Source organism: Scyliorhinus canicula, chromosome 7 (assembly GCF_902713615.1).
Source record: "Scyliorhinus canicula chromosome 7, sScyCan1.1, whole genome shotgun sequence".
Lineage (NCBI taxonomy): Eukaryota > Metazoa > Chordata > Chondrichthyes > Carcharhiniformes > Scyliorhinidae > Scyliorhinus > Scyliorhinus canicula.
In genome coordinates, this window is record NC_052152.1 from 119645050 (window position 1) to 120620965 (window position 975916).

The following is a 975916-nucleotide window of genomic DNA, read 5'->3' on the forward strand; positions in this document are numbered from 1 at the left end:
ATCATGACTGATCTGATATAATCCTCAACTCCACTTCCCCGCATTATCCTCATGACCCTGGATTCCCTTACTGATTAAAAATCTATCTCCACCTTGGACATACTTAATGACCCAGCATGTGCAGCCCTCTGTGGTAAAGAATTTCACAGATTCACTACCCTATGAGAGAAGAAATTCCTCCTCATCTCTGTCTAAAACAGTTTCAAACCGCACATACCCGCATACATACACACACATTCACAAACACACACAAGCCCGCACACACTTACCTGCACATGCACACCTACACACACCTGCACTCATACTTACATATGTACACACACACACACACACACATGTATACACACACAAACATCCGCACACATATTCGCATACACACACCCACACACACACACGCCCACACACACACCTGCATATGCACAAACACCAGCACACACACACACACATCCGCTTGCACTCACACATCATAGAACATAGAACATAAAACATAGAACGATACAGCGCAGTACAGGCCCTTCGGCCCACGATGTTGCACCGACATGGGAAGTCAAAAACTAAAGGCCATCTAACCTACATTATGTCATTATCATCCATATGCTTATCCAATAAACTTTTAAATGCCCTCAATGTTGGCGAGTTCACTACTGTTGCAAGTAGGGCATTCCACGGCCTCACCACTCTTTGCGTAAAAAACCCACCTCTGACCTCTGTTCTATATCTATTACCCCTCAATTTAAGGCTATGTCCCCTTGTGCTAGCCACCTCCATCCGCGGGAGAAGGCTCTCACTGTCCACCCTATCTAACCCTCTGATCATTTTGTATGCCTCTATTAAGTCACCTCTTAACCTTCTTCTCTCTAACAAAAACAACCTCAAGTCCATCAGCCTTTCCTCATAAGATTTTCCCTCCATACCAGGCATCATCCTGGTAAATCTCCTCTGCACCCGTTCCAAAGCTTCCACGTCCTTCCTATAATGAAGCGACCAGAACTGTACGCAATACTCCAAATGCGGCCATACCAGAGTTTTGTACAGCTGCAACATGACCTCATGACTCCGGAACTCAATCCCTCTACCAATAAAGGCCAACACACCATAGGCCTTCTTCACAACCCTATCAACCTGGATGGCAACTTTCAGGGATCTATGTACATGGACACCGAGATCTCTCTGCTCATCCACACTACCAAGAATTTTATCATTAGCCAAATATTCCGCATTCCTGTTATTCTTTCCAAAGTGAATCACCTCACACTTCTCTACATTAAACTCCATTTGCCACCTCTCAGCCCAGCTCTGCAGCTTATCTATGTCCCTCTGTAACCTGCAACATCCTTCCACACTGTCTACAACTCCACCGACTTTAGTGTCATCTGCAAATTTACTCACCCAACCTTCTGAGCCCTCCTCTAGGTCATTTATAAAAATGACAAACAGCAACGGCCCCAGAACAGATCCTTGTGGTACGCCACTCATAACTGAACTCCATTTTGAACATTTCCCATCAACCACCACTCTCTGTCTTCTTTCAACTAGCCAATTTCTGATCCACATCTCTAAATCACCCTCAATCCCCAGCCTCCATATTTTCTGCAATAGCCGACCGTGGGGAACCTTATCAAACGCTTTACTGAAATCCATATACACCACATCAACTGCTCTACCCTCGTCTACCTGTTCAGTCACCTTCTCAAAGAACTCGATAAGGTTTGTGAGGCATGACCTACCCTTCACAAAACCATGCTGACTATCCCTAATCATATTATTCCTATCTAGATGATTATAAATCGTATCTTTTATAATCCTCTCCAAGGCTTTACCCACAACAGACGTGAGGCTCACCGGCCTATAGTTACCGGGGTTATCTCTACTCCCCTTCTTGAACAAAGGGACCACATTTGCTATCCTCCAGTCCTCTGGCACTATTCCTGTAGCCAATGATGACATAAAAATCAAAGCCAAAGGCTCAGCAATCTCTTTCCTGGCTTCCCAGAGAATCCTAGGATAAATCCCATCAGGCCCCGGGGACTTATCTATTTTCACCTTGTCCAGAATTGCCAACACTTCTTCCCTACGCACCTCAATGCCATCTATTCTAATAGCCTGGGTCTCAGCATTCTCCTCCACAATATTATCTTTTTCCTGAGTGAATACTGACGAAAAGTATTCATTTAGTATCTCGCTTATCTCCTCAGCCTCCATACACAACTTCCCACCACTGTCCTTGACTGGCACTACTCTTACCCTAGTCATTCTTTTATTCCTGACATACCTATAGAAAGCTTTTGGGTTTTCCTTGGTCCTACCTGCCAAAGACTTCTCATGTCCCCTCCTTGCTCGTCTTAGCTCTCTCTTTAGATCCTTCCTCGCTTCCTTGTAACTATCAAGCGCCCCAACTGAAACTTCACGTCTCATCTTCATATAGGCCTCCTTTTTCCTCTAAACAAGAGATTCCACTTCTTTGGTAAACCACGGTTCCCTCGCTCTACCCCTTCCTCCCTGCCTGACTGGTACGTACTTATCAAGAACACGCAATAGCTGTTCCTTGAACAAGCTCCACATATCCAGTGTGCCCAACCCTTGCAGCCTACTTCTCCAACCTACACATCCTAAGTCATGTCTAATGGCATCATAATTGCCCTTCCCCCAGCTATAACTCTTGCCCTGCGGGGTATACTTATCCCTTTCCATCACTAACGTAAAGATCACCGAATTGTGGTCACTGTCTCCAAAGTGCTCACCTACCTCCAGATCTAACACCTGGCCTGGTTCATTACCCAAAACCAAATCCAATGTGGCCTCGCCTCTTGTTGGCCTGTCAACATATTGTGTCAGGAAACCCTCCTGCACACATTGTACACACATCAGTACACACACACACTCGCATACAGACACACACCCGCCCATGCACACACCTGCATACACACACACAACCACACACACACCTACATGCAAACACACACCTACACACACCCTTACACATATATCTGCATACACACCCGCATATACACACACCGTGCACACTTACACACCCGCACACACACACACCCTCATACATGCACCCACACAGACAGCTGCATATTTACACACACATTCATAAACACACGCAGTCGCACACACAAACTCGCACACACTCATCTGCACACACACACCTACACACACCTATACATATACACATTCACATGTATACACACACACATCCGCACAAATATTCGCATACACACACACCCGCACACCCACCCACCCACACACACACCTGCATATACACAAACACCGGCAGACACACACACATCGCTTACACTCACACATCAGTACAGGCACACACTCGCACGCTCACACACAAACCCGCCACACTCACACCTGTCATACACACACACCCACACACACACACCCTCGCATACTCACTCACATCCACCTGCACAGACACCCACTTGCACACACACGTCCCATCCGCACACACCTGCACACACATACACGCACACACAACCGCAAATAAACACACCTGGTACACACATACCCCAACACACACAAACACCTGCACACAGACACCTGCACACAGACACCCACACAAGCACACACGTCCGCGCATACACACAGGCACAGACACATCCGCACACGCACCGACAAACACACTTACACTTGCAAAGACATACTCAACTGCACACACACACACACACATCCTTGTACACACACCTGCACACACTCGCATACACACACAATAATTTATAATCTGTTTCTCCTCCCTATGGTATTCATACTTGATTATTATCTAATATGCCGTTCTAAACTCGTTACTGGGAGAGATACAAACCAATTGAGGCCCTTTGATACTGTCTGCTGCTGTCTCCAGGGAGCATCATGACACCAACCAATCAGCACGCATACCGTATAAATTGTTGTTTTCCTCTTGTATCGCTATTCTCATGACGTGTCCTGATGAGTACAAGACAAAAACTTCTACATGTCTCTTTTTGCAGCAATAAGAACACTAGTTTAAACATTATATTAAATATCTGTATCCTCCCCTGACAACCTTCAGGAGACATACAAATTGTTTTATACTTGGCACCATAGTCCATATATATATACACACATATATATGTTACATATCTATTGCTAATTAATGTTTGCCTAATTGCTTAAACAGTGTAATTGATTGCTGACATTTGTACTCGTGATGTTTATGTTGGTCAGTGCACACCATGAGAGAAGACATGGCGGTGGGCGCAGGAATTATTCTCAATGCTGATATAATGCTTGGCTTATTTCAATAACATTTGTATCAACAATGACAATGACTTCTTGTTTTTTTGTACCATTTGTTCTGATTTTTGTTCATGTGGTTTGGAATTCTTTGTAACTATCCTTTTCAGGCGCCACCCACTTTTTGATTCAAAGTCAGAGAAGCGAACGATGCCGGTAATTTTTTGCAGATTCCAACATCTTAGTTTAATTGCCTGAGCAAATTCAAAAGAATGATTCAGTGGCTCAGTATTAAACAATGTCCCAGTCGTCTGAATAATAATTAACTACAGGGGATTGCTCAGCTGTGGTAAGCTGTAGCTGAAGGTAGCGCGCAGGTACAGCAGGTGGCAAAGAAGGCAAATGGTATGTTGGCCCTCATTGCGAGAGGATTTGAATACAGGGGCAAGGATGTCCTGCTGCAATTAAACAGGGCCTTCATGAGGCCACACCTGGAATATTGTGGCAGTTTTGGTGTACTTATCCAAGGATGTTCTTGCTATACAGGGAGTGCAGCAAAGACTTACCAGACTGATTCCCAGGATGGCAAGACTGATGTATGAGGAGAGATTGAGTCCAGTAGGATCATATTCACTGGAGTCCAGAAGAATGAGGTGGAGGATCACGGAAACGTATAAATTTTGAACAGGACTAGACAGGGTAGATGCAGGAAGGATGGCCGGGGTTTCCCCTACCCGCCGGGGCGGCGGGGTCCCGGCATACCGGAGTGGCGAGAACCACTCCGGCATCGGGCCTCCCCAAAGGTGCAGAATTCTCCGCACCTTTAGGGACTAGGCCCGCGCCGGAGTGGTTGGCGCCCCGCCGAGCGAATGGAACGGCCTATGGCGCCCCGCCAGCTGGCGCGAACGGCTGGCCGAAAGGCGGCTGGCGTGAGTCCGCGCATGCGCCGGAGCATCAGCGGCCGCATGGTGGAGGCCGTGGCGGCGGCGGAAGAAAAAGAGTGCCCCAAAGCACAGGCCCACCCGCCGATCGGTGGGCCCCGATCGCAGGCCAGGCCACCGTGGGGGCACCCCCCAGGGTCAGATCGGCCCGCGCCCCCCCCCCCCCCCCCCAAGACCCTGGAGCCGTTCGCGCCGCCTTCTCCTGCCGGCACCAGAGGTGCTCTGATTCCCGCCGGCGGGATTGGCCTGTCAACGGCGGGACTTCAGCCCACCGCGGGCCGGAGAATCGCCGCGGGTGACCTGCCGACCGGCGTGGCGCGATTCCCGCTTCCGCCGATTCCCGGGTGGCAGAGAATTCCGGCCACTGCGGGGGCGGGATTTACGCCCGATGTCCCTGATGGTGGGTATCAAGAACCTTGGCCGGGATTCTCCGCTATCCGGCGATGATTTACCATCAATTACCACGAGACGAGAATGGTGGAACAATCGAGGCTTTATTGAACAAGATGGTGTGCCTCCTGTAGCTGGAACCAGAATGGCTGCAATGCAGGAGAGCACACACTTTTATACGCCGCCTGCTGGGCGGAGCCAGCAGGCAGGGATTTACCCTTGTACCTCTAATATACGGGCAGTGCCGTAATACATATAATATACCACGAGTGGTGTTCACCACATTCACCCCCTGTTAAAAAAAAAAGAGTCCAGCGGGGGTAGTGGAAACATTACAAATTAAGTCTGTCGGGAGCCTTGACCCACCTCCGCGATCGCCTCAGTCCTGGTGGTGATGTGGGCGCCGACTTGGTCATCTGCGACTCCGGGAGCGTGTTGTCCTCGTCTTCGTCACCACTGAGTTGATCCAGTGGGAGGACAGATCCTGCTGGGGTGGGGGCTGCGGTGAGGTTCGCTGGAGGGAGGGTGAGTGGCGCAGGGGTGAATGAGGCAACCGGGGGAGGGGGCACGGCGTCAGGTCGGAGGTTGTGGGTGGGGACCCAGCGGGTGCCAGGTCCCAGAGGGAGACTGTGTCTTGATGCCCGTCGGGCTGTGCCACATAGATGTCCTGCGGATTTTTAGGTAGGAGGTGGACTTCCTCGACCAAGGGGTCTGATTTATGGCTCCGCACATGCTTCGGGAGGAAGACGGGTCCAGGAACTGTCAGCCATGTTGGGAGCGAGACCCCGGAGGTGGACTTCCTGGGGAAGGCAAACACATGTTCGTGAAGGGTATTTTAGTGCAGAGGAGCTATCAGATGGAATGGAGCGTGTCGGGGAGGACCTCCTGCCAGTGGGAGACTGGGAGATTTTTAGACCGTAGGGCCAGCAGGACGGCCACCTGCCCTGCCCACTTCCCCGGGGGTTGTAGCTGGTCATCCTGCTCGAGGCGATGCCCTTGCTGAGCAGGAACTGTTGAAGCTCATCGCTTATGAAAGAGGCTCCCCAATCGCTGTGGATGTAGGTGGGGAAACCGAACAGAGTGAAGATGCTGTGCAGGGCTTTGATTACCATAGCAACAGTCATATCGGGGCATGGGATGGTGAAAGGGAACCGCGAGTACTGGCCAATCACGTTCAGGAAGTACGCGTTGCGGTCGGTGGAGGGGAGGGGCCCTTTGAAGTCCACGCTGAGGTGCTCAAAGGGGCGGGACGCTTTCACCAGGTGCGCTCTATCTGGCCGGTAGTAGTGCGGTTTGCACTCTGCGCAGACTTGGCAGTCTCTGGTGACGGTCCTGACCTCCTCAATGGAGTAGGGCAGGTTGCGGGCCTTGACAAAATGGAAGAGCCGGGTGACCCCCAGGTGGCAGAGGTCATAGTGGAGAGCCCAGAGTCGGTCCACTTGTGCGCTGGCACATGTATCATGGGATAGGGCATCAGAGGGCTCGTTGAGCTTCCCCGGGCGATACAAGATCTCATAATTATCGGTGGAGAGCTCAATCCTCCACCTCGAGATCATATCATTTCTGATCTTGCCCCGCTGTGTATTATTAAACATGAAGGCAACCGACCATCGGTCAATGAAGAGAATTAATCTCCTGCCGGCCAGGTAATGCCTCCAATGTCGCACAGCTTCCACAATGACTTGGGACTCCTTTACGACAGAGGAGTGCCGAAGTTCGGAGGCATGGATGGTGCGGGAAAAGAATGCCACGGGCCTGCCTGCCTGATTGAGGGTGTGGCCAGAGGTACGTCCGATGCATTGCTCTCCAACTGAAAGGGGGGGGACTCGTTGACCGCCTGCATCGTGGCCTTGGCGATATCCGCCTTGATGCAGTTGAAGGCCTGGAGGGCCTCAGCCATCAGAGGAAAAACTGTGGACTGAATGAGTGGGCGGGCCTTGTCCGCATAATTAGGGACCCACTGGGCGTAATAGGATAAAAACCCCAGGCATCGTTTCAGGGCCTTGGGCCAGTGGGGGAGAGGGAGTTCCAGGAGGGGGTGCATGCGATCGCGGTCGGGCCCTCGGACTCCATTTTCCACTACGTAGCCAAGGATGGCTAAGCGTTTGGTGCAGAACACGCATTTCTCCTTATTGTATGTGAGGTTAAGGAGTTTGGCGGTATGGAGGAATTTTTGGAGATTTGCATCGTGGTCCTGCTGATCATGGTCACAGATGGTGACGTTATCTAGGTACGGGAAAGTGGCCCGCAGTCCATACTGGTCAACCATTTGGTCCATCTCTTGCTGGAAGACCGAGTCCCCATTAGTGACACTGAAGGGAACCTTAAGGAAGTGATAGAGGCAGCCATCTGCTTTGAACTCAGTGTATTGGCGGTCCTCCGGGTGGATGGGGAGCTGGTGGTAGGCAGACTTCAAGTGTATTTTGGAAAAGACTCGATACTGCGCAATCTGATTGACCATGTCAGATATGTGTGGGAGGGGGTACGTGTCGAGATGCGTGTACCAATTGATGGTCTGACTGTAGTCAATGACCATCCTGTGCTTCTCCCCAGTCTTCACTACCACTACTTGAGCTCCCCAGGGGCTGCTGCTGGCCTCAATGAGCCCCCTCCCGCAGAAGCCGTTGGACCTCCGACCTAATGAAGGTCCTGTCCTGGGCACTGTATCATCTGCTCCTAGTGGCGACGGGTTTGCAAATAGGGAAGGTGGATTGACCTTAAAGGTGAGGGGGGGCAGGGGTCCGCTGAATTTTGAAGTCAGGCTTTGCAGATGGCACTGAAAGTCCAGGCCGTGTAAGAGGGCAGCGCAGAGGTGGGGGAGCATGTAGAGCCGGAAGTTGCTGAACTCTGTGCCCTGGACGGTGAGGGTCACGATACAGCACCCCCGGATTTCAACGGAATGGGATCTGGAGGCCAGTGAGATTTTCTCGGTGACAGGGTGTACCGGGAGGGAGCAGCGCCTTACCGTAGTGGGGTGGATGAAGCTCTCTCTGCTCCCGGAGTCAAAGAGGCAGGTTGTCTCGTGCCCATTGATCTTCACCGTCGTCGTAGCGGTCGCGAGGTTGCGGGGCCGAGACAGATCCAGGGTGATAGAGGCGAGCTGCGGAAGATGCTGGGAGGTCCCGGGCTGGTCAGCGGTAGCGGAGGTAGCGGTAGGAGACGAACGGTCAGACAAGCAGAGGTCCTGAGATGCGGTCCAAAATGGTGCCAAAGGTGGCGGTGCCCACGGGCCGCACGTGGCTTGTGGTGGGGAAGATGGCGGCGCCCATGGGCCACACGTGGTTTGCGGAGAGGAAGATAGCGGCGCCCCTGGGTTGCACGTGGGGGGTGCATAAATGCCGGGCCTGGAAACTGCGGCGACTGACCAGGCCTGGCAAACAGAAACTAAGGGCGTGATTCTCTGCTCCCACGCAGCATCGTGGAGGCCGCTCCTCGCACACTATTCACCCCCCCCCCCCCAGGGGGCTAGGAGCGGCGTGCCGTAAATCTTGGCCACCGGGGCTGGCGTCAAGGCCCGGCGCGCCGAGAATGACGCGGCCGGCGCGCCTAATGACGTCAGCCGCGCATGCGCAGGTTGGCCGGTGCCAACCCACACATGCGCGGTTGCCGTCTTCCCCTCCGCTGCCCCGCAAGACGTGGCGGCTTGATCTTGCGGGGCGGCGGAGGGGAAAGAGTGTGTCCCTTGGAGACGCCGGCCCGCCGATCGGTGGGCACCGATCATGGGCTAGTCCCCTCCCGAGCACGGCTGTGGTGCTCACTTCCCTCTCCGCCCCCCACAAGCTACAAACGAGCCTTTGGCGCCATGTTCACGATTGCAGCGGCCAGGTGTGGTTGCCGCCGGCGTGAACAGGTCGGGGACGTCATGCCGCTCGGTCCATCCGGGCTGGAGAATCGCCGGTCGGCGTAAAAAACGGCGAGCGCCGATTCTCCGAGCGGGGGGGTGGGAGAATCGCAGGGGTTGCCAGGGCGACGTGTCGTGATTCGCCCGGTCACAGTTCTCCATTTTGAGAAACTCCCTTCCACTACTACTCTCTGTCTCCTGTTGCCCAGCCAGTTCTTTATCCATCTAGCTAGTACACCCTGGACCCCATGAGTCTTAACTTTCTCCATCGGCCTACCTTATCAAATGGGGAACCTTATCAAATGCGTTACTGAAATCCATGTATATGACATCTACAGCCCTTCCCACATCAATCAACTTTGTCACTTCCTTAAAGAAGTCTATTAAGTTGGTAAGGCATGACCTTCCCTGCACAAAAACATGTTGCCTATCACTGATAAGCCCATTTTCTTCCAAATGGGAATAGATCCTACCCCTCAGTATCTTCTCCAGCAGCTTCCCTACCACTGACGTCAGGCTCACCGGTCTATCATTACCTGGATTATCCCTGCTATCCTTCTTAAACAAGGGGACAACATTAGCAATTCTCCAGTCCTCCGGGACTGTGTTCAAGGATGCTGCATAGATATCTGTTAAGGCCCCAGCTATTTCCTCTCTCACTTTCCTCAGTAACCTGGGGTAGATCCCATCCGGACCTGGGGACTTGTCCACCTTAATGCCTTTTAGAATACCCAACACATCCTCCCTCCTTATGCCGACTTGACCTAGAGTAATCAAACATCTATCCCTAACCTCAACATCCGTCATGTCCCTCTCCTCGGTGAATACCGATGCAAAGTACTCGTTAAGAATCTCACCCATTTTCTCTGACTCCATGCATAACTTTCCTCCTGCGTCCTTGAGTGGGCCAACCCTTTCTCTGGTTACCCTCTTGCTCCTTATAAATGAATAAAAGGCTTTGGGATTTTCCTTAACCCTGTTTTCTAAAGATATTTTATGACCCCTTTTAGCCCTCTTGATTCCGCGTTTCAGATTGGTCCTACATTCCTGATATTCTTCCAAAACTTTGTCTGTCTTCTGTCGCCTAGACCTTATGTATGCTTCCTTTTTCCTCTAATTTAGTCTCACAATTTCACCTTGTGGTGAATGTAACGTAGTAATTCACACTGTATTTACCAATACTATTGTAAGCGCAGTAGTGTTATCCGACCACTTGGGGGAGTAGCTCTGGGAATGCTCAGGAGTTTGTACAGGGCTCCACCCTTGGCTCCGCCCACGACTCCTCCCCCTTGACTGCTGTATAAATAACTGTGTCCAGGGCCAACCTGCAGTTCATCGAGAGTTCAACGGGTAACAGGCTGGCTCTGTAGCAAGTAGATTAAAACCATTGTTCATATCTTAAAACACGTGTCTCGTGAATTGATGGTTCCATCAATTTAATCTACTTAAGAACAGTCAGGATCGATCATGGAATCAGCCTTCAAGCCTGCACGCCTGGAACTCGACCCACAGGATGCAGAGGCAAAAAAAATCTTCTCCCACTGGCTACGGCGCTTTAAGGCCTACCTGGCAGAAGTGAGCACAGCCGAAACAACAGAGGAACAGAAGTTAAGTCTACTGCATGCGAGGGTGAGCCACAGAATCTCTACGCAACTAAACTCGGCCGGTTCATATACTGCAGCACTAGCGATACTCGATAAGATGTATGTAAGGCCCATTAACGAAGTTTACGCATGCCATGTGTTCACGACTCGCCGCCAGCGGCGTACAGAATCACTCGCCGAATTTTTAAGAGAACTCAATAATCTATCTAATGACTGTAACTATCAAGCGGTTACCGCGGCTGAACATAGAGAACTTGCTGTACGCGATGTTTTTGTAGCGGGCTTCAGGTCTAATTATGTGCACCAACGACTGCTGGAAAAGGGGGCCCAAGACTTGGAAACAACTGCGGAAATTGCTACCACGATGGAGGTCTCCTTCCGCAGCCTCACCTCGTTCCCCGCGGACCCCGCGACCCAATCATGGGCCCCCGACCAGCGACTCCCCCAGGCATGTGCCACGCGGCCGCCCAGCCACCAGGCTGCTCCAGCCTGCCATTTCTGCGGCCAGAATCAGCACCCGCGGCAGCACTGCCCGGCCCGCAACGCGACCTGCGGAAAGGCCACTACGCGAGAGTGTGCCTCGCAAAAAGGGCCCCAGCTTCCAACTCCCCATCGGCACGACGTAATCGGTCCCCACACCCGCAGGTCCGCGGGGCCCAAAACGCTGCGGCCTATGCCCCGACCCACCCCCTCCCACCATGTGCGATCCATGGGGGCCGCCATCTTGGCAAACCTCCACCACGCAGCCGGCCACGTGCGACTCATGGGGGCCGCCATCTTCCTCGCCGCCCGCACTTAATCCACGGGCCCGACCTGCATCTCCACGCTCGGACAACTCATCGGAAGAGTACGACCTGCCCGGGCACTCATCACGCAGCCCGCAACTCGGCGCAGTCACCCTGGATCAATCATGCCCGAAGCATCTGCAGATCTCGATGGCAGAGGTCCAAATCAACGGGTACAACACACCATGCCTTTTCGACTCCGGGAGCACGGAGAGCTTCATACACCCAGGCCTGGTAAGACGCTGTTCGCTCCCCGTTTTCCCCGTGCGGCAAACTATCTCGCTCGCTTCAGCCTCCCATTCTGTACAGATCCAGGGGCGCACCGCCGCGACACCCACAATCCGAGGCGCTAGCTACTCAAAATTGCAGCTCTACGTTTTGCCCGAACTCTGCGCGCCACTCTTATTCGGGCTAGATTTTCAATGTAACCTTAAGAGCCTCACCCTCAGCTTCGGCGGGCCCCTGCCCCCACTCACTATCTGCAGCCTCGCTACGCTGCGAATCTCCCCCCCTCCTCTCTTCGCCAATCTCACAAAGGACTGTAAACCCCTAGCCACTCGTAGCAGGCAAAACAGCCTGCAGGATAGGGTATTTATCAGATCAGGGGTCCGAAGGCTTCTCAGTGAGGGGATTATAGAGGCCAGCAACAGCCCCTGGAGAGCTCAGGTGGTGGTCGTTAAGACCGGTGAAAAATTCCGCATGGTTGTCGACTATAGTCAGACCATAAATAGATTTTCGCTCCTCGACGCGTATCCCATCCCCAGGATTGCAGACATGGTAAATCAGATCGCCCAGTATCAGCTCTTTTCCACGGTGGATCTGAAGTCTGCATACCACCAGCTCCCAATCTGCCCGGAGGACCGCTACTACACGGCATTCGAGGCCGATGGCCGCCTCTTCCATTTCTTCCGTGTCCCCTTCGGCGTCACTAATGGGGTCTCGGTGTTCCAACGAGCAATGGATCGAATGGTGGACCAGGATGGGCTGCGGGCCACGTTTCCGTACTTGGACAATGTCATCATCTGCGGCTATGACCAGCAGGACCACGATGCAAACCTCCACCGTTTGTTCCAGACGGCACAGAAATTAGACATCACCTACAACAAAGAGAAATGCGTTTTCCGCACAAACAGACTGGCCATCCTCAGCTACGTCGTGGAAAATGGAGTCCTGGGCCCAGACCCGGACCAGACCCGGACTCTTAGAACTCCCCCTCCCCCATTGCCCCAAGGCCCTCAAACGGTGCTTGGGCTTCTTCTCCTACTACGCCCAGTGGGTCCCTCAATATGCAGACAAAGCCGGCCCACTCTTTAAGGCCACACGATTTCCCCTGTCAGCTGAGGCACGCCAGGCCTTCAACTGCATCAAGGAGGACATCGCCAAAGCGGTCATGCGGGCGGTGGATGAATCCACTCCATTTCAGGTAGAGAACGACGCCTCAGAGGTAGCTCTAGCAACCACACTAAATCAGGCAGGGAGACCAGTCGCATTTTTCTCCCGTACCCTCTCCGCTTCAGAACTCCGACACTCCTCAGTCGAGAAGGAAGCACAAGCCATTGTGGAGGCTATTCGTTACTGGAGGCACTACCTCGCAGGTAGGAGGTTCACCCTCATCACCGACCAAAGATAGGTCGCCTTCATGTTTGATAACTCGCAAAGGGGCAAAATAAAAAATTATAAAATTCTTTGGTGGAAGATCGAACTCTCCACCTACAGCTATGATATTAAGTATCGACCGGGAAGCTCAACGAGCCTCCGGAAGCCCTATCCCGCGGGACATGCGCCAGCGCGCAGATTGACAGACTGAAAGTCATCCACAACGACCTTTGCCACCCGGGGGTCACCCGGCTCGCCCACTACATCAGAGCCCAAAACCTGCCTTTCTCCAACGAGGAGGTAAAAGCGGTCACCAGGGACTGCCCGATCTGTGCGGAGTGCAAACCGCACTTCTATAGACCAGACAAGGCCCACCTGGTCAAGGCTTCTAGGCCCTTTGAACACCTCGCGATTGATTTCAAAGGGCCACTCCCCTCAACTAACAAGAACGTTTACTTTCTAAACGTCGTAGATTTCCCATTTGCTATCCCGTGCCCCGACATGACCTCCCACACAGTCATTAGGGCCCTGCATAGCATCTTCACCCTGTTCGGTTTCCCCAGCTACGTGCACAGCGACCGGGGTTCGTCCTTCATGAGTGACGAGCTGCGTCAGTACCTGTTCGACAAGGGCATTGCCTCGAGCAGGACTACCAGCTACAACCCCAGGGGGAACGGGCAGGTGGAAAGGGAGAACGCGACGGTCTGGAAGACCGTCCTACTGACCCTCCGGTCTAGAAAGCTCCAAGTCTCCCAGTGGCAGGAAGTCCTCCCAGACGCGCTCCACGCTATTAGGTCCCTCTTATGTACAGCGACCAATCAGACCCCTCCCGAGAGGCTCTTCATTTTTTCCAGGGGCACTACCACGGGGGTCTCACTTCCGGCATGGCTGAGGACACCAGGCCCGGTACTCCTGAGGAAACACGTCAGGCCGCACAAAATCGACCCCCTTGTTGAGGTGCGCCTGCTCCACTCCAACCCCCAGTACGCCTTCGTCGAGTTCCCTGACGGCCGCCAGGACACAGTATCCCTCCGGGATCTGGCACCCGCCGGATCCAGAGCCCCCTCTACCCCCACAGAAGGACCCCTCACCCTACACCCCATGCTGCCACCCCCTCACGCTCCCGAGCCCACGAGCTCGCTCCCCCATTCCGTGCACCCGTGCCGGCCAGTCTCCAGCGCCCCCAGTCCCCGGTCAAACCAGAAGAGTATGAAGCTCGGACACAACCCTCCTTGGAGTCCGCCATTGTACCCCAGCACACAACGCCCATCCAACCACCGCAAGAAGCTGCAACCCCGGTGCTCCGCAGATCACAGCGGACAGTTCGACCACCGGACAGACTTACTTTGTAGACCACCACCCCCGGCGGACTTGATTTTTTTGCAGGGGATGAATGTGGTGAATGTAACGTAGTAATTCACACTGTATTTATCAATACTATTGTAAGCGCAGTAGTGTTATCCGACCACTAGGGGGAGTAGCTCTGGGAATGCTCAGGAGTTTGTACAGGGCTCCACCCTTGGCTCCGCCCACGACTCCTCCCCCTTGACTGCTGTATAAATAACCGTGTCCAGGGCCAGCCTGCAGTTCATCGAGAGTTCAACGGGTAACAGGCTGGCTCTGTAGTAAGTAGATTAAAACCACTGTTCATATCTTAAAACACGTGTCTCGTGAATTGATGGTTCCATCACACCTGTCATCCATGGTTCCCTAATCTTGCCATTTCTATCCCTCATTTTCACAGGGACATGTCTGTCCTGCAATCTAATCACCCTCTCTTTAAAAGCCTCCCACATATCAAATGTGGATTTCCCTTCAAACAGCTGCTCCCAATCGACATTCCCCAGCTCCTACCAAATTTTGGTATAGTTGACCTTCCCCCAATTTAGCACTCTTCCTTTAGGACCACTCTCGTCTTTGTCCATGAGTATTCTAAAACTTACGGAATTGTGATCACTATTCCCAAAGTACTCCCTGACTGAAACTTCAACCACCTGGCCGGGATCATTCCCCAATACCAGGTCCAGTATGGCGCCTTCCCGAGTTGGACTATTTACACACTGCTCTAGAAAACCCTCCTGGATGCTCCTTATAAATTCTGCTCCATCTAGACCTCTGACACTAAGTGTATCCCAGTCAATGTAGGGAAAATTTAAATCTCCTATCACCACCAACCTGCTGCTCCATATCTTTCCATAATCTGTTTACATATTTGTACCTCTATCTCACGCTCACTGTTGGGAGGCCTGCAGTACAGCCCCAACATTGTTACTGCACCGTTCTTATTTCTGAGCTCTGCCCATATCGCCTCACTGCTCGAGTCCTCCATAGTCCCCTCCTTCAGCACAGCTGTGATATCCTCTCTGACCAGTAATGCAACTCTTCCACCCCTTTTACCTCCCTCTTATCCCACCTGAAGCATCGATATCCTGGGATATTTAGTTGCCAATCATGCCTTTCCCTCAACCAAGTCTCAGTAATAGCAATAACATAATACTCCCAGGTACTAATCCAAGCCCTAAGTTCATCTGCCTTACGTACTACACTTCTTGCATTAAAACAAATGCACCTCAGACCACCAGTCCTTTTGCGTTCATTATCTGCTCCCTGCCTACTCTTCCCCTTAGTCACACTGACTTCATGATCTAGTTCCTTACAGGATTTAGTTACTACCTCCTTACTGTCCACAAACCTCCACATTCGGCTCCCATCCCCCTGCCACATTAGTTTAAACCCTCCCCAACAGCGTTAGCAAAAGCACCCCCAAGGACATTGGTTCCAGTCCGGCCCAGGTGTAGACCATCCAATTTGTAGTAGTCCCACCTGTGTTGTTCCTCGTGTCTTAATAAAGCTCGTAGTCTCAATGGTGGAGAAGATGCTTTATTGTGAATTCGTTCTCTCTTCAGAGCTTAACTTACAGCTACCTCAAATGCTGCCTGCTTGTCGCTGTGTCCTGCTACGAGTTCTGCCTTTCGTGAAGTGTGTCATCACTTCCTGTCCCTGTGTATATATAGCTTTCCCGTGCTCCCTCTAGTGCTTGCTCAGTTGTATTGCATCTACTCAGATCTACAATCACCACACCACCTCCCCCAGAACTGGTCCCAATGTCCCAAAATTCTGAACCCCTCCCTCCTGCACCATCTCTCAAGCCACGCATTCATCCTGCCTATTCTTTAATTTCTACTCTGACTACCACGTGGCGCTGGTAGCAATCCTGAGATTACTACCTCTGAGGTCCGACTTTTTAATTTGGCTCCTAACTCCCTAAATTCTGCTTGTAGGACCTCATCCCGTTTGTTACCTATATCATTGGTGCCTATATGCACCACGACAACTGGCTGTTCACTCTCCCCTTTCAGAATGTTCTGCAGCCGATCTGAGACATCCCTGACCCGAGCACCCGGGAGGCAACATACCATTCGGGAGTCTCGTTTTCAACCACAGAACCGCCTATCTACAATTGAATCCCTGATGACGATAGCCCTGCCAGTCTTTTTCCACCCTTCTGTGCAGCAGAGCCAGCCACGGTGCCATGAACCTGGCTACTGCTGCCTTCCCTGGTGAGCCATCTCCACCAACAGTATCCAAAATTGTATACTTGTTTTGGAGGTAGATGATCGCAGGGGGCACCTCCACTGCCTTCCTGCTCTTTCTCTGCCTTTTGGTCACCCATTCCCTTTCTCCCTCAGCAGTCATAATCTGTGGTTTGACCAATTCGCTAAACGTGCTATCCACGACCTCCTCAGCATCGTGGATGCTCCACAGTGAGTCCATCCGCAGCTCCAGAGCCGTCGCTTGACAACAGCTCCTCCACAGACCACATTCTGGATACAGTCACCGCAATACACTGATGCTAATTTTTCCCGCAACAGCCAATCAGGGCTCCGCTCTGCTGCCCTCTGCTGGATGAATCTTTGAATATTTTTAAGGCAGAGGTAAATAGATTCTTGATAAGGAAGGGGGTGAAAGCTTATCGGGGTTTGTCAGGATGTAGATTTGAGGTCATCATGGTGGAGCAGGCCTTAGGGACTGAATGGCCCATTCCCACTCCTTGTTCATAGATTTTGTATGTTTTGTATTATTTGGTTCATTGTAAAGTTGACATTTATGGAACCAAAAAATGATTTCTACTTCCCCTCTGCCCCCAAACCCTCCAACCTCCTCCCCACCCCCTGAACCACCCACACCCACTCCACAACCCTCCTCCTGTCCCAGCCACCCCGGCAGCAGCGCAGCGATGAGTGAAATCGACCTGACAGACCTGCTTCATATTTTCAGAACTTCTGATTTTTTTTAAGCTCGACCGTCAGGTCCGAAACTCCGGCTGCTCTTTATGGAGGATAAGAACTCTGTTTCAAACACCAGGTCCGTGCTCCACCTCACCCTGCCCATGAATCATATCTTACAAACAATATCCCAGAGCTACCATTACCATCCCTGGGTATGACGGGTCCCACCGTCAGGACAGATCCACCAGAGCTGGCAGCTCAGTGGTGTATAATAAAGAGGGAGTTGTAAAAGTCCATTGCTCAATAGCTCCCACCCCATCCACATTTCCCCCTCCACAATTCTGGCAGCTCCTCCTCCCTGCTCTCTGATGGCTCCCCCTCCCACAATATCGCTCTGCCAGCTCCATCTACCCCTGACAGCTCCCCTCGCTTCCACTCTGACAGCTACCTCGCCCTGACAGCTCCCCGCACTATGAGAGCTCTCCGTCCCCCACTATCACCCTGACAACCGCCCCACCCCCACCCACATACTCCACTGTCAGCCTGGATCTGGGGGGTCACAGCAATTAATTTTCAAGAGTAAAAATAGGGTCAGAGTGGTAAATAGGTTGGAAGCTCTGATCTAAACATAATTCAGACCCTTTGTAATCTCACAAACAATCAAATCATCCCTGAGCCTACATTTCCCTACAACACAAGGGGCCAGCCTGTCGAGACTATTTAGGTAAATGATACTCTCTTAAACAAGCAAGGAATCTTGCTGATCTAAGTACACTTTTAAAGTCTCATTATTTCCCACCATGTGGGACCAGGGTCTTGAGGCGTAACCAGGGTCTCAAGGCAGAGCTGCTAGCTGGGAAAAGCAGCAGCTCGAAGGAAAAAACAGTTTAAAATTTTCAAATCCCAGTGAGAATCAATAATACATGCACCAGTAACAACTGGAGTCCCATTTTACGGTATACATGACCATTTGGATAACTGTTACTGATACTTGTAGTTATATGTATATATAGAGACATGTAAAGGGTTAATGATTACATCTTAGTGTAACACAACCACCAGAGGGCAACACGAGATTCCACTATAAACATGAGAACTCAAAGGATCTTGGGTCCCTTCCAACCAGGAGTGACTAGACAGCAAAGCATTAGAGAGATAGATCACAGCATGGTTAGCACGTGTAGTTTAAATTAGTTAATACTTCAATATAGACTACTTGATTACTAGTTATAGTTCTGTAGACTGTGCAAAATCAATATTAATCAATTCTTTATTCATTAAATCTGATTTGCTTTAAGTTTCTTCAGAATCACACCATCAGACCATTCTGGATTAAGAAGCAAAGAGTAACAAGATATATTACCAAAGAGTAATATAACAATACTCTTCATTTCCAAGATTTACTGTTTTTTTTGTGTTAGAGCTCAGTGTTGTCTGGAATATGTTGGCAGGTTATGGATTTTGCCTCTACAAGCAGAGATTTTGATTCTTCCCGTTGGAGAGAGTATGGGGGAGTTGGATGCTGAGCGGCTGCACGATCCCCTCCCACAATCTCAGGGTACCTTGTCCAAGGTGTCTGTTATCATGAGGCAGACAGTACGTGTACGGTGCCTCGAGTAACGGCTTATTAGAACCAAAAAGAACCAGATACGCAATGAAATAATGGAGGGAAAAAAACACCAAAGCGTCTCTCAAGCCACGACAGATTTATAGAGCAGAAGCCACATTTCAAGTTTATCAATGTTATGATGTACTTTACAGAGCATTATTACAAGACAACAGCACTTCTTTCTTTTTTTAACTTTTTTTCCAATTAAGGGGAAATTTAGCATGGCCAATCCACCTACCCAGCACATCTTTGGGTTGTGGGGGCGAAACCCACGCAGACACGGGGAGAATGTGCAAACTCCACACAGTCAGTGACCCAGGGCTGGGTTTGAACCTGGGTCCTCTGCGCTGTGAGACAGCAGTGCTAACCACTGCACCACTGTCCCAGCTCCTCCCTTGTTCTTTCCTTATTAATTATGGCTGAGCTGGTTGATCTTCTGTAGACCCTCCCTATTATTGATGGTTTTGTATATGGTGATGAGGAATGGGAAGGCTGAAGGTAGCTCCACTCGGTGACTGAGTTTCTGATGCCCCCAGTGCAGACACTGAAGTTTATCTGCCAGGTCCTTCCGCCCAGCTCTCTCCAGAGCATCCTGCAGTATCTTTGTTTTGTTCAATTTGTTCCAGGATTTTTCATACCTAAACACGAAGAAAGGTTTTCAATCAGAGAAGAGCTCTTTTTTTAAAAATCGGTTATTTTTCATTGTTTTATAATTATATCAACCACTAAATTGTTGGTTGGTAATGCTGAACTTGAGTATTGCAGAGAAAACACATTTTGTTGAAGTTTTTCAACTTGCATTCATCAGGACAATTTAAGAACACCAATATCAGGAGAAACAACAATTTATACTGTATGAGAAGAGAATGCTGATTGATTGGCATGTGGACTCTGATTGGTAGAGCTGTTGCCATGGCGAATGCACCAGTTCAACTAATTAGAACGGTTGTGAATATTCTGTCATTGTTTTAAGTTTTCAAATGTGGGGCTGGATTCTCCCAGCCCTGGGCCGGGCCGTAGAATCCCCGCGACCGGGCCACGCCACCCCGCCGCCGGCACGCGATTCTCCACAGAGCAGAGAATCGGCGCCGACATGGTTGGCGCTGCACCGGTCGCGGGCTGCTCTACGCGGTCCCCCCCGCGATTCTCCAGCCTGGATGGGCCGAGCGGCTGTGAAAAAGAAAACGAGTCCTGCCGGCGCCGTTCTAACCTGCTCTGTGCCGGCGGGACCTCGGCGTTGATGTGTCGGGTGGCGGCCTGTGGGGGAGGGGGGTCTGACCCCGTGGGGGGGCCTCCGATGTGGCTTGGCCCGCAATCGGGGCTCACCGATCGGCGGACTGGCCTCTCTAGCTGGGGGCTTCCTTTCCTACGCGCCGGCCCCTGTAGCCCTGCGCCATGTTGCATCGGGACCGGCGTGTTGAAAGAGGCCACTGCACATGCGCGCGTTGGCGCCGGCGCCACTCCGCATCCGCGGCTTCCACGGCGCACAGTTCACTACGGGATCGGCAGCAGGAGCGGTGCAAACTGCTCCAGCACCGTGCTGGCCCCCTGTAGGGGCCAGAATTAGTCCTGGCAGTGGCCCGTTCACGCTGTCGTAAAACGCGACAGTGTTTACGACGGCGTGGACACTCTGCCGCAGGATTAGAGAATCCCACCCGTGGTATCTGCACCAACCCTCTGCCATCTCATTTTGCCAATATTTCGGTGACTGGACTTTTATTATTAGTGAGGCTGCAGCTGTGAGGGATCCCGTCACTAAGTCAGTCAGCAGTCTGTGATTTCCAGTTAATAAAATTGAGAACAGAAGCTGGGAGGGGTTAACATTTCTGTGTTTTTAGTGACTTTTGGATGAAAGACAAAACCAATATCCAGTCTGCCATCGTGGCTGAGAAAGTTCTCCCAGTGTGCCAGTCAACATTGATTACTCACTCAGATTAGTCAATCATTTATCTCAGTGATGTTTGTTGACGATCCTCCAAAGTATTTTCTCTGAAACACATTTGAGGTCAGGGAGGATTCTGTGCAACTACAAGCTCTTTCTTTTTTTGAGACACTGCATAGTCTGCACCTCAAAGTATGTTTTTGGGACATCCCGAGGTTGTAAAAGGTGCCATGCAAATGCAAGTCTTTCCTTGCTCTTGACGCCTATCTTTAACACGAAAATCAGGAAATGTTATACTGCTCCTCCACGTCTAGGAGCAGTACAACAGCAGATCCATACCTTCAGCCCCCACCAAGATCAACCCAACGATACAGTGTACACAGGATGGCCAAGTCAACCCTCAAGCTGATTAAGGTGAGTGTGGTGATAGGGGACGGGGAGGCTGAGTGTCACTCCACATGCCTACTCAGTTTCTGATTCCCAAGGGCAGGGACTGCAGTTTATCTGCCAGGTCTTTCTGTCCAGCCCTCTCCAGAGCCTCATTTTCACCGACTTTAGTGTTTGGAACAACAGACGTATACAGGTTGCCCAATTTGAATTATCTTGAATATGAAAGATTAAGTGGTGATTGAACGGAGGTGCTGAAGAATAGTTGGAAGAATGATACAGGAGAGAAAGAGAAATTCTGACCTCCAGAATGAGAGTCGTAGACAACGCAGAAACTGGCCTATCAAGCCTATACAGTCTCTCGAGTTAGTCCCAATCCCTCTTTGTCTTTCCATAGCCTTGCAAGTTTCCTTCAAGTATGCATCAATCCCATTTTGAAATCAGTGCACCACCCTCGTAGACAGTAGATTCCAAACAAGAACAAAGAAAAGTACAGCACAGGAACAGGCCCTTCAGCCCTCCAAGCCTGTGCCGACCATGCTGCCCGTCTAAACTAAAATCCTCTAGACTTCCTGGGTCCGTATCCCTCTATTCCCATTCGATTCATGTATTTGTCAAGATGCCCCTTAAATGTCACTATCGTCCCTGCTTCCAACACCTCCTCCGGCAGCGAGTTCCAGGTACCCATGACCCTCTGTGTAAAAAAACTTGTCTCGTACATCTCCTCTAAACCTTGCCCCTCGCACCTTAAACCTATGTCCCCAAGTAATTGACCCCTCTACCCTGGGAAAAAGCCTCTGACTATCCACTCTGTCTATGCCCCTCATAATTTTGTAGACCTCTATCAGGCCGCCCCTCGACCTCCGTCGTTCCAGTGAGGACAAACCGAGTTTATTCAACCGCTCCTCATAGCTAATCCTGGTAAATCTCTTCTGCACCCTCTCTAAAGCCTCCACATCCTTCTGGTAGTGTGGCGACCAGAATTGAACACTATACTCCAAGTGTGGCCGAACAAAGGTTCTGTACAGCTACAACATGACTTGCCAATTCTTATACTCAATGCCCCGGCCAATGAAGGCATGCATGCTGTATACCTTCTTGACTACCTTCGCCACCTGTGTTGCCCCTTTCAGTGACCTGTGGACTTCTACACCTAGATCTCTCTGACTTTCAATACTCGTGAGGGTTCTACCATTCACTTATATTCTCTACCTGCATGAGACCTTCCAAAATGCATTATGTCACATTTGTCCGGATTAAACTCCATCTGCCATCTCTCTGCCCAAGTCTCCAAACGATCTAAATCCTGCTGCATCCTCTGACAGTCCTCGCCGTTATACACAATTCCACCAACCTTTGTGTCATCTGCAAACTTACTAATTAGACCAGTTACATTTTCCTCCAAATCATTTATATATACTACGAAAAGCATTGATCTCTGCGGAAAACCACTAGTCACAACCCTCCAATTAAAAAAGCACCTTTCCATTGCTACTCTCTGCCTTCCATGACCTAGCCAGTTCTGTATCCATCTTGCCAGCTCACCTCTGATCCCGTGTGACTTCACCTTTTGTACCAGTCTATCATGAGGGACCTTGTCAAAGGCCTTACTGAAGTCCATATAGACAACATCCACTGCCCTACCTGCATCAATCATCTTTATGACCTCTTCGAAAAACTCTATCAAGTTAGTGAGACCCGACCTCCCCTCCACAAAACCATGCTACCTCTCACTAATAGGTCCATTTGCTTCCAAATGGGAGTAGATCCTGTCTCGAAGAAGTCTCTCCAGTAATTTCCCTACCACTGACGTAAGGCTCACCGGTCTGTAGTTCCCTGGATGATCCTCGATACCCTTATTAAACAAAAGAACAACATTGGCTGTTCTCCAGTCGTCCGGGACATCGCCTGAAGACAGTGAGGATCCAAAGATTTCCGTCAAGGCCTCAGCAATTTCCTCTCTTGCCTCCTTCAGTATTCTTGGATAGATCCCATCAGGCCCTGGGGACTTATCTACCTTAACATTTTTCAAGACGCCCAACACCTCGTCTTTTTGGATCGCAATGTGACCCAGGCTATCTACACACCCTTCTCCAGACTCAACATCCAACAATTCCTTCTCTTTGGTGAATACTGATGCAAAGTATTCATTTAGTACCTCGCCCATTTCCTCTGGCTCCACACATAGATTCCATTGCCTATCCTTCAGTGGGCTAACCCTTTCCCTGGCTACCCTCTTGCTTTTTATGTACGTGTAGAAAACCTTGTGATTTTCCTTAACCCTATTTGCCAATTACTTTTCGTGACCCCTTCTAGCCCTCCTGACCCCTTGCTTAAGTTCCTTCCTACGTTCCTTATATTCCACACAGGCTTCATCTGTTCCCAGCCTTCTAGCCCTGACAAATGCCTACTTTTTCTTTTTGACGAGGCCAACAATATCTCTCATTATCCAAGGTTCCCGAAATTTGCCGTATTTATCCTTCTTCCGCACAGGAACATGCCTGTCCTGAATTCCTTTCAACTGACATTTGAAAGCCTCCCACATGCCAGATGTTGATTTATCCTCAAATATCCGCCCCCAATCTAGGTTCTTCAGTTCCCGCCTAATATTGTTATAATTAGCCTTCCCCCAATTTAGCACATTCGCCCTAGGACCACTCTTATCTTTGTCCACAAGCACTTTAAAACTTACTGAATTGTGGTCACTGTTCTCAAAATGCTCCCCTACTGAAACTTCTACCACCTGGCCGGGCTCATTCCCAACACAAGGTCCAGTTGGACTATCTACATATTGTTTGAAGAAGCCCTCCTGGATGCTCCTTACAAACACTGCCCCATCTAAACCCTACTAAGTACTAAGTGAGTCCCAGTCAATATTGGGGAAGTTGAAGTCTCCCATCACATCAACCCTGTTGTTTTTACTCGTTTCCAAAATCTGTCTACCTATCTGCTCCTCTATCTCCCGTTGGCTGTTGGGAGGCCTGTAGTAAACCCCCAATTAGTACTTGGAACTATGATGTTGTTGCCATTACAGAGACCTGGTTGAGGGAAGGACAGGATTGGCAGATAAACGTTCCAGGATTTAGATGTTTCAGGCGGGATAGAGGGGGATGTAAAAGGTGTGGTGGAGTTGCGCTACTGGTTAGGGAGAATATCACAGTTGTACTACGGGAGGACACCTCAGAGAGCACCCTTCTTATTCCTGATCTCTACCCATATAGCCTCGCTGCCCTCTGAGGAGTCCTCCCGTAGTACAGCTGTGATATTCTCCCTAACCAGTAGCGCAACTCCTCCACCCCTTTTACATCCCCTTCAATCCCGCCTGAAACATCTAAATCCTGGAATGTTTAGCTTCCAATCCTGTCCTTCCCTCAACCAGGTCTCTGTAATGGCAACAACATCATAGTTCCAAGTACTAATCCAAGCTCTAAATTCATCTGCCTTACCCGTTATACTTCTTGGATTAAAACATATGCACTTCAGGCCACCGGACCCGCTGTTTTCAGCAACATCTCCCTGTCTGCTCTTCCTCAGAGCCATACTGGCCATATTCCCTAGTTCTCCCTCAATGCTTTCACCTTCTGACCTATTGTTCCGGTAGCCACCCCCTGGCATACTAGTTTAAACCCTCCCGTGTGACACTAGCAAACCTCGCGGCCAGGATATTTATGCCTCTCCAGTTTAGATGCAACCCGTCCTTCTTATACAGGTCACACCTGCCCCGGAAGAGCTCCAGTGGTCCAGATAACGGAAACCCTCCCTCCTACACCAGCTATTTAGCCACGTTTTTAGCTGCTCTATCTTCCTATTTCTAGCCTCACTGGCACGCGGCACAGGGAGTAATCCCGAGATTACAACCCTAGAGGTCCTGTCTTTTAACTTTCTGCCTAGCTCCCTGAACTCCTGCTGCAGGACCTCATGCCCCTTCCTGCCTATGTCGTTAGTACCAATAAGTACAATGACCTCTGCCTGTTTGCCCTCCCCCTTCAGGATGCCCACTACCCGTTCGGAGACATGCTGGACACTGGCACCAGGGAGGCATCATACCATCCTGGAGTCTCTTTCGTGTCCACAGAAGTGCCTATCTGTGCCCCTGACTATAGAGTCCCCTATGACTATTGCTCTTCTGAGCTTTGACCCTCCCCGCTAAACATCAGAGGCAGCCGTGGTGCCACTGCTCTGGCTGTTGCTGTTTTTCCCTGATAGGCTATTCCCCCTGACAGTATCCAAAGGGGCATACCTGTTTGAGAGGGGGACAACCACAGGGGATTCCTGCACTGACTGCCTGCCCCTTCTGGTGGTCACCCATTTCTCTGCCTGCACCTCGGGTGTGACCACATTTATATAACTGCTATCTGTGATGCTTTCTGCCACCTGCATGCTCCTAAGTGCATCCAAATGCTGCTCCAACCGAACCATGCGGTCTGTGAGGAGCTCCAGTTGGGTGCACTTTCTGCAGATGAAGCCATCCGGGATGCTGGAAGCCTCCCGGGCCTGCCACATCTCACAGTCAGAGCACTGCACCCCTCTAATTGACATTGTGTTAATTAACTAGTAAATTAAACTTAATTTTTTTTAAAGTTACTGTTAACTATATGTTTCCTGGCACTAGATTTCTACAAAAATGCGAAAGCTAAATACAGTACTCTCCGATCTCTGGCTTAGATACCCCTCTAAATTTTAATTAAGTAATTGATGCACGATCAATTGCACAAAGACGAGAGTTGAATACAACTGAGGCTTCATTACACTAAGATGTGTGGCCTCCTACAGCAGCTGGCGAAATGGTTGCAGTACGGGGAGCACACATATTTATACTCCACCTACTGGGCAGAGCCAGCAGGCAGGGACCACCCCCGTACCTGTAGTACAGGGCCTTACCATACATACCCTAATATATACAGCAGTGGTTACTGCCACAGTAATTACGTAATTATGTTTAATTAGTTTAACAATGCTTAATTTTTAAATTTAGTGTAGATTCCCAACCAGCCAATCAGGTCACAGCTTTACTGTGATAAATTCCAGGTCATTACCACTCATTGTGTAACCAAGTTCCCCATCACATTTCCCCTGCCACCCTTGCCCAAAACTGTAAATTTGTGTCCCCCTGCCCCCCATTTTCTTTGTCTACCTCACCTAGTCCTGTCATAATCTTGTCCACCTTTGTTAAATCTCCCCTCAATCTCCTCTGCTCCAAGGAAAACAACCCCAGCTTCTCCAACTGAACCTTGTAGATAAAATCCCCTCAAACCCAGAAATCTCCCTTTGCCCCCTCTCAAGGATCCTAACATGCTTCCTAATGTGTGGTGATCAGAACTGGACATTAAACTCTAGTTGTGACCTAACCAGAGTTTTATAAAGGTTCAGCAGAACTTCCCTGCTTTTGGATTGAATTACATCTGTCACTTATCTGCCCATTTGACCATCCCGTCTATATCTTCTTGTAACCCAAGACACTCAAACTCATTGTTAACCACGCAGCCAATCTTTGTGTTATCCACAAACTTACTGATCCTACCCACCACATAGTCATCTATGTCTTTTATATAAATTACGAATAATAGAAGGCCCAGCACAGACCCCTGTGGTACTCTACTGGACACTGGCTTCCAGTCACTAAAGCAGCCGTCTGTCATCACCCCCTGTCTCCTATAACTAAGCCAATTTTGAATCCACCTTATCAAATTACCCTGTATCTCGTGTGCATTTTCCCTCTTTAGAAGTATCTCATGTGGGACCTTGTCAAAGGCTTTGCTGAAATCCACATAAACTACATCAACTGCACTACCCTCATCTACGCACCTGGTCACATCCTCAAAAAATTCAATCAAATCTTTTAGGCATGACCTCCCTCTGACAAAGCCTCTCTCTATTCCTTCTGCCATCATGCATAACCTCACACTTCTGCAAAGGGGCTGTAACCTTAAAATTAGAGATAAGCTGTTCTGTGGTGAAGGACTTCGTCACACAAACAGTCGTGGAAATCTGGTACCTCCTAAAAGCTGTTGAGGGTAGGGTTCAGTGAAAATGTTAAAATTTAGTTTGATAAAATTTTGTTTGGCAAGGGTATTGAGGGATACAGAACCAAGGAAGGTTGATATGGTTAAGATGAGCCATGATCCATTGAGCAACAGAATAGTCTGAAAAGGTCTATTCATGCTCCTTGGTAACCTACACAATGGGCATTCCAAAGCACTTCAGGACCAACATAATTGCAATCCATAATGAAGCATATTGAGTAAAATCCATTGATAGGGATCCGACACCTCATGGACTATCAATCAATTTGAAATTGGGAGAGAGGTTGTATAATTGTGCATGTTTATGTATGTGTGGGCGTGTGTGTCTATATATGTGTATCTGTGCATATATGCACGCATGTGTCTGTATATGTGTGTGTCTGTCTATATGTGCACACATGTGTCCACATATGTGTATCTGTATGTGCAAATCATAGAATCCCTACATTGGCGAAGGAGGCCATTCGGCCCATCGAGTCTGCACTGACCCTCTGAAAGAGCACCTCACCCAAGCCCGCTCCCCCGCCCTATCCCAAGAACCCCTTAACCTAACCTACATATCTTTGAACACTAAGCGGCAATTAGCATGACCAATCCACCTAACCTGCACATCTTTGAACACTAAGCGGCAATTAGCATGACCAATCCAGCTAACCTGCACATCTTTGAACACTAAGCGGCAATTAGCATGACTAATCCACCTAACCTGCACATCTTTGGACACTAATGGGAAAATTACCATGACCAAGCCACTTAACCTGCACATCTTTGGACACTAAGGGGCAATTTAGCATGGTCAATCCACCTAACCTGCACATCTTTTGACACTAAGAGGAAATTTAGCATGGCCAGTCCACCTAACCTGCACATCTTTTGACACTGTGGGGCAATTTATCTTGGCTAATCCACCTAACCTGCACACCTTTGGAGGAAACCGGAGCACTCGGAGGAAACCCCACAGACATGGGGAGAAAGTGCAAACTCCAAGCTGACAGTAACCCAAGGCCAGATTTGAACCTGGGTCCCAGGCACTGTGAGGCAACATTGCTAACCACTCTGCAACCCCTATGTGGGCCCCATGTATCTGTATATATGTGCCTGTGTATATATGTATGTGCGTGCACATGTGTCTGTATATGTGTCTGTGTATGTGTGTGTTTACGTACATATTTGTGCGTATGAGTGTGCATGTATTTGAGTCTGTGCAAACACACGGGTCGGTTAGCTCAGTTGGCTGGATGGCAGATTCAACTCCTGCATCGGCTTCTCAACCTTCCCATCGCCTGAGCTGTGGTAACCCTCAGGTGAAATCACCACCAGTCAGCTTTCAAAGGGGAGAGCAGCCTATGGGCCATGAGACTGTGGCGACATTTACATTTTTACATTTACATTTGTTTGATCTGTGCATATGTGTGTTCGTCCATGTACATGTGTATGTATGTGTGCATGTGCGTATGCATGTATGTGTGCACAGCTGTGTGTGCATGTGTGTTTGTGTATGCCTGTTTGTCTGCAATTGTGTATGTGCATGTGCATATGCATGTAAATCTGAATTTGTCTATGTGTGCATGTGTATGTATGTGTATGTGTATAAGCATCCATAAAGCAAGCTCTGTATTCAGAGGCAAAACTGAGGTTCACAGAGTTGGTAACCCTTGAATATCACTAGTTTTTCAAATTATGATTCCCAGTCATCGTAATAGGGGTGAATTCAATTGAAAGGTTTGGGGTCAGGATGAAAGATAATGGTGTTGATCTTCCCAATATTAGTTCTTGAAATTGTATCTTTCTTTCATTTCTCTCCTATCTCCCCTCATGCTGTCTAATCAAATCTTGTTCATGAGACTGACCATCTCCTGTACTCTCCACCCTATTCCCACTGAACTGCTGTCTACCCACCTTTTCCTCCTGGTCCCATGTTAGTCGATATTGTTAATGGTTCAATATTCCCAGGTACTGTCTCTCTCTCTCCATCAAATCTGGCATCATCATTCCTGTCCTCAGAATATCAACACTTAATCACTCCATCTTTGCTAGCTACCGTCTCATTTCCAACTTCCCTAACAGCTCTCCCCTCACCTTTCTTCCCTCCTTTAAGATAAGCCTTAAAATCTAACACTTTTACCAAGCTTTCTGGCCATCCGTCCATAGAATCCCTACAGGGCAGAAGGAGGCCATTCAGCTGATCGAGTCTGCACTGACTTTCTGAAAGAGCACCCTATCCTACCCTGTAACTCCACCTAACCTACATAGCTTTGGACATTAAAGAGGCAATTTAGCACGGTCAATCCACCTAACCTGCATGTCTTTGGACTGCGGGAGGAACTGGAGCATCCGGAGGAAACTCATGCAGACACGGGGAGAGCGTTCAAACTCCACACAGATAGTGACCCAAGGTTAGTATTGAACCCAGGTCCCTGGCACTGTGAGACAGCAGTGTCTTTATATGGTGCATGTCATATTTGTCTCATAATGCCTTGGACATTTTATTAGCTTAAAGGTGCTATATAAATAGAAGTTGTCATTGAAGTTTCTGGTCATCCCATATTAAATGTTGGACAAGCTATCTGGTAACAGTTCCAGTATTTGTGAGAGGCGGCTGTGAGGTAAAGCTGGGTGTTATCAGGGTCCACATGGAACCTGATGATATGTTTTTGGATGATGTTATGAGGGGTAGCACATGGATGAGATATAGATCCTTTGGGGAATCTGGATAATGGTGCGAGAGCAGGAAGCAAAGCCATTGCTAGCATTTCTCTGGCTATGATTAGTTTGGATTAGATTGATAATAATGCAAGCAGATGAGAACAGTCCTAGCCATCGCGGTAACAGTGGAGAGGTTTTGGAGGAGGTGGTGTGGTGAAACCATGTCAAAGGGTAAAGACAGGTCGAGAAGGACGAGGAGAAATGTTCATCTTTGTCAGTCACACAGGATGTCTCTTGTGACTTGGATAAGAGTTGTTTGGTATCGGGGAGCGACCAAAACAATGCTGGAGAGACTCGAACACCTGGGTCGCGATTCTCCGGAAAGATTTCAAAGTGTTGTTGCAAACGAGAAGTGCCGTGAGCTTCCCGATGCTTGGCCCAGCGAGGCTGGCAATGCCAGTCAATGTTTATTGGTCCACTTAACGAGGCCTCACGGGCTTCTCGCCGCAAATGAAGTCGCGCCAGCTGATTCGCCGGGACCGCGCTCGCCAGTCCCCCGCTAACAATGTCAAGCAGCCTTAAGCTGCAGTATCTCAGCCAGCCCCAGCCATCCCGCAACAATGGCACTGAGGAGACCGCCCCCATGATTTGGGGATACAGACATGAGGATGCTGCTAGACGCTGTAGAGGCCAGAAGGGATGCCCTGTCCCATCAGGGGTCCAGGAGGCTCAGCCATAGGGCAGCGAGTGCTGCCTGTGATGAGGTGAGGTGACGGCGCTGTGAACACTGGGAGTGTGACCAGAAGGGCTGGCCTCCAGTGCAGGAAGAAGGTCAACTGAGTGGTCAGCAATCGACTGCAATCCAAGTTGAAAGAGAACAATTACTTCATTGCAGTGGTGAGATCTGGATGTACAGGTCCACAGATCACTGAAAGTGGCAATGCAGGTGGATAAGGTGGTTAAGAAGGCATATGGCATGCTTTACTTCATCGGTCAGGGCATTGAGTATAAAACTTGGCAAGTCATGCTGCAGCCAAACAGAACCTTAGTTTGGCCACACTTGGAATATTGTGTACAATTCTGCTTGCCTTACTACCTGAAGGATGTGGAAAGGGTACAGAAGAGGTTTACCAGGATGTTGCCTGGTCTGGAGGGTATTAGCTATGGGAGAGGTTGGATAAACTTGAATTGTTTTCAGTGGAGCGTCGGAAGTTGAAGGGTGACCTGATAGAGGTTTACAAAATTATGAGGGCATAGACAGAGTGGATAGTCGGAAGGCTTTTTCCAGTGTTGAAAAGTTAATTACTAGGGGACGTAGGTTTAAGATGTGAGGGGTAAAGTTTAGAGGAGGTACAATAGTGACGTTCAACGGGCATCTTGAAAAGGACATGAATAGAATGGAAATAGAGGGATTCGGACCCTGGAGGAGATGCAGGAGATTTTAGTTTAGACAGGCATCATGGTTGGCGCAGGGTTGTAGGGCCGTATTGTTCCTGTGTTGTTCTTTTCTTTGATCTTCTTTGTTCTTTGGTGGTCTTTGAGAGGAGCAATAGACCATCAACCAATTACCATGCACCCTTGGAGACTGGGTCAATTGTCCACAGTTTTGAACAATTGTGTATGAAAGCAGAAAAGCAAGAATTGAAAAACCTTAGGATATAACAAGAGAGATACAACACCTTGAGATGACTTGATCTATTGATGTAAAATTAGACATACCAGCTCTCTAACATTTTCTTTGCTTGCACCTTTTTCTGCACAGAGGTTGTATGAAAACGGCTGATCTCTGCCCTGGTGAAGCCCAGCTCGCAGGCCACGATCGTCCATTGAAAGCCCAGGTCTTTGGCAAGTTCCTGGACAGACTTCAGGTTGATCACTGCATCCTGATCCAGGAATAGAACTTTTAAAACAACATACGAAAAATGCCAGAAATACATTCAAAGCAGAAACTTCAGTGAATAAAACTTTAGAGGAAGTCAATAGAATTGTGATTTGAGGCAAATGGGGATGATGACTCTAGATCCAAGATGAAATGCAACTGATGGATGATAGACACCAGTAGAAAGTTTTACATGATGGGGCTGTTGATTCTGGTGGAGTCACTGTCAGAGTGAGTGACTGAACAAAGACCAATTCAACAGTTAAGAACATATTAGATCGGAAACAAATGAAGGACAGGCCTCCTAGTGATCTCTTCCCTTATTCTCTCCCAATCTTAGTTGCTCCCCTCATCATGCCCTATTCCTGGAAACTTTCCCCCACCCCCCTCCGATTACTGCATCCCCCCCCCCCCCCCCCCCAATTACTTCCCCTCCAGATCCCTCCCACTCCAGATCCCTCCCCCTCCGGATCAGTGCCCCACTCCCTCCTGATCACTGCCCCCCCCCTCCAGATCTTTGCCCGTCTGCCTCTGATCACCGCCACCTCCCTCCTGATCACTGCTCCTCCCTAGTTTTATAAATAGAGGCTTATTGTATAAAACAAAGAAGTTATACACTGCGAGCTGGCGAGTGAGGGGAATTAAGGGTTAAATACTTTATAAAGTCTAGTTTCTTCTTTAATTTAGCAATTAACACAAATTGACTCCATAAGTTAAGAGAAAAGGGTATATTAGCTCTCCGGAGCAGTTGCTGCTAGTTAAGTAGAAATTGTTTTTCAGAAGCTTGAATCAGTTATTTTTCAGAAAGTATTAAAACAGACCTGCCCCTGTGCTGCATTGTCTGCCCTAATTACACAGAGTGTAAATTGGGGGTTTGGTAAGTGAGGGAGGTGCTTCCTCCTTCTCCTACCTGTCTTCAGCCTCCACTAGCTGGCTCTTATTTCAGTACAGAGGAAGAAGCTGATTGGTGAGTGACTGGTAAGTTTGCTAATTGTAGTAAATATTTTGAAAATTATGGTATGGCAGGGCAGCTCAGCCGAGTGTAATGCGTATCCTGCGGTATGTGGGAAGCTATGGATTCCTCATGTTTCTGAGATGAAAACATCTGCATGAAATGCCATTGGCTGCAGAAGCTGAGGTCTGCATTCTGGAACATGAATGGTGGCTGGAGTCACTATGGTGCATCCATGAGTCTGAGAACTATGGGGATAGCATGTTGTGCTCACACTGTAGGATAAGAGTGTGCAGGCAGAGCGGCAATGGATGACCGCCAGGCAGTCTAAGAGAACCAGGTAGGTAGTTTGGGATCCCCCTTTCTTGCTGATCGGTTTTTCCATTTTGGATAATAGTGAAGGTGATAGTTCCCCAGGGGCGGGTACCGTAGCACCATGGGTGGATCAGCTGCACAGGGTGGGAGAATGAAGAGTGGAGCAGCAATAACTGTGGCAGTAAATGCGACTCCAAGATGGTGTGTTGTGCCCCTGGTGTCAGGGTGAAGGACGTCATTGAATGGCTGCAGAACATCATTTTGGGAGCGGGAGAACAACCAGAGGTCTACATTGATACTAACGACAAGATTGGAAGAGGGAAGCAGTATCTCAGGATTACTCCCGGTGCTATATGCGAGTGGGCATGGGAATAGGAGGATTGATGAACAAAGAACAACACAGCACAGGAACAGGCCCTTCAGCCCTCCAAGCCTGTACTAGTCATGATACCACCCTTGGCCAAACCCCTCAGCACTTCCTAGTGCCGTATCCCTCTATACCCATCCTATCCATGTATTTGTCGAGATGCCTTTTGAATACTGTTAATGTATCTGCTTCCACAATCTCCCATGGCAGCCCATTCCCGGCACTCACCACCCACTGTGTAAAAACCCTGCTTTGCACATCTCCTCTAAACTTTGCTGCACAGACCTTAATCTATGCCCCCTCATGACTGATTCCTCCACCCTGGGAAAGTGACTGCCCATCCACTCTATCCATGCCCCTCATAATCTTGTGAAATGAAATGGAATGAAAACCACTTATTGTCACGAGTAGGCTTCAATGAAGTTACTGTGAAAAGCCCCTAGTTGCCACATTCCGGCGCCTGTTCGGGGAGGCTGGTATGGGAATTGAACCATGCTGCTGGCCTGCTTGGTCTGCTTTAAAAGCCAGCGATTTAGCCCAGTGTGCTAAACCAGCCCCTTGTAGACCTCTATCAGGTCATCCCTCAACCTCCATCTTTCTAATGAAAACAGTCCGAGTCTATTTAGCCTCTCCACATAGCTAACACCCTCTGGACCAGGCAACATCCTGGTAAACCTCCTCTGCATGTGGATGGAAAATTGAGGTAGGAGGAAAGGCATCAGATTTCTAAGGAATTGATCCCGTTCAGGGACATGTGGGACCTGTACAAGGTGGAGGGTTACATCTTAACAGGATTGGGACTGATATCCTCACAGGGACATTTGTTACTGCTGTTGGGGAAGGTTTAAACTAGCTTGACAGGGGGATGAGAACCTGAGGGGTAGCTCAAATTGGAAGGAAGTGAAGCTAATAACAGGAAGTAGAAAACTAGCAAGTGAAATTAGAAGGCATAAAAAAAGCAAACACCAAATAGGCTTAGAATATGGAATCATGTCAAAAAGGCAAAGTTAAGGACATTCTACCTGAATGCATGATGCATTTGCAACAGGTTAGATGATCTAAATAGAGGTAAATGGGTACGATCGTAAATAGAGGTAAATGGCACCCAAGACTGGGTACTGAATATTCAAGGATATTCAACATTTAGGATGGGCAGGCAAAAAGGAAAAGGAGGTGGTGTTGCACTGATAATATGGGCTGGACCCAGTACATTAATGAGGAAGGATCTCAGATCGGAAGAACAAAACGTGGAATCTACTTGGGTGGGGCTAAAAAATAGCAAGAGGTAGCAAACAGTGGTAAGAGTTACCTTTCGGCCCCCTAACAGTAATGATACTGTGGGGCATACTAATCAGATTATAGAAACATGTAACGCAGGTAATACAGTAATCATGGGTGACTTCAATCTGCTGGGTAAACCTAATGAGAACTGATGTTGTGGAGGACGAATTTCTAGGGTGGTTGATATGATTATCTAGAATAGTATGTTGAGGAAATGACTAGAGAACGGCCTGTCTTAGACCGAGTATTATGCAATGGGGAAGGTCTAATTAATAATTTTGCTGTAAAAGGACTTTTAGGTATGAGTGACCATAATATGATTTTTACATTAAGTTTGAAAGTGAGGTAATTGAATCTGAAACAAGGGTGCTAAATTTGAACAAAGGAAATTATGAAGGTATGAGGGGAAAATTGGCTGAGGTGGATTGGGAAAATACATTAAATGGTATGACAGTATATAGGCAATCATAGGATAATCTTCAAATAATGATTACATAATTTATAGAATTTATATTCTTTCAAGGAAAAAAAACGAAAAGAAAAGTCAGTCAACTGTGGCTAACAAAGGAAGTTAAGGGTTGTCTAAGATTGACAAAAAAGGTTTATAAAATTCCAGAAACAGCAGCAAATCCGAAGATTAGGAGCATTTTAGAATAAAGTAAGTAAAGTCGCCATAATCTCAGATGACCATCGGTTACTTACAACTTTGAGAGGGAGAACTGACTGGTGGTGAGGTGGGCAGGCAAGGTGCAAGTTTGAGAAGGCCCGGCTTTTATGTATAACCTCAACCAGTACAGGAATTGAGCCCACGCTGTTGGCCTTGCTCTGCATCACAAACCAGCTGTTTAGCCAACTGAGCTAAACCAAGCTCCACCATCGGGAACATTCTTTCTGAATCTACCCTATCTAGTCCTGTTAGAATTTTATAAGTTTCTATGAGATCTCCTCTCACTCTTCAAACCTCCAATGAATATAATCTTAACCGATTTAGTCTCTCCTGATATGAGTCCCACCATCCCAGGAATCGCCCTGGTAAACCTTTGCTGCATTCCCTCCACAGCAAGAACATCCTCGCTTAGATAAGGACACCAAAACTGGACACAATACTCCAGGTGTGGCCTTACCAATGCCCTATATAATAGCAGTAAAACATCTCTATACTCAAACCCCCTAGCTATGAAGGCCAACATACCATTTGCCTTCTTTATTGCCTGCTATGCCTTCATGCTTACTTTCACTGACGGATGCACACAGATACCAAGGTCTCGCTGAGTGTCCACCTCTCTCAATTTACACCCATTCAAATAATAATCTGCCTTCCTACTTTTGCTACCGAAATGGATAACCCCACATTTATCCACATTATAATGCATCTGCCATGCATATGCCCACTCACTCAGCCTGTCCAAATCCCACTGAAGCATCTCTTCATCCTCCTCACAGCTCACAATGCGACCCAACTTTGCATCATTTGCAAATTTGGAGATAATAAATTTAATTCCCTCGTCCAAATCATTAATATATAACTTGAACAGTTGTGGTCCTAGCACAGATCCCTGTGGTGCCCCACTAGTCACTGCCTGCCAATCAGAAAGAGACCCATTTATTACATTTTGCTTCCATTCTGCTAACCAGCTTTCTCTCCAGCTCACGACACTCCCATAATCCCATGCGTTTTAACTTTACATATTAATCTGCTGTGTGACACTTTGTAGAAAGCCTTTTAAAAGTCTAAATAAACCACATCCCCTAGTTCTTCCTGGTCATCTCTACTTGTTACATCTTCAAAGAATTCTAACAGATTTATCAAACATGATTTTCCTTCTATGATGACTTTGTTGATTACACCACTGCTTTCAAAATGCTGTGCTATGAAATCCTTGATAATGGACTCCAGTAACTTCCCTATTACTGACGTTAGGCTCACTGGTCCATAGTTCCCTGTTTTTTGGATTGGATTGGATTTGTTTATTGTCACGTGTACCGAGGTACAGTGAAAAGTATTTTTCTGCAAGCAGCTCAACAGATCATTCAGTACATGGGAAGAAAAGGGAATTAAACAGAATTCAAGAAAATACATGAGAATACATAATAGGGCAACACAATATATACAATGTACTACATAAGCATTGGCATCGGATGAAGCATACAGGGTGTAGTGTTAATGAGGTCAGTCAATAAGAGGGTCATTTAGGAGTCTGGTGACAGTGGGGAAGATGCTGTTTTTGAGTCTGTTCGTGCGTGTTCTCAGACTTCTGTATCTTCTGCCCGATGGAAGAAGTTGGAAAAGTGAGTAAGCCGGGTGGGAAGGATCCTTGATTATGCTGCCTGCTTTCCCCAGGCAGCGGGAGGTGTAGATGGAATCAATGGATGGGAGGCAGGTTCGTGTGATGGACTGGGCGGTATTCACGACTCTCTGAAGTTCCTTGCGGTCCTGGGCCGAGCAGTTGCCATACCAGGCTGTGATGCAGCCCGATAGGATGCTTTCTATAGTGCATCTGTAAAAGTTGGTAAGGGTTAATGTGGACATGCCGAATTTCCTTAGTTTCCTGAGGAAGTATAGGCGCTGTTGTGCTTTCTTGGTGATAGCGTCGACGTGAGTGGACCAGGATAGATTTTTGGTGATGTGCACCCCTAGGAATTTGAAACTGCTAACCATCTCCACCTCGGCCCCGTTGATGCTGACAGAGGTGTGTACAGTACTTTGCTTCCTGAAGTCGATGACCAGCTCTTTAGTTTTGCTGGCATTGAGGGAGAGATTGTTGTCGCTGCACCGCTCCACTAGGTTCTCTCTAACCTCACTTTTTGAATAGCAGGGTTATATTAGCTACCCTCCAATATGTAGGAACTAATCCAGAGTCCAAAAACCTTTGGAAAATGACCACCAATGGATCTACTTACATCCCATTTATTTTCCCCACAACCATTTCTTTGAACATAGGACATACAATGCAGAAGGAGGACATACAGTGCAGAAGGAGGCCATTCAGCCCATCGAGTCTGCACCGATCCACTTAAGCCCTCACCCGATCCCTGTAAGCCAATAACCCTTCCCAACCTTTTTGGCCACTAAGGGCAATTTATCATGGCCAATCCATCTAAACTGCACGTCTTTGGACTGTGGGAGGAAACCGGAGCACCTGGAGGAAACCCACGCAGACACGGGGAGAATGTGCAGACTCCGCACAGAGAATGACCCAGCAGGGAATCAAAACTGGGACCCTGGCGCTATGAAGCCGCAGTGCTTTCTACTTGTGCTACTGTACTGCCCAATACTTTACTAATACTAATTTCCTTCAGCTCCTTGCTAAAAAGTGTGCTCTCAGAACTTCTGGTACATAATTCATGTCTTCCTTAGTGAAGACAGAAGCAGAATAAAAATTTAGTTACTCAGCCATTTCTTTGTTTCCTGTTATGAATTCCTTCAGCTCCTTGCTAAAAAGTGTGCTCTCAGAACTTCTGGTACATAATTCATGTCTTCCTTAGTGAAGACAGAAGCAGAATAAAAATTTAGTTCCTCAGCCATTTCTTTGTTTCCTGTTATGAATTCCCCCATTTCTGACTGTAAGGGGCCTGCATTAGTTTTTATAAATCTTTTTCTCTTTACACATCAAATAAATTTTTACAAACTGTTTTTATGTTACCTGCTAGTTTACTTTCAAATTGTATTTCCCCCTCTTAATCAATCCCTTGGTCTGCCTTTGCTGAATTTTAAGCTGTGCCCAATCCTCAGGTCCATTGCTTTTTCTAGCTAATTTGTATGCCTCTTATTTGAATCTAATACTATCACTAATTTCCCTTGCAAGCCATGGTTTGGCCACAGTTCCCTTTCTACTGTTGCACCAAATAGGAGTAAACAACATTTGGAGTTCATAGAATCATCATCGAATTTACAGTGCAGAAGGAGGAGGCCGTTCAGCCCATTCTGCACTGGTCCTTGGAAAGAGCATCCCACTTAAGCCCATGGCTCCACCCTATCCCTGTAACCCCGTAACCCGGTAACTCTACCCAACCTTTTTGGACACTAAGGGCAATTTATCATGGCCAATCCACCTAACCTAGGTGGATCTTTGGACTGTGAGAGGAAACCAGAGCACCCAGAGGAAACTGAGACATGGGGAGAACGTGCAGACTCTGCACAGATATTGACCAAGCTGGGAATCGAACCTGGGACCCTGGAGCTGTGAAGCAACAGTGATACCCACTGTGCTACTGTGCTTCACCTATTCATTCATTGAATGCCTGCCATTGCCTGTTCACTGTCCATCCTTTCAGTAATGTTTCCCAAGTCTATCATAGCCAGCTCATGCCTCATAACATCATAGTTACCTTTATTGAGATTCAGGACCCTGGTCTCAGAATCAATTACCTCACTATTCGTCCTGATAAAGAATTCTACCATATTATGGTCACTCATCCCCAATCTCACAACTAGATTGCCAACTAATCCTTTCTCATTGCACAACACCCAGTCCAAAATGGCCTGTTCCCTTGTTGGTTCCTCAACATACTGGTCCAGAGAACCATTACATATGCACTACAAAAATTCCTCCTCTACTATACTGTGACTAATTTGAGTCACTCAATCTATATGCAGATTAAAGTCACCCAAAATCACAGATGTTCCTTTATCACATGCATCTCTGATTTCCTGTCTAATGCTATTCTCAATATTACGACTGCAATTTGGTGGTCTGTATACCACTCCTACGAATGCTTTTTGCCCCTTGATGTTTCTTAACTCCACCCAGCCAGATTCCACATCATCGGTACTAATATCTTTCCTCAAGATTGTATCACTATTGTATCAACATGAAAAGAAAACGTTTGGCTAAGACAAGTGTGGGTGAATTACAGACAGGGTTAGGAGAATTCATAATGGGAAATAGAAAAATTGCAGAGAAGCTAAATGATTACTTTGCGTATGTCTTCACTGAGGAAGATATAAGAAATCTCCCAGAGTTATAGATCCAAGGGACGAGGGAGAAGGAAGAATTGAAGGAAATTGGTAAAATGGTTGTATTGGAGAAATGAATAGGACTGAAAGTTGACAAGTCCCTGGGAGCTGTTATGCATCCCAGAGTGTTGAATAATAATAATAATAATAATAATCACTTATTGTCACAAGTAGGCTTCAATGAAGTTACTGTGAAAAGCCCCTGGTCGCCACATTCCAGCGCCTGTTTGGGGAGGCCGGTGCGGGAATTGAACCCGCGCTGCTGGCATTGTTCTGCATTGCAAGCCAGCTATTTAGCCCACTATGCTAAACCAGCCCCTGTAAAGAAGTTACTTTAGAGATAGTGAATGCATTGGTGCTCATCTTCCAAAGTTCTACAGATTCTGGAATGGTTCCTGAAGTTTGGAAGGTAGCAAATATCACCCAATTATTTAAGAAGGAAGGGGTGGAAAAAAACATGAATTATAGACCTGTTAGCCTTAATCAGTGGTAGGGAAAATGCTCAAATTTATTATCAAGGATGTGATAAATGAACACTTGGACAATCATAATCTGATCGGCATAGTCAACATGGATTTATGAATGGGAAATCATGTCTGACAAACCTGTTGGAGTTTTTTGAGGATATTGCTAACAGCATTGATAAAGGGCAGTTGGAGAACATAGTATATGTGGATTTTCAGCTCCCCACAGGAGCTTAATTAGCACAATTAAAGCACATGGGATATGAGGCATGGATTCAGGATTGACTAACAGGCTGAAAACAGAGAGCAGGAATAAACAGGTCATCCTGACGTTGGCAGGATGTGGCTAGTGGGATATCGCAAGGATCAGTACTTGGACCCCAGCTGTTCACAATATATATCAATGATTTGGATGTGGGGACCAAATGTAATATTTCCAAGTTCGCGGATGGTACAAAGCTAGGTGGGATTGTATGTTGTGAGGAATATGTAAAGTGGCTACAGAAGGATTTGGACAGACAGTGGGAAAAACAGTCAGTGGCAAATGGAATAGAATGTGGAAATATGTGAGGTATTCCACTTTTGTAGAAGGAACAGATGTGCAGAGTATTTCCTAAATGATAAGGGATTAGAAAGTGTAGATGTACAAAGGGTCCTTGGTGAACTTGTTCATAAATCACTGAAGGGCAGCAAGCTATTAGGAAGGCTGATGGAATGTTAGGCTTTATCACAAGAGGATTTGAGTACAGGAGTAGTGAGGTCTTGTTTCAACTGTATAAAAGTCTGGTTAGACCCCACCTGGAGTACTGTGTGCAGTTTTTGTCCCCTAACCTCAGAAAGGATATGATTGCCCGAGAATGAGTGCAACAAAGGTTCACCAGACTTGTCCCGAAATGGTGGGACTGTTTTATAAAGAGAGATTGGGGAAACTGAAAATGTATTTTCTATAGTTTCGAACAATGAGAGGTGAGCTCATTGAAACATACATAATGCTTAAAGGAATAGACAGGGTAGATGCAGGTAAGATGTTTCCCTTGGTTGGGGAGTCTAGAACGGGGGGCATGATTTCAAAATAAGGCAGAAGCCACTTAGGACTGAGATGAGGAAAAATTTATTTTCACAGACGGTTGTGAATCTTTGGAATTTCTACCCCAGAAGGCTGTGGAACATACTCAGTCACTGAGTATGTTTATAGGAGAGATTAATAGATTTATAAATACCAGTGGAATAAAGGGTGATGGGGATAATGTAGGGAAAAAGACATTGAAGTGGATGATCAGACATAATCAAATTAAATGATGGAACAGGCGCAATAGACCGAATTGCCTACTCCTGTCCTATATTTCTAAACTTTATGAAACATTGACTAAACCTCATTTGCAATATTGTATCTCAATTTCGGCACCACACTTCAGCAAGGATGTTAGGGTCTTGTACTGGCTGTGGAACCAATTTACTTGTATGTTAGGAAGGATGCAAGACCTGGGGATCCAAATAGCCCATGACTGGAAAGGGATCCACAAATGGAACCTCACCAGCCTGACGGAGGAAGTTAAAAAGGACCTGCAAAGATGGAACACACTCCCGCTCTCCCTCGCGGGGAGAGTCCAGACGATCAAAATGAACGTACTGCCCAGGTTCCTTTTCCTGTTTAGATCCATTCCGATCTACATCCCCAAGGCCTTTTTCAAAGCGCTGGACAAACATATCATGGCGTTCGTATGGGGGGGTAAAAATGCTAGGATCCCAAAGAAGGTCATACAAAAAACAAAATCCAGGGGGGGGCTAGCCCTCCCGAATCTACAATTCTACCACTCGCAACAGCCGAGCGAGTAAGGGGATGGATCCAGGAGCCAGAAGCCGAGTGGGTGCGTGCGGAGGAGGCCTCCTGCATGGGAACCTCCCTCCGGGCCCTCGCCACGGCAGCACTCCCATCCCCACCCAAAAAACACTCCACCAGCCCAGTGGTGACAGCCACCCTCCAATCCTGGAACCAACTGCGGCAGCAATTTGGCCTGTACAAAATGTCGGACAAGGCTCCCATCTGCAACAACCATAGGTTCAAACCAGCACTGACCGACGCCACCTTCAAAAGGTGGAGGCAGGACAGGGGGACACTGACAGTCAGGACCTATACACGGACGACAGGATCGCAACACTGGACGAACTGACAGAGAAGTTTCGGCTAGCTGGGGGGAACGAGCTACGGTACCTGCAGCTCAAAAACTTCCTACGAAAGGAGACAAGGACGTACCCACAACCGCCACGACAGACACTATTGGAAGACCTACTGGACGCAAGTATCCTAGAGAAAGGGAACTGTAGTGACATGTATGACCGACTGGTAGACAGGGACGACACCGTACTGGACGCAACAAGAAGGAAATGGGAGGACGACCTGGGGATGGAGATAGGGTGGGGACTCTGGAGCGAAGCACTGCATAGGGTCAACTCCACCTCCACGTGCGCAAGGCTCAGCCTGACGCAACTAAAAGTGGTACATAGAGCCCACTTAACGAGAAACCGTATGAGTAGGTTCTTCCCGGAGGTGGAGGACAAATGTGAGCGGTGCCAGAGAGGCCCGGCCAACCACGCCCACATGTTCTGGTCTTGCCCCAGACTTGTGGAGTACTGGACAGCCTTCTTCGAGGCTATGTCCAAAGTGGTGGGGGTGAGGGTGGAGCCATGCCCGATAGTGGCGGTCTTCGGGGTTTCAGACCAGCCAGATCTATTCCTGGGGAGGAGGGCGGACGCCCTTGCCTTTGCCTCCCTGATTGCCCGCCGTAGAATCCTGTTTGGCTGGCGGTCAGCAGCACCACCCAGAGCTGCAGACTGGCTGTCCGACCTCTCGGAATCTCTCCAAATGGAGAAAATCAAATTCGCCATCCGAGGGTCGGACGACGGCTTCCACAGAACGTGGGAGCCATTCATGCAACTGTTCCGGGACCTGTTTGTGGCCAACGTACATGAGGAAGAATAGTCGGGTGGCCAAGAACCAGGGGAAAATGGGCGGGAATCGGGGGAAGGTAGCCGGGGGGAGGGGGGGGGGGGGGGGGGGGGGGGGGGCTACGGGCTCGGTATGGGGTTTGATGGCAAGCCAAGGCCCAAAACCAAACTATAAATAAATGCCTATGAACATGTGCCTCGGCCATATTGGGGAATGTAAAATATGTATGCTGGCTAAAGGGGGCGGCCACAATTATTGTTATGAAGATGCTTACCTGTAAATATTCATGTAAAACTTTTGTGTTTTCCTTTTTTTTTTCTCTCTCTCTAATAACTTGTAATTTGTCATATATAAAATATGAAAACTCAATAAAAAAACATTTATAAAAAAAAGGAAGGATGCAAGACCTTCAGCTATGTCGAGAGTTATTTATCTTCGGGCAGAGAAGGTTATTTTATAACATCACATATTAAGAAGGATTTTGATTGAGTAAATAAGCAGAAAAGGTTTAAACTTGCAGAACGGTCAGTCACAAGTGGCCATGGATTTAAGGAGGGGGGAGAATTTTTTTAATGCAATGAGTTCTGGAAAGCACTGCCTGAAAACAAATTCAGGAATAACTTTCAAAAGGGCAATTTTGCAGGGTGTGGGGAAGGAGCAGGCTCCATTCGTTTGGAGCGAATGGCTCTCACAAAGATCCAGCACAGGCACGATGGGCTGAATGGCCTTCCCTTGTGAGTAGGGATCAAAGAACTGTAGAGATTGGTGTATAATAATAATCTTTATTGTCACAAGTAGGCTTACATTAACACTGCAATGAAGTTACTGTGAAAAGCCTCTATTAGCCACATTCCGGCGCCTGTTCGGGTACATTGAGGGAGAATTCAGAATGTCCAAATTACCTAACAACACGTCTTTCGGGACTTGTGGAAGAAAACCGGAGCACCCAGAGGAAACCCACGGGGAGAACGTGCAGACTCCACACAGAACAGTAACTCAAGCCGGGAATCGAATCTGGGACCTTGCCGCTGTAAAGCCATAGTGCTAACCACTATGCTCCCATGCTGCCCGCCAATCAGTGATATAAGGTGACCTTTGAGGCCTCAAAATCCATCCAAGAACAGGGGTTAACTTAGACACCAAGGATAAAAGTGAACCACTGGCTATAGTTGAATGGCAGCCATTTTGAAATATCATCGGCACCTGAGGCAAAGAGTGAGTGTGTCTTAAAGTCCCACACAACACAGCCCATACCACCTGCTTGATCCTTTGTGTCCAGTTATAAGGTATCAGGACGTAAAACATCCGTTTGTGGGGTGACAAATTGAAGCTGACCACTAATGCGAGTACAACATGACTGAAAAGGTGATTGAATTATTCTGAATTAGCACAAAATCATGATTTCTCGGGCCGGAAAAAAGGGGTCTTAAACACTGACAGCCCAATTTATGGTATACTATGTGTTTCAGTTCCTGGTATTACTGAGATTAAATATGGTGGAGATGGTTCACATGGAGCATAAATACAACATAGACCAATTGGGCCGAATGGCCTATTTGTGTGTAAAATTCAATTTAACTTCACTGTGTTTTCAACCACTGCAATCGTGTATACTTGCCTCCTGGGTTCTACAAGGCATGGTTATTGTAACTGGATGTTGTGGATTTCCGGGATCCTCCTTATGCTTGAACCTGTTGAGAGCTGAATGTTGAGATGAGAGTAGGATTAATCTTCTATTCAGCCACAAATTTTAACATTAAATTGGCACAAGATAAAACGTTAAGATCAACCAACCTACCCTGCTTTGTTTGAACTGTTTTCTTGCAGGCAAATCGAGAGACATTGAAGAGAAATCAAGGAGAGAGTTCAGTCACACAACAGAAATTAAATGTTGCTATGCCGTAACTAAAACATAACAGGTCTGACCATGTTGTTAAAAATTAAATAAGTAGTGTCATGCTCCACAAAGCAGTAATCCTTGATAGGGTAGGAAGACTGGGTGTTAAATCAATGTGTAGCTCAGAAGACCACACCAGACCAAGTGTTAAATCAGTGTGCAGCTCAGAGACTCGGGGCGGGATTCTCCGACCCTCGGCACCGAAATCGCGCTCGGCGTGGGGGCGGAGAATTACCCAAAATAGGCTCCCACGCCGGCACGCGATTCTCCGGCGACTGGAGAATCTCCAGCAGTTGCGCGCGCACAATCGACGCGGCGCCGGTTGGGGGCCGTTGAAAGCGGCCCCCGCAGCGATACTCCGCACTCGACGAGTCAAGTGCCCACTGAGTCCCGCCGGCGTGGTTCACATGTGGTCCCACCTGGTGGGACCTCGGCGTTCTGGCTGCGGGGGCCGTCCTGGTGGGGGGCAGTAGATCCTACTCTGGGGGATCCGGCGCACCTTCAGGGGCGAGGCTGGCGCTGGAGTGGTTTGCGCCCCACCAGCCGGTGTGGAAGGCCTTTGGCGCCGCACCAACCGGGGCCGAAGGGACTCCGCTAGCTGGCGCGGGTCTGCACATGCGCAGGAGTGTCAGCGGCTGCTGACGTCATCCCCACGCATGCGCAGTGGGTGGTTCACCTTCGCGCCGGCCATCACGGAGGCTTAAACAGCTGGCGCGGACTATGCCCGCTCACGGATCGGTGGGCCCCAATCATGGGCCAGGCCACCGTGGGGGCACCCCCGGGGCCAGATCGCCCCTCGCTCCCCCCCCAGACCCTGGAGCCCGCCCGCGCCACCAGGTCACGCCGGTGAGGGATCTACTCCAATCTACGCCAGTATAGAAAGGGCGGGACTTCGGTCCATCGCGGACCGGAGAATCGCTGGGGGGGGGGGGGGGGGGGGGCGCTGCGCTGCGAGAGGCCGCCGACCGACGTGGCGCGATTCCCGCCCCTGCCAAATCTCTGCCGCCGGAGAATTCGGCAGCCAGCGGAGTCGGGATTCACGCCGCCCCCCCCCGCCGATTCTCTGACCCGGCGGGGGGGGGTCAGATAATCCCATCTCAGACCAGGTGTTAAATCAGTGTGTAGCTCAGGAAATTAGAGCAGGTGTTAAATAATAACAATAATAATCTTTAATGGTGTCACAAATAGGCTTACATTAACACTGCAATGAAGTTACTGTGAAAATCCAGTGTGTAGTGGACTTCCATGAGCTGATTCGTCGCATGTAAGGTGGCTCCTGCTTAAGGCTTTGGTTTTGGCTCTTTCTGCCCGGTTAAACGGCGCTTTTGTTGAGATTGTGCAAAATAAGTGATAGGAGTTGAATTCTCCTCCGAGATGGAATGTTGGCGGTTATCACAGCCGGCAGAAGTTGAGTAACGCGGCAGCTCCAGAGGTGGGGGATTTGTATGCCGCAGTAACAGAAAGCATCGCAGCATCGGGATTGTCATTGTCATCCCACGTAAGGTTGGGGGGGGGGGGGGGGGGGGGGGGGGGTTGGGTTACGGGTATAGGGTGGATACGTGAGTTTGAGTAGGGTGATCACTGCTCGGCACAACATCGAGAGCCGAAGGGCCTGTTCTGTGCTGTACTGTTCTATGTTCTATCCACCCCATTGCCTGCGGAGTAATTGGATGGCGCTGATTAGGGGGAAGCACAGACAGCATCGGCTAGATGTGCAGGAGGATAGGTCCAGGGTGATTGAGGGAGCAGTAGCCCCTTTTTGTGGGACATTGCAGCGGGTGGTGAAGTGCCTAGAACCACAAGGTGCGATGATTCGCGAGGTGGAAAGGGTGGTGATGGAGTACAGTGATCGGATTGTGGATTTGGAGGCAGAGGTGGCGATGTTGGGAGCAGTCTTTAAGGAGTTGAAGGTAAAGGTAGACAATCAGGAGAATTGGTCCAGGTGGCAGAATTTACGAATCATGGGCCTAAGGAACGAGTGCTATGGCTTACATTTTGAAGATGTTTGTGAAGTTGGTGGATGAGGGGGTCTGCAAAAAGTCCCTGGAGATGGACCGGGCACACCGATCGCTAAGGCTGAAGCCACCCAATCCAACTCCACCACCACTACCGCCGAGGTATCCCCCACGCTACACCCCACCCAACCCTCCGCGCCCTGCGCCCCCGCACCTATAGGTTCACCGCCCATGCTCCACGCCCCTACGCCTATAGGCTTCCTGCGCTCCCCGTCGCCCGTCACACCGGTCGGGCATGAAGCTCGGACCGAATCACCCCCGGAGTCCACCATCGTACCCTCACCGACCGCCACCACCCACCTACCTGAAGAGGCTGCAACCCCGGTGCTCCGCCGATCCCAAAGGACGAGTCGGCCACCGGACCGGCTCAATTTGTAGACCCGTCACCCCCGCTGGACTTGATTTTTTTACAGGGGGTGAATGTGGTGAATTATATGCTGTCTTAATTCACACTGTATGTATGTGTCCTTGTGGGCTCTGTATGTGAGCCGTTGCATGGCTCTGCCCATAGGGGGAGATGAGGAGTTTGTACTGGGCTCCACCCTTGGCTCCGCCCATGGCTCCTCCCACTAACCGGAAGTATAAAGCACTGCAGCCATAAGCCTGCTCTCAGTTCCTCTGGTCACAGGCTGGCTTAGTTGTTAGACTATTAAAACCACAGTTTACTTCCAATCACGTGTCTAGTGAATTGATGGTGACATCAGGTGTTAACACCGACATCCCTTCTATCCTAAAGTGTCTCCTCAGCTGGTTCCAGATTTTCACTGTGGACTGCACTACAGGGTTCTTCGAATGTTTCCTTGGCGCCACTGGATGATGAACTTTTAACAAAAGAATAAAACATTTATTAAACACGTAAATATCAACTATAATACTCCTTCACCCCAACTATACCTTTATATAAAGATTTATAAGGATAACACAAGTTGCAAAACATATCGTATGCTCTAATGTTCATATAGTACACATCCCACATAAACCGATAGGTAAACCATGGTCTGACACACCACACTCTGAAACCAAGTGACAGATGCGCATGGGATTAATACAATTTCTGAGGATTTCTCATCAATTGGCTTGTCACCCTTTGAGCCAACTGGTCTCATTGGAACTCTGTCATGCATAAAAGAATTTCCAAACTCTGCTCTGGAAGACAATGCCTTGAAATCATCTCCCAAACAATGCTTTTTTTTCAGATGTATTCACCAAGGATCCACCTCTAGGATTTTAACCCCTCCTTTCGGTATTCCTCTTCCCTGGATTGTCATGTGCATTCAAACTTTCCCTTTCAGAGACTCTCAGGTACTCGGCAATGCTTCATTGTTTCACTGGCGTGTAATAAGGAGTCACCAACCTTCTGATTACCTCAGATGTTGTCTTCTTGTGAGCTGACTTTAAATTTGGTTCTTGCAGCTGCCTCTACTTTAGAGCCCTTACTCTGCTCCTTGCTTTATCTTTAATGAACAGGACCTCCCTGTTTTCTGTTCCTTTGACTTCACAATCTTTCTGGGACTTTCCTGTCCCACTTCCTGGTATCTGGGAAAACCATTGGGAAATCTGCTTGCTGCAGTTTCCTGTCCTCCCCCTGGCACTAACTTACAACTAATCCAAATTCTCTTGCTGTCTCAGTGTGGCCCCATGATTGCTAGGCAACAGCCTCATTTTTAAAAATTACTGCCTTTGTTTTAATGTCATAAAAATGTTATTACAATACAGGCACCTGAACCAAACTGAAGTCATTAACCCTTTCTTAACACACAAATACAGAAACCACCAATCAAGCTAACTTAAAATCATACCTTATTTCTAATATCCACAAAAGTAAATGTAAACTACCTCAATTTCCTGACAATGTCTACATCACATGAAATAATATATATTTTTTAAAAGCAACACCAAATCCAGAGTAAAATTCTCCAATTGCAGGGTTAAACATCTCGAGTCCTTGGCTTAACACAGAAAATAGGAGCACGAGGAGGCCATTCAGCCCTTCAAACCTGCTCCACCACTCATTATAATCATGGCTGATCATCCAACTGAATAGTCTGATCCTGCCTTCCCCCAATATCCTTTGATTCCCTTCGCCCTAAGTGCTATACCTAACTGTTTCTTGAAAACATACAATGTTTTAGCCTCAATTACTTTCTTTGGTAGAGAATTCCACAGGCGTCGGCCTGAAGAAATTTCTCCTCATCTCTGTCCTAAATAGTCTACCCCGTATCCTCAGACTGTGACGCTTGATTCTGGATACCCCCACCATCAGGAACATCCTTCCTGCATCTACCCTGCCTAGTCCTGTTAAAGTTTTTATAGATTTCTATGAGATACCCCCTCATTCTTCTGAGCTCCAGCATATACAATCCTAACCGATTCAATCTCTCCTTTTATGTCAGTCCAGCATTCCCAGGAATCAGTCTGGTAAACCTTTGCTGCATTCCCTCTAGAGCAGGAACATCCTCCCTCAGATAGGGAGACTAAAGCTGCACACACTATTCCATGATGTGGAGATGCCGGCGTTGGACTGGGGTGAGCACAGTAAGAAGTCTTACAACACCAGGTTAAAGTCCAACAGGTTTGTTTCAAACATGAGCTTTCGGAGCGCAGCTCCTTTCTCAGGCAGGGATGTTCCCTTCCAGTTGGGGAACACTTCAGCAGTCAAAGGCATTCAGCCTCTGATCTCTGGGTAAGTGTTCTCCAAGGCGGTCTTCAGAACACGCGACAACGCAGAATTGCCGAGCAAAAACTTATAGCTAAGTGCGGCCTCAACAGGGATCTTGGATTCATGTCGCATTACATCCACCCCCCACCATCTGGCCTGGACTTGCAAAATCCTATCAACTGTTCTGGCTTGAGACATAGATACATAGAATTTACAATGCAGAAGGAGGCCATTCAGCCCATCGAGTCTGCGCCAGCTCTTGGAAAGAGCACCCTACCCAAGGTCAACACCTCCACCCTATCCCCATAACCCAGTAACCCCACCCAACCCTAAGGGCAATTTTGGACACTAAGGGCAATTTATCATGGCCAATCCACCTAACCTGCACATCTTTGGACTGTGGGAGGAAACCGGAGCACCCGGAGGAAACCCACGCACACACAGGGAGGATGTGCAGACTGCACACAGACAGTGACCCAAGCCGGAATCGAACCAGGGACCCTGGAGCTGTGAAGCGATTGTGCTATCCACAATGCTACTGTGCTGCCCATTTGTCCGTGCAGACAATTCACACCTCTTTAACCTGTGATTACCCCTCTCCCTGAATCTGTAATGATTTGATTACCTGCAAATGCTCGCATTCCAAGCATTGTCCAGCATCTCTGACTTTGTCTATATAAATGTTTCTGGAACATACCTCTCCATTCACCTGAGGAAGGAGCTGTGCTCCGAAAGCTCGTGTTTGAAACAAACCTGTTGGACTTTAACCTGGTGTTGTAAGACTTCTTACTGCACAATATTCCAGGTGTGGCTTCTTTAGTGCCTGCTGCATCTGCAGCGATTGGTGTACGGGAACACCCTGTCTTGTTGCACATTCCCCTCTCTTAATTTATGGCAATTCAGATAATAATCTGCCATCCTGGGTTCTGCTACCAAAGTCGATAACCTTGCATTTCTCCAAATTATACTGGACCTGCCACTAATTTGCCCACTCATTCAACTTGTCCAAATCACAATGAAGGATCCCTTCATCCTCATCACAGCTCACCCTCCCACCCAGTTTTGGATCACCTGCAAATTTGGAGATATTGCATTTAACACCCTCATCTAAATATTAAATACAGCAAAAGTTGGGTTCCTGCACCGATCCCTGCGGTACACCACTAGTCACTGCCTGCCATTTAGAAAAAGACACGTTAATGCCAACCAGTTTTCTATCCATCTCACGTTAATTTTACACGCTAATCTCTTTTTTGGGACTTTGTCGAAAGATTGCTTAAAGTCCAAATACATAACATCCACTGGCCTCCCCCTTGTCAACTCGACCAGTTACATCTTCAAAGAATTCCAGTAGATTTCTTTGAGAAGGTGACCAAACAGGTGGACGAGGGTAAAGCAGTTGATGTGGTGTATATGGATTTCAGTAAAGCGTTTGATCAGGTTCCCCATGTTAGGCTATTGCAGAAAATACAGAGGCATGGGATTGAGGGTGATTTAGCGGTTTGGATCAGAAAGTGGCTCGCTGTAAGAAGACAGAGGGTTGTGGTTGATGGGAAATGTTCAGCCTGGAGTTCAGTTACTAGTGGTGTACCACAAGGATCTGTTTTGGGGCCACTGCTGTTTGTTATTGTTATAATTGACCTGGAGGAGGGCGTAGAATAATGGGTGAGTAAATTTGCGGATGACACTAAAGTCGGTGGAGTTGTGGATAGTGTGGAAGGATGTTGCAGGTTACAGAGGGACATAGATAAGCTGCAGAGCTGGGCTAAGAAGTGGCAAATGGAGTTTAATGCAGAAAAGTGTGAGGTGATTCATTTTGGAAGGAGTAACAGGAATACAGAGTACTGGGCTAACGGTAAGATTCTCGGTAGTGTAGATGAGTAGAGAGATCTCGGTGTCCATGTACATAGATCCCTGAAAGTTGCTACCCAGGTTGATAGGGTTGTTAAGAAGGCGTACGGTGTGTTAGCTTTTATTGGTAGAGGGATTGAGTTTCGGAGCCATGCGGTCATGTTGCAGCTGTACAAAACTCTGATGTGGCCTGAGTATTGCGTGCAGTTCTGGTCGCCTCATTATCGGAAGGATGTGGAAGCATTGGAAAGGGTGCAGAGGGGATTTACCAGGATGTTGCCTGGTATGGAGGGAAGATCTTATGAGGAAAGGCTGAGGGACTTGAGGCTGTTTTCATTTAGAGAGAAGAAGGTTAAGAGGTGACTTAATAGAGGCATACAAAATGATCAGAGGATTAGATAGGGTGGACAGCGAGAGCCTTTTTCCTCGGATGGTGATGGCTGGCACGAGGGGGACATAGCTTTAAATTGAGGGGAGATAGATATCGGACAGATGTCAGAAGTAGGTTCTTTACTCAGAGAGTAGTAGGGGTGTGGAATACCCTGCCTGCAACAGTGGTGGACTCGTCAACATGAAGGGCATTTAAATAGTCATTGGATAAACATATGGATGATAATGGAATAGTGTAGATGGGCTTTAGATTGGTTTCACAGGTCGGGGCGACATTGAGGGCCGAAGGGCCTGTACTGCGCTGTAATGTTCTAATTTGTCAAGCAGATTTCCCTTTCATGGGTCCATGCTGACTCTGTCCGATCCTGCCACTGTTTTCCAGGGGCTCTGCTATAGAATCTTTGATAATGGATTCTAGAATTTTTCCCACTACCCCAGAGTTACTGGTCTATAATTTCCTGTTTTCTCTCTATCTCCCTTTTTAAATAGTGGGCTTACATTAGCTATCCTCCAATCTGTAGGAACTGTTCCAGAGTCTATAGAATCTTGGAAGATGACCACCAATGCATCCACTATTTCTCGGGCCACTTCCTTAATTACTCTGGGATGTAGATTATCAAGCCCTGAGGATTTATCAGCCTTCAATCCCACCAACACCATTTCTCTACTAATAGTGATCTCATTCAATTTCTTCCTCTCATTAAACCCTTTGTTCCCCAACATTTCTGGTATGTTATTTGTGTCCTCCTTTATAAAGATGGAACCAAAGTATGTATTTAGTTGGTCAGTCATTTCTTTATTCCCCATTATAAATTCCCGATTCTGACTGTCTTCATCAATCTTTTTCTCTTCACATACCTATAGAAAAGTTTAGTCAATTTTTATGTTCCCTGCAAGCTGATTCTCTTACTCTATTTTCCTTTCCTAATCAACCCTTGGTCTTCCTTTGCAAAATTCTAAATTCAGTAATCTTCAGGTCTATTGTTTTCCTTGGCTGATTTGTATGCTCTTTCTTTGGATCTAATACTATCTCTAATTTCCCTTGTATGCCATACTTTGGTCAATGTGCAAATATTTAAATCTTCATTCTGACTATAAAAGGTAGTTTTTCATCCATTATATTCAGTGCATGTTGCAGAGATCTATAAGGTTATTATCAAAGAAATAACAGGAGAGGAAACTTTAATGTTTTATTAATTCTTTCGAAGGAAGCATTTGTTTCCCATCCCTAATTGCCCACATAGGCCACCCTATTTAGCCGCTGAGGCCCATGTGTTGTAGATACATCCCCAACATTGTTGGGGAAGGAGTTCTAAGATTTTCACCCAGCAACAACGATATATTTCCAAGTCAGGATGGTGAGTAGCTTGGAGGGGAACCTCTAGGTGGCGGTGTTCCCAGGTATCTGCTGCCCTTGTCCTTCTAGAATCTAGATCAGGGGTGGGCAAACTTTTCCGTGCAAGGGCCACATTCAGAAATTCACAATTCACAAAGGGCCACATAGTATATTGAGTAAAATAATTACTTCACCCGGTTATGATTCTGGGCGCCTCATATAGAACATAGAACAGTACAGCACAGAACAGGCCCTTCGGCCCTCGATGTTGTGCCGAGCAATTATCACCCTACTCAAGTCAACGTATCCACCCTATACCAGTAAGTAACCCAACAGCCCCCCCCATTAACCTTAAAAAAATTTTAAAAAAAAAAAAAGTTTTTTTAAAAAAAGATTTTTTTTTTTTAAATGACTTGGTGGGCCGCAGAAATACCTTTGGCGGGCCGTAGTTTGCCCACCCCTGATCTAGATGGTAGTGGTTGTGGCTTTCGAAGGTGCTGCCTGAGGAAACTTAGTGAGATCCTGAAGTGCATCTTGTAGATAATACACAACTGTTACTGTTCATCGGTGATGTAGAGAGTGAATGTTTGTGGAAAGGGTAGCAATCAAAAGGGTTGCTTTGTCCTGGATGTTATCGAGTTTCTTGGAGCTGCACTCATCCAGGCAGGTGGAGACTATTCCATTACACTCCTGACTTGTAGATGGTGGATAGGCTTTCGGGAGTCCGGAAGTGAGCTATTAGCTGTGGGATTTGTCCTGCTCTGATAGCCACAGTATTAATATGGATAGTCCAGTTTAGTTTCTGATCAATAGTAACCCCCCAGGATGTTGACAGTGGGGGACAGACGGTAATGACATTGAATGTCAAGGGATGTTTAAATTCTCTCTTTTTTGGAGATGATCCTAGCCTCTAACCTGTGCGGTGTCAACAATGTTTAAATTCTCTTTTCTTGGAGATGGCCATTGCCTGGTATTGTGTGATGTCAACGATGTTTTAATTCTCTTTTTTTGGAGATAGTCATTACCTGTCACTTGTGTGGTGTCAATGTTCCTTGTCTTTTGTCAGCTTAAATTTGGTTATCGCCTTGATCTTGCTGCATTCCGACATGGACTACTTGTTATTCGATGAGTTGAGAATTTCAAGGGTAAATATGGAAATGAAAGGATGCCCAAGGTGAGTGGCTTTTACAGCACTTCATGTGGGCCAGCAGCAGGATTTGAACCACCCCCTCATCCCCCGCAGAAACCGTGCTTTTTCCTTCCTAATCACAGCCTTTCACCCAAGCAGAGTATTACCGCTCCCTCACGTGGCTGCGGTTGCGAGCCGGCCACCGGCCGATAGGCCCCGCCTCTTGGTGACTCGGTCCGGAAGTCTGACATCACGCGCCTTGGCACTCCGGCAGCTGACGTGAGAAGGATGTGCGTTGCGTCATCGCGTCAGCCCGGGGGTCGCGTGATGCCATCCGGGTGGTGACGTAGACCGAGGTGCGGAGAGGAGGGAAGATGGCGCAACTTGAGGGTGAGGGAGGTGAGCCTTAATACCACAGGGAGTGGTTGGGGGCTAATTGTTCAGGTGGATTTAAGGGGAAGTTGGATACGTACTGTAAATGTTGACAGGGTGGGATGAAGCTTGGTGCAGGGGCTCCGTGGGGTATTAACATATACACTAAACAGTCAGGATGAATGGAGTTGGTTTCTCTGCTGTTTAATGTCATTTTAATGCTGTGTTTACTGTATTGGTTCACTCTTTGACTCTGCACTGATCCTGTCATTCTGTGGAATCATTTTTCAATTACAACTTACATTTACAGCACAACTTTTAATCTGAGGAATGTCCACAGCTTGGTTGAGTTTTGAGAATCTTTTTGAAGAGGGGGTTTAATGACGACAGAATCATTTTGTACTCCATTCACCACGAAACTGCAACCACTGATCTGCTTGAACCACTCCTTCACTTCCACCTTCCATGACTGTTTGTTTTTATTATTAATCACCGATGGGACTGATTGCTGCCTATCTGCCGATTGTCCACAAGGCGGTGAGCCTTCTCAACACTCTGAAATCCTTGTGCCGAAGGACTCCCAGGTTTTTGACCCAGTGACAGTTGCATATCCTTGTTGGGCTGGATGGAGCTTTGAGCGCTGCTATAGAGCTGCACCCATCCAGGTAAATGGACAATATTCCATTGCATTGTAACTCAGAAAATCCTTAACAGCTGGATTGGCTTTTTTATTGTGCCTACCCCATAAACAGCAGAACTACATTGTGAGTGAGGTTCAATTATAGATAACAGCCCACATGGAACTGGTGGCTCTGTATTTGGGCTTGTTCACACTGGATTTATGTTGCAATCTGAGAAGTTGAACTGTTCCATTGGCATTGATTTTGGCATAATTTCTGCATGACTATTTCCTCGGGTGGATGTAGCTGTTACAAGGGGGCACAACTATAAGATTCAGGGTGGGAGATATAGGAGGGATATCCGAGGTAGGTTCTTTACTCAGAGAGTGGTTAGGGTGTGGAATGGACTGCCTGCTGTGATAGTGGAGTGGGACACTTTAGGAACTTTCAAGCGGTTATTGGATAGGCACATGGAGCACACCAGAATGACAGGGAGTGGGATGGCTTGATCTTGGCTTCGGACAATGCTCGGCACAACATCGAGGGCCGAAGGGCCTGTTCTGTGCTGTACTGTTCTATGTTCTATAAGAGAAATTCTGGCTCAAATGCAAGTTTGTTTATCTACCTGAATATGCAGAGAGTAATACTGCAATAAAGCACATCCTAACATTGACTATCATACATATTTAAAGTTTAATTGTGGAAAATTCAATTTTATAATTGTTGGAGGAAAAAAACATTCTGTGGTAAGTACGGGTAGAAGGATGGCTAATTTGAGAGTCAAATTTGACAAAACCTGTACTGTTTAAAGAAAGAAATCTCTGCTTTGTGATGTCTTTTGGTGGCTGAACTTTTAATCGATGAGGAATTAAATTGTGTTTTTGTAAAGTAATGCATGGCATTACACACGCTTCATATTGCCCAGTTTTGGTGTAGTTAAAATTGCTGTCATTCTAATTATTTATTCTGTTTCAGGATTGGAATGATACAAATTGGAGATTTTTCAGACTGTCTTTCTGTAGCTGTGAATTATGTGTCGACAAATGAAGCGGGCTAAATCTGAAATCCTGTGGATTGTTTTTATCCTGGCTTCCTGCTGCTCGGTGCATGCAGCAGAGTACGTTGATGTGGCCAAACATGCAATCAAACTGCACCGAGGGAGAGGAGCAGCAATCACAAAGGGGACACTGTGGATCATGGAGAATTGCAAGAAGTTGTCAGGCATGCTTCGTCAGAAGAATGTGGTGCTCAACAAACTGAAGAAAGCAATTAAAGCTGTCGGAATAGACTCAGGACTATCAGTGGAAGAAAAGATCTTCCAGGTACATACCTTTGAGATCTTCCAGAAGGAGTTGAACGAAAGTGAGAAATCAGTCTTCCAGGCAGTCCATGGACTTGAAAGAGTGCTTCAGGGGGATTACAAAGATATTGTGAACATGAGAGAAAGCAGCAAACAACGTCTGGAAGCCTTAAGAGAAGCTGCGATAAAGGTCAGCATTTTTTCTGTACTTTTCTTTGTTATACATCATAACTTCCGTAAAAATTGGCTTTACTGTTCTCCATGCTCCCAACCTGATTCTCATTATACAGCCAGCCACCAATACACATTGCAAAAGTTTGAAAAAAAACTTGCAAGAGGTAGTGACTGAAAAATGAATACATTTCTCCTCCTGAAAGATATTGCTTTTCCAACATCTGATGAAGTAATACTAATGTGTGCTCAATGGTCCCAGGTTTAGGCTGTAGGTTTAAGCCTCCCCATTCCTTCAAAGCTCCTTCTCCAGCTAGTGTAAGTCTGTGTGAGGTTTCCCCGGGTGCTCCGGTTTCCTCCCACAAGTCCAGAAAGAGGTGCTGTTAGGTAATTTCGACATTCTGAATTCTCCCTCACTGTACCCGAACAGGCGCCGAAGTGTGGCGACTAGGTGATTTTCACAATAACTTCATTGCAGTGTTAATGTAAGCCTTATGATAATAAAAAAAAATTATTAATATCCAGGAGATGGTACACTCAGTCCTTGTCTTTGTTCTCTCTTATCTGAGGCCCCCATCCAGTCTTATTTGCTGACATTTTAGGTAATGAAAGTTGCAATGATATCCTATGTGGCTGGCAGTTGGCACTATCTCTCCTTGACCTTTCAGCCACTTTTAGCATGCACAAGGCACCTCACACCATTGTATCACGTGTCTTTTTCAGTTTAGCAGGGCTTCTATGGGAAGCAAGAGATGAAATTGCAGAGCCATTGGCAATGAGCTTTTCGTCCTCACTGTCAACAGGGGTGGTACCAGGGGATTAGAGAGTGGCGAATGTCGTGCCCCTGTTCAAAAAAGGGAATAGGGATAACCCTGGGAATTACAGGCCAGTTAGTCTTACTTCGGTGGTAGGCAAAGTAATGGAAAGTGTACTGAGGGATAGGATTTCTGAGCATCTGGAAAGACACTGCTTGATTAGGGATAGTCAGCACAGATTTGTGAGGGGTAGGTCTTGCCTCACAAGTCTTATTGAATTCTTTGAGGAGGTGACCAAGCAAGTGGATGAAGTTAAAGCAGTGGATGTGGTGTACATGGATTTTAGTAAGGAATTTGATAAGGTTCCCCATGGTAGGCTTATGCAGAAAGTAAGGAGGCATGGGATAGTGGGAAATGTAGCCAGTTGGATAACGAACTGGCTAACCGATAGAAGTCAGAGAGTGGTGGTGGATGGCAAATATTCAGCCTGGAGCCCAGTTACCAGTGGCGTACCGCAGGGATCAGTTCTGGGTCCTCGGCTGTTTGTGATTTTCATTAATGACTTGGATGAGGGAGTTGCAGGGTGGGTCAGTAAATTTGCAGACGATACGAAGATTGGTGGAGTTGTGGATAGTGAGGAGGGCTGTTGTCAGCTGCAAAGAGACATAGATAGGACACAGAGCTGGGCTGAGAAGTGGCAGATGGAGTTTAACCCTGAAAAGTGTGAGGTGGTCCATTTTGGAAGGACAAATATGAATGTGGAACACAGGGCTAACGGTAGGGTTTGTGGCAATGTGGAGCAATGATCACCCTACTTAAACCCACGTAACCCGTATACCCGGTAACCCAACAATCCCCCCATTAACCTTACACTACGGGCAATTTAGCATGGCCAATCCACCTACCCCGCACATCTTTGGACTGTGGGAGGAAACCGGAGCACCCGGAGGAAACCCACGCACAAACGGGGAGGACGTGCAGACTCCACACAGACAGTGACCCAGCCGGGAATCGAACCTGAGCAGAACCTCAGAAATCAGGAGCCAGTGGATATCTGACACTGTTTCCTCCCTTTGGGATAATTTATTGTTTTATGATCCTTTTTGGGTTGTGATGTTTCTGGCAGCCACTGGGGAGGATGCACTGAAATGTATCCTTTTTAAATTATAAATAAACAATCTCCTCTCCCTACCCCTCTCTCTTCTCCCAGTTACAACAGCCTATCTGTTGACAGATGGAGCTGGAAATACTCAGCAGACCAGTCAACGATTAATCTATTGCTACTTTTGCTGTCCTCTTTAATGTACAGGAAGAAAAAGAATATGTAGAGTTATTGGCTGCAGAGAAACACCAAGCTGAGGCACTGAAAAATATGCAGCATGCAAACAGAAGCTTATCAATCCTTGATGAAATCCTTGAAGATGTGCGGAAGGCTGCTGACCGATTGGAGGAGGATATTGACGACCATATGTTTGACAACAACCAGCTGGTGAGTGTTGATTAAAGACTTAGTTAAGACCTAGGAGCTGGAGTAGGCCATTTAGCTTGTAAAATAATGACTGATCTTCTACCTCACCTACAGCTTCCTGCACTATCTGTTATTGGCTGCCCATCAATTTAAAGATGGCATCTACTCGGGGTCATGGGTTTGTGACTGAATCAGCCACTGACCCACAGATCTTTGGATACCAAGGGTAGTGGGATCCAGGATTTGCTTCCTTTTCTTTTCGGCCTCATCATTAGTATGTTAGGACACAAAGTGTGATGAAGCTTGATGGGCAAATTGTTGCCATTTTGAACAATTGGTAGCAAACTCCTCCCAGATATTAATGTCAATGCTGCTGTGCTTCACAGAGAGCTTCAGAATGTCTTTGAAGATTATTCTTTGCCCTCCCCTGGAACTTTTGATAGTTGAGAAAATAGGACCGGAGGAAGAGATTTTCAGTCATGCAGACACTGTAGCCATTCCATTGAAGTCAATTTTACAGGTCTTTGATGTCAAACACTTGCTGCCCTAGTTTGTAGAAGGCCCAGCTGACGCAGTTGATCCGGTGTTGGATCCCCTCGTGGATGGAGGCCATTTGAGAGAGGTGGCTGCCAATCTGTTTGAAGTGCTCAACTTTTTCTAAAGCTTCTAATTCAACATATATGGGAGGTGGAATATTTGGCTGACTAGGTGTAAGTTGCTATATGAGTTTTGATTTAGCAACATTCAAGAACAGACCAAGTTTATTGTATACAGAATTGAACAGACTGAGAGTGGTTGCAGATCTGATGCAAAGTGTGCACTCTCCCCATATCCCGTGATTCCTTTAGTATCCAAAAGTTTATTAAACTCTGTCTTGAAGATATGAAATGAAAATGAAATGAAATGAAAATCGCATATTGTCACAAGTAGGCTTCAAATGAAGTTACTGTGATATTAAATGAGCATCTACAGTTCCATGGTGTAGAGAATTTCAAAAGTTCACACACTATTTTGAGTGAAGACATTTCTCCATGCCTTAGTGCCAAAAGGCTGCCCCCTCAGATTGATACTGTAATTCCTCATTCCTGGGGCTCTTGGACACTCCTGTTATCCCTGGCTCTAACAGCAGTTAGAATTTGGGTTGATTACATTCCTATTTTTCTCTTCTGAAATAAATGATTGTGGTTCCAAAGGGGATAGACACTGGGCTGAATACACTTTCTGATTCGGGTGTATCAATGGAGAATTCAATATACTGTACTGCCCAGAGAGAACAATTGATTTTCCACTTTTCACACTGCCGGGGACACACATCAACTCCACGATGAGGCATCTGAGACAGGTGAAGGCCTTTGATTAAAAATTTCAATGAAGATATTAAAAAGCACCAGGATCAATAATGAATTTAAATTTTAGTGTGAAATACATTCCATTCTTTGTTTGTACATTTATTGAGAAGTAAAGCAGATGAGGGAAATATTATCTGAACCAATCTGTGAGAACTGAGGAGTTTATTGTACAGTTAGGGAGAACGAGGATTGGGCAGAATCTGTAATAAACAGGGAGAATGGAGTTTAGAATAGAGGTAAGTTGATCACAGGAAATGCACACAAATGGGGAAGGTGGGACCTGTACAAACAGGACGGTTTGCACCTGAACCAGAGGGGCACCAATATCCTGGGAGGAAAATTTGCTACGGCTCTTCGGGGGGGGGGGGGGGGGGGGGGGGTTTAAACTAATTTGTCAGGGCGATGGGAAAATGAGCTGTAGTCCAGAAGCCAGTGTTGAGAGTAGTGAGGTACTGAGGAGGGTATCAAGTTCGCAGGAAAGTGCTGGCAGGCAGGAAGGTGGGTTAAGTGTGTCTACTTTAATGCAAGGAGCATCCGGAATAAGGTAGGTGAACTTGGAACGTGGATTGGTACTTGGGACTACGATGTTGTGGCCATTACGGAGACATGGTTAGAACAGGGACAGGAATGGTTGTTGGAAGGTCCTGTCAGGCAGGGAGAAAATGGCTGTGTGATGGAACCATGGTTCACAAAAGAGGTTGAATGTCTTGTCAAGAGGAAAAAGGAAGCATATGTAAGGATGAGAAAACAAGGTTCAGTTGAGTCGCTTGAGGGTTACAAGGTAGCAAGGAATGAGCTTTTAAAAGAAAGGGGCTCAGGAGAGCTCGGCAGAAGCATGAGAAGTCCTTGGCGGGTCGGATCAAGGAAAACTCCAAGGTTTTTTACTCTTATGTGAGAAGTAAAATAATGACCAGGGTGAGGTTAGGGCCAGTCAAGGACAGTAGTGGGAACTTGTGCATGGAGTCAGAAGAGATAGGAGAGGCGTTGAATGAATACTTTGCTTCAGTGTTCACCAAGGAGAGGGGCTATGATTTTGAGGATGAGTGTGATACAGGCGAGTAGGCTGGAGGAGGTAGATGTTCTGAAGGCAGATGTGTTAGCAATTTTGAAAAACCTGAGGGTTGACAAGTCCCCTGAGCCAGATGGGATAGATCCTAGGATTCTTTGGGAGGCAAGGGATGAGATTGTAGAGCCTTTGGCTTTGACCTTTGGGTCCTCACTGTCCACGCCACGGGGATAGTGCCAGAGGACTGGAGAGTGGCGAAAGTTGTTCCTCTGTTCAAGAAAGGGAATAGGAATGACCCTGGTAATTATAGGCCGGTTCGTCTTACTTTGGTGGTTGGTAAGTTAATGGAACGGGTCCTGAGGGATAGGATTAATGACCATTTGGAAAGATGCAGCTTAATCTGGAATAGTCAACACGGATTCGTGAAGGGTAAGTCTTGCCTCACATTTGATTGAATTCTTTGAGGAGGTATACAAGTGTGTAGATGAAGGTAGAGCAGTTGATGTTGTATACGTTGATTTCAGTAAGGCATTGATAGGGTTCCTCATGGTCGGCTCATGAAGAAAGTAAGGAGGTGTGGGATAGAGGGAAATTTGGCCAATTGGATAAGTAAATTTTCAGACTGGAGACCAGTTACCAGCGGTGTACCACAGGGATCAGTACTGGGTCATCTGCTATTTGTGATTTTTATCAATGACTTGGAGGAGGGGGCTGAAGGGTGGGTTAGTAAATTTGCTGATGACACCAAGATTGGTGGAGTAGTGGATGAGGTGGAGGGCTGTTGTAGGCTGCAAAGAGACATTGATAGGATGCAGAGCTGGGCCAAAAAATGGCAGATGGAGTTTAACCCTGATAAGTGTGAGGTGATTCATTTTGGTAGAAAAAATTTGAATGCGGATTACAGGGTCAACGGCAGGGTTCTGAGGAATGTGGAGGAACAGAGAGATCTTGGGGTTCATGTCCACAGATCTCTGAAGGTTGCCACTCAAGTGGATAGAGTCGTGAAGAAGGCCTATAGTGTGTTCGCGTTTATTAACAGGGGGCTTGAGTTTAAGAGCTGTGGGGTTATGCTGCAACTGTACAGGACCATGGTGAGACGACATTTGAAAATCGCTTATTGTCGCAAGTAGGCTTCAAATGAAGTTACTGTGAAAAGCCCCTAGTTGCCAAATTCCGGCCCCTGTTCGGGGAGGCTGATATGGGAATCGAACCGTGCTGCTGGCCTGCCTTGGTCTGCTTTCAAAGCCAGTGATTTAGCCCTGTGCTAAACAGCCCCTGGAGTATTGTGTGCAGTTCTGGTCACCTCATTATAGGAAGGATATGGAAGCATTGGAAAGGGTGCAAAGGAGATTTACCAGGATGCTGCCTGGATTGAAGAGTAGGTCTTATGAGGAAAGGTTGAGGGAGCTAGGGCTTTTCTCATTGGAACGAAGGAGAATGAGAGGCGACTTAATAGAGGTTTATAAGATGATGAGGGGGATAGATAGAGTGGATGTTCAGAGACTATTTCCTTGGGTGGATGTAGCTGTTACAAGGGGGGAAACTATAAGATTCAGGGTGGGAGATGTAGGAGGGATATCGGAGGTAGGTTCTTTACTCAGAGACTGGTTCGGGTGTGGAATGGACTGCCTGCTGTGATAGTGGAGTCGGACACTTTAGGAACTTTCAAGAGGTTATTGGAGAGGCACATGGAGCACACCAGAACGACGGAGTGGGATAGTTTGATCTTGGTTTCGGACAAAGCTCGGCACAACATCGACGGGCCTGTTCTGTGATGTACTGTTCTATCTTCTATGTAGCATGTGCGCTACACGCTATTCTATCTCAGAGAGAGCCATCTGCTGAGTGCTGGTATTCCTGCTTCTGATTCTGAAAGTGCTGACAAGTTATGGTGTTAAAATACCAGCAGCTCTAGATAAGAGTCACCACTGGTATCCTGTCAGTATTCTTATCTTGGTCAGATGGGTTGGGTTCAAACCCCAACCCCAATAGCCTCGGGAAGGAACATGGAGTGTCAGCTCTGAATATCGGATAAACGTCCAGTGGGATGCTCTGATATGAAGGTTGTAGGTGGTTCTGCCATTGCGAGGTTAGATGGGGTTCTTTAAACTTTGGTCGCATCTTAACTATGAGAAGGTACTCTGCAGAGAGTTGTACATTATCTCAGCTAATTGAGTCTAGTAAGTGACTCAAATCTTAAGTACATCTTGAATTGCGACTATGTCCTAGGACAGACACTCAATGCCCAGAATATCCCAGTGTTGATGTGTTTCTAACGCTGTAGGTGGAAACTCTCTGAATTGATGCTGCCCCTTTCTTCAGACTATATTGGACAGTGAAATTAAGTTCATGTTCACTGTCACTCTTATGGTGCTTGTAAAGTTATATCCTAATTTTCGACTTGGCAAGAAGTTTTTGTTCCAGCCACAACTTTCCAGATTAAAAAATACATAGAGGAAAAACAAATGGTTAAACAACAACCATCATATTTCACTACACATCCAATATTTGGCGGCACGGTAGCATTGTGGATAGCACAATCGCTTCACAGCTCCAGGGTTCCAGGTTCGATTCCGGCTTGGGTCACTGACTGTGCGGAGTCTGCACATCCTCCCCGTGTGTGCGTGAGTTTCCTCCGGGTGCTCCGGTTTCCTCCCACAGTCCAAAGATGTGCAGGTTAGGTGGATTGGCCATGATAAATTGGCCTTCGTGTCCAAAATTGCCCTTAGTGTTGGGTGGGGTTACTGGGTTATGGGGATAGGGTGGAGGTGTTGTCCTTGGGTAGGGTGCTCATTCCAGAGCCGGTGCAGACTCGATGGGCTGAATGGCCTCCTTCTGCACTGTAAATTCTATGTAATCGATGTAATGCCAGAGTGTGGCGACTAGGGGCTTTTCACAGTAACTTCATTGTAGTGTTAATGTAAGCCTACTTGTGATAATAAAGATTATTATTATTATAATATTGTTGAACTGGTTATCAGAACAAGTTGAAAATTGTGATTAATTCAGTGTATGATCTCTCTCCAGACCGCCCTCCTGATGGGCGGCACGGTAGCACAGTGGTTAGCACAGTTGCTTCAGAGCTCCAGGGTCCCAGGTTCGATTCCCGGCTTGGGTCACTGTCTGCGCGGAGTCTGCACGTTCTCCCCGTGTCTGCGTGGGTTTCCTCCGGGTGCTCTGATTTCCTCCCGCAGTCCAAAGACGTGCAGGTTAAGTGGATTGGCCATGATAAATTGCCCTAGTGTCCAAAAGGGCAGGGTGGGGTTGCAGGATTGGGTGAAGGCGTGGGGCTGGGTGGTGCTCTTTCCGCGGGCTGGAGCAGACTTGGTGGGCCTGGTGGCCTCCTTCTGCACTGTGGATTCTATCCCAAAGCTCAATTCCCAACTCCTCCTGCCACCTCTTCCTTATTTCTTCAATTGGCACCATATCAGTTCCCAGTTGCCACCCATAAATGTTTCCAATATTCCTCTTCCCCCAGCTTGTCCTGAGTTAGCAACTTCTCCAGTAGTGTCTGTGCTGGCAGATGAGGAAAGAAGGGTAGTTCTTTGCATGCAAAGTTCCGGACTGAATGTATGTAAATTTGCTGCCCCTAGGCAACTCAAATTTCCCATGTAATTCTTCCACTTTCCCAAACCTTCCTTAAATAAATAGGCCTCTCAACCATTCTACTCCTTCCTTGAATCACCTAACGTACATTGCATCCATCTTTCCTGGCAAAAAAACGATGATGCCTACATAATGGGACCAGTGTCGACATGCCTCTTCGCCCAAAGTGCCGCTTCAGTTGGTTCCATATTCTGAGCAAAGGTGTAACCATGGGATTCCTAGTATATCTGTCACGTGAGAACGGGCTTTGGGCCACCGCCAAGGCCCTCAAACCCGATCTCACACAGGAGACCTCCTTCACCCAAACCCACTCTGATGATCTCTTTCTTCCCCCCCACTCCCCCACCCTCTGCTGCCCCACCAATGCCTCATCTCTATGCTTGCTGTCCAGTAGTACTATTGGATTGGATTTGTTTATTGTCACGTGTACCGAGGTACAGTGAAAAGTATTTTTCTGCGAGCAGTTCAACAGATCATCATAGTACATGGGAAGAAAAGGGAAAAAAAGAAAATATATAATAGGGCAACACAAGATATACAATGTAACTACATAAGCTCTGGCATCGGATGAAGCATACAGGATGTAGTGTTAATGATGTCAGTCCATAAGAGGGTCATTTAGGAGTCTGGTGACAGTGGGGAGGAAGCTGTTTTTGAGTCTGTTCGTGCGTGTTCTCAGACTTCTGTATCTTCTGCCCGATGGAAGAAGTTGGAAGAGTGAGTAAGCCGGGTGGTAGGGATCTTTGATTATGCTGCCTGCTTTCCCCAGGCAGCGGGAGGTGTAGATGGAGTCAATGGATGGGAGGTAGGTTTGTGTGATGGACTGGGCGATGTTCACGACTCTCTGTAGTTTCTTGCGGTCCTGGGCCGAGCAGTTGCCATACCAGGCTGTGATGCAGCCAGATAGGATGCTTTCTATGGTTCATCTGTAAAAGTTGTAACGGGTTAATGTGGACATGCCGAATTTTCTTAGTTTCCTGAGGAAGTATAGGCGCTGTTGTGCTTTCTTGGTGGTAGCATTGACGTGGGTGGCCCAGGACAGATTTTTGGAGATGTGCACCCCTTGGAATTTGAAACTGCTCACCATCTCCACCTCGGCCCCGTTGATGCTGACAGGGGTGTGCACAGTACTTTGCTTCCTGAAGTCAATGACCAGCTCTTTAGCTTTTCTGGCATTGAGGGAGATTGTTGTCGCTACACCACTCCACTAGGTTCTCTATCTCCCTCCTGTATTCGGACTCGTCATTATTCGAGATCCGATCCACTATGGTCGTATCGTCAGCAAACTTGTAGATGGAATTGGAGCTTTGATATGAGCTTGGCTGGGATTATGGTGTTGAAGGCGGAGCTGTAGTCAATAAATAGGAGTCTGATGTAGGAGTCCTTGTTTTTGAGACGCTCTAGGGATGAGTGTAGGGCCAGGGAAATGGCTGATGTGGACCGGTTGCAACGGTATGCGAATTGCAGTGGATTAAGGCGTTCTGGGAGTATGGAGGTGATGTGCATTGTGGATAGTACAATCGCTTCACAGCTCCAGGGTCCCAGGTTCGATTCCGGCTTGGGTCACTGTCTGTGCGGAGTCTACACATCCTCCCCGTGTGTGCGTGGGTTTCGTCTGGGTGCTCCGGTTTCCTCCCACAGTCCAAAGATGTGCAGGTTAGGTGGAATGGCCATGCTCAATTGCCCTTAGTGTCCAAAATTGCCCTTAGTGTTGGGTGGGGTTACTGGGTTATGGGGATAGGGTGGAGGTGTTGACCTTGGGTCGGATGCTCTTTCCAAGAGCCAGTGCAGACTCGATGGGCCGAATGGCCTCCTTCGGCACTGTAAATTCTATGTTCTATTACGACTGAAGTCAGGGCCACCGGACGGTTGTCATTGAGGCATGTTGCCTGATTCTTCTTTGGTACCGGTATGATGTTGGTCTTCTTGAAGCAGGTGGTGACCTCGGAGTGGAGTAGGAACAGGTTAAAGATGTCTGCGAATACCTCTGCCAGCTGGTCTGCTAAGGCTCTGAGTGCACGACCAGGGATGCCGTCCGGGCCCATCGCCTTCCGAGGGTTCACTTTCAGGAAGGCCGATCTGACTTCGGAAGCTGTGATGGTGGATATGGGTGAATTATGGGCTGCTGGGGCACTCGACAGCAGATTGTTGGTTACCTGCTCAAACCGAGCATAGAATGCATTGAGTTCATCGGGGAGGGGTGCGCTGCTGCCAGAGATACTGCTCGGCTTCGCTTTGTAGTCCGTTATGTTGTTTAGTCCTTGCCACAACCACCGGGAGTCTGTCTGTGATTCTAGCTTGGTTTGATATTCTCTCTTGGCATCTCGGATGGCTTTGCGGAGGTCGTACCTGGATTTCTTGTATAGGTCAGGGTCGTCTGCCTTGAACGCCTCAGATCTGTCCTTCAGTAGGGAGTCAATCTCGTGATTGAGCCATGGTTTCCGGTTGGGGAACATACGTACTGCTTTCTTTGGCACGCAGTCGTCCACACAATTGCTGATGAAGTCTGTGACGGTGGTGGCATACTCATTTAAGTTGGTCGCTGAGTTCTTAAATATGGACCAGTCCACTGTCTCTAAGCAGTCACGTAAGAGCTTTTCTGTCTCCTCGGACCAGCACTGCACAACCTTCTTAGCTGGATCTTAGCTGCTGGCCTGCCTTGGTCTGCTTTAAAAGCCAGCGATTTAGCTGAAACTTACTATAATAGGTTTCATAGAATCATAGAATTTACAGTGCAGAAAGAGGCCATTCGGCCTATTGAGTCTGCCCTGGCCCTTAGAAAGAGCACCCTCCTTAAGCCCATGCCTCCACCCTACGCCTGTAACCCAACCTACCCTTTTGGACACTAAGGGGCAATTTGGCATGGCCAATCCACCTAACCTGCACATCTTTGGACTGTGGGAGGAAACCGGAGCACCCAGAGGAAAAACACACAGACACAGAGAAAGTGCAAACTTCACACAGTTACCCGAGGCCGGAATTGAACCTGGGACCCTGGAGCTGTGAGGCAGCAGTGCTAGCCACTGTACCGCCCTAAATTTTAGGTTTGGGAGTGCTAACCCGCACCTTGTGCCTCTTTGCAAAACGATTCTCCGAGTTGTACCTGCTCTCACAAAGTCCCAAATTCATCTGTCCAGCCTACGAAAGAACGCTTTCAGGAGGAACATTGGAGACATTTATGGGGGGCTGACGTGGTGGCCTTCGCCACGCTGATTGCAAGGCGACACGTCTTATTGAGTTGGGCATCGGCGGTGCCACCAGAGTTCAGCATGGCTGGGAGATCTGGTCGAATTCTTGCAGTTAGAGAAAATGAAATACGCACTCTGGGGCAGAAGAACTGTTCTTTGTAAGGTGGCAGCACTTTCTATCACTGGTTAAATAAACTTTCGTCGCCAAAGGGTAGGGGAAGGGGATGCTTAGTGGTAGATGGGAGGAATAGGGGCTTAATTTGGGGAGGCGGGAAACAGGGGATTTTCTTTTTCAAACTATTTGTAACCTGTTGCAAATTGATTAAGGTTTGTTAATGTAACTGTTTGAAACAAAATATATTGAAAATTGTGATTGGTGGAAACTGGAATCTGCTTTGTTTACAAACGTCTCAGCAATGAGTGTTGCAGCATCTTCTACTGGAATCTCTCTGGGCACTTGCATTGATTCTGGCAATCAATTGTGACAATGAATAGCTATTGAATTGGGACTGAGCTGAATGTATCTGGCCCAAATGTGATAATTAGCATCAATTGGTCTACCACAGTGTGGAATGACAGTAATTTTATTTTTCAGGTCCGTGGTGGAAATGTTGAAGCAGTTATCAGAGTTGAAGAGGATGAGGAAGACTATAAGCACAACCTTTCCGTGCATAACGTAGAGGGTGGTTTGGGGCTGAGCATGCTCATTGACTCTCAGAACAACCAGTATATATTGACCAAACCTCGGGACTCGACCATCCCTCGAGCTGATATTCATTTTATAAAGGTAATTGGGGCCAATGTTTTTATCATTGCAACTAGGGCTCTTTTTTTGTTCTGATTTGCTGAATGCCTTTCTTGATTGTGAGGTGGATTGGAGAGAACCAAGTCCTGATGGAAGAATAAACCTACCTGTTATAGCATTTGGATAGAACTGTATTGAGGCCCAGGACAAATGCTTTATTGAAATAATTTGGAGCTCTATTGCTATTAACCAGCAGTGCTTCAGATGATAAGTCGACTTTGGCATTCACTAATCAGATAACCAATGACTGCTGGAGGGGCAGACTTTTATCCATTTCTTGTGAAACTGAGACATCAACTTCCTGAACCAGACGAATTCTAAAACTATTTCCATCAATTCTATCTATTTCATTATTTTTCAGGTGTTAGCTTGAATACTTGTTGGTTTGAGGTCATCATTGAGGTTGCGACACAAAACCACCCACATTTCTTTAATAAACATTATTTAGATTGTCCTCTGATAGTTTGCCAGTGGGATCATCCAAGGTTCTGTATTGGCCTTCTTTGTTTATGTTTCTAATATAGAGGAGGAAATTAAAAGCAAAATATTAATTTGTGGATCCTACATAAATTGGAAGAGATGGCATGACGGCACAGGAGTTAGCACTGCTGCCTCACAGCATCCGGGACCTGGAGTCGATTCCCACTTTGGGTGACTGTGTTGAGTTTTCACATTCTCCCCATGGGCTTCCTCAGGGTGCTCCTGTTTCCTCCCACAGTCTAAAGATGTGCAGGTTAGGTGGATTGGTCATGCTAAATTGCCCTTGGTGTCCAAAACGTTAGGTGGGATTACGGGGATAGGGTGGGGCGCTGGCCTGGGTAGGATATTCTTTCGGAGGGTCATTGCAGACTTGATGTGTCGAATGGCTTCCGCTGTAGGGATTCTATGAATATGAAGAATCAATGCAATTCTAATTCAGAAGGATGTTTTTATTTGTTAGCTTAGCGTCTGACTGCAGTGTAATCCGTCACTATGTTTAACAGTCTTCAAGTCAGATTGGCAGAATTTCTGTACCCCTTTTTTGCTCAGTTTTACCCCATTATCCTCTTCCCCCGTTGGCTCCGACTAGTACAGTTTCCCGTAAAAGTCCTTGAAGACCTCATTCACCTCTACCCCCTTCCGCACCACATTCCCACTCTTGTCTCTCACTCCAGCAATTTCCTTAGCCGCATCCCGCTTGCGGAGCTGATGAGCCAGCATCCTACTCGCCTTTTCACCATGTTCATGCACTGCCCCTTGTGCCTTCCTCCACTGTGCCTCCGCCTTTCTAGTGGTCAGCAAATCAAATTTAGCCTGCAGGCAGCGCCTCTCCCCCAACAGTCCCTTCTCTGGTGCCTCTGCGTACCTCCTGTCTACCTCCAGCATCCTTCCCACCAGTCTATCCCTTTCACTCCTCTCGCTCCTCTCCCTGTGTGCCCGGATGAATATCAGCTCCCCACGAATCACTGCTTTCAGGGCTTCCCAGACCACCCCCACCTGAATCTCCCCTGTATCATTCACCTCGAGGTACCCCTCAATACTTGCCCGGACCCTCCTACACACCTGCTCCTCCGCCAACAACCCCACATCCAACCGCCACAACGGGCGCTGGTCCCGCACCTCCCCCATCTCCAACTCCATCCAATGCGGAGCATGGTCGGAGATTGCAATGGCCGAATACTCGGCCTCCTCCACTCTCGGAATCAGTCCCCTACTCACCACGAAGAAGTCTATCCGAGAGTAGACCCTATGTACGTGGGAGAAGAAAGAGTGCTCCCGTGCCCTCGGCCTCACAAATCTCCATGGATCCACCCCACCCATCTGGTCCATAAACCCTCTCAGTACCTTGGCCGCCGCCGGCCTCCTACCCGTCCTAGAGCTGGACCGATCCAGTGAAGGATCCAACACCGTATTGAAGTCCCCGGTTCTTCACATCCAACCCAGAGTGGAAAACCTGCCCCACCCATCCCTTCCTCAGACGGACCTGGTCCGCCACCTTCAGGTGGGTCTCCTGAAGCATTGCCACATCTGCCTTTAGCCCCCTCAGATGAGCAAGTACACTCGACCGCTTCACCGGCCCATTCAATCCTCTCGCATTCCAGGTGACCAACCGGACCAGAGGGTGTCCCGCCCCCCCCTCCCCCGTCGACTAGCCATAGCCCGTCGACTGCCCGCCCCAGGCCAGCACCCCCTGCCCGACCCAGTCCCCACAGCGACAACACCTCACCTCTGTTCCCCCGGCCCCCACCAGCTCCTTCCTGACCCTGCCAGCAGCAACCCGGTATTCCCCCCCCCCCCCCCCCCCCCCCCTCCAGGCTAGGAACCCTCATAGCCGCGGACCGTCCTCCATTGTACTTCCGTGGGTCAGCTAACTTCTGCTGACCCCGGAAACTCCCGCCAATAACCCGACCCCTCCCAAAGTGGGATCATCCCCCAACCTATCCCTCCTCCAGGCACCGCTCCAGCGTGGGGAAGAACCAGTTAAGGCCCCGCCTCCCCCCGTCATCGTCTCCACCGCCCAGCCCCGCAGCGCGGGAAACCAGAGGAAAGCCCGAGCTTTCGCACTGCCCCACCACACCCTTCTGACGCAGCTCCCAAATACCAGCCCCACTCCATCCCCCCAACCCGACATAGAATACAACAAACCCCCCCAACCCTCCCCGCAAGATACAAAACTCAAACAATGCCCCACAGCAAAAAACATAACAGAACAACACCCCCATAAATAACTATCAAAATTGTAAATGTACAGAAAAAGAGAACACAGCAACAGCAGAATCCAGCAATAAAGTATTACAACCGACCCCGCAACCCCCAACCCCTAGTTCAAGTCCAGTTTCTCCGTCCGCACGAAGGCCCACGCCTCCTCCGGGGAATCAAAATAAGTTACCCACAGGCGCGCAGGCTGCAACATTCCGAACTTAATCTTCTTCTTGTAGAGCACCTCTTTTGTCCGATTAAACCCAGACCGCCGCTTAGCCACCTCCGCACTCCAATCCGGGTAGATCCGTACTACCCCATTCTCCCAGTTGCTGCTCTTCACCCTCTTGGCCCAGCGCAGCACACACTCCCGATCACTGAACCGGTGGAACCTCACCAGCACCGCACGCGGGGGTTCATTCTCCTTAAGGCTCCTGGCCAGTACTCTGTGTGCTCCCTCCAGCTCCAAGGGCAGATGGAAAGACCCGGCCCCCACTAGCGAGTTCAGCATCGCAGCCACGTAGGTTGTCAGGTCCGACCCCTCCAGCCCCTTCGCAAGGCCCAAGATCTGCAGATTTTTCCGCCTCATGCGGTGATCAAGCTCCTCGAAGCGGACCTGCCACTTCTTGTGGAGCGCCTCGTGTCCCTCCACCTTACTCACGAGGATCCCGGCCTCCTCCTCTCGTTCAGCGGCCTGCGTCTGCAACTCCTTGATGGCAGCACCCTGGGTCGTCTGAATCTCCGAGAGCCTTTTGTTCGTTTCCTGCAGAGAGCTCAGTACCTCAGCCTTGAAGTCTACAAAACAGCGCAGGAGAGCAGCTTGTTGCTCCAGGGCCCACTGCTTCCACTCCTCTGGAGCTCCGCCGGCCGCCATCTTGGATTCCTTCCCCCGTTTTTTTCTGGGGAGCTGCTGCCGTTTTTTCCCCCTTTCCACTCCTGAGTTCGAGTCATGAACTGCGGGAAAAGTCGATCAGGACACCTTCTCCCACCGGGTGACGTCTAAAAATTTCCATTTTGGGTTCTAAAAAGAGCCGAAAAGTCTGTTTGAAACAGGAGCTCCCAAATGTGCGGCTTTCTACATCATCGTCGCCACAAAGATTTATTTAAAATCATTTCCCCGTGGATGCCTTTTCCCTATCCAAATATGTCTACGTTTTATAAGAAGCCAATTTAACCAGTCTTTCTTGATTCAAAGAAAGAGTAAGTTCCGAAAATCCAAGCTAAAAGAATAAAGGCGTAGCACTTGTACAAAGAGTCAGAATGGAAATGTTAAGAATCCAAATAAGAGCTTAAAAAATATATACAAATCGGTCCTTGACATTGGGTGATTTGGGTAGGCCTGTACTTTGCAGTCTGTTTGAGGCACTGGTTGATTTGTCCCCAGAGGGAGTGATAACTGCTCCTTTCTGTGGAGATAACCAAAGAGGTTGACCTGTTTCTTTCTGCTTGTGCCTGCTGGACAACCTGTCTCCAGCAAAGGAGATAGAGTGAGGTGGCTTGTTGTTCTTCTTCTGCTTCTCCCATTCACTGGTCATGGGACAGTTTTTAACCCATTTTCCCTCTGTATTCCCGTGAAGGGAAATAGTCATGTCTTGCATTCATCCTAGAATGTTTTACACAATGAGAAATAAATCAGGAGATGGGTATTTGTGCATGTCTGATGAGATGAAGTAAACAATCTCCATTGTCCTTGCAAATCCAGAATAAGACCAGCCTTCTGTATTTTCCATACCTTTTCATTCAGGATTGAAGTCGACCTTGACACCTCTTCAGGTGTGAAATCCCATGTCCTCCCAGGATGTCTGCTCATACAATCCGCATAGGAATTTTCCAGAAGGGATTCCTTGACAGTATGCGCCATCTTTTGATCAGTGTCTTCTCTTGTATTTCTTTAAAAAAAGCACAGGTCTTGCTTAAAATGTTCAACATAAATCACGTCCACGTGTTCTGGGCGTGTCCAAGATTGACGGAGTTTTGGCAGGGGCTATCGGGCGTGATGTCCGAGCTGTTGCGTAAGGGGGTGGTTCCGAGTCGAGAGGTGGCGATATTTGGGGCGTCGGAAGACCTGGGAGTCCAGGGGGTGAGAGAGGCCGATGTTTGGACTGTTGCCTCCCTGATAGCCCGGAGACAGAATTTTGCTAGGGTGACGGGACTCTGAGCCGCCGAAAGCGGGAGTGGGTCAGCGACTTGGCAGAATTCCTGAGGCTGGAGAAGGACAAGTTCGCTTTGAGAGGGTCAGCAGAGGGGTTCACCTTGAGGTGGAAGCAATTTATTGTTTTCTTTAAGGAGGTTTGAGGGGTCAGCGAGTTTGGGAGAGCGGAAGGTTGGGGGGTAGGTGGTTTAAAATGGGGAAGGCAGGATGCGAGGTGTGGTTGTTTCTTGTTTATTGAATTAATTTGTTCTTTTTGTATATGTGAAAATGCCTGAATAAAATATTTTCAAAAGAAAATGTTCAACGTGCCCATTGGTAATTTGGGAAACTGTAGTCTGTTTTTCATGACATTATACGAGTTTTCAAATTAGCCTGATAGGGCATGTAGACCATTTTGGCAGCCCATCTCAGTTAAAAGTGAACTATTTTTGTGAAATTCATGAAATTGTGTAATTTATTTTCAGGATATAATTTCTATCGTGGTGATATCTCTGCCTTGTGGCTGGATTTGTACTGTAATGGGGCTTCCGACAATGTTTGGTTATATCGTTTGTGGAGTCCTCTTAGGTCCTTCAGGACTTAACCGCATCAAGGTATGAATTCTACTTGGATCATACAGTAGGGCACCGTTCCCAGCTGAAGTTGTCTTTGAACAAGCTGGAGAGTGGTATAACATATCCATCAAGATTACAGCTGTCAATATTATAATGTGAAGAATGTGCAGATCTCATAAAAGAAACGGCAGAGCATTTGGTGAGCTATTGTGCCAGCTCAAGTTGAATAATATAGTTTTTTACGGTGCTGCTATACAGTTCTGGTGGTGAGATTTGTAACCATGCCAACTGCATCTCCCATTATATGACACAGTGCATTTTTAGTCGTGGATACCTAGCAGTCCCTACCTTGGTATTATACCTTGACCCCGAAGTGAGTTTCCAATTACATATCCAGTCTGTTACTAGGACTGCCTAGTTTAATCCTGGTTTTTAAATGTCTGATGGTCTTGCCCATTTCTATGTCTGTAATGTCCTACGACCCTCGGAGCTATCTGTACTCCTCTAATTATGGCCATGATTTTTTTTCATTCCCGCATTGTTGGCTATGCCTTCAGATGCCCAAGTGCTAAGCTCTGGAATTCCCTCCCTAAATCAATGTCTCTTTCCTCTTTAAGATGTTTCTTCACACTTGCCCCTTTTTACAAAGCTTTTTGCCAACTGCCCTAGTATCTCCTTATCTGGTGTGAATTTTGTTTGACAATGCTCCTGTGAGGGCTCGCATATTTTGCTAAATTAAGTGTTATATAATTACAAGTTATTGTTTGCCTGTCCCTTGTTCTTTTGCACCATGGTCTAACTGGTTGAAGTTGAGATATTCTTGTTGCTTTTGTCCCTTCCCTGGCTGAAACTGAGTGGCCAAATGCTTCACTACTCACTGACCATGAATAGCATTGTAATGCTGTACCTTGCTTTGCAAGCAGTCCAATACGATACAGCTGGTTAACATGCAATTTACACCAATGGATTTGCTAATGAATTGATCTATATATGACTTGATGTTATAATCTCTGGCACATCAAGACATGCTAACTTGGCGACCTGAGTTGGGTCCGGTCAAGGCTAACCGAGATTATATCACCAATTAAACTGATAAGTATTAGAAAAGGAAGGATAGGGAGGAAGAGCAGAAGAATGGGGTGAGAGTGAAGATCTCCAGTCAGAGAACCAGTGCTAGCACAGGAATGATGTTCCAAAAGCCCCCTCACTATACTTAGAACATAGAACATAGAACAGTACAGCACAGAACAGGCCCTTCGGCCCTCAATGTTGTGCCGAGCCATGATCACCCTACACAAACCCACGTATCCACCCTATACCCGTAACCCAATAACCCCCCCTTAACCTTACTTTCATTAGGACACTACGGGCAATTTAGCATGGCCAATCCACCTAACCCGCACATCTTTGGACTGTGGGAGGAAACCGGAGCACCCGGAGGAAACCCACGCACACAGGGGGAGGACGTGCAGACTCCACACAGACAGTGACCCAGCCGGGAATCGAACCTGGGACCCTGGAGCTGTGAAGCATTTATGCTAACCACCATGCTACCCTGCTGCCCCAGTTGCCCCATCCCATGTCTTGTATGGTGTAATTCCAAATAGGCTGGTTTACACTCAGATTATTGCCAGGGAAAAGGGTGAGGTCGAAGTAGGGAGTGAAAATTGGAATGGATATGAGAAACAATGGTATTAGTCTTCCCAATATTGAACTGGAGGAAAAGTCTACTCAGTACTAGATGCCGAATAAACAATCTAAGCATTTACAGCAGTGGAGAAGTCGAGAGAGGTGGTGGGTGTCATCATCGCGCATGTGAAAACTTTTGCTTGTGCTTTCGGATAACGTCCCGAGGCGCCACACATGCATGCGAAATAGAAGGAGGCTCGAGCCTTGAAGGACACTAATGGTGCGGGAGCAGGAAGTGGAGCCATTGCCAGTGATTCTCTGGCTATGATTAAAAAATAAAAATGGAATTGGTTGAGAGCAGTCCCACCCAGCTGGATGATGGTGGAGAGATGTTGGAGGAGGATGGATGTGGCCGCAGTGCAAACAGGTCAAGAAGGGCTTGGAGGAAAGTTCAACTTTGTCATGTTCATTTGAGTTTTGTGACTTTGGTTAAAAAAGGAGAAGGCTGAGCGTTGACCTGATAGAGATTTTAAGGAGTAAACATTCAGAAGACCACTTGTGAATAAGTCCAGAATTCAAGACCATAAATAGAAGGTAGTTACTCATACATTCATTTTGTAGTTTAGGAGGAACTTCTTTACCCAGAGTCGTTAGAATGTGGAACTTGTACCATATGACATGGCTGAGTTGGAGAGCATGACTGCATTGAAGGGGAAGCCAGATAAATATTTGAGGGAGAAAAGAATAGAAGGATATGTTAATATGGTTAAATGAAAGCTGGGAGGAGGCTCAGGATAAATAAGGATCTGATGGACTGAGTGAACTTTACAGTGCTGTAAATGCTTTGTAATATTTCTTGCTCTGATTGTAGAGGATGTTCATGTTATACCACATTTTTCCACAGTCTATCGTGCAAGTGGAGACACTTGGTGAGTTCGGTGTGTTCTTCACTCTGTTTGTTGTTGGACTGGAGTTTTCTCCCGATAGACTCAGAAAGGTATTAACTCTTCATTTGCTGTTCAAAGATTCTTGATTTGATTGAAAAAGTCTGAAAATTAATTTAAGCGATTTTTCACCCCATCCCAAACAATGCTAAAACCTGGATTCAATTGTCTCTAGAATTCATAACCTTTGATGTTCATCTAACTCCACTTCCTGACTTGCGACTAGCTGCAGAGTGACTCCTTTTTTGTGAAACCTCTCAGTGAGGTTGACTATTATTTTGTACCTGAGTTTTTACTGTTGTTTCGTGTCACTCTCTATTGCATCTTTGCCATTGGTACTCTTTCTAGCTCTGCTTGCTAGAACTTTACTGCTTGCACATTATGGCTCATTCCACAGCCCAATTATTTTGCTTCTATTCACTCCCTCCTTATTTCACCTTGCCATTCTCTGTTTCTTTATATCCTATTTCCTTAAATCTGCTTCTTCTTCTTGGGCAGTCCCTCAGAGTCGAGGATGACTTGCTTCTACTCCGGGGAGGTGTGTTCTGCGGTGGTTGAATACTCCAATCCTGGATCTGCAGACACTGCCGCAGGTTTGGCAGGTGGTGTTTGATGAGGTGGGCGGATGGGACACTCTGGATTCTGCGCTGTCTTTCTGCAGTTTACGCTTGACCTCCACATGCTCCACCCTACGATGCTTGAGGTGATTGGCGCCTCCGTCGATGCTTTTTCTCCGGTTTGTGAATTCTAAGTCAACCGATTCCCATGTGTCGATGGGGATGTTGCATTTTTTTAGGGAGGCTTTCAGAGTATCCTTGTAGCATTGCCTCTGCCCTCCTAGTGATTACTATTAATTATTATTATTTGCTTAATAACTGCTCCATGAATCGACCATTGTGCTATTCTCCTCCAAAGCACCCATTACTTTACTGCCTCAGGCATTACAACTCTAACTCAAATTTGACATCCTACTTTGCATCACCCATGGCACAAGTTGTCAACTCTATTCCAGTAGTTACTGTAAATGCCCCAGTCCCATGTACATCTTTCTTCACCCCATCCCCCTGGCCTGTCACTTGAAGTGTAACAGTCACCTCTGTAGTGCCAAATCCTCAACTCTCAGCTCAAATGCACTTGCCATTTGATCAGCATAACTCAACCACCCTCTTAATTACCAGAGTTGTTACTAATTGTAAAGATTCAAAGCAACCCTGAATTCTTCCTCTCTCATATACTACCTAAGTTACTGATTGAAGCAGAGACTATATTAACAATTAAGAATCGGGTTCGATTGATGGTTGAAGGAAAAGGATAACGGGTTCTAGGACGAGAGTGGGCATGTGGGAACAGGACTATCATTAGATAAATGCCAACTGAGACTGGCTTGGCTGCATGTCATACAATCTGTTCTAATTTCCATGCAAATCCACAGACTCTCATTCAGCCCTTTCACACTGTGGCACAGTTCCAGGGTGCCAGGTTAGATTCCCTGCTTGGGTCACTGCCTGTGCGGAGTCTGCACGTTCTCCCAGTGTCTGTGTGGGTTTGCTCCGGGTGCTCCGGTTTCCTTCCACAAGTCCGCAAAATGTGCTTGTTAGGTGAATTGGACATTCTGAATTCTCCCTCAGTGTACCCGAACAGACGCTGGAATGTGGTGACTAGGGGCTTTTCCCAGTAACTTAATTGCAGTGTTAATGTAAGCGTACTTGTGACACTATCAAGATGATGATGATTTCACCCAGTGTATGATGCACAGTTCTCATCTCATTCCTTTTGCTGTTCTTCCAGCCTTCATCATCAAACTTTGACCTGTCCAAAATTCTACTGCATGTATCCCTGTCCCAGACAGAGTCTTGCTTTCAAAGCTTTTCTTACAAACCTACATTGGCTAATAATCTCAGCAGCAACAACTAATGTCTGTTTGGCTCTATCTCTCCAGAAGAGGCAGTAGCATGAATACAGTGCCTTAAACCATTCAGCCAGTTGGATATTGCAAAGCCTCTCAAAAAATTTAAGTTCACTATCTTCCGCATTTAACCTCTTCTTACTCCACACAGCCTATCTCTAAAATGCTCAGTAGCCACTGCAGTCTGTTTGGTGAAGGTACACTTGAATTGATGTTAATGTTCCAGAATTTTAATATAGTGATAATGCAGCGACAGCAATATATATGATGGCACATGACTTTAGTGAAGAACATAGAAGAGATGTTCCCGTCCACGTGCTATTCTTTTCCTTCTTGGTGATTAATATCATGAGTTTGGGAGGGTGTTGTTGAAGAAGCATTGGCTTTCTATCCTGTGGGTGGTTGACATTGTAGCCGCAGCACACTGGGAGGAGGAGTGAGTGAATATTTAGGGTGATGAATATCCACCTGATCGAATAGGTTGCTTTCTCTTGAATGGCGTCAAGCTTCTTGAGTCTTGTTTTCAACTATCTAGGCTAGTGAAGAGAACTCCTAACTTGTACCTTGCAAGTGGCGAAAACCTTAGGATATAAAGTCGTTATCTATTTGCCCCAGTCTTAGTCATACAGCACAGAAACGGACCTTCGGCCCATCACGTCTGTGTGACCACCATGGGTCTAATCCCATTTCCAAGCACTTGGCCCATAGTCTGAGAAGCATAGAAAATAGGAGCAGGAGTAGGCTATTCGGTCCTTCGAGCCTGCACCCATAAAATCATGGCTGATTATGCAAATTGAATATCCCACTTCCGCTTTCTCTACAAACTCCTTGATCCTTTTAGCCGCAGGGCCACATCCAGCTCCTTCTTGAATATATCCAATGAACTGGCCCCACCAGCTTTCTGTGGTAGAGAATTCCGCCAGTTCACAATTCCCTAAGAGATTAAGTTCTTCCTCATCTCAGCCCTGAATGGCTTACCCCTTATTCTTAGGCTGTGACCCCTAGCTCTGGACGTGCCAACATCGGGAACATTCTTCCTGCATCGAGCCTGTCCAGTCCCATCAGGATTTTATATGTTTCTATGAGACCCCTCTCATTCTTCTAAACTCCAGTGAGTACAAGTCTAGTTGATCCAGTCTTTCTTTATATGTCAGTCCTGTCATCCTGGGAATTAGTCTGGTGAACCTTCGCTGGGCACCCTCAATAGCAAGAATGACCTTCCTCAAACTAGGAGACCAAAACTGCAAATCGCATGCCTTAGGATCGCAAGTTCACATCTAAATACTTCTTAAACGATATGAGGATCTCTGCCTCCACCTCCCTTTTAGGCAGAGAGTTCCACAATCCCACCACCCTCTGGGTAAAAACCTTTTTTCCTCGCATCCCTTCAAAACCTCCTGCCCTTACCTTAAATCCCTCCACCAAGGAGAAAAGTTTCTTCCTGTCTACTCTACCTAGGCCCCTCATAATTTTATACATCTGAATTATATTCTCCCTCAGTCTCCTCTGCTCCAATCCAAGTCTATCCAATCTCTCTTCATAACTAAATTTCTACAGCCCAGGCAACATCCTGGTAAATCGCCTCTGGACCCTTCAAGTGCTATCACATCCCTCATATAATGTGTATTCCAAAACTGCACACAATACTCTAGTTGTGGCTTAACCAACATTTTATACAGTTCCAGCAATACCTCCCTACTCTTAAACTCTATGCCTCGGCTAATAAAGGCAAGTATACCATTTGCCTTCTTAACCACTGTATCCTCCTACTCTGCTACCTTAAGGGACAGATGTACATGCACACCAAGTTCCCTGTGATCCTCAGTGCTTCCCAGGGACCTGCCATTTATCATGTTGTTCCTTTGCCTTGTTAGTCCTGCTCAAGTGCATCACCTAACACTTATTTGGACTTAATGCCATTTGCACTGATCAGCCCATCTATATCCTGTAATCGAAGGCTATCCTCCTCATTATTTACCACTCCGCCAATTTTCATATCATCCGCAAACTTACAGATCAACCCTCCTACATTCATATCTAAATCATTTGTATAAACCACAAACAGCAAGATGGGCAGGGTGGTGAAGAAGGCATTCAGCATGCTTCGTTTCGTTGCTCAGGGCGTTGAATACAGGATGTGGGATGTCTTGTTGAAGTTGTACAAGACATTAGTACGGCCATACTTGGAATACTGTAAACAATTCTGGTCACCCTATTATAGAAAGGATATTATTAACCTATGAGAGAGTGCAGAAAAGATTTACTAGGATGCTACCGGGACTTGATGGTTTGAGTTATAAGGAGAGACTGGATAGACTGGGACGTTTTTCCCTGGAGCGTAAGAGGCGGGGTGATCTTATAGAAGTCTATCAAATAATGAGGGGCATAGTTAAAGCAGATAGTCAACATATTTTCCCAAAGGTAGGGGAGTCTAAAACTAGAGGGCATAAGTTTGAGGGGAGAGATGCACAATGGTCCAGAGGGGCAATCTTTTCACACACAGGGTGGTGAGTGTCTGGAACAAGTTGCCAGAGGCAGTAGCCGAGGCGGGTACAATTTTTTGACTTTTAAAAAGCATTTAGATAGTTATATGGGTAAGATGGGTATAGAGGGATATGGGCCAAATGTGGGCAATTGGAACTTGCTTAGTGGTAAAAACTGTGTGGCATGGACAAGTTGGGCCGAAGGGCCCATTTCCGTGCTGTAAAGCTCCATGGCCTCTGTGACTCCACTGACATAGGCTTCCAGCCAGAAAAACACCCCTTGACAATCACCCTCTGCTTTCTGCCAATCAGCCAATTGTGAGCCGAATTTGCAAATTTCTTTGGATCCCATGGGCTTTTACCTTCGCTATCAGTCTCCCATGTGGGACCTTATCAAAAGCCTTGCTGAAATCCAAGTAGACTATGCCAAATGCATTTCCCTCATCTTAGATGAGTCACACTCCTCTCCGACCCACCTGGTTGCCTGTTCACCATCTGCATGATTTGCCTTGACGGTATGGTCAGCTTTCATACGTATGCTGATGATATCTGGCTCTGCTGATTCAAAGGCTGAAGGGATCAAAGCATCAGTTTCTTTAAAAAACATACCAGCAAACTGTGTTAATGGACCACAGAATGCGTGTCACCTGGATGGTTTTCAAACTCTCCTGGCATTCTGACTCCCAGCCCCCAGTTTGTTGTTAACTACCAGTGTATACTGAGCTCTGGAAGAATGCAAGTAATAGCTTCAGTTAAAACCATGTGTTTTCTGGCCATCCATTAGTTAATAAATTGTCATTCAGCCACAGATCATTGGCATGGTCATTTTTATTTTAAAAAAATGCTATCCTTGCTAAAATCATTAACATTTTCATTTTGTTCAGAGTTTTCTTTCAAACTCACCTTAAATCTGTACCTGCTCTCAAATAATCCATCTGATGTACTGAGGTAATTCACTGTTGGCCCATTAACTCCTTCCACACATATAAAAAACTCTCTAAATCCCCTCCTCTGCCTTCATTATTTGCATTATGTCCCTCCTCTAAGAGAATGTGCACAGCTACTATCTTAATCCGATAGATAGTCAAATGGCAAGAAAAAATGCTGAGACATCTGTGCAATTTTTTAGCAAATGTTGGAAGACTGTACTCGCATTAGAAGATTGTAGTGAATGGGAAAAGTACCCAAAATCCAATTATCTGCCAGGTAGACTATTTCCTGATGCATAGAAATAGCTTCAAAGGGTTAGGTTATTAAATTAAATTTTTTCTCAACATATTTGAACTCTATAAGCTGATATGTGGCCAAGATGATAATATTGCTCCTGCCTAGGAGGCTCTTCCAACTCTTTTTATTTGCAAACTTGACTGGATTCAAGAAAAATCTCTTGTAGGATAGATGAACATTCTGGCATCTAGCATAGTTTCTCCTCTTCCCAATTTCTGTTTGCTGCTACTGTAGTTAGTGGTTCTCTGAACCTTCCTCTTTTTGTTTAACCTAGACAGCCGGAACATCGCTTTGCTTATCATTTTTACATTTCGCTTGAGTCTTCAATTCATTTGGCACGTCATCACATTCGAGGCTATGGGTCAAGGGCTGGCAAATGGGATTAGGATTGGCAGATCAGGTGCCTTTCATATGGCAGTGCAGACTCAATAGGCCGAAGGGCCTTTTCTGCACTGTATTTTTCTGTGAATTTGTGATTCCATAGCAAGCATACAGAGGAGGAGCACCAAATTTGTGGAACTCTTCATGTATTTCAGTGATTCCTTCCTTCTGCAAGCTTCAGCCTCTTGAAATCAAAGCTGGATATAGCTCACTCGGCGAAATCGCTGGCTTTTAAAGCAGGCCAGCAGCACGGTTCGATTCCCGTACCAGCCTCCCTGGACAGGCGCCGGAATGTGGCGACTAGGGGCTTTTCACAGTAACTTCATTGAAGCCTACTCGTGATAATATGCGATTTTCATTTCATCTTAGCACTTGTCTCAATTTACTGAACCTTTACCTCACTCGTGTTGTGCCTGTGCTGTCATCAATGCAAAACAGGTCATCTTCTGATTAGGAAAGATCTATGTCTTGTACAGTTTGAATTTGGAATTACATTCTTTAATGCATTTTGGTCTTTAATTATACTAAGAGTAAAAAGAATATTATAACATTAATGCTTAATATTTTTGAATATTAATTCAAAGTACACTGTTTTACATTTCACTGCCCTTAGGTCTGGAAGATTTCCTTGCAAGGAACCAGTTATATGACATTCCTGATGGTTGTATTTGGATTATTCTGGGGACAACTGTTGAATATCAGGCCAACACAAATTATCTTTATTTCTACATGTTTGTCTCTATCAAGTACTCCTTTAGTATCCAGATTCCTGGCACTTGGTGCCAGAGGAGAAAAAGAAGGTAAATGTTAAAGGAAGCAGTGGGCCATATAAATGTAGGATGGCTGTGTATTTGTCAATTGAATCACCCTTCAAGTTGAGGAGTGAGAGATGCTGGGTGGGAGCTGGAAGAGGAGCAGAGAGACACTCTGACAAGATGGGTCGGTTATGCCCAATATAGTTGCCACATGTGATGTTGGGAGGAAATGGAGCCCAGTATGCCACCTATCCATTGTCACACTTCCTCTGGTGCTGGACAGGCTGGGTTTGTGGCAGTAATAGCCCTGATTTCCCCAAATGGAAGGACAGGATCCAGTGGGCCATTTCTCACTCCATTCTGGCCCAACAGGCTTACTAACTGTGGGCTTTTGTTTCTGGGGACTCTTCCACCTGTTTAAGGACCCTTGGCACCTCTTTGGATACAGCAGCAGTGCCTGACGTTTCTCTGTACCATTGGCATACTCTTTGTTTGTGGCAGGAACCTACCTGGGTTCTGCTGTGTCTGGATAAAGCCCCTGAACCTCCGATAGATAGTGAATGAGGATATCTGCAATGCCAGACAGGCAGATGTAACTGCCATTGTTAGGAAGATACAAATCTACTTGCAACTAATTAGCATCTTTGACATGTGGAGATTTGACCCTGCCTACATGATTGGAACCAACGAGGCAATGAAATCATTCTGAAGACTTGCCTACCAATGATCTCCTTTTCCAGTCTTCAGTTTTAATCTCTTTCGAGTGGGAGTTGAGAACTACCTGCTGGACCTCAGAGAGACCCTTATCGGAATACAGCGATTGAGCTCTGACAATGTAATTGGGCCAAGCTGTTGTTTGAACCAGTGACTTGATGATGCTTTCAGAAAAAACTCAAAGAGGCAAGACTTTGTTGCGGTTGAAGCCAGGAACACACAAATGCTAATGTCATCAAGTTTGACTGATCTCTGGCAACCAATATGTTCCAACATATTTCTATGTCCTATTTTGCTTTTGGCATTTTACTCTTGTGCCTGCAGATGTGACTCTGCGTGCGAGGCTGAGTTTAGCTGCAGACTATAATTCTGCATTCAACACGTTAAAAATTGAATTTCAGGAAAAAACCAGTCCAAATTCAAAATCCAATTTTAGTTAAAAATGCTACACAGTAGTGACTGGAGTCACCCTCTGACATTAGCAAACGAGATATGACGTTATGAATTTACTAATACTGCTTGTCTGAAACCACACTCTCTGCTCGCATTGGTTTCTGCATAACTGGTATTTCAAGTGCTATATTAAAAATATTTACAATCCCGGTAATGAGTGGGAGGATTTTCTTGGCTTGTCCGTTGTTGTATGACTTGCTATTTTCTGAACATTAGATGAGAATTTTGGAGTTTGATTTGAAAATAAGAGTCCAGGGTCCGCTGATATTTTTGAAAGAAAGTGAGAGTTGGATAATAACCAGTTCCGCCAACTTTACCTCTCAACAATTAGGGTGCGAGAACAATTTAGGAACCTATGCGAATCATTGAAAGAAAATATACTGCCATTGAAAATCAAGGGAATGTCCTTATTTTTGTTGCCTTAATATTCTTTTCTTTCCCAATTTTCACATTGTGCTTTACACTGGATTGGATGTTTTGCTAGCTGAGCTAAGATTTACAACAAATGTACATTGCCTTGTAACATGATTCCAGTGATCGCTCCACGACCCTTTGATCAAGCTACAGATTAAGCCCAAGATGAGCTGCAATGCCTTTTCTTGTCAGCTTGGATCTTGTATGTCTCTCTTGTGTAGACCTGAATTGGCTTCAAATTGGCTTTGAATTGGTTTTTGGAGCAAGCTATGAGATAGGTTAAGGGTTTGCCCTGGCCACTCTGTGCATTGGCTTTGTAACTTTAAAGGATTGGATGAAAAAATGTTTAAAAACATGTTTGAAGTGGACCCATTCATTTATCTAACTATTGGCCATAGATTATGCACGGCTTTCATTTGCCTTTCCTGTTGCTGATTAGGGGATGTGGAATACAGCAGCGTGCTGCTTGGAATGCTGGTGATGCAGGATGTTCAGCTGAGCTTATTCATTGCTGTGATGCCCACTTTAACTCAGGCAGGCAGTAGTGCTTCTAACAGGTAAGTCCTTGGCAGGTACCTGTACAATTGAATGTTGCCTGTCATGATTTTTAACTGTTTTCTCCTCCAATGGTGTAACCACCTTATGACTATCAACATTGTCCTTCCAGTCAGACTCTGAATGTGATGGTGCAAAGTAAGAGGTTGTTTAGAAATAAGAATCTCCTTCAAGGGTGAAGTCAGTGGTCAGACAGTATCTACCAGCATTCTGATTGAGTTAAACATAGAGACATAGAAAATAGCAGCAAGAGGAGGCCATTCAGCCCTGCTGAGCCTGCTCCGCCATTCATTATTATCATGGCTGATCATCCAACTCAATAGCCTAATCCTGCTTTCCCCCCACGTCCGTTGATTCCCATCGCCCAAAGTGCTATATCTAACTACTTCTTGAAAACATGTAATGTTTTAGCCTCTACTACTTCCTGTGGTAATGAATTCCAGACACTGATCACTCTCTGGGTGAAGAAATTGCTCCTCATCTCTGTCCTAAATAGCCTACCCCGTATCTTCAGACTGTGACCCCTGGTTGTGGACACACCCACCGTCGGGAACATTCTTCCTGCATCTACCCTCGGGAGTAAGAACCTGTTTTTAAACCACTACCTGCTTTAGGGAGTGTGCGGGGGATTGCCATGACTGGCACTAGGAGATTTTAGGTGTAAGCGTGAAGAAACCCTTTTGATTGGGTGATGGATTTAGTCCACTGGTAAAGATCATTTCAGCCATTCGCCCCACAAGTCAGTTTAAATTCACCTTCTATTCATCTGGGCTCTGGGTGTAAATGTGACTTTTGAGAGATGCTGATCATATCGACATCCAAGGGTCAAGTTCAACATGTTACGACACTCTGGGCTAGTGTGCGGTCCATTCCAACCCCACAGATCCTGAGTCCCAACACAAGTGAATTAGCCAATAATTCATAAGAGAATTTGCAGAATCTATGGCCCCATGACTGCTCAATAAGTTTAGTCACCAGCTTTCTAAGTTAAACACAACTGTTAATGTATAATAGGAACAAAGTTAAGATATGCAATAATTATAACATAATAATGGTCAGCTTGTCTGCTACTCCCTTTTTTTTACTGTCCTACCCTCTACCCATCACACACAAGACAGACACACAGGAAGGAGAAGGGGGAAAATAATAGAAATTAAAATGAAATTCCAGAGAAAACCTCGACCAATTGGCAAGGGCCATTGATGAGGCTTGGCAATTCTAAACAGTCCATTTGCTGATAGCCAAGTCCATCATGATGCGTCAGTACTGATCTTCCTTGAATCTGCTGATCCAAAATATAAACAGCTCTCTGCAATCAGCCTTGCCTGAGGTTATAAGTCAATCCTCAGTTTACCAGCCACTCGGATTAATGGTGAAGCCCATCTTAAACGCATAGGCATATTAATTGTCCAGCTACAAAAATTGAAAAAGTAGAATAACAGAAATTAAAAGAAAGAAACAAGGGACAGAAAGGGATTAACAGGAGGATCCTTGCAAAGATTAAAGGAAAGTCAGGGAGAGACAGTGAAGAACAGTAATGTTGCCAACTGTGATTAAGTGTATTTCTGGATGTTTCCTCACATGATTTTCTGCCATGTTCTAGCCATTAGTCAGCCAACAGACCCATGCTTGTGACATGCTGCCTCCCTGTACCAACTGGAAATCAAAATGACTCATTACCCAATTGGATGCTTGACTGTCGGAGAAGGCCTCTTTCTCCCCATTTTCAATATTTTTACATCTGTTAATGAGAAATCGGCAAAGAAAATGACAAAATTAATTATTTTTAATGGCCCGATGATTTATATCCAGGGCCGCACACAGCAGTTGTCCTGAAGATCCATCTCCAATTCCTGGAGACTCCAGGCTAAACCTGAAGGGTTGGCAACCCGAAAGGTCACAGAACTGGATACAAAAAAAGGAAAGTGCATTTAGTGGTACTTCAGGTCAGTCATTCAAAGAATGGCAGAATTATGTACCAATAACCAACAAGGTTAGGTTAGAGGTGAAAGAAATATATAACAAATGGAGGGAGAGCAAATCTTAAAAGGATCCAACAAAAAATAATGTGCCAAGAAATCAATACAGAAATTATCTTTATATGTCCGATGGTGCGTGCCACTGTTATAAAACATTCTCTAATGGCCTGGTTGGATGTAGAACATAGAACTGTACAGCACAGAACAGGCCCTTCGGCCCTCGATGTTGTGCCGAGCAATGATCACCCTACTCAAACCCACGTATCCACCCTATGCCCGTAACCCAACAACCCCCCCCTTAACCTTACTTTTTAGGACACTACGGGCAATTTAGCATGGCCAATCCACCTAACCCGCACATCTTTGGACTGTGGGAGGAAACCGGAGCACCCGGAGGAAACCCACGCACACACGGGGAGGACGTGCAGACTCCACACAGACAGTGACCTAGCCGGGAATCGAACCTGGGACGCTGGAGCTGTGAAGCATTTATGCTAACCACCATGCTACCATGCTGCCTCATTGTGATCACATGGGATCATATGCATTGTGATCACAGAGGCTAAATGTGACTTGTATTTTGTCTGAACTTACCAATTGATATCTTTGGACATCCTGTATAAATGAGGCAAATACATTTAACAAAAATTCCCTTCCATGTAACCAAGCTGCCCATTGCTTGACATTGTTTACATAACCAGATGTATATAACAGCCTTGGAGATACCCGTGTATGAATGCTTAGTGTAGTTTAGTAAAGTCCCACTGCTGTTAATGGTAACCCACTGTCCTGGAGGTGAATTTTGGAAGACTGCTTCGAGGGTTTAAATGCTCGAATCTCATAACTGCAATTGAAGGCTCTAAAACCTTCTTGATCTGCAATTTCATATTCTGCAAAATTCATCTGGAAACGTTTTGATTACTTATTGTAGTACTTACCTTCGAGCAGAGAATGCTGAGGGTGGGGGGGGGGGGGGGGGGGGAAGAACCTGATTGAGGTGTACAAAGTTGACAGAAGTAGCTCGGAAGAAACGTTTCCCTGAGTAAAGGGGGTCAATAACCAGTGGGCATAGATTTAAGGTAAGATGTTACAACACCCTGGGCGAGTGCGTGGTCAATTCCAGCCCCACAAACCCGGAGTCCCAACATAAGTGAATTAACCAATAACTTGTGTTTTCCAAAGATTTTAAACTCTTGCTACTCCAATGAGTTACAGACACCAGATTTATAAGTCAAACATTAATAAGCTATTTATTAATAAAAAGGAGAAAAGATGAACATATAAGGAAATAACAGGATAATCGTCTGCCAGACTACCTAATCCCCAAATCCCTCCCCACCCTCTACCCAGACAGACACCAGGTAAGGGTTGGTGAGGAATAAAGTAAAATAGGGATCAAAGGGGTAGGTCTGCGATGAGTCTTCACTACTGCGGTTGTAGCCTCTGGGAAATAGGTTTACTCGAGAGGTTCAGGTTGTCGCACTCCGTCCTTCGACCACAAGATGGTGTTTCCCCTAAGAATTCCAGGTTGGTGTGATTCCACCCTTTGGCCACCAGATGGAGTTGGGTCCGGTGTGTTCAGTCAGTGCAGTTCTTGTCGCCGGCTATCAGATGGTGCTGTACACAGGAGGCTCAGATCAGTGCACTTCTGCCTTTCTACCACCGGATGGAGCTGGCGCCACCCCATGAGAACGGTACAGCCCTGGCCCTGGGATTTAGCAGTTTACTCACCTGTACAAGACTCTGGCAGTTTTTATCTCACATGTTTCCACTTCAAGCTTCACTTCTTCAGCTCTTCCCAGCCCCTGATACACAGTTCCAAGGTTACTGGCTTTTGGGAAAACTTGTACTTTCACACTTAAGATCTCTTTCCCAGTCCTGTTGGCTGTCTGTGCTCCTTTAAACGGGAAAGTCTTCACAGATTTGGCTACAATGCCTTTTACCATCATCTAGCAGAGAGAGAGAGAGAAACTTCAGGATGCTTGCTCGCTGGCTTTTCACATAGAAGTGAACAAAAGTTGACACTCTCCAGAAGACCCGACTTCTTCCCTGAAAGTTACTGACTGGCTTCACCAACCACAGGCCCCGACCGGAAACATTGAAAATTCCGCCTGCACCGATTGGGCTGTTTGCCAAGGCTATCAAACAACATCACAGATTCTGCCACAGAACCTAAAGGCGATGTTTTTGGACCAGCCCATCTGAAAAGGGAGGTTTTTCCAATGTCCAGAGACTACAATTTAAACAGAAATCCCAAAGAGTGCAGTAACTTCGTAGCAGCTAACCCGAAGGACAAGCATACAATATCCTAACAAAGGGGCAGAATGTTTTACCCAGAGGGTGATGAGAGTCTGGAATTCACTGCCTGAAAGGGTGGCAGAGGTGGGTACCCTCACAACATTTAACAAGCGTTTAGATGAGCACTTGAAATGCACTAGCATACATGGCTATAGACCAAGGCTGAAAAATGGGATTAGAGTAAATAGGTGCTTGATGGCCAGCGCAGACACGTGGGCTGAATAGTCTCCTGCTGTGCTGTAAAACTGACTCTATGCCACACTACATCGATTGAGGTATTTGAATTGGAATTGGATTGCTATCTGAAAAGAAAAAGAATGTGGAAGTAAGGCAGGAAGTGGGATTAGGTAGAATGTTCTTTCAGAGAACCAGTGCAGACTCAATGGACGGCCTTCTGCACTGTAAGAATTCAGGGATTCTGATTCTGTAATTGTGTTTCCACAGTCTTCAGGACTATCAGGTCCCCTCGCTCACCAGGCATCGTCCTTGTATTTATCAGCTAAGAGGCTGTTTTTATCATTATCTTTGCTACATCAGACATATGTCACCTTCTGCAGATACAAAATATGGTACTTGCCAAACCTGAACCTTGCAATTTCACTGTCTCTGTCCTGACATTATCTCAAACCTGCCAGTTTTTGTCTTTTCACTGTCAATTATGATTTCTCTCTCTCTCCCTTTCTCTTTGTTTTCTTGCCTCTGATGTTTGTATCTGCCTTTTCATTTCTCTCTGCTTCAGTCTTTCTGTCTTCCCTCTCCCCCTCCTGGTTGTTTTTCCTCCTCCCTCTGTTGCCCAATGTCTATATTCACTAGCACAGAGCTCAACTGTTATCAATTGTCTAAAATGATCGATGCACCATTCTGTGAAATTGCCACCCGTGCCATATTCCACGGTGATAAGCCAAATAAATCGTAATGGCTCAGACACCAGCACACTCTTTAGATTTTTCTTTGAGTGGGAAGGAAACCTTTCTCTACTGTCAGGATTTCATGGGCTTTTACTCCTCTTACTAGTTAGAGTTAAGAATTACTCTACTTAGGATTCACACAACTTACTTGTGATAGAGAATGTAATTCTTCCATCAGCCAGAGTGCCTCCAATCTACTCCTCTTGGGAGAAAGTGTTGTGCCTCATCCATTCAAGAATATATTCCATGATTTGCTTCAATTTGCAGCAAGGCCCATTGCACAGCATAGCACAAAGATTAGGGAATTGTTTTAATGTGCTCCAGTGGATAGTGGTTTTTTTTTTTGGGTTTGTACATTTGCCCACACAGAGAGCTTCCTGCTGGAAACATTGGCACTTGTCAATCTCGAGGATAGTTTTCACACAGGTTACAATTATTCATTTAGACGTATTTGATGTTCATGTGCAGAGAATGAACTACGTGGTCAACTGATGACAACTCGAGGTATTTCTCAGTCTGGGTATATTTCTTGGAGGCTCTTGGTTAAATGATGATTGCACCTTAGTTCATTGACAGAAATCAGACAACGATAACATTTTGGCAGGCAATGAATAAAATACTGGTCAGAACTTTTGTGGAATTTGGATATCCCGAAGTTGGATATTTCTCTACTTTTCTTTCTTGGCTGCCATGCATGCTTTCAGCTCAAATATTCCACTCTCACAGTAGATCAAAGTTTCAGCAACATCATAGTCCATATGCGCCCCTGCAAGTGGACTATAGATATATACGTATGCGGAATTAATATCCTGTGACACGAAGAAGAATTCCAGGACATATATGGCTCTAGATTGTAAAGCTCTTTTGATGGTTTGGCTCATTGAGGTGGATTTGGCTTGGACTGATTGATGGCTAGGAATGATTGATTTGGTCTGAAGTTGGAAATTTGGTAGCCAATAAACTACATGGACTGTGAACCAAAATGGATGAAAGCATAAACAGCAAATTAAGCATTTTCTACAATGAGAAGCAACAGAAACTTAGCCGTCAATAATAACAGCAAGGAATTTGGGGCAAGGCTCGGGAGGAGATTTTACAATAGTCTGGATGGCTATGTGACCACACTTGCTGTAAATTTGTAGCCGTTGCAAGTGAATTTATCCCATGTAATATCCAATGTATCATTAAGAAGCTGAACAAATGACAAAAGATTTAAATATTTTAAGCTGCGAAAGATCATTGTCTGAAAAGTAAGACCCCAGCTTAAAAATAATATATCAGTATCATGTTTCAAATTATTTTGGGATATGTTTTCACAATTTTGCCTTTCTTCTTTTTCCACAGTATAATTTTAGAAATACTGCGGACTTTCGCTCTTATTGGTCAAATTCTGTTTTCGTTGGCTGCAATTCTTCTGATGTCTCTTGTGGTAAAGACTTATCTCATTGGACCATTTTACAGAAAACTGCACACAGAGAGTAAAGGAAATAGAGAGAAACTTGTCCTAGGAATTTCAGCATTTATCTTTCTTATGTTAATGGTAATAATATATTTATTTTGAATCATGTTATGGTATTGTAGCACTCTCATTGGAAAAGATAGAAATCAGTGTAAAACTTTGATCTAGAGTCATGCAATGTAAATATTTCATCCAGAGCCATATGTCTGGAACAGTTACCTAGAGCAGTATATCATATTCCCATCTGGAGCTGTGTATATGGGTGAGAAATCCCACCTCTTCCAGCACAAACTGGCTCCACTATCTCCAAAGAAAATAGTTCTTCCACAACATGGCTATGCTTCTAACAATGCTTTGTGCTAACTGTTCCCCGTTGATATTGTACCTGTGCTGCCCAGAGATCGCTCAACACATATTTGCCTCTGCTTCTCTATCTCTCTCTCTCTCTCTCTCTCTCCTCCCCCCCCCCCTCTCTCTCTCTTTCACTTTCTCTCTCTTTGTCTCCGTGTCTCTCTCACAATCTCCCCTTGTTGCTGTGTCTATCTTTCTGTCTGTCTGACTTTATATCAACGTTTTTCCCTCTGTTTTACGCTGTTGAACTTCATTGCCTCAGCTAATGTGAGAAGCACACTTCTGTTAGTGGCTTTGTCTGGACACAGCTACTGGACAGAACCTGAGTTTCAAATGGATATGTTACACAGGTAGGCAGGTGTGATCATAGGTGACCTCGGTATGTGGGCCCCATGAAGCCTTTCAATTGACAGATCAGCTACACCACATTAAATGCCATGGAAGCAGTAAGAGAATCAAGGGCACAAAATATACTCTGGGTGGGGAATATTTAATGTCCACTGTACATGTGTTAGTATTACTAATGGTATGAGTCCTGAAGAATACGGTTACAGGATATCCTTCATCAGATTGTGAGGAGACCAATATGCAGCAGCCTGTTTGATGTCATTGCCAGTTTCGGTTTTGTAGATTATCTGTTCATGACAGTATTGGTCGGAATGACCCCTGTAAAATCTTTGTGAAGACAAAGTTGCATTTTCACAATGAGGACACATGCTAATGCATACCGTGACACTGCTGTTGTGTGATCTGAAGTAGCATGAGGACAGATCTAGCTGCTCAAAACTGGCATTCATGAGGCTCTGTGGACCATCAGCAGCACCAAAATCTGTACTGTCATAGCCCGACACATCTCTTATTCCTCGATGATCATCCAGCTGGAAGACAAACCTTGGTTAATTTGGGAATATGCAAGTGTATGTCAGGAGATGGTGTTTTTGTTTTGTTATTAGAATGTGGGTGTGTCTGACCTTTATATACTCAACTCTAGTTCCTCTGATAAAGTAGCAGATATGAATCCAGCACTGTGCGTTGCCTCCCTGGTGTCAAGGTCAAGGATGTCACTGAGCAGCTGCAGAGCACCCAGAAGTAACAGCCAGCAGTCACTTTGGATCAAGGAGTACATTTAGCGGGACAGTGTTCATTGTATCCTAAGGTGTAGGGTGACTATGGACAAGACAATGAACACTTGACAGTAAGAATATTCAACTGGGGGGAGCCAATTTCAGTGGGCTAATAACGGATCTGGGCTGAATAAATTGGGATCAAAGATTGGTAGGAAATTTCAAAGAACAGAGAGTTCAGGCACAGTCAAAGTCTATCCTTGAAAAGGAAAGGTAGGGCAAACAAATTCTGGGTTCCCTGGGTGACAAAAGAAGTTGAAATTAAGATAAAGAGGAAAAAGTTGAACCAGACTGAATCTAGAAGGATCAGAGGGGAGGAGAGAAAGTAAATAAGAGAAGCAAAGAGTGTGAACAAAGACTAGCGCTCAATGGGACCAAACTACACATGGAGACGGGGCGCATGGCTGAGATAGTAAATGAATACTTTGCATCTGTCTTTACCAAAGAAAACAATGCTGCCAAGGCCATGGTACGAGAGGAGGTAATTCAGACACTGGAAGGATTTAAAATTGATAAGGAGGAGATGTTTTATATGTTGTCCGTGCTTAAAAGTAAATAAGGTACGAAGACTGTTGAGAGAGGGAAGTGAGAGTTGAACTTGCAAAGGCACAGACTCTAGGTGGTGTGAAAGAACTGCCGAATTGAAAATGTTCCACCCCTTGTTCAAAAAATGGTGAAAAGATGTGCAAGGGTTCTGAGAAAAGGCAGGGGAATGGCACAAAGTCACAATGCTCATTTGGAGAGTTGGTGCAGACCACGATGGGCCAAATGGCCTCTGTCTGCACTGTAATGATTCTGGGATAAGCCTATCACCTACAGGCCAGTTATTTAAATTTATAGGGGGAACTTTCTGGAAAAAATATGTCGGGACAAAATTAATAGTCACATGGACAAATGCAGGTTAATTAAGAAAAGCCAGCCTGGATTTCTTGAGGGAAAATTGTATTCAACTAACTTGCTGGAGTTTTATGAAGCAGTAAAAATGAGGGGTGATGAGGGCAATGCTGTTGATATAGCGTATATGGCGTTTCAAAGGATATTTGATGTAATGTTGCACTACGAACTTGTGAGCAAAGTTACAGCTCATGGAACAAAAGGCACAATAGTGTCATGTGAGAGTACCTTTAAGAAATGCGTGTTTATAAATGGGTGTGTATATAAGTATCTGTAGTGAGAGTAAATTTAAGAAATGGGTGTTTAATACTACAGTGATGTCAGAGAGTGGGTGGAGCTGGGCTGTCTGTCAGCTTTTTACTTTTGTTTTAGGCTGTTTGCTGCAGGATGTGTTTTAGTTTTGTTTTCAGGGCTGGATAGCTGAAGTCATAGCCAGAAGGTATATTAGAGTCTCTCTCTGTAATCTGCAGACTGTAAATCGATCGTGGTGATTTAAAACTAATAACAGTAGTGACTTTAACCTGATGTGCTTCCCGTGTGGTCCCCGTACCACAATCTATTAAAAGTTGTGGGTCAGGGACTTCCGGTGTGCATCATGGAGTGAGTGATCACACAGAGGCAGCTCCTGCCTAAGGTTGCAGAAAAGAGCTCTTTTTTGGGCAGCACGGGTTGGAAGTTCGATGAAAAGGCGTGGGTGAATGTTCAAGGAGTATTTTCCCCCAGGAATAGGATGTTTCTTGGTTATCAGACCCTCAGAAACAGTGCAAGATTTGTCTGAAGCAGCAGCAAACAAAAGCCTCTGCAAGCATGCTAGCGGGGGAAGGACCAGCTTATAGGTCTCAAGCTGACCTGAGGCCTTTATGAAAGCTGAATTCTAGCCGCAGAGGGAAGAACGGTGAAAAGATCTCACCAAGGCCATTGAAGAAGCAGAGACGGACTTCCGGTAGCGGTGATGCGGAGCTAAGCCGCACGTTCAGTGGCTCCCACTATTTTCGGACTTTGGGGCTCATTTAAGGGCTTGTAGTGGTGCTGTTGGACTTTTCCCCGTGTGGGAACACTCCTTCTCAGATTCTCCACCGGTGGATGGCCTGGACTAGGAGTGCAGCGGTCAGAAAATCGGCTTTGCAGGTGCGGCTAAGCCGCACCGCAGCTCCCGCTACTTAAGGACTTTTGGGCCGATTTGAGGGCCCCAAATGGAGCTGTCTCGACGAATCCCGGTGGGGGAAGGTGTCTAGAGGAGCATTCCCCATAATTTATGGTGCTCACCCGGAGTGGGGCAAGGGAAAAAGCTGCAGCAGCTCCCCAAGAAAAGCGGGGGAAGAAGGACAAAATGGCGACCGGTGGAACACCCGAGGACTGGTGGAAGTGGGAGCAGGAGCAGCAGGCCTCTCTTCTGCGCTGTTTTGCGGAGCTGAAGGCTGAGTTGCTGGACTCCCTGAATGCGACTACCAACAAGCTGCTTGGAGCTCAGGCGGCCCAGGAGGTGTCTATCCGGGAGTTGCAGCAGCAGGCCGCTGAGCGGGAGGAGGAGGCCGTGGTCCTCGTGGGGAAAGTGGAGTTGCACGAGGCACTTCACAAAAAGTGGCAAGACCGCTTGGAGGAGCTGGACGTTCGCACGAGGCGAAAGAATTTGAGGATCCTGGGCCTGGCGGAGGGGCTGGAGGGGTTGGATCTCCCGTCGTACGTGACCACGATGTTGAGCTCGTTGATGGGAGCGGGGTCCTTCCATTTGCCCCTGGAGCTTGAGGGAGCTCAGAGTGCTGGCCAGGAGGCCTAAGGCAAATGAACCCCCGCGGGCGGTGCTGGTGCGGTTCCATCGATTTAGTGACCGGGAGTGTGTGCTGCGCTGGGCCAAGAAAGAGAGGAGCAGCAAGTGGGACAATTCGGTAGCGCGAATCTACCAGGACTGGAGTGAGGAGGTGGCAAAGCGGCAGGCCGGGTTCAACCGGACGAAGGCGGTGCTGCATGCCAAGCAGGTCAGATTTGGAATGCTGCAGCCTGCGCGTCTGTGGGTGACATATAAGGACCGGCACCACTACTTCGAGTCCCCGGAGGAGGCGTGGGCCTTTGTACAGGCGGAGAAGCTGGACTCGAACTAGGGTCTGGGGACACACTATGGCCGTTGCTGTTTTCGCTGTTGATGTTCTTCAATTTTGACACGTGTTTTTTTTATGCTGGTTTTCTTTTTGCTCTGTTCCCGGGTGGGTCTGTCTGTTGGGCATGGGTGTGGGGTATGTGGGGAACGTTGGGGGTATGTGCTTTATATGTTCTCTTCTGTACGGGGCTGGGGGTTGGGGTGAAACTGGATTTTGAGGAGCTGCGTCAGAAGGGTGGGGTGTGGCAGTGTGAAAGCGCGGGCTTTCCTCTGGTTGTCCGTGCTGCGGGGCAGATGGGGGGAGCGGAGCTGGAGTTGGGGGCGTGGCCTCTACTGGTTTTCTTTCCCGCGCTGAAGCGGTGCCAAGGAGGTGTGGCAAGAGGGGGATGACCCAATGCCGGGAGGAGATGAGTTTTGGCAGGAGCTGCCAGGTCAGCAGAAGTCAGCTGACTCACGGAAGTACCATGGCGGGTGCTTCGCGGCTAGGAGGGGTCCTAGCCTGGGGGGGTGGGGGGGGGGATACCGGGTTGCTGCTGGAATGGCCAGGAAGGAGCTGGCGTGGGCCGGGGGGGTAGAGGAGAGGCATTATCGCCATGGGGAACGGGTCAGGCGGGGCGAGCTGGCCTGGGGCGAGCAGTTGATAAGCTATGGCTAGCCGGCGGGGGAGAGGGGCAGGTTGCCCTCTGATCCGGCTGATTACCTGGAACGTGAGGGGGCTGAATGGACCGGTTAAGAGAACTAGGATATTTTCTCATCTGAAGGGGCTGAAGGCGGACGTGGCTATGCTCCAGGAGACCCACTTGAAGGTGGCGGACCAGGTTCGTCTGAGGAAGGGGTGGGTGGGGCAGATTTGTCACTCAGGATTGGACGCGAAGAACCGGGGGGGTGGCGATTCTGGTGGGGAAGAGGGTGGCGTTCGAGGCGGCTGAGGTGGTGTCGGACAAGGAGGGCAGATATATTATGGTGAAGGGTAGGCTGCAGGGAGAGAAGGTGGTGCTGGTTAATGTATATGCCCCGAATTGGGATGAATAGGGTTAAAAGTTCGAAAGAGGGCACCGGCAAGCAAGACGCTGGTTTGAAGTGTGTCTACTTCAACGCCAGGAGCATCCGGGATAAGGTGGGTGAGCTTGCAGCATGGGTTGGTACCTGGGATCTCGATGTTGTGGCGATTTCGGAGACATGGGTAGAGCAGGGACAGGAGTGATTGTTGCAGGTTCCAGGATTTAGATGTTTCTGTAAGAACAGAGAAGATGGTAAAAGAGGGGGGGGGGGGGGTGTTGCATTGTTAATCAAGGAAAGTATTACGGCGGTAGAAAGGACGTTTGAGGACTCGTCTACTGAGGCAGTATGGGCCGAGGTTAGGAACAGGAGACGCGAGGTCACCCTGTTGGGAGTTGTCTATAGACCTCCGAATAGTTCCAGAGATGTAGAGGAAAGGATTGCAAAGATGATTCTCGACAGGAGCGAGAGTAACAGGGTAGTTGTTATGGGGGACTTTAACTTTCCAAATATTGACTGGAAATACTACAGTTCGAGTACTATAGATGGGTCAGTTTTTGTACAGTGTGTGCAGGAGGGTTTTCTGACACAGTATGTAGACAGGCCAACAAGGGGCGAGGCCACATTGGATTTGGTACTGGGTAATGAACCCGGCCAGGTGTTAGATTTAGATGTAGGTGAGCACTTTGGTGATAGTGATCACAACTCGGTTATGTTTACTTTAGCAATGGGCAGGGATACGTATATACCGCAAGGCAAGAATTATAGCTGGGGGAAAGGCAATTATGATGCTATTCGGCAAGATTTAGGATGTATAGGATGGGGAAGGAAACTGCAGGGGATGGGTACAATCGAAATGTGGAGCTTTTTCAAGGAACAGCTACTGCGTGTCCTTGATAAGTATGTACCTGTCGGGCAGGGAGGAAGTTGTCGAGCAAGGGAACCGTGGTTTACTAAGGAAGTTGAAGCACTTGTCAAGAGGAAGAAGAATGCTTATGTTAGGATGAGACATGAAGGCTCAGTTAGGGCACTTGAGAGTTACAGGTAAGCCAGGAAGGACCTAAAGGGAGAGTTAAGAAGAGCGAGTAGAGGACACGAAAAGTGGTTGGCGGATAGGATCAAGGAAAACCCTAAGGCTTTCTATAGGTATATCAGGAACAAAAGAATGACTAGAGTAAGATTAGGGCCAATCAAGGATAGTAGTGGAAAGTTGTGTGTGGAATCAGAGGAGATAGGGGAAGCTTTAAATGGATATTTTTCGTCAGTGTTTACACTGGAGAAAGACAATGTTGTCGAGGAGAACACTCAGGTTCAGTCGACCAGGCTAGATGGAATTGAGGTTCAAAAGGAGGAGGTGTTAGCAATTTTGGTAAATGTCAAAATAGATAAGTCCCCTGGGCCAGATGGGATTTATCCTAGGATTCTCTGGGAAGCCAGGGAGGAGATTGCAGAGCCTTTGTCCTTGATCTTTATGTCGTCTTTGTCGACAGGAATAGTGCTGGAAGACTGGAGGATAGCAAATGTTGTCCCCTTGTTCAAGAAGGGGAGTAGAGACAACCCTGGTAATTATAGACCTGTGAGCCTTACTTCGGTTGTGGTTAAAATGTTGGAAAAGTTTATAAGAGATAGGGTTTATAATCATCTTGAAAAGAACAAGTTGATTAGCGATAGTCAATAATGTTTTGTGAAGGGTAGGTCATGCCTCACAAACCTTATTGAGTTTTTTGAGAAGGTGACCAAACAGGTGGATGAGGGTAAAGCGGTTGATGTGGTGTATATGGATTTCAGTAAGGCGTTTGATAAGGTTCCCCACGGTAGGCTATTGCAGAAAATAAGGAAGTATGGGATTGAAGGTGATTTAGCGGTTTGGATCAGTAATTGGCTAGCTGAAAGAAGACAGAGGGTGGTGGTTGATGGCAAATGTTCATCCTGGAGTTCAGTTACTAGTGGTGTACCACAAGGATCTGTTTTGGGGCCACTGCTGTTTGTCATTTTTATAAATGACCTGGAAGACGGTGTAGAAGGATGGGTTAGTAAATTTGCAGATGACACGAAGGTCGGTGGAACTGTGGATAGTGCTGAAGGATGTTATAGGATACAGAGGGACATAGATACGCTGCAGAGCTGGGCTGAGAGGTGGCAGATGGAGTTTATTGCGGAAAAGTGTGAGGTGGTTCACTTTGGAAGGAGTAACAGGAATGCAGAGTACTGGGCTAATGGCAAGATTCTTGGTAGTGTAGATGAACAGAGAGATCTCGGCATCCAGGTACATAAATCCCTGAAAGTTGCCACCCAGGTTAATAGGGCTGTTAAGAAGGCATATGGTGTGCTATCTTTTATCAGCAGGGGGATTGAGTTTCGGAGCCACAAGGTCATGCTGCAGCTGTACATAACTCTGGTGCGGCCGCACCTGGAGTACTGCGTGCAGTTCTGGTCACCACATTATAGGAAGGATGTGGAAGCTTTGGAAAGGGTTCAGAGGAGATTTACTAGGATGTTGCCTGGTATGGAGGGAAGGTCTTACGAGGAAAGGCTCAGGGACTTGAGGTTGTTTTCGTTAGAGAGGAGAAGGCTGAGAGGTGACTTAATAGAGACATATAAGATAGTCAGAGGGTTAGATAGGGTGGACAGTGAGAGTCTTTTTCTTCGGATGGTGATGACCAACACGAGGGGACATAGCTTTAAATTGAGGGGTGATAGATATAGGACAGATGTCAGAGGCTGTTTCTTTACTCAGAGAGTAGTAGGGGTGTGAAACGCCCTGCCTGCAACAGTAGTAGACTCGCCAACTTTAAGGGCATTTAAGTGGTCACTGGATAGACATATGGATGATAAAGGAAAAGTGTAGGTCAGATAGGCTTCAGATGGTTTCACAGGTCGGTGCAACATTGAGGGCCGAAGGGCCCGTGCTGCGCTGTAGTGTTCTATGTTCTATGATGCCGGCTTCATGAGGCGCTTGTTGGGCCGCATTCCGGACCTGGAGGCGGGGGCCTGATCATGGGGGGAGACTTTAACACTGTGCTGGATCCCCCACTGGACCGGTCCAGTTCAAGGATGGGTAGGAGACCGGCGGCGGCCAAAGTGCTGAGGGGGTTTATGGACCAGATGGGAGGGGTGGATCCTTGGAGGTTTGGGAGGCCGAGAGCGCGGGAGTATTCCTTTTTCTCCCATGTCCATAGGGTCTATTCCCGAATAGATTTTTTCATCCTGAGCAGGGGATTGATCCCGTAGGTGCAGGATGCAGAGTATTCGGCCATAGCGATTTCAGACCATGCTCCGCACTGGGTTGATCTGGAGGTGGGGGAGGCGCGGGATAAGCGCCCGCTCTGGCGCCTGGATGTGGGGCTGCTGGCTGATGAGGAGGTGTGTAGGAGGGTCCGGGGAAGTATTGAGGGGTATCTTGATACCAACGACACGGGGGAGGTCCGGGTGGGGATGGTCTGGGAGGCTCTGAAAGCAGTGATCCGGGGGGAGCTGATCTTCATCCGGGCCCATAGGGAAAGGAGGGGGAGGGAGAGACTGGTGGGGGAGCTCCTGGATGTGGACAGGAGATACGCGGAGGCACCGGAGGAGGGGTTGCTGGGGGAACGGCGTAGTTTGCAGGCCAAATTTGACTTGTTGACCACCAGAAAGGCGGAGACACAGTGGAGGAGGTCGCAGGGCATGGTATATGAGTATGGGGAGAAGGCGAGCAGGATGTTGGCGCATCAGCTCCGCAGGCGAGATGCGGCTAGGGAAATTGGTGGAGTGACGGATAGGGGTGGGAATGTAGTGCAGAAGGGGACAGAAGTAAATGGGGTCTTTAGGGACTTCTACGAGGAACTGTACCGGTCAGAACCTCCGATGGGGAGAGGGGGGATGGAGAGCTTCATGAACAGGCTACGGTTCCCAAGGGTTCAAGAGGAGCTGGTAGAGGGGCTGGGGGCGCCGATAGAGTTGGAGGAGCTAGTCAGGGGGATTGGACAAATGCAGTCACGTATGGCGCCGGGGCCGGACGGGTTCCCGGTGGAATTTTATAAAAAGTATGCGGATCTGGTGAGCCCCCTGTTGGTGCGAGCCTTCAATGAGGCATGGGAGGGGGGGGGGGGGGGGGGGGCTTTGCCCCCGACAATGTCGCGGGCACTGATCTCTCTGATCCTGAAGCGGGATAAGGACCCCTTGCAGTGTGGATCATACAGGCCTATCTCGCTCCTCAATGTCGACGCTAAGTTGCTGGCGAAGATCCTGGCCACCAGGATAGAGGACTGTGTGCCAGGGGTGATACACGAGGATCAGACAGGATTTGTCAAGGGACGGCAGCTCAACACGAATGTGCGGAGACTGCTAAATGTTATTATGATGCCGGCAGTGGAGGGGGAGGCGGAGATAGTGGTGGCGCTGGATGCGGAGAAAGCGTTTGATAGAGTTGAGTGGGGGTACCTGTGGGAGGTGCTGGAGCGGTTCGGATTCGGGGAGGGATTCATCAAATGGGTGAGGCTGCTCTACGCGGCTCCGATGGCAAGTGTAGTCACCAATGGAAGGAGATCGGAGTACTTTAGGCTCTACCGTGGGACCAGGCAGGGGTGGCCCCTGTCCCCCTTGCTCTTTGCACTGGCGATTGATCCTTTGGCTATGGTGTTGAGGGAGTCGGGGAGATGGAGGGGTCTGGTGCGGGGTGGGGAGGAACATCGTGTATCGCTGTATGCGGACGACCTGCTGTTGTATGTGGCGGATCCAGAAGGGGGAATGCCGGGGGTGATGGAGCTGTTAGTGGAATTTGGGGGCTTCTCGGGCTATAAGTTAAATTTAGGCAAGAGTGAGGTATTTGTAGTACACCCGGGTGATCAGGAGGAGGGAATTGGGAGACTCCCATTTAAGAGGGCAGTGAAGAGTTTCAGATACCTGGGGGTGCAGGTGGCCAGGAGTTGGGGGACTCTCCATAAGCTTAATTTTACCAGGCTGGTGGAACAGATGGAGGAGGAATTTAAAAGGTGGGACATGGTGCCGCTATCGTTGGACGAGTTGACGAGTGCAGTCCGTCAAAATGACTGTTCTCCCGAGGTTCTTGTTCCTTTTTCAGTGTTTGCCCATCTTTATCCCTAGGGCCTTTTTTAGAAGGGTGACTAGCAGCATCATGAGCTTTGTTTGGGCACATGGGACCCCGAGGGTGAAGAGGGTCTTCTTGGAGCGGGGTAGAGATGGGGGGGGGGGGCTGGCGTTACCCAATCTCTCGGGGTATTATTGGGCGGCCAATGTGTCGATGGTGCGCAAGTGGGTAATGGAGGGGGAGGGGGCAGCATGGAAACGGATGGAGAGGGCGCCCTGTGGAGATACAAGCCTGGGGGCCCTGGTAACGGCGCCGTGGCCGCTCCCTCCTACGAGGTATACCACGAGTCCGGTGGTGGCGGCTACCCTCAAGATTTGGGGGCAGTGGAGGCGACATAGGGGAGAAGTGGGGGGCTCAATGGAGGCTCCGTTAAGGTGGAACCATAGGTTCGTCCCGGGGAACATTGATGGGGGATTTCAGGGTTGGCACAGAGCGGGCATCAGACAGCTGAGGGACCTGTTTATTGATGGGAGGTTTGCGAGCCTGGGGGAGTTGGAGGAGAAATTCGGGCTCCCCCGGGGGAACATGTTCAGGTATCTGCAGGTAAAGGCATTTGCTAGGCGGCAGGTGCAGGGATTCCCTTCGCTTCCCACGAGGGGGGTGAGTGACAGGGTGCTTTCGGGGGTCTGGGTCGGAGAGGGGAAGATATCTGATATCTACAAGGTTATGCAAGAGGCGGAGGAGGCGTCAGTAGAGGAGCTGAAAGCTAAGTGGGAGGGGGAACTGAGGGAACAGATCGAAGACGGAACATGGGCTGATGCCCTGGAGAGAGTTAATTCTTCCTCCTCATGTGCGCGGCTTAGCCTCATCCAATTCAAGGTGCTGCACCGGGCCCACATGACTGGGACGAGGATGAGTAGGTTCTTTGGGGGCGAAGACAGGTGCGTCAGGTGTTCGGGGAGTCCAGTGAACCATGCCCATATGTTCTGAGCATGCCCGGCACTGGAGGAGTTCTGGAAGGGGGTGGCGAGGACGGTGTCGAGGGTGGTGGGATCCAGGGTCAAGCCAGGATGGGGACTCGCGATTTTTGGGGTTGGGGTGGAGCCGGGAGTGCAGGAGGCGAAAGAGGCCGGTGTTTTGGCCTTTGCGTCCCTAGTCGCCCGGCGAAGGATCTTGCTACAATGGAAGGATGCGAGGCCCCCAAGCGTGGAGACCTGGATCAATGATATGGCGGGTTTTATTAAGCTAGAGAAGGTCAAATTCGCCCTGAGAGGGTTGGTACAAGGGTTCTTTAGGCGGTGGCAACCTTTTCTCGACTTTCTGGCTCAACGATAGGGTACGGGGACAGTAGCAGCAGCAACCCGGGGGGAAGGGAGAGGGAAAAGGTATGGGGGGGGGCGGACGATGACTATGTTTGTTTATTTAATTTAAATTTATTTTTAAATTCTTTTGTTGTTCATTGGGGTTGGGGGGGTGGGGGATGGGATACATGCGTCGATACGGTCTGGGGGTGTTACAGTTATTATGGGTTATTTTGTTGCATTTCATTGTTTGTCGTTATGTTTTATATTTTCTGTAAAAAATTCCAATAAAAATTATATTTAAAAAAAGTTGTGGGTCAGGTGAACTCCATGAAACACTTTGGGGTTCTCTAAACCCTGGCCCATAACAATAGCAACATGGATACAGAATTGACTGGGTGACAGGAAACAGTAGTGGTTAATGGATATTTTTCAGGCAGAGGAAGTTTGTAGTGGAGTCAGTGTTGTGAGCCTGGCTTTTCCTGATGTACATCAGTGACTCAGATCTTGGTGTACAAGGCACAATTTCAAAATTTGTGGATAATATGAAACTTGGTAGCATTGTGAACTATGAGGGGATAGTGTAGCACTTCAAACAGCCATATTTAAGTTTGTGGAATGTGTGGACAGGGTCCAGATGAAGTTTAGTGTGTGGAAATGTGATTCATTTTGGTAGGAAGAGCATGGAGAGACAATAGAAAATAAAACGGTACAACTGTCAAAATGATGCAGGAATGGGCGGCAGGTCCTGGGTCGACATCTGCACAAGTCATTGAAGGTGGCTGGACAGTTTAAGAGTGCGGTTAATAAAGCACACAGGACCCAGGGTCATGCTCTGGGGACCCGGGTTCAAATTCCACTATGGTAAATGGTGAAATTGACTTTGATAAAAAGTTCGGAATTAAAATCTAATGATGATGAATCATCGTGCAGCACAGTGGTTAGCACAGTTGCTTCACAGCGCCAGAGACCCAGGTTTGATTCCCAGCTTGGGTCACTGTCTGTGCGGAGTCTATATGTTCTCCCCGTGTCTGCGTGGGTTTCCTCTGGGTTCCCCGCTTTTCCTCCCACAAGTCCCGAAAGACGTACTGTTAGGTAATTTGGACATTTTGAATTCTCCCTCTGTGTACCCGATCAGGCGCCGGAATGTGGCGACTAGGAGCTTTTTACAGTAACTTCATTGCAGTGTTGATGTAAGCCTACTTGTGATAACAATAAAGATTATTATTACATTGGAGAATCTGTCGAAAAGATTCACGAGAATGGTTCCACGAATAAGGAACTTTAGAGAATTTTTGAGAAATTAGCACTTTTCATCGGAGAAAGGAAGAGAGGAGATCTGATTGAGTTATTCATGAGGGGTCTGGACAGAGTAGATAGGGAGAAATTGTTCCCCATTCATGAAGGGATCGAGAACAAGGACACATAAAGAAGCAAAAGCGATGGGGGGAAAACGTATGCACTGTACGTGTGCGCATTTACGTGCGGTGGTGAATGGCCTCCTGGACTGTAAGTGCAGGACACAAAAGAAAATGGGCCTCACTTATCCTGGCTTTATTGTTAAAGGCATGCCCACCACAGTTACATGGGTTTCCTATTTCAGTGTAGCCTTGACACCCAGCAATGAGGAAAAGCTCTGACTGTACCCTAGCGAGAAAAAGCAGCAAAAACCTAGCCCAGAAAATTGCCAGCCGCTCAGTAAAGCGCTAGGAGTCTTCAGTATTGCAATCATGTGACACTACTGTTTGGTGTGTTAACATCCACTCTGTTCCTGTCCTCAGCTGAATGCTAGAGAAGATGTGAAAGTAGCTGTGCTTGATGTCAAGGCTGTATTCAACTGTGCATTGGGCCGAACAAAGATGATTTGGGAGGGGATGGGGGTGGATTAAGGCGATACAACCCCAGTGGCTGGAAGGCGTATGATAAACCATAAAACATGTTGTCAGTGGATAATCCCCATGATATTCCTGGCATGTAACATCCTCAAACCAACCATCTTTACTTGCTTTACCCTCCCAGGGAGGTGCTGAAGTAATGGTATTTTCACTGGACTAGTAAACCAGAGACCGAGAGTAATGCTGGCTCCAGGTTCAAAACCCGCCACTGCAGATGGTGAAATTTGAATTAAATAAAAATCTGGAATTAAAAGTCTAATGATGACCATGAAACCATTGTCGATTGTTATAAAAACCCACCTGGTTCACTGATGTCCTTTCGGGAAGGAAATCTGCCATCCTTACCTGGTGTGGCCTACATGTGACTTCAGATCCACAGCAATGTGGTTCACTCTTAATTAGGGATGGGAAATAAATGTTGGTACAGCCTGCGATGCCCACGTCCTATGAACAAATTTTTAAAAAAGTAATTCATTCATGGGATGTGGCATCGCTGGCTGGGCCAGCATTTATTGTTATCCATAATTGCCCTGAGTGGCTTGCTAGGCCGTATCTGGGCGTAATGTAGAGTCAACTGCCTTACCAGACCAGATTTTCCTTCCTAAAGAGCATCAGTGATTTTTTTTTTTAATGACTGTCAACAATGGTTTTATGGTCATCATTAGACTTTTAATTCCAGACTTTTCATTGAATTCAAATTTCACTATTTACCTTGGTGGGATTTGAATGCGGGTCCCTAAGCATTACCCCAGAGTCTCTGGATTACTGTGTCCAGTGACAATACCAATATGCCATCACCTCTTCTTATTACCCTCCCTCCTTCATTGATTGATTGACCTTTTAGAGATGATTTTAAGAGTGTAAGTTCCAACCATCACTTCTCCAATGTTAAGAAAGCCCATGACGTTTCAGGCTTATCTAGATAGACACATGAATAGACGGGGTATAGAAGGATACAGGCGGTTGATCTAGATAGGACACGTGATCGGTGCAGGCTTGGAGGGCTGAAGGGCCTGTCCCTCTGCTGTACTGTTCTTTGTTCTTTGACATCCTACAGTGTGCCTATATAACATCCAGTTTGGACTGATGAGCGGTAGGCAACATTTTACACCACAAATGGCAGATAGCATAATGAGAAAAAGAAATGTCCTAGTACTTCCTTCTGATCTTCAGTAGGAACACCATTGCCAAGTTTCTTATCAACATTTCAAATGATAACAATGGTCAGATGTTTTAGTGTTGCCTTATCATCGCTATAGCTGCAAGAAAAGGACAGAGGCAGCGTACCACAATGCGTTACTCATTTTCTGACCCTCGAGTCTCACCAACATTGGCAAGGCCCAAGTTAGGAATGTGAGGGGATTCTCACCATCTAGGACAAAGCAGTTCACTTGATCAGTGCTCCCATCATTGGACTTGATAACCACTGCTGCCGCAATGTGGCTGCCTCTGCTTCATGGCCTCTATCACCAGATGTCACCATCAATTCAGAGTTCCCATCGTGGCACGCAGTCCTGACATACATATCTATTGCTGTTCCATTATTATTGGATCGAATCCTGCAAATCCTTAACTGACACCTTTGCCTGAGCATCATCGCTGCAGCGATTTAAGGACAGGCGTCCGCCACCGCTAGATCAAGACATATTAGGGTGGAGAATATAATATAGTCTTGCCAGCATCACCAATATTCCAGAAAAAATGAAATCTCTCCTGGATCAAATGTGCAAAATGCCTAACATATGACAGTCATTCAGGAAAATAACAGAGTATTTTCTGTAATCTTGTAGCCGGTGGTGCACCTCTTATGACCTCTAATATATTTCACTCTGGCAATCTTGGGAAAAACATTTGGGCTTTAAAAAATGAACCATCAGCTGTGCTTCAGTTGAACTGAGAAAATAGTGAATTAGCCTTTTCCAGAAAGCAAGTTTTACTATGGAGGTGGATGTTAAGGGTATGTGGGAGCATTGACAGGATGATGCATAGCAATCTGGACTTGTGGGAAAACACAAGTGGGATGACACAGACTGGATGTGCAGCATAGATGAGGTCTGTGTGGAATGTTGAATAACACACTACAAAAAGGTTCTAATTAAGAATGGAGACCTTTAACTCCTGCTTGTTCCCCTTACCCAGGTTGAATGTAGAATATGCTAAACAATATGCTTGGTGAAATTTGTTGATTTGCATGGTAGAAATTTTTGCTGTGTGTATGATTGAGGAAAAAAAAGTCTCCTGTTTTTTCTGCAATTGAAATAAGATTGTCTGCAGCTTTGTGGCAGCACTAAAACTTGCTGATGTGAATAAGATGGTATTGGGACATTAGATAGTGACGACCTGAGTTCAGGAAACCAGGATAGAAGCAGTTTGGATTGTGATGAGCAATGATAAAGGCAAGAAGTAATTTGTGGGAGTTGTGCCCAGGTCCATGAGAGGTTGGTTAGCTCAGTTGGCTGGATGATTGGTAATGCGGAGCGACACCAACAGCGCAGGTTCAACTCTCATAGTGGCTGAAATTATCCATGAAGTCCCTGACTTCTCAACCTTGCCTCTTGTCTGAGGTGCAGTGACGCTCAGGTTAAATCACCAACAGACAGCTCTCAATGGGGAGAGCAGCCTATGATCCCTTGGGACTGTGGCAACATTTACATTTTACAGGCCCACATGGTAGGTCAGAGCAGGCCAAGAGCACCAGCATCGAGGCCATGATATGGGCAGCACGGCAGCATAGTGGTTAGCACTGTTGCTTCACAGCTCCAGGGTCCCAGGTTCGATATCCGATTTGGGTCACTGTCTATGCGGAGTCTGCACATTCTCCCTGTGTCTGCGTGGGTTTCTTCTGGGTATTCCGGTTTCCTCCCACAAGTCCTGAAAGACGCGCTTGTTAGGTAATTTGGACATTCGGACATTCTGAATTCTCCCTCCGTGTACCCAAACAGGTGCCGGAATGTGGTGACTAGGGGCTTTTCACAGTAACTTCATTGCAGTGTTAATGTAAGCCTACTTGTGACAATAAAAAGATTATTATTATGATCATCCGAAACCAATTCTGCTGGGCCAGCCATGTGCTTAGGATGTTGGAGTACCGACTGCCGAAGCAAATCTTTGTCCAGTTTAAGGAAGGATCCCGTACTAGAGAAGGTCAAAGGAAGTGCTTCAAAGACACCTCAAATGAAATGCAACATAGACATCAACGCCTAGGTGACCCGTGTTCAGAAGAGACCTACTTGGAGGAACCACCTGATTGAAGGGACACAATTCTTCGTGGCCACCCAACGGCAAAAGGAGGACCGGAAAAGGAGCCTGTGAAAGGAATACCAGTGGTCTAGAGTCCAAGGATCGATCCCACCTCGCAGAAACACCTTCCAAGTCTGCAATCGGAGATGCATCTCGAGGATTAGATCCATCAACCATGTAAGAACTCACCGAACCCATGACCAGTAACCCGGAGTTTCTGAGGTGAATAGCAGAAATCAGTTATGACTGAGATGCTGCACCTCTTTCATTGAACTCAGCTAAAGTCTAGAATTCTTGAATCTAATGACAGTTTTCTAATTGTGACTATCCCAGTTAGATCTCCACAATTAATAACTTTCCCAAGTGGACCATGAAAATAAAAAGAATTAACAGACGCTGCATGGAAAGTTTAATCTTGCTTTCCTGGTGGAATCTGGTAAAGGATAAGCAGATAAATGCCCTTTAGTTGCTTACAGTTGGAACCTAACTGTAGCGCAGGAAAACAGTCACAGTTGAACTGTTGGCCGCAGTGCTGCGAGTGGAAACTTTGAGAGTTGTGGACCCTGCTGAAAATTTTCTGAACAACTGGTGTTTCCTGATTTTGGAGCTCTGGATAGGAAAGGTTGGAGCATATGTCATTCTCTAAAGTAGGAGACCAAAACTTTACACCGTACTCTGTGCCCTTACCAATGCCCTGTACAGTTGGAACAAGACTTTCCTTTTTTAATACTTTATCCCCCTTGCAGTAAAGCTAACATTCCATTTGCCTTCCTCAGTACTTACCACACCTACGTGCTAACCTTTTGTGATATGTGTACAAGGACACTCAGCAGAACATGATTTCTCCTGTTTGGAGGTTTGTAATAAACCCTAAGTTTCATTCCATCCTGACTTGGAAATATATCACTGTTCATTGTTGCTAATTCAAAATCTTGTAACATTGATGTAGCTTGACACCATCCAGGACAAAGCAGCACACTTGATTGATACCCCTTTCATCAACAGTCACTTCCTCCATCACCAATGAACAGAGACAGCAGTGTGTGCTATCTACAAGATACACTGGGAACTCACCAAGGCTCCTTTGGCATCACCTTCCAAACCACTACCTCTACCTTCTAGAAGGACAAGGGCAGCAGACACATGGAAAAACCACCACCTGGAAGTTCCCCTCCAAGTCACTCACCATCCTGACTTGGAACTATATCACCATTCCTTCAGTGTCACTGGGTCAAAAATCCTGGAACTCCCTCCCTAACAGCTCTGTGGGTGTACCTACACTAAGTGAATTGCAGCGGTTTACGAATGTGGTTCACTGCCACCACCTGAAATGGAATTAAAGATAGACAATAAATACTGGACGAGATGGCGACGCCCACATCCCATGAACGAAAATTACAGTGTGGATTTAATGATTTTTGTTTGGGGAAGGATGATTAGAGTCAGATTGAATAATTTACATTGTTGTATTTTAGTTGTATGTTGTCTGGAGATATCAGTACACGGGGTGGAAGTACATTTATTAAAACTAGATATTACTGGTATACTTATTAAACTATTTGTAGTGTTCTGATTTTTTTTCTATAAATCTAGAGTACCCAATTATTTTTCCAATTAAGGGGACGATTTAGCGTTGCCGATCCACCTACCCTGCACAGCTTTTTGGGTTGTGGGGTGAGACCCACGCAGACATGGAGAATGTGCAAACTCCTAAGTGTGGTGTGAGGCAGCAGTGCCAACCATTGTGCCAACGTGCTGCCCCGATTGATATATTTGATCAACTTAAAGTTATTTCATAATCATTAAGATACACCAAAAAACTAATTCTCACGAATGAGAGGAAGATGTTCTCCGTATGTCAAGATTTGAGCCATAAGCTACATATTGATGGTCATGTGTAACTGCATTGAGTTATATGTTTGACCGATAATGGGGGAAAAATAGTATTAACTTTAATAGCAATGATGAGGAAGAATTAATTTAACATCAACACAAATGTTGGGGAATAAATACAATGAGTGAGGGTTGCTTGTTCTTGCTGCTTTGTATGTGACAATACTGGTGATGTTTTTTGAGGAATGTTCAGCGATCGTGATTACTGCTTTACTTCAATGCAGCAATACCGGTGCAGTTCTTTAGGTTCATCATTAGTGATTGTAGCATTGGTCTTCACTGTACATGTAGCAGATCTGATCAGAGTTCACAGTTTTTAATTTTAGTTTTGATTTTTTTTTTCCCTAGGCCACTGAGATGCTGGATGTCTCCATGGAGCTGGGTTGTTTCTTGGCTGGGGCATTAATTTCATCACAAGGTCACTCTGCTACAGAAGAAATCATGTTGTGCATGGAACCTATTCGAGATTTTCTGGCTATCATTTTCTTCACTTCTATTGGTAATTAAGGTGTGAGGGAATGGATGTTTTCACTAATGGGTTTAGAAGTTATCCCTGAAGGTATTAAGGTATGGGTAATAACCATTTACTGACAATTATAGAAATTTAAATATATATACATTAACAATAAATCCAGTTTGAACTCCAGGTTAAGTTAACCAAATCTTAACAAATTCTGAGATCCCTCTCCCATCATTCTTTTCAATCTTTATTCCACTCTGGCTAATATGTAGACTTCTTCATAGAATCATAGACTCTGTGGTACGCAGACAGGCCCTTTGGCCTAAATTGGTCCATGCCAACCAAAAAGCCCATCAAAGCGAACCCCATTTACCTGCATTTGGTCCATATCCCTCTAAACCTTTCCTATCGATGTATCTGTTCAAATGCCTTTCAAATTTTGTCAATGTCCCTGCCTCAACCACTCCGTCCAGCAGCTCATTCCACATATGCACCACCCTCTGTGTAAAAAAAAAAAGTCGCTCTTCAGGTTCCCATTGATTCTTTCTCCTCTTAACTTAAACCTATGCCTTAAACCTAAAATTTCTGTGCTTTAATATTACAAACTCCACATTCATCATTCAATATATCGTTTGGCTTGATTGTCTAGCACACACCATGGGCACAATTCACCCAAAAAAAAGACCAAGTGTCATTTTGGGCGAGTTTGTGGGGTGTTTCCTGCCGGTGTTTTGGGTAAGATCCAGACCTGGACTCATTTATTTGGGTCTTGGGGAGTTTCTCTCTGGTCTACCTCACACTTAGAAATTTTCTCTGCAGTGGAGAGCTGAACTTGCCAGTGAGACCGGCTCCTCAAAGATTGGGGCACCACCTGGCCCCCTCAGGACTTGACCCTTGGCAGTGCCAACCTGGTACCTGGGCACCCTGATAGTGCATTGGACACCCTGACAACCAGTTTGACACTGTCCAATGCCTGGTGGAGTGCCAGGGTACTGCCCTCCCCCGTACCCTACCAGCTCTCGTGGCCTCTGAGACCCCCAGAGTGGCCATCATGCCTGGTCTCAGCTTGTGGAGACCAGTTCTAATCGGCGTCTGGGTGAGCCCTTGCTGGTAACTCCCGGACCCTGGGAGAATGAGGACTGCACATATATTTAAATGAACTTAATGGCTCATTTAAATATGATTATATGGATCACGGCCAGTAAGGTTGACTCGTGCATGGTTTTGCGCCTAGTGCAAAGCCCGATTTAGGTTTCTCCAGCGATGCACCCGTTGTGCCTAGATCGGTTCTGGGTGCATCGAGGTGGAAAAATCAGGTCCCATATTTCCCTGCTGAGTTACCCTCCTCATTTTCCTGTTCATAAACAACTGAATCTAATAAAAGCACTCTAGTAATTTCTTATTGGCTACAGAGTGACTTTAACTGATTCAACTTTTAATTCCCACTCAGTAAGTTGAATATTGAAACTCACTTGATAGGCAACATCAAAAACTTAATCTGACTGCAACAGAACGTTCTTTTGCTCTTTCTTTACAAATATTTCACGAACATTTTCTTCATTGGCCACTATTGTGCAATCTCGATCACAGAATCAAAGCCTAACTCCAAAGCAAATTTTTGTTTTTGAAATGTCGGCACTTCAATCTACCCCTTGTTGTGCTGAGACGTTGGCTGCAGACCTGCTCCAGTGCACCCCTCATGCCAGGGGTGTATCCTTCAACCCCTGCTCCTTTGATAGCACCTTCCAAATCCGTGACTTTTGCCACCCAGAAGGACAAGAACCCCACCACCTGCAAATTCCCTCAAAGTCACTCACATCCTGACTTGGAAATATATCAGCTTTCCTTCACTGTCAATGGGTCAAAATTGTGGAATTCCCCCCCCCCCCCCCCCCCCCCCCCCCCCAAACAGCACTGTGGGTGTACCTACCCCACATGGACTTTCGTGGTTCAAGAAGGCAGCTCACCACCACTTCAAGGCCAATTGGGGATTATAATTCTGGCCCAGCCAGTGACACCCGCATCCCATGAACAAATAAAAGAAAATGTTAAGGAATTGTAAGATACTGAAAATAAAAGAATTGTGATATACTTTTGAGTCAAAATAGTGAATCCAGGGGCACTCATTTTTTTTTGGCCTTGACTGATGTTGAATGTTTTGAGTCCTATTGTGGCTGTATCCATTCAGACAAGTGTTGGACATTGCATCACACTCCTTTTCTGAACCTTGCAGATGTTGAGAGCATTTGCAGTGTACATCTTACTCTCCTAACCATGGTGTTGATAGGGCTGGCCACTGATCCTCAGTGTTTCTGGTGCTGACTTATGCCACTGAAGATTAATGGAAAATGACGAGACTGTCTCTTGCTGGAGATTAATGCAAATATCAGCTTAACCTGGATGTTGTTCTGTCATAGACTGCATCGGTTCCTCATTATTAGAAATGTGCATCAATCAACATCCCGACTCATGACAAAGGGAAGGTTAGTGAAGAAACAGCTGAAAATGTTCGGGTTGAGGACACGTCCCTGAGAAATCCCTGCACCCAAGGCTGGCCTGGGGCTGTGAAGATTGGTCTCTGATGACCATCCTCCTGCTTGTCTGTTTTGACCAACTTAAAAGCTTTTTTCCCCGACCCCAACTGACCTTCGATTTTTAGATGCTTGTTTGTGGAGGTTACCTTTTATGTTGAGGGCAGATACATCCACGTCTGCTGTATCATTCTACTCTGCGACCATGTCTGAATCAAGCCTCTGGCGAGGTCAGAATCTACGTGGATCTAGTGGGACATTAATTGAGCATTGGTGAACCAATATTGATGCAGTTCTATCTTAGAATTGTTGATAATTCTGTCCATCATTTCATAGCTGTTGTGACAAGTCAGTAATTGACCAGGTTGGAGAGATTGTTTTTTTTTTGATCACTCCATTCCTTAACCATTTACAGGAACATAAGAACAGGAGTAAGCCATTCAGCCCCTCGAACCTGTCCCGCCACTTAATAAGATCATGGCTGATCTGTGACCCAATGCCATCTCCCTCAATATCTTTGCTTAACGATAATTTATCTCGGATTTTAATTAACAACTAATCTAGCTTCAACTGCTTTTGTGGGAGAGCGTTCCAGGCCTCTCCCACCCTTTGAGTGAAGAATTGCTTCCTAACATCTCTCCTGAACGGCCTGGCCCTAATAATGCCCCTTAGTTTTAGAATCTCCAACCAGGAGAAATAACTTATCTTTATCTACCCTGGTCTTTCCCAATCAATATCTTGAATACTTTGATCAAATATCCCCTTAATCTCCTAAATTCGAACGAAAACAGGCTTAAATTGAGTAATCTCTCCTTGTAACTTAACCCCTGTAGTCCTGGAGACATTCCTGTAAATTTACGTTGCACTCCCTCCCAGAGCCAAAATATCCTTCCAAACTTGTGTGGGGTCTAACCAGGGTTTTGTATGGTTGCAGGATAACCCCTGTGTCTTTATATTCCAATTGTCTAGATATAAAAGCTAGCATTCCATTAGCCTTTTCGATTATTTTCTGCACTTGTTCCTGCCGTTTTAAGGATCTCGGCACCTGACCCCCCAAGTCTCTTTGGACATCCACTGTACCTAACTTCTTTCCATTTAGAGATCATTCTGTTCTATACTTTTGTTGGCCCAAAATGGATACCTCATGCTCCCTACAATTTTGCCTATTCACCTTGTCTGTCAATATCTCCTTGCAATTTTATGCTATCATCTAGACTGTCTACAATGCCATCTAACTTTGTATCATCAACCAATTTGGATATATGACTTTCTATGCTATTATCCAAGTCATTCATAAATAATTTGAATAATTGATGCCCCAACACAGATCCCTGTGGTACACCACTAGTCACCTCCGGCCAATCATTGTAATTATCCATTATCCCCACTTTCTGTCACCTGCCACTCAACCAGTTTCTGAACCATGTCAATAATTTGCCCTGAACTCCCATCCCAGCAATATCCCCACCACAAATGTTAGGCTGTAATTCCCTGGTTTCCCCCTTTCACCCTTCTTTAAAAAGTAGAGTGACATGTGCAATTTTTTAATCCAGAGGGACTACCCCTGAATCTAGAGAACTCTGAAAGATTACAATTACGGCATCTACAATGTGCTCCCCTACTTCCTTTAACGCCCTTGGTTGGAAACCATCAGGTCCTGGGGATTTGTCACCCTTGTCACACATGGATAGGATGGGTATAGAGAGATACGGCACAAGGAAGTGCTGAGGGTTTTGGCAAAGGTTGGTATCACGACTGGTACAGACACGGAGAGCCGAAGGGCCTGTTCCTGTGCTGTATTCTTCGTTCTTCGTTTAATTATATTAATTTCCTAATTACTGTTGCTGTACTTTCGTTAATTGTATTAAGTCCCTGTTCTCTATCTACTGTGAATTTTTTCGGGACTTCCAGCAAGTCATCCTCCTTTTCTACTGTAAATACGGAGGCAAAGTAATTGTTCAACATGTCTGCCATTTCCCCATTATCACTGATGTGGAGATGCCGGCGTTGGACTGCGGTGAGCACAGTAAGAAGTCTTATAACACCAGGTTAAAATCCAACAGGTTTGTTTCAAACACTAGCTTTTGGAGCACTGCTCCTTCTTCCTCAGGTGAATGAAGAGGTATTTTCCAGAAACACATATATAGACAAATTCAAAGATGTCAGACAATGGTTAGAATGCGAGCATTTGCAGGTAATTAAGTCTTTACAGATCCAGAGAGAGGGGTAACCCCAGGTTAAAGAGGTGTGAATTGTCTCAAGCCAGGGCAGTTGGTAGGATTTTGCAAGCCCAGGCCAGATGGTGGTGGATGAATGTAATGCGACATGAATCCCAGGACCCGGTTGAGGCCGCACTCGTGTGCGGAACTTGGCTATAAGTTTCTGCTCGACAATTCTGCGTTGTCGTGCGTCCTGAAGGCCGCCTTGGAGAACACTTACCCGGAGATCAGAGGCTGAATGCCCTTGACTACTGAAGTGTTCCCCGACTGGAAGGGAACATTCCTGCCTGGTCATTGTTGCGCGATGTCCATTCATTTGCTGTTGCAGCATCTGAATGGTCTCACCAATGTACCACGCTTTGGGACATCCTTTCCTGCAGCATATGAGGTAGACAACATTGGCCGAGTCGCACGAGCATGTACCGCGTACCTGGTGGGTGGTGTTCTCGTGTAATAGTGGTATCCATGTCGATGATCCAGCACATCTTGCAGAGCGGTACGGCAACTGAAGAGGAAAGAGTCGAATTGGACCCCTCCAGAAGGCCGCTGCCATAGACTAGACATGTATGCTCAAGCCGTTAGGAGTGGCGTCAATGCCAGATTCATCAGTCGCATTCACAAGACAGCCCTGAACGTCACCCAAGCACAACACAACGCCATCCGCGCTCTCAAGACCAACCGCAACATCGGCATCAAACCAGCAGACAAAGGAGGGGCCACCGTCATACTGAACAGAACGGACTACTGCAAAGAAGTATACTGATAACTAAACAAACAGGAACACTACAGACAGTTACCCGCAGATCCGACCAAGGAACACATCCGCCAACTCAGCAGACTGATCAAGACCTTGGATCCAGACCTTCAGAGCACCCTACGTGCTCTCATCACACGTGCTCCCTGCATTGGAGATCTCTACTGCCTCCCGAAAATACACAAGGCCAACACACCAGGCCGTCCTAGCGTTTCAGGCAATGGGACCCTATGTGAGAACCTCTCTGGCTACATCAAGGGCATCTTGAAACCCATCATACAAGGTACACCCAGCTTCTGTCGCGACATGACGGAGTTCCTACAGAAACTCAGCACCCATGGACCAGTTGAACCAGGAACATTCCTCGTCACAATGGATGTCTCGGCACTCTACACCAGCTTCCCCCATGACGACGGCATTGCTGCAACAGCCTCAGTACTCAACACTGACAACTGCCAATCTCCAGACGCAATTCTGCAACTCATCCGCTTCATTCTGGATCACAACGTCTTCACCTTCGACAACAAGTCGAAGACGCACGGAACAGCCATGGGGACCGAATTCGCACTTCAATATGCCAACATCTTCATGCACAAGTTTGAACAAGACCCCCTCACCACACAGGACCTTCAACCGACGTTATACACCAGATACATTGATGACATTTTTTTCCTTTGGACACACGGTGAAGAATCACTGAAACACGTTAAAGAAGCCATCCCTTATGGACAAGCCCTCCGTATACACAGGATCTGCTCAGACGAGGAGGAGCGTAACAGACATCTACAGATGCTGAAAGATGCCCTCCTACAAACGGGATATGGCACTCGACTCATCGATCGACAGTTCCAACGCGCCACAGCAAAAAACCGCACCGACCTCCTCAGAAGACAAACACGGGACACAACTGACAGAGTACCCTTCGTCGTCCAGTACTTTCCCGGAGTGGAGAAACTACAACATCATCTTCGCAGCCTTGAACACGTCATCGATGAAGATAAACATCTTGCCAGGGTCATCCCCATACCCCCACTACTTGCCTTCAAACAACCGTGCAACCTCAAAAAAACCATTGTTTGCAGCAAACTACCCAGCCTTCAGAACAGCGACCACGACACCACACAACCCCGCCATGGCAATCTCTGCAAGACGTGCCAGATCATCGACATGGATACCACCATTACACGTGAGAACACCACCCACCAGGTACGTGGTACGTACTCGTGCGACAACGCAGAATCGCTGAGCAGAAACTTATAGCCAAGTTCCGCACACATGAGTGCGGCCTCAACCGGAACCTGGGATTCATGTCACATTACATTCATCCCCCACCATGTGGCCTGGGCTTGCGAAATCCTACCAACTGTCCTGGCTTGAGACAATTCACACCTCGTTAACCTGGGGTACCCCATCTCTGGATCTGTAAAGACTTAATTACCTGCAAATGCTTGCATTCTAAGCATTGTCTGGCACCTTTGAATTTGTCTATATATATGTTTCTGGAACATACCTCTTCATTCATCTGAGGAAGGAGTAGTGTTCCGAAAGCTAGTGTTTGAAACAATCCTGTTGGATTTTAACCTGGTGTTGTAAGACTTCTTATGTGCTCATTATCTCTGACAATATCTCCATTTTCAGCTTTTATTGGGCCTACATTGCTCTTCACCACCCGCTTTCCCTTAAAAAACTATAACATTTCTTCTCATTTAAAATTCTTTTTTTTCTAACTAAGGGGCAATTTAGCACGACCAATCCACCTCCACATCTTTGGGCTGTGGTGGGGAGAATGTGCAAACTCTACATGGACAGTGACCCGGGGCCGGGATCAAACCCGGGTCCTCAGTGCCGTGAGGCACCAGCGCCACCCACTGTACCACCATGCAGCCTTAACATTTCTTCTTATTGACTTTGATGTCCTTTGCAAGTTTCCTTTCATAATCCCTTTTAGCAGCTCTTAAAAGCTGCTTTGTGACCCTTGTATCAATCCCATTCATCCGGATCTGTGTAATGTTTTGCATTTTTGTAAGCCCTTTTAGTTTTATGCTGTCGCTAATCTCTTTAGTTGTCTTTGGCTGTTTTCTTTTTGTGAAGTGGAGCCTTTTTCTCTCGGGAGTACATACTCACTTTTTATTTCATTAAATAGTTCTTTAAATACTCTCCACTGATCTTCAGTCGTTTGACCCATTAATAGATCTTCCCTGTTCACTGTGGACAGTCTCTCTCTCATCACGTTAAAGTCAGCCTTACCCAAATCTTAAAATTCTAGTATCTGAATCATGCTTTTCACTTTTAAACACTGCACTGAATTCAAACATAGTGATCACTATTTGATAAGTGTTCGCGCACAGTTAGACTATTAATTAAATTTGGCTCATTACTCGTAACTAAATCAAATATTGCCTGTCCCTTTGTTGCATCTCGAACCTATTGCTGTAGGAAACTATCACGGGCACATACCAGAAATTCACTACCTTTCTGACAGATGCTTGTCTACCTCTCCCAATCTACATGCAAGTTAAAATTTGCATGAATATACTCTGCCTTTGCTACATATTTGCCTCATTTCTGCATTTATACAATCTGGCACCACAGAATTGCTGTCAGGGGGTCGATGCACACATCCATTACAGTTTTAGATCCTTTATTTCTCAGTTCCACCCATATGGTCTACTCTGGATGCTTTCCCCTCATTATATATCCTCCAACACCGTTGAGTGATAGTATTTCTAATCAGTCAGACTACTCCACCCCCTCTGCCATCTTCCCTGTCCTTCCTGTAAACTTTATAACCTAGTCCCGGCCATCCTGCCGCCATTTCTCTGTAAAAGCTACTACATCAGAATCTTCAATTTGCATCTGTGGCTCATCTAGTTCACTCCTTACACTGAGTGCATTAGTATATAATGCTTACTTGGGCTATACCCCAAACCTGTCTTTCAACACTGATACTTTATTTGCTTGTTTATTATTATTTTTCTCTTGGTTTAACCCCTCCCCCCCCCCCACTGAGATCAGTTAAGATAGAGACTGTCCCAACGGTACAGATCTTTCCGTTCCAATACTGATGCCAATGGCCCATGAAGTGGAGCACCTCTCTCCTGCACCATTCTTTTAGCCACGTGCTTACTTCCGGTTAAACTCAAATTCACATTTACATAGATATAGAATTTACAGTGCAGAAGGAGGCCATTCGGCCCATCGAGTCTGCACCAGCTCTTGGAAAGAACACCCTACCCAAGGTCAACACCTCCACCCTATCCCCATAACCCAGTAACCCCACCCAATACTAAGGGCAATTTTGGACACTAAGGGCAATTTATCATGGCCAATCCACCTAACCTGCACATCTTTGGACTGTGGGAGGAAACTGGAGTACCCGGAGGAAACCCACGCACACACGGGGAGGACGTGCAGACTCCACACAGACAGTGACCCAGCCGGGAATCGAACCTGGGACCCTGGAGCTGTGAAGCGATTGTGCTATCCACAATGCTACCGTGCTGCCCTCATGATCTGTTCCCATAATTTTACCTTGAGCCCGACTACTGTTGTGAAAAAATGCACATTTCCCTATCCAGAGGCTCTGAACACCAATGCTCCAAAAGGGCTCTTCCCAAGGATTGACAGAGTTTTAAACTCCTGGGACGGGATTCTCCAAAACGGCAGATGCCGGCGTAAACACCGGAGCGTTTCATGCTGGTGTCAACGGGCCCCTTGGCCCAGCGATTCACTTACCTGAAGGGGTCAGCAGGGCGCCAGAGTGCTCCGCGCAGCTCCGGCTGCCGATACAGGGTCTTGTACTTCCGCTGTAGGTCTTCGCATGGCGACCCAACGTGGCAGACCCACACAGCGTGCCGGTCCCGAGAATATAGGCCCCCCCCCCGATTGCGCGTGCCTGCCGATCGGTGATCCCCGATTGGAACCCTGGCCGTTCTGGTGGACCTCCCCAGTGACGGATCCCCCCCCCCCCCCCCCCCCAACCAGGGCGGCTACGGCAGCCGCTACGCCGTGTGCCCGCCCGGTGGAACCATGTTAGAACCACGCCAGTGGGAACTCGGCCAGCTGCCGGCCGAGAATCGCCACGGGTGCCTCTTTCAGTGGCCTCCGACCAGCGCCGCGTCGCCTGCGCTCGTGCGACTGGCCGATTGTCTGGGCAGCAAGGAATCGCGGGAAGGCATTGGACCTGATTGCGGGTCTGACGCCCCTGCACGAGCACGATTTCGGCACGGAGGCTTGGAGAATCCCGGCCCTGCTTCCTTGAGGTGAACATGGGGATAAAGATTTATAATGTGAATTATAATATTCAGTCATGGTCTTGAGAAAAGATATTTGGTGGGGCGGGCCGCTGGGCCTGGGTGGCAGGGCGGGCCGCTGGGCCTGGGTGGCAGGGCGGGCCGCTCGGCCTGGGGGGGTAGTGTTGTCTCGTAGCTTTAAGCTTCAAGGCAAGTGAGCCTTACTCAGAACTGGACTGTAATATGTGAACTATTTTTAGAAAAAATATCTGCAAAGCATCTGCTGTGCTTTAAGGAATAGCTATTATAATTTATTGTTCCTTTGCCCATCACAGGTCTACATGTCTTCCCAACATTTGTGCTTTATGAACTGACTGTCCTACTGTGCCTTACACTGGCAGTGGTGGTGTCCAAGGTAATATGCTTAATGCAAATCTCGAGGAATAGTCTTAAGTTCTGAAATCTTGACTTCTGTTTCCTCGCAGTCTGAATGCCTTGTTGTTCCATCCTGTGTTTGAGTGGAGATTTCCAGCACCTGCATTTTTTCTTTCTTCAAATTAGATTTGATGCCGGTCCATAGCTCTGGATCTTGCAGCACTAAAGATGCAAAACCAATTTAGGGTCCAATTCTAAACTAATCCAAATTAGTTTAGGGTCTCTGCCTCCACAACTTGGGCAGTGAATTCCAGACTCCCACTCCCGTCTGTGTAAAAACACATTCTGCCACTTATCTTGAATCTATGTCCCCTGGGTCTAAAATTCCCCACCAAGGGAAACAATTTTATCCTGTCCATTCTATCACTTCCCCTCATAATTTTGTACATCTCAATTAAGTCACCCCTCAGCCTTCTTTGTTCCAAGTAAAATAAGCCCAACCTATCCAATCTCTCCTCATAACTACACTTTTCTAGCCCTCCCGTGACACGCTGGGCCACTCCTCATCATCCCCAACCTCTAACTTCTTTCCTTTCCCAGGGTACCTTTCCTTGCAATCGCAGAAGGTGTAACACTTGTCCGTTTGGCTCCTCCCTGTCCAAGGCCCCAAACACACCTTTCAGGTGAACCAACTTTTCACTTGCACCACCATAAATTGGTCTATTGTAATCCTTGCTCCCAAAGCAGGGGAGACTAAATGCAAACTGGATGACTGCGTTGTGGAACACCATTACTCAGTCTGCAAGCCTGACCCTCATCTTCCTGTTGCCTGCCATTTCAACTCAGCATTTTGCTCTCGTCTCCACATGTCTGTCCTTAGCTTGCTGTAATGTTCAATAGAAGCCCAATGCAAACTGGAGGAACAGCACCTCATCTTCCGATGAGGCACGTTACAGCATTCTGGACACAATATTAAGTTCAACAATATTAGACTGTGGCCTTCTCCTCCATCTTGATCCCTTTTTTTATTTAATCCAAAATGTTTTGGTCCAATGCATGCTCCTCACTGGGCCATCTATCACTTATTCTTAAATTTCTCTTTCACTCAGCATTGACTTTTGTTCTCCCAGTAACACATTCTGCAGTTTTACCTTTATGCCAGTATCAGCACCTATTATTATCAGCACCTATTATTATCAGCACCTATTATAGTCTGTCACTGCCATTAACACATCCTTTGTCATATGTCCTACAGCTCTTTGTGCAATCTCTCCTGGCTCCCACCTATCACAGACCTTCTACTTTGCTCCACCAACTCCAACCCCTCTTGAACTGTATAAAATATCAGATTTCTCCCTCTTTAGATTTGAAGGAGAGTCAAACGGACTCGAAACGTTAACTCTGTTTCTGATGCTGTCAAATCTGCTGAATTTGTTCCAGCATTTTTCTGTTTTAATTTCTGATTGCCAGCATCTGTGGTATTTTCCTTTTATTTACCTTGCACCCTGCCTACCTATCAAGTCATACAGCACAAAACCCATCAGGTCTGTGCTCTTTTGAAGAACAATCCAGTTAGTCCCACTCCCCAGCTGACTGCCCATATCCCTGCAATTGTCCCTCATCACTGGAAACAGTTTCTCTTTATTTACTCGGCTATCTTGAACCCTTCATGATTTTGAACACCTCTAACAAATCTCCTCATAGCCCCCTTTGCTCCTAAGGAGAGTAATCCCAGTTTCTCCACATAACTGAATTTCCACATCTTAAATAAATTCTAATAAATCTCCTCTGCACTTTTTCCAAGGATTTGACATCCTTAAGTGGCACAGTACTTCAGCTGGGGTTGAACCTGCCTTTTGTACTTTATGTTTCTATTTTTAAAGCCCAGGATCCTATATGTTTTTAAATTGTTTATAACATATTCTATCATCTTCAAAGATTTGCGCATATGTACCTGTGTTGTGAAATGGTCTGATTTATTTTAGATTGTCAATTCCTCTTCCTTTCCGTCAAACAAATTGTCATTGTTAACAAGTGCAATGAATCCTCTCAATCATCAAGAAAAGCAGGAACAATGCTCAATACACATTTGTATAATAACCAGTGTGGAATTTTGAGTCAAAGGCTTCCAGTTATAATGTAGTTTGTGCCATAGCTTCTGCAAAAAGGTTTTCTGCTGTTGTTCAGTTCTCCTGATGCTGCTGTCCTCCTTTTTAAGCTAATGCTGAAGGACCTTCCCATTTGACTGGCTCTCCAGGGCAGTGAGTTGTCCTGCCGGGGAGTGTGTTTCACATTATAATCGGGACATGACCAAAACATGACATGACATAATCGGGACATGACCTGGGGCAGCAGGGTAGCATGGGGGGCAGCAGGGTAGCATGGTGGTTAGCATAAATGCTTCACAGCTCCAGGGTCCCAGGTTCGATTCCCGGCTGGGTCACTGTCTGTGTGGAGTCTGCACGTCCTCCCCCTGTGTGCGTGGGTTTCCTCCGGGTGCTCCGGTTTCCTCCAATAAGTAGTAAAGTTAACACTTGTTTTTCTCTCCTAGTTTATCTTAGCGGTACTTGTCCTCTCACTGATCCTACCAAGAAACAGCAAATGCATCAGGTGGATAGTTTCTGCTGGTTTAGCGCAAGTCAGTGAGTTTTCCTTTGTTCTGAGTAGTCGGGCCCGTAAGTCGGGAATCGTCTCTCGAGAGGTAACGTACTTTAATTGCTCAGCCTCAGTTTACGTAACAACTTACTCTGCTCTACTGAGTATTTCTACTGCTCTCTGCTGCAAAATCTGAAATAATGTTACTTCCTTTTCTGTCCCGGCAGGTGTACCTCCTCATCCTCAGTGTAACTACTTTGAGCCTTTTACTTGCCCCAGCGTTGTGGAAGGCAGCAATTCTGAAGTGTATGCCTAAACCAGACAAGCGATTAAGCACATGACAGGATGGACAAGGGGGTTTCCAGTCATTTTGTTAAATCTTGGAGGCCGATGTGGATTGAAATCCTGACGTCTGCCTTTACTCCGTTTTCCTTTAAGGATCACATTTTCAATAAGCCATACCAACAGATGTGCACAATTAATTTTTCTTTCTTCCTAAAAGTCTGGCTTCATTTTAATTTTATTTCCCTCCCTGACCCCCATGCCTTTAACTGACAGCTGGATTTGGAAGAGGATTGGCCTCTTCTGTTTGAATCCATTACTGAAACACTTTAACTATATTGTTTTGTATATACATTTTCTTTGTTCTTTCATGGGATTTGTGCGTTGCTGGCATTGCCAGCGTTGCTTGGCACTGCCAAATTAAGAAATGCTCTTGGAGTAAAACGAGCGTCAGATGCTTGGATTTCTTCAAGTTGACCGTTCTCTCGATTAGCAATGAAGGGATGAAGTAAGATTTAGTTTTGCTAAGATTGTGATGATTTTTGGGTATTGGTGATGTTTCCATTGGGAAGTGGCAATGCTCTGTGTCTCACATCAGCCAATCAGATTGGCTTTTACACTGAGCCGTGCAGAGATTTTTGAACAATGGAATGGTTCCGCACTTTTTCAGGAAGATCTATTTTGAATGCCACGATGTTTTCGGTAATTTTCTGGCATAAAGAAATGGCTCCCTGTCAACCAAATTCTTGATTTTTATAATTACCATCCTTGTTTTCCAATCCCTTCATGGCCTCACCCTTTCTCTGTAATCTCCTCCTGCCCCACAACTCTTGGGAACCTACACTCATCTAATTCTGGTCTCTTGAGCAATGCCAGTTTCAATCGCACCACCATTGCTGGCTGTCGTCTGCCTGGGCCCCAAGCTCTGGAATTCTCTCCCTAATCTACCTCACTTTTTCGTTTAAGATGCTCCTTAAAACCTGCCCCTTTGAGCTTCTGGTCTCCTGGCCTGATAACTGCTTCCATTGTTTTATAATGCTTCTGTGCAGCTCCTATTATGTTAAGAGGTGCTTGTCAAAGGACACTGTTGCTGGTGTAAATCATTTGCCAGTTTTAACCTGTCAGATGTTCTAATAGCATGGTAGCACAGTGGTTAGCACTATTGCTTCACAGCTCCAGGGCCCCAGGTTCGATTCCCGGCTGGGGTCACTGTCTGTGTGGAGTCTGCATGTTCTCCCCATGTCTGCATGGGTTTCCTCCGGGTGCTCTGGTTTCCTCCCACAGTCCAAAGATGTGCAGGTTAGGTCGATTGACCATGATCAATTGCCATTAGGTTAGGTGGGGTTACTGGTTTACGGGGATAGGGTGAAGGCGTGGGCTAAAGTGGGGTGCTCTTTAGAAGACTGGTGCAGACTTGATGGGCAGAATGGCCTCCTTCTGCGCAGTAAGTTCTATGAATCTACTTCCTCCAGTTGCTAAATCCATAGAATCACTACAGTGCAGACGGAGGCCATTCAGCCCATTGAGTCTGCACCAACTCTCTGAAAGAGCACCCTACCTAGGCCCCCTCCCCCACCCTATTCGGGTAACCCCACCTAACCTGCACATCTTTGGACACTAAGAGGCAATTTAGCATGACCAATCCACATAACCTGCACATCTTTGGACTGAGGGAGGAAACCCACGCAGACACGAGGAGAACATGCAAACTCCACACAGACAGCCACCCAAGGCCGGAATTGAACCCGGGTCCCTGGCACTGTGCAGCAGCAGTGCTAACCACTGTGCCGTGAAAGGAGAGATACTTAAGAGAGGTGATAATGACATGGTGACAGCATCTATTCTACATTTCCCTTGGAACTTCCTTGGTGCTGGATGGTAATCAGCATCCATATAGTAAAAGTTACCAGGACAGCCATTGTAAAATCCCTAGTCCTGATCTTATAACAGCATCACTGTCTGCTTTGTGACTTCTGCTGTAGGGCTCTCATTGTTGGCCCTAAACAATTCCGATGTATCTGTGTATCAGAAGATGATGAAGAGAATTGGAAAAATATCACTGAGCATCATCACTCCCATCACCAGCTGCTGAATTCTAGAATAAACAGACGAAGTTACCCCAGGAGCACTGCAGCATTCAAGGGGAACCATTAATGAGTTACACCCATGCTGCCACTGAACGTGCTGATTGTCACTGCGAAGATCATTATTATTGTACTTGTTGCAGAATGGTGACATTCCAGTCTTCCATGAGGGACGTTACTAGTCCCGAGTCAGCTGTTATGCAGGGACATCAAGCAAATAAAAGATGCCCTTGTGTGATTAAATCAATTCAACACCTTTCTGATGTACGACTGGTAGCACCGCAGAGCACATACAATTTCCTTTACTTGCCAGTTTCGTCCGAGTACCAGGGCTCTGAGCTTTCACCTGTTTGGGCACATGCCCTCTTATCTCAACAGTAAAGAATTCCAGTTTTAGGCTTTTTGTGACCACACCATGCATTCAAAAACTCTCATTCCTTACAGCTGTTGGGGATGTATCCATTTTAAGGCAGTCTCTTGTGTTGGCAGTCTTTAACCCAGAAAGGCATCTCTCTGAAACATTTCTGCAGGAAGCCTCGCATTGGCAGTCAAGTCCCAGTATGGGCCTGCTTCAGACTGAATGTGTTCTCTGCCTAGAAATCAGAATAAGATGGAGGCATTAAATGAGCACCTACAGATAAATGAACACGAGTAGGTCCTCAAATACCTCAAAGCCTGTACCGCTTTCCCTGTTCTTGCTCACAAATACTGGCTGCCAGTCCAGCAACATCTCTGTTTTAAAAGCCCTTGTGTTCAAATCCCTCAGTGGCTTTACCTCGCACTATCTCCACAACCTAAAGCCCTACAATCCTCCAAAACATTTGCACTTCCTCCATTTGTAGTCTCTCGAACATTTCCATTTATCTTTGCCACTCTCTGGCAACTGCATCTTCAGCTGCCTCAGCCCGGATCTCTGAAATTCCCCCATAATCTGTTTTCTACTCCTCTTGCCTCTGCCAATCCTTAAAATTAAGCCCTTTGACCAAGCTTTTGATCACTTGTCCTGTGCTCCTCTTTAAGTGGTCTGGCATCTAACCTTGTCCACTAAAACTCCTCTGAAACCAATTGAGATGTTTTATGTTGTGCTATGTAAGTTCATGGTGTTAATTGAATCATGGCTGATCATTGCCTTAACTCTACTGATATGTAATGGCTGCAGGAAAATTGACACGTTTAATGTCCCTTTACAACATTCTAGCCCAGCCGCACTATTTACTATCTGTACATTACTTAGTGTCTATGGAAAATTTGGATGTACAACTTTCTATTCCATCATCAGCTGAGGTATGAGGACAGTTGCTGAGATTCGGCACATTTTGCCTGCTTCCTGTCTCTTTTTTTGAATAAACAATTTTATTGAGGCATTTTGGCATAATAAACAGCAACAGTACAAAATAGTGTGCAAAGAACAATCAACATAGTGCAAAAAACAGCTCCCCTCCCACAAGGACCCGCCTAACTAACCCTCTAATCTACGTTGCCCTAACCCCCCCCCTCCCACTTTCTTCCTCCTCCCCCCCCCCCCCCCCCCCCCCCCTGCTGACGATGAATTTGCCTCAAAGAAGTCGATAAATGGTTGCCACCTCCGGGCGAACCCTGACAATGATCCTCTCAGGGTGAACTTAATTTTCTCCAGACCGAGGAAGCTCGCCATGTCCGATAGCCAGGCCTCCGATGCTTCCTGTCTCTTAAGCTATTCCTAACCCAGGCAATTGGAGACTTTTTTGTGGGGCCCATGTATGAAAGGCTGTGCATGAAGGAGTCCATCTTGTAAAGTGTAATTGGTTTTAACTTCTTGTGATCCAATTGCCTGTGGGGTCAGGGCTTGTGGTTGACTGTTGAGGAGGTGCCACTTCCTAACTGGTCATCCATATTCAGTATAACTGGGCATTCACTTGTCTCTTCTAAACTTGCTCCTTATTGGGCCCAGTGCAACATCTGATCATAATGAATGGCAGAGCAGTCTCGAAGAACCAAATGGCCTGCTCCTATTTTTTATGTTTCTATTGATTTATTGAGAAATGTACAGGCACAATGCCCTGCTAGAAATCATTTTGGCCCTAATGATTCTTAATCTTGAACCTTGTATTTGTTGTTCCAGTGGTTTCATCGTGTGTTTGAGAGAGTGCGTCAGGTTTGTCCCTTAGGCCCTTTTGTGTACAAGATCGAGAGTATTCTTGTATTCAGTGGGCCAACATAGAGTGCTCAATCACTATTTGTATGTACCAAAAGACAGTGTTGCTGTGACATTGCTAACAGCATTCTCAGAGGGTCACACTTCTGACCATTGAAATGCAGCCACTACAAAACATTGAAAGAATACTTACTTGATTTTTGTATCTGCCTCAGCCACTCTGTCCAGACTAAAGATTCCATTGCTGCCAACTGTTGTTGTCAGGACCTTGAGTGCTTGTGTACCATGTGGTTAAAAACCACAGTTTGCTTTGTTCTTTCTTATTATGGTCATGGAAATGTCTCTCCACCTCCTTCAGGACCATATGGCAGCAGTGTCCTAAGCTTATTTGTGGACATGAGAGAGAGAGGTGGGAGCCAAATATTGCTGCCCCACTTTTCAGTCAGTACCTTTGGCATCTTGGAATAAACTTCGTCCTGGTTTGAACCATTCAGTTGAGCCTTTGGGTTGAGATTGGTGATCAATTTATTTCCTATTGTGTCAAAGTTTAAGCTTCATCCTTTAGTTTATAAAACCCACAGGAGCAGCATCCCAGCAAATTTCAACATTCCCATCACACTTCCATTTTCAATCACAAATTCATATTCTTTAAATGGAATATACTGCCTGAGATTGTGGTGGAGGTAGATTTAATCATGACTTTCAAAAGAGAATTGGATCATAATCTGAAGAGGAAACATTTGCAGGATTACAGAGAAAAGGTACTAGGTCAATTACTCTTGGAGAGAGCTGGCACAGACTCAATGGGCCAAATGGCCACCATCTCTCCTGTAACTATTCCATGATTCTTTAATTTAAAAAAAGGTTTGGCCAAAAAGTTTGGCACAGAATCATCAAGGTCTGAGCTATGCCATTTCCCAATTATCTCCACCAGTTCTTAACAGTGCACTGGAATTCAAGTTGTTTACCAGGAATTTCCTGAGTTCTCTGGATTGTTTGCCGAAACTTTGGCAGAACACTGTAAATGGGGTGTCTGTTGAAGCTGCGGCGGCCAATTGGCAGAACCCTGATGAAGTTCTAAGTTGTGATGGTTTACATTTTCTTTGTGAAGGTACATGAAGTTATATAATCTGCTCTATCAGTTTAGAGCATTGTGGAACCTGTGTGAATATGGAAATATGATGAAGCTCCCAACTTCAGTTTCATGCTCCACTTCAGTCATTTTCTTCCTGATGTTGGTTGTCATTGCGATTTGTACTTAAGTTCATGAATAAACTGAATGTATCCCCCATTTAAAAAAAAACACTTTGGTTGACATAAAGCAATCAAAATTGCAATTGATGTATTTATTCATGATGTAGCTATGTATTTAAACAGAATAGAACCATCCTTGCACACTCCCCTGCTCGAGCTGGGATCCTTCCCAGATTGCTGATGTCCTTTATTGCTGAAATGCTTGTTCCTCAAGATTATGCATAATCCTACCAATTGTTCCTGCGACCCATAGCTTGGTTAAGTTGGATCCTTGTCCTTTTCATCCACAATAGGGCCCGCCAGTGGTGGTGTCGCTGTTCACCTCCGGTAAGCCCTGTCAGCACCATAAATGTGATGTGGAGATGCCGGCGTTGGACGGGGTGAGCACAGTAAGAAGTCTTACAACACCAGGTTAAAGTCCAATAGGTTTGTTTCAAACACGAGCTTTCGGATTCACCTGAGGAAGGAGCTGCGCTCCGAAAGCTCGTGTTTGAAACAAACCTGTTGGACTTTAACCTGGTGTTGTAAGACTTCTTACAGCACCATAAATGGAATGGCACCGAGATATGTAATATTCCCTGGGGGTGGTTCAGGGTTGTGGTTTGGCTCAGCTGGCTGGATAGCTGGTTCGTGACGTAGAGCGTCACCAACAGTGGGTTCAATTCCCGTACCGGCTGAGATTATTCATGAAGGCCTCGCCTTCTGAACCTTGCCCCTCACCTGAGGTGTGGTGATCCTCTGGTTAAACACCACCAGTCAGCTCACCCCCTCAGGGGAAAGCAGCCTATGGTCATCTGGGACAATGGTGACGTTTTTACTGAGAAGTCAGCACATTTTACTTGGAATACAACTCTTCATTGATGTTCTCTATCCATTAAGACCAGTTTCCACAAAGCTGACTACTTAAGATATTTTGCTGAGGAGTCAGTACTTTATTTGGAGAAGATTGCATTTTATTTGAGTAATTACCGTATTCTGACAGCAGATTGATTATTTTTTTGCTGAGAGTCGATCACGGGATGGAGGCATTGCTGTGAATTGAACTATACGCTATACGCTTCTGGACGTGTTCGAACGCAGGTAGCCATGCACTATAGAACACCAAAACCGTGTCCTGATACACATAATAAGCTTTTATTTCCAAAGCCACAAACAGCATGTTGTCCACCTCCAACCAACAACCACACTTAAGGCCTGAACCTATGGATACGAACCCAGGTGAGTCCCCAATTAATGTCCATCACCTAATTGAAAATGAAAATCGCTTATTGTCACGAGTAGGCTTCAATGAAGTTACTGTGAAAAGCCCCTAGTCGCCACATTCCGGTGTCTGTCCGGGGAGGCTGGTACGGGAATCGAACCGTGCTGCTACCCTGCTTGGTCTGCCTTAAAAGCCAGTGATTTAGCCCAGTGAGCTAAACCAGCTCCTTATTTACATATAATTAACAAATTCTTCTGTAAAGGAAAATTAAATGAGAATTATTTTTATACAGCCGACATACAGAATTAAATACTCTGTCCAAAGCATTACATTATGAGATGATCTACCTACACGACCCCGAACAATTTCTTCATATGCTGACTTAGTAAAGCAGTTGATGACTATCCTTTCATTTCATTTTTAAATTTCCCGCATTTCTTTTAAGCTGGCAAGGCCAATCCATAACTTCTCATCTCACTTTTTTTCTAATGTGTGCATTATCCCCGCAGTGACCGATTATAGTTACCTATCTTCGAAATTCGGTCTTCAATATCCCTGTTCGTGGAAACTGAACCTGTGAACTTCAGAACTCCATGCCTTATCCATTGTGAAGAGTTTTACTTTATTAGATATTTTCAAAATTGAAAAATTTACAATATTGTGATCATCCCATTTTACCTGACCATTACCCTTAGCCAGTTTCCTGCAGTAGAGTCATGACTAAAACATGAACACCCTCACCACCGTCCTGCCACTATGGCCAGTCATTCCCCCATCACTTGTTCTCAAAAGCTGAAGCTTAATTTGTCTGCGATGGTATGTATTAATCTATTTTATTTTAAATACTCCTTAAATACATTTGAAAGTAAAAGATTTTAGGGTTATTCTTCCCCATATAAAAGCAGGCATTCCTTCACGGAATCACAAATATAGCAAAACTGAACACTAAATTCTGTGGGGCTTTGTTAGAATATTCTGTAATTCCCACAAAATTGAGTCCCATTCTCTCTGTCCCCCCCACCTAGCAACGAAGCCATACACTGTCAAACGGATTCCTTAAAACCATTTAACTGTAGATGTAAATGTGTCAGAATCTTGCCACATTTCTCTCTCTGGGCAAGTTGCTTCCTCTACTTGTCCAATCTTGCATATGACCGTCATAGTAAATATCCAGTTGTGGGCTACTTTAAAATCCATTTGAGTTCAATCTGGATACACAATTTGCCTACAATGTTTTCCATATCCTGTTGGCATCTAGCTATCCAACATGTTAACTGCCAAAACTCCTGACCAGCATGTGTCTTGAATCTCAGTTCTCAATACATTCCATGAGTATCTATGTTGCAATTATCAAATTGGGCCAATCCATCCCTTTTCTCCCGCTGTGTTTACTGTAGAGTTTTGTGCACTTGGTATCCAATCGTGTGGCACCATCTCAAAATCTAGTACAAAATACTTGTTGCTTTTCCCTCTACCTCCTGATTCTTGTCTCAGAACACTTTCCTCAAGATCATCACTGGCAACAAATCTCCTGCAATATATAATACCAGCTTCTATAAAAGCTTGATTAAGTAATGGCCAGCATTTATGGCGACACCATAGCACTGTTAGCACTGTTGCCACACGAGACCGATGACCCAGGTTCGATTCCCGCCAGTGTCACTCTACATGTCTCTACATGTGGAGTTTGCACATTCTCCTCGTGTCTGCGTGGGTCTCACCCCCACAACCCAAAAGATGTGTAGAGTAGGTGATTGGCTATGCTAAATTGCTCCTTAATTGGAAAAAAATAATTGTGTACTCAAGTTTTTTTAAAAGTAATGCCATCCTTTGATATTTCAAAATTCCTCGGACATAACTGTACACTTCTTTACATTTGGACCCAAGACTCCATTACAGAAACTGGGATATGTTTAATCAATGTCAAAAATGTATAATTATATTCCACATAAATACCCCATTTTCCCATCTCACTTAGTTTTAAAACACACAACTCCTCAGATGGACTTTTCACTCACAAATGTCCTCCAGTGTCAGTATATGCCATAGTTTCGATAGCATGACAGCTGACACCACTCCCACTCTTTTTGCACTTTCCAACACCCTTTTCTCTAAAATATCATAATTCTTCATATCTTTGATACCCAATTTAATCCACTTCTCCGTGACCTCCTTGCCCCACCCCCAAATATGAACATCGAGAACTTTCCAAACCCCTAACTCCTCTTTACCCCTTTCCACCACCACGTTATTTACTCTTTCACTGCCCTCCAAAGACCACAGCATTCCTCTACTATATGGCTCTCCTTGTCGCCTCCCTATTCTCTATTAAAGTTGGATTATCTGCATATCGCTGACATGAGCCTGGAGTGCAACCTCAGGTATGCCTTGTTCGTTCTGCATCATGTAACCTAATGGTTCTGCAACCAATGTCTACAATAGAACATAGAACAGTACAGCACAGAACAGGCCCTTCGGCCCTCAATGTTGTGCCGAGCCATGATCACCCTACTCAAACCTACGTATCCACCCTATACCCGTAACCCAACAACCCCCCCCCCCCCCTTAACCTTACTTTTATTAGGACACTACGGGCAATTTAGCATAGCCAATCCACCTAACCCGCACATCTTTGGACTGTGGGAGGAAACCGGAGCAAACCCACGCACACAGGGGGAGGACGTGCAGACTCCACACAGACAGTGACCCAGCCGGGAATCGAACCTGGGACCCTGGAGCTGTGAAGCATTTATGCTAACCACCATGCTACCCTGCTGCCCTAATGGAGACAGGCGACAGACCTGTCTCAATGATCTGTGTATTGGAAAAAAACTTGCTAAAAAACCCATTCAAGACAATCAAATCAGTTTGAATTTTAAAAAAAGCCTTATCCACCAATAATGTTTTTCCAAAATGATCGATCGAAAACTCATGAAACTGTATTTTTGTTAAGCACAAAATTCTCTCTCCAATTCTCTTCCATGCGCTTTAACACATTTTGGATTGTGGCCACTGCGTCCGCGATGATGTTGTCTCCAACGCCACAGCACTCGGGTGAAACTATCCACACCGTTGCTTCCTTCGTAAGATTTGTCATAGCCCACGCCAAGATATTATCCACATTTAATGTGATGGGACTCCTTTAAATGCCCTTTTCTAAGCAAAATTTAGAATATGTTTCTTCCTAGATGGGGCTAGGTTTCCTCCTTAAAAGACTTCAAAGTGAAATGGGCAAAATTTGGAAAAAACAAATCTAAAATTCTGTAATATTGTCACCCTGAGCTTTGCCCCAACTTCATTTTTATTTCGGCTCACCATACTTTATTACACATACTTCTCTAATCCAGAGAGTTGGTTAGAGTAAGGGTAGGGACAAAAGAGGGAAACATCATGGGGGGCAGTTTAGCTCAGTTGGCTGGGCAGCTGGTTTGTGATGCAGAGTGAGGCTAGCAGCTTGGGTTTAATCCCCGTACTGGCTGAGGTTATTCATGAAGGCCCCGTCCTCACAACCTTGCCCCTTGCCTCAAGTTAAATCACCACCAGTCAGCTCCCCTAGCAGCCTATGGTCATATTTGTCTATGTTGACATTACTTCACAGCTTTTCCTAGTTCTTGAGGGCAAAAATTGCCATTGGTCTCAATGGGTTGAAGGGGAATCATTTGGAGTCTGCTTCTTTGGGTGGTATGGTGGCACAATGGTTAGCACTGCTACCTCAGCGCCAGGGACCCGGGTTCAATTCCAGCCTCGGGTGACTGTGGAGTTTGAACATCCCCCCCCCTCATGTCTGCATGGGTTTTCTCCGGATGATCCAGTTTCCTCCCACATTCCAATGGGATTGGCCATGCTAAATTGCTTCTTAGTGTCCAAAAGGTTAGGTGGGGCTACTGGGATGGGGTGGAGGCGTGGACCTAGGGAGGTTCTTTCCCAGGGTCGGTGCAGACTTGATGGGCTGAAAGGACTCCTTCAGCACCGCAGGGATTCTGTGATGTATCTATGATTGATATGGCAATAGTGGTCATATAACATGGTTTAAGATAATCTTTGCGAAGGATCTGACTATGACAAACATCAGGGCAATAGAGTTGATTATTCGGGGCTGAGAATAGAACTTTGGAAAATAAAATAAACAACAATATTGATAAACAATTATATTTGGAGCTACAGATTTTCTCAAATGCAACATCACCCCCACCTTTTTTCTGGTTCTCTTTAAACCATTAATCTCTGTCACCATACCTCCTGGTACAGCCATCTTCTCTGCTCCCTTGAGATTAAGCAATACAACCTTGAAAAGATATAGCCGGCAATTTGTTTAGCTGTCCCATTGTCTGATCTGGCTGGACCATGTAAAGCTATTTTGTTCACAATCCTGGTTTTGAAACTCATTAGTCTAGTACCATCTGGGAATGCAAAGCTATCATCCCTGCAAGCACATTTTTTACTATTGCAAACTGACTTTTAAAACCCCCCTCCTCTATTGTCTGCATCCTAACCTTATCTATCGCTAAGATCAAGTCTACCCAATCAGTTGCCTCTGTCCCTTCCACTAACCAACTTAGTCAGACTTTCCTGACATTCCCCCTCGCTGAACCTTTCTCCAGTTTCTTTCCTATCTCCTGTCCTGACCTCTCTGAACTCATTTTATCCATGAAACCTTTGTCCTAACCCCTCAATCCTATTCCCACTAAACTACTGATCACCTAACATCCCATCTGGATCCCACATTAGCCCATATTGTGAACAGTTCTTTCACTCCGGATGTGGTCCCTCACTCCTTTCAATCTTAGTCAGCACTCCTCTCCTCGAATACCGCCTTGACCCCACTGTCCTTGCACACAATCGTCCCATCTCAAACCTTCCTTTACAAAAGAAAATACTGTGGGTGCAGATTACCTGAAATAGAAACAAAACTCTGCAGGATCTATAGTGGGAAGGAGGTGGTATAATGGAATTTTCACAGGACTAGTAAACCAGAGATCCAGAGAAATGCTTTGGGGACCCAGGTTCAAATCCTGCCACTGCAGATGGTGAAAATTGAATTCAATAAAAATCTTGAATTAAAAGTCTATGTCCTAGAGGAAAGGAAATCTGCTGTCCTTACCTGGTCTGGCCTGCACGCGACTCCAGATCCACAGCAATGTGGTTGACTCTTAATTGGGCAATTAGGGATGGGCAATAAACACTGGCTGCGATGTCCAAGTCCCATGAACAAATATAAAATACCTTTCATGTATTCAAAACAATTAGGAAGGCAAAGAGGATCCATAAAATGTAATGATTGAAAAACATAATATGGGTATTTTTTTTTTTAAACTGTGAAGATGAACCAAAAGGGATAGAACATAGAACATTACAGCGTAGTACGGGCCATTCGGCCCTCGATGTTGCGCCGACCCGTGAAACCATCTGAAGCCTATCTGACCTACACTATTCCAATTTCATCCATATGTCTATCCAGTGACCACTTAAATGCCCTTAAAGTTGGCGAGTCTACTACTGTTGCAGGCAGGGCGTTCCACACCCCTACTACTCTCTGAGTAAAGAAACTGCCTCTGACATCTGTCCTATATCTACTACCCCTCAATTTAAAACTATGTCCCCTCATGTTGGTCCTCACCATCTGAGGAAAGAGACTCTCACTGTCCACCCTATCTAACCCTCTGACTATCTTATATGTCTCTATTCAGTCACCTCTCAGCCTTCTCTCTAACGAAAACAACCTCAAGTCCCTGAGCCTTTCCTCGTAAGACCTTCCCTCCATACCAGGCAACATCCTAGTAAATCTCCTCTGAACCCTTTCCAAAGCTTCCACATCCTTCCTATAATGTGGTGACCAGAACTGCACGCAGTACTCCAGGAGTGGCCGCACCAGAGTTATGTACAATTGCAGCATGACCTTGTGGCTCCGAAACTCAATCCCCCTACTGATAAGGCTAGCACACCATATGCCTTCTTAACAGCCCTATTAACCTGGGTGGCAACTTTCAGGGATTTATGTACCTGGATGCCGAGATCTCTCTGTTCATCTACACTACCAAGAATCTTGCCATTAGCCTAGTACTCTGCATTCCTGTTACTCCTTCCAAAGTGAACCACCTCACACTTTTCCACATTAAACTCCATCTGCCACCTCTCAGCCCAGCTCTGCAGCTTATCTATGTCCTTCTGTATCCTATAACATCCTTCAGCACTATCCACAACTCCACCGACCTTCGTGTCATCTGCAAATTTACTAACCCATCCTTCTACACCCTCGTCCAGGTCATTTATAAAAATGACAAACAGCAGTGGCCCCCAAAACAGATCCCTTGCAGTACACCACTAGTAACTGAACTCCAGGATGAACATTTGTCATCAACCACCACCCTCTGTCTTCTTTCAGCTAGCCAATTACTGATCCAAACCGCTAAATCACCTTCAATCCCATACTTCCTTATTTTCTGCAATAGCCTACCATGTGGAACCTTATCAAACGCCTTACTGTAATCCATATACACCACATCAACCGCTTTACCCTCATCCACCTGTTTGGTCACCTTCTCAAAAAACTCAATAAGGTTTGTGAGGCATGACCTACCCTTCACAAAACCATGTTGACTATCGCTAATCAACTTGTTCTTTTCAAGATGATTATAAACCTTATCTCTTATAACCTTTTCCAACATTTTACCCACAACCGAAGTAAGGCTCACAGGTCTATAATTACCAGGGTTGTCTCTACTCCCCTTCTTGAACAAGGGGACAACATTTGCTATCCTCCAGTCTTCCGGCACTATTCCTGTCGACAAAGATGACATAAAGATCAAGGACAAAGGCTCTGCAATCCCCTCCCTGGCTTCCCAGAAAATCCTAGAATAAATCCCATCTGGCCCAGGGGACTTATCTATTTTTACACTTTCCAAAATTGCTAACACCTCCTCCTTGTGAACCTCAATTCCATCTAGCCTGGTCGACTGAACCTGAGTATTCTCCTCGACAACATTGTCTTTCTCCAGTGTAAACACTGACGAAAAATATCCATTTAACGCTTCCCCTATCTCCTCTGATTCCACACACAACTTTCCACTGCTATCCTTGATTGGCCCTAATCTTACTCTAGTCATTCTTTTGTTCCTGATATACCTATAGAAAGCCTTAGGGTTATCCTTGATCCTATTCACCAACGACTTTTCGTGTCCTCCCTTCGCTCTTCTTAACTCTCCCTTTAGGTCCTTCCTGGCTAACTTGTACCTCTCAAGTGCCCTAACTGAGCCTTCATGTCTCATCCTAACATAAGCCTTCTTCTTCCTCTTGACAAGTGCTTCAACTTCCTTAGTAAACCACGGTTCCCTTGCTCGACAACTTCCTCCCTGCCTGACAGGTACATACTTATCAAGGACACGCAGTAGCTGTTCCTTGAAAAAGCTCCATATTTCTATTGTACCCATCCCCTGCAGTTTCCTTCCCCATCCTATACATCCTAAATCTTGCTGAATAGCATCATAATTGCCTTTCCCCCAGCTCTAATTCTTGGCTTGCGGTATATACCTATCCCTGCCCATTGCTAAAGTAAACATAACCGAATTGTGATCACTATCACCAAAGTGCTCACCTACATCTAAATCTAACACCTGGCCGGGTTCATTACCCAGTACCAAATCCAATGTTGCCTCGCCCCTTGTTGGCCTGTCTACATACTGTGTCAGAAAACCCTCCTGCACACACTGCACAAAAACTGACCCATCTATAGTACTCGAATTATAATATTTCCAGTCAATATTTGGAAAGTTAAAGTCCCCCATAACAACTACCCTGTTACTCTCGCTCCTGTCGAGAATCATCTTTGCAATCCTTTCCTCTACATCTCTGGAACTATTTAGAGGTCTATAGAAAACTCCCAACAGGGTGACCTCTCCTTTCCTGTTTCTAACCTCAGCCCATATTACCTCGGAAGAAGAGTCCCCATCTAGCATCCTTTCAGCCACTGTAATACTGTCCTTGACAAGCAGCGCCACACCTCCCCCTCTTTTGCCCCCTTCTCTGACCTTACTAAAACACCTAAACCCCGGAACCTGCAACAACCATTCCTGTCCCTGCTCTATCCATGTCTCTGAAATGGCCACAACATCGAAGTCCCAGGTACCAACCCATGCTGCCAGTTCGCCTACCTTACTTCGTGTACTCCTGGCATTGAAGTAGACACACTTCAAACCACCTACCTGAACACTGGCACCCTCCTGCGAAGTCAAATCTGTGCTCCTGACCTCTATACTCTCAATCTCCTGTACCCCAAAACTACAATCCAGGTTCCCATGCCCCTGCTGAATTAGTTTAAACCCCCCCAAAGAGCACTAACAAATCTCCCCCCAGGATATTGGTGCCCCTCAGGTTCAGATGTAGACCATCCTGTCTATAGAGGTCCCACCTTCCCCAGAAAGAGCCCCAGTTATCCAGAAATCTGAATCCCTCCCGCCTGCACCATCCCTGTAGCCACGTGTTTAATTGCTCTCTCTCCCTATTCCTCATCTCACTATCACGTGGCACGGACAACAACCCAGAGATAACAACTCTGTTTGTTCTCGCTCTGAGCTTCCATCCTAGCTCCCTAAAGGCCTGCCTGACATCCTTGTCCCCTTTCCTACCTATGTCGTTAGTGCCAATGTGGACTACGACTTGGGGCTGCTCCCCCTCCCCCTTAAGGACCCGGAAAACACGATCCGAGACATCACGTACCCTTGCACCTGGGAGGCAACATACCAAACGTGAGTCTCTCTCGCTCCCACAAAATCTCCTATCTGTGCCCCTGACTATTGAGTCCCCAATTACTAATGTTCTACTCCTTTCCCCCCTTCCCTTCTGAGCAACAGGGACAGACTCCGTGCCAGAGGCCCGTACCCCATGGCTTACCCCTGGTAAGTCGTCCCCCCCACAAGTATCCAGAACGGTATACTTGTTACTCAGGGGAACGACCGCAGGGGGTCCCTGCACTGACTGCTTCTTCCCAGTCCCTCTTACAGTTACCCATCTATCTCCAGTCTTTGGTGTAACTACTTCCCTGAAGCTCCTATCTATGACCCCCTCTGCCTCCCGAATGATCCGAAGTTCATCCAGCTCAAGCTCCAGGTCCCTAACACGGTTTTTTGAGGAGCTGGAGTTGGGTGCACTTCCCACAGATGAAATCAGCAGGGACACTGACGGCGTCCCTCACCTCAAACATTCTGCAGGAGGAGCATTGTACTGCCTTCCCTGACATCACCTCTAGATTTAAAAAAAAACAAGAAGAAGAAAAAGAAACGAAGAGCTTACCTGATATTCCCTCAAACCCTGATCCCGGTGAAAGGTAAGCAAATTTAAAGGCACTCACTCACCTTCACGACAGGCCCCAAGCTGCCTCTAGGTCATCTCTGAGGTATAGGACGGCTGCCTGAGGTTAAATTGCGCTGTAAGAGTTAGTCAATTTCCCCTTAGCGCTGGGATTCTAGGGATATTGTTCTCTTCTTCAGTCATTTTGCTTTGCAGCAATGGGTGAGATGTTATGTTTCGAAAGTTGTGCCTCCCTCCTCTGCAACCCCCATGGAGAAGGATAAGAGCAGCAACGTCATGGAAATACTGTTATGACCCTTGTGGAAACAAACTACAAACAACCCAACTAAGACCAATATACAAGACTTCACTTTTATATTAGCAATCACACCAAAATCAACGTAAATTAAACATGAATTAACAGGAAAATTGCAATAATATGACCGATAAATTACACATAGCAGATACAAAGACATATCTCACACATTTCTCAGTCAGCCCATTCAGCACGTATCACATTCATTTCAGCCACAATATCCTTCAAAACGTTGAACTTCTTCAAATCAAATTCCATCTTCATTTCTCTAAAGCTTTAGCACCAAGTCTCATCAAACACCGGCATTACTTCACCCAATTTTCACAAATATAATTTTCACAGTCGACACATTTCCAGATCCCCTCTTCTTCACAAAACCCTGGTCATGTGGGGCCTGTTTGTGCACTATGCCAGTGCATCAAGGGTCCCCAAATCCAGATATAAAGCTCTGTTCAAGATCCGAGCTCCAGCAGCTTGCAGTCAAGTAGAACATAGAACATAGACCAGTACAGCACAGAACAGGCCCTTCAGCCCTCGATGTTGTGCCGAGCAATGATCACCCTACTCAAACCCACGTATCCACCCTATACCCGTAACCCAACAACCCCCCCCCCCCCTTACTTTTTAGGACACTACGGGCAATTTAGTATGGCCAATCCACCTAACCCGCACATCTTTGGACTGTGGGAGGAAACTGGAGCACCCGGAGGAAACCCATGCACACACGGGGAGGACGTGCCAACTCCGCACAGACAGTGACCCAGCCGGGAATCGAACCTGGGACCCTGGAGCTGTGAAGCATTTATGCTAACCACCATGCTACCGTGCTGCCCCTGTCTCTGAGAATCTCCCATTTATAGGACCCTGGGCTTTAAGTATAAAGGGTAACAGGGCAAAAGTTAAGAGGCCATGATGAATCTTCATAAAATACTGGTTCTGTCCCAAATGGGTGCCCCTGGCCCAAATGTCAAATTCTGGGCACGACAGTTTAATAAGTTGACAACTATAGAGAGGGTGCAGAGAAGAGTTTAAAAATGGATCAAAAGATAAAGATAAAGAATAAATAAAACTCACCCATGGTGGCATTGATTTGCCGTCGATTCGGGAGAATTCGCGCCCTTTTTGTTCACGCTCCAGCCGCCGAGTGCAAAGCCGCCTCTTCACCAGCGGCGACCGCGGTGCGCAGGCGCGCTCCGGCCGACCGCGGTGCGCAGGCGCGCTCCAGCCGACCGCGGTGCGCAGGCGCGCTCCGGCCGCCCGCGGTGCGCGCTCCGTGCTCTTCACGCTGCTGCCCCCATCCAATCGATGCCCGGGGCCAGAGCACCGTCGTCCCCCCCCCCTCTGCACGCCACTGCCCATTGCTTACCCCTGGTAAGTCGTCCCCCGTAACAGTATCCAAAACGGTATACTTGTTATAGAGGGGAACGCCCACAGGAGATCCCTGCACTGCCTGCCGGTTCCCTCTCCCTCCCCTGACGGTAACCCATCTACCTTCTTCTTTTACCTGAGGTGTGACTACCTCCCTAACTCCTCTCAATAACCCCCTCCGCCTCCCGAATGATCCGAAGTTCATCCAGCTCCAGCTCCAGGTCCCTAACGCGGTTCTCGAGGAGCTGGAGTTGGGTGCACTTCCCGCAGATGTAGTCAGCAGGGACACTCGAGGTGACCCTTTCCTCCCACATTCTGCAGGAGGAACATTCAACTGCCCTAGCCTCCATTCCCACTGAACTAACTTCCCAACTACTGAAAACTTAAAAAAAACTTGTTAGTTTAGCAATCCAACGGACAGAACTTTTTTTTTGTTAGAGGAGGAGGATGGGTGGGAGACACTACATAAATAGCGTTTCGGGTAAAGCCGTCACTCGAGAACAGCCCTGTCACAAACCACCTTCAACTTACGCTGACCGCACTGCACGTATGCAAATCTCCCCGGAACAGCCAATCAGAAGCTCTGCTCTGCTGCCCTCTGCTGGATGCTTGCCTTCCCTCGAACTCCTCGGGTCACTTGTGTCTCGGGTCAACTTACCAGTCCAAAGATGTGCGGGTTAGGTGGATTGACCATGCTAAATTGCCCGTAGTGTCCTAAAAAGTAAGGTTAAGGGGGGGTTTGTTGGGTTACGGCAGGGGTGGGCAAACTTTTCCGTGCAAGGGCCGCATTCAGAAATTCACAATTCACAAAGGGCCGCATAGTATATTAAGTAAAATAATTACTTCACCCGGTTATGATTGTGGGCGCCTCATATAGAACATAGAACAGTACAGCACAGAACAGGCCCTTCGGCCCTCGACGTTGTGCCAAGCAATGATCACCCTACTCAAGTCAACGTATCCACCCTATACCAGTAAGTAACCCAACAGCCCCCCCACCCATTAACCGCTAAAAAAAATTTAAAAAAAAAAAAAAAAAAATATTTTTAATTTTTTTTTTTTTAATGACTTGGTGGGCCGCAGAAATACCTTTGGCGGGCCGCATGCAGCCCGCGGGCCGTAGTTTGCCCACCCCTGGGTTACGGGTATAGGGTGGATACGTGGGTTTGATAGGGTGATCATTGCTCGGCACAACATCGAGGGCCGAAGGGCCTGTTCTGTGCTGTATTGTTCTATGTTCTATGTTACGCTGATCGTACTGCACGTATGCAAATCTCACCAGAACAGCCAATCAGAAGCTCTGCTCTGCTGCCCTCTGCTGGATGCTTGCCTTCCCTCGAACTCCTCGGGTCACTTGTGCAGGTACACCTTCAACTTACGCTGACCATACTGCACGTATGCAAATCTCACCAGAACAGCCAATCAGAAGCTCTGCTCTGCTGCCTTCTGCTGGATGCTTGCCTTCCCTCAAACTCCTCGGGTCACTTGTGCAGGTACACCTTCAACTTACGCTGACCGTACTGCACGTATGCAGATCTCACCAGAACAGCCAATCAGAAGCTCTGCTCTGCTGTCCTCTGCTGGATGCTTGCCTTCCCTCGAACTCCTCGGGTCACTTGTGCAGGTACACCTTCAACTTATGCTGACCGTACTGCACGTATGCAAATCTCCCTGGAACAGCCAATCAGAAGCTCTGCTCTGCTGCCCTCTGCTGGATGCTTGCTTTCCCTCGAACTCCTCGGGTCACTTGTGCAGGTACACCTTCAACTTACGCTAACCGTACTGCACGTATGCAAATCTCCCTGGAACAGCCAATCAGAAGCTCTGCTCTGCTGCCCTCTGCTGGATGGATATGATAAAATCACAATGATGGTGAAATAGCAGAAACATTAAAATTTTTTTTTCCCAGTATTTACCGGAGAGATAGATCAGATCGACATGATATGAATAGGTGAGATTAAAATGATATACCTAGAAATATTAAATAAATAAATTAAAGAATATTAAATTCCTCATCTGAATAGATTGTATTTACATGTTCTAACGGATCCAGGGATTGTATCATAGAAGCACTGTCACATATATTTAATAATATGTTCGGAAAAGGCATGGTGCCAGAGGAGTGGCAGATAACTAAGATTCTGAAGGGAAATGAAAGTTCAAGAAGCTATTATGTATTTGAGTAATACATTCCTGCTGGTGGAATGTCACATAATCTGTAGTGATGTCAGCAGAGTGCTTGCACAGGCTGTTAGTTCTCCATCTTGGAGCAATGAATATGAGCAACATCTGAATAAACTTTGCATCGTGTTTCCAAGAAATCCTAGTGTGTGGCATCTCCGTACCTTTTCACTTTGCGGAAATAAAATAATATGATGTGAGAAAACTGGCCACGAGGGTTGAGTCAAGAAATTTTTTTGAGGCATGAGATTGTTGACGATGCAAGTGCGAACAGCTGATGAGGGTGCAGAGAAGAAATTCTCGGGACTGGACTTGAATGTCAATTGGGTGAAAAGCCACTGATGCAGGAGGGTTTGAAAAAACAAACTAAGTGCAACTGTGAGTAAGCCAGAACAAAGGTTTAAAAAGCTTACTTACCATTGGAAATGGCTAGACTCTAAGCTGCAGTGTCTGTGAAGTGCTGCAGGAATGGGGAGTCAAACGTTTGTCTGATTCTGTGCAAGCTACTACTCGAAGAAGAAAATTAAACGATAGTGAAGGAGGAGATCTTTTGCTCCATGCATTAAGAAAACGGAAGAGAGGCAGTACAGACACTGGGAGCCGGTATCCGAAATGGTGGGCAACGTTGGTGCCATGGATGCAGAGGATGAAGACTGTGAGACTTGGAACTCGTATGAAGACAAATTTCAACTTTATCGCATAGCTAATCAAACACTGGAAGACCTAAAGGTCGCAACATTTCTCAGTTTGGCCGGGCGCAAAACTTTTATGCTGCTGCAAAACCTAGCCCGTTAAGCAAAGCTGGGAGACAACACCTACAATCAATTAAGATTCTGGAGGGCTTTTCTCAGCAAGACCACCCCTAATTGCAGAAAAGTTTAGATTCCACCATTGTTGTCAGGAAGAAGGTGAAAGCATTTTACAATTCATGGCAACTTTTAGAAGGTTAGCAAAATACAGTGAATTTGGTGGGGCAGTAGACAACACTCCTCATGATAGGTTGATATGTGGAATTGGCAACGATGCTATTAAGAGGAAGTTATTTACTGAAAGCGCCTTAACTCTTAAATCTTCAATGGAGTTAGCAGCCACCTTGTAGACTCGACTAGTAGGCTTGGATGTTTTCTTTTTGTATACATCTTGGGTGCGGATAAAGTTTGCCATGATCCAAGCCAGGAATTGAACCCGGGTCCCTGGTGCTTTGAAGCAAACAGTACTAACCACTGTGCTACCGTGCTGACCAACTGCATGAGGGATATCTTGGTGTGGTGAGGATGAAGGAAATGGCACACAATTATTTTTGGTGGCCGGAATTAGAGCTCGAATTGAAGAGAGAATGGGGCAATGTCAGTCCTGTGCAAAACTAAAAAACACTCCACCGCTGCAACCCATATATCCGTGGGAATGGCCAACACAGCTGTGGCAGTTAACACACAGACTACGCTGGTCCATTGAGGAACACATGATCCTAGTGATTGTAGATGTGCATTCTAAATGGCCGGAAGTAGTGATTATGAAATCCACAACAACGTAACATATTATTGAAGAGTTGGATGAAATATTTGCAAGATTTGGGGCCTCACGGTAGCATGGTGGTTAGCATCAATGCTTCACAGCTCCAGGGTCCCAGGTTCAATTCCCGGCTGGGTCACTGTCTGTGTGGAGTCTGCACGTCCTCCCCGTGTGTGCGTGGGTTTCCTCCGGGTGCTCCGGTTTCCTCCCACAGTCCAAAGATGTGCGGGTTAGGTGGATTGGCCATGCTAAATTGCCCGTAGTGTAAGGTTAACGGGGGGACTGTTGGGTTATGGGTATACGGGTTACGTGGGTTTAAGTAGGGTGATCATTGCTCGGCACAACATTGAGGGCTGAAGGGCCTGTTCTGTGCTGTACTGTTCTATGTTCTATGTTCTATTTGGTAAACCAGAGCAGGTCGTAAGTGACAATGGAAATCAGTCCACTTTTAAGGAGTTCAAAGTCTATTTAAAAGGGAATGGCATGCAGCATATAAAGTCAGCACTGTACCATCTTGTAACAAATGAATTGACAAAGCAATTTGTAGTCACTTAAACACTCAATCAGGGCATCAAAGGACCAAGATACATTGTCAAGGCAAATGCATAACTTCTTGATATCATACCGAAACACCACACACAAAACAAACAGCGTTCTCTAGCAATACTGCTCTTCAAAAGAAAACTAAGGACAAAGTTTGACCTTTTCATACCATCTGATATTTCAGAGATTATCAAGTGACAACAACAAGCACAGATTTCTAGGAGGGAGCAAAACTCTAAAAAGAGAGCATTTACCCAGAGAGAGCAAGAAACTATTTTACCAATGAGAAATTGATACCTGCTGTTGTCTGAGCAAAGACAGGCCCAATATCATACACTGTACAGATGGATAATGAGAGAGTTTGGCGATGTCACCCTGACCAACGATGAAATTGCTGAAACTTCTCGAAGTGTTTTCATCGGACAATCTAAGCAGTGATACTTCTGACAGACCAACCACAGAGACAAATTCTGTTTCTACAGAATCTTCAACACCAATGGAGATGGACACTGCAATAACTTCATAGGAAGTACTACCAACAGAAGAAAAAGAAAATATTTCAAAGGTCTCGAGTAGCCAGATTCCACAACGTTGAGTCCAATCCAAAAGAAATAGACATCCACCTGAGAGACTGCCTTATTAAATTGTAAATATGTAAAAAAAAAAATAATGATGCAAAGTAATCTATCTAATGTATAATTGAGTCTGTTATTTAAAGGGACAGCACGGTAGCACAGTGGTTAGCTCAGTTGCTTCACAGCTCCAGGGTGCCAGGTTCGATTCCCAGCTTGGGTCACTGCCTCTGTGGAGTCAAGTATGTTCTCCCTGTGTCTGCGTGGGTTTCCTCCGGGCACTCCGGTTTCCTCCCACAGTCCAAATATGTACAGGTTACGTGGATTGGCCATGCAACATTGCCATTAGTGTCCAAAAAGGTTAGGTGGGGTTACTGGGGTATGGAAATAGGGTGGCGGTGTGGGCTTAGATTGGGTGATCATTCCATGGGCCTGTGCAGATTCGATGGGCCGAATGGCTTCCTTCTGCACTGTAAATTCTATGATCTAAACGTTAAGAAAATTGTTGTTTGTAGTAAAGAAGTAATGGGAGAGGGGTGTTATGTATTAAAGTGATACGTCCCTGCTGGTGGAATGTCACGTGATCTGTAGTGAGCAGGGTCCAGTTCTCCATCATAGCTCTATATGAGCAACATCTCCTGAATAAACCTTGCATCATGTTTTGAAGAAATTCAAGTGCGTAGCACCTCCATACCTTTTCTCTTTGCGGAAATAAAAGAATATAACAGTTACAGACCAGTCAGCTTCACATTGGTGATTGGAAAATAATTTAATAAGGAAGAGTCAGCATGGATTTCACATCAGAAAATCTTGCTTGACCTCACTGAGTTATTTATTTTGAAAGTGTAGACATGGATAATGCAAGAAGTTTCAAAAGGCCTTTGTTTTTATTCTTTCATAATATGTGGGTATCACTGGCTTGGCCAGTATAACAGGCTAATAAGGTCAGACTGTGGGACAAGTGATGGAATGGATATATAGCTGGGGTGTGATAGGTCCCGGTGGTCAGTGGAAGGGCGGGTGTAGTTGGGGGTGAGGAGATAGTGAAAAAAATGAAAATCGCTTATTGTCACGAGTAGGCTTCAATGAAGTTACTGTGAAAAGCCCCTAGTCGCCACATTCCGGCGCCTGTCCGGGGAGGCTGGTACGGGAATCGAACCGTGCTGCTGGCCTGCTTGGTCTGCTTTAAAAGCCAGCGATTTAGCTGAGTGAGCTAAACCAGCCCCCTGGTGGGGCTGGTTGGCAGGGGACAGGAAGGTGGTCAACGGAATGTGGGTATTCAGGGAGTTGGGGGGTGTAGTCAGGGGTTGGGAGAGTTGTCAGGCATTAGGGGGTTAGTTGGGAGGGCAGGCAGTTGGGAGAAAAACCAAAGAACAACATTATTTACATAGAGAGTGATGTGAATCTGGAAATCACTGCCACAAAAATAAAAAAGCTGAAAATGTGGAAATTATTACAGTTTGAATTTTAAGTTTCAAAATTGATTGATAGGATTTTCAACATTTATACATTGGACTCTGAAGCAGAGCCACAATCAATTCTCTTTTAGATAGGGTTCATGTCATAATATACACCAGTCTATCATGGTGCAGACACACACTGATGGATATACACAGGGATCAATCAACATGTACAAACACCGCAGCCAATCACCAGTTAGAATACACACACTGTAACGGCAGAGGGCAGCACGGTTCCCACTCATTCTGGGTGCTGCCTCTCAGTGTAACAGGAACTCATCCAGCCCAGCACAGACTCACACCACGTGCTGAGAGAATCAACTGGTTCAGACAAGGCTTAGGTCTCTAGTTTAAATTAGCATCATTTAGACCCACAGTCATCGTGTGTTAGTTAGTTAGAAGTAGTTAATAAAATTGAGTTGAACCTTCATCAGTGTTGGAAGTGTCTGTTCATCTCTCAAGTCTAAACTAGCCAACACTTCATGGTACCAGAAGTTGAGGGATGCTCGCACTTCTGAGACCTAGCTTTCAGTGATCTGCCTTCCACCAGTCTCATGCCATCCTACAGAATGGACTCCATTCGCCCGCCGCCGCCTCTCCACATTGCCGGGAATCTGGGCTCAAAGTGGAAACTTTTCAAACAGCGCTTCCAGCTGTACCTCGAGGCCAGGGACCTGGAAGCTACCTCGGACGCACGGACGATTGCTCTCTTCCTCTTCACAGTCGGGGACCACGCTCTGCACATTTTCAACTCGCTCACCTTCGATGAGGGGAGGACAAATCGAAGTTCAAGACCGCAATTCTAAAGTTCGACAGCCACTGCGCGGTCGAGGTCAACGAGAGCTTCGAGAGATACATGTTTCAGCAGCGAATTCAGGATAAGGACGAGCCTTTCCAGTCCTTTATTACCCACCTCCACGTCCTTACACAGTCCTGCAACTACGGGTCCACCTCTGACTCCATGCTCCATGACCAGATTGTTTTTGGTGTTCAATCTGAGCCCTTGCGCCAGCAGCTACAAAAAGTAAAGCAGCTCACTCTCTTAACGGCCATTGAGACCTGTGTACTTCATGAACATATCTCCATGCGCTACTCCTGCATCCAGGCTGCTGAAACGGCGCGGCAAGCCCCTTACGAGGCAGATGATTAAATCTTTTCAGGCTCTGGATCTGAACGATGGCGGCCTTTTCGCGGAGTCCCGCGCTTACACACTGCGAGCGTGCTGATGTCATGGACTGCTTCACGCAGGTGCGCGCCACGCTGGATCACCCCGCGCATGCGCGGTGGCGCGATGAACGTCCCGATGCCCCGGCGTGCGGCAACTGCGGCTCCGCCCATTTAAAGCAGCAATGTCCCGCGAAGTCCCGACGCTGCCTACAGTGTGGCAAACGAGGCCACTACGCTGCAATGTGCAGATCTTCACTGCCTGCTGTTGTTAGGAGGTCCACCCAGCCCCACAGAGACATCAGGGCTATCCAGCCTGCCATCAATGCACCTACTCTAGACCTTGCTTCCGACTGTGCCTGCGATGACCCACAGGTCCTGTTCCAAATCGGAGTCGTTACCACGAACAGGATGTCTCCCAAGCGTGGCACTGAACCAGTCTACGTCCACAGCATCGGCCAGGATGATGAGTGGTGTGCCACCCTTATGGTCAACCGGTCCCCTGTCAGGTTCCGCCTGGACACTGGCGCTTCTGCCAATCTCATCGCGTCATCTGATTTCCGCAAGCTCTGCGTACAGCCTGCTGTCCTGCCATCTGCGTGTAAATTGCTGGACTACAATGGCAATGCCATCGCCGCCAGCGGCTCCTGCCGCCTTGAGGTGACACATCGTGCTCACACAGTCATTCTCCCGTTCGAGATTGTTGCTGCCTCAAAAACCTCCTTGCTTGGTGCGCAGGCATGCAAGCTACTCCACTTAGTGTAGAGAGTACACTCTCTCTCCTCAAGCAATGTGTCGGCATCGTCTGACACAGACTTCAGGCGCAACTCGACTCCATCATCCAGCAATACCACGATGTCTTCGAAGGCATGGGGATGCTCCCGTACACGTACAAAGTCTTACTCAAGCCTGTCATTCACGCACCTCGCAGAGTCCCAGCGCCCCTCAAGGACCGCCTCAAGCAACAGCTCCAGGACCTCCAGGACCAAGGAGTCATCTCTAGGGTCACGGAACCCACAGACTGGGTAAGATCCATGGTCTGCGTCAAGAAACCGTCCGGCGAGCTGCGGATCTGTATTGATCCTAAAGATCTGAATCAGAATATCATGTGGGAGCACTATCTGATTCCGAAAAGTGAGGAGCTCACGTCCGAGATGGCCCACGCCAAACTATTCTCAAAACTGGATGCCTCAAAGGGTTTCTGGCAGATCCAACTAGATGAGTCAAGCAGGAAGCTGTGTACGTTCAACACACCCTTTGGCAGGTTCTGCTACAACCGGATGCCATTCAGCATCATTTCTGCCTCCGACGTTTTCCATCGAATCATGGAGCAGATGATGGAGGGGTCGATGGCGTCCGGGTATATGTCGACGACATTATTGTCTCATCAACCACCCCGCAGGAACACATTAAGCCCGCCTTAAGCGCGTTTTCAGGCGCATCCACGAACACGGCCTCCGCCTCAATAGGGCCAAATGCTCCTTCGGCCAGTCGAGTATTAAGTTTCTGGGGGATCACATCTCCCACCAGGGGGTGCGTCCGGACGAGGACAAGATTGCAGCAATCACGTCCATGAAGGCGCCCGAGGACAAGAAAGTGGTCCTCCGGTTCCTGGGTATGGTGAATTTCCTCGGGAAGTTCATCTCAAATCTTGCTTCACGCACCACGGCCCTCAGAGTCCTGATTAGCAAAACCACAGATTTCCGATGGCTTCCTGCTCACGAGCGTGAATGGCAGGAGCTGAAGGCCAAGCTTTCCACGGCCCCAGTGTTGGCCTTTTTTGACCCGACCAAAGAGACCAAAATCTCTACTGATGCCAGTCAGTTGGGGATTGGTGCCGTGCTCCTGCAACGAGACGAGGCCTCGTCATGGGCCCCCGTTGTGTATGCATCGCGGGTGATGACCCCCACGGAGCAGCGCTATGCGCAAATTGAGAAAGAGTGTCTCGGCCTTCTCACTGGAGTCGTGAAGTTCCACGACTACGTCTATGGACTTCCACAGTTCACGGTTGAAACCGACCACCGCCCGCTTGTAAATATTATCAAAAAGGAATTGAATGACATGACGCCTCGCCTCCAGCGTATCCTACTCAAGCTGCGCAGGTATGACTTTCAACTGATCTATACCCCTGGCAAGGACCTCGCCGTTGCCAATGCCCTCTCAAGGTCGATCACAACTCCATGTGATCATGACGGCTTCATTTGCCAAATAGACGCTCACGTCCAGTTTGCAGCCTCCCATTTGCCAGCTACGGATGCACAACTGATGCAAATTCACCACGAGACAACGGCTGATCCACTTCTGCAGCGAGTGATGCACCTAATGTCAGACGGGTGGCTCAAGGGCCAATGCCCGCAATTTTACAACATCCACGATGACCTGGCGGTTGTCGACGGGGTGCTCCTGAAATTGGATCGCATCGTCGTCCCACAAAGCATGCACCAGCTACTATTGAAGCAACTCCATGAAGGCCATTTAGGAATCAAGAAATGCCGCCGCAGGGCCAGAGAAGCCGTCTACTGGCCGGGCATCAATGATGACATCGCCAATGTGGTGCTCAACTGCTCTACCTGCCAGCGTTTTCAGCCCACCCAACCACGGGAGACCCTGATGCCCCATGACTCGTCACATCGCCTTGGACCAAAGTGGGCATCGACTTGTTCCATGCATTGGGCAGGGACTACGTCATCATCATTGACTACTTCTCCAGTTATCCGGAGGTCATCAGGCTGCACGATCTCACATCCTCGGCTGTGATCAGGGCTTGTAAGGAGACATTTGCCCGACATGGCATTCCGCTGACAGTCATGTCAGACAATGGCCCCTGTTTCGCGAGCCAGGAATGGGCCGGCTTCGCCCGACACTACAACTTCGAGCACATTATGTCCAATCCCCTATACCCCCAATCCAATGGGAAAGCGGAAAAGAGGGTCCACATCGTTAAGCGGCTCCTCAGCAAGGCCGCTGATGCCGGCTCAGATTTCCATCTTGCTCTGTTAGCATATCGCTCCGCCCCGCTCTCACCGGCCTGTTGCCTGCTCAGCTGCTAATGAACCGCACCCTCAGGATGACGGTGCCATCGATTCTCACTCCCAACCTCGATTATGTGCCAGTGCTCCACCGCATGCACATGTCTCAACTGCAGCAGAAAACTTCCTACGACTCACAGGCTGCTGACCTTCTCGACACCCATCCACGCGACAAGGTTCGCATCCACCTCCCGGATGGTGTCTGGTCTGCGCCTGCTGTCTTTCTAAGGCTGGTGGCCCCCCGCTCCTTCCTGGTCCGCTTATCAGATAGATCCATTCGGCGCCGCAACAGGTGTGCTCTTCGCCTGGTTCCAGGGTTGTCACAGGATCCTCCAACCAGCTCTTCTACTGATCCCGCCGTGGACTGTGTGGCACTTCCGGTCACTCTGACTGCCCCTGACGGAGCTGCAGCCCTCCCGGCTCCTGATGTGCCAGCCATTGCCCCGCCCTTGAGGCGGTCAACAACACTTCAGTTCACATGAACACTGCAGCAAGAGGTCAAGCAGCAAGGGGTAAGATCTTCACTGAAGACATCCAATGTTACAGCACAGTGATGATGACAATTCGAACTGAAGAGTTTTCTATTCAAAGACTTGGCCTTAACCTAATAGGGTGATTCATTATCTTTGGGGATAATGGTAAGTAATAGGCTGTGTAAGATTGAATGAGAGGAAGTGACCGAGGATTATAGATAGAGACGTAAAAATCATCACCAAATAGAAAGTGAACAAATCACCTGGGTGCAATACTACAAAAAGTTTCCCAGTAAGTCACAGAAGACATTTTATTTAATTATTCAATTATGGTGTCGCTAGTGTTATGGGCCAGGATTTAGAGAACCCTAAAGTATATCATGGAGTTCACCTGACCCACAACTTTTAATAGATTGTGGTATGGGGAGTGCACGACCCACTCTACAGGTGTGGTACGGCATAAATGGAAAAGTTTTATAAAGCAAAACAATGTTTATTCTATGAACTCAAGTTAACCTTTTTAAAACAAACAGTGAACATCTTAGCAACCATTAATTCAAATACAACCCCCAAAGAATACAACACTAAGTAATCCTTTAATCTTTCTTTTTAACATCCATAAGAATTAAAACACCTTTTACCAGAAGCACCTCAGGTTAAAGTGACCACTGTTATTAGTTTTAAATCACCAGGACCGATTTACATTCTTTAGATTACAGAGAGAGACTCTAATACACCTTCTAGCTGTGACTGCAGCTACCCAGCTCTGAAAACGAAACTAAAACACACCCTGCAGCAAACGGCCTAAAACGAAAGTAAAAAGCTGACACAGCCCAGCTCCACCCACTCTCTGACATCACTGCAGTAATAAACACCCATTTCTTAAAGGTACTCTCACTACAGATACTTATATACACACCTATTTATAAACACCCATTTCTTAAAGGTACTCTCACATGACACCTCCCCCAAGAAAAAATAAATAAACCATCAACTTCAAGATGGTTACATTTTTCACATTTTCACTATCCTTTAACAACTGCACACAGTAAACATACTTTTTCGTTTCAAAAAACAACACACGCAAACAGGTATAATAATATAGTCCATTTTTTTTCGTTCTTCCTCCAACTGAAACGGCTTCCGTTCATCACATTCGTGACAAAGCATCGGCTATCATGTTTTTTTCGCCCTGCCACATGTACTATTTTGAAATGAAATGGCTGTACCAATAAACTCCAGCAAAACAGCCTTGCATTGTTATTCTGGAATCGCTCCGAAAACGTCATTGGATTATGTTCAGTATATATAACGGTGTCAGACGGATTGCTGGTCACATAAATGTGAAAATGTTGCAAAGCCAGCCCCAAACTCAAAGTCTTCTTCTCAATCGTGGAATACTTTTTCTGGTGAGAATTCAATTTCTTTGAAAAATAACCAAGAGGCTGCACTAGCCCTTCGTCGTCGTCTTGTAGAAGCACCGCACCTACACCCACATCACTCGCATCAAGAGCCACTTTGAATGGTTTTGTATAATTTGGGATGGCTAACACAGGAGCAGTGGTTCACACAGCCTTCAGGCCGCCAAATACCTGTTGACACTCCGCTGTCACTGGAATTTGTTATGCTTCTTGAGCAAGTCCGTCAGTGGAGCGACCACACTGCTAAAATTTGGAACAAATTTCCGGTAAAATCCACTCATACCAAGAAATCGCATTATTTCCCGTCGTGTCGCGAGTATCAGACCATTCAACCCTGTCCGATTGTATGCCGAGGAAAGTGACTTGGGCCTTTCCAAATTCACTTTTGGCGAGGTTTATCACCAAACCCACCTCCTGAAGTCGATCGAGTAACTCCATCAGATGTTTCAAATGTTCTGTCCATGTCTGGCTGAAAATTACCAGATCGTCGATGTATACCGCACAGTTGGGTAATCCTGAAGCGACTTTGTTAGTTAACCGTTGAAATGTGGCTGGTGCATTTTTCATGCCAAAAGGCATAACTTTGAATTTGTATATACCATCTGGAGTCACAAAAGCTGAAATCTCCTTTGCCCTTTCGGATAAAGGTACCTGTCAGTAACCTTTAAGTAAATCCAGTTTGGAAATTAAGGCTGATTGTCCCACTTTCTCAATGCAATCCTCCAAACGTGGGATAGGATAAGAGTCCGTTCTTGTAACTGTATTAACTTTTCTATAGTCCACACACAACCATTGGGTACTGTTTGGTTTTGGTGCCATCACTATGGGTGAGCTCTATTGGCTGCAACCCACTTCAATTATGCCATTTTTAAGCGTACTCTCAATCTCTTTATTAACCTGTTCCAATTTTAAAGGGTTAAGTCACACGGATATTGTTTGATTGGAATAGGATTTCCCACATCTACATCATGTATAGCCATTTTAGTACTTCCCAATTTATCATTACAAACTTGTCCATGTGATATCAATAACTCTTTCAGATCAGTCCGTTTTTCCTCTGGAAGGCAACTCAACAATTTATCCCAATTTTTAAGAGCATCCTCATTTTCCAATTTAATTTGAGGTATGTCAACTTCACAGTCATCTGGATTTGGTTCGTCACTTTGAGTTAGAATCATTAAGACCTCCTTTTTCTCTCCTTCCCTCTCAAAGTACCTTTTAAGCATATTCACATGAGACACTCGGTGAGTTTTCCTCCTATCTGGTGTTTTTGCCACATAATTCACCTCACTTAATTTCCTGTCAATTTGATCAGGTCCAGAAAACCTTACTTTTAAAGGTTCACCGACCACTAGTAACAATACTAAAACTTTATCTCCACTGGCAAAACTGTGAACTTTGGATTTCTTGTCCATTTCATCACATTTTGTAAAACTTTTAAATGTTATCAAGCCAACTCACCTCTATTCAATCGCTCCCTGAAATTTGTCACGCAATCCAACAATGTAACCTCCGATTTCTCACTCACCAATTTTTCCTTCATCAATTTACGTGGTCCTCTTACCACATGAACAAAAATTAGTTCAAAAGGACTAAATTTGGTTGACTTGTTAGGTGCATCCCGAATTGCAAACAGGGCAAATGGAATTCCTTTATCCCAATCCTCTAGATAATCTTGACAATACGCCCTCAACATTCTCTTTAATGTCTGATGCCACCTTTTTAACGCTCCCTGCGATTCTAGTTGGTATGCAGTTGGTTTAAATTATTTTATTCCTAAACTATCCATAACTTCTTTGAATAACCTTGAGGTAAAATTCGATCCTTGATCTGATTGTATTTCTGTGGGTAGTCTATGTTGAGTAAAGAATTTAAGTAACTCCTCCACAATCTTTTTAGCTGTAATATTATGTACTTGAATGGCCTCTGGAAACCTAGGAGACACATCCATTACAGTCAAAAGATATTGATTCCCACTTTTTGTTTTAGGAAGTGGTCCTACGCAATCAATTAGGACCCTTGTAAAAGGTTCCTCAAATGCTGGAATGGGTATTAAGGGCACTGGTTTTATCACTGCTTGAGGTTTCCCTATCACTTGACATGTGTGACATGATTGACAAAATTTAACTACATCTTTATGTAGTCCAGGCCAATAAAAATGTTTTGGATTTTAGCTTGAGTTTTCCTTATTCCCAAATGACCACTCACTGGTACCTCGTGCAACTCGCAACACCTCCTTTCTATACCCTACCGGCAATACTACTTGATGAACTTCTGCCCAATTTTCATCCACCTGCATATGTAAAGGTCTCCATTTTCTCATCAAGACATCACTTTTACGGTAATAACACTCTGGTATACACTCAGATTCCTCTTCCGTGTATGCTTTCTGATACATCTGTTTCATTGCTATATCTTTTTGTTGTAACTCTGCCAATTTTCCTGAACTAAAAATATCCACCTCATCCTCCACCTATTCTTGTTCTTTTTCAACCATCTGATTAAAAATCATCTCTGATAATTGCACTTCAACATCATCTTCACTCTTTGATTTCTCCTCTTGTTTTAACCTGTGACTTTGCGACCTTGTCACTACACAATCTGAAAAAATCCCAGGATATTCGTCCTTCAACACTTCAGTTGTCTGATTTTCCACTGGCTTATCAACCACGGTAGGCATCACTCCCACCTGCGATCCAGCTATATCATTACCCAAGATAAACTGTATTCCTGGACAAGATAGTTTCTCTATTACTCCTACTACCACTTCACAACTCTTCACTGGACCTTCCAACCGTACCTTATATAATGGAACACTACTCCTCTCACCCTGAATTCCACATATTACCACCTTTTACATAGAACATAGAACAGTACAGCACAGAACAGGCCCTTCGGCCCTCAATGTTGTGCCGAGCCATGATCACCCTACTCAAACCCACGTATCCACCCTATACCCGTAACCCAACAACCCCCCCTTAACCTTACTTTTTTTATTAGGACACTACGGGCAATTTAGCGTGGCCAATCCACCTAACCCTGGAAACATTCTTCCCAGACTACCACTCCTCATCTCTTACCATTAAAGATTGATTAGCTCCCATATCTTTTACAATTGTGACTTCTTTAGCTGCTCCTCGTGATACACATGAGTAAACTTTACCCACACAAGTAAATTCTTTAAAGAGATCTGGCACCTTCTTATCAATCGCCTCTTGATCATGTTGTGCAAGCTTTTGCATCTCCTTTGCTTCACTTGGGCTTTCCTTTACCACTTTAACAAACCCCACTGTCTTATCCTGTTTTACCATATCAGCCTTCCCAGTGCTTTTCTTCAACCATCAACACTGTGACTTTACATGGCACATGTAAAGTGCCATTCCAGTGAAAACATTTGAAACTTTTCATTTATTTTCCACCCTCCTGGATTTCCTTTTTAATCTGAGATGCACTCTCCTTATTATCTCCCATCAGATCACCTTTACTTTTACCATTTGAGTATTTCTCATGTCCCCAGTTTCTATCCCTCACAGGCTCAAACCAAGCTTTGATTTATGAACTAATTCATAATCATCTGCCATTTCTGCTGCTAATCTCGCAGTTTTAATCCTCCTCTTCCACATGAGTTCTCACTACATCAGGAATTCAATGTTTAAACTCCTCCAAAAGTATAATTTCTCGGAGAGCTTCATACAAAATTACTCTGTTTGATTCTTTCAAACTCCATGTTTGCTTGACCAAATTCTTTCCTTAAATTTCTAAACCTTTGTCTGTAGGCTTCAGGCACAAGTTCATATGCACCGAAGATGGATTTTTTTCACCACCTCATACGTCCCAGATACCTCCTCCGGTCGTGATGCAAACACTTCACTCGCCCTACCTACCAGCTTTGTTTCAATCAGAAATACCCACATGTCCTGTGGCCATTTCATTTGTTTAGCCACCTTCTCAAATGAAATCAAAAAGGCTTCTCCCTCCTACTCTTCAAACCTTGGCAATGCTTGGACATATTTAAATAGATTACCACCAAGCCTTCGACTATGACGCTCTTTCTCACTATCCTCATCACTATCCACCAACTGTACGTTTCCCTTTACGTCGGCCAATTTTAACTGACTGTCATGTTTCATGGCCATTTTCTGAAGTTCAAATTCTCTCTCTTTATCTTTTTCCCTGATCTGTATCTCCCGTTCTCTTTTTGTTCTGCTCTGGGTATTCTTGGATAGGGTGTTCTTTCCAAGAGCCGGTGCAGACTCGATGGGCCAAATGGCGGCCCCCTGCACTGTAAATTCTATGATAATCCTTTCTTCCAAAGATGTGCGGGTTAGGTGGATTGGCCATGCTAAATTGCCCGTAGTATCCTAATAAAAAAGTAAGGTTAAGGGGGGGGGGGGGGGTTGTTGGGTTGCGGGTATAGGGTGGATATGTGGGTTTGAGTAGGGTGATCATGGCTCGGCGCAACATTGAGGGCCGGAGGGCCTGTTCTGTGCTGCACTGTTCAATGTTCTATGTTCTCTCTCTTTTTCCTCTCTCTCTTTTTCTCTTTCGTTTTCTTCTCTCTCTCTTTCATATTCAAGCTGCTTTAATTCTTTCTCATGTTCCATTTGTTTAATTTGTAACTGAATTTTTGCCATTTCCAATGCTTCAAACTGTATCTCAGGCAACTTTAAATGCTTAGCCAGCGCCATAATGAGCTCAGCCTTTTGCATTTTGTCAGGTAATGTTAACTGCAATGTTTTCACCAAATCGAACAGTCTGCTTTTAGTCTCTGTCCATAAGGTACTGCGTGTGACTGTCTCCACCCCCAAAAACTTCAGAGCCTCTGAAAGAGCCATTGTCCACAAACGCTCCCCACTTAAACTGGAATACCACACTTGAAAAGCACCCACAATATCCTCACCCCTCACTGTCTTTAAGTTCACTAAGCCAGTCCAATAGATAGACTTTTATCCCTCTCGAGCGCCCAATTTTTTATGGGCCAGCGTTTAGAGAACCCCAAAGTCTATCATGGAGTTCACCTGACCCACAACTTTTAATAGATTGTGGTATGGGGAGCACACGACCCACTACAGGTGTGGTACAGCAGAAATGGAAAAGTATCTTTTAAAGCAAAACAATGTTTATTCTATGAACTCAAGTTAACCTTTTTAAAACAAACCGTGACCATCTTAGCAACCATTAATTCAAATACATCAGGTTAAAGTCACTACTGTTATTAGTTTAAAATCACCAGGATAGATTTACAGTGTTTAGATTACAGAGAGAGACTCTAATAGACCTTCTGGCTGTGGCTGCAGCTAACCAGCTCTGAAACTGAAACTAAAACACACCATGCAGCAAACAACCTAAAATGAAAGTAAAAAGCTGACAGACAGCCCAGCTCCACCCACTCTCTGTCATTACTGCAGTAATAAACACCCATTTCTTAAAGGTACTCTCACTACAGGTATTTATATACACACTCATTTCTTAAAGGTACTCTCACATGACACTGGCTAGGCCAGCATCTATTGCCCATCCCTAGTTGCGAGGATGGAGGACGAACCTCCATGTTGTGGTTCTCTCATGTAACTGCTGCTCTTGCCCTCAGTTGGCTGGACAGCTGGTTTGTCATGCAGAGCAAGGTCAACAGTGAGGGTTCAATTCTTGTACTGGCTGAGGTTATTCATCAAGGTCCCGCTTTCTTAATCTTGCCCCTTGCCTACCTTCTAGATGGTAGAGGCCATGGATTTGGAAGCTGCTGTACAAGGAGCCTTGGTGAGTTGCTGCAGTGCATCTTGTAGATGGTATACACGACTGGCACTATGCATTGTTGGTGGAGGGAGTGAATGTCTTTGGATGGGGTGCCAATCAAGCAGGGCTGCCTTATGGTGTCAAACCTCTTCATACGATGGTATGAAACTATGAGGTTGGGTGTCTTTGAACTACTGGACATTGGGCAGTACAGCATATTAGATAAGGCCAGCCTATGATGTATGTACAGTAAGAAGTCTTACAACACCAGGTTAAAGTCCAACAGGTTTGTTTCAAACACGAGCTTTCGGAGCGCAGCTCCTTCCTCAGGTGAATGGCGAGGTATGTTCCAGAAACATTTATATAGACAAAGTCAGAGATGCTGGACAATGCTTGGAATGCGAGCATTTGCAGGTAATTAAATCATTACAGATCCAGGAAGAGGGATAATCACAGATTAAAGAGGTGTGAATTGTCTCAAGCCAGAACAATCGGTAGGATTTTGCAAGTCCAGGCCAGACGGTGGGGGGTGGATGTAATGCGACATGAATCCAAGATCCAAGGAACACATCCGGCAACTCAACAGACTGATCAAGACCTTGGATCCAGACCTTCAGAGCACCCTACGTGCTCTCATCCCACGTGCACCCTGCATTGGAGATCTCTACTGCCTCCCGAAAATACACAAGGCCAACACACCAGGCCGTCCTATCGTTTCAGGCAATGGGACCCTGTGTGAGAACCTCTCTGGCCACATCGAGGGCATCTTGAAACCCATCATACAAAGTACGCCCAGCTTCTGTCGCGACACGACGGACTTCCTACAGAAACTCAGCACCCATGGACCAGTTGAACCAGGAACATTCCTCGTCACAATGGATGTCTCGGCACTCTACACCAGCATCCCCCATGACGACGGCATTGCTGCAACAGCCTCAGTACTCAACACCGACAACTGCCAATCTCCAGACGCAATTCTGCAACTCATCCGCTTCATTCTAGATCACAACTTCTTCACCTTCGACAACAAATTCTTCATCCAGATGCATGGAACAGCCATGGGGACCAAATTCGCACCTCAATATGCCAACATCTTCATGCACAAGTTTGAACAAGACTTCTTCACCACACAGGATCTACAACCGATGTTATACACCAGATACATCGATGACATTTTTTTCCTTTGGACCCACAGCGAAGAATCACTGAAACGACTACACGATGAGATCAATAAATTCCATCCCACCATCAGACTCACCATGGACTATTCTCCAAATTCTGTTGCATTCTTGGACACACTCATCTCCATCAAGGACGGTCACCTTAGCACTTTGCTTTACCACAAGCCCACAGACAACCTCACGATGCTCCACTTCTCCAGCTTCCACCCTAAACACATTAAAGAAGCCATCCCCTATGGACAAGCCCTCCGTATACACAGGATCTGCTCAGACGAGAAGGAGCGTAACAGACACCTACAGATGCCGAAAGATGCTCTCGTACGAACGGGATATGGCGCTCGACTCATCGATCAACAGTTCCAACGCGCCACAACAAAAAACCGCACCGACCTCCTCAGAAGACAAACACGGGACACCACTGACAGAGTACCCTTCGTCGTCCAGTACTTTCCTGGGGCGGAGAAACTACGACATCTTCTTCGCAGCCTTCAACACATCATCAATGAAGATGAACATCTTGCCAAGGTCATCCCCACACCCCCACTACTGGCCTTCAAACAACCGCGCAACCTCAAACAAACCATTGTTTGCAGCAAATTACCCAGCCTTCAGAACAGCGACCACGACACCACACAACCCTGCCAGGGCAATCTCTGCAAGACATGCCAGATCATCGACTTGGATACCACCATTACACGTGGTAACACCACCCACCAGGTACGTGGCACATATTCGTGCGACTCGACCAATGTAGTCTACCTCATACGCTGCAGGAAAGGATGTCCTGAAGCGTGGTACATTGGCGAGACCATGCAAATACTGCGACAACGAATGAACGGGCATCGTGCGACAATCACCAGGCAGGAATGTTCCCTTCCAGTCGGGGAACACTTCAGCAGTCAAGGGCATTCAGCCTCTGATCTCCGGGTAAGCGTTCTCCAAGGCGGTCTTCAGGACATGCGACAACGCAGAATTGCCGAGCAAAAACTTATAGCTAAGTTCCGCACGCATGAGTGCGGCCTCAACAGGGATCTTGGATTCATGTCGCATTACACCCCCCCCCCCCCCCCCCCCCCCACCATCTGGCCTGTACTTACAAAATCCTACCGACTGTTCTGGCCTGAGACAATTCACACCTCTTTAACCTGTGATTATCCCTCTCCCTGGATCTGTAATGATTTAATTACCTGCAAATGCTCGCATTCCAAGCATTGTCCAGCATCTCTGACTTTGTCTATATAAATGTTTCTGGAACATACCTCGCCATTCACCTGAGGAAGGAGCTGCGCTCCTAAAGCTCGTGTTTGAAACAAACCTGTTGGACTTTAACCTGGTGTTGTTAGACTTCTTGCTGTGCTCACCCCAGTCCAACGCCGGCATCTCCACATTATGATGTATGTGTCAGCAAAAAAATTTAAAGGAGTTATGGTTAGTTTTGACTCGGATGATATTGCAACATGTACACAGCTACAGGCCTCCTATAATATGAAACCAACCAAAGTGGGATTGTCAAACAGGGATAAGCCAACAACAGTAGTTATATGAGAATGTTATGCACAAGATAAGAAAGGAATTTTGGGAACAAGTCAGCATAACATTACTTATGGAAGGTTTCTCTAATGCTTGTTTGTATTGTTGCCCATTAACTTCTTAAGGAATCAATATTTGCTAATCTGACAGTTGCCCGAGGCATCATGAGATTACAGGAGGATGTAAGCAATGATCTTGAGACAGACACTCCTCAAGTCCTTTGGTAAGATCATTTGACATTTCAAGAGTTTGTATCAGATGCTCCATGTGGCTTGCTATTGGGATATTGGTGTGGTTGTGTCAGTGATTTTCCACATAGAGAAACTGACATGCAGAAATTAATGGTGAATTTCCATGTAGGAACCGGTCTATGATATGCTCGAGAAACAGCACAGCATTAAATAATTAACGTGGTCAGTAAACATAGATCAGTACAGCCCCTTCGGCCCTCAATGTTGTGCCGAGCCATGATCACCATACTCAAACCCACGTATCCACCCTATACCCGTAACCCACCCCTTAACCTTACTTTTATTAGGACACTACGGGCAATTTAGCATGGCCAATCCACCTAACCTGCACATCTTTGGACTGTGGGAGGAAACCGGAGCACCCGGAGGAAACCCACACACACAGGGGGAGGACGTGCAGACTCCACACAGACAGTGACCCAGCCGGGAATCGAACCTGGGACCCTGGAGCTGTGAAGCATTTATGCTAACCACCATGCTACCCTGCTGCCCTCAGTAAAGTGAGATGACATTTTAAACCATCAAGACACTAAAACATATTCCATGGAGAAACCATCTTTGAAGCAATGGACATGAAACTAAAGGTTTGGAAGAAATTATCTTCAGTATGAATTGTCCACTAGAGAAGGATGAGGGGTGACTTGATAGAGGTTTATAAGATGATCAGGGGAATAGATAGAGTAGACAATCAGAGACTTTTTCTCCAGGTGGAACAAACCATTACAAGGGTTTTTAACTGTGACCTCTTCAAATTTAGGGTGGATGGTAGAAGATATGGGGAGGATGTCAGAGGTAGGTTCTTTACCCAGAGAGTAGTGGGGGCATGGAATGCACTGCCTGGGGAATTAGTTGAGTCAGAAACATTAGGGACCTTCAAGCGGCTATTGGATAGGTACATGGATTACGGTAGAATGATAGGGTGTAGATTAATTTGTTTGTAATCTAGGACAAAAAGTCGGCACAACATCGTGGGCCGAAGGGCCTGTTCTGTGCTATATTTTTCTATGTCCTATGTTCTAGATGGATATGGAATCATAAGAGTCACCAGGCAGAATTTTCAGGGCAACCTGCTACATGTTTCGCAGTGGAGGAGGAGGCCTGCCTTTGGCTGCCAGCAGAATCCCATGGTGCCACCGTTATCAATGGGGTTTCCCGTTGAATGCACCCCTAACCGCCGGGAACCCTGTGACAGAGGTGTGCCATCAGTAGGACCAGGAGATCCCACCAGCCTAAAGCCAGAAAATCCTGGAGTTATTGCGGTGGAGAAGATGCCCATTTGACCCACTGAGCCATGCTGGCTCTTTATTGAATAACCCAGTCAGTCCCATTTCTCCACTCTATCCTCATTGCCCTGTAGGTTTATTCATCTCAAGTGCCCATTACATTTCCTTTGGGGGTAGCACGGTAGCATGGTGGTTAGCATCAATGCTTCACAGCTCCAGGGTCCCAGGTTCGATTCCCAGCTGGATCACTGTCTGTGTGGAGTCTGCACGTCCTCCCCGTGTGTGCGTGGGTTTCCTCCGGGTGCTCCGGTTTCCTCCCACAGTCCAAAGATGTGCAGGTTAGGTGGATTGGCCAGGCTAAATTGCCCATAGTGTCCTAAAAAATAAGGTTAATGGGGGTTGTTGGGTTACTGGTATAGGGTGGATACGTGGGCTTGAGTAGGGTGATCATTGCTCGGCACATCATCGAGGGCCAAAGGGCCTGTTCTGTGCTGTACTGTTCTAATTCTAAATCATTCATTGTCTTGGCTTCCACCACCCTCATGTGCAGTGCACTCCAGGTCAATACCACTCACTGTGTAAAACTTGTCCACACTGCTACCCTGCAATCTACACCTCACTCTGTGACCGCCCCTTGTACTATCAACTAATGGGAGTTTTTCTTTACCTACCTAATTGAAACCTGTCATAATCTTGTCTACCTCAATCACCTTTGCTCCAAACTAATCTTGGAGTTAAATTTTTGAAATGTTTCTTTGCAATACAGTATCCAAGTCATATATATATATGTATAAACAACAATAGTCCTCGCACTGACCCTTGGGGAACATCACTGTACACCATCCTCCAGTCTGAAAAACAACCATTTGCCAAGATTCGCTATTTTACATAGAAGCATCGAAAAAAGTAGGTTATTCGGCCTTCCGAGTCTGCTCTGCAATTCAGTAGGATCATGGCTGATTCTCTGTCTCAATGCCATGTTCCTGCTTTATCCCCATACCCCTCGATGCCTTTAGAGTCTAGACATCTATTTCCTTCTTCAATATATTCAGTGACTTGGCCTTCACAGCTTTCTGTAGTAGAGAATTCCACAGATTCACCATCCTCTGAATGAAGAGGTTTCTCCTCAGATCAGTCCTAAATGGCCTACCCTGTCATTCTAGACCCTCCCCTCCACTACCCCCAGCCACAGGAAACAGCAACCCTCCATCCAGTCTGTCCAGCCCTGCCAGAATGTTAAACATTTCAATGAGATCCTCCCTCATTCTTCTAAACTCCAGTGAATACAGGCCCAGGTGACTCAATCTCCCCTCATTTAACAATCCTGCCATCCCAGGAATTAGTCTGGTGAACCTTCACAGCACTCTGTCTATGATGAGTATATCCTTTCTGAAGTAAGGAGACCAAAGCTGCACACATTACTCCAGGTGTGGTCTCACCAATGCCCTGTACAGCTCAGTAAGATATCCTTGCTCCTGTACTGAAGTCCTCTTGCAATGAAGGCCGACATACCATTTGCCATCTTAACTGCTTGTTGCATCTGCATGCTTGCTTTCAGTGACTGGTCTACAAGGATACTCAATACTGCCTTTGTATTTCAACATTTCCCAGTGCTTCACTATTTAAATAATACTCTGCCATTCGGGCTGGTTTAGCTCACTGGGTTAAATCGCTGGCTTTTAAAGCAGACCAAGCAGGCCAGCAGCCCGGTTCGATTCCCGTACCAGCCTCCCCGGACAGGTGCCGGAATGTGGCGACTAGGGGCTTTTCGCAGTAACTTCATTGAAGCCTACTCGTGACAATAAGCGATTTTCATTTCATTTCATTCTGTATCTGCAAATGGATAACTTCACACTCATCCACATTGTCCTGCATCTGCCATGTGTTTGCCCACTCACTGATGGTATGACACTTATGGCGAGTGTGCGGTCAATTCCAGCCCCACAGGCCCCGGAGTGCCAACACTAGTGAATTGACCAATAATTTGTGTAAATTTCTGAGACCTTTGGCCCTGGACTGCTTCAATGATATACAGGCACCAGATGTGTAAGTTAAACACAACAACTGTTTATCTAAAACAGAAATAGAGTTGAAACATGCAATAATTATGACAGAATAATAGCCAGCAGCTATCTACTACTCCCCACTTTTACCATTCCACCCTCTGCCCAAACACACACAAGGCAGACAACACGGGGGGGGGGGGGGGGTTGTAAAATAATAGGAATTAAGATGAAATGAAAGATGAGTGTCCTTGCTTCTGCTGTCGAGGTCGTTGCAGCAGGCTTTCCTCCCAGGATGCCATTTGAAACAGTCCATTGGCCGACTGCCAGGTCCATCACAATGTGTCAGCACTGATCTCCTTTGAATCTGCTGATCCAAAATATAAACAGTTCTTTATAACTTGCCTTGCCTGAGGTCATTAGTCAATCCCCCGTTTACCGGCCATTCGAATTAAAGGTGCAGTCCAATCTGTGCAGAGTCTGCATGTTCTATACGTGTCTGCATGGGTTTACTCCGGGTTCCTCCCACAAGTCCCGAAAGATGTGCTTGTTAGGTGAATTGGACATTCTGAATTCTTCATCAGTGTAACCGAACAGGCGCCAGAGTGTGATGCCTAGGGGATTTTAACAGTAACTTAATTGCCGTGTTAATGTAAGCCTACTTGTGACACTAATATAGATTATTATTTTTTAGACAGCGGGGTTACATTTACTACTCTCCAGTCTGCTCGAATCTTCAGAATTTTGGAAGATGACAACCAACACATCCACAACACAACACAACACAACCAACACATGAATGAAAATGAAATGAAATGAAAATCGCTTATTGTCACGAGTAGGCTTCAATGAAATTACTGTGAAAAGCCCCTAGTCGCCACATTCCGGCGCCTGTCCGGGGAGGCTGGTACGGGAATTGAACCGTGCTGCTGGCCTGCTTGGTCTGCTTTAAAAGCCAGTGATTTAGCCCAGTGAGCTAAACCAGTCCCTACATGGCCACCTCCTTTAGTACCCTGGGATGTAGATTATCAGGCCGTGGGAATGTATTGGTTTTAGTCCCATTAATTTCTACAGCACTATTGTTTTAGTAATATTAATTACCTTCACTTCCTCCTTCTCACTGGACCCTTGGTTCCCCTAAATTTCTGGCAAGTTATTTGTGTCTTCCTCCATGAAGACAGAACTAAAGTAATTTTTTAGTTGCTCTTGTTGGCCCTGAGACTTTGGTCAACTGACGTTATGGACAAAGACACTCAGATTCCCAATTTATCATACAATAATTTCCTTTATTGTACCCTACCAAACTACCACAAAAGCATCAAAATTTCAATACAAAAGGTATCAAACCCTGGTATCAAAAGTATCAAAAGTTGATTACACAACTGGGTGATCGAAGCCACCAGTGTACAGTTCTGCCACCAGTGACAGAACATTCATTCAGCACCCAGAGGCAGTAGGATTTCCTCTGGAGAGACACTTTAATCTTTATTAAACTGGGCCTTCAACTCAAAGGTCCACCTTTGAAACAACTTCTTTCATAAGACTCTTGGTCTCGCATCAAACCCAGCTTCCAGCCCGAATTTTTAATCTCAATCCTTTGAGTCTCCCTAAAACGTTCTCAAGCCTTCTGGGGGAAGTAAAGAGTTCTTACACTGGATTTTGCTGAGAGATTTTATATCAGAGAGAGAAAATCAGTGAAGCTTCTTCCAGTTTCTGAACTGAAGGCAAAACTACAACCCGGCTTTACTTGGGAATGAAACATTCCAGAGAACTCAGAACCAATCACCACGGGCTATCGGCAAAGCACAGAATTACGAGTCAGTTCATTGGCCACCAACCAAATCAGTCAAATTATTCTGGAATCTGCTTATTTGAATGAAAGGCTGCTTCATGCCGACAGCTTTCTTAAAATCCCAGGTCACTGCTTCTGCTTGAGTTTAAGATACAGGTTTCCTTCAAAACACATGTCCATAAACCATCCACAAGTCAAGCAATGTAATAGCAAAAAGTAAAAAGGAGAAAACAGGAAACAAATAGGGTTTAAACATGAGGATCCTTACAACATGTGTACACATGTATATACATTCCTAAAAACGGCTCTACGTGTGTAGACAGGTATGTATATTCTTAACATACCTCTTCATATGTACACAGGTATGTACATTCCTAAACACACCTCTACATGTGTACACAGGTATGCACATTCCGAACATACCTCTACATGTATACATATTCCTAAACACATCTTTACATAGTATACATAGGTATGTACATTCCTAAACATACCTTTACATGTGTACACATGTATGTACATTCCTAAACACACCTCTACTTGTGTACACAGGTCATTACAAGGGGACATAAATTTAAGGTGAATGGTGGAAGATATAGGGGGGATGTCAGAGGTAGGTTCTTTACCCAGAGAGTAGTGGGGGCATGGAATTTCACTGCCTGTGGAAGTAGTTGAGTCGGAAACATTAGGGACCTTCATGCGGCTATTGGATAGGTACATGGATTACGGTAGAGTGATGGGGTGTAGATTAATTTGTTCTTAATCTAGGACAAACGTTCGTCACAACATCATGGGCCGAAGGGCCTGTTGTGCTGTATTTTGCTATGTTCAATGTACATTCCTAAAGAGAAGAGATTTACCAGGATGTTGCCTGGTATGGAGGGCATTACCTATGAGGAGAGGTTGAATAAACTCAGTTTGTTCTCACTGGAACGACCGAGGTTGAGGGGCGACCTGATAGGTCTACAAAATTATGAGGGGCATAGACAGAGTGGATGGTCAGAGACTTTTTCCTAGTGTAGAGGGGTCAATTACTAGGGGGCATAGGTTTAAGGTGCGAGGGGCAAGATTTAGAGGAGATGTACGAGGCAAGTTTTTTTTACACAGAGGGTGCCCGGAACTTGCTGCCAGAGGAGGTGGTGGAAGCAGGGACGATAGTGACATTTAAGGGATGTCTTGACAAATACATGAATAGGTTGGGAATAGAGGGATATGGACCCCGGAAGTGTAGAAAATTTTAGTTGAGACGGGCAGCATGGTCGGTGCAGACTTGAAGGGCCGAAGGGCCTGTTCCTGTGCTGTACTTTTCTTTGTTCTTTGTTTTTGTTAAACACACCTCTACATGTGTACGCAGGCATGTGAATTCCTAAACAGCACCTCTACATGTGTATACAGGTATGTACATTCCTAAACATAATTCTGCATGTACACACAGGTATGTATATTCCTAAACACATCTCTAAGGCGGCACGGTAGCACAGCGGTTAGCAGAGTTGCTTCACAGCGCCAGGGTTCCAGGTTTGATTCCTGGCTTGGATCACTGTGTAGAGTCTGCACGTTCTCCCCGTGTCTGCAGGTGCTCTAGTTTCCTCACACAAGTCCCGAAAGACGTGCTGTTAAGTAATTTGGACATTCTGAATTCTCCGTGTACCCGAACAGGCACCGGAATGTGGCGACTAGGGGCTTTTCACAGTAACTTCATTGCAGTGTTAATGTAAGCCTACTTGTGACAATAAAGATTATTATTATACATTATTACACGTATACACAGGTATGTACATTCCTAAACAGACCTCTACATGTGTACACCCCAAAACATACTTCCAAATTTATACATGGACATGTACAGGGGCTGGTTTAGCTCACCAGGCTAAATTGCTGGCTTTTAAAGCAGACCAAGCAGGCCAGCAGCACGGTTCGATTCCCGTACCAGCCTCCCCGGACAGGCGCCGGAATGTGGCGACTAGGGGCTTTTCACAGTAACTTCATTGAAGCCTACTCGTGACAATAAGTGATTTTCATTTTCGTATAGTCCTTAACATATGCCTCCGTGCAACACACTATTTACATTCCTCAACATACATTAACATGTGACACAGGTATGTAGTTGCCTGGACAGCACTCTTTACATTTACACACAGTGGGGGAGGCATAGTACATTGTTAAATACTCGACATACTGAAGAGTATCTCAGTGCTGCAGTCCGGAGGTGTACACAATGGGAGAAAGGAGAGAAGAGACGGGCTGCGCAGGTAGCTGACCCGGCTCTGAGTCAGTCTGCTGGGCTGTGTCTGTGTCCCGGGCTCTGTCTGTCTGTGTGTCCCGGGCTCTGTCTGTCTGTGTGTCCCGGGCTCTGTCTCGGTTTCCCCCGGGGCTGGGGGCTGCCGCACTGCGCTTTCTGCCCGGAGACCAGTGGCCAAGAAGGGAGAAGATGGCGGAGCTGCTCGCAGCTTCCCCCCGGCGAACAGGTAGGGAGAGCGGCCAGCAAAGTGCGCTAGCAGCCGGCAATGCAGCCGTGCTTCCCCCGGGGAGCTGCAGCATCAGACCCACCCCGCCCGGAGACAGAGACACCAGATCAGGGAGCAGCACTGGAATAATGATAGGGACTGATTGTAGAGAGGACAATACATTGAAGAGCAGGAGAATTGGCATTAATTTTGTGGCAGTGATTTAAGGTCAATGATACAATTGTTAATGGGACTGGATTAAATCATTTAGATTTAGCAGAAAGGGTAATTAAATCCAGAGTACATTTCTCTGCAACATTAGACAGGAATAAGTTTGTGTATTTTAACTGTGACCTCTCTTCAAATAGAGCAGGTGGTCATTTTTGGCTCTTCCTTCCTTCCCCTCATTGTATTTTTTTTTTGCATTTTGATGCATGTGGTTGTTTAAAATGGGGACAATCTCTGAAGGGATTTACTTGTTATTGTAGCCCCAAGGGTAACCTGCCCTTGACCTGTGGCAGCTGCAGGCTTGCTGATACAAAGATGCTTTGTCAGAAATACTGTGGGACTGGTGTAGCGCCCCCCCGCCCCCTCCCCAAGTGAGGTGGGAGGAGGTGCCTCCTCAGTTCTTGTTTGAAATAACAGTTTAACTCTCCAGTCTGTTTGGAATTCATATTTTGCACGATGCATTGGTCACAAAAAGTGTTGCTTCACAACTTGGGATCCTCCAAGCCTCCGAGGGCCTTCTGTAGTTAAATGGGCACACATCCAGATACAGAAGGTCATTGCTAGGGTTGTTGGCATGTTTACCTATCGGAGTTGAAAGCAAATTACCACGGATGCTGGAATGTGACCCCCCCCCCCCCCCAAAGAAAATACTGGACAATCTCAGCAGGTCTGACAGCAACTGTGGGGAGAAAATGGATCTAACGTTTCGAGTCTGGATGACTCTTTGTCAAATCAGGTAATACTGATTTTGTACATGTTAAATAAACAGGGCTTTTACCACCGAGTAGTACAGGAGCCATTTGTTTGAAGTTCCATCAAGTCTTTAGGTTAGCCCTAGCTCAGGGGTAGCCCTGCTGTCTCCGGAGTCTCAAGCTCATGAATTCATGTCCCCTTCCAGAGATGTTAGACGTAGCCTGTGTTGACTCTCCAGCGTACTACTGAGGGAGTACTGCACAGTTGGATGAGCCATATCTTGGACAAGTGGTTAAACCTTCTTCAATGGACCTAAAAGATCAGGGGACACTTTTCAGGAAAGAGCTGTGACATTGAGAAGTTTGTCCTCTCAACTAGTGCCACCAAAGCAATCAATCAATGACAGTCTGATAATCATCGTTACTGAGATTAACTTGCTCCAGATTTATCAATTGAATTTAAATTCAATAGTTGTGGGATTTGAACCCATGACTCCCTGGGCCGCTGAATTACTAATCCAGTGACACACCATTACATCGCCGTTTATACAAACTTACTGAGCACAGATTGGTTGGTGTATTTCTTACATTACTCTGTTGATATACTTCAAAAGTACTTCATTGACTGTAAACCAATTTGGGACACACTAAGGCCGTAATAGGTGCTACGTAAATGCACACTATGGATGAGATCTTCCAGCTGTTCATGCCGTCGGGATCTTCCTGTCCCACTGACAGTGCATCTCCCCCCCCCCCCCCACCCCCATGGTTTCCCAGTAGCGTGGGGTGAATTCAATAGGAAATCCCATTTACCATGGCAAGACCAGGAGTTCTCGCTGTCGGCCCACGGCGTGCTGCCACCTATTCCCGAGAAACATGCCGCATTGAGGCCAGAGAATCCCACCCGATTTTTCTTCCTCCCTCTATTCCTTCTGTCTTCCTAGTGCTTAGCTTGCATACATTTCACTCACATAGCCATATGATATATCAGAGTTGTTATAAATACCCAAGTACTTGTTATGAAGACCAAAATGTAAAACTATTCATCGAAGTGATTACAAAAGTGTTGAAGTTCTACCTTGTTGTTGGAGCAGCTTAAATTTAGTGTAATGGATCTGTTGACTTCGAAATCGTTCGTAAAACCATAAATAGTCTGCCGAAAATTTTAATCAGTTTCAGAAATCTAAGATTGACGAGATGTGCATTTATTTTCATCATATTCTTGAACAAATGTGTCATTGTTCTTGTTTTGAAAAAGATGCGTTTCTCTGATGGTTCATGTGTGATAGAATCATAGAATCCCTATAGTGCAGAATGAGGCCATTCGGCCCCTTAAATTGGCCGACCGAGTCTGCACTGATAGAATCATAGGCAATCACATTTTATATTAACTCAATCGTGGGATAGCTGGCTCGGTTATTTATTTATTGGCCATCTCTAGCTGCCCTTGAGAAGGTAGTGGCAAGCTGCCGCCTTGTTCTGCTACATGGACCATGACAGTCTCAGGTTTGGCACAATGGTTGGATTTGTAATAAACAATGAGGAGGATAGTTACAGAGTTAAGAATGAAATAGGCCAGTGAAATTTGAAGTGATTTCTTTGGGAGGTAAGAAAAATTAAGAAAGGTGCCAGTGTAATTTTAAAACATGTATCGGCAACAGAGAGACTTGGTGGATTTTGTCCACAGGAATCACTGAAGAATTGTTGAAGGCATCAGGACTGGGTGAGAAATCTGTTCACAAGAAAACAATAAAACATTTGGCTTTATTCATAGAGGCGTAGATTGCAAAAGCAAGGTGGTTTTGCTGAACCTTTAGAAATCAGTGATTAGGCGTCCTCTAGATCAAGTATTGTCAAACTCGGCGGCACGACCTGCGGGTGGGTCGCGGGCGTGTGTCAGGAGGATCGCAGAGGCGTCCATCGCGGCGCTCCCGATCGCGCAAATCTGCGCCCAACAGCCACAGCAGCCGGCTGTTAATAACGCCGGCTGCAAGTGGCCTTCAAAATGGTTGCGAACGTGTAAAAAATGCAGCCGTACTGTGCATGCTGCCAGATAACTGCGCATGTGTGCCGATGATCGGGCACGCATGCGCAGTGCGGCCGCTTTTTAAAAAAAACGCGGCAGCTTTTTGTTTTACAAGTTCGGGGCGGTTATATTCATTTTATTCATTTATTTTATTCATTTTATTTTTTTTTACAAGTTCCGGGGGGGTTTTATTTGATAAAATTTTATAGGACAAAAATGCAGAACTTTGGACAGATGGAGACTCCATACTTTCCGACACCGGAAGGCTTCACCTTCATCCAACAGATTCCATTGGAGGAGCGTGTACGAGGGTCAAAGGGACCCAAAACCATTCCCTCCATTTTTGTCAGAAAACAAGGTAAGAGAAAATGGTGGGTCGCACAGGTCAGCCACCGTGGGTCGTGAAGGTCGGTCGGGTTGGGTCCCGAAGATTGGCCGGTTGGTAAAAATGGGTCCCCGGAAAAAAGGTTTGAAGAACACTGCTCTAGATGGAGTATTGTGTTCAAGTCTGGGCATCATACTGTAGGAAAGAGGTCAAGGCCTTGGAGAGGTTGCAGAGGAGATTTTAACAAAATGAGCATTGAAAGGCAGAGCAGACTCAATGTGCCGAATGGCCTTATTCTGCTCCGATATCTTATGATCTATGAGAGACATGGGTTAATATTGAGAGATTAGAGGATAAAGGTAAGTAAAGAGGGTTGGTGGCCTGGGGGACATAGGTTTAAAGTGACTGGCTGAACATTCAAAGGGGAAAGGAGGAGAATATATATATTTTTGACACAGTAAGTTGTGAACTGGAATATGCCACTTGCACAGCTGGCAGAAGCAAACTCGCAAGGGAATTGACTAAATACTTGAAAAGCAATTGGATCGCCGTTTTGGTGATCTCCTGTATTGTATGGTGTTAATGGTTTGTTGATTACATTGTTAAAGATACACAAATGATGGACATTGTTTGATTAAGGACTGGGATCATAAAGAGAGCCAGATGGCACATGGGGGGTAGTAGGTAAGAGCCAGACATCTGTGAGGGTTCATCCTGTGAATAAACCTACTCGGCAGTAATAATAGGTGATTTTAACTACCCAAATATTAACTGGAATACTTTTAGTGTGCAAGGTAGGGAGTGACCAAAATCCTTAAATTGCATCCAGGAGAACCTTTTTATCCAATACGTAGAAAACCCAACAAGGAGGGAAAAATTCTGTATCTAATATTTGGAGATGAACCCAGGCAAGTGGAAGGCCAATCAGTTGGCACACGTTTTGGAGATAGTGACCATAATTCAGTTAGATTTAGGATAGTAATGGAAAAGGATAAGGGCGAGCCGCGAATAAAAGTTCGTAACTGGGAAAAGACTAATTTTACTGAGACAAGTTAGGCATTCAAATGGTCATTGGATAGACATATGGATGATAAGAGAATAGTGTAGATGGGCTTTAGAGTGGTTTCACAGGTCGGCGCAACATGTCGCGGCAGGTGGAGGGATTCCCTTCGCTTCCCGCGAGGGGAGTGAGCGACAGGGTGCTTTCGGGGGTCTGGGTCGGAGAGGGGAAGATATCTGATATCTACAAGGTAATGCAGGAGGTGGAGGAGGCGTCAGTAGAGGAGCTGAAAGCTGAGGGGGAACTGGGGGAACAGATCGAAGACGGGACATGGGCTGATGCCCTGGAGAGGGTTAACTCTTCCTCCTCATGTGCGCGGCTTAGCCTCATCCAATTCAAGGTGCTGCACCGGGCCCACATGTCCGGGTCTAGGATGAGTAAGTTCTTTTGGGGGCGAAGACAGGTGTGTCAGGTGTTCGGGGAGTCCAGCGAACCATGCCCATATGTTCTGGGCATGCCCGGCACTGGAGGAGTTCTGGAAGGGGGTGGCGAGGACGGTATCAAGGGTGGTAGGATCCAGGGTCAAGCCAGGCTGGGGACTCACGATTTTTGGGGTTGGGGTGGAGCCGGGAGTGCAAGAGGCCGGTGTGCTGGCCTTTGCGTCCCTAGTAGCCTGGCGGAGGATCTTTCTACAATGGAAGGATACGAGGCCCCCAAGCGTGGAGACCTGGATCAATGACATGGCGGGATTTATTAAGCTGGAGAAGGTTAAATTCGCCCTGAGAGGATCGGTACAAGGGTTCTTTAGGCGGTGGCAACCTTTCCTCGACTTTCTGGCTCAACGATAGGGTACTGGGACAGCAGCAGCAGCAACCTGGGGGGGATGGTGGGGGGGGAACGATGACTATGTTTGTTTATTTAATTTAAATTTATTTTTAAGTTCTCTTGTTGTTCACTGGGTTTGGGGGGGTGGGGGGGGGTGGGGGGGGGGGGGGATGTGATACATGCGTTGATACGGTCTTGGGGGTGTTACAGTTATTATGGGGTTATTTTGTTGCATTTCATTGTTTGTTGTTATATTTTCTGTAAAAAATTCCAATAAAAATTATTTAAAAAAAAAAGAGTTACATCAAGGAGACCTAGCTAAACTGGAGTCAATGGGAATCGGGGAAAATTCTCTGCTGGTTGGAGTCACACCCAACACAAAGGAAGATGGTTGGAAGCAATCATCTTAGCTCCAGGACATCACTGCAGGAGTTCCTCAGGGTAGTGTCATAGGCCCAACCATCTTCAGCTGCTTCACCAATGACCTGCCTTTCATCATAAGGTCAGAAGTTGGGATGTTTGCGGATGACTGCACAATGTTCAGCACCATTCATGACTCTTCAGATAATGAAGCATGTTCCGAATGCAGCAAGACCTGGACAATATCCAGGCTTGGGCTGACAAATGGCTAGTTACATTTGCGACACACAAATGCCAGGCAATGTCCATCTCCTACAAGAGAGGATCTAACCATCGCCCATTGACATTCAATGGCATTACCATTGCTAAATGCCCAACAGTCAAAACCCTGGAGCTTACCATTGATCAGAAACTGAACTGGATTAGCCACATTAATACTGTGGCTAACCAGAGCAGGTTAAATGCTAGGAATCCTACGACGAGTAGCTCACTAACTCACCTCCTGACCTCCCAAAGCCAGTCCACCATCTACAAGTCAGGAGTGTGATGGAATACTCGCCACTTGCTTGGATGAATGCAGCTCCAACAACACTCGAGAAGCTCAACACCATCCAGGACAAAACAATCCGCTTGATTGCTGCCTCTTCCACAAACATTCAAACCCGCCACCACCGACGAACAGTGACAGCCATGTGTACCATCTACAAGATTCACTGCAGTCACTTATCGAAGTTCCTAAGACAGCACGTTCCAAACCCACAACCACTACCACCGAGAAGGATGAGCAGCAGAGACCTGCGAACCCCATCACCTGGAGGTTCCCCTCTAAGTCACTCACCGTCTTGACTTGGAAATATATCGCTGCTCCTTCTCTGTCACTGGGACAAAATCCTGGAACTTCCTCTGGTCATGTGAGAGTGCTTTTAAGAAATGGGTGTTTATAAATGGGTGTGTACATAAATATCTGTAGTGAGATTACATTTAATAAATAGGTGTTTATTACTGCAGTGATGTCAGAGTGGTTGGAGCTGGGCTAACTGTCAGCTTTTTACTTTCGCTTTAGGCTTTTTGCTGCAGAGTGGGTTTGGTTTCATTTTTAGTTTTTGAGAAGCTGCAATCACAGCAAGATGTGTGTGAATCTCTGCAAGCTTATGAGTGTCAATTTGCTGATTTCAACGTGGTAACTGTTCTCAGTAGTGAAGTTAAACCTGAGGTGCTTCTGTTAAAGGTTTTGTTTTAAGTTTTATGGTGGCTAAGATGTTCAGTGAATGTTTTAAGAAAAGGTTAACTTGAGTTCATAGAATAAACATTGTTTTGCTTTAAAAAAATACTTCTCCATTTCTGCTGTACCACATCTGTAGAGTGGGCCGTGTGCTCCCCATACCACAATCTATTAAAGTTGTGGGTCAGGTGAACTCCATTATACACTTTGGGGTTCTCTAAACCCTGGCCCATAACAAATTGGGGGCTCGAGGGGGATAAAAGTCTATCTATTGGATTGGCTTAGTGAACTTAAAGACAGTGAGGGGTGAGCATATTGTGGTCGCTTTTCAGGTGTGGTATTCCAGTTTAAGTAGGGAGTGTGTTGTGGACAATGGCTCTTTCAGAGGCGCTGAAGTTTTTGGAGGTGGAGACGGTCACACGCAGTACCTTACGGACAGAGACTAAAAGCAGACTGGTAGATTTGGCAAAAACCTTGCAGTTAAATTATCTGACTAAATGCAAAAAGATGAGGTAATTATGGCGGTGGCTAAGCATTTAAAGTTGCCTGAGATACAGTCTGACTCATTAGAAATGGCAAAGATCCAGTTGCAGATTAAGCAACTTGAACATGAAAAAGAATTAAAGCAGCTTAAATATGCAATGTGAGAAAAAGAAAAGGAGAGAGAAGGAAGAAACAAAGAAAGTGATAGAGAGGAAAAGGAAAGAGATAGAGAGGAAAGAGAAAAAGAGAGAGAGTTTGAACTTCATAAAATGGCTATGAAACATAACAATCAGTTAAAATTGGCAGACATAAAGGGAAACGTACAGTTGGAGGTTAGTGATGAGGACAGTGAGAAAGAGCGTCATAGTCGAAGGCTTGGTGGGGATCTATTTAAATATGTCCAAGCATTGCCAAGGTTTGACGAGATGTGGTGAAAGCCTTTTTCATTTCATTTGAGAAGGTAGCTAAACAAATGAAATGGCCACAGGACATGTGGGTGTTACTGATTCAAACAAAGCTGGTAGGTAGGGCAAGTGAAGTGTTTGCATCACGACCGGAGGAGGTATCTGGGACGTGTGAGGAGGCGAAAAAATCCATCTTCGGTGCATATGAACGAGTGCCTGAAGCTTACAGGCAAAGGTTTAGAAATTTAAGGAAAGAATTTGGGCAAACATACATGGAGTTTGAAAGGCTCAAACAGAGTAACTTTGATAGGTGGATAAGGGCTTTGAAAATAGACCAAACGTATGAAGCTCTCAAGAGAAATTATACTTTTGGAGGAGTTTAAAACTTCAATTCCTGATGTAGTGAGAACTCATGTGGAAGAGCAGAGGGTTAAAACTGTGAGATTAGCAGCAGAAATGGCAGATGATTATGAATTAGTTCATAAATCAAAGCTTGGTTACCAACATCAGTTTCAGCCTGCGAGGGATAGAAACTAGGGACATGAGAAATACTTGAGTGGTAAAAGTAAAGGTGGTCTGGTGGGAGATAATAAGGAGAGTGTACCTCAGATTAAAAAAGGAATCCAGGAGGGTGGAAGAGAAATTAAAAGTTTCAAATGTTTTCACTGTAATAAACTAGGCCATGTAAAGTCACAGTGTTGGTGTTTGAAGAAAAGCACTGGGAAAGCCGATGTGGTAAAACAGGATAAGACAGTGGGGTTTGTTAAAGTTGTAAAAGAAAGCCCAAGTGAAGTGAAGGAGGCCCAAAATATTGTACAGCCTGATCAAGAGGTGATTGATAAGAAGGTGCCAGATCTCTTTGAAGAATTTACTTGTGTGGGTAAAGTTTACTCGTGTATCAGGAGGAGCAGGGAAAAAAAGTCACAATTTTAAGAGATACGGGAGCTAGTCAATCATTAATGGTAAGAGATGAGGAGTTATGTAGTTTGGGAGGAATGTTGCCAGAAAAGGCGGTAATATGTGGAATTCAGGGTGAGAGGAGTAGTGTTCAATTATATAAGGCAAGGTTGGAAAGAGTGGTGAAGTGGTGGTGGGAGTAAAAGAGAAACTATCTTGCCAAGGAATACAGTTTATCTTTGGTAATGATAAAGCTGGATCGCAGATGGGAGTGATGCCTACTGTGGTGGATAAGCCAATGGAAAATCAGACAACTGATGTGTCAAAGGATGAATATCCTGGGATTTTTCCGGATTGTGTAGTAACAAGGTTGCAAAGTCACAGGTTAAGACAAGAGGAGAAATAAAAGAGTGAAGATGAAGTGGAAGTTCAATTATCAGAAACGATTTTTGACCGGGTGGTTGAAAAAGAACATGAACAGGAAGGTGAGGCAGATATTTTTAGTTCAGGAAAATTGGCGGAGTTACAACAAAAATACATGTGTTATTACCGTAAAAGTGATGTCTTGATGAGAAAATGGAGAACTTTACATATGCAGGCGGATGAAAGGTGGGCAGAAGTTCATCAAGTAGTATTGCCGGTAGGGTATAGAAAGGAGGTGTTGCGAGTTGCATATGAGGCACCAATGGGAGGTCATTTGGGAATAAGGAAAACTCAAGCTCAAATACAAAAACATTTTTATTGGCCTGGACTACATAAAGATGTAGTTAAATTTTGTCAATCATGTCACACATGTCAAGTGATAGGGAAACCTCAAGCAGTGATAAAACCAGTGCTCTTATTACCATTCCAGCATTTGAGGAACCTTTTACAAGGGTCCTAATTGATTGCGTAGGACCGCTTCCTAAAATGAAAAGTGGGAATCAATATCTTTTGATGATAATGGATGCGTCTACTAGGTTTCCAGAGGCTATTCCAGTATGTAGTATTACAGCTAAAAAGATTGTGGAGGAGTTACTTAAATTCTTTACTAGATAGGGACTACCCACAGAAATACAATCGGATCAAGGATCGAAGTTTACCTCGACGTTATCCAAAGAAGTTATGGATAGCTTCAGAATAAAACAATTTAAATCAACTGCATACCATCCAGAATCGCAGGGAGCGTTAAAAAGGTGGCATCAGACATTAAAGACAATGGTGAGGGCTTATTGTCACGATTATCCAGAGGATTGGGATAAAGGAATTCCATTCGTACTGTTTGCAATTAGGGATGCACCTAATGAGTCAACCACATTCTGTCCTTTTGAACTAATTTTTGGTCATGAGATAAGAGGACCACTTAAATTGATTTAGGAGAAATTGGTGAGTGAGAAATCGGAAATTACATTATTGGATTACGTGACAAATTTTAGGGAACGATTAAATAGAGCATGTAAATTGGCTAGACAGCATTTAAAAGTTTTACAAAATGTGATGAAACAGGTAGCGGACAAGAAATCCAAAGTTCGTAGTTTTGCCAGTGGAGATAAAGTTTTAGTATTGTTACCAGTGGCAGGTGAGCCTTTAAAAGCAAGGTTTTGTGGACCGTATCAAATTGAAAGGAAATTAAGTGAGATGAATTATGTGGTAAAAACACCAGACAGAAGGAAAACTCACCGAGTGTGTCATGTGAATATGCTTAAAAGGTACTTTGAAAGGGAAGGAGAGAAAAAGGAGGTTTTAATGATTCCAACTCAAAGTGACGAACCAAATCCAGATGACTTGTGAATTTGCATACCTCAAATTAAATTGGAAAATGAGGATGTTCTAGAAATTGGGATAAATTGTTGAGTTACCTTCCAGAGGAAAAATGAACTGAACTGAAAGAATTCAGCAGCACGGTAGCATGGTGGTTAGCATAAATGCTTCACAGCTCCAGGGTCCCAGGTTCGATTCCCGGCTGGGTCACTGTCTGTGCGGAGTCTGCACGTCCTCCCTGTGTGTGCGTGGGTTTCCTCCGGGTGCTCCGGTTTCCTCCCACAGTCCAAAGATGTGCGGGTTAGGTGGATTGGCCATGCTAAATTGCCCGTAGTGTCCTAAAAAGTAAGGTTAAGGGGGGTGGGTTGTTGGGTTACGGGTATAGGGTGGATACGTGGGTTTGAGTAGAGTGATCATGGCAAGGCACAACATTGAGGGCTGAAGGGCCTGTTCTGTGCTGTACTGTTCTATGTTCTAATTATTGATATCACATGGGCAAGTTTGTAGGGATAAATTGAGAAGTACTACACATGATGTAGATGTGGGAAATGCTGTTCCTATCAAACAATATCCATATAGACCTTCAAAATTGGCACAGGTTAACAAAGAGATTGAGAGTATGCTTAGAAATGACATAATTGAAGTGGGTTGCAGCCAATGGAGCTCACCCACAGTGATGGTACCAAAACCAGATGGTACCCAATGGTTGTGTGTGGACTATAGAAAGGTTAATGCAGTTACACAAGTGGACTCTTATCCTATCTCACGTTTGGAGGATTGCATTGAGAAAATGGACAATCCACTTTTACTTCTAAATTGAATTTACTTAAAGGTTACTGGCAGGTAACTTTGTCCAAAATGGCGAAGGAGATTTTGGCTTTTGTGACTCCAGATGGTATATACCAATTCAAAGTTAAGCCATTTGGCATTAAAAACGACCCAGCAACATTTCAACGGTTAACTAACAAAGTCGTTTCAGGATTATCCAATTGTGTGGTGCTTCTACAAGATGATGACAAGGGCTAAAGCAGCTTATTGGTTATTTTTCAAAGAAATTGAATTCTCACCAGAAAAAGTATTCCACAATTGAGAAGGAGACTTTGAGTTTGGTGCTGGCCTTGCAACATTTTCACATTTATGCGACCAGCAATCCGTCTGACACCATTATATATACTGATCATAATCCGTTGACGTTTTTGGAGCGATTCCGGAATAACAATGCAAGTCTATTTCGCTGGAGTTTATTGTTACAGCCATTTCATTTAAAGATAGTACATGTGGCAGGGCAGGAAAATTTGATAGCCGATGCTTTGTCACGAATGTGATGAACAGAAGCAGGTCCTGTTGGAGGAAGAAGAAGAAAAAAAATGGACTATATTATTATTCCTGTGTGCGTGCGTTGGTTTTTTAAAACAAGAATGTATATTTACTGAGTGCATTTCTTAACGGATTGTGAATAGGTGAAAAATGAAACTATCTTGAAGTTGATGGTTTATTTTTTTTCTTGGGGGGAGAGGTTTCATGTGAGAGTACCTTTAAGAAATGGGTGTTTATTAATGGGTGTGTATATAAATATCTGTAGTGAGAGTACCTTTGAGAAATAGGTGTTTATTACTGCAGTGATGTCAGAGTGGGTGGAGCTGGACTGACTGTCAGCTTTTTACTTTTGCTTTAGGCTTTTTGCTGCAGGGTGGGTTTGGTTTCATTTTAGTTTTGGAGAAGCTGCAATCACAGCAAGATGTGTGTGAATCTCTGCAAGCTTATGAGTGTCCATTTGCTGATTTGAACATGGTAACTGTTCTCAGTCGTGAAGTTAAACCTGAGGTGCTTCTGTTAAATGTTTTGTTTTATGTCCTATGGATGTTAAAAGGAACGCTCAAGAATTATTTTGTATTGTATTCTTTGGGGATTGTATTTGAATTGATGGTTGCTAAAATGTTCACTATGTTTTTAAAAAGGATGACTTGAGTTCATAGAATAAACATTGTTTTGCTTTAAAAAATACTTTTCCATTTCTGCTGCACAACACCTGTAGAGTGGGCCGTGTGCTCCCCATACCACAATCTATTAAAAGTTGTGGGTCAGGTGAACTCCATGATACACTTTGGGTTTCTCTAAACCCTGGCCATAACACCTCCCTAACAGCACAGTGGGTGTACCTATAGCTGAAGGACTGCAGCGGTTCAAGAAGGCAGCTCACCACCACCTTCGGAAGGTAAACTCGGGATGGGCATTAAATGCTGGCCGAACCAGCGATGCCCACATCCCGTAAATGAATTGAATAAAGGAATTCTGAGACAGAGTATATCTGCACTTGGATAGATATGGATTAATCAGTGATGATCAGGATGGAATGGTTAAGGGAGGGTCGTGTTTCACGGATTTAATCAAATTTTTTGAGGAGGTAACCAGGATAACTTGGTGGCACAGTGGTTAGCACTGCTGCCTCACAGCGCCGGGGACCCGGGTTCAATTCCAGCAATGGGCGACTGTGTGGAGTTTGCACTTTCTTCCCGTGTCTGCGTGGGTTTCCTCCGGGTGCTCTGGTTTCCTCCCACAGCCCAAAGATGTGCAGGTTAGGTGAATTGGACGTTCTGAATTCTCCCTCGGTGTACCCAAACAGGCGCCAGAGTGTGGTGACTACGGCCTTTTCACAGTAACTTAATTGCAGTAATAATGTAAGTCTACTTGTGACAATGATAAAGATTATTATTATTAATTTCTCTTTAGCTTCCTCAATGCCAAGAAAAAGTTGACTGTTTGTTTACTGTCTCTCAGTAGATATTATTTGAGAGTGGTACAGTTTACATACCATGTATAAAAGAGTGCTCTGATTTCCTCCCACAGTCCAAAGATATACAGGTTATGTGGATTAGCCATGTTAAGTTGCCCCTTAGTGTCTAAAGACATGCAGGTTAGATGGATTGACCATGATAAAATTGCCCCTTAGGTTCTGTGGGGTTAAGGGAATGGGGGGGGGGGGTGGGTGGGGGGAGGTGGTCTGGGTTGGGTGCTCTTTCAGAGGGTCAGTGCAGACGCGATGGCTGAATGGCCTCCTTCTACACTGTAGGGATTGTATTCTAATGTTGATGAGAGCAATGCATTTGATGTGGTCTATGTAGACTTTACAATGCTTTTGATAGGGTCTCTCATGGCAGACTGGTCAAGAAAGTAAGGGCCTACGGGATCCAAGATAATGTGGCACATTGAGAGTGGCAAGCTGAGAGGCAGAAAGCAGAGGGCGATTGAGAGGAATATTTCTGTGACTGGAATTCTGCTTCCAGTGGAGCTCCGCAGGGCTCAGTTCTGGGGCCCTTGTTATTTGTGGTTTACATCAATGATTTAGACTTAAATGTAGAGGGTATGATCAGGAAGTTTATGGATGACACAATTTTTTTGTAATCTTTATTGTCACAAGTAGGCTTACATTAACACTGCAATGAAGTTACTGTGAAAAGCTCCTAGTCGCCACACTCCGGCGCCTGTTCGGGTACACTGAGGGAGAATTCAGAATGTCCAATTCACCGAGCACGTCTTTCAGGACTTGTGAGAGGAAACCGGAGCACCCAGAGGAAACCCATGTAGACACAGGGAGAACGTGCAGACTCCGCACAGACAGTGACCCAAACCGGGAATCGAACCTGGGACCCCTGGCGCTGTGACGCAACAGTGCTACCCACTGTGCTACCATGCTGCCTTGACATGAAAATTGGTGGGTGGTAAATAGTGAGGATGATAGCCATAGTCTGCAGGAGGATATCAATGGACTGGCCAAGGGGGCAGAGCAGTGGCAAATGGAATTCAACCTGTAAAATCGTGAGGTAATGTCCTGCAGAGATCTAACAAGTCAAAGGTTTATGCTATGAATGGTAGGAGCATGGAAAGTACTGAAGATCAGAGGGACCTTGGAGTTCATATCCACAGATTCCTGAAGGTGGCTGGGTAGGTGGTTAAGAAAGCATATGGGATACTTGCCTCTTATTAGCCAAGGCATAGAATACAAGAACAGGTCGGTCAGGCAAAAACTGTATAAAACGCTGGTTGGGCCACAACTGTGTATAGTTCTGGTCACCACATTATAGAAAGGATGTGATTGCATTGGAGAGGTTGCAGAGGAGATTTACCAGCATACTGCCTGGGCTGGAGAGTCTGAGCGTTGAGAGATTGGACAGGCTAGGGCTGTTTTCCTTGGAGTTGCAAAAGTTGAGAGGGGACCTGATAGAGATGTATATCGGGGGCAGCACGGTAGCATTGTGGATAGCACAATCGCTTCACAGCTCCAGGGTCCCAGGTTCGATTCCAGCTTGGGTCACTGTCTGTGCGGAGTCTGCACATCATCCCCGTGTGTGCGTGGTTTTCCTCCGGGTGCTCCGGTTTCCTCCCACAGTCCAAAGATGTGCAGGTTAGGTGGATTGGCCATGATAAATTGCCCTTAGTGTTGGGTGGGGTTACTGGGTTATGGGGATAGGGTGGAGGTGTTAACCTTGGGTAGGGTGCTCTTTCCAGGAGCCGGTGCAGACTCGATGGGCCGAATGGCCTCCTTGTGCACTGTAAATTCTATGTATATACAATTACAAGGGGCATAGACAGGATAGATAGGAAGATGTTTTTACATGAATTATGGGGTCAATAATCAGTGGGCATAGATTTATTTAAGGTAGTAGGTAGAAGGTCAAGAGGGAGTTGAGGAGAAGCTTTTTCACCCAGAAGGTGGTGGGAGTCAGGAACTCAGTGCCTGAAATGATGGTTGAGTCACAAACTCTCATAACATTTAAGAAGTATTTAGATATTCACTTGCACTGCCATAACCTTCAGGGCTATGGGCCAAGTGCTGGATTATGGAATTAGTGTAGTCAGATCTTTGTTGACTGGCTTGTACACGATGGGCTAAATGGCCTCCTTATGTGCTGTAAACATCTATGAATCAAGGAAAAGGATTGTTGGTTGGGTGTAGAGAACTCGAGTATTGCTGAAGAAAGAGACATGTTGTCAAAGCTTTTCATCTTGCACTCATCAGGACAATTCGCTAGAATACTAAATTGTGAAGGGAGCATCAATTTATACTGCAGCCAGCAAGGTGACCAACCCTGCATGGGAGGCAGTGGCTGCGATCACAAGTGTTAGCTTGCTAAGAGATCCAGTGCAGGAAGAAGATGAATGACCTTCATGTAGCCAGGGTAAGTTACTCTTCGCATGTGTCCACCTGCATCCCTTAACACATTCATCAAACATCCATGGTGGTCTCACTCTCAGCCACCTCCCGGGGCCTCACCACTTGCCATGTTGTCTCCCCCTCCCTCTCCTATCCCCCACTGGCTCCGCTCCTCATCCCATCTCCGCTCCCAGTCATGCAGGAATCTTTACTATCTGACACGGTATATGCCCTGCCTACATTCTCCCCATTTGTCTCATTGCAGGGCAAACGTGAGCACAATCGATGTGAGTGGGCACAGCTGGCCTGAGTGATGCCGCCGCTGAAGACCCTCACCCTATTTGAAGAAAGAACCCTTGAGCTGGCTGGGGTGGAGCAGGATCGCTGAGGGAAAATGGAGGCAAGAGGCAAAAGTGAGAACACTCAACACATCCAGCCATGGTGCCATCCTCATGTGAGTTCAGTTGCTGCTATCCTTTTGCCCATGTCACTCACTAATGCAATCTTGCTTCCCTTTCAGGTCAATCAGTTGACCAACCTGGACCAATCTCTCACCCACTTGAAACCACAGATCCAAGCAGCTCCAAGGGGAAATAATCAGAGACCGGCATTGAAGAGGCATCACATCTGTCACCCACACCCTCCCCCAGCGCAGATACACGCATCTTGATGGGAATATTTAATAGGCAGACATCTGGGTCAGTCACTGGTGAGCACCTCACAGCTGATGGTCCACAGCTGCTGGAGGTAGTGCAATTAATGTAAGAATTTGATATAATTATATTTTGTTGTAGTAATGTCATTAAAAACCCTGGTTTCAAATACAAACATGTACTATGTCTGCTAAACCTGTAATTAAGGTGCTGTAAAACGTGAAGCAATCATTCATTCCAACCGCTTACTTAGTTACAGATAAAGGGCAAATTTTGAATGGTTTCCTGGAGTGTGGGTAATTTATGAGGGAGTAGTATTTAGTCCTAGCTAAGGAGGTCATGGAACTTAGTGGGATACAGACTCTATAATTAATGCGAGGAGCCAGGTCTGTCTAGTTTTGCAGTTTGTTATAACATTTTAAGTTAGACAGCAGCTTGCCATAGGATTTAAGTCTGACAAGACAGAAGTGTTGATCTGCTCTTGAAAGAGTCTCTCTCTAAAAAGTATCTACACAGCTAACCAAGTAACCTGATGTGTCAACTTTATTTTTAGGTGGCATTTTAATTGTATTGGGTTGCTTAACTGAAATTAATTAATAACAAGTATAGAAAGTAAATTCATGCTTTTCCTTTTATGTAAGAACTGTTTAACTGATAATTCTAAGGCTATTTCTTTGATGTTAATGTTGTTAATTCTGTGTTTAAATTAAATTTGGTTTTAACATGAAAGATGCCCATTGGTCAGAGTAATCACCCCTGGGGTGAAGTATCCTTTCCTCACAGTTTTACAATAGAAAATCTGTTTGGGATTGTCATCTGGTATCCTAACACAATTTGGGGTCTGGTCCGGTATCTAACAGTAGGGATGTCTCAGGGAACCATAACTCGGAGGGATGCAGGAGCCCAGGATTTTGCTGAGCCCCAGACAGATGACATGCCCCTGGACTCTGTTGTCCCATAGTTGCAGAAGTTACAAAGGCAGAGTTGGAAATATCAGGAAGGGATGTCCGCATCCCTCCTCAGACTACAAGGGCAACTGGAGGTGGCCCATTGCCTTCTGTCTGAGGAGATGGTGCCATCACTCAAGGCACAAGGACAAAACTACGAGGGTCACATCCGCGGTTGAGACCTTGGTGCAGGACATGCACTCCATGATGAGGGATGTCTGCTCCATGGTGCAGGACATGCACTCCATGATGAGGGATGTCTGCTCCATGGATGAAGGGGTGAGCTGCATGGTGCAGAATATTGTGGGAACCTGCAAATTTCAGCACCAGAGGACGGCGGGGCTTCTGGATCTCACTCCAGGTGCCCCTCCATTCCATGGAGGAGCTCAGGGACCCCTCTGAGCACCCACAGGGAAGAGGATCTTTTGATGCGCAGCCTGGGGCCTTCCAACCCACCTGAATCCCTCCCTCCCTGTGAGCAACACATCTCTGCCGTGCTACCCGAAATTAGGCCCAGATCCTCAAGGACTCGGCCCTCCAGGGGACACCCGCCAAGGCCATCTGAGGCAGCAGGGTATGGCAGTCAGCAGGCCACCTCGTCCTCAGCTGTGGATCCTAGGGAGACACCGAGACGTACGGTCAGGAAGGCTGAGAAATTATAGTAACAGCTTGGGCACGGGTGAGTTTAGGTATGAGTAGATATGAACCACCTAAGTTAGCACCATTTAACTTTTCAAAAGTCACATGATGTATTCTTAAAGTGCCGCCCCACCCCCATTTCATTTCAGCATGCACAGCCAACCCCATATATAGGCTGGAAGCAGGATGTCCTCAACCTGCCCTCTGCGAGTATAGCAGCTCAATAGTTGTCCCTTCCTACTTCTGTAACCAGGCAGTCATGCTGATGTAATCTTGGTGACTGGCACTGCTCCACCCCCACCCCCACCCCCCATCTCACCGATCCTTCACCAAGTGCCAGATCCAGTGGAGATCAACAGCATGATAATAATGGAGGCCCCGCAAAGGCTTGCAAGCAGCAACCCCTTGCCCCCCCCCCCAAAACTTCCAGGACTCAGCCCTCCTGTTCTGAGAATGACTAAGCTGATTCCCCTCCATCCTCTCTGGTGCCTCTCCATTGGATACCTGGTGGGTTGGGGACCTACATGTTCACCTCAATATCCCCTTCGGAGGTTAGGTTGCCAGGTTCATGTTTTTATACAGATGTTAGGGGGCATGGGATACAGGGAAATTTGGCTGTCTGGACACAGAATTGGCTGACTGAAAGAAGATGCGAGTGGGAGTGGATGGAAAGTATTCCGCCTGGAGGTCGGTGACCAGTGGTGTCCCACAGGGATCTGTTCTGGGACCTGTGCTCTGTGGTTTTTATAAATGACTTGGATGAGGAAGTGGAAGGGCGGGTTAGTAAGTTTGCCGAATGCATGAAGGTTGGTGGAGTTGTAGATAGTGTTGAGGGTTGTTGCAGGTTACAGCAGGAAATTGACAGGATGCAGAGCTGGGCTGAAAAGTGGAGATGGAGTTCAACGTTCATAAATGTGAAGTGATTCATTTTGGAAGGTCTGAATACAGGATTACAGACAGGATTCTTGGAAGTGTGGAGGAACAGAGGGATCTTGGGGTCCATGTACGCAGATCCCTCAAAGTTGCCACCCAGGTCGATAGGGTTGTTAAGAAGGCGTATGGTGTGTTAGCTTTCATTAACAGGGGGATTGAGATTGAGTTTAAGTGGCGCAAGGTTTTGCTGCAGCTTTACAAAACCACCAGTTAGACCACACTTGGAATATTGTTTCCAGTTCTGGTCACCTCATTATAGGAGTGATGTGCATGCTTTGGAGAGGGTGCAGAGGAAATTTACCTGGATGCTGCCTGGACTGGAGAGCATGTCTTATGACGAAAGGTTGAGGGAGCGTAGAAGGAAGGGAGGTGACTTGATAGAGGTGTACAAGGTGATGAGAGGCATGGATAGAGTGGATAGCCAGAGACTTTTCCCCAGGGCGGAAATGGCTGTCACGAGGAGACATAATTTTAAGGTGATTGGAGGAAGGTATAGGGGAGATGTCAGAGGTAGGTTCTTACACAGAGAGTGGTGGGTTTGTGGAATGCACTGCCAGTGGAGGCGGTGGAGTCAGTTTCATTAGGGACATTTAAGCGACTCTTAGACGGGCACATGGACAGCCGTAAATTGAAGGGGTATAGGTTAGGTTGATCTTAGATTAGGATAAATGGACGGCACAACATTGTGGGCCAAAGGGCCTGTACCGTGCTGTACTGTTCTATGTTATAAAATTCACCAGCATGATGTCACACCGTCGGGGTTTGAATATTCACTGATGGGGAAGTGCCATCGGGACAGCTCACCAATATTAAAATTTATTCATGAGAAGAATGTGCAAATTTCACACAGTCACCCATGGCCGAAATTGAACCCGGGCACTGTGAGGCAATAGTGCTAACCATTGTGTAACCCTGCCACCCAAGTTATTAATTTCCCTAGGCATGAATCTCATTATGTCAGGGGTGAGGGGCGTGGGAAGTCGAGAAGCAAGATCGTTTCCCAACTCTTGTGAGATTATAGGCCCGCGTTGCCATTTACGCTCAAAATTCTCCCTGTGTCCGTGTGGGTTTCCTCCGGGTGTTCCAGAGTCCTCCCACATGAAAAGGACACGGACGTACTCGGTGACACCGCAATCACCACCCTGGATTCCATGGCATTTTCTGTGCCGTCTTTAGTGCTGACTTGGCCAGAATGTCTATCAGTTGAAAACAAAGTAGAAGAAAATATGTATTTCTTGCAATTCTTTCATGCTCTTAGTATATCCCAAACCACTTTTACGGTCAGTTAAATGTTTTTGAACTTTGGCTTCCAATGACCAGTTCAACTGTTATTTTGTGATGTTGACTGAGTGGTAAATATTGGTTAGGACGCCAGGTTTGACCCAAGCCACTCTTTTCAGAAATAACACCCTGGAATATGTTTTCTATCCAGCGGAAAGATACAGATAGACCCTCTGTTTAATGTCCCGTCTGAAAGATACAGATAGCCCCTCTGTTTAATATCCCGTCTGAAAGATACAGATAGATCCTCTGTTTAATATCCCGTCTGAAAGATACAGATAGGCCCTCTGTTCAATGTCCCGTCTGAAAGATACAGATAGGCCCTTTGTTTAATGTCCCGTCTGAAAGATACAGATAGGCCCTCTGTTTAATGTCCCGTCTGAAAGATGGCACCTTCGAGAGTGTAGTATGTCAGACTGTAAGCCATTTGGTGAAGGATATAGCTGGACCCATCCTTTACACACAATTACAAGCCTTTATTTTCAGAGTTGCACATTGCAAGCATGCGCACCCCAACTCAACACTCCGCATATTAACCTGTGTCTGTTTATACCTCTTAAACCAGACGTTTGCCAATAATTAGGGGCTCTGTGCCTATTTAGAATGAGGCACCACTGATATACAGTTTAAAAAAAAAACCTAGACAATCAGATTGAAGTGTAATTTCCAGGGATGATGATACATCAGGACAAGTGAAATCCTCAGTTAGTTCCCACTGTTGCTCTGTTTACTTGCTATAAATATGGCGGTCAATATGGTCGCCTTCCTTAATCCTAATTATGTTTGCTTTAGAGTCGCCAGGTATCTCTCGATACTGCCACAAGGTTCAAACCCGAATACTGATCAAAGAGCCAATACCCAGTTAGTTAGTTCAAAGTCAATACTATTTATTTACACACACAGTAATATCTACTCATGCACAAAATACTACAAACTAAACTATCTCTAACGCTAATGCCGATACTTAGCTTCGGGTGCCCACTCAGTCAGAGGAACAATGGCCGTTGTTCGGATCTGAGATTGTTGGTTTGAAGAGGTACAGGAGAAGAGCTAAGGCCGTCCGTCTGGTAGCGAGCGTTGACCTTGGACTTACTGCTTCTGGTGATGTTGGTGGACGGGTCTCTCCGCTTCGAGAGCCGAGTCCAAGAGAGTGATTCTCTCTCGGGGCTTCTTCTTATACCTGGAGGGGCTTTGCGTGCTTTTAGGCGGGCCTTAAACTTGGCCCCAATTAATTGGGCCGCTTCTCGATCATTGCTATCGATCTTGTTCAATAAAGGGGTGGATGCCCTGATGGCTGGGCGTGTCTTTGGTGGCCGTTGGCCTTGCTTTGTTTGTGTCTTTCTGGTGCCGGGATGTCTGCAATCGTATCGGTTGTTTGAGTGTCATTCCTTTGTCCCCGGAGATGGGCCATCAATATGCTAATCGACCTATAGTTTCAATTCCATCTGGGAGCTGTTTCCCAAATATACATTCAGGATTCTGTGCCTGCTTGTTTCCTAGCATTGTCTACAGTTCCCTATATGCTTTGCGAGCGTCCATTTTGTGTTCTGGAAGTGGCCATCCCAGATGACTACACTCCCTCCTTCTGATCCTCAACGTGAAGCGTGAAGGATCATATTACTGAGTCTTCTTCGTTCTCCTCCTAAGTCGGGCACCCGTAAGCAGGGACAGGCTCTACTCTACTCTGTCCTATGGATGGGAATTTTTACCTAAATTGTTTTATGTACACACATTATTATAAAATTCTATGGGGCGCTATGACATTCAGCATGCATTACAAAATAAAAACACGGGAACCTCTAACTATTCTTATCTAGACTATCCTTAATCAATGAAAAGCATATACAACATTTTAAACTATGCAGTAGCAGCAACACAGGGCTATGTGGCATGGCAGTCAAACACAGAGTTTTACATTTTTATTAGAACAAGCAACAAACAAAAAAAACTGATGCACTTTAATTCATTTAAAGAGAGTGGGGGGTTTGCTGAAGTCTGAAAATAGGGGATCTGAAGGTACATACCGGAGTGCGGGAGGCTTTCCTTCGCCATTTCCTAAGTCTCAGTGTCTGGATGACGCTGCAGAGTATTGCAATGACTAACAGTGCTTCTACAATGTAGGACAGGGAATACCAGGTGGTGAACTTGTCATACCAGGTTGGTGTATCAGTTGCTGTCTCTGGGTGTGGTGTGTGGCAGGGATGGGAAACATTTACGGCCTGTGGGGTAGGGGTCAGGGAGGTCGCCTCCACGCGCAACTGTAGGGATCCCGCGAAGATCCAAATGTAGACCATGATGTCTGTCTTCATGTTCTCTTCTTTCTTCCGTGGTCTTCCTGTGGCTTCTGTGGTTCTGGATTTCTGTGGGCACAAGCATAATATCTGTTATTATCTTGCTTAAGATCTCATATGTGTGTCTGTCTGTCCTTTTATTACCAATTACCCATTATAATTGGTCACCATCTATGACTCCCTCTTTTTTTTCACCAAATATTTTTGGACAAGACATCTGAGAAGAAAATGCTGTCACAGTGCGAGCAGTCTCACAGCCTGTGCGATTGATGCGGTGAGTGTGGTGAGTGTACCATCCCAGTGTTTGAGGATGTAGATAGCATATGGAGAGCAACCTAAGGGAGAGCAACCTAAAACAAACAAAAGAGTTTTGAACCAAAAGTTCTGAATGGAGTGCGTATGGGCCGTGGCGGGTCAGAATCCCCCGGTAGTACGGTGACCAGTGCCGTATGTGCTCTACCCGAGCGTAGCTAACCAGATGGGGGTCCTCTGGCAGGGCGGGGACCAGTGCCGTTACTCCACTGCCTGAGTGACTGGGCAAGAACGGTAAGAATTTGTGATCTTCGTGGGTGTTATTTTTTGTGGCTACCTTCAAATCAGGAGAGTAGCTATGATCGGTTGTCTGCGGACAAACTAGTTCCATTAATTGCCAATGAGCGTCAAAAGAATGGTGGCGTGGGGCCGTGAAAAAAACTTTAATTGCACAAACAACATTTAACATTCACAATAACAAACATTTAACGTAACACACAAACATAACAGAAATCGTGCAGGTTCCGAAATTACACTGTAAAGCTCAATCGGTTCCTTTTCACCATCATCTGGACACCTCATTGCTCTATAGCGAACAGAGTCGCAAAGGGGCCCGTCTGGTAGGAGTCAGACTCTAAGTTATCATCTTCTCCCGGTTGCCATACTCGTGACTGGAGTAGTCGTGCCAAAGCTGCGTGGGGAGAATTGGGGTCCATCTCATCATTCCGTATGAGTCTGAACGAATTGTCTCGGTGCCAGTTTTTCGTGTCGAAGTTGGAGGTGGTGGGGGGCAATCCATAATCGTCGGGTGGTGGGTCTGAATCAGGGGCTTTAATGTACGTGGTCTCAAAGTGGTCGCTGGAATCTTGCTCGGAGTCGCTGGGAGTGGGGGCTGGTGCAGGGGTGTAATCGTGGCGTGGTGTGCTGGGGATGTCACTATCGCTGTTGCTGTCACTGCTGGTTGGAGGAAGGGAGAGGCGGAGTCATGCCTCCGAGGGTGGAGTCGAAGTCATGTCTGAGAATGGGCTGGACTGGTTTGGGGAAGGTAGGAATAGGTCGTTTGTGGGCGGAGTGTGTTCATCTGCTGTTGCAAGTGAGATGTGGTGTGAATGGTTCTGCATGCCATAAGCCTTAAACTGGTTTATGTGGAACCGCGCAGACTTACCATTGAGATAGGTGATTTTGTATACAGAGGGGCTGACTTTATCAGAGATGGAGTACGGTCCTGCAAATTTGGGGGAAAGGAATGAGCCGGGGTTGTGTAGAGATAGCATGACTTGCTGCCCTGCTACAAATTCTGTGGCGTGTACTGTCTTATCAAAGCAAACTTTGCTTTGCTTCTTGTGGGTCCCAAGTCTAACAGCTGCTGCAAGCTGGGCAGCCTTTACATTTTCTATAATCTGCTAAACTGCTTTCTCATGTGCGAGGGCGGTGACTGCGGGGCTGGCCAAATCGAGACCTAACAAATATTCTGTTGCATTCATGGGTTGTCCGGTCATGAGGCTGTGGGGGGTGTATCCTGTCGACGTGGAGACTGTGTTTCTTATGAACATTAGTGCAAATGGGAGAACTGTGTCCCAGGTGTAATTGTGCTGTTGCACTATTTTTCTGAGGGTCACTTTTCAAGTTCTGTTCATTCTCTCTACAATGTTGCTGGATTGGGGGTGGTATGCAATGTGGAATTTTTGTTTGATTCCGAAAATTGTAAGGATGTTTTTCATCACTCGTCCTGTAAAATGGGAGCCTTGATCGGACTCTATGCTGCGTGGGAGTCCCCATCTTGTAAAGATGCGCTGAGTGAGGATTTTGGCTGTCGTTTGTGTTTGTTCTGGATGAAAAGGCTTCCACCCTTTTTGTGAAGGTGTCGATGACCACCAACACATACTTAAAACCATTCCTGCAGGGGGGTAGGGGTAATCAAACTGCAAATTCGTCAGGGGCCATTAACGGGGTGGGTGTGACTAAGCTGACCTTTTCTTGCGTATCTGTCCGGATTGTTCTGGGCACAGATTAAACAGTTTTCAATGTCGTGCGTTACATTGGCTTTTAAATCGGGTCACCAGCAGAGAGGTCGGAGGTGGGCGAGGGTTGCTTCTATGCTCTGATGTCCATGTTTGTCATGGAATTGACAAATAATCTGATTCCTGTCCTGGCTGGGGACGACATAAATTCCTTCTTTTAAAATCACACCGTCATGTGTTGTCATTGCGTTCCTGTATTTATCGTAGGGGGCTGGGAAGTTGCCTTTTAAAACTTCCCTGAGCTTCCCATCTTTTTGGGCCTGCGCTAAATCCTGAATGTTGGTCTGTGAGACCTGAACCGCGTGTACTGGGGCACTCTCGGGAGGAATCCAAAAGTGACCGTGTCTGGAACCTGCCTTTGCTAGGGCGTCTGCCTTAAGGTTACCAGGGTGGGAGGAACGATGGTGGCTACGAACTTTAATAATCCCATATCTCCGGTCTTTTGCTGTCTTTAGGATACGCTGGAGTAATGGGGCTGAGGGTGGGGGTTTTCCATCTGCGGAAACAAATCCTCTAGATTCCCACAGGGGTAGGAATTCTGTTAAACTATTGCAGACATATAAACTGTCGGAATATATGTTGGCTGGGGTCGGGAACGAGTCGGGGTGGTCTACAATATATGCTACAGCTGCCAGTTCTGCTGCCTGTGAGCCTAAATGTCCTGGCAATTTCAAGGATATAGAACATAGAACGATACAGCGCAGTACAGGCCCTTAAGCCCTCGATGTTGCACCGACCTGGAAAAAAACTAAAGACCATCTAACCTACACTATGCCCTTATCATCCATATGCTTATCCAATAAACTTTTAAATGCCCTCAATGTTGGCGAGTTCACTACTGTTGCAGGTAGGGCATTCCACGGCCTCACCACTCTTTGCGTAAAACACCCACCTCTGACCTCTGTCCTATATCTATTACCCCTCAATTTAAGGCTGTCCCCTCGTGCTAGCCACCTCCATCCGCGGGAGAAGGCTCTCGCTGTCCACCCTATCTAACCCTCTGATCATTTTGTATGCTTCTATTAAGTCACCTCTTAACCTTCTTCTCTCTAACGAAAACAACCTCAAGTCCATCAGCCTTTCCTCATAAGATTTTCCCTCCATACCAGGCAACATCCTGGTAAATCTCCTCTGCACCCGTTCCAAAGCTTCCACGTCCTTCCTATAATGAGGCGACCAGAACTGTAAGCAATATTCCAAATGCGGCCGTACTAGAGTTTTGTACAACTGCAACATGACCTCATGGCTCCAGAACTCAATCCCTCTACCAATAAAGGCCAACACACCATAGGCCTTCTTCACAACCCTATCAACCTGGGTGGCAACTTTCAGGGATCTATGTACATGGACACCGCGATCCCTCTGCTCATCCACACTACCAAGATCTCCTCTAACGCGCCACCCCTGCATGTCCTCTACATAAATACTACAACCGGTAATCCTTTTTCCATTTAAAACTGTGGAGGAGCCATCCACATAAATCCTAAGGGGTGCACCTGTGTCTGTGGGCTGGGGTCTCTGGGGTGTAATACCTGGTTTCGGGGGAGCTGGCTTTGGTACAAAGGGTCCTGTATTGTGCCCAGTGGTTATTATTTCACACTCATGTGGGGTGCCTGCATAGTGCATATTGTCTGTGAGGAAAGTGTGGGTTTTGGTCCTCTTGACTGTTACGTCGCGTCTCTGTAAGAGAAGGGTCCATCGTGCTGCGCTTTTGTTTACGTGGTCGAATGATAGATTGTGGGAGCTCATAAAATCAATACCTAAAATGTGTTCGGCTGTCTGGGGTAGGTCGACCAGAACTACGGGATGTTTAGTTTTAATGTTCCCTATCGGAATGGCTACAGGGGCTGTGATGTGTCCCTGCTGTAAGTGCCCTGTAAAACCGCTGAGACTAATGGTGTCCGTGGTGGGCCATGTGTCTCGCTGAAACATTGTGGAGGAATTGAGCGTGGTGCGGGACCCTCCTGTGTCCCAAAGAAATTCTACGGGGTGTCCCCGGTCTGTGCCTGCCATTACCGGTCTACCGGACTTGTCCCAAAGGGTGTCGCAGACCCACGTTGGGGAGTCTGAACACCGTCAGTCGGTGCCGTTCATATCTGCGTTATCTAACACTGTGAATTGACTTTGCCCTATTCTTTTTCTGGGTGTTTGTCTGTTGGTTTTGCTGCTGTTTCTGGGGCGCATTGCACTCGTGCGTAGTGTCCTAATTGTCCTCAATTGTAACATTCTTGGGATTTAGGCTGCTGTGGGCCATTTCATCCCTCATTTACCCATGCGGGGTTCTGGTGCATCCTAACTGGATGCATGTTAGCATCTGCCTGCTCTTCCTCTGCTCTACCATAAGCTGATTTTCCCTGCATGGACTGTTCCCAAGCGCGGGATAATATTTTTAGTACCCTTTTGTCATTGTGGGCCTCATCTGAGGGGTTGTAATTTGCACAATCTCGCTGTCCTGCTTCTGTCGCATGAGAGATTAGGATTCGAGTCCATTTGGCCGTATTGTCTGGGCTCAAATGAACGTGGGCTATCTCTCTAAATACCACTGTGAAATGAATCCACAAGCATCCAGCAAACGCTGTGGGGTGCTCTGTCTTTTTCTGCCTACATTTATTTAGGCCTTCTATGGGGTCTCCTTTGTTGTAGCCGATCGCATCTAAGATCGCTGCATGCATTTCTTGGAGCGTGCCTCCTCCTACATTCTGTGGGTCGGGAAGGGCTGCCACGACTGAAGGGTCGAGGCTCAAAACTGTGAGATTCACGTGCTCTCTTTCACCCAGGACATACATGATCGCCGGTTGCTTGACTCTTGCGAAATAATGGTGTGGGTCCGCTGTGGGTTGGAACGGTGTTATCTTATCACACGTGTCCCTTAATTGAGTGACAGTCAATTGGGTGGTGTACAGAAAGTCTGAGTCTCCATCTGTTGTGGCCCTGCGCTGTGTGGTTGCAGGGTTCATAGAGTTGTGCTCTACCTGTGCAGCCGGGGGTTGGGGTGCTCTTCGTTTCTGTGGTTTGTCCTGAGTACATGTGCCATGTACATATCTATGGGCAGTCTCATTTAACTCCTGCCATTTTCTAACTGGGGTCCAAACGTGCCCTGGAATCCATTTTGTACAGAAAGCAGAGATTGCAGGTCTACAATTTGCTTCCGGCATTTTGCATGGTCTACCGAGCTCTGCCTTTGTTCCGTCTTGGAACTGTGGAGTGCTCGTAGGGCTGCTTTTAAATCGTTACATTGTTTCTTTAATTGCTCGACTTGGTGTTCTGTCTCTTGTCTTGTCTTGGTAGGCCTTATCGTATTGTGACTGAAAGCTGCTTAAATGAGCGAGACAAGATTGGTGTGCCCATTTGACATCCTCTATCTCCTTGTCCTTTGCTGCTTACTGCTCTCTCAGTTCCCTGTTTTCTTTCTCATCCTCACTCACGTCTCCCTCACTATTCTTATCTCTCTCTTTAATCTCTCTGCGGAGCGTCCTCACGACCTCCTCTGTGCCTCGCAATTGTGCCAAGCAGGACACGATTGCCATCGGCTTGCGAGCTTTCCGTAAGCTGCTCTTATGAATCTCTGTCAGGTTCTCCCACCAAGTATGCCCTATACTTCCGGGACCTGTTTCGTCGTTCGCACAAAATACACGCCAAAGGGGCCACCCTTTCCCTTTGAGATATTTTCTGATTTCCTCTTCCCATACGGGACACTGTCCTACTCTACTGGCCGCTGCAACCTCGAATTCTTGGAAGTTCATAAGGCGTTCCATTGTCTTCATTGCCATTTTTCTCGCTATCTCTGAGTTTCTACGGAATTTAGAACAGGGGGGAATAAAGTGGTGATGTAAACACGGGTACGGCTTACGCTATTTTCCGGCCTACAAAACTCCCAACAGTTTTACGCAACAAAATCTCTCCGGTTAACCGTATATCCCTGTTAGTACATAACATTCAAATAACACACTTCCAAATTTTGGTGGTTTGCTCAGTATTGGTCTTACTCTTGTGGTTTTCCTTTTTCCAATTGGATTCTAATTCAAATTTGGGTTCTTTTGGAGTGACAAAGCCACTTCTAGGTCGAGTCCCACCAGAGTCGCCAGTAATGTTGCTCTGTTTACTTGCTATAAATATAGCAGTCAATATGGTCACCTTCCTTAATCCTAATTATGTTTACACTTGGAGTCGCCAGGTATCTTTCGATACCGCCACAAGGTTCAAACCCGAATACCGATCAAAGAGCCAATACACCAGTTAGTTCAAAGTCAAGACTATTTATTTACACACACATGCACAAAGTACTACAAACTAAACTATCTCTAACGCTAACGCCTATACTTAGCTTCGGGTGCACACTCAGTCAGAGGAACAATGGCCGTTGTTCGGATCTGAGGCTGTTGGGTGCGAAGGTAGACAGGAGAACAGCTAAGGTCATCGTCTGGTAGCGAGCATTGACCTTGAACTTACTTGCTTCTGGTGATGCTGGTGGACGGGTCTCTCCGCTTTGAGAGCCAAGTCCAAGAGAGTGATTCTCTCATGGAGGTTCCTTCTTATACCCGGAGTGGCTTCGCGCGCTTTTAGGCGGGCCTTAAACTTGGCCCCAATTAATTGGGCCGCTTCTCGATCATTACTTTCAATCTTGTCCAGTAAAGGGATGGATGCCCTGATGGCTGAGCGTGTCTTAGGTGGCCATTGGCCTTGCTTTGTTTGTGTCTTTCTGGCACCGGGATGTCTACAATCGTATCGGTTACTTGAGTATCATTCCTTTGTCCCCGGAGATGGGCCATCAATATGCTAATCGACCTATAGTTTCAATTCCAAATATACATTCAGGCTTCTGTGCCTGCTTGTTTCCTAGCATTGTCCACAGTTCCCTATATGCTTTGCGAGTGTCCATTTTGTTTTCTGGAAGTGGCCATCCCAGATGGCTACACCACCACCTGCCGAAAAATGAATGTACAAATAACTGTTTCCCAACAATTGTTCTCCGGGAAATGCACAACGGTAATGTGGAGGTTGTTTAAGGAGCACTTGCTGCAAGGGCTGGATAGTTTTGTCCCACTGAGACGAAGAACGAATGGTAAGGTGAAGGAGCCATGGATGACGTAAGGTTGAGGAAGCAAGGATCTGACTCGGCACTAGAGGGTTACAAGGTAGCCAGGAAGGAACTCAAAAATGGACTGACGAAAGCTAGAAGGGGGCATGGAAAAGCCCTGGTGGGAAGGATTAGGGAAAACCCCAAGGCGTTCTACACTTATGTGAGAAATAAAAGGATGATCAGAGTGAGAGTATGGCCGATCAGGGATAGTGGAGGGACCTTGTGCCTGAGGAGATGGGGGAGGCCCTAAATGAATATTTAGATTCAGTATTCACCATGTTTCTCATGAGAACAGTGTGAACCAAGTTAATAGACTCAAACAGGTTGATATTAAGAAAGAGGATTTGCTGGAAATTTTGAAAAGCATCAGGATAGATAAGTCCCCTGGGCCTGACAGGATATACCCAAGGTTACTATGGGAAGCGAGGGAGGAGATTGCTGCGCCATTGGCAATGGTTCTTTGAGTCCTCACTTTCCACTGGAGTAGTACCGGATGATTGGAGAGAGGTGAATGTTGTTCCCCTGTTCAAGAAAGGGATTAGGGAAATCCCGGGAAATTACAGACCCATCAGTCTTGCGTCTGTGGTGAGCAAAATATTGGAAAGGATTCCGAGAGATCGAATTTATGATTATTTAGAAAAACATAGTTTTATTAAAGATAGTCAGCATGGCTTTGTGAGGGGCAGGTCATGCCTCACAAGCCTCATCGAATTCTTTGAGGATGTGACGAGACACATTGATGAAGGTCGGGCAGTGGATATGGTATATATGGATTTCAGTAAGGCATTTGATAAGTTTCCCATGGTAGGCTCATTCAGAAAGTTAGGGGGCATGGGATGCAGGGAGATTTGGCTGTCTGGATACAGAATTGGCCGGCCGAAAGAAGACAGTGGATGGAAAGTATTCCGCCTGGAGGTCGGTGGCCAGTGGTGTCCCACAGGGATCTGTTCTGGGACCTCTGCTGTTTGTGGTTTTTATAAATGACTTGGATGAGTAAGTGGAAGGGTGGGTTAGTAAGTTTGCCGATGACAAACTTAGGAGTTGTAGATAGTGTTGAGGGTTGTTGCAGGTTACAACAGGACATTGACAGGATGCAGAGCTGGGCTGAGAAGTGGCAGATGGAGTTCAACCCAGATAAATGTGAAGTGATTCATTTTGGAAGGTCTAATTTGAATGCTGAATACAGGGTTAAGGGCAGGATTCTTGGAAGTGTGGAGGAACAGAGGGATCTTGGGGTCCACATGCATAGATCCCTCAAAGTTGCCTCCCAGGGTTGTTAAGAAGGCGTATGGTGTGTCGGCTTTCATTAACAGAGGGATTGAGTTTAAGAGCCGCGGGGTTTTGCTGCAGCTTTATAAAACCCTAGTTAGACCACACTTGGAATATTGTGTCCAGTTCTGGTCGCCTCATTATAGGAAGGATGTGGATGCTTAGGAGAGGGTACAGAGGAGATTTACCAGGGTGCTGCCTGGAATGGAGGGCATGTCTTATGAAGAAAGATTGAGTGAGCTAGGGCTTTTCACACTGCAGCGAAGAAGGCAGAGAGGTGACTTGATACAAGGTGATGAGAGGCATGGATAGAGTGGATACCCAGAGACATTTCCCCAGGGAGGAAATGGCTGTCATGAGGGGGACATAATTTTAAGGTGATTGGAGGAAGGTATAGGGGAGATGTCAGGGGTCGGTTCTTTACAGAGAGTGGTGGGTGTTTGGAATGCACTGCCAGCAGAGGTGGTGGAGTCAGAGTCATTCGGGACATTTAAGTGACTCTTCGGCAGGCACATGGACAGCAATAAGTTGAAGGGGTGTAGGTTAGGTTGATCTTAGATTAGAATAAATGGTCGGCACAACATCGTGGGCTGAAGGGCTTGTACTTTGCTGTACATGTTCTATGTTCTCTATTGAAGTAAAAACTAAAAATTGATGAGTATAACCAAAATTTCAAAACAAGTGAAAATAAAGATCTTCTATGTTGTGTATGAAGCTTTTCCATTGCGAGACACCTCTAGGAATACTTAACAATTACTCCATGCATCCATGGTCAGAAGGGTGGCACGGTAGCACAGTGATTAGCACTGTTTCTTCACAGCGGCAGGGTCCCAGGTTCGATTCCGGCTTGGGTCACTGTCTGCACGTTCTCCAGGTGTCTGCTTGGATTTCCTCCGGGTGATCTGGTTTCCTCCCACAAGTCTGAATTAGCTGAATTGGACATTCTGAATTCTCCTGTGTACCTGAACAGGCGCCGGAATGTGGCGACCTTCACAGTAACTTCATTGCAATGTTTGTTTTGCAAAATATTTTTTTTAGGCATTTATAATTTTAACAATTTTAACCATCAGATATCAACAAGAACAAAACAATATAACCAACACATCACCGCAGTAACAAACCCCCACCAAGAAGACTTACATAAACAGGACCTCCTTCCCCAACACCTCTATCCACTTGTTTTACTAACCTTTTGCGACCCCATAAACCCAACTTCAGGGGCTCTGAGTCCCTCCATTCTAGTAGGATCCATCTCCGGGCCACTAAGGAGGCAAAGGCCAGGACATCGGTCTCTCTTCCCCCGCTGGTCTCCCGGGTCTTCCAACACATCAAAGTTCGCCACCTCTGGACTTGGAGCCGCCCTCACTTTTAATACTTCTGACATGATGTCAGTAAACCTCTGCCAGAAACTGCTCAGCCTCAGTCATGCCCAAACCATATGGACATGGGTCGCAGGACTCCCCCGCACAGCGCTCACACATATCCTCCACCCCCTTAAAAAACCTGCTCATATTGGCCACTGTCATGTGTGCCCTGTGGACCACCTTGAATTGTATCAGGCTGAGCCTGGCACATGGCGAGGATGCATTGACACGCCGCAGGGGCTCTTCCGATAATCCGGCCTCCAACTTCCTACCCAGCTCTTCCTCCCACTTTCTCTTCACCGCCCCTATTGAGGCTCCCTCCCATTCCATCAATTCCTTGTAGGTCTCTGAAACCGTCTCCTCCCCCATTCCCATTGCAGTGTTAATGTAAGCCTACTTGTGACAATAAAGATTATTTTTTTAAAAATGTGATGTTGTTGAAGGGCATGAGAAAGTAATGGAGATGGAGGATGAGAAGGTAAAATCAAACACTAGTGTTTTGTGCTTAAACAAAGGAGATTGCAATGGGATGAGAGAAGAGCTGGCGAAGGTAGACTGGGAGCAAAGACTTAATGGTGAAACAGTTGAGGAACAGTGGAGAACCTTCCAAGTGATTTTTCACAGTGCTCAGCAAAGGTTTATACCAACAAAAAAGAAGAGCGGTAGAAAGAGGGAAATTTTACTGTGGATATCTAAGGAAATAAGGGAGACTATCAAGTTGAAGGAAAAAGCATACAAAGTGGCAAAGATTCGTGGGAGACTAGAGGACTGGGAAATCTTTAGGGGGCAACCGAAAGCTACGAAAAAATCTAGAAAGAAGAGTAAGATAGATTATGAGAGTAAACTTGCTCAGAATATAAAAACATATAGTAAAAGTTTCTACAAATATATAAAACAAAAAAGAGTGGTTAAAGTAAATACTGGTCCTTTAGAGGATGAGAAGGGAGATTTAATAATGGGAGATGAGGAAATGGCTGAGGAACTGAACAGGTTTTTTGGGTCGGTCTTCACAGTGGAAGACACAAATAACATGCCAGTGACTGATAGAAATGAGGCTATGACAGGTGAGGACCTTGAGATGATTGTTATCACTGAGGAGGTAGTGATGGGCAAGCTCATGGGGCTAAAGGTAGACAAGTCTCCTGGCCCTGATGGAATGCATCCCAGAGAGCTAAAAGAGATGGCTAGGGAAATTGCAAATGCACTCATGATAATTTCCCAAAATTCACTCAACTCTGGGGTTGTCCGACGGATTGGAAATTTGCAAACGTGACTCCACTGTTTAAAAAAGGAGGTAGGCAGAAAACAAGTAATTATAGGCCAGTGAGCTTAACTTTGGTAGTAGGGAAGATGCTGGAATCTGTCATCAAGGGAGAAATTGCGAGGCATCTGGATAGAAATTGTCCCATTGGGCAGACGCAGCATGGGTTCATAAAGGGCAGGTCATGCCTAACTAATTTACAGGAATATTTTGAGGACATTACCAGTGCGGTAGACAACGGGGAGCCAATGGATGTGGTATATCTGATTTCCAGAAAGTGTTTGACAAGGTGCTACACAAAAGGTTGCTGCATAAGATAATGGTGCATGGTGTTAGGGGTAAAGTTGTAGTATGGATAGAGGATTGGTTAATTAATAGAAAGCAGAGGATACTGGAAGTCTGCAAGGGATTTGGATAGTTTAAGTAAATGGGCTAGGATCTCGCAGATGGAATACAATGTTGACAAATGTGAGATTATCCATTTTGGTAGGAATAACAGCAAAAGGGATTATTATTTAAATGATAAGATGTTAAAACATGCTGCTGTGCAGAGAGACCTGGGTGTCGTAGTGGCATGAGTTGCAAAAAGTTGGTTTACAGGTGCAACAGGTGATTAAGAAGGCGAATGGAATTTTGTCCTTCATTGCTAGAGGGATGGAGTTTAAGACTAGGGAGGTTATGCTGCAACTGTATAAGATGTTAGTGCGGCCACACCTGGAGTATTGTGTTCAGTTTTGGTCTCCTTACCTGAGAAAGGACGTACTGGCACTGGAGGGTGTGCAGAGGAGATTCACTAGGTTAATCCCAGAGCTGAAAGGGTTGGATTACGAGGAGAGGTTGAGTAGACTGGGACTGTACTCATTGGAATTTAGAAGGATGCAGGGGGGGGGGATCTTATAGAAACATCTAAAATTATGACGGGAATAGATAGGATAGATGCGGGAAGGTTGTTTCCACTGGCGGGTGAAAGCAGAAGTAGGGGGCATAGCCTCAAAATAAGGGAAAGTAGATTTAGGACTGAGCTTAGGAGGAACGTCTTCACCCAAAGGGTTGTGAATCTATGGAATTCCTTGCCCAGTGAAGCAGTTGAGGCTCCTTCATTAAATGTTTTTAAGATAAAGATAGATAGTTTTTTGAAGAATAAAGAGATTGAGGGTTGTGGTGTTCGGGCTGGAAAGTGGAGCTGAGTCCACAAAAGATCAGCCATGATCTCATTGAATGATGAAGGGCCAGATGGTCTACTCCTGCTCCTAGTTCTTATGTTCTTGTGTTCCAGAGTGCTGGATTTTGTGGAGAGAAATCCCAGCTGTGCAGCCTGCTGCTGGATGCCAGTTTTCCCACCTTATGCAGCAGTCTGTGCAGAGAATGGAAACTTCTGCCCCTTATTGATTAAGGAGTGTACTACAGTGCTGGAGAGAGTTGCCATAGAGGGTCATGGGCAGAACCTGTTTGGTTAGACGGAAGAAAGAATTGGGATCCCAACAGACTGCTTTGTGTATTCTACAGGGCGAACTGGGCGAAAAGTTGCAGAAGAGCAAATTTTCAAAGAAATGAGAGAGAGGGAAAAGCTCTAGGCAGGATGTAACGGATTTTTTTTTTAAGTGTTATTTTGGGCACAATCAGTGGGGTTTTTCTCGACGGCTGTGTTGGCGAGACCATGACCAGTTTTCAGTGGCACAGTGCCGATAATGAGTCCCTGCGAGTGTCTCTCAGACTGGGCCTCAGAATCTTGCCGCTGACAAGGGGAGCTGCTTTTAAATGCTCCCTCGCCACTCATCCCCAGTCCACACAAAAGGATGGCAGCGTGCGGACCTGCTCCTTACTTTGGGGATACCGACCTGGATAGGCTTCTCGCAGCTGTGAATGAGAGACAGGGCATTCTGTTCCCTCGAGAGGGTCGCAGGACCAGCAGCAGGGCCACATATACCATCTGGAGGCAGTGGCAGCGACTGTCAAAGCGAGCAGCATGATCAGGAGGACCAACGTTCATTGTTGGAAGAAGATCAACGACCTCCACTAAGCTGCAAGAGTAAGATACCACCTCTCTACTGGCACCAGTTTCACCTGCCTCCCCTCTAATTCCACCCCCCGCAACAAATCATTAGTTGACACCTCGCACCTACAACAGCAAAACTGGTGTTGCACCTGAACCGATTCAACAGCCGGCGCGACATGGAACACAATCGATTCCAATGAGAAACGTTGCGGGATTTGCGGGGTCTGGGATTGGCACTCAGGAGGCTGACGAGCTGCAGCCGTATATACACACTTCACTCCCCACACACACCATTCCAGCCAACAAGATGGCTGCAAGACGCGCGACCCTGAGATTCACTGTGGAACTGGAGACCCTACAGGACACCATGGAGAAGAGACGGGCGAAGCTGTACCCTGTGGTGGGAAGGAGGCTGCCAGCTGCTGCCGTTCGTCGGGCCTGGATGCAGGTGGCAGAGGTGATCAGCACCATCCGGATCGGCCAGCAGTGCCGGGAAACAATTGAACAACCTCAGCACTGTGCCACTGGCACCAACCCCCGTCCCACACACTCGTTTTCTTACACGCTTACCCCACTCAGAGGGTGGTAGAATCCCCATCCTGCACCACAAGCTGCAGCTGGCATCCATACCGGCTGCTACGGCAGGATGCCCTGGCTAATGAAGCCACCAGATACCCACCCTCTGGGTTGCATGTGTCGCATTCTCTAAAACTGTGCATTTTCTGTCGTCCCCCCCCCCCCCCCCCCAAACCCAGGAGAGGACGCTCATAACTGCCAGGAGCGGGGGAAGACTATAGGGGGACCGCAAGGTCTGCGGCCCCTCACCACAGCGGGGCAGAGGACCCTCGATGTGGTTGGTAGGCCCAAAGAATGGGCAGTCGGCAGGGCGAAGGTTGGCATCGGGCCAGTAAGTGAGACATAGAACATACAGTGCAGAAAGAGGCCATTCGGACCATCAAGCCTGCACCGACCCAATTAAGCCCTCACTTCCACCCTATCCCGTAACCCAGTAACCCCACCTAACCTTTTTGGACACTTTAAGGGGCAATTTAGCGTGGCCAATCCACCTAACCTGCACGTCTTTGGACTGTGCGAGAAAACCGGAGGACCCGGAGGAAACCCACGCAGACACGGTGAGAACGTGCAGACTCTTCACAGACAGTGACCCAGCGGGGAATCGAACCTAGGACCCTGGCGCTGTGAAGCCACAGTGCTGTCCACCCGCTGAGTTGTGGTTCCCCATGGCACCTGTGTCACACCCCGATACCCTCATCACCCCCACACATGCGCTCCATCATCGCCACTCCCCCACCGGCCTTCGATGCAGTCAAGCATCTTGTCTTGTGTCTTGCAGGAGCTGCTGATAATGAGACGGGCCCTTCTGGTATCCCCTGCCACCGACCCCAGCCACAGCCGAGGCCCAGGCATCGACCAGTGATGAGGACGTCACCGACACGGACGGGAGCCATCGACCCACGTCCCAGGGCATCCCGGAGCCTGAGTCCGGGGGTGATACAGATTTCTCGTCACAGCTGTCTCCAACAAAGAACAAGAACAAAGAAAATTACAGCACAGGAACAGGCCCTTCGGCCCTCCCAGCCTGCGCCGATCCAGATCCTTTATCTAAAACCTGTCTCCTATTTTCCAAGGTCTACTTCCCTCTGTTCCCACCCGTTCATATACCTGTCTTGATGCCTCTTAAATGATGCTATCGTGCCCGCCTCTACCACCTCCGCTGGTAAAGGGTTCCAGGCACCCACCACCCTCTGCGTAAAAAACTTTCCACGCACATCTCCCTTAAACTTTCCCCCTCTCACCTTGAAATCGTGACCCCTTGTAACTGACACCCCCACTCTTGGGAAAAGCTTGTTGCTATCCACCCTGTCCATACCTCTCATAATTTTGTAGACCCCAATCAAGTCCCCCCTCAACCTCCGTCTTTCCAACGAAAACAATCCTAATCTACTCAACCTTTCTTCATAGCTAGCACCCTCCATACCAGGCAACATCCTGGTGAACCTCCTCTGCACCCTCTCCAAAGCATCCACATCCTTCTGGTAATGTGGCGACCAGAACTGCACGCAGTATTCCAAATGTGGCCGAACCAAAGTCCTATACAACTGTAACATGACCTGCCTACTCTTGTACTCAATACCCCGTCCGATGAAGGCAAGCATGCTGTATGCCTTCTTGACCACTCTATCGACCTGCATTGCCACCTTCAGGGTACAATGGACCTGAACTCCCAGATCTCTCTGTACATCAATTTTCCCCAGGACTCTTCCATTGACCATATAGTCCGCTCTTGATCTTCCAAAATGCATCACCTCGCATTTGCCTGGATTGAACTCCATCTGCCATTTCTCTGCCCAACTCTGCAATCTACCTATATTTTGTTGTATTCTCTGACAGTCCTCCTCGCTATCTGCAACTCCACCAATCTTAGTATCATCTGCAAACTTGCTAATCAAACCACCTGTACCTTCCTCCAGGTCATTTATGTAGATCACAAACAACAGTGGTCCGAGCACGGATCCCTGTGGAACACCACTAGTCACCCTTCTCCATTTTGAGACACTCCCTTCCACCACTACTCTCTGTCTCCTGTTACCCAGCCAGTTCTTTATCCATCTAGCTAGTACACACTGAACCCCATACGACTTCACTTTTTCCATCAACCTGCCATGGGAAACCTTATCAAACGCCTTACTAAAGTCCATGTATATGACATCTAAAGCCCTTCCCTCATCAATTAACTTTGTCACTTCCTCAAAGAATTCTATTAGGTTTGTAAGGCATGACCTTCCCTGCACAAAACCATGCTGCCTATCACTGATAAGTCTATTTTCTTCAGATGTGAATAGATCCTATCCCTCAGTATCTTCTCCAACAGTTTGCCTACCACTGACGTCAAGCTCACAGGTCTATAATTCCCTGGATTTTCTCTGCCACCCTTCTTAAACAAAGGGACAACATTAGCAATTCTCCAGTCCTCCGGGACCTCACCCGTGCTCAAGGATGCTGCAAAGATATCTGTTAAGGCCCCAGCTATTTCGACCCTCGCTTCCCTCAGTAACCTGGGATAGATCCCATCTGGACCTGGGGACTTGTCCACCTTTATGTCTTTTAGAGTACCCAAAATTTCCCCCTTCCTTATGACAACTTGACCTAGAGTATTTAAACATCCATCCCTAGCCTCAACATCCGTCTTGTCCCTCTCCTTTGTGAATACCGATGCAAAGTACACATTAAGAATCTCACCCATTTCCTTTGAGTCCACGCATAAATTCCCTCTTTTGTCTTTGAGTGGGCCAATCCTTTCTCTAGTTACCCTCTTGCTCCTTACATACAAATAAAAGGCTTTGGGATTTTCCTTAACCCTGTTAGCCAAAGATATTTCATGACCCCTTTTAGCCCTCTTTATTGCGCGTTTGAGATTCGTCCTACTTTCCCGATATTCCTCCAAAGCTTCATCAGTTTTGAGTTGCCGCAATCTTAAGAATGCTTCCTTTTTCATTTTAGCTAGTCTCACAATTTCACCCGTCATCCATGGTTCCCTAATCTTGCCATTTCTATCTCTCATTTTCACAGGGACATGTCTGTCCTGCACTCTAATAAACCTTTCCCTAAAAGACTCCCACATTTCAAATGTGGATTTACCCTTAAACAGCTGCTCCAAATCCACATTCCCTAGCTCCTGCCGAATTTTGTTATACTCTGCCTTTCCCCAATTTAGCACTCTTCCTTTCGTACCACTCTTGTCCTTGTCCATGAGTATTCTAAAACTTACGGAATATTGATTTCTATTCCCAAAGTAATCACCGACTGAAACATCAACCACCTGGCCGGGATCATTCCCCAATACCAGGTCCAGTATGGCCCCTTCCCGAGTTGGACTATTTACATACTGCTCTAAAAAACTCTCCTGGATGCTCCTTACAAACTCTGCTCCATCTACGCCTCCAACACCACATGAGTCCCATTCAATGTTGGAGAAGTTAAAATCTCCCATCACAACCACCCTATTGCTCCTACATTTTTCTATAATCTGTCTGCATATTTGTACCTCTACTCATGCTCACTTTTGGGAGGCATGTAGTAAAGTCCCAACAATGTTAGTGCACCCTTCCTATTTATCAGCTCAACCCATATGGCCTCAGTGCTCGAATCCTCCATCGTGTCCTCCTTAATCACAGCTGTGATATCATCTCTGATGAGTAATGCAACCCCTCCCCCCCTTCTACCTCCCTCTCTATCCCTCCTGAAGCATCTATATCCTGGGATATTCAGTTGCCAGTCCTGCCCTTCCCTCAACCAAGTCTCAGTAATACCAATAACATCATATTCCCAGGTACTGATCCAAGCCCTAAGTTCATCTGCCTTACCTGCTACACTTCTCGCATTTAAACAAATGCACGACAGACCACCTGTCCCTTTGCGTTCATCATCTCTTCCCTGTCGACTCTTCCCCTTAGTCACATGGAGTTTATTATCTCGTACCTTACCGGCTTTAGTTGCTGCTTCTTTACTGACCTCTAACTTCCTAATCCGGTTCCCATCCCCCGCCACATTAGTTTAAAACCTCCCCAACAGTGTTAGCAAAAGCACCCCCAAGGACATTGGTTCCAGTCCTGCCCAGGTGTAGACCATCCGGTTTGTAATGGTCCCACCGCCCCCAGAACCGGTTCCAATGTCCCAAAAATCTGAACCCCTCCCTCCTGCACCATCTCTCAAGCCACGTATTCATACTGACTATTCTTGAATTTCTACTCTGACTGTCCCGTGGCACTGGTAGCAATCCTGAGATTACTACCTTTGAGGTCCTACTTTTTAAACTTGTCTCCTAACTCCCTAAATTCTGATTGTAGGACCTCATCTATTTTTAACCTATATCGTTGGTGCCTATATGCACTACGACAACTGGCTGTTCACCCTCCCCCTTTAGTATGTCCTGCAGCCAATCGGAGACATCCCTGACCCGAGCACCCGGGAGGCAACATACCATTCGGGAGTCTCGTTTTCGACCACAGAAACGCCTGTCTACTCCCCTTATGATTGAATCCCCTATGACTATAGCCCTGCCAGTCTTTTTTCCTGCCCTTCTGTGCAGCAGAGCAAGCCACGGTGCCATGAGCCTGGCTACTACTGCCTTCCCCGGTGAGTCATCTCCCCCAACAGTATCCAAAACGGTATACCTGTTTTGGAGGGAGATGACCGCAGGGGACACCTGCACTGCCTTCCTGCTCTTTCTCTGCCTTTTGGTCACCCATTCCCTGTCTCCCTCACCAATCCTAATCTGCGGTGTGACCAACTCACTGAACGTGCTATCCACGACCTCCTCAGCATCGCGGATGCTCCAAAGTGAGTCCACCCGCAGCTCCAGAGCTGTCATGCGGTCTAACAGGAGCTGCAGCTGGACACACTTCCCGCACATGAAGAAGTCAGGGGCATCGGCCGTGTCCCTGAACTCCCACATTGAGCACGATGAGCATAACACAGGTCTGGGATCTCCTGCCATTTTTACTCTTTACCTTAACTGACTGCAAACTATACTTTCAAATAATTAATAAGTGAAAGGAACAAAGATTTTACTTACCAATCACAATACTTACCAACACACGAAGAGTAAAATTTCTCCCAGCTGCTGCTAATTGGAGCACTTTCCTTACCAGCCAATCAGATATCTGCTTTGCTGTGATGTCGCTCTTCCAGATAAGTTTTTTAAGTTTTAAAGAGGTAAACTTTACAAAAACTTCACCTGAAGAAGGAGCCGTGCTCCGAAAGCTCGTGTTTGAAACAAACCTGTTGGACTTTAACCTGGTGTTGTAAGACTTCTTACTGTGCTCACCCCAGTCCAACGCCGGCATCTCCACATCATAGAAAATAGAAGCATAGGGTGCCACAGTGTGCAGTAGTTAGCACTGCTGCCTGAATTTAAATCACCACTTTTATTAGAAATCTCCCCTAAACCAAAAAGGGTCAAATAGACTTTCTAAATGGTGTACAAGGATTTTCACTCCCTTGACTCCTTAATGCAGACTTAAGTAGGTTAAGCAGACTATTCAGGTCAAACTAATATTTCAAATTATTCCCGGTATAACCTATATCTTCAAAGAAGATTTTAACTACTTACCACTCAGTAGCTTCGATCCTGAATCCAGCATTTCTGAGGTAATAATACTGTAGACTTTTCAATATTTTGTAATGACCACTATTTCAGGTTAAAGTGAGTTTTTAACTTACTTTATTTTACTTCAGAAAATAACATCAGTGTTATTACACTAGGTAAAAAAAAATAAAATCTTGCTTCTGGAATTTCCTTGCCGGTTCTTCACAATATACTTTCCTACCTATCTTTGCATCATCTAAGTTACTGATCTGAATTATAAAAAGTTCAGGCCCCTGAAAAACGTCACTCGTCACATCCTGTACTGTACTGGGTCTGTAATCTGAGTTTAGAAAGATTTTTTAAAATAAATTTGTGGCCCCCTTGACAATCTCTCTTCTTACCTGTGGGTGTTCTCAGTAACATCGATACCCTGTTCGGCTTCTGCATTCAGTCCTTCCCATCTACCGAAGCAGCTCTGAGAGCTGAAAAGTGTTTGGCTGCTAGCGATTCAGGATATTTATTACCCTTCTAACAGCCGTGCTGGTTACATCATATTATCTTCAAGTAATATCTTCTGCTCATTTATGTAATTTTGTTTGTCCATTGTATTCATCCAATTTCCATCATGTCTAACAAGAGGATGTTTCAATGGTAAGCATTGGTAAAAAATGCTTTGATGCTTGTCAAATCTTAGCGGAGTGATACATCCAGTTCTCGTCATGTTTAAACTGATTCCTGCTTGGTGTTAGTTTATGCTTAGTAGACTCAACCGTTATCTCCAGACTTCCACTTTTAACTGATAACATGAACATATTATTCACAAATGCACAGTATTTCATGTAATTCACTTACATAATCAATTCTAATTCTAACTCTAATCAAATGTTTGCTAAACTAATTAACTTCTATAAAAGGGTGGAATACTGTTCCTTTTATGTAACTAAAAACTTAATTTGCTAGAATTTCTCTAACTTGAAAGACAGCATAAACTGTTTTAGAACTGTTCTCTTAACACCTGACTGATAAAGGCCGTCTCCATTTCAAACCCTCTTTTCTGAATGCTGTTAACCCTTTGTGGGATTTCTGCTTGCTTTTTCTCATATTCCTTTGGGTTTTATCAGACCTTCATGTTTCATGCATCACGCTGCTGAGGACCCAGGTTTGATTCCAACCCCGGGACTTTACATGCCTCACGTCGCTGAGGACCCAGGTTTGATCCCAGCCCTGGGTCACTGTCCGTATGGAGTTTGCACATTCTCCCCATGTCTGTGTGGGTTTCACCCCCATAACCTGAAGATGTGCAGGGTAGGTGGATTGGCCACACTAAATTGCCCCATAATTGGGATAGAAAGAATTGGGTACTTTAAATTTAAAAAAATAGAAGCAGAAGGAGGCCATTTGGCCCTTCAAGCGTGCTCTGCCATTCATTATGATCATGGCTGATCATGTGATATGAAGATGTTTAGAATGTAACACTGTAACAGCGAGCTGGAAGCTGAATTTACTTGACCGATATCAGTCAGGGATTGGTTTAAAATGCAACTTACCAAAATACATTGGTGCAAACTTCTTGAAACTTGATTTTGGCTATGCACTGATAATATAGTCAATGGCACAAACCGTGTGCAGTGAAAGCTAATAGTTAAAGGTTTATTGTGTTTTGCCCACTTTGTCCTTTCTCAGTGTTGCAAAGTTTGGTGAATTATTACTTAATCAGACCTGAATGACTGCAAGTAGAGAAACTCTGAATTATTGAAATGGATTAATAGCCTTGTGCTTTATGGTGTGTGTTGTATGATAGGATCCCTTATACCTACAGAGAAATCTGCTTTTAGCTACAACCTCTGAAAAATACTTATAATCACTCAACAAATACACTTTATTTCTGATTATTTATTTAGAAATGCAAGTCCCTCAGCCAAGCAGTTTCCTCCAGTGATGGTGTGTTGAGTGTGGATAGGCTTTCGCAGAGTCTGCTGATGGGCATTCTGCTATGATGTGAAGCAGTTTTCTCTCTCCCAGAGGGCACATAGGAGGTTGGCAAAGCAGTGGCCGGTCCTGAGTGGGCCACTCTTTCCTTGGAAGGTTGAATACCAGGCAGTTGTTGGGTTGGGTTTGAGAGCAGGAACTTGTTTGTCGTGTCCAATGCTTCCCATTTATTTGTCCAGGTGGAATTTGTGTCAAATCCTTTGTGGGAGGGTCTTTCCAGATCAGCTTTCTTGAAGGGAGTCGTACCTTGGGTGGGTTTAATAGATCACCATGAAGTGACGGGGGTGGCATTGCAAACTTTTCCTATCATTTTGTGGGTTGTTGCAAGTCAGTGGAGAGTGATTTTTACCAAGACAGGGAATCAATGGAGAGGTGCTGAGCATCGTGTTCCAGTAATGATGGGCGTGGTGACATTCAAATGGATGTAAACTGTGTATGTGTGTGTGTATGTGTATGTGTGTGTGTATGTGTGTGTGGTGTGTGTGTTCATGTGTGTAACGACCTTGACTAAACAGCGGTGCAGTGTTCTGTTACAGAGAATGAGAGCGCGAGTGCTGAGGTTCAGAGGGCGATTGCAGCCATACCCCAAATTGAGCCGGCTAGTTTGGCTATCAAGTTGTCTCTGCACTTGACCTTGGCTGCAGTTTTGGCTGATGTTCCTGGAAGGTCAGTGTCAGATCTAAGGTCACTCCAAGGTATGTTGGAGTTGGGTACTGTAGCCATTCAGTTCTTTATTGGCATTTACATTATAAAAATAGAATTAGCTGTATCCTGTTTTTACAAGGCGTGGCTTGAGTCAACATGTGTTGCAGTATTGTTCAATTTTGACAGTTCCTCATGGTGCCGAGGACCCGAGTTCAATCTCGGCCCCAGGTCACGTGTCTGTGTGGAGTTTGGGCTCAAGGTGCCCAAGTCGGGGATTTGCAATTTGTGTTGTTGGGATATATGAATTTTCGGGAAGTAGTTTTTGGAAGATCATTTGTGTAGGAGTTGAACAGGGTTCATAGAGTCATAGAATTTACAGTGCAGAAGGTGGCCATTCGGCCCATTGAGTCTGCACCAGCTCTTGGAAAGAGCACTCCACGTAGGCCCGCGCCTTCACCCTATCCCCGTAACCCAGTAACCCTACCTAAGCTTTTTGGACGCTTAAGGGCAATTTGGCATGGCCAATCCACATCTTTGGACTGTGGGAGGAAACAAGAGCACCCGATGGGAGCCCACACGAACACACGGGGAGAACGTGCAGACTCCGCACAGACAGTGACCCAAGCCGGGAATCGAACCTGGGACCCTGGCGCTGTGAAGCAACTGTGAAGCTAACCACAGTGCTACCCTGCTGCCCCTGTTGTATTGGAACCAATATTGAGTCTTGGGGGAATTCATTGGTTTGTCTTTTCTATGTACTTTTTGCCTGTCCAAGATGAACTTGTTCAACAATGTTCCGATGCTTTTAGTCACCCAGGGAGTGGGGGGTGGGCCCATTGACAGCTTCAGCCCGAGGCCAGTGTGCCAAACTGAGTCTTGGGCAGCTGTGAGGTCAAGGAGCACAGCTCCTGTCTTTAAGTTTTTTTGAAAGCTGTTTTCAGTGTAGGTGGTAAAGGCCAGCACCTGTTCCCCTGTGCTGCTGTCCTTGTGGAAATTAGCTTGGTCAACGCCAATGTCTTGAACCATTGGGGATATGAGCTGAAGATGAGGCGTTCAAGGATTTTATTTGGGACCTACAGAGAGAGATTGGACGGTTTCTAGCTGCAATTATGGGGTCTTTTCCGGTTTTGGCATGGTGATGACTTTTGCAGTCCACCATTTCTTTGCAATGGTTTTGGAATTTTTTTTAAACTCTCCAATTAAGGGGCAATCTTTGGGTTGTGGGGGTGAGACCCACGCAGGCACGGGGAGAATATGCAAACTCCACACTGACACGTGACCGGGGGCCGAGATTGAACTCGGGTCCTCGGCACCATGAGACAGCAGTGCTAACCACCTCCCCCCACGGTGGCACTATCACCCTGAACCCCTACAAAAGCACCCAGTCTTCACAGGAAAATCCTTTCTTTGTTATAGGTAGGGCCTGACTTGCTCTGACTTATCAAAATACCAGCCAGTTGAAACCAACCTTTCGACATTCAGTAAAGCCGAATCCCTGTCAGTCCACGTCTTGATAAAGGCTGACAACATGGTCAGTGTCCAGAAAATTCAGAGCCAGGATGATCTCCTGCAGAATGGGAGGCACAGATAACATCTGTGGGAGTGGTGTCAGTTTAAAGCATCAGCATTTGAAATCTGCTTGGTCTGTGCTAAGAAGTGTAACAAAACCAACCAACAGTAATGTGCACCGTTGTACTCTGGCCGATGTGATCAGTGGAACCGATTTATCCTTGTGAAAGAGCCCAAGTAACGGCTTATGGTTGAGACGATGGTGAAGTGTCAGCTATAAACATATTGGTGGAGTTTCTTGACAGCATATGATGGCCAAACTCTTTGCCTATCTGCGAGTATTTCCTTTGGCATCCAACTGGAAGCAAAGGTAACAGGCCACTCCACACCATCTTTCATCTTATGAGAAAGTACCACCCCGATGTCGTAAGGCGATACATCACACTTCATTATTATGGGTTTGTCTGGGTCAAAGTGGACAAATAAGGCTAACGATTGTAGGGCCTGTTTCACTTGGTCTAAAGATTGTCTTTGGGAATCATCCCAGGTCCATTGTTGGTGTTTCTTCTTCAACAACTGCTGCAGGGGTGCCAAAATCGTAGATATGTTGGGTAAAACAACGGCTACAATAGTTGACCATCCCTAAACTGTACTTCAACTCAGTCACGTTCCTTATTGCTGGCAACCCTTTTATCATTTTGACCTTGTCCTCGAGTGGATGTGAGCCTTTGGCATTGACTTGACCCCTAAATATGTGATCTCATCCGCTTGAAATGTCCACTTTTTGCGTTTCAGGAGTTTACCAGCTTCTTTGAACCTTGATTTCAAAAGGAAGTTGGATGAGCTCCTGAAGAAAATAAACTTGCAGCGCCACGGGATGGAGTGGGGGAATGAAACTGACGGACTGATCCATGGAGAGCTGGCATGGACTTGAAGGGCCGAATGTACTGTAAATGACTCTCTATGGCCCTCGTGCTTGAGGGGCTAGTGCAGTGAAGGAAAGAAAATTTAGGCACATTTTCTGGAAATGGAAAAATACATTTAATGAAATATAAGTGAGTAATTTAGCATTTTCATAGAGAAAGATAAATCAATGTTGATTATAAAAGAGGATCCCAATAAAAGGATGAATAGGAACATAGCATCAGGAGGAGGACATTCACCCCTCAAACCTCATCTATAGCTCAACTCCATTTACTTATCTCTGCTTCATATTCCTTCATGACCCAACATAACTGTCAACAATAGTGTTGAAAGCTCCAATTGTTTGTATCTAAATCGGGGGAGAAATGCTTGTTTTAGGTGCTGTGATGCAGTGTCTTTTAGTCAACCACAATTGATGGGCGTTGGACTGTGGTTAATTATGACTATACTTCCTGCCCACTATTTTGGAAACATGGATGGCTGTTCAGTGCCTGGAAAACAGATGCTGTGCAGTTTAATTTCTTAAACTATCAGTTGACGTTGACCCGTGTGGTGTGGAATTCGAATTGCCTTTTGAATACCAGCTTCTCGGAATTTCTTTTTGAAAATAGTTTTATTGACGTGTTAACAATTTTTATACGAAGTTTACATAAAACCAAACAATAACACAAAAACAATATTACCCCCCACCCCCTCCCATAACAAGATAAACTAACACCCCTATCCCACCTCCCCCAACAGCTAACAGTGACCAACTCTTTAAAGTACATTATAAACGGCCGGCACCTACGATAGAACCCTTCCACCGACCCTCTCATGATTAACATGACCTTCTCTAGGTGCAAAAACGGCATCAGATCACCCAGCAATGCCGAGACGCTTGGTGGTGAAGTCAACCTCCAGCCCAAGAGAATCTACATCCTGGCCACACGTGAGGCAAAGACCAGAGTGTCTGCCCTTGCCCCCGAACAGAGCCCCCTTACATCCGAGACCCCAAAAATCACTACAAGTGGGCACGGCTCCAGCCCCATGTTCATGATTGTGACATGGTATCTACAATGGACATCTTGAAAGCCCACCAGCTTTGAGCACGACCAGAACATGTGCACATGTGTGCCAACCCCCTCGAACACTGACTGCATCCATCCGTCACTCCATCGAAAAAAACGACTCATTCTAGCCTTCGTGAGGTGTGTTCGAAACTCTACTTTTAGCTGAATGAGACTCCGCCTTGCACAGGATGAGGTCATTTTTACCCTCCTCAGTGCCTGTCTCCAAACCTCCACCTCCACAATTGGTCCAAGCTTTTACCCACTTTGGCATCACCAGGAGCAGAACCGTCACCAACTCCCTCAGACTTGCCCCCCTTACCGATTCTGCTTCCACCCGGGCCCACAGCTCCTCCGAATCCCTGAACCTTTTCAGCATTAGCCGCCCAATAGTAATATTGAAAGTTTGGCCTCCTGCTTGCCTCTCCCTCTGCCGCACCATAGTGTTTCCCCTAATCCCTTGCTATCTGGACCCTGCCTCCAATACCGAAAACTACTTCCTGCTAACCGGAACGGCAACTCCCTAAGCCCCCCTCTCCGCCCTGGTGCCCCAACGACAAAATACTCGCTCTTTCCTTTGCTTAGCTTATAGCCAGAAATGGCCCCAAAGTGCTGCAAAATCCCCATAATGTTTCCCACCGACTCCTCCGGATCCCTAACATATAACAGCTAATTGTCAGCGTATAGTGAGACCCCAGCTCCACCCCTCCTCTAACAATTCCTTCCCATGATTTTGAAGTCCTCAGCCCCGTGGTGAGTGGTTCTATTGCTAACACAAACAACAATGGAGACATCGGACATCCTTGCATGTTGCCCCTGTGTAACCGAAAGGGCTCAGACATCACTTTGTTAGTGCAAACACTGGCAAATGGGGCTGCATACAACAGCTACACCCACACTATGAAGCCCGGTCCTGTAGCCACGGAAATTGGCCACTTCCCGACCCAAAATGGCGATTTACAACGGTTGCAGGGAAAACTGGACAATTATAAAGAGACATGCAGTTTGCAGAAGTTCATGTGTATTCTGGCTGCAAAGAAAGCAGACAGCACCGAAACCTCAGTTTGCATATTAATGATGCGATCCCCGTGAACAATGGATACAATGATTAGCTACAATTGGGACATTCTATAGCAGGTCAGACTTCCCGGCGCCAACAGGGTCTGAAACAAAAGGAAACAAACCAGTTAGGAAGAACCGCCCCGTGATCGAGGGACAGCCTCAGTATTGGGGGATTCGTACCAATCGATTGGGATGAGACCCAATCGATTGACAGTAGGATCGGGGTCCGCCCAAAAGGGCACAAAGCCCCTGGGACCTATAAAAGTCAGGTCCCAAGTTTAGTTCGCTCTCTTAGCCGGCCCTCCCAGTAGAACACCTTTGCAGCAGCTCTCTAAGAACTTGACCATGAGAAGGAGAGGCCTGTCCAGCAGCTACACCGACAAGTAAGTGTCCAACCAATGCTCGCTACGAGAATAGACACTCCTGACCCCTTAGCCCTTACCAACTGGGAAGCGTGCAGTCTCAGGACAGAACAAGAGGCCATTGTTCCCTGATCCAGTGGATTCCCTTATCGAAGATAAGTATTGGCTTATAGTGGTAGGACTAGTTTAGTCTGTTAGTATTAGTTGCATGCGTATCGGTTTACTGTGTAAATAATAAACGTGTTTGATTGAACCTTACTAACTGGTGTATTGAGTCATTGATTTGAACTTGAACCTCGTGGCGGTATCATAAAGATACCTGGCGACTCTAGAGCTAAGGAATAAAACAGAGCCAATTGAGTGTTAAGCACACTCACCAAAACGAGCAACAGTCCAAACCCAAATTTCTCCAGTATCACGGAAAGCCGGTCCCACTCTACCTGGTTGAACGCCTTCTCCGCATCAAGTGAAATTATGATCTCCGGACCCAAACACTCCCCAGGGGTAAGAACCATGTTCAGCAACCATCTCAAGTTTGCAGTCAACCTCCGCCTCTTTACAAACCCCGTTCGGTCTTTCCCCACCACCTCCGGGGGCCACGGTTCCAGTATCACCGCAAAATATCTCAGCTCGAAGCTTTGCATCCACATTTAACAGGGAGATCGGATGAAATGACCCACAGTCTGTGGGGTTTTGTCCTCCTTCAGGAGCAGGGAAATCGACCCCTGCCCCAGCGCTTGTGGCACAGCACCCCTCTCCTGAACATCTCCAACAACAGAGGGCTCAGCTGATCTACAAATTTTTAATAAAATTCCACCAGGAACCCATCGGCCCCGATGTCTTCTCTGACTCCATCAACTTCAGCGCCTCCGTGATCTCCTCCAATTCCAACGGGGCATCTAGCTCCTCCCGTACCTCCTCCCCTACCTTGGGAAACTCTAACTCCCCCAGAAATACCACCATACTGCTCCCAGCCCAAGGCTGTTCGGACCCTTTATAACTCCTCAATAAAGGCTCTAAATACTTCATTCACGTTCTCCTGAGCTGAGACCAGCCCCCCCCCCCCCCATCCCCCCATCCCGCAACCTGATCTGGACAATCTCCGTCTCAGCCTCCCGTTTCCTCAGTTGATATGACAGGAGCCGACCTGCCTTCTCCCCATACTCATAAATTGCCCCTTTAGCTCACCTCAACTCATCGCCCCATCCGTGGAGATAAAATTGAAATGCGTTTGCAGTTTTTTCTTATCCGTTAGTAATTCTGGGGATGGACGACTTGCATATCCGAGATCAACCTCTATGATAACATCCACTAGTTCTTCCACTCCCTCCTCGCTTCTGCATCTACATGTGCCTTAAAAGATATAATTTCTCCCCTGATTACTACCTTCAGCGCCTTCCATAGTATCGAAGGTAAGAGCTCTCCATTATCATTGTTCAAGATATAATCCTGAATAGTCCTTAAGATCCTTACACAGAATCCCAGGTCCGCCAACACCTACATCTAACCGCCATCATTTGCGATGCCCCCAGCCTACCTCCAACTCCAGGTCCACCTATTGTGGGCATGATCAGAAATGACCACCACGTGGTGCATGGTGGCACAGTGGTTAGCACTGCTGCCTCACGGCACCGAGGACCCGGGTTCAATCCCGGTCCCGGGTCACTGTCCGTGTGGAGTTTGCACATTCTCTCCATCTGAGTGGGTCTCACCTCCCCAATCCAAATATGTGCAGGGTAGATGAGTTGGCCAGGCTAAATTGCCCCTTCGTTGGAAATTTAATAATCTTTATTAGTGTTAGACGTAGGCTTGAAGTTACACTGCAATGAATTTACACTCATAAATTGCCCCTTTAGCTCACCTCAACTCTCTCATCGCCCCGTCGAGATAAAATTGAAATGCGTTTGCAGTTTTTTCATATCTGTTAATAATTCTGGGGATGGACGACGCGCATATCCGAGATCAACCTCTATGATGACATCCACTAGTTCTTCCACTCCCTCCTCGCCTCCGCATCTACATGTGCCTTAAAAATCCTCTTGTTTTGGTTCACTGAGGGAGAATTCAGAATGTCCAATTCGCCTAACAAAGACGTCTTTCGGGACTTGTGGGAGGAAACTCACGCAGACATGGGGAGAACGTGCAGACTCCGTACAGATAATGACATAAACTGGGAATCGAACCTCAGACCCTGGTGCTGTGAAGCAACAGTGCTAATCACTGTGCTACTGTGCCACCCATATGACCACCGAGTACTCAGATTGCTTCATCTCTGCCAACAGCGCTCGATTCATGATAAAGTAGTCAATCCTGTGAAACAATGAAAACTCTCTCTCCGCCGGATTCCCGAACCGCTAAGGGTCTTCCTGTCCCATTTCCTCCATAAATGCAAGTAAAGCCTTCTCCATTCCCCCGGGACCAACGGCCTTGGCCTAGAGCAATCCACCCTCAGGTCTACCACACAGGTCATATCCACACCCATAATGAGTTGATGGGTATTTTGATCTGGCATTGCTGCTCGCAATTGTTTCATGAACATTGTATAGTTCCAATTCGGGGCGTACACATTCACCAACACCACCTGTTTCCCCTGTGACTATAACATACCGCCTGCCTGCGTCCGCTATTATCTTTTCTGAACAAAACCGGACCCTTTTATTAACGAGAATTGTCACCCCTTGGGCCTGGCTGTCGAATCCTGAATGGAAAACTTGGCTCACCCAACCTTCCGAAGATGCAACTGGTCCCGCTCGTGCATGTGGGTCTCCTGGAGAAACATCACATTGACCCCCAGACTCTTTAAATGAACAAAATCCTGTGCTCTTTTAACTGGGCCTCCCAGGCCTTGCACAATCCATTGACCACCCTTGTTGGGGGCCTCTCACTCTTTCCCCCTCAACCTCAAGTCGGCTATTCCCACTGTGATAGGCCATAGCTTCACCGATAATTCCTAGGCCTCAGGCCCAACTAAGATGCTGACCAGCCCCACACAACTGTGGAAGAAAGGAAAAGTCCCGGTCACTCTTAATTCTCCCCATCCTCCCACCACCTTCTAGACCCATCAAGCCTAACCTAACTGGCCCAACAAGTAGCTTGTTGGAATTTTGCTTACCACTTCAGTGCAACTCAATGAAGCAGCTTTACGTCAATCCAAATGTTCAACTTGCCAATGCTGTTTGATACAAGTAAGCAGCAAAAATGGTCATAATGAGATCAGAGCATGCTTTATAAATGAATTGAAGAAATTGGGTGATCCCGCATGATTTGTATTCGCTCCCACAGAAAGCAGTTGAGGCCAAAATACTGTATTTTCAAGAAAGAGTTACATACAGCTCTTGAGGCATGTAATTACTTAGGCGAGGCCTTTGAGATTGGCCAATTGGAACCTCTTTGTATATAACAAGCAGTGTCAGATCCTCTACATTCCCGGTGTAGACAGCAAGCTGAATGCATATGGTCGTACTGCTGTTGGCTTTGTAAATAAAAGGGATTCTGATAAAGGGACGTCTGCCTCTGTGGATTATTACAGGGCAGGATCAGGCTATTGAGTTGGATGAGCAGCCATGATCAAAATGAATGGCGGAGCAGGCTCGAAGGGCCGAATGGCCTCCTCCTGCTTCTATTTTCTATGTTTCTAAGTATAATTCTAAACACGTATACATTCTCAGGATGGGGATATCACTGGAAAGGCCAGCATATGCTGCCCATGAGAAGGTGTTTAGGGTGACCATTTGTCTGTTTTTCAACTGCTCTGACCCCTGTCCAGTGCCTGAGGTTTGTATGGATGGTATTTTTATTTTGGGATCACTAACAATGTCGAGATGCACAGAGACCCTTGGAATGTGCTGCTGTCCCACAAATGTTGGTAATTCCCTCTCAGCGGCTGTCATCCTGGTCCTAGCCCCGAGCTTCCGAGCGCAGACAGTGTCTATGGTAACGAGCCATGTGCTTCCTCAACACGGAAAATCAGGCCAGTCAGCAGGCTGTGAAACCCAAGACAAGTAGGCCTGGGCTGAAGAAGCCTTAGCGGCCTTTCACCCAAAGAGAATTTAACCTGGATGGTTCCAATCCATGATCTCCATGGATAGGCTGGTCTGGGATAAAGAGAACTGTGTAATGGAATAATGTCTCCACTGGGACATCCAGTCTCATCGAGCCGAACACCCCCCCCACCCCCCAAACAAACCCAAAAATAAAACCAAAAACTCACTATGCCGATCCTTACACTGCAATCTTCCTAAACGTTATTTATGATTAGTTAGTGACTGGATCATATATATTTTTTCAATATTTAAATTACATAGGCCTGTATCAGTCATGCAACAGTAGTGGACTCACCAACACTAAACTCATTCAAATGGTCATTGGATAGGCATATAGACGATAAGGGAATAGTGTAGAGGGACTTTAGAAGGGTTTCACAGGACGGTGCAACATCGTGGGCCGAAGGGCCTGTACTGCGCTGTAATGTTCTATGTTCTCTATGACTGGCCAGCTTCCAGCGGGGGAGAGTGGTGAGCAGGCCATGGCCCAGGATTCTGGAGCTCTGTCAGTGACCACCCAAAGTGGTATTCAGCTGCCTTTCTGAAGCTGGTGCTGTTGGGAGGGAGCTCCAGGATTTCATCACCATGACAGTGATTGATTGAGATGGTGCCTCTTAAAAACAAAACTGGAATTATATCATTCCCTTGTAATTGTTGTTGATCGGGCGAAGTAGCTATGAATTATAGGGTTACCGTAATTACAGTTTCATTAACTCTGGCCCTCGGTTACAAAGCTGATGCACTTTGTGAACACTGTCTAACTATACTGCGAAGCGAGCAGGAATGCAGGGCCCTGTCAGTGAGAGGCGCAGGATTGGGAGAGGGGGATAGGTACAGGGGTTTGGGCGAAGGGGGTAGGGGCGAGTGTTTAGGGGTGGGAAGTGGGGGCAGGTGTTAGGAAGAGGGTGTTGGGGCAGGAGTTTGAGGGAGAGGGTATTGGCTGCGTGTTTGGGAGAGGGGGGATAGGGGCAGGTTTGGGAGTGGGGTTGGCCCATGAGTTTCGGAGAGTGGGGTAAGAAGAGGTCTTTGGTGAGGGGGTATAGGTACAGGAGTCTGGGAGAGTGAGGGTAGACGTAGGGGTGGGTTTGGGAGAGGTGGGGAGGATCAGGTGTTTGGGAGAGGGGGATAGGAGCAGGTGTTTGGGAGGGGGTATGGGGCAGATGTTTGGGACAGGGGGATAGGGACAGGTGTTTGGGACAGGGGGATAGGGACAGGTGTTTGGATCAGGGGGGTAGGGGCAGGTGTTTGGGACAGGGAGATAGGGACAGGTGTTGGGGACAGGGGGATAGGGGCAGGTGTTTGGGACAGGGGGATAGGGACAGGTGTTTGGATCAGGGGGTAGGGGCAGGTGTTTGGGAGGAGGGATAGGGACAGGTGTTTGGGACAGGGGGATAGGGACAGGTGTTTGGGACAGGGGGGTAGGGACAGGTGTTTGGGAGGGGGGGGATAGGGGCAGGTGTTTGGGAGGGGGGATAGGGACAGGTGTTTGGGACTAGGGATAGGGACAGGTGTTGGGGACAGGGGCATAGGGGCAGGTATTTGGATCAGGGAGATAGGGACAGGTGTTTGGGACAGGGGGATAGGGCAGGTGTTTGGGACACGGGGGATAGGGGCAGGTGTTTGGGAGAGGGGGATAGGGCCAGGTGTTTGGGACAGGGGGATAGGAGCAGGTGTTTGGGATAGGAGGATAGGGGCAGGTGTTTGGGACAGGGGGGTAGGGGCAGGTGTTTGGGACAAGGGGATAGAGCCAGGTGTTTGGGAGGGGGGATAGGGGCAGGTGTTTGGGATAGGGGGATAGGCCAGGTGTTTGGGAGGGGGGGATGGGGCAGGTGTTTGGATCAGGGGGATAGGGGCAGGTGTTTGGATCAGGGGGATAGGGGCAGGTGTTTGGGACAGGGGGATAGGGACAGGTGTTTGGGACAGGGGGTAGGGGCAGGGGGATAGGGGCAGGTGTTTGGGAGAGGGGGTAGGGGCAGGTGTTTGGGACAGGGGGATGGGGCAGGTGTTTGGGAGGGGGGTAGGGGCAGGTGTTTGGGACAAGGGGATAGAGCCAGGTGTTGGGGATAGAGCCAGGTGTTTGGGACAGGGGGGTAGGGGCAGGTGTTTGGGACAGGGGGATAGGGGCAGGTGTTTGGGACAGGGGGGTAGGGGCAGGTGTTTGGGACAGAGGGGTAGGGGCAGATGTTAGGATCAGGGGGGTAGGGGCAGGTGTTTGGAACAGAGGGTAGGGGCAGGTGTTTGGGAGGGGGATCAGGGCAGGTGTTTGGGGCAAGGGGATAGGGGCAGGTGTTTGGGACAGGGGGGTAGGGGCAGGTGTTTGGGAGGGGGGTAGGGGCAGGTGTTTGGGACGGGGATAGGGACAGGTGTTTGAGACGGGGATAGGGGCAGGTGTTTGGGAGGGGGGTAGGGGCAGGTGTTTGGGACGGGGATAGGGACAGGTGTTTGGGACAGGGGGGTAGGGGCAGGTGTTTGGGACGGGGATAGGGACAGGTGTTTGGGACAGGGGGATAGGGGCAGGTGTTTGGGACAGGGGGATAGGGCTAGGTGTTTGGGACAGGGTGATAGGGGCAGGTGTTTGGGACAGGGGGATAGGGGCAGGTGTTTGGGACGGGGGTAGGGCCAGGTTTTTGGGAGAGGGGGATAGGGACAGATGTTTGGGAGAGGGGGATAGGGGCAGGTGTTGGGGGGAGGGGGGGGTAGGGCCAGATGTTTGGGACAGGGTGATAGGGACAGGTGTTTGGGACACGGGGATAGGGGCAGGTGTTTGGATCAGGGGGATAGGGGCAGGTGTTTGGGACACGGGGATAGGGGCAGGTGTTTGGGACGGGGTAGGGGCAGGTGTTTGGCAGAGGGGGATAGGGGCAGGTGTTTGGGACACGGGGATAGGGGCAGGTGTTTGGGACGGGGTAGGGGCAGGTGTTTGGGACAGGGAGATAGGGGCAGGTGTTTGGGACAGGGGGATAGGGGCAGGTGTTTGGATCAGGGGGATAGGCCAGGTGTTTGGGAGGGGGGATAGGGACAGGTGTTTGGGACAGGGGGATAGGGGCAGGTGTTTGGATCAGGGGGATAGGCCAGGTGTTTGGGAGGGGGGATAGGGACAGGTGTTTGGGACAGGGGGATAGGGACAGGTGTTTGGATCAGGGGGGTAGGGGCAGGTGTTTGGGACAGGGAGATAGGGACAGGTGTTGGGGACAGGGGGATAGGGGCAGGTGTTTGGGACAGGGGGATAGGAGCAGGTGTTTGGGACAGGGGGATAGGGACAGGTGTTTGGGGCAGGGGGATAGGCCAGGTGTTTGGGAGGGGGGACAGGGACAGGTGTTTGGGATAGGGGGATAGGGACAGGTGTTTGGATCAGGGGGTAGGGGCAGGTGTTTGGGAGGAGGGATAGGGACAGGTGTTTGGGACAGGGGGGTAGGGACAGGTGTTTGGGAGGGGGGGAATAGGGGCAGGTGTTTGGGAGGGGGGGATAGGGACAGGTGTTTGGGACTAGGGATAGGGACAGGTGTTGGGGACAGGGGTATAGGGGCAGGTATTTGGATCAGGGAGATAGGGACAGGTGTTTGGGACAGGGGGATAGGGCAGGTGTTTGGGACACGGGGGATAGGGGCAGGTGTTTGGGAGAGGGGGATAGGGGCAGGTGTTTGGGACAGGGGGATAGGGGCAGGTGTTTGGGATAGGAGGATAGGGGCAGGTGTTTGGGACAGGGGGGTAGGGGCAGGTGTTTGGGACAAGGGGATAGAGCCAGGTGTTTGGGAGGGGGGATAGGGGCAGGTGTTTGGGATAGGGGGATAGGCCAGGTGTTTGGGAGGGGGGGATGGGGCAGGTGTTTGGATCAGGGGGATAGGGGCAGGTGTTTGGATCAGGGGGATAGGGGCAGGTGTTTGGGACAGGGGGATAGGGACAGGTGTTTGGGACAGGGGGTAGGGGCAGGGGGATAGGGGCAGGTGTTTGGGAGAGGGGGTAGGGGCAGGTGTTTGGGACAGGGGGATGGGGCAGGTGTTTGGGAGGGGGGTAGGGGCAGGTGTTTGGGACAAGGGGATAGAGCCAGGTGTTGGGGATAGAGCCAGGTGTTTGGGACAGGGGGGTAGGGGCAGGTGTTTGGGACAGGGGGATAGGGGCAGGCGTTTGGGACAGGGGGGTAGGGGCAGGTGTTTGGGACAGGGGGGTAGGGGCAGGTGTTTGGGACAGAGGGGTAGGGGCAGATGTTTGGATCAGGGGGGTAGGGGCAGGTGTTTGGAACAGGGGGTAGGGGCAGGTGTTTGGGAGGGGGATCAGGGCAGGTGATTGGGGCAAGGGGATAGGGGCAGGTGTTTGGGACAGGGGGATAGGGGCAGGTGTTTGGGAGGGGGGGATTGGGGCAGGTGTTTGGGACAGGGGGATAGGGACAGGTGTTTGGGGCAGGGGGATAGGCCAGGTGTTTGGGAGGGGGGACAGGGACAGGTGTTTGGGATAGGGGGATAGGGACAGGTGTTTGGATCAGGGGGTAGGGGCAGGTGTTTGGGAGGAGGGATAGGGACAGGTGTTTGGGACAGGGGGGTAGGGACAGGTGTTTGGGAGGGGGGGGATAGGGGCAGGTGTTTGGGAGGGGGGATAGGGACAGGTGTTTGGGACTAGGGATAGGGACAGGTGTTGGGGACAGGGGTATAGGGGCAGGTATTTGGATCAGGGAGATAGGGACAGGTGTTTGGGACAGGGGGATAGGGCAGGTGTTTGGGACACGGGGGATAGGGGCAGGTGTTTGGGAGAGGGGGATAGGGGCAGGTGTTTGGGACAGGGGGATAGGAGCAGGTGTTTGGGATAGGAGGATAGGGGCAGGTGTTTGGGACAGGGGGGTAGGGGCAGGTGTTTGGGACAAGGGGATAGAGCCAGGTGTTTGGGAGGGGGGATAGGGGCAGGTGTTTGGGATAGGGGGATAGGCCAGGTGTTTGGGAGGGGGGGATGGGGCAGGTGTTTGGATCAGGGGGATAGGGGCAGGTGTTTGGATCAGGGGGATAGGGGCAGGTGTTTGGGACAGGGGGATAGGGACAGGTGTTTGGGACAGGGGGTAGGGGCAGGGGGATAGGGGCAGGTGTTTGGGAGAGGGGGTAGGGGCAGGTGTTTGGGACAGGGGGATGGGGCAGGTGTTTGGGAGGGGGGTAGGGGCAGGTGTTTGGGACAAGGGGATAGAGCCAGGTGTTGGGGATAGAGCCAGGTGTTTGGGACAGGGGGGTAGGGGCAGGTGTTTGGGACAGGGGGATAGGGGCAGGTGTTTGGGACAGGGGCGTAGGGGCAGGTGTTTGGGACAGGGGGGTAGGGGCAGGTGTTTGGGACAGAGGGGTAGGGGCAGATGTTTGGATCAGGGGGGTAGGGGCAGGTGTTTGGAACAGGGGGTAGGGGCAGGTGTTTGGGAGGGGGATCAGGGCAGGTGTTTGGGCAAGGGGATAGGGGCAGGTGTTTGGGACAGGGGGATAGGGGCAGGTGTTTGGGAGGGGGGGATTGGGGCAGGTGTTTGGGACAGGGGGGTAGGGGCAGGTGTTTGGGATGGGGATAGGGACAGGTGTTTGGGACGGGGATAGGGACAGGTGTTTGGGAGGGGGGGATTGGGGCAGGTGTTTGGGAGGGGGGTAGGGACAGGTGTTTGGGACAGGGAGGTAGGGGCAGGTGTTTGGGACAGGGGGGTAGGGGCAGGTGTTTGGGACAGGGGGATAGGGGCAGGTGTTTGGGACAGGGGGATAGGGGCAGGTGTTTGGATCAGGGAGATAGGGGCAGGTGTTTGGGACAGGGGGATAGGGACAGGTGTTGGGGACAGGGGGATAAGGGCAGGTGTTTGGGACAAGGGGATAGGGGCAGGTGTTTGGGACAGGGGGATAGGGGCAGGTGTTTGGGACGGGGATAGGGGCAGGTGTTTGGGACGGGGGATAGGGGCAGGTGTTTGGGACACGGGGATAGGGGCAGGTGTTTGGGAGAGGGGGATAGGGCCAGGTGTTTGGGAGAGGGGGATAGGGCCAGGTGTTTGGGACAGGGGGATAGGGGCAGGTGTTTGGGACACGGGGATAGGGGCAGGTGTTTGGGACAGGGGATAGGGGCAGGTGTTTGGGACAAGGGTATAGGGCAGGTGTTTGGGAGAGGGGGGTAGGGCCAGGTGTTTGGGACAGGGGGATAGGGCCAGGTGTTTGGGAGAGGGGAATACGGCCAGGTGTTTGGGACACGGGGATAGGGGCAGGTGTTTGGGGCAGGGGGATAGGGGCAGGTGTTTGGGACGGGGGTTAGGGGCAGGTATTGTGGACAGGGGGATAGGGACAGGGGAATAGGGGCAAGCGTTTGGGACAGGGGGATAGGGGCAGGTGTTTGGGACAAGGGGATAGGGCCAGGTGTTTGGGACAGGGGGATAGGGACAGGGGAATAGGGGCAGGTGTTTGGGACAGGGGGATAGGGCCAGGTGTTTGGGACAGGGGGATAGGGACAGGGGGATAGGGGCAGGTGTTTGGGACAGGGGGATAGGGCCAGGTGTTTGGGACAGGGGGATAGGGATAGGGGGATAGGGGCAGGTGTTTGGGACGGGGGATCGGGGCAGGTGTTTGGGACACGGGGATAGGCAAGGTGTTTGGCAGAGGGGGATAGGGGCAGTTTAACAACTGCCTCCAGCTGTTGTTGGATTGCCGATTCATTTGAGAATGGAACATTAGAAAATGGTAGAATAGTGCTTCCTCATCTCCAGGTAGAATTAGGAAAAGGAATAGGCCATTAACACCTCAAACCTGTTCATCAATTCATTTAGATGGTGTTGGGTGAGCACAGTAAAGTCTTACAACACCAGCTTAAAGTCCAACATGTTTGTTTCAAACACTAGCTTTCGGAGCACTGCTCCTTCCTCAGGTGAATGAAGAGGTCATTTCGATGATGACTGCTCTGACTCACATCTTAGTTTACCTTTATTATTTCTGCCACCTTTGAAATTCAAACATCTCAGACTCCTGACTCCTGTTAAATTCTTGAACCATCTTAATCATCTCAATTAAATCACCCCTAAATTTTCAGTGATAGAAATACGAGCCCAATCTCTACTACCATGTCTCAGAATTTCACCTTTTTTAGGCCAGTATCATTCTGGTGAATCTGTATTACATCTCCTTCAAAACCACTTTACTCTTTTTATATGAACTGTTGTAGAAATCAGGAGTTTGTGACAAGACTGAGGTAAATTATTTTTGATTGGTTTGAGGAAGCGAGGCATCTGGATCAAAGCAGGACATAGACTTGAGATGCACCTCGCCATCACCTTTTGAAGGGCAATTCGAGAGGGGCAATAAATGCTGGCTCAGCCAGCGATGCCCAATCACGGGAACAAATAAATAATATCCAGATTTCCAATAGACTTTCAAGGGTTATCACACAATAGACTAATGAATAATATCAGAGTGTGCAGAGCCAAGAAAAAATTGAAGAATAGATTGCTAGCTGGCTGTGAGATTTAGAATGAATGGAATTCCTTCACCCCTGGATGGTGGGTAGTGGTGTCACTGCTGGGACCATTATTGCTGATAGTTGATGTTAATGATTTAGTGCAACTAAGCCTTGCCCTCAGAGTGCCATGCTGCTCCTGATGTGCTGTTCACCACTCTGCCAGGGCAGACTGGCTCCTGCCCTCCATCTCCATATTGAGCTGACCTTCATGGAACGCACCATGCTGCTGCACCCATGGACCCTACTCTGTCACCAAGTCGATTCCGTATGGTGCCTGGGGTTGGAGGGGTCTCCTTCTCCCAATGTCACACATTGGACAGCACTGTGCTGTGGGACACATGAAACCGCCATAAAAAAGGTCTGAAGGTAGACCGGGGGGGATGGAGTAGGAGGTGAGGAGTGGAGGTTGTAGGGGGGAATGGCCTGATAAAGGCATGGGGGTGGTGCAAATGTGGAAGAAGGGCTGTTCAATGATGGTGGAGGGAAAGGCGAGGGCCTACGATGCAGGAAGAGAGGCAAGTAGGTGGATGAAGAAGATGATCAGCATGGTAGCATTGTGGAGAGCACAATTGCTTCACAGCCCCAGGGTCCCAGGTTCGATTCCCGGCTTGGGCCACTGTCTGTGCGGAGTCTGCACATCCTCCCCGTGTGTGCGTGGGTTTCCTCCGGGTGCTCCGGTTTCCTCCCACAGTCCAAAGATGTGCAGGTTAGGTGGATTGGCCAAGATAAATTGCCCTTAGTGTCCAAAATTGCCCTTAGTGTTGGGTGGGGTTACTGGGTTATGGGGATAGGGTGGAGGTGTTGACCTCGGGTAGGGTGCTCTTTCCAAGAGCCGGTGCAGACTCGATGGGCCGAGTGGCCTCCTTCTGCACTGTAAATTCTATGATGAACAACAGAAGGCAGAGGGGAAGGAAGCCGGACCCCGAGAAGGCTGCATGAAAAGCTCTCAAGCAAGGGGGTCAAAGGAATACCATATCGTTTAGTGGAAGGGGATGCACGAAGACTCCAGATGTGGCGGATAGAGGTCAACTTGGGCATGGGCACCTCACAGTGATCGACAATCAGACTTACTCATGAGGCTGCTGGGTTTTGCTGACGTCTTGCACAGTTTGGTGAAGACAGCTGGAGCTGGAGAGAATGATATAAGCTTGCTGGACTGGTGTTTAGATTTGACGCAGGACCTTTGAACCCATCAGCTGATAGCGGGCGGACGCGTCAGCTGCTGATCTTGCCAGGATAGTCAGAGGGGAACTTGCCTGTGCATAGTTAATGAGGTTTCAAACACAGAAACAGGTGCAGGATCCTGCCATGCAAGTCGGCAGGACGGGTACCACCAGAGCTGCCCACCACTACACTTAGTCTCAAAATGGAAGTATGCCACCCAATGTGTGGTGCAAATGTCGAATTCACGACCACAGGGAGTGGTTGGGGCAATTTAACTGTATTTACTTAGAACATAGAACAGTACAGCACAGAACAGGCCCTTCGGCCCTCGATGTTGTGCCGAACAATGATCACCCTACTCAAACCCACGTATCCACCCTATACCCGTAACCCAACAACCCCCCCCCCTCCCCCCCCTTAACCTTACTTTTTAGGACACTACGGGCAATTTAGCATGGCCAATCCACCTAACCCGCACATCTTTGGACTGTGGGAGGAAACCGGAGCACCCGGAGGAAACCCACGCACACACGGGGAGGACGTGCAGACTCCGCACAGACAGTGACCCAGCCGGGAACCGAACCTTGGACCCTGGAGCTGTGAAGCATTTATGCTAACCACCATGCTACCGTGCTGCCCGTGACTTTTTTTTAAAAATCCAATTAAGGGGCAATTTAGCGTCACCAATCTGCCTACCCTGCACATCTTTGGGTTGTGGGGTGAGACCCACACAGTCATGAGAATGTGCAGAGTCCACATGGACAGTGACCTGGTGCCGAGATCGAACCCGGGCCCTCGGCGCCATGAAGCAGCAGTGCTAACCACTGTGCCACCATGCTGCCTTTAACTGTATTTATGAGTAGGATTAAATAGACATGCTGCACTGAGTGAGTGCTGCACAGTCAGAGGTGCTGTCTTTCAGATGAATCATTAAACCAATACTCTTCCCACAATTGTTTGAAAAAGAGTAGCGCGGTTCTTCATGGAGTCGAAGAACAAAGAAAATTACGGCACAGGAACAGACCCTTCAGCCCTCCAAGCCTGCACCGGCAATGCTGCCCACCTGAACTAAAACCCCCTACCCTTCTGCGGACCATATTCCTCTATTCCCATCCTATTCATGAATTTGTAAAGGCGCCCCTTCAAAGTCACTATCGTATCTGCTTCCACTATCTCCCCATTCAGGATTTGAAATTATTATGAGGCATACTCTACTCTCTCAATGCTGGAAAGAGCTGTAAAACCGTGAGTATGTGTTCACTTGAGTATGACAGGATGTTAGGATCACCTCCTCTTTAGTGTAACTGTTGTAGCTGCCTCTTTTTTTTTAATGACGTCTTGCTGATTTCGTTTATTTCCAGATCCTCAATCTTCCAAAACGGATGACAGACAAAGACTGGCCAAGGAAAGAAGAGAGGAGAGAGAGAGATCTCTGGGTGAGTTTCTTCTGGCCTTCTCAGTATATAAAGGTTCACTTTCCTGATTTTTTTTTTTAGAAAACATTTTATTGATGTATTTATAATTTTAACAATTTTCAACATCAAATTTCAAGATAAACAAAAACACAACTAATAACCAACAAACCCCCGGAGCACAGACCCAGCCAACATGGCGGACACAAATAGAACACCTTTCCCAGCCACCCCTCTGTTGGTTCTCCTGTCCTTACTCGTCTCCCCCGTGCTTCACCCCCCCCCCCCCCCCCCCCCCCCACTGACACTGACAGCTTAATTTTTCTCAAAGAAGTCAATTAACGGCTGCTACCTCCGAGCAAACCGCTGCAACAAACCCCTGAAGGTGAATTAAATTTTTTTGAGTCTGAGAAACCCGCCATATCGTTAACCCACAGCCCCAACTTCGGGTGTTCCGAGTTCCTCCATCCTTGTAAGATCCGTCTCCGGACCACCAGGGAGTCAAAGGCCAGGGCGTCGGCCTCTCTCAGCCCCTGGGCTCCCGGATCATTCGACACACCGAAGATCGCCACCTCTGGACTCAGCACCAACCTCACTTCGAAGACCTCTGACATGACATAAGCAAAATCACTGCCAGAAACCCCTCGGCCTCGGACATGCCCAAAACATATGGATATGGTTCGCAGGACCCCCCCACGCAGCACCAGCGCCTATCCTCCACCCCCTCAAAGAACCTGCTCATCCGGGCCACAATCATATGTGCCTTGTGGACAACCTTAAACTGTGTCAGGCTGAGCCTGGCACATGACAAGGATGCATTAACTCTCAGGGCCTCCTCCCATAACCTGTCCTCCAACTCCCCACCCAGCTCTTCCACTTTCTCTTCACTTCAACGATCGGAGCTCCCTCCCACTCCATCAGCTGTTAAGGGATCTCTGAGACCTTCCCCTCTCCTACTCCTGTTCTCGACACCACCTAATCCTGTATCCTCTGGGGCGGACAAGTCCGGGAAGGTCAAAACCTACCTCCGCACAAAATCCCTCACCTGCAGATATCGGAACCCATTCCCCCTGGCAACTCAAACTCCTCCTCCAGGCTTGGGAAACCCTCATCAATAAAGAGATCCCCAAATCTCTCGATCCTAACCCGCTGGCACCTCCAAAACCTCCCGTCCAGCCTCCCTGGGAGCAAAACGGTGGTTATCACATATCGGTGTCCACACCGATGCCCACTTCAACCCCATGTGCTGCCTCCACTATCCCCACACCCTCAGGGTTACACTACTACTGGGCTTGTGGAGTACCGAGCCAGCGAGAACGGCAGAGGTGCGGTTAACAATGCCCCCAAACTCGTGTCCTTACGTGATTCCGCCTCTACTCCCTCCCATGCCGACCCCTCCCCCACTACCCACTCCCTGACCATCGCAATATTTGCCGCCCAGTAGTAAATAATGAAATCCGGAAGAACAGCCCCCCCCCCCCCCCCCCCCCCCCCCCCGGACTATCCCCTGCCAGAACCTCGATGCTCTTAATGCCAATGGCTCTATAGCCAAGGCAAAGAACAGTGGGGAAAGTGGACATCCCTGCCTCGTACCCCGGTGTAACCTGAAGTAATCTGATCTCACCCAATTTGTCCGCACACTCGCCACCGGTGCCTGGTATAGCAACTGGACCCAGTCTACAAATCCCTGCCCAAACCCAAACCATCCCAGGACCTCCGATAAGTATTCCCACTCCACCCGATCAAAGGCCTTCTCTGCGTCGATGGCCACCACCACCTCAACCTCGCTCCCCTCTGAAGGCATCATAATTACATTAAGCAACCTCCTAATGTTGGTCACCAAATGTTGGCCCTTAACGAACCCCGTCTGCTCTTCTCCTATTAACCCTGGGATGCAGTCTTCGATCCTTGTGGCCAGGATATTCACCAATAGTTTGGCATCCACATTTAACAGGGAGATCGGCCTGTATGACCCACAGTTTTCCAGGCCCTTATCCCACTTTAAAATGAGGGAGATTGACGCCTGTGACAACTTTGGGGGGGAGCACTCCCAACTCCTTTGCTTCATTGAAGGCCCTTACCAACAGCGGTCCCAACACCCCCGAGAACTTATAAAATTCCACCGGGTACCCGTCTGGTCCCGAGGCCTTACCCGATTGCATCGTCTCCAACCCCTCTACCACGTCTACAAGCCCAATTGGGGCCCCAGGCCCTTCACCAGCTCCTCATCAACTTTCGGGAACTCCAAGCCTTCCAGAAACTGCCTCATCCCCTCTTCCCCGGTTGGGGTTCCGACTCGTACAATTTGCTATAAAACACCCTAAACACCCCATTCACCCCCGCTGGGTCCAAGACCGTATTCCCAGCTGTGTCCTTCACTTTCCCAATCTCTCTCGCCGCCTCCTGCTTCCTCAATTGGTGCACTAACGTCCTGCTCGCCTTCTCCCCATATTCATACACCGCCCCTCTCACCCTTCTCAACTGCCCTACCGCTTTACCCGTGGATAACAGCCCAAATTTCATTTGCAACCTCTGGCATTCCTTTAACAGCCCTTCTTTCACTAGCCTTTCTATCTCCCTCCGCTCCGCCTTCTCCCTGTGTGCCAGAATCGAAATAAACACCCCCTTGACCATTGCCTTCAGTTCCTCCCAAACCGTATCTGCCATCACCTCCCCATATAATTAATATCTACATATCCCGCCTTAATCAGTCGATGAGAGTCCAGTTTCTTCCCCAGCACCTGCCTCATGAATTCCCCAAGGTCCCAGTTCAGGGCATAAATGTTTACTAACACCACCGGCATCCCTTGAGGGAATTGAAGAAAGGGATTAGGAGAGCTAAGAGAGGGCATGAAAAATCTTTGGCGGGTAGGATCAAGGAAAACCCCAAGCCCTTTTACACATATGTGAGAAATATGAGAATGACTAGAGCGAGGGTGGGTCCGATCAAGGACAGTAGCGGGAGATTGTGTGTGAGTCAGAAGAGATAGGAGAGGTCTTGAATGAGTACTTTTCTTCAGTATTTACAAATGAGAGGGGCCATATTGTTGGAGAGGACAGTGTGAAACAGAGTGGTAAGCTCGAGGAGATACTTGTTAGGAAGGAAGATGTGTTAGGCATTTTGAAAAACTTGAGGATAGACAAGTCTCCCGGGCCTGACGGGCTATATCCAAGGATTCTATGGGAAGCAAGAGATGAAATTGCAGAGCCGTTGGCAATGATCTTTTCGTCCTCACTGTCAACAGGGGTGGTACCAGGGGATTGGAGAGTGGCAAATGCCGTGCCCCTGTTCAAAAAAGGGAATAGTAATAACCCTGGGAATTACAGGGCAGTTAGTCTTACTTCGGTGGTAGGCAAAGTAATGGAAAGGGTACTGAGGGATAGGATTTTTGAGCATCTGGAAAGATACTGCTTGATTAGGGATAGTCAGCATGGATTTGTGAGGGGTAGGCCTTGCCTTACAAGTCTTATTGAATTCTTTGAGGAGGTCTTACGCGGAAAGGTTGAGGGTGCTAGGCCTTTTCTCATTCGAACGGAGAAGGATGAGGGGCGACTAGATAGAGGTTTAGAAGATGATCAGGGGAATAGATAGAGTAGACAGTCAGAGACTTTTTCCCCGGGTGGAACAAACCATTACCAGGGGACATAAATTTAAGGTGAATGGTGTAAGATGCAGGGGGGATGTCAGAGGTAGGTTCTTTACCCAGAGAGTAGTGGGGGCATGGAATGCACTGCCTATGGAAGTAGTCGAGTCGGAAACATGAGGGACCTTCAAGCGGCTATTGGATAGGTACATGGATTACGGTAGAATAATGGATTGTAGAATAACTTGTTCTTAAGGGCAGCACGGTAGCATTGTGGATAGCACAATTGCTTCACAGCTCCAGGGTCCCAGGTTCGATTCCGGCTTGGGTCACTGTCTGTGCGGAGTCTGCACATCCTCCCCGTGTGTGCGTTGGTTTCCTCCGGGTGCTCCAGTTTCCTCTCACAGTCCAAAGATGTGCCGGTTTGGTGGATTGGCCATGATAAATTGCCCATAGTGTCCAAAATTGCCCTTAGTGTTGGGTGGGGTGACTGGGTTATGGGGATAGGGTGGAGGTGTTGACTTTGGGTAGGGTGCTCTTTCCAAGAGCCGGTGCAGATTCGATGGGCCGAATGGCCTCCTTCTGCATTGTAAATTCTATGATAATCTATGATTAATCTAGGACAAAGGTCCCCCCCCCCCCCCCAATTGATCCTCTTCCCCTTGAACTAGCCCGCCCAGCTAGCCTGACAGCTCCCGCCCATGGTGCCTAGCATCCTACCCACCACTGATTCCCCCCCCCCCCCCCCCCCCCCGCTCAAACATTAGTGTAAACAAGCAAAACAACCCCTTCCCAAACAAAGAAACCAGCCCCCCATCCCTTAACAAAGAACAAAGGGCAAACCTGAAGGCAAAAAAAAAGAAATGGCCCCAAACACAAGTTAACATCAGCATCACAGCATCTCCACCAAAGTTCAAAGTTCACCTTCTCCTGCCAATCCATTGTCCATTGTCTTTGACAAATTCTACCGCCTCCTCCGCCGATCCAAAGTACAATTCCCGGCCTTCGTAGGTCACCCACAGACGTGCCAGGTACAGTAGCCCAAACTTTACCCCTTCTTGTAGAGGGCTGCCTTGACCTTGTTAAAGCTCGCTCACCTCATGGCCAGCTCTCCAGGTCCTGGTACACTCGGATTTTACTGCCCTCCCAGGTGCGGTGCCTCATTTGCCTGGCCCACCTCATAATTTGCTCCTTGTCCAGGAACCGGTACAACCGCACCACCATCGCGTTCGGTGGCTCGCTCCTCTGGGGCTTCCTCATTAGCGCCCTGTGTACCCGATCCACCTCCAAAGGCCGTGCAAACTATCCTAGTAGTTTCACCAGCATCATCCCCACATACGTGCCAGCGTCGGCTCCTTCACTCCCCTCCGGCAGGCCCACGATCCTTATGTTCTGTCTGCGTGACCGGTTCTCCAGGATTTCTACCTTCTGGTGCCGTCTCTGCTGATTGCTCCATCTCCGCTGCCGTCGAGGCAAACTGCTCCTCGTGTTCCCCCACCACCGTCTCTATCTTCTGGATCGCAAAACCCTGGGCCGCCAGCTTCGTTTCAATGCGGTTGGCCACCGCCTTGATCAAATTCACCGTCCGGGCCAGGTTCTCCAGACTCTCTTTCCGTTGCTGGGTGAACTTCTAATTTAAGCTCACCAGCTGGCCTGTCAACCACTGAGCTGGCAGGGCCGCTCCCTGCCCCTCTGCCATCTCCACGTGCATCAGCATCAGATAATGAAGCAGTCCATGCCCAAATACAGCAATATCCAGGCTTGGGCTGACAAGTGACAAGTTCCATTCACGCCACACAAGTGCCAAGCAATGACCATCTCCTATCAGAGAGGATCTAACCATTGCCCCATGACATTCAATGGCATTCGCATTGCTGAATTCCCCCACATTCAACATCCTGGGGGTTACCATTGATCAGAAACTGAACTGGACTAGCCATATTGATACTGTGCCTGCCAGAGCAGGTCAAAGGCAGGTCAAATCCTACGGCGGTTAACTCGCCTCCTGATCCCCCAAAGTCTGTCCACCAAGGCACAAATGAGGAGTGAAATGGAATACACTCCATTGCCTGGATGAGTACAGCTCCAACAACACTCCAGAAGCTCAACACCATTCAGGACAAAGCAACCTGCTCAATTGCTTCCCCTTCCACAAGGGCAGCACGGTAGCATAGTGGTTAGCACAATTGCTTCACAGCTCCAGGGTCCTAGGTTCGATTCCCGGCTGGGTCACTGTCTGTGCGGAGTCTGCACGTTCTCTCCGTGTGTGCGTGGGTTTCCTCCAGATGCTCTGATTTCCTCCCACAGTCCAAAGATGTGCAGGTTAGGTGGGATTGGTCATGCTAAATTGTCCTTAGTGTCCAAAATTGCCCTTAGTATTGGTTGAGTGGAGTTACTGGGTTATGGAGATAGGGTGGTGTGGGCTTGGGTAGGGTGCTCTTTCCAAGAGCCAGTGCAGACTCGATGGGCCGAATGGCCACCTTCTGCACTGTAAATTCTATGAAAATTCTATGAAACATTCAAACCCTCCACCACCGACGACTAGTGGCATGTGTACCATTTACAAGATGCACTGCAGTAACTCACCAAGGTTCCTTAGATAACATCTTCCAACCCCATGGCCACTAGCATCTAGAAGGACGAGAACAGCAGTTACCTGAGAACATCCTACCAAGTCACTCATCACCCTGTATTGGAAATATATCGCCGTTCCTTCACTGTCGCTGGTTCAAAATCCTGGAACTCCCTCCCTAACAGCAGAGTGGGTGTACTTAACACCTCAATGACAGCAGCGGTTCAAGAAGGCAGCTCACCACCTTCTGAAGGGCAACTAAGGATGGGCAATAAATGGTGGCCTAGCCAGCGACACCCACATCCTGTAAACATTGTAATGTATTCTAATGTTCCCCTCACTGGGTTTTTCCAGGGGAAACAATTGCAAACAAGCAAAGAACAAAGAAAAGTACAGCACTGGAACAGGCCCTTCGGCCCTCCAAGCTCGTGCCGACCATGCTGCCTGTCTAAACTAATATCTTCCTGGGTCCGTATCCCTCTTATCCCATCCTATTCATGTATTTGTCAAGATGCCCCTTAAATGTCACTGTGGTCCCTGCTTCCACCACCTCCTCCAGCAGAGAGTTCCAGGCACTCACTACCCTCTGTGTAAATAAACTTGCCTCCTACATCTCCTCTAAACCTTGCCCCTCGCACCTTAAACCTATGCCCCCTAGTAATTGACCCCTCTACCCTGGGGAAAAGCCCCTGACTATCCACTCTGTCTATGCCCCTCATAATTTTGCAGACCTCTATCAGGCCGCCCCTCGACCTCCGCCGTTCCAGTGAGAGCAAACCGAGTTTATTCAACCGCTCCTCATAGCTAAAACCATTTGCCATTTTCCAATTGTTTGCAAGAGCAGGATTATTTTTACTCCATTGTTTGGCGGCTGTGAGATGAATCGGTTGGCAAATCATGAGGTTGCATTTGTGAAAGCCTGAAATGAACTGTGTTAGAGAAAGGGGCAACATCACTGAAGCCTCCAATAGCGCGGAGGGGGGGGGGGGGGGGGGCAGCATTACACACACCTCAATAAACAGTGCCGGTGAACTCAAAAATCTTCTACTGGTATGTAGATGTTCGGTAGGTAGCAAGAAGCAAGGAACAAAGAGAATGATATATGCTCAGAGGTGTAGGTCAGAGCCAGAATATTTAATCAACATTTTGTATCAGTGTTGACTTAAGAAAGAGAATTATGACAAAATGTAGGTAGAGATGTAATGGAAAGGGTGAAATTTGAGAGGCAGGAAGTCGTGGAAAGGTTGGATATGCTTCGAGTGGATAAGGCACCTGGTCTGGATGGCCTGTATCCCAGGTTGTTAATGGAGGTGAAGGATGGCGATAGTGGAATCAGCTTGTCATAATCTTCCCCAGATTCAGGGGAGGTGCCGGAGGATTGGAGACTGGCAACTGTGACACCCTTATTCAAGAAAAGGTGTCAGAACAACCCTAGTAACAACAGGTCAGTCAGTTTAACAGCAGCGGTGGGTAAGGATTTTAGTAATAATAATCAGCCAAAAAGATCAACTGGAACTTGGGAAGGTTTGTGTTAATTAAGATAGACAACACCGATTTATAAAAGGGAGATTGTCCTTGACTAATTTGAATATTTTAATGCAGGGAATGTGTGGATGTTGCCTGTATGGATTTTAAAGAAAGTGTCTGACAAGATACCACATAATAAAAGTCTGGTTACCAAAATTGAAGCTCATGGAATAGGAGGATTAGAGTCATAGAATTAGAATTTACAGTGCAGAAGGAGGCCATTTGGCCCATCGAGTCTGTACTGGCCCTTGGAAAGAGCACCCCACATAAACCCATGCCTCCACCCTATTCCGGTAACCCAGTAACCCCACCGTACCTTGTTGGACACCATGGGTCGACCCACCCTGAATGGGCCAACCGAATCGTAGACAAAATTCCTGATGATGCAAAGCAAAGTAGGAAAACAAGTTGTGTGAAGATGACAGAGAGTCTGCAAAGGGATAAGGGCAGGTTAAATGAGAGGGAAAAAATTTGGAAGATGTGAGAAAATGTGAAGTTGTCCCCCACTTTGACAGGAAGGATCGAAAAGCAGAATATAATTTAAATGGAGCGGGACCACTGAATTCTGCCAGACGGAGGGATCTTGTACATAAATCACAACAAGTTAGCATGCAGCTACACCAAATAAGTAGGAAAGCAGATGGAACCCTGTATTGCAAGAGGGAAGGGAGTATGATAGTAGAGAAGTCTTGCTACAACTGATTTGATTTATTGATTTATTTACAACTTGACCAGGCATTGGTCTTCCGAATTGCTTGTTGCCCCTACATGTTAGCCTTCAATGACTTATGGACAAGGACACCCAGATCCCCTATTGTACATCTACACTTTCTAATCTCTCTAAATGTACCATTTGGCCCTTCTGATTATTTTTTGTATCTGTTCTGGACATTTTAATGATCCTATAGCATAATTCCCAAGACTCTTTGCCAATGTTAGCTTTTAAACATTTAGGAAGTATCCTGTTCAATCCTTTTCAAGTCCAAAGTGGATAACCTCACATTTGCCCACATTAAAATCCATTTTAATGGATCCTACTTTCATTTTAATCCCGCCTGCACCATACAGGGATGGTGCAGGCGGGAGGGATTCAGATTTCTGGATAACTGGGGCTCTTTCTGGGGAAGGTGGGACCTCTATAGACAGGATGGTCTACATCTGAACCTGAGGGGCACCAATATCCTGGGGGGAGATTTGTTAGTGCTCTTTGGGGGGGTTTAAACTAATTCAGCAGGGGCATGGGAACCTGGATTGTAGTTTTGGGGTACGGGAGATTGAGAGTATAGAGGTCAGGAGCACAGATTTGACTTCGCAGGAGGGTGCCAGTGTTCAGGTAGGTGATAGATAGATAGAGAAATACAGCACAGAACAGGCCCTTCGGCCCACGATGTTGCGCCGAACTTTTGTCCTAGGTTAATCATAGAATTTTGGACAATTTGTCATGGCCAATCCACCCAACCTGCACATCTTTGGACTGTGGGAGGAAACCGGAGTACCCGGAGGAAACCCACGCAGTCACGGGGAGGATGTGCAGACTCCACACAGACAGTGACCCAAGTCGAAATCGAACTTGGGACCCTGGAGCTGTGAAGCAATTGTGCTATCCACAATGCTACCGTGCTGCCCTTAAGAAGTTAACCTACACTCCCTTATTCTACCCTAATCCAAGTACCTATCCAATAGCCGTTTGAAGGTCCATAAATTTTCCGACTCAACTACTACCACAGGCAGTGCATTCCATGCCCCCACTACTCTCTGGGTAAAGAACCTACCTCTGACATCCCCTCTATATCTTCCACCATTTATCTTAAATTTATGTCCCCTTGTAATGGTGTGTTCCACCCGGGGAAAAAGTCTCTGACTATCTACTCTATCTATTCCCCTGATCATCTTATAAACCTCTATCAAGTCGCCCCTCATCCTTCTCCGTTCTAATGAGAAAAGGCCTAGCACCCTCAACCTTTCCTCATAAGACCTACTCTCCATTCCAGGCAACATCCTGGTAAATCTCCTTTGCACCTTTTCCAAAGCTTCCACATCCTTCCTAAAATGAGGTGACCAGAACTGCACACAGTACTCCAAATGTGGCCTGACCAAGGTTTTGTACAGCTGCATCATCACCTCACGGCTCTTAAATTCAATCCCTCTGCTAATGAACGCTAGCACACCATAGGCCTTCTTCACAGCTCTATCCACTTGAGTGGAAACTTTCAAAGAACAATGAACATAGACCCCAAGATCTCTCTGCTCCTCCACATTGCCAAGAACCCTACCATTAACCCTGTATTCCGCATTCAGATTTGTCCTTCCAAAATGGACAACCTCACACTTGTCAGGGTTAAACTCCATCTGCCACTTCTCAGCCCAGCTCTGCATTCTATCTATGTCTCTTTGAAGCCGACAACAGCCCTCCTCACTATCCACAACTCCACCAATCTTCGTATCATCTGCAAATTTACTGACCCACCCTTCAACTCCCTCATCCAAGTCGTTAATGAAAATCACAAACAGCAGAGGACCCAGAACTGATCCCTGCGGTACGCCACTGATAACTGGGCTCCAGGCTGAATATTTGCCATCCACCACAACTCTCTGTCTTCTATCGGTTAGCCAGTTGTTATCCAACTGGCCAAATTTCCCACTATCCCATGCCTCCTTACTTTCTGCATAAGCCTACCATGGGGAACCTTATCAAATGCCTTACTAAAATCCATGTACACTACATCCACTGCTTTACCTTCATCCACATGCTTGGTCACCTCCTCAAAGAATTCAATAAGACTTGTAAGGCAAGACCTACCCCTCACAAATCCGTGCTGACTATCCCTAATCAAGCAATGCCTTTCCAGATGCTCAGAAATCCTATCCCTCAGTACCCTTTCCATTACTTTGCCTACCACCGAAGTAAGACTAACTGGCCTGTAATTCCCAGGGTTATCCCTATTCCCTTTCTTGAACAGGGGCACGACATTCGCCACTCTCCAATCCTCTGGTACCACCCCTGTTGACAGCGAGGATGAAAAGATCATTGCCAACGGCTCTGCAATTTCATTTCTTGCTTCCCATAGAATCCTTGGATATATCCCGTCAGGCCCGGGGGACTTGTCTATCCTCAAGTTTTTCAAAACGCGCAACACATCTTCCTTCCTGACAAGTATCTCCTCAAGCTTATCAGTCTGCTTCACGCTGTCCTCTCCAACAATATGGCCCCTCTCATTTGTAAATACTGAAGAAAAATACTTGTTCAAGACCTCTCCTATCTCTTCAGACTCAATACACAATCTCCCGCTACTGTCCTTAATCGGACCTACTCTCACTCTAGTCATTCTCATATTTCTCACGTATGTGTAAAAGGCCTTGGGGTTTTCCTTGATCCTACCCGCCAAGGATTTTTCATGCCCTCTCTTAGCTCTCCTAATCCCTTTCTTCAGTTCCCTCCTGGCTATCTTGTATCCCTCCAGCGCCCTGTCTGAACCTTGTTTCTTCAGCCTTACATAAGTCTCCTTCTTCCTCTTAACAAGACATTCAACCTCTCTTGTCAACCATGGTTCCCTCACTCGACCATCTCTTCCCTGCCTGACAGGGACATACATATCAAAGACACGCAGTACCTGATCCTTGAACAAGTTCCACATTTCACTTGTGTCCTTCCCTGACAGCCTATGTTCCCAACTTCTGCACTTCAATTCTTGTCTGACAGCATTGTATTTACCCTTCCCCCAATTATAAACCTTGCCCTGTTGCTCGCACCTATCCCTCTCCATTACTAAAGTGAAAGTCACAGAATTGTGGTCACTACCTCCAAAATGCTCCCCCACTAACAAATCTATCACCTGCCCTGGTTCATTACCAAGTACTAAATCCAATATGGCCTCCCCTCTGGTCGGACAATCTACATACTGTGTTAGAAAAGCTTCCTGGACACACTGCACAAACACTACCCCATCCAAACTATTTGATCTAAAGAGTTTCCACTCAATGTTTGGGAAGTTGAAGTCGCCCATGACTACTACCCTGTGACTTCTGCACCTTTCCAGAATCTGTTTCCCAATCTGTTCCTCCACATCTCTGCTGCTATTGGGGGGCCTATAGAACACACCCAACAAGGTGACTGCTCCTTTCCTATTTCTAACTTCAACCCATATTACCTCAGTAGGCAGATCCCCCTCGAACTGCCTTTCTGCAGCTGTTATACTATCTCTAATTAACAATGCCACCCCCCCACCTCTTTTACCATCCTCCCTAATCTTGTTGAAACATCTATAACCAGGGACCTCCAACAACCATTTCTGCCCCTCTTCTATCCAAGTTTCCGTGATGGCCACCACATCGTAGTCCCAAGTACCGATCCATGCATTAAGTTCACCCACCTTATTCCTGATGCTTCTTGCATTAAAGTATACACACTTCAACCCATCTCCTTGCCTGCAAGTACTCTCCTTTGTCATTGTTACCTTCCTCACTGCATCACTACGTGCTTTGGCGTCCTGACTATCGTCTACCTTAGTTGCTGGACTACAGATCCGGTTCCCATTCCCCTGCCAAATTAGTTTAAACCCTCCCGAAGAGTACTAGAAAACCTCCCCCCCAGGATATTGGTGCCCCTCTGGTTCAGATGCAACCCGTCCTGCTTGTACAGGTCCCACCTTCCCCAGAATGCGCTCCAATTATCCAAATACCTGAAGCCCTCCCTCCTACACCATTCCTGCAGCCACGTGTTCAACTGCACTCTCTCCCTATTCCTAGCCTCGCTATCACGTGGCACCGGCAACAAACCAGAGATGACAACTCTGTCTGTCCTGGCCCTTAACTTCCAGCCTAACTCCCTAAACTTGTTTATTACCTCCACACCCTTTTTCCTACCTACATCGTTGGTACCAATGTGCACCACGACTTCTGGCTGCTCACCCTCCCCCTTCAGGATCCTGAAGACACGATCAGAGACATCCCTGGCCCTGGCACCCGGGAGGCAACATACCTTTCGGGAGTCTCGCTCGCGACCACAGAATCTCCTATCTATTCCCCTAACCATTGAATCTCCTATTACTATTGCTTTTCTATGCTCCCCCCTTCCCTTCTGAGCCCCAGAGCCAGACTCAGTGCCAGAGACCTGGCCGCTGGGGCCTTCCCCCGGTAGGTCATCCCCCCCAACAGCATCCAAAACGGTATACTTGTTTTGAAGGGGAATGGCCACGAGGGATCCCTGCACTGTCTGCCTGTTAATTTACTTTCCCCTGACTGTAACTTTTCTTTCCCCTGACTGTAACTGGTTTGAAGGTGGTTTGAAGTGTGTCTACTTCAATGCCAGGAGTATACGAAATAAGGTAGGGGAACTGGCAGCATGGGTTGGTACCTGGGACTTCGATGTTGTGGCCATTTCAGAGACATGGATAGAGCAGGGACAGGAATGGTTGTTGCAGGTTCCGGGGTTTAGGTGTTTTAGTAAGCTCAGAGAAGGGGGCAAAAGAGGGGGAGGTGTGGCGCAGCTAGTCAAGGACAGTATTACGGTGGCGGAAAGGATGCTAGATGGGGACTCTTCTTCTGAGGTAGTATGGGCTGAGGTTAGAAACAGGAAAGGAGAGGTCACCCTGTTGGGAGTTTTCTATAGGCCACCTAATAGTTCTAGGGATGTAGAGGAAAGGATGGCGAAGATGATTCTGGAAAAGAGCGAAAGTAACAGGGTAGTTGTTATGGGAGACTTTAACTTTCCAAATATTGACTGGAAAAGATATAGTTCGAGTACATTAGATGGGTCATTCTTTGTACAATGTGTGCAGGAGGGTTTCCTGACACAATATGTTGACAGGCCAACAAGAGGCGAGGCCACATTGGATTTGGTTTTGGGTAATGAACCAGGCCAGGTGTTAGATCTGGAGGTAGGTGAGCACTTTGGAAACAGTGACCACAATTCGGTGACCTTTACGTTAGTGATGGAAAGGGATAAGTATACCCCGCAGGGCAAGAGTTATAGCTGGGGGAGGGCAATTATGATGCCATTAGACATGACTTAGGATGTGTTGGTTGGAGAAGTAGGCTGCAAGGGTTGGGCACACTGGATATGTGGAGTTTGTTCAAGGGACAGCTATTGCATGTTCTTGATAAGTACGTACCAGTCAGGCAGGGAGGAAGGGGTCGAGCGAGGGAACCGTGGTTTACCAAAGAAGTGGAATCTCTTGTTAAGAGGAAGAAGGAGGCCTATGTGAAGATGAGGCGTGAAGTTTCAGTTGGGGCGCTTGATAGTTACAAGGAAGCGAGGAAGGATCTAAAGAGAGAGCTGAGACGAGCAAGGAGGGGACATGAGAAGTCTTTGGCAGGTAGGATCAAGGAAAACCCAAAAGCTTTCTATAGGTATGTCAGGAATAAAAGAATGACTAGGGTAAGAGTAGGGCCAGTCAAGGACAGTGGTGGGAAGTTGTGTGTGGAGGCTGAGGAGATAAGCGAGATACTAAATGAATACTTATCGTCAGTATTCACTCAAGAAAAAGATAATATTGTGGAGGAGAATGCTGAGACCCAGTCTATTAGAATAGATGGCATTGAGGTGCGTAGGGAAGAAGTGTTGGCAATTCTGGACAAGGTGAAAATAGATAAGTCCCCGGGGCCTGATGGGATTTATCCTAGGATTCTCTGGGAAGCCAGCGAAGAGATTGCTGAGCCTTTGGCTTTGATTTTTAGGTCATCATTGGCTACAGGAATAGTGCCAGAGGACTGGAGGATAGCAAATGTGGTCCCTTTGTTCAAGAAGGGGAGTAGAGATCACCCCGGTAACTATAGGCCGGTGAGCCTAACGTCTGTGGTGGGTAAAGTCTTGGAGAGGATTATAAAAGATACGATTTATAATCATCTAGATAGGAATAATATGATTAGGGACAGTCAGCATGGTTTTGTGAAGGGTAGGTCATGCCTCACAAACCTTATCGAGTTCTTTGAGAAGGTGACTGAACAGGTAGACGAGGGTAGAGCAGTTGATGTGGTGTATATGGATTTCAGTAAAGCGTTTGATAAGGTTCCCCACGGTCGGCTATTGCAGAAAATACGAAGGCTGGGGATTGAGGGTGATTTAGAGATGTGGATCAGAAATTGGCTAGTTGAAAGAAGACAGAGAGTGGTAGTTGATGGGAAATGTTCAGAATGGAGTTCAGTTACGAGTGGCGTACCACAAGGATCTGTTCTGGGGCCGTTGCTGTTTGTCATTTTTATAAATGACCTAGAGGAGGGCGCAGAAGGATGGGTGAGTAAATTTGCAGACGACACTAAAGTCGGTGGAGTTGTAGACAGTGCGGAAGGATGTTGTAGGTTACAGAGGGACATAGATAAGCTGCAGAGCTGGGCTGAGAGGTGGCAAATGGAGTTTAATGTGGAGAAGTGTGAGGTGATTCACTTTGGAAAGAATAACAGAAATGCGGAATATTTGGCTAATGGTAAAATTCTTGGTAGTGTGGATGAGCAGAAGGACCTCGGTGTCCATATACATAGATCCCTGAAAGTTTCCACCCAGGTTGATAGGGTTGTGAAGAAGGCCTATGGTGTGTTGGCCTTTATTGGTAGAGGGATTGAGTTCCGGAGCCATGAGGTCATGCTGCAGTTATACAAAACTCTAGTACGGCCGCATTTGGAGTATTGCGTACAGTTCTGGTCGCCTCATTTTTCGGAAGGACGTGGAAGCTTTGGAACGGGTGCAGAGGAGATTTACCAGGATGTTGCCTGGTATGGAGGGAAAATCTTATGAGGAAAGGCTGATGGACTTGAGGTTGTTTTCGTTAGAGAGAAGAAGATTAAGAGGTGACTTAATAGAGGCATACAAAATGATCAGAGGGTTAGATAGGGTGGACAGCGAGAGCCTTCTCCCGCGGATGGAGGTGGCTAGCACGAGGGGACATAGCCTTAAATTGAGGGGTAATAGATATAGGACAGAGGTCAGAGGTGGGTTTTTTACGCAAAGAGTGGTGAGGCCGTGGAATGCCCTACCTGCAACAGTAGTGAACACGCCAACATTGAGGGCATTAAAAAATTTATTGGATAAGCATATGGATGATAAGGGCATAGTGTAGGTTAGATGGCCTTTAGATTTTTTCCATGTCGGTGCAACATCGAGGGCCGAAGGGCCTGTACTGCGCTGTATCGTTCTATGTTCTATGTTCTATTTGCCAAAGTTTAAGATCATAATATCAAATGAAATAGGAGCAGAAATAGGCCATTCAGCTCATCGAGTCTGCTCCACCATTCATTACGATTATGGCTGGCCTGACTGTGGCTTGTACTCCCATATCCCTTGTCGATCAAAAATCCATCCATCTCAGTCATAAGATATTCCATGATCCAGCCTCCACTGCTCTCTGAGGAAGAGAATTCCAAAGAGAAGGAATTCCTCCTGATCTCTGTCTTAATAGGGGACCCCCTGGACTTCCGGTTGCGGCTATGACCAGCTAAGTCGCACATTTGGCAGCTCCTGCGACAAAGGTGTTTAAGGGCCGATTGGAGGGCCCCGACGGTACTGTAAAGACAAATCCCGGTGGGGGAAGGCTCCCTGAGGAGAGTGAGACCAACTTTATGGTCGGTACTCGGAGTGGGGCGACAAAAAAAGCGGCAGCAGCTCCCCGAAAAAAGCGGGGGAAGAGGACCAAAATGGCGGCCGGTGGCGCACTAGAAGATTGGAGAAAATGGGCGGAGGAGCAGCAGGCCGCTCTCCTCCGGTGTTTTACGGAGCTGAAAGTGGAACTCTTAGAGTCTATGAACGCGACGACCACAAGGCTGATGGGGGCCCAGGCGACCCAAGAGGCGTCGATAAGAGAGCTGCAGCAGGAGATGACTGCAAGGGAGGAGGAGGCCACGGTCCTCGTGGGAAAGGTGGAGGTGCACGAGGCACTCCACCTGAAATGGCAGAGCCGCTTTGAGGAGCTGGACACTCGAATGAGGCGGAAGAACTTGAGGATCCTGGGCCTAGCAGAAGGCCTGGAGGGGCCTGATCTCCCGAAATATGTAGCGGAGATGCTGAGCTCCCTGATGGGAGAGGGGGCCGGTCCATCGCCCCTGGAGCTGGAAGAAGCATATCGGGTCATGGCTAGGCGGCCTAGGGCGAACGAGCCCCCGAGGGCGGTGCTGGTGCGATTCCAGCGTTTCTGTGATCGGGAGAAAGTGCTGAGGTGGGCCAAGAGGGAGAAAAGCAGCAAATGGGAGAATTCGACGGTGCGGATATATCAGGACTGGAGTGCGGAGGTGGCAAAGCGGCGGGCCCGGTTTAACCGGACGAAGGCGGTGCTGCACGCAAAGAGGATCAAGTTCGGAATGCTGCAGCCAGCGCGTTTGTGGGTCACCTACAAGGACCAGCACCATTACTTTGAGACCCCAGAGGAGGCATGGACTTTTGTTCGGGAGGAAAAGCTGGACCTGAACTAGAACTTGGGAACGCCGGCGGTCGAGGCCGCCCGAGTACCCTTGACTGATCAAGTGGCCCATGTCTTTCTTAGGCCAGGTCGGAACTTGGTTAAAGTTGATGGATCGTTTGGTTCCTTTGAAACTTGTGTTATGGGGGGTTTCTTTGTTCCTTTTTGTGTGTCTCTTCCCGTTGCCAACTTCCCTTAATTATTGTTGTTGTAGGGGGGGCTTTTTTACTGTTTTTTGATCTGTTCTTTAAGGGTTATGGTTACTGTTCTGTTCGATGGAGGGTGATGGTTAAATACGTTATTATTGGGTAGTTATTTAGTTATGCAGGCATAGTTATGTATTTATGTATTTATTTGAGATTTGTTATTTATATTGTTATATTGTTAAGTTGGGGAGGCGGGACGGGGGGGGGTGCAAGTTGGTTATGCGTGTTTTCTTTTCTCTTTTTCTTCCTCTCGTTTTAAGGGGGCTTCTTTATGGGCTTGGATGGGGACGGGGGTGGAATTGAAGATGGCGGGGTAGGGTGTGGCCGGGCGAAAGCGCGGGCTTTCCCCTGTTTCCCGCGCGCGGGACGGAGGAAGGGGGAGGAGAGAAGAGTGGGGTGTGGCCAGCAATGGCGGCTTTTCCCGCGCTGAAGCGGGGTCAGAGAGGGATGGCAAGGGGGGGGGGAGGCCCCTCCCCCCCCACATCGGGAGGAGTCGGAGTGTGGCAGGGGCAGCCGGGTCAGCGAAAACCAGCTGACTCTCGGGAGTACGATGGTGGATACACCGCGGCTAGGAGGGGTCCTAGCCAGGGGGGGGGGGGGGGGGGGGGGGGGGAAGGGGGGTTACGGGGGGATACCGGGTTGCTGCTGGAAAGGCCGAGGACGGGAAGGGAAGAACGGGAGGAGAGAGGGGGAGGGGCCATCGCCATGGGGAACGGGTCAGAAGGGGAGGGTCGACCCGGGGCGAACAGGGGACAGGACATGGCTAATAGACAGGGGAAAGGGACGGGTCGCTCCGCGACCCGGTTGATTACTTGGAACGTGAGGGGGCTGAATGGGCCGGTCAAGAGATCAAGGGTTTTTTCACACCTAAAGGGACTGCAGGCGGATGTGGCAATGTTGCAGGAGACTCACTTGAGAGTAGTAGACCAGGTACGCCTGAGAAGGGGGTGGGTGGGACAGGTGTTCCACTCAGGCTTGGACGCAAAGAACCGGGGGGTGGCGATTTTGGTGGGAAAGAGGGTGTCGTTCGTGGCGGCGCAGGTGGTAGCAGATAAGGAGGGTAGGTACGTGATGGTGAAGGGTAGGCTGCAGGGAGAGAATGTGGTGCTGGTGAATGTGTATGCCCCGAATTGGGATGACGCGGGTTTTATGAGGCGCCTGTTGGGCCTCATTCCGGGTCTGGAGGCAGGGGGCCTGATCATGGGGGGGGACTTCAATACAGTGCTCGACCCTGGGCTGGACAGATCGAGTTCCAGGACGAATAGGAGGCCGGCAGCGGCAGAGGTGCTAAGGGGGTTCATGGAGCAGATGGGGGGGGGTAGACCCTTGGAGATTTGGCAGGCCAAGGGCGAGGGAGTATTCTTTTTTCTCCCACGTCCACAGGGTGTACTCCAGAATAGACTTTTTTGTACTGAGCAGGGGGCTGATTTCGAGAGTGCAGGACACGGAGTACTCGGCCATTGCGATTTCGGACCATGCACCACACTGGGTAGAGGTAGAACTGGGGGAAGCACGGGACCAGCGCCCGTTGTGGCGCCTGGATGTGGGGCTGCTGGCGGACGATGAGGTGTGCGGAAGGGTCCGGAAGGGCATTGAGAGATATCTGGGCACGAACGACACGGGCGAGGTGAAGGTGGGGATAGTCTGGGAGGCCCTGAAAGCAGTGATCAGAGGAGAGCTGATCTCCATAAGGGCACACAGAGAAAGGAAGGAGAGGCAGGAGAGGGAGAGACTGGTGGGGGAACTTATAGAAGTGGACAGGAGATATGCGGAGACACCAGAGGAGGGGCTGTTGAGGGAGCGGCGCAGTTTACAGGCCCAGTTTGACCTACTGACCACTAGGAAGGCGGAGACGCAATGGAGAAGGGCACAGGGCGCGGTCTATGAGTACGGGGAAAAGGCGAGCAGGATGCTGGCACACCAGCTGCGCAAGCGAGATGCAGCCAGAGAGATTGGGGGAGTGAGAGAGAAGGGAGGGAACGTAGTGCAGAAGGGGCAAGAGGTGAACGGGGTCTTCAGGGATTTCTACAGGGAACTGTACCGGTCTGAGCCGCCCAGGAGGAGGGGGGGAATGGAGAACTTCCTCGATAGATTGAGGTTCCCAAAGGTCCAGGAGGAACGGGTGGAGGGGCTGGGGGCGCCGATAGAGCTGCAGGAGCTAGTTAAAGGGATAGGCCAGATGCAGGCGGGGAAGGCGCCGGGGCCGGATGGGTTCCCGGTGGAATTTTATAAGAAGTATGTGGACTTGGTGGGTCCAGTGCTGGTGCGAGCCTTCAATGAGGCGCGAGAGGGGGGGGTTCTGCCCCCGACAATGTCACAGGCCCTGATCTCCTTGATCCTGAAGCGGGACAAAGACCCTGTACAGTGCGGGTCCTACAGGCCTATCTCCCTCTTGAATGTAGATGCCAAACTGTTGGCAAAGGTCCTGGCAACCAGAATAGAGGATTGTGTGCCAGGGGTAATCCATGAGGACCAGACGGGGTTCGTAAAGGGACGACAACTTAACACAAATGTCCGGAGACTGTTGAATGTGATTATGATGCCAGCAGTGGAGGGGGAGGCTGAGATAGTGGTAGCACTGGATGCAGAGAAGGCATTCGATAGGGTGGAGTGGGAATATCTGTGGGAGACGCTGGAACGGTTTGGGTTTGGGGAGGGATTTATCAAGTGGGTGAAGCTGCTGTATTCGGCCCCGATGGCGAGTGTGGTTACAAACGGGAGGAGGTCAGAGTATTTTGGGCTCCATCGAGGTACCAGGCAGGGATGCCCCCTATCCCCCTTACTATTTGCATTAGCGATCGAACCGTTGGCGATGGCACTGAGGGGTTCAGGGGGGTGGAGAGGACTGACAAGGGGAGGGGAGGAACATCGGGTATCACTCTATGCGGATGATTTGTTGTTGTATGTGGCAGACCCGGAAGGGGGAATGCCGGAGGTAATGGAAATACTAGCGGAGTTTGGGGACTTTTCGGGATATAAATTAAATGTGGGTAAAAGTGAGGTCTTTGTGATACACCCGGGAGATCAGGGGGAGGGAATTGGGCGGCTCCCCTTTAAGAGAGCAGTAAAGAGCTTCAGGTACTTAGGGGTGCAGGTGGCAAGGAACTGGGGGACCCTCCACAAGCTGAACTTTTCAAGGCTGGTGGAGCAGATGGAGGAGGAGTTCAAGAGGTGGGACATGGTACCGCTGTCGCTAGCAGGGAGGGTGCAGTCAGTCAAAATGACGGTCCTCCCGAGGTTCTTGTTTCTGTTCCAGTGCTTGCCCATCTTTCTCCCCAGGGCCTTCTTCAAGAAGGTAACTAGCAGCATTATGGGCTATGTGTGGGCACATGGCACCCCTAGAGTGAGAAGGATTTTCTTGGAACGGAGTAGGGACAGTGGAGGATTAGCGCTACCCAATCTTTCTGGATACTACTGGGCGGCGAACGCATCGATGGTGCGCAAGTGGGTGATGGAGGGGGAGGGGGCAGCTTGGAAACGTATGGAGAGGGCGTCCTGCGGCAATACAAGCCTGGGGGCGCTAGTAACGGCACCATGGCCGCTCCCCCCCACAAGGTATACCACGAGTCCGGTAGTGGCGGCCACCCTTAAAATCTGGGGGCAGTGGAGGCGACACAGGGGGGAAGTGGGGGGTCTGATGGCGGCGCCACTGAGAGGGAACCACAGATTTGTCCCGGGGAACACTGGCGGGGGATTCCAGAGCTGGCACAGGGCGGGCATCAGGCAACTGAGGGACATGTTCATAGAGGGGAGGTTTGCGAGCCTGGGAGAGCTGGAGGAGAAATTTGAGCTCCCCCCGGGGAACACGTTTAGATACCTGCAGGTGAAGGCATTTGCCAGACGACAGGTGGAAGGATTTCCCTTGCTACCCGATAGAGGGGTGAGTGATAGGGTGCTGTCAGGGGTCTGGGTCGGAGAAGGGAAGGTCTCGGACATCTACAAAATAATGCAGGAGGTGGAGGAGGTATCGATAGAGGAGCTGAAAGACAAGTGGGAAGCGGAGCTGGGAGAGCAGATAGAAGATGGGACATGGGCGGATGCCTTAGAGAGGGTCAATTCGTCGTCGTCGTGCGCAAGGTTGGGCCTCATCCAATTTAAGGTGCTGCATAGAGCCCATATGACGGGGACTAGGATGAGTCGGTTCTTCGGGGGTGAGGACAGGTGTGTTAGGTGTTCGGGAAGCCCTGCGAACCATGTACATATGTTCTGGATGTGCCCGGCACTGGAAGAGTTCTGGGAGGGGGTGGCGGGGACGGTATCGAGAGTGGTGGGAACCAGGGTCAAACCAGGGTGGGGGCTAGCGATTTTTGGGGTTGGGGTGGAGCCAGGAGTACAAGAGGCAGGGGAGGCCGGAATATTGGCCTTTGCGTCCTTGGTAGCTCGGAGAAGGATCTTGATTCAGTGGAGGGACACAAGGCCACCAAGTGTTAACACCTGGTTAAACGACATGGCAAGCTTCATCCAATTGGAAAGAATCAAATTCGCCCTGAGAGGGTCGGTACGGGGGTTCTTCCGGCGGTGGCAGCCCTTCCTTGACTTTCTGGATCAGAGATAGGAACTGGAGGCCGAAACAGCAGCAACCCGGGGAGAAAGGGGGGGGGGGGAAGGGAGGGGGGGGGGGGATAGCAACGAAGGGAGCACGTCAGCGGGGGGTCGCGGGCAATGACTGCCCGAGGCCATCGGCAGAAAGGGAAAAACGGTTTGGTTGCTAGACTGGTAGCGCGGGGGTGGGGGGGGGGGGGGGGGGGGGAGGGGTGGGGGGGGTGCGCGCGGGGGGGGAGGGCGTGGGGAGGATATTCCAGGGGGGATTTGTTGTGTTATAATTTAAAATGTAGTAGGGGTAAATGTTTGTATCGAAAAATTTCAATAAAAATTATTTAAAAAAAAAATAGGGGACCCCCTTGTTTTTAAATTGTGTCCCTTAGTTCTAGGTTCCCCCATGATTCTCTCAGTATGCCCCCACCCCGTCATGTCTCCTGTATGTTTCAATAAAATCACCTCACAATCTACTAAACTCCAATGAGTTCAGACCCAACCTGTCTAACCCGTCCTCATAAGAGAACCATTTAACCATTTACTTTATCTATTAATGACACTTTGTAATTTCTGTTTTATTCTACACTACTTACAACATCATCTCTTCATGTGCCACATGTAAATTTGGAAAAGTAAGGGAGGAGTGGGAGTTTTGGGGGGGGGGGGGGGTGTATGGGGAATGAGGTGGGGCTATATTGCATCATTTAGAGTGTTAATAATCACAATTTATTGTTAAAGTCTCAACACAGATCTTTGTGGGGCATTACTAGCCACATCCTGTCAATTACAGTACCAGCCCATTATCCCTACCCTCTGTCTCTTGGCATTCAGCCAATGTCATACCATGGTCAATAATTTACCTTCAATTCCATGAGCTTCAATTGCAGTTCTACAAAGGGGTGGCAATGGCACAGCAATATTGTCACTGGGCTAGTAATGCAGAGACCTAGGGTAATGCTCTGGGAACACAGGTTCGAATCCCACCACAGCAGATGGTGAAATTTGAATTCAATAAATAATTAAAAGTCTAATGACCGTTAAATGATGTGGAGATGCCGTCGTTGGACTGGGGTGGGCACAGTAAGAAGTCTCATCTGATGAAGGAGCTGTGCTCTGAAAGCTAGTGATTCGAAACATACCTGTTGGACTTTAACCTGGTGTTGAAAGACTTCTTACTGTGACCATTAAATGACAATTAAAAGTCTGATAACCTTTGCTGATTGTCATAAAAATCCACCTGTCGTGTAGAGGAGGAAATTTTCCAGCCTTACCTGGTCTGGTCTACATGTGACTCCAGACCCACAGCTTTGTGGTTGACTCTGAACTTCCCTCTGAAATGGCCGAACAAACCACTCGGTTCAAGGACAATTGGGGATGGGCAACACCCACATCCCATGGATGAAAGGGAGGGACTTCATTAAATTTCCTCTGGAAGTCCATAAGTATTTCACTCACTTCTTCAACAAAAATGGGCTGGGAGCCTATCGCATCACCTACCCACTCACCTATGGATAGGTGCTGAAGTTGGCAGCTTGCCTGCCATATGTGAATGAACAATCAAGGGTTACTGAGGCTTATTATCAATTGACCCTGATATTACACTACCCATGGCATAACACCTTTGGTGTGGACAGTCAGGTGGGAGCGGGCAGCCTGGGAAGTGGGTGGAGGGGGCGGTGTTGCTGTTCAGGAGCTGATCTTTGCTGATTGTGGGGCAGCCCCTGAAGGTTGAACCCTTCCTTACTACGTGCTCCCTCCCTTAAACCCAGCCCTTCCCCCCCCCCCCCCCCCCCCCCCCCACCACAGTCTCTTTCCCTAATCTCCCCAAATTATCCCATCACAAGGCTTTGCTTATTTGACTGATGGAGCAGCCAGCCAGAGAATGGGGCTTTCACCTCAATGAGGTGCAGAGATCCCACTCAACCCTCATTAATGATCGCGCAGCGCAATACATTGCTGCAGGGCCAGTGGGGGACTGAGTGTGTTGGTAAGTATTATACAGCATGGCATGACACGTCCTACATCTTTCCGTAAGGTAAACTCCTGTGAGATTGGGGGTGACTAACTGTGTGGAGTTTGCACGTTCTCCCTGTGTCTGCGTGGATATCCTCTGGGTGCTCTGATTTCCTCCCACAGTCCAAAGATGTGCAGGTTAGGTGGAATAGCCATGCTGAATTGTTTTTAGTGTCCAAAGATGTGCAGGTTGAATGGGGTTATGGGGATAGGATGGGGGAGTGGGCCTAGGTAGGGTGCTCTTTCAGAGAGTTGGTGCAGACTCGATGGGCCGAATGGCCTCCTGCACTGTCGGAATTCTAATATCTAAAAAAGACCAAAGACAATAAGGGAAACAAACACTCTATAACATTGCTTTCTGACCCCTTCAGCTGATCCAAACAAGTCCAGGGGTTCACTCCAATCAAGAGTTATCGAGGAAAGACACTTATCTCCCACCAGATTACATTTCTGACCCAGTCAAGAACATGCCAGATCCACCTTGAAAGCGAGGGTTAATTAAGAGGAGGGTTACTCTGCATCCACTCCATGCTCTTCATATGTGCTGAACTTCATCTAAAAACAGAATGTGACCACCAAGGATTTAATTATACGGCAAGATATAACTCATACTCAAGTGTTTATGGACTTGTTCTCAAAATACTTCCTAATCTGCCGGTGGGGGTTACAATTGGAAAATCCCGTCTTTGTGATGACAAGTCTAGTCCTCTCGCTGATGCTCGCCATCTCTTCCTTGTGTATTGGAGTTTTTTAATGGCAGTTTAAGCGGTTTATTTGCCTGTACGGCTGTAAGTTCTGTTGCTGTTGGTTCTGCCGATTGGAGCGAGGTCCGAGCTCCTGGTTCACTGATGTTCTGCTCTCCCGGCAGCTGTGAGAGAACAACAGATCCTCCAGAAGGAGAAGCGCGCTCGACTTCTCTATGAGAAACAGATGGAAGAACGGTGGAGAAAGCTGGAAGAGCAGCGCCAGAGGGAGGAGCAGAGAAGAGCGGCTGTTGAGGAAAAAAGAAGGCAGAAGCTTGAAGAAGAGAAGGTGAGTTGCTTTGTGTTGTTTATTTTTCAGCTTTTCTTCAAAGCTTATTGTCCCAATTTCTTGAAATATCCTGGATTTTGCTTTTTGCTTTGGTCACGGGGCTTGGTTGTTTTATCAAACTCGAGGGAAATATACAGCATTGCTCTGAACTTAGATTTACAGCCATCAGTCGAGATTTGCAGACCTTACATAGTTTGTAAATCGAACCAAGGTTAAATTAGCGAGCTTCAGAATGTGGCAGACAGACTGGTGAAATGAGCAAACAGATGAAATGTAATGCTGACAAGTGTGAAATGATGCACTTGGGAAGAAAAGACAAGGAGGGCCAATCATACAGTGTTAAAAGGGTTTTCGGAACAGAGAGACCGGGTGGGGTATATGAGCAGAATCTGTTAATGTGGTAGGTAGCTGATACTTTCACAAAAGGTTTATAGGATGTTTGGCTTTATTACTCGGAAGCATAGGAGGAATTAAGACTCAGAGAAACATACATAGAAAATAGAAGCAGGAGGACGCCATTTGGCCCTTCACACCTGCTGCGCCATTCATTATGGCAACACAGTGGCACAGGTGTTAGCATTGCTGCTTCACAGCACCAGGGACCCAGATTCAATTCCGGCCTTGGGTGACTTTCTGTGCGGAGTCGTTCTCCCCGTGTCTGCGTGGGTTTCCTCCGGCTGCTCCAGTTTCCTCCCACACTCCAAAGGTGTGCGGGTTAGGTGGATTGGTCATGATAAATTGTCCCTTCGTGTTCAAAGATGTGTAAGGGTAGGTTAAGGGGTTATCAGGATAGGGCGGGAGGGTGGGCTTGGGTGGAATGCCCTTTGAAGGTCAGTCCAGACTCGATGCGCTGCTTGGCCTCCTTCTGCACTGTAGGGATTCTATGATTATGATCATGGCTGATCAAGTTCAATACCCTGATCCTGCCTTCCCCCCCATATCCTTTGATTCCTTTACCCTCAAGAGCTAAATCTAATTCCTTCTTGAAATGTTTTTGCCTCAACTACTTTCTGCAGTAGTGAATTCCACAGATTCACCACTCTTCTGGGTAAAATTTCTCCTCACCTCAGTCCCAAAAAGGTTTACCCCTTATACTATGGCCCCTAGTTCTGGACTTTCACCATAGAGAGCATTCTCTCTGAATCTACCCTGTCTAGTGCTGTTAGAATTTTCTAAGTTTCTATGAGGTCCTTTCTCACTCTTCTAAACTCCAATGAATATAATCCTAAACAACTTAATCTCTTCCCATATGACAGTCAGCCAACACAGGAATCAGCCTGGTAAACCTTTGCTGCACTCCCTCCATAGCAAAAATATCCTTCCTCAGATAAGGACATCGAAACTGCACAGGTAGACACCAATGCCCTATACAATTGCAGTAAAGCATCCCTATTCCAATACTGAAATTCTCTCACTGAGAAGACCAACTTATAATTTGCCTTCTTCTCTGCCTGCTGTACCCGCATGACTACTTTCAGCGACTGATCCACGAGGACACCAAGGTCTCGCTGAATATCCACCTTTCTCAATTTATCTCAGTCAAATAATAATCCACAAAAACAGGTGGGTTTGGGTCAAATGGGATATTGCAGTGTTAAAAATCTCAAACGAGAAACCAACCTTTTCACTTCTGGTTGTAACAAGGGCAGAACAAAGGACAGGTCACCAGGTAACCAGGGCTTGGGCTGGTAAGTGGCAAGTAACACTTGTGTCATCCAAGTGCCAGGCAATGACCTTCCCCAACAAAAGACATTCTAACTCCTAACTCCTTGACATTCAATGGCATTGCTGAATCCTCCACCCATCAACATCCTGGGTGGGGGGGGGGGGGGGGTGTACTATTGACCAGAAACTGAACTGGACTAGCCACATTAATACTGTGACTACCAGAGCAAGTCAAAGAGTAGGAATTCTGCATCGAGTACCTCCTGACTCTCCAAAGCCTGTCCACCATCTACAAGGTACAAGTCAGGAGTGTGTTGGAATACTTTCCACTTGCTTGGATATGTGCAGCTGATGAAGGTCATCACCTTCCAAGACAAAACAGCCTGGTTAACTGGCACCCCATCCTCAACATTAAATATTCACTCCCTCCACCACCAACATACAGTGACAGCTGTGTGTACCATCTGCAAGATGGACTTCAGCAACTCACCAAAACTCAAAACTACACGTTCCACACCACGAGTTGCTGAGCTGGAGCCTAAGTTTCAGAAATTACAGGGCATCACGGATGGGAAGAGATACCTCACACACAAGAGCGAGGAGACTATGTTGGAGTTGTACAGAACATTGGTTAGGCCACAGCTGGAGTACTGTGTGCGGTTAGGTCTCCTCACTATGGAAGGAGGGGTACAGAGGAGATTCACCAGGATGTTGCCTGGGAGGAGTATCTGGCCTTGTATTACTTTCCTTAGAGTAGGGAAGGCTGGGGGGGGGGGGGGGGGGGGGGGGGGGGGGGATGATTGAGGTGTATAAGATTACGAGGGGTTTGGACAGGGTTATTAGGAAGCAGATGTTCCCTTTGGTTGAGGGGTCAATCACAAGGTGGCATAGTTTTAGGGTGAGGGGCAAAGATTCAGAGGGCACTTGAGAAAAATATTTTCGCTCAAGGGTGGTGAGGATCTGGAATGCACTGGCTGGGAAGGTAGTGGAGGCTGGAAACCTCACAAAGCACTTGAGCGCTTGAAACACATCACATTCAGATATGGGACAAGTGCTGGTAAATGGGATTAGCACGAGATTAGGGGTAGTTATTGTCGGTGCAGATTTGATGGGCCGAAGGTCCTTTTCTGTGCTGTACGACTCAATGACATTTTGCTCCAGGAGGCAGTCACATCAGGAAAAATTTAAAAGTTGGTCAATGGTCAGGGACAGGAGGGTATAAACTGTGAGTCAGGAAGGTAAGGTGATGGAGGAGTATTGCCTTGTGACTTTGGCCAACAGGAAGAGGTAATTGCTCCCTGTGTTAATGAGAGTAAGGGGTGGATAAACAAATGAGCCATAGTTCCTTGGCACAGGATGCCATTCAAGTAGGCAGGTGGTTGGGGGGAGAAGGCTTGAGTGTGACAAGCACTGTAGTAATGATAGGGGACAGAATGATCAGTTGGATAGAGACTGTTCTCTTCAGCTGTGATGGAGCGCTCTGAAAGTTGTGTTGCCTTCCCAGTGCCAGGACATCTCCACCTAGCTGGAGGTTAACTTTGGCATGGGAGGGGGAGGATTGAGTTGTCCCAGTCCATGTAAGAACCAACGACATAGATGGAACTGGGAATTAGGTTCTTCTGAGAGAGTTTGAGGACTTGGGGTTCAAATGAAAATGCAAAACCTCAAAGGTAATAATTTTTGGATTGTCGATTGAAGCCCATGCCAATCAGCGGAGCGAAAGGCAGAGGGAAGAATTGACCGTGTGGCTCCGAGAGTGATGGGGGAAGAAGTTTTGATTCATTGGGCACTGCCATTGGTGCTGGGGAAAGGGGGATTATGGCCTGTGCAAGGTCTGGCACGGTGGCACAGCGGTTAGAACTGCTGCTTCACAGCGCCAGGGATCCAGGTTTAATTCCGGCCTTGGATGACTATCTATGTGGCGTTTGTACATTCTCCGCGTGTCTGCGTGGGTTTCCTCCAGGAGCGCCGGTTTCTTCCCACAGCCCAAAGATGTGCAGATTAGGTGGACTGGCCATGATAAATTGATCCTTGAATGGTTAGGTGGGGTTACTGAGTTATGCAGATGGGGTGGGGGCGTGGGCCCAGGTAGAGTGCTCCTTCAGAGGGTCGGTGCAAACGTGATGGGCCGAATGGGCTCCTGCTGCACTGTAGGGATTCTATGATTTTAAATAGTAGTAAAATAAAGTAAAGGCCAGTTACCTGAATGTGTGAAGCACTTGTATTAAAGCAAATGAAAGAACAGTACAAGGAGACGTACATACGGCACCACCACCTGCCCCCACCCCCTGTGTTTTAAGGGTCACTCTTTGGGGGCTGTCCTTTGCCCCCCCCCCACCTTTGCATGTAAGCCCCTCTTCCTTTCTATCCGCATCCTCCCTTAAACCCACTCCCTCTCCCACCATTACCCCTCTCCCTAACCTACCCAGGCCCTCCCAAAACAAGAGTTACCTGCTCTGGGGATCCAAAACCTTGGGGTCCTTTCTTCTCCAGCAGTCCTGGCAGTAGGCCACTGATGTGCTACCAGAACTGATGGAGCTACCGGCCAAACGAATTTACCGGCAGCTCCCGTGAGCGGGATTTCTGCCCTGATGAGGACTGTTATTAGTTATTAGGGGATCATTACGCTTTATGACTGCAGGCTGGGAACATGTCAGCTCAACGTCGACATTGGGTTTCTGGGGTCGTGCCACCTGTTTCCACCCCTTATCCACCCCCCTCCCACCACCTCAAGTATTTCAGCCATGGTTACAAGGTGGCCAAGGTTGGGAAATAAATATTCCACGTTCAAAAGACAACAGACTGAAAAAGGAGAAGGGGCAGTCCTGATAATAATGGATGAGATGAAGACATTAGTGAGAAAGGCTCAGAGTTATATCATTGGGCAGAGCACGAGGTCAATGATAATTGGAGCTTGTAGCAAAGTCAATGTAATAATCATGGGATCTGTACTCTTCATATAGACTGGACCAATCAAATTGGCACAGGTTGTGTGGGAGAGGAGTTTGTACAATACTTTTGCATCAGTATCCTGGAACAATATATGTTGGAATCGGCTGGGTGAAACTGTTTTAGGTATAGTATTGTGCTGTGAGGAAGGTTTAATTAGTAATCTCATAGGAGATAATCCTCTGTAAAAAGTGGCCGTAGTAAAATTGAATTTTATATTAAATTTGGAAGCAACATACTCCAGTCCCAAGCAAGAAAATTAAACTGAAACAAAACTAATTTTATAGGTACAAGAGGAGACCTGACAAAGGCTGATTGGGTAAATACATTAAAAGGGATTGCCGTAAGTAAGTTGTGGAAGCATTTAAAGAAACTACTGAAAATATTCAACAGAAATATATTCAATTAAAAACATCAACATCAAAAGCTCAGCAGGAAGAATCCATTTGTTGATAATTGGGAAGTTAAGGATAGTGTTGGATTAAAAGAAGAGGCTTATACATGAAATGAAATGAAAATAGCTTATTGTCACAAGTAGGCTTCAATGAAGTTACTGTGAAAAGCCCCTAGTCGCCACATTGCGGCGCCTGTTCGGGGAGGCTGGGACAGGAATTGAACCGTGCTGCTGGCCTGCCTTGGTCTGCTTTCAAAGCCAGCGATTTAGCCCAGTGTGCTAAACCAGCCCCTGTACATAGCAACCTGTCTGTGTGGAGTTTACACGTACTTCCCGTGTCTGCGTGGATTTCCTCCGGGTGCCCTAGTATCCTCCCACAGTTCAAAGATGAGCAGGTGAGGTGGATTGGCCATACCGAATTTCCCTTCAGTTTCCAAAGATGTACAAGTTAGGTGGGGTGACGGGGATAGGGTAGGGGTGTAGGCCCAAATAGGCTGCTCTGCCATGGGGGGTCCACGATAGCACAGTGGTTGGCACTGTTGCTTCACAGCACCAGGGTCCCAGGTTCGATTCCCGGTTTGGGTCACTGTCTGTGCGGAGTCTGCACGTTCTCCCCGTATCTGCGTGGGTTTCTTCCGGGTGCTCTGGTTTTCTCCCACAAGTCCCGAAAGACATGCTGTTAGGTGAATTGGACATTCTGAATTCTCCCTCTTTGTACCCGAACAGGTGCCAGAGTTTGGCAACTAGGGGATTTTCACAGTAACTTCATTGCAGTGTTAATGTAAGCTTACTTGTGACAATAATAAAGATTATTATTATTATTAATTCCATCTATAGAATTGTTGACACGGTGCTGAAGAAGGAAACTCAAAACAAGATTCACACTTACCTTCCACCCCCTCAAACAACTGACTCATTCTAGTCCTAGTTAAGTGCCATGCCCACAACCCCGACCCCCACATGAACCTGATTCCATCCTCACCCAAATTGCCTTCTGATCCCCACACCAACCCAACACCTTCTCTGCATTTGCTGCCCAATAATAAAAGACCATGCTCGGCAATGCCAAGATCCCAGATTGCCAGTCCCTCTGCCGAATCCTAGCAACCTGATCTGCCCAAATAAAGGACAAAATCAGTCTGTACCCCTGCAAAAAATACTTTTGGCAAAAAAACCCAGCTAGCATTGGAATAGGAACAGAAACCGTGACTGAATGTTTATCTTCACTGATTACACTCGGCCTGCCAAGGACAGAGGGAAGCTATCCCACCTCCAGATTAACCTTAACCCCAGCCACCAGAATCATAAAGTTTAATTTCTGAAGCCGAGCCCAGTTATCTGCTATCTGTACTGCTAAGTATTTAAATGAATACCTGTCAAATGAAATGGCAACCACCCCCCACCTACAGCGTCAAACAGCTTCAGCAGCTCCATTATGCACCCATTGTGGGCACCAGATCCGAAACATACAGTAACAAGTCATACAGGGGCACCCTATGCTCAATCCCACCCCTCACTATCCCCTGTACTCTCTAGAATTCCTCAATGCGATGGCCAAAGATTCAATTGCCAATGCCAGTAAAAGAGGGGACATAGGGCACCCTGCCTCGTTCCTGTGGTGATATGATTTGCATACCTGTCTGCCATTGGGGCAGAACACCGGCTTACCATTGGCCCTTGTCGGTCAGGTGCCTCTCGACCGATTGGTCGAGAGGCTGAGTTAACCGCACCTCCTTGCCGAGGTATAAATAGTCAAACGTCCGGCGGTCGTCCATTTTATTGTTGACGACCGCAGGGCTAAGTTCTAGTTTATTAAAGCCTAACTTTTGTAAAGCAACTCGTCTCTCGTACAATTGATGGCACATCAGTTCCCCTGTGCAACTGGTAACTCACACTATTCTTGTAAACGCAAGCCTTAGTTTCCCTTGTATAACAGTTTCACGCACGTTACAAACCTGGTTCCAACCCCAAACCGCTCCAACATAGCAAACAAATAGTTCTTCTCCGCCCTGTTGAAGGCCTCTTCTGTGTCCAGCGCTACAATAACCTTCTGCTCACCGCCCCCTCCTCCTCTAGAGGGGACAGAATCACATTAAACTGCGCCGTGCATTGGAGGAGAACCGCCGACCCCTCACAAACGCTATTTGATCCTCCCCGTCAATGCTCGGGAGACACTCCTCCAACCTGACCGCCAGCACCTTCGCCAGGATTGTCTACATTCAATAAAGAGATTGGCTGCGCTCCACCGGGCCCTTATCCTTCTTCAGATGGAGCAGGTTGGATGCCTGCATCGTTGTATCCAGGAGTAAACTCTGAGTCATTGAGTCTTCAAATGCCTCCAGTATCAACCCGTCGGTTTGTGTTCCAAACTTTCTCCACCCCCAGTGACTCTTCTAACTCTTCCCAATCGCCCTCATCCAATGGAGGACACTCCAACCACTCCAAAAACTCTCCCATGTCCGACTTGTTCGCTGCCAGTTCTGATCTGTACACCGAGGTCCCAGGTTCGATCCCCGGGTCACTGTCCGTGTGGAGTTTGCACATTCTCCCGTGTGTTCACGTTGGTTTCCCCCCCCCCCCCCCCCCCCCCCCCCCCAACCCAAAGAATTTATAAAACAAAATGTGCAATTACTCACGCCCATTTTGCCAGGCTCCCCAGCCCCACACATTCCACATCACCAACCAAATCGGGGGTTTCTCAGCCCCTCTGCTTGGATCAACCATCACCCCTATGGGAGGTGCTCCCATCTCCCCACCATGCACCGACGAGCAGCACCCACCAAAGATGACACCTGGTGCCACCTATCAGGTGGGATAAAGAACACACCTCAGTCACCGTCAGCAACCTACCCCTTCCCCCATCCCCAATCCCCCAAAAAACCCACTTCCTCTTGAAACTGCTGCTATCTCCACCATAGGAAAATCATGTATGACAAGTTTTTTGAGGGTGTTATTCATCAGATAGATTAAGGGAATCTTTACAGGCAGTATACTTGAATTTCCAAAAGGCATTTGATAAAGTGCCATAAAAAAATAAACAAGATAAGAGCTCATGGTGGTTATATATCAGTAAGGACAGCGGACTGGTTAATGGCCAGGAAACAAAGAATTGGGAAAAACCAGGCATTTTCAGGTTGTCAGGTTGTAACTAGTGGGGGAGGAGGGGGTGAACATTCTGAGGCATCCGCTATTTACAAACTATATTAATGATTTAGAAAGGAGACCGAGAGTAATGTTTAGTGATGTTACAAAGCCAGGTGGGAATGTAAGCTGTTGGGAGGACACAGAGAGGCTGCAAAGAGCAATGACAGGTTCAGTGAGGGGGCAATCAGATAGAGTTTAGTGTGGGAAAGTGTGAGGTTATTCAATTTGGTCGTTAGAATGGAAAAGCAGATTTTTAAAAAAGGGTGAAACTCGAAAATTATGATGTTCAGAGGGATTTGAATGTGCTCACGACATGGGTCACAGAAAGTTAGCATGGGGGTACAGCAAGGAATTAGGAAAGCAAATAACATGTTGGCCTTTATTGAAGAGGACTGGAATACAAGAATAAAGAAGCCTTGCTACAATTGTTGAAGGCTTTGGTGAGGCCACCAATACGACCTATTGGCCTTGTCGTGACCGACTCAGGACGTGACGAGGCCGGTAAATCTCGCGAGAGGCCTCTTGCGGTATTTACCGGCCTCGTCACTCCTCATGAAACCTAATGAGATCCCGCGAGGCGTCGCAATCTGGATCCTGCCCATTGAGGTCGCCGTCCAGATTTGCATATTTAAATGTGCAGCCAGGCTCACTTGAATGTGTTTGTGGTGGAGGTACCCAAGGCACGGGATCAGAGACCCTGAGCGACTACTGTTTAACATTGGTTTCCACAAATGGGGGGTGGGTGGGGAGTCTCCCAGGCGATCGGGGGCCACAGGGTGGTCGGACTGTGGGGAGGGCGGTACCCTGCCACCCCCGATGCCACCTTGGCAGTGCCACCTGGTTCCCACCCCGCTGGTCAGACATGACCTCCTCTTAACAAAACCATGCTGACTGTTCTTGGTTAATCCCTGCCTCTCCAAATGCAGATTAATTCTGACTCTCAGAATTGCTTCCAACAGTTTCCTCACCATTGAAGTTAGATTGACTGGCCTATAGTTTCCTGGTTTATCCCTTTGTCCCTTCTTGAATATTGGTACCACATTGGCTATTTTCCAGTCTTCCAGCACCTCTCCTGCGGCCAGAGAGGAACCCCGAGAATTTTCCCACTATAAACAAGTCCCTGAAGCCCACCTGCTGTAATACTTGAAATACTCCCACCTGTTGCCACCCCTGAAACCTTGCGTCCAGCTCCACCGGCACAAACCTATAATTGTTGCAGATAGGGACGCACAATGACATATCCTCCAGCCCAAAATACTGCCTATACTGCCCCCGCACCTTTAAAGCTGATACCACCACTGGGCTTACAGAGTACCTGGCCGGTGAGAACAGCAAAGACGATAACAAAAAAGTCCTCAAACGTTTTTTAGATTAAAATTTTTTAAAATTTAGAGTACCCAATTATATATTTTTTCAATTAAGGGACAATTTAGTGTAGCCAATCCGCCGACGCTGCACATCTTTGGGTTGTGGGGGGTGAGATCCACTCATACACGGGGAGAATGTGCAATCTCCACACGGAGAGTGACCCGGGGCTTAGATCGAAGCCGGGTCCTCATTGCCCTGAGGCAGCAGTGCTAACCACTGTGCCACCCTGCCGTGCCCTCAAACTCATTCCCCAGCCCACTTCCTCACCATCGCAATATTCGCCGCCTGATAATTTACCAAATTCGGCAACGCCAGCTCCCGTCACCCTCGTTCGAAAAACGTCCGCTGCACCCACAGGGCCCTCCCCGCCCACACAAACCCCGAGATCAGCCCATTGACTTTCCTGAAAAAAAGACTTTGGGGTAAAGATAGGGAGGTCCTGAAACATTACATTAAGTTGCCACCCCACATTCGCCTTCCCTTCACAAACCCCGGCTGGTCCACCCCTATCCCCCCCGGCACACAGTCCTCAATCCGTGATGCAAGCACCTTCGGCAACAGCTTGGCATCAACATTCAATAGCGATATTGGGCGGTGCGACCCACACTGTTCCGGGTCCTTATCCTTCTTTAAAATCAGCTCTGAGCATCTCCTTCACCATGTCTTCCAAAGCTTCTTTCCTCCACTGCTCGAATTTGACGTTCAAAAATTCCACTAGCTGCTCCAGTGACCCTGCCTCTGCCATCTTCACCTGTGGCGCACCACAGACATTTTTCCTGATCCAGTTGCTCTCTCTTTGCCGTGGGACTTCCCATCCTCTGATTCATACACCAGACACACCAGAGGAGTATTATCTTCCCTGGGCACTCGCACACCTTTTCCCCCTCATAAAACCCACCCATACGGGTGGGGAAGGACCACCAAAAAAGGACACCTTGAGCAGGAGCCACCAATTGTTCGACATCTCACTCCACGGTATCACCTTAAATCCACCATACTTACACTTGATCATATCAAACAAGGGATCTGAAATCTCGAGCATGAATCCCTCGACATTGAAGAGGTTATTGGACAGAACTGAGGGATTCAGCAGCAGAAGTAAACTAGACAGCAAGGAAAGATTTGCATTTAGATGGCACCTTTTATGACCTGTGGACATGTCAAACTTCTTTTGGGGAAACTATTGAAGTATAGTCACTGCTGTAAGCTGAGAAATATAGCAACAATTGTGCACAGCAATCTCCCACAAATAGCAAAGTGATCATTACCAGATTGTCTGTTCCGGTGATTTGAGTGAGGGAAAAAAATTGGGCAGGGTTCCAAGGAGAGCTCCATTATTCACTGACATAGTGCCATGCAGATGCACCCTTGATTTAACAACTCAAGACAGTGCAGCACTCCATCAGGACTGCACTGAAGTGGTGGCCTGGATTTTGTACTCGAGTTCCTTCAGTGGGATTTGAACTCACAACTTGCAGATTCTGAGGTGAGAGTGTTACCGACACAGCTTACACTGGAGTGCTATTTGTTATATTACACTTTGTGGTAATATGTAATTACTCTTTGCCTCGTGATCCAGAATGGTCTGATGGTGTGATGATCAAGAAACCATCAATCTTTAACTTGAAGTAAAACTGATTTATTGAATAACGATTAAAGTAAATTAAGGATGCACACTCTACAGAGCTGTAACTATTAATAAAGTAAGACTGAGTCTGTTAAACTATAATCTATGATTAAGTATTAACTAATGAATGTCATGTGCTAATTCTCTCTAACCTAAAGTAGTCCTTGAGTTGTGATCTCTCTCCTCTGCTAACACTACCCAACATGCAGCAGGGTAGCATGGTGGTTAGCATAAATGCTTCACAGCTCCAGGGTCCCAGGTTCGATTCCCGGCTGGGTCACTGTCTGTGTGGAGTCTGCACGTCCTCCCCGTGTGTGCGTGGGTTTCCTCCGGGTGCTCCGGTTTCCTCCCACAGTCCAAAGATGTGCGGGTTAGGTGGATTGGCCATGCTAAATTGCCCGTAGTGTCCTAATAAAAGTAAGGTTAAGGGGGGGGGGTTGTTGGGTTACGGGTATAGGGTGGATACGTGGGTTTGAGTAGGGTGATCATGGCTCGGCACAACATTGAGGGCCGAAGGGCCTGTTCTGTGCTGTACTGTTCTATGTTCTATCTTCTATTCCCTGAGCTTTGATATGTATACTGGGAACTGGTGGTGTCCTCTCGTGTTTGAATTACACTGAGATGTAATAATTAACCCTTTAGTGTTATGCCTAAGTACATATCATTACATCCCCTTTTTTGTGAACATTTCTTTTCTGTGTACAACAAAGGAAAAAATGTATGACTATTATATCTTTGCAACGTTGTAACAAATGAATAATAATCACAAAGTTCACTGTAAATAATTTACAAATTCAGTCTGTTTGGTCTTCTTCTCCTGGTAGATTTTAATACATGAGGAGATGATGTAGAAGTTTTAACAGTTCTCTGTGAGTCATCAAGAACTTGAGTATTGGTTAAAGTACCATGGAAAATACTTTCATGAAATTGTAAATCTGGAAATATTTTATGGAGTTGCTTGAGTTTTAGTAGTGCTCGGCGATTTCATCGAACTACTGTTTCATCAGCAGTCTGAACTATTAAGAACGTGGTGCTACTTGTCTGATGACTTTTGCAGGAGCAGACCAACCTCCATCAGGTACCTTGATCCTGACGGTATATCTGGAAGCAGTGAATCCAGAGCAGTTGTATGCTGATCATAATACATTCTCTGTTGTTCACGCTGATGTTTCATCTTCTGTATCACAGGTAGATGACCTGGATTTGGTAGAGATATAGATGGTAGAGTTGTTCTCAAATCTCTGTTCATTAACATCTGTGCAGGTGATAGTCCAGTCGAAAGAGGAGTTGCTCTATACGATAGTAACGCTAGATTGATATCTGACAAGGAATCTAACGCTTTGTTAAGAAGTTGTTTGATGATTTGAACTCCTTTCTCCACTTTACCATTCGGCTGTGGGTAATGCGGACTTGACGTGATGTGAGCAAAGTTGTACTTTCAAAAAAATACTGCCCATTAATTACTTCGAAGCATGGCCCATTGTCAGACATGACAGTGGTTGGAATACCATGTCTGGCAAAAATTTCCTTACTTGCTTTGATGACAGATCTGGATGTGAGATCTGATAACTTCGTGACATCCAGATAATTCGAATAATAGTCGATTATAAGGACATAATCACGATCATTGCTGTGAAACAAATCTATGCCAACTTTAACCCATAGAGATGTTTCCAAAGCATGTTGTTGTCGCTTCTCCTTGCATTGCGCAGGTTGAAACTTCTGTCACGTTTCACATCCAAGTACCATATCAGTGATGTCCTGATTGATACCCGGCCAGTAAACAGATTGTCTTGCCCTTCTGTTGCATTTTCCAACGCCAAGGTGACCTTCATGAATTTGGTTGAGAATCATGGGTCGGGCAGACACTGGTATAACGATCAAGCCGAAGTAACAGTCCATCCACGACTGTCAAATCTTCTTGAATATTTCTGAACTTATAACAATGGCCTTTCGGCCACCCATTGTTGAAATGGAGTATGACATGTTGAAGCATTGCACCCTTCTTTGTTTCTCTACGGATGAGGTTGATTTTCACATCCGAGGCAGCAAGATTTTCAGCACATAGCTGTACTTGAGATTCTACATGCTGAATGAATTCAAAAGATTCACTTTTTGAAGTGATCAAGCATGATAAAGCATCTGCAATTATCAAGTCTTTTCCGGGAATATAGATGAGGTTGAAGTCATATCTTCTGAGCTTCATCAAAATTTTCTGGAGTCGTAGAGTCATATCATTGAGATCCTTTTCTATGATATGTACAAGTGGTCTGTGGTATGTTTCCACAGTGAAGGTAGGAAGTCCATAGACATAGTCATGGAACTTTAATACGCCTGTACGTAAATCAAGACACTCTTTTTCAATCTGTGCATATCGTTGTTCTGTTGATGTCATCGCTCTGGATGCGTATGCAACAGGTAACCAAGACGAGTTGTTGTCCTTTTGCAACAGAGCTGCTCCTATTCCGTCCTGACTAGAAATTTTCATCTCTCTATTCGGATCGAAGAACGAAAGAAGGGGTGCAGTTGTTAATTGAGATTTCAAGTTGAGCCATTCCTTTTGATGATCGGTTGTCCAGTCAAATGTAGTAGACTTTATTAGATTTCGAAGAGCAGTAGTTCTGGAAAATAGGTTTGGAATAAATTTGCCTAGGAACTTCATGCTGCCTAAGAAACGTAGAACTGCCTTCTTGTCCTCTAGAACTTTGATTCGTTGAATGGCAGCAATCTTGTCATTGTCAGGTCGCACGCCATGTTCAGAAATCTGGTCTCCAAGGAATTTCAGAGTCGATATGCCAACACTTGGTTCTATTCAGCTTCAGACCGTATTTGTGCACACGTTGAGATGTGTTCTTCTCATGTAGATGACCAAATGATTGTGTCGTTTACATAGACACAAACACCTTTGATTCACTCAGTCATCTGTTCCATAACATGATGGAAGATCTCGGATGCTGAGATGATCCCAAATGGCATCCTGTTATAACAGATCCTGCCAAATGGCGTGTTGAAAGTGCATAACTTTCTCCTAGATTCATCAAGTTGTATTTGCCAGAATCCTCTAGATCTAATTTGGAAAAAATTCATGCGTTGGCCATTTCACTCGTGATTTCCTCTCTTTTAGGAATGGGATAGTGTTCCCTCATGATATTCTTGTTGAGATCATTGGGGTCTATGTATATCCTCAGATCACCAGAAGGTTTCTTCACACAAACCACTGGGCTCACTGGGCTAAATCGCTGGCTTTTAAAGCAGACCAAGCAGGCCAGCAGCACGGTTCGATTCCCGTACCAGCCTCCTTGGACAAGCGCCGGAATGTGGCGACTAGGGGCTTTTAACAGTAACTTCATTGAAGCGTACTCGTGACAATAAGCAATTTTCATTTCATTTTTATTTGAGCTGACCGAGTCAGTCGGTTCAGTGATTCTTGAAAGATGTCTTGATGTTGCAATCTTGTGAGTTCAAGTTTTAATCTTTCTCCGAGTGAAGCAGGAACTCTCCGCGGAGGATGTACCTCGGGTTTGGCATCCGTCCATAACAGGATTTTGTACTTGAATGGAAGAGTACCCATGCCTTCGAAGACGTCGGGAAATTGATTCAGAATCCCTTGAATGTCATCTTGAAGCATTGAATGAGAGTTTGTTGTACAATAAATCCTCTCCTTGCAGGCTTGCATACCTAAAAGCGATGATTTATCTGAGTCAACAATCTCAAATCTTAGTGTAATCACTATATCATTATTGGAAACTAGCAAATAGCATGATCCAATTGATGTGATTGAATTGCCATTGTAGTCGCCCAGTTGACAAGCTGATTGATTTATTTTTGGGGTTTGCTTTAACTTTGTGAAGTCAAGCTTGGTAAGCAAATTGGCAGAAGCGCCTGTATCGAGCTTAAAGTTGATTGGATAATCATTGACTTGCAATACAGTGTTCCATTCTGTGTCAGAATTGATGGAGTGGACTGTCTTGAGAGGGGATGATACTTCAGTGGTTTGATCATACTTTTCTATGATTCCAACAAAGAAAGTGTCTTCCTAAGAGTAAACATCTGTATCCTTTGAAAAATTTTGTTCAAAACCTTCTTCTTTAGATCCACACATCTCGCATTAATCTGTCTTGAATTTGACTTTGCAGATTTAAATATGTGTGTGGATCTGTACTGAGCAGCAAAGTGGTTTTGCTTGCCACATTGTGAGTCTTGTTTCCCTCTGGCAGGGTATTTTTTTTTGAAAGTGGGAGGTTCCACCCTTTCCACACGTCATGATGTAAACGTCATCACACACGACATTTCTTCGTGCATGCGCAGATCGTTTTTCGTCCATCTCGCATCTTTTGACAAAGTGCGCATGTGTAGGATTAGAATGCACATGCGCAAGATGGCTGTTGTTCAAAACGCGCATTTTGTTCATCTGCGACACTGCCTTAACACATTCTACCTCGAGGTTCATTTTTGTGCCCTTTTCACAGAGAAGAAATTCTTGGTATTGATTTTTCAATAACTGATGTAAACGGCACATTTTAATCACATTTTCTAGTGTGAGATCCTTTTGCCTCAGCAATCCTTCTCGAGCTTTTCATCAATTATACCGAAGACTATTTTTTCTCGATTGAGCCAGCAGTCTTAAAATCAGTAGCAAAACAATCAATTGATTCACTCTTGTTTTGCATTCTCTTTTTGAAAATTAAACACTCTGATTGAGTGGCTGAAGCTGCCCCCACCCTAATTGCTGAGTGGCAGTTATATGTCACACCTGAAGCCTGATTAGAGCTAAAGGTGTGAATTGCATTCTTTTGTTTGAAGCTTAACTAGTGTGAGTCATCTCAGTTTAGCTGGGTTCTATATAAGAGACAGACATAAAGCACACACTCAGTAAGCTTTGCACAAAGTGAAGTTGAGGCATCCTGAGTGAATGAGACAGCTAGAGTGAGTTGAAACATGGTAATTTGGTGCAGAGTGGAAGGAGGTGCTTTGTCCCTATTGTTTTGTTTTCTTTCTTCTGGCTTGTAACTGTTAATCTGCAGGGAGAGTTCCAGAGAGCATCCTAGGTAGGTAAGTGATTTTAATACCTTTTCAAATTGTGGGGTGAGGGCGGGGGACTGAAGTGGCATCACAGTAAAGCTGTGCCCTACTTGGCTGGTAGGGAATCTGTTAAATTTGAAAAAATATAACCATTGAACAACTAATTAAATCTAATTGATTAACTAGATAGAGGAGGAACTAAACCGGAGGGCAGAGATTAGTATTTAGCATTTAATTTTACAGTAAAATTCTAGTACCAGGGCCATATAGTTAATTGTAACTGAATCTAATAACAATTTAAGTGTTTATTTTTAACTAATTAACTAGTGCATAAATGTCACTCAGTGGGGTGCAGTGCTCTAACTGAGATGTGGGAGATTTGTGAAGCTTCCAGCGTTCCGGTAGACTATGTCAGCAGGAAGTGTAACCAATGGCAGCTCCTCACAGACCGATTGCTTCGGTTGGAACAGCAATTGGATGCACTTCAGAGCAGGCAGGTGACGGAAAGCGTCATAGATGGGAGTTATAGAGATGTGGCCACACCTAAGTTGTAGGGAGACAGATGGGTGACCGCTAGAAAGAGAAGGCAATCAGTGCTGACCCCCTCTCTAACAGGTATACCATTTTGGATACTGTTGAGGGGGATAGCCTATGAGAGGAAAACAACAGCAGCCAAACCAGTGGCACCACAACTGGCTCTGTTGCTCAGCAGGGGAGGGCAAAGTGCAGGAAAGGATAGTTATAGGGGACTCTATAGTAAGGGGCACAGAAAGGTGCTTCTGTGGAAGTGAAAGAGACTCCAGGATGGTGTCTTGCCTCCCTGGTGCCAGGGTCAAGGATGTCTCTGAACGAACACAGGACATCCTAAAGGTGAACAACCAGTAGTCCATATAGGTGATGAGGTCCTGCAGAAGGGGTTCAGGGAGTTAGGCAGTAAGATAAGAAGCAGGACCTCTAGGGTTGTCAAGCGTTTGATAAGGTTCTCCACGGTAGGCTATTGCAGAAAATAAGGAAGTATGGGATTGAAGGTGATTTAGCGGTTTGGATCAGTAATTGGCTAGCTGAAAGAAGACAGAGGGCAGCAGAGCAGAGCTACTGATCAGCTGTTCTGGGGAAATTTGCATACGTGCAGTGCGGTCAGCCTAAGTCGAAGGTGAACCTGCGAAGAAGACCCAAGGAGTTTGAGTAAAGGCAAGCAACCAGCAGAGGGCAGCAGAGCAGAGCTACTGATCAGCTGTTCTGGGGAAATTTGCATACGTGCAGTGCGGTCAGCCTAAGTCGAAGGTGAACCTTCGAAGAAGACTCAAGGAGTTTGAGTAAAGGCAAGCAACCAGCAGAGGGCAGCAGAGCAGAGCTACTGATCAGCTGTTCTGGGGAAATTTGCATACGTGCAGTGCGGTCAGCCTAAGTCGAAGGTGAACCTGCGAAGAAGACCCAAGGAGTTTGAGTAAAGGCAAGCAACCAGCAGAGGGCAGCAGAGCAGAGCTACTGATCAGCTGTTCTGGGGAAATTTGCATACGTGCAGTGCGGTCAGCCTAAGTTGAAGGTGGTTTGTGGAGGGGCTGTTGGCAACTGACAGTTAAACCCGAAACACTTTGTGAGTGTTTCCCACCCTACCTCCTCCTCTAACCAACCCCCCCACCCCACGGTGGTTGGGAAGCGGGAGCAGGGGCCTGTCGTGAAGGTGAGTGAGTGCCTTTAAATTTGCTTACCTTTCAGCGGGATCAGGGTTTGAGGTAATATCAGGTAAGCTCTTCCTTTCTTTTTCTTTTTCTTGTTTTTTTTTTAATCTAGAGGGGATGTCAGGGAAGGCAGTACAATGCTCCTCCTGCAGAATGTTTGAGGTGAGGGACGCCGTCAGTGTCCCTGCTGATTTCATCTGTGGGAAGTGCACCCAACTCCAGCTCCTCAAAAACCGTGTTAGGGACCTGGAGCTTGAGCTGGATGAACTTCGGATCATTCGGGAGGCAGAGGGGGTCATAGATAGGAGCTTCAGGGAAGTAGTTACACCAAAGACTGGAGATAGATGGGTAACTGTAAGAGGGACTGGGAAGAAGCAGTCAGTGCAGGGACCCCCTGCGGTCGTTCCCCTGAGTAACAAGTATACCGTTTGGATACTTGTGGGGGGGACGACTTACCAGGGGTAAGCCATGGGGTACGGGCCTCTGGCACGGAGTCTGTCCCTGTTGCTCAGAAGGGAAGGGGGGGAAGGAGTAGAACATTAGTAATTGGGGACTCAATAGTCAGGGGCACAGATAGGAGATTTTGTGGGAGCGAGAGAGACTCACGTTTGGTATGTTGCCTCCCAGGTGCAAGGGTACGTGATGTCTCGGATCGTGTTTTCCGGGTCCTTAAGGGGGAGGGGGAGCAGCCCCAAGTCGTAGTCCACATTGGCACTAACGACATAGGTAGGAAAGGGGACAAGGATGTCAGGCAGGCCTTTAGGGAGCTAGGATGGAAGCTCAGAGCGAGAACAAACAGAGTTGTTATCTCTGGGTTGTTGCCCGTGCCACGTGATAGTGAGATGAGGAATAGGGAGAGAGAGCAATTAAACACGTGGCTACAGGGATGGTGCAGGCGGGAGGGATTCAGATTTCTGGATAACTGGGGCTCTTTCTGGGGAAGGTGGGACCTCTATAGACAGGATGGTCTACATCTGAACCTGAGGGGCACCAATATCCTGGGGGGAGATTTGTTAGTACTCTTTGGGGGGGTTTAAACTAATTCAGCAGGGGCATGGGAACCTGGATTGTAGTTTTGGGGTGCGAGAGATTGAGAGTAGAGAGGTCAGGAGCACAGTTTTGACTTCGCAGGAGGGCGGCAGTGTTCAGGTCTGTGGTTTGAAGTGTGTCTATTTCAATGCCAGGAGTATACGAAATAAGGTAGGGGAACTGGCAGCATGGGTTGGTACCTGGGACTTCGATGTTGTGGCCATTTCAGAGACATGGATAGAGCAGGGACAGGAATGGTTGTTGCAGGTTCCGGGGTTTAGGTGCTTTAGTAAGGTCAGAGAAGGGGGCAAAAGAGGGGGAGGTGTGGCGCTGCTAGTCAAGGACAGTATTACGGTGGTAGAAAGGATGCAAGATGGGGACTCTTCTTCCGAGGTAGTATGGGCTGAGGTTAGAAACAGGAAAGGAGAGGTCACCCTGTTGGGAGTTTTCTATAGGCCACCTAATAGTTCTAGAGATGTAGAGGAAAGGATGGCGAAGATGATTCTGGAAAAGAGCGAAAGTAACAGGGTAGTTGTTATGGGAGACTTTAACTTTCCTAATATTGACTGGAAAAGATATAGTTCGAGTACATTGGATGGGTCGTTCTTTGTACAATGTGTGCAGGAGGGTTTTCTGACACAATATGTTGACAGGCCAACAAGAGGTGAGGCCACTTTGGATTTGGTTTTGGGTAATGAACCAGGCCAGGTGTTAGATCTGGAGGTAGGTGAACACTTTGGAGACAGTGACCACAATTCGGTGACCTTTACGTTAGTGATGGAAAGGGATAAGTATACCCCGCAGAGCAAGAGTTATAGCTGGGGGAAGGGCAATTATGATGCCATTAGACATGACTTAGGATGTGTTGGTTGGAGAAGTAGGCTGCAAGGGTTGGGCACACTGGATATGTGGAGCTTGTTCAAGGAACAGCTATTGCATGTTCTTGATAAGTACGTACCAGTCAGGCTGGGAGGAAGGGGTCGAGCGAGGGAACCGTGGTTTACCAAAGAAGTGGAATCTCTTGTTAAGAGGAAGAAGGAGGCCTATGTGAAGATGAGGCGTGAAGTTTCAGTTGGGGCGCTTGATAGTTACAAGGAAGCGAGGAAGGATCTAAAGAGAGAGCTGAGACGAGCAAGGAGGGGACATGAGAAGTCTTTGGCAGGTAGGATCAAGGAAAACCCAAAAGCTTTCTATAGGTATGTCAGGAATAAAAGAATGACTAGGGTAAGAGTAGGGCCAGTCAAGGACAGTGGTGGGAAGTTGTGTGTGGAGGCTGAGGAGATAAGCGAGATACTAAATGAATACTTTTCGTCAGTATTCACTCAAGAAAAAGATAATATTGTGGAGGAGAATGCTGAGACCCAGGCTATTAGAATAGATGGCATTGAGGTGCGTAGGGAAGAAGTGTTGGCAATTCTGGACAAGGTGAAAATAGATAAGTCCCCGGGGCCAGATGGGATTTATCCTAGGATTCTCTGGGAAGCCAGGGAAGAGATTGCTGAGCCTTTGGCTTTGATTTTTAGGTCATCATTGGCTACAGGAATAGTGCCAGAGGACTGGAGGATAGCAAATGTGGTCCCTTTGTTCAAGAAGGGGAGTAGAGATAACCCAGGTAACTATAGGCCGGTGAGCCTAACGTCTGTGGTGGGTAAAGTCTTGGAGAGGATTATAAAAGATACGATTTATAATCATCTAGATAGGAATAATATGATTAGGGATAGTCAGCATGGTTTTGTGAAGGGTAGGTCATGCCTCACAAACCTTATCGAGTTCTTTGAGAAGGTGACTGAACAGGTAGACGAGGGTAGAGCAGTTGATGTGGTGTATATGGATTTCAGTAAAGCGTTTGATAAGGTTCCCCACGGTCGGCTATTGCAGAAAATACGGAGGCTGGGGATTGAGGGTGATTTAGAGATATGGATCAGAAATTGGCTAGTTGAAAGAAGACAGAGAGTGGTAGTTGATGGGAAATGTTCAGAATGGAGTTCAGTTACGAGTGGCGTACCACAAGGATCTGTTCTGGGGCCGTTGCTGTTTGTCATTTTTATAAATGACCTAGAGGAGGGCGCAGAAGGATGGGTGAGTAAATTTGCAGACGACACTAAAGTCGGTGGAGTTGTAGACAGTGCGGAAGGATGTTGCAGGTTACAGAGGGACATAGATAAGCTGCAGAGCTGGGCTGAGAGGTGGCAAATGGAGTTTAATGTGGAGAAGTGTGAGGTGATTCACTTTGGAAAGAATAACAGGAATGCGGAATATTTGGCTAATGGTAAAATTCTTGGTAGTGTGGATGAGCAGAGGGATCTCGGTGTCCATGTACATAGAGCCCTGAAAGTTGCCACCCAGGTTGATAGGGTTGTGAAGAAGGCCTATGGTGTGTTGGCCTTTATTGGTAGAGGGATTGAGTTCCGGAGCCATGAGGTCATGATGCAGCTGTACCAAACTCTGGTACGGCCGCATTTGGAGTATTGCGTACAGTTCTGGTCGCCTCATTATAGGAAGGACGTGGAAGCTTTGGAACGGGTGCAGAGGAGATTTACCAGGATGTTGCCTGGTATGGAGGGAAAATCTTATGAGGAAAGGCTGATGGACTTGAGGTTGTTTTCGTTAGAGAGAAGAAGGTTAAGAGGTGACTTAATAGAGGCATACAAAATGATCAGAGGGTTAGATAGGGTGGACAGCGAGAGCCTTCTCCCGCGGATGGAGGTGGCTAGCACGAGGGGACATAGCCTTAAATTGAGGGGTAATAGATATAGGACAGAGGTCAGAGGTGGGTTTTTTACGCAAAGAGTGGTGAGGCCGTGGAATGCCCTACCTGCAACAGTAGTGAACTCGCCAACATTGAGGGCATTTAAAAATTTATTGGATAAGCATATGGATGATAAGGGCATAGTGTAGGTTAGATGGCCTTTAGTTTTTTTTTTCCATGTCGGTGCAACATCGAGGGCCGAAGGGCCTGTACTGCGCTGTATCGTTCTATGTTCTATGTTCTAGAGGGTGGTGGTTGATGGCAAATGTTCATCCTGGAGTTCAGTTACTAGTGGTGTACCGCAAGGATCTGTTTTGGGGCCACTGCTGTTTGTCATTTTTATAAATGACCTGGAAGAGGGTGTAGAAGGATGGGTTGGTAAATTTGTAGATGACACACAGGTCGGTGGAGTTGTGGATAGTGCTGAAGGATGTTATAGGATACAGAGGGACATAGATAAGCTGCAGAGCTGGGCTGAGAGGTGGCAGATGGAGTTTAATGCGGAAAAGTGTGAGGTGGTTCACTTTGGAAGGAGTAACAGGAATGCAGAGTACTGGGCTAATGGCAAGATTCTTGGTAGTGTAGATGAACAGAGAGATCTCGGCATCCAGGTACATAAATCCCTGAAAGTTGCCACCCAGGTTAATAGGGCTGTTAAGAAGGCATATGGTGTGCTAGCCTTTATCAGTAGGGGGATTGAGTTTCGGAGCCACAAGGTCATGCTGCAGCTGTATATAACTCTGGTGCGGCCGCACCTGGAGTACTGCGTGCAGTTCTGGTCACCACATTATAGGAAGGATGTGGAAGCTTTGGAAAGGGTTCAGAGGAGATTTACTAGGATGTTGCCTGGTATGGAGGGAAGGTCTTACGAGGAAAGGCTCAGGGACTTGAAGTTGTTTTCGTTAGAGAGGAGAAGGCTGAGAGGTGACTTAATAGAGACATATAAGATAGTCAGAGGGTTAGATAGGGTGGACAGTGAGAGTCTTTTTCCTCGGATGGTGATGACCAACACGAGGGGACATAGCTTTAAATTGAGGGGTGATAGATATAGGACAGATGTCAGAGGAAGTTTCTTTACTCTGAGAGTAGTAGGGGTGTGGAACGCCCTGCCTGCAACAGTAGTAGACTCGCCAACTTTAAGGGCATTTAAGTGGTCACTGGATAGACATATGGATGAAAATGGAATAGTGTAGGTCAGATAGGCTTCAGATGGTTTCACAGGTCGGCACAACATCGAGGGCCGAAGGGCCCGTACTGCGCTGTTATGTTCTATGTTCTATGTTTATCTCAGGATTACTCCTTGTGCTATGTGCCAGTGAGGCTAGAAATAGGAAGACAGTACAGCTAAACACGTGGCTAAAGCAGTGGTGTAGGAGGGAGGGTTTCAAATTTCTGGACCATTAGGATCTCTTCCGGGGCAGGTGTGACCTGTACAAGAGGGACAGGTTGAATCTAAACCCGTGCACCAATATCCTGGCTGGGAGGTTTGCGAGTGTCACTTGGGAGGATTTAAACTAATATGGCAGGGGGGTGGGAACCAGAGCGTGAGATTAGAAGGTGCAATAACTGAAGGGGAAATAGAGAACAAACATAATAGAATGCCACCCTCAGGCAGAGCAAAAAAGGTGACAAGTCTGAGAAGGGGGGTGGTCAATGCAGGACTGTGGGTATTGTACCTTAATGAGTGCAGTATACAGGACAAGGTAAAGGAGCGTGTTGTGCACATTGAAATTGGCCGGTACGATGTTGTGGGCATCACAAAGACGTGGGTGCAAGGGGATCAGGGCTGGGATTTAAATATCCAAGGATATGTGTCCTATCGAAAGGACAGGCAGATGGGGAAAGGGGGAAGGGTTACAGTGTTAGTAAGGAATGAAGTTAAATCGTTAGCAAGGAGCGATATAGAAATAGAAGGCATAGAATCTCTGTGGGTAGAGTTGAGGAATCGAAAAGGTAAAAAGACCCTGATGGGAGTTATGTACAGGCCCCCTAGCAATAATCAGGATGTGAGGCAGAAAATAAATCAGGAGATAGAGAAAGCATGTAAAAAAAGCAATATCACAATAATCATGGGGGACTTCAATATGCAGGCGGACTGGGAAAATCAGGTTGGTAGTGGAACCCAAGAAAAGGAATTTGTGGAATGTTTAAGAGATGTTTTTTTTGGAGAAGCTTGTGGTAGAGGCCACGAGGAAACAGGTAATTCTGGATTTGGTGATGTGTGATGAGGCAGACTTGATTAGGGAACTTAAGATGAAGGAACCCTTAGGGAGCAGTGACCACAATATGTAGAACTTACCCTGCAGTTTGAGAGGGAGAAGCTGGAGTCAGATGTAACGGTATTACAATTAAATAAGGGTAACTACAAAGACATGAGGGAGGAGCTGGCCAGAGTTGACTGGAAAAGGAGCCTAGCAGGGAAGACAGTGGAACGGCAATGGCAGGAGTTTTTGGGGGTAATTTGGGAGGCACAGCAGAAATTCATCCCAAGGAGGAGGAAACATGCTAAGGGGAGGACAAGGCATCCATGTTTGATGAGGGAAGTCAAGCACAGCATTAAATCAAAAGAAAAATCATAAGTGGCGAGGATTAGTGGGAAGCCAGAGGATTGGGAATCCTATAAAAGTGAGCAGAGGACAACTAAAAAAGCATTAAGGGGGAGAAGGTGAAATATAAGGGCAAGTTAGCTGGTAATATAAAAACAGATAGGAAGAGTTTCTTTCAATATATAAAAGGTAAGAGAGAGGCAAAAATAGACATTGGATCACTGGAAAATGTGGCTGGAGAAGTAATAATAGGAAACAAAGAAACAGCAGAGTAATTGAATAGTTACTTTGCATCAGTCTTCATGGTGGAAGACCCCAGTTGGATTCCAGAGCTCCAGGAGTATCAGGGGGCAGAGGCCATCCCTAAGGAGAAGGTTCTGGGAAAACTGAAAGGTCTGAAGGTGGATAAGTCACCTGGACCGGATGGACTACATCTCAGGGTCCTAAAAGAGATAGCTGAGGAGATTGTGGAGGCATTGGTGGTGATATTTCAGGAATCACTGGAAGCAGGAAGGGTCCCAGAGGACTGGAAAGTGGCTAATGTAACACCCCTGTTTAAGAAGGGAGGGAGGCAGAAGACGGGAAATTTCAGGCCGGTTAGCCCGACTTCGGTCATTGGTAAGATTTTAGAGTCCGTTATTAAAGGTGAGATCACGGAATACTTGGAAGTGCATGGTCAAATAGGACCGAGTCAGCACAGCTTTGTGAAAGGGAGGTCATGTCTGACAAATCTGTTAGAGTTCTTTGAGGAGGTAACAAGGAAGTTAGACATTGGAGAACCAGTGGACATGATTTATTTAGATTTCCAGAAGGCCTTTGACAAGGTGCCTCATAGGAGATTGTTAAATAAGTTAAGAGCCCATGGTATTAAGGGTAAGATCCTGCCATGGATAGAGGATTGGCTGACTGGCAGAAGGCAGAGGGTGGGGTTTAACGGGGTCTTTTTCAGGATGGCAGCCGGTGACTAGTGGTGTGCCTCAGGGGTCTGTGCTGGGACCATAACTTTTCACAATATACATTAATGATCTGGAAGAAGGAACCAAAGGCACTGTTGCTAAGTTTGCAGATGATACAAAGATCTGTAGAGGGACAGATAGTATTAGGAAGCAAGGGAGCTGAAAAAGGATTTCGACAAGCTAGGAGAGTGGGCAATGAAGTGGCAAATGAAATACAATGTGTAAAATTGTGAGGTTATGCACTTTGGAAGGAGGAATTTAGGTATCGACTATTTTCTAAATGGGGAAATGCTTAGGAAATCAGAAGCTCAAAAGGACTTGGGAGTCCTTGTTCACGATTCTCTTAAAGTTAATGTGCAGGTTCAGGCGGCAGTTAAGAAGGCAAATGCTACTTCGTTTGGGCGGGCAAGACCCCATGAGTAAGGAAGGTAATGCTTGAGCGGAGTCGTGGAGAAGACGGCTGGTGCTGCCAAATGTTAGTAACTATTACTGGGCGGCGAATATAGCCATGATCAGGAAGTGGGTGGTGGGGGAGGGGTCGGCATGGGAGCGTATGGAGGCGGCTTCATGCAAGGGCACCAGTCTGGGGGCATTGTAACTGCGCCTCTGCCGTTCCCGCCGGCACGGTACTCCACCAGCCCCATGGTGGTGGCGGCCCTGAGAGTCTGGGGGCAATGAGGAGACATGTGGGAGCAGCGGGAGCATCGGTCTAGTCCTCAATTTGTAATAATCACCGGTTTGCCCGGGAAGTATGGATCGGTGGTTCCGGATATGGCGGAGAGCAGGGATTGAGAGGATGGGGGATATGTTCATAAAGGGGAGCTTTCCGAGTATGAGGGCACTGGAGGAGAAGTTTGGGTTGGCGAGGGGAAACAAATTCGGGTATCTGCAGGTGCGGGACTTACGACGTAAACAGGTGTCAACCTTCCCGCTCCTACCGCTAAGGGGGATTCAGGACAGGGTAGTTTCCAGAGGGTGGGTCGGAGAAGGGAGTGTCTCTGACATTTACAAAGAAACTTATGGGGTCAGAGGAGACGCAGACCGAGGAGCTGAAGCGCAAGTGGGAGGAGGATCTGGGAGGTGAGATAGAGGATGGTCTATGGGAGGGCGCGTTGAGTAGCGTCAACCCGTCCGCAACATGTGCCAGGCTCAGCCTGATACAATTTAAGGTCGTTCACTGGGCTCACATGACAGTGGCCGGATGAGCAGATTCTTTGGGGTGGAAGACAGGTGTGCAAAATGTGTGAGAGGATCAGCGAACCATGCCCACATGTTCTGGACATGTCCGAAGCTTAGGGGATTTTGGCAGGGGTTTGCAGATGTCATGTCCACGGTGTTAAAAACAAGGGTGGCACCGAATCCAGAGGTGGCGATTTTCGGGGTGTCGGAAGACCCGAAAGAGGCAGACGTTCTGGCCTTTGCTTCCCTGGTAGCCTGGAGACGGATATTATTAGCTTGGAGGGACTCAAAGCCCCCAAAGTCAGAGACCTGGCTATCGGACATGGCTAGCTTTCTCTGTTTGGAGAAAATCAAGTTCGCCTTGAGAGGGTCTCTGTTAGGGTTCGCCTGGAGGTGGCAACCGTTCATCAACTTCTTCATGGAAAATTAATTCTCAGCAGAAGGGGGTGGGGGTCAGTTTGGCTTTGAGTAGGGGATAATAAAGGTGGGACCTGTAAGGAAGGGAGACTGCTTTTGCACTATGTTTATAGTTTCATGTACATTGTTTATTTTGTTGTTGTTACAATACCAAAAAACCTCAATAAAAAAAAAGGCAAATGCAACGTTAGCATTCTTGTCAAGAGGGCTACAATACAAGACCAGGGATGTGCTTCTGAGGCTGTATAAGGCTCTGGTCAGACCCCATTTATAATAATAAGAATAATCGCTTATTGTCACAAGTAGGCGTCAATGAAGTTACTGTGAAAAGCCCCTAGTTGCCACATTCCGGCGCCTGTTTGGGGAAGCCGGTACGGGAATTGAACCTGCGTTGCTGGCCTTGTTCAGCATTACAAGCCAGCTGTTAACCCACTGTGCTAAATCATTTGGAGCATTGTGTGCAGTTTTGGGCCCCTATCTTAAGGAAGGATGTGCTGGCCTTGGAAAGTGTCCAGAGGAGGTTCACAAGAATGATCCCTGGAATGAACAGCTTGTCGTATGAGAAACGGTTGAGGACTCTGGGTCTGTACTCGTTAGAGTTTACAGGATACTGCGAGGCCTGGATAGAGTGGATGTGGAGAGGATAATTCCACTTGTAGGAAAAACTAGAAGCAGAGGACACCACCTCAGACTGAAGGGATGATCCTTTAAAACAGAGATGAGGAGGAATTTCTTCAGCCAGAGAGTGGTGAATCTGTGGAACTCTGCCACAGAAGGATGTGAACTCCAAATCACTGAGTATCTTTATGACAGAGGTAGATAGAGTCTTGATCAATAAGGGGGTCAGGGATTATGGGGAGAAGGCAGGAGAATAGGGATGAGAAAAATATCAGCCATGATTGAATGGTGGAGCAGACATGATGGGCCGAGTGGCCTAACTCTGCTCCTATGTCTTATGGTCTTATTTGTTTGAATTTTGCAATGATGATGAAACTTTGCAATTATTACTTCAAACTTATTTTTATCTTGATCTGCCGTATATTGAAAGAATTGTAGATTTCAATATCATGTTGACCAGTGAGTAGAAGAGCTATTTTATGTGCATTGATAGCATTATTCAAATTGGAAACCTCTGAATAAATTTGGAGGGCAGCACGGTGGCGCAGTGGGTTAGCCCTGCAGTCTCACGGCGCCGAGGTCCCAGGTTCGATCCCGGCTCTGGGTCACTGCCTTGTGGAGTTTGCACATTCTCCCCGTGTTTGCATGGGTTTTGCCCCCATAACCCAAAGATGTGCAGGCTAGGTGGATTGGCCACGCTAAATTCCCCCTTAATTGGAAAAAATTAATTGGGTACTCTAAATTTATTTAAAAAAAATAAAATTTGGGACTGCTGCTTGAACATCCGCCAGTTCCATCAAGTTGATCTTGAGTTGTCGTGGAGCTTGAGCGTTATCCATTGATCCTGGATTTGTCAAAGTTCTGCAGTCTCCGGTTAGTGCTTCGCAAGTCGAATAGCTTCTTGGTTTACTTTTACTCTAATCTTTCTAAACTATACTAGTTATCTTCAGTAGCCAATTCCTGGTATCATGTTATATTACACTTTGTGGTAATATGTCATTACTCTTTGCCTCGTGATCCAGAATGGTCTGATGGTGTGATGATCAAGAATCCACCAATCTTTAACTTGAAGTAAAACTGATTTATTGAATAACGATTAAATTAAATTAAGTATGCACACTCGACAGAGCTGTAACTATTAATAAAGTAAGACTGAGTCTGTTAAACTATAATCTGTGCTAAAGTATTAACTAATGAAGTCCACACGCTAATTCTCTCTAACCTAAACTAGTCCTTGAGTTGTGATCCATCTCTCTCCTCTGCTAACACGACCCAAGATTCCTTGAGCATTGATATCGAATATTTGTGCTGGGAACTGGTGGTGCCCTCTAGTGTTTGAATTACACTGAGATGTAATTGAGCCGATATATTGTGTTATGCCTATTTACATAACATTAGACCATCTTCAGGCCTTATCAAGGATACTCTTTAAACAGTTGCCGAAAGGGCTGAGTCAACCAATGGTAATCCACCCTGGGGATTCACTTTGCCCCCCTCAACTGATATGGAACTCTTGTTGGAATAGCACACTGCTTTAGTGCTTCACTTTTAAAAAACATATCTATTATTCCTTCATGTGGGCATCGCTGGCTAGGCCAGCATTTATTGCCCATCCCTACTTGCCCTTCAGAAGATGTCGGTGAGTCCCACTTTCTTGACGTTCTCCAGTCAAGTAAGTGAAGTAGAACATAGAACAGTACAGCACAGAACAGGCCCTTCGGCCCTCAATGTTGTGCCGAGCCATGATCACCCTACTCAAACCCACGTATCCACCCTAAACCTGTAACCCAACAACACCCCCCTTAACCTTACCTTTTAGGACACTACGGGCAATTTAGCATGACCAATCCACCTAACCCGCACATCTTTGGACTGTGGGAGGAAACCGGAGCACCCGGAGGAAACCCACGCACACAGGGGGAGGACGTGCAGACTCCACACAGACAGTGACCCAGCCGGGAATCGAACCTGGGGCCCTGAAGCTGTGAAGCATTTATGCTAACCACCATGCTACCCTGCTGCCCTAAAGTAAAGTTGCCATAGTCTGAGATGACCATCTCCTTTGAGGCAAGAGCTGACTGGTGGTGATTTAAACTGAGGGTCACCACACCTCAGGTGAGGGGCAAGGTTGAGAAGGCGGGGCCTTCATGAATAACCTCGGGCGGCACGGGAATTGAACCCGTGTTGGCCTTGCTCTGCATCACAAACCAGCTGTCCAACCAGCTGAGCTAAACCGGCCCCCCTGCTCCTCAGTATTGTGGAATAATACTGAGAACCCTCTCTTCCGCATTACTGCTCCTGACTCACTGCGCTAAATCTGGGGGCAATGAATCAGACTGGCAGGGGAAATGCATCCGTTTGAAGGAGTGCCTGAATCAACCTGTGGCCTTTGGAAGGGATGCGCTGTATGTTTCAACGTTTACCAGTTGTCCTGAATGTCTAAATCAGAGCCAGTCACTTACTGCAACAATCCTGATGCCAATCAACAACAATGAGCAGGAGTCAATAGATTCCCCATTGTCTGGAAGCCTTGCTCATAGGATTACAAGCATATTATACACAGCAATTTGAGTTTGGCATAAATCAATATGAGGCAATAATACTGCACTGGAAACCAGCATACTGACACCATAGATAGAGAGCCAATGACTCATGAAAATGCAAAAGACCCACGGGGAAAGTCTATTGATTTGAGTTGTTCACAGCCAATAGGACCTTATTTCATACTGGGAAACGTACCAACTCTTGCCTTGCAGAACTCTCCAGCATCGCAGTATGACTGAGGCAGCTTTGCTGCAACCGCAGTCCCTTTTCTGTTATGTGAATACTTGTGCATTTCCTTCTACACTATTTGATATATTGTAAAATTGCTCTTTTATTGCCGGGGGTGAGTTTTAGGTAGCGCGAGATTCAACTGGTTGACCCTCACCAACCCTGAGATCCGAGGTCGTGGGCCCTTCCAGACATTACAGCACATAATCCAGGCTGACAATGCCGTGCAGTACAGAGGGAATGCTGCACTGTCAGAAATGCCCATTTTAGGAAGAGATGTTAAACTGAAATGCATGTCCTCAGGTAGATGTTTTAAAAAAACTATAACCCCATTTGATAAAGAAGATCCTGAAATGGTGTAAGTCACCATATAAATACAAATCCTTATAATCTCCCTTTAGCTTTGTATTTGCATGCAAATATTCAAGTTATATGATAGGGTCATCATGTGTTTTTGCAGTGGAGGGTTTGAGAATGTACCTTGGGTGAGATTTTGAGGTGCCTCAGGGTTCAGAAATTCTACCCTTTTTGTTGGGCTGGAATTCAGTAAAAATTTTGCCTTCTTTTGGAAAAGCGTCACTTCAGCTGATTGAGCCGACATGTCCATCATTGGGTCATTTACCATCACATCAATTCTGGGTCAGTTTTGAAATCTTCAGTGTGAGGTCATTAGCAGAGTGTAACTTGTCAGAAATTAGAGACCAACCATCTCAATCTTACATAGAACATACAGTCCAGAAGGAGGCCATTTGGCCTATCGAGTCTGCACCGACCCACTTAAGCCCTCACTGCCATCCTATCCCCGTAACCCAATAACCCCTCCTAAACTTTCTGGTCACTAAGGATAATTTATCATGGCCAATCCACCTAACCTGCACATCTTGGGACTGTGGAAGGAAACCGGAGCACCCGGAAGGAAACCCATGCAGACATGGGGAGAACGTGCAGACTCCGTACAGGCAGTGACTCAACGGGGAATCGAACCTGGGACCCTGGCGCTGTGAAGCCACAGTGCTATCCACTTGTGCTACCGTGCTGCCCATCAGGGGGGTTAAGCATTAGAGCTGCGAGCTACAAAGCAGTAAGAGTGACTGTAGCACCCAAACCCTCACAATGCATCCCTCTCACCCTCACAACTCTCCACTCCCCACCCTCATAGCGCTCCCCCCCCCCCCCCACAACACTCGGCACCCTCACAACACTTCCCTGCTGACCCTCACAATACTCCCCTCACAACTCCCTCCCCAACTTCACAACGCGCCCCTCACCACTCTGTCCCTCACCACTCTGTCCCTCACCACTCTGTCCCTCACCACTCTGTCCCTCACCACTCTGTCCCTCACCACTCTGTCCCTCACCACTCTGTCCCTCACCACTCTGTCCCCTCACCACTCTGACCCTCACCACTCTGTCCCCTCACCACTCTGTCCCCTCACCACTCTGTCCCTCACCACTCTGTCCCTCACCACTCTGTCCCCTCACCACTCTGTCCCCTCACCACTCTGTCCCTCACCACTCTGTCCCTCACCACTCTGACCCTCACCACTCTGACCCTCACCACTCTGTCCCCTCACCACTCTGTCCCCTCACCACTCTGTCCCCTCACCACTCTGTCCCCTCACCACTCTGTCCCCTCACCACTCTGTCCCTCACCACTCTGTCCCCTCACCACTCTGCCCCTCACACTCTGTCCCCCTCACCACTCTGTCCCCTCACCACTCTGTCCCCTCACCACTCTGTCCCCTCACCACTCTGTCCCCTCTCACCACTCTGTCCCCTCACCACTCTGCCCCCTCACCACTCTGCCCCCTCACCACTCTGTCCCCTCACCACTCTGTTCCCTCACCACTCTGTCCCCTCACCACTCTCTCCCCCCACCACTCTTCCTCCCCCACCACTCTTCCTCCCCCCCCACTCTTCCTCCCCCACCACTCTTCCTCCCCCCACCACTCTTCCTCCCCCACCACTCTTCCTCCCCCCACCTCTTCCTCCCCCACCACTCTTCCTCCCCCCACCACTCTCCTCCCCCCACCACTCTGCCTCCCCCCACCACTCTTCCTTCCCCCACCACTCTCCCCCCACCACTCTTCCTCCCCCCCACTCTTTCCTCCCCCACCACTCTTCCCCCCCCACCACTCTTCCTCCCCCCACCACTCTTCCTCCCCCCACCACTCTCCTCCCCCACCACTCTTCCTCCCCCCACCACTCTTCCTCCCCCCCACCACTCTTCCTCCCCCACCACTCTTCCTCCCCCACCACTCTTCCTCCCCCCACCACTCTTCCTCCCCCACCACTCTTCCTCCCCCACCACTCTTCCTCCCCCCACCACTCTTCCTCCCCCCACCACTCTCCTCCCCACCACTCTTCCTCCCCCACCACTCTTCCTCCCCCCACCACTCTTCCTCCCCCCACCACTCTTCCTCCCCCGACCACTCTTTCCCTCCTCACCATACTCCCCACCCCCCCACTCTCCCCTCCCAATCACCAGTATCTTCCCCCCTCACAACCCCCCATCTCCCACAACCCCTTGCCCCCACCAACACTCCACCACCCCTAATCCCGCCCCGCCACACGACTCCCCTCCTTACTAACCCCCTCCCCAACTCGCAGTTGCCACAGCTCCTCAACCCTATCTGGGTCATTAATGTCCTTTAGGGAGGGTGATCTGCTGTTGTTACCTGGTCTGTTTCCTCCGGGTGCTCCGGTTTCCTCCCACAAGTCCCGAGGGACGTGCTGTTAGGTAAATTGGACATTCTGAATTCTGCATCAGTGTACCTGAACAGGTGCCGGAGTGTGGCGACTAGGGGCTTTTCACAGTAACTTCATTGCAGCGTTAATATAAACCTACTGGTGACACTAATGCAGACTATTACATGTGACTCCAGATCAGCAGTAACGTGGGTTGACTCTTAAATGCCTCTGAAATGGCCGAGCAAGGGCAATTAGGAATGGGCAATAATTGCTGGACGAACCAGCGATGCCCTCCTCCTGCAAATGAAGAAATAAAAATTCTTTGAGAGTCTGGGAGGAAGTGGGAGAGCAGGCGGGATTTGCTGATCCTGCCGATGGTAACCCTGGGTTCTCAGGTGGCAGGATGGGCGATCCATGCTAAACACTCTAGACTTTGACAGGACCAGAAGATCCTGACAACGGCCAGTGATGAGCTCCCTCTGCTGTGGGCAGGACGGAATATCCCGCCCTGTGACTTTATTTGCTGTCTTGGAAATGAGTCAGTTTTAAGGGACAGGCTCATTCTCCCTCAACAGACAATTATTGGAATTAACATGGGCTCACAGTGGGAAAATGCTTTACGGGCTATTAATCAAACCTTTGGAGCTTAACAGCTGTAACCCTGAACTAGCCCAAACAGTATCCTGAGCTGAACATTACTGATTGTATTCAATTTAAGGAATGTATTAGAGAAGCTCACAATCGAATGCTGTGATCATGAATTCCTTTAATCATAAATCCCTCAAGTAGATCCATCTTCTAGACGCGTGTGAGTACAAACCTCGTTTTTATAATGAGTTCCCATAATTTAACACTTATAATCCAGCATCATTCCGGAGAATCTGTGCTGCATTCCGCTCCAAGGTCAACTTATCCATTCCGAGGTTGGTGCCCTGAATTGAGTGCAGGACTCCAAATCGCAACTGAAACGCAACTTCCACCTTTTTGAATTCCAAATCCCTTTGAGATAAAGGCCAACATTCCTTTTGACTTGTAAATTATATTTTTGTAGCAGTCTGTGAGCTCTTAATGGAATAATAGAGAGACAGGACGGAGTGCTGTAGCTAGTCTAGATTTCACAATAAGTGACCGTAGATGCATCATGAAGAGAATGGCTAAGCGAGTGGTGTATAGTGTTACAATCCCTTTGGGGGCCAAAGACTGTGCTCTATGTGATTCTACCCTATACACAGCTGAGTGTGAACTTCCCCGGTAATTGGGGGCAGGTCAGGGAGGATGGCCCTTTGGGAGAGGAGTGTACCTTTGTTATTTGTGTATACCGTAATAAACCTGTAGTTCATTGTGTCCCATTGTTTCTCGTGTCGAATTCTATACTGGCGACGAGGGTGAAGTGGAGCTGCCTCAGTCGACATGCGCTATACCGCTGAACCACTTCAGCCAGGCCCACAAAAGCCTCCATTCTGAATGGTGAGATGCCACACATCAGGAAACTTGAACTGGTACTCGATGTTGGTACCAATAGGGCAGCACGGTGGCGCAGTGGGTTAGTCCTGCTGCCTCACGGCGCTGAGGTCCCAGGTTCGATCCTGGCTCTGGGTCACTGTCCGTGTGGAGTTTGCACATTCTCCCTGTGTTTGCATGGGTTTCGCCCCACAACCCAAAATGTGCAGGGTAGGTGGATTGGCCATGCTAAATTACCCCTTAATTGGAAAAAATGAATTGGGTACTCTAAATTTAAAAAAAAAAAAGTGCTGGTACCGATGACTGGACCCAGTATGTAGAGCAGGTGCAGTGTTTTTTTCGGTCTAACCCAATCATTGGGGATGAACGACAGTCCATTATCCTGCTGACTACAGTCGGGGTACCCACCTATTTGCTTCATCAAGAGCCTCACACACCCGGACAGGCCAGTCTCGAAGTCTTTCATCGTATTTGGTGGCCCTAGTTGAGGCATATCTTAACCTGCAACCCCTGGTAATCGTCTGTCGGTTCTGTTTTCACATGGCCTTGCAGATCCAAGGAGAATCAAATGGCCAATTTTTGACATGGTTAAAAATGCTCGCCACCTCATGTGAGTTCAGACACACGTTGCCCGAATCCTTACGGGAAACCTTGGTCCTGCGTCCACATGGACTTCCCCGGCACGTTTCAGGGAGCAACATTCCTCGTTATGGTAGATGCCCACTCGAAGTGGCTCAAGGTCCACAAGGTGCAAACTGTGACCACAAAAACAACCATGGGTAGGTTTCAGTACACATTCAGCACCCATGGAATAGCCAATGTGAGTGTCAGATAACGGCTCCACGTTCACCAGCAAAGTGTTGGAAGAGTTCGTGGCCTCGAACAGAATTTGGCATGTGCGGACCACCCTGTGTCACCCAGCCTCAAACGGTTGTCACAGCGAGTAGTCCAAACCTTCAAAAATACAACAAAGAAACTGGCCACGGGGTCTTGGGAAACGCAACTGGATCATTTTCTTTTCAGTTACCGGACAACCCTTCAAGCTACCATGGGTGTGGCACCTACAGAATTGCTGATGGAACATTGGCTCAGGACCCCAATTTATGTTAGGATACCGGACCAGATCCCAATTTATGTTACGATACCAGACAGGCCCCCAATTTATGTTAGGATACCAGACCAATCCCCAATTTATGTTAGGATATCGGACCAGTCCCCAATTTATGTTAGGATACCGGACCAATCCCCAATTTATGTTAGGATACTGGACCAGACCTCAATTTATGTTAGGATACCGGCCCCCAATTTATGTTGGGATACCGGACAGGAATCTTCAAAAATGTTTCTATTTGTATAACTGTGGGGAAAGGGCACGTCACCCCAGGAGTGATGACTCTGCCTATCGATATCTTTTATGTTAAAACAAACTTTAATTTAAACACAGATTTAACCAGATTATCAAACAAATAGCTTTACAATTGTCAGTTAAATCGTTTTTAAATGAAACTTCAACTTACTATCCAGATATGCCCCTAATTCCAAGTAACAAACCAATATAGTTTAAATACCACTTATAAATAAAGTTCACAAAAGAGGTTACTTGCTTATCTGTGCAGACAGAGACTCTTTCAGGAACAACCTGAAAATCCTTCTGTCTTGTCAGACTCTTCTGCTCAACCGAACAGCATTTGCTAAAGGTGCAAACTACAGGCAGACCTGGCTCCTCCCATTAATTCACCAAATGTATCCCTCTAAGATTTCCCATCACCTGCTTAACTAGGACAAAACACACTCCCTCATAAATTATCTACTCTCCAGGGAATCTCTACTAATCGAAACAATATCTCATTAGCCGTCTCTGTAAACAAGTAAATGGTTAAAAATCAATCATTTTATCACTTTTTTCGGCTTCTTTAATTACAACTTTAGTAGACCTGGTGCCTGTATGCATTTTAAAATGTTTTTTATAACATTACTGCTAAAATATGAATTATATTGTATAATAATTTCTCCATTCATCTCTAATCTTAATTCAGTTTTTCACACTCTGAAAATAAGAAGCTGGTGTCAGGAAAATGGCCATCAGGCTGTTGGATTGTCCCAAAAATCCAACTGATTCACTAAAGTCCTTTAGAGAATGAAATCTGCAGTGTGCTCTCTAGACCATGTGACTCTGGTCCTATTCTCATCTGGTTGACTCCTTAGAGCCCTTGGAATTGACCTGAGCCTGTTACAAAAGGTAAATCACTGCCTCCTCAGAGCTGCAAGATTTGGACAATAAGTGTTAGTCTAAATACATATGAACTTATCAGTTAGGAGTAGGAATAGGCCACTTGGCCCTTCAATCCTGCCCCACCATTAAATGAGGTCATGGGGGCTGATCTGATTGTAACCTCAACCCCACATTCCTGCCTACCCCCGATAACCTTTCACCTCCTTGTTAATCAAGAATCTATCTAGCTCTGCCTTAAAAGTATTCAGATTCTGCTCTCTTCACCTTTTGAGGAAGAGAGTACCAAAGACTCACGACCCTCTGAGAAAAAAGGTTTTGCCTCATCTCCATTTTAAATGGATGGACCCTTATTTCTAAACAATGACCACTGGTTCTTGATTTTCCCAAAAGAGCACACATCCTCTCTACTTCCATCCTGTCAATACCCCTCAGGATTATAAATGTTTAAATCAAGCCATCTCTTGCTCTTCTGAACTCATTGTCCAACCTTTCCTCCGAAGACAACCCACCCATTAATCTGATAAACCTTCTCGGAACTTAAATAAGGTGGCCAGTATTGTACACAATATTCCAGATGTGATCTCACCAATGCCTTGTACAGCTGAAGCATAACCTCCCTACTTTTGTATTCAATTCCCCTCACAACAAATGATGACATTGTATTAACTTTCCTAATTACTTGCTGTAACTGTAAACCAGCCTTTTGTGATCCATGCACTAGGACACCTCTGCATCTCAGAGCTCTGCAATCTCACCATTTAGACTATAAGCTTCTTTTTATCATTATTGCCAAAATTAACAATTTCACATTTTCCCACATTATACTCCATTTGCCAGATCTTTGCTCATTCACTTAACCAATCTATACCTTTTTGTAGTCTCCGTATGCACTCTCCACAATTTACTTTCCTACCTGTCTTTGTGTCATCTGCAAATTTGGCAACCATCCCATCATCCCTTCATCCCTGGAATGAAGAGCTTGTCATATGAGGAGCGATTGAGGACTCTGGATAAAAGCAAATTACTGTGGATGCTGGAATCTGAAACTAAAGGGAAAATGCGGGAAAATCTCAACAAGTCTGGCAGCATCTGTAGGGAGAGAAAGAGCTAACGTTTCGAGTCCGATGACTCTTTGTCAAAGCTCTGACAGAGTCATCGGACTCGATCAATCATGCAGAGCAGACTCGATGGGCCGAATGGCCGAAGTCTTATGGTCATTTATATAGATTGTAAACAGCTGAGGTCCCAGCACTGATCCTTGTGACACACCATTCTTTACATCTTGCCAACCTGAAAAATATTAATGGCAACTCTGCCTCCTGTTAGATAGCCAATCTTCAATGCCTGGCAAAGTGCATAAGGGCATACATCTTTCTTAATTTGTAAACTCTGTCCGTCTGGAGTTGGTGAAATGGAAACTCAGTTGCACTGCTTTGTCATGTGACATGTGTCATATGCATGCTTTTTCTACTTCATCTTACTCTCTAACTCTTTCTTCATCTACAGAACTCAGGATTTGTTTCCCTGAACTTTCCCCCTTGTAGGAATATACCTTAGCTGTGCCGGAACCATCCCCTCTTTAAGGTTTATTTTTCAGTTACAGTTTTGCTTGCCAATCTTTGATTCCAATGTATCTGGACCAGAACCATTAATGTTTGCCCTCTCGTGATTATTATTATTAGTTTTACTTTGGATTGCTCTTTGTCCTTTTCCATAGCCAACCTAAACCTTAAGGAAGACTTGCATTGGAGGTGGGGAGGTGAAGGTTCACTAGATTGGTCCCTGGGATGAGAGGGTTGTCCTATGCTTAATTGGGCTTGTGCTGTCTGGCGTTTAGACTGAGAGGTGATCACATTGAAGCAAAGAGATTCAGAAGGGGTTTGATAGGGTAGACGCTGAGAAAATGTTCCCCATTGGGTGGGGAATCTAAAACACGGGTGGTCACATTCTCTGGATTAGGGGAAGGACTGGGATGAGGTGAAATTACGTCTCTGAGTTTTTGGAATTCTCTGCCCCAGAGGGTTATGAATGCTGCATCAATGAATATATTTAGGGCTGATACAGAAAAAGGGTCTCACAAGGAATCACAAAATAGGGGAATGGTCAGGAACATGGAGTTGAAGATCAGCCATGATGCTTTTGGATGCAGGTGTGAAAGGCTTCATGGCCTACCCTGGTCCTATTTAATAGTTTCCTCTGTTTGTGTCATCGCTCCTCCAGGTCAGAAGGATGTAGGTTCACACCACAATATTGTGAACATAATCGATCAGGCCATTACTGAACATAATCAATCAGGCCAATATGCAGCATAATCGATCAGGCCATTACTGAACATAATCAATCAGGCCAATACGGACCATAATCGATCAGGCCAATACTGAACATAATCAATCAGGCCAATACGGAAAATAATCAATCAGGCCAATACGGACCATAATCGATCAGGTCACTACGGAACATAATCGATCAGGCCAATATGGAACATAATCAATCAGGCCACTATGGAACATAATCAATCAGGCCACTATGGAACATAATTGATCAGGCCACTATGGAACATAATTGATCAGGCCAACGCGGAACATTATCGATCAGGCCGTATGGAACATTCGATCAGGCCAACATGGAACATTCGATCAGGCCACTATGAAACACAATCGATCAGGCAATACGGAACATTTGAGCAGGCCAATATGGAACATAAACGATCAGGCCCCTATGGAACATTATCAATCAGACCAATAATGAATATAATCGATCAGGCCATGATGGAACATAATCGATCAGGCCAATATGGAACATTCCATCAGGCCACTATGGAACATAATCAATGAGGTCACTATGGAACATAATCGATCAGGCCAATACGAAACATTATCGATCAGGCCAATAATGAAAAGATTAGATTGGGCCACTATGGAACATAATCGATCAGGCCACTATGGAACATAATCGATCAGGCCACTATGGAACATAATCGATCAGGCCACGATGGAACATTATCGATCAGGCCACTATGGAACATAATTGATCAGGCCACTATAGAACATAATCGATCAGGCCACTATGGAACATAATCGATCAGGCCAATAAAGAACATAATTGATCAGGCCACTATGGAACATAATTGAACAGGCCGCTATGGACCATAATCGATTAGGCCAATGCTGAGGAATTTCTGCAGTCACAGAGGTATTGGCCAGAATCTTCTCTTGCTGGTGGGCAGGCTTGAAGGTGGGAAGGAAATGAAAATAGCTGGTTTGTTGATGTCATGGGAATGTCACTTTAAGAAATGTTTGTCTGCTCAACAAGTGGCTGCAGTGATGTCAGAGCGTGGATGGAGCTGAGCTCTGGATCTGCTTTTTAGTTTTGCTTTGAGGAAAAGTTTGAGTGTGTCTCTTTTTTAGTTTTTGTTTTAGTGTTTAGGCTGCAGCCAGCCAAAGAAGGTGCAATTTTGATCTCTCTGCCATCTAAAGACTATCTCTAGATCAATTGATGAATTCAGAGTGATAACTGCTCTCAGTAGTGAATTTAAACCTGATGTCTTTCTGTAAAGAGGGTTCTTTTTGTGTTATGGATGTTGCAAGGAAAGATTTTTTTTTTTTAATAAACAATTTTATTGAGGTAGTTTTTGGCTTTGTAAACAGTTACAGACATCAACAGAAAGAAAGCAAAAAAGGCAAAAATGTGCAAACATCCACGTACATTCAATACTTCAATCGTAACATACCGCACAAGCCTGCTACTCTCCCACCGGTACTACCCACCATTTTATCCCTCCTACTCTACTCTACTCTACTTCGCCCCCCCCCCCCCACCCCCTGTTGACGCTCACTCTCCCGCAAAGAAGTCAATAAATGGTTGCCACCTCCGGGCGAACCCCTGTCCAGATCCCCTCAAGGCGAACTTAATTTTTTCCATACCCAGGAAACTCAACATGTCCGCAAGCTACAACTCAGTCTTCGGGGGCTTTGAGTCCCTCCACGCCAATACTATTCATCGCCGGGCTATCAGGGAAGCAAAGGCCAAAACATCGGCCTCTCTCTCCCCCTGGACTCCCGGGTCTTCCGAAACCCCAAAAATTGCCACCCCTGGACCCATCGCCACCCTTGTTTTTAGCACCCAGGACATGACGCCCACAAATCCCTCCCAGTACCCCCTAAGCTTCGGGCATGCCCAAAACATGTGAACGTGGTTCGCTGGTCCTCCCGCGCACCTAGCGCATTTGTCCTCTATCCCAAAGAATTTGCTCATCCGAGCCACCGTCATGTGGGCCTGGTGAACGACCTTAAATTGAATCAGGTTGCAAGGAAAGATTAAGAGTTACTTAGAGAGTACTGTATTCTTTGGGGGATTTATTGGTGTTGATAGTTGTTAGGATGTTTACTGTGCGTTCATAAAGTGTTAACTGGTTTCATAAATAAACATTGTTTTAATTTAAAAGTACTGTAGATTTCTGGTGCATCGCACCCGTAGAGTGGGCCGTGTGTTTCCCATAACCACAATCTATTCAAAGTTGTGGGTCAGGTGAACTCCATGATACACTTTGGGGCTCTCTAAACCCTGGCCCATAACAGTTGGCGACATGGAACCCTGCTAACGTCCTGCTCATACCAGAATTTAGTTCTGGGTAGGAACATCCACAAACCTTCCTGTGCCACTGCCAATTGAGGCCCTTAAGATGCCAATTAATGATCATTTGAGGACCTCATTCTGCCACCACCAGGATTAACAATTGTATATTAATATATAAGCCTGTAGCTATGTGGTCTGCAGAACAGGTAAACTGTGCAGCCAGCCTGTTACCTCCAGGATTAGGAAGGGGTCTTTGATCAAAGTCTTTCACTTCCTGATCAAAGGACTCGGCATCAGGAAGAGGGTGTTTGCTGAGAACACCCCTGACTCATGCTGCTAACCATTCTACACCACTCTCCTCATGATCCCTTCCCACAAACTCCATCCCTCACATTACTTGGCAGCATAGTGGTTAGCACTATAGCTTCACAGCGCCAGGATCGCAGGTTCAATTCCCGGCTTGCGTCACTGTCTGTGTGGAGTCTGCTCATTCTCCCTGTGTCTGTGTGTGTTTCCTCCGGGTTCCTCTGGTGCGGCCGCATTTGGAGTATTGCGTGCAGTTCTGGTCGCCGCATTATGGGAAGGATGTGGAAGCATTTGAAAGGGTGCAGAGGAGATTTACCAGGATGTTGCCTGGTATGGAGGGAAGATCTTATGAGGTAAGGCTGAGGGACTTGAGGCTGTTTTCGTCAGAGAGAAGAAGGTTAAGAGGGGACTTAATTGAGGCATACAAGATGATCAGAGGATTAGATAGGGTGGACAGTGAGAGCCCTTTTCCTCGGGTGGTGATGTCTAGGATGAGGGGACATAGCTTTAAATTGAGGACATAGGACAGATGTCAGAGATAAGTTCTTTACTCAGAGTAGTAAGGGCATGGAATGCCTTGCCTGCAACAGTAGTGGACTCGCCAACACTAAGGGCATTCAAATGGTCATTGGATAGGCATATGGACGATAAGGGAATAGTGTAGATGGGCTTTAGAGTGGTTTCACAGGTCGGCGCAACATCGAGGGCCGAAAGGCCTGTACTGTGCTGTGGTGTTCTCTGTTCTATCGGTGCTCCGGTTTCCTCCCACAAGTCCCGAAAGATGTGCTGTTAGGTGAATTGGACATTCTGAATGTTCCCACAGTGTACCCGAGCAGGCACCAGAATATGGCGACTTGAGGCTTTTCACAGTAACTTCATTGCAGTGTTAACGTAAGCCTGCTTGTGGCAATAAAGATTATTATTACTTACGTGTGACCTGGATCACTCCCTGGTCCTGGGATTCTGGTGCCTGTCATTCGAGCTGCAGCCACTGACTCATCAGTGGCGCTGCTGAGCACAAGAACTACTCGTCTCTGATTGGCCAACAACTCCTGGTAGGTGAGACTTCCACCCCTGTGGTCTTGATTCCGGGGGAAGGCCTCACTACCTGAGGGGCTTGTGGTTTGAAGGACCTTTCTGAAGAGAGGCAGTGCCGGTCTCTCATGGCTCTCCAGTCAGCAGGCATGACCTCAATGCCACAACAAGATTCCACCCTGTTGTTAGAATATTTAGAACAGTACAGAACAGGCCCTTCGGCCGTCGATGTTGTGCCGAGCAATGATCACCCCACTTAAACCCACGTAACCCGTATACCCATAACCCAACAATCCCCCCATTAACCTTACACTACGGGCAATTTAGCATGGCCAATCCACCTAACCCGCACATCTTTGGACTGTGGGAGGAAACCCACGCACACACGGGGAGGGCGTGCAGACTCCACACAGACAGTGACCCAGCCGGGAATTGAACCTGGGACCCTGGAGCTGTGAAGCATTGATGCTAACCACCATGCTACCGTTGTCTTTCAGATGGGATGTAACATCAAAGCCTGGTCTGTGCAGTCAAGTGCCGTTGAGTCCCTGTAATACAGAAGGAGGACATTTGATCCATCAAGGCCATCTTGGCTCTCCACAGAAAATCCAATCAGTCCCATTCTTTTTGTTTTTTTCATTTATGGGATGTGGGCATCACTGGTTACGCCAGGAGATATACACCAGGCTCAGACACACCATCCAGGAGTTATACACCAGACTCACACACACCATCCAGGAGTTATACACCAGACTCACACACACCATCCAGGAGTTATACACCAGACTCACACACACCATCCAGGAGTTATACACCAGACTCACACACACCATCCAGGAGTTATACACCAGACTCGCACACACCATCCAGGAGTTATACACCAGACTCACACACACCATCCAGGAGTTATACACCAGGCTCACACACACCATCCAGGAGTTATACACCAGACTCACACACACCCATCCAGGAGTTATACACCAGACTCAGACACACACACCATCCAGGAGTTATACACCAGGCTCAGACACACCATCCAGGAGTTATACACCAGACTCACACACACCATCCAGGAGTTATACACCAGACTCAGACAGACACACCATCCAGGAGTTATACACCAGGCTCACACACACCATCCAGGAGTTATACACCAGGCTCACACACACACCATCCAGGAGTTATACACCAGGCTCACACACACCATCCAGGAGATATACACCAGACTCAGACAGACACACCATCCAGGAGTTATACACCAGGCTCACACACACCATCCAGGAGTTATACACCAGACTCGCACACACCATCCAGGAGTTATACACCAGACTCACACACACCATCCAGGAGTTATACACCAGGCTCACACACACCATCCAGGAGTTATACACCAGGCTCACACACACCATCCAGGAGTTATACACCAGACTCACACACACCATCCAGGAGTTATACACCAGGCTCACACACACCATCCAGGAGTTATACACCAGACTCACACACACAATCCAGGAGTTATACACCAGACTCAGACAGACACACCATCCAGGAGTTATACACCAGGCTCACACACACCATCCAGGAGATATACACCAGGCTCACACACACCATCCAGGAGTTATACACCAGACTCGCACACACCATCCAGGAGTTATACACCAGACTCACACACACCATCCAGGAGTTATACACCAGGCTCACACACACCATCCAGGAGTTATACACCAGGCTCACACACACCATCCAGGAGTTATACACCAGACTCACACACACCATCCAGGAGTTATACACCAGGCTCACACACACCATCCAGGAGTTATACACCAGACTCACACACACAATCCAGGAGTTATACACCAGACTCAGACAGACACACCATCCATGAGTTATACACCAGACTCAGACACACACACCATCCAGGAGTTATACACCAGGCTCAGACACTCCATCCAGGAGTTATACACCAGACTCACTAACACCATCCAGGAGTTATACACCAGACTCAGACACACACACCATCCAGGAGTTATACACCAGGCTCACACACACCATCCAGGAGTTATACACCAGACTCACTAACACCATCCAGGAGTTATACACCAGACTCAGACACACACACCATCCATGAGTTATACACCAGACTCAGACACACACGCCATCCAGGAGTTATACACCAGACTCAGACACACGCACCATCCAGGAGATATACACCAGGCTCACACACACCATCCAGGAGTTATACACCGGACTCAGACACACACACCATCCAGGAGTTATACACCAGGCTCACACACACCATCCAGGAGTTATACACCATCCAGGAGTTATACACCAGGCTCACACACACACCATCCAGGAGTTATACACCAGGTTGACACACACCATCCAGGAGTTATACACCAGGCTCACATACACCATCCAGGAGTTATACACCAGACTGAGACACACCATCCAGGAGATATACACCAGACTCACACACAACATCCAGGAGTTATACACCAGACTCAGGAGTTATACACCATCCAGGAGTTATACACCAGACAGACACACACACCATCCCGGAGTTATACACCAGGCTCACACACACCGTTCAGGAGTTATACACCAGATTCACACACACCATCCAGGAGTTATACACCAGACTCAGACACACACACCATCCAGGAGATATACACCAGGCTCACACACACCATCCAGGAGTTATACACCAGGCTTACACACATCATCCAAGAGTTATACACCAGACTCACACACACCATCCAGGAGTTATACACCAGACTCGCACACACACCATCCAGGAGTAATACACCAGGCTCACAAATACCATCCAGGAGTTATACACCAGACTCACTCACACTATTCAGGAGTTATACACCAGACAGACACACACACCATCTCGGAGTTATACACCAGGCTCTCACACACCGTTCAGGAGTTATACACCAGACTCACACACACACACCATCCAGGAGTTATACACCAGATTCACACACACCATCCAGGAGTTATTCACCAGACTCACACACACACACCATCCAGGAGTTATACACCAGACTCACACACACCATCCAGGAGTTATACACCAGACTCACACACACCATCCAGCAGTTATACACCAGGCTCACACACACCATCCAGGAGTTATACACCAGACTCAGACACACACACCATCCAGGAGTTATACACCAGGCTCAGACACTCCATCCAGGAGTTATACACCAGGCTCACACACACCATCCAGGAGTTATACACCAGACTCAGACACACACACCATCCAGGAGTTATACACCAGGCTCACACACACCATCCAGGAGTTATACACCAGACTCAGACACACCATCCAGGAGATATACACCAGGCTTACACACACCATCCAGGATTTATACACCATCCAGGAGTTATACACCAGGCTGACACACACCATCCAGGAGTTATACACCAGACTCAGACACACACACCATCCAGGATTTATACACCAGACTCACACACACCATCCAGGATTTATACACCAGACTCAGACACACCATCCAGGAGTTATACACCAGACTCACACACACCATCCAAGAGTTATACACCAGACTCAGACACACACACCATCCAGGCGTTATACACCAGACTCACACACACCATCCAGGAGTTATACACCAGACTCAGACACACACACCATCCAGGAGTTATACACCAGACTCAGACACACACACCATCCAGGAGTTATACACCAGACTCAGACACACACACCATCCAGGAGTTATACACCAGACTCAGACACACACACCATCCAGGAGTTATACACCAGACTCAGACACACACACCATCCAGGAGTTATACACCAGACTCAGACACACACACCATCCAGGAGTTATACACCAGACTCAGACACACACACCATCCAGGAGTTATACACCAGGCTCACACACACCATCTAGGAGTTATACACCAGGCTCACACACACCATCCAGGAGTTATACACCAGACTCACACCCGCCATCCAGGAGTTATACACCAGACTCACACACACACCATCCAGGAGTTATACACCAGGCTCACACACACCATCCAAGAGTTATACACCAGGCTCAGACACACACACCATCCAGGAGTTATACACCAGACTCAAACACGCCATCCAGGAGTTATACACCAGACTCACACACACACACACCATCCAGGAGTTATACACCATCCAGTAGTTATACACCAGGCTCACACACACCATCCAGGAGTTATACACCATCCACGAGTTATACACCAGGCTCACATCCACCATTCAGGAGTTATCCATCAGACTCAGACACACACACCATCCAGGAGTTACACACCAGACTCACACACGCGCCATCTAGGAGTTATACACCAGACTCACACACACACCATCCAGGAGTTATACACCAGGCTCACACACACCATCCAGGAGTTATACACCAGACTCAGACACACCATCCAGGAGTTATACACCAGACTCACACACACACCATCCAGGAGTTATACACCAGGCTCACACACACCATCCAGGAGTTATACACCAGGCTCACACACACCATCCAGGAGTTATACACCAGACTCACACACACCATCCAGGAGTTATACACCAGACTCAGACACACCATCCAGGAGTTATACACCAGACTCAGACACACACACCATCCAGGAGTTATACACCAGACTCACACACACCATCCAGGAGTTATACACCAGACTCAGACACACACACCATCCAGGAGTTATACACCAGACTCAGACACACACACCATCCCGGAGTTATACACCAGGCTCAGACACGCCATCCAGGAGTTATACACCAGACTCACACCCGCCATCCAGGAGTTATACACCAGACTCACACACACCATCCAGGAGTTATACACCATACTCACACACACACACACCATCCAGGAGTTATACACCAGACTCACACACACACACACCATCCAGGAGTTATACACCATCCAGTAGTTATACACCAGGCTCACACACACCATCCAGGAGTTATACACCAGACTCAGACACACCATCCAGGAGTTATACACCAGGCACAGAGACTCCATCCAGGAGTTATACACCAGACTCAGACACACACACCATCCAGGAGTTATACACCAGACTCAGACACACACACCATCCCGGAGTTATACACCAGGCTCAGACACGCCATCCAGGAGTTATACACCAGACTCACACACACCATCCAGGAGTTATACACCAGACTCATACACACACACCATCCAGGAGTTATACACCAGACTCAGACACACACACCATCCAGGAGTTATACACCAGACTCAGACACACACACCATCCAGGAGTTATACACCAGGCTCACACACACCATCCAGGAGTTATACACCAGACTCACACCCGCCATCCAGGAGTTATACACCAGACTCACACACACCATCCAGGAGTTATACACCATACTCACACACACACACACCATCCAGGAGTTATACACCAGACTCACACACACACACACCATCCAGGAGTTATACACCATCCAGTAGTTATACACCAGGCTCACACACACCATCCAGGAGTTATACACCATCCAGTAGTTATACACCAGGCTCACTCCACCATCAGGAGTTATCCACAGACTCAACACACACACCATCCAGGAGTTAACACCAGACTCACACACAGCGCATCCAGGAGTTATACATCAGGCTCACACCACACCCATCCAGGAGTTATACACCAGGACTCACACACACCATCCAGGAGTATACACCAGACTCAGACACACCATCCAGGAGTTATACACCAGGCTCACACACACCATCCAGGAGTTATACACCAGAGTCAGACACACCAATCCAGGAGTTATACACCAGACTCACACACACACATCCAGGAGTTATACACCAGGCTCACCACACCATCCAGGAGTTATACACCAGGCACAAGACACTCCATCCAGGAGTTATCACCAGACTCAAGACAACACACCATCCAGGAGTTATACACCAGACTCAACACACACCATCCAGGAGTTATACACCAGACTCAGACACACCACCATCCATGGAGTTTATCACCAGACTCAGACACACACACCATCCAGGAGATATACACCAGGCTCACACACACCATCCAGGAGTTATACACCAGGCTTACACACATCATCCAAGAGTTATACACCAGACTCAGACACACACACCATCCAGGAGTTATACACCAGACTCGCACACACACCATCCAGGAGTTATACACCAGGCTCACACACACCATCCAGGAGTTATACACCATCCAGGAGTTATACACCAGGCTGACACACACCATCCAGGAGTTATACACCATCCACGAGTTATACACCAGGCTCACATCCACCATTCAGGAGTTATCCATCAGACTCAGACACACACACCATCCAGGAGTTACACACCAGACTCACACACGCGCCATCCAGGAGTTATACACCAGGCTCACACACACCATCCAGGAGTTATACACCAGGCTCACACACACCATCCAGGAGTTATACACCAGACTCAGACACACCATCCAGGAGTTATACACCAGGCTCACACACACCATCCAGGAGTTATACACCAGGCTCACACACACCATCCAGGAGTTATACACCAGACTCAGACACACCATCCAGGAGTTATACACCAGGCTCACACACACCATCCAGGAGTTATACACCAGGCTCACACACACCATCCAGGAGTTATACACCAGGCTCACACACACCATCCAGGAGTTATACACCAGGCTCAGACACACCATCCAGGAGTTATACACCAGGCTCAGACACACCATCCAGGAGTTATACACCAGGCTCACACACACCATCCAGGAGTTATACACCAGGCTCACACACACCATCCAGGAGTTATACACCATCCAGGAGTTATACACCAGACTCACACACACACCATCCAGGAGTTATACACCAGGCTCAGACACACACACCATCCAGGAGTTATACACCAGGCTCACACACACCATCCAGGAGTTATACACCGGACTCACACACACCATCCAGGAGTTATACACCGGACTCACACACACCATCCAGGAGTTATACACCTGCTCAGAATATAAAAACAGATAGTAAAAGTTTCTATAAATATATAAAATAAAAGAGTGGCTAAGGTAAGTATTGGTCCTTTAGAGGATGAGATGGAAGAATTAATAATGGGAGATGAGGAAATGGCTGAGGAACTGATCAGGTTTTTTGGTCGGTCTTCACAGTTGAAGACACAAATAACATGCCAGTGACTGATCGAAATGAGGCTATGACAGGAGAGGACCTTGAGATGATTGTTATCACTGAGGAGGTAGTGATGGGTAAGCTAATGGGGCTAAAGGTAGACAAGTCTCCTGGCCCTGATGGAATGCATCCCAGAGTGCTAAAAGAGATGGCTAGGGAAATTGCAAATGCACTCGTGATAATTTACCAAAATGCACTAGACTCTGGGGTGGTCCCGGTGGATTGGAAATTAGCAAACGTGACACCACTGTTTAAAAAAGGAGGTAGGCAGAGAGCGGGTAATTATAGGCCAGTGAGCTTAACTTCAGTAGTAGGGAAGATGCTGGAATCTATCATCAAGGAAGAAATAGCGAGGCACCTGGAGGAAATTGTCCCATTGGGCAGACGCAGCATGGGTTCATAAAGGGCAGGTCGTGCCTAACTAATTTAGTGGAATTTTTTGAGGACATTATCAGTGTGGTAGGTAACAGAGAGCCAATGGATATGGTATATCTGGATTTCCAGAATGCCTTTGACAAGGTACCACACAAAAGGTTGCTGCATGGCATTAGGAGTAAAGTGGTAGGATGGATAGAAAGCAAAGAGTGGGGATTAATGTGTGTTTCTCTGGTTGGCAATCAGTAGCTAGTGGTGTACCTCAGGGATCAGTGTTGGGCCCACAATTGTTCACAATTTACATAGATGATTTGGAGTTGGGGACCAAGTGCAATGTGTCCAAGTTTGCAAATGACACTAAGATGAGTGGTAAAGCAAAAAGTGCAGAGGATACTGGAAGTCTTCAGAGGGATTTGGATTGGTTAAGTGAATGGGCTCGGGTCTGGCAGACAGAATACAATGTTGACAAATGTGAGGTTATATATTTTAGTAGGAATAACAGCAAAAGGGATTATTATTTAAATGATAAAATATGAAAACATGCTGCTGTGTAGAGAGACCTGGGTGTGCTAGTGCATGAGTCGCAGAAAGTTGGTTTACAGGTGCAACATGTGATTAAGAAGGCAAATGGAGTTTTGTCCTTCATTGCTAGAGGGATGGAGTTTACGACTAGGGAGGTTATGCTGTAATTGTATAAGGTGTTAGTGAGGCCACACCTGGAGTATTGTGTTCAGTTTTGGTCTCCTTACCCGAGAAAGGACGTACTGGCACTGGAGGGTGTGCAGAGGAGATTCACTAGGTTAATCCCAGAGCTGAAGAGGTTGGATTTTGAGGAGAGGTTGAGTAGATTGGGACTGGACTCGTTGGAATTTAGAAGGATGAGGGGGGATCTTATAGAAATATATAAAATTATGAAGGGAATAGATAGGATAGATGCGGGCAGGTTGTTTCCACTGGCAGGTGAAAGCAGAACTAGGTGGCATAGCCTCAAAATAAGGGGAAGTAGATTTAGGACTGAGTTTAGGAGGAACTTCTTCACCCAAAGGGTTGTGAATCTATGGTATTCCTTGCCCAGTGAAGCAGTTGAGGCTCCTACATTCAATGTTTTTAAGATAAAGATAGATAGTTTTTTGAAGAATAAAGGGATTAAGGGTTATGGTGTTCAGGTCGGAAAGTGGAGCTGAGTCCACAAAAGATCAGACATGATCTCATTTATTGGCGGAACCGGCTCGAGGGGCCAGATGGCCTACTCCTGCTCCTCGTTCTTATTATGTTCTTATATACACCAGGCTCACACACACCATTCAGGAGTTATACACCAGGCTTACACACACCATCCAGGAGTTATACACCAGACCCACACACACCATTCAGGAGTTATACACCAGACTCAGACACAACATCCAGGTGTTATACACCAGACTCACACACACCATTCAGGAGTTATACACCAGACTCAGACACAACATCCAGGTGTTATACACCAGACTCACACACACCATCCAGGAGTTATACACCAGACTCACACACACCATCCAGGAGTTATACACCAGACTCAGACACACACACCTTCCAGGAGTTATACACCAGACTCAGATACATCATCCAGGAGTTATACACCAGTCTTAAACACACCATCCTGGAGTTATACACCAGGCTCACACACACCATCCAGGAGTTATACACCAGACTCACACACACCATCCAGGAGTTATACACCAGACTCACACACACCATCCAGGAGTTATACACCAGGCTCACACACACCATCCAGGAGTTATACACCAGGCTCACACACACCATCCAGGAGTTATACACCAGACTCAGACACACCATCCTGGAGTTATACACCAGGCTCACACACACCATCCAGGAGTTATACACCAGGCTCACACACAACATCCAGGAGTTATACACCAGACTCACACACACCATCCAGGAGTTATACACCAGGCTCACACACACCATCCAGGAGTTATACAGCAGACTCACACACACCATCCAGGGGTTATACACCAGGCTCACACACACACCATCCAGGAGTTATACACCAGACTCGGACACACAAACCATCCAGGAGTTATACACCAGACTCACACACACCATCCAGGAGTTATACACCAGGCTCAGACACACCATTCAGGAGTTATACACCAGGCTCACACACACCATCCTGGAGTTATACACCAGACTCACACACACCATCCAGGAGTTATACACCAGGCTCAGACACACCATCCAGGAGTTATACACCAGACTCAGACACACCATCCAGGAGTTATACACCAGACTCACACACACCATCCAGGAGTTATACACCAGACTCACACACACCATCCAGGAGTTATACACCAGGTTCACACACACCATCCAGGAGTTATACACCAGGCTCAGACACACCATCCAGGAGTTATACACCAGGCTCACACACACCATCCAGGAGTTATACACCAGACTCAGACACACACACCATCCAGGAGTTATACACCAGTCGTACACACACCATCCAGGAGTTATACACCAGACTCAGACACACCATCCAGGAGTTATACACCAGACTCAGACACACCATCCAGGAGTTATACACCAGACTCAGACACACACACCATCCAGGAGTTATACACCAGACTCAGACACACACACCATCCAGGAGTTATACACCAGGCTCACACACACCATCCAGGAGTTATACACCATCCAGGAGTTATACACTAGGCTCAGACACACACCCCATCCAGGAGTTATACACCAAGCTCAGACAGACCAATTATTGATGTGATCACCATTAGTTGGACTTGTCTTTCATTTCTATTTTTTTTACCACACTAAAATCCTTAAACTGCCCTGGCTGTTGTGAACTCATGTTTTCTTAATATTAGCGCAGTTCCGTCTAAAAACACAATGAACGAATTGATGCAGGGGCAACACAGAATCTTCTGCAGTATACGTTTTCCACAGATTCCTGCAGCCTGCCTGACATGCTGCAGTGGATGGTTTGGGAAGAGGCAGTTCTATATCTGAAAGGCCATCTCATCATTGATCGCAACACTCATTTCATAAGCTCCATCAGATTTGGTTGCGGAAGAGATTGCATTGAATGTGTGGATTGGTGTCTTTGTAAACATTCTGTGTTCATGTCAGGGCATGGCCACATTACTTGGGGCATATGCTGAGCACTGTGGGTACATTTAAGAAATTCATACCTCAAGGTGTTGACTGCTGAAAGAAAGCCTCTTCAAAGGTTCAAGTTCAACCGTGTATAACACATATCTGGTAAAATTATGTATACATTTCAACATCTATAAAAAATTGATTGATGAACATCCAAATATTTCATGTTATCACCTGAATTTATTTTTGATAGAAAACGCTGTGTTTTTTTAAAGTGCAGCAAGATTGCGTAACAGTGTGGTGCTACAATCTCTAATAGATGCCCACTCTTTGCTCAAATTGGCGAGCAGTTTACACTCAGGACCTGTCACAGTAATGCAGCTATTGATCCTCTGCAATAAGTTCTCTCACTGTGGCTCTGCAGTTACTGCTGGTTGAGCATTATTCATGGGCATGAAGTCAGAATCCCCAATGCTCTTCAGACCTATCAGAGCAGGTGCTGATGGTGATGCAGAGAACTATTTTGCATAGTATTCCAGTATCCTGTAAACTGCTTGCCTCCCTCTCGGCATGGTGCTGAGCCGAGTGATTTCTGATGGTATGTCTTTACTGTTGTGTGAAAATCTGTGTTAAGATGGCTGATTTCTTTTAACTGATTGAATGCAAATGACCTTTTAGCAATCATTTCCTAAGAGCAGGGTTTTTATTAAAACATGGTCTCGCAATGTGCACATCCGGCAAAAGTAGCTGGTGAACCCTCTGACTTTGGATTGTCTCTGTCTGTCTGTTCCCTGAAATGCTAGGAGCGTCACGAAGCTATGATGCGTCGCACTTTAGAGCGTAGCCAGCAGCTGGAGCAAAGGCAGAAGCGATGGTCATGGGGAGGAGTAGGATCTCCAGGAGCTGGATCCAGAGATGGTGAGTGAGAGGATACTGGCTGCACTGCACCTTATACACAACATGATGAGTGTGTGTGAGAGAGAGAAAGCCTCTGAGCTTTTATCCCACTTAGAGGTCCTCCTGTGTAGCTGTTTTCAAACAGCAGGTCAGGTCTCTGGGTTTTTATAAAGTAGAAATATTTCAATGTGTGTCATTCCTTTCTGTTCATCTTTGATCTGGAACTCTTCCGTTTGCTCAGCACGCAGACTGTGGCTAATATTGCTTTTATTTAAATAAGTGCAATGAAAGAGAAAACATTAAATGCACAAAATGCCTAGTTCGTAGATAACTACAGTTTTTGATGAGTCATGTATTAAGATGGGTGGTGCAAACCTGAGTAAATTATTGAAGATGCCTGTCCCTCAGCAATCTGTTTTTATCAGGATGGTTTTTAAAAACCTGATTCTATGACCCCTCCTTAATAAATCCTGCATTTCTGAAGCAATTAATTATTTGGGTTAAAAGGCACCCGTGTAACAAGGAAGGAATGATCAGGGTCTACACAGCTTGTGGTCAGAATGAGACCCAGTTTGAACTGCTAATCAGGAGCCATTGCAGCTTAAGTGAATGCTGGCGCAGTACAGCAGGCAGTATTTCTGTTACAAAAATAGATCGATTTCCCAATCCCTTAATCATGTTCCTGAAACTGCGCCTGAAAGCACAATTGCTGATGAGCGGAAGGTGTGGCTTTCAGACATTTTAGGTGAATTAGCTACAAGATTCTGGACCTGCTGTGAGATCACAATATGTTGAACCCCACCCTGGTGTGTGAGAGCACAGGGTCTCCACTCCCTACTCTGCACTGCCTATTGAAATGTTTTCTTGTTTTGAATTATTTGCTCTCGAGTAATAAAACTGTTCCGCAGCTGACTATACTTCATTCTAATTCTGTGTCTCATAGGTGAATCAGAAAATACCCCGTCCATTCCTGTAAGTTTATCAGTCAGCATCAATCCTCCTACACAGCCCGTGGCCTTTGATGCTGTAGACTGCATTTCTGGTATTTAGGATTATTACTACCTAGGTGTTGTCTTTTAACATTCCCAGTGTCTTACCCACTTGTCTAAACAACCTGTTTAACTCACCCAGTGTCCTAATGGTTTTTCACTGTTTATATTATTACTGCTTGACATACTTTGGATAATGTGTCCAAGTGGCTGTGTGCATCTGTGTGTGTGCATGTGTCTGTGTGTCCATGTATGTGTGTCTGTGTATCTTTGTGTATGTATGTGTGTCTCTGTGTCTATGTAGCTGTGTCTGTGTATATCTGGGTGTGTCCATGTATATGTGGCTGTATTTCGTGTGTGTCTCTGTGATTGTGTGTGTGTGTGCATGTATGTATGTGTATATGTATGTGTGGAAGTATATGTATGTGTGTCTATGTATGTGTGGAAGTATATGTGTGTGTGTCTATGTATGTTTGTGTTTGTGTATCTGTGGATATATATGTGTCTCTGCATGTATGTGTGTGTATATGTCTCTATGTATGTGTGTGTGCCTGTGCATGTGTGTGCGTGTGTGTGTGAATATATGTATGTGTCTCTGTGTATGTATATGTGCATGTATGTGTATGTATCCATGTATGTATATGTGTGTATATGTATGAGTGTGTGTATGTATGTGTGTGTATCTGTATGTCTATGTATGCATGTGTATGTTCATGTATCCGTGTGTGTATATGTATCTGTTCTGATTGATTTTTTTGTAATTGGGAAGCATGATTATTGTATTATTTTTGACAACACTGAATTATTTCCTTTCCCAGCACTTGCTGAGACTGTGTATGCGCCAAGGCTGTTTTGCATGCTTGTTTCACTGTCCAGTGTGTTTTTGTTTTCAATCTCCGTTTTCCTCTTGTGTCACAAGGAGGATTTATGAACTGCCAGTCTCAATGTAAGTGTCCTTGCTTCACTCTCTCCTTGCCGCAGCAGCTGACAGATTCTCACTCCTGCTGCCAGTCTGCCCAGGCAAATGGAGTCACCTATCAGCAAGGCTGTGGTATCCTCTACACCTACAAACCCACATCCCCCTGAAAGAGGCAAGTGATTATCCTGCTGGGCGGTATGTGTGCTCACCGGAGGACGTGCTTCTGAGGCCAAATCTCTGTCTCCTGTATTTACTATAGTGTTGTCTGCTTGTATCGCCTTGCCAATAACCTAGTCAAACACCAGCATCAAAAAAGAATAGATTCCAAATTGATTATGTTGTGAGTTACTGGGTAAGTGAATATCTGTCCAAAGGATGTAGTAAGGCTAGTTTTAACGTTGGGATGAAAGGTTACTGTGATATGTTACGTTTCAATGTGTGCATTGTGTGGAGGTGAAAACAGTATCTTCCCTTTCAGGGGATCACAGCAAGTGCTTATCCAGTGATATTTAGCTGAGACTGGGAGCACGTAATGGTCATTGTGCAAAGCCAGACTGTAGCAATGCAGCCCAGAGTAATGATACTGTGGGTATACGTCTCCCCACACAAGAAGCTGACAGTCACGGGCAGACATAGGGAGGTGCGGTAGCACAGTGTTAGCACGCTGCCTCACAGTGCTAGGGAGCCGGGTTCAATTCCAGCCTTGGGTGACTGTGTGGAGATGGCATGTTCTCCCCGTGTCTGCGTGGGTTTCCTCCTGGTGCTCCGTTTCCTCCCACAGTACAAAGATGTTCATGTTGGTGGACTGTCCATGCTAAAATTACCCCTTCGTGTCCAAAGATGTGTACAGTAAGAAGTCTAACGACACCAGGTTAAAGTCCAACAGGTTTGTTTCAAACACTAGCTTTCGGAGCACTGCTCCTACTTCTTCATTCACCTGAGGAAGGAGCAATGCTCCGAAAGCTAGTGTTTGAAACAAACCTGTTGGACTTTAACCTGGTGTTGTAAGACTTCTTACTGTGCTCACCTCAGTCCAACCCCGGCATCTCCACATCAAAGATGTGTAGGTTTGGTGGGTTTATCGGGTTACGGGGATAGGGCAAGGGAGTGGGCCTGGGTAGGGTGCTGTTTCAGAGGATTGGTAAAAACGCAATGGGCTGAATGGCCTCCTTCTGCATTGTAGGAACTCTATGGCCACCTACACAGAGGAGAGCCACAGACACCAATGTGCCATCTGATCTGATTAGGCGGTGGAATAGGCCAGAGAGGCTGAATGGCCTCCTCCTGTTCCTTTGTTCAGGGTGCCATTATTGAAGGCCTACCAGCAGAATTACTGCTGAGTTCATGCACAATGTGCATTCAATCCACAGTCAAAAGACTGGAAGCAGTCAGTGGCTTTCAGTTAACATTGCCCTGCAAATGGTTAATCCGAGCTGTTTTATAGAAACTCATCCAATCACTGCCTTTACTTCTTTGGTTGGATGAACCAATCTGTCGTCCTGTTAATGTGATGGATTCAAGGCAGCACATTCATTTCTTGTCACTATGGGTTTGCTCTATTTTGAAATGGAACTACAGAATATTGTTTCCTTCTCTTCAGGATTGCAATGTTCTTGTCAGATGGCCTGATTTATATTACAAGAAAACTTGTAGCTATAGCTATAAATGATTTATTAACATTAACTGTGGGTCAACGATATACAAAACAACAGATGAATAACAGTATGATCATGCACAAGCAACCTCTCTCTTCCAGCCCTCCAGTCAGTGTGAGGTCACCTGACTCTAACATTCACTTATATACTAATGAGACTCCTAGTGGTTAGTAGGTTAATTACAACAAAACCATGATACAATATTACTACATCCCCTTTCCTTTGAAGGAATACATTAATAAATTATCAGTATATCTACATTTGATATCATTAGCCTGTGAGTCCAACAGCATTATTTTTTTCTTTAAAATTGTTAAAACTGGTTTACACATCCATACACACACAAGAACAGCAAACATAGTATGTACAAATAGTCCAAATTTACAAATTGAGTCGATCAGGTTCTCCTCTGACTCAGTTTGTTGTTGTGCGAGGAGCTGCAGGAACTTTCCTGCCTATTTTGGAAGTTTCCCCCCTTTTTGGAAAAAGGGCGGTAACCAAAGTGTTTTCCAACAAGAAGACGCCGTCAATACTGAGAAACATTTTGGATCGTGAGCTTGACAAACCTTAACTGTTTGTTCCAAAGACACCAACGATTCCCTCAGCAACCATTCCCTCAGCTTTTTTTCATTCACACCAAACACAATCTGGCCCTGAATCATGGAAGATTCCACTGCAGAAAAATACAGGTTTTCGCTTTTAACTTTAAATCAGTGATGAAATGATCGAAGGACTCTGCTGACTTCTGTAAACGTGATCTAAACACATAACACTCATCAATGTCATTCTTTCCCGGGTTGCAATCTGCATCAAATCTTCAAATTACTGCATTAAAATTTTTACTATCGTCATCATTTGCAAATTTAAACATATTAAACAGAGCAATTGCTTAGGACCCTGCCGCTGTTAGGAGCATCGCCACCTTACGTGAATCTGATCAATCTCCAAAATTTGCTGCATTAAGAAACAGATTAACTTGCTGTTTAAACACACATCAGTTGTTGAACCCATTACCATGAAATCTGAGACTCATTGGTGGCTTCAACGATTCCATGTTGTTCATTCTGGCAGCCTGAAAAATCTTCAAATCTCTGTGGACCTTGTGACAGGTTGATAGATTTTTATTTAGTGTTTAATACCATCCAGCCCTGGTACAATGTAATGTTCATGTCAGATGGCCTGATTTATATTACAAGAACACTTGTAGCTAAAACTATAAACGATTTATTAACATTAACTGTGGGTTGACTATATACAAAACAACAGATGAATAACGGTATGATCATGCACAAGCAACCTCTCTCTTCCAACTCTCCAGTTAGTCTGAGGTCTAACATTCACTTATATACTAATGAGACTCCTAGTGGTCAGTCGGTGAATTACAACATAACCATGATATCGCTGCAAGGATGAAATACATTTTTGTAAGAGTAGAAAGTTACAAGCAGCTTACAAAATGGTGACTATTTTTCTTTGATCCTTTCTGCACTGGTCACAGGATTCCATTTGGTGATTAATTGGGAAGCGATGGCAGTTGTAGTAAATGCAATAATTGGCGACCACCAGTTAGCTAACTAACAACGACAGGTTTATTATAAATACAAACTATATACAGAGCAATATATCATATCTTCATTCTCAGGGGCAGCACGGTGGCACAGTGGTTAGCACTGCTGACTCACGGTGCTGAGGTCCCAGGTTCGATACCCTGTTCTGGGCCACTGGATGTGAGGAGTGTGCACATTCTCCTCGTGTTTGCCTGGGTTTCACCCCCACAACCCAAAGATGTGCAGGCTAGGTGGATTGGCCATGCTAAAATTGCCCCTTAATTAGAAAAAATGAATTGGGTACTCTAAATTTTTTTTAAAAATCTTCATTCTCAGCACCAGGATCATAACAGGTTGCAAAAGACTGTGTTCTACACCGAGATCCCGCTCTCGTTCCTCATTGTGTGATTGGGTCACATGATCCTTCCGATGCACACCCCCTTAAAGGATGTAGGAGCTGATCCCTTTAAGTCCCTTCTTGCATAGCACATTGATAACTTAGAATCACAGAATCCCTACAGTGCAGGAAGAGGCCATTCAGCTGATCAAGTCAGCACCGGCCATCAAAAAGGGCACCCTAAATTAGGCACACGCCCCTACCCTATCCCCATAACGGTAGCACAATGGTTAGCACTGTTGCTTAACCGTGCCAGGGTCCAAGTTCGATTCCCGCTTGTGTCACTGTCTGTGCAGAGTCTGCACGTTCTCCCCGTGTCTGCGTGGGTTTCCTCCGGGTGCTCCGGTTTCCTCCCACAAGTTCCGAAAGACGTGCTGTTAGGTGAATTGGATATTCTGAATTCTCCCTCAGTGTACCCAAACAGGTGCTGGAGTGTAGCAACGAGGAGTTTTTCACAGTAACTTCACTGCAATGTTAATGTAAGCCTATTTGTGACACTAATAAAGATTATAATTATTAACCCCACCTAACCTTTGAACACTATGGGGCAATTTAGCGTGGCCTATCCACCTAACCTGCACATCTTTGGATTTGAGAGGAAACCGGAGCACTCGGGAGGAAACCCATGCAGACACGGGGAGAAAGTGCAAACTCCACACAGCCAGTCACCCGAGGCCGGAATTGAACCCGGGTTCCTGGAGCTGTGAGACAGTAGTAATAACCACGGCGCCACCCCAATTTATCCAACTTTCAAAACATTAGCAATGATAAACAATTTTTAACACAGTTTATCAGAAACTCAGACTGTCAGGGACTTTCTCTTTCTCTGGGATCGACATAGCTCAATTGATCAAGGTTCCACTGTAGAGATAACTTTGATCGGGCCTGATTCAGTGGGACTCTCTCCTGGTACCAGCACATCACTTTCCATTGTTTTCTCTGTCTCATTGGGAGCAGCACTTTGGCCTGCCATTGGCTAACTAGCCGCTTCACTCCATGGACAAACAACACTACTCACTGATACAATTGGATCAGGTAATAAACATTGGCTCTTGGGATAGCTCTCGTCTCCGCAAATTATCTCTGTGATTCTTCAACAACTTGTCCAGCACTTTCACTTCATTGGACAGTGGTCTGGTCTTAGCCACCACAACTCCCCGGGACACAACTAGGTCCACTTCCAAAATACGTCACAAAAACTGGGTCATCTGTCTCAAACACTCTTTCCACATTTGCTGGATCATGGCTCCTTTTCTGACAACTCTGCCTTGTCTCCACCCTTCTCACTAAATTTGAAATGACCAGGTTCAACCTAGTTCTCGAGCACCGACCCATCAGTAGCTCAGCTGGAGCAATGCCAGTGGTGGTATGGGTAGGTGGTTCTGTTGGCTAACAGGAACCCCGCGATCTTGGTTCCTGGTGGCGCAGGTTCTTTCAGACCAACCATGAATGTCGGAACTGCACGCTCAGCCAACCCATTAGCTGAGGGTTGATGTGGGCAGTCTGAATATCCTTTATTCTATTAAATGTCATGAACTTCTGGAATTCTACACTTGTGAATCCCGTTTCGTTGTCTTGAGACAAGTACTTTTGGTACACTGGGTGGCAAAACATTAATGCAGTTTCTCAACTGTAGCGTATGAAGTTGTGGACTTCATTTCAAATACCTCCATCCATTTTGAATGGGCAACCACTAGCCAAAGGACCATCACACCCATGAATGCGACAAGATAATCTATGTCAACTCTCACCCATGGTCAGCCCCGAGGGGTTCCCATGCTGCCCGAGTTGATGGTGGAGCCAGAGATCCTAAACTCTTTTAAAAAGTACCTTAATCTGCATCGTAAGTGTTGTAAGGTGCAGGGCTATTGACCGGGTGCAGGAAGGTGGGATTAGCAATGGCAATGGGTGTCCTCGGGCTGACATAGAGAAGATGGGCCAAATGGCCTCCTTCTGTGCTGTAACTTTACTATGATTCTATGGTCAACCCAGCCAATCCCTGGGGCACATGGGAGCTTCAGTTGGCAACTTCTGATAACTGGCATTGGTCACAGTGCTTTACAACCCTTTCTATATCGGGATCAATGTCAGGCTGCTAAATCTAGCTTCTCGCTAGCATTCTCATCTTTGACACACCCGAATGGGAGCTATGCAGTTTTTCAAGCAGTAATTCTCTTCCTGGCGTCGGGACAACCACTCTCGTTTCCCAAAGGATGACACCATCCTCACAACTGAACTCATCTTTCCTGAGCTGATAAGGCATCATTTCCTCTGAAGCTTTCCCATTCTGCCATCCAGTGTAAGCTTCAATAACAATGGGTCTTTATTAGTCCAGTGTTTAATTAGCTGAGCTGTCACAGGTAAGGAGTCCAGAAGGTTTAAGGCCATTGCAATCTCTTGTGGTACTAGAGGGGGTGGTGTGTTTTCTAGTAACAAAAGGCGACATAAGAAGTCTGCATTGGTTAAGTGAGCCCCTGATTAATGTTCAAAGGTATATTTGTGCCGATAAGAACAGCGCTCAACCTTTACCCTAACAGAAGCAAATGGTGGACTCGCTTTGTCTTCCCTGAAAAGCCTTGCTGAAGTCCCGGATGGAGGCATTCAAGGCTGATGGTCCTGACCTATATAGGAAATCCAGGTACGACGTACATAAAGCCATCAGAAACACCAAAAGACAATACCGGATCAAACTACAGTCTCAGGCCAAAGACACAAACCCACAACGATTTATACGGGATTATGGGCTACACAGCTAGGCCACGTGGAATCTCTGGGGCTGGAACATCCCTACCCGGGGCTGGATGATCCCGACCCGATTAGCTGAACAAGTTCTATACCCGCCTTGAACAGACAGTTGATACATCAGTGCCACCCGTCCCATACCCACTATTATAGCCTCAGAGGTAAGAGCTGCCTTCTTGAAAGTGAACACGCGGAAAGCGACGGGCCCCGACGGAATCCCTGGGCGAGCACTCAGAACCTGCGCTGACCAGCTGGCGAGTGTATTCACAGATACCTTCAACACTTCATTTCTCCGCTCTGGGTTCCCACCTCCTTCCAGAAGGCCACCATAATACCAGTACCAACGAAGAACAAGGTAGCGTGTCTCAACAACTACCGACCGGTGGCCCTGATGTCTGTTATCATGAAATGCTTCGAGCGGCTAGTTATGAGACGGATCAACTCCAGCCTCCCAGACGGTCTCGATCCACTGCAGTTCACCTAGCTCCGCAATCGGTCCACAGCAGATGCCATCTCCCTGGCCCTACAATCAACACTCGAATACCTCAACAACAAGGACACCTACGTCAGACTGCTGTTCATAGACTAAAGCTCCACCCTCAACACCATTATCCTAACAAGACTAATAACCAAACTCTGCAATCTTGGACTTGACCCCTCCCTGTGCAGCTGGAACTTTACTTCCTCACCAACAGACTGCAATCTGTCAGGATAGGTAACCGCACCTCCTCCACAATAGTCCTCAATACCGGGGCCCCGCAAGGATGTGTGCTGAGTCCTCTACTGTACTCTCTGTACACACACGACTGTGAGGCAAGATTTAACTCTAATTCGATCTATAAATTTGCGTATGATATGACTGCGGTGGGCCATATCTCAATCATCAATGAATCAGACTACAGATGGGAGATAGATCCCTTGGTTGCATGGTGTACCGAAAACAACCTCTCTCTAAACGTCAGCAAAACCAAAGAACTTATCATTGACTTCGGGAAGCATAGTACAAACCCCCCCCCCCCCCCCCCCCCCCCCTCCCCCCATTCCCCCACATGCGTCCACATCAATAGCTACGAACTGGAGATAGTCGACAGCTTTGTGTTCCTGGGTGTCGCCATCAACAACAGTCTGTCCTGATCCACTCACATTGATGCAACAGTCAAGAAAGCCCAATAATATCTCTACTTCCTATGGAAGCTAAAGAAATTCGACATGCCTGCATCAACTCTCGCAAACTTCTACAGATGTGCGATAGAGAGCATCCTATCCGGCTGTATCACAGCCTGGTATGGCAACTGCTCGGCCCAAGATCGCAAAAAACTGCAGAATGTGGTGAACTCAGCCCATCGCATCACACAAGCTTGCCACCCGCACATTGATTCTGTCTTCACCTCTCGCTGCCTCAGGAAAGCACATAGCATTGTCAGAGACCCCTCAGACCCAGGCTTTGCCCTCTCCCAGACCCTTCCATCAGGCAGAAGATACAGAAGTCTGAAGACCCACACATCCAGACATAAGAACAGCGTCTTCTCCACAGCTACAAGACTCCTCAATGACTTCCCCTCAGCCTGATCTGTTCCCTATTCACAAAGCCTTATGCTGCTCTTGCTCATATATTTGCTTTGTTTGACTCCTTGTTCCGCACTGTAACCAATCTCTATTTTTAGATGTACTTTGTTGATTATTCTTTTTGTCTATTGTGTGCGTTCCCTCGGCTGTAGAAAAATACTTTTCTCTGTACTTCGGTGCACGTGATAATAAATCAATCAATCAATCAATTAAAGTGGCTTCTGGACTGTGAGGATGGTAAAATGCCTCCCGTATATTTACTGATGAAACTTCTTGATGCACCAGGTAATAGTCGGACGTTCTTTTGGGATTTGGGAATATCCCATTTCCCCATCATTTAGGGTGCTTGATACAAACGCAATGGGTCTCTCATACCCGTCCTCCATTGTATGAGATAACACAGCCGCTACCCCATATGGTGATGCATCACATGTAGGTGCAAGGGGCAGCATTGTAGCATCGTGGCTAACACTGTTGCTTCACAGTGTCATTGACCTGGGTTCATTGACCCGGCTTGGGTCTCCATTGTGCAGAATCTGCACATTCTCCCCGTGTCTGTGTGGGTTTCCTCCGGGCTCTCTGGTTTACTCCCACAAGTACCAAAAAGACGTGCTGTTAGGTAAAATTGGTCATTCTGAATTCTCCCTCAGTGTACCCAAACAGGAGCCGGAATGTGGCGACTTGGGGATTTTCACAGTAACCTCAGTGCAGTGTTAATGTCAGCCTACTTGTGACACTAATAATGATTATTATTATCTTCGTAGAGGGGTGTAATGTACCAATAAGCATGAAGAGTTAAGTGCCTACTTTACTTGCGTTCGAACTCCATCTCTGGCACTTCTTTAAAAGCACTTGCAACAGTGCTTGCAATGTTGATAGATTTTGGAAGAATCACACACAATAGTTGACCACCCCCAGGAAAGATCTGAGTTCTGAGGTGTTCCAAGGGCCGGTGCTTTCTTAATTGTTCTCACTTTGTTATCCATGGTTGTAACCACTGAGCATCCACCCGATAACCAAAATGAAACTCCTTTTTTGCATGGAAGGTGCATTTTTCTCTTTTTTAATCGCACCCCTGCCTCCTGAAATCTCTTCAAAACTTCGTCCAAATTGGCCAGATGTTCGCCTTCAATAGATCCCATAATTAAATTAAAACGTCGTCCAAATAAATTACAGCCCTGAGCAAACTCCGCAGCAAACTCTCAATAGTTTGCTGAAAGATGGTCGACATGTATATGAGTAAAACCCTTCTGAGTATTTGTGGTGACATATTCTCTTAATGTGTCGTCCAGTTCTAACTGTTGCTAAGCATGGCTCATATCCAACTTGGTGTATGTCAAACCCCCAGCCAACTTGGTATATAGATACTCTATTTTGTGAATGGGGAAAGCTAACCAGTTTCATGGCCTGATTTACCGTCAGCTTGTAATCTCGGCAGATAAGGTTTGACTACTGGCACAATGGACGTTGCCCTCTCGGCGAATTGTATGGGCCTGATGATGCCCAAGTCTTCCATTCATTTTAGTTCTGTCTCTACTTTCTCAATTTATGCATCAGGCACAGATCTTGCTCTAAAAGATTTTGAGGTGGTCTCCAGGTCCACATGGATTTTTGCTTTCAATCCTTTGATCTTTCCCAATTCCTCCCTGTATAATTATAACAAGGCACCCTTGCTCCTGAACATGGCTGTTTGAGGGATCCTGCTATCCACAAGTTACCTGCTGTCTTTCCTTTACGACAGTGAGTACAATTCAAACCAGCATTCCATTGGCTAGAAAACACTTTGAGACATCCTGACGTCATGAATGCTAAAATCGGCCTTTGTGCTGCAGCCAACACGAGTCCTCTTTTAACCCCACCTCCACATCCCCGTGGTTCACATTGATGACAGGAATGAACGGTTAGCTAAAAAAGCATACTCTTGCATCAATACGTCACCTCTGCTCATTGAAAAGTATCAAACTCACGGACTTCATTTCAAAGACGGGCAGCACCGTAGCACAGAGGTTAGCACAGTTGCTTCACAGCTTCAGGGTCCCAGATTCAATTCCCGGCTTGGGTCACTGTCTGTGCGGAGTCTGCACTTTCTCCCCGTGTCAACGTGGGTTTCCTCCGGGTGCTCCAGTTTCCTCCCACAGTCCAAAGATGTGCAGATTAGGTGGATTGGCGATGATAAATTGCCCTGAGTGTCCAGAAAGGTCAGGTGGGGTTACAGGGATAGGGTGGAGGCATGGGCTTCAGTAGGGTGCTCTTTCCAAGGGTCAGTGCAGACTCGATGGGCCGAATGGCCTCCTGCACTGTAAATTCTAAGATGCACCACGGAATGATTGATTCAGCACAGAAATCTATTCAGCCCATTATATGCCCGACTGACTCTTTCAAAAGGCTGTCTAATCACTCAAATACCTTTGCTCATTCCCTATAGCCCTGCAGAATTGATCCAATTCCTTTTTGAAAGTTATTGTTGCACCTGCGCACCGCCCCCCACCCATCCAGACTGTGCTCTCTAAATCACTACTTGCTGTTTTGAAATACAAATTCTCCCCTTCTCACCGTTTGTTTATTGTGGCCAATTCTGTACCCTCTGGTTCTGCTCCCCACCCCCACCCCCGCCAGTAGAAACTTCTTCATTGATTGGGAACCATGAGTAACTCTCCTTCTAACCTCCAAGGAGAACATTTCCAGCTTCTCCAGTCTCCCCACATTAATTAAACTCTCTCATCCCTGGGAACATTCTGCAACATCTCCTCAGCATCCTCTGGTACCTGTTGCCAGCTTTTGTAAAGTTGCAAATTTACTTCTATGTTCGATCAAAATATTATTTTTTTTGTTGGAAACTCTCTTGTTTGATTTTTTAAAAAACTCTCGTCTCAACTGTTTGAACATTTATTCCCCTCCCCAGATAGGAAGGCTGATAATACAGCAGATAAAGCAGAGGGAGGGCTTCTGAGATACGATCCTGCCAATTGTACCAAGATCATAGCTGACAGCCCCCTCTCGTGCTCACCCTCATGTCAGCTTTGCACAGAACATTCCCGTGTTGATGTTCCTGCTGCCCCAGCTCCGGTGGGAGGGGGAGCGGGGTTTGGGGGAAGGGAGCCTGACCAAGCTCTGGGTTTGGGGAGAGGGGGCCTGCTCCAGCTCCAGGGTTTGGGGAGAGGGGGCCTGCTCCAGCTCCAGGGTTTGGGGAGTGGGGGCCTGCTCCAGCTCCAGGGTTTGGGGCGAGGGGGCCTGCTCCAGCTCCAGCTCCAGGGTTTGGGGAGAGGGGGCCTGCTCCAGCTCCAGCTCCAGGTCCAGGGTTTGGGGAGAGGGGGCCAGCTCCAGCTCCAGGTCTAGGGTTTGGGGAGGGGGGGCCAGCTCTAGCTCCAGGGTTTGAGGAGAGTGGGCCTGCTCCAGCTCCAGCTCCAGCTCCAGGATTTGGGGAGAGGAGGCCTGCTCCAGCTCCAGGGTTGGGGGAGAGGGGGCCTGCTCTAGCTCTAGGGTTTGGGGAGATGGGACTTGCTCCAGCTCCAGGGTTTGGGGAGATGGGGCCTGCTCCAGCTCCAGCTCCAGGGTTTGGGGAGGGGGGGCCAGCTCCAGCTCCAGGGTTTGGGGAGATGGGGCCTGCTCCAGCTCCAGCTCCAGGGTTTGGGGAGAGGGGGGCCTGCTCCAGCTTGAGGGTTTGTGGAGTGGGGCCTGCTCCAGCTCCAGGGTTTGGGGAGATGGGGCCTGCTCCATCTCGAGCTCCAGGGTTTGGGGAGGGGGGGCCTGCTCCAGCTCCAGCTCCAGGGTTGATTAGGGAGAAGGGGCCTGCTCCAGCTCCAGGGTTTGGGGAGAGTGGGGCCTGCTCCAGCTCCAGGGTTTGGGGAGATGGGGCCTGCTCCAGCTCCAGGGTTTGGGGAGAGGGGGCCTGCTCCAGCTCCAGGGTTTGGGGAGAGGGGGCCTGCTCCAGCTCCAGGGTTTGGAGAGAGGGGGCCATCTTCAGCTCCAGGGTTTGGGGAGAGTGGGGCCTGCTCCAGCTCGAGCTCCAGGGTTTGGGGAGGGGGGCCTGCTCCAGCTCCAGCGTTGGTTAGGGAAAAGGGGCCTGCTCCAGCTCCAGCTCCAGGGTTGGTTAGGGAGAAGGGGCCTGCTCCATCTCCACGGTTTGGGGAGAGGGGACTGCTCCAGCTCCAGGGTTTGGGGAGAGGGGGCCTGCTCCAGCTCCAGGTCTAGGGTTTGGGGAGAGGGGGCCAGCTCCAGCTCCAGGTCTAGGGTTTGGGAAGAGTGGGTCTGCTCCAGCTCCAGGGTTTGGGGAGAGGGGGCCAGCTCCAGCTCCAGCTCCAGGGTTTGGGGAGATGGGGCCTGCTCCAGCTCCAGGGTTTGGGGAGAGGGGGCCTGCTCCAGCTCCAGCTCCAGGGTTTGGGGAGAGTGGGCCTGCTCCAGCTCCAGGGTTTGGGGAGAGTGGGCCTGTTCCAGCTCCAGGGTTTGGGGAGGGGGGGCCTGCTCCAGGTCCAGGGTTTGGGGAGGGGGGGCCTGCTCGAGCTCCAGGGTTTGGGGAGGGGGGGGCCTGCTCCAGCTCCAGGGTTTGGGGAGAGTGGGCCTGCTCCATCTCCAGCTCCAGGGTTTGGGGAGAGGGTCCTGCTTCAGCTCAAGGATTTGGGGAGAGGGGGCCTGCTCCATTTCCAGCTCCAGGGTTTGGGGATAGGGGGCCTGCTCCAGCTCCAGGGTTTGGGGAGAGGGGCCTGCTCCAGCTCCAGCTCCAGGGTTTGGGGAGAGGGGGCCTGCTCCAGCTCCAGGGTTTGAGGAGAGTGGGCCTGCTCCAGCTCCACCTCCAGGGTTTGGGGAGAGGGGGCCTGCTCCAGCTCCAGGGTTTGGGGAGAGGGGGCCTGCTCCAGCTCCAGGTCTAGGGTTTGGGGAGAGTGGGCCTGCTCCAGCTCCAGGTCTAGGGTTTGGGGAGAGGGGGCCAGCTCCAGCTCCAGGGTTTGGGGAGAGTGGGCCTGCTCCAGCTCCAGGTCTACGGTTTGGGGAGAGGGGGCCAGCTCCAGCTCCAGGGTTTGGGGAGAGTGGGGCCTGCTCCAGCTCCAGGGTTTGGGGAGATGGGGCCTGCTCCAGCTCCAGGGTTTGGGGAGAGGGGGCCTGCTCCAGCTCCAGGGTTTGGGGAGAGGGGGCCTGCTCCAGCTCCAGGGTTTGGAGAGAGGGGGCCATCTTCAGCTCCAGGGTTTGGGGAGAGTGGGGCCTGCTCCAGCTCGAGCTCCAGGGTTTGGGGAGGGGGGCCTGCTCCAGCGTTGGTTAGGGAAAAGGGGCCTGCTCCAGCTCCAGCTCCAGGGTTGGTTAGGGAGAAGGGGCCTGCTCCATCTCCACGGTTTGGGGAGAGGGGACTGCTCCAGCTCCAGGGTTTGGGGAGAGGGGGCCTGCTCCAGCTCCAGGTCTAGGGTTTGGGGAGAGGGGGCCAGCTCCAGCTCCAGGTCTAGGGTTTGGGGAGAGTGGGTCTGCTCCAGCTCCAGGGTTTGGGGAGAGGGGGCCAGCTCCAGCTCCAGCTCCAGGGTTTGGGGAGATGGGGCCTGCTCCAGCTCCAGGGTTTGGGGAGAGGGGGCCTGCTCCAGCTCCAGCTCCAGGGTTTGGGGAGAGTGGGCCTGCTCCAGCTCCAGGGTTGGGGAGAGTGGGCCTGTTCCAGCTCCAGGGTTTGGGGAGGGGGGGCCTGCTCCAGGTCCAGGGTTTGGGGAGGGGGGGCCTGCTCCAGCTCCAGGGTTTGGGGAGGGGGGGGGCCTGCTCCAGCTCCAGGGTTTGGGGAGAGTGGGCCTGCTCCATCTCCAGCTCCAGGGTTTGGGGAGAGGGTCCTGCTTCAGCTCAAGGATTTGGGGAGAGGGGGCCTGCTCCATTTCCAGCTCCAGGGTTTGGGGATAGGGGGCCTGCTCCAGCTCCAGGGTTTGGGGAGAGGGGCCTGCTCCAGCTCCAGCTCCAGGGTTTGGGGAGAGGGGGCCTGCTCCAGCTCCAGGGTTTGAGGAGAGTGGGCCTGCTCCAGCTCCACCTCCAGGGTTTGGGGAGAGGGGGCCTGCTCCAGCTCCAGGGTTTGGGGAGAGGGGGCCTGCTCCAGCTCCAGGTCTAGGGTTTGGGGAGAGTGGGCCTGCTCCAGCTCCAGGTCTAGGGTTTGGGGAGAGGGGGCCAGCTCCAGCTCCAGGGTTTGGGGAGAGTGGGCCTGCTCCAGCTCCAGGTCTAGGGTTTGGGGAGAGGGGGCCAGCTCCAGCTCCAGGGTTTGGGGAGAGTGGGGCCTGCTCCAGCTCCAGGGTTTGGGGAGATGGGGCCTGCTCCAGCTCCAGCGTTTGGGGAGAGGGGGCCTGCTCCAGCTCCAGGGTTTGGGGAGAGGGGGCCTGCTCCAGCTCCAGGGTTTGGAGAGAGGGGGCCATCTTCAGCTCCAGGGTTTGGGGAGAGTGGGGCCTGCTCCAGCTCGAGCTCCAGGGTTTGGGGAGGGGGGCCTGCTCCAGCGTTGGTTAGGGAAAAGGGGCCTGCTCCAGCTCCAGCTCCAGGGTTGGTTAGGGAGAAGGGCCTGCTCCATCTCCACGGTTTGGGGAGAGGGGACTGCTCCAGCTCCAGGGTTTGGGGAGAGGGGGCCTGCTCCAGCTCCAGGTCTAGGGTTTGGGGAGAGGGGGCCAGCTCCAGCTCCAGGTCTAGGGTTTGGGGAGAGTGGGCCTGCTCCAGCTCCAGGTTTGGGGAGAGGGGGCCAGCTCCAGCTCCAGCTCCAGGGTTTGGGGAGATGGGGCCTGCTCCAGCTCCAGGGTTTGGGGAGAGGGGGGCCTGCTCCAGCTCCAGCTCCAGGGTTTGGGGAGAGTGGGCCTGCTCCAGCTCCAGGGTTTGGGGAGAGTGGGCCTGTTCCAGCTCCAGGGTTTGGGGAGGGGGGGCCTGCTCCAGGTCCAGGGTTTGGGGAGGGGGGGCCTGCTCGAGCTCCAGGGTTTGGGGAGGGGGGGGGCCTGCTCCAGCTCCAGGGTTTGGGGAGAGTGGGCCTGCTCCATCTCCAGCTCCAGGGTTTGGGGAGAGGGTCCTGCTTCAGCTCAAGGATTTGGGGAGAGGGGGCCTGCTCCATTTCCAGCTCCAGGGTTTGGGGATAGGGGGCCTGCTCCAGCTCCAGGGTTTGGGGAGAGGGGGCCTGCTCCAGCTCCAGGTCTAGGGTTTGGGGAGAGTGGGCCTGCTCCAGCTCCAGGTCTAGGGTTTGGGGAGAGGGGGCCAGCTCCAGCTCCAGGGTTTGGGGAGAGTGGGCCTGCTCCAGCTCCAGGGTTTGGGGAGAGGGGGCCAGCTCCAGCTCCAGGGTTTGGGGAGAGTGGGCCTGCTCCAGATTCAGGTCTAGGGTTTGGGGAGAGGGGGCCAGCTCCAGCTCCAGGGTTTTGGGGAGAGTGGGCCTGCTCCAGCTCCAGCTCCAGGGTTTGGGGAGAGGGGGCCTGCTCCACCTCCAGGGTTTGGGGAGAGGGTCCTGCTCCAGCTCCAGGGTTTGGGGAGAGGGGGCCTGCCCCAGCTCCAGCTCCAGGGTTTTGGGAGTGGGGCCTGCTCCAGCTCCAGCTCCAGGGTTTGGGGAGAGGGGGCCTGCCCCAGCTCCAGCTCAAGGGTTTGGGGAGAGGGGGGCCTACTCCAGCTCCAGGGTTTGGGGAGAGGGGACTGCTCCAGCTCCAGGGTTTGGGGAGAGGGGGCCTGCTCCAGCTCCAGCTCCAGGGTTTGGGGAGAGGGGCCTGCTCCAGCTCCAGGGTTTGGGGAGATGGGGCCTGCTCCAGCTCCAGGGTTTGTGGAGTGGGGCCTGCTCCAGCTCCACGGTTTGGGGAGATGGGGCCTGCTCCAGCTCCAGGTTTGGGGAGATGGGGCCTGCTCTAGGTCCAGGGTTTGGGGAGATGGGGCCTGTTCCAGCTCCAGCTCCAGCTCCAGGGTTTGTGGAGTGGGGCCTGCTCCAGCTCCAGGGTTTGGGGAGAGGGGCCTGCTCTAGCTGGGTTTGGGGAGAGGGGGCCTGCTCCAGCTCCAGCTCCAGGTTTTGGGGAGTGGGGCCTGCTCCAGCTCCAGCTCCAGGGTTTGGGGAGAGGGGCCTGCTCTCACTGGGTTTGGGGAGAGGGGCCTGCTCTAACTGGGTTTGGGGAGATGGGGCCTGCTGCAGCTCCAGGGTTTGGGGAGATGGGGACTGCTCCAGCTCCAGGGTTTGGGGAGATGGGGCCTGCTCCAGCTCCAGGGTTTGGGGAGATGGGGCCGGCTCCAGCTCCAGGGTTTGGGGAGATGGGGCCTGCTCCAGCTCCAGGGTTTGGGGAGAGGGGGCCTGCTCCAGCTCCACGGTTTTAGGAGAAGGAACCTGCTCCAGCTCCAGCTCCAGGGTTTGGGGAGATGGGGCCTGCTCCAGCTCGAGCTCCAGTGTTTGGGGAGATGGGGCCGGCTCCAGCTCCAGGGTTTGGGGAGATGGGGCCTGCTCCAGCTCCAGGGTTTGGGGAGAGGGGGCCTGCTCCAGCTCCACGGTTTTAGGAGAAGGAACCTGTTCCAGCTCCAGGGTTTGGGGAAAGGGGGCCTGCTCCAGCTCCAGGGTTTGGGGAGAGGGGGCCTGCTCCAGCTCTAGGGTTTGGGGAGAGTGTGCCTGCCCCAGCTCCAGGGTTTGGGGAGAGTGGGCCTGCTCCAGCTTCAGGGTTTGAGGAGAGTGGACCTGCTCCAGCTCCAGGGTTTGAGGAGAGTGGGCCTGCTCCAGCTCCAGCTCCAGGGTTTGGGGAGATGGGGCCTGCTCCAGCTCGAGCTCCAGTGTTTGGGGAGATGGGGCCTGCTCCAGCTCCAGGGTTTGGGGAGAGGGGGCCTGCTCCAGCTCCAGCTCCAGGGTTTGGGGAATGGGGGCCTGCTCCAGCTCCAGGGTTTGGGGAGAGTGGGCTTGCCCCAGCTCCAGGGTTTGGGGAGAGTGGGCCTGCTCCAGCTCCAGGGTTTGAGGAGAGTGGGCCTGCTCCAGCTCCAGGGTTTGGGGAGAGTGGGCCTGCTCCAGCTCCAGGGTTTGGGGAGAGGGGGGCCTGCTCTAGTTCCAGGGTTTGAGGAGAGTGGGCCTGCTCCAGCTCCAGCACCAGTTCTAGGGTTTGGGGTGAGTGGGCCTGCTCCAGCTCCAGCTCCAGGGTTTGGGGAGAGTGGGCCTGCTCCAGCTCCAGCTCCAGGGTTTGGGGAGATGGGGCCTGCTCCAGCTCGAGCTCCAGTGTTTGGGGAGATGGGGCCTGCTCCAGCTCCAGGGTTTGGGGAGAGGGGGCCTGCTCCAGCTCCAGCTCCAGGGTTTGGGGAATGGGGGCCTGCTCCAGCTCCAGGGTTTGGGGAGAGTGGGCTTGCCCCAGCTCCAGGGTTTGGGGAGAGTGGGCCTGCTCCAGCTCCAGGGTTTGAGGAGAGTGGGCCTGCTCCAGCTCCAGGGTTTGGGGAGAGTGGGCCTGCTCCAGCTCCAGGGTTTGGGGAGAGGGGGGCCTGCTCTAGTTCCAGGGTTTGAGGAGAGTGGGCCTGCTCCAGCTCCAGCACCAGTTCTAGGGTTTGGGGTGAGTGGGCCTGCTCCAGCTCCAGCTCCAGCTCCAGGTCTAGGGTTTGGGGAGTGGGGCCAGCTCCAGCTCCAGGTCAAGGTTTGGGGAGAGGGGGCCTGCTTCAGCTCCAGGGTTTAGGGAGAGGGGGGCCAGCTCCAGCTCCAGGGTTTGGGGAGAGGGGGCCTGCTCCAGCTCCAGGGTTTGAGGAGAGTGGGCCTGCTCCAGCTCCAGCTGCAGGGTTTGGGGAGAGGGGACCTGCTCCAGCTCCAGCTCCAAGGTTTGGGGAGAGGGGGCCAGCTCCAGCTCCAGGTTTTGGGGAGATGTGGCCTGCTCCAGCTCCAGGTCTAGTGTTTGGGGAGTGGGGCCTGCTCCAGCTCCAGGGTTTGAGGAGAGTGGGCCTGCTCCAGCTCCAGCACCAGTTCTAGGGTTTGGGGTGAGTGGGCCTGCTCCAGCTCCAGCTCCAGCTCCAGGCTTTGAGGAGAAGGAGCCTGCTCCAGGTCTAGGGTTTGGGGAGTGGGGCCAGCTCCAGCTCCAGGTCAAGGTTTGGGGAGAGGGGGCCTGCTTCAGCTCCAGGGTTTAGGGAGAGGGGGGCCAGCTCCAGCTCCAGGGTTTGGGGAGAGGGGGCCTGCTCCAGCTCCAGGGTTTGGGGAGATGGGGCCTTCTCCAGCTCCAGCTGCAGGGTTTGGGGAGAGGGGGCCAGCTCCAGCTCCAGGGTTTGGGGAGATGGGGCCTGCTCCAACTCCAGGTCTAGGGTTTGGGGAGAGGGGGCCTGCTCCAGCTCCAGGGTTTGGGGAGATGGGGCCTGGTCCAGCTCCAGGTCTAGTGTTTGGGGAGTGGGGCCTGCTCCAGCTCCAGGGTTTGGGGAGAGGGGGCCTGCTCCAGCTCCAGATCTAGGGTTTGGGGAGAGGTGGCCTGCTCCAGCTCCAGCTCCAAGGTTTGGGGAGAGGGGGCCAGCTCCAGCTCCAGGTTTTGGGGAGATGTGGCCTGCTCCAGCTCCAGGTCTAGTGTTTGGGGAGTGGGGCCTGCTCCAGCTCCAGGGTTTGAGGAGAGTGGGCCTGCTCCAGCTCCAGCACCAGTTCTAGGGTTTGGGGTGAGTGGGCCTGCTCCAGCTCCAGCTCCAGCTCCAGGGTTTGAGGAGAAGGAGCCTGCTCCAGGTCTAGGGTTTGGGGAGTGGGCCAGCTCCAGCTCCAGGTCAAGGTTTGGGGAGAGGGGGCCTGCTTCAGCTCCAGGGTTTAGGGAGAGGGGGGCCAGCTCCAGCTCCAGGGTTTGGGGAGAGGGGGCCTGCTCCAGCTCCAGGGTTTGGGGAGATGGGGCCTTCTCCAGCTCCAGCTGCAGGGTTTGGGGAGAGGGGGCCAGCTCCAGCTCCAGGGTTTGGGGAGATGGGGCCTGCTCCAGCTCCAGGTCTAGGGTTTGGGGAGAGGGGGCTTGCTCCAGCTCCAGGGTTTGGGGAGATGGGGCCTGCTCCAGCTCCAGGTCTAGTGTTTGGGGAGTGGGGCCTGCTCCAGCTCCAGGGTTTGGGGAGAGGGGGCCTGCTCCAGCTCCAGATCTAGGGTTTGGGGAGAGGTGGCCTGCTCCAGCTCCAGCTCCAGGGTTTGGGGAAAGGGGGCCTGCTCCAGCTCCAGCTCCAGGGTTTGGGGAAAGGGGGCCTGCTCCAGCTCCAGGTCTAGGGTTTGGGGAGAGGGGGCCTGCTCCAGCTCCAGGGTTTGGGGAGAGGGGGCCTGCTCCAGCTCCAGGGTTTGGGGAGTAGGGCCTGCTCCAGCTCCAGGTCTAGGGTTTGGGGAAAGGGGGCCTGCTCCAGCTCCAGCTCCATGGTTTGGGGAAAGGGGGCCTGCTCCAGCTCCAGCTCCAGGGTTTGGGTTAAGGGGTGCTGGGAGAAAATCTGCCCCAGTATTGCATGCCGATTGTCCCATGCAGTCCAAAGATGTGTAGGTTACGTGGGATAGACGCTCTTTCAGAGCAGCAGTGCACTGATGGGCTGAATGACCTCCTGCACTTTAAGGATTCTGTGGAATCCAGCGACTGGCACCTGCTGATGGGCAGCTTAATACCGCTCTCTCCCCATGGGCATAACACCAGCCAATTCCTCCTCAGGGGAACCAAACGTTTAATTTGTTTTTAAATCCTGCTTTTGCCAGAGATCCAAGCCGGAGTGTGGTTTAGCCCCTTCTTATCTCGCTGTTCATGAGTTGTCTTTGTTCATTTGGGAGTCACAATGAACAATAATGGAGTTGTTGACTCATCATGGCAATCAGTTTCTCTGAATTTGTCTACAACAGACTGGGATATGAAGTGTGGAAAGTGGTCGAGAACTTCAGGATTCGGAGATCCAGCGACACCTCTTCCTGCCCACGTTGCTGCTAATCGGGTAGTTGGAGGGAATCTGTTTTCTCTGCTACACTGATACCAGCACAAAGAGAGTGGAAATCCGGAATTCTGTCTCCTGAAAAGCTATTGCTGGACACCAACAGAAAATTACAAAATTGGGATTGGTGGAGTTTGTAAATCAAAAGCACTGAGGGTTCCAGGACCAAGATAGAGTTCAAGTATACTCCAGCCATTATCCAATTGAATGGAAGAGAAGCTTGATGGGTTGAATGGCCTCTTCCTGTTCCTATACCCACCATGTGTACCAAATAATTACAGTGTGGTACATGGAGTCGTTGAGGTGAATTCCAGGGAGGCATTCAAGGGAATCTAGATATATTCACAGGGGAGAAAGGAGTAGAAGATGTATATGTAGGCTGAAATGAAGGGAGTTAGAAGGAGGTTCTTGCGGAGCATGGAGACCAGCATGGAGCTGTTGGGCTGAATGGTCTGATTCTGTCCTGTCATTTTGATGGAATTCTACATGAAGTCAACCTAGAAATTGGCCCTTGCAGCACTTGTTTTTCAGGCACTACTCAGGGTGGTGAGGCTCCAATAAAGCGGACAGGAGGTCGGCTCTATGAGTAAGGACAAATGAGGTGCCCTTACCCTTTCCCTCGTGTTTACAAATAATGAGGCCCTCGCTGCAAAATAGAGTTGCCTCGAAGCAGTTAGAATCTAGGCTGACTGAACTTGGGGAAACTAGCGCTTAGAATGGTCTGCAAAAAAAATTGAGCTGAATGCAAGCACTTCTGCACCATGTTTAACCTCCTCCCATGGCCTTCTCTCTCCACGCCCCACTGACTGCCTCTTGGGCAATTTTGCAGTTAGCTTGTAGGCCCTCACCCCCAGGCATTGGGGACAGGCCCAGCTCCCTGGGAGCATCCTGTTGACAGACAAAGGCAATAACAATCAAAGCTGGCTTTGATCCACACCACCCTCCCCGGTACACCTCTTACCTGGCTACAGCTACAACAGAAGTTGTCCTGGAGGGAGTTTCACCTTCCACGATGGTCAGCTATAGTCTTTTTTTTTTACTGTTAAAGCTTAAATTGAAAGTTGCTGAGTAGAGACAGTCTCTCACTCTCCCTTACCTGCAACAGTATGCTTCAGTAGGCCCTGTTTAGGTCCTGCAGCTTTGAGAGTTCGCCCTAAAGGCAGCGGCCGTCACCTCCGGCCACTGTAATGTTCTTTGATTGGGCTGATGTGGAATCTCGATATTGACGTGTGAACAAGGGACATTAGTTTTATACACAAAGTTATTTATTACGAACACTACACTAATGAATAACTAAAATGTCTACGATGAATACAGTTGGAAATAAATGTCTAACACTAACTTACACATAGGACAGAGCTATTCTTTTTTTTTTTTTTTTTTTTTTTGAAGTTTTTTATTTAACACAAATTTGTAACAGTTACAAAGCGAAAAATGGCCCTGTGCAAAGAGCCTTAACATAGTGAAAACGAACAGTGGGAAAGAATAAACATGTTAATAAATGTTGAAACCAAAAATCCTTCCATACGGCACTTCCCTGCCAGCTCTGTTTACCCATGCCACACGTGTTCCACTACACTAAGCTAACGTGGCCCTAACCCTCTTCTCCCCCCCCCCCCCCCCCCCCCCCCGGCCTGGTCTCCCCTACTCCCCCAGGCCTGACCTGCCAGGTCAGCCCTGCGCTTGGCCCTAGCTCGCCCCGCCCCCCCTCCGATCTCCCTGGTGCCCCCTGACCTACGCTAGTCACACTGACCCCTGCCCTTGGCGCCTACCTGTCTCCCGTCCCAGCGCTCAGGCCCTCCCCCCACCCACCAGGGACCCATTAACCTAATTGTATCCCACCGAGCCCTTTCAAGTCCCGTGACTAGCCCCTAGCCCATCCCCCCATCAGAGGCCCCGATCTCGCACCAGAAGGTACCAAGCACAGGCCCCCCCCCCCCCCCATTGCGATCCCCCCAAAGGACCCTAAACAGTGCGCCCTCCAACCCCCACTCTCTGTCCAGGCTGAAAACAATCTTAGATAAAACATTACAGTACAGGATAATTTAACAAACCGCCGCCACACAAAATGTCTGAAAGCCCCGAGTCCTTTAGTTCCAGTCCAGCTTCTTTTTCTTAGTAAAAGTCCTAGTCAGAGCAACTTTAAGTTAACAGGCCGCCGCCACTGTACAGCACTGAAAGAACTCAGTGCCCATTAGTTCAAGTCCAGCTTCTTGTCTTTAATAAAGGTCCAAACCTGTTCTGGTGTCTCAAAGTAGTAGTGGAGTTCCTCAAACGTAACCCAAAGCTTTGCAGGATATAGCATTCCAAACCTCACCTCCTTTTTGTAGAGGGCTGCCTTTACCTTGATGAATCCTGCACGCCTCTTGGCCAGCTCCGGTCCCAAGTCCTGGTAAATGCGCACCTCGCAGTTCTCCCATCTGCTGCTCCCCTCCGCCTTGGCCCATCGCAGCACACGTTCCCTGTCAGCAAGCCGGTGAAAGCGGACCACCAAGGCCCTCGGTCGGTCGCCCATCCTGGGCTTCCTTGCGGGGGCTCTATGTGCCCCATCCAACTCCAGGGGTCGAGGGAAGGCCTCCGGTCCCATCAGCGCCTCAAGCATACCCGTCACGTATGCGCCCACATCCGACCCCTCGCAGCCCTCGGGGAGGCCAACGATTCTTAAATTCTGCCTCCTGGCTCTGTTCCCCAGCTCTTCAAGCTGCTCCTGCATCCTTCTCTGACGGGCGTTCAGCTCCTCCACCTCGTGCTCCAGCTCCGTTACCGTGCCCTCCTGACTGGAGAGCTTCGCCTCGACCTCCCTGAGCGCCTTCCCTTGGGCCGCCTGTGTCTCGACCATTCGGTCCATCACCGCTCTCATCGGGTCCAGCGTGTCCCTCCTCAGCTCGGCGAAGCAGTTCTTGAAAAACTCCATCTGCTCCTCCCTTGGCCAGTGAGCCTCCGCTCCTCGGTCCCCGCCGTCCGCCATGCTTGGCCGCCCGGCCCGGGTTCCCCGCTGCTCCCGCTTCGATCCTTGCCGCTCCACTCGACCGCTTCTGGTCCAGCCGCCCATACCCCGGGAAGAAAGCCTCTTCCCTGTCGTCTCCTCCACCGATTCAGGCTGCCAGGTACCTAAAAAGTCCGTAAACAAAGGTCCGTTTGCCCATCTCGGGCGGGAGCGATCCGACCTGCGACCTGCCTCCTCGAGGGCGCCACCGGACTCCCAGGACAGAGCTATTCTAACATGCGACTGCAAACACCTCCTGATGGAACGTATGGTGCATCCAGGTCCCGGGACTGCATACTCGCCCCACCTGCTGGTCGGATGCTAGAACTAGAACAGTAAAACATGCAACTTATAATACACATACAGATGATGGTGAACTACTCATATTATATACAGATGATAGTCTACCTGTTCAGGCAAAATTTGGCGCCTGCCCCTGACAGTGTAGGATTGAGATCCCGAGCTGTCCCTTCAGGGAAAATCCTGCTACTGGTATTGCAAGTATAAAGATAAATATATTTTGAGGCAGCACGGTGGCGCAGTGGTTAGCTCTGCTGCCTCACAGCGCCAAGGTCCCAGGTTCGATCCCGGCTCTGGGTCACTGTCCGTGGGGATTTTTTTCTCATTCTCCCCGTGTTTGCATGGGTTTCGCCCCCACATCCCAAAGATGTGCAGGTTAGGTGGATTGGCCATGCTAAATTGGCCCTTAATTGGAAAAAATTTATTGGTCAATCTAAATTTATTTTTTAAAATATTTGAAGTCGAAGAGCTTATTTATCCAACGGGAGAATCGGACTCTGTTCCAAGGCAGACCTTTTTTAACAAGAAGTACCACATCAGAACTAGGAAACGGAAACTATGACAAAATGGGATACTAAATTGATGGGCCCTGTAACATCGGAACAGGCCACCGACCAATGGTAGTCATTAAGTCTGATGGAAGTGAATCACCAGTTCACTGATGGGCTATTCTGCAGTCTTTGCAGCACAAACTGCTACCGAGACTTGGCCGAATGAATAGTCACTTGGTCAAAAAACATCAAATCCACCATTAATAAATGCAGCAAGACCTGCTACTAGGCAAAATTCAATGGCAGAGGGCAGCCTACACAAGAAGGAAGATTTCCATGTGGTAATTGTGAACAGAAATTCACAATACCGGTGGGTCTTAGTCAGCACAAGAGGCGTAAACACGCCTCTAAAAGAAACCAGGACCGGGATTCTCCCCTACCCGGCGGGATGGGGGGTCCCGGCGTAGCGGAGTGGCGCCAACCACTCCGGCGTCGGGCCTCCCCAAAGGTGCAGAATTCTCCGCACCTTTAGGGGCTAGGCCCGCGCCGGAGTGGTTGGCGCCACACCGACTGGCGCCAACAGCCTTTGACGACCTCTGCCCGGCGTCGGGGTTGGCCAAAAAGCCCTTCGCCGGTTCGCGCATGCGCCGGTGCGTCAGCGCCCGCTGACGTCACCACCGCCGCATGCGCGGTAGGGGGGTTCTCTTCCGTCTCCGCCATGGTGGAGGCCGTGGCAGCGGCGGAAGAAAAAGAGTGCCCCCACGGCACTGGCCTGCCCACCGATCGGTGGGCCCCGATCGCGGGCTAGGCCACCATGGGGGCACCCCCCGGGGTCCGATCGCCCCGCGCCCTCCCCCCCCCCCCCACCCCCCCACCCCCCACAGGACCCCGGGGGCCCGCTCGCGCTGCCAATCCCGCCGCCACCAGAGGTGGTTGAAACCACGTCGGCGGGAGAGGCCTCTCAGCGGCGGGACTTCGGCCCATTGCTGGCCGGAGAATCGCCGCAGGGGGAACGCCGATCGGCGCGGGGGGCCCACCGCGTGGCGCGATTCCCGCCCCCACCAATTCCGGGTGGCGGAGAATTCCGGCCATGGCGAGAGCTGGATTTACGCTGGCCCCGGGCGATTCTCCGACCCTGCGGGGGGTCAGAGATTTTCGTCCCAGGTAGGAATGGTTGCAAACGGACCAAAGAAGAATCAAGCCTTCTTCGGGAGCTCGGAACAGAGGTTTCAGTAAGGCCAATGGGACACTAACTAAAGAGAATGTCTTTCAGTCAAAATTCAGCAAACAGATTTCCGACACATGCCAATTACTGCTGAGGACCACAGTGGACATTCTTATGGTTCCTGATGCTAGAGTCACTGAGTGAGAGGGGTAAGAGTGATGACTAATAATGTAAACCCTTGTCCAAAAAGAGTAACCCAACTGCTGGCAATGTCATGAAGCACAGGGGGCTGGCCAACCACCTTGCACCAGTGGACATTAAAGGAGACTCTAAGTATCGGGCGATGGGAAAATATCACCAAGGTTTTGCCTGGGCTTAAAAAGTGTAGCTACGAGGAGAGATTGGATAGGTTGGAGTTATTTTCCTTGGAACAAAGAAGGCTGAGGGGTGACTTAATGGAGTGTACAAAATTATGAGGGAAAGAGATAGAGCGGACAGAATAAAATTGTTTCTCTTGGTGGAGAATTCTAGGACCGGGGACATAGATTCACGATAAGAGGCAGAAGGTGTAGCGGGGACATGAGGAAGAAGTTGTTTACGCAGAGTGTAGTGGAAGTCTGGAATTCGCTGCCCGGGTTGGTGGTGGAGGCAGAGACCTTAAACTCTTTTAAAAGGTACCTGGATCTGCACCTTAACTGCTGTAAGATACAGGGCCGGGTGCAGGAAGGTGGTATTGGAAAAGGGCACCTGGGTGTCCAAGGGCTGGCATGGACAAGATGGGCCAAATGACCTCCTTCTGTGCTGTAACATTTCTACGGTTGTATGTTAATGGACCAAGGATAACCTCGGAAAACAGCAGAGAGATCTGGGAGAAAGAAAGAAGAGCACCATGGGGTTAACAACAATGGTGCCGCAAGGAGACAGGTAGCTGAAAAGGTGGTGTGAAAAATATTGTACAGAACTGATAGGTGAAAACCTACAAGATGAGTAAGGGTGTGTGACCCACTATGGCACAGTCTCTTAGCAAAGAGCAAATGGAACAATATTTCAAACCTAAATTAACCATAATGAACAATCTTCCAAATATCAGCAAATTGACCAAGCACAGAGGGATATAACTCCAGTGAAACCAGTTGAGATCAGTGATGCAGTGAATGGTATTGATAGAAGAAGTGCCTGAGGGTATGAACATGGGCATGGAAACTATCCAGGACACAGATGAGGAAGATGATCCCTGACTTCCTGGACTGTTCTCCTTCTGGCTAAAATCCAGCAGCTTACTGCAAACCCTGAAGCAAAGTCATACCATGCTCATGCCCAAACCAGAAAATGCTGACCACCTGAAAAGCATTGGCAACCCTGGTGACCCATCACCATCGCTCCAATGCTGCTGCAGCTCTGAGATCATGGTGAAAGCGGTAAAGAGGTTCTCAAGTTCAATCCTCGCCAGAAGGGAATTTTAGCAGCAACCCCTGGAACGTTGCCATCCTGCAGAACATCAAAGGGCGTTAAGAATAACAGAAAGGACAAAGCAGTTCACTTCATGGACCAGACCAAAACGTTTGATTGCTTACCAAAGATCTGAACAGAACGGGGTAACCCAAGAACTTCATTAACTTGGTTGAAGCTCTGTTATACCAGCAACACTACAGTGATTGAAGGCAACGAGATCCAAACTGCACTGATCAATTCAAGAAGGCATTAAATAAGGTGACCCATTTTCTCCAATTCTATTCAATATTGCACTGGACCCATTGATGTAGTCACTGAAAAAAGGCCAATATGGGAGTGTCAAGGCCACTACGGGAGAAGCGAGTCAACTATTTGTCATTGAGGCTGGTTTAGCACAGTGGGCTAAACAGCTGGCTTGTAATGCAGAACAAGGCCAGCAGCGCGAGTTCAATTCCCGTGCCAGCCTCCCCGGAATGTGGCAACAAGAGGCTTTTCACAGTAACTTCATTGAAGCCTCCTTGTGGCAATAAGCGATTATTATTATGGTGTAGCCTCCTCAATAACTCTTGCCCACGGAAGCGAAACACATTCTGTGACAACACGGGTAATGCCTTGAAAACTAAAGGATTCCACTTCACTTGTAAAGGAATGGCATTTTTACACAATAAGATGGAACTCTGGCATTTGAAAGGTGGACCCATTTGTTACATTGCACCAGAGACACAGTGAAGAGTCTGTGAGTTCTGTAGACCCATGGGCAGGTGTTGCAGAGGACTAACAGGAGCCAAAACCCAAATCAAGGATCACAAGGCTCAGAACGATTTCACTATGACCAGGAGCTGCACAGTGGCACAATGGTTGGCATAGTGACACAGTGCCAGGGAGCCGGGTTCGATTCCGACCATGGGTGACTTTGTATGGAGTTTGCACGTTCTCCCCATGTCTGCGTAGGTTTCCTCCGGTTTCCTCCCACAGTCCAAAGATGTGCAGGTTTGGTGGATTGGCCATGATAAATTGCCCTTTAGTGTCTTAAAATGTGCAGGTTAGCATGCCCGAAGCTCAGAGGGTTTTGGCAGGATTTTGCTAAGGCAATGTCCATGGTACTAAAAACACGGGTGATGCCAAGTCTGGAGGTAGCGATCTTTGAAGTGTCAGAAGATCCGGGAGTTCAGGGGGCGAAAAAGGCCCAGGTGCAAGGGTAGGTGATGTCTCGGATCGTGTTTTTCGGGTCCTTAAGGGGGAGGGGGAGCAGCCCCAAGTCGTAGTCCACATTGGTACTAACGACATAGGTAGGAAAGGGGACAAGGATGTCAGGCAGGCCTTTAGGGAGCTAGGATGGAAGCTCAGAGTGAGAACAAACAGAGTTGTTATCTCTGGGTTGTTGCCCGTGCCACGTGATAGTGAGACGAGGAATAGGGAGAGAGAGCAATTAAACACGTGGCTACAGGGATGGTGCAGGCGGGAGGGATTCAGATTTCTGGATAACTGGGGCTCTTTCTGGGGAAGGTGGGACCTCTATAGACAGGATGGTCTACATCTGAACCTAAGGGGCACCAATATCCTGGGGGGGAGATTTGTTAGTACTCTTTGGGGGGGTTTAAACTAATTCAGCAGGGGCATGGGAACCTGGATAGTAGTTTTGGGGTGCGAGAGATTGAGAGTAGAGAGGTCAGGAGCACAGATTTGACTTCGCAGGAGGGCGGCAGTGTTCAGGTCGGTGGTTTGAAGTGTGTCTATTTCAATGCCAGGAGTATACGAAATAAGGTAGGGGAACTGGCAGCATGGGTTGGTACCTGGGACTTCGATGTTGTGGCCATTTCAGAGACATGGATAGAGCAGGGACAGGAATGGTTGTTGCAGGTTCCGGGGTTTAGGTGCTTTAGTAAAGTCAGAGAAGGGGGCAAAAGAGGGGGAGGTGTGGCGCTGCTAGTCAAGGACAGTATTACGGTGGCAGAAAGGATGCAAGATGGGGACTCTTCTTCCGAGGTAGTATGGGCTGAAGTTAGAAACAGGAAAGGAGAGGTCACCCTGTTAGGAGTTTTTTATAGGCCACCTAATAGTTCTAGAGATGTCGAGGAAAGGATGGCGAAGATGATTCTGGAAAAGAGCGAAAGTAACAGGGTAATTGTTATGGGAGACTTTAACTTTCCTAATATTGACTGGAAAAGATATAGTTCGAGTACATTGGATGGGTCGTTCTTTGTACAATGTGTGCAGGAGGGTTTTCTGACACAATATGTTGACAGGCCAACAAGAGGTGAGGCCACTTTGGATTTGGTTTTGGGTAATGAACCAGGCCAGGTGTTAGATCTGGAGGTAGGTGAACACTTTGGAGACAGTGACCACAATTCGGTGACCTTTACATTAGTGATGGAAAGGGATAAGTATACCCCGCAGGGCAAGAGTTATAGCTGGGGGAAGGGCAATTATGATGCCATTAGACATGACTTAGGATGTATAAGTTGGAGAAGTAGGCTGCAAGGGTTGGGCACACTGGATATGTGGAGCTTGTTCAAGGAAAAGCTATTGCGTGTTCTTGATCAGTACGTGCCAGTCAGACAGGGAGGAAAGGGTAGAGCGAGGGAACCATGGTTTACCAAAGAAGTGGAATCTCTTGTTAAGAGGAAAAAGGAGGCCTATGTGAAGATGAGGCGTGAAGTTTCAGTTGGGGCGCTTGATAGTTACAGGGAAGCGAGGAAGGATCTAAAGAGAGAGCTAAGACGAGCAAGGAGGGGACATGAGAAGTCTTTGGCAGGTAGGATCAAGGAAAACCCAAAAGCTTTCTATAGGTATGTCAGGAATAAAAGAATGACTAGGGTAAGAGTAGGGCCAGTCAAGGACAGTGGTGGGAAGTTGTGTGTGGAGGCTGAGGAGATAAGCGAGATACTAAATGAATACTTTTTGTCAGTATTCACTCAGGAAAAAGATAATATTGTGGAGGAGAATGCTGAGACCCAGGCTATTAGAATAGATGGCATTGAGGTGCGTAGGGAAGAAGTATTGGCAATTCTGGACAAGGTGAAAATAGATAAGTCCCCGGGGCCTGATGGGATTTATCCTAGGATTCTCTGGGAAGCCAGGGAAGAGATTGCTGAGCCTTTGGCTTTGATTTTTAGGTCATCATTGGCTACAGGAATAGTGCCAGAGGACTGGAGGATAGCAAATGTGGTCCCTTTGTTCAAGAAGGGGAGTAGAGATAACCCCGGTAACTATAGGCCAGTGAGCCTCACGTCTGTGGTGGGTAAAGTCTTGGAGAGGATTATAAAAGATACGATTTATAATCATCTAGATAGGAATAATATGATTAGGGATAGTCAGCATGGTTTTGTGAAGGGTAGGTCATGCCTCACAAATCTTATCGAGTTCTTTGAGACGGTGACGGAACAGGTGGACGAGGGTAGAGCAGTTGATGTGGTGTATATGGATTTCAGTAAAGCGTTTGATAAGGTTCCCCACGGTCGGCTATTGCAGAAAATACAGAGGCTGGGGATTGAGGGTGATTTAGAGATGTGGATCAGAAATTGGCTAGTTGAAAGAAGACAGAGAGTGGTGGTTGATGGGAAATGTTCAGAATGGAGTTCAGTTACGTGTGGCGTACCACAAGGATCTGTTCTGGGGCCGTTGCTGTTTGTCATTTTTATAAATGACCTAGAGGAGGGAGCAGAAGGATGGGTAAGTAAATTTGCAGACGACACTAAAGTCGGTGGAGTTGTAGACAGTGCGGAAGGATGTTGCAGGTTACAGAGGGACATAGATAAGCTGCAGAGCTGGGCTGAGAGGTGGCAAATGGAGTTTAACGTGGAGAAGTGTGAGGTGATTCACTTTGGAAAGAATAACAGGAATGCGGAATATTTGGCTAATGGTAAAATTCTTGGTAGTGTGGATGAGCAGAGGGATCTCAGTGTCCAGGTACATAGATCCCTGAAAGTTGCCTCCCAGGTTGATAGGGTTGTGAAGAAGGCCTATGGTGTGCTGGCCTTTATTGGTAGAGGGATTGAGTTCCGGAGCCATAAGGTCATGTTGCAGTTGTACAAAACTCTAGTACGGCCACATTTGGAGTATTGTGTACAGTTCTGGTCGCCTCATTATAGGAAGGACGTGGAAGCTTTGGAACGGGTGCAGAGGAGATTTACCAGGATGTTGCCTGGTATGGAGGGAAAATCGTATGAGGAAAGGCTGATGGACTTGAGGTTGTTTTCGTTAGAGAGAAGAAGGTTAAGAGGTGACCTAATAGAGACATACAAAATGATCAGAGGGTTAGATAGGGTGGACAGCGAGAGCCTTCTCCCGCGGATGGAGGTGGCTATCACGAGGGGACATAGCCTTAAATTGAGGGGCAATAGATATAGGACAGAGGTCAGAGGTGGGTTTTTTACGCAAAGAGTGGTGAGGCCGTGGAATGCCCTACCTGCAACAGTAGTGAACTCGCCAACATTGAGGGCATTTAAAAGCTTATTGGATAAGCATATGCATGATAAGGGCATAGTGTAGGTTAGATGGCCTTTAGTTTTTTTTTTCCATGTCGGTGCAACATTGAGGGCCGAAGGGCCTGTACTGCGCTGTATCGTTCTATGTTCTATGTTCTATGTCTTGGCCTTTGCTTCCCTGGTAGCCTGGAGACGGATCTTGTTAATGTGGAGGGACTCGAAGCCCCCGAGTGTAGAGATCTGGGTTAGTGACATGGCTGGGTTTCTCAGCCTCGAGAAAATAAAGTTTGCCTTAAGAGGGTCAATGATTGGGCTCTCCCGGAGGTGGCAGCCGTTCGTCGACTTACTTGGGAAAATTAAAATGTCAGCAGATGCAGTATTCCAAAGCAGGGGGAGGGTGGGCGGATTGTTGTTGTATGGTTGAGGTGTGTGAAGATTGGGCTGGGGGGGGGGGGGGGGGGGGAATGTTTATTTTACCATGTTGATGTCATTGTTTATGTTACTGTTTACATTATAAAAATGTTCAAACACCTGAATAAAACATTTTTTTTTAAATGTGCAGGTTAGGTGGGATTATGGGGATAGGGCAAGGGAGTGTGTCTAGGTAGGGTGATTTTTCAGAGAGTCAATGGTGCAGACTCAATGGGACGAATGGATTATTTTGTGAGGGCCACGAAGAATCCAGCACGAGTTTGTAGAATCAAAAGAAATAACTTTATTTACAATTACATATATACAACAGCATCAGTACTCCACCACTCCTCTCTCCTCTCTAGATGGTTCCACACTGGCCAGCTCTATTTATACAGGTGACTGCTAATGATTTCTCCGCCCCCCCTTATTGGGGAAGCTCATACTCACTAAGGATTGTGGGATTGCCATTAGTCCTCAGGCAGGTTAGAACAGACTCCTGCACTGTAGCAATTCATGGGAACAAAGTCCCAGTTCATGAGTAATTATAAGGATCTTTCAAATTGGTAACAATACAACAACTGGTGTGGAGGCTGGTGTGTTGTGTTACATTCACCAGAACTTTAACTGTTAATTTAGGTGTGTTAGTTTAGATTCATTATTGTAGTTGCATGTTTACCATTTTAATATTCACTGTTTTCATGATTTTGATCATAAATATTTTGCAACAATCCAATGATGTGTTCAAGGGCAAGTCTCCAGCCCACTGAACCTAGTCCTATCTTTCTGTTGGCGCTGTGTTCCACACTGGGTCGATAATTCAGAACTCTGGATCTGCTGTGCCTCCCTCCTACACAGAGTGTAACTCCCCTAGGTTATGATCGCTCCTGGAAGTATTTGTTCATGGACAAACCACGCAAAAATTCGGATTGGGCACTCTAAATCTATTCATTTATTTGGCAGAGTGGAAAAATAGTCAAATATCTCGTCGCCGAATTAGAGACATGCATGAATGGATGTGAAAACGTGCTCACCTTGGCTGGAAGAACAGAAAAGCAAAATATTATTTAAATGGAGAGAGATTGTAGAACTCTGAGGTACAGGCGGATCTGAGTATCCGGGTACATAAATTATAAAATATTAGTACAGGTACAGCAAGCGATGAGGAAAGCAATTTGAATTAGAATTCCTGCCGTGCAGAAGGAGGCCATTCGGCCCATCGAGTCAATAGACAATAGAACATTACAGTATAGTACAGGCTCTTCGGCCCTCGATGGTGCGTTGACCTGTGAAACCAATCTGTGAAAGCCCATATACAGTATTCCGTTATCATCCACATGTTTATCCAAAGATCATTTAAATGCCCTTAATGTTGGCGAGTCCACTACTGCTGCAGGCAGGGCATTCCACGCTCTTCCTACTCTCTGAGTAAAGAACCTACCTCTGACATCTATCCTATATCTATCTCCCCTCAATTTAAAGCTATGTCCCCTCGTGCTGGACATCACCATCTGAGGAAAAAGGCTCTCACTGTCCACACTATCTAATCCTCTGATCATCTTGTATGCCTCTATTAAGTCACCTGTTAACCTTCTTCTTGCTAATGAAAACAGCCTCAAGTCCCTCAGCCTTTCCTCATAAGATCTTCCCTCCATCCCAGGCAACATCCTGGTAAATCTCCTCTGCACCCTTTCCAATGCTTCCACATCCTTCCTATAATGCGGCGACCAGAACTGCACGCAATGCTCCAAATGCAGCCGCACCAGAGTTTTGTACAGCTGCAACATGACCTCATGACTCCGAAACTCAATCCCTCTACCAATAAAAGCTAACACACCGTACGCCTTCTTAACAACCCTCTCAACCTGGGTGGCAACTTTCAGGGATCTATGTACATGGACACCAAGATCTCTCTGCCAATCCACACTACCAAGAATCTTACCATTCGCCCAGTACTCTGTATTCTTGTTACTCCTTCCAAAATGAATCACCTCACACTTTTCTGCATTAAACTCCATTTGCCACTTCTCAGCCCAGCTCTGCAGCTTATCTATGTCCCTCTGTAACCTGCAACATCCTTCCGCACTGTCCACAACTCCACCGACTTTAGTGTCATCTAAAAATTTAATCACCCATCCTTCTATTCCATCCTCCAGGTCATTTATAAAAATAACAAACAGCAGTGGCCCCAAAACAGATCCTTGTGGTACACCACTAGTAACTGAACTCCAGGCTGAACATTTCCCATCAACCACCACCCTCTATCTTCTTACAGCTAGCCAATTTCTGATCCAAACCGCGAAATCACTCTCAATCCCATGCCTCTGTATTTTCTGCAATAGCCTACCGTGGGGAACCTTATCAAATGCTTCACTGAAATCCATATACACCACATCAACTGCTTTACCCTCGTCCACCTGTTTGGTCACCTTCTCAAAGAACTCAATAAGGTTTGTGAGGTACAACCTACCCTTCACAAAACCGTGTTGACTATCCCTAATCAAATTATTCCTTTCTAGATGATTATAAGTCTGATCTCTTATAATCCGTTCCAAGACTTTGCCCACAACAGAAGTAGGGCCCACTTATCTATAGTTACCGGGGTTGTCTCTACTCCCCTTCTTGAACAATTCTCCTCGACAACATTGTCTTTTTCCTGTGTGAATACTGCTGAAAAATATTCATTTAGCGCCTCTCCTATCTCCTCGGACTCTACGCACAACTTCCCACTACTGTCCTTGACTGTCCCGTCTCTTACCCTAATCATTCTTTTGTTCCTGACATACCTATAGAAAGCTTTAGGGTTTTCCTTGATCCTACCTTCCAAGACTTCTCATGTACCATCCTGGCTCTTCTTAGCTCTCTCTTTAGGTCCTTCCTGGCTAACTCTCAAGCACCCTAACTGAACCTTCACGTCTCATCTTTACATAAGCCTCCTTCTTCTTCTTGACAAGTGATTCAACTACTTTAGTAAACCACGGTTCTCTCGCTCGACCACATCCTCCCTGCCTGACAGGTACAAACTTATCAAGGACACGCAGTAGCTGTTCCTTGAACAAGCTCCACATTTCAATTGTGCCCATCCCCTGCAGTTTCCTTCCCCATCCTATGCATCCTAAGTCTTGCCTAATCGCATCATAATTGCCTTTCCCCAGCTATAACTCTTGCCTTGCGGTATATACCTAGCCCTTTCCATCGCTTAAGTAAACGTAACCGAATTGTAGTCACTATCACCAAAGTGCTCACCTACCTCCAAATCTAACACCTGGCCTGGTTCATTACGCAGTACCAAATTCAATGTGGCCTCGCATCTTGTTTGCCTATCTACATTCTGTGTCAGGAAACCCTCCTGCACACATTGGAGAAAAACTGATCCATCTAAAGTGCTCGAACTATAGCATTTCTAGTCAATATTTGGAAAGTTAAAGTCCCCCATAACAACTACCCTGTTACTTTTGCTCCTATCCAGAATCATCTTTGCAATCCTTTCCTCTACATCTCTGGAACTTTTTGGAGGCCTATAGAAAACTCCCAACAGGGTGACCTCTCCTTTCCTGTTTCTAACCTCAGCTCATACTACCTCAGTAGACGAGTCCTCATCAAGTGTCCTTTCTGCCACCGTAATACTGTCCTTGACTAACAATGCCACCCCTCCCCCTCTCTTACCACCTTCCCTGAACTTACTGAAATATCTAAATCCCGGAACCTGCAACAACTATTCCTGTCTCTGCTCTATCCATGTCTCCGAAATGACCACAATCAAAGTCCCAGGTACCAACCCATGCCGCAAGCTCACCCATCTCATTCTGGATGCTCCTGGCATTGAAGTAGACCCACTTCAAACCACCTTCCTGCCTGCCGGGACACACCTGCGACCTTGAAACCTTACTCATGACCTCACTACTGTCAACCTCCTGTATACTGGAGCTACAATTCAGGTTCCCAACCTCCTGCTGAATTAGTTTAAACCTCCCGAAGAGCATAAGCAAATTTCCACCCCAGAATATTGGTACCCCCCTGGTTCAGGTGTAGACCATCCCGTTTGTAGAGGTCCCACCTACCCCAGAATGAGCCCCAATTATCCAGGAATCTGAAACCCTCCCTCCTGCACCATCCCTGTAGCCATGTGTTCAACTGCTCTCTCTCCCTATTCCTCGTCTCGCTAGCACGTGGCACGGGTAACAACCCAGAAATAATAACTCTGTTTGTTCCAGCTCTAGGATTCCACCCTAGCTCCCTGAATACCTGCCTTACATCCCTATCCCTTTTCCAACCTATGTCATTGGTGCCTATGTTGGCCACGACTGCTTCCTCCCAGCCCCTCTCACCGTCACCCATCTATCTCCATTCTTCGGAGTAACTACAACCCTGAAGCTTCTATCTATGACCACCTCTGCCTCCCGAATGATCCGAAGTTCATCCAGCTCCAGCTCCAGTTCCCTAATGCGGTTTTTGAGGAGCTGGAGACGGGTGCACTACCTGCAGTTAAAATCAGCAAGGACACTAACGGCATCCCTCACCTCAAACATTCTGCAGGAGGAACATTGCACTGCCTTCCCTGCCATCCCCCATAGATAACTTGCGGTAAAAACAAGAAAAAGAAAGAAAGAGCTTACCTGATATTCACTCAACCCCTTAGGTTAGAGGAGGTGGCTCCTCTTCCACGTTTTTAAATCTCCGGCTCCTCTCCTGCTTTTAAATCTCCGGCTCCTCTCCCACTTTTAAATCTCCGGCTCCTCTCCCACTTTTAAATCTCCGGCTCCTCTCCCGCGCTTTTAAATCTCCGGCTCCTCTCCCGCTTTTAAATCTCCGGCTCCTCTCCCTCTGCATTGACCCTCTGAAAAAGCACCCTACCTAGGCCCATTCCCCACTCTATCCCTGTAAGCCCACCTAACCTGCACATATGTGGGAGGAAACCGGAACCCAGAGGAAACCCACGCAGATATTGTTGTTTATTGCGATGGGAATGGAATATAAAAACAGGAACGTTTTGCTGCAGTTTGGACAGGGTCTTGGTGAGACCACATTTCAAGTACTATGTGCAGTTTTGGTCTCCTTATTTAAGAAAGGATATAATTGCATTCGAAGCAGTTTCGCCAAAGTTCGCTCAACTGATTCCTGGAATGAGGGGGTTATCTTTGGAAGGGTTGACCTGTGTGCATCGAAGTTTAGAAGAATGAAAGGTGATTTTATTGAAACAGATAAGATCCTTGACAGCGTGGATACTGAAGGGATGTTTCCCCTTGTACACTACAACCCGGGATGGTTAAAAATAAGGGGTCTCTAATTTAAGATGAAGATGAGGAGAAATACTTTCAGCGAGATCATTAATCTTTGGACTTATTCCCCCCAGAGCAGTGGGGGCTGTGCCATTGAACATTTTTCAGGCTGAGTTAGATTGTTGATTGACGAGGAAGTCAAAGGATATTGGGGGGTCGACAGGAAAGTGGAGTCAAGACCACAATCAGATCAGCCATCATCTTATCAAATGGTGGAGCAGATTCGAGGCACTAAATGGCCTACTCCTGCTCCTAATTCATGTGCATATGCAGATGGATTCAAGTACTCAAAGTCAAGCCATAGTCTCAATATTTTCTGAATTGAAGGTGATTAATCGGCTGGATGCGGCAAGCCATCCAAAAGTCCACTGACTCTCGGCGTGACTGGAAGAGCCGTCGTCTGTAGAAGGGTCACTCCTCGATAACGTGCAGTGGTGTCTTGTATCTCTTCACAAGTGCAGAAGGGGGTTTGTACTGAGACCCTCGCGATTCTGCACAGTGATCTTGGCCTGTCTGAACCTGTTTAGCAAGGATCTCCCACCGGGGTAGTTCAAAGCCATGATGGGGTTTGTCACAAGGAACATGTTAGTGAGTTTCCATGTTTCCCACCATTCCCGAGGGTCTCTGTTGGTAGATTTTTCTCAGGAAGGGTTCTCCATATGGGCGTTGAGATAGAAGACGGACAGTAGGTGAGTTGGGCAAGGAGCGGTAAATGAGGTGCAGCACAGATGGTTTCAACCAGCTTGTGTATTTTTGTGAGTGGGGGAGTGACGAGGACAGGAAACCAGATAAATAAATAATCAATATTGTATAATTGGAAAGAGTTAGGGTAGTTCAGTGCAATACTTAAAAAGCCCTGCAGCAGTCATCGCTGGCACATATACTCACGTAAAACCATTGTTCCCTGTAAATTAGTGACTGCAGAGTTGAGCAATGAATCATTGAAAAAGAATTCTAATTACTTCAATTATTTAATTTAAATCATTGATTGTTATTTGCCTGATGTCACAGTGGAAGTTCAACAGGGTTTTCCTAATCTTTAGGACTAAATGTCTCAGAATTAGCTTGTCCCTTAATAAAGTGTCGATAGTCTAATCAGGGAGCTGCTGTAACAGAAACAGTCTCAGTGTAGCCTTGAGCTAGCTGCCTTCCAAGCAGTTGGCCCGGGTTTGATTCCTGGCCATTGCAGTAACAACTTAATCGGAAATGTAGCCTTGAGTTTCTCAATGTTGGCCAGGCCAGTGGTCCTTCTGAAACACCCCAACCAGTTTTTGTTTAAATAGTTGCTTACTTATAAATTTGGAATATGGGCCAGTCAGGCCACAGCTGATGTGACTAAAGTCCTGTCTGTCACAGTGGGAAACTCACCAGCGCATCTTGATGCTCTGTCTTGGATTGGAGATGGGGGATGGTTAAAACCTCGATTGTTGACACTGCTAATGTGTCGCCGAGGCAGTTGTGGATTAATATAGTGTTGCCCAATTCATTAGCCACCATCACGACTGGCCAGTTGGAAACCCAGATGTGGCTAATAGCATTTCTGATTAGTAAACATTGAGTGATCGCAGCACTCATTCCCACGGATGAATTTTAACCTTTGGTGCGTGTGTTGGTAAGAGGGTGAGGGGAAAGGCAAAATGTTATTGGATCATTGTGGCTGTTTCATTCCCTTGGTCACTGAATGGTGATAAATGTTTGTTTAGCAAATGTGCATCTGTAAAATATATTTACCTGAGTGAGGTGATTTCTGCTAAATTGAGTGCATGTGGCTAAAACAGTATCACTATGGCTTCACCTGAGGCAAATCTGTGATTTTGGTTGGACAAGAATGGACTGGTTCATGTGCCATCTGTTCATTCCATACCTGAAGAATTCTGTATGTCAATGACTTACCTTTTTTGGAGATAGAGGTGAGAAAATTATTGTTTCATAATTTTCTCATTGTTTTTACACACTAAAAGAATGAATGCTGCTTTGCTGTCATGTTACTTTAATTTTGAGTTTTGTTCTTTAATATTTCACGATTTTGGTTCATCTTAACGTCGTTACTTCATTTGTTTCAATCTATTGGCTCACCACAGCTTTTACCTTCGGAGAATGTTATCTGCTGCTTGCTGACCACAACATGTTCTTCTTTAACTTCGGTTCTGTCAGGTTTTTCAATCAGGTAAATGACAAAAGGTTAAAAAGTCAAAGCATCAAGCATTAATCCAGCTTTGCTCCCCCCAAAAAATGTCTCTCTCAAACTTGAGCATTTCAAATGTTGCCTTTTGACCTTTGCTAACTGAGTGTGTTACATAAAGTCTTCATAGTTCCAGATGGCCATAGGTTGCTTTTCCCTTTGAGGGGGAGAGCTGACTGGTTGTGATTTAACCTGAGGATCACCACACCTCAGGTGAGGGGCAAGGCTGAGAAGGCAGGACCTTTATGAATAACCTGAGCCGGCATGGGAATTGAACCCACACTGCTGGCCTTGCTCTGCATCACGAAGCAGCTGTCCAGCCACCTGAACTAAACTGACCCCAATTTGCGATGCAGAGCAAGAGACAAATGAGTCAGTTGGGACAGTAACCCTAAACGTTCAGAGCATCACATGCAGGAAAAGTCAGTTGATTCCAATAGTCAATGATGTGAGCGATTCAGAAGGTACTAAGTTCCAAGACTTAGCTGTTTTTTATTTTGTTCAGGAGATGTTGGCGTTGCGGGCTAGGTCAGCATTTAGTGCCCATCCTGTGTTGCCCTTGAGGAAGAGGTAATGAGCCACCTTCTTAAACCGCTGCAGTCCCTGTAATGTAGGTGCACCCATAGCGCTATTAGAGAGTGAGTGCCAGAATTTTGACCCAGCGACAGTGAAGGAACGGCGACACATTTCCAAGTCAGGATGTTGAGTGACTTGGAGGGGAACCTCCAGGTGCTGGTGTTCCCCTGTAGATTTCTTATATTGATGACCTCTGGGTGTCTTCTACAAGTGGAAACATCTCTATATCCACCCTTCTCTATTGTAATTCTAAAGACCTCTATCATGTCACCCCTCAGTCTATATTCATTTTGAAATAACATGGAGAACGGAATTATTCATCGTGCCCCAAGGGTAGTCCAACCAAAATTAATTGACTACATTGGAACATTGTGAAAGAAGTATGTTACATTTTGTGATGGCTGACACACATTGTTGTGGAGGGCAGCTCAATTTCAGACTGTTCTATCCAGTCAACATATTCTAATGTGTATCTGTATTTCTTTCCTCCTTGTTCGATATTCTGTTTTGCTCCACAACTTTAACTCTTTAGTGTCCCATCTCTGCCCTCGTCTAGTCTCGAATAGCCCCCACAAGACCAACTCCAAGTCCACTATCAGCCCAAGTGGAGACAGACTGAATGTAGCAGACATAAGCAGCTCACCAGGAGAGACGACAGGAAACCTGGCCTCAGACCTTCAACAGGTAGTGAAAATAAAATGTTGAAAGTATTGATGAAGCTGAAGAATAAGTAACATTAGTTACTTTTGCATTTATGGGTGGTTTTAGTAATTCAGTGTGGTCAAATGAAGTTGTTGCTATCAATCACACTTTGGATCAGTAAAGACATCACATGTTGCTATTCACAAAGAAAGATTTATTCTTCAATTGATCTTAATTGCAATATTCCCAGGAGGATAGAATTGAGTCAAAGATATTTTGAATTAAAATTATTAACAACTAACCTTACCAATATTTTTATCCTCTAACTCTTTAAAACTCCAAAGATCGTTATGTGATATCATAGGTTGTTTGACATGTGTGTACAAAGTCCTGGCCCGCTTCCACATTTATGCAAATTAAACCCAGAATTAATCAGGGACCTTTTATACATTGCCTGTAATCCAGCTGTTTTTGGCATTGTTCAGTGTGAAGGAGGTTTCTGTATGTCCCTCCCCCCCCTCCCCACAGCACCCATTATCTGCCTCCCTCCCACCTGCGCAACCCCTCAATTGGGAATGTTGCTCTAGTGGGTAACAAAGCACAAGAACTGTGGACGTCCAGAGTTCTGTCAAGCGATTATGGTTTATTTCCTGGTGCCTGGGGTTCAATGATGCATACGGGTCAAAGTGTCAAAAGTCGAGGTGCCAATGGACAAAGTTCATTTAGCAACATTTGACATTCTGGTGCTTATTTTCAAAGAATTAAGATGCACAATCTTACCACATATAGAATGGCAATGTGCTGTTTTGAGCCTCTGTCGGCTCTCCACACACTCCAGTGGCACTGGTCAGCAACAGAGCAGGGGCGGCGTTCTGACCGATATTGATCCCTCGGCCAACTCACATTCAGAAACAGATTATCAGATTGTTGAGGGATCTTGCTGTTGTCATCTGAGAGTACCTTTTAAGAAATGGGTGTTTATAAATGGGTATGTATATAAATATCTGTAGTGAGAGTACCTTTAAGAAATAGTGATGTCAGAGAGTGGGTGGAGCTGGGCGTCTGTCAGCTTTTTACTTTTGTTTTAGGCTGTTTGCTGCAGCATGTGTATTAGTTTCGTTTTCAGTGTTGGAGCTGAAGCCAGACGAAGCAGATGAACTGCTGTTCTCTCTGCCATCATAAGACTATCTCTTGATCATTTGGTGAATTCAGAATTATAAATGTTTTCAGTTGTGACTTTAACCTGATGTGCTTCTGATAAAGGTTTTGTTTTTAAGTCGTATGGATGTTAAAAGGGAAAGCTTAAAGGATTACTTAGTGTTGTATTCTTTGGGGTTGTATTTGAATTGCTGGTTGCTAAGATGTTCATTGTATGTTTTAAAAAGTTTATCTTGAGTTCATAGAATAAACATTGTTTTGCTTTCAAAAAATACTTTTCCATTTCTGCTGTGCCACACCTATAGAGTGGGCTGTGTGCTCCCCATATCACAATCTAGTAAAAGTTGTGGGTCAGGTAAACTCCATGATACACTTTGGGGTTGTCTAAACCTTGGCCCAGAATAAATTGGGGGCTCAAGGGGGATAAAAGTCTATCTTTTGGATTGGCTTAGTGAGCTAAAAGACAGTGAGGGGTGAGCATATTGTGGTTGCTTTTCAGGTGTGGTATTTTAGTGTAAGTAGGGAGTGTGTTGTGAACAATGGCTCTTTCAGAGGCTCTGAAGTTTTTGGGGGTGGAGACGGTCACACGCAGTACCTTACAGACAGAGACTAAAAGCAGACTGTTAGATTTGGCAAAACATTGCCTGACAAAATGTGAAAAGGTGAGGTAATTATGGCGGTGGCTAAGCATTTAAAGTTGCCTGAGATACAGTTTGACTCATTGGAAATGGCAAAAATTCAGTTACAAATTAAACAAATGGAACATGAGAAAGAATTAAAGCAGCTTGAATGCGAAAGAGAGAGAGAGGGAGATAGAAAGGAAAATAGAAAGAATAGCCCTAGCAGAACAAAAACAAAGAAAGGGAGACACAGATCAGGGAAAAATTAAAGAGAGACGTTTGAACTTCAGAAAATGGCCATGAATCATGACAGTCAGTTAAAATTGGCAGACGTAAAGGGAAACGTACAGTTGGAGGATAGTGATGAGGATAGTGAGAAAGAGCGTCAAAATCGAAGGCTTGGTTGGGATCTATTTAAATATGTCCAAGCATTGCCAAGGTTTCACGAGAAGGAGGTAGAAGCCTTTTTCATTTCATTTGAGAAGGTAGCTAAACAAATGTGGTTATTACTGATTCAAACAAAGCTGGTAGTTAGGGTTAGTGAAGTGTTTGCATCACTACTGGAGGAGGTATCTTGGACGTATGAGGATGTGACAAAATCCATTTTAGGAGCATATGAACTAGTGCCTGAAGCCTACAGACAAAGGTTTAGAAATTTCAGGAAATAATTTGGTCAAACATACATGGAGTTTGAAAGGATCAAACAGAGTAATTTTGATAAGTGGATAAGGGCTTTGAAAATAGGCCAAACGTATGAAGCTCTCAGAGAAATTATACTTTTGGAGGAGTTTAAAAATTCAATTCCTGATGTAGTGAGAACTCATGTGGAAGAGCAGATGGTTAAAACTGCAAGATGAGCAGCAGAAATGGCAGATGATTATGAATTAGTTCATAAATGAAAGCTTGGTTTCCGAAATCAGTTTCAGCCTGTGAGGGATAGAAACTGGGGACATGAGAAATACTCAAGTTGTAAAAGGAAAGGTGATCTGATGGGAGATAACGAGATTGTAACTCAGATTAAAAAAGAAATCCAGGAGGGTGAAATGGACATGAAAAGTTTCAAATGTTTTTACTGTAATAAACTAGGCCAGTGTTGGTGGTTGAAGAAAATCACTGGAAAGGCTGATATGGTAAAATAGGATAAGACAGTGGGGTTTGTTAAAGTGGCAAAGGAAAGCCCAAGTGAAGCAAAGGAAGTGAAAACGATTGTACAGCCTGATCAAGAGGTGATTGATAAGAAGGTCTTCAAAGAATTTACTTGTGTGGGTAAAATTTACTTGTGTAACAGAAGGAGGAGCAGGTAAAGAAGTCACAATTTTAAGAGATACGGGAGCTAGTCAATCTTTAATGGTAAGAGATGGGGAGTTATGTAGTTTGAAGTGTTGAAGGACGAATATCCTGGGATTTTTACGGATTGTGTAGTAACAAGGTCGCAAAGTCACAGGTTACGACAAGAGAAGAAATCAAAGAGTGAAGATAAAGTTGAAGTTCAATTATCAGAAACGTTTTTTGATCAGATGGTTGAAAATGAACAAGAAGAGGTGGAGGATGAGATGGATATTTTTAGTTCAGGAAAATTGTCGGAGTTACAACAGAAAGATATAGAAATAAAACAGATGTATCAGAACGCATATACAGAAGAGGAACCTGAGTGTATATCGGAGTGTTATTACCGTAAAATGATGTCTTGATGAGAAAATGGAGACATTTACATATGGAGGCAGATGAAAAGTGGTCAAAAGTTCATCAAGTACGGGCAGCACGGTAGCATAGTGGTTAGCATCAATGCTTCACAGCTCCAGGGTCCCAGGTTCGGTTCCCGGCTGGGTCACTGTCTGTGCGGAGTCTGCACGTCCTCCCCGTGTGTGCGTGGGTTTCCTCCGGGTGCTCCGGTTTCCTCCCACAGTCCAAAGATGTGCGGGTTAGGTAGATTGGCCATGCTAAATTGCCCTTAGTGTCCTAAAAAGTAAGGTTAAGGGGGAGTTGTTGGGTTACGGGTATAGGGTGGATACGTGAGTTTGAGTAGGGTGATCATTGCTCGGCATAACATCGAGGGCTGAAGGGCCTGTTCTGTGCTGTACTGTTCTAAATCTTCTAAAGTAGTATTGCCGGTAGGGTATAGAAAGGAGGTGTTGCGAGTTGCACATGAGGTACCAGTGGGAGGTCATTTGGGAGTAAAGAAAACTCAAGCTAAAATACAGAAACATTTTTATTGGCCTGGACTACATAAAGATGTAGTTAGATTTTGTCGATCATGTGACACATGTTAAGTGATAGGGAAACCTCAAGCAGTGATAAAACCAGTGCCCTTAATACCCATTCCACCATCTGAGGAACCTTTTACAAGGGTCCTGATTGATTGCGTAGGACTGCTTCCTATAATAAAAAGTGTGAATCAATATCTTTTCACTATAATGGATGTGTCTACTAGGTTTCCAGAGGCCATTCCAGAACGCAGTATTACAGCTAAAAAGATTGTGGAAGAGTTACTTAAATTCTTTACTAGACATGGATTACCCACAGAAATACAATCGGATCAAGGATCAAATTTTACCTCAAGGTTATTCAAAGAAGTTATGGATAGCTTAGGAATAAAACACTTTATCTCAACTGCGCACCATCCAGAATCGCAGGGAGCGTTAGAAAGGTGGCATCAGATATTAAAGACAACGTTGAGGGCTTATTGTCAAGATTATACAGAGATTTGGGATAAAGGAATTCCATTTGTGCTGTTTGCAATTTGGGATGCACCGTTTGAACTAATTTTTGGTCATAAGGTAAGAGGACCACTGAAATTGATTAAGGAAAAATTGGTGAGTGAGAAATCGGAACTTATATTGTTGGATTAGGTGACAAATTTTAGGGAACGATTAAATAGAGCAGGTGAATTGGCTTGAGAGAATTTAAAAGGTGCACAGCATGTGATGAAATGGGTACCAGACAAGAAATCTAAAGTTCGTAGTTTTGCCCGTGGAGATAAAGTTTTAGTATTGTTACCAGTGGTAGGGGCAGCACGGTAGCATTGTGGATAGCACAATCGCTTCACAGCGCCAGGGTCCCAGGTTCGATTCCGGCTTGGGTCACTGTCTGTGTGGAGTCTGCACATCCTCCCTGTGTGTGCGTGTGTTTCCTCCGGGTGCTCCGGTTTCCTTCCACAGTCCAAAGATGTGCAGGTTAGGTGGATTGGCCATGATAAATTGCCCTTCGTGTCCAAAATTTCCCTTAGTGTTGGGTGGGGTTACTGGGTTATGGGGATAGGGTGGAGGTGTTAACCTTGGGTAGGGTGCTCTTTCCAGGAGCCGGTGCAGACTCGATGGGCTGAATGGCCTCCTTCTGCACTGTAAATTTTATCTATGAATTATGTATTACGAACGGATAGAAGGAAAACTCTCCTCATGTGTCATGTGAATATGCTTAAAAGGAACTTTGAAAGGGAAGGAGAGAAAAGGGAGGAGGTTTTAATGATTCTAACTCAAAGTGACGAACCAAATCCAGATGACTGTGAATTTGACATACCTCAAATTAAATTGGAAAACCGGGATGTTCTTAAAAATTGAGATACATTGTTGAGTTACCTTCTAGAGGAAAAACAAACTGACCTGAAAGAGTTATTGATATCACATGGGCAAGCTTGTGGAGATAAATTGGGAAGTACTAAAATGGCTATACATGATGTAGATGTGGGAAATGCTGTTCCAATTAAACAACATCCATATAGACTTAACCCTTTCAAATTGGCGCAGGTTAACAAAGAGATTGAAAGTATGCTTAAAAATTGCATAATTGCAGCCAATGGAGCACACCCAAAGTGATGGTACCTAAACCCAGACGGTACCCAACGGTTGTGTGTGGACTATAGAAAGGTTAATGCAGTTACAAGAATGGACTCTTATCCTATCCCACGTTTGGAAGATTGCGTTGAGAAAGTGGGACAATCAGCTTTTATTTTGGAGAGATTCCGGAATAACAATGCAAGACTGTTTCGATGGAGTTTATTGTTACAACCATTTCATTTAAAAATAAAGCATGTGGTAGAACGAGAAAATGTGATAGCCGATGCTTTGTCACAAATGTGATGACGAGTAACAGGAAGAAGAACTAAAATGGACTATGTTACTATAAATGTTTCCGTGTTTGTTCTGTTAAACACAAACTCTCTTTATTGTCAATATTTCTTTATGGAAAGTGAGAAGGTGAAAAATGAAACCATCTTGAAGTTGATGGTTTATTTTTTTTCTTGGGGGGGGGGGGGGTGTCATGTAAGAGTCCCTTCAAGAAATGTGTGTTTCTCAAATGGCAGTAGTCATGTCAGAGTGTGGGTGGAGCTGGGCTGTCTTTCACTTTAATTTTGAGCTGAAAAGCTGCTTTATGACTCTGTTTAGTTTTGCTTTAGATTTGGAGAAGCTGCAGTCACAGCAAGATATTTCTGAATGTTCATTTGGTGATTTCAAAGTGATAACTGCTCTCAATAGAGAATTTAAACCTGCTGTAAAAATGTTTATTGTCTTCTGGATGTCTTATAGAGTACTGTATTCTTTGGGCGTGGGGGGGGGGGGTGTTTGAATTGATGGTTGCTAAGATGTTCACTATGTTTATAAAATGTTAACTGGGTTCATAGAATAAACATTGTTTTGTTTAAAAATACTCTTTGCTGTTGCATCACACCTGTAAAGTGGGCCCTTGTGTTCCCCATAACCAAAATCTATTTAAAGTTGTAGGTCCAGTGAACTCCATAATACACTTTGGGGTTCTCCAAACCCTGTGCTGGTTAATCGGTAAATACTTTTAGGTATATAATTTGTTTTATTAGGAGCAGCTTAGGTCTCCCCAGAGTAAAAATAAATGGAAAAATTAATTTCACATTTAAAAAAATGAATGGAAGCAGCAGTATTAAGGCAGTTTGCTCTAGTTTCTGGCGTGTTTGTTGAGAAAGAGAGACTAAACCCAAGTGTGAGAGAACAGACAGAGTTAGAGAGTTAGAAGCGTTGCAAATAAAGCCCTGTTAAGATGTAGAAAGCTGGTGTGTCATCTCTGCATATCTCCGAGGCATGAAAAACAACCCACTGGTCATTGATTACATTTTCAGTCTGCCACATGTCTCTTTTGAGTTTAAATCTTCCAAACTGAAAACATTTCCAAAGTCATGGCGAGAATTAGAAAACTGGGCTGAAGGAAATTCAGGATTCCCGGCAGATTATCAATCCCTGGTCCAAATCGAAAACCACTTTTGAATTTTGGACAGAGGTTTCAGTAAAATAACTGCAATGTGCACATGTTCACCTCTTTTTCAGTTTTATTCACTTTTCGCATTTCCAGATTCTATACACAAACAAAAATCTTTTCTTTTAGACAGAGAAAGAGAAAAAAGAAAAGAGGCAGCTGTCTCCTGGGCCCGTGTCAAGTCTGACGTCCACACTCCGAAGATCTCAATCTCCAGCAAACATGTCCAAGAGGAGTTCCTCACCTGCAATGAAGTGAGTTGCAACGTTTATCGGCCAGTGACCAAAATGTGATTTGACCCACAGTAGCATTCCTACCTCTTGAGTCAGAGGTTTATGGATTTAAATATAAGAGAGGGGAGCAGGAGTTGACCATCCACCCCATTGAGCTTGCTCCACCATTCAGAGTAGTGGTGACTGATTTTGGGCTCCATTTTCCCACCCACTCTCCAGACCCTTCGCTCCCTTCAGAGACCAAAAATCTGTCTTACCCAGCCTTAAGTATATTCATCGATGGAGCATCCAAAACCCTCTGGGTAGTTCCCTCAGCCAAGGGGAAACAATCTTCCTGTGTCCACTCCATCAAGCCCCCTTCAGAGATGTGTGTTTCAATGAGGTCATCTCTCATTTCTTAAACTCCAGAGAATCTAAGCCCAATCTACTCAGTCTCTTATCATAGGACAGCTTCCACACCCCAGGGACCAATCTAGTGAACCTTTGCTGTATTTCCCCCAGTGCAAGTATATCCTTTAAATATGGAGGTCAAAACTTCACACACATACTGCCTCACCAAACCGCTGTACAATTGTAGCAAGACCTCTTTGTTCCTGCATTCAAAACCCCTTGCAATAAAGGCCAACATAGGCAGCACGGTGGCGCAGTGGTAGCACTGCAGTCTCACGGCGCCGAGGTCCTAGGTTCGATCCCGGCTCTGGGTCACTGTCCGTGCAGAGTTTGCACATTCTCCACGTGTTTGCGTGGGTTTCGCCCCCACAAACCAAAGATGTGCAGTGTAGGTGGAATGGCTATGCTAAATTGCCCCTTAATTGGAAAAATGAATTGGGTACTCTAAATTTATTTAAAATAAATAAAGGCCAACATGCTGATTGTTTGCTGTATCCGCAAGCTTACTCTGTGAGTTCTTGGAGGCACACCCAGGTCTCTCTAAACATCACCATTTATAAGTAAATGCCCAATAAAAAAAATTCTGCTTTCTATTCTTGGGACCAAAGTGAATAACCTCACGCACCATGCATATTTTACCCCACATTAACCTCCATCTGCCATCTTGTTGCCCACTCACGTACCTTGTGTCTATCACCATGCAACCTCTCTTGTCCTCCTCACAGCTCACCTTCCCACCTAGCTTTGTATTATCAGCAAATTTAGATACATTTATCTCTGTCTCTTTATCTAAACCATTATGTGGGTTGTTATGGATGAAGGCCTAATACTAACCCCTTTGCTACACCACTACTCACTGTCTGCCAATTTAAAATGCCTAATTTACGTCTATCCACATCGTCTCTCCTTGTAAGTATATCACCCCGAACTCTATGAGCCCTAATCTTGCCGATTAATCTTTTGTGTAGCACTTTATCGAATGCTTTTTAGAAATCTGGACTACCAGATCTACAGATCTCCCATTTATGTACACTGCAAGTTATAATCCCCAAAACGTCTAATAAATGGACTTATTAGTAATGAGTAGCATGGTTTTGTGAAGGGGAGGTCGTGCCTCATTAATTTGATTGAGTTTTTCAAGGAAGTGACAAAGATGGGAGTTGAGGGAAGGCAGTTGATGTTGTGTACACAGACTTCAGTAAAGCCTTTGACAAGGTACCTCATGGTAGACTGGTACAAAAGGTGAAGTCACATGGGATCAGAGGAGAGCTGGCAAGATGGATACAGAACTGGCTTGGGCACAGAACACAGAGGGTAGCAGTAGAAGGGTGCTTTTCTGAATGGAAGGCTATGACTAGTGGCGTTCCACAGGGATCAGTTCTGGGGCCTTTGTTGTTCGTGGGTATAAAAATGATTTGGAAGAAAATGTAGCTGGTCTGATTAGTAAGTTTGTAGATGACACAAAAATTGGTAGAGTTGCGGATTGTGAGGAGGATTGTCAAAGGATACAGCAAGATATAAACTGGTTGGAGTCTTGGGCGGAGAAATGGCAGATGGAGTTTAATCCGGACAAGTGTGAGGGAATGCACCTTGGAAGGTCCAATGCATGTAGGAATTGCAAAATAAATGGTAGAACTCTTGCGAGTACTGACAGGCAGAGAGATCTGGGCATGCATGCCCACCAATCACTGAAAGTGGCAACGTATGTGGGTAAGGTGGTCAAGAAGGCATACGGCATGCTGGCCTTCATCAGTCGGGGCATTGAATATAAAAATTGGCAAGTCATGTTGCAGCTGTACAGGACCTTAGTTAGGCCTCATTTGGAATATTGTGTACAAATCTGGTCACCACACTACCAGAAGGATGTGGATGCTTTGGAGAGGGTACAGAAGTGGTTTACTAGGATGTTGCCTGGTATGGAGGGCATTAGCTATGAGGAGAGGTTAGATAAACTTGGTCTGTTCTCGCTGGAACAACAGAGATTGAGAGGCGACCTGATAGACGTCTACAAGATTGAGTGGCATGGGCAGAGTGGATAGTCAGATGCTCTTTCCTAGGGTAGGAGAGTCACGTACTAGGGACATAGGTTTAAAGTGAGTGGGGAAAAATTTCGAACAGATGTGCGAGGCAAGTTTTCTACACGGGGTGATAAATGTATGGAATGCGCTGCCTGGGGAGGTGGTGTGAGCAGGTACGATAGGGGCATTTAAGGGGCATCTAGACAAATATATGAATATATGTGGGAACGGAAGGATACGGACTCCGTAAGTACATACGGTTTTAATTTAGGCAGGTACCATGGTCGGCGCAGGCTTGGAGGGCCGAAAGGCCTGTTCCTGTGCTGTATTGTTCTTTGTTCTTAAATTAGATTTCCCTTTCGTAAAACCACGCTAACTTTGTCTGATCGTGCTATTATTTTCTACGTGCATTGTTAAGACTTAAAAATGCATGTAGGAAATTATAACATGATCAGTAAGAATCTTAATATAGATTCCAGCACTTGCAATGACTGGTGTCAGGCTAACTGGCCTGTAATTCCCTGTTTTCTCTCTCCATCATTTGTAGCAGTATTACATTTGCCTAATTTACTGGTAATGTTCTAGAATCTAGCAAATTTTGCAAACTATTGGCCAGGACATCCATTACCTCTGTAGATGCCTCTTTTAGAACCCAAGGATGTAGGCCATCAGATCGTGGGGATTTGTCGGATTTTAGTCCCTTATGTTTCTCTAATACATTTTCTCCACCTAATTACCCTAAATTCCTCACACTCATTAGCCCCTTAGGTTACCCTCTATTTCTGGTATGTAACTTGTGCTTCTAAAGGACTAATTTTTACTTTAGCTACTCTCTTCCTTTTTATATATTTGCAAAATCTCTTTAAATCTATTTTTATATTCCCGGCTGGTTTGCTCTCATTCTGTTATCAACTTTTTTTTCATGGTTTATTGCAGTTTTATTCACAATTCTCTCACTCAACAAAGTATGACTCATACTCGCAGCTGAGCTCATGGTATTACCCGCACTTAGTGAAGGAGGCTGGCCAGGCTACGATCACTCAATGTGGATATTTTCTCTGGGGTTCGAACTCCAGGGTTCCGTATTCTTGAGATGGTTTTGTCTGCAGGATTCCCAGGTTATCGCTCAAGATTTGTTTTGATGTTCCTTTATATTGGTCAACTAGTATTGAGCCATAAATAGACACGCACAATGGATGGAATACCATTGTCCCATCAGACCCCAACTCGTTAATGGGAAAAACAGGATGCTCCTTTTTACCCAGGGTGGTTCAATCATGATCCAAGCACCCTCGTCTGACCAGCCATCAGCCCATTATGGAGTCTGATGGCTTCTTTTGTCTGTCCTTCGTCCTGCTGCAAAGATTTTTTTTTTTTTTTAAATTTAGATTACCCAATTATTTTTTCCAATTAAGGGGCAATTTAGTGTGGCCAATCCACCTACTCTGCACATTTTTGGGTTGTGGGGGCGAAACCCACGCAGACATGGGGAGAATGTGCAAACTCCACACGGACAGTGACCCAGAGCCGGGATCGAACCTGGGACCTCAGCGCCGTGAGACGGTTGTGCTAACCACTAGGCCACCGTGTTGCCCGTCCTGCTGCAAAGATGATCATGTGTGTCGGAAATTTGTTACATATTCATTGGGTAATCACAAAGTCCATATAACATTAAGGCCTCACGGTAGCATGGTGGTTAGCATCAATGCTTCACAGCTCCAGGGTCCCAGGTTCGATTCCCGGCTGGGTCACTGTCTGTGTGGAGTCTGCACGTCCTCCCCGTGTGTGCGTGGGTTTCCTCCGGGTGCTCCGGTTTCCTCCCACAGTCCAAAGATGTGCGGGTTAGGTGGATTGGCCATGCTAAATTGCCCGTAGTGTAAGGTTAATGGGGGGATTATTGGGTTACGGGTATACGGGTTACGTGGGTTGAGTGGGGTGGTCGTTGCTCGGCACAACGTCGAGGGCCGAAGGGCCTGTTCTGTGCTGTACTGTTCTATGTTCTATTAATGAGTTTATGTGTTCAGTTGAGTGCTTTTGCACATGTCCAGTATCAATTCAGCCGGGGCCTCATGTCGAAGACTCCGTTCCTGGCCTACGTATCTTGTCAGCCTGTTTCCAGTACCACATTCCCTTCTTTGACCTATAAGTGGAAACATATGGAATCACTAGTTTGCGCAACCTTATTTCTCACAGTGAGTCCGAAATACATACTTCCCTTACAATATTCAAAGCTTATTCAATTACATATTTAAAAAAACAATTCTTATGTCTCATTACCTATTCCACATTTAATCAAATTTCCATCTTTTAACATAATCATTGTAAAAGCTTAGTATTTGGTAAAAAGAACAGCAATAATAACAAAACACAACATAACCTGTATCCAAGGTTGTATTTCCACTTATGGCCCCAATCCCAAATATTGTCTCACCAAGTTATTTCCTTTAAGGTTTTGACTCCCATTCCCTAACTCCAGATAATTAAGTGATGGAAGAATTCCACCATCTGTTGCAGCTTCATTGACACTCCCCAAATTTAACATTATCACCCTACCTATAGATCACCTGGTTCATGAAGACATAACAGCCCTTATCCTTTTACAGAAAGTCATTAATTTATGAACTATTTGTAGTTAAATACCCAGAATTAAAACAACGGATTTTACATGTTCGCGTACTCATCTGAGTCAGCATTTACTCAGTGTTGGTAGCACACACACAAAAAAACAAATCTTACTTTTATAAAATATTCCATATTCAAATGGTGACATTGTAAGCTGAAAATATTTAATTTATCTCCTTTCAAACAACAAAAGGGTTTTGGAACTCAAAAACCCATACAGACTGACCCCTATTGTCCATTATTTGTGAAAAATTAAGATTTATTTATTATCCCCTTTTATATAAGTTACTATTTTCACTTAATTGCTATTTAATCAATTTGATCAAGGCAATTATGTCCCAGAATGGTAATTTTGAGAAGTCTAATCATCTGACCTGCAATTGGTGTGGACGTTGAGTGTAACTAATCATGAACACTTTAATTCAAAGGGCAACAGTGACGTCTGAATGAGTTAACCATTTCCACAAAAGGAAATGGTTTTAAGTCTCCATGGTCACTATGATGTGACAGCAATCTTGGAATTCTTAAAGCAATTAGACATGTTGGCTGTGACGCATGATTCACCTGTATTTAAAACAAAAGCACAAAAATACACTCGGCCTGGAGCCAAATGATTTAATTTGGTTTAGATGAATCTGTCAATTTAAAAGAAAATGAAAATCTTTAATCTTCATTGTATGAAAATTCCTGATCAACAAGTTTGACATGTCATGAACGGACAGAGAAAATAGTGAAATCTCTAATAGTTGGGGAAAAAAAACAGAACAAAAGTTTTCAAATGTCGTTACATCAGAGCACATGGGCTCATTAAACAAACACTAGTCTTCAAATTCCAATTCAGGTTTCTTTGTTTTTTTTCACCTCGTATGAGAGTACCCAGGATGATGCCAAGTTCAAACGAATCGTTTAAAAATCCCAATGTATATACTTTGTTTCTTTTTAGACATAGACATAGAACAGTACAACACAGAACAGGCCCTTTGGCCCTCGATGTTGTGCCGAGCATTGTCCGAAACCAAGATCAAGCTATCTCACTCCCTAAACTTACTTTCTGAGAATTGTGTTCCAAGTAACTTCCACGGTGTTGGTCATTATTACTTTATATTTTTTTAATTTAAGGAATTTCAAATACTTATCCCATTTTAAATTATTCTTTTAATCCAGTTTATAACTCCCATTTGATGAAATGCTTTGCAAAATCAGCATTTAGGGAAAACACCATGGAAATCCACACAAATTATTTATCTAACACGCACACACTCATTCATCCACAGAGGCCTCCACTCAATCAAAGGGAATTCAAAGCATGCTACTTTCATGCAATCTCAACAAACTGAAAAAAATTTCGAATTTTTAAAGAAAACAAAGGAAGCAGATGAAGACAGTAGTCTTCATTCTTCTTTCTTCAAAACCTGTAATTAAAACTTAAAGAAAAGGTAAGTTCTCCAGCAAATATATATATATACAGTATAGTAAGTTTAACACTCTTCTGCAGCTTTTCCATTGCCTCAGAATCACCACTCTCCCGCTCAAACAACTGCTTTACATCTTATCCTGCTCTTCACTCAATCGAATTCAAATTACAACTACATGCATACATTAAGCAAGTGACTTTGAAATGACTAACAAAACTAGACCACAGAGGCACTAGACAATCTCAGTTTCTCTGCTAATTCTACTACTGTACTTATCAGTACAGATACAGAAAGCACGCTGGGTTTACATCACTACTAACGAACGTGCCGACTATAAGACAGTTGACGCTATCAAACAGTACAGGAGGGGGTGGATAAACCAGCCACCACCCACTGAGAGGAGCGCTGATGCAACTGTGCTGCGCTTATTAACCTCAAGGGTCCATACCCTACTTATTCACCTTTGGATCTCAGACCCTTGCTAATTTTCTGTAGTACGTGACCCACTTGGGTCACTTCTCACTCTGGGAACTCTGGCATTTTTCTACTCTTTACTTATTCTCTCTCTCTCCCTGGGTTCATCGCAGGTGTGTGGGAATTGACAGGGGTGCGGATCTGACTTTCCTTCCCACAGATTTTACCCAGCTCCCTTGATGATCCCCTATCTAAATACGTAGTTCACCTTGTGTTTGCCTGTACTGTCCTTCACTCAAAACTGGCCGTCACATGGGGCATTTTCCCTCTGAATTCCGGCTCAGCCGGAGTGTTGGAGAATACACGATTGATAAGCTCGACTTGAAAGCAACTAGGTTACTTCTTATCGAATCCCACCCAGGAGACACCAATGTTGTATCTGTAAAATCTCAGATTCTTCGACCAGTCTATTAATCAAAGGTTTTATCCAGGTTGATTCATTGATATTTATTGTCACATGTACCAAAGTACAGTGAAAAGTATTTTTCTGTGGCCAAAAGAATAATCGACAGAATACATTGACAATGGTACATCAACAAATAGTGATTGGTTACAATGCAGAACAAGGCCAAACAAGAGTAGCATAGGGCGTCGTGAATAGTGTTCTTACAGGGAACGGATCAGTCCGAGGGGGAGTCATTGAGGGGGAGTCATGGAGAAGAAGCTGCTCCTACGTCTGGTTGTGCGGATCTTCAGACCTCTGTACCTTCTGCCTGATGGAAGGGTCTGGAAGAAGGCAAAGCCTGGGTGTGAGGGTCTCTGATAATGCTGTCTGCCTTCCTGAGGCAGCAGGCGGTGTAGACAGAATCAGTGTGCGGGTGGCAAGCTTGAGTGACGCATTGGGCTGGGTTCCCCACACACTGTAGTTTCTTGCGATCTTGTGCCGAGCAGTTGCCATACCAAACTGTGATGCAGCCGGGTAGGATGCTCTCTATGGCACATCTGTAGAAGTTTGTGAGAGTCGATGCAGACATGTCGAATTTCTTTAGCCTCCATAGGAAGTAGAGATGTTGTTGGACTTTCTTGACTGTTGCATCAACGTGAGTGGATCAGGACAGACTGTTGGTTTTGGTGACTCCCAAGAACTTAGAGCTATCGACCATCTCTGGTCTTCAAAACCCAGGGTCCCATATTCTTGCGATGGTTGGGACTCCCAGATTATCACTGCTGTTATCAGCTTTGATCAACCTTTTGGTGACCCTTTGGTTTCTAAAACACTCCCAATCCTCAGGCTTGCCACAATTCCTTGCAACATTACAAGCCTCTTCTTTTAATAGAATACTATCCTTAACTTCCTGAGGGATACAGGGATGGATCTTTCTTGCTGAGCTTTTGTTCTTCAGTGGGGTGTATTTTTGTTGAGCATCTTGAATTATTTCTTTAAATGTCTCCCATTGTTTATTTACAGCCATATCATTAGTCTATTTGTCCAATCAACTTTAGCTAGTTCTCCACTCACACCTACGTCGTTGACTTTGTTTAAGTTTAGGTTTGTCTGTGATTGGAATATGATGCTTTCAGACTTAAAATAGAATTATATTGTATGCTGATGCACCGGGCGAAGAGCTCAAGAGCCAAATGGAGGTGAAAATAAAATCGAACAATCTAACACAGCTCTCATTCAAACAAATAAGATCTCTGCAGAGGTTGACATGAGGCAACACTACAAAAAGGATAAAGTTCAAAAAGGTCTTGACACTTCCATAAGAAGATTCTATGGAAGATCTGTCACGATATGCAAAAATGCAGCTAATGAACACATAGAATAGGACACGACCAATGAGCAGTCAGGACACTCAGGGGTGGTATCTCACTATAAAAGGGATGAGGCACTCACACCCCACCTCTTTCTACAGACCAACATCTGCAGAGTGAGACAGGGTGTACCCTCAGCATCACACCCCAGCACGTGGCTCAGAGCCAGGCTGGTTCAGTTAGACTGAGTTACTACATTTAGATTAGCAGAGAGTCGAACTCATTGAGAACTGTCCTAATAGTTCAATATAACACATTGAACTCACCTCAAAGTCAGGAGCATCTTTTACTCAAAACTGCATCAAGTGGCAGCTTGTGTTATTCCAAATTACATAACACAACAAGATCAACAGTGTAAAGAAAAGGTTTTGGCACTCTTAATCTTTCAGAGTGCTGGAATAGCAGTTATCTGGAAGTCCTTTCAGATAGATCTTTGGTGTCTTTGTTAACTCTCACTTGTTGCACCTTCGACGGCTGTCAATGCAGACAACATATGCTGAGAATATTCTGGCTGAAGGTGAATGCTCCATTCTGGCTTGCAGGCAATATGGTTTTGGGAAGGGGGAGGGGGAGAGGGGAGAGAGAGAGAGATTCTTTCAGTTTGCTCCCAAGGCACATATTGAGGTCAAAATTAAATGTTCAGAGAGAACTTCTCCTAGGTTAGATGTGTTCAGCCAATCAGCAAGGGCTTCAGGCCTGGCAACAGCAGTTTTTTGTTATGTTAACTCAAGTAAATAAAATGACTCTTGTCTCACTAAATGTCTTGTTGGTCATATATGTTGCGTATAAATTATCAGACACTTCAACCAGTTTATTAGTAAAACCTTTTACCCAGTGTCCTTATTTGCAAGATGAACAAAGGACAAACACAGGCTCATGATTCAACCCAAATTTATTCACAAACACAATAAATGTTTACAAACAGTAACTATCCCAAATTATCTCCATATTATTTGCCCAAGATTCTAATACTACCCATGCCGATGAACTCGATCGACTCACGGGCCCAATTCTCCTTTTTAAAATTTTTTTCCAATTAAGGGGCAATTTTATGTGGCCAATCCCCCTACCCTGCACATTTTTAGGTTGTGGGGGTGAGACCCACACAGACACGGGGAGAATGTGCAAACTTCACACGGACAATGAATGGGATCGAATCTGGGTCCTCAGCACTGTGAGGAAGCAGTGCTAACCGCTGCGCCGTTCCTGGGTCCAATTCTCTGAGTCTCAAAGTCCTCGCCTGCAAAGGCGGTTCATGCGCTTCCTCTTCCATCTGTCACTGGTTCACCACCGAGTCTTATCCTTAGTCTACGTATTGAGTTTTCGCTAGAGATGGTCCCTAGTTGTCCCTTTTTATCCCCTCTTCATGCCTTTTGGGAAGATTCTCTGACCTTCAGCCAATGAGGTCACTGGGTAGGGGTCACAACACCCAATAGAGTTGCCAATTCAAAATCTGCAGGAGACCAAGAATTTCCCCCAGTGGTCCATCTTCATCTGCATTGTCTGCGGACAACCTTATTCCATATAAGGTAACGGCGGGAATCTGAGGTGCCGGAAAGCCTGGTTGAATCTGGGGAATACCCAACAATTGTCCTTATCTGAATAGGGCGATCATCTCCAATCCCTGTTTGCAGGACAAGTCCAAACTTGCCTGAATCTGACCAGTGTATTCGAACTTGGCCTGTTTAAATTCCCTTCAGGCCTGGCTGCAGGCCCTGGTTTAATTAAAAGTGTCCAATTTTGTGTCGGTTCTACGATTCAGGCTGTTGGCCATCTGGCCACATATAAATGAAGTTATGTGATTACTTGAGAAAAACAGCTTGGCCACAGATCAAAGTAAATTTTCAACCTTTAAAAGACAACTCAGGAAAGGGGAACATTCAAATAATTCAATGTTCTTCCAATTTTTGGAGACATGGAATACAGAACTGAAAATTATGTGCTAAATTTTACAAATTGTAAAATAGTAACGCCAAAACAGTTGGTCAAAAATATATTTGGTATGTCTAAAGATTTAATAGCTCCGTGGACTTTCTGTTCATCATTCTGCAGGGCCAGTTCAAAGATTCGAACCCGTTCTCCCAGCTCTGGCAAAGAGTTCCCCACATCTCCCACTGCCAGCGGCAAGCCCTCCCCAATGAGAAGACGGCCATCTTCTAATAACATCGCAGGAAGCACAGGAAGTAAAAAAAAGAGCAAAGAAAAGGGGGATCTGGCACGACAGAAATCGGAGGAAGCTGCAGGAGGTGACATTAAATCACCAGAGGTGGCTGAAAGAGACACTCCAGCGACAACTCCCGTGAAAGAACATGAAAGGAAGAAAGCGGTGCTGGGTGAAGGTGATTAAAACAACCACTTGCATTTATATAGTACCTTCAATGTAGTAAAACATCCCTGGCCCTTTTCAGGAACATTGTCAAACTCAAAGTTGACACATGTCACATACAGAGATAATAACATAATTGGCAAACAGCTTGATCAACAGGGTTGGTTTTAAGGAGCAAGGTATGTGAAGTAGGAATGCCGAGAGATTTAGGAAGAAAATTCCAGAGCTTGGGGCCCAGGCAGCTGAAATAACGGCTGCCAATGAAGGCACGATGGGAATCAGAGAAGGGCAAGAGTCTGGCATCGAAGGAGCGCAGATGGTAGGGCTGGAACAGGCAGAGTTGTTCATAGAATTTACAGTGCAGAAGGAGGCCATTCAGCCCATCAAGTCCGCACCGGCTCCTGGAAAGAGCACCCCACCCAAGCCCACACCTCCACCCTATCCCCATAACCCAGCAACCCCTCCCAACACTAAGGGGAATTTTTGTACACTAAGGGCAATTTAGTATGGCCAATCCACTTAACCTGCACATCTTTGGACTGTGGGAAGAAACCGGAGCCCCCGGAGGAAACCCACGCATACACAGGGAGAATGTGCAGACTCCGCACAGACAGTGACCCAAGCCAGGAATCTAACCTGAGACCCTGGAGCTGTGAAGCAATTGTGCTAACCACAATGCTGCCGTGCTGCCCAATGCTGTTCAATGCTACATTTCAAAAGTGAAACGTTTTCAGACAGTATAGAGCTACTGGATGGACCTGTTTAATTTAGCTGTGCCACCTCATAATATTGACACTATAAGAATGGCCTGACAGTGCACAGGATTATTTCTGCTCGATTGAAACAGTATTTAACCTTGGCAGTAAGTTATGACCTCCCATACTTCTCTGTGAAACCCACTGAAGGGCCAGCATCGTTGTCATTGCTCGCTGAATTGAATGGAGCTTATAAGAATGAAATGAGGTCTCACTGAAACATTTCTGAGAGGTTGGGGAATTTAGAGCTGTGCACCAGTGCCTCGGAATGAAGGGCCAGCCATTTATGACCAAGATGAGGAGACATTTCTTCATTTCGAGGGTTGTGAATCTTTGTAATTCTCCAGCCCAGGTGGGTGTGGATATTTCAGCAGTGAGCATATTCAGGACTGAGATTGACAGGCATTTGGCCTCGGGGAATCCAGCGACACGGGGAGGAAGAGTGAAAGAGGAGTTGAGGCAGAAGCTGAGCCAAGATTGCATTGAACGACGGAGCAGGCTCGATGGGCCGAATGGTCTACACCTGCTCCTACACCTGCAGCAATTTACAAAAATTTACAAGTGGTAGGATGCCAGTCTGCATCAGGTGTGAGTGTCAATTCCGCCAGAGTGGTCTGTGAATGTAAATGTGGTTAAACTCTGTAAATAAAAGGTTCCTATCAGTAAAAATGCACATAAGGCCATTGGATTGTTGTAGAAACCCATTTGGTTCACTGGGAAAGGAAATCTGCCGTCCTTACTGGGTCTGGCCTACATGTAATTCAGGACCCACAGCAATGTGGTTGACTCTTAACTATCCTCTGAAATGTCCGAACAAGCCACTCAGTGGTAATAAACTCAGGACAACTAGAGCTGAGCACTGGTGCGAGAAGGCAGAGGAAGACGAAAAATGGTGAGGATAGTGACATTTTATCTGTTTTTCCCATTTCTTATTCGATATTTTTTCCCTTGCTTTGTTTCCGATCAGCAGGATAGAGGCCCTGAAGCTGACGCATTAATCCTATCCTCCTCTCTCTGCTCATACTGCCTGTTCCAATGGGTGTCTCCGGTGTTTCCTGTTTAAATCTCAGGTTGCCAACATCTACAGAATTTCTGACTTTTTGCATCTTTGTGATATACGAGGCAATGAGTCCACTTGGAGCCAATCCATTGTGACATTTCCAGTGTTGTGTTGAAGTACAGATAGGAAATACGGGGCTGTTTTTCAGGAGGTGGCAACCATTGCTAGATTTCCTGGCAGAGCGGTAGAAAAAGGCCAACAGCAGCAGCAACCCGGGGGGTGGGGGGGTTCGTCTCTGAAGGGGTGTGTATATTTGTTCAGTGTTGATGACGGGTGTTAATTTATTTCTTTTGTTTTGTATATATGGTGGGGGGGGGGTTTGTTTCCTCTTTTCTTTTTGTATTTTGTTTTTGAAAATTTGAATAAAAATTATTTTTAAAAAAGGAAATACGGGGCTGGATTCTCTCCCCGACGCCAAAATCGCGTTCGGCTGTGGGGCGGAAGGGTAGTGGGTGCCTGGAACTCGCTGCCTGAGGAGGTGGTGGAAGCAGGGACGATAGTCACGTTTAAGGGGCATCTTGACAAATACATGAATAGGATGGGAATAGAGGGATACGGACCCTGGAAGTGTAGAAGATTTTACTTTAGACGGGCAGCATGGTCGGTGCAGGATTGGAGGGCTGAAGGGCCTGTTCCTGTGCTGTACTTTTCTTTGTTGACCCAGTCTGGCATCGCCACGGTCGGGTAGGGCCGATCTGCGGGCACGGGGACTTCATTCGGGGTTCAGGGCACTGTGGGCGGGCAGTCTGGGGCGCGTGAGCGGCCGAAGGGGTGTACTATTTTTGCGGTCCGGGTCCGCGAGCTGAGTTCACCATGAAGCACGGTGCAGCTGCTGAAGGCGGCCACCATACGCATGCACAGTCATGGACCCGGAAATTCTCTGGGCTGTATTGGCAGTTAGAGCTGGGAGCTCCACGCTGCCTCTCGGCTGGCCCCCAGCAAAACGGCCAGTCGGCGGCCATTTTGCGCTTATTTCCCTGGCATAAAACACCACCGTTTTCATGCCGGCGTGGGGACTTAGTCTCCCAAATGGAGAATCCAGCCCATGATCTTTTTTTTGTGTTTCAACCCAGTTCAGATGTTAAAGTTTTGGCCTTTTTTCATCTGTGTGTTTATGTGTGTATGTGTGTTTCTCTGTGTCTTTGTGTGTGTGTGTCTCTGTCTGTGTGTGTCTGTGTTTCTGTGTTTCAATGTGTGTGTGTCTTTGTATGTCTGAGTCTGTGTGTGTTTGCGCATTTGTGTGTGTCTGTGTGTGTATCTATGTGAATGTTTGTGTATCTGTGCATCTGTCTGTCTATGTGTGTGACTATGTGTGTGCATGTCTGTGTGTGTACTCATGTGAATAATGGCACTCCTGTGACTGACACATTTGACACTGACACATCCACATTTCTCTATCAGACACATCCACCACTAAAACCATGGCAGGGACAACTAACCCAGAGGAAGCAGCTAAACTTCTAGCAGAAAGACGAAGACATGCACGGCTGCAGAAGGAGATTGAGGAGAAGGAGAGGCTGGAGCAGGAGGAAGCTGAAAGGTAATGTGCTACATTTAGAAACTCAGATTTTAAAGCTCTCGTCCTTGTTTCCATATCACTCCATGGCTTTGCTCCTACCTACCTCTGTAATCCTCAGACTCCAGCCAATGAAAGTTGTGTATAATCCGCTGTAACCTGTTTCTTTGCTGTCTATTTTAAACAGCATTTATATTTTGGAGGGTAACTTAGTAAAATAGCTCATGATGCTTCACAGCAACAGCACGAAAGGAAGCTCGATACCGCGTCACATCGGGAGATATCAAGGTTGATATCCTAAAGTTTGTTCAAAGTGGTAGTGTTTAAGGAGTATCTTAAAGGAAGGAAGTGACAATAGGAATTCAGAGAGGGTTAGAGAAGGGATTAAGATCTTAGGACCAAGGCAGCTGAAGGTACCAGTAATGAAGCAATTCAAATTGTAAGCCTACTTATGACAATAATAAAGAATAAAGATTAATAATCTTTTATTAGTGTCACAAGGAGGCTTAGATTAACACTGCAAATAAATTACTGTGAAAAGTCCCTGGTCGCCACACTCTGGCGCCTGTTCAGGTACACGGAGGGAGAATTCAGGATGTGCAATTCTTCTAACAAGCACCTGTTTCGGGACTTGTGGGAGCGAACCCAGAGGAAACTCACGCAGACACGGGGAGAATGTGCAGACTCCGCACAGTGACCCAGAGCCGAGAAAGAAACCCAGGACCCTGGCGCTGTGAAGCACCAGTGCTAACCACTGTGCTGCCTAGTCTCTAGCCCTGCAAGAATTCAGAAAGAATCCAGGACATGTTCCTAATTAGCTCATTAAGTGCCGTTAATTAATCTGATCATTGTCCGGGCGGATTTGCGAGCCAACACACTCCCCACCATCACCAAAATCAGGGAGGCAGCGGACCGCCATTTATTCTGGCCACTGGCTTCTAATCTGATCCGATTGAAAATTCCACCCCTTGAATTGCAGAGGATTCAATGAGGGATGAGGGAGGACAGCTACAGAGTTGCTCTGCTTCCCTGAGGTGACATGCTGAGATTAGAAATGGAAGAAACAGAAGAACTATGAATCTCTACACAACCTGCTAAAGGTAGCAAAATGAGGCCCTTAAGGAATACGAAATTCTGTTTGGTATTGATAGCTTTTTAAAAAATATATTTTCATTCAAACGTTTTCCGTTTTATGCACAACACCAAAACAACACAACACCCCCAATCATACCCCCAATCATACCCCCCCCCCCCCACCTCATAGGGAAAAAGACCCAAAAGATCCAACCCCACTACCTCCCCTCTACCCCCAGCAACTAACGGTTACCGGCTCTCTGACGTATAAGATAAACAGCTGCTATCTTCGGTGGAACCCCCCAATTGCTCCCCTCAGGGTGAACTTGACTCTTTCGAGGTATAGAAACTCCATCAGATTCCTCCAGCCAACTGAGGCACTGGGAGGAGAAGCTGACCTTCATTCCATCAACACTTGCCTCCGAGAAATCAGCGAGGCAAAGATCAAGACATCGGCCCCCGCCCCATCTGTAGCTCCGGCAAGTTCGATACCCCAAATATGGGCCCTAAGGCAGTCATTTTCAAAATCGAGGTCGCTACCCGGGGGTAGGTTGCGGGCATGTATCGGGAAGGTCGGGGAGGTATCCATCATGGCGTTCTTGATCGTGGGAATTAATGCCCAGCAGCCGCAGCTGGGGTTGTTAAAAATGCCGTCTGTGACTGGCTTTAAAAATGACAGCCATTAGCAGGCCGTGCTGCGCGCATGTGTACTCATTCTCCAGTGCGCAGGCCCAGAGCCCAGCGAGAATGACCGCCTCCTCCTGACATCAGCGTGCTGATCCAGGAGAAGATTTTTAAAAATTGGATGCAGTCTTCCTGCGTGAAGCAACGGCAGCGAGCAGGTCACGCGCCCCGAACACCGACGTCACATGCTCTGGACACGATTGTGATTCCCCCATTTTGTTAACAGCAAACAAGCAAAAGGACTGAAAAATTTAAAATGGATCCTTTTTTAATAAGGGAGAGAGGGCCAGAGACACAAACAGATCAGGATCTCACAACTAAACCTGATGGAGAGAGTGGCTCAGGAGAATCCACTTCAGGACAAAGCAGTGCTGGTGTGAGCTGTTCAGGCAAGTCCACAACAGGACAAAGCAGTGCTGGTATGAGCCCATTAAGAACAAGTTGAAACCAGGCACAAAGCAGAATAAGGATAATTTTTTTAAGGTATGGCTTTATTAATTGTGCCAATTCAAATCATGATGCAAAGCCCATGTGTGTTATATGCAGGGAAGTACTGGCAAATGAACGTTTAAATCCACAAAACTTCAAAGACATTTGAAGACTAAGCATGACAGGTTCGAGGGCAGACCTCTTCATTTTTTTCAAAGGGTGCAATGAGAACTTATTTAAAAATTCCTTTGAATTTGAAACCACAGAATCAGTTATTAACTTGCAGATGACTCCAAGTGAAGAAACTGAACTTCTGCGCCTCAGCTATGACAGCACATTAAGAACACGGCACAAGACCATGAGGCTGTCAGCATTCTGGAGTAGCGTCTACAAGGAGTATCCAGAGCTGAGTAAAATAAGGTTTTGTTGCTTTTGCTCTTCACAACGCCCTACGCAGGTGAGGTTGGATTTTCCATCCTCACAAAGATGAAGACAGCACAAAGGAACTGGCTGAATCCTGCACCCGATATGCACATAGCTCTCTCCTCCTATGAAGCTGATTGGAGTGAGATTGTGAGGACCAAGCAGGCTCACCTCTCGCATTGAAGAGAAAATGGTGGGTCGTGAAGGTTGGCCGGCATGGGTCACAAAGGCCGGCTTGTGTTGTGAAGGTCGGCCGGCGTGGGTCGCAACAGTCGGCTGTCATGGGTCCCGAAGGATGGCTGGTTGGTAAAAATGGGTCCAGGGCAAAAAGTTTGAAAAACACTGTCCTAAGGGACAGGGCTCCAGTTCAATTTCCAGAGTCGCCAACATGGTGTGAAAGAAGGAGACCCAGAACCCATCAGCTTTGGACACAACAGACATTGTGCACATTAGCCAGACCTGTTCCACAATGCTCGCACTTGTTCTCCACTCCCGCCAAAAACCTACTCATCCTAGACCTAGTCAAATGAGCCCTACATATTACCTTAAGCTGTATTCCGCTAAGCCTTGCATACAAAGACATTGCGTTAACCCGCCGCAGGGCCTCAGTCCACACCCTATCCTCCAAAACCAGCCCCAACTCCTCCTCCCACATGGCCTAACCCCCTCCACCTATACTGCGTCTTGGGCAATAATCCTGCCATAGATATCCGAGGTACTGCCCTCCTCTGACCCTCTCCATCAAGGAGATTGGTGGCACCACAGGGAATATCGAAGGGATCCATTTACCAAAATTGCAAACTTGTAAGTATCTGAACAAGTCAGACCGCGAGAGCTCAAATTTCTCGACAACTCCTCCAGACTCGCAAACCGTCCCTCTAAAAACAGATCCTCCATTCCTTCCAACCCCAACTCTTCCCACTCCCAGAACTTGGCATCAAGTTCGCAGGTTCCAAAGTATGGGGTGCGATTCTCCGTCCAGCAACGGCGGAATTGCAAAACGCGTTTGGGCGGAGAAGTAGTTGATGCTAAAACATTGAATATATTCAAGAGGACTATAATATTGAATATATTCAAGAGGGGGCTAGATATAGCACTTGGGACGAATGGGATCAAAGGTTATACGGAGAAAGCAGGACTAGGCTATTGAGTTGGATGATCAGCTATGATAGTGATGAATGGTGGAGCAGGTTTGAAGGGCCAAAAGGCCTCCTCCTGCTCCTATCTTCGATATATCTATGTATCATCAGAAGCTGACTGGGATTTCCCATCAACCTACTGGCATTGGGAACAGGGCAGCTGCCTACAGGTAGCTTCCCAGTGCCAGACCCAGTTGTGAGAGATCTCTGTGCTTCTGACAGGGTTTGATGCCCTTCCCATCTGCCAGTTCCACTTGTACCCTCCTGCAGCAGCCCTGTGAAGTAGAATCACTTACTCAATGAAAACCTGCAAACTCTGGCCATTTATTAATTCAATAAGTTTTGCTGAGATGGTACCTTTGTTCTGTGGAACTCTCTCTCTGTCTCTCTCTCTCTCTGTCTGTCTCTCTCTCTCTCTCTCTCTCTCCCTCTCTGTCTTTCTCTCTCTGTCTTTCTCTCTCTGTCTTTCTCTCTCTGTCTCTCTCTCTCTCTGTCTCTCTCTCTCTCTCTGTCTGTCCTCTGTCTTTCTATCTCGCTGTCTCTCCTTCGCTGTCTCGCCTTCTCTCTCTCTCTCTCTCTCTCTCCCTCTCCCCATCGCTCTCTCTCTTCTCCATCTTTGTCTCTTTCTCTTTCACCTGTAATGGCAGGATGCAGGTCCTTCTGCTAAAACAGTTCAGATCACTATTCGTATGTGCCTGTTTTACTGGTGTCCTATTTTAAGGTAAAAAGACAAGTATTCTTATTTCCCCATTCTACTATTTTGTTCCTTATGGAGAGCTGGAAGGCCTCGTAATGACCCTCCAGTCAAGAGCCTGCCCGTCTCCCTTGAATGGACAGTGAACAGTGGCTATGAATTGACCAATCCAGGCTCCTGACTGTGTGGGGTCAGGATTCCCATGCGAATCCTAATCTGGGACTTTGGCCCAGAATCCTGTCCTCGGTCTCTGTCCATCAACACGGGATCAATACAAAAGAAAGCATCACCACTTGAAATTTCTCAATGCTGTTAACTGGTTAATATTTTACAACATGCATTATTTTCCTCAAACCATATTTTAAACAATGAATGATAGAAGCCTACCCTTCATCATTGGAGTACCTATCACCGTAACATCACACCTAAGGCAATTATTTGAACCTTGGGACTGTTCGCGCTCATTCTATCTCCAGCTTGGGCAGATTGCGGATACCATTGGCTAGCTCAAGGGGTACTGCGTTTGCCTTTTCTCCAATGAAGATCCCACCAACACTCCACGTCCTCCGTCCGATGAATAAGTATCTTTTATGTTAAAACAAGCTTTAACTTAAACACAGGATTAACCACATTAACATCAAATAAATAGCTTTACAAATATCAGTTAAACAGTTCTTAAACAGAAGGAAAAACTTCAACTTACTATCTATACCTGCTACTAACTCCAATTAAACAACCCAGATGCCACTAATGAGTTAACAAAACAGGTTTACTTGATTTGCTGTGCAGATCTTTGGAGAGAGTTCATTTCAAGAGCAGAACCAGTGCGTTTCTTCTCAACCTAACAGCATTTGGCAAAACTGCTGTTCAATTTAAAATCCCTCTCTCTGGTCAGACTCCAATTCTATGGCAAACTGCAAAACTACAGACATACATAGAACATACAGTGCAGAAGGAGGCCATTCAGCTCATCGAGTCTGCACCGACCCACTTAAGCCCTCACTTCCACCCTATCTCCGTAACTCAATAACCCATCCTAACCTTTTTGGTCACTAAGGGCAATTTATAATAGCCAATCCATCTAACCTGCATGTCTTTTGACTGTGGGAGGAAACGAGAGCACCTGGAGGAAACCCACACAGACACGGGAGACGTGCAAACTCCGCACAGACAGTGACTCAGCAGGGAATCGAACCTGGGACCCTGGCACTGTGAAGCCACAGTGCTAAACATTTGTGCTACCGTGCTGCCCTGGCTCCTCCCAATAATTACATCATCTGAGTAAGATGTCGCATGACCTACTTAGCTAGGAGTAAAGGGCATTCCCTCATAAATTATCTAGTCTTCAGGGAATCTCCAGCAATCATAACAATATCCCATTAGACCTTTATCTGTAATCAAGTAAGTAGTTGGAATTAATTATTACCTCACCTTTTCCGACTCCTTAATTATATCTTTTGCTGACATACTGTCTGTATGTATTTTAAACTAGGATTTTCAATCCGATTACTGCCACAAATCTAAAAAATAATATATAATAATTTCTACAGTCATCACAGAGGCTTTGTAACGACACCCGGTGCTGAACCATTTCTGGTCGCATCATCTGCCATCATTCTGCTCTCACGTTTATCACCTGACCTGACTGACAAGTTTGTCCATGACAGGAGATGTTTTATGCACCTTGATCTCAGGTAGAGGCTAATTATGACTCTGAGTACATCTGGTTGGCTTGTTGCAGAAAACTAAAGGAGGAGTTGCAAAGAAGAGAAGAGGAAGAGAAAGCGCGTCGTGAAGAAGAGGCTCGCAGGCTTGAAGAAGAGCAAAGACAGCAGGAGCTGGAGCGCCAGCGGAAGGCAGAAGAGGAAAGAATCTTCAAAGAGCAGCAGGAGAAAGAGGTCCTGGCCAGACTGGAACAGCAGGTTTGTGATGCTTCATGATATCTCCTGGACATGTATGTGTGTAATCCTATCTCTGTTCTGTTAAACTTGCTTCTCGGCCTGAGGGACAAGTGGTATTAATCCTGGTAAAGGTTAGGTGAGCAAATTTACCTTGGAGTACACAGTGGCACGGTGGTTAGTACTGCTGCCTCACAGACCCTGGGACTCGGGTTTGATTCCATCCTTGGCTGACAGTCTTTGTGGAGTTTGCATGCACTCCCTGTATCTGAGTGGGTTTCCTCTGGCCCTCCAGTTTCCTCCCAATCCAGGGATGTGCAGGTTCAGTGGATTGGCCATGCTAAATTACCCCTTAGTATCCAAAGATGTGCAGATTAGGTGGGGCTACAGGGATAGTTCGGGGGAGTGAATCTTATTTAAAATTCATTCATGGGACGTGGGCGCCGCAGGCTGTGCCAACATTTATTGCCCATCCCCAATTGCTCTTGACGGGGCAGTTAACATTTAACCACATTGCCGTGGGTCTGTAATTTCCTTGCAAATTTCTTCCCCTACATCTTTACCATGAGTTGGTGGCCTATAGAACTACACTGAGCAATGGAATGGTTTTGCTGTTGTTTATTAGCTCTAGCTGAATAGATTCTGCCCTTGGGCGCTGTGGGATATTCTCTCTCTCTCTCTCTCTCACTCACTATAATATTCTACTTCATGAATACTCCAATACCTCACCCTTTCTTGCCTTCCCTATATTTCCTGGACACCTTTGATATCCAGGAATGTTTAATACCCAGTCATGCCTTTTTTGAACCAGGTCTCTATTATCACCACAACGTCATGGACTGGATTGTCAATGTGATCATAGAATCTTTGAATCCCTACAGTGCAAAAGGAGGCCATTCGGATCATCGAGATCGCACCAACCCTTGGAAAGAGCACCCTACTTAAGGCCACACATCCACCCTATCCCCGTAACCCAGTAACCCCATTAACCTCTTTTGGCCACTAAGGGGCAATTTAGCATGGCCAATACATTGAAGCCACCCAAAGCCACTGGGAAACCAGTGAACGGGGTGCGTTGCCAGCGGGAACAGGGAATCCCAATGGCTGGAGAATTCTGGCCCATACTTTCATGTGGCTTTCTGCGTCTGCAGCTCATCAGCCTTATTGGCCACACCTCCACATTCACGTACAGGACAGCACGGTAGCACAGTGGGTAGCACTGTTGCTTCACAACTCCAGGGTCCCAGGTTTGATTTCCGGCTTGGGTTACTGTCCGTGTGGAGTCTACACTTTCTTCCCGTGTCTGCGTGGGTTTCCTCCGGTTTCCTCCCACAAGTCCTGGAAATGTGCTTGTTAGGTAATTTGCACATTCTGAATTCTCCCTCTGTGTACCCAAACAGGCGCCGGAATGTGGCGACTAGGGGCTTTTCACAGTAACTTTATTGCAGTGTTGATGTAAGTCTACTTGTGACGAAAAGATTATTTTTACAAACCATGCACAGTAATCTTAATTTAGAGTTTATTAGATTCCATTTTATTAGTAAATGTTTTTCCTGATTTCACTCCTTAATGGCCTGACTGTAATTTTAAAATGATGCCATCTTGTTCTGGATTCCCCTTCCCTGCTTATCTCTACCTGATCAAACCCCTAATAGAATTTTTAAATACCTCAGTTAAATCACTTCTTAATTTTCTAAACTCAATGGAATAGAAGCCAAGTTCAGAAAATCTGCCCGCATTAATAAATCTGTTAAAACCACACAAAATGTTAACTCATTGCTTCAGCCAGTATCCTTTCTGTAAAAATATTTATTTAAAAGAAAATAAGAATCAGAAGCAGAAGTAGGCCACTCGGCCCTTCGAGCCTGTTCCAACATTCAATACGACCATTGCTCTTCTCCACCTTCCCACACTATCCACATACCCCTTAATCTGTACTCAGAGATCCTTTTTGGTTTGAAAAATATTTTAATTCAAATGTTAACATTTTAATAATTAAACATATGAAATACATAACATTTACAAATAAAACCAACCTAATATAATAATAATAAAATATTTTGTTAGTGTCACAAGTAGGCATCCATTGACACTGCAATGAAGCTACTGTGAAAATCCCCTAGTCGCTACATTCCGGTACCTGTTCAGGTACACTGAGGGAGAATTCAGAATGTCCAATTCCCCCAACAGCATGTCTTTCAGGACCTGAGGGAGGAAACCGGAGCACCCGGAGGAAACCCATGCAGACACGGGGAGAACATGCAGACTCCGCACAGACAGTGACCCAATCTAGGAATTGGAGCTGTGAAGCACCCTCATAAAAATGTTTTCAGAAAAAAGACCGGCAGGCACTGAAACAAGAATAAAAACCGCAGTAGACTGTTCATCTTAACCGACTGCACCCAGCCTGCCAGCGATAGGGGAATGCTATCCCATTTCAGCAAATCTGCCTTAACCCTGCCTACCAATTCCGAAGTTCAACTTGAGGAACCGGGCCCAGACCCGAGCCAGCTGCAGATACCTAAAATGGGTTGTCACCCAAAATGGCAAAAGCCCACCCCAACTGGAGAAGATCCACAAAACACTTTTTTCCAAATTTCATTTGTAGCCTGAAAAAGCCCCAAATCTCCTAAGCAATCCCATTATGTCCCCCACTGATGACCCAGATTGAAGATATACAACAGCAGGTAATCAGCGTACAGGGCCACCCTATGCTCCACCCACCCCCTCTCCCTATCCACCTCCATTTATCTGAGCACCTCAGCGCAATGGCCAAGCGCACTATTGCCAGCGTGATCGGAAGGGGGGCATCGGGCACACTTGCCTAGCTCCCTCTGCAACGGAAAGTACCCTGAACACATCTTGTTTAGGCACACACTCTCCATTACGCGGTCCTTATACAACAGTTTCACCCAAGCCACAAACTTAGGCCCAATCCCAAACCTCTCCAACACAACAAACAAATAACCCCACCCCACACATGATCAAACACCTTCTCTGCATCCAGCACCACCACCACCTCCAGCCCCTTCCCTTCTTACCGAGAAAGCATCACATTCAACAGACGCCGCACATTAGATCACAGCTGTCTGCCTTTCACAAACCCATCTGCTCTTCACCGATCACCTTCGGGAGGCATTCTCCAGCAGTATTCCCTTCGCAACCGCATCCTCGAACATCTCCACCAGCAGCGGCTCCAACTTATCCAGAAATCTCTTATAAAACGCCACGGGTAGCCATCCAGTCCCAGTGCCTTAGCCATCTGCATCTTCCATATTGCCACCAGTTCTTTCCCCACCCCCACAATCTCCAACCCTGCCCTCGCCCCCTCTCCCACCTCAGGTCACTCCAACCAGAAATTTCCTCACATCTGACTATCCTCCGGAGGCTCCGAACTATACAGATTCTTATAGAACTCTTCAAACACCTTATAGGCCTGCTCCGGTGCCACCACCAACTCCCCTGCCCTGTCCCAGGCTCGAACAATCTCTCTCACTGCCACCCGCCAACAAGTGGCTGGCTTTCTCCCCATACTCATATACAACTGCTTTCGCCCGCCTTAATTGCCAAATCGCCTTTATCTTGGACAGTGTTCTGGATGCGAAGGCGACAGACCATTCTGCACTAGTGGGCATCTCGTAGCACAGTGGGTAGCACTACTGCCTCACAACACCAGGGACCCGGGTTCAATTCCTGGGGTGACTGTGGAGTTTGCAGGTTCTATCCGTGTCTGCGTGGGTTTCCTCTGGGTGCTCCGGTTACATCCCATTGTCTAAAGGTGTACAGGTTAGGTGGATTGGCCATGCTAAATTGACCCTTAGTATCCAGAAAGATTAGGTGGGGTTACTGGGTTATGGGATAGGGATATGGTTGTGGTGTGGGCCTAGGTAGGGTACTCTTTCCAATGGTTGGTGCAGACATGATGGGCCGAATGGCCTCCTTCTGCACTGTAGGGATTCTATGATTCTATGAAAGGAATCATATTCATTATTTTCGCCTGCAGCTCCTTCCTCCTCACCCGAAGATCCTGAGTCAGATCCTCCGCACACCTTCCATCAGCCTGAAAAATGTCCTCTACCAACCGTGGCCGCTCCTCTCTTGCCTCCCTGTCCACCTGAAGCTTGCTCAAGGTAACCTCGCCCCCTCACTACTGCTTACAAAGTTTCCCACACCACTGATGGCGACACCTCTACATTCCTATTAAATCCTACCTAGTCCTCAATCACACTTCCCAATTTTGGGCAAAAAAATTGGATTTGCCAACAACCTGCAGGTCCAGCCTACAGGTAGGCATCTGTGCCAGTCCCTTTTCCAGGACCACATCCACCCAATGTGAAGCATTGTCCAAGATGACAATCACAGAATATTCGACCTTCCACCTCTACCAACAGCTCCTTTCCCATAACAAAAACGTTATTGTGTACTGACGAAAATAATGAATACTCCCTCTCCCGCGGGTGTAGAAACCTCCATGGGTCCACCCCCACACCTCCCTCATTAATGTAGCCAACAGCTTCGCCTGCCCTGCGGGGGTCAGCAAACGCGGCTTGGACCTCTCTACCTTTGGATTCAGTGCTGTATTCCAAACCCCCCCCCCCAGTATTAACTGGTGCGTATCCAAATTTGGAATGGCAGCCAACATCTTCACAAATCCTCAACCATCCCAAGTCGGGGTGTATGCACTAACCAACGCTACCAACCTCCCCCCCAAAGCACCCATTACTATTACGTACCTACCCACCCTGATCTGCCACCACATTCTCCATCTGGAACCTCACTCGCACCCTTATCACTACCGCCTGAGTCCTGCTTTCCCTGCCCAAGTGGAATACCTGACATACCCAACCCTTCTGCAATCTCACCTGTTCCTTCACCCTCAGATGGGTCTCTTGCAACAGCACCACGTTGGCTTTCAAACTCTTCAAATGCGAGAAAACTATCGCTCGCTTCACCGGTCTCCCCAACCCTCGCACGCTCCATGTTGCCCCCCCCCCCCCCACCTTGCTTCCGTTTGCTCCCCAACTTGTGTCTGCTAGTGCGGTGGCCCCATGCTAGACCACTCTCCCTCACATAGTAAAAACAAACCAACACCCTAGCCCTCCGCACCTAAACCTTCCAAACTCCCAACACAATAATCCCTTGAACCCAAAAGCAACAAATCCCAACTGATAAACCCCAACCCATCCCATCCCAAATACCACTTAACCAAAAAAAAGAGAGAAATAAACAACAATGCAAAAAACAAAAAGTAAAAGAAAAAAGTGTAACACGATCAAGGTCCAAACTCATTTCAGTCCCAGTCCTTCAGCTGTCACGAATGCCTCCACCTCTTCCACCGTCTCAAAATAGTAGTTATCTGGAGTTATGTGTGACCCTCGGCTTCACCTGTTAGACCACCCCAAACCTCACGCTGCTTTTATACAATGACACCTTCGCTCGATCAAAGGCCACCCGCTTTCACGCCACTCCACCATGGTATATACGTTTACCACCCCTTCTCCAATCACCTCTCGATTCAACTTTGAACATCTCAGCACCTTCTCCTTCACCTGATAACTGTGGAAGCAGACTATCACAGCCCATGGGCAGACTGTGAAAGCAGACTATCACAGCCCACGGGCAGACTGTGAAAGCAGACTATCACAGCCCATGGGCAGCACGGTAGCATAGTGGTTTGCACAGTTGCTTCACAGCTCCAGGGTCCCAGGTTCGATTCCCGGCTTGGGTCACTGTCTGTGCGGAGTCTGCAGGTTCTTTCTGTGTGTGCGTGGGTTTCCTCCGGGTGCTCCGGTTTCCTGCCACAGTCCAAAGATATGCAGGTTAGGTGGATTGGTCATTCTAAATTGCCCTTGATGTCCAAAATGGTTAGGTGGGTTACGGGGATAAAAGGTGGAGGCATGGGACTTAAGTAGGGTGCTCTTTCCAAGGCCCGGTGCAGACTCGATGGGCCGAATGGCCTCCTTCTGCACTGTAAAATCTACGATTGGCTCATTCATCTTTGGCTTCAGCCGAAGTGACCGGTGCACCCTGTCCAACTCATAGAGGGAGGGGCCCTCCTCCTCCCCCATCAACGTAGAGAACATCTATGCAAAGTACTCCGTCGCCCTCCAGCTCCTCAGGCAGTCCCCCAATCCGCAGATTATGCCGCCGTGGCCTGATCTCCATGTCCTCCACTTTGGCTCTCAGCCCTTTATTACTTTCCTTACCTTCCACCGCTCTTCTGCCATCGAGGTGAACTGACCACCGCGCTGCGACAATGCCTCCTCCATCCCCGTCAACACCTCTCCTTGCTCCCACACCACTGTCGGCATCTTTGCCAAAGCCTCTTTCATCAGGGCAAGGGTCTCATCCACCCACTCCTTGAGCGAGGTCATCATCTCCATTCGATGCTCATCAAAGTGTTTTGAAATCAGCCGATTAAACGCCCCCGCCATCACTTCGGCCAGCTTATCCACCGGAACGGGTTTGGCTCCACTCGGTGAGCTTGCTCCTGCCATCTTTCCTCCTGCTAAACTCCCCACCAAACTCACTGGCGGGCTTTCATTCACCCCCTATTTTCCTGTATGCTTTTTTCTGGGATTTCAACATCCTTTATTTACCTTAAGCTTTCCCACGAATGATCATATGAAATTCTCCCCAAAAACTGGGTTCAAAGGGCCAAAAAAAAAGTTCTAGCAGGAGTTACCAAACGTGACCTTCATCTACATGGCGCCACTGTAAGTCTCTACCCAGAGATCTGTCGAATATACTCTGATGGAGCATCCACAGGCCTCTGGGGTAGAAAGTGCCGTAGATTCATAATCCTTTCAGTGAATAAATTCCTCCTCATTTCAGTGCTAAATGATGGTCCCCTTAGCCAGATATTGTGACCCCATGTTCTAGATTCCACAGCTCGGGGCAGATTTTACTCAGCATCTACCCAGTCAACATAATTACACATTTGAGATCTGGTGAACCTTGTTTTTCAACTATAGTCAAATTTGCAGCATCATTTCCAGAGAATGAGATGCTAACCTGAGTCCGCACCAGGTAAACCTCATTGACTGCAGCATCATATTTTCATAGTTACTAAAGGTAGACTGCACTCTGAGAGTTGAATAGCAGCATTCTGTACATTGAAGGTGATTTCTCATAAAATTTACAGTGCAGAAGGAGGCCATTCGGCCCATCGAGTCTGCACCGGTCCCTACAAAGAGCACCCTACTCAAGCCTATGTATCTACCCTATCCCTGTAACCCAGTAACCCCACCTGACCTTTTTAGACACTAAGGGGCAATTTAGCAGGGCCAATCCACCTAAACTGCACGGGCGCGATTCTCCGCCCCCACGACGGGTCGGAGAATAGCGGGAGGGCCTTCCCGACATTTTTCCCGACCTCTCGCTATTCTCCCCCCCCCCCCCCCCCCCCCCCCGCACGGCCGCCCCACGACACGAATCGCTGCTCGTCATTTTTTACGGCGAGCAGAGATTCTCCCCTAGCCGATGGGCCGATTTCCCAGGCCTTTACGGCCGTTTGCACGAACTCCAACACACCTGCTCTCACAGTTCTTGAAAACGGCCGCAAAGTGCCGTTCTGGAGAACCATGGCACCGATTGGCATGGCCGCACCACGGCCGTGCCAAGGGTGGCATGGGCCCGCGATCGGTGGGCACCGATCGCGGGCAGCGGGTCCGAACCCTTATGCTGAGGGGCATAACGGCCCGCGCATGCGCGGGTTTCACGCATATGCGTGATGACGTCATGCGCGGATTGGAACCGTCCAATCCGCGCATGCGTGGCTGACGTCATCGTTTGCGTCAGCCGCCGTTAACCTTGGCGCGCGGGCTTAGCGAAGTTCACTAAGCCTGCGATGCCGAGGTTCACAGGGCCCCGCTGCTAGCCCCCACCGGGGAGCAGAATCGGGTCCCGGGAGGGGTCGCGGAGGCTGCCGTGAAACACGGCCAGTTTCACGGCAGCCTTCACGACTCTCCACATTTGCGGAGAATCGCGCACATCTTTGGACTATGGGAGGAAACCGGAGCACCCGGAGGAAACCCACGCAGACACGGGGAGAACGTGCAGACTCCACACAGACAGTGACCCAAGCCGGGAATCGAACCTCGGACCCTGGAGCTGTGAAGCAATTGTGCTAACCACTATACTACCGGGCAGCCCTAATTAGAGATGGACTCTCTCGTTTCCGGTGTATTACGATCCCAGACCAGGGGCGGGATTCTCCCCTACCCGGCGGGGCGGGAGGTCCCGGTGTAGCGGAGTGGCACCAACCACTCTGGCGTCGGGCCTCCCCAAAGGTGCGGAATTCTCTGCACCTTTAGGGGCTAAGCCCTCACATTGAGGGGCTAGGCCCGTGCCGGAGCGGTTGGCACCACACCAACTGGTGCCCAAACTGGCTCCAGCGGCCTTTGACGCCTGCTGCCCGGCACCGGGGCTGGCCGAAAGGCCTTCGCCGGTTCGCGCATGCGCCGGTGCGTCAGCTGCCGCTGACGTCACCACCGCCGCATGCGCACTGGGGGATTCTCTTCCACCTCCGCTATGGTAGAGGCCGTGGCGGCAGCGGAAGAAAAAGAGTGCCCTCACAGCACTGGCCCGCCCGCCGATCGGTGGGCCCCGATCGTGGGCCTGGCCACCGTGGGGGAACCCCCCGGGGTCCGATCGCCCCGCGCCCCCCCAGGACCCCCGGGGCCCGCTCCAGCCGCCGATCCCGCCGCCACCAGAGGTGGTTCAAACCACGGCAGCGGGAGAGGCCTCCCAGCGGCGGGACTTCGGCCCATCGCGGGCCGGAGAATCGCCGCAGGGGGCTCGCCGGTGGTGTTTCCCGCCCCCGCCAATTCCCGGGTGACGGAGAATTTCTGCCACGGCGGGATTTTCGGCGGCCCCTGTGGGGGTCAGAGAATTTCGCCCCAGATCCCAACAGTGGCTCGGATACTTGACAGAAACCCCAATATTTAATTAGAATTTTGTAAGACTGAGAAAAGCATACCTCGCTCCAGGAGTGATTCATGTAAAATAGGCATATGGTATATTAAAGCAAACGTTATTACTAATACAATATAAAAATATCTTTAAAATCACACAAGAAAATACCCCTTTAACCAAACTATTCAATACAGTGAATACTGCTATCTTAAATTCCACTCAAACAATAAACCATATCAGGTCACAATCACTTTTAAATACAATTAGCAGACTCTGGAATATTTGCTGTAAAGATTTGTCTTGGGATACTCCACTTTGAGAAAGAAAGATCTTCTGAGACTATGTGAATGAAAGAGACCTGCCACCCTGTCAGAATAAAGCAGAATCTCTGGCTGTATTTCTTCAGAAACCTTCTCAGCTCCCCTTCTAGTTAAAACTACACTGAAAACCTGCACAGCTGACTGCTTCAGCCCCTATCTCCTCCCATTAACTACATCACCTTACTAAGCTGAATACTGTACAATGGGCTGGATTCTCTGCAGCCCCACGCCGGAATCATGGTCGGCATGGGGGCGGAGAATCCACTTTCGTGCCAAAATCGGGCCCAGTGCCGGTCCGGCGATTCTCCGGGACCTGAGAATCGGCTGACTGCGGAGTACGCCTTGCGGCTGAGGCCAGCCCAGCAATCATCTGCTCACGACCAGCCGAGTTCCCGACGGCGTGGAACTAACCACCTGTTGCCGGTCAGGATGCCGGCGTGGCGGCTGCGGACTCAGTCTGCGGTCGCCCTGGTGGGGAGCGGAGTGGATCAGACACCGGGGAGGGCCTTTTCTGCGGCTGGGGGTTAGATCCCCGCGTTTGGCTGCTCGGGCGCGTGGCCGATTGGGGGTGTCTAATTTCTGTGAGTGGCTCCGCTGTCCAAGTCCAGCATGGAGCTCGGCGCGACCCCTGGCGACCGCCGCCGTGTGCATGCGCGGACTCCAAAACGGAAGTATAGGGTCCCGTATCCGCAGCTAAAACTGCATGAATTACTCGGGTCCCTGCTAGCCCCCTGCAGGGCATTGAATTAGCTGATATTTTTTACAGGAATCTCTGGAGTAAAACTCCAGCGTTTTTACGTCAGCGTGGGGACATAGTCGAGCCCAATGTCTCTAATTATCTACTCCCCAGGGAACCGTCTTAATATAAATAAAAGTCCATTAGCCCACATGTTTACGATGCTTTAATTGCACCTCTGGCTCCAAAATGTCTGGCTGTCTTTCAAACCAGGATTTTTAAAGACATGACTGCAACAGTCATGCACACACTAACCCAGGCTTTTAACCCATACTGCACCAAAAACATATAATGCAATATTTCCGAAATTCCTACATTCATCACACATGCCCTGAAATGGCGTTGGTGACCATGGATTTCCATTGGATTGGTCCACGAATATGTTTGACAAAGTGCTGCAGTGGCTTGCCGTTGCCGTTGCTGTTGCATGGCTGACCCAGAAACTTTCCCACTTTCCTGCATATAGGCTGATAATCAAAATGTTTGACCACGCTATGAATATTCCTGGATCATCAATCCTGGGTAGGACTTGAACCCAGACCTTCTTGCTCAGTGATAAGGACACCACTGCTGTGCCACAAGATCTTCCAGCGTTGGACTCGGCCACTTTAAAAATATATTTTCTTTCTGAAATTTGTGTGATTAGGGGCTGGATTTTCTACGCCCCCCAGCCGCGTGTTTCTCAGCGACACACAGTTCACTGGCGGTGGGATTCTATATTCCTGCCGCTTGTCAATAGGATTTCTCATTGAGGGCATCCCATGCCGCTGGGAAACCCGTGTGTGGGGGTGCCCAGCCGACAGGAACAGAGAATCCCAACAGTTGGAGAATTCCGGCCTACATCTTTATTTAGGTGACAGTAAAACTGACTGTCCTTTAGGTTTGTCTTTTCACATCTGTATCCTGTATTTCTTTCTGTTCAGCGTGAAGAAGCTGAAACCAAAGCCCGTGAGGCAGCTGAACGCCAGAGACTGGAACGGGAACAGGTCATCCAGCAGATCGAACAGGAACGGCAAGAGAGAAAGAAGGTTAGAGTGGATGGGCAGGTGGACAAACATGAGGGAGGCACGGTCTCGGTCAAAGAAAAATATGAAAATCTCTTTTTATTGCTGATTTACTAAGGACGTTGAAGCTCTTGTCAAGAGGAAGAAGAAGGCTTATGTTAGGATGAGACATGAAGGCTCAGTTAGGGCACTTGAGAGTTACAAGTTAGCCAGGAAGGACCTAAAGGGAGAGTTAAGAAGAGCGAGGAGAGGACACGAAAAGTCGTTGGCGGATAGGATCAAGGAAAACCCTAAGGCTTTCTATAGGTATATTAGGAACAAAAGAATGACTAGAGTAAGATTAGGGCCAATCAAGGATAGTAGTGGAAAGTTGTGTGTGGAATCAGAGGAGATAGGGGAAGCATTAAATGGATATTTTTCGTCAGTGTTTACGCTGGAGAAAGACAATGTTGTCGAGGAGAATACTCAGGTTCAGTCGACCAGGCTAGATGGAATTAAGGTTCACAAGGAGAGATGTTAGCAATTTTGGAAAGTGTAAAAATAGATAAGTCCCCTGGGCCAGATGGGATTTATCCTAGGATTCTCTGGGAAGCCAGGGAGGAGATTGCAGATCCTCTGTCCTTGATCTTTATGTCGTCCTTGTCGACAGGAATACTGCCGGAAGACTGGAGGATAGCAAATGTTGTCCCCTTGTTCAAGAAGGGGAGTAGAGAAACCCTGGTAATTATAGACCTGTGAGCCTTACTTCGGTTGTGGGTAAAATGTTGCAAAAGGTTATAAGAGATAGGGTTTATAATCATCTTGAAAAGAACAAGTTGATTAGCGATACTCAACACGGTTTTGTGAAGGGTAGGGCATGCCTCACAAACCTTATTGAATTTTTTGAGAAGGTGACCAAACAGGTGGATCAGGGTAAAGCGGTTGATGTGGTGTATATGGATTTCAGTAAGGCGTTTGATAACATTCCCCACGGTAGGCTATTGCAGAAAATACGGAAGTATGGGATTGAAGGTGATTTAGCGGTTTGGATCAGTAATTGGCTAGCTGAAAGAAGACAGAGGGTGGTGGTTGATGGAAAATGTTCATCCTGGAGTTCAGTTACTAGTGGTGTACCGCAAGGATCTGTTTTGGGGCCACTGCTGTTTGTCATTTTTATAAATGACTTGGAAGAGGGTGTAGAAGGATGGGTTAGTAAATTTGCAGATGACACGGAGGTCGGTGGAGTTGTGGATAGTGCTGAAGGATGTTATAGGTTACAGAGGGACATAGATAAGCTGCAGAGCTGGGCTGAGGTGGCAGATGGAGTTTAATGCGGAAAAGTGTGAGGTGGTTCACTTTGGAAGGAGTAACAGGAATGCAGAGTACTGGGCTAATGGCAAGATTCTTGGTAGTGTAGATGAACAGAGAGATCTCGGCATCCAGGTACATAAATTCCTGAAAGTTGCCACCCAGGTTAATAGGGCTCTTAAGAAGGCATATGGTGCGCTAGCCTTTATCAGTAGGGGGATTGAGTTTTGGAGCCACGAGGTCATGCTGCAGTTGTACAAAACTCTGGTGCGGCCGCACCTGGAGTACTGCGTGCAGTTCTGGTCACTACATTATAGGAAGGATGTGGAAGCTTTGGAAAGGGTTCAGAGGAGATTTACTAGGATGTTGCCTGGTACGGAGGGAAGGTCTTACGAGGAAAGGCTCAGGGACATGAGGTTGTTTTCTTTAGAGAGGAGAAGGTTGAGAGGTGACTTAATAGAGACATATAAGATAGTCAGAGGGTTAGATAGGGTGGACAGTGAGAGTCTTTTTCCTCGGATGGTGATGACCAACACGAGGGCACATAGCTTTAAATTGAGGGGTGGTAGATATAGGACAGATGTCAGAGGCAGTTTCTTTACTCTGAGAGTAGTAGGGGTGTGGAACGCCCTGCCTGCAATAGTAGTAGACTCGCCAAATTTAAGGGCATTTAAGTGGTCACTGGATAGACATATGGATGAAAATGGAATAGTGTACGTCAGATAGGCTTCAGATGGTTTCACGGGTCGGCGCAACATCGAGGGCCGAAGGGCCCGTACTGCGCTGTAATGTTCTATGTTCTATTTTTTTGTTGCAGAGAATAGAAGAGATCATGAAAAGAACCAGACGAAGTGATGCTGGAGAAATCAAGGTAACCACAGCAATCTAATACTCACCCTTAAGTCACTCTTAAAGCTCATTTTTAAGTCACTCTTAAGGCTCTCTACTTCTCCATAAACATAAAGGTGTTTTAGTATTCTGATTTCCACCTTTATAAATGGTTGGATATTTTCCCAACTCTTAAATTTGGAAATGTTCCAATCTTCTATGAATAACTTGCACAGCAAACTGGAAGTCTAAAGGAGTTGGTTTATTTTTACGTAAGAGTACACAGGATGGGGGTCTCGCAACGTCCACCTCTTTTTACACTAACATAATAAATGGGGGGAAAGAAAAAAGGAAGCAGGTTCAGGACACCACCACAATAAAAATACCAATTAGGATGTTATATGTGTCCAGAGTCCAGAATCATGAGTTAACTGGAATGTTCCTTCTGTGAGGAGGTTGGCTGTTTGGAGAATGTCCCCACCTTTCCACAGTGAGGCTTGTTCAACAGAACAGTGGCAGGTGCCTGGGTTCCATTCCAGCCTTGGTTGACTGTGTGGAGTTTGTACGTTCTCCACATGTCTGGTGGGTTTCCTCCGGGTGCTCCAGTTTCCTCCCACAGTCCAAAGGTGTGCAGATTAGGTGGATTGGCCATGCTAAATTGCCCTTAGTGTTCAAGGATCTACAAGTTCGGTAGGGTTATGGGGATAGGGCAGTGAATTGGGGACTGGATAGGGTGCTCTTTCAGAGGGTCAATGCAGACTCAGTGGACTCCTTCTGCAATGTAGGGTGTCATAATATGCAGACATGCAGATAATGATATACAGACGGGCACAGACAGGCAGCTAATGAACACAGAGAACAGGACATGACCAATGAGCAGGCAGGATACTCAGGGGTGGTATCTTACTATAAAAGGCACGAGGCACTCACACTCCGCCTCTTTCCACTGATGAACATCTACAGAGTAAGTCAGGGTGTATGTACAGTAACACACCTCCAGCACACGGATAAGAACTAGTCTGGTTCAGTCAGACAGAGTAACCACACTTAGGTTAGCAGAGAGTCGAACTCATAGAGAACTGTGATAACTGTGCTACTGGTTCAGTAAATCAGATTGAACTAACTTCAAGGTCTGCAGCATCTTTTGGTTAAAGCTGCATCCAGTTGCAGCCTGTGTTATCCCAGAGTACATAACACGACAGAGCGGTTCGATGTACCATGCCGCGGGGGAGCTGGAAAATCCCGGCCAGTGTTTCTGCTCATTATGTTATTGCTATTTTTTTCATAGAATTAACAGTGCAGAAGGAGGCCATTCGGCCCATCGAGTCTGCACCAGCTCTTGGAAAGAGCACCCTACCCAAGGTCAACACCTCCACACTATCCCCATAACCCAATAACCCCACCCAACACTAAGGGCAATTTTGGACACTAAGGGCAATTTATTATGGCCAATCCACCTAACCTGCACATCTTTGGACTGTGGGAGGAAACCGGAGCTCCCAGAGGAAACCCACGCACACAAGGGGAGGATGTGCAGACTCCGCACAGACAAGCTGGAATCTAACCTGGGACCCTGGAGCTGTGAAGCAATTGTGCTATCCACAATGCTGCCATGCTGCCCATTGTGGGATCCTGCTGTGCATAAATTGCAATAGTGACCAGTCTTCAAAGGTACATCCTTGGCTGCGACGCACTTTGGGAAATCCTGAGGTTGTGAAAGGTGCTATAGGAATGCAGGTTTATTGGGGGGGGTGGGGGGTTTGCTCCTTTAAAAGTTCTGATTGTCCCATTTTCTGTTTGTTTTCCAGAAAGAAGAAATTAAAGCAGAAATTGAGCCCACCACGAATGGGGAAAAGGAGCTTCAAACCACAGCCTCTGTGAAACAAGGTCTGTTTCCCTGCATATTTGCCTATCCCACCATTGTGATCCTTCGAATTGAAAGCATGGCAGAGAATAACATGTTCATATGACCTAACCATTGGAGTCGAGCTTGAAACATCCAAATACATCATCAGCTGCAATCGCACGTGAAATGTTCCAAAATGGCTGGCAAACAGTTTGCTTTGCAGAAACCACTACAGTCTGACTATTGTTGGTTTTAAAGTGTGATTATTTGGGTAATCAGTAATGTAAGGAAGAGCTGGCTCCAAATGCAACAAATCATCGTATTCACGAGTAAAATACTGTGGATTCAGAAATCTGAAATAAAAACAGGAAATAAGTAAATACTCAGCAAGTCTCTGTGGAGAGAGAAATCGAGTTCAGGTTTTGGGCAGGTAACATTACTTCAGAGCTTCTGATGATAGATCATTGACCTGAAACGCTGATCTGAAGAAATTTCGGAGCTCCCTGACCCGTTTCCGTGGGAGTCCCCGATTGTGCCAGCGGGATTTCCCATTCCGAATTGTCTCCTTGAGATTTACAAGGATGCTGCCTGGTATGGAGGGCATTAGCTATGAGGAGAGGTTGGATAAACTCGGGTTGTTCTCACTGGAATGACGGAGTTTGAGGGGCGACCTGATAGAAGTCTACAAAATTATGAGGGGCATAGACAGGATAGTCAGAAACCTTTTCCCAGGGTGGAAGAGTCAATTAATAGGGAACATAGGTTTAAGGTGCAAGGGGCAAAGTTTAGAAGAGATATGCGACGGAAGTTTTTTTACACAGAGGGTAGTGGGTGCCTGGGACCCACTGCTGGAGGTGGTGGAAACAGGTGCGGTAGTGAAGTTTAAGGGGCGTCTTGATAAATACATGAATAGGATGGGAATAGAGGAATATGGACCCCGGAAGTGTAGAAGCGTTTAGGTTAGACAGGCAGCATGATGGGCACAGGCTTGGATGGCCGATGGCCTGTTCTTGTGCTGTACTTTTCTTTGTCTTTGTCTTTGTCTTTGATATGCAGCAGGCGAGGCGAGGCGGTGAGTACATCCTTCGGGGGAAGAGGGTTATACCCTGGAATTGCAATTCCATTGTCCCTTGGCACAGTTTCCCTGGCATTTGCCTCTGGTACGTGTCCATGGCACTGCCCCCCAGCACTGTCCCCCTGTCACTCTTCCCCGGGAAGACCTCCCGGAATTTCCCATGGCACTGCCTGGGCACTACCCTCTGGCACTAGCCCCCCAGAAAGAGGCATTGCACTGTTCCCTGTCACTGCCCCCTGGCACTGCCTGCTGGGGAAAGTGCCAGGGGAGGATTGCCAGCAGGGGATGTTCCATGCGGGGGAGTGGAAGGTGGTGGATGTTCAGTGGGGGACCAGGGATTGTATTTTTAATTTTCGCATGCCCTGGTCTTTTAAAAGCTAAGTTGCTGGCTGGGCGACGAGGGACCCGCCCATTCATTTTTTTCAGCGATGTGCTGCAATATTGGGCAGGGCAAACCGCCTTTGGGGCTGGCGGCGTCCTCACTGTTTTCCAGCCTACTGCGCCACTCTGCCTATTTGTGTGAAAATTCCAGCCACAGTGTCAGACTTGCTGAGTATTTGCAATGTTTTTGTGTCTGATTGTTGTGTGGAGGCAAATTGCGGGAATGAGCCTGTCAAGCACCTGGCTTAAGATATGCTGTCTGATTATCTTCCCTTCACAAGATCAGAGAACAAGTAATCAATGTCTTAGAGTTGTGGTGACTATTTCAGCAGCTTTTTTCCAGGTCTGTTTCTGCTGACAATCACAAAGCTGACAGTACACAAAGTGAACGGAGGGGCATTTCCGTCTCAAACCCCTGCAGTGACAGGGTGAGGATTTATTCCAGTACTCCACACCCGCACTCTGATCCTGATTCTGCAGCCAATTTACAGCTTTAGTCAGGTTGCTAAGTTAGTCCCATTGGCACAATGCTTGACCATGTCAGCCCAGAGAATGTGCTACCCGACCATGTAAAACAGTTTAAGCCAATTTAAAGGTGAATCTTTATGGGAACACCTTTTTCCAAATCATTTGTGTTTTTACGGTAGTATTGGACCATTTGTTCAAGATACCAAACTGAGAAAGTGTTGAATTGTCTTGGACAGAATGGCTGGAATTTCAGAAAACAAATCTCAGATACCCCAAACGTATACAAATTATTGGATTTCTTAACATCCCAACTGATTCATTAATGTGCTAGAAACGTGCCAAGTTTGCCCAGTTTGACGTAGACGTGACTCCATTCACACATCAACGCAGTTTATGCTCAACTCTGAACCTGCTCAGTCAGACAATCAGTTGTGTCAAACCCTCACTGTGATTCATGAAGGTGACCCACTACCACCGTCACCACCACTAAATATCTGCCTTGCCAACAATGGCCACATCCATTCGCTGATAATAGCCATCTTACCTCTAGGCAGCAAGATTCAGCATCTAGTGACTATCTGTATTGCCAAGTGGACATAGAACAAATCTGTGATTCAGAGGGTCGGTGCAGGCTCGATGGGCCAAATGGCCTCTTTCTGCACTGTAGGGATTCTATGGAAGATCCTTTACTTTGTCCTAAAAGGTTCTTGCCTTTACTTAGTATCAAGAAACATATCAACTTGGATACTGATCCACTAAATGTGGTACACTTTTATCAATACCACTATTAGTAACCCTGTGAGGTGGAGTATGCCTCAGTGGTCAATCCATCAGTGAGCTCTCCCTGCGTGACTTTGGAGTGACTGACCAAATTGCTGTAACTCACAGCAGCAGTGAGGTCCCTGCGCACTTGCCCTTTATACTGATTTTTAGCTCAGGCCTTGTGCCATATAAGGTAATACCTGTTTTCAATCCATTTAATTGGTTTTCAAGTGCAGCAGTGTCTTTTCTCTTGCCATTATGTCCTGAACCTCTCGTAAGGCCATTCTTGAAGGAATAGAGGCAACCTGACTCTGTTTTGTTATCTCTTACACTGTTATCAGTCCCAGGCTGGCACAGACAGACATCTTTATTAACCCCAACGAGTGCACAAAGGGGTTCTGTCTTCCTCAAAGTTTGAGGCCAGCTCTCCTGCACAATTTCATTCCTTTGCTGATTCAGGGCTGTGTCTTGATGAAATTACCCATCCTGTCTTATGCCCACAATGCAGTTCTCCACGAGTCTTCAGTCAGGCTTCTGCTTCTCCTCGATGTTCCATCTTACCACCAAAGGGCAAACACCGCACTCACAGAGCCACCAAGAAGTCCAGTCTATGTTCATTAATATAAAATAAATAAACAGTTTCATGGTTAAAAAGTGACTAATACATTAACAGAAAGTAAATAACACATAAGCTTACAGTGGGCACAGATGATGACATTTGTCCAGGGAACTAGCTGTCCTAGTGGCGTGCGAGTCCAAGTCCTCGGGACTGAGGGTTCACACACATTGGTTGGAAATCAAAGGCTTCCCCACCATTCTTTGTTGGAGGAGACAAGGTCCGTGTTCCAGAGCTTCGTGCAACCCCGAGTCTGAGGTGTGGTTCTAACCTGTTAAATCAGATCGATAAGAGAGAGACTGATCAACATGCCCACTTCCTGATGCGTGCTCCCCTCTGCATTTCTCTCTATACTCCAGGAGAGGGGAATTTAATTCTGCTCCCGTGAATGGTTGCATCATTATTTGGCTGGGAGTTTCATGGTTTGCAGGTGATCTGTACAGTTAATGCGTAGCCAGCAGTTATAAAATGGGAACACTTGCATCTTTCTTTGCTTAGTTTAATGTGCTGGAAACCTGCCAAGTTTGCCCAGTTTGACCTAGATGTAACTCCATTAATAGGTACCTTTTTAGGTAGGGACACGAGGATAGGACAGGAAAATGGTGTTGAATGATGGAGTAGGTTTGAAGGGCTGAATGGCCTCCTCCTCCGATTTCTTCTGTTCTTACGTGGAGCAGCTGTATCATTAAATAACCCTGCCGTGCCCAGAGGAATGAGAAAACTAGCTGAGACTGGTGTATAAATTCAGATCTGTTACATTCCAGTGGAGGTCGACAAAGGATCGGTCAGCCTGGAGGGCAAGCAGCCAGAGGAGGCTCAGTGTCCAGTGGCCCTGGCTGACACTGTGCCGGAGCTGGACGCAGTGACCGGAACTGAACAAGTGGATAATGTGGATGACCAGCCCAATAGTGCGGATGAGTCGACAGATGATCTGCAGTCTATGGATGTGAGGTAAGCTGGATTGTCGACGTGTGTCCTTTTCATCCAGAAAGGAACTGTTATTGAGACTGTGACCAAATCAACAGGATTTGACTTTTGTTCTGAGTAATCCTGGAGATTTGCCACCAATATTCTGCTGATGTATAAGAGTGATTTTCACCAGATTGCTCTGAAAAATCGACATTGCCCATTGCAAATTCCTTCTTACATCCTAAAATGATGCGCAGCGGTCGCGATTCTCTGGCCGCGTTGCGCTCAAGCAAGAGAACAACGTGGCCGGAGAATCCCAGGAGAGCCTTCCAGGAGGCACCTCAGCACCTCGCAGGATGTACCCAAATCCCGTGAGACATCGGAGTCGGAACTCCATCCAAAATGTGAGGGACCAAATGACGCTTGCGAAAGCCGGTCTACTCACAAAAGACCTACCTGCCCAATATTCACCAGCCTCCCTCGATTCTCTGGCCTCTCCAGGGAGGCTGCAAACGTGGCCCCTGGGTGACCAGGGTAAGTGCAGGGTGGCCCCACGGCCCTCCCCCTGGAAAGGGGACACCTTGGCACTGCTCAGCTGGCATCTTGGCACTGCAACCCTGGACCTTCCAAGGTGCCAGTATGGCACTGGGTGCTGGGTAGCAGTGTAGCAGTGCATGGATGGCTGAGTGCCAGGGTGGCACTGCCAAGGCTCAGGGGCTGAGGGGAGCCATGTCCATGAAATGAGGGTAAGGGGGGAGGGGTTGAGGAGTGGGGGTATGCAGGGCAGGTAAGTAGGAGCCTCCAGGAGATTGGCGGGGTGATGGGTGGGGTTCCTGGAAGGGGGGTGCTGTAAGGGGGTTTGGGGGGGCATGAAGAGTTGGGGCACCCAGGGACCCCATAATGGGGTATCCTCACTAGGGGAGTGTGGGGTAGTGCCCATGTGTGTTGGGGAGTGACATTGCTCATGGGTGGGGGGGGGGGGGGGGGGGGGGGGGAACCCACAAGCTCACTTAAAGATCGGGGCACCCTTTCAAAATGGCAGCCTGAGTTCAACTCCCCAGTGCTAAAAGAAATTCTAAGTGTGGGCTAAACCGGTGAGAAACTCCCGGGGCCTAAAGAAATGACTAAGGGCGCGATTCTCCCGAGTTATGAAAAATCGGGAAGCTGGCATCAAAAACGGGCGCGTTTGACGCCAGCCTCCCCCCCACCCCGACCGGGAACCGATTCATCTCCCCGGTCGGGGCTAGCATCGCGCGGCCGTGAACTCCGGCATCGTGGGCTTAACGAATTTCGTTAAGCCCGCTAGCCAAAGTTAGCGACGGCTGACGCGTCAGATGACGTCAGCCGCGCATGCGCGGATTGGACGACTCCAACCCGCGTATGCGCGGATGCGTGAAACCCACGCATGCGCGGGCCGGTATGCCCCTCAGCCGCCCCGCGAATGGATCCAGCGGGGCAGCGGAGGGAGAAAGAGTGCGTGGGGTAAGTACCCGCTGCCCGCGATCGGTGGGCACCGATCGCGGGCCCATGGCATCCTTGGCATGGCCGTGGTACGGCCGTGCCAATCGGTGCCATGGTTCCCGAGAATGGGACTTTACGGCCATTTTTACAAACGGTCAGACCAGGTGTGTTTTACGCTTGTAAAAACGGCCGTAAAGGCCTTGGAAATCGGCTCATCGGCCAGGAGAGAATCGCTGCTCGCCGTAAAAAAACGGCGGGCAGCGATTCGTGTCGGGAGGCGGGCGTGGGGGGGGGGGAGAATAGCGGGAGGGCGTCGGACCAGCGTGTCCGTAAAAATTTACGCCGCCCGCTATTCTCCGATTTTTTCGTAAGTCGGGAGAATCATGCCCTAAGTGTCACTGAATAGTGGTGGGGAACTTGGAAACTCCCTGAAAAACACGGCACATATGAACTTCGAATTTTTTCTGGAAAATTGTGCCCAGTGTAAAAGAATAGGTTATTTAAAAAAAAGCCCAGTGTTGCCCCAAGTGTCCAACACAGCACGAAATGTCCCAATCCACAGGATTTGTGGATTGGGAACTCCAGCTAAAACAGATGGTTCAATGCTTTTAAGTAAAGCCTAACCAACTACAAGTGAATTTATTCAATGTTTGGATATCCAAAATGATTTGGGGTTAGAGTAAAAATAATTTTATTCCATGCGAATCGTTAAACAAAGCGACGAGGATTGGGTTCGAACCCGGCCCCGGGTCACTGCCCGTGTGGAATTTTCTCATTCTCCCCGTGTCTGCGTGGGTCTCACCCCCACAATCCAAAGATGTGCAGCGTAGGTGGTTGGCCACGCAAAATAGCCCCTAAATTGGAAAAGAAATGAATTGGGTACTTTAAATTTTAAAAAAGGAATTGATAAACAATCACTTTAAATGTTGATATTCTTTGCCATGAATTTGTAGTATAAGGGTCTTATCCCTAAAGGGGTACTGTGGAGCTACATACAGTACTGCTCATCACCCACACGGTGATGTAAGAGAGCATATACCCTGCACTAGGATCAGTGTAGTGTTGGACAGAGACGTGTGTAGGAGCAAGCATGGGGATAGCTCCTGGCTTGAAGTTTCTAGCAGTTAGTAAACACTTTGCTATTGAACTATCTTAGAAAGACCCACTGAGCTACGCCCAACACCTTACAACAGAACTCAGAGCAATAAAGCAGCTTAACCTGGGGCAGTAGAACATGCAACAACTTTTAATTAGTATTACTATCCCAGACCAGACCCCAACACTTGTTAGGATATCAACAGAACTCTAATCACTTTTTTAAAAATTTGTAGAACTGTGAGGAAAGTATACTTTTCTCCAAGAGTGATTCCACGCGCAAATAGGGATACGGTATATTAAAAACAAAATTCATTACTAACACAGTATTAAACTACTTAACATCACAGAATTAAAGCTTAAAATTACCAATTAAATAATGCTTAACAATAAAAGGAAACACTTTAACTTCTAACTGACACCTCTATCTCCAACCAAGCAAAACCCATCACAGGTCAAAACACTGGTCATAAATAAAGTTAGCAAACACAGGATTACTTGCTGTTATGGGTAGAAAGTTCTTTGAAAGACTGCTTGGAGAGAGAGAGATCTTTTCAGTAAACTGCCTGCAGATTCCTGTCTTTCTGATTAATGCTGAATCTGACAGCCTTCTGAAAAAGCTGTTGTTTAACTCACAGCTTCCAGAAAACGAGCTAAAACAGACTGTTACAGACTTGGCTCCTCTCTTTACTGACATCATCCCCATTCCATTCAAATCCCATGACCTACTTACTTAAATTTAAACACAATGTCTTCAATTATCTACTCTTCAGAAATCATAAAAATATCCCATTCGGCCTCTCCTTGTAAACATAAGCATGACTTGAAAGAAAGATGTTCTCACTTTTATGACACCTTAATTTCACCTTTGGCAGCCACAAAGTCTGTCTGTCTTTTAAACCAGAATTTAAAAAAAAGTTTGATGATCTAGCCATTGCCACACTGCTGTCTGTCAGATCATTTTTTTAAAAACATTTTATTGAAGGCATTTTCAATATATACATAACCAAGAAGTCCGAAAGCCAACAGCTGCAACAGGAAACAAACTCATCCCCTCCATGCACGCCCCCAACAAACATTCCCCACTCACCCCACTGCCAACACAGCACCCGTCCCCCCTTTACCAGTTGAAAATCCCGCACCCCCTTCCAAACAGAAAATAAAAATAAATCGCAACCCCTCCCCTCCCCACTAACAACTCAATACTCCTTAAAGAAGATGATGAACAGCTTCCACCTTGAGGTAAACACTTCCTCCGCACTTCAAATGGCAAACTCGATCTCTTCCAAATTCAGGAACTCTACCAGATCGCTCAACCATACCCCTGCCTTAGGCGGCTTCGGGTCCTGCCAGCACCACAAAACCCCTCTCCGGGCAACAGGGAAGCAAAGGCCAACACTTTGGCCTCTTTCTCCACCTGCACTCCAGATACATAGATACATAGAAGAAAGGAGCAGAGAAGGCCTTTTGGCCCTTCGAGTATGCTCCGCCATTCATCACGATCATGGCTGATCATCCAACTCAATAGCCTAATCCTGCTTTCTACCCATAGCCTTTGATCCCATTCTCCCCAAGTGCTGTATCTAGCCGCCTCTTGAATATATTCAAAGTTTGAGCATCAACTACTTCCTGTGGTAATGAATTCCACAGGCTCACCACTCTGTATGAAGGAATGTCTCCTTATATCTTACTCTGAATCCTCAGACAGATCCTCCGGACTCAGGGCTACCTCCAAAATCTTTGACGTTACGTCCGAAAACCCTTCCAAAACCCCCTCAACCACAGACATGCCCAAAACACACGCCGGCACCCCTGCAAACCGCCCACAACTATCCTCCAGCCCCGGAAAGAACCAACTCATCCTGGACACTGTCACGTGGGACCCCTGTGCAGCATCTTAAATTGGGTGAGACTTAACCTAGCACACAACGAGGATGCACTCACCCTCCACAGAGCTTCCCGCCACCCAACGGCCCATCCAACCCTTCCTCCCACTTACACCTGACCTCCTCCACGGCAGCACTCCTTCTTCATCAGCTCTCCATATATATCCGCAACCCTGCCCACCCCTATTTCATCCTCGGACAGAAGCTTATCCTGCAGCTGTGGGGGCAGCAGAATACAAAAGTCTCTAACCTGCGGATACCTGAACCCATTTCCCTTCGGTAGCTGTTATGACCCCTCCAACTCCTCCAAGTCTGCAAACCTCCCTCCAACAAACAAATCCCTAAAATATTCTCACCCCACCTGTCACCACCCCTGGAACCTCACTGGAACCCTGCCGGGAAAAACTTATGATTATCACAAATCAGTGCCCACAGTGACATTGCTCCAATCCGAAGTGCTGCCAACACTGGTTCCAAACCTTCAGTGCTGACACCACCACCTGGCTCGTGGAGCTCCTGACCGCGAGAATGGAAGGGGAACCAATAACAGTGCCCTCAAACTGGTCCCCATACACGAGGCCTCGTCCATCTGTCCCCAAACCAACCTCCTCCACCGCCCATTTCTGAACCATTGCAATATTCGCTGCCCAATGGTAATTCAACAAGTTCGGCAACGCTAACCTCCCAGCCCGTCGATCCCTCTCCAAAAACATCCTCCTTACCCGCGGAGCCTTCCCCGCCCACACAAACCCCACAAACTTCAAAATCTTCCCATTAACCTTGGGAACAAAAATCAGGAGGTTTTGAAACACAAACTCCGTCATCTTTACAGTCTGGACCCAACCCGCTAATGCCAATGGCAGCACATCCCACCTCATAAATCTGCCTTCATTCCCTCCACCAGCCACACAACTAGACCCAACTCCGCGCCACCTGTATCCCAAGATAGCGAAAGTTCGCCCTCACCAACCAAAGCTGCAATTTCCCCAACCACCTCTCCTGCCCCACGCGTTAATTGGGAACACCTCGATTTTCCCCATATTAAGGTCATACCTGTAAAGCGGCCAAACTTCCCCAAAATCCCCATGATCTTATCAAAGCTCCCAACCGGACCCAAAATATACAACAAGTGATCATCCGTGTACAAAGAAACTCGGTACTCCACCCTCCCCCCTCCTCTCCCTCGGACTTCTAAGCGCCATTGCCAGTCGCTCAATCGCCAGGGCGACGTGCAGGGGAGAGAGCGGACACTCCTGCTTAGATTCCCAATGCAACCCAATATAACCCAAACTTACCTTGTTCATCTGAATACAGCAACATGAATCCAATCCACCAGGGAGGATCTTAAGAGGTGGGATAGACTGCACCTAACGCTGGCATGGAGGGTCCAAGTGGTGAAAATCAATATTCTGCCGAGGTTCTTGTTTATCTTTCCAGCTCTCCCGATCTTTATACCAAAGGCCTTTGTTCGGAATGTGGACACAATCATCTCTGACTTTATATGGGCGGGGAAGGTGCCAAGGGTGGGGAGTACAGAGGCAGCAGACAGAGGGGGGTTGGCGTTGCCAAATTTGCTTCATTATTATTGGGTGGCGAATAGAACAGTACAGCACAGAACAGGCCCTTCGGCCCTCGATGTTGTGCCGAGCAATGATCACCCTACTTAAACCCACGTAACCCGTATACCCGTAACCCAACAATCCCCCCATTAACCTTACACTACGGGCAATTTAGCATGGCCAATCCACCTAACCCGCACATCTTTGGACTGTGGGAGGAAACCGGAGCACCCGGAGGAAACCCACGCACACACGGGGAGGACGTGCAGACTCCACACAGACAGTGACCCAGCCGGGAATCGAACCTGGGACCCTGGAGCTGTGAAGCATTGATGCTAACCACCATGCTACCGTGAGGCCGTAAATGTGGACAAGGTGCAGAGGTGGTGGGAAGGAGAAGGGGTAGAGTGGGTTCGGATGGAGGAGGAATCTTGTGAGGGGTCTAGTTTAAGGGCTATGGTGACGGCAGCGTTGCCAATGGCTCCGAGTAGGTATTCAGGGAGCCCAGTGGTGCAGTCCACGGTGAAGATATGGAATCAGCTGAGGAGGCATTTTAGGGTGGAAGGGATGTCGGTGCTGATGCCGCTGTGCGAGAATCATGGGTTTGAGCTGGGGGGGGGGGGGGGTGGATAGTGTATACAGGAGGTGGAGGGAAGTGGGGCTGGTCAAGGTGAGGGATTTCTAATTGGAAGAAGGGTTGGCCAGTCTGGAGGAGCTAAGGGGGAGGGTAGACCTTCCAATGGGTAGTGAGTTCAGGTATCTGCAGGTTAGGGACTTTACACGAAAGGTCTGGAAGGGGTTCCCTAGGTTGCCGGGATACACCTGCTGGAGCGACTGCTGCTTCCGGATGTGGAAGGGGAGGGAAGAATTGGGGATATATATAATTGGCTGGGGGAGCAGGGAGGCGAGCGGGTGGTGAAGATCAAGGAGAAATGGGAAGAGGAGTTGGGAATGGAGATCAATTGGGGAGTATGGAGTGAGGCACTGCAAATGGTAAACGGGACCTCCTCTTGTGAAAGGATGAGTCTGCTACAGTTTAAGGTGGTGGACGAGGTGCATATGACTCAGGTGAGAATGAGTTTGTTCTTTCAGGGGGTAGCAGATGAGTGTGAGAGGTGTGGACGGGGGCCAGCGAATCATGCGCACATGTTTTGGGGTTGTGAAAAATTGGGAAGATTCTGGGCAGGAGTGTTCGCGGTCTTAGCCAGGATAGTGGAGGAGGGCGTGGACCCGGACCCTTTGGTGGTGATATTTGGGGTTTCAGAGAAGCCGGAGCTCATGGAGAGGAGGAAGGCCGATGTCTTGGCCTTTGCCTCTCTGATTGCACGGCGACGGATTTTACTGGAGTGGTGGTCGGCATCGCCAGCGGGGGTAGCAGCCTGGTTGGGTGACCTATATGACTTCCTGCCGTTAGAGAAGATAAAGTATGAGTTAAGGGGCTCAGCAGGGGAGTTTGAGAAAAGGTGGGGGATGTTTGTGATCGTGTTTGAGGAGTTGTTCGTCGCGCGGGGTGGGGGGGGGGGGGGTGAAAAAGGAGGAGGAAAATCTGTACAGATTGTATAGTTGATTGTTGGGAAGAATGGTTCTCGGGGTGTTTATTTGCTGCAACCTACTTTGATACAAGTTTGAATAAGATGCGTTTAAAAAAAAACATGAATTCAATCCACAAATCCCCGCCCAGCCAGCGATCCCAGCTGTCCACTGCGTACAACAAGGCATGCAGGATTCTGATCCCGGCGGCCCAACGGACCCCGATGCTGACTGCCTCGAGTCTCCATATTGGGTGGGCATCATCACCACACTCAAGTTGGTCTCCACCACGCCTGCAAACCGCCTTTCAATCCTGAGTGTGGATCCTGATGACGAGTGATGTGCTGTCATCACGGTCAACCAGTCTCGCATCCGATTTAAATTGGACACAGGCGCGTTTGCAAACCTCATATCACAGTCAGATCTCGACAGCATCCGTGACCAAACCTAGCATTCTTCCACCAGCCTACCAGCTCCTTGACTGCAATGGCAATGCCATAGCTGCCAGTGGATCGTGTCAGCTAGGTGTATCTCACAAGGCAATCAAGGCGACGTTAAGATTCGAGATCGTCCGGCCTGACAAGTCATCCCTGCTCGGTGCTCGCGCATACAAACTCCTAAAGCTGGTCCAGCGCGTCCATGCCATGTCCTCGACACCGGCGGCTGCCTCGCCCAATGCGAATCTCCAGGCTGAGATAGACGACATTCTCACGCAATACCACAACGTGTTTGATGGGATGGACACGCTCCCACATCGCTACAAGATATTGCTCAAGCCGAATGCCACCCCAGTCATCCATGCATCACGCCGGGTGCCGGCTGCTCTCAAGGATCGTCTGAAAATGCAGTTACGAGAGCTCCAAGACCAGGGCATCATCACAAAGGTCACGGAACCAACAGACTGGGTCAGCTCCATGGTCTGCATCAAGAAACCCTCTGGTGAACTCCACATTTGCATTGATCCCAAAGACCTGAATTACAACATAATGCGAGAGCACCACCCAATCCCGAAGCGTGAAGAGTTAATCTGTGAGATGGCTCATGCCAAATTCTTTACCAAGCTGGACACCTCCTATGGGTTCTGGCAGATACAGCTGGACGAGTCCAGTCAGAAGCTGTGCACGTTTAACATTCCGTTCGGCAGGTATTGCTACAACCGCATGCCTTTTGGTATCATCTCAGCTTCCAAAGTATTTCATCACATAATGGAGCAAATGATGGAGGGCATCGAGGGGGTGCGAGTCTATGTGGACGACGTGATCATCTGGTCAACGACGCCTGAGGGTCACATCGCTCACCTCAAACGGGTTTTCCAGAGGATTCATGAAAATGGCCTCCAGCTCAACAGGGCCAAATGCTCATTTGATCGATCCACTATCAAGTTTCTGGGTGACCACATTTCACAGCAGGGTGTGCAACCTGACACTGACAAGGTGCTGGCAATCAATGCCATGAAGACCCCAGAGGTCAAAAAGGCGGCCCTCCGTTTCCTCAGGATGGTAAATTTTCTCGGAAAATTCATTCCCAATATGGCATCCCACACCACGGCCCTCCGGCACCTCGTTAAAAAGTCAACAGTGTTCCAGTGGCTTCCCGCACATCAAGCGGAGTGGCTTGAGCTGAAGGCGCACCTCACCACAGCTCCAGTACTGGCGTTCTTTGACCCAACCAAGGATACCAAGATATCCACAGACGCAAGCCAGGAAGGCATTAGGGCGGTGCTCCTCCAGCGAGACGACGACTCCTCCTGGGCTCCAGTGGCATACGGCCATGACTGCAACCGAACAACGGTATGCCCAGATCGAGAAGGAGGTCTTGGGTCTCCTGACAGGAATAGTCAAGTTTCATGACTACGTATATGGTCTGCCAAAGTTCATGGTGGAAACAGACCACAGGCCTTTATTCCACATAATCCAGAAGGATTTAAATGACATGACACCTCGGCTGCAGCGAATTCTTCTTCGTCTCCGCCGATATGACTTTGAACTCGTCTACACACCGGGTAAGGAGCTGATCATCGCGGATGCCCTATCCCGATCTGTCACCACGCCGTGTGAACAGGGCGACTTCATTCGCCACATTGAGGCACAGGTGCAATTGTGTTCCAGCAACCTCCCAGCCACTGATGAACGAGTTGTCCAAATAAGCGAAGAAACTGCCAAAGATCCTCGACTGCAGCGCGTGATGCAACACCTCGCCCATGGCTGGCAAAAGGGGCAGTGCCCTCAGTTCTTCAACGTTAAGGACGACCTAATGGTTGTTGAGGGGATCCTTCTCAAACTAGATAGAATCATCATTCCCCAAAGCATGCAAAGCCTGGTGCTCAGACAGATCCATGAGGGTCACCTTGCGGTCGAGAAATGTTGACGCAAAGCTCGGCAGGCAGTTTACTGGCCTGGCATCAGCCAGGACATTGATCCTCAACTTCACAACATGCCAGAAGTTTCAACCAGCTCAGCCCAAGGAAACACTGCAAGAGCACGAGATCGTGAAGTCTCCATGGTCCAAGGTGGGGATAGACCTCTTTCACGCAAATGGGCTTGATTACGTGCTCTTGGTCGACTACTTCTCCAGCTACCCGGAAGTGGTGAAACTGTCGGACCTCACGTCCAAGTCCGTCATCAAAGTCTGCAAAGAGACGTTTGCCAGACACGGGATACCACTCACAGTAATGAGTGACAACGGTCCATGTTTCTACAGCCAAGAGTGGTCCGACTTTGCACGATCCTACCACTTCAGTCATATCACATCTAGTCCCCATTACCCGCAATCAAATGGGAAGGCCGAGAAAGGTATCCATATTGTCAAGCGGTTGCTGTGCAAGGCTGCAGATTCAGCCTTGGATTTCAACCTGGCGCTGTAGGCATACATGGCAACCCCTCTGTCGACTGGTTTGTCTCCGGCGCAGCTGCGCATGAACTGCAACCTGCAGACGACTGTTCCAGCCATCCATATTCCAGACCTTGACCACCTCACGGTGCTGCAGAAGGTGCAGCGATCCAGGGACCAGCAGAAGATCACGTATGATGCTCATGCCATGGATATGCCTGCGCTGGCTCCAGACGATGTTGTTCGCGTTCAGCTGCCTGAGGGAGGTTGGTCAGCCCCAGCTGTTGTCGTCTGACAGGCTGCCCCCAGGTCTTTCATTGTTCAAATGGCTGATGGCTCCATTCTACAGCACAACAGGAGGGCGCTGCGTAAAGTTCCCTGCCCACCATCTGACCGCACTTCTCTGCATGTTATCATGCCGCCTCTGGACATCTTGCACCACGAGGCCACCGATCTGGCAGTGATCCCACCTGTCCACAAGGCCACCGAGATGGCAGCCATCCCGCCTGTCCAGATGCCGGCGTCCCCCCCTCCACCTCTGAGGCGATCGGCAAGAATTTGTCGCCCGCCACAAAGCCTGAATCTATAGACTTAAATCTTGTAAATTTTGTTCAGTTTGCTCTGTATCTGCCCGATAGACACCTTCCCATGTACATATGTTCATTCATTCATTCATCACTTGTACATAGTTATGCATGTTTATGCAGCCACATTCCAAAAAATTTTTTTAAAGGGGAGATGTCATAATATCCACTCATGTATATCATGAGATGCAGACAGGCAGTGATTGACACATAGGATAACGAATGAACACACACGACACAGAACAACCAATCACCAGACAGGACACCACCACTATAAAGCCCACAGGGCATTAAGACTCTCCCTCTCTCACAGGACATGGCTACTGAGATAGTTAGAGTGCACAAGCCAGTGAGCATCATCTCCACGTGGTAGAGAGCTAGTCTGGTCAAGCCAGTAGGAGGTTATCAGTTAGATTAATAGAGTGTCAACCCACAGCAGATTATGTACAGCAATCAGCAAGTTCAATAAAACACTGTTGGACCATCTCCTGTGTCAGAAGCCTGTTTCTAGTTTCACTGCATCCAGTTGCAGTCAACGTTGAACTAACTCACTTAACATATAAATGTGCAGGTTAGGTGGGATAGGATGAGGATGTGGGCCTAGATGGGGTGCTCTTTCAGAGCCTCTGGGCAAACTCAATGGGCCAAATAGCCTGCTTCTGTATTGTAGGGATTCTATGGTAGTGAGGAGCTTTGATGAGAATATTTGAAGTGAAGGGTTTTCATGGAGTCTGTTTTCTCTGGCTGTTGCCATCTCAGATGACATGGGGTTATCATTTAAACTGTCACCGAGAGAACAAGGGCAAGAGGTTAGGAGACAGATATTAGAATATGGAGCAGGGAGAGCTTCATAACAGGGAGAGGTTGAAGCAGAAAATATGTGAGGGAAGCGTAGACAAACATCAGTTGGTTTAGTATTTTATTCACCCATCAAACAGGCTCTGAATTTTAACTCTCCTTGCCTGACAAAAAAAGGGGGGATGGGCATTAAAATGGAGGCTGCAAATTACCCCACCATGTCTTCCCACCATGTTCCCATGACCTTCCACCCCTTCAAATTTGGGGAGATTGGTTTAAATGGTTCAAAAGAAACCGCTTGTTAATATTTCACAGTGAGTTACTGATTAGTGCACCAGAACACTGGAGAAACGAGCCCCCAACCCCCTTGTTCCTGCTGGTTGATTTGAACGACAGTGGATAACATTGTAAATGTTTGCTTTTATCAGCAGAGTTGTGACATTAGAGGCCTGAGTGATCCAAAATCTATAATTTCCCAAAGAATTGCTGAGACGGCTGTACATAGTTTGAGGAGTGAGCTGCAGTATATATTGACAGTGCAATCACATACTTACTTTGGGCACGATTCTCTCCTGTGGCCCAGCAAACACAGATTAGTCTGGTCATGCTAGCTGTTAGTGGGAGTTTTCTTTGTGTCAATGAGCGGCTGTATCTTCCCACACTGCAACACCAATCACTGTCCAGAAGGATACCTCTCAAAGTGTTTCAGGACTTTTTTTATTTAAAGTGCCCAATTTTGTTTTTCGATTAAGGGGCAGTTATTTTTTTGAAGTGTTTTTATTGGTATTTTCCAGTTTTTACAGAGTAACGGCTCAAGTGTGTCTGATATTTACAAATAAAATTGTTTTTTATTTACACAGGTTTTTACATATGGTTTCCCCCATCTCCCTGCCCCCCCCCCCCCCCCCCCCTTTGTTGGTGGCTTAGTATCTCTCTTAGTGATGCCTTCTGACTTTGGCGCCACACACAGCATTCCATTTCTTTCTGTTGTGGTCTTTAGTTTTTTGTCATTGGTGGGTGGAGGGGGCTGCGTGGCCCCTCCCTTCCTCTCCTTTTACCCCCTGAGGTTCCCTTCTCCCCTTCCCCTTCTCCGCCTCTTTCCGTTGTTTGTGACCTCCCTTGTCTTCTGCCCACCTCCGACCCCCTCATTCCCTAGTCGCTGTTGGCCTCGAGCAGGTCTTGGAACAGGCTGATATATGGCCCCCATGCTTTGTGGAAGTCCTCATCCGACCCTCGGATGGTGTACTTGATCTTCTCCAGGTGGAGGAATTCTGAGAGGTCTGCCAGCCAGTCTACAGCTGTGGGTGGCGCTGCTGATCGCCAGCCCAGCAGAATTCATTAGCTTGCGATTAGGGAAGCAAAAGCTAGGGCGTCCGCCCTCCTCCCCATATGTAGTTCTGGCTGGTGCAACACCCCGAAGAGTGCCACTCACGGGCACAGCTCCACCCTCACCCCCACAACCTTGGACATCGCCTCAAAGAGGGCTGTTCAAAACCCAACAAGTCTGGAGCAAGAACAGAACATGTGGCCGTGGTTGGCCGGGCCTCCCTGGCACCGTTCACATTTGTCCTCCACCTCTGGGCAGAACCTGCTCATTCGGGTTCTGGTTAGGTGTGGTCTGTGCACCACTTTAACCTGCTTGAGGTTTAGGCTGACGCAGGAACCCCTTCGCTCCAGTGTCTCCAGCCCACTTCCGTACCCAATTCGTCCTCCCATTTTCATCTGGCTTTGTCCAGTGTTAGTCCTGCCCTATCCAGTAACCGTCCATATATGTTCCTGCAGTTTTCCCCCTCCTTGCTATCCATGTTTATTAGTTCCTCCAGTAGTGTGTCTCTCGGTGCCCTGGGGTACTTTGCTGTCTCCTTGCGGAGAAAGTGTTTAATTTGGAGATGTCTGAGCTCCTGTCTTGTCGGCAGGTCCAGGTCCTCCGTCAGTTCGTCCAAGGTCGCGAGTCTGTCCCCCTATGTAAAAGTCCCTGACCGCTAGGTCCCCCCATCCTGTCTCTATTTTTTAAATATGGCTTCAAGCTTGGCTGGTGGTAATCTATGGTTGCCGCAGATGGGGGCCATGGGGTACATCCCAGTTAATCCAAAATTCTGCCTCGTGCTGCCTCGTTTGATTCAATGTGTTCAGAGTGGCCACCACCACTGGGCTGGATGTAATAATAATAATCTTTATTATTGTCACAAGTAGGCTTTCATTAACACTGCAATGAAGTTACTGTGAAAAGCCCCTAGTCACCACATCCCCGGCGCCTGTTCGGGTACACGGAGGGAGAATTTAGAATGTCCAATTTACCTAAAAAGCACGTCTTTCAGGATGTGTACTTTGACGGGGGGATGGGAACGTTGCCGTGGCGGGGGCTCGGAGGGTCGTTCCCTTTCAGGAGGACTCCTCCAGCCTCACCCATTCTGTGTTTGGCTCTCGTATCCATCCCCTCACCCTCTCGGCTGTGGCTGCCCAGTGGTAATACTGTACATTCGGCAGGGCGAGACCCCCATGTTTTTCCTCCTTTGCAGTGTTGCCTTGGGGATTCTTAGGTTCCTGCCCCCCCCCCCCCCCCCCAACACACAAATGCCATGATCATTTTGTCCACTTTGTGGAAAAAGGCCTTGGGGGATGAAGATTAGTATGGATCTGAACAGAGCGATGAACCGTGGTAGTACGTTCATTTTGTTAGTCTGCACCCCCCACCACCAGGAAAAGCGGGAGTGCATCCCATCTCTGTAGGTCCTCTATAAGCTTTGCGCAAGTCGAGACGACACAGCCGGAGTGAGGCACATCCAGAGTGGGAAGTTGGAACTTGGTAATTTGGTGCAGTGAGGTAATCAGGAAAGGGAGAGAACCAGGGAGCATCTGAGACCCTGGGTGAGTTCTCCCAGTGAGCCAGAGAAAACACAGCCAGAGTGAGGCACAACCAAGAGTGAGTGTGGGAATTTGAACCGAGGTGGGAATTCAAAGCTGGGTGGGGAGGAGGTGCTTTTTAACCTGGTAAGCAGTTTTTCTTTTCATTGTCTAATTTATTTAATTTTCTTTCGTTTTTTGAAATTGTAGTTGTATAAGTTTATCTACGGTTTAAGACATGGCAGGAGATCCCAGACCTGTGTCATGCTCCTCGTGTGCGATGTGGGAGCTTAGGGACACGTCCACTGTCCCTGGCTCCTTCACGTGCAAGAAGTGTGTTCAGTTGCAGCTCCTGTTAGACCGCTTGACGGCTCTGGAGTTGCGGATGGACTCACTTTGGAGCATCCGCGATGCTGAGGAGATCGTGGACAGCACGTTTAGCGAGTTGGTCACACCGCAGGTGAAAATTACTGAGGGAGATAGAAAATAGGTGACCAAAAGACAGAGCAAGAGTAGGAAGGCAGTGCAGGTGTCCCCTGCGGTCATCTCCCTGCAAAACAGATATACCGCTTTAGATATTGTTGAGGGAGATGGCTCACCAGGGGAAGGCAGCAGCAAGTTCATGGCACCGTGGCTGGTTCTGCTGCACAGCAGGGCAGGAAGAAAAATGGCAGGGCTATATTGATAGGGGACTCAATCGTAAGGGGAATAGACGGGAGGTTCTGCGGATGCAATCGAGACTCCAGGATGGTATGTTGCCTCCCTGGTCCATGGGTCAAGGATGTCTCGGAGCGGCTGCAGGACATTCTGGGGGGGGGGGGGGGGGGGGGGGGGGGGGGGTGAACAGCCAGCTGTCGTGGTGCACATAGGCACCAACGATATAGGTAAAAAACGGGATGAGGTCCTACAAGCTGAATTCAGGGAGTTAGGTGTTAAACTAAAAAGTAGGACCTCAAAGGTAGTATTCTCAGGATTGCTACCAGTGCCACGAGCTAGTCAGAGTAGGAATGTCAGGATAGATAGGATGAATGCGTGGCTCGAGAGATGGTGCAAGAAGGAGGGATTCAAATTCCTGGGGCACTGGAACTGGTTCTGGGGAGGTGGGACCAGTACAAACCGGACGGTCTGCACCTGGGCAGGACTGGAACCGCTGTCCATGGGGGGGTGTTTGATAGAGCTGTTGGGGAGGGTTTAAACTAATGTGGCAGGGGGATGGGAACAGATGCAGGAAGTTGGAAGGTAGTAAAACAGGGACAGAAGCAAAAGGAAGTAAGGGGGAAAGTGTAAGGCAGAGAAGCCATAGTCAAAAATTAAAAAGGGCGACAGCACAAGGTACAGTGACTGAGGAGAGCTCAGTGAATAGGCCCAATAATACTAAAAGGAATAAAACTGGGGATGTTAAGATTCAAAACAGAGGTATAAAAACCAACATAAGTGTACTTTACCTGAATGCTCGTAGTATTCGGAATAAAGTAAATGAGTTGATGGCACAAATCATCGTGAATTACTATGATTTAGTGGCCATTACTGAAACATGGTTAAAGGATGGTCACAACTGGGAGTTAAATATCGGAGGGTATCAAACTATTCGGAAGGACAGAGTGGATGGTAAGGGAGGTGGTGTAGCTCTGTTATTTAAGAATGACATCCGGGCAATAGTAAGGGATGACATCGGTGCTATGGAGGATAAGGTTGAATCCATTTGGGTGGAAATCAGGAATAGTAAGGCGCAAAAGTCACTGATAGGCCACCAAATAGTAACGTTGTGGTGGGGCAGGCAATAAGCAAAGAAATAACTGATGCATGTAGAAATGGTAAAGCAGTTATCATGGGGGATTTTAATCTACGTGTCGATTGGTTTAACCAGGTCGGTCAAGGCAGCCTTGAGGAGGTGTTTATAGAATGTATCCGCGATAATTTCCTAGAACAGTATGTAATGGAACCTACGAGGGAACAAGTGGTCCTCGATCTTGTCCTGTGTAATGAGACAGGATTGATTCATGATCTCATAGTTAGGGATCCTCTCGGAAGGAGCAATCACAATATGGTGAAATTTAAAATACAGATGGAGGGTGTGAAGGTAAAATCAAATACTAGTGTTTTGTGCTTAAACAAAGGAGATTACAATGGGATGAGAGAAGAACTAGCTAAGGTAGACTGGGAGCAAAGACTTTATGGTGGAACAGTTGAGGAACAGTGGAGAACCTTCCAAGCGATTTTTCACAGTGCTCAGCAAAGGTTTATACCAACAAAAAGGAAGGATGGTAGAAAGAGGGGAAATCGACCGTGGATATCTCAGGAAATAAGGGAGAGTATCAAATTGAAGGAAAAAGCATACGAAGTGGCAAAAATTGATGGGAGACTAGAGGACTGGGAAATCTTTAGGGGGCAACAGAAAGCTACTAAAAAAGCTATAAAGAAGAGTAAGATAGATTATGAGAGTAAACTTGTTCAGAATATAAAAACAGACAGTAAAAGTTTCCACAAATATATAAAACAAAAAAGAGTGGCTAAGGTAAATATTGGTCCTTAAGTTTAGAGGATGAGAAGGGAGTTTTAATAATGGGAGATGAGGAAATGGCTGAGGAACTGAACAGGTTTTTTGGGTCGGTCTTCACAGTGGAAGACACAAATAACATGCCAGTGACTGATAGAAATGAGGCTATGACAGGTGAGGACCTTGAGAGGATTGCTGTCACTAAGGAGGTAGTGATGGGCAAGCTAATGGGGCTAAAGGTAGACAAGTCTCCTGGCCCTGATGGAATGCATCCCAGAGTGCTAAAAGAGATGGCTAGGGAAATTGCAAATGCACTCGTGATAATTTACCAAAATTCACTAGACTCTGGGGTGGTCCCGGTGGATTGGAAATTAGCAAACGTGACACCACTGTTTAAAAAAGGAGGTAGGCAGAGAGTGGGTAATTATAGGCCAGTGAGCTTAACTTCAGTAGTAGGGAAGATGCTGGAATCTATCATCAAGGAAGAAATAGTGAGGCATCTGGATAGAAATTGTCCCATTGGGCAGACGCAGCATGGGTTCATAAAGGGCAGGTCGTGCCTAACTAATTTAGTGGAATTTTTTGAGGACATTACCAGTGCAGTAGATAACGGGGAGCCAATGGATGTGGTATATCTGGATTTCCAGAAAGCCTTTGACAAGGTGCCACACAAAAGGTTGCTGCATAAGATAAAGATGCATGGCATTAAGGGTAAAGTAGTAGCATGGATAGAGGATTGGTTAATTAATAGAAAGCAAAGAGTGGGGATTAATGGGTGTTTCTCTGGTTGGCAATCAGTAGCTAGTGGTGTCCCTCAGGGATCAGTGTTGGGCCCACAATTGTTCACAATTTGCATAGATGATTTGGAGGTGGGCACCAAGTGCAATGTGTCCAAGTTTGCAGACGACACTAAGATGAGTGGTAAAGCGAAAAGTGCAGAGGATACTGGAAGTCTGCAAGGGATTTGGATAGTTTAAGTAAATGGGCTAGGATCTGGCAGATGGAATACAATGTTAACAAATGTGAGATTATCCATTTTGGTAGGAATAACAGCAAAAGGGATTATTATTTAAATGATAAGATGTTAAAACATGCTGCTGTGCCAAGGGACCTGGGTGTCGTAGTGGCATGAGTCGCAAAATGTTGGTTTACAGGTGCAACAGATGATTAAGAAGGCGAATGGAATTTTGTCCTTCATTGCTAGAGGGATGGAGTTTAAGACTAGGGAGGTTATGCTGCAATGGTATAAGGTGTTAGTGAGGCCACACCTGGAGTATTGTGTTCAGTTTTGGTCTCCTTACTTGAGAAAGGACGTACTGGCGCTGGAGGGTGTGCAGAGGAGATTCACTAGGTTAATCCCAGAGCTGAGGGTGTTGGATTACGAGGAGAGGTTGAGTAGATTGGGACCGTACTCGTTGGAATTTAGAAGGATGCGGGGGCGGTGGTGGGGGGGGGGGGGGGGGGGTATCTTATAGAAACATCTAAAATTATGAAGGGAATAGATAGGATAGATGCGGGAAGGTTGTTTCCACTGGCGGGTGAAAGCAGAGGTAGGGGGCATAGCCTCAAATAAGGGAAAGTAGATTTAGGACTGAGTTTAGGAGGAACTTCTTCACCCAAAGGGTTGTGAATCTATGAAATTCCTTGCCCAGTGAAGCAGTTGAGGCTCCTTCATTAAATGTTTTTAAGGTAAAGATAGATAGTTTTTTGAAGAATAAAGTGATTAAGGGTTATGGTGTTCGGGCCGGAAAGTGGAGCTGAGTCCTCAAAAGATCAGCTATGATCTAATTGAATGGTCGAGCAGGCTCGAGGGGCCAGATGGCCTACTCCTGCTCCTAGTTCTTATGTTCTTATAACTTCCTCCGCCAGGCTGGCCAGATTCCACTTGTGAATCCGTGTCCAGTCCCGGGCTATCTGGATCCCCAGGTAGCGGAATTTGTTTTGGACTAGTTTGAATGATAGTCCCTCCAGCTCTGTCCCTCCCCCATTCGGATTCATCGGGAATAACTTGCTCTTGCCCAGGTTGAGTTGTGGCCCGAAAAGGCTCCGAAATGTTCGAGCAGTTGCATGATTGCTTTCAGGCCGTTCTGTGTGTCTGAGATGTAGAGGAGCATGTCATCCGCACAGAGCGATACTCTATGCTCTCTGCCCCCTTTTTGATGCCCTTCCACCTTTTTGCATCTCGCAGGGTTGGGTTAGCACAGTGGGCTAAACAGCTGGCTTGTAATGCAGAACAACGCCAGCAACGCGGGTTCAATTCCCGTACCGGCCTCCCTGAACAGGCGCTGGAATATGGCGACTAGAGGCTTTTCACAGTAACGTCATTGAAGCCTACTTGTGACAATAAGCGATTATTATTATTATTATTATTAATTGCCAGGGGTTCAATTGCCAGGGCCAAGCGGGGATAGTCGGCATCCCTGCCTTGTGCCCCTGTGTAGCTGGAAATATTCAGAGCTGGCGATGGTCCGAACGCTCGCCTTGGGGGTGTTATACAGGGGTTTCACGTCCCCAACCTGAACCGCCCCAGTACCTCTATGAGGTACTTCCATTCGACTCTGTCGAAGGCCTTTTCTGCTTCTGGGGAGACGATCACCTCTGGTGTTCTCTCCCCGGATGGGGTCATTATTACATTCAGCAGCCGCCTGATATCCGCAGTTAGCTGCCTGCCTGCCTGTCTGGTCCTCTGCGACCACCTCTGGTCTGCAGTTCTCCAATCTCTTGGCCAGGACTTTCGCGAGTCTACATTTAGCAGCAAAACGGGTCTGTATGATCCACATTCCGTCAGGTCCTTGTCTTTTTTGGTTATCAGCGATATCATGGCCTGTGTTAGTGTAGGAGGCAGGGTGCCCGTCGTTAGCAAGTCTGCGAACATGTTCCGTAGGTGTTGGGCCAGGGCTGGTGCGAATTTCTTAGAGGTCTGCTAGGAACCCATCGGGTCCCTGTGCCATCCCCATCTGCATGGAGCTGATATTCTCCACGATCTCTCCCAGTCCTATCAGTGCCTCCAGCTCTCCCTGTCTATCGTCCCCCAGTCCATTGAGGAACCATTTCATCCCTGAGTCCCCATCGGGAGCTTTGGAGGTGTACAGTCAGTAAATGGTCTTGAACACTCAGATGATCTCTTTTTGCTCAGTTACCAGTCTGCCTCTGCTGTTCCTCACCTGGGCTATCTCTCTCTTGTAGCTGCCTGCTTTCTCAGCTGGTGAGCCAGCAGGCGACTAGCCTTCTCTCCGTTTTCGCAGAAGGTCCCCGTTTCTGGCGGAGTTGGTGCACTGCCTTCCTGGTGGATAGCAGGTTAAAGTCCATCTGCAGCTTTTTCCTCTCCCAGAAGTTCTGTAGTCAGGGCCTCGACCTCCAGAATGGAGTCGATCAGTTGCTGCTTGGCCACCTTCTCTTCCCTGTCTCTACATGCCTTGTAGGCTATCTCCCCCCTAATCACCACCTTCATTGCCTCCCAGCGGATGGACGATGAGACCTCCTCGTTGCTGAAAAACCTGCAGCAAAAACAGAAAATGTTGGACAATGTCAGCACATCTGGCAGCATCTGCGGAGAAGGGAGCTAACATTTCGAGTCTGGGTGACTCTTTGTCAACCTGTAACACTTGTTTGGCAGACACAATCGACTTGACATTAGGTTGTAGGTTGTGTACAGACTCACTCAGAATGAATGTATCTGTACACATTGGGGCAGCACGGTGGCACAGTGGTTAGCACTGCTGCCTCACAGCTCCTAAGACCCGGGTTCAATTCCTCGGGTGTGGAGTTTGCACTTTCTCTCCGTGTCTGCGTGGGTTTCCTCCGGGTGCTCTAGTTTACTCCCACAGTCCAAAGGTGTGCAGGTTAGGTGGATTGGCCATGCTAAATTGTCCCTTAGTGTCCAAAGGTTAGGTGGGGTTACGGCCTTAGGGTGGGAGAATAGGCCTACGTAGTGTGCTCTTTCAGAGGGCCGGTGCAAACTTGATAGGCCGAATGGCCTCCCTCTGAACTGCAGGGGTTCTATGACAAATTATCAATGTTGCGGTGATGATGACTTGTAAAATGTATGGCTGTCAATTAATTGTGCACTATTTTGCTTTGTTTCTAGTCCCCATGTCAAAGGACGATGGTATTTCTATCCCTGAGTTCTCTCCACTCAATGAGGTGAGCCATGTGGTTGACCTGGAGAAGGAGCAAAATGGGTTGGGTGACGCCCAGGCTGTTGAAGATCTCATTGACTTGACAGTTCATTCTACCTACACCAAGTTATCCAAGGACAAGATGAGCTTGGGCGACTGTAACAAGAACTTGATTGAAGGGCGATGCATTTCGATGGAGAATCCTCTCATCACATCGCTGACTAAATCTGTTGAGGAAACTCATATACAAACATCAGCAGGTAAATCAGCCCGCTATTGATAAAATGAGTGAATCTAAAAAGCAAATTACTGCGGATGCTGGAATCTGAAACTAAAAAGAAAATGCTGGAAAATCTCAGCAGGTCTGGCAGCATCTGTAGGGAGAGGAAAGAGCTAATGTTTTGAGTCCAGGTGACCCTTTGTCAAAAGCTTTGACAAAAGCTCATCTATTTTAATCTATTTTGTTTAGTTAGTTCATTCCGCAACCCACGGAGGAGGATTATCTTGTGTTTATACAAAGTTTTGTCACGTAACCCCGCATAAAGTCAATAGGAATATTAGAGGATATTGTCAAATACTCACACACGCAGGCTGGGTATCGTCCCAGGTTCGATTCCCGGCTGGGTCACTGTCTGTACGGAGTCTGCACATTCTCCCCGTGTGTGCGTGGGTTTCCTCCGGGTGCTCCGGTTTCCTCCCACAGTCCAAACATGTGCAGGTTAGGTGGATTGGCCATGTTAAATTACCCTTAGTGTCCAAAATTGCCCTTACTGTTGGGTGGGGTTACTGGGTTATGGGGATAGGGTGGTGTGAGCTTGGGTAGGGTGCTCTTTCCAAGAGTCGGTGCAGACTTGATGGGCCGAATGGCCTCCTTCTGCACTGTAAATTCTATGTAAATATTGTGCGACCACCAACTTGGGCTGCCAATTCCAGACTCCCCCTACCCTCTGTGTAAAAAGTTCTTCCTCATGGCCCCTCTATAACTTAGAATCATCATAGAATTTACAGTGCAGAAGGAGGCCATTCGGCCCATCGAGTCTGCACCGGCTCTTGGGAAGAGCACCCTACCCAAGCCCACACCTCCACCCTAACCCCATAACCCAGTAACCCCACCCAACACTAAGGGCAATTTTGGACACTAAGGGCAATTTAAGGGGCTGGTTTAGCTCACTGGGCTACATTGCCGGCTTTTAAAACAGACCAAGGCAGGCCAGCAGCACGGTTCGATTCCCATAACAGTCTCCCCGAAGAGGCACCGGAATGTGGCGACTAGGGGCTTTTCACAGTAACTTCATTGAAGCCTACTCGTGACAATAAGCGATTTTCATTTCATTTCATTTATCATGGCCAATCCACTTAACCTGCACATCTTTGGACTGTGGGAGGAAACCGGAGCACCCGGAGGAAACCCACACACACACGGGGAGAACGTGCAGACTCCGCACAGACAGTGACCCAAGCCGGGAATCAAACTTGGGACCCTGGAGCTGTGAAGCAATTGTGCTAACCACAATGCTACCGTGCTGCCCCCACTTCTGCCACTTATCTTGAATCGATGCCCCCTGGTTCTAGAATTCTCCACCAAGAGAAACAATTTTATCCTGTCCACTCTATCTCTTCCCCTCATAAATTTGTACACCTCAATTAAGTCACCCCTCAGCCTTCTTTGTTCCAGGAAAATAACCCCAACTTATCAAATCTCTCCTCATAGCTACACTTTTCTAGCCTTGGCAACATTCCTGTAAACCTCCTTCGCACTCTCTCCAGAGCAGTTATATCCTTCCTGTAACATGGCGACCAGAACTGCACACCAGTGGCCTCACCAGTGTTTTGTACAATTCCAATATTATATCCTTACTTTTATATTCTATACCTCTGAAATGAAATGAAAATCGCTTATTGTCACAAGTAGGCTTCAAATGAAGTTACTGTGCAAAGCCCCTAGTCGCCACATTCCGGCGCCTGTTCAGGGAGGCTGGTCTGGGAATTGAACCAGCGCTGCTGGCTGTCTTGGTCTGCTTTAAAAGCCAGCTATTTAGCCCTGTGCTAAACCAGCCAGTGAAGGAGAGCATTCCATATGCTTTCTTTACAACCTTGTCTACTTGAACTGCTGTCTTTAGGGACCTGTGCACCTGTACGCCAAGATATCTCACTTCATCTACCCCTCTTAGTACATTCCATTTATTATTTACTCCCTATAATTGTTCGCCTTCCCTAAATGCATGACCTCACACTTCTCTGGATTAAATTCCATCTGCCACTTTATCACCCACTCCACCAATTCACCTATATCATTTTGGAGAATATAGCTATCCTCTATACTGTCCATCACTCGGCCAATCGTTGTGTCATTTGCAAATTTCCCAATTGTACTCCCCACGTTCAAGTCCAAATCGTTAATATAGAACACAAAGAGTAATGGTCCCAACACCGAGCCAATGGAACACCACTTGAAACAACTTTCTAATTGCAGAGGCAGCCATCAATCCTTTGTTTCCTGTCACTAAGGCAACTTTTTATTCAGTTTGCCACATTGCCCTGTATCTCATGTGCTTTTATTTTCTTGACCAATCTAAATGCCTTGCTAAAATTCTTTTTTTTTAAATATTTTAATTAAAACTCCTTGAAAACCCCATTCACCCCCACCAGGTTCAGTACCACTCTTCCCCTCCCGTCCTTCACCCTTCTGATCTCCCTCATTGCCACCTGCTTCCTAAGTTGGTGGGCTAGCATCCTACTCGCCTCTCCCCGTACTCGTACACTGCCCCTCTGGCCCTCCGCAACTGCCCTAATGCCTTCCCCATGGACACCAACCCAAATTATATCTGGAGCTTCTGCCTCTCCTTCGCCACCCTGCCTCCGGGGCCTCCGATTACCTCCTAGCCACCCGCAGGATCTTGTCCACCAGCCTTGCTATCTCTGCCCGATTCACCTTTTCCCTATGCGCCCGGATCGATATGAACTGACCACTGCCTTGAGGGCCTCCCATAGCCTTATGGCCGAAACCTTACCCTTGTCATTCAGTTCCACGTACCCCAGAATGACAGCTCTCACCCACTCACATACCTCCTCATCCACTCACAGCCCCACGTACAGTCTCCACTGCGGGCACTACCCCCCCAACCCCGTCCACTTGCAAATCCACCCAGTGCAGTGCATGGTCTGAAACCACGATTGCCGAGTACCTTGAGTTGACAACCCTTGCCAGCAGCGCCTTGTCCACCATAAAATAATGAATCTAGTACACCCTGTGCACATGGGAGAAGTACGAGAACTCCTTCACCCTGGGCTTCCCAAGCCTCCACGGATCCCCGGGAGTGCAGTGGGGCATGACCAGGGGCCGGTCAAAGGCCCCCTCCCCCATCAACGTCTCCAACATTTTGGCTACACATGAGCCAGCGTCCGCTCCCTCGATGCCCTTGGGCATCTCCACGATTCTTAAGTTTTGTCTCAGGGAGAAGTTCTCCAGATCCTCCACCTTCTCCTTTAACAGCTTCTGGGTCTCCCTCATCATACCGATCTTGGCTCCCAACGACGTAAGCTGCCCCTCATGCTCCCCCACCGCTTCCTCCACCTTCCGAATAGCCTGGCCCTGGGTCTCCAGCCTCTGTTCTACCCGATCAATTCCCACTTTAGTGGTTCCACTGCCTTGGCTAGGTTTTCCTGGGCTTCCCTCTGCTGACTGAACTTCTCATTTAAGAAGTCCACCTGCTGCTCCGTTGACCATTGAGTAGGGAGGACTGACCCTACACCCTCCGCCATCTTCACCTGTGGTGCACAAAAAATTCTTGTTCCAATCCCTTCTTCTTGACCCACTTTTGGTCTGCGGATCCATCCACCAGCACCATCAGTGGAGTTTAACTTTCCTCAGTCACCTCTACACCTTCTTCCACCAAAACATCTGCCTACCAAACGGGGAAAAGGACCAAACAAGCCGCTTCGAGCGGGAGCTGTCAAATGTGCGACCACTCACACCATGGCCGCCACCGGAAGTCTGCCTTGCTAAAATACGCCACCACATCCACTGCACTACCTTCATCGAACCTTCTTGTCACTTCCTCAAAGAATTCAATCAAATTTGTGAGGCAAGACCTTCCTTTAACAAATCGTTGCTGACTATCCCTAAATAGTCCATGCCTTTCTATGCGACAGTTAATCGTATCTCTCAGGATGGATTCTACTAATTTGCCCACCACTGAAGTAAGACTAACTGGCCTATAATTGTTTGGCATTTCCTTCAATCCCTTTTTAAATAATTTGCATTTCTCCAGTCCTCTGGTACCTCCCCTGTGTCTAGTGAGGAAAATCATCCTCAGAGCATCTGTTATCTCCACCCTGACCTCCTTCAGTAGCCTGGGAAACAATCCATCTGGCCCTGGCGATTTATCAACTTTCACGAATTTCAATCCTTCGTGTACTTCCTCTCTCTTTATGAATCTCCTCTCTCTTTATGAATATCCTGTCCAATATCTCACATTGTTCCTCCTGGACTACTATATCTGCATCATCCATTTCCTTTGTAAACATGGAGATGAAATATTTATTTAAAACCCTTCCCATAGCCTCTACATCGATACACAAGTTCCCTTCTTCGCCTCTGATAGGTCCCAATTTTTCCTCAACTAACCTTTTACCATTAACATGTTGGTAAAACATTATGGGTTTTCTTCAACTTCATTTGCTAATCTTTTTTCATGCAATCTGGTTGATTTCCTTTTTTCTTTTTTGACTTCGTCCCCGCGCTTTCTAAACTCGCCTAGGCTATCTGCAGTGCTTAGTTCTTTGTGCCTATTGTATGTTTTTTTTTCTGTTTGCTCTTACCCTGCATTCCTCGAGACAACCAAGGGGATTTGGCAGTACCATTCTTATTTTTGGAGAGAACATGGCTACTTTGCACCTTTAGGATCTCTCCTTCCGTGCTTCCTACTGGTTTTCCACAGATTTATCCTCTAGCAGTGCTGACCAGCCCCTTCAGCCAAATCCCTTCTCATTTCTGTAAAATTTGCTTTCCCCAGTTCAAAATTTTATTCCTGCTTTATCTCTGTCCTTTTCCATGGTAATACTGAAACCTAACTGAATTGTGATCACGATCCCCAATATGATCGGTAACTGTCACTTCACCCACTTGTCCTTCTTCGTTCCCCAGGACTAGGTCTAGAATTCCATCTCCTCCCATTGGGTTTTTCACTAATTGGTTGAAAAACTTTTCTTCAACACATTGCATGAACTTTTCTCCCTCAGCTCCCGTTATATTGGTTGAATCCCAGTTTATATTGGGTTAGTTAAAGTCTGCTCTTTTTTCCCTCTTGCCCTTGCAGGCAGAAATTTCTATCTCCCTTTCATTATTTGGGGGTCTGTAGTATACCCCAGCAGTGTCACGGCCCTTTTTATTTCTAAGCTCAACCCATAAAGCCTCGTTTGTTGACCCGTTTAGTATATCATCCCTTCTCACAACTGGAATTCATTCTTTAACCCTCCTTTTTTTATCTCCCACTCTGTCCTACTGAAAACTCTGTATCCAATTATGCCCCTCGTTCAGCCAGGTTTCTGTTATAGCAATGACATCCTGCTGCCGTGTGTCGGCCTGGGCTCTAAACTCATCTACCTTATTTGTAATACTTCTTGCATTGCAATATAAACAGTTCAACCCCGCCATTTTCCCTTGCTGGAGACTTTTTAACCCTTGCTTCTCCTGTAATTCCAAGGTTATCACAACAGCTACATCACTAGCTATTGCTCTACCTCCATTTTCCTGATCCTACTCCTGGATCCCTGCCACACTAGCTTAAATCCCCGCAAGGACATTTGTCCCAGCTCTGCCGGGTGCAAGTCTGTACAGGTCCCACCTTCCACAGAATCTGAATCCTTCGCGGCTACGCATTCATCTGATCTATCCTCTGACCCCTACTCTCTCTAGTGCGTGGCACTAGGAGTAACCCTGAGATTACTACATTTGAGATCCTGCATTTTAGTTCACCTCCTAACTTCTTGTACTCAGTTTACAGGTCCTCATCCTTTAGTTTACCAATGTCATTGGTACTAATATGTACCATGATCACTGGCTGTTCACCTTCCCTCCCCAGAATGCCCTGCAGCCGCTCCATGACATCCCGGACCGTGGCTGCAGGGAGGCAACATACTATTCTTGATTCACGTTTGCGGCCACAGAAGCGGTCTGTCTGTGCCCCTAACTATTGAATCCCTATCACTGTAGCCCTGACGCTCGTTTTTCTCCCACCCATCTGAGCAGCAGAGCCACCCACGGTGCCGTAGATTTGACAGCTGCTGCTTTCCCCTGAGAGGCCACCCCCAACAGTATCCAAAGCTGTTTGAGAAGGGGATGACCACAGGGGACTCCTGCACTACCTTCCTGAGTCTTTTACTTTTCCTGATTCACCCATTCCCTTTCTGCCTGTGTAATCCTCACCTGTTGTGTGACCACCTCACTAAATGCACTATCCATGGCTTCCTCTGCATCACGGAGTTGTAGATGGGGCAGGGAGGGGGTTTGGGGGGGAGGGGGGTTGGCAGTGGAGGAGGCAGTTGTACATTTCAAGGCTAGGAGGAATCAGATTTTCATCGTGAGGGCCATGGGACAAAGATGGGTGCACAGGGTTGAGAAACAGATCAGCCCAGACTGACTGAATGGTGGAACCAACTTGAGGAGCTGAATGGATTATTCCTGTTCCTGTTGGCAGGGTCTTCCGGCCCTGCCCACTGCAAGAATTGTCGTGGGTGGGACGGATAATTTGACAAACCAGTGAAAGGTCCATTGACTTTGGGCGGGAATTTCACTGCGGGCCGGGAATCCTGTGTTTCGTTTGGAATTTTAATGTTGGCCGGCCACAGCTAAATTTTGAACGAGGATAAGCAAAGAACATTGCTTCATTCATTTTTTTTCAGACGAAGGTGCAGAAGTGTTCACTGAATCCTCAAAGCTGACGAGTTGCTTTTGTCCCTTCCCCAGAGCTTTGAACAAGTCGGACAGGGTGTGAAAGACTTGCATCAGTAAGTCCAACGTCACTATGACTCTGAAGACTTGTGTTACCTTGAGAAGATTCATGTAGCCTTCATGGACAAGTTGGAAAAACTAACAGTGATCCTTCACGCAACAAATCATCCGTATTAAATGCAGATCTTTCTTTTTACAAATATGATTCTGTAAATGTTGCTGCTGGCCATAGTGGCCGGTTAGAGCAATAGCCTTGAGCATCATTCATCCTGCAATTAAATTACTACAGTAAAAGCTCACAGTGATAACAATTTTTAATAAACCCTCTATCGGTCAGGTGAAATGTTACCCACATGTTAAGATAGATGTGAATCTCAATGATAATTAGTGCGCTTTTGCTGGCTTCTCCAATTCTTTTCAAAAACAAAAGTTAATATCAAAACCACTGAGTGAATTTCCCCTGAGAAGTGTTTGTTTAATTGCAGTTTGAATGGATCTTGCAGTAATGCACTGTGTGGATTAAGGGACGTCGTAATGTGTTTTAGAAAACTCAGGTATTCTTCTGTGGTAACTGAATGTTAATTTTGGTGTAAATGTCAAAACTGTTTTATTATGATTCTCAAAGCTTTATTGCACCATATTAATTCTAGTTTCATGGAAATGATTTTCATCCGTAACCAAGAACTAGAACCTTTCCTAATTTTTATGGTAAAATGGATTAGTGCAATCCTTCTCGTCTTCAGTTGTTAAATTAGATTAAGTATCCTCGTGCAGTATTATATTTTGGTTTACTGCTACTTCTAGCCTTTAAAGATCAAATGTCCTTCAACCAACACACTATTGTGCCTCTCATGAAAGCACTACATCAGACAAAAACAAAGCGTACTTTGCTGTAATTTGCAACCTAGAATGTTTCTTTTGGAAAAGGTGAGCTGTCCACTGGTCAGAAATCAGACTTACAAGCCTGCAATAAAAAACTGGAGGAGCAGCTGACAACACACAGTGTCCATGTACGGAATGGATATACATTGTGACATAAAAGTGACTTCAGGATCGAAGATTGAATGCATTAATTCTCTTCAAATGCAAATTGCTTTCATGTTTTTTCTTCAGTGCCACATTTTGCTTGTGTTTTGAAAGCAGGACCAGGTATAATCTGTAGACTGAAGTAATGTATGTTACTGTTATTGATGGAAAATAATAACAGCACAGGTTAGAAGTGATTTCATAGCAGTTTGATCCATTGGTGATTCTCACTTGCACCTCTCAGCTGCAATGAGCTCCCAACAAGGCAAATATATCTTCAAATTGTACAATCAAATATAAAAGAAATGTAAAAGGGCACATTTAAAGGTGCTCTGATTAGACATATACATAGAATCTCTATGAGATTCATAGAGATCTCCAAGAAGAAGGCCATTCAGTCCATCGAGTCTGCACCAGCCCTCTATAAGAGCGCCCTACCTACGGTTACTTCCCTGCCACACCCCCATAACCCCCATATCCTGAATAACTTTGGACACTGAGGGCAATTTAGCATGGCCAATCCACCTAACCCGCACATTTTTGCACTGTGGGAGGAAACGGAGTACCCGGAGGAAACCCACGAGAACAAGGGGAGAACGTCCAAATTCCATGCAGTCACCCAAGGCCAGAATCAAATCTGGGTCCCTGGCGCAGTGAGACACTTTAACCACTGTGCCACCAATTACTTAAAGTATTTTGCTCTAAAGTAATTATCAGGGGCACTGGGGAAGGGTCTATTTTGCATCGAGCACTTTGTCTGCGGTGTAGGCACCCTCTGTGCTTTGTCACTCTTAAAGACATTGATAGTATAGTTAAAATACAACGTACAGTACAATCGATTTTGTAGGTTTGATGTTAATCCTGTAATTTATTCCCAAAAAAAAATAACCAACCATATTTGTAGATCTGGATTGGGTTGGCAAAATTGCAGGATTGTCTCATAATTCCCAGGAATTAAAGATTAATCTCCTAGAAATGACCATGAGAAAAGCCCAGGAGAAAATCCATAGGGACTTGAAAAATATTGCAGTTACTCTTTATTTTCTTTGGACTCTCATTTTTTAATTACAAAAATGTTGGAGATGGGAAATGACTGTGACCAAACAGGTTGGCTGATGCAACCAGCAGGAGTCTATGTGGAGGCAGAGGTAGTGACCCTGGACCCAAATTGTTCAGCAGAATATACCTTGCCTCCCTCGGCCCGATTTCCTCTGTAGAGGTTGTATCTGTGTGTTGAACTCGGGGACACTGCCAATCCCTCCTCTAGGTGATGGTGAGCTCCAATTTTCACTCAGTATTTTATGTTTGCCTTTTGCCACAAAAAGTACCTGATGATAATTGTAGATGGTGAATTCTGGGTGAGGAAACCAGAGTACACAAGCATTAAGAGTTTGTGAATTAAACTAAAATGATCAAACATAAAGCAAACACTGGCAGGTGAGGTACAGAGTACAAAGAAAGGTGCGTACGTTAGCAGAGTGGCTGCCTGGTTTTGACCTCAATGGTAGGTGCCTTTGGGAAGGCTTGCTTAGGCAGGCCTTTCCTGTACTAAGCAGGTGCCACTGACTTTCAAGGCCCATTGGAAAATTTATGTTCTCCACAGAATTCAGACATTTCTTTTGGGTTGGTTGCTTGTCGTTGAAAAACCATGCGTTTCTTTTGGGAAATCTATACGTACATTTGGCCAAATCTGCACCGCTGGCTTAACCTCTCTCGAAACCGCTGTCTATCGGCTTCTATAGGGTAGAATAACCAGCATTTCAGTGCTTATTAGGACAATGCCTAGCTACTGAAACCAATGCTAATTGCGTGTGGCATACACACAGACTCACGCGCATGGGTCTTGTTGCTTCGATGCACTAAATTGACCCATTTTGTCCATGGATTGTCAACACCGTGAGGTTTGCATGCCACATTAGAGTCTGTACAAATGATCTCACAGGATACCACAACATGTACTACTTTCACTGAACAGTAACACCTTTTAGCCGGTGTACAATAGCTTGTTGTGTAGTTGCTGTTGTGCTAAATACTCCTCTCATAATGCACAGCATGTGTGTGTAATGCATCAATAAATTTTTATTCAAAATGCTCCCAGACTGTGCCACTTGTACTGTTGAAATCATCATTCTTAAAAGAGGTAAACCATGCCTGAAAGATTTATTCATTTTTTAATCTTTAAAGTTAGGATCCATTGCACCAAAGGAAGAGAGGGGCTAAAGGAAGAGAGAATCCATCATATTTCCAATCTCAGAGGATTGATATTCTACGGAATGTGGTTTTTGGACACAACATACAATTCCTACATTGCCATTTTCAACGGGTCATCAATTGTGTTTCTTTATAATCATTCTTGGAACTTACCAATGTCAGTATTTAGTGGCCAACCCTAGTTGTCCAGTTAGAAGGCTGTCTTCTTGAAACATTCTAATCGATGTGTTATAGGTAAATCCACAGTTCTGTTTGATAGGGAGTTATAGGGATGATGATGCAAAGGCAATATACATCCAAGATTTGTAAGCGGGTGACTTGAATTGGTGGTGTTGTATTTATTCATGGGATGTGAGTGTTGTTGGCTAGACTAACATTTTTTGCCCATCCTTAATTGCCTTTGAATGTGGTGGTGAGCTGCAGTCCATGTGGTGGAGGAAATTAAGAGAGGTGGCTACTCAGCGAGACCTTGGTGTCCTCATGCATCAGTCACTGAAAGTAAGCATGCAGGTACAGCAGGCAGTAAAGAAGGCAAATGGTATGTTGGCCTCATAGCAAGAGGATTTGAGCATAGGAATAGGGATGTTTTGCTGCCATTGTATAGGACATTGGTGAGGCCACACCTGGAGTATTGTGTGCAATTTTGATGTCCTTATCTGAGGATGTTCTTGCTATGTAGGCAGTGCAGCAAAGGTTTACCAGGCTGATTCCTGGGATGGCGGGACTGTCATATGAGGAGACACAAAGTCAGTTAGGATTATATTAATTGGAGTTTAGGAGTTTAGAAGAATGAGGGGGGATCTCATAGAAACGTATAAAATTCTAACAGGATTAGACGGGGTAGATACAGAAAGAATGTTCTCAATGGTGGGGGTGTCCAGAACTAGGGATCATTGTTGCAAATAAGGGATAAATCTATTAGGACTGAGGTGAGGAAAAATTTCTTCACCCAGAGAGTGGTGAATCTGTGGAATTCGCTACCACAGAAAGTAGTTGAGGCCAAAACATTGTGTGATTTCAAGAAGAAATTAGAAAAAGCTCTTGGGGCTAAAGGGATCAAGGGATTTGGGGGAAGGGATCAGGATATTGAATCTGATGATCAGCCATGATCATAATGAATGGCGGAGCAGACTTGAAGGGCCAAATAGCCTACTCCTGCTTATTGTTTCTATGTAAACTCTGACTGTTCGGGAGGGAGTTCCAGGTTAATAATCCAGTGACAGTGAAAATCCCACTGTCCCAAGTCAGTTGTGTGACTTGAAGTGGAACTTGTGGGTTCTGGTATCTGATGCATGTGCTGCCCTGGGTCCTTCAGCTAGTAACGGTTGTGGGTTTGGAAGGTGCTATCGAAGGAGCCTTTGCGAGGCGAGGTCCTGCAGTGCATCTTGTAGATGGTACACACTGCAGTTACTCTGCTCAGTGGTGGAGGCAGTGAATGTTTATGGTGGAGGAAAGGGAGTTGATCAAGCTGCCTGCTTTGTTCTGGATGGTGTCATGTTTCATGAGTGTTGTTTTAGCTGAACTCATCAGGCAAATAGAGAGTATTCTACCACACTCCTGACTTGTGCCTTGTAGATGGTGGACAGACTTTGGGGAGTCAGGTGGTGAGCTACTCGCTGCAGGATTCCCAGCCTGTGACCTGTTCTTGTAGCCACAGTATTTATATGACTAGTCAAGTTCAGTATCTGGTCAATGGTAACCACCAGGTATTGTAGGGTGATCAGTGAGAGGTCTACAGCACAGAAAAGGTCCTATGGCCCATCACATCTGCACCAGTTAAATTCAGCCACCAAAGTATTCTCCTATGTTCCAGCACTTGGCCCATAGTCTTTTTGCCTTGTGGTCGCAGATGTAATAATAATAATCTTTATTGTCACAGGTAGGCTTATATTGTAATGAAACTACTGTGAAAAGCACCTAGTCGCCACTTTTCGGTGCCTGTTCGGGTACACAAAGGGCAAAAAGTGTGCATCTAAACACTTTTTTGAATGCTATGAGGGTCTCTGTCTTTCAAGCAGTGAGATCCGGACTCCCACTAGCCTCAGGGCGAAAAGGTTTTCCATTACAGCCACCCTAACAATAATAATCTTTATTATTGTCACAAGTAGGCTTACATTAATACCGCAATGAAGTTATGTGAAAAGCCCTAGTTGCCACACTCCGGCGCCTGTTTGGGGTTCACAGAGGGAAAACTTAGAATGTCCAATTCACCTCATAGCACATCTTTCGGGACTTGTGGGAGGAAACCGGAGCACCCAGAGGAAACCCGCGTAGGCACAGGCCGAACATGCACACTCCGCACAGACAATGACCCAAGCGGGAATTGAACCCGGGACCCTGGCGATGTGAAGCAACAGTGCTAACCACTATACCTCCTACTCTTTGCCTTAAAACTATGCCCCCCCCCCCCCCCCCCCCCCCCCCCCCACCGGCCATTGATTCCTCCACCAAGGGCAAAGGTTTATACCTGTCTATTGCATCTATGCACCTCAATTTTATACCCTCTGATCCTTGGTGTTTCCCAGGGTCCTGTCATTTATCATGTATTCCCTTGCCTTGTTTATCCTGCCCAAGAACATCACCTCACACTTATCTGGATTGAATTCCATTTGCTGCTGATCAGTCCATCTGACCAGAATACCTATATCCTCCTGTAATCTAAGCCTCAAGTGCTCATCCAAGTACTTTTCAATGGCTGTGAGGCTCTTCCTCAATTACCCTCCCAGGCAGTGTATTCCAGATTCCCACCACCCTCTGCGTGAAAAGATTTTTCCTCAAATCCCCTCTAAACCTCCTGCCTTCCACCTTGAAATTATGCCCCCTTGTTATTGACCCTTCAACTAAGGGGAGCAGCTGCTTTCTATCTACCATGTCCATACCCTTCATAATCGTAGACACCTCAATCGGGTCCCCTCTCAGCCTCCTCTGTCCCAAAGAAAACAACCCAAGCTTATTCAGCTTAAATGTTCCATCCCAGGCAACATCCTGGTGAATCTCCTCTGCACCCCTTCTAGTCTAATCACATCCTTCCTATAGTGCAGTGACAGAACTGAACAGAGTCCTCCAACTGTGATCTCACCAATTTCTGACACATCTCCTGCACCTCTGCTCTCACTCTTTCCCCTACCTCCTAGTATAGGATCTCGCCTGTCCTCACTTATCACCCCACCAGCCTCCGCATTCCACCATTCTGCCAAATCTAACATGATGCCACCACCTACACATCTTCCATTCACTCCCCTGATCAGCATTCCACAGGGACCGCTCCCTCTGGGATACCCTGATCCATTCCTCCAACACCTCACTCTCTTCGCAAGGTCTCTTCCCATGCAATCACAGAAGGTGTAACCTACCCCTTTATCTCTTACCTGCTCACCATCCAAGGCCGTAAACACTCTTTTCAGATGAAGCAGCACTTCACGTGCACATCCTTCAATCTGGCCTATTGCATTCACTGCACCCAATACAGTCTACTCTAATCTGGAATCTGGAGAGGCTAAACATAGACTGTGTGACAGCTTTGCAGAACACCTCCCATGCGTCCACAAGCAGGACACAGATCTTCCTGTTGCTTGCGATTTCAACTCACCGCCTGTCCTTGGCCTATTTCAATGTTCCAGTGAAGCCCAGCGCAAACTGGAGGAATAGCCCCTCATCTTCTGATTCGGCACATTACAGCCTTCTGGACTTAACACTGAGTTCAACAACTTCAGACTGTGAACTCCTGGGTCCCATATGCTTTCACCTTCTTTATCAGTCTCCCATGTTGGACCGTCTCAAAGACTTTGCTGAAATCAATATAAACTACATCAACTGCCCAACCCTCATTTGCAGACCTGGTCACCTTCTCAACAAATTCAATCCAATTTGTTAGGCATGCCCTCCCTCTGACAAAGACACGCTGACAAGTCCCTGATCAAACCTTGCCTCTCCAAGTGGAGATTGATTCTTCCTTAAGAATTTTCTGCAATGGTTTCCCTCTAACTGGTGTGAGGCTCACTGGTCTGTAATTTCCTGGTTTATCTCTACTACCCTTCTTGAAAAGTCGAACCACATTAGCCATCCTCCAGTCCTCTGATACCTCCCCTGAGGTCAGAGAGGAATTTAAAAATTTGAGTCAGAGCCCCTGTAATTTACTCCCTCATCTCCCACAACAGCCTGGGATGCAATTTATCTGGACCCTGGGCTTTGTCCACTGTTTCGCCCGCCAGAACCTCCAGTATCTCATCACTCCCTATGTCAAACTGCTCAAGAACCACACAGTCTCTCTGTCTGAATTCTGCACCAACATCCTCCTTCTCCAAAGGGAAGACTGATGTAAATTGCTCGTTTAACACCCCACCAATGTCATCCGTCTTGACGTACAGGTGACCTCCTTGGTCCCTACTGGAGATTATCCACAAACTTACTGAGTAACCCTCCTCATTCAAGTCCAAATCACTCATATAAACTACAAACAACACCGGCCCCAACACTGATCCCTGTGAGACCCGACTGGACACCATACCCAGGTTTCCAGTCAGAAAAACGCCCCTTGACCATCGCCCTCTGCTTCCTGCCACTCAGTAAGAAGTCTTACAACACTAGGTTAAAGTCCAACAGGTTTGTTTGGAGTCCCTAGCTTTCAGAGCGCAGCTCCTTCCTCAGGTGATGTTTAATCCTGCCACCCAGGCAACTCTGGATCCAATTTACCAAATTCAGTCTCCCATGAGGGACCTTATCAAAAGCCTTGTTGAAGTACAAGTAGACAACGTCAAATGCATTTGCTTCATCTACGCATCTGGTCACCTCTTTAACAAATGAACAAGACCATGCTGACCCCACTTCCACTAACATGTCGACTTAGAAATGCAAAGTGCTTCATGTGTTGGGAAAAAAGAACATTTGAGGCACAAATATAAAAACAAGCACAGACTGCCGAGTTCCAGCAGAATAAATAATCCAACCAGAATGCATTGTGTGGAGGTTTGCCCAGCGGGTGTCCTTGAATAATGTGAAAGCAGGCAAGGTAGCCCCATCAGAGTGGTGTTGTTAGTGAACTGACAGACAAAGAGAACAAAACAAAAAGGTTCAATTAAAAGAGGTTGATAGAAATAGAGCAGAGTGACTCAAAAGTAAAACATTTAAAAGTAGCCTGACAGGGAATGAAAGCAAGGGCTGACAAGAAGGCCCAGGCTCAGAGTTTTACAACCGTGTTGTTGACTGTGTCATGTGAACCCCTGAAAGCTAGATTCAGTGGGCCGTGGTACATTGAAAGGGAAGTGAGAGAGGAAAACTATCAGGTATGCACCCAGATAGACACAAATTGCACAGTATGGCAAGTCAACATGTCAAAGAAGCATTGGGTTAGAGGAGATGAGAACAAGCAGAAGGTCTTGTTAGTAATAAAGCAGGGGGAGGGCGAGGGACAGGGACTTCCCTATCATTGATTTGGACAATGAGGAAGTAGCAGAAAATTCAAACCAGTGGTTGTCATCTCCCAGACAATAGCTGGCGAGTGAACTGACAAGAGTTACTGCAGTCATATAGGTGTATTTGAGGGAATAAACTAGGTAGAATGTGGATAGCGACACATAATGTAAATGTGGGCACACTGTTCCAATCAAACAACATCCATCTTGGTTAAATCCAGCTACGTAGGTACAGAATGAATTTGAGTATATGCTCAGGACTGACTTTATTGAATTGAGTTCCAGTAAGCCTAGTCCAAAAGAAAAGGAAGCATTTGTCAGGGCTAGAAGTCTGGGAACAGACAAAGCCCATGAGGAATATAAGGAAAGTAGGAAGGAATTTAAGCAGGAGTCTGGAGGGCTAAAAGGGGTCATGAAAAGTCATTGGCAGCAGGATTAATGAAAATCCCAAGGCTTTTCTTTCATATGTAGAGAGCAAGAGGGTAGCTAGAGAAATGGTTGACCCACTCAAGGACAGGGGAGGGAATCTATGCATGGAACCAGAGGAAATGGGTGAGGTATTAAATGAGTGCTTTGCATCAGTATTCATCAAAGAGAAAAACTTGATGGATGATGAGTCTGGGGAAGGGTGTGTAGATAATCTGAGTCACATTGAGATCAAAAAGGGAAGGTGTTGGGCATCTTGGAAAACATTACGGTAGACAAGTCCCCAGGGCCTGATGGGACCGACCCCAGAATACTGAGGGAGGCAAGGGAGGAAATTGCTGGGATCTGACAGAAATCTTTATAACCACATTTCTACAGGTGTCGTCCCAGAGGACTGGAGAATAGCCAATGTTGTTCCTTTGTTTAAGAAGGGTAGCAAGGATAATCAAGGAAATTACAGGGTGGTGAACCTTACATCTGTAGTAGGGAAATTATTGGAGAAGATTCTGCAAGACAGGATTTACTCCCATTTGGAAGCAAGTTGACATATTAACGAGAGGTAGCATGGTTTTGTGAAAGGGAGGTCGTGTTTCACTAACCTATTCGAGTTTTACAAGGAAGTGATAAAGATGATTGATGAAGATAGGGCAATGGATGTTCTCTACATGGACTTCAGTAAGGCCTTTGACAACGTTGCTCATAGCAGACTTGTACAGAAGGTGAAGTCACACAGGATCAGAGTGATCTGGCAAGATGGACCCAGAACTGGCTTGGTCATAGAAGACAGAGGATAGCAGTGGAAGGGTGCTTTTCTGAATGGAGCGCTGTAACTAGTGGTCAGGGATCAGTGTTTGCAGACCTTTGCTGTTTGTAGTATATATAAATGATTTGTAGGCAAATGTAACTGGTCTGATTAATAAGTTTGATTGCGGATAGCGATGAGGACTGTCAGAGGATACAGTACGATGTAAATCGGTTGGAGACTTGGGTGGAAAGATGGCAGATGGAGTTTAATCCGGGCAAATGTGAGGTACTGCATTGGAAGGTGTAATACAGGTGGGAAATATACAGTAAATGACAGAACCCTAAAGAGTATTGACAGGCAGAGGGATCTGGGTGTTGTAAGTTGTAGCAAACTCATCAAAGGACCAAAATTCCAGTTTATTTGAGCAGATCAGGCAGACAACGGAATCAAGACAAACAGGCCATGAGTCATGAAACAGCCCAATCTCATCAAGAGACATGGGGCAGTTGAAATGCAAATCACTTATTGTCCTGACCAGATGGAAGCACAATACCTTAATGAGATAACCAAGTTGGCTCCAGCGACCATTGTCAAGAGACCAGCAGAAATCAGAGACATTGCATGCTTTTGTAAGGGCACTGATTAAAATCAAATTACATTATGACACCTTGTGATTGGGGAACTTGATCACATCCATTCTGTCAACAATCAGAAAGACTTCCTTTGTCCTGGAACTCACCTGTGAGAGGGTCAGTGTTTGACCCATTCAGGGTTTTGTCCTTAAAAAGTCAAGTCTGAGGAACTGTGAAAAAAGAAGGAACTCTACTCACTCCTGCAAGAGCTCTGCCCTCCTGCAAGAACTCTGCCCTCCTGAAAGAAACTCTACTCTCTTGCCTGACACACGCTTTGCCTGGCTGAAAAGAGACCACGAGAACTGAAGGAGCAACAGCCGCAAGGACCAGGCGGCTTAGAAGAAGATCTAAAGAAATCTGTGTCAACATTTTTTTTAACTATCCTGTTCCTGGAGCGGTGAGTATATTCCTCCAGCTCACAGAAAACTCCCAATTAGTATAGCTTGTTGAGGCTTGGGGTGGGTGAGCGAATGTATCTGTGTTTGCATCGCTAAAGTAAATCTGTGTAAACTGGAAGAATTTTCGATATGCCGTTTAGTATCTTGTTTTACAGATAGTATTTCATAATCGGTGTGTGTGTGGGTTAATCTGAGTTGCAGAAGACTTAATTTCTCTTGAATAAATCAATTATTTTAAAACTACCATTATTGTGGTTTTCACCTTCCTTTCACTGTCCGCTCTGGTCAAGTCACAATAATTGCCAGGACATAATCCTGTAGTCAAGGACCGGAAAAGGGAATCTGAGCGCTTCGAACACGCTTACTCAAGAGAGGCTGCTGGTCAGGAATAAACAGTGGTTCCTCCTTCTCTCTCTCTTGTGAAGTTGCACTAGTGGGGCACTTCCGGGTGACATTTCACCATCAACAGGAGAGAGCAGCAGGGTAGCATGGTGGTTAGCATAAATGCTTCACAGCTCCAGGGTCCCATGTTCGATTCCCGGCTGGGTCACTGTCTGTGTGGAGTCTGCACGTCCTCCCCCTGTGTGCGTGGGTTTCCTCCGGGTGCTCCGGTTTCCTCCCACAGTCCAAAGATGTGCAGGTTAGGTGGATTGGCCATGCTAAATTGCCCGTAGTGTCCTAATAAAAGTGAGGTTAAGGTTAAGGGGGAGGTTGTTGGGTTACGGGTATAGGGTGGATACGTGGGTTTGAGTAGGGTGATCATGGCTCGGCACAACATTGAGGGCCGAAGGGCCTGTTCTGTGCTGTACTGTTCTATTCTATTTCTAGAGACTCACACAGGCATAGGTGGCAGTCAAGGTAACTGGTGTGGCATAAGGACAACCTCACTGGTTAGGTTAAACAGTGAGACTTGCCCCCCTCTTGTGAAGCTGTCCCAGTGCGACACTTCCAGGTTCTGGTTTTAACACCTGCAAGAGAGAGACACCCACAGTTATCTGTGACACCCAATACCAGCCTGTTGTGGAGTAAAGGAAACCCTTTTCATTACAGTGTACAGGTCCACAGGTCACTGACAGTGGCAACGCAGGTGGAGAAGGTAGTCAAGAAGGCATACGTATTGCTTGCCTTCATCTTGCCTTGCCGGGGCATTGACTATAAAAATTGGCAAGTCATGTTGCAGCTGTATAGAACCTCAGGTCACATTTGGAATATACTGTTCAATTCTGGTCGCCACAGTACCAATTTGAGGAGAGTGCAGAAGAGGTTTACCAAGATGTTGCTTAGTATGGTGGGCATTAGTTATGAGGAGAGATTGAATAAACTTGGTTTGTTCTCACTGGAACGACAGAGATTGAGGGGTGACATAATAGAAGTCTACAAAATTATAAGGGGCATGGTCATATAAGTGGATAGTCAGAAGCTTTCTCCCAGGATGGAAGAGTCAATTACTGGGGGACAAGGGTGGCATGTTGAGCAGTGGTTAGCACTGGGACTGAAGCACAGAGGACCCAGGTTCAAATTCCAGCCCTGGGTCACTGTCTGTGTGGAATTTGCACATTCTCCCCACATCTGCGTGGGTTTCACCTCCACAACCCAAATATGTGCAAGGCAGGATAATTGGGAAAAAAATAATTGGGTATTGTAAATTTATGTTTTAAAAATTACTAGGGGACATAGGTTTAAGGTGCGTGGGGCAAAGTTTAGAGATGATATGCGAGGGAAGTTTTTTACACAGAGGGTGGTGGGTGCCTGGAACTTGTTGCCGGAGGAGGTGGTGAAAGCAGGGACGATAGTGATGTTTAAGGGGCGTCTGAAAAATACATGATTAGGATGGAATAGAGAACATAGAACATACAGTGCAGAAGGAGGCCATTTGGCCCACAGAGTCTGTACTGACCCACTTAAGACGACACTTCCACCCTATAATCCAATAACCCCTCCTAACCATTTTTGGTCACTAAGGGCAATTTATCATGGCCAATCAAACTAACCTGCACGTCTTTGGGAGGAAACCGGAGCACCCGGAGGAAACCCACGCCGTCACGGTGAGAGTGTGCAGACTCCTCACAGTGACCCAGCAGGGAATTGAACCTGGGACCCTGGTGCTGTGAAGCCACAGTGCTAATCACTTGTGCTACCGGTCTGCCCCTAAAGGTATATGCATTTCGGAAGTGTGGAAGGTTTTAGGCTCGACAGGCAGCATGGTCAGTGCAGGCTTGGGGAGCCGAAGGGCTTGTGCTGTACTTTTCTTTGTTCTTTGTTCTTGCTCTTTGATTGGAACTCATGTTCCCCGGACCGGATGGAACCCAGAGATTATGCATTTAAATTTCTGAGCAGAAGCTGGTTTAGCTCAGCGGGCTGGACAGCTGGTTTGTGATGCAGAACAAGGCCAGCAGCATGGGTTCAATTCCCGTACCAGCTGAGAATTCTGACTTCCCCCTCTGTGTACCCGAACAAGTGCCGGAATGTGGCGACTAGGGGCTTTTCACAATAACTTCATTGCAGTGTTAATGTAAGCCTACTTGTGACAGTAAAAATGATTATTCTTTTCCTTGCTCTTTGTTCTTTGACTACAGGTGGGGATTGTTGTAGACAAGAGGGATTTATTTCCTATTCAACATTTGGAAGATTGCATCAAAAGCGTTTGATGGTTGAAATTCGTCACTAAAAAAAACTTGTTAAAGGACTATTGGCAAGTGCCTTTGACTGAGAGGGCAAAGGAGATCTCTACCCCTGTGATGCCACAAGGACTTTATCAATTCAAAGTTATGCTATTGGGATGAAGAATGCCCTGCAGCTTTTCAGAGGCTCAGGTATTCGAGGATTGAGTCACCGTGCTACATGGCTTAGTGGTGTTCAGCCAGAGTTGGGAAGAGTGCCAAATGGCATTCAACCATTTAAAAACCATGTTGACTACAAACCCAGTGTCAGCAGCACCCAATTGCGACAAGCAGCTTAAACTGGCGGCAGATGCCAGCGACATTGGTGTAGGCACCACGTTACTGCAAGATGATGAATTTGGCCTTGAGAAGCCTGGTGGGATATTCTCAAGAAAATTAAATCAACACCAGCAGAAGTATTCGACCATTGAGAAAGAGACATTGAACCTGGTACTGGGGCCTCGTGACAGATCCAAAGCCTATGGGGACGGAGCATGTGAACGTTAGTCTATCAGGTGTTTAGGCGTGGACCTGTCTGTTGGGGTTTGGTCAGAGTTAGCTTGGGAATCAAGGGGACTAGACCTGTGTAGTAGTTGTCCTGTTCTGTATATGAAGATTTTCTTAGTTAAGTAAATCACTGTTGTCATTTAACACTGCCTCGTCGCTTGCCTCGCAATATAAAATTGGTGACAAAAATCAATCAATCTAGTCGACAATTGGAAGGGGGAAGAGTGGCCTCTCACAGTCCTGAAAAGTTAAAAGATCAACAGCAATGGAATAGCAATGCCACTATTCGGGAAAATTGATCCATTGATCCAGAGGTTGAAAGTTAGGGCCAAATTAGGACCATTACAATCCACGAGCCTCAGAGCTATAAATTTCATACAGCCATTAGAGGTCTTGGAGAAACAGTATTCGCCTTTGTGGCCAAACTTCGACAGACCGCAGAACATTGTGAATTTGGTACTTCTGTCAGCGACATGCTGCGTAACCAGTTAGTCTGTGGGATCAACAACTTAAATATTCAGAAGACGCTGCTGGCAGAAATCAAGATATCCTTGAACAAAGAGTTGGTGGTTCAAGAGTCTGAAAGCACTGCAGAAAGCCGTTTGAATCACAAAGCAGAGTGAGGTGAACCAGTTATGGTGGGAAGCGGCAGTGGTGCAAGGTTCCTGAAGAGAAGGACAGCGGAGCCAGAGAAGAAGATAAGTGACCAGCAGTCACATGGGTTAGAGTCTTGTTACCCTTGTGGGGATAGAGCATTCTAAAGACAGATTCAAGTGCAACGAGTTCAACAGTTTCAGATGTAATTTTTTAAAAGGCCACATATACAAGTCCAATGCAGAATCAGACAATCTACTCCAAGTTCTCAAAAGAAACATTGGCAACTCCAGTGGACAAGTTTGAAAAAGACCCTGAAGAAACAGCATGGCCAGGATGAATCCCGGTGATGCGGGAAATTTATGCCTCGCCGCTCCAACGCCGGGATGCAATTCTCTAGCAACAGGTATGGTAGCACAGTGGTTAGCACAGTTGCTTCAGAGTCCCAGGGTCCCAGGTTCAATTCCCGGCTTGGGTCACTGTCTGTGCAGAGCCTACACGTTCTCCCTGTGTCTGCATTAGTTTCTTCCGGGTGCTCCGGTTTATTCCCACAGTCCAAAGATGTGCAGGTTAGTTGGATTGGGTATGCTAAATTGCCCTTAGTGTCCAAAAAAAGGTTAGTTGGGGTTACGGGGATAGGGTGGAGGTGTAGGAAAAGTGTGGAGGTGTGGGCTTAGGTAGGGTGCTCGTTCCTTGGACTGGTGCAGATTCGATGGCTGAATGGCCTCCTTCTGCACTGTAAATTCTCTGATTCTATGATGTAGCCACCTGGGGTGGCCACGTCCCGTTTCCAAAATGGATACTCGCAAAGAGTGCAAGGAAAAATGGACAGAACTAGAAAAACAAGCAGGAGCAAAGTTTCCTGTGGATTGGAACTTGCAGAACCCAGACAGAACTGAAACTACAAGCCATTAGCATAGTAATGAGCTATCTCCAGGGACAAAAAGAAACATTGAAACAATCGGTACCAGGACAGACTCCCTGGCGCCAGTGGAGACTAAAACAAAGGCAGGCCAACGGTTACCTGGAGCCCGCCCAACGATCGGGGAACGATCCCGTTATTGGAGAGAATCAATACAAACGATTGGCACATGGTCCAATTAATTGGGACCAGGTCCAGGGTCCGCCCAGAAGGGCGCGAAACCCTGGGGGCTATAAAACAGAGTTCCCAAGGTCAGTTCGCTCTCTTACTCCTCTTTGTCACCTTCACTTTGGCCTTTGGCTCTCAGCGACGAGAGGCCCGCCAAGCAACAGCCAAGTAAGTCTAAGGTCAACGCACGCTACGAGATAGACGCTCCTAGCTACTATTCAATACCAGTTCGAAACCAGCAGTATCAGAACCGGACAACGGCCATTGTTCCTCTGACTGAGTGGGCACTCGAAGCTAAGTATAGGCTTTTAGTAGTAGTTGTAGTTTAGTGAGTAGAGTTTATGCATGAGTAATAATTGACTGTGTGTGTAAATGAATGTGCATTGATTTCAAACTTACTAACTGGTGTATCGAGTCATTGATCAGTATTCGGCTTTGAACCTTGTGGTGGTATCAGAAAGATACCTGGCAACTCTTGAGCAAAGGTAATTAAAACAGAGCAAATTAAGGGAAATCATAACGAGCAACAATGATCTTCCAGCCTGAGCAATATTTCAGCGCACAATGGAAAGCCTTTTCCAGGCAATTCCAAAGGTTGTTGTGTATCTGGATGATATCCTGTTGACAGGGCTGAAGGACCACAGAGTTGGAGACGTACGTTTCAGGGTGATGAGGTCACGTATTCAGGTTTCAGAGTTGATGTGAAGCGATTGCACCAACTCAAAGATAAGATAAAGGCGATAAAACGGGTACCTGAACCAAGGAATACATCGGAATTTTTAGGGATGGCCAATTATTCTGGCCGCTTTTTACCCAATCTGTCTACCACTTTAGCATCCCTGCATCAATGTTGGAAGTGGAAAGATTCCCAGAGGTCTTTCGATCAGGTCAAATGGGCCCTGCAGTGAGCAGCCTGGCTGGTCCATTTCAACCCGGATAAACCCATCGCTGTCACATGCGATACATCATCATATGACATTGGTGTGGTACTCTCACACAAACTGGACAATGATAGAATAGCAGGAGGAGTTACCAATGGCAAGTTCACTTGTGATTTTAAAATTTGGGAAACAGGCACCATGGCTGCTGAGGGAGAGCGAGGAGGTAGGTCATGTTCCCAGAAGCGTGACTGTAGGCTGCTGGCCCAGCTGCTGTCAGGGCTGACTGCGGAGGGGGGGAGGGGGTTGCGTTAGAAGTAGGAGGGGGGTGACCAGGGGTAGGCCGTGGAGTCAGGGTGACCCCCCCACCCACCCCCGGGACCGGGGTGTCCAGTCACCGACGGGCATTGTCGCGGCATGCAAGGCAGCCATCTTGCTGCGCATCTCACTGACCACCCACCACGGCCTGTGATTGTGCAGAGTGACACCGGCTGTATAGGTGTCCCCACCCCATTATCCCCGCACTCCACCACTCCCTCCATGCCACCAACCACCACCCCTACAACCGGGTGGCACTCACAGCTGGGGCATCATGCGGCCCACCCAAAGGGGACACCCACAGAGCGTACCACTGGCGTAGGGCCAACCACAGAATCCCTGCTGGCACGGACGGGTGCTGGGGCAAGAGGCCCCCTGGTGCCAGGCCATGGGTGGGGTGCAGAGGGCAGAGTGCCGGGGGAACAGCTGGGGGTGGGTGTAAAGATGGGGGGGGGGGAATATGCGGGGCCAGGGGATGCAGTGCAGGCTGGGGCCACCGTGTAGCCCGTTGGACTGGCTGGGCACGGGGGTACGCACCACGCTTACAAGTCTGCCTTTCACCCCTGTAGGCAATGGTCTCATCAATCCAACCAGGAATGATGGCTTTCATAGTAGCCGTCACAGCCCTAGGGGACACACTGAGGCTGTACAAGCTGGTGCTGCTGAATGAGGACCCTGCAGCAGCAGAGGCTGCCCCAGAGGAACAGGAGGCAACCGGTGAAGATGGAGAGCTGGCCGCCCAACAGGCCGAGGAGGAAGTGGAAAGGAGGTGACGCATCAGGCCCCGTGTGTACCGGCAGCGTCTGTCATTCGAGGACCTGGCAGACCAGGCATGTCGCTGAAGACTCTGGCTGAGCAGGGGGACAGTGCAACATATCTGCAGGATCATGGTGCGCCTGGCACCGCGGGGGTATGGGGAGGACACTTGTCACCGCGCATCAAACGGGCAGGCCGAAAGTGCGGTTCCAGCATTCAAAGGGTCAATGAGAAAACAGGCTAATTAGCCAATGCTGCTTCATTTAACAGACTTCTTGTTCTCGTATAATTCAAACCCTGCACACCAGCACTGGGGTCACCCAGCTGACTTGTTAATGGGCAGACGTCGCAGGACTGGCTTGACCTCATTTTTCCAAACTTGTTGGGGAGCGTGGAGGCTAAGCAAGCCTCACAGAAAGGCCACCATGATACAGTGATACAGCCAAGAAGGACAGGTCATTTCAAACAGAAGATTGAGTGTACGTACAGAACTTTGGTGGACGACCAGAATTGTTACCTGGGAGAGTTGTTGTTAGGACTGGGCCAGTAACCTATGTGAAAGGCCTACAGGGCCGTGAAGCTAGAAAACATGTTGATCATTTGAGAAGGAGAGAAAGGCGGTACGGTGGTGCAGTGGTTAGCACTGCTGCTTCATGGCGCCGAGGACCTTGGTGCGACCCCGGCCCCGGGTCACTGCCCGTGTGGAGTTTGCACATTCTCCCCGTGTTTGTGTGGGTCTCAGCCCCACAATCCAAAGATGTGCAGGATTGGTGGACTGGCCACGCTTGCCCCTTAATTGGAAAAAAACGAATTGGGTACTCTAAATTTTTTTTTTAAAGAGGAGAGAAACTGTTGTCCCCTCAAGGGGGTTGGTAGACCCAATCCCAGCTACCAGTATACCACTTGCCTAGAACCAAAATCTTCATCAGGGGTCACAGAAGGGGTTGAAGAGTCTTGACCGGGACCCTCACTCCAGTTGGTTGATGGACACAACACCTTCAACTTTGAATCAAATCACTTCTTTCTTGAACACAATGTAAGATCCCAATGTGTATCACTACTGCAAGAAAGGTTCTATCATACTCTGCATCGCAAACACATGAATGATTCTATCTTCCTTTGCTACTACTACACGTTCCCAAGCATACTTTAAACTGTTAATACTTATCTAACTTTTAGTAGTGGATTTGTGGAGGACATCAATATCCCATCGCACTAGCCAGGCACAAGTGGATATCAGAGTCTGCCTTCCAGCTGGAGGCTTGAGGCTTCTTTCTTCGGCGATGTTGTTCCTTTGGTTTCTCTGCTGAAATCTCTTTGTCTCTCCTCCTTATATACATCTCGCTGGCACTGATCTCTTGCTTCCAGTCATGTGCTCACAGGACAGCACTAATGAATCATTGTTCTTGAGTCACAAATGTTCAAAGAGTTGTGACTCATACAGGGGTCGTAATGCTTCTCAGGAGCACGACACACAGGGAACTGTGTTTAATTACTCTCTGTCCAGCCATTGTTCAATCAGCCTTTGTGCCTTGAGCTGATACTGATCTCTTTTGAGGTCAGGGGCATCTTGCTGTCCTGCATCCTGTTGTAGAACAGGGACCCAGTTTAGTTCAGTTGGCTGGACAGCTGGTGTATGATGCAGAGCAAAGCCAACAGCATAGGTTCAATTCCTGTACCAAGGTTATTTACAACAGCCCTGCCTTCTCAATGTTGCCCCTTACCTGAGGTGTGGTGTCCCTCAGGTAAAATCATCACCAGTCAGCTCTCCCTGTCAAAGGGGAAAGCAGCCTATGGTCATTTGGGACTATGGCAACTTACCTTAGAAACTGCATTTCCAGAAAGCCTCTGTGATTTCTTTAATATCTTTGTTATTTAGCCATATTTTCCATCAGGCGACAGTATATCTTTTACTTGGCCATATTTCCCAGTACGCTTAGGATCTGGGCTACACGAAGTAATCCCTAATTTGGACTCTCTTGATTTGCCTCCCTTACTGTAGACTCGGATGTCTCCAATCTGGAAGAGCCAGTTGCCAAATTGAGACCTTTAGTAAGAGTTAGTAAGTCATCTCTCTTTCTCTCTCTTTCTTCTGGCCCATAGCTTTTGATCTGCAGGGAGAGAACCAGAGAGCATCTGAGAACACGGGAAGGTAAGTTATTTTATTCATTTTTATTTTTATTACCTTTTCAAGTAAAGCTGTGACCTGATTGGCTGGTTGGGAATCTACACTAAATTTAAAAATTAAGCATTGTTAAACTAATTAAACATAATTACTTAATTATAATTCAGAGGGGTATCTAAGCCAGAGATCAGAGAGTACTGTATTTAGCTTTCACATTTATAATAGAAATCTAGTGCTAGAAAACATATAATTAACAGTAACTTTTTTTGAAACATTAAAAAAAATTTAATTTACTAATTAATTGACGCAATGTCAATTAGAGGGGTGCAGTGCTCTGACTGTGAGATGTGGCAGGTCCGGGAGGCTTCCAGCATCCCAGATGGCTTCATCTGCAGAAAGTGTACCCAACTGGAGCTCCTCACAGTCCGCATGGTTCGGTTGGAGCAGCATTTGGATGCACTTAGAAGCATGCAGGTGGCGGAAAGCGTCATAGATAGCAGTTATATATATGTGGTCACACCCAAGGTGCAGGCAGAGAAATGGGTGACCACCAGAAAAGGCAGGCAGTCAGTGCAGGAATCCCCTGTGGTTGTCCCCCTCTCGAACAGGTATACCCCTTTGGATACTGTCTGGGGGGGGGATAGCCTATCAGGGGAAAACAGCAGCAGCCAGAGCAGTGGCACCACGGCTGGCTCTGATGTTCAGCAGGGAGGGTCAAAAGTGCAGAAGAGCAATAGTCATTGGGGACTCTATAGTCAGGGGCACAGATAGGCGCTTCTGTGGACGTGAAAGAGACTCCAGGGTGGTATGTTGCCTCTCTGGTGCCAGGGTCCAGGATGTCTCCGAAAGTGTAGCGGGCACCCTGGAGGGCAAACAGGCAGAGGTCATCGTACTTATTGGTACTAATGACATAGGCAGGAAGGGGCATGAGGTCCTGCAGCAGGAGTTCAGGGAGCTAGGCAGAAAGTTAAAAGACAGGACCTCTAGGGTTGTAATCTCGGGATTACTACCTGTGCCACGTGCCAGTGAGGCTAGAAATAGGAAGATAGAACAGCTAAACACGTGGCTAAACAACTGGTGTAGGAGGGAGGGTTTCAGTTATCTGGACCACTGGGAGCTCTTCCGGGGCAGGTGTGGCCTGTATAAGAAGGACGGGTTGCATCTAAACTGGAGAGGCATAAATATCCAGGCCGCGAGGTTTGCTAGTGTCACACGGGAGGGTTTAAACTAGTATGGCAGGGGGGTGGGTACCGGAGCAATTGGTCAGAAGGTGAAAGCATTGAGGGAGAACTAGGGGATAAGGCCAGTATGGCTCTGAGGAAGAGCAGACAGGGAGATGTTGCTGAAAACAGCAGGTCTGGTGGCCTGAAGTGCATACGTTTTAATGCAAGAAGTATTATGGGTAAGGCAGATGAACTTAGAGCTTGGATTACAGAGACCTGGTTGAGGGAAGGACAGGATTGGCAGCTAAACGTTCCAGGATTTAGATGTTTCAGGCGGGATAGAGGGGGAAGTAAAAGGGGTGGTGGAGTTGCGCTACTGGTTAGGGAGAATATCACAGCTGTCCTACGGGAGGACTCCTCAGAGGGCAGCGAGGCTATATGGGTAGAGATCAGGAATAAGAAGGGTGCAGTCACAATGTTAGGGGTTTACTACAGGCCACCCAACAGCCAGTGGGAGATAGAGGAGCAGATAGGTAGACAGAGTTTGGAAACGAGTAAAAACAACAGGGTTGTTGTGATGGGAGACTTCAACTTCCCCAATATTGACTGGAATTCACTTAGTGCTAGGGGCCTGGACGGGGCAGAGTTTGTAAGGAGCATCCAGGAGGGCTTCTTAAAACAATATGTAGACAGTCCAACTAGGGAAGGACCTGGTATTGGGGAATGAGCCCGGCCAGGTGGTAGAAGTTTCAGTAGGGGGGCATTTCGGGAACAGTGACCACAATTCAGTAAGTTTTAAAGTGCTTGTGGACAAGGATAAGAGTGGTCCTATGGTGAATGTGCTAAATTGGGGGAAGGCTAATTCTAACAATATTAGACGGGAACTGAAGAACCTAGATTGGGGGAGGATGTTTGAGGGTAAATCAACATCTGACATGTGGGAGGCTTTCAAATGTCAGTTCAAAGGAATTCAGGACCGACATGTTCCTGTGCGGAAGAAGGATAAATACGGTAAATTTCTGGAACCTTGGATAACGAGAGATACTGTAGGCCTCGTCAAAAAGAAAAAGGATGCATTTGTCAGGGCTAGAAGGCTGGGAACAGACGAAGCCTGTGTGGAATATAAGGAAAGTAGGAAGGAACTTAAGCAAGGAGTCATGAGGGGGAGAAGAGGTCACGAAAAGTCATTGGCAAATAGGGTTAAGGAAAATCCCAAGGCTTTTTACACGTACATAAAAAGCAAGAGGGTAGCCAGGGAAAGGGTTGGCCCACTGAAGGATAGGCAAGGGATTCTATGTGTGGAGCCAGAGGAAATGGGCGAGGTACTAAATGAATACCTTGCATCAGTATTCACCAAAGAGAACAAATTGGTGGATGTTGAGTCTCGAGAAGGGTGTGTAGATAGCCTGGGTCACATTGAGATCCAAAAAGACGAGGTGTTGGGCGTCTTGAAAAATATTAAGGTAGATAAGTCCCCAGGGCCGGATGGGTTCTACCTCAGAATACTGAAAGAGGCTGGAGATGAAATTGCTGAGGCCTTGACAGAAATCTTTGGATCCTCACTGTCTTCAGGTGATGTCCTGGATTACTGGAGAATAGCCAATGTTGTTCCTTTGTTTAAGAAGGGTAGCAAGGATAATCCAGGGAACTACAGGCCGGTGAGCCTTACGTCAGTGGTAGGGAAATTACTGGAGAGAATTCTTCGAGACAGGATCTACCCCATTTGGAAGCAAATGGACGTGAGAGGCAGCATGATTTTGTGAAGGGGAGTTTGTGTCTCACTAACTTGATAGAGTTTTTCGAGGAGGTCACAAAGATGCAGATAGGGCAGTGGATGCTGTCTATATGGACTTCAGTTATGCCTTTGACAAGGTCCCTGATGGTAGACTGGTACAAAAGATGAAGTCACACGGGATCAGGGGTGAGCTGGCAAGGTGGATACAGAACTGGCTAGGTCATAGAAGGCAGAGAGTAGCAATGGAAGGGTGCTTTTCTAATTGGAGGGCTGTGACTAGTGGTGTTCCGCAGGGATCAGTGCTGGGACCGTTGCTGTTCGTAGTATATATAAATGATTTGGAGGAAAATGTAACTGGTCTGATTAGTAAGTTTGCAGACGACACAAAGGTTGTGGAATTGCGGATAGCGATGAGGACTGTCAGAGGATACAGCAGGATTTAGATCGTTTGGAGACTTGGGCGGAGAGATGGCAGATGGAGTTTAATCTGGACAAATGTGAGGTAATGCATTTTGGAAGGTCTAATGCAGGTAGGGAATATACAGTGAGTGGTAGAACCCTCAAGAGTATTGAAAGTCAGAGAGATCTAGGTGTACAGGTCCACACAGGTGGAGAAGATAGTCAAGAAGGCATACGGCATGCTTCCCTTCATTGGCCAGGGCATTGAGTATAAGAATTGGCAAGTCATGTTGCAGCTGTATAGAACCTTAGTTCAGCCACACTTGGAGTATAATGTTCAATTCTGGTCGCCACACTACCAGAAGGATGTGGAGGCTTGAGAGAGGGTGCAGAAGAGATTTACCAGGATGTTGCCTGGTATGGAGGGCATTAGCTATGAGGAGAGGTTGAATAAACTCGATTTGTTCTCACTGGAATGAAGGAGGTTGAGGGACGACCTGATAGAGGTCTACAAAATTATGAGGGGCATAGACAGAGTGGATAGTCAGAGGCTTTTCCCCAGGGTAGATTAGGGGGCATAGGTTTAAGGTGCGAGGGGCAAGGTTTAGAGGAGATGTATGAGGCAAGTTTTTTACACAGAGTGTCGTGGGTGCCTGGAACTCGCTGCCGGAGGACGTGGTGGAAGCAGGGATGATAGTGACATTTAAGGGGCATCATGACAAATACATGAAAAGGATGGGAATAGAGGGATACGGACCAGGAGTGTAGAAGATTCTAGTTTAGACGGGCAGCATGGTCGGCACGGGCTTGGAGGGCCGTAGGGCCTGTTCCAGTGCTGTACTTTTCTTTGTTCTTTGTTTGTTTGTTATCTGATAGGCTTACCTTATGAACTTTGCTTTGAGCTCCCATACTGTAACACTAAGAGTTTTTCTGCTTTTCTATTTGAGGGATCTATAATGGAACTTAAGGGGCGAGGAATGTGGTAACGTGGCCCCTTTAAAGTGCGATCCTTCGCAGGCCACATGACAGGCATGGAGCCTATGGGGACAGAGCATGCGAACATTAGCCTATCGGGTGTTTGAGCGCAGCCAACTATTGGCGTTTGCTCAGAGTAAGCCTGGGACTCAAGGAAAAAGACATGTGCAGCAGTTGCATATAAAGTTATTCTTCGTTAAATAAATCACAGTTGTGATTTAACTTAGCCTCGTCGCTTGCCTCGCCATTCAACAGGTACTTTCTACATAAACTGTGTGTGCACTAATTCATATACTTAACTGTCGTAACATAATAGAGTCCTGTTTGTGTGTATTTGTCTTTTAGGGTGGTGGGGGGGTGGGGAGGCAGTGAGGTTGGAGGAAACAACTCCAGATGGCTGGCCTCAGCAGATGGTGATCCTGTAAGACAATGGACATGTGATCAGAGGGAGAAGGACCATTTTGTCTGACATGAATAACTCACATGAGACAAGTCATCTGAATGACGGGACAATGGATTCTCACTTCTCTGATGCAGGCCAACCTCACTGTCGATGACTGCTCTCTCCTCAGGCAACCCCGCGATCCTTTTAGGGGATGAGGACTCGAATCTCTGTCCCCCAACCCCTATCTACGCCCTTTCCCGTTTATTGTGGGCTATCTTCTCCTGCAGGGACAAAGAAAGGACATTGTTAGCTGCACACTTAATGAGTCAGGAGGGTCTACAGCAGGTGGCATGTGTGGGCACCACACTTGAATATGAAGGGGTTGTGCCACAGGATTCTGAGGAACAGCTTGAAGATCGAATGTTGGAGAGTGAGAGGTGTCAGCCAGTGAACTGGGGGGGGGGGGGGGGGGGGTAGAGGGGTGGGAGTTGGTCATGGTGGGGGGGGGGGGGGGGGGGGGCTTGCATTTGGACCTTGGCGTGTTTGTCCATAGATCTCTGAAGGCAGAAGGGCAGGTTAATAAGGTGGCGAAAAATTCATATGGGACACTTGCCTTTATCAATCGAGGCACATGTTACAAAAGCAGGGAGGTCATGCTGGGAGTTGTATAGAACTTTGGTGAGGCCACAGCTGGAGTACTGTGTGCACCAGGAGCTTGCCCGCAGCTGCCACAATGTCACCTCGGGATCTGCCGGTGAATACCTGCTTCAGCCGTTAATCGCACGCGTTTCACGTTCCTGCTCCCGACAGACAAGCAGAAACGGTGGTCACTTCCGGTTCTGTCATGGGGATTCACGTGCCTCTCATTAAATTCTGTCCCCAGTTCGCATTCAATTGGGTTGACCCTTGTGTGACCCCTTTGAATTAAAATGCTGAAAAATCAAAGCACAGGAGAGGGAGGAGGGGACAGAATGGGTGGATGAAACTGTAGGGCTCCTGGTTTGAAATGCAGTCACTGCAAACTACAGCAACTGACAATTACACAGCACCTTTCACAGAGAAAACAATCCCGTGGCTTTTCACAAGAGTGTTTCAAAGATTCATACCAAGCCATTAAGAGAAACATTCGGAAAAACAATCCAAAACTTGGTTGAAGAGATAGGCCTTGAGGAGCCTCTTGGAGAGAGTCAGAGAGGGTTCGGAGCAGTGTGGGCGTTACCACTCTGACTGCCAATCCGTAGAAGTTACAACCCATCATTTCTCTATTTTTCACTTGCGGTCCGATGTTAGGATTTTATTTGAAACGTAAAAGTACTGTAGCAAAAATTGAGTAAGGAGTCTGAACTGTCCAGAACCGTTATCAAGAACACACCAACCTTGACTGGCCCAGTGCTGGTCCAATGAATAGGACACTTGTGCAATATAAAGTTAAGGATACATCTTGAAATAATCCATTGTTTTATGTTGCAGTCAATGTACGCAAATAGCTGGAACCAATTAAATTAACCCTTACAACATTATTGACCAATTAGTCATTCACAACAACACGGGTTAAGGTGGGATGATATAAGAGTGGTTTTGGGAAGCATTTTGTCCAGTACCTCGAGGTTGAGATCTTTGGGGGCAGAGGTTGCTGTCAGCAAGGAGATGGTGATAATATACTGTGCTAGGGACGGGGGGGTGGAATTCCTGTCATCGTGGACCCCCGCATGGTGTGGTGTTCTTCAGGGACGAGTGTGAATAACTGCTGGCGTGAAGGTTTGAGGTTGTTTTCTGCTCCTTCGGGATTGGCCATCGATTTGAAGGCAGAAACTCTGTTGGGTTTTATTGATAAGTATACTCGTACTTTTATTTCCTTTTATTAGTTCATTGATAAGTTCTAGTTCATTGAGTAAGTTGATTGATAAGTCTTTAGTTGATTGTTAAGACTTTGGTTAATTGATAAGTATATTGTTGTTTCACTTTGCTGCTGTTCAATCAACTTTGACTATTTGCTAATTCAGTGTCTGACTGCATGATGGTTATATCATAGAATCCCTACAGTGCAGAAGGAGGCCATTTGATCCATTGGGTTTGCACCAACCCTCCGAAAGTTTTCTATCTAGGTCCGCATCCCAAACTATCTCCGTAACCCCACCTAACCTTTTGGACACTGAGGGGCAATTCAACATGGCCAATCCACCTAACCTGCACATCCAGATTTAGATTTATTGTCACGTGTACCGAAGTACAGTGAAAAGTATTGTTCTGTGTACAGTTCCAGGCAGGTTCCATACATGAAAAACATACGATAAGTACATGGACATTGGGTGGATTGGTCACATTGCCTTTCTGACATTTACTGGATGTGAAGGAATTGTTTCCAATTAGAAATGAAGAAGGTCATAGCTGTGAGGGGTAATTTTAAACATCCAACATAAGTAGAGGGGAAGGAGGTAAGTAAAATGGCTGAAAGTCTCAAAAAGGCACACACCAGCTACCTGCTCACATCCCATTTTACCAAAGGTAGATTAGGGGTGGGCAACCAATCTGTTCTCAGGAGGTCATAGAATCAGAGAATCTACGGCACGGAGACAGGCCCTTCGGCCCATAATGGTCCATGCCAACCAAAAAGCCCATCTAAGCTAACCTCATTTGCCTGCATTTGCTCCATATCCCTCTAAACCTTTCCTATCCATGTATCTGTCCAAATGCCTTTTAAATGTTGTCAACGTCCTGCCTCAACTACTTCCTCCGGCAGCTCAATTCACATATGTACCACCCTCTGTGTAAAAAAAGTTGCTGCTCAGATTCTCATTAATTCTTTCCCCTCTTAACTTAAACTTATACCCTCTAGTTCTCGATTCCCCAAACCTGGGAAACAGACTGAGAGCATTCACCCTATCCATGCCTCTCATGATCTTATAAACCTCTATAAGATCATCCCTCAGTCTCCGACACTCCAAAGTAAGAAGTCCTAGCCTGTCCAATCTCTCCCTCTAACTCAGTCTGAGTTCTGGCAACAGCCTTGTAAATCTCTTCTGCACTCTCGCCAGTTTAATAACTTCTTTACCATAGCAAGGCAACCAAAACTGAACACAATATTCCAGGTGCGGCCTCACCAACGCCCTGTGCAACTGCAACATAACTTCCCAACTTCTATACTGGATGTCAGCTCCATCAACACTCAGGAAGCTCAAACACCATCCAGGACAAAGCAGCCCGCCTGATTGCTCCTCCATCCACAAACGTTCAAAACCCTCCCCCACCGATGAACAGTGGCAGCCATGTGTACCATCTACAAGATGGACTGCAGTAACTCACTGAGGTTCCTTCGACAGCACCTTCCAAACCCATGGCCACTACCGTCTAGAAGGACAAGAGCAGCAGATACCTGGGAACCCCACCACCTGGAGGTTCCCCTCCAAGTCACTCACCACCCTGACGTGGAAATATATCGCCGTTCCTTCGCTGTCGCTGGGACAAAATCCTGGAGATCCCTCCCTAACAGCACAGTGGGTGTACCTACACCTCAAGGACTGCAGTGGTTCAAAAAGACAACTCACCACCACCTTGTGAAGGGTAACGAGGGATGGGCAATAAATGCTGGCCTAACCAGCGACTCCCACATCCCGTAAATTAATTATGGTGAATGTATTCACCATAGTATAAGCTGTCTGTATAGCACTGTGGTCCAATGGTAATGTGATCTCCTTACACGTATTGTACTGGAAACTGGTGGGCTCTGCCGTTGGCTCTGCCATTGGCTCCGCCCCCCTTGGACCATATACAGACCGGCCGCCTGGGGCGGCGCTCATTTGTACAGCAGACACAGGCAGGCAAGTTCTTGCTTAATAAAGCCTATGTTCACTCACTCTCATCGTCTTGCTGTGAATTAATGCTACATCAATTTATTAACCAAAGACATCACTATGGAAGCCGCTCTGAAGCCTGATAAACTGGGACTCGACGCATGAGCAGCAGAAGCTAAGGAAATCTTCTCCCACTGGCTCCGCTGTTTTGAGGCCTACCTCGACTCCTTCAAAGCACCTCTCTCCGATGCCCTCAAGCTGCGCATCCTCCATGGCCGGGTGAGCCACCGAATATTGGGTATGATTCAGGACACGGCCACGTACGAAGCAGTGATCGCAATCCTAAAGAGACAGTTCGTGAAGCTTGTGGACGAAGTGTTCGCGCGGCTCCTCCTCACTACCCGCCGTCAATGTGCCGGGGAATCGCTGGACGAATACCGAGAGAGCCTGACGCTACACGTCTGCAACTGCAAGGCTGTGACGGACCGATGAGCACATGAAACTGATGATCCGGACACCTACGTGGCTGGAAGTCCGGTCTAACTACATCCGGCAGCGACTGCTGGAAAACGGGGCCACTGCCCTACAGGACACGGTAAAACTAGCCACCTCGTTAGTGATGGAAAGGGTAGGTATAAACCGCAGGGCAAGAGTCATATCTGGGGGAAAGGCAATTATGAATGCGATGAGGCAAACTTAGGATGCATTGGCTGGAGAGGAAAACTGCAGGGGATGGACACAGTGGAAATGTGGGAGCATGTTCAGGAACAGCTACTGCGCGTCCTTGATAAGTATGTACCTGTTAGGCAGGGAGGAAGTGGTCGAGCGAGGGAAAACCATGGTTTACTAAAGCAGGTGAAACACTTGTCAAGAGGAAGAAGGAGGCTTATGTAAAGATGAGACGTGATGGTTCAGTTAAGGCGCTTGAGAGTTACAAGTTAGCTAGGAAGGCTCTAAAGAGAAAGCTAAGAAGAGCCAGGAGAGGACATGAGAAGTCTTTGGCAGGTAGGATCAAGGATAACCCTAAAGCTTTCTATAGATATGTCAGGAATAAAACAATGACTACGGTAAGAGTAGGGCCAGTCAAGGACAGTAGTGGGAAGTGAGCGTGGAGGTCCGAGGAGATAGGAGATTGTGCTAAATGAGTATTTTTTGTCCCATATTCACACAGGAAAAAGACAATGTTGTCGAGGAGAATACTGAGATACAGGCTACTAGACTAGAAGGGCTTGAGGTTCATAAGGGAGGAGGGTGTTAGCGATTTCTGGAAAATGTTAAAATAGATAAGTCCCCTGGGCCAGATTTAATTTATCCTAGGATTCCTCTGGGAAGCTATGGAGGAGATTGCCTGAGCCTTGGCTTTGATCTTTAAGTCATCTTTGTCTACAGGAATAGTGCCAGAAGACTGGAGGATAGCAAATGTTGTCCCCTTGTTCAGGAAGGGGAGTAGAGACAACTCTGGTAACTACAGACCAGTGAGCCTCACTTCTGTTGTGGGCAAAGTATTGGAAAGGTTTATATGCCCCTTTCAGACGCATCACCCGCCTCGTGCAGCTCGTGGGGGACACCATCTTTAACTCAGCCCGACACGTGCGACCCGTGGGGGCGGCCATATTGGCCGCCATCTTCAACACCAGCCGACATGTTTGACCGATGGGGGCGGCCATCTTGGTCGCCATCTTCGACGCAGCCCGACACGTGCGACGCGTGGGGGCCACCACCTTGTGACCTCGATACCTCAGACCAGGCAGACTACCCGCAGCTCGGCGCAATAACCCTTGACCAGTCGCGGCCAAAGCATCTGAGGAATTCGATGACGGCTGTCCGGCTAAATGAGCACAGATCCCCTGTCTTTTTGACTCCGGGGAGCACAGAGAGCTTCATCCACCCCGTTATGGTAAGGCGCTGCTCCCTCCACATCTATCCCGCATCCCAGACAATCTCCCTCGCCACCCGGATCCATTCGGTACAGATCCGGGGGTACTGTGTCGTGAACCTCGTGATACAGGGCGCTGAGTACGCCCAATTTAAACTGTATGTCCTCCCTCACCTCTGCGCACCCCTACTGCTTGGACTCGACTTCCAATGCAGTCACCGAAGCCTGACGCTAAAGTTCGGCGGACCCCTACCCCCGCTCACTGTATGCAGCCTCGCAACCCTTAAGGTCCCCCCCCTTCGCTCTTTGCGAACCTCACACCCGACTGTAAGCCGGTCGCTACCAGGAGCAGGCGATACAGTTCACAAGACATGATTTTTATCAAGTCGGACGTCCAGCGACTCTTGAGGGAAGGGATCATCGAGGCCAGCAACAGTCCCTGGAGAGCACAAGTACTGGTCATCAGGACCGGGAAAAAGAATCGGATGGTTGTGGACTACATAGAAATTAGGAGCCAGAGTAGGCCATCTGGCCCCTCGAGCCTGCTCCACCATTCAATGAGATCAGGGCTGATCTTTTATGGACTCAGCTCCACTTTCCGGCTCGAACACCATAACCCTTAATCCCTTTATTCTTCAAAAAACTATCTATCTTTATCTTAAAAACATTTAATGAAGGAGCCTCAGCTGCTTCACTGGGCAAGGAATTCCATAGATTCACAACCCTGTGGCTGAAGAAGTGCTCCTAAACTCAGTCCTAAATCTACTTCCCCTTATTTTTGAGGCTATGCCCCCTAGTTCTGCTTTCACCCAGCAGTGGAAACGCCCTGCCCGCATCTATCCTATCTATTCCCTTCATAATTTTAAATGTTTCTATAAGAACCCCCCTCATCCTTCTAAATTCCCAACGAGTACAGTCCCAGTCTACTCAACCTCTCCTCATAATCCAACCCCTTCAGCTCTGGGATTGACCTCGTGAATCTCCTCTGCACACCTTCCAGTGCCAGTACGTCCTTTCTCAAGTAAGGAGACCAAAACTGAACACAATACTCCAGGTGTGGCCTCACTAACACCTTATACAATTGCAGCATAACCTCCTTAGTCTTAAACTCCATCCCTCTAGCAATGAAGGACAAAATTCCATTCGCTTTCTTAATCACCTGTTGCACTTGTAAACCAACTTTTTGCGACTTATGCACTAGCACACCCAGGTCTCTCTGCACAGCAGCATGATTAATATTTAGCCATTTAAATAATAATCCCTTTTGCTGTTATTCCTACCAAAATGGATCTGCCAGACCCTAGCCCATTCACTTAACCTATCCAAATCCCTCTGCAGACTTCCAGTATCCTCTGCACTTTTTGCTTTACCACTCATCTTAGTGTCGTCTGCAAACTTGGACACATTGCCCTTGCTCCCCAACACCAAATCATCTATGTAAATTGTGAACAATTGTGGGCCCAACACTGATCCCTGAGGGACCACCACTAGCTACTGATGCCAACCAGAGAAACACCCACTAATCGCCACTCTTTGCTTTCTATTAATTAACCAATCCTCTATCCATGCTACTACTTTACCCTTAATGCCATGCATCTTTATCTGATGCAGCAACCTTTTGTGTGAGCACCTTGTCAAGGCTTTCTGGAAATCCAGATATACCACAATCCGTTGGCTCCCATTATCTACCGCACTGGTATGTCCTCAAAAAATTCCACTAAATTCGTTAGGCACGATCTGCCCTTTCTGCCCATGGGATAATTTCCATCCAGATGCCTCGCTATTTCTTCCTTGATGATAGATTTCCAGCATCTTCCTACTACCGAAGTTAAGCTCACTGGCCCTATAATTACCCGCGTTTCTGCTTCCTCCTTTTTTAAACAGTGGTGTCACGTTTGCTAATTTCCCAATCCACCGGGACCATCCCAGAGTCTAGTGAATTTTGGTAAATTATCACTAGTGCATTTGCAATTTCCCTAGCCATCTCTTTTGCACCATCCACTAAGAAATATACACAGTAAATATACTTTTTCGTTTCACAAAAAAAACAACACACGCAAACAGGCATATAATAAAGTCCACCTTTCCCGTTCTTATTCCTCCAACTGAAATCCTTCTCGATTGACCGTCTCTTTGACAAGAAAGTCAATGCACGATCCATCCATTCCTCTACGCCTCGGCAATTCTCTTTAAAGTTAGATACTTCAGTTCAATCTGATCACAGAGTCTGCGCAATTCTCCAATACAGGAACATCGGTATACCAGCTTTCAGGCAGTCACATGCCTGTTGAAAGTCTGCTGTCCATTGAAATTTTTGACGTTTCTTGAGCAAGTCCATCAGTGGAGTAATCATGCCACAAAACTTTTGCACAAACGTTCGATCAAATCCACTCATGCTAAGAAATCGCATTATTTCCCTTCGTCTTGAGGGTATCAGAAACTCCTCAAGGAAAGTGATTCGGGCTTCTCCAAATTCACGTTCGGCTAGGTTCATCACCAAACCCGCCTCCTGAAGTCGATCGAAGAACTCCATACGATGTTTTAAATGTTCTTTCCATGTCTGGAAGTTGGAAATAAAAGCAGATTGTTCCACTTTCTCAATGCAATCCTACAAACGTGGGATAGGATAAGAGTCTTGTAACTGCATTCATCTTTCGATAGTCCACACACAACCGTAGGGTATCGTCTGGTTTTGGTACCATCACTATGGGTGAGCTCCATTGACTGCAACCCACTTCAATTATGCCATTTTTCAGCATACTCTCAATCTCTCTGTGAACCTGTGCCAATTTAAAAGGATTTAGGGCGCAAATCTTCGCTCTCACGCCGGTTCAGAGAATAGCGGGCCGCGCCGATTTTCACGGCGACGCCGGTCCGACGCCCTCTCGCTATTTTCCGAACCCCGCACAAACTACACGTCGTCATTCCCGGCAAAGGCCTCGACAGACCCCCCGACACGACCAGAAGGCCCGACTTTTTGGGCCCCCCGCTATTCTCCGGCCCGTATGGGCCGAAGTCCCGACGTCATCACGCAATGTTTTCACGCCGGCCAACACACCTGCTTTCAAGTTCGTCAACCAGATCGTGCTGGCTGACGAGAGCTTCGAGGAGGTGAGCGCACTGCTCAGCGCACAGCTCAGCGCGCTGCTGGAGTCTGGCCACAACGGGGAAGGCATCCCCGAGAACGGGAGGGGGGTCCAGAGCGGGGGGTGGGGTGTGGGAGCGGAGGGGGGCAGTGGGAGACGGGAGGGGGGGAGTGTGGGAGACGGAGGGGGGAGTGTGGGAGACTGAGGGGGGAAGTGGGAGACTGAGGGGGGGAGTGGTGGGACACTGAGGGGGGAAAGTGGGAGACGGAGGGGGGGAGTGGGAGACAGAGGGGGGGGAGTGGGAGACTGAGTGGGGGAGTGGGTAGTGGGGGGTAGGGAGTGAGCGAGCGAGTGACTCGTCCAACCCCGGTTACAAAATGTCTGCCACCATGCCATGGCGTGCCGGTCACGAGGACACGGCCGCTGGTTGCCCTGTGATCGGACGGCCACAGGCCACTGACGTACCGGGTGATGAGAACGTAGTTAACTGCCCATTGGATGCAGAAAGTGACCAGGGGTTATGCTGCCCGGTGTCAGCAGCGCGACCAGGCCACCGGGACACACAGGAGGGGGAGGTGTGCCAGTGGGCAGAGTGTGAGGGGACAGAGGATGGGGGAGGTGTCCAAGTGGGCAGGGTGTTTGAATGGACAGAGGATGGGGGCGGGGGGGGTGGGTGGTGTTTGCCATGCAGGGTTGTCTCACTTGTTGCAGCTCCACAAACCTCGCATTGCGCGACCTCCCGGGGTGCAGAATCCCCAACAAGGTCCAGTGCCCTCTGCTCAAACGTGGTGAGGGGGCTGAAGAATGGGCGAACCCCCTCCAGTCTTGTTCCGCTCACGAGTGTTGTGAGCGGTCTTGTCCTGTTGGGGGAGGGGCATAGGTAGATCATTACAATGCGGCAGGTATCAGCAGTCCGTTCAGATACTGGCACAGTTTGGGGGTCAAGTTGTAACAAGACCATTGCATCTCTCCAGGGGGGCTAGAGCGCTGGGGTCTGTGAATACTTAGTGAACCACCCTCCACTCACTCTGCCCCAATCCCCCTCCACCTCCGTGCCGGGGGGGGGGGGGGGGGTGGTGATTAAGTAAAAGGGGGGGGAGCGATGGTTATGACCCGGGGGCACCCTCTTGGCACTTACCCTGGCAGCCCTGGTGAGGTTGTGCAGCTTTTTACGGCACTGCTCCCCAGAGCGAGGGGTCCTGCCCCACAGCACTCACGGCAGCAGCCACCTCTCACCAGGCCTGGCGCACCACGCTTGGCAGGGTGGCAATGCCCTCTTCTCGGGCAGATGATGCCCTCCTCTACTCCACCTCATCGAGGAGTGTTTCTATGTCGGCCTCAGCAAAACCTCGGCGCTGCCCTCCATGGCTCCGACATGTTTCCCGTCCCGTTCCTGTGCTCGCCCGCGCCTTTTTACGACGTCGGGCGGTGTCACGTGGCCGTTGTTCATGGCGTTGCCGCGTTCCGACGTCATCTGGAACGTAATTGCCCGCGGCCCCGTTCCTAGCCCATTTCCCGTGCGTGAATATCTCGGGAACGGGGCCATTTCGGGCCGTCGGCAAATTCGCCCGACTTCGTGATTTTCCGTGGGTGCGGAGAATCGCGCCCCAAGTCTTTCTGGCTGTTGTTTGATTGGAACAGCATTTCCCACATCTACATCATGTATAGCCATTTTAGTACGACCCAAGTATGTCTACAAATTTGCCCATGTCATATTGATAACTCTTTCAGGTCAGTTCGTTTTTTCCTCTGGAAGGTAACTTAACAATTCATCCCAATTTTTAAGAACATCCTCATTTTCCAATTTAATTTGAGGTATGTCAAATTCACAGTCATCTGGATTTGGTTCGTCACTTTGAGTTAGAATCATTAAAATGTCCTTTTTTTCTCCTTCCCTTTCAAAGTACCTGTTAAGCATATTCACATGACACACTCGGTGAGTCTTCCTTCTATCTGGTATTTTTACCACATAATTCACCTCACTTAATTTCCTTTCAATCTGATACGGTCCACAAAACCTAGCTTTTAAAGGCTCACCTACCACTGGTAACAACACTGAAACTTTATCCCCACTGACAAAACTACGAACTTTGGATTTCTTTTCCACTACCCGTTTCATCATATTTTGTGCAATTTTCAAATGTTGTCCAGCCAATTGACCTGCTCTATTTAATCGTTCCCTAAAATTTGACACGTAATCCAATACTGTAATTACCGATTTCTCACCTACCAATTTTCCTCAATCAATTTAAGTGGTCCTCTTACCTCATGACCAAAAATTAGTTCAAAAGGACTAAATTTGGTAGACTCATTAGGTGCATCCCTAATTGCAAACAATACGAATGGAATTCCTTTATCCCAATCCTCTGGATAATCTTGACAGTAAGCCCTCAACATTGTCATTAATGTCTGATGCCATCTTTCTAACGCTCCCTGCGATTCTGGATGATACGCAGTTGATTTAAATTGTTTTATTCCTAAGCTATCCATAACTTCTTTGAATGACTTTAAAGTAAAATTGACCCTTGATCCGATTGAATTTCTGTGGGTAGTCCATATCTAGTAAAGAATTTAAGTAACTCCTCCACAATCCTTTTAGCTGTAATATTGCGTACTGGAATGGCCTCTGGAAACCTAGTAGACACATCCATTATAGTCAAAAGATATTGGTTTAGGAAGCAGTCCTACACAATCAGTTAGGACCCTCGTAAAAGGTTCCTCAAATGCTGGAATGGGTATTAAGGGCGCTGGTTTTATCACTGCTTGAGGTTTCCCTATCACTGGACATGTGTGACATGATTGACAAAATTTAACTACATCTTTATGTCGTCCAGGCCAATAAAAATGTTTCTGGATTTTAGCTTGAGTTTTCCTTATTCCCAAATGACCTCCCACTGGTACCTCATGTGCAACTCGCAACACCTCCTTTCTATACCCTACCGGCAATACTACTTGATGAACTTCTGCCAACTTTTCAACCGCCTGCATATGTAAAGGCCTCCATTTTCTCATCAAGACATCACTTTTACGGTAATAACACTCTGGTATACTATCAGATTCCTCTTCCGTATATGCTTTCTGATATGTCCGTTTTATTTCTATATCTTTCTGTTGTAACTCCGCCAATTTTCCTGAACTAAAAATATCCGCCTCATCCTCCACCTGTTCTTGTTCTTTTCAACCATCTGATCAAAAATCGTTTCTGATAATTGCACTTCAACTTCATCTTCACTCTTGATTTCGCCTCTTGTCTTAACCTGTGACTTTGCGACCTTGTTACTACACAATCCGGAAAAATCCCAGGATATTCGTCCTTCAACACTTCAGTTGTCTGATTTTCCACTTGCTTATCAACCACAGTAGCATCACTCCCACCTGCGATCCAGCTATATCATTACCCAAGATAAACTGTATTCCTGGTCAAGATAGTTTCTCTATTACTCCTACTACTCCTTATCACCACTCTTCACTGGACTTTCCAACCTTACCTCATATAATGGAACGCTACTCCTCCCACCCTGAATTCCACATATCACCACCTTTTCTGGCAACATTCTTCCCAAACTACATAATTCCTCATCTCTTACCATTAAAGATTGATTAGCCCCTGTATCTCTTAAAATTGTGACTTCTTTACCTGCTCCTCCTGATACACATGAGTAAACTTTACCCACACAAGTAAATTCTTTAAAGACATATGGCACCTTCTTAACAACTACTTCTTCAACAGGCTGTACAATCGTTTGCACCTCCTTCGCTTCCCTTGGGCTTTTCTTTACCACTCCAACAAATCCCACTGTCTTATCCTGTTTTACCACATCAGCCTTCCCAGTGCTTTTCTTCAACCACCAACACTGTGACTTTACATGGCATGGTTTATTCCAGTGAAAACATTTGAAACTTTTCATCTCTTTTCCACCCTCCTGGATTTCTTTTTTAATCTGAGGTACACTCTCCTTATTATCTCCCATCAGATCACCTTTACCTTTACCACTTGAGTATTTCTCATGTTCCCAGATTCTATCCCTCACCGGCTGAAACTGATGTCGGAAACCAATCTTTGATTTATGAACTAATTCATAATCATCTGCCATTTCTGCTGCTAATCTCACAGTTTTAACCCTCTGTTCTTCCACATGAGTTCTCACTACATCAGGAATTGAATTTTTAAACTCCTCCAAAAGTATAATTTCTCTGAGAGCTTCATACGTTGGTCTATTTTCAAAGCCCTTATCCACCTATTAAAATTACTCTGTTTAAGCCTTTCAAACTCCATGTATGTTTGACCAAATTCTTTCCTTAAATTTCTAAACCTTTGTCTACAAGCTTCAGGCACTAGTTCATATGCACTTAATATGGATTTCTTCACCTCCTCATACGTTCCAGATACCTCCTCCGGTAGTGATGCAAACACTTCACTAGCTCTACCTACCAGCTTTGTTTGAATCAGTAACACCCACATGTCCTGTGGCCATTTCATTTGTTTAGCTACCTTCTCAAATGAAATGAAAAAGGCTTCCACTTCCTTCTCATCAAACTTTGCCAATGCTTGGACATATTTAAATAGATTCCCACGAAGCCTTCGAATATGACGCTCTTTCTCACTATCCTCATCACTATCATCTAACTGTACGTTTCCCTTTGCGTCTGCCAATTTTAATTGACTTTCGTGTTTCATGCCATTTTCTGAAGTTCAAACTCCCTCTCTTTATCTTTTCCCCTGATCTGTATCTCCCTTTCTTTTTCTTTTTGTTCTGCTAGGGCTATTCTTTCTTTTCTCTTTTCTTCTCTCTCCTTTTCTTTTTCCTCTCGCTCTCTCTCTTTCGTATTCAAACAGTACAGCACAGAACAGGCCCTTCGGTCCTGATGTTGTGCCGAGCTTTGTCCGAAACCAAGATCAAGCTATCCCATTCCCTGTCATTCTGGTGTGCTCCATGTGCCTATCCAATAACCGCTTGAAAGTTCCTGAAGTGTCCGACTCCACTATCACAGCAGGCAGTCCATTCCACACCCTAACCACTCTGAGTAAAGAACCTAACTCGGACATCCCTCCTATATCTCCCACCCCGAATCTTATAGTTATGCCCCCTTGTAACAGCTACATCCACCCGAGGAAATAGTCTCTGAACATCCACTCTATCTATCCCCCTCATCATCTTATAAACCTCTATTAAGTCGCCTCTCATCCTCCTTCGCTCCAATGAGAAAAGCCCGAGCTCCCTCAACCTTCCTCATAAGACCTACCCTCCAATCCAGGCAGCATCCTGGTAAATCTCCTTTGCATCCTTTCCAATGCTTCCACATCTTTCCGATAATGAGGTGACCAGAACTGCACACAATACTCCAAATGTCGTCTCACCAGGGTCCTGTACAGTTGCAGCATAACCCCACGGCTCTTAAACTCAAGCCCCCATTAATAAACGCTAACACACTATAGGCCTTCTTCACGGCTCTATCCTCTTGAGTGGCAACCTTCAGAGATCTGTGGACATGAACCCCAAGATCTCTCTGTTCCTCCACATTGCTCAGAACCCTGCCATTGACCCTATAATCCACATTCAAATTTGTCCTACCAAAATGAATCACCTCACACTTATCAGGGTTAAACTTCATCTGTCATTTTTTGGTCCAGCTCTGCATCCTATCAATGTCTCTTTTCAGCCTACAACAGCCCTCCACCTCATCCACTACTCCACCAATCTTGGTGTCATCAGCAAATTTACTGACCCACCCTTCAGCCCCCTCCTCCAAGTCATTTATAAAAATCACAAATAGCAGAGGTCCCAGCACTGATCCCTGTGGTACACCGCTGGTGACTGGGCTCCAGTCTGAAAATTTTCCATCCACCACCACCCTCTGTCTTCTATGTGACAGACAGTTACTTATCCAATTGGCCAAATTTCTCAAACGCCTTACTAAAATCCATGTATACGACATCAACTGCTCTACCTTCATCAACACACTTGTATACCTCCTCAAAGAATTCAATCAAATTTGTGAGACAAGACTTACCCTTCACTAATCCGTGTTGACTATCCGGGATTAAGCTGCATCTTTCCAAATGGTCATTAATCCTATCCCTCAGGACCCTTTCCGTTAACTTACCGACCACCGGAGTAAGACTAACCGGCCTATAATTACTAGGGTCATTCCTATTCCCTTTCTTGAACAGAGGAACAACATTCGCCACTCTCCAGTCCTCTGGCACTATCCCCGTGGACAGTGAGGACCCAAAGATCAAAGCCAAAGGCTCTGCAATCTCATTCCTTGCCTCCCAAAGAATCCTAGGATATATCCCATCTGGCCCAGGGTTTTTCAAAATTGCTCAATTTATCTTCGCTCAAAACATCTACCTCATCCAGCCTACCCGCCTGTATCACACTCTCATCCTCAAAAGCATAGCCCCTCTCCTCGGTGAATACTGAAGAAAAATATTCATTCAACGCCTCTCCTATCTCTTCTGACTCCATGCACAAGTTCCCACTACTGTCCTTGACTGGCCCTAACCTCACCCTGGTCATTCTTTTATTTCTCACATAAGAGTAAAAAGCCTTGGCGTTTTCCTTGATCCAACCCGCCAAGGACTTCTCATGCCCCTTCCTAGCTCTCTTAAGCCCTTTTTTTTAGCTCATTCCTTGCTACCTTGTAACCCTCAAGCGACCCAACTGCACCTTGTTTTCTCATCCTTACATACGCTTCCTTTTTCCTCTTGATAAGACATTCAATCTCTTTTGTGAACCATGGTTCCCTCACACGCCCATTTCCTCCCTGCCTGACAGGGACATACCTATCAAGGACACGCAGTATTTGTTCCTTGAACACGCTCCACTTTTCATTTCCCTGACAGTTTCTGTTCCCATCTTACGCTCCCTAATTCTTGCCTAATTGCATCACAATTGCCCCTCCCCCAATTATAAACCTTGCCCTGCCGTATGGTCCTATCCCTCTCCATTGCAATAGTGAAAGACACCGAATTGCAGTCACTATCTCCAAAGTGCTCTCCCACAAACAAATCTAACACTTGGCCCAGTTCATTACCCAGTACCAAATCCAATGTGGCTTCACCTCTTGTCGGCCTATCCACATATTGTGTCAGGAAACCCTCCTGCACACATTGTACAAAAACTGCCCATCCGAACTGTTTGAACGAAAGATGTTCCAATCAATATTTGAAAGTTAAAGTCACCCATGACAACTACCCTGAGACCTCCACACCTATCCATAATCTGCTTTGCAATTTCTTCCTCCACATCTCTATTACTATTTGGGGGTCTATAGAAAACTCCTAACAACGTGACCGCTCCTTTCCTATTTCTAACTTTGTCCCATATTACCTCAGTAGGCAGGTCCCCCTCGAACAGCCTTTCTGCAGCTGTTAAACTATCCTTGATTAACAATGCCACTCCTCCACCTCTTTTACCACCTTCCCTACTCTTACTGAAACATCTATACCCCAGAACTGCCTACAACCATTCCTGTCCCTATTCTAACCATGTCTCCGTAATGGCCATAACATCGTAGTCCCAAGCACCAATCCACGCTCCAAGTTCACCCACCTTATTCCGGATGCTCCTTGCATTGAAGTAGACACACTTCCACCCACCTTCCTGCCTGACCGTACACTCCTGTGACCTTGATACCCTCCTCAGTGCCTCACTACTCTCAACACTGGCTTCTGGGCTACAGCTCGTTTTCCAATCCCCCTGAAGAGCCGTAGCAAATTCCCCTCCCAGGATATTGGTGCCCCTCTGATTCAGGTGCAAACCTTCCTGTTTGTACAGCTCCCACCTTCCCCCCGAACAGGCGCCGGAATGTGGCGACTAGGGGCTTTTCACAGTAACTTCCTTTGAAGCCTACTCGTGACAATAAGCGATTTTCATTTCATTTCATTTCATTTCAATGTGCTCCAATTATCCACGTAACTGAAATCCTCCCTCCTACACCATCCCTGCAGCCACGTGTTTATCTGCACACACTTTCTGTTCCTCAACTCACTAGCACGTGGCACCGGCAACAAACCAGAGATGATAACATGGTTTGTCCTGGCTCTCAGCTTCCACACTAGCTCCCTAAATTGCTGTCTTAAATCCCCGTCCATTCTCTTACCTATGCCTTTGATACCGATGTGTACCACGACTTGTGACTGTTCCCCCTCCCCTTAAGGATTCTGAAAACACAGTCCGAGACGTCGCGGACCCTGGTACTTGGGAGGCAACATACCATCCGTGAGCCTCTATCGTTGCCACAGAACCATCTATCTGTCCCTCTGTCGAGTCCCCAATAACTATTGCTCTCCTGCTCTCCCCCCTTCCCTTCTGGGCCACAGGGACGGACTCAGTGCTGGAGATCCGGTCACCGTGGCTTACCCCTGGTAGGTCATCCCCCTCAACAGTATCCAAAGCGGTATACTTGTTACTGAGGGGAACGACCACAGGGAATCCCTGTACTGACTGCTTCCTCCCAGCCCCTCTCACTGTCACCCATCTATCTTCATTCCTTGGAGTAACTACATCCTTGTAGCTACTATCTATGACCACCTCTGCTTCCCGACAGATCCAAAGTTCATCCAGCTCGAGCTCCAATTCCTTAACGCGGTTTCTGAGGAGCTGGAGATGGGTGCACTTCCCACAGGTGAAATCAGCAGGGTCACTGACGGCATCCCTCACCTCAAACATTCTGCAGGAGGAACACTGTACTGCCTTCCCTGACATCACCTCTAGATACCTTGCGGTAAAAACAGGAAAACGAAAGAGCTTACCTGATATTCACTCACCTGCTTAGGTTAGAGTGTAGTGTCTCAGGTTTGGCAACCGCCCAACTTAAATACTGGTAAAAATAAAACACTTAACCAGCAACCACTGCGACTCCCGGCTGTCTCTCCTCTCGCGCTGTTTTCACTCTCCCGGCTGTCTCTCCTCTCGCGCTGTTGTCACTCTCCCGGCTGTCTCTCCTCTTGCGCTGTTTTCACTCCCCCGGCTGACACTCCTCTCACGCTGTTTTCACTCTCCCGACTGTCTCTCCTCTCGCGCTGTTTTCACTCTCCCGGCTGTCTCTCCTCTCGCGCTGTTGTCACTCTCCCGGCTGTCTCTCCTCTTGCCCTGTTTTCACTCCCCCGGCTGACACTCCTCTCACGCTGTTTTCACTCTCCCGACTGTCTCTCCTCTCGCGCTGTTTTCACTCTCCCGGCTGTCTCTCCTCTCGCGCTGTTTTCACTCTCCCGGCTCTCTCTCCTCTCGCGCTGTTTTCACTCTCCCGGCTGTCTCTCCGCTCTCGTGCTGTTTTCACTCTCCCGGCTGTCTCTCCCCTCGCGCTGTTTTCACTCCCCCGGCTGTCTCTCCTCTCACGCTGTTTTCACGCCCTCGGCTGTCTCTCCTCTCGCGCTGTTTTCACGCCCTCGGCTGTCTCTCCTCTCGCGCTGTTTTCACTCCCCCGGCTGTCTCTCCTCTCGCGCTGTTTTCACTCTCCCGGCTGTCTCTCCTCTCGCGCTGTTTTCACTCCCCCGGCTGTCACTCCTCCCACGCTGGTTTCACTCTCCCGGCTGTCTCTCCTCTCGCACTGTTTTCACTCTCCCGACTGTCACTCCTCTCGCGCTGTTTCACTCCCCCGGCTGACACTCCTCTCGCGCTGTTTTCACTCTCCCGACTGTCTCTCTTCTCGCGCTGTTTTCACTCCCCTGGCTGTCTCTCCTCTCGCGCTGTTTTCACTCCCCCGGCTGTCTCTCCTCTCGCGCTGTTTCACTCTCCCGACTGTCTCTCCTCTCATGCTGTTTTCACTCCCCCGGCTGTCTCCCCTCTCGCGCTATTTTCACTCTCCCGACTGTCACTCCTCTCGCGCTGTTTTCACTCCCCCGGCTGTCTCTCTTGCGCTTCCTGTGTGTATCCATCACTGCCTGTCTGTATTTCATTATGAACATGAGTGCATATTATGACAATGCTCTAAACCAAATCTCTAGCTAGTGGGGCACATGGTTCAAGATAACTATCCCCACCTACTCTGCCCCCTCCACCCAAACCAAAATCTCCCGACTCACTACAAAGTAATCAATCCTCGAGTACACCTTATGGACGTGAGAAAAGGAGGACCCCCCTGGGTTCTGAGAACGCCATGGATCCACCATACCCATCCTCTCCATAAACCCCAGTTCCCTCACCATTCGTACCCTACCCATCAACTTGGGGCTCGACCTATCCACCCTCGGCTCCAGGACACAGTTAAAATCTCCTCCCATGATCAACCTTTACGTGGCCAAATCCAGGATTGCTGCCAGCAAGCCCCTCTTAAAACCCACATCATCCCAATTTGGGGCTACACATTTACCAACACTCCCGGTGCCCCTTCCAATACCCCACTCACAATCACATATCTCCCACCCGGATCCCTCACCTCCTTCGCACTCACAAATCCCAATTTGTGGCTCAATAAAATAGCCACAACCCTCGATTTCGAATCAAACCCCAAGTGAAAAAACCTACCCGACCCACCCCTTCCATCATCTAATCTGGTCCTTCACACAGAGGTGCGTCTCCTGCAGAAAGACCACTCCTGCTTTCAAGCTCCTGAGGTGCGTGAACACCCGCGACCTTTTAACTGCCCCATTAAGTCCCCGGACGTTCCATGTTACCAGCCTTACTGGAGGCTTATGCCTCCAATCCCCTCTACCGTCCGTCATCTTCCCCACTTAACTCCCACCCCCTTAATTCCACCCTATATCTATCTTTTAGAATTATGGGGTAAGGGTCAGGATTGATAGTGGTTGAAATGTGTTATTTTTGGACTGTATCTGTATGTATTTGATAACTATTGTGCTGTTACTTTCTAATATATAAAAATATTTTTTTGTAATAAAAATATATTTTTAAAAGAGCCCATGGGATTTTATAAGGCCCAACAACTGAATAGAAGAACAAAAATTAACTGATGGACAAATTAAAAAGGGCCGCTCCCAAAGAACAATCGGAGCACAGCCCAAAAGGAACAAAGAAGAAACGGAAACTTAAAACCTATCAAACCAAAATGTGAAAATTCAGGGTCAATAATGCAATCCAACCTCTGCGGTGCCCGCTGAGCACAGAAGATCTCGAGTGTGCTCATGGACTGCGCATGCTCTCTTAACAGGGACACCCAGCCACGAATGTAGCTGCAGAAGAGGGAGACAGACATACAGTCAGGTCGGATGACCCCCTTGGTCGCCCGCTGCCTGGACCTGTTAATGGCAAGTTTGGCCAGGCCCAGGTGCAGGTTCACAAGGAGGTCCTCCGCTTTCTCCACCCCTCTCCGCACCGGATGCCCGTAGATCAGGAGCGTGGGGCTGAAGTGCAAACAAAACCTCAACAACGTTGTCAAGAAACCAAAAAGGCAACCTAGGACACACAGCATAAACATGCTCCACGGACTCCAACAGGCTGCAAAAGTGACAGGTCACTGGTGAGGCCGTGAAGTGACACAAACGCCGGTTGCACGGCACTGCGTGCAACACCCTCCACCCAGGTCCCCAAGTTTTGTGGAAAGGACACCTCCGTAGAGGGACCTCCAGCGGGGACCTCCGCTGCCGGATGGCAATGAAGCCCATGGGATCCGTGGCAATTTGGAAAATTGGCTTAGTGGCAGGAGGCAGAGGGTAATGGTCTAAAGGTATTATTGTGACTGGAAGCTAGTGTCCAGTGGTGTACTGCAGGGATTGGTGTTGAGTCTCTTGCTGTTTGCACTATACATTAATAATCTAGACATGGAAGCAGGAGATATAATTTATAAGTTTTAAATGACACAGAATTGGTGGTGTAGTAAATAGCGAGGAGGAAAGCCTTAGATTACAGGACAATATAGAAGGGCAGCACGGTTGCACAAGGGAAGCACGGTAGTACAGTGGTTAGCATAGTTGCTTCACAGCTCCAGGGTCACAGGTTCGGTTCCCGCCTTGGGTCGCAATCTGTGCAGTGTCTACACGTTCTCCCTGTGTCTGCGTGGGTTTCCTCCGGGTGCTCTGGTTTCCTCCCACAGTCCAAAGATGGTTAGGTGGATTGGCCATGCTAAATTGCCCTTAGTGTCCAAAGAAAAAGGGTGTGTGGGTTTACTGGGTTACGGGGATAGGGTGGAGGTGTGGGCTTGGGTAGGGTGCTCTATTCAAGGGCCGGTGCAGACTTGATGGGCCGAATCGCCTCCTTCTGTATTGTAAATTCTATGATTCTATCATTCTGTGACTGGTCGGATGGGCAGAACAGTGGCAAATGGAATTTAACTCTGAAAAGTGTGAGGTAATGCATTTTGAGAGGACTAACAAGGCAAGGGAATGCACAATGAACGGTAGAATGCTAGGAAGTACAGAGGAACAGAGGGACCTTGGGGCGTCTGACCTATTAGGCTGCATGTCCCTACGTCCCTGAAGGCAGCAGGCCAGGTAGACAAGGTGGTTATGAAGGGAAACTTGTCTTTATTAGCCAAAGCATAGAGTATATGAGAAGGGAGGTTACGATGGAGCTGTGTAAAATGCTCATTAGGCCAAAACTGGAATACAGTGTGCAGCTCTGGTTGCCACACAATAGGAAGGATGTGATTGAAATAAAGAGGATGCAGAGGAGATTCACCAGATGTTCCCTTAGCTGAAGTGTTTCAGCTGTGAAGAGAAGCTGGTTAGGCTTGGACTGTTTTCCCTGGAGCAGAGAAGGCTGAGGAGGACTCTGATATTCAAAAAGGGAGGTAGAGAGAAAGCAGGGAATTATAGACCAGTAAGCCTCACATCGTTAGTGGGGAAAATGTTTGAATCCATTATCAAGGACTTTATAACGGAACATTTAGAAGGCAGTGGCAGGATCAGTCAGAGTCAGCATGGATTTATGAAGGTAAAATCATGCTTGACAAATCTGTTGGAATTCTTTGAAGATGTAACCAGTTCAGTTGACAAGGGAGAGCCAGTCGATGTGGTATGTTTGGACTTTCAGAAGGCTTTTGACAAAGTCTCGCATAAGAGATTATTGTGCAAACTTAAAGCACATGGGATTGGGGGAAATGTATTGAGGTGGATAGAAAACTGTTTGTCAGAGAGAAAACAAAGAGTAGGGATTAATGGGTCCTTTTCAAATTGGCAGGCATTAACCAGTGGGGTACCACAGGGATTGGTGCTGTGAACCCAGCTATTCACAATATATATTAATGATTTGGATGAGGGAACAAAATGTGACATCTCAAAGTTTGCAGATGATACCAAGTTAGGTGGGAGGGAGAATTGTGATGAGGATGCAGGGATCCTACAGCATGATCTGGACAGGTTGGGTGAGTGGGCAAATCAATGGCAGATGTAGTATAATTTGGATAAGTGTGAGGTTATTCACTTTGGAAGCAAAAACAGAAAGGCAGATTACTACCAGAATGGTTGTAAATTGGGAGAGGGGAGTGTGCAGCGGGACCTGGGTGTCCTTGCGCACCATTCACTGAAGGTAAGCATGCAGATGCAGAAGGCGGTAAAGAAGGCTAATGGTATGTTGACCTTCATTGCGAGAGGTTTCGAGTATAGAAGCAGGGATGTGTTACTGCAATTGTACAGGGCCTTGGTGAGACCACACCTGGAGTATTGTGTACAGTTTTGGTCTCCTTCTCTGAGGAAGGATGTTCTTGCTCTCGAGGGAGTGCAGCGAAGGTTTACCAGACTGATCCCAGGGATGGCGAGACTGTCATATGCGGAGAGATTGACTAGGTTGGGATTGTTCTCGCTGGAGTTCAGAAGAATGAGGGGGGATCTCATAGAGACTTATAAAATTCTAACAGGGACGAGACAGGGTAGATCCAGGGAAGATGTTACCAATGATGGGTGTGACCAGAACCAGGGGTCACAGTCTGAGGATTCAGGGTAAACCATTTCGGACAGAGATAAGGAGACATTTCTTCACCCAAAGAGTGGTGACCCTGTGGAATTCACTGTCACAGGAAGTATTCGATGCTAAAACTTTGAATATATTCAAGAGGCAGCTGGATATAGCACTTGGAAAGAATGGGATCAAAGGCTATGGGGAGAAAGCAGGATTAGGCTATTGAGTTGGATGATCAGCCATGATCGTGATGAATGGTGGAGCAGGCTTGAAGGGCCAAAAGGACTCCTCCTATCTTCTATGTATCTATGCTTGAAGTGTACAAAATTGAGTGACATGCATTCGCCTGAGGGGTTAATAACCATGGGCGTAGATTTAAGGAAAGGGGCAGGTGATTTAGCGGGGATTTAGAACATAGAACATAGAACAGTACAGCACAGAACAGGCCCTTCGGCCCTCGATGTTGTGCCGAGCCATGATCACCCTACTCAAACCCACGTATCCACCCTATACCCGTAACCCAACACACCCACCCCCCCCTTAACCTTACTACTTAGGACACTACGGGCAATTTAGCATGGCCAATCCACCTAACCCGCACATCTTTGGACTGTGGGAGGAAACCGGAGCACACACGGGGAGGACGTGCAGACTCCGCACAGTGACCCAGCCTGGAATCGAACCTGGGACCCTAGAGCTGTGAAGCATTTATGCTAACCACCATGCTACCGTGCTGCCCATTAAAGGAAAAATGTTTTCACCCAGACGGTTCTGGGAATCTGGAACTCACTTCCAGCCAGGAACCCTCACAAGACATAAGAAGGATTTAGATGAGCACTTGAAATATCAAAGCATACACGACTATGGACCTCTTTCTGTGTAAATCTCTGGCTCTGTGAGGTATTCAGAATCATGAGGGGTCAGGACAGAGTAGATAGGGAGAAATTGGTCCCCCTCGTGAATGAAAAGGCACAGAGTTAAAGTAATTGGCAAGAGAGAAAAATATTTTCAACAGCAAGCAGTTAATCTCTCGAAATGCGCTGGTTGAAAATGTGCTGGAGGCAGGTTCAATCGAAGCATTCAAAGAGGGAATTCGTGGATTATTTGTGAAGAATCAATTTGCAGCACTATGGGGAGAAGGCAGTCGAATGGAACGAGGTGCAATGTTCATTCGGAGAGACATATGACATGATGGGCCGAATAGGCTGCAACAATTGTGGGATTCTGAATGCAACACTGCGCTCATGTCTTCCGGCTCTGAGCCCTGAGCAACACTGTGCATGTGCCTAGCCGGCTCTGAGCCCTGAGCAATACTGCGCATGTGCCTAGCCGGTTCTGAGCCCTGAGCAACACTGCGCATGTGCCTAGCCGGCTCTGAGCCCTGAGCAATACTGCGCATGTGCCTAGCCGGCTCTGAGCCATGAGCAACACCGCGCATGTGTCTAGCCGGCTGAGTCCTGAGTACAGTACTGTAGTAACACTGCCCGTGCCTGCCTATTTCTCAGTCCGCGGCCAGTCAGGAGCCGGCGCAGGACACGTGGTCCGGGGAATGTCGAAAGAACGGAAGTTGTCACACACGAAGGTCAGAGGTCAGCACTTTGTTCGGGAGGCAGATCCTGAGCAGTCGAGTGGACGACGCGGCGCAGAATCTGAGCGGCTGAGGCCCGAGAGGAGAGGAAAGCAGCTGTGAAAAGGAGCACCTTTCCTGAGTCAGAGCGTTTCCGGAGCCGCTGTGAATCAGACAGCATCTCCTAGCTCTGAGTAAGTTTCAGATTTGTCGATTATAATCGAGTGAACAGAGACGAGCACACTCCCGGAGGGGAGGCCGCATCTTATTTTAAACCACTTCAACGGTAGGTTAAATATCTCACTCACCAACGGTCGACACTTTGTTCACTGCGCAACCGCTCCAGGGCCCTGCCTCGCCGCGCGCACGAGCGCCCCCCTCCCCACGGGCCCCCCCCCCTCCCCACGGGCCGCCCCCCCCATCCCCACGGACCGCCCCCCCCATCCCCACGGACCGCCCCCCCCATCCCCACGGACCGCCCCCCCCATCCCCACGGACCGCCCCCCCCATCCCCACGGACCGCCCCCCCCATCCCCACGGACCGCCCCCCCATCCCCACGGACCGCCCCCCCCCATCCCCACGGACCGCCCCCCCCCATCCCCACGGACCGCCCCCCCCCATCCCCATCCCCACGGACCGCCACCCCCCATCCCCACGGACCGCCCCCCCCCCATCCCCACGGACCGCCCCCCCACGGACCGCCCCCCCCCCATCCCCACGGACCGCCCCCCCCCATCCCCACGGACCGCCACCCCCCCATCCCCACGGACCGCCCCCCCCCATCCCCACGGACCGCCCCCCCCATCCCCACGGACCGCCCCCCCCCATCCCCACGGACCGCCCCCCCCCCACCCCCACGGACCGCCCCCCCATCCCCACGGACCGCCCCCCCCATCCCCACGGACCGCCCCCCCCATCCCCACGGACCGCCCCCCCCATCCCCACGGACCGCCCCCCCCATCCCCACGGACCGCCCCCCCCATCCCCACGGACCCCCCCCCCCCCATCCCCACGGACCGCTCCCCCCCCCATCCCCACGGACCGCCCCCCCCATCCCCACGGACCGCCCCCCCCATCCCCACGGTCCGCTCCCCACGGACCGCCCCCCCCCCCATCCCCACTGGACCGGCACCCCCCCCCCATCCCCCACGGGACCGCCCCCCCCCCCCCCCCCCCCCCCCATCCCCACGGACCGCCCCCCCCCCCCCCCCCCCCGATCCCCACGGACCGCCACCCCCCCATCCCCAGGGATCCCACGGCACCCCCAATGCCCCCCCCCCAATCCCACGGACCGCCCCCCCCCAATCCCCACGGGAACCCCCCCCTATCCCCACGACCCCCCCCCCCCAATCCCCACGGACCGCCCCCCAATCCCACGGACCGCCCCATCCCCACGGACCCGCCCCCCCCCCCATCCCCACGGACCGCCCCCCCCAAGCCCCACGGACCGCCCCCCCCCCATCCCCACGGACCGGCCCCCCCATCCCACGGACCGGCCCCCCCCCCATCCCCACGGACCGCCTCCCCACGGACCGCCTGCCCCCCTCCCCACGGGCCGCCGCCCCCCCCCCCTCCCCACGGGCTGCCGCCCCCCCCTCCCCACGGGCCGCCGCCCCCCCCTCCCCACGGGCCGCCGCCCCCCCCTCCCCACGGGCCGCCGCCCCCCCCCTCCACACGGGTCTCCCTCCCCACGGGCCGCCCCCCCCTCCCTCCCCACGGGCCGCCCCCCCCCCCCCCCTCCCTCCCCACGGGCCGCCCCCCCCCCCCCCCCCCCACGGGCCGCCCCCCCCCCCTCCCTCCCCACGGGCCGCCCCCCCCCCTCCCTCCCCACGGGCCGCCCTCCCCCCCTCCCTCCCCACGGGCCGCCCCCCCCCCCCCCCCTCCCTCCCCACGGGCCGCCCCCCCACGGCTCCTCCCCCCCCCCCCCCCCCCCCCCCAAGTGGTGTTCAACACAGAGTACTGATTCATCAGCTGATGGTGGTCAGTATGTGGTAAATCAGCTGGTTTCCTTGCCCATGTTTAACCTGAAGGATGAGGGGGGATCTTATTGAAACATATAAAATTATGAAGGGAATAGATGGGATAAATGCAGGAAGGTTGTTTCCTCTGGCGGGCGAAAGCAGAAAGCATAGCCTCAAAATAAGGGGAAGTAGATTTAGGACTGAATTCAGGGGGAAGTTCTTCACCCACAGGGTTGTGAATCTATGGAATTCCCTGCCCAGTGAAGCAGTTGAGGCTCCTTCATTGAATGCTTTCAAGATAAAGATAGATAGTTTTTTGAAGAATAAAGGGTTATGGTGATTTTGGTGGGAAAGTGGAGCTGAGAACACAGCCATGATCTCATTGAAGGGCCAGATGGCCAACTCGTGCTCCTCGTTCTTATGATCGGCTGATTTGGAAACTGGCAGGTGTGTGTAGGGGGGGGGGGGGGGGGGGGCTGGTGTGGAGAAGAGAACGGAAGACTGGAAAATGGGTCAAACCCAATCAAGGGTACTGTCAACCATAATTAGGAAAAAGGAAGATATATCGGAAGCACTCATTTTGAAAATTGCTTCATCCAAACAGAAGCAACGGAGAAGGGCACAGAATATACACTGGGTGGGGGATTTCAATTTCAATCCCTGGGTGTTTCAGTAGTACTACCACAGACTGAGCTGACCAGGTCCTGAAGGACATAGCTGCTATACTGAGACTGCAGCAGGTGGTGAGGGAACCAACAAGAGGGAAAAACTTACTTGACCTCATCCTCGCCAACCTGCCTGCTGCAGACGTATCTGTCCTTGGCAGTATGGGTAGAAGTGACGACTGCACAGTCCTTGCAAAGACAAAGTCCTGTCTTCACATTGAGGATACCCTCCATTGTGTGTAGCACGCAATAGACTTCAAACAGATCCATCAACTCAAAAGCTGGACATCCATTAGATACTGTGGGCCATTAGCAGCAGCAGGATTGTACTCGACCATGATCTGCAACCTCGTAGTACAGCATAACCCCCCCCCCCACACTCTACCATTACCACCCAGCCAGGGGATCTACTCTGTTCAGAAGGGCATGCCAAGCGCACAGTCAGGCTTACCTAAAAAGGAGCTGTCAATCTGGTGAAACTACAACACAGGACTACCTGTGGACAAACAGCATAAGCGGCAAGTAATAGAGCTAAGCAATTCCACAGCAATAGCATCAGATCTAAGCTCTGCAGTCCTGCCGTATGTAGCTGTGAATGGTGGTGGACAATTAAAACAATTCACGAGAGGAGGAAGTTCCACAAATATCTCCATATTTGAAGATGGAGGAGCACCGGACAATCTGCAAAAGACGAGGCTGATGCATTCGCAACAATCTTCAGCCAGAATTGCAGAAATGGCTGAAGGCACTCGATACTCCAAAGGATATGGGCCCTGACAATATTCCGGCAATAGTTCTGAAGACTTGTACTCCAGAATTTGCTGCAGCCCTAGTCAAGCTGTTCCAGTGCAGCTACAACGTTATGTGGAAAATTGTCCAACACAGCCAATTACCGCCCCATCAGTCTAATCTCCATCATCAGCAAAGTAATGGAAGGAGTCATCAACAGTGCTATCAGGCGTCACTTTCTCAACAAAAGACTGCATACGGATGCTCAGTTTGGGTTCTAATGGGGTCATTCAGCTCCTCACCTCGTTACAGCCTTGGATCAAACATGGACATAAGAACTGAATGCCAGGGGTGAGGGTGACTGCCCTTTACATCAAGGCAGCATTTGACTGAGGAAGGCATCAAGGGGCCCAAGCAAAACTGGAGTCAATGGAAAGCGGGGAAAATTCTGCTGTTTGGAGTCATATCTAGCACAAAGGAAGATGGTTGTGGTTATTGGAGGTCAACAACCTCAGTTCTAGGACATCACTGCAGGAGTTCCTCAGGGTAGTGTCCAAAGTCCAACCATCTTCAGCTGCTTCATCAATGACCTTCCTTCCACCTTCAGGCCAGAAGTGGGGATGTTCAAATATGACTGCATTATAGTCAGCACCGTTTGTGACCCCTCAGATAACAAAGTAGTGCATGTCCTGGCTTGGGCTAACAAGCAGTGATAAGTTACATTCTCGCCAGGCAATGGCCACCTCCTACAAGAGAGGATCTAACCATCACCCTGTGACATTCGCAATGTCACCCTATCACAGTTCCCTGCAATCCACAGTCGGGGGGTTAACGTTGATCAGAAACTAGACTGGCTATATTAATTCTGTGGCTACCAGAGCATCTCTAAGGGTAGAAATCCTGTAGTGAGTGCCTCGCCTCTTAAACCCCCCCCCCCCCCAAAGTCTGTCCACCACCAGGCATAAGTTAGGAGTGTAGTGGAATACTCTCCACTTGCCTGGATGTGTGCAGCTCCAGCAGCACTCAAGAAGCTCAACACCATCTAGGACAAAGAAGCACGTTTGATTGCTCCCCTTTCCACAAATATTCAATCCTCCAACATCAATGAACAGTGGCAGCCGTGTGTACTATCTACAAGGTGCACTACAGGAACCTGCCAAGGTTCCTTAGACAGCACCTTCCAAACTCACAATCACTACCATCTAGAAGGACAAGAGCAGCATATACTTGGAAACCCCACCGTCTGGAGGTTCACCTCCAAGTCACTCACCACCCTGACGTGTGTGTGTGTGTGTGTATATATATATATATATATATATATATATTGCTGTTCCTTCGCCGTCACTGGGTCAAAACCCTGGAACTTCCTCCATAACTGCACCTCGGACTGCAGCGGTTCAAGAATGTAGCTTCCCAGCACTTTCTGATGGGCAACTACGGATCCCCACCCCACCCAAATCGTGCTTGTCCCCTGTCCAAAAACAACCTGGGACTGTCTCTTCTGCCCCTTCTCTCTTTCCCCCCCGCCCCCCTCCAATAAAAAACTGAGGCTGCCCTTCTGTTTTGCCTTGGCTCTGGTGGCACAGTGGTTAGCACTGATGTCTCGCAGCGCCAGGGACCCGGGTAACTACATGTGGAGTTTGTATTTCTCGTGTGCGGTGGTTTCCTCTGGGTTCTCTGGTTTGTTCCCGCAGTCGAAGTTATGCAGCTTAGGTAGATTGGCCTTGCTAAATTGCCCCTTGGTTCCCAAAGGTGTGCAAGTTAGGTGGGGTACGGGGGTAGGGCAGGGGAGTGGCCTTCTGTAGAAAGCTGCTTCAGAGGGTCGGGAAAGACTCGATGGGCCAAATAGCCTCCTGCATTGTAGGGATTCTATGATGCACCTTCTTGGCTCCTGTTTCTCACACTGTTCTTAACTTTAAAGGCCCAGTGACTGCTGCTACCGGCACTTCAGCTGCTGCTCATTTTCTGAACTTGCACTGCATTCCTGTGCTAGTGGCAGGATCTTTGCGTTGGGGTTGTGGAATGTTCCCAGTGTCGTAAAATGTTGAAGTTCTGATGTGTATACGTGTATTTTTATCACAGCCACAGCTCTTCAGGGTTGCTGATTGCCTGGCATAATGGTTCGATCAAGATCGAGATCCCCACGCTGGAAGCATAGGTAAGCAAATCCGCACTTTGCAAAGGATGTCCATCTAATCGCATAAGATGACTTATAAAGCTGGTTAAGCAGAATTGAGCTTTGGAAAACCTTTGACACAGCAGTTCTAATGAATTGGATCCAGGAAAATTTGTTGGTGAATTGCTATGTAAATCAAAGGCAATCCTGTGACATAATGTCTATGAATGTTTGACATCAGACATGTGTGAAGAAGATTTTGTTCTTGTGTTACAGATCATGTTGGAGCTAGTAGCTGATGTGAAGCTACTTCCAAATGAGATTGAATTATTTTTGGAAGAGATTACATTTTCAGTTTTACTTTGTGAGGCATTGTGGGTGTGGTATGAAAAGTGGCATTTTCACATGCCTGTAACAATTGGGTGGTTTGGTGGACGACTGAAATTGTGGATAAGGTATTTTGAGGTTGTATAAAGGATACTATACTCATTGAGAGATGGTTTGTGAAGAAATTTAGCTCTTCAGTATTTGTACTTAATTCCAATATAGCTTGCTTGCAACCCAGAGTAGCTGAGGTAACTCATGAATAAACCAGCCTGAGGCACCACTTTGAATGTAGATTGGACATTTGACGTGCATCTGTGTAATACTGTTCACCCCAAAAGTCATTTATACAGCTAACCTGATAGCTAAATATGACCATGACCACCATACATATTGTTTTGCTACAGGTGATCTCCATTTTATTTTTAATGCTTATCCTATGACATTTTGCGTGCATTGTCCTTTTGATATACATGAATAGAAAATTGTGATATTGCACATGTTGGATTTAAATTAATTACTTGTATAGAAACTTGTCTTGTAATTCTCAGTCACTTTCCCCTGCATTGTATAGTCTTAACAGTTTTTCAAAATAGTTAAAGGGAAACTTAGTTTCTTCATTATAGCAGCATGCTTCCCAGAGGCAGAATCAAAACAAAATGATTGCTGATCTAAGGAAGGATATTGTGTTCGAAAGTCTAGTTGAAGAGGTGGGTCTTAAAGCTGGTCTTAACAGAAGCAAGGAAGGTTGGAATTGGAGTGTTCAGTCAATAGTGTGGTGAGGGAAATATAGTGCAAAAATAACCAGGGTCAGAGGAGCAGAGGGTTCATGGAAGGCTTTGGGGAAAGTTTAAAAGACGAGGCTAAAAATATTAAATTTAAGGCACCAAATGTAGGTCAACAGGGAGAGGAATGTTGGACCACTGGGATTTGATGTGGGATAAGATAGATCTGGCACTGCTTTGGATTAACTAAAGAGTATAGGGATCAAAGGCCATCCACCAGAGTATTGGAATGGAGAAATCTGACAAAAGCAATTGGAAGGACAGGTGGTTAAAATTACAAAGGTATAAATAAGCTGATGTTGTGGTGCAGTTCAAAGTTTAGCTTCAGGTTGAATCAGCCAATGAGGTCATGGGCTGTCTGTCTAGTTCACCTTGAGGCAGTGTCTTAGAAAGTGTTTGGAAACTGAAGAGAATGAAGTTTATGGTAGAGGCTGAAGATAACAATCACACGGTTTCAGCACAGAAGGATATCATTTGGCCTGTTTTGTCAGTGCTGGCCCTCTGAAGAAACAATTCACTTAGTGCCTCTCCCCTGACTTTTCCCCGTAAGCCTGCACGTTCTTCCTTTTCAGATAATCCAATTCTCATTTGAATGCCTCTTGATTCTTCCTCTACCACACAATCGGGCAATGCAGATTCTAAGCACTCGCTGTGTGATAAGTTGCTCCTCGTGTTCCCATTGCTTCTTTTGCCAATTACCTTAAATCTGTGTTCTCTGGTTCTTGATCCTTCCACCAATGGAAACCGTTACTGCTTGTCTACTCTGTCCAGGCCTCTCATGATTTTGAATACTTCAATCAAGCCTCCTCTCCGTCTCCCCTTCTCCAAGGAGAACAGTCCCCACTTCTCCAATCTTTCTGTGTAACACGTTTCTCATCCCTGGAACCATTTTTGAGAATCTTTTCTGCACTCTCCAATGTCTTTGCACCTTAAAGTGTGGTTACCAGAACTGGGTGTGATGCTCCAGCTGAGGCTGAACCAGTGATTTATACACTGTTAACTTCCTTGTGCCTCTATTAATAAAGCCTAGGATACCGTATATTGTATCAACCTGTCTGTCCTACCAACTTCAATGATTTATGCACATACACTCGGGTCCCTTTGCTCCTCCACTTTTAGAATTATTTTATTGTCTCTATTTTGTATTGTCTGGTCTCTCATTCTTTCTACCAAAATGAATTTCTTTGTATTAAATTTCAACTACCAGGCTATGACTGCAGTCATAATTTAAATTGAGCAAATTGCTTGTCCAACTTTTGAGCAGCAATGTTGCAACCTGGGGACGGTGGGAGTGGAGGTCTTGAGGCGTAGACTGGCATAGGTACAACTAGGTATTGTGAGCACATGTGCAAACTGATTTCATGTCTGAGTGATCTCGCCACATGTTTCCTTTTTATCAGAAATTAAAAATTTTAAAACAGTACCTTGTGTTTCTTCTAATTGACTGAAGGGTCTTTGCTAGATCCAGAGGTTGTTCCTTAACATCACAATGTGTCATTTTGGATCTCTGAATAATTGTCATTTGTGTGGAATACTTCCAGACTCTGAAGAAAGGTGAACTTACAAATGGGGTTCCTCTTGCCACCCTGCTAGGGGTCAGGACCCACAAATTGGAAAGCCCTGATCTATGAATCCCTCTCGGAAGTCATGTTCAGACAACAGATTTGACTTGGTAAAACTAAAGTATTGACGTCCAACTTGCCAGGGCGAAGGATACAAGATCACAAGAAACAGGAGCAGGACTAGGCTATTCAGCCCGTCAAGACTTCCATAATTTAATAAGATAATTGACTGATCTGATTGTGGTCTTAACTCCATCTTCCTGCCTGTCCCCCATAACCATTGATTCCCTAGTAAGTAAAAAGTCTGTTTAAATCCACCTTGAATATATTTGGTGACCCGGCCTCCACTGCTCTCTGGGGAAGAGAATTCCAAAAATGGAATGACTGAGTGAATTAATTCCTGCTCCTCTGTCTTAAATGGGAAATCCCTTATTCTTAAACTGTTCACCCTAGTTCTAGATTCCCCCCCCCCTCCACCTTAAGGGGCAACATCCTCTCAGCACCTACCCTTCAAGCTCCCTCAGAATCTTCTGTATTTCAATCAAATCACCTCTTATTCTTCAATGAGTATAGGCCTAATCAGCTCAAACTGTCCCCATAAGAACCGTTCAACTAAGTGAAACTCCTCATCTGCTTCCAATTTTTGTTTTTGTCACAAGTAGGCTTACATTAACACTGCAATGAAGTTACTGTGAAAATCCCCTAGTCACCACAGGCCTGTTCGCGTACACTGAGGGAAAATTCAGAATATCCAAATGGTATAACAGCACCTCTTTCGGGACTTGTGGGAGTAAACCGGAGCACCCGGAGGTAACCCACGTTGACACGGGGAGAGCGTGCAGATTCCGCACAGCCAGTGACCCAAACCTGGGATCCTGGCTCTGTGCAGCAACAATGCTAACCACTGTGCTACCGTGCTGTTAAATAAGAGCAAAACTGTACACCGTACTCTGGTTGGTTTCACCAAAGTCCTGCGCAGTTGTAGCAAAATGTCCCTACTTTTTATTCTCTCTCCCCCCCCCCCCCCCCCCCCGCCTCTTGCAACATTCTATTTTCCTTTGTAATTACTTGCTGTATGCTAACTTTTCATGTTCAAGGACACTCAGACTCCCCTTACTGCCGTATGCTGCAATCACCCCTCATTTAAATAATCTGCTTTTCTACTTGTCAGAGGGCAATCCCACATTGTTTTCCATCTGCTAAATCTTTGCCCACTCAACCTGTGTATATCCGTTTGCAGAGTGCTTGTATCCCCCTTTGTATCATCATACCACATTATTAGTATAGATTTGATCATTTCTATGAACAGGAATTATTTTGTGCTTGGTGGCAACACTAAGCATCCCTAGCTCTTATAAAAACCTAAGTTTCCTCAATTCTGGGCAGTTTATGACCCACTCAAAACATGGATTGAGATCACTTGTTACAACTCCCATCAGCTGATGGAGAGGGAACAGCTTTTCATCACATCAGTAGAACCCCAGTTAAAGTTTGGGTTTGTAGTCTTGTCTTTGTTAACTGGCTTATGTACAATAGATTGGCAGATCATCCATGATCTTATTGAATGGTGGAGCAGGCTCGAGGGGCGAATGGTCTACTCCTAATTTGTATGCTCGTATGCATGTATTCAGCATTAACTTGATAAATGATTAAAATCATAAAAATAATGATGCAGCTAGCTGTAAGTAATTCATCATTAACTACCATGTCAACATGTTAAATCAGTTAAAAAGAAGTTAGTGGCTATCTCTTCTGGAGTTTGGGACTGACCGTTATCTTCTCTTCATTTGTTCATAATGTTCTTGCAAATAGAGGATAAAAATCTTATTGCTGGCTAAAAGGGCAGTGATAGCATTGACTAAACAAAGTCTTAGGATTCATCATTTAAAATCAGATTACTGAACATTTAGTAATGTGCAGATTATTCAAGGATAGCCAGCCCATATATCTTAAAGGCAATTCCTGGTTGAAGACATTTTGGAAAAGCAGCTAGTTAGCCAGATAAAGAGATTGAAGTTGATGTGGTCTATATGGATCTTTGGATGACATTCCGTAAGGTGTTTCATAGCTTGGATGCAAAAGTCCAAATATATGGGGAAATTTCACAGTGTCAAAAGTAAGGTGGGTAATTGTCAAGAAAGGAAATCTTGAGGTAACAGAAGATGTGGGATATCCAGACCTTGGGCTGCAAGTACTTCTCGACGAGTGTGGATGATTTGAATTCGGTGTTTCCATGCCCTGTCTCAAATGTTGTTGCTGATCCAAAGGGTAGAGGGCAAGGCAAGCAGCAAGGAAGGTTTGTAATGGGAATAAGCTAATGGAACGGATAGACGGGTGACTGAAGCATGCAGTTTGGAATGAAAAATGGAAGTGTGGCTCCATTAGAAAGACACTAAAAAGTGTGGATGATCAGAGACTTTTGGAGGTTATGTTAGTCCGTGCGTAGGTATATGAAACCATAAATTAAGCAATTTTCCATAATAATTCTGCCCATAATTAAAAAATATATCTCAGACATTCAATGTTCCTTGAACCGTGATTACTGCCGTATCCGGAGATCCATACTCTGTGCCATGCACTGCCAGATGAACATACTCAATCTCTCTTCACATCTGTCCTGTTCTACAGTTACACTCCTTCCTTCATCTCATCTGACATCTGAACAAATCATTTTTCTCTTACTTTTAGGTGTTAAGAATCTCAAGTTCCCAACAACTCTGTATCAACGCCTCTCCAGATTATCTTGTCCTTTAGTTCCCATTGACCTCATCCCTTTTCTGAGGCCTGCCTCTGGCTGTGTGTCCATGATACCCTCCTCATGATAATGCCCTCCAACCTGACCCTGAATGATCTGTCCTAAGCAAAGGATGTGGATGCTTTGGAGAGGGTACAGAAGTGGTTTACTAGGATGTTGCCTGGTATGAAGGGCATTAGCTGTGAGGAGAGGTTAGATAAACTTGGTCTGTTTTCACTGGAACGATGGTGGTTGAGAGGCGACCTGATAGAGGTCTACAAGATTGAATGGCATGGGCAGAGTGGATAGTCAGATGCTCGTTCCTAGGGTAGGAGAGTCGAATACTAGGGGCCATATAAAGTGCTGGGAAAAGTTTAGAACAGATGTGCGAGGCAAGTTTTTTTTTACACGAGGGTGGCAAATATATGGAACATGCTGCCTGGGGAGGTGGTGGGAGCAGGTACGATAGTGGCATTTAAGGGACATCTAGACAAAAATAAGCATCCCCCCCCCCCCCCCCCCAATCTCTCCACACCCCCATCTCATATAAGGATGGTCTATGGGTTTTATTTCTTCTTTGGCCCCTATTTACCACCAGTCTACTTCATCTGGATGAACATGAACAAACAACTTCATTCAATCTTTTCAGTTCCTCCAATTGAAAGATGTTGCTGTGGACCCAGCAATGCCTGCCTAGAATTTACAGTGCAGAAAGAAGACATTCGGTCCACTGAGTCTGTACCAGCCCTTGGAAAGAGCACCCTACATAAGGACATGCCTCCACCTCTCCCTGTAACCCAGTGACCCCACCTAACCTTTTGGACAATAAGGGGCAATTTGGCATGGCCAATCCACCTAACCACATCTTTGGACTGTGGGAGGATACTGTAGGAAACCCACGCAGACACGGGAGAAAGTGCAAACTCCACACAGACAGTTTGCGCGTGGCCAGAATTGAACCCAGGGCCCTGGAGCTGTGAGGCAGCAATGATAGCTACTGTGCCACCCATGCCGCACCTGTGAGATATGTGAAATGTTTTTCCAGTCCTACTTGACCCCTTCCTCAGCTGTTGTTTTTATAGATAGATTGATGTTGTTTCCTGCTGTTGCCTTGATTTTGGAAAACTTCACACAATACTCCAGGTGTGGCCCCACTAACACCGTATACAATTGCAGCATAACCTCCCTAGTCTTAAAACTCCACCCCTCTCGCAAACTTCTAATTTCGACCTTTTTCTCATGGTCCATCTCAACTTGTGCCTTCATAATAATCTCTCATTGTCACAAATAAGCTTCAATGAAGTTACTGTGAAAAGCCCCTAGTCGCCACATTTTGGCGCCTGTTCGGGGAGGCTGGGATGGGAATTGAACCTGCGCTGCTAGCCATTTTCTGCATTACAAGCCAGCTATTTAGTCCACTGTGCTAAACCAGCCCCCTTTAATGACTTATCTGTCGAGGTGACTTAAAGGAGAAGGTATAATCATGATGTATGCTTGTGCTAAGTTTGTCTCCTGTCTTGCCGTGGTTCGCAGCACTTCAAAGACATTCCTTTGGCCAATGTCAGCCTCAGTCTTCAGACCAGAGATCCAAAACGAACAAGCACAGCTCCTCTCTGCACCAGAAATGTACTGGTGCAGACTGTGCGGCAGGACCTCCAGACCAGTGTCACCTCCAGGGACATCGACACTGCTGCTGTTCATCGGTGCTGGCACTGCTACTGTAGGAGTGGCTGGCTCTGGTGCTGGTATTGGGACTGTATTCGGCAGCTTGATTATTATCTACGCCAGGAACCCTTCCCTGAAACAGCAGCTTTTCTCGTATGCAATCCTGCGATTTGCCCTTTCTGAGGCTATGGGTCTCTTCTGTCTGATGGTTGCCTTCCTGATCCTGTTTGCCATGTAAATTCTTGTGGGAGAATCCATAAAATGGCTGGGGAAGAGTAAATTATTGAAGTGTGTGGCTTTGGCCTCTCTGTCACCACTAAGTATCCAAATAGGATTATTTTTTTCAATCCAATTGTGTAAGAACTCTTTGATTTAGTCCTGCAGGGGTCACTGTCTGAATAAAATGGTTAAACAAGTTTTTAAAAAAAAGACTTACCTGACTCTCTTTATGCCCAGATTATCGAATAATAATCTGTACAAGAATACAGCCACCTCGAATACATTTCCTCACACTCTGCTTCTATTTATTGTCTCCCCTTCAAAACAAGTATACCGTTCTGAGTGCTGTTGCGGGTGGGATGATCTACCGGGGAAGGCCCGAGCGGCCAGGTCTCTGGCACTGAGTCTAGCTCTGGGGCTCAAGGGAAGGGGGGGAATAGAAAAGCAATAGTGATAGGAGACTCGATGGTTAGGGGAATAGATAGGAGATTCTGTGGTCACGAGCGAGACTCCCGGAAGGTATGTTGCCTCCCGGGTGCCAGGGCCAGGGATGTCTCGGATCGTGTCTTTGGGATCCTTAAGGGAAGGGTGAGCAGCCAGAAGTGGTGCACATTGGTACCAACGACGTAGGTAGCAAAAGGGGTGTGGAGGTAATAAACCAGTTTAGGGAGTTAGGCTGGAAGTTAAAAGCCAGGACAGACAGAGTTGTCATCTCCGGTTTGTTGCCGGTGTCACGTGATAGCGAGGCTAGGAATAGGGAGAGAGTGCAGTTGAACACTTGGCTGCAGGAATGGTGTAGGAGGGAGGGCTTCAGGTATTTGGATAATTGGAGCGCATTCTGGGGAAGGTGGGACCTGTACAAGCAGGATGGGTTGCATCCGAACCAGAGGGGCACCAATATCCTGGGAGGGAAGTTTTCTAGTACTCTTCGGGAGGGTTTAAACTAATTTGGCAGGGAAATAGGAACCGGATTTGTCGTCCAGCAACTATGGTAGCCGATGTTCAGGACATCAAAGCGTGCAGTGAGGCAGTGGGGAAGGTAATACTGACAAAGGAGAGTACTTGCAGGCACGGAGATGGGTCGAAGTGTGTATACTTCAACGCAAGAAACATCAGGAATAAGGTGGGTGAACCTAAGGCATGGATCGGTACTTGGGGCTATGTTGTGGTGGCCATCATGGAAACTTGGATAGAAGAGGGTCAGGAATGGTTGTTGGAGGTTCCTGGTTATAGATGTTTCAATAAGATTAGGGAGGGTGGTAAAAGAGGTGGGGTGGTTGCATTATTAATTAGAGATAGTATAAAAACTGCAGAAAGGCAGTTCGAGGAGGATCTGCCTACTGAGGTAGTATGGGTTGAATTCAGGAATAGGAAAGGAGCAGTCACCTTGTTGGGAGTTTTCTATAGGTCGCCCCCCAATGTGGAGGAACAGATTGGGAAACCGATTTTGGAAAGGTGCATAAGTCATGGGTGACTTCAACTTCCCAAATATTGAGTGGAAACTCTTTAGATCAAATAGTTTGGATGGGGTGGTGTTTGTGCAGTATGTCCAGGAAGCTTTTTTAACACAGTATGTAGATTGTCCAACCAGAGGGGAGGCCATATTGGATTTGGTACTTGGTAATGAACCAGGGCAAGTGATAGATTTATTAGTGGGGGAGCATTTTGGAGATGGTGACCACAATTCTGTGACTTTCACATTAGTAATGGAGAGGGATAGGTGCGTGCAACAGGACAAGGTTTACAATTGGGGGGGAAGGGTACATACGATGCTGTCAGCCAAGAACTGAATTCATAAGTTGGGAACATAGGCTGTCAGGGAAGGACACAATTGAAGTGTGGAACTTGTTCAAGGAACAGATACGAAGTGTCCTTGATATGTATGTCCCTGTCAGGCAGGGAAGAGATGGTCGAGTGAGGTAACCATGGTTTTTTTTAATATAAATTTAGATTACCCAATTATTTTTTCCAATTAAGGGGAAATTTAGCGTGGCCAATCCACCTACTCTGCACATTTTTGGGTTGTGGGGGCGAAACCCACGCAGACACGGGGAGAATGTGCAAACTCCACACGGACAGTGACCCAGAGCCGCGATCGAACCTGGGACCTCGGCGCTGTGAGGCGGTTGTGCTAACCACTAGGCCATCGTGCTGCCCTAGGTAACCATGGTTGACAAGAGAGGTTGAATGTCTTCTTAAGAGGAAGAAGGATACTTATGTAAGGCTGAGGGATACAGGATAGCCAGGAGGGAACTGAAGAAGGGGATTAGGAGAGCTAAGAGAGGGCATGAAAAACTTTGGCGGGTAGAATCAAGGAAAACCCCAAGGCCTTTTCCACATATGTGAGAAATATGAGAATGACTAGAGCGAGGGTGGGTCCGATCAAGCACAGTAGCGGGAGATTGTGTATTGAGTCTGAAGAGATAGGAGAGGTCTTGAACGAGTACTTTTCTTCAGTATTTACGAATGAGAGGGGCCATACTGTTGGGAGAGGACAATGTGAAACAGACTAGTAAGCTCGAGGAGATACTTGTTAGGAAGGAAGATGTGTTGGGCATTTTGAAAAACTTGAGGATAGGCAAGTCCCCCGGGCCTGACAGGATATATCCAAGGATTCTATGGGAAGCAAGAGATGAAATTGCAGAGCCGTTGGCAATGATCATTTCGTCCTCACTGTCAACAGGGGATTGGAGAGTGGCGAATGTCGTGCCCCTGTTCAAAAAAGGGAATAGGGATAATCCTGGGAATTACAGGCCAGTTAGTCTTAGCGGTGGTAGGCAAAGTAATGGAAAGGGTACTGAGGGATAGGATTTCTAGCATCTGGAAAGACACTGCTTGATTAGGGATAGTCAGCACGGATTTGTGAGGGGTAGGTCTTGCCTTACAAGTCTTATTGACTTCTTTGAGGAGGTGACCAAGCATGTGGATGAAGGTAAAGCAGTGGATGTAGTGTACATGGATTTTAGTAAGGCATTTGATAAGGCTCCCCATGGTAGGCTTATGCAGAAAGTAAGGAGGCATGGGATACTGGGAAATGTGGCCAGTTGGATAACGAACTGGCTAACCGATAGAAGTCAGAGAGTGGTGGTGGATGGAAAATATTCAGCCTGGAGCCCAGTTACCAGTGGTGTACGGCAGGGATCAGTTCTGGGTCCTCTGCTGTTTGTGATTTTCATTAATGACTTGGATGAGGGAGTTGAAGGGTGGGTCAGTAAATTTGCAGATGATACGAGATTGGTGGACTTGTGGATAGTGAGGAGGGCTTTTGTCAGCTGCAAAGAGACATAGATAGTATGCAGAGCTGGGCTGAGAAGTGGCAGATGGAGTTTAACCCTGAAAAGTGTGAGGTTGTCCATTTTGGAAGGACAAATATGAATGCAGAATACAGGGTTAACGGTAGGGTTCTTGGCAATGTGGAGGAGCAGAGAGATCTTGGGGTCTATGTTCATAGATCTTTGAAAGTTGCCACTCGAGTGGATAGAGCTGTGAAGAAGGCCTATGGTGTGCTAGCGTCCATTAGCAGAGGGATTGAATTTAAGAGCCGTGAGGTGATGATGCAGCTGTACAAAACCTTGGTACGGCCACATTTGGAGTACTGTGTGCAGTTCTGGTCGCCTCATTTCAGGAAGGATGTGGAAGCTTTGGAAAAGGTGCAAAGGAGATTTACCAGGATGTTGCCTGGATTGGAGAGTAGGCCTTGCGAGGAAAGGTTGAGGGTGCTTGGCCTTTTCTCATTAGAACGGAGAAGGATGAGGGGCGACTTGATAGAGGTTTATAAGATGATCAGGGGAATAGATAGAGTAGACAGTCAGAGACTTTTTCCCCGGGTGGAACAAACCATTACAAGGGGACATAAATTTAAGGTGAATGGTGGAAGATATAGGGGGGATGTCAGAGGTAGGTTCTTTACCCAGAGAGTAGTGGGGGCATGGAATGTACTGCCTGTGGACGTAGTTGAGTCGGAAACATTAGGGACCTTCAAGCGGCTATTGGATAGGTACATGGATTACGGTAGAACGATGGGGTGTAGATTAATTTGTTCTTAATCTGGGACAAAAGTTCGGCACAACATCATGGGCCGAAGGGCCTGTTGTGTGCTGTATTTTTCTATGTTCTATGACAATATGAAAAAGAAAGTTGGTGCTTACTCCTGCCCATGCTGAAAATAATCCTCATTCTCTCCATTGGAGATCTAAAATGAAAGCGCATGGGATATGTGGTAGTGTATTTCGATGGATAGAAAATTGGTCGGCAGACAGGAAACAGTGGGAATAAACGGATTATTTTCCAAATGGCAGGCAGAAACTACCGGGTTACTGTAAGGATCTGTGCTGGGACCCCAGCTATTCAAAATATGTATTAATAATTTAGATGAGGGAACGTCAAAATGTAATCGCTCCAAATTTGCAGACGACACAAAGCTGGGTGGGAGGGTGAGCTGTGAGGATGATAGAGAGATCCTTCAGTGTGATTTGGTCAAGATGAGTTATTGGGCAAATGAATGGCAGATGCTGTATAATGTGGATAAATGAGGTTATCCACTTTGGTAGCAAAAACAGGAAGGCAGATTATTATTTGAATGGCTGATCTCGTACACGGGTCGCTGAACGTAAGCATGCAGGTGCAGCAGGTAGTAAAGAAGGCAAATGGTATGTTGGCCTTCATAGTGAGAGGATTCGAGTACAGGAGCTGGGATGTCTTGCTGCAATTATACATGGCCTTGATGAGACCGCACCTGGAATATTGTCTGCAGTTTTGCTCTCCTTATCTGAGGAAGGATGTTCTTGTTATGGAGGAAGTGCAGCGAAGGCTTACCAGACTGATTCCTGGTATGGCAAGACTGATGAGGATAGATTGAGTGGGTTAGGATTGTATTCACTGGAGTTCAGAAGAATGAGGTAGGGATCTCCGAAACCTATACATTTCTAACAGGACTAGACATGGTAGATGTAGAAAAGAGTTCCCGATGGTGGGGAGTCCAAAACCAGGGATCACCGTCTGAGGATACAAGGTAGACCATTTCGGACTTGGATGAAGATGAATTTCTTCGGCCAGGGAGTGGTGAGCCTGTGGAATTCTCTACCGCGGAAAGCAGTTGAGACCAAAACATTGTGATCAAGATCTTCCGGCTGTTTGTGCCGATGAGACTTTCTGGTCCAGCTGACGGCGCATCCTTGCAGCGGGTTTCCCGGTGGCATGGGGTGGATTCAATGGGCAACCCCATTGACAGCGGCGGGACCAGTAAATCTGGCCAATGGTGAACTGCCTCCCACTGCTGAAAAATGTTGCGGGAAAGCCCGCAACTCCTGCCCTGTATGTTTTCAAGACGGAGTTAGATATAGCACTATGGAACTTAACCTCCATGTTCAGGAATATGATAGCATGCGTAATTCATCAGTAATACTTGGGGTTGCATCATGCTCATGCATTGACTAGAATTTTTACCCAATGTGGTAGATCTCTAGTGTAGGTTGTGGTGAGTCAGGGTGCTTCATGCTAGAGCGATACAAATGTTTCATATGTAATTAATGTTCAGTGTACTATTACAGCCACTGATTCATACAACAAGCACTGGAACGTCTGTGTTTATTATGAAGATTCATAATTTGTAGTAGTGTGTCTATTAAAACTGTCTATTATTATGTGAAACTAGTTAGATTGACCTTCATAATGGATTATATACACAATTCTGTAAACTGAGTGAATTGGTTTTAACAAACTGGATTGAAAGAAGTGTAAACTGAGGTACAGAATTGAAGGACTTGAGTCAATGTCACCTATTGATTTTAGCAATTTAAGATGGTTTTGCCTGATACTATTGGAAATGAACATAAATCCAAATCCATAAATTCAGTGTTTAAAACATTGAAAGAAACAAACCAGATCAGCTTTGAACAATAAATTGGTTAGATGTAATAAATAAAGTGGTCGGTGGAAATTAGCTGCTAATAAATACATTAATCAGCACTGTTTCAGGAATTAAAAGTGGACCTACAAAGAGCGATGGGAATTAAATAAATAAAAATTAACAGAAGAGGCAAATTTACATGAGCATAAATAAGATTAAGTTAAGTTGGCATTTAATTAATGTAATAGAACTGTGCACAATTATTTTAAATTGGATTGCACAGAATCACAAAAAGCAGCACCACCACTTAGGTTTTTGAGCAAAGTCACCAAATAAATTTGTTACAAACTTTTTTTATTCGGGTAAGAAAATTGGCAACCAATGAATTGATGCAAATTGGTGGTGGGTTGGGGGGGGGGGGGGGGGAATATAGTCCCTAAAGTCTGCAGTGTTGTGAAGGATCAGGAACTAAGGTAGCTGGAGCCTGATTAGTAGCAGTTAACAGAAAACAGAGTCGCGATAAATGAGCCATCATTTTCAGGTTGACAAACTCACTAGTGAATTGCCACAGGGACCAGTGCTGGACCCTCAACTGTTCATGGGGTTGACTGTATTGTAGTCAGATTTGCTAAGGATCCAAAGGCAGACAGGAAAACAAGTTGTTAGGAGGGTACCAAGAATAGGTTGTCAATAGACAAAAATTTGGTTGATGAATATAATGTGGAAAAATTAGGTCAATTTGGCAGGAAGAATGGAAATGCAGAATTTTGTTTCCTAGGACAAAGCTGCTTGATTGACACCCATTTCACAGACATTATAATCCTTAGTGTCACAATTAGGCTTACATTAACACTGCAATGAAGTTACTGTGAAAATCCTCTAGTCGCCACACTCGGGCACCTGTTTGGGTATACTGAGAAAGAATTCGGAATGCCCAAATCATCAACAGCACATCTTTTGAGACTTGTAGGAGGAAACCGGAGCACCAAGAGAAAGCCCATGCACACTGGGAAAACATGCAGACTCCGCACAGACAATGACCCAAGCCGGGAATCAATCCCAGGTCCCTGGCGCTGTGAAGCAACGGTGCTAACCACTCTGTTACCATGCCGCCCATATACAAATGTCTGCACAGTGTCAGCCATTTGCACCATCTGAAAGATGCGCTACAGCAACTCAGTACGGTTCCTTTGCCAGCACCTTCCAAACCTATGACCACGACCATCTAGAAGGACAAGAGCAGCAGACGCATGCTAACAGCACCACGGAGGTTTTCCTCCAAACCACTCACCATCCAGACTTGGAAATATATCGGCATTCCTTCACTGTCGCTGGGTCAATTCCTGGAAATCCCTAACAGCATCTATGGGTGTACCTACAGCTCCGTGACTGCAACGGTTCAAGAAGGCAGCTCACCATATTTTCAAGAGCAACAAGGTTTGGGCAATAATTGCTGGCCTAGCCAGCAAAGCCCATATTCAGGAAATTAATTTAAAAAAAAAAGAAATTTATTTAAATGAAGATGGACTGCAGAATAGTGCAAAGGAATCCGGATCCTTGTATGAGTAACAAAGTTACTGTGCAGGTACAGCAATTAATTAGGAAGGCAAATGGATTTATTTGCAATGGGGATGGAGCATAAAAATAGCTGCTACAACTATATGGCATTTGTGAGATGAGTGTGTCGAGTTTTGTTCTTAAAGGGGGGGGGGGATAAGCTTGCATTGGAAGCAGTTGAGTGATGGTTCAACTAGGCTGTCCTGGGATGAAGAGCTTGTCTAATGAGGAAAGATTGAGCAGATTATACCTGTACTCAAGAGTTTAGGGAGGTGATCTTGTTGAAACATATTCTAAGGGGGCTTGACAGGGTAGATGCTGAGTGGATGTTTTCCCTCATGGGGCCTCGAGAACTAGGGACCATTGTTTTAAAATAAGGTAGAAATGAGAAGGAATTGCTTTGCTGAATGTTTGGAATTCTCTTTCCCAGCAAATATATTCCAGGCTGACTTTTGCAGTTTTTTGATCTACAATGGAATCGAGGGTTATGGGGAGTACCGGCAGAAATGTGGAGATGAGCCCACAATCAGATCAGCCTTGATCTTATTGGATTGCAGAGCAGACTCGATAGGCTGAATGGTTTCCGCATGTTCCTATTTCTTATAATTCAATTAACACAGTAAGGGAGCTGAATCAATCAGAAGAGATTGTCCTGGCTGGCATCCAGTCGTATGTCATTAAAAGGTGACTGAGCGAGAGGAAACCATGGCAGAATTGCCACTGTTGATCACTAGAACGGTTTGTGTGTGGATATCGGGTAAATAAGGATGATTCTGGTTGTTGAAAATTGGTCATCGAGCATATTGGAATCGCTGCAGGAATTCCTCTGGACAGCATCTTGAGCAACAGTCTTGAACACTTCATTATACCTTCTGTTCATCACAAAGTCAGTGAGGCTGGAAGCTGATTGCAGACAATTCTGCAGGTAATGGAGTCATAGATGTCAAAACCAAGGCAGCATTATGGTTTAGGCTGATGTATGAGCACTGACCATCTCTAGTAGAGAGCCTAAAGAACCTATGTCTTAGTCATATTGCTATCACCAAATCCCTCGCCATCAACTTTCGAGGATCGACTTTATCAGAAATTGAGCGGTGTGGCCACGTAAACAGAACGGCTACTAGAACAGGTAAGAAGTTGGATATTCTACACTCAAGTGACTTGTCTCCTGTCTTTCCAAAGCCTCTCCATCAAGTTCAAGGCACTTGACAGGGCCCGAAATGAATACTCTCCACTTGCCTGGATGTGTGCAGCTGCAACAAAATACTCGCCACCATCCAAGACATAACAGTCCCCTTAGTACCTCATCCATAAGCTAAAACACCCTACCCATCTACCACCAATGTACAGTGTATATGATACAAGATGTACAGTAACATTGCATGTTTATTTGTGGGACCTCTCAAATTGTGCCCTTGGTTACATAGAAGGACAAAGGACATCAGGAGTATCTTCACCAAATCACATACTAGCCATACTTGGATGTGTATACCATTTCTTCATCACTGAACCAAAATCCTTCAACTCCCATATTGCAGCACTGGAGGTGCCTTCACTACTACCTTGAGGACAACTGGAGACAGACAATAAATGCTGGCCTTGCCAGTGACTCCACGTGTTCTGAAAATGTGTTTAAAAAGAACAGGATGTGGTTTAGCTGTGAAGCTTTCCTATAGTTGTGTACTTTCTGGGCACATTAATATAGGGCAACTTTAAATAATGGCTATTTGTATGTCATGGTCAGAATCTGTGGAATCTCAGCAAAAATCATTGTGACAAGGCAAAAAGCTGTCATGGGCCTGATGAAGATGCTGTTTCTGCCTCGTTGTATTGCTGAAATAAAGTCTTCAATGAATTTCAACCTCAATGTTCCATTAAGACTATCACTCCACAAACTTGGAAAATTGTTGCAGATGGAGAAATGTGTATTCTTGTTTCCCTGCACGCCATTCCTTCATGGCTCTTCAATGTTGAAATTGTTTAAAAAATCAATGGAAAATTATTTTAACACTGCTTTTTCCAAAAGTGGTGCCAAGATGTTTTTGGATCTGATCTGTACGAGTGGTAGCAAATAAAAACATAAGTCTTACAGTTTGATATCTGGTTTGTTCTTGACTTATCAATTTCTTCTTAGCAATGCCTGCCAATTGACTTCCTAAAGGTCACCAGTTTGGCACAGCTTTATTTTGTAAATTTGCACTTCACCATTTAATTATTGGAATATGTTTGAACATTTTTCCAGTGATTCTATCTGTGATATCTTCCAGTCAAATGATACCACACTTGTGCATTGTGAGTGGAGAATAGCCACCTGAAATTAGAATTTTAAATTACATGTTAATGTGTCTAAATTAAATTAAATTTATGGTGAACATTTACAACAGTTACAACTTGTGTTTGTATAGTGTTTATATAGTGTCTTTGAACTAGTAAAATGTTCCAAGGCACTTGATAGGGGTATTATCAAACCATATTTGACACAACCAGAAATGTTAGGCCAGATGATCTAAAGCTTGTCAGAGAGAGGCTTTAAAGTGTGCATTAAAACAGGAGAGAGAGGCATAGAGATTCTGGAGGCAATTCCAGAGCTTCAAGCCCAGGCAGAGCTCTGGGGAGGATCCTGCTTTTTTTAAAACTAGAGTTTGTTGAACTGGTAGTCCTGCTTCCAATAAAACACTGCAGCCTTTAACATTGTTTATTCTCAGTCTCATCATTGTCATTTTGTGATGCTGATTACATTAAAAGTGTAATCCAAAAGTGAGAATGAATCTTTCTGCAATGAGGTTATAACTGGAATGAGCTTCTACATTTGTTTTATTTCAGTTGTACCAAAATGTCCCATCTTCTCCTTCAAATACATTGTAGGTCAATCTCGCCAACCTATGGAAGAAGCCAAGAATACCTTGTTGAGAGACCACTCTATCAATCCTATAGTAGCGAGCTAAGAGAATTTGGTCAAAGCACAGGAAGACCTGTACAGTGGAGGAATCAACGAGAGAAATGGACTGAAACAGTAAATGTGGAACCAAGATCGGGAGATGCCCAATATGGTGCCGTTCATCATAAAATATTTGAGTATGGGCATCCTTCCCCAAATGCAAGAAGAGTCGAAACAGAATATACAACTACAACTGGAAGAAACTGTTACCTACAAGAAAGAGAAGGAAACCAAACCTATCCACTTCCTTCAAGGTTTCTTGAAGTCAATCCATACAATGATCATGATGAACGACCATCTGACAGCAGTGAATGGCATGATCAACGGCACCATTCTCACAGTGAACGGCACCATGAGCACGATCAATGGCAGAATGACCTTGATGATCGCCATTACCATCAGAACATGGAAATCCCAACTCATGGCCGATTGCATAGCGAAAAGCCCAAGAGCTTCGGAGGTGATCCACAAATGGATTTGTATGAGAAACCAGTGGTTACTACATATGGTTCCACGGAAAAGTGGTATGACTCGGAAGATTTTAGAAGTTATGGTTTGCATGAGGAAAGGCATTCCGGTTCTTCACGTTCTCCTGGAAGACGGGCTGAAGAGTTTCCGAATAGGAGCTCCTACCAGAAGAGGTATTGGAATAAAACCATTAAGGCTGTGTTTTGATGTAAAACCTCAGCTGAAATAAAATGGTCACATTTATAGTTGAGGATTTAAAAGTTGAAAGCCCTTTGTCCTAATCTGAAAGTGAGCATTTTATTTAAATAATGAGCTCTTGTGTTTTGAGAGAGAGCAGATTGGATGGCTTAAAAGTTGAGGACCACTTTATTTTTCCCTCAGCATCCTGCTGAATGGCTTTCAGAAGGATAAATGGTTAGTAACCTGGGAAATATACTGCTTTCGAGGCATTGATCACAAACTTCAAGTATTACCAAACTTAATTCTCACTGTCTTCTCTCTACTGCAAGGTAAACTGCTTTATGTCAACACAGGTATCCTGAGGAGGAAGAAGTCAGAGGGTACAGAGAAGCATCTGGAAGAAACTATGTACCTGGAAAGCATGAGGTGATCGAGCACGAACGAGATTTAAAATGGAGGGGGGAGAAATTCCCTCCTATTAGGAAAAGCTACCCCCCTGAACTATACGGTGATTCTGAAGGCATACACGTTAAAGATTTATCAAAAGACCGGTACAGTAACAGTGACCGCTATGAAGAGTACGTGCAGGCAAAGACTGGGTTTGCACATTCACAAAAGTATCCTGAGGTGCAGGTCTCTTCTGAGCAACACCAGATATTTTCCAGTGAAAGACAGCAAAGGTATTCAAGCAAAGAGAAAGAGTTTACCATCAACAGCTCAAGTAATAAAGAGGTGAGTCGTTTTCACAGTAGTGGTAGGAGGCCAGGTTCTGATGCGAACAGAACAGAGGGCCGCCACTCTGGGTCAGCAAAATATTCTGTTCCTGAGCATTACTCTAGCAGGTTTCAGCATGTAAGCAAGAAAGAAGTAATCCCAAGACCTACAACTTCAGTAACAAGAGGACGTACGGAAAAAGGAAAGGAAGTAAGAAAGCGCTCCGAGTTTTCCAAAGACCGACGTGATGATGCTCATAAACGATCAAGCCACAGGTCTTGTCATGTGGAAACATCACGACGTGGTACTAATAGTGAGCGCGACAGAAAAACGGAGTCTCTAACAATCAAATTAGATATGAAGAAATCTGTGAACAAGTCCAGGTATTGTCCTTAATTCTTTGCTATGAGGCTGGGTAAAGAAATTTCATGCATATTTTTAGTATCCATCTAAAGATTTAAGTTATAGTATCCTTCCCTTACAGAAAGCAGCCTGTTATGAATTATCAACTAGCTTAAAAATATTTCTTAGACTTTGGCGCCGCACAAGCTTTTTAAGTACCAGTCTCTTTCTATAATAGAGGTACTATGATTTCCAGTTTTTACTAATGGTTTGTCTTTGCTTATCCTAGCAATTCTAAAAATTCTTTAGTTCCTGCTTTAAGGAAATGAGCAGAAAGGGAAGAATTTCCTATCTTTGAACTTGTATTAAGTCGACATGTTCTGAAACATGACCAAGGAATTGCATTTTAAGAATGAGGGTTTCTATATATTATATAATACAATCAAATGGGAAAAACTAAAGAAAGGATGGAACAAGTCCTTTGTGATGGACTGCTGCCTGATTTGTCCATACAGCAGAGCTGCTGGAAAAAAGAGCATTAAATCAATATGAATTCTAAATGAAGAGCTCGTATTGCAGATTTTGAAAGTTGATTGAAGACCACCTTTATTGTGAAAAGCTGGAAAATTATACTGGAAAAATGGCAACTGCCTCGACCTGGAACTGGACTGAGCTGGCATTGTTCAACCTGGAACTGGACTGAGCTGGCATTGTTCAACACAATTCTCATTGCGAACTGAGGTATCTTTAAATTGGAGTATTAATTTATTGGCATTTGAAGAGGAAATTGTGTGTAACTACAATCAAGGAAATCTGCATAATCATTCTGGATAAGTTGTGTCTCTCATTCCTGGCCCAGGTGAAGACTACAGGAAAATAATTTGTGCAATGGAAATGTTTACACAAAGATCTAATCTTCAATCAGCCTATGTTGGAATGATCTGTAACTTGTCAGGATAATGTTAAAACAAATCAGTAAACTGTGCCTGAGTTAAAAAGAATTCATTCAGGAGTATGTTTGCTGTGGATGGGCAGTATCTTTCTGCAAGTCTTGTTTGACCAGTGGCATTATCTTGCTATGTGAAAATGTTTCAAAATAGAAGAATACAGAATGGAACTCAAATTAAAATTTGTCACTTTCATCGCAATTTGGATTCGTCAACATATAATCCTGCATATCCTGGGTTCAGCAAATTTGTACAACTTTTTTTCCCTATGATCATATTGATATGAAATCTATTCATTTTGGAACAGTGCTGTTCAAGAGTTCAGTCGGCTTCTAACTTGAAGTGAACCATTCTCGATGGATCGCAACATTCAATATGTTGCCTCCTTTTGTTTTGGTTTTCAAGCTGGTACGGAATAACGTGTTAGTCTAGGGAACATTGAGAGAGTGATGGCTGCTACCTGTTGAAGTAGAAGATGCTCATTTCAGAAAGGAGGATCCAATTGTGTTACATATTCCAGTGGAAAGGAAAATTAAAAATGGAAAATAGTGCTATACCACAAGCCCATCAACTGTATATATGTCACATACCCAGGATCTTAATAAAATGTCAGAATTCTCTGTATAAATGTGGACATCTTCGAGGAATATCGAAACAATGGAATTGAAGCATCTCCCATTGACATGTGGATATGTATATTCAACAGCATTGTCATCATGGAACCCTCAAACTCAACATTCTCAGGGTCTCCATTGACCAGAAACTTAACTAGACCCAGCATATAAACGCTGGCTACAAGAGCAGGAGAGAGGTTTGGAATTGTTTAGCATGTAACTAACCTGACTCTCCAAACCTGTGCAGCATCTGCATGGAACAAGTCAGAAGTCTGATGGAATACTCCTTCACTTGCCTTGATAAGCACAGCTCCAACAATCCTCGAACCAACACCGTCCAGGACAAGGCAGCCCACTTATTGGCACCTCATCCAGCATCTTAAAGGTTCACTCCATCCTCTACTGGGGCACCATGGCAGCAGTGTGTACCATCTGCAAGATGTTTTGCAGCAACTCCCAAAAGGCTCCTTCAACAGCACCTTCCAAACCTGTGACCTCAACCACCTAGAAGGACAAGGGCTGCAGCTGCATGGAAACACCAAGTTCCCCTCCAAATCATTCCCCATCCTGACTTGGAAACAGACTGCTGTTCCTTCCCTGTCACTGGATCAAAATCCTGGAACTCTCCCTGACAGCGCTGTTGGTGTACCTACACCATGTGATTCAAGAAGGCAGCTCATCACCATCTTCTCGAGGACAATTATGGATGGGCAATAGATGCTGTCCGCATCCCATGATAAAAATGCTTTCCGATGAAGATTAAAGATGACCGTGTTGACTGCCAGTACAGAGCACTTGATATATGAATAGCTAGACAAAAACGATCAATCTTGCCCTTGTTAACTGAATAATAATATTTATTAGTGTCACAAGTGTGCTTACATTAACACTGCAATGAAGTTACTGTGAGAATCCCCTAGTCGCCACACTACAGCGCATGTTTGGGTAGACCTGAGGGAAAATTCGGAATGTTCAATTCACCTAACAAGCACATCTTTTGGGGCTATTACATTCGTGCCACATAAGTGCCAGGCAATCACCATCTCCTACAAGAGGAGATCTAACCATTGCTCCATGACATTCAATGACATTACCATTGCTGAATCCCCTACAATCAACATCATGGGGGTTACCATTGATCAGAGACTGAACTGGACTAGCCATATTAATACTGAGGCTGCCGGGTCAAAGGCTAGGAGTCCTACGACGAGTAACTCCCCTCAATTCCCCGCTGGGTCACTGTCTGTGCGAAGTCTGCTCGTTTTCCCCGTGTATGCATGGGTTTCCTCCGGGTGCTCCAGTTTCCTCCCACAGCCCAAAGATGTGCAGGTTAGGTGGATTGGCCATGATAAATTGCCCTTAGTGACCAATAAGGTAGATGGGGTTATTGGGTTCCGGAGATAGGGTGAAAATGAGGGCTTAAGTGGGTCGGTGTAGACTCGATGGGCCGAATGGCCTCCTTCTGCACTCTATGTTCTCTTGACTCTCCCCAAAGACTGTCCACCATCTACAAGGTACAAGTCAGGATAATGGAATACTGTCCACTTGCCTGAATGAGTGCAGCTCCAACAACACAAGAAGCTTGACATCATCCAGGACGAAGCAGCCCGCTTGATTGCTCCCCCTCCACAAACATTCAAATCCTCCACCACCGAACAGTGGCAGCCATGTGTACCATCTACAAGATGTACTGCAGTAATGCACCAAGGTTCCTTAGACAGCACCTTCCAAACCCACAACCACTACCATCTAGAAGGACAAGAACAGCAGATACCTGGGAACCCCACCACTTTGAGGTTTCCCTCCAAGTCACTCATCACCCTGACTTTGAAATATATCTCTGTTCCTTCACTGTCGCTGGGGGAAAACCCTGGAACTCCCTCCCTAACAGCACTGGGTGTACCTACACCTCAAGCACTGCAGCGGTTCAAGAAGGCAACTTACCACCACCTTCTGAAGGGCAACTAAGGATGGGCAATAAATGCTGGCCATCCAGCGACGCCGACGTCCCGTAAATGAATTTTAAAAGTAAAAGTCTGGAGCACCCAGAGGAAACCCACACAGACACTGGGAGACCTCCGTGACTCTGCAAAGGCAGTGACCCAAGCCGGGAATCGATCCCAAGTCCCTGGAGCTGTGAAGCAACAGTGTTAACCACGGTGCTACAGTGCTGCCCACCTATCCTGGAAGTCACAATGAACAATAATAGAGTTGATGACTAATCATGGCAATCGATCTCAGAACTGATCGACAACAGACTTGGATTTGAAGTGAGGGAAACTCCAGCTGTGGAGAACATTGGAATTCAAACTTGCTACACTTGGCCACATCTCATTTCTCAAATTACTCTGTATGCTGATGACTGTATCCCAGGATATTTGACCTAACCACTTCCACGATCACACTAGCAAACCAGTTTCCACACATTAGTCACTCGCTTGCTTAAACAAATATTTCTTCAGTTTACACTCCCCTGTAAGGACAAGAAGTGTCCTTTGATTCTGCTGTTCTGACAAGGCGAAAAGGCTGCTCTCCGTTTTATCTGATGCTGCATTAGCGAACCATTGCTTTATACAAAATGGACAATCTCGAGGAAAATTCTACTGACATTGTGTGAAAGTAGTCAGAATTTTGATGCAGTGTAAATCAAAATTAATTCAAGGTCTGATTTAATCTTCCCAATGTACCTAATTGGCTGGCATATACAGTGGCATGCAATTAATGGATAACTCCAAACTTGTTAACTGCATTTTTCTGGGCCATTAACTGCACTACAGTTCTACAAAGGCATTTTCAAAATCACCAGCTTGTGATGGCACTTGCTGAAAATTGCCCCAAAGGACAACACAACTTGAGAAGCCCTGAATTTGGATTGCTAGCCATGGAGTGGCTTTTCGTGTGAAATTTCTTTCTACTCAGCCTCAAATATTCAACCATTAGTGATATTTTCTGACCGATGGCGTAGCTGATAAAAGTAATGTGTTTTTCCCTTTTGATAACCACCTTGAAAACCAAAATTTGTTTTTTAAGCATAAACTCCACTTTTGACTAATTACTTCTCATATATGTGTAGTCATATTAAATTCTGTAGTATGTGCAGGAGTTATTTTACAAGAAGATTTTAAGGAAACCAAAGCCAGATCATTAAGGTATGAACATAAAATTTCCTGCTTTTCCACATCCATAGAATACAATGTGAATGACAACTAGTGTTTGGCAAAAATGGGTTTGGGATTTAGTTTGAATTGAAATTTTACTGTAATGGGAGGCTTAAATTCAATTATTAGAATTCTTTTCATAGAATCCTAAAGTACTTGGCTGGGGATGTGTTGAGAAATGAAAAGTGCAGTATTCAATATTTTCCAAGAGTTCTGTGCAATTCATATCTGACAAAGAGGATGGCATCATTTTGGGTGGATGTCATGTGTTTTGGCTACATAAGCTTCCATATTTCTTTTGGCACATACCTAGCATCAGCTTTGATTTAAATTTATGGAAGTTTTGCATTGTAGGTCACACACTTTAAAATCTAATTATCAATCTGGGCAGCACGGTAGCATTGTGGATAGCGCAATTGCTTCACAGCTCCAGGGTCCCAGGTTCGATTCTGGCTTGGGTCACTGTCTGTGCGGAGTCTGCACATCCTCCCCGTGTGTGCGTGGGTTTCCTCCGGGTGCTCCGGTTTCCTCCCACAGTCCAAGGATGTGTAGGTTAGGTGGATTGGCCATGATAAATTGCCCTTAGTGTCCAAAATTGCCCTTAGTGTTGGGTGGGGTTACTGGGATAGGGTGGAGGTGTTGACCTTGGATAGGGTGCTCTTTCCAAGAGCCGGTGCAGACTTGATGGGCCGAATGGCCTCCTCCTGCACTGTAAATTCTATGATATGATAAAAAATCCTAATGGAGACTTGTTTCACTGCCTTCTCATGGCTGCTCCACTGACAGCACTCTGCTTGCCTCTGGGTGCTGTTCTCTTGCCACTTTTATGGGGTGACGACTTTAGATGACCTTGGGAGTCAATCCAGACATCAACCAGTACTATAGTGGATAGTTTTCCCAGAATTATGCAATGTCTAATTATCTCTGAACTAATGGCTGCTGCAAAAATGAAGCAAGCCCCTCTGGCAATAATTGCCCTGTATGTGTAATATTAATGGTGGTATTCATAATTCAGAAATCAATGTGGGCACAATATTTGAAATTAAACAATAATAGTATAATCTAAAACAGACATTGGGGCGAGTACCTCAAACAAAAAAGACCCACACCCCACCCACCCTTCTGGGGCAGCATGACTGTGAACACAGAGCCGGGGACCCGGGTTCAATTCTGGCCTTGGGTGACTGTCTGTCTGTGTGGAGTTTCCATGTTCTCCCTATGTCTGCATGGGTTTCCCCCAGGTATTGCGGTTTCCTCCCACAGCCCAAACATAACTAGGTTAGGTGGGAATGGGGGAGTGGGCCTATGTAGTGTATTCTTTCAGAGGGTTGGTGCAGACTCAATGGGTCAAATGGCCCCCTTCTGCACTGTAGGGATTCTATCGATTACTGAAAACTAACAATGCATGTGAAATTTTTATTTTTAGAATTGCCGCACCCAGTAACTGAAAGGTTTGCTGTTGTATTTATGTATGTTTACGGATAATCTGGATTCTTTTGATGAAAGCTCATAAATGCCTGATTCCTAGTTGTGAATTCTTTGAATGTATGTGGGGATTTCTCCAGGCCATCATCAAGCCATGCTTCAGAGAGACTAATGTCTCGGGATTTGGTTAGCGTTGACAAGAAACGAGATGAGTTCCATCATGTCTTTGAGCATATGGGTTCATCATTCAAGGCTAACCCGAACATCTCATCAGGACAATTTGCCCAGGAGATAATCACTTTGATGCACCAGATTAAAGGTTGGACATGCATTATGGCATCCTTTTTATTTAGTTGCAAGAAGTGCTGCTGGTAGTGAGATGATGGCAATTAGAGTACTGCTTGTTTATCAGTGGCATAATGAATATGTTTATTAAGTAATCTAATGGTGCTTAAACCATGTTAATTTTAACATGCACATTTCTTCACAATTGTTTAAAATATTGTGTTTGTACATTGTGAAATCTGACTTAAGATCTAACCACTTTCTTTTCTGGTGTTGAACATGCTAAATTAAATGAGTTTGGGTTGGAGCATTAATCCAGCTCCTAATTAACACCAATCCACTTGACCCTAAAATTCCATACTATTGTTGGGAAGGTTAAAGTAGAGAGCAGAGGCTTATGTGGAACGTAATAGCATTGACCAGGTTGGCCAAACAGACTGTTTCTGTGATGCACATTCGAAGAAATATATATAATTCTGGCACCTGGTGGTAGTTTTGAGGATGGACTTCCTTTCTTTTATTGGGCTAGTGAGTGCAGTCATTGAACTGGATCTGAGCCACATTATTCCTGACCTTTTGCACCAGTCTCTGTCACTGTCTCGCTTAAGCCAATTGGTGAAGTTAATCTCTATCTGAATGTTGAGCAACCATTTTGCTCCCAAAGCCTTGTCCCAATGCTAAACTCAATATTCCAGCAGATTAGTGCAATTTGTTTGTAATCCAAAAGTAACATCTCTGAATCAATATTCTTATCTATCATGAACATTTAGTAGGTGGATAGTTGTGTAATGTTGCTTAATTCAAATAGTCTGAAGCAAATGTCTTCCCCTACAATTCCCATGTTGTTGTCTTAGATAAGGATATTTGTTGTAGGAGCTGGAGTAGGTTATTTCCCAAATCTGCTCCACATTTAGTAAAGTTGTGGTTGGTCTAATATTTCAACTCCACTTTTCCACAATGTCCCTGAATTCAAAGTTTATTATTCTCCATCTTAAATATACTGAGTACTGACTTTTAAAGCAGACCAAGGCAGGCCAGCAGCACGGTTCAATTCCCGTACCAGCCTCCCCGAACAGGTGCCGGAATGTGGCGACTAGGGGCTTTTCACAGTAACTTCATTGAAGCCTACTCGTGACAATAAGCAATTTTCATTTCATTTTCATTTCCTCTGATCTAGAGAGTTCCAAACCAACTCACTAAATTGGGGAATAGCCTCCTCATCGCAGTTCTAAATGGCAGACCCTTTAATCTGAGGCTATGACCTCCTAGTTCTAGATTTTCCCCACTAGGGGAAACAATGCCATGGCACTGCCCTGTAAAGCACTGTAAGAATTTTCTATGTTTTAATCATCTTTCATTCTCCTAAAATCGACTTAATATAAACCCATTGTACTCTTTCATCGTAGGATAATGCTCTCTTCACTGGTTGTTACACAATTAAAAATGAGTCCAGCCTTCCTTGGGTGGTGGGACAAAAACTGTACACAAGATTTGCCAAGTCTCCTTGCCAAAGTCCTATACAACAGCAAAACGTCTTTCCTCTTATACTGTAACACTATTTATCTTTCTAATTACCCACTGCACCTATGTATTGATGTTCTGGTGTGTTCCAAGTGCATCCATACCCTTCTGCATAGCAATATTTAATACTTTATCACCTTTTAAAACCAATCTCTGCTTTTCCATACTTGGCAAAGTGGATAATTTTGCTCTTCGACACTACATCTATCGCCATACCCACTCATTTAGCCTGTCTATGTCCCTTTGCAGCATCCTCCTTGTCGCTTTCCATTACACTCAGCCCTCATCTCCCTTTCCTCTTCTCTCCTTGCGTTTTCTCCCTGAAGACAGGCCATATGTGATTATTTGCTAAGCCACAGCAAGGGCAAATGCCATGGCTTTTATTAGGGTGGGACAAAGGGAAAGGCACTTTAAAGTCCCTATCCCCCTTACTAATTTATAGATTAATTCAGAGCATTGGTTAATTTGCATATTAGAGCAAACCTTCGAATAAAAAAAAATGCAAAAGGCTGTGAATTAAATATTGCATTGTAAGATATTAGAACTTTGTTAGGTAATAGCTTGAGATTTAAGTTTTAATTTTGTCAATAATCTTTGGATGTGGCATCGCTGGCTGGGCCAGCATTTGTTGCCCATACCTAATTGTCCTTGAACTGAATAACTTGGCCATTTTTGAGGGCAGTTAATAATCAACTACATTGCTGTTCGTGTGGAGTCACATGTAGGCCAGACCAAGTAAGGACCACAGGTCTCCTCCCGTAAAGGATGTTAGTGAACCAGTTGGGTTTTTACTACAATGACCGTTTCATGACTGCCATTACCAAGAGCAGCTTTACATTCCAAAATGTATTAATTTTAATTTAAAATCTGTGGATTTGAACCCCATAAAATAGCCTAAGTCCCTGGATAACTAGTCCAGCGATATTACTGTTATGCTACCATCTCCCTCAATAATTTGTCTAAATGTCCAATTGACTTAAACATTTAGTATATTTCTACTTTTACTTTCCAACCGAAAGGTGTCTCATGGTAACGAGTGGTCACAATTTTTGTTACAGAAGACCATTTTAAGTCTTCAGATCTAACATTGCATGATCGCTTTTCAAAGTTGCAAGATGCACAGAGTCCAGAAAGAGAAGAGGAAAAAGATTTTGGGCCTGAGATACACAGGTATCGTAGTGATGCAGTATGCATTTTTAACTTTAAAAAAAAACTTTTATTACTTAAGGACATAATTGATTTGTTTATTTTTCCTTCTGAAAAAGACGGATTGACATGTCATTGACAGACTTACACAGCTGGGAAAGGAAACCTGTTAGAAAGGTATGTACCCCATTTAGGTATTATCATTTAATTTTCAATTCCATTTGGGATGTACCTCAGAAATTAATTTCTTGTAATTAGAAGGATTATGCTGTGAAAATGGATATTGAAATCGGTGAATGTATGCATCACATTTTGAGCATGTGCAAAATCTGTGCCACGCTTGTATCTGGTTAAATAAATCAACAACAAGGCACAACTTATAGAACATAGAACAGTACAGCACAGAACAGGCCCTTCGGCCCTCAATGTTGTGCCGAGCCATGATCACCCCACTTAAACCCACGTAACCCGCATACCCGTAACCCAACAATCCCCCCATTAACCTTACACTACGGGCAATTTAGCATGGCCAATCCACCTAACCCGCACATCTTTGGACTGTGGGAGGAAACCGGAGCACCCGGAGGAAACCCACGCACACACGGGGAGGACGTGCAGACTCCACACAGACAGTGACCCAGCCGGGAATCGAACCTGGGACCCTGGAGCTGTGAAGCATTGATGCTAACCACCATGCTACCGTGAGGCCCCTAATGGGTACAACTGAATGGGTACAGAGCCTTACAGTAGAGCATCAGCACGTGGGTACAAAAACACACACACTGAAATGCTACCCTGTACTGTGTTTTCAAATCTCTAGAGAAGGCCCATGCCCTTTTGACATTTTATGTATTTATACATATGTTAGTGGCACAGTCCTGTATGTCACCTATCTCTGTTCATCATCAATCCCATAACACTTCAGTCCATCTCAAACACTGGCTTTTGTCATTCCTGATGGAGGCCCGGCCTTCTTGATCGATCCAAGCTTATGGCATCATGTAAGCTGAAGGAAGCCGCAGGTGGTTACATTTTTCACTTTTAATTTCAAGTAGGTAACAAGACTGCTGCAGTCCTGTGGTTCAGAATGGACCTCATTTGCTGCTCCAATCAGTGGGTTTGCGCTAGATTCCTTACCGACTACTCTGCTGCTCTCTCTCACTCCCTCTCCTAACTGCTCCACTCCCTAGCTAATAAGAACAAAATGCACATACGGTTTTGGATTTTGTTAAATACCTGCAGAATTTGTTAAACGTCTGACTATTCATGCATTTTAGCCAAAAAAGCTATTATTCATTGAGGTAAGATGAGCAATCTGCTTTTGTGCTGAAGTTTAACTTAATTTCCAAGAAAAGCATTGTATTGGGATGGTATTGGTCAGCTTGCAAATATGTCTTGATAAAAATTAAGGCTTAAGTTTTTCTTGAGTCTGCAGTGGCTGATGTTGTTTTACTTGTAAGTATTTTCTCAATACTTTAGACAAGCACGTGGGTTGCTGTCAATCCAGATGATCTTCGCCATGACATAGAGAGAAGGAGGAAGGAAAGATTACAGGACAAATATAAGAAGCCACGTCAAACTGTGGAGCCAAGGTTTCTTTCTCACAGGTAACTTGGATTAATCACTCATAAAATACCCTCCCAGAATATCAAAATTCTGTACAAGATTCCTTCCACTCCGAGAATTTCATGCTGGTTGTCGCATCAAGTCCACTTCATCGAGATTGACGTTCATTCACAGACAGTCCAGTAAGTCAATGTCCAATGAACGTTCTTGCAGGTGGTTTTATCTGGCAGAATTCTTGGTCGAAGGAACCTGGTTGCAGTTTGAGTCTGTTATATAGATTACGGGGCAATTTAGCGTGGCTAATCCACCTACCATGCACATCTTTGGGTTGTGGAGTGAGACCCACACTGACACGGAGAGAATGTGGAAAAGAGAATGTGCAAATTCCACACAGAGAATGATCCGGAGACCGGGATCGAAACTGGGTCCTCGTTGCCGTGAGGCAGCAATGCTAACCACCGCACCACCATGCTGCCGCAAGAGTCCGGTTTTCACTTCTAAGGTTAAACCACAACTGAAGACCGAATCCAAAAGCCATATAATTAAAAGCAGCTCATAGAACTCGTAGAGCTTACAGTGCAGAAGGAGGCCATTCAGCCCATCGAGTATGCACCGGCTTTTGGAAAGAACACCCTACGCCAGCCCACGCCTCCACCCTATCCCAGTAACCCCACCTAACCTTTTTGGACACTAAGGGCAATTTAACATGGCCAATCCACCTAACCTGCACATCTTTGGACTATGGAAGGAAACCGGAGCACCCGGAGGAAACCCACGCAGACACTGGGAGAACGTGCGGACTCCGCAGACAGTGACCCAAGCTGGGAATCGAACTTTGTTAGGAGGATTGGCCATGCTAAATTGCCCGTAGTGTCCAAAAAAGGTTAGATGGGGATATTGGGTTACGGGGATAGGGTGGAAGTGAGCGCTTAATGTGGGTTGGTGCAGACTCGATGGGCTGCATGGCCTCCTTCTGCACTGTTATGTTCTATGTCTATCTATGTAAATTGGGACCCTGGAGCTGTGAATCCACTGTGCTAACCACTGTGCTCATGTGTCAGTCATGTGACAGGGCAGTTTCGGGTTGAGCCATTCGGCTAATGCTGTACTTTAAGGACCCAGAACAATTTGTTGCAAACATCTTATTTGTTAGGTCTTTGTGTTGGCTTGGCTAGAATATTCTTAGTGCAAGGGTGATAAATTAGCCGTTGTCCATTCTATGGAAGAGAAACAAATTAAGATTTTTGTTTTTTCATGTCTTCCCAGTATGAAACGGGGAACATTACAAATGTTCTGTAGAAAAAACTTACTAGGATTGCCTGTAGTGAATAGACAAAGGTTGTACCTCGGTTGCTTGGTTCTGTATGTCTCCCTGATGATAGCACAGAGTTGGAGACTCTGCATGTTACTGATTTATATGTAGTCATTAAAGTAAGCAGTTTTCAAGCTTACTGAAACTCGTGAGTTTCTTTCTTCCGCCACGTGAGCAATATTAAGCATTGCTGTTACCTAAGTAGATTTGACAATTCTTGCTTGTTTGTCCAGTGTGACACAGATGGTTTTGTGTTTGAATTATTTCCCCAGCCCTAAATTAACACTTTATCATGTGTGTGGCACTTCTATTCACCCAGCTAGGCTGTTTCCAACAGCAGGAAACCAGGTGGCAATTGCAAAAGCCTTATGGAAAAAAAACGTCATTTAAAGTCAGGCAGATCACTGATTTATTATTCAAATTGAGCCTGCCATTGTTAATTTTTAAAGGAATCATTTTGTATTATGCATCGTGTATCTAATGCTTTGATTTGAGATTTGGGTCCTCCAAATTATACATTTTATTACAGGTCGGAGAGGCCTGAAAAGTCTCGCTCACTCAATCGAATGAAAACAGCAAGAAATCCACATTTTAAAGAACCACCAGTTGGACTTGTGGCGCGTCGGGTAAGGATAGCAAAAAGTTTATTACAGTCAGCCAATGCACTGGTTAGATGTCTGTGTTACATGAGGGGAAGATATGAGTACATCTGGATCCATTATCCTGCACCATAACGTGCGCTGGACCACCTCGCTATAAAATTGAACTTCAGACCCTGGACATTTCTACAAAATTTGTTCATTTGAAATGTTTTCAAGTCATAAAGGGCCTTAAACCTATTGGGGTTTAGGTTCAGTTTGGGAATAAGATGAGGGATTCCCTCTGTCTAAGGAATCTCAGTAAGAAGTCTTACAACACCGGGTTAAAGTCCAACAGATTTGTTTTGAATCACTAGCTTTCGGAGCCAGCTCCATCAGGGAGTCTCAACTCATTGCTCCCGTGATTCATTCTGCCTCGTATTGCCATGTCTCACTCTTTTTAGTCATGGGCACTGTATGGCATATAAGTAACATAACTAGGGAGCTAGTTCATGGCAGTAATCAGATCTTTGGGTTCTGAAAAATATAATCCATTCACAGTTTTTTTTCTGGCTTGATATTTGAATCATTCAAATAACCAGCTTGTAATCACATCCTCCTATTATTTTGAATTACAGAAATTTGAACGGTGGTGGGATGTGTGGTGATAATTGGGAATTATTCATTGTTTTTGTTACCTTATATTTGCAATTTTGCAAGTAAAGTGGCAGATGTGTTGAAGACAATGCATTGTAAACAGCTGCCACACCCTCAACTGCATCAGTTCATTTTAACATGTCACTTTTAGTCACTTTCTTTAAGAAACTGTCAACGGGTTAAATCCACCTAGCATCTTGCGTATGCCGCGGCACAAAAATCATACAATCAAGCTGATATCTGACGAGGAATTAGTGATCTGTTTGGGGAGCTCGACTTATTTGTTTTGCGCACCTAGATTTCCATAGTCTTGAGCAAAGACTGACTGACTACAAAAACACTGCCACCTGCCTGAAATCAAGAACTAGATATCTGGGGAGGTAGAAACGGGAAATAAATATTCCAATTCATTGTGAGCAATGCTATGAGATCCAAAGTGTAATTTGGCATGGGGATAATGTCTGCAAGAGCACTGTGAATGTTTAATAGTAGAAAAAACCGTTAATGTTTGACAAAGATATGCAGAGGGACAGGTAGTATTGAGGAAGCAGGGGAGCTGAAGAAGGACCTGGCCAAGCTAGGAGAGTGGGCAAAGAAGTTGCAGATGGAATACAATGTGGAAAAGTGTGAGGTTGTGTACTTTGGAAGGAGGAATGGAGGCATAGACTATTTTCTAAATGGGGAAATGTTTAGGAAATCAGAAGCACAACAGGACTTTGGAGTCCTAGTTCAGTATTCTCATAAGAACCAGGAGCAGGAGTAGGCTATTTGGCCCCTCGAGCCTGCTCCGCCATTCAATGAGATCATGGCTGATCTTTTGTGTACTCAGCTGCACTTTCCGGCCCGAATACCATAACCCTTAATCCCTTTATTCTTCAAAAAACTATCGATCTTTATCTTAAAAACATTTAATGAAGGAGCCTCAACTGCTTCACTGGGCAAGGAATTCCATAGATTCACAACCCTTTGGGTGAAGAAGATCCTCAGCTCAGTTCTAAATCTACTTCGCCTTATTTTGAGGTTATGTCCCCTAGTTCTGTTTTCACCCGCCAGTGGAAACAACCTGCCCGCATCTATCCTATCTATTGCCTTCATAATTTTATATGTTTCTATAAGATCCCCCCCCTCATCCTTCTAAATTCCAATGAGTACAGTCCCAGTCTACTCAACCCCTCCTCATAATCCAACCCCGTCAGGTCTGGGATTAATCTCTGCACACCCTCCAGCGCCAGTTCGTCCTTTCTCGGGTAAGGAGACCAAAACTGAACACAATACTCCAGGTGTGGCCTCACCAACAATTGCAGCAAAACCTCCCTAGTCTTAAACTCCATCCCTCTAGCAATGAAGGACAAAACTCCATTTGCCTTAATCACCTGTTGCATCTGTAAACCAACTTTTGTGACTCATGCACCAGCACACCCAGGTCTCTCTGCACAGCAGCATGTTTTAATATTTTATCATTTAAATAATCCCTTTTGCTGTTATTCCTACCAAAATGGATAACCTCACATTTGTCAACATTGTGTTCCATCTGCCAGACCCTAGCCCATTCACTTAACCTATCCAAATCCCTCTGCAGACTTCCAGTATCCTCTGCACTTTTTGCTTTACCACTCATCTTAGTGTCATCTGCAAATTTGGACACATTGCACTTGGGTCCCCAACTCCAAATCATCTTTGTAAATTGTGAACAATTGTGGGCCCAACACGGATCCCTGAGGGACACCACTAGCTACTGATTGCCAACCAGATAAACACCCATTAATCCCCACTCTTTGTTTTCTATTAATTAACCAATCCTCTATCCATGCTACTACTTTACCCTTAATGCCATGCATCTTTATCTTATGCAGCAACCTTTTGTGTGGCACCTTGTCAAAAGCTTTGTGGAAATCCAGATATACCACATCCATTGGCTCCCCGTTATCTACCGCATTGGTAATGTCCTCAAAAACTTCCACTAAATTAGTTAGGCACGACCTGCCCTTTATGAACCCATGCTGCGTCTGCCCAATGGGACAATTTCCATCCAGATGCCTTGCTATTTCTTCCTTGATGATAGATTGCAACATCTTCCCTACTACCGAAGTTAAGCTAACTGGCCTATAATTACCCGCTTTCTGCCTACCTCCTTTTTTTAAACAGTGGTGTCACGTTTGCTACTTTCCAATCCGCCGGGACCACCCCAGAGTCTAGTGAATTTTGGTAAATTATCTCGTGCATTTGCAATTTCCCTAGCCATCTCTTTTAGCACTCTGGGATGCATTCCATCAGGGTCAGGAGACTTGTCTACCTTTCGCCCCATTAGCTTACCCATCACTATCTCCTTAGTGATAACAATCATCTCAAGGTCCTCGCCTATCATAGCCTCATTTCGATCAGTCACTGGCATGTTATTTGTGTCTTCCACTGTGACGACCGACCTAAAAAACCTGTTCAGTTCCTCAGCCATTTCCTCATCTCCCATTATTAAATCTCCCTTCTTATCCTCTAAAGGACCAATATTTACTTTAGCCGCTCAGTTTTGTTTTATATATCTCAAGGTTAACGTGCAGGTTCAGTCGGTAGTTAGGAAGCCAAATGTAATGTTAACATTCATGTCAAGAGGGCTAGAATACAAGAGTAGGGATGCACTTCTGAGGCTGTATAAGTCTCTAATTAGACCCCATTCAAGATATTGTGAGCAGTTTTAGGCCCCATATCTAAGGAAGGATGTGCTAGCCTTTGAAAGGGTCCAGAGGAGGTTCACAAGAATGATCTCTTGAATGAAGACCCTGTCATATGAGAAGCCGTTAAGGACTCTGGGTCTACACTCATTGGAGTTTAGAAGGATGAGGGGGATCTTTTTGAAACTCTCAGGATACTGAGAGGCCTGGATAGAGTGGTTGTGGAGAGGATATTTCCACTAGTAGGAAAAACTAGAACCCAGGGCGCAGCCTCCGACTGAAGGATCGATTGATCCTTTAAAACTCAGATGAGGAGGAATTTCTTCAGTCAGAGCGTGGTGAATTTGTGGAACTCTTTGTTGCAGAAGGCTGTGGAGGCTAAGTCAAGTGAGTGTCTTTAAGACAGATAGTAGGGTCTTGATTAATAAGGGGATCAGGGTTATGGAGAAACGGCAGGAGAATGGGGATGAGAAACCTATCGATGATTGGGCTGGTGTAGCTCAGTGGGCTAGACAGCTGGTTTGTGATGCAGAACAAGGCCAGCAGCGCAGGTTCAATTCCCGTACCGGCTTACCCGAACAGGTGCCAGAATGTGGCGACTAGGGGCTTTTCACAGTAACTTCATACTTATGACAATAAAAGGTTATTATTATTATTATTATTGAATGGCGGAGCAGATACAATTGGCGGAATAGCCTAATTCTTCTTCTATGTCGTATGGCCACTTTGCGCATGCAAAATTATTTTCAAAAAATGTTCTAATTTAAATTTGTGGTGTCCAAAATGTCAGATTTGAAGACACTCACTCGCTTCTCCCAAAGTTGATGTGTATCACTAAAGTGCCGGACTGGCACGTCCCAGTGCATGTAAATTCCATATTTTTCTGATCTCAATTACATACCTTCAACTGGTACATCTGGAATGCTATCCCGTGTGCCCGTGACTTTAACATTTTTATAAGTAAGCTCAAATGTTTTCCTTTACAGTAGAAATGATCTGTTTTGAGATTTTAAAAGGTTTTTGTGTGAAATTTGAAATAACATTCTGCTCTCCATGCGTCTGGCTTCTGACAATTTAAAAGACATTTTCAAACTGTTCCTCCAGGAAAATCTGCGCAGGGAGACGACTGCTAGAAAGGAGTTTGAATTGACAAGAAAAATTGGAGACACCTTGGAGCCGAGACATTTTCAAAGATCTCTTAAGGTAATTGTGCCTCAACATACTTGAAATGCCCAATTGAAAGTGTGCATCTAAGAAATAACATCTTAAAATTGACATTTTACATATGAACCAAGACTGACAGTTAGCTGACCAATGGATGGAGGTGAAATGAAATTGAAAATGCAACCTTTGCATATCTCTGCAGATTGTACAAGTAAAGACATTGTTGTAGTAGATGTGCAAGATGGCAGACCTTCAACTGCATTGTCATTTTATCCATATTTAGTCACTTTCTTTAAGAAGCTATCAAAGTGCTGCATCCACCTAGCATCGTGCGTGTGCCCCTGCACAAAATTCATATAATCAAGCAGATACTTGACAAGGAATTGGGAGAAGCTTCATTTTTGCGCACCTAGATTTCCATAGTCTACTAAAATTTTACTAAACCCTTGTAACCGAAGAAATTCTTATGGATGCTGTCGGAATTCGCTGTTTCTCTCCGGATTCTCTCAGATTTTCAAGCATTTTCTCTTTGGTAAGTGTTTCTCTCACCCTCGTTCCTGGAGAGAATGCTTTAGCTGAGCTCAAACCATAATGATGTCAGGATATCTTTGACAAAGAAAAGCACTTGAGCACTAACTGCAATATAGTCAAAGAACCAAATGTTAAATGATTTTTTTTTTTTTATAAATTGAGTACCCAATAATTTTTTTCCAATTAAGGGGCAATTTAGTATGGCCAATTTAGTATGGCCAATCAATCCAACCTGCACATCTTTGGGTTGTGGGGGTGAGTGTGTAAACTCCACACATACAGTGACCAGTGGCCGGGATCGAACCTGGGTCCTCAGTGCTGTAGGCAGCAGTGCAAACAATGCACCACCATGTTGCCCCTTGAATTTTAATATTTTTGATGAAAATACTTGGATCTAAGTTTTTGTTTAACCTTGTTTAATGGGTAACCCTATGAAGCAGTTTGGTAGGAAACAGTCTCGACTTACTGTTGAGATTAATGCTCTATGGGGTGGCTGTTGTATAAGGTTCTAATCGGTACCGATCCCTGGACCTTTCCCTCACTAGCAACTTAGCAAGTTTCTGCAGCTTTGTAGCTTTCTCTAACTTCATCCTTCCCTCAATGCATAAAGGGTGGAGACTAAATTTTGATCCATTTCAATATTTTATTCAACATTGATGGAAGATCTTGGATTTATCAAAATACTTTTCTGGGACTAGAAGTGTATTCTTTGATCACTCTTTCCTCAGATTAAATAAATCAAGTTGGCCATTGAGAGAACAAAACATAAGATTTTTTAGAAAGAATGGGTTTGCAAGGTTAAACAACCTTTCAAATTGTGCCTTTTTGTTCTTTTTACTTTTTACAATTGAGTAGTGTTTTTATGTTTTACTGTGTATACGTCTGAGCTGATCTTTTCAGCCTGTTGGGGAATGCCAAATGCCTTTTGAGACACAACCTAAATAAATTAAACTAGCCGCCGTTTTTTAAATTCTCCTGTCAGTGTCACGTGGGCAGCACGGTAGCACAGTGGGTAACACTGTTGCTTCACAGCTCCAGGGTCCCAGGTTCGATTCCCGGCTTGGATCACTGCCTGTGTGGAGTCTGCTCATTCTCCCCTTGTCTGCATGGGTTTTCTCCATGTGCTCCGGTTTCCTCCTACAAGTTCCAAAAGACATGCTGGTTGGGTAATTTGGACATTCTGAATTCTCACACTGTGTGCCTGAACAGGCGCTGGAATGTGGCGACAAGGGGCTTTTCACAGTAATTTCATTGTAGTGTTAATGTAAGTCTACTTGTGACAATAAAGATTATTATTATATTAAGTTCCCACAATTCCTGTGTTTATTCTGCATTGGCATTGAAATATTTTTATAGCTAAGCCAACTCTGTTTTTTGCAGCATTTTGTGAAAGATTATACATCTTCTGGGCGAAAGCGAGATTTGACATTTGAAACCAAGTACCGGCGTATATACGGCGTTGGTTTCGGACGTACTAATCACCGGATATTCACGAAACACTACAGGCAAGAGATAGTAAGGAAAAGGAGAGCTGAAAGGGTAAGGATTTGTACATTTGGAAATCAATTTTGATATGACAAGTGGTGCGTAGTTGGACCAGAATTTCTATTATGTTGATTTAATGTGTGCTGCATCTCCTTCCATCTTTCCATTATTGTTTTATATTTCTTCTTGCTTTCCCTCTCCTCTTTGTCCTAGTATAAATGATTTCCCAGACAAAACATTGGACAATTCCTCTATCCCCAGTTGTTTTGGTATCATTCTTAAAAAGACCATTGAGATTGTTCAAGCATCTAGATCAGGGGTGGGCAAACTACGGCCCGAAATCAATTTTGATATGACAAGTGGTGCGTAGTTGGACCAGAATTTCTATTATGTTGATTTAATGTGTGCTGCATCTCCTTCCATCTTTCCATTATTGTTTTATATTTCTTCTTGCTTTCCCTCTCCTCTTTGTCCTAGTATAAATGATTTCCCAGACAAAACATTGGACAATTCCTCTATCCCCAGTTGTTTTGGTATCATTCTTAAAAAGACCATTGAGATTGTTCAAGCATCTAGATCAGGGGTGGGCAAACTACGGCCCGCGGGCCGCATGCGGCCCGCCAAAGGTCTTTATGCGGCCCACCAAGATCAAGTCATTAAAAAAAAATTTTTTTAATATTTTTTTAATAAGGTTAATGGGGGGGGGGGGGCTGTTGGGTTACTGGTATAGGGTGGATACGTTGACTTGAGTAGGGTGATCATTGCTCGGCACAACATAGAGGGCCGAAGGGCCTGTTCTGTGCTGTACTATATGAGGCGCCCAGAATCATAACCGGGTGAAGCGCCATTTTTGAAAAGTAGACAAAAAGAGGGCTAAAGGCAGGATGCCGCTGGGGGAAGCGCTGAGGTATATGCCGCACGCTAATTGGCTACAACCGGGACTATTAATTAATATACTACGCGGCCCTTTAAAATTGTGAATTTCTGAATGTGGCCCTTGCACGGAAAAGTTTGCCCACCCCTGATCTAGATTGATCTGTTTTTTCCTTTGAGTTTCAAACCCATGTTCTTTGACGTCTTATAGGGGAGGAGGAGGGAGCTAAAATGTTGCACAAAGCAGCTACTATAAATTATATTTTGTTGAAATATGATCTATGATCCCAGTGTATTGAAACAGAATTTGTGAGGCTAATGTCTGCCCTGCTACTTTAAATCTTCAACAACTTTGTCTTACTGTATCTGGTTCACTTGTCATATAAGAACTCTCACTGACTTTACATCTCTCCACTAGAATCCCATCAGTGCATAAGGATGCCATTCGGCCCATCGAGTCTACACGACCCTCTGAAAGTGCACCCTAACTAGGCAAATTTCCCCCACCCTATCCCTGTAACCCCATAACCTCACTTAAACTCTGGATAGTGCGGATAATTTAGCATGGCCAATCCACCTAACCAGCACATCTTTAGACTGAGAAGAAACCAGAGCACCCGGAGAAAACCCACACAGACATGGGGAGAATGTACAAACTCCACACTCAGTCATTCGAGGCCGGAATTCCCCCCTGGCGCTGTGAAGCAGCAGTGCTAACCACTATACCACCGTGCTGCCCCAAACTACTGGGCTGTTAAGTTTGTTGCTGTCCTCAGCTGCTTTCATTTGCAAGTGCTTCTTGTGATCATCTCTGAGATACCACTGAAGCTTAATGGTGAAAGTAAAATTTCTCTCCTAAAATACAGCCAGCAGAGAAGCCCTTCTAAACAGTGATTGTGTCAGAAGACGACAATTTGAACAATATGACACTGGCGTTTCGGGTGACACGTCTGTCACTAATGACAGGGTGAGAATGTTTTAAAGTGATCAGATCAAAGTACATCTCACAACGGCATGGCAGCACGGTGTTAGCATTGTTGCTTCACATCGCCAGGGACCTGAGTTCAATTCCTGGCTATGGTCACTGTTTGTGCGGTTTGTACATTCTCCCCATGTCGCGAGGGTTTCTTCCGGGTGCTCCGGTTACCTCCCACATTCCAAAGATGTGCAGGTTAGGCGGATTGGCTATGCTAAATTGCCCTTGGTGTCCAAAAAGATTAGGTGAGATTACTCGGTTTCGGGGATGGGGTGGAGGTGTGGGCTTAAATAGGGTGATCTTTCCAAGGGTCGGTGCAGACTCGATGGGCCGAATGGCCTCCTGCGCTGTAAATTTTATGACTCTATGATTAAGTGCATTTGAAATAAATCTGTTTTCCTCCTATTAAGGGCATTGATGCCCATCATACATAAGTGATGTTGAGACTAACGTTAATCTGTTCCCTGCCTTAAATACGTGAACTTTTGGTGGGGAAATAATTAATTTATAATTTTGAATTTGAAGTTTTGAACTAAGTGACTTCCAAGATTGTGTAACTTCAGATGACTGCTTTATGTGGTCCGTTTTTGAGAAAAGTATTATTCTTGAATTACAAATTCACTTTAATATTTCTTCACTGGTGCCATTCGCATGAAGCCGTGGGAGTAACAGTGCAAGATCCAAGCATAGCTTGGATTTGAATTCTGTAGCAATGTTAGCGGTAAAAAGCACGAGGGTAGCCAGAGAAAGGGTTGGTCCAATCAAGGATAATGGAGGGAATCTCTGTATGGAACCAGAGGAAATGTGGAGAGATACCAAATGAATACTTTGCCTCAGTATTCACCAAAGAGAAGAACTTAGTGGATGGGGAGTATCGGGTAGAGTGTGTAGATATTCTGAGTCATGTTGATATTAATAAAGAGGTGGTGTTGGGCAGCTTAAAAAGCATTAAATTAGATAAGTCTCCAGGGCCTGATGGGATCTATCCCAGAATACTGCGGGAGGCAAGGGAGGAAATTGCTGGGGCCTTGACAGTAATCTTTGTATCCTCATTGGCTACAGGTGAAGTTCCAGAGGACTGGAGAGTAGCCAATGTTGTTCCATTGTTTAAGAAGTCACCAGGGATAATCCAGGAAATTATAGGCCAGTGAGTCTTACGTCAGTGGTAGGGAAATCATTGGAAAAGATTCTTAAGTGATAGAATTTATTAACATTTGGAAACAAATAGACTTATTAGTGATGGACAGTATGGTTTTGTAAAGGGGAGGTTGTGCTTCACTAATTTGACTGAGTTTTTCGAGGAATTGACAATGGTGATAGATGAGGGTAAGACAGAAGATGGCGTGTACATGGACTTCAGTAAAGCCTTTGCAAGGACCTCATGGTCGACTGGTACAAAAGTGAAGTCACATGGGATCAGAGGAGAGCTGGCAAGTTGGGTACAGAATTGTCTTGGGCACAGAAGACTGAGTGTAGCAGTAGCAGGGTGCTTTTCTGAATGGAAGGCTGTGAGTAGTGGTGCTCTACAGGGATCAGTTCTGGGGCCTTTGATGTTCATGGTGTATATAAATGATTTGGAAGAAAATGTAGCTGGTCTGATTAGTAAGTTCGCAGACGACACAAAAATTGGTGGAGTTGCGGATAGTGAAGAGGATTGTCTGAGGATACAGCAGGACTGGTTGGAGTTTTGGGCGGAGAAATGGCAGATGGAGTTTAATCCGGACAAGCGTGAGGTAATGCACTTTGGAAGGTCCAATACATGTAGGAATTACACAATTAATGGTAGAACTCTTGCGAGTACTGACAGGCAGAGAGATCTGGGCGTACATGTTCACCAATCACTCAAAGTGGCAACGCATGTGGATAAGGTGGTCAATCAGTCGGGGCATTGAATATAAATGTTGGCAAACCATGCTGCAGCTGTTAAGGACCTTAGTTCAGCCTCATTTGGAATATTGTGTGCAATTCTGGTCGCCATACTACCAGAAAGATGTAGATGCTTTGGAGAGGGTACAGAAGTGGTTTACTAGGATGTTGCCTCGTATGGAAGGCATTAGCTGTGAGGTGAGATTACATAAACTCGGGTCTGTTCTCACTGGAACAACGGAGGTTGAGAGGCAACCTCATAGAGGTCTACAAGGTTGAGTGGCATTGACAGAGCGGATAGTCAGATGCTCTTTCCTAGGGTAGGAAAGTCAAGTACTAGGAGACATAGGTTTAAAGTGCGTGGGGAGGAGTTTCGAACAGATGTGCGAGGCAAGTTTTTTTACAGACTCCGTAAGTGCATACGGTTTTAGTTTGGGCAGGTGCCGTGATCGGCGCAAGCTTGGAGGGCCGAAGGTTCCTGTGCTGTATTGTTCTTTGTTAAACTCCTTGCTCTTTCGCCCCTGACATAAAGTGTTCCAATTGTAACTCTTTCCCATTGATTTTCTTTCTTGATTAGGAAGTACCCAGCAGTACCACAGACAAGTAGATGCTGCACCTATCGGAATGTTGAAGAGTTTGGACCCACATATATATTTCTGATGTAAATTTCCAGAGGACTATAGACATTTCAGTTGAAATAAATCCATATGTCCTTTGCAGACTGCTTTTGAATGCTATTGTTTGTTCACCTTGTTCTATAGTTAGTGGCGAATAAAACTTGTTTTTTTAAGGTACCCTGGATAACCTGGGCATTGATTAAAATACTTCACTGTCCTCCAATTAATCTTAAACGTATCTTACTCTTCACCCCTTCTCTCCAGTCAGACAAGGTAATCATGAATAATTCATTCATGAGAACTGAACTGCACGATATTAAAAACAGGCACGAGATTAAACACCGTTCCATTTAAGCGTAACCAAAACGAGAATGCAGAGGTGAAGAACTTGCACAGTGTTTTCCAAAATTAGAGGTGTTGATCAGTGATTGATAATTAGTGATTGAAAGTAGAGGGGATGTTTAAAAATTACATTTGTGGATTTTTCTCTGATTTTTGCCCTTGGCTATAGGAGACTGAGGAGGTGAAGTTGCTTGGTATACTCATAAAGAGAAGTACAAATATTCCCAGTTATTCATATTGTGGACTTTATGGCTGAGTTTATTTTCCTTCTTATGGGGCAATTGCATCCCAGACTGCTGTTGTGCTTTTGGTTTGAACATGCAATTGTGCATGTGCGAATAAACGGTATGTTAATGTTTTGGTGTGAGACATAGTTGTTTGGGATTTTGTAGCTCTTTTCTGTTTTGTTGCAGTGGGTATTGTTATCCACTGTCACTTTGTGTGTAGAATTAACAGCAGAGATGATTTAAATCGAGAAGTGTGGTAAAACTGGAATGGGGCAGAAAGGGATAGAAACAAAGACAAAACAAGCAATAAAGCAAAAACAAACTGACACAGCAAATAGTGTAAAAGGGCAAGCCATTGAAAATCTAAAAAGCAGCAAGGAATAAGGTGAGATAAGAATGGCCGAATTATTAACTTGTTTTCTTAATGTGCGTGAGTCTCTGTCTCTTTGATTTCACTAATGTAATTTAATTGAGTGTCTCCCATGCTCCTATCTATGTCAAGCCTCAGATAAGTTGTTGCACTTCCAGACTGAGAGTACATGTGGAAATATTTCCATTCCTCAACTGCTCCACTCTCCTGTTCAGAAAGCTCAGATACACCTGGTCACAGCAGAGGTTGTGCTCATTGATTTTTATTTTCCCCCAAAAAGCAAACCTGGGAACCAGGGCTAGAGGGAAGTGTTTGTTCATGTTAAAATTAAGTGCATGGAGGCTTTTCCCTCCAAACTAAAATGTCAATGCTTGTAAATGACTAATTAAAAACAATGTTCTTTTTAATACATTATTCCTAAAAGCATAAAATAAATTACATTCTGAATCTAGTTGAAATGTAATTTTTACACTTTGAAAATTCTGAATTCTGTATCTGTCATGTGGATGAAGCACAATTATATTTGTGTATTTCATGTTTTGAACTGTAGTTGAATCTGATTAATCCACATTTTATGACTTCATTTGGGTCGGTTGGGATTACCTATAAATGTTGAATGTTGTCTGTTGACAATTGTAATCATTTGTATGTTTACTGGAATAATCCATGCTACCTTTCCAGTGATATTTTCAGTACTCCACCCATAGTTGTACTCTTAAAACCATGGATAGGTGACGTGGTGCTAACATCAGGTCTGTTTATTGGGTGACACTGAGCCATTTCAGAACCTTGACCTCAAGTTCCGCACAATCATTTCTATCTTGTTTGGGACAGATTAACTTTAAAATAGTTGTTGAATTAGTTTGTCCAAGGACTTGAATATTGAGGTATGTAGGTAACAAATTGAAAGTTATTTACCTATAGTTCCTTCACACCTGTGAATTGTACAAATGTAGTGACTGTTCTGCAATGACTTTTTTGATCCCAGTGATATATCAAGCATGTGATCCTTTCCAAATGATGTCTAAATGCCCAATAAACAACTCCACAAAACTGAAAATGAAGAATCATTCCATGAATTCTTTCTCTGTAGATTGTTTTAGTAGCATTACTGTTGCTTTTCTGTGCAGTAATATGACTACATGACAACATTTGTTAATAGCTTTCTAATGGATGACCATACACAGGCATGCATCATTTTAAACCGTTAAAGCATCCAAAGCTATGGAACTTGGCAGGAGCTGGTTGAGGTTTATGTTAAAAAAAATTATGAAACCATGTACTTGCACTGCTGTAGCCACACACATTAATTGTCTGTTTTTAACAAAAGCATACCTCAAGCTGCTGTTCATTAAGCCACTTGTTTATTACATTAAACTTTCACCTGTTGCTTTAAGCTTTGTGTACTTGTGTTATGTATTTTGACTACGAATAATTTTAGTCCAGTGAAGCTTTGCAACATTTAAAGGAGACATCTTGCAACCAATAGCAAACATGTTTAAGGATCAACATCAAATGTGAATTTTAAAAATATACAATTTAACCTTGCTTCATCTGCACCCTTTGGAATTCTCCTTCTCTTTATTACATCTTTTGTTGTACCTCTTGGCCTGGGTTCTCCGTTGGCAGGATCCTCCACTTTGCCAGCATGCGGATTTCCCAAAGGCATGTGGGTGCCCACTATGGTAAATCCCATTGGCTGGCTGGTGAGATGGAGGATCCCGCTGCCGGTGGGGACGCGCACACCAAACAGTGGGTGTGGCAGGACGGAGAATCCCGCCCCCTATACTTTCTCCAAAAACCTGAAACTAAACATATGTTTGGCCTTCCACACATTTCTCTCCAATTCTACCCCAGTGGCCTTCCCTCTACTAATTGAAGTCCCATGAAACATCTTTTACAGGACGAGTGCCACTTAATACAGTTCCTAGAGTTAAATTAGCTGATCCTTGCTCCTTTCAATCGATGTGAAATGATCAGAATCTTTTTGGAGTCGGGTTAAAGATAATTGAACCAGTGTGGGAAAGTGAGAACGAGACAGGGTTGACCTGCAAATACTCAATGCAGGGGGCTGGGGGAGCATGCTGAGAATTTGGGTCAGCAGGAATGTGGAGAATTACAGCATCGAACAGTTGGTTAACCACGGTGAGAGAATGGGGTGGAATGGTTGTGAATGGGAATGCAATGAGGTTATTGCAAAAAGAGGAAAATAAAGTAGGATGATCGTAGTCTCCAAAGGGCAGCTGCAGCAGTTGGTGGTTATGGAATGGGCTGAAATGGAAATCTTAACAATTGGATTGGAAGCAGACCGCAAAAGAAGAGATGAATGCAGTAGGTATGAATGGTGGTGAGCACCCATAGCTCACAAATAAATCTATTTCCTGCACACAAAATAACCGGCAGCCTTTGTGTTTCTTATTTTCGTTAAGGATGGTTGATGGTCCCTAACTTCCAATAATTTTCTGGCTTCCCCAGTGCCTTTCCTCTGTTGTCCAGTGGGTGGGTCTGGATCCATTCCTATATATCCAGTTGAATGCAGTAAGCTTCCTGTAGTAACTTCTCTTTCTGCTCCTGCCCTGTTCCCTCCACTGACTTGCATTCATATGTTCATGACTGCCCCGCAGCAGTAGCATCTGCAAACATTTCAAATACCACATGTACATTGAGGACACAGCTCTATCTCACTACCACCCTGCTCTAGCCTTCTCTACTTCTGGTTAGCCAATGCTTGTTTGACAATCCAGTATTAGACAGATGATCCTCCATTTAAACAAAGGGAAGACGAAAGCCATCGTCTTTGATCCTGGAGGCATGATTCATTTCCTGCCCAACATGCCTCTAATATAAAAACAAACTACCCGAAATACTGGATGGATCTGCGGAGCTGGGTCAGAGGGGTTGATTCCCAGTGGGCCAGGGTGGAGGAGAGTTTGTGCAGAGGGTCGGGATTGAAAGCACTAGCAACAGCGCCGCTCCCGCTAGCCCTGGGGAAATAGTCGGAGTCCGGTAATAATAGATTGATTGAGAATGTGGAGGCAATTTCGCCAACACTTCGGGTTGGGAGCAGCGTCAAGGGAAATGCCGATTTGGGGTAACCACAGATTTGAGCCAGGGAGCTGGGATGGAAATTTTTGGAAATGGGAGGAGATGGGGATTAAGACACTAAAAGATTTGTTTCTTGGGGGTCAGTTTGCAGGTCTGAAGGAGCTGGAAGCGAAGTATGGGCTGGAGCAGGGGGAAATGTTTAGATACATACAGGTTTGAGATTTTGCCAGAAATGAGAGCTTCCCGGTGGAGCCGGCCTCCACATTGGTGGAGGAGGTGCTGACGACAGGAAGACTGGAGAAGGGTGTAGTGTCAGCGGTTTACGGAGCTATTTTGGAAGAGGACAAGGCACCACTGGAAGGGATCAAAGCAAAGTGGGTGGAGGGGTTCTGGTGTGAGGTGCTCCGGAGAGTGAATGCCTTCACCTCGTGCGTGAGGTTGGGGCTGATACACCTGAAGGTGGTATACAGGGCACATCTCACGAGGGCAAGGATGAGCCAATTCTTTGAAGGAGTAGAAGATGTATGTGAGTGTTGGCTGGTTGGGGGGGGGGGGGGGGGGGGGGCAGCTAATCATGTTCATATGATTTGGTCCTGTCCAAAGCTAGAGGATTACTGGAAGGAGGTTTATTAGGGTAATTTCTAAAGTAGCGCACATGAAACTGGACCCGGGGCCCCAAGAGGCCATATTCAGGGTGTCGGACCAGCCAGGGTTGGAAACGGGTGCGGAGGCAGATGTGGCTTTCGCCTCGTTGATCACCCGAAGGCGGATCCTGATAGGTTGGAGCGCAGCCTCACCACCCTGTACCCTGGCAGAGGTCCTGTTGGAATTCTTGACTCTTGAGAAGGTTAAGTTTGAATTGAGGGGAAGGATGGAGGGGTTCTACAATTCATAGTCATTATTCATCATGCACTTTCAAGAACTGGATAACATCGAACATTAGTTGGGGGGTGGGTGGGAGTGTTGGGAGGGGAGGAGAGGGGCGGTGTGAGTTAATGGTGACTATGGGTGATTCCTGATTCCTTTTTGTCATTTATTTATGTGAACATGCGGGCTAATGTTTGGGGTTTGGTGGGAGGATGAGATTGTTGTGATTGATATGGGGATTGACCTATTTGTTACTGATTATTGTTTATTGTTGGTGCGTGTAAATTTGGGAGAAAAATGTAAAAAAGGAGAATAAAAAATGTTTAAAAATACTGGATGGATCTGTGGAAATTAACCTTCTGACTGAACACTCAGGAAATTGAGCAGAATGAGAGACATGATAATTTAATGAGATGAAACTTGTAACTATGACAATAAGCTCACTTTAGTACTAACATTCCAAACCATGCCACATTACTGGGTCAACCTGCCCTTGGAAAGATGTAAGCAAGAAATCTCCCATCGAAGCACAGCACCCCGATCACTTTGAAAATGTGAACGATGTGAAAGGATTTTGGATGCACTGTTAACATCAATCAGCTGACATTGTGGAGATTAAAAAAAACTTTACAATGGCTAAAGCATTGTTAGAGGGTGCAGATTTAAGATGATAAACTAACCAGAAGCAATATGAAAAATATTTTCAAGCAATGACTGGTTAAGATTTGAATCAATTAATGAAAAGGTAGCTACAGATTCAATAGGAGCCTCAAAAAGAAAATGGCTAAATAAATGGAGAGATAAAATTGCAGAGAAAGGGGAGGGTGACCTGCTCTGCAAGGGACCTGGTGCAGACTCATTGGGAGCTGAATGGCCTCCTGTGTTGTATTATACAATGATTCCTGATTCCATAGGGACAAAGATGGTTGATGTGATGGAAGAGAAAGTAATGGTGATGGGAATGGAAGCTGAACAGCATGCTGAGATAGTGGACAATAGGGGTCAAAAAAGGGAAGGAGCTGGTGGTGAGGGTGGCAAGTGTATGGTGGGGGCCAAAGATGTTGGGCGGGTTTTTCCGTCCTGCTGCATCCTGTTTTCTGTGGGGTGTGCCCCCACCAGTAGTGGGATTCTCCTTCTTGACAGCCGGCCAATGGGGCTTCCCATTGTGGCTACCCCCACGCCTTCTGGAATACCGGGTATGAGTGTGCTGCCGGCAAAACGGAGGATCCCGCCGATGGAGAATCCAACCCATTGGTTTCAGTCTTCCCGAAGGTTGATGCTCTTGCAAGACTGAATATTGGATAATCTGTCTTGACAACACAGCTAATAGGGAAGGTGGTGCAATGTTGGAACGAGGTGCTGCTCATCCGGTACCTGTAGATTATCATTGCTGCTTCTGGCCTTCCCTCCATCATAAGGTCAGAACCGGCAATGTTCACTGATGATAGCATAGTTTAGTCCCATTTGAAATACTCCGATACTAAAGCAAACTGCACCTGCATACAGCAAGGTTTGGATAACGTTTGGGTTTGGGCTGTTAAGTGGCAAGCAGCACTTACACCATTCAGGTGCATGTCCAACCAGAGAGAATCTATTTCTCCTTGACATTCAATGGTATTACAATTCCTTAATTCCCACTATCAACATCCAAGGGATACCATTGACCAAAAATATAATTGGATCACCCATGTAAATACTGTGCAAGAACAGATCAGAAGCTGGGTATCCTGAGGTGAGAAATCTCCCCAAAGTCTGTCCACGATTCAGAAGTGTGATGGAGCACTTTTTTTGTCTGGATGAGTGCAACTTAACAACTCGTAAGAAGCTTGACACCATCCAGGACAAAGCAACTTGTTTGGCACCCATCCAGAAACGTTCACTCCCTCCTCCACCAATGCACAGTGGCAGCAGTGTTGCACCATCTGCAAAGATGCACTGCAGCAACTCACCAAATCTACTTCAACAGCACCTTCCAAACCCACAACCTCTACCACCTAGAAAGACAAGGGCAGCCGATAACTGGGAACACCACTACCTACAAGTTCTCTCCAAGTCACTCACCATCCTCTCTTGGAAATATATCACCATTCCTTCACTGTCACTGGGTCAAAATCCTGGGACTCCCTCCCTAACAGCACTGTGGGTGTACCTACACCACAAGGACTGCAGTGGTTCAAAAAGGCAGTTCACCACCACCTCAAGGGCAACGAGGGAGGGTGGAATATATGTTGACATTGTGAGGAGGGATGCTGAAGAAGGATGGTGTGGCCACGCATGGGTGCAGAGAGTTCCAGATGGGATGATGCACTATGGTTACTATTGGACAGAGTATCACATAATTTTGATAACGGACATTTTGGGGGAATGGATTTTGGCAGATGTAAAGAATTGAAAGGAAATGGCCGTGAATCTAAGGAGGGGGTTGTGAAGAAGGCAGTACCTAGAGATTTTTAGATGCGAGTGACAGGATAGAGGATAGTGGGTGCCTGGAACTCACTGCTAGAGGAGGTGGTGAAAGCAAGTGCGATAGTTTTTAAAAATAAATTTAGAGTACCCAATTCTTTTTTTCCAATTAAGGGGCAATTTAGCCACGCTAATTCACTTGCCCTGGACATCTTCTTTGGGTTGTAGGGGTGAGACCCACAAGCAGGTACGGAAGTGACGTTTAAGGGGTGTCTTGACAAATTTATGAATAGGATGGGAATGGAGGGACACGAGCCCCAGAAGTGTAAAACCTTTTAGGTTCGAAGGCCTGTTCCTGTGCTATACGTTACTTTATTCTTTGTTCTTTGACAGTGCCGGAAGAGTGGGAACTACTTACAATATTGGCTAGCATTTGGAGCCAGGAAGGATGGTTGGATGGAACCTAATTTGAGGGAAAAGGATGTGGGCATAACTGAGACAAACTGGCACATTGACATGGTGGAAGGAATGAAATGGTGGGGCAGGTTTAAAATGGTTGAGTTCTGGGGGAAGGTTTGACTTGGGCAATGGGAGGAGCCACTTGACATCTCGACAATTCAAAAATAACATTGACACTTGAAAATTAACACCAACCATTTACAGCAAGGTAGTTTAATACCGTTTTCCTGCTACTTTAAAGCAGTTGACTAAATTAATTTGGTTTTCATTCTAATACATTGCACAGTTCCTCAGGTTTAATGCAATAGGTCGGCTTTTGCTGTATATCTGTCGTGAAGCGAAATGATTCTGCGGACAACTTCCTCCACATTTCCCCACAATAACAGCTGCTCACTGCTTGTAATATAATGCCATTTCGCTTGTGAATGGGGCACAGCACTCACCAGCAAGCCCCTCGGTTATGTACTGTATCCTTTATCAACATGTAATATGTTTAATCAAATGTGATTCGAATATCTGTATTGAGTATACACTGGGAAATTAACTCACTCTTCTGGTAAAGGTCATTCTCTCCCATGCTTGCTCAACATGAGTATAATGGTTAATGTTATTTGATCTTTGCATAACAGGAGAGAAAGAAGGTGTAGAATGATAAACGTGTGCACTTTCATTAAAGGACTGCTCGGTCACTTTCCTGTGGCTATCTTACTTTTTGTGTCTGCCCCAATTGATTTTCTCTGAACATAAGTGAGCATCTTTAAGGAAGGAATGTTTTAGACCCTCTACTGTGCTGAGGTGGGGAAGGAATTTGAGAATTGCATCACTATCTCAGGTGCAGCAAATGGAGTGAGGGTGGGGGGAAGCAGCAGAAAATCAGCCTGGTGCCCATTCTGACTCCAAGAAAAAATATTCCAAAAGTGCACCAGGGAGAGATGTGACTCATCTGAAGCTGGCAACATTGGCTGCAAGTCTGTCAGAATGAACCACTGCAAGAGGCTGGGGAATAAGAAAAGACAAATTGATGGTGATTATAATTAGAAAACCACTCATTGTTTTAATCTTGCCTGCTCCTGCCTCAAACTACTGAAGTGCCTTCGCTCCTGACTCTCCACAGGTATCGGGTATATGGAGCTCACGTATCAATGTAAAGTATACTTAGAATCATAGAATCCCTACAGTACAGAAGGAGGAGGCCGTTCAGCCCATCGAGACTGCACCGACCCAATGAAAGAGAAGTCTGCCTAAGCCCAATCCACCACCCTATCCCTGTAACCCCATCTAGCAGCAATTTAGCATAGCCAATCCACCTAACCTGCACATTTTTGGAATTAATCTGCGTAGCCTAATCTAAGATGGTCAGATGCCAATTCCGCAGTCAGAACATTTGGATTATTTCTCACAGTGGTGTTTGAGATTCTCCGAGAGTTTTTAGGCTGTTAGAAAAATGACGTTTCAAAGTCCTGCAGATTGATGAGATTTGCTTCTCGATCAGCAGTGGTTATTATAGACGCCTTTTTCTCTCTTTATTACAATGCACATTCATAATCGTGCCGTCCTACCCTGAGCTTTGACCACATATTCTCTCCACCACCAAGACTACTTACTGGTACTGACATAACATCACCTTACTCTATCCCTGTGTTAAGATCCCAGACCAGACTCCAATATTTGCTTGGATACTGGACAAGAACTCCAAACACTTTTTGTTAAATTTGTAAAACCGTGAGGAACGAATACTTAGCTCCAGCGGTGATTCCACCGACAAACCGAGATATGGTATGTTAAAACAAAATTTATTATCAATATAGGATTAAACTACATGCTGCAGTGCAGAGGGACCTGGGTGTGCTAGTGTGTGAGTCGCAAAAAGTTGGTTTACAGGTGCAACAGGTGATTAAGAAGGTTAATGGAGTTTTGTCCTTCATTGCTAGAGGAATGGAATTTTATGACTAGGGAGGTTATGCTGCAACTGTATAAGGTGCTAGTGAGGCCACATTTGAAGAAGTGTGTCTCCTTACCTGAGAAAGGACATACTGGCGCTGGAAGGTGTGCAGAGGGGATTCACTAGATTAATCCTAGACCTGAGGCGGTTGGATTACGAGGAGAGGTTGCATAGACTGGGACTGTACTCGTTGGAATTTAGAAGGATGCAGGGGGATCTTATTGAAACATATAAAATTATGAAAGGAATAGATAGGATAGATGTGGGCAGGTTGTTTCCACTGGCGGGTGAAAGCAAAACTGGGGGACAAAATTAGGGGAAGCAGATTTAGGACTGAGTTTAGGAGGAACTTATTCATCCTAAGGGTTGTGAATCTATGGAATTCCTTGCCCAGTGAAGCAGTTGAGGCTCCTTAATTACATGTTTTCAAGATAAAGATAGTTAGATTTTGAAGAATAAAGGAATAAAGGGTTATGGTGATCGGGCTGTAAAGTGGAGCTGAGTCCACAAAAGATCAACCATGATCTCATTGAATGGCGGAGCAGGCTCGAGGGGCCAGATGGCCTACTCCTGGTTCTAATGTTCATATAACATCACAGAAAATAGCTCACAGTTAACAGTTAAACAGTTCTTAACAAAAGAAAGAAACACTTTAACTTCTAACTGATACCGTCTCTATCTCTATCAAGCAAAACCCATCACAGGTTAAAAACCATTATAAATACAATTAGCAAACACAGGGATACTTGCTGTACACTTAAATAGAGATTTCTTGGAAATACTGCTTGAAGAGAAAAAGATCCTGTCAGGAAACAGCCTGACGATTCTTGTCTGTCAAACTACGGCTTAACCTGACAGCCTTTTGCAAAAGCTGCTGCTCAGCTCACAGTTACTGGCAAAACCAAAAACTTTCTTTTTTAATGCTTTTATTCAGGTTTTTCATTTTATACAGTACAAAATAAACAAATCTTGTGATTATGGCACCGGTGGAGGGGGAGGAAACAGAGGTGGTTGTGGCATTGGACGCCGAGAAAGCATTTGACCGGGTAGAATGGGGGTACTTGATGGCAGTCCTGGAGCAGTTTGGGATTGGACCATGATTTGTGGACTGGTAAAGCTACTACTGTATATAAGGAGCCGAGGGACAGTGTCCGCACAAAGAACGTCAGATCGTAATACTTTTCTCTCCACCGTGGGACTAGGCAGGGATGTCCTATGTCCTGCCTGCTGTTTGCACTTGCGATTGAGCCATTGGCCATCACGTTAAGAAGTTTGGGGGTATGGAAAGGGATAGTGCGAGGGTGGATAGAGCATAGGGTGTTCTTGTATGCTGATGACTTGTTATTATACGTGTCGGAACCGAGTGTGTCAATAGGGGGAATATTGGAGCTGCTTCGGGTGTTTGGGTCTTTCTCGCGTTACAAGTTAAATCTAGACAAGAGTGAATATTTTGTGGTGTCTCGGCCAGGGGTGGGGCGGCTGCCATTCCGTAGGGCAAGGACTCACTTTAGATACCTCGGTGTGCAGGTTGCTCAGGATTGGGGGGGGGGGGGGGGGGGGGGGGGGGGGGGCTCCGCAGGTACAACATTTCTAGTTTGGTGGGGAGGGTGAAAGCTGATCTGGCAAGGTAGGATGGTCTCAAAGAACAAAGAAAAGTACAGCACAGGAACAGGCCCTTCGGCCCTCCAAGCCCGTGCCGACCATGCTGCCCGTCTACACTGCAATCTTCTTCACTTCCGCGGTCTGAATCCCTCTATTCCCATCCTATTCATCTATTTGTCAAGATGCCCCTTAAATGTCACTATCGTCCCTGCTTCCACAACCTCCTCTGGCAGCGAGTTCCAGGCACCCACTACCCTCTGTGTAAAGAACTTGCCTCGTACATCACCTCTGAACCTTGCCCCTTGCACCTTAAACCTATGCCCCCTAGTAATTGACCCCTCTACCCTGGGGAGAAGCCATTGACTATCCACTCTGTCTATGCCCCTCATAATTTTGTAGACCTCTATCAGGTCGCCCCTCAACCTCCGTCGTTCCAGTGAGAACAAACCGAGTTTATTCAACCGTTCCACATAGCTAATGCCCTCCATACTAGGCAACATCCTGGTAAATCTCTTCTGCGCCCTCTCTAAAGCCTCCACATCCTTCTGGTAGTGTGGCGACCAGAATTGAACACTATACTCCAAGTATGGCCTAATTAAGTTTCTATACAGCTGCAACATGATTTTCAAATTCTTATACTCAATGCCCCGGCCAATGAAGGCAAGCATGCCGTATGCCTTCTTGACTACCTTCTCCACCTGTGTTGCCTCTTTCAGTGACCTGTGGACCTGTACACCTAGATCTCTCTGACTTTCAATTTTCTTGAGGGTTCTACCATTCATTGTGTATTCTCTACCTGCATTAGACCTTCCAAAATGCATTACTCCCTCTGTCACTGGCGGGCCAGGTACAGGTGGTTTAAATGAATGTTTTGCCGCGATTTCTGTTTATTTTCCAATGCCTGCCGATTTTCCTGCCAAAGGCATTTTTTAGAGAGATTGAAGGGATGATTACCTCGTTCATATGGGGAGGGAAGGCGGCTAGTATTAGAATGGTGCCACTACAGAGTGGAAGGCAGGCAGGGGGTTTGGGTCTTCCAAACCTGATGTATAATTACTGTGCAGCGAATGTGGAGCTGGGTCAGAGGGGTTGACTCCCAGTGGGTCAGAATGGAGGAGAGTTTGGGTAGTGGGTCGGGATTGAAGGCGCTAGCACCAGCGCTGCTCCTGACGGCCCTGGGGAAATAGCTTTGTTGAGAATTTGGAGGCAGTTTCGCCAGCACTTCAGGTTGGGGGCCGGGTCAAGGGAAATGTCGTTTCGGGGGAACCATAGATTTGAGCTAGGGAAGTCGGGTGAAAATTTTCGGAGATGGGAGGAGAAAGGAATTAGGACACTAAAAGATTTGTTTCTTGGGGGTCGGTTTGCAGGACTTTGCCAGAAAGTAAATACAGAGCTTCCCGATAGAGCCAGCTTCCACATTGCTGGAGGAGGTGTTGACGACAGGGGGATTGGAGAAGGGGGTAGTGTTGGTTGTTTACGGGGCTATTTTGGAAGAGCAGAAGGCACCGCTGGAAGGGATCCTGTTGGGATGGAGAACAACCTCTCCACCCTGTGCCCTGGTGTGGCGGGGGGACCTGCTGGAATTCTTGACTCTTGTGGTCAAGTTTGAACTGAGGGGAAGGATGGAGGCGTTCTACAATTCATGGACGTTATTCATTGTGCACTTTGGAGAATTGGATTACATTGAACATTAGGGGGGTGGGCTTGGGAGAGTTGGGGGGAGGGGGACTGTATGTGTTAATGGTGACTCCTGATTCCTATTTGTTATTTGTTTATGTCAACATGCGGGCTAATGTCTGGGGGTTTGATGGGAGGATGGGAATTTTGGTATTGACATGGGGATTGACATTGCATTCGTTACTGATTATTGTTTATTGTTGAGTGTAGATTTACATAGGCACATAGAACATACAGTGCAGAAGGAGGCCATTTGGCCCTTCGAGTCTGCACCGACCCACTTAAGCCCTCACTTCCACCCTAACCCAATAACCCCTCCTAACATTTTTGGATGAGTTTGGATGAAACTGAGTGATGAGTTTCACCCATGACTGTTCCTAACCCAAACCACTCCAGAACCTCTATGAGGTACTTCCATTCAACTCTGTCAAAAGCCTTTTCTGCATCCAGGGAGACAATCACCTCTGGTGTTCCCTCCCTGGATGCAGTTAATATCACATTTAGCAGCCGCCTGATGCTCGTAGTTAGCTGTCTACCCTTGACAAAGCCCGTGTGGTCCTCTGCGATCACTTCTGGTACGCAGTCTTCTAGTCTCTTGGCCAGGACTTACGTGAATATTTTCGCATCTACTTTAAGCAGCGAAATGGGTCTGTATGATCTGCATTCCGTGGGGTCTTTGTCTTTCTTGGGTATAACCGATATGGGGGCCTGTGCAAGTGTAGGAGGCAGGAAGCCCCTTGCTAGCGAGTCTGCGAACATCTCCCATAGGTAAGGGGCCAGAGCTGGTGCGAATTTCTTATTGAGGTTCACCGGGAACCCAGCGGGTCTCGGTGCCTTCTTTGCCTGCATGGAGTTGATGCTCTCCATGATCTCTCCCAGTCCTATTGGTGCTTCCAGCTCCCCCGTCTATCATTCCCCACGACTGGCATATCCAGCCAGTCAAGTCAAGTCCCCATCGGGGGGCTCGCAGGTGTGCATTCCCTGGTAGAAGGCCCTAAAAGCTTGGTTGATCTTTTTGGTTTGGCTACCAGTCCGCCTCTGTGTCCTTTACCTGGGCTATTTCCCTCGTGGCTCCCTACTTTCTCAACTGGTGAGCCAGTAGGCAGCAAGCCTTCTCTCCGTGTTCGTGGCGGAGTTGGTGCGCTGCTTTCCTGATGGATAGCAGGTTAAAGTCCATTTGTAGTTTTTTCCTCTCCACCAGAAACTCTATGGGCGGGGCCCTGGAGTATCTTCTGTCGACCGCCTTGATGGAGTCAATCAGTTGTTGCCTAGCCACCCTCTTTCTCCTGTCTCTACATGCCTTATAGGCTATAATCTCTTCCCTAATCACCACCTTCATGCCGTCCCCATCCTGGTTGTTAGTGATGTACTCATTTACGGCCTATGATGTTTTCTGGCAGAAGACCTTGTCGGCCAAGAGGTCCGTGTCCAACCTCCATGTGGGGCGGTGGGCACGGCCCATCTCCAACCTCACATCTATGTAATGTGGAGCGTGGTCGGAGATGACTATTTTGTCCTGACTGTGTCTGGAAGCACTGATTTCCCCACTACAAAGAAGTTGATATGGGTATAGACTCAGAGTACTGGTGAGAAGAATGAGAATTCCCTCTCACCTGTGTGCCAGAACCGCGATGGGTCCACAGCCCCCATCTCTTCATGGTTGCTCCCAATTCCCTGGCCATGCCTGTCCTTTTTCCTGATCTGGGGTTCAATCGGTCCGTCAATGTGTCCTGGACGCGGTTAAAGTCCCCCCCACGCCCCATGATCAGTCGGTGTGGGTCAATGTCGGGGATTTCCACCATGGTATTCTTTATAAAATCCATGTTGTCCCAGTTGAGAGCGTACACGTTTACCGGAGCACCGCTTGGACACCGCTGATCATGACGTACCGTCCCCCTGGGTCCGTGACTGTCCTTGTCACCGTAAACACTGTCTTAGACCATAAGGCATAGGAGCAGAATTATGCTACTCGGCCCATCGAGTCTGCTCTGCCATTCTATCATGGCTGATATTTTTCTCATCCCCATTCTCCTGCCTTCTCCCCATAACCCCTGATCCCCTTATTAATCAAGAACCTATCTATCTCTGTCTTAAAGACACTCAGTGATTTGGCCTCCACAGCCTTCTGCGGCAAAGAGTTCCACAGATTCACCACTCTCTGGCTGAAGAAATTCCTCCTCATCTAAAGGATCGTCCCTTTATCCTGAGATTATGTCCTCTGTTTCTAGTTTTTCCGACAAGTGGAAACATTCTCTCCACATCCACTCCATACAGGCCACACAGTATCCTGTAAGTTTCAATAAGATCGCCCCTCATCCTTCTAAACTCCAACAAGTACAGAGCCAGAGTTCTTAACCATTCCTCATGCGACAAGCTTTTCATTCCAGGGATCATTCTGACCGGAGCCTTATACAGCCTCAGAAGTACATCCCTGATGTTGTATTCTAGCCCTCTCGACATGAATGCTAACATTGCATTTGCCTTCCTAACTGCTGACTGAACCTGCATATTAACCTTAAGAGAATCATGAACAAGGACTCCCAAGTCCCTTTGTGCTTCTAATTTTCCATGTATATCCCCATTTAGAAAATAGTCTATGCCTCCATTTCTCCTTCCAAAGTGCATAACCTCACACTTTTCCACATTGTATTCCATCTGCCACTACTTTACCCACTCTCCGAACCTGTCCAAGTCATTCTGAAGCCCGCCTGCTTCCTTGGCAACAGTGCCTTCAGTTCCTTCTTCCAGATCATTAATGTATATTGTGAAAAGTTGTGGTCCCAGTACCGACCCCTGAGGTACACCACTAGTCACCGGCTGCCATCCTGAAAAAGATCCCTTTATCCCCTCTCTCTGCCTTCTGCCAGTCAGCCAATCCTCTATCCATGCCAGGATCTTACCCTGAACACCATGGGCTCTTAACTTATTTAACAGTCTCTTATGCGGCACCCTGTCAAAGGCCTTCTGGAAATCAAAATAAATCACTTCCATTGGTTCTTCTTTGCCTAACTTCCTTGTTACTTCCTCAAAGAATTCTAAGAGATTTGTCAGACATGACCTCCCCTTCACGAAGCCGTGCTGACTCAGTCCTGTTTTATCATGCACTTCCAAGTACTCCGCAATCTCATCTTTAATAATGGACTCTAAAATCTTACCAATGACCGAAGTCAGGCTAACCGGCCTATAATGTCCCGTCTTTTGCCTCCCTCCCTTCTTAAACAGTGGTGTTACATTAGCCACTTTCCAGTCCTCTGGGACCCTTTCTGCCTCCAGTGATTGCTGAAAGATCATCACCAATGCCTCCACAATCTCCTCAGCTATCTCTTTTAGAACCCTGGAGTGAAGTCCATCCGGTCCAGGGGATTTATCCACCTTCAATCCTTTCAGTTTCCCCAGAACCTTCTCCTTAGCAATGGCCACTGCACTCACCTCTACCCCCTCATTCTCCTGGAGCTCTGGCATCCCACTGGTGTCTTCCACCGTGAAAACTGATGCAAAGTAACTATTCAGTTCGTCTGCCATTTCTTTGTTTCCTATTATAACTTCTCCAGGCACATTTTCCAGTGGTCCAATGTCTATTTTTGCCTCTCTCTTACCTTTGATATATTGGAAAAAACTCTTCCTATCTTCCTTTATATTACTAGCTAGCTTGCACTCATAATTCATCTTCTCCCCACTTATTGCTTTTCTAGTTGTCCTGTGCTCGCTTTTAAATGCTTCCCAATCCTCTGGTTTCCCACTAATCCATAGTCTTCTTGCTAATCAGGATAGCTACCCCCCTAGCCCTCATCCCGTAGCATGAAGGTTTCATCTTTTCCACCCAGCCTTTCCTTACCTACAGTCAGTCCTTCTCCCTCAGGTGCATCTCTTGAAGAAAGACTGTCGGCTTTCATAGCTCTCAAATGGGTGAAGATTCCTAACGTTCCAGGCGACTATCCTGGTGGGGAATGTCTGATCCCTTGGCGGGGTCTACCATATTTACCTGGTGGACGTGCCCCTGCACTCCGAGATTTCCATTTGTTAGGGGGCCGTCCAAAATGGCCGCAGTCGCAGTTCTCACCATGAGGCTGGCCCCTATGGTCCGGGGTTTTCCTTTGTCCCGGGGGCACCCAACAAAGCCACGAACTGTGTGTATGCCACGTGGGTGAGCCCCTGAACTCTGGAGTCAACCTTTGTTCAGGGACCGTCCAAAGTGGCTGTTTGTGGCGCCATCTTGTTCCTTCAATCTGCAGCTTTCCTGATGAAGCCAGTCTGAGACCAATCCCTTTCCTTTCCTTGTGTTCCCTCTTACCCCCCTCCCCCCCCGTCCCCCCTGCTGCACCTTTCCCCCGTGTCTCCCCTCCCCACCACCCCCTTACGTTCCCCATCCCTGCCCCTGTGGTTACCCTGTCAGATGCTCCCTCCCTGCCGGGTGGTACGCTGCGGGAAGTGGTCGCACCCGACTAGGTTGCCCAGCATTTGGGTTACATAGCCAGTGAGGTCCCTGCCCTTGATCCCTGCTGGCAGGCCCTGAATCTGGATAATCTGGCATCAGGACCTGTTCTCCTGGTCCTCGACTTTCCCCTTCAAGCTCCCCTGGGTTGCTACCAACTTTTTGATCTCGGCCTCCAGAGTGACAATCGTGTTGCTCTGAGCTGACAACGCATTTTCCAACTCGAGGATGGTTTTCCCCTGTGCCTCCACCTTCTCCTCCAATCCATCTATCGGCGTCTGCATGGTGAACAATGCCTCTGTAACTGCCACCTTGACCCTCACATGGATTTCCATCTTTATTGCCTCCCTCATAGCTGTCAGTTCCTTCATCAGGAACTTCTTCCATTCCTCTCCAGGAGGCCGTTGTTTGAGTCGTCGGTCTCCGTCTCGCCAGGGTGGCCGGGAACCCATCGCCTCGTGGGTCAAAGAACAAAGAAAAATACAGCACAGGAACAGGCCCTTTGGCCCTCCAAGCCCGTGCCGACCATGCTGCCCGACCAAACTACAATCTTCTACACTTCCTGGGTCCGTATCCCTCTATTCCCATCCTATTCATGTATTTGTCAAGATGACCCTTAAATGTCACTATCGTTAACTATCGTCACTGACTCATCCACCCGCTGCTGGTAGCCTTTCCCTCTGCTTCTGCTGTCTCTGTGGCCTCTCGAGCCCCTGTTTGCAGGCATGATGATTCTGTCCTTTCCCTTTCTTAATTGTGGATGAGATATGACTGATTCTTTGAGCCAATTTTAACTAAAACTGCCTATTTGCCGATGTTCTGGAGGAGAGCCACCTGATGTGTGTCTGCTCAGCACATCACCATCACCGGAAGCCCCCGCAAAACTAAAATCTGAACTGCCTGCAACCGACCTGGCTCCTCCCATTAATTACATAATTTTTATCCCCACTCAGATCCCCTGACCTGCTTACTTAAGTCTAAACACAATATCTCAAATGATCTACTCCCCAGGGAATCTCCAGCAATTACAAAATTCCATTAAGCCTCTCTTTGTAAACTCATACCTGGTTGGAATGAATGATGATCTCACTTTTATGACATCTTAATTGGACATTCTGCAGCCACAGTGTCTGGAAATCTTAACTTATATTATTTGCTAATATTGCTGCAACAGATATATTTCTGCCCGAACTCATGCATTAAAAAAACATTACTATAACCAATATAAAATACAAAATATATACCAATTTCTTAAATTCATCATACCTGCCTCAGCTCATCTACTGCTGAAACCTTCATCCATATCTTTTGTTGGTTTTAGAGTTGGCTGGACAACCTCCCCTCTTGCACTCTGTAGACTTGAGCTCATCCAAATCTCTGCTGCTGCAAAGGTACACCAAATTGCGTCCCTATCAACCCCTGTGCTCACTGACCTACATTTGCTCCCAATTTAAAATATTCAAAATCTCATCCTTGCTTTCAAACCCCTCCTTTTTTTTTTTTTTTTCTTTTTTTATAAATTTAGAGTACTCAATTATTTTTTTCCAATATAGGGGCAATTTAGCGTGGCCAATCCACCTACCCTGCACATCTTTGGGTTGTGGGGACGAAACCCACGCAAACACGGGGAGAATGTGCAAACTCCACACGGACAGTGACCCAGAGCCGGGATCGAACCTGGGACCTCGGCGCCATGAGGCACAGGGCTAACCCACTGCGCCACCGTGCTGCCCTTCAAACCCCTCCTTGACCACATCCTCCCAAAGTCAGGCATTTGCTCCTGCCGCACAGGTCTCCAAGGTCTCTGCATTCCTGCAATTCTAACCTTTTGTGTATCCCTGATTTTGACTGACACTTCTGATGATGGTTGTGCCTTCACCTTCTAAACCCTAAGCTCTGGAATTCCCCTGCTAAAATGTGGGCAGCACGGTAGCACAAGTGGATAACACTGTGGCCTCACAGCACCAGGGTCCCAGGTTTTAATTCCCTGCTGGGTCACTGTCTGTGCGGAGTCTGCACGTTGTCCCCGTGTGTGCGTGGGTTTCCTCCGGGTGCTCGAGTTTCCTCCCACAGTCCAAAGACGTGCAGCTTAGGTGGATTGGCCATGATAAATTGCCCTTAGTGACAAAAAAGGTGAGGAGGTTTATTGTGTTACGGGGATTGGATGGAAGTGAGGGCTTAAGTGGGTTGGTGCAGACTAGATGGGCCGAATGGCCTCCTTCTGCACTGTATGTTCTATGTTCTAAAACTCCCCACCTCTAGAATTGGAGGGCTTGGTTTCAAGTGAGAGGGGAGAGATATAAAAGAGACCAGACGGGAAATTCTTCACACAGAGGGTGGTGAGCATCTGGAACAGGCTGTTACAATTAGAGGCGGCAATTGTGTTTCACCTTAAGTAAGCAGGTCAGTGGGATTAAAATGATGTAAAGGCAGGTACAATTTTGTCTTTTAAAATGCAGTTGGATAGTTACATGGGCAGGGTGGGTTTAGAGGGACATGGGCCAAATGCGGGCAAGTGGGACTAGCTTAGTGATAGAAACTGGGCGGCATGGACAAGCTGGGCCGAAGGGCCTGTTTCTATGCTGTAAATATCTATGACTCTATGACTCTTTCCAACTTTAAGACTCTCCTTACACCCTACCCCATTGACAGATCTTTTGGCCATATATCCTAATATCTCCTTATGTGGCCTTGTGTCATAGTTTTGTTTGATTAACATTTCTGTGAAACACATTGAGATATTTTACTATACCATAATAATAATCTTTATTAGTGTCACAAGTGGGTTTACATTAACACTGCAATGAGGTTACTGTGAAAATTCCCTATTCGCCACACTCCAGCGCCTGTTCGGGTACACTGAGGGGGAATTCAGAATGTCCAAATTATCTCACAGCACGTTTTTAGGACTTGTGGGAAGAAACCGGAGCATCCGGAGGAAACCCACGCAGACATGAGCAGAACGTGCAGACTCCGAACAGACATTGACCCAAGCTGAATCGAACCTGGAATACTGGTGCTGTGAAGCAACCGTGCTAACCACCGTGCTACCGTGCCGCCAATAGGTGTGCTGGTTAGGTGGATTGTCTACGATAAATTGTCCCGCAGTGTCCAAAGACGTGCAGATTAACTGGGGTTGCGGGGTTAGGGTGGGGGAATAGGCCTAGGCAGGGTACTCTTTCGGAGGGTCAGTGCAGGCTCGAAGGGCTGAATGGCCTCCTTCGGCATGGCAGGGATTCTATGATTATAACTCCAGGATTTAGAGAGAGTGGGCAGAGGAAGAACAAACAACCAGGCAAGAAACAATTGAAAATGGGATTTGTCCCCAACATCTGATCCCTTTGTCAGTAGCCACTGGATTGGAATTTGAATAAATGTAGTCTCTTCACATGAGGAATTTCTAATGTTTGGGGCAGAACTACATATCTACATATCAAGCAACTGGTTCAAGTACTTTTGACAGATAATTTTTCTCAGCCACCAGCAATGACTGATAAACATTGTAATCTCATCCATGAATAATGCAACTATCTCCATATATTCCCTCCAGCTGCTGCAGTTGAGGCTTGCAGCATTAAAAACATTGAGTAATAATCCACTGCTAACACTCAAAAGTGTCAGATTGACATAAACTGGATAACTAGTTTGAGGTTGAAGTGGAAATTATGAAGTATTTTAAATGAAAAAGAAAAGCTGGTTCCACTGGGGCTCGAACCCAGGACCTTCTGCGTGTAAAGCAGACGTGATAACCACTACACTATGGAACCAGAGGCGAGCGAGCAGAGGACAGCACGACTTATAGCATTTAGTAGGCATGCGCAGACCACTCCAGCGAAACACGGTCACTAGTCCTCCCGGCACAGCGCCCTCTGCAGGTTCGGAGGAATATAATGACAACCTTCACTCCGTGGGTGAAGGCTGTCTAAGGCTTAGTTTAACTTTATATTTATTACAGCACCTCAGGAACTTTTTGAAGCACAATTAGATGGCCACAGATGCAAGTCTTCTATGCTTTTCTTCAGTATAATCACCAAAATGCATTCATTACCCCACACTTTTTCTCTAAATTCTATCTTTTAAAAAATAGTTTACAGAATGTGAGGGAAAGAGTTTCAGGATTTTGACACAGTGATAATGAAGGAACGGTGACCTATTTCCAAGTCAGGATGGTGAATGACTTGGAGGGAAACCTCACGATGAATGGGTTCCCAGTTGTCATTTTTTACCATCTGCCAACTTTGAGCCCATTCTTCCATCTGTTTTCACCAAGGGCACAGTAAGAAGCAGCGCCGGCCCTAGGGTTGCTGGCGCCCCGGGCAAGCTGAACTTCGGCGCCCTTGGGGGGGCGGGGCCGAGGGGGAGGCAGGGGGGCGGACCCGAGGGCGGGGCGGACCGAGGGCGGGGCGGGGGGGGCGGACCCGAGGGGGGTGCGGGACCGAGGGGGGGGGGGACCGAGGGGGGAGGGGGGGGGAGGGACCGAGGGGGGGGGGGGGGAGCGGACCGAGCCGGGGGAGCGGACCGAGCCGGGGGGGGCGGACCGAGCCGGGGGGGCCGCCCTGCGGGAGGGCGGCCACCGCGCATGCGCTGGTTGGCACCGGCCCAACTGCGCATGCGCGGGACCCGAGTCTCTGGCGCCCCCTAGCACATGGCGCCCCGGGCGACTGCCCGAGTTGCCGGTGCCTTGGGCCGGCCCTGGTAAGAAGAGAGAGGTTCACCTGAGGAAGTAGCAGAGCTCCGAAAATTTGTGTTTGAAACAAACCTGTTGGACTTTAACCTGGTGTCGTAAGACTTCTTACTGTGCTCACTCCAGTCCAATGCCGGCATCTCCACATCAAGAATGCAGGTTCAGTTCTGGCCTTGGGTGACTGGAGTTTGCATGTGGGTTTCGTCTGGGTGTTCCAGTTTCCTCCCACAGTCCAAAAACGTTAGGTTAGATGGATTGGCCACGTTAAATTGTTCTTTAGTGTACAAAGCTGTGCAGGTTAGGTGGGGTTAAGGGGGTATGGCAGCGGAGTGGCCCTAAATAGGGTACTCTTTCAGAGGGTTGGTCCAGATTGATGGGCCGAATGGCACTAGGAATTCTATGGTTTTATATGACTCAGTGTCTCATTTTGTTAATGCTCCTGTGAAGCACCTTGGGATGTTTCATTATGCTAAAGGTGCTAGATAAATACAAATGTTGTTGGGCAGATGAAACAAATGCTTGGTCAAAGGCATAGCTTTTAAGGAGTGTCGAATGGAAGAATATTGGATTGGATTTGTTTATTGTCACGTGTACCGAGGTACAGTGAAAAGTATTTTTCTGCAAGCAGCTCAACAGATCATTCAGTACATGGAAGAAAAGGGAATTAAACAAAATTCAAGAAAAGACAAGAAAATACATGAGAATACATAATAGGGCAACACAAGATATGAAAGTGCACCTCAAGTTTCCTTCAGTTACATGCCTAATTCAGCAACAAGACATTAATTACATTTAACTTTACCTACACCAATGCAATATACTCTCCAGTCTGCAGTCAATCAAAACTTTGACCACCCAATTTGATGGCTCAGGTCAGTTTGTATTATGATGTCAGTAGAATGGAAGAATAAAATCCAGTCCCTTCTCATTTGCTTCCCCTTTCCCACCATCAGAAGAATTGTGTTCAGGAAGGATATCCAAATTCCTTATATTAGTTACAAAACCTTTTCACCAAGCACACACTATCTTATTTCACAGTTCTGTTCATTGTAAGAGTGTTATCTATACAAAAATATACATGATTAAAACAATCTCCTGTAACTAGATGTATCAAAGGCTTCATAATTACTTAATAGTGTGTGAATAAAGAATGCAGCCACTGTTAACCTGCTAAGTATCAATATGGGGCAGAGAGGACATTCCAAAGGCAATTTTCCACATTGCCGGGGTAATGAGGATGTTGTAGCTGTACTGGAACAGCTTGCCTAGAGGCGCAACATGTTCTGGAGCACAAGCCTTTAGTACCATTGCAGAAATATTGTCAGGGCCCATAACCTTTGCAGTATCTAGTTTCTTCAACAATCTCTTGAAATCACAAGGGTAAATCGAATTGGTTGAAGACTGGCATCTATGATGTTCGGGACTTCAAGAGGCAGTTGAGCTGGATCATGCGCTCTGTTCTAAATCTATTACAACACAGATGGTATGCTCAGTATGAAGACAGGACTTTGTCTTCACGTGCACTTGTGGTAGTCACTCCTACTGATACTGTTATGTCAGATGCAGCTGCGACAGTCAGTTTGGTGAGCATAAGGTCAAGTATGTTTTTCACTCTTGTTGGCTCCTCACCATCTGCCGCAGACCCAGTCGAGCAGCTATGTCCTTCAGGACTTGACCAGCTTAGTCAGTAGTCAGTAGTGGTGCTGCAGACCCATCTTAGTAATGCATATTGGTACCCCCCACCCTGGGTCCATTTTGTGCCTTTGCCACCCTCAGTGCTTCTTCAACATGGAGTAATGATTCACCAGTTGATGGGAGGAGGTGGATGGTAATCAGCAGGAAGCTTCCTTGCCCATGTTTGACCTGAAGCCATGAGACCTCATTGGATTGGATTTGTTTATTGTCACGTGTACCGAGGTACAGTGAAAAGTATTGTTCTGCAAGCAGCTCAACTAAGTACATGAAAAGAAAAGGAAATAAAATAAAATACATAATAGGGCAACACAAGGTACACAATGTAACTAGATAACACCGGCAACGGGTGAAGCATAGAGGGGTGTAGTGTTAATCAGGTCATTGTGGTAGTCACCACTGTTGTATTATATTGTATATATGGGTATTACGGTAAGGCCCCTGTACTACAGGTACGGGGGTAGATCCCTGCCTGCTGGCTCCGCCCAGTAAGCGGAGTATAAATATGTGTGCTCTCCGAACAGCAGCCATTTCATCAGCAGCTGTAGGAGGCCACACATTTGTGTGTAATAAAGGCTCGATTACATTAGAACATAGAACATAGAACATAGAACACTACAGCGCAGTACGGGCCCTTCGGCCCTCGATGTTGCGCCGACCTGTGAAACCATCTGAAGCCTATCTGACCTACACTATTCCATTTTCATCCATATGTCTATCCAGTGACCACTTAAATGCCCTTAAAGTTGGCGAGTCTACTACTGTTGCAGGCAGGGCGTTCCACACCCCTACTACTCTCTGAGTAAAGAAACTGCCTCTGACATCTGTCCTATATCTCTCACCCCTCAATTTAAAGCTATGTCCCCTCATGTTGGTCATCACCATCCGAGGAAAAAGACTCTCACTGTCCACCCTATCTAACCCTCTGACTATCTTATATGTCTCTATTATGTCACCTCTCAGCCTTCTCCTCTCTAACGAAAACAACCTCAATTCCCTGAGCCTTTCCTCGTAAGACCTTCCCTCCATACCAGGCAACATCCTAGTAAATCTCCTCTGAACCCTTTCCAAAGCTTCCACATCCTTCCTATAATGTGGTGACCAGAACTGCACGCAGTACTCCAGGTGTGGCCGCACCAGAGTTATGTACAGCTGCAGCATGACCCTGTGGTTCCGAAACTCAATCCCCCTGCTTATAAAGGCTAGCACACCATATGCCTTCTTAACAGCCCTATTAACCTGGGTGGCAACTTTCAAGGATTTATGTACCTGGATGCCGAGATCTCTCTGTTCATCTACACTACCAAGAATCTTGCCATTAGCCCAGTACTCTGCATTCCTGTTACTCCTTCCAAAGTGAACCACCTCACACTTTTCCGCATTAAACTCCATCTGCCACCTCTCAGCCCAGCTCTGCAGCTTATCTATGTCCCTCTGTATCCTATAACATCCTTCAGCACTATCCACAACTCCACCGACCTTCGTGTCATCTGCAAATTTACTAACCCATCCTTCTACACCCTCTTCCAGGTCATTTATAAAAATGACAAACAGCAGTGGCCCCAAAACAGATCCTTGCGGTACACCACTAGTAACTGAACTCCAGGATGAACATTTGCCATCAACCACCACCCTCTGTCTTCTTTAAGCTAGCCAATTACTGATCCAAACCGCTAAATCACCTTCAATTCCATACTTCCTTATTTTCTGCAATAGCCTACCGTGGGGAACCTTATCAAACGCCTTACTGAAATCCATATACACCACATCAACAGCTTTACCCTGATCCACCTGTTTGGTCACCTTCTCAAAAAACTCAATAAGGTTTGTGAGACATGACCTACCCTTCACAAAACCGTGTTGAGTATCGCTAATCAACTTGTTCTTTTCAAGATGATTATAAACCCTATCTCTTATAACCTTTTCCAACATTTTACCCACAACCGAAGTAAGGCTCACAGGTCTATAATTACCAGGGTTGTCTCTACTCCCCTTCTTGAACAAGGGGACAACATTTGCTATCCTCCAGTCTTCCGGCACTATTCCTGTCGACAAAGACGACATAAATATCAAGGACAAAGGCTCTGCAATCTCCTCCCTGGCTTCCCAGAGAATCCTAGGATAAATCCCATCTGGCCCAGGGGACTTATCTATTTTGACATTTTCTAAAATTGCTAACACCTCCTCCTTTTGAACCTCAATTCCATCTAGCCTGGTCGACTGAACCTGAGTGTTCTCCTCGACAACATTGTCTTTCTCCAGTGTAAACACTGACGAAAAATATCCATTTAATGCTTCCCCTATCTCCTCTGATTCCACACACAACTTTCCACTACTATCCTTGATTGGCCCTAATCTTACTCGAGTCATTCTTTTGTTCCTGATATACCTATAGAAAGCCTTAGGGTTTTCCTTGATCCTATCCGCCAACGACTTTTCGTGTCCTCTCCTCGCTCTTCTTAACTCTCCCTTTAGGTCCTTCCTGGCTAACTTGTAACTCTCAAGTGCCCTAACTGAGCCTTCATGTCTCATCCTAACATAAGCCTTCTTCTTCCTCTTGACAAGTGCTTCAACTTCCTTAGTAAACCACGGCTCCCTTGCTCGACAACTTCCTCCCTGCCTGACAGGTACATACATTCTACTCTTGTCTCGTCGTAATTGATAGTGCATCAGTCAGTCCATAAAAGGGTCATTTAGGAGTCTGGTAACAGTGGAGAAGAAGCTGTTTTTGTGCGTGTTCTCAGACTTTTGTATCTCCTGCCCTCTGGGAGAAGTTGGAAGAGTGAGTAGGCCGGGTGGGAGGGGTCTCTGTTTATGCTGCCCGCTTTCCCCAGGTAGTGGGAGGTGTAGATGGAGTCAATAGATGGGAGGCAGGTTCGTGTGATGGACTGGGCTGTGTTCACAACTCTCTGAAGTTTCTTGCGGTCTTGGACCGAGTAGTTGCCATACCAGGCTGTGATGCAGCCAGATAGGATGCTTTCTATAGTGCATCTGTAAAAGGTGGTAAGAGTTAATGTGGACATGCCGAATTTCCTTAGTTTCCTGAGGAAGTATAGGTGCTGATGTGCTTTCTTGGTGGTAGCGCTGATGTGCGTGGACCAGGACAGATTTTTGGAGATGTGTACCCCCAGGTATTTGAAACTGCTAACCATCTCCACCTCTGCCCCGTTGATGCTGACGGGGGTGTGTATAGTACTTTGCTTTCTGAAGTAAATGACCAGTTCTTTAGTTTTGCTGGCATTGAGGGATAGATTGTTGTCGCTGCACCTCTGGTGTCCAGAGTCTATGTTGAGGACTCGCAGGGCAACTTCCAGCTGACAGTATATCACTGTGCTGCCACAGGGATGATGATGGTTGTGTCTGAGATATTGTCTGTAAGGTATTCCATGAGTATGACTGTGTCAGTCTGTGGAACAACTCTCTCAATTTTGTCATGAGTTCCCAGATGTTGGCAAGGAAAACTTTGCAGGATCAATGGACTGGGTTGTCGGTTTCTGGTGCCGCAGTCAATGCCAGCTGTTCTGTTTGGATCAATTACTTTTTGCCTTTCTATAGCCGTTTTGTACAGCTACTTGGCTTGTAAATAATTCTGTGTTGTAGCTTCACCATGTTGGTGCTGCTCCTGCACTTTTCATTGAGCCAGGGTTGAATGCCCTTGTTTGAGTGGATATGTTATGGCCATGATGTTACAGATTGTGGTTGAATACCATCCCATTGCACAGAGCACATCACAGAGGCCCACCTTTGAGTTGAGACTCATTGGGTCTGTCGGCCATTTCACAGGCAGTTCAGAGTTGTGGGGTCTGGAGTCACCCTAAAGGAGTATTAGTGGACCAGATCATAGAATCATAGAATTTACAGTGCAGAAGGAGGCCTATCGGCCCATCGAGTCTGCACTGGCCCTTGGAAAGAGCTCCCTTCTTGAGCCCACACCTCCACCCTAACCCCATAACCCAGTAACCCCACCTACCCTTTTTGGACTCCAAGGGCAATTTAACATGGCCAATCCACCTAACCTGCACATCTTTGGATGAGTTTTTAATGATACTCTTTTTTTTTTAAATGTGTTTTATTCCAAACATATTCAAAATTACAAAACCATAAATAAATCATGGAACACTCTCCACATTCCATAGTTCACAGTTCGTACAAGTTTTTTCCTCCTTTTCACCCCCTCCCCACTGCCCAAAACGAACAATCCTCAAAAATGGTCATGAGCAGTCCCCATGGTATCTCAAAGCCCTCCCTTGATCCCCTCAATTTGAACATAATGTTCTCCAGCCAGAGAAAGTTGTACACGTCCCCAGCCAGGTTGCCACCCCGGATGGCGTTGTCGACTGCCATCCCAACAGAATTCTTCGCCGGGTAATTAGAGAGGTGATGGCTACAACGTCGGCCTTCCTCCCCTCTATCAGCCCCGGCATTTCCAACACCCCAAAAATCATCACCATAGGGTCCAGCCCGGCCTCTACCCCCATAATCTTTAATAATATCCCAAACACCCCCTCCCAGTGTGGTAGTCACCACTAGTAGTATATTACATGTATTATGGCACTGCCCGTATATTAGAGGTACTACGGTAAATCCCTGTCTGCTGGCTCCGCCCAGTAGTCAGCGTATAAAAGTGTGTGCTCTCCTGCGCTGCAGCCTTTCTGGTTCCAGCTACAGGAGGCACAACATCTTTGCTCAATAAATCCTTGATTATTTCAGTACTCTCGTCTTTGTGGTAATTGATAGTGCATCACCCAGTATCTCTCCAACTTCTCACAACCCCAGAACATAGGCGGTGATTTGTTGGTCCTTGCCCACACTTCTCGCATTCATCTGTCACCCCCTGAGAGAACCCACTCATCCTCCCCCGACTCATTAGCACCCTAGGCACTATCTTAAACTGAATCAAACTCATCCTTGCCCACGAGGAGGTTGGATTCACCCTGCGGCGCATTACCTCACTCCACACTCCCAATCCTATCTTCTCCCCCCCCAGTTCCTCCTCCATTTCTCCTTAATCCTCACCACCTGTGCTCCCTCCTGTTCCCCAAACTACCCGTATATATTCCCAATCCTACTCTCCCCTTCCATGTCCAGGAGCAGCAACCGCTCCAACAGGGTATATTCCGCCAGCTTGGGAAAACCTCTCCATTCCTTCCACGCCAAGCCCCTCACTTGCATATACCCGAATTCGCTTCCCTTTGGCTCTCCTCTCCTGCAGCTCTTCCAGACTTGAAACCTCTCCTCCAGGTATAGACCCCTTGCCCTCACCAGCCCCACCTCCCTCCACCTCCTATACACACCATCTGTCACTCCCTGCTTAAACCCATGGTTCCCACACAACGGTGTCAGCACCGACACCCCCTCCATCCTAAAGTATCTCCTCAACTGGTTCCACACCCTAATCGTGGACTGTACCACCGGGCGCACCGTGTACTTCCTCGGTTCCAGCGGTAGTGCCACCGTCACCATGACCCTCAGACTGGACCCCTAGAGGACCCCTCCTACATCCTGACCCATTCTAACCCCTATCCTTCCCTCCACCACCTCAACTTCTCTGCATTCGCTGCCCAATAAGAGTGCAGCAGATTTGGTCAAGCCAACCCCCTTTTCTACCTTTGCCTCCGTAGCAGGGCCCTCTTCACCCGAGGTACCTTCCCCTCCCATATCAACTCCAAAATCGCAGTGTCCAGTTTCCAGAAAAAGGCCTTTGGAATTAAGATCGGTAGGGTCCGGAATACAAATAGGAATTTTGGCAAAAGGTTCATTTTGACCACCTGGGCCCTCACGCCAGTCTCCTAAATTCCTCCCTAACCCACCAACTTTGTCAGGTTCTATTTGTACATCATCGCCCACTCCCCGTCACCTGAACCCCCAAATACCTTATGCTGTCCCTGGAAACCCTAAGTGGCAACATCCCCATATTGGCTCCCTGACCCGCTCCATTCACCAGAAACACCTCACTTTTTCCGACATTCAGCTTATAGCCCCGAACCTCTCTAATGTGTCCATAGTTCTCCCCATACTCCAGTGGGTCTGATATGAACAGCAGCAGGTCATCTGCAAACGACAGCCAGTGTTCTTGAGTCCACCTCACAATCCCCTGCCACTCTACTGACCCCCTCTAAGGGCCATCGCCAAGGGTTCTGTCGCCAACACGAACAGCAGCAGTGACAGCGGATACCCCTGCCTCGTTCTCCTGTGCAACCCGAAGCTCGGGAAACTCATTCGGGTTGCACAGGGGAATGAGGCAGCGGTATCCGCTGTCACTGCTGCTGTTCGTGTTGGCGACAGAACCCTTGGCGATGGCCCTTAGAGGGGGTCAGTATATTCGTCACCAGGGCCAAATAGAGCAGAAGCACCCACGCCACAAACTTCGGCCCAAACCCAAACCTCGAACAGTTACCACCACTCCACCCGGTCGAAGGCCTTCACCGCATCCATATAGACCACTACCTCCGGTACCCGTCCCTTCAACTGGGTCATGATCACATTTAATAACCACCTAATGTTACTGGAAAGTTGCCTGCCCTTCACCAAACCCGTTTGTTCTTCTGCAACCATCCCCGGAACGCATCCTTCCATCCTCCCTTCACTTTCACATTAGTGTTTAATAGTAAAATGGGCCTATATGGCCCACATTCCAACAGGTCCTTCCCCTTCTTCAGCATTAGAGTGATCGACGCCTGGGTCAGTGGCTCCGGCAGCTCCCCCATCTCCGCCTCGCTAAACATCCCCAATAGATATGGAGCCAGCTCCATTGCAAACTCCTTATCGAACTCCGCTGGGTAACCGTCCAGCCCAGGGGCCTTCCCCCACTTCATCCCTTTTATGCTATCCATCACCACTCTCAACCCTAATGGCTCCTCCAGTTCGTGCCTCCTCTACTCATCCAGCCGGGGGAATTCCAACTTGTCCAAAAGACGCTCTTGTGCCCTTTCTCACCACCCAAATCAGCCTGATATAACTTCTCATAGTACTCCCTAAATGGCTCATTTATCTTCCCCTGCTCTGACACTACCTCCCACTTCCCTGTCCGTACTCTCAGGATTTCACTAGATGCTGCCTGCCTCCGTAGCTGATGGGCCAGCATATGGCTTGCCTTCTTTCCATATTCGTACTGCACCCCCCTCACCCTCCGTAGCTGCCCCACTGCCTTCCCCATCGTCAGCCAATCAAACTGCCCCTGCAACCTCTTTCTCTCCACCAGTCCCTCCTTGGTGGGGGCCCTCGAATGTTTCCTGTCCATCTTGACTAGCTCGTCTAATAACCGTCCATCCTCCTCCCTCCTTCTTCTATCTCTATGAGCCTTGAATGAGGTAATCCCCCCCCCCCCCCCCAAACCACCACCTTCAATGCCCCCCCCCCCCCCCCCCCCCCCCCCCCCCGGGTGCTGATCAAACTCCACATAATCCCTGATCACTGACCACACTTTATCACAGAACACCTTGTCCACTAGAAGCCCCAGGTCTAACCTCCATCCTGGCCTCTGCTCCTGGCTTGAGCTAAGTCTAACCGCTGACCAGTGCGGTGCATGGCCAGAGATCATGCTTCCCGCATAGTCTGCCCCACCACCCCCACCAACACGTCTCGATTTACCACGAAAAAGTCAATTCTGGAGTATACCTTGTACATGTGCGAGAAGAAGGAGTACTCCTCCTCCCCCAGGTTCCTAAATCTCCATGGATCAACCATTCCCATCCTTCCCATAAACCCTCCCATTCCCTTTGCCATCCTCAACCTTCCCATTGACTTAGTATCATTAAGAATCAACCTTCCCACTGATTTAGTATCATTAACAATCTATCCACCCTCGGCTCCAGTACGCAATTAAAATCATCCCCCCCCCATAATCAACTGATGCATGTCCAGGTCTGGGATCATTCCCAGCTGCCCCTTCACAAACCCCACGTCATCCCAATTTGGTGCATAAACATTCACCAGAACCACCGGCATCCCCTCCATCACCCCGCTCACTATCACGTATCTCCCCGCTGGATTCCGCACTTCCTCGGCCACTATAAACCCTGTCCTTTTGCTCAGTAGGATGGCTGCCCCCATGACCTTGAATCGAACCCCGAGTGAAATACCTGGCCTACGTATCCCTTTCTCAACCTGACCTGATCCTTCACCTGGAGATGCGTCTCCTGCAGAAAGACCATCCCCGCCTTCAAACTCCTCAAGTGAGTGAAGACACAGAACCTCTTCACCGGCCCGTTCAGTCCCCGTACGTTCCATGTTACGAACCTTACCAGAGGCTTGCGCCTCCAGTCCCCTCTAATATCCGCCATCCTCCCCTTCCAATTCTGTCCACTTTTATTTTGCCCTAAACCGGGCCCATCCAAGAAGGCCCTCTTCTCCGTCGGACACTGCTCCCCTTCCATTCGCAGTTCTGTTTCTCCCAGGGCCAACACAGGATCTTCTCCTTCTCCACAATCTTATGGAGCCTCACAATCACCGCGCGCAGTGGCTCCCCGCTCTTGGCTTCTGAATTAGGGACACTGTGCGCCCTATCCACCTCTGGGGCCTTGTCCAGCACCCCTCCACCATCAGCCCTGCCAGCATCGTTGAGACATATCTCATGGCACTCGTGCCTTTCACACCTCCAGGCAAGCCAATGATACTCAGATTCTGCCTTCTGGATCTATTCTCCTGCTCCTCTACCTTTGTCCTCAGCGACTTGCAAAGGTAGCATGGTGGTTAGCACAATTGCTTCACAGCTCCAGGGTCCCAGGCTTGATTCCCGGCTTGGGTCACTGTCTGTGTGGAGTCTGCACGTTCTCCCCGTGAGTGCGTGGGTTTCCTCCAGGTGCTCTGATTTCCTCCCACAGTCCAAAGATGTGCAGACTAGGTGGATTGGTCAGGCTAAATTTCCCTTAGTGTCCAAAATTGCCCTTAGTGTTGAGTAGGGTTACTGGGTTATGGGGATAGGGTGGAGGTGTGCGGTTGGGTAGGGTGCTCTTTCCAAGAGCAGGTGCAGACTCGATGGGCCGAATGGCCTCCTTCTGCACTGTAAATTCTATGAAATTCTATGAAACTAATAAGTCCCCCAGGAGCCCCACCTCCGCCTCCAATGTCACCACCCAATCACTGTGATCGGACATCACCTTCTCCATCTCCCGGATCTGCGACCCCTGTGCTTCCAGACAAGCTCGACTCTCTCCATCGATCCTTTCAGAGGTGTTACCGCTCCCTCGATGGCCTTCGACCGATCCTCACGCATCTCCTTTCACTGCTGGCTGCTCCATCTGGGGTTTTCCAACTTGCGAAAACCCTTCCCCCTCCACCATCTTCACAATTGCTACTGCGCCACAGGCCTCCTCCAGTTCCTTGGCCAGGTCTTTAACCTTCTTCTGCCGAGTCTGATAACCAGCAGACATGCCACTCAAGGGGCGAACCTCTCCTCCACACCTTCAACTACACTTTCCTGTCAAAATTCCTCCTTTTTTGGGTAAAATGAGCTCAAATCAACGCCTTCGAGCCAGAGCTGCCCTGTTTGCGACCACTCACTCCATGGCCGCCACCGGACGTCCCTGGGTTTTTAATCATACTGAATGAGAGTTTCACAGTCACCATTACTGCAACTCGATCTTATTCACTTTTGTTTAAATTTAGAGTGCCCAAATCATTTTTCCCCAATTAAGCAGCACTATAGCGTGGCCAGTCCACCTAGCCTGCACATCTTTGTGTTGAGGGGCTGAGACCCACACAGACACGGGGAGAATGTGCAAACTCCACACGGACAGTGACCTGGAGCCGGGATCGAACCTGGGTTCTCAGCACTGTGAGGCAGCAGTGCTAACCACTGCGCCGCCGTGCCGCCGGACTCTATCGCACTCACCCCTGAATTTATCGATTAATTAACATGGGGGGAATTAAACCTGTGGCCCCTGGCTCACACTGGTCCAGTGACATTACCACTACACCATTGCTTCCCACTCTGTGCACAGCTTTTCAAACCAGTCACTCCATTCATATTATTGCTGGGATTCCTGACTAATTAGCATCAGTGGGCATGATGACAGCCAACATGAGACAATTTCAACTCCTGTATTTAAAGGAATGTCCCAGAAATGTAATTTGTAGGACTTTGAAGTTAATCATCGAACCCTGGAATGGTTCCAGCATTTGATCTTCTCTGTCAACGCTGGCTCTCCACAAAAACAGCACATCCAGTCCCACTACCCCCCACCTTTTCCCCATAGGTGGTGTTTCTCTCCAGTTTGCTTACCTACTTCCCCTTTGAAAGCCACAATTGACCCTGATTCCCAGGTGGTACATTCCATGGCAGGGCGGCACGGTGGCACGGTGGTTACCACCACTGCCTCACAAAGCCAGGGATCCGTCTTGGGTGACTGTCTGGGTGGAGTTTGCACATTCTCCCCGTGCCTGCGTGAGTTTCTTCTGGGTGCTCCGATTTCCTCTCATAGTCTAAAGATGTGAAGTGGATTGGCCATGTTCAATTGTCCCTTAGTGTCCAAGTTAGATGTGCAAGTTAGGTGGGGTTTGGTAGTGGCCTAGGAAGGGGGTCAACGTAGGTAGGGTGCTCTTTCACAGGGTCCCGTACCAGCCTCCCCGAATAGGCGCCGGAATGTGGTGACTAGGGGCTTTTCACAGTAACTTAATTTGAAGCCTTGTGACAATAAGCGATTTTAATTTAATTTAATTTCATTTCATTTCAGTGCAGACTTGGCTCCTTCTGCACTGTAGGGATTCTTTGATTCCCGATCCTAACCACTCGCTGTGTGCAAATAATTTTCCTAATGATTTTGAATATCTCTGTCAAATATCTCCTCAACATTGTCTTCTCTCAGGTGAATTACTCCAGCTATTCCAGTCTGCCTATTTCACTTAAGTTCCTCATCCTTGGGACAATTCTGGTGAATCTTTTCTGCACTCCCTCTGAGGATTTTACATCCTTCATAAAGTGTGTCACCCAGAACTGTGCTCAATACTCCAACTGAGACCAAATCCATGTTTTATGAAGGTTCATAATAAATTACTTGCATTTGCTATGTTATTAATAGATTACAGCCCGGGATACTGTATAATTTAATAATCACTCTCTTAGTCTGTTAAGCCACCTTCATTGCCTTATGCACAAATATACCCAGGATCCTCTGCACCTGCAGCCCATTTAGAATTGTATTGTTATTTTTATGCTGTCTTTCCAAGTTCTTCCGACCAAAATGTACCACTTCACATTTCTCCACAATGAAATTTCATCTGCCATCCATCCACCCATTCCACAAGCTGCAGCTGCATATACACACTTCACTCTCACGTAGGAGGGTGCCCTGGGTGGAGACCCATGCTACCTGTGGCCCTAGGTTCTCAGTGGGCAGTCAGCGGCGTGCGCAGCCGCTTGGCTGCCTTGCAGGCTGCGGCAATAGTGTTCCATGCCCGTCCACCCTGACCCCAGAGCCCACCTCTTGGCCATCCTTCGCTACTCCCCCCGACCCTGCCAGTGGTACGACTGTCAGCAAACTAGAGCGATGTTGGACGCTTTCCGTACCCCATCTCTCTCCCTCATCAGCTATGGCGGTAGTTTCCTGATTTTTAAAAGCACAAGTGAACCTCGATGTTGGGAATTCACCCCAGTGGTGGCGGAGAATCGCGGAGGCCCTGGAGAATACCAAGTCAGACCCGCTAATGATATGCCAACGGTGTTTACTGTATGTCCATTCTTGAACGCATTGACTCCTCTGTCGAGGTGATGGAGAATTGCGGTTTGGCGTGAAATGGGCACCCGCCACGATTTCGGCATTGGAATCGATTCTTTGCCCAATCGCATTTCCCGATTCTACAGTCAGCCGACAGAGAATCCCACCTGAGGGGTTTGCCGTATGAAGAGAGATTGAACAGTTTAGGCCTATATTCACTAGAATTTAGAAGAATGAGGGGAGATCAAATTGAGGTATACAAGATGCTAAAAGGTCTGGATAAATTGATGTGGAGCTGCTGCTTCCTCTTGTGGGGCAGTCTAGAACGAGATGTCATAATCTTAGAATAAGAGGTAGCAAATTTAAAACAGATTTGAGGAGAAACCCCTTCTCCCAAAGGGTTGTGAATCTGTAGAATGCAGGGACAGTGAATAAACTTAAGGAGGAGTTAGACAGATTTTAAATTTGTAATGTGTTGAAGAGTTATGGAGAACAGGCAGTTGAGGCTGTGATAGGATCAGCCATGATCACATTGAAGGTGTTTAAGCTCGGGAGGCTAAATTACCTACTCCTGCTCCTAGGTCATGTGTTCTAGGGAGGAGATGCTCTGGCTCATTATACAATCCAGCTCTTGGTCCGTAACATTGTAGTTAACAGATGAGGAACATACCAGCCATGATTTAATGTCTGAACAGACTTGATGGGCCAAATGGCCTAATTCTGCTCCCAAATCTTATGAACTTATGAATAAATGCTGGGGCACAGCCAACGATGCCCACATCCCAATTACGAATAAAGGAAAAAAAATGTGCAGGTGGGGTTCCAGGGATAGGGCTGGGGAGTGGGCCTAGGTGAGATGCTCTTTCAGAGGGTCGGTGGAGATCAATGGGCCGAATGGCCTCCTTTGCCTTGTAGATTAGCATTGCTGCCTCATAGTGCCAGGGATACGGGCTCAATTCTGACCTCGGGTGACTATCTGTCACGTTCTCCCGTGCGTGTGTGGGTGTTTACTCTGGGTGCTCCAGTTTCCTCCCACAGACCAAAGATGTGCAGGTTAGGTGGGGTTATGGGGATAGGGCAGGGGAGTGGACCTGGGTAGCGTGCTCTTTCAGAGGACCGGTGCAGACCTGATGGGCTGAAAGGTCTCCTTCTGTCGGAATTCTATGGATTATTGCACCTTATTTTATCATCAAATGAAAAGCCATTAGTTTGTCTATTAGTTTGTCTTGGTTTTACACAAGTATTTGACTTGATTTTCTGGTTTGAAGGTATTGGTTCGATATCTATCAGTGTAATTGGTGTAATTATACTCAGGATTATCCATATTCAATTTCATTGCTGCCATATTTATTCATAAATGTGCTTTGTATGATTGATCGGTTGGAACAGTTCAAAGGGTTTCCTTTCAAGCTGCAGTGGTCTATGAACAAACCCACTTCAGAATACCTTCCTATTTCACAGATGCGAGGCCTGATCTGTCTTACATTAAAGGCCGGGCAGAATTTGATTTAAGTTTACTTGCTTTCTGTTGGCATGGTAACTCATTTCGAATCAGCCATATCAAGTGGCATACGCCATTGAAAATGAGATGGGTGAGGTTATTTGTTTTCACATCATTTACATCTCTTTTTGTGAACCTATTCTTGTTTGCTGGCCTTTCATGAAGCCTTTTGCCATTTCCTTTTTTAATCTGTTGAAAGGTTCAAGATGAATCCAATTTGATTATTCCAGCTGCGATGAATAATGGATAACTCATGAATCAAATTACACATTTTCTGATGCAATGATCTGAAACATGAACTCTGTTTATCTCCCTCCACAGGAGCTGTCTGACCTATAGAGTATTTCCAGTATGTTAGGAACATCGCACTCTGTAGCAGGAGTACGCCATTCGGCCCTTCAAGCCTGTTCAGCCATTCAATGGCGGATCTGGTTGTGGTCAGAACTCCATGTTTTTGCCTGACCCCCATAAACCTCGACTCCCTTCTCCATCACAAATCCATCGAACTCAGCTTTAATACGTCAATGACCCAGCTGCCACTGCTTTCTGAGAAAGAGAATTCCAGACTAATGTAACCCTCTGAGAGAACAATTTTTCCTCATCTCCATCTTAAATGGTAGACCTCCCATTTTTAAACTGTGTCCTTTAGTTCTGGCCTCTCCCTCAAGTGGAAACTTCCTCCCTTTATCATCCCGATCAAATCCCCACAGGATTGAATACGTTTCAATGAGATCACGTCTCATTAGAGCTGGCTTTTAAAGCAGACCAAGGCAGGCCAGCAGCACGGTTCAATTCCCGTACCAGCCTCCCCGAATAACTTAATTTGAAGCCTACTTGTGACAATAAGCGATTTTCATTTAATTTCATCTCATTCCAGCTGCACCTCCTGGAAGCCGAGTTTCGAAGCTGGAGCGGCGGCTGGGGACACTGCAGCATCCGTGAGTGGATAGTGTTGTGGATAACACATAAAAAGAGGTGGTCACACCGCGGACTCAGACTCCACAGGCAGGAAGGGAATGGGTGACCACCAGGCAGAGCAAGAGAGCGAGGCAGGCAGTGCGGGAATCTCCAGTGGCCATTCCCCTGCAAACAGATATACCGTTTTAGATACTGTTGAGGGGAATGACCTCAAGGAAAAACAGCAACATCCAAATATGTTGCACCACGGTTGGTTCTGCCACAGAGGGGAGGAGCAAAAAGTGTGGGAATGCAATAGTTATAGGGGATTCAATTGTAAGGGGAATAGATTGGTGTTTCTGTGGCGGCACAATAGACTCCAAGATGGTATGTTGTCTCCCTTGTGCTAGGGTCAAGAATGTCTCGGAGTGGGTACAGGACATTCTGGAGAGGGAGGGTGAACAGCCGAGTCCTGAAAGTAGAATATAGGGAGTTGGGAAGAAAGTTGAGTAGTCGGACTTCAAAGGATCTCAGGATTATTAACAGTGCCACATGCTAGAGTGAAAATAATAGGATGTATTGGATGATTACATGGCTGAAGAAATGGTGTGAGGGGGAGGGTTTCAGATTCCTGGGGCATTGGGACTGGTTCTGGAGTAGCTAGGACCTATACAAATTGGATGGGTTATACCTGGGCAAGACCGGGAACGATGTCCTTGGGAGGGGGTACTTGCTGGAACGGTTGGGGAGGGTAGAAACTAATATGGCAGGGGGATGGGAACCTATGTAAGGATTCAGAACAGGAGGAATCAAGAACAAGATAAAAAGACAGAAAGGAGAATAAGAAAAATGATAGTCAGAGAAATTAAGGGCCTGTATCAGATAATAACACTTTAAAAAAGAGTAGGGACAGGACAAGGTACGTTAAAAGGAGTGGCTTTCAGGTTTTGTACCTGAACTCGCGGAGCATTCAAAATAAAATGGATGAATTAGTTGTGCAGATAGATGTAAAGGGATATGATATAGTTGGGATTACGAAGGCATGGCTCCAAGGTGACCAAGGGTGGGAACTATTTGATGCAAGAGTAGAAAGGGAACTGTGCTCAAACCATGGCTTGCAAGGGAAATTAGAGATAGTATTATATTCAAAGAAGAGACATACAAATTAGCTAGAAAAAGCAATAGACCTAAGGATTGGCAATAGTTTAAAATTCAGCAAAGGCAGATCAAATGTTTGATTAAGAAGGGTGAAATCCAATTTGAAAATTAAACTAGCGGGAAACATAAAAACTGACTGTAAAAGTTTCTATAGGTATGTGAAGAGAAAAAGATTGGTAAAAACTAATGTAGGACCCTTACAGTCAGAAATGGAGACATTCATAACAGGGAACAAAGAAATGGCTGAGGAACTAAATTTGTAGGGCAGCACGGTAGCACAAGTGTCTAGCACAGCACCAGGGTCCCAGGTTCGATTCCCCGCTGGGTCACTGTCTGTGTAGAGTCTGCACACTCTCCCCGTGTCTGCGTGGGTTTCCTCTGGGTGCTCCGGTTTCCTCCCACAGTCCAAAGACATACAGGTTAGGTGGATTGGCCATGATAAATTACCCTTAGTGTACAAAAGGTTAGGTGTGGTTATTGGGTTTCGGAGATAGGGTGGAAGTGAGGGCTTATGTGGGTCGGCGCAGAATCGATGGGCCGAATGGCCTCTTTCTGCACTGTATGTTCTATGTTCTGTACTTTGCTTCCGCCTTCACAAAGGAAGACATGAATAAAGTACCAGAGGTTCTGAGAAACATGTGTTTTAATGAGGAGCTGAAGGAAATTAGTGTTAGAAAAGAAATGGTTTTGGGGAAATTAATGGGATTGAAGGCGGACCCAGGGCCTGATAATCTTCATCCCAGAGTACTTATGGAAGTAATGATGAGTCTTTTTCTGATTGGCAGGCAGTGACTAGTGGGGTACCGCAGGGATCTGTTAATGATTTGGACGAGGGAACTAAATGTATTGGGCTGGATTCTCTGCAGTCCTGCACCGAAATCGTGTTTGGCGCGGGGGCGGAGAATCCAATTTCACACTGAAATCAGGCCTGGCGCGGGTTCGGCAATTCTCCAGGACCCGAGAATTGGCATGGTCGCGGAGTACTCCGCGCGGCTGGGGGCACATTGCCAGAGGCCCGCCCAGCGACCGGCCGAGTTCCCGATGGCATGGTTCTTTTCATTTTTAAAATTTTTTTTAGAATATCCAATTCATTGTTTCCAATTAAGGGGCAATTTAACGTGGCCAATCCACCTAATCTGCACATCTTTGGGTTGTGGGGGTGAAACCCACGCAGACACGGGAAGAACGTGCAAACTGCTCACAGACAGTGACCCAGGGCCGGGATTCGAACCCGGGTCCTCAGCGCCTTAGGCAGCAATGCTAACCATTGTGCCACCGTGCCGCCCCCGATGGCATAGTTCCAACCACCTACCGCTGTTCGGGAAGCTCACATGACGGCTGTGGACTCAGTCCGCAGCCGCCCTGGTGGGGGGCAGGGGGATCGGACACTGGGGGGGTGGGGGGTGGGGGGGGGGGTGGTCTTATAGGCGGGTGGGGGACAGATCAGTGCGATTAGATCATCAGGCACGCGACCGATTTGGGGGGGGGGGGGGGGGGGGGTTGGTCTACATTTTGAATCTGCCTATGCGGTCTGAGTCCGCAATGGGGCTTGGCGTAGCCGCTGGAGGCTGCCGGCATGCGCGTACTCAAAACCGGACGTGCGGGGGCCCGTATCCGCATCTAAAGCTGCATGAACTTCTCTGGCTCCCTGCTAGCCCCTGCAGGTCAGTGAATCGGCTCCACTTTTTCACAGGAATCATCAGAGTGAAACACCAGCGTATTTACGCCGACGTGGAGACATAGTCCCATTTGGAAAGAACATAGAACATACAGTACAGAAGCAGGCCATTTCGCCCATTGAGTCTGCACCGACCCACTTAAGCCCTCATTTCCACCCTGTCCCTGTAACCCAATCTGGGGCACCCTATCCCTGTAACCCAATCTGAGATCTGGGGCGGAATCCGGGCACAGGCCCGCCTGCGGATCGGTGGGCCCCGATCACGGGCCAGGCCACCATGGGGCCACCTCCCGGGGCCAGATCGCCCCGCACCCCCTGAGGACTCCTGTGGAGCCAGGTCCTGCCGGTAAGGACCTGTTGTGATTTACACCGGCGGGACTGGCCGAAAACGGGTGGCCACTCGGCCCATCGTGGGCCGGAGAATCGCTTGGGGTGGGGTGGGGGGGGGGGGGGGGGGGGCGCTGCCAACGACCCCCCCTCGGCGATACTCCAACTGGGTGGGGGGTGGTCAGAGAATGCCGCCCTGATATTTATACTGGGAACTGGTATTGCCCTCTAATGTTTGACTAACACTGAGAAGTAATAATTAACCCTTTACTGGCGCACCTATATACATATTATTACAGGACCCTCACAACGGGCCGCCAGGAGTGTCCAAAAGGAAGATGTTGGTGAAAAGCTACATCTGGTGGCTGGGTTTGGACATGAATATCGAGACATTGGCCCAACAGTGCTCCATCTGTCAGGAGCACCAGAAGTTCCCCACGGTTGCACCTCGACACCCATTCAGGTATGTATAATAGGTCGGCCAGTAAGGCACCGAGCAGAGGGAGAGATTTGGCAGGGATCCACCTGGAGTTGTCTATAACTTTACTGCAAATAGACAAAACTGTTTTAATCTTATTCAGTGTGGACTCCCCGTGCTCTTACTAAACACTGTATGCTTGTTTTATTATTTATTACGGTAAATATTTTCTGCCCATTGCATTTTCTTCCCAAATAACCAGGGTTTCTGCTGCTTTAGAAAGTAGTCACATGACTGCTGATTCTGCCCTGTTCATGCTGAGCAGAGGCTGCACACCGTGCTGGCTGACAAGGTCTGCAGACTGACAACAGAGCAGTGTGGGGAGATAGAGCGGAAAGGCATTCTGCCCACGCACAGCAGGAGCGATGCCAGCTTCTCAGGGCTGCTGTCCTTGCAGGATTGAGGAGATACCCAGCTGGGCAGCTGATGAACAGAGCCACGGTGCCTGAGGGACCCCGATCAATGCAGCTTCATGTCTTGAGAGGTGGGAATAGTTATCTTGAGCGAAGGAGGTTATCTTGAGCTGTTGAGGTGTCAATAAAAGCTGCTTGAATATGGAAGCAGATTTGCTCTGTGCACACCAGTGGTCAGGTTATAAGTGAGATTGTTTGCTATTACAGTAGTGACGGAGAAACATTTTTTGGCTTCTGGATGCGTTTAATCCTGTTTTGTTCATGATTATTAATGCCTCAACAGTTAATAAACACACACAATTAGCATCAAGCCGAGTGGCTGGCAATTGAAAGTGATTTTAATTTTGTTTGCAATATCAACCTACAGGCGGCTGAGACTAATTGGGCTGAAGGTCCAGCTGAGGGACAGTGGGCTGATTGGCCGCCTCCCGTGCTGGGTGATCCTACCACCGAGTAAACATTCATCAATTGCGGCAGCGGGTAAATGAGGGAGGTGGCCAAAGGAATAGTTGAAGTGTTGGGTGGTGGGGGGGGAAACACGGAGGGAAGACTGGGAGGAGGGGTGGAGGGGAGAGGTTGGGGGCTGATCGTTAGTGTTACTAATCCTCCAGGATCAGCCTGGAGCCTCCAGCAATTGAAGATCAATCTCTGGAAGTCACTGCTGTGTGCGGCCCTGGAGAAAAATCACAGTCCTTCAGAGGGATAGGCAGTCGGGGGGGGGCTTGGCATTGCCAAACATGGTGGGTCGGATTCTCTGTCCCGCTGCACCAGTTTTCTGGTGCGACATGGCCCCCGCTGACAGCGGGATTCTCCGTCCCGGCAGCCAGCCAATGGGGTTTCCCATTTTGGGCAGCCCCACTCCTCGGGAAATCCTCGGGCATGAGTACGCTGCTGGCGCAACGGAGAATTCCGCCAGCGGAGAATCCAGCCCGATATATTATTATTGGGTGGCGAATGCTGAAGGTTCGGGGTTGGTGTGGGGATTGGGAGGCTTTATGGGTTCAGATCAGAGGTGAGCTGGCAAGATGGATACAGAATTGGCTTGGTCATAGAAGGCAGAGAGTAGCAGTGGAAAGGTGCTTTTCTGATTGGAGGACTGTGACTAGTGGTGTTCCGCAGGGATCAGTGCTGGTATCTTTGCTGTTCGTAGTATATATAAATGATTTGGAGGAAAATGTAACTGGTCTGATTAGTAAGTTTGCAGATGACACAAAGGTTGGTGGAATTGCGGATAGCAATGAGGACTTTCAGAGGATACAGCAGGATTAGATCGTTTGGAGATCTAAGTGTACAGGTCCACAGGTCACTGAAAGGGGCAACACAGGTGGAGAAGGTAGTCAAGAAGGCATACGGCATACTTGCCTTCATTGGCCGGGGCATTGAGTATAAAAACTGGCAAGTCACTTTGCAGCTGTATAGAACCTTAGTTAGGCCACACTTGGAGTATAGTGTTCAATTCTGGTCGCCACACTACCAGAAGGATGTGGAGGCTTTAGAGAGGGTGCAGAAGAGATTTACCAGGATGTTGCCTGGTTTGGAGGGCATTAGCTATGAGGAGCGGTTGAATAAACACGATTTGTTCTCACTGGAACAACAGAGGTTGAGTGGCGACCTGATAGAGGTCTACAAAATTATGAGGGTCATAGACAGAGTGGATAGTCAGACTTTTTCCCAGGGTAGAGGGGTCAATTACTAAGGGACATAGGTTTAAGGTGTGAGTGGCAAGGTTTAGAGGAGATGTACGAGACAAGTTTTTTACACAGAGGGTAGTAGGTGCCTGGAACTCGCTGCCGGAGGAGGTGGTGGAAGCAGGGACGATAGTGACGTTTAAGGGGCATCTTGACAAATACATGAATAGGATGGCAATAGAGAGATACGGACCCCGGAAGTGTAGAAGATTTAAATTTAGACGGGCAGCATTGCCTGCGCAGGCTTGGAGGGCCGAAGGGCCTGTTCCTGTGCTGTACTTTTCTTTGTTCTTTGTTGTTCTTGGATGGAGTTGAGCTCGTGTAGGGGGTCAGGGCTAAGGGCGTTGGTTGCAGTTTCTCTACCTTTTTGTCTGGGGAAGTACTCAGGGAATCTGGTGGTGGCATCCACACTGAAGATATCGAGACAATCTTGGCAGCAATTCAAATTGGGGGCGGCCATTGTGCGAAGGCCGACTTGGTGTTGTCTGCTTGAGGGTGCAGCTGCAGGCAATCAGGCTTGAGGCGGGGATCCATAGTTTTAAAATCTCTGTGTAATAAATTGATGCACTATCAATTTCGATGAGACGAGGGTAGAGTGTAATCGAGGCTTTATTACGCAGAGATGTGTAGTCTCCCGCAGCTGCTGCTGAAATGGCTGCAGCTCGGTGAGCACACACATTTATACTCCGCCTACTGGGCGGAGCCAGCAGGCAGGGATCTACCCCCGTACCTGTAGTACAGAAGCCTTACCGTAATACACCTCATATGCAATATATATACAACAGTGGTGACTACCACACACCTCTAGATTTATATTGTGATTTACATTACCACTGCTTTTGAAAAAAGTCAAAAAAGGAGCTCCTCTTTTCTCTGTGCATCAAATTCCTGACTGAACCAAGTCCTCAACTTGTCACTCAACCTACATCTCACTGAGGTTTAGTCTGCTGTCAATTTCTGTGAAAAGGCAAATCTCTCACTATAGAATGTCGGGGCTCTCGTCACCCTTGTTAAAGAGAGGTGTCTCCATGAGCAGGCATGAATTAGGGGGAGGGACCCATCCTTGGTCCACCAGCATGTCCTTCACCTGGAAGGGATGAATGTGCGTAATCATTAAAGCAACTCACGGCAAGAATGAAAGCAGACAGTGAAAGTTAACAGATATTTACAAGTGTTGAAACTGTATACGTTGATTGTGCCACCAGTGTGCATTCGGAACTTCTTCATTTTTCTAACTTTACCAGTACATCTGAGTGCATTCCCGACATGGACTGCAGAGATGGGGGCAGCCTGCTGACTGCCATGCCCTGCTGCCTCAGATGACTTTGGCAGGCACTCCCTGGAGGTTTGAAGCCTGGTGGGCAATGACCTGCTGAGGGGCAGGTGCACCCTCCTCAGCCTGGCCTGCTGGAGTTGATGGGGTCACGCTCAGAGGGTGTGTGGAACAACACCCTTGGAGTTTCCTGGTTCCATACCTTGGGATGTCCGTCTGACATTCCTCCTCCCTTTGGCTACCCAAGGGCCCCTCCCTCACTACTTGAGTGGAAGGGGCATCTGGAGTAGGGTCAAGATTCCCCATTCCCTTGTGTTTAGCCATGGCTGAAAGGCAGCCATAGCGAGAGCAATGGAATACAGCTCTGAGCACAAATCCGGCAGAAACTGTGCATTCTGCTTGACCTGGGTCTCCAAGGCAACCACCACAGTTCCAATGGCGCCCTGGAGGTGTTCACATGTCAGAGCTATGGCATAAGAGACCACGTGGACACGCTCCTGCCACTCTTTTGAGGGACTCTGACAGCTCTGCCTGATGCTCCCCTCCGTCTTGTTAAACCTTCAGGTGATGGCCAAGGGCTGATTGCAGATACTCATCATAGAATCATAGAATTTACAATGCAAAAGGAGGCCATTCAGCCCATCGAGTCTCAAAGAACAAAGAAAATTACAGCACAGGAACAGGCCCTTCGGCCCTCCCAGCCTGCGCCGATGCAGATCTTTTATCTAAACCTGTCTCCTATTTTCCAAGGTCTACTTCCCTCTGTTCCCGCCCATTCATATACCTGTCTAGATGCTTCTTAAATGATGCTACCGTGCCCGCCTCTACCACCTCCGCTGGTAAAGCGTTCCAGGCACCCACTACCCTCTGCGTAAAAAACTTTCCACGCACATCTCCCTTAAACTTTCCCCCTCTCACCTTGAAATCGTGACCCCTTGTAACTGACACCCCCACTCTTGGGAAAAGCTTGTTGCTATCCACCCTGTCCATACCTCTCATAATTTTGTAGACCTCAATCAGGTCCCCCCTCAACCTCCGTCTTTCCAACGAAAACAATCCTAATCTACTCAACCTTTCTTCATAGCTAGCACCCTCCATACCAGGCAACATCCTGGTGAACCTCCTCTGCACCCTCTCCAAGGCATCCACATCCTTCTGGTAATGTGGCGACCAGAACTGCACGCAGTATTCCAAATGTGGCCGAACCAAAGTCCTATACAACTGTAACATGACCTGCCAACCCTTGTACTCAATACCCCGTCCGATGAAGGCAAGCATGCTGTATGCCTTCTTGACCACTCTATCAACCTGCGTTGCCACCTTCAGGGTACAATGGACCTGAACTCCCAGATCTCTCTGCACATCAATTTTCCCCAAGACCCTTCCATTGACCATATAGTCCGCTCTTGAATTTGTTCTTCCAAAATGCATCACCTCGCATTTGCCTAGATTGAACTCCATCTGCCATTTCTCTGCCCAACTCTCCAATCTATCTATATTTTGTTGTATTCTCTGACAGTCCTCCTCGCTATCTGCAACTCCACCAATCTTAGTATCATCTGCAAACTTGCTAATCAGACCACCTATACCTTCCTCCAGGTCATTTATGTAGCACCCAATAAACACAATCCTTGTAACCCCAACCTAACTTTCTTTGCACACTAAGGGCAATTTATCATGGCCAATCCACCTCACCTGCACGTCTGTGGACTGTGAGAGGAAACTGGAGCACCCGGAGGAAACCCACACACACACGGGGAGGACGTGCAGACTCTGCACAAACAGTGACCCAAGGTGGGAATCGAACCTGGGACCCTGGAGCTGTGAAGCAACTGTGCTAACCAATGTGCTACTGCTACTCTACAGAGTCCTGTTATCCAGCAGTGTCTGAGTGCCAAAGACCTTCAGCTCTCGCTGCCTCCCCCGCTGCTGTGAAGAAGCATCAGTGAAATGACCGTCAGTGAGTGACGCCAAACCCACTGGTGAACTCTCAATGTGTATGTGTCTCGAAGCTGGTGACCACTGCTAATGCTCTACAGATGTGAAAGTCTCCTCTGCCTCCTCTGGGGTGGCCTGAGATCTGGGGTTTTCATCTGTGGAGGAGGTTTAATAAGGAGAGCAGGAATCCACACCGAGTAAAATAAGGATTGTTGATTTATTTACAATAACGGTATATACACTTCGCCGTAGATCCCCACTGGATCTCTCTCTGGTCAGTGCCATAGTGGCCGACCTTTGACACAATGCTAAATGGAGTTTCCCTGCCCCTCTGTGGGGGAACTCGTACTCCGCAAGGATCCCGGGGAATATATCATTCCCACCCCGTAAATCCCGTGCGGGATATTAAAGGGGCTGGACACCCTGTCTTCATGCTGGTATCTGGGATGGAAGAAAGAGCGAATGAGTGACTGCCAAGACAGGTTCAGACATTATACACATCAGGCACACTCTTGTCCGCAGTTGCCTCGACTTCCTGACTTGATTGGTGGGAGTGGCCTAACACACAATTGGCACAACGGCTGTCTCTGTCCCCTCAGGCTCGGTCTCTGTCTCCCCAGGCAAGGTCTCTGTCTCCCCAAGCACGGTCTCTGTCTCCCCAGGCACGGTCTCTGTCTCCCCAGGCACGGTCCCTGTCTCCCCAGGCACGGTCTCTGTCTCCCCAGCCACGGTCTCTGTCTCCCCAGACATGGTCCCTGTCTCCCAAGGCACGGTCTCTGTCTCCCCAGGCACGGTTTCTGTCTCCCCAGGCACGGTCTCTGTCCCCACAGGCACGGTCTCTGTCTCCCCAGGCAAGGTCTCTGTCTCCCCAGACACGGTTTCTGTCTCCCCAGGCACGGTCTCTGTCCCCACAGGCATGGTCCCTGTCTCCCCAGCCACGGTCTCTGTCTTCCCAGGCACGGTCCCTCTTCCCAGACAGTCCCTGTCTCCCCAGGCACGGTCCCTGTCTCCCCAGGTACGGTCTCTGTCTCCCCAGACACGGTCTCTGTCTCCCCAGGCACGGTCCCTGTCTCCCCAGGTACGGTCTCTGTCTCCCCAGGCACGGTCTCTGTCCCCACAGGCACGGTCTCTGTCTCCCCAGGCACGGTCTCTGTCTCCCCAGACACAGTCTCTGTCTCCCCAGGCACGGTCTCTGTCTCCCCAGACACGGCCTCTGTCCCCCCAGGCACGGTCTCTGTCCCTTTGGCACGGTCTCTGTCTCCCCAGGCACGGTCTCTGTCTCCCCAGGCAAGGTCTCTGTCTCCCCAGGCACGGTCTCTGTCTCCCCAGGCACGGTCCCTGTCTCCCTACGCACGGTCTCTGTCTCCCCAGGCACGGTCTCTGCCTCCCCGGCCACGGTCTCTGTCTCCCCAGACATGGTCTCTGTCTCCCCAGGCACGGTCTCTGTCTCCCCAGACACGGCCTCTGTCTCCCCAGGCACGGTCTCTGTCCCTTTGGCACGGTCTCTGTCTCCCCAGGCAAGGTCTCTGTCTCCCCAGACATGGTCTCTGTCTCCCCAGGCACGGTCCCTGTCTCCCCAGACACGGTCTCTGTCCCCTCAGACACGGTCTGTCTTCCCAGACAGTCCCTGTCTCCCCAGACACGGTCTCTGTCCCATCAGACACGGTCTGTCTTCCCAGACAGTCCCTGTCTCCCCAGGCACGGTCCCTGTCTCCCCAGGTACGGTCTCTGTCCCCACAGGCACGGTCTCTGTCTCCGCAGGCAAGGTCTCTGTCTCCCCAGGCACGGTCTCTGTCTCCCCAGGCACGGTCCCTGTCTCCCCAGCCACGGTCTCTGTCTCCCCAGGCACGGTCTCTGTCTCCCCGGCCACGGTCTCTGTCTCCCCAGGCACGGTCTCTGTCTCCCCAGGCACGGTCTCTGTCTCCCCAGGCGCGGTCTCTGTCTCCCCAGGCACGGTCCCTGTCTCCCCAGCCACGGTCTCTGTCTCCCCAGGCACGGTCCCTGTCTCCCCAGACACGGTCTCTGTCCCCTCAGGCACGGTCTCTGTCTCCCCATTTGGGGACTTTGTCTCCCCAGGTGCTGTCTCTGTCTCCCCAGGTGCTGACTCTGTCGCCCCTGGCGGGGTCTTTGCCTCCCCAGGCGCGGTCTCTGCGCTCGATTCTCCGGTCTCGTGCTCTCGCTTATGTGAAGTGAGGCCGGTGAAAAGCGGGAGAGGCAGAAAACGAGAACTGCGCCAGTCGCCAAACAGTTTCTGATGCAAGCGGTCCGCTCCCGTAAGCAAAATCAGGATCTTGCCGTAGCGTGGCGAGAAACCAATTATCAATACTTAAGTCCTATTTCCATACAATTCTTCCAGTGGAGCGGGCAGAGAGGGGAGCGATTTCTGGAGGGGAGAGCTGGAAGGTAAGCGGAGTTTTTGATTTTTAACGTACTTTTTCGGATCTTTTTTTCTCAGAGCAGCAGGAAACCGGAAGTCGGCCGTGGGGAGACCTGGGAAGGTTTATATTACCCAATAAATCTGAACGGTGAGGAAACCCGAGACACTACATGTGTAGTGTCTCCCATCCTCCCTCCTCCTCCAACCTAAAATAAAGACTCAGTTCTGTGAGCAGGTAAGCTATTTTTTTTCCCTTTCTCTTTTACTGGGAGACTAAGTAGAGGTGATGGCAGCGAGGGCAGTGGAATGTTCCTCCTGCAGAATGTTCGAGGTAAGGGAGACCACCGGTGTCCTTGCTGACTTCACCTGCGGGAAGTGCAGCCATCTCCAGCTCCTCACAGGCCGTGTTAGGGAACTGGAGCTGGAGCTGGATGAACTGAGGATCATTCGGGAAGCTGAGGGGCTGATAGATCGAAGCTACAGGGACATAGTTACACCTGAGAACAAAGGTAGCTGGGTAACAGTGAGAGGTGGGAAGAGGAGGAAGCAGTCAGTGCAGGGATCCTCTGTGGCTGTTCCTCTCAACAATAAGTATACCGCTTTGGATACTGTTGGGGGGGGATTGCCCAGCAGGGGTGGGCTGCAGTGACCGCGTCTCTGGCATGAGGTCCGGCTTGGGGCTCAGAAGGGAAGGGTGGAGATTAGGAGAGCACTAGTTGTAGGGGACTCAATAGTTAGAGGTACAGACAGGCGGTTATGTGGGCATGAGCGAGATTCTCAAATGGTTTGTTGCCTCCCGGGTGCCAGGGTCCATGACATCTCAGATCGTGTCTTCAGGATCCTTAAAGGGGAGCAACCAGAAGTCGTGGTGCATATTGGTACCAACGATGTAGGTAGGAAAAGGGGTGTGGATGTAATAAATGAGTTTAGGGAATTAGGCTGGAAGTTAAAAGCCAGGACAGACAGAGTTGTCATCTCTGGTTTGTTGCCGGTGCCACATGACAGCGAGGCTAGGAATAGGGAGAGAGAGCAGTTGAACACGTGGCTGCAGGAATGGTGTAGGGGAGAGCTTCAGGTATTTAGATAATTGGAGCGCATTCTGGGGAAGGTGAGACCTGTACAAGCAGGACGGGTTGCATCCGAACCAGAGGGGCACCAATATCCTGGGAGGGAGGTTTTCTAGTACTCTTCGGGAGGGTTTAAACTAATTTGGCAGGGGAATGGGAACCGGATTTGTAGTCCAGCAACTAAGGTAGCCGATGTTCAGGACGTCAAAGCGTGAAGTGAGGCAGTGGGGAAGGTAACACTGACAAAGGAGAGCACTTGCAGGCAGGGAGATGGGTTGAAGTGTGTATACTTCAACGCAAGAAGCATCGGGAATAAGGTGGGTGAACTTAAGGCATGGATTGGTACTTGGGACTAGACATAGACATAGAACATAGAACAGTACAGCACAGAACAGGCCCTTCGGCCCTCGATGTTGTGTCGAGCAATGATCACAACACTCAAACCCACGCATCCACCCTATACCCGTAACCCAACAACCTTACATTTTAGGACACTACGGGCAATTTAGCATAGCCAATCCACCTAACCCGCACGTCTTTGGACTGTGGGAGGAAACCAGAGCACCCGGAGGAAACCCACGCACACACGGGGAGGACGTGCAGACTCCACACAGACAGTGACCCAGCCGGGAATCGAACCTGGGACCCTGGAGCTGTGCTACCGTGCTGCATGGTGAGGGGCAGGAATGGTTGTTGGAGGTTCCTTGTTTTAGATGTTTCAATAAGATTAGGGAGGGTGGTAAAAGAGGTGGAGGGGTGACATTGTTAATTAGAGATAGTATAAAAACTGCAGAAAGGCAGTTCGAGGAGGATCTGCCGACTGAGGTAGTATGGGTTGAATTCAGGAATAGGAAAGGAGCAGTCACCTTGTTGGGAGTTTTCTATAGGCCCCCCCCCCCCCCCCCCCCCCAATAGCAGCAGAGATGTGGAGGAACAGATTGGGAAACCGATTTTGGAAAGGTGCAGAAGTCACAGGGTAGTAGTCATGGGTGACTTCAACTTCTCAAATATTGAGTGGAAACTCTTTAGATCAAATAGTTTGGATGGGGTGGTGTTTGTGCAGTGTGTCCAGGAAGCTTTTCTAACACAGTATGGAGATTGCCCGACCAGAGGTGAGGCCGTATTGGATTTACTACTTGGTAATGAACCAGGGCAAGTGATAGATTTGTTAGTCGGGGAACATTTTGGAGATAGTGACCACAATTCTGTGACTTTCACTTTAGTAATGGAGAGGGATAGGTGCGTACAACAGGGCAAGGTTTACAATTGGGGGAAGGGTAAATACGATGCTGTCAGACAAGAACTGAAGTGCATAAGTTGGGAACATAGGCTGTCAGGGAAAGACACAATTGAAATGTGGAACTTGTTCAAGGAACAGATACTTTGTGTCCTTGATATGTATGTCCCTGTCAGGCAGGGAAGAGATTGTCAAGTGAGGGAACCATGGTTGGCAAGAGAAGTTGAAGGTCTTGTTAAGAGATAGAAGGAGACTTATGTAAGGCTGAGGAAACAAGGTTCAGACAGGGCGCTGGAGGGATACAAGATAGCCAGGAGGGAACGAAAGAAAGGGATTAGGAGAGCGAAGAGAGGGCATGAAAAATCTTTGGCGGGTAGGATCAAGGAAAACCCCAAGGCCTTTTACACCTATGTGAGAAATATGAGAATGACTAAAGTGAGGGCAGGTCCGATCAAGGACAGTAGCTGGAGATTGTGTATTGAGTTTGAAGAGATAGGAGAGGTCTTGAACGAGTACTTTTCTTCAGTATTTACGAATAAGAGGAGCCATATTGTTGGAGAGGACAGTGTGAAACAGACTGATAAGCTCGAGGAGATACTTGTTAGGAAGGAAGATGTGTTGGGCATTTTGAAAAACCTGAGGATAGACAAGTCCCCCGGGCCTGACGGGATATATCCAAGGATTCTATGGGAAGCAAGAGATGAAATTGCAGAGCCGTTGGCAATGATCTTTTCCTCCTCACTGTCAACAGGGGTGGTACCAGGGGATTGGAGAGCGGCGAATGTCATACCCCTGTTCAAAAAAGGGAATAGGGATAACCCTGGGGATTAAAGGCCAGTTAGTCTTACTTCGGTGGTAGGCAAAGTAATGAAAAGGGTACTGAGGGATAGGATTTCTAGCATCTGGAAAGACACTGCTTGATTAGGGATAGTATGCACAGATTTTTGAGGGTTAGGTCTTGCCTCACACGTCTTATTGAATTCTTTGAGGAGGTGACCAAGCATGTGGATGAAGGTAAAGCAGTGGATGTAGTGTACATGGATTTTAGTAAGGCATTTGATAAGGTTCCCCATTGTAGGCTTATGCAGAAAGTAAGGAGGAATGGGATAGTGGGAAATTTGGCCAATTGGATAACGAACTGGCTAACCAATAGAAGTCAGAGAGTGATGGTGGATGGCAAATATTCAGCCGGGAACCCAGTTACCAGTGGTGTACCGCAGGGATCAGTTCTGGGTCCTCTGCTGTTTGTGATTTTCATTAATGACTTGGATGAGGGAGTTGAAAGGTGGGTCAGTAAATTTGCAGACGATACGAATATTGGTGGAGTTGTGGATAGTGAGGAGGGCTGTTGTCGGCTGCAGGATGCAGAGCTGAGCGGAGAAGTGGCAGATGGAGTTTAACCCTGAAAAGTGTGAGGCTGTCCATTTTGGAAGGACAAATATGAATGCGGAATACAGGGTTAACGGTAGGGTTCTTGGCAATGTGGAGGAGCAGAGAGAATTTGGGGTCTATGTTCATAGATCTTTGAAAGTTGCCACTCAAGTGGATAGAGCTGTGAAGAAATCCTATGGTGTGCTGGCGTTCATTCGCAGAGTGTTGGGTGGGGTTACTGGGTTATGGGGGTAGGGTGGAGGTGTTGACCTTGGGTAGGGTGCTCTTTCCAAGAGCCAGTGCAGACTCGATGGGCCAAATGGCCTCCTTCTGCACTGTAAATTCTATGATTGAATTTAAGAGCCGTGAGGTGATGATGCAGCTGTACAAAACCTTGGTCAGGCCACATTTGGAGTACTGTGTGCCGTTCTGGTCGCCTCATTTTAGGAAGGATGTGGAAGCTTTAGAAAAGGTGCAAAGGAGATTTACCAGGATGTTGCCTGGAATGGAGAGTAGGTCTTATGAGGAAAGGCTGAGGGTGCTAGGCCTTTTCTCATTAGAACGGAGAATGATGAGGGGCGAATTGATAGAGTTTTATAAGATGATCAGGGGAATAGAGTCGACAGTCAGACTTTTTCCCTGGGTGGAACAAACCATTAAAAGGGGACATAGATTTAAGTTGAATGGTGGAAGATATAGGGGGGATGTCAGAGGTAGGTTCTTTACCCAGAGAGTAGTGGGGGCATGGAATGCACTGCCTGTGGAAGTAGTTGAGTCGGAAACATTAGGGACCTTCAAGCGGCTATTGGATAGGTACATGGATTATGGTAGAATGATGGGGTGTAGATTAATTTGTTCTTAATCTAGGACAAAAGTTCGGCACAACATCGTGGGCCGAAGGGCCTGATCTGTGCTGTATTTTCTATGTTCTATGTTCTATGAGAGCCTCCCCATATCTAGTGGCCTCCCGTCATTCAGCGGCTTCCCCATCAAGTGCTCATGCTGGCGCCGATAATACTCCTTTTGATAAACGTGCGCTGGCCGGAAGGGCATCTGTGGGAGCCGAGGAGGTGAGTAGCCATGTTTGCACAATTAATTCTGGCTTGTCTCTGTCTCCCCAAGTGTGGTCTCTGTCTCCCAGGTGGTCTCTGGCTCCCCAGGTGCGATGTCTGTCTCCCCAGGTGCGATCTCTGTCCTTGTCTCCCCTGTCATTGCCTCTGTCTCCACAAGTGTTGTTTCTGTCTCCCCAGGCATGGTCTCTATGTCCCCAGGTGCGATCCCTGTCTCCCCAGACACGGTCTCTGTCTCCCCAGGTGCATTTTTTGTCTCCCCAGGTGAATCTCTGTCTCCCCAGGAATGGTCTCTGTCTCCCAGGTGCTGTCTCTATCTCCCCAGGCATGGTTTTCGACTCCCCAGGTGCAGTACCTGTCTCCCAGACGCTGTCTCTATCTCTCCAGGCACTGTCTGTATCCCCAGGTGTGGTCCTTGTCTCCCGAGGTGCGATCTCTGTCTCCCCAGGTACGATCTTTGTCTCCCCAGGTGTGGTATCTGTCTCCCCAGGTGCGATCTCAGTCTCCCCAGGTGTGATCTCCCCATGTGTGGTATCTGTCTCCCCAGGCATGGTCTCTGTCTCCCCAGGTGCGGTATCTGTCTCCCCAGGTGCGATCTGATGCTGTCTCTATCTGTCTCCCAGATGCTGTCTCTATCTCCGCAGGCACTGTCTCTGTCTCCCCAGGTGTGGTCTCTGTCTCCCCAGGTGCGGTATCTGTCTCCCCAGGTGCGGTATCTGTCTCCCCAGGTGTGGTCAGTGCCTCTGTCTCCCCAGGTGCTATGTAGATTCACCCCCTCCACCACCGATGCACTGTGTCAGCCATGTGTACCATCTGCAAGATATACTGTAGAAACTCACCAAGGTTAGGCAGAACCTTCCAAACCTACAATCTCTGCCATCTAGAAGGCCAAGAGCACCAGATACCTGGGTAGACCACCAACTGGAGCTTCCCGCCAAGTCAGTGACCAAGCTCACTTGGAAATATACCGTCGTTTCTTCATTGTCGCTGGGTCAAAATCCTGGATTCCCTCCCTAACAGCACTGTAGGTGTACCTACACCACATAGAACATAGAACACTACAGCGCAGTACGGGCCCTTCGGCCCTCGATGTTGCGCCGACCTGTGAAACCATCTGAAGCCTATCTGTCCTACACTATTCCATTTTCATCCATATGTCTATCCAGTGACCACTTAAATGCCCTTAAAGTTATAGAACAATAAATTTAGATTACCCAATTATTTTTTCCAATTAAGGGGCAATTTAGCGTGGCCAATTCACCTAACCTGCACATCTTTGGGTTGTGGGGGCGAAACCCACGCAGACACGGGGAGAATGTGCAAACTCCACACGGACAGTGACCCAGGGCCGGGATTCGAACCCGGGTCCTCAGCACCGTAGGCAGCAATGCTGACCACTGTGCCACCGTGCTGCCCTGAGACATGGACTGCAGCGATTCGAGAAGGCATCTCACCACCACCTTCTCCAGGGTAATTAGGGATGGGTAACAAATGCAGGCCCAGCCAGAGAAGCCCGCATCCCAGGAATGATGAAAACAAAATTATTGCTGATGTGAGTTTGGAGAGTAGGGATTCCCTTACCCTGGCTGACCGGGGGAAATCATTTGTCCGTTTTCTGCACTGCAGAGCTGCCCACTTTTGGACTCCACAGGTAATAATAATAATCTTTATTGCCACAAGTAGGCTTACATTAACAGTGCAATTAAGTTACTGTGAAAATCCCCTAGTCGCCACATTCCGGCACCTGTTCGGGAACACAGAGGGAGAATTCAGAATGTCCAAATTACCTAGCAGCACGCCTTTTGGGACTGTGAGAGGAAACCGGAGCACCCAGAGGAAACCCACGCACACACAGGGAGAATGTGCAGACTCCGCACTGACAGTGACCCAGGCCGGGAACCGAACCAGTGACCCTGGAGCTGTGAAGCAACAGGGCTACCCACTGTGCTACTGTGCTGCCCAGGTGCTGACTACCCTGACACCTCCTTCCAGGCTGCTGTGGTCAAACGGGAGGGTCTCCTGTGTCTATCCCTCGGAAAGAGCACCTCATGCCTTTCCTCGGATGCCTGGGAGAATCTCCAGGGAGGTACTGAAGGTTGGGGCTGGAGGGTCCTGCCTTCTCATAGATAATGACTGAGTGATATGGCGCCTGGACTTGATGGCGGGAGTATAACCTCCTGCTGACCCTGCCACGACACTTGACATGAACCTCACGGCTGCAGGATTAATCAGGCGAGTAGCACACGATTCAACACGTTTACCCGCCCTGCTCTCCAGTGTAAGTCACTCCAAGTTCCCGCTCAGAACACCGGACGCTGTACGTGAGCGGAATATCCCGGCCTCTGAGACTAGAGGAAGAGGGAGCCTTGTTCCAAAATACCCTGTAGTGTAGTGTGTAATTCACCCAGGAGTTGTATTGCTGTCAGTATCTATGTTCAAAATGTTAGTGTCTCGGTGAATCTGACATTCTAAGCGAATCTATATTCAAGACCCGTGGCTATGCTGAATTTTCAATTGGCAGACTGGCATCAACAGTTACCATGGTGACTATTGTATAGCCTTAATTAATATTCTTTGGTTCCACTCTTATTCCACTGCATTTAATTGGACCATTGTGTTTGAGAAGCTTCAATACTTATTTAAGCCACTGTACTATGATATTAAGGAGGTTACAGTGCCTTAATTATGTTCATTGGACAGAGTTAATCCAGCCTGATTAATGCTGCAAGTATATAATGGGATTCATTGTTTTCCTTGCTTCTAGCATTTACCATTTGCACTTGGAGAACATTTCTGCTCCAGTTTCCAGCGTATATACATTAAAGCATTTTCCTCTCCATCATGTTCATTGTCTTCATCCTACCTGAGGAAGGAGCAGTGCTCCGAAAGCTTGTGTTTGAAACAAACCTGTTGGACTTTAACCTGGTGTTGTAAGACTTCTTACTGTGTTCATCCTACCTAACAGCCTGTTTGATCTCCACATCTGAGTAACAGACCCACAACCTCACCTCCATTAACCATACTGGGCATCTACCTCCGAACTGTTCCGTGGACATCATGTGACTGGACAAGGCTTTTCAATCACTAGTTGCCTGGTTAACCTGGAATGTCTGTATGGAAAGCTTTCTATTGTATATAGAATTAGGGTAGCTTTACTTTTTAAATCCCAATCCTGCTCAGTGTCATGTGTGACTTGGCTTAAAACCCCATTATTTATTGAGTGAAATGAATCTAAGGATGAGTGATTAATATGTATGAGGCATAAATCCGAATGTATTTTATGTGTGTCTGTATTTGTTATCTAAAATTCTGTGCTAACACAAATCCCAGCTCATTTGCCACCTGAGTCATAGAGAAAATGATCAAAAACAGTACTATTCCATGAGGACTTTGCTTTGCTGTATGTGTGGAGTATGTGGAGGCTTAATGTGTGGTGCTTCACTGTGTATGTAGTGACTGTCTCTGGTTTCAGAGAGATTCAATTACGTGTAGTGATGTTTCAGGCAGTGATGTTACAGGCAGTGGCATTACAGGCAGTGACATTACAGGCAGTGATGTTACAGGCAGTGGCATTACAGGCAGTGACATTACAGGCAGTGATACTACAGGCAGTGACGTTACAGGCAGTGATATTGTAGGCAGTGACATTACAGGCAGTGATACTACAGGCAGTGACGTTACAGGCAGTGATATTGTAGGCAGTGATATTGTAGGCAGTGACATTCCAGGTAGTGATACTACAGGCAGTGACATTACAGGCTGTGGTATTACAGGCAGTGCTATTATAGGCAGTGACATTACAGGCTGTGACATTGTACGCAGTGATATGGCAGCAGGGTAGCATGGTGGTTAGCATAAATGCTTCACAGCTCCAGGGTCCCAGGTTCGATTCCCGGCTGGGTCACTGTCTGTGTGGAGTCTGCACGTCCTCCCCCTGTGTGCGTGGGTTTCCTCCGGGTGCTCCGGTTTCCTCCCACAGTCCAAAGATGTGCGGGTTAGGTGGATTGCCATGCTAAATTGCCCGTAGTGTCCTAATAAAAGTAAGGTTAAGGGGGGGGTTGTTGGGTTACGGGTATAGGGTGGATGCGTGGGTTTGAGTAGGGTGATCATGGCTCGGCACAACATTGAGGGCCGAAGGGCCTGTTCTGTGCTGTACTGTTCTATGTTCTAGGGGCAGCAGGGTAGCATGGTGGTTAGCACAAATGCTTCACAGCTCCAGGGTCCCAGGTTCGATTCCCGGCTGGGTCACTGTCTGTGTGGAGTCTGCACGTCCTCCCCCTGTGTGCGTGGGTTTCCTCCGGGTGCTCCGGTTTCCTCCCACAGTCCAAAGATGTGCGGGTTAGGTGGATTGGCCATGCTAAATTGCCCGTAGTGTCCTAATAAAAGTAAGGTTAAGGGGGGGTTGTTGGGTTACGGGTATAGGGTGGATACGTGGGTTTGAGTAGGGTGATCATGCATTGAGGGCCGAAGGGCCTGTTCTGTGCTGTACTGTTCTATGTTCTCTATGATATTACAGGCAGTGATAGTGATGAATCATCCTGAGCCCATCAGTTTAGATCAAGAATTATCAGTCCTGTAATCAAAAAGATGGCTTCCTTGTGAATCTTTTTCTCAAAAGTAGCTGATTAACATAAAATTTAGAATGCAGAAGGAGGCCATTGAGTCTGCACCGGCTCTTGGAAAGAGCACCCTACCCAAGGTCAACACCTCCACCCTATCCCCATAACCCAGTAACCCCACCAACACTAAGGGCAATTTTGGACACTAAGGGCAATTTATCATGGCCAATCCACCTAACCTGCACATCTTTGGACTGTGGGAGGAAACCGGAGCACCCGGAGGAAACCCACGCACACACGGGGAGGATGTGCAGACTCCGCACAGGCAGTGACCCAAGCCGGAATCGAACCTGGGACCCTGGAGCTGTGAAGCAATTATGCTATCCACAATGCTATCGTGCTGCCCCAGAGAGATTTTAGTGTCAGACTTAATGTTTCATGTCCATATGACTCTAGAGTCATACGGACTCAAAATGATGACTCTGGGCGCGATTCTCTGGCCTCGTTTATGCTCTCACTCAAGCAAAACAAGGCCGGTGAATAGCGGGAGAAGCTAAAAACAAGAACCCCACCATGCGGCAAACAGTTTGTGAAGCAACTGGCCTGCTCCCGTAGGCGGAATCGAGATCTCGCCATAGTGTGGCGAGAAACCAATTATCACCATTTAAGCCCCATCTCCAGTGGCCTCCCATCATTCCCAGCAAACGCTCAGGCTGGCACCGATTAGCACTCCGTTTGAAAATCATGAACCTGGCGGAAGGGCTTCAGTGGGGAGCCTAGGAGGTGAGTAGCCATCTTTGCTCACAGGCAAAGAGCCCGGGGGTGCTGGGCTTGCAGTGTTCGGTGGGGGGGTGGGGGACCCTCGGCTGGGGGTGCTGGACCCGCCGCAGGGGCGGGCCACCATGGGAGGGTAGGGGGGCAACCGCGGGGCAACCGCACACGGCACCATCATGCCAACCCCTGGAATGTGTGTACCTGTTCCAGGGGCAACCCTTGTCCCTGCCCACCTGCCCCACTGACCACCCATAACCCCCACCAACTGCTGAGGCGCCTGGCCCCGCGGCTGAAGGCGATTGCTAACAGGGAATTGGCAATCGTGGTTAAGTGAGCACTTCACACAGCCCAAGTGAATTCCCTAGGCTGGGCGGGCCATGTAGCATGTGGGAGTCATTGCCAAGCATCCCAATCACATCTTGATGCCTGGACACTGTGCTTGAACACCGCGGGAGGCAACACGGCACACGCAGCAGCCAACATCCAAACACCCAGGGGATGGTACACAGTTCCAGGGCCATGTCCACGGCCGGAGGGCGGGTGGGTGCCACGGGAAGGGGTAGATGCCTGGAGAGATGGGCCAAGGGTTCGGAGGTCAGCCCGCATTGCGGAGGAAAATGACAGAGGCATCATACACACAAAGGTGATTACTGTGTTTGACAATTCCCCACCCTCCCAATGGTGCTTCCCTCTCCCCCACCCCACCCCAGCCCCGTCATCACCTACCTACCCCACACCCCCTCCCCTGGTGCCCTCAGTGATCCTCAATGTGCTTTGCCCTTCGAACTCTGCAACTATGTCTAGGTGTTTCCCCAGGATGCACATGAGAGGTGAAGGCAGCCAGCTTGTCCTTGTCCCGTGGCCTTCGACGCCCCTGGCGGGCATCCTCTGGGGGCTCTGAGGCCAGAGGGTACCGGCTCACTTGTCGGTGGCACATGCACAGCCTTGCCGCCCTGTCCCATGTGCTGGTTGCAAAATGTGGCCTCATCAGAGTGGAACTTATGGGAGCTGGAGGCCACCGTTGTCACTCCATGGGAAGGGTCCAGGTTGGCAATCAGCGTCCCTCCCCGCTCTTGGTGCCCATAGGGCCCCGGGGTTCACCTCGGGATGGAGGGGCAGCTGGTTTTTGCCCCGGCTGCCGCTGTCTCATCTGGCTCTGCCAGCACTGATGGCTCCCCATGGTCTGCACCATGGTGTTGACGCCCTCGGTGATGCTCCTCAGTGACTGGGACATGCTGTGCAGCGCTCAGCAGTGCCCACCTGCGACTGGTACAAGCTCCGCAGCACATTGGCCATTCCGAGCTGAGATTGGGACATGTCCCGCAGAACCTCATCAAGGTCAGCCTGGTAATGGGTGACATACCCCAGCGAGTCTGACATTCTGCCGAGACCCTCAGCCATGGCCGTCACTGACTGCGCGACGCCTTGGACACCTTCACTACTGGTGCCGACGTCATGCCCCAGCCGTCGCTACCCTAGCAGTGTTGGTCTCGGTGTCACGCATTGCCGGTGATATCTCCTGTGCTCGTAGCTTCTGGGATTCCTCGAAGCGGCTATGGATCTGCTGGAGAGTCGCTAACATCTCCCTCTGAATGTTTTGGGTGTTCCCAAACATCTCCACCATCTCCAGGTAACCCTGTTCCACAGGCTCAGCATCAGGCTGGGACCCAGCTGGGTCCTGGGATCCAGCAGACCTCTAATTGCTGTCTCGCCTGGGGGTTCCTGCCTCCACCTGATGTGCATCAGCAGCTGTATGGTGCTCACCAGATTGTGCCCCCGAAGCCTGTCCACTACCATTTCCACCGAGGTGTGTGTATCTGAGCTGGTGGAGAGTGGGGATGACAGCTGTGTCGTGACTATTACAGTGGCATCCTCAGAGTTCCCCTCCGAGGTAGTCTCCTGGGAGACAGGAGAGGGGGCCACCCGGGACAGGCCAGCGCCGTTGGCAGGAGGACCTGTGGGAGAATGGTGGTCAGTGGGAGGGATGGGTCAGTCAGTAAGGCAATAACAGCTCACATTTGAAAGGTCCTCCAGGTGGAGCCCGATGGTTACTCATCTCTGTGGCGTCCGCCAGCCTCCGTGTTGGTGACTGGAGCTGTGAAGCAATTGTGCTAACCACTATGCTACCGTGCTGTCCATTCGCGACTCTTCAGATAATGAAGCAGTCCGTGTTTAAATGCAGCAAGACCTGGACAATATCCAGGCTTGGGCTGACAAGTGGCAAATTAAATTCGCACCACACAAGTGGTAATTGGCTGGATTTGTCCTGCTTCTTGTGTATAGGACACACTTGGACAATTTTCTACATTACTGGGTAAATGCCAGTGTTATCGCTGTACTGGAACAGCTTGTCTAGGGGTGCGGCAAGTTCTGGAGCACAAGGTCAGTACTATTGCCAGAATATTGTCAAGGCCCATAACCTTCGCAGTATTCAGTGCCTTCAGCTGTTTCTTTTTTTTAAAAGTTTTTGTTAATTGTTTATATTTTATATCCAACAATTCATAAAAACCAACATATATATTCACAAGCGAGTATCTTCACAACAACTGTGGCCGTGACTCCCCTTTAGTCCACATGCATATTTTACATTCCCCAATATTGCCAAAACACATATTTACAGGCTTTTATTTATAATTTGGTTTGGGCCTTGTAGCCACCTGGGTTGGCCACTTCCCGACTTTAAAATAGAGATCGCTAAGAATGCAGGGAAATTCAGCCAAGAACAGAAAAACAAGCAGGTGCAAAGCTTCCTGTATATTAAGACTTGCAGAAAGCAGACAGCACTGAAACTGACGACCATCTGCACATTGATGAGCGATCCCCGGGAACAATAGCAACAGTCAAGATAATCGAGGCAAAGCCAGACTCCTCGGCACCAGCAGGAGTCAAAACAAAAGAAGCCAACGGGCACTTAGGAACCGCCCAGCGATCAGGGAACAGCTCCAGTATTGGAGAAATCGATCCAAGTGATCATAACTCAGTCCAATCACTTGGAACCAGGTACGGGATCCGCCCAAAAGGGCGCGAAGCCCCCGGGGACTATAAAGTAGAGTCCCCAAGTTCAATTCGTCCTTCTTGGCAAGTCTTCTTAGCAGCCCTCAAAGAACTCGACCGTGACTCCCAACTCGGAGAGACTTGCCCAGCAGCTACACCAACAAGTAAGTGTCCAGTCAACGCACGCTACGAGCTAGGCGCTCCTAACCCTTAGTCCATACCAGCTGGAAGCCTGCAGTCTCAGGATCGAACGCGAGGCCATTGTTCCCTGACCCACTGGGTTCCTTTTCCAAAGCTAAGTATTGGCCTTTAGTGGTAGAAATAGTCTAGTTCTGTAGTATTTTATGCATGAAAATGAAAATGAAAATCGCTTATTGTCACGAGTAGGCTTCAATGAAGTTACTGCGAAAAGCCCCTAGTCGCCACATTCCGGCGCCTATCCGGGGAGGCTGGTACGGGAATCGAACCGTGCTGCTGGCCTGCTTTAAAAGCCAGCGAGTTAGCCAAGTGAGCTAAACCAGCCCCTATGAGTAGCGATTGACTGTGTATATAATAAATGTGTTTTGATTTGAACCTTACTAACTGGTGTATTGAGTTATTGATCAGCACTTGAACTTGAACCTCGTGGTGGTATCATAAAGATACCTGGTGACTCTAGAGCAAGGTGATCAAACAGAGCAAATTAAGTGTAAAGCACACTTAGCAAAACGAGCAACAGCCTTAACTAGCCCTTGGCTTGTCCCTCATGTTCGTTTTGCGTGCCTTTGCCCCCTTCCCTCCCCCTCCTTTCCTTTCCCCCTCTGTCCCGTGGCTCGCCCGCTCTACTTGTTTCCGGCTATGAACAAGTCTTGAAGCAAGTTGGTGAACGGCTTCCACGTCCTTTGGAAGCCCTCTTCCGACCCAGCTGCCAATTGCCAAGGATTTGCCCAGCAGGATGCTCCAGTGGGTGATCAGGGAGGCAAAGGCTAGGGCGTTGTTGCCTCTCCCCATGAAGAGTTCTGTCTGATCTGAAACCCAAAAGACTGACACTTTTGGGCATGGCTCCACCCTCATTCCCACAACCCAGATATAGCCTCAAAGAAGGTTGTCCAGTACCCAGCAAGTCTGGGCATGCTCAGTACATGTGGGTGTGGTTGGCCGGACCTCCCTGACACTATTCACATTTGCCCTCCACTTCTGGAAAGAACCCACTCATTTGAGTTCTGGTTAGATGCAGGTGGTTGTGTTGAAGATGCACTCTATGCACCACCTTTAGCTGCGTTAGCCTCAGCCTTGCGCACATGGAGATGAAGTCCGCCCTGTGCAGTGCTTCAATCCAGAGTCCTCACCCTATCGCTGTGCCTAATTCCTCCTCCCATTTTTTCCTTGTCTCGTCCAGGGTGACGCGTACCTCCTCCACCTGTTGCCCGTACAGGTCCGCACTGTTTCCCTTCCCTCGAGAAGGGAAGTCCCTACTGCCCACGTCCAGCAGTACTTCCACCAACAAGTGTCCTGGTATCTGGAGGTACATCGTTGTTTCTTTGCAGAGGAAGATTTTGACCTGAATGTATCTCAGGATGCTTCCACTTGGTAGCTGAAACCTCTCCGTGGGTTCCCCCAGGGTCGCCAGTCTATTGTCCGTGTACGTGTCCCTAATCATCAGTGCCTGCTCATCCTGCCTCCACCTTTTGGTGCCGTCCATTATTGTGGGAGAGAACCTATGGTTGTTGCAGATGGTGCCATTGTGGACATTTCGAAGTGTTGCCTCATTTGGTACCACGTCCGGAGCATGGCTACTACCACGGGCACTTCGAGTATTTGGCCAGGGGGGTTGTGGCTCGAACTGGGCAAGATGTCCCTATGCAGGAACTCTCCTCCACCTTCACACATTGTGTTCCCAGTTCCTGAACCCATTCTCGTACTCTTTCTGTGGAGGCCGTCCAGTGGTAGAACTGCAGGTTCAGCAGGGACAGGCATCCCAAATTTCTTCTCATTTGTAGGACCTACTTTCGGATCCTCACCCCCCCCCCCCCCCCCCCCCCCCCAACACACACACACACATGCCATGAGTAGTTTGTCGGTTGTGTTGAAAAAGGCCTTGGGAATATAGATCGGGAGAGATCTGAACAGGAAGAGGAATCTGGTCAGTGGAGTGATCTTTACATGGGTATGTACATAAGGGGTTAATGGGAAATTGAAAGATCACTAGGGGGCAGCACTGGCGGGTATAAAGGCCTGACGCAAGCAGCTCTCTCTCTCTTGGTGATTGGACTGTGACGAGAGCAGGAGCATAGATCTAGCTCAGGGCTATTAGTGTGGTCAGACATAGCTACTGTATAAACTTTGTAACCTTTCTACTGGTATTGATCTTAAAGTAAGAACTCATGCAGTTGTTAAATTATGTTACTCAATAAACCTTTCAATACCTCTGGACGACTTCGAGCCTTCTTCAAGGTGCAGAAAGCCTCTGCTGCAACTGGATTGAGTAACGCATGTGACGCATAGTAGTGCTACCAAACACACTACAGTAAGGTGTTGGGTACTCTAAATTTATAAAAAAAAGAAAAAAAGGTTTGTAACCTGAGAAGGCTCTAAACTCCTTTAGGAGTTTATTGTCCCTTTCATGGTAGGTCCAGGTATTCGAGATGTAGAGAATCAGGTCCCCCCTTTGGATACCTTTCTACCCCTTTGCTGGTATGAGGGCGATCGCCAGTGGCTACATTGCCAAGGTGAAAAGCAGCGGGGACATTGGGGACAGCAGGCATCCCTACCTCGTGCCTCTGTGCAGCCAGACGTATCTAGAGCTGCTGGTGTTTGTCTGTACGTTTACCATGGGAGCGCTGTACAGTAGTTTCAGCCAGGAGGTAAACCATTGTCCAAATCCAAACTATTCCAGTACCTCGATGAAGTATTTCCATTCGCCTCTGTCTTTTCTTCATCCAGGGAGCTGATCACTTCTGGTGTTCTCTTCCCGGATGGGGTCATTATCACGGCCAGCAGGTGCATGATGTTCGATGTTAGCGCCTGCCATTGACAAAGCCCGCCAGGGCCTTCGGCAGGATCTTTGCATCTATGTTGGGTATCAGCGATAATGAGGTTTGGGTCAGTGTTGGTGATGGAGGACACCCTTACCAGCGAGTCTGTGAACATCTCCCGCAAGTGCGGGGCCAGTGCTGGTGCAAATGTTTTGTAGATGTCCATCGGGAATCTATCCGTCCCCCGGTGCCTACCCCGCCTGCATGGAGTTGATACTCTCCATGGTCTCCCCCAGTTCTTTTTCTTTAAATTTAGAGTACCCAATTCTTTTTTTGCAATTATGGGACAATTTAGCATGGCCAATCCACCTGTCCTGCACATCTTTGGGGATGAGACCCACACAGAAACGCGGAGAATTTGCAATCTCCACGTGGACAGTGACCCAGGGCCGGAATCGAACCCGGGTCCTCGGCACCATGAGTCAGCAGTGCTAACCACTGTGCCACCGTGCCACCCTGTCCCCCTGTTGCGGCGGTGCTTCCAGGTCCCGCCTCCTATCTTCCCCCATGGCTGGCATCCATTGAGGCACTCTTGCCCACCTCGGGGGTTCAGAGGGCCCCCCCCCCCCTCCCTCCCAGGGGTTCGGAGGTATATAGCCCTCGATAGAAAGTTGCAAAGGCTTTGTTGATCTTTTCTGGTGCAGTGACGAACCTACTGCTTCTGCCCTTAAGCTGAGCTATTTCAAAGAACAAAGAACAATACATCACAGGAACAGGCCCTTCGGCCCTCCAAGCCTGTACTGGTCATGATATCAACCTTGGCCAAAACCCTCAGCACTTCCTTGTGCCGTATCCCTCTGTACCCTTCCTATCCATGTATTTGTCAAGATTTCTTTTGAACGCCATTAATGCATCTGCTTCCACCAGCTCCCCTGGCAACGCGTTCCAGGCACTCACCACCCTCTCTGTAAAAAACCTGCCTTGTACATCTCCTCTAAACTTTGCCCCACGGACAATAAACTTATGTCCCCAAGTGACTGACCCCTCCACCCTCGGAAAGGGTGCCTGCCCATCCACTCCATTTCCCTTATGGCTGCCTGTTTTCTCAGCTGGTGAGCCAGCAGGTGACTGGCTTTTTTCCGTGTTGGTACAAGGTCCCCCATGCCTCGCAGAGCTGGTGCTCTGCTTTTTTGTTGGGTATCAGGTCGAAGTCCATTTGCAATTTTTTTCCTCTCCGCCTGCAGCTCCATGGTTGAGGCTATGGAGTATGGCCGATCTACCTCCAATATGGAGTCGACCAGCTGTTGCCTGGTCACCCTCTCTTTGCATGCCTTGAATGCAATAATTTCCTCCCTGATCACCGCTGAGACCTCCCCATTCTGGTTGTTAGTTACATACCCGTCTAGGACCTGTGGTATCCGATCGCAAACAGCCTTGATGGTGAGGAGGCCGTCTCCAGCCTCCATGGTGAGCCCAGCCCGTCTCCAATCTCACATCCACATAGCGTGGAGCGTGGTCAGAGATTACAATTCGGAGTATTCCACTCTCACTAACCCTGGAAGCACCCATTTCCCCACTATAAAGAAATCAAACCTTGAGTAGACCCTGTGGACCTGGGAGAAGAAGGAGAACACTCTCTCTCCCCTGGGTGCATGAACCTTCAATGTCCACTGCCCCTTGAAGATGTTCAGCTTCTTTGCCATATTCATTAGTTTCCACGATTTAGGACTGGAGCTGTCTGTCTGTGGGTCCTCTGCCTTCAGCCGTGTCTTGATATCAGGTCAGGTGGAACGAATTTTCTGAAGACTGGGACTTCTGGAGGATACCGAGATGGATCATCCACTCGGCACCTCCGGCTGAAGATTGTTGCAAATGTTCCAATCTTATCTTTTTACACTGATGTGCTGGGCTCCTCCATCATTGAGGATGGGGATATGTGTGGAGCTTCCTCCTCCAGTGTGTTATTTAATTGTCCATCACCATTTGTAGTTGGATGTGGCAGGACTGCAGAACTTGGATTTGGGGCGTGATCAAAGGACCTCATCACACCTGACTTGGTGAAGCTTGGAATGCCTCACAAGATCTTACGAGAGCCAAGAGATGTCGCAATCTGGATCTCACCCAGTGAGATTTATCTATTTAAGTGAACTATTAGGCTTATTTAAATATGTCAGCGGCCAATTCTTCCGAGGCCCGGGAATGAAAGCCAGTGCCTGGAAGACCTCACCGTGGCGCTATTTAGTGCTGTCCACACAAACGTGAACCTGGCATAATGATACTTAGGGGCAGGGTGTCTCCCAGGCTATTGAAGGCCCCTTGGTGGTCAGGCTCTGGGCAGGGTGATTGTCATGTGAGAGTACCTTTAAGGAATGTGTGTTTAAGAAATTTACCTTTGAGAAATGGGTGTTTATCAGTCATGTCAGAGTGTGGGTGGAGCTGGGCTATCTGTCAGCTTTTTACTTTTGTTTTAGGCTGTTTGCTGCAGGGTGTGTTTTAGTTTCGTCTTCAGTGTTGGAGCTGAAGCTAGACAAAGCAGGTGTACTACTGTTCTCTCTGTCATGAAAAGACTATCTGTTGATCATTTGGTGAATTCAGAATTATAAATGTTCTCAGAAGTAAATGTAAACCTAATGTGCTTCTGTTAAAAGGTGTTTATTTTGTCTTCTGGATGTTGTTTGGGAAGTTATTAAAGATTACTTAGTGTTGTATTCTTTGGGGGTTGTATTTGAATTGATGGTTGCTAAGATGTTCACTGTATGTTTTAAAAAGGTTAACTTGAGTTCATAGAATAAACATTGTTTTGCTTTAAAAATTACTTTTCAATTTCTGCTGTACCACACCTGTAGAGTGGGCCGTGTGCTCCCCATACACAATCTATTAAAAGTTGTGGGTCAGGTGAACTCCATGATACACTTTGGGGTTCTCTAAACCCTGGCCTATAACAAATTGGGGCTCGAAGGGGATAAAAGTCTATCTATTGGATTGGCTTAGTGAACTTAAAGACAGTGAGGGGTGAGCATATTGTGGTTGCTTTTTAGATGTAGTATTCTAGTTTCAGTGAGGAGTGTGTTGTGGACAATGGCTCTTTTAGAGGCTCTGAAGTTTTTGGGGTGGAGACGGTCACACGCAGTACCTTACGGACAGAGACTAAAAGCAGACTGTTAGATTTGGCAAAAACATTGCAGTTAACATTATCTGACAAAATGCAAAAATATGAGGTAATTATGGTGGTGGCTAAGCATTTAAAGTTGCCTGAGATACAGTTTGACTCATTGGAAATGGCAAAAAATTCAGTTACAAATTAAACAAATGGAACATGAGAAAGAATTAAAGCAGCTTGAATATGAAAGAGAGGAAAAAGGAAGAGAGAGAAGAAAAATAAAAGGAGAGAGAAGAAAGGAGAAAAGAAAGAATACAAGAAAGAGAAAGGGAGATACAGATCAGGGAAAAAGATAAAGAGAGAGAGTTTGAACTTCAGAAAATGGCCATGAAACATGACAGTCAGTTAAAATTGGCAGACATAAAGGGCAACGTAGAGTTGGATGATAGTGATGAGGACAGTGAGAAAGAGCGTCAAAGTCGAAGGCTTGATGGGGCTCTATTTAAATATATCCAGGCATTGCCATAGTTTGACGAAAAGGAGGTGGAAGCCTTTTTCATTTCATTTGAGAAGGTTGCTAAACAAATGAAATGGCCACAGGACATGTGGGTATTATTGATTCAAACAAAACTGATAGGTAGGGCTAGTGAAGTGTTTGCATCACTACCGGGGGAGGTATCTGGGACGTATGAGCAGGTAAAAAAAATCCATTTTAGGTGCAATGAACTAGTGCCTGAAGCTTGCAGACAAAGGTTTAACAATTTAAGGAAAGAATTTGGTCAAACAAACATGGCGTTTGAAAGGCTCGAACAGAGTAATTTTGATAGGTGGATAAGGGCTTTGAAAGTGGACCAAATGTATGACCAAGCACTCAGAGAAATTATACTTTTGGAAGAGTTTAAAAATTCAATTCCTGATGTATGAGAACTCATGTGGAAGAGCAGAGGGTTAAAACTGGGAGATTAGCAGCAGAAATGGTAGATGATTATGAATTAGTTCATAAATCAAAGCTTGGTTTCCGACATCAGTTTCAGCCTGTGAGGGATAGAAACTGGGGACATGAGAAATACTCAAGTGGTAAAAGGAAAGGTGATCTGATGGGAGATAATAAGGAGAGTGTACCTCGGATTAAAAAAGAAATCCAGGAGGGTGGAAAAGAAATGAAAAGTTTCAAATGTTTTCACTGTAATAAACTAGGCCATGTAAAGTCACAGTGTTGGTGGTTGAAGAAAAGCACTGGGAAGGCTGATGTGGTAAAACAGGAGAAGACAGTGATAGTGGTAAAGGAAATCCCTAGTGAAGCGAAGGAGGTGCAAAAGATTGTACAGCCTGATCAAGAGGTGATTGATAAGAAGAAGCCAGACCTCTTCAAATAATTTACTTGTGTGGGTAAAGTTTACTCATGTGTATCAGGAGGAGCAGGTAAAGATGTCAATCTTTAATAGTAAGAGATGAGGAGTTATGTAGTTTGGGAAGAATGTTGCCAGAAAAGGTGGTAATATGTGGAATTCAGGGTGAGAGGAGTTGTGTTCAATTATATAAGGGAAAGTTGGAAAGTCAAGTGAAGAGTGGTGAAGTGGTAGTAGGAGTAATAGAGAAACTACCTTGTCCAGGAATACAGTTTATCTTGGTTAATGATATAGTTGGATCGCAGGTGGGAGTGATGCCTACTGTGGTTGATAAGCCAGTGAAAAATCAGACAACTGAAGTGTTGAAGGACGGATATCCTGGGATTTTTCCGGATTGTGTAGTAACAAGGTCGCAAAGTCACAGGTTAAGACAAGAGGAGAAATCAAAGAGTGAAGATGAAATTGAAGTGCAATTATCAGAAAGGATTTTTGATCAGGTGGTTGAAAAAGAACAAGATCAGGTGGAGGATGAGACGGATATTTTAGTTCAGGAAAATTGGTGGAGTTACAACAGAAAGATGTAGAAATAAAACGGATGTATCAGAAAGCATACACGGAAGAGGAATCTGCATGTATACCAGAGTGTTATTACTGCAAAAGTAATGTCTTGATGATAAAATGGAGACCTTTACATATGCAGGCGGATGAAAAGTGGGCAGAAGTTCATCAAGTAGTATTGCCGGTAGGGTATAGAAAGGAGGTGTTGCGAGTTGCATGTGAGGTACCAGTGGGAGGTCATTGGGCGTTCCAGGCACCCACCGCCCTCTGCATAAAGAACTTTCCACTCATATCTCCCTTAAACTTTTCCCCTCTCAACTTGAACTCATGACCCCTAGTAATTGAATCCCCCACTCTGGGGAAAAAGCTTCTTGCTATCCACCCTGTCTATACCTCTCAAGATTTTGTAGACCTCAATGAGGTCCCCCCTCAACCTCCATTTTACTAATGAAAATAATCCTAATCTATTCAACCTCTCTTTATAGCTAGCATCCTCCATACCAGGCAACATCCTGGTGAACCTCCTCTGCACCTTCTCCAAAGCATCCACATCCTTTTGGTAATGTGGCGACCAGAACTGTATGCAGTATTCCAAATGTGGCCGAACCAAAGTCCTATACAACTGTAACATGACCTGCCAACTCTTGTACTCAATACCGCTTCCGATGAAGGATAGCATGCCGTATGCCATCTTGACCACTCTATCGACCTGCGCAGCCACCTTCAGGGTACATCAATATCAATCTCTGTACATCAATTTTCCCCAGGGCTTTTTCATTTACCGTATATTTCGCTCTTGAATTGGATCTTCCAAAATGCATCACCTCGCATTTGCCCGGATTGAACTCCATCTGCCATTTCTCCGCCCAACTCTCCAATCTATCTATATTCTGCTGTATTCTCTGACAGTCCACTTCACTATCTGCTACTCCACCAATCTTAGTGTCATCTGCAAACTTGCGAATCAGACCACCTATACCTTCCTCCAGAATTGAACCGTGCTGTTGGCCTGCCTTGGGCTAAATCGCCGGCTTTTAAAGCAGACCAAAGCAGGCCAACAGCACGGTTCAATTCCTGTACCAGCCTCCCCGAACAGGCGCCAGAATGTGGCGACTAGGGGCTTTTCACAGTAACTTCATTGAAGTCTACTCGTGACAATAAGCAATTTTCGTTTCATTTCTTTTTCAGATCATTTATTTATATCACAAACAACAGTGGTCCCATCACGGATCCCTGTGGAACACCACTGGTCACAGTCCTCCATTTTGAGAAACTCCCTTCCACTACTACTCTCTGTCTCCTGTTGCCCAGCCAGTTCTTTATCCATCTAGCTAGTACACCCTGGATCCCATGAAACTTCACTTTCTCCATCGGCCTACCATGCGGAACCTTATCAAATGCTTTACTGAAGTCCATGTATATGACATCTACAGCCCTTCCCTCATCAATCGACTGTCACTTCCTCAATGAATTCTATTAAGTTGGTAAGACATGACCTTCCCTGCACAAAACCATGTTGCCTATCACTGATAAGCCCATTTTCTTCCAAATGGGAATAGATCCTATCCCTCAGTATCTTCTCCAGCAGCTTCCCTACCACTGACGTCAGGCTCACCGATCTATAATTACCTGGATTATCCCTGCTACCCTTCTTAAACAAGGGAACAACATTAGCAATTCTCCAGTTCTCCGGTACCTAAACCGTGGTCAAGGATGCTGCAAAGATATCTGTTAAGGCCCCAGCTATTTCCTCTCTCACTTCCCTCAGTAACCTGGGATAGATCCCATCTGGACCTGGGGACTTGTCCACCTTAATGCCTTTTGGAACACCCAACACATCCTCCCTTCCTTAGGCCAACTTGACCTAGAGTAATCAAACATCTATCCCTAACCTCAACATATGTCATGTCCCTCTCCTCGGTGAATACCGATGCAAAGTACTCGTTAAGAATCTCACCTCCACACATAAATTTCCTCCTTTGACTTTGAGTGGGCCAACCCTTTCTCTAGTAACCCTCTTGCTCCTTATATATGAATAAAAGGGTTTGGGATTTTCCTTAACCCTGTTTACTGAAGATATTTCATGACCCCTTTTAGCCCTCTTGATTCCTCGTTTCAGAATTAGTAATCTTTATTTTATTAGTGCCACAAGTACACTGCAATGAAGTTACTGTGAAAATACCCTAGTTACCACATTCCGGTGCATGTTCGGGTACAATGATGGAGAATTCAGAATGTTCAATTCACCTAACAAGCAAGTCTTTCGGGACTTGTGGGAGGAAACCGGAGTACCCGGAGGAAACCCAAGCAGACACGGGGAGAACGTCCAGTCTCCGCACAGACAGTGACCTAAGCTGGGAATCGAACCTGGGACCCTGGAGCTGTGAAGCAACAGTGCTAACCAATGTGCTACCTTGTCTATCCACATGACAAGTGGCTAATATATATGACAGCAATATGAAACCACAAAAGCTCCCAGTGTAATAATTAATTTGGCTGGAAGGTTGAGGCCTGTATCAGTTTTCAGGTTATGTGACTCACCTACTTTTTCACAGCAGTCTGATCACTATCCTGGTGTAATTGTTTTGCTCCCTGATGTTATACTTTTCTCCCTATTTTAGAATGCTTCTTCAATTGGTGATTTCTTGCTGACAGTCTCGAAATTGGAGAGATGCTACTGAGGGAAAACTTCCAAGGGATTTTGGTTGGCGTATGAGAGGGAATGAGTTTCGGTACCTGTGATGTTGAGGATTGATGAAGCTGCAGCAATGGGTTGTAGCTCGTCAGCTGTTATGGAAAACCAGACAAGGAGATCTGACAGAGGTGGGTACTGATGGAATTACTCTGCACTTTCTAAAACCTGCCATGTCACCAACTTCCTTCTGATTAAACAGAAGAGCTGCTGCTTGCTGGACTTGACCATTTTGCAAAACGAAATATGAGATTACAACTATTAGAACTGAGGTACACACAACCAGGGTCTTTGCGATTGAGCGCTGTAGGATTTTTGGATTCTCGATCGCTCGCCTTTCAGGGTTACCTTAGACAAGTTGCAGAATTTCAAAACATGGGATTGTTCTCAGAACACTGAGGTTAAGCACAGATTTCATAGAAGTGTGCAAGATTGTTAAGTCTTTTGATGAAATACAAGTATTAGGAGCACACGTAGGCCATTCAGCCCCTCAAAGCCATTCGATAAAAATCATGGCTGAACGGATTTTTAGGCGTTGCTGGTTCGGCCAGCATTTATTGCCCATCCCTAGTTTCCCTTCAGGAGGTGGTGGTGAGTTGCTTTCTTGAACCGCTTCCGTCCTTCAGGTGTAGGTACACCCACTGTGCTGTTAGGGAGTTCCAGGATTTTGTCCCAGCGACAGTGAAGGAACGGTGGTATATTTCTAAGTCAAGGTGGTGAGTGACTTGGAGGGGAAGCTCCAGGTGGTGTGTTCCCAGGTATCTGCTGCTCTTGCCCTTCTAGATGATAGTGGTTGTGCGTTTGGAAGGTGCTGAGTAAGGAACCTTGGTGAGTTCCTGCAGTGCATCTTGTAGATGGTACACATGGCTGCCACTGTTCGTCGGTGGTGGAGGGTTTGAATGTTTGTGGAAGTGGGAGCAATCAAGCGGGACTGCTTTGTCCTGGATGGTGTTGAGCTTTCTGAGTGTTGTTGGAGCTGCACTCATCCAGGGAACTGGAGAGTATTCCATTACACTCCTGACTTGTGCCTTGTAGATGGTGGACAGGCCTTGTCTCCTCCTTGGAGGAGGTGAATTACTTGTCGTAGGATTCCTAGCCTTTGACCTCCCCTGATAGCCACAGTGTTAAGTTGGCTAGTCCAGTTCAGTTTCTGATCAATGGTAACCCCCAGGATGTTGGTGGTGGCAGATTCAGTGATAGTAATGTCAAGGGGTGTTGGTTAGATCCACTCTTGTTGGAGATGGCCATTGCCTGACACTTGTGTAGCACAAATGTAACTTGCCACTTGTCAGCCCAAGCCTAGATATAAGAACATAAGAACTAGGAGCAGGAGTAGGCCATCTGGCCCCTCGAGCCTGCTCCGCCATTCAATTAGATCATGGCTGATCTTTTGTGGACTCAGCTCCACTTTCCGGCCCGAACACCATAACCCTTAATCCCTTTATTCTTCAAAAAACTATCTATCTTTACCTTAAAAACATGTAATGAAGGAGCCTCAACTGCTTCACTGGGCAAGGAATTCCATAGATTCACAACCCTTTGGGTGAAGAAGTTCCTCCTAAACTCAGTCCTAAATCTACTTCCTCTTATTTTGAGGCTATGTCCCCTAGTTCTGCTGTCACCCGCCAGTGGAAACAACTTGCCCGCATCTATCCTATCTATTCCCTTCATAATTTTAAATGTTTCAATAAGATCCCCCTCATCCTTCTAAATTCCAATGAGTACAGTCCCAGTCTACTCAACCTCTTCTCATAATCCAACCCCTTCAGCTCTGGGATTAACCTAGTGAATCTCCTCTGCACACCCTCCAGCGCCAGTACGTCCTTTCTCAAGTAAGGAGACCAAAACTGAACACAATACTCCAGGTGTGGCCGCACTAACACCTTATACAATTGCAACATAACCTCCCTAGTCTTAAACTCCATCCCTCTAGCAATGAAGGACAAAATTCCATTTGCCTTCTTAATCACCTGTTGCACTTGTAAACCAACCTTCTGTGACTCATGCACTAGCACACCCAAGTCTCTCTGAACAGCGGCATGCTTTAATATTTTATCGTTTAAATAATAATCCCGTTTGCTGTTATTCCTACCAAAATGGATAACCTCACATTTGTCAACATTGTATTCCATCTGCCAGACCCTAGCCCATTCACGTAACCTATCCAAATCCCTCTGCAGACTTCCAGTATCCTCTGCACTTTTCGCTTTACCACTCATCTTAGTGTCATCTACAAACTTGGACACATTGCCCTTGGTCCCCAACTCCAAATCATCTATGTAAATTGTGAACAATTGTGGGCCCAACACGGATCCCTGAGGGACACCACTAGCTACTGATTGCCAACCAGAGAAACACCCATTTATCCCAACTCTTTGCTTTCTATTAATTAACCAATCCTCTATCCATGCTTTACCCTTAATGCCATGCATCTTTATCTTATGCAGCAACCTTTTGTCTGGCACCTTGTCAAAGGCTTTCTGGAAATCCAGATATACCACATCCATCGGCTCCCCGTTATCTACTGCACTGGTAATGTCCTCAAAAAATTCCACTAAATTAGTTAGGCATGACCTGCCCTTTACGAACCCATGCTGCGTCTGCCCAATGGGACAATTTCTATCCAGATGCCTCGCAATTTCTTCCTTGATGATAGATTCCAGCATCTTCCCTACTACCGAAGTTAAGCTCACTGGCCTATAATTTCCTGCTTTCTGCCTACCTCCTTTTTTAAACAGTGGCGTCACGTTTGCTAATTTCCAATCCACCGGGACCACCCCAGAGTCTAGTGAATTTCGGTAAATTATCACTAGTGCATCTGCAATTTCCCTAGCCATCTCTTTTAGCACTCTGGGATGCATTCCATCAGGGCCAGGAGACTTGTCTACCTTTAGCCCCATTAGCTTGCCCATCACTCCCTCCTTAGTGATAACAATCCTCTCAAGGTCCTCACCTGTCATTGCCTCATTTCTATCAGTCGCTGGCATGTTATTTGTGTCTTCCACTATGAAGACCGACCCAAAAAACCTGTTCAGTTCCTCAGCCCTTTCCTCATTTCCCATTATTAAAACTCCCTTCTGGCAGCACGGTGGCCTAGTGGTTAGCACAACCGCCTCACGGCGCTGAGGTCCCAGGTTCGATCCCGGCTCTGGGTCACTGTCCGTGTGGAGTTTACACGTTCTCCCCGTGTCTGCGTGGGTTTCGCCCCCACAACCCAAAAATGTGCAGAGTAGGTGGATTGGCCACGCTAAATTGCCCCTTAATTGGAAAAAATAATTGGCTAATCTAAAATAAAAAAAAAAATAAAAAAAATTAAAACTCCCTTCTCATCCTCTAAAGGACCAATATTTACCTTAGCCACTCTTTTTTGTCTTATATATTTGTAAAAACTTTTACTGTCTGTTTTTATATTCTGAGCAAGTTTACTCTCATACTCTATCTTACTCTTCTTTATAGCTTTTTTAGTAGCTTTCTGTTGCCCCCTAAAGATTTCCCAGTCCTCTAATCTCCCAGCAATCTTTGCCACTTTATATGCTTTTTCCTTAAATTTGATACTCTCCCTTATTTCCTTAGATATCCACGGTCGATTTTCCCTCTTTCTTCCGTCCTTCCTTTTTGTTGGTATAAACCTTTGCTGAGCACTGTGAAAAATCGCTTGGAAGGTTCTCCACTGTTCCTAAACTGTTCCACCATAAAGTCTTAGCTCCCAGTCTACCTTAGCTAGTTCTTCTCTCATCCCCTTGTAATCTCCTTTGTTTAAACACAAAACACTAGTATTTGGTTTTACTTTCTCACCCTCCATCTGTATTTTAAATTCCACCATATTGTGATCACTCCTTCCGAGAGGATCCCTAACCATGAGATCATGAATCAATCCTGTATCATTACACAGGACAAGATCTAGGACCGCTTGTTCCCTCGTAGGTTCCATTACATACTGTTCTAGGAAACTATCACGGATACATTCTATAAACTCCTCCTCAAGGTTGCCTTGACCGACCTGGTTAAACCAATCGACATGTAGATTAAAATCCCCCATGATAACTGCTGTACCATTTCTACATGCATCAGTTATTTCTTTGTTTATTGCCTGCCCCACCATCTCGTTACTATTTGGTGGCCGATAGACTACTCCTATCAGTGACTTTTTCGCCTTACTATTCCTGATTTCCACTCAAATGGATTCAACCTTATCCTCCATAGCACCGATGTCATCCCTTACTATTGCCCGGATGTCATCCTTAAATAACAGAGCAACACCACCTCCCTTACCATCCACTCTGTCCTTCCGAATAGTTTGATACCCTCAGATATTTAACTCCCAGTCGTGACCATCCTTTAACCATGTTTCAGTAATGGCCACTAAATCATAGTCATTTGCGATGATTTGTGCCATCAACCCATTTACTTTATTCCGAATACTACGAGCATTCAGGTAAAGTACACTTATGTTGGTTTTTTTACCTCTGTTTTGAATCTTAACATCTCCAGTTTTATTCCTTTTGTTATTACTGGGCCTATTCACTGAGCTCCCCTCAGTCACTGTACCTTGTACTGTCGCCCTTTTAGATTTTTGACTATGTCTTCTCTGCCTTGCACTTTTCCCCTTACTTCCTTTTGCTTCTGTTCCTGTTTTACTACCTTCCAACTTCCTGCATCGGTTCCCATCCCCCTGCCACATTAGTTTAAACCCTCCCCAACAGCTCTAGAAAACACCCCCCCTAGGACATCGGTTCCAGTCCTGCCCAGGTGCAGACCGTCCGTTTTGTACTGGTCCCACCTCCCCCAGAACCGGTCCCAATGCCCCAGGAATTTGAATCCCTCCCTCTTGCACCATCTCTCATCCAGGTCTTGCTCCATTTGGACACAGACTGCTTCATTATCTGAGGAGTTGCAAATTATGGCCTCAACTCCAGATTTTTGTGTCTGCCATGTTGCCAGCAACCTTCTGATTAAACAACAGAACTGCTGCTGTTGGACTTTACAATTTACAAAAACAAATCTGAGATGACAACTATTAGAATCGAAGAGCGTGCCACATAGACTCTCTTGTTAATCAGAGAGGGTGGATACTGTCCACTAATTGGAGTTCCTCAGGGTAGTGTCCTGGGCCAAACCATCTTCAGCTGCTTCATCGATGACCTGCCGAGAGAGCAGGAAGAGGAGGGTAGATCAGATGAATTCTTGGATGGAGAAATGTGTGGCAGGGAGGAGTTCAGATTCTTGAGGCCGGTTCTGGAGAAGGTGGGACCTGTACAATGTGGACGGGTTTCACCCAGGCAGAACTGGAACCAATGTCTTGGTTAAAGAATCAATTCCAGGTGAGACGGGATGATATACTAAACGGATCAACAAACGAGGCTTTATGGGTTGAACATGGAAATAAAAAAGGGACGGTCACACTGCTGGGAGTATACTACAGTCTCCCAAATTGTGAAAGGGAGATAGAAGATCAAATATGTAGACAGATTTCTGCCTGCAAGAACAAGAGGGCAATGATAGGAGGAAACTTTAACTATCCCAATATCAATTGGGATTCAAATTATATAAGGAGGACTGAAGGAGAAAAATTCATGCAGCGTGTCCAGGAATTATTTTTCAACTAGTTAGTAAAAACCCAATGAGAGGAGCTGCAATTCTAGACCTAGTCTTGTGAACGAAGAAGGACAAGTGGATGAAGTGATAGTTAGCAACCATATTGGGGATTGTGATCACAATTCAGTTAGATTCAGTATTACCATGGAATGGGACAGAGATAAAGTAGGAGTAAAAATTTTGAACTGGGGGACAACAAATTTTACAGAAATTAGGAGGGACTTGGCTGAGGTGGACTGGCTAGCACTGCTAGAGAATAAATCTGGGGAAAACCAGTGGGAAGCACTATAAGGAGAGATCCTAAAGGTGCAAAGTAGACATGTCCCCTCCAAAAGTAAGAGTGGTACTGCCAAATCTAGACACTCCTGGTTGTCTAGAGGAATGCAGGGTAAGATCAAACAGAAAAAAAGAGCATATGATCGACACAAAGAACTAAGCACCGCAGATAGCCTAAGAAATGCAGGGACAAAGTAAAAAAAGAATAAGGAAATCAAAGAGAGGGCACGAAAAAAGATTAGCAAGTAAAGTTAAAAAAAAACAAGATGTTTTACCAATGTGTTAATGGTAAACAATTAGTTAAGGAAAAAGTGGAACATATCAGAGATGAAGAAGGGAACTTGTGTATAGATGCAGAGGCTGTGGGAAGGTTTTAAATGAATATTTTGTCTCCATGTTTACAAAAGAAATGGATGATGCAGATATAGTAGTCCAGGCAGAATATTGTGAGACATTGGAGGGTTAATCATAAAGAGAGAGGAAGTACTCGAAGGGTTGAAATCCTTGAAGGTTGATAAATCACCAGGGACAGATGGATTGTTTCCGAGGGTACTGAAGGAGGTGAGGGTGGAGATAACAGATTCTCTGAGGATGATTTTCTGATCCTCAGCAGACACAGAGGAGGTATTGGCGGACTGGAGAAATGCAAATGTGGTTGCATTGTTTGAAAAGGGATCAAAGGAAATGCCAAACAATTATTAGTTAGGAGTGGGCAAATTACTAGAATCAGTCCTGAGAGATAGGATTAACTGTTACATAGAAAGGCAGAGGCTAGTTAGGGATAGTCAGCATGGATTTGTAAAGGAAGGTCTTGCTTGACAAATTTGATTGAATTCTTTGAGGAAGGGACAAGAAGGGTTGGTAAAGGTAGTGCAGTGGATGTGGTGTACATGGATTTTAGAAAGGTGCTGGACAAGGTCCCACATGGCAGATTGATCAAGAAAGTGAAAGTCCATGGGATACAGGGCAATGTGGCGAACTGGATAAAAAGATGGCTTAGTAACAGGAAACAAAGGGTGATGGTCAATGGCTGCCCTTGCAATTGGAAAGTTGTTTCAAGTGGTATAATAATAATAATCATAATCGCTTATTGTCACAAGTAGGCTTCAATGAAGTTACTGTGAAACGTCCCTAGTCGCCACATTCCAGCGCCTGTTCGGGGAGGCCGGTACGGGAATTGAACCCACGCTGCTGGCATTGTTCTGCATTACAAGCCAGCTGTTTAGTCCACTATGCTAAACCAGCCCATATTCTGCAGGTATTTCTTAGGGCTTGGTTTTGGAACCCTTACTGTTTGTGTTATATATTAATGATTTGGATGTGAACGTGGGTAGCACGATTGGGATATTTGCAGAGGACACAACGATTGGCCGAGTGATGGACAGTATAGAGGATAGCTATAATTTCCAAAATAATGTAGATGGATTGGTGGAGTGGGTGATAAAGTGACAGATGGAATTTAACACAGAGAAGTGTAAGGTCATGCATTTAAGGAGGTCAAACAGTTATGGGAAGTACACAAAAAATTTGAATATACTAAGAGGGGTGGATGAGGTGAGAGATCTTGACATACAGGTACATATTTGTATAAGTTCAAGTCGACAAGGTTGTTAAGAAAGCATATGGAATGCTCTCCTTCACTGGCAGAGGTATATGATATGAACGTTAGGATATAATGTTGGAATTGTATAAAACACTGGTGAGGCCACAACTGGTATATTGTGTACAGTTCTGGTCGCCATATTACAGGAAGGACGTAAATGCTCTGGAGAGAGTGCAGAGGAGGTTTAGAAGAATGTTGCCAGGGCTAGAAAAGTGTAGTTATGTGGAGACATCGGATCAGTTGGGGTTATTTTCCTTGGAACAAGGAAGGCTGAGGGGTGACTTAAGTGAGGTGTACAAAATTATGAGGGGAAGGGATAGAGTGGACAGGATAAAACTGTTTCTCCTGATGGAGAATTCTAGAACTAGGGGACATAGATTCAAGATAAGTGGCAGAAGGTGTCGAGGGGACAGGAGGAAGAACTTTTTTTGCAGAGGGTAGTGGGAGTCTGTAATTCACTGCCCGAGTTAGTGGTGGAGGCAAAGGCCCTAAAATGGCCTCCTTCTGTGCTGTAACTTTTCTATAATTCTGTGATTCTATTTTATATCACCTTTCTCTGCTATGCTACACAAACCGTGGTGCTAGAAATGGATTTTCTGCTGTAAATTTTCTTGTGATATTGTATGCATGCCATTGAGAATAGCACCGCCCACAGTATAAGATTAGGGGCGGGATTCTCTGCGAACCGGCGGGCCACTCCGGCGCCGAGGAATGGTGTGAACCACTCTGGCGTCGGGCTGCCCCGAAGGTGAGTAATCCTCCGCACTTACAAGGGCTAGGCCGGCGCCGAGTGTTTGGGGCCATGCCAGCCGGTGCGGAAGGGGCTTGGCGCCACGCTAAACGGCACCGAAGGGCCTCCGCCGGCTGGTGCGAGTTGGCGCATGCGCAGGAGTGCCAGCGTTTGCTGGCATCATCCCAGCACAGAGGGATTCTTCTCGGCACCGGCCATGGTGGAGGTTGACAGCGGCAGGTGCGGAGAGATAGAGTGCCCCCATGGCACAGGCCCGCCCGCGGATCGGTCAGCCCCAATCGCGGGCCAGGCCACCGTGAGAGGCACCCCCCGGGCCAAATCCCCCCGCGCCCCCCCGAGGACTCTGCAGGCCGCCCGTGGAGCCAGGTCCCGCTGGTAAGGACCTGTCGTGATTTACGCCGGCGGGTCCCGCCGAAAACAGGCGGCCACTCGGCCCATCGCGGGCCGGTGAATCACCGGGGGGAGGGGGGCTGCTGCCAGCAGCCGCCAACCAGCGTGCCGCGATTCCCGCCCCCACTAAAACTCCAGCGCCGGAGAATTTGGTAGCCGGCGGGATTGACGCCCCCCCCCCGGCGATTCTCTGACCCGGCGGGGGGTCGGAGAATCCCGCCCATAGAGTCACATGGTAAGAGACTCAGAAAGAACACTCTGGAAGCATTCTACATGTATGGAAACATGTAAATAGTTAAAGACTAACAATGAAACAATTATCCCTACCGTGCAAAAGGAGGCCATTTGGCCCATCTGCACTCACCCCCTGAAAGAGCACCCTACCCTTCATGTTCAAGCATACAAGACATCGAAAGAATCCACAGCACAGATGACTTCTTATTGATTGTTATCAAATGCAACAGATTGACTAGCTTTGCCTTCTAGCTCTGCATGTTCTTTTAGCCAGATGATGCTCAATAAATGATGAAAAAATAAATGAAAGCTTTTTGACAATCTTTGCTTGAGATTGTGTAATTACATATTAATTGACTGTTTAATTGCTTCCAGGTTGATGGCATTAACTGAAGATTCACTATTCCCTATAGATAGGAGAAGATGGGTTGGGGGCAGGGTGGGGTTATTTGATCCAAATGTTTGCCCCCCTTCCATGGCTATATTTATATCCGGATGTCCCTGGAGAGGGAGGATGCGGTGTTTGCTGGTATGCTTGGGGCCTCCCTCACCCAGTGGGCAGCACAAGGGCTGGAGTCATCAAACCCAGAAACACCATTTTAATTCAATGAGATAAGTTTCCTTTCAAGTTTTGTCTTGTTACAGGTTTCCCTTCAAGGGGATTTTAAATTTGTTGGTAACTTTATTTTTCAGTTTTAATAGAGTATCTAGAAGCAGATTTAAACTACGGTGATGTTTGGAGGTATCTGTAATCGAGCAGCCCGCTTGATTGGCACACCGGCCAAACCGTCACCACTTCAGCAACCTCTATCCCCGACACGCAGTAACAGCCGTGTGTACCATCTACATGCTGACCTGTAAGAACTCGCCAAGCCTCTTGAGACAGCGCCTTCCAAATCCACAAACTCTACCATCTAGAAGGACAAGGGCATCAGACAGATGGGAAAACCACCACCTGGAGGTTCCCCTCAAAGCCACTCACCGCCCTGACTTGGAAATATATCTCTGTTCCTTCACTGTCACTGGGTCATAATCCTGGAACTTCCTCCCTAACAGCACAGTGGGTGTACCTACACCACTTGGACTGCATCGATTCAAGAGTTCTCAAGGGGACATTAGGGATGGACACTAAATTCTGGTCCAGCCAGCGATGTTCACATCCTGTGAAAGAATAACAAAATGTAAAAACTTATAAGTCGACCGTTCTAGCCCTATCCCTTACTACTCGGCTATTGTAAATGTAATTGAGAGTGCACATCATCTTTAAAACCAGAATAACAATTAACCTGATTAAGTGTGCGTCACCAAATTGGCATGCTTACTGATATTCTAGCCATTCTGTATGAGACAAAAACCTTACTTCCTTATTTCCATTACAAAATTAGCTTGGCTTCTGATGGTTTCACAAGACGAAAATATTTTATTATTTAAGAAAATAAGGCATAAGCTAGTCAGGAGAAATAAAGATAGCAAATACTGGAAAAACCTCAGCAGGTCAGATAGCCTCTGTGGAGAGGGTAAACACGTCATGAATACATTTGTCCTGTCACCAGTTGGGGGGAGGGCAGGGGCTTCTGGGCAGTGAAGGGGGATGGGTCTAAAAATCCAATTGGGCTAATTACCACCCCATCAGTCTTCTCACCATCATCAGTGGAGTGATGGAAGGGGTCATCAACAGTGCTATCAAGGGGCACTTAGTCAGCAATAACCTGCTCGTGGACACCCAGTTTGGGTTCCGTCAGGGTCACTCAGCTCCTGACCTCATTACAACCCTGGTTCAAACATGGACAAAAGTGCTGAATGTCAAAGGTTAGGTGCGAGTGACTGCCCTTGACATTAAGGCAGCATTTGACCAAGTATGGCATCAAGGCGCCCGAGCTAAACTTGAGTTAATGGGAATCAGGGGTAAACTCCACTGGTTGGAATCATTCCTGGCACAAAGGAAGATAGTTGTGTTAGTTAGAGGTCAATCATCTCAGCTCCAGGACACCACTGCAGGAGTTCCTCAGGGTAGTGTCCTAGGCCCAACCATCTTCAACTGCTTCACCAATGACATTCCCTCTATCATTTTTTTTAAAAAATAATTTTTATTGAAAGAGTTTTTCCATACAAACATTTACCCCTACTAATTTTTTAAATTATTTACAACACAATCCCTCTAGGCAAATGTCCCTCCCTCGCCCGCCCTCATCGCGCGCACCAGTCCTCCCCCCCCCCCCCCCCCCCAGGCAACCTTAACAAACAAGGCAGCCTACAGTTTCAGACATGAGCAGCGAGCAGACTTGCCCGCGTTACAGTCGTGCATGTCCCCCCACGACCCTTGCTGCCCCCCCCTCCCCTCCCCCCCCTCCCTCCCCCCCCCTCCCCTCCCCCCCCCCCCCCCCTCCCTCCCCCCCCCCCCCTCTCCCGGGTTGCTGCTGCCACGACCCCGAACGTCTATCTCTGATCTAAAAAGTCAAGGAAAGGTTGCCACCGCCTGGAGAATCCCTGTACCGACCCTCTCAGGGCAAATTTGATCCTTTCTAGCTGAATATAGCTAGCCATATCGTTAATCCAAGTGTCAACGCTTGGAGGCCTCGCGTCCTTCCGTTGAATTAATATCCTTCGTCGAGCCACTAGGGACGCAAAGGCCAGTATTCCGGCCTCCCTAGCCTCCTGTACCCCCGCTTCTACCCCGATCCCAAAGATCGCAAGCCCCCATCCTGGTTTGACCCTGGACCCCACCACCTTCGACACCGTCCTTGCCACCCCCTTCCAGAACCCTTCCAGCACTGGACATGCCCAGAACATATACACATGGTTCGCTGGGCTTCCCAGACATCTGACACACCTGTCCTCCCCCCCAAAGAACCGGCTCATCCTTGTCCCCGTCATGTGAGCTCTATGCAGCACCTTAAATTGAATGAGGCTCAGCCTCGCACACGAGGAGGAAGAATTGACCTTCTCCAGTGCATCCGCCCACGTCCCGTCTTCTATCTGCTCTCCCAGCTCCCCTTCCCACTTGGCTTTCAGCTCCTCCCCTGATGCTTCTTCCGCCTCCTGCATTATCTTGTAGATGTCTGATATCTTCCCCCCTCCGACCCAGACCCCCGAGAGCACCCTATCACTCGCCCCCTTACTGGGGAGCAGGGGAAACCCCTCCACCTGCCGCCTAGCAAATGCCTTCACTTGTAAATATCTGAACATGTTTCCCGGGGGGAGCTCAAACTTCTCCTCCAGCCCTCCCAGGCTCGCAAACCTCCCCTCTATAAACAGGTCCTTCAGCTGCCGTATGCCCACCCTGTACCAGCTCTGAAATCCCCCGTCGATGTTCCCCGGGATGAATCTATGGTTCCCTCTTATTGGCGCCGCCAACAGACCTCCCATTTCCCCCCTATGTCGCCTCCACTGCCCCCATATCTTGAGGGTGGCCGCCACCACCGGGCTCGTGGTGTACCTCGTGGGGGGGAGCGGCCATGGTGCCGTTACTAGGGCCCCCAGGCTTGTGTTGCCACAGGACGCCCTCTCCATTCGTTTCCAAGCTGCCCCCTCCCCTTCCATCATCCACTTGCGCACCATTGACACATTTGCCGCCCAGTAGTACCCCGAAAGATTGGGTAGTGCCAGCCCTCCACTGTCCCTACTCCGCTCCAAAAAGACCCTCCTCACCCTTGGGGTGCCATGCGCCCACACGTAGCTCATGATGCTACTCGTCACCTTTTTGAAGAAGGCCCTAGGGAGGAAGATGGGCAAGCACTGAAATAAAAACAAGAACCTTGGGAGGACCGTCATTTTGATTGACTGCACCCTCCCCGCCAGCGACAACGGTACCATGTCCCACCTCTTAAATTCCTCCTCCATCTGTTCCACCAGCCTGGAAAAGTTAAACTTGTGGAGGGTCCCCCAGTTCCTTGCCACCTGCACCCCTAAGTACCTAAAGCTCTTTCCTGCTCGCTTGAAGGGGAGTCTCCCAATACCCTCTCCCTGGTCCCCCGGGTGTATCACAAAAACCTCGCTTTTGCCCAAATTTAGTTTGTACCCCGAAAAGTCCCCAAACTCTGCTAATAGTTCCATTATCTCCGGCATTCCCCCTTCTGGGTCTGCCACGTACAGCAGTAGATCATCCGCATACAGCGATACTCGATGTTCCTCCCCTCCCCTAGTCAGTCCTCTCCACCCCCCTGAACCCCTCAGTGCCATCGCCAACGGTTCAATCGCCAGTGCGAAAAGTAGGGGGGATAGAGGACATCCCTGCCTGGTCCCTCGGTGGAGCCCGAAATACTCCGACCTCCTCCCGTTTGTCACTACACTCGCCGTCGGGGCCGAGTAGAGCAACTTCACCCACTTAATAAACCCTTCCCCAAACCCAAACCGTTCCAACGTCTCCCACAGGTACTCCCACTCCACCCTATCGAATGCCTTCTCCGCGTCCAGCGCTACCACTATCTCAGCCTCCCCCTCCACTGCCGGCATCATAATTACATTCAGCAATCTCCGCACGTTCGTGTTGAGCTGCCGCCCCTTCACGACCCCGTCTGGTCCTCATGGATTACCCCTGGCACACAATCCTCTATTCTAGCTGCCAGGATCTTTGCCAGCAACTTGGCATCCACGTTCAGAAGCGAGATAGGCCTGTAGGACCCGCACTGCACGGGGTCTTTATCCCGCTTCAATATCAGGGAGATCAGTGCCTGCGACATTGTCGGGGGCAGAACCCCCCCCTCTCGCGCCTCATTAAAGGCTCGTACCAGTACTGGTCCCACCAAGTCCACATTTTTCTTATAGAATTCCACCGGGAACCCATCTGGCCCCGGCGCCTTCCCCGCTTGCATCTGACCTATTCCCTTGACTAGCTCCTCTAGCCCTATTGGCGCCCCCAGCCCTTCTACCAGCCCCTCCTGGACCCTTGGGAACCTCAATTTGTTTAGGAAGTCCTCCATTCCCCCTCTCCTCGTCGGCGGCTCAGACCGATACAACTCCTTGTAAAAATCCCTGAAGACCCCGTTCACTTCTTGCCCCTTCTGCACTACCTTCCCGCCCCTCTCCTTCACTCCCCCAATCTCCCTAGCCGCATCTCGTTTGCGAAGCTGGTGTGCCAGCATCCTGCTCGCCTTTTCCCCATACTCATAGACCGCGCCCTGTGCCCTTCTCCACTGCGTCTCTGCCTTCCTGGTGGTCAGCAGGTCGAACTTGACCTGCAGGCTGCGCCGTTCTCCCAGCAGCCCCTCCTCTAGTGCCTCCGCATATCTCCTATCCACTTCCAATAGCTCCCCCACCAGCCTCTCCCTCTCCTGCCTCTCCTTTCTTTCTCTGTGCGCCCTTATGGAGATCAGCTCTCCCCTGATCACTGCCTTCAGGGCCTCCCAGACCATCCCCACCTGCACCTCACCCGTGTCATTCAAGTCCAGATAGCTCTCGATGCTCTTCCGGACCCTTTTACACACCTCGTCGTCCGCTAACAGCCCCACATCCAGCCGCCACAGCGGGCGCTGGTCCCGCGCCTCCCCCATTTCCACATCCACCCAATGTGGTGCATGATCAGAGATCGCAATGGCCGAGTACTCAGCTTCCCGTACCCTCGGGATCAGCCCCCTGCTCAACACGAAGAAATCGATTCTGGAGTACACTCTATGGACGTGGGAGAAAAAGGAATACTCCCTCGCCCTCGGCCTACCAAACCTCCATGGGTCTACTCCTCCCATCTGCTCCATGTACCCCCTCAGCACTTCTGCCGCTGCCGGCCTCCTATTGGTCCTTGAGCTCGATCTGTCTAGGCCGGGGTCCAGCACTGTGTTAAAGTCCCCCCCCATGATCAAGCCCCCTGTCCTCCAGTCCCGGAATGAGGCCCAATAAGCGCCTCATAAAACCCGCGTCATCCCAGTTCGGGGCATATACGTTGACCATCACCACTTTCTCCCCCTGCAGCTTACCCTTCACCATCACATACCTACCCTCCTTATCCGCCACCACCTCCTCCGCCACGAACGACACCCTCTTTCCCACCAGAATCGCCACCCCCCGGTTCTTTGCGTCCAATCCAGAGTGGAACACCTGTCCCACCCACCCCCTTCTCAGGCGAACCTGGTCCACTACCTTCAAATGGGTCTCCTGTAACATTGCTACATCAGCCTTCAGTCCCTTCAGGTGTGAGAATACCCTTGATCTCTTGACCGGCCCATTCAACCCCCTCACGTTCCAAGTGATCAGCCGGGTCGCGGGACGACCCGCCCCCCTCCCCTGCCGATTAGCCATGTCCTGTTCCCTGCTCGCCCCGGGTCGACCCTCCCCTTCTGACCCGCTCCCCATGGCGATGTCTCCCTCCCCCCACCTCTCCAGTCCTCCACTTCCCGTTTCTGGTCTTTTCAGCAGCAACCCGGTGTCCCTCCCTAACCCCCCCCCCCCCCCCCCCCCCCCCCCCCCCCCAGGCTAGGACCCCTCCTAGCCGCGATGTACCCTCCATCGTACTCCCGTAAGTCAGCTGGTTCACGCTGACCCGGCTGCTCCTGCCACACTCCGACTCCTCCCGGCTCGGGGGGGGGGGGCCTCCCCCCCCTTGCCACTCCTCCCTGGCCCCGCTCCAGCGCGGGAAAGGTCGCCATTGCTAGCCACGCCCCGCACTCCTCCCCCCCCCCTCCTCTGCCCCGCGCGCGGGAAAACAGAGGAAAGCCCGCGCTTTCGCCCTGCCACACCCCACCCCGCCATCTTCAGTTCCACCCCCGTCCCCGTCCATGCCTGTAAAGACCCCCCCCTAGGAGCCCATATCCCCGATCTGCTCTCCCCCCCGTCCCGCCTCCCCAAATTAACATTATAAATAACAGATAAATAACAAATAACATTGTACTTAACAGTCACCCTCTACCAAACAGCATAAATAACCATAAATAACCATGAATAACCACAATAACAATAACTAAGGGAAGTTGGCAGAGGGGGAAAAAACATCAGAAGAAAAACCACAGCAAGAGTTCAAAATCCAAACAAAGAATTCAGCTGAAAGTACCCGAGTGGCTACGGCCGCCAAGTATCCCCTGGGTCTAATTTGAGTCCAGTTTCTCTTCCTGTACAAAGGCCCACGCCTCCTCTGGGGACTCAAAATAGTGGTGTTGGTTCTTGTAGGTGACCCACAAGCGCGCTGGCTGCAGCATTCCGAACCTGATCCGTTTTGCCTGTAGCACCGCCTTCGTCCGGTTGTACCGGGCCCGCCGCTTTGCCACCTCCGCACTCCAGTCCTGGTAGACCCTCACCGTCGAATTCTCCCACTTGCTGCTCCTTTCCCTCTTGGCCCACTCCAGCACTCTCTCACGGTCGCTGAGTCGCTGGAACCGCACCAGCACCGCCCTCGGGGGCTCATTTTCTCTTGGCCTCCTAGCCATGACCCTGTAGGCCTCTTCCAGCTCCAGGGGCGAAGGGACGGCCCCTGCCCCCATCAGGGAGCTCAGCATTTCTGCTACATATCCCGGGAGGTCTGACCCCTCCAGGCCTTCTGCCAGGCCCAAGATCCTCAGGTTCTTCCGCCTCATTCGGGTATCCAGCTCCTCAAAACGGCTCTGCCATTTCAGGTGGAGTGCCTCGTGCACCTCTACCTTTCCCACGAGGACCGTGGCCTCCTCCTCCCTCACAGTCATCTCCTGCTGTAGCTCCCGAATCGACGCCTCTTGGGTCGCCTGGGCTCCCATCAGCCTGGTGGTCGTCGCATTCATTGACTCCAAGAGCTCCATTTTCAGCTCCGTAAAGAAGCGCAGGAGAGCGGCCTGCTGCTCCTCCGCCCATTTCCTCCATTCCTCGGGTGCACCACCGGCCGCCATTTTGGTCTTCTTCCCCCGCTTTTTTTTGGGAGCTGCTGTTGCTTTCTTTACCACCCCACTCCGGGTACCGACCATAAAGTTGGTCTGGTTCTCTTCAGGGAGCCTTCCCCCACCGGGATTTGTCCTTACAGCGCCGTTGGGGCCTTCCAATCGGCCCGAAAACACCTTTGTAGCAGGAGCAGCCAAACATGCGACTTAGCTGGTCATAGCCGCAACCGGAAGTCACATTCCCTCTATCATAACATAGAACATAGAACATACAGTGCAGAAGGAGGCCATTCGGACCATTGAGTCTGCACTGACCCACTTAAGGCCTCACTTCCACCCTATCCCCGTAAACCAATAACCCCTCCTAACCTTTTTGGTCACTAGGGGCAATTTATCATGGCCAAACCTGCACCTCTTTGGACTGTGGGAGGAAACCGTAGCACCTGGAGGAAACCCATGCAGACACAGAGAGAACGTGCAGACTCAGCACAGACAGTGACCCACGGGGAATCGAACCTGGCACTGTTAAGCCTCAGTGCTATCCACTTGTGCTACCGTGCTGCCCAAAGAGAGGGCAGCATGATAAGGTTAGGAGTATGGATGTTTGCAGATGACTGCGCAATGTTGAGCACCATTCGTGACTCCTCAGATAATGGAGCAGTCCATGTCCAAATGCAGCAAGACCTGGACAATATCCAGGCTTGGGCTGACAAGTGACAAGTTACATTTGTGCCACACAAGTGCTAGGCAATGACCATCTCCAAGAAAAGTGAATCTAACCATTTCTCCTTGACATTCAATGGCATTCGCATTGCTGAATCCCCGACATTTAACACCCGGGGCGGGGGGGGGGGGGGGGGGGGTTACTGTTGACCAGAAACTCAACAATAGCCCCATGATAATCTGATTGTTGACAGATTCCTGTCTGAGTGAGATACATTTCTTTTACACTGTTGGTTTACATAGATAGAATTTACAGTGCAGAAGGAGGCCATTCAGCCCATCGAGTCTGCACCGGCTCTTGGAAAGAGTATCCGACCAAAGGTCAACACCTCCACCCTTTCCCCATAACCCAGTAACCCCACCCAGCACTAAGGGCAATTTTGGACACTAAGGGCAATTTATCATGGCCAATCCACCCAACCTGCACATCTTTGGACTGTGGGAGGAAACCGGAGCACCCGGAGGAAACCCACGCACACACGGGGAGGATGTGCAGACTCCGCACAGACAGTGACCCAAGCCGGAATTGAACCGGGGACCCTGGAGCTGTGAAGCGATTGTGCTATCCACAATGCCACCGTGCTCCTCTTCTGACTGGGAGACCAGGGCTCCCTATTAGGGGGGGGACATTACTCTCATTGTTTGCTGGTGGCTGAAATAACTTGTAATATTTCACGTTAGCTCTGCTGATAGTGTGATCCTTTTCCTGTGCCAGTCAGTATTGAAACTTATCGTACTTAGGCAAATGGACGCAACAGGTACCAGCATGACACCGCGTACTCCCATGACCTTGAACAACTGGAATGATAATTGATTCTGTCCATTGGCTCCAGCAAGACCAGGTGCACTCTGCATTGAAAGCCACATGCCATCTTACCTCAGCAAGGATGCAATCCTGTCACCAAATGGGGGCAGAGTCAGGCAGATGTGGGGACACAGGACCATAGACCAGCATGCGTCAGCCATTTAGCCCCTCAAACCTGCTCCACCATTCATCGACAACAGGGGGCTGATCTTCTAACCCATTGCTGACTTCCTTCATTTTCCCCATGTCCACTGACATTGTTATTATCTAGAAAACTAACAATCTATTAGTTGAGTACAGTTAGTGGAAGGTGGAGACTTCCAATCTCTCAACACTCTCTGAGTGAAGAAATTTCTGCAAATCTCAGTCCTCGATGGCCTTCCTCTTACTTTGAGACTGTGTGCTCTGGTTCGAGGACTCCCAGTTAGGGGAACCATTCTTGCTGAATCCACGCTGGGGATCCCTGGACGAGATGTGTTACATACCCTCGGCGAGTGTGCGGTCAATTCCAGCCTCACAGGCCCCGGAGTCCCAACACAAGTGAATTAACCAATAATTTGAATCAAGTTTCTGCTATCTTTCACTCTGGACTGCTCCAATGACTTACAGGCGCCAGCTTTGTAAGTGAAACACAAGGGGCGGGATTTTCCATCGGCAGGATCCTCTGGTTCACCAGCAGCGCACTCATGCCCACTGATTTCCCAAAGGCATGGATACCCATTGTCTGGCTGCCGGGACTGTGGCTCCTGCTGTCGACGAGGGAGCCCCCCGCCAGAAAACGGATCTGGTGGGACGCAGAATCCTGCCCAAGATCTTTTTATTTATAACACAAATAGAGATAAGACATGCAATAATTATGATTTTTTACGCCAGCTAATCTACTACTCCCCCCCCCTCTTTTTTACCATCCCACCCTCTACCCAAATGCATACAAGACAGATTCACACAGAGGGAGGGGGAAGGAATAAAACTAATAAGTGGATTAATATGAAATGAAAGATAAGTGTCCTTCCTTCCAGTGTCGAGGTTGCTGCCGTGGCTGTTCTCCCAGGAAGGTCACTGGGTCACTGGGTTCGGCTTGGGTCACTGTCTGTGCGGAGTCTGCACATCCTCCCCGTGTGTGCGTGGGTTTCCTCCGGGTGCTCCGGTTTCCTCCCACAGTCCAAAGATGTGCAGGTTAGGTGGATTGGCCATGCTAAATTGCCCTTAGTGTTGGTTGGGATTACTGGGTTATGGGGATTGGATGGAGTTGTGGACCTTGGTCGGGAGCTCTTTCCAAGAGTCAGTGCAGACTCGATGGGCCGAATGGCCTCCTTCTGCACTGTAAATTCTATGATAATTCTATGAAGTGGAGTGATTGAAACCACCAGTTGGATTGCTAAAAAGGATCATCTGGGGAAGTCACTTTAACTTTTATTAACCTGGGCCTTCACTCCAAAAGCGTGTTTCTCAGCGGCGCGCTGTTTGCTTGCAGTGAGATTCTGTCTTCCTGCCGATTGTCAATGGTATTTCTCATTGAAACCACCCTACGCTGCTGGGAAACCCCTCGGCGGGAGTGCGCTACCAGTGGGAAAAGTGAATTGGAACAGCCGGAGAATTCCTGCCAAAATCTTAATGCTGCACTGAGGTTGCCTTTCAGCCTTTCAGAGGCAATGGTCACCTGGGAATGCGGAAAGAGGAGGGGACGATGTGTTTGTTGGTGAAAGTGGTGGAAATGGTGAAAAAGAGGCCAGACAATGATGGACTAACTCAGCAGGTCAGGCAGCATCTCTGGAGCGAGACACAGAGTTTCACGTTGATAACTTGTTGAAAGGTTAAAGAGTTAACTCTGTTTCTCTCTCCACAGATGCTCCCAGACCTGTTGGGTTTTCCAGCTGTTCTGTTTTTATTTCAGTATTTTGCTGGGGTGAGATGGGGCAAGGTTTTTCTGGAGAATAAAACTGACACAGAATGTATTTTTTCGCAGTGTAAAATTCTGTGTAATTCTACATCGAATTTACTTAATCTTTATTCCTGCTCTTCTCTCCTTATCACAATGCAGTTTGTTACAGGTCCTCCTCCTGTTACTGCGATCTGACTATGTAGACTTACCATTTCTTTTGTTCAGTTGCTTCCCATCCTGATGAGGTGGCAAGGATTCTCTCTCCTTTTACTGGTAAGCATTTCATTCTGTCCACTGATTTTGTGAACTATTTATTCTTACGCAATATTTTACTGACTGTCTGCACTCCAGTTTGTAATTGAGATATAGGGGCTTTTAAGAAATTACAAGGAAGAAAGAGAGTGATAGAGACTGAAAGAGAGATTTAAGGAGGGAATTCAGGAGGGTCTGCGCAGCTGAAGGTACGACCACCAATAGTTGACCAATTAAAATCGAGGGTATACATGAGGCAAGAATTAGACGAGTGTTGATATCTTGGAGGGATGTGTAGTTAGGGGAATTGCAGAGATGGGAAATAGCAAGACGAAAAGGAGTCTGAAAATATACATGAGAATTTTAAAATAGAGGTTGTCATTGGGTCCGAAGCCAATGTTGGCCAGTGAGCTCAGAGGGCGGTAGGGAAATAAGCTTGCAGAGATACAGGGCTCGAGTGGGGGAATGGGGCTGACTGGATTGTTCGACAAAACTGACTTGTACCCAATGGGTCAAATGGCCTCCTCCTGTGCCATAAAAACACAAAGTATAATTAAATCTTTTTATTGTCACAAGTAGGCTTACATTGACAGTGCAATGAAGTTACCGTGAAAAGCCCCTAGTCGACATATTCCGGCGCCTGTTAGGGTACACAGATTCGGAATTCTCAGCTGGTACGGGAATTGAACCCGCGCTGCTGGCCTTGTTCTGTATCACAAACCAGCTGTCTAGCCCACTGAGCTAAACCAGTTAGCCCATCCTCACCTACTAATGGGAATCCCCAATTGATTAGTGCGAGTCAGTGTACAGAAAGTGAGGGCAGCACGGTGGCACAGTGGTTAGCACTGGGACTATGGTGCTGAGGACCCAGGTTCGAATCCCGGCCCTGGGTCACTGTCCGCGTGGAGTTTGCACATTCTCCCCGTATTTGCGTGGGTTTCACACCCACAACCCAAAGATGTGCAGGCTAGGTGGATTGGCCCTGCTAAATTGCCCCTTAATTGGAAAAAAAATAATTGGGTTTTCTAAATTTACAAAGAAAAGGAGCCCTACAGGGGCTGGTGCGGAAGGAAGGAGTGCCCCCATGGCGCAGGCCCGCCGCAGATCGGTGGGCCCCGATTGCTGGCCATGTCACGGTGAGGCCCCCCACGGTGCCGGATCCCCCCCCCCCGAGGACTGCACCAGCCGGCCTACCAGCCAGGTCCTCCCGTGTGGGACTATGTCTAACCCACGATGGTGGGACTGGCCAGAAACTGACGGCTGCTGCCAATGGCCCCCGACCGGCGGGGTGGGATCCCCGCCCCCACCCGAAAACATCAGTGCCGGAGAATATGGCAGCCAGCGTTGGAGCGGCATGGCCGGATTCATGCAGCCCCACCCGGGGATTCTCCGACCCGGCCCGGGGGGGGGGAGTCGGAGAATCCTGCCCCTGACCTCCAGCACGTATGAACTGGATCCAGTTACGAGACAAACTGAAGATCTGGACGAGACAAACTGGACAAACTGGAGAGAGGCAGCGTCATTAGAAGAGGACGACTGGAAGTCTTCGGCCGTTGGGATTCTCTTTCCCCTCCCCTGCCTGCGGGTTTCCCGGTGGCTTCAATGGGAAGGTGGCGGGAGTTGGGAATCCTGCAGTCAGCGAATGGTGCGTCACTGAAAAACACACAATTGGGGGATTGGAGAATCCAGCCCTACAAGGGCAGACAGACTGGTGCAGCTCAATCACATTCGGCATAAAGAAGAATTGGGAGTATGTCTCAATCCATGGTATTTAAATACAGCTTTGAAATATTGTCCTGATATAATACTTCCATGAGAACAGTTAAATCTGTGATATGTAAATACAAAATTCTTCTTGAGCTTGACGCCAAGCATGGTATCTCTCCCGGAGAAGTCCCAAGGACTTAACACGTTTCATACCCTGTTCAGGCAATACTATTTTCAATGACTGCCTTTTGGCCTGTTAGCCAGGATCTCTTTTAAATTCACAGGGACTGCATTACGTGCCTTGCACCAGGATGCATCTGTATCGTAGATAATGGGCAGGATTCTCCATCCTGCGAGACCCATTTTTTGACATGGCGTGACCCGCCGGCAGCAGGTTCCTCCATTCCAGCAGCTGGCCAATGGGGTTTCCCATTGTGGACACTCCCACGCCGTCGGGAAATCCACAGGCGTGAATCCACGGTGAAGCAGAGGATCCCGCCGATGGAGAAGCCCACCCAACATTGCTGCTGTGGGAAGAACAAAGCAACAATGTGACATGCTTCCCTTTTAATGAGGGTGTACTGCTATCCCTTGTACACCAGCCCCATCCCTCACCAACAATACAGCATCACTACCAGCAGAGGCACAACACATGAGGAAAGCTGTGTGCCACAGCATGCACTACCCATCCATTGCAACTTAAACTGTTGTACAATTTCATGGGAACATAGGAACAGGAGTAGGCCATTCAGCCCCTCGAGCCTGCTCCGCCATTCAATGACATCATGGTTGATCTGTGGCCTAACTCCTTGGGCGGGATTCTCCCCTACCCGGCATTGTGGGCCTTACCGGCGCCGAGGATTGGCGTGAACTTCTCCGGCGTCGGGCCGCCCGGAAGGTGCGGAATCCTCCACACCTTCAGGGGCTAGGCCGGGGCCGGCGGGGTTGATGCCGCGCGAGCCCGTGCTGAAGGGCTTGGCGCCGGGCCAACCGGCGCTGAAGGGCCTCTGCCGGCCGGCGCGAGTTGGCGCATGCGTGGGAGCGCCAGCGTGAGCTGGCATCATCCCAGCGCATGGGCAGGGGGGTTCTTCTCCGCGTCGGCCATGGCGGACTGCTACACCGGCCGCCGCGGAAGGAAAGAGTGCCCCCATGGCACAGGCTCGCCCGCGGAACGGTGGACCCTGATCGCGTGCCAGGCCACCGTGGGAGCCCCCCAGTGCCAGATCCCCCGCGCCCCCCCCCCCCCCCCCCCCCCCCCCCGAGGACTCCGCAGGTCGCCCTCAGAGCCAGGTCCCGCCGGTACGGACCTGGTGTATTTTACTGGGCGGGACCAGCCAAAAACGGGCAGCCACTCGGCCCTTCGCGGTCCGGAGAATCACCGGGGGCGGGCGCTGCCAATGGCCCCCGACCGGCGTGATTCCTGCCCCCGCCAAAAAACCTGCGCCGGAGAATCCAGCAGCCGGCGTCGGGGTGGGATTCATGCCGCCCCCTGGCGATTCTCCGGCCCGTCGGGGGGGGGGGGGGGTCGGAGAATCCCGCCCCATATTCCTGCGTTTGGCCCATATCCCTTAATACCTTCGCTTAATTAAAAATGATCTTTCTCAGATTTAAAATTAACAACTGACCTCGCATCAATTGCTGTTTGTGGAAGAGAATTCCAAACCTCTTTACCCTTTATGTGTAGAAGTGTTTCCTCACATCTCTCCCGAATGGTCTGACCCTAATTTTTACACTTTGCCCCCTCGTTCTAGAATCTCCAACCAATGAAGACAGTTTATTTTTATCTGCCCTGTCACTTCTTGTTAATATCTTGAAGTATTCGATCAGATCACCCCTTAATTCTAGAGGAAACAGGCCTAATTTGTGTAATCTCGCCTTGTAACCTAACTCCTGAAGTCCAGATATCATTCTTGTAAACCTACTCCTCCAAGCCAAAATATCCTTCCTAAGGTGTGGTGCCCGGAGCTGCTCACAGTACTCCAAGTGGGGTCTAACCAGGGTTTTGTAAAGCTGCAGCAAAACCTCTGCACCTTGTGACACTCCAATATCTGTACATATAACAGTGTTAAAATTGTATCTGCAAAATTAGCCTGCTTACAAATCTCACTTCCTGTTGTACATTTCCAATTTAAATTCCTATCTCTGATGAATAATGAAACAGTGCTTGTAATTGGGTCCAGCTTTAATGACAGTGGTGTTTGTTCTCATTCTCCACCTCCCAGGTTCTCACCTGTATCGTGCTCATATCGGCCTTGGCTCAGTTGACCGCACTCTCACCTTTAAATCGCAAGATTCTGGGTTTAAGTCCCACTCCAGGGCTTGAGCATAAAGGCTAAGGGCTGACACTCCCAGCGTGTGACATATTAAACTGAGGCCTGATCTGCTTGCTGGAGTGGTTGTAAAAAGTCAAAACTTCACTATATCTACACACCTGAGAACAGGTGATTACACCTCTAACTCTGTTTGAAGCCTGAGCATGGTTTGTGAGCTGTGTAACTTCAAGGCTACCTTTCTTCAAATTACTTGACAACTTATGTGAGGTCCAGTGAGCTGTTAGTCAAAAACACTGAAGATACCATCTCCTATGCTGCATAAATGTTACTTATTCCTTTACTATGGTAACAGGTCCTAAATTGTTCAAAGGGATAATCAACCAACCAAACATGGGGTGAGACACAAAAAGCAATAAGCAGATGGCCAAAAACATGGTCAAAGAGGTCGATTTTCAAATGTGCCTAAGAGGAGGGAAGAGAGGCAGAGAGATTTAAGAAGGAGATTCCAGGGATGAGTGTTGTTTTGAGTTAAAGACACAGCCACCAATGCTGGAGGGATTAAAATCAGGAGCGGCATTCTCCGTCGGCTGACTTCGGAATCGCGGAACACGATTGGGAGGAGAATCGACTTTGATGGTGAAATTGTGATGGGTGCCATGTTCATGCCGAATTCTAATGCTTTAGTGCCTCGTTATCGGCATTTGGGCGTGATTCTCCGCTCCCCACGCCGGATGGGAGAATCGCGGGAGGGCCGCTCTGGCACCCCCCGCGATTCTCCCCCCCCCCCCCCCCCCCCCAAAATGGTGTGTCGCGTTTTGCGACACGCCGCTCGGAGAATCGTCGCTTGCCGTTTTTCCCGGCGACCGGCGATTCTCCGGCCCGGATGGGCCGAGCGGCCTGACGACCCCAATGGGTTAACGCCGGCGGCAACCACACCTGGTCACTGCCGGCATGAACATCGCGCGACAGGTAAGTGTGGGGGCTGTGTGGGGCGGAGAGGGGATCGAGCACCACAGCCGTGCTCATGAGGGGACTGGCTCGCGATCGGTGCACACCGATCGTCGGGCCGGCGTCTCTAAGAGACACACTCTTCCACCTCCGCTGCCCTGCAAGATCAAGCCGCCACGTCTTGCGGGGCAGCGGAGGGGAAGACGGCAACCACGCATGCGCGGGTTGGTGCTGGCCAACCTGCGCATGTGCGGCTGACATCACTTAGGCGTCGCCGGCCGCGTCATTCTCGGCGCGCCGCTTTGACGCAAGCGACAAGGCCAGGCGGCCGAGTTTCCCGCAACGCCGCTCTTATCCCCCCTGGGGGGGGGGGGGGGGGGGAGAATAGGGGGCGAGGAGCGGCCTCCGACGCCGGAGTGAAACACTCTGGGTTTCACTCCGGCGTCGGCCGTTGTGGAGAATTTCGCCCAATGTGTTTGACTCTGCACGTACTGTAAACGTTGTTTGCATGTTATTAGTGGGCCTCTCCGGGGCCTCTGTGATTATCCACCTCCACTAGGGAGAATCTGGTCATGACACTGGCTGGGCTGGCTGGTGTGGGGGTGAACTCTGCCAGGACTGGGGTGGGGGAGGTGGGGGTTGTGACGGGAGACGGGCTGTGGGGCCAGGGTGACTCCCCACGAGACTGGCGATGTCCAGTCATGGACCGCCATTGCTGCAGCATGCAAGGCAGCCACCTTGCTGTATCCCCCTACTGACCACCCACCTCGGCCCTGGTTCTGCAGAGTGGCACTGGGCGTAACGATGCCCCCACCCATCCACCCCAGTACCCCACCCTCAACCATACCACCCATCCAGCTGGCCGCCACCTGCCTGCGGATCATCACTCGGCCTGCACAAGGGCAACGCCCAAAATAGGGCAGGGAGGTGCTGGATGGGGGCTGTGGAGCATACCACTGGCAAGGGCAGCACCAGCCAATGGCACGCCTGGCAGCAGGGACGGACGCCAGGGCCAGAGGTCCCCGCGGTGCCAGGCACCGACGGGGCCAGGGGTTCGGGAATGGGGCTGGGGGGGGGGAACCTGCGAGGTCAGGGTCTGTAGTGCCAACCAGGGTCACCATATAGCCCGCTAGACCTGGCTGGGCATAGGGGGACGCACTATACTAACATGTCGGTCTTTCACCTCCTGCAGACAATGGATATTGGAATTCAACCAGTAATGGTGGCCTTCCTCCTAGTTGCCGCATCCCTGGGGGATGCCCTGCGGCTGTACGAGCTGGAGCTGCTCGAGGAGGAGGAAGCTGCAGCAGTGGAGCCTGCCCCAGAGGAACAGGAGGCAGCCGGTGAGGATGGAGAGTCAGCGTTCCAACAGATTGAGGAATAGGCAGAGGAGGAGGTGCAAAGCAGGCGCCGCATGAGGCCTCTTGTGTGTACCGGCAGCGCCTGTCATGCAAGAACCTGCTGGACCGGGCATGCCATTGAAGACTCCGACTGAGCAGGTGGACAATGCAACGTATCTGCTGGATCATTGCGCACCTGGCACCGTGGGGGTATGGGGGAGACACACACTCCCGGTGGCTGCTAAGCTGACGGTCGCCCTGAACCTCTACACAACAGGGTCCTTCCAGGCGCAGACTGGGGACCTGTCCGGAATCTCACAGAGCTCAGTGCAGAGGTGCATCCGCACTGTCATGGAGGCCAGTGGGCTCAATCCATCCATTTCAATGTGGACCGAGCCCAAAAGGCTGCCCGGGCAGTGGGCTTCGCACCCATCACTGTGGTGCCCGGGCTCCAGAGGGTGATCGTCGGGGTGCATGACGCCCCACGAGCATCTAGAGATGACAGGCCGCTCTTAACAAATTGAGTGGTGAGTGCCTGGATGCATTGCCAGGGGAGGTTGTGGAAGCAGATACGTTAACGGCGTTCAGAAGGCATCCTGACAAATTCATGGATAGGATGGGTAAAGAGGGATACGGCACTAGGAAGTGCTGAGGGTTTTGACCAAGGGTGATATTATGACCGATACAGGCTTGGAGGGCCATCGAGTCTGCACCGGCTCTTGGAAAGAGCACCCTACCCAAGGTTAACACCTCCACCCTATAACCATAACCCAGTAACCCCACCCAACACTAGGGGCTGTATTGTTCTTCGTTCTTCTTTGAAAGGAGTTCCATTCAATGAACGTGCAGCTGGTGTGTGACCATCAGATGTGCATCATGCACGACTCAGCCGAATACCGGCAGTGGGCACCACGTCTTCATTCTGGCACACTCGACGATTCTTGGCATGTTCAAGATGCCCCCGGCTGGGGGGATTTGGCTCCTGGGTGACTGGGGTTATCCACTGCGTTTGTGGCTGATGACACCTATCCGGAGGCCACAGACCAACGTACCGACCCACTGCAACAACGCCCATGCAGCGATCAGGAGCGTGATCAAGCAGTACTTCGACATCCTGAAGATGCGGTTCAGTTACCTGGACCCCTCTGGAGAGGCCCTCCAGTATGACACTGGGACATCATGGTGGCTTGCTGCGTCCTCCACAACGTCACAACATGCTGGAGCAGGAGGATGAACACGAGTCCTTGTCTGACGAGGAGGATGTGAGGGAGGACGAAGATGGACGGGAGGAGTGGGGGTGTGACTTTCATAGAATTTTACAGTGCAGAAGGAGGCCATTCGGCCCATCGAGTCTGCACCGGCTCGTGGAAAGAGCACCCTACCCAAGGTTAACACCTCCACCCTATTCCCATAACCCAGTAACCCCACCCAACACTAAGGGCAATTTTGGACACTAAGGGCAATTTATCATGGCCAATCCACCACATCTGCACATCTTTGGACTGTGGGAGGAAACCGGAGGACCCGGAGGAAACCCACGCACACACGGGGAGGATGTGCAGACTCCGCACAGACAATGACCCAAGCCGGAATCGAACCTGGGACCCTGGAGCTGTGAAGCATTCGTGCTATCCACAATGCTACCGTGCTGTTTGGGAGTGGGGAGTAGGGGTGGCAGTGGTGCAGGTTGTGAGGGTGTGGTGGTGGGTATGCTCGTGGTGTAAGGGTCGTGTGGGGGTAGAGTTGGGGCGGGGAGGGGGGGGCGACACAGGTGTCGCAGGGAACTGCAACTCAGCAGGGTCTCACTTTCTCGGGTCGGCCACCACGTCCACGGCCCTCTGATCGTCTGTGGTGAGGGGCCACTTTTCTGCTGGTCCCCCTCCAATCTTCTCCCATTCCTGGCGGTTATGGGCAGCCTTCTCACTGGAGGGGGTAGGTAGCTGGTGGCTTCAGTGGCCAGGGCACTCGCCCATAGCGGCTGGTATGAGTGCCGGCATGTGGTGCAGGGTGGGTGTTCGGCCACCCCCCCTCATTGGGGTTTTGGGGGGGTGGGTGGGGGGGATGGGTGGGGGAGGTGTAGGTGGGGGGGTGCGTGGGTGGGGGGTGAGGGGTGTGGGTGGGGGGTGGGTGGGGGGGTGGGGGGGATGGGTGGGGGAGGTGTTGGTGGGGGGGTGCATGGGTGGGGGGTGAGGGGTGTGGGTGGGTGGGGGGGTGGGGGGGTGCCTGAGGGGGTGGGTGGGGGTGGGTGGAGGGGTGCGTGGGTGGGGGTGAGGGGTGTGTGGGTGGGGGGGTTGTGGGTGGGGGGTGGGGGGTGGGTGGGGGGGATTACGGGTGTGTGAGACTGGAGCTGGTGCCAGGGGCACAATGCTGCCTACTCACCCTGGCCACCCCGAGGAGATGGTGCAGTTTCTTCAAGAACTGCCGGCCGGTCCAGGTGGTGTTGACCACCTCACGGCACTGACCACCTCTGCCATCTGCGCCCAGGCACTGTGAACGGCGGAAGCTGCCAACCTCCTTCCTGGGCCAAGGTAATCTTCCTCTCCTCCATGGGATCTCGCACGGTCTCAAGCTCGGCGTCTGTAAAATAGGGCGCCGCTTTTCTCGTTGTTATCTTGTTGGTTGGGATGGTGTGTGTGGGAAGTGAAGTGTGTAAGTGCGGCTGCAGCTTGTCAGCCTCCTGAGTGTCAATCCCGAACCTGGTGAATCCTGCACCGTTTCTCATTGGAATCGATTGTGTTCCACATGGCGCTGGTGCTAACCACATTACAGTCGCTGAATTAGTCCAGGTGTGCTGTCAGTTTTGCTGTCGCGCAAGTTCACAAATGGGCGTCAACACTTTGTCTCAGAATGGAGAATTGTGCCGCAGGTTTACCAGATGTAATATCCCACACGGGACTCACAGGATGGGAATGATTATCTTCCCCATGGTTCCCGCGGAGTACGAGCTCCCCCGCTGAGGGATGGAGGAATTCCATGCAACTTTGTATAAAAGGTGGGCCAGGAAGGCACCGGCCGAGGAGAACCCGGTAGGGATCTGCCGGGAGTTTTATATCACATTATTGTGAATAAACCAATGTTTGTTGTTCTTACTGGGCGTGGACTCCCCGTGTCCTTATAAAACCAGAATTATAGTAGCTCAGATATCTCAATTGGGATTGTAGAGCAGGAGGAGGCTAGAGATAGTGAGGGTTGAGGCCATGGAGGCATTTCTTTATTCATCTATGAGGGTTATAGGAAAGGCCAGTGTTATAACCCGCATGGGTCTTACGGCGTAGGGATCTTGTAGAATACGAGCTCCCCCGATAAAACCTTTAACAATGTTCGCTTTGTATAAATAGAGAAAGACCCAGTAAGGAACTACTGGAGCCGTATATAATAGTAATTGTTAAATAAAGTAAGTTTTTTTTTCGACCATCTCAGTGTGGACTCTTTGTCAAAAGTCAGCATTTCTAACTGCCCTGGAGAAGATGGTGGGGGTACCACCTTCTTGAATACAGCTGAGAGGATTGCTGGGCTAGTTCAGAGAGAAGGTGAGAGTCAACCACATCACCGTGTGGGGTCTGGAGTCATATGTAGGCCAGACCAGGTAAGGACGGCAGAGTTCCTTCCCTAAAGGACATGAGTGAATCAAGTGTTTTTTTTCTGGTCGGTTCTTGGTTTCCATTCTTGTAATTAGTTTTTATTTTAATTTTTTCCAATTAAGGGGCAATTTAGCGTGGCCAATTCACCTACCCTGTATATCGTTGGGTTGTGGGGGTGAGACTCACGCAGACACTGACCCAGGACTGGGATCAAACCTGGGACCTCGGCTGCGTGAGGCAGCAGTGCTAACCACTGTGCTACCGTGCTGCCCTTTTTATTTCAGATATTAACTAAGGGTTAATAGCCTCTGGGTTACAAATCCAATAATATTAACCACTGTGATGCCACATCCAAGGGGCGGAATTCTCCGCTCCCGCGGAAAATTGGGAAGGCCGTTGAGAACTCGGCCGAGTTTCACGACGGCCTCGGAGGCCACTCCTCTCACCTTATTCACCCCCACCCGGGGGGCTAGGAGCGGCGCTCCGTTATTCTCGGCCGCCGGGCTTTGACGCTTGCGTCAAGGCAGCGCGCCAAGAATGACGCGACGGCGGCGCCTATGTGACGTCAGCCGCGCATGTGCAGGTTGGCCAGCTCCAACCCACGCATGCGCGGCTGACGTCACGATGGCTGATGGCTCAAACCCGCGCATGCGCGTTGCCGTCTTCCCCTCCGCTGTCCCGCAAGATGCAGCGGCTTGATCTTGCGGGGTGGCGGAGGGGAAAAAGTGCGTTGCTTTGAGACGCCGGCCCGACAATCGGTGGGCACCGATCGCGGGCTAGTCCCCTCCCAAGCACGGCTGTGGTGCTCATTCCCCTCTCCGCCCCCCACAAGCTTCAAACTGCACTTTGGCGCCCATGTTCACGACGGCAGTGACCAGGTGTGGTTGCCGCCGTCGTGAACCGGTCGGGAACGGCAGGCCGCTCGGCCCATCCGGGCCGGAGAATCGCCGGTTGCCGTGAAAAACGGCGAGCGGCGATACTTCCGAGCGGGGGGTGGGAGAATCGCGGGGGGCACCAGGGGCGCGTGTCGTGAGTTGCCCGGCCGTACCGCGATTCTCCCACCCGGCGTGGGGAGCGGAGAATCGCGCCCAAGGTATATCCACATTGGTAATACTGCACTTGCAAGTGGCCACCACTAGATGACATTGTAGTCCAACTTTTTCTCAGACTACACGAGCCATGCAACAAGTCTACAGAGAATATATAATCAAAACATGTAAACAGTGGGGCGGGATTCTCCGTTGGTCTACACCGGATTTGGTAAATGCGACTGAGTAGAGAATCGGTTCCGACGCCGAAATCGTGGCCGGTTCCAATTTCATGCTAAACTACAATTCTCCATTGCTTTGGCAGCAGCGTCAATGTGTTCCAGAACGTATGTACAGTCAATGCCATCGGCATTTCGGGCGTGATTCTCTCAGCCCGGGACCGGGCCGGAGGATCCCCGCAACCGGCGCGAATCGCGCCACGCCGGCACGCGATTCTCAGCAGAGTGTAGAATCGGCACCATTGGCGCCGGCGTGGTTGGTGCGGCTGTCATAGTATATACCAATATATCATGGTGCAGACACACACTGATGGACACACACAGGGATCAATCAACATGTACAAACACCGCAGCCAATCACCAGTTAGAATACACACTATAAAGGCAGAGGGCACCACGGTTCCCACTCATTCTGGGTGCTGCCTCTCAGTGTAACAAGAACTCATCCAGCCCAGCACAGACTCACACCACGTGCTGAGAGAATCAACTGGTTCGGACAAGGCTTAGGTCTCTAGTTTAAGTTAGCATCATTTAGACCCACAGTCATCATGTGTTAGTTAGTTAGAAGTAGTTAATAAAATTGAGTTGAACCTTCATCAATATTGGAGGTGTCTGTTCATCTCTCAAGTCTACACTCGCCAACACTTCAGCAGCATTGGTCGGGGGCCACTCTACGCGGCCGCCCCGCCGATTCTCGGCCCGGGATGGGCCGAGTGGCCGTAGGAAAAACGGCGACTCCCACCAGCGCTGTGGAGGGGGGTCCGACTCCAAGGGTGGGGGGCCTCCAGTGTGGCCTGGCCCATGGTCGGGGCCCACCGATAGGCGGGCTGGCCTCTCTGGCTGGTGGCCTCCTTTCTTCCGCGCCAGCCCCTGTAATTCTGCACCATGTTATGTCCGAGCTGGTGCGTTGAAGGAAGGCACAGCGCATGTGGGCGTTGGCGCTGGTGCCACTGCGCATGCGCGGATCCCGCAGCGCCCAGTTCGCGCCGGGATCAGCAGCTGGAACGGCTAGAATTGCTGAACCTGAGGCGGTGTTGACACTGTCGAGAAATGCAACGGCGTTTCCGATGGCGTCAACACTGAGCCTCAGGATCCAGAATCCCGCCCATCATTCGCAGGCCCGACCTGGTATTTTCCGGGGTCTCTACGATTCTCCACCTCCAATGGGCCGAATTCGCGATGGCGAGGTTCACTTGTACTTTTAAAGTTGTGAAACTGGCATCGTGGCTGCTGAGGGAGGGAGAGAGAGGGGGTACGGAAAGTGTCCAACATCGCCACAGTTTGCTGACAGACGTGTCGCTGGCCAGGGATTTTCTGCCAGGGTTGGGGGGAGTAGCGGTGGGTGGCCAGGAGGTGTGATGTCGGGTGGAAGGGCACAGAACACCATTGCCGCAGGTTTCAGGGAAGCCATGCAGCTGCGCAAGCCCAGTGTGAACTTACGGGTCATATGGGTGTCCTCCCAGGCCACACCCCTAAGTGCCTTCTGGCCCCAGCTGACCAAGCAGCGAGATGGGAATGCTCCAGTGCTGGGATGAGGGTGTGCGGGGAGTGAAGTGTGTAAATGCAGCTGCAGTTTATTGGCCTCCTGAGTGTCAATTGTGAATCGGATGAATCCGACACCATTTCTGATTCAAATTGATTGTGTTTCACATGGTGCCGGTACTCGCCCCTCAATGATTGCTGAATTGGTCCGGGTCGGCGCCAGTTTTGCTGCCGTATAAGTTCACGAATCCTGCCCTGGCATCAGGAACAGAGAATCCCGCTGAACATCTTGATTATTTGGAAGCAGCAATTCACTGTGAATGAAGCACAGAAGCTGTATTATAAATAGAAGTATGGGGTGGGATTCTCTGATCCTGAGGCGAAGTGTTGACGCTGTCTTAACACTGTCGCATTTCACGATAGAATCAACAGAGGCCCAGGACCAGCGATTCCGAGCCCCTCAGAAGGCCAGCCCGGCACTGGAGCGACCCACAACCCTCCAGCTGCTGATACCGGTGTCAAATGGGCGCTGCCGGTCTGCGCATGCGCGCTGTGACCGGCGGCAATGCGAGCATGCGCAGTGCGACCGGTGCGATTGCGCGCATGCGCGGTGACTTCCTTCCCCACGCACTGGCCCCGACGCAACATGGCGTAGGGCTACAGGGGCCGGCGCACAGCAAAAGAGGCCCCCAGCCCGCCGATCGGTAGGCCCCAATCGTGGGCCAGGACACAGCGGAGGATCCCCCCCCCCCCCCGGGGGCGAACCCCCCCTTCCCCCCCACCAGGCCGCCCCCGGATGGATGCACGCTGAGGTCCCACCGGGTAAGACCACACGTGGACGGCGCCGTCGGGACTCAGATTTTTTTTGCAGTCACTCGGCCCACCCCGGGCGGAGAATCGCTGTGGGTGTAGAGCGGCCCCCAACCGGCGCCGCGCCGACCATGACGGCGCCAATGGCGCCGATTCCCCACTCTTCGGAGAATCAGTGGATCGGCATCGCGCGATTCGCGCCCGGCCCGGTGATTCCCCGGCCCGGCGTTGGCTGAGAGAATCCCGCCCATGATGTACAAAGTCAGGTTATGGCTAAACCTTTATAAATCTCAGCTGGAGTGTTGTGTTCAATTCTGGGCACCTCATTTTAGGAAGGATGTCAATGTGTTAGAGAAGGAGCAGAAGTGATTGACCAGAATGATACTAGAGATGACGGACCAGTTCTCTGGGGAGAATGGAGAAGTTGGAACTTCTCTCCTTAGAGCAGAGTAGGTTAAGAGCAGAATGGGCAGAGAGGTTGAAAATTCTGAAGAGCCTTGATAAAGTAAACGAGGAGAAATTGTGTCCAATGGCTTATTGGAGATGGAGAATCAAAGGCACAGATTTAAAATAATTTTCCGAAAAACATCAGAGTGGAAATGAAAGGAGCATTTTTACGTAACCGGTGCTTGTGATGTGGCTGCCTGAAAGGGAAGGAGATTTGATAATAAATTTCAAAAGGCAATTAGACAAAGAGTTAAAATGGTGAAAATAACAGGACCATGGCGAAATGACAGAGGCACTAGGACCAATTGGGCAGCACTTCCAAAGAGCTAGTACAGGCAGGATGAGCTGACTGGCCTCCTTCTGTGTTGTATGAATTACAAAACATTACACACAGATTATTTCTAGTTAGCACTGAAATGTAATAGACAGTGGATTACAGATTGTAGGATGAACTGGCACAGAATAATTAGACCATAAGACCACAAGACGTAGGAGCAGAAGTATTTAAAAAAATTTTTTTTTTAGAGTATCCAATTTTTTTTTTCCCAGTTAAGGGGCAATTTAGCGTGGTAAATTCACCTACCCTGCACATCTTTGGGTTGTGGGGGTGGGACCCTTGTGGACACGGGGAGAATGTGCAAACTCAGACAGTGACCCGAGGCCGGGATTGAACCTGGGTCCTCGGCGCCATGAGGCAGCAGTGATATCTACTGCGTCACCATGCCGACCTCTGAGCAGATGTAGGCCACTCGGCCCATCGAGTCTGCTCCTTCATTCAATGAGATCGTGTCTGATTTGATATAATCCCCAACTCCACATTCCCAATTTATCCCCATAACGCTGGATTCCCTTACTGATTAAAAATCTGTCTGTCTCCGCCTTGAACATCCTTAATAGCCCAGCCTGTACACCCTCTGCCGTAAAGAATCCCACAGATTTACTACTCTCTGAGAGAAGAAATTCCTCCTTATCTCTGTTTTAAATGGGTGACCCCTTACTCTGAGGTTATACCCTCGAAGTAAAATGCAAAGTCACCATAGGCTGCTTTCCCCTTTGAGGGGGAGGGCTGACTAATGATGATTGAACCTGAGAATCACCACACCTCAGGTGAGGGGCAAGGTTGGGGCCTTCATGAATAACGTCAGCCAGTACAGGAATTGAATCCATGCTGTTGACCTTGGTCTGCATCACAAAACAGCTGTCTAGTCAAGTGAGCTAAACCAGCCCTCTGGTCCTAGACTACCCCATAAAGGGGAAACATCCCCTCAGCATTTACCTTGTCAAGCTCCCTATATGTCTCAATAACGTGTGGAACCCGTTTCCCAGCAAGAGTCAGTGTGTATTGGACCCGTACCCCAGTGAGGGTCAGCGTGTGTCAGACCCGTACCCCAGTGAGAGTCAGTGTGTATTGGACCCGTACCCTAGCAAGAGTCAGTGTGTATTGGACCCGTACCCCAGTGAGAGTCAGCGTGTGTCAGACCCGTACCCCAGTGAGGGTCAGTGTGTGTCGGACCCGTACCCCAGTGAGGGTCAGTGTGTGTGGAACTGTACCCCAGTGAGGGTCAGTGTGTGTCAGACCCGTACCCCAGCAAGAGTCAGTGTGTATTGGACCCGTACCCCAGTGAGAGTCAGCGTGTGTGGAACTGTACCCCAGCAAGAGTCAGTGTGTATTGGACCCGTACCCCAGCGAGAGACAGCGTGTGTCGGACCCGTACCCCAGGGAGAGTCAGCGTGTGTCAGACCCGTACCCCAGTGAGGGTCAGTGTGTGTCAGACCCGTATCCCAGTGAGGGTCAGTGTGTATTGGACCCGTACCCCAGCGAGAGTCAGCGTGTGTCAGACCCGTATCCCAGTGAGGGTCAGTGTGTATTGGACCCGTACCCCGGTGAGAGTCAGCGTGTGTCAGACCCGTACCCCAGCGAGAGTCAGCGTGTGTCGGACCCGTACCCCAGTGAGGGTCAGTGTGTGTGGAACTGTACCCCAGCAAGAGTCAGTGTGTATTGGACCCGTACCCCAGTGAGAGTCAGCGTGTGTCAGACCCGTACCCCAGTGAGGGTCAGTGTGTGTGGAACTGTACCCCAGTGAGGGTCAGTGTGTGTGGAACTGTACCCCAGCAAGAGTCAGTGTGTATTGGACCCGTACCCCAGTGAGAGTCAGTGTGTGTCGGACCCGTACCCCAGGGAGAGTCAGCGTGTGTCGGACCCGTACCCCAGGGAGAGTCAGCGTGTGTCGGACCCGTACCCCAGGGAGAGTCAGCGTGTGTCAGACCCGTACCCCGGTGAGAGTCAGTGTGTGTCAGACCCGTACCCCAGTGAGGGTCAGCGTGTGTCGGACCCGTACCCCAGTGAGGGTTAGTGTGTGTGGAACTGTACCCCAGCAAGAGTCAGTGTGTATTGGACCCGTACCCCGGGGAGAGTCAGTGTGTGTGGAACTGTACCCCAGCAAGAGTCAGTGTGTATTGGACCCGTACCCCAGTGAGGGTCAGTGTGTGTCGGACCCGTACCCCAGTGAGGGTCAGTGTGTGTGGAACTGCACCCCAGTGAGAGTCAGTGTGTATTGGACCCGTACCCCAGTGAGGGTCAGTGTGTGTCGGACCCGTACCCCAGCGAGAGTCAGCGTGTGTCAGACCCGTACCCCAGGGAGAGTCAGCGTGTGTCGGACCCGTACCCCAGGGAGAGTCAGTGTGTGTGGAACTGTACCCCAGCGAGAGTCAGCGTGTGTGGAACTGTACCCCAGCAAGAGTCAGTGTGTATTGGACCCGTACCCCAGCGAGGGTCAGTGTGTGTGGAACTGTACCCCAGCAAGAGTCAGTGTGTATTGGACCCGTACCCCAGTGAGGGTCAGTGTGTGTCGGACCCGTACCCCAGCGAGAGTCAGCGTGTGTCAGACCCGTACCCCAGTGAGGGTCAGTGTGTGTGGAACTGTACCCCAGTGAGGGTCAGTGTGTGTCGGACCCGTACCCCGGTGAGAGTCAGTGTGTGTCAGACCCGTACCCCGGTGAGAGTCAGCGTGTGTCAGACCCGTACCCTAGTGAGGGTCAGCGTGTGTCGGACCCGTACCCCAGTGAGGGTCAGTGTGTGTGGAACTGTACCCCAGCAAGAGTCAGCGTGTGTCAGACCCGTACCCCAGTGAGGGTCAGTGTGTGTCAGACCCGTACCCCGGTGAGAGTCAGTGTGTGTCAGACCCGTACCCCAGTGAGGGTCAGTGTGTGTGGAACTGCACCCCAGTGAGAGACAGTGTGTGTCAGACCCGTACCCCGGTGAGAGTCAGTGTGTGTGGAACTGTACCCCAGCGAGAGTCAGCGTGTGTCAGACCCGTACCCCAGTGAGGGTCAGTGTGTGTGGAACTGCACCCCAGTGAAAGTCAGTGTGTGTCGGACCCGTACCCCAGTGAGAGTCAGTGTGTATTGGACCCGTACCCCAGTGAGAGTCAGTGTGTGTCGCACCCGTACCCCAGCAAGAGTCAGTGTGTGTCAGACCCGTACCCCAGTGAGGGTCAGTGTGTGTGGAACTGTACCCCAGCAAGAGTCAGTGTGCATTGGACCCGTACCCCAGCGAGAGTCAGCGTGTGTCGGACCCGTACCCCAGTGAGAGTCAGCGTGTGTCAGACCCGTACCCCAGTGAGGGTCAGTGTGTGTGGAACTGTACCCCAGTGAGGGTCAGTGTGTGTGGAACTGTACCCCAGTGAGAGTCAGCGTGTGTCAGACCCGTACCCCAGTGAGGGTCAGTGTGTGTGGAACTGCACCCCAGTGAGAGACAGTGTGTGTCAGACCCGTACCCCGGTGAGAGTCAGTGTGTGTGGAACTGTACCCCAGCGAGAGTCAGCGTGTGTCGGACCCGTACCCCAGCGAGAGTCAGCGTGTGTCGGACCCGTACCCCAGTGAGGGTCAGTGTGTATTGGACCCGTACCCCAGTGAGGGTCAGTGTGTGTGGAACTGTACCCCAGTGAGAGTCAGCGTGTGTCGGACCCGTACCCCAGGGAGAGTCAGCGTGTGTCGGACCCGTACCCCAGCAAGAGTCAGTGTGTGTGGAACTGTACCCCGGTGAGAGTCAGCGTGTGTCAGACCCGTACCCTAGTGAGGGTCAGTGTGTGTGGAACTGTACCCCAGCAAGAGTCAGTGTGTATTGGACCCGTACCCCAGTGAGGGTCAGCGTGTGTCGGACCCGTACCCCAGTGAGAGTCAGTGTGTGTGGGACCCGTACCCCAGTGAGAGTCAGCGTGTGTCAGACCCGTACCCTAGTGAGGGTCAGTGTGTGTCGGACCCGTACCCTAGTGAGGGTCAGTGTGTGTCGGACCCGTACCCCAGTGAGGGTCAGTGTGTTTGGAACTGTACCCCAGCAAGAGTCAGTGTGTGTTGGACCCGTAAAAAAGTTTTAAATTGGGTTTTTTAACCTAATGGGCGGGTTTCTCCCCTACCCGGCGGGGCGGGGATCCCGGCGGCGAGGAGTGGCCGGAACCACTCCAGCGTTGGGCCGCCCCAAAGGTGCGGAATCCTCCGCACCTTCAGGGGCTAAGCTGACCCCGAAGTGGTTTGCTGGCGCTGGACCACCAGCTTGTGCCGGCGTCATCCCAGAGCATGCGCAGGGGGGTTCAATAGAGTACCGCCACGGCAAAGGCCCGCCCGCGGATCGGTGGGCCCCGATCGTGGGCCAGGCCACCGTGGGGGCGCCCCCGGGGCCAGATCCCCCCGTGACCCCCGAGGACCTCAGAGGCCACTTGCGCAGCCAGGTCCCGCCAGCAAATACCTGGCGGGGCTGGCCAAAAACGGGCGGCCACTCGGCCCATTGCGGTTCAGAGAATCGCCAGCGGCCGCCAACTGGCGTGGTGCGATTCCCGCCCCTGCCAAATCTCCGGCGCTGGAGAATTCGGCAGCCGGCGGGGGCAGGATTCACGCTGCCCCCCAACGATTCTCCGACCCAGCGGGGGGGGTCGGAGAATCACGCCCAATATATTTACAGTTATGTACACAGAATAAAATAGAAAAGGCTGGTAAGATGGTAACATTAGTGGGCAGCACGGTAGAATAGTGGTTAGCACAATTGCTTCACAGCTCCAGGGTCCCAGGTTCGATTCCGGTATGGGTCACGGTCTGTGCGGAGTCTGCACATCCTCCCCGTGTGTGCGTGGGTTTCCTCCGGGTGCTCCGGTTTCCTCCCACAGTCCAAAGATGTGCAGATGTGGTGGATTGGCCATGATAAATTGCCCTTAGTGTCCAAAATTGCCCTTAGTGTCCAAAATTGCCCTTAGTGTTGGGTGGGGTTACTGGGTTATGGGGATAGGGTGGAGGTGTTGACCTTGGGTCGGGGACTCTTTCCAAGAGCAGGTGCGGACTCGAAGGGCCGAATGGCCTCTTTCTGCACTGTAAATTCTATGATAATGAAAAAAGATATCGTACAGCAGCTCAAAAACAGCAACTCCATACAGTTAGCAAAATTATGTTTAATAAATAAGTAGAAACATTTTGTTGGGGGGTGGGGGAAACTGGGGAGGTATATATACATTTGGGTACCGGAGACACAGTTACAGTAATTATATCCAATACCGGGAGAGCAAATCGAGGATGGATCTGGTGTTGTTGCTTGCTTCTCCTGTTCACCTCTGCTTTAGCCGTTCGTCCCATCTTTCTCTCGTATTTTCGTGCTCTCTGTTACTGTGCTTGATGTGGTTGCTGTCGTTTCCTGTGCTCTCCCTCCGGCTTTCATTCCCTCGCCTCCCCCCCGCTCTAGTTCCCCCAAGTTGTTCCCTGTCTCCTCCTTTTTCCCTTTCCCACCCCCTCTGCACCCTCCCCCTTTCCCCCTCCCTTTCTCCTTCCCTGCGGATCATATTTCATTTTTCTTAAGGTTAGCTGTCCCCCCCCTCCCCCTCCTAGTGAGGTTCTATTTGTGGATCCCCTTCCAGCCATGGGCTATGTGGATCCCCAGGTAACGGAATTTGTGTCAGGCTTCTTTGAACGGCAGTCCCTGTAGTGCTGCCCCTCCTTGTGTGTGTATCTCGCTTTTTCCTCATGTTGAGTTTGTAGCCCCAGAAGGCACAGAACTCTTTCAGGAGCGCAATGATTCCGTCCATGCTGCTCTGTGGGTCCGAGATGTAGAGGAGCAGGTCATCTGCATAGAGCGAGACTCTGTGCTCTCTGCCTCCTCATTGGATCCCCCTCCAGTTCTTTGCTGTTCCGAGAGTGATTGCTAGTGGTTCGATCGCTAGGGCGAACAGTAGCGGGGACAGTGGGCAGCCCTGCCTGGTGCCCCTGTGCTGGGAAGTACTGGGAGATGGTGTTGTTTGTCCATGGGAGCATCGTATAGGAGCTTTACCCAGGAAGAGAACCCTGCTCTGAGCCCGAACCGCTCCAGTACCTCCAGGACGTATTTCCATTCGACCATGTCGAAGGCCTTTTCTGCGTCCAGGGAGACGATCACCTCTTGTATTCTCTCCCCGATTGGGTCATCATCACATTCAGCAGGCGCCTGATGTTGGAGGTAAGCTGCCTACCTTTGACAAAGCCCATCTGGTCCTCTGCGACCACCTCTGGTACACAGTCTTCTAGCCTTTTGGCTTGGATTTTGGCCAGTATTTTGGCATCTGCATTCAGCAGTGAGATGGGTCTGTATGACCCACATTCTGTTGGGTCTTTGTCTTTCTTAGGTATCAGCAAGGTTGAGGACTGTGCTAGCGTGGGTGGCAGTGTGCCCCTAGCTAGCGAGTCTGTGAACATCTCCCGCAGGTGCGGGGCCAGTGCTGTCGCAAATGTTTTGTAGAAGTCTGCCGGGAACCTGTCCGGTCCCGGTGCCTTCCCCGCCTGCATGGAGCTGACACTGTCCATGATCTCTCCCAGTGCTAGTGGTGCTTCCAGGCCCCGTTTTCTGTCCTCCCCCACAACTGGAATGTCCAGTCCATCAAGGAACCATTTCATCCCAGACTTCCCATTGGGGGCTCTGAGGTGTACAGCCTTTGGTAGAACTCCTCAAAGGGCCTCAAAAAGCACAGTGGGCTAAACAACTGGCTGGTAATGCAGAACAATGCCAGCAGCGCGGGTTCAATTCCCGTACCGGCCTCCCCGAACAGACACCAGAATGTGGCGACTAGGGGCTTTTCACAGTAACTTCAGTGAAGCCTACTTGTGACAATAAGCTATTATTATTAAATGTTTTGTTGCTCTTTTCTGGCTATGTTTCTAATGTTCCTCTGGTATCCCTGATTTGTGCAATTTCTCTGGTGGCTGCCTGCTTTCTCAGCTGGTGTACCAACAGGCGGCTGGCTTTGTCTTTGTGTTCGTATAGAGTCCCCAGTGCCTGGCGGAGTTGATGCACTGCTTTCCTGTTGGAGAGCAGATCAAAGTTCCATTGTAGCTCCTCTCCACCAGGAGCTCTACGGTCGGGGCCTTAGAGTATTTACGATTTACATCCAGTATGGAGTCGACCAGCTGCTGTCTAGCCATCCTTTCCTCCCTATCTCTTCGCGCTTTGAATGTGATAATTTCCCTTCTTATCATGGCCTTTAGGGCTTCCCAGAACATGGAAGGTTAGACCTCCCCATTTTGGTTGTTCTCCGTGTACTCCGTTATGGCCTGCGATATCCTTTCGTTGAAGGCCTTGGGCGGAATTCTCCACAGGGGGCCGAATTCATGAAGGCCGTCGTGAACTCGGCCGAGGTTCACGACTGCCTCGGAGCCCGCTCCCCGCACATAATTCACCCCCACCCGGGGGGCTGGGAGCGGGCCTCCATCTTCCTCGGCAGCGACCTTGTCACGCCGAGAATGTGAAGTCATCCGGGCATGCGCGGGTTGCCTGTTCCAACTCGCGCATGCGCGGATGACTTCATCACGCAGACGGCACGAACCCGTGCAGGCGCGGTGGCCGTCTTTCTCCTCAGCCGATCGGCAAGACGTGGCGGCTTGATCTTGCTGGGCGGCGGAGGGGAAAGAGGGCATCCGTTTTGGACACTGGCCTGAGATCGGTGGGCACCGATCGCGGGCCTGTCTCCTGCCGAGCACAGTCGTGGGGCTCCCGTGCCAATCTGGCCCCCAGATGCCCCAAATTGGCATCTGCCGCCCGTTTCACGAATGCAGCGACCAGATGTGGTTGCTGCCGTGGTGAAACGGGTGTGAAGGGCCGGCCGCTCGGCCCATCGGGCTCGGAGAATCGCCGTTCGCCGTGAAAAACGGCGAGCGGCGATTTTTCCGAGCGAGGGGGAGAATTGCTGGGGGCGCCAGGGGGGCGTAAAAAATGTCGGGAGGCCCTCCCACGTTTCTCCCACGCCACGTGGGGAGTGGAGAATTCCGCCCCTTGTCTTCTAGTAGGGCAATGTCCAACCTCCATGTGGGACGTTGGGCCCTGCCCGTCTCCAACCTCACGTCCATGTAATGTGGAGCGTGGTCGGAGATCACAATTGCGGAGTATTCCGCTTTGACCAGTCCTGGAAGCACCATTTTTCCCACCATAAAGAAGTTAATTCTGGTATGTACATGGTGAAAAAATCCTTTTTTGGAACTTTTAGAAATCCAAAAAATGTAAATGAAACAACAGATAAAAGATTTTAATGGTTGTTGTGTATAACTGCTGTACCCTGGGACTAAATTTCACCACCACCTCTCCAAACTGGAGGCCTGTGACCTGTGGTGTGCCTCAGGGATCGGCGCTGGGTCCACTGTTATTTGTTATCTATATATAAATGATTTGGATGAGAATGTAGGAGGCATGGTTTGCAGATGACACCAAGACACATGGCACAGTGCACAGTGAAGATCATATAAGATTACAACAGGATCTTGACCAACTGGACCAGTGGGTGGATAAATGGCAGATGGAGTTTAATTTGGATAAATGTGAGGTGATGCATTTTGGTACTTCGAATCGGGGCAGGACCTACTCAGTTAATAGTCAGGAGTTGGGGACAGTTACAGAACCAAGAGATCTAGGGATACAGGTTCATAGCCCCTTGAAGGTGCAGTCGCAGGTGGACAGGGTGGTGAAGTAGGCATTCAGCATACTAGGTTTTATTGGTCAGAATATTGAATACAGGAGTTGGGACATCCTGCTGACGTTGTACAAGGCATTGGTAAGACCACATATGGAATACTGTGTTCAGTTCTGGTCACCCTATTATGAGAAGGATATTGTTAAACTAGAAAGAGTGCAGAAGAGATTTACGAGACTGCTACCAGGACTTGATGATCTGAGTTATAAGGAGAAGCTGGATAGACTGGGACTTTTTTACCTGGAGTGCAGAAGGCTTTGGGGTGATCTTATAGAGTCTACAAAATAATGAGGAGCATAGATAAGGTAGATAGTCAACATCTTTTCCTAAAGGTAGAGGAGTCTAGAACTAGAAGGCATAGGTTTAAGGTGGGAGGCGAAAGATACATAGAATAGATAGAATTTACAGTGCACAAGGAGGCCATTCGGCCCATCGAGTCTGCACCGGCTCTTGGAAAGAGCACCCTACCCCTACCAAGGTCAACACCTCCACCCTATCCCCATAACTCAATAACTCCCCCCAACACTAAGGGCAATTTTGGACACTAAGGGCAATTTATCATGGCCAATCCACCTAACCCGCACAACTTTGGACTGTGGGAGGAAACCGGAGCACCCAGAGGAAACCCACACACACACGGGGAGGACGTGCAGACTCCGCACAGACAGTGACCCGAGCCGGAATCGAACCTGGGACCCTGAAGCTGTGAAGCGATTGTGCTATCCACAACGCTACCGTGCTGCCCTTAAGAGCAGAAGGTTACAAAAGAGACCAGATGGGAAATTTCTTCACAGAGTGTGGTGAGCATCTGGAACGGGCTGCCAGAGTCAGTGGTAGAGGCGGGTACAATTTTGCCTTTTAAAAAGCAGTTAAACAGTTACATGGGCAGGGTGGCTATAGAGGGATATGGGCCAAATGCGGGCAAGTGTGACGACCTTGGTGATAGAAACTGGGTGGCATGGACAAGCTGGGCTGAAGGACCTGTTTCCATGTTGGAAACATCTACGACTCTATGACTCTAATCATGCAATATAATACACAGGGCATTTGATATCAATACGTAGTTATTAATATTCATCATGGCAATCGATCTCAGTGCATATAGTAATGAGTCATTGGGAGTAATGTGTCTTCTTTTCCTGCTTACCCTGTCTGTGGGAAAACTTTTTCTCTCTTTAATTTCCAACTTACCAAGTTGTCATGTTTGAGGTTATTAGCTCAGTGTTTAGGGTCAGGGCCGGCCCAAGGTACCGGCAACTCGGGCAGTCGCCCGGGGCGCCATGTGCTAGGGGGCGCCAGAGACTCGGGTCCCGCGCATGCGCAGTTGGGCCGGTGCCAACCAGCGCATGCGCGGTGGCCGCCCTCCCCCAGGGCGGCCCCCTCTGCCCCCCCCCCCCTCCTGCCCCCCCCTCTCCGGCCGCCCCCCCCCCCTCCGGTTGCCCCCCCCTCCATCCACCCCCCACTCCGTCCCCGCCCCCGCGGCCCCCCCCGCCTCAGCCCCGCCCCTGCCTCGGCCCCGCCCCCCGCCTCGGCCCCCTTACCCGGGGCGCCAGCAACCCTAGGGCCGGCGCTGTTTAGGGTCCCTGTACCCTGAAACTAAGGTCCGGCAACGCCCCACATTGAAGCACCGACTCGTTATAAATAAGGTATCACTCGTTATGAGAGATGAGGAGAATTTGTTTCTCTCGGATGGTCATGAGTCTCTGGAACTCTGTTCGTCAAAAGGAGTGGAAGTAGAGTCTTTGAATATTTGTAAACTGGAGATGGATGGACTCTTGATTAACAAGGGGGTGAAAGGTTAACAAGAGGTGAAAGGTTATAGAGGATAGGCAGGAATGTGGGGTTAAGGTCTCAAACAGATCAGCCATGACCTTATTCAATGGCGGTGTGGCCTGGAGGGGTTGAATGGCTTCCATTTCCTCCTACTTGATATGCTCGTATGATCTTTTCCCACTTCCCCCATTCCCCACGCCCGCCAGTCCTGCTTGGTGACACTGGGTGAAAAAGACTGCACTTCCTTCTCCAATTGCCTTCTGGAGATAAATCTTTCCAAACCATTATTAATATTGTCCTTTCCCATCGCTTTTCAGCCATTAAAGCTGCCATATTGATCCAGGGCTGGTACCGTCGTTATGTGGCAAGAATGGAAATGAGACGTCGCTACACATGGAGTATTTTTCAATCGATTGAATATGCTGGAGAACAAGACCAACTACAGGTCAGCTTCATTCTCATTGTGTATTCCAAAGTATTCATCTATATCGGAATTGCAATCTGTACATCAAAATAGAATTAACAGTTGGCAATCCAGAACTGGAATGATGCAGAAAATGGGACACATGTTGTCAAAGCTTTTCGTTGTGCACTCATCAGGGCAAATGCAAGAATGTCAAATTTCAAATGATCACAATTTGTACAACAGGAGAAGAGGGGCTGATTCACGTCCCCCCCCCCCCCCCCCAATTCTCCGGCCCGACGGGGGGTCGGAGAATCCCGCCCCACGTTAATCAATTGCTCTCTCGGGGGAATATTTTCTGGGACTGACAGCACTTAGCGGAAAATAACACATTAATTATAGAATTTACAGTGCAGAAGGAGGCCACCCGGCCCATCGAGTCTGCACCAGCTCTTGGAAAGAGCACCCTACCTGAGGTCAACACCTCCACCCTATCCCCATAACCCAGTAACCCCACCCAATACTGACGGCAATTTTGGACACTAAGGGCAATTTATCATGGCCAATCCACCTGCACATCTTTGGACTGTGTGAGGAAACCGGAGCACACGGAGGAAACCCACGCACACACGGGGAAGATGTGCAGACTCCGCACAGACAGTGACCCAAGGCGGAATCGAACCTGGGACCCTGGAGCTGTGAAGCAATTATGCTATCCACAATGCTACCATGCTGCCCTTGTGTGCCACATGTTGCTTCACCCGTTATTCAATTCTTTTGTAGACAATTTGCCTTTCCAGGGTAATTTGAGGTGGGCCAGGCACTTTTCAGGTCTAAAGGTTGTGAGCTTTAGCCCATTTGAGAGTCTTGCAAGACTAGAATTATGTAGAATTGTATAGTGTTCGGACCATGCAGCCCATCTAATCTAGGCTGGCGTTTATGCATCCACACTATTCACCTCGCTATGGGAGTGAGTTCTACATTCCAACCGAAAGATACATCCTGAATTCCCCATTGAATTTATTAGTGCGCCGGAATGTGGCGACTAGGGGCTTTTCACATTAACTTCATTGAAGCCTATTCATGACAATAAGCGATTTTCATTTCATTTCATTTAATATCTGCTGTTGCTAGTTTTGGTCTCGCGCAAATAGGGTAAACGGGTATATTATAATTAGGATTACGGAGACATGGCTGCAGGGTGACCAGGGATGGAAACTGAATGTCCATGAGTATTCAGTATTTAGGAAGGACAGGCAAAAAGGAAAGGGCGGTGGAGTGGCAGTGCTGGTTAAAGAGGAAATTAGCACAATAGTGAGGAAGGATATTAGTTCTGACAATGTGAACTCTGCATGGATAGAGCTGAGAAACAGCAAGGATCAAAAAACATTAGTGGGCATTGTATATCGACCCCCAAACTGCAGTGGTGATGTTGGGAATGGCATTAAACAAGAAATTAGAGACACATGCTATAAAGGAACATCTGTAATTATGGGTGATTTAAATCTACATATAGATTGGGCAAATCAAATTTGTTACAATATCTTAGAGAAGGAATTCCTAGTGTGTATACGGCATGGTTTTCTGGACCAATATATTGAGGAATCAGGAAGGATGTTCCTGATAGTAGGTGTGTCCAGAACCAGGGATCACAGTCTGAGGATACGGGGTCGACTAGTTAGGGAGGAGGAGAAATTTCTTCACCCAGAAAGTGATCGGCCTGTGGAATTCATTACAACAGGAAGTGGTTGAGGCCAAAACACTGCATGTTTTCAAAAAGCAGTTAGATGTAGCACTTAGGGCGAAGAGGATAAAAAGATATGGGGGGAAAGCAGGATTAATTTAATAATCTTTATTGTCACAAGTAGGCTTACATTAACACCGCAATGAAGTTACTGTGAAAAGCCCCTAGTCACCACATTCTGGCGCCTGCTCGTGTACACAGAGGGAAAATTCAGAATGTCCAAACATCTTTCGGGACTTGTGGGAGGAAACCGGAGCACCTGGAGGAAACCCACGCAGACACAGGGAGAACGTGCAGACACTGCACAGACAGTGACCTGAGCCGGAATTTAACCTGGGACCCTGGCGCTGTGAAGCAATAGTGTTACCCACTGTGCTACTGTGCCCCCTATAGAGTAGGATGATCAGGCATGATGAGCACCTATTTTTGCATCTTCTCCAGTGCCTCTATATTCTTCTTATAATACGGAGACCAGAATTGTACAGAATACTCCCAAGTGCAGTCTAAACAAGGTTTGATATATTACTTGTCACACAAAACAGGGGCTGTTTAGCTCACTGGGCTAAATCGCTGGCTTTGAACACAGACCAAGCAGGCCAGCAGCACGGTTCGATTCCCGTAACAGCCTCCCCGAACAGGCGCCGGAATGTGGTGACTAGGGGATTTTCACAGTAACTTCATTGAAGCCTACTCGTAACAATAAGCGATTTTCATTTTCATTTCATTTCAAATACAAAGGAACCTCTAACGTCTAAACTTTCGCTCATAAACACATGCTCACATATGGTGGATTAGGAAAGTTCTGTTGTATTTATTAGGAGGTCTTATGGTGCAGTGGATAGCATCCCTGCCTCTGAGCCAGGAGCTCCAAGTTCGTAGTCCCACCCAGGGTTTGATGGCCAAGGGAGGTGTGTTCATAATACGGTCCAACATGTTGAGTGTCAATCCTTCTAAACACACCAATGGTTAGCGGGAAGAGCAGAAGAGACTCAGTCAGCCAGTGGTGCCCCCTTAAGCTACAAGTTTGTGGCGACAGACTAGTGATCTATTCGGGAATTATTAGCCATGGAAACAGACCAATGTCTGCCTTATTGAAACCACTAGGTGCAGGAAGTGAATTGGAATGAAAAAATGTAACTATTAAATATGGATCGGGATTCTGCCATAATCAATGGGGCGGGTAACTCTGGCGGGACAGAGTGGCGTGAACCACTCTGGCGTCGGGCCACCCCAAAGGTGCGGAATCCTCCGGTGAGGAAGGTGCTTGGCACCACGTCAACTGGTGCCGAAGGGCCTCCGCCAGCCAGCGTGAGTTGGCGCATGCGCGGGAGCACCAGCGTGTGCTGGCGTCATCCCAGCGCATGCGCAGGAGGGTTCGTCTCCGCATCGCCCATCGCAGAGGACCACAGCGGCTGATGCGGAGGAATAGAGTGCCCCCACGGCACAGGCCCGCCCGCGGATTGGTGGGCCCCGATCGTGGGCCTGGCCACCGTGGGGGCACCTCCCGGGACTAGATCCCCCCGCGCCCCCCTGAAAACCCCGGAGGCCACCCACGGAGCTGGGTCCCGTCGGTAGGGACCAACCCTGATTTATGCCGGCTGGACCCTCATTAAACGGCCCATCGCGGCCTGGAGAATTCGGGCAGCCCTGGGGCCCATTGAGTTAGAACATAGAACATAGAACACTACAGCGCAGTACGGGCCCTTCGGCCCTCGATGTTGTGCCGACCTGTGAAACCATCTGAAGCCTATCTGACCTACACTATTCCATTTTCATCCATATGTCTATCCAGTGACCACTTAAATGCCCTTAAAGTTGGCGAGTCTACTACTGTTGCAGGCAGGGCGTTCCACACCCCTACTACTCTCTGAGTAAAGAAACTGCCTCTGACATCTGTCCTATATCTATCACCCCTCAATTTAAAGCTATGTCCCCTCGTGTTGGTCATCACCATCCGAGGAAAGAGACTCTCACTGTCCACCCTATCTAACCCTCTGACTATCTTATATGTCTCTATTAAGTCACCTCTCAGCCTTCTCCTCTCTAACGAAAACAACCTCAAGTCCCTGAGCATTTCCTCGTGAGACCTTCCCTCCATACCAGGCAACATCCTAGTAAATCTCCTCTGAACCCTTTCCAAAGCTTCCACATCCTTCCTATAATGTGGTGACCAGAACTGCACGCAGTACTCCAGGTGCAGCCGGCCAGAGCTTTGTACAGCTGCAGCATGACCTTGTGGTTCCGAAACTCAATCCCCCTACTGATAAAGGCTAGCACACCATATGCCTTCTTAACAGCCCTATTAACCTGGGTGGCAACTTTCAGGGATTTATGTACCTGGATGCCGAGATCTCTCTGTTCATCTACACTACCAAGAATCATGCCATTAGCCCAGTACTCTGCTTTCCTGTTACTCCTTCCAAAGTGAACCACCTCACACTTTTCCGCATTAAACTCCATCTGCCACCTCTCAGCCCAGCTCTGCAGCCTATCTATGTCCCTCTGTAACCTATAACATCCTTCAGCACTATCCACAACTCCACCGACCTTCGTGTCATCTGCAAATTTACTAACCCATCCTTCTACACCCTCTTCCAGGTCATTTATAAAGATGACAAACAGCAGTGGCCCAAAACACATCCTTGCGGTACACCACTAGTAACTGAACTCCAGGATGAACATTTGCCATCAACCACCACCCTCTGTCTTCTTTCGGCTAGTCAATTACTGATCCAAACCGCTAAATCACCTTCAATCCCATACTTCCTTATTTTCTGCAATAGCCTACCGTGGGGAACCTTATCAAACACCTTACTGAAATCCATATACACCACATCAACCGCTTTACCCTCATCCACCTGTTTGGTCATCTTCTCAAAAAACTCAATAAGGTTTGTGAGGCATGACCTACCCTTCACAAAACCGTGTTGACTATCACTAATCAACTTGTTCTTTTCAAGGTGATTATAAACCCTATCTCTTATAACCTTTTCCAACATTTTGCACACAACCGAAGTAAGGCTCACAGGTCTATAATTACCAGGGTTGTCTCTACACCCCTTTTTGAACAAGGGGACAACATTTGCTATCCTCCAGTCTTCCGGCACTATTCCTGTCGACAAAGACGACATAAAGATCAAGGACAAAGGCTCTGCAATCTCCTCCCTGGCTTCCCAGAGAATCCTAGGATAAATCCCATCTGGCCCAGGGGACTAATCTATTTTTACACTTTCCAAAATTGCTAACACCTCCTGCTTGTGAACCTCAATTCCATCTAGCTTGGTCGACTGAACCTGAGTATTCTCTTCGACAACATTGTCTTTCTCCAGTGTAATCACTGACGAAAAATATCCATTTAACGCTTCCCCTATCTCCTCTGATTCCACACACAACTTTTCACTACTATCCTTGATTGGCCCTAATCTTACTCTAGTCATTCTTTTGTTCCTGATATACCGATAGAAAGCCTTAGGGTTTTCCTTGATCCTATCCGCCAACGACTTTTCGTGTCCTCTCCTCGCTCTTCTTAACTCTCCCTTTAGGTCTTTAGAGTTGCGCTGGTCCCCACCATCCTCTGAGGCGGGCAGCGTGATTCACGCTGGAGCAATTTTTGGGGGGCCGGAGAATTCGGAGGAGGGCGGGGGCGGGATTCACGCCAGCCACCGGCAATTCTCCTACCCGGCCGGTGGGGGGGGGGGGGGGGGGGGGGGGGGGGGGTCGGATTGGAGAATCCCGCCCATGGTATTAATGCTGTATAACTTTGATCTCACACATAATAGTTAACAAAGAACTGACATAAGGACATGGTTGAATCTAACTGGCTGTACATTTCCCAACACCTCCCTGAGGGTTACTCTTCAATGATCATTTTGCTGCATAACTGATCTGAGGATAGTCTTTTGAACTTTGCACAGTATTTAATTTACAATTACCTTGTTATTTTGCAGGAGCTGTAATGTTGAGTTGGGAGAGTTGTGTGTAATAGTACAGATGTTCTTGCAGATGTTCCTGACGGGCTGCCTTTGAAATGGTGCTTTGTGTCTTCTTTTGCAGCTCTCTCACTTCTTTAGTTTTCTAATGGATCACTACACTCAGCTCAGTGGGGCGAGCAGCGGTGAGTAGCTAAACCCTGCGGGCAGTTTTCTTCAGGTTTTCAAAAGGTACATTGTTGAACAAAAACACCTTAGTCACATTCCAAACGAATGCACATTCTTGCTCCTATTTTGAAGCAATTTCAGAAGAACCCTGGTGAGTTTTCATTCCTTTACATTGATATGAATATTTGTGTGAATGGCTTGGGTCATCACTAGGAGATCTGATTTACTATTTCCCATTTACTAATCAAGCCCTCGAGATCTTTGAATATTTCAGACAACGCTTAGACATAGTTATATTGTGGAAAAAAAATGACTGACAATTATTTGAACACAAACATGCTGATTTAACCAGGGGAGTGAACATTTTCGCTAGACCTAGGCCCCCATCTATATCATGTGAGCACTGGCGCACAGTTCGGAGGGGAGAGTGAGGGAAGGGAAGAGAATGAGGAAGTTGGGTCATTCCAGTGAATTCTGAAAGGGAATTATCCGGCCTCTCAGCCATGTGTTTCTCGGTGGTGGGAGGCAGCACGCTGGTCGCTGGCAAACGGGATTCTCCATTCTCGTCGTTGTCAATGGGAATTGACACAGAAACCATGCCTAGTGGGACCAGAGAATCCAGCGAATTCTGTCTGAATTTGTGTCATGTGCATCATACTCACTTCTGTGTAACCAATGCCAAGGTGGCAGGTAAAATTATTTAATATAAATTTCCAATTAAGGGGCAATTTAGCGTGGCCAATCCACCTACCCTGCACATCTTTGGGTTGTGGGGGCGGGGGAGGGGATAGCACAGTGGTTAGCACTGTTGCTTTACGTCCCAGGTTTGATTCCCGGCTTGGGTCACTGTGTGTGCGGACTCTCCACGTTCTCCCTGTGTCTGCGTGGGTTTCCTCTGGGTGCTTCAGTTTCTTCCCACAAGTCCCGAAAGATGTGCTGTTAGGTAATTTAGACATTCTGAATTCTCCCTCAGTGTACCTGAACAGGTGCTGGAATGTGGCAAGGAGGGGGTTTTCACAGTAACTTCATTGCAGTGTTAATATAAGCCTACTTGTGACAATAATGATTATTGAAAAAATCCACGCAGACACGTGGCGAATGCGCAAACTTCACATGTACAGTGACCCGGGGCCATGATCGAACCCGGGTCCTCGGCGCCATGAGGCAGCTGTGCTAACCACTGCATCACCGTGCTGCCCCAGCGGGTAAAATTATAATGGTGAGGCCATGATGAGATCAGCCATGATCATATTGAACAGTGGAGCAGGCGCGAGTGACTAAATTGCCTACTCCTCATAGTTTTTGTGCTCTAAGAAAGAACCATACTGTCTGATTTCACCATCCAGCTCTTGGTCTGTAGCTCTGTAGGAAACAGTATCTCAAGCACAAATCTGGGGGGGCGATTTGCCAAGACCGGGCCGGAGAATCGCCGCAACCGCGCCACGACGCCGGCGTGCGATTCTCCGAGGTGCGGAGAATCGGCACCATTTGCAGTGGCGCGTTTGGCGCGGCGCTGGCTGCGGGCCGCAGGAATTGGTGGGGCCGCCAATTCTCCGTCCCGGATGGGCCGAGAGGCCGCGCGGATACGGTAGAGTCCCGCCGGCGCCGTTCACCCCTGGTCGCTGCCGGTGGGAACTCTGCACGAACGGTCGGGGGGCGGCCTGTTGTGGGGGGGGGGGGAGGGGGGGTCCGTCCCCGGGGAGGCCTCCGCTGGGGTCTGGCCCACGATCGGGGCCCACCAATCGGCGGGCCAGCCTCTCCTCCCCCCCAGCCTACTTTCCTGCGCGGCCAGCCCCTGAACAACGACGCCATGTTGAGTTGAGGCTGACGGGTTGGCGCGGCGCCCATTTGGCACTGGGAAGGGAGGCTGGAGCAGCGTGAACTGCTCCAGCGCCATGCTGGCCCCCTGTGGGAGCCAGAATCGGTCGTTCCCATGCCCGTTTCCCGCCGTCATAAACGCGATGGCGTTCACGACGGCGCAAACACTTGGGCTCCATTATGGGGAATCACCCCCCTGGTGTTCTTGATTAATTTTTTTTTTTTAAATTTAGAATATCCAATTCATTTTTTCAAATTAAGGGGCAATTTAACGTGGCCAATCCACCTAACCTGCACATCTTTGGGTTGTGGGGGTGAAACCCACGCAGACACAGGGAGAACGTGCAAACTCCTCACAGACAGTGACCCAGGGCCGGGATTCGAACCCGGGTCCTCAGCGCCGTAGGCAGCAATGCTAATCACTGTGCCACCGTGCCGCCCGTGTTCTTGATTAATAAGGGGATTCAGGGGTTATTGGGAGAAGAGGGAAGAATGTGGACGAGGAACATAACAGCCATGATCGAATGACAGAGCAGACTTGATGGGCCGAATGACCTAACTCTGCTCCTATATCTTATGGTCTTATTGCTATGTTAAAATGCCACAGTCAGACAAGCTGAGATTACTACCAGGTTTCCTACAAGTGTATCTCAGGTAATATCAGAGCAGTTGTCTCCTCCAGAGATATGGCCCCTCTCTGTTACAAGAAATTAAAGTAAATGATGCACAAGCTCCATTAATGTGCAGTGCGCGAACTGACTGAAGATTGCCTCGTATATTATAAATGTTATTATCCATTTTCAAAACCATTTTAACTCCATTATCTAAGATAGTGTGATTGAAACAGATTATTGTCGCACATAATACATGGAAATGCCGATTAATTCAACTCACGGCCCCTTTGGACCGTAGCACTTCGATACTCTGTAGAATTTGTAATGATGTCTTCAGGTGAAATTCCTCTAGTTTAATGAGAGTCCATCTGTGGATAGATTGGAGAAGCTGATCTGTTCTCCTTATAGACAAAGGTTGAGATGGGATTCATGGGGGTGTTCAAAAGCATGAGGGGTCTGTACAGAGTAGATAGAGAGAAATCATTCCCTTTGCAGGAAGATCGGAATCCAGCGGGCATAGGTTTAAGGCAAAATAAGCCTTGGAGACAAGATGAGATTGAAGTTGAATGAAGCAGCCTCCCGAGAATACCCGACTCTCCAGCGAGAAATCGGGCGGGTGTCGTTTAGTACTCCTTTTCAAAAATGTGAAGCTGGCGCAATGGCTTCTGAGGGGAGTGAGGAGGTGAGTAGCCATTTCCATTGGAAATGGAAGCAACTCGGTTGCCCCAGTGGCCAGAGCTGCTGCCCCAGTGGCCAGGGTGGGGGGGGGGGGGGGGGATCCCCTTATGGGGGTGTTGGGCTTGGTCGGGGTCGCCCCTGGGCCGGTGGGTGAGGGGCTTTGCGTCTGTGAGGCCTTTTTTCTTGGTCTGTAGCCAAGTGGCTTAAATGATGACATTGCTGTGTGTAGACATCAGGGCTTTGTTATTAAAGGGATCGCGGATGAAAGGCGGAGGTCTGTGGATCTCCTGATTTTAACTGTACACTGACTGCCAACCTCACTGACATGTGAGCAGGCTGACTGACAGAGGGAGTTAGACGTTAGATAGTCCTGACATTCAGAGAGAGATTGAGGATTCCAGTCCGACAGTGGGGGACAAGGTTAGGGAATGGGAGGCCAAAGGACTCTGTGAGGAGCACTTTGCTTTCTCCTGTGTGGTAGTATGACTAGAGGTACTACGGTACCTGGGAATGTGAGCTACCATTGGTGGAGAAGGCTCGCTGCTCATTGGCCCAAGTGTTTGCCTTCATTGGTCAAGACTTAAGGTAGCTCCGCCCAATGAGGCGGGGTATAAGAACCCGTGTTTCCCAGCAGCCATCCTTTTTCTGTACTCGAGCTGCTGGGGAAACATCTTGTAGATTAAAGCCTTCAATTCGGACTACTCCTTCGTTTCAGTAGTTATTGATCGCGCATCATCCTGATCCTCATGGAGTTTTAATAAGACCAGAGCTTGGCCAGTTGGTGCCTCCTAATCTCAGGCTGGTGACTGTGTGACACTAGGACAGCACAGTAGCACAGTAGTTAGCACAGTTGCTTCACAGCTCCAGGGTCCCAGGTTCAATTCCCGGCTTGAGCCGCTGTCTGTGTGGAGTCTGCACGTTCTCCCTGTGTCTGCGTGAGTTTCCTCCGGGTGCTCCGGTTTCCTCTCACAGTCCAAAGATGTGCGGGTTAGGTGGATTGGCCATGATAAATTTCCCTTAGTGTCCAAAAAGGTTAAGTGGGGTTACGGGGATAGGGTGGAGACGTGGGCTTGAGTAGGGTGCTCTTTTCAAGGGCCGGTGCAGACTTGATGGGCCAAATGGTCTCCTTCTGCACTGTAAACTCTATGATTCTATGATTCTCCTGACATTCGCCACCATCTCATGTTAACTAGGCCTCAGGCTTCCCTTTACAGGAGCCTCACCAATGGTCTGACACAGGACAGTACAAATGTAAATGGGCCGACAGGAGGTAAAGCTCCTGGAAATTGGAACCGGGGTCCAGAACTGCTGCCCTTTCTTAGCCTGCATAAGATGTTTTCAGTCCAGTACACTCAGTTCTGTGCTGTACTGTTCTTCTAAAAATATATCACCCTTGTAAAATAGGCCAGTACTACCCAAAGGTACTATTAAGTAAGCTTAGGAGAAAACATAAAGAAGCAGGAAAATGAATTGTTCAACCATTTTAAAAATGATTCATTTTGTTTGCTGTTGCCTCTTCAGTCTCTGACTCTCACTCTCTCAGCTAATTTCTCCCTTTCTCCTTAACATGATGTTCTTTATTTGATTTTCTCCGAGAAGACCTATTTATTCATTGTTCAGCTCTCAACAGTTACTTACCTGAATACTTCCAGCTTGTGGTATGCACAAGGGCTCTTTGACATACAACATGCACACGAATGTGCAAAGCATCAATTACGGCAAATAACAGTAATCATCGCTCAGCACCAACATCTGTGTTCCAGTGAACAATCCCTTTACTATCTTCCCTGGTCTCTAATTAACATTTTACAAAAATGTGGTTGTTTAACATTTGGGAAACTAAGATAACCTAGTGAAGTTGAGAAACTGTGCAGGAGTAATTCCCTTTGCGTTTTTAAAATTTCTTTGCAATTTCTTTTTTGGTGGTTATTTCACCTTGTGAGAAATGTTGAACCGCACTGGCAGTGCGTTTGGGGGTGGGATGAGGGTCATTATAATACACCTATGAGTACCTATCTTTGTCAAATGGCTGATGGGATGAATTTTGAAAAAAAATGCCTGTGGTGATGGGAGGCAAGGTGGCACAGTAGTTAGTACTGCTGCCTCACAGCACCAGGGACCCAGGTTCCATTCTGGCCTTGGGTGACTATCTGTGTGGAGTGCCTGAGTGGGTTTTTTCTGGGAGCTCCCACAGTCCAAAGATGTGCAGGGTAGGTTGATTGGCCATGCTAAATTGCCCCTTAGTGTCTAAAGATGCGGAATTCTCCGCTCCCCACGCGTCCTGGGAGAATCGTGGGAGGGCCTCCTGACACTTTTTACGCCCCCCTGGCGCCCCCAGCGATTCTCCCCCCCCCCCCCGGCTCGGAAAAATCGCCATTCGCCGTTTTGCACGGCGAACAGCGATTCACCGAGTCCGATGGGCCGAGCGGCCGGCCCTTCACGCCCGTTTCACCACGGCAGCAACCACACCTGGTCGCTGCCGTCGTGATGCCCGTTTGGGGCATCTAAGGGCCCGATTTGGACGGGAGCACCGTGACTGTGCTCGGGAGGGGACAGGCCCGCGATCGGTGCCCACCGATCGTCGGGCCAGCGTCCAAAACGGACGCACTCTTTCCCCTCCGCCGCCCAGCAAGATCAAGCCGCCATGTCTTGCCGGGCGGCGGAGGAGAAAGTGGGCACCGCGCATGCGCGGGTTCGTGCCGTCTGCGCGCTGATGTCATCCGCGCATGCGCGGGTCGGAACCGGCAACCCGCGCATGCGTGGATGTCATCAGAAAAGCACCGTTCCCGCATCATTTCCGGCGCGACAAGGTCGCGGCCGGGGACGACGGGGGCCCGTTCCTAGCCCCCCAGGTGGGGGTGAATTAGGTGCGGGGAGCGGGCCCCGAGGCCGTCGTGAAGGTCGGCCGATTTCACGACGGCCATCCCGATTTTTATCGGGAGCGGAGAATACCACCCGTTCAGTTGGGGTTCCGGGGATAAGGCAGGGTTGTGGGCCTAGGTAGGGTGTTCTTTCAGAGGGTCGGTGCAGACTCGAATGTCCTTCTTCTGCACTTCTATGTTCTATGATCAGCAATATACCAGCCTCCGTATCTGGCCTGAGCTCTTGCTGGTGAGAAATGAACAATGTGGTGAGGTGTCAGAAGTTATGGTGCTCCTGTAGGTCTGGAGTCTGTAAAGTTCTGGATGGAGGCAGCAACCACACCTGGTCGCTGCTGTCGTGATGCTCGTTTGGGGCATCTAGGGGCCCGATTTGGACGGCAGCACGGTAGCATTGTGGATAGCACAATCTCTTAACAGCTCCAGGGTCCCAGGTTCGATTCCAGCTTGGGTCACTGTCTATGCGGAGTCTGCACATCCTCCCCGTGTGTGCGTGGGATTCCTCCGGGTGCTCCGGTTTCCTCCCACAGTCCAAAGATGTGCAGGTTAGGTGGATTGGCCATGATATATTGCCCTTAGTGTCCAAAATTGCCCTTAGTGTTTGGTGGGGTTACTGGGTTATGGGGATAGGGTGGAGGTGTTAACCTTGGGTAGGGTGCTCTTTCCAGGAGCCGGTACAGACTCGATGGGCCAAATGGCCTCCCTCTGCACTGTAAATTCTATGACTATGACAGTTTCACATAGAGGCCTCAAAATTGATTAAGATCCATGCAATAAATATTAATGATTGATAACTTTGGCAATATGATGGTCTGAAAATGAAATACCGAAACGGAAAGCAGAACAGTACAGTGAGAAAGAGTACAAGCCTAGTTAGAGTATAGTGTGGGGGTATGACAGAGAGAAGAATCTTCTGCTATCAGGATATGTGTGTGAATGGAGGCCATTTCTGAGTCCTGGCCCTGCTCTGGCTGTCAGAGCTCTCCCACCTGAGAGGCTGTCCCAGGGTCAGCCAATTAAGATAGGCAGGTAGATCTCTGAGGCTACAGGCCCAATCAGAGCTGGGCCATAGCTGAACGCTGCCTCTGTGACAGCGAGGGTGCCTCCATCATGAGGTGCCTTCTGAAGAGGTGGCCACAACTGCAAGGCCACCTCAGGGGAGAGGCAATCCCTCCATTGGATGGCTGGTGGCCACATCTGTGACCTGCTAATGGTCCGACTCTGGTTAGGGGGAGGGGTTTGGGTTAGTGTAGGAGGCCTCACTCAGGCAAGCTGCTGGTGAGCTGCTTCCTGGCACCTTTCAGGTTTGGTTCTCAGTTTAGCGGGGGTAGTGGGTGGGGGGGGGGGGGGAAGTGTGAAAAGCACACCTTTGGGTAATGGAAGATCTTGACAGCCCCAGCCAGGCCAGAGAGACTGCTAATTATACAGACTGTCTCCCCTTTGCTGCCCGCCCGTTAACGTCTGTAGGTAGACCAACACCGAAATCTCTGAAATTCCTCTCGCTCGCCATCTTCAAGTCTGAGAAGATTCAACTCAGCGACTGCTGTACCCAGCTACAGCCATTGCTGAGTCCGTCTGCTGCCAGAGACCTGCTGTACCCAGCTACAGCCATTGCTGAGTCCGTCTGCTGCCAGAGACCTGCTGTACCCAGCTACAGCCATTGCTGAGTCCGTCTGCTGCCAGAGACCTGCTGTACCCAGCTACAGCCATTGCTGAGTCCGTCTGCTGCCAGAGACCTGCTGTACCCAGCTACAGCCATTGCTGAGTCCGTCTGCTGCCAGAGACCTGCTGTACCCAGCTACAGCCATTGCTGAGTCCGTCTGCTGCCAGAGACCTGCTGTACCCAGCTACAGCCATTGCTGAGTCCGTCTGCTGCCAGAGACCTGCTGTACCCAGCTACAGCCATTGCTGAGTCCGTCTGCTGCCAGAGACCTGCTGTACCCAGCTACAGCCATTGCTGAGTCCGTCTGCTGCCAGAGACCTGCTGTACCCAGCTACAGCCATTGCTGAGTCCGTCTGCTGCCAGAGACCTGCTGTACCCAGCTACAGCCATTGCTGAGTCCGTCTGCTGCCAGAGACCTGCTGTACCCAGCTACAGCCATTGCTGAGTCCGTCTGCTGTCAGAGACCTGCTGTACCCAGCTACAGCCATTGCTGAGTCCGTCTGCTGCCAGAGACCTGCTGTACCCAGCTAAAGCCATTGCTGAGTCCTTCTGCTGCCAGAGACCTGCTGTACCCAGCTACAGCCATTGCTGAGTCCTTCTGCTGCCAGCTTAAGCAATTCAGAAACACGTTGGCCAGAATTCTCTGGCCGTTGGAATTCTCTTTTACCGCTGACAGTTCACCCGCGCCCATGGGTATCCCGGCAGCGTCGGATGGCTTCAATGGTAAATCCCATCGACATGCGGCGGGAAGGGAGAATTCAGCCATCAGCAAACGGCCCACCGTTGCCAAAGAGGCGGATTGGGGACCGGAGAATCCAGACAATTCTTTTCAAGGTGAAAATCAATGTTAGCAATTTTAAACCAGTGCTAATGTCTGCACCTGGTTTTAGATTACATTCATTGTGAATTATTCATGTACAAATTAATAAAATCAATCCTGAGAGATAGGATTAACTGTCACATGGAAAGGCATGGATAGTCCGGGATAGTCAGCAAAGATTTGTTAAAGGAAGGCCTTGCCTCACAAATTTGATTGAATTCTTTTAGGAAGGGACAAGAAGAGTTGGTGAAGGTAGTGAAGTGGATGTGGTGTACATGGATTTTAGCAAGGTGTTGGACAAAGTCCCACATTGGTCAAGAGACTGAAAGTCCATGGGATACAGGGCAATGTGGTGAACTAGATAAAAAGTTGGTTTAGTAACAGGAAACAAAGGGTGATGGTCGATGGCTGCCCTTGCAATTGGAAAGTTGTTTCAAGTGGTGTTCCACATGGCTCGGTGTTGGGACCCTTACTGTTTGTGTTATATATTACCGATTTGGACGTGAATGTGGGGAGCACAATTGGAAAATTTGCAGAGAACACAAAGGTTGGCCAAGTGGTGGACAGTGTAGAGGATAGCTACAATCTCCAAAATAATATAGATGGATTGGTGGAGTGGGCGATAAAGTGGCAGATGGAATTTACACCAAGAAGTGTGAGATCATGCATTTGAGGAGGTAAAACAGTTATAGTGAGGACACAATAAATGAGAATATGCTAAAAAGGTAGATGAATTGAGAGATCTTGGCATCCAGGTGTACAGGTCCCTAAAGGCAGCAGTTCAAATAGACAAGTTTGCGAATAAAGCATATGGAATGCTCTCCTTCATGGGCGGAGATATAGAATATAAAAGTTTGGATATAATGTTGGAATTGTATAACACACTGGATCAGGCTGCAACTGGAATATTGTGTGCAGTTCTGATCACCACATTACAGGAAGGACGTTATTGCTCTGGAGAGGGTGCCGAAGAGGTTCACAAGAAGCCTTACAACACCAGGTTAAAGTCCAACATGTTTGTTTCAAACACTACCTTTCGGAGCACTGCTCCTTCCTCAGTGATAGATAGATAGAGAAAAACAGCACAGAACAGGCCCTTCGGCCCACGATGTTGTGCCGGACTTTTGTCCTAGGTTAATCTTAGAATTTTGGACAATTTTTCATGGCCAATCCACCCAACCTGCACATCTTTGGACTTTGGTCAGCGCTGTAAGACTTCTTACTGTGCTCACCCCAGTCCAACGCCGGCATCTCCACATCATGGCTACCACAGGAATGTTGCCAGGGCTAGAAAAGTGTGGCTACGTGCAGAGATTGGATAGATTGGGGTTATTTTCCTTGGAACAAGGAAGGCTGAGGGGTGACTTAATTGAGGCGTACAAAATTATGAGGGGAAGAGATAGAGTGGACAGGATAAAATTGTTTCCCTTGGTGGGGAATTCTAGAACCAGGGGACATAGATTCACGATAAGTGGCAGAAGGTGTAGAGGGGACATGAGGAAGAACGTTTTTACACAGAGTGTAGTGGGAGTCTGGAATTCGCTGCCCGAGTTGGTGATGGAGGCAGAGACCTTAAACTCTTTTAAAAGGTACCCGGATCTGCACCTCAAGTGCTCTAAGATGCAGAGCTATGGACTGGGTTCAGGAAAGTGGGATTAGTAAGGGTACCTAGGTGTCCTCAGGCTGGCATGGGCAAGATGGGTTGAGTGGCCTCCTTCTGTGCTGTAATTTTGCTATGATTCTATGATTTGTTGTCTTATCCCATTGTACCCTTTTCTTTTCCAGACTTGCTTTCCCAGCTGTTAAATTCAGCAGGGCAGACGTGTGACAATTCAGAGACTGAAAAAATGCCTGAATATAAAAGCATCAAAGTTCCTGATTCCTACACGGGGCCACGACTCTCTTTCCCTCTCACAGCTATGGATGCCAATGCTTTGCTTAAAGCATTTAAACAACAGCAAGTGAGTCATTGTCTAATAATTTCAGGGTAAGGCTGGCTTCTGTCATGAACACTGTCACTCACAACACACATGTGGAATAATTGTGAAATACAACACAACACAAACTGTATTGGACCGTAAGCCTGTCCTCCCCATGTCCAATGTGGTCCAATCCGTACTGCCTAAAAGGGTTAAATATGCTGACATTATTTCCAATAGAGGACCATTGCCCTTCACCCTGTACAGAATAAGTATTTTAGATCCAGCCCTCACTCATGGAGTTGGACTGTTGATGGAACCTTCCACCACTTTGCTGATAGTTGAGAGTAGGCTGATGGGACGGTAATTTGCCAGGCTGAATTTATTCTGATTTTTGTGGAAGGCCATACCTGGGCAATTTTCCACATTGTCAGGTTTCATTTCTTCACAGGATGTGGGATTAGTCGAAGTCTGGCATCTGTAATGCTGGGAGACCTTTGGAGGAGGCTTATATGGATGATCCAATCGGTACTTCTGTCTGAAGATGGTTGCACACTCTTCAGCCTTGCCTTTTGCACTGATGTTCTGGGCCCTTCCATCATGGAGGATGGGGATATTTGTGGAGCCTTCTTCTCCAGTGAGTTGTTCCATTGTCCGCCATCATTCACGTGGTTGTGACTTCAACTGGTTGAACACCTAATTTTTTGATATGCCTGGTGCTGTTCCTGGGATTCTTCATAATAATAATAATTGCTTGTTGTCACAAGTAGGCTTCAATGAAGTTACCGTGAAAAGCCCCTTTTCAAAGCCCCTGGTTCATTGAACCAGGGTGATCCCCTGGCTTGGCGGTAATGGTAGAGTGGGGGATACACCGGTCTATGAAGTTACAGATTGTGGTTGAATACAATTCTGCTGCTGCTGATGGCTCACAGCCCATTGTGGATGCCATTCTGGGCTGTTAGATCTTTCAAAACCTATCCCATTTAGCATGGTAGTCTTGCTACATGACATGATGGACGGTATCAGTAATAACCAGCACAGTGGGGATGGTTGTTTTCCCTGTGCTCCTCGAGGAGAATGAGCTCCCCCACTAGGGGCGGGGTAGCTTACCCAAATTTGTATAAAAGGTCGGCCAATCAGGAACCGACCTACAGAGAGAGAGAGAGAAAAACCAGGTGATGTTTAACCAGGTCTCATGTATATACTTGTTTAAATAAATGTCTATTACTTTTACTCGCTGGGCTCCCCGTGCCATACTAAACTGGCGACGAGGGTAAACCTGGAGCCATTAACGTGCAACCTATTACAGTGGTTAGCACTGTTATTTCACAGCGCCAGGGTCCAGGTTTGATTCCCGACTTGGGTCACTGACTATGTGGAGTCTACACGTTCTCCCCGTATCTGTGTGGGTTTCCTCCCACAAGTCCTAAAAGACATGCTGGCAGGTAAATTGGACATTCTGAATTCTCCCTCTTTGTACCTGAACAGGCGCCGGAATGTGGCGACTAGGGGATTTTCACAGTAACTTCATTGCAGTGTTAATGTAAGCCTACTTGTGACAATAATAAAGATTATTATTCAGCTAAGCTTCCTCCTCACGTTGTATATATTTCTTTGGACCAAGCTGGGTGATTCACGATACCTCAGTTTGGCGTTTGGATGCTTTTGATCCTGGTATGGAGACTGGAATCATTATGCAGAGCGGATGCAGAGACAGTAACATCACGGAAAACGAGGGCCAGACCGTAATTCTGCTGACAGCCTGTGGAGCGCACATGTTTGGAGTGATCCGGGGCCTCATGTTTCCGGTGGCACTGACACAGTACCATTTGACCAGCTCATTATATTGATGGGACAGCTCCCCAGGCACCCGGTCTCCAGGCACCCTGGATGTGGTGGGCTCATGGTAAGGCCCTATATCTGGATGACCCAGAAGAGGCCGAGGATGAGGCCGAGATGCATCTCAATTGTGTATCAGTGTGCTGTGCAGCCCCGATCACTATTCCAATACAGGTCAATGGAGATATATTCCGATGGAGTTGGACGCAGGAGCGGCGGTATTGGTAGTGGTGCCACACACCTTTGGCCAGATCAGGTAGGGAGTGAATACCTTGTTGTCTGTGGATACGGCAGTTCGACTGGCCACATGTATGGGTGAACATTTAAATATTGGTGGGGCCGACGATCGCTCCAGTGGTGTACTGCAGTCAGTCCCTGTATCTTTCTCTCATTGTTGTGTGGGGCGATGGCCCTAACTGGTTGGCTGCGCCACTTGAAAATTGATTGGCAATATGTCCTCCAAGTGGGGATGGAGGTGGGGCTTATGCTCGTAGCTGAGCAAGTCACCCAAAAGTGTTTTGCCAAGGCCTCAGTACCATTAAGGGAGCCGTGGTACTATCCAGGTAGACCCGGAGACCCAGCCTGATATTCTTGGGCTACCCGGTCCCTTACACCATCATCGGGAAGGTCAAGACCGAGCTTCAGTGATTGGAAAGTTTGGGATCATCAGACAATGCGCTTCGCTGACTGGACACACCGGTGTTCCCGGTGCTGAAACTGGATCAGACAATTCGCCTTTGTGGTGATTATAAGTTAACAGTGAATACGGCTTCTCGGTTCTACCATTACCCGCTGCCCTGGATAGAGTATCTCTAACTATCCCTACTCCACTCCGAGGTCCCCACCTGCTTCAAGAAGACCACCATCATACCGGTACCACAGAAGAACCAGGCAACGTGCCTCAATGACTACCGCCCGGTGGCCCTGACGTCAGTTGTAATGAAGTGCTTCGAGAGGCTGATCATGAAGCGCATCACCTCCATACTCCCGGAACGCCTTGACCCACTTCAATTCGCATACCGTCACAACCGGTCCACATCAGACGCCATTTCCCTGGCCCTCCACTCATCCCTAGAGCATCTCAAAAACAAGGACTCCTACATCAGACTCCTATTTATTGACTACAGCTCTGCCTTCAACACCATAATCCCAGCCAAGCTCATATCAAAGCTCCAAAACCTAGGACTTGGCTCCCCACTCAGCAACTGGATCCTTGACTTTCTGACCAACAGCCCACAGTCAGTAAGAATGAACACCAACACCTCCTCCAACATAGTCCTCAATACCGGTGCCCCGCAAGGCTGCGTACTTAGCCCCCTACTCTACTCCCTGTACACACACGACTGCATGGCAAAACTTGGTTCCAACTCCATCTACAAGTTTGCTGACGATACGACCATAGTGGGCCGGATCTCGAATAACGACGAGTCCGATACAGGAGGGAGATAGAAAACCTAGCGGAGTGGTGTAACAACAACAATCTCTCCCTCAATGCCAGCAAAACTAAAGAGCTGGTCATCGACTTCAGGAAGCAAAGTACTGTACACACCCTGTCAGCATCAACGGAGCCGAGGTAGAGATGGTGAGCAGTTTCAAATTCCTAGGGGTGCACATCACCAAAAATCTATCCTGGTCCACTCACGTCGATGCTATCACCAAGAAAGCACAACAGCGCCTATACTTCCTCAGGAAACTACGGAAATTCGGCATGTCCACATTAACCCTTACCAACTTTTACAGATGCACTATAGAGAGCATCCTATCGGGCTGCATCACAGCCTGGTATGGCAACTGCTCGGCCCAGGACCGCAAGGAACTTCAGAGAGTCGTGAATACCGCCCAGTCCATCACACGAACCTGCCTCCCCATCCATTGATTCCATCTACACCTCCCGCTGCCGGGGGAAAGCAGGCAGCATAATCAAGGATCCCTCCCACCCGGCTTACTCACTTTTCCAACTTCTTCCATCGGGCAGGAGATTCAGAAGTCTGAGAACACGCACGAACAGACTCAAAAACAGCTTCTTCCCCACTGTCACCAGACTCCTAAATGACCCTCTTATGGACTGACCTCATTAACACTACACCCGTGTATGCTTCATCCGATGCCAATGCTTATGTAGTTACATTGTATATATTGTGTTGCCCTATTATGTATTCTCATGTATTTTCTTGTATTTTCTTGAATTCTGTTTAATTCCCTTTTCTTCCCATGTACTGAATGATCTGTTGAGCTGCCTGCAGAAAAATACTTTTCACTGTACCTCGGTACACGTGACAATAAACAAATCCAATCCAATCCAATCTATAGGCCACGTTGGCTGGTGGATCTACGTTCACTAAGCTTCACATGAACAATGCTTACTTGCAGCTATGGTTAGATGAGGCCTCGCGGATATATGTGACTATCAACACACACAGGTCTGTGTGAGCACACCCAGCTTCCGTTTGGAGTGTCTTCAGCCTGTGCAGTGTTTCAGCTCGTGATGGAGGGCTTCTTGCGCGGTTTGGCACTCGTTGCTATCTATCTAGGTGGCATCCTGATCACAGGGGCCACGGAGGAGGAGCAGCTGCAGACCCTCGAGGCGGTGTTATGGAAGTTTTCTGAATATGCCACCTGCCTGCATAGAGGGAAGCACAATAGCACAGTGGTTAGCACCGTGGCTTCACAGCGTCAGGGTCCGAGGTTTGATTCCCGGCTAGGTCACTGTCTGTGCGGAGTCTGCACGGTCTCCCCGTGTCTCCTCCGTGGGTTTCTTCCGAGTGCTCCGGTTTCCTCCCACTAATCCCGAAAGACGTGCTGTTAGGTGAATTGGACATTCTGAATTCTCCCTCTGTGTACCCATACAGGGCCGGACTGTGGCGACTCGGGCCTTTTCACAGTAACTTGATTGCAGTGTTAATATACTACATGTGACAGTAAAGATTATTAAATTAAGAGTGAAATGCATCTTTCATGCAAAGCAGGTTGTGTATTTAGGCTCCAGGGTCGATTGCGTAGAGCTACACCCGGGATAAATTCCAGCTGATAAAGCTGGCCCCCCGCACCACGTGATGTCACGGAGCGCTGTTCCTTTTTGGGGCTGATAAACAACGTTGGGAGGTTCATTCCGAACCTGGCTACCCTCCTGGTCCCCCTCCATTTTTGTTTGAAGAAGCGCCGGCCTGGGTTTGGGGTACGGCCCAGGCGGCAGCATTTAAGACGGTAAAGCAGCAATTATCCTCTTCGGGGATGCTGACTCATTTCGGCAAAGCCTTTGTATGTGACGTGTGACACCTCGCCGTCTGTCACCTGTCCAATAGGATGGGTGACGGCCCTGACCGTTCGATTGTGTTTGCCTCCTGGATGCTGACGCCAGCGCAACAATACTATGCCCATACCAAAAGAGAGTCGTTTTTGGCGTCAAACATTTTCACCAGTACGTCTACAGTCAACATTTTGTCATCATAACTGACGAGAAGCCGCTGCTCGGCAATCCCGCTGATAGTTTCCACACAGATCCAGCGCTGGGCTTTGCTGTTAGCAGCATAGGAATACCGTCCAGGGCCACTAATTGGAGTCATCTTCCCCTACCAATCGTGGCAGCTGACCCATCCATCCCGGTCATTGCGATCCTTAACCTCATGCTCTCTTTGCCTCTGACTGCTTCCTGTGATTGGACACAGACTGACCTGTGCTGACTAAGATGGACAATAGCAATAGCTATCAGGGGAGTTGAAGGCGTTTTCCTCCAAGTTTTCTGAACTGACCGTGGAGGACAGTATCCTCTCTTGGGGCTCGAGTGTCATTGTCTCTGAAAAAGGGCAGGCTTTGGTTTCGAAGGACCTTAATGCAGGGCACCCTGGAGTACCCAAGATGAAGATGTTGGTCAGAAGCCATCTTTGGTGGCCCCAGGATTGGACGCAGTTATTGATGCGTTGGCCCAGTGCTGCCCACGTCAGGAGGACCAAAAGCTCCCAGCGGCTGTGCCACTACATCCCTGGGAATGCCCAGGTCACCCTTGGGCTCGTATCTAGGTGGACTTCGCTGGTCCTTTTTTGGGATCAATGTTTCTGATTCTGGTGAACACCCACTCAAACTGACTGGAGGTCCACAAGATGACGTCCTGGGTGACTGGAGCACATGCGTCTTTTTCGGTCCATGGCATTCCCAAGGTGCTCATCACCGATTACGGAGCCTTGTTTACGAGCAAGTGTTTGCTGCTTTTACAAAGCACAATGGGATTTGCCATGTCCGCACCACCCCTGTCGAATGGCCTGACCGAGAGGGCCCGAAAAGATGGTTAAAGAGGGACTGAAGAAGCAGACCGCTGGCTCGGTGGATACCTGGCTGGCAAGATTCCTGTTTTCGTGCAGGACCACTCCTCAGCGGTGGCCCCTACCCATTTAATAGGTCGCCGGCTTAAGACACGATTGTGTTTCGGCTACCTGATATTGGCATTAAGGTGCACCGTGACCCGGCCGATGTCGACCTCTTCAACACTTCACACCTGACGATGCAGGCTGCGTTTTATAACTTTGCCGATGGCGCTCGCTGGCTCTCTGGGGTTGTCGTCCATCAATCAGCTCTGTGTCTTATCAGGTTCGTGTTTGTGGGCAGCTTATCTGGTAACACCTGGATCATATCCTCTCCCGAAGGTCTGTCCCCCGTGTGGTACCCCGAAAGAGACCTGCCCTGGATACGCCGGTTCGGCTGCCAGTCAGCCTACGCGGCTCCACGTTTACGTCACGACGCCGACATGCAGATGTCCTGTCCTCAGACTCCGACATGGAGACGCCAACAACTGGGCTCTCCGACACTGACGTTGTGATTCCGCTCCCTTTAGCCAATTGTTTACTCAGGTGTCCCTGCCTGAAATGTCATTCGCTGGTGAGATACAAGCCGGCCGAGCCTGCTTTTCTGCTCAACGGCGACCCCCACCCGGGTCTCTTTCCCCTTGCCCAGTCCCAGGAAAACCCCTTTAGCACACAAACCCCGCATACACACCCAAGCCCCAAAGAACCATCATTGCAAGTGAAAGTTCCATCTCTTCCCTTGTCCAACAACTGACTCACCTGAGGAAGGAGCAGTGCTCCGAAAGCTAGTGTTTGAAACAAACATGTTAGACTTTAACCTGGTGTTGTAAGACTTCTTGCAAGTATATACAACGTTAGCTCATTTAGCACATACACCAGCCGCAGTGAAAAAATACAGTTACATGAGGCTACATTGGTACATGACCACTTCTCAATTCTGCCACAGTCCTTCTGCCTTCACAAATTTCTCTGCTGCTTCCGCCGTCCCAAAATAAAAGTCCTTGCATTTGTAGGTCACCCTCAGCTTCACTGGATATACAATGCCGCACTGCACCTTGCTAAGTACAGTGCCCTCTTCACCCGGTTGAAGGCAGCCCGCCTCCTCGCCAGCTCCACTGTAAAGTCCTGATATATGTGTGTACCAGCTCCAGCCCACTGCACCACCAGTTTCTGCTTTGCCCAGCACAGGACCATCTCCTTCACACTGTACCTACGAAAATACAAAGTTACTACTTTTGGCGGCTCATTCTCCTTTGGTACAGGCCTCCACGACCGATCAGCCCGATCCAGTTCATATCGGGAGGAATCCTCCCCCTCCCCCAATACCTTCGCCAACATCGTGGCAAAATACTCAATCGGCTCGGTCCTTCCACTCCTTCAGGCAGACCCACAATCCTTAAATTCTGTCGCCTGAATCTGTTTTCCAAGTCCCATTTTGGCTCGCAGATCCTTGTTGATCTCTATCACCTTCCGCATCTCCTTCCCCAACAAGGTAAGTTGATCACTGTGCTGCAGTAACGTCTCTTCCACTTCCTTCAGCACCTCGCCTTGCTCCTGCACCTCCGCCGCTGCGCTCAATACCGCCGCCCTCACCGGGGTAATAGCCTCCTCCACTAGCACTTTCAATACCGCCCCCATCTCCTTCCTCATCGCCTTCATATGCTTTGCGAACTGTCTTTCGAGTTCCACGGCAATCACCGTAGTCATTTCTTCAGCCGTGGGCAGTGCGGCCTCCCCTAATGCCCCAGCCTCCACTTTTCTTGCCGTTCCCGCGGTGACCTTTCCACTCCCCGACGGACTTTCAGCTGCTTTTTTCACAGCCATTTTTTAAACTTGTTTTCGACATTTCCCTTCACTGTGCCTTCTCCCTGCTTTTGCCACCTCTGTTGCCCCTGGGACCGGGCGTTAAACCTCGAAAATGCCGTTCCCCAACGGGAGCCTTCCAATGTGCAGCTGCCTCCTGCCCGCCGTCATAATAAGTCCCCTCTCTGATTCTTCTTCACCGATTTTTGCAACTTTGTCATCTTCACCTCATCATCGTCCTTCGAGGCTTTTCTTCGGACTTTGAGGGGGAGGAATCAATAACCAGGATGGGACATAAGGTGTGGGGATGATTGTTTTCCCTGTGCTCCTCGGGGAGAACGGGCTCCCCTGCTAGGGGCAAGGTAGGTTACCCGTACTTAAATAAATGGTCGGTCAGTGTGGAACTGACCGACAGAGAGAGAGAGAGAGAGAGTACCCGGTGAGGTTTAACCGGGTCTCATGTCTATGCTTGTTGTTAAATCAATATCTTTTACTCGCTTGACTCCCCGTGATTTACTAAAGTATCGTTAATGTGAAGATTATGTCTCCACAAGGACTGTGCAGTAGCCATTCCTACCCATACTGTCATGGACAGAGGCATATGTGGCAGACAGTTTGGTGAGAATTAGGTCAAGTATGTTTTCCCCTTTTGTTGGTTCCTTCACATGTGCCACAGTCCCAGTCGAGCAGCTATGTCCTTTAGCACCCAGCCAGCTTGGTCTCTAGTGGTGCTGGACATTGAAGTCCCCCATTCTGAACATTCTGTGCCCGTGCCACCCTGAATGCTTCCTCCAAATGGTGTTCAACATAATGTGATGAATGTAGGAAATTGTTATATATTATATTTTATATTTGTTGCAGTAATGTTATTAAAAACCCTGGTTTAAAATATATGCAGGTAGTATGTCTGCTAAAGCTGTGATTTAGGAGTCACAATGGAGAGGTAATCATTGATTTTAACAATTTACTTGTTTACCGAAAGATGGTAAATTAAATATTGTTTATGTTTTTGAAGGTTCCCTAAGGTGTTGATAATTAATGAGAGATGGTGTTTATTCCTAGCTAGGCAGGTCATGGTACAACTTAATGGGATACAGTGAAGTAATTAATGGGAGGAGCCAGGTCTGTCTGTGTTTTTGTGGATGTAGGATTTGTATCTGACAAGGCAGAAGGATGCTCAGGTTGTTCCTGAAAGGGACTTTCTCCACACGCTGCACAGGGTACAGCACGTAACCCTGATTGCTGACTTTATTTGTGAGTGGATTTTGAACTGGGTTGCTTTGTTGGATATATATATAATGGCAGGTGTAGATTGTGAATTAAAGTTTTTCTTTTTATTTAAGAACTGTTTAATTGTAATGCTATTTCTTTGATGTTAACGTGGTTAATTCTGTATTTATATTAAAGTTTGTTTTAACATAAAAAATGGCTATTGGTCAGAGTCATCACTCCTGGGGTAAAGTGTCCTTTCCTCACAATTTTGAAAATTGCAATTTGGGGCCTGGTCCATTTTCCCAACAATGGAGGAGTACAGATTCATCAGGTGAGGGTGGATGGCCTGTAGTAATCAACAGGAGGTTTCCTTGTCCATGTTTGACCTGATGCCTTGAGACTTCATGGGGTCCGGAGACGATGTTCAGGAGTCTCAGGGCATTGCCCTTCTGACTGTATGCCACTGTGCTGCCACCTCTGGGTTGTTGATGGATGTGTCTGGGACTTTACCATACTCACTGAATCAAATACTACAGCTAATATTAGCTGTGGGGCAGCTCACCCAATTTGGCACTAGCCCCCAGATGTTAGTGAAGAGGAGTTGACTGGATTGGGTGTACCTTTGTTATTTCCTGATTTGATGCTTAGGTCACAGTTGGGTAGAGTGGGCGTGATTCCATGTCCTCTTTCGGACGTGTTTAGTGGGGAGTCTCTCAGCTGCTGCAGCGCTGAGGAACACCCTTCTGTTCAACGGCATTTTGCTGATTCTTTGGCCTTGGGGAGTTTCTCAGTGTGATTTCCTGCTGGACAGCCAGGGCAGCACTGTCACCCTGTCTGTGCCCGAACTCCCGGGGATCTCTAATAGCCTGGGAGCCCCCCAACTGGGAACACCCCCCCCCTTCCCCCACCCACCCCCCAAGGTACGACTGGTCCATGTTTGTGTGGACTAATATTAAATGGTGCCTTGGAGAGGTCTCCCAGGCAGTCCCCAGGCATGGCCTTTAGGTCCCGGGCACTGGGAGAAACTGCCGAATGCAGATGAGTCTGATGGATCATTCATGCTCAGTGAGGGCAAGATCCAGTTCGCAACGTCTTGTGAGATTCTGTTTAATCTCGCGAGACATTTTGAACATCCCGAATCTCGCTAGACACCTCTCGTGCGATTCAACGGTTTTGTCACGACACCACGTTGGGTGCAGCGAGGCCACCAAATCACACCCTCTGATACAATTAAATTGCTCATTGATTCATTGGTGAGGAACTGAAGTCAAATATTGATCAGTCTGATGAAAAATGACAGGTTTCCTTCCCTGAAGGGCATTTGTGTCCTTGTTGGATTTCGATATCGAGTGATTTTTGGTTTGCTGACATCATCTTTTTAATATCTCAAAATTTATTTTATGAACGTAATACAAATTTTGAATTCTTTCTCTCAGAGAGTTGTGAATCTTTGGACCTCTCTTCTCCAGAGAGTGGTGGAGGCAGGGTTCATGAATATTTTACGGCACTGGTAGACAGATTCTTGACTAGCAAGGAGTCCAAGGTTATCGGGGGAGGTGGTACTGTAGAGTTGAGGCCACAATCAGAAAAGTCATGACCTTATTGAATGGCAGAGCTGGCTTAAGGGGTCGAATGGGCAACTCTTGCTCCTAATTTCATCGAGTCTTAGAGTAATACAGTGCAGAAACAGACCCTTCGGCCCATCATGTCTACGTCGACCATCGAATACCAATCTATACGAATCCCATTTACCAGCACTTGGACCATAGCCTACTAGGCCTTTAGTGATTTAAGCGTTCATCCAGATACTTCTTAAATGTTGCAAGAGTACCTGCCTCCTCCACCCTCAGGCGCATTCCATATTTTCACCACCCTCTGGGTGGAAAAGAGTTTCCTCAGGTCCCCTCTAAACCACCTACCCCTTATCTTAAACCATCTCCACATCATTAAACCTATGCCCCCTGGTCTTAGACACCTCTGCCATGGGAAAAAGATTTGCACAATTAAGGGCAGCATGGTTGGATAGCACTGTGGCTTCACAGCGCCAGGGTCCCAGGTTCGATTCACCGCTGGGTCACTGTCTGCGGAGTCTGCCCGTTCTCCCCGTGTCTGCATGGGTTTCTTCTGGGTGCTCCGGTTTCCTCCCACAGTCCAAAGACGTGTAGGTCAGGTGGATTGGCCAGGCTAAATTGCCCTTAGTTTCCAAAAAGGTTAGGAGGGGTTATTGGGTTACGGGGATAGGGTGGAAGTGAAGGCTTAATGTGGGTCGGTGCAGACTCGATGGGCCGAATGGCCTCCTTCAGCACAGTATGTTCTATGTTCTATGATTCACCCTATCTATGGCTCTCACCATTTTGTACAGCTCCATCAGATTCCCCCTCAGCTTCCTCTGCTTCAGGGAAAAGAAACCCAGCCTATTGTGTGTTTGTATGTTCTGGTAGGACCTGAATTCACTCTCTGAATGCTAATTTCAGTGCTGTGGAGTACTGCAGCATGAGGCTAACTGCAGTACACCTATATTCTATCTAGTTGCATTGTTATACGCTTCATGTGGATAACTCTGACATGGGTTTGGTGTGTTCAGCAACTTCACAGTTGCTATGTGTTACAGCTCTTGCATGAGACCAGGAAGTTCCTTTGTCAGATGCCTAACATCAACCACATTTCAACATCTTACTCCAAGGAGATCACAATTTGCGGTAGGATATTTTGATTTCCATTCTTCCACTGATCATTGTATCAGTGCAAGGAGTATCCAATTTATTTTTCTAACAAGGTGTTTTCCACTTGTCACTGTGTTGTGCGAAGGTGACGTGATTGGTAAGTCTGTTGGCGGCAATCAAATTGTCCCTCATTTTCAGGAGCCGAAAGTGGACACAAAAAATAAATAATGTTGGGGATCATTGTTCTCTTTACAGCAGAGATGATTTATTAAGGTGTTTGTGGGTGGCACGGTGGCACAGTGGTTAGCATTGCTGTCTCACAGCGGCAGAGACCCGGGTTCGATTCCGACCTTGGGTATCTGTGTGGAGTTTGCACATTCTCCCGAGTCTGTGTGGGTTTCCTTCGGGTACTCCAGTTTCCTCCCACAGTCCGAAGATGTGCAAATTAGGTGAATTGGCCATGATCAATTGCCCCTTAGTGTCCAAAGATGTGTAGGTTAAGGGGTTATTGGGATAGGGCAGGGTGTTCTGAGCCCAGCTTTCCCAGAAATGTGCAGCACCGTGTCCTCTGGAGAGCTCTGTAACAGTAGAGTCGGGGAAAGACTGGGCATGCTACCTACATAGAGCACTAGCTGCAAGCTTAAAGATCCAGTTTGAATGTTAGTGTGGGTAGGTGCAGGAGGTAAGTGGGTAGGTGGCTGGGTGATGTGATGTGGTGATATGCACATACACTGTAATGTATATAGTTATCTATTAGTATACATAGTTATTTATACAACCTCCAACTAGCAGGTGGCAATAGAGATCCACCATGTGGCGCCACAGATCCGGCAGTTGGTAGTAAGTTGAACTGGAGGACAGTCACATTTGACAGTTCCAGAAGAATGCACTTATTCGTTACCGTTATTATAGTTTGTTAGTTATCTTTCCACGTGCTCATTTATCAAAAAACTATGCTACTAATCAAAGAACTAGATGTTTTGTTTGCATCATCACCACAGCCACAACACAGAACATAACAGGTATGGTGACATATGGGCGAGGTGGCAGCTTAACATGCAAGTTGCAACTTTTAATGAGTTTATAACCCTGAATGCCAGTGTGTATGACCTACTTTTCAATCATTGCAGAACTTTTTAATATTTTTTCAGCTTTTGTTTTCTGTAATATTGCCCCTGTTTTCGGTGATATTGCCCCTGTTTTCGGTGATATTGTCCCTGTTTTCAGTGATACTTCCCCTGTTTTCGGTGATATTGCCCGTTTTCGGTGATATTGCCCCTGTTTCTATAACATTGCCCCTGTTTTCGGTGATATTGCCCCTGTTTTCTGTAACATTGCCCTTGTTTTCTGTAACAGTGCCCCTGTTTTCGGTGATATTGCCCGTTTTCGGTGATATTGCCCGTTTTCGGTGATATTGCCCCTGTTTTCGGTGATATTGCCCCTGTTTTCGGTGATATTGCCCCTGTTTACGGTGATATGGCCCCTGTTTACGGTGATATGGCCCCTGTTTTCGGTGGTATTGCCCCTGTTTATGGTGATATTGCCCCTGTTTACGGTGATATGGCCCCTGTTTACGGTGATATGGCCCCTGTTTTCGGTGATATTGCCCCTGTTTTCGGTGGTATTGCCCCTGTTTTCGGTGATATTGCCCCTGTTTTCGGTGATATTGCCCCTGTTTTCGGTGATATTGCCCCTGTTTTCGGTGATATTGCCCCTGTTTTCGGTGATATTGCCCCTGTTTGCGGTGATATGGCCCCTGTTTTCGGTGGTATTGCCCCTGTTTTCGGTGATATTGCCCCTGTTTTCGGTGATATTGCCCCTGTTTTCGGTGATATTGCCCCTGTTTTCGGTGATATTGCCCCTGTTTTCGGTGATATTGCCTCTGTTTACGGTGATATTGCCCGTTTTCGGTGATATTGCCCGTTTTCGGTGATATTGCCCCTGTTTTCGGTGATATTGCCCCTGTTTTCGGTGATATTGCCCCTGTTTTCGGTGATATTCTGCTTCATTTCAGGGCCTCACTGAGGAACGCCTCACCGAGGCTGAACTTAGCTGCAATTCCTGCACTAACAAGCTTTGTTCGCCAGTGCAGGAAGCTGATCTCTCCCACCCCCGCCGTGGCCTCCGGACCCCCCAACTCACCTTTAAAGGGGTAATTGAGCACCCCGCTCCCCACCTCATAATGCAGGGCACCCCCAGGACCAATCCCAATTGTAGGCAAAATGCCACCTGGGCCAGTCTGGCAGTCAATGTGCCCAGGTGTGCCACTCTGGAGCCTCCGATCACCTGGGAAGACCCCCGGGAGACCCCCGGGAGACGCCCCCCTCGTTGCCGTTCCACCTGGTCCCCATTTGCGGAGACCAGTGTTAAACGGCAACCAACTTAGGTCTTCTCTGCGAGGGGATTCAATCCCAGGTGCTGGTTAGATCCAACAAGTGCATATTCAAGCGTGCCTAACTGCACACTTAAATATGCAGATATAGGTTATGTCTGTTGTGGGTGGGAATCACATCATAGTGGGATCCCGTTAGGTCTCGCGAAGCTTAGCGAGGTGGGTTCTCGCGTGATTTACCGGCCGTGTTGTGTCTCGAGTCTGGCGCAACGCGGCCCTTAGATCACGCCCAATAACTCTGTTTTTCTCTCTCCACAGATGCTGCCTTACCTGATAATAATTTCCAGCATGTTCTGTCTTTATTCTAGTCTTGTTACTTTGGTCTGTATCAGAAGGTGACCAATGCTTTGTGACTGTTCATTTTGCACTTGTGTCAAACAGAAATCTCGAAACCCGACCTGATCTATAAACTTACACAATATTATTGTCACAATGTCTTTCAGGAGACTTGCACGGAAAACTAGATGACTTGCTGTTAATATTCTACAAGGTGCAAAAGTTAAGTTAATTCTTAATTGACATAACTTATAGCGTGTGTCATAGTCTGGTGACAATGCGATGAATAATTGGTTAGTTAATATAAAGTGCTTCAGCTTTTTAAAATTATGCAACAAAATAACAGATTAAGAAACAAAGAACAATGTATCAGTAAGTTGCTGAAATGGATATTTATATCATTTGTTGGGGTAACGTGAGTATTTATACTCGGATGTTTCTAAGAATGTCCAGAATTTTCCGGCCATTCGCTGGCAGTAGGGTTCTACGGTGCTGCTGTTAGTGCACCCCAGCCCGGGGGTTTCCTGGCAGCGTGGAGTAGCTCTAATGGGAATTTGCATTGACAATGGCTGGAACAGAGAGATTCACACTACCAGCGAACAATGTACCCACTTCTGCCGCCAAGAAACACGCAGCTGGGAGGCCGGAGAATTCTGCGTCACTTCATTACAACCTGAGAAGGCGTTCCTTTTGTGAGACTGTAAAGAGTTAAATTTTCAACAATCAGAGCTTTAGTGGCACTCAGAGTGACATTCCCCTCGGCCTGTTGCCCAGACTGCCTATCCTAAAGCCTCTGATAGCTTCACTCATTGGTTTCTCCATTTATTGATTTCAAGCTGATCATATAAAAGTGCGAGTGCTGGATTTGCCTCTGTGAGTCTGACCATCTGAAGAGTTCGACCAGAACCAGCTGGTATTTTAAACCCATCATTGTTTGTGGGATCTTGCTGTGTACAAAGTGACTGCTGTTTATTTATTCTCTCATGGGATGTGGACGTCGCTGGCAAGGCCTACATTTGTTGCCCATCCTCAATTGCCCTTGAACTTATTGGCTTGTTCAGCCTTGTCAGAGGTCAGTTAAGAATCAACCACATTGCTGTGGGTCTGGAGTCCCATGGAGGCCAGATCGGGTAAGACAGCAGATTTCCTTCCCTAAAGGGCATTAGTGACCCAGGTGGGTTTTACGACAATAATGATAGTTTCTTGGTCACCGTGGCTGGAATTCTCCAGCCGTTGGGATTCAGTCTTCCTGCCGGCAGTGCACCTGGCGATGTGGGGTGGCTTCAGTGGGCTATCCCATTGACAAGCAGTGGAAGAGAGAATCCTGCTGCCAGTGAATGGTGCTCTGCCGAGATACCTGTGGCTGGGAGACCGGAGAATCCAGCTCCATTGCCGAGACCAGCTTTAAATTCCAGATTTCATAGATTAAATTTAATGGTGGGATTGGAACCCATGTCCCCATAGCACTGGCCTGGGCCTCTGGATTACAAGCCCAGTGACTTAACCACTATGTCATTGTCTCCCTGTCTACATAGTAACGGTGGCTGTCCTTTAATAGGAATTAATTGATTGTGAGACATGCTGGGGGTGAAAAAGGTGGCATCGAATTAAGAATGGCCGCATGGTAGCACAGTGGTTAGCACTACTGCCTCACAGCTCCAGGGTCTTGGGTTCAGTTCCGGCCTTGGGTCGTTATCTGTGTGGAGTTTGCACTTTCCCCATGTCTGCATGGGTTTCCTCCGGGTGCTCCAGTTTTCTGGCACAGTCCAAAGATGTGCAGGTTAGGTGGATTGGCCACGATAAATTGGCCCTTAGTGTCCAAAGACATCTAGGTCAGGTGGATTGACCATGACCATGATAGGGTGGGGGATTGGACCTGGGTATGGTGCTCTTCCTGATGGTAGATTGATGGGCAGAATAGCCTCCATCTGCGCTGAAGGAATTCTATGGATTCAATTAAGTTCTTTCTATTTTTGTTCTTTTCATCTCGGAAGATTTTATATTTTATATTTGCACTCTGTTTCCCATTTAACCATATTCATTTTGGTCCCACAGAATGGCCTACCCAATCCAGAGAAGCCTTACGTGTTTAATGGAGACTTTGTTGACAGAGGGAAGAATTCATTGGAGGTTATAATTATCCTGTTTGCATTTCTCCTGATTTATCCAAACGATTTACATTTAAACAGAGGAAATCATGAGGATCATATAATGAATTTAAGGTGAACTCCTGACTGTCTCGGTCTTTTTCTGTGACATGACTGGTCTGTGCTTTGAGTTTGGTAGTCCAGTGACTTCAGAAGGTGCGGAATCCTCTGCACCTTCGGGGGCTAGGCCGGCGGTGGCGGGGCTGGCGCCACGCCAGCCGGTGCCGAAGGACTTGGCGCCGTGCCAACCGGCACTGAAGGGCCTCCGCTGGCCGGCATGAGTTGGTGCATGCGCGGGGGGGGGGGGGGGGTAGGTTCTTCTCTGCGCTGGCCATGGCGGACCGTTACACCGGCTGGCGCGGAGGGAAAGAGTGCCCCCACGGCACAGGCCCGCCCACGCATCGGTGGACCCGATCGCGGGCCAGGCCACCGTGGTGCCCCCCACCGGGGCCAGATCCCCCCCGCGCGTCCGCGAGGACCCCGCAGGCCGCCCGCAGAGCCAGGTCCCACCGGTACGGACCTGGTGAATTTTACGGCGGCAGGACCTGCCGAAAACGGTCAGCCACTCGGCCCCTCGCGGGCCGGAGAATCGCCGGGGGTGAGGGGTCGCTGCCAACGTCCCGACTGGCGCGGCACGATTTCCGCCCCCGACAAAAACCTGGCACCGGAATATCCGGCAGCCGGCGTCGGGGTGGCGGGGCGGGATTCACGCCACCCCCCCCGGCGATTCTCCGGCCCGGCGGGGTGTTGGAGAATCCCGCCCATGATTTGTTAATTCATACTTAAGAAACAGAAAGCAAAATCAAGCTCTGAGATTTATGAAGTCTTTTGGAGGGATTGTAACTTGAACCGCCCAGTGGAATCCAGGAGGTTAAAACCTAGGTTGTACCAGCCAAGGGGCTGAGAATTGCTGATTGGCTGTGTTAATTTGTGTCACCACACTGTGTGTGTGGCGGCGGGGGGCTGCACTTTCTGTAATCCGCAGGAAGTGATGTCACTGAAAGTGACATCCTGGACTGCCGCCTGAATGAAAGTTGGTGCAGACTGGACAAAGACTGAGAAAAGGCAACAGTCAAGAAAGCCCAATAACGTCTCTACTCCTGCGGAAGCTAAAGAAATTTGGCATGTCTGCATTGACTCTCACAAACTTCTGCAGATATGCGATAGAGAGCATCCTATCCGGCTGTATCACAGCCTGGTATGGCAACTCCTCGACCCAAGATCGCAAGAAACTGCAGACTGTGGTGAACTCAGCCCAACGCATCACACAAGCTTGCCACCCGCACATTGATTCTGTATATACCTCTCGCTGCCTCAGGAAGGCAGACAGCATTATCAGGGACCCAGGCATTGCCCTCTTTCAGACCCTTCCATCAGGCAGAAGGTACAGAAGTCTGAAAACTCGTACATCCAGACATAGGAGCAGCATCTTCCCCACAGCTACAAGACTCCTCAATGACTCCCCCTCAGACTGAGCTGTTCCCTGTAAGAATACTATTCACGATGCCCTATGCTGCTCTTGCTCATGTATTTGTTTTGTTTGGCCCCTTGTTCCACACTGTAACCAATCACTGTTTTGTCGATGTACCATTTGTCAATGTTCTCTGTTGATTATTCTTGTGTCTACTATGTATGTACTGTGTACGTTCCTCGGACGCAGAAAAATACTTTTGACTGTACTTCGGTCCATGTGACAATAAATCAAATCAAATAAAATCAAAGCATCATTGTCCTGGATCCCTCAGCTTAGAGCTTTCCATTTGAATGTTTTGATAACTTAATGAAATGGTTCAAACCTCCTGGTTTTCATCCTTTCCCTTTTTGCCAAATATAATCTAAGCCTGGGGGTTGGAGAAAACCTACGATCAATGTTATTCCTCTCCCTGTAAACATCCATCACATTGCCTTGCATGGCAAGCAACAGAGATATGTACCCCTCCACCCCCATCTTTCAGACCCTTGCTGTCCCCAAGGGTCACTATAGGATTGACACCAAGAGGCTCCATTGCTGATGACGCCTTTTAACCAATGAACAGAATAGGGTAGTCCACTCTGGCTGGACAAATTCCAAAAGATGTCATTACATAACCATTCACTGTGCTGTCACCGAGGCATTTCATTTTTTAGTGCCTGGGGTCGGAGAATACAGGTGTCTCCTTACCCCTGGTGTCACACACCATTGTCCATCTGGATGGCACTGTGCTGTGGGACCAATTCAGCCATTGAAACAAAGGTCCAAAGGTAGGCTGGGAGTGGAGTGGGAGGTGAGAAGTGGAGGCAGGTGAGGGGGGTGGGGGGGGGGGGGGGGGAGGGAGTGATTGGATGGCCTGACGAAGAATTGGGGTAGTGTGGAAGGAGGGCTGTGCAAGGAGGGTGGTGGAAGGGCTCATGATGCAGGAAGAGAGGCAAGTAGGTGGATGAAGAAGGTGAACAAGGGAAGGCAGAGGGGAGGGAAGCCGGACCCCGAGAAGACTGAATGAAAAGCTCTTGAACAAGGGGGTCAAAGGGGTACCACATCTTTTAGTGGAAGGGGATGCACGAAGACTCCAGATGCAATGGGTAGAGGCTCGAGTGAGGCATGGGTACCTTGCAGGTGATGGGCTCAGGGGGAGGGTGGTTGAATTATGGAACAGTCTTCTTCCTGAGGCTGGCTTTTTACTGCTGCACAGTCTGGTAAAAGCAGGTGGGATGGAGAGAGTGATAAAAGTGTGGCGGACTGGTACCAGGCCCTTCAAACCTGCCAGCTGAGGGCGGGTGGCCGATTCAGCTGCCAGCTCGCCAGGAGATTTAGGGGGGGAACTCAACTCTGCATAATTAATGAGGTTCCAAGCACTGAATCTGCTGTGGGATCTTACCATGCTGGCCAGCGGGAATGGTGACACCGGAGCTGTCCACCATCGCACTTAGTCTCAAAATGGGAGGATTCTGCCTTTAGTGGGAAGCAGAAGAAGAATCTCTGAGACATATCTAGATAAATAAATAAACAACCATTTTTTCCAATAAATTACAGACTAGCGTAGTGTAACAGACAGACCCCTTCTAAACCCCAAACATGAGACAAAACATGATTCTCTAAGACAACTTATTTAGCGGACTAACAGTGATCCTTTTGTTATAACCCACATGGATCTTACGGGATACGGATGATTAACTACCCCGTGGAGCTTGCAGAATATGAGCTCCCTCGATCAGGACACAGGAGTTCCTGAACAATCTCTGGCTATGTATAAATAGTGTCGGCCAGTAAGGCACCGACCACAGAAGACCCAGTAGGAAACTACTGGAGCTGTATATAATCGTAGTTGTAAATAAAGGAAGTTTTTGTTTGAACAAACTCGGTGTAGCCCTTACAAAACTGGCGACGAGGATAAAAACTGGCTAGCTTTGGGGCTGCTGAGCCACCTCCAAATTGATCTGATACAGGTTGGAAATTTGCTTTCATTATGCCTCTTTTCAGACATTTTGACATGTTTGATGCCGGACTGGAGATTGGAATCAGTACATACAGAGGATGTGCTACTTTTTCCAGGCCAACAATATTGCACAGAACGACTGCCAGGCAGTCATCTTGCCAACTGCCTGTGGCATGCATACATTTGGAGTGATACGGAGCCTTACATTCCCTGAAATTCCAGACACTAAAACTTGCGATGACTTGTAGCTTTAGTGGGGCAACACTTTAACCCGATCCAGTCTATAAGAGTACAATGGTATAATACCACTGAAAGGACCCTGGGTGAGTCCATCATTGAGTTTTTGTTGAGATTACGTAAAATTGGGGAGTTCTGTGAATATCATGCCACCCTGAACGAAATGCTGCTTGAGCGCTTGGTTTGCGGCATTAACAATGCGGCCTCTCAGAAGAAACTGCTAGCCGAGCCTTACATGACCTTGCAATAGACCATTCAAATTATGCTGTTCCAGACAATGGATGTAGGAGATACAGGGGATGGAAGTGAATGCCCTAGGACGCGCCCCCTACCAACAAGGGACCCCTCCTTGAACTGCTGCCTTAACTTGGACCAAACGCCATAAAGGCCCATCTCCGACGTCCTGGCCGAAGGAAGAACCTTCTCAGTGGGAGACGTCCTGGGAGTCCGTAGAAGGGGAGCCCGATCGATGTGGGGCTTGTGGTTGTTGGCCCTGGCATGAACGCAGACCGCGAGTGAACCAGAGGTCCAGACGCGCCGGTAGAGGAATACCTCAGCCCAAGGCCAGTACTTTCCATCTGGATGAGCCAGACGAGGAAGATCACTGCATGCAGTTACATTGCTTGGCAGCACCACGAGTTAAGGTTGCGGTGCGGGTCAATGGGCATCTGCTCGATATGGAGTTGGACACTGGCACAGCGGTCTCCATGGTTGGACAGAGGACATTTGACCGCATTAAGCTGGGGTATCAGACCCTAGATTTGACGGACAACCAGGCCAGGTTGGCCACTTACACAGGTGAACCATTGGATATCGCAGGCACTACTATGGTTTGTGGGTGTCAGTCGGTGTGCCTCCCGCTCATTGTGGAAAGGGTCAAGCGCTCAGCCTGTTGGTTTGTGATTAGTGGTGCCATCTGCAGCTACGTTGGCAGCATATCCTCCCGATGGGGTCCAGCAGACTGGGTGAGGTGTTGCAGAAATACCCCAAAGTGTTTTCAACCCAGACTGCATACAGATTGACCTGGAAGCCCTGCCATGGTATTTACGGGTGCCCTGTTCCCTATGCCTTGCTGGAAAAGGTGGTGACAGAGCTCGGTCAGAGTCTTTGGGCATCATTAGGCTCATTGGTTCATTGACTGGGTGGCACCGGAGGTACCGGTAGTGAAGCCGGACAAAATGGTTCATTTATGAAGGGATTACAAATTGACAGCAAACACGGCTTCCTGGTTGGACCACAACCCCGTGCCCCACATAGAGGATCTCTACACGAAGCTTGCGTACGGGCATTTGTTCACGATATGAGACACGCCGATTTGCAGCTCGTGTAGGATCCGGCCTTCCAAAAATATGTCACCGGGGCCTGGATGAGTATACACAGCTGCTTGTCGGAGTATCCTCCATCTGTGCTGTTTTCCAGTGCATAATGGAGAACATACTGCGAGGGCTGCCACATGTGGTTGTTTATTTAGATGACGCACTTGTCACAGGAGCCTCTGAACAAGAACACTGGACAACCAGGAGGCCGTGTTAAAGCAGTTCTCAGAGGCTGGTGTCCACTTATGACGAGCGAAGTGAATATTTCATGCGAAAGAGGTGGTCTACAGCAGTGCCAGGGCATCACCCTTCCCAAAGGGCATGCAACTGTGGGGTCTCCAATCCTCTTGGAGACCCCATGAGTGCAGTTCCGTCTGTTCCCCGTTTGTGGAGACCAGTACCAAACGGCGCCCGCCCAAGGACCCCGAGGTGAAGGGATTGAATCCCAAAGCGTCAGGTATCTTGGAAATCTACACAATAGAGTGAGGCTTACTGCCTCGCTGTAATATGCTGCTAAAAACTGATCCCACCCATTGTGGTGAGATTCGCCTTGCAACATCTCGCGAGATTGTGTTGAATCTTGCGAGGCGTTGCGAGCCGAATAGATCCCGAGAGCGTGGTCTCCTGGCTTTCACCGGCCACGCTGTGGCTCGTCGAGCTGCTTTTTCGGCACAGCGTGGCTGGAGGATCTCGTCCTTAATTATTGTGATTTTATACAATGAAACCATTCAGTACATTTAAGTAATGACAGATGTGCAGGTTAGGTGGATTGGCCAAGCTAAATTGTCCCTTAGTGTCCAAAAGGTTAGGTGGGGTTATGAGGATAGGGTAGTGGTGTAAGCCTAGTTAGGGTGCTCTTTCAGAGGGTCGATGCAGATTCGATGGGCCAAATGGCCTCCTTCTGCACTGTAAGAATTTTATGATTCTACGACAGATAAGCTGCCATGATGATATTGACTGTGATGTTTATATTTATATATGGTAATATTCTTACTGTATTATTTATATTTATTTGTTTATATATGATGCTTACTGTGATATTGATATTTATATATGATGTTCACTGTGATACGTAGAAATTATTTACCTCTGGCTACTTGGTATAAATTGTCCATTTATTTGAAATCGTTTCAGATATGGTTTCACAAAAGAAGTTATGCAAAAGTATAAGGTAAGGATTTTTAATCTTTATTTTCATAAAAAGACATTCACTCTCTCCACCACCGAACAGTGGCAGCCATGTGTACCATCTACAAGATGTGCTGCAGTAACTCACCAAGGTTCCTCAGACAGCACCTTCCAAACCCATGACCACTACCATCTAGAAGGACAAGGGCAGCAGATACCTGGGAACCCCACAACCTGGAGCTTCCCCTCCAAATCACTCACCATCCTGAGTTGGAAATATATCGCTGTTCCTTCACTGTCACTGGGTCAAAATCCTGGAACTCTCTCCCTAACAGCAGAGTGGGTGCATCTACACCTCAGGCAGCTCACCACCACCTTCTCAAGGGCAATTAGGGAAGGGCAACAAATGCTGGTCCAGCCAGCGATGCCTACATCGCGTGAATGGATAAAACATTTGGTGTCGCTCAGAGATATATGGGCTGCTCTTTCCACTGCTTAATGAATGCCCGTCATGTTGAGACTAGAACAGGGGGAGGCCATTAATTCCCTTAGACTATTCAATTAGATCATGTTTAATCAGTGGCTTCCATTAATTTACTTGCCTTTGAATCACATCTATTACTTCATATGCATCTGTGTATTACTTCATATGCAACTCCTTGACCTTTACCATAGTCATGGAGCGGGATAGGAACAGACAGTATGGGAAGGTATTTAATTGGGAAGGGGAAATTATACTGCTATTAGACAGGAGCTGAGGAGTATAACGTGGGAACACTTGTTCTTGGGGAAATGCACAACAGTAATGTGGGGGTTGTTTAAGGAGCTCTTGCTGCGAGTGCTGGATGGTTTGTCCCACTGAGATGAGGAAGGAATGGAAAGGTAAAGGAGTCTTGGGTGACAAGAGAAGTTGAGCTTCTAGTCAAGAGGAAGAAGGAAGCTTACACAAGGTTGAGGAAGCAAGGATCTGACTCGACTCTAGAGGGTTACAAGGTAGCCAGGAAGGAACTCAAAAATTGACTTAGGAGAGCTCGAAGGGGAAGGGTTAGGGAAAACTCCAAGACGTTCTACACTTATGTGAGAAATAAGAGGATGATTAGAGTGAAAGTAGTGCTGTCTGGATACAGAATTGGCTGGCCGAAGACAGCGAGTGGTAATGGATGGAAAGCTGGAAAGTATTCTGTCTGGAGGTTGGTGACCAGTGGTGTCCCGCAGGGATCTGTTCTGGGACCTCTGCTCATTGTGGTTTTTATAAATGGCTTGGATGAGGAAGTGGAAGGGTGGGTTAGTAAATTTGCCAATGACACGGAGGTTGGGGGAGTTGTAGGTAGTGTTGAGGGCTGTTGCAGGTTACAGCAGGACATTGACAGGATGCAGAGCTGGGCTGAGAAGTGGCAGATGAAGTTCAACCTTGATAAATGTGAAGTGATTCATTTTGGAAGGTCGAATTTGAATGCTGAATACAGGGTTAAAGGCAGGATTCTTCCAAGTGTGGAGGAACAGAGGGATCTTGGGGTCCACGTGCATAGATCCCTCAAAGTAGCCACCCAGGCTGATCGAGTTGTTAAGAAGGCGTATGGTGTGTTGGCTTTCATTAACAGGGGGATTGAGTTTAAGAGCCACAGGGTTTTGCTGCAGCTTTATAAAACCCTAGTTAGACCACACTTGGAATATTGTGTCCAGTTCTGGTAGCCTCATTAAAGGAAGGGTGTGGATGCTTTGGAGAGGGTACAGAAGAGATTTACAAGGATGCTGCCTGGAATGGAGGGCATGTCTTATGAAGAAAGATTGAGGGAGCTAGGGCTTTTCTCACTGGAGCGAAGAAGGCAGAGAGATGACTTGATAGAGGTGTACAAGGTGATGAGAGGCATCGATAGAGTGGATAGCCAGAGACTTTTCCCCAGGGCGGAAATGGCTGTCACGGGGGGACATAGTTTTAAGGTGATTGGAGGAAGGTATAGGGGAGATGTCAGAGGTAGGTTCTTTGCACAGAGAGTGGCGGGTGCGTGGGAATGCACTACCAGCAGAGGTGGTGGAGTCTGAGTCATTAGGTACATTTAAGGGACGCTTGGACAGACACATGGACAGCAGTAAATTGAAGGTGTGTAGGTTAGGTTGACCTTAGATTAGGATAAATGGTCGGCACAACATCGTGGGCCATAGGGCCTTAACTGTGCTGTACTATTCTATGTTCTAAATCAGGGTGTGATCCTGGTGTTGTCAAAACTATTTTCACCTAGAAGACCACATCATGTTGTACTGGACTTGTGTCCTCACTGGTATAGCATCAGGGGAGCTCCGAGTGTCTGCCTGGCTACAAAGGCCTGGGGGAGGAGGGAGTAAGATTATCCAGCTGGGATGTCAACAACACATCTGCATTCGGGAAAATTAAAAAGACCAAATGCTTTCCTAACAGCCTTCTTCAAGAGTGATGTTTTGACTGCTTTTCATCTGAGTGAACTGATTCCACAACATACAGTGCCACACATGGGGCCACACACAGGTCACACATTGACCACACACATCACACACAGGCCATACACAGGTCTCACATGGGCCACACGCATCACACACATGCCACACGAGGCTCACACATGGGGCCACATACCCACCACACACGAGGCCACGCACGCTCCACACACGGGTCACACACGAGGCCACACATGGTGCCAACACACACACCACACATGGACCACACATACATAACGCATGGACCACACAGACATCACAAATGGGTCGCAAACACATCACATATGGAGCGCACACAGATCACACACGGATCGTACATGGGTCAGTCATGGGTAACACATTGTTAGGCAGCAGACAATCTGGCAAAGGGTGTGAATTTTGGCATTGGCCTCTCAATGTACTTAGACACTGGGGCTGGCATTATCTTCAGGTGGGTATTATGGGCAATGTTAGGGTGTTCTCTCTGTGGCACATACCCAATGGAGAATATTTTGCACCTGAAAATACCGTCACTATAGTTTCTAGATCAATCTAATCCTACAGCTGAATGTGTAGGGGTGAGGGGGGTGGATTTAGACTGTCTGGCACAAAGCAATAAAGGGTTTCCTCTTTTCCTGCTTGTTACAGTAAGGAGTGCTGTGCCTGTTCCTTGATTTTGTTCAGAGCTGCTCAGTATCACCTCATTCATGAACCATTGCAGTGAGGCCTTTCAGTGTCTCAGGCCTCCACTACTACCACCAGGAACCAGTTACCACATGGCACACATAGGACTGGAGAGGACTTTATATCTGACTTTTCATCCCACCCTCGGTAAACTGCCTCGGTCCAATGCTGATCTCCTCAATGAGCCACTTTTCACCAGCCTGCCGTTGTTTCACCCAAGAGAGACATCAGCTTCAGAATGTTTGTACTCAATTGCTAAATAGAAATAGGGGGCGCGATTCTCCGGTCCCCCAGCTGCGTGTTTCACAGCGGCGCACCGTTCACTAGCGACGCGATTCCTGCCGCTTGCCAATGGGATTTCTCATTCAAGCCACCCCACGCCATGGGAAACCCACGGGTTATCTTTTACAATGAATTGTACCTCAGCATGCCACTCAAAGCTCACATTGTTCCCTCGCACAGTTACACGGGAAAAAGATTCTTCATCTCATACAAGATGTGTTCAGTTGGTTGCCACTAGCTACAATCATTGACTCAAAGGTGCTGGTTGTCCATGGAGGAATCTCGGACACAACTGACCTGAATTTCATCGCTTCGATAGACAGACACAGGGTAAGGGGAAATTTTGTTTCAAATATAATCGCTGTGTAATTGGAGGTCATTTTTCTGTGTGTTCCAGTCAGTATCACTCCATTTATGGACTGACATAAGAATAGAAAATGCTGGATAAGCTCTGCAGGACTGGCAGCGTCTGTGGAGAGAGAAACAGAGTTAGCATTTTCATAGATTATCATAGAATTTACAGTGCAGAAGGAGGCCATTCGGCCCACTGAGTCTGCACTGGCTCCTGGAAAGAGCACCCTACCCGAGGTCAACACCTCTACCCCATCCCCATAAACCAGTTACCCCACCCAACACTAAGGCCAATTTTGGACACTAAGGGCAATTCAGCATGGCCAATCCACCTAACCTGCACATCTTTGGACTGTGGGAGGAAACCGGAGCACCCGGAGGAAACCCACGCACACACGGGCAGGATGTGCAGACTCCGCACAGGCAGTGACCCAAGCCGGAATTGACCCTGGGACCCTGGAGCTGTGAAGCAATTGTGCTATCCACAATGCTACTGTGTTGCCCGTGCTGATTTCAAAATGACTCATCTTCAGATTTGAAATCTGATGCAAAAATGGTCAAGGATACTTTAGAGGGTGTGAGGGTTTAAATGACAAAGATGTCATGGAACGAAAGGCAAAAGGAGTAGGGTTGGTTGTAGTAAAGAACAAAACATTGGTCCAGAGTAGGTGTTAAGAGCAGAATAAAGACTGTGCTGCCTGAAAGCAATATTGTAATCTAGTGTGGTGGCATAGTGGTTAGCACTGCAGCCTCACAGCACCAGGGACCTGAGTTCAATTCCAGCCTTGGGTGACTATCTGTGTGGAGTCTGCACATTGTCTGTGTGGGTGCTCCAGTTTTCTCCCACAGTCCACAGTTAGGGGCAGCAGGGTAGCATGGTGGTTAGCATAAATGCTTCACAGCTCCAGGGTCCCAGGTTCGATTCCCGGCTGGGTCACTGTCTGTGTGGAGTCTGCACGTCCACCCGCTGTGTGCGTGGGTTTCCTCCGGGTGCTCCGGTTTCCTCCCACAGTCCAAAGATGTGCGGGTTAGGTGGATTGGCCATGCTAAATTGCCCGTAGTGTCCTAATAAAAGTAAGGTTAAGGGGGGGGTTGTTGGGTTACAGGTATAGGGTGGATACGTGGGTTTGAGTAGGGTGATCATGGCTCGGCACAACATTGAGGGCCGAAGGGCCTGTTCTGTGCTGTACTGTTCTATGTTCTATGTGCAGGTTTGGTGGATTGAACATGCTAAATTGTTCCTTAGTGTCCAAAGATGTGCAGATTGGGTGGAGTTACTGGGATAGGACAGGGGAGTGGGCCTAGGTGGGGTCCTCTTTCAAAGGGGTAGGTGAAGGTTTGATGGGCCAAATGGCCTTCTTCTGTACTGTAGAGATCCTATGGATCTACATTTTTGCTTCAGAACACCCTGTTATGTAACCTGGACCCCAGACTCCAATTGATTTTAGGAAACCGGATGAGACCTCAACAACGTTTCAATGGTAAACTGTGAGGAAAAGAAACTCTGCTCCAGGAGTAATTCCATTGACATCCAGGGATCTTTCACATTAAAACAAACTTCATTATTAACACAGGATCAAATTCATTAACATCCAAGGAGGAACAGCTTTTCAATTCACTGTTAAACAGATCTTAAAAATAAAGGGGCTGGATTCTCCACCCCGCTGCCCCGTCCCGCCGGCGGCCTTCTCCGTTACACCGGCCGGCCGATGTGGTTTCCCATTGTGGGACAGCCCCACGCCGCCGGGAAACTCCCGGCTGCCGGCAAAACGGAGAATCCCGGCCGGAGGAGAATCCCGCCCAAGGTCTTTGAGCTTATTTTCCCATCTACATCTAAACTCTCAATAAAGAAAGAGCCTCATGCAAAGGTCAAATGCCACTTATAAATACGGTTAATACTTAGTGGCTTAGAGATTTATTCACAAAGTTCTTGGGAGAGAAGCTTTCAGAAGTCAGTCTGAGAAACACACCTCCTTTCCTCAGAACCCAGAGCAGAACTCTTAAAAATGAAACGAGAAACAGATACAGGGCAGGGCTGAAAATGAAACTTAAGGTCAGACCCATGAGTGACATCACAACTGTCTAACTGTTAACGCCTTAATCACAGCTTCAGCAGACACATCATTTGAATACCTTAAGTTATTTTAATAACATTACTGCAACAGACACATAACACAAAATACATATCATAATATTTTACATTTATTCACCCCCATCACATTGATTGCCTCAGATCTGTCATTGGAAGTCTCCCTCCCTCTTCAGAAGCTCCGGTTGGTTAGAAAATCTTCATTGATTTTAATTATTAATTAGCCTGAGAACCAATCCAGAGCTGATGAGTCTGTCTGGATATCTGTCTGCTGGCTGAGTACAAAACAGGGGAAGCAATCCACTTTCAGTAGAATATTGATAGAAACATTGGGCGGGATTCTCCAGCCGTACCCTCCCAGCGACCGGAAATTCCCGCCTGAGTTCAATGGGCCTTTACATGTCCCGATTGTGGTGATCATGAGGCGGGTGGTGTGGAACAATACAGCCCATTAGTTTTAAATATTTCATTGACTCACTTAACCAGTTTGCCTGACTTATAATTTTCACTTTTGTTAAGAACTATTTACTCCAGCAAAATATTTTTGACTTGCAATTGTGGCCAATGTTTTATCTTTTTGAAATTCTTTTATGGGATGTGGGTGTCGCTGGCTGATCCAGCATTTGTTGCCCATCCCTAATTACCTTTGAACTGAGAGCCTCGCTCGGCCATTTCAGAGGGGCAGTTAAGGGTCAACAGCATTGCTGTGGGGTCTGGAGTCACATGTAGGCCAGACCAGGTAAGGAAGGTAGAGTTCCTTCCCTAAAACATAGTAGTGACCCAGATGGATGTTTACAACAACGGTTTCATGGTCATAATTACTGAGAGTGGTTTTATATAGCAGATTTATTAATCGAATTTAAATTCCACCAGCTGCCGGGGTGGGATTTGAACCCATGTCACCAGAGCATTATCCTGGGCCTCTGGATTACTAGTCACGTGATGTTGCCACTTTACCACCATCTCCCCGATGTAATCAAAACATTCTTTGGGTTTGATTCAGTGGACTTGAGTTAAAGTCCGCTCAACGGCACATTTAGCAGGGTGTTTCTGCGATTTAGGCCTCAGCGAGGAACTCCCCGTCAAGGCCACTCTTTAAGTCAATTGAGAGCATTGCGAATCTCGCACGAGGCCTCTCAAGCAATTCAACAGCCTCGTCCTGACACCAAGTCGGGCGCGACGAGGGTGCTGACCCGCACCCATTGAATCTGATGCCAAAGTGAAGTTTCAAGACAGTAAATCAGGGAATCGGGGTATAATCCACCATGGAAGCCATTCAGCCCATCAGTGCCTCTGTCAGCCCTTTGCAAAATCCATTCAATTTAGTCCCCCAGCTCTTACAGACATGTGAATCTTCAAATGAGGAACAGAAGGAGGCCATTCTGCTGTGCCACTCATTAGATCATGACTGAACTGATCATAATTTCAACTTCACATTCTGGCACATTCCTCTCTCCAGTAATCTTCCCCACCCCCCTGCCTTCCCTTTTGCTTATCTGCCTCAACCACCTTTCGAGGAAGAGCGTTCCAAAGTTTCACAACTCTCTGAGAGAACCTGTTTCCTGATCTCTGCCCGTGGGCTGGATTCTCCCCTACCCGGCGGGAGGTCTCGGCGGGATGGAGTGGCGTGAACCACTCAGGCGTCGGGCCGCCCAAAAGGTGCAGATTTCTCCGCACCTTTAGGGGCCAAGCCCTAACCTTGAGGGGCTAGGCCGGCGCCGGAGTGGTTGGCGCCCCGCAGGCCGGCGGGAAAGGCCTTTGGCGCCATGCCAGCCGGGGCCGAAGGGACTTCGCCGGCCGGCGGAAATCCGCGCATGCGCTGGAGCGTCAGCGGCTGCTGACGTCATCCCAGCGCATGCGCATAGTAGGGGGTCACTTCCGTGTCGGCCATCGTGAAGGCTATGGCCAACGCAGAAGGAAAAGAGTGGCCCACGGCACAGGCCCGCCCGCCGATCGGTGGGCCCCGATCGCGGGCCAGGCCACCATGGGGGCATCCCCCCGGCCCCCCTCAGGATCCCGGAGCCCGCCCGCGCCGCCAATCCCGCCGGTAAGGGAGGTGTTTTGATTCACGCCGGCAGCACTGGCATTACAGCAGCGGGACTTCGGCCCATCGCGGGCCGGAGAATCGCCGGTGGGGGGCCCATCGACAGGCGCAACACGATTCCCGCCCCCGCCGAATCTCTGGTGCCGGAGACTTCGGGATACGGCGGGGGGTGGGGGGGGGATTCACGCCGCCCCCCAGCGATTCTCCGACCCGGCGGGTGGTCGGAGAATCCAGCCCCATATTTTTAAACAGTGACCCTAGTTCTAGATTCTCCCACAAGAGGGAAAACCTCTTCACATCCCTCAGGATCTTATATGTTTCAATCAAATCGCTTCTTACTCTTCTAAACATCTTTCCCCATAAACTTTTCCTCCTCAGGTATTTATCCAATTCCCTTTTGATTTAAACATGAAATAGATTGTCAGTATTAAGAATTGCCTATTCTTTTTGCAGTTTAAGTCCGCACTTAAACCTCAACCCAGAAGTTCAGCAAGTCTAAATGAGAAAAGCCAAGGGAAACTCAACATCAAAGCACAAACCTCGGAGATGCTGGACAGAAACGGGAATGTCCAAGAAAGGCTTCTGGAAACATCCAGAAACTCAAAGATTAGTCATTATGCCTTCCGAAATCCAAGGGCTGGATCACTGACACACTCCTCGGTGTTAAGTTACAAGTCAAACGGTAACCAACATGACCTGAGTGAAGAGGAAATGCTCCCAAATGATTCGAACTACCGTCAGGATCAGTTGTTAGATTGTAATAAGGACGAGGGCACTCGGAACAATGAGCACAACTCCCCGGCCATCCTTGAAGTGTCTTGCCTGGACTGTGAAGTGCCATTTCTGAAAGAGCCATCAAGAGATGAGATGGAGTGGAAGCAGGTAAATGTGAATAGCAAATGCTTCAGCCTTATCTTTTGCACTGATGTGCTGGGCTCCTTCATTATTGAGCGTGGGAATATTTGTGTAGCCTCCTTCTCCAGTGATTTGTTTAATTGCCCACCACCATTCACAACTGGATGTGGCGGAACTGCTTAGATCTCATCCATTATTTGTGGGATCACTCAGCTCTATCTGTTGCAGGCTGCTTTCACTGTCGAGTCTGCTAAAGCTCAGTTTGCTGGACAGCTAGTTTGTAATCCAGAGCAAGGCCAGCGTGAGTTCAATTCCCGTACCAGCTGAGGTTATTCATGAAGGCCCCCCTTCTCAACCTTGCCCCTCACCTGAGGTGTGATGACCCTCAGGTTAAATCACCACCAGTCAGCTCTCCCCCTCAAAGGGTAAAGCAGCCAATGATCATCTGGGACAATGGCAACTTTACTTACTAGTCCTATGTTATAGCTTCACTTTGTTGAGAGCTCATTTTTCGATATGTCTGGTGCTATAAATAATAATAATAATCACTTATTGTCACAAGTTGGCTTCAATGAAGTTACTATGAAAAGCCCCTAGTCACCATATTCCGGCACCTGTTCAGGGAGGCCAGTACGGGAATTGAACCTGCGCTGCTGGCATTGTTCTGCGTTACAAGCCAACTGTTTAGCCCACTGTGCTAAACCAGCCCCCAGCATGCCTAGTATGCCTGCCTGTATTCTTCATTGAGCCACGGTTGATCCCCTGGCTTGGTAGTAATGGTAGAGTGGAGGATATGCTGGGCTATGACTCACAGCACCTCATGAATGCCCAGTCTTCAGTTGCTAGACCTGTTCAAAATCCTATTTAACACGCTGGTAGTGCCACACAACATGACAGAGGGTATCCTCAATGTGAAGACGGGACTTTATCTCCACAAGGACAGTGTGGTGGCCACTCGGACCAATACTGTCATGGTATCCTTGGTAGATTGGTGAGGACTAGGTCAAGTAAGACTCGGCCAGCTCGGTCAGTAGTGGTGCTACCGAACCACTCTTGATGATGAACATTGAAATTCTCCACCCATCTGTATCCTAACCACCCTTAATGCCTCCTCAAGTTGGTTTCAACATGGATGATAACTGATTCATCAGCTGAGCGGGGCAGGGTAGTGGTGATCAGTAGAAGTTTTCCTTGCCTGTATTTGACTTGATGCTGTGAGACATCGTGGGGTCCGGATTCAATATTTGGACTCCAAGGATAACTGCCTCCGACTGAATACCTCTGCTGCTACCTCTGCCCTGTTGGTGGGACAGAATGTACCCAGGAAAGGTGATGGTGTAGTCCAGGACATTGGTGTACTGTCTATGGATTTGCAGCTGTGTTCTCATCTCATATCTTAGCATTGTGGAAATCAACAATTTATTCAGTTAGTTATCTTTTTCTAGATTGTGGACATCCTGTGGAGTGACCCTCGAAATCTCACTGGCTGTGTCCCAAACATCTTCCGAGGTGGGGGCTGTTATTTTGGTCAAGATGTGACGGAATGCATACTGGAAAAATACAATTTAAAGCTGCTGATAAGATCACATGAATGTAAGCAAGAAGGATATGAATTGTGTCACAATGAAAAGGTAAAATAGCAACCGTACGTTCTCCCACTATCTTGCAATGCCAGCTTTATTACATTGGATGTGGCTGAAATCACAGCGAGCTAAATGAAACATTTCTCATGTAGGTTATCACTATTTTCTCTGCCTCGAATTACTATGAAGAGGGCAGCAATCGCGGGGCTTATGTCAAACTTGGTCCTGACCTAGTGCCTCACTTTTTTCAGTATCGAGTTAGTAAATGTACAAGGAAGCTGACTCTCCAACAAAGGTGAGTAGAGGAAAGAAACAGGCACCATTTGTTGATAGTACTCAGCAGGTCAGGGACATCTGTGAAGCGAGAAACAACGTTAACATTCCGACCAGTATTGCAAAAATTCTGATGGAAGGTCATCCATCTGAAATGAAGGAGGCTAAATTGAGTTAACGTTTCGAGTCTGTGTGACTCTTCTTCAGAGCTCTCGGTTTCTCTCTCCACAGTCGCTGCCAGATCTACTGAGATTTTCCAGCTTTTTCTGTTTTTATTTCAGATTTCCAGCATCTGCAGTATTTTGCTTTTATTTTATCTTTTCCTTTCAAATCACTTTTCCCTGGATACTTCTCCCTATTTCTTCAACTGCATTCTACAATACTTGACGGTGCTTAAAGTCCTGATCTCGCTCTAATCTTTCTCAGGGTCCTGAATCATAGAATTTAAAGTGCAGAAGGAGGCCATTCAGCCCATCGAGTCTGCGCCGGTTCTTGGAAAGAGCACCCTACCCAATCCCACAACCCTGCCCTATCCCCATAACCCAGTAACACCACCCAACACTAAGGGCAATTTTGGACACTAAGGGCAATTTATCATGGCCAATCCACCTAACCTGCACATCTTTGGACTGTGGGAGGAAACCGGAGCACCCGGAGGAAACCCACGCACACACGGGGAGGATGTGCAGATCCGCACAGACAGTGACCCAAGCCGGGAATCGAGCCTGGGACCCGGGAGCTGTGAAGCAATTGTGCTAACCACTATGCTACCATGCTGCCCTACCGTGTGGCCCGGCATGTTTCTCTGCCACCTGTTTAGCTTCCTTAGGAGTATCATTCCGAAGCCTGCAAAATAACAAGCTGCTGCTTTTACTGTGAATAAAATAAAATGAAAGTCGCCATAGTCCCAGCTGACCATCAGCTGCTTTCCCCTTTGAGGGGGAGAGCTGATTGGTGGTGATTTAACCTGGAGGGTCACCACACCTCAGGTATAGGATTTTGAACCCGCAATGTTGGCGTTGCTCTGCATCACAAACCAGCCGTGCAGCCGACTGAGCGAAACCGACCCCCCCCCCCCCATCATTGTGAATATTACAGCGGCATGGTGGCATAGTGGTTAGCACTGATGCCTCACACCTCCAGGGTCCTGGGTTCAATTCCGGCCTCGGGTCACTGTCTGTGTGGAGTTTGCACTTTCTCCCCATGTGTGCGTGGGTTTCCTCCGGGTGCTCCGGTTTCCTCCCACAGTCCAAAGATGTGCAGGTTAGGCGGATTGGCTATGCTAAATTGCCCCTTAGTGTCCAAATGTTATGTGGGTTTACTGGGTTATGGGGATAGGGTGGAGGCTAGGGCTCAAGCAGGGTGCTCTTACCAAGGGCCAGCGCAGACTTGATCGGCTGAATGGCCTCCTTCTGCACTGTAAATTCTATGATTCTATGACAGATGTGTCCAGCTGTGAGCAACTTAGTTAAATTTGAAGTTTACTGCGGGGTCAGAGGAGGGTAACACGTCTAGAATCTATGGGCTCATCCCATCAGGAGAAGTAAACTCAGTGGATAGAGTGAATGTGAAGTGGGAGGAGGAGCTGGGGGCCGTGGTAGATGATGAGGTATGGAGTGAGGCCCTTCACAGGGTGAACTCCACATCCTTGTGCGCGAGGCTGGGCTTGATCCAACTGAAGGTAGTGTTTAGGGCAGACCTAACCAGGGAGAGGATGAGTAGTTGTTTTCCAAAGAGGTGGAAGAATGGTGTGAGCGGTACCTGGAAAACCACACGCACATGTTCTGGTCCTGACCCAAACTTGTGAGCTTTTGAGTTTCCTTCTTTAGCACCATGTTGGTGATTCTTAATATTGAATATGGCCCTTTGGTTGCCATATTTGGGGTGTCGGACTTGCCGGGGCTGCAGACAGGAGCGGAAGCAGATATCTTTGCCTTCACCTCATTGATCGCCCGGAGGCGAATCGTGCTGGGGTGGAGGCCCCCAGCCCTACCAAGTGCCCTGGCATGCCTAGGGGATCTAATGGAGTTTATATACCTAGAGCAGGTTAAGCACACCGTGAGGGGATCGATCGAAGGGTTCTACCTGAGGTGGCGGCCTTTTATCACTTACTTCAAGGAATTAATCACCGTCAGTTTCTAAGGAGGAGGGGGATGGTGGGGGCAGGGAGGGGGGATGGCAGTGGTGGGTGGGGGATGGCGGGGGGGCGGTTGGGGGGCTTTGGGCGTGTGGGGATTGTGTTCTCTTCTGTACTTTTTTCTTATTTTATGTTTCAGGGGTTTTATAAAAATTGATAAGCTTTGTAAGATTTTGTAAAATTGAAAACTTTAGTAAAAACATTTTTTTAACACTTGTAGTTTACTTTCAGACATTTAAAAAAAATTCCATCTATTTATGAAGATTTGTAGGAGCTTGCAGCACAACTTTAATATTCTTTTTTAAAAACTTTCCAAGCAGTTGGATCCTTTACACCTGAATTCTGTTCTTTTTCATGTCAAGAGTGAGTGTCATTGAAGCTTCAGCCCTGAGGTCCTTGCGTGAAAAGTTTTATGCACACAAATCTGAAGTCATTGATGCTTTCAAACTTTATGATAAGGATCACACAGGTAAAGAATTGCAAAAGAATCTGGCCCATCAGGCTTGTCTCTCTGGTATTTCTGTGTTAATGTGTGTTTGTCTATTTGTTTTTGTGAAGTGAACATGTATATTTAGTGAAAGTGCACAAATACAGGTTCTGGAAAATGTAGGTATTTTAGGAGCCACTGTATAATTTGATTGGATGCTGTTGTGGGAGGTGCACGATGTTACATACCTTGTTAATAGTTTAATAATGTTGATGCAACAAAACAACCAACTCCATTAAACCCTTAAATTCTGCTGCTCTAGCTGCTAGATTATTCCAAACATTTACCAACCTTCAGTTCGGAATGTTTTATTAACCTGGTTTTCAACATGCAATTTTCACTGATTTAAATGTATTCCACTGGCTTTAAATTCATTTTCTGGTTTCACCTTATCTATGCCATTTGATGCTTATATATAATCATAATGAGCTTACCCCATAACCTTCTCCCTTCTGAATAAATAGTCTTTATTTATATTAGTGCCTTTAACATCCACAAGAGAAGCCTTCGAACCTCTCAGCTAACTAATGATTTTCAAAGTATCTTCAGCCAGAGGTACCGAATGGATGACCCATCTCGGCCTCCTCTTGAGGTTCCACCATCAAAGATGCTAATCCAAGCCAATTTGATTCACTCCATATGATATCAAGAAACGGCTGAAGGCACTGACTACTGCAACATCCCTGGCAACACCCTGGCAGTAGTACTAAAGTGTTGTGTTATGAACACAGGACTTTGTAAGTTGGTTATGTTTTCAACTGTCCAGTTTAATTCAAGGTAAAATTGACTAGTGTGGAAAAGGGGATGGTGACCACCTATGAAATCTGCCCACAGATAAGCCCATGTATCCTGCTTATTTCTGAAACAGAAACTCAAATTGGAACTTATTGAAAGTAAGGTGCAAGTTTTAACACGTACACAAAAGGAGGAGACAGCCTGTTTTGCTCTGTATGGAGTCTCAGAGAGGTTTGGGGATAAAACGTCACAACAGGCACTGTTATGCTGGACATAGGGATAAAAGACTGTTTTCAGATAAACTATGAAATAGAATGCTGGTGAGGGTAAATTCCCTGTTCAAAGGAACACAACTTGGGGAGAATTAATTTGCAAGAAGTACCTTCCTACGAGAAATCCAGTTGATTCTCTTCAGAAGGTTGAGTGAAGAGGAATCTGTTTAAAAGAATACTGGAAGACTCACCCTGGTGGGATAATGAGAAGAGATCCTCTTAAAACCGGGCCGAGTTTGGGACTGTGAACGGAAGACTGTGGGCGCGATTCAATGGAAACATTTCTAAGTGTCACTTTGGCGTGAATGGTGGGGTGTTTCTCGATGGCTGCGTTGGCGAGATCGTGGCCCGTATTCAACGGCAGTTAGTACCGAAGATGAGCCCCTATGAGCTTCTCACTAATTACTGGCTGCCTCGCCGCTTGATTCGCCAGACTTGTGCCTCAGCATCTCACTGCTAACAAGGGGAGATGCTTTTAAACAATCCCTCAGCACTCCAGTCAACATGCAAGCTTGACAGCACACAGATCTGCTCCTTACTTTAGGTATGCCGACCAGTCTTCTCGGTGCTGTGAATGAGAGATGGGCATTCTGTTCCCCCGAGGGGGTTGGAGGACCAGCAGATGGGCCACCGATACAGACTGTGAGTGAGGGCAGCGTGATTAGGAGGACAGCCGTCCAAAGTCGGAAGAAGGCCAATGACCTCCATCGAGCTGCAAGGGTAAGTTACCATCTCTCTCCTGGCATCAGTTCCACCTGCTCCATCCCTCTAAATCCCAACCTCCCCCCACAGGTCACTGTCCGAAACCTCGCACCCTCCCCACATCTGGTCTTCATGTGTGTTCCTCAGTACCCCTGGCACCCACCAGCACAACCCCTTCATGTTTAGGTGCGGTGCTCACACTTGCCACCTGCTATAGAGCCCCCGACCCATCAAGTATGCGGGCTCACAAGGTCCTCTCTTTATCCCCGCAGGAAAAGAGAGCCCATAATAAGTGGGAGAGGGCCAAGATGGGGAGTGGAGTCCCAGAGATCCGAGTCCTCAGCACTGTGAGGAACAGGCCTGGGGGGGTGGGGGGTTGATCGAGGCCTGCGCTAGAGAGGTGAGGATCCACTCCCTCTTCACCCAGATGACCTGTCTCATATGAAGTTCATGCCAGACAAAAGGATCCTTCCTTTCGCTATCTCGCAGGATCTCCATCTGATAGGCCATCTGGAGTCGGTAAACCCCCATCCCCGTCACCTAAGAGAGCACTTCTGAAGAGAGCTCTGAGGAGACCACCATCGAGGTGTCACAGCTATTAACCCCACCATCCACCAGCGCATAGACACAACCCCACCACCCACCAGCGCAGAGACACAACCCCACCACCCACCAGCGCAGAGACACAACCCCACCACCCACCAGCGCAGAGACACAACCCCACCATCCACCAGCGCAGAGACACAACCCCACCACCCACCAGCGCAGAAACACAACCCCACCACCCACCAGCGCAGAAACACAACCCCACCACCCACCAGCGCAGAAACACAACCCCACCATCCACCAGCGCAGAGACACAACCCCACCATCCACCAGCGCAGAGACACAACCCCACCACCCACCAGCGCAGAGACACAACCCCACCACCCACCAGCGCAGAGACACAACCCCACCATCCACCAGCGCAGAGACACAACCCCACCACCCACCAGCGCAGAGACACAACCCCACCACCCACCAGCGCAGAGACACAACCCCACCATCCACCAGCGCAGAGACACACATCTCAGTGGGTGACAATAGTGGACAAGCTTCTGGGGCACTATCTGGTGGGCACCACACAGTTGCTGATGCGCATTAGGTGGAGGCAGGAACATATAAGAGAGTCAGCAGCCAGAGGTCTGCTGGATCCCAGGACTCAGCTGGATCCCAGTCAGATGCTGTGGGCGCGATTCTCCGCTCCCCACGCCGCGTGGGAGAATCGCGGGAGGGCCCCCCGCTGACTAATTTCACGACCCCCTGGCGCCCCCCGCGATTCTCCCACCGCCCCGCTCGGAAGAATCGGCGCTCGCCGTCTTTCACAGCAACCAGCGATTCTCCGACCCGGATGGGCCGAGCGGCCTGCCGTTCGCGACCAGTTCACGACGTCGGCAACCACACCTGGTCGCTGCCGTCGTGAAAACTCTGTGAGATGCCTGTTTTGGGGCTTGTAGGGGCCTGGTGGGGAATGAGCACCACGACTGTGCTCGGGAGGGGACTGGCCCGCGATCGGTGCCCACCGATCGTTGGGCCGGCGTCTCAATCGGACGCACTATTTCCCCTCCGCCGCCCCGCAAGATCAAGCCACCATGTCTTGCGGGGCGGCTGAGGGGAAAGACGTCAGCCGTGTATGCGCGGGTTGGAGCCGACCAACCTGCGCATGCGCGGCTGATGTCACATAGGCGCCGCCGTTGCGTCACTCTCGGCGCGCCGCCCGGCGGCCGAGAGTTACGGAGCGCAGCTCCTAGCCCCGCCAGGAGGGGAGAATAGGGGGCGAGGAGCGGCCTCCGAGGCCGTTGTGAAACTCGGCCGAGTTCACGACGGCCCTCCCGATTTTTCCCGGGAGCGAAGAATCGCGCCCTGAGTCTCTGGACAAGATTCTCCCAGAGCTGATGCAGATGATCGGCCAAAACCGTGACATTGAGGAGGGGAGGTCAGGTACATTTCAGTGACTGCATAGCCAATTGGAGGAGTCCCAAAGGTTACAGGCGCAGGAAATAATGCCGACAATGCCTGGCACCGAAGCCAATACTGCCCGGCTGGCGATCACAGCGGAATGCCTGCAGCACGAGGTCAGCGTCTTGAGTGGTGATGTCCAAGGCATTGCTCAGTCTGTGACCATCATGGCTGAGGGCCTCAACATCATGTCCCAGTTGATGAGGGACAAGTCCCAGATGCAGGTGGACATTGCCCAGGCACTGCAGAACATGGTCCAGTAACTGAGGATCATCGCTGAGGGCATCAACATCATGGCGCAGATAATGGGGAGCTGCCAGGACTGGTAGAGCCAGATGACTCAGAGGCCTCTGGAGCTCACTCCAGCTGACTTTCCATCTCATGGTCCCACAAGGTCCTCTGAGCACCATCAGTGGTCATCTTCTGGGATTCGATAGACTCTGGAACTGTCCCTGCAGATTGGAGGGTAGCTCATGTCACTCCAATATTCAAAAATGGAGGTAGAGAGAAAGCAGGGAATTGTAGACCAGTAAGTCTAACATCGGTAGTTGGGAAAATGCTTGAATCCATTATCAAGGACTTTATAGCGGAACATTTAGAAAGCAGTGGCAGGATCAGTCAGAGCCAGCATGGATTTATGAAGGGAAAATTATGCTTGACAAATCTGTTGGAATTCTTTGAAGAGGTAACCAGGACAGTCGACAAGGGGGTGCCAGTCGATGTGGTATATCTGGACTTTCAGAAGGTGTTTGACAAAGTCCCGCATAAGAGATTATTGTGCAAAATTAAAGCACATGGGATTGGGGGAAATGTATTGAGGTGGATAGAAAATTGATTGGCAGAAAGGAAACAAAGAGTAGGGATTAATGGGTCCTTTTCAAATTGGCAGGCAGTAACTAGCGGGGTACCACAGGGAACGGTGCTGGGACCCCAGCTATTTACAATATATATTAATGATTTGGATGAGGGAACAAAATGTAACATCTCAAAGTTTGCAGACGATACCAAGTTAGGCGGGAGGGTGAATTGTGACGAGGATGCAGGGATCCTAGAGCATGATCTGGACAGGTTGAGCGAGTGGACTTATAAAATTTTGCGCCAACCCGTCATCCTGGGGTGGTCCTCGAAAGTGACGGGTGTCTCCGAGTGTCCCAGGATGTAGCTGTCATGACCACTCCCAGGCACACACGTTGTGCAGCCTCCCATGCTTGCCCGGGCCCATGTCCTGCCCATTCTTACCCTCCCCCGCATCCTTCTCGGTGGACAAGGCCCTCTGTTGCGCAGTGGGGGGGGAGGACGCAGCAGGCCACCACGATGTGGGAGACTCTCATAGTGCTAGTACGGGGTGTAGCCACCTGGGTTGGCCACTTCCTCACACAAAATGGAAGAACGCAAAGGTTACAGGGAAAAATGGACAGTTGCAAAGAGACAAGCAGTTTGCAGAATCCCCTGTGTATTCTGGCTGCTATAGAAACCAGACAGCATTGTAACTAACAAGCTGCGCATATTAAGTGAGCGATTCCCGGTGATTCCCAGGCACAATGGACACAACAATTAGAAGAGATTGAAACATTCTATAGAAGGTCAGACATCCCGGCGCCAGTGGAGTCTGAAACAAAAGGACACAAATAAGGTGGAAGGAACCGCCCAGTGATCGAGGAACAGCCCCGTTATTGGGGAAGTTCAAATCAATCGATTGGGAACAGACCCAATCAATTGCAAGTTTATAGAGGGTCCGCCCAGATGGGCGCGAAACCCAAAACAGTATAAGACAGAGACCCCGACCCCAGCTCGCTCTCTTAGCCAGCCTCTCTCAGCCAGCACTCCACTCTCTCAGCTGACCCGCCCAGCAGAACACCTGAGCAGCAACTCTCCAGGACCGTGAACATGAGAAGGAGAGGCCAGGCCAATTGCTACACTGACAAGTAAGTGTCATACAACGTACGCTACGAGAATAGACACTCCTGACCCCTTTAGTCCACACCGACTAGAAGCCTGCGGATCCAGGACAAAGCAAGAGGCCATTGTTCCCTGATCCGGCAGTTCCCTTATTCCAGATAAGTATTGGCCTGTTAGTGGTAGGAATAGTTTAGTCTTAGTATTATATGCATGAGTAGTAAATAACTGTGCTATAATAAACGTGTCTTGTTTTGAACTTACTAACTGGTGTATTGAGTCATTGGTCTGAACTTGAACTTGAATCTTGTGGCGGTATCATAACAATACCTGGCGACTCCAGAGCTAAGTAATAAACAGAGCCAATTGAGTGTAAAGCACACTCACCCAGAACGAGCAACAGGGGACTAGCGTAGATGCAGGGAAGATGTTACCAATTATGGGTGTGTCCAAAACCAAGGGTCACAGTCTGAGGATTCAGGGTAAACCATTTTGGACAGATGTAAGGAGACATTTCTTCACCCAAAGAACCTGTGGAATTCATTAGAGGCAGCTAGATATAGCACTTGGGAAGAATGGGATCAAAGGCTATGGGGAGAAAGCAGGATTGGGCTATTGAGTTAGATGATCAGCCATGATCGTGATGAATGGCTCAAAGGGCCAAAAGGCATCCTCCTGCCCCTATCTTCTATGTATCTATGTATCTATGTCACGGAGGAGGAAGCATTGGAGGCCAACCCAGGGCCTGCCACGAAGGAGATGACGGTAGTCTCCAATTGTTCAAAATACACCCCCCTTCCTGACACCGATGAATCTCAAGGACTGCGGGCAGAACAGGGTGGCATGGTGACGCCAGTGAAAATGGTAAGTTGACCAGTGCCCACCATCTCCAGGCCCTCCAGAGGAGGTGCACGAAGAACATCAAAGATCACAGGGTGCAGAAAGCAGCAGGCAGGCTCCACCGTTGATGTGCATTCTGGAGACACACCTAGATGTAACACGAGGCCAGGGAAGATCAAGAATATTGAGGAGCACTAAGTGGGCACTTGGGAGGAGGGGGGCAGGTTCTGGGGTCACTATCTGTAGCTAGGGAGAATGGAAATGTCAATATTAAACCATGTTGCACCTGATACATGTGAAGCCTCTGGCATGTTAATCTTCACACCAGGCCTGCCTGCAGTACCCCCACACCCCCCACCCATTGCCCTTGACTGACAGTGCTGGCACAGGAGCATCACCCTCGGGTGATGTTATTCAGACCCTTGGAGAGTGAGGCAGGGTGGTAGGGGAGGGCGAGGGGGGTGGGAGGGTCGGGAAAATAGGGAGAAGGGGTGGATTGGGGGTAGGAGAAAAATGAGGGGGATTGGGGAGAAGGATGGAAATGGGCGGATTGGGAGAGAGGATTGGAGGGGAAGGAGGGAAATGGGGGAGGAGCAGTTGGAGGAAGGATGGAAATGGGGGGAAGGGGCTGAGCTGATGGAAAAGCCTTGTCTGGGTGAGTTGTAACTATATGGGTTGGTTGAGCGGGCAGAAAAGTGGCAAATCATAGAATCATAGAATCTCTACAGTGCAGAAGGAGGCTATTCGGCCCATCAGGTTTGTACCGACCCTTGGAAAGAGCACCATACCTAGGCCCGTGCCCTGATCCTATTCCTATAACCCAGTAACCCCACCTAACCTTTTGATTACTAAGGAACAATTTAGCATTGCTAATCCACCTAACCTGCACATCTTTGAACAGTGGGAGGAAACCAGAGCACCCAGAGGAAACCCTCGCAGTCACGGGGAGAATGTGCAAACTCCACACAAACTGTCACTTGATGCCAGAATTAAACAACAGTGCTAACCACTTGCTACCATGCTGCCCTAAATGTTGAATGGAATTCAACCTGTCAAAGTGTGAGGGGAGGGAAAACAAAGCAAGGGAATATTCAATAAACAGGACGAGAGCTGAGGAAGTAAGAGATCTTCAAATGCATGTGCACAGGTCTTTGAAGGTGGCAGAACAGGTGGTCAAGAAAGCAGATGGAATGCATTCCTTTATTGGGCTAGGTATTGAATACAAAAACAGTAATGTAATTAGTGGGGGCATGAGGAAAATCTTTTTCACCCAGAGGGTGGTGAGCATCTGGAATTTGCTGCCCAAATTAGTGGCTGACGCCGAAATGCTCAACTCATTTAAAAGGTACCAGGAGCTGCGTCCGAAATGCTGTCATCTGTAAAGCTACGGGCCAGCTGCTGGAAAGTGAGCTTAGAATGAGCGCTAGTTTTTTAAAATCTCTTTTTATTGGCCAGTGCAGACATGATGGACTAAATGGCCTATTTCTGTGCCATAACTGCTATGGTTCTATGATTTGACAATGAATAGAACTTTGGTTGCACTGAGCAGTATAGCTCTGAAAAGGCAGATACTCCAATGAATATTAAAAACGTATGGAGGATAACGGATTCAAATGGACTGACATGTTATTGTTATCATGAGGGGACATATAAAAACAGACTGTTGGAAATTAAAATACAAACCTATAGCTTTTTATAGGATTCACAAAATTCTATACCAGCAGTTGAAGCTCATGACAAAAATCTAGCTTTGAATGTTCGCTGGCGGGGTAAATCATATCATAGGACATTATGGAAGTTTTCTGTTTAAAGGTGAAGGAACACTATTTTGCCTGGTAAAATTGACAAGTCGGTCATGATTTTTGGAGACACAGCATCAGCCCATTGAAGTTAGAAATTGCTGTGAATGTATCTCCAGAAAGGTTTCTAAATCAAAGTGTGTTGATATAGGGTATTAATTGAAATTGTTTACTTGTTCCATTATATGAAGTTAACTTGAAGTGTAATTTGATCACCTACTATATTGGTGTGGGGATTGTGCCTAATTTACCTCTTAATTTCTAGTAGGAAATTACTTGGTTGGGGATAAGGCATTGCTGTCTCTCGTGGTTTTAGAAAAGCCCGGTGTAAAAACCAAAAATGTTTAAGAAATTGAGCGACACCCAAAAATCAATGGCTTTCTGTAACCCTGTTGTGGGACTTATATCTAAAGATATTTCCAAAGAGTCAGAGACTCAACCTGTTAATGTTAAAAGGTCATTAAAACATTTGACTGATAGCAAAGGGTTAATGGCAGCTGGAGATGTGGTGACATCATTTGAATGAAACATTCAGGCAAAGCATGAACAAGATGTCGGAGAGCCGATAATAACTGAACTCAAAGATAATAAAGCAAAGGAAAGAATCACTTTGAAAGAGAATGGTTTACTGGAAACAATAGTGATACCATAGAGTGGTGAGAAATATAAATTCAAGCGTCAGAATGACTAAACCTTGCTAGAAAAGAACCAGACAAAGCTCATACTGAAAGGGAAAATGAAAAGCAGGAAGGATTGAAAATAGTTTGCGAACTGACTATGAAGGAGTATCAAGATTATTGTCTGATCATCGACATAATCTTAACAAAGTTCTTAACGCTGGTTAAAGAGGATTTTACTCAACAGAAGAATGAACTTGTGGTACAAAAGGAGGCAGAGTAAACATGCATCGCCCAGAAAAGAACTCTGCAAGTTTAAATCATGAAAGCAAGTTTAAAGATAAACCTGATCCTGAATTTAAACAAGAAAATGACAATTTAAATATTTTGCCGGTGGAGACTTTTTTCACAGACATTTAAAAAAATGAAGAGATGGAAAAAAATGGAAATCACGATCTAAAACCTGTACAGGGTGGTTCGAAGATTGTGTTAAAAGATCAACATCCTGATGTTGTTCTAGAGTTTTGGATTTGCTCTAGCTTGTGGAAAATGGGAATTGTGGTCGTTACCACTGTTGTATATATATCGCATATGAGGTGTATCACAGTAAGGCTCCTGTACTACAGGTACGGGGGTAGATCTCTGCCTGCTGGCTCCGCCCAGTAGGCAGTGTATAAATGTGTTGGCTCTCCGAGCTGCAGCCATTTCGGCAGCCTCTTAGAAGGGGCTACCCTTGACATCGTGCCGACCAAGAAACTCGCGATCTCATTCACAGTCGCCTCCCGCAATGTACAGGCGTACGCGCCCAACCGCATGCCCCCCCCATCCTGGGCATCATGGACCCCGCCAGCGAACACCCCTTCGTGGACCCCACCAGTGACCGTCCCCAGCCAACCCCAAGCCGGCACCGCACGGCAGCCAACCAACCCCGGGGGACCCAAGTGCTACTTCTGCGGACAGACAAAACACCCCCGGCAGCGCTGCCCGGCACGGAGCGCGCTCTGCAAGGCCTGCGGGAAGAAAGGACATTCGCTGCTGTGTGCCAGGCCCGCTTGATCACCGCTATTGTCCCTGCACCCCCCACATGTGGCCCCTGGGCGCCGCTATCTTGCTTGCTGCAGGATACGTATGGCCCGTGGGCGCCGCAATCTTTAACGCCGCCCGCCACGTGCGTCCCCTGGGCGCCGCCATCTTCCCTGTCCCAGGACCGCTGCTCGTCGGGCACCTCATCAGGCCGCTCATTGCCTACAACCACCGCTGACCAGCCAGGGGCCTCCCAACACCAGCCGCGTCTTGCCTCCATCACGATTGACCAGTCCCGACCACACAACCTTGCGACCGCGTCGACAACAGTGAAGGTCGATGGGCACGGGACATCATGCCTTCTGGACTCTAGGAGCACTGAGAGCTTCATCCACCCCAATACGATAAGGCGCTACTCCCTCATGGTACATCCCATTAGTCAGAAAATTTCCCAGGCCTCCGGATCCCACCCTGTGATGATCCGGGGGTACTGCACCGCCATCCTCACCATCCAGGGCATAGACTTCAGCGGCTTCCGGCTCTACCTCCTCCCCAACCTCTGCGCTGCCTTGCTACTCGGCCTGGACTTCCAGTGCAGCCTCCAGAGCCTAACCCTGAAATTTGCGGCCCCTACCACCCCTTACTGTGTACGGTCTCACGACCCTTAAGGTCGACCCCCTTCTCTGTTTGCAAACCTCACCTCGGATTGCAAACCCGTCGCCACCAGGAGCAGACGGTACAGCGCCCAGGACAGGACCTTCATCAGGTCTGAGGTCCAGCGGCTGCTATGGGAAGCTATTATCGAGGCTAGCAACAGGTCCTTGAGAGAGCCCAAGTGGTAGTTGTGAAAACTGGGGAGAAATACAGGATGGTCGTTGACTACAGTCAGACCATCAATCGGTAAACAAAGCTCGACGTGTACCCCCTCCCACGCATATCTGATATGGTCAATCAGATTGCACAGTATCGGGTCTTCTTGACAGTGGATCTGAAATCTGCCTCCCACCAGCTCCCTGTTCGCAAGGCGGACCGCCCGTACACTGCCTTTGAAGCGGACGGCCGCCTGTACCACTTCCTTAGGGTGCCATTCGGCGTCACTAACGGGGTCTCGGTTTTCCAACGGGAGATGGACTGAATGGTTACATAGAACATACATAGAACATTACAGCGCAGTACAGGCCCTTCGGCCCTCGATGTTGCGCCGACATCTGAAGCCTATCTGACCTACACTATTCCATTTTCATCCATATGTCTATCCAGTGACCACTTAAATACCCTTAAAGTTGGCGAGTCTACTACTTTTGCAGGCAGGGCGTTCCACACCCCTACTACTCTCTGAGTAAAGAAACTGCCTCTGACATCTGTCCTATATCTACCACCCCTCAATTTAAAGCTATGTCCCCTCGTGTTGGTCATCACCATCCGAGGAAAGAGACTCTCACTGTCCACCCTATCTAACCCTCTGACTATCTTATATGTTTCTATTAAGTCACCTCTCAGCCTTCTCCTCTCTAACGAAAACAACCTCAAGTCCCTGAGCCTTTCCTCGTAAGACCTTCCCTCCATACCAGGCAACATCCTAGTAAATCTCCTCTGAACCCTTTCCAAAGCTTTCACATCCTTCCTATAATGTGGTGACCAGAACTGCACGCAGTACTCCAGGAGCGGCCGCACCAGAGTTATGTACAGCTGCATGACCTTGTGGTTCTGAAACTCAATCCCCCTACTGATAAAGGCTAGCACACCATATGCCTTCTTAACAGCCCTATTAACCTGGGTGGCAACTTTCAGGGATTTATGTACCTGGATGCCGAGATCTCTCTGTTCATCTACACTACCAAGAATCTTGCCATTAGCCCAGTACTCTGCATTCCTGTTACTCCTTCCAAAGTGAACCACCTCACACTTTTCCGCATTAAACTCCATCTGCCACCTCTCAGCCCAGCTCTGCAGCTTATCTATGTCCCTCTGTATCCTATAACATCCTTCAGCACTATCCACAACTCCACCGACCTTCGTGTCATCTGCAAATTTACTAACCCATCCTTCTACACCCTCTTCCAGGTCATTTATAAAAATGACAAACAGCAGTGGCCCCAAAACAGATCCTTGCGGTACACCACTAGTAACTGAACTCCAGGATGAACATTTGCCATCAACCACCACCCTCTGTCTTCTTTCAGCTAGCCAATTACTGATCCAAGCCGCTAAATCACCTTCAATCCCATACTTCCTTATTTTCTGCAATAGCCTACCGTGGGGAACCTTATCAAACGCCTTACTGAAATCCATATACACCACTTCAACCGCTTTACCCTCATCCACCTGTTTGGTCACCTTCTCAAAAAACTCAATAAGGTTTGTGAGGCATGACCTACCCTTCACAAAACCGTGTTCACTATCGCTAATCAACTTGTTCTTTTCAAGATGATTATAAACCCTATCTCTTATAACCTTTTCCAACATTTTACTCACAACCGAAGTAAGGCTCACAGGTCTATAATTACCAGGGTTGTCTCTACTCCCCTTCTTGAACAAGGGGACAACATTTGCTATCCTCCAGTCTTCCGGCACTATTCCTGTCGACAAAGACGACATAAAGATCAAGGACAAAGGCTCTGCAATCTCCTCCCTGGCTTCCCAGAGAATCTTAGGATAAATCCCATCTGGCCCAGGGGACTTATCTATTTTTACATTTTCCAAAACTGCTAACACCTCCTCCTTGTGAACCTCAATTCCATCTAGCCTGGTCGACTGAACCTGAGTATTCTCCTCGACAACATTGTCTTTCTCCAGTGTAAACACTGACGAAAAATATCCATTTAACGTTTCCCCTATCTCCTCTGATTCCACACACAACTTTCCACTACTATCCTTGATTGGCCCTAATCTTACTCTAGTCATTCTTTTGTTCCTGATATACCTATAGAAAGCCTTAGGGTTTTCCTTGATCCTATCCGCCAACGACTTTTCGTGTCCTCTCCTCGCTCTTCTTAACTCTCCCTTTAGGTCCTTCCTGGCTAACATGTAACTCTCAAGTGCCCTAACTGAGCCTTCATGTCTCATCCTAACATAAGCCTTCTTCTTCCTCTTGACAAGTGCTTCAACTTCCTTAGTAAACCATGGTTCCCTTGCTCGACAAATTCCTCCCTGCCTGACAGGTACTTATCAAGGACACGCAGTAGCTGTTCCTTGAAAAAGCTCCACATTTCAATTGTACCCATCCCCTGCAGTTTCCTTCCCCATCCTATACATCCTAAATCTTGCCGAATAGCATCATAATTGCCTTTCCCCCAGCTATAATTCTTGCCTTGCGGTATATACTTATCCCTGCCCATTGCTAAAGTAAACATAACCGAATTGTGATCACTATCACCAAAGTGCTCACCTACATCTAAATCTAACACCTGGCCGGGTTCATTACCCAGTACCAAATCCAATGTGGCCTCGCCCCTTGTTGGCCTGTCTACATATTGTGTCAGAAAACCCTCCTGCACACACTGCACAAAAACTGACCCATCTATAGTACTCGAACTATAGTATTTCCAGTCAATATTTGGAAAGTTAAAGTCCCCCATAACAACTACCCTGTTACTCTCGCTCCTGTCGAGAATCATCTTTGCAATCCTTTCCTCTACATCTCTGGAACTATTCGGAGGTCTATAGACAGCTCCCAACAGGGTGACCTCTCCTCTCCTGTTCCTAACCTCATACTACCTCAGTAGACGGGTCCTCAAATGTCCTTTCTACCGCCGTAATACTTTCCTTGATTAACAATGCCACACCTCCCCTCTTTTACCATCTTTTATGTTCTTACAGAAACATCTAAATCCTGGAACCTGCAACAACCATTCCTGTCCCTGCTCTACCCATGTCTCCGAAATCGCCACAACATCGAGATCCCAGGTACCAACCCATGCTGCAAGCTCACCCACCTTATTCCGGATGCTTCTGGCGTTGAAGTAGACACACTTGAAACCAGCGTCTTGCTTCCCGGTGCCCTCTTTCGAACTTTTAACCCTATCCCTGACCTCACTACTCTCAACATCCTGTACACTGGGACTACAATTTAGGTTCCCATCCCCCTGCTGAATTAGTTTAAACCCCCCCGAAGAGCACTAGCAAATCTACCCCCCAGGATATTGGTACCCCTCTGGTTCAGGTGAAGACCATCCTGTTTGTTGAGGTCCCAGAATGAGCCCCAATTATCCAGGAAACCAAAACCCTCCCTCCTGCACCATCCCTGTAGCCACGTGTTCAACTCCTCTCTCTCCCTATTTCTCACTTCGCTAGCACGTGGCACGGGTAACAACCCAGAGATAACAACTCTGTTTGTTCTAGCTCTCAGCTTCCACCCTAGCTCCCTGAATTTCTGTCTCAAATCCCCATCTCTCTTCCTACCTGTGTCGTTGGTACCTATGTGGACCACGACTTGGGGCTGCTCCCCCTCCCCTTTAAGGATCCCAAAAACACGATCAGAGACATCACGAACCCTGGCACCTGGGAGGCAACACACCAACCGTGAGTCTCTTTCGTTCCCACAGAACCTCCTGTCTGTTCCTCTAACTATGGAGTCCCCAATGATAAGTGCTCTGTTCTTCTTCCCCCTTCCCTTCTGAGCAACAGGGACAGACTCTGTGCCAGAGACCTGTGCCCCACTGCTTACCCCTGGTAAGTCGTCCCCCGCAACAGTATCCAAAACGGTATACTTGTTATAGAGGGGAACGACCACAGGGGATCCCTGCACTGCCTGCCGGTTCCCTCTCCCTCCCCTGACGGTAACCCATCTACCTTCTTCTTTTACCTGAGGTGTGACTACCTCCCTATAACTTCTCTCAATAACCCTCTCCGCCTCCTGAATGATCTGAAGTTCATCCAGTTCCAGCTCCAGGTCCCTGACGCGGTTCTCAAGGAGCTGGAGTTGGGTGCACTTCCCGCAGATGTAGTCAGCAGGGACACTCGAGGTGACCCTTTCCTCCCACATTCTGCAGGAGGAACATTCAACTGCCCTAGCCTCCATTCCCACTGAACTAACTTCCCAACTACTGAAAACTAAAACCCGGTACAGTTGACCGTAATGGATTGCGGGCCACCTTCCCATACCTGGATAACATCACCATCTGCGGTCACGATCAGCAGGACCACGATACTAACCTTTCCAAATTCCTCCACACCGCCAAACCCCTCAACCTAACCTACAACAAGGAGAAGTGCGTGTTCAGCACTAACCGATTAGCCATCCTCGGCTATGTGGTTCAAAATGGAGTTCTAGGGCCCAACCCCGATCGCATGTGCCTCCTCACGGAACTCCCTCTTCCCCAAGGCCCTCAAACGATGCCTGGGGTTCTTCTCATACTACGCCCAGTGGGTCCCTAACTATGCGGACAAGGCCCGCCCACTCATCCACTCCACCGTTTTCCCCCTGACGGCTGAGGCTCACCAGGCCTTCAACCGTATCAAGGCCGACATCGCCAAGGCCGCATCGCACGCGGTCGACGAGACGCTCCCCTTCCAAGTCGAGAGCGATGCATAAGATGTCGCTTTGGCCCCCACCTTCAACCAGGCAGGCCTGTGGCATTCTTTTCACGCACCCTCCATGCCTCCGAAATTTGGCACTCCTCCATTAAAAAGGCCTCCCAAGCCATAGTAGAAGCTGTGTGCGACATTGAGGCATTATCTGGCCGGTAGGAGATTCACTCTCCTCACTGACCAACGGTCGGTTGCCCTCATATTCAACAACGCACAAGACGCAAGATCAAAAATGATAAGATCTTTAGGTGGAGGATCGAGCTCTCCACCTACAATTACGAGATTTTGTATCGCTCTGGTAAGCTCAATGAGCCCCCCCCCCAGTGTCCTATCCCGAGGTACATGTGCCAGCGCACAAGCGGACTGACTCCGCCCCCTGGGCGATGATCACTGTCACCCAGGGGTCACCCTGTTTTTTCACTTCATAAAGGCCCGCAATCTGCCCTACTCCATCGAGGAGGTCAGCGCTATCACCAGAAACTGTCTGGAAGGCTGTCCAGCTGGCCCTACGGTCCAGGAATCGCCCGGCCTCCCGCTGGCAGGAAGTCCTCCCTGATGCCCTTCACTCCATTCCGTTGCTCCTTTGCATGGCAACTAACGAAATCCCCCATGAACGCTCTTTGCCTTCCCCTGGAAGTCCACCTCCGGGGTTTCGCTCCCAACATGGCTGGCAGCTCCAGGACCCGTTCTCCTCCGCAAGCACATGCGGCTTCACAAGGCGAACCCATTGGTCGAGAGGGTACATCTACTTCACGCGAACCCGCAGTACGCCTACGTGGCGTACCCCGACGGCCGCCAAGATACAATCTCCCTCAGGGGCCTGGCGCCAGCCGGGTCCCCACACCCCCCCCCCCCACCCCGCCCGGCGCCATCCTCCCTCCCCTCAGCGCATCTCACCACAGCCCCTGCTCCAGGACGATCCGTCCTCCCCTTGGTCCCACCCAGGGATGAAGATGAGGTCGACATGCTCCCGGAGTCACCGGCGACCGAACCGACACCTGCATCACCACTGGACTGTGGCGCTCGTGACGAAAGATCAAGGCGCCCGATCGTCTGAATTTGTAATCTTTTCCTAAAATGTTAAACATCTGCATGTAAATAGTCTTCCACCACCACCGCAGGACTCTTTTTTAACAGGGGGTGAATGTGGTAGTCACCACTGTTGTCTATATCACATATGAGGTGTATTACGGTAAGGCTCCTGTGCTACAGGTACGGGGGTAGAACCCTGTCTGCTGGCTCCGCCCAGTAGGCGGAGTATAAATGTGTGGGCTCTCCGAGATGCAGCCATTTCGGCAGCAGCTGTGTGAGGCTCAAAATCTCTGTGGAATAAAGCCTCGATTATACTCTACTCTTGTCTCGTTGTAATTGATAATGCATCAAGAATCCAGCCTGAAGAACATTGGAATAATCAAAGCTGAATGTAACAAAGGCACAGTTAAAGGTTTCATCAGCAAATGGGCTGAGGCAAGGGTAGAGGCAGGCGATAGTGCAGAGGTAGAAGTAGGCAATCTTGCTGATGAAGGTGCTATGTGGTTTGAAGCTCAGGGTAAAATAGAGTAGCCAGATTGCAAACAGCTTGGTTCAGCCTCAGTCACCAGGGAGAAAGATGGAGTCAGCAGCAGGGAAATGGAGTTTGGAGTGGGGTCTTTCCAACTGCACATCTTGTGCTAGATGTTGGAAAAACAGCAAGACATGAGGAATTGAGAGAGGGGCTGTTCAGAAAGCTAAGTGATATCAATGCACATGTGAAAACTGATGAGTTCTTCCGATGATATTTTCCAAGGGACAGCTTGTAGATGATAAATAGGAGGGGCTGAAGATTGGGGGAGACCGGATGGAATGGTCCGGGATGGTGATTCATTGCTGGTAATTCTCATGCGAAGATTGGAACAAGGTGATTGCAGTCTCACCCAGCTTTATGTAATCCTGTGGTCAAACATGTCAAATGCTACAAGGTAATAATAAAATATTACTCCTAAGTCAATCTCGGATTTCCATGTGTGATTTTGCAGGGAGGATTTCAACCAGTCAGTGGGCTTTGGCTGTGGAATCTGTGTTACATTTACATCTCCCCTGGAGGACCCTGCGTTCCAGACTGGTACGGGTCACTGCTGAAGGGAATGTAGAATACCTCTCGAGCTTTGAAGATCTTCAGATTGAACAGCCTATGAAAGAGGTAAAAAAAAAATAATAACAGCCTCACAGAAAACTGACTGCAATTATGAAAAAAAATTTAACCTGGCAAGACACATAAATAAATCTCTCTATGTTAATATTGTTAATTACCCTGACAACTGTCCTATTGTGGACTAGTAATCCAGAGACCCCCAGGATAAAGCTCTGGGGACTCAGCTTCACATTCAACCATGACAGATGGTGAAATTTGAATTCAATAAAAAATCTGGAATTAAAAGTCCAATGATGACCATGAAAGCATTGTCGATAATCGAAAAAACCCAGCTGGTTCACTAATATCCTTTGGGGAAGGAAATCTGCCATCCTTACCTGGTCTGGCCTACATGTGGTTGACACTTACATTAGGGAATGGGCATTGATCAGCAATCCCCGCAACCAATAAACAATTGGAAAAAAATAACAGAGTGCAGATTGAAAGCACCAAGAGGTCATCACTGTGTAAATGGTGGACCTCTCAGATAAAATTTTGCTACTAACCATTGCTTTCCTCTTCACATACCTAGTGATGCATGAGACTAACCTCTCCTGGAATAGGTCACTAGCCTATTGGCAGAGACGATATCTTAAGGGACGCTACTCCAATAAGGCTAGATAAGGTTGAGGGGGGCTCTCCCACCCTTACCACTTGCCGAAGGCGTGTTGGAGAGAATTGCAGATGATAAACAACCTATTTGGCAATGCTATAAATATGCCTTCTATGGGCCATCAAGTCCTGAAGTAGGGCTTGAACTCAGAGCTTCTGGCTTAGAACCAGGGGCACTACCCACTATACGACAAGACATATTAACCATTTACTATTCTACATTTACTGATATAATAATGGCAATAACAATAGTACATAGTCAAAAGAGTGACATTTAATTGCTCTTACTGATTGTTGACTTTGATACAGGTTCAACCAAACTTGATTGAAACCATGTACAGGCATCGGGCAGATCTGGAGATCATTTTTGGAATGATTGATAAGGATCATTCAGGTAAATAGAATACTACTTCTTAAAATTCATTTTTGATATAAATTTTATTATGATACCCATAGAGACCAAAAATTCTGAACTTTATTTGATAACTGAAGGGATGAGACAACAAGATTTCCCATTTCAAGACTTTTACTGTAACAAACAAACTAGACGCAATATTGACTAGACACTTTGGCAAATTATATTTTAGTGAAGAGAACTTTCCTCTTTTATTTTTAACACAATCAAAAATTCCACATCACGGATGTACTTTATATTGTCCCTGAAGCACAATCTATTCTGCAGGAACTAGTGCAAAGAGATCCTTTTGCGACCATTCTTTTCCTTTCCCAGCTTGGTACTTTTTACCCCAGTACCGTCTTTCAGACTGAGGATTTTTCCAGGAGATTCTCTTTCTCGCCCCTATCATTGTCGCTGCTGCTCCCCCACCCCATCATCGCATAACCATCCCCTCCCTCAATCTTCCTAGGAGGAGGCAACGTGGGTTCTCGCCAGTTCTTCTGCTGGCACCTGAGATGTCTGGCATCTGTATAAAATTCTCCTTTGGAGAGCTGGGTCACCTATAAACATGTATTTATTGTGCAATAGGAATAATATTTTAACTTAATTTCCAATTTATCAACTCATCCATTCATTTACCGGTTTCCTGAAATTCGCCAGTAAAAGCAAAATTGGGAACACAGTGCAGACAAGGGAGAGAGTGGCAGCTTGCAGGAGAGACTGCCGACAAAACAAGGTGCACAGGCACTGGCAGAGTTTCCTTGACCTGTCTGAACAGCAGTGCCTCAAACTCTTGTTGTCATGCTCACAGACATCTGTAGGCTCCTGGAACAAGATCTGCATTTCCATCAGACCTGGCAGCCATCATTTCGCACTGCTAAAGCCACCACAACCCTCAAGCTTGCTTTGTTTACTTCCTTTACAACAAAGTTTATTTTTGTCTCAAAATGTCAAATCAGGGTGGGATTCTACCTTCTGGGGACTAAGTCCCCACGCCCGCTGGAAAACGGGCGAGAATCACTCTGGACTTTTTCCTCAAAGATCCGGAGTGATTCTCTGGGCCCGATTCTCCGCCCCCCACGACGGGTCGGAGAATAGCGGGAGGGCCTTCCCGACATTTTTACCGCCCTCCCGCTATTCTCCCCCCCCCCCCCCGCCCAACTCCCGACACGAATCGCTGCCGCCGTTTTTTTACGGCCGGCAGCGATTCACAGCTGATAGATGGGCCGAAGTCCCAGCCCTTTACGCTGTTTTTACGAACGGCAAACACACCTGGTCTGGCCGTTCGTAAAAACGACGGGAACAACTCGCTTTTTATAACCATGGCACCGATTGGCACGGCAGTACCACGGCCGTGCCAAGGGTGCCATGGGCCCGCGATCGGTGGGCACCGATCGTGGGCAGCGGGCCCGATGCCCGCGCACTATTTCTCCTTCCGCCGCCCCGCAGTATCCATTCGCGGGGCGGCTGAAGGGCATCCCGGCCCGCGCATGCGCGGGTTTCGCGCAAATACGCGATGACGTCATCCGCGCATGCGCGGGTTGGAGTCTTCCAATCCGCGCATGCGCGGCTGACGTCATATGACGAGTCAGCCGGCGCTAACTCCGGCAAGCGGGCTTAACGAAATTCGTTAAGCCCGTGATGCCGGAGCTTGCGGCGTCGGGCTGCTAGCCCCGACCGGGGACCAGAATCGGTTCCCGGTCGGGAAGGGGCGCCCGGGTTTGACGCCAGCCTTACGATTTCTCCCGTTTTGGGAGAATCGCGCCCTCTGTTTTTCAGGGGGCTATCAAAGCCTCAGCATGCGTCTCAAGGCTCTGGCTGCCGGAGGGGCCTTACCAGACCACGCAGCCGCCGACATGGTGAAGCCACACAGCGGTTCCCAGATTGCGATGGTCCGCTGATCGGTGGCCTCCCCCTCCCCCCCGGAGTCAGATACCCCCCTGCCCCCAACCAGGACCGCCACTGTGGCCGTGGGTCTCAGCTCCCGCCGGGTCGTACCACATTCGGAGAATCGCTGCGCAGGCCTGTTCCAACGGCCCCCAACTGGCATTGCGTCAACCGCACAAGTGGGATGGCAACTCCGCGGAGAATCGCGGAAGCACAGTCGCGCTGGATTTCCGGCTATTCTCTGCCCCTGTGCCAGGCACAATTCCAGTGCGGAGGATCGGAGAATTCCGCCCCTTGTGTTAGTTCACAGGGTGTTAGGATTTCTCTTTCAATGTTAACAGTCCCAAACAGGATCACAACATTTATCAATGTGTGAATCAGACTTTGTGTAAACTTGGCCAGTGTGTATATGGATGGCAGATCTGCAGTCCAGGTCTGCTGGCTGGGTTTCAATTCAAGAGTTTGTTCAAAGTGGTCGTCAGACTAGATCTCTTCGCTGGTAACAAAAGAATAAAGCTGCCAGGAGCATGTGCCGATTATAGTTTAGAATCATGGCTGAAAACTTTGTTATGTTCTATTTCTGTGAGAAGATATTTCAGTTCAATAACTTGTGAAATCTGTGTTGTAGAGCTGCAACAATTAACTTCTTCCTTTATCCATTCAGCACCTATGCTTGTCATTAAGAGCCTCCATCACTGTTTAATGTTCTGTTACTTAACCTAACTGCGAAATGAGTTCCCACAGTCAATCGGTATGAGTTGTGGACGTTGATATCAATGAGAAACAAAATTGCAGATGGAATTCAAAATGGGCAATTTGAGATCATCCATTTTGGACCGAAGAAAGATAAATTGGTGTACTTTCTAGATCAGCACTTCTCAAACTATGGGTTACTGGAGTGGTGGATGGGGTCACAAACTCCCCCTCCTCCAACACTGCATTCCCTCTATAAAGATGGTGGCTGCACATGACCCCTGCTGTACAATGCCCCCTATAAAGATGGCGGCTGCACATTACCCCTGCTGTATATTGCCCCCTATAAAGATGGCAGCTGCACATGGCTCCAACTGAACCAAAGCCTGGGCAATGTCCAGCGAGCCCTGCTCCTCTCTCGGTCTCTCTCCAAGGTATGGTGAAGGGGACTGATGGACCTGATGGATGGGCAGGGACATTTCAGAAATATCTTGTGTAGGCTGCAAACCCCGCATAAGAAGTCACTGGTTCCAAGTATGCATGAGGCCAGGTGGCAACTGTGGGGCTTCTCCCGGGGACAGGCCCAGGTTAATAGACACTATCTTTAGAGGTGGCCAAGTGCAGAAGAGGTCATGTCCAGCTGCCACCTTTATAGAGGGCAACATGCAGCAGGGGGGCATGTGCAACTGCAACCTTTATCGGGGGCAATATGGAGCAGGCGTAATGTGCCGCCACCATCTTTATCGGGGGCAATATGCAGTTGGAGCCATATGCAGCTGCCAATTTTACAGGGGGAAATATACAGCAGGGGTAATGTGCAGCCTCCATCTTTATAGGGGGCATTGTACAGCAGGGGTCATGTGTAACCCCATCTTTATAGAGGGTAATATGCTGCAGGGGTCATGTGCAGCCAAAATGGCCCAAGGAGCAGATCGTGAGACAGGACATTGGTTGAATCTTCTGTCACTGGGGAATATGGAGAGATTGACAGCAACCTATGTGATGTAAAAATAAACATAGATTTTCACATTTATACGATGTGTTATTATGTGTTGATCTATAAGAGGTGAACTTTAATAATGATATACTGAATGTTACTGTGCTGCCATATTGCTGTTTTGTTTTTACTAGTGTCTGGGCTCAAATTAATTTTCAAACTGTTCAAATGGAATCACATTAGAGAATAGTTTGTGAATCACAGCGCTAAATGGGGATGAGGAGCTGGGAACTGTGGATGAGCAGAGAGAAATTCAGGGCTATAAATCTGGAAATCGCTAAAAATGAATGGACAGGTACAAAAATAATCCAAAAGGTTAATAGAATGCTAACCTTTAAGCCAAAGACGCTGGAATACAAAGGGATGGTTGTTTATGTGACACTGATATAAATCTCAGGTTCGACCACATCGGAAGGCCAGGATTCAGATCGGGGCACCTCCCTCACAATGGATAAGTTGACCTTGGAAAGTTTGCAGTACATATTTATCAGAATTATATCACGGCAATAAGGGTTAATTTATGGGAACTGCTTGTATAGACAGGCTTGTATTTCCTTGTGTCTCGATGATTAAGGGATGATCAAATTTGCCTTTTTAAGATAATTAATCCATTTGTTAGGCTGTACGGAGAGAAATTATTTCCTCTGGTTGGAGGGAGTCCAGAACAAGGGGGAAAAACTTTGCAAATTCAAGCCAAGCCTTTCATGGGGCGATTTCAGGATGCAAAGAGTAATGTAAATCTGGGGATCTCTGTCTAGAAACCTGAGGCTTGGGGTCAATTGAAAATTTTAAATCTGAGATTTTTGTGCAGTAAAGCTATTAAGGATTACAGAACCAAATTGGCTAGATGGAGTTAAGATGCAGATCAGCCATTATCCAATTGAACGGGGGAATAACCTCGAGGGACTGGATCAGGATGTGAGGAAATTACATAAGGACCCGTGCTTAAAATCAGGGTGAGAATTCTCTGTCCCTTCTATCCATAGAATCCCTACAGTGCAGAAAGAGGCCATTCAGCCCATCAAATCTGCACCGACTCTCTGAAAGAGCACTCTACCTAGGCCCACTCCTCCGCCCTATTCCCATAATCCCACCTAACCTTTGAACACTAAGGAGCAATTTAGCATGGCCAATCCATCTAACTTGCACATCTTTGGACTGTGGAAGAAAAACGGAGCGCCCGGAGGAAACCGACGCAGACAGGGGGAGAATGTGAAAACTCCATACAGGCAGTGACTCAAGGTTGGAATCCCTTGGTTCCCTTACACTGTGAGGCACCAGTGCTAACCACCATGCCGCCTGTACCACTGTGCGATTTGTGACGCATTTAATATTTACGTAGCTACCTAAACACAAAAACCATAGACACACACGACGAGCCCCCAGACTCCTCATGGATTCTCCCAATGAATGCCCAGCAATTCTCCCAATAGTTCCACATGTTCCTCAGGAATTCCCAGAGAATGCCCTTCCCCACACCCCACCCATCTTCCTTGGGGATTTTCCCAATAAATCCCATATTCATTGGGCATTCTCCCGATGAAGCATTGTTCCTACATCTCTTTGAGGATTCCCTGGTCTTCCCTCAAAGTTCAGGGGATGGGATGAGGGTGAGGGGGCAGGCAGGAAAATCCACCTGGAACATGTTGTGGTGAGTGCTGGTTCGTGCAGTTATTGAGACCCCTTGTGAAGTGCTCATCAAATGGAGTGTCCACCTTCTTATCCTGGTAAGTACTTGCTGAATTCCTATTCACATTTGAGCATGGTGCACCATTATCTGTCTGGAAAAAGGCTGCAAGGTTAACATTAGGCAGGGACACACAATTGCTATGCCCAATGATCATCCACCAACCTCTCCTACCAGGGATGATCTCCATCGAAGAATTCCGCCAGACCTGGAGACTCTTCAGTTCCCATCTACACATCAACATGGACGATCAGTGTATTGATGATTTAGCTCGCAGCATTGACTTCAACAAGGATGGCAGCATAGATTTCAACGAGTTTCTGGAGGCTTTTCGTTTAGTACAGAAGGATAATCAATAACCTTCTAATGAGTGAGTGTCAAGGCAGTGTAAATATTAACAAGCAAATATTCACTTGCTTGTGTCCAGTTTAATATATAAATATCCGTCTGTTGGACCTTTTCATGTTAATATGCCTGAAATGTAAATACCTTTCGTGTAATAAATGGAGATATTTTGTTCCAAGTACTGTTTTAATTCTGCTTTATTGTATCTGATTATTAGAGAAGATTTCACCGCCTCATGAAGGTGTGCTTCTGGTTGATGTTTTAACAACCTGTGATACTAACAAATATTAAAGACACAAGTAGATGTCAGGAAAGAAATGGTGGATGGACGATCAACAACAGTAACTCATATTTATGTGATATTGCCAAGGAGGCCAAAGGCTTTGACACGGGGGCAAAGTTGGAGCAATTAGGGCAGATGACTAAATGTTTTCTCAGAGATATGTTTTTATGTGCGTTTGGAAGTAATCAAACTGGAGGTCAGAGTTTATGGTTGAAAGTTTTTGAACTCAATGTTGAGTCCAGAAGGCTGCGAAGTGCCTAAATGGAAGAGCAAGTCCAGTTTGGCTTGGGCTTCACTGGAACATTGTAGCAGGCCAAGGATAGGCATGTAGATACTTCTGCCTGGTTTGATGGAATTCCTCACGGAATAAAATACTATTCATTATCCAGAGAGGTTTAACTTCAGCTGTTGTGTGTTTGAAAGTGGCAAGACATGTTGAGGAGGCTGTTAAAAGACAATGCAGAATCCTTTGTAAGCGAAGATATAAAATATTGAAGTCACAAGCTAAACCGTTCAAAGGTAGATATCAGCAAGAGGACTCTGATCTCTTGACCCCAGACCTTAAGAAGGATGCAAGATGCCTGAGAAGGTGCAGATGAGATTGATCAGAATGGCACCGAGGGTCTGGGAGGTCAGTTATGTAGGATGACTGGAGTTGTTTTCCTCAGAGCAGAGAGGGTTAAAGGGAGATTTGAGGTAGCTGTTCAAAATCATGAAGAGTTTTGATAGAGTAAATAAGGAGAAACTTTCCAGAAGTTTCCAGTGCCAGAAGTGACGATAATCAGAGGACACGGAGTCAAGGCAAAAAAGAAACTGAAGTGACTGTAATAACCTGCATGGGACACACGAGGCGGGGTTGATTGTTTTTCCCGTGTGGCTGAAGAAGTATGAGCTCCCTCACTAACCATGGAGCTGACAACCATGTTGTCTGAAAGGTTGGCCAGTCAGGAACTGACCGACACAGAGAGAGAGAACCTGGTGAGGTATAACTGGGCCCAAGTAAATAGTTGTCCTTATAAATAAACGTCTTCTTTTGTTTACTCGTTGGATACCCCTCCCCTTTATTAAAGTGAAATGAGGATAAATATTTTTCCCACACCAAGTTCAGAGATCAGTGAGAATATTTTGTGTTTCGATGGTCAGTTTTCAGTCAATTGAAGATCGTATTCAGCTTCTGAAGATCAGGATAAACAATTATCAAGAAACAAATCGTTACTGAACATTAAGTAGTAACCTCTGTAACAGCGACACAATTACACTGCGATAATAGGCAGATGAACACATGAATTCAATACTGTGCCATTAAACAGTACATGATGTGGAGATGCCGGCGTTGGACTGGGGTGAGCACAGTACGAAGTCTTACAACACCAGGTTAAAGTCCAACAAGTTTGTTTCCAATCACTAGCTTTCGGAGCACTGCTCCTTCCTCAAGTGAAAATGTGCCTGAGACTATTGTGGAGAAGGTGTTGTTTATTCTTACTGATTGTGGTCTGTGAGTCAGGAAGTCGAGGATCCAGTTGCAGAGTGAGGAGCCAAATCCTAGGTTTTGGAGTTTTGATATGAGCTTGGCTAATTATGGTGTTGAAGGCAGAGCTGTAGTCAATAAATAGGAGTCTGATGTAAGAGTCCTTGTTGTCGAGGAAGGACCCTGTCATCAGCACTTTTTAAAGGGATCAGCAACTATATCCAGGCTTATTGCTGATTGATCTCTACTGGCTCTCGTTGAATTTGTGGAAATGCTAGCTTTTTTGGAGGAATTTGTTTTTTTAAAATCTTTCATGGGATGTGGGCGGCGATGGCTCGGCCAGCATTTATTGCCCATCCCTAATTTCCTTTGAAAAGTTGGTGGTGAACCACTGCAGTCCGTGAGGTGTAGGTATACCCAGAGTACTGTTAGGGAAGGAGTTACAGGATTTTGACCCAGTGACAGTGAAGGAATGGAAATATATTTCCAAGTAGGGGTGGTGAGTGACTTAAAGGGGAACTTCTAGGTGCCATAGAGCCACAGATTCAAATAGTCACAGAGGTCTACAGCACAGGAAAGGCCCTTCGGGCTTGGATGGGGCAGAGTTTGTAAGGAGCATCCAGGGGGGCTTCCTGAAACAATATGTAAATAGTCCAGTAGGGAAGGGGCTGTACTGGTATTGAGGAATGAGCCCAGCCAGGCGGTCGAACTTTCAGTAGGGGAGCATTTCAGGAACAGTGACCATAATACCATACATTTTAAGGTACTCGTTGATAAGGATAAGATTAGTCCTTGGGTGAGATGATGGATAAGTATGGCAAGATTGGGAACCTTGGATAACAAGGGATATTATCAGCCTAGTCAAAAAGAAAAAGGAAACATTCGTAAGGTCTAGAAGGCTGAGAACAGATGAATATCTTGAAGAATATAAAGAAGGAGGAAGGAACTTAAGCAAGGAGTAAGGAGAGCGAAAAGGGGTCATGAAAAGTCCCTGGTAAACAGGAATAAGGAGAATCCCAAGGTTTTTTATATGTATATACCGAATAAGAGAGTAGCCAGGGGAGGGTTGGCCCACTCAAGGACAGAGGAGAGAATCTATGCATGGAGCCAGAGGAATTCACCAAAGAGGAGGACTTGGTGGATGATGAGCCTAGGGAAGGGTGTGTAGATAGTCTGGGTCATGTCGATATCAAAAAGGAGGAGGTGTTGGTCTTAAAAATCATTAAGGTAGATAGGTTCCCAGGGCCTGATGGGATCTATGCCAGAATACTGAGGGAGGCAAGAGAAGAAATTGCTGGGGCCTTGAGAGAAATCTTTGTATCCTCACTGGCTACAGGTGAGGATACAAAGGACTGGAGAATAGTCAATGTTATTCCTTTGTTTAAGAACAGGTAAAACCCAAGCAATTATAGGCCAGTGAGCTTTATGTCAGTGGAAGGGAAATTATTTGAGAAGATTCTTAGGGGTAGGATTTACTCACATTTGGAAACAAATGTATGAATTAGCAAGAGCAGCATGGTTTTGTGAAGGGAAGGTTGTGTCTCACCAACTTGATGTAGTATTTTGAGGACGTGACAAAAATGATTGATGAAAGTAGGACAGTGGATGTTGTCTACATGGACTTCAGTAAAGCCTTTGATAAGGTCCCTCATGGTAGACTGGTGCAGAACGTGAAGTCACACAGGATCATGCGTGAACTGGCAAGATGGATACAGAACTGGCTCGGTCTTAGAAGACAGAGGGTAACAGTGGAAGGGTGCTTTTCTGAATGGAGGACAGTGACTAGTGTTGTTCCGTAGGAATCAGTGCTGGGACTTTGTTGTTTGTAATATATATAAATGTTTTGGAGGAAAATGTAGCTCCTGTGATTAGTAAGTTTATGGACGGCACAAAGATTGGTGGAGTTGCAGATAGAGAAACAGCAGGGTATAGATCGGTTGGAGACTTGAGCAGAGAAATAGCAGATGGCATTTAATCTGGATAAATGTGAAGAAGGTCTAATATAGGTGGGAATTATACAGCAAATGGCAGAACCCTTAGGAGTATTGATAGACAGAGCGATCTGGGTGTGCAGGTCCATAGATCACTGAATGTGGCAAAGCAGGTGGAGAAGGTAGTCAAGAAGGCATACGGCCGGGGCATTTCTGCAGTCACGCTGCAGCTGTACAGGACCTTAGTTATGCCTCATTTGGAATATTGTGTACAATTCTGGTCGCCACACTACCAGAAGGATGTGGATGCTTTGGAGAGGGTGCAGAGGAGGTTCACCAGGATGTTGCCTGGTCTGGATTGTAGGGAGAGGTTGGATAAACTCGGATTGTTCTCACTGGAATGACGGAGGTTGAGGGGCGACTGGATAGGGGTTTACAAAATTGTAAGTGGCATGGACAGAGTGGATAATCAGATACTTTTTCCCAGAGTGAAAAGGTCAATGAGTTGGCATCATAGGTTTAAGGTGCGATGGGGAAAGTTTAGAGGAGACGTGCGAAGCAAGTTTTTTATACAGAGGGTAGTGGGTGTCTGGAACGCAATGCCAGAGGAGGTGGCGAAAGATACGATAACGATGTTTAAGAGGCATCTTGATGAATACATGAATAGGATGGGAATAGAGGGATATGGACTCCAGATGTGCAGAAGGTTTTAGTTTAGACAGGCATTATGGTTGGCACAGACATGGAGGGCTGAAGGGCCTGTACCTGTGCTGTACAGTTCTTTGTTCTCAATCCACATTCTGCCTACCCCCTGATAACCTTTGACCCCCTTGTTAGTCAAGAATCTATCTACCTCCGCTCTAAAAACATGAAATGACTCTGCCTCCACCGTTCTCTGGGGAAGAGAGTTCCAAAGACTCATGAACCTCTGAGAAAAAAAGATTTCCTTTCATTCCATCTTGAAAGAGCGACCCCTTATACCTGTGCAATCAGTGCGGTGGTTCCCAGTATACCAGCAGTGGTCCATTATGTTTAATTAGAAGGTGCTGCATGAGCAAATCTGAAAGAAACTATAATCTCCTTTGATATCAATGATGGAAAAATGAGTGGGTGCCATAAACAAGAGTCAGACAAGTTGCAGATAATAGCAGAAATCAGATGGTACTGAGACGGTAAGTAGACATTTCAACATGGACATAGCAGGGTGTTATTACACTTACAGGAATATGAGAGACCAGCTGTTAAAAACATGCACAACTTACTGTAAAAAAATTATTATTTGGAATACAACAATTCTGATTGCAGTAATCGAATAAGAAGCTATGATAAGAAAATATTATTACTATAACTTTTTACCTTTCTGGCTGCAATTTGTCTTCTGAAAAAACTGTTGCTGTAAATTATAGAAAAGATTTATTCTTGGAACTAAATTCTTGGAAAACACTTCATTGCATAAACGCTGGTTCCAAATCTAGCAGTCTCTGTGTTGTGGGCAATTGTTACAAACATTTTAGCATGGATTTAAACAATTGCTTCGGGAGCTGAGGGGAATCACTCATTTAACAGAAATTCACTACCTTTCTATTGTACCCCATTGGAAATGAACCCAAGTGTTTTTTATCGTCAACTCTATTTTTCATGATTTGTCGATTGTTACCCGCAGATTCCTTCATTTATTTTCCCTGTTAAGAGACATTATCCAAGGAGTATGTGGTCTCTATATTTCTCTTAACCTCCTCACAATTCTCTATCTTGAAATTAATTCACCAATTTAACACCCATTCTGCAAGTTTATTAATGTCTCCACTGTATTCTGTCACTTGCTCCTTGAGCTGTACCACCCAGTTTGGTGTTGTCCGGTGTCAGTCCCCATAGTTATGATACCATAACTTTTATGAAAACTGTATTTAAAGTTACATTTCAAAATATATACATGGGGCGGCGTGGTGGCAGAGGTTATTGTCATAATATACACACATGTATATGATGGTGCACAGACAGGAATTGATTGACACACATGAACACATGACCAATGAACACACAGAACACAGCAGCCAATCACCAGACAGGACACGACCACTATAAAGCCAGAGGGCACTAGTTTTCCCAATCTCTTGGGATCCAGCCTCTGAGACAGTCAGAGCCCGTGAGCAACGACTAGAACATACACCATGTGGTAGTAAGATAGTCTGGTCAGGTTAGCCTCAGGTCTCCAGTCAACTCAGCATAGTGTCAACCCACAGTTAAAGTATGTATGATAGCTAAGAGTTCAACAAAATAGAGTTACATTTCTTCAAGTGCTGGAAGCCTGTCTCTCTCACTGCTGCAGTAAACGCAGTCCTCGCAGACCCAGCTTACCCAACACATCATGGTACCAGGGATGAGGTTCAAACCCACGCGGATATATGTCTGCCTCACAGCGCCAGGGTCCTGGGTCCAATTCTGGCCTTGGGTGACTGTCTGTGTGGAGTTTGCACATTCTCTCCGTGTCTGAGTGGGTTTCCACCGGGTGCTTCGGTTTCCTCCCACAGTCCAAAGATGTTCAGGTTAGATGTGTGTAGCCAATGAACAGCACAGGCTGTGCTGAGCAATCGTTTAAACTAGCCGAGAGCACCAATTTAATGAATGAATGAATGGCTACGCTTACTGGGATCCCATTTTCAGGCGTTATCCAATTGAACCTCCATTGAGTCTGGGTTGATAAAGAAATGAATCAAATTGCCGTGGGTGGCATGGTGGTTAGCACGGTGGGTTCGCTTCCAATCTTTGGTGACTGTGTGTGGAGTTCGCAATTTCTTCCCTGTGCCGAGTTTCCTCCGGGCCCTCCTGTTTCCTCCCACAGTCCAAAGATGTGCAGGTTAGGTGGATTGGCCATGATAAATTGCCCTTAGTGTCCAGAGATGTGCAGGTTAGGTGGGGATGCAGGGATAAGGCGGGGAAGTTGGCCTAGGTAGGGTGCTCTTTCAGAGGGTCGGTGCAAACTCGACAGGCCGAATGGCCTCCTTCTGCACTGTATGGATCTTATGATATTACTGTGAATATATCGATGCAAGGGTGGAGATGTTGGTTTTATTTTTCCTTGGAATTTGAAATGGCGGCACGCTAGCATAGTGGTTAGCACAGTTGCTTCACAGCTCCAGGGTCCCAAGTTTGATTCCAGGTTTGGGTCACTGTCTGTGCGGAGTCTGCACGTTCTCCCCGTGTCTGTGTGAGTTTCTTCCGGGTGCTCCGGTTTCCTCCCAAAGTCCAAAGATGTGCACGTTAGGTGAATTGGCCATGCTAAATTGCCCCTTAGTGTCCAAAAATGTGAGTTCGGGTTACTGGTTTACGGTGATAGGGTTGAAGCGTGAGCCTAAGTGGGGTGCTCTTTATAAGAGCTGGTGCAGACTCGATGGACCGAATGGCCTCCTTCTGCACTGTAAATTCTATGATTCTATGAAAGAGAACATTTAATGGACATGCTAAAAGTGAATGATTTTAATAGATTAGGCAGGGGGTGGGGAACTGCTTCAACTCTCAGGAATAACCAATAATTAAGATAATTGGTTAAAATTGGTTGGCATTCATGTCAAGAGGGCGAGAATACATAGAACATAGAACAGTACAGCACAGAACAGGCCCTTCGGCCCTCAATGTTGTGCCGAGCCATGATCACCCTACTCAAACTCACGTATCCACCCTATACCCGTAACCCAACAACCCCCCCTTAACCTTACTTTTATTAGGACACTACGGGCAATTTAGCATGGCCAATCCACCTAACCCATACAAGACCAGGGTTGTACTTCTGAGGCTGTATAAGGCTCTGGTCAGACCCCATTTGGAGTATTGTGAGCAGTTTTGGGCCCCATATCTAAGAAAGGATGTGCTGACCTTGGAAAGGGTCCAGAGAGGTTCACAAGAATGATCCCTGGAATTAAGAACTTGTCGTATGAGGAACGTTTGAGGATTCTGGGTCTGTACTCGTTGGAGTTTAGAAGGATGAGAGGGGATCTTATTGAAACGTAGAAGATACTGCGAGGCCAGGATAGAGTGGACGTGGAGAGGATGTTTCCACTTGTAGGAAAAACTAGAACCAGAGGACACCATCTCAGATTAAAGGGATGATCCTTTAAAACAGAGATGAGGAGGAACATTTTCAACCAGAGGGTGGTGAATCTGTGGAAATGTTTGCCGCAGAAAGCTGTGGAGGCCAATTCACTGAGTGTCTTTAAGACAGAGATGGATAGGTTCTTGATTAATAAGGGGATCAGGGGTTATGGGGAGAAGGCAGGTGAATGAGGATGAGAAAAATATCAGCCATGATTGAATGGTGGAGCAGACTCGATGGGCCAAGTGGCCTAATTCTGCTCCTATGTCTTCTGGTCTTATGGTTTTATGGTCTAAAGAGACAGCCGTTAGATGTTGAGAATTGTTCTTGCACAGTGAGTTGATTAGGACTTGGAAATCTTTGCCCGAAAGGGTGGTGAAAGCCGATTCAACAATTTTCTGAGGGGAATTGGGGAAGTATTCCAGGGGAAATATTTTTCAGCCCATTGGGAACATGCGGGAGAATGGGACCCATTGGATAGCTCTCTCATTGAGCTGGCAGAAGCACTGTGGGCTGAAAGGCCTCCCATGTTGTAAGATATGATGGGATGTCACTGTCTGTGGACAAATGCAGCAGGTCAGGTCATGTCTGTATAACAGTTAGGGGAAGGTTTCAGGTTTGAATCCTTAATGAGGACTGGTTTTGATGAAACTGTGAGAGAATCAGTTTGCTTGAGGCAGTGTTCTGTTCCAGCTGGGATTTGACGGATAAGACAAAGTGCTTGTACCTGAGGGGAGGTGGTGACATCCCCCGCCAAACCCTGCAAGGTGGGAGACGGATGGGAGGGGACAGGGTCCGTTAATTCCTGCTCCGGGTTCAGTGCTGAGGATTGCTGTGATTCTAACTCACAACTGCCCCTAAGTCTCACACCATACCTGAACTGCCTCATTGCGAAGTTGACGTCTCCACACCTCACACCACAGACACAGCTTCATCTCCTCCAGATGGCTTTATTGATCTTCGAGCTTCCAGCTTCCCTGAGGGGGTCCATCCGAATGTTGCTGATTGGGATCTTGATTCTCTCGGACTGTGGTAAGTGCGGCTTCGCTGAGCCTTTTTGCAACATTTAGAATATTTTGAAGTTTAGGTACAATTCTCCAGCCCACAATGGAGCCTCTCTCCTCTGCCCAGTGACAACTTTCATGCTGAAGTTATCATAATTCTGATATTAAAATAAGACAATGAATAAAAATAAACAGGTTGCCGTGCTAATTGAAAATATCCCCATGCTTTGATGAATGTAAAGAGGTACCAGGTGGGAATTTAAGGGGCGGAATTCTCTGATAATGGGGCTATGTCGCCACGCCCATGAGAAAACTGGCATGAATCACTCTGGACTATTTTCTCGACAGTCCAGATTGATTCTCCTTTTTGAAGGGGGCTACAGGGCCCCGGAGTGCTCCTCGCAGGTCCGGCTGCCGATGCGGGGCCCTGCACATCCGGTCAGGGGTCCGCGCATGTTTGCGGCAGCCGTCCGTGGCCACAGCCTCGCGCAACATGGTGGACTCACACAGCGGGCCGGCCCGCGCAATAAAGGAACCCCCACAGATCGCGCGCACCCGCCGATCGGTGGTTCCCTGAGCGCGAGGCTGGCCCTCCTGGAGGATCCCCCCCCCTGCCAGTGATGGATCCCCCCACTCCCCACCATGAGTGAACCACGTCAGCGGTAACTCGGCCTGTTGTTGGCGGAGAATTGCCGCGGGGGCCTCTTTCAAGTTGATCCCGCCCGCGCAACTGGTGGCGATTCTCCAGTCTGCGAAGAATTGCGGGAAGGCGTCGGACCCGATTGCAGGTCCGACGCTCCATTCTCTGCCCCCTCGCCAAGCCCGATTTCGGCGTGGAAGCTCGGAGTATCCTGCCCATGATGTTACAGGACTGAGGATCTGATTCAATCTCCTGCCTATTTATCAGCTCTAATGCACAAAATTGGCCACTTATAGAATAGAATCCCTACAGAGTCACAGCAAGTTGGTTTACAGGTGCAACAGGTGATTAAGAAGGCAAATGGAATTTTGTCCTTCATTGCTAGAGGGATGGAGTTTAAGACTAGGGAGGTTATGCTGCAATTGTATAAGGTGTTAGTGAGGCCACACCTGGAGTATTGTGTTCAGTTTTGGTCTCCTTACTTGAGAAAGGACGTACTGGCACTGGAGGGTGTGCAGAGGAGATTCACTAGGTTAATCCCAGAGCTGAAGGGGTTGGATTATGAGGAGAGGTTGAGTAGACTGGGACTGTACTCGTTGGAATTTAGAAGGATATGGGGGGGATCTTATAGAAACATTTAAAGGGAATAGATAGGATAGATGTGGGCAGATTGTTTCCACTGGCGGGTGAAAGCAGAACCACGGGGCATAGCCTCAAAATAAGGGTAAGTTGATTTAGGACTGACTTTAGGAGGAACTTCTTCACCCAAAGGGTTGTGAATCTATGGCATTCCTTGCGCAGTGAAGCAATTGAGGCTCCTTCATTACATGTTTTTAAGGTAAAGATAGATAGTTTTTTGAAGAATAAAGGGATTAAGGGTTATGGTGTTCGGGCCGGAAAGTGGAGCTGAGTGCACAAAAGATCAGCCATGATCTCATTGAATGGCGGAGCAGGCTCGAGGGGCCAGATGGCCGACTCCTGCTCCTAGCTCTTATGTCCTTATGTAGAAAAGAAGGAGGTCATTCTGAAAGGGGCATTCTGGGACAGCAGGGTAGCATGGTGGTTAGCATAAATGCTTCACAGCTCCAGGGTCCCAGGTTCGATTCCCGGCTGGGTCACTGTCTGTGTGGAGTCTGCACGTCCTCCCCCTGTGTGCGTGGGTTTCCTCCGGGTGCTCCGGTTTCCTCCCACAGTCCAAAGATGTGCGGGTTAGGTGGATTGGCCATGCTAAATTGCCCGTAGTGTCCTAATAAAAGTAAGGTTAAGGGGGGGTTGTTGGGTTACGGGTATAGGGTGGATACGTGGGTTTGAGTAGGGTGATCATGGCTCGGCACAACATTGAGGGCCGAAGGGCCTGTTCTGTACTGTACTGTTCTATGTTCTAAAGAGCATCACCCCCACCCTAACCCTGTAACCCAGTAACCCCACCTAATCTTTTGGACACGAAGGGGCAAGTTAGCACTTAGCCTGCATATCTTTTGACTGTGGGAGACAACCGGAGCACCCGGAGGAAACCCACGCAGGCATGAGGAGAACTCCACACAAACAGTGACCCAAGGGTGGAATTGAACCTGAATCCCTGGCTCTGTAAGGCAGCAGTGCTAACCACTGTGCCGCTGTCTGATGTGTCCATGGCCACCTGTATATCTGTCAGAGGAAGAAAATCATAATTATCATCTTTGGCCACATAAATTAATTTACCCAATCTGGCTTCACAATCTCTAGACATCACTTAATTTGGGGGGAACACAACAACAAGAGATGCTTCAAGTATTTCAAGCGATTCTCCGCCGACAAGTGGCCGAGTTACCGCCGACGTGGTTCACTCAAGGAGGAGGGACAGGGAAGGTGTGAAGGGAGGAGGGAGAGGGAAGGTGGAGTGAAGGGAGGAGGGACAGGGAAGGTGTAGTGCAGGGAGGAGGGAGAGGGAATGTGCAGTGAAGGGACAAGGGACAGGGAAGGTGTAGTGCAGGGAGGAGGGAGAGGGGAGGTGTGAAGGGAGGAGGGAGAGGGAAGGTGGAGTGAAGGGACAAGGGACAGGGAAGGTGTAGTGCAGGGAGGAGGGAGAGGGGAGGTGTAGTGAAGGGACAAGGGACAGGGAAGGTGGAGTGAAGGGACAAGGGACAGGGAAGGTGGAGTGAAGCGAGGAGGGAGAGGGGAGGTGGAGTAAAGCGATGAGGGAGAGGGGAGGTATAGTGAAGGGATGAGGGACAGGGAAGGTGAAGTGAAGGGAGGAGGTAGAGGGAAGGCTTGAGCAGCTATGGGGATGGGGGCACCACTTGGATGGGGGGGGGGTAGTATGAAGAAGTGGGGCAGGGTGGAGGAACTGCCTGTGACCAGGCGTTTTAGACGGCAAATCGGGAGGTGATCAGGATGTTCTGTGAGTGGCGGTCCGGGAGCACAAGGTGGATGGCCTGCTGTATGATCCCTGGTTCCATGCCTGGTCCTTCCTGGCCATCCTCCTCTTCAGATGAGGCCTGGAATTCTTTCTCCTCCTCCAGCATGCAGCAAGGATCAGCAGGCCAGCATGTTGTTAGAGGCCCTCCTGGAGCTATATTGAAACGGCCCCACTGGAGTGGTCCAGGCATGGGATGCGCATCTTGAGCAAGCCCATGCACTGCTCAATGATGCTCCAGGTGCTGCATGGGCATCATTATAACGGGTCTCCACGTTGTTCTGGGGTCTCTGGACAGGTGTTATTAGCCAAGACCTCAGCGGGTAACACTTGTTGCCCAAGTGCCAACCCCTCACGCGAGGAAACACCTTGAAGTGTTGGGAACCGACGAGTATGCCAGGAAGAATGCATCATGCAGGCTGCCTGGGTATCGGGCACAGAAGTGCATGATGTGCAGCTGTGGTCCCACACCAACTGAATATTCAGGGAGATGAAGGCCACCTCGTAATGAGCCAGTGCTCATAGGGGGACAAGCGGGCCATCAATCTCTCCCTGGACCTGGGGAATCCCAGTGATGGCAGCAAATCCTGCTGCATGGGCATCCTGGCGTGCCTGGTCTAGACTGAATGCATCTATGTGCGGATGTCTGAAAGATCCCAGACAGGTCACCGCTCAGCCCCTGGAAAGACCCAGAGGCATAAATGTTCAGGGTGACTGCGACCTTGATAGACACCAGGAGTGGGTATCCTCCTCCATACCTCCACGGTACTAGTTGTGCCACCATCTGGCACAGATGGTGAGGTCTCCCTGCTTAGCCGAACTCTTCGGTGGTACGCGCAGTGTGGCAGCTGCTCAAAGGGCAGGCACCGACACTTGCCCTCATGCAGCGCCATTTTTGCACCTCTTCCTCAGTCTGTTGGACGCAGGCACTCGAGCCTCACTGGCTGGCTCCTGCTTTTCTGAGTGCTGCGGGTTTCACACCTATTCAATCATGATGTTGCTCACTTCCCAACTGACCAGACAACATTTAGAATTTCAGTTCAAGAACTGGGGGGTCGGAGAATTGCCAGGAGGCGTGTCGTGATGGTTGACGCTGGCCAGCGCGGAGGAGTGAGGGAGGGGCTGGGGGAGGGGAGGGGAGGGGATTTTGGAGAAAGTGCGTGATGGAGAGGTGCGTGCCGGGAGGAGAGGGGGTTGGGGAGGCTGCGTGCCGGGGAGGAGGGGGGGGGGGTTTAGGGAGGGTGCAAGCTGAGGATGAGATGGGGGGGTTTGGGGATGGTGGGAGTGGGGGATATGAGGGAAGGGCGACATGGGGGAAGGGCGACATGGGGGAAGGGGGATATGGGGGAAGGTGGATATGGGGGAAGGTGGATATGGGGGAAGGTGGATATGGGGGAAGGGGGGATATGGGGGAAGGGGGATATGGAGGAAGGTGGATATGGGGAAGGGCGACATGGGGGAAGGGCGACATGGGGGAAGGGGGATATGGGGGAAGTGGATATGGGGGAAGGTGGATATGGGGGAAGGCGGGATATGGGGGAAGGGGGATATGGAGGAAGGGGAAAGGGGGCAGGCAGTTGAGGGTCTCCCTTGGCGCTGCGTGATGGGCGGCCATTTTGCCATGTCTCCGGGAGAGGGGGGGCATCTTTTGTGCAGTTACGCCGCGTGCGTCCGTGACCGGTGACGCTGTCGCGAATGGTGCCATGACACTACTAGCCCATTCGGGGACGGAGAATTTGCGACGTTCCAGGGGGCCCGACGCCGGAATGATTCGCGGCGTTTTTGGCGCCGGTTTCGGGCCATCGCGCCGATTCACCGAGAATCCCGCCCAATTCCAGCTATAGCAGAGGAGCTAAACATCCACTAGGTGGTTTACCAGCTCCCCGATCATAGAAAATACAGAGCAGTTATACTATGTATTTTCCCAAGTAATTATCATACACCAGTCACAAGAATAAAGGGGAGGTAAAGTCACCATCGTCCCAGATGACCATAGGCTGCTTTCCCCTTTGAGGGGGTGTTAACCTGAGGATCACCACACCTCAGGCGAGGGGCAAGGTTGAGAAGAATAAGAATAACCTCAGCCGATCCGGGAATTGAACCCATGCTGCCAGCCTTGTTCTGCATCACGAACCAGCTGTCTCACCAACTGAGCAAAAAGGGCCCCAAAGTAATGCATTTGTTTCAGAACTCCATGTCCATCCACAACCAATAATTAGGATTACATAACACATTACACGAGTATAATTACCAATCATAAACACGGCACGTACATATAATTATAATATCACCAAGCACGTATTTGTCGCCACTTATCTACTAACTGCTAAATATAAATGAGATAAAGAAATGCCTGAACTGTGGAACTCATACTCCCATCCCAGTGTGTTGTAGGCCACAGCTGCAGCTGCATCATGATTAATTGAATTTTTGTGTGCAAGCTGTGTGGCTGCATCCTGCTCTACTTAATACAACAAGGCTCCTTGAATGCTTATCTCTCGAAAGTCTGTGCTGTAACTAGTTTCTGTCCTTACGAATCCACCAGAGAGCAACCAGCAGCCCCTCTGAGCCTTTTAGGTTTCATTTAAAAGCTGTGTGATTTTTAACCCTTTCGCTGTGGCAGTCTCCTCTTGTGCAAGGTCCTCCCCGAGCAGGCCTTGTGCCTCCAGCCCCCGTCTGTAAAGTAGATAGCGAACTATCCTGACCGGACTCTGAACGTCATTCTCTGCGGGGGGTGTCGGAGGGAGGGGGGGAGCCGCTAACTTCACAACCCATCCCTGGCAATAGGGCTACCAGTGGCTGCCACAACCCGTGTCATCGATACGTTCTGCGGCCCTGTCCTCTTTCCTCAGTAGGGTCTACTGTGGGTGTCCCCATTGGTTGGGCTGTGAGTTAACCCAGCAGGAACGTGGCAATTGCTTGTGCGGTGGAGCGGGTCACAGTGTGCCACCAAACTCCTCCATGCTTAGAGGGTTGTGTGTGGGCAGGTCCTATGGATGGGTGGGTGAGGCAGGGAAGTGTGTGTCTACTGGGAGCATTGCTGCAGTGTGAATGAGTCCTGGGTGACATTTGTGACAACCTGCCCGGGGCCAGGATGGATGGGAACGCGGTGAACAGGCAGGACTTGTAGATAGCTGGCGGTCCTGCGCGGAGTGAGATAGCCGATAGTTTCACTGGTGAGGCCTCTATCCTGAGAGGGGCTGTGTGCCACGGAGGGTGCCAAACGCCACGGTGCACATATTCTGAGCGGGATTCTCTCAGCCCGGGGCCAGGCGGAGAATCCCCGTAACCGGATGAATCGCGCCCCGCCGCCCCAACGCCGGCACTCAATTCTCGGCAGAGCGGAGAATCGGTGCCACTGACGCTGGTGTGGTTGGCGCGGCGCCGGTCGGGGGCTGCTCTACGTGGCCGGCCCGCCGATTCTCAGCCCGTGACTTGCCGAGCGGCTGTTGTAAAAACGCTGAGTCCCGCCGGCGCCGTCCACACCTGCTCTCAGCTGGCGGGACCTCGGCGTGGAAGGGTTGGGGGGGGGGGGGGGGGGGGCGGCCTGTGGGTGGGGGAAGAGAGGGTCCGACTCCGGAGGGGGCCTCCTATGTGGCCTGGCCCGCAATCGGGGCCCACCGATCGGCGGGCCGGGCCTCTCTGGCTGGCGGCCTCCTTTCTTGGGGCAGTACACGTGATTAGCACTGTGGACTCACAGCGCCAGGTCCCTGGTTTGATTCCCTGCTGGGTCATTGTCTGTACGGTGCCGGTTTTCGGGCGGGGTTCACGCCATGCCAGTCGGGGGCCTTTGGCAGCAGCCCCCCCCCCGGTAATTCTCCGGGCTCCGATGGGCTGAGTGGCCGTCAGTTTTTGGCCAGTCCGCTGGCGTGGATTAGACATGGTCCCACACGGCAGGTCCTGGCAGGTAAGTCAGCTGCTGTGGTCCTGGGGGTTGGGGTATACGACCCCAGGGTGGGCCTTCACGGTGGCCTGTCCCATGATCGGAGGCCACCAATCTGCGGGCGGGCCTGCGCCGTGGGGGCACTCCTTCCTTCTGCACTGGTCCCTGTAGGGCTCCGCCATGCCCGGCGCGGAGAAGACGCCCCCCTGCACATGCAGCAGAATACGCCAGCGGTTACACACACACGCGGGATCACGCTGGCCCTTTGGCACATGTGCAGACTCGCGCAGTCCCTTCGGTGCCGGCTGGCAGGGCACCAAATTCTCCAGTGTCCTCCTAGCCCCCGGAAGTGGGGAGGATTCCACTACTTCTGGTCGGCCCGATACCGAAGTGGTTTGCGTCGTTTTTGACGCCGCCGTTGGGCCATCGCCGATTTCAGTAAATCCTGCTTATTGTGTCCAATCCGTTACGTATATTGAAATGCCGTGCTAATGGCGGTTTTCCATGGCCTGCCGGTCCTGGGTGCAAATCTCGATTTTCACATGAAGCCCGATCACAATTTGCGTTTCCGGCGTCGCGAATCAAAGAATCCAGCTCATGAAGGTAGTGCAGGCTTAACGGGTTGAATGGTCTATTTTTTTCTTCTTTTCTTCTGATCTTATTACAGAATTGTTTTGGGCCAACATTTATTGTCCTATCCTTGAACCGCTGCAGTCCATGAGGTGTAGGTACACCCAAAGCGCTGTTAGGGTGGGAGTTCCAGGATTTTGACCCAGTGACAGTGAAGGAAGTTATATTTCCAAGTCGGGATGGTGAGTGACTTGGAGGGGAACCTCTAGGTGGTGGGGTTCCCATGTATCTGCTTTTCTTGTCCTTAGAGGTCATAGGTTCTGGGATGCTTTCAAAGGAATCTCGGTGAGTTGCTGCAGTGTATCAGTGGTGGAGGGAGTGAATGTTTAAGGTGAGTAGCTGGGGTGCTAATCCAGCAGCTGTTTGGTCCTGAATGGCATCAAGGTTATTCAGCATTGTTGGAGCTGCACTCATCAAGTGCAGTCAGTCTGATATCCCCTCCTGAGTTCAGCACCTTTGCCTATGTTTGATCCAAGGCTGTAGTGAGTTCAGGAGCTGAGTGACCCAGGTGGAATCCAACTGATTGGGCAGTTTTGGGGCGCCATGTAAATGGAATTTGTTTCTTTCTTCCTTCCTTTCTGTGTGTCTTCATTTCTCTCACATTCCCCAGTTGCGAACTGCAGATTTATTCCTGCTGTTTAAATTAAAATATCCGAAAACATCATCGGGGGGAAACAGGGGGCTCGATGGAGGCTCCACTGGGTGGCAACCATTGGTTCATCCCGGAGAACAAGGATGGGGGATTTAGGGGGTGGCAAAGGGCGGGCATCAGCAAATTGAGGGACCTGTTTATTGGCGGGAGGTTTGCGGGCCTGGGGGAACTGGAAGATAAATTTGGCCTTCCCCAAGGGAACATGTTCAGATACTTGCAGGTAAAGGCGTTTGCTAGGCGACAGGTAGAGGGATTCCCTCTGCTGCCGTCGCGGGGGACGCTGGACAGAGTGCTTTCGGGGGTGTGGGTCGGAGAGGGGAAGGTGTCTGACATCTATAAGGTAATGCAGGAGGTGGAGGAGTCGTCAGTGGAGGAGCTGAAGGCTAAATGGGAGGAGGAACCTGGGGAGCAGATAGAGGACGGGACTTGGGCGGATGCCTTGGAGAGAGTCAACTCTTCCTCCTCATGTGCGAGGCTTAGTCTCATCCAATTTAAGGTGCTGCACCGGGCCCACATGTCCGGGACTAGGATGAGTAGGTTCTTTGGGGGTGAGGACAGGTGCACCAGATGTTCGGGGAGTCCAGCGAACCACGCCCATATGTTCTGGGCATGCCCAGCACTGGAAGAATTCTGGAAGGGGGTGGCGGGGACGGTGTCGAGGGTGGTTGGATCCAGGGTCAAACCAGGGTGGGGACTCGCGATTTTTGGAGTTGTGGTAGAGCCGGGAGTGCAGGAGGCGAAAGAGGCCGGTGTCCTGGCCTTTGCGTCCCTAGTAGCCCGACGAAGGATTCTGCTGCAGTGGAAGGATGCAAGGCCCCCAAGTGTGGAGACCTGGATCAGTGACATGGCGGGATTTATAAAATTGGAAAGGGTCAAATTTGCCCTGAGAGGATCAATACAAGGGTTCTATAAACGATGGCAGCTTTTTCTGGACTTCCTGGCTCAAAGATAGGTAACTTGGTCAATAGCAGCAGCAACCCGGGGGGAGGGGGGGGGGTTCCTTATTGTAGTTTCTATTCTGTAACTTTATATTGTGTTAATTTGCATTGTTGTTAAAATGCTGTGTTGTTCATGGAGGTGGGGCGAATGTTTATGATTGTTAATATTATTGTTATTTTTGGTATTTTACTATGGTGCGTTATTGTATAAATTCAAAATTTTTCAATAAAAATTATTTCAAAAGAAAAAAATATCCGAAAACATAAAACGTGACGTAGCTGTGGGAATGGGAAAGAAAAGTATTTAAATAGCATAAATGTAACGATTAGATTTAAAAAATGGTGGTGGAATCCCTCTTTAAGGTGTAACATCTACAAAGTCTTTGACCGGATTAATTAATCAACAAGCATCTGATTTCAAACCAACTTCCTCATTGAACTGGATCATGCAGTGGGTCTAATGCAAATCCACAGGTCACCTCATAGCCTGTCATAAAATGAAGCTTTAGCAGGCTACAAAATAACCGAACAGCTAGCTGAGACCATTGAGAAGAGTGTTGCTTGAATGTCCATGCCCGCTATTGATGAGCTGCTACTCCGGGTGGGATTCCTCCCCTCCATCAGAAATGTCTGATTGATAACTGAATTGGTTCTCCTCCTAGGTCTGGCCCTGGGCAGTTGTCCAGGACTGCGCAAGTTGTCAAATGGCCGTCTGTTTTTCCGCTATGGCGGGATTTACGTCACATTCTTTTGTCATCCTGGATTTAAACGTTATGGCTTTCCGACCAGTAGCTGTGTGTCTGGCCGATGGACCAGAGCTCCACCTGTATGTGTTGGTAAGTAAAGATCATCCCTCTCGACAAAAATATCCCTCAACATTTCATCACACCCAGTCCATTCAGTGGAAACCAAGTTTTCATGAGTTAATGTAATAAAGGATTATTGTGTAATTTAGTAAATGTAGCAATAACTTTGATATTATGGAATAACCTAGCAATTACATAGAAAGATTGGACAAGTTCACCTCGGAGGATGGGAGATTGAAGGAAGATTTGATCGTTGTTCAAAATCTTGAGGGATCTGGACAGAGTAGACAGGGAGAAGCTGTTCCCATTGATGGAAAGATCGAGAACAGATTTAAGATAATTGGCAAAAGAAGGAAAAGTGATATGAGGACAAACTTCTTTACACAGCGAGGGGTTATGGTTTGGAATGTCCATCTTGAGAGTGTGGTGGATGCAGGTCCAATCGAAGCATTCAAAAGGAAATTGAGCTGTTATCTGAAAAGGAAGAATGTGCAGAGTTATGGGGCGTAAGCGAATTGCTCATTTGGAGAGCTGGTGCAGACTTGATGGGCTGAACGGCCTCCTTCTACACTGTAACCATTCTATAAATCCATAGGATCCCAACAGTGCAGATGGTTGCCCATCAAGTCCGCACCGACCCTATGAAAGAACACCCTACACCTCCACCTTCTCCCTGTAACCCAGTAACCCCACCTAATCCCAGAGCTGAAGGGGTTGGATTACGAGGAGAGGTTGAGTAGACTGGGACTGTACTCATTGGAATTTAGAAGGATTGGGGGGATCTAATAGAAACATATAAAATTATGAAAGGAATAGATAGGATAGATGTGGGCAGGCTGTTTCCACTGGCAGGTGAAAGCAGAACTAGGGGGCATAGCCTCAAAATAAGGGGAAGTAGATTTAGGACTGAGTTTAGGTCTTCACCCAAAGGGTTGTGAATCTATGGAATTCCTTGCCCAGTGAAGCAGTTGAGGCTCCTTCATTAAATGTTTTTAAGGTAAAGATAGATAGTTTTTTGAAGAATAAAGGGATTAAGAGTTATGGTGTTCGGGCCGGAAAGTGGAGCTGAGTGCACAAAAGATCAGCCATGATCTCATTGAATGGCGGAGCAGGCTCGAGGGGCCAGATGGCCTACTCCTGCTCCTAGTTCTTATGCTCTAACCTTTTGGACACAAAGGGACAATTTAGCATGGCCAATCCACCAAGCCTGCACATCATGGGACTGTGAGGCAGCAGAGTTAACCACTGTGCCTAGTGTGTTAACCATAACTATTAGCACAACGTACAAATAACAAAGAACAAAGAACAGTACAGCACAGGAACCTTCGGCCCTCCAAGCCTGTACGGTTATGATACCAACATTGGCTAAAACCCTCAGCACTTCCTTGTGCCATATCCATCTATACCCATCCTATCCATGTATTTGTCAAGATGCCTTTTGAACACGTTCCAGGCACTCACCACCCTCTGCGTAAAAAACCTGCCTCGCCCATCTCCTATAAACTTTTCCACATGGACCTTACACCTATGCCCCCTTGTGACTGACCCCTCCGCCCTGGGAAAAAGTTCCTGCCCATCCACTCTATCCATGCCCCTCATAATCTTGTAGAACTGTTCAATATGAAACACGAGTCTAAAAGGAAATGAGGATTAGAATGAAAAGGTAATCAACATTGCTTTATTTTATATAAATGTATGTTTCATACCGAGACTAATCTGAACAAAGAACAAAGAAATTTACAGCACAGGAAGAGACCTTTCAGCCCTCCAAGCCTACGCCGACCATGGTGCTCGCCTGACCTAAAGCCCCTACCCTTCCGGGACCATGGGCTGGATTCTGCAGTCGGCGACACCGAAATCGCATTCGGCGATCGCCCGGAGAATCAAAGTTCCTGACCAAATTGGGGGCGGCGCCGCTTTCGCGATGTGCCGCCCCCTCCAAAGTGGCGTACTCCCTGAATACGCCATGCACCGCATCGTCGGCCTCAGGACATTGCCTGAGGCCCGCTCCCCCCCCCCCCCCCCCCCCCCCGATGCTCTGCCCCCGACCGGCCGAGTTCCCGACAGTGTCGGCGTGGGTCGCTCCAGTGCCATGCTGGCCCCCTGTAGGGGTCAGAATTGCTGCTCCTGAGGCCATGTTGATGCCGTCGAGAAACACGATGGCGTTTGCGACGGCGTCAATACTTAGCCTCAGGATCAGAGAACCCTGCCCTATATTCCAAGTGCGGCTTAACTAAGGTTCTATAAAGCTGCAACATGACTTGCCAATTTTGATACTCAATGCCCGGCTGATGAAGGCAAGCATGCTGTATGCCTTCTTGACTATGTTCTCCACCTGCATTGCCAATTTTAGTGACCAGTGTACCTGTACACCAGATCCCTCTGCCTATCAATACATTTCTTTCGTTTACTGTGTACTTCCCATCTGCATTTGACCTTCCAAAATGCAATACCTCACATTTGACCGGATTAAACTCCATCTGCCATCTCTCCGCCCATGTCTCCAACTGATCTATATCCTGCTGGATCCTCTGATGGTCCTCATTGCTATCCACAATTCCACCAATTTTTGTGTCGTGTGCAAACCAGTTACATTTTCCTCCAAATCATTTATATATATATTACAAACAGTAAGGTTCCAGCACTGATCCATGAGGAACTCCACTAGTCACAGCCCTCCATTCAGAAACGCACCCTTCCACTGCTACCTTCTATGACCAAGCCAATTCTGTATCCATCTTGCCAACTCACCTCTGATCCCGTATGACTTCACCTTCTGTACCAGTCTGCCATGAGGGGCTTTACTGAAGTCCATGTAGACAACATGGACAACAAGGGAGGTAGATAGAAAGCAGGGAATTATAGACCATTAAACCTAACATCGGTAGTGGGGAAAATGCTTGAATCCATTATCAAGGACTTTATAGCGGAACATTTAGAAAGCAGTGACAGGATCAGTCAGAGTCAGCATGGATTTATGAAGGGAAAATCATGCTTGACAAGTCTGTCGGAATTCTTTGAAGAGGTAACCAGTACAGTCGACAAGGGGTGCCAGTCGATGTGGAATATTGGACTTTCAGAAAGCGTTTGACAAAGTCCCGCATAAGAGATTATTGTGCAAAATTAAAGCGCACGGGATGAGGGGGAAATGTATTGAGGTGGATAGAAATCTGGTTGGTAGAGAGGAAACAAAGAGTAGGGATTAATGGGTCCTTTTCAAATTGCAGGCAGTAACTAGTGGGGTACCACAGGGATTGGTGCTGGGACCCCAGCTATTCACAATATATATTAATGATTTGGATGAGGGAACAAAATGTAGCATCTCAAAGTTTGCAGATGATACCAAATTAGGTGGGAGGGTGAATTGTGACGAGGATGCAGGGATCCTACAGCATAATCTGGACAAATTGGGTGAATGGGCAAACCAATTGCAGATGCAGTATAATTTGGATAAGTGTGAGGTTATTCATTTTTTGAAGCAAAAACAGAAAGTCAGTTTATGACCTGAATAGCTGTAAATTGGGAGAGGGGAGTTTTTCCTGACCTCCCCTCTGAACCTCCTGCCTTTACCTTAAGTTTATGCCCCCTGGTCATTGACCCCTCCACCAAGGGGAAAGGTTTCTTCCTCTCTATTCTATTTATACCCCTCATAATTTTATACATCTCAATCATGTCCCTTGGTGGACCGTATTCTCATGCATCTGCTGCTTGTGTCCCTGGCCACAGGTCCATTCAGGGTTGCGCCGACCTGTGAAACCACTCTGAAGCCCATCTACACTATTCCCTTATCATCCATATGCTTATCCAATGACCATTTAAATGCCCTTAATGTTGGCGAGTCCACTACTGTTGCAGGCAGGGCATTCCACGCCCTTACTACTCTCTGAGTAAAGAACCTACCTCTGACATCTGTCCTATATCTATCTCCCCTCAATTTAAAGCTATGTCCCCTCGTGCTAGCCATCACCATCCGAGGAAAAAGGCTCTCACTGTCCACCCTATCTAATCCTCTGATCATCTTGTATGCCTCAATTAAATCACCTCTTAACCTTCTTCTCTCTAACGAAAACAGCCTTAAGTCCCTCAACCTTTCCTCATAAGATCTTCCCTCCATACCAGGCACCATCCTGGTAAATCTCCTCTGCACCCTTTCCAATGCTTCCACATCCTTCCTATAATGCGGCGACCAGAACTGCACGCAATACTCCAAATGCGGCTGCACCAGAGTTTTGTACAGCTGCAACATGACCTCATGGCTCCGAAACTCAATCCCTCTACCAATAAAAGCTAACACACCGTATGTCTTCTTAACAACCCTATCAACCTGGGTGGCAACTTTCAGGGATCTATGTACGTGGACACCGAGATCTCTCTGCTCATCCACACTACCAAGAATCTTACCATTAGCCCAGTACTCTGTCTTCCTGTTACTCCTTCCAAAATGAATCACCTCACACTTTTCTGCATTAAACTCATCTGCAAATTTACTCACCCATCCTTCTACACCCTCCTCCAGGTCATTTATAAAAATGACAAACAGCAGTGGCCCCAAAACAGATCCTTGTGGTACACCACTAGTAACTGAACCCCAGGCTGAACATTTCCCATCAACCACCACCCTCTGTCTTCTTACAGCGAGCCAATTTCTGATCCAAACTGCTAAATCACCCTGAATCCCATGCCTCCGTATTTTCTGCAATAGCCTACCGTGGGGAACTTTGTGAAAGGTGAAACTGTGCTTGCTCACAAGATCACAGTCTTGGCTGTGTCAGATCAACTATCACAGCCTCAGCACATTGCTGTTAAAATTCCTCAGGACAGCATTCCCGTCCTAACCATCAATAACCTTCCTTCTGCTGTAAAGTCAGGAGTTGACCTGCACATTGATGATTCTACAGCCTTCAGCTCCATCCACCCAATCAGCTTGCACAGGGCATTGGATGACATCAAGACTTATGTTAAGAAGTAGGAGGTAATGTCTGTGCCTCATTAAGTGGCTGGGCATGACAACCTTAAACAAAATAAAGCCCAAATACTTTTGGTTAAACCTCACTGCTGGGTTTCCCACCAGGGTCATCCTACAGGGAATTATCGATCAAGCATTTAACTGGTCCAACCATTGAACCATTGAAAAAAAGAGCAGCAGCTGGGTATTCTGCAATAAGTGGTTCACATTTCAATCCTTCAATTTCACTACCATCATGGGCGCGAGGAAATGCTCACCAGTTGCCCGAATGGGTATTGCTCGAATAGAAGTGGGGAAGCTCAACATCAAGTAATTATGTTTAATCCATCCTGGCAGTGAAATAAATAGCCACCTCCTCACTACCAGCAATTTGCAGTTGTCGAATGCATTATCCACAGAATGTTCTCCCGAACTAACGATGGTTACTTTGACAGCAACTTCCAATCCCACAACCGTCACCATCGAGGAAGACAAGTCTCACAACGCCAGGTTAAAGTACAACAGGTGGATTTGAAATCACAAGCCCTCGGAGCACTGCTCCTCCATCAGGCGAATATCACTTCACCTGATGAAGGAGCAGCACTCCGAAAGCTGGTGACTTCAAATGAACTGGTAGTTAGGCAACAACGAATCAGCTGGTAGTTTGGTGGTCCTTTGTTGTAACATCCACACCCACACTCTCAGGCAATCTGATTGAACAAAGATAAATTTACCGGACAGAAACAGTTCAATTTAAAAATGATCAAACAGTGTTCTCGCAATGGAGATGCTTGCAGGTGGAGAGATTAACAATTTGGTTCTGAGAGCATTCTTCCATGGAAGGACATTGGGTGGTATTCTCCGCTCCCGATAAAACTCAGGATGGCCGTTGTGAAATCGGCAGAGCTTCACGACGGCCTTGGGGCCCGCTCCCCGCACCTAATTCACCCCCACCCGGGGGGCTAGGAACGGGCCCCCGTCGTTCCCGGCCGCGACCTCGTCACGCCGGAAATGATGCGGAGACGGCGCTTTTCTGACGTCATCCGCGCATGCGCGGGTTGCCGGTTCCAACCCGCGCATGCGCGGATGACATCAGCGCACAGACGGCACGAACCCGCGCATGCGCGGTGCCGTCTTTCTCCTCCGCCGCCCGGCAAGACATGGCGGCTTGATCTTGCTGGGCGGCGGAGGGGAAAGAGTGCGTCCTTTTTGGACGCTGGCCCGACGATCGGTGGGCACCGATCGCGGGCCTGTCCCCTCCCGAGCACAGTCACGGTGCTCCCGTCCAAATCGGGCCCCTAGATGCCCCAAACGGGCATCTGGTGCCCGTTTCATGAATGCAGCAAACAGGTGTGGTTGCTGCCGTGGTGAAACGGGCATTAAGTGTCGGCCACTCGGTCCATCAGGCTCGGAGAATCACCATTCGCCGTGAAAAACGGCGAGCGGTGATCTTTCCGAGCGGGGGTGTGGGGGGGGGGGGGGGGGGGGGAGAATCGCTGGGGGCGCCAGGGGGGGCGTCAAAAATGTCGGGAGGCCCTCCCACGATTCTCCCACGCCATGTGGGGAGCGGAGAATTCCGCCCATTATCTATTCACAGTAATAAAACAAAAATACAAGTTAGGAACAGGGATGGCAGCACTGTCATATGAGGAGAGATTGACTAGGTTGGGATTGCTCTCGCTGGAGTTCAGAAGAATGAGGGGGGATCTCATAGAAACGTATAAAATTCTAACAGGACTAGACAGGGTAGATGCAGGGAAGATGTTCCCGATGGTGGGTGTGTCCAGAATCAGGTGTCACCGTCTGAGGATTCAGGGTAAACCATTTCGGACAGAGATGAGGAGACATTTCTTTACCCAACGAGTGATGAGCCTGTGGAATTCATTACCACAGGAAGTAGTTGATGCTAAAACATTGAATATATTCAAGAGGCGGCTGAATATAGCACCTGAGGAGATTGGGATCAAAGACTATGGGGAGAAAGCAGGATTAGACTATTGAGTTGGATGATCAGCCATGATCGTGATGAATGGCGGAGCAGACTCAAAGGGCCAAAAGGCCTCCTCCTGGTCCTATCTTCTATGTATCTACGTATGTAACATCCACTGCCCTACCCTCATCAATCATCTTAGTCACTTCCTCGAAAAACTCAATTAAGTTAGTGAGCACGACCTCAGTTTCAGAAAACCATATTGACTCTCGCTAATACATCCACTTATTTCTAAGTGGGAGTAAATCCTGACTCAAAGAATCCTCTCCAATAATTTCCCTACAACTGACGTAAGACTCATTGACCTGTAATAAGAACATAAGAACTGGGAGCAGGAGTAGGCCATATGGTCCCTCAAGCCTGCTCCGCCATTCAATGAGATCATGGCTGATCTTTTGTGGACTCAGCTCCACTTTCCGGCCCGAACACCATAACCCTTAATCCCTTTATTCTTCAAAAAACTATCTATCTTTACCTTAAAAACATTTAATGAAGGAGCCTCAACTGCTTAACTGGGCAAGGAATTCCATAGATTCACAACCCTTTGGGTGAAGAAGTTCCTCCTAAACTCAGTCCTAAATCTACTTCCCCTTATTTTGAGGCTATGTCCCCTAGTTCTGCTTTCAACCACCAGTGGAAACAACCTGCTTACATCTATCCTATCAATTCCCTTCATAATTTTATGTTTCTATGAGATCCCCCTTCATCCTTCTAAATTTTAACGAGTACAGTCCCAGTCTACTCAACCTCTCCTTGTAATCCAACCCCTTCAGCTCTGGGATTATAGAATCATAGAATTTACAGTGCAGAAGGAGGCCATTCGGCCCATCGAGTCTGCACCGGCTCTTGGAAAGAGCACCCTGCCCAAGGTCAACACCTCCACCCTAGCCCCATAACCTCACGGTAGCATGGTGGTTAGCATCAATGCTTCACAGCTCCAGGGTCCCAGGTTCGATTCCCGGCTGGATCACTGTCTGTGTGGAGTCTGCACATCCTCCCTGTGTGTGCGTGGGTTTCCTCCGGGTGCTCCGGTTTCCTCCCACAGTCCAAAGATGTGCGGGTTAGGTGGATTGGCCATGCTAAATTGCCCGTAGTGTAAGGTTAATGGGGGGATTGTTGGGTTACGGGTATACGGGTTACGTGGGTTTAAAGTAGGGTGATCATTGTTCGGCACAACATCGAGGGCCGAAGGGCCTGTTCTGTGCTGTACTGTTCTATGTTCTATGTTCTAACCCAGTAACCCCACCCAACACTAAGGGCAATTTTTGACACTAAGGGCAATTTATCATGGCCAATCCACCTAGCCTGCACATCTTTGTGACTGTGGGAGGAAACCAGAGCACCTGGAGGAAACCCATCCACACACGGGGTGGATGTGCAGACTCCGCACAGACAGTGACCCAAGCCGGAATCAAACCTGGGACCCTGGAGCTGTGAAGCGATTGTGCTATCCACAATGCTACCGTGCTGCCCGTAGATTAACCTAGTGAATCTGCTCTGCACACCCTCCAGCGCCAGTATGTCCTTTCTCCGGTAAGGCGACCAAAACTAAACACAATACTCCAGGTGTGGCCTCACTAACACCTTATACCATTGCAGCATAACCTCACTAGTCTTAAACTCCATCCCTCTAGCAATGAAGGACAAAATTCCATTCGCTTTCTTAATCACCTGTTGCACCTGTAAACCAACTTTTTGCGACTCATGCATGAGCACACCCAGGTCTCTGCACAGCAGCATGTTTTAATATTTTATCATTTAAATAATAATCCCTTTTGCTGTTATTCCTATCAAAATGGATAACCTCACATTTCTCAACATTGTATTCCATCTGCCAGACCCTAGCACATTCACTTAACCTATCCAAATCCCTCTGTAGACTTCCGGTATCCTCTGCACTTTTTGCTTTACCACTCATCTTAGTGTCATCTGCAAACTTGGACACATTGCCCTAGGTCCCCAACTCCAAATCATCTATGTAAATTGTGAACAATTGTGGGCCCAACACTGATCCCTGAGGGACACCACCAGCTACTGATTGCCAACCAGAGAAACACCCATTAATCCCCACTCTTTGCTTTCTATTAATTAACCAATCCTCTATCCATGCTACTACTTTACCCTTAATGCCATGCATCTTTATCTTATGCCGCAACCTTTTGTGTGGCACCTTGTCAAAGGCTTTCTGGAAATCCGGATATACCACATCCATTGGCTCCCCGTTATCTACCGCTCTGGTAATGTCCTCAAAAAATTCCACTAAATTAGTTAGGCACGACCTGCCCTTTATGAACCCACGCTGCGTCAGCCCAATGAGACAATTTCCATCCAGATGCCTCGCTATTTCTTCTTTGATGATAGATTCCAGCATCTTCCCTACTACCGAAGTTAAGCTCACTGGCCTATAATTACCCACTTTCTACCTACCTCCTTTTTAAAACAGTGGTGTCACGTTTGCTAATTTCCAATCTGCCGGGACCACCTGGATTATCATTGCTACCCTTCTTAAACAAAGGAAATACATTGGCTATTCTTCAATCCTCTGGGATCTCCCTGTAGCCAGTGAGGATACAAAGATTTCTGTCAAGGCCCCAGCAATTTCCTCCTTTGCCTCTCTCAGTATTCTGGGGTAGATCCCATCAGGTCCTGGGAACTTGTCTACCTTAATGTTTTTCAAGACCCCAATACCTCCTCCTTTTTGATCTCGACATGACCCAAACTATATACACACCCTTCCCCAGACTCATCATTCACCAAGTCCTTCTCTTTGGTGAATACTGACTCAAAGTACTCATTTAATATCTCTCCCATTTCCTCTGGCTACACGCATAAATTCCCTCTCCTGTCCTTGAGTGGGCCAACCCTCTCCCTAGCTACCCTCTTGCTTTTTATATATGAATAAAAAGCCTTGGGATTTTCATTAATCCTGCTGGCTAATGACCCCTCTCAAGCCTCCTGACTTCAGTTTCTTTCTACTTTCCTTGTATTCTACATTTGCTTTGTGTGTTCCAGGCTCCTTGCCTTGACAAATGCTTCCTTTTTCTTATTGACTTGGCTCACAATATCTCCTGTTATCCAAGGTTCCCGAAACTTGCCATACTTAACATTCATCCTCACAGGAACATGCCGGTCCTGAATTCCTATCAACGTACACTTGAAAGCCTCCCACATGTTGATTTGGCGTCTGGGTGGTCGGTTTTCTCAGTTAGCTGGATGGCTGGTTTGTGATGCTGCGCGATGCCAACAGTACACATTCAATTCCTGTGCTGGCTGAGAGACCCGTCTCAATCTTGCCCCTCACCCGCCATGTGGTGACCCTCAGATTAAATCACCACCAGTTCAGGCTCTCTCTCTCTCAAAGAGGGTGAGCAGCCTATAGTCCGTGGAGGCTATGGCAGTATTTAGTGGGTTCTGAATTAAAGCAGCTATGCTCAATTGATTCTGGCTTTATAATTGATCAGAGGCAGTAGCGGATTAATATAACAAGGCTAATGGGAGATGTCTCAGGATTCTTGGAAGCGTGGAGGAACAGAGGGATCTTAGGGTCCATGTACATAGATCCCGCAAAGTTGCCACCCAGGTTGATAGGGTTGTTAAGAAGGCCTATGCTGTGTTGGCTTTCATTAACAGGGGGATTGAGTTCAAGAGCCGTGAGGTTTTGCTGCAGCTTTATAAAACCCTAGTTAGACCACACTTGGAATATTGTGTCCAGTTCTGGTCGCCTCATTATAGGAAGGATGTGGATGCTTTGGAGAGGATGCAGAAGAGATTTACCAAGATGCAGCCTGGACTGGATGGCATGTCTTATGAAGAAAGGTTGACGGAGCTAGGGCTTTTCTCACTGAAGTGAAGAAGGAAGAGAGGTGACTTGATAGATGAGAGGCATGGATAGGGTGGATAGCCAGAGACGTTTCCCCAGGGCGGAAATGGCTGTCACAAGGGACATAATTTTAAGGTGATTGGAGGGAGGTACAGGGGAGATGTTCGGGGTAGGTTCTTTACACAGAGAGTGGTGGGTGCATGGAATGCACTGCCAGCGGAGGTGATGGAGTCAGAGTCATTCGGCACATTTAAGCGACTTTTGGACAGGCACATGGACAGCTGTAAATTGAAGGGGTCTAGGTTAGGTTGATGTTAGATTAGGATAAGTGGTCGGCCCAACATCGTGGGCCAAAGGGCCTGTACTGTGCTGTACTGTTTTATGTTCTCTGCCTCAGTCATCTTGACTACATGCTCCAGGTCTTATACATATGAGAGAGAGAGGCACGTTGGAAGGTGCCCCAGGAAAGAAAGCTGCGAGAAACAGCTGAGGTAGATTATCTTTTGGTAACTCCCAGGATTGGTAACTTGGAGTCAGTTGGTTAAATTAGGAACCTTACAGTATGACCATAACATTGTACGAATATTATACATTACGTATAATCTCTGATAAATAATTGAACTCCGTTGTAATATTGTGGATATCAACATCCATACGAACATATGAAATAGGAGCAAACGTCAGCCATTTTGCTCCGACATTTAACAAGCTCATGTCTTATCTGTTTGTGTTTCCAGGTCCCTATTTCCCAATACTCCGAAAACCTTTGATTCCCTTGGCTAACTAGAATCTATCTTGTTAGAGTGCCAAAGTTGCACAAACCTCGGAGAGAAAAGAAATTCTCCAACGCTTTGTCTGCAAGGGCGACCCCCTTAATTTAAAAACAGTGCCTCCTATTTCCGACTCACAAGAGGAAACATCCTTTCCACATTGACCTTGTCAAGACTATTCAGGATCTCATGAACTCCAATCAAAAATTCACTTTTTGAAATGCGGACTGGCCTCAGGAGGATTCTGACATGTGGAGTATTTCAGTGAAGGCCTCGAGTTGAACTAGAAATAAGTGGGGGAAACGGTTTCGCAGCCCAAAGCACAACTATTCCAAAATTCCAATTGCTTTTTAAATAATTCCGGATTTATTAACAAAGGATAATCTAGTTTTCTGTTGAGAAACACATGCGGACAGCAGTTAATTGAAATCATGCAGGTTTTATATTTTCAATATGATTGCAATCTTACCCACTCCCTTAAAACCCTTCCTCAGGCATCACCTTAGAAAGTTCCAAATCCCATATTTCCCCCATCTTTCCTTGGAGTTTAATTCTTTCGCTTTAGGGAGCAGTTATAAATAAGCTTCTAACTAGTTGATAGTTTAATTGGTAAGTATGTTCCTCTTTGTCTCATCACAGCACCTGGATGCCCAGATGTTGGGAATATTCTCCATGGAAGCCGCACAGTGCTAGCAGGGAGCTCAGTTGTCCAATTCAGATGTGATTCCGGCTTCGGACTGCATGGCTCCCCAGTGCTTTATTGCGACGGCAATAACTGGAATGACACCAAGCCAATGTGCAGAGGTGGGATGAAAATGCAGAGCAATGTGGTCTCACTGATGATTGCATGAAGTGTGTACAATTATACTCACGGTCAACTGCGTAAAGAATGAATGGTGAAAATGACACAAGTGGGAGGACTGAAATATGACCAATATATATCTCGCCCCCCCCTCCCTTTTACCTGCTGGGTTTTCCAAATCCAGGGAAACCTGACCCAACACGGTAAAAACAGAATTCCAGTTAAAATAGAAACATTCAGACTCCTTAAACAGTTTCAATAATGAAACAATTTATTGAGAATGGATTGGTCACAAGTTCCCAAACTGGTAGATTGTCGGTTCAAGGTGTGTTGGCCGTTGACATTTTTTACTTTTAAAAATCCTTTCATTGGCGATGTGAGCATCACCGACAAGGCCAGCATTTGTTGGTCATCCCTAATTGCCCCATGAGTGGGTGGTGATGAGCCACCTTGAACGGCTGCAGCCCATTTCATGTTTCTGTCACGCTTTGGTGCAACTGAACAACACAGCACAGGAACAGGCCCTTCAGCCCTCCAAGCCTGTACTGGTCATGATACCAACCTTGGCCAAAACCCTCAGCACTTCCTTGTGCCATATCGCTCTACACTCATCCTATCCATGTATTTGTCGAGATGCCTTTTGAACACTGTTAATGTATCTGCTTCCACAACCTCCCCTGGCAATGAGTTCCAGGCACTCACCACCCTCTGTGTAAAAAATCTGCCTCCCACATCTCCTCTAAATTTGGACCATGGACCTCAAACCTATGCCCCCTGGTGACTGACCCCTCCACCCTGGGAAAGAATGCCTGCCCATTCACTCTATCCATGCCCCTCATAATCTTGTAGACCTCTATCAGATCAGCCTTCAACCTCCATTGTTCTAATGAAAATGTTAAAGCCTTGTTTGGCCATTTCAGAGGGTGGATAAGGGTCAACCATATTGCTGTGAGTCTGGAGTCACTTGTAGGCCAGACCAGGTAAGGACGGCAGATTTGTTTCTCCGAAGGACATTAGTGAACCAGATGAGTTTTTACAACAACCAATGATAGTTTTGTGAATAAAAACAGGGGGCAGGATTCTCCCGTACCCGGCGGGGCGGGGGTCCCGGCGGGACGGAGTGGCGTGAACCACTCCGGCGTCGGGCCGTCCCAATGGTGCGGAAATCTCCGCGCCTTCAGGGGCTAGGCCAGCCCTGGAGTGGTTGGAGCCCCGCTGGCCGGCAGGATAGGGGCCTGGTGCCATGCCAACCGGCGCCGAAGGGCCTCCGCAGGCGCATGCGCAGAAGCGCATGCTGGCATCATCCCCACGCATGCGCACAGGGATTCACTTCCGCATCAGCCATCGTGGAGGACCACGGTGGCTGATGTGGAAGGAATAGAGTGCCCCCACGGCACAGACCTACCCGTGGATCGGTGGGCCCCGACCGCGGGCCAGGCCACCGTGGGGGCACCTCCCGGGGCAAGATCCTCCCGCGACCCCCCAGGAACCCCGGAGCCCACCCGTGCCACCAGGTCCCGCCAGTAAGGGACCTACTCTGATTTACGCCGGCAGGACCGGCTACAGGTGGGCGGAACTTCGGACCATTGCTGGGCAGAGAATTCGGGCAGCCCCGGTGCCCATTGAGTCGGGCCGGACCCCGCCATACTCCGAGGCGGGCGGCGCGACTCACGCCGGGCAGGTTTTTGGGGGGGTGGGAGAATTGGGAGGACGGCGGGGGTTCGGAGAATCCTGCCCGGGAAATTCTAGGAAATCTCAGCATCTGTGGAGAGAGAAACAAAGTTAACATTTCATGTCCAAGTTGACTTTTCTTCAGAACTGAAGTGGTCATCGTTACTGAGACTAGCTTTTATATTCCAGATTTATTTATGAATTGAATTTAAATTTCACCAGCTGCCGTGATGGGATTTGCACCCATGGCCCCCAGACCAATCTCCAGTGACATTACTCGTATCACCACAAGACCATAAGATATAGGAGTAGAATTAGACCATACGGCCTATTGAGTCTGCTCCACCATTCGATCATGGCTGAAATGTTCCTCATCCCCATTCTCCTGCCTTCTCCGCATAACCCCTGATCCCCTTATTAATCAAGAACACCAGATTTGTGCTGGAGGTGCTGTTACTTACAGGACTACAGACCAAGAGCTGGAAGGTGAAATTAGACAGAATGATTATTTCTTACAACATCAGAGCTAGGAGCAGAAGTAGCAATTAATCCTCTCGACCCAGCACCACCATTCAGTACAATCATGGCTGATCTCATCATGGCCTCATTCCGTCCTGCCCATTCTTATCACCATAACCCTTCAATCCATTACCAATTACAAATCTGTCTAACTCCTCCTTAAATTTACTCACTGTCTCAGCGTCCACCACACTCTAGGGTAACGAATTCCACAGGTTCACAACCCTATGGGAGAAATAATTTCTCCTCACCTCTGTTTAAATGTGCTACCTCTTGTCCTGAGACTATGACCTCATGTTCTAGAATCCCCCACAAGAGGAAGCATCCACTCTACATCAATTTATCCATACCATTTATCATCTTGTGTACCTCAATTTGATCTCCCCTCATTATTCTATACTAGAGTGTTGTGGCCTAAACTGTTCAATCTCCCTTCATAAGACAAACCCCTCATAGAATCGTAGAATTTACAGTGTAGAAGGAGGCCATTCAGCCCATTCCAAGGCCATTCTTGGAAAGAGCACCCTACATGCCTCCGCCCTGTCATGATATGCACTCATGCACATAATGAGGTACAGACAGGCAGTGTCAGACACCCAGTACAGCCAATCAACACACAGGGCAGAACACAACCAATCACCAGACAGAACACTAGAGAGGGGTTTCCCACTATAAAACACACGAGGCACCAACACTCTGCCTCCTTCCACTGGTGACAACTGTAGTGACAGTTAGGGTGGCTCACGTAGTTACACGTGGCTCAGAGCTAGTCTGGTCTAGTTAGTTATAGTTAGCACACTTAGAGTAGTGGAGGGTCAACCCACAGCCAGCTGTGTGCACTGTTACAGAAGTTCAATAAATCGTTTGGTGTCTGCTTTCCAGTACAACTGCATCCAGTTGCAGACTGTGTTACCCCAGGGTGAATAACATGACACGCCCTATTCTCATAACCCAGTAACCCCACCTAACTTTGGACACTAAGGGGCAATTTAGCATGGCCAATCCACCTAACCTGCTCATCTTTGGACTGTGGGAGGAAATCGCAGCACCCGGAGGAAACCCACTGAGACACGGGGAGAATGTGCAGACTCCACACAGATGGTCACCCGAGGTGAATTAAACCCGGATCCCTGGAGTTGTGAGGCAGCAGTGCTAACCACTGTGCCACCGTGCCGCCCATCTCTGGAGTCAACCTGGTGAACCTCTGTTTCTTTTGCTCATCCGCTTAACTATTCCACCAAATTAGAGTCACCTGAGGAAGGAGCTGTGCTCCGAAAGCTAGTTTTTGAAACAAACCTGTTGGACTTTAACCTGGTGTTATAAGACTTCTTACCAAGTCAGAGGGCAGTTCTCTAGTAGTTTCATTTTTAATTCTAAATTTACAGTACTTTAAAATGCGTTAAAACATTTAGCACAAATTCTCCGGCCGTTGGGAATCTCCATTCTTGCCGGCAGTGCACCCCCACCCATGGGTTGTCCGGCAGCGTGGAGATGGCTTCAATGGGAAATCTCGTTACCAAGTGGTGGGAGCAGAGAATCCTGCCACCAGCGACCGGAGCGCCGCTGACTAACGCATGGCTGGGGGACCGGAGAATCCTGTATTTCTTTTGGAATTAGAGCCAATTTGTCACATGGAGTAATGAAAACACTGTTGTTCTTTGGTGATGTTGAGTTTGAGATGTGCTCTTCATCCGAGAACGCAGACCAGCATCCCCTTGACAAAATAAAGCTTCAACATCTTTGGGCAGCACAGTGGGTGGCACAGTTGCTTCACAGCTCCAGGGTTCCAGGTTCGCTTCCCAGCTTGGGTCACTGTCTGTGCGGAGTCTGCACATTCTCCCCATGGTTTTCCTCCGGGTGCTCCGGTTTCCACCCATAGTCCAAACATGTGCAGGTTAGGTGGATTGGCCATGATAAATTGCCCCTTTGTGTCCAAAAAGGTTAGATGGGATTACTGGGTTAAAGCATTAGGGTGGAAGAATGGGCTTGGATAGGGTGCTCTTTCCTTGGGCCGGTGCAGACTCAATGGGCCGAAAGCCTCCTGCTGCATTGTAAATTCTATGATTCTATGATCGTCAAAGACAATGAAGACCCTCACCAGCCAACACCATGACCCTCCTGCCAAACATGGAGTTACTGAGATTCTCACAAATGGCGTTGTCACTGCTTGGATCCCGTTCTTTCTACTGAACATATAGGGGATCAGAGAAATGATCCCACATCCCATGTCACATTTACAGGGATCCATCGCGGCAGTCCAACAACATTTAAGATTCCTTTTTGCTCTTAGCACTTTTGTAACAGAACACCTAAACCATAGTTCCAATTTGTGAACCGGTTTGTTTTTGTTTCAGAATCAGATAGGACAAGGTCCAGATAGGAGACACATCTAGAGATTGTGCAATCAAATACATTTCCAACCCCGATTAACTCCCATCCTTGTAAAAGACAGCAGATATACTGAAGTTCAACAGGGCCATAGCTTTCGAGCCATAATTGTTAAACACATCACTCCACACTTTTACAAAATCAGTGACCATTGTGCAACATTTAATCAATCTGTAACCAGCTTCTTAAAGAAAGGGTCATTAAAAGGTTAATACAACCAAATAAAAGTTTAATCTATTTCAATATCTTCATTGCTATCAACATCAGAAGTACCTCCAACTCTAATTTTGCCTTTAACATCCCTAACTGGAACTAAATTACCAGCATTTCCATGTTAGTCACTCAGTGAACTTGCTTCTCACCAGCACATTCAAACCCTTCAAATACCCTTTAAATATCTGTGGAGGAAGGTGCAGGGAAGTGGGGAGAGGCCTGGGGGTGGCTGTGTGTGAATTGCTCCATGGGAGAGCCAGCATGGATACAATGGACAGAATGGCTTTCTCCTGTGCTGTTCAGGATTCTATTCTATAAAACCAGAACCTTCCTCTACAATAGGCTTGTCCAGAGGGCCCACCTTTGCAGAATTTTCTCACTCAGTGGTTCCACTGATGAGAGTAAGTTTCAGGAAGACAAGGTTTGGCACAAAAATAAACAATTTCAAAATAAAGTTGAGGTTTTAAGGAAAGAAACAATTGCTGAACAAACTGTCAGCTAGGTCTTGGCAATAAATAGTTAAATTAATTAATTAAAATGACCAGATGTGGAAGGGCCAGTATGTGAGTGGGTGAGTGTGAGTGGGTGAGTGTGAGTGGGTGAGTGTGAGTGGGTGAGTGGGTGAGTGTGAGTGGGTGAGTGTGAGTGGGTGAGTGTGAGTGGGTGTGACTGGGTGAGTGTGGGTGGGTGAGAATGGGTGGGTGAGTGTGAGCAGGTGAGTGCGACTCTGAGAGCATGGGGGGTGGGTGTGACTGGATGAGTGAGGCTGGGTGGGTTTGTGGGTGGGTGAGTGTGGTAGGTGTGACTAGGTGAATGTGAGTGGATGAGTGTAAGTTGGTGAGTGTGAGTTGGTGAGTGGGACTAGGTGAGGGTGGGTGGGTGTGAGTTGGTGAGTGTGACAGGGTGAGTGCGGGTGGGTGAGTGTGAGTGGGTAGGTGTGAGTTGGCGAGTGTGACTGGGTGAGTGGGGGCGGGTGAGTGCAGGTGGGTGAATGTGAGTTGGTGAGTGTGATTGGGTGAGTGGGGGTGGGTGAGTGCAGGTGGGTGAATGTGAGTTGGTGAGTGTTAGTTGGTGAGTGTTAGTTGGTGAGTGTGACTGGGTGAGTGTGGGTGATTGTGACTGGATGAGTGTGACTGGATGAGTGTGGGTGGGTGAGTGTGACTGGGTGAGTGTGACTGGGTGAGTGTGGTTGGACGAGTGTGAGTTGGTGGCTGTGACTGGGTGAGTGTGAGTTGGTGGCTGTGACTGGGTGAGTGTGAGTGGATGAGTGTGACTGGGTGAGTGTGACTGGGTGAGTGTGGGTGGATGAGTGTGGGTGGATGAGTGGGAGTTAGTGAGTGTGAGTGGATGAGTGTGAGTGGATGAGTGTGAGTGGATGAGTGTGAGTGGATGAGTGTGAGTGGATGAGTGTGAGTGGATGAGTGTGGGTGGATGAGTGTGGGTGGATGAGTGTGACTGGGTGAGCGTGACTGGGTGAGTGTGGGTGGATGAGTGGGAGTTAGTGAGTGTGACTGGGTGAGTGTGACTGGGTGAGTGTGAGTTGGTGGCTGTGACTGGGTGAGTGAGTGGATGAGTGTGAGTGGATGAGTGTGACTGGGTGAGTGTGACTGGGTGAGTGTGGGTGGATGAGTGTGAGTGGATGAGTGTGAGTGGATGAGTGTGAGTGGATGAGTGTGAGTGGATGAGTGTGGGTGGATGAGTGTGGGTGGATGAGTGTGGGTGGATGAGTGTGGGTGGATGAGTGTGGGTGGATGAGTGTGGGTGGATGAGTGTGGGTGGATGAGTGTGGGTGGATGAGTGTGGGTGGATGAGTGTGACTGGGTGAGCGTGACTGGGTGAGTGTGGGTGGATGAGTGGGAGTTAGTGAGTGTGACTGGGTGAGTGTGACTGGGTGAGTGTGACTGGGTGAGTGTGACTGGGTGAGTGTGACTGGGTGAGTGTGGGTGGATGAGTGGGAGTTAGTGAGTGTGAGTGGATGAGTGTGGGTGGATGAGTGTGACTGGATGAGTGGGAGTTAGTGAGTGTGACTGGGTGAGTGTGGGTGGATGAGTGGGAGTTAGTGAGTGTGACTGGGTGAGTGTGACTGGGTGAGTGTGGGTGGATAAGTGGGAGTTGGTGAGTGTGACTGGGTGAGCATGGGTTGGTGAGCATGGGTGGGTGAGTGTGCAAGAGTGAATGCGGAAGGGTGAGGGGGAGTGCAAGAGAGTGGGTGAGTGTGCGAGTATGAGTGGGCAAGTGTGAGTGGGTGAGTATGACTGTGTGAGTGGGTGAGTGTAAGTTGGTGAGTGTGAGTTGGTGAATATGACTAGATGAGTGTGGGTGAGTGTGACTAGGTGAGTGTGACTAGGTGAGTGTGACTAGGTGAGTTTGACTGTGAGTGTGACTGGGCGAGTGTGGGTGGCTGAGCGTGGGTGGGTGAGTGTGACTAGGTGAGCGTGGGTGGGTGAGTATGACTGGGTGAATGTGGGTGGGTGAGTGTGACTGGGTGAATGTGGGTGGGTGAGTGTGACTGGGTGAATGTGACTGGGTGAATGTGACTGGGTGAGTGTGACTGGGCGAGTGTGGGTGGCTGAGCGTGGGTGGGTGAGTGTGACTAGGTGAGCGTGGGTGGGTGAGTATGACTGGGTGAATGTGGGTGGGTGAGTGTGACTGGGTGAATGTGGGTGGGTGAGTGTGACTGGGTGAATGTGACTGGGTGAATGTGACTGGGTGAGTGTGACTGGGTGAGTGTGACTGGGTGAGTGTGGGTGGGTGAGTGTGACTGGGTGAATGTGGGTGGGTGAGTGTGACTGGGTGAGCATGGGTGGCTGAGCGTGGGTGGGTGAGTGTGCAAGGGTGAATGCGGAGTGTGCAAGGGTGAGGGGGGTGCAAGTAAGTGGGTGAGTGTGAATGGGCAAGTGTGAGTGGGCGAGTGAGGGGGCAAATCTGGATAGGTGAGTCTTGGTGGATGAGTCTGGGTGGGTGAGTGTGGGTGGGTGAGTGTGGGTGAGTGTGACTTGGATGAGTCTGGGTGGGTGAGCGTGGGTGGGTGAGTGTGGGTGGACAAGTGTGAGTGGGCGGTTGTGCGTGCAGATGTGGGTGAAAGTGAATGGGTGACAGTGAGTGAGTATGTTGACTCACACCCACACTCATTCAGTCTCTCACACTCACCCCCAAACACTCACTCAGTCTCTCATACTCACCCCCACACTCATTCAGTCTCTCACACACCCCCACACACTCACTCAGGGTCTCACACTCACCCCCACACTCATTCAGTCTCTCACACACCCCCACACACTCACTCAGGGTCTCACACTCACCCCCACACTCATTCAGTCTCTCACACAACCCCACACACTCACTCAGGGTCTCACACTCACCCCCACACTCATTCAGTCTCTCACACTCACCCACACACACTCATTCAGTCTCTCAAACTCGCCCCCACACACTCACTCAGTCTTTCATATGCACCCCACACTCATTCAGTCTCTCACACTCGCCCCCACACACTCATTCAGTCTCTCACACTCGCCCCCACACACTCTCTTAGACTCTTACGCTCGCCCCACACACTCAGGCTCTCACACTCGCCCCCACACACTCATTCAGTCTCTCACACTCGCCCCCACACACTCATTCAGTCTCTCACGCTCGGCCCCACATACTTACTCAGTCTCTCACGCTCGTCTCCACACACTCAGCCTCTCACACTAGCCCCCACACACTCACTCAGACTCTCACGCTCGTCCCCACACACTCACTCAGACTCTCACGCTCGCCCCCACACACTCACTCAGTCTTTCACACTTACCACCACACATTCACTCAGGCTCTCACACTCGCCCCCACACACTCACTCAGACTCTCACGCTCGCCCCCACACACTCACTCAGTCTCTCACACTCACCCACACACACTCACTCAGACTCTCACGCTTGTCCCCACACACTCAGACTCTCATGCTCATCCCCACACACTCACTCAGATTCTCACGCTCGTCCCCACACACTCAGGCTCTCACACTCGCCCCCACACACTCACTCAGACTCTCACGCTCATCCCCACACACTCACTCAGACTCTCACGGCCGCCCCCACACACTCACTCAGACTCTCACGCTCGTCCCCACACACTCAGGCTCTCACACTCGCCCCCACACACTCATTCAGTCTCTCACACTCACCCACACACACTCACTTAGATTCTTATGCTCGTCCCCACACACTTACTCAGTCTCTCACACTCGGCCCCACACACTTACTCAGTCTCTCACGCTCACCCCCACACACTCACTCAGTCTCTCACACTCACCCCACACACTCACTCAGACTCTCACACTCACCCCCACACACTCACTCAGTTTCTCACGCTCCCCCCATGCACTCAATCAATCTCTCATGCTCACACGCACTCAACCCTCTAGTCTCTCACACTCACCCCGACCTCCACAATCAGTGTCTCAAATCCACCCCCACGCACACTCAGTCTGTACATTCACCCCCACAAGCTCCATTTCTCACACTCGTCCCACACACTCAATCAGTCACTCACATTCACACCCAGACACTCACTCACTTTCTCACACTCACCTAACACACAGTCACTCAAATTCAGCTGCCATATTCACCCCCACTCTCACTCAGTGTCTAACACTCACCCCACACACTTACTCGTGTTTCACACACACCCCCACACACTCACTCAGGCTCTCACCCCCACCCCCACACACTCGCTCAGTCTCTCATATGCACCCCACACTCATTCAGTCTCTCACACTCGCCCCCACACACTCATTCAGTCTCTCACACTCGCCCCCACACACTCTTTCAGTCTCTCACACTCGCCCCCACACACTCATTCCGTCTCTCACACTCGCCCCCACACACTCATTCAGTCTCTCACACTCGCCCCCATAAACTGATTCTGGCTCTCACGCCACCTCCATACACACACTCAGTCTCTCACACTCGCCCCCACACACTCACTCAGACTCTCACACTCGCCCCCACACACTCACTCAGACCCTCACGCTCGCCCCCACACACTCTTTCAGTCTCTCACACTCACCCCCACACACTCACTCAGACTCTCACGCTCGTCCCCACACACTCAGCCTCTCACACTAGCCCCCACACACTCACTCAGACTCTCACGCTCGTCCTCACACACTCACTCAGACTATCACGCTCGCCCCCACACACTCACTCAGTCTTTCACACTCACCCCCACACACTCTTTCAGTCTCTCACACTCACCCCCACACACTCACTCAGACTCTCACGCTCGTCCCCACACACTCAGCCTCTCACACTAGCCCCCACACACTCACTCAGACTCTCACGCTCGTCCTCACACACTCACTCAGACTATCACGCTCGCCCCCACACACTCACTCAGTCTTTCACACTTACCACCACACATTCACTCAGGCTCTCACACTCGCCCCCACACACTCAAGCTCTCACACTCGCCCCCGCACACTCATTCAGTCTCTCACACTCACCCACACACTCACTCAGACTCTCATGCTCATCCCCACACACTCACTCAGACTTTCACGCTCGTCCCCACACATTCAGTCTCTCACACTCGCCCCCACACACTCATTCAGTCTCTCACACTCACCCACACACTCACTCAGACTCTCACACTCACCCCCACACACTCACTCAGACTCTCACGCTCGCCCCCACACACTCACTCAGACTCTCACGCTCGTCCCCACACAATCAGGCTCTCACACTCGCCCCCACACACTCACTTAGATTCTTATGCTCGCCCCCATAAACTGATTCAGGCTCTCACGCCACCTCCACAAACTCACTCAGTCTCTCACACTCGCCCCCACACACTCATTCATCTCTCACATTCACCTACACACACTCACTCAGACTCTCACGCTCGTCCCCACACACTCAGTCTCTCACACTCACCCCCACACACTCACTCAGACTCTCACGCTCGTCCCCACACACTCAGTCTCTCACACTCACCCCCACACACTCACTCAGACTCTCATGCTCATCCCCACACACTCACTCAGACTCTCACGGCCGCCCACACACTCACTCAGACTCTCACGCTCGTCCCCACACACTCAGGCTCTCACACTCACCCCCACACACTCACTCAGTTTCTCACGCTCCCCCCATGCACTCAATCAATCTCTCATGCTCACACGCACTCAACCCTCTAGTCTCTCACACTCACCCCGACCTCCACAATCAGTGTCTCAAATCCACCCCCACGCACACTCAGTCTGTACATTCACCCCCACAAGCTCCATTTCTCACACTCGTCCCACACACTCAATCAGTCACTCACATTCACACCCAGACACTCACTCACTTTCTCACACTCACCTAACACACAGTCACTCAAATTCATCTGCCATATTCACCCCCACTCTCACTCAGTGTCTCACACTCACCCCACACACTTACTCGTGTTTCACACAGACCCCCACACACTCACTCAGGCTCTCACCCCCACCCCCACACACTCGCTCAGTCTCTCATATGCACCCCACACTCATTCAGTCTCTCACACTTGCCCCACACACTCATTCAGTCTCTCACACTCGCCCCCACACACTCTTTCAGTCTCTCACACTCGCCCCCACACACTCATTCCGTCTCTCACACTCGCCCCCACACACTCATTCAGTCTCTCACACTCGCCCCCATAAACTGATTCTGGCTCTCATGCCACCTCCATACACACACTCAGTCTCTCACACTCGCCCCCACACACTCACTCAGACTCTCACGCTCATCCCCACACACTTCAGCCTCTCACACTCTCCCCCACACACTCACTCAGACCCTCACGCTCGCCCCCACACACTCTTTCAGTCTCTCACACTCACCCCCACACACTCACTCAGACTCTCACGCTCGTCCCCACACACTCAGCCTCTCACACTAGCCCCCACACACTCACTCAGACTCTCACACTAGCCCCCACACACTCACTCAGACTCTCACGCTCGCCCCCACACACTCACTCAGTCTTTCACACTTACCACCACACATTCACTCAGGCTCTCACACTCGCCCCCACACACTCAAGCTCTCACACTCGCCCCCGCACACTCATTCAGTCTCTCACACTCACCCACACACTCACTCAGACTCTCATGCTCATCCCCACACACTCACTCAGACTTTCACGCACGTCCCCACACATTCAGTCTCTCACACTCGCCCCCACACACTCATTCAGTCTCTCACACTCACCCACACACTCACTCAGACTCTCACACTCGCCCCCACACACTCATTCAGTCTCTCACACTCACCCACACACGCTCACTTAGATTCTTATGCTCGCCCCCATAAACTGATTCAGGCTCTCACGCCACCTCCACAAACTCACTCAGTCTCTCACACTCGCCCCCACACACTCATTCAGTCTCTCACACTCACCTACACACACTCACTCAGACTCTCACGCTCGTCCCCACACACTCAGTCTCTCACACTCACCCCCACACACTCACTCAGACTCTCACGCTCGCCCCCACACACTCAGTCTCTCTCACACACCCCCACACACTCACTCAGACTCTCATGCTCATCCCCACACACTCACTCAGACTTTCACGCTCGTCCCCACACACTCAGTCTCTCACACTCACCCCCACACACTCATTCAGCCTCTCACACTCACCCCCACACACTCACTCAATTTATCACGCTCCCCCCATGCACTCAATCAATCTCTCATGCTCACACGCACTCACCCGTCTAGTCTCTCACACTCACCCCGACCTCCACAATCAGTGTCTCAAATCCACCCCCACGCACACTCAGTCTGTACATTCACCCCCACAAGCTTCATTTCTCACACTTGTCCCACACACTCAATCAGTCACTCACATTCACACCCAAACACTCACTCACTTTCTCACACTCACCTAACACACAGTCACTCAAATTCACCTGCCATATTCACCCCCACACTCACTCAGTATCTAACACTCACCCCACACACTTACTCATGTTTCACACTCACCCCCACACACTCACTCAGTCTCTCACACTCACCCCACACACTCACCCGTGTTTCACACTCACCTCACACACTCACTCAGGCTCTCACACTCACCCTACACACTCAGCTGTGTTTCACACTCACCCCCACACACTCACTCGTATTTCACATTCACCCCCACACACTCACTCAGGCTCTCACACTCACCCACACACACTAACTCAGACTCTCACACTCACTCAGGCTCTCACACTCACCCCACACACTCAGTCGTGTTTCACACTCACCCCACACACTCACCCAGTCTCTCACACGCACCCCACACACTCACTTGTGTTTCACACTCACCCCACACACTCACTCGTGTTTCACACTCACCCCCACACACTCACTCAGGCTATCACACTCACCCCACACACTCAGTCTTGTTTCATACTCACCCCCACACACTCACTCAGTCTCTCACACTCACCCCACACACTCATACATGTTTCACACTCACCCCACCCACTCACTCAGGCTCTCACACACCCTACACACTCCGTCTTGTTTCACACACCCCCACAAACTCACTCAGTCTCTCACACTCACCCCCACACACTCACTCGTGTTTCACATTCACCCCCACACACTCACTCAGGCTCTCACACTCACCCTCACACACTCACTCAGTCTCTCACACTCACCCCACACACTCACTTGTGTTTCACATTCACCCCCACACACTCACTCAGGCTCTCACACTCACCCTCACACACTCACTCAGTGTCTCACACTCACCCCACACACTTTCAGTGGGCGTGAGTTCCCAAATGGGGGCAGATTCATGTAGCGTGCGCGACTAGCCGGGTGTTTACGGCACATGGAACGGCGAGGAACACCCCGCTATCCAACGCCTATTCGGGTAAATCAGGGATGTCAGTGCGGAATGTGCAGCCGACTACGCACTTATCCCCATTCCCTGCTCTGGGGAGCTCAGCTCCCGGAACTCTGCAATGTAGGGAGAGATCGGGACGCTATTTTCAAATGGCATCCCAATCTCTCGAGCTCCCAACGTGACCCCCAAACCCTCCCCCAACTCACTATAATGGGGTCCTCAGGCCCTGCCACACCCACGCATGGCACCCCTGCCCAATACCCGCCAAACAGAAAAATGCCAGATTCGCACCACCACCCTGGCAGTGAACCTGCCAGATGGCAGTGTCACTTGGGCATCTTGGCAGTGCCAGGCTAGCATCCAAGTGGCACTGCCAGTTTCCCACCTTGCCCAGACAGCATCACACTGGGGGCCTCCTATCCCCTGGGAGACCCCCACGAGTGTCATTCCATCTGGTCCCCGTTTGTGGAGACCAGCACTGAACGGCACTGGCCCAAGGGCTCCGAGGCAAAGGGGATTGATCCCAACGCCTCGATTACCTCACGGCATATTACAGTGAGACTAGCTGTCTCGCTCTAATATGCAGATTTGCCCAAAAGTCATCCTGCCCACAATGGGGGTGCTTCACATAGAATTTCATAGAATTTACAGTGCAGAAGGAGGCCATTTGGCCCATCGAGTCTGCACCAGCTCCTGGAAAGAGCACCCTACCCAAGGTTAACACATCCACCCTATCCCCATAACCCAGTAACCCCACCCAATACTAAGGGCAATTTTGGACACTAAGGGAAATTTCTCATGGCCAATCCACCTAACCTGCACATCTTTGGACTGTGGGAGGAAACCGGAGCACCCGGAGGAAACCCACGCAGACACGGGGAGGATATGCAGACTCCGCACAGACAGTGACCCAAGCCGGAATCGAACCTGGGATGCTGGAGCTGTGAAGCGATTGTGCTATCCACAATGCTACCGTGATCACGGCATCTTACGAAATCACGTTAGATTTGCAAGGCTTGGCGAGCAGGGTAGATCCCGGGAGCTGGGTCCTGGCAGTTACTGGCCACAATGCGCCACAACGCACTGCTTTTTGGGTGCAGCATGGCTGGTAGCTCCAACCCTCTTTCTCTCATTCTCCCACACTCTCACAGCAACACACTCTCCCCACTGAGCGGGAGTCTCCCGTACATGGCAGACAGGGGGGCCCGGCGGGATGGAGTGGCATGAACCATTCCAGCGTCAGCCCGCCCCAATGGTGCGGAATCCTCCGCACCTTTAGGGGCTAGGCCGGCCCCGGAGTGGTTTGCGCCCCGCCGGCTGGCGTGGAAGGCCTTTGGTGCCATGCCAGCCGGGGCCGAAGGGACTCCGCCGGCCGGCGCGGGTCCGTGCATGCATGGGAGCATCAGCGGCTGCTGGCATCATTCCACGTGCATGCGCAGGGGAGTTTCACCGACACATCGGCCATCGTGGAGGCTGACACGGCTGGCGTGTAGGAAAAGAGTGCCCCCACGGCACAGGCCCGCCTGCTGATAGGTGGGCCCCGATCGCGGGCCAGGCCATCGTGGGGGCACCCCCCGGGGCCAGATCAGCCCGCGACCCCCCCAGGACCCCGGAGCCCGCCTGTGCCGCCAGGTTCTGCCGGTAAGGCACCTAATCTAATTTACGCCGGCGGGACTGGCAAAGAATGGGCGGGACTTTGGCCCATCGCAGGTTAGAGAATCGCTGGGGGCAGCCGCTGTGAGCGGCCGCTGGCCTGTGCGTCACTATTTAGGGTCACTATATAGGGTCACTGTCTGTGCGGAATCTGCACGTTCTCCCTGTGTCTGCGTGGGTTTCCTCCAGGTGCTCCCGTTTCCTCCCGCAAGATGTGTTGTTAGGTAATTTGGACATTCTGAATTCTACCTCTGTGTACCCGATTAGGCGCCGGAATATAGCGACTGGGGGAAATCTCACAGTAACTTCATTGCAGTGTTAATGTAAGCCTCCTTGTGACAATAAATATATTTTTAAAAGTCTCTGGCTCTCCCACACTCCCACACACACTCTCACTCTCCCACACACTCTCTCACTCTCCCACACACACTCTCACTCTCCCACACACACTCTCACACACACACACTCACTCTCCCACACACACTCTCACTCTCCCACACACTCTCTCACTCTCCCACACACACTCTCACTCTCCCACACACTCTCCCACTCTCCCACACACACTCTCACTCTCCCACACACACTCTCACACACACACACTCACTCTCCCACACACACTCTCACTCTCCCACACACACTCTCACTCTCCCACACACACTCACACACACACACTCACTCTCCCACACACACTCACACACACACTCTCACTCTCCCACACACACTCTCTCTCCCACACACACTCACTCTCCCACACACACTCACTCTCCCACACACACTCACTCTCCCACACATACACACTCTCACTCTCCCACACACACTCTCACTCTCCCACACACACTCTCACTCTCCCATACACACACTCACTCTCCAACACACACACACTCACTCTCCCACACACACTCTCACTCTCCCACACGCTCACTCTCTCACTCTCCCACACACACACTCTCACTCTCCCACACACACTCTCACTCTCCCACACACACTCTCACTCTCCCACACACACACTCTCACTCTCCTACACACACACTCTCACTCTCCTACACACACACTCTCACTCTCCCACACACACACTCTCACTCTCCCACACACACACACTCTCTCTCCCACACACACTCTCACTCTCCCACACACACTCTCACTCTCCCACACACACACTCTCTCACTCTCAATTATTCATTGTGGTACAATTTCCTCCCCTCCATAGCCAAATCCTTACCCCCCTGATTCTGGGCAGCCGTTGGCTATGAGCACCACTACAAGGTCATCTGATCCCAGCACCTAATAGCACCCCCCCCCCTCACCTCCAAGTGCTCAACAACCCCCCTCAGCCACAAACACCCAACAGCCCCCTCTCAGTTCCAACCACTCATAACACGCACCAACAGCCCCCCACCTTCCTCAGCCTGCCAGTTCCGAGTTTTAGGCCCGTGACCGAGGCAGGAGCTACGTCCAGTTGTGGGTGTGAGGCCCCCTCATCATTGAACCGTCCCCTCGGTCCTGAGCTCTCTGACCAGGAGCCAATCGGAAACTAGTTTCACCTCAGCCACTGGTGAGCCTCTCAGCAGCCAATGCAGGGAGAAGCCAGTCTGTGATTGGTTGGGCTGACCATGAGCATTTAATAACATTCTATTAGGGAAGTTTTAAAATTTTCCGGTCCCCTATACTGGAACATGGAGCGCTGCATGGAAATGTCTGGTGGGTCGCATGGAAATGTCTGGTGGGTCGGCCGCATGGAAATGTCTGGTGGGCCGGCCGCATGGAAATGTCTGCTGGGCCGCATGGAAATGTCTGGTGGGCTGCATGGAAATGTCTGGTGGGCCGGCCGCATGGAAATGTCTGGTGGGCCGCATGGAAATGTCTGCTGGGCTGCATGGAAATGTCTGCTGGGCTGCATGGAAATGTCTGCTGGGCCGCATGGAAATGTCTGGTGGGCCGCATGGAAATGTCTGGTGGGCCGGCCGCATGGAAATGTCTGCTGGGCCGCATGGAAATGTCTGCTGGGCCGCATGGAAATGTCTGGTGGGCCGCATGGAAATGTCTGGTGGGCCGCATGGAAATGTCTGGTGGGCTGCATGGAAATGTCTGGTGGGCCGCATGGAAATGTCTGGTGGGCTGCATGGAAATGTCTGGTGGGCTGCATGGAAATGTCTGGTGGGCTGCATGGAAATGTCTGGTGGGCTGAATGGAAATGTCTGGTGGGCCGCATGGAAATGTCTGGTGGGCCGCATGGAAATGTCTGGTGGGCCGCATGGAAATGTCTGGAGGGCCGTGCCTCAGACATATCTGCTCGCACAACCACATCGACATTATTACTGCCACCTTCATCCTCAACCAGCACACTCACTGTCTTTTAAATATAAATCGACATCTCTTCAAAATCATTATTCCAATCAGAATCATTCACCATATCAAACTCAATCTTACCATCACTTTTACCTTCAATGGCATCGCACCAATCACCCAAAACCATCAACTTTACTCTATACAAACTCAGTGAGAACTTTTCTATCAGCCCCAACCCACACCAAATCATCACTTGCTGAGTTTATAAAGTGCTCCTGTATCTAATACCAGATCTCATCCTTTCGCAGTGACTCAAAGGGCTCCCTATTCAGCTCCAATCACATCTAAACCACACGGGTGGTTTCAAAGAGCGGGGAGTTATAGCATTGAAGAGAGCAGCGCCGGGATTGGGAGAGAATTCATCAAAGCAACGAGAAGGGATCCTCAGAACAAACAGATATTGCTCAAGTATGATTCAAAGCAGCCCAGAGTCTCTGATCAGGTTACTCCGATAGTTGCGAGAGATGCTGTTGGTTCAAAACCCGCATTGTCGCTGACTGACGATGTAAGGAACTCATTGCCATTTCCAAGTTCAGAAATTGCTCAAGGCGACCACATTAAACATACTTCGACGGCAGTAAAGGCAGCCAAACGCATCCCTTCTGAAGCTTCCAGCATCCTGCAATTTAAAGAGATGGATCCAAATGTCATTACGGAATTATCTTCATCTACCAACTCTGTCCCTTCTCCACCCGTTAGTGGCACAGTGTTACCCACAGCAAGTAGAAACTATGGAAACCTATCACTGCCAACTCCGAACGATTGGCACAAATCTGTCACCACAACAACCGTTGCAATGCCACAAAGTCCTGAATCTCCGCACTCTCAAATAAGTGCACATGTTGATGTGAGTACAACCAAAGATGTCTCCAGTACAACACTCCGTGGTCCAGGGAGCCATAATCAGATGGATGTTCAGACAAAGGAAGAGCTCATGTCCACAGATCAAATATTGCCACCACTGGACACCATCGATCAGGGGCAAACAATAAAAAGATCAAATAATATCCAGTTTTCTAACTCACTGAGAGCGACTCTGATGGATTTGGACCAGGCAATATCAATCGCACCTGAATCTACAGCAGCCAATGGAAGGGCCAGCTCGAGAGAGGATCCACAAGCTTCAATTAACGGTGTGATTGTCCAGACGTGGGCCAACCAGATCACACCAACAGCTAACAGATTAAACAAAGTTACTGAGGGTCCATCAGATGCCCACAGTGAAAAGCTAACTGAGACTGAACTGCAGAATGAACTGGTCGAAATAAGTGTAGTGGATGAGACTCATGCAGCACAAATTCATCTACAAAGACCCATTGTGTGTCCCTCTCCGCCTGTACCAAATCAGGGCATATTGTACTTTCACAATTTGGTCAGACCATCACCATGGCAATACACATACTATGTGCAGTATACCTGCATTCCAGGTTATAGTTTGGCCCATGGAGACCAATTCAGTTTTTGTCAACATAACGGGTCGTGGAGCGGGGAGAGACCAGTCTGTGCAGGTTAGTAGTGTAGCAGTAAAATGTAAAAGTATACTTTACAGTTTGACAAATTGTCTTTAAAGGAATACTAGTTCTCTCAACCAGGTGAGTGCTATTTAACCACTCAAGCATTGAGCAACTGATGGATTTGTAGAATCACCACTAGTCCCAGCCCTCCATTCAGAAAAGCACCTTTCCACTACTACCCCCTGTCTTCTCTGACCGAGACAGTTCTGTATCCATCTTGCCAGCTCTCCTCTGATCCCATGTGACTTCACCTTCTGTACCAGTCTGACATGAGGGACATAGAACATAGAACATAGAACATAGAACAGTACAGCACAGAACAGGCCCTTCGGCCCTCAATGTTGTGCCGAGCCATGATCACCCTACTCAAACCCACGTATCCACCCTATACCCGTAACCCAACAACCCCCCCCTTAACCTTACTTTTATTAGGACACTATGGGCAATTTAGCATGGCCAATCCACCTAACCCGCACATCTTTGGGCTGTGGGAGGAAACCGGAGCACCCGGAGGAAACCCACGCACACAGGGGGAGGACGTACAGACTCCACACAGACAGTGACCCAGCCGGGAATCGAACCTGGGACCCTGGAGCTGTGAAGCATTTATGCTAACCACCATGCTACCCTGCTGCCCCCCTACCTTGTCAAAGATCTTCCTGAAGTCCATGTAGACAACATCCACTGCCTTACCTTCATCAATCATCTTCATCACTTCCTCGAAAAACCCGATCAAGTTAGTGAGATATGACCTCCCCTTCACATAACCATGCTGCGTATTGCTAATAAGTAAATTTGTTTCTAAATGTGAGTAAATCCTGTCTCTAAGAATCTTTTCCAATAATTTCCCTGCCACTGACGTAAGTCTCACCAACCTGTAATTGCTTGGATGATCCCTGCTGCCCTTCTAAACAAAGGAACAACATTGGCTATTTTCCAATTCTCTGAGACTTCCCCTGTAGCCAATCAAAGATTTCTCTCAAGGCATCAGCAATTTCCTCCCTTGCCTCCCTCAGTATTCTGGGATAGATCCCACCAGGCCCTGGGGACTTAGCTACCTTAATAATTTTCAAGACCCCCAATACCTCCTCCTTTTTGATCTCAATGTGACCCAAACTATCTGCACTCCCTTCCCCAGACTCATCATCCTTCTCTTTGGTGAAGATTGATGCACAGTACTCATTCAGTACCTTGTCCTATTTCCTCTGGTTCCATGCATAGATTCCCTCCCCTGTCCTTGAGTGGGCCAATCCTTTTCCTGGCTACCTTCTTGCTCTTTATATACATACAAAATGTAGATTACCTTTTTAAATTTATTTATTCATGGTTGTGAGTGTCACCGGCTACAACAGCATTTATTGCCCATTCCTAATTTCTCTTGAGAAGGTGGTGGTGAGCTGTCTTCTTAAACCGCTGCAGTCCATGTGGTGTAGGTACACCCACAATGCTGTTAGGGAGGGAGTTCCAGGGTTTTGACCTAGTGACAATGAAGGAACAGTGATATATTTCCAAGCCAGGATGGTGAAAGACTTGGAGGGCAACTTCCAAGTAGTGGTGTTCCCAAGTATCTGCTGCCTTGTCCTTCTCAGCGGCGGCAGTCATGGGTTTGAAAGGTGATGCCTAAAAGCCATGGTGAGTTCCTGCAGCCCATCTTGTGGATGGTACACATGGCTGCCACTGTGCATCGGTGGTGGAGGGAGTGAATGTTTGTGGATGGGGTGCCAATCAAACGGGCTGCTTTGTCCTGGATGGTGTTGAGCTTCTTGAGTGTTGGCACCCAGGCAAGTGGAGATTATTCCATCACAGTCCTGACTTGTGCTCTTATAGGTGGTGAACATGCTTTGGGGAGTCAGGAGGTGAGTTACTTGCCACAGGATTCCTAGTCTTTGACCTGCTCTTGTAGCTGCAGTATTTATATGGCTGATCCAGTTTAGTTTCTGGTCAATGGTAACCCCCCAGAATGTTGATAGTGGGGTATTCAGTGATGGTAATGACATTGAATGTCAATGGAGATGGTTAAGATTCTCTCTTATTGAAGATGTAAGAGAGTGGCAAGAATAGACATTGGACCACTGGAAAATGAGGCTAGAGAAGTAGTAATAGGAAACAAAGAAATGGCAGAGGAACTAAATCAGTACTTTGCATTATTCTTCACGGTGGAAGACATCAGTGCAATAGCAGAACTTCAGGAGAATCAGTAGGCAGAGCTGAATAAGACCATAAGACACAAGAACAGAATTAGGCCACTCAGCCCATCGAGTCTGCTCCACCATTCAATCATGGCTGATATTTTCCTCATCCCCATTTTCCTGCCTTCTCCCCATAACCCCTGATCCCCTTATTAATCAAGAACGTATCTACCGTATATACTCGCGTATCATGCGACTTTTGAAGACCTAAATTGTAACCTAAATTTGGGGGGTCGCATGACACGCGAGATACAAAATTCGCGGGTGTTTTACTTGCCGTTTTTTCAGATGGGAAGATGTTCAGCCACTGGACGTTTCCATTCATAAAAACATGAATGGAAACGTCAAGTGGCTGAACATCTTCCCATCAGAATGCTGTGGTCAAAATCTGAAGAGTAGTATTCACAGAATTCGCGGGTGTTTTACTTGCCGTTTTTATGAATGGAAACGTCAAGTGGCAGAACGACGCTAGTAAAGCCAGCTGGAAAGCTGTTCGATTCGCGAACAGCTTTCACAATAGAATCCACTCTACAGAATCCACAGACAATGATACCATTTGGAAGTTTTAGTTTGGGCATTAATTTCCAAAAAAGTGACTCGCATGATACACGAGATATAGCATAAAATCATGTTTTGGGGACGAAAATTTAGGGGTCGCATGATACGCGAGTATATACGGTACTTCTGTATTAAAGACACTCAGTGATTTGACCTCCACAGCCTTCTGCGGCAAAGTTCCACAGATTCACCACCCTCGGGCTGAAGAAATTCCTCCTCATCTCCGTTTTAAACGATTGTCCCTTTAGCCTGAGATTGTGTCCTCTGCTTCTAGTTTTTCTTAGAAGTGGAAACATCCTCTCCATGTCCACTCTATCCAGGCCCCGCAGTATCCTGTAAGTTTCAATAAGATCCCCCCTCATCCTTCTGAACTCCAACGAGTACAGACCCAGAGTCCTCAACCGTTATTCATTCCAGGGATCATTCTTGTGAACCTCCTCTGGACCTTTTCCAAGGCCAGCACATCCTTCCTTAGATACGGGACCCAAACTGCTCACAATGCAGTGGCCATCAATAAGGAGAAGATTCTGGAGAAACTGAAAGGTCTGATGGTGGATAACTTGGACTGCATACTGCATGGGCTACACCCCAGGATTCTAAAAGTAATAGCTGAGGAGATTGTGGAGGCATTGGTGGTGAAGATTCAGGAATCACTGGAGGCCGGAAGGGTCCCAGAGGATTGGAAAGTGGCTAATGTAACACCGCTGTTTAAGAAGGGTGGAAGGCAGAAGATGGGAAATTATAGGCCGGTTAGCCTGACTTCAGTCATTGGTAAGATTTTAGAGTCCATTATTAAAGGTGAGATTGCGGAGTACTTGGAAGTGCATGATAAAATAGGACTGAGTCAGCACTGCTTCGTCAATGGGAGGTCATGTCTGACAAATCTATTAGAATTCTTTGAGGAGGTGACAAGGAAGTTTGACAAAGGAGAACCAGTGGATGTGATCTATTTAGATTTCCAGAAGGCCTTTGACAAGGTGCCATGTAGGAGGCTATGAAATAAGTTAAGAGCCCATGATGTTAAGGGCAAGATACTGGCATGGGTAGAGGATTGGCTGACTGGCAGAAGGCAAAGAGTGGGGATAAAGGGGTCTTTTTCAGGATGGCAGCCGGTGACTAGTGGTGTGCCTCAGGGGTCAGTGTTGGGACCTCAACTTTTCACAATTTACATTAATGATCTGGAGGAAGGAACTGAAGGCACGGTAGCTAAGTTTGCAGATGATACAAAGATATTCAGAGGGACGGTTAATATTGAGGAAGCGGGGGTGGGGGGGGGGGCTACAGAAGGACTTGGATAGACTAGGACAGTGGGTAAAGAAGTCGCAGATTGAATACAATGAGGAAAAGTGTGAGGTCATGCACTTTGGTAAGAAGAATGGAGGCATAGACTATTTTCTAAATGGAAAAAGGCTGAGGAAATCAGAAGCACAAAGGAACCAGCCAGGTATGACTCCAAATAGTTTCCCCCCTGATTCCCATTGACTCCAGTTTTGCTCGGGCTCCTTGCTACCTTACTCAGTCAAATGCTGCCTTGATGTCAAAGGCAGTCACTCTCACCTCACCGCTAGAGTTCAGCTCTTTTGTCCATGTTTGTACGAAGGCTGTAATGAGGTCAGGAGCTGAGTGACCCTGGCGGAACCCAAACTGAGCGTCCGTGAGCAGCTTATTGCTGAGTAAGTGCTGCTTGATACCATTGTTGATGACTCCTTCCATCACTTTGCTGAAGAAGGAGAGTAGACTGATGGGCCCTTATCTGCTGGATGGGATTTGTCCTGTTTTCTATGGATGTGACATACTTGGGCCGTTTTCCCAAATTGCCTGGCCTTCTAATGAGAATCTCTGAGCACCTGCCTGTCCCTTGGCCACCTAAACTCTGCTTCAGGGGTTGGTGGGCCTGATTCCTTCCCACCTCTACCTCCTCTGAATGAAAATTGACTTCAACAGGATCCTTTAAACCGAGGTGGGTCCACTGCGAAATCTCCTATCTCAAACAACCTGCCTGGATGGCGAATATTTGGCCCTAACAAAGAACAGAAGTTTAGTTTTAACAATTCTTATCTTTTACGTCCTTAAATTCCAAAGAAAACAGTTTGATTGAGCAATCTGTCTTGAAGAATTTAACCCTCCGGGTGTCAATCCTCTTTCACAGCCTTGTTAGTAATATTATGGTCTATATGCTAATGAAGCCTCATGGTTCTGAAGAGCTATTTTCTGTCCCTGGTGTTTTTCTTTTTGTTAAAGCCTCCACTGTTTAATTAGCATTAGCCCTTTCCTATCCCAGCATGCAGTCTGACGACAGACTCTGTTTTGAAGACACAGGTAAGACAGTTCCTCGGGCATTTCTCCAACCTGATTCTGTGATGTCTTGCTGTTTTAAAGATGTTAATGAGTGCACCATTGGATTGAACCCTTGTCATCAAATCTGTACCAATACCTTTGGATCTTACAAATGCAGCTGTCAATCTGGTTTCCTGTTGGCTCAGGATGGCAAGACATGTACAGGTAAATTCTTTCTGATTCTGATGCTCAGGGTATAACCAACAATGCAGGATGTAGCTCTTTGTGAGACTTTATTGAATGTTCCCATTGTGGTGAATGTGATTCACACTAGTTGCCAATATCACTCCATGTATATATGTTCGTTATCTACCCATTGTAAGTGCAGTTGCACTATCCGACCACCAGGGTGAGTCGTTCTGGGAGTACGCGAGAGTTTGTACTGGGCTCCTCCCTTGGCTCCGCCCAGGACTCCTCCCCCTGGGACCGATGCATAAAGATCAGTGCGTTAGAGCCAGCCTGCCAGTTCACCTGAAGTTCAATGACAAATAGGCTGGCTCTATTGTAAGTGTATTAAAGCCTCTGTTCAGATCCAACTACATGTGTTTGCTGAATTGATGGTTCCATCACTCATTACATACACTGTCCCTGCAGTTTGCAAAGCTCGCCGCTGTAATCCAAGCCTGTTTGCTATTTCATAGAATCCGTAGAATTCCTACAATGCAGAAGGAGGCCTTTTGGCCCATCGAGTCTGCACTAACCCTCCAAAAGAGCACCCACCCAGGCCCAGTCCCCCGCCCCGTCCTCCTAACGCTTAGAGCCCACCTAACCAGCAAATCTTCAGACACTAAGGGGTAATTTAGCATGGCCAATCCACCGGCGTGGAGTGGCTTCAATGGGAAATCCCATTTACAGCAGTGGGAACAGAGACTCCCACTGCCCTGCGAATGGCATGTCGGGAAATCCTTCTGTCGGGAAGCACGCAGCTGGGAGGCCGGAGAATGCCGCCCCATGATTAAGAAAGTCTGATGCTGATGGGAAAGATGGACGGTAAAAGAGATTAAGCTGGACAAAAAACAAGCTTTTTAAAGAACCTTGCGAACTTGAATGAATGCACCACCGCCAAAAATGATCCACTCTTCGTGGGCAAGATTAGCATGGAGGTCCATGGTCACCAATGTCCTCTCAGGGCATGATACCCGAAGAGCAAAAAATAACACTTCAGGGTATGTGTGGTGATATGATCTGCATACTCGTCTGCCATTGGGCCAGAACGTTGGCTTACCATTGGCCCTGGTCGGTCATGTGCCTCTCGACCGATTGGCCGAGAGGCTGAGTTAACCACGCCTCTATTAACGAGGTATAAATGCTCAGACGCCTGACGATCGTCCCTTTCCACTGTAGACGATCGCAGAGCTGTGTTCTAATCAATTAAAGCCAGACTTTGGTAAATCACTCGTCTCGCGTACAATTGATGGTACATCAGTATGCCAACAGACTGCTATTGAAAGAGCTAAAACAGTTTTTACAACTATCACAGACACGGGAAGGCAGCTTTTTAAATATAAGTTTTAAAGTGTTGATCAGTTATGTACCTTTTAAAAAATATATATTTTTATTGTAAACTTTTTAATTTAGACAAAATAGCACAATACAATATAAAATGGATGCTTCGGGTTACAATATAAAAAGAACACAGTCAACAGTTAAGAATACTTCCAAACCTAACCCCCCCAACAATAAATTAAAATACCGTTAGCAACTGACAGTGACTAACTCTTTGAAAAATTAAATGAATGGCTGCCATCTTAGGTAGAACCCTATCATCGACCCCCTAATAGATAGATAGTGTTCACAGAATTTACAGTGCAGAAGGAGGCCATTCGGCCCATCAAGTCTGCACCAGCCCTTGGAAAGAGCACCCTACTTAAGTCCACGTTGCCACCCTATCCCTGTAACTCAGTAACCCCGCCTAACCTTTTTAGACACTAAGGGCAATTTAGCATGGCCAATCCACCTAACCTGCACATCTTTGGACTGCGTGAGGAAACCGGAGCACCCGGAGGAAACCCACGATGACACGGGGAGAATGTGCAAACTCTGCACAGACAGTGACCCAAGCCGGGAATCAAACCTGGGACCCTGGAGCTGTGAAGCAACTGCGCTAATCACTGTGTTACCGTGCTCCCTTTTGACCGTCTACAAATGTAAAAATTCCATGAGGTCACCCAACCAGACGGAGGAATTGGGCGGAATTCACCTCTGGGCTATTAACAAGGCAAAGGCGAGGACATCTGCCTTCATCCCCGTCTACAGCGCCAGCGAATCTGATACCTCAAATATGGTCACCAGCAGACAGGGCTCCAGTTTGACATTACAAATCTCTGATATGGTGTTAAAGAAGGAGATCCAAAAGCTTAACAATTTGGGACACAACCAAAACACATGCGTATGATAAACTGGCCCCCCAAGAACGTTGCTCACACCTGTCATCCACGCCTGAAAACCTCCCACTCATCCTTGCCTTGTTCAGATGACCCCTGTACACCACCTTGAACTGGACCAAACCAAGCTGAGCACATGAGGACGTGGAATTGACCTATTGAGAATCTCACTCCACACCTCATCATCCAGAATAGGCCCCAATTCACCCTCCCTTTTCACCTTCCCCTCATCCAATAGAGCCGACTCCGCTGACAGGATCTGACCATAAATACCCGAAATCCCCCCACTATCAGACCCAGCCAAATATAAAATCCTCTCCAACAGACAGTCTTGTCAAGGGGAAAGGAGGAATAGTCTTCTGCAAACAAATCACGAATCTGAAAATATCTAAACAAATTGGCCCCAGGGAGTTGGAATTTTACCGACACCTTCTCAAAGCTGGTAAACCCTTGCCCTCCATGAACAGGTCCCCAACCCTCTCCAAACCATTCCCCTTCCATGACCTAAACATTGAGTCTAAACTCGCCAGCACAAAGAGATGATTGCTGCAGATAGAGGCCAACAATGGCATGGAGCTAAATTTAAAATGTTGTCTGAACTGCTTCTAGATTCTCAGGGTGGACACCACCACTGGCTTCGAAGAAAAGGGATTCAGGAGAGAATGAAAACGACACAGTTACTCAATCACCCAAACTAGAGCACCTACAAGAACACACCTCTTTTGCCCCCATACGGAACTTGGGTCACTAAGCCACCCAATACTTCCTCAGTATTGGTAGCCCCAATAATAAAATAACAAATTGGGTAAAGCTAAACCACCTGACTGTCTATCTCTCTGGAGGAATCCGTTACCGATCCTTAGAGTCTTGCCCGTGTAAATAAGAGAGGACACTAATTTGTTAACTCTCAACAAAAAACGATTTAGGGAGGAAAGTGGGAAGACACTGAAAAAGAAATAAAAACCTCAGGAGAACATTCATTTTACTCGTCTGGACCCTGCCTGCCAAGGACAGGGGGAGGTCATCCCACTTCTGCAAGTCAGATTTGAACCCATTAATCAGATTAGCATAATTTACTTTATGGAACGAAGCTCAATCGTGGGTCACCCGGACACACATCATGAAAGCTAGATCTGGCTAGGGGAAATGGTAACATCCCCAGATTAGCTCCGCTCCCTGGAGGATTAACCGGGATGTATTTGCTCTTATTCAAATTCAACTTAGATCCAGAGAAGAAGCCAAAAATCCTAAGTAGCTTCATTATCTCATCCATAGTGGAGCCTGGGTCTGTAATATAAAGTAGAATATCTGTGTACAAGAACATCCTGGGCGGGATTTTCCGTCAGTGGGATTCTCCGCTTCGCCGGCATCGCACTCACAGCCCCGGATTTCCTGACGGTGTAGGGGTGCCCACAATGGGAAACCAGATCAGATTGGCCGGCTGCCGGGACGAAGAATCCCACTGCCGGAAGGGGAGGCTCTGCACCAGTAAATGGGTGCGGCAGGACGGAGAATCCCACCCGTTCCCTCCCTCCCCAATTTATCCACGGAAAATCTTAACGCTATCGCCAATAGTTCAATTGCTGAAGCAAATAGAAGCGGAGACAGTGGACATTCCTGCCTCATGCTCCTAAGAAGGCAGTACAGGTGGTCCACATTCAGAAAATCTGGCTCAACCAAAGGGTCCACTCTCTGCTGAAGTCCCGGACGGAGGCGTTCAAGTCTGATGACCCTGACTGAGATATGAAATCCAGGTACGACATACGGAAAGCCATCAGGGACACCAAAAGACAATACCGGATCAAACTAGAGCTCCAGGCCAATGACACAAACACACAACGTCTACGGCAGGGCTTACATGAGATCACAGGCCACAAAGCAAAGCCAGGTGGAATCTCTGGGGCTGGAACATCGCTCCCCGATGAACTGAACAAGTTCTATGCCCGCTTTGAACAGTCAGCCAATACATCAGTGCTACCCACCACAACAGCCTTGGACACACCCATATCCACTATTACAGCCTCAGAGGTAGGAGCTGCCTTCTTGAAAGTGAACCCGCGGAAAGCGATGGGCCCCGACGGAGTCCCTGGGCGAGCACTCAGAGTCTGCGCGGACCAGCTGGCAAGTGTATTCCCAGATATCTTCAACACCTCACTTCTCCACTCCGAGGTCCCTACCTGCTTCAAGAAGACCACCATAACACCAGTACCAAAGAAGAACAAGGTGACGTGCCTCAATGACTACCGTCCGGTGGCCTTGACGTCTGATATCATGAAGTACTTCGAGTGGCTAGTTATGAGACGGATCAATGCCAGCCTCCCAGACGGTCTCGATCCATTGCAGTTTGCCTACCGCAGCAACCGATCCACACAGATGCTGTGGATCAACACTCGAACATCTTGACAAGAAGGACACCTACGTCAGACTGCTGTTCATAGACTCCAGTTCCGCTTTCAACACCATTATCCCAACAAGACTAAATAACCAAACTCTGAAATCTTGGACTTGACCCCTCCCTGTGCAGCTGGATCCTCCACTTCCTCACCAACAGACCGCAATCTGTCAGGATAGGCAACAGCCCCTCCTCCACTATAGTCCTCAACACCGGGGCCCCGCAAGGATGAGTGCTCAGTCCTCTACTGTACTCCCTACACACACATTATTATGTGGCGAGATTCAACTCCAATTTAATCTCTAAGTTTGCGGATGATACGACTGTGGTGGGTATTATCTCAAACAATGATGAATCAGGCTACAGAAGGGAGATAGATCACTTGGTTGCATGGTGTATCGGAAACAACCTTTCTCTAAATGTTGGAAAGACCAAGGAACTGATCATCGACTTCAGAAGCGTAGCATGACACCCCTCCCCATTTCCTACGGAAGCGAAAGAAATTTGGCATGTTTGCATCGACTCTCACAAACTTCTATAGATGTGCCACAGAGAGCATCCTATCTGGCTGCATCTCAGCCTGGTATGGTTAATGTCTTGGCCCAAGATCGCAAAAAACTGCAAAGTGTGGTGAACTCAGCCCAACGCATCAGACAAGCTTGCCATCCTCCCATTGATTCTGTCTACACCTCTCGCTGCCTCAGAAAGGCAGACAGCATTAACAGAGGCCCCTCCCACCCAGGCATTGCCTTCTTTCAGATCCTTCCATCAGGCAGAAGGTACAGAAGTCTGAACACCCGCACATCCATACATAGGAGCAGCTTCTTCCCCACAGCTATAAGACTCCTCAACGACTCCCCCTCAGACTGATCTGTTCCCTTTAAGAACACTATTCACGATGCCCTATGCTGCTCTTGCTCGAGTATTTGCTTTTTTTGGCCCCTTGTTCCACATTGTAACCAATCATTGTTTGTTGATGTACCATTTGTCAATGTCCTCTGTTGATTATTCTTTTGTCTACTATGTATTTACTGTGTACGTTCCCTTGGCCACAGAAAAATATTTTTCACTGTACTTTGGCACCTGTGACAATAAATATCACTCAATCAATCTAGTCAGCAGAAAATACCCAAGTTCAAGATGTTAGTGCGGATTCTAGCCATGGGGTCCCTATAGAGTTCCCACTCCACCCTATCAAATGCTTTATCGGCATTTTGTTAGACTTGACATATTCCTCAATGGTGGAGGATATATGTTCACAAAATCCTTTGTCTGCTAACAACGCCGTATCCAACCTCTATGGCGGGCGCTGAGATGGACCCGATTTTAGGATCAAGGCCACAAAGTGTGGAGCATGGTTCAAAATCTCAATCGCTGAATACCCACCTTCTTCACCCAGGAGAGAGGAGACATACCCACCAGAAAAAAGTAAACCTGATGGACATGGGAAAAAAAAAACCCTAATCCCTCAGGTGCAAATAACACCATAGATCTGCCCCCACCCCATCATCTCTCCATAAAGGTCAACAACACTTTCTCCACCCTTGATGGAGCCGACGACTTGGGCCTAGATTGATCCAACTTCGTATCTAGAATGCAGTTTAAGTAACTACCCCAAGATTAGTTTATATCAGTCCAAGTCAGGAATGGAGGCCTGCAACCTCTTCACAAAGACCCGTATCATCCCAATTTGGCGCATAGACATTGATGAGGTCCACCAAAATGCCCACCAAAGACCCACTGACAATCACATATCTACCATTAGGATCCGCCACAGTCTTAGCGGCTAGGTTAGGTTATGATCTGGAATGTACTGTACGGATCACACCGTCGCGCAACATCTAAAATGCCCCTTAATTGGAAAAAAATAATTGGGTGGTCTAAATGTATTTAAAAAAAAGATTGATTCCACTTTCTCCACCTTTTCAGGCAATGCATTCCCTATCATAACAACCGGCCAGTGTCATGGCCACAGGGGTTATTGCTGAGCAAGTCAGGTCGTGCTGATCATAAATCTTTGGTTTCCATATTTTGAAAGTGAGGAGGAAGAGCTACTGACCCCAAAAGTATAGAACTCCTGTAATAACTACGATTTTAAAGATTAAAAGATTAATTAAAAAGAAGAAAAAAAGCTTATGCACGCAAGATTAAAGTTACATGGTTAAAAATAGCTTTACAGTATAACCCCAAAAACACACATTTGGTCAAAACACAAAAGTAATCTATTTTCATTGCAATAACTCCTTTATTGAATTTTAACCTAAAAATCCAGTAACCCAAGGCAAAAAATTGTTGCTTTAATAAATGTATGCCACATAAATCCTCAAACTAAGATATGGAAATCCAAAAGAGAAGCTTCAGCGGTGAGCTCCTTTCCGGAATATTCTCCTGGCTTGAAACTGGTTCAATTTCAAAATGTTCACACCTTCTCAGCACACAGATCTGATCTACAGGACATTTCCCCACACAGACACCACAGTTAAACATCTTTCCTTAAATAATTTTTCCCTCGTCTAAAGTTCCATTCTCTTTAAACAACTCTTTGAACTCAAATTTTCCAAATACAAGAATCTTTTGTGTTTTCCAATTTTGTCTCTGCTTTTGAGTCAATAAAATGTAATATGCCTTCCCCTATTTGTTCATGGAACCATTCTGAGTGGTAAAAGTTCATTGTCACCTTTGATCTCCCCATAGAAATTCAACAGTTGAAAAGCCAAGTCCCCACTTATCTTATAATGCAAATTCTTGTCCAATCTATTTACTGATAATTCAAACACGTTATTGTCCCTCATTACAAATGCATGAACCTAACCTAAACCAGGGGCTGATTTAGCACAGTGGGCTAAATTGCTGGCTTGGAATGCAGAACACAGCCAGCAGAGCGGGTGCAATTCCTTAACCAGCCTCCCCGAACAGGCACAGGAATGTGGCGACTAGGGGCTTCTCACAGTAACTTCATTCAAGCCTACATGTAACAATAAGTGATTATTATTATTATTAACACTACCTTTTTATCTTTCACTTCTCACAGACAAGCTGTCTCTATTAACCTTTCCCAGTTTAATTAATCACACATGCAAACACTCATACCTTTCTTTACAGAACACCACCGTCATCCCAAAAATATTTTAAAAATCATCCATTATCACACCAGGTAATAAAAAAGACAGAGGGCGAGATTCTCCGGACTCACGACGGTTCGGAGAATAGCGGGCGTCGGAAATTTTTACGGCGACGCTGTTCCGACGCCCTCCCGCTATTCTCCGAACCCCGCAAAATGTCGGAGTCGCGATTCCCGACAAACGCCTCCCTCCCGCCCCTGACACGACCAGAATCGCCACTGATAGCCCCCCCCGCTATTCACCGGCCCGGATGGGCCGAAGTCCCGACGTCATGGCGCCCTGTTTGGACGTCGTGAAACACACCTGCTTTTTAAATTCGTCAACCAGTCGGCCTGGCTGACGACTGCTTGGAGGAGGTCAGGGCACCACTCTGCGCACCGCTCAGCGCACCGCTCAGCGCACCGCTCGAGTCTGGCCACAACGGGGAAGGCATCCCTGGGAACGGGAGGGGGTCCAGAGCGGGGGGAGTGTGGGGCGACGGAGGGGGCAGTGGGGGAGACGGGGGAGGCAGTGGGGGAGACAGGGGAGGCAGTGGGGGAGACGGGGGAGGCAGTGGGGGAGACGGGGGAGGCAGTGGGGGAGACGGGGGAGGCAGTGGGGGAGACGGGGGAGGCAGTGGGGGAGACGGGGGAGGCAGTGGGGGAGACGGGGGAGGCAGTGGGGGGCGACGGGGGAGGCAGTGGGGGAGACGGGGGAGGCAGTGGGGGAGACGGGGGAGGCAGTGGGGAGACGGGGAGGCAGTGGGGGAGACGGGGGAGGCAGTGGGGGGGGACGGGGAGGCAGTGGGGAGACGGGGGAGGCAGTGGGGTGAGACGGGGGAGGCAGTGGGGAGGCTGGGGAGACGGGGGAGGCAGTGGGGAGGACGGGGGAGGCAGTGGGGGAGACGGGGAGGCAGTGGGGGAGACGGGGAGGCAGGGGTGGAACGGGGAGGCAGTGGGGGAGGCAGTGGGGGAGACGGGGGAGGCAGTGGGGGAGACGGGGGAGGCAGTAGGGGAGACGGGGGAGGCAGTGGGGGAGACGGGGAGGCAGTGGGGGAGACGGAGGAGGCAGTGGGGGTGACGGGGGAGGCAGTGGGGGGCGACGGAGGGGGGGGGGGGTTAGGTAGAGAGTGAGCCGTCCAACCCCGTAACAAAATGTCTGCCAGCATGCCATGGTGTGCCGGTGACGAGGACACGGCCGCTGGTTCCCCTGTGGCTTCCGGACACAGGCCACTGACGCACCCGTGAGGAGGCCATAGTTTACTGGCCGTTGGATGCAGAAAGTGACCAGGGGTTAGGCTGACCGCGTGTCAGCAGCGCGACCAGGCCACCGGGACACACTGGTATCCCATGGCTGGCGGCTGCCGAGGTGTCGACTAACCTCCGTCTAACATGTCCCGTTTCTCTGCCCCCCACCACCCTTCTGTAGGTTAGCACGATGTATGGGAACAGAACGGCTATGTTCTGCGCAGTGGTTGGGGCCGCTCTACTGGATTTGGAGATGCAGCAGCATCCACACCCACAACCCGCAGTGGCTGCAGGGCCAGCTGCAGCAGCAGAGGGAAGGGCCGAGGAGTTGCCAGTCGTCGAGCAGCATGGGGGGGGGGGGGAGGAGGAGGAGGAGGAGGAGGAGGAAGAGGAAGAGGAGAGAGTGAGGGTGCAGCCACGGCGCCAGAGGCGACGACCAAAGCCGAGGGTGTACCGTGTCCGGGTCTCTTTCCTAACAATGCCGGACATCACCTGCAGGAGAAGACTCCGGCTGAGTAGGCAGACGGTGATACATATCTGCGAACTCCTGTCGCACCTCGCCCCACGTGGAACGGGGGGAGGACACGCGATCCCGGTAGCCATCAAGGTGACGGTCGCTCTGAACTTCTATGCTACCGGCTCCTTCCAGTCTCCGAGCGGGGACGTCTCTGGGATCGCCCAGTCATCGGTGCACAGGTGCATCCGGGATGTGACCGACGCCCTCTATGCCATCGCGGACCGCTACATCACCTTTCCCGAGGACCAAGCAAGTCAAGACTCACGAGCCCGTGGATTTGCCAGTGTGGCCAGGATACCGAGGGTTCAGGGGTCAATCGACTGTGTTCACGTCCCCATGCGCCCGCCTGCTGTGGACAAGGAAGTGTTCACAAACAGGAGGGGGACATACTCCATTAATGTCCAGGTGGTATGCGACCCCCACATGAGGTTCATGAACGTCTGTGCAAGGTTCCCAGGGAGTGTGCATGACTCCTACATACTAGCGCAGTCGTTCATCCCTGCGATGTTTGAGGGACGTCCTCCCCGGCTGAGGGGCTGGTTGCTAGGTGACAGGGGTTATCCGCTGAGGTCTTGGCTGATGACGCCTATACGGAGGCCTCAGACCAATGCGGAAACACGATACAACGAGGCCCATGCAGCAACCAGGGGTGTGGTGGAGCGCTGCCTTGGCCTCCTGAAGATGAGATTCAGGTGCCTGGACCGCTCCGGAGGGGCCCTGCAGTACCAGGCCGACAGGGTCGCTCGCATTGTAGTGGTCTGCTGTGCGCTGCACAACATCGCGATGCAGAGGGGAGATGACCTGTTGCAGGAGGCGGAGGGAGAAGCTAGTGGCAGTGGTGCCAGCACAGAGGAGGAGGAGGAGGAGGAGGAGGAGGAGGAGGCTGGCGGAGTGGCGGGCGCAGAACGCAGACACGACCCAGGTGCTGGTGATGTCCAGGAGGCGGCACGACGGACCCGGCAAGGACGGCGGGCACGCGACGCCCTGGTGGCAGCACGGTTCACGCATCGCATGTGACGTCCCCGATGAACACCAAACCACCACCTGCATCGCTAGTCATGCAGAGGATCACCACACAACTGCCACCACCACAACCCCCCCCCCCCCCCCCCCCCCCCCTCAGTGTACACTGCTCCACTTCGACATGACGCTTATCACTGGGTACAGACGGAATGGCACAACATTGATGGCTGTGTCAGCGGGTGTGATCAGTGCCATGTGGAATGATGACAGCCCGCTCTGCGAAGAGCTGTGAGCTCAGAATCGTTAGAGAGAGTCTGACCCATGGCAATAGCTGAACCATCCACCTTGGTGGCCGCTGAGTTCGTCACTGACACTCCATCACGTGCCCGCGTGGGCTAGCTGTGGGAGGGGGGTAGGGGCAGGGACTGCACACCCGGCACCGAGGTTTCACCACCCGTCACCCCCAGCGACACTCGGTCACCATCACGATTCCTGTGGCTGTGGAACAATCACACGGTATTACAAGTAAGGTGGAACAGTGCGTTTAATATTAACAATTATTTACAGGTGCCCTAGCCCCTACAACTAAACTGTGCCCTTCACCCGTGCCAACTTACTCAGTGTCTATCTTAGTTGCCTTACGGGCCCTACCACTACGTCTAAGTGAATCCCCAGATGATACAGCAGGAGTGGAGGAGGATTGCTGCGAATCGCCCCCCTCGACTCGTTTCTCCTTGGCTATGCGTTTCCTGGGGCGACCCGGCCTTGATGGGCCAGGCTGCTCTGCGGGCGTCTCGGGTGACGCTGTGCCACCCTGCTCTGCCTGCTGCCCACCCGATGCACCAGGGATGGGACGGGGGGAGGCCGAGAATTCCGGGACGTCCCGTGATGGAGTTAATGGGACGGGCCCCGAAACCTCCTCCTCCCTCGGGGAGCCCGGTGGCCCCCGGGCCTCACTTTGGGACAGAGGTGCGAGCGGGGAGGTTCCCCGTCGCACCACCGACACCTGGCGCTGCCAGTCCTGGAGGCCTGCAACGGTATCCACCAGGATCCGAAGGTTTGCAGAGACGGAGTCCAAGGAGTTAGACATTCCCGCCAGGGACTGTGCGATCTCAACCTGTGTGTGCACAACGCCATCCAGCACATGTGTCAGGCGGTTGATGGTCTCCGCGACCGACTGCTGCGACTGTGCTATCGACTGCTGGGACTGTGCCATGGCCCGCAGGGCGCCGGCAATGTCGGTTTGGCTCTGGCACATTGCTGCCTGTGAGAGGGCAACCCTGTCCAGGGCCGAGGATGACGCGTGTACATTAACCCCAACGTCTTGCATAACCTGACCCATTGCCTCCACCGCGGATGCCACCCGTGCGGTGTCGGACTAGGTCTCTGCCATGAGCGGCACCACTCCCTGCTCTTGGACGCGGTTCGACTCCTCTAACAGCGTCTGCAGAGCCAGGAAGGCTGCCCTCCTCCCGCCATTGTTTCCCTGGGTTTCCTGAGGCATCGGCTGTGCGGGTGGGTTGAGAAACTCCAGGAACTCTGAAAACGTCTGGGAGCCAGCTGCATCCTGGGCCTGGTCTGGCCTCCGCGAGTCCGGGCCCTCTGTTGCTCCGACCTCCACCTGCTGTACCTGCTCAGCTGTGATGTGCCAACCAGACTGTGCCCCAGGAGACTCATCACTAAATAGGCCCACCGGGGTGTGTGTCTCTGGGATGATGGATGTGGTGGGAGAAAGCAGTGCCGCAAGCCCGACGCTCTCAATGTTTAGGGCCTCGTCCATGGTGTGGGGCTGCTCAGCGACAGGAGGGTTGTCCCTGGCCATTTCTGGTGGTGGTGGTGGACTTCGAACCCTCTGTGCGTCCTGGTCCGCAGATTGAGTTGGGGCGGATAGGGCTGCCCGCTGATCGGGCACCCTCTGTTGTGAGGCCCCGGGTGAGGTGGCGGCAGATTCCTGTCTCCGTCTGGAGGCAGACGGCCCTGGTCGTTCGGCATCACGTCCTAGGGAAGAGAATGAGACGGGTTATTTCGATTTGCTCGGCAGGCCGCTGGACGGTCCCAGTGGGCAGGGTGTGTGAAGGGACAGAGGATGGGGGAGGTGTCCCAGTGGGCAGGGTGTGTGAAGGGACAGAGGATGGGGGAGGTGTCCCAGTGGGCAGGGTGTGTGAAGGGACAGAGGATGGGGGAGGTGTCCCAGTGGGCAGGGTGTGTGAAGGGACAGAGGATGGGGGAGGTGTCCCAGTGGGCAGGGTTTGTGAAGGGACAGAGGATGGGTGAGGGGTGAGTGTTTGTCAGGGAGGGTTGTCTCACTTGCTGCAGTTCCGCCAACCTCGCATTGCGCGATATCGCGGGTGGCAGACCCCCCAACAAGGTCCAGTGCCCTCTGTTCAAAGGTGCTGAGGGGGTGCAGGTTGGGCGAACCCCCTCCAGTCTTGTGCCGCTCACGGTGGCTATGAGCGGCCTTGGCCTGTTGGGGGAGGGAACATAGGTAGATCATTACAAAACGGTAGGTATCAGCAGTCCGTTCAGATACTGGCACAGTTTGGGGGGGGCAAGTTGTCATCAGACGATTGCATCTCTCCTCGGGGCCAGAGCGCTGGGTCTGCGACAACTTTGTGAACCACCCTCAAATAACTCTGCCCCAATCCCTCTCCCCCCCCCCCCCCCCCCGGGGGGTGCTTAAGTTAAGGGGGAGGGATGGTTGTGACTAGGGGGCACCCTCATGGCACTTACCCTGGCAGACCTGGTGAGGTCGTGTAGCTTCTTCCTACATTGCTCTGCTGAGCGAGGGGTCTGCCCCACAGCACTGACGGCAGCAGCCATGTCACGCCAGGCCTGGCGTACCGCGCTGGCAGGTTGGCGATGCCCTCTCCGCGGGCGGATGATGCCCCTCCTCTGCTCCACGGCATCGAGCAGCGCCTCGACGTCAGCATCTACAAAGCAAGGAGCAGCTCTCCTCGGCTCCGACATCCTGCCCGACAGATTCTGTGGTCGCCCGCGCCTTTTTACGGCGTCGGGCGGCGTCACATGGGCGTGTTCGTGTCGTCGTCGCGTTCCGTCGTCATCACGCACGTAATTGACGCGGCCGCGCTACTAGCCCATTTCCAGGAAGTGAATCCGTCGGGAAATGAAGCCTTCGCGACCGTCGTAAAACGGTCCCGATTTTTACGACGGTTTTGCGACTTTCCGCGGGTGCGGAGAATTTCGCCCATAGAGTGAGATCTAGTGGCCCCGTTCACCATGAGTGCAATCCCTATGCCGCTAAATCTTGTGAGAGGGTCAAAATGGGATTTGCACTGGCGGGTTCTTGGTTGCAATCCTCCGCGCTGGTGATGTGATCAGGTTCAGGCCCAAAAAGACCTGATTTCCATTAAGTTGAATATATTTAAATATACTTAAATGGATTTACGCCGTCGCATCAACCCATGATGGATGCTACCCCAGTGGCGTAACATCACGTCGGCGCAAATCACTATTGGTTTTCAAAAGTGATAAACAGTCGTGATGACCATGCCGGGGGAGGCCCCAGGGGTTAAGGGCCAAGGCTGGGCATTGCTACCGGCACTCTTGCAGTCCCCTTGGCAGTGTCAAGTGGGTACTTAAGTGGGAATTGCCAGGGTCCAACGTTCCTCCATGGGGAGGCTTCCCTATGTGCGGTGGGGATAGAGGGGAGAGTCCCAATGGCAGCGCGGAGGAGGGATAGCTCTCCTCGATGCTTCTGTGGTGGTGGTGAGTGCTGGGGGGGTGGGGGGGGGGGGGGGGGGAAGGTTGCCCTCAAATATTCTATGGTGCGGGGAGGGGGAGAGGGGGAAGAGTTCCCCCTTCAATACGTCCGTGTTGGGAGGTGGGTCCTCCTTAAGCTTGTAGGTGTGGTCCTCCGTGACCATGAGGCAGTTGGGGGAACATATTTTAAACGCCGATCGGGTTGCCATCTTTAAATGCTTTTCTGGCTGTATCAGGCTCTGGCACACCAGAGTGACAATGCAAACCATATCCCCAACTGCAGGGGCTGTTTAGCACAGGGTTAAATTGCTGGCTTTGAAAGCAGACCAAGGCAGGCCAGCAGCACGGTTCAATTCCCGTACCAGCCTCCCCGAACAGGCGCTGGAATGTGACGACTAGGGGCTTTTCAGTAACTTCATTGAAGCCTACTCGTGACAATAAGCGATTTTCATTTCATTTCAGACGTCCTGTACATTAAGTGACAGAAAACCTGATCTGAAATTTCAGTAACACACCTGTCTCTGTCCAATTTTGGGAAAATTCCACCTATAAAGCCTCCTCTGATACATTTAGAATGAACACAATTACACAATTAAATACTTCTTCAGGAATCCTGTGCATCTATACTGTATGTATATATATTTGTGCTCTATGTATTTCAGGTGCACTATCCCTTTCGTGAGTTACTAAAATGAAGGATGTTGGATTCATAGCTCACTTCTAATTGCTAGTGAGTTTGTTAATGGAGATTGCTAACATTGCTAACTACTCACATGCTGTATTACTGGTTCTGTCCTTGTAGATATTAATGAGTGCCTGGATTTGCACAGCAGACAGCAGCAATGTGAATGGAGGTGTTTGAATCTCCCTGGTTCTTTCCATTGTATATGTCCACGTGGCTACACATCGAATAGTGACAAGTATCTCTGTGAAGGTAAGTTCCGTCTTTCAGTTTGTAATTGACCCATTTGTCCATTTATGTAAGTAGACCCAGATGGGTAAGGGTCAGTTCATCCATCTTTGCTTTATTAAGCTTAAACCCACCCTTAGTTACAACACCCATCTCAATACCAAACCGCTACGCAAAGAGGTCCAGTAGTTCTGGGCTGGATTTTCACAGAGACGTGGAGGACCCGAGGACCTTGAAAAATGACAGACAGGGCTTGTATCTGGAGGCTCCGAGCACATTTCTGACATGCATCATTGTCACGAAAAAGGGACGGGGCAGGACGTGATGCATGTATGAGGGATACCCAAACTTAGCTGGGATATTCCATGACTGCATGGGGGACGCATGTACTCTCCTGAAGTGCGGTTTGGTGTGCAGAGCTGTCAAGTTATTTAAAGTCCCTGCCCTTTAAAATTTGAAAATATGTCTGCCTGTCTGTCTGGAGGAGAGAAAAAAAACCTGTTCTAGCAGTTTAATAGGATGTTAGTTGGTAACATCTAAGGGCAAACAGTATAACAATGATTACTGCCTGACTGCTTCTACAACCTGAACTTATCACCTGAATAGGGGTAGGGGTATGTGTGTGGCAGTTGGATTGACAGCTTCTAGAGTTTATCAAAGGATTAACTGTCTTTGACGTGGAGTTATAAATGCAAATGTTTGTTGTTATAATTTTTAAAAATTAATTCAGGGGATGTGGGCATCACAGCCTAGGCCAGTATTTGTTGCTCATTCCTACGTGTCCTTGAGAAGGTGGTGGTGAGCTGCCTTATTCAACCACTGCAGTCCATGTGGTGGAGATAAACCCACTGTGCTGTAAGGGAGGGAGTTCCAGGATTTTTACCCGGTGACAGTGAAGGAACAACGATATATTTCTAAGTCAAGATGGTGAGTGGCTTGGAGTGGAAATTTAGATGGTATCTTGTCCTTGTAGATGGTATTAGTCATAGGTTTGGAAGGTACCGTCGAAGGAGCCTTGGTGAGTTCCTGCAGTGCATTGTGAATCTTGTAGATGGTAGACATGGCTGCCACTGTGCATTGGAGGTGGAGGGAGTGAATGTTTGTGGCAGGGTGAGCAATCAAACCGGCTGCTTTTTCCTGGATGGTGTTTAGCCTCTTAGGTTTTGGCGCAGTTGCACTCACCAGGCAAGTGGATAGTGTTCCATCTCACCCCTTCAACTCTGGGATTAACCTAGTGAATCTCCTCTGCACACCCTCCAGCGCCAGTACGTCCTTTCTCAAGTAAGGAGACCAAAACTGAACACAATACTCCAGGTGTGGCCTCACTAACACCTTATACAATTGCAACATAACATCACTAATCTTAAACTCCATCCCTCTAGCAATGAAGGACAAAATTCCATTTGCCTTCTTCAAAATCAATTGTTGTAAAAACCCATCTGGTTCACCAATGTCCTTTAGGGAAGGAAATCTGCCGTCCTTACCTAGATGGCCTATATGTGACTCCAGACCCACAGAAAAGTGGTTGACACTGAAATGTCCTCTGAAATGCCCGAGCAAACCACTCAGTTCTCAGCTGGTTCACCATCACCCTCTCAATTAGGGATAAATGCTGTCCTTGTGCGGTAGCACAGTGGTTTGCACTATGGCTTCACAGCGCCAGGATCCCAGGTTCAATTCCCCGCTGGCTCACTGTCTGTGCGGAGTCTGCACGTTCTCCCCGTGTCTGCGTGGGTTTCCTCCGGGTGCTCCGGTTTCCTCCCACAGTCCAAAGACGTGCAGGTTAGGTGGATTGGCCATGATAAATTGCCCCTCAGTGTCCAAAAGGGTTAGGAGGGGTTATTGGGTTACTGGGATAGGGTGGAAGTGAGGGCTTAAGTTGGTCGGTGCAGACTCGATAGGCCGAATGGCCTCCTTCTGCACAGTATGTTCCATGTATATACCTCTGCTGACAGATATTTACCAATGCTGAGTTATGGACATTTCCTATAGTTCAGGGGGCAGGATTCTCGATTCTCCGGCCTCCCTCCCGCATGCTCCTTGACGGTGGGAAGCTGTGCGCTGTTTGTGTGGGTGGGATTCTCTGCTCCTTCGGCTGTCAATGGGATTTCCCGTTGAAGCTATTCAATGCCGTTGGGTAACCACAGGGGGGCCCTGGCGGCAGAACCAGAGAATCCCAGCACCAGCAAACATCAGGAGAATTCAGCCCAGATGTTTTGAGAAATGAAATGCTGATTGAATATGAATGTTTTTTTGAAGGTAAGTGTGTTGTGTTTGTATTTCAGATATAAATGAATGCTCCTATAACAATGGTGGCTGCTCTCAGCTTTGCATCAATACCAGTGGGGGATATCGATGTGCTTGTCCAGAAGGTTACATCTTCAGTCTACACAGCAAGAAGAACTGTCAAATTGTTCGGGTTTAGGAATTGGGTGATCGTTTGCAAGCGAAATGTTTCAGACATAAAGACTGCAGTATTCTCCATTATTCATAGACATCACTCATTATCAACATTTTGCATTGCTTAAAATAGTGTTTCAAAACCATTTGTTCATTGTCACCATAGCCTTAGCGCCGCCACAGGCATCGTCTTGCTTTCCCTCCAGTTTTCTTCATGTTTCCCTCAGTCCACATCTCAGTGTTAACCACCCGTCCGATGTTTCTTCTTCCTCTTCTTATTTTATCTTCAGTTTCTCCTTCAATAAGGACAAGGCTGTTGGGTTTTCATTTCCAGTGTCCAATTTTGGCTATCCTTAACTCGCTAACTGTACAAAACAACCCAGTCATTGATCTAAGCCACTCTGTTGACCTTCTGTCCATGCAGATGATTCTTAGAATTGTCAGAATAACCTGCCACTCTTCCGACAGTAGTGCGAATGAGGTATGGAAGGTTTACAAGGTCTCGAGACAACCTGAACATTTGAATTCAAGGGCTTCAAGGGGGGTCGGGGTGGGGGGTGGAGGGGGAGATGGGGTAGCGAGACTGTAGCAATGACAATGTAAGTGTAGGATAGTAACACCAATATTAGACATAAGGTAAACTATTGCAGTGTAATGTAAGCCTACTTGTGACACTAATAAAGATTATTATTATTAAAATAATTGAAAATAAATTTGGATAAAGACTTGGGGAGATGTAATATAAGGATCTAGCACAGGGGTGGGCAAACTTTTCCGTGCAAGGGCCACATTCAGAAATTCACAATTCACAAAGGGCCGCATAGTATATTAAGTAAAATAATTACTTCACCCGGTTATGATTCTGGGCGCCTCATATAGAACATAGAACAGTACAGCACAGAACAGGCCCTTCGGCCCTCGACGTTGTGCCGAGCAATGATCACCCTACTCAAGTCAACGTATCCACCCTATACCAGTAAGTAACCCAACAGCCCCCCCCCCCCCCCCCCACCCCATTAACCTTAAAAAAAAAAATTTTTTTTTTAATGACTTGGTGGGCCGCAGAAGTACCTTTGGCGGGCCGCATGCGGCCCGCGGGCCGTAGTTTGCCCACCCCTGTTCTAGCACATAGTGGGTTAGTGTGGGACTGGGCCCAGCCCACATAGTGATACAAGAGAGCTTGACTCAGGTCAGTTGAGTGTAAGAGCGGTATGTACCAGCCAGTGTGGAGACAACTCCTCGTTTATACCCTTTCCTGTACATTTGTAAATAATTCTAAGAGTCAATAAAGGTTTAAAGTTAACCTACATATGAGTGTGAAGACTTCTTCTGACCTTCTGCACTGCAGCCAACAACCTACAGCAGTGTGGTGATATGAGTGGGAGCACTGCCATTGGTGCAGAGCATTGGTTTCCCATTGGCTCTGGCTGGTCATGTGCCTCACGTCTGATTGGCTGGGACTAGTCATGTGACTGCTCACCAATTGGTCGAGAGGCAAGTAGACCCCGCCTCCGAGGCGGGGTATAAGTACCCAGGTTTCCCGGCAGTCGGCCTTTCTCTGTAGTCGACCACCGGGCTAACAACTAGCTGATTAAAGCCACAGTTTGGATCTTCATCGTGTCTCGCGTCCAATTGATGGTTCATCAAGCAGGGCATCTTTAGACTTTAATTCCAGATTTTTGTATTCAATTCAAATTTCAAATCCCTGGCAGGATTTGAACCTGTGTCCACAGAACATTATCCTGGGACCCTCCAGGGCCCAATACCACTGCGCCACTGCCAATACCCGATTCTTGCTTTTCCTGAAAAACTGAATTAAAAAAAAAACTTACAGTACCCAATTCATTTTTTCCAATTGAGGGGCAATTTAGCATGTCCTACCCACCTACCCTGCACATCTTTTGGGTTGTGGGGGTGAGACCCACGCAAACACGGGGAGAATGGGGCAGCACGGTAGCATGGTGGTTAGCATAAATGCTTCACAGCTCCAGGGTCCCAGGTTCGATTCCCGGCTGGGTCACTGTCTGTGCGGAGTCTGCACGTCCTCCCCGTGTGTGCGTGGGTTTCCTCCGGGTGCTCCGGTTTCCTCCCACAGTCCAAAGATGTGCGGGTTAGGTGGATTGGCCATGCTAAATTGCCCGTAGTGTCTTAAAAAAAAGTAAGGTTAAGGGGGGGGGGGGTTGTTGGGTTATAGGTATAGGATCTCAGCATTGTGAGGCAGCAGTGCTAACCACTGCGCCACCGTGCTGCCTTCAAAACTGAAAAAAAAAATTAATTAAACAATCCAGGAGAATAGCGACTGAAACTCAGTTCAGAGCAAGCAAAAGCCAGTGTTAATCAAGCAGCCATGGTTGAAAATGTTTTTTGGTGCTAGATGACGTGCTGTGGTGTGATGTGCTGAGGATCATCAACCTCGTGCAGGAGGCTGGGGTTTTTACAGCTAAAGGTGGTTCACAGAGCACACCTGACAAAGTCGAGGATGAGCCGGTTGTTTGAGGGGGTGGAGAATGAGGGGGTGATGAGCTGTGTGGGAGGGGTCCAGCCAATCACATACACATGTTCTGGTCCTGCCCGAAATTGGAGAAAGTTTGGAGGTCATTCTTCAGCACCATGTCGGCGATCCTGCACTGGATTTGGAGCCCAGTTCCCTGGGGGCCATATTTGTGGTGATGGAATTGCCGGAGATACAGGCTGGAGCGGGGCAGATGTTTTAACCTACGCCTTGTTGATCGCTTGCAGGTGGGTCCTGTTCCTTCACCCTGTGCCTCAGTGTGACTGGGGGATTTAATGGAATTCTTGCACTTGGAAAAGGATAAATTTGCCCTAAAGGGACAAGTGAGGGGTTCCATAAAAGATGAGGTTTGTGTAAAATACATTTAAAGGATCTGGTTACTGTCAACTTCTAGAGGATGGAAGGGGGCAAGGTTGGTTAGGGTGTTTGGGGGAGGTGGATTTGGGGTTTTGTGTTGGTTTTACTTAGTAATGTTGTGTGTTTTAACATAGAACAGAGAACAAACCATGTAGAAGGAGGCCAGTTGGCCCATCGTTCTGCACCGACCCACTTAAGCCCTCACTTCCACCCTATCCCCGTGACCCAATAAAGCCGCCTAACCTTTTTTGGTTACTAAGGGCAATTTATCATGGCCAATCCACCTAACCTGCACGTCTTTGGACTGTGGGAGGAAACCGGAGCACCCGGAGGAAACCCACTGAGACACGGGGAGAACGTGCAGACACTGCACAGAGACCCAAGCCGGGAATCGAACCTGGGACCCTGGCGCTGTGACGCCACAGTGCTATCCACTTGTGCTGCCATGCTGCCCGTGTTAAAATGTTAAAAATTTGAACTAAAATACTTAAAACACAATGTTCTTTGCTGCATTCCGCCATTATAGCAGAGTGTGCCAAAACTGGCAAGTGTGAAAATTCCCGGGCGGGGTTCTCCCAGCCCTGGGCCGGTCCGGAGAATCCCCGCGGCCGGGCCACGCCGCCAGCCACGCAGAGCGGCGAATCGGCAGCAATAGCGCCGGCGTAGTTAGCACGGTTCCGGTCGTGGGCCGCTCTACACGGCCGGCCCGCCTATTCTCCAGCCCACGTGGGCCGAGCGACCCTGAAAAAAACAACCTAGTCCCGCCGGCACCGTTCTAACCTGCACTCAGCCATCGGGAACTCGGTGTGGAAGGGTCGGAGGGCAGCCTGTGTGGGGGGAGAGGGGGGGGTCCGACCCCGGGGGGGGGGGCCTCACTGTGGCCTGGCCTGCGGTCGGGGCTCACCGATCGGCGGGCCGGCCTCTCTGGCTGGGGGCCTTATTTCCTATGCGCCGGCCCCTGTAGCCCTGCACCATGTTGCGTTGGGGCCGGCGCGTTGAAGGAGGCCACTGCACATGCGCGGGTTGGCACAGTTCGTGCCGGGATCGGCAGCTGGAGCGGTGTGAACCACTCCAGCGCCGTGCTGATGCCCTGTCGGGGCCAAAATTAGTCCTGGCAGCGGTCCGTTCACACCGTCATAAAACGTGACAGCATTTACGACGGTGTGGACACGTGTTGAGGGGTCATAGGTCCGACCGGCCCCCAACAGTGCTTTCCCTCTCCCAGCGGTTGTGCGCCCTATTCCTGGGGTGACAGCCTGGCCCGGTCCAGGGCTGGGAGAATCCCGCCTGGGATCTTTCGCACTTGCCAGTTTTGGCACACCCTGCTATAATGGCAGAATGCACCAAAAAACATTGTGTTTTAAGTATTTTTATTCAAATGTTTAACATTTTAGCATGGGCAGCACAGTAACACAAGTGATTAGCACTGTGGCTTCACAGCGCCAGGGTCCCAGGTTCGATTCCCTGCTGGGTCACTGTCTGTGCGGAGTCTGCACGTTCTCCCCGTGTCTGCATGGGTTTCCTCCGGTTTCCTCCCACAGTGAGGGATTAGAGAATTCCGCCCCCCTTCTCCACGTGAATGGTGATGCAATTTTGAAATTAATAAATCTCAAAGCAGAAGCTGTAGTTGTAAATTCTTAATCATTAGAATCCTACTCATTTAGAACAATTTGGTTCCCTTGAGAAAATAATTTGCAAACTACTGGAATACACCAGGTCTTCGTAGGGGCTGACTTGGTTGTCCCATGCCAAATTCCACCTCTGCAACTGACCACTCTCCCACCCCGCTTACCAGGTCCAATGCCCTCTGCTTTGTGATGGTGAGGGGGTCAGACGTCCGACTGGCCCCCCAACAGTGTTTTCCCTCTCCCAGCGGCTGTGGGCCGCCTTATCCTGGGGAGCAGATAATAAAGAACAAAGAAAAGTACAGCACAGGAACAGGCCCTTCGGCCCTCCAAGCCCATGCCGACCATGCTGCCCAACTAAACTACAATCTTCTACACTTCCTGGGTCCGTATCCCTCTATTCCCATCCTATTCATGTATTTGTAAAGATGCCCCTTAAATGTACAGTGTGGGACACTCGAATGCGAGCAGCACAGGGGGTCCACCCGGCCATGGCGGGTGGTACGGGTGTTGGTATGTGTGGGTGCAGAGTGCGGTGTGAGGGAGCTGCCAGTGGGTGGGGTGCGGTCGCCCTTTGTGGGTGCGAGTGGAAAATGAGGGGTGTGGGATGGGGGTGGTGCCAGAGGAACGGAGATGGCGTCTCATGTCTGGCCTGAAGGGGTTGCCCAGACTAAGCTAACACTGTCTACCAGTGCCCCTGTTGGGGGCCGCTTGGGGATGGGGGTGGTTGAGGTGTTTGTAAGGCTGGGATGGTGCCAGGGGCACAGAGGTAGTGACTCACCCAGGCCTCACTGAGGTCATGCATCTTTTTCCAGTACTGCTGCCCGGTCCTTGCAGCGCCCAAGGCGCTGACCACCTCTGCCACCTGTGTATGGGGACGGAGTGCTTATATGCAGCTCCAGCATGTCAGGCTCTCATGTGCCAATCCCAACCACAGAAAATCTGACGCCGACATCAGTTGGGATTGCACTCGTACCACATGGCGCGAGTGCTGGCCCATTTGCAAATCCTGAATGGCTCTGGGACAGGCACCACCATTGGAATGGTGGAACACCCGCCATTCAGTCCCAGCATCAGCACTTAGTCTCTCAAATGGAGAAACACCACCATTACCCTCTCCAAAGCGTTACGACACCCTGGGCTAGAGCGCAGTCAATTGCAGCCCCACAGGCCCTGGAGTCCCAACACAAGTGAATTAACCAATAATCCATATATAGTTTCTGAGATCTATGACCTTTGGCTGCTACAGTGACTTACAGACACGCCATTGAGATTCTCCGTTTCGCTGGCTGGCCAATGGGGTTTCCAATTGTGGGGCAGGCCCCATGCATTGTGGGGCTGTCGGCAAAATAGAGAATCCCGACGGGGGAGGATCCAGCCCTAAGGGTCAACGCCAACTCAGAATCTGTGGACTTTTACAACAGAAAAACTGGCTCTGCACCTGGATCGATTCCGCTACCATTGAGGGGCCAGAGAATTCTGGCCAGAGTTTCAGGTCTTGTTGACTTTTAGTCTGAACTGAAGAAAGAGGGAAAGGTGAAGGTTTTTAAGTGAACAGAAAGGGGGAAGGGCAGGAAGGACAAAGGACAAGAGTCTGTCATTGGGATTCTGCATCCATTTTTGTCCGATTCCACTCCTGTGAAGAAGTTTCCACATTTTACCAGGGACTTAAAGCAAGTTGTCCCAATTCCCGCAGGATACCCAATGTTTTGGAGCTGAGGCAATTTTAATGAGCTGCGATTCACTGAACCGCAGTCCTAAAGAAAACACGAGCAAACACAAAGCATAAATGACACTTCTTGTGTGCATTCCTCGATTTTACTCACATGCTTAGAAATATAAATATGTCTTAAATATAGTAACATTTCATTGTTTGAAAGTTTAACATGCTGTTTATAATTTGTGATTTGAGAACATTGTCGCATTTAAGTAGATTAGCAACAAACACAAAGAAAGCATGCCCTTTCAATCAAAAAGCATTATAACGTGGCTTCAGACGAGATGGATGAAGACAAGGAGACCTAAAGCCACTTGTCTTTGAATTACTTCCACACATTTTCTCACAATTGTTTCCTACCTATTCTTTGCAAAGGTATTTACTATGCATCATAAGCCTTCGAAAACACAACATACTTTTCTTCAATATGTTAAATATGCAGGTCAGAAGCCAAATATGTTACTTAGATCTAAAAATGTACTAATCTGTCAGATAATCTAATTCAAAAAGCATTATATCTCATAAGCATGTTCCATTTTCTAAGTTAATAAAAAGTATTAAACCGTACTGGTTTACTATAAATCCATATATGCCTTGTAGTTAACGAATTAATACATCAAAAATCACTACTTAATAAATAAAGTTAATGAAGGAAATGTTCAAACTTCACTAATATGGTGGGTTTGCATGATTTCTATGGAATGGTAGATTGCCTGTTTAATATTTGGAATTTTACTAAGTCTTGTTCAACTATCATGCTTATTAATCGGCTGTACGCGAACGTTCGAATTTGAAGACAAAATCTAACGATGCTGAAATCTTAAATCTAAACAGAACATGCTGGACATATTAAGCGGAACAAGCAGCAAATGTGTATCAGAGAAGTTTACCAGACTGATAGCTGGAATGAGTGGGTTGACTGATGAACAAAGGTTGGACAGGTTAGGTTTGAATCCATTGGAGTTTAGAAGAGTAAGAGGCGACTTGATTGAAACCTGAACGATCGTGAGGGGTATTGACAGGGTGGATGTCGAGAGGATGCTTCCTCTTGTGGGAAAATCTAGAACTAGGGATCACCCATTTAAAATAGACATAAACTTGGTTTGTTCTCACTGGAACGACGGAGGTGGAGGGGCGACCTGATAGAAGTCTACAAAATTATGAGTGGCATGGATAGGGTTAATAGTCAGAAGCTTTTTCCCAGGTTGGAAGAGTCAATTACTAGAGGGCATAGGTTTAAGGTGCGAGGGGCAAGGTTTAGAGGCGATGTACGAAGCAAGTTTTTTACACAGAAGGTGCCTGGAACTCGCTGCCGGAGGAGGTGGTGGAAGCAGGGACGATAGTGACGTTTAAGGGGCATCTTGACAAATACATGAATAGGATGGGAATAGAGGGATATGGACCCCGGAAGTGTAGATGGTTTTAGGTTAGACAAACATTTGTTTGGCGCAGGCTTGGAGGGCCAAAGGGCCTGTTTCTATGTCGTACCTTTATTTGTTCTTTTATGAGGCAACATTTTTTCTTTCTGAGGAGCATGAGTCTTTGCAAATCACTTCCTGAAAAGTGTGCCATTTTGAACATCCTGGAACCAGAATATTTGTAAGGCAGAGATGGATAGATTCTTGGTAAGCGAGCGGGTGAAAGGTTATAGGTGGGGTAAGTGGGATGCAGATTCACGGTTACCATCAGATCAGCCATGATCTTATTAAATGGCAGAGCAGGTTCGAAGGGCCGAATGGCCTACTCCTGCTTCTTGTTCGTAATTTCATACAAATGCTGCTTGAGCTGCTTTCCAGTGTTTTCTGTTTAGATTCGCTGCTTTCTCCATCTTGGTAAAAAAAAACAAATAAGTCCCCAAATATTATTCACAGTGTAACAGAAAAGGTAAAATAAGAGCAATAATGAAATTAGGTTTCTTCTTTCAGCAGTTCATCTCGGGGACAGCACAGCAACAATAACAAGTCAACACTTTTGTAAGAAGAACTTCATCATTGAGTTCTTGCAAATCGCACAGAGTAACAGACAACTTATGGATGACAATACTGTAAAGAAATGTGTGGGATTTTCAAGCATCCTGATTGCTCAAACCCTTCATTGTCTGGAGGATTGCTCTAACAAGTATCAACATAAATAAATATTTAATGCATTTTACAATGAGATTAAATAAAATAGATTCCCAGCACTTTCAAAAGGATCAAATATCACCATAATTTATTAGCAATCTCACTTCTTTGGGAAACTGTCCTTAGTTGCACAAAGTTTACAAGACAGCAGGTATTATGGTCATGAAGATGCACCAATATTGCACTGGGCTTCTTTGCTTTTTGTGCTGTGTATTAATCCTCGTTTTACAAAACTATACATTAAAAAAAATAATAAAAATGGCAAGTATTGATTTCTTGCTGGCCTGGGAAAATTCAGAACAATGGCCAAAAAGTGAATATAGGTATTCCAACAGAGCTTAACTTGCATCAGTTCTCATTTGTTCCTCGCCCTGTGGATGCTGACTGGTTCCTTGTCCAGCAACAACACAATTTAAAAATTATCATCTTGGTTTACTGTTCCCTTCATGGCCTTGCCCATCCCCATTGCTGGAATCTCCTCGAGCCCCACAGCCCTCTGAAAAATCGGCACATCCCTGACCATCTTCAGCTGCCTGTGTCCATACGTCTGGTACCCCTTCTTAAACCTCTCTGAGTGCCTGCCCTCCTTTCAGATGCTCCTTCAGGTGCCCTGCTCTCCTTCATTGCCATGTGTGCTTTGACAATTCTTCTGTGAAGCTCCTAGAGAAGTTTTGTGTCATTTAATAACTTACATCATTGTTGTTGAAGTAGCTTCGGTATTAATGATTTTTATTTGATTTCAGTTCAGGAACCTGGAGCAATTGTTCATTCTGGCTGAAGGAAAATATTGCTACTGTGTCAGGATGGGTTATATATTCAGCTATGTCATGTACCCAAGCCCCAGTATGACAAGTATAGAGACTATTGTGCAATTACAAGTTCCTAGAATCCATAGAATCTCTAACAGTGCAGAAGGAGGCTATTCGGCCCATCGGGTCTGCACCCATCCTCTGAAAGAGAACTCCACCTAGGCCCACTCCCCCGCCCTATCCCCGTAACCCCACCTACCCTGCAATAACGGACAATTTAGCATGGCCAATCCACCTCGCCTGCACATCTTTGGACTGTGGAAGGAAACCAGAGCTCCCGGAGGAAACCCACGCAGACATGGGGAGAAAGTGCAAATTCCACACAGACAGTCAACCAAGGCCGGAATTATACCCAGGTCCCTGACGCTGTGAGGCAGCAGTGCTAACCACTGACCTGGTAAGGACGGCAGATTTCCTTCTCTAAAGGACATGAAGTGAACCAGATGGGTTTTTACAACAATCAACAATGTTTTCATGGTCACAAGATTAGCACCATGGATAGAGTGGATAGTCAGAAGCTTTTTCTCACGGTGGAAGAGTCAATTACTAGGGGACATAGGTTTAAGGTGCAAGGGGGAATGTTTAGAGAGATGTGCGAAGGAAGTTTTTTTTACAGAGGTTAGTGGGTGCCTGGAGCTCGCTGCTGGAGGAGGTGGTGGAAGTAGTACAATGGTGACGTTTGAAGGGTGTTTTCACAAACATATGAATAGAATGGGAATAGAGGGATATGGACACGGAAGTGTGGAAGGTTTTAGGTCAGACGGGCAGCAAGGTCGGCGCAGGCTTGGAGGGCCAACCTGCTCCTGTGCTGTATTTTTCTTTGTTCTTAATTCTTATTATTAATTCATATTAATTGAAGTTAAGTTCCGACAGCTGCCCTGGTGGGATTTGAACCCATGTTCCTAGAACAGTACTTTAGGTTTCTGGATTGCTAGTCTAGTGGCATTATCACTACCTTCTCCCCCTTCTGAGGCAAGTAACTCACCTCCCGATTCCACAAAGCCTGTCCATCACTCACAAGTCAGGAGTGTGATAGAATACTATCACATGCCTGGATAAGTGCAACTCCATCAACACTCAGGAAGCTCAACAGTGTCCAGGACAAATCAGCCCCGCTCGATTGGACCCCTTCCACAAACATTCACTCCTTCCGCCCCTGAAGCAGTGGCAGCCGTGTGTACCAGCTACAAGATGCACTGCAGAAACTCACCAAGGTTCCTTAGACAGCACCTTCCAAACCCATGACCACGACCATCTAGAAGGACAAGAGCAGCAGATACCTGGGAACCCCACCACCTGGAGGTTCCCCTCCAAGTCACTCACCTCCCTGCCTTGGAAATATATCGCCGTTCCTTCACTGTCGCTGGGACAAAATCCTGGAACTCCCTCCCTAACATGTCCGTGTACCTACACCTCAAGGACTGCAGCGGTTCAAGAAGGCAACTTACCACCACCTTCTTCGGGAAAATTAGGGATATGCAATAAATGCTGACTTAGACAGCAATGCCCCACATCCCGTAAAAAAATGAATATTAAAAAAAGCTAGGCTTCCTACCTTATACTTTGTGACCCAGTATCTATGTTGTGGTAGTTGTGTGACCTTCAGTCTGCTTGTAACCTGAGCCAACTGTAATCTGGCTAATAAAAAAACTCCAGGAAAAATATTTATCACCACAGTCCATGCGGTCACAAATATGGGTAGCTATGGGGCTACAGTTTTCTGCACACTTTTCAGTGCTGCATCACATTTTATAACTGGTCTTTCAAATAAAGTTTAAATCTCTGCAATTTATAATTCAGAATTTCCCTCCTCAGAACTCCACAGTACTCTCCTGTTGTCTCCCATGCTCTCACCTAGCTGGCAACCATCTGTCTGAGTTCAGACTGCTGGTCTGCTGGCTTGGCTAACACATCTGGTTGTTAAATACCAGTGCAGATCACTTGAAGTAACACTGCAGTAGCATATTGATACCACAACCAAGTGTTCAGGATATCTTCAAATATAAACATTAAAAATTCAAATTTCTCATGAAAAACATTCGATAAAGCAGGTGCAGATTATATTATTGCAAGCAGCTTGTCTTTGCTATTGCTAATGCGGTTATTACAATATTTCATTAATGGCAAAACCTATCACATGCTCTATAAGACATGGGTATTATGTATTTAAACATATTTAGCTTGTTACTAGTTATCACTCTTAGAAGTTTAATATATTTTCACGATTGCTGTGTATCTCTGTGGGATATGCATTGCATAACATTGGTACAATATTGTCTTGATGCCAATCTCGTTATATACAGTGAGTGAACGCACTTATTTTTATTCCTTTATGGGATGTGGGCTTCGCTGGCTATGCCAGCATTTATTGTCCAACCCGCGGTACAGTGACACAGTGGTTAGCCATGATACCTCACAGCGCCAAGGACCCAGGTTCGATTCTGACCTCGGGCGACGGTCTGTGTGGAGTTTGCACATTCTTCCCGTGCCTGCGTGGGTTTCCTCCGGCCGCTCCTGTTTCCTCCCACATTCCAAAGATGTGCAGGTTAGGCGGATTGGCCATGCTAAGTTGCCCCTAGGTGGGGTCACAGGGAAAGGGTGGAGGATTGGGCCTACGTGGGTTGATCTTTCACAGGGTCAGTGCAGACATGATAGGCTGAATGGCCTCCTTCTGAACTGTAGAGGATTCTATAATTCTGTTGGGATTCTATGATAATTGCCCATGAAAAGGTAAGCACGAGCTGCATCTGGAACAGCTGTATTCCTTGTGGTATAGTTTGACCTACAATTATTTTTAAAATTTTGCTACATGCAATTCACGCAAATTCAGAGAAACATTAAATATAGCTTGATTTTACCCCAATAACTAACTGCCAGCAGAGCTAAATGTGCTGTCATTCATCTTATTTCCACACTTATCAAATACAGGATTCTATTTCAAAACATTCCAGTACATTCCTAACTAGGAAATCCCTGACTCAGTTTCTCTCAGGATGGTTAACAAGGACAAGGGCAGCAGACACCCAAGAACACCACCACCTGGAGGTTCCCCTCCAAGTCACTCACCATCCTCACCACCCAATGGGCAGCATGGTAGCACAAGTGGTTAGCACTGTGGCTTCACAGCGCCAGGGTCCCAGGTTCGATTCCTGGCTTGGGTCACTGTCTGTGCGGAGTTTGCATGTTCTCCCCGTGTCTGCGTGGGTTTCCTCCGGGAGCTCCGGTTTCCTCCCACAGTCCTAAGACGTGCAGGTTAGGTGCATTAACCATGATAAATTGCCCGTAGTGTCCAAAAAGGTTAGGAGGGGTTATTGGGTTACGGGAATAGGGTGGAAGTGAGGGCTTAATGTGGGTCGGTGCAGACTCGATGGGTCGAATAGCCTACTTCTGCACTGTATGTTCTATGTCTATGTCTATCTCCACCCTCTCTTGGAAATATATCACCACACCTTCACTGTCGCGGAGTCAAAATCCTGGAACTCCCTCCCTAACAGCACTGTGGGTGTATCTACACCAAATGGACTGCAGTTGTTTAAGAAGGCAGCTCATCACCACTCTCTCTCAAGGGCAATTAGGGATGGGCAGTAAATGTCCACAACCCATTAAACAATGAAAATAAAGCCCTGGTGTGGTATCAGAGGCAGTTCACCATTGGCCGCTGGCAGGATCTTCTCATTGTGCCGTTGTCTACGGCGTTTCTCATGGCTCACTCGTTCTGCTGCTGGGGAACAGCCACAGTGAGGGTGGGGGGTTGCCCTTGGCGGGAAGGAAGATCCCCTCTGGCAGGACAGGCTGTAAATTGCCCCTTTGTTTCTACTTTACCTCTCTTGTTTGAGATAAATCTATAAAATATAAACAAAATCTGTCTGACCTCTCCAGTGTAGAATATATATTGGTGGGAATTTTCCGGCCATTGCGATTCCCTGTTCCCGCAGGCAGTGCAGCCTCGCCTGCAGGTTTCATGGCGGCTAGGGGCGGCTTCAATGGGAAATCCCATTGTCAAGCGGCAGGAGTAGAGAATCCAGCGGCAGTGAAGGGTGTGACCCCGAGAAACACGCGGCTGGGGGACTGGAGAATCCAGCCCATCCGATAAACAGCACAATCATCAATGATGCATGGAATTATCCTAATCTACGTTAATTGAATCCAATAACTTCTTTGTATGCCACCAAGTATTAACATCTAGCTTATCATAACTTCCCAACCTTTCCTAGACCTGACAAACTGGAGGTTTTGTGTCGACTTTCAGAGCTGGATTCTCCGGTTTCTCACCGTTCGCTGGTGGTGGGAGCCCCTTCTCCCGTCACAGTGGGATTTCCCATTGAAACCATCCCACACCGCCGGGAAACCGTGGGCAGGGGGCACTGCCGGTGGGAGTAGGAAATCCCAACGGCTGGAAAATTCTGGCCATATGTACAAAAGACTTTCCAGAAATTTGCAATGTTGGCTTCCCACTTTTCTAACTGTTGGGTTTAGTAGCTCTCTAAATAGTTAAATATATTTACAGGTGAATCTTCAAAGTGAGTGAAATTCTGTCAGGTCAACTCCTTCAAATGAAAAAGCTATTCTAACTGAGCCAAATAAATAACAGGCAAATATGAGAGTATTTGCCTGACACATGTTTCTTATTATCACATGCATTATTGCAATTCAGATATCATAATTTTGTAAGAAATATGTTAACTTAAAGTTCTGAGCGATGGAATATAAAATCATCAGAGTGATGTTCTTCATTGTGCTTTCACAGTTTATGTTTCTACTGCATGAAGCAGCCAGTGCTTGGCAGGAATTCCTGTACATAGGTAGAAACAGCTTTCGTCAGATAAGTCATGGTGCCATAGCTCCCACTTGGAGCACTGTCATAAAACAAGTTGCACACTCTTGTGGCTGCGTCAAGCTCTAATAAGGAGTCACTTGCACCGAGGGATTTCTGCAACAGAAACAAAATGGAAAATTATAACATGTCACTTTAACACAGTTCCAACTTTGCACGATAAGCACTGTAAAACATCGGTGTTCTAGCCACGGGTCTTTCACCAACCTCAAATCTCCAGCCTTTAGTATACGCCGAAATCTTATTCATCTACAATATCATTCCTGTTTCTATAAAGATTTCATTATTTTCCTTTTTATTGCTTTTCCTACCAACCCAAATCATGTTTTAGAACCATAGAAAAAATAAGGAGCAGGAGGAGACCATTCGGCCTATCGAGCCTGCTCCGTCATTCATTATGATCACAGGCTCACCACTCTCTAGGTGAAGAAATTTGTCCTCATCTCTGTCCTAAATGGTCTACCCCGTATCCTCAGACTGTGACTCCTATTTCAGGACACCCCCATCATCAGGAACATCCTTCCTGCATCAACCCTGCTGATGACGGCCTCCCGTGGTGCGTTTTCCAATGGTGGAGGCTGTGGGACACACAAAATCCCGTGGGTATTGGTGGGATAGAATATCCCGCTGCGGGCCAATGGTGGGCTGCTGCTGGAAAATATGCCACGGGGAGGGTGATGGGGCCATGTGAAAATTTCTACCCAAGGACTTCTCCTTCTCCAGAGGCAGTTTTACGGCAGGTCCCATAAAAATAAATGAGTTGCTGCTGAGTGATGCTGTTTCTGAGACCTTCCACCATCCGTAGAATCCCTACAGTGCAGATAGAGGATATTTGTTTCGAGTTTGCACCGTCCCCCTCCAAAATAGCACCTTACTGAGGCCAACTCCCCCGCCCTATCCATGTAACCCCACCAAACCCGCATACCTCTGGACACTAAAGGCCAATTTCTCATGGCTAATCCACCTAACCTGCACATCTTTGGACTGTGGGAGGAAACCCACGCAGACACGGGGAGAACATACAAACTTTGCACAGTCACCCATGGCCAGGACTGAACCCAGGACCCTGGCATTGTGAGGCAGCAGAGCTAACTACTGTACCAACATGCTGGACTTGAAGCATTGCCTCTGTTTCTCTCTCCACAGATGCTGCCAGACCCACGGCGTTTATCCACCTTTTATTTACGACATCTATTATTGCTTTTATTTTAGCAACTTCTATTCCAGTAGACAAAGAACTGACCATAAACTGCGTAATTCTTAGTATCAATCTAAAAATTCTCGAATGAGAGAACGGGCTACAATATTTGATTTTTCCTCAAGTTGTGAGCTTACCTAAAGCTGGAAGATAACTGCCCGGGACACTGGGATATTGGTCTTCAGACATATAATAAAATAGTTGAAAAAACCCTGAAAGTGGCTTGCAAGAGAATAAGAAAATATGGAGAGTATGGGGACAGTACAACTGTCATCGCTCCATCACCTCCTACAGTGCGGTCAGATTCTTGAGTTTTCCGAAAATTAATTTAATTGTGTAACAACTTTGTCATCACTTTAAAATGAGTTAACGATTATCACAATATCTAAATGGAACAAGATTTTTATGCAACTAAAAAATGTAAGGTCTCTTGTCATGTCATGACATTGTCATGTCTCCAGTGCAGAATGTTGGGACCGAGTGATTCCACAATTTTCTGGATAATAAGAATATTAGAATTATAAATGTACGAACTGGAAAACGCTCTAGATGTAACTATTTGTCTGGAGGATAAAACAATGATCAAACGTAATAAAGCAGTAATAAAAATGGTTTCCCTTATCCAAGTACTCTATCTACTCCCAATGTTCTCAAATATTCCCCTGATATATTCCTCTGAGGGCAGCATGGTAGCACAGTGGTTAGCACAATTGCTTCACAGCTCCAGGGTCCCAGGTATGATTCGCGGCTTGGGTCACTGTCTGTGCGGAGTCTGCACGTTCTCCTCGTGTCTACGTGGGTTTCCTCCGGTTTCCGACCACAGTCCAAAGATGTGCAGGTTAGGTGGATTGGCCATGATTAATTGCCCTTTGTGTCCAAAAAAAGGTGAGGTGGAGTTACTGGGTTACGGGGATAAGGTGGAGGTGTGGGCTTGGGTAGGGTGTTCTTTCCAAGGGTCGGTGCAAACTCGATGGGCCGAATGGCCTCCTTCTGCACTGTAAATTTTATGAGTATTCTGTGACCGTCGATGTTTCTGAGCACTAGAAAACAGCAAAATCTGAGAACTGACCTGATCCTGCAAAAAGTATTCATTGGCCATGTGCACTATGTGGTCCACGCAGATGACACCACCAATGCTGTGAACTTCCACGTCAGCGAGAACAGTGAGTACCTGGATTGTTTCCACCAGTAACTGTCTGTATTCAGGCTGAGGAACGTGGTTCAAAATGGATTCCACATGAACAGCAAATTTGATCTCTTGGGGCGTCATCTGAAAGTGAAAAAACAAACAATGAACAGTTAACTCCGGCGCCATACCAGCTACCATAGAGGAAAATAGTAAGCACCTTCTCGATTTTTCAAACTGCCAATTATGGAGCTGGATTCTCCTGTGGCCGAATGACCATCTCAGAGGGGGTCCTGCAAAGGATGCTGGGAGAATTGGCCAAGTATAAGGGCAAGCAGGCTGCAGTTTAAATAAACATTGATGAGCAAGCTGCAGCCTAGACATCACAATACACAGGAAAAAGGTCATCTCCAGGCCATCCCAGGTACAATAGAATTATCCAGTCAATTATGTTTGTTGACCAGACACGGCGTCACCTGTACTCCTTATTTGGAAAGCCTACATGCCCCCAATACCTGTAAACACGGCCATTAAGGGCCCACCCTGAAATCTGTGTGGCAGCCCCTGACTGGACCAAATCAGGGTGATCGAACCTTGTTCAACTGATTGGCAATGACCTAGGTACTGCCCAAAAGGGAGCAAAATCCCTGAAGGTAAAAGGTGCCGCACCACCTTAGAATCTCTGTCAGCAGCAGCCAGCAACAGAACACAACAATGGTGATCTTCATCGGCCACCACGAGGAGGACCATCACACCACCAGTAGAAGGAAGACCAGAGCCAGAGTATCAGACTAGACCGAGAACCAGACATCGAGGACGACAGAGACCAGATCATGGATAAAGGCCAATATCTGTTTGGATACTTGTCAGTCACTTAAAATTAGGTCAAGGTTTGATGTTGCACTTTAGCGTTCTGTAGTATAACCTAAACTAATAAGTGTGATGATGATTGATGTTAATAAAGACTTGTTTTAAAATGCGTTTAAATTTACAAACCTAGTGACTGTAATTATTGGGCAGCTAAGAGCCATAGACTTTGGGTATTTTCCAACATTATTAATTTACATGTGTTGTGACTCCACGTCAGGTGAGGCTGGAATTGACTGCTCACTAGCCTAGGGTGTCACAACAATTTTCCTAACAGGAGTGAGACTGAAAAGGGAATTTACTCATGGGGGCATGGCCTAGGGATTAAATTCACATGTTGCAACTGTCTTCACCAAGAAAGAAGTTGCTGGCCAGGCCATAGTGAAAAATGAGGATTCAGGCATGAGAAGAGTTTAAAATTGATTAGGATAGGTTGTCTGCACTCAAAAATTGGTAAGACCAGTTGAGATACATCCATGGATAATGAGGGAAGTGAGAGTGGAAATTACAGAGGTCTTGGCCAGTCCATTTAACTTCAGTGATGGGGAAAACTCTAGAAACAAGTATTCAGTCCAAAGTTAATAATTACATGGACAACTTTGGGTTAATTAAGGAAAGTCAGCATTAATTTCTTCAGAAAAATCACATTTAACTAACTCGCTGGAGTTTTCTGATGAGGTAACAGAGAGTGTTCATGGGGCATTGTTGTGGATGTGGTGATCATGTACTTCCAAAAACCATTCCATGCAGTGCCACATGACAGACTTGTAAGCGAAGTTATAGCTCATGGATTAAAACGGGGCATTAGCAACATGGATACGGGATTGGCTTGAGTAGTGGTCAATGGACACTTTTCAGACTGGAGGAAGGTTTATAGGGGGTTGCCCAGTGGTCAGTGTTGGGGCCCTTGCATTTCCTGATATATATTAATGACCTAGATCTTGGTGTGCAGGGCATCATTTCAAAGTCTGTGATGATACAAAACTTGGAGGTATTGTGAGGATGACAGTTTGGAACTTTGAAAGGACATTGACTGGTTGGTGGAATAGACGTGGCAAATGAAGTTCGATGCAGAGAAGTGTGTGAATCTTTTTAGTGGGAGGAACATGGAGAAACCCTTCTCCCTCATCCTCTCTCTTCCTCTCCTCCTTCTTCCACCTCTCTCCTCCCCCTCTCCTTCTTCTTGTCCCTTCTTTCCCACCCCTCCCCACTCTAACTGCCCCGCACTCCCCTTGTGCTCCCCAGCCACTCAGGTTGTGGGACCAGCCAGAACCAGAGGTGATGGTAAAGGCCTCAGCTGCAGCTTTCTGGAGAGCATGGCCTCGTTATGGTGATGGGAACGAGGTGAGTGTTCGGCGTGGGGAGATCGGGGGTGGAGAGAGTCATCGGCGGGGGGGGAAGGGGAAGCAGCAGAGGCAAGGAGACTTCCCCCAATTGCCCTGCGTCCAGGATGGCAATTAATGAATTAATAAAATGAATTAAAAACTGATGGGTGGTGTTCTCAAGCATGTTGTGCATAGTGGAAAGACATTTTGTACTAAATGTAAAAACTCTGTATTCAGAAATCATTTAAGTAATTAACTTTCTTGTATTTTTCAATGCAAGTTATGTTCAATGCATGTTAATTAACAAATTAGATAGCTTTGAGTGCACTTGCTGCCCTTGATTGCATTTGAAACAGGGCAAAACCCTGCATGAAAAACTCATTCCAAATTTGAACATTCAATGTCAAATGATCATTTTTTGAGCACATTGAAAACAAAAATGCTGTCAAAACCTTCTGACATGGATTGGTTAAAATACAGAAAGGTCCACTTTTCAATTATCTGTCCCACTGCAATGTTTATTTTTCGGAAGACCAGGAAACTGCTGACTCAATGCAATCCCGCTCATTCCAATTGTAAATTAATGGTGCCAGCAAAGTTTAGAACTGTTGCTCCAGTCAATTTTTCTAAACTTACTGTGTATTTTCTTGGGCCAAGGGCAGGCAGAATTTAACAAAGTGCTTAAACAGGGCAGTGTCACTACACAAATATCATTAACTATTAAACCGATTTAGATTTCCCAGTTGAGCCTTTAAAGCAAGGCCATAACTTCCTGGCCGTTCACACCAGTGGGATCATCCGGTCCTGTCAATGGCATATCCCACTGCGGGTTTCCCGGTGGCGAAGGGTGCATTCAACAGGAAATTCCGTTGACAACCAGAAGATCTGGCCGCTGGCCAATGGCGGGCCGCCTGCACGATGACGAAAGATGCGGCAGGTTACATGGTAAATTCCGCCCTTTGTGTATGTATGAGACACAGTTAATAACTGGAAGCTCCAATCCAACATGGTGGCACAGTGATTAGCACTGCTGCCTCACAGCGCCAGGGATCTGGGTTCAATTCTAGCCTCAGGTGACTGTGTGGAGTTTGCACGTTCTCCCCGTGTCTGCGTGAGTTTCCTCCAGGTGCGTTTACTTCCACAGTCCAAACATGCGCAGGTTAGGTGGAGTTGCGGAGATAGGCCTAGGTAGGGTGCTCTTTCGGAGGGTTGGTACAGACTCGATGGGCTGAATGGTCTCCTTCTGCACTGTAGGAATTCTATGGTATGGAACTCTTTTCTCCAACACCATTCCATTCCATCAACAAGCCCATGGTTGATGAGGAGGTTGATAAACATTTCTGGATCCCTAGATTGCCTCAGCACACCAAACATAGGCCTGAATTTCTTCATGTATAACAAAGGACTCACTCTGACTAGTTCTGATGCAACTGGATTTGAATAAATCGGTAAACAGGTGAGAATGTCAAATGATAAACTTGTTAACATGTTTGAGGTAACAAATATCATGAACTATTTAAACATCGCTGAGAATTTAACAGATTCAAGATCAACAGTTTATGTCAAAATGTACTTCCTATCGACCAGACTGATTAAACAACATTAGGCTATCCATAGCATCTAGATATCAATGGTGTCTCAACACTAAACCTTAGGTTTCAACTAGGTCATGAAAATTGTATTTTACTCTGGGATCAATGCACCTCATACACATTTTGTACCAAGATATGGGAGTGATTCCTTAAGCATGATGGATTATAGCAATATTACTGAAGGGATAGTTGGAAATGGAAGTTGCAATACATTGGGCAGTATCTGGTCATCTGTGATATAGGAGTAATCAAGCTCTGGCTTACCTCTTTTGTGGTTGAAGAAGGAAGGACATATCCATCAATAGAAAGACCATGGCACTAAAATGCAAATTAAGATAAAGTAAAATAATTTGTAACTCCATACAGCCTTTCAAATTGAGAATGTCCCCATATCTGGTGTACCATAAGCTTACTCTTTCAGCCGCATTTTTTTCAATTTGGTTTCTGGTAAACACCATTCATAACTTAATATTTACAATAAATCAGGAAATATATCAAAGGATGATACAACACAGAGAGACCATTCAGGCCATTGTAGCTGTGCCATCTCTTTGAAAGGATTATCCCATTCCTGTCACTCCCATGCCCTTTTGGGCAACGTCTTCCAACAACAACTCAATGAGAAAAATTGGCTGACTAATAAGAAGCAGAGGGTAATGGTCAATGGATATTTTTTGGGTTGGAAGTAGGCTTGTAGCGGTGTTCCCCAGGAGTTGGTTTTGGGAGTCTTGCTTTTACTGATATAGAACATAGAACATTACAGCGCAGTACGGGCCCTTCGGCCCTCGATGTTGCGCCGACCCGTGAAACCATCTGAAGCTTATCTGACCTACACTATTCCATTTCACCCATATGTCTATCCAGTGACCACTTAAATGCCCTTAAACGGCGAGTCTACTACTGTTGCAGGAAGGGCGTTCCACACCCCTACTCTCGGAGTTATATATTAATAATCTAGGTTTTGGTGTGCAGGGGACAATTATTACCTTTGAGGTTCTGCTTCTTAATTTGGTGCCCAGCTCCTCATACTGACTATGCAGAACCTTTTTCCTTGTCCTCCCTCTGTCATTGGTACCTACACTGACCAAGACGACTGGATCCTCTCCCTCCCATTGTAAGTTCCTTTCTACCCCTCAGCAGATATCCCGAACCCTGGCACCAGGCAGGTAACGCAGTCATCTGGACCAGGTTTTGCCAGAACACCTCAAAAAATAAATTATTTTGGGCCTCACAGTCTAGAGGGGTGCTGTCAAACTGCTGGATTTTAACGTGGTCTTCTTTACAGATTTGTATATCACTGCCAGGGACTCACCTTCCGTAAAACTTTCCAGACTTTTTGATAGAAACCCATGGGAACTCGGTTAATAGCTCCATCGAGGCGTCGTCTACGTAACCACTGACCCTGGCGGTCATCCCAAGTCAGTCGAGTACAGAAGGAGCCTATGGGAGATGCAGTGGCAATGGGAGATGAAGGACCACTGCATCGCTGAAATAGTCACAGAAATAACAAAAGCACAATTGATATGGAAAAGATACCATGCACAACTTCAAAAAGAAATTGGGGGTCATTTGGATAAGATGGACGGAAGTTAATGCCCTCCCCCATTGTGAGTTTAGAGGCAGGAGGGCGTTCACTCAGGTGGGAAGTACAAGTGCCTTTCCCCCACTGATTCAATTAAGTCCGGGGGCAAGAACGCCTATGGACGGCTTTCCCAGCCTGCTGGCAATTGGGGTATCTTATGTGGCAGCCATTTCTGATAGTCAACCATCGGCGGGGAGGAGGGTGGTGAAGAGAAGCAGAGATGTTGGGGGGGGGGGGGGGGGGGGGGGTGTTACCACACAGGAAACCTGAAAAACAAATCAGCCTGCAGGGTGGGTGGGTGGTGGCGGTGAGAGGGTGGTCCCTCATTCAGCGCCTGATCAAGGGCCTTGTCTTGTGAAGGGACTGCCAACCCCCGCCTTTGCAGTTGAACCCCTTCCCTGCCCCATCTCACCCTCACTCACCTTTGACCTGGGGTCCCTCTGGTGGGTGCAGTACCGACAGCTGCCACTGCTCCCGTTGGTGCTGGTCGCAAGGCACAGCAGCTAGCCTCTTATTGCCTAACAGCCCTTGGGGGGAACTCAGCTTCTGCTGGCCGGGGTCCTTGATCCCAGGGAAACTCTACCGCTTTACACTTCAATGCCTGATAGGCACTTCATTCAACAGTGCTTCCTGGAAGGAGGTGGCACAGATACTCATCGGTCCTCCACAGGTGGGCAAAACTCCTTCATCACCTGCAGCAAATATTACCCTATATGTGTAATCTGAACTGCAAGAGGCTCCGACAATAATGTGTCGCACTGTAGGTAGGAAGGTTACCTGGAGGTTGAAATAATGCTGTATTATCTTGCAGCCATTAGTACCATTATGGCAATATGGCTGCTCACGAGAAGGTGTAAAAATTCCCATTACCACCAGTGTACTGAAAATTCACAGATCTTCACTGATCTCACAAGGATATCCCTAAAACATTTTAAGGATTATTTATTCGTTTCTGTTCCTCACGATGTTGGGAGAAATCAAATTGCTCCTGTTCCAGGCGATCACAGTAACACTCACCTCAATCCCAACTTCATTAATCACACCCGAGATGACATTCCCAACAATACCCAGTTCATGGGCTCTAACTTGGATCCCAATGCCAGCTGGTGAAGAATGAACCTCGACAAAAGTCCTTTTCATGATTTATTTACAGAATGCAACATTTTAGATTCTCTCTGCCTCACACTTACCAATACTCATTGCCTCAGTAGTCTCCTTTCATGCTCTTTTGGAACCAAATAATTGAAATGAATACACATACAACACTTTTTAAAGGGGTACCTCATGTTATTGTAACAAAAATAGAACCATCAAACAATGCAGAAGGAGGCATTCGGCCCATCAACTCTACACCATACTTCTGAAAGAACACCTTACCCAGGCCCACTCCCCCGCCCTATTCCTGTAACCCCACCTAATCTGCCCATCTTTGGACATTAAGGGGAAATTTAGAATGCCAACCCACCTAACCTCCACATTTCTGGACTGTGGGAGGAAACTGGAGCACCTGGAGGAAACCAACACAGACATGGGGAGGAAGTGCGAACTCCACACAGACAGCCACCCAAGGCAGGAATTGAACCCGGGTCTCTGACCTTAAAACCATGAGACACAGGAGTATAATTAGGCCATTTGGCCCATCGAGTCTACACCGCCATTCAATCATAGCTGGTATGTTTTTCATCCCCATTCTCCTGCCTTTTCGCCATGACCCCTGATCCCCTTATTAATCAAGAACTTATCTATATCTGTCTCAACGACACTCAGTGACTTAGCCTCCATAGCATTCTGCGGCAAAGAGTTCCACAGATTTACCACCCTCTGGCTGAAGAAATTCCTCCTTATCTTTTTCATATTTCATAGAATTTACAGTGCAGGAGGCCATTCTGCCCATCGAGTCTGCACCTGCCCTTGGAAAGAGCATCCGACCCAAGCCCATACCCTCACCCTCCCCGTAACCCCACCCAACCTTTTTGAACACTAGGGGCAATTTAGCATGGCCAATCCACCTAACCCGCACATCTTTGGACTGTGGGAGGAAACCGCAGCACCCGGAGGAAACCCACGTAGACACGGGGAGAACATGCAGACTCTGCACAGACAGTGACCCAGCCGGGAATTGAACCTAGGACCCTGGAGCTGTGAAGCAACTGTGCTAACCACTATGCTACTGTGCTGCCCATCTCTATTTTAAAGGATTATCTGAGGCTGTGCCCTCGGGTTCTAGATTCTCCTACTAGTGGAAACATCCTCTAGACATTTTCTCTGTCTAGGCCTCTCAGTATTCTGCGAGTTAAATGAGATTCCCCTTACCCTTCTAAGCACCACCGGGTACAGACCCAGAGTCCTCAACCGCTCCTCAGATGACAAGTCGTTCATTCCAGGAATCATTCTTATGGACCTCTTCTGGGTCCTCTCCAAGGCCAGCACATCCTTCCTTAGATAGGGAGCCTAAAACTTCTCACAATACTCCAAATGTGGTCTGACCAGAGCCTTACACAGCCTCAGCAGTACATCCCTGGTCTTGTATTCTAGCCCCCTCGACATTACATTTGCCTTCCTAACTGCCAACTGAACCTGCATGTTAACCCTAAGAGAATCCTGGGCGGGATTCTCCGACACCTGGCAGGGTCGGAGAATCGCCGGGGGGGTGGCGTGAAACCCGCCCCCGCCGGCTGCCGAATTCTCTGGCGCCGGGGATTTGGAGGGGGCGGGAATCCCGCCGCGCCGGTTGGCGGCCGCTGGCAGTGTGCCCTCCAGCGATTCTCCGGCCCACGATGGGCCGAGTGGCCACCTGTTTTCAGCCTGTCCCACCGGCGTAAATTAGAGTAGGTACTTACCGGTGGGTCTTGGCTGCGCGGGCCTCCGGGGCCCTCGGGGGACCTGGCCCCGGGAGGTGCCTCCACGGTGGCCCAGCCCGCGATCGGGGCCCACTTATCCGCGGGCAGGCCTGGACGCACTCTATTCGTCCGCGTTGGCTGCTGTGGTCCTCCGCGATGGCCGATGCGGAGATGAACCCCCCCCCGCGCATGCGCTGGGATGACGCCAGCACACACTGGCGCTCCCGCGCATGCGGCAACTCGCACCGGCCGGCGGAGGCCCTTCGGCGCCGGTTGGCATGGAGCCAAGCCCCTTCCCCCCGGCCTATCCCCTGAAGGTGCGGAGGATTGCGCACCTTTGGGGTGGCCCGTCGCCGGAGTGGTTCACGACACTCCTCGGCGCTGGAGTTGCCCGCCCCGCCGATTTCTGCAGAATCCCGCCCCCTGAACCAGTACTCCCAAGTCCCTTTGTGCTTCTGATTTTCAAAGCCTTTTCCCATTTAGAAAATAGTCTATACCTCTGTTCTTCCAACCAAAATGTGTAACCTCAAACTTTTCCACATTGTATTCCATTTGCCACTTCTTTACCCACTCTCCTAGCCTGTCCATGTTCTTCTGCAGCCCGCCTGCTTCCTTAATACTACCTGTCCCTCTGCATATCTTTGTATCATCTGTAAACTTAGCAACCATGCCCTCAGTTTCTTAATCCAGATCATTAATGTATATTGTGAATAGCTGTGGTCCCAGCACTGACCCCTGCGGAATAGCGCTCATCATCAACTGCCATCCTGAAAAGGACCCCTTTATCCCCACTCTCTGCCTTTCGCCAGTCAGCCAATCCTCTATCCATGCCAGTACCTTGGGCTCTTATCTTATTTAGCAGCACCTTGTTAAAGGCATTCTGGAAATCCAAAGAGATCATGTCCACTGGTTCTCCTTTGTCTAACTTCCTTGTTACCTCCTCAATGAATTCTAACAGATTTGTCAGGCATGAACCCCCCATTGACCAATCTGTGCTGATTCAGTCCTATTTTAACATGCACTTCTAAGTACTCCGCAATCACATCCTATTTTTTTATACATTTAGAATACCCAATTCATTTTTTCCAATTAAGGGGCAATTTAGCGTGGCCAATCCACCTACCCTGCACATAGAACATAGAACATAGAACATAGAACAGTACAGCACAGAACAGGCCCTTCGGCCCTCGATGTTGTGCCGAGCAATGATCACCCTACTTAAACCCACGTAACCCGTATACCCGTAACCCAACAATCCTCCCATTAACCTTACACTACGGGCAATTTAGCATGGCCAATCCACCTAACCCGCACATCTTTGGACTGTGGGAGGAAACCGGAGCACCCGGAGGAAACCCACGCACACACGGGGAGGACGCGCAGACTCCACACAGACAGTGACCCAGCCGGGAATCGAACCTGGGACCCTGGAGCTGTGAAACATTGATGCTAACCACCATGCTACCGTGAGGCCCAAATACGGGGTTTTATCTTTGGGTTGTGGGCACAAAACCCCTGCAAACTCCACACGTTCACTGACCCGGAGCCGGGATCGAACCTGGGACCTCGGCGCCGTGAGGGAGCAGTGCTAACCATTGGGCCGCCGTGCTGCCCGCGCAATCTGACAAAACAGACTCTAAAATCTTACGAACAACCAAAGTCAGGCTAACCAGCCTACCATTTCCTGTCTTCTGCCTCTGTCCCTTCTTAAACAGGCTTGTTACATAGCCCCACATCCTGACAACTGTGAGGGGGCCTGTACATAACTCCCATCAGGGTCTTTTTTCCTTTGCGATTCTTCAACTCTACCCACACAAATTCTACGCCTTCCGCCCCTATATCGCCTCTGGCTATCGATTTAAGGCTATTTATTACTCACAATGCAACCCTTCCCCCTTCTGCCCATCTGCCTGTCTATTCGATAGGAGACATCACCATTGGTATTCAGATCCCAGCCCTGATCTCCTTGCAGCCACATATCTGTGTTGCCCACATCGTTCCCGCCAATTTCAATGTACGGAACAAGTTCATTTACCTTGTTTTGTCTACTGCGCACATTTAGGTACAACACCCTCAGTCCTGCGTTGACTGACCACCTTCTCATATTTGTCCCCGTATTTGCTAGGCCTACATTTTTAGAGAAGCCCTATCTACAGCCTTAGTTATGCGATTCGCCAGGACTCTGGTCACAAGTTTGATTCAGATGAAAACCGTCCCATCGGAACAGTACTCTTCCCCAGTACTGGTGCCAATGTCCCATGAGTACAAACCCATTTCTCCCACACCAACCTTTGAGCCATGGATTTACCTCCTTAACCTTCTGTACCAATTAGTTTGTGGCTCAGGTAATAATCCGTTGATTATTACCTTTTCGATTCTGCTTCTTAATTTAACCCCTAGCTGCTCAAATTCCTTCAGCAGAACTTCTATTCTTGTTCTACCTATGTGTTTGTACATACATGGTGTGATGATATGATCTGCATACTCGTCTGCCATTGGGCCAGAACGTCGGCTTACCATTGGCCCTGGTCGGTCATGTGCCTCTCGACCGATTGGCCGAGAGGCTGAGTTAACCATGCCTCTATTAACGAGGTATAAATGCTCAAACGCCTGACGATCGTCCCTTTCCACTGTAGACGATCGCAGAGCTGTGTTCTAGTTAATTAAAGCCAGACTTTGGCAAATCACTCGCCTCGCGTGCAATCGATGGTACTTCAATTTAATTAACTACGACTTGAAGATGGAGTTCTGCATGAAGCCCGAATGCCTCCGCATCAGCCCGCAAACTCCGAACTCTGCAGAACTTTTCCAACTCTGGCTGACTTGCCTTGAAGGGTTCCTAGCATCTACAACCACCCCCCCCACCGGGGCACAGAAGCTGCACGTCCTCCACTCCAGCGTGGGTATTGACGCTTACGCCATAATCAAGGAGGAAACGGATTTTGATGACGCTATACAAAAGCTAAAAGGACAATTCATCAAACCGATCAACAGGGTATTCGCTCGACATCTGCTGGCCACCAGAAAGCAGGTCCCCGGTGAGTCTCTAGACCAATACGCCCGGGCCCTCTATTCCCTGGGGAGAGGTTGCGCCTGTGTAGCGGTGTCCGCTACAGAGCACATGGAGCTACTCATCAGAGACGCTTACGTGGCTGGGATGCTGTCTCCCATGATCCGCCAGCAGATGCTGGAAAGAGACGAACTCAGTTTAACGGAGACTCTGACTCTCTCCGCCTCCCTGGAGGTCGCAGATCTAAGCGCTCGCACCTATGACCCTGGCCAGGCCGCCTCCTGGCACGCTTCCCACCAGCCACCCGCCGCTCCCGGCCTCCCTCAGGCTTGTGCCACGGGGCGCCCCGATAAATCCGCGGGGCCCCGCTGCTACTTTTGTGGGTACGCAAAACACCCTCGCTCGCGCTGCCCAGCCCGCTCTGCCCTCTGTAAGAGCTGCGGGAAGAAGGGCCACTACTCCACGGTCTGCCAGGCCAAAACGCTGGCTGCAGCGCTTCTGGAAGCTGCACAGCACTCTCCCCCCTCCCCCAGGCCTCTGCAAATGGCCTGTGTGCCTCTCTCTCTCCCCCAGGGCCCCTCCAGCCGCTCCCGACTCGCGCCCCGCCGGCCAACAAGCGCACCTCCCCGGCCCCTCCAGGCCTCTGCCTGCCCGCCGCCTACGTTTCTCCCCCCCGCCCCTGGGCCCCGGTGCCCGACCGGCCCGCCTCTCCGGGCCCTCCCAGTCCCTGCCTGCCCGCAGCGCGACTCTGCCCCCCCCCGCCCCCGGCCCCCCGCACCCGGCCCGCGCGCCTTACCTCCTCCCGCAGCTGATGCACCTAACCGGCGTCCTGGAGCCGGCCTGCGCGCCTCTCCGCTCACAGCGCCGGCAACGCTAGCTCCGCCTCCAGCAGCCACGAGGGCTTCCTGGGCGCCGCCATCTTGGGGTGCCGAACCCACGTGCGGGTCCTGGGCGCCGCCATCTTGGGGCCCCGACCCCACGTGCGGATACTGGGCGCCGCCATCTTGGGGAACAGACTTCACATGTGGATCCTGGCCACCGACTTCCAGATCTGCCACGCAAGGTCCCTCCAGCATCGACTCGGACGGCGACGACGGATTTTCTCCACGGCTCACGGCCGTTCAACTCGACCAGTCTCATCCACGCACGCACGCCAAAACGACTACGCTGATCCACCTCAACGGCCACGAGACGGACTGCCTGCTGGACTCCGGGAGCACGGAAAGCTTCGTTCACCCTGACACGGTAAGACGCTGCGCGCTCCCTGTCCATCCCGTAACACGCAAAATCGGTTTAGCCTCAGGTTCGCACTCCGTCCGCATCACCAGGTGCTGCATCGCGGACCTTACGGTCCAAGGGAAGGTTTTTAAAAATTATAAATTCCTTGTCCTCCCTGACCTTTGCGCACCAGCACTCCTAGGACTGGACTTCCAGTGCAACCTGCAGAGCTTGACTTTTCAATTCGGCGGCCCTATTCCCCCCTCACTGTCTGCAGCCTCGCGTCCCTCAAAGTGGACCCTCCCTCCCTGTTTGCTAACCTCACCCCTGATTGCAAACCCGTCGCCACACGGAGCAGACGGCACAGCGCCCAGGACCGATCCTTCATCAGGTCCGAGGTCCAGAGGTTGCTGACGGAAGGGGTCATCGAGGCCAGCAACAGTCCCTGGCGAGCCCAAGTGCTGGTGGTCCGGACGGGGGAGAAAAACCGGATGGTCATCGATTACAGCCAAACCATCAATCGGTTTACGCAACTGGACGCGTATCCTCTTCCCCGTATTTCTACCATGGTAAACGAGATCGCGACATACAAGGTCTTCTCCACTGTGGACCTTAAGTCCGCTTACCACCAGCTCCCCATCCGCGCGAGTGACCGACTGTACACCGCGTTCGAGGCTGACGGGCGCCTCTACCACTTCCTTAGGGTTCCATTTGGTGTCACAAATGGGGTCTCGGTCTTCCAAAGGGAGATGGACCGAATGGTCGACAAGTACGGATTACGGGCTACCTTCCCGTACCTTGATAATGTCACCATCTGCGGCCACGACCAGCAGGACCATGACGCCAACCTCCAGAAATTCCTCCAAACCGCAAAACTCCTTAACCTCACATACAATAAGGATAAATGCGTGTTTAGCACCGACCGCCTAGCCATCCTCGGCTACGTAGTGCGTAACGGAGTGATAGGCCCCGATCCCGAACGCATGCGCCCCCTGATGGAACTCCCTCTCCCCAATACCCCCAAATCCCTCAAACGCTGCCTGGGGTTTTTCGCATACTACGCCCAATGGGTTCCCATCTACGCGGACAAGGCCCGTCCCCTCATGCAAACCACGACCTTCCCGCCGTCGACGGAGGCCTGCCAGGCCTTTAGCCGCATCAAAGCGGACATCGCAAAGGCCGCGATGCGTGCCATCGACGAGTCCCTCCCCTTCCAGGTCGAGAGCGACGCATCAGACGTAGCTCTGGCGGCCACCCTGAACCAAGCGGGCAGACCCGTGGCCTTCTTCTCCAGAACTCTCCAGGCTTCCGAACTCTGCCACCCATCTGTGGAAAAGGAAGCCCAGGCCATAGTCGAAGCGGTGCGACATTGGAGGCACTATTTGGCCGGCAGGAGGTTTACCCTCCTCACAGACCAACAGTCAGTAGCCTTCATGTTTGATAATGCACAAAGGGGCAAGATCAAAAATGACAAGATTTTACGGTGGCGGATCGAGTTGTCCACGTACAACTATGATATCTTGTATCGTCCTGGGAAGCTCAATGAGCCTCCTGATGCCCTGTCCCGCGGTACCTGCGCCAGCGCGCAGATAGACCGCCTCCGCTCCCTCCACGCAGACCTCTGCCATCCAGGGGTGACCCGCCTACACCACTTCATTAAGGCCCGCAACCTGCCCTACTCCATCGAGGAAGTCAGGACAGTAACCCGTGACTGCCACATCTGCGCCGAGTGCAAACCGCACTTCTACCGCCCCGAGCGCGCACACCTGATCAAAGTATCCCGCCCCTTCGAACGTCTTAGCATTGACTTCAAGGGGCCCCTTCCCTCTAACAACCGCAACATTTACTTCCTGGCGGTTATCGACGAACACTCCCGCTTCCCCTTCGCCATTCCCTGTCCCGACATGACCACATCGACCGTCATTAAGGCCCTACTCTCCATCTTCTCACTGTTCGGCTACCCCGCGTACATTCACAGTGATCGGGGGTCCTCATTTATGAGCGACGAGCTGCGTCAATTCCTGTTCGACAGGGGCATCGCCTCTAGCAGGACGACCAGCTATAACCCCCGGGGTAACGGACAGGTCGAGCGGGAGAATGGTACCATCTGGAAGACCATACTACTGGCCCTCCGGTCTAGAAATCTCCCTATTTCCCGATGGCAAGAGGTGCTCCCTGATGCACTGCACTCTATCCGCTCACTCCTCTGTACTGCAACTAATCAGACACCTCATGAGCGTCTTCTTGCTTTCCCCAGGAAGTCGTCCTCCGGATCCCCTCTCCCGACGTGGCTGGTCACCCCCGGACCCATCTTGCTCCGGAAGCATGTGCGGGTGCACAAGTCCGACCCGTTGGTGGAGCATGTCCAGTTACTCCACGCTAACCCGCAGTATGCGTATGTGGAGTACCCCGACGGTCGGCAGGACACGGTCTCCCTCCGGGACCTGGCACCCGCCGGCGTGCGCCCCCCCCCCCCCCCACCACAGACCCCCCCCTCCCCTTTTTCACCCCAGCACCCCACTCAGCTTCCCCATCCCTCATCCATGGCGTCTCCGCGGCCAGCTCAGGTGACGGAGACCATTCAAGGTCCATCGCTCCCGGACTCCAGGATGTCAGCAGGACCATCAGCCGATCCGACGACAACTCCTCCAGTACGGCGCTCGGCCAGGACGTCAAGGACCACCAAAAGACTGATCGAATCCCTCTAGAGTTCTACAGCCCCATGGACTTTCTTTTGTAAATATTGTTATGTCTGGGCCAATGGCAAGCCCCCAAATTCGATAAGGGTACGGAGAGAAAATTATTCTCCCGACGGCTACTCATATCATCAATTCTCTCTCCCCCCCCCCCCCCCCCCCCCCCCCCCCCCCCCCGCCTTCCTTCTCCGTAAGGGGTGAATGTGATGATATGATCTGCATACTCGTCTGCCATTGGGCCAGAACGTCGGCTTACCATTGGCCCTGGTCGGTCATGTGCCTCTCGACCGATTGGCCGAGAGGCTGAGTTAACCACGCCTCTATTAACGAGGTATAAATGCTCAAACGCCTGACGATCGTCCCATTCCACTGTAGACAATCGCAGAGCTGTGTTCTAGTTAATTAAAGCCAAACTTTGGTAAATCATTCGCCTCGCGTGCAATCGATGGTACATCACATGGACCACGACAACTGGACTTTTAGCCTCCCACTCTAACTCTGCAGCCCAGAAGAGATTACCCCAAACCCGTGCACCAGGCAGGCAATCTCTGTGATCCTGCTCACAGAGAACAATGTCAATGCCGCTAACTATACTATTCCCAATTACAACTACATTTCTTTTCTCTCCCCCACTTGAACAGTTCCCTGTACCATGGTGCTGTGGTCAGTTTGCTCATCCTCCCTCCAGTCCCCTTTCCTGTGCACACAGGGAGCAAGAATCTTGAATCTGTTGGACAAGATCAAGGGCTGAGGCTCCTGCAACCTTACCTCCTGGATCCTTCTACCTACCTCACTTGCAGCAACACCCTCCTGACCACTGGCTGAATTCAAGGTAGTTAGCCTGAGGGTGTGACTGCCTCCTGAAACACAGTGTCCAGGTACCTCTCCTCCTCCCTGATGTGTCACAACGTCCGAAGCTCAGAATCAAGTTGACCAACTCTGGTCCGAAGCTCCTGGTGCTGAGATACAGCAGTGCTAACCACTGTGCCGGCCAGGAACCTTACACAATTAAAATATAATATTAGGAGCTGATGATGCACTCCAGCCCCTGCAGCACCTATTGGTGATGGAAGGCTTCAAGTTTCCTGGTGGACACCACATGCTCCCTCTCCAGGGGCAACCAGACATAGAAGTAAACATGGAAGAGGGGCAAACAGTCAAGTTGGACAAGCTCCTCATCCGCATGGACTTGCAGGCCACTGTGCTCAAAATACTTCAATCAAACAATACCCTCTCAATTGTTCAAACTTGTAAAACGCTTTAACGTATCATTCACACGCAGTGTGTGCAAAATCAATTCAGAATTTGGAACAATTTTGTTGCCAAATGGGTAAAAGTGAAACTTCTTGAACTCATTTCACAGACAGGAACATGCCAACCAGCAGAGGTGACTGCATTTTGGACGTCAACCCACACAAGGTCACTGACCCTCCAGGATTGTCCTGGATGCTCTCGGACATGGGAGTAATTTTCAAGACATTATTGAGATATCCCGGGAGAAACAGTATTGGAGCGCAAGACAAATTGTGCCCTTCTTCAATTCTCTGTGAACACTTTGGGTTATTATTTCAAACAATGGGCGGGTCGGAGAATCGCCGGGGGCTGGCGTGAATCCCGCCCCCGCCGTCTTCCGGAGTCTCCGGCACCAGAGATTCGGCGGGGGCGGGAATCGCGCCGCGTCTATCGGCGGGCCCCCCCCCCCCCGACGATTCTCCAGCCCGCAATGGGCCGAAGTCCTGCCACTGTCATGCCGGTCCCGCCGGCGGGAATCAAACCACCTGCCTTACCGCCGGGACCAGGCGGCGCAGGCGAGCTCTGGGGTCCTGGGGAGGGCGCGGGGCGATCTGGCCCCAGGGGGTGCCCCCACGGTGGCCCGGCCCGCGATCGGGGCCCACCGATCGGCGGGCGGGCCTGTGCCGTGGGGGCACTCTTTTCCTTCCGCGTTCGCCATAGTCTTCACGATGGCGGACGCGGAAGTGACTCCCTCCCCTGCGCATGCGCGGGGATGACGCCAGCAGCTGCTGACGCTCCGGCGCATGCGCGGACTTCCGCCGGCCAGGGCGGCTGGCGTGGCACCAAAGGCCGTTCCCGGCAGCCGGTGGGGCGCCAACCAACCACTCCGGCGCTGGCCTAGCCCCTCAATGTTACACCACTCCATCCCACCGAGACTCCCCGCCCCGCCGGGTACGGGGAGATTCCCGGCCAATATTGGAGATGCGAGTTTTAAGAAAAAGGCTGTTTGAGTAGCGAGATGAGAAAACCTCTAGGAATGTGACGAGCCAGAGTTGGCAACCCTAACCTGTCCAGCAGTGGTCAATATGGGGAAGGTCTGGGTTGAACCCAAGCCTTGGGTGAATTCTCCACCTCCCCAGCTTGCGTGTTTCTTGGTGGTGCGCTGTCGCCGGCAGTGGGATTCTCCGTTCCTGCCGGTAGCCCATGGGATTTCCCATTGTGGGCACTACCACACCGCTCAGAAACCCATGGCGGGGGGGGGGGGGGGGGGGGGGGGGGGGGGGGGGGGGGTTAAAATATTACTTGTGAGACAATTGCTAATTACCCTCTGACCTATCAGTTACGTAACTCTGCAAACATCTTTCACGAACACTGTGCGGCAGGGTGGCGCAGTCATTAGCACTGGTGCCTCACAGCGTCAGGGTCTCAGGTTCGATTCTGACCTTGTGTGACTCTCTGTGTGTAGTCTGCACGTTCTCATCGTATCTGTGTGGCTTTCCTTCGGGTGCTCCGGTTTCCACCCAAATCTAGGTTAGGTGAATTGACCATGCTAATATTGCCCAAAGGTTAGGTGGGGTTATGGGTGTGGTAGTCACCACTGTTTGTATAATACGTATATGAGAGGTAATACGGTAACGGGGGTAGATCTCTGCCTGCTGGCTCCATCCAGTAGGTGGAGTATAAATGTTTGTGCTCACCGAGCTGCAGCCATTTCGGCAGCAGCTGCAGGAGGCAACACATCTCTGCTTAATAAAGCCTTGATTACTCTCTATTCTTGCCTCGTCATAATTAATAGTGCATCAATTTATTAAGCAGAGATGTGTTGCTTCCTGCAGCTGCTGCCGAATCATCAATCGGTACACGCAGTTCGACGCATACCTCCTCCCACGCATATCTGATATGGTCAATCAGATTGCACAGTACCGGGTATTTTTGACAATGGACCTGAAATCTGCCTAACACCAGCTCCTCATCCGCAAGGCGGACCAACAATACACTGAGTTCGAAGCAGATGGCTGCCTTTATCATTTCCTTAGGATCCCTTTCGGTGTCGCTAACGGGGTCTTGGTCTTTCAATGTGAGATGGGCCGAATGGTTGACCGGTACGGGCTGCGGGCCACCTTCCCGTACCTAGATAACGTCACCATCTGTGGCCACGACCAGCAGGACCACGACGCTAACCGTTTCAAATTTCTTCAAACCGCCAAACTCCTGAACCTCACGTTTAACAAGAAATGCGTGTTCAGCACCAACCGCTGAGCCATCCTTGGCTATGTGGTGAAAAATGGGTTCTAGGGCCCGACCCCGACCGCATGCGCCCCCTCATGGAACTCCCACTCCCTCAAGGACCTGAAACGATGGCTGGGGTTTTTCTCCTATTATGCCCAGTGGGTCCCTAACTATGTGGACAAGGCCCGCCCACTCATTCAGTCCACAGTTTTTCCCCTGACGGCTGAGGCCTGCTTACATCCACAGCAACCGGGGATTCTCCTTTATGAGTGTGGAGCTGCGACAGTTCCTGCTCAGCAAGGGCATTACCTCGAGCAGGACGACCAGCCACAACCCCCGGGGAAACGGGCAGGTGGCGAGGGCGAACCGGATGGTCTGGAAGGCCGTTCTACTGGCCCTACGGTCCAAGCATCTCCCGGTCTCCCGCTGGCAGGAGGTTCTCCCCGAGGCCCTCCACTCCATCTGATCGCTACTTTGCACTGCGCCTAATGAAACCCTCCATGGACGTCTCCTTGCCTTCCATAGGAAGTCCACCTCCGGGGTTTCACTCCCAACGTGGCTGGTAGCTCCAGGACCCGTCCTCCTCCGCAAGCACGTGCGGCTCCACAAGGCGGACCCGTTGGAAGAAAGTTTACAGCTGCTGTATGCAAACCCGCAGTACGCCTACGTGGCGTACCCCGACGACCACCAAGACTCAGTCTCCCTCAGGGACCTGGCATCAGCTGGTTCCCCACTCCCCCCCCCTCCAATTGCCCCAGAGCCACCCATCCTCCCCCCAGCACACCTCACCACAGCCCCCACTCCAGGATGATAGGTCCTCCCATTGGTTCCACCCGGGGATGAAGATGAGGACTACACACTCCCGGAGTCACAGGCGACCGAGTCGGTGCCTGCATCACCAACGGGACTACGGCGCTCACAACGGACGATCATGGGACCCGACCGGCTAAATGTGTGAACTTTCACCAAACTGTACACTTTAAAAATGCTCACATACCATGGAAATAATTTCTCCACTACCCCCGCTGGACTCTTTTTTAACAGGGGGGTGAATGTGGTAACCACCACTGTTTGTATAATACGTATATGAAAGTAAATACGGTAAGGCTCCTGTACTACAGGTGCGGGGGTAGATCCCTGCCTGCTGGCTCCGCCTAGTAGGCGGAGTATAAATGTGTGGGCTCTCCGAGCTGCAGCCATTTCAGCAGCAGCTGCGGGAGGCAACACATCTCTGCGTAATAAAGCCTCGATTATACTCTACTCTCGTCTCGTCGTAATTGCTAGTGCATCAGTGGGGATAGGGGCGGGGGATTGGGCCTAGGTAGGGTGATGTATCGGAGCAGGAGCCGGTGCAGGCTTGATGAGCCAAATGATCTCCTTCTGCACTGTAGGGATTCTATGATTTTAGTAAGTCACATGTGATGCATGTTTATTGGTAAATCAGCTCCTCTGAGTGACAATTTGTCGAGGAATTCATCTCAGAAGCATAACAATTTCATCCAGATATAAAAGCGGAAACTACAGGCAAGACAGTCTGACCTAAGTGGTGGGGAAATTATTGGAAGCAATTCTGAGAGATAGAATTAATCTGTATTTGGAGAGGCAGGGCTTGATCAAGAACAGTCAGCATGGTTTTGTTAATGGGAGGTCAGGTCTGACCAACTTGATTAAAGTTTTCGCAGAGATGAGCCAGTGTGTAGATGAGGGAAATGCATTTGATGTAATCTCGTGGACTTCAGCAAGGCTTTGGATAAGGGTGGCACGGGTATCACAGTGATGAAAACAAGTCCTACGGACTGAGGGTTTATACTGTACCACACTGGAGTGAGTGTTCTATACACTGAGGGTTTATAATGTACCACACTGGAGTGAGTGTTCTGTACACTGAGGGTTTATACTGTACCACACTGGAGTGAGTGTTCTATACACTGAGAGTTTATACTGTACCACACTGGAGTGAGTGTTCTATACACTGAGGGTTTATACTGTGCCACACTGGAGTGAGTGTTCTATACACTGAGGGTTTATACTGTACCACACTGGAGTGAGTGTTCTATACACTGAGAGTTTATACTGTACCACACTGGAGTGAGTGTTCTATACACTGAGGGTTTATACTGTGCCACACTGGAGTGAGTGTTCTATACACTGAGGGTTTATACTGTGCCACACTGGAGTGAGTGTTCTATACACTGAGGGTTTATACTGTGCCACACTGGAGTGAGTGTTCTGTACACTGAGGGTTTATACTGTACCACACTGGAGTGAGTGTTCTACAGACTGAGGGTTTATACTGTGCCACACTGGAGTGAGTGTTCTGTACACTGAGGGTTTATACTGTACCACACTGGAGTGAGTGTTCTATACACTGAGGGTTTATACTGTACCACACTGGAGTGAGTGTTCTACAGACTGAGGGTTTATACTGTACCACACTGGAGTGAGTGTTCTATACACTGAGGGTTTATACTGTACCACACTGGAGTGAGTGTTCTATACACGGAGGGTTTATACTGTACCACACTGGAGTGAGTGTTCTATACACTGAGGGTTTATACTGTACCACACTGGAGTGAGTGTTCTATACACTGAGGGTTTATACTGTACCACACTGGAGTGAGTGTTCTATACACTGAGGGGTTATACTGTACCACACTGGAGTGAGTGTTCTACAGACTGAGTTTATACTGTACCACACTGGAGTGAGTGTTCTACAGACTGAGTTTATACTGTACCACACCGGAGTGAGTGTTCTACAGACTGAGGGTTTATACTTTACCACACTGGAGTGAGTGTTCTATACACTGAGAGTTTATACTGTACCACACTGGAGTGAGTATTCTAGACACTGAGGGTTTATACTGTACCACACTGGAGTGAGTATTCTAGACACTGAGGGTTTATACTGTACCACACTGGAGTGAGTGTTCTATACACTGAGGGTTTATACTGTACCACACTGGAGTGAGTGTTCTATACACTGAGGGTTTATACTGTACCACACTAGAATGAGTGTTCTATACACTGAGGGTTTATACTGTACCACACTGGAGTGAGTGTTCTACAGACTGAGTTTATACTGTACCACACTGGAGTGAGTGTTCTACAGACTGAGTTTATACTGTACCACACCGGAGTGAGTGTTCTACAGACTGAGGGTTTATACTTTACCACACTGGAGTGAGTGTTCTATACACTGAGAGTTTATACTGTACCACACTGGAGTGAGTATTCTAGACACTGAGGGTTTATACTGTACCACACTGGAGTGAGTATTCTAGACACTGAGGGTTTATACTGTACCACACTGGAGTGAGTGTTCTATACACTGAGAGTTTATAGTGTACCACACTGGAGTGAGTGTTCTATACACTGAGGGTTTATACTGTACCACACTGAAGTGAGTGTTCTATACAGTGAGGGTTTATACTGTACCACACTGGAGTGAGTATTCTAGACACTGAGGGTTTATACTGTACCACACTGGAGTGAGTATTCTAGACACTGAGGGTTTATAGTGTACCACACTGGAGTGAGTGTTCTATACACTGAGGGTTTATACTGTACCACACTGGAGTGAGTGTTCTATACACAGAGTTTATAGTGTACCACACTGGAGTGAGTGTTCTATACACTGAGAGTTTATACTGTGCCACACTGGAGTGAATGTTCTATACACTGAGAGTTTATACTGTACCACACTGGAGTGAGTGTTCTATACACTGAGGGTTTATACTGTACCACACTGGAGTGAGTGTTCTATACACTGAGGGTTTATACTGTACCACACTGGAGTGAGTGTTCTATACACTGAGAGTTTATACTGTGCCACACTGGAGTGAATGTTCTATACACTGAGAGTTTATACTGTACCACACTGGAGTGAGTGTTCTATACACTGAGGGTTTATACTGTACTACACTGGAGTGAGTGTTCTATACAATGAGGGTTTATACTGTACCACACTGGAGTGAGTGTTCTACAGACTGAGGGTTTATACTGTACCACACTGGAGTGAGTGTTCTATACAATGACGGGTTTATACTGTACTACACTGGAGTGAGTGTTCTATACACTGAGGGTTTATACTGTACCACACTGGAGTGAGTGTTCTATACACTGAGGGTTTATACTGTACCACACTGGAGTGAGTGTTCTACAGACTGAGAGTTTATACTGTACCACACTGGAGTGAGTGTTCTATACACTGAGGGTTTATACTGTACCACACTGGAGTGAGTGTTCTATACACTGAGAGTTTATACTGTACCACACTGGAGTGAGTGTTCTATACACTGAGGGTTTATACTGTACCACACTGAAGTGAGTGTTCTATACACTGAGGGTTTATACTGTACTACACTGGAGTGAGTGTTCTATACACTGAGGGTTTATACTGTACTACACTGGAGTGAGTGTTCTATACACTGAGGGTTTATACTGTACCACACTGGAGTGAGTGTTCTACAGACTGAGGGTTTATACTGTGCCACACTGGAGTGAGTGTTCTATACACTGAGGGTTTATACTGTACCACAGTGGAGTGAGTGTTCTACAGACTGAGAGTTTATACTGTACCACACTGGAGTGAGTGTTCTATACACTGAGAGTTTATACTGTACCACACTGGAGTGAGTGTTCTATACACTGAGGGTTTATACTGTACTACACTGGAGTGAGTGTTCTATACACTGAGAGTTTATACTTTACCACACTGGAGTGAGTGTTCTATACACTGAGGGTTTATACTGTACCACACTGGAGTGAGTGTTCTACAGACTGAGGGTTTATACTGTACTACACTGGAGTGAGTATTCTATACACTGAGAGTTTATACTGTGCCACACTGGAGTGAATGTTCTATACACTGAGAGTTTATACTGTACCACACTGGAGTGAGTGTTCTATACACTGAGGGTTTATACTGTACTACACTGGAGTGAGTGTTCTATACACTGAGGGTTTATACTGTACCACACTGGAGTGAGTGTTCTATACACTGAGGGTTCATACTGTACCACACTGGAGTGAGTGTTCTATACACTGAGATTTTATACTGTACCACACTGGAGTGAGTGTTCTATACACTGAGGGTTTATACTGTACCACACTGAAGTGAGTGTTCTATACACTGAGGGTTTATACTGTACTACACTGGAGTGAGTGTTCTATACACTGAGGGTTTATACTGTACTACACTGGAGTGAGTGTTCTATGCACTGAGGGTTTATACTGTACCACACTGGAGTGAGTGTTCTACAGACTGAGGGTTTATACTGTGCCACACTGGAGTGAGTGTTCTATACACTGAGGGTTTATACTGTACCACAGTGGAGTGAGTGTTCTACAGACTGAGAGTTTATACTGTACCACACTGGAGTGAGTGTTCTATACACTGAGAGTTTATACTGTACCACACTGGAGTGAGTGTTCTATACACTGAGGGTTTATACTGTACTACACTGGAGTGAGTGTTCTATACACTGAGAGTTTATACTTTACCACACTGGAGTGAGTGTTCTATACACTGAGGGTTTATACTGTACCACACTGGAGTGAGTGTTCTACAGACTGAGGGTTTATACTGTACTACACTGGAGTGAGTATTCTATACACTGAGAGTTTATACTGTGCCACACTGGAGTGAATGTTCTATACACTGAGAGTTTATACTGTACCACACTGGAGTGAGTGTTCTATACACTGAGGGTTTATACTGTACTACACTGGAGTGAGTGTTCTATACACTGAGGGTTTATACTGTACCACACTGGAGTGAGTGTTCTATACACTGAGGGTTCATACTGTACCACACTGGAGTGAGTGTTCTATACACTGAGGGTTCATACTGTACCACACTGGAGTGAGTGTTCTACAAACTGAGGGTTTATACTGTACCACACTGGAGTGAGTGTTCTATGCACTGAGGGTTCATACTGTACCACACTGGAGTGAGTGTTCTATACACTGAGGGTTCATACTGTACCACACTGGAGTGAGTGTTCTACACACTGAGGGTTTATACTGTACCACACTGGAGTGAATGTTCTATACATTGAGGGTTCATACTGTACCACACTGGAGTGAGTGTTCTATACACTGAGGGTTTATATTGTACCACACTGGAGTGAGTGTTCTATACACTGAGGGTTTATACTGTACCACACTTGAGTGAGTGTTCTACAGACTGAGGGTTTATACTGTACTACACTGGAGTGTGTGTTCTACAGACTGAGGGTTTATACTGTACTACACTGGAGTGAGTGTTCTATACACTGAGGGTTTATACTGTACCACACTGGAGTGAGTGTTCTATACACTGAGGGTTTATACTGTGCCACACTGAAGTGAGTGTTCTATACACTGAGGGTTTATACTGTACCACACTGGAGTGAATGTTCTATACACTGAGGGTTTATACTGTGCCACACTGGAGTGAGTGTTCTATACACTGAGGGTTTATACTGTACCACACTGGAGTGAGTGTTCTATACACTGAGGGGTTATACTCTACCACACTGGAGTGAGTGTTCTATACACTGAGGGTTTATACTGTACCACACTGGAGTGAGTGTTCTATACACTGAGAGTTTATACTGTACCACACTGGAGTGAGTGTTCTATACACTGAGAGTTTATACTGTACCACACTGGAGTGAGTGTTCTATACACTGAGGGTTTATACTGTGCCACACTGGAGTGAGTGTTCTATACACTGAGGGTTTATACTGTACCACACTGGAGTGAATGTTCTATACACTGAGGGTTTATACTGTGCCACACTGGAGTGAGTGTTCTATACACTGAGGGTTTATACTGTACCACACTGGAGTGAGTGTTCTATACACTGAGGGGTTATACTCTACCACACTGGAGTGAGTGTTCTATACACTGAGGGTTTATACTGTACCACACTGGAGTGAGTGTTCTATACACTGAGGGTTTATACTGTACCACACTGGAGTGAGTGTTCTATACACTGAGAGTTTATACTGTACCACACTGGAGTGAGTGTTCTATACACTGAGAGTTTATACTGTACCACACTGGAGTGAGTGTTCTATACACTGAGGGTTTATACTGTGCCACACTGGAGTGAGTGTTCTATACACTGAGGGTTTATACTGTGCCGCACTGGAGTGAGTGTTCTATACACTGAGGGTTTATACTGTACCACACTGGAGTGAGTGTTCTATACACTGAGGGGTTATACTGTACCACACTGGAGTGAGTGTTCTATACACTGAGAGTTTATACTGTACCACACTGGAGTGAGTGTTCTATACACTGAGAGTTTATACTGTGCCACACTGGAGTGAGTGTTCTATACACTGAGGGTTTATACTGTGCCACACTGGAGTGAGTGTTCTATACACTGAGGGTTTATACTGTACCACACTGGAGTGAGTGTTCTATACACTGAGGGTTTACACTGTACCATACTGGAGTGAGTGTTCTATACACTGATATTTTATACTGTACCACACTGGAGTGAGTGTTCTATACACTGAGAGTTTATACTGTACCACACTGGAGTGAGTGTTCTATACACTGAAAGTTTATACTGTACCACACTGGAGTGAGTGTTCTATACACTGAGGGTTTATACTGTACCACACTGGAGTGAGTGTTCTATACACTGAGGGTTTACACTGTACCACACTGGAGTGAGTGTTCTATACACTGAGATTTTATACTGTACCACACTGGAGTGAGTGTTCTATACACTGAGGGTTTATACTGTATCACACTGGAGTGAGTGTTCTATACACTGAGAGTTTATACTGTACCACACTGGAGTTATTACCATTGCTCTGGTAGAATGAATGCTGGACCCTAATGAACCTCCACTGAAAAAGAACTATTAGAGAAAAGGAAAATAAAACATGAATAAGATGAGGCAGAAATGAAGACAAGTAAAGAATTGCATGCACGATAGCTAGGATGTGTTTAGATGAGGTATTGTAACAAGTGGAATTTATCCAGCTTTTGCATGTGAATAAGTTGTGTTTATATTGTTGAAATAATTACTAAATTATTTTCAAATTTGCAAAGATTCTTGCTGCACTTTTACTGATTTTGCACATTCAGTTCCAGTCAGATAACCCGAATTGTCAGAGTTTCTGATTGATTGCAGTCTCACTGGGTCAAATAGATCAAAGCCGCTGAACATTAAGGTATGAGGTGTGTAAAAGTCACTTCAAAATTTCAGACTTTTCTCTTGATATTGCCTATTAGTAGCTGATCGCTAGCTAGATGTTTTACATTGCTGAAAATTTAATTGCAGCCCATTTGTAAAAGTAATTCTTTGTCGATGTGAACATCTTATCAGCCTTTCACTGCATCATAAAACTTGTATAGGTTTGAAAACAAGAAAAATTAAAAGTACTGAAAACAATGTTTGAAATTCAAATCTGAGCTAAATTCACTGCTGTAAAATGCAAATAAAAATAGTTACTGTTGAAAGATTGGAGGAATTTCCGTTGGAACCATGGAATCCTGACAGTGCAGAAGAATGCTATTCGGTCCATCAAGTCTGTACCGACCCACTGAAAGAGCACCCTAACTAGGTCCAATCCCTCATCCTATCCCTGTAATCAAGCAACCCCACCTGACCTGCACGTCTTTGGACACTAAGGGACAATTTAGCGTGGCCAGTCCACCTAATCTGTACATCTTTGGATTGTGGGAGGAAACCGGAGCACCCGGAGGAAACCCACGGAGACACGGGGAAAATGTGCAAGCTCCACACAGACAATCAACCAAGGCCGGTATTGAACCCAGGTCCCTGGAGTTGTGAGACAGCAGTGCTAACCACTATGCCACCGTGCCGCCCCTTTCTGAAGTTTTCTTCTCATTTTGATGTTCTTATTTCAGACTATTCATTTCAACCTCTGCTGTCTGAGGGTCTAAGACTGTTTCAGAGTGATATCATTTACAGGTTACAAAAAGGATAACTTTGTGAGTTAAACTGTCAAAATACACATTTGCACACATGTTTTAAGAAAGACATGCTAGTGGTAAGTTACCAAGTGAATCTGTTGGAGGGGGTCAAGAAAAGTATTATGAAATGTAGAGAGTGACAAACTGAACAGGCAGCTGAGGCTGAAGCAAATAAAATTTGCTGCTGAATCTATACACTAGAGCCAAGTGCCCTATGATTTATAAACAATCAATTTAGGTAAATATTACCAAATACATGTGGTCTAGTTCTCTAAACAAGTGGAAGTTAGCCGATCTTTCTACAAAATGTTCCCTGTGTTTGGTATGCCTTGTGTTCACTGGAGGGTTGTTGTATATTATTAATGAACATGCAGAAACACAAAATGCACGCAGTTAAAGAAAAATCACCTGATCAGCAAATATGCTAAGTTTTTGAATGCTATCCATCTAGAAAAGAGAACATTTATTACAAAGTTATTGTTTTTGAGAAATGTATATTTAATGTGAAGTGAATTACCTACAGCTGAATCATTTTATATGCAAAATGCTACATCCCCGTTCCGAGGTTGAACCTCCATGTGCTATTACTTATTTAGATCGGAATTGGAGTCCCCCTTTAAATATGCAAATGAGGAGCCGATTGTGACCTGAGCGAGGGGGTCAGTGTGAACTTCTACATGAAGTAAACCTGCTCCATAGCGGGGAGCTCTGAGATTAGACCAGAGGCAAATTGAAAAGTTTCATTTTAGGTTTCCTGTTGTTCTCCCCTTACAGCCTGTCCCCCTCCAAAATCCCCTCCCCCACTACCTGCCCAATGACTATTCCCAAAGGTCCTGCTGACGTCTCCTGCTACCAAATATCAGCTCCGGACATCCTGGACGTGTTTGAAATTCTCGTTTTGGTCTTTAACCTTTTGTGGCCTTCCAGCTAAATCTCCTCCAGTCTCACAACCCATCTCATCTCATCTGTTGCTGTTACACTCATGTTTCAATCGCACAAGAGTTAGGACCAGGACTCAGCCATTCGGCCCCTCCAGCGTGTAAACCTATTCAACAAGATCATTGGCTGATACAGTAATGGTTTCTACCTGCCCCACCATTAACCCTTGTCTATCCCTCGGCTATCAAAAATTTGTTTAATTCAATCTGTAGCTTTAACGATTCCAATGCACTCCTGGCTGGTCTCCCACATTTTCCCCTCTGTAACTTGAAGTAATCCAAAACACAACTGCCCAGGTCTTAACTCACACCAAGTCCTGTTCCCCTATCACCTCTCCTGTCCTCTCTGGCTTACACTGGCTCCCAGTGAAGCAATGTCTTCATTTTAAAAATTCCAATCCTTGTTTCGAATCGCTCCATGGCCTCATCCTTCCCTATCTCTGTCAATCTCTCCCAGCCTCCTAACCCTTCGATATATCGGCGCTCCTCTTATTCTGGCCTCTTGAGCATCACCAATTTTAATCGCTCCACTATTGGTGGGCGTGCCTCCAGCTGCCTGGGCCCCAAGCTCTGGAATTCCTTCCTCAAAAATCTTCACAGCAGTTTCCTCCTCTAGAAAAATAAAACGACTCCTTTGGCCAAATTTCTGGTCAACCCTGCCTGAATTCACATGTACTTTGTGTCAAACTTCTGTCTGATACCAGCACCTGAGAAATGTCTTGGGTCATTTTACTTTATTGAACGCGCGATATGGATGAAATGAGTTGTTTATTCTGTTGTTTTATTTAAATGAGGGCCAAATGAACTGGACAGGAGCTCCATGGTCCTAACCTTGCAGCGTTCCTCACTCCCCACACCATCCACAATGAGAAACCCTTCCAGCATCTCTGATGGAGGACACCCTCTGAACAGGCAAAACAACAGAACCTCAACAACAGGAGGCCAATGTCCTGCTCAGCGATGGTCCCTGAGCTGAAGTGGCACCTCAGCTGTACCTCAGTTTGGCCTCTCTCACGGAGGTACGCAGGTACCTCCTTTCCGGGCCTCCCTTCCTCATGAGGAGTGAATAAATCGCGACAGCGGCCAGGAAAATTCTCGCAAACCCCAAAGAACTCCTCACAATGGTCGCAGACGAGCTAAATGAAAATGAAAATCCCTTATTGTCACGAGTAGGCTTCAATGAAGTTACTGTGAAAAGCCCCTAGTCGCCACATTCCGGCGCCTGTCCGGGGAGGCTGGTACGGGAATCGAACCGTCGAATGGGTGGAAGCCCTTCCTGTTGATGAAGATGACAAGGGCTTTGATAGTGACGTATATGTACTGTCACACACTGCACCTCGAGGCACTCCTCCCATTGAAGCAAAGCAAAGCTTCAATGGCTACATTTGGGATGAAATCTGACTTACTGAGAAAAGGGTGGATCCCTCACCTGAAATAAGCGACTGTGTGCTGTGTTATTCCTTGTGTCTGAATAAAGCTCGTAGTCTTACAGTTGAAGTAGATGCTTTATTGTGAGTTTGTTCTCTCTCCAGCACTTATACTATGTTACATCTGAGTTGCCTGTCTGTGTCCTGCTCACCAGCTGCCATTCCTGTGATGAGTCTCTCTGACTTCCTGTCTGTCTGTAATTATACATCTCCCATGCTCCCTCTAGTGATTGCTTAGTTGTATTGCATTTGCATTGATCCTTTGTGTATATACACACAGACATGCAGATCACTACATGTGTGGCTGATGCAGAGGTCACAGAGGTCAGCTGACACCCTTGGAAATACGACTAGAGGCTGGGAAGTTCGGGTCAAAGTTCAGTCAGCTGACAGCAAGTGACAGAAAAGAGTGTCCCTCCTGAGCTTTGTGGCATAACCTCGTCCTCCTGAAGTGAGCACAACTCAGACACCATCTGCCTCTTTGAGGCTCAACGCTCTATAGTACTGCCGCTCTGATGTATGCTCAGGAAGCTGAATCTCTCCTTGGACACCCGATGATGCGGGCATCACCTTTTGGCCCCATCTATCCTTCAGCCAGCTCCCTTTGTGTTCTGCTGGAAAAGGGTGCTGTCATGTTGCAGTGCACACTGCTTTGCATCGCTGTTTCAACTGATTCCGGAGTAGCCAGGTCTCCATTACAGAGACAACCATAAGTTCCTCAAATGCAGAAATAATCTGGCATCTAATTGTGGCCATGATCAAGCACAAGTTGGATTTTCTGAATGAATCTTGGTGCCTGGGTGTCTGGATAGATCCCTGGCTAAAGGTTAGTGGAGCGATTCAGCGGACTCAAGTTAAAGTCTGCTGAAAGGTGCATTTAGCGGGGTGTTAGCACCAAGAAACACCCCGCTATTCAACGGCACTTTGCTGGGTTTTCTTTGACCTCGGGGCGATTCCCTCCACTGAGGCTGCGCCGTGAGGGAAGGCTCCTCACAGATCATGCGCCATTTTGACTGGCTGCCCCGATCTTTACCACCTTTTCAGCCCCCCCCCCCATTTCAATGACTCCCATTCATCCCCCCCAACTTTGTGGAGACCCGCGGGAACCCCACTTATCCCCATTGACTGGCAGGCCCCCCTTGGCCCACCTCCTTGCAGTGCCAATCTGGCACCCAGGCACCGCTAGTCTGACAGTTCCCATGGCACCCTGATAGTGCCACATGGGCACTTTGGCAGTGCCAAGGTGACGAGGTGCCAGGAGAATGCTAGGGTGCCACCCTGCCCTGTCCCCGACCACCCAGGGGTCTCCAATGGCCTGGGAGACAGCCCCCCAGTTGCCATTATGCCTGTTCCACGTTTATGTGGACCAGTACTAAACGATGAACTGGCGAGGTCATGCAGATGGTGCGATTGAGTCCTGGTGAATCCAGAGTCTGGGTATTTAAATGAACCCTACAGCTAATTTAAATATGCAGATCTGGATCACGCCGAGTGAGGGCAAGATCAAGATCGTGCCAGGCGGAGCTAGTCAGGTGACTTGGATTGGACTGGTGCCTGGGTGGAACCCGTATTTGTGCTCGCCCATGATTCATCCGTTGCGCCAAATGCAACATGGTCACTGAGTCGCGCCCCAGGTCTTTTATAAGAACTAGGAGTAGGAGTAGGCCATCTGGCCCCTCGAGCCTGCTCCACCATTCAATGAGATCATGGCTGATCTTTTGTGGATACAGCTCCACTTTCCGGCCCGAACACCATAACCCTTAATCCCTTTATTCTTCAAAAAACTATCTATCTTTACCTTAAAAACATGTAATGAAGGAGCCTCAACTGCTTCACTGGGCAAGGAATTCCATAGATTCACAACCCTTTGGGTGAAGAAGTTCCTCCTAAACTCAGTCCTAAATCTACTTCCCCTTATTTTGAGGCTATGTCCCCTAGTTCTGCTGTCACCCGCCAGTGGAAACAACCTGCCCGCATCTATCCTATCTACTCCCTTCATAATTTTAAATGTTTCTATAAGATCCCCCCTCATCCTTCTAAATTACAACGAGTACAGTCCCAGTCTACTCAACCTCTCCTCATAATCCAACCCCTTCAGCTCTGGGATTAACCTAGTGAATCTCCTCTGCACACCCTCCAGCGCCAGTACGTCCTTTCTCAAGTAAGGAGACCAAAACTGAACACAATACTCCAGGTGTGGCCGCACTAACACCTTATACAATTGCAACATAACCTCCCTAGTCTTAAACTCCATCCCTCTAGCAATGAAGGACAAAATTCCATTTGCCTTCTTAATCACCTGTTGCACTTGTAAACCAACCTTCTGTGACTCATGCACTAGCACACCCAAGTCTCTCTGAACAGCGGCATGCTTTAATATTTTATCGTTTAAATAATAATCCCGTTTGCTGTTATTCCTACCAAAATGGATAACCTCACATTTGAGTTTGTTTGTATCCCCACCACCCACTCTCTCTTTCTCAATCTTTAGCTGTGTTGCTTCTCTTTTCCAAACGGAAATTTAAATGCCTTGACTCTTCATTCCATGACCTCCTGATGTGCAGCTGCATCATCTGCTTGAAAAAGGCTCCAACACAACGAGGGACCTGTGAACCACAGGGAAAACTGTGGGTGTGAGGAATCAATCTCTCAGTCGGACCAACAATGAGCCTAATTGGCCCCCTGTTGGGCAGTCTCCTATTGAGAGAGAATGACTCTGGAAGTATTGCGCAGGGTCTGTGACACATCAGGGAACAGACATACATCTCAGCAGCAAAGACTTACCAGTTTGTCGTCTGGGAACCTGCTTCCGCAGGCAAACCAGCCCAGATCTGCTGCCATTTTCCTGTCTGAAGTGCATGACAGTGCAGCTCTGGATATTTCACTCATGTCAGATACTGTGGGCGGAATCTTCTGCACTGAATTCTAAGTTTGATGGAGGGCATGACGGTCCGAGTGAAACAGCTGGGTGGGGGTGGCGGGGGTGCTCAGCTAACCATCGGCAATCTTGCGCTGTTTAGTTCATTATTTCTGACATTGAATCCCTACAGTGCAGAAGGAGGCCATTCGGCCCATCGAATCTGCACTGACCCGCCGGAAAAGCACCCCACCTAGGCCCACTTAACCCTGCACATTGATCATAGCCATTCCATCTAAATTGAAAATTTAAAAAAAATATATATAATCTTTATTGTCACAAGTAGGCTTACATTAACACTGCAATGAAGTTACTATGAAAAGCCCCAAGTCGCCACATTCCGGCGCCTGTTTGGGTACACAGAGGTAGAATGTCCAAATTACCTAACAGCACGTCTTTCGGGACTTGTGGGAGCACCCGGAGGAAACCCATGCAGACACGGGGAGAACGTGCAGAATCCACAGAAACAGCCGTCCGTGGTCGGAATTGAACCCAGGTACCTGGCGCTGAGGCAGCAGTGCTAACCACTGTGCCGCTGAGCCGCTCTTCTGCATCTGCGCTCAAAATCCAGGCACCACGTTTGAAATGGCATCCGGGCCGCCACCATCACTTAATTGCCAATGAAATAATCAACGTATGATGTTTAGACCACAGATATTCCCCATGAATCTCAAAGCTAATTTAAGTTTCTCAATAAGACTGTAGTGGTTTTAAATTGTTTTCAACAGATTTCAGTATTAAAAAAAGACAAGTAATCCTGACAAAATACAACATAATGACACAGGACGGAATCTCCCTGTCCCACAGGCAGGGAGTGTGGCGGATGGCAGAACTTCAGTTGGGGTCAGTCCAAAAATCAGTTTGCCAAGATGTCAAAGCGGCCTGCTGTCGCGATCTAAAGGTGGATTGTGCTTCCCAATCAGCAATGTTGGGAAGCTCCTCTCATATTGATGATTAGAAGGCTGCCCCATCAGAATTAAGAGTTCCACCAGCAGGAAAATAATTTTTTTTTTTGTAGAATATACAGTGAAGGAGACCATTCGGCCCATCGAGTCTGCACCGACCCACTTAAGCCCTCACTTCCACCCCATCCCCGCAACCCAACTGAATGCGTTCAGTTTTACAACTGTATTTAAATGGCATGCACCTGGTGGGCTTCACTTCATCCACAACAATAAGGCCAGTAGAAGCTGCTTTGGCCTTCTTGGGGTTCGCTCATACTTTCAACAATATCAGGCACAAGCTGCACGAAGGCTGGTAGGTGGTGGGTGGATTTGGGGGGACGGCGGTGGTGGAAGGGGTGGGGTCTAGGGTGGACCTGGGAGCCAGGCTGAGAAGGGGAAGGCTGGACACTGCCAGTGTGCCCTTCAAACATGGCGCTCAGAACCCATGACTTAATGGCAATTTCCTGCCGCTACTCTGCAAAGGTAAGTACTGACTTGAACAGGGCAAGACCTCCCTACTCGCCTCAGCAGGAAACAATCCCAATTCTGTGGCCACAACCTAAGGTAGTGGCAGGATCTGACCATAGTGTCTGGCAAACTGTTGTCAGAAGGAATTCAGAATTTTTTTGTTTATTCTTTCATGGGATGTGGGCATCAATGGTGAGGTTTGTTGCCCATCCCTAATTGCCCTTGAACCGAGTGGCTTGCTCGGCCATTTCAGAGGTGCAGTTAAGAGTCACCCACATTGCTGTGGATCTGGAGTCACATGTAGGCCAGACCAGGTAAGGATGGTAGATTTCCTTCCCTGAAGGACATTACTGAACCAGATGGGTTTTTAATGACAATCACTTTCACGGTCACCATTACTGAGACTAGCTTTTATATTCCAGATTTACTGAATTTGAACCCACATGAAATGAAAATCGCTTATTGTCATGGGTAGGCTTCAATGAAGTTACTGTGAAAAGCCCCTAGTCGCCACATTCCGGCGTCTGTTCGGGGAGGCTGGTACGGGAATTGAACCGTGCTGCTGGCTTGCCTTGGTCTGCTTTAAAAGCCAGCGATTTAGCCCAGTGTGCTAAACCAGCCCCTGTGCTAAAACATCCCCAGAACATTAGCTTGGGTCTCTGGATTACTAATCCAGTCACATTACCATCGTTTCACACTTGTTCTGAAAGGCGCCAATCAATGGTGCATTCTTGAATATTTTTGTGGTAGTATTACAGTATTCGGTAAGCTATTTCTGTACCTGTTTCATTTCACTCTTTAGTTTGCTAATTCCAGTTCTTTCGGTTTTTGTTGCCCCTGTATTGCCGACTTCATGAATAGAAATAACAGGACTAATGGCAGCGGAATCAAACGCTTGCACTGGAAGAGAGAACACACAACACACATGCTAGTGTTGATTTGCAGTTTTGACAATTTTATCGCAATGCAAAATAAAAGTGTCCGACAAAAACTATAACTTGTATTTACACAGCCTTTCACACAATAAAACACCCCAAGGTGCTTCACAGATGGGTTACACAACTACATTCCACACTGAGCTTCAGAATGAGATATTAAAGAAAATGACCAAAAGATTGGGCAAAGAGGAAGGTGCTAGGTGCGGAAGGAGGCTTTTCGACCCATCGAGTCTGCACTGACCCTGCAAAAGAGCACCCTAACTAGGCCCATTCCCCACTTTAGTTGTAAGTGGGAGCAGCAGTTAATAATTGGGGAAACAATCAAGACACTGAGTTAGACTTCAGCTGGGGTATTGTGTACAATTTTGGGCACCACACTATAGGAAGGATAGAACATAGAACATAGAACGATACAGCGCAGTACAGGCCCTTCGGCCCTCGATGTTGCACCAACATGGAAAAAAAAAAACTAAAGGCCATCTAACCTACACTATGCCCTTATCATCCATATGCTTATCCAATAAATTTTTAAATGCCCTCAATGTTGGCGAGTTCACTACTGTTGCAGGTAGGGCATTCCACGGCCTCACCACTCTTTGCGTAAAAAACCCACCTCTGACCTCTGTCCTATATCTATTACCCCTCAATTTAAGGCTATGTCCCCTCGTGCTAGCCACCTCCATCCGCGGGAGAAGGCTCTCGCTGTCCACCCTATCTAACCCTCTGATCATTTTGTATGCCTCTATTAAGTCACCTCTTAACCTTCTTCTCTCTAACGAAAACAACCTCAAGTCCATCAGCCTTTCCTCATAAGATTTTCCCTCCATACCAGGCAACATCCTGGTAAATCTCCTCTGCACCCGTTCCAAAGCTTCCACGTCCTTCCTATAATGAGGCGACCAGAACTGTACGCAATACTCCAAATGCGGCCGTACCAGAGTTTGGTACAGCTGCATCATGACCTCATGGCTCCGGAACTCAATCCCTCTACCAATAAAGGCCAACACACCATAGGCCTTCTTCACAACCCTATCAACCTGGGTGGCAACTTTCAGGGATCTATGTACATGGACACCGAGATCCCTCTGCTCATCCACACTACCAAGAATTTTACCATTAGCCAAATATTCCGCATTCCTGTTATTCTTTCCAAAGTGAATCACCTCACACTTCTCCACATTAAACTCCATTTGCCACCTCTCAGCCCAGCTCTGCAGCTTATCTATGTCCCTCTGTAACCTGCAACATCCTTCCGCACTGTCTACAACTCCACCGACTTTAGTGTCGTCTGCAAATTTACTCACCCATCCTTCTGCGCCCTCCTCTAGGTCATTTATAAAAATGACAAACAGCAACGGCCCCAGAACAGATCCTTGTGGTACGCCACTCGTAACTGAACTCCATTCTGAACATTTCCCATCAACTACCACTCTCTGTCTTCTTTCAACTAGCCAATTTCTGATCCACATCTCTAAATCACCCTCAATCCCCAGCCTCCGTATTTTCTGCAATAGCCGACCGTGGGGAACCTTATCAAACGCTTTACTGAAATCCATATACACCACATCAACTGCTCTACCCTCGTCTACCTGTTCAGTCACCTTCTCAAAGAACTCGATAAGGTTTGTGAGGCATGACCTACCCTTCACAAAACCATGCTGACTATCCCTAATCATATTATTCCTATCTAGATGATTATAAATCGTATCTTTTATAATCCTCTCCAAGACTTTACCCACCACAGACGTTAGGCTCACCGGCCTATAGTTACCGGGGTTATCTCTACTCCCCTTCTTGAACAAAGGGACCACATTTGCTATCCTCCAGTCCTCTGGCACTATTCCTGTAGCCAATGATGACCTAAAAATCAAAGCCAAAGGCTCAGCAATCTCTTCCCTGGCTTCCCAGAGAATCCTAGGATAAATCCCATCCGGCCCCGGGGACGTATCTATTTTCACCTTGTCCAGAATTGCCAACACTTCTTCCCTACGCACCTCAATGCCATCTATTCTAATAGCCTGGGTCTCAGCATCCTCCTCCACAATATTATCTTTTTCTTGAGTGAATACTGATGAAAAGTATTCATTTAGTATCTCGCTTATCTCCTCAGCCTCCACACACAACTTCCCACCACTGTCCTTGACTGGCCCTACTCTTACCCTAGTCATTCTTTTATTCCTGACATACCTATAGAAAGCTTTTGGGTTTTCCTTGATCCTACCTGCCAAAGACTTCTCATGTCCCCTCCTTGCTCGTCTCAGCTCTCTCTTTAGATCCTTCCTCGCTTCCTTGTAACTATCAAGCGCCCCAACTGAAACTTCACGCCTCATCTTCACATAGGCCTCCTTCTTCCTCTTAACAAGAGATTCCACTTCTTTGGTAAACCACGGTTCCCTCGCTCGACCCCTTCCTCCCTGCCTGACTGGTACGTACTTATCAAGAACATGCAATAGCTGTTCCTTGAACAAGCTCCACATATCCAGTGTGCCCAACCCTTACAGCCTACTTCTCCAACCAACACATCCTAAGTCATGTCTAATGGCATCATAATTGCCCTTCCCCCAGCTATAACTCTTGCTCTGCGGGGTATACTTATCCCTTTCCATCACTAACGTAAAGGTCACCGAATTGTGGTCACTGTCTCCAAAGTGTTCACCTACCTCCAGATCTAACACCTGGCCTGGTTCATTACCCAAAACCAAATCCAAAGTGGCCTCACCTCTTGTTGGCCTGTCAACATATTGTGTCAGAAAACCCTCCTGCACACATTGTACAAAGAACGACCCATCCAATGTACTCGAACTATATCTTTTCCAGTCAATATTAGGAAAGTTAAAGTCTCCCATAACAACTACCCTGTTACTTTCGCTCTTTTCCAGAATCATCTTCGCCATCCTTTCCTCTACATCTCTAGAACTATTAGGTGGCCTATAGAAAACTCCCAACAGGGTGACCTCTCCTTTCCTGTTTCTAACCTCAGCCCATACTACCTCGGAAGAAGAGTCCCCATCTTGCATCCTTTCTACCACCGTAATACTGTCCTTGACTAGCAGCGCCACACCTCCCCCTCTTTTGCCCCCTTCTCTGACCTTACTAAAGCACCTAAACCCCGGAACCTGCAACAACCATTCCTGTCCCTGCTCTATCCATGTCTCTGAAATGGCCACAACATCGAAGTCCCAGGTACCAACCCATGCTGCCAGTTCCCCTACCTTATTTCGTATACTCCTGGCATTGAAATAGACACACTTCAAACCACAGACCTGAACACTGCCGCCCTCCTGCGAAGTCAAAACTGTGCTCCTGACCTCTCTACTCTCAATCTCTCGCACCCCAAAACTACAATCCAGGTTCCCATGCCCCTGCTGAATTAGTTTAAACCCCCCCAAAGAGTACTAACAAATCTCCCCCCCATTGGAGAGAGTGCAGAAGAGCTTTACAAGAATTGTTCCAGGGATGGGAAACTTTCGTTATCAGAATAGATTGGAGAGGTTAGGACGGTTCTCCTAGGAGTGAAGAGGATTAAGAGGAGAGTTGACAGAGATGATCAAAATCATGAGGAAGCTGGACAGAGTAGATAGGGAAAAACTAAAAGGATCCAGAATGCGAGGGCACAGACTTAAAACTGATTTGCTAAAGAGGTAAATGTGATGTGAGAAAATCTTTATCACACAGCAAGTAGTTTGGGTCTGGAGCGCACAGCCTCGACTGAATCTGCCTCCACCACACTTCCAGTCAGTGAATCCTAGACCGAGGCCACTCGCTGTGTGAAAATGATTTCTCTCACATCACATTTGCTTCTTTTGCAAATCACTTTAAATCTGTGCCCTCTTGTTCTTGATCCTTTTACGGGCAGGAGCAGTTTCTCCCTATCTACTCTGTCCAGCTCCCTCATGATTTTGAGCATCTCCATCAAAGGGGCTGGTTTAGCACAGTGGGCTAAACAGCTGGCTTGTAATGCAGAACAAGGCCAGCAGCGCGGGTTCAATTCCCGTAACGGCCTCCCCGAATAAGCACCGGAATGTGGCGACTAGAGGCTTTTCACAGTAACTTCATTGAAGCCTACATGTGACAATAAGCTTATTATTAAGAGGGCATCAGATAATTATTTGAATAGAAACAATGTGCAGGGGTCCAGGGAAAAGGCAGGGAAATGTCACCAAGCCATGATGCTCGCTTGAAGGGCTAGTGCAGACACAATGGGCCAAACGTCCTCCTTATGCTCTGCGACAATTTTGTGGTAAGTTAGGACATCATTCTTAAGTAATTATAAGAGTCAGTTTCCCCTGTAATATCATGACAGACGGGTGACCATCAAATTGATTAATGAGTAATGGTTTATTAAAGTAATAACTATATACACAGAGTGAGGCAGCATGCTGGCACAGTGGTTAGCGCTTCTGCCTCACTGCGCCAGGGACTCCGGTTCAATTCCGACTTCGGGTCACTGTCAGTGTGGAGTTTACACGTTCTCCCTGTATCTGCGTGGGTTTCCTCCGGGTGCTCCGGTTTCCTCCCACAGTCCAAAGATATGCAGGTTAGGTGGATTGGCCATGCTAAATTACCCTTTAGTGTCCAAAGGTTAGGTGGGGTCACAGGGTTAGGTGGATGGTTGGGGGAATTGGGCCTAGGTAGGGTGCTCTTTCAGAGGGTCAATGTAGACTCGATGGGTTGAATGGCCTCCTCCTGCCAATTTAGCATATAAATCTTCAAATCTTAGTGTTGGGTATCGGCCCAATTAGGCTGTCTTATTCACAGTTAGTTTGTAGTCCCCGCATATCCTGCTGATTCCATCTAGCTTCACCACTGGCACGATTGGAGTCGCCCATTCTGAAAACTGTACAGACTTGAACCTGTACCTAATTTTTCGAGCCGCTTGAGTTCAGACTCGATCTTCTCATGTAAGACATAGGGGATGGGTCAGGCTCTGTAAAACTTGGGTGTGGCCTCATGATCCACATAAATCTTTGCTTTTAGGCCCTGTTATCTTGCCTAATCTATCTTGGAAAATTACTTGATATTTTTAAAGACGTCATGAAGATCTCCTTCGTTAAACTGGGAGATTTTTAGCCAATTTAATCTAATTTGGTGAAGTCAATCTTGGCCCATCAGACTCTGCCCTTGCCCCCCACTCCCCCCACTACTATCAAAGGCAGTTGAGCTTACTGGTGTCAGTAGTTTATGGTTGTGGTTGTTCATCGGAAGCTTCCCTAGTGTTCATGCCTCGCCTGGCCATTGTGCTTTTTAACTTCAGCAGCTGAATCCCACCTTGTAAATAATGATATATTTGTTCACCCACAACAATAGCAGAGGCCCCCGTTTACACCTCCATTCTAAGTGGCTGACCATTTACCATTAGCACAATTGTAATTGGGATGTCTTGTCCACCTTTATGTTGGTTAAACTGTATATTGCAGATCCGTTTTCAGGTTCATTCTCAACACTGTGTAGCAGTTCTTTTTTTGATGGCCCCCTATGGTCTCAATAGCTTTGCATTTCCTCCTAATGTGCCCCTTCCTACTGTAGGCATAATATGCAGCTTCCCTGAATTTACATCTCTCCTGGGGATAATTTCCCCTATACTGGTAACATTCTTCATAGCTCTAACTTCCCTATATCTCTGCATTCTCTTCTGCTCCCAACGTCTTTTCTCGGTACTTCCGCACCTTCATCTTTGGCACCACGACTGCGAACAGCTTCCTACCAAGCCCAGTGGACCTCGCCTGTTTGCAGGTTCTGCAACTCCATCACCCTCCACTGCTTCCCCTCTCAATACTTTCCATGGCCCGGGCGATCCCTAGTGTCTTCATTAAGGCCTCTGCTAAACACTTTCTTTTGTATGGTGTGTCATTAACACCACAACAGACCAGCCTGTCCCTCAACATGTCATTTAGTGCAGACCCAAACTATAATTGTTCAGCTATTTGTTTTAGGCATGCCATGCATGCCCCTGGGGCCCTTGTAGTTGAATTTAACTTGTATTGTGCTTTTATCGAAAGCTTTGGGTGGTAATGTCTTTGACTAATTCCACTAGCTTCTCGAAAGATTTTGAGTCAGAGGTATCTTGGGAAGTGAGAATCCTAATCAGGTTATATGTGGAAGTCCTGCAGGCAATCAGTAGAATTACCCACTGCTTTTCTTCCCATGGATTTTGTTGGCCTTAAAAAAAAGCGGAGGAGTTCGATATTTAGTCCTCATTTCTCCATATTAGGTTTCAATGGTTGTAGTTTGCCAAATGGGGCATTTTGACACACTCAGGCTGCTGAATAAGTTTACTGCAAGGAAAGGCTTTCATACAAGGTCTGCTCTCCAGATTTATGTATTAGGAAGGCACTCTAGTTGATCCTCATCGCCAATGTAATATCCTGACAGACGGGCGACCACCAAGTTGATTAACGAATTGTGGTTTATTAAAGTAATACCTATACACAGAGAGTGAGATAAAAGATTACCATGTTCCAAGATTCCAAACTCCTAACTAACTGGGAAAACCTGGCTCTGCCCCAGGGTTCATGCACTCCGGCCCCACTGTCTGACAGGGTCACATGACACTCCCGGGAACCCGTCCCCATACCATCTGTGGGGGGGGGGTGAGATGGGGGGGCATCCCACCCCAAGCCCCAATATGCAATAGGAGGGTCCCTGCACCCCATTCCCACAACACCCACATTGGGCACTCCCAGCCCAATCGCCACAAAAAATGCTAGCTTGGCACATTGGCATTGCCAGTCAGGCACCCTGGCAGTGCCCCTGTTAACTGAAAGTGCCACCTGGACATCTTGGCAGTGCCAGGCTGACACCCAGATGGCACTGCAAGGATGTCAGGCTGGCACTGCCAAGGTGCCTATGTGGACCAGCTGTGCCAGGGTACTATCCTATCCAAAGGGCATGACCTCCAATCCCGTGGGAGACACCCCACAAGTGCTGTCCCCATTTGTGGAGACCGGTACTGAACAGCGCTTGCCCAGGTTTCCAAGGCAAAGGAGATTGATCCCCATGCCTCGGATAAGTTAGAATTTGCACATTAAAGTGAGACTAGCCGCCTCGCCTTAATATGCAGATTTTCTAAAAAGTGACCCCGCCCACAATGGGCGGGATTTACATCACCACGGCATTGAGAGCCGGATAGATCCCGGGAGCGCCGTCTCCTGGCTTCTATCAGCCACACTGTGCTGCGGTGCGCTGCTTTTCAGGCGCAGCATGCACATTCGATCGTGCCCTGTGCTAAGGTAAAACTGGCTCCAGAATTCTCCTTTATTCAATGAATGAAGAGTAAATTATAACAGAATGAAAAAACAATGTGGCAGCTTTGGAAATTGGCAATGTCAGAAAACAGATTTGTGAAAGTGCACTCGTAGCAACGGATAATAATTTAGCAACTTTTCAAAATGTAATTCAAATTGTCCTTGCTATGTAGAATGATTTAGTTACTATTAGAAAAAAAATGTTAACACTGACCACTTTTCTCTACCCCAAACTCCTTTCCACTTAGGATATGGTGCAGAAGTTTCTTCATGTCAGAAGGGCTCAGATTCATCAAGTGCTCGGAAGCTTCTTCCCCTGTTATGTGCAATCAGAAAGTAATTTAAATCGACAATACACAAACTGTTCACACTGTGGCCAGACGTTTACGCTCCCCCGCCAAGGTGGGTTCTGCTGTCGGATGTGGGATGTAAAATTGCACTAACCATATTTCCTCAGGAACCGATTTCCTCCCACAACCCAGATGCAACTTCACAGGAGCGGGTAGGACCACGGGTGGGAAGCCAGCCCTTTCACCTATTCGTGCCCTGGAGTGGTCAAGTGATGGTCTTATTCGGCCGAGCCTCGATTTTTCGGCTGGCAGGAGTGGGTGCTGGTAGCAAAAAACTTTCCTCCACCTCTGGTTCAAAGGCAGTAGAGGAGGGTGACGCCTCATTCTGAAGGCCCCCTCAGATTTGGGTAGCCCTCTCAGACAGTACCTTGGACTTCCAGCTTTCCCTGCCCTCCCCCCTCCAGCCTACCTCCCTATATTATGACAGCCGCCCTCCCAAACCCGCCGGGCATGCCCTACCCTTCTGCCCCCTGGACCTGCCTGGAGAATGGTTCTGGGACTTAGTTCCACCAAGAGTGCTGCAGTACCACCTCTGGCCACCGCGGGGCTGTGTCTGGTTGGATTGTCGAGCTGTCAGCCACTGTCGGGACGTCCTTCCAAGGACAGAGGGAAATACTGCCCGCTGCCAATCAACACACAAGTGAATGTAAAATGGGGTTGCTGTTCTTATGTAGGAGGAGAAGGAACAGATATATAATCCTGGCAGGAGAATTAAGACACAGGACTAAAAAAAGTTGTGAAACCCTACCTAGTCTGTTTCAGAGTGTTTTAGGCTTGCTAGGGAAACATCACAAATCCTGAGATTGTTTATGAATGTCACTGTCTTTCTGCGCTTGCAAACCTCCCCTCAGAGTCACTGGGTGGAAATTAACACCCTCCCCTGCACCCCGTGGTGACCCTCACCTGCACCCCGTGGTGAGTTTGGGTGAAGGGTGGGGACCTCACTGCCTTTGTGCCCTGCCTCAATTTTAAATGCGTGGTGGCAAATGTTCTCACCCATCACCAACTGAAGGTTTAAGTGAGCAAGGATCTCCTCCTGCCACCACTGGCATTTAACTAGCGGTGGGCGGGACAGAGGGGATAGTTCCTGAAACTGAGTGGGTCAGTTTCTTATCTATGTTTACATGTTCATTTCATTTTCACTTTTAGAATCTGCCTCACAAAGTACAAATTAAATATTAAAACACAGATTCCCTCGTATCCTCGTTTTCGAATCTCAATCCCCAATTCATTGCTGTCCCCATCTACCTTATCGTTCTTCCCCTCTAACCTTCCATAAGTGCTGCCCAAACCTTAAAAATCACCTTTGCTGTCAAAGTTCTCTGTCACACTTGCCCTGTCTAAGCCTCTCCGTTTCTCCATTAACCTTTCAAATCTTATCAAAAGACAACTTATTTTAGTCCTGTGTCTTAATTCTCCTGCCAGGGTTACATTTCAGTTCCTTCTCCTCCTACATAAGAACAGCAACCCCATTCACCCACCAACATAGTGCCCTGAACACTTCCAGCGTTAATCATCTTCTCTATAAAAGCAGCTTCTCATTGGTCAACCCCAAGAGCTGTTATAGGCTTGGACATACTTCAAAGCAATCCCTGTTTTAAAAATGGTTGGCTACGTGTTCAGATTTCAGTAACTGACATTGATATTCCTGTCGTACCCCTCAGCTTCACCATGAAGCACGAGAGGAAGCGGTAGGGTAATGGTGTTGTCAGTGGACTAGTAATTCAGAGACCCAGGTTTAATAAGGCTCGGGGAGCCCAAAGTAGGTAAAGGTAGGTTTGGGCAGCACGGTAGCACCGTGGATAGCACAATTGCTTCACAGCTCCAGGGTCCCAAGTTCGATTCCGGCTTGGGTCACTGTCTGTATGGAGTCTGCACATCCTCCCCGTGTGTGCGTGGGTTTCCTCCGGGTGCTCCGGTTTCCTCCCACAGTCCAAAGATGTGCAGGTTAGGTGGATTGGCCATGCTAAATTGCCCTTAGCGTCCAAAATTGCCCTTAGTGTTGGGTGGGGTTACTGGGTTATGGGGATAGGGTGGAGGTGTTGACCTTGCATAGGGTGCTCTTTCCAGGAGCCGGTGCAGACTCGATGGGCCGAATGGCCTCCTTCTGCACTGTAAATTCTATGATTCTAGGTTACCTCTCCTGTGGGTCGGTTCCAGACTGGCCGACCATTTATACAAGTATGGGCAAACTACCCTACCCTTCACGGGGGAGCCCGTACTCCTCAAGGAGCACGGGGAAAGAAACATCCCCACACGGTATGTCCCATGCTGGTTATTAAACTAGGGTAATGCTCTGGGGACCTGGGTTTGAATCCCACCACGGCAGATAGTGAAAATTGAATCCAATATACATCTGGAATTAAAGATGACCATGAAACCATTGGCGCTTATCTTAAGAACCCATCTGGTTCACTAATGTCCTTTAGGGAAGGAAATCTGCCAGCCTTATCTGGTCTGGCCTACATGTGACCCCACACCCACAGCAATGTGGCTGACTCTTAACTGCCCCGGACTGAAATGGCCCAGCAAACCATTCGGTTAAAGATTAATTAGGGGTGGACAACAAATGCTGGCCCAGCCAGCGATGTCCACATCCCAGGAACAAATAAAAAATATACATTCGAAAAGGACAGGATCACAGAAGAAAGTGGACTCGACCCAAAGTGTAAGTGTCCATTAAGAGAAAGGAAGAGTATAAAAAAATATCTATTCAACATTGAGCAATTAATCCTGACATGTACTTCGAATGAAGACAATATAAACTCCTGCACAGAGGTGGCTTCAAATACTTTCTTTACATATATGTTCCAATGTTTGAAAGGGCCAATTCCAAAAGAGGGAACTAGCAAGGAATAAATTCACTGGTAAGTTGATAATAGCAATAGCTCCAATTGAGGTGATATCGGTTCCCTGAGAACCTGCACCATGTGGAATTCCACCCCGGAGCAGAACTTTTCACCTCTCCGGCATTAAACTGACAGACTCTGAGTGGCAGATTACAAAGAAAGAGGCAAAATGCTGATGTTCACTCTCAGCTGATCAGGTGACTTCCTCGAAAAGTGAAATGGGGATAAATTGGATAATAAAAAAAGTCATAGAATGAGCCATCGAATCTCCACAGTGCAGAAGGAGGCCATTCTGCCCACTGAGTCTGGACCGACCCCTCCAAAAGAGGACTCAACCAAGACCCAGTTCCCCGGCCTATCCCCGTAACCCCACCTAACCTGCACATCTTTGGACTCTTGAGTCGGCAGAAATAGCAGTCAGGGAGCATTGCCAACCCACACCCTGCCCAGCAAATAACCTCGCCACTCATACCTGAACAACTGAGACTGTAGGCAAGCTCTGTGGCCATCACTTGAATGATGAGTCCGATTCTGAGCCGCAGCATTTCCGCAAAGAGACCGGGCTCTGTCCTGATGTACATCGCAAGGTAAACCATGATTTCCTGATGTTAACACACAACGTTCAGAAACACCAGGTAAGTACAGCAGTGCAATAACTAACAGCCCCCAATCAGCAATACACCCTCTGAGATCGTACCTGGGTAAGGACCGCTAGGCTAATGTCTTGTCCACTTGCTTCATAAATAAGCTGTGTTAGTTCATTCGGTGGCAGCGGTCTGGAAAATAAATGGAATCTGTAAGGATCATATCGGCTTTCCAAATATCCTCCTTAAAAATGGAGCAACTTTGGAAATGTAATGATCTGATATCGGGGCAATACCCTACCACTAAATTACGTGTAAAAAAACATAGAGGGTGGGATTCTGGGTTAGGTTTGCCACCCTTTCTCATGGCTGTGGTATTCCGGGCTCAGGGTTGCGGGTGACCTCTATCCTGAACTCCGGAGATAACCCCAGGCATTGTTCAGGTAAGCCCTGATGTTTGCATGTCACGTTGCTCCAATTGTGTTCTGGACCGGCAGGCTCAATGGCAGGTGAGGGGGTGGGTTTAGAATTCAGCAGGAGCCCAAAAAGTGTATTTCCTGCGGATCTTCCGCTGGTGCCAGTCATAATGGATCAGGAAACCCGCTGGAGGCCAGTGTGAAACTGATTTGCAGCCCTGTGTCAAGTGGGTCCCGCAGGGATGAGTGTTGGGGCCCTTGCTGTTTGTGGTTTATATAAATGATTTCGATATGAATGTAGGAGGGTTGCTCGTGGCAACGATCTCTCCTTATTCTCTTTTATAAAACCCCACAAATAAGTTTAAGTACTCACGTTGTGATAGTTTGTTCTCTTGGCTCTGGGGGAAGACCAATAGTCAATTGCTTCTGATGTGACAGCAGGGATGTACAAGCCTATATATCAAACAGTAGCAAAATCAGAAATTTCCCATTGGTGGGAATGTACGTCAAAATTGAAGCTCAGGATCTGGCCTGATTCAAACTGATTCTCAACACTTACAAGAGAATCCATAAAACCATAGAAAAGTTATAGCACAGAAGAGAGACCATTTGGCCCATCTTGTCCATGCCAGCCTGAGGACACCCAGGTATCTTTCTAATCCCACCTTCCTGCACCCAGCCCATAGCCCTGTAGCTTACAGCAGTTAAGGTGCAGATCCAGGTACATTTTAAAAGGGTTTAGGGTCTCTGCCTCCACCACGAACTCGGGCAGCGAATTCCAGACACCACTACACTCTGAAAAAGTTCTTCCTCATGTCCCCTCTACACCTTCTGCCACTTGAATCTAAGTCCTCTGGTTCTAGAATTCTCCACCAAGGGAAACAATTTTATCCTGTCCACTCTATCTCTTCCCCTCATAATTTTGTACGCCTCAATTAAGTCACCCCTCTTTGTTCCAAGGAAAATAACTCCAACCTATCCAATCTCTCTTCGCAGCCACATTTTTCTAGCTCTGACGACATTCCTGTAAACTCCTCTGCTTTCTCTCCAGACCGACCAATTATGTCCTTTCTGTAGTCTGGCAACCAGAACTGCACACGATATTCCAGTTGTGGCCTCACCAGGTTTTATACAATTCCAACATTATGAGCGGGATTCTCTGATCCTGAGGCTAAGTGTTGACGCGTTGTAAACGCCATCGCGTTTCCCGACGGCGTCAACATGGCCTCAGGATCAGCAATTCTGGCCCCTACAGGGGGCCAGCACGGCACTGGAGCGACCCTCGCTGCTCCAGTTGCTGATCCTGACGTCAACTGGGCGCCGTGGGGTCCGCACATGCGCAGTGGCGCCGGCGCCATCGCGCACATGTTCAGTGGGACCGGCGCCAACGTGCGTATGCGCAGTGACTCTTTTCTCCGCGCCAGCCCCAATGCAACATGGCGTAGGGCTATAGGGGCCGGCGTGGAAGAAAGGAGGTCCCCAGTCTGAGAGGCCAGCCCGCCGATTGGTGGGCCCCGATCGCGGGCCAGGGCACAGCGGAGGCCACCTGCCCCCCACCCCCCGTCTCCCCCTACAGGCTGCCCCCAGACCCTGCCACGCCGAGGTCCCGCTGGGTAAGACCACACATGGACGGCGCCGGCGGGACTCGGGTGTTTTGATACGGCCGCTCAGCCCATCCCGGGCCGAGAATTGGCGGAGGGGGGCCCGTAGAGCAGCCCCTGACCCGTGCACGTCGACCACGCTGAGAATCGCGTCCCGGTGTCGTGGCACGATTCGCGTTGGTAGCGGCGATTCTCTGGCCTGGCCCCAGGCTGAGAGAATCCCGTTCTATATCCTTACTTTTATATTCTATACCTCTGCCAGTGAAGGAGAGCATTCCATCTGTCGTCTTTACAACCTTGTCTACTATAAATACATCGCCATTCCTTCACTGTCACTGAGATAACATGCTGGAACTCTCTCTCTAACAGCACAGTGGGTGTATCTACACCTCAAGGATTGCAGCGCTTCAAGAAGGCAACTCACCATCACCTCCCGAAGGGCAACTAGGGATGGGCAATAAATACTGGCCAAATCAGCAACACCCACATCCCGTAAATGAAAACACAAACTTGAACTACTGCCTTTGGGGCCCTGTATAAGATCATATAAGGGGTAGGCCATTCGGTCCATCGAGCTTGCACCCCCATTCAATATGATTATGGCTGATCTGACTGTGGTCACAACTCTACTTTGCTATCTTTCCCCCCATAATCTGCAGCTCCCTTGTTGATCAAGAATCTGTCTAACTCAGTCTTGGATCTATTCAATGCGCCAGCCTCCAACAGCTCTCTGCGATAGAGAATCCTGTGGATTAACAGCCCTCTCTGCGATTAAAAAAATTCTCCTCATCTCCATTTTAAATGGAAGATCACTTAACTTTGAACTGTGATCCCTAGTTCTAGATGCCCCCACGGCACCCCCTCTCAGAATCTTAGATGTTTCAATCAGATCACCTCTCAATCTTCTAAACTCCAATGGGTTCAAACTAATCTGCTACTAACTCAGATATTCCGATTTAACAATCTCTCAAACCACATTGTGCGTGATTTTAACACCATTCTGAGATCTTCTGGAGTTCAATTGAGAGTGCTTAACTCTGACGGCACTTCATTCCATCTGTTTGGACAGCACACAGCCCCGAGAGATTTAAATGCGTCACGTTAATACTCAAGCTCAAAGATAAGTGCCCTACATTGTGAATCACAGTATTATGATGATGCAAATTCGCACATACCTCAGCAAGAATCTCAATCCTCTTTCTCAGCATGCCTGAGATGTAACGGATTAATCCCCAGTCACGGTTCTGGCCGGCCGTACTGTACAGTTCAGTCATCAGACTTCGCACTGTCGCGCAACTTTGTCCCCCAATATTGGTGTCCCAGTCAGGGCCCCTGGGTCACAGAGAGGCAAAAGGCAATTATGCTTCAGTGAAAACCATAACCACTCATTTCAACTTTAAATTGTTTGATAGGTTAGATAACAAATAGCACCATTTGATATCGCGGGTGTGATTTTATTAAAAACAGAGTCCTTTCGGGGCGGGATTAGTGGGTTGTTCCCGGTGTTATCCCGCTATCGAGCAGCACTTTGTTGCTATTCCGGGCGCCAGTGGAAATGCCCCCCCCCCCCCCCCCCCCCCCCCCCTCCCAAGCCACACTTAGCGTAATTTCCTACATTGCGGAGCTCCAATGAAAGGAGTTCCTCAGTGAAGGGAGAGATCTCTCGACCCCAAGTGCGAATCCCGGACTCCCCCAATACCACTACTCATCTACCCCTCCCCACCCCAACACATACGAGCCTGATCCCCAGCACTGCCAGCCTGGCTCCCTGGTTGTCCTGCCAAGTTGCACAGGTGGTAGTGCCAGGGTGCCAGGCTGGCATTGCCAAGGTGCTCGGGTGGCATCAGCAGTACCAGGACACCACACTGTCCAGATACCAATCACCCAGGGGCTCCATTCGCCTTAGAGAGGCCCCCCCCCCCCCCCCACCCCAGCAAAGTGCCGATCCGACTGGTCCCTGTTTGCGGGAATCAGTGCGAAACAGCGCCCAGCTGGGGTCTCCTCGGCGAGGTCGGTAGATACCATGGGTGGGTACCATTCGAGCTGGAGTCAGGAGAGTTAAGTGGGCTTTTAAGCAGAGCTCCATGGCAAACTCGGACCACGGAGCTACACACAGAAAGGAGAACCCTTGATTGGCCGCGCGCCCGAGCATCCAACCGCGCGGATTTAATCCCCCCCCCCCCCCACCCCCGCCAGCATCCCAAAAGGCAATAGGTGGTTAGTTCCATGCCGTCGGGAACCGGCTGGTTGGGAGCGGAGGATTTCTGGGCGAGCCTCTGTCAATGGGCTCCCAGCCGCGTGGCGTACTCCGCGGTCACGGCATTTTCGGGTCCCGAAGAATTGCCGAACCGGCGCTAGGCCCGATTACAGCGTGAAAGTGGATTCTCCGCCCCTGTGCATCTGCGATTTTGGCGCAGGGCTATGGAGAATCCGCCCGTGTAGTTCAGGTGGATTGGCCAGGCTAAATTGCCCCTTAGTGTCCTATTAGGATAGGGCAAGGAAATGGGCCGAGGTAAGGTGCACTTTCAGAGGGTCGGTGCAGATTTGATCAGCCAAATGGCCTCCTTCTGCACTGTCGGGATTCTATGGATTCTTCTATGGCACATTTCACACCGCAATGTCAAAAATCCGGCTGAGATGCTAGTTGGATGCAAAATATGCACCAAGGTACCAGAGCTGGGGGACGTCAGGATACAGAGAAAAGGGCTGCTGCATTTATGCAGGCCCCAGAAGGCGAGCTGGAGAGTCTGATGTGTCATCAAATGATGAAGTACTGTTGAGATGGGAGAGTCCAAGTAAGATGGATGCAACATTTTACCCCAAGTCGCCTACTGTCATCGCCAATGGAAGCAATATGACTGAACAATCGTCACAAGGAGTGCTGTATGCAAGAAATTCTTCACTGTTAGAAAGTATCGTGTTGACAAAGACACAACAACAGGTGATCCAGATGTTGGGGCTGAAGTGAAACCAACATCCCCCATTCCAGATATCTTGGGTTGTGACAAGTTTAGAGGAGCTAAAGTTTAAGTTGCCAGGGGGTAAAGGGTTCTGGTACTTACAAGTGCGGAATTTTGTCCGGAGACAGGTCCCAGGCTTCCCTGGCCTCCCACTAAGGGGGCTACAGAATAAGGTGATGCCAAAAACAGGGGGCGGGGAGAGGAGTGCCTTGGAAATATATAAGGAATTGATGGAGTGGGAAGGGGTTCCAATGGGAAGATGAAGAGGAAGTGGGAGAAAAAGTTGGATGGGGAGTTGGAAGTCGGGTTATGGGAGGAGGCCCTGAGGAAAGTCGATGCATCCTCGTTGTGTGCCAGGCTTAGCCTGATCCAGTTCAAGGTGGTCCACAGGCCTCATATGACTGTGGCCCGGATGGACAGGGGGGGGGGGGGATAGTTAGGGTTTACGCTTTTATGCTTGGGGGTAGATGAGTATGTTATTGTGGGGTTTTTGTGTGTGTTGGATTTCTTTGTTTAAAATGTCAAAATCATAAATGCGTAATTAAATATTTGCTATTAAAAAAAATCTTTGGGTTTACTTGGAGACCATCGCAGACATGGGCAGAATGTGCAAGCTCCGCATGGGGCTGGGATTGAACGCGGATCCTCGTTGCTGTGAGGCAGCAATGCGAACCACTGTCCCACCTTGCTGCACTGACATTCATACTTGAAGAGAGCCAATTTTCCCAGTGTGTTTGTAAATAGCGATTTGTTAAGTTTGTTCTCAAAATATATTACCATATGTTGAGTAAGGGATGGAGGAAACAACGTACACCAAGCAGAAAAACCACAAGCATGTTTTTGTTGGGAGGGAGGTCATGATGATAGCTGATTGTGTGTGTGTGTGGACTTGAGTTATAGATACTAGACGGCACTCAATTCACAAACGGCAAGGTGCGATAATGGAGTCACTTGACCTTGGTGAGCGTGAAGGTCAGATAGTACATGCTTAGAGGTTAGCTAGCATGGCAGATGAAATGATGCTGCTCTTGTAGTTAAATCTGTGACTTTGAGTCTCATTCTTTCCGCCTGAGATGTGGTGGTCAGATGCCAATCCCAACAGTATTCCCTGTGTGTGGGCTGCTAGCAGGCAGGGAGGGGTCACTCTCTAATAGCCCCCTTGGGCTGATTGGAAGTATACCCCTCAGGTTGTAGCCATATATGGATTTCCCCCACCTCTCAAACCCCACTCTCTTCATACACTACTCCCCTCACCCCAGCCTGTCAGCTTGGCACCCGGCGAGACCCCAACACTTGTCTAAATGACCCACTGGTTCTTTGGTTTAAGGATCTGGTTTAAGGATCCAGTAATGTTACCAGTAAGTTCACATTCCTCTACTCCTCACTGACAGTCAGGGCTAGAGGCATCTTTCACCTGCCAGCAACAATTTGGTTTGAGGTTGTGGACCCACGTAGGGACAGCCCCGTCATCACAGACTGTTTCTCACAATGCTATTTTCCATTAACGCAAACGCGGCTGCTGAGAAAGACCCGTGAGCATTGCCAGGCACCTACAGCTTCAGATGTGACTCAGCCAGGAAATAGCTACACTAATCCCAACCAGCATGCAAATGGTTGAGGTGATGACAGCTTTAAAAGGTAGGCCAATATAAATCAGTGCTGAGGACAGTGTAATCCAAACAAATCCCAGCTCACTCTGACACAAAGCACGGGATTTGTTTTCAATTTTAATTTGGCAATCAGACAATGGAGGGTATCTCCACCATATCCCCATTTGTAGCAAAAATATAAAAAATATTATTGACACTATAAATAGCCTCCAAGGAGATTGGCTTCAATCTGATATTCACTTTTAAGGAGTTTGGGAAGATTGAACGAAAAGTGCATGCAAAATCTGGGTTAATTTATTTAAATCTTACAGACGCACACACCTTACATGTTTTTTGAAGGTTTTATGAAATGCTGGTGGGCATCTGACCTGTGCAGCAATGAGATCAAAACTAAATCCTGGAGCATTTCCTGGCCAGGCGAGTGGATTTGTATCAGTGTAGTTATTACTGTGACAGTTGGTGTAAGTGTTACCGTAGCCATGTTCCCTTCGCCCGAGTCTGACGATCGTGGGTTTAAACCCAGTCCATGTGGTGCAGGCACACCCACTGTGCTGTTAGGGAGGGAGTTCCAGGATTATGACCCAGCGACAGTGAAGGAGAGATGATATATTTCCAAGTCAGGGTGCTGACTGACTTGGAGATGAACCTCCAGGTGGTGGTGTTCTCGGGTGTCTGCTGCTCTTGTCCTTGTTAACCATCCTGAGAGAAACTGAGTCAGGGATTTCCTAGTTAGGAATGTACTGGACTGTTTTGAAATAGAATCCTGCATTTGATAAATGTGGGAATAAGATGAATGACAGCACATTTAGCTCTGTTGGCAGTTAGTTATTGGGGTAAAATCTGAGCTATTTTTAATGTTTTTGTGATTTTTGTTAAGTTCATTATTTCTGTCTGAACGGATCTTTTGCTTCCAGGCAGGGGTGACTGATTGGGGGTCACTTCTGGGGAGGGTTGATGAGCCATCAATTGCACGAGAGACGAGTTGCTATACAAAAGTTAGGCTTTAATAAGCTAGAAGTTAGCCCTGCGGTTGACTACAATAAAATGGACGACCGCCGGGCGTTCCGACTATTTATACCGGGCGTGGTTATATACTATTTATGGAGGCGTGGTTAACTCAGCCTCTCGACCAATCGGAGAGCCGTCACATGACTAGTCTCAACCAATCGGTCGAGAGGCACATGACCAACCAGGGCCAATGGTAAACCGGTGTTCTGCACCAATGGCAGACAGCTATGCTAATCATACCACCACAGGGGTTGAGGGCGATCTCTTATGGGTAGGGGTCTCTGTTATGGGGAGGGGGAATCTGTGTTACAGTGGGGGGTGTCACTTAGGTGCAGAAACTGGCCATTTTGTTTGGTCCATCAAGTCTGCACCAGCCCTCCGAAAGAGCAATTCAGCCAGGCCCAACCCCTGGCAACCCTGTCTAACATTTTGGACACTAAGGGCAATTTATCCTAGCCAATTCACCGAACTTGCAAATCTTTGGACTGTGGGGGGAAACTGGAGAACCCGGAGGAAACCCACGCAGACACGGGGAGAAAGTGCAGTCACCCGAGGTGGAACCGAACCCGGGTCACTGGCGCTGTGAAGCAACGGTGCTAACCACTGTGCCACCATGCTGCCCCCAAATGGCGGGGGGATGCTGGGGGATGGGGTGGGCAGGATTTGCATTGTGGGGGGAGGGGTGTCCTCCATTGGACTTTGGGTGCACCTACCTTAAATATGTACCCACTTGGCCCACCTCAAATGCCTGCACCAATCCACACCCACCTGAATCCCGGCCGAGAGGCCTGGAGCATCACGGAGACGTGGAGAATCAGGCTTCCAGCCCGTTAGTAGGATGGAAATGGGCCTGTGGTGGGACACCAGAGCATCGCAACCGTTTTTCCCCGACACAGGATTCTCCACCGCTCTACTGGCGGCAGGCAGCCAGGTATGCCCCCCCCCAGCCCATTCCTATTCAAAAGCTCTGTAGAGTAATCAGGGCTTTGATGCACCATCATGACAATACATTTTATTTGCCTCATACAAAAGATACAATAAAAGTGTCTGGAAGGGAGAAACATGAAACAGCTACCAAGATTTTCAATTTAGAGATGCTCGACTTCACTTGCATAAGACAGGGACTGTCCAGAGTAAACTGGTCAAACCAGTAAATGGACAACATGGCTGAACTTGGGAGGAGTTTTACAGAAAAAGATTTAAATCTGATAGAGAATCAGTTTAAACCCTGAAAGACCAAGGTTTCCTCTTGCCAAAAAAGACAGGGGGCGCGATTCACCGCAAATGCGGAGAGTCGTAAAGGCTGCCGTGAAACTGGCCGTGTTTCACGGCAGCCTCCGCGCCCCCTCCCGGGACCCGATTCTCCCCCCCCCCCGGTCGGAGCTGGCAGCGCAGCCCTGTGAAGAACGGCATCGCAGGCTTAGCGACCGTCACTAACCCGCGCGCCAAGCGTCACGGCGGCTGCCGCGCACGATGACGTCAGCCGCGCATGCGCGGGTTGGACGGCTCCAACCCGCGCATGCGCGGATGACATCATCACGCATATGCGTCAAACCCGCGCATGCACCTCAGTCATGCTCCTCAGTCGCCCCGCGGACTGATCCTGCGGGGCGGCGGAGGAACAAAGAGTGCGCGGGTATCGGACCCGCTGCCCGGCCCATGCCACCCAATCGGTGCCATGGTTGTCCGGGACGGCACTTTGCGGCCGTTTTCACGAACGGTGAGAGCAGGTGTGTTTGCGTTCGTGAAAACGGCCGTAAAGGCCTGGGAACTCGGCCCATCGGCCAGGGGAGAATCGCTGTTCGCCGAAAAAAACGGCGAGCAGCGATTCGTGTCGTGGGGCGGCCGTTGGGGGGGGGGGGGGGGGGGAGAATAGCGGGAGGTCGGGAAAAATGTCGGGAAGGCCCTCCCGCTATTCTCCGACCTGTCGTGGGCAGCGGAGAATCGCGCCCAGGGAACGTGAAACTAAAAGAGAAAGCATGCAATAATGCAAAATTATACATAGATCATGGTGAACAGGAAAGCTGGGAGGAGCAGCAAAGAGTGAACGAACATTTAGTAAGAGCTACAAAAAAGGAGTATGAACAGAAATTGGCAAAGGCTCTCAGAATCAGCACAGACATTTTTTTTTACAATTATATTGGAAAGAGGAGTGAACAGCAGCAATCTGGCCCCTTTGTAAACTAGCAATGGCAAAACTGTCCAAGTAAACGAGTGAAAAACAACTGGATTATTATTATTCCTATGAACAATCACTACATTAATGACATACTCACCAACTTATCATACGGCATGATGTCATTTGCTTTTGGCAGGAACTTTTAAACTTATTTGAAGTTCCTGACTCCACAGCAAGCTCCACCAAGTTCACAAACCGACTGATCAAATGGCCGGGATTCTCCCGCAATCGGCGGCATTGCCCGGCGCCAAGAATGGCGCGCACCACTCTGGCGTTGAGCCTCCCAGAAGTTGCGGAATCCTCTGAACCTCCGGGGGCTAGGCCGGCGGCGGAGGGGTTGGCGCGGCGCCAACTGGCGCCGAAGGGCCGGCGTGATCTGACGCATGCGCAGGGGGTTTCTTGTCATGGCGGAGCCCTACAGAGGCCGGCGCAAAAGGAAGGAGTGCCCCCGCGGCACAGGCCTGCCCGCAGATTGGTGGACCCCAGCCAGACCACCGTGTCGTCCCCCCCCCCCCAAACCCCGAGGACCGCACCAGCCGGCCTACCAGCCAGGTCCTGCTGTGTGGGACCATGTCCATTTCACGCTGGCGGGACTGGCTGAAACCGCTCGGCTGCTCGGCCCATCGGGGCCTGGAGAACTGCCGGGTGGGGGCCGCTGCCAACGGCCCCTGACCGGCGCAGACTGATCCCCGCCCCCGCCCGAAAATGGGCAACGGAAAATACAGCAGCCAGCGTCAGAGCAGCAGGCGGGATTCATGCCGCCCCCTGGGGATTCTCCGACCCAGCGGGGGGTCGGAGAATCCCGCCTAATGGCGTTACGAATGTATCTGCCTTGCTGGACTCAGGGAAATTTAAAATTAAGGCAGGTATTTAAAAGGCCTAATTCAATGATACTTTGTGTATGTCGATCAGTTCATGTCTGGGGAACATTTCCCGGACCAGTCAAAATGTTCTCTGGCAGGAATTGTCTGTGGACTTTAAACTTTTGGTTCCTGCCACCATTGTTGCCTTCATTATAGTCTTCCTGGCATGGGTTTTCCCAGCCTCAGGAGAACAGAATCCGGCCCACTGCCTCCTCATGTTTAATAACTCTCCTCAGAAGAACCCTGGGACCTTTGTGTTGTTCTTTTACCAGAAGACTTTTCATCAATTCATCATTAATTATGAGCACTTGAAAATCCCTTATGGACGTTTAATCTTGAAATAGAAATAAAGGCCGGAATTCTCTGGCGTTCGCTGGTGGCTGGATTCTCTGGTCCCGCTGGCAGCACACCCCTGCCCGTGGATTTCCCAGCAGTGTTGGGTGGCGTCAATGGGAAATCTCATTAACAGTGGCGGGAGCAGAGTCTCCCATTGCCAGCGAACAGCTCGCTGCCGAGAAACACACAGCTGGGGTATTGGAGAATCCCACCAAAAATGTGTAAAAACACTCAGTTTTATAGATTGAAATGCTTCAGAATTTCACTTACTTAATGACGTACAGAATGTATAAAATGTCCGCCTGGTCTTGGAGTGTGAGGCATTCTTTCAGCTGTTCAACTAATGATGCAATATCAATCTCGCCATGAGCATCCTTGGGCAAGCTGAGGTCCACTCGATGATCCAACTTCTTCAAAAAAGAAATTGTGCAAGTTTGTTGAATATTACTATTTCATTAGTTTTCTTTAACCTTACCATTAAATTTGAAACATAGCTCATTAACAATCTGGGTGCTCTTCTTGTCAGCACAATTCTCCTTCCTGGCACCATGGTTTTTGCCTCATCACGTGTCAAATTTTCCATCATTATAAATTCTTGTGTCTACAGTTAGAATGGGCTTTCCTATGTAAACTTGCAACAATACAATTATCTATAATGGCCACTGGTGGTGCTACTCATTGAACTTTATCCCTCGTGCTCTGATTGCATTTTTGTTTTCCAGGTAGGTTTATCCAAAGGTAATGTTAAAGATTGAAATTTTAACGTGAGAGATATATTTCATACTTTGAAGTAGGATTTTCCACTCTGCTCTGTGGTGATATGCATCACTGTAGATACACAAGGGAAAACCCAAAAGCTTTCTATAGGTATGTCAGGAATAAAAGAATGACTAGGGTAAGAGTAGGGCCAGTCAAGGACAGTGGTGGGAAGTTGTGTGTGGAGGCTGAGGAGATAAGCGAGATACTAAATGAATACTTTTCGTCAGTATTCACTCAAGAAAAAGATAATATTGAGGAGGAGAATGCTGAGACCCAGGCTATTAGAATAGATGGCATTGCGGTGCGTAGGGAAGAAGTGTTGGCAATTCTGGACAAGGTGAAAATAGATAAGTCCCCGGGGCCGGATGGGATTTATCCTAGGATTCTCTGGGAAGCCAGGGAAGAGATTGCTGAGCCTTTGGCTTTGATTTTTAGGTCATCATTGGCTACAGGAATAGTGCCAGAGGACTGGAGGATAGCAAATGTGGTCCCTTTGTTCAAGAAGGGGAGTCGAGATAACCCCGGTAACCGGTATAGGCCGGTGAGCCTAACGTCTGTGGTGGGTAAAGTCTTGGAGAGGATTATAAAAGATACGATTTATAATCATCTAGATAGGAATAATATGATTAGGGATAGTCAGCATGGTTTTGTGAAGGGTAGGTCATGCCTCACAAACCTTATCGAGTTCTTTGAGAAGGTGACTGAACAGGTAGACGAGGGTAGAACAGTTGATGTGGTGTATATGGATTTCAGTAAAGCGTTTGATAAGGTTCCCCACGGTCGGCTATTGCAGAAAATACGGAGGCTGGGGATTGAGGGTGATTTAGAGATGTGGATCAGAAATTGGCTAGTTGAAAGAAGACAGAGAGTGGTAGTTGATGGGAAATGTTCAGAATGGAGTTCAGTTACGAGTGGCGTACCACAAGGATCTGTTCTGGGGCCGTTGCTGTTTGTCATTTTTATAAATGACCTAGAGGAGGGCGCAGAAGGGTGGGTGAGTAAATTTGCAGACGACACTAAAGTCGGTGGAGTTGTAGACAGTGCGGAAGGATGTTGCAGGTTACAGAGGGACATAGATAAGCTGCAGAGCTGGGCTGAGAGGTGGCAAATGGAGTTTAATGTGGAGAAGTGTGAGGTGATTCACTTTGGAAAGAATAACAGGAATGCGGAATATTTGGCTAATGGTAAAATTCTTGGTAGTGTGGATGAGCAGAGGGATCTCGGTGTCCATGTACATAGATCCCTGAAAGTTGCCACCCAGGTTGATAGGGTTGTGAAGAAGGCCTATGGTGTGTTGGCCTTTATTGGTAGAGGGATTGAGTTCCGGAGCCATGAGGTCATGATGCAGCTGTACCAAACTCTGGTACGGCCGCATTTGGAGTATTGCGTACAGTTCTGGTCGCCTCATTATAGGAAGGACGTGGAAGCTTTGGAACGGGTGCAGAGGAGATTTACCAGGATGTTGCCTGGTATGGATGGAAAATCTTATGAGGAAAGGCTGATGGACTTGAGGTTGTTTTCGTTAGAGAGAAGAAGGTTAAGAGGTGACTTAATAGAGGCATACAAAATGATCAGAGGGTTAGATAGGGTGGACAGCGAGAGCCTTCTCCCGCGGATGGAGGTGGCTAGCACGAGGGGACATAGCCTTAAATTGAGGGGTAATAGATATAGGACAGAGGTCAGAGGTGGATTTTTTACGCAAAGAGTGGTGAGGCCGTGGAATACCCTACCTGCAACAGTAGTGAACTCGCCAACATTGAGGGCATTTAAAAATTTATTGGATAAGCATATGGATGATAAGGGCATAGTGTAGGTTAGATGGCCCTTAGTTTTTTTTTTCATGTCGGTGCAACATCGAGGGCCGAAGGGCCTGTACTGCGCTGTATCGTTCTATGTTCTAAGGGGTTAATGTAAGTACATGTAGACTAGCAAGACGCTAGAGAGAGCACCAGAGACATGACACACAGACACTCAACCAAGAGGTCAGTAAGATAGGACACGACCAATAGGCATTCACGATACACACAGACGTGACACTACCACAGGGGGGGCATTACACCAACCCATATATAAAGGACAGAGCACACATGATCTTCCTCTTTCCACTGGAGACACTCTGAGTACAGACACAAGGTTGATTCAATATCACACCCACCACGTGGATTGTAGCAGACTGGTTTGTCAGTCTGAGTAGCTATAGTAGGATTAACAGTAGTGGCGAACCCAAGTAGGAGAATGGGGCAGCAGGGTAGCATGGTGGTTAGCATAAATGCTTCACAGCTCCAGGGTCCCAGGTTCGATTCCCGGCTGGGTCACTGTCTGTGTGGAGTCTGCACGTCCTCCCCCTGTGTGCGTGGGTTTCCTCCGGGTGCTCCGGTTTCCTCCCACAGTCCAAAGATGTGCGGGTTAGGTGGATTGGCCATGCTAAATTGCCCGTAATGTCCTAATAAAAGTAAGGTTAAGGGGGGGTTGTTGGGTTACGGTATAGGGTGGATACGTGGGTTTGAGTAGGGTGATCATTGCTCGGCACAACATTGAGGGCCGAAGGGCCTGTTCTGTGCTGTACTGTTCTATGTAATTGTAAATAGTTCAATAAACGTGTTGAAGTTATCTCCACGCCTGAACCTTCCTTTGTCAGAGTGCACATCAAGGAAGCAGCTTATGCTATGCCAAGAGCATAACAAGACATGCTCCACAGCTGAGTTTTTTTAAAATTTAGAGTACCCAATTAATTTTTTCCAATTAAGGGCAATTTAGCCGGGCCAATTCACTTACCCAGCACATCTTTGAGTTGTAGGGGTGAAACCCACGCACACACGGGGAGAATGTGGAAACTCCACACGGAAAGGGACCCAGAGCCGGGATCAAACTTGGGACCTCGGCACTGTGAGGCAGCAATGCTAACCACTGCGCCACCGTGCTGCCCCACCACAGCTGAGTTTTAAGCTTTGTTTTGCCTATCCTCTGCATGCGCGCTCAGCAAACTATGGCAGCTACCTTAGTCTGCCTCTCTTCCCTTCCCTTCAAACTCCACTCTTCCACACCAATTTGGGCCCAGCACGTTCGTACTCATTTGTTTTGCGCCTATGATGCTCTCTCCCAGTCAGGTCCCAGCTCTTCATAATCACTTATTAAGAACACCAGAAACTGGAGCAGGAATAGACCATTCAGCCCATTGAGCCTGTTCCTCCATTCAGTGCAATCATGGCTGATCTTGGTCTTCCAACTCCATTTTCTCACCAATTCCCCATACCTCTTAATTCCCGGAGAGACCAAGAATCTGTCTCTTCCACAGCCGTACATATATTCAACGATGGAGCATCCACAACCCTCTGGGATGAAGAATTCCAAAGATTCACAACCACTTGAGTGAAGAAATTTCTCCTCATCTCAGTCCTAAACGATCGTCTCCTTATCCTGAGACTGAGCCCCCGTGTATTAGATTCCAAAACCAGCGGAAACAACCTGACTGTGCTCATCTTGTCAGAGCCCTGGCCTCTGAGTCTTTCTCCACTTTCCCCTTTAACCTTTAATCTTGCTCTAACCACCTGTGGTACAAGCCCTCCCTTTGCTTTCCATTAACTTTAAAAAGTATCGATGTAAGGGAGGACAGTGGCGCATTGGTTAGCACTGCTGCTTCACAGCGCTGAGGACCCGGGTTCAATCCCGCCATGTGTCACTGTCTGTGTGGAGTTTGCACGTGTGGTGTTTGCACATTCTCCCCGTGTTTGTGTGGGTCTCACCCCCACAACCCAAAAAATGTGCAGGGTAGGTGGGATTTGGCCACGCTAAAATTGCCCCTTAATTGGAAAAAGAAATTGGATACTCTGCATTTATTTTGTAAAATGGGTCGATGTAATTAACTTCCATCATCTTTTCAGGTCGAGTTTTCGACAACCTAAAATAATTCTCCTCATCTCCCCACTCGCATCTTCTGCCAATGATTTTCATTGTGAAGTCCATACAGGACTTGCATGTCGATAACAATGTTTTGCCTGTGTGCTCATTTGACATTGTTGGCCTATTCCCCAATATTCCACTTAAGGAAGCCGTAGATATTTGTGCTATAGCACTAATTCATGGTCATCTAGACCTGTCATCACCATCATGTGAATCAGTGCCCATTCAGCTTATGAACTCAGCAACTCGTATAGTTGAGATCAGTATTAATGACACCATGTATGTCCAAATAGATCGCATTGCCATGGGAACCCCTCCTGGCCCAACTCTTACAAGCATCTCTGATGGGCTCTATGAGAAACGTGCCTTTGATGGAAGAGCCTAGTGGGAAAGACAGTAGAACAGCAATGGCAGGAGTTTCTGGGAGTAATTGAGGACACAGTGCAGAGGTTCATCCCAAAGAAAAGAAAGGTTATCAGAGGGAGGATTAGGCAGCCATGGCTGACAAAGGAAGTCAGGGAATGAATCAAGGCAAAAGAGAGAGCCTATAATGTGGCAAAGAGTAGTGGGAAGTCAGAAGATTGGGACGGCTACAAAAACAAACAGAGGATAACAAAGAGGAGAAATAAGGAAGGAGAGGGTCAAATATGAAGGTAGGCTAGCCAGTAACATTAGGAATGATAGTAAAAGTTTCTTTAAATACATTAAAAACAAACGGGAGGCAAAAGTAGACATTGGGCCACTCCAAAATGACGCTGGTAATCTAGTGATGGGAGACAAGGAAATAGCTGAGGAACTTAATAAGTACTTTGCGTCAGTCTTCACAGTAGAAGACATGAGTAATATTCCAACAATTCAGGAAAGTCAGGGGGCAGAGTTGAATATGGTTGCCATCACAAAGGAGAAAGTGCTAGAGAAACTAAAAGGTCTGAAAATTGATAAATCTCCGGGCCCAGATGGGCTACATCCTAGAGTTCTAAAGGAGATAGCTGAAGAAATAGTGGAGGCGTTAGTTATGATCTTTCAAAAGTCACTGGAATCAGGGAAAGTCCCAGAGGATTGGAAAATCGCTGTTGTAACCCCCCTGTTCAAGAAGGGAACAAGAAAAAAGATGGAAAATTATAGGCCAATTAGCCTAACCTCGGTTGTTGGCAAAATTCTAGAATCCATCGTTAAGGATGAGATTTCTAAATTCTTGAAAGTGCAGGGTCGGATTAGGACAAGTCAGCATGGATTTAGTAAGGGGAGGTCGTGCCTGACAAACCTGTTAGAGTTCTTTGAAGAGATAACAAATAGGTTAGACCAAGGAGAGCCAATGGATGTTATCTATCTTGACTTCCAAAAGGCCTTTGACAAGGTGCCTCACGGGAGACTGCTGAGTAAAATAAGGGCCCATGGTATTCGAGGCAAGGTACTAACATGGATTGACGATTGGCTGTCAGACAGAAGGCAGAGAGTTGGGATAAAAGGTTCTTTTTCGGAATGGCAACCGGTGACAAGTGGTGTCCCGCAGGGTTCAGTGTTGGGGCCACAGCTGTTCTCTTTATATATTAACGATCTAGATGACGGGACGGGGGCATTCTGGCCAAGTTTGCCGATGATACAAAGATAGGTGGAGGGGCAGGTAGTATTGAGGAGGTGGGGAGGCTGCAGAAAGATTTAGACAGTTTAGGAGAATGGTCCAAGAAGTGGCTGATGAAATTCAACGTGGGCAAGTGCGAGGTCTTGCACTTTGGAAAAAAGAATAGAGGCATGGACTATTTTCTAAACGGTGACAAAATTCATAATGCTAAAGTGCAAAGGGACTTGGGAGTCCTAGTCCAGGATTCTCTAAAGGTAAACTTGCAGGTTGAGTCCGTAATTAAGAAAGCAAATGTAATGTTGTCATTTATCTCAAGAGGCTTGGAATATAAAAGCAGGGATGTACTTCTGAGGCTTTATAAAGCACTAGTTAGGCCCCATTTAGAATACTGTGAGCAATTTTGGGCCCCACACCTCAGGAAGGACATACTGGCACTGGAGCGGGTGCAGCGGAGATTCACACGGATGATCCCAGGAATGGTAGGCCTAACATATGATGAACGTCTGAGGATCGTGGGATTATATTCATTGGAGTTTAGGAGGTTGAGGGGAGATCTAATAGAAACTTACAAGATAATGAATGGCTTGGATAGGATGGACGTAGGGAAGTTGTTTCCATTAGCAGGGGAGACTAGGACGCGGGGGCACAGCCTTAGAATAAAAGGGAGTCACTTTAGAACAGAGATGAGGAGAAATTTCTTCAGCCAGAGAGTGGTAGGTCTGTGGAATTCATTGCCACAGAGGGCGGTGGAGGCCGGGACATTGAGTGTCTTTAAGACAGAAATTGATAAATTCTTGATTTCTCGAGGAATTAAGGGCTATGGGGAGAGAGCGGGTAAATGGAGTTGAAATCAACCATGATTGAATGGTGGAGTGGACTCGATGGGCCGAATGGCCTTACTTCCGCTCCTATGTCTTATGGTCTTATGGAATGACATCTAGTCTCCTCCCACTTTTGACATGTAGATATAATTGCTTTATTCAAATTAGTAGCCACTTGTAAAATTTTCCTTACATGCCCTTAATGGCTTCCATCCAACACTCAAATTCACCTTGACAGGGTCTGGTTTAGCTCAGTGGGCTAGACTGCTGGTTTGTGATGCAGAACAAGGCCAGCAGCGTGGGTTCAATTCCCGTACCAGCTGAGAATTCTGAATTCTCCCTGTGTACCCGAACAGGCTCTCGAATGCGGCGACTAGGGGCTTTTCACAGTAACTTCATTGCAGTGTTAATGTAAGCCTACTTGTGACAATGAAGATTATTATTATTATTAATAAAATGGAGCAGTCAAATGAACTCTCTTTCCTTGATTTTCAATGTATTATCTCCAGCTGCTGACCCACACTTTGGAGGAACAGGTTTTCTCTCTCAATCAGAACCTTCTTGAAAATGTCTATTCGGTCACCTCTTCAACCTCCTCTGCCCCAGGAAGAACAGTCGTAACTTTAACAACCTCCCATCGCAACTGAACTCCCACATCCCTGGAAACCTCCTGCTAAACCTCCTCTTGTGTATTTCAGAGGTTTTTACATCTCGTCACAGGAGACCAACACTGATATGAGATCAGGAAGGAACTGGATTGTGAACCATACTCCACCAGTATCCTTGCTGTTAGGCTAAATAGGAAGATGGCAAAGGCCAGACGGGTGGGGGAGGGATCGGCGAGAAACAAAACCAGCTTAAATTTAAAAGAGGAAGAGGCGCAGAAGACAGAGCCAGAATTCACCATCCGTTCATGCAGGTGGGATTCTCCGGATGCACTGGTTGTGGGACAAACTCGGATTGGAGAATTCCGGCCAGAATAAACTGGAAAAAAAAAAGGCAAATAGCAAGGGAATAAATGAAGTTATAGAAACAGGAGTGTAAAAGGATGATTAAAATTGAAGTGAGAGGAATGGTCATTAAAAATGAGATGAAAAGTCTGTCCAGCAATGTATTCAGCGTCTTTATTATAACAGGGAACTAGAGACAGTAATATGTTGTGTGGGATAATAGGGATTACCAAAATGGAGCTACGGATAATCAGGATTTGGAATTAAACATTAGAGGCTGTAACATACTTGGAAAAGTTTCGGGGTAGGGGGGGAAAAGGGGAATGGAGAATTTGTACTTATTCAGAATAACAATGGAAAAAGGAACAGAGCTATTCGTGAAACAAAAATAAAATCTACGGTGTCAGAGATAAAAATTAGTAAAGGATCAGCCACGGTAACAGGGCTACTCTACAAAAAGTGAAGGGAAGAGAAAAAATATGCAGGCAAATCAAATAAAACATTGAATGGGGAGGTTTTACCTAACTCAAAATTAATTGGTCAGAAGAGGTAGGTAAGGAGGATAAGGGAATGATGGAACTTCTACAATGAGAACAGGACTCCGTTCTAACAGAGCCTATAAGACAGAACAGGGTGGCACAGCATCGCCAGTGACACCGGTAACTCAGACAGGGCCCTCCGGCTCCAGGACGTCCAGAGGATGTCTGCCAAGGGCATCAAAGGGCACAGGGTGCGGAAAGTAGCATGCGGCAACCACCTCTATTGCGCATCCTGGGGACACACCAGCACACAGTACTAGGCCATGGCAGATCAAGAAGCGGGAAGAGCACCGAGTAGGCACTTTGGAGGGGGGGAGGGGGGGGAAAAGAGCTAGGGGGAATGGAAATCTGTCAAAGTTAAATGTTCACTAATGAAACATGTCATACCTGATACATGTGAAGCCTCTCAGGGGACCTGTCTGCACCCCCATTCCCCCACCACCACTGTCCCCCAACCATTGCCCCCCACACCACTCCTCCCCCCAGGCACAGTAGTCCAAGATCTCAAGCCCCCCGATACAGATCCCATTCAGAGGATGGGTGTGAGCGCGCAGCAGAAAGAGAGGAGTCTTTTGCATAAACCGAGGAGCACCAGAGCTTTCCCCACAGCCAATTGTCACCACTCTCCTGCCATCTATATTGACCCGCTGACACTGCAAACACAGGCCCATCACCCTGGGTGATGTTACACAGGGGGATAGGGGAGGAGGCGGTGTTTATGGGGGGTGATGAAGAAGGAACTGGGTTTGGGGGTGTTGAGCTGACGGACAGAGCCTCATCCTTGGAGAATCTGGATGAGGGCCTCCCTGGTCCTCTTGGCATCTCGGACCCTCACCACGGCGGGTCCTCCATCCTCCGGCTCCTCCTCGGGCTTGTCCTCTAACCCCACCTGGCCCGTCTCCTCCTCAGGCGAGACCACATGTCCTTCTGCTCCCCTAGCATGTTGCCCTGCTGATGTGCCAGACTGTGGAGGGCACAGCAGACTACCAGAATGTTGGAGCCCCTCTGGGGGATACGAGCCAGAGCGGTCAAGGCATTGGAACCACATCTTGAGCAGTCCAATGCACCCTTCAATGACAGCACAGATGGCAATGTGGGCCTCATTGTAATGGGTCTCCACCTGGTTCTCAGGGCTCCGCTCTGGCGTCATCAACCAGGACCTCAGCGGGTATCGTTTGTCCCCCCCACGAGCTAACCTGTCACCCTGCACAGTTTTCTCATCATATGCGGCCCGTCAGCTCATGGAAGGACCAACAACGCCTGCACACCTTGGCACATCACTGGCCTCCCCTTCTGGCTTCCTCCTCAGCCTGATGGGTGGCTGGGCTTCAGCATGTGGGGCAGCCCCATGCATACGTGGTGCTGCCTCAAGCCTGTGTTAGCATCACTGTCTTCTACAGCGTCTGGCCACCTCGGCTGCCACAAGTAACACGAGGGTAGCCTCCGCAAGATTTACACCAACATTGTTTTATCTGGATGGAATTGGAGAAGAGGAGAGAACGACCCATCTTCTCTCAAGAGTGCCATCCATCGAGCCAGTTACTGGCAAACCTCACTCTGCACACTCACACCTGGCCACATCAGGAACCCCGACACCCCAGTCCTTTTCCGGGAACCGATAGGGAGACCTTGTTCAGCTGCCCTCCACTCACCCACACACTTACCCTTTGACCACAAGACAAGCATCAAAGGTGAAGCCCTGCTCTTTAGTGTTTGATTGTTGGCAGATGCCTCTATGGTGTTGACGCACCTAGAATACAGGCATACTATTCAGGCATCAGAGGTTGGAGGACATGCAGTACGCTAATCATCCTCTGAGACATGGCACCTTCTTTTGTCATGAAAAGACATGGCACCTGTGCCTTCGAGGAGGCACTTGAGAGTTCAGGAGAATGAAGTGCTCTCACAACCAAAAAGGCTAACTCCTCATTTGAGATAGCCTCAGCTGTGAAGCTAGAGGCTGCTCACAGTCAAAGGGAGCGAAATTGACTTCCAGTGGTATATTGCTGTAGTAGCACAGTGGTTAGTACTGTTTCTTCACAGCGACAAGGACCCGGGTTCAATTCCCAGCTTGGGTCAGAGTCTGCACGTTCTCCCCATGTCTGCATGGGTCTCCTCCGGGTGCTCCGGTTTCCTCCCACAAGTCCCGAAAGACGTGATTGTTAGGTGAATTGGACATTCTGAATTCTCCCTCTGTGTACCCGAACAGGTGCTGGAATGTGGCGACTAGGGGATTGTCACAGTAACTTCATTGTAGTGTTAATGTAAGTCTACTTGTGACAATAAAGATCATTATCATGAGAGAAGCTGCAGCAGGGCTCTGTCCTGGGAGAGCTTCATAGGACAGACAGGCTACAGCTGTAGTTGCTCCTGTTCTGTGTCTCCACAATATGTAAAGACTTGAAGGCCTCACAGACGCAAAGCCCCTCACTCCACCTGCCCAGGCACGACCCCCTACCTGGAAAACTCCAGCCCACCGAACAACATCCCCCCCTCCCCTGAGCACTGGAGCAACTGGGGCAGCAGCTCTAGTCCCCTTGAACTGCATACTGGAAAATGGAAAATCCTACTCACCTCCTCACGTCCCCCAAGAAGCCACTGCACCAGATTCACGTGTTTGAAAAGAAGTAATAAATGACACCGCGCGACTTCCCGATGGGGAGGCGGGTAATTCACGAGAGGCCGCTGCATTTTACTTCAATCTCGTTAATGGAGATTGAAATGAATGCAAATTAGAGTTAATGATATTCTCGCCATTTTGGGGCAAGGTCCGGAACTCGCCATCGGGGGTGGGTCAGGTGAATTGCAAAATGGTTCGCGCCTGTTGGCAATTTCGATTTTGCCCTCTCCCATTATTCACCTGGTGCGCCCATATCTTCTGAATTGCAGTAAAGATCAAATCAAGTTCTAAGTAATGACTGCAGACTTCATTACATTTTTAAAAAAACACTTGCATTCATAACCTATTTACTATATTTGCATTTCTTCAGCTAAATAAAGCTTAGTAATAATAAACATTTCATTCGATTCCACAATCCCTTGAAACAACAAGCAATGGAATTCATCCCACATCAAAGATTCTAAAGCCATTTGTAGCTGTCAATGGAACTCTGACATTTTTTTTTATAAATTTAGATTAGCCAATTATTTTTTCCAATTAAGGGGCAATTTAGCGTGGCCAATCCACCTACACTGCACATTTTTGGGTTGTGGGGGCGAAACCCACGCAGACACGGGGAGAATGTGCAAACTCCACACGGACAGTGACCCAGAGCCGGGATCGAACCTGGGACCTCAGCGCCGTGAGGCGGTTGTGCTAACCACTAGGCCACCGTGCTGCCCCATGGAACTCTGAAATGGCAAGCATCCTACTGGATGGTTGTGAAATCAGTCATGCAGCAGTAATCCAAAAACCCGGAGCCTTATGTCACCAGACAGAGTGAAATAGCAAACAATCATTTTTTTTAAAAAACACCACTTTTCCCCCCCCAAAGGTTTAAAGGGCAGGAATTTTAAGTTCCAGGTGCTTCTGACAACATTGACAATTGATTTTGACAGGTCTGTTGACAGTTACAATGAACTTGACAGTAATGTGTTTATGCATTTTTTAAGCACATTTCTGACAACTTAAAATAATTACAAAGGCACATTACCGCCCCCAAAAGACACCTGACTTACCCCAAAAGTGTGATGGGACCTGATCCAAAAGGATCCCTTATTTCTCCAAAGGGATGCTATCCAAGTAAATCCCCAAATGCAGACTTGCTCCTACTATTCTAATCTCCACACTCTGGGATTCACACTCCTGGCCTATCAAAATTCCACTTCAGTGGAGGCAGCCGGTGATATCAGTGGCCAATTTCTTTCAGAAACCACGCAAGCATGGAACACACCACGCTCCCAACTCAATCCCAGCAAAAATGGGAAGTAAACATTCGAGAGCACACTTCAGATTCTGGGGGCGGAATTCTCCGCTCGTGGCCAAAATCATGGAGGCCGTCGTGAACTCGGCCCGCTCCCCGCACCTAATTCACCCCCACCCGGGGGGCTAGGAGCGGGCCCCCGTCGTTCCCGGCCACGGCCTCGGCCGCCGGAAATGACGCCCGAAAGGCGCTTCACGGATGACGTCAGCGCACAGACGCGCGAACCCGCGGTGCGGTCTTTTTCCACCGCCGCCCGGCAAGGCGTGGCGGCGTGATCTTGCCGGGCGGCGGAGGGGAAAGAGTGCGTCCGTTTTGGACGCAGGCCCGACGATCGGTGGGCACCGATCGCGGGCCTATCCCCTCCGGAGCACAGTCGCGGTGCTCCCGTCCCAATCAGGACCCTGGATGCCCCAAACGGGCATCCGGCGGCCGTTTCACGAATACAGCGACCAGGTGTGGTTGCTGCCGTGGTGAAACGGGCGTGAAGGGCCGGCCGCTCGGCCCATCGGGCTCGGAGAATCGGCGTTCACCGTGAAAAACGGCGAGCGGCGATTTTTCCGAGGGGGGGGGAGAATCTGGGGGCGTAAAAAATGTCGGGATGCCCTCCCACGATTCTCCCACACCACGTGGGGAGCGGAGAATTCCGCCCTGGACCTTTCCTCATGTATTCACAAGTTTGTTTAACCAAATCTGGCCCAATTCTTTTCTAATTTAAAAATAAATTTGAATTAATTTATGGGATGTGGGAATTTATTGCCCATGCTAATTTTTAACCCATTGAGATACATTCAACAAAGTGTTAAGCACTTTTGAACACTGACCTTCACTGGGTGTGACTTTGGTACTTCCAATAGATTTAGAGGTTTCTGTTGAGTAATTGGAACTTTAACAGGCAAGTACATGGAGGCATCTGTGTGAAAAATCAGAGTAGATATTCAGAAAATTGGGCTTGACAACACTTTCAGCAGCAGTGCTCACACCGATCTGGGATAGGTTTTCATATTATCTATTGCTCAGTAAAATAAGAGAAGAATTCTGTGGATGCTGGAGATCAGAAATGTTCCGAAGGGTCATATTGGACTCATAACGTTAACTGTCTCTCTCGCCACAGATGCTGCCGGACTTGTCGGGTTTTTCCAGCATTTTCTGTTTTTATGACTTATTCCTCAGTGACAGAGATTTGAATAAAAGTAATCTTCATTAGTGTCACAAGTAGGCTTACATTAACACGGCAATTAAATTATTGTCAAAATCCCATTGACAATTACGTTGATAATTAACTCGTTTATCGTAAAACGGAATCATACTCAACCCAGGTTAAAGTCAAGTAGAGTTTTAGAAGTGTGTGCACGTTCATGTTTGCTGGGGGCCTCACATGTTTGCTGGGGGCCTTGGCATCCGCCTGCATCTGTTTCAGCCTCAGAGTCACTGGCCCTGACTCCAGCCCATCCCTGCTACCCCACCATGAAAAAGGCTGGGAGGACACTGCCAGATAGGAAATGAACGGAACATCAGAAATTTGCTTTACTCCCCTCTCCAGGATGAAAATCCAGCCCTGTTGCACTGTGGATATAAGTATGCATGGGTGTGCATGTGTATGTATGTGTGTGTTTGCATGTTTTTGTGTCTGTGCGTTTGTGTGCGCGACTTTGTGTCCGTGTGGATGTCCCTTTCTCAGTGAGAATATTTGCCTGTGCATGTGTTTGTGTGTGATTTGCGTGTCTGTATGTGTGTCTCCCTTTTTCTCTATGTGTGTCTGTGTCTTTGTGTGTAGAAGACAGGATGGAAGAGATGTGTAAGGAGCAGGTGCTTATTGAGACTGAGGAAGGGGTTGTGCATCTATGGCGGGGCTAGTGGGAAGTGGCAAACTAATAAATTCTTTGCAACATAAGATTCCGGATATCTTACCTCATCCTCCCATTCAAGCTGAATGGGAAGCTGATTGTACAACCTTATAGAACTTCTTCTCTATCACTCACAGCAAGTAACAATCGCAGTCCGCGTGAGGGCAATGAGATCAGGCACATTGACCAATTTAATTGCTTGGCAGGAAGGGTTACAACTAGACCTTATAAAGCTGTATCCTCTCTAAATGTCTCACAAAAACAATTGCAAAACAAATGATGTCAATATATAATGGGCGGGATTCCTGCCAGACCCGCTTTCTGGTGCAGTGTTCCCCGGCCGACAGCGGGATCCTCCATCCTGGCAGTTGGCCAATGGGGTTTCCCTTGTGGCCACCCACACACCATCAGGAAATTCACGGGTGTGCGTGCGCTGCCGGTGAAGCGGAGGATCCCGCCGACGGACAATTCCGCCCAATGTGTTTTTGGGGGTAAGACACACACGTTATCTTGGGGTGATGGTCTCTTTAAGAATTACTTTTCTTTGGAAGCAACTTTTTCCAGGAACTGATCATGTGACCAAGCTGCCTGGTAGGTAAACAATTGAAAAAGCAAACGGTAAATAAGATATTTAATGGGGGGGGGGGGGGGGGGGGGGGGGGGGGGGGGGGCATATCTCTTCCAAACGGTTTGGTTTAATCAAACTGGACTTCAGCTGTAAGCTTAGGTTCGTCCTCTGAGATAGTCAATCTGGGAAAAGGCAGGGAGTTCCTACAGTCATGTCTTCAGAGCTAAAGAACTTTAGAACCACAAAAGTTCAGATCTGAGGTGGTTACGCTAAAGACGCAAGCAACACCTTGGTGTTGAACAGAGACACGAACCTTGGGGAGGTTGGAGGATATTTGAAGGCGAATAAGGCTCAGGAAATCACTCAGCTCTCATATGAATCAGTACAGTACAAAAGGCAAATAGTCAATCCTCCAATTTCTGAGAAGTGGAATAACTGGAGCATTTTGGCGTGGAAGTCAAAAGTATGTGGAAGGAAATTTAACTTAAATTCATTTTGTTTGGACTGAAAGTTATGGGGCGGGATTCTCCGACCCTCCACACCGAAATCTTGCTTGGCACGGGGGCGGAGAATTCCCAAATTGGCCCCCACGCCATGAAGAGATTCTCCGGTGACCGGAGAATTGCCACAATTCGCGCGCGAACGATGCGCGCCGGTCGGGGGCCGTTGGAAAAGGCCCCCCAGCGATTCTCCGCGCTCGACGGGCCAAGTGCCCGCTGAGTCCCACGGGCGTGGTTCCGATGTGGTTTTACCCGGCGGGAACTCAGAGGCGTGGCTGGTGGGGGCGTTATGGTTGAGGGCGTGGGGATCAGACACCAGGGGGGGGCCTCGATGACGGGCAGGCCCGCGATCGGGGGCCACCGATCGGCAGGGCCATCGTGATCCGGGAGCCACCTATCTTCCTCCGCACGGGCCCACTGTGTGGTGCCACCATGTCGGCGGCACCCGCGCCGAGGTGGGTCGCCGTGCGCATGCGCGGCATGTCCAGCAGGGCCCCGCCGGCAGCCAGGGCTGTGGGATGCACGCCGGAAGCCTCTCGCCCCCTGGAGAACGGAGAATTACCCCGGACCTTCGAGGAAAAAGTCCGGAGTGATTCTCGCCCGTTTTCCGGCGGGCGTGGGAACTTAGTCCCCCACAGGGAGAATCCCGCCCATGGTGTTCACTGAACTTTGAATATCTTTAATGTAACAGGCTACTTTAGATAGTTCTTGGTAACCATGTATTTTTATTTCTGTGCAGCAAAATTCTTTCGATTTAAACCTTGAGCTTCACCTTTTGCTAAACACCTGGGTTTTCCAATTTAAAAAAAATAGACAAGGATAGCGTAACTTTCTCATTCTTAAAAATAATGGTATGATTACTTGGTAACTCCAGTCCCTTTGCTTTGGCCACCAGTGATATTATGTCTCTTGTGGTGTGCTCAGCCTCAAACACATGATGCATCCCTGGATTTGTGGATGTTGGAGGTAGACGCTTTGACACAGGGGTCGTGCTTTGTAGCAGATGATTTATATATTGCACAAGCTCATCTTGACTATCAACTGTGTCTGAAAAAACAGAACAATAGTAGTCACTAAGTTAAAAATCATTTCATTCAGATTATTCTTCAACAGGAAATTCATACATTCTTACAAACCCAAAAGAAATATTTTACAATCTGGGATATTTTGATGATCTAACAACCCTTTATCACTTGCCAGATCTTAATCGATGCTTCACATCAAGTCTCCTCGAGATCTATATCCAGGAGTTAGATTCTCATCCAAGACTTGCTCATGTGGACAAGGTTAACTTCCTAAACTACTCCAAATTGTAGCAGCAGAAAGATTGGATTGGATTTGTTTATTGTCACATGTACCGAGGTACAGTGAAAAGTATTTTTCTGCAAGCAGCTCAACAGATCATTCAGTACTTGGAAGAAAATGAAATTAAACAAAATTCAAGAAAAGACAAGAAAACACATGAGAATACATAATAGGGCACCACAAGATATACAATGTAACTACATAAGCATTGGCATCGGTTGAAGCATACAGGGTGTAGTGTTATGAGGTCAGTCAATAAGAGGGTCATTTAGGAGTCTGGTGACAGTGAGGAAGAAGCTGTTTTTGAGTCTGTTCGTGCGTGTTCTCAGACTTCTGAATCTCCTGCCCGATGGAAGAAGTTGGAAAAGTGAGTAAGCCGGGTGGGAGGGATCCTTGATTATGCTGCCCGCTTTCCCCCGGCAGCGGGAGGTGTAGATGGAGTCCATGGATGGGAGGCAGGTTCGTGTGATCGACTGGGCGGTATTCACGACTCTCTGAAGTTCCTTGCGGTCCTGGGCTGAGCAGTTGCCATACCAGGCTGTGATGCAGCCCGATAGGATGCTTTCTATAGTGCATCTGTAAAAGTTGGTAAGGGGTAATGTGGACATGCTGAATTTCCTTAGTTTCCTGAGGAAGTATAGGCACTGTTGTGCTTTCTTGGTGATAGCGTCGACGTGAGCGGACCAGGACCGATTTTTGGTGATGTGCACCCCAAGGAATTTGAAACTGCTAACCATCTCCACCTCGGCCCCGTTGATGCTGTGTGTACAGTACTTTGCTTCCTGAAGTCGATGACCAGCTCTTTAGTTTTGCTGGCATTGAGGGAGAGATTGTTGTCCTTACACCACTCCACTAGGTTCTCTATCTCCCTCCTGTATTCGGACTCGTCGTTATTCGAGATCCGGCCCACTATGGTCGTATAGTCAGCAAACTTGTAGATGGAGTTGGAACCAAGTTTTGCCACGCAGTCGTGTGTGTACAGGGAGTAGAATAGGGGGCTAAGTACGCAGCCTTGCAGGGCGCCGGTATTGAGGACTATTGTGGAGGAGGTGTTGGTGTTCATTCTTACTGATTGTGGTCTGTTGGTCAGAAAGTCAAGGAAAGAGGGATAAGTTGTTGAAGGTTTTCCTCACAACACGCTCGCAAGAATGGCAAATCTCTAAGTGTGCAACAATTTATACTGCAAGAGAAAAGGGGATGCTGATTGGTTGGCAAGTCGACTCCTGATTGGTCAAGGTGTTGCCATGCAGGTTTTTGTTGAATTCAAGGTGCAATACCTGGATATGTTTCTTTTGCCTGCGTTTATTTCAGAATAGGATGGTTGTTCTTCACTGTCTGCTTCACATGCAAAACGAAGCAGGAAAAGAGCTTCACATGAAAAATGGGAGATAGATCACTTGGTTGCATGATGTACCAAAAACAACCTCTCTCTAAATGCTGGAAAGACCAAGGAACTGATCATCGACTTCAGGAAGCGTAGCATGACACACACTCCCGTCTACATCAATGGCTTCGAAGTAGAGATGGTCGATAGCTTTAAGTTCCTGGGGGTCACCATCACCAACAGTCTGTCCTGGTCCATTCACGTTGATGCAACAGTCAAGAAAGCCCAACAATGTCTCTACTTCCTACGGAAGCTAAAGAAATTCAGCATGTCAGCATCGACTCTCACAAACTTCTACAGATGTGCCATAGAGAGGATCCTATCCGGCTGCATCACAGCTTGGTATGGCTACTGCTCAGCCCAAGATCGCAAGAAACTGCAGAGTGTAGTGAACTCAGCCAAACGCATCACACGCCATCCTCCCATTGATTCTGTCTGCACCTCCCACTGCCTCAGGAAGACAGACAACATTATCAGACACTCCTCACACCCAGGCTTTGCCCTCTTCCAGACCTTCCATTAGGCAGAAAATACAGAAGTCCCCACAGTTCCTAAACTCTTCAACGACTCTCCCTTGGACTGATCTGTTCTCTTTAAGAACACTATTCACGATTCCCTATGCTGCCCTTGTTTGGCCCCTTGTTCCGCACTGTAACTAATCACTATTTGTTGATGTACCATTTGTCAATATACTCTGTTGATTATTCTTTTGTCTACTATGTACGTACTGTGTACGTTCCCTTGGCTACAGAAAAATACTTTTCACTGTACTTCGGTACATGTGACAATAAATATCAATTAATCAATCAAATGTATCTGATTTCGCTACAGAAAGAAAAGTCATGAGAGAGATCCCACTCTCAGGACTAAGTGCAGCTTTAAAGTAAAGCAGCCTGTTACGATGGATGCTTGTCTCCCAAGGTGGGCACAGGGTATCATATTTAAAATTGGGATTTTCCACTCCAATAGAGTTGGCGCGGTTGTAGATGGGAGCCGAAAATCTTGTGAGAAATGCCAAATCGTGTTTCATGTCGAGGTGAACGGTGTCTCCGCCTCGACAGTGGCGTTTATCATTTGAATTAATTAGCATATCATTACAAGGCCTCCATGTTTGGATCAAACCACCCCCTGCATAAGAATCATCCACCTCGGCACGAGGGCAGAATGGTGTTAAACCAAATTGATGTCCCAAGATGTGCACTTGGCGAGCAGGGGAGGTCAGGTGACTGCATCGCTCGGGAAGGGGGTGAGGGGGGGGGAAAGAGAAGGTAAGATCATGCCTGGCACTACCTGGGCAGTTCTGGAGGCAGTTTGGGGCGGGGTGGGTAACCAGGGTGAACTCCTTAGTGCTGAAGCAACCTAAATATGGCTTCAAAAACGATCCTCGAGGGACTAAGTTGTTGATGAGGTGGACGAATCAGAGCTTGCCTTACCAGCAATACAACATGGGACCTGCTCCTTGCTGTCTTTTCCATAAGTATGGAACTATATGGCAGAGAAAACCACCACTGGTTGAGTTTTCAGTGCCCTCTGAAACGGAAGGCAGCTTGGGATGGGCAATAAATGCTGGCCCAGTCAGCGATGCTCATGTCCCATAAAATGAATAAATACATTAAAAAGGCCCACAGCAAAACTGTTAAACACCCCCTGAACAACGGCAGTTGGGATGGAAAATAAATTCTGCCCTAGCCAGCAATGCCCACATCGCATGAATGAGTACAATCAAAAACAAAGTATGTACGTTTATTGTTTTTGACGGCCAGCCAGTGAAAAGACAGGATGACTAGGAAATGGTGTTTTCACCATTTGCTGATACCAGCCAAGAATTAGGAAAAATGTGCTTTTTGAAAATTCAGAACAAACTAAACCCACCAAGAAGGGAACAAACGATAATGATATCTGGATTTTCTCACCAATTCAGCACAATAATTGACATTTTTAAAAACTCCCTTTGCCTGTCTCTCCTAATATGAGAGGATTTCAGGGCATTTACAGCACAGGTATTGGACATTGTGCTTTTTACTTTGCTTCAAACAAGCAGACGTCCACCCCTTCATCTCATCCTGTCAGCATGTCCTTCAGTTCCTTTTCCTGTCATATGTTTATCCAACTTCCCCTTGGATACATCAACACTTATTGCCTCAACCACTCTGTGATAGAGGGCAGGATTCTCCCACCTCCCAGCCGTGTGCTTCGAGGCAGTCGGAGGCGGTAGGCTGTTCGCTGGTGGCACGATTCTCTGCTGTCAATGGGATTTCCCATTAAAGCCACCCCATGCTGCTGGGAAAAACCGCGGGAAGGGGTGGTGCGCTGCCGACCAAACCAAAGACCAGCGAATGGCCCGAGTGTTTCACATTCTCACCACTAAGTTACTCCTGCCTTACTGGATTTATATTTAAACATTTGGTTTCCCACAAGTGGAAATAGTTTTGCTACATCTGACCTATCAAACCCTTCCTTAATTTTAAAGACAGTCTTTTAATTTCTGGGGAAAAGATCTGCTCAATCTCTCCTGATAGTTGTAGCCCCGCAGTTTTACCTTGTAAATATTTTCTGCACCTTCTCTGGTGCCCCTAGATCTTTATAATGTCTGAGTGTATGAATTCAGTATGGCCATAGAATTTACAGTGCAGAAGGAGGCCATTTGGCCCATCGAGTCTGAACCGGCTCTTGGAAAGAGCACCCTACCCAAGGTTAACACCTCCACTCTATCCCCATAACCCAGTAACCCCACCCAACACTAAGGGCAATTTTGGACACTAAGGGCAATTTATCATGGCCAATCCACCTAACCTGCACATCTTTGGACTGTGGGAGGAAACCGGAGCACCCGGAGGAAACCCATGCAGACACAGGGAGGATGTGCAGACTCCGCACAGTGACCCAAGCCTGAATCGAACCTGGGACCCTGGAGCTGCGAAGCAATTGTGCTAACCACAATGCTACCGTGCTGCCATCTCTCTCACACATATGATATAGCTTTCACTTCTATCCCCGACTCAGCTCCCTTCAGCTCTTTGATTTGGTTTTGGAGATGCTCAACCTCCTCACAGATGGGAGATTATTCTTTCCTCTTCTTTAAACAGAAACACTAGGAGCAATTATAATCAAACCCAGAAATCACCAAGATGTAATTGGACACTTTACTCTCTGCGCAGTGTTAACTTTCACTAAAGAGGGAGGTTTCCCAGAATAGTTCCAGGGATTTGGGATTTTAGTTACAAGGTCCGGTTGTGAGGAACAGAGATAGCGTAGACAAGAGGCACATGTTTCCCTTGGCAGAGAGTTCAAAAGCCAGGAGCCATAAATTAAAGCTAAGTGGCAGAAGGTGTAGAGGGAGCATGAAAAACGGTTTTATGCAGAGGGTAGTGAGAGTCTGGAATTCACTGCCTCAGTTGGTGGTGGAGGCAGAGACCCTAAACTCTTTCAAAAAGTACCTGGATCTGCACCCTAAGTGCTCTAAGCTACAGGGCTATGGATGGTGCAGGAAGGTGGGATTAGAAAGGGCCACTGGATGTCTTTGGGTCGACATGGGCAAGATGGGCTGAATGCCCTCCTTCTGTGCTGTAACATTTGTCTGGTTTTAAGCCTTGGAGCAAAGGAGATTGAGCGAAGATTTGATAGAGGGGGACATGATTATGTTAGGTCGAGAGAAGACAGACAATGAAGAGCTCCCATTGGTTGAGAATACAATGACTGGGAGAGATACAGATTGTGCAAGAGATGCAGGGGGAATGTGAGGAAGGTCTTTTATACAGTGGGTGGCAATGAGTTGGAACTCACTGCCTATGAGATGGTGGATCAATGATTTCACAAGGAAATTGGGTGCACACTAGAGGGAAAAAAACTTGCAGAGCTATAGGGATACAGTGGGCGGAGGATGGGGCTAACTGGGTTCCTCGGCACAGAGCTAGCATCAATTCAAGGGATGAATGGCATTCCTCTGTGCTGCAAGACAGGCGGCAGGAGCCCAGATGTCCAAGATAAAAACTATTACTTCCGACATTTCCGGGAGCTCCAATGAAATAAGGAGTGCCGATCGGCACAGGGAACCTGTAGGTCTGCAACTATCAACAGCGGATTTACCTGGTGAGTTTCAACACAGTGTGCCCCCCCCCCCCCCCCCCCCCCCCCGCCTCTCTGGTAGAGAAAGAATTAGGCCATTCAGTAGCCAAGGATCTCAATCGGCTTTGGACAAGCAAGCCATCTGCAGAACTACACTCCCTGGACTTAATTGGGGAGTGGGGGTGAAGTTGGGATGGCAATGGGGTCTCCACCCTCACTTCCTGCCTGATTAAACAGCCCCCCCCCCCAGACTCTGGGGGGAGAAATAAAAATCGCCCTCTGACTCCATTGGCTTCAATTGAAGGTGGGCAGGTTGAAATTAGCTTCCAAACTTCCTTAGCTTATTGAAAATTAAGAATCCACTACAAATAATTGTTTTCTTTTAAATATTGATCATATTAAACAAAAGCAATCCACTGAATCCCTTCAGTGCAGGAGGCCATTCAGCCCATCGACTCTCTGAAAGAGCACCCTACCCAAGCCCAATCCCCCGCCCTCTCCCTGTAAACCCACCTAAAGGGCAACTTTTGCACAGCCAATACGCCGAACCTGCACATCGTTGGCTGAATTGATTCGTAATGAGGTATTTCCAAAAAATGTACCGAAGATTAACATTTTCCACAAATGTGCTGGCCACGCCTATTGTGCAAGTGGAGAAGTGTACTTAGCAGAATCTGGAAGCTTCCTACCATCATTTTTATAGCAGGAATTGTGCACAGACACAGCTTCTTCCACATCATCATTCCGACTGCCGCTGTCTTCACTAAGATAATCATCCAACAGAAAGCCATCAGGTCCTGGGTCCAGGAAACTCAGATGTGTGTAGCATGAGGTAATCAGAAATTCAGATAGTTTGCCGGTTTTTATTCTAGAAGGTTAAACATTATCATCACAGTTAGTTACATTTACCACACTTCATCACCAGAACATTATCCATCCAAATCGCTGTAACCACAGCACACTCATCATTCTCTTTGGGCGTGAGTCTCCAGAAAGATTTCTAAGTGTGATATCGAGCAGGAACTGCCGCTGGCTTTCCGGCGCTCGGCCTGGCAAGGCCGGCAATGCAACACAATGTTAATTGGTCCACTTAACGAGGCCCCACGGGCTTTCATGCTGCAAATGAAGGCTCGGCAGCCGATTCGTCGGGTCTGTGCTCGGGAAGTGTGACCAGGCGGACTGACCTCCAGTGCTGCAAGGTGAACAACCTACACTGAGCCGCACGCGTGCATTGACACCAACCCCCCCCCCCCCCCCCCCCCCCCCCCCCCCCCCCCCCCCCCCCCCCGTCCTGAGATTATCCACCCGCATCAAACGCTTCACGCAACCCTCTCTTCACTTGCCCACTCCCTTCAACCCCCTCAAGCCTTCCTTCACCACGCCACCCCCCCCCCCCCCCCCCCCAACAGTGCGAACTGTGCTTGCGTCTAACGATGCCCTCTCTGTGTCTCCACAGGAGAAGCTCTTCCACAGTCACCTGGAGAGGGCCCAGATTGGTGGAGGGGTGCCAGACATAAGAATCCTCACGACCTTTGAGGAACGGGTCCTAGAGGTTTCGGGACTGGCCGAGGACAGAGTGGTCACAAATGCGGAGATTGGAGCACGCCGCAGAGATGAGGATCCACTGGGTCCACCCGGAGCACCTGTCAAATGTGAGTTGTTATTGCCATACAGACTGACCCATCCCTCCCACTGACCACATGTTCATTCTTCCGCAGATCCTCCAGCTGACGGCTCTGGCCCACCCGGTGTGGTCTCATCCCCTGCCTCCCATCAGACTACCTCAGAGGAGAGCTTCGAGGATACCACAATCGACAGGTCACAGCTGTCATCCCCACCTTCCGCCAGTGCAGGTACACACACTTCGCTGGGCAATGTTAGTGGGCAGGTTTCTGAGCACAATCTGATGAGCACCACACATTTGCTGATGCAGATGGAAACAGTAATGTCCAGGCGAGACAGCAGTTGGAGGTCTGCTGGATCCCAGGACCCAGTTGGGTCTACAGACTATCCTGAAGCTATTCGAGACGTTAGGGAGTGGCCGGGACATTCTGACGGAGGTGGCAACAACACTCCAGCAGGTCCATAGCCGTTTGGAGGAGTCCATGAGGCTATGGCCGCAGGAGATGTCGCTGGCAATGTGTGGCACTGAGGCCAACACTGCTAGGGTGGCAACCCCAGCGGGAGCCTGATACATAATGTCAGCACCATTAGTAGAGATGTCCAAGACATCGCGCAGTTAGTGACAGCCATGGCTGAGGGGCTCGGCAGAATGTCAGACTCGCTGGGGAACGTGACCCAGAACGACGCTGACCTTGATGAGTTTCTGTGGGACATGTCCCACTCTCAGATGGGCATGGTCGAGGTGCTGCGGGGCTTGTCCCAGTCGCAGCTGGGTATCGCCAAGGCACTGCAGAGCATGTCCCAATCACTGAGGAGCATCGCCAAGGGTGTTGACACCATGGTGTAGACATCGGGGAGCCACCAGGGCTGGCAGAGCCAGATGATGCAGGGGCAGCAGGGGCTTGAACCAGCTGCCTCTCCGTCCCGAGGTGATGGGCGTGAGGCAGGGGTCAGGCTATGGTGTAGATTGAGGAGCAGCAGTGCTCAGCTCTCTGTGGGTTGATTGATGCACAGCACTCTGACTGATGTAACATGGAGCCTGAAGGTTGGGAAATGGGAGGAGTGGGGTGAGATGGTAAGGTATCGATGATGGACCAGGCCACATCCTATGTGAAACGGGCAGGTCTGAGGGCCTCCCTGGCCCTCCGGGCTTACCGAACCCTTGCCGCTGGCGCCTGTCCTGCAGCCTCCATCTGGTCTTCCTGTTCCTCCTCAGGATCGTCCCCCAGCCCCTGCTGGTGTGGCGCCTCCTCACCACCCTTGTCCTCATCCTGGGAGGTGGCTACATGTTCCTCACCCCCCACCTCCAGCTCGTCATCCCGCTGCTGTGCCAGGTTATGAAGGATACACAAGACCACCACAAAGTGGACGACCCTCTGGGGAGTGTACTACGGAGCGGTCGAGGCATTGGAAGCACATTTTAAGCAGTCCGATGCAATGCTCAATGACAGACCGGGTGGCCACATGGGCCTCACTGCATTGGGTCCCCGCCTCGTTGCATTGGGTCTCCACATCGGTCTCTGGCCCCCATATTGGCGTTATTTGCCAGGTCCTTAGCGGGTACCCCTTATCCCCCAAGAACTTGCCGCCCATCTTGGGGTGGTCCTCGAAGTGGCTGGGGATGTCTGACTGCCCCAGGATGTAGCTGTCTGGGAAGCGTGCACACCCTTGCATGATCGTCATGGGGTGGTCACATACAAGGTATTGTTTGTGTGGTGTTGCCTCCCGCAGATTTCAGGCACAGTGTCCAGGCATCACGGATTGGAATGCTAGGCAATGACACCCACATGCTACATGGCCCTCCCACTCACAGGAGTCCACTTGGGATGTGTGAAGTGCTCACTGAACTACGATAGCCAATTCAACAATAGCTTCCAGTCAGTGGGGTTATAAGTGGCCGGTGGGGCAGACAGGCTGTTTGCCCCTGGAACGGGTACACATGATCATAGAATCATAGAATTTACAGTACAGAGAGAGCACCCCACTTAAACTCTATCCCCGTAACCCAGTAACCGAACCCAACCTTTTTGGACACCAAGGGCAATTTAGCATGGCGAATCCACCTAACCTACACACCTTTGGACTGTGGGAGGAAACCCACGCAGACACGGGGAGAATGTGCAGACTCCGCACAGACAGTGACCCACGCCGGGAATTGAACCTGGGTCCAGGAGCTATGAAGCAACTGTGCTAACCACTGTGCTAACGTTCCCCCCCCTCCACTGTGCTACCGAACCCCCCACGGGTTGGCATGGTGAAGCCACGAGCAGTTGCCCCCCCCCCCAGTGGACCACCCCCCTTCCCCACACGCCAACCCCACCCCCCCACACATGGCGGCCCACCCCTGCAGAGAGTGTTCCATCCCTGCTGAGCACTGGGTAAGCAAGCCCAGCACCCCCGGGCTCTTTGCCTGTGACCAAAGATGGCCAATCACCACCTCGGCTCTCCATGGAAGCCCTTCCACCAGGTTCACGATTTTCAAAAGGAGTGCTAATCGGTGCCAGTGTGAAATGAAAATCGCTTATTGTCACGAGTAGGCTTCAATGAAGTTACTGTGAAAAGCCCCTAGTCGCCACACTCCGGCACCTGTCCGGGGAGGCTGGTACGGGTGACCGATTGGATATAGGGTGGCACCCGTTAATTGCATGGAAATAGGGCTTAAGTAGTGATAATTGGTTTCTTGTCGCGTACGGCAAGATCCTAATTTCGCCCACGGTGGCTGGCTGGTTGCAAGGCAAACTCTTTGGCGCATACAGCGTTCTTGTTCAGGCCTCTCCCGCTATTGTCAGGCCACGTTGCACTTGCGTTCGAGCGAAACGAGGCCAGAGAATCACGCCCATCATCTACCCTCGAGGGCCTCGGTGACCATGGACTCCCATTGGATTGGTCCATGGTTAGACTTGGTGACGTGCTGCTGAAGGCAACAGCAAAGCACTGCAGTATGGCTGACCAGGAAACTCTCCCACTCTTCCTGTCAGTCATCAGGAAGAATTTTTATTCACATTTTTCAAATTTTATACATAAACAATAACACAATAAAACAATAAACAAATCCCTGAAACCCTCCCCCCCTCCATGTGGCATAACCCCGACAGAGAGACTCCCCTCCCCCTGTTCTCCCCACCCCACCACCTAACAACTAACAGTGACCAGCTCTTTAAAGTACAGAAGGCTGCCATTTTCGGTAAAACTCCTCAATTGTCCCCCCTCACGGTGTACTTCACTTTCTCGAGATATAAAAATTTCATAAGGTCCCCCTACTGTACCGAGGAGCTGGGTGGAGAAGCTGACCTCCAACCTACTAACACCCGCCTACAAGCAATCAGCAAGGTGAAGACCTGGACATCTGCCCCTCCCCAGTCTGCTTCAGTTCAATCTGTAGAATCACCAACATGGTGCTGAAGAAGGAGACCCAGAACCCCACGCGTTTCGGACACAACCAGAACATGTGCACATGATTAGCCAGGCCCCTCTCACAATGTTCACTCTCATCCTCCACCTCACAAATAACCTGCTCATCCTGGATTTGGTGAAATGGGCCGAGACACTATCTTCAACCGTATCAACCCTAACCTTGCACATGATAATGTTGCAGAGCCTCACACCACACATCATCCTCCAGCTCCAATCCCACCTCCTCCTCCCACTTCGACTTCCGCCATAATCCTGCCATAAATCACCGATGTGTTCCCCTCTCCCATCTCGGCCAGCGACTAAACCCTCTCCAACAATGAGGAAGGAGGCACCAAAGGAAATGTGGGAAGACCTTTTTTGCGAAGTTGCGAACATGTAGGTGCCTTAAAACCATCCGCCTCTGAAAGCCCAAGTTTCGCTGACAACTCCTCCAAGCTCGCAAACCACCCCTCTAAAAACAAGTCCCTCATCCCTTCCACCCCCTTCCCCTCCCATTGTCTAAACCTGACAGCCAGCTCGAACAAATGGTTCGCACAGATCAGCGCCAACTTCGATACCGTCCCCAATTTAAAGTGCTGCCGAAACTGTCCCCATATCTTCAACCTGGAGTCTACCACTGGGTTCACTGAATATATCCCCAGAGAAAACGGCAGTGAGGCCATCACTAATGCCCTTAACCCTGACCCCATCCAAACCATTACTGCCTCTGGATCCCCACACAATCCCAGCACCTTCTCTGCATTCGCTGCCTAATAATACGATATCAGGCTCAGCAACACCAAGCCCCCTGACTGACGTTCCTGCTGGAGGACCGTCTGATGGAAGTATTTACAAGTTGATAATCAACCTGTTATGAATCCATCATCAAGAAGCAGGGACTGCTACCCACAGCGACAAGCCCTCCCCACGCGCTCATCATTAACTCCGCTATTTAAAACACAAACAACTGTTCAAATCCATGCAGAAATTCATACCTGGCTCCACCGAAATATCCATCCTGTAGTTTTCGAAGAGTACAGAGAATATTTGGGTCAATATCTGATCCATCCTCCACTGCAACAGAAATGGAGAAGGTTTAACAGATGCAGACTGATGCTGTGTGCACCCCATCCTTCAATTCAAAGGCCAGAAAAATTGACTTGACCCCCGGTCAAACAAACAGGCCGGAATTCTCCAGCCATTGGGATTATCTGTTCTTGCCGGCAGTGCAACCCTGCCCACAGGTTTCCCGGTGGATGGAGTGGCTTCAATGGGAAATCCCATTGACAAGCATGGATAGTAGCTCTGAGTTACACATTTTACGCAGACCTATATTCCAATCTTGACTCTGTTTGGATTAGTGAATCTCCACTGAAGTGAGAATTGTACAAGTCTAGCCTTGTCAGTCTTTGTGGGGGCTTAAGGCGTAGGTCTCATATTTCAAAGTCGGCAGCTTGCAGATCTTAGCGATAACCTGTACATTCAGGGCACAATTTAATGGCCTCGGCGCGCGCTACGTGGGGATTCGACAAGGCCGCTGAATCACCTGAGAGGCCTTGAAGCACCTTGCAACATTTAACGACTTCTTGAGAGATGTCGCAATCTGGATCTCGCTTGGGTGGCACTGCCAAGGTGAGCCCAGCAGTGCAGGAAATTATGTAAGTGCAGCCTCGGCTGGACGTTCATCGCCGAGGCTAAAAAACTGCATAAGTTCGGCTGCAGGCACCGAGAAACATCTCGCTAAACCTAACCACACAGCACTCTGTTCCTGTCTCGTTAAATCGCTCCCACTGAGAGACATCAATTGTAAAATCCTGGCAGCACGATGGCGCAGTGGGTTAGCACTGCTGCCTCACGGTGCCGAGGTCCCAGGTTCGATCCCAGCTCTGGGTCACCGTCCGTGTGGAATTTTCACATTCTCCCCTTGTCTGTGTGGACTCGCTAAATTGCCCCTTAATTGGAAAAAATGAATTGGGTCCTCTAAATTTATTTTTAAAAATGTAAATAAATTTTAAAAATGAAATCCTGAAATTATCAAATTGTTACCAACCAATTAAAATCCATCACAAAAAGCACAGATCATAGAATCCCTACGGGAGGCCATTCGGCCCATCGAGTCTGCATCAACCCGCTGAAAGAGCACCCTACTTAGGCCCACTCCCCATAATCCAATTTAACCTTTGGATACTAAGTTCAACAGAAACATTTTTAAGTTCATTTATGGCAGGTTTCTCAGGGAGTTTCCCACCGGCTCTGCTGGCAAGTTCCCCACCACTATTTAATGACACTTCGTCACTGGGCTGGATTCTCTGGCCACGGGTGGGATGCGGACCATGTAAAGGTCCAGTGATCTAGGACGGGAATTTCCGGTTACGGGTGAGCATGGCTGGAGAATCCCAACCACTTTTTGGGCCCTGGGGAGTTTCTCACCGGTTTAACCCAGGGTTTTTTTCACATTGAGGAATTGAACTCAGAGATCACTCCGCAATTTTGAAAGGGTGCCCCGATCTCTAAGTGAGCTTGTGGATCCCCCACACCCACGCCCCACCCATGGGAAATGTCACCCTCCACACACATGGGCACTACCCCATACCCCCCAAGTGAGGACATGCTGCTAGGGGGTCCCTGGGGCCCCTCTCTTCAGGCTCCCACCTCAAGTCTCCTTGCAGCATCCCCTTCCAGGACCCGCCCACCCGTCACCCCCAACCTCCCAGAAGCACCTACGTACCTGCCCTGCATACCTCCACCCTTCGAACCCTGCCCCCCCCAACCTCCTTTCATGGGCATCGCACCCCTCGGGCCCTGACCCTTGCCAGTGCCACCATGGCACCCTTGTACTGCCACCCTGACACCCAGGCAGTGTCCATCGACTTTGGCAGTGCCAAATGGGCACCTTGGTAGTGCCAGGATGGCAGTGCCAAGGTGTCCACTTTCCTGGGGAGGGTCAGTGGGCCACCCTGCACAATCTGTGACCATCCAGGGGTATTCAATGGCTCCCCACATGCCGTTCCGCCTGGTCCACGTTCTTGTGGATCAGTACTGATTGGCGCCTGGCTGCAGTCTCGCTGGGGAGGCAGGTGAATCAAGGGAAGCTGGCAGATCCCGGGTATGTAAGCCTTAAGTAGGTTTAAGGCCGACTTCAGTGAGCGCTGTTTGGTCACGCTCCTTTTGGGCAAAGTTCCGATTCCGATGCCTCTCGGGACTGGAGTGAATCCTGCAAGGTGCCGAGTCGGCTGGGATGCCAGCAGGAGGCCTCACCTGGGACTCACCAGCCATGTTGTGCTCTCGCTCGGGCGCAACGCGGCCAGAGAATCGCACCTTAACGATCAATTTAACGTGGCCAATCCACCCAACCTGCACATGTTTGGACTGCGGGCGAAAACCAGAGCACCCGGAGGAAACTCCTGCAGACACGGGGAGAGCGTGCAGACTGCATACAGTCAAAAGCCGAATTGAACCTGGGTTCCTGGTGCTGTGAGGCAGTAGTGCTAACCACTGTGTCACTATGCCACCGATCAAGGCCATTCAGCCCATCATGGCTACCAGCACAATCCAATGATTCCCACTGCCCTTTTCCCATAGCTTTCAGAGTTTCCTTATGTTCTTAAAAAAAATAATTCGTGTATTCCCATTTGAGATTCATTTAAATGAAGTGGTTTCTAGCAAGGTATGGACTGGGTAGATTGCCTCTTACACAGCATGCTCTTTGTGATGGGAAAGGTGACTGTTGGACGTCCTGTCATCTTCCAGCAGCAGAAGAGGTATGCGAGGTCAGTGCGAAGCATTTCCACAATCATCCGATTGTCCAGTGCCAAATAAAACTGATGTTGATCAATAAACTGTTCAAAAAGCACAACAATAATTGATTAAACAGCACAAGTGCATTGCGCCTACTTGCCATACATTTAGATACCAAAATGTTTGGTAATTTTAATTTGAAACATTGGTCTAGATCAGGGGTGGGCAAACTACGGCCCGCGGGCCGCATGCGGCCCGCCAAAGGTATTTCTGCGGCCCACCAAGTCATTAAAAAAAAAAAAAAAAAAAATATATTTAAAAAAAAATTTTTTTTTTTTTTTTTTAATTTTTTTTTAAGGTTAATGGGGGTGGGGGGCTGTTGGGTTACTTACTGGTATAGGGTGGATACGTTGACTTGAGTAGGGTGATCATTGCTCGGCACAACATCGAGGGCCGAAGGGCCTGTTCTGTGCTGTACTGTTCTATGTTCTATATGAGGCGCCCAGAATCATAACCGGGTGAAGTAATTATTTTACTTAATATACTATGCGGCCCTTTGTGAATTGTGAATTTCTGAATGTGGCCCTTGCATGGAAAAGTTTGCCCACCCCTGGTCTAGATCTTCTGTTCACAGGATAGTCAGTGACAGGACGTATCATAAGAACATAAGAACTAGGAGCAGGAGTAGGCCATCTGGCCCCTCGAGCCTGCTCCGCCATTCAATTAGATCATGGCTGATCTTTTGTGGACTCAGTTCCACTTTCCGGCCCGAACACCATAACCCTTAATCCCTTTATTCTTCAAAAAACTATCTATCTTTACCTTAAAAACATGTAATGAAGGAGCCTCAACTGCTTCACTGGGCAAGGAATTCCATAGATTCACAACCCTTTGGGTGAAGACGTTCCTCCTAAACTCAGTCCTAAATCTACTTCCCCTTATTTTGAGGCTATGCCCCCTAGTTCTGCTGTCACCCGCCAGTGGAAACAACCTGCCCGCATCTATCCTATCTATTCCCTTCATAATTTTAAATGTTTCTATAAGATCCCCCCTCATCCTTCTAAATTCCAACGAGTACAGTCCCAGTCTACTCAACCTCTCCTCATAATCCAACCCCTTCAGCTCTGGGATTAACGTAGTGAATCTCCTCTGCACACCCTCTAGTGCCAGTACGTCCTTTCTCAAGTAAGGAGACCAAAACTGAACACAATACTCCAGGTGTGGCCGCACTAACACCTTATACAATTGCAACATAACCTCCCTAGTCTTAAACTCCATCCCTCTAGCAATGAAAGACAAAATTCCATTTGCCTTCTTAATCACCTGGTGCACTTGTAAACCAACCTTCTGTGACTCATGCACTAGCACACCCAAGTCTCTCTGAACAGCGGCATGCTTTAATATTTTATCGTTTAAATAATAATCCCGTTTGCTGTTATTCCTACCAAAATGGATAACCTCACATTTGTCAACATTGTATTCCATCTGCCAGACCCTAGCCCATTCACTTAACCTATCCAAATCCCTCTGCAGACTTCCAGTATCCTCTGCACTTTTCGCTTTACCACTCATCTTAGTGTCGTCTGCAAACTTGGACACATTGCACTTGGTCCCCAACTCCAAATCATCTATGTAAATTGTGAACAATTGTGGGCCCAACACGGATCCCTGAGGGACACCACTAGCTACTGATTGCCAGCCAGAGAAACACCCATTTATCCCAACTCTTTGCTTTCTATTAATTAACCAATCCTCTATCCATGCTACTACTTTACCCTTAATGCCATGCATCTTTATCTTATGCAGCAACCTTTTGTGTGGCACCTTGTCAAAGGCTTTCTGGAAATCCAGATATACCACATCCATCGGCTCCCCGTTATCTACTGCACTGGTAATGTCCTCAAAAAATTCCACTAAATTAGTTAGGCATGACCTGCCTTTAACGAACCCATGCTGCGTCTGCCCAATGGGACAATTTCTATCCAGATGCCTCGCAATTTCTTCCTTGATGATAGATTCCAGCATCTTCCCTATTACCGAAGTTAAACTCACTGGCCTATAATTTCCTGCTTTCTGCCTACCTCCTTTTTTAAACAGTGGCGTCACGTTTGCTAATTTCCAATCCACCGGGACCACCCCAGAGTCTAGTGAATTTCGGTAAATTATCACTAGTGCATCTGCAATTTCCCTAGCCATCTCTTTTAGCACTCTGGGATGCATTCCATCAGGGCCAGGAGACTTGTCTACCTTTAGCCCCATTAGCTTGCCCATCACTCCCTCCTTAGTGATAACAATCCTCTCAAGGTCCTCACCTGTCATAGCCTCATTTCTATCAGTCGCTGGCATGTTATTTGTGTCTTCCACTGTGAAGACCGACCCAAAAAACCTGTTCAGTTCCTCAGCCATTTCCTCATTTCCCATTATTAAAACTACCTTCTCATCCTCTAAAGGACCAATATTTACCTTAGCCACTCTTTTTTGTCTTATGAGATAGATAGAACAGTACAGCACAGAACAGGCCCTTCGGCCCTCGATGTTGTGCCGAGCAATGATCACCCTACTTAAACCCACGTAACCCGTAACCCAACAATCCCCCCATTAACCTTACACTACGGGCAATTTTAGCATGGCCAATCCACCTAACCCGCACATCTTTGGACTGTGGGAGGAAACCGGAGCACCCGGAGGAAACCCACGCACACACGGGGAGGACGTGCAGACTCCACACAGACAGTGACCCAGCCGGGAATCGAACCTGGGACCCTGGAGCTGTGAAGCATTGATGCTAACCACCATGCTACCGTGAGGCCCCAGAGTCTAGTGAATTTCGGTAAATTATATATTTGTAAAAACCTTTACTGTCTGTTTTTATATTCTGAGCAAGTTTACTCTCATACTCTATCTTACTCTTCTTTATAGCTTTTTTAGTAGCTTTCTGTTGCCCCCTAAAGATTTCCCAGTCCTCTAATCTCCCAGCAATCTTTGCCACTTTATATGCTTTTTCCTTCAATTTGATACTCTCCCTTATTTCCTTAGATATCCACGGTCGATTTTCCCTCTTTCTTCCGTCCTTCCTTTTTGTTGGTATAAACCTTTGCTGAGCACTGTGAAAAATCGCTTGGAAGGTTCTCCACTGTTCCTCAACTGTTCCACCATAAAGTCTTAGCTCCCAGTCTACCTTAGCTAGTTCTTCTCTCATCCCCTTGTAATCTCCTTTGTTTAAACACAAAACACTAGTATTTGATTTTACTTTCTCACCCTCCATCTGTATTTTAAATTCCACCATATTGTGATCGCTCCTTCCGAGAGGATCCCTAACTATGAGATCATGAATCAATCCTGTCTCATTACACAGGACAAGATCTAGGACCGCTTGTTCCCTCGTAGGTTCCATTACATACTGTTCTAGGAAACTATCGCGGATACATTCTATAAACTCCTCCTCACGGTTGCCTTGACCGACCTGGTTAAACCAATCGACATGTATCCTGAAAGATATGCCTTGGAGACCATGATGTACCGACTCTATGCCAGTTGCCCGGGTAACTAATTCCCCTGCTCCCCAGGCCGGGATGCTTCCAAAAGTCTTCATCTCTGAGCTAGAGTCCGAGACTATGGACGGTTCCAACTTACGTGAATAGTTGTCCAGGAAATTTTAGACACATGGCTAACTATGTACCAGACACCCGCTACCTCCCTGACTCCGCCCACGATGCCCTGACATCCCCCTGTGATGATAGTCTGAGGCAAACAGGCAGAAAAAATGTTCATAATTACTTTTCAAGCAGGAAGAATTAGCTCTGGTGTAAAGAAGAAGCCAGTAATCAGCAATGTTTTCCTGCTGAGATCATGGAAATGCTAATGATGGAATAATTGAAAATGATTTTTTTTTTGTAAATATTATATATTTTTACTTACCACTTGGATGGTTTAAAAAGAATGACAAGCCAATCCATAAAGAATTTTGGATAAAGTTGAAATAATTTAGCTTTTTTCCAGACTACAACACTCTCTGTTATAAATGCCCTCTGCTGGGGTTTCAAACTGAACTGCTTCACTTAAGCCTTTTTGTCCAAAATCAAATACTTCAAAGAAGGAAACTGTGGGAAACCCAGAGAGCAAACAAAATTCTTGATGAGGTAGCCATTCTGCAATTCTGAGGGACTGATCGGCGCAACTTCGTGGGCCGAAGGGCCTGTTCTGTGCTGTATTTTTCTATGTTCTATGTTCTATGTATACCCACCCGACCTCCTTACTCTCTTACCCACACTACTCCTCTGCATCTTCACCCACCTCACCCCATCCCCTCAAACCCATCCTTGTCTATTTACTTTCTCTCCGTAGCTTTTCAAAGACTCTTTGGGACATTGAAACTTTACGCACCATATACAGTATCTGGTGCTGTAAAAAGGGAGCGTGGCTTATCGCCCCCTGACACTGCAGCGCTACGAGGAAGCAATGTGATTTCAGGTACGCTCTGCATTGCTGGAGACACCGGGATCGGAAGTCCCAGCCAGAAACACAGTGCTCCGGTGCAGCACAGAAAGGTAGGAGGGGAAAGGTAATCCATGGTGATTGCCACTCCTCAGAAGATTCGGGCCAATATTCAGAAATGTTCTAAAATCTATCTGAACCAAAAACCCAACCAGGGAAATGTACATTTGTTAATTCTGTACTAATATCCACAATTCAATTCCTACCACCTCTCTCATAAAATCCATAGAAACTCTATAGTGCAGAAGGAGGCCATTCGGCCCATCGGGCCTGCACTAACACCCTACCCTCGGCCCACTCCCCTGTCCTATCCCCAAAACCCCACACATTGATCATGGCTAATCCACCGAACCTGCACATCTGTGGGAGGAAACGGAGTATCTGGAGGAAACCCACGCAGACTCGGGGAGAACGTGTAAACTCCACACAGTCATCCAACATTGGATTCGAACCCAGGTCCCTGGGCTGTGAGGCAGCAGTGCTAACCACCGCCACCAACAACAGCCCCAAACAACATGGAGTGCAGGGTGTGGGAGGCAGGCTCGAACTCTCAACGATGGAACTACACAGAAACGTCATTTCCACATTAGCCCACAAACCAAATAGTTCCCACAGGAATGGGAGAGGACAAGGATAAGAGAATCCCATGTAATTATATGCCGGAATGTCAAACCCTCAAGAATATCACGATTATCACCAACTGAATTCTTCCTACTTGATGTCTGGGCAGGATCTTCTAGCCCTTCCTCACAGTCCCTTCAAGGGTGATCTCCCGTAGTGGGTTCCCCAGCAGCAGGATGGGGCAAGACACACAAAACGCTGGAGACGTCAGTGAGACCGGAAGATCACGCTGGCGGCCAATGGTGAACCAATTTGAATAGTGGGACACACACTGAGGGGAGGAGGGGGACGGGACTGGAAAATCTCCCCATTCGTATTAAATGTTTAACATGTCATTGAGCCTTTCCAAAAAAGCGTATCTGCATTACTAGCCGCTGCTTAGGCTGGCGTTATGGATTCTACTGAACAAAGAATTGTAGAATTAACTTCCAGATCAATATGAATGCTTACCTGTGGAGTGAAAGTGAAGATCTGATTTCTAATCACATATAACTTGGACGTCCCAAGGACACCGATGTGTCTGTATGGCCGTCCGCTAAGTTTCAGTTTTCTGTTGCATCCTGCAAGAGATGAAACAATCATTCCACCTGCTGTTTCACCAGACATGCAGAGGGAAGGCGCCTCTTCCTTCATTCACAGAAGTAAAAAGAAATCCAACCCACACCTCAAACAAGAGGTCAGGGTGCTGGATTTAATTGGGTGTCGAGGCCTGGATAAAAACAACTGGATGGGGAGCCTCGCCCACATTCAAAACTGACTGCCCTGCAATAATTCAATAGTGAGAACAGCATTAAATGCTTCATGGGCAGAAACCCCCCCCCCCCCCCCCCACTCCCCCTCCCCACCCCAGGAGGAAGCCCCTCCCATCTTCTAGCGGTGCCAGCCAATCGATTTGACCAGTGGCTCTGTAGTCGCAGATGCGCCAGCGAGAGAGGAGTGGCCACTGTTGGGACTGCAGGCAGCCCGGGCGAAGTGGAGCCTGGAGCCAGAGGGGGTACAGCACAGAGAGGTTTGCGGAACAGTGGTGAAGGGAATGAGGGAATGGGAGCAGGATTTGAGAGGAGAGGGCGAGGGTCAATGGGGAGGGGAGGTACTATCTTAGGGCAGGGTGAGCCTCTACGCAGCTAAAGCCACATGGCATGAAACACCCCCCCATTCACCACAAGTGAAATGCTGGCAGAGGCAGTGTGGCCAATTAATTGCCACTTAAGGGCCTGCGTGGGCCCAGGGAGGGCTGGAAGCAGCAGAAAGTCTACTGCTGGATTTTATAAACTTTACACCCGCCAGCACAGGGGGATAAAATCCAGTCTATACTGGCTCTCCGAAAGTTTATCATTGGGAATACTTTGCTGCCCTGCTCCCCATATTCCACACTGTCCATGCAGCTGATCTATAAAGTAATGTCATGAAGAGGAGAGATGTTCACTCTGCACCCCAAAGCCAGGCCACTTGTCCTGTTCTCTTGCCTGATCTGATTCCGCTTTATCTTCTTGTAGAAATGCAGGCCACAATATTTAACAGTGTGAACGGCTAATTAATTAGCGTGCCCAACTCCACATTGGGTAGAATTTACCGGCTGTCCATCCCAGCGGGATATTCCTGTCCCATTGACAGCGCACCTCCAACTTGGGTTTTCCGGCAACGAGTGGTACATTCAACGGGAAATCCCATTGACAACGTCAGGTCCAGAAAATCCTGCTGGTGGAGCGCCTCCATCACTGAAAAACACGCGGCGGGTTACGGAGTAAATCCCGCCCAATGATTTAACTGCTGCTAACGAAATGGGTTTCACGCAGCACTTACCCAGTTTAGCATAGATGTGGCTCAGAATTCTCCCCGGCTGTACTCTGGTTGGTAGAACATCGGAAACACCATCCACATGCAAGTTATGTTTTGCTAGAATGTTCTTTATTTTTTCTGTTTCGGCCAGTATTGACACTATGCACAAGAACAAAACAGTGAATTCAGTTTTGCTCTCAGCAAAGCTGCCTCTAGAATAGGAGAACATTCATTAACTTTCTAACAGACTAGAAAGTGGTGAAGTGAGGGAAAAATGCTAACAGCTTGTTTGATCCTGTTTAAACAAAGCTGTTACCATTTCTACATCACCAACAGGAGATGAATCAACGCCTCAAAAGGTGAGGCAGTTAAAAAAAAAGATTTATTTCCTTAATCAACGCATCGTTAAAGAAATAAATACTTGCATTTATATAGCACCTTTCATGAGCACACAACAGCCAATGAAGTACATTTGGAGTGTAGTTACTGTTATAATCATGGAAAATTATTGACTTCAGGAAGCATAGCATGACACACACTCCCGCCTGCATCAATAGCTCCGAAGTACAGATGGTCGATAGCTTTAGGTTCCTGGGGTCACCATCACCAACAATCTGTCCTGGTCCACTCACGTTGATGTAACAGACAAGAAAGTCCAACAAAGTCTCTACTTCCTACGAAAGCTCAAGAAATTCAGCATGCCCGCACGACTCTCACAAACTTCTACAGATGTGTGACAGAGAGCATCATATCCGGCTGCATCACAGCCTGGTATGGCAACTGCTCGGCCCAAGACCGCAAGAAACTGCAGACTGTGGTGAACTCAGCCCAACGCATCACACAAGCTTGTCACCCCCACATTGATTCTGTCTACACCTCCCGCTGCCTCAGGAAGGCAGACAGCATTAACAGAGACCCCACCCACCCAGGCTTTGCCCTCTTCCAGACCCTTCCATCAGGCAGGAGGTACAGAAGTCTGAAGGCTCGCACATACAGACATAGGAACAGCTTCTTCTCCACTGCTACAAGACTCCTCAACGACTCCCCCTCAAACTGATCTGTTCCCTGTAAGAACACTATTCACGATACCCTATGCTGCTCCTTCTCATGCATTTGCTTTGTTTGGCCCCTTGTTCTGCACTGTAACCAATCACTGTTTATCGATGTATCATTTCTCAATGTTTTCTGTTGATTATTCTTTTGTCTACTATGTACGTACTGTGTCGGTTCCAGCGGCCGCAGAAAAATACTTTTCCCTGTACTTCGGTACTTGTGACAATAAATCAAATCAAATCAAAGTCAAATCAAATGTGGCAGGAAATTTCGCAACCTTCCTAAAACTTACACCTTTGGCCCAGGTTTCTGGTCATCTACTTTAGTATTGCCTTTTGTCTCTCAGTGTTTCGTTTTGCCTGACAATACTCCTGTGAAACACTTTGTTGTTAAAAGTGCTACATGAATGCAAACTGTGTTGCATGGTTATGTAAGAAACTGACAGGCTATTTATATTCAACACCATAATCCCAGCCTTCAACACCATAATCCCAGCCAAGCTCATATCAAAGCTCCAAAACCTAGGACTTCTCTGGATTCTGGATTCTCTGACCAACAGACCACAATCAGTAAGTATGAACAACAACACCTCCTCCACAATAGTCCTCAATACCGGGGCCCCGCAAGGCTGCGTACTTAGCCCCCTATTCTACTCCCAGTACATACATGACTGCGTGGCAAAATGTGGTTCCAAATCCATCTACAAGTTTGCTGACTATACGACAATAGTGGGCCGGATCTCGAATAACGACGAGTCAGAATACAGGAGGGAGATTGAGAACCTAGTGGAGTGGTGTAACGACAACAATCTCTCCCTCAATGCTAGCAAAACTAAAGAGCTGGTCATTGACTTCAGGAAGCAAAGTACTGTAAACACCCCTGTCAGCATCAACGGGGCCGAGGTTAACACTACACCCTGTATGCTTCAACCGATGCCAATGCTTATGTAGTTACATTATATACCTTGTGTTGCCCTATTATGTATTTTCTTTTATTCCCTTTGCTTCCCATGTACTGAATGATCTGTTGAGCTGCTTGCAGAAAAATATTTTCACTGTACCTCGGTACACGTGACAATAAAAAAATCCAATCCAATCAAGTTAATCTTTTGTAAAAAGAAAAGATTGTGTAAAACAAAACCTATTTGTGCATTGGTGTAAATTATGTCCTTCAAGGAAATGAAAGTTAAGGGGAAACCCATTCACTTCAACTTTCTCCAATCCGTTTCTAGGCCAGAAAACGTTGGTCACACAGTGGGCGGGATAAGTATGGACGCCAACGCAGAATTCGTGGACTTTCAGACAAAATAAACTGCCTGCGAACCCAAATCAATTCCGGTATTATTAAGGGGCTAGCACCAGTGCTGCATGGAACACAATGAGAAACAGTGGGGAATTCACCGGGTCCGTGATTGACACTCGGGAGGATGACAAGCTGCAGCCGCATATACACACTTCACTCCTCACACACACCATCCCAGCCAACAAGGTGGCACAGGTTACACCAAAGCGTGTCCATACAGCTGATGGGGCCAGAAAGCACCTCGGGGGCTGCCATGGGGGGGCATGTATACGACCCGTGGCACTAAGTTCAAAGCGGGCTGTTAGCAATGTGCGCAGCTGCATGGCTGGCTTACCAGCTGTGGCAATGGTGTTCCATGCCCGTCCACCCCGACCCCACAGTCCACCTAGCCACCCCCGCTACTCCCCCCAGCCCTGGCAGAAGCCACCCAGCCAGCTGCACAATTGCCAGCACACTATGGTGATGTTGGACACTTTCCGTAACCCCTCTCTCTCGCTCATCAGCCACATGCCGTTTCACAATGTTTAGAAACACAAGTGAAACACGCCATCGGGAACTCAACCCATTGGAGGCAGAGAATCGCGGAGGCCCAGAGAATACTGGGTCAGACTCGCTAATGATATGCAAACAGTGTCTCCTGTACGTGCATTCCGGAACACGTTAACGCCGCTGTCGAGGTGGTGAATTGCGATTTGGCGTCCAATCGGCACCTGCCGCGAATTTGTAGTCGGAACCTATTCTCTAGTTTCCCGATTTTGGCGTTGGCTAATGGAGAATTCCGCCCAGAGTATCTGTGGGTACAGATATAGTGGGTGGGATTCTCTGATCCTGAGGCTAAGTGTTGACGCCATTGTAAATACCGTCGCGTTTCCCCGACAGCATCAACATGGCCTCAGGATCAGCAATTCTGGCCCCTGCACGGGGCCAGCACGGCACTGGAGCGACCCTCACCGCTAAAGCTGCCGATCCTGGCGTCAACTGGGCGCCGTGGGATCCGCAGTGGCACCGGCGCCAACGTGCGCATGCGTAGTGGCTCCCTTCTCCGCTCCGGCCCCGACGCAACATGGCGTTGGGCTACAAAGGCCGGCGTGGAAGAAAGACCCCCAGCCCGAGAGGCCAGCCCGCCGATTGGTGGGCTTCGATCACAGGCCAAGCCACAGCAGAGGCCCCCTCCCCACCCGCCCTTCCACAGGCCGCCCCCGGACCCTTCCATGCCGAGGTCCCGCCGGGTAAGACCAGGTTAGAACGGCGCCGGTGAGACTCAGGTTCTTTGTTACGGCCGCTCGGCCCATCCCAGGCGAAGAATCATCGGGGCGGGGGAGGGGGGGGGGGGGGGGGGGGGGGCATTGTTCAGACCCTGGCCGGCACCGCTCCGACGCCAATGGTGCCGATTCTCCGCTTTGTAGAGAATGGCGTTGGGGCGGCGTGGCGTGATTTGTGCTGGTCGCTGAGAGAATCTCGCCCAGTGTATCTGGACTTCCAGAAGGTGTTTGATAAGTTGTCACACAAAAGATTAATACACAACGTACTCATGGCATTGGGGATAATATATTAGCTCATATAAAGGACTGGCTAACCCACAGGCAGCAGAGAATGGGATAAGTCAGTCTTTTTGTGTTCTTTTTAATTCATTTTATGTGAATTGGGAGCCGCTGGTTAGTCCAGCATTTATTGCCCCTAGTTGCTCTTGAGAAGGTGGTAGTGAGTTGCCTTCTTAAACAGCTGCAGTCCCTGAGGCGTAGGTACACCCACAGTGCTGTTAGGAAGGAAGTTCCAGGATGTTGTCCCAATGATAGCGAAGGAACGCCAATGTATTTCCAAGTCAGGGTGGTGAGTGACTTAGAGGGGATGCTCCAGATGGTGGGGTTCCCAGGTATCTGCTCCTCATCCCTCTCGGTGGTAGTGGTCGTGGGTTTGGAAGGTGCTGTCTGAGGAACCTTGGTAAGTTACTGCAGTGCATCTTGTAGATGGCACACACGGCTGACACTGTTCGTCGGTGGTGGAGGGTTTAAATGTTTGTGGAAGGGATAACAATCAAGCAGGCTGCTTTGTCCTGGATGATGCCGAACTTTTTGAGTGTTGTTGGAGTTGCACTATCCAGGCAAGTGAGGAGTTTTCCATTACACTCCTGACTTGTGCTTTGTAGATGGTGGACAGGCTTTTGGGGATCAGGAGGGGAGTTACTTGCCATAGGATTCCTAGTCTTTGACCTGCCCTGGTACACACAGTATTAATGTGGCTAGTGCAGTTCAGTTTCTGATCAATGGTAACCCTCAGGATGTTGATTGTGGGGAATTCAGAGATGGTAATGCCATTGAATGTCAAGGGGCAATGGTTATATCCTCTCTTGTAGGAGATGGACATTGCCTGACACTTGCGTGGCGCAAATGTAACTTGCCATTTGTCAGCCCAAGCCTGCATATTATCCAGGTCTTGCTGCATTTAAACATGAGCTGCTTCTGGTTGGCAAGATGTAACAAGTGGGGTGCCACATGGTTAGGTCCTCGTGCCCCAACTATTTACAATTTATGTTAATTTCCTGGATGCAGTGATAGAATGTATGCAAGTGCAGCAGGTTATAAGGAAGGCAAATGGAATTTTGGCATTTATTGCTGATGGAATAGAACATAAAAATAGGGAAGTGTTAATGCAACTGTATTGGGCATTGGTGAGACCGCATCTGGAGTACCGCGCACAGTTTTGGTTCCCTTGCTTGAGGAAGGATGTAAATGCATTAGAGGTGGTTCAGCGAAGGTTCACTCGATTAATTCCAGGGGTGAGGGGTTTGTTTTATGAAGAGCGATTGAGCAGTTTAGGCCGATACCCACTGGAGTTTATAAGAATAAGAGATCTAACTGAGGTATACAAGATCCTAGAGTGGATGTTTCCTCTTGTTGAACATTCTCGAACAAGAGGCCATGGTTTTAGGCGAAGGGGTGGTAGATTCAAAACAGAGATAAGAAAGCATTACGTCACTCAAAGGGTCAAGACTCTGTGGTATTCTCTACCCCAGAGTGCAGTGGACGCTGGAACACTAAATAAACTTAGGAGATAGATAGGTATGTTTTTAATTAGTGACGGGGCGGGAGGAAGGGTCATGAGGAGCAGGCAGTAAGTTGGAGATGAGGCTGAAATGAGATCGGCCATGATCATATTGAATGGTAGAGCTGGCTTGAGGGGCTGAATTGCATAAACCTGCTCCTAGTTCTATGTTTATGTCCTGCTGTCCATGAAATCATCTGGTTCTTTACTGTTTTGGAGATCCTGCAGTCCAGTCTCCACCTCAGTTAGTTCACTTAGTTCACTGTGGGTATTAACATTTGCAAAGTACAGTTTGGTTTCGAGATTCTTATCAGGCTGTTCTGGGGTACATGGGAATCCTCTCCATCTGGATTCGAGGATGTGAAGGGGTGCCATTAAGGCCACAGATCAGCCATGATCCTACTGAATGGTGGAACATGCTCGATGGGCTGAGTGGCCTAACCCTGATACTAGTTCTTATCATCTTATGACTTTCCATCTTTCTTTACCCTCTTCGATCTCTCCACCATCTTCAACATATTAGCCATTTCATCCTCATCCAGTGTCTTTCCTCTGGAGTCAGCCTCCAGAACAGGGACAGGAGGTCTCCAACTGTCAGCCAGGGCTTCTCTTCCACCACCTAATCTTCAACATTCACATGATGCCCGCCATCAACAAAAAGCAAAACTTTAGCTTCACTGCTGACGACATCCTGGGTTATTGTCAAAATTGTCCCTCCTGACTCTCACCAAGTTGACAGACAGCAACATCTGAATGAGACGGAATATCCTTCAGCTCCAATTTCCCCAAATCAGAACCCTTGTTTCATGCAACCTCCAGGTCCCTAATCCGGACTCTATAGGCGGGACCCTCCAATAATGGGGCTATGTCCCCACGCCGCATAAAAAGCGGCGCCAACCACTCCGGCGTCAACGGTCCCCGATAATGGGGAATGCTCCCCTTCCTAGGGGACTAGATTGGTGCCGGAGTGGTCCATGCAGCTCCAGCCAGTGCGGAATGGCCAGCATATTTCCACGCATGCGCGGGAGTTCCCTTCTCTGCACCGGCCCACGGGCAATATGGCGGAGCCCTACAGGGGCCCGACATGGAGTAAAATAGGCCCCTACGGAACCAGCCCGCCCGCCGATCGGTTGGCCCCAATTGCGGGCCAGGGCCCCCCTCCCGTGGCAGGAATCCCGCGGGCACCCTAGAATCAGCGCCGGAGAATGGGGAAGCCGGCATCGGGGCGGTGGGGCGTGATTCTTGCATCCCCCCGGGGATTCTCCGACCCGGCACCGGGTCGGAGAATCCCGGCCCTTATCTTCCCTCAGTCTGAGTCAATGAGTATGAAACTATGGCATGAAACTCTTCTCTATCCTCCAAACCTCATCAATGGTGCTGAGAAAACCACTTAGTTCAAGGGCAATTAGAGATAGGCAATAAATGCTGGCCTTGCCAGTGATGAAAGAATAAAAGAGCTCATTCAAGACACAGGGTATGTTTCTTTCAGTTTCCTTTCTGCATCTTGCAGTGCAGCTCCTTCCATTGCTCTAAAAACTCCCATTGAACCTTCGCTTGCACAATATTTGGGAACTCCCTGACCAGCTTTCTCCATTGTTCATTTCCTGCTTAGCACCCAGCATTCTTGGCCTGCTCTTTGAAAGGTCCTCCTTCGGGATGTACAGAACACTACAGAAATGCCAACTTTTACTATCAAAACATGTTAACTAGTGAGGGAGTTGTACCCTTGAGGGCGCCTGCTGATATGCTACTTGGTGTTATTAAAACATTTACCTCAAGAGAGGATTTAGTACATTTTTAACATTTGCCCACCAAACAGGATTGTTTAAAAGAGACATTTTTTTCCCACTCTGGCCCATTGAAGTGTTGAAGCTTTCCTTTGACAAGTAGAATCTCACAAACCTTGTACCACAACATCGGGCCTGTCATTGGTCGACAGCCTTCGACTTAACGGATCAATTTCCCCGGGAGCAAGAAATCCCTGCAAAAAAAATCCAAATCAATGGGAAAAATAAAACACAACTGACTGAACATGAGTGAACATCGGATGCTCTGCCATTGAAAGGGCAACATATCCTCAGCATGCTTCCACTCAGGAACACACGGAGCCTTCTGTAGAAAATTACAAATGGGATCTGTTCCAAAGTTACTGGAAAACAAGCGACTGTCACATCAATAAGAATTTCAACCCTTTGTCAAACCCTTATGGAATATATAAAGGCTTCTTAAAACTTGCCAAACAGGATTGTTGGAGGTTTTCCACAGTAGGTGATTTATACAAGTCACTGAAAAGACAGTCAAGCCCACAACAATGACACAAGAAACCCCTCCACCCATAACTAAACCTAGTTTCACAATGCCCCATTGTTCCATTTGACAAATATATTTCACCATTGTACTTTTTAAATCCAAAATATTTCAGCTATACTTTACAAATGTATGACCTGCCTCTTCTCACTGTATTTTAATCTGATACTTATTGCATGCCTTTCATAATGAAATGTCTCAATGTATTTAACAAATTCAAAAGCTACTTTCTAATGCAGTGATATCCATCTTGCATCAACAATGGCACACAAATAGCATCATAGAGTCCCTGCAGTGCAGAAGAGCATTCTACCCGGCCCTATCCCAGTAACCTCGCCTAACCTGCACATCTTTGGACTGTGGGAGGAAACTGGAGCACCCTGAGGGAACCCGCACAGACACGGGGAGAACGTGCAACCCAAGGCTGGAATTGAACCCGTGTACCTGGCGCTGTGAGGCAGCAATGCACTGTGGTTAATGAGTGAATACTACCTCACGTGTTCTCTCCTGCCTTGAAATCAGAATGTCTTTCAGCAGCAGACATGTCTTATGCTGCTTTGGGATAAAATAATTCAGAATTGAAAGAAAAATAACGCTCGTGTTGGTTCACAGATAACCGGCCCCATCATTTTAATGAATCATTTTATTGGTCTTTCATGCTCAGCCCTGTATGTACAAATATAGAAATTATCTAGTGCTCAGGTACACTCCCATTGCTGATCTGTTGAAGGTATCCAGTAAGAGGAAACAGCTGGACCTGGTCAATTTTCAATAGGATAGCATAAACCCAGGCGACTTTACCCTTTCCACACAGGTGGAAATTCAGCCCATCGAGTCTACACCGGCCTCTTGGTCTGATAGCACCCTACCTAAGCCCAATCTCCCGCACGTATCCCTGTTAGCTCACCTAACCTTTGGGCAATATTAACATGGCCAGTTGACCTAACCTGCACATCTTTGGACTTAGTATCAACTGTTCTTAATTACAGCCAGAGCATGTATTCAATTGTCACAGAATTGGTAACGTCAACTACCCTCAGGAAAAGGTGACAGGTTTGATGGCGATGATGCTGGCTTGTTTTTTGGGACACAGTGATCACCTTTGCATCCCACCATGGAGTCGGTGAGATTTCAATTCAATTAATAAATCTTAAAGCTGATCAGTTATGGTGACCATAAAGCTGTCATCGATGGTTGTAAAAACCCACTGGGTTCACTGATGACCTTCAGGGAGGGAAATCTGCCATCCTTACCTGCTCTGGCCTACATGTGACTCCAGACCCATAGCAGTGTGGTTGACTTTTAAATGCCCTCCGAAGTGGCCGAGCGAGACACTCAGTTCCAGGGGAATTAGGGATGGGCAATGAACGCTGGCCCAGCCAGCAACACCCACATCCCACCAAAGAATTTCAAAAGAGAAAAACTTGATGAAGGGCAGTGGATTTGGAATAGGAGCATTATTAACCTGGCTGAGTGGGGACATAGCTGATGCCGAATATGGCAGGCAGCTTTTAAACAGCAAATGAAATGGTACAAAAACCTTGAGAAAGCAGGGTGTGTGGAGTGTGGCAGCCAGGTGAATGGCTGCTCATGTAATAAGCTAAATCTGGATGACCAACAAAACAAAGATAAGTACCATGAAGAGTTAAAGAAAAGGAATACTACTATCATGGTGAGAATGGCAGGAGCTTTGCAGCAATGTCAAGATCTGGAAGCATGTCGAAGAGCAGGGGGAGATTTTTATGTTTTCCTCAAAGAGAGACGGATTGGGCCCTTATAATTGGGCAGGATGCTGCAGGGTGGAGAGTAAGCGCTTTCCCGCCTCTTCCTCGATTGAAAGCCAGCACAGGATGGATCAAGAATGGCTTTCAGAAGTCCATTGAGGCACTTAAATAGCCTTTCTGATGATATGGATAGATCCTGGTGGAATGACCTTGAGGGGGAACTCAGAATGACCTCGATGGGGTTGCCACTGGCTGGTGGACAGGCCCAGTGCTGTGAGCATTAATTTCTGCCCCATATTAGGCCACTGAGAGGTTCTAAGGGGCGGGTTAGAACAACATGAGGATATGGCAGAATTCCCAAACCAATACTTTGTACTCATCTTAACTCAAAGACAAATTAATGCTAAATGGTGGTGCTACCAATAATTAAATTGTTTAAATTAAAATAGATGAGGATATAATTTTCAGAAGAGTAAAGGAGTTTACAGTAGATTAGGCTGTCAGCCTACGTGACATCCAGATATCCACTGAGAATCCATTTGGGGATTGCAAAGGGGCTATGAGAGTGTTTGTAAATTTAAGAGTTTGCAGGTACTGGAGACTCTCAGACTAGAAGGAGGACAACATTGTTCCAATGTTTAAAAAGGGAGACATCTCAAAACAGGCCCCAAAACGCAAAATATTGTGAAGGGAATGATCGGTGAAGGTCGACATAAACACACAATATAGTGGCTAGAGAAGAAGGGCCTAATTCTACAGCCCTGATATGGTGGGGGTAGGGCTGGAATATGTGGCAAGCCGCTCCAATATCTATCGGCTCTGGCGGGACTGGAAGATCCCACAGGCTGGACTGGAAAAGCCCACTGGCAGGACCGGAAACTCCCATTTGCAGGATGGCCCTGAAAACTGTGTCCAAAAGGTCTGTCTTACCAATCAAATCGAGGCTTTTGAAAAAGGTATACTCTGTACATGATGGCAGACAGTGGCTCCCTGGATTTTCTGAAAGCTTTCAATAAGTGAGGGCCCTGTCCAAGATTGAATCTCATGGAATTAGTGGCAATCTGTTGGGCTGGGTTGTGAATGTGCTGAATGGCAGCAGAAAGGCAGTGCTTGTTAATGGATTTGGATCTGCTTGGCGACTGGTTCTCAGTGACCACCCGCAGGAAATGGCATAAGGATATCTGCATCAATGATTTAGATGTGGGGGGAATGATCCCTCAGGTTTTGGATGATCCCTAGTTACACACGAGAGTTAGTACTGATCATAGTGCAATAGTGCAAGCGACATGCTGGAGAAATGGGCAGGTTATAGTTAACCTACTTTGGTGTAATGCAGCAGGCCATATATACTCAGATATTGAAGGTGGCATGGTGGCACAATGATAAACACAGCTGCATCACAGCGCCACAGCCCAGGTTCAATTCCGGCCTTGGGTCACTGTGCACCTGCATCAGCGTGGGTTTCCTCCAGGTGCTCCGGTTTCCTCCCACAGTGCAGGTTGGGTGGGGTTATGCAGATAGGGCAGAGGAGTGGGCCTAGGCAGGGTGCCCCGACGGAGGGTTGGTGCAGGCTCAATGGGCTGAATGGCCTCCTTCTGCATTGTAGGAATTCTGTGATCATTGGATTCTATGGGAAGGACTAAAGCCAATGATGGAAAACAGAAAGCTCGATAGTCTAGTGCATCTTCTCTGAACGGCTGTTGCTGTGAAGCTTCAGGCAAAGTGAGAAAAAAAACAATATTCGTTTCTATCACCCAGAGGGTGACTCTCACTCTCTGTAAGATGTTTAGTGAAATCATTAATGTATTTACGATATCATTCCCCATGGTGTACCCACAACACCTTGCCACCAGCAGATGAAAATGACTAACATGCACAGCAGCAGCTTTTAGTTTGTGCAATGAATAAAATAAGTAATGCATAACAAACTGGGAACCTGTTTAACAGGAACGTTGTATTTTTAAAATAAAGCTTTAGGTAATTAACAGTAATTACTGCCATTAGGTGGTAATATTTTGCCTTGATTAATTTATCTGTGCACATATTAATCCAACCTGTTAAAATAGATCTAAAATCTAACGAATGCTGCACCCGGTAGCCTCACCTCACCTCGACCTTCACCCCAGAATGGGTTTTCCTAATCTGATGAGGTTGTATCCGAGTGTGGTGCATGTTTTGTAACAAATTGTGAAATGCTGCCTCAGTTGAGCCACTGTTGCTATGCACACTGTGTGCGGAAGGTCAGGTACTAGACTGGAACTACAGCCCAATGGTATTAATGCGCTTTGATCAGTGCGTACCTCAGCCAGCAGGGTCCCGAGAATATATAAAGACTGTCCCCACATATGAGGCAATTTTCCGTTCACAGTTCTGTCCACAGTATGTGGGCTCTGATATTCTTCATCCACCTGGAAACAACAAAAACAGTTTCTGTTAGATTAGAATCTAACGGGTTCAAATCCAACAAGGCAGCTGGTGGAATTTAAATTCAATTTATAAATCTGGGGTATAAAAGCTAATCTCAGTCATGGTGACTGCGAAGCTAGTACCAAATATCACAAAACCCATCTGGATCACTAATGTCCTTTAAGGAAATCCTTACCTGGTCCGGCCTACATGTGACTCTAGGCCCACAGCAATGTGGTTGACTCGAGAGGCCATTCAGCCCCTTGAGTCACTCCTAACCCACCAGATCATGCCTGATCTGTAATTTAACTTCATCCACCAGCCATGGTTCCACTATCCTGTCCAACAAAACACCATAAATCTCTGTTTTGGAAATTTCAATCGACCCTCAGGGCAGAAGGAGCTTCAGGATTTATGGGCCTTGTGAAAAACAACTTCCTAATTTCACTCCTGAACTCCTTCTCTTTGACTCACCAGAGGAAATACCTTCTCCATCAAATTCCATTATCATTTTAAAATTGACTGTTTATGCAAGGATCACAGTGGCAAATGGATTTCCTTCCCTCTCCTCAACCCCCACCCACAGTTTACAAGTGTCCCCTTCCTCTCTCTCCCTCACCTTCCCATTTCGCATTGTCAGTTTTCTCCACCTCCACCCCTCCAGCCCCTCCTTCACCTCATGATCTCCCTCTTCCTCCTCTTCCCAATTTACATTGCCAATCTCAAGCCATCCTCCCCCATTCAGTTAACAATGAGGCTCTTCAAATCTCGTTCCTCGCACTTCACTCAATTCAAGCTCTCCATTTCCCCCCAAGCAGATCAGGTTGGCATTAACTGGCATCCCCAGTGATGTGCCTCGATCCTGTCTGCTGCTTCCATTCTGTGGACTGTGGTGGGATGTTGCAAGCTAGGGATAACATTTCCACATTGACCACCGTTCTCAGGAAAATCTCTGTCTACAGCCCCTTGCCGTGATGGCACAGCTTCATGTCCTGGAGCAGAAGCAGAATACAGCAGTGTCCATTAGCAGTGTGGAGTCATGGAGCCTACAGTCCTGTTAATGTTCTCCTGTAAATATTTAAACTCCTGCCTCTCCATGTTAAATATAGACGGTTGGTGCGTAAGTGACAACTTTGGCTGAAATTACCCACACGTTTATTGGATGGATAGACAAGCCAATTGGGTGACACAGTGCCCCTTTGTGTCCAAGGGTGTGTAGGTTGGGTGGGGTTATGGGGTTGCGGGGATAGGCGGGAGAATGGGCCTAGGTAGGGTGCTCTTTCTGAGGGTCGGTGCAGGCTCGATAGGCCAAATGGCCTACTTCTGCACTGTAGCAATTCTGTTCTAATTGCAATGGGTGCCTAGATTCTGCAGATTGAACTAGCTACTCCCGTACAAACGACAATTACAATCAAGAAATTAAAGAGTTGTAAATTATGCAATGGAAGTCATTTTCGGGTCAATTAATTAAGTGAACAGGGGCTGAATTCTCTGGTGCCCCAGCCCTCTTGTTTCACGGTGGTGCACTGTTCGTTGGCAGTGGGATTCTCTAACCCAGCCGCTTAGAACATAGAACATAGAACGATACAGCGCAGTACAGGCCCTTCGGCCCACGATGTTGCACCGACATGGGAAGTCAAAAACTAACGGCCATCTAACCTACACTATGCCATTATCATCCATATGCTTATCCAATAAACTTTTAAATGCCCTCAATGTTGGCGAGTTCACTACTGTTGCAGGTAGGGCATTCCACAGCCTCACCACTCTTTGCGTAAAAAACCTACCTCTGACGTCTGTCCTATATCTATTACCCCTCAATTTAAGGCTATGTCCCCTCGTGCTAGCCACCTCCATCTGCAGGAGAAGGCTCTCACTGTCCACCCTATCTAACCCTCTGATCATTAATCGGATTAACCCGCTTGTTAATTGGATTTCCCATTGAAGCGACCCCACACCCCCGGGAAACCCACGGGCAGGGATGCATTGCTGGCGGGAACAGAGAATCCCAAGGCTGGAGAATTCTAGCCCAAATCCAATATCTGTTGCTTGGAATACATAAATTGTGAACTCATTACACTCTCGGTTATCAGTTAAAATTCTTCTGTAATGTTTAACATTAGCCTCATGTCATTATCGTTTGGAATAATTTGTAATGAAGGGTTTTCAATGTCTGACCTTTTCAACAGGAACAGCATATAGCTCTGGGACAAGGCGTATACCATTCTGTCCTCTTATAAGGATTTCTTCCAGGGCCTCTCTGTACTCCTCAACCTAGAACAACATCCAAACAAACAGTAAGGAGAAAGAAAGGGCTTGCATTGTTACGGAGCTTTTCTCACCGTCAGGACAATCCAAAGCAGCGGGTATTCAACCTGCCGCTGGGGGACACATGCTGCCCACCAGACATTTTGTTGACCGTAACACATGTGCAGAGAGTTGCTACATTCTGCAGATTTCCACCCGGGTTGCCTTTTTCCCACCGATATGCCCGAAGTAAAGCAAGGGTCTGTGAAATGAGGTGCATGCTAATTGCCTGCAACATTGACTGTGAGAGCCGTGCACTCCCAAGGTGTCCAAAGCGTAAAAATCTGTTTCGTTTTTAGCATTTGACGTTTGAGATTTATTAATATGAGAGTTATAAACCTCCACAAAGACTATCGGGGATAGTTGATTGATCTCCCATTGGGTTCGTGGAGCACGTGTTCCCGTATTGAGCGGGAGGAGGTTTGACCGCTAGGGACTGGTTAGCGGGACCTTAAATACTGTAACCCAGAGCCGGGTGATGGTGTACACCATGGCTGCGTCTCCATTTTTATTCTAGAATAAACCTTTGATTTGCTTAGCCTGGCCTCTGCTGGAGATATTACAATATGAATTCTTAGCATAGGTTTAAGTTAAGAGGGAGAAGAATTAATGGGAACCCGAAGAGCAACTTTTTTTTACAAGAGGGTGGTATGCATGTGGAATGAGCTGCCAGAGGAAATGGTTGAGGCCGAGATACTGACAACATTTAAAAGGCATTTGGACAGATACATGGATAGGAAAGGTTTGGAAAGATATGGGTCAAATCCAGGCAAATGGCGTTAGGTTAGATGGAGTTTTTGGTTGGCATGCACGGGTTTGGGCAGAAGGGCTTGTTTCTGTGCTGTAGATTCTATGAATGATTAAGCATTTTCTATAACTTATATGAAATAGTCAGCATGTATTAAATGTATTCAACCTTATTCAATGATCATGGTTAGTGAAAAAGATCGATTTCAACCTTGCAGCCCACTGAGTTGAAGGAGGGCCACTCATGTGGCCCACTCACTAGCCTGGGGTGCCCATCACTATTCCAAAGCGTTCCTCTGTCACTTGTGGGAAAGACAGGAACTAGGGGACACAATTTAAAAATAAGGGGCTTCCCATTCAAGACGGAGAATATTTCTGTCTCATCGGACCTGGGGAGTCACGGTGGCACAGTGGTTAGCACTGCTGTCTCACTGCTCCAGAGACCCGAGTTCAATTCCGGTCTTGGGTGACTGTGCGGAATCTGCACATTCTCCCCATCTCTGTATGAGTTTCTTCTGGGCACTCCGGTTTCCTCCCGAGGTCCAAAGGTGTGCAGGTTATGTGGACTGGCCATGTTAAAGTGCCCCTAACTGTCCAAAAGGTTTGGTGGGATTACCAGGTTACGGGGCTGGGTGGAGGCATGAGCTTAAATAAGGTGCTCTTTTCAAGGGGCCTGTGCAGACTTGATGGGCCAAATGGCTTCCTTCTGCACTGTAAAATCTATGGTTCCAAACTCTCTTCTCCAGAGAGTGGTGGAGACAGGCTCATTGAATATTTTTAAGGCAGAGGTAGATAGATTCTTGACAACAAGGAGGTCAAAGGTTATCGGGCAAGTGGGAATGTGGAGTTGAGGTCACAATCTTATTGAGTGGTGGAGCAGGCTCAAGGGGCCAAATGGCCAACTCCTGTTCCTAATTCGTATATTCAGTGCAGTATGTTTTTAGAAGTGTGACCACGGCAAAATACAGAATATTTTCCCCAAAATGTTTTCATAGTTGATCAGAAATAATATCTTTTTTTTTAAACTAAAGTCAAGCAGAGGAAGTGAGGAACTCAAAAGTTGCAAAATCGCACACTGTGCTATGAAGATTTGGAATAGAAGAACTTAGGGTGGAATTCTCCGCAGCGGCCGATGCTTGTTTCACGACGGCGTCGGAGGCCGCTCCTCGCCCCCTATCCCCCCCCCCCCCCCCCCCCCCCCCCCCCCCCCCGGGGGGGCTAGGAGCGGCGTTCCATGAAAGTCGGCCGCCGGGCCTTGACGGTGGCGTCAAAGTGGCGCGCCGATAATGGCGCGGCTGGCGGCGCCTTAGTGACGTCAGCCGCACATGCACAGGTTGGCCGGCCCCAACCCGCGCATGCGCGGTTGCCGTCTTCCCCTCCGCTGCCCCGCAAGATGTGGCGGCTTGATCTTGCGGGGCGGCGGAGGGGAAAGAGTGCGTCTCTTAGAGACGCCGGCCCGACGATCGGTGGGCACCGATCGCGGGCCAGTCCCCTCCCGAGCACGGCCGTGGTTCTCAATCCCCTCTCCGCCCCCCACAGGTCCCAAACGTACCTTTCGCGCTATGTTCACGACGGCAGCGACCAGGTGTGGTTGCCGCCGGCGTGAACAGATCGGGAATGGCAGGCCGCTCGGCCCATCCGGGCCGGAGAATCTCCAGTTGCCATGAAAAATAGCGACCCGCGATTCTCCAAGCGGAGTGTCGCAAAACACGACACGTCATTTGGGGGGGGGGCGGGGTGGGAGAATCGCGGGGGGGGGTGCCAGAGCACCCGGGGGTCCCGCGGTTCTCCCACCCGGCCTGGGGAGCGGAGAATCGCGCCCTTAGACTTTCTGGTACCGGAGAGATCGGAGGGGTTTGGTTCGATTGGTTGGCTGGTGGCCAATGAATTGGTCAAAGGCCACATTCTGCCCATCAACAGGTGGTGATTGGGTCCGACCCTTGTGGGATGGTTTTCAGAGATTCCAGGAAGGGTCTGTAGGGTCCTGGATGCTGAGAGAAAAAGCTGTGAGTTTCTGCTCTCTCTCAGCCAATCTACAGTGAACACCATTACAAACTAAAGGCCTGGACTGAGGAAAGGTGTACTGGAAGACGTCCATCTGAAACAGAGACTTTTATCCTTTTCACTATCAGGGTTTTTTTTTTCTTTACACCCCTTTTTTGTGTCATGGGTGGGGTTGCTGGGTTGTGGGGATAGGGTGGAGGTGTTAACCTTGGGTGGGGTGCTCTTTCCAGGAGCCGGTGCAGACTCGATGGGCCGAATGGCCTCCTTCTGCACTGCAAATTCTATGATCTATGTTTTTTTTATTCATTTACAGGATGTGGGTGCCACTATTTAGGCCAATATTGACTGCTCATCCTTAGTTGTCCCTCAGAAGGTGGTGGTGAGCTGCCTTCTTGAACCGTTGCAGTCCCTGAAGTGTAGGTACACCCACTGAGCTATTAGGGAGGGACAGAGTTCCAGGATTTTGCCCCAGCAATACTGAAGGAACGGCAATATACTTCCAAGTCAGGGGTGATGAGTAACAACTTGGAGAACCTCCAGGTGGTGGGGTTCCCCGGTATCTGCTGTTCTTGTCCTTCTAGATGGTAGTGGTCATAGATTTGGAAGGTGCTGTCTAAGGAATGTTGGCAAGTTCCTGCAGAGTAACTTGTAGCTGGTACACACGGCTGCCACTGCTCGTCAATGGTGGAGGGAGTGAATGTAAGGGAGAGCAATCCTGCTTTGTCCTGGATGGTGTTGAGCTTCTTGTGTTGTTGGAGCTGCATTCATTCAGGCAAGTGGAGAGTATTCCATTACACTCCTCAATCATTATACTCCTGCCTTGTAAATAGTGAACTGGCTTTGGGGAGTCAGGAGGTAGTTACTCGCTGTAGGGTTCCTAGTCTTTGACCTGTCCTGCTAACCACAGTATTAATATGGCTAGTTCTGTTCAGTTTATGATCAATGGTAAGCCTTCGGATGTTGATTGTGGGGGATTCAGCGATGCAATGCCATTGAATGTAAAGGGACGATAGTTAGATCCTCTCTTGTCGGAGATGGTCATTGCCTGGCACTTGTGTGGCATGAATGTTGCTCATCACTGGTTAGCCCTAGCCTGTATATTGTCCACGTCTTGCTGCATTTGGATATGGACATCTTCATTATCTGCAGAGTCATAAATGGTGCAATCATCTGTGAACATCCTCACTTCTTACCTTATGATGGAAGGAAGGTTGTTGACAAAGCAGCTGAAAATGGTTGGGTCTGGGACACTACCCTGAGGAACTCCTGCAGTGATGTACTGGAGTGGAGATGATCATCTTCCCTTGTATCAGGTATGACTCCAACCAGCGGAGAGCTTTCCCTCTGATTTCTACTGACTCCAGTTTAGTGAAGGCTCCTTGATGCCACACTCAGTCAAAAGCTACCTTGATGTCAAAGGCAGTCACTCTCCTCACCTCTGCCATTCAGCTCTTTTATCCAAGTTTGAAACAAGGTGGTATGAGGTCAGGAACTCAGTGACCCTGGTAGAACCCAAACTGAGCATCCATGAGCAGGCTATTGCCGAGTAAGCGCACTGTTCATAGCACTGTTGATGACTCCTTCCGTAATTGTCTGGGTTGGGTTTGTCCCGTTTCTTGTGTACAGTACACATCTGGGCAATTTTCCACATTGCCGGTAGATGCCAGTGTTGTAGTTGTACTGGAACAGCTTGGCTAGGGGTGCAGCAAGCTTCAGTACTATTACTGGAGTTTTGTCAGGACCCATAGCCTTTGCCGTTTCCAGTGCCTTGAGCCGTTTCTCGATATCACGTGGAGTGAATCGTATTGGCTGAAGACTGACATCTGTGATGCTGGGGACCTCTGGAAGTGACCAAGATGAATCATCCACTCATCACTGCTGACTGAGTAGGAAAGATTAGTACAAAGAATCAGACAACTGGCACACCAGCGAATCATCCCAGGTACGGGTGAGAATAAGGGGTGTATCAACTCCCACGGTAAGAAATCAGTGGGTATTGAACATAGGAACAGGAGTCGGCCATTCCACCCCTTGAGCCTTCTCTGCTCTGCCATTCAATGAGATTGTGGCCGATCTGTGGCCAAACTCCATATACCTGCCTTTGGGTTGTGTGCCTGTGTATATAGAGTTAAAGAGGGGGGAGTTAGGAACTAGATATTTTTTTCTGCCTTCATTTTGTGTAAATTTACAAACCTGGTGACGGTTGTAAAGACCAAAGACTTTGGGCATTTTCTCAGAAATATTTATTCATTTCAATAGTGTTATGCCTCCGGGTCAAGTGGGGTTGGAACTGGCCGTGCACTAGCCCAGGGTCATAATAATAATGATAAACTGTGTCCACCTCCTCAGGTCATGAGGGTACATTCAGCAAATTCTTTGTCAGTTAATTCTGAGATGGTGAAGCCAGTCATGTCCCAACAAACTCGGGCCGCTGCCATTTACCACCAATGGCAGGTGTGCCATCTGCTGCCCGTATTCTACCAGGACCATGGAAGTACCCGCGATTGCCAGCGGTTCACCAGTATATGTAGCAAGGTGGGCATTGGTGTCCCAGAGGAACTGCACCTGGAGACCGAAGCAAATACGCTCAAAGGTACAGTGGCTGACTACGAGTACCACCATACCAGTGTCCAACTCCATGTGGATGGAATGCCCACTGCAACGAAAACTGAATGGGAATGACCCAAGACTAAGTCAATGCAGCTGCGATAACCCTCCTCTTTATGTCCACGTAGTGGGCCTGGTCCCTGGGGCAGCGGTCATGCTTGGCGGATAGAGGGTCCTATCTGGGGCGGCTGCATTCCGATGTCCAATGACCAGCAGCTGCTGGTCGGAACCAGTACTCCAGGTTTTGGCGGTCACGGGAAGGTGTTCTGCTACATCCCTGTGTCCTGTGGGGTGCATCCCACTGCCAGTTCTGCTTACGGGACGGGATCCGGGAAGCCACCGTTTGGTGGTTGAGGCTCAGCATCGCCATTCCTCGGAGCTCCTGAACCCCTCGCTCCGTGCTCTCATGGGAGATGGCGATTTCCATCGTCATTGTAAAGTCAGGCAGTCAGAGCCAGCAGTTTTCTTTCTGTGTCGGTATCGTGGATTCCACATACGAATCAGTCTCACAGCGATTCATTGAGCGTGTGCCAGATTGACAGGTCACAGCTAATTTGCAGAGGCGGCCAGGAAGTCGGTTGATTCTGGCTGGGTCTGAGTAGCCGTATGAAACCCAAATCGTCAGACGATTAATGATGGCTGCTGGTCAAAATGCCCTTTCACTAAGTCCACCAATGCAATAAATGACTATGTATCCAGTGCATGCAGGTAGGTGAGGCTCTTTATGAGGCTGTACGTGGGCCCACCGCAGGCCGTGGGTAATACCAGTCTGCCAACCGTCCCTGACAATCCCGATGGTACAAAGAAGCTATTGCATGCGCTCAGTCATTGACACCTGCTTGAAATGCTTCGAGCTTACTAATGTGCGGCATTTCGGTAGATTTCGCGAATGGATAAGGGGCACTGTAGGCCTAGACAAAGTGGCTTTGGCGTGTAGTACCTGGCATAGATCAGCTCCAATTTATTCTCATCGTCAGTGTAGAATGCACTAAAGCAGCACGCATTGACCGAGCAGGTGAGAAACAAAGGTTAGGTGTATTTACAGTACACAAGCTCTCCACTCCCTGAAAGGTCTTCCTCCACAATCTGCACCCAACTCAAGGTTTTTATACTGGCGATATAATCCCCTGTTAAGTGGAAGCCCCACCCCCTCGATACTGGGTTGCTCTTTCTCTGTAACCAACAAATCAAAGATTGCTCTGTCTCTCTCTCTATAACCAATCATTCAAACATTGCTCTGTCTCTATAACCAATGACTCAAACTTTGCTCTCTCTATAACCAATGACTCAAACATTGCTCTCTGTCTATAACCAATGACTCAAACTTTGCTTTCTCTCTCTAACCAATGAATCAAACACTGCTCTCTCTCTATAACCAATGATTCAAACATTGCTCTCTCTATAACAAACAAATCAAACATTGCTCCCTCTCTTTAACCAATGAACTAAACATTTCTCTCTCTATAACCAATTATTCAAACATTGCTCTCTCTATAACCAATGACTCAAACATTTCTCTCTCTATAACCAATGACTCAAACATTGCTCTCTATAACCAATGATTCAAACATTGCTCTCTCTATAACCAATGATTCAAACAGTTCCCTCTCTCTATAACCAATGAACCAAACATTGCTCTCCCTGTATAACCAATGAATTAAACATTGTGTTCTCTCTATAACCAATGAATCAAACACTTCTCTCTCTGTCTAGCCTATGATGCAGCCAATATCCTACCTGCATCTTGTCTTCTCTGAATACTCCATCAATGAGGAGGTAGGTCCAGAATACAGGCCATTCACATTCAATATTTTCAAACAACTGAAGTTCAGCGGAGTCATAATGCAATCTGCTAGGATCCTAAAAACAGAAGATTGCGATTGTAATACAGAAACTTAAAAAAAAATAACAGGTAACATTGCAATGCAATCGTTTTCTAATAATAAATTTGAGATCAGGAATGGTTTGCAGCATCACAGAAAAAAGAGACACATTTGTATTAAGAAAGAAGCTTTTATCAAAATACATTTTCAAATATAAAAAAATGCAAATGAGCTTGAATCATTTTTAAAAATGTATGTAGTTGAGTATGTAGTTAAAAAGTTGAGCAGAATGCCGATGATTATTCATTGGTTATACGTTTTGGGACAACTTCAGAGCCAGACGAGATTGGCAGAGTGTTATCAAAAGGCTATTCATACAAAACATATGTAGGCACTAATCCTTCTGTCAATGCTCAAAAATCATACTGTACTTATAAAGAATATAATTACCACCACAGACCTAATGTTAAAAAGGTCAAAAATGAATTATCAAAGCTCTGATTACAGCCAATGTTCCATTCTGGCCGAATGTGCACCTGTTTTATCAATCTTCAGGCAAGAATGTAAACTCTATTTACCTCTCTTGGAGTTTTGTAACCATCTCTCAAAAATCGACAGCAACCATACCGCCCCTGTACAACAGAAATAAATTAAACTGTCTGAAAGAAAGCTCCGGTATGTCACATTTGGACAGCACAATACCAGAATATGGTCACATTCCCCCCACCACCTCCAGCTCAGCAAAGGCAGTCTCAACACACTGGGGGAAACATAGCCCTGTGCTCAATGTAATGGAGTGATAAACCTGTTCTTTGCACGTTTCATTGTGCAGTCCCCAGATAAATCACCCCAATTGCAAGACAAAGCTCGAATAGATAGGCTGGTGCCAACTGGCAAGGGGCAAGGCGATTATCACCCGAGTTTCACAGGTTAAGTTAACATATTGGAGTAGAACTCCAATTGGGCTCTGTGTCAGAAAGAGAATTTCCCTTTTTACTGCATCTCTGCTGTCCATAACCATTTGGATTTGGATGTCTACCTCTGATATGATACACTCCCAGGGTTGACGAGCCCATAAACTTTCACTGTCCAAGATCACACACACACACTGCTCATTGGGAATGAAGTATTTCCAAGCTTCCATTGAGCCAATGAAGGGTCAAATGGTGCTAATTTGAAATGCACCTACCTAATACCCACCAACATCACTCCCTCTGACCACAACCTGCTCAATGGGGAGCTGCCTGCTACTGGTCAGGGGTCACTTAGCAATCTGGTGCCTGATAACTGCAATCTTGAATAGGGTCCTGAAGGGATTGGTACAGGATCTGTCTGCCCTTGGCAGGCACCTGTCGATAGTAAGAAAAACCTGTGTCCAATTATTTATGTAGGCCCCAGTTTTCAGGTACGAATGGGCAGAGCATATCACCTGTCGCCTTATAACAGTGACCCCGCAGTCTGTCAAATGGTCCAGGAAATTAGGCATCTACTTTTGATTGGGTCAGGGAAGAGCAGGGGCCCTGAAAGCCTTGGTCTCCTTTCTGTGTGCGATCCAGATCTGCATATTTAAATAAATCTAATGGTTCATTTAACTACCCAGATGCTGGATTCATCTGGCGCCTGGAATCAACGGTTGTGCCTGTGAGACCTCACCAAGGAGCTTTTTAATACTGGTGCACACAAAGGTAGACAGAAGTAATGGCACCTCGGGGGGGTTTGCAAGGTATTAGGGACTCTCGATGGTTTGGGACAGGGAGGGATGGTACCCTGGCGCTCCCCCTGGCACTTGGGCACTGGCAGCCTGGCACCTTGGCAGTGCCAACCAGGCACAGTCAGGGTGCCCATGTACAACTGCCAGGATGACGGGGCACTGCCAGGGTGACGGGGCACTGCCAGGGTGACGGGGCACTGCCAGGGTGACGGGGCACTGCCAGGGTGACGGGGCACTGCCAGGATGATGGGGCACTGCCAGGATGACGGGGCACTGCCAGGGTGACGGGGCACTGCCATGGTTCTAGGCTGGCAATGCAAGTGTGCCCAAATGGCAGGTTGACACTACCAGGGTTTGGATCCGGGGGGCCTTGCCAGTTGGAGGGGAGTGAGGAGGGTTCCCAGGGGCCTCAACAATGTTGGGGAGGGGGGCTAAAGGGGGGGGGGGGGGGGGGGGGGGGGGGGAGAAAGATCGGAGCTGCCAATCAAAATGGCATCCCAATCTGCGAACAGCCGTTCGCACTGGTGAGATCAGCTTGCCAGCAGGAAATCTCTCAAAGTGCTGTCTCAGTGGGGAGAAACTCCCGAGGCCCATAAAAAAGGCAAAGTGTTGTTGGAGCTGCAGCTGCCAAGAATTACCCCGCCAAACGTGACCAAAAGCCGACTTAGTCTCAAATCCACTGAACTGGACCCAATGTCTCCAATTAACTGCTTCCCAGAAATCATAAGAAAAACCCATTAGGCCTCTCCTTGCAAACATACACCTGGAGTGAAAGAATGATGATATCACATTTATGACATCTTAATTGCTCCTTCTGCAGCCAAGGTGTCCGTCTTTCTTTCAAACCAGGATTTAAAAAAATTACTACAACACAAACATTCATCACCAGCCAAAATTGATCAATCTCAGTTCTGAGATTTTCTGTTAACCCACAGCCTCAACTGCATTTTGGGAGAGAGTGTTCTTGGTTTGCATTATCCTTTGTGTGAATAAGTGTTTCCTGACATTACCTCTGAGCAGCAGGGCTCTATTCTGCTCCCTACCCACTGTAGAAGAAATAGGACAGGTACACAGGACAATTAGGTCACTATTAAATCTTCAAAACCGAAGAAAATAACAGCTCAAACTTTGCAACCAGCTCTCAGAATTGAATCCTTTCAGCTGCAATATCATTCTAATGCATCTGTGCTGCGTCCCCTCCAGGAGTTTATCCTTCCTAAGGTTAGTGCCCAGAAATGAATCCAGTTACTGCTGATATGGTCTAACCGGAGATAATTACAACTGTAACAAGACATTGACCCCCTTTGTATTCAAGACAAAGGTCAACATTCCATTAGCCTTTTTAATTGTATTTTTGGACCTTACAATAGAATCCTTACAGTGCAGAAGGAGGCCACTCAGCCCATCGAGTCTGCACCGACCCTCTGAAAAAGCACCCTATGTTAGTCACTCCCCCACGCTATCTCCTTAATCCAGTAACCGCACCAAACCTGCACATCTTTGTACACTGGGGCAATTTAGCATGGACAATCATGGGTGGATTGGCCATGCTAAATTGCCCCTTAGTGCCCAAAGGTTGGGTGGAATTACAGGGATAGAGTGGGGGATTGGGCCTGGGTAGCGTGGTCTTTTGACTGTTCAGTGCAGATTGGATGAGCTGAATGGTCTCCTTCTGCACTGTAGGGATTCTATCACAACTCTGCCTCCCATCTCCTTTGCAGTTCACTAACTAAACAGATCTCCAAGTTTAAGTGCTTTCATTTTTGTTAACTACCTCTTTTGTGGAATCTTGTCAAATAGCTTCTGGAACTTCATATAAACAACATCTGCAGACACTCCCTTACCTACTCCACTATCTGTCTCAGTTAAAGATTGGTCCGAAAGGCTTCAGCAAGAGGGAATACTAGCATAACAGGAAGAGGAAGAGCTCTTGTAAGGTCATCTTATTGCACAGCTTCAGATAGCATAACTATTTGGTTTTTTAAAAATTACCTGCAATTTTGTAATTATTTCGTTCTTTGTCACATTGACAAGGTCCATATCCTCCACAGCAAAAGCCGGGTAGGAAATAATGGACAGAAGTCCGGCATCAATCTCTTTAGATGTTGAAGCTCTTGGTAGCATAGAAAGAAGAATGGACTGGAACAAAAAGAAAACAAGGTGAATCAATTAAAATCCACCAATCATGCTTGGACTGATCATTAAATGACAGTTCTCTAAAAAAAACCGTTCCCATGTCACTCTCTCTCGTTTACCTGGCAATGCTGAACTTCATCAGGAAGAACATGAATAACTGACTTGGGGCCTCCCCGGGCACCAAATAAATCCAGCTCATCGATTGCTTCCAGTGCTGCCTGCAGCAACAAGGAATAAGTAGTTAGAATACTATCCCAATAATTACATTCAATTGAAGTGCTGAATGTTGACAGAGGTATTGCTTGTTGAACAATGGGTCAGATATTTGCTGAAATAGGATTGAGACAATTCAAACACATAGAATAACTTGAGGAGGTAGACGGTTGGTTCCACAGAACCATAGACTCTTTACACTGCAGAAAGTGGCCATTCAGCCCATCGAGTCTGCACCGAAACTCTGAAGGAGGACTCCACCCAAGCCCACTACCCCAGCCCATTCTCGCAACCCCGTAACCTAACCTACACATCTTTAGACACTAAGGGGCAAAGTAGCATGGCCAATCCACCTAACCTGCATGTCTTTCGATTGTGGGAAGAAACTGGAGCATCCAGAGGAAGCCCACACAGACACCGGGAAAATGTGCAAACTCCACACGGACAGCCACCAAGGTCGGAATTGAACCCGGTCCCGGGCGCTGTGGGGCAGCAGTGCCACCGCACTAGGACAAATGATTATTATTAATAAGAAGAATCCCACACTAGTGCCATTCTGGGGAATCTTCAGTGTCAGTTTGATCCGTGCAGCAAAGAAACAGGTTGTCCAGGTTTCCCTGCAGCTGCAGGACCCCTAAACCCTTCAGAGAGACAGGTCACCCCCAATGGGCCTCTTTGCAAAGGAAAATCTGCCAGCCTTTGTAACCCGAGCCACTTCTCTCGATTGGCAGCTGTGCTTACACCCACCTGGAGTCTTGTGTATTTTGTTTCTTTGGGCATACACACCCCTCTTGAACTGGGCCCTTACTGAGCCGGTGATGTGGGAACCTCACATGTCGAGAGTTCCCAAACTGCCACTAAACATCACTGGATAAAAGGATGCTTCCATCCTTTCGAGCCTAACCAGGAAATATTGGTAACAGCATCATCCCAGCCATATACCAATGGGCTCTGGCCAGGTCCAGTTGGAACACTGGCAGGAATCTGTCTAAACCTTGTAGCCCAGCCTGAATGAAGCGTCATAAATTACAACATGGTTGTAAGTTCACTTGTTACCAGGGCCTTCCCACTCTGGAAAGTTCCAGAAATAAGAATATATTATTATCCTGGACCAGGCCCCAAAAGTTATGAGGATATTGCACAGAAACCCCAATATATTATTTTAAGACTATGAGGAATGCATATTTTGTTCCAAGAAAGATTGCACAAAGAAATAGGGATATGGTATATTAATACAAACTTCATTATGGACACAGGATTAAAATAACTTCAACATCTTGAAGAAATAGCTTACAATTCCAAGTTAAACAATGCTTCACAATGAAATGAAACACTCCTAAATGCAATCTGTTTATCTCCACTCAAACAAAACCCATCTCAGGTCAAAATCCACTTTTTAATACTGTTTGCAGCACAGGGTTACTAAATCTACACTTGAATAGAGTTCCCTTTAAAAGTCTGATTGGAGGGCAGCACAGCGGCGCAGTGGTTAGCACTGCAGTCTCACGGGGTCGAGATCCCAGGTTCGATCCCGGCTCTGGGCCCCCACAACCCAAATATGTGCAGGGTAGGTGGATTGATCATGCAAAATTGCCCATTAGTTGGAAAAAATGAATTGGGTGCTCGAAATTTAAAAAAAAAGACTGATTGGAGAGAAAGAGAGAAATCCTTCAGGAACCAGCTTGCAGATTCTGGTCTGTGTCAAACAACTGTTTAATTTCCCAGGATTTGGCAAAAAGCTGCTTGTCTATTTACCTAGATACTATAGAATATAGGAGCAGGAGGAGTCCTGTTAGAATTTTATAAGTCTCTATAAGATCCCCCCTCATTCTTCTGAATTCCAGCGAGAACAATCCCAACCTAGTCAATCTCTCCTCATATGACAGTCCCGCCATCCCTGGAATCAGTCTGGTAAACCTTCGCTGCACTCCCTCGAGAGCAAGAACATCCTATCTCAGAGAAGGAGACCAAAACTGAAATCAAAAATAAAAATCATTTATTGTCACAAGTATGCTTCAAATGAAGTTACTGTGAAAAGCCCCTAGTCGCCACATTCCGGCGCCTGTTCGGGGAGACTGGTACGGGAATTGAACCGTGCTGCTGGCCTGTCTTGGTCTGCTTTAAAAGACAGCTCTTTAGCCCTGTGCTAAACCAGCCCCGAACTGTACACAATAGTCCAAGTGTGGCCTCACCAAGGCCCTGTACAATTGCAGCAACACATCCCTGCTTCTATACTCGAAACTTCTTGCAATGAAGGCCAACATACCATTAGCCTTCTTGACCGCCTGCTGCACCTTCATGCTTACCTTCAGTGAATGGTGCACAAGGACACCCAGGTCCCGCTGCACAATCTCCTCTCCCAATTTACAACCATTCAGGTAGTAATCTGCATTCTAGTTTTTGCTTCCGAAATGAATAACCTCACACTTATCCAAATTATACTGCATCTGCCATTGGTTTGCCCACTCGCCCAACCTGTCCAGATCTTGCTGTCGGATCCCTGCATCCTCGTCACAATTCACCCTCCCACCTAATTTGGTATCATCTGCAAACTTTGAGATGTTACATTTTGTTCCCTCATCCAAATCATTAATATATATTGTGAATAGCTGGGGTCCCAGCACCGATCCCGGTGGTACCCCGCTAGTTACTGCCTGCCAATTTGAAAAGGACCCATTTATCCCTAATCTTTGTTTCCTCTCTGCCAACCAGTTTTCTATCCACCTCAATACATTTCCCCCAATCCCATGCGCTTTAATTTTGCACAATAATCTCTTACGCGGGACTTTGTCAAACGCTTTCTGAAAGTCCAAATATACCACATCGACTGGCGCCCCCTTGTCGACTGTGCAGGTTACATCCCCAATCTAAATTGAACTCCAAAACTGAAATTCAACACCTGACTCCTTCAATCTCTGGCTCCTCCCCTTAACTACATTACTTTACTGAAGCTAAATGCAATGTCTCTAATTATCTACTCCCAGGGAACCTTCTTTATAAAACAAAATTCCATTTGCCCAATTCAGTTAAACAATATTCATGGTTGGAATGAACGATAATTTCATTTTTACGATGCTTTAATTGCACCTCTGAAGCCAAAATGCCTGGCTGTCTCTCAAACCAGGATTTTTAAAGATATTACTACAGCAGGCACACACTAACCCAGGCATTTAACCCTTACTGCACCAAATAACATATAATACAATACAACTGACATTCCTACATTCATCACACGTATGGGGCGGGATTCTCCGACCCCACGCAGGGTCGGAGAATTGGCGGGAAGCGGCGTGATTTCCGCTCCCGCAGGTCTCCTAATTCTCCCGCCGGTAAAAAACCGGCGTTGTGCAAATCCCGCCGGCAGCCTGTGAAAACAGCTGGCGCCGGCGGGATTTCATTTTTTAAAAACTCACCTTTAAATCTCCGGCCCGGATGGGCCGAAGTCCCGCCGCTGGGAGGCCTTCTCCCGCCGCCGAGGTGTACACCACCTCAGAAACGGCGGACTCAGCGGCGCGAGCGGGCCCCCGGGGTCCTGGGGGGGGCGGGGGGCAATCGGACCCGGGGGGTTGCCCCCACGGAGGCCTGGCCCGCGATCGGGGCCCCCCGCTCACTCCGCGGGGCAGTGCCGTGGGGGCACTCTTTCTCCTTCCGCGCCGCCACGGCCTCCGCCATGGCGGACGCGGAGGAGAACCCCGCATCGCGCATGCGCCGGCAGTGACGTCAGCGGCCAGCTGCCGCTGACGTCACTGCCGGCGCATGCGCCGGCCGCCGAAAGCCTTTCGGCCAGCCCCGCTTCCGACTGCGCCGGGTGTTTGCGCCAGTCTACCGGTGCAAACTGCTCCGGCGCGGGGCTGGCCCCCAAAGGTGGGGAGAATTCCCCACCTTTGGAGGAGGCGCGACCCCTGAGTGGTTGGCGCCACTCCCCTACGCCGGCACCCTCCGTCACGCCGGGTAGGGGAGAATGCCGCCCAGGGTGTCCAAATAAGGATAGGTGGGGTTACTGGGATAGGGTGGGGGTGTGGGCATAATTAGAGTGCTCTTTCCAAGGACCAGTGCAGACTCGATGAGCTGAATGGCCTCCTTTTGCACGGCAAATTCTATGATTCTATGACATAACTTTGTTTGATAACAGTAACTACTGTGCAATATGTCCAATATAATTTTATAGAAGTGAATCCATTAGTAACCACAGTGAAAGCTGTTGATACACCAAGTCTGCGTTGTTGCACATGTAAATCATTACACTGACAATGGCACAGCTTTAAGAGTTGATGGGATGACAAGGGAATGGTCAATGGAATAAACAGCCTCATTAAACTGCTCGTGATGTCTGAGAGACCGAGTCAGACTGAAGTCCACAATATTCATTTGTCTCTACTCAGCAGAATTTCCTTTTTCATTCATTTTTTGGGGAATGGGATTCGTTGGCAAGGCTGGAATTTTGTTGCCCATTGGAAAAAGAATGGTATTCACTCTCAGGAAGTCGGTCATATTCTGGGAAGGAGGAAAAGTGAAAGTGAAGAGGGAATGGAGATTCAGCCCAGAATTCTCCACCGTTTGCTAGCGGTGGGATTCTCTGAACCAGTGGTCAGTGCACCCCTGCCCGGGTGGGTTTCCCGGCAGTGGAGAGTGGCTTCAAAGGGAATTACCATTGACAGCAGCGGGCGCACAGAATCCTGCCACCTGTAAACGGCGCAGCCAAATTCTCCATCCTTGCTAGCAGCGGCAGAGAGGTGGACTTGCAATGGTAAATCCGGCCACAGACTCAATAATAATTAGGGCAAATAAAACCAATGTGGACAGATAAATTGTCTGATTGTTGGAATTAATCAATATTAATAAATAAAGGAGGCTTTTCTTGAGCAATGTGTATCCAGGCAGTAGAGGTTGATTTCACAGCAGTTATCTCTAACTGGCAATGAGAGAATTTTTGTTTCACTTATTTAGCTATGGAAGGTAATGCATTTTCGAAGGTCTAATGCAGGTAGGGAATATACAGTGAATGGTAGAGCCCTCAAGAGTATTGACAGTCAGAGAGATCTAGGTGTACAGGTACACAGGTCACTGAAAGGGACAACGCAGGTGGAGAAGGTAGTCAAGAAGGTATACAGCATAAGAACATAAGAACTAGGAGCAGGAGTAGGCCATCTGGCCCCTCGAGCCTGCTCTGCCATTCAATGAGATCATGGCTGATCTTTTGTGGACTCAGCTGCAGTTTCCGGCCCGAACACCATAACCCTTAATCCCTTTATTCTTCAAAAAACTATCTATCTTTACCTTAAAAACATTTAATGAAGGAGCCTCAACTGCTTCACTGGGCAAGGAATTCCATAGATTCACGACCCTTTGGGTGAAGAAGTTCCTCCTAAACTCAGTCCCAAATCTACTTCCCCTTATTTTGAGGCTATGCCTCTTAGTTCTGCTTTCACCCGCCAGTGGAAACAACCTCCTTTCATCTATCCTATCTATTCCCTTCATAATTTTAAATGTTTCTATAAGATTCCCCCCTCATCCTTCTAAATTCCAACGAGTACAGTCCCAGTCTACTCAACCTTTCCTCATAATCCAACCCCTTCAGCTCTGGGATTAACCTAGTGAATCTCCTCTGCACACCCTCCAGTGCCAGTACGTCCTTTCTCAAGTAAGGAGACCAAAACTGAACACAATACTCCAGGTGTGGCCTCACTAACACCTTATACAATTGCAACATAACCTTCCTAGTCTTAAACTCCATCCCTCTAGCAATGAAGGACAAAATTCCATTTGCCTTCTTAATCACCTGTTGCACCTGTAAACCAACTTTCTGTGACTCATGCACTAGCACACCCAGGTCTCCCTGCACAGCAGCATGCTTTAATATTTTATCGTTTAAATAATAATCCCGTTTGCTGTTATTCCTACCAAAATGGATAACCTCACATTTGTCAACATTGTATTCCATCTGCCAGACCCTAGCCCATTCACTTAACCTATCCAAATCCCTCTGCAGACTTCCAGTATCCTCTGCACTTTTCGCTTTACCACTCATCTTAGTGTCATCTGCAAACTTGGACACATTGCCCTTGGTCCCCAACTCCAAATCATCTATGTAAATTGTGAACAATTGTGGGCCCAACACGGATCCCTGAGGGACACCACTAGCTACTGATTGCCAACCAGAGAAACACCCATTAATCCCCACTCTTTGCTTTCTATTAATTAACCAATCCTCTATCCATGCTACTACTTTACCCTTAATGCCATGCAACTTTATCTTATGCAGCAACCTTTTGTGTGGCACCTTGTCAAAGGCTTTCTGGAAATCCAGATATATCACATCCATTGGCTCCCCGTTATCTACTGCTCTGGTAATGGCCTCAAAAAATTCCACTAAATTTGTTAGGCACGACCTGCCTTTTATGAACCCATGCTGTGTCTGCCCAATGGGACAATTTGATGCTTGCCTTCATTGGCTGGGGCATTGAGTGTAAGAATTGGCAAGTCATGTTGCAGCTGTATAGAACCGTAGTTAGGTCACACTTGGGAGTTTTGTGTTCAATTCTGGTCGCCACACTGCCAGAAGGATGTGGAGGCTTTAGAGAGGGTGCAGAAGAGATTTACCAGGATGTTGCCTGGTATGGGGGGCATTAGCTATGTGGAGCGGTTGAATAAACTCGGTTTGTTCTCACTGGAACGACGGACGTTGAGGGGCGACCTGATAGAGGTCTACAAAATTATGAGGGCACAGACAGAGTGGATAGTCAGAGGCTTTTTCCCAGTGTAGAGGGGTCAATTACTAGGGGGTATAGGTTTAAGGTGTGAGGGGCAAGGTTTAGAGGAGATGTACGAGGCAAGTTTTTTTACACAGAGGGTAGTGGGTGCCTGGAACTTTCTGCCGGAGGAGGTGGTGAAAGCAGGGATGATAGTGACATTTAAGGGGCATCTTGACAAATACATGAATAGGATGGGAATAGAGGGATAGAGACCCAGGAAGTGTAGAAGACTCTAGTTTCGACGGGTAGCATGGTCGGCACAGGCTTGGAGGGCTGAAGGGCCTGTTCCTGTGATGTACTTTTCTTTGTTCTTTGTAGCAAAATTCTCTGGTGGAATGTTGCAGCCCTAATGCGATAGGGACCCGGGGCCATAAAATTCAACGAGTCAATCAATACTTAATTGACTTTGGAGGGAATGGAAAATGCTGCTGGCGCAGAATTCCTTTGCATGTTTGAATGAGTTTATTTTATATTTGGTGCTGTGCAATGTGTTTTATCTGATAGCTACTTCTATCATTTCTCCAAAAATGGGATTCGAACACTTTTTGTTTTTGACCAGCACAGATGCGATGGTCAGAAATGAAAGAAATCACAGAAAGAGGCCACTCAGTCCATCGAGTCTACACCAGCCCTTGAAAGAACACCCTACTTCAGCCCAGTAACCCTACCTAACCTTTGGACACTAAGGGAAAATTTAGCATAGCCAATCCACCTGACCTGCACATCCTTGGACTATCTTACGCAGAAAGCAGAGCACTCGGAGGATACCCACGTAGACACAGGGAGAAAGTGCAAACTCCACACAGATAGTCACCCGAGGCCAGATTTGAACCCAGGACGCTGGAGCTGTGAGGCAGCAGTGCTAACCACTGTGCCACCATGCCACCTTTTCTGTGCTGTAATAAAACAGTGCTTACGGAATCCGTTTAACAATGTAGCTCACTTATACCTGTCAGGAGTTGTATGTATTGCAACATTGCCACTTACAGCACAGAAGGAGACCATTCGACTCTTCATATCTGTGCTGGCTCAATGAAAGAAATTAAAGTGAAATAGAATGAAAATCGCTTATTGTCATGAGTAGGCTTCAATTAAGTTACTGTGAAAAGCCCTTAGTCGCCATATTCCGGCACCTGTTCGGGGAGGCTAGTACGGGAATTGAACCGTGCTGCTGGCCTGCCTTGGTCTGCTTTTTAAAGCCAGCGATTTAGCCCAGTGTGCTAAACCAGAACAGTGTTGCTTAGTCCCAAAGCAATCACCTTTCATCCGCAACCCTATGAATGTTTCATTCTTCAGTCACACTCCCTTTGAAAACTATGAATGGAATTAACTTCCACTTTTTCTTTTCAGGTGAAAAGATGGAAGCTAAAGAAATTCGGCATGTCTGCATCGACTCTCACAAACTTCTGCAGATGTGCCATTGAGAGCATCCTATCCAGCTGCATCAGAGTCTGGTATGGCAACTGCTCGTCCCAAGATCACAAGAAACTGTAGAGTGTGATGAACTCAGCCCAACCCATCACACAAGCTTGCCACCCCCACATTGATTCTGTCTACACCTCCCGCTGCCTCAGGAAGATAGACAGCATTATCAGAGACCCTTCCCACCCAGGCATTGCCCTCTTCCAGACCCTTCCATCAGGCTGAAGGTACAGAAGTCTGAAGACTCGCACATCCAGACATGGGAACTGCTTCTTCCCCACAGCTGCAAGACTCCTCAATGACTCCCCCTCGGACTGATCTGTTCCTTGTAAGAACACTATTCATGACGCCCTATGCTGCTCTTGCTCATGTATTTGCTTTGTTTGGTCCCTTGTTCTGCACTGTAACAAATCACTATTTGTTGATAACCATTTGTCTATGTTCTCTGTCGATTATTATTTTGTCTACTATATACGTACTGTGTATGTTCCCTCGGCCACAGAAAAATACTTTTCACTGCACTTCGGTATAAGTGACAATAAATCAAATCAAATTAAACTGACTAGATCCTGACAACCCTCTAAAGCAAAATTTTCTCCACATGTAATTTCTTTTAACTGATTTTGACTCCATACGACCTCTGGTTATCGGCCCACTCACTTCTAGTGGGAATAACTTTTCTCTAGCTACTCTATCTAAACCTCTCAAATGTAGAAAACAATGTTTCCTGTGAACCACACAACCATGCAGCAATTGAATAGTCCCTCAGCAAGCTTTGCAGAAATCAGCTCCTTTTAGTTACCGGTGTGCGAGGCCACCCAAATCGAAATTTAAAAGGGCTAAACAATAGAAACGAGCCATTAGCAGGGACTTATGCTCTGCAGACAAAAGAGACATGTCCAGGCACTGCGCCATTTTTGAATTAAACAAAAACCTGGTGACAATAGTTCGATGGTGCATTCTCCATGGCAACGCCACAACCAATCAGAGCTAACTTGCCAATCAATCAGCACCTTTTTCTCATGTATTGTAAATTGCTGCTCCCTTTAAAATTTAATCATGTCTCATTTGTTTCTCATCCCCAGTCTCCTACCTTCTCCCCATAACCTCTGATCCCCTTATTAATGAGGAACCTATCTATATCTGTCTCAAAGACACTCAGCGATTTGACCTCTACATGAGTTCCACAGATTCACCACCCTCTGGCTGAAGAGATTCCTCCTCATCCCAGTTGTAAAATCCCTTTAGTCTGAGATTGTGCCCACAGGTTCTCGTCTCTCCTACTAGCGGAAGCATCCTCTCCACGTCCACTCTATCCAGGCCTCTCAGTATTCTGTATGTTTCAATGAGTTCCCCTTATCCTTCTAAACTCCAACAAGTACAGACCCAGAGTCCTGAACCGCTCCTCAAACGACAAGCCCTTCATTCTGTTGATCATTCTTGTGAACGTCCTCGGGACCCGCTCCAAGGCCAGCACATCCTTCCTTAGTTACGGGGCCCAAAGGTTCTAAGGCCTCAATTAGATTATCCTCGTTTCCAAGCAGATGCCAACTCTACTCTTGAAGTCACTATCGGCAAAATGTATCGGGGGCAGGATGGCAACAGAAGTCCATGCCAGCCGGCCATGCAAAATGACATACCCATGGTTCTTGCCCCTCTATTCTGGCAAACCCCTCCCCCTGCCTCAGACTGTTTGAATGGGTGCTTTAGATCTAATAAATCAACATTTCTATTTAAGACAAAGGATCTTTGACAAAGAGTCATCGGACTCGAAACATTAGCTCTTTTCTCTCCCTACAGATGCTGCCAGACCTGCTGAAATTTTCCAGCATTTTCTCTTTGGTTTCTATTTCAGAAATTCTCAGTATATGAACAATTGTATCGTTGCAAATTCTCAAAAGTTTATCAATACAGAATTCTTAACGGATGAAAATGATTGATGACGTCTCTCTCTCATAATGGTAGTCTACCATTTGGGAGTTGGTCAACTTGGACTAACAAGCCTGTTAATACTCCAGGGAATGGTCAGCGAGGAACTTAGGAACGTAGGATTTAAAAGCCGGAGTGGGCCATTCGGCCCCTCGAGACTGCTCCGCCATTCAATGAGATCATGCCTGACCTGATTGTGGCATCAGCCCTACTTTTCTGCCTGTTCCCCATTAACCTGTGACTCCCTCATCTATTAATAATCTACTAAACTCAGCCTTGAATAAATTCAATGACCCAACCTCCACTACTCTCTGGGTAAGAGAATTCCACGGACTAATGACTCTCAGAGAAAGAATTTCTCCTCATCTTCATCTTAAAATGGGAAATTATTTTTCTTAAACTCTGTCACCTGGTTCTAGTCTCTCCCACAAGAGGAAACATCCTCTCGCTTCCCACTCTGTCAAATTCCCTCAATATCCGATATGTTTCAAGAAGATCACCTCTCATTCTCCTAAACACCAATGGATACAAGCCCAACCTGTTCAATCTTTTATCATAAGATAAACCCCTCATCCCAGAAATGAGATGGCACGGTGGCACAGCGGTTAGCACAGCGGCAGCACCAGGATCAGAGTTCAATTCCGGCCTTGGTGACTGTCCACGTGGTGTTGGCACCTTCGCTCCGTGTCTACATAAATTTCCTCCAGGTGCTCCGGTTTCCTCCCACAGTCTAAAGATGTGCAGGTTAGGTGGATTGGCCAGGATAAATTGCCCCTTTGTGTCCAAAGTGGTGCAGGTTAGGTGGGGCTATGGGGATAGGGCAGGGGAATGAGCCTGGGTGTCACAGAGAGCCAAAGAGGCTGGGTCATTAAGTATGTTCAACAGATAGACAGATTTTTAATCAGTCAGGGAATGAAGGGTTATAGGGATAAGGGCGGGCAAGTGGAGTTGAAGATTATCAGATCAGATGACTCATGAACGGTGCAGCAGGCTCGATGGGCCGAATGGCCTATTTCTGCTCCTACATCTTATGTGTCTCACTAAGGGTTTGTACAGCTGCCGTTAAACGTCCTGACTGAGGCTGGCTCTTCACACAAGCCTACGCACAAAGTCGGATGTGAAGCTAGGAAATCTTGGCTCTGGCTGAGAAATCACTGGTAGCCAGTCTGACAACAGCTTTCATCCCGGTTATCCCATAGCTCACTCCTGGCTTCCTTACTGTGGAGCTGTCCAAATAGGAAAATACAAATGTGTGTCACAGGGTCGCATGACATATTCTTTAAATAGATCTCAGGAGAACAGGTGGTGAAACAAGATGCATTATAACTTGAGTCATTGTAGTATTTCTGGACGTGACCGCACAATAAATAAGAGGTCTTCACGATAGGTTTAAGAAGGTTCTCATATTCCTCCTCACATGAGAAACATATTCTTAGCAGCTGATGCAGTACAGGAAAATGATCGGCAAATATTCCATCATATCTTTGTGCAATAGCATGCCCATATGTGGCCCCATGTTTTGAGAACAGGAATCTACAAATACATCGAAGCAGGTTAGGTCTGGTGGAGACATACCGTAAATTGTGGCATATAAATCGTCCTGGAGTACAAGATTCCTTTTTTGTATGTACCTGCCGTACATGCAGCTACTACATGCCAGTAAAACCTAGACATGAATGCTACCAGAAAACCTTGTCCAAATTGGTCTTGTATAACCTGAAATGGAACTCCGGTACTACTGATCTTGACTGGGATTCGAAAAAATTTTGAACTGGCTTTTCCTTTTCACAAATGCATGTTTTACTTATCTTACAACTGGATCAAGTAGGCGTTAGGGCTGTGTTGCGAAGGGGCACAGGAATTTAAGACATGGCCATGGTGCCTTGAATGCTAGCAACATTTCAAAATGATGACTAACCGCCCCTATACTGTTATACTCGGCATATTAGTTGACCCCGTTTTGGGAGGAATTTTTGAGGTTACATAGTTCGTCTGGAGCAGCACAATCTACGCTAAATAATTTCTCAATGAAAACAGACAACGTTTCCGGGGGAGCTGGAGTAACACCTGTTTTTTGTTATGACATGATAACACCAATGTGAACCCAATGACACTGGTTTGAGGGCAATTATTGGTAAAAATCATTGACAGTTCCTCGGACCACCACAAGAGCCCAATATTAAATAATTTTAGACTGTCTAACATGATGGTAAGAAGTCTTACAACACCAGGTTAAAGGCCAACACGTTTGTTTAAAATTACTAGCTTTCGGAGCACTGCTCCTTCCTCAGGTGAATGAAGAATAGATTCCAGAAACATATATATCGACAAAGTCAAAGATGCAAGATGATACTTTGAATGCAAGCATTTGCAGGTAATTAAGTCTTTACAGCTCCAGAGAGAGGGGTAACACACTAGGTCGTCTTATCGTATCAAGCAATGGGACCTGTGTGAGAACCTCTCTGGCTACATCGAGGGCATCTTGAAACCCATCGTACAAGGTACACCCAGCTTCTGTCGCGACACGATGGACTTCCTACAGAAACTCAGCACCCATGGACCAGTTGAACCAGGAACATTCCTCGTCACAATGGACATCTCGCCACTCTATACCAGCATCCCCCATGATGACGGTATTGCTGCAACAGCCTCAGTACTCAACACCGACAACTGCCAATCTCCAGACGCAATTCTGCAACTCATCTGCTTTGTTCTGGATCACAACGTCTTCACCTTCGACAACAAGCTCTTCATCCAGACACACGGAACAGCCATGAGGACCAAATTTTCACCTCAATATGCCAACATCTTCATGCATAAGTTTGAACAAGACCTCCTCACCGCAGAGGACCTTCAACCGACGTTATACACCAGATACATAGAACATCATAGAACTCATAGAATTTACAGTGCAGAAGGAGGCCATTCAGCCCATCGGGTCTGCACCGGCTCTTGGAAAGAGCACCCTACCCAAGGTCAACACCTCCACCCTATCCCCATAACCCAGTAACCTCACCCAACATTAAGGGCAATTTTGGACTCTAAGGGCAATTTAGCATGGCCAATCTACCTAACCTGCACATCTTTGGACTGTGGGAGGAAACCGGAGCACCCGGAGGAAACCCACGCACACACGGGGAGGATGTGCAGACTCCGCACAGACAGTGACCCAAGCCGGAATCGAACCTGGGACCCTGGAGCTGTGAAGCGATTGTGCTATCCACAATGCTACCGTGCTGCCCTTGAACATAGAACAGTAGAGCACAGAACAGGCCCTTCGGCCCTCGATGTTGTGCCGAGCAATGATCACCCTACTCAAACCCAACAACCCCCCCCCCTCCTTAACCTTACTTTTTTAGGACACTACGGGCAATTTAGCATGGCCAATCCACCTAACCCGCATATCTTTGGACTGTGGGAGGAAACCGGAGCACCCGGAGGAAACCCACGCACACAGGGGGAGGACGTGCAGACTCCGCACAGACAGTGACCCAGCCGGGAACCGAACCTGGGACCCTGGAGCTGTGAAGCATTTATGCTAACCACCATGCTACTGTGCTGCCCAATAGATGACATTTTTTTCCTTTTGACCCATGGCGAAGAATTACTGAAACGACTACACAATGAGATCAATAAGTTCCATCCCACCAACAGACTCACCATGGACTACTCTCCAAAATCAGTTGCATTTTTGGACACAGTAATCTCCATCAAGGACGGTCACCTCAGCACTTCGCTTTACCGCAAGCCCACAGACAACCTCACGATGCTCCACTTCTCCAGCTTCCACCCTAAACACATTAAAGAAGCCATCCCCTATGGACAAGCCCTCCGTGTACACGGGATCTGCTCAGATGAAGAGGAGCGTAACAGACATCTACAGACGCTGAAAGATGCCCTCGTATGAATGGGATATGGCGCTCGACTCATCGATCGACAGTTCCAATGCACAACAGCAAAAAGATGCACCGACCTCCTCAGAAGACAAACACGGGACACAACTGACAGAGTACCCTTCGTCGTCCAGTACTTTCCCGGAGTGGAGAAACTACGAAATCTTCTTTGCAGCCTTCAACACATCATTGATGAAGACGAATAACATGCCAAGGTCATCCCCACACCCCCACTACTTGCCTTCAAACAACCGCGCAACCTCAAACAAACCATTGTTTGCAGTAAACTACACAGTCTTCAGAACAGCGACCACGACATCATACAACCCTGCCATGGCAATCTCTGCAAGACGTGCCAGATCATCGACATGGGTGCCACCATTACACGTGAGAACACCACCCATCAGATACGTGGTACATACTCATGCAACTCGGCCAACGTTGTCTATCTCATACGTTGCAGGAAAGGATGTCCCGAAGCGTGGTACATTGGCAAGACCATGCAGACACTGTGACAACGGATGAACGGACATCGCACAACAATCGCCAGGCAGGAATGTTCCCTTCCAGTCAGGGAACACTTCAGCAGTCAAGGGCATTTAGTCTCTGATCTTCGGGTAAGCGTTCTCCAAGGCGGCCTTCAGGACGCGTGACAATGCAGAATCGCCGAGCAAAAACTTACAGCCAAGTTCCGCACAGATGAGTACGGCCTCAACCAGGACCTTGGATTCATGTTGCATTACATTCATCCCCCACCATCTGGCCTGGACTTGCAAAATCCTACAACTGTCCTGGCTTAAGACAATCCACACCTCTTTAACCTGGGGTTACCCCTCTCTCTGGATCTGTAAAGACTTAATTACCTGCAAATGCTCGCATTCAAAGTATCGTCTTGCATCTTTGACTTTGTCTGTATATATGTTTCTGGAACCTACCTCTTTATTCACCTGAGGAAGGAGCAGTGCTCCGAAAGCTAGTGATTCGAAACAAACATGTTGGACTTTAGCCTGGTGTTGTAAGACATCTTACTGTACGCACGCCAGTCCAACGCCGGCATCTCCACATCATAACTTGATGGTGTGTGGGGGCCTGTAAGATCTGTGAATGGTTCAAACCCACCCAGGTTTCCATAGCTAGTTGACTGACTGACATGTAATTATAATGGAATGAAGCTTGTTTATGATCAAACTGACATTTTAGAAATCAATACATGTGTTTAATTACCTTGGCCATGCCCACGGAGCTTGCATTCAGCTCTGCTATTCCCTGGTTTGTTTTATCTCCACGTTCCCACATACCATAATCCTGAGGAGAAAGGAGGGGAAAAAATAATTGTTTCGGCCTTTGGCCCTGCAATGAGACAACACTTTGATTATTCATTTCATGCACAAGTCATGAACAGGTTATAGCTCCTGTCAATACTGAGTATCAAATTAAAAGGCCAATAGTGAGGTCTGCAAGCTGCTCTGTCATGTACTCAGTGACACTTTGGAAAGTTGTAATGCAAGTTCGAAATGGTCAATGATTTTTCCTGCAGCGTGACAAAATATTAAAAAATAAAAACAGAAAATGCTGGAAATGTTCAGCAGGTCTGTGGAGAGGGAAGCATAAAGAATGTTTCGAGTTTTTGTGGGTCTTCTTCATAACTGGAGAGAGGTGTAAATGTGATGGGGTTTATCCTCTTGAAAAAGGAGTGGGGGGCAGATGGAGCAAAATAGTTCTGGGATAATTTGGACATCGGGAGAGATTAAATGACAAAGATATCATGGGTTACCAAAGGGAGTGGGAATGATAGACTCATAGACTCCCTACAGTGCAGAAGGAGGCCATTCGGCCCATCGAGTCTGCACCGGCCCTCTGAAAGAGCCCCACCCTATCCCCGTAACCCAGTAACCCCACCTAATCTTTTGGATACTAATAGCAATTTCACACAGCCAATCCACCTAACCTGCACATCTTTGGACTGTGGGAGGAAACCGGAGAACCCAGAGGAAACCCACGCAGACACAAGGAGAAAAAGCAAAACTCCACACAGTCACCCGAGGCCGGAATTGAACCCGGGTCCCTGGCGTAGGGAGGCAGCAGTGTTGCCGCCCCTAGTATTAAAGAATAAGCCCAAAAACTTTCACGCTGGCGGAATCTTCCAGTCCCAACTGCCGCGGATTTTCCAGTGGTGTGGGGTGGTTTCAATGAGAAATCCCATTGACAGCGGCGGGGCGAAAAGATCAAGCCGCTTGCCATCGGTGGGCCTCCTCCTGCTGTTGAGAAACCGCCACAGGAAGGCCAGAGAATCTTGCCCTTTGGTCCAGAGAATGTGTTAATAGTAGAACAAAGGGCAACACTGTCTGAAAGCACAATAGCAGAAAATGTTAACAGCAGAAAAAAGGTCAGCGCTTTGGCTGCCTGAAGTCAAAAACATGAGAACAAAACAGACTGGCACTGGCAGGGAAAATAATCAAACTGGAGGACAGAGCACGTGATCTGATTTTGTTTAAATCAATATTGTGTCCAGAAAGCTGCAAAGTGCCAAATCAGAAGATGACAAAATTATTACTCGAGGGCCCTCTACTGCCAGGGGTGAGGAGGCGTCACATTCAAAGAGAATGACAGCCAGTGATACAGCTCAGACACAGTAACAGAGCTTTGTTGACATGTGCTCCCATTGTGACGGCTGAATCTGCCAAATGATCCACAAAAGGGGCAGAACGGTGGCAGAGTGATTAACACTGCTGCCTCACAGCGCCAGAGACCCGGGTCCGATTCCAACCTTGGGTCACTGTCTGTGCGGAGTCTGCACATTCTCCCTGTGTCTGCGTGGGTTTTCTCCAGCTGCTCCGGTTTCCTCCCACAGTCCAAAGATGTGCAGGTTAGGTGGATTGGCCACGATAAATTGCGCCTAAGTGTCCAAAGATGTGCAGGTTAGGTGGATTGGCCATGCTAAATTGCGCCTAAGTGTCCAAAGATGTGCAGGTTAGGTGGATTGGCCACGCTAAATTGCGCCTAAGTGTCCAAAGATGTGCAGGTTAGGTGGATTGGCCATGCTAAATTGCGCCTAAGTGTCCAAAGATGTGCAGGTTAGGTGGGGTTACAGGGATAGGGCGGAGAAGTGGGCCCAGGTAGAGTGCTCTATCAGAGGGTCGGTGCAGACTTGATGGGCCGAATGGCTTCCTTCTGCACTGTGGAAGTTCTATGGAAAAGCATCATGTCCATTTTGGCAGGATGGAGTGCAGCAGCAATGCAAACTCAAAGAACAGTGACCTTTAAGTCAGAATGCCCCCCTGAGCAGTTTCAAAATTCAAAGAATACCTTGGCATGACGAGACTTGCAACAGGAAATCTGTTTTAATATATGTCACTCAGTATGCATGCATATAGCGATCAACCTAACTTCTGAGTAAAGTATTCTTTGAGGATATGCGCTACCGGCAGAGCACTTTACATATAATAGGAGGACTTTTAACGCAATGGGAATACTCCACTGTTAAGCCAATCATAAATTGCAGTATGAACTTGGCATGGCTGCTCATAAAATCAGACAGTGCAAGAAGAAGGCCATTCAATCCATTAAAAACCTGTGCCAGCTCTTTGAAAGAACTCCGATTAGTTCCACTTTCTCCCTATAGCCCTGCAAATTTATCTACTTCAAATCTTTATCCAATTACTTTTTTGACAGTTCATCTGGGCAGCACTGTAGCACAGTGGTTAGCACTGCTGCTTCAATTCCGACCTTGGGTGACTTTTGTAAATTCTTCCCGGTCTGCGTGGGCTTCCTCTGGGTGCTCCGGTTTCCTCCCACATTCCAAAGATGTGCAGGTTAGGTGGATTGGCTGTGCTAAATTGCCCGTAAGTGTCCAAAGATGTGTGGGTTAGGTGGGGTAATTGGGTTACGGGGCTAGGTTGGGGGAATGGGCCAAGGAAGCTATTTCAGAGGATCGGTGCAGACGCGATGGGCCGAATGGTCTACTTCTGTACCGTATGGATTCTGTCGCAGCACAGTGAGAAGTTCACCTCGATGGGTGAGGAGCTGCAGAGAGTGGCAGAGGCTAAAAAAGGGCTCAGAGCTAAGGTGCAGGTCAAGGAGGCAAAATCTATGGACCGTGGGCCTGCCTGAGGGGGTGGAGGGCCCCAGGATTACTGAGTACTTTGCAAAGCTGCTGGTTGAGTTGATAAGGAAAGGGGAAGAATCCTCCCGATATGAGCTGGACAGGACTCATCAGTGGCTCAGGGCCATGCTGATGGCAAACGAGCCTCCGAGGACAGTTATAATTTGCTTCCATAAGATTCATGTTAAGGAAAAGGTCCTGAGTTGGCGAAGCAAAGCCTTCGGTGAAGTGGGAAGGCATTGGCACTCGAATATATTAAGATGTTAATGTATTAACCCAGGTTGATAGGGTTGTTAAGAAGGCTTATGGTGTGTTCATTAACAGAGGGATTTCATTAACAGGGGGATTGAGTTTCAGAGTCGCGAGGTTTTGCTGCAGCTTTATAAATCCCTGGTTAGACCACACTTGGAATATTGGGCGCGATTCTCCGACCCCCACGCCAGGTGGGAGAATCACGGGAGTGCCGGGTCACGCCGCCCTGGCACCCGCACGCGATTCTCCCCCCCCCCCCAAAACGCTGTGCCAAGTTTTACGACAGGCCGCTCGGAGAATCGCCGCTCGCCGTTTCTAACAGTCGAGCACCGATTCTCCGGCCCGCATGGGCCGAGCGACCAGCCTAATCTGACCGGTTCACGCCGGCGCCAACCACACCTGGTCGCTGCCGGCGTTAACAGCTCACGAACGCTGCGTGTGCGGCCTGTGGGGGTGGGGGGGGGGGGGGGGGGGGGAGAGGGAGGATCGAGCACCGGGTGGTGCTCAGCAGGGGTCTGGCCCGCGATTGGTGCCCACCGATCGGCAGGCCGGCGTCTCTAAAAGACGCATTCTTTTTCCTCTGCCGCCCCACAAGATCACTCCGACATGTCTTCCCGCAGGGAGGACGGCAACCGCGCATGCGCAGGTGATGTCATTTAAGCACCACCGGCCGCATCATTTACGCGCCGCCGCTTCTAGCCCCCTGGGGGTGGGAGAATAGGGGGCGAGGAGTGGCCTCCGACACCGGAGTGAAACACTCCGGTTTTCACTCCAGCATCGGCACAATGGGCGCGATTCTCCGCAAATGCGGAGAGTCGTAAAGGCTGCCGTGAAACCGCCGGTGTTTCACGGCAGCCTCCGTGCCCCCTACCGGGACCCGATTCATCCCCCTGGTCGGGGCTAGCATCGCGGCCCCGGGAAGAACGGCAGTGCGGGCTTAATGATCGTTCGCTAAGCCCGGCCGCCAAGACTCACGGCGGCTGACGTGCACGATGATGTGAAAACGGCCGTTAAGGCCTGGGAAATCGGCCCATCGGATAGGGAAGAATCGCAGCTCGCCGTAAAAAAACGGCGAGCAGCGATTCGTGTCGTGGGGCGGCCGTGGAGGGGGGGGGAGAATAGCGGGAGGTCGGGAAAAATGTGGGGAAGGCCCTCCCGCTATTCTCCGACCCGTCGTGGGGGGTGGAGAATCGCGCCCTTTGTTTCCCTTTGGGAGAATTTCGCCCATTGTGTCCAGTTCTGGTCGCCTCATTATAGGAAGGATGTAGATGCTTTGGAGAGGGTGCAGAGGAGATTTACCAGAATGCTGCCTGGACTGGTCTTATGAAGAAAGGTTGAGGGAGTTAGGGCTTTTCTCACTAGAGCGAAGAAGGCAGAGATGTGACTTGATAGAGGTGTACAAGGTGATGAGAGGCATGGATAGAGTGGATAGCCAGAGACTTTTCCCCAGGGTGGAAATGGCTGTCACGAGGGGACATAATTTTAATGTGATTGGAGGACGGTATAGGTTCTTTACACAGAGAGTGGTGGGTGCGTGGAATGCACTGCCAGCAGAGGTGGTGGAGTCAGAGTCATTAGGAACATTTAAGCAACTCTTAGACAGGCACATGGACAGCAGTAAATTGAAGGGGTGTAGGTTAGGTTGATCTTAGATTCGGATAAATGGTCGGCACAACATTGTGGGCTGAAGGGCCTGTACTGTGCTGTACTGCTCTATGTTCTATGTTGTGGAGATGCCGGCGTTGGACTGGGGTGAGCACAGTAAGAAGTCTTACAACACCAGGTTAAAGTCCAACAGGTTTGTTTCAAACACGAGCTTTCGGAGCACGGCTCCTTCTTCAGGTGAATGGAAAGGCTTGTTCCAGAAATGTTTATATAGACACAGTCAGAGATGCCCCGGAATGCGAGCACCTGCAGGCAATCAAATCATCAAAGATGCAGAGAGAGAGGTAACTCCAGGTTAAAGAGGTGTGAATTGTCCCAAGCCAGTTCAGTCGGTAGGCCTCTGCAAGTCCAGGCTTGTTGGTGGGGGCCGAATGTAATGCGACATGAATCCCAGATCCCGGTTGAGTCCGCATTCATGCGTGCGGAACTTAGCTATAAGTTTTTGCTCAGCAATTTTGCGTTGTCGCGTCTCCTGAAGGCCTCCTTGTAGAATGCTGACCCGGAGATCAGAGGCTGAATGTCCTTGACTGCTGAAGTGTTCCCCAACTGGAAGGGAACAGTCCTGCCTGTTGATAGTCGCACGATGCCCGTTTATTCGTTGTCGTCAACGACAACGAATAAACGGGCATCGTGCGACTATCAACAGGCAGGACTGTTCCCTTCCAGTTGGGGAACACTTCAGCAGTCAAGGACATTCAGCCTCTGATCTCCGGGTCAGCATTCTACAAGGAGGCCTTCAGGAGACGCGACAACGCAAAATTGCTGAGCAAAAACTTATAGCTAAGTTCCGCACGCATGAATGCGGACTCAACCGGGATCTGGGATTCATGTCGCATTACATTCGGCCCCCACCAACAAGCCTGGACTTGCAGAGGCCTACCGACTGAACTGGCTTGGGACAATTCACACCTCTTTAACCTGGAGTTACCTCTCTCTCTGCATCTTTGATGATTTGATTGCCTGCAGGTGCTCGCATTCCGGGGCATCTCTGACTGTGTCTATATAAACATTTCTGGAACAAGCCTTTCCATTCACCTGAAGAAGGAGCCGTGCTCCGAAAGCTCGTGTTTGAAACAAACCTGTTGGACTTTAACCTGGTGTTGTAAGACTTCTTACTATGTTCTATGTGACAGTGGATCTGGCGAGGAGGTGGGCATTGTGAAGTTCGGCGTGATCTACCCGTCGAAGGTGATGGTGACGCACAATTCGAGGGATTTCTACTGCGAGGCGGTGAAGGCCGATGGATTGGGACTGAAATGAGAGATGGGATTGGAATTGGGACTTGGATTGAGGGAATGGGGGCTGTGCTTTGTCATTATCTCCCTTTTTTGTTGTTTCTCATTTTGTATTTGATGGTGGGAATGTACAAGTTTTGGGTTGGTTGAACGGGGGAGGGTAGGTTACCTTTGTTTAGAGTTGGGTACAAGTATATTGGCTTTGGGGTTATGTGGTTTTGTTTGTTTTTCTGGTTCTGGGTTATGGAACAGGGGATTGGAAGGAGGGGGGCCTGGGCAAAGGCCCCACACTAGCAAGTCGAGGTTGGCAAGTGAATGGGAGTGTCGTGGAGGGAGGGACCGTGGTCATTGGAACCTGGTCAAACAGGTTTTGATGGACTTGGAAGGAGTGAAATGTGGGGGGTGGGATCGGAACTGGGAGAGGTGTTTACAAGAGGAAGTGGGGAAGTGGATGAGGGGGATTCTGGGAGTGAGGGGGAGGGTTTGATGGCAACAAAAGGATGAGGCCTGAGGGGCAGAGTCCGGGGTTATGATGATGGCGATAGGATGGGCTGGGGCTGGGGCTGGGGGAGGGGGGGACCCCCGGCCAGAATAGTGATATGGAATGTGAGGGGGTTAGGGGGACAGGTGAAGAGGTTGAGGGTTTTCACAAATTTGAAGAGCATGAAGGCCGACGTGGTGATGCTCCAGGAGACCCCTCTGACGGTGAGGGATGAAGTGAGGTGAGGATTGGCATTGGCGAGCGAATATGGCTGCAATTGAGATGATGCGGGGTTTGTGAAGAGGGTGCTGGGTACCATCCCGGACCTGGATATCCACGAGTTAATAGTGGGGGGGATTGGAATATGGTGCAGGAACCAAGGGTGGACAGGTCTGAGCCGTGCTCGCTGGCCCAGTCAAGGACGGGGGGGGGGGGGGGGGGGGGAACGCTGGGTGGGCTCATGAGGGAGATGGCTGGAGTGGACCCGTGGAGACTCTTACACCCGAAGGAACGGGAGTACTCGTTTTTCTCCCTTGTACACAACGTGTATTCGAGGATAGCCTTTTTCATGGTGGGGAAGGCGCTATCGGTTGGGATTAGGAGCTCAAAGTGCTCCGCAATCGTGATACCTGATCATGCTCCGCATTGGTTGGATACGGTTTTGGAGAAGGGGGCAGCCCAGAGGTCAGGATGGAGAGTGGATGTGGGGTTACTGGCGGATCGGAGCTTCTGTGCCAAGATTCGGAAGGTGATCGAGGAATATGTAGGGTTGAATTGCATGGGGCGGTTTCGGAGTTGGTGATCTGAGAGGCTCTGAAGGCTGTAGTGAGATGGAGGTGATTTCCTTCAAGGCTAAGGTGTGATATGGAAGAGAGGGAGGAACGCCAAAAACTGATGGACGAGATTTTGGAGTTGGATGGGATGTTGCTGGGGAACCAGACCCAGGTTTCCTGGCAAGGAGGAAGAAGTTGCAGGCGAGTTTCGACCAGTTGTCCACAGGGAAGCAGTGGCGTCAGCTGATCAGGGTGACGGGGGCTGTATAAGAGTACGATGAGAAGGCAGGGTGTATGTTGGCCAGCCAGTTCCGGATGGAGGCGGCGACAAGGGAGAGCGTCAGGTATGGGATTTGACGGGGAAGTTGTGGTGGCTCTGGGGCAGTTTAATAAAATATTTGAGGAATTTATAGGGACCTGTACATGTCGGAGCCACCAGAGGAGGAGTGGGTGATGAGGGAATTCCTGGAGGAGCTGGGGTATCTGAGGCAGGGAGAGGAGGATCGAGCAGGATCGGAGGAGCCGGTCGAGGAGCAGGTGGTGAAGGAGATGATGGGATGATGCAGGCAGGGAAGGCGGCAAGGCCCGATGGGTTCCCGGTTGATGTATCTAAGAAATTTAAAGACAAGCTGACGCTGCGGATGATGGGAATGTTTGAAGATGCGATAGGTAGGGGTGTCTTGCTGCAAACGATGGGGCAAGCTTCCATCTCTTCGCGACTAAAGAAAGATAAGGAACCGGTGGAGCGTGGGTCGTTTGGACCCATATCTCTGCTAAATGTAGATGCCAAGATATTGGCAAAGATGTTGGCGTAGAGATTGGAAGGGTATCTCCCGAAGGTGATTGGGGAGGACCAGACGGGGTTCGTGAAAGGAAGGCAGCTGTTCCAGAACGTGAGGAGGTTGTTGAATGTGGTCCTTTCTCCGAAGGAGGGAAGGGAGACGGAGGTGGTGGTGATGCTGGACGCAGAGAAGGCATTTGATTGGGTAGAGTGGGGTTACTTGATGGTGGCATTGGAGAGATTTGGAATTGGCCGAAGTTGTGGCGTGGGTGCGGCTGCTGCAGAAGGAACCGGTGGCGAGTGTTCCCACTAACAGCACAAATTCAGGGTATTGCGCACTGCACTGATGCCCTGAACTCCCAGATCTCTCTGTACCTCAATTTTCCCCAGGACCCTTCCATTGACCATATAGTCCGCTCTTGAATTTGATCTTCCAAAATGCATTCACCTCGCATTTGCCTGGATTGAACTCCATCTGCCATTTCTCTGCCAACTCCTCCAATCTATCTATATTTTGTTGTATTCTCTGACAGTCCTCCTCGCTATCTGCAACGCCAGTTATCAACACTGTGATAACTCTGTAACTTTATTGATGATCGACTGATAGGACGGTAATTGGCCAGGTCAGATTTGTCCTGCGTTTTGTGTACAGGACATACCTGGGCAATTTTCCACATTAACACGTAGATGCCAGTGCTATAGCTGTACTGAAAGGATTGGCTAGGAGCTAGGCAAGTTCTGGAGCACAAGACTTCAGTCGAGTCATAGAGTCATTTTGGCCCAGCTTGTCCATGCCGCCCAGTTTCTATCACTAAGCTAGTCCCACTTGCCCATATTGGGCCCATATCCTTCTATACCCATCCTGCCCATGTAAATGTCTAAATGTTTTTTAAAGGAAAAAATAGTATCTGCCTCTGGCAGCTCTTTCCAGATGCTCACCACCCTCTGTGTGAAAATCTCTCCCCTCTGATCTCATCTGTATCTCTCTCCTCTCACCTTAAACCTATGCCCTCTAGTTCTAGACTCCTCTACCTTTGGGAAAAGATGTTGACTATCTACCTTATCTATGCTCCTCATTATTTTATAGACCTCTATAAGTTCACCCCTAAGCCTCCTACACTCCAGGGAAAAAGGTCCCAGCCTACCCAGCCTCTCCTTATAACTCAGACCTTCAAGTCCTGGTAGCATCCGTAAATCTACCAGGACTCCCATTCCCAGGTCAGATCAGTGCCTCACTAACACTTTGTTACTCCATGTAACACAGTTCTGCAGTTAACAATTGAACCATCATTGGAGAGGATGTTCCTGAATAGTTTGCCAAGGTAAAGAAGACACTTTCATTCTGTTTCCAATCTTATTATCTGCAAAATACTTACAGCAACTTTATAAGCAGCCTCGATGTAAATAACAGGTTCTGTATAAACGACACTTCATCGAGGGTGAAAATGATACGTAGCCCTATGAAAAGTAAAAGACTCCGTTAATATAAATTCACCAAATGCTCAGTAGCATTCGCGACACCTCAGATACTGACCAGTCTGTGTCCATATTGTCCCAACAAACTGGGCTAGTGCACCGGTCAATTCCAACCCCACTTGACCCAGAAGTCACAACACTGGGAAATAGATTTATTTAAATACATGAGGTCCTAGGCTGTGCCCAAAATAAACTACAATCACCAGGTTTGTCACTTTAACACCTTTCATTATGAACAGTATTATAATTAAACAGACAGAAAAATGTAACTGCTCCTTTCCTAACCCCCCTCTTCCGAACTACACTCACACATACAAACAAACAGCACAAGGTGAAAGGTCGGTGGAAAGGGAAATAAAATACTCTGAAAAATAAAAGGATAGTATCTATGAGGCACTGGAAGGACTTATTTTTGAAGTTCAGCTTGTCGCTTGATGCTTTTTCCTACTAGGCTTGAGATAGTTTTCTCTGGTAAGGTTGTCTCCCCTCTCTGCAGACTCAGCATTATTCCAGGTCATAGTAGGGTGAATACAGGAGGGCAGCACAGTAGCACAGTGATGAGACAGTTCCTTCACAGCTCCAGGGTCCAGGTTCGATTCCCGGCTTTGGGTCACTGTCTGGCGGAGTCTGCACGTTCTCCCCGTGTCTGCGATGATTTCCTCTGGAAACTCCGGTTTCCTCCCACAGTCGAAAGATGTGCAGGTTAGGTGAATTGGTGACGCTAAATTGCCCTTAGTGTCCAAGAAAGGTTAGGTGGGGTTACGGGGATAGGGTGGATGTGTGGGCTTAGGTGGAGTACTCTTTCCAAGCACGTTGCAGACTCGATGGGTCCGAATGGCCTCCTTCTGCACTGTAATTCTATGACAGCAAAGGATGCGCCAGACACTTCCTTTTTTTATTCAGAACATCAAATAGTTCTTTCACATCAGCAAGCAGGAGGAAGAGAGCGTCCCTTTCACTTCCAAGTCTAAACGCTTCAGCCCAGATTTCTCAAAAGCATAAGCAGGAATCAATTATTGACCATTGTCCCTGGTCAACCCTCTCCCCCTCCAAACACAAAACCTGGGATCACAGTGATCTGGCAAGCAGGCTGCTTCAACTTTGAACCTTCTACTTAAAGGCACAATCAAATTAGGGGTCCACGGGACCAAAATAAAAGAACTTAAAAGAAATGGGAACAAAGTAATCAACAGGAAGGACTCTTACAATATCAGCAAGAGACCTGGACAATACCCAAGCATGGGCTTATGAGTGACAAGTACATTCGTGTCACACAAGAGCCAGGCAATGACCACCTCCAACAAAAGAGAATCTAATCGAGGAGGCATGCAGGGGGTGGTGTACATAGAACATAGAACAGTACAGCACAGAACAGGCCCTTCAGCCCTCGATGTGTGTGCGAGCATTGTCGGAAACACAAGATCACAGCTCTTCCACTCCTGTCATTCTGGTGTGCTTCCATGTGGCCGATCCAATAACCGCTTGAAAGTTCCAAAAATGTTCGACTCCACTATCACAGCAGGCAGTCCATTCCACACCCTAACCACTCTCGAGTAAGAACCCTCCCTCAGACATCCCTCCTATATCTCCCACCCTGAATTTTATAGTTATGGCCCCTTGTAACAGCTACATCCACCAGAGGAAATAGTCTCTGAACGTACCACTCTCTCATCCCCCTCATGATCTTATAAAACCTCTATTAAGTCGCCTCTCATCCTCCTCTGCTCCAAAGAGAACAGCCCTACCTACTCCCTCAACCTTTCCTCATAAGACCTATCCTGTAAACCAGGCAGCATCCCTGGTAAATCTCCTTTGGACCCTTTCCAATGTTTCCACAGCCTTCCTATAGTGAGGGTACCAGAACTGCGCACAATACTCCAACATGTGGTCTCACCAGGGTCATGTACAGTTGCAGCATAACCCCACGGCTCTTAAACTCAAGCCCCTGTTAATAAACGCTAACACAGAATCCGTCAAAGAAAGTTGTGCATTGTTGGTCTGAGGAATCGGATGATCTCCTACGGGACTGCTTAGAGTCACTGGACTGGTCAGTATTTAAAACCTCTGCGACCAGCCTGAACGAGTATGCCACTACAGGAACTGACTTCATTGGTAAGTGTGTAGAAGACTGTGTGCCAAAGAAGCAATCCCAGTGTTTCCCAACCGGAAACCCTGGATGAACAGGGATATCCACTGCTTGCTGAAGTCTAGGTCTGAGGCGTTCAAGTCAGGCGACCCTGACCTCTACAAGAATCCATCAAAGAAGCCAAAAGACAGTACCAGACCAAGCTCGAGGTCCCAGGCTAGCCACACGGATCCCCGCCGTCTATGCAAGGTCTGGAAGACATAACAGGCTGCAAGATGAAGGCATGTAAAATCGTCAGCTCCGACGCATCCCGCCCTGATGAGCACAACGCATTCTATGCCCGCTTTGAGCAAGAGGTCAGCGAGGCGAGCCCTCCACCACAGAAGCCCGCGGATGAACTTGTATCTGAGATCAAAGGTGGGAGGTCGCATAAAAGGTCCTGTTAAGGTCCCGATATTTCGAACCTAATCGCCCGTTTTTGCTTGGGATTTTTTTTTTGGGTTCAAACTCAGCTTTCCAGGGAGAAAGTCTGAAGTGCTGAGAGGAGTCCAAAATGGCACTGAAGAAGGTTGCAGGGGACGAAATCTCAGGCAGAGAGCCCCGGTAAAGACCACGAGGGAAGACAAGATGGTGGGGGATTTGGCCGCGCTCGTCACTTTAGCAACCTTAACACAGGAACTCGAAAACTTTGGCAGATAGTTGGCAGGTTTGGAGTGACAGGGCAGGAAACCTAAGGAGTCATTTAAAGCCTCTATCGAGGAGACGTTGGGCCCGCTCCAGGAGCATCTGGGCAAAATTGTCAAGCTCGAAGGAGCAGGGTGAGACACTAAAGGGTGTTGAAGAGGCCCTGCTTTAGAATCATGGGCCTGCCGGCGGGATTGGAGGGTGCAAGGCCAATCGAATATTTTTGATGAGCTTTCCTCGGCTGGTAGGTGGAGAGGTTGTTTGCCCCACCGGAATTAGACAGGGCACACTGGGCCCTGTGACAGAAGCCAAAGCCGAACAAGCCTTTGTGCGCAGTAATCATTCGATTCAATAATTATTGGAGGAATAAACGTGTCCTGGAATAGGCCGAGCAACAACGGAATATCAACTGGGACAGTAACACAATGCACATTTACCAGAACATTGGCTCCGAACTGGCGAGAAGGCAGCTTTCTACAGGGTGAGTTTGCCCAATTATTTTTCCAATTAAGGGTAGCGTGGCCGAGGAGGGGGGGAGGGGGGAAGGGGGGTAGGGAGAGGGGGTGAGAGGGGGGGGTGAGAGGGGGGTGAGAGGGGAGAGGGGGGGGGGTGAGAGGGGGGGTGAGAGGGGGGGGGAGGGAGGGGGAGGGGGAGAGGGAGGGGGAGGGAGGGGGAGGGAGGGGAGGGGGAGGGGGGAGGGGGGAGGGGAGGGGGAGGGGAGAGGGGGGAGGGGGGGAGGGGGGGGAGGGGGGGGGCAGGGGGTTACGCCTCAACAAGGGGAAGGCGCGGCACCTGTGACATGTTCTTGTTGACTGTATTCACAGACAGGGTCACACATTAACCCGAGTGTTCACAGGCAGATTCACAAATTAACCCGAGTATTTAAAGACAGGTTCACACATTAACCTGTGTATTCACGGACAGGGCGGCACGATGGCGCAGTGGTTAGCACTGCTGCCTACGATGCTGAGGCTCCGGGTTCGATCCCAGCCCCAGCTCACTGTCCATGTGGAGATTGCACATTCTCCCGGGTCTGCGTGGGTTTCACCCCCACAACCCAAAGATGTGCAGGTTAGATGGATTGGCCACACTGCATTGCCCCTTAATTGGAAAAGAAACTAACTGGGTACTCTAAATTAAAAAAAGATACATTATAGGGTGGCACAGTGGCACAGTAGTTAGCACTGCTGCCTCACAGCTCCAGGGTCCCAGGTTCCATTCCGGACTTGGACGGCGCCAAGCCCCAGGTTTAATTCCGGCTCTGGGTCACTGTCCATGTTAAGTTTGCACATTCTCCCCGTGTTTGCATGGGTTTCACCCCCACAACCCAAAGATGTGCAGGCTAGATGGATTGGCCACGCTAAATTGCCCCTTAATTGGAAAACTGAATTGGGTACTCTAAATTAATAAAACAAGAAAAAGGAAAAAGAAAGAATTCTGGACTCAGGTGACTTTGGAGTTTTACACTTTCACCCTGTGCCTGCATGGGATTCCTCTGGGGCTCCTGTTTCCTCCCATAGTCCAAAAATATGCAGGTTAGGTGGATTGGCCATGCTAAATTGCCCCTCAGTGTTCAAAAGATTACATGGCGTTACTGGCTTATGGGGATAGGGTGCAGCGTTGGCTTAAGTCAGTTGCTTTTTCCAAGGGCCGGTGCAGACTCAATGGGCCGAATCGTCTCCTTCTGCATTGTAAATTCTTTGATTCTATGACAGGATCACACTTTAACCCGAGTACAGTATTCACAGACCAGTTCATACATTATGCTAAGTGTTCACAGACAGGATCACACATTAACCGAGTATTCACAAACAGGGTCACACATTAAACTGAGAATTCACAGACAGGGTCATACATTAAACCGAGTACTCAAAGGCAGGGTCACATATTAACCCGAGTATTCACAGACAGGGTTCACATTAATCCAAGTATTCACAAACAGGATCACACATTAAACTGAGAATTCACAGACAGGATTTACAATAAACTCTGATTGATGCCTGAAGATTCCATACAGCAAAAGATATTTATGACCAGAATATTCGCTGTAAAGTGCTTTCAACATTGCAAAACAATATTTATAAGCTTCTTTCTAACAGAACCAGTACGCATGATTTATTTAGATTTATTGAAGGCCTTTGTCAAGATGCCACATAGGAGACTGTTAAATAAGGTAAGAGCCCATGGTGTTAAGGATAAGATCCTGGCACGGATAGAGGATTGGCTGACTGGCAAAAGGCAGAGAATGGGGATAACTGAGTCTTTTCAGGATGGCAGCCGGTGACTCGTGGTGTGCCTCAGGGGTAGCTGCTATACATTGATGATCTGGAAGAAGGAACTGAAGGCACTGTTGCTAAGTTTTCAGATGATACCAAGATGTGTAGAGGGACAGGTAGTATTGAGAGAGCAGGTGGGCTGCAGAAAGAATTGGACAGGCTAGGAGAGTGGGCAAAGTAGTGGCAGATGGAATACAATGTGGAAAAGTGTGAGGTTATGCACTTTGGAAGGAAAAATTGAGTCAGAGACTATTTACTGAAAGGGAAGGTGCTTCAGAAATCAGAAGCACAAAGGGACTTGGGAGTCCTTGTTCACAATTCTCTTAAGATTCTCTTAACGTGCAGGTTCAGTCGGCAGTTAGGAAGGCAAATGCAATGTTAGCATTCACGTTGCGAGGGCTAGAATACAAGACCAGGGATATAATCCTGGGGCTACATAAGGCACTGGTCAGACCCCATTTGGAGTATTGTGAGCAGTTTTGGGCCCCGTATCTAAGGAATGATGTGCTGGCCTTGGAAGGGTTCCAGAGGAGGTTCACAAGAATGAAGGGCTTGTTCTATGAGGAACAGTTGAGGACTCGTTGGAGTTTAGAAGGATGAGGCGGGATCTTATTGAAACTTACAGGCTACTGCAAGGCCTGGATAGAGTGGATGTAGAGAGGATGTTTCCACTTGTAGGAAAACTAGAAGCAGAGGACACAATCTCAGACTAAAGGGACGATCCTTTAAAACAGAGATGAGGAGGAATTTCTTCAGTCAGAGGGTGGTGAGACTGTGGAACTCTTTGCCGCAGAAGGCTGTAGAGGCCAAATTACTAGGTGTCTTTAAAACAGAGATAGATAGGTTTTTGATCAATAAGGAGATCAAGGGTTATGGGGAGAAGGCAGGAGAATGGGGATGAGGAAAATATCAGCCATGATTGAATGGCGGAGCAGACCCGATGGGCCGAGTGGCCTAATTCTGCTCCTATGTCTTATGGTCTTACCTGAAGCTGTCATCTGTGCCAAAAATAACAGAAAGAGGGAGGTAGCATCCACCTGGAGATGGCCCCATTCATCATCTCCAACCACTGTAGCACATGTGGAAGTGTTGTATTTGGCATGGAGAGCATCTTCTGTGCTTTGAGTTCGTTTAAACTTTTCAACTTTTTCCACCTAGATGCAAATAAATCATAGCTGTGATGTCCTGCTGACTGATAGAGCCAATGCACAATTTATTGAATAACACTTCAAAAAAGACACATGTCAAAGCTTATCATGTTGCAGTCATCAGCACATTCGCAAGAGTGCCAAATGTAAAGGGAACAACAATTTGTACTTAATGAGAAAATATTGCTGATTGTCGGCAAGTGGACCAATCAACACTCTCTTCTCATCAATTATAAATTGTTGCTCCCTTCACGTTCGTTATTCTTGCGAAAGTTCTGATGAGTGCAACACAAAAGATTTGACATGTGTCTTTTCAGTGATACTCAGCTTCTGTACGACCCTACAACAATTTATTGAATTCAGAAATTTCCACCTTCTTTTTCACTGCCAATTGAGGTGATACAACAGCAATCTGCATTTATATAGCAGTTTTTAGAAATTATTTTGTGGGATGAAAGCCAGCCTTTGTTATCTATCTCTAATTGTCCTTAAACTGGTCATTTGAGAGGGCAGTCAAGAGTTAGCCTCATTACTGTGGATCTGGAGTCACATGTAGGCCAGACCAGGTAAGGACGGCAGATTTCCTTTTTTAAAGGACATTAGTCCTTTAGGCAGCACGGTAGCATGGTGGTTAGCATAAATGCTTCACAGCTCCAGGGTCCCAGGTTCGATTCCCGGCTGGGTCACTGTCTGTGTGGAGTCTGCACGTCCTCCCCGTGTGTGCGTGGGTTTCCTCCGGGTGCTCCGGTTTCCTCCCACAGTCCAAAGATGTGCGGGTTAGGTGGATTGGCCATGCTAAATTGCCTGTAGTGTCCTAATAATAAGGTTAAGGGGGGGAGTTGTTGGGTTACGGGTATAGGGTGGATACCTGGGTTTGGGTAGGGTGATCATTGCTCAGCACAACATCGAGGGCTGAAGGGCCTGTTCTGTGCTGTACTGTTCTATGTTCTACTGTTCTATGTTCTAGTGACCCAGATGGGTTTCTACAACAATCAATGATATTTGTCATGGTCACCATTACCACCAGGACAGCATGGTAACATAGTGGTTAGCACAGTTGCTTTGCAGCTCCATGGTCCAGGTTTGATTCCCGGCTTGGGTCACTGTGTGTGTGGATTCTGCATGTTCTCCCCGTGTGTGCGTAGGTTTCCTCTGGGTGCTCCGGTTTCCTCCCACAGTCCAAAGACGTGCAGATTAGGTGGATTGGCCATGATAAATTGCCCTTAGTGTCCAAAAAGGTTAGGTGAGGTTACTGGGTTATGGGGATAGGGTGGAGGTGTGGGCTTAAGTAGGGTGCTCTTTCCAAGGGCCGGTGCTGACACAATGGGCCGAATGGCCTCCTTCTGCACTGTAAATTCTATGATTCTATGATTACTGACACTAGTTTTATATTCCAGATTTCTTACTGATTAAATTTAAATTCTACCATCTGCCGTGGTGGGATTTGAACCCGCCTCCCTAAGCATTAACCTTGGCCTCTGGATTAGTAGTCATAGAGGTTTACAGCACAAAAACAGGTCCTTTGGCCCAACTTGTCAATGCCCCCCAGTTGTTACTACTAAGCTAGTACCAATTGCCTGCATTTGGCCCACATCCCTATACCCATCTTACCCATATAACTGTCTAAATGCTTTTTAAAAGACAAACTGGAACCCGCCTCTACTACTGCCTCTGGTAGGTTGTTCCACACACTCACCACCCTCTGTGTGAAAAAAATGACCCTCTGGACACTTTTGTATCTCTCGCCTCTTTAAACCTATGCCCTCTAGTTTTAGACTCCCCTACCTTGGGAAAAGATGTTGACTATCTACCTTATCTATGAGCCTCATAATTTTATAGACCTCTCTAAGGTCACCCCTAAGCCTCCTATGCTCCAGGGAAAAAAGTCCCAGTCTATCCAGTCTCTCCTTACAAGTCAAACCATCAAGTCCCGGTAGCATCCTAGTAAAACTTTCCTGCACTCTTTCAAGTTTAATAATATCCTTTTATAATAGGGTGATCAGAACTGTGCACAGTATTCCATGTGTGGCCTTACTAATGTCTTGTACAACTTCAACAAAATATCCCAACTCCTGCATTCAATATTCTGACCAATAAAACCTAGCATGCTGAATGCCTTCTTCACCACCCTGTCTACCTGCGACTCCCCCTTCAAAGGGCTATGAACCTGTATCCCTAGATCTCTTTGTTCTATAACATTCCCCATCTACGGACCATTAACTGAATAGATCCTGCCCCGATTTGACCAACCAAAATGCATCACCTAACATTTATCTAAATTAAACTCCATCTGCCAATCATCAGCCCACTGGCCCAATTGATCAAGATCCCGTTGCCATCTTAGGTAACCTTCTTCACTGTCCACACTGCCACCAATCTTGGTGTCATCTTCAAACTTATTAACCATGCCTTCTAAATTCTCATCCAAATCATTAATATAATTAACAAATAACAGTGGACCCAGCACTGATCCCTGAGGCACACCATTGGTCACAGGCCTCCAGCTTGAAAAACAACACTCCATAACCATCCTTTGTCTTCTGTAGTCAAGCTAATTTTGTGTCCAATTGGCTACCTCACCCTGCACCCCGTGAGATTTAACCTCATGCAACAACCTACCATGCGGTACCTTGTCAAAGGCCTTGCTAAAGTCCATGTAGACAACATCGACTGCACTGCCCTCATTTACCTTCTTATTTACCCCTTCAAAAACTCAATCAAATTCGTGAGTCAAGTGACAATAAGCCACCACCTCTAATTTAATGTGTTAAAATATCTGAGGGTGCTTCATGCGGGCGTAATTATATATGAAAAGGTTCCCCACATGTAGATTTATTTTGTTTAAGCCCCATATAGACAGTCTACACTGACAATTTCTGCTGTGAGATTATGCCTTCTTGTCAAATGTATCAAAGTTTCTGGTGTAAGTAAAGAATGTTGTCACATTACAGTTAAAATGTGAACCAACTGGCTGAAGAATTCAAGCAGGGAGGTTAGTAACTCACAATCGGGGAGAGTTTCATTTGCTTCCTCTCTGTCTCTCCCTGGGTCCAACACCACTGAGCAGGAAGTGAGCCCCCAGACTTTACCAATGCCGTTCTGGTGGTGTTCTTGTGAGATATGTGAGGGTAGGTCAGGCACTTTCTCTAATGCTTCCTCATGCACCTGCTTTCACTGAATGTGTAGGCTAGATCAGGAATACGCTGTGTTACTTTCCGACATCTCACACTTCACTGGTTTTATCATGAGCATGTGGTATTCCTCAGTAGAAGCCTGTACATAGCAGCATATACTTGAAATATTTTTGATTACAAATTAGGCTTCCTGCTTAATATAACCCTGTCTTAGGCAGCACGGTGGTGCACTGCTGCCTCACAGCTCCAATGTCCCAGGTTCGATCCCGGCTCTGGGACACTGTCCGTGTGGAGTTTGCACATTCTCCCGTGTTTGCGTGGGTTTTGCGCCCACAACCCAAAGATGTGCAGGGTAGGTGGATTGGCCACGCTAAATTGCCCCTTAATTGGAAAAAATGAATTGGAAAAAATTATTTATTTAAAAAATATAACCCTGCCTACCTCCCCGTCAGTACTAAGAATTTCCTAGCAGTTCCCTGGAAAAGTGCCAAAGTAAAAAATACTCCCCAAGATTATATTGGTTTGAAAACTTATACTTCACTTAGAATGGCATGATTACTGCACGGGAGTCTATTCAGCCCATGACATCTATGTCACTTCTGAACTATTCACCCCACACCCTGCTCTTTCCCGTAACCCTCCATTTTTCTTAAAACTTTGGTTGATCATCCAATTCCCTTTGAAAGCTGTGACTGAACCTGCATTTACCACACCCTCAAGCGATGCATACCATATTCTATCCAAATAAAATGTTGTCACAGTCCCAGGGACCACAGGCTGCTCTTCCCTTTGAAAGCTGACTGATGATGATTTAACCTAAGGGTCACCACACCTCAGGCGAAGGGGCAAGGTTGAGAAGGTGGGGCCTTCATGAATAACCACTCGCTGTGTGAAAACTTTTCTTCTCGTGTCCCCATTTCTTTCTATCATGACCTTAAACCTGTGGCCTCTAGATCTTGATCTTCCCACAAATGTGAACAGTTTCTTACTATCTCCTCTGTCCAAACCCCTCATGGTTTTGAACACCTCAATCAAATCTTCTCTCAGCCTTCTCTTCCCCAAGGAAAACAGTCCCAGCTTCTCCAATCTATCCATGTAATTGATGTTTCTCATTCCCGGAACCATTCCCATGATTATTTTCTGCACTCTCTCTCCATCGCCTCCACATCCTTCCGAAAGTGTGGCGCACTGAATGGGGTTCAATATCTAGCTGAGACAGTACCAGTGTTTATAGAAAGGTTCAGTATAACCTTCTTGCTTTTGTACTCTATGCCTTGATTTATGAAGACCAGGCTCGCGATTTTCCGGCACAGTGCGCCCCACCAGCAGCAGAATTCTTCTTTCCCGCAGCCAGCCTATGGGGTTTCCCATTGTGCCCACCCCATGCCGTCGGGAAACCTGCAGGTATGAGTGCGCGTCTGGCAAAGCGGAGGATCCCGCTGATGGAGAATCCCGAAGCAGAAATCTGTTTGTTATTTATAACCAATTACTTAACAAGCTAGTGGGAATGACATAAAGGAATAAATCTGCAAAAAATTACACAGAGGTACAAAACTATAGAATAGTTTTAAGGGGGCTTTTATAATTATAATCTTATAATCTTTATTAGTGCCACAAGTAGGCTTACATTAACACTGCAATGATGTTACTGTGAAAATCCCCTAGTTGCCACATTCCGGCGCCTGTTCGGGTACACTGAGGGAGAATTCAGAATGTCCAATTCACCTAACAACAGTCTTTCGGGACTTGTGGGAGGAATCCGGAGATCCCGGAAGAAACGCACGCAGACATGGGGAAAACGTGCAGTCGCCACACAGTGACCCAAGTGGGAATCGAACCCGGAATCCTGGGGCTATGAAGCAACAGTGCTAAACCACTGCAACACCATGCCGCCTGACACCCTAGTTCAAAATTGGAATAGTTATAGTGTACAGGAGACAGAAGGAGAAAGAGTTTCAAAAGTATGTTCAGGAGAATTTTCTATGTCAGTATGTTTCCAGTTTCAGTACAGGAGGTATTGCTGGATCAGATTCAGGGGAAGGAGGTGGGAAAACTGGATCACATGCCAGCAGGAGAGCCCTTAGCGGATAGCGGTCATTGCATCACAAGGGTTAGGTTGGCTACAGAGAATGACAAGGAGCAATCCAGAATAACAATAATTCATTGTGGAAGGGCTAATTTCAATGGGATGAGAATGGATTTGTCTCAGGTAAACAGGAATCAAAGATTGCCAGGAAAGTGACAGTTCAATGGGCTGCATTGAACGAGGAGAAGGTAAGGGTACAGTCAAGGTAGATTCCAATTTGGGGGAAAGGTGGCGCAAACAGATCCAGAGCTCACTGCTTAATGAAAGGGGTAGATAGAAAAATGGGAGCAGAAAACAGAGGTTTCTGATATAAAACGTTAGCTGAGTGACAGGAAACTAACAGAGAGAACAGAGAAATGGTCATCTTGCCCTGTTAGAATAGCTTGCGCAAAATTACCAACTGTAATGGGGGAATCTCAATTTATACTGCATAATATCAAAACTTAAGGAACAGCCATTCCCTGGTTCATTCCGCAGGGCAATCTCCTGATCAATCAGAGTTGACCTGCCCAGGTAGAATACGAACAAAACTGGGCAGTTAACTGTTCCATGCTGCATTCTTCTTGGCAACAGCTCCACCAATCAGAATCCACTTGCCAACCATCAGCACTCTCTTTTCACAGTATAAATTGTTCTTCCCCTTTCCTGTTAGCAATTTATTGTGAGCTGTCCTAATGAGTGCAAGGTGGAAAGCTTTGACAAGCATGACCAGGATTTTCCAGTCTGCTTTAGCGGCATTGTTGCGGGTGAAACAAGAAAATTTGGTAAACCATAACAGCTCTCCAAATTTCCCAGCCCGCCCACGACGATGCCAGCCGATGCCAGGGCTGGGAAATTCTGGCCCATGTCTCTTTTATTCAGCAATACTCAAGTCCTGTAGTACCAAACGACAATTTATGATGCTCCCCATGGTTCAAGATTAGGAAGAGTGCTTTTCTTGATATGTATTATTGACCCAGACTCTGATGTACAGGGCACAAATTTCTAAGTTTCCAGATGGTTAGCACTGCTGCCTCACAGCGCCAGGGACCCGGGTTGAATTCCGGTCTTGGTTACTGTCTATGTGGAGTTTGCACTTTCTCCCCGTGTCTGCGTGGGTTTCCTCCGGGTGCTCCGGTATTTGGGGCGGGACGGTGGGGCGTCAGGTCGGGATGGGGCGGGGGGTTGGGTCAGGGGGAGGGGATGGTCGGGGAAAGAGTTGGGTCAGGTCAGGAGCTGGGAGTGAGAGTCGCTCCCATGGGGTGGGGGGGGGGGGGGGGGAGGAGCCCCCTACAGGTGGGAGGAATCCCATGGAGGGTCAGCTGGCTGGGATTACCACAAGGTGGTGGTTAGTCGGAGGGTGGGAAAGTCCAGTGTGGGTGGGGGATTTGGGCAGAGCCCGGTGGGGGTTCGGGGTGTGGGGAGAATCCCATGGGGGATGGGGGAATGGGGAGAGTCCCGTGGCAAGTGGGATGTGGGGAGAGTTCCGTGGGGATTGGGTTGGTCTGGGTCTTTAGAATAGTTACGCAGAAATTAGAAGCAGTTTTAATTCTTATAATGTTTTCCGAGTAACGTTTAGTGTATTCCTGTTGGAATCATCTGAAGTTTGTGATTCAATCACTTTGTTGGATGGTTCAGAGTGCAGGGCAATAGTCCAGGGGAAGTTTAAGTTTCTGGGCAGTTGCCGGATAAACCCTGACCTGGGAACCTCCAAGAGAGATTCCTCCTGCATTTTTGGGGAACCCCCCCTAATCCAACACTGAAGAGCTTGGAAATTAGAGTCCCATGTTTTTTTTCCTGAATTTTCAAAATGATGGCACCAAGGAGGGTAACGTACCTGCCTTATCATGCACTGAAGAAGCCCTCTCATCAACTTCACAACACTCTGTGGAAACAAATAATCAGTTCAGAAATTCTGAGGTCTGCATCATACATTCACGTGAGGTAAAAGATCATATTCCAATACATAATTGAAGAGAAATTATCTGGTGTCAGTAATGGAGCCAGAAGTGAGCAATAGGATATATAGCGCAGGTTAAATGGAATGACACCAGGACTTAAAGAGTTAAATTGTGTACCATTCAGAATCCAAGGGCGGTGCGGCAGCACAGTGGTTAGCACCGCTGCTTCACGCCAAGGATCTGGGTGCGATTCCGGCCTTGGGTAACTGTCTGTGTGGAGTTTGCACGTTCTCCCCATGTCTGTGTGGGTTTCCTCCAGGTGCTCCGGTTTCCTTCCACAGTCCAAAGATGTGCAGATATGGTGGGATTACGGGGATAGAGCGGGGGAATGGGCCTAGGGAGGGTCAGTACAGACTCGATGGGCTAAATGGCCACATTCTGCTCTGTAAGGATTCTTTGGCACAACCTGAAAATTAAGAGTTCAGCCATTTAAGAGTGGAAGCGGGAAGCATTCGTATACATACGGCACAATGGAAATCCTTACCTTACTCTCACAGAAATTATCAAAATATCAATCAAATGGAACAAATACAGGTAAATGGTATTCAGATACAGAGCAGATGTGATCTACTTGAATAATAGGCACAAGGGGGAGGTCTTGTGCACAGTGGGTAGCATCCATCCCTCTGGTTTTGAGTTCCATCCCAGGTCCTGATGCCACAGAAGGTACATTCATAATGCAGCTAAACAGGTTGAGTATCAATCAGCAAAATCCTTACACACCAATGGAAGATGGTTGGAGCAGCAGAGATTTCTGGTCAACCAGGCTTGATGCAGAATGGCAACCCTCAAGGTATAAGTCTCTGGCGACAGGCCAGATGAAAGGAAGACAGATTGACCAGCGAATAGGTAAATGAAATGAACAAAGAACAAAGAACAAAGAAAATTACAGCACACGAACAGGCCCTTCGGCGCTCCCAGCCTGTGCCGATCCAGATCCTTTATCTAAACCTGTCTCCTATTTTCCCTCTGTTCCCGCCCGTTAATATACCTGTCTAGATGCATCTTAAATGATGCTATCGTGCCCGCCTCTACCACCTCCGCTGGTAAAGCATTCCAGGCACCCACCACCCTCTGCGTAAAACCTTTCCACGCACATCTCCCTTAAACTTTCCCCCTCTCAACCTGAAATCGTGACCCTTTGAAATGAAATGAAAATCGCTTATTGTCACGAGTAGGCTTCAAATGAAGTTACTGTGAAAAGCCCCTAGTTGCCACATTCCGGTGCCTGTTCGGGGAGGCTGGTACGGGAAGTGTGCCTTGTGCACCACTGGGTGTGGGAAGAGAAACAACAACAACCTCAAGGGGCTGAATGTCCCACTCCTGATCCTATGGTCATTTTCTTAACCAATGATAATGAGAGGAACAAGGTAATATAATCATTGACAAGTAAAATACTTATGAGTAAATAATAGTGATAAATGTTTTGTTCTATAAGTACAATCTAAGGGCTGGTTTAGCACAGTGGGCTAAGACAGCTGGCTTGTAATGCAGGATAAGACCAGATGCACGGGTTCAATTCACGTACCAGCCTCCCCGAACAGACGCGGAATGTGGCGACTAGGGGCTTTGTGCAGTAACTTCATTGAAGCCTACTTGTGACAATAAGCGATTATTATTATTATCTTCACTGTGATAACTTATTAGCTCAATACAAACATATTAACAAGGTGCAGGACTAAACCATTCAACCCCTCAAGACTGCTCCAGCAATTTTGGGACTACTCCAGTCAGCCATGGACCTGGAGTGTTGCTGACATCTCTCTCTGAATGTCCCGGCTACTCCCTAACGTCTCCATAAGGTCCCGGCAACCCTGTTCTCAAGGCTCAGCATCTGACTGGGACCCAACTGGGTCCTGGGATCCAGCAGCCCTCCAACTGATGTCTCACCTGGGCAAGCTGCCTTCACCTGATGTGCAGCAGCGACTGTGTGGTGCTCACCAGATTGTGCCCCAAAAGCCTGACTACTAATTTCGCCCACCGAGGTGTGTATCGTTGCTGATGGAGGGTGGGGTTGATAGCGAATACGCTGATCTCTTTGGTTCTCCCCTCCAAGTTGCATGGGCCAGTGAATTGAGATCCTGCAGGAGAATAGACCTGTGGCCAGGAGGAGGTATGGGTCAGTCTGTCTAGCATTAACAACTCATGTGTGATAAGTCATCTGGGTGGGGTCAGTGGATCCTCACCTCTGCGCCAGATGCCAAGCTCTACATCAGTGACCAATATGTCATTGGCCACCTCCACGAATTCCATGGCCAGTTCCTCATAGGGGGGTGAGAACTCTGATGTCTGGCACCACACTGCCCGTCTGGGTCCTATCCTGTCTGTTGTGGGCCAACCTCTCCTGCAGGGACACAGAGATGGCATGTGAGCTGCTGCTTCGTGCATCATGGGAGGGGTGGGGACGAGGGGCAGGTGTAGGCTGCAATGCTGGCCATGGGTAGGCCAACGTTTGCTACCGATGCCAGCCGACCTTCGTGATCCACCATTATTTCTTATCTTTAATGCGACAGATGAGCCTGCTTGGTCCTCACAATCTCGCTTGCTTTGTCATTCAATGTTACATTTCTGCTAAGGATTTCAGCTGATGATTTAAGTTCTCGCTGTATCCTTTGAAAAAAATCAAGAGGTTTGTCCTCAAACCCGCTATGCTTAGTCTTAAAATGCCTTTGAAGGTTTGAAGGTTTTAAACTTTAATTTGCCAGTACTTCCCTGCATGTAACACACATGGGCTTTTTCTGACAAGCAATTGACCTTTCCAGCTACAGAAAAGGAAGGAAAAAGGAACTGCAGCCTCCAGGCATCTGCAGCCACCAGCAGGAGCAAGCAGAAAATACAACCAGAAACTGTGAAGTGCTCTCACAACTAACAAGGCCAATTCCTCATTCGCAATAGCTATCAGCTGTGAAGCTGGAGGCTGCTCACAGTCAAAGGAAGTTAAAGTGACCTTCAGCCACAGAACCAAGAGCAGGGCTCTGGGGCAGGATTCTCTGCCAGCGGGATTCTCCGTTTTGCCAGCGCCCAGGGTTTTCCTGACGGCGTGGGGCAGCCCCACAATGGGAAACCCCATTGGCCGGCTGGCGTAATGGAGAATCCCACCGGCGGGTCGGGGCAGAAATGTGGCGTGATGGGGCGGAGAATCCAGCCCCTGTTCTGGAAGTGTTTGATGGGACTGACAGGCTGCAGCTGTGGTTGCCCCTGTTACCTGTTATAAGTATCCACAATATTTAAAGATGGCTTGAAGGTCTCACAGAACAATACTTTTCACTACATGTGACAATAAATCAAATCAAATCAGATGGAAAACCCTCACCCTCACCCCCACCCCAAGGTGATATCTGACCTGGAACGATTCATCGCCCCGACTAAGCCCAACCTCCTTGAATGGCCTCTTCCCCCACTCCCCCGCCCTGCCTTCGAGCACTGGGGCAGCAGCTCCGGTACCCTTGTGCTGCATGCCTGAAAATGGAAATGGCTACTCCCCTCCCCAGGTCCTCGCAGCAGCCATTGCACCAGCTTCACATTTCTAAAAAGGAGTATTAAACGATGTCTATGTGACTTCTCACTAGGGAGCTCATTAATTCCCATTAGGCCAATATATTCGACTTCAATCTCGCTAATGAGACGGCAATTAATGCAAATGAGGGTTCATTTTAACTTCGCCATATTTGTGTGTGAGATCTGGAACTCGCCATCGGGAGCAGGCCAGTTAGATAGCAAACTGTTTCATACCAAGCACAAATTTCAATTTTGGCCCTTCCCGCAATTTAACTGGCACGTCCAGATTCGCGTCTGGCACAATACCGTGGTTAAATAGCAGCCATAATTTCAAACCCATTCATCGCTCCCTCAACTGAATGTAAAATTCAATCATATTATCGTCACTGCTGCCTAATGACACCTTCACCACGAGATCATTAATTAATCCCATCTTGTTGCACAATACCAGGTTTAGTGCAGCCTGCTTTCTGATTGGCTCCACAACATGATGTCCATGGCAAAGCCTCAGTCAATTAGAGTCAACTTGTCAACCAATCAGCACTCTTGCTGTGTAAGTTGTTGTGATGCTTTGAAATTTGACATTCTTGTATTTGTCCGGTTGACAGCAAGGTGAAAAGTGTCCCAGGGTAGCAGGGTAGCATGGTGGTTAGCATAAATGCTTCACAGCTCCAGGGTCCCAGGTTCGATTCCCGGCTGGGTCACTGTCTGTGTGGAGTCTGCACATCCTCCCTCTGTGTGCGTGGGTTTCCTCCGGGTGCTCCGGTTTCCTCCCACGGTCCAAAGATGTGCGGGTTAGGTGGATTGGCCATGCTAAAATTGCCCATAGTGTCCTAATAAAAAGTAAGGTTAAGGGGGGGGTTGTTGGGCTACGGGTATAGGGTGGATACATGGGTTTGAGTAGGGTGATCATGGCTCGGCACAACATGAAGGGCCTGTTCTGTGCTGTACTGTTCTATGTTCTATGTTTTCAGCAAGATTCAAGTTAGCCGATTAAAAAGCATATCACAAATATTCGAGAACAGAAGCCAACATCTCCACGGAGTCAGAACAATAATGACTCTAAAAGATGTCACACTTAATTTCATTGTTTTTTGGTAAAACCTGCTGAATAATGAATGTTTAGGGAAAACAGCATAATGTCTTATAAAGGATAACAAGCAAGTAATTCAACATTGCCAAAACAAAAACAGGCATATTTTGTCAAAGCTTTTTGCCTTGCACTCGTCGGGCCAATGTACTGACAGTCACCATTCTCCATGGCAACACCTCTAATAATCAGGCAATTTTCAAACCAATCACTCCCCATACAGTATAAATTGTTGTTTGGTATTCTTGTGAATTATCCTGATGAGCGCAAGACAAAAGATATTTGAGAAAAAATTGTCTCTTTCTCAGCGATACAGTACTACCAAATTACTATCATTAAACACAGAAAATAGCAACAGGAGCAGGCCATTCGGCCCTTCAAGCCTGCTCCGCCATTCATTATGATCATGGCTGATCATCCAACTTTGTTCCCGCTTTCCCCCCCATTATTGTAACTCATTGACTCCGTAAGACAATATATTACAATTGCCGAAAACCAGTTCTGTTTCTTGACCTTGTTACAATCACTTTCTGACTGACAGTTTTTAAAATAGTTTAAATAGATATCCAATATCATTGGTTTTCTTCAAATCGCTCAATAGCTAAAGGCGAGGTGCTGAATGTTATTTCTTCAAACAGCTAAAGCCAGAAAGAAGGAAGAGGCATTTTGCGTTTCTATTCGGAAAGAAGTTCACTCACTGACCTGCTCCAGTTCATATGCTTTTGCTTTGTCTTCATCCCGGTCTGCGTTCTTGCGATATGCTAATCCCAGGCCCCATATTGCCAGAATGCTGTAGACATTATCTCTCACCCAAGCATCTTTCTGATCTATACTAGCTGGCAGCAGTCCTGTGACTGGGTTCTGAAAACAAACATAAATGGTTAGGAAATCTAAATTGATAACCTCCGCCGTCCCCAACCCTCACTTTACACTACAGTCAATATGATTCATCAATAAAATGTAATGTTATAACCCCCACAGAGGTCACAGTATAAGGGCAATCCGATTCCCCGTGACCTCTATGGAATATGAACTGCCCCGGTGATGGGGACAGGGCTTCCCCTTAACTTGGGGAACCGTCACTGGTATATAAACCACAAGTTGAGGAGGGAGACCCTTCTGGGGGTGGAGACTTATTGTATATCGAATAACGTTATTGTTTTCTACCTGCTGGTTTGTGCTGTTACTTTGGCGGATTCTACACTGGCATAAGAATAAAGTACAGCTGCCATCGGCCTGGTGCTGTGCACCAAAGCCACTTTATCTATGCCTCATCAAACAACTGAAATGCCGCACATTGGAAAACCTGAACCATTTCAGGTCGGTGTCGATGAGTGGAGACAGCACGTGGAACACATGAAGTGTTTTTCCACACTAACAGAATCATCGGGGACGAACGGCAAACACGGTATTTGACAGCTTGTGGGTGTCCAGTTGCAGCCTCATCAAAAGCCTACCCACCGGGACGCACCAGATGCTCAGTCGCTCGCTGCTTCAGTGGTATACAGTCAGGAGGGAGTTACCATGGGACTCTGGACCCCATCAAGTCACAGGGCATCAGGTCAAACATGGGTAAGGAAACCACCTGATAATTACCACGTACCATTCCCCCTCAGCTGATGAATCAGCAATCCTCCATATTGAACACCACTTGAAGGAGGGTGGCAAATATTCTGGGTGTAGGGCTTCAATGCCAATCACCAAGAGTGACTTGGTAGTACCACCACAGACCGAGCTGGTTGGGTCCTAAAGGACATAGCTGCTAGACTGGGACTGCAGCAGGTGTTGAGGGAACCAGCAAGAGGAAAAAACATACTTGACCTCATTCTCAATAATCTGCCTGCTGCAGATGCATCTGTCCATGACAGTTTCGGTAGAAGTGACCACCACACAGTCCTTGTGGAGATGAAGCCCATTCTTCACATTGAGGATACCCTCCATCATGTTGTGTGGCACTACCACCGTGCTAAATGTAATATTTTGCGTATAGTTCCAGTAACTCAAGACTAGGCATCCATGAGGCGCTGTGGGCCATCAGCAGCATCAGAATTGTATTCAGCCACAATCTGCAACCTCAAGATCCAGCATAACCCCCACTCTACCATTACCACCAATCCTGGGGATCAACCCTGGTTCAATGAAGAGTGCAGGTGGGTATGCCAGGAGCAACACCAGGCAAAATGAGGTGTCGACCTGGTGAAGTTACAACACAGGACTATTTGGTTTCAAAAACACAAGCAGCAAGTGATAGACAGACTAAGCGATTCAAAACCAACAGGTCTGATCCAAGCTCTGCAGTCCTGCCACATCCAGCCGTGAATGGTGAAGGACAATTAAACAATGATTATTTAGAAAAACATAGTTTTATTAAAGATGTCAGCATGGCTTTGTGAGGGGCAGGTCATGCCTCACAAGCCTCATTGAATTCTTTGAGATGTGACGAGACACATTGATGAAGGTCGGGCAGTGGATATGGTGTATATGGATTTCAGTAAGGCATTTGATAAGGTTCCCCATGGTAGGCTCATTCAGAAAGTTAGGGGGCATGGGAAATAGGAAATTTGGCTGTCTGGGTACAGGATTGGCGGCCGAAAGA

General features: G+C 47.9%; 8 protein-coding genes, 1 long non-coding RNA gene and 1 other non-coding gene across 33 annotated transcripts; 6 read left to right on the plus strand and 4 right to left on the minus strand.

Moving 5' to 3' along the window:
• Nucleotides 1-19504: 19504 nt before the first annotated feature.
• Nucleotides 19505-54761, minus strand: wu:fc50b12 (uncharacterized protein LOC103911624 homolog). Of its 2 annotated transcripts, none has more exons than XM_038801259.1 (5): nt 54472-54761; nt 45097-45111; nt 44917-44999; nt 31856-32019; nt 19505-19836 (listed from the first exon to the last, which is right to left on the minus strand). In XM_038801259.1, the coding sequence occupies exons 3-5, from the start codon at nt 44935-44937 to the stop codon at nt 19608-19610; spliced, it is 414 nt and encodes a 137-aa protein (XP_038657187.1). In that variant the 5' UTR covers nt 44938-44999; nt 45097-45111; nt 54472-54761; the 3' UTR covers nt 19505-19607. The 2 variants fall into 2 exon arrangements, with proteins under 2 accessions (XP_038657187.1, XP_038657186.1); XM_038801258.1 differs by lacking the exon at nt 54472-54761 and adding an exon at nt 47515-47542 and having other exon boundaries at nt 45097-45118.
• Nucleotides 54762-54868: 107 nt separating this feature from the next.
• tmco3 (transmembrane and coiled-coil domains 3) lies at nt 54869-126227 on the plus strand. 4 transcript variants are annotated; one of them, XM_038802798.1, is made up of 14 exons: nt 54944-54974; nt 55258-55612; nt 56543-57057; nt 59103-59282; nt 69006-69197; nt 74511-74639; nt 77134-77226; nt 83784-83970; nt 85946-86063; nt 92591-92786; nt 111872-112022; nt 122055-122134; nt 124646-124795; nt 124917-126227. In XM_038802798.1, the coding sequence occupies exons 3-14, from the start codon at nt 56599-56601 to the stop codon at nt 125028-125030; spliced, it is 2049 nt and encodes a 682-aa protein (XP_038658726.1). In that variant the 5' UTR covers nt 54944-54974; nt 55258-55612; nt 56543-56598; the 3' UTR covers nt 125031-126227. The 4 variants fall into 4 exon arrangements, 3 of the variants coding, with proteins under 3 accessions (XP_038658724.1, XP_038658723.1, XP_038658726.1); XM_038802796.1 differs by lacking the exon at nt 55258-55612 and having other exon boundaries at nt 54869-54965; XR_005461331.1 differs by lacking the exons at nt 55258-55612; nt 124917-126227 and adding an exon at nt 114401-114466 and having other exon boundaries at nt 54895-54974; nt 124646-124719.
• A 44654-nt stretch (nt 126228-170881) lies between these two features.
• LOC119969323 (MAP7 domain-containing protein 2-like) lies at nt 170882-432906 on the plus strand. 14 transcript variants are annotated; one of them, XM_038802809.1, is made up of 19 exons: nt 170970-171146; nt 186745-186892; nt 187000-187240; nt 234127-234201; nt 258867-259030; nt 312954-313068; nt 313991-314089; nt 354499-354626; nt 361712-361836; nt 372542-372828; nt 376032-376170; nt 382331-382511; nt 393383-393487; nt 395568-395621; nt 397387-397465; nt 401345-401347; nt 401491-401677; nt 422807-423096; nt 429804-432906. In XM_038802809.1, the coding sequence occupies exons 5-19, from the start codon at nt 258929-258931 to the stop codon at nt 429809-429811; spliced, it is 1902 nt and encodes a 633-aa protein (XP_038658737.1). In that variant the 5' UTR covers nt 170970-171146; nt 186745-186892; nt 187000-187240; nt 234127-234201; nt 258867-258928; the 3' UTR covers nt 429812-432906. The 14 variants fall into 14 exon arrangements, with proteins under 14 accessions (XP_038658732.1, XP_038658730.1, XP_038658739.1 ...); XM_038802802.1 differs by lacking the exons at nt 186745-186892; nt 187000-187240 and adding an exon at nt 170890-170966 and having other exon boundaries at nt 171007-171146; XM_038802810.1 differs by lacking the exon at nt 258867-259030.
• Nucleotides 432907-449267: 16361 nt separating this feature from the next.
• On the minus strand, nt 449268-478696 carry LOC119969326. The gene is made up of 3 exons (XR_005461332.1): nt 478650-478696; nt 454321-454503; nt 449268-449551 (listed from the first exon to the last, which is right to left on the minus strand). It is a non-coding gene; the product is annotated as an uncharacterized LOC119969326 (long non-coding RNA).
• zgc:112982 (uncharacterized protein LOC503771 homolog) lies at nt 478332-528871 on the plus strand. Of its 2 annotated transcripts, none has more exons than XM_038802800.1 (12): nt 478332-478535; nt 483780-483855; nt 501373-502086; nt 502447-503190; nt 509434-509612; nt 512158-512269; nt 512365-512422; nt 513725-513852; nt 515653-515749; nt 520129-520227; nt 522100-522258; nt 526497-528871. In XM_038802800.1, exons 2-12 carry the CDS (start codon nt 483815-483817, stop codon nt 526524-526526), a joined length of 2361 nt encoding a protein of 786 aa, XP_038658728.1. In that variant the 5' UTR covers nt 478332-478535; nt 483780-483814; the 3' UTR covers nt 526527-528871. The 2 variants fall into 2 exon arrangements, with proteins under 2 accessions (XP_038658728.1, XP_038658727.1); XM_038802799.1 differs by having other exon boundaries at nt 478344-478627.
• LOC119969325 (ATP synthase F(0) complex subunit C3, mitochondrial-like) lies at nt 490603-491504 on the plus strand. Its single transcript, XM_038802816.1, is given in 3 exon segments — nt 490603-490813; nt 490816-490912; nt 490914-491504. Coding segments are annotated over 3 exon segments (417 nt in total). The 5' UTR covers nt 490603-490701; the 3' UTR covers nt 491122-491504.
• Nucleotides 528872-547596: 18725 nt separating the features above from the next.
• On the minus strand, nt 547597-547669 carry trnav-uac. Its single transcript has one exon. It is a non-coding gene; the product is annotated as a tRNA-Val (tRNA).
• Nucleotides 547670-568264: 20595 nt separating this feature from the next.
• On the plus strand, nt 568265-721212 carry ppef1 (protein phosphatase, EF-hand calcium binding domain 1). 6 transcript variants are annotated; one of them, XM_038802819.1, is made up of 19 exons: nt 568265-568455; nt 575739-575781; nt 599315-599516; nt 619642-619689; nt 644583-644710; nt 650466-650526; nt 660767-660942; nt 672634-672748; nt 675548-675594; nt 677436-677602; nt 683628-683664; nt 687216-687365; nt 691973-692401; nt 693820-694005; nt 694110-694252; nt 696730-696836; nt 714281-714444; nt 715357-715441; nt 720886-721212. In XM_038802819.1, the coding sequence occupies exons 3-19, from the start codon at nt 599435-599437 to the stop codon at nt 721065-721067; spliced, it is 2307 nt and encodes a 768-aa protein (XP_038658747.1). In that variant the 5' UTR covers nt 568265-568455; nt 575739-575781; nt 599315-599434; the 3' UTR covers nt 721068-721212. The 6 variants fall into 6 exon arrangements, with proteins under 6 accessions (XP_038658747.1, XP_038658751.1, XP_038658745.1 ...); XM_038802823.1 differs by lacking the exon at nt 575739-575781 and having other exon boundaries at nt 619576-619689; XM_038802817.1 differs by lacking the exon at nt 575739-575781.
• Nucleotides 721213-729769: 8557 nt separating this feature from the next.
• LOC119969122 lies at nt 729770-794556 on the plus strand. The gene is made up of 7 exons (XM_038802339.1): nt 729770-729857; nt 739630-739803; nt 751938-752102; nt 769996-771255; nt 776388-776510; nt 791472-791603; nt 793865-794556. The coding sequence occupies exons 1-7, from the start codon at nt 729770-729772 to the stop codon at nt 794002-794004; spliced, it is 2082 nt and encodes a 693-aa protein (XP_038658267.1). The 3' UTR covers nt 794005-794556.
• A 12032-nt stretch (nt 794557-806588) lies between these two features.
• LOC119969123 (phosphorylase b kinase regulatory subunit alpha, liver isoform-like) lies at nt 806589-974926 on the minus strand. Its single transcript, XM_038802340.1, is given in 32 exon segments — nt 806589-808052; nt 810224-810424; nt 814329-814382; nt 815377-815550; nt 845291-845409; nt 852906-853007; nt 856363-856492; nt 856588-856666; nt 857264-857343; nt 859667-859823; nt 867718-867857; nt 880743-880831; nt 883695-883880; nt 890277-890455; nt 895599-895677; nt 898298-898442; nt 903907-904016; nt 905260-905394; nt 912535-912613; nt 916964-917071; nt 919248-919343; nt 926472-926594; nt 927136-927189; nt 930261-930407; nt 930524-930622; nt 945838-945918; nt 955279-955307; nt 955310-955360; nt 961410-961578; nt 968609-968656; nt 974023-974210; nt 974917-974926. Coding segments are annotated over 32 exon segments (3615 nt in total). The 3' UTR covers nt 806589-807878.
• Nucleotides 974927-975916: the final 990 nt, after the last annotated feature.

Coding starts and splice junctions, on each gene's coding strand:
- LOC119969323 (XM_038802802.1), top strand. CDS start 171,110: ATGGCGGAGCTGCTCGCAGCTTCCCCCCGGCGAACAG. Junction 372,829..376,031: donor GAAAGCGGTGCTGGGTGAAG/GTGATTAAAACA, acceptor TTTCTCTATCAG/ACACATCCACCACTAAAACC. Junction 382,512..393,382: donor TGGCCAGACTGGAACAGCAG/GTTTGTGATGCT, acceptor CTTTCTGTTCAG/CGTGAAGAAGCTGAAACCAA.
- LOC119969122 (XM_038802339.1), top strand. CDS start 729,770: ATGGCTTTATTGATCTTCGAGCTTCCAGCTTCCCTGAGGGGGTCCATC. Junction 729,858..739,629: donor CTTGATTCTCTCGGACTGTG/GTAAGTGCGGCT, acceptor TTCTCCTCCTAG/GTCTGGCCCTGGGCAGTTGT. Junction 739,804..751,937: donor AGCTCCACCTGTATGTGTTG/GTAAGTAAAGAT, acceptor GTCTCATCACAG/CACCTGGATGCCCAGATGTT.
- zgc:112982 (XM_038802800.1), top strand. CDS start 483,815: ATGGTTCGATCAAGATCGAGATCCCCACGCTGGAAGCATAG. Junction 509,613..512,157: donor TTTGATGCACCAGATTAAAG/GTTGGACATGCA, acceptor TTTTTGTTACAG/AAGACCATTTTAAGTCTTCA. Junction 515,750..520,128: donor TTGGACTTGTGGCGCGTCGG/GTAAGGATAGCA, acceptor CTGTTCCTCCAG/GAAAATCTGCGCAGGGAGAC.
- ppef1 (XM_038802819.1), top strand. CDS start 599,435: ATGTTGAGGATTGATGAAGCTGCAGCAATGGGTTGTAGCTCGTCAGCT. Junction 599,517..619,641: donor GACAAGGAGATCTGACAGAG/GTGGGTACTGAT, acceptor TCTTTTGTTCAG/TTGCTTCCCATCCTGATGAG. Junction 660,943..672,633: donor AAGCATTTAAACAACAGCAA/GTGAGTCATTGT, acceptor TGGTGTGTTCAG/CAACTTCACAGTTGCTATGT.
- wu:fc50b12 (XM_038801259.1), bottom strand. CDS start 44,937: ATGCCTTGTAGAACCCAGGAG. Junction 32,020..44,916: donor TGCCTTGTAGAACCCAGGAG/GCAAGTATACAC, acceptor TTCCTGGATCAG/GATGCAGTGATCAACCTGAA. Junction 19,837..31,855: donor AAGAAAATGTTAGAGAGCTG/GTATGTCTAATT, acceptor CTTCGTGTTTAG/GTATGAAAAATCCTGGAACA.
- tmco3 (XM_038802796.1), top strand. CDS start 56,599: ATGTGTCGACAAATGAAGCGGGCTAAATCTGAAATCCTGTGGATTGTT. Junction 57,058..59,102: donor TAAGAGAAGCTGCGATAAAG/GTCAGCATTTTT, acceptor TTTAATGTACAG/GAAGAAAAAGAATATGTAGA. Junction 77,227..83,783: donor CTCCCGATAGACTCAGAAAG/GTATTAACTCTT, acceptor CACTGCCCTTAG/GTCTGGAAGATTTCCTTGCA.